The sequence below is a fragment of the Podarcis bocagei genome (genome assembly GCF_964188305.1).
Source record: "Podarcis bocagei genome assembly, chromosome: 11".
In the NCBI taxonomy this organism is placed as follows: domain Eukaryota; kingdom Metazoa; phylum Chordata; class Lepidosauria; order Squamata; family Lacertidae; genus Podarcis; species Podarcis bocagei.
In genome coordinates, this window is record NC_138136.1 from 40809109 (window position 1) to 41962541 (window position 1153433).

The 1153433-nt window shown below is 43.9% G+C and overlaps 5 protein-coding genes and 4 long non-coding RNA genes across 26 annotated transcripts; 5 read left to right on the top strand and 4 right to left on the bottom strand.

The window, feature by feature from the left end:
* The first annotated feature begins 4160 nt into the window (after window positions 1–4160).
* Window positions 4161–52999, top strand: ELOVL7 (ELOVL fatty acid elongase 7). The gene is made up of 8 exons (XM_081213180.1): window positions 4161–4305; window positions 29782–29871; window positions 33399–33589; window positions 35471–35551; window positions 36344–36400; window positions 38086–38191; window positions 49516–49652; window positions 51327–52999. The coding sequence occupies exons 2-8, from the start codon at window positions 29799–29801 to the stop codon at window positions 51534–51536; spliced, it is 855 nt and encodes a 284-aa protein (XP_081069306.1). The 5' UTR covers window positions 4161–4305; window positions 29782–29798; the 3' UTR covers window positions 51537–52999.
* Window positions 53000–54451: 1452 nt separating this feature from the next.
* On the top strand, window positions 54452–95024 carry DEPDC1B (DEP domain containing 1B). 2 transcript variants are annotated; one of them, XM_081212967.1, is made up of 11 exons: window positions 54452–54581; window positions 57729–57994; window positions 65481–65616; window positions 66731–66858; window positions 67644–67774; window positions 71059–71106; window positions 73389–73529; window positions 85190–85356; window positions 86381–86557; window positions 90074–90259; window positions 93841–95024. In XM_081212967.1, the coding sequence occupies exons 1-11, from the start codon at window positions 54507–54509 to the stop codon at window positions 94000–94002; spliced, it is 1617 nt and encodes a 538-aa protein (XP_081069093.1). In that variant the 5' UTR covers window positions 54452–54506; the 3' UTR covers window positions 94003–95024. The 2 variants fall into 2 exon arrangements, with proteins under 2 accessions (XP_081069093.1, XP_081069092.1); XM_081212966.1 differs by lacking the exon at window positions 54452–54581 and adding an exon at window positions 57519–57614.
* A 9123-nt stretch (window positions 95025–104147) lies between these two features.
* PDE4D (phosphodiesterase 4D) lies at window positions 104148–758834 on the top strand. Of its 10 annotated transcripts, XM_081212798.1 has the most exons (17): window positions 104148–104231; window positions 193353–193462; window positions 262101–262336; window positions 635388–635579; window positions 640624–640660; window positions 642531–642604; window positions 643561–643610; window positions 696327–696439; window positions 739766–739859; window positions 744566–744738; window positions 745492–745590; window positions 745682–745846; window positions 746533–746632; window positions 750003–750157; window positions 750957–751079; window positions 751580–751762; window positions 753284–758834. In XM_081212798.1, the coding sequence occupies exons 2-17, from the start codon at window positions 193421–193423 to the stop codon at window positions 753692–753694; spliced, it is 2247 nt and encodes a 748-aa protein (XP_081068924.1). In that variant the 5' UTR covers window positions 104148–104231; window positions 193353–193420; the 3' UTR covers window positions 753695–758834. The 10 variants fall into 10 exon arrangements, with proteins under 10 accessions (XP_081068924.1, XP_081068928.1, XP_081068926.1 ...); XM_081212802.1 differs by lacking the exons at window positions 104148–104231; window positions 193353–193462; window positions 262101–262336 and adding an exon at window positions 304380–305103; XM_081212800.1 differs by lacking the exons at window positions 104148–104231; window positions 193353–193462; window positions 262101–262336 and adding an exon at window positions 383861–384687.
* LOC308597526 lies at window positions 537256–538641 on the bottom strand. Its single transcript, XR_014013044.1, has 2 exons — window positions 538526–538641; window positions 537256–537541 (listed from the first exon to the last, which is right to left on the bottom strand). It is a non-coding gene; the product is annotated as an uncharacterized lncRNA (long non-coding RNA).
* A 25754-nt stretch (window positions 758835–784588) lies between the features above and the next one.
* LOC308597419 lies at window positions 784589–788296 on the bottom strand. The gene is made up of 2 exons (XR_014012964.1): window positions 788039–788296; window positions 784589–784729 (listed from the first exon to the last, which is right to left on the bottom strand). It is a non-coding gene; the product is annotated as an uncharacterized lncRNA (long non-coding RNA).
* Window positions 788297–802244: 13948 nt separating this feature from the next.
* RAB3C (RAB3C, member RAS oncogene family) lies at window positions 802245–919367 on the bottom strand. Of its 4 annotated transcripts, none has more exons than XM_081213188.1 (5): window positions 919237–919367; window positions 909787–910014; window positions 865313–865431; window positions 807943–808067; window positions 802245–802449 (listed from the first exon to the last, which is right to left on the bottom strand). In XM_081213188.1, exons 1-5 carry the CDS (start codon window positions 919252–919254, stop codon window positions 802262–802264), a joined length of 678 nt encoding a protein of 225 aa, XP_081069314.1. In that variant the 5' UTR covers window positions 919255–919367; the 3' UTR covers window positions 802245–802261. The 4 variants fall into 4 exon arrangements, with proteins under 4 accessions (XP_081069314.1, XP_081069313.1, XP_081069312.1 ...); XM_081213187.1 differs by lacking the exon at window positions 919237–919367 and adding an exon at window positions 918286–918578; XM_081213186.1 differs by lacking the exon at window positions 919237–919367 and adding an exon at window positions 913765–914013.
* Window positions 919368–934768: 15401 nt separating this feature from the next.
* On the bottom strand, window positions 934769–948001 carry LOC308597390. Of its 5 annotated transcripts, XR_014012919.1 has the most exons (4): window positions 947614–948001; window positions 944719–944802; window positions 944262–944381; window positions 934769–935046 (listed from the first exon to the last, which is right to left on the bottom strand). It is a non-coding gene; the product is annotated as an uncharacterized lncRNA (long non-coding RNA). The 5 variants fall into 5 exon arrangements; XR_014012918.1 differs by lacking the exon at window positions 944262–944381; XR_014012920.1 differs by lacking the exons at window positions 934769–935046; window positions 944262–944381 and adding an exon at window positions 939185–939354.
* A 252-nt stretch (window positions 948002–948253) lies between these two features.
* PLK2 (polo like kinase 2) lies at window positions 948254–957678 on the top strand. Its single transcript, XM_081212867.1, has 14 exons — window positions 948254–948556; window positions 949743–949850; window positions 950038–950154; window positions 950381–950510; window positions 950807–950894; window positions 951581–951676; window positions 952504–952702; window positions 952800–952947; window positions 953511–953608; window positions 954516–954639; window positions 955062–955302; window positions 955405–955534; window positions 955634–955744; window positions 956916–957678. Exons 1-14 carry the CDS (start codon window positions 948311–948313, stop codon window positions 957105–957107), a joined length of 2028 nt encoding a protein of 675 aa, XP_081068993.1. The 5' UTR covers window positions 948254–948310; the 3' UTR covers window positions 957108–957678.
* A 79475-nt stretch (window positions 957679–1037153) lies between these two features.
* LOC308597417 lies at window positions 1037154–1038520 on the top strand. The gene is made up of 2 exons (XR_014012961.1): window positions 1037154–1037325; window positions 1037822–1038520. It is a non-coding gene; the product is annotated as an uncharacterized lncRNA (long non-coding RNA).
* The last annotated feature ends 114913 nt before the right edge of the window (window positions 1038521–1153433 follow it).

The following is a 1153433-nucleotide window of genomic DNA, read 5'->3' on the forward strand; positions in this document are numbered from 1 at the left end:
CCCCTTCTAATTCCTGGAGTCTTGGATCCAGCAAGGGTTAAAATCTAATGGATTCTGTTGTTTAACTAGTGGGAAATTTCTTTGTGAGAGAATAGTGATAGTTGCCACCAAAGGACCTAAGGGCATTAGTATAACAAAATAAGTGATGATGCCCTTACGTGGCTTGTACTTAGAAGGGCAATAACCACTCCAGTTGTGTGTGAGCTGAGCTAGAAGCAGGCAGCAGCTAGAGAGACAGGCATGCTTAATTTCTGCTTGATTCAAAGGCTGTGACTATGAGAGAAGCAATATTTTTAGGGGTATTAAGGCTGTGAGCCCTTCCACCTTGGGCTCAGGTTGTATATATGTGAAAATAAATCTTATATCATAAAACACCACCATTTTCACTGTCCCTCATTCCAAAGAAACCAAACCCTGGGCAAGCACCTGGAACCCCTGGAATCTCCCACCACTCATAGATTGGGGTGGTGTGCAACACTGGTGTTAGAAGTGGGATTCGTGCTTCCTGGAGGAGGACCTGTGAGCAAGGTGTGCCTGAGCTGACCTGGAGGAAGAAAAGGCAACACTCCTGGAACAATTCAGACGGATGCTCCAGCAGCAAAGCCTGCAGCTCTTGGAACAACAGAGCCAGCAATCTAAGATGTTTGAACAGCAGTTGAATGCTATGCTGGAGCAGCAGTACAAGCAGTTGGATGGCAAGCAGAGTTTGAGTGGCAAGTAGAGAAGTCTAAGACCTTCCTTGGAAAGAAAAAGGAGATCCCATGTGAGGAAGTGGGGGCCATGCCTTATCAGATACTACAAGGGGTTGAGGGTTCTCCAGAAGTCCAGCTTCAGAACACCCAGGCTGAAGGGATCCAGGAAATGGATGAGCAGCTGAGAGGCTTGGGCTCCAAAGAGAAGCAGTTGATAGCTGAAGCAAAGGAGGAAGACAGCTCTTTAGAGAAGAGTGAGAAGGCTGGGACTGAGGTCCAGCTGCTAATTGATTCCACCACTCCTTGGGTATCAACAGCAGAAGATGAAAGCCAGTGAGGGAAGGAGAAAGTGTTGCAGAGAAGGGTGAGAAGGCTGCAAGTGAAGAGATGCTGCTGATAGACTTCCTCACTCCATGGGTGCCAGAGGTGTAGGAGAGGTGCACGAGGCAGACATGCATGGCCAAGACATGCATGACCCCTGCGGTCAGCAACCTTTTTTCAGACGCGGGCCAGTCCACCGTCCCTCAGACAATGTGGTGGGCCGGACTATATTTTGAAGGGAAAAAATGAACCAATTCCTATGCCCCACAAATAACCAAGAGATCAAGAGATGCATTTTAAATAAAAGGACACATTCTACTCAGGTAAAAACATGCTGATTCCAGGACTGTCCATAGGCTGGATTGAGAAGGCGATTGGGCCGCATCCAGCCCCCGGGCCTTAGGTTTCCTACCCCTGGCCAAGAGCAACCAGGGCTTTTCCCCCCAGCCAGAACTCACCAGAACTCAGTTCCGGCACCTCTCAGGTGGGCACCATTGCTATGATAAGAGAACAAGGGAGGCGTTCATGTTGAGTTCCGGCACCTCTTTTTCCAGAAAAATAGCACTGAGAGCAACTGGTGCCTGTGGAGAGCTTTTATTTCATAAAATAAATCACTGCTTGATTGTAAAAGAAAATCTCAAAGTGGTTTACAAAAAGATTAAAGTATTTTATACATGTTTAAACTAAAGGTCAATATTTACATACAATACCATACCATACCATACAATACAATACAATACAATACAATACAATACAATACAATACAATACAATACAATACAATACAATACATACAATACAATATTTACAATATTTACATACAATACAATACCATAAGATGGGGGAGGGGCAGAAACTGCTCCTTGTCATCACAGAACAAATTCTTAGCTAATAAAAGTTCTACAAATCACACACCTGGTAGCCAAATTTGCTCTGGCAGCTATGTAGCTCCATTTCAGCTATGTTAATGCTTTCTAATTTTAAAACTATGCTGTAAAACATTTATGCTGTAAACGTTTAGAGGTTATGTGGTGTAATTTCAGAGGAAAGCTTTGCTTTTCCTCTCTGTTGTTCATTGTAAAGGCCTTTACACAATACTTTGATTGATTGATTGATTGATTGTTGAATTTCTTTTGTGATCAATCAATCAAACGGAAACCAGATAACTGAGAATTATGTTTTGAATTCAACCCCTCAAAGTTGCCTATTATGTTCTGTGACTTTTTCTACCAATGGCCATGTCTTATTCCACCATCCCTTTAGAATGAAATGGGAATGGAATCTCCAGTGATGGACCAACTCCAGACTTGCCATTGTGAGTAGGTGGATAATTTGGTTTTTGTTTTGTGTGACACTTTTTGCATAGTTTCTGGAAAGTGTGATAGCACTGCTAGACCTGGGTCACTCCAGAGGAAGAAGTTATTGCGCTATGGAAGGAATAGTTTGGAAAACATTTGCGCCAATGTCTTGTGCAACTGGGCATTGCCACCACATGTAATAATAATCCTCCCATCGTGTGCATCCTCTCCAGCAGATAGCTGGTAAGCTCTCATTAAAGTTTGGCCAAAGTAGAAGACACCTGCATGCCACACCAATCTCCAAATGATGAAGAGATTCCAGGCACTTGTAAAGCAACATGTTATTCCCGCCCCCCTCATGGGCTGCCAACAAAGCAAGAAAGCTATGGCCATTATCTTGCAAAGGAACTTGTCTGACAAGTTCAGCAATGCATGGTCTGACAGACTTAGGACAACACCACCTGAAGATGAAGCATTTCCATAACTTTTTTCTTTTTTTTTTTTTTGCATTGTACTTCCATGCAAACAGCAAAAATTACACCAAAACATTATGATTAAGTCCTTTTTTTTCACAGCAGGCAGCTCTTTTTGGTCCTGAACTCTGAACAATGACAACATTTCCCCCCATTATTTAAACCCCATCCATCTGACTTGCCCCAGACACTCTGGACAGATTCCTATACACACACACACACACACACACACACACAAACATGATAAAACACAAAAAAAACAAAACTTCCCTATCCAAGACTGCCTTCAGATGTCTTCTAAAGCTTGTAGAGTTACTTATCTCCTGTCTCAGGGGTCCGATAACTCCATACCCTCCAACGTTTCTCAAATGATAATAGGGAAGTCCTAAGAAAAAGCGGAGACATCACCTTGCCAACAAAGGTCCGTATAGTTAAAGCCATGGTTTTCCCAGTAGTGATGTATGGAAGTGAGAGCTGGACCATAAAGAAGGCTGATCGCCGTAGAATTGATGCTTTTGAATTATGGTGCTGGAGGAGACTCTTGAGAGTCCCATGGACTGCAAGAAGATCAAACCTCTCCATTCTGAAGGAAATCAGCCCTGAGCGCTCACTGGAAGGACAGATCGTGAAGTTGAGGCTCCAATACTTTGGCCACCTCATGAGAAGAGAAGACTCCCTGGAAAAGACCCTGATGTTGGGAAAGATGGAGGGCACAAGGAGAAGGGGATGACAGAGGACGAGATGGTTGGACAGTGTTCTCAAAGCTACCAGCATGAGTTTGATCAAACTGCGGGAGGCAGTGGAGGACAGAAGTGCCTGGCGTGCTCTGGTCCATGGGGTCACGAAGAGTCGGACACGACTAAACGACTAAACAACAACAACAAAGAAAAAGCGGGCCATTCTGAGATCAAATCAGGGTGGCTTTTGTAAATCTAGGACTGTTCCTGGAAAACAGGGGCGCTTGGGGGGGGGTGTCTGGGGCAACAGTGCCACTGAAGAGGCGAGAGACTGGGGAAGAGGTGTCTACTGGATATATTTCCCACTGGACCTCAGGGCTGCCCTGAAGCTTGAAAACAGTGTTTTGTTTAACCGTCCGCCACCAGAGACCTAAACAAGCGCGGCGCCCTTGTTGCCCTTTCCTCGGCTCCGCTTCCCGCCCAACCGGCCCGAGGAGCGGAGTCTGGGCTCCTGGCCGCCGCTTCCCTCAGGTGGGCGCTCGCTCCGCCTCCCGCCCTCCACCTGTCCTGCCTGCTGCGGCCGGGAGGCGGAGGAGAGGAAGGGCCGGTCCCCCAGCGTCACGTGCGGGCGTGTGTACGGCGGCGGCGGCGGCGAGGAGTCAGTGACTCACGGCTTCCTGCGGCCAATCCCACGGGCGGGTTCCGAGGCCGGCCCGGAGGGCGGGCGCAAGGCTGGGCCGCGCCACGCGGGGCGGCACACTGGCAGCCGCTTCCTTTTTCTAGCGCACTCGCTCGTCGGCTGCTGCTGCTGCGGGCGCGAAAGGGAGCCCGGCTCGCTGAAGAGGGTAAGTGAGGCTCTCGTCGCTCCGCGCCTCCCTTCTCCCGCGCGCTTACCCCGGGGAGGAAAGGCCTGTTGAACTCGGGGAGGAGACGGCGCTGGAAACGGCGCGCTCTCCGCCCTGGAGAGCGACTTCCTCGCGAGCGACTTAGGCTTGGAGAGGATGGAGCCGAGGAAGGGACTCTCTGGTGGGGACCGAGGGGTCTTTGAGCGGGGGAAGAGGGCAGTTAAGGAGGAGGGAGTGTGCGCTCCCTTAACGCACCAGCAGTAAGAAGTGAGGTGTGGAGATTTCACTCCGGGACACGGCGGGGAAGGGCTGCTGGGGCTGGTCGTCGTCGTCGTCATAATAGACATAGTCATAACAATAGAGGTCAGAGTAGGGCATCCTCCTCTCACCGTTGCAGTTCCACTGACAACCTGCTTCTAAACCCCCTCAAAAACAAAACACCCAACAGAAACCTTGCTTGAAGAAGAGCGTGGTTCGCTGTGGGGAGTTTCTGGTCCGGCTCATCCTGATCTAATGGTTCTTCCTTCTTTTGAACTAAAGCGATGGCTTGGCTGGTGGAGGACTTGATGTGTTGTGACAGATCGGGGTTGTTTGTGTGGGGGGGGGGCTCCTTTGGGGAGGGCGGGGGACGGCGCGATTCCCTCACCCATCCAGGCTATTTGCATGTGAAGCGCACGCTCCCCCCCCCCCCCCACGAAGAGCAGCTCCGGCCCCAGCTGGGCATAACCCGAGCGCTCTGGGTGGGTGGGCTTTCCTTGGGATCCTTTGAACCGCGGGCACTTTTTCCAGTGGTCCTTGTTGCCGCCCTCGACGTCGCTGCCGAGGGACCGGCGCGGACACGTGGGAAGCGCTGCTCTGGTCGGATTAAGGAGGCAGCGGCTCGAGGCCCAAGGGAAGGGAAGCCAAGGTGTTTCCCGGCCTGACCTACAAAACGGAAGCGGCCTCGGAGCTCGCCCTGCCTGTCTTATTCGCTCGCTTGTGGTTTTGCCCGGCCCGGGGGCGGCGAAAAATAGGGATACCGGCGCAGTTTGTTTGCCGGCGGAGCCCTGCTGGGCTCTCGAGCCTCTGTTGAACTTGCAAATCGCGAGTGCTCTCCTCCACCTCTGCGCCGCCTTCCTTCCTGCAAGTGGATGCGCTTGGCCCTTCGGGAGGAGTCCCATTGCTTTTAGGAGGCTGTGTGCCTGGTGATCAAAGGCAGCCTCCATCCGTAGTTGGCACCTGAGAGACGACTGCAGTCTTCCCTTCCAGGCTGTTGCAATGGGCTGGCATGAGTCGCAACTTGTATGAACAAGTTAGCGCCGAGGATGGAAAACAGGCGATGGGACATCATCTTTCTGCGTTGAGCAAGTGATGGCAATCTGCTGGGAATTGGGTGGTTCTCAGCTGGGTGTCTCCACACCCCTGAAGGGTGTAGGAAGGGGTTTATTCACGCTTGGATAATGCAACTGGAATGGGGTGACTGGATTAAGCATAATTTGCCTTTTGCAAAACGCACTTCGCTCGAGACCTCTCTCCTGTGTGCCTGTCTTTGCGGCGGCTGCTGGAGAAATCAACTTACTACCAAGGGTTAAGTTTCGGCTCCTTCCCAAGACTCCACCCACCGTGATTAAAAGAGCCTGAAAGCCCGTGAAGACTGGCAGTAACTCTTAACTATTTGATATTAACTGATATGGCCTGACACACCGAATTGGCAGAGAGGGAACACTCATTAATGAGAGGAGCTTGGGAAAAATTCCACGCTTGCATTTGTCAAACAGTATTTGCAGAAAAAAACATTTGGCCAGCTCTGAACCCAGCTCAGTCGCCAGAAGTATGAATGAATTACTTCTCTTGCAGCAATAGGAATAATAAAACAGTTTGCTAAGTCCTGTTTCTCCAGCTGCTGTTTTTCTTTCCATCCTTTATTAACAACTCTCCTGCAGTAAAAGATGGAGCAAGCCATTTTCAAAATCCAACCAGAGTGTTTCCCAAGTTATTTTCTCCCCAGTCCTTTCTTCTAGTTTTACATTTAGATTATCTGATCTCCCTCTGCCTCCAAAAACTTTGCATTCCAGTGGTCTGTGGAGCTGTAAAAGCTGGGTTCACATTTCTGATCAGCCATGAAATTGACTGGCCTCAGGCTGGTCTCTCGCCCTGCAAAATAGGAAAAGCGACAAAAGTGATCAGTCTCATGTCATGGAGGTGCTGTTGGGATGCACTTGATTATGCTGTAGGTCTAGGTGCCCAAGGTGCATTTTTACAAAGTGAACACCAGCAATTTTAGATTTGCCACAGGGAATTGCAGTTAATTCAGGCTCTATAATAAAATGCCAGTACCATACAAAGGTTCTTCATGTGCCTGCTGCATTCACAACTTAAAAATGCATATATGACAAAAATGCATGACAAGGCCCTAAGCGGCGTGTAGGATTCAAAGGTCTAAATGGATTATTCTGGCAATCATTCTGGCTAATTGCTACATTTAGGATTGGGGAGCTGTTTTCCTCCCAAAGGGCAACCTAATTTGGGAAAGATGCTAGGTAATTACTGTTGCCTGTAGCATGTGGCCTGACTTGTTCATGGTACTTGACGTGCTCTGTTAGGTACCTTTTGTATGGCCAGCATTGTATTGGCGTTGTGTGTGTCAATCTGGGAGGTGGCTGGTACATCATTGAGGTGGATAGGTGGACCAGATGGATACAGTATCTCCTATAATGCTTCTATTAAACTCACTGATTGAGGAAGGGAGGAAGCAGGTTAAACCATGGGTTTCACAACCGTATCTTATTGCCACAGGGCTGGAAAGGATACATTATTTGGCATGCTTATATTGGCAACTATTAGCTACTGTTTCCCCCATCTGTTTTATGCTTTCAGTGTGACAGGCATATGTTCAGAAGGTTTAGTTCAACTTTCCATGGATAGGCAAAAACTGACCTGTTGAACTTCTGCCTTTTACTGCTGTCAAATGCATGGCCTCTGCTATCTCCACTCACCTCCCACAGGTCCTCTAACCATCTCAGCCCTGAACCCTTCACCTTGGAAGAGAGGGTTATCTTGTTTTCTCTCTCTTTATGCTTCTTACCATGCCTGTGGTATATAGGTTTTATTAAAAAAAAACAGAAACAGACCACATGGTTTGCCAATGTCTTTAAGTGAAGGGATGTGCAACATTGGCTAGTATTTGTATAGACATGACCTTGTGTATTAAGGGATGTAGATGGTTTGGAATATTTACCAATATTTATTTCAGATGATTTATGAAAGACCTTGGTATGTATACAGCTCTGGGATGGAATGCTTCCTGAAGGAGTTTTCCTTGTAACCTCCCTGTTGGATCACTGCAGTGGGGCTATCCCTTGAAGACTTAGAACAGGCATCCCCAACCTGCAGCCCTCCAGATGTTTTGGCCTACAACTCCCATGATCCCTAGCTAACAGGACCAGTGGTCAGGGATGATGGGAATTGTAGTCCAAAACATCTGGAGGGCCGAAGGTCGAGGATGCCTGGCTTAGAAGCTTCAATTAGTACAGGATATTGCTGCCAGGATTTAGACTGTGACCTGGTTCGCCCATATCATGCCAATTCTAAAGCAATAAAACACACAGGATTTAAATATGCATTTCAAGTAATGTACTATTTGTTTATTATTGAAGTATTTATAAATGACATTTTCATAAAAAATATTACAAAGTACAATGCTGTCATAAAAGCAAGAATGCCAGACATCAGGAAAAGCTGGTTAGCAAAGAATCTCAGGTTTAAAAGGCCTGCCTGAATTACACAGTTTTTGACCTTCAGAGATGCTTGCATACATCACCTTTATTTACAACATGGAATAAAGGTGGTATAGAAATGTAAAAGGATTAGTTCAATTCATTTATTAGCTAGCCCATTCAAGTAATTCACGTTGACACTGAGCCTAGGGAAAGAACATTTTGCTGCCTGGTCTAGTCCTGCTTTTTGTGGGGGTGTAAATGGGGAGTCTGGATATGTGGTTTTAAGGAGAAGTGGAAGCTAGCAGGTGCATTCGAGTCGATTCTTGCATTGACAGCAATTGTTTGTGTGCAAGCAGTGTTTAGATTTAGTACTCTTTAGTTGGCTGCCCACTTGGGAATTAGTCCTACTGAAATAAGTAGAGCTTACGTCTGAGCAAATGTGCCTAGGTCCAGGCTGTTACCTGGTGTGAAAACTGAGATCTTGGAATGAATGTTTTTAACAACCTTATAGGGTGCGGCAGAGCATTGTCTTTGGTGCTATTTAATGAAGCCACTGAGAGTGGTCATTAGGAGTTTTGGGACAAGTTACCATCACTACGCTAATGACACTGAGTTCTATTCTTCCATAACAACTGAACCAGGAGAGGCCATGCAGGCTCTGTACCAGTGCCTGGATGCAGTGGTGAGCAATATTAAAAACTCAGATACATCAGCTAGGTCCCAAATGGCTCCTTAAATCAATGCTACAGTCGCCAAAGCGGAATGTCTAGTTGCCATTTTGGGGCCAGACGGCTCAAATGTCATATTTTTCAACATGACTTTTTGGTTCCTGAAATTCATTCTGATTGCCTAGATAAAATATCAAAGACAAAAATCTACAGGATGTGTTGTTAGTGTGTGAAAACAGGCAAGAGCCAAGGATCCCCAGGCATGCAGATGGTGGAGACATCAGGCACCATCCTGGTGCCCAGGCATCTTCACTTGGTCGCAAGTAGCCAAGAGCCAGGTGGTCCCCATATCTGGAAAAATGGTCACTTCCCTATGCTGAATGGAGTCACACTCCCCACTAAAGGAGCAGCTTTGCAGGCTGGATCCAGCTTTGTCAATGGAAGCTTAGGTAGCCTCAGTGACTAGAAGCTGCAACTGGTACCATAGCTCAGACTTTTGCTGGACTGCGAAAACTTGACTGCAGTTGTTCTTGCATTGGTTACTTTAGCATCAGATTACTGCAATGTGCTCTATGTAGGGCTTCCCTTGTACTTGATCTGGAAGCTGCAGTTCGTGCAGACTGCTGTCGCTGATAAATGTGAGAGCCATCAGTTAGCATCTGTCAGCTTAGAACACCTTTTCATGCGTTTCTCAATTTGCTACAGGGCCAAGTGCAAGGTGTTATTATCAGCATATAAAACCTTTAACAGTTTGGAAACAGTTTTCTTGTAATATCGCCTTACCCCATATATGCCCACTCAGCTGCTTTGATCTCCAGAACTTACAGTGCTTCAGAGATGCCACAAAATACCATATTTTTCGCACCATAGGACGCACCGGACAATAGGACACACTTTGTTTTAGAGGGGGGAGAACAAGAAAAAAAATTCTCCCCCTCTCTGCCCAGCGCCCCTTCAGTGAAGCGGCAGGAGGCGCTGCACAGAGAGGGGGAGAACTTTCCCCCTCTTGTTTTCCCGCTCTAAAACAAGGTGCCGTTTAAGGTGCGTTCAGGCGGCTTGGAAGCCTGGAGAGCGAGAGGGGTCGGTGTGCACTGACCCCTCTCGCTCTCCAGGCTTCAGGTTCCTTTCAACCTGTTCTTTGGGGCTGGCGGGGGGGAAGCCCACCACCAGCCCCAAAGAGCAGGTCAGGGAGCAGCGGAAAGGCGCAGCGGAGAGGCTCCTGCCATAGCCGCGCGTCACCTCTCCAACCGGGAGAGAGTCGCGGGGGGCTGCTTTAGCCCCGCACGCGCTCTCCCGGCTGGGGAGGTGACGCGCGGCTATAGAGGCTCCTGCCATAGCTGCGTGTCACCTCTCCAGCCGGGAGAGAGTCGCGGGGGGCTGCTTTAGCCCCGCGCGCGCTCTCCCGGCTGGGGAGGTGACGCGCTGCTATAGAGGCTCCTGCCATAGCAGCGCGTCACATCTCCAGCTGGGAGAGGGTCGCGGGGTGCTTCTTTAGCCCCGCGTGCGCTCTCCCGGCTGGAGAGGTGACACGGGGCTGTAGAGGTTCCTGTCATAGCCGCGCATCACCTCTCCAGCTGGGAGAGGGTCGCGGGGCTATGGTGTCTTCGCTCCATAGGACGCACACACATTTCCCCTTCATTTTTGAAGGGGAAAAAGTGCGTCCTATAGAGCGAAAAATACGGTACCTGCTCCAGACTTGGAGGAAATTGATCTTTTCATGTGGCAGCAGTTAAACTTTGGAACTCCCTGACCATGTTCTCTCTGTTTTTGGCACCTCCTTAAAACCATTTTTTGGCCAGCCTCCCCTGACATGTAGAATGTTGGTTTCTAACTTATTGAGGTTTTTTTAAAAAAAATAAAATAATGATAATATTTATTAAGTTTTCATTTTTCAACCAAACATTTATAACATATCTTTTCATCACCTATAATTTGACTCCTTCAAGCCTCTAACTCCCTTCCATCCCCCCAAACCGTCTTTCTATCTTCTTTACATAATTTCCTCGCATTTCCAATTCCCCCTATCTATCTACCTACTTTCATTCCTTAAAATTCCTTCTCATTGTAGATAAGTTTCTATTTCTAAACTGCAAAAACCTTTAAATCAGTACTGTTAGTGTTGTCAGAGATCTACAATGTTCTTTCAAATATAAAATAAATTTACTCCAGTCTTTTTCAAACAGTTGGTCTCGCTGGTCGTGGATTTTCCCGGACAGTTTTGCCAGTTCTGCGTATTCAATCATCTTAGTTTCCCATTCTTCTACTGTTGGAATTTCTTGCTGCTTCCATTTCTGGGCTAAAAGAATACTTGCCGCCGTTGTGGCATAAAGAAATATATTATAATGCTTCTTAGAGATTTCATCACCTAATATGCCCTACAAAAAAGGTTCTGGTTTATTCTGAAAAGTATTCTTAAATATTTTCTTAAGCTCATTATATATCATATACCAATAAATTTTTACCTTAGGACAAGTCCACCACATATGGTAGAAATTCCCTTCTTTTCCTTTACATTTCCAACATAGATTGTCACTTGTACTATACATTTTGGCTAATTTTGTTGGTGTCCAGTACCATCTATACATCATTTTCATTATATTTTCCTTTAAAGCAGTGCAAGCAGTAATTTATTCCTTTCTTCCATAGCCTTTCCCAGCCATCTAGTTGTATATTATACCCAAAATCTTTTGCCCATTTTATCATAACACACTTGACTTGCTCATCTTTGGTATGCCATTCTAACAGTAGATTATACATCTTTGATTTTAAAATCTATTATGAAGCGTCTTGTTTCTGTTGGTTGAAAGAGTGGGTTTTATGAGAAAATACTGATTTATTGGATTTTGAAGGTTTCGACAACAGATTTGGTTGGCACGGCTGACAAAGTAAAGGCACACAGAAGCTTCCTAAATCATATCATAAGGAAGTTATTGTATGAGGTTTGGAAGAGATAATAGAAATTTGCTGGAATAATAACTCCAACTTCATGATGTTTTTAAGGAAGATGTTAAAAATAACAGCTTTGCAAATATTAAATCTAAATTAGAGACTGAATTGCTAGAGTGTAGAGGTGAAACTTATTGAGGGTTTTAATTCTTTTTTAAATGTTTTAAGTAGTGCTTTTAAAACTTTTTTTAACTGATAATTGTATTGTTTTATTCTTTTCATCAACCACTTTGAGGTTTTATTATAACCAAGTAGCATAATTTTTTTGTGAAATAGACTACCTGTTCATTAGCCCAGAGCACCATATAAACCAGTTCAGGGGCAGGCCAAATTTTGGCCTGAAGAATCTTTCTTTTTGTTTGTTTTTATTGTACCTCAGAGAGTCACCAGGTGCATAATGGTGGCTCAGGTAAGAGGGGCCAACAGGCTTTTATTATTAAGGAATGGGATGCCTCTGAGCATTTGATCATTGCAGAAATTTGTTTTTAGAAGCGGAACTGACCTCACAGTCCTACCACAAAAAATGTTTGTCCTGGTATCCCACTCACACCAGCTTTCTGCAGTTTGGAAGGGGTAGAGTTTTTTGTTAGGGTGATCAGGTGTAAAAGAGGACGGTGCTCCAGTGCCTTTAATGGCTGTATGAAAGAGAAAATTTTAGCAGAAAAAAATCCACAAGTATTAAAAGGTGCAGGAGTCCTATCCTCATCTGCCTCTGCCAACCCTACTATTTGTTGCTGCTGCTATGATTAAACAGTTGACAGTCAGAATTGTTGCTGGCCCACTGTCAATTTAGTCAAGTTAATAGGATGCTTTTAAGCAGAGGTTGGATGGCCATCAGTCATGGATGCTTCAGTTGGGATCCCTGCATGGCAGGGGGTTGGACTAGATGACCCTTGGGGCTCACTTCCTGCTATACAGTTCTTTGATTCTATGACTATATATTACATATAGAAAAAAAATCTGATTAAATAAATATTAAATACAGCAGGTAACTAGCAGATAAAATCATCAAAAAGAAGGGGATCAAATGATAAAGCAGTATAATCCAGTGATCAACAATTGGAAAATGCGTAAACAAAATTGGGTTTTCAGTAAGGGTTTAAAATATTCTACAATAGATGGAGCCTCCTGGATGGGGAAGCATTCCAGAGCACAGGCACATTGCACTGAGAGGCGTGCATGTTTGTTATGAGAATGAAGGCAATCCATTACCTGACCTGGTCCTAAGTTCTACTCCAGGGGTCAGCAAACATTTTCAGCAGGGGGGCCGGTCCACTGTCCCTCAGACCTTGTGGGGGGCCAGACTATATTTTGAAAAAATATATATGAACGAATTCCTATGTCCCACAAATAACCCAGAGATGCATTTTAAATAAAAGGACACATTCTACTCATGTAAAAACACGCTGATTCCCAGACTGTCTGCAGGCCGGATTGAGAAGGTGATTGGGCCTGATCTGGCCCCCGGGCCTTAGTTTGCCTACCCATGTACTACTCAGATCTACCAGTACATCCCATTCTGCTTTCTGCTTATACTAATCTAGCAGAGCATCATGATAGCATTTTCAGTTGGAATGGCTTCCTTCCGACTTGCAGCATGTTCTGGATCCAGCTTTGGAAAAAAGGTACACTGGCTACCGGTTTGTACATGGTGTTTCCATATGTCAACCAACACCTGTTAGATCATTCAAAAGTTCAGCCTCTGAAGCAGCACTGTATTGTGCAGTGTTTTAAAAGTGGCTCATTCTGTTGCTTAATTGAGTCACATCTGCAATACTTGCTGCTTGAGTGCATCGTATATTTACTAGATGCTATCCTCATGGTGCCTGTCATGATGCATTTCTTAGATCAATTCATTGATCTCTCTGTAATGTTAGGACTAGAAGTGCATGGATTATGTCATCTGAAATGTGGTGTTTGTACTTGGCAAGGTTTTCAGGCACTTACTTGCATTATGTCATTCTGAGATCCAGTGGTGGAGCCGAGAATGTCTAGTCCATGGCAACTTCAAGGTTCTTAGCTATGAACTATGAATTCCAGGCACATATTCAGAAGGCTTACTAAGAGAAATGGAAACTGTTTGGCCACTATGCTGTTTCTAGTACTGTTTGCAGAACAGAACAAAAGCAGCTGCAGTATGAATGAATATTGTACAAAGGTGTCTTTGCTCAGGCAAGTTCAAAGTTTAAAATATTGACCTTCAAAGCCAAACATATGGGTGGGGCCAGGGAAGATGCACACTTGTAAATGGCTAGGCCTTAGTGGACTGGGCCCAGTCCAAAGATGTGCCCAGAGAGGCTGTGTACATAACTTCCAGCAAACCGCTTAAAAGTTAAAGCAGAAGGTGCTTGCTTAGTGATATTTGCCCCTCTCTTTGAAATCTAAATTGATAATACAGAGGTGAGAATTTTGGCCATCTGGAGGGCATCAAATTAGCTGTCCTTGCATTAAAAAGTAATCTGTACCAAAGTGAAAAATGTCTGTCTACCATTCACATATTTAGAGAAGTCTGCTCTAGCATTGAAACTGTTCATTTTATTTGACCACTGCAAATGAACATCATGGCTTTTTGCAGTTTGTTTTATTTCAGTCATATAATTACCATATTTTATTACTTCAAACCATGCAATTTGTGGCATCACATATGATGCCCTAAGTTAGTAGTTGCTGTGATGCCTGTTGTTTTCTTAATTTGTCCTTCCCTGGCCGGTACAGTGTAGAACCAACTACCATCGGGACACTACTGCTAATTTCCTTCTGCCAATTCCTTTGTGCTCTGAACTAAGCCTTTTCTCATTCCTTGTTCATATGCATGGCAGCAAGGGTCTTTCTGCATGTCATGATACAAATTTTCAGAGCACTCCTTTGAGATCTGTGGCTTGAAGCTTAGTCACCAATCCTGAAGAAATCCCATTCAGACTGTTCTTAACTCTGACATTAGGAAAGTTGATTCTGCTTATATAATTGTTTCACTGCAACTCAAAATGTGCAACCAAGTAGCATTTTATACATAGGCAGACACATCCCTGTATCTATTTTTATGGTAACCTTTCAAAGTCACTTGAATTGCCCTTTCCTTCTATTTTTTGTTCTGCTTTAAAATAATGCCTTTCTCAGAGTGTCATATATTAAAATGGATTTGCTGTATGTGGGTCATTCCATACAGCCAGCTTTTTCTGCAAACTCTTCTTACTTTTTTTTAGCAAAGTCTGGAAGCCCCAGGGTTTAAATGACCCCCACCTCACATTTCTTTAATACAGCTTCTTGGAAAGCCCTTTTAACTTTCCAAATCAGGCATAGGCAAACTCAACCCTCCAGATGTTTGGGACTACAACTCCCACCATCCCTAGCTAACAGGACCAGTGGTCAGGGATGATGGGAGTTGTAGTCCCAAAAACATCTGGAGGGCCGAGTTTGCCTATGCCTGCTCCAAATTCAGAAATTCACCATGCCCATCCCAAAAAAGTATTTAAGAGGTAGAAGTATATGACTAGTTCGTGGGTTCCTTCTGCTCTTTTTCTTGTGAAAAGTACTGAAGCAGAATCCCAAAAGAGCTTGCGGATTAAAAACTTGCATGTGCTGAAGCTTGTGGGTTTGATGAGCACATCAGCATATCAGCGCGGGCTTCCTATCTACTGTATGTGAGTAGCAAACATTTAGCTGGACCTAATGCTTTAATCTCTTATACTTCTCCTGTTGTTGGCATCCATCTGTCTCAAGAGGCAATGGAGTGCACCTCCAGGGATGAAATCAAACCGCTGCATTAGCAGCACCCAAGTGACCTCTCTGGGTTACAGGCCTGAGCTGTGTGCACAGAGGTCCTGGAATGGCCAGACAACAAAACCCCCCTCTTGGCCTCGCTGATCTTGTCCAAAGGAAAGCATAGCAATATGTTTAGCACCAGCTTGGCTGCAGGAGTTGCAGGAATGGGGCATATGAGGCACCATCCAACCATCTTAGCGACTCTACTCCCAATTTGTGTGGGCCTTAATCTGTAGCTTTCTCCCGAAGACGTCCCACAAGGCAGCAGATGACCCAGTATAAAGTAAATCATGTGCCTATAGCAGCTGGTTTGCACACAACTTTTATCTATGCAAAAAAGGGCCTATATTGGGGTATACAGGGAAGGTGTTTTCTTTCTATACCTCTAGAAATGCTGTGTGTGTTGGTGTTTGGGTTTGGCCTCTGCTGCTGTATATCTGACATTCATGAACACCTCTGAAATCATGTCACAATTTCTCAGCTATTTAGTCACCTGGGAAAAATCATATTCCTAGAAGCCAAAATATATATATTTTTTTGCCAATTGCATCTGCAACTGAGAGCAAACATTAATTATAAGTAACAATAGGCTTTGTGTACTGATATAGATTCCAGCCTCAGTATCCCGTAGGCATTTTCTGACATTTGCAGGTCAGATTAGTCTTTTCAGGAGGTCACAAGCTTTAGATACTAAACTGGGTAGGAAACTTCTCTCTCCCTACTGTTGTTGACATTACTATATTTATTCATTTTACAACGCAAATGACATCTTGGAGAGAGTTGCTTCTCTCTACATTCTTTTGCTTGACGGTTGGTAAACAGAGGTTGGCAAATAGAAACTGTGAATTCCACCCATTGATGGTAGTGTCCATTATCGGTAAATGTTAGTGGGGAAGCAGATAAGGGGGTTCTATTGAGCAGTCACCCATTGCTGGAAGAAAACTAGTTTTGTTTGAGAAGATTTGTGAAGCTTCTCTGCATATACAGTCAACTTGACTCACATAGAAGAGGTCTCTCATCACTAGTGCTGTTTTTGACATATAAAACCATAAATGGCTCAGGACCGCAATGCCTTAAGGACCACCTCTCCTCATATGAACCGACCCGAACCCTGCAATCATCGTCTGAGGCCCTTCTCCATGTGTCTCATCCACATGGAGGTCCCGTGGCAACACTGGAACGGGCCTTTTCTGTGGTGGCTCCCACTTTGTGGAATGCTCTCTTCAGGGAGGCTCACCTGGTGCCCCCATTACATATCTTAGATGCCAGGCAAGAACATATTTCTTTAACCAGGCCTTTGGGTGATTAACATTTCTGTGTCCTTTTAAATGTGTTTGTGGGATGGGGGTTATTAGTTTATTTTTGTTCTTGTTTTTATTATGTATTTTGTGTTTTCATCTTGTATTTTTCTGTTGTGATCCACTCTGTGATCTTTGGATGAAAGGTGGTATACACATTTAATAAATGAAAATAAAAGCCTCTTTCTGGGCAGACTGACACTGGTTTACTCAAATGGCAGCTGTGCTATAAAGTGAGAAGAATTGTTTCCAAGGTTGAAGCCAGTTCAGAGGCTAAAGCTTGTATACCTTAAGCACATTTTTGCCCATGGTGAAAAGAGCCAGCGTGTCCTACTTTTTATTTTTTATGAATAGATTTTGCTTTAATTAGCAAATGTAGGTATACAAGATGGGATAGAGAAAGGGTACGTTTTAGTCAGAAATTAAGACATTCCTGTGGCTGTCAATTTCTTTGTGTGTGTTTATGAGGGTTATTTAATCCCCACGGCCATCTATCTCAAATTAGCTAGCGAAACAGATGTCAAGCTGGCAGCCTTTCTAGCTTTTGTGCTAGTCTGGATAGGTAGGTAAGGGCATGAATCCATATGCCTGAGATGTATGTTTTGTGCTTTATTGAAAAGCCTTTTCTTTTTAAAAACACAACAGCCACAAAACCATCTTTTCATTTTTATGCTGGGCATTGCTTCTGCTATGTTGGTCCTCAAGCCCGGGGAAACAGAGAGGTTACTTTATTAACCCCTTAATAAGTAGTATTATGTTCATGGTAGTGTGTAATGTGTAGGTCTCACTGTCATAAAAACCATACACCGAGGTCCAACACCTCCTTGAAGTATGAGCTGCTTTTCTAGGAGTCAAGATAAGAGCAAATAATTGTATTGTTCATGCTGTTTTAGGGATTGCTGCATGTTGCTAGGTGATGGGATTGGTTTTTAAAACACTTGTGTGCAAGTAGTTTAACTTTATAGCAGTTGTCCTCATGCATTCCCCCACTACCTAAACTTGCTGAGTAACTCTCTGTTAGAAACCTGGGCTAAAGACCCGAGCTATAGTACACAGTGTAAAGAGAATAACTTAAAGCTCCTCTTTTATTTGCAAAGAAATTTATGTTCCTAGAACCTCAGTTTATGCAGTAGCAACTCCAACTGTATTGGCACATAAGTATGGGTATTCTTCTAAGGAAGAACCCTGGGTGCATTATGCTGCTTTTGTCTAGGCATCTCTTTTGGGTGTATTCATGAGCACAGCTGTTTTGGTGTCCTAAATATGCCTCATTTTAGGCATGTAAGAAAGCTTTTGATAACTTTGCCAATGACACTTCATTGTGCTGCTTGATAAGATGCCATTTGAAACTCTGGCATTCAGTAGGAGAAAGTGCCGGCGGTAATGGTATGTGTGGTGGCATCTAGCAGTAGCTCTTAGTCACTGCAACCAATAAAGACAAAGGGGCATTTTGGCTTCAGAGTCTGACCACCTGTCATAAATAGTGCTGAAGGGGTTGCGGTCCATCATCTCCTTAGTGGTCTGGCTTTTACTTCATTCTACATTTTCTAGAAAAATGCCTCCCAACATTAAATCAGAAATGTAATCAAGAGGCTGGCAGGGGTGGCTAGGAGAGGTCATCTGTTGCCTGACTACCTACATCCACAGAAGGTGAAACAGGAACAGCACAGGAACAGCTTGTCCTTTTCTTTGTGGAGAGATGGTTGAGATGGAAGCAGCAAAGCAGATGCCCATTAATACCTTTGCAATTGTGTGACTTACTTTGTGAGCATCTCACATCTCTGGAGAGGGGTGGTGGTCTTTGTCAGAGAAGAGGGTAACAGTGTGTGTTACTAAGCAGCATGGAAGTCCTCACCACAGACACACATTCCCAGGGACGCGGACTTAGAAAAAATATTGGGGGGGCCCGGGAAAGCTCATGAATAATAAATAAGCTCATGAATATGCAAATAAAGTGGCTCCGGCCCTAAATAGGGCAAGCCACGCCCCCCAGCCAGCCAATTGGCTGGCTGGGAGGTGTGGCCAGTCGGGATTCCCCTGTTCTCGCGGGATTTCCGGCAGTGCCTCCGATTAGGGCGCGCGGCTGGCTGGCTGGCGAAGGAGCAGGTGAGGAGGAGGCGGGGGACGGCGGCGGCGCTCTGCTGAAAGGGCGCCCGCCCGAGATTATTGGGGGGGCTGAGCCCCCCAAAAAATTTTTTTGAGGGGGCTCGAGCCCCCTCAAGCCCCATGGAGTCGGCGCCTATGCACATTCCCCATCTCTTCCTCTTAAAACTCTTCCGCAGTCCTATGACCAAGATGGGATGAGAAGAGAGATTTGTCTGACTTCTGCGGCCTCCAGAAAGGAAATGAATGGATTTTGGATTAAAGGGGAAATGAATTAGAAGGGGACCTGGCGACTCTGTTTTCAAAAGCATTTAAATAGGTGGGAGGCACTGGAATGGTAATTCAGAGTTCACTTCTTGCACCAGAATGTTGCCTCTGTAGAAGGGTGTATCTGGTCACGGTGTTCCATTCAAAGCTTTTTCTAGCCAGATAGAGTCCAAGGAATAAAGGAAGGTACTCTAGATGCCAACCTCTGATGAGTGTCCTTGGCAGCTAACGCTTTGAAGATTTCATCTTTGAACATGGTGCTTTCCTTTAGCTATCATGGCCGATATTGCAGCAGATTAGAGGCCTCTTGTGTGGCTGGAGCCAAAAGAAAGAGTCATGAAAATAATGGGAAGTGTGGGAGGGACATTTAGCATCTTGACTTTCTGGAAGCACTGGCTGCCTTTGGCATCAGTTGCAACATGAACCAGTATGTTCACAATAGGCTCAAGTTGACTTTCATCTTTATGATACAGATAGTTGTAGTTTGCAGAAACTGTCCAGCATTTTTTGTGTTGTATTCCAGTTAGCCCACTTTTTAAAAAGTCAAAGAGAACCCTTGTTTTGAGCGCTATTCAGAGGGGTAACTATCAAAAATAAAAAATTCTATGTACTAAATTCAATAGGGCTTGAATCCTAGGTAAGTGTGCATAGGAGTGCAGTCAAAGTTGGTTGTCTTAACTTCCAGTGCAGTGAGAACATCATTGTAATGGGGAGAGGGGAGTGATTCAGTGTATTCTCCTTTTTAAAGACCATTTTAGCTAGCAATGGCTGTGTTTGATCTTTGGGTGTTTTCATGTGTTTAAAACAGAGTATGAACTTGAAAAATCAACATTGGTAGAACAATCTGAGTACATCTTAAAATATCTTTCTAAGTAGATGGAGGTATATAATTAAGGCCGGCTTGGAAACTTCCAAATTGGTAACTTCCCATGGAAGCAATTAATTTTAAACTCCTTCCTAGTTGTGTGCATATATAAAACCTTTTATATATTGTCCATTTATGTAAATAAAAAGTAGGATGAAGAATGGCAAATGCATTTTGTGTGGGCTTTTTGAGAATATTTTTCTCCCTCCCTCCCTCTCCCCCTCTCCTGAACAATTACCATCCATTATATTAAACACATTGCACCTTCCCGCCTAAGTAATGTGATGGAGCTTTACTTTGATAACCCTCCCCAGATGTCATTAGCTGATTTTGAGTGGTTTTCTATTCCCACTGCGTGCTCTTGCTCTTTACTGCATGCTATTAAAGCAACTGAGCACCAACAGTTTCTGCTTCCCTTCCTTCACCCCCACTTCGCCAGAAATGCCCAATGCCTCATTAGTTTTCATCAGGAATTTGGATGGTTTGAGATCCCTCCAACAACTGAAAGTCTCCACCCTTTCCCCCTTGCTGCCCTGTAGGCCCATCTGCCTCCCACAATATCCCATGTAATCCTGTATTAGCACTGATGTCCCAGGTGTTGCAGCCCTATTAGTATAATGTAAATCAAACTCAATGCATGGTTGACATGACTATTCTTGGTAGTGTATAGTTCCCTAGTGAATTTCCAGCATAGGGATGTTTTACTGCATCTTCACCTTTGTGTGCATGGGGGGAGGGAATGCTAATCTTTTTACAGAAATACTTCAATCCATTTTCACCAGCTGATTTACAGCTGAAAATTCCCTGAATAGTTTAGGCAGTCACACCTCATCCCATGTGTGGCTTTGGATTCCTTAGCATTCAAAGCAAATACCTCATTAAGCCTGGGCTCCCTCTTTGAGACAGTTTCGCTCCTATCCCTAGTCACTTTTTGCACCTCTCAAATTGGATTTTCCCTACTCCAGTTCTTAAAATGTGACCTTTATTAAAGAATCTATTGCGATCCTAACACTCAGCCTGTCTATGCATGTACAGTGGTACCTCGGGTTACAGACGCTTCAGGTTACAGACTCCACTAAGCCATAAATAGTACCTCGGGTTAAGAACTTTGCTTCAGGATGAGAACAGAAATTGTGCGGCGGTGGCACAGCGGCGGCCCCAGTAGCTAAAGTGGTACCTCAGGTTAAGAACAGTTTCAGGTTAAGAACAGACCTCCAGAACGAATTAAGTTCTTAACTCGAGGTACCACTGTACTTCTATTCAAAAGTCCATAGAAAGTTTCCTTCAGTTTACCTGAACTTTTCTTTTCCCCAGTTTCATATCACTTTTGCTCATCCTTTCCTGAAGCCCTGCTAGATGGTCTGTTTACTTCCTGTCACCTTTCCATCAGCTGTCCTTTCTCTTAGCTTCTGTTCTACACCTCTTGGTTCCCCTTTCTTTTATGTTTCCTATGTGTCGTTCTTCACCTGCCTCCCCTTTTTCCCATTGGCTTATAGCCCGACCAATATTCCACAACTAGACATATTCATCCCAAGTAGTTTGGATGTTCTGAACATTTCGTGCTATCCCAGATGACTGTCGAGTGGAAGAGTCTTTCTGCCATTATGCAATAAATGCTACCTTAGATTCCTATTTTGAATCTGTCTCAATCAGCATTTAATATTAACCAGGTGCATTTTACACCTGGCTATTGGCCACGTGTACAAATTACGGTAAGCTGCCCAGGCACCAGGATGGCTCCTGATGTTTCTACTATATGGCGATGCAGGGCTGGGTTTGCCAGATGCCTAGTATTACATGAAGACATAGTCTTGAGTTCATCATTGGTATAGTACCTTTATAGTACCTTCTGGTATTTAAGTATGTTGTGATGTAGCATTTAAATGGCATGCATTTAAAGGGGGTGGCTGCCACGTAGACAAGATGCAGGGACCAGTTCCTAGGGCTTTACTACCACCAACTCGAATGCAGAGATTATTTTGACTGTCAGGGTGTGTGTCCATGTGATACTAGTTTGAGGCATGGCCATCTTTGTTAGCATGAATTTCAGAACAAGTACTAATTTGTTTCCAGTGTGTCTGGTTTATAGTACCGTACATATGTTTAGGATACCAAAACTATTTTTAAAGGAACTTTGTGGAAAGACCAGACATACATTCCATAAAATTGAAAAATACTGCAGCACTCGGAAAGGGGGCACCAATTAAATGGGTTTTCCACAGCCTTTGAAAAGGGTGTTTAAAACAATGAGAGGCTGATTCTGTTTCTTTTGCTGACACAGTTTCAAAGTTTGCTTGCTTTTCCCCCTGGGAAAGTGTTCAATTCCTTACATGCTTGAATGTTGCTAGGCAATTGCCTCTTTCATTTTGCTTTGGCTACCATTTGCTTTTCAGAAATTGGCATTGCTCATTTTTGCCATTAACTGTGTGACTAAAGCCAAGGGGGAGATGGTGGATGCAAATGGAGAAACTGCCTGTTCTTCTGGCACTAAAATGAAAATAGGAAAAGTAGATTTTGTTTTCGGGAGTTAGCTGCAGTGTGCCTATATTTCTCCCACCCATGGGCAAGTAAGGTAGCTGAGCTTGCTTTTAAAAACACATAGAAAATAGAAAGCGTTAAACGCCTACTAACTCTTTAAGTATTCCCTGCATGGTAAGATATTCCTGCCTGGTTTACGGGTCTGATATTCCTGTTCCTCTCACCAGCAACTTTTGTTCACTGGAGTGACACTTCTTTACAAATCAGTTGTACAGCCAATTTATTGCTGTTTAGCTGCCAAGGAAAGACAACTTCTGTTCAAAAGTTGCACTGATGCTAAACTTCAAACTCAACATTTTAGAATTTTGTTAGCTAGAAATTAGGAATGCTACCTGGGACTGCTGACGGTGTTGTAGCCTAGAACAGTGGAGGGCACCAAGTTGGTGAAGGCTGCCATACAGGCTTGCGTCAGAGTAGACTTGTATAGGGTTGCATACTATTTTCCCCCCTATTATTTAGGTTAATCAGCTAAACCTTTCAGTTTACTAAAAGCTGCTCTGGTCAAGTCAGGTAGCAGTTTTGTAACTTGTACAGTGGTGCCTCGCAAGACGAAAAGAATCCGTTCTGTGATTCTCTTCGTCTAGCGGTTTTTTCGTCTTGCGAAGCAAGCCCATTGATGGATTAGCGGATTAGCGCTATTAGCTGCTTATCTGCTGATCGGATCAGCTGATAAGCGGCTTAGCGGCTTAGAAAAAAGGGGGGGAACCCCAGCAGGAACTCGCAAGACATTGTCATCTTGCGAAGCAAGCCCATAGGAAATTCGTTTTGCGAAGCACCTCCAAAACGGAAAACTCTTTTGTCTAGCGAGTTTTCCGTCTTGCGAGGCATTCGTCTTGCGGGGCACCACTGTACCTGTGTAGCCAGTGTGGTGTCCTCTACATGATGTTGGATTAAAATTTTCTTCTGTTCTGCTGGCATGACCAATTGTGGGAGCTGATGTGAGTTGCAGTTCAGTGACATCTGGGTGACAGCAGGTTGGCTTCCTCTAGTGTGTGCTTTCTGAGCATATGAGCAATATTGAGAGGATATTGCCCTCTCCATTTGGTGTGAATTTGGCCCAGAGGGAGTGGGGAAGGAAAAGAGCAGTTGCAATACTGTCAAGAAGGTGGATCTAAGGGGGGGGGGTATCCAAAGAATACATCTTTCTCATGGGCCCCCCAAATATGAAGCCAACCCAGTCTATATAAAACAAGGTATCTTGTTTCCCTTTTTACTAATATGCATATTTTACAAGTAAAAACCATATGCTTGATTTAAGGTTTTATTTAGTTGGGGGCCAGCCATTCTAAAAATACGTAAATAACCCACCCATCACAAAGACTCAGGACAGGTAAAAAACCAACACCCTGTTTCACCCAGTAACACTGAATAAAGCCAATTGAATTTTTCCTAGCATGTTCTGAGACTCAAAGGCCAGCCCCAAAGGTAAGCCTTACAACACTTCTTTAAATTAGCAAGGCTTAGGACTGCAATAGAGGGCGTTTCATAGCTGGGAAGAGCTAGGTATCACAGAGATGGTATCACTAAAGCCAGAAGAGAAGTAATAATGAATAGGGATAAGATGGAATCATTGCCTTTGAATACTCATTAATTAGTTTTTATCGTGCTGTCTGTCTCTGGTCAGGTAGGATTTTAAACAAACAGGTACAGGTTTCCATTCTGTTCACTCCCAAGAGACAACAATCATATTTTGTTGTTGGGTAATGCAGGTTTTTGATATCACTTAACCAGTAGTCCTGTTTATTTGGATTTTTTTGTGTTTTTAAAACTTTATATCCTGTGTTTTCTTACTGAATGCAAAAATATAGACTACAATAATAATAAAAAATTAAAACAAACACCACAGCAACGAAGTGCATAAAGGGCCAAAGAAATAAAGAGAAAATTCAAAATGTCCTTGTCCCTAGTAGAAGAGCAGGTCTTCATTGGATGGATCTTAAGTTTTGCAGAACTCTTATGAGAGAAGGTATACACTAAGATAATTGGGACTAAAGTTGTTCATGGCTTTAAAGTTAAGGAGCACTTTGAATAGGGCTCAACACAGATTATATGTCTTCTCAATCTAAATATACCATCCAAGGTGGTGCTGGTCCTGATGGAGGGTGAAATGAGAGTTAAGGATGTGCCTATGTGTCTCTCTTCTCCACCCTGTCCCAGGACCATCTGTGGGAAATAGTGAATGAGAAAGGGTTACATGACCTTCCTCTAGCATTTCTGATTTGGTTGAGATTGGAGCCCCTCTTCCCCATTATTCTGAGGTTTGATACCCTGCATTATGTCTTTCTTGGCCCAGGCGTCACCAGCCAACCTTTGGGGACCTGTGGGCCCATTTATTTATTTTTTTGCCTTGCAATGGCAGCATACACACATTAGCTGACTTTGAGTGTTTTAAGGACACAATATAAGGAGAGATTAAAAAAGAAGCCAGCTGTGTGGCACCTTCTAAGTAGCACCTTCTGTGTGGTGCCTTCTAAGTAGCTAAGTACCTCACCAGGCTTGTGAGGTTTGTGGGAGCAGAGGAGAGGCAGTGCCAAGTAAACCCCAGTGTGGTGTAGTGGTTAAGAGCGGTAGTCTCGTAATCTGGTGAACTGGGTCTGCGTCTCCGCTCCTCCACATGCAGCTGCTGGGTGACCTTGGGCCAGTCACACTTCTTTGAAGTCTCTCAGCCCCACTCACCTCACAGAGTGTTTGTTGTGGGGGAGGAAGGGAAAGGAGAATGTTAGCAGCTTTGAGACTCGTGAAGCTGAGGCTCCAATACTTTGGCCACCTCATGAGAAGAGAAGACTCCCTGGAAAAGACCCTGATGTTGGGAAAGATGGAGGGCACAAGGAGAAGGGGACGACAGAGAATGAGATGGTTGGATGGTGTTCTTGAAGCTACCAGCATGAGTTTGATCAAACTGCGGGAGGCAGTGGAGGACAGAAGTGCCTGGCGTGCTCTGGTCCATGGGGTCACGAAGAGTCGGACACGACTAAACGACTAAACAACAACAAAGCGAGATATCAAATCCAAACTCCTCTTCTTCTTCCTGTGAAACAATCACTGCTGCTTGGTCTGCTTGAGAGAAAGCTGCTGTGGAGGAGTGGCTGGCTGAGTGAGCAACTGGAACATCTGATCCTAGTTCCCAGTGACTGCTAGGCTGTTGGGTTGGGACAGATAAAAAGGGAGCCAGCTGTTGATGGTGTATAGCCCCTGATGGGGAGCTTGTTGGTTTACTGTCCACCTCTTAGATATGACCCTGGTGGTGGCAGCCTCTAGTGTGGTGCTGCAGAATCTTAGGACACTATTCTTGGGGACTTCAATGCCCATGTTGTTTCTGCCTTATCTAGACCAGCCCAGGATTTTGTGGTTGCCATGATAACCATGGGGCTTTTGCAATACATCCATGTGTCAGACACATGCTGCAGGATCTGGAAAAAAATAATACAGTGAATGGGGTGGTGGTGAGTTATCGTGGATGTCGTGGATGGACCGCTCCCTAATGAGGGTTGCATTGCCTGTGACCCTCCCATCTACCCCCAGAGATTGATGGAAATGGAAGGATTTCCCATGTGGTGCTCCTGCTAAAGCCCTAGGTCCAATTTGGAATAGTGAGACAGGGAAGGCTATTGATGAGATTGCCCCTAAGCGCCTTATCCAGCTGCAGAGAGTTTGAGAGGCTCCTTGGCTTTTTGAGAGCACAAGGCAACCAAGCAGGTCAGATGCCACAGGTAAGTCCTGCCATGAAAATGGCTAGGTTGAGATGCCAAGTTGATTACTACATGGTGGTGGCATCGGCCGAAAGATCATATTTCTCTCAGCCTCTTTCACACCTTTGGTGAATCGCCCAGCACAGCTGCTGAGAGTAGCAAACTGGCTGGTTCAGAACAAGGTTGCATAATAGAAAACGGGCCACTGAGTAGCCTGCTGGGAGGCATCTCTGTAAATCACTTTGAGGGCAAAATCATTCAGATCTGTACTGAACTCGATGCCATGATTGGTTCAGGTCTGTTGCAGGTCCCTAAAGCACTGTCACTTTGTGGGATCAGTTTTTGACTGTTGCAGCCAAAGGATGTGGGCAGGATGCTTGTGGTGGTGAGGCAGACTGTGTGGTCTTTTGATCCCCACTCATCATGGCTGATAAAATCTAGTAACAGGGACTGACTCTATGGGTCCAAGGATTAGTTAGTGCCTCACTATGAGAGACAGTTGTGCACTGCCTTGAAAGAGATGGCGGTGCAACCTCTCTTGAAGAGGTCACTGCATCCGGAGGTTTTAGAAAACTGTTACCATGTCTGTAATATTCCCTTCCTGGGCAAGGTGACTGAGAGGGTCTTGGCCAGCTAGCTGCTGGTATGCCTGGAGGAAACAGGCTATCTACTTTCATTACAGTTTGGTTTCAGGCCTGGTTTTGCCACCAAAAAGCCTTGGTCACCCTGATTAATGACTTATATCAGGAGAGAAACATGCACCCCACAGGGGCAGGAGTTGTCATTGTGGCTCTAGTCCTGCCTTCAGGCTCACTACCAGAAAGTTGTACTAGGGCTTGATCTAGACATTAACCCCCCCCCCCAAAAAAAAACATTTCAGGAAAACATGTTCTAAAACTCATAATGGGAAATCACGTTGCCAAAGGTTCAAACTCTACAGCACTATCTGGTGTCACAGTGTTATAACGCATTTAAAATGCTTTTCTTTTTTACTAATGTAGCTGAGTCCTAGGAAACATTTGCTTGACTCTGTGGGTTCCCTTAAGGGTCCATTCTGTTTCCTATGCTTTTCTCCATTCATATAATATCATTGGGAGGTTTCATTCAGGGATTTGTAGCAGCACTCTCTCTTCATTCGGTCTGAATTGGGAAAGGCTGAGAAGATGTTAGACTAGCGTATGTATCTATTCTGCAGAATGATTACAAATTTAGAAACTTGTGGTAGGGGTGGAATATGTTTATCTTTAAATGGGAGCCACTCTCAGTTAGTGCTATGTAGACCCAAGTGGATGTTTCAGAATTCCAACTGATAAGCTTATATCTGTCGTGTAGGATCAGGCCCCGGGAAAAAATAGTTTCTCCCTGGGAAAGCCAGTATTGATGAGATCACAGCCCTGATCTGGAGTCCTATAAGGGAGAAGAAACCCACAGTGATCTCGCCCTGCAATCGCCTATTGATTCCCAAAGGAATTTGCTTGCCTAACACTTCTTATCTAAATTGATTAAGGGAAACATTGACTTGCACAGCACATAACCAATATTTTGAATACTCTGCAGCAATATGTAAATGCTGTTAATCATGTTATCTGGGCTGACCCAGCCGGATGGGTGGGGTATAAATAATAAAATTATGATGCTGATGATTAAGAGACACTGTGATTGGGATGGTGTTTGTGAAATATTTTAGTTTGCTTCTTTTGAATGGTTTGAGCAACCCTTTCTTACATCATGGATTTGTTTTAAGAGCTCATTGTAAAATTCACAGTTCCACTGTACTTATTAATGAATTTGGTCATACTGAACTGTCTTGAAGTTTCAGGATGTTAACTTGGCAGCTCAAAGACTTTGTCCTGAGTTTGAAGCCCTTTCGGCATTGTGGTTGGGAAGCTGCTTTTATAGAGCTGGCAGTAAGATTAAGGGGACAAGAAAAGTAAAAAGACTTTGCTGTGCAGTGTCATGCTATCATTGCCAATGACATCTTGGGCATACAGCGCTAGTGGAATTGACCCTGCTTTGCAAATAACTACCCGGTTAGGGTCAAGGTTAGGTTTATTAAAAATATATATATATATCACTTCCTACTACAAAAAGTCTCAAAGCAAATTACAACCAAAGTAAAAATATAATAATAAAAATAATGTAAGCATGTTAAAAACATATTCAAGAATGTAGTACTACTGTAAAAGGGTTCTTTCCCAACAAAACTACTCCACCCTATCTAAGATGAATACCAAAATGAGACAAACATAAAAACAAACATGAAAACAATATTTCTATTCTAACCTTCTCCCTGATAGGTTGGCTTTCTATTTTCAGGGAGATTTAGTCATTGGACTGTGAACATTCTAGAATTCTTACAATCCCGTTAGAGGAGTTCTACCATTGGTTCCCTGCATATTTTTGATCTGGACCTTGTTTAGACATGGAAGAAGCAGAGAGTTTGGAAAACAAGCTTGGAGGACCAATTCGCATGGCCTCTTGGCACAGTTAGAGGAAAGTGGGGCCAAGAATCAATGCAGTGAGTTCTGCTTGTGTTTCTGCTTGCAGCTGTGTGAAAAACATACCAGCAGGGCAGGTCAACCCAGGTCAGTGGAAGCCATGTTCCTGCCACTGATAGCAGCTAAACCACCTGGATAAATTGGTCCTATGTCAGGAGTTGCTAACCTTTGTTTAGTGTGATAGCTGCATTCACCCTTGGCCAAGTCGCCAGGGTCTGTATGCTAGTAGTGGGTGTGGCCACACCTCATGCTTGCATGCACATGCACACATACACAGCCCTTCCCTCAGCTTTTCAGTACAGATCAGTTGATGATAGATTATCACCTCCTCTCTGTCCTTAAATTGATCAATCTGAAGACCAGGGAGGGGGCCATTTGCATTCCAACTTGTTTCCTGGCTTCTGCCCACCCCATCACTGTCTACTTTCCTCCCCTTTTTTCTGCCACCAGCAGAATCAGTAGGATCTTGGGAGGGAAGCAGAAAATTTGCTCAGGGAGCTCATTAAGGATTAGCCACTCTTGAGCTAGTGGTTAGCTGTGATCTACATGGGTTGAACTGACATTCAGCAGATCTAGGGACACCCAGTACAGTCTGGTCTCATTATTATCTTTGCATTTGTCTACTTCCCCCACTCTAAATCCATACATAATAGGTTTAATGCTTAAGACTGCCCTGCCACTTTGTGGCTTCAGCAGATGGAAATGGAAAAGAAAAAGCTGAGCTTAACAACTGAGAAGCTTCTCTTTTTTCCACAGCATCTGATTGTAGAGTCTTTAAGTTGCACTGGTGAGAATAAGGGCACTCTGATATTATTAAATTGATCTTCACCATAGTAGTGATCCTGAATACTTGGAAAGCCATGTCCATGGAATCCAGCAGGGCTTTCTTCTGGGTAACCATTTTTACAAGTCAGGCATGTGTGTATGTGTGGTGTTTTTTTTGGTGTGCAAAGATGAAATTGTGACTGGGGTATGCACTGCATAAAATAGAAAATGAGGTTGATGTTAAATGTCCTTAAACTGTTGCCTAGTGTACACTACAATCAACTTGCTTTGCTGCAACAATTTCATTGACAGTTGTGTGAAGACTTCCACCCTCTTTTTTCTTTGCATATTTTAATATGTCCAATTTATTGCACCTCAGGAGAGATCCTTCTCACCATGGTGGAGATGGCCCTAAACAATCTGACGCTGAAGGCTGCATCGCTTTATGATGAGTGGATTAAAGATGCTGGTAAGTCTTGCTCCACAGTAGTGACTTTCTGTTTTATGGTATTTAACAACAGCTGAAATAGTATTATTAAGAGTATCTATGTAAAACTGAAATGTACAGTTGTTTGCCAGTAGGTCCTTGTGCACTTGGCTATTCCAGGATACGTGGGCATATTGGAAGCTTTGGGAAGGAACAAGTCGGGTGTTTATTTGGGATAATTGAAGATGGAACACAAAATGAGTAATCGATTGCACCAGATGTTTAACAAGTGAGAGATTACATGGTGTTGACTCACCCATGAGTTGCTTCCAGAGGAACAGGATTTAACTTTATGAGTTACATGTTGCACAATGTTTATCAGTCTTTTCAATGTACAGAAAGGTCATGCATACCATCTTACACGTGTATTACCTAACTGAAAAATGAATAAGCAGGTCTTTGCATCCTGTGATTGCTTGAGAGTGCAGAAAAAGCACAATGCAATACTGTCCAAAGGCCCATCTTGTCCAGAATCCTGTTCACTGTGACCAGCCAGATGCCTGTGGGAAGCCCACAAGCAAGGCCTGAGCGAAATACAGTGGTGCCCCGCAAGACGAATGCCTCACAAGACGGAAAACTCGCTAGACGAAAGAGTTTTCTGTTTTTGGAGGTGCTTCGCAAAACGAATTTCCTATGGGCTTGCTTCGCAAGACAACAATGTATTGCGAGTTCCTGCTGGTTTTTTTCCCTTTCCCCCCCTTTTTCTAAGCCGCTAAGCCGCTTATCAGCTGATCCGATCAGCAGATAAGTCGCTAAAAGCCGCTAATAGCGCTAATCCGCTAATCCTTCAATGGGCTTGCTTCGCAAGACGAAAAAACCGCTAGACGAAGAGAATCACAGAACGGATTCTTTTCGTCTTGCGAGGCACCACTGTAGCCATCTCCCCACTTGTGATTCCCAGCAACTGACATTGCTTCTGACAGCGGCGGGAGCACATGGCCATTGTGGCTTGTACCCATTGATAGCCCTTTACTGGGTGGTGTGATTGCACTTCTGGAGAATCTATGCAATGTTACTGAATTTGTGGATTCATACAGGCCAAGGATTTTAGGCACAGGATTTAACTTTTTGATGTAGAGCACATGCAAATCCATTGGCTGGTTGTCACATCAGGAAAAAGGAATCATTTCTTTTGTCAGTACTGTCAGATCCCTTCTACACACCTCTGGATTGGGATCCCAGCTCTTTTGAATGGAAATGTGTATAAATTAAATTTAGGTGTTCTACAAGGAAAGGATTCTCAAAATATCAGAGTTGTTGTGCTGTTGTTGTTTATAAGAGTTCCACTGAAGTAGAATTCCAAAGTAATGCTTGTGCAACTATGAAATGGCACATAACTGGTTTCCAGTTTTAGAGCATTAGTTGTCTTGGAATAAGGGATAGATAACCATAAATTCGGGAAAATTTATGATCAAGGTGATGCCTGTACAGCTGTTGAGAACATAGCTGGATCGCAGCTCCATTTAGTCTAGCATCCTGTTTCCAAGAGTGGCCAGCCAGGTAATTCCAGGAAGTCCGCACACAGGTCCTGAAAGGCACAGCACTTCCCCTCAGCATCTGGAGGGGCCAAATTATGCATGCTTGTTCACACACAGGGCTTAATGCCACATTTAGAATACCCCAACAATATGTCAGCAGGATGTACAAATACTAATAAGCTCCACACTAATAAGCATCCTAGGAAGACATTAACTGACGCTCCCAAAAAAGCTTCTGGCTTTGCTTCTGGCTTCAGTCAAACATGAATATCGCATGTGAACAATTTGTGCATAATGTTTCCTGTTAATGCCTAGGAGGAAAGGAAGATGGTGCACTTGCCCACTTCTGCCATTCACAAATATTAAAACCTAGAAGGCACTGGGTGCCCTTGCTCTGTGTTTTCACATTCTTCCACAGAATACCAAGTTGCTTTGTCTCCAAACGAGTCTCCTTTATGAAAGTGTTATGATGCCCACCAAGAATACTTCTTGGATTACTGGATAAACTCAGTGTAAAGAAGACTGTATTATTGGATATAGGGAGAGAGACCAAAGCTGCTATTTCTGAGCAGTGTAGCAATGAGGTTATTTAGGAATCCCATTTCCTAATGGGGTTAAATTTAGTACCTGTTTTTAAGAGTATTGCATTAATGTAAAAGGAAAAAATGAAATATTCTTATCAGATTGAGGATACTAATGTATATTATATACCAGGCATGTCCAACTTTCAAGAGACTGCTATCTACTCCCACATTAAAAAACTGGCAGTGATCTACCCATTGGATTGACCAGAGTTGTAGAGCTTTTTTGGGGGAAACTTCATCAAAGTTGTTTTTGGGGAGCATTGACCAGAGTTGTTGAGCTTTTTTTGGGGGGGCAATTGATCAGGGTCCCGAGATTAACCAAGGACACCCAGCGATCGACAGGTAGATTGTGATCGACCGGTTGGACATCCCTGTTATATGCCATTAATGATAGGGGTGGGTGTTGGACATTCTCCCAGTCATTGGGGAGGGAATGGTGAAATATATACATGACCAAGTTACTTCCTTTTAAATCTTGTAAGTATTTTGCTAGACTAGTCAAGTGGGTCAATGAAGGCTTTATAATAACTTTATTCTGTTTGCCATTTGACAGCAATAAAAATACAGGGAATGAGTAAATCAAAGATCCTTCAGATGATTCTGGATTTCAGCTGACCCTTGGCTGTGCTGGGTAGTCCAGTAACATCAGGCAAGCCTGAAGTTGGCCACTGCTGAAGTAAATGATGCAACTCATCAAACACCAAAATAGTGGCTGTACTAGGTCTCAAATCTAATAATAATAATAATAATAATAATAATAATAATAATAAATTTTATTTATATCCCGCCCTCCCCAGCTGAGCCGGGCTCAGGGCGGCTAACAACAATCAAATAAACAATCAAATAATAACACATTCTAAAAATATTTCATTATAAAAATTAGTTAAAATCACATTGATGGCAACCGATTAAACAAAATTCTGTGCAGGTTGCCAGAGGAGGGGGTCAGGCTGCGCCCTGACTAAAGGCCTGGCGGAACAACTCTGTCTTGCAGGCCCTGCGGAAAGATGTCAAGTCCCGCAGGGCCCTGGTCTCTTGTGACAGAGCATTCCACCAGGTTGGAGCTGCAGCCGAGAAGGCCCTGGCTCTAGTTGAGGCCAGCCTAACCTCTCTGAGGCCTGGGACCTAGCCAAAATAGCAAAATTTAATGATGCATTTCAAGAGCGTGTGACTTCTGTTTGTAGTATTCAAGGAAAAAAATAACACGGGCATGCCATTGTCAAAAGTTTCTCATTGTTGCAACTTATGGATGCAGGTTTTTGTTTCCTTGCGTAAGGTATACTTTTTGTGTAAAGTGGGGAGAAGCTGAGGTAAACAACAAATGTGCCTGTACAGGTGAAAATGTTTGTTTGAATGAACAGCCTATTTTTGCTTAATAATATACTTGATGATTGATTAATCATGGTAGCTGAGTGACTTGGTCCCTTTTAAACTAAATCTCTTCCAGATCCACGAGTCGATGGCTACCCGCTTATGGCCTCACCTTTTCCACAGACACTTATTCTTGGAGCATATATCTATTTTGTCACCAACCTGGGACCAAAGTTCATGGAGAACAGGAAACCTTTTGATTTGAGGCAATTGATGGTTTTTTACAACTTCGTTGTAGTGGCTCTTTCAATTTATATGACTTATGAAGTAAGTATTGCCTAAGAATAGACTCATTATGCCGATTAGGTGTGCACAAAGTTTTTTTCTCCTTCTTCTTTTCCTAAAAATGTAAATGGGTTTCTGCTGTGGGCCAGATTGCAACACCAAAGTTTAGAAACACTTTCATCAAATCTGAATGCCACAATGTGATCCTTTGTTCCCAGGGAAAATTCACTGACCCTCTTAGCTTTTTGAAGCCTAGGGACTGCCTTCTAAATTGTATTTCCCTCTACCACATCCTAGCAGTTGGGAAATGCAGCAAATATTTCTCCCAACATGTGAAGCAAATGGATGAGTCCACACTAGGCTTCTATCTCTACTCCTGGGGAAAGTATGTGTTTGGGGAAGTAAGAATCCTCCTTCCTCCCTTTGTTAACTGTACACGAGTATGCTCCCAGCAACAACATTATCCTAAAAATGACGTGGCTCTGTAATATGTAAAGTCAAAGTTGACTAACCTGTGGGCCCTCCTAAATGGTGGACTTCATCTCTCATCATCTCTGATCGTTGGCCATGCTGGCTGGAGTTGATGCGAGTCTTAACAACATCCAGATGGCTGCAGGTTTCCCGTTACTGTTCCATAATATTACTGGGCAGAGTAGAAGCACCTGCAGCAGGCTTTGCAGGCTTCATACACCCAAGGCCCCACAGTGACAAGTGAACAAATTAACCAGGCGGTATCTCTGCATCTCTCTTCTTCGCTTCCCTATATTTATGAGGAGCCAGGTGGGAAAGGGGAATATTAAGCCCCATTCCTTATTATTTCTGCTGGGTAAAATCCCTGTATAGTGATGTCATCTGTGTGCCTTGTTATATATGAGGCAGTGGACGTGTGGACAGGGAAGCACAAGGTATATTTTGCCTGTGAATTAGGAACCTAACTGGGAAGTCACCTAACTATACCTGGTAGGTGCAGGCTGTTGAAATAAGAAGCATGACTTCACTGAGCATAGGAAACTGTCTTATACAGAGTTAGACCACTGGCCCATCTAGCTCAGAATCATCTTCTCTGGGTGGCTCTTTACGGAGGAGACCTGTTATATGCAAAACATGTTCTCTGTCACTGAGCTATGCTATGAAACTGCTTTTGTGACTTTATATTTTTTTCTTTGTAGATACTTGAAACAGTCTTTGACTTCTGGGCTGTCTTGTCAATTTTTTCTTCAGTGAGGGCACTTGATCCGTGTATCACAAAAATTGCTTTCTTTTGTAATGCTCATAGTGATCTCCTTATTATAATTTTTGCAACCTTTCGTTTCAGTAAGATGCTCTTGATTATATAGCCTTGGTAATAAGTATCCAAATGTTTGCATACCTAAAAATATATTTAGTAGTTTCCCTGGCAAATGCACCTCTGTAAAAATAATGGACAACAGGAACAATTGGAAAAAGAAATAAATCCACTTCCAGTTACTATTAACATTGCCCGGAATAACCTCTTTGCTGCCCTAGTGACAGGGCAAGTAGCTTTTTACACCTGTTGTGATAGAAGTAAAAAAAAACAAAAGCAAAAAACAAAACCTACTTCTGAACCCTTTAGATATACAAAGTTCATGGTGGTGTTTTTTTCAATTGCATAATCAATGTTTCATTAATTTTTTTGACTGAACACTATGTATGTATATGTTTTTGGCTAACAGAACTGAAACATTTGTTGAGACTTCTAGAAGTGCTAACTGTTTAGATTATACAGATTGGGCCAATCTGTATAATCTAAAACATACACATGGATTGTGTTCAGTCCAAAAAAAAATGAAACATTGATCATGCAATTGGAAAAAAAACACCCCTGAACTTTGTATATCTAAATAAATTATTGTTACTGTTATTCTGTTATTGTTATGAATCATTATCTTCTTCCATCTACAGTTCCTTATGTCTGGCTGGGCTACAGGCTATACCTATCGCTGTGACATAGTTGATTACTCCAGGTCACCTATGGCTCTAAGGGTGAGTCATGTAATGACTTTATTGTGGTTCGCAAAGTTCCAGGAATGTGTGCTGTCATTTGACTGCATTGGCTACAACAGAAGAGTTGCAAATGAATGTGTGTATATATGTGTAATGAAAAGAGCAGCCATGAGAAGCATGGACACCAATGCAGCTTTTTACACACATGCAGAAAAGATTTGCTGTGTGTGTGTGTGTGTGTGTGTGTGTGAGAGAGAGAGAGAGAGAGAGAGAGAGAGAGAGAGAGAGAGAGAGAGAGAGAGAGTTTTAACTAGCACCTTCCCATTGCATTGCAGAAGTTTTTAAAAGGTGTTTGTGGGCACTGCATGCTGCTGTGTAGGAAATATACAGAAGCTCCACTCTCTGTGTGTACAGTCGTACCTTGGTTCTCGAACAGCTTAGTTGCCAAACAAATCAGTTTCCAAACTCCGCAAACTCGGAAGTGTTCCGGTTTACTAATGTTTTTCAGAAGCTGAACGTCCAACGCAACTTCCCCTTGACTGCAGGAAGCTCCTGCAGCCAATCGGAAGCCACACCTTGGTTTTTGAATGGTTTCAGGAGTTGAACGGACTGGACTCCCGGACGGATTATGAGAACCAAGGTACCACTGTATACCCACCCTGGTGTTTCCTTGGATTGTATCACCTGGTGAATGGTGATGAGGTGCACCATGAAGCTGTTGCACATAAATTCATCACTGAAAGCTTGAAAAACCTTCATAAAGTTCAACTAAGGTTAGATTTAGGCTCCATTAGGTTTTCAGTTTTTAACACATCTTTTTCTTCTCTGCAGATGGTTCGTGCCTGCTACTTGTATTATTTCTCGAAATTCATTGAATTGCTAGACACGGTAAGCACGATCGTAGAATCTAACAAGTGAATGAGGAGCACCTTTGTATACTTCAGATTGTTTTGTGCATATTGTATTTCTCCTTCGCCATGAGGTGGGGTTGTGGTAACTCCACTGTGTGGATGTAAACTTTCCACATCCTGTAATTTATTTGAGCGGCGAGGACACCTGGAGAACCTTTTATTTTCATATTTTCTCTTCCTCATTGAGAGAAGCAGGGAAGTTTGTATGGGTGGGAAGGCTTCCATAATATTTGCTTCTCATAGTGATGATGTCTGTAGTTTAGTCAACTATGTTTAGCCTTCAAGTTTCTAAGACTTCGTTCATGGAGAGCAAGGCTCTCAGTGACTACTAGTCACCATGACTACATTCTCTCTTTACTATGCCTCAGAATACAGTGGTATCTCAGTTCTCAAACATCTCTGTTGGCAAATGTTTCCGAACCCGAATGCCGAAAACTCTGAAGTAAATGCTTCCGTTTTTGAACACGCCTCAGAAGTCGAACGCCTTCCCCTGCGTGTTTTTCAATTTTCTCAGTTGAATTTGCTGACAGCCCTTTGCACCTTAGTTTTCGGACGTTTCGGAACTTGAACAGTCTTCCCGAATGGATTACATTCGAGAACCGAGGTACCACTGTACCAGTGGCTGGGAATCATTGGTAGTGATCTACTCAGATCCTACTTCTGGGCTTTCCAGGGGCAACTGGTTGACTACTGTTAGAACAAGCTGTAGGAGTAGATGGGTACTTCAGCCTGATCCAACAGGGTTCTTCTCAATGTGTTATGATTAGTCTCTAAGAAATCTGTGCAGTGTTTATTGAGCTGATACATAGCTTGCAGTATTGCACCAGACTCTGCACTCCAAAAAATAAAAATAAAAATCCAGTAGCAGATGAGCGGTGGCTAGAAACAACAGCAGCACAAGGCTGGTTTCCAGACAAACCATGTGAAAGTTGGTATGTCTTTTTAAAATACTGGACACCAGTGCAGTGGCAGAGCAAGCCGACTGGGCGAATGGGACGGCACATGTGCCTTGCGCCCAGGGGCAGGACCAGCCACCATGGTGCAAGGCAAGCTGGGGCACTCTGTGGGGCCTCCAAGGAGTCTGCCTGCCTCCTCCCACTCAGCTGCCCTACAGCTGAGGGAAAGGCGGCAGGCGGACTACTTGGGGCAGCGCGGAGCCTGCAGGTGCCCAAGCCACCGCGTCACTCCCAGGAGAGACGTGTGGCCCGGGCGCACTGCAGGCCCCCCATGAGTGCCGCCCAGCATTTTGTCACCCCCTCAGAGGTGACACTCGGAGCGGCCCGTCCCCACCGCACACCCTTCGTCCGCCCCTGCACCAGTGTGTGTGTGTGGTGGGGAGACACACAGTGCAAGTGACAAGTCACAAGGATGCATTGTGAGCAGATTGAGCAGCAGATTGTGTGGAAAAACTGGTGACTCTGAAACCACCTGCATCTTCTGTAAAACAAAAGCCAACAGATTATTTATTTATTTACTCTAGCAACTATTTTGGGCAGTAGTATGTGTAGTCAGTACTAATAGTCATGGAACAGCAGTGTGAATAAATGCATTTTTATACATGCCATGAAAACATGATGAGCTATTCAGTGCACAGACTGAATTGCGCATGCTGCTGACGTTAAGTGTGACTTGCAGTAATAATACCTGTTTAAATCGTTCCAGATCTTCTTTGTGCTCCGAAAGAAGAATGCCCAAATTACGTTTCTCCATGTATTCCATCACACAATCATGCCTTGGACCTGGTGGTTTGGAGTCAAATTTGCTCCAGGTAGTTCCGACTCTAAATTGAAACTTGCTTTTATAAATAATACAATGTTTCTAAGTAGAAATTTTTTTCTTTCTGCTGCTTTACCTATGGGGTTTTCCTTAAAATTCTGTGCATGCACCCCACCTGCTTTAGAAAGTCATGTATACATATCAACTTTTCCCAGGTAGGTGGTGTAGGTATTTCACTCTGCAAATTTGGTCTCTGGCTGGTTCCTGCAACTGGGTGGCTAAACAAAGGGCAACTTGCACAAGGCTTTTTGTTTAAAGTGACACAGAGGAAAAGGCAAACAATACAAAGATTCTGAAGCAAGTGTACAGTATCATTTAAACCTATTAAGGTTTCTTACTTTTCTCAACACATTAACTGATTCCAGCACAGAATTAGGTGCTCTTAAACATATTGGCTTAAATTAGCATAGGAATGCCTAGCTCTCTGTTGGATTAAGAACTTTGTTTTTCTCCCTATTTTAGCTTTGCAGCTTTAGCAGTTTATTGATAGTGGCGTTTGACCAGTAGTTCCATCTGATTTCTAGTTTCTTTTCCCACCCTATTATGTAACCCTTGAATGTTCTCAGGCCCAAAACCCATAGCAAGCTGAAATCTTTGGGAAGCATTAGCATAGATGCAACAAGTTATTTACTTTGAATTATGCAAACCCCTTTCTTTTGCATGTTGCTTCACCTTCTCTGCCTTTGAAGGGTGCCTGTTGAAACTGGAAACACCTGGGCAAAAAAAGGAGGTACAGAAAGGAGAGCAGTGGGGCATAGGGAAAACTATAGGTTTTCCTAACTTCCTAACGCAAAGACCATGTTAAAAAAAAATCCCATCTAAAGGTTGCATTGTGCTTTTACAGGCATTCAGAAGACTATTTTATTTTTAAAAAATTAGAAGACAATTTCTGACCCGTGTTCTATTGCCAGATTACTATTGTTCTCAGATTCATATTAACTGCATGCTGGGACTTGACAAATTTCATAGATCGCTTCTCTTGAAGGGGTGGGGTGGGAGATGGTAATAATCTGGACATCTCATCTAACCTGGGGAGCCTGAGGCAGTGTTGCCTTGGGAGAAGCCTGTTAATAACAGTGGTAGTAATGATGATGGTAATTATATTATTAATAATATAGTGTCATTAGTTTATTCATTGCCTTCTACACAATTGACTCAAGGAGATATACAGTGAAACAGCAAAAATAAAGTTATTATCACAGCAGATATATTTAGAACAAGACAAGTTTAGTTTTCATAAATGTGTGCTCTCTTCTTTGGAAGGCTATATTAGATCTTGACAAATGAAATAATTCCCTCTATTATCCCTTGGAAGAGTAGTGATGTATTCCATCCTATTTACTCTTCTTTTTTTGGCTTTTAAAAATGATTAGCTTAATGCTGCCTAATACTAATTTATGTTAATCCAAGTGTTTGCCATGAGGTCTTTTTTAATGGATTTTTCTGTGGACAGAAATTGAGTACTTTTGAGTGAGATGTCCTTGTGTTAATCAGCATTGTGAACTCTCCCAGTTAATGTGCTTTGGCTTTTTTGCGTCCAAAATGGCAATAGAATCATCCAAAACATCACAATGGTCCAGTTCCCACACTGCAGTAAACTAGTTAATAGTTTTACCATGAAGCTGCTGATCTGGCTTCCATGCTTAGCACTTAGGAGAAACAAACCTGGCTTAGGTTAGAATTTGAAGTAGCACTAAGGAGATTAACTCATTGCAAGCATTTCTGCTTGTTTAATGGAATGATACCACCTCTCCTTCCTCTTCTTGCTGTTCTGGGCTTCTCTCAAATGCCTCTGGCACCAATTTGGGCATGGGGAAAAGCCACACTGTGCTAGCAGAACTTGTCACACTGCCTCCCACTAGTTCAACTAGATAGGGGAATCTAGCTCCAAGGGTTATGTCTGAACTAGAGATCTCCCTGCCCCACCCCCTGGAAAAGATGACTATCAGTAAGTCAAGAACGAACTGTGACCGGTTCAGACATAACAATAAGTCAGGAATTATCATTTGTTCTTCCTTGCCATGTACATGGGAGGGAAAACATCCCAAATGGGTAGCAATTATTATGGGAGGGAAAACATCCCAAATGGGTAGCAATTATTTACTGAAGGAGTAGCTAACCTGTGGCCCTCCAAATGCTGTTGGGCCCCAGCTCCCATCAGCCCCAGCCAGCATAGCCAAGGATCAGGAATGGCAGTGGAGTTGAAGTAGTAGATAGGTAGCCGTGTTGGTCTGCCATAGTCAAAATAAAAAAATAAAATAAAATAAAAAATAAAAATAAAAAATTCCTTCCAGTAGCACCTTAAAGACCAACTAAGTTAGTTCTTGGTATGAGCTTTCGTGTGCATGCACACTTCTTCAGATGCTTTCGTGCATGCACACGAAAGCTCATACCAAGAACTAACTTAGTTGGTCTTTAAGGTGCTACTGGAAGGAATTTTTTTATTTTGACTATGGCAGACCAACACGGCTACCTATCTACTACTGGAACCATGGAAGGCACCACATTGAGCCGCATGAAGTGGAGTTGAAGTCCAACATCTAGAAGGCCACAGACAAGTCACACCTGGTTTACCACGATGTGAACAAGGTCAATAACTGCTAGTTTGTGGCACAAAGCAGAAATAGTCATCCACTTGCATCCACCTGAATTTTAACTGTAGTCTTAGTTGAGTGCTGCCACAGCCCAGATTGATGTACCCAATAGCAAGAGGTTTTGAAGGAGTGGGTCTTCTGTGGAGTGCATGTCTTATTTTGCTCCTTGGGTTTGAAGGGCTTTAGAATAAAGTGAGAAGTGTTTGATAATAAGCAGTTACCAAGAGGAGAACTGCATCCCCCCCCCCAGTAGAGAACACAGTGTGTTTAGATTTCATTTGCGAAACAACATAAAAGAACCAGAGATCCTTTTCATACACTTTGCATGTATTGCTCTACTATGCACCTGAAGAAGGCAATTGCCCATAAGAGTTAATGCCACTATAAGCCAGCAGTAAAACGTTTAACAATATTCCCTTACACACACACACACACACACACACCCCTCAAGTACTGTGTGGGATTATTTGGCAGGCTTCCTTGCTTGAGTAATTTGGATATTCCTGCTAAACTGGCTTCATGAAAATGCAAATCCTTCAGGCACTGTTACATATCAGTAGGTTGCGAGTCTCCATTTTTGGCTTAGGAGAGATTGCTTTTCTGGTTTCTGCATGCGAGTTTTAATTATTCCACAGCACACACAGAGAGAGATGGTTTCTGTCATTGCAGCTTATGTGTGATGGATGTGACTCTTTCTTGTGGTAAGGTTAGGCACTTCAGAAATTAGGAGAATCTTCAAGGCTGCCATCCCAAATATATAAAGCCAACTGCCCTTTATTAACAGAATTTAGTATGCAGGATTTTGCACAAGTCCTATGTGTCAAATGTGGACCACCCTGCCCATTATGATGAAAACCACCGAATTAGATTGTTGCCATTTAAAAGTGGCCAAGTGTCAGTTCTCAGTAACCTAGTTTTGTAACCTGGAAACTGCTTGTGACTCTATTCTAGAGCAAGACTTCAGCCTCACTCAGCCATGGGGGAAATGCTTGCTTGAGTTAACACTTATGTTGCACTGACCAGCTACTTTCCCCTGATTTTTTGTTTGTTTAAAAAACCTTATTTAAATCTTTTACATTTCATAATCAAAAGTACACAAAACAATTTTTTATATAAAAAACACATTTATTTCTCTTTTTGATTAACTGCTTTTAGATGTCCTTAATTGCTTTTAAATGTTTTCGATATATTTTTATTTTAATTGTATTCTTTTACTACGATGTTTGGCGCCCTGGGGGAAGAATAGTAATTTAATTAATAGTACTTATTAATAATAATAATAATAGAATTTTTAAGCACCACATGCCTTTTGCTCATACAAGCTGCCCATTTGCTTGTGCTGCAGAGGGAAGAGCAATCAAACCAAGAAGTGCTTCCTCCAAACCAGGACATCTATGGTTGCCACCTTTTGGAACGAGACAGGATATTAAGCCAGTTGGTTTAATAGTATGGCTTGTTCCAAGGCTGAAAATGAAAATGGGGAACTCTGGTTAATGATACACTTTCTGGATTTATTGTTTGTACCACAAAGGGGCTGTGGGGCTGGAAAAGAACTTGTTCATAGCTCTGCTGTGATTGCCTGACCAGGCAGTTAATGCTGTCTTTCAACTTTTTGTCTGCACCAGTCTAGACCCCACATGCATTTCCAGAAATGAGAAGTGCTGAACACCTCGAAGTTCATGGTTGTGGGGCAGCCTAAACAGGGGCAGGAAGCAGTTAGAATGTGAGTTTGAATATAAAGATGAGGGTATGTGTGAGGGTTTGATTAGCTGCTTGTGCGTGAAAACGTGCTCCCTCAGAGTTTGTGTGCCCCCACAAACCTCCGTGTGTGACGGAGCTCCTCAGACATGTCTGCTCTAGTCACTAGTAGAGTCCGACAGTGGCTGCCTGCGGAAGCGTTTCCAGCAAAGAAGTTCCTTAACGGAAACGCGTCTCCTGGACTCACGGCGTGACAGTTTCCTGCGAGGTATGGGTCTCCCTATGTGAGACTCAGATACCTCCCCACTATTTTCGCTGGAAGCGTCCCTGAGCCCTCCCTCCTGCTCACATTCCCTCAGAGAATCACTCCTCCCCCTGCTGGTCCCTGCTTCAGCAGTTGAGTCTCTTTCATCCTGCCTGAGTCCCTCCACCACCTGATGCTCTGATGGCAGTTCCCTGACATCCACTTCCCCTCCAGGGCCCCCCTCACCCCCTCCCAATTCCTCCCCCCTGGGAGGTGAAGGGCTAAAACCCCGAAACGAATCTTCCTCATCTTCTGACGTCTCGAACAATTCTCTCCATCGATCGTCGTCCTGGCCAGCTGAATCCTCCTCCTCTTCAGAATCTGGGAACCCCTCCAACTCCTCTTCCTCGTCGGTGGTGGCAAAGTATTCCCTTCGGAACCTCGCTACAGGCTGAGGTTTACGTGGGAACCTCTGATGAAAAGTCTCTATTAAAACCTCGTCATTGACATCCTCTGCCCTAACCCAGGTGTTTTCCGACTCCGGTTCCCCTTCCCACATTACCAAATACTCTACTTGATCTCCCTTCCACCTGGAATCGAGGATCTCCGCTACATGGTAGCTGTGTTCCTTCTCCTCCATTGCTGGTCCCCTAGTGACCCTCCCCTCACTGTCTCCTCTATACGGTGACAGCAACGACCTGTGAAAAACTGGGTGCAGCTTCATGTGGTTCGGTAACCGGAGCCTGAAAGCCACTGGATTGACCTGCTGTATGACTTCAAACGGACCCAGCCTTTTGGGTCTTAATTTCTTACAACCTCCTTTGAATGGCAACCCTTGGGTTGACAGCCACACCTGGTCCCCCACCCTGATGCTTTCACCTTCCCTTCGGTTTTTGTCTGCTTGCCTCTTATATTCCTCCTTAGCCCTGTTTAAGTTGAGTTGGAGCTGGCGATGGATCGCTTCCATTTCTTCCACGAACTGTTCCGCAGCTGGAACGCTCCAGTTCTCCCCCTCCCCCCCTGGGAAGGCTCTGGGATGGCACCCGTGATTAGCCAAAAAGGGGCTCATCCCCGTGGACACGTTCTCTGCATTGTTGTAGGCAAATTCTGCCAACGCCAGCTTCTCCACCCAATCATTCTCTCTGTCATTAACATAACACCTCAAATATTGTTGGAGAACCCCATTTGCTCTTTCCGCCTGCCCGTTGGTTTCAGGATGACGGGCCGTCGAGAAATTAACCTCTACATGCAGTAAGCTCATGAGCTTCCTCCAGAACCTGGAAGTAAATTGTTTCCCTCGGTCTGAAACCACCCTCAAGGGGGCGCCATGCAACCTAAACACATTCTCTACAAACAATTTGGCGGTTTCTTCTGCTGTAACCGCATGTGAGCAGGCTATGAAGTGGGCCATTTTAGTTAACAGGTCTACTACAACCATGATGGCTGTTTTCCCTCTAGACCTTGGCAGATCAGTCATGAAATCTATTGCCACTGCTTCCCACGGTCTCTCAGGTGTGGGCAGTGGTTCTAATAAACCAGCCGGCGCCTGCCTCTCCCCCTTGGCTCTTTGGCATTGTTCACACCCTCTCACATACTCCCGCACATCTTCCCTGACCTTGGGCCACCAAAATTCCCTGGTAACCAGCCACATGGTTTTGTGTTGCCCAAAGTGCCCTGCTGTGGGGCTATCGTGCAGCTGCTTGAGTACTTTCTCCCTCAATTCCCCTTCAGGTATATATAACGCTCCCTTATAATACAATGCCCCATTTCTCTCCTCAAAACCACCGGGTTTGTCTTCCTCCCCTCTGAGATCCCTGAGTTTCCCCTGGGCGTATGCATCCTGCACCGTACCCTCTACCAATTCCCTTTGCCCCACCAAAGTCGCCCCACACACCCAGCGGTCCTCTGGAATGATATGGGTTTCTTCGGGTGCTCCCTCCCCCTCCAAATATTCAGGTTTGCGTGAGAGAGCGTCCGCCCTAACATTCTCTGGGCCTGGCACATAACAAATCTCAAAGTTAAATTTGGAGAACTCTTGGGCCCATCTCAACTGCCTTTGGTTGAGCACTCGCGCCGTTCTCCAGTACTCTAGATTTTTATGGTCCGTGCACACTTGCACTTTATGTTGTGCACCAACTAGCAGATGCCTCCATCTCCGGAACGCCTCATGAATAGCAAGCAGTTCTCGGTCGTACACCGTGTAGTTCCTCTCGGATTTGTTCAGCTTCCGCGAGAAGAAGGCACACGGACGCCACTCCGACTCCTCCTTCCCCGGCTGCAGAAGAAGCACCGCCCCTATGGCTCTGTCAGATGCGTCTGTTTCCACCCTTAGCTTCTTTCGTAAATCCACATGCAGAAGTTGTTCTTCAGAGGCGAAGGCCCTTTTCAGTTCCTCAAACGCTCGCTCCGCCTCCGCCGTCCATACAAACTTCTTCTTACTGCTGAGACAGTCAGTGATGGGCGCCGTCAGATGGGCGAAGTTGCGGATGAACTTACGATAAAAGTTTCCAAACCCTAGGAACCTCTGCACATCCTTCTTGGTTTTGGGTGTTTTCCATTCCAGCACTGCCTGTACCTTGCCGGGATCCATGGCCAATCCCTTGTCTGACAGGCGGTACCCCAGGAATTCCACCTCCTTGGTATGGAACCGACACTTCTCCAGTTTGACCCACAGCCTGTTGGCTTGCAGTCTGCTCAACACTTCTCTGACGTCTCTCACATGTTGCTCCTCATTCTCAGAATACACCAACACATCATCTAGAAAGGCAACGCAATTCTTGTAGAGCAAAGGGCCCAGCACGTGGTTCATAAAAGATTGAAAACACGCGGAGCCTGCTTGTAATCCAAATGGCATAACGAGGTATTCAAACGCCCCCAAAGGGGTAAACATGGTGGTTTTCCATTCATCCCCTTTCCTTATGCGTATCAGGTTGTACGCCCCCCTTAGATCCAGCTTTGTGAAAATCTTTCCCTTCCTCACCATGTTCAAAATATCATCAATTCTGGGCATAGGGAACGCCACCGGTTCAGTCACTGCATTCAGCCGCCTAAAATCACATACAAGTCTCGGCTTGTCCGCATTTTTTTTGTCCACAAAGAACACTGGGCTCCCCCCTGCTGCTTTGGACTCTCTGATGAAGCCTCTCTTCAGGTTCTTGTCAATGAACCCTCGCAACTCCTGCATTTCCCTGTCTGACATGGCATACACCTTGCCCACGGGAAGCTGTGCTCCAGGGAGTAAATTGATCTGACAATCAAAGGGTCTATGAGGTGGTAGTTGGTCAGCTTCCTTCTCACTGAACACGTCGCTGAGATCTACATACTGTGGTGGTACCTTCACCTTCCCCATTACTTCAGTCCCTGCTAGGGTGGCTTGGGCCCCTACTGAACCCTTCTCCCCTTTGCAGTGTTCTAGGCAATGTGCTGAACCAAAGGACACCACTCTTTGATGCCAGCCAACCAGCGGATCATGTAGAGCTAGCCAGCTCATTCCCAAAATAATGGGAGCGCCTCCCAGGGTGGCCACATTAAACGCTATCAGTTCTGTGTGCCTTGCCACCCTCATTATCATTGGGACAGTCTGCAAGCGGACTCCTCCTCCCAACAACTCCCTGCCATCAATCGTGGTCACCTGCAGGGGGTTGCTTAAAGGGATGGTCTGTATCTGGTGTTCAGCAGCAAACTCCTTGCTCATAAAATTGCAGGAGCTGCCTGAGTCCAATAGCGCCTTTATTTTTAGGGGGTGCCCATTCTGCAGCTCTAGCGACACTTCAATCACTAGAGCAGGTCGAGGAGCTTCTGGCACGGGCACTTTCACTGCTCTTTGGCCTGGCTGCAGTGCCCCAATTGTGGCAACCAGGCGTTGGCTTTTACCTGCTCCTCTCCCCCTTCTTCTCCCCCCTCAACAGCTCCCACCATCCCTTGCCATTCCTTCCTCTGGGGGCAGACTCTGGCAAAGTGGCCTGGCTGTTGGCAGAGATAGCATTTCCGGGGGCCCTTTCCCTCCTTCTTAGCTCCCTCGCTGGTTTTTGAAAATGCGCGCGCGCGCGCTGTTCCGATTTCCATCGGCTCTGCCGGCGGGAAAGCTGGCTCAGGAATGTCTGGAATGCGGAACTCCTTCCAACGTTCCCCTCTCCCTTCCCGCCTCTCCAAGGCTCTTGCCTCCTGCCGCGCTCCTATGGTCAGCGCAGATTTGGTCAGCTGATCCATAGACTCCGCCCTGGGGCTCCGTGCCAGCTCGTCTTTCACCCCCGAAGAAAGACCTTCTTCAAATAGCATTTGAACGGGTGCCGCCGATAAATCCCAACTCAGTCTGTGAATCAGCATGGTAAACTCAGTCCAATATTCACGGACAGATCGACTCCCCTGCTTACAAGCCATTAGCTGTCTGCGCACCACCCCTTCCTCAATATCGCTGGAAAACATGATATCCATTGCACGAAAGAACTTCATTGTGTCCTTTAGTATGTCATTGTGCGTTGCCATTAGGGGTCGAACCCAGTCTCTAGCCCCTTTCTCAAGATGCCCAATTACAAAAGCAACTCGCGATTCCTCATCAGGGAACTCATCGAACTGCACATTAAGGGCATATTGCATCTCTGTCCTAAAAGCATGGTAGTCCTTGGGGTCCCCCCCAAATTTCTGCACCAATCCTGGTACCTTTCTGGGGAATTGAGTGGCTCTCCCCTTCTTGTCTGCATCCTGAGCCCTTCTCTCCTCCAGCCTCGCCGTCTGCAGGGCCAGTTGAACCTCCAACGCTCGGTATCTATCTTCCAAGCTTGGACCAGCTCCAGCCCCTGCTCCTCCGGTTCCGGTTGGTTCGCTCATGATGCCTTCTCTTGCACAGGCAGCGTACAAAGACTGTCGGACTGCTGTGAGGGTTTGATTAGCTGCTTGTGCGTGAAAACGTGCTCCCTCAGAGTTTGTGTGCCCCCACAAACCTCCGTGTGTGACGGAGCTCCTCAGACATGTCTGCTCTAGTCACTAGTAGAGTCCGACAGTGGCTGCCTGCGGAAGCGTTTCCAGCAAAGAAGTTCCTTAACGGAAACGCGTCTCCTGGACTCACGGCGTGACAGTTTCCTGCGAGGTATGGGTCTCCCTATGTGAGACTCAGATACCTCCCCACTATTTTCGCTGGAAGCGTCCCTGAGCCCTCCCTCCTGCTCACATTCCCTCAGAGAATCACTCCTCCCCCTGCTGGTCCCTGCTTCAGCAGTTGAGTCTCTTTCATCCTGCCTGAGTCCCTCCACCACCTGATGCTCTGATGGCAGTTCCCTGACAGTATGGGAGAGTGAGTTAGGGAAATCTTAAAAATATGGCACAAGAATAGCTGGAAACGAATGCAAAGGAGCTTGGACCTATTCCAAGTGTGCATGTCAAGATTTCCAAAACTGGTTCAAGTTCTTATCTGAAGACAGTAATTTCAGGGTAACATAACTAAAACAAGTGAGGACCTGCAAAATCAAGCTCAGCATTTATTTTGCCTGAACAGGTGCTGATTAGCTGCAATTTAAATACCGTCCATAGGCTGAGGACAGAATTCCCAAATTAGGCCACCATCCTGTGTCTCAGTATTGCAGGGCAGGAGGCACACCCAGATTGATTGATTATGTTACTGCATGTGAAGATATGGATTGCAGTGTTGAACCTGGATTGGGATACTAGAGTTTAAATTGTCACCAAACTGCCTTCAGCCCTGAAGGTACACTCTTAAACCATCTTCCGAGACAGTCAACCACTTGCCAGCTCTCAACCTAGCCCAGGGGCAGCTATTTTGGTTCCCTCCTAAGGTTGCTGAACTCCCTTACTCCCATTAGCCCCAACCAGCAAGGATGATTGGTAGGGATGATAGGAATTGGAAGTCCAGCAGCTCTTGGAGGGCATCACAGTAGCTTACCTCTCAAGGTTATTTTGAGAACAGAGTGGGTGGAATGTATGCTGCCCTGAGCTCCTGGGAGGAAAGACGAGATATTAATGTCATAGGAAAATATATACAGTGGTGCCTCGCAAGACGAAATTAATCCGTTCCGCGAGTCTCTTCGTCTAGCGGTTTTTTCGTCTTGCAAAGCAACCCTATTAGCGGATTAGCGCTATTAGCGGTTTAGCGGCTATTAAAGGCTTAGCGGCTTAGCGGCTAAAAGGCTATTAGCGGCTTAGTGGCTTAGAAAAAGGGGGGGAAAGCGGGAAAAAATCGGAACACTCGCAAGATGTTTTCGTCTTGCAAAGCAAGCCCATAGGGAAATTCATCTTGCGAAGCAGCTCAAAAACGGAAAACCCTTTTGTCTAGCGGATTTTCCATCTTGCGAGGCATTCGTCTTGCGGGGCACCACTGCACACAGTATAAAGCATGAAAGTATGTGGACTTTCCATACATAGGTTTTGATTAGGTACAAGGATATTGCTGTTTCTACTGAAGTGCTAGAGGGGTCCAATGCCTGCTTTAATGTGTGCAGAAGGCTTTTAATAAGAGCTGTTGCTTCTCTATAGTTTCTCCACCCCAGGAAGATGTAGAGCCGGCATAGAGGCTCTGCAACAATAGAGTTGGCATATATGATGCAATCCATAGATACATTTACAGCCACTGCATGAAGCTTCTGCCTCACAGAATTATTTCTGTTAATGACAGCCATGCCATTATGGTTGCATACAAAGCGATCACAAGGTTACCAGAGACAGCCTCAAGTTTTGCTTTTCTTTGCCTCATATCTCTGATTTGTCCCAGATGATGTACTTTGGATTGGTAGTAGATTGTTTCAAGACTGGATTTTGTTCTACTCACAGGTGGCTTGGGAACATTCCATGGTATGTTGAACTGTGTTGTGCATGTGATCATGTACACCTACTATGGACTCTGTTGCTTGGGACCAGCTTACCACAAATACTTGTGGTGGAAGAAGCATCTGACGACTATACAACTGGTGAGTAACTTTCAGAACACATAGGGGAAAGCTAGATTATCTGTTAGAGGTAGGTTGACTTTAGGTAAAGGGACCCCTGACCATTAGCTCCAGTTGTGGATGATTCTGGGATTGCAGCGCTCATCTCGCTTTATTGGCCGAGGGAGCTGGTGTACAGCTTCCAGTTCATGTGGCCAGCATGACTAAGCCACTTCTGGCGAACCAGAGCAGTGCACGGAAACACTATTTACTTTCCCGCCAGAGCAGTACCTATTTATCTACTTGCACTTTGATGTGCTTTCGAACTGCTAGGTTGGCAGGAGCAGGGACCAAGCAACGGGAGCTCACTCCATCGCGGGGATTCGAACTGCCAATCTTCTGATCAGCAAGCCCTAGGCTCTGTGGTTCAACTCACAGATGCATATGTAAATGGCTGTGAGCTAGCTGAACTCATTTCGTGGCCTGTGCACCCTGTTTCCTGAACTGCTACCATTTAGCCTGACCTCTCAGAGAAGATTAAAAACTCTTTAACAATGGGGCTTTGGATGCAGCAGATCCAAAGAAACATCCAATTTGGGGGCTGCCAGTATGAAAACGGCAGACAGGAACTCGCCACTTCCCTAGCCAAAACTGAGGTCTCTGTCATGGTGAAAACCTTTCAACCATTAGGACTCTTCTCCACCAATAGAGGCCCTCAGAGAGGCACCCTAGCTCCTTCTCCTCAATTTATGGGATGGTGGTAACTGTAAGTAAAGCAAAGTACAGTGGTGCCTCGCAAGACGAAAAGAATCCGTTCTGTGATTCTCTTCGTCTAGCGGTTTTTTCGTCTTGCGAAGCAAGCCCATTGACGGATTAGCAGATTAGCGCTATTAGCGGCTTATCGGATCAGCTGATAAGTGGCTTAGCGGCTTAGAAAAAAGGGGGGAGGAAAAAAACCCGCAGGAACTCGCAAGACATTTTCGTCTTGCGAAGCAAGCCCATAGGAGATTTGTTTTGCGAAGCACCTCCAAAACGGAAAACTCTTTCGTCTAGCGGGTTTTCCGTCTTGCGAGGCACCACTGTAAAGTAGGTCCAGTAGCCTGCTTTGAGAGCTGAGCATCATAATACCCTCCCCTCCCCATCGACAAGGATGTAGAACTAGTTCCGCATAACTATCCTTACTTACCGTATTTTTCGCTCTATTGGACGCAGTTTTTCATCTCCAAAAATTGAGGGGAAATGTGTGTGCGTCCTGTAGAGCGAATGCAGGCTTGTGCCATAGCTGCGTGCAACCCCTCCGGCAGGGAGAGGCTGCACGGGGCTATGGCTTCTTTAGCCCTGCGCAGCGTCTCCCGGCAAGGAGAGGCTGCACGGGGCTAAAGGGGAAGCCAAAACAGCGAGCGGGATCCATCCCGCTCGCTGCCTTGCCTTCTTCCATAGCTGCGCGCAACCCCTCTGGCAGGGAGAGGTTGTGTGCAGCCTGTACGCTGCTCTTTGGGGCTGGGGGGGAAAAATATTTTTTCCCTTGATTTCCCCCCCTAAAAACTGGGTGCGCCCTATGGTCCGGTGCGCCCTATGGTGCGAAAAATACGGTACATTTGATGTTTTACAAAGAAAGTTTCCTCCTTCCTCTGCTGCAACTCCCCCCACCCCACCTCCACTGTGTGATTAAAACAAATACCTAATTATTTCCTATGTTTTTCCCCCCTGTTTTAGATCCAGTTCATTATGGTTACCATCCATATAGGACAAATCTACTTTATGGATCATTGCCCATACCAGTATCCAATCTTTATGTTCATCATCTGGCTCTATGGCACTTTGTTTTTAATTCTGTTCATGCACTTTTGGTACCATGCTTACACCAGAGGCAAAAGACCCCCCAAGACTTTACAAAACGGCATTGCCAGAGACAAAACTGAATGAAAGATTCTGCCACACAACATGATTGAATGTTTTGACTTGACAATCAAGATGCATAGGTGTACAGCACACACTTGTTTTATACGTGGGTTTCCAAAACGAAACAAAAAACCTTGTATTTTTACTATAAATTATTTGGGATATAATCTTTATGTGGGAGGGAGGGTTAATCTAATGATTAAGAAGAGGCACTGACCTGAAATTTTCAGCACCAATGTACATATTTTTAAAAAATGTATGAAATAAGTTAATACTGAGTTAATACTCTTGGAGATGCATATGAATATTCATTATGGAAATGAAGTGTGCCTGATAAGTATACAAAAGTACTTTGAACACTGACAAAGATACAATTGTTTTGGGCTGGTGTTGTAAATTACTAAGGTCTAAAGGCTACTCAATGAAATGGAATTCAGCTTATCAACTATAGACCTCATTGTCAAATACAGCTACTGTAAACATTAATGTATTTTATAAAACTGTACCATATGAAATACTATGACTATTTAGTCTTAAAAATGACTTTTGTAATTCTAAGGTGCCTTAGGGTATGAAGGAGGTATTGTTGGAAAGGTTGAACTGGTTGCAACGATAATCTCAAGCCTCTTGTTTGAGGGACAATGGTTGTTGCCTGTACCCTGAGCTTAAGCTTGATTTGAACCGAATCATATGTACTTGAGAATATCAATACCTATGGGTTGCATGTTTCAAGGAAAACTGAAGATGAAAAGAAACTTCCCTTGGATTCTGACCACTACTTAACTTGCAGTGAAAATAATTTGAAGTTTACTGAAACTTCCACATGAATGTATGTTAGAACTGGGCTGTAAAATGATACAATGCTTATATTTGTGTATGAAGGACTATGTACCTGCACATCTGGAGCTAGTGTGAACTCTAAGTCCCAAAATGTAAAACATCAAGTTAGTTCCTCTTTGGCAGGAGTGGCAATTCTGTGGTGCTACACCTGCTGCTAAAATCAGTCCCAGCCTCCGAGCCCAAGTGTCAGGGATGATGAACAACAGCTGGAGACCACACAGGTTGGCTACCTCTGTTTTGCAGACATGCATTTCTGCAGGTTGAGCTTCATGTTGCAAAAAAATAGATCCTATGAGAGCTCTGACCTCCACATCTTTTTGAAAGGCTAACCCTGTCTCCTTAGCAGTAGTTAGAACACATTCTTCACAGGCAAAAAGGGCCTCCCTAGGTTTTGTCCCTGGCATCTCCATTGAAGGAATCCTGTCAAGGGAAGGACTCCTGTATGAAATCCTAGAGTGCCAATCATTTTTTAAAAAAATTAATGAGTTTCTTACAAAAAAAAAAGAGGAAAAAGGGGCATACACACACATATAATATAAACATACATGTTTTGGTTTAAGGGGGGGAGTAAACAATGAATATTGTATTACATCCTCACCAACTTTCGCATTCCAAAATATAATAAAGATCACCCATCCTTCAACAAACTGTTTTAATATACAATTCATTTTCCGCTCTTTCAACATAGCTCAGTTTATACGTACAAGGGAAATTATTCCTTCCTCTCCATAGATTGAAATCAACATATTAACTTCTTTGGGCAGGATAGTAACCATTTCACTGTACACATCGTCTAAATTTAGAAACACAATGAAAGGGCTTTTGGGTTGGTTTCATAACCAGTTCTTTGATATTGTCTAAACCTTGATTCTAAAAGATTTAGATTCTTTCAAGTAATCTGCATGGGGTGCAACACACTCCAGCATATCTGTTATACATATGAAAACATAAACAGTACTTAAGTAGATGAGCCAAGTAATTTAGTTTCTGTGTAAGGCCCGAGACAAATTATAGAAACATTGTAGCGGCGCAAGGGTATTGCAAAGCTGTGTCTCCACTGCCGCTATCTAAAGATAAAGGTTAAGGTAAAGGACCCCTGGATGCTTAAGTCCAGTCGAAGCTTGCACCTAAAGATACTACGGAGCTGGAAGAGGTTGCAACATGGGAACTACAGTGATCGACAGTTGAATGAGAGGAAGATGCGTAAAACAAACCCGAATGGTTTGTTTTGAAAGGTTTTTGTGTGAAATTATGCATGGCTTTTTGCCCTCTTGGTAATAGAATAGGGGCCACCCGGTGGATCTGAATCCCGGGAGATGCATTACAGACGCACGGAATTCGCTGTCTACAAATTGTAGTGCCGGTGGTTTAAAAAAGGGCCTGGCAGGGAATGAGGCTTCCAGCGACTATTTCATGCCCATGATGAGAGGCCGTGCCATATGGCTCCGAATACCAATTTGCTGGGAATCGCAAGGAGGGGGCAGTGCTGTTTGCGCTCAGGCCCATAAGCATCGGGTTTAGTCAGTCAGGGTGCAAAAAACAACAGCCCCGCCGCAGGAATGGAACAGCGGCATAAGTGACCTTGGCTGCGCGGGCGGCGGAGGCACAATAACGTGACTTGCCCGCGGTGTAATGGAAAGAAGCGCGCGAGAGAGCCACCCCCGCCGCAGCTGCAGACCCTGGAATTCAGAAGCAGCTCCCGCGGCGCGGCGCTCTCTGGATCCGCTCCAGCAAAACATGCGCAGGGTCGCCTTCCGAGTTTCCAAGAATTCTCAATCAGGGCACGTTCTGCTTCTCTCAGCCCGCCCCCGCTGTTGCCAACCGGTAGTAAGGGAGAGAAAGCCCATTGGCCATCACCCGCCGCTATGCAAAACGAGCCCTTGACGTTTTTGAAGCACAGCCAATCAGTTCTTTGCGTTGTGGGGACGCCGAGAGAACGAGAGGTTATTTACATATATGCGTGTGCGTGTAGAAAAGAGAATGAGACTGAAGGGTTAAGACGCGCCCCTTAAAGTGCCACCCTCCAATCGGGTGCGTCCCGAGTAGCCACGTGATCTCAACACGGCCCAATCAGGATTCGCGCGTCTTTGATTCAAACTTTTTCCCTCGCGGGGGTTGCGTAGTGTGTCGGCCGGTCGCCGTGGAAACGGGCCGATGAGTACTCTTCTGTCGTGGCGGCCGATGGAGCCTCGACTGGTGGGGCCTGGCCCCTACCGCGCCACCCGGCTGGTAAGTGAACGGCGGCTCAGCGGAGGCCGCGCTTCTTTGCCCGGGGCTCCGGCTTCCCTTTGCTCCCGCGAGCGTGAGCGAGAAACGCACTTTGCACATGCTCAGGGGCGCATTCATCTTCATATTGCCGCTCCTCCAGGGCTGAGCCTATCTCACACGAATGCATCACTGGAAGTTTGGGGACAAGAGTAATGGGGCTACCAGGTAGCTAGAACTCTAGCCATCCCGTTCTTCGGCGACCAGTCCCCACAATGAACGTGGGGATTCAGGCGCGCTGTGCCACTTACGCAGGAGTTGCCCTTCTAGAAGGACCACAGAGGCAACTGGCAGCATTTCCTGTTTTCCAGCATTAATCTAGGAAGATGCTCTATGTCAGTCCATGTCAGACCTTCTGGGCCAGCAGTGCTGCTTTTGATTGTTAGTAGCTCTTCTGGGTCTCAGGTAGAAGGTCCTTCCTATCAATGACTAGGTGATCCTTAGCAGATGAAGCCAGAAGTTAAACCCAGAATCTCCTGCAAGCAAAGCACTGAACAATGGGTCCTCCAGTCTTTGTACATTTGAAGTTTCTCTTCTCCCAGACTTCTACTGATTTATGACTTTATTTATTAAATTTCCATACTGCCCTTTATCTGAAGATCTTAGGGCAGCATAAAAATATAAAATAAAAACACAAATACATAATAAGAACAAACCAAACCAATACCGCCTGTCCCAAACACATTTAAAAGGGCATAGAATATTAATCTGCCAAGGGCCTGTTTGAAGAGGAACCTTTTCACCTGGCACCTAAAGGCATAGAATGAAAGTGCCATGTGAACCTCCCTGAGGAGAGCATTCCAGAAACTTGCAGAAGCAGCTTTTTTTAGCCAACCTACTTGCCCCATTCAGAGATTGGTTCCAGGATACTGTACCACTATTTTTGAGTGGGATGTCATCACATACTGATAAATTCAGGTTGCACAATTTTCGTGATAAAGCAAGTGATGGAAAAATGTCGTGGAAACTCTGGGATAACACTTGCTTTGATGCAACCATTTAATTTCCCTGCAAACAAATCCCTGATGCATGCTCAATAAGCAGGTCATGCGGAAGTGCCAAAATTCTCCAGTTTATCTGCTGTTCCCCTGGGCCAGACCAGTGAAGCCTCAGTGGAAAAGACCCTCTTCTTTGCATGCCAGGATTTTGAAATCAAAAGCTGGCCTGTGGGCAAAGGTTCTCTTTGCTTTATTATGTCTCCATCACAACGGAGTTACATTCTCTGCATAACCATACCTTCCATCAAGGCAGTAGATGGTTGGCACAACACACTAAAGAGGTGACACAATTTTGCAGACTTCAGGAAAGAAGCACACAGCCACTTTCCCCCTGCTTGGTACGTTTTGCTGCTGTGCTGTGCTGAGCCAAGTCTTCTCTTGGCTACAGCTTGTGTTTAGTGGCTTGGTGCATTGTGCGAACCAGGCCGTGGTCTACACAGGTGAGTTTTATCTTCTGCCTCTACCACCACCAACCCTACACAAATTCAGTGTGGAGTACCTAAGTCGGTTGGATGGCACCTTGTACGCCTTCCAGCAATTCCTGCAGCCAAGCTGGTACCAAATGTATTGCTCTGCTTGAAGGTGTATTGAAAAATAGGACTTTCGAGCCATCTGGCACCAAAATGGCAACTAGTCATTCAGTTTTGGTGACTGTAATACTGTTTTAAGGAGCTTTTTGCCACCTAGATTACGTATATGAGTTTCTAACATTGCTGTCCACTACACACATACACATATCAGTGTATTTCACTTTGTTTCCCTTCTATCCCCCCACACCTTTATCTTCTGTTCTTTGGCGATCACTTGTAGCCGAGTAAGATTGTCTTCCATGAGCACGATCTTAACAGTAAGTCAGTAAGTGACTGTGGAGGCCAATTTTGGATCCACATGCCCTTCCACAGTGGGGACATAGGTTTCCAGGCGGGAGTTGATCATGGTGAGGGTTTGCCAATCGTGCCTTCCTCTTAGCTCGTTTCTCCCTTTCATCTTTGCTTTCAGCCTACTCAGATTAAAGAGCTTTCCATCTGTTCGATATATTATTTTTACTCTGGTGGGGAGTTTCCTTTGGAAAAAGTGTAGGGTCATGGCAATGAAAATGATAAATAGAGATGGGATGGGGTGCTAACACAACCTTGTTTAACACCTGATCCCACTGTGAATGGTTCACTTTGAGAGCCATTGTTATCTGTGATTGTTGCTGTCATATTATTGTGGAGGAGCTGAAGGATGTTCACAAATTTATCTGGGCAGCCAATTTTCAGAAGGGCACAGGGCATTACGATTTACAGTGTCAAAGGCCTTAGGTCAATAAACAGCCTTTACAGGGGCTGGTTTTGTTCTCTACATTTTTCTTGCAGCTGTGAAATCGTGTTGATTGTCCCCCTAGAAGGTCGAAAACCATATTGGGATTCAGGAAGGGTAGCCTCGGATATTGTTAGAAAACTGTTTGCTAAGATCCTTGCAAAAATTTTGCCGGCTGCCACTAATAAAAAGATGCCTTGATAGTTTCTGCAACCCGTTCTATCACCTTTTTATAACAGATGGATAATTTTGGTATCCCTAAAGTCTGCTAGGCTCTCCTCTCTCTCCCAGATTTTTTTGATGAGCTTGTGAAGTTGTTGTGTAAGTTCAGTTCCCCCTACTTTGAAGACTTTGGCAGGTATCCCATCAGGTCCACTGGCTTTGTTGTTTTTCATTTGGTTAATAACTACACAATTCTCCCAGATTTGGAGATACTACAATTACATTGTCTTGTCAGTGTCTGGATAATTAACAATCTCTTTGGAGGTTGTTCAGTTGTATCAGCTTGCAGAGTATTTTGCACCGAAGTATAATTGCTAGTTACTGCCTTTGGGGGTAATTTCTTGTAGTTTAAGGAGAAATCCCCCCCAAACCCTTAGCTTTGGGGTATAAGGAAATGACTTTTTTGGTATGTGGAGAAAAACTTGTAGGTCTGGGGGCAATACTTTTCCTGCTTTATGAAGCCCTCCACTTCCAAGTAAGTTTTCTTTACCTGCTTCCTTTGACCTTCCCTAGCACTGCCTATGTCTGAGCAAACAAGCACTAGTTTGGCTTTGGGTAAATCTTTTTGTATACTTTATTGTCTTCTCAGTGGAATGAGACTATTGAGCTCTTCCGAGGTGGGATGCCTTTACGGAAGCACCGCTGTCGCTTCAAAAGCTATGAGCGCTGCTTCACCGCTTCGGAGGCCGTTGACTGGCTACACAGACTGCTGCAGCACAATCAAAATTTCAGCCCAGAAGTGACTCGCACCCAAACAGTTCAGCTCCTCAAAAAGTTCCTGAGAAACCATGTTATCGAAGATATCAAAGGAAGATGGGGCAAAGAGGATTTTGAGGACAATAGTCACCTATATAGGTAAATAACTGGATACTATTGTTATTTGGGTTGAAATATGGAAGAGGGAGACAGACTTAACTGCAGGAGATTTGTAATCTACAGTCATACCTCGGGTTACAGACGCTTCAGGTTGCGTTTTTTTCAGGTTACGGGTGCTCCAAAACCCAGAAGTACCAGAACGGGTTACTTCCAGGTTTTGGAGGTCACGCATGCTCAGAAGACCAAATCGCAACCCGCGCGTGTGCAGATGCGCTGCTGCGGGTTGCGACGTGCACCCTGCACAGATCACATTTGCAACCCGAGCATCCATTGTATTGTGGTTTTGCAGCAGCTTCTTGCAACTTTTATCAAATTAAACTCTTGTTCTTTTTTTTTAAATTTGGTACACATTGTTCACACCTATATTTCAAGTTTGGAAACACATGTTTTCAAGCAGCAATACAAAAAAAGTATCCATGATAAATGCACAATTTCTGAAAAAAATTATGAAAACATCCCTGCTACCTTTACATTTCTAAATACAAAACTGACTGCCATATTGTTGCTTCTGTGTAGCAAGAGAAGTTCATTTTCAAAAAAGGTAAAATTCAGTCTTCAGGTGTGAATGGTATGAATGAGAGATAGCCCCCCTTTTTAATTTCTTAAGTAGTTTTTAGGTGATAAATGGAAGTATAGCAGAAAGGTATCATTACTATATATGTACTTTCTGGTGGGAAAGGTTCCAGTTTGTGCTGCCTGCTTTCTGTCAATCTTCCCACTCAGTGAATAAATTGGGATTCATGGAACTGATACTGGGTACAGCTTCTGGCTGCATATATGCTTGGTGGCAGCCCATGATGAATTCTTACCCTGAAATGCTTTTAAACCTGCCCTAGCTCAAGGCAGTAACTGGGGTTGGTGTTCAGATAACATTTGAAAGCTCAAAGGTTGCTATTTGTAGACTGCAAACATTAAGGCATTAAACACGCCTTCATAAAAAGGAAATGGGTAACAGGTCATGTAGCAAAGGCTTTTAAAACCTTAATCAAATGTTTGACTACACCCAAGGGTTATTTTTACATAAAAATGAAGCAATGTGCAGTATAAACAGCAAATATGGATTGTCCAAGAGTCTTTAATTAAACTGGTATGACCTATTAGTGTTGGATGAGATCCATTGATTAAGAGTACAGTGGTACCTCAGGTTACATACGCTTCAGGTTACAGACTCCGCTAACCCAGAAATAGTGCTTCAGGTTAAGAACTTTGCTTCAGGATGAGAACAGAAATTGTGCTTCAGCAGCGCGACGGCAGCAGGAGGCCCCATTAGCTAAAGTGGTGCTTCAGGTTAAGAACAGTTTCAGTTTAAGAACGGACCTCCAGAACGAATTAAGTACTTAACCCGAGGTACCACTGTACAGTTATTGGACCCACCAGTTACAATAAATTAGGAGTTTAAAATAATGTGATAATATCTTTGGTTACTGTAGGCAGGAGATTACACGTTTGTGTACCTTGGCAATGATTACTTTTTAGCATGAAGGAAATAATTGGGTAACATTAATATGACTTAGATGTTTCCTGTGTTTTGACATTTGCGATGCATCTTCTTAGCATTTTCTGAAACTTTTTGATAAGGGATTCAAAGAAGATTAATGCAGGCTGGAGTTCCTGCCTTATGACTCTTGCATGCCTGCAACTTGAGCCATGTTAAGAGTCACACGTGTTTATCCCCGTGTGCCGCCATCTTGCATTTTCCTCAACGAAGCAAAGTTCTCTTGTACAATGGTTAAGAATTGTGCAGCTGTAGTATATGTAGTACCTTGTCATGCATGGTAGACTAGTTACAGCCAGACTAGACTACTGTAATATGGTCTGTGTGGGGCTGCCATTGAAGATGACTGAGTGTGCATTTGGGCATGTGGAATATTGTGTTATGCCTTTCTATCCAATATACTGGCATATACCTACGGGACCGCCTCTCCTGGTATGCCCCACGGAAGACCTTAAGGTCCATAAATAGCAACACCCTAGAGGTCCCGGGCCCTAAGGAAGTTAGATTAGCCTCAACCAGAGCCAAGGCCTTTTCAACCCTGGCTCCGGCCTGGTGGAACACTCTGTCTCATGAGACCAGGGCCCTGCGGGACCTGATTTCTTTCCGCAGGGCTGATAAGACAGAGTTCTTCCGCCTGGCCTTTGGCTTAGAATCAGTTTGATTCCCTCCCCCTCTTTTTCCTTTCTCCTCCTGTAAAGAGGCTGCATCTTAATGTTTTAATGTTGCATTTTAATCTTGTTTTTTTAAATTGTATTTTAATCAACTTGTTTTTATTATTAGTTGTAAGCCGCCCTGAGCCCGGTCTTGGCTGGGGAGGGCGGGGTATAAATAAAATTTATTATTATTATGATGTCATTCTAAATTACATTCACACCAGTGGTCATGGTGTGGCTCAAGAATTTGTGTCATTGGACAATGTTGATACTTTCCACACACATGTGCTTCAATCCATCCTTGATTCCCCCATGTAAACAGCTAGAAAGTACTTTATACTCATACACCACACCAAATTTTGTCACTTTTCTCCTGTGATTTTCCAGGTTAAGGGGATTGCAAACAGATTTCTTTCCTGGAATAATAAAAAAAAAAAATGGGAATGGTTGCTAAACATGCACTATATACCATTAGTTTTCCGGAAGTGGTCTTTATGTTATGTGTAAACTCAAATATAGTACAGAAATTAATAGTTAGGGAAATGCTGGGGAAACAGAATAAACTGCTGTGTGAATACAGCCTGAGAAACCGAAGGTGGTATAGAATGCAACCGCTTGTCATTGGGGCTAGGCAGTCAGAGCTCATACTGGTTCTGTAATAGTTGCACCAGCTTATTTCCATTTGAAAGTACTGGTTTTAAGCTTTGAAGTCCTAAATGGTTTGGGGTGAGCATTATCCTACTAAAGTGCTATGTCCGAAACTACATTATACCAATTTTGTCCATTTAAACTCTTTGTTCTTTTGCAGTTCCTAGCTATCATTATTCTTGCTGCCATTAATAAGTAACCAATAAGTAAATGTTTCTATAATAATCCTTGGTTGTCTCCATTGAATATACCCAACAATGTTATTTCAGGATTCTTCTTTTATTTACGTTTTTCTTTGGTTTTATTGTAATACTGTGTGTTACAACATGAATGTTACAATATGAAACACACAGTATACAATAAAACAATATGTTTTATATGAAACAATTTATAATACTGAAACGAATAAATAAGTGTCCCTGTTCACTGGTCTACCTTTAAGACCAACTGGGTATTTGCATTTTTGCAATGCTGAACTTTAATCTTTTCAGATAGTGCCATAATGTAATTTTATAATTATACTGTTGTGTTCCCTTGGGTGTACCAGTCATTTTATTTATACAAATGATGTCGTAATAAGTTGCAAAATAATGGATTTTATTCCGTGGCGGCCGATCCCTGCTTGTTTATGCTGCAGCCGTGATGAAATAGGTTCACGGCGTTATGTAAGTGCCACACATATTAGCCCATTTAGCTTTGCATTGCCCAGTGCAATGCATTTGCATTGCATTGCCTGTGGCTCTCCATGGTCTCCGGCAGTGAGGCCTTTCTTGCTACCTGACCTTTTAAGTGCAGGTGAGAGGGGTTGAACCCAAGACCTCCTGCATACAAAGCACAACTGAGCAGTTATCCTTCCCCTAACTTTAGCGTACAGTTAGAAGTGTTGTAAAGCAGAACCTTCATTCAGTGCATCCAGGTCTCCTTCCAACACATGCCCTATGCAGGGTGCAGCAGGCTCTTCATGAAAGAAGAACAAACTAACTCCCTTCTGATTTCCTAGATTCCCTGACCCTTCTGAACCAACCTTTTCCCTCTCTAGGTTGAAGTCGGTTTCTGCTTTTTTCTTCCTCCCCCATCTTAAACGTGTGTCCCTCCCCACCGCCCCAAGTTCCCAGAATGTGTATCAAAGTAGTTTTAAAAAGCTAGAAGCTATTTTTTTAGGGAAGGAGTTACACAAAACCTCTCTTTGTCCAGTTAGTATTTATCAGTAGTGTTATCAAGCATGAAAAATTAAGGCTATAACTATTCTGTTTCAAACAAAATGGGAAAACCTTTTACAACCTGTGGGCTGAATTTCATTGTGGCCAGTCTTCCGGGGCCCATATTCCAGTGTTGGGCAGTTCCAGATTTAAAAGTGAGCAGGGTGCAACTTTTGGAGACCCATGGTTTGGGATGGTGACTGTCCATAGAGCCAAAAATATATTTTGCAGTATTTTTCTTGTACAGTGGTACCTCGGTTTTCAAACACCTCCATTGACGAACATTTCTGAACTTGAATGCCATAAACCTAGAAGTCAATGCTTCAGTTTTTGAACATGCCTTTGAAGTCAAACAGGAAGCTCAGCTTCTGTATTGAGTTTTCCATATTGAGTTTTTGGTTTTGGAACTCGAATGGCCTTCCGGAATGGATTATGTTCGAAAACTGAGGTACCACTGTATCCCTGTGGTGCTTTCTCCCATAATCTACATGATGCTGAGTAATCATCTTATCTTTTTATTCTGTGAACCGGTATGAAGGGAGGTATACGAATTTAATAAATAATAATTGTGTTTCCACTGTATTGTTTTTCTCTTTTATTGGACCGTCCTTCCTTCCTTCCTTCCTTCCTTCCTTCCTTCCTTCCTTCCTTCCTTCCTTCCTTCCATTTGTCTTCTTGGCATTTGTTCTACCTGCTTCTGTACCAGAAGATGAAACAAATTTATATTTTTATAGAATAATGTAAGGCAGGGCAAAGGTAACAATGGGTGGATCAAAATATGTGACTCAAACTTTTGTACAGTTGGCTACATTCCAGCCATGCAGAAATCCAGAGGCTTTTGCACACACACGCCTCTCTCTCCATCTTCCATCAAGGCTCAAGCAAGAAGCATTATCATAGTTCAGCATCACATTCCAGACTGGCAAAACCACTCAAGGAGGATGTAGAATAGAGCAGTGACAAAGCATGGTTCTCAACTAGTTTCCCTTCTTTAAAAAAATGTAAAGGAACTTTCAGATTTCAGCAATGCTTGGTGTTAATTGTTCAGCAGTTTGGTATTATTTTGCCAGGTTTTTTTATTAAGAATTTTGTATGGCTGAGTATGGTAGAGTGAATTAACTTGCCAGAGATCAATGCAGTAAACTAAAGCTGTAGTTTTGGAGGTCTATATCTTATCTACCAAAGCATGTTCTTCTTCTTAACTTCCAGGACAATGGATATATTTGGACAGTGGCGTAGCGTGGGGGGTGCAGGGGGGGCCAGCCGCACCGGGCGCAACATCTGAGGGGGCGCACTCGCCGCCTCCGGAGTCTCCGAAGAGCCTCGGGCGCAGGCTGTAGCAAGAAGCCGAAGCTGAAGAGCCCGCTGAGCGCCGCGCCCAGGCAGAGCGCGCCGGGAGGCACCACCGCCAGGGCCCGGCGGCAGCCGCAGCACCTCGCCACCATTCCGCCGCCAGACTTGCTCACACAGGCACGGCCGCCCGCCACCGATGCTGCTGCCTCTGGCGGCGGACACGTGGAGAGAAACAGCGGCAGCCGAGCGGGAGACTCTCCCTTTCTCACTGCAACGCTCCGGGGAGGGGGTGAGGGAGAGAGTCAGGTGGAAACGCGCGCGCGCCCCCCAAGCCGCATCTTCGTGGGGGTTGGGGGGCGAAGCCGCCGGGTATTTGCGCCCCAAATTGGGGCGACCGCAAAAAGCCACCCTTCCAGCAGCAAGCTTCAAGGTCAAAGGCTCCCTTCGAGGAAGCTGCGATCCTCTTTCCAATTAAGTCCCCCCCCACCCCAGCTCAGTTCAGTGGGAGGTGGATTTCCCGGGTCTCTTGTCCCTTAGAGGGCGCCTCTCATCATCCCGCCATTCTGAGAGCAGGGAGGGCGCCTCTCAGGAGACTTTCCCCCGCATTTGCTTTCCCGCTCAGGAAAGCGCGCGCGGCCCTGGCTGGATCTGCAACTCTTCTGGTGAGTGAGGTTTAAACCAGAGGCAGGCGCTCCTTCTTGGACGGATGCCTGGAAGAAAAAGACCCCACGGTCTCTTCCTTTCCTTCCCCTGCAGAGACCAGCCACGTACCTCAGCCGAGGCCGCCTTGCTTCTCAAAAGAGCCGATCTACTACAGTTCGTGGCTGCATGGGAGAGCGCTGCTTTCCTTGCAAAAGGCCCCCAGGTTGAGTCGCCGGCACCTCCAGCTATGAGAGGATGGGAGCAGTGGCGTAGCGTGGGGGGTGCAGGGGGGGTCGGCCGCACCTGGCGCAACATCTGGGGGTTAGGGTTAGGGGGCGCAAATTACTTGCCTTGCCCCGGGTGCTGACAACCCACGCTACGCCACTGTATTTGGAGCACCATCTGGTGGACAATTGCAGTTTCTCTCCCCTCCCCCCCCCCCCGCACCTAGTAATTATGGCAGGTGGGAGTTTAGTTGCTTTTACTTTTGCAGTCTTTATTGTTAAATTGCTTTGGGATGTTTTATGGCGAGTGATTTATAAATGAATTAAATAGCATAGGAACACATAGGGGAAGCTTATTTACACAGCAATCAATGATGCCTAAAGCCTTAATCTAAGCTTTGTTATTTTCAGAATAATGGCTTGGGTCAGTTGCCCTTTCTTTTTTTCACAGACAGAGAAAAGAGAGCAGAAGTTATCAACTGGGTCTGTGGTTTGACTTGATTTAGGGTCAAAGGATAACACTCCAGCTGATGAGCTGTACTAGTTCTGAGCTCCTGTATAATTCTAAAAGCAACTTAATGAGAGAAACTGCTCCCTAGAAGAACATACTAGCTCCTGGCTTTTCACCCATCCACTTTCCTCATGTGGGCATTTCCCCTTGGCTCCATCTACACTATAGATTTAAAGCAGTATCATACCATTTTAAACAGTCATGCCTTTCCCCAAAGAATCCTGCAAACTGTGGTTTGTTAAGGGTGCTGATGTTGTGAGGCGCTTATTGCTTTTACAGAGCTACAATTCCCAGAGTGGTTTAACAATCAACCCTCTACCCAGGAAATTCTGGAAACTGTAGTTCTGTGAGGGGAACAGGGGTCTCCTAAGAGCTCTCAGTATGCTTAGCAAACTACACTCCCCAGGATTATTTGGGGGAAACCAGGACTGTTTAAAGCGGTATGATACTGCTTTAAATCTATAGTGTAGATGGGGCCCATTACTTTTTTCATTAACTGGCCCAGCTCTGGAAAGGGTCCATGTTGATGGAGCAATAGAATATTATTCTGCTGTTTCCACCTACAAAGTCAATGCATGATATGAAAGAGTTCCAGCCTTTCCTTTTGCACATTGATGACTTCGTTGGATTCATCCCAGAATCAGCTTCTAGGTCAAGAAGGCCAGTGTGTAAACATTTCACACGTGCCTCAAACAATTAGATTACAACCAGAAGATGTGAGTCCTCTCTCTCTCCCTGCCCCTCACAATGTTCACAAGCTGGACTCAGTTGTGACTTTAACGTTTTGCTTTTCATTTTAGATTTCCTCCTTTCTCGCCACTCAAACCATATCCCAAACGATCCCCGTACCGAAAGGAAGTTGTCAAATTCCCAAACTGGAATGATTTTGAAAGGGATACTTTCCAACAACAGATCCCGGGGAAGCCCCTCATGTTGGTAAGATTTCCATCTGTACGAATATTATTTTGATGTGGAAGATGCTAACTACAAGCTCTTGTTCACTGACATATCTGTGAAGGCATCCTTTGGTTCCTCCCAAGGGGCGAGCAACAGAGGAGCCAATCAGGCTCTGTGGAGAAGTGTTGCTACACCCAGTCCAGTCCCTGACACCTTTTGGAGCTGACTTCCACTTGGGTGTGGACCAGAGAATCCTGGGCTGTGGCTTTGGTATTGCCATCACCAACTTTCCCTTCCTCCCTCTGGGTAGAGAACATAATTGCTATGGACTATGATTAGACAATAGTTGTAGGGGCTGGAAAGGAGTCCTACTCACGACATGTGGTGTGGTATGGATTTTGCCTTCCCTACAGCAATTAAGAGCTTATGGTTAATCTTACTATTTATTATTTATTGAATGTATACACTGCCCTATACCCAGAGGTCAGGGCGGTTCACAAGAGAGATCAACAGAAAAACAACAATGTATATAATGAAAATAAAAACAGCAACCCAATAACAACACCCCCCCCCCAAAAAAAAGAGAGCTGCATTTTATAAGGGCATAGGATGTCAATCAGATCAACCAAAGGCTTGGTTAAAAAGGAACATTTTTGCCTAGCACCTAAAGGTGTATAATGAAGGCACCAGACAAACTTCCCTGGGGAGAGCATTCCACGGATGGGGAGCCACTGCAGAGAAGGCCCTCTGGACCTCTCAAGGAGGAGGCACACGAAGGAGGGCCTCAGAAGATGATCTCAGGGTCCGGGTAGGTTCATATGGGAAGAGGTGGTCCTTGAGATTTAAGGCTTTATAGGTCAAAGCCTATAACCTTTGAATTGGGTCTGGAAACCAGTTGGTAGCCAGTGCAGTCAGACCAGTATCGGTGTAATATACTCAAACTGTCTTGCTCCGGTGAGCAACCTGGCCGCTGAATTCTGCACTAGCATGTAGGACACATTATCTTCTCTGCACTGTTGCTTAGAAATGTACTGAAGAATTGACAATTATTTGCAACTAACATCTCTGGATCGGTGTAGGATTAGGGTCCTTATTAAGGGAAATAATTATTATATACAATACTAAAACTTGTTATCTTTCTCGTCTCTTGTAGAATTCTGAAATGTGGTTCAAACGTCACAGTATTGCAATTGGAGAAGTACCAACGTGCAAACTCATACATCGCCGACAATTAACAGAGTCAAATCTGGAAGATATATGGAGGTCCATGACTCTATCGCAGTAAGTAGATTGCACGAACCTTTCTCTGTCAACCTAAGCTGAGAGTAAGTAGCAGAAAGCAATAGGCTGTGCTTTGCATGCATGCATGCATGCATGCATAAATAAATATTCCAACTTGCCACTAAGAAAAGTCAGTAATTCAGTAATCCATAAACTGAAATTCTTTTGCCTTTTTTCAGCTGGCTTGTTGACTCAAGCCCCTGAACTGCAATGCCCAGCTTTTTAAAAATAATAATAATACAGTGGTACCTCGGGTTAAATACTTAATTCGTTCTGGAGGTCCGTTCTTAACCTGAAACTGTTCTAGAGATACCACTGTTTACTATAGAATATTGCTGGAATGCGGTGCGTGATTCCTTTAGTTATTTTGGTTAGTTATTTTAGTTATTTTGGGGTTGTTTCATTCTCTAGAGCAGGTGGGGAAACTAGCATGTGGACACTCTCACTGGTTTTTCCCAACTGGGGGGAGGTTGGCATTTATAAAATGCACTTTGATGGGTAAGAACGGGTTTTTCATTATGACATGCAACCTCAGCATTATAGTCACATGTATCTAAAATATACGGGCGCTGTAAAGTGTTCGTTTTAAACCAGAATGTTGCTTTTTCTATTGGAATTGCGAGCTTCAAGGCGGCTTGTGCTGTCTATTAAAAAATACTGCATCTGCTGAACTTTTTGTATTCCAGTAAAAGTACTTCATTGTGATGTGCGGTGCTTCTACAACTAACTGTGCTACTAGTCTGATAAACCTGTTTGTTTCCCTACCTCCCACCCTCTTATTGCAGCTTGCAAAAGACTTTAGGCTTGGATTCTCTGAATGACATGCTGGACATTAAACTTGTGAATCCAAAGCATATAATTCAGAATGTGTATAATGTTAACAAGCAGGGGGTTGTCATCCTAGAAGATAAATCAAGTAAGTAGAGTAATTTGTTTAGTTTGTTACAGCTTTTCTAGGATTTGTGCTTGATAATATGGTAATTCAGCGGGGAGAGGGGAGGAACATTCTGTAGCTGAATCATAAAGATAGACATTTCTCCCCAGAAGAAGAAAATTACTATATACCATCAAAGAGTATATTGGGGAGTGTCATGTTATTTACATTTATTTAGTTGTTTGTAGGGCTTCTCAAGTTTGGACTATGGTATATTTTTGAATGATTTCTGATAAGTTATCCACGAATACAACTTCATGTCCTTTCCATAAGACATTCTGAACCAGTAAGAGCATTAGGTGGTAATTGTACACTATTTTTATGGAGGTAAACAAATCCATAATTAAAAGACAGGCTGTTCTTTATTATCATCTAAGTAGATAAGTGGGACGTGGGTGGTGTTGTGGTCTAAACCACAGAGCCTAGGGCTTGTTGATCAGAAGGTCGGTGGTTAAATTCCCGCAATGGGGTGAGCTCCCATTGCTCAATCCCTGCTCCTGCCAACTTAGCAGTTCGAAAGCATGTCAAAGTGCAAGTAGATAAATAGGTACCGCTCCGGCAGGAAGGTAAACGGTGTTTCCGTGCGCTGCTCTGGTTCACCAGAAGTGGCTTAGTCATGCTGGCCACATGACCCGGAAGCTGTACGCCGGCTCCCTCAACCAATAAAGCAAGATGAGCACCACAACCCCAGAGTCATCCGCAACTGGACCTAACGGTCAGGGGTCCCTTTACCTTTAAGTAGATAAGCAGAAGTGTTAAAGTTTCATGACTCAACATCACCTTACTGAGTAATTTCCTTTTATGTGATGCCAACCTGTTTGAGGCTAATTACACAACCAACAAACATGGTCAAAATAACAAAATTCCTTCCAGTAGCACCTTAAAGACCAACTAAGTTAGTTCTTGGTATGAGCTTTCGTGTGCATGCACACTTCTTCAGATACACTGAAACAGAAGTTGCCAGATCCTTCTATATAGTGAGAAGGTGGGGAGGGGTATTACTCAGAAGGGTGGTGGGAATGGGAGATTGGCAGATAGTTGAGATGAGCCTGTTGATGACTCTTAACAGGCTCATACGAAAGCTCATACCAAGAACTAACTTAGTTGGTCTTTAAGGTGCTACTGGAAGGAATTTTTTTATTTTGACTATGGCAGACCAACACGGCTACCTATCTGCAAAACAAACATGGTGCAATTGTTTCTTATTAAGGCTGGCTTCCCCACATGACACACCCTTTGTATGGACATAATCTGTGGGCACGTAATCTGAAGGCAGCATGAGTTTTGTTTTTCTGCAGTTACATCTGTTTAGATGGCTCCCTGTCGCTCCACAAAATTAAATACTTCCCTGTTTCCAATCTTGACGCATTTGTGCACATAGGTCTTTGTTGCACTATGGTGATTCTGCAGCGTATTGTTGCGGAATTCCTTCCTGCGGGAAGCCGTGGTGGCCAGCATCTTGGATGGCCTTAAAAAAAGAGGATTAGACAACTTCACAGAGGATAAGGCTGTCAATGGCTAATCTGCCTCCATGGTCAGAGATAGCAAAGCTTCTGAATACCAGTTGCTGAAGATGCCAGGAGGGAAGAGGGCTCTCGTTCTCAGGTCCTGTTGTGGGTTTCCCACGGGCATCTGGTTGGCCACTGTGAGAACAGGATGCTAGACTACATGAGCCAACCTAGGTGATCCTGTGCTGCTGAAGCATTTTGCTGCTATTATTGGGGGCTGCTTAACAGAGCGTAATCCACTGCAAATGCTTTTATGATAATATATTATTATTTACTTTTAAATTTTATTATTATTGTTATTAACACACATGTCCTTATGCATGTAAAAATGGAGGTCAATTGGAAACCTTTATTGTACAGCAAGTGACTAACCTGTTATAATAATAATAATAATAATAATAATAATAATAATAATAATAATAATAATAATTTATACCCCGCCCTCCCCAGCCAAGGCCAGGCTCAGGGCGGCCAACAAGCAACAATAAAAACAAGCTGAATGAATACAACTTAAAAACAAGATTAAAATACAACAGTAAAATATTGAAACAGTAAAATATTAAAATGCAGCCTCAGCACAGGAGGAGAAAGAAAAAAGAAAGAGGGGGAGGGAATCAAATTGGCTCCAAGCCAAAGGCCAGGTGGAACAACTGTGTCTTACAGGCCCTGGGGAAAGAAATCAGATCCTGCAGGGCCCTGGTCTTATGAGACAGAGCGTTCCACCAGGCCGCAGCCAGTGTTGAGAAAGCCCTGGCTCTGGTTGAAGCTAATTAATTTCCTTAGGGCCCGGGACCTCTAGGATGTTGCTACTTATGGACCTTAAGGTCTTCCGTGGGGCATACCGGGAGAGGCGGTCTCGTAGGTACAAGGGTCCTAATAGCACTTGTTCTGCAAAGGTGTTGGGTTGGATCCAATGGCAGTCCTATTCAGAGTAGGCCAATTGAAGTTAATGGACATGACTAACTTGGGTTCAATGGGTCTAAGTAGGACATAGTTGTTTCCACCTGTGCCATATGTGAAGTGGTTCTTGGGATGGAAATGAGCAGCTGCCGCCAATACAAACTGTCCAAAGATATAGAGCAGGGTTTTCCAAACTTGGGTCTCCAGTAGTTTTTTTGGACTACAATTCCTATCATCCCTGACCACTGGCTTCTGCTAGCTAGGGGTCACGAGAGTTGTAGTCCAAAACCAGCCAGAGACCCAAGTTTGGGAAACCCTGACAAAGAGTGACTATGTCTGTCCTCAGAGATACATGCCTTTCTTTTTTATGGCTCAAGACTGAGGTGGAGACTGTATTGTGTACTTCTCTGATGGAAATCGCTGTCCTAATCACCATCATCACTACTATTTACCTGCCCTTTCCCCGAAGTTCCCAGGGCGGGTTACATCAATTAAAGCACAGTGTTGAAAACCTTTTAAAACAACTTGCAATCACAGAAAGAAGGCGGGTCCTGAAAATATACACCCCAGTTTTCAAAAGCCAGGGTAAACAGAAGAGTCTGCAGGCTTTGTTGAATGATGTATAACAAAGATTCCAGATTCACCCCTGTTGGGAGGAAGTTCCAAAACCTGGGTTGCCATAGAGAAAGCCTTCTGGCAGTCTACCACCCTGGAGTTGATTGGGATGACTCTATGGCTGTTGATGAGCTCCTGGATGAGGCTTTCCTGTAGCTTGTAAATCCATTCCTCTGCTTCATAAAAGTCAGTGTTGATCTATTTAACGATTTTTGAAAATTTTCACATCTCTATTCACTGCAGAGGAGCTGCCTCACTGGGTTCTATCAGCAATGAAGTGTCTGGCAAGTTGTAAGTATCAGTTTGATTTCAGTGTGAATAGGGAAACTCCTCCCCCTTTTCTGTTTTAAGAAAGCCACTTTGACAAGGGCAAATAAGAAGAAGAAGAAGAAGAAGAGTTTGGATTTGATATCCCGCCTTTCACTCCCCTTCAGGAGTCTCAAAGCGGCTAACATTCTCCTTTCCCTTCCTCCCCCACAACAAACACTCTGTGAGGTGAGTGGGGCTGAGAGACTTCAGAGAAGTGTGACTAGCCCAGGGTCACCCAGCAGCTGCATGTGGAGGAGCGGAGACGCGAACCCGGTTCACCAGATTACGAGACTACTGCTCTTAACCACTACACCACTCTGGCTTCATTCATCATTACGAGCCGCAGTGTGAGGCTGTCTGTTTGTCACAGGCTAGTTGGACGTAGAGGAATAGTGGGAGGAACCAATCTGTGGAACCACCAGGGGAAGAAGGCTCAGAGCCCAGGGAGTGGTAGTAGGACACCAATGAGTGGTCAGAGGGAGAAAAAGGAGAAGACTGGGAAGAGGACATGTTGGAAGCTGAAGGCAACAGGGCTTAGGGAGCAGGGAAAGTGTAGCAGAGAGAAGTCGAGAATCAGAGGCGGAATCTGAAGCAGAGAGGCCAAGAGATGAGTCGGGTTGGTGAAGGATCACTGCTGTGACAAGCTCCCCTTCCGGCATCCCAGGACCAGAAGAAGTATGAAGAGGGAGGAGCAGAGACAGGCATAGTCTCAGATTGCTTGGGAAGACCCTGGGAGAGGGGGAGGCTAAGGCAACTGTGGGAAGGCAGAAACCTTCATTCTTAGCAACTGCTTCATGTGGGCAAGACATGCTGGAGAAGAGCTGCTATGCTCATTTGGCCTGGCACTCCTGTGCAGATCCTGTTTTTGCTAATAGAGAGTTAACTCCAACTTGCTCGGTCAATAAGGCTTCATTCATCATTACACTCTGCACAGTGTTGTTCTTTCCCTGTTTGCTCAGTAAGGACAGAAGTCCAAGCTCACATGGGCGGAACTTAGTTCATAGTAGAGTATCCCATTCGTACTACCTTTGCTGCTTGACTTCAAATTTTGTATTACTGGGGAGCCCTAGGAACTGCCCAGTGGATCAAGACGTTCAAGACAACAAGAAAACTGTCTTGCATGGAGTCACAGGGAGCACAATAAGTTAGGATTCTGCTTCAGCATTGACTAAGCCCCAGCTGAGCAGCCTTATAGCCCTAGCCCTTCCTCTTCCTCTTCACACGTATGGCTCAGGGATGCTTGGCTGCTTATTTGGAAACATTGGCTGCTCATCAGTTATGGGTATCTTGTGTGGTAGTCCTCATCTTAAATCCTCATGCTGGGCTTTGTCCTGCTATGTTGTATCACATGATCAACCATCACCCAGAATATGGGCAGCTACTTCTGTGTGATTGTTCCATCTGAAGCAATCTTTGTGAAGATCTCCCTCCATGTACAATGCTTTCATGGGATGTGAGCCACTAGAAGCCCCTGGGCCAAATCCCCCCCCCCACTATGCCAGAGTATATGCCATGTGGTCTTCCTTACATTGCCATCCTAAAGGGGAAAGTAATACTGAGGAAGCAGCATCTCTGCCATCCCAATTTGTTGTGGAGAATTCACTGAGGCAGGGTTTGTTCTGTATACAGTGTATAAGAGTTTAATGTGTACAGTGGTACCTCTGGTTACATACGCTTCAGGTTACAGACTCCACTAACCCAGAAATAGTACCTCGGGTTAAGAGCTTTGCTTCAGGATGAGAACAGAAATTGTGCTCCGGCGGCACGGCAGCAGTGGGAGGCCCCATTAGCTAAAGTGGTGCTTCAGGTTAAGAACAATTTCAGGTTAAGAACAGACCTCCGGAACGAATTAAGTACTTAACCCAAGGTGCCACTTTATATGGGGTTATATGAAGGGTTAAGCTTGAAATACTAAGTCCCCATTGATTCATTGAAGTTCTTTAGTTGTGTAAGACTGGTCTGGGGGAAAGCTGGGCTCTTGCATCAAGTTGGAGGGTTGTACCATTTCATTTCTGATTGGCTTGTAGGGTAGAAATCCTTGGTCACTCATTGGTCAGAAAAAGTGTTCTGAGGAGGAGGCAGAATTCTAGCCTACTCCGATCTGATGAATGTCACACATTTCCCCCCTCCTGTCAAATAATTTGTCCATTTCCTCTTTGCTCTCGTGGACACACCAATACTGAGTAGAAATGTAACTGTTGATAATTTCTGTCAGCCAGCACAAGCCATTCATTTCTTCTCTCTCCTTTGCCCCATCACAATAGGGCCCAGGTGTCCGGATCTGAAACAACCGACATACTCAGGATTTGAAAGAGATGTCTTCAGAACCATAGCGGATTACTATGGCCACATGAAGGAGCCTCTTCTCACTTTCCAGTTTTTTGATCTCTTCGTCAATGTGCTAGGTAAGAACTCCTTCCCTCTGGAGGTCTGTCACTCTTTGACTATTTCCCCCCAGATTTTTTTAACTTGTAAAGATGTGTCTCTTCAACCAGGCCTTGGGGTTTCCCTGAGGTTGTTGGTTAGTCAGGCTGAGAGAACTGTTGAGTCACAGAATGACCCGCCAATGTCTTCTCCAACCTTCTCCAGATGTCCAAAACATCTGGAGGGAACCTGCTTGGCAAATCCCGGTCAGTGGGGATTCTTTATTGCCCTCCTGTTTAAAGTTAATAGTTTTATGGCTGTCGTTTGCTTGAAGAAAAGTAGAAGCTGCTGTTTATTTGGGGAGCCTGATAATACAGGCTCAGAAGCTTCTACTTATATTCCAGCAAAAGTAGGTAAAGGCCCCCTTCAGACCTCCCGTGCCCAACGTGGGAAGGTTGGGGGGACTGAGCAGGCAGGGAAATTTTGGGGTAGTGACGGGGTGTGGTTACTTGCAGCCCTGGGGCTGCTGCACATGTCAAATTCAGACATAATGCTTGAGTAGGCAGTTGTCCGTGTCTCTGGCGCGAGCTGTTTTTACCTTGTTGTGTTCTAAGTATTATAAACCATTGTGGAATTTGGAGATGATGGGTGGTATTAAAATTTGAATAAATAAATAAATACTTTGAATAAATAAATAAATTTCCTCTTTGGAACACAAACAGGATACAAATTAAAATTGCACAGGTGAGTTTTCGAGGAGCAATAAATCCAGCGAATAATGAGGAGCAAATGTTCATTAGCAAGATCTAGAACAAGAAATGTACACATCTGGTAGTGAACAAGCAAGCAAATAATAATAATGATAGTACAAAATAATGATAGTACAAAATAATAATGACAGTACAAAAATTCAATTTCGAGCATTTCACCGTCGTCCTTTTATTTGCAGCCTCCAAAGGGAGCCCAGAGCAGCTAACCTTGTACAAAAACAAATGCAATAGCAAAATGAAAACACTATAAACTATTTGTTTATTTAAAGCATGCCTGTATCGCCTCCTGTGGCAAGTCTTGATGCGCTATGCAACAATATTAAAATGCACATCAGTATATTAAAATACAGGAAGAAAATGCAACTAAAAAACCTAGGATTAAAAAAATCTTATAATAGAATGAGACTGAAGAAGTGTGCATGCACACGAAAGCTCATACCAAGAACTAACTTAGTTGGTCTTTAAGGTGCTACTGGAAGGAATTTTTTTATTTTGACTGAGTACCAGAGAAGGCCTAGGAGCCCAAATGTATGTTTGTAAAAGACACCTGGACGTCATTGGTGGTCTCCTAAACTCAGAGGGAAAATGGATCCATCAAAAAGGCCCACTTTCTAGCAGCTCCTAGCCATGGTACCATAGCCTGCGCCATGACCAGGAGGGCCTCGTCACCCATAACGACTGAGAAAGACAGGAGTAGGGAACCTCAGGCCTGAGGGGCAATGTGGCCCTGTAGACCTCCATGCCTGGCCCTTGGGGCTCTCCCTAGCTCCCATCTCACCTTCCCTAAGTCATGCCCCTCATTGCCTCTGCTCCATGACCTCTTCAAGCGTTCTTGCCTGGCTGGAACATGTTCTTGAGGCAATTGGTCTCCTCAGGCACAATAAGAAGTCAGAGTTTTCATTTCGTTTATGGCTTATATCCTGGTCTCCCTTTTCAGGGTAAGCCCAAGGCTAATAAAACAAAAATGACAGCCTCATTAATAAAAAATAATAATTCATTCACTTGTTTATTTGAATATGTATAAACCACGCTTACATAGGAAACATAGTAAGGCAGTGTATAACACAAAGCCACTGTAACATTGGTAAAAGTGTTACCAAGTCCAGAACACTGTCGCCACCAAGCCAATAAAGAGACAGTGGGTGGAAGGGTAAAAAGAATTAATTAAAAGCTGCAACAGTGAGTCTCAGCAGAATATCTCAAAAAGACTGAGTGTAGATATCACAAAGCATTTACACCATTGTAGCAAGCACATGAATGTGTGAGTTCTTGCGTCACTGGGGAAACCCAGCCAGATGGGTGGGGTATAAATAAATAAAAGAAATATTATTACTATTACTTTTACTATTGCTATTAGCTAGGAATGTGTGTGGGCAAAGCATGCCTAAGTTCTCTTCTTGACTACAGAATAATTGCTTCCTGACCCTTATCCTGAATTCAGGCCAGCCCAGGCGTAACTGGCCTTGTAGTTGCAGCAGTGGGAACATCTTGTATTTGTGACTGGGAGTGTGTTTATGCAGACTGAGGGTTCAGCTGCATATGTGATGTGTAGACTTCAGCGTTATGGCACCTCTTGAGTTATGGCACCCATGTATCAGAAATATGTGCTGCATAAACAGACTGTGAGAGAACATGAGCAAAGATGTGGGCTGGGCTGGGCTGACTGTGGGTCCTGACATCTAGCCCCAGGTGATGGGATCCAGCTGGGTCCCAATTCAGGGAATCCACCTATCAAAAGCACCAGCAATACACATGTCAACAAAAATTAGTTGATTTTTTAAAAATAAAAAGTCAATTCCAAAGGCAGTTAGGAATTCCAGCTGAACAGTGCCATCTTTGAAATATGCGTGACGGAAAATGAGGATGCCTCCCACTGTTCTTCTGTCCGTGAAAAGCTCCACAGGAGAGAGGACCTGCCACACTAAAAGCTCAATGCCTCATAAAGGCTGACTGAACTTCAGGGGCATTTGGGAGCACCAAAAATGGCCTGTCGAAGGATCTCAGCAACTGAGGGGGGACACTGCTGGCATATTAGCAGTACATGTGAAAAGGATCTAGTGGTCTTAGCAGACCACAAGCTTAACATTGTCGACAGTGTGATGCAGCAGCCAAAAAAGCTAATGCTATTCTTGGCTGCATCAACGGAAGTCTAGTGTCCAGATCAAGGGAAGTAATAGTACCACTCTATTTTGCCTTGGTCAGACCACAGCTGGAATACTGTGTCCAGTTCTGGGCACCGCAATTTAAGAAGGATGTTGACAAGCTGGAACACGTGCAGAGGAGGGCAACCAAGATGGTCAAAGGTCTGGAAGCCAAGCCTTATGAGGAATGGTTGTAGGAGCTGGGTATTTTTAGCTTGGAAAAGAGGATACTGAGAGGAGATGTGATTGTTGTTGTTGTTGTTCAGTCGTTTAGTCATGTCCAACTCTTCGTGACACCATGGACCAGAGCACGCCAGGCACTCCTGTCTTCCACTGCCTCCTGCAGTTTGGTCAAACTCATGTTAGCAGCTTCGAGAACACTGTCCAACCATCTCGTCCTCTGCTGTCCCCTTCTCCTTGTGCCCTCCATCTTTCCCAACATCAGGGTCTTTTCCAGGGGGAGATATGATAGCCATCTTCAAATATATTAAGGGCTGTCATGTGGAAGAGGGAGCAAGCTTGTTTCCTCCTTCTCTGGAGGGTAGGACTTAAACCAATGGCTTCAAGGTACAAGAAAGGAGAGTCTGACTAAACATCAGGAAGATTTCTGACAATAAGAGTTGTTTTAAAGTGGAACGGACTTCATTGGAAGGTGGTCGACTCTCCTTCCTTGAAAGGTTGGGTGGCCACCTGTCATGGATGCTTTAGTTGAGATTCCTGCATGACTGGGTTGGACTAGATGACCCTGGGGGGGGTACCTTCCAATTCTGCAATTTGAAGATTCCATAAGCAATCAGGCAACTTTGAGGTGCTTTGGGCCCAAGTTGTTTAGGGCTTTGTGAATTACCACGAGACCCTTTCACACTCCTAATGCCCTTGGAAGAACACTGCCAGTGCCCCACCAATTGTGGCTAGGTTTCTCCAGCCACTCTGGGCAGCTTCTAGCAGAATATAAAACACAATAAATCATACGGACGTGAAGGGTGTCAGTCTGTGTGGAGAAGGGGATTGGTTGCCCCAGGTCTCATGTAGGTGTAAAGTTACTCCACTGCTGGAGGCATGGCTATGGTTTGAAAGGAAGAACTTTGACCTGGGATTTCTCCCAAGCCTGGAAATGAAACCTCTTTTCAAGGAGGCAGTGCAGATGAGAAGAGCAGAAAGGTTGCAGTTTTCTTGAAACTCTAGTAATCTACTTCATCCTAAACATGGTTATGCTAATTCCCGAAAGATATAACTGTTAAAGTCAGAGTTTACCAGTCTTGAACGATCGTGTTTACTATCTCAGCAGATGTTTTGAAATTCAAGGTTGCAGTGATGTGGGAACTGAATCATTTCGTAGTGATTCAGAGCAGCTGCCATTTGTCTTTGCCTGCAACCGCAAATTTATTTGGCAGTTCACACTCAGCCCTGGGAGTGAACCCTGAGCTACTGGATTTGTCACAAATGCACAACAATTTTGCCGCCTTCTCCAACACCTGTGCAAGAAGCCAAGCTCCGGCACACTATTTTATTCCAGAACATATGCAGTTATTGCTAATTATCCTTGCAAGGTGACAGGGCAGTTGCCACCACTCCTGGCCAGGTACAGGGCGGCAGTCCATGCACGTAGCTTCTCTCTGGGAGATTGTCAAAAGAGATTAAAACTTTTGCACTGTGTTTTCATTTCTTGCGCAGGCTGTGGGCTAGGCAGAATCTAGAGCAGGGATGGGGAAATGGTTCATCAGGCAACCATGTGCTGCTCATGCAGTTTGAAATCAAAGGCACAGTGATTTGCAATTCCCAGTGATTAGCCCCATGCATAGTACTCTATACAAGCCCCAGCAAGACTCATGCTCTGCCATAGTGAATTCATATATTGTTCAGTTGTAGGGCCAGGGCATTTAGCATGGCCAGAACAACCTTGTGAGCCAAATGTGGAAGCCTGCAACCTTAATTAGGCCGGTTCTGCTGATTTTAAGGTTATGTGTACCTAGAATATGCTAGGCTCCGCGATCTATCAGTGCAGGGCAGCAAGGTTATGGATTGAACCTCAAAACCATTTACCACTGAAGAAGAGTTTGGATTTGATATCCTGCTTTATCACTACCCTAAGGAGTCTCAAAGCGGCTAACATTCTTCTTTCCCTTCCTCCCCCACAACAAACATTCTATTAGGTGAGTGGGGCTGAGAGACTTCAGAGAAGTGTTTCTAGCCCAGGGTCACTCAGCAGCTGTATTTGAAATCAAACCTTTATTAGGCATTATGCAAATAAAACCGTAAGAAGGAAAAATAACATGTAAAAGCCTTGAAATATATATAAAAAGGCAGCAGTTGGCTACAATCATATATATATATATACATATAAAATCAGTGGTTTTCCTTGTTAACTTGCTCCTTGGAGGACTGCAGCCAAAAACTCGGCTACCCCCGCCGTAACCCTTTGGTCAACGTCGGATAGGCAGAAACCCGCACATTTACCTTGCTGGGGTTCCAGACCACCCAAAAGAGGGGACAGCACGCGTCGACGGAGCGTACTGTACAATGGGCAATGAAAGAGAATATGCTCTACAGTGTCCGGGACATTCATAGAGCATCTGCAGAATCTCTTGCTTCTAGGGATGTTTTGATATCTTCCCCAGACAAATGCTGAGGGAAAGACATTCAACCGGGCCAGCATAAAAGCCCTACGTTGGGCTGGGATTATTAATTTAGTGACGTAATTGACTCTGCTATCTAAGATATTTAAATCATAGAATATGGGGGAGCAAATTTTGTTTACAGCCGCCATAATATTTTGTCTCTCCACATCCTTTAGTCTAGCTAGGATATTTTGGAAAATGTATTGCTCATTAGAATTATACAGGGGCCCCAGCTCGATGCCTAAAGATTCAATCTTTTTTTCGAGGTACTGATACCATCTTGATTTATAGGAGTCCTTGAGCAGATCAGCGAGCAGGCTTGATGGAGAGCAGCGAAAATGGCAGCGTAACCAGTACTTTATTGAGGTGGACCAGGCCCAATATTCCATTGTGTGTATGCCTATTTCTGCACACATTGTCTCATATTTGATCGCAGCTGGGAGTCCAAGAATACGTCTCAGAAAGCTGGAGTGAATCTTATTTAAATCACTGTTATATGCTTGAATCCATAGCGGGATTCCATAGAATATCTGGGCTTGCACTTTTGTTTGAAAAATCTGATTGGCCGCAGGAATAAATTGATTACCTTTCTGATAATAAAACCGGGCAACTGCTGATGAGGTGCACTTTGCCTGTTTTATGGCATTTGTGCGATGACTTGCCCACCCTAGATTGCTCTGGAATAAGATTCCCAGATACCTATAGATTTTTACTTGTTGGATTTCTTGCCCTCTTATTTTCCATTTCTCTAGTTTCCAACCATTTGAGAAGACCAAAATTTTTGTCTTCTCGTAATTTATAGAGAGTTTATTACATTCGCAGTAAAGGGTCAGAGAAGATATAAGACGTTTCAGACCCAAGCTCGTTAATGATAGTAGGACTGCATCGTCTGCGTATAATAAGAGAGGAACTGGTTTCTGATTAAGTTTAGGGGCATGTGATTCTATTTTTTGAAGGTGATCTGGCAAGTCTGATAAGAATAAATTAAATAGAAAGGGGGCAAGAATACATCCTTGTTTTACCCCTTTCGAGATTGGGATGTCTGATGAAAGATGACCTATGGTGTTAAGTTTGACTTGACAGACATTGGAAGAGTATAGATTTTGTATTAGAATCAATAAGCGCTGATCAATTTTTAGTTCTGCGAGTTTCCTCCACAGCTTTGGGCGGTCAATTGAGTCGAATGCACCACGAAAATCTACAAAAGCAGCATATATCTTAGATTGCCTTTGAGATCTATATTTTTCAACCAAATGCATAAGTATAAGGCAGTGGTCTAATGTAGAGCAACCTTTAGAGAAACCTATTTGTTCTTTCCCTGGTAAATTTAAATTTTTCATCCATATAAGGAGTTTAGATAGGAGGTGCTTAGCGTAGATTTTCCCTATCACTGATAGTAAGCTTATCGGTCTGTAATTCTTTGGTTCTTTTGGGTCGCCATTTTTAAAGATTGGGATAATTATTGATCTTAACCATATCTCCGGTATGATCCCATCTTTGTCTATGAGAGTAAACAATTGAGCTAGGGGTTCTGCCCACCAATCTATATAGGTCTTAAATAATTCTATTGGTAGACCGTCTGGCCCAGGCGATTTCCCCGATTTGAAATTTTTAACTATCTCTCTAATTTCTGCTTCTTCTACCCTTGGCCACTCCTGGAGTTTATTGATTTTATTTATAGCGGTCTCATTTCCTTTAAGTTCACTGTGTAGATTGTTAAATACAGATGTAAAGTATTGGGACCATTTGGATTCTGCAATTGGTGGTTGGGTTAGTTGATTTTCGGCTTTCAGTCCTCCGTACACTAGGTTCCAGAACGCTTTGTTGTTTTTACTCTGAATTGAGTCAAATAGTTGTAGCCATTTTTGGGTTGCATATTTCTGTTTCTTTTCGGCCAGAATGTAATGATATTTTCTTTTTTCATCAAGATAAGAGGGCTCTAGTTTAATGCGATTATTTTTAAATGTTTGACGCAGTTTTCTTTTTAGCTGGAAACATTCATCGTCAAACCAGGGGCTAGCGCTATGTTTAAGTATCCAACCTTTAAGTGGAGTACTAAGCTCTACAAACATTTGGAAGATTTCATTATAAGTTTTCAGAATATCACTGCAGGGATTAGTGGTCTTTAAATTGGATAATACTTGTTTTCTCAGGTTGGCTGTAAGTTTTTGCCCCACTGCTGCACTCATTTCCTGAGACCATTTTAATTGAGTCATTTGTTTGTATTGAGAAGGTTCTATGATATTGTACTTAGTTATTTTGGTTTCGTTCTTTAAGTTTATAGACAGCGATAGTGGCTGATGGTCGCTTTCAGTACGCGTTCCAATTTTGAGGTCCATGATCGAATTTATAATATTATAAGGGGCAAGAATATAGTCGATGACACTGCATCCTCGGGGGGAGAAGTATGTAAACTCCCCGCTTCTATCGCCTTCTGTTGAGCCGTTCACAATCTGCAAATTAAAGTTGTTACATAATTCAAGTAGGCGTAAGCCTTCGTTGTTTACAACCCTATCTCTAGAGAAACGTCCTATTTTCAGGGCATGTGCGATATCATTATCAGTATTCCAATTTAATTTGCTACATAGTTGTTCATTGTTGGTTCCCACTCTAGCATTAAAATCACCTGCTATTATCAGTGAAGCATTTGGGTATTTATCGGTCAAATTTTCTATATAGAAGGTTAGCTGTGACCAATTTTCATTGCTGCTGTTGTTTTTGGTAGGGGGGATGTAGACGTTTACAAGTAGCAAGGTATCGTCTTTTTGTGTTAAAAGTAGAGCTTGTGCAAGTGGAAAGCATTTTTCTAGCTGCTTGATCTCAAACCCTAAGTTGTCTTTGATCATACAACAGAACCCTGCTTTCGGCCGGCCCTTCGTGTTTGTTTTCAAAGCGGGTTTCGTATAGGAGGTGAATCCATTAATTTTAATATCTCTAGTTGACCATGTTTCTTGTAGAAGTATTATTTCAAAATCTTTGAAGAAGTTCATTAGGTCTGGGTCTCCGCCTTTGTTTCCCCACCCTGCAATATTCCAGGACAGTAAACGTAGAATCCGTTTTTGAGTTGATGGCTGGTTAACAGCATTTAGTCATTCTAGTTCTGTTATTGAGTCCAGCGAGGAATTTTGTCTTTTGCAAATACAGCCATTTGTCGCTGCTTTCGGTGGGGAGGGTAATGGTGGGTCTTTTAGATTCTTTTTTAAAGTGCGGGGAATTATTTCCTCCCTTTCTTGATTTTCTTCCTTAGCTGTTCCTTGTTCCTGGGGGATTTCTGTGCTTGGTGGACTGTTCTGGGCAGTAGGGCTGTTTTCGGTCTCTACTTCCATTTCTTTGGTCTCATTTGGCGTTAGGCTCAGTGTGCCAGGTCTGTTGGAGGTCATCTTTTGTTCGGCAATGTTAGAGTCCTTTGTGGTTCTTAAATAAAGGGTACCTATTTCGTTTGGAGCTAGTATTTGATATCCCAGCCAGGAATTTGTGGTCTCTTTACTGGAGTTTTTCCTTGCCATTTCATATTTTAGAGGAGGCTGGATTTGAAGCTCTGCATCTATACATTTGAAAGTTCCATTAGTAGCTCTCTTTTGGACTATGCATTTTGGGGAGAGGGCAGGTAAGTGTAGAGTTTGATTGTGTATTGTTTCTACTGCATTTTGCTGATCTTGTTGGCGAATTTCGGTCAATCTGGCCTGTAGTTTCGTCAATTTACTGAGTATGTTTATTTGTTCTTTATCTGGTAGCTTAGTAAAATTGCTTAACAGCTCTTCTTCTTCTGGGACGGTCCAGTCTATTGTGGCAAAAGCGAGGCTGTTATTTGATGCTACAGTCGCTTGGTTTGGGAGCTTGGTTTTTTCTTGCGTGATTTCCCGGGAAGCTGGCTGCGGCTTCACCCATCTATTGAGTTCTTCCACGGGGGTAGGGCAGGTGTCGGCTTCTGGTGGAATAGTCTTGTTCATCTTATTTTGTCTTTTAAATGCAATCAATGGACTGAGTGATATATCTTCGAAGTGTCGACGCGGAATAATTCCTTTCTGGACTAAATGAGCCTTTTCCCTTAAGATTTTGGTTGGGATTCTGTGACTACCAAATCTTAGTAGTACTTTTTTGGAGTATCCATCGTTAGTAAGCCTCTTGACTGCTTTTAAGTCAATACTTCCACCCTCAAGGCCTAGGAGCAGATTTAGATGATGTCTGGCCCAGAAGGATGACTCCCAGTAAGGTAGGGGCCCTCTATATGGAAAAATGTGGAGAACAATCTCACACGGCCTCAATATCAGGTTGAATGAGTGAGGGGGGCTTCCTCTGGCTTTTGGCTGATTTAGAGGTATAAATTTGTATTTGCTCTGTTTGCTTCCAGGGCTTGTTAAGGATGTCAAAAAAGGAGTGAGTTGCCTCCTTTCATCTGGGTTATCCAGCTTCTTGGAGATGTTTTGTAGTTGTTCAAAGATTTTTTGAACTGTTTGAGCAGTCAATAGGCAGCATTCCTCCAGCAGCTCCACCTTTCTACCAATTAGTACTTGTGCCTCGATTATGGGAGTAGTAGCCTTGTCCTCCTTTATCCCTGAGGATATCTCTTCAACTGTCTCTCCGTGAAAAGAGTTGGGGAGAGTTTTGGGAGGGAATGTGTGCTGTTTTTGCGGTAGCAGGTAATTATCTAGATTACTCTGTTTGAAGCCAGAGGGCTCTGCGTCGGTTTCTATATCAGGGCACCTGTATGTGGAGGAGCGGAGACGCGAACCCGGTTCACCAGATTACAAGTCTACCGCTCTTAATCACTACACCACATTGGCTCTGGGAGCCACGCTGGGCTATAGGAGCGAAAACTCAGGCTTTTTATAGAATTTATTTTATGTTGTCTCTGCTAATATGACTTTGATACTTCATTATGTTTGACTTGAGTGAGGTTACAGGGAACCAGGCAGAGGGCCTTCTCGGTAGTGGTGCGCGCCCTGTGGAACGCCCTCCCATCAGATGACAACTATTCGACTTTTAGAAGATATCTGAAGGCAGCTCTATTTAGGGAAGCTTTTAATATTTGAAGTTTTATTCTGGTTTTAATGTTCTATTGAAAGCTGCCCAGAGTGGCTGGGGAAACCCAGCCAGATAGGCAGAGTAGAAATAATAAATTGATATTATTATTATTATTGCACATGCAGTTGGCAGAGTTTGGCTTGCATTCTCCATCAATTAGAAGATTTCTGTGTTGAAATAAAAAAAAAGATGTATGAAGGATATGTTTGTGAATTGTACATATCCTTTTTAGAGGTATATGTACTATATATGCTTTTTATGGTTAGTCTGCTGGCTTGCTGACATTTCATTTTGGCTGAAATAAATTTCTCCTTTATATAGCTCTCTCTCTCTCACACCCCTTAAAACCTGTTGGATAAGAGTTTGACTGGAAAGCTAAATGGTACATTTGGAATGGGATGTGAGATTTATGTACATTAGTTTCTTGAGAATTCTTCATGGTAATTATGATATAGTAGCATCTATATGCAAAGAACAGGTGTGTCTAGATCCTGCCCTGAAGGGGCCTACAATCTAAAAGAGGTGCAGAGAAACCACAGAGAAAGGCAGCAACAGAGGGCAATGAAAGCGGGAGATGAATATGTACTTAACATCTGTGATGGACAGACCTTGGGTCATCTTCCTGCAGACCCAGAAGAGACTGGGTGGAGTGTCAGCCAATCAGGAAGGAGAGAAAAGTTAAGAGAGAGAACCTGTTAGCAAAACTGACAGATAAGGCTTGGTTGGAGCCTAGACTTGACTTGCATGCTGCCCTGAGAGACTTTGGCTCGGAGTAGAAGTGATACTGCTGGTCTCTTATGGTTATAGGACTGAGAGAAGGCCTTGGACTCAAATTCTCCTTCCTTCTCCTCTCTTCAGGGTCACAAAGTTCCCTCCCGGCCTTTCAACAATAGATTATTGTTTCTTCTGTGCCCTGGCATTCACCATGGTTAAAGCTAATGAGGTTTCTCACTGCAAATAACCAGAGCTTGAGCTGATTTGCAAACTATGGTTAACAAGGCGATTCTGGTTTCTGCTAACCATAGAATAGTGTGCCAGTAGATGTCTTGCCTTCAAGAATTAGACTCATCCCCCCCCCCTTTGGAAAATAAGCTATGAGAAGCATCCGACATTGAAGTGTGCTCTCCTGCCATGTTCTCCGACCCAGGTCTCCTGCAGAAAGAGAAGCTGGCCATTGAAGCTCTGCGGGTTTGCTGTCTCCTCCTTCCGCCAGCGAACCGCCGAAAGCTGCAGCTGCTGATGACTCTGTTGGCCAGGATTGGCTCAAATAAAGATCTGCCGCCCCTCTCAGACACAGTCGGGACGAGAACGCTGGTGAGCATCTTCTGGGAACTGAGAGACCGAGCTGGGCTTGCAAAATCTTCCTGGAATTGCTTTGGGGGAAAGACTCTCCTTAGTTACCAAAAAGAAAGCAGCAAAGTATTTAACCGAGGGTGTGGCGTGAAAGTTCTCCCTTTCTCTGCCTGCGTAACATGAATCACCAGGTTGCAACCTGCAGCAGACGCTGTGTGCTTGATAGAGCTGACAAGAGTTAGCAGCTATGGGTTCTCCCACCCAGTTCCCATCGCTGCCCTTTTGTCTGTCTGTCTCTCTCCCCACGCATTTCCTGCTGCACAGCATCAGATATACTGTGTGCTGCAAGGAGCGGGAGCTGATAGGGAAGGGCAGGACAGGGGGAGGAATCTCTCCTCCAGTTTTGTCGGGGCTCATTCTCAGGTTGCAGCCTGGCTTTCACCTTGCCTTCTCTAGGAAACCTCTCCCCTCCCCCTCCCCAGTGGCAGCTTCTGTCTTGTTCAGCTGTTGACAGTTCTGGAAGCAGGTCTTCAATGGCACCAGCACTGAACCAAAGCGCTCAGCCATCTTTGAGGGTGGATGGGACCAGGAAGCCCAGGGGTCAGCAGGTGTTTGATGGGGATTCGCTGATAGATATCTGGCTCATGTACAGTAGGTAGACAAAAGTGTCTCAAACAGCTTTTTTAAAAAATGACTCCCCTAATGCAGATTAGGCGGCTGAAATGAAGAAAACTTGGAGGTAGCCAGGAATGTTGTTGTGCGTCAAAGGTCTGTGAGCTGAGATTGGTCCTGAAAGTTGAAACAAATCCCTGGGCTCAGCAGCCGCTCAGAGGCACCCTGCTGTTTAATTCAATGTGTACATCTTTTGCACCTGGGTCCTGTTGGTGGATTTGGGGGGTTCTAGTCAAGCACAAAGTACCTCCTGAAAATCTGAAGTCTGTGCTCCCCTGTTGCAAGCCACTTTGAGAGTGTTTGGTATGGCAAGAATGGGGAAGACCCATGAATAAGAAAGTGTTGTTGTGATAACCAGTCTTCTTTGTTTCAGATGGTTCAGTCCTTTTCTCGCTGTATTCTTTGCTCCAAGGATGATGTGGACTTGGATGAACTTCTGGCTGCTAAACTGGTGTCATTCTTGATGGACAAATCTCAAGAGATCTTAAGCGTACCTTGTGCCCTGAAAGCTAAAATAGAGGAGCATGTAGCACATCTCCAAAGGGTCCAGGTGAGAGCTGCAGAACATAAATGTCTTCTCCCCAACTCAGTTCTTTACTACCTTCTTAAAACCAAACCAGTTCTTCTCATGCAACAAATAAAGTGACATGTAGCTATAATCCAATAAGCATTTATCAGGGAGTAAGCACCACTGAATTGAGTGGGTCTTATTTCTGAGCATTTGTACTGTTAAGGTTGCTATTCTAGAATTGCTACATTTCTTGTTTGTTTTGTCCATATTTTCCATTGCCAGACTTTGGCCATTAATGCCTGTGAGCCTCTTGACCATCTGTGGGCAGCAGGCAGCTCTTTCAGGCTTTTCTTATAGCCTGCTGCAGATTGCCCAACCAGGGCTCCACTATCAAAATAACTCCATGCTAGCATTCTTGTTCCCCATGGCCTGCCAAACAGCTGGGGGCAGGGGGAAAGGATGAAGGAATCATATTTGCAAGGGACATCAGAGGCACGTGATGGCATAACTAAGATTCCATCCTACACCTTCCAGTTGCCCAGCTGATTTGGTAACGGGAACAACCGGCAGGGCTTGTGCTCCCTCATGCTTCTTGGTTGCTTCCAGTTCAGTCAGTTGGACGTGGGGTAGGAGGTAGGGTACAAGGTTGGACGAGGAGGAAGGGCACATGTGTGACAGTGTGCAGGGAAAAGAAGAAGAAGAAGAAGAAGAAGAAGAAGAAGAAGAAGAAGAAGAAGAGGAGTTGTTTGGATTTGATATCCCGCCTTTCACTCCCCTTCAGGAGTCTCAAAGCGGCTAACATTCTCCTTTCCCTTCCTCCCCCACAACAAATACTCTGTGAGGTGAGTGGGGCTGAGAGACTTCAGAGAAGTGTGACTGGCCCAAGGTCACCCAGCAGCTGCATGTGGAGGAGCGGAGACACGAACCCGGTTCCCCAGATTACGTGACTACCGCTCTTAACCACTACACCACACTGGCTCTGTGTGTGAAAGAGAATTGGGCCAGGAGTGGAGACCCCACCTACCAGTGACACATTTAAAATGCCATAGAATGTTAATCATCCCAAGGCCTGGTTGAATAAAGGCACCAGGCGTCTCTGAGGAGAGCATTCCATGAACTGGGAGCCACCACAGAAAAGGCCCATCCTCATTTTGCTGCCCTCCAGACCTCTTGTGGGAGAGGCACATGAAGAAGGGCCTCGGATGATGATGGCAGGGTCCACCCCTCTCCCCATGTCCCCACAACACAAGCGACCCATGCAGGGCTCCCTTTCCCCTGCCCTCGAGTGTGCCCAGAGGAGGGGAACCAGGATAGAACCAGGTTTTGTGAGATCAGTTGGAAGATTTGGGCCTGTTTAGCTTAGAGAAAAGAAGGCAAAGGGGAGACACAATAGCAGTCTTAAAATATCAGAAGGGCAGCCTCGCAGAAGATGGCGGAGGCATGTTCTCTGTTGCTCCAGACAAGAACCAGCGCATAGAAGTTGGCAGGGAAGCAGGTGCCAGCGCCAACACTAATAGCGGAAACTGCTTTAACAGTGGAACAGACTGGCTTCGGAGGGGTGGTGGTGCACTCTCCTTTGCTGGAGGTGTTTAAGCAGAGGTCGGATGGCCGTCTGCCAGGGATGCAGTAGCTGCATCCTGTGTTGTGGATCCTGAATTGACCACGAAGTTGCACTGGACGGGGAGCCTCCAGCCTGCAGGCCAGTCATGGTGTCATAGGCTGGCTGGCTGCAGAGGAGTGGAAGGAGGCACCAGCTTTGGTGGTGGGATGACAATGAGGGAGCAGACTGGGAGGAGGAGGTGTCGGAAGCAGAAGAGGCAACAGGGTTTAGTGAGCAGGGAGAGGCTGTGGCAGAGAGCAGTTTAGACTCCCAGGCTGAAGTGGAGGCTGGGAAGGAGTGGGGTCAGGCTGCTGAAGAATCCAAGGTGCGACCCCTAAAAAGACAGCAATGAAAAGAGCAGAACAGAGATTGGTTGTGTGCCAACACATTTTACGATTGCTTGGAAAACACCCCGGAGAGGAGGAGCCTTAGAAAGGGGTGGGGTAGTGGGGACCTTCAGTCTTCATAACTGCCTCATTGCGGCAAGTCCTATTGGGAAGTCCCTGGAATCACTAGGCCTGAGCTGTTTTGGATTCTTTGAATAAATAGTTAACTTAGTTTTTTAAAAAAATATTTTAATAAATAGTTAACCTTGTTTTTTATTGCTGACTTACGCTTGACTCAGGCTCCTGACACTTGGCGGCCCACCAGCCTTCCCCGTTTGGGGCTGCAAGGCCGTTTGGTGCCAAACATAGCCACTCACCCCTTCACCTGACATCACACAGGTGAAAGCTGGGCTTGCCCAAGGTCTGATCTGTGCAGCTCCCAAAGCACCCGGCAGCCAGCTGGTTGTTAGGAGCCTCGGAAGCACCACACAAAGCAGGAACCCAGTGGTAAGCAGGATCACAGCGGGTGGCGCTGTGGTCTAAACCACTGATCTTCTTGGGTTTGCCGATCGGAAGGTCAGTGGTTAGAATCCACACAACAGAGTGAGCTCCCGTTGCTCTGTCCCAGCTCCTGCCAACCTAGCAGTTCGAAAGCACGCCAGTGCAAGTAGATTAATCACTGTGGCTGGAAGGTAAACAGCGTTTCCGTGTGCTCTGGCTTCCGTCATGGTGTTCTGTTGCGCCAGAAGTGGTTTTATCATGCTGGCCACATGACCTGGAAAGTTGTCTGTGGACAAACGCCGGTTCCCTTGGCCTGAAAGAGAGATGAGCGCCGCAACCCCATAGTCGCCTTCGACTGGACTTAACTGTCCAGGGGTCCTTTACCTTTCTACCTTTACTTACTCTCCTTTCACCTCAGCTGAACTTGCTTAGCACTGGGCCTTGACTTATTTATCTTGTGCCCATCAAGTGGTGGGAAGATGGAGGAAACAACTGCTTTGCCAGCCCTCTACTGGAAATTCCCATGCAAGGAATTTTGACAGGTGGGTGGCAGTGCTTACCTGTCAACTTTGGCCCACAGGGCTGATCCGTAGAGCCAAAAAGTTCTCCCATCCCGGTCCTGGACCTTGGAAGCGCCTTTCTAATCCTTTAATCCTTTGGCATCACCTGCAACACAAGTTGAAAATAACTCATCCAGTGGCATCTACCCGCAAGCCAAGATGCAAATGTCTTTCTCACACAATTTATTTTTTACTATTACTCCTGCATTTGTGTGCTGCTTTTCAACCGTATCCCCAAAGCGGCTTACAACATCCGTTCTGAAAAGCTAAGATGAAAGGCGCAGTTAATAAAATGCAGCACAAAAGACGAGGCAATTTCTAAAACGAGCGTAGGTCCTTGTGGAGAGAGGCCTGGCAAAATAAAGATAATTCGCTGCTCCTGCATCTCTCTTGCAAGAGGGAATTTGACAAGCAAGTGATAGCATCTAAAGGTCCTGCAGTGGTGGTTGTGTATATTTCCTGATCTCAAATCATAACCATCGAGAGAGGCGTGCACAAAAGATTTTATCCTGGGATACCAAAATTTAAGCTCCTTTTCTCAGCATACCTCCCACCTGTTCTAACACAGATAAAATATCCAGGAGCTGATGCAGATTCGACCTTGCCTGCACCGTCGTTTTGTCATCAGATCAGCGCAGATGAGTTTGAACACCAAAGAACAAATGGCTGCCAAGAACCCTTGGTAGGTTTGTTGGAAGAAATTGCGATGAATCGGGAGATGTCCATCAAGGAGAAGAAGAAAAAGTTGAAGCAGGTAAAATAAATGGTCAAAATTTCTCTTTTAAAGCTTTCCTCTTCACATTGTTCCCCACCCCCCAAAAAGGATTTTGATGTGATATTTACTCTTATCTATCATGGGGAATGGTAAATAGTCATCTTCTGGTCTTCGTTTCTTCCTCTGTCCCTTCTATCTCTCGCCTTTGAATCTGCTTGTGTTGGTTGTGATCCTGTAAACTCACTGGAAGATTTTCATGGCATGAGATCATCTGCAAATATTTGTGTGACAAGAGCATATGTATTGCATATGTAAATATTCTCACCAGTGCTACAGAAAAAAAACCTTGATGTTTGTAAAGGGAAACATTTACAAAGCAGGGGTGGTTTAGGGACCAGGGATCCCCACCCCTGCTCTCTTTACATGAGACCAGGATCCTGGTCCTGGCAGGTTTCCCAGTCATTTTTCAAGCACCTCACCCCCACAACAAACACAGCTCTGTATGTGTGTGGGCCCTGTACGGAATTTAGAATTGTTTCTAAAATCACTTATTTATTCCATTTATATCCCATCTTTTTCCTCCAAGGAGCTCAGGGTAGCATACATGCTTTTCACAACAAGCTCTGAGGTAGGATAGACTGTGACTGGCCCAAGGTCACCCAGTGAACTTTATGGCTGGTCTTTCAGGCACGGACAGGAATTTTTCTGGCAGGAGAAGGCAGGCTAATTTCTCCCTCACACACAGATGAGAAGAATATGTACATTTTGTCTCATATCTCAGCTCCTCAAGTGCTAGTTCTTCCGGTCTGGTTTTGCCTCCTCCTTTTTGGATCCTTATGCATTGCAGGGCTTAGACTAAGACGATCAGCTATACAATTCTGTGACTCTGTTCTCCCAGTCTGACACGCCTAAGTACAGTGGTGCCCCACAAGACGAATGCCTCGCAAGACGGAAAACTCGCTAGACAAAAGAGTTTTCTGTTTTGGAGGTGCTTCGCAAAACGAATCTCCTATGGGCTTGCTTCACAAGACGAAAATGTCTTGCGAGTTCCTGCGGGTTTTTTTTTCCTTCCCCCCTTTTTCTAAGCCGCTAAGCTGCTTATCAGCTGATCCGATAAGCCGCTAAAAGCCGCTAATAGCGCTAATCCGCTAATCCGTCAATGGGCTTGCTTCGCAAGACGAAAAAACCGCTAGACGAAGAGAATCACAGAACGGATTCTTTTCGTCCTGCGAGGCACCACTGTACTACACCATGCTAATTAATGCATGTAGTTTTGTGTCAGGGAACTGCCATCGGAGCTAGAGGTGGAGCGAAGGCTCCAGAGGGATGCCGGAGAGGGTCCCAGTAGGGAGAGAGGCAGCCCATCTGCTGGGGAAGGAAATCAGCGTAACACCAGTGGAGAAGGGGGGCAGATGGGGGAATCGGAGAGGAGGCTCCAAGACTCCTCGCCGGAGACCGGCGGAGAGAGTACGGGTACTCCGCTGCCCACACCCTCCCTGCGCAGAAGACTTCCGCGCAGGGAGAGTAGGAGGAGACTTGGCGTCAAACAGCTTTTATGCTGGAAAAGGTTCAAGAAATGCCCACTGACGGATTCTGCCAGCGACTGAGACAGTCACGATGCTGGAGGCTGTTCAGTCAGAAAGGGTTTAACTAGGTAACCTCGCCAGCAGTGGCGGCAACTTACACACGAGCAACCCCTAAACCCATTACATTTTGTATCCATAATTAAAATACATCATAAAACAGTGTTACAGTTGCAACAGCAGTAAAAGCAGGAGGTTCAATTCAGGAGATTAGGAGGAGGATAGGTATGTCTTCAAGAGCTGGTGGAATTTCAATACCAAAGTGGTGTGCTCTATTTTAGCAGGGATAACATTTCACAACACAACAGAAAAAAACCTGCTTCTGTGTCCTCATAAGCCTGATAGCCTTCAGGATGTGGCAAAACCAACTGGGTTCCATTTGTTAACCATAATACCCTTTCTAGACATAATAGGCCTCCTGGTTCACATGACAGTATGGGATGTCATTATTGTAAGGTCCCTAAATATAGGCTTGCCTAGCAGAAATGTTATACCAATTTATGGTTTAAATGCAGTTTGTGTGGTGTTAAATAACACACCGTACTTTCATGGCTGAGACGTCATCAGTTAGAAACTTGAGGGTAGTGAAAATGTGGAACTTCTCCAGAATGAGGCAGTTTTAAAATGGTTTAATTCCCCTTTTAGGGCTCACAGCCCTCAGAAGGCAGCTTACAGGACTTGAAAATACAGGTGAGAGCTGGAAAGGGTCCACCACCTTTTGTGTGGGACAAGGGTTAAGATGCCCCTCTGATGGTATTTTTCTTTTCTTATGCTTTTTCTCTTTGTTTTCTTTCTTTCTTTTATATTTTAGTGTGTTTTGTTTTCTCTTCTATTTTTATTTAGATTAGTTTGGCTTTTATTGTATTGTACGTTGAAAAGTTTCACGTTGAATTTTTTAAAAAAAGAAAATACAGTTACAACAGACACACACACACTGAAAAATTAACAGCTAAATGTATTTCGGAGTACAAACTATTTAGCCAAATGCAGACTTGAATAAACATGTTTTAAAGGTTGTTTGTTTTTTTTTTTTTAAAAAGAGACCAGCAATGGTGAGGCCACACACCCCTCCCTAGGGAAGGAGTTCAAAGGGTGTTGCCATTGAGAAATCCCTATAAGCTCTTGCTGGAGGCCCAGAGAGGAGGCTTTCAGATGCTTGGGCCAGCTCATACAGGTGTACTGGTCCTTCAGATAACATCCCCCAGATGTTATCATTTTAAAGTCAGCACTTTAAAATGGGGGGAAATGGGTGACCAAGTTAACCAGTACACAAGAGGTGAGATAAGATAAGTATGCCCAACTTTTGCAAAGGTTCCCACTACCACATTGCTCCGCAGTTTCAGTTTCCAAATCCTCTGCAAGAGCAGCTTCAGGCACACATAGTATTACTGTAATCTAAGATGGATTTAACGAGGGGGTGGATCACAGTGGCTAGGACTGTTTTTCCGAAACTGGGCTGCACTACTGACCTAGCCCTTGCCGGTCAAAAGCACTCTTGGCAAGCAACGCCACCTGCAGTTCTCTTGTACCTATTCACAGACTGTAGTGTCACCCCATCATAATCAGATTCAAATCTCCATGCAGATTAGCAGATTTCCCCAGCTGCAGTACTTTCCTCTTATCTGGATACAGATCCAGCTTTTCGAGTCCTCTTCCATCTCAGTACTGCCCCCAGATGGCTCAAGGTCTCACCTGCCTCCCTAGAATTAAATGATGGAATAACCATGCCATCTGTATATTGATGAAGCCTCAGCCCAAACCTCTAAATGACTTCTTCCAGCAGCTTTCTGTAGATGTTGAAAGGCAAGAGGGGACAAGATGGGACTCCAGATGTGAGTGAGCAAAGAGTGGAACAAAAGTCTCCCAGCACAGCACTGTTATGCAGTTAAGTTCCTCTTCCATAATGTTTGGCAAGAGATGAACGCATCCCCCCCCCCCTTGTAGTCAGAGACTGGACATGTTCTGCTTGAATAAGCAAGTCACTTTCAAATGGCCCGAATAAATTCATTAGCTAATCTTTGCATGCTTCCTTTCTAGTTTCAGAAATCCTATCCTGAGGTGTACAAGGAGCGATTTCCTACTCCTGAAAGTGAAGCGGTTCTGTTTCCAGAAAAAAGCAAGCAGAGACCAATGCTGTTGGGGTGGGCATTTAAAAAGCCTTTCCAGCCTTTTCAAAGAACAAGAAGCTTACGGATGTAAGACTCTGAATGAACTGCATCTCATTAATGACCAGGTTTGTGAATCTGGTACAGCTGGAATTTCGCTGACTACTGAAATCACACTGAACGAGGGAAAAGAATTCTGGGCAGCAAACTGCTGTGCTGAGCCATTATCAGTATTTTCTTTTGTAAATCTACTCAGTTGGAGCCAGACTTAGCTATGCTTAAAGTCGACCCATGGAAAACAAGGGGACAAATTAGTCATGATTTCAATAGGCCTATGGTAATGACTATAGTCTGGATCCAAGCCTTTGTGTTTCTTTCTTTTTTTAAACAATGAGCTGGTTTGATGATCATATCTCAACAACATAAGATCGGAACAAGCTTTTTATCTGTGCATGCTGTCCCTTTGGCTCCTCCCTTCAAACGAGCTATAACCAAACAAGGAAGCCTAATTAACCATAGTTTTCTATTTTATCTGAACTGGGGAGCTGTGGAACTTTGGAAGAGGCTGGGATCTTAAACCAGGGTTTGAAGTTCGCTCAATATCTTGGCTATTTTCAATTATGGTTAATTAAAGACTCCCTGCTTTAATGAGACAAAGGGGGAAGAGTGAAGGGGTTGTGTTCATGGGATAAATGCTCATTTATATATCAGTTACTACTTGGAGTGAACTGGTTGACATGACACTAAGCCAAACCATGCCTTAGTATGAGCTCATGTGCCTGAGGGTTCCTGGAGAGAAAACTGACCACTGTCCTTCTCTGGTGCTGCTGCTGCTGCTCTGAGCATGCCATGATTTAGCGTGTCATCTCAACCCAGGTTCATGGTTTGTCTCTAGGCAAACCATGAGCTGGAAACTTAAGAAGAAGCATTGAGTGGTTTGCCTGGAGTGCAGTGGCAGCAATCTCTCTGGAAACCTTCATGCTTACTTTGGAAAGCCTTAAAAGAAGCTTAAACTACTGTGTATATAGGCAATGTCGAATTTCTGAAGGGTGTAAAGTACTGTAATTACTTGAATGAACCTGAAACACTGGATAATTGTACTAGCTGTAGATCAGATAGTTACCGTATTTTTCGCTCTATAACATGCACCCGACCATAACACGCACGTAGTTTTTAGAGGAGGAAAATCCGTAGGCATGCCACCCATAGGCATTCCCTCCATAACACGCACAGACATTTCCCCTTACTTTTTAGGAGGAAAAAGGTGAGTGTTATGGTGCAAAAAATACGGTAATTAAACTTTGTACTACTGATTTCAACAACAGGCTTGTGTTCTTGGTCACAGGCATGACGAAGAACAGCCATTTCAGAAAGGGACCTTGAGGTGCAAGATCATGCCTTCAGGTGCTCTGCATGTGATCTCGATTGTAGAGCTAGGCCAACCAAGGAGAAATATTTTGGTCTTAGTTGGGGGGGGGCAGCGAGCGTTGTGGTGCCCCCCGCCTCTTGCTTGCGCAGCTACTGGTGTTTTTTTTGCCACAGTCTGGAAAGTTTGCCTCCATCGCTTTCTACAGTTTTTGTCTCACGAACTCCTGCGTTCTTTCTTGCCCATGTAGGGCTTGTGTGGGTGCTGTCCTTGGGGAGAAGATGGCCACACACTTGAAACAATCCTATTGCTACAGAGACACCCCTTCCAGTTTGTACCTTTTGGTGCAGAAAACCCAACAGGAGCATATCATGACCAATGAATGGGTTCCAGCTCCTCTAAGCTGGTATTCCTAACATAAAGACATGCAGGTTTTATTCTGCTTCCACTCCTCCAAGGTGCTCAGGCCCACAAACCTGTGTCATCTCCCCCCCCCCAACCCTTTATCATTGCAACAGCCCTGTGAGGTAGGTTAGGCTGAGAGAGAGAGAGAGAGAGAGAGAGAGAGAGAGAGAACACACACGCAAGCAATAGGTCCAAGGTCACCTTATGAGTTCATGGTTGAGCACTAACTTGAATGTGGATCCTTCAGCTCTGCCTCTGTGTGTTCATACTGTAAATGTAACACTTTTGAATGTACCCCAAGATGCTGCACTTCTGAAACATTTCAAGGAATAAATCTTCCATGGTTTAAAGGGTTTTTGCTTCAGGCCCATTTTTATCTCACACTTCATGGGAGGGAGAATATCCTGTTGAACTTTGTTGGCTTGCTTAGACAAAACTTGCAGCTGGTCCCCTTCGAGCTGAGCCATGCCTGCACTCCTAAGCACATACAGTGGTGCCTCACAAGACGAAATTAATCCGTTCTGCAAGTCTCTTCGTCTAGCAGTTTTTTTGTCTTGCGAAGCAACCCGATTAGCGGATTAGCGCTATTAGCAGTTTAGCGGCTATTAAAGGCTTAGCGGATTAGTGGCTAAAAGGCTATTAAAGGCTTAGCGGCTTAGAAAAAGGGGGGGGAGCGAAAAAAAATCTCAAGACTCGCAAGACATTTTCGTCTTGTGAAGCAAGCCCATAGGGAAATTCGTTCTGCGAAGCGCATTGAAAAACGGAAAACCCTTTCGTCTAGCGGGTTTTCCATCTTGCAAGGCATTCGTCTTGCGGGGCACCACTGTATTCTAGAAATTAACTCTGTTGATTTACTTCCAGGTAAACTTAGCGCTGAGTTGCAATGGAGGCAGAGGAACCAACGTCATTTACAATATAGCAATTTTGTGAATAAGCTTTTTTTTTTTGAGAAACCCCCTTGCTCGCTGGATAAGGGACTCAAAGCAATTTCTTCAGCCTCTTTTCAGTGTGTCATTGTGTTCAGTAGCTCGAGGCGTGATACCAAAACATTACCCCCTCCTCGGCACAAATCCCAACTTGATTTACTGACAAGAGGCACTACAAGAGGGCATGTGCTATTCCATTGAATATTTCTACCTGCTAGAAAACTGACCCACGGCAAAGATCTATTTTCGCTTATTATTGGATGGTTTGCCTTCTCTCTCCCATTCCGTGGTAGGTCACTCACTTTTTCCTGAGAATGAGTCTTCCCTTTAAAGGTCTGTTGCAGGAAGTGAGGAACCTGTGGTCCTCTAGATGTTGCTGGACTCTCAAAATCTGTCAGCTCCAGTCAACACAGCCAATGGTCTGGGATGATAGAAGTTGGGAGTGCAACAGCGTCTGGAGGACCACAGGTTCCCTATCTACCATCTAGTCCAGTGTCCCAAACTTGGGTCTCCAGCTGTTTTTGGACTATAGTTCCCATCATCCCCGACCACTGATCTTGCTAGCGAGGCATGATGGGAGTTGTGGTTCAAAAAATAGCCGGAGACCCAAGTTTGGGAAACACTGATCTAGTCTATCCAACAGTGGCTTAAGACTAGCAGAAAGCCTTCTGCAAGGCAAAAGGGGTAGGGAGAAAGAGAAAAGGAGAGAGAGAGAGAGAGAGAGAGAGAGAGAGAGAGAGAGAGAGAGAGAGAAATTTATTGTGGCGCCTATAATTTCTTGTTGCAGAAGCTTGTTGTCAAAAGACTGTGTCTGACAGCAAACAGGGCACAACCGGCCCTCTGGAATGTGTTTTGCTATGGATATTAACTTCTATATGAGAGAAACTAGTTTTCTGCTGGCCACTAGGCTTGTCAGGCCCTGCTCAAACCAGCACAAGGATGTTGGGACTGGCTGAAGCTCTAGAAGCACCCAATATGGTAGGAGGTAATATTGTAAGTCTCTTTGCGTCTGATGTTCTGTTCTGTTCCCCCACCGCCTTCGTCTATAATCATTTTGTTTCCAGGTGTGCTAAATGCTGTCCTGGCATCTTTGGCGAACCTAGTGCTAAACGTCATCATGATCTATTGCAAAGATCCATCATTGGGTTGCTTATAATGCTGATGTGTCAAGAAAATTATGTAAGCAGGAGCCGTCACATGGCACTTCCAGTGCATTGATTCAGGGAATAGTTGCTGGCCAGAGGCTCTCTTTACGTGATTAACCTCCTGTGTGATGTCAGTTTTTTTGCCCCAGAATACATTGGCTGTGAACCTGCATGATGGAACGAGGGAGGATGCTTTTGAAGCTCAATCTCAAATATAGGTATGTATATTTTTGGTTTATTTTGAGGAGTTCTGTGCGGTGCATGAAAACTTACGGTGCAATCAAAACTCTTTCCAGCAGAGGTCAGTCCCGTGGCAGCTCACAGTAGCAACTAAAGTAGAGATGTGCGTGCATAACCTCAATGAAAGAGGTAGAAGCTACATACATAGTGGCATCGCTTAGCTTTCTGATGCCCCGTGCTACTAATATATTGGGTATTTAGAGACTGAAAGTGGAAAAAAATAAAGATATTCCTTGCCACTTGTTTAAGAGTGGTCACTCCTCATTATAACATTTCGGTTTATTTTTAACTTCTTATTTATGTATCACAGAAATAGTCCTAGGCTACAAAAAAGCTTTAATTTAAAATAACAAAATATTACCAGCTGCAGAATAAGTTGTGCCTCAAAATGCAGCTGTGATTCCTGCATTGCAGAGGCTGGGGCTCGATGACCTTTGGAATCCCTTCCAGCTCTTGATGCTATGATGTTTAAAACGATAAATAGAAAAACAGGCTTTCAGACATTTAGAATGCTATTTATTTATTTATTTGCTTGCTTGCGGCCCTTTTATGTAAAGTGTAAATGATTCTATACATGCTTACTGAGAAGTAAGCCCCACTGAGCTCAATAGGTGTTACTAGAGATAGAGGAGAAAGAAAAATCTGCCTATGTAGGTAACAAAGATAGGTAAAGGTAAAGGTAAAGGTACCCCTGCCCGTACGGGCCAGTCTTGACAGACTCTAGGGTTGTGCATTCATCTTACTCTATAGGCCAGTGCTGTCCGCAGACACTTCCGGGTCACGTGGCCAGCGTGACAAGCTGCATCTGGCGAGCCAGCGCAGCACACGGAAACGCCGTTTACCTTCCCGCTAGTAAGCGGTCCCTATTTATCTACTTGCACCCGGGGGTGCTTTCGAACTGCTAGGTTGGCAGGCGCTGGGACCGAACGATGGGAGCGCACCCCGCCGCGGGGATTCGAACCGCCGACCATGCGATCGGCAAGTTCTAGGCGCTGAGGTTTTACCCACAGCGCCACCCGCGTCCCTGTAACAAAGATATGTAATGTAATGCAAATATGTAATGCATTAATAATGGGTAGACTTACAGATTTTAACACACAAACACCGCATTTTGTTTGTTGCCTCGTCTGCTTTGCATTATTAGGGAAAACACTACTTATAATAAAACAATTCATTTATTTATTCCTGGCTGTTCCACGGATGCAATCAATTTTACCTTGGCCTTGTTGAGAACGCTGTCTCTCGGCCAGCCGTAAACAATGTTCTCAGGGAAGGTGGAAGGTGTTGCAATTTGTTTTGATGCTGAGTACACAAATACTTCCATTGCTTGTCTTATTAGCACATACGCTCTCGACCTTGCCGTCCTTTCCTCCTGCTATATGGCTCATTAGGATAAGAAGCTTTTTATCAAGTACCTACAGCATCATAAAAACAAGGTCATTGTGGAGATGACATCAATACATAACAACACTCAGATGTAATTGACTCTCTCCAAGTTTTGAAGAGGAAATTGGTACAGGCCGATTTGGCGGCAGGGAAACTTCCTCGCATGAAGGTCTGCATTTTAAATTTACCACCATCTGATTGCTGCGGTTATTCAAGTGGATTTTATTTCTTTTTTTATTTATGTCGTGGGGGGGGGTAGTTTGATCCCGAAGAGGACTGGGAAGAGCACAGTTAGCTGGAGCTGGGGAGCATCCTAGCGGAGATTGGGAAAGCATCAGCGGGACATGACCAAGAAGGGTCAGGGATGGAGGATGATGAGTTAGTTCTTGGGGAGGGACCAAGCAGGTTGCCAGAGGAGCATTCTGCTCTAGTGACATGGGACACAGCTAGTCAGATCCCTCCTGTCATAGAACCACCTCCAGCACACACCCTTGTCAGTGATGAGGGAGGCCGCTGAGATCGAATCTGACGCCAAACAGGCATTGACTCCATCTCCACCTCCTAGGGCACAGGGACGCCAGAATTGACACAAACGGACCTTGCAAGCTCAGCCCAGCTGTAGTTTCCGTTCGCTTGCCCGGTCTTGGGATGCTGGCTGGCAGAAGGAAGGTGCAGGAGGCATGTTACTTGATGGATCAACACTGTCAGGGAACTGCCATCGGCTCAGGGGGGAGAGGGGAAAAGCCGGATAGATTACAGAGAGCCCCCAAAGATCAATGGAAGCAGCTCCTCCTCAGCGGAGGAGAGTAACCACGCCTCCAGTGGAGAGGAGCTTCAGGGCTCGGAGGAGGCGAGGCAGTGCCAGGACACCTTGCCTGGGCAAAGCTGGAAGGAGAGAGGTCCTCCGTTACCCATGCCCTCCTTGCGCAGTAGGCTTCTGCGCCAAGAGGGGAGGCGCAGACTGGGCGTCAAGAAACTACTCTGCTGGGGAAGGTTTAAGGACCGCCCACTCTTAGATTCTGCCAGTGAATGAGCCAGCCACGGGAGAGTGGCGCTCTGGACAGATAAAGTTTATTTTGACATCAAAAGCAAGCCGAGAGGGAGGCATTTGCCTGCTTGCTCATGAGCAACCCCTTGGAACCATAACAAACACCTTAGCTGGCTCCCGGACATGTATTCTCCTGCACTCCTGCCGTATCTTGTAATTGTGTCTTGCTTATGCACAGCTCTGATTTAAGCATTAAAGTCTTTGGCAGAAACCTTTGGGAGTTTGAGTTCTTCATCTGGCAGTGAGGGCCAGGACAATATTGATTGAATTTACATCCTTTGCTTCCTCCCACAAATCCAAGAGCTTTCCTGTCTTCCTAACAGCCCCACAGCTACAGATGAGCTGATCTTCCCTGTTTATTTACTTTGTTGTTCCATGCATATTTTAATAGGGATTTATTGTATTTTAATTTTAAACTGCTGAGGAAATGTGGGGAACTGAATTTAAAATGGAACAGGATGTTCCATCCCATCCTACACCTTGTGTTGAAGGGGGAAATAGTAACAGGGACAGAGGCTGTCTGGTACAAGGAACTCATGGTTAAAGTCAGAATATTTATGAATTGTGCATTCCATCAACGTTTCTTAAGTCCTTACTTATGAGCAGGAAAGGACATCCCTCATCATTCAAAACTGTTCATTGCTCAGACTTACTGACAGTTTGCTTTTGATCACTGCTATTAGCCATTCACTTTACATACAAGAAACCATTTGGAATTCAGCTCTTGAGTAATTTGCTGCAGCAACCGGGCTTTGGGACGATTACAAAGAAAATGGTTTGAGAATTGGAGCCTTACGACCCGCCTTATGTGCATTTATTCAAGAGCATGCCCTACTGTTTTCATTGCGATTGCAGTCCTAGGATGACCTGGGTGAGTCCCATTGAAACAAATGGACACTATGTGACACTGATCCCTGGTTGGTTATGATCTTGGAGTATCGATTTTCTCATGGAGTGTGATGGAAATTTGAATCCAGATAAGTACAAAATGTTGAAAATGGTTCTCCCATTTCGTATATCTAGATTGTGTGGGGTGGAGTGGGGATGGATGTGGGTGGGCCTCTTCAGATGCAGCAATTTATTCCCATAGGCTGACTTCTCATAGAATTGTAGAGTTGGAAGGGGCCATGAGGGTTATCTAGTCCAACCCCCTGCATTACAGGAATCTTTTGCCCAACATGGGGCTTGAACCCACAACCCTGAGATTAAGATTGTGCTCTACAAACTGAGCTAGCCTTCTCAAGTAATCCTGTGATGCTATATGCATAGAAAAGTACATCACATCTTTCACTTAGCTTTGACACTGAGATTTATAAGGATGGGTGAATCTGTCAATTTCAGTTTCTCAAATCCTTTTTTGTTTTTGTTTTTAGTCCTCATGAAAGCCCTCACGTGATTTTTCTCCCAATATATACATTTTTGTTTGCAATTTTGCATAATCTACAGTTTCCTCATATATAATGCTTTTTCGTCTGTTACTTTCATAAATATATGCATTTTAAGGCATGCTTTATCTAGTATATGCATCTTATTCAATACATTACTTGTTTGGAGAAGTGCAAATTTTGATGGGTGTTTGTGTTCTAGTTTGTATATTGTTTCAGAAAGTGTGTAATAGGTAGATTTGCCTTTAAATGAAAACTGAATCACATTTCTGCCCCAGTTCTAGATTTGAATGGGCTCAGCAGGAATCTCAAAGCCCCTGTGTACATACTCATCTTCAGACCTTTACACTGAAAATCAGTCTTTGTATAACTACTATGTGTCTGTACTAAAAAAGACCACTCTCTGGTGTCTTGTCCACCCCACTTCTCCCCATCCAGCAACAGGGAGCAAAAACCACACAGAGAGAGTCCTCTGGAATCCTTACCTGCCTCTATTAGCAGGTGAAAGGAAATATCTAGAAATGGAGAGGGATGACTCACATATTGGAGTCCTTGGACAATGCACCCATTGAGACTATTTTTAAAATAATATATAATTTAAAGAAACCCAGCACGGAACCCATCCCATACGTTGTGGAAACGAGACCAAACAAAACAAAACATTATGCAAGAGTTGATCTTGTTCCAGGTCTAGGCTTATTATAATTAAGCATAAATACTTAAAAGGTCAACAGACTTGAATCCTTTCCTCCTTTGTGTCAGATACTTTAACTGAACATTTATTTTAAAGGCAAAAGGGATGGACTGTTCAACTGCAACACCTATAAGGGACAGAGGATGTGGCTGGGATCCAAAGAGAGAGGCCCAAGCACACCTGGACCACTCCTTTCAGATGCAGCAATGATGACTTCAGAGGAAGGGCCGTAGGTAGCTCAGTGGTAGAGCATCAGCCATGTCCCAGGTTCAAGGCTCAGCATCTCCAGAAAAGGCTGAAATGTTGGAGAGCTGTTGCCAGTCAGTGTGGACAACACTGAGCTAGATTGACCAGCAGTATAAGACTGTGAGGAATGTTGAAGCAAGAGTTTTGGTGCCAAACTGGTTTTCAGATGTCATGCAGTACAATCAGACGTTCCTGTTGAAGAAGCTCAGCCTACGTAAGGAAAGGCTTACAAAGCAAAACAAAAGCATTATCTTTATTTTAAAATTCCTCCATCAGAAGTTGGCTTAAGGGAAGGCTCCAGACACTTTAAGAATTACCATGCTTTTCCTTTCCTGTTTATAAACGTTTGAGGACTTTAATAAAAATAAATAAATCACCCACCAAAGTATCTTCCTCATGTAAGGAGCAATGTAATAACAGAGGTCTGGTCACATTGACAGTAAGATTACAGAAGAATCCACTGACCCAAGCCTGCAGAACAACCAAAAGTTAACTATTTTGCCACTCCATGATTTCAGCAGGAGAGTCAGGCTGAACTCCTTGCCACGTTTACATGGAAGTATATTCTGCTGGCCACAAGGTGGGTGGGGTTGCTTTCAAGTAATCACGCATGGGATTGCACTGTAAAGCATATTCATTTTATTTGTATGTATTATATGTTTACTTCCCTCCCAGCAACAACATATTGACATTCTTAATCACTTTTTTGTGTTTTTAGTTTTTAAAAAGCTACAGTTCCCAAAGTGGTTTAACAAACAATGCTGCTTCCCACGGAACTCTGTGAATTGTACTATGTGAGAGGAATAGGGGCCTTTTAACAACTCTCAGCACCCTAACAAACTACAGTTCCCAGAATTCTTTGGGGGAAGCCATGGCAGTTTAAAGTGGTATTATAGTATTTTAAATGGATGGTGTGATTGTGGCCTTGTTGGGTCTTCCTTTTCTTCCAAGCCTCTGATTGGTTCTCAGAACCAGAAGTCACCTGTATTCCTTTTCCTTAATTATTACAGCTGCCTCAGTGACTCTAACAAAGAGAACCACCTTGCAGTAACAATATATGCTGTAGTTGAGCCAGAGGGGTTGGCAAGCTTTCAGTAAGAACTGCTACTTAACAAAGGAACTTAATCTTTGCTTTAATAGAAACCAAAACTGAGGCCTAGAGCTTCTAACAGCAGCCAGCCATCCTATCAAATACATCCTATCAAATACACAGACAACATCCAGGGGTGACATCTTTCTCTCTTGCCTCTGGAAGGCAGAAGGCCCCTCCTACAGCTATGAACTTGTTCCTTTCCCCTGCACCATTGCATGTGCTTTATCACAACACTGACAATAAACAAATTGACTCCTGCACAGTGGGCATCTTTCTGAAGCAAGCAATTTTCAGAAGAAAAGCAGCAGAAAAGCACAGGTGAACAATTATCCCATCAAGCTCTCATTTTAGCAACCGTCTTCCTTTAACATTTTCCAGGATGTGAAAAGGTGAGTGGGAAAACGCCTGAAAAATATAGAATATTGATGAATGAGGAATGCATTTCTGTGCTTTGCTGATATACACTATTGGATATGCTGTTGAAAAAAAGCAGTGTTCTGTTTTGTCACACATATTTGACCTGCCTTTTTGATATTGTTCTGTTTGTTTTGCTAGGGTTACATAATAAAATTTTAAACCATAATGCTGTTCTGAGTTTGAGAGGTGGGGTCAGTCTGGATGATACCCTGAGTCCCTTCTAGTTATTGGAATCCTGTATCTGTGAGAGTAGAATGTATAAGAACAAGCTTGCCAAGCCAGTTCCTCTATTAAGGTAATGCTTTTGGTTAGTTAGTTAAGTAGCATAAACAAAGAAGTTGTTCTGTGCCATAGAACAAATGGGTGGGCCTTCCCCCCAACCTCTGCTCACTCAGCAGTTAGGTAGGAGAGCAAAAGCCACTGCTGTTGATATGGGTTGGAAGCAGGCCTGAAACTGGAGACAGAGACATTCTTGATCTGTACTGGGCTTTGGGGCTCCCCTGGAAGCTTAATGGGGAAGCAAGATCTCCTGGGGTGTTAATGCTTAGAGCCCCTCCTCGGGTTGTATATATGTGTAAATAAAACAATATACAGTGGTACCTCGGGTTACATACGCTTCAAGTTACATACGCTTCAGTTTACACACTCCGCTAACCTAGAAATAGTGCTTCAGGTTAAGAACTTTGCTTCAGGATGAGAACAGAAATCGGGCTCCGGCGGTGCGGCGGCAGCAGGAGGCCCCATTAGCTAAAGTGGTGCTTCAGGTTAAGAACAGTTTCAGGTTAAGTATGGACCTCCGGAACAAATTAAGTACTTAACCTGAGGTACCACTGTATCCTAAACACACAACAGAACGAACTTCATTCTAAGGAAACCGAACCCTGGGTAAGCATACCTGGAATCTCTCACTGCTCGGAGATTGGGGCTTTGTTTTGGTTTGCTAGGTTATAAAGTCATGTGTTGTGGTTCTGTATGGCATTGTTCTCAGTTCATCAGTAGCCCTTCTTTCATGTCAAAAAAAAAGTGCAAGAAGACTAATAAACTTGAAATCAAGGCTGCTGTACATAGTCGAGGTTTCTGCTAGGGTTTTGCATGATACCTGGTTAGGTGAGGGAGGCTTTGTGGAGCTTGGGGGATGAGAGCATGGAAAAATTGCATAGCTCCGCTTGCTTTTGTGTATTCCACCCCCCTTTCTGTTACGCATCGTCTCAATTGCCACGATCCCATTGGTGAAAGCTGTTGTATTTGGCAAATCCCAGGGCACTTGGCAAATCAGGCTTACTGAACTTTACACAACTGGTTTTGCTGGCTAGTTCCGTGTCAGTTAAACTCCTTTCTTAGATGCACTTCAGCCTTGACCGTTTTTTAGATTCTGTAAACAACTGAAGTAGCCAATGCTTCCAAATAGTACTTATACACATGTCAGTCTCCCCAGAGACATGGATCTTGTATGTTGCAATACAGGAGCTCAATTACAATAACGGTAACACAATATCGGTTCTTTTACTTCAGTACTGACATAATCCCAAACCAGTGTCATAGATTGAAAAGGGCCTGCGCTCCTGAGAAGGGCCCTTATACCAGGAAATTTTGGGGGTGGCGGGCGCCATATTGTGCCAATTCCAGTAGGCCTGACCTTGGTTAGCCTGTTTGATAATTTGACAGTGGTCAAGATGGTTAGCAAACAGCGTTACTGTGCAAAAGCATAAGTTAACTTTAGTGAAATGAATACCTGTTCTTGTGGTATTGTTGGGGGTGGCAATTGTAGCAAGGCAGGTGTAGTGGGTGGTTGGCTCCTTCCTGGTTTTGGAGCAGGTGGGAAAGGTTTCCCCCCTCCTTTCTAGTCATGCCAAGATTGGGGATGCTCACGAGGCTTTAACAGCCAATCTGAGTGGGAGCTGGCTTGTTCAGGGGCAGGGCTTTGTGGCAGACCAGAGGGAAAACTTCCAGATGTAAATAGGGTGGTGATGTGCCCTGCTTTACAGAGGACAGTCCTCTAAATGAAATAGTCATCTGTTTGAAGCCCTGTCCAGTCATAAGTTGAAAGATAAGGAAGAGCAAAGGTCTTCTAGTTGCTGATTCCTGGGCATCAGACCAAGCAGGTGCAAAGGTAACCTGGTTGCAGTCTTCTCTGCTATGCTGAGATATACATTTAGGTTTAAATTATAGCCTTTTTCTTATTTGTTTTTAATCTATCCAGGTACTCTATTAGCTTATGCCAGGCTGGGGGACTTGTTCAGATGTTGGACTCCCATCATCCTTGATCAGGTTCAGGCTGCCTGGAGAGCTCAGTTGGTTAGATGCCAAGGTTGCAGCTTTGATCGCTGTATGAAACAGCTGCCTATTCCTGCATTGCAGGGGGTTGGATAGATGATCCTCAGAGGGTCCCTTCCAACTCTACAATTCTATGTGTCGATGTGATGTTGGGAGTCCAACAATATCTGGCTTAGTGAAAACGGTTTGCTCATGTGTCCTCTTTTTGGGGGTGGGGGTGATGCACAAGTGGCCGCCCTAGAAGGGCAAGGCTAGTGAAAACCATACCATGGGGGCTCTGTGCTTTGTGCCAATAGGGCTCAGAGGTTTTGGGGATGTCAGAGTGTATGCAAACAACAGGTGTAAAAGGAAGCTTAGTGGAGAAAAGGGCTTTCATTCCTGAGCGTCTGAAAGTGCGCATAACAAGGTAGGTGCTTCTCATGCTGCAATTGCCCAGTTAATCTTTAGGCTACTGGCAGATGCTGTTTTGTTTCTAACCAGAGCAGTCGCTGCTGTGTTGTTATTTTTATAGTCCTGCTCATCTACTCCAGGATATTGACTCTTATAGAACATTACAGGTTGCAAGATTCCTTTCATATAAAAGACTTCATGGGATGCTGCATGACTATTAAAATCTAGTAAATTCTATCCACCATCTTTATATTCAAGGCCACAATATGGTACATCTAGAGACTGTATGTAATGTGAAGGAGATTATGCGTTGAAATATTTTAGTTGATATTTTAAAATGTAAAATGCTATTTTATTTTATTTACTGATTGGTTTTACCTGGTGGGCTTATAGCCGAATAAAGTATTATCTATCTATCTATCTATCTATCTATCTATCTATCTATCGTCCTGCTCAATTACTTTTTAACAACAGCCTGCAACACAGAAAATAAGCAGGTATAGCTTTTCCTAGCATGGAAATAAGTAGTGGGAAAAGCTCCAGCTGCATTGCTAACCTTTGGACAGGCTGCTGTTTAAAGCAGAGGAGCAAGACCAGTAAAAATAATGGCACAAGTAATTGAGGAGTGGGGGGGCAGGGGGGGTCTGGCAGAAGGGAAAACACTTCAGGAAGTGATTGAAGAGAAGTTTCAACCATGTTGCAGGTGTGCAGGGAGTGCTTTAAACCACTTTAGAGTGGAGACCTTTGCAAACTTTTTAGGACATAAGGACCATTGGGGGGGAAAGAGCATAGTTAAGATTGTGCTGTAAGGATGCCCGTCCCATCTCTGTAATGCTGTCCCACTTTTGCCTTGTAGTGGGGACCCTGCGAGGTTACCATTGTGATAAAAACCCTGGATGAGATGCAGTGCAGAACCACAGTTTCAATTCTGATTCCACCTCATTGTGCAAGGGTACTGTATTTTTCCGTGTTTAAGATTATATTTTTTCCATAGAAATAATAGGCAAATATTGTGGGTCGTCTTGTACACGGATAGCAGAGAGGGGATGGGCGATTGGTAGCAGCAGCCAGCAGGAGATCGGCAGCGGCGATCGGGCATGTGATTGGTTGCTGCGGCAAGGCCTACTGATTGATTGGCTGCAGCTGCGGCAATTGGATGTTGATTTATGGCAGCGGCGAGGCATGTGTGCAATCGGCTGTGGTTGCGTCGAGTGGGCAGGTGGGCTTTTGGTGGCGAGCCTGTAGACGATTGGTGGCCGCGGCGATGCGTGTGATTTGCAGTGGTGAGCAGGGTGTAGAGCGATTGGCGGCAGTGACCCAACCCCCCCAAAAGCTCAACAACTCTGGGCAATCTCCACCTCCCCGAAAAAGCTGAACAACTTTGGGCAATCCCCCCCCCATTATTACTATTTTTGCGGTCCCAAAAAATAGGGGTCGTCTTATACATGGCGGGGTGTGTGTGTGTTATACACGGAAAAATACGGTAATTCTTCAGCTGCACAAAACAGCTGGCTCTCAGTTTACATCCATCCCTTGTAGTATGTGCTAGCACCACCAACCCACCATGGACTGGGACCTTTGCAGGATCTGACTGTCCTTGTGGTCTCAGCAGCATTAAAAAAGCACACAGAGAAAGTTGATGCTCCGTTGGCATTTTGTGTTTCTGTTTCGGAACCGACAGCAGGCAGATCTGGATGCTTGCTTGGAAGACGAACAATCCATATCCGTGGCTCCAATCCCCAAATCGTATCTTGTAAAGCACAGCTGGTATCCTCACTGTCGCCAGCATTAGAGCTCCCTCGGCCAGCATTTGGCACCAGGCTGCTAGTCATGTGGAGGGGGAAACCTCTCTGGTGCTTCCTTGTGCTCACAGCGCAAATCCCTACTCACCATTGCATTTCTGTTGTAGTATTCAGATTCTTCTGCATTTGACATTACTCTAGCCTTCATCAACCTGCTGCCCTGGCCATGGTGGCTGGGAATTAGGGGAACTGGTATCCAAAACGTCAGGATGGTATCAGGTTGTGTGAAGGCTGCTCAAGCCATGACATGTCTTAATTCCTCACATACTTTCCTTCCTTCTGTTTTGTGTGTGGAGAGAAGAGTTCTGGCAATCACATAAAGATCTTTTATGTACTTCAAGCATCTGGCAAAACAGCAGGCTAAATTATTAAGCCTTCTTCACAGCTATTTAACAGCAGTGCATTTCTGCTTCAAGTCCTTTAATGTAGAATTTTTGCTTACAGACACTGTGGGGAAACATTTCTGAAACATTTCCAGGCATGTCATATATTGAAGAATATCCAATATTTAAACTTGAACTTATAGGGGAAATTAAAAAGGTAAAGGTACCCCTGCCCGTACGGGCCAGTCGTGTCCGACTCTAGGGTTGTGCGCCCATCTCACTTAAGAGGCCGGGGGCCAGCGCTGTCCGGAGACACTTCCGGGTCACGTGGCCAGCGTGACGAAGCTGCTCTGGCGAGCTGGCACCAGCGCAGCACACGGAAACGCCGTTTACCTTCCCGCTATAAAGCGGTACCTATTTATCTACTTGCACTTAGGGGTGCTTTCGAACTGCTAGGTGGGCAGGAGCTGGGACCGAAAGACGGGAGCTCACCCCGCCGCAGGGATTCGAACCGCCGACCATACAATTGGCAAGTCCTAGGCACTGAGGTTTTACCCACAGCGCCACCCGCGTCCCATAGGGGAAATTAGTGGACTTCAAATTATTCCGGTGTGGTGCTGGATCGTATATGCTTAATATGTGCCATACCAATTCTGGGCTGATCTGTGAGCTAATTGTGTAAACCTCTGATGTCTTGGCTTCCTGCTGTATCAAATGGACATAAAATTAATTACCATTGAATATTTTGAGACCTTGTATGGCAAACTCAGCAGAAATACAAGGCTAGCATCTGATGGATACTGAGGGATCTGTCTATTTCAGTTTCACATCTGCTCAGTCATAGGTCTGTTCCACCCTGGGTTTTATTGTGTTTGTTTTTTAAAAAAAGGTATGGAAAATTCATACTTAAATTCTCCTAAAAATAAGCTTTCTCATTGTAATTGAATTTTGTGATGCAGTTTCAGAGAAGTATGTAATCCAATTTATAGCTGCATTCTGATCTTCATATAAGTCACAGGTTGGTGAATTAATAAGGTTTAAAATGCAGCTGAAACAAATTTCTGATTTGTCCCTACAAATGTTTGGAAAAGCTCATGCCACAATATGTGTGTCTGCAGCACACCACAGCAGCCAGTGTATGAATCTGTCTTATGCTAGGCCAGAGCGTTTGCCCATGTAGACTAGTACTGTCCACTCAGGCTGGCAGCAGCTCACCAGATCTTTCCCAGTCCAACAATTGAGCATTGTTCCTTCAAAACATGTGCTCTGCTGTCCAATTTATTGTGGGGTTTTTTTTTGGGGGGGGGAGTGTGTGTGTGTATGACTGTATGTCAGCCTTATCAGGGACACATCTCTAAACTTCTAAATCATTCAACTATGTGATTGGAAGTTCCTCATGAGGGTCTTTCATGCCTCTATGCTAGAGACATTTTTAAACATACTCCCAGCTGATTGTGACCTGTTCACAGTTAAGTGGCCCCATGCTTCTTGGAAAACACCTAAAGCCTTTGTGGGGAACCTGTGGCTCTCCAGACATTGCTGAACTAACAACAACTTTATTATTTATACCCTGTCCATCGGGCTAGGTTGCCCCAGCCACTCTAAGATGTCCATCTTCCTGGGCCACTGGCCATGCTTGCTGAGGCTGCTGGGAGTTGTAGTCCAGCAACACTGAGAAAAAAAACCAAAAATTAAAAATCTTCCCACCACACACCAAAAAAGCTTTCCTGGATGCAAACTGATAGTGATTTAACAATCCCCAGGTAATGGGGACAGTTTGACTATACATGTATTAGGTTACATCCACACCATATGCTTAAAGGTAAAGGTAAAGGGACCCCTGACCATTAGGTCCAGTCGTGGCCGACTCTGGGGTTGCGGCACTCATCTCGCTTTATTGGCTGAGGGAGCCGGTGTACAGCTTCCGGGTCATGTGGCCAGCATGACTAAGCCGCTTCTGATGAACCAGAGCAGTGCACAGAAACGCCGTTTACCTTCCCGCCAGAGTGGTACCTATTTATCACTTGCACCTTGATGTGCAACTGCTAGGTTGGCAGGAGCAGGGACCAAGCAACAGGAGCTCACCCCATCGGGATTCGAACCACTGACCTTTTGATCAGCAAGCCCTGGCTCTGTGGTTTAACCCACAGCACCACCCGCATCCCATATGCTTAAATCACATTTATACCCATCACGGCTCTCCCCAAAGAATCCTGGGAACTGTAGTTTACCCATTACAGTGCTTTGATCAGAACCAGGCGTTGCCTTCACTGGTGGGAACAGACCCACACTCCCTGACATAGTGCATGTTTGCAATCCCAACATTCTCCCAGGACAAGAGTCTCTTGTGAGTGATGACGCCATGCCTCATCTTTAATGGCTTGGCAGGAAGGTCAGGGAACCTTGCTGGGACATATTTGATAATTTCACCTTTAACTGTAATTCTTCAGCTCTGCGTCTGCTACTGAATCTGTACTGTGGCCTTCCTGAATAAAGATCTCTTTCTTACTTATGAGTAAGAGCCCTAGTTTGTTTAAAAGCCTTCTGTGTTTAAAAGTTAAAAAAGATAAATTTAACTTAGCAATCCTACCAAGGAGTTCCCTCTGTCCGCAGTTTGCTGGCCAGATCCACATCTCTCATGGAGAACCTGCTGGCTAGCCTGAAGAACAGCCCCACCTGTGGCGAAGTTGTTGAGTTGCCAAGATCAATTGGGAGCAGCCCTCTTGGAAGAAAGGAGGGTCGTGCTATATTTTCCCTTCTGTTTTCCTGGAATAGATGCTAAACTAACTGGCCTATAATTTCATGGTTCCCCCTGGATCTCTTACCAATAATTATTTCAGTACTATCATTTAGTGTTTAAGAGGCTTCCTGCTTGGATGATTGGAAAGGAAATAAAATCCAATGAAATGCAATAAATCTATTTTTGCTACAGTATCACCCCCTCCTCCCCAAAGCCCTCCATTTTGCCTATTGTGAAGCATGCTGGTAACATTTTGTCTTGTACACTTCCTGGGGATGATGATGATGATGATGATTTTTAAAAAGGTGCATGCACACCTTTGTAGTTTGTGCATGCCTAGAATGGGGAAAAAGTGGGAGAGAGGTTCACTCTCCCACATCATGAATACATTCTGTCAACTTGTGTGGATGGCAAGTGGAGGAATAGCCATTAATATTAAGACTGAAAAATGTGTGGAGGTTAATGTGCCAATTGCACCCACAGGAAAATTGAATCTGTGTGGCCCATCTACTGTTTGAAGTCCCCATCTGGAAGCACCCTAAATTAACAAAGGGCATTTTTAAGTAAGACTCAACTGCCAGTTCCTTCGGTTTCTACACGTTGAATGTTGTGCGAGGGAATCATCTCTTCCTTTGCCTCAGGCAGCAAAATGTCTTGGGTTGGTCCTGCTAAAATGTGTAAAATTGGGGCTGCACCTATTTTCATGTTTACTTGGAAGTAACTCCCAATAAGACCCATGTCACTTAGTAGATTTAAACATACCCAGGGTTGAACAGTAAGGTGAATTGATGTTGACATTGGAAGATACAGATTCTCAGCCTCTAAAGAGTTGGGTGTTTGACATGGGAAAGGATGAGACAGAGGGATGATTCATACAATTTAACTGGCATATTTCAAAGATGGTTTAAGTTCTCATAATGTCTTTGTACCTGATGAAAACTGAACCTGGAGATTCAGATTCACCATGTAATGTGGCCCCTTGATCATTGTATAGAGTAGCATCTTCCTGTTGCTGGTGGGCAACTTAGGGAAATTCGTTTTCCATCCACTATACTTTGGCAATGCTTGGTAGACCAATTAAGTTTCTTACAATCTGAAACGGAGTACAGCATATGTTTCCGCTGTTTGTACTGCTGGAGAATGACTACACTTCAAGATAGAGCACAATCTTTATTGGTGATCCACACAGGAAGTTATCAGACCATTGGATCAACTTGTGGTTTGTTTCTTTGTTTTTGCCAACACTGACCAGTAATGACTCTTCAGGGTTTCAGACAGGAGTTTATCCCATCTCTACCTGGAGATGTCAAGGATTGAACTTGGTACTTTATGCATGCAGAGTATGTGCTGTTCTACTTACCGTATTTTTTGCACCATAACACTCACTTTTTTCCTCCTAAAAAGTAAGGGAAAATGTCTGTGCGTGTTATGGAGGGAATGCCTACGGGTGGCATGCCTACGGATTTTCCTCCTCTAAAAACTACGTGTGTGTTATGGTCGGGTGCGTGTTATAGAGCGAAAAATATGGTATATTTCAGGCTGTTCATCCTGCCCCTGTCCTCCTGCATTGAGCAAATTTTAACTTATAGGGATGTGGAGAGATACAGAGACTGTGATGCTCAAACCCCTATAGCTAATCAGGATCTCCTGTACCCAGATGTTCACAACAGATTAGTCTCTATAATGGAAGTGTGCATCCTCTAATCATCCAGATTACAGGCATGACTCAAACAGAAGCAAGAAGAGTGTGCTATATGAAATGTGCCTGTAGGACAAGGAATTAATTTAACAAGGGAGCCCAGATGGCTCAGACAGTGTGCTACAAAAGGGCAGAGATGCAAAAGATGAAAAACTGCTAATCTATAGGTAACTGGGCAGCCAGAAGATATGGGCATTATAAGTTTATTTTAAAAGCCAATGCTTGCAAAGATGTAAGCATGCTTTCAAAATCAAACAGTGGTGGCTTGGGAGGTGGTCCAACTGGCTTCTCTGCAGCTTTCACAAGGAACATTTGTCCGCAAGCAAGACTGTTGTACGTCGTTGCTTCTCTGAAAGGTTATGATTCTAAGCTATTTGTGCCAATGCTAACATTCCTTTTATGTCAGTAGAATGCCACGTTTTTGAAACATTGCCCTGATGTAGATGTTGGGATATTCCATCCCTCCTGTCTCGTTTGGTGCCAGGGCAGTGAGTTATAGATGGCATTTGTACAAGCGGATCATTTGTGGGGCTTGGGTGAAATTGGATCTGTATTGACTGAACATCTAATATTGAGCTTTGAGGCTTTTTTTTTTTTTTTTGGTACAAACTGAAGTTTGGGAGAAACGTATGACCAGGGCTTTTTTCAGCTGGAACTTCCAGCACCTCTCAGGTGGGTGCCATTGCCATTATAAGAGAACAAGGGAGGCATTCATGGTGACTTCTGGCACCTCTTTTTCTAGAAAAATAGCACTGCATATGACTGACTCCTGCTCCACATAGAATCATAGAATAGAATCATAGAATCATAGAGTTGGAAGAGACCACAAGGGCCATCGAGTCCAACCCCCTGCCAAGCAGGAAACACCATCAGAGCACTCCTGACATATGGATGTCAAGCCTCTGCTTAAAGACCTCCAAAGTTGGAGACTCCACTACACTCCTTGGCAGCAAATTCCACTGTCGAACAGCTCTTACTGTCAGGAAGTTCTTCCGAATGTTTAGGTGGAATCTTCTTTCTTGTAGTTTGAATCCATTGCTCCGTGTCCGCTTCTCTTGAGCAGCAGAAAACAACCTTTCTCCCTCCTCTATGTGACATCCTTTTATATATTTGAACATGGCTATCATATCACCCCTTAACCTCCTCTTCTCCAGGCTAAACATGCCCAGCTCCCTTAGCCGTTCCTCATAAGGCATCGTTTCCAGGCCTTTGACCATTTTGGTTGCCCTCCTCTGGACACGTTCCAGTTTGTCAGTGTCCTTCTTGAACTGTGGTGCCCAGAACTGGACACAGTACTCCAGGTGAGGTCTGACCAGAGCAGAATACAGTGGCACTATTACTTCCCTTGATCTAGATGCTATACTCCTATTGATGCAGCCCAGAATTGCATTGGCTTTTTTAGCTGCCGCGTCACACTGTTGGCTCATGTCAAGTTTGTGGTCAACCAAGACTCCTAGATCCTTTTCACATGTACTGCTCTCAAGCCAGGTGTCCCCCATCTTGTATTTGTGCCTCCCATTTTTTTTGCCCAAGTGCAATACTTTACATTTCTCCCTGTTAAAATTCATCTTGTTTGTTTTTGCCCAGTTCTCTAATCTGTCAAGGTCGTTTTGAAGTGTGATCCTGTCCTCTGGGGTGTTAGCCACCCCTCCCAGTTTGGTGTCATCTGCAAATTTGATCAGGATGCCCTTGAGTCCATCATCCAAGTCGTTGATAAAGATGTTGAATAAGACCGGGCCCAAGACAGAACCCTGTGGCACCCCACTAGTCACTCTTCTCCATGATGAAGAGGAACCATTGATGAGCACTCTTTGGGATCGGTCAGTCAGCCAGTTACAAATCCACTGAGTGGTAGCATAGTCAAGACCGCATTTTACCAGTTTCTTTACAAGAATATCATGGGGCACCTTGTCAAATGCCTTGCTGAAATCAAGGTAGGCTACATCCACTGCATTCCCTTCATCTACCAGGCTTGTAATTCTGTCAAAAAACGAGATCAGGTTAGTCTGACATGACTTATTTTTCAGAAATCCATGCTGACTATTGGTGATCACAGCATTCCTTTCTAGGTGCGCACAGACTGTTTGCTTAATGATCTGCTCCAGAATCTTCCCTGGTATTGATGTCAGACTGACTGGGCGGTAATTATTTGGGTCCTCTCTTATCCCCTTTTTGAAAATAGGGACAACATTTGCCCTCCTCCAGTCTGCCGGGACTTCGCCTGTTCTCCAGGAATTCTCAAAGATGACTGCCAGTGGTTCTGAGATCACATCTGCCAGTTCTTTTAATACTCTTGGATGCAGTTCATCTGGCCCTGGAGACTTGAATACATCTAAACTGGCCAAGTATTCTTGTACTATCTCCTTAGTTATTCTGGGCTGTATTTCCTTTGCTGAATCATTTGCTCCAAATTCTTCAGGTCGGGCATTGTTTTCCTTATCGGAGAAGACTGAGGCAAAGAAGGCATTGAGAAGTTCAGCCCTTTCTGTGTCCCCTGTTTGCATTTCACCATCTTCTCCTCTGAGTGACCCCACTGTTTCTTTGTTCTTCCTTTTGCTACGAACATACCCATAGAAGCCTTTTTTGTTGCTTTTAACCTCTCTAGCAAGCCTGAGTTCATTCTGTGCTTTAGCTTTTCTGACTTTGTGTCTACACGTGCTGGCTATTTGTTTGAATTCCTCTTTGGTGGTTTCCCCCCTTTTCCATTTTTTGTACACATCCTTTTTTAATCTTAACTCAGTTAAAAGTTCTTTAGATAGCCACCCTGGCTTCTTTAGGCACCTTCCATGTTTCCGTCTCATTGGTATTGCCTGATGTTGTGCTTTTAGTATCTCCCTCTTAACAAACTCCCAGCCATCATGAACTCCCTTTCCTTTTAGTATTACTGTCCATGGGATCCCACCCAGCACTTCCCTAAGTTTTATGAAGTCAGCTTTCTTAAAGTCAAGAAATTGAGTCCTAGTATGCTTGGCTGCTCCTTTCCGCTGTATAGTAAACTTCAGAAGAGCATGATCACTCGCGCCTAATGATCCTTCCACTTCTACCCCACTAACCAGATCATCAACATTGGTTAGGACCAGATCTAAAATGGCTGTTCCTCTTGTTGCTTCTCCCACTTTCTGGACAATGAAGTTGTCTGCAAGGCCAGTGAGGAATCTGTTTGACCTTATGCTCTTGGCTGAGTTTGACATCCAACAAATATCCGGGTAATTGAAGTCCCCCATTACTACTATCTCCCTTCCTTTTGCATGCTTGGCCATCTGTTCCAGGAAGGCATCATCTATGTCCTCTGTTTGGTTTGGGGATCTATAGTAAACTCCCACAATGAGGTCCCTGTTATTCTTCTCTCCCTTAATTTTGACCCAAATGCTCTCACTTTGGCTTTGAGGTTCTGAATCTTGGATCTCTTCACAGGTATACACATCCCTGACATATAACGCCACTCCTCCTCCTTTCTTGTCTGGTCTGTTTCTCTGAAATAGATTGTATCCCCCCATTATTACATTCCAATCATGGGACTTATCCCACCAGGTTTCAGTGATGCCTATTATGTCATATTTAGTTTGCTGTACCAAGAGCTCAAGCTCATCTTGTTTATTTCCCATGCTTTGCGCATTAGTGTATAGACATTGAAGTCCATTAATCATTCCCCCGTGTCTCTTATTTAAGGATTTTTTCCTCCCACCACTAGGTCTGCGTGCTGTTTGCTCCATTTGGTCTATGACATTTGGATGATCATCTTCATCAATTGATAGGCTCCTACCTTCAGGAGCACTGTCTCCCTCCCCCACATTAGTCAGTTTAAAGCCCTCCTGATGAGGTTTCTGAGATTTTTGGCAAAAACATTTCTCCCAACCGTTGTGAGGTGCAGCCCATCGCTTGCCAGAAGTCCATCTTCAAGAAACTGCAGTCCGTGATCTAAGAATCCAAACCGTTCCTGTTTACACCATCTGCGAAGCCAGCTGTTCACTTCCACTATTTTTCCCTCTCTCCCTGGGCCACATCGTTCAACTGGGAGGAGAGATGAGATGACAATTTGTGCATTTAGTTGCTTCAATTTCCTGCCGAGAGCCTCGTAGTCTCTTTTGATCTTCTGGAGGCTATTGCTTGCAGTGTCATTGGTTCCCACATGAACCAAGAGGAAGGGGTATTTGTCAGTGGGTTTTATGATTCCTTGCAGTCGTTCAGTTACATCTTGGATCTTAGCCCCGGGGAGACAGCACACTTCCCGAGACATCTTGTCAGGCCCACAAATCACTGCTTCTGTTCCCCTCAGAAGGGAATCCCCTATCACCACTACACGCCTCCTCTTAGGTTTGGTTGGGGTTCTTCCATGAGCTGTCCGTTCCAAGGTCGCCTGCACATTCCCTGAGGACTGACTTTGCTGCTCATCTTCATTTACCTGATCGACTGAAATGAGGGAGAGATCCTCAAATGGAGTCTGCTCTTCGTCTTCCATGCTAGGGGAGAGGACCTCAAAGCGATTGTGTATTTCTAAACAATCAGAACGAACCCTGGGCCTCCTACTTCTTTGAGTCACGTTTCTCCATATATCTGGCTCCTGTGTTGGTGAACTAGCCTCCTTCTCAGGGGAGTCCCCTGTCTCCTCTTTGATGGAGACGGTGTGGTCTGTTGCTTCCAAGAAGAGCTCCAGCTCTCTAATTCTTTGAAGCGTAGCTACACGTTCCTCCAGTTGCTGGACTTTGTCTTTTAAGAGTGCAATCAACATGCAATTGCTGCAGGTAAAGCTGCCTGCAACCTTTGGCAAGATGGCAAACATTGCGCAGGAACCGCAGGCGACAGCAGCTGTTCCCTCCCCCTCCATCTTGAGAATGTGTCGTTGGGGGTGGCTACAGCGGTCCTCCATCATAAAAAGCGTGAAGACAGGACAAATAACTCCCCCCACAAAAAAACCTAGGTCTCTCCCAACAAACGTTTGAGACTAGCTCTCCGAAATCTAAAAGATGGATCAAACTGCGCGCGCCGCTAGGCGTGCGCCGCTGCCCTGCTGGCTCTGATAAGCTCCTCCCACAGCTAATCACCTTCCTCAACAGAAACCCTGCCCCCTCTGACCTTTGCACAGGGAGAACAGCTAATCAGCCACAAAGAAACACAAACACACAGGAGAAAACCCTTTTTGCTCCTTCTTCAACTGCTTCCCTGCTGGCTCTGATAAGCTCCTCCCACAGCTAATCACCTTCCTCAACAGAAACCCTGCCCCCTCTGACCTTTGCACAGGGAGAACACCTAATCAGCCACAAAGAAACACAAACACACAAGAGAAAACCCTTTTTGCTCCTTCTTCAACTGCTTCCCTGCTGGCTCTGATGACAGTCTGACAGTCCACAGACAGTCCTTCTCTGAGAAAACTAACATGTCAGGAGAAAGGCTAAGTAAAAAACGTTTCATAAGTGCAGGGAGTTCTATAATAATTCAGACCCTCCCAGAAGACACTGATTATCTGTATCCACATCAGTCCAATTCACTTTCTGATTTGGCATTAACCTGCTTTGGGTTGGTCACTCTGATAGATGGCTCCCACTGGGAGGACAGTGGGGTGATGAAGCCTACTGATTCCTGGACCTCTGAGAAGCTTTTAAAACCATCAAACATCATCTGGGGAACTTGTCTATGGTGGTGCTTTAGTTGCTGCTGCATTGCTTTTTAGATATTTGTCATTTTATTGGTCCTCTTAAGCCACCTTGAACTTTGTAGGAATGGCGGAGTATCTTTTTCTTAAGCAAAATGGGAAAGCTGAGCAGTTTCCACATCTGTAATCTGAAGTGGATAAGTAGCTTTACCACAGGGATGGGAAAACCTGTGGGCCTCCAGATATTGTTGGACTCCATCAGCCCCAGCTAGCATGATCAATGGTTAGGGATGATGGGAGTTGCTGTTCAGCATCATTTGGAAGGCTGCTGGTTCTCCATTCTTGCTTTACCATACCAGGCACCATTTTAGGAGGCTGGCTTGGGTATCCTGCTCTTCTGTGTTTAAAATGAATGGTGATTTGGTGGAGTAGAAGAAGAAAAAGGCAGCACGGGAAATGGAACCAACATAAGAGAATGAGTGTTGTCAGGATAGGAACTGGGCTCTCCAAGGCCACATTGCACTTGTTCCTACATGCTCAGTTCTTGTCTAGGCTGAATTTAATTTAATGGATTTACCCCAGAACCTGTCATCACTGCAAAGATACAGTCTTGGGATATGCAGACATTACTGGTCATTCTCAGCTTTGGTCTGCCTGACCTTCTCTCTGCAACTGTTGGCTACTTATGTTTTTGCTTCCTTTGTGATTTCCCATCTCTTCCATTCTAAAATCTCAGTTCATCTGTAAGTTTCTTATGCAACCACAACAGTTTCTTTAGATGCCCCCCACTTGTTGGAATGGTCTGCCTTTGGGACTTCATTATTTAACCTTTAAGAAACACCCATCCATATTGGACTTTCTTCTCTTTGAGTATTTCTGACCATGGGATCTCACCCAATAGTTCTTCAGCTTTTTGAAGAATAGTTCTTCAGCCTTCTTGAAGTCCAGATTACTCTTCCTTACCTTTGTATCATGAAACCCAAGAGCACACAGTCACTTCCTCCCACGGTTCACAGTACTTCCACTTCCACTTGAGGGGCATGGGTGGTGCTGTGGTCTAAACCACTGAGCCTCTTGGGCTTGTCAATCAGAAGGTCGGTGGTTTGACTCTCCGCAACGGGGTGACAAAAGCACGCCAGTGCAAGTAGATAAATAGTTACTGCTGCAATGGGAAGGAAAACAGTGTTTCTATGCACTCTGGTTTCTGTCATGGTGTTCTCTTGCACCAGAAGCAGTTTAGTCATGCTGGCCACATGACTCAGACAGCTGTTTGTGGACAAACGCCGGCTCCCTCGACCTGAAAGTGAGATGAGCACCACAACCCCATAGTTGCCTTTGACTGGACTTAACCTTGACTGGCCTTAATCTTACCTTTTACCTTTATTTCATCAATCAGTTGCCCCCTTTTGGTGAGGGTCAGGTCCAAGATAGATGACCTTCTTGTTGCTTCTTCCACTTTCTGGGAAATGAAATTGTCGCTGAGCCCCTGGAGGAATTTGCTGGGATTTACATTTTTGGCACAGTTTGAGTTCCAACAGATACTGGGGTAGTTGAAGCCTCTCATAACTACTATATCTCTCCTTTTTTGAATATTTGGTAATCTGCCATAGGAAGGCATCATCTAGGTTGAGCCAAAGCCTTCTGTGCAAATTAAAAATTAAACCATCCTCCTCTTCACAGAATTTTGATTTGACCATCTTCCTGGAAACAAGGGTGCTGAAAAGAGCAGATAAAAGAATGTGATAATGCGTGTGCGTGTGTGTGTGTGTGTTTTAAAATGGCCAGCAGTACGGCAGTTCAGCAAAACATGGGTGCTTTGGCTGTTTCTTCTGTAACAGCATACAAAAAGGGAGAGCTGAATATTTGTGGTGGGCTGGAGGAAAGTGAGGAGAGAACAGTACTGCCATGATCCTTCCTTGCACATGTGATTCAAATTAAATCCAGAGCTCAGATTTCCAGCTGTTTTGTTACATGGAAGCAGATCACCTGTTACTCTGTTTTAAAAAGAGAGGGAGAATGGGAGAGACTGCTTCCCTCCCCCACCAGACTCCTGTCACAGAAAGCAATTCCATCCTAAGCAGCTTAGCGTGTGGGATATCGTCTCTTTTTTATTGTTCTGTTGCAGTGCTTTCTGCCCTTCAGAGCCAGTTAGACTTGTTAGGGAGAAGCCAACCGATTGGCTGATTAAACAAGCTCCGTTTCATAAATTATAGTTCGGCATGCACTAGCACGCGTCTTGGGGCTGCCGTAATCCCAGGGGCCCGTCTGTTCCTGACTCCATGCCTGTCGGTTCTGCATCGTACATGATGTTGCACTGGAATTTCCTGTCGTAAGAAAAGCTGGCTGTTGCATCTCCAGGACGACTGTGAGTAACTCTGATTTCTTAAACCCTTGTGTTAATTGCACACTTTAAGCAAGAGCTCCTGTAATTGGGCAATACCACATTAGCATAAGGGACAACTTTAGTGGCTGAGGGACTGTGTTGCCTCTGAATTAACTTTGCGCTTCTCAGTCCCTAGAGAGTTAAGTCTGTCTACTATGTGCAGTTGAACTGCAATCCACTGCTGTATTTATTTTGGAAATGGTGCCGTGTTTGATTCTATGTCTGTGCTCTCTTTCACTTATTAGAAAGGGATGAGATTGCAGTATTTGTGACTTTTCTATGCAGATGCTGCTTTGGATCGAAGACACATAAAGTATGTGTTAGGAAGGAACTGTATTTCCTTTTTCTTTATGAGCACTCAATGAGATTACTGTGGAGAGGGCTCCAGACACTGAATGATTTTTAAAAAGCCACAATAAACACCCCCCTCCCAAGTTTCTTCTTTTAAATATATAGTCTTTACCAGCTCATGGCGAAGCCTTAAGCAACTTTTTTTAATTGAAACGCTACTTTGTGCTCACCCCTTTTTATAGAAAACTAAATGCCACGAGCACTTCAGAATTTGAGCTGCAATTTTATGCGCTCCTCCTTGTGGCTAAGTTCTATTGAACTTACTTCTGAGGAGCAGACTGCAAGGCTTTTAGATACAGTGGTACCTCGGGTTACAGATGCTTCAGGTTACAGACTCTGCTAACCCAGAAATAGTACTTTGGGTTAAGAATTTTGCTTCAGGATGAGAACAGAAATCGCGTGGCGGCAGCAGGAGGCCCCATTAGCTAAAGTGGTACCTCAGGTTAAGAACAGTTTCAAGTTATGAACGGACCTCCTGAAGGAATTAAATTCTTAACCCGAGGTACCACTGTAGAACCAATTATTTCATTGTAAACCCACAGGTGAGGCCATGCCTCTTAACTTCTGTATGATACCTAGTATAGTGATCAGCCTGATTTTAAGTAATAAATTAGGAGGAACTTAAAATAACAATTAAAAAACTATGGAAACTGCTGCTTGGGATTTTCAGTATATGTCTGAAGTCGCAATCATGTTTACAAGGTAGTAAGTCTAACAGAATACAATGGGGCTCACTTCTTTATAAACCATGCTTAAGAGTGCCTTGCACTTTAATGAAAGTATCCCATGGATTCCTGTATTGGCTTTTGAATATTGCCAGGTACTGCAGAGACTTTAAGACGCTGCACAGGCATTTGGCTTCCCTTCCAAACAGTAGAACAGAAAGTGGTCTGGGATTGTTGTTTTTTGTTGTTGTTGGCTAGGCATGGACAAACTGGGCAATTTCAGTTCTCTAAGGTATTTGGAGGCTGTTTCTTGGTTCACATGTTCATTCGAGAAGTAGTTTTTCATTAAAATGCAAACAAAATCAATTTTGTCCTCCATCTCTACTTGTGGCAAATATAGTTGGGCCATGCTATTATTGCAGTTATTATTTTACGGAATTTTGTATGGAAACCACCAGTGTGTCATGTTCTCACAACCATTACTGTCTAAGAGAAGCCAATATTCATAATGCTTTCTAGGAATTTTCAAAACAGGGAAAGTATCTGTTTGTGTTGCAATTGTGGAACTTTCTTTTAGCATAGATCAGAGTCCAGGCAGTTTCTTGATTAGTGATTCTCTCCCTTTCCACAAACACCTCCCCCAGTGCATTGGTGGAACAGAAAATGTAGCCTGCAACTTGAATTCCTGTGTTCCCAGGTTAGCAGATATATCTACTTCAGTCCTTCTGCTTTGATGACTGTAAATGGTTGAAAAAGTTTTAGTTCTCTCTCTGCATTTTAAAAGTCCGTAATCGAGTAAGATTTGTGCCAAATGTTTTTGACCCTTCGGACGAACTTCATTTCCTGGTTTGATGCGTTGCTTGCATTGCTTTGTATTTCCTTTGCACATTTTTTCTGTCCAAAATGTTACATTTAATCCTCTGCTTCCAAGGAACAGATGCATGGGGCAGTTTTCAGCACGAATGTATCAGAAGGGGAGGGAGAGCGCGGCAGATGTAACCCAGTTTTTATTAGATGGGTTACAATATATACAAACTATTCTGCATGCCTTCAAGATAGCTAATGCAGCCGTTTATGAAGCTACGCCTGTAACTCTGTCACTAGAGAGTTTGCAATGGCAGTGAAACGAGCTTTGCAGATAGATGCTATCAACATGTGCTGTGAATCAGCCAAGCCCTGCACCATGATTGATGCTTTTAGGGCTTATCTAGATCATTGGATCATAGCATGGTGCCTTTTGCATTTTACCCTTTCTAGGAAATTTATCTATTTATTGAATTTCTGCCCCGCTCTTTCTCCCAAAGGAGCCCAGCGTAGCAAACTGGTGGAAAATGCTACTCAAAACAGGTTTAGAACATTTTTAAAGAATTTTTAAAAATCCGAAAACATTTAAAGGCATTAAGAACACCTAAAAGCATGTCAAATAATTGCATCACAGTTAATAAATTTAAGATAGCCGGGAACAGTCTCTTTCAGCCACCTAAATACCTAGGTGAACAGGAATGTTTCTTCCTAAAAATTAGTGAGGGAAACAGGCCTATCCCACCAGGGAGGACATTCCACAAACAGGGAACCATCCCTGAGAAAGTCCTGTCACCTGTCAGTGCAACCCAGGCAGCTCCTTGCAGTGGCACCCCGCCCAGAACAGGTTGTTCATTTAATTCCCTCCAGCCAAGGCACCTCCATCATATCAAGATTCAGCCTTCTTGGCTATATCCAATCCTTCACTGCTTCCAGACATTGGCCCAACACCTGCACAGTCTCTCCTGAGTCAGATGGAATGGAGAGATAGAGCTGTGCGTCATCAGTATATTGACAACCTGGCTTCCCCCAAAAAGTCTTGGGCAGTGCTGGACAACACCATGCTCCAGATCCCTGGACAACAGCTCCCAGCAGTTTCACATAGATGTTGAATAGCACAGGAGGCAGAACGGGTTCCTGTGGGGCCCCCACAACTCAAAAAACACATGTTTGAGCAATATTCACCTAGTGCTGTTTTCTAGTAATGACCTCATAGGTAGGAGCAGAGCCACCACAATACAATGCCTTCAACTTCCTCAGTTGCTATCCTGATTAGACACCTGCAAATAGAACCAGATAAAGCAATGAATATACCTTTGTTTCCCAGAGTTTCTTAGGAAAGAGGGATTGGTTGTTAAACCACTCTGAGAATTGTAGCTCTGAGAATTGCCAGGCACCTCCTGACAACTTTCAGGGCCCTTAAGAAACTAAACTGCCCCAGATTTTTTGGGGGGAAGCCATGGCTGATTAAAGTAGAATAATGCTGCTTTAGAAGAAAAAACTGGCCCCATAAAGCTCTGTTGGAGCTTCCAAATGTTCAAAGAAGGGAGGAATGCAAAACCACGCTTTGGTTCATTCATGGTATCCCTTTCGTGATTTGAACTTTGTTGCATACATAGCTATGGGTTTGGCTATGTACTGTGTATCCACATCTGGACTGCCAACTGCAGAGGCCTTTTGGGATACTAGACTAGATAATTGGGCTTGGATAAATGAGATGCTTTTTAAAAAGCATCTCTAGTGTCTCTCTTCAAGGCAAAGTAGAAAATCTAATGCTTTTTCCATCATTAGCATGTTTAGGGTCATGTTCGCAGCACTTATAAACATTGGCAATGTGAGTGTGACACTTTACTGGTTAGAAAATAGATACTCGGACAGAGACTGTTTTGGAAAGTTTTTGCAGGGAATGTTTCTGGTCACACAGACACTGAAATCTATCTTTCATTGCTACAGTGCTTCCTATTCGACCTGTTGAACCATTTTGCAACCTCTTCCCCAAGCAGTTATTGCTAGCCTGCCACAGAAACAATTCTTGTTCACAGAGGTGGAGTTAGCTTAAGGTTACCAGATTTTTTTCAAAGAATCCAGGGACACTTTGTTAAAAAAAAAAAAAGAGAAAAAAAGTTATTTTTAAAAAGTTGCTATTTTTTTAAAAAAAGAAGTAACATCTTCTCTTCTGTGGTCTCCTCTGTTGCGTGGCCTTCCTCTGGGCCCCAGCCTGCTCTCTTGGAGTGCTAGCTGCCATGGAGTAGGCTCAGGTCGGGCCTGGGCTTGGCCACATGTCCTTGTCCTCCCGGTGCTCTCCTACCTCCCCTCACAGGCGGCAGCGGCAAGGTCAGGGCTCCCCTCTTTTCTCTCCTTCCTTCTCCTTCTCCCTGCGTTGGCTCCAGGGTTTTCCTGGCCCCAGAGCACCGCTGGGCAGTCGGCTGGGTGGCCAGGGGCTCTCGCTCCCGGCTCGATTTGGGTCGTGGGGCGGGGGGGGTCAAAGGTTACCCCAGTTGGCATGCTGGGCATCCCTGGTTCCCTCTCAGCAATGGCAGTGGCAGTCTCAGCAGCCCGGAGCCAGCCTGGTAGTGTAGTTGGCTCTGGCTGGCGTCAGGAGTTGCCTGCTGCCGTGGCGCCCGCCATTTTGCCTCGCCGGAAGTCCCCATATGATGTGTCTTGTGCCGTTGAACCAATCACGCAACATTCATTCCCTACTAATAAATCTGCGACACTTAAAATAAAAATCCAGGGACGTTAAATGAAATCCAGTGACATCCTGGGGATGGATTTTCTCCGGGGACAGATGTTTAAATCCAGGGACTCTCCCCAGGAAATGGGGACGTCTGGTAACCATAAACTAGCCGCTCTGGCATCCGGAGTGGCGCACATGCTGTGCACCGGTGGGGGCTTGGCGAGACTGCTAGGGGAGCGCCACCCACAGTAAGCATCCCAGGGGGTGGCACGGCAATGTCACCCCCCTCAGGGATGACACCTGGGGAAGGCTTCACCTACTGCACCCCTTTTCTTTGCCAGTGCTTGTTTAAACAGGTATAGGAATAAATTATACTTTTGGGGGGTATGCAGTCATTGGAAGTTTGCTTCTTGGACTTGGTCTCAAATGGGGTTTCTAGGCATTGCTCTGGATCCGGCTTCCTCAACCTCAGCCCTCCAGATGTTTTGAGACTACAATTCCCATCATCTCTGACCAGTGGTCCTGCTAACTAGGGATCATGGGAGTTGTAGGCCAAAAAACATCTGGAGGGCCGAGATGGAGGAAGCCTACTCTGGATGAACTGGAGGAGTGAAAGGCATATGGGTGCCTGCATTGCTTATTACATGCCTCTTGGTGGGTTTGAGGATTGTACTCAACGCTTTGGTCAAAGCTAACTTTTTGCCCTGTTGCTTGCTCTGCTGTTCCAGGCTTTCCACCTGTGGTGACGGGCTCTGATGATGGTCCATCTTAATAGAATGCAGCGTATGCAATGTCTTAGGTTTGCAGGCATAACATCTCTGCAATTGTCAAATGACCCCTGCCATTTTTCAGCTATGGTATCCCGCCTGTGTGATACTCCCCCAAGTGCCAAATTTGGTGCACGTTTTTTATTCAAGGTAAATAACTTTTTATTTGTGTAGGCCTCCGGCCTTCTAGCATGTGCCACCGAAGCTGGTTTTAGCCAGCAATCAATACTTTATTTTTACTGTTTTTGTTGCTCAGATATATTTCTGTTGAGTCAATAGAATGCATTGCTGTTTCCACTTTGATTAATTTACCTAAAACATTTTTTTATTAAAAAAAATAAAATAAAGCATTTTAATTCTACCCTTTGGCTGAAAAAGATTTCCAGAGTGGTTTACAGATGACCAGATAGTTCCTGGCATCAGCCTTGCCATCTGAAAGGCCCAACACAAAAGGAAAAAGGGTCTGAAAGTTTCTGTATTTGATATCTGATCTGGAAGTTTTATTAAGCTGGAGGGTTGTTTATAAATGTATTACAAACTCTATAGTGCGGGTAAAGCAAAATCCTATGAAATACTATCCTGTAAACCAACGCTTGGTTTGAAATAAAGGCTTGAGGTATGTATATCTGCCTTAAGAGTTTCCACTTAGGCCTGCTTTTTATCTGGAGAAAATTCAACGTCATTTGCTTCAAATGAGCTCAGCGATCTCTTTCTCTTGAATCCTCTTTCATCTCTTTGCAGCTTAACGCTTTCTTTGAAAAAAAAAATACACACACACACACACACACATTAATCACAAATGTATCTGCTTTTTTGTTTATCTCTTTCTGCTTTGGGGAGTATACTTTCTCAGGACAGTCTCTTCTGTGCCAGAAAAATAGCTGGCTGTATTTTCTCTGCTTTGATATAAACAATTTATTGTATAAAGAAAATGTTTTGTCATATTTCATGATATAGTGCTATTAAAGCTATTTCTGGATCTATCCAAAGCCGTCTTGGAGAAACACAAGGCTCTTGTTTTGAAACTTTCACGTTGGCTGCAATTAGGTATCCCATGCTATGATGAAGACAGCCATTGTGGTGGTGGTGTTAGCGTGGTGACAACAGTCTGGGTTTCAATCCTCACTTAGCCACAAAGCTCATTGCATGACTCTGAGGTATCATAATCTCTCAGCCTCACAGGGTATTTGTGAGGATAAAATGGCGGGGAGGTGGTAGAGGGAAACCTTTGTTGTTGTTTCCAATCTCCTTGGAAGAAGGGCAGGGATAAAAATGTAATAAACAATACCACAATGTAAGCAGCTTGCAGTGATTAATTTCCAACACACCACAGCTCAGACTTATTAGAAGCCCCTGAAATACAGTGGTACCTCGGGTTAAGAACTTAATTCATTCTGGAGGTCCGTTCTTAACCTGAAACTGTTCTTAACCTGAAGCACCACTTTAGCTAATGGGGCCTCCTGCTGCCACCATGTCACTGCCACACAATTTCTGTTCTCATCCTGAAGCAAAGTTCTTAACCCGAGGTACTATTTTTGGGTTAGTGGAGTCTGTAACCTGAAGCGTCTGTAATCCGAGGTACCACTGTAATTGCCTCCTTCACACATAACACTAAGTCAAACCCATGGCTTAGTGTGAAAGAACAAGTAGGCTGGTGCACACCGAGAAAATCGTGGCTGATTTGCTCCTTTCACTCAATTCTGTTGCGGTGCTGCCAGGAGATGAGCCATGATTTGGCTCAATATTGCATCAGAACCTGGGCTCATGGGTTATCTCCCAAAGCCCTAAGTGGCTTTGGCCTTGTATACCTGAAGGCGTGTCACCGCATCATTCAGCCCAGACACTGAGGTCCAGCTCTGAGGGCCTCCTGATGTTTCCCTCACTTTGAGAAGTGAAGTTACAGGTGTGAGAGGAGCTTTTGGTTTTGTGTTACCTGCAGGCCAGGCCAATGTGTGTTGCAGTGCTTTGAATGCTAGAAATGTACAACATGGATACTGTTTTCCCACAGGTTTTATGGAAGCCTTTGCACAAATAACTATATGCATGAGGGCTTCTAGGCTACAGTGCTATATTTGCAGATATCAAGGGGGGCACATGCAGGATCAGGGATGAGGCTGATCGGTGTGGCTGTGCTCATTGATAACATATTGATAAACTTGGGAGCTGAAATGCTATAATATTTCCCGTTATCAGTTCTAGTTGTAATAATAGTGCTGAGATAGAAAAGTGTTCCCTATTAAAAGTCCTGCAGGTGGACTGGTATCCAGTGGAGTCAGATTGGGTCTGTGTTGGCCAGTTCAGATTTCCTCTCTGTCAGATTTCTTTTCTATGATTCTGTGTTTTGGATTGCTTTTTCTGCCATGCCACTTCACTGAGGAAATTATGAACTTGATGCAGTGCGGGGGGAAAATTGAAGGATTTTGTCGCTCACAATCTCTTTGGTGGTACCATACCTTGCAAATACAGTTTTGCATTGTTTGATTACTGATTTAATTGTAGTGTCCTCAGGCTAATGTACTAGTCTAATCAACTATATTTTTTCTTAAAAAATCAAGTAAGCCTGTTTCCCAGCTTCTGCCAAGACCTGTTTTAGAATTTAATGGTTCTCTTTTTATTTTTAAATTTTGAAGCTATGACCATGTTTGATATAGAACTATCTCTTGTGTCTGTTTGCAGGTTTAACATTAACCGTGAATTAATTAATTAACACACGGCAACCTTCGTTACGAAAATTATGCAATTTGCCATGGTTACAGTCACTTCTAGAAAAGCCCAGATAAATCCTTTCAATTGATATTCAGGAGAAAGGACCATGGGATTTTGGAAATTGACCTTTTGAACTTTGCTGTCTTGTTAAACTTAAATTGTTTTAAAACCAAAAAATTAATACCCAGTGCAAAGTGTACATATGTCACTTAGAGCTAGTAGTCTCATGCCAAGTAGGTGGGCACCCTGTTGGCAGAGAAAAGTTCCCATGCAATTTGTTTTGCAGCAAATACTAAGTTATTCTAAAATGTACATGATTATTTATGTAATTTACCTAACTTATGAATTTAACATGTTTAAAGATGTAATTCTTTCCACACAATTTCAATGCAAAGGCCATTCAGGAAATGCATTTTAAGTAGGAAAGCTCCCATAATCAATTACATATCATTTGCTAACTGAACACACACACCAGTGAATACTCATTATCACTATTCACTGGTTTGATTTCCATTCGAGACATGGGAAGAGTAAGTGAACACCATCAATTTCCACTTCTGTTTCTGTTTCTCTGGCATTTCTATGCAGAAGCTATATAAGAAGCAGATAGTTCTAGACAAGTCAGTCACTAAATGATTTGAGATTCCCAAGAGAAAGAAATATATTCTGCACACTCTTGTTAATGTGAAATATACCTGTACCAAGAACCTGAATTCACTAAGCCCATCACTCACTGAAGGACATGGAAGCCTAAACTGTATGGATTCACTTTTTTAAAAAGATACAGTGACGCTTAGGGTATTTAATCCTTTCATCTCCCCCTCCCTGAACAAAATGCCATGCACGATGTATTAACTTAGCTTGGGCTGATACTTGAACATCTGTGCTTCGTTTTGACAGATGGCTCGTCCTCTAATGTCCCAGACCAAAAGCACAGTGTGCTGTCATTGGTCATTGTGTGTGTTTTAAAAACCTGGCTCAGCTCCAGCCTATTGGTGTATGACATTTGTAGCTGTGTCCTGCCCTGTGCCTGGAGATGTATAATGGAAGCTATCATATGGTCAGATCTTATCCGGGTCTAATTAGGGCAAATGGTTGTAATTTATTGCCCTGGCTATTTACAGATGACATTTTACATAATGGTTATATGGCTGTCGCTTGCAACAACCCATGTAATGTATTGCAATAACAGTTACTTGGGAGCAGTGCTGTAACAGTCAGGGAATGATGTCTTAACAATAATCCCTAACTGAGGTTGATGCTGTATAAAGAAAAATAGGTTCTTCATACAGTTGAAAATACTTGTAAATTGCACTAAGTTCCATCCATAACCAGTGTTAGGAGTGAGCTGAATATTGTTTTTTAGATGGAGCTGAATTGTTGCTATTATTACTTTAGAAAGTAAGAATTTTCTATCCCCAAGAGTAAATCTCTTCTTGAAAACATCCAGATTTTAAGTTCCTTGAAGTATTGGTCACAGAATCTGTATGCTGCATACATTTTTACAAGATCCCTCTCTCCCATTGCAGTGTGAATAATAAGTGCAACAGTAGGTATAAATAATGGGATTTTAAAAAAGCAATAAGGAAAATGGCTTGGGCCCAGACTGCCTGAAAGATAATATTTCCCTATATGAACCTGCCTAGGTGCTAAGATCCTCAGGTGAGCACCTTCTCTCGGTCCCATCAACTTCAGAAGCAGAGGTGGTGGTGACATGAGACGGAGCCTTTTCTGTGGCTGCTCCCATATTGTGGCATTCCCTCTAAAGAGAGGTTAGATTGGCTGCCTCTTTGTTATCCTTCCACAAGCAAGCAATGACCATCCTATTCAGACAGGTCTTTGAAAACTAAGGGGCAGACATTGCTGATTATGGGGCAGCTGTCAGGACAAACTGTGTTTTAGTTGCTGGTTCTAAATGTGTTTTGATATATTTTAACTATTGTTTTTAACTAGTTTGTTTTTCTTAGTTTGTATTCTATGTTTCTAAATGCTGGAATCCCAGCTTGAATTCCAGCGTGGGAGAAAGGCAGGATTCAAATACATTAAATAACTAAATATTAAGGAAGATACACTGAATAAAAGATAAATAAGAGCAATGGGCTGTGCCATGGGCTGTTGTTGCTGTTTTGCAGGTGTGAGTCAGTTAGGTAAAGGTAAAGGGACCCCTGACCATTAGGTCCAGTCGTGACCGACTCTGGGGTTGTGGCGCTCATCTCGCTTTATTGGCTGAGGGAGCCGGCGTACAGCTTCCGGGTCATGTGGGCAGCATGACTAAGCCGCTTCTGGTGAACCAGAGCAGTGCACAGAAACGCTGTTTACCTTCCTGCCAGAGTGGTACCTATTTATCACTTGCACTTTGATGTGCAACTGCTAGGTTGGCAGGAGCAGGGACTGAGCGACAGGAGCTCACCCCGTCATGGGGATTTGAACCACTGACCTTTTGATCAACAAGCCCTGGCTCTGTGGTTTAACCCACAGCACCACCTGCATCCCATATGCTTAAATCACATTTATGTTCATACTAAAAAGAGAAGATGTGGTTGCCACTTGTTTTTACTAGCCCTGCTCTTATCACCTGTTTAGTTTCTGTATGCCCGGCTGCTTTTAAAAGCGCAGGAATGGAGTCAATAAAAGCTGGTAACTGCAAGCTCTGATGAAAAGCAGCTATGTCAGACAAAAACAGCCAGCAATCTGATGCTAAGGGTGGTCTATTAGATGATAGCCCTGCATATTAAATTGCTGTAATCGTACAGTGAGAAACAGACTTACCAAAAATCTGAAAAAAAATAGTAACTGAACAAAAGCATAAAATAGACGTCTGCATTTGATTTGATCAAAATATATTAGTGGTTTTTATGCAAAAACATGAATTGATGGTCTTTTTATTAGCAAGGGACTCACTTAAATTGGCAGGCAAAAATGGAATGATTAAAAGGCAGAAATAAATTGGTTTCTACATTTGGGTGGTGGTGGTGGTGTGGTGTGTGTGTGTGTGTGTGTGTGTGTGTGCGCGCGCGCTACAGTTTCTAGCCAGGCTCATTTTTAAGTCAGTGGGCTTTTTAAATGAGAGCAATGAGACCTCACCTTGAAATATTTCTGAAAATATTACCCTTTCATTCCCACTAGAGATCATCAGAGAAGGGAAAAATTGGCCTTGGCATCTTTAAACTTGGATTAGTGAGAGCATTTTTTAAGGATTTGTGCTGGCTTTTTAGAACAGTGGGGAATTCTAATTTTAGGCTTAGCAGGATATTAGGATCTCAGATCAATATCGGGAGAATTTCAAAGTATTAGGAGCGAAATGTTACATAAAGGATGCAATCTGTTGAGTTTCTGGGAGCTGGCATGTTATGGTAACATATCTGCCGAGAAGCAGCCAGGGATTCCAGTGTGTGTAATCCTCTTTATAAAGGAACAACTCATCCTGAGTCAGACTATTGGTCCTTCAAGTTTTGCGTTGTTTACTCTGGGCTCTCAAGGGTTTCAGACAAGGGTGCTTTTCCCTGTCTAAAACCTACTTGGGAGATGCCAAGGTCTGAACATGGGATATATATATATTTCCAGTGCATATGGAATAAATTTGCTGTGTTCCAGTAAGGTGACCTACTTGTGAGCAAGCAACAACACCTAGATTGGAGCTTTTCAGTTAGTTTCTCTCTACAGCTCTTATACCAAGGCTCTTATACCATTAATTTTTTGCTATTGGGGAGCAGGCTGGAGAACAATCAGCTATGTATGTATACAGTGTTGGCTCCAGAATTGAGGGGGGAGGGGTTCTTGGACAAGATCTGCTTCATAGGCCCACCTCCTCACCACTGTTGCTACTTGTCAGGAGCAAGCCAGCAGTAACTCATACCGTGCAAGTTGGAGTTAACTCTTTATTAGCAAAAACATGATCTGCACAGGAGTGCAGCATCTCATCCCATCTCCAGTAGGTCTTTCCCCCATGAATCAGTTGCTGAGACTGCAAGTCCTTGCTTCTCCACCGCCATCTAGATCTCTTCCTCTCCAGGGCTTTTTCCAAACAGTCAGAGGCTGTGCCTGCATTCAGACAGTCTCTCCTCTGCTCTTTTCATGCCTCTTTTGGTCCTGGGAGACAAAGGGAGAGGGGAGCTTGTCGCAGCAGGAGGGGCATCTAAATTTGGGGTTACAGCATGCAGGGAGGGAGTGGGTGGTTTGATCTTCTTCTGCCCAGTCACCATCTTTCCCCAGACTCAAAGGTAACCTGTGATAGCTCAGCTGGTTAGAGCATGGTGCTGATAACACCAAGGTTGCAGGTTTGATCCTCATATGGGACAGCTGCATATTCCTGCATTGCAGGGGTTGGACTAGATTACGGTTACCAGATTTTTTTCAAAGAATCTGGGGACACTTTTTTGGGGGGAGGGGGAGTTGTTAAAAATGTTACTTTTTTTAAAAAAAAGTAATAGCTTCTCTTCTGTGGTCTCCTCTGTCACGTGGCCTTCCTATTGGCCCCGGCTTGTTCTTTTGGAACGCTAGCTACTGTGGAGTAGGCTCGAGTCGGGTCTGGGCTCGGCCATGTGTCCTTGCCTTCCCAGTGCTCTCCTACCTCTCCTCAGCGGCGCAGCAAGGTCGGTGCTCCCCTCTTTTTTCTTCTTCCTCTTTCTCTTTTCCTTCTCCTTCTCATTGCTCCGGCTCCGGGGTTTTCCTGGCCCTGGAGCACCACTGGGCAGTCAGCTGGGTGGCTGGGTGCTCTCACTCCCGGCTCGATTTGGTCATGGGGGGATCAGCTGTTCCCCCAGTTGATGCGCCGGGCGTCCCCAGTTCCCCCTTGGCAGGGGCAGCGGCAGTCTCAGCAGCCTGGATCCAGCCTGGTAGCACAGTTGGCTCTGGCTGGCTTCAGGAGCTGCTCGCTGCTGTGGTGCCCACCATTTTGCCTCACCAGAAGTCCCCATATGATGTGTCTTGTGCCACTGAACCAATCATGCAACATTCATTCCCTACTAATAAATCTACAACACTTAAAATATAAATCCGGGGACGTTAAATGAAATCCGGGAACATTCCAGGGACAGATTTTGTCCGGGGACAGATTTTTAAATCCGGGGACTCTCCCTGGGAAACAGGGACATCTGGTAACCATAGACTAGATGATCCTCAAAGACCCTTCCATCTCTACAATTCTATGAGTCTATGAGTCATGCAGCATTTACTGATGTGAGAGAGAGAACCTCATTGGTGCCAATGAATAGTTTGCCTCTGGAGGACCACAGGTCCAACCTATGATCTAATTGTACCTCTAAATCAGTCATTGGGTGCAGTCCAGTAACAACATGCTTTATCCTGTCAGTATCTCAGCTCACAGTCAGAGGTAAACTGGCCTCCCCCGGGCAATTGAGTGAGATACTTGTTTACCTTCCGTCTGCTACTCCCGGCAGGCTAGGTCGTAAACCGGCGATTCTCCTCATTAGACGTGAGGAAAACACACCCTCTGCCTCTCTCTCCTTGCTTTCCCCCCAGGGAGGGGAAATGAGACAGACAGGAGTCCTATTTACATGTTTTATTCCTGTCATTCAGCAGTACATAGAAAACGTGACTGCACCCTTCAGACTCCATCAGAAGAGTCACAACTCCGCCCCTGTACTTCCAGCATAGGTCAGATGACACTCTGAGCTAACATCCGGTGCTCAGTACAGAGAATAGACTCCCCCTTTTTCCCAACAGTACAGTTGCAAACCACAACATCCTGTTTTGCATTCCAGCCATCTGGAGCTGGCTTTTGCCTTGCTGCTTTTATCCAACATATCCTTCTGGTTTTAACAGGACCTGATCCTATACACATTTCTTTGGGCTATGTACTGCTGCATTCAGTGGGACTTGTCCCCACGTATGCGTACAGAGGGTTGTAGCCTTAATTGCTCTCAGTAACAGCTAAGAGCAAATTAGGTTTACCTTTGTGCTCCTAATTTCTAGCATTTTTTAAAAGTAGTATTTAAGTGCATAATTGCATTCTTAGTCTGAACAAGTTCAGTTGGGAGCTAAGGCACAGAACTGACCTTCAGGGTCCATCTATATTCTGGACTTCATTCAGTGTATTCAGTGTTGCAGGAAGATTGAGGATGATGGTTGAACTTCATCCTCTTCCTTGTGATTGAGAACCAGAAATCAACTTGCACCAGTAGGTGTTTATTTACCTCCACTGTTGAAGGCAGTATGTCCTTCAATACCAGTTGTTGGGAATCTCAAGTGGGGAGAGTGCTGTGCGTATGGGGTGATGATGTGTAGACCCCAGAAATAGTCCTGTTGTCTGACTGTATCTGCGTGTGTCATTATGCATTTGGAATTTGGAATCCCAGTATCACGCCAAACCCTTTTCATTCCATTTGTACAACACAGTCCCTCCGCCCTTCTTGAGGGGCGGGTGGGGAAAGCATTCTTCATTGATTTTCCTTTGAAAATATGTGTGCCATTGATTTGGGAGGAAAATATTTTCTCAGCCAGAGAGCTGAATGTGTGAGACTCTGGCCAAACCTTGAACATTGCCACGTTCACAGGTCCATCACTAGTCTTGGAGATCTGTGAACAGAATGGATGTATATAAAATAAACAAAGAGCACTGAAGCAAAATCTTGTCCTGAGCCAATAAAGAGTAGAGCAAACAAGAAGCGAGAACCCTTGAGCTTGGTGGATATAGTTTCTTTTAATTAACTACATTGATGGAGAGCAGGCTTTTAAAGGTCATTTCCATCAGCAGTGATATTTGATGTCTGTTGACAAATGAATGCTTTCTGCATTTTTCCCATGTCTTTGGCATGCTCTCAAATGGCTGAAGAGCACACAGTCATTGGGAAATGCAGCAACAAAACACTTAACTGTCCTTGTTCCACCATAGGCAAACATCTGAAATTCTTGATTGTGCTGTAGATTAATTTGTTTTTTCCTTCTTAAATGTTTACTCAACACACAGCTTTCTGTTTGCCTGCATGTAGATATTTGACAGTAGAAAACTCAGAGTTAGTTGTCTGTTAGCCTGGAAAGAAGTGTAAGATTCCTCCACCAACCACCATACTTCTAAATCCATACTTCTAAATACAGTTGTAGTTTGTGCCTATTGGGACAAGTAAGGTGGAAGGTAGGGAGCTTAACAATAGGTGCAGCCAGAACCAATGAAAGGCAGGACTGGATCCAATGGCAGGTAGAACCAACTAATTCTAATTTTGACCCCATTTTCTTCTCTGCTGAGTTCTACAAGGGCAACATGGAGATTAAGGAGGAGCACACACAGAAAGATCGTTCAATTATATTTTAGGATGCAGGCAGGTGAGTTCAGGAGGAAGCTGGATGAGAAAGCTATAGCTCTCCAGACGTTATTGGATTTTATTCCCATAAGCCCTAGTCAGCATGGCCATTGGTCAAGGATATTGAGTTTTATTCCAGCAGGATTTGGTGGGTCATAGGATCCCTACCTCTGATTCAGGGCTCTCTAGGTAATAACCAGTTCTGTCAGCGCAAAGGTTTCTGCTTGTGCAATGGACCGTTCTCCCACACTGCTCCCTCCAGGTTGCCTAAATCTGTTCTAGGGACTCCCTCAGTCCCCTGGAACTGATTTGGGGGAAGAGATGGGAAGTCCTGTTGTGCAATAGGAAATCCTTGGTAGTTGAATATTATGCCAACAGTTTGTAGCATGCCTGTACACATACTGGTAATCATTCCAGGTGTTCTGAAACTGGCAAAAAATGTTGTTGCAGCAGTGTTCCTGTGGACATTCTAGATACTGTGTTCTGGACCAAGTAAATCTTACTGAGACTGCCAAGAAGCAGCCTTGTGAACAGTATGTCACACCCGTCCATTCTTGATGTAACCAAAGCATGTGTCACTATATGATTTCCCCAGAAACAGGTGCTTATGGTGCACCTGCCTCATTCTGGGCACTGCTGTTCTCTGGCCACCCAGAAGCAGCTGCCAGGAGTTAAGACCTTGTTATAACTGCGGCATCCAAGTCGGAGCAGATGGAAGCAATTTTATTCACAAAATGTTTAGTAAAACTGTCGCAGCAAGTGACTGGGCATATCCTAACACATAAGGACTTTCATGATGTTACACATTCCTTATGAACACTGGACCACTCTGTGTGAACACAATGATGGCAGAAAAGGAAAATTTCTTTCCTGCTATTTCTGCCACAGAACAGGCCCTCAGGTGGGCTCTAGCATGTGTTTCAGTCAGGCACTGTTGCATTGTTTTCCATCCTTCCCATTTCATTTCCTGACTCCCTGAAAAGGTCAGGTTGACTGCTGACAGGAAGAGGATTATTAAGGGTGCTTTTGTATTGTTATAAGAATTTAAGGTCTCAAATATATAGAAGAAGAGGAGGAGGAGTTTGGATTTGATATCCCTCTTTATCACTACCCTAAGGAGTCTCAAAGCGGCTAACGTTCTCCTTTCCCCTCCTCCCCCACAACAAACACTCTGTGAGGTGAGTGGGGCTGAGAGACTTCAGAGAAGTGTGACTGGCCCAAGGTCACCCAGCAGCTGCATGTGGAGGAGCGGAGACGCGAACCCGGTTCACCAGATTATGAGACTACCGCTCTTAACCACTACACCACACTGGCTCTATAAATTAAATGTTCATAAATTTATAAGGCAAACACATAAATTTACAAGGCAAACACATAAATAAGTATGTAAGCCATGTGTCCAAAAATAGTACAGGAGAACAACATTTGGGTGGGTGTGGCACCCGTGTGATATCACATAGTGGGTGGAGCCCTGATGGGGTCTGTTGTGGCCTTTGAAAGGCCCAACAGAGCCTAGTTGCAGCTGCAAGAGGGTCCAATGGAGCCTGCTGCTGCTGCTGCTGCAAGAGGGTCTGATTGGGCCCAGACGGCTGTGGAATATTGAGGGGCCCCAGCCCCCTCATTGAAAATAAGTGTCAGGGACACGCCCAGCAGAGAGGAATCTCCAGAGGAAGAAAAATTGGCTGCACCTGAGTCACCAAGAAGTAGGAGGCGGAGCAAGTGATTAGAGCAGAGGTGGGCCAGCAGGAGGCAGGGAAGGATGTGGCGCATATCTGGCCTTGGGAGGGGTCAGAAGCCAGTCGAGTCAACTGACTCTGACAGTGAAGGATGAGTTGTGGAAGCTTGGACTGCTGTAAGCCTGTTATTGAGAAATAAACCTCAGTTACTTAAACTGCCAGCGTTCTATGTCTTGTGTGGGAGAAGCACTAAACCTGACAATAAGGGGCACTCCCCCCCCCCCCCATAGATGGTGTGCCTGTCCTACAGCAAACATATAAAATGTATATGACAGATCTGCTAACCTAGTTTTTGGAGACTCCAGAGAGGTTGAGACCGACCTTGTTAAGCTTGCCAAGAAGCCTGGTAGTCTTGCAACAACCGTTTTCCTCTAGCACAGGGAACTCTTTAGAAAGTCTGTTTTAATTGCTGGATGAGAACAAAGGCACACATTGGGAGATTATTGATTTACAAAAGGAGGGGATCAGCCTTTAAACCAGCTGTCTTCTGCTTAGGGCTGCATCAATGTAGAATAAAATGTCAAGCGTGTTTGTGAAGGCACATTTAAGCCGCATGAAGACTGAAGCCTCTTAGCCAAATGTGGCCCGGCACAGGAGGGGTGGAAATCCTCCTGGCCTGTGGGTGTAATACTAGCGGCAGGGAGCACCATGATCCACCTAAAGGTGAGGGCTTAGAAAGAAGATGAACTGGTGGCGAATGATAAATGTTTGCATATAAAGCAGAGCCTTGCTTATTTTGATGAGTCAGAGTTGAATGAGGTCACCGAGTACTTGTACATTTTTTATTGGAATATTAATGTCTGAAATTACAGACAGCCTGTCTGTTGCTGTACGCACTTCAGTCCTGATATGCTTCTTTTGAAGATTCACTGGAAGTTTTTCAAAAGGACTGAAATATAGAGACTCTGCAGAAATATATATAAGACTTCTGTTGTGCTAAGTGGGGAGGCACAGCAGAAGGAGGTCAGGTTACCTTAATTGCCAACCAGGTAATTTAGGGAATGCAGGGACGCAGGTGGCACTGTGGGTTAAACCACAGTGCCTAGGACTTGCCGATCAGAAGGTCGGTGGTTCGAATCCCTGTGACGGGGTGAGCTCCCGTTGCTCGGTCCCTGCTCCTGCCAACTTAGCAGTTCGAAAGCATGTCAAAGTGCAAGTCGATAAATAGGTACTACTCCGGCGGGAAGGTAAACGGTGTTTCTGTGTGCTGCTCTGGTTCACCAGAAGCGGCTTAGTCATGCTGGCCACATGACCCAGAAGCTGTAAGCCAGCTCCCTCGGCCAAGAAAGCGAGATGAGCGCCGCAACCCCAGAGTCGGCCATGACTGGACCTGATGGTCAGGGGTCCCGTTACCTTTTTAACAATGCAATAGACAGCCTTGTGCCTTTTTAGGACCCTTAGTATTTCAGGACCCTTTAGTATGCATGCCTCCAGAGACCAGGCGTCCTAACCATGCGCAAAATGGAAGCTGGGTATCTCCACTCCTTTGTTCTTTATGTGCAGGAAAGGAGACTCGAGCTTTTATCGCAAGATTTAAGCTTTTGCTCCTCTCCCCTTCAGTGCTGCTGTTTTAGTGGTGCCTGGCCGTCTGGAATGAGTCTGCGTGCCACTTCCTCCCACAGTCCCATGGAGAGATAACCTGCAAAGCTGTGTCAGGGGGAGGGCACTCCCCCCCCTTGAGCCTGCAACAGCCTTGCCCAAGGGAGCACTGAACCCAAAGTTTCTTTTCATGATGTTAAACAAGTATTGCCATATATTTCTTAGATTTCTTGGATTTATTTCCCTGCTTTTATTTATCTGCCTTCAGACCCATTTAAGAGTTAAACACTCTAAAACAGAAGGCCACAGGCACCAGGCTGTGGTTTTGAAGTTTGATTAAAGACCGGACAAACTTTTCTTCTGCTGCTTATGGTACTAGATGTTCTTCATTTCAAAGAATGCACGACATCTGGCAATTACACTTTCTGACCTCAAGGTTTATTATTTTAACTTTGCAAAATGGCTGTAGCCTGGGGGAAAGCCCACTACATATTGAGCAGCCAAAGAGGTTTATTCCTGCTCAGCACATGCTGTCAGCTTTTGAAAATGTTCATCACCCGTGAGGTTGTAGGAAGCTGCTCCACGCATGGCTCTCCTTCCCAATACGTGATCTTAGGTGACAATGCTATGCATCCATTTGAAGTGTGTTGACCAAGCTATAGACACCGGTAGAATGTCTCTCAGAGACAGAGTTCGGGGGAAACACTGTCCTTCCTTGTGTCCAGCAAGATGGATTTGCAGAGTGTGGATTGGTTGGCCCTCAAGGGTCATCATTGTGTTTCTCAGAGCAGGGCTGATTGGTGGCCCTTGTATTGGTCAGACAGACAGCTCTCAGAGTGGGTTTTTAAATCTGAAAAGACAACCTTGTTAATTAAAATAACAACAGACCAACAAATAATGTTTTGAGCAGATAAAATGCAAGTGAGGGGCTTGCTTGGGTGTGGCACTGGAAGTCTCCTTCCCTTTATTCTTCCATGGAAAAGGAAGGAGAAGAGGCTTGAGCTTCATCTCAGAGAGATAAAAAGCATGATGCTCATTCCAGTGGCTGTACATGTGTCCCAGAGCAGGGCCCTATCATTAGGCAAAGTGAGGTGGCTGCCTCAGGTGGCAGATAGCAACCTAGGAACCTGCTTTATCCCAAATTGTTTGCCTCTTTGTCTACAGCAGGGGTCAGCAACCTTTTTTAGCTGTGGGCCGGTCCATCATCCCTCAGACCATGTGGTGGGCTGGACTATATTCTGAAAAAATATATATGAATGAATTCCTATGCCCCACAAATAACCCAGAGATGCATTTTAAATAAAAGGACACATTCTACTCATGTAAAAACACGCTGATTCCTGGACCGTCTGCGGGTCAGATTGAGAAGGCGATTGGGCCGCATCCGGCCCCTGGGCATTAGGTTCCCTACCCCTGTTCTACAGTGACTGGCAGCTGCTTTGCAGGATTTCAGACAAGGAACATTTGCAGCCCTGCCTGGAGATGCCGAGAGAAACCAAAATTGACAGATTTGCCTATTTGTAGGCACTAGGTAAAACTGGGCTGCTCTTCTTTTGCTGAGGCCACTAGCATTTCATTTTCCCTCAACCGCTTCTCCTTGTGATTCTTCCTGTGACTTTGAAAGGAAGTAGAAACACACAGAGACATTTCTATTCAGGCTAGCTAGCTTTTACCTGTCACTTTGTCAGTGGTTCATGGTGGCTAAAAGGCAAAAGATTTATATGGACTAAAGAGAAACCAGAGTTCAAGATGGCATACAGAAATGTAGCAACAGAAACCAGACCTCCAGTGTAATGGTCTTGATTAGGGGTCTGCAACCTTTAAGACAAAAAGAGCCACTTGGACCCGTTTCCGAAGGGGAAAAAAAACTGGGAGCCGCAAAACCATTGCGACATTTAAAACAAATATATCTCCGGAGCCGCGATCTGACAGCGGGCGGGAAGGTGACGTCGAGACGGTGCGTGACTAATGCACGCACCGGCCCCATGTGACGTCACAGCCAGTACAGCGCCCGCCACAGTGGGGAGTCTCGGGGCACACAATGCGCCTCCTCCCCTCACTAGTATCCGCCCCGGAGCCGCGGCAAAGGTGTAAAAGAGCCACATGCGGCTCCGGAGCCGCGGGTTGCAGACCCCTGGTCTTGATGTTAGTTACAAGATTAGCATTGCAAATAAAAGTAGAGAGTGAAGTTCAGAAGATGATGGGAATGCAAATGAAATGAGTGAATGCATCACAGTTTACTTGAATGGTACGCATCACCATCTAACACTATGAACCAATGTAGGTCTAGTCAGAGGCAAGCCCCATTGAATACAATGGGATTTAGGGATGTGGAAATAAGTATTTCCAGTCTGTATCAGTTTTGCATGTAATTATTCCTAAGTCCATCCCATCCCATGTTAATCTGCATTTTTAAAATAAAAATGTATGAACACTTGCATTACTGTTGAATTCCCCCCTCCATGATACATGTTTTCTGCATGCCTTATCCCAAAATAGCATTTAAGCACACCTTCTTATATGTGTGTTGGTTAAGATTTTTGAATCAAGAACTGTATTGCAAAATTTGGAATACTGTAAAAATGGAAGGATGACTGTGTTCAGATCTGCCTATTAATCTTGAAACTGCAGATCAGGTCAATTCAGTTTAAAATGTGAACTGGATAAAATTCTTGAGCATTCTTAATGGGCCTTACTCTCAGGTAAACATGTATGGGACTGTATCCTAAATCACATATTCATCCAAATCAAAGGTTTCAGAAATGAACAGCTGTTTTCTACACAGGTGATGTAAATTCAGCACTGTGGGTTGTATCCAGCACATACAGGGAATAGATCCTCAATGCACTTAAGTTAGTAATGTCATTTGATTCCTATTGGCCTATTCCAAGTATGACTTAGTTGGAAGTAACCCAGTGAATTGTCACCCTTTGTTTATACTTGGCACGTTTGATGCAACATGTTTTATTTACGGTACTTGCAATTTGTGCAGCCACAGTATCGTGGCATTGATAAATGGCCGGTTCTCTCAGTTAGGTTTAAGGAGGGTGGTCTCCTTTGCCAAGCCTGACAGGTTGATGATGAAATGGACTTGTCTCAGGTCCTTCCCTTTGGTAGTTGTAGATTGCAGAACACCAGGAGAGGCTGCAGTGGTTCCTGCTTATGGGCTTTCTTATAAGCAAGGCAAAGCGATTTAAGCAAAGCTCAAGAAAGGCTCAAAGCCTAACATGTGTTGAAGCCCTGAAAATGCAGGAAATCCATCCAGCTCTTCTTGTGTACAGTCAAGAAGGCACTGTTTCTTCTGAAATTGACACACCACCTCTCTCCCCACCACCCACCCCCGTCTTGGATGACGAACTTTCATTAATGTTCCCATGAAAGGAACATTATGTGATTATTGATAGCCTACCCCCCTGATTTTTTTCTTAGTCCAAATATAGTCCAGAACGATAGTTTTGCTGTTTGATGTTCCAACACAAGAGCAACTAGCGGGCCCTGTAAAGAGAGCAGCCTGTGATTCACTGTGTTTAGTGTTCGTGCCTCTTTGTTTTGCCATGCATGCCTGATCCAACACCCATTTGTTTGAGAAACAAACACAAGGCTTCATATTCTGCTACATTCTCTGTAACCCGTGGACAGTTTTCTGTATCTCTGATGCAATGAGGATTCCCTTTTGCCTTGTTTGCCCAGCACACGTGAAAAAACCTTTTGCATGGCTCTGAAAATTGCCCTTTATTTTTACAATCTGCTCTTTGCGTTCTTGCCATTCCCTTTAAGTGAAAATTCACCAGCATTTATAGGAATAATTTCTCCTCATGTACACATTTTTTGAAACATTCCGCACTCAACATCATGCATTTTGTGTGACGTTTTTGTTAATAGATTCATTTTTACGCAAAATTGTATGTGAATTCCAAAGGATGGCTGTGCTTTGGTTTTTGAAAGTGCAAATTAGGTAGGTTATTGTCTAAATGAATTGCACTTTTTCTTAATTCCTCCATTATGTTCTCTGCACCATTCCAAGTGGGATGTCAGTGTAGAATGTTCCCACTGCTGGGATTTAACTCTCAAGACAGATGACGAGTGAAACTTCTAGCTTCTAAAATGGTTTATTGAAACACACTGTCTATGCATACAAATTCTGTAGAGCACTGGAAACAGCTTGCACAAGCTTTCTGCCTTTCTGGTGTGGTGGTGAGAACTGAATGTAAAAGAGGAGTCTCCCTCGTACAGCTGCTGCTAACAAGTTTCTACTCTTCTTCATGGGGCCTAACCTGGCTCCTGTCCAAGACCAAACCACAGAGGCATTTACATATAAGTAAAGAAGTAATATTTTATTATAGCAGTCTAATGTTACAAACTCAGCAGCTAGGAAAGAGAAGACTCTAGTCCACGTGTCCTTACAAGGCGAAGGAGTAGCATCAATATATCTGGTGTGAGAGCAAGAAGAGTCCAAGATTAGTAGCAAGTTCCAAGACTGCAAAGTTCTATGCAGAGTTCCAGGACTGCACAGGATCAGTGAAGCTGTTCCAACAAGTTTTCCCGTTTACCTGCCAAGCGTTTAAGCAGAGGTAGGGAAAGCTCAGCTGCTCGCGAGTCCCAGCCACACAGAAGTCCCTGGCCTGAAGGTAGACACTCCTCCTAGTGGGATTAGTCTCCTTTCTTCTCTTGATGCACTGCCTCTTTCTTGATGCATGCTGCTTCCTCCGAACTTTTCTGCTGTGTCACAGTGGTTTGTGCCCAGAGCTCCCCTCATCCTCCACATGCTAGGAAGGCGCAGCCCCTGGGTCTCCTGTTTTGACAGGTCTGGGCATGCCCTGGGGCTGCTGCTGCAAAGCCTCACCCTCTTCATTCTAAGTCCTTGTCCTCAAGTGCCTTCCTTTCCTGGCCTGAATCAGAGCACTCAGAGGGACCAGTGCCCATGCCAGACAGGAAGTAATATCTGTGCAAGCTGTTTCAGACTGAAATGTCAAAAGTTCAGTTTAAAAGATTAAGGTACTTCTTGCATTCTGGTTTTGAAATGAGGCTTTCCAATTACGGGGGGTTATCCTGATGAGATCCTGCACTTCAAAATCTGCTGCTGCATAACTGACAATAAGCCAAGGAATGGTGTGCTAGCGTGAAGTACTAGCTTAATGTAGCATGAGAGGTTTGCACTGCAGGGAAGGCAAGAGGTAGACACCTTTGGGCCAGGGATTGCGTTTTCACTTTCCCCTCTTAGAACTTATTCCATATAGGATAGCAGCAGGCAAAGGAATCATGGAATTAGTTTTTGTCAAAAATGGATTATTCTGCTTTATGGGAGGTGCTGTCATTTGCCTTTAGATAAATTTCCACCTTTTGTCACATTTGAGTATATTAGCCCACTCATTTGTTAATGAAAGCCGCTGACAATAGGACTCCAAATGGGAACGAAAGTCATGCTATTATAAAATAAAACAGTGTTATGTAGCCAACAAGCACCAATTATAGAGGCTTAACTGCACTTCAAGGAAGTCTTATCTTGCACAATGGAAGGCCTTATGTGTTAAACAAATGATCCAACTCAGACCTCCAGCTCAATGCAAATAAAGTACAATTTAACTGTACAGCAAATTTGAATGAAGTAATAAGTGTCCATTTTGGCACATTTTTTGGTTCCATTAAACTTGGGAAATCAATAGTTGGGTTCTATAAACTAGGAAGCATGTAAAAAGGAAAAATTTATTCTGAAAAATGCCACTAAGAGGATTTGTTTTAGCTCAAAAATGTTTCAGAATAAATGTTCCTCCTTCAGGACCAAGTTACAAATAAATGAAAAATACAGATGTCTACTATTGAACAACATTATATACAGGGGAATTTCAAGTGCTTGAAACATTACAAAGAGGTAAAATATGAACAGTGTTTCAGAGCATGCCATCAAATTAAGCAGTGGATGAGGCAATTTTTTGAAGAAAAAAAATGGTCTACATAACCTGAAACCATCTAAAAAGTTTAAGAGATGCTAAAAAAGAAAAAATCATATGTAAAACATTGTTGGGAAATGAAAGTAAAACCCAGAGTACAGACATGGTAGGCTAACTAACATGTACGTCATCACATTGTTTGAAGAAGGCAGAGCGCTCCGGAGGAGCTGGCCACTGAAGCTACACTGTGCTTGGCTCCACGTCTGGCCTCATCCGCCCCAAAGACAAATATTGATGGGGGTCAAAGCAGCGCTGGATTAAACCCCATGGAGGCCCCTAGGCAGCTGAACTCCCAGAGGGGGGTGGGACTTGCAGATTATCTCCTAATACGTTTGGTGGGATAACATTGAACTAAGAAAGCTTGATTGTAATTTTCTTTCAAGATCAAATCAGTATTATTTTGATCCATTGTTGTGGGCCCCCTAAAAGGTTGGGGCCCATAGGCTGGTGCCTATGCTGCCTATTTGGTAATCCAGCACTGGGCCAAAGACACCTCAGCCCCCTAGAGTTGGTGCACCTGGGCAACCCTATAATAGGAGTTTCCTGGGCATTTAGAGGGATTAAAACAAACAACACTATTATAAAATCACGAATTACTTTTAGTGATAAAGTCTACTTTTCCAGCCATTCTTCACAGTGTGGTTAACTCTGAACACAAGGTGGTACATTCACAATGAGAGATGGGAGAGATGTTTGATTCAGTTGGCATTTAAAAGCAAGCCTTCTTAATTCACTTTCCAAAACAGTATGCAAACCGGAACGCAGTCATCCTTCAAAATTTGCCCTTCTCTTAATTTTGCATTGCAGTTTTCCAGCCAAGTAATATGCTCAAAAATGCATATTCTGGGGTATAGTGTGCGTACAAATAAACACATCTGAGCAAAATAAAATAAAATAAAAAATGCACAAATTTATTGCATTAGAGAAGATTGCTTTGCAAAAATTTGCAAATTAGGCAAAATAGTACACAAAGCCTTTGTATTAGGAGAAATTCACTGTTGGATTTTCATGATTTGAAAAAAATGATCGCAGACTGATGCAGAAATGTAGAGAAGTATGGAAAAATGAGAAGCTGAGTGAAACCATAATTGATGGATTTGCCCATCCCTATTGGCAATGTAGCATCATGCAGGAGAATAATAATAATAATAATAGTAATAATTTATTATTTATACCCCACCCATTTGGCTGGGTTACCCCAGCCACTCTGAGTGTCTTCCAACAAAATATTAAAATACCGTAATACATCAAACATTAAAAGCTTCCCTAAACAGGGCTGCCTTCAGATGTCTTCTAAAAGTCTGGTAGTTGTTGTTCTCTTTGACATCTGGTGGGAGGGCGCCACTACCGAGAATGAAAGGGAAGGGTCAGCATCTGGTAATTTTGTTCTGTGGTAACTGATGGTGTTTGCTTCCAAACTCAAATCACAATGTCAAAAGTGGAGAAACTGTTACTGTGAAAGTTAGAGTCCTAAGCAATACTCTGTAGCCCAATGTTTTGTTTTTTTCATTTTTCATTATGCCTTCCTTAAACTAGAAGGTTCTCCCATCCCTAACTGCAAACAAGTTCTTGCTTTCTTATGAATCCTGTCAAACTGGATACTGTTTACATTACTCTAATCCAAAGATAAGACGCAACTTACTGGGTTGGGGTTTGGGATCCCTGCCCGCTTACGTACCATGCGGAACTTGTATCAATCTTATGTTGACGCTGCTAAATGCCAGCAACATAGTGAAACTGCACACATTTGGAAGCATAGAGTTCTCAAGCTGTGTTTATGTGTGAAGAGAGACAGAGGCTGAGCAGGGTAAGTGTTTCCCTCTATTTTATGCCTTTATATGAGGGTCTGCTCCTCTGGCATCTTTCAATGTAATGTAATCTCATTTGGTGCTGGAGGAGGAGGATGGGTGTAAAGAACTTTTGACCAGAAACCGGTCAAAGCTACAGCTTTATTTTTCATCCTGCAGATTAATGTAAAAGCCACTTACAAAACCCAACAACATCCAAAGCTTAGAGACAATGGAGCTGGTGTGCCTTCTAGGGTGAAATGGCACAATTTACTTCATATGAGAAAATTGAACAACTCAGCCTGTTTCTCCCCCTCCTGCCCCTTAAAATATATTTGACCATTTCAAAAGTCAACCAGTCAGTAAAAATGTCTGAATGGTATGAAAAAATTACAGATATAGGACCAGATCCTATTGGCTTTAAGTGTGAGAGAGCTAGACATGTGCTTAATTCCCCATTAAACCAATGGGGCATTGGCACCACTGATTTCAGTGGGACAACAGTGAAGCACATGTTTCACTCTCCCATTGGAACTAACAGGACTGAAGAATGCTTAGCTCTGGCTCTGTTGTGTCCATTGCATCTTTGTATACATTTTGCTCCAGTCCATTTAGGGTGAGCTGATGCAAATGTCTCTGCCCCCCAAATATTTCAGTAGGTGGCAATGATGTCTGTACCAACCACGAGAATGTATTTAAAATTTAAAACTGGCAGGTCCTTCCAACCCTACTTACAGCTGAATGTGTGAATGGATTCAAATAAAGAACCATTGTGTTACAGAGGTGATATCAGTTTGTTTGGGTCTTCCTGAATCACTTGGATGTGCACAAACCATTGCTTGATGGTACAGTCATCAAATGACGAGCCTGAATACATGGATTGGTTGCAAGTCTCTCTTGTAGATAGGCATCATTTCTACCTTTTATTTCCATGGATAATTTATCGTGTATGAGAATGTTTATTCTGTTTTGGTTTTTATACTTTGTATGAATGTTTTTACTACTTTTGTAAGTCACTTTGGGTCACTTTGTGAAAAAAGTGACTAATAAATGTTAATAATAAACAAAGGAATAAATAATACAATAATGTAACAAAACTGTGCTAGTTTGCCTTTTTTGGCCTACCCAGAGAGCTGTGAACGTTGCTGCTGTTTTACCACTGTGCCTTCTGTCTAGAAGCATTTCTGCCCATTATCAGCTGGTTGTATCCATTGCTTCATTTACAGACACATCTTTCAAACTCAGGTCACAGCCAATTTTGGTGGATCTCATTTGGCTACTGAAGCAAGAGAAAAGGGCTGACATTTCCACAAATCCCACTGTGCCTCCTTGCCATTTTCTGTACAGCCACATGGTAGAGCTATTGTGTCACTAATCACACAGTTTTCGATATAAATAAATACTGAAGTTCCACCCCAGAATGAAACTAGTTGAAACCCTAGCAAAATTCTGGACGTTGCCTTTTGATACCATGGAAAGAGGGTAGAGGTGAAGAGCACAGCTGATCAGCAGGAAGTTGCAGCCCCCTATTTAAGTCACTGGGTGCTTCCTATCACCTTTCTGATACCTTGTGGCAGGTGTTTTACAGATTTGATAAAACTGCTTCAAAAATATAGTTCTGGGGATTTCTGCGGAAGCCTCCCTTCTGTGCCCTTTCACACTTTCTGAGGTGGCTGGATGGACTGGGGGACTTTTAAATTTTTTTAAGAGGCTGGAAGTTCCCTGCACTCATGATCAGCAAGACCACACCCTCCCCCTAAAACAGTGCTTCTCAAACTTGGGTCCCCAGCTGTTGTTGGACTACAACTCCCATTGTCCTTAGCTAGGAGGACAAGTGGTCAGAGATTATGGAAACTGTAGTCCAACAACAGCTGGGAACCCAAGTTTGAGAAACATTGGTGCCTGTAATGACTATTCCTTTTCAAGCCATCACCAACCCATAGTGGCTCCTGGAAGTTGCTTGCCACCAATGGAGGATAAACCCTGCAGCCTCAGCTTACACATGTGTTGTAAGCCTGGATGCTGCTTGGTCATTATGACTACAGTTTTTCCTCCACACTCCTCCGCAGCTGCTTTGAGCTTTTTCAATAGCCATGTGTCCTACATTACCAAGGACAAATCTGTCCTCTATTTGAAGAACTGTCTAGTTCAAAGATCATAGGAAGACAGAGCCTGAAGGGTCTTGAACATGTCCACCGACTCTTAGCACCTTGTCAGCAGGCCGAAAGGGCACATAGGTCACCTGGCAAGATGTACTGCATTTTGTTTATAGGTTTGCATCTGTATGTATAGATGAGCTCCTATACTGTAAATCTCTGCCATCTTTTGCCATCTGGATTTTTGTGCACCTGAGCCACTGTCATTTGCTGGGTTTTTCTTTTTGCTAGTTTATGACAGGGAGGCAGCAACTTCTCTTCTAAAGGAATCTTAGCCCATAGATTCTGACCCTCATGTGGAACACGCCCCCCCCCCCGGTGTGCTTAAAGTGGGCTTGCTTAGAATTCCTGCATACTTTGCCCAGTAAATGGAAATTAAAATCACCACCATTATTTGGCTACTAGGGACAGCTTTTGGCTTCTCTGGACTTACTGACAAACCTGTCCAAATACTTTATTTTTCTGCCATAGTAGGCGATTTCATTTCAGCCCTGGCTCAGTTAGTTTCACCCAGGTAAGTGACTTGGCAACATTAATATTAAGAAATAGATTTGTTCTTGGAACACTTCATTAATTAAGCAAAAAAGAACGGTGTGGATCATAGTTTTCATAGCAGGCTTTATGGCAGTTGAAATATGTTCAGAGTCCTCTTTAAACATGGTGCTCAAGGGCTGCATTAACTAGATGTGCATATGTGTGAAGGTGAGAGTGATGGTGGAAGTAGGCATTATGAGAAATCATGAACTGGCAAGCGAAAATAGAACGGCACGGAGAAAAGTTCACATGCAGGGCAGCCTTCCTCAACCTGCTGTCGTCCAGATGCATCTTTCATCCCTGACAATTGGCTGTGACGGCTGGGGCTGATGTGTCTCATAGTCGAAAACCTCCAGAGGGCACCAAGTTGGGGAAGGCTGTCATAGGTGTCCACCTGTAAATGAAAGACAAGGAAATTAATTTGGAGCGTTTAACACAACACTCGGGAAATTTGAAAATGCACCCCCACTTTCTTTAGTGAAATATTGTCTCCTGTGGCTTCTCCAAAAAGGATATGTAACGCTTAGAATAAAAATATAAAATGCACTGAAGGAATGGAGCCATGCTGTATCAACCCATCACAGGGGACCAATTTAATATATTCTGGGAAATGGAAATGATATTGTCCTCATTTGCACCACCTTAGAATGGAGCATATGATGGACAGCTCCATTTTGCAGACAAAATCAGCAAGTATAATGAATAGATTGATGGGCATTGACCTGGGTACAAATCCAAACTTGGTTCTGAAGCTCACTGAGTAACTCCTGGCCATTCTTTCCCTCTCAATGCAACCTCAATACAGGCTTGCTGTGAGTGTATTTAAAAGCAAGCAAACAAACCGATGACACCTCACGAGGGCAGGATTAGTGCCCAATTGACCTAATGAACCAACCTCCTTACAAGCAGCTTGGTGGGCAGATCGCATCCAGAGAATTTAGATAGCTAAGCCAAAAAAAATAGAGGAAAGGAAACTACAGTTTCGAATATGGGTAACTAAAACTGCCTACCATCAGGGCTTAGCGATTTGGTGATATGGAATGCCTTCCCCAGCACATGCAAAAACTGAATGTGCCATCTTTATAGCCACATTATATTGGCGACTTGTAACTAGGAATGGAATTTCTCATTTCCCCAGTCACAGGTTCAGTTCAGTTCACATCCTTTTGGTCATTTTTAAAGAAAATTCACCAGCATTTATAGAAGCATAGAATTGTAGAGTTGGAAGGGACCACAAGGGTCCATCTAGTCCACCCCCCTGCAATACTCACTGCAAATTTCTCCAAATAGACCTGTGTTTGTATGCAATTTTCCCTGGTATACAGCATTTTGCAAAGCAATTTCCCCCAATATAATGGATTTTTAAAGATATTTTCATGAATTTATTCATTTTTATGCATGCTTTGTCCACAATTACTTGGCTGGAGAACTGCACTGCAAAATTCACCAAAATGTGAATTTCAAAGGATGTCTGTGTTCCAGTCCTCATATTGTTTTGGAAAGGGTGAATTAGGTAGGATCGCCTTTCAATGTGAACTGAATTAAATTTCTCCCCATCTTTATTTGTATCCGTGTTCCAGCCCCTTCTTTTTCTCCGTTTTAGCGTTCGTTAGCTCCATTCACTTCCTTATTACCTCAACCTCATCTCTTTCCACCCTTCTCCTTCTTCCATCTCTCTTTCCCCACTTCTTTCTAGCCATCATCCCTTCCCTCTTTGTACACACTTTATCACTTTCTCCAACGAAAATGTAACATTGCTTACTCTCCGCCTCAGTATAGATGTGTACTTGTTGTTGTTGTTTAGTTGTGTTCGACGCTTCGTGACCCCATGGACCAGAGCACGCCAGGCCCTCCCGTCTTCCACTGCCTCCCACAGTTTGGTCAAACTCATACTGGTAGCTTCGAGAACACTGTCCAACCATCTCATCCTCTGTCGTCCCCTTCTCCTTGTGCCCTCCATCTTTCCCAACATCAGGGTCCTTTACCAGGGAGTCTTCTCATGAGGTGGCCAAAGTCTTGGAGCCTCAGCTTCACGATCTGTCCTTCCAGCGAGCACTCAGGGCTGATTTCCTTAAGAATGGATAGGTTTGATCTTCTTGCAGTCCATGGGACTCTCAAGAGTCTCCTCCAGCACCATAATTCCAAAGCATCCATTCTTCGGCGATCAGCCTTCTTTATGGTCCAGCTCTCTCACTTCTATACATCACTACTGGGAACACCATAGCTTTAACTATACAGGCTTTTTTTAGCAAGGTGATGTCTTTGCTTTTTAAGATTCTGTCTAGGTTTGTCATTGCTTTTCTCCCAATGTACTTAGATGTGTACTTAGAGGACCTGAATTTCTCCCTCAAAGGGGAGAAGCCACATTGTGACTACCTAGTGTTTTACTGTTCTTTATAAGCAACTCCAGAAACCTTTTGGGTGGAGGAATATGGCAAAATGTTTCATCCCCCCCCCCCTGTCAGTTGGACAGCATGCAGAATGAAAACCTTCATGCTTCAGAACATGAAGGGTTTGCAGAGGCTCTTGAAGCACCGAGTTGTGTTTCACAGGTTAGTAAAAACAAACAAAACTGTAATCAAGAAGCCAGACAGAAAGGAGCAACCTTTTCTTTGAAAGGTGGGGGGGATCATTTTGAATATAAGAGCAGGTCTGCTGGACCATGCCAAACATCTATCTGGCCCCAGCATCCTGTGCCCTACAATGGCTATTGGGCGCATAGTGAAGTCTAATGAAGCAGGATTCAAAACCAATAATGTTTTTCGGTTATTTGCTTTCTTCAGCAGATTCAGAGAGAGGCTGCCTCTAAGCCTGGAGAAGGAAAGATGGCTATGAATTGCTTGCTGTATAGAACCTCCAGATTCAGAGCCAATCTGCCTCTGGACAGCCTGAAGCTGGTGAAACTCAGGAAAGGGCTTAATAAACCTCCCCCATTTCCCCAAGCAGCACTTTTGTTTCAACAAAAGCCTCTGGAATCCCCCCCCCCCCATCTGACTATCAGTATCAATACACATGTATTCCGGCATGTGGGTGGTATTCCTACGCAGAGCAGACCCATCGGAGTTAATTGACATAGCTGAGGTTCATTAATTTAAGTGGGTTTTAGTCTGAGTAGGACTTAGTTGAATGCAACCCAGGGTGCGTAAGGTGGACAGACATCCTCGTCACAAAGGATTTCCCATGCATTTCAGCAGAAATTTCCAGACATCTCTCCTCTTCTCTCCCTTCCCTTTGCAAGTTTCTCTTCCCCACCACCCCCAGATGGTTCTCAATAAGCCCTTTCCCCGCACAAAGGAGGAAAGATGGGCTGCTGAGTTCTGGGCTTTCTCTCTGGTATGCAGGAGGTATAGAGGCATTAAGAATAGGTGGCTTAGCTGAAGTGCCTGGAGGGTTGCTTGAGAGAGAAAAGAGCATGAAAAAATGAACTTTTAAACAAAGGCTTTCCTTATTAGAATTGTGGGGGGGGGGACCCCAGATCCCCTGGTTATTGGCCTGAGCAGAATGCTGGATTCTTCCCATTATTATGTGGATTGTGGGTTACCCTACAATTGCTCTATGCCACAAGTAGGCAGACATTGCCAAATAAACATCACTGTGTTTGTTCCAGAGCTGGAAACCTGCATAGGTTGGTGTTGGTCAAAGAGCATGCTAAGAGTTCTCTCTCTCTTTTTATTGTTCATTTCATTGTACTGTCATACTATAAAGGTGGAAGTGAGAGAGCTATCATTCAGTTTGCACTCTCTCTGTGAGCTGCCTTCAGAACTTAGCTTTGCTATTCCTTGCCTGTTAAAGCTTTTGAGCTCTGTGTGGCCTCTTTATGCTTCACAAAGGGTCTCCACTCTGGCTATTGTGTTAGGTAGCTTTTACTTTTGTGGATTACTAGGAAATGAACAAAAGCACGCTTCATATCTTCTAAGTCATTTCATTAATGCCGGGCTGGAAAGCTGATTAGGTGATGCTGGAAGAGATATCTGGCAATACTCCTGTTCCGTCTGTTTCTACACTCAGCAGCAGAGGGGAATGGTTTACAGTGGTACCTCGGGTTACAGACGCTTCAGGTTACAGACTCCGCTAACCCAGAAATAGTACCTCAGGTTAAGAACTTTGCTTCAGGATAAGAACAGAAATTGCACAGTGGCGGCACAGCGGCAGCAGTGGGAGGCCCCATTAGCTAAAGTGGTGCTTCAGGTTAAGAACAGTTTCAGGTTAAGAATGGACTTCCAGAACGAATTAAGTTCTTAACCTGAGGTATCACTGTGTTGTTGTTGTTGTTGTTGTTGTTGTTGTTGTTGTTGTTGTTGTTGTTGTTATTATTGAGGAGCTAAATAGAACTGCTCCATGTCTATATCCCAAAAGGTAGTTCATTCAAACGAGAATCCTCTTTGTGTTATTGTTATTTACATTCTGATTTCTAGGGGAAATTAATGAGAAGAAAAGAGAGTTTCTATTCTTTCCTTCAACTTCATCTCTGCTCTTCTCAAACTAGGGTTTTAAAAATTCCAGTGAATGTTTTGCTTGCCAAGCGCTTTCTGTGTGAAATACAATATAAAATAAAATAAAAATCCAGAGATGCCACATTCATTTTTGTTGTTGCTGGTTTGTGGTTGTTTTTTTTTTGGGGGGGGGGGGAGCAGTAGCTGTTTTGGTCCTTTGCTGCAAAACCAACCAAGAGTCTTAGGGCACTTTAAAGACTAGCACAAACATTTATAACATAGTTCAGTTGGTTAGAGCATGGTACTGGTTGCAGGTTTGATCCATGTACAGGATAGCTGCATATTCCTGCATTGCAAAGGGTTCGACTAGATGATCCTCGGAGTCCCTTCCAACTTCATAATTCTATGATTCTAAGGCCTATAACCTTATGGGATTGGAAGATCTGGGAGCCTTGTGAATGGTTCCCCTTCTCCTTTAATCCCCACAGCAATCCTGTGAGGTAGGTTAGGCTGAGAAGCAGTAAATGACCCAATAGCCCTGAGTGAGGATTTGAACCCTGGTTTCCCAGGATGCTGTGGGTTAAACCGCAGAGCCTAGGACTTGCCGATCAGAAGGTTGGCGGTTTGAATCCCCACGACGGGGTGAGCTCCTGTTGCTCCTGCCAACCTAGCAGTTCTAAAGCACGTCAAAGTGCAAGTAGATAAATAGGTACCGCTCCGGCGGGAAGGTAAATGGCATTTCTGTGCGCTGCTCTGGTTCACCAGAAGCAGCTTGGTCATGCTGGTCACATGACCCAAAAGCTGTACGCCGGCTCCCTCAGCCAAGAAAGCGAGATGAGCGCCACAACCCCAGAGTCGGCCAGGACTGGACCTAATGGTCAGGGGTCCCTTTACCTTTACCTTTCCCAGGTCCTAGTCCAAATCTCTAAATGGTATACCACACTACAAGGGCTCTAAACTCATTGACTGGGGTGCAGAAATAAAATGAGTTTTGGAATTAGCGTGTAGGATTATGGAAGTGCTTGAATCCCCCTGAGCTCAAGAGGTCTATCTGGAAGCCCCCTGGCTCTCCTGTTGCTTATTCAGCATTATTTAATATGCAGAGAGAAGAGATGATGTGAAACGTATTTTCAAACTTTTTTTTTTTAATGCCTATGCAGGAATCAATACCATTTTGCTTTCAGAGAATAGCTGCTTTGATTTACTACATAACTACTTATTCATTACAAGTTTCTGTTTTTAATGAGTAAGAAGTACCTAAAAGAGAAACCCATTACATATTCATATATTCTGTGCTTCAGCAGCTATAGTAAAGGCAATGTTCGCTATATATATGGAAGGAGAGGGTTTAAAATAAGACTGCACTGATCTACGTGACATGCTTGCTTAAGTTATTTCAAGCACATGTGAAACTGCAAACTGTATATAGGCTGTTGGCAGCCTGTTTCGCTGGAAATGGAAAGAGGCACAGCTTCTGAATATTAAAACATGAATCTGTTTTGGTCCCAGATGGTTCATGGCTGACAATCTGTGCCTGCCACATGTGGGAGACATATAAGTAGGTTTTGGCAACAGTGGTAGGATCCTGATGTGATGGATACTAACTGTTAAGGATCCAGTTAAGAACGGTTAGGGTCCAAATGGGCTACACAGTGAGTAAGAGCACACGTTGAACCAGTGTTGAGAAAATAAGTTCAGGTGGGTGGGTGTCATACACCAGTATTGTTCCTTCCGCTAGCTGGCACTCTTCATATGTGTCATATAAGGACAGGCAGGTGACCTGTGTAGATTGGCTTCCAGTGATCTAATGGGCTGGGTGAGTGTCAATTTCAAACAAGGAACCTTTCTGAGCTTCCAACAAGCACATCCTGTAAAAAACTATCCCATCTATTCTGAAAGGATTTAGAGTAGGTTGTATTCCCTCCCTCTCTGAATCTATGCTTGGCTTCATCCTCTGATTCCCATTGGCCCCTGATGACCTTGACTGTCTATATGAGTGTGGCGGGGTCCATTCTGGGCCCTTATTGAGCAGCAGGTAGCCTTTATATGCTCTCTATCTCTCTCTCCATTTTCCTGTGACTGAATCCTGCAAGGGTTCTGTTAAGTTGTGGGTGAACATATCAGACAACACAGTGATTATTCAAACAGCTCTTGTTTATTCACAGGCCAGAACAGAACTGAACTGAAGAGTTCAGCCAGCCTGCTTATATAGAGCTGCACTACAACGCAACTGTAACAACTTTCTGTAACTATCCGATCACTGAATGTCACTTTCAATCCCTTATTTGCATATGTGGACCTGAGTGAAAACTATCTACGGTATTCCCCCTGCTGGCCCAGGGTGAGAACTTCAGTACATAACAGGTTCCTCTTTCCTCAGGCTTCCTCAGTCCCTACTGCCTCTTTAGTCTTCCTGTGACTTGTCCATTCCCCAATGAATTCCTCTGGAATTTACTTTGATCTACATAATGCTGTGAATGGTTGATCCACACTGCATGGTTCCCTGTTCTTTAACAGCTTCCCCAGCAAAACTCGGAATTCCAAAGGTACTGCTGCCTGGTCCTGATAAATTTTATTAATCTCTTTATTTAATTTACATCCCACCCTTACTCTGAAAGGAGCCCATGACAGCCCCCAAAGACTGTTCCAAATCCACTAAAGGAAGTATATTTATATGCTGACCAGTTCTAACATTAGTGGGGCTATAATTTTATGCACTCACCAGGGAACAATGCCTAATGAGCATAGTAGCACTTCTGAGTAAACATGCATAGGAAGGTAATTGCAATGTATTGTATGTATAAAGCACCTTTTCTTCTGCAAGGCAATGTCTTTATGTGTCCGTGTGTACACACAAACCCACACCCACCCACACCCACACACCCCAATGGTAAAAAGTCAGCACTTGTAAAACCAATAAATAGATTAAAATTAACAACCAGATTTTTTAAAAAGCAACAGTATACATTTACATTTTTAATATTAAATTTGTGTAAATCTCAATTTAAAATACGTTATAAAAAGTACAGGAAAGCTAAAGAAAAGCACACACAATTAAAACACAGATTTTTTGAAAAAGCATGATCTTGGTTTCAAAATGCAAATTTGTTTCACATATCTGTACATGTAAATGAAGTCAGCAGTTTAATGCATTTGAACAAAAGGCTTGTTCTTGTTCACCCCATCTGGCAGGTACACAGATAATTTCTGCACCAGCAGAAGATGGCCGAGGACATGGAATGATGATGCGAGAAGTGCTGATAGGGAAATTTTCTCTGAAGTTGCCTGACTTAAAGGATTTGTGTTGCCTGAACTGACCCTTGAAGGTGCATTGAACAGCCTCACTCACTGCTTGCCATAAGCACTTAGCTAAGATGAGTGATAAAAAGCAACAGACGCCAATACACAGGGCAGCTCAAAGTAAATGAAAATTCTGGTTTCTTGAGGCTGTACCAGTGGAGGTGTTAGGTTGTCATGCTGATAGTTATTAGTCCCAACATCTTTTAGGGAAGCAGGCACTGCTAGGTTGCAAATGTATTGCACTGATTTCCCTTGCTAACAGTATTCCACAAAGTTAGCCTAGGGCATGAAGTTGGTTTTCTGGGTTTTTTCGTGGGAGTGAGGCGGGACACGCACACATATACAGTGTTGTGAGTTTGTGGGGGTTAGTCCTTTCTAATTTCTGGGGTCCTGGATCCAGCAAAGGTTAAAATCTAATGAAGTATTCCAATAGGAAGGGTTGTTGTGTGAGAGAGTTGGGCCAGAAGCAGGCAGAAGCCAAAGAATGAAAGCCATACTGGATTTCTGCTGGAATCCAAGGCTGCGGCTATGGGAGAAGCAAGACTGTTTCGGGGTGTTAATGCTGTGAGCACTTCCATCTTGGTCTCAGGTTGTATAGATGTGTAAATAAACCATATAGCATAAAGACACCACAGTCTCTGCTGCCTTTCATTCCAAGAAAACCAAAACCTGGGTAAGTGTCTGGATCCCTTGCAATCTCACACTGCTCAGAGATTGGGTTGACATGCATCTAGATCTAGATCTCTTGTCTTTCTTCCATCATGGATTCACACCCCCCCCCAGGTTCTTCAAATAATCTGTGAATACTTCATAAAATGGATATTTCAAGGCTTTGTCCTTGAAATATGCACGTTGTACCTCACTCATGGCTTAGTCGATTAATGCATTTGTACAGTGCCATTACTAAATTAATAGATGCAGTCCACACAAACAACAGTTTATTAAACAAGGTGATACAGTGGTACCTCAGGTTACAGACGCTTCAGGTTATGGCCTCCACTAACCCAGAAATAGTACCGTGGGTTTAGAACTTTGCTTCAGGATGAGAACAGAAATCGCGCAGCGGAAGGCCCCATTAGCTAAAGTGGCACCTCAGGTTAAGAATAGTTTCAGGTTAAGAAAGGACCTCCAGAATGAATTAAGTTCTTAACCCGAGGTACCACTGTATTTTATTTTGAGGGAATGTGAGGGATCCATTTGTCTTCATGTCTAATTTAAGCCCCATTGATTTCAATGGGTCTACTGTAAGTATAACTAAGCCTGGATCCAACCCAACAAAAATAGTTTCACCCCTCCAAAGTACACACAGGTAACCCTAACCCTTATTAAAAAACAACAACTTGGGCTGTAATTTCCATCGAGCATGCCTGAAGGACCCAAATTTCTCACTTATGACAATTAGGTCTCTGGCGTTTCAGAATGGACAGTGTCAACAAATGTGGTGAACCAGACCAGATGATGTTGTATAGTTGGGCAATGGACAAAGGATGTGACTAAAAGGAGCCAAAGCTGAAACACTGATGTTTTGCACAATGATCACAAAGCACAAAAAGTTGGTCTCACCATAGTCTACTGAAGTAGCAGAATCAACTATATTTGTTTATTTAAAAATGTATACACCACTTTTTGAGGAACTTCCTATGCAAAGCAGCTATCTGCAATTAAAAACAAATCCTCCTGACATTAATATATGAAAATATGAAATGCTGTACAACCAAACAGCATAAGAAGTGGAGTACAGAAATAAAATATAAAACATAAAAGTTTAACTTGAGAAGAGCCTGCAGGCTCTAGTCCAATATTCTGATTCTGTTTTCAGAATGGCCAACTGAGATGCCCACGGGAAACCCACAAGCAGATTGCTTTAGCTCAGGATATTATTGCTCCTCAGGTTTATTCAGGATTTTCTTTTAGTGTTTCACATTTCAGATCTTGGACTTGAATATAGCATTGATTTGTCATGGCTGTGTTTCTCTTAATGAGGCTAAAATTAAATAAGATTCGTAAGGAATTTTGTATATGAAAACACTAGGGCAGAGCTAGAAGAAAAAGGAAGTAATTTAAATGTTTCAGGCTTAGCAACCTGGCACATTGTATATTATTTTTATTTATAGTATTTATATCTTGCCTTTTTCATTACATCTGTGTGTCCGATAGCAAAGGAAGATTACTTAAATAGCAACACAATAATAAGATGCTTTTAAAAGGCAGTGGTGGTGGCATATGAAGGCTGTGGTGGGATGATGTTGAAGAACGTCCTCTCCTTAGGTCTTAGATCAGGGATGGGAAACCTGCAGCCCTGCAGATGTTGCTAGACTCCAGTTCCCATTATCCCAGACTATTGGCCATCCTGGCTGGGCTGATGGAAGGTGGATTCCCCAACATTTGGAGGGTGCGTTTGCTGCTGCTGTAGTTGTTTGGACTTTGACGATTCAGTGAAGAACATATGGAAAAATACTGCAATGAGTGCTATGTAGAAATTCAGGGTCATGGAGTACCACAAGAAAAACACCCACAGATGACCTAGATTCCTCTGTGCATCATCATATTTTCCTGCATCCCCCTTGTTCTGTTAATTTTTCATCCCTGTATCGGTAGATAGTTTCCATTATACTATGTATGCTGGCATAGCACTGTAATGTTGCTGAATTTCTGCATCAGCTGGCTCAAGAGCCTTTATTGACCTACAATGCACATACTCTGATTGGAAATAAGCAGTGCCAGGTCAAGTGTCCCCTGCTGCCGCCTCTTGCTATTGAGTTGTCACTGCCAGCCTCTTAATGCGACCTTGCACTTCAATTCCCTAGTGAAAATGGGTACCTTGCCATGTCTAGAGGGAAGGTTGTTTATAAATAATATATACTTGCCATGGAGGACAACTTGTTCCAGGAGAACTGGATACGGAGCGGAAGAAATTCATGTTTGTAGAGAAGAGAAATTTAGAAACAAAGCATGGAGCGTGGACACACACAACGATTTTCTCATGCTCCTCTAGGCATCTTGTTGTTGAATATCTTATTCCTCCAAGCAAGCAGAAATGCTACTTTGAATACAATCCAATACAGTGGTACCTCGGTTTACGAACTTAATCCAATCCAGAAGTCCGTTCTTAAACCAAAACTTAAACTGAGGCGCGCTTTCCCTAATGAGGCCTCCTGCCGCGGGTGCCCTTCCACCGTTTGGATTCCGTTCTTAGACCGAGGTAAAGTTCTCAAACCAAGACACTATTTCCGGTTTTGCAAAGTTTGTAAACCAAATCGTTCTTCAACTGGACTGTTCTTAAACTGAGGTACAACTGTATTGTTATTTCCATATATTTTGTGTGCAGCAGTTCATAAGCACGCACGCACAGTGACTATTTCAACTTGTAAAATGAGCTCTGTGGTAGACTGTTATAATTATTAAGCTGACTAGTCTCGTGCAGTAATCCCTAAACTGGTAAAGTAATTAAAAGTATCTTCTGTTTAGATCTTTGCCCTGCCGTGCTAATTCCCTGTTACCATGTAAGGGAAAAAAAGCTCAATGTAGATTACTTACTTACTTTTTTTTTTTAAATGGTGGGGGAGAAGAGAGTAGGGCAAAGAGATGAAAATTCAAGGGACGGAAGAGTACAGCTTGGCATAAACACAGGTTGGCGCTCCCATTTCTCTTGTAACTAAGCAGAGACAGTGGAGAATGATTTAAAAAGTGAAGCGAGTTCCTCAGATATGACTCTGACAAGAAGTTGGATCCTGGTTAATATCTCCATCAGATAATTTATCATACGAACACCAATGGGAAAAACCCTAGGCCAAGCAGCATGCAACTTCTGGAAAAGGATGCTTATGTGGAAATAAGACAAGAACAGCAGGCTTAGAGGGGTTTTTGTTTTTTTGTTTTAAAATCAGGGTTATCTGAGGAAGAAGAACGAAAAATACCTCCCCAGGTAAACTTTAAAAATTGGGCCTGACAATGGATTTGCTGAAGAGGGCAGGGAGAACTGCTGTCAGTCAATGTAAAGACCAGAGATGGCCTCTGGCCCTCAAAATGTTGTTGGAGCAGCACTAGTCAGCATGCTCCATGGTCAGGGTGACAATGGAAGCCCAGCAACTTTTGGAGAACCAAAGGTTAACCAGCCCTGGTGCAAGCAGTGTTTATCCATGAGACCAATGGTCTGCCTGACTCTAAGACAGCTGTTCCTAAAACAGCATGGAGCTAAGATCTGCTTTTCGTTCCGGAATTAAAGTCAGGCAGACTATCCATTCCAGAGAGATGGGATTTTTACTTTTATAGGTGAACAGCATATATGAATGATGTCTGTCTGGCTCCAGCAACAGCTTCTTGCTGTTTTCCAGTTTGTTTCCACCCATGCCTCATCCCCACACTTCTATAGCAGCTTCTCGCTTTTACTGCAACAGGTAGTTAATTGGATTACAGGACAGCTCGATTCCCTGGAGCCAAGCAGCGGGATAGCCAATAGGTCTCTGCTTTTGCTTCCTCTTTCCCCCCACTCTGCTGGACTGGCTGGAGCTAAAAAGCACTCACCAGATGGCTCTTGATATTTCAAAGGAGCTGTCACAGTAGCTGACAAATGACTCTGCGACTTTCCACAAGGCCATTAAAAGAAGAAAAGAGAACGAAAGAAGGCGCACGGAGACTCGGTCTTTACGGGGGGGGAATCCTTCATGCGAAAGCAACGGGGCTTACGTGCCGAAACATTTCCCCCATTAATTGGCAGGGTTGTAAATATGAAATTCCTGTGAGCATCATACTTGAATAGCAAAACAGCAGAGGTCTGCCAAGTTTGAAATGACTGCAATCTCCCCCCAGTCCAGAGACAGTGATGACAAGGAGGAGAAGCAGATGTCTTGTAAATGAATCTTCCTTACTGCTAATGTAAAGTGGAGGACTATTGCTATAGATTATAGATCGTGTACCAGGTTCCTGTGCATTTTATAAGTCCGCCCCCAATAGATCAGAGGTGGGAAAACTTTGCCTTGCAGATAAGAATATAAGAGGAGCTGTTCTGGATCTGGGCAAATATCAAATGCGGCCAACCAGATGTATATAGGGACATATTTCCTGTCCCGCTCATTTATTCACATGTTCACTCATAAGTGTGTTCCTTCCCATTTCTGCAACAATCTGCATTTTTTTGCAAAAAGAAATACTTATAAATTGCATTGAAATTTATTTTCTCTCAAACTAGGCATTTCTAAATCTGTTGTGATACCTTCTTTTGAATCAGTAACTTTACCAGAAGTTTTCTTAACATATAAGACTTTCTGAATCAAATTATTCTTAACTGTGACAGATTTGAGTATGTGTTAGGTATGTGACAGAGGGCAATATGATCAGTTCATGTGCTATCCTCACCCTTGATGCATTCCTGATGCAAATACAATCTTTAACTCATTCTCTGTCAATTAACAAGTAAAGAATTTGCATGTGAAATTTGAAGGTGAGGATGAGCTTCAATAAAATCCACATGGAATTTGAGTTTTGCTGCTATGCTTACCTTATTTTCAGGATGGCCAAGAGGTTGTGTAGATGTCCTTTAATTTTACAGCTCTCCAGTGAGGGTTTGCATTTTTCAGCCTTCCTGGGTGTTCACACTCTCTTAAAACCTCATGACATGCTTGGATGGGTGTTCCTGTAAGGGTTGGGAAACTAGGCCGTCTGCCTGCCATGAGACAAAGCTCTTTGTTGTTGTTGTTGTTGTTGTTGTTGTTGTTGTTGTTGTTGTTGTTGTAACCAAGAGAAGCCTTTTACATTTAAAGAAACCAGTGCAGATATGTAGTAGAGATAAATGGAAGTACTTCCCTAAAAATCAAATCAACGAGTGTACTAATTTCAGGTGCTTGGTAGCCAGCTGCCTACACATCCTGCATTTCAATTAAAGCCCATGGGAAGATTTCATCAGGTGACTCCTCCCATGTGGCTTCTTCAGATCAGGAAGCATGAACAGCCAGGGAGGCTGCAAAGACTGGGAGAAATGTTTAGTTCAAAGAAAGAAAGACAGATTGGTCAATGCACAACAATAAGCTCAGCCCTGTACCCACCAACATTCTAAAGAGAATGTTCAGTGAGAATAAGGCAAAGAAATGATTTTATTTCCCCCACAGGGGATGAAACTTTTGAGAAATTGGACAGGCTTCAGCACAGCACTAGTTTAGTTATCAAATTACCAATGGTGGTTCACAGCTAGTGCACTACAGATATAATTACCTATAGATAGCCACTATTTGAACATGTGCCCCTTTTTTATAATCCAGGTTTTTGTGCCGAAGCAGGATCTACAGTCATATCTGACGCTTCACTTATTGGTGTGCAGTGGCTCTGGGGGGAACTTTTTAATACTGCTCTGAATTGTGAAAAATGTCAACAAAGAGCTTTATACAGTATCTATTGAGTCAGGCCGGGGGGAGGCCATTATTATTTTTTGGAGGGGTGGAACAAAATAATAGGTGCTGAGTTCTGCAACGTCAAATTGCTCCTTGCCATGGCTGAAAGGAGAGTGCATTATAATAGTGCACCATCTGTGACTTTGAGATAAAATTCCCATTATCAGCTCTTTCTCAGTCTCTAAACATTTCTGTGTTTGTGGACTGGAGCAGTGCTATATAAAAATAATAATCTAGGGCCAATGCACTTTTATTTCTTCAAGTTGCTGGCAAATTTTTTTATCCATGTGTCAAAGTATTTCTACAGAGAGATGTTAAAATGCACTGCACTGTTCTACGTGTGTAGGTTTTCATTTGGTTTTTATATACTAAGCTTTGCATGGTTCTCAACTAAATTTCTTAGAGCTTGTGATTTGTAGTAGCTTTGAAGATGTGCGCATAAAATATAAAAGTGATTTTATAGCAGCGCTAGCAGCAATAGCTATGTATTGGAAATAAAAACTTGTTTAAGGACATTCCCTCGCCAGTGGCCCTTGGAGTCACAGGGTCCTTTCTGGGTATGTGTGTAACATTTTCCCCATCTCAGCCTTTCCTGGTGTTTTATCCTATTTTCCCATCACACTTCTCCTTTGTTATTCAATTAAGATATTTCTCCCTCCAAGGCAGAAGTAGCTGTATCCCCCTCAAAATGGGGGGGGGGGGGAGGCAGAAGCCCACCCCTTACCAATGGTGGGGTACTGGGGTCTTTGCTAGTGGTTGAAATTTTCACCACCCAAGTCTTTAATGGGGATCCATGCTCTTTTTTTCTCCACCACCACGTATGATTCCTATTGTGCCCATCCCAAAGCAGTCAAATATACCCTTTGAAGAGGTGCAATCGAGCCATCATTCTGAAATTTATCAGGTTCCACCCTCTCTGAATAACCATGCCTGCAAGTTGCATTCGATTTTGGCAGAAAATCAAAGAAGTTGTAGCTTTTTCTTAATAAAATAAAACAAAACTGTAAAGGTGCTCTGCACCACTGCCTACAATTTGGCAAGCTTAATCCAGACTGGGAAGGGTTGCTCAGCTTGCAAATCTCATTCAGTTCCATGAAAAGGGAGGGGGAAAGTTATTGCCATTTTTTAGATTTCCCATTGTAATGAATGGGGAGCGTTTCATTTTCAACAGATCTAATTTGGTACTGAATAACGACTCAAACTGGAAAGATGCCGGTTGGACTGCTTTCCAAGGCTACGTCACTTTTTTGTGGGCGGTATACACCTGTAGCATATAGCCTTATAACAATGTGCATCATATTGTTTAGTCTGCACTATGTCTTTTATAAAGCTTTATTGCTGCACATCATTTTGTTAATTCTTTATGAAAAGTGACATGCCATTGTTCTGCTGGCTTTGTAAATGATTTGAATAGCTTTATTTGTGCTTGAAGCGTTCAGCAACAGTTAAGGTGCACTTCATTTTAATCTTGCATGTAGTAAATCTTTGCCTGTAATAGCCACTTTACAGTTTTTCTTCCTTCAAGAATCATTTACCTATAACGGGCTGTTGATTTCTCTTTGATAGCACTATGCTTATACCTTTCATAAATCAAAATGCATCCAATGTTCTTCTGATGTATGTAAAATAAATAATTCCCAATGGATTTTAGTCTCTCAGGTCCTGTTTGACCAACACCATCTTGCCCTTGGGGGCAAATTGAGGGCGGATCTAAACTCGTGGTTTATAACATTAAAGATGCATTATTAAAATGTGACAACAGAGGGCACTGCAGAGCAGTGAGCCACTGACAAAGGGAAACTGCAATTAAACATTATAGAATGTTATATTTTATAAAGTTTAGAAGATCAGTGTAGATCCAGCCTGAGAACCTCCTTTTCAGTGACTACTGTATAGCACCCTGGAATCTGTTTAGGAGGAAGGGCAGTCTAGAAATCTTTTAGATAAATAAATGAGACAATATCACTCTGGCTTTGTGTTGGAAGGGCTCTGTCTGTAGTCACTTCCAACACTTTGCTTCCGTGGCAGTCATGATACGAACAGAAGACTTGATGATGATAATTCCCTCAAGCAATCAAAGCAACCAAGCAAGCACTCTTCAGTGTAAATGACACCAATAATTTAAAAAAGTCTTCCATATTGCAAAATCTATTCATTCCATACAACCAGGGCCGGATTGACTATTAGGTTTACAAGGCTGCACCCTCAGGCCCACATTTTCCTGGTTTAGTCTTCAAGCTCTCAGGGAGACCTTGGGCCAATCACTGCCTCTTAGCCTTGCCTTCATTAGGGGAGGGAGTTGTGATTGTGAGAACAGAAGGGAAGGGAAATACATCTATGCATGGCATCTTGAGCCCCTTGGAGGAATAGCAGCATTCATGGCTTGCTACAGTCAAAGCCAGGAAAATAAATGTTTGAAGAAATGAGTGTAGCGAATGACATATGGCTTTCCCTGAGCTGTAACCCAGTCATTTATGGAAGATCAGTTTTATATTTGATGAAATGTTTTCATTGTTTTATTGTTCCAAAGCTTGATTGGTTTTATTGTTCCAAAGCTTGTTTAATTGATTTTATTGTTCTAAGAGCTTGTGTTTCTGTGTTTTATTCTATTTCCCCCCTGTACACCATTTCAGTGGCTTTATGCCATGAAGCGGTCTACAAATTTGGTTATGATGATGATGAAACAATTTCGTGAAAGAGAAGGCTAACGAAAGCTACTAGCCATGATGGTTACGCTCTGACTCCACAGCTGGAGGAAGTAATGTTTCTGAATACCAGTTGCTGGGAATCACTGGAGGAGAAAGGGCTCTATTGCTCAAATCCTGCTTGCAGGTTGCCCACAGGTATCTGTTTGGCCACTGTGAGACCAGGATTCTGGAATAGATGAGCCATTGGCCTGATCCAGGAGGCCATCCTTATTTACACATCTGCAAGGGAAAGAAACAAACTGAATGAGCTGTTCACTATCTTTATTAAGTAACTCTGATGTTACTTTGGTGTTGTTGTTTTTTGTCTCTCCTATCCCTCCAAGCTGCCATACATAGATCTAATCCAAGGTTGCTGTCATAGTATCTTTACCCTCTGGAAAGGCAGGCTTGGGTACTAACCCGCTGCTGCTATGTGTCTGGGCTTTCTTGTTAGTTTTACCATTTCATTGTTGGAGCCTTGCATTCATAATTATGCCTTATGATCAGGTCACTCTTGTTTCTCTGGCTTTCTCCGTTTGGTCTCATACTAAGCATTGTGAGTGGTTTTTCTCTCCTGCAGCTCTGCATTGCTACAAAACGCCCCAGGTTGGTTGTTAATGCTCTCAACAAAGCACTGCTGCATAGGGACAAAGATGGACACCTGGTTCTGCCTCCTTGTTGTGTCATAAGTGCCCTCCGTCTGCAAGAGTACAGTGTCCTGAAGCATTTTCATCCAATTAAGGTACAGGGACACTGGCAACCATTGAGGAGAGTTTAAAATAGGCAAGAATTATAGACATTGCGAAATGATCATGCAACAGGCTTAAAAGTAGTTTTCTATCAAACGTAGAACTATGTGGATAAATTATCTAGAGCTCAGCCTGAATATCTCATCGACCACTGCATCTCCTGTGAGTTAGTTTCCCTAGTGTTGCACTGCTTGATGTGGGTAGACCATTCCCAGAAACAGATATTGATGCCAGCCTTCAACAGCCTAGCATCCTCCAGACATTTTGGACCACAACTCACATCAGCCCCAGCCAGCAGTCTGTGATGGTTGGGCTTGGTGAGGCACCAGGTTGGCAAAATATGATTGGTAGAATATGTTATAGATATTAGCTTTAAAATGGCATGGTTTACCCATCAGCAAAGTTTTTTTTCTAGTCAGCCTTCTTATTACAAGACCTATAACCGAAGTGGCCAGTTTGTTGGAGGCAAGGGGTTGGGCATTGATGAGAGCAGCAATATGGAATTATTTTAAGCAGAAGCTCCATCCTGCACTACTGAGTACACTCTGCCTATGTACACCATTTATAACTGTATATGCCAGTGGCAGCCAGTGTGGCCTCCGTCCAGTATACCTGAAGGAGCATCTCCACCTCCATCGTTCTGCCCGGACACTGAGGTCCAGCGCCGAGGGCCTTCTGGCGGTTCCCTCGCTGCGAGAAGCCAACTTACAGGGAACCAGGCAGAGGGCCTTCTCGGTAGTGGCACCCGCCCTGTGGAACGCCCTCCCACCAGATGTCAAAGAGAAAAATAACTACCAAACTTTTAAACGACATCTAAAGGCAGCCCTGTTTAGGGAAGCTTTTAATGTTTAATAGGTTATTGTATTTTAGTGTTTTGTTGGAAGCCGCCAAGAGTGGCTGGGGAAACCCAGCCAGATGGGCGGGGTATAAATAATAAATAATTATTATTATTATAAATGAAATGGATTTCACCTGCCATAATCTCTTGAGCATTGACCATGACAAATGGGGACTAATGGGAGCTGCAGTCCAGCAACATCTGACTACCTCAGCATATGTTGTAGTTCAGGCTTTACTTAGGGCTGCCATACATCTGGAATTTCCCAGACATATCCGGGATTCATCTGTCGGAAATAGTGTTCAGACGGAATTTCTGAAAATTGGTAAAACGTCTGGGGAAACCCAGATAGATGTGTGGCAGCCCATGTTGGAAGTGTTGATTTTTATTTTTGCGAATTCCCTAGAAAAAAGCTTTAAAACCTTTTGGAGATTTTGCAGTAAAAATAAAAATCAACTTCCCTCAGCACCACCTAGCATGGTCAGTCATTCAGGATGATGTGAACTGTAGTACAACATCTGGAAAGCAACAGTTTGGGGAATGCTGTTTTAGTGATAGGGTCTAAAATAGGAGTAGAAACTAGAATATTCAATGGCAAGATGAAACAGAGAATTACAGAGTTGACTCTTGCGTCAGAGATAAGTACAGAAAGAGGCTCCCCAGACCTTGAGGAGCTGTTCCTTTGAACTAGCCTTCCTCCAAGAGATGGTTGTTGTGGAGACCAAAAACAGTTAATTATTTTGCTGTAGTAATTCCATTCCTCCTCGTGCCATAATTGCATGTTCTGTTGTGAGCCAGTTTCAGATGAACTGGAGGATGGAATGTCCTGATCTCAGTCCACAGCTACAAATAATTTCTTTATCTCTTTCTCTGTTCATGACATTTGCTGAACCCTGTTCAGCGAAAACAAATGAAATAAAAATCCTTTTTAAGGGCTGTGTGGGTGGAAATAACTAAATGTGTGCATCCAGTATTATAAAATGTTGCCACTAAATGTTAATATATATTTTAGAAATAAGATTTATTGAGGGGGGGGGCTATCTGGCTTCAGGAAAGCATTCTGATGAGGTCATGAGATTTCCTTGTTTTGAAATATGGCAGTTTTGGAATACATGTTCGCTCCACATGGTTAGGTCATCCTGACCAAAGTGCACCAGAGTCAAAGGAGGGAGCATGCCTTGAACCAAACATTCATGACAAACACCAAGGATGCTGCCATTAAGATGGCTAAGTGAACATGTTGAAAGAAAGAGTGGAACAGTTTCATGGAACCCTGGGAAAGGAGCAAAGTAATATAGCCTTCAAAACTGGGTGGGCCGGATATATGGGGATGCAGCATAATCACAAAATTATAACTTCCCTTTGCAGTGAGGCAGTCAAGTCAGGACCCCCCAAAATCTGGTACAGTGGTACCTTGGTCTCAAACATCTCCGTTGACGAACATTTCGTAACTCGAATGCCGAAAACCCAGAAGTAAATGCTTCTGTTTTCAAACGCACCTCGGACGTCGAACGGCTTCCACTGTGTGTTTTTCAATTTCCTCAATTGAATTTGCAGACAGCGTTTTCAGTGTTTTGGAACTTGAACGGTCTTCTGGAACGGATTACGTTTGAGAACCGAGGTACCACTGTACTAGCGGTGGCCTGGGAGGAACTGATTTGGAGAAGAGGAAGCAATAATGGCAATAGTAAATAGCACAATGACCAACAATTGGGGGTGGGGGGACACAATAGGAAGAAAGCTTTTAGTGATGGCTTGGGAGGCAGGAAGGGTCAAAGCTGGAGGGCCCCTTCCATTGAGCAGAGTTATGGATACGATGGAGTGGACTGCAGTAGGGCTCCCCAGCCATTCCCATCCTCTTAAGACAGTGTTTGCCTTCCACTGGCCTCTCTTCCAATGTACTGGTTGGAAAGGCCCCTGAACAAACAAGCATGCAAGCCCAGGCCTTGTGCCCCAGCAGACATTGTTTGCATGCTCACGCTGTTCTGTTCATATGGCACACATTTGTGCCCACCACTGAACATAAGAATATAAGAATATCCTGCTGAATCAGGCCAATGGGGCCTTCCAGTCCAGCATTCCGCTCTCATAGTGGCCAATCAGAGTGGCCAGTGGGAAACCCACAAGCAGGATCTGAGTGCAAGAGGATTCTTTCCTCCTGTGGTTTCCAGCAACTGGCATTCACTACTTTGCCTAAGCATTTGTTTGAGCCAGCAGAGAGCAGGTTCCAGGCAGAGGGGCAAGTGCCTGGCAGAGAGGCATTGGAGGATAAGAGTTTTGTAAGCCACAGAGGTTGATCTGTGCCTCCTAAGCTAGCCTCCTACTCTCAGGCAGAGGACCTGAGTGAAGGGTGGCACCCTTGAACACTTTTCAAAGCTAACCTTTCATGACTTCAGAATCAAAGAGCCAATTTATTAGAGTTTGTATGCTTTTGATAGGATTACAGCTCATTAGACTAATACCATAAAATCTGTTGGATCTAATTATTTACTATTGAGAAAGCTGTAGGTGGCCTGTAAGGAGCTCAGTGAGATTTTATTTTATTTTTTTAATTAACACTTAATTTCTACCTCCTTACAGGATTGATGTAGACACAATCATGGCAGGCAAATTTATATGTAGTTTTATCTGTGTTCTGAGCTGATGCATATGAACTGGCAAGTGGCTGTCAAACCCCTCTCTAACATTTGCTCATTTCCCCAGAGGAATATGGTGGGATCTTGAAGTACAGTGGTACCTCGCAAGACGAATGCCTCGCAAGACAAAAAACTCGCTAGACGAAAGGTTTTTCCGTTTTCGATTTGCCTCGCAAGACGAATTTCCCTATGGGCTTGTTTCGCAAGACGAAAACGTCTCGCAACTTTGTTTCCTTTGTCTAAAAACAAAGACATGTTTTGTTTATAAAGTTAATTTATTTTCCCTTCAATTTTTGAACTGCTCTTTACAGTATGTGTGACTTTAAAGAGCAGTTAATAAACTGTTGTTGTACCAAATTTGGCTTTGTTTGGACTTTTTTTGACCATAGGAACGCATTAATTGATTTTCAATGCATTCCTATGGGATTTTGTGATTCGCAAGACGAAAAATTCGCTAGACGACAAAACTTGCGGAACGAATTAATTTCGTCTTGCGGGGCACCACTGTAGTAGGAAAAAAATGTTACAGTTCAGTCTGCAGAAAGGAGGTACCATTTGTAAATGTGCTGCCATGTTAAAAAACCCTGATAATTTACTCATCGGAGATACAGGTGTCCTAGCTCAATCTACTGTGTAAGCTTTCTAATTGCAGGGAAATTTCTTTTTTTATGTGGAAGAGAGTGTTAAAAAATGCAATCTTCCACTTGCAGTCTGAAGTGATACTATTTACTTTACCACTAAATGACCTTCAGGGTCATTTAATGATCAGATGACTAAATGATCAGATGACTCTTGATATCCCTTCCAACTCTACAGTTCTATGAGTCTATCCCCTTTTAAAAACAAACAAATAAGCAAAACCCCAATAATAACAGGGCCATATATGTTTCCTGGGGGAGAGAATCTCCCAAATTTTTCCTACTGACAGATATATTGCCAGGAGCAGGGGGCGCTGTAAAGTTGTCTCTCTGCATACACCCTGCCTGTCATAATAGGCTATATTTTGCCAGTTGATCTGCTAGGAAGGAAGACTCACAAGAAGGGCCTCGTTGGACCAGACCTCACCTTGTTGATTACCCAGTTTGAGAATATTTTGGCTTTGGCTGAGGAACAGGATTAGTAACTGGAGATGGTGTGCATCTTTGTTTAAAAACAACAACAACAACTCTGGCACCAAGACAGCAAGTTGCCCCTACACACTCACACTTCCCCACCCACCTGTTGCAAGGCTAAACTAGACCCCTGCTTTCTGCATCCGGTAGAGAAAGGGATAGCCGCTGAATAGTCTTGTCTCTTAAGGCCTAACATTACATTACATTAGCTGTGTGAATTGCAGGCACGTGATTTTTCTAAACACTTAATATCAGGAATAGTTGGTGTGTGTGTTTTATTGGCACTGCAATATAGAGGGAGGTGGGATTTTAAAAATTAAAATAAAAAAAGCATTCCCTTTCCAACCACAATCTCAGTGCAGCTATTATCATTAGGACAAAACGTCTTGCCGTGTGAGTGCTTTGTCTTTTTTAAAGAACAGCAGCAACCTGCGATCACAGGAGGGGTGCCATAAACCTCCCCTCTTTGTGTGTTGTTGTGCTGATGACAACCTCTCCCACCCGTCTGGCATTTTGATTTTTAAATAATAAATACATAAACAACCCTGTGACATGATTGCAAATCATGCCACTCATGTAACATGTAGTTAGGCCTTAAGAGAAATAAATGGGCACCATCTTCTGGGGTAGATGTGGCATCGCCATGAAGGAAAGAGTGTGTGTGTGTGTGTGTGTGTGTGTGTGTGTGTGTGTGTGTGTGTGTTGCATTGTCTGGCTGAGGACTGAATAAGCCTGGGAAGTGTCCCTGCTTGTCTGAGAGAGTTCATGTACAAATCCTACATTTTTTGTTTGCAGCACATTTGATGTAAAAAGGTTAGGCTTTGTCAAAGCCTTATGGTTTCACGACAGGAGTTTTCTCTTAATTTTCTACATTGTTAACATCCAGCTTGATAGATAAAAGGCCTCCCAAAGGCTCACACTTTCAATTATATTCAAGCTGCAGCATTTTAATTAAAAAAAAATGAGGGGAAGCCAGTCCCTAGCCATGCAATGGAAAAATTGCTGCTTTGGGGAGAGCAGCAGAATTGCTGCCATTTCATTACCGCGATCCTGTTATTTTCCCAGATAGTTGCACACCCCATCACTCAAATTATATAGTGGAATAGTCTTTGGCAGTCCCTTAACAGAGGCAGAATGGAGTATGGCTGCGACTTGTAACAATTCTGAAACCTAATTGTGCCTGCTTCACAAGCCCCTTTACCAATCTTTTTTTATAATGGTGTAATAGAAACATAAGAAAAAGCCCTGCTAAATCAAATGGAAGGCCTTTCTAGCCCAGTCGTCGGCTTCCCACAGAAGCCAATTGGGAGCGGGGAACAGAAGGACACATAATGCTGCCTTATGCTGGGCCAGACCATTGCCACATATATCTCAGTATTGCCTTCACTGGCTGGAAGTGCTTAGGTACATCCATCGAGTTGGGTTGTTGGTTTATCCAGCTCTGTATTGCCTATACTGACTGGCAGCAGGTCTCCAGGATTTCAGACAGGAAGCCTTTCTAAGTCATAGAATCGTAGAATTATAGAATCAAGACTTGTAAAGTTACAATAGACCCCAAGGGTCATAGCTGGAGATCCCTGGGATTGAACCTGGGTCCTTCTGCATTCAAAGCAGATGCTCTGCCACTGGGCTATGGCTTCTCTCTCTCTCAAAGGTTTCAGAGAGGGGTCTTCCTAAGCCCTGCCTGGAGAAGCAGGGGATTGAGCCTGGGGCATTTGGTGTGCAAAGCAAATGCTCAACCACTGAACAAATCCCTTCCCAGCATCTTGTGGCCACTGAGTATAGAGGCTTCATTTAACTACCATGGCTAAAAATTATTTATAGTTCTACCTTCAGTAGAGTTATGTAAACCTTTTAAAACTCCCACAGTGTTCTCTTTTAAATAAGAATAAGAATAAGAATAAGAATAAATTTTATTTATACCCCGCCCTCCCCAGTCAAGGCTGGGCTCAGGGGAGCTAACAACCAGTAATAAAAAGAAGTTGAATGAATACAACTTAAAAACAAGATTAAAATACATTAAAACATTAAAATGCAGCCTCATCACAGGAGGAGAAAGGAAAAAAGAAAAAGTGGGAGGGAATTAAATTGACTCCAAGCCAAAGGCCAGGCGGAACAACTCTGTCTTACAGGCCCTGCAGAAAGAAATCAGATCCTGCAGGGCCCTGTTCTCATGAGACAGAGTGTTCCACCAGGCCGGAGCCAGTGTTGAAAAAGCCCTGACTCTGGTTGAGGCTAATCTAACTTCCTTAGGGCCCGGGACCTCTAGGGTGTTGTTACTTATGGACCTTAAGGTCCTCCATGGGGAATACCGGGAGATAGCCTCAGCAACATAAATGAGGCATGAATGATACCTTGGATGGCTTCATGCAGGGCTGAGCCCGGCGACTCCATCAAAGCAGAGCTCTGATGTTGCTTCAGTGGCAGTCACCCTCCAACTGAGCATTAAATAGGAGTTGCAGCGCTATCTCTCTCATCTGCTAGCACTGCCCTCCATGGACTTCTAACTTGGAGGAGTTAGACTTCTAACTTCTAAGTCTCCATGGACTTCTAACTTGGAGGAGTTAGCCTCTGTTTCTCTGACGGAGCTGGGAGGACTGTCTAAGTATTCTCTAAGTATTCTGAGCTAGAGTTTTCAGAGTCAGAGAAGGGCAATGTGATGTCCTCTGGCTGGAAAGGTACTGGCACAACAGTTTCCCCTTGCACAATTGCTTCTGGTTGGCCTGGTGATTATTGGCTCACTGGTGCACCCATGTATTGAAATGCCCTCCTTGCTGAAATACAAGAGGCCCCTCAGTGATGGCATCTCCCCAGCTCTTGAAGACACATCTGTTTAGGCAAGCATTCTCCTGGACGGAACTTGTGATTTTATTGCTTTGACTTTTTTGAAAAATTGTTTTCATTGTGATGCTTCTTAATTATTTGTTTTATTGTATATTAGAATGTTTTAATGGTATTGTGTTAATTAGGGATTGATGTTATGGTTGTAAATCACTTAGAAGCCATTGGGCTATATCATCATCATCATCATCATCCTCTGGAGCTCGTTTTGAGGGCAGTTTCCTCTCCCATTTCCACTGTTGCATACCCTTAAAATGTTGTAATTGCACATCTATAAAGTGTATTGTGTGATTATGTCTTTAATTGTTTGTCATTCACCTCATGTAGAGTTTCGAATTCTGACTTGGACAGTGCATTGTGAATTAGTTGCTTTGCTGGTAACTTGATTGCATGGTCTTATATTGCAACATCTACATAATGCCATGATTGTTAGTCTTATCGCAGTCTCAGTATTGGCCTAATAAACCGGCATGCCTGAAACGGATAGGTCGAAGTAATGGATGCTCATTCAATGTATCAAAATGTGACTCTGCACCATCCTTAAAGAGGTCTGTTTTATGCTTGAACACATCTGCTTGTCTTCTGGGTGTTGCTTTGCAGGATAGTTTAGTCCTGCATTTGGGAAGCTTCCCCATCCTTGTTTCCCACTAATCCAAAGTGATTGCTTATGAGCACCACTTATGACTCCCAACAGATGTATAATTAGGGATTGCAGATGGATTTTCAAACTGTAAAGTGTTCAGCTAAATTAAAATATTCAGGTCAGCTATGCGCAAATGGAGTAGCTTCTTTCCTTTTGGCCATTACATGAGGAGCCTTACGCCTCCAATAGCAGTGAATCCCATGAAGGATGGGATGGGGGCATCTAGGGTGGAGGAACTGCCACTTCCTAGTCTTGCACCAGCCTGGGTGTAAGGTGTGTATGCGCTTTTCTTTTTTTTCCTGCTGAAGTTCCCTCCCACCATTTTCTCTCTTAATGACTTCAGAGGGTGGAGTGAGATGACTTGTGCCAGCTCCAAGGCTGGCTTAGTTAGCAGCTGTTTTTGGTGAATGCTGTGGAGAGGGCAAGAACACTTCAGATCCTGTGGATCTAAGGCTTCCTCGATTCACCTATGATCTACCCTTTACCCCTCTCCTACCACCATCACAACACCAGCAGTAAAGTTTGCAACTGCTACAAAACAAGGAGGCCTCAGGTACTGAACCTTCTTTCCCCACCATAGACCTCCCGATGCAACCAGCGAGGCAGTGCCACAGCTTCCTATGAACCTCATCTTTCCACCCTAGTAGTTTAGGATTCCTTCTTAGGAGACTTTTCCAGCCATTTGTTCATGACCAGCACCTAGTGAGTGAGATGGAGCTGGGTAAATGAGCTGAATGCTAAAAAGTTCAGTAGGGAGCTGTTAACCCAGAAAGAGTCTGGAGAAGACTGAGAGGCTTATATCTGTACTTCAGTCTCATTTTCTTCCTCATTATCTGCTGCATTCCTCCTTGTACCCAGTTCTGGGCTCACCACTAGGCATGCTGCCACCTGTGCCCTTGAGGCTTGGGGGAAATGAAGAGAGAGAACTGGAGATAGAGGCAGGGATTGGGCTGTGGAAGATGGGTGGCTCAAGTGAGATATCTCTGAGCTCTGAGCTCAGGTGCTTCAGATTGCCCTGGGGCTTCTCCCAAGTCCTCAGTTGTACTGGGGGTTCTCTGTGGGGTCCCATGACTTTTCCCCAGAGGAGGTTTGCCTGGGTCTGGGTCAGGCAAGATCCTGACACACTTATATCTTCATATTTCCAAGCCCCAATTTCTGGGCATGGTTTGAGATAAAAATGCAAGTTGTGCTGAAGGGTGCAGGGATTTTGCAATAGATTTGTGTTATCATTGTTGACTATAACAGCATATCTGCCTGGGTGCTAGTATAAACATTCATGAACTCTGTTGTTAAATATGGATCCAGTTGTGAAATCCCAGAATCTGATCAGTACATTCTAGTGAAAGTGTCTATAGGACTGATGCTTGAATTCGTTTGTTGCTCCAGTGAAGGTCCAGGCATAAACAGTGTCTGTAGAGTGTCTGCATCGCCCAAGATAAAAAAAAAACAGACTCCGTTTTTGCCTGCAAGTTTTATTTAATTTTATGTGAGTTTTTGAGAATGGCCATTGACAGTGGGAGATCTTCACTCTAGTGCACATCTCCTATTAGGTGAGGGTCCTTCAGCCAGCCAGCCACTTCTTCTGGGAAAGGAGAACCTAACCACTCTCCAGTTCTGGCCAGCTTACATAAAGCTTTGGTTAGTTTCAGCTCCCCGGGGGACAATATGTCTTGCATCTGCCTTAGCAGGGGCCCTTAGAACTGTTCAGGGTCCTGTATGGTCTCTGCTTGACTGGGATTCTGTCTGCTTCCCTCACTTGCTGCTGATTTTGCCCTGTAATCTCCCCTCCCAGTCCCTGAATTTGTGTTTAATGCAGTGTGTTAGTGACATGTGCGGGCGATTGCGTGCTGGTATGAGATTTAGTTCTGCCTCAAGGTGCTTGCTTCCCTATTATGGCATTCAGTGTTCTACATGACAGGCAGTCCACATTGTCACCTCAAGTGGATGTCACAAATCATTTGGCTGATTTGCATTCACATTTTTGCACATTGTCCCAGTCTGTTCTGAATTCAGATAATTGAAAAATCCGCCCTTCTAGCTGGAATAAGGATAATGTGGCAATGAAGATCTATGGGTCTGGGACCCATGAAATCTAATCAAAGACAGCTGTTTTAATTGGCTTATGCATTAAAATGCTTTGGCGAAACCAACCTGTTCGACCAGGCAAGGAGGCTCTTACTTTATTGTGGTAAGCTGTAAAACTGTCATTTCAATCTCCATTATTAAATTGGAATTTTAAAGATGCATTTTAGAATGTCAAGTCTCCATGGACGAGCCTTAAAAAATAAGTGAGATAGCACAGAACTGTCTTTCACCATTTATTCCCCCAAATCTCTCCCACTGCCAGAAGAAATTCCACACACCCCTCTTTTTTACGATGCATTCAAGCTCTTCTTCACGCAACATTTAGATACTCTCTAGAAGGTATCTTTATTATTTTTTGTTTCACTGTAAACTCAATTACATTTTAAATGATTTTTAACTTGCACCAAAGCAGACCATGAAGCATATCAATGAATACAAGTGCAACTCTTTTCATGCCTTAATGGTTCTTGTGGTAGTCTGTGCAAACACTGGAGCTCCAACAATGACCTGTGCCTAATCGTTTTGTGACCACATAACTGTGCCAAAAGGATTCCCTGCGGAACTATTTCCAGGATGAGTTGGTACCCATAATAGGGGCTCCAGAACTGACAATTTGTGATTACATTTTTATTATATGCAACAGAGTCCCTCGCTTTTCAGCTGCAGCCTCTAAGGTAATCATGTATGAATGGCTGTTATACTTCATTTTGCCTTTTTAAATGGCCTTTTAGATTATTCCTTGGCTTTGAGTAGCTTTATAATTGCATGCCAAACCACACCAGATAGATTCTCTTTTGACTGGAGTAAAACCCTTGCTTTTCATACACGAGCTTGCATCTGCTTATCTCTGTCCAAAGCAGGAATTGAGCAAGATTCGCAGGAAGCAAATAGGAGGGTAGATCAGTAGTATGTCTGCTGGTGCATCTAATGAAGTAAGCATGCAAGAATGTAAGACGAGCACTGCAGGATCAGACCAAAGGGCCACCTGGTCCAGCATTTGGGGAGAACTGCAATAGCTCATTGATAGCAATTCAAACTGTGAGGGGTTTCTGTTACTTCATTAATCAATACTGTAGGTAATGTTTAGTGTCATAGGCCCTTATTTGCATGGCCTTAAGATTTTGCTGTAAAATGTATATGTTGATGCTTTTATTTCTTTTGTTTTCATTTAGCTTTTTATCTTCTCTTTTCTATTTTTATTTAGAACAAACAAACCTATTTAAATACCGTGTTACAAATCTTATTCCTGAATTAAATTAAGACAACTTTGATGTTAGCAATAACTCATCTCAAGTCGTCTATGAGCTAAAAAATGGATTTGAATTTATAAGATCCAGGTTTGAAATAGATCTATTAAGCAACAAGGTTAAAATATTGTCAAAAATGTGTAAGTTGCTTTTGGAACGGCATACGAAAGATGAAGAAGTAAAATCTGTAATGATACATTGGGCAAAGGATATTGGTTATAATAGAAGAAGATTAGAAGAAGTTAGAAGATTGGGTAAGATTGTGGAAAGATGGAATAAACTTTACCACATGCAGTTCGCTTAAAGAAAATATAATGAAAATGATGGATAGATGGTATTTAACACCAGTGAAATTAACAAAAATGTATAGAACAAATAATAAATGTTGGAAATGTAAAGAAAAAGTAGGTACCTTTTACCATATGTGGTGGGTTTGTAAGGAGGTGAAGGTCTTCTGGGAAATGATATATAATGAACTTTTAAAAATGTTGAAATATATGTTTACAAAAAAACCAGAAGTCTTCCTGCTAGGTATGTAGGTAGAGAAATACATAAACAGGATAAAACTTTGTTTCTATATGCAACAACTGCAGCGAGAATGTTATTAGCCCAAAGATGGAAACAAGAAGATTTACCAATGAAAGAAGAGTGGCAGATGAAATTATTGGACTATGCCAAATTGGCGAAACTGATGGGAAAAATCCGGAACCAGCAGGATCAGACTTTTCTGAAAGACTGGAACAAATTTTTGTTATACTTGAAAGACAATTGTAAACCATTAACATTGCTAGTAGGGTTACAAGAAGTTTTGTAAGGTTAAAACTATCACTTATTATTCATTTTAGTTAATTTAGTATTTACCCAAGATTATGATTTAATAATAATAAGAAATAGAGGAAAATGCACTATCCAGAGAATAGGTTTGAAAGCCATCAATCAGGGAGGGGAGAAGTCACAGGCTTGGGGAGCCAAATTATTATATACAAAAGTCTACTATGAGCTAAAGATAATTGTACTTCTCTGTTACATTCATTACCTTTTTTGAAAAAACTTTTTAAAAAAACCAAACCTGAGGGATGCAAGGGTACATTTGCTGTTTTGTTGTCTGTAAAATACACAGTTGTGAAAATTCACTGCATGAGTAACTATCTTTAGGTATTTTTTGTGTTTTCCACAGCAGAATATGATTGTTCATCAAGTTGATTCCCCTTGACATTGGTTGGCACGCTTCTATATAATCAGAGTAGTTCATTGAACAGCCTTCACTTCCTGGGTGAATTTCCAGGATAAATGAATTAATAAGTTATGGGTCTGGGCATGGTGCACATGGTGCATGTTTTGAATTGTGCATTGTGGGCATGACCTCTGATCCTCTTGTTTGATGCATTCTGTACTCCATTTGCTTGTTTAGCTGCCTATTGATTATCAGGCCACAGTCCTGATTCTGTGCCTAAAGAGTGATTCCGTTGAAACGTTTTCTGACCTTATAATGAGAAAACATGGGAATAAGTTCTATGGCTTATAGTTAGAAAAGATCCAGATAGTCATCATTACAGAAACTACAGCAAGAACCTAGAGAGAGAGAATGGGAGAACTCACTATCAACAGGAAACTGCGGGATAAACAGAAAGGTCTGCAAAGGTACCTTGTTGTCAGTGCTTGCCTGATCTCCATAGGGAGCTTATTCCACAAAATATAAAACTGCGTATACAAATTGGATGCAAATCTAGATCCTGTTTTTGCCTCCTTTTTGATGCTTCCTATTTTCTGTGTAAGCAGTCTCCCTACCTGATAGATCTGGGCAGCCAGTGGAAACCTAGGGTTTGCTAGGGACTCTACTGCACCATTTCAGCAAATACCACCAACTTTCTCCAAGCTGAGCATGTCCCTTTAAGGATTGTTGTCTGAAGACTTCCTGGCACCTCAAAAATTTCCAAGGTGGTGCTGAGGTTCCCAGAAATTATGGTAACCTTACTCTTTGCTTTCAGCCTACTCAGATTAAAGAGCTTTCCATCTGTTTGATATATGATTTCTACTCGACAAAGTGTAGGATCTGCAAGCTATAAATACGCCTCAGCAGGCTTGGTCTTTTGTTTGAGCAAAGAGCTTGCTTGCCCCATTGTGCGGTGCCTTTCCCCCAGAACGTTCTTTCCCTAGTTGGCAGGAGCAAAGCCTGACAACCTTAGTAAGCAGCTGTGGTCCTCAACATTGTTGCAGCCTGCCACCCTTGCACTAGTGCCACATTTTATGCAGAGAAATGAGTTGTTGCTACCAGAAAGCCTCCGAGTCTGGACAATAAAGCAGATCCATTGCAAAAGCAGTTTTCCGAAATAGATTTCAACAACCTCTATAATTCTCATGGAACTTTGCAAGGGAAGCAATGAAATCTGCTGCAGAAGAATGAGCTCTGGAATGAGGAACAAGGTCATCCGAACTTGGCTCACATGTTTCTGCAGCATTATTTAGGGTATCCGTTAGCTATTCTGTTGTATGCAGCTCAGAATTTAGTTTTTAAAAAGGTATTAAATGGTTTATAAGCACTTTAAGTAAGCAAATAAATAATAAAGTGCAAAATACCTCTTAATTCTGCATTGTATATGAGGGCTTGCTTCCTTTCCCTTTTTTAGGAGGAGGAAACTAATTATGTTTGCTGTCAATTGCTTCCCAATTAGTATGGAAGAGAACCTCCTGAAGCAATGGCTTGAGCTACAAGCTGTGTCAGGAGGGATGATTTTCTTCATTATGTGATGCTGGCAATTGAAATTGAAACTGAAGAATGTTGGGGGCCTGTAAGCCAATTCTGGTACGGCTGTACGTGTGTTTGCATTTTCACGTGGCTCTCTTATCTGCCAGCTGTATTACTAAGTGCCAAGCTGCACATGAACCGGTCATGCAATTAGCAATTGTGTGAATGGCTTTTGGCAAGTGTGTGTGTGTGTGTGTGTGTGTGTGTGTGTGTGTGTGTGAAGTCCATTCTGGAACAGACCCTCGCATCAGAATAGAGGAGATTAAGCTCCTTGCGCCCCAGTGCAATCCCAGTTCAGACCAAGTCTTCTGCCCCTGGTGCTGCATTGGAAACAAAGCACCTACTGGAGTGAATGGGAGTTTCACCCCTAATGCAAATTGAAGATGTGTGAGACACAAACTAGACTAAGACCACAGAAATGGAGGAGGGTCAAATTCCCCCCTATCCTGCCATGCCAGTGTTGCAATTCTGAACTGCGCCCATGAACCTGCACTTTTAAAACGACAGACTTCTGTGAGTGGGAATGAATCTCCTGGTTATCAAGGGCAATGAGGACAGGTTGGGCAACCCAGCATCCACATCCACCTTGTCACTGGTGGTAGACTCAAGGGCCCAACTGTTTTCACCAAGGTCCCCAGACGATGCAGCTGTATTTTAATGAATAGAATGGAAGTTTTTGAGTCGGGGTGCGTGGAGAACATATGTATGAACTTAACAGTGCTTTTTTAGTTGCTATTTTGTTAATGTTGTTTTATGGATTATAAATGCTGTTTTGATTTGATAATCATATAATATGGCTTTTGCTGTAATGTTTAGCTTATCTTTTGTTAGGAGTGTTTTATAGATTGCAGTTGTTTTACTGATGATTTGATGTGCTATTACGCTATTGTCATTTATTGTTTGTAAGCTGCTTTGGAATTCGTTTGAATGGAGAGCAGCTTAGAAATACAACCAATGGATGAATCAGATTTACACAGTTGCAAAGTCGGCGTATGAATAGCGCCTCATCTTGTTTGGTCCTAAGGCACAGTGGATGAGCAGATGAAAATGCACCACTCAGAAAGTTTCAGAAGAGCTTCACTGCAGTAACTGATTTCATTTAATGATGAAAAAAGAATGTAACAATGGATGGTGCTAAGCAATTTCCTTCCAACATGGCTCACTTCTGGTATTCCAGCCATGTTGAAAGAAGACGGCTTAAAGAAGGCTGTTTGCTCCCCTGTCCATGTAATGTTCATTTTCATGTAAAAGAATAGACCCACTTTATATTTGAATGGGCCGCACAAGTGATTGTGTCAGGATGCCCTCTGCACAGTCTGGCCTGTGCAAGTGATCAACTGGGTGCATTGAAGGGGAAGGCATGAAGCAGTAGCCAGAATGCAGAGCAGCAAAGGAAGGCCGGAAGGGCCAGAAGCTGGTGCATAGTTCAGGCGAGGTGGGTAGTTCCAAAAGGCAGCTTTCCAGAGGAAATGAATGCACAGGGCTCTCTTGGGCAGCTACTGCATCTAGCAGGATGCTTAGGTGGAAGAACCAACTCTGAAGCAACAGTAGCATAATATAATATATTGTCCTCCAGTTCATATTGTCTGGCTCAGCTGCTGGCCCTCTCTGACCATAATGTGGGTGATGCTGTAGAGCAGGAAAGACCTGGTTTCTTAGAGGGTCAGCCTGGAACACCTTGGAGAAAAGGTGGATCTACGGATCTACCATATACCTCCAAATAAATAAACTAAACACAAATAAAAATAAACAAATTAAATATACCTCCTTTTAGAGCTGTTCTGGTGGCATAGAGAGCAGGACACGCAAGGTATCTACCAGATCCCCTGGTCTGAGACCTTTGGTGCCTAACAGGATGGCTACCCCATCATGTCTAGTCATTTCAGGGTTGTTGTTTTTTAAAGTAATCATATATTTAATTCTCTTCCATTAAAACTATCGAGACATAGAGCTGTTCATTTTTCACTGCAACAGGCCTAAAAGTCCATGTATGAACATTCTCTTTTCTTGTTATTGCCTTTTGCATTACACCCTACTTTCAGTGAGAATGCAACAATCTCTCTACTTGTCTATCTGACTTATTAAAGTGCATTCAACGTTGGGACCAAAATAAGTCTTCCTTCCTTCCTTTCTTCTCCTTAAAAGATCTGAGAGAAAGAAACCATAAATGCCTTTCAGGAGAATATTTTTACAGTCTTCTCTCCCCGCCCTCCTCCCTTTAAAAACATCATTACCTCAATGCTCATACCAGCAGCCCCAGCGAGAAGATGCTTCTCATTACCAGCTCTCTAGATTCCAATAATATGTGCAGTAAAACAGCATGAAATTAAATTTCTTGCTAATTTTGCCAAACTGCTACTGCAGAATAGGGGTAATCTGTAATAAAAATATGTAAATGCGGTATTGGTATTCAGCACAAGCAGCATGCTTGGGCTTCCTGTCTATTTTCCTTTCTGCCCCCCATTTCATTTAAGTGGGCTGTTTTCTTGTTAGTAATGCAATTTGCTAACCCCCGGATGAACTGCCGGACACTGGCAACATATTCAAATGCTGGCAAACACATCTATGCAGGTTCTAGATTCAGGTAGGTAGCCTGTTGGTCTGACGCAGTCGATATAAATATCCAGTAGCACCTTAGAGACTAACTAAGGTGCTGGAGGAGACTCTTGAGAGTCCCATGGACTGCAAGAAGATCAAACCTATCCATTCTTAAGGAAATCAGCCCTGAGTGCTCATTGGAAGGACAGATCCTGAAGCTGAGGCTCCAATACTTTGGCTACCTCATGAGAAGAGAAGACTCCCTGGGAAAGATCCTGATGTTGGGAAAGATGGAGGGCACAAGGAGAAGGGGATGACAGAGGACGAGATGGTTGGACAGTGTTCTCGAAGTTACAAGCATGAGTTTGACCAAACTGCAGGAAGCAGTGGAAGACAGGAGTGCCTGGCATGCTCTGGTCCATGGGGTCAGGAAGAGTTGGACACGACTAAATGACTAAACAACAACAGCAACAAGAAGTTTGTTCTTGGCATAAGCTTTTGTGTGTATGCACACTTCTTCAGATAGATATCTATGCAGGGATACCTACAGTCCAATCCTGTGATGTGCCGCAAGCCCTATACAGTGATGTTGGTTGGGTTTATGGGTCCTTTATGAGGTTAGTGACAACTGCCGTAGAGGCTGGTCCCCAGTGAGATTGGTGGTAGGGCAAAAGGCAGGGAGGAAAACCTCAGGTGGAGTCAGAGCCAATGATAGGCAGAGCCAACTAATTCTGATTTGTCCTTAACCTCCTCCGTGCTGAGCTTTGCAAGGGCAGCGTTGAGTCGGAGGAGGAAGCTGATAGGCACAGCAGCCCTGGGAATGGTTGTAAGGAAGGAGGCAGGCAGGCGAGGGCAGAATGAGTTGGTGGGGCAGTGGTCCATTCCTCCAAATTGACCAGCCCACAGTGGGTTTCTATTCCCAGTAACAGGTGGGAAATGACACTTCTATGAAAGATCGCAGTCTAATCCAGGGCTTTCTAAGTTTTACAGAAGCCTATCATATATCAAGTGGTGCTTTCATGTCAATTTGCCATATGCTTTATCAAAACAAGCCAAAACTGATTTATGGGGATCACATTAGTCCATGGTCAAACTGTACAGAGGGATGTAAAATAAAAAGTATTTGTGCTCTTTCTCTTTCTCTCATACGATTTTTCTAACTGGATAAGTTGGGAAAGAAAATCTAATTGAATACAAAGCAAGCTGTCTTGTTCATGGTATTGACACAAAGACACAAAATTGTCCATGACATACACGAAATAGGATGGTGTTTTTATGTCTTTTTTTAGTTGATTATCCCCGATGTTTTGTCTGCGAAGGTGGTGTAGTTATGATATGTTTAATATTGTTTTAGGTTGTTATCTTTTAATTTTTTTGTATATTTTAATCTGCTGTACGACACTTGAGTCTTTGTTCTTTTCTGTTCGTTTTTTGAAAGCAGTGTTTAAAAAGTTTATCAGACTAACCTAATGAAGTCATCAAAACAAGGACCGAAAAGCAGGCTCCCCCAGTCACTTTCCCAATGGCCACTGCATCTGAAACTTTTCAGTGTATAATTAAAGAAATCAAGACAGACACTGATGCTGAACAGTCAGACTAGACAGCAGCATCTTCACTTTTTAACACACTGATTAAGCACACATGGGGCCATTCTGAACAAGAAAACTACAAAGAGGTGTGTTTTGTTGTGGTTTTTAGCTTTGATGATGCTTGCTTAAGGGGTCATTTTCTGTTCCTCTTTTGTTTTATATGTCCTGGATTCTACAACATGTCTTCTACAACATGTAGGATTGCCGCTAAAATGTGATCCAGCGTGGTGTAGAGGGTGCAATGGCATATATACTGAGGAGATCCTGGATTATTATGGACCCAGCTATAATAAAATGTTTTAAATGTGTTGTACATTGCAATATGCAAATGTGACACCAGATGGCGAGAGTGAGCTATGCCAAATTCTATGTATTTTTCAAAACGTTTCTTAAAAAAGGATTTCCACAATGTTTTTTATATGTGTATGTAGATTCCACCTATCTCTCTGATCAACCTACCCTGAAGGTTTTTTGTGTGGCTGGAATAGGGAGGTAGGTCCTATGTGTGCTGCCTTTTCGAAGTCTGTGGGGGCAGGCAGGATGAAAATATAAGGAATAAGAAGTGCAAGCATTCTTTATTTACAATATACAGCATGATGGTACCTTTTCGAATCATAATAGAAATATTCATTTCATTTTTTTAAGGGAGAAAATATACATTAGGCACTCTAAACACATAGGGTAGTATTGAACTACGTTTTACTCAATGGAGCCCTATCGACATTTATGGACCTAATTTCATTGGGTCTACTCTGAGTAAATTTTAGTTAAATACCACCCAAAGAAGCAATACATTTAGCAAGGAGGGCAGTAGTTCCTTATATGATACAGTGGTGCCTCGCAAGACGAAATTAATTCGTTCCGCAAGTCTCTTCGTCTTGCGGTTTTTTCGTCTTGCGATGCACGGTTCCCCATAGGACTGCATTGAAAATCAATTAATGCGTTCCTAGGGAAACCGCCTTCGGACCAGGTCCGGGGACAATCTGCCCCCGGACCTCTTCTGAAGGCTGGGGGGGGGGGACAAGGGCTTTTCTTCCCACCCCCAGCATTTTAAAAAACCCTGGGACAGCGGAGGACTTCTCCGCTGTCCGGGGCGATCTTAAAATGCTGGCGGGCGGCATTTTAAAATCGCCCCGGACAGCGGAGGACTTCTCCGCTGTCCGGGGCGATTTAAAAGCCCCTGGGAAGGCAGGCAGGGGGGACAAAGACTTTCGCCCCCTGCCCGCCTTCAGAAGGTGTTCCCGCCCCCCGCCCCACTTCGGAACAGCTTTCCGAAGTGGGGCGGCTGGGGCAGGTGTCCCCGCCCCCCCTCCCCACTTCGGAACAGCTTTCCGAAGTGGGGCGGCGGGGGCAGGTGTCCCCACCCCCCCTCCCCACTTCGGAACAGCTTTCCGAAGTGGGGCGGCTGGGGCAGGTGTCCCCGCCCCCCTCCCCACTTCGGAACAGCTTTCCGAAGTGGGGCGGCGGGGGCAGGTGTCCCCGCCCCCCCTCCCCACTTCGGAACAGCTTTCCGAAGTGGGGCGGCGGGGGCAGGTGTCCCCCCCTCCCCACTTCGGAACAGCTTTCCGAAGTGGGGCGGCGGGGGCAGGTGTCCCCGCCCCCCCTCCCCACTTCGGAACAGCTTTCCGAAGTGGGGCGGCGGGGGCAGGTGTCCCCGCCCCCCCTTTGGAACAGCGTTTTAAAATGCTGGGGGTCGGCAGCGAAGCGCTGCCGACCCCCAGCATTTTAAAACCTCCCCGGGACACGGGGAGATTTTAAAATGCTGGGGGTCGGCAGCGCTTCGCTCCCGACCCCCAGCATTTTAAAATCTGCCCGGGACACGGGGAGATTTTAAAATGCTGGGGGTCGGCAGCTAACGCTTCCCTCCCGACCCCCAGCATTTTAAAATCTCCCCGGGACAGAGACTTCTCTGCTGTCCCTTGGAGATTTTAAAATGCTGGTGGTCGGCAGCGAACGCTTCGCTCCCGCCCGCCAGCATTTTAAGATCGCCCGGGGCAGGCGGGGGGGGGGGGGAAGGCAGGACACGGGGAGATTTTAAAATGCTGGGGGTCGGCAGCGCTTCGCTCCCGACCCCCAGCATTTTAAAATCTCCCCGGGACAGGGGGAGATTTTAAAATGCTGGGGGTCGGCAGCTAACGCTTCGCTCCCGACCCCCAGCATTTTAAAACCTTCCCGGGACACGGGGAGATTTTAAAATGCTGGGGGTCGGCAGCGCTTCGCTCCCGACCCCCAGCATTTTAAAATCTCCCCGGGACAGGGGGAGATTTTAAAATGCTGGGGGTCGGCAGCTAACGCTTCGCTCCCGACCCCCAGCATTTTAAAATCTCCCCGGGACAGAGACTTCTCTGCTGTCCCTTGGAGATTTTAAAATGCTGGGGGTCGGCAGCGAATGCTTCGCTCCCGCCCACCAGCATTTTAAGATCGCCCGGGGCAGGCGGGGTGGGGGGGGGGAAGGCAGGCGGGGGGGAGCAAAGACTTTTGCCCCCCGCCGGCCTTCAGAAGAGGTCCTCTTCTGAAGGCCGGCTGTGGGCGAAAGTCTTTGCTCCCGACCACCAGCATTTCCCTATGGGCTTTCGTCTTGCGATGCAAGCCCATAGGGAAATTCGTCTTGCGAAGCGCCTCCAAAACAGAAAACCCTTTCGTCTTGCGGGTTTTCCGTCTTGCGAGGCATTCGTCTTGCGGGGTACCACTGTATTTGAAACTTCACTCTAACCTGACCACAACATCTTTTGCTGAAAACATTAAATCACTGCTTTCTAACCTATGCTTATGCAATATACTGGATGCTGTCTGTTCTGAATGCTGTCGTCCCATTTTGTCTAGCACTTTCAAGTATGTATGCTTCACATACATTATCTAATTGTTGTGAGGCTGGGACAACCCAGTCAGATGGGCAGTGTACAAATAAAATAATAATAATAATAATAATAATAATAATAATAATAATAATAATATCTTACAAAGTTAAGTCAATATTATTACTCTCATATTACTAAGGCTAAAAGAGAGAGGAGTTTGCTTAAGGCTGCAAAACGAGTCAATCACAGTGGTGAAATTTGAAGCAGCGACTTGCTGATTCATCGCTCAGAGTCTTAGCAGCTCCTCATATATTTAATTATCTTTGAATTATATACATTATTATTTGCCTAAAATTTCAGCTTTTTCTCTATTGTGACTAAACACTTTGTATGCCAGCAAGTTAGCATCAATAAAGTAACGCGAAACTGGCTTCCAGTGTGTTGTGTGCTTAGTTTTTGCAATTTGTACAGTGGACGTCTCTCATGATGTTAAGGCACTTGGGCAGAATGTAATATTTAGGGCAGTTCCATTCCTTGATCCAGACCAGATTTCAGAACATTCTGTGCTAAGACCTGATTAGTGCTAAGACCTGATCCAGACCTGATTCCACAACATTCTGTGCTAAGCATAGACTACTTCTCCCAGGACTTAGAACTAGGCAGATGGGTGAAAGGGAATTCTGGCAGGAAGAACGCCCGCCTAAATATCGCTGTAAGCAAGGGAGGAGCTCTAAAATAAACCTGCTACCTAATAAGCATCCTATGCTTTCCAAGTTCTCATTCCTAAAGAGTCCCAGGCCTCTGAACAAAAAAGGGGATTAGCATTAAACCATAAAACCAAGAATGAGGTTTGTTTTTCTAATGACGGATCTTGAAGATAGCAGCCGATAAGGAATTGGCAGATAAGCATTTTATCAGTTAATGCTAAAAGCAAGCAGGAATGCTGTGTGGTTTTTAATGAAACTTGTATTTATGTGGCTGTTGCAAGCTGAGTCAAAATGTGGGAAACTGTTAGAGTAAACAAGTGGCACTCATTAACCTTAGGGTTTTGCTGAAACGCCTGTAAACCTTGTTGCAATCCTATTTACAGCTGGCTTCTGAATAATGAAATATAAGGGAGCCTTGGCAAATGGGGAGGCACATTTGAACCTGACAGCTAGGGAGCTCATTGGACCCAAAGCACAGATGTACAGGGTAGCTTCAGTCAAGGGCTGCTCAATATGTTTTTGCACCTGAGGTCCCAGAGCAAAATCCTTGATTTAGCCTGACTCTCTTTTGTTAGCTAGATTCGTGTTTTGTACAACCGGCCATGTAGGTGTGACCTGCATTTCTGTTTCTAGATAGCAACATTTTTGTAAAAAAAACAACAACCTACTACTGGTCATTAAATGAGCTTATTCAACTATCCAAGTATCCAAAAGAGCTTAGAGAGATTTTCAGTCAGCACAACACAAAACCGGTCCGCAAAAATTGTAGCACGTTCCACACCCCCTCTGCTTCCAACTACGTATTACTGCCATTCAATTGTAATAATATGCATTTTCTAAGTTACAATCTGTTTTATTGTAGCTCTAATAAAATAAGAAGATTAGCCACACAACTTGGACATTGTAAAACACATGTTGAAACGGAATTATATCTCCTGTGCAATCACTATCCACTGCCATGCTAACATGTGGCCTTTTGGCCCCCCTCCCCCAGAAGCCTTCAGTAACATTTGTACAAAGAATGAAGACCCATTATTTTGTGTGTGTGTGTGCCATTCAGTTGTCAAACAAACTTTACCCTAAAGGAAGATGATAAAAGCACCCCCACCTCGCTTAATCTGTCTTCAGTCTGCTCTCCCTTTCTATAATAAGCAACCAATTTCATGCTTAGTTTCTGAAGCATGCAAACAGCTGGTTTCCGTCATGACCGTTTTCAATTGTTGCGACACTGTGTGTGTTTTTTAAAGATCATGAACTCCCTTTCCCTATGGAGAGAGGCATAATTTAAATGCATAAGGTTTGCCGTTTATTTTCAATAACATAAACTATACGACAACTTTGGCATAGAAATGGTGTTGCCTTTATAGTCCCTCAGCTTGGATTAGCAATTTGACCTTGACTATCATCGGACTGTGACAAGAATATAAAGCAGGAGATTTCTCTGGAGCAAACACTTTGAAGAACCTGCCTAGAATAGCATATTTTCTAGTGATGCACTTCATTAGGGGGGTGGGGGTAGGAAATATATCCCGGCAAACAAGGCCAGGATGTTTTCTTTCCTCCTGCTTTTGCTTTTAGATTTGAGACGACAAAAGTGTACTCGAATGTGACATGCGGAATTGGAGCACCTTTCAGACTTTTTCTTCTGTTTACAAGAAATAAATCTGGTTTTATTGACTAAGCAGTTTGCTTGTAGCCCTGCTCACTTTTTACTTAACATAATTCAGAGCTGGATTTGGATGTTAGTTCCTGCTGCCGGCTATTAATGGGCTGTAATAACAATATGAGTGAGCCCTCATCATTGCTAGAATCTGCAATGGCGTTCGCGTGAGGCAGATCCATTTCTTCCTTTAATAACTCGCTAACTGTATGTTGCGTATGACCAAGACTTTTTCACTTGTAATTTTTATTGGTGTGTAGAACGCTATGATCTTCTCCACCCCTTGCAGCTTGTTCCTGATGTGCTAGAGAAATCAAATGCCTGTAAATGGCATTTCCAGCTGAGATTTAAAGAAAGCATATATCAGATCCTGCCAAACCCAACACTAGTCAATGGATGACTCAGGCAACGCATGTCGAGCAATTTGGAGCAAGTGGTTCTCTCCGTGCCAGTTGCTGCAGAAGAGCTGTGCTTTAAGATTAACAATGTGAAACGACATCCAGCATCTAACCTTAAATGGCAGGCATAAGATGTGGGTGAATTATTCAGCAGTGCACAAATAATCTGCCATTCTTGATTGCTGTGTACCTTTTAAAATAATTGAGATGTTTGTCTTCAGTGTGCCTTTGGCCCAGACTCACTGGACTGCTCATAGGCTAAACTGAGGCAACCAGAATGCATTCACTTTGCTTGTGAAGGGGGAATAGTTGGCTATCTGGTTTTGTGCAGCTTTCATAGTCTATCCATGAATTCATCCCAGGTTTTTTTATTTTTAAAAGAAGGATGCAAACAGCTGTTGGGATCCCTGTCTTTTGCCTGTCATGGACTGGTTGGATGCAGAGGAATGGTGGGAGGAACCAGTTGAGGAACCACCAAGGGAAGAAGGCTCAGAGCCCAGGGATTGGTGGTGGGGCAATGATGAGTTGTCAGAGGGAGAAGACTGGGAAGAGGAGGTGTCGGAAGTGGAAGGGGTAACAGGACTTAGTGAGCTGGGAGAGTCTGTGGCAGAGAGAAGTCCAGAATCAGAGGGAGAAGCCAAAGCAGGACAGGAGAGAGGCTAAGAGACACAGATGAATCAGACTTGTGAAGAGGCAGGGTTGACTACCCCTCCTGCTGCAACAAACTCCTTTCCCCCTCATCTCCCAGAACCAGAAGAGGCATGAAGTGGGAGGAGCAAAGATAGACATGCAGGCACAGTCTCCAATTGCTTGGGGGCGAGGAACCTGCAAGGGAGGAGACTTAGCTGGCTGTAGGGAGATGGGGACCCTTATTCTTGGCAACTGCTTCTTGGGGGGAACACTTGAGTTGTTCTGCTCATTAGGCCTGAGACTCCTGTGCAGATCCTGTTTTGTTAATAAAGAGTCAACTCCACTTTGCTTGTGTGATTTAGTGCTGGCTTGCTCCTGTCACTGCCCCACCAGTTCTAATGGGCATCAGCTGCTGTTGACAATTTCTTCATTTCTGTACCACTGTTCAATCCAAATTCCCCACCCACCAAGTGGTGAACAGCATATAAATACAAAATATACAATAGAGGGCAATAATATGCCACAAGCATATAAAGTAATGTGATATAAGAGAGCAAGATATGGTAGTTCTATGTATCTATGAGACAATTGGTTATCTACAAAATTATGGAATATTGTGAAGTCTTTTCACATACTGCATTAGATCAAAAATAAGCCCACAACTGTAGTTGGGAGTGAACTACAGAGAGAGGGGAATGTGAAATTGTCCAAACAAATCTAGGATAAAGAATATTGTCTAGATTTTTTAGCGACGTATCTACACTTATCAAAGTTGAAAGCACAAACGATGTTTATTTAGCATGTGTCTGTTGGCTGTGTGTGAAGATCCTTGCATTTTGAAGGACCTATGGATTGTTGCTCCACCATTGCTTTTGTGTTCTAAGAGAGCACAGCATCATTTTGGGTTGTGTGAAATAACAACAGAATATTTCTCTTCTGTCCGCAGGACTTTGAATGGGCAGGAGCCGGAACATCTACAGATAAAGCCCATTCAGGATCAGCAAGTGCAGCAACATGAGCAAGAACTCAAATACTTTATATGTCAGGAGTAAAAGTGTAAGTGGTTCTGTAATAATCTCTTCTTTATGAATTACCAATTCAGCTGATTGTGGTTTGAAAGAACTTGTGAAAACTCTGTCATCAACAGGATGTCTACAAATCAAACTAAAATTATTTCTTTTGGTTGTTTCTTCTCTTTCACTGTTTTGCGTATCTCCATTTCTTTTTTTCCTGTACAGAAAATAATTTTGGGGGGGGGGATTTTTTTGGGGGGGAAATCCTCCTATTGATTTATAGAGTGGGATTCAACTAATGAGTCCTGTCAGTGGAAGCTCCGAGCAAGGACTTCCACTTGCACAATGTGGCTTCCCCCCATTCTCCCCCCCATGACCACCACATCCCCTGACATTGGGCTTGGGCTTGGGGTTGGAAGGACCCCTGGAACAGCATGCAGCAAGGGGAGAAGGATGGGGATTGTTCCACCTGGCAAGCCAAAACGCTTGCCCTGATGGAACAATAACCTTAGCATGTTGTTGAATTCTTCCTATGGCACTTAGGCTGAAATCTTAAACTCACTTACTTGGGAGTATATCCCAATGAGCTCAGTTTGACGTACTTCTGAATCATCCATGGGTAGGATTATCCTGTTAATTCCTTGGCATTTTTTGTTGGTCTATAACGAAACATGTGTGCAGAATGCCTGCAGCAAGAATATAGTTTTTAGAGGCAATAAAAAAGTTTATCAGCACATTCATAGGCAAGAAGCATATATACAAACCTTCTACAGTGGTACCCAATATGGTGCCTTCCAGATATTATGGACTACCAATCCTGCCATCCTTGATGGTTGTATTGTTTTAACAGGCCACACATAGTTCAACATCTTACCATATGGCAAAATATTTCATTACACTTTTGAGATACTGCAAAAGGTATTATCCACATCCTTAGACCCCAGACAGCCAGAGAATTCCAAACACTTAATCTGCATGCATGGGGTTTCCATTCCATTTCAAATGTCACTGTTATAACAATTATTTTGCTGTGAGAGCAGGACCTTGAAATGTAAAGTAAATGAATGCCTTTAACTAATTATGGGAGATCAAGGTCAGGATTATTACTCTGACGAGAGGAGAAAATGATTTTGTTTAAATAATAAAAAAACCACCTTCGCAGTCATGTTCTTTATTGACTCAAAGGTGTTGCTGCAATTCTAGGATTTCAGCTTCATCTGTAGCCCTTCTCTGATTTCATGGGCCTCACAATGTCACTGTGCAGGCATTATTCTCTGCATAAGAGATCTCTGCAGGTGTGTGTTCTGACTCTCAAATTGCCAGGGTTATGCACATCAAAACCAAAGTGAAGCCATTGGTTCTGGCTTCCCTGTTCTTTTGCTTGTGTTCTTTTCATATAAAGGCAACCATGAAAGGTGCTTTAGAGCTTTGCTTCTACTCTCTGTAGCTCTGCAGAATTATGCAAAAATGCTACCATGCCGTTCACTTAGAAGAGAGTGTTTGAAAATGTACCTGGTATATTTTTTTAAAGAGAGAGAAAAATGTAGTGCCTGGTATTGATATGGGGTTGCAGCCAATGCTGATCTTACTCAGAGTAGACTCATTGAAATTAATGGACACAAGTAACTTAGGTTCATTCATTTCAGTGGGTCTACTTTGAGTAGAAGTTGCAGTGGGTGCAACCCATGGCTTCAAATCCCAGCCAACCTGATGCCCTCTAGATGTTTTTGTGCTGGCTGGGGTTGGTGTGAGTTGTGGTCGTAAATAACTGGAGATCACTGGGTTGGCGAACGTTGGTATGAAAACACCAGGCTGTGGGGCAATTTTCTACAGCATGTTATCAAGGAAGAGAACTCCGCAAGGGAGGGGACTGCTCTTTTTTGGCAACAAACTCATGCTTCTTATAACACGTAGTTCTGCTCTGAAGCAAGAACGGCGATCAATTTGTCATGCCTATGTAAACCCTGCATTGGCCAAAATGCTCATTTTCCTTATAAATCACTTTGCCCTTTCTCTTTCCCTGGCACTTTAATGTAAATAGCAAGACAGAAGCTCAACTGCTTCTGAGCACCATGTATGAAAATGTTCCATTTGATCTTGGATGTTGCCTTGAGACAGAGAGGTGGGTGTAACTCCTTAGGTATTGTTGGGCTTGAAAAACTAAGGGTAGAGCAGGAAAAGGAAGAACAGAAGTCCTGAGTTCCAAAGTTCATGTACTGTGCATATTATATTTCCCATTTCTGTGAGACTAATCTCCAAAGGTAAAAGGCAAACTTAGCAATGGGTTGTTGTTTTTAATCACTAGAGAATTCTGATTTCAAGGAAGATTGGAATGGAGACTTAACTTGGCTTTCTCTCCTATCCTTCCATCTGCTAATTTCTGCTAATCTGTCCCCTGTCTTTCTTTCTCTCTTTCCCCCCTTCAAATTATAGCTGTATTGCTTAAAAAACCATTTCCTTATTAAATTTCTGGCATGATTTCAGCATGGTATAGATTTCTACGAGATATTATAATTTGAACTAGCAGGGAGGTTTTTTACAAAGGAGGCAACGCCGAACCTGTCCCAGGTTTGGATTTCCTCCTTTCATTGTGGGCTTTGAAGGAGTGAAGAGCTAGGCCAGGAGAGGGACAAAGAGGCTGTAGTCTTCCAGAAGTTGTCGGACTTCAACTCCCAGCAGCCCTGGACAACATAGCCAATGGCCAGGGATAATGGGAGTCCTGTATCTGGAAGACAGAAACTACTGCAGCATTACTCCTTCCCATGCTGCTGGGATAAATGGGGAGTCATGTTTCCTGAAACGGGTAGTGCTGGTGAAGGTAGTGTGTGGCTCTACCCACATGGCCTGAAGCCCATAATGTGATTCTGTTGGTGTGTGGAGGAACTGTACTTTACTGGTTTCCATGCCATGGAGGCCTGAAGGATGATAACTACAAGACAGTTGGCCATTTTATTTTCTTCATGCCTTCTGTCCTGAGTACAGAAACGTGAGGTAAATATGAATATGGCTCACTTGTGTGAAACAGCTCTTTGGTGGAGTGGAAATATAAAATTGGTTAATATAAATGTGAAGGAGTGGGGAGGGAACCAGCTGTGGAAAAACCGAACAGTAACTTAAATGACATAACGTTGCAAACTTAGCAGATTAAGTAGAAGCTGCTGCAAAGACAGAAAGAGACAGGGTGGTTTTGTCAACTGCCAGGTGATTGATTACAAGATACGATGCCGAAAAATCAAAAAGGTGCTCAACGTGAAAGCAGAACAGATGTGTGCAGAATGTTCAAAAATTGCTGAAGAAATCCAAGCAGTACCTGGTTCTTTTCTCTCCCTCCATCTCATCTTTCTGAGCCAGAGTTCATATTCTGGTTCCCTGTTGACTCGGTTTATTCATTTCTAATTTTTATTTATTAAATTTATATCATGTTCATGGTAGCAGACACAAAGGTGGTAAAACTTTGAATTAAAAATAAAACAAAACATTCAAAAGCATATAGGATATGTACTCTGCTAGCTAATCATGTCAAGGTTTCCAGGAACTGTATCTTTCAGCCATTATATGCCTAGGTGAATGTGGGGGACTGAGAAGACCCAACTGCGCAGCATGACCATCAGGGATTTTCCTACAAATCGTAAGGCCCAAGATGGTTGATACTGAAAAGAGTGCTCTTTCAGGTACTTGAATCCCAACCCAAGTCATTTAGGGCTTTGCACAGCACTACACACAGTGGGTATTGGGCCTGGTAGCTCACTGGCAGGCAGCCGGTACAACCATTTCATGGCCGATAGATAATACATGGTCCCATTGGGTTGTCCCACTTACCAACCTGACAGCTTCATTCTGCACAAGCTGCAGCATCTGTACCATCTTCAAGGGCAACCCCACATAGAGTGTGTTACAGTAGTCCAGGCTGGAGGTCATGGACAACTGAGGCCACGTTATCTTGGTCTAGGGATGGCTGGTGAACCAGCCTAAATTGGATCAAAGCACTCCTAGCCACAGAAGCCTCAGCAACAATCTGGAACCCAGGAGTAATACCAGAGTATGGACCTGTCCATTCAGGGAGAGTGCAACCCGTCTCAAATCATGAGAAAATATAAGGTCAGGAACGAGAAGAGAAGGTAAGGCTAAAAATACTATGTCGCCTGGAACTTGCAAGAGACTTGGCATAAGAACATGAGAATCACCACCTGGATCAAGCCAATGGCTCATCTAGTCCAGCATACTTTTCTCACAGTGGCCAACCAGATACCTATGGGAAACCCACAAGCAGCACTCTCCCCTCTTGTGGTTTCCAACAACTGGTACCTAGAAGCATTACTGTGGAGGCAGAGCAGAGCCATCATGGCTAGTAGCATACCAGAGATATGGTACCCAGAGGAAAAAAGTAACATCAGAAGTGGGAATGCACACAGACAGTACACCAGGGTCGGGAACTCATGAGGGTGCAGGAATGCAAGAGGCACAGGGCACATGAAGAGACTAGCCTAGCCATAGCCATAGCCTAGCCATAACATGAAATAATAGCAGAGGCAAGTGAAATATAAGGACTTCAGGAAGAAGAGACGGGGGGAATAATTCCTGTCGCTCAGGCAACTGAACAACCTGCAGCATTGATATATGGGGCAGTCACTCCCAGTTAGGCTTACAGCTGTGCCAGAATGTCTGGAAAATTCTTTTTTGGCCATTCAGTGAGTGGGCAGGTGCAGAACAAATCTCTCCTGAAAAATCATAGGGGATGGGAGAAATTTATCTGAAATGTTTGGAAGAGATTGCTGTTTACCTTGCTTAACTTTACAAAATGGCTAAGTCGTTTCCATTTTCTCTTGCTTTTCTACCTTACTAATGCCACTCACTGCAGTAGAAGTCTCTCTCTCTCTCCCTCCCTCCCTCCCTCCCTCCCTCCCTCCCTCCCTCCCTCCCTCCCTCCCTCCACTGTTTTGTGCTATCTGCACTGCCTGGAATGACTTGGGAGCAACTCCACATTGCACCACATGGCTCCTGAGGCATTCTGGGAAGTGTGGCTGTTGGGAAACAATGTGAGGCTCCCCCCCCATCCCTGGCCACACCTCCTGGTGAAACCCAGCAGAGGAAGCTGCAACTCTTTAAGAAACCTTGGCAGAAATTTTTGCCACCCAAAAGCAGCAGAAACTGGAGAATTCTAGCCTTTATCTAGGATTCCTGAAGGCCAATGAGACTAAACAACACTATGCTGCTTTCAAAGCAATCACTAGAAGAGGACTCTCTTCATGTGAGGTCCATGTATCTGGGAAGCTCAGTGGCCTTGGCTGCAGCAAAAACTTTGAATCCTATTCTTCCAGCTTAGTTTCTCCTTAGTGGCATTTCTACTCATCTCTTCATTATTTCATTTATGTCTTAATTCAGGGCGCTTTCAGGTGTGGAAATTATTGCATTAGTTTTCCTGCTTATAATGCAAAGGCTTCTACCACAGTTTCTAACATTCCTCTTACACTGCATTACCACTTGCGCAATGGAAATGCAACTTTTTGATCAATATAGCATCATGTCATCATGTTCATTGACATCTGTGGATGGGTTTGACACAACAGCACACGTCACTGGTCATGTCCTCAAAACTACCATCATTTCTGCACATATGCACTTCTCTTCTCCTATGATTCACTCAGGAAAACAACTGTATGCTGGGATATCACCTTAATTTCCTATGATTTTCCTGACCAGCAGTGCTGCAAGTTCAATAAACTTGTGTCTGAGTACTTCTTGGCATAAACAAGAGTCAGATATGCAGACTGCAAGCAGATTCTGGAGCTGGAGAAAACACTGAAGCAGTGAAATAGTCTTGCATTACAAACTGAACCTTCCAAATGTATTCACAAGCATCATTTCAACAAAACTCCCACTGGTGTTTGGTTAAGATTAGGAGATAGTGACTCTTCCTGACTGGTAGAAAGAGAGATGAAATCGCACTTGTTGGAGGAAGAGACATAGAATGCATATCTTCAGCGGTGTGGTAGCATAGAGGAAATGGATGTGAAGAGGAGTAGGCAGGAATGAATCGGGTGCGTAGAGACCTGCACATGCCACGTAATCACATCAAATATCTACATCCTTACAGAAGATTGATCCCAGCCTCTGTCAATCTATGGGTGGTGGCATCATCCAAAGGAAGGAGTAAGGATGCTTCAGGGTTCCTGGATGCAGCCCGTATTACCACTGTTTGGTATATTATCACAGAAGCATTTGTCTCACCCTGTCTCCTCTGTGATAGTGGGAAAAGAAGAGGGCAAAACGTTTAGAGGCAAGAATAACCAGGCTTTTCTGCCATGTTAAAGAGGATGCACATCTGCAAAGGATGCAATACAAGGAGTTCCAATAGGGGAAAACAGGGAAGAATTATTGTGTATACCTCAGACACTTTTTTATTTTTAATTTGACATCTGTGCCGTTTTGTGTTCCTTAAAAATTGTATATATAGGAATGGTTCACATAGCCTCTGCCCCATTCATGTGAGTAGGCCCGGTTCATTTTTGAAATACATCATGCATAGGTAAATGTTACTATGCACTAGGCAGATATTTGACTATGAATGCTAGAGAAAAACCAGAAATGTCTGCTGGTTATATCCATTATAGAGTCTGGCTCACACTTCAGTTTCCTCCTGTGATTGTTGTCATATGAGTTCACAAAGGCTGCTCACCTTACATGTGGGCCATTTCTCATTGCATGCCCACTGTCAAGTTTATTAAATGCCGGGGGGAAAGCCAGAACACACACAAAGAAATTTATGCTGGAATTCATTTAGTATGGTAGTATATTGCCAGGTTGAACCACAAGTTTGGGGGCAAACTTTTTTTTGGTTCGAAAAAGTGCTTTAGAGGTCTTCAATGTGTTTTGCAAAAAGACACCAACCCAGTTTGCTTCTTCCTTCCCCGTATTCCACTTTAGCAACAATAAAGATAAAAATTGGGTTTCCTAGTAATACAGTTGCCATTACATAGCTGATCAAATTTGGCTGTGGTGATGTAATGAACAGCAAGCGAAAGCTCATGCAACCTTTTAAACATACATACATATGTTACAAGGTATGGTTTTAACATACATTCCCACTCAAGTGAGAGCTGACATCTGGCAAAATGCTCTGTGGAAAGCAAGGTAGTTAAGTGAGCAAGGTAGAACCAACATGCTGAGTTAAAAGGGACTTCAGGAAAAGTTCCAGAAAGTTGCCACTTTGCAGAGAGCGGCTGCTGGGTATCTGGGGTCATGTGCTCCCGGTGCCAGTGAACATGCTTCCACAGGAAGCTGTTAAATGGAAACCAACTGGTGTGAAAAAATGAGGGCGTACTGGGGAAATGCTAGAAGAAAGGAGCACTTCCTCAGAGAGAGAGAGAACTATCAGTCTCAACACTATGGAGCAGATGGCAGTGGCAGCAGCAAATGTCATGGAGGAATCAAGAGACTGGTGCCTGCCCTGCAAGCTCATGTTGGCCCGAGAAAGAAGTATCAGGATGGAATTGAAGAGTGTGCATTCATATGCATATTGGTTTTTCATTTGTTTTATACTGAAAACAAATGAGAAAAACAAAACAAAAAAGGAACATGGGAAATAAATGTAATTAAACTTTTACATTTGTTTTCAGCTAGCTGGCATTGCAGACACACTGCAGAGGTGAGACAGCTTCATGCAGGACTCTGTCTTGGATAGTGCATGAGAATAAACATCAGGTCTTGCTTCAGCAGGAGTTACTCTCAAACTGAGCCTTGTTTATGAGCTGTAGCTAGCCCTGCTTAGGGCTCATCCATGCTTCCTTCCCTCTGTTCTTTCCAGGCACAGTCTGTGATTTAAAGCTCATACTCGCCAACATTTTTCTGATGGAAATAGGGATGTCCTAAGGGACATTCTGGGATTAAATAATAATAATAATAATAATAATAATAATAATAATAATAATAAATTTTTATTTCTACCCCGCCCTCCCCAGGCAAGACCAGGCTCAGGGCGGCTAACAACCAATAATAAAAACAAGTTGATTAAAATACAATTTAAAAAAATAATTAAAATACAACATTAAAACATTAGGATGCAGCCTCATCACAGGAGGAGAAAGGAAAAAGAAAGCGGGGGAGGGAATCAAACTGATTCTATGCTAAGGGCCAGATGGAACAACTTTGTCTTACAGGCCCTGCGGAAAGAAATCAGATCCTGCAGGGCCCTCGTCTCATGAGACAGAGCGTTCCACCAGGCCGGAGCCAGTGTTGAGAAGGCCCTGGCTCTGGTTGAAGCTAATCTAACTTCCTTAGGGCCCGGGACCTCTAGGGTGTTGCTATTTATGGACCTTAAGGTCCTCCATGGGGCATACCAGGAGAGGCGGTCCCGTAGGTACAAGACCAGGATGGCTTCTGTAAATCCAGGACTGTCCCTGGAAAATAGGGGCAAGGAGGGTCTGAAAGCTCATATCCAAATTTCATTTTCTTTTGCTCCAGAGATTTTCCTGTGAAAACCCGCTCTCTAAAGTTCAATCAGAGCAAATATAAATCCACAGAAAACCCGAATAGATGTTTGCTCCAGTTCAGCTTCAAAGAGTGCATTTTTGTTAGGGAAGTTTGGGGCAAAGAAAACAAAACAAGACAATGCGCTCAGACATGAACCGCTGCCTGGAAAAAGTGGGACAAAAGGTAAAGTGGATAAGCGCTGAGAGTTCCTTCTTCATACAAAGGGGCCCAGTCTTCTCAAGCAAACGCTTACTCCAAAAGAGTGGGTGAGACTGTGGTTCCATTGGAGATTCTCAAGTGTAGTTTAGAGGAGAGCAACACAACATCCTCAAACCAGAGGAGCACTGGCACCTTAGGCTCTTCCTGTGGATGTGTTTCTGGTAAGTTGGGTGCTTCTGGCATTTGGTCTGAGGACAATTTCTCTTCCCACTCTGAATCTGCAGCATCGTCCCCTGAAGAACTGAAGTCTGACTCCAGGGTCATGCCTAGAACACAAAGTAGAGTTCACAGGAAGGCCATAAAGAAGAGAGAGAGAGTGAGCAAAACAATACAATATATATCATAGTGGGGAAGACTGGAGCTAGGTGACCTGCATGCCTGCTTGGTCTTCTATCGCTCTGCTACTTGTTGATGGGCAACTTCCGTCCCCTCCCTCCCTTTATCTTTGAACTGGAATTGGACAGGATAGCCATTCAAATAGAAGAATCCTTCAAACATAGAACTAGCAAACATAGGACTGCCCACTGTAAAGTAGGGCATATGGCCACCCTACACAAAACCCATCACTGTAATAGATCCTAAGGGTTAGAAAGGAATGAGTCAATGTGATGAGGGCAATTCTTTTGAACACGAAGCAGAGCCTAGACAACAAATTGCAGTAAGATACACCCCTGGCATCGCTACTCTTCTGTTTGTCAGTATCATTGAGAGAGATGGAATGAAAGTGATCCAGATACGCGGCACTCTAGTATAAACTCTGATTAAACTATCACACTTATGTCTGAGTACAACTGAGCGAATTTATCAGCAAAGAACCATGCAAAGCTATAATAAGGAATTGAGAGTGCATCTTCAGGGCCTAATAAACACAAACTGTTCAGAGGAGCCTGGAACAAGGTGACTTGAAGTGAACAACAACAACATGCTGCCACAAGCACCATGGAAGATGCATGCTCTGTCCCATTTGCAAAAGTCATCTTCTTCTGCTGAGAACAAAACTAAAGATGGCAGGGGTGATGTGGGGTGATTTTCTTGATCACCTTGATTATGAGCTCATGTGCCTTGATCAGGTGGTGTTCTGGCCACAATAATGGCCTTTTCTCAATGCCTCCAATCACCAACATATTTTCCAGTGCAAAATAGTATTCAAAATGGTTGAGAATGACAGGTGCATATTATAATTTATAGTCTACTCATGTTCATCTTTTTGCTTGTATGTCATCTAAAACAAGGACTTCTTCACAGCATGGACTCCAGCTTGTTCACTTTTCTGTGATCTGGAATTCTATTGTGATCAGGAATTCTATTGTGTTTTTCCCCCAGCCCCGGAGAAACCCATCAAGTCTTCTGCTGTGGTTTATGATTCAGGGGCACACAGGTGGCTGCTGGTTGTCTGGGTCTTTCAAAATATTGAAACCATTAAATAATGTATGCAAACATCCTCCAGTGACTAACGGGAGGCTTTTATAATTTGCATTTGCACTGCAGATAATGTAGAAATATTTTAACCTAACCACCAGTCCTATGTAGACAGCCAAGCCTTACCCTATTCATTTTAGCGATTTTAGGTGTGCCCAGCACCACATCATATTGAACAGATATTTTGATGCTGAACTGAAAATGTAGGTAGATTCCATAAAGTAACATTTACTGGGAAATAGGGGGGAAAGATATGACTGTTTCCTAAGCAGAGGCACTGTTCTTAAAGCTCCTTTATTGCTTCAGTGGGTTTAAGTGAATAACAACGGGGCAATATATGTATTAAACTGAAATGCCGAATTGCAGGCTCTGTCCTTGAACTCCTGGTCCATTCTATTGTTGTTTCTGTGTCAAATAACACATATGCCACCTTCCTTTTCCTGGGTGCTTTTGAGCAGATTGTGAGCTTGCATACCAAGTGATGCATAACAGCAAGGTGTGAGGATGAGTACAAGGATGTGTGCTGAATTGTAGCATGCAGAGCATGTAATGCATTCTTATTTATTTATGTATACTACCATAATAAATCCACTTTGCAAATATTAGGCTTGAATGTATTAATTGATGTATGCCTGTTGTGTTTTATGAGTGGGTGACTGTAGATATAAAATCATCAAAAAATAAAATAAAATCATGGCTCAAAGGAGTGCTGGGCAGGGCCTTAACATCTCTGTAATCTTCCCAAGGAGAAGTGGATCTCTATTTTCAGGCAGGCTCAAGGGAGTAAAAGTGTTCAATGCATACTCCCCTTTACTAGTACTTTAGGTAGACAGCAGCAGGGATTTTCCTTTCCAGTGAGGCCTTCTTTTTCCTAGGAACAAGTGACACACTTGTCATGTAGCCTATCAGAGTTGGTGACATTAATGAGAGCAAATAAAGCTAATTCAGCATTTATTTCACTTGACTTAAGTGACAGTGTGCCGTACTCTGAATGAGCTCTACTCACTTTCAGTGCTATTATTACATAGTGAAGTCTGATTGGCTACAAGACCTGAAATCAAGAACTTATTAGAAAGAAAAACTAGCGCCAAAATAGCAGTGGAAGGAGGCTGAATAAACTATTTGAACAGGTGTGAAAGGATATTTGTATTAGATAGACATCCTCAATCTGGTATCCCCATTTCCTGCCAGCCCCAGCCAGCAAAGCCAGACTCTCATCAGCCCCAGCATCATGCGTCTATCCTGGCTGGGGCTAATGGGAACTGTAGCCTATAGTTCAAAACAGCTGGAGGGCACTGGGTTGAGCGAAGGCTGGTGTTAGGGAGCACCCAGGCCTGCCAAAGCTCTTCTTTCCCATCTGAATGCTTTGCCTGTGCATGCTTAACTCAGAATTCATTTTAATTGAAAATGGCAAAGATTCATCACCATCTTCAGCTTTTCTTATAGCTTTCTGATCTGCCTTCAGAGACTATGTCCAGACTGGGGAAAATATTAGTAACAATGAATAAACATCATCAGCTTTTAAAATTTGATGGATGTCAAGCTATCCTTTCCTGAATTAAGAAATCTTGCCATTGCAAGCCTTGAGAATTCCCATCATTACTTCCTTGTGAAACTCAAAAACCTTTATCTGTCTCTCACCAAAGACTGCAGAAAAACTTAGCTGCTACTAGATAAGAGGATTGGTCTTTATTAAAGCATTTTAAGGTTTTTTTATATAATCAATTTTATTGAAAGTTTTCAACATAGAATACAATAAAAGCCAAACTAAACTAGATAAAAATAAAACAGAAAGGAAAGGTAGAAAGAAAACCAAAAACCAAGCCCTCGGTCAAGTTTGTATCTTAACCCCTATCCCACACAAAGGAGGGTCTCAGCTGCGAGCTTCCCCCTTTTTAGTATGGGGTGGGGCAAAGATTTCAGCTACACCTGTTCTGTTCAGCGACACTTAGTTCTGAGAAGACATTAATAGGATTGCACTATCAGGCAGGATACATGATAGAAGTTTACAAAATGTATGCATGGTTTCATAGGAGCCAACTTTAGGGGCTGAGGTCCTTTCAGCCCTGCCCCCAATAAAATATTTGAGGGAGCTGCCCCCCAAAGGTTGATGGGTATTGCAAGTGCATGTGCCACATGTTATGATTGAGGACAGGGCTTACCTGCCCCTTCCCAATACAGTGGTACCCCGGGTTAAGTACTTAATTCGTTCTGGAGCTTGGTTCTTAACCTGAAACTGTTCTTAACCTGAAGCACCACTTTAGCTAATGGGGCTTTCTGCTGCCACCGCGCCGCCAGAGCACGATTTCTGTTCTCATCCTGAAGCAAAGTTCTTAACCCGAGGTAATATTTCTGGGTTAGCGGAGTCTGTAACCTGAAGCATATGCAACCCGAGGTACCACTGTATTTTATTCAAATTGGGACCCCTGCATAGTTTAAAAGAATGGCCAGAGCACCCCCACCAGCAATCCTAGACCACCTGGCTATCTAATGAAATTGATTGTCATTGGGTTACACAAAATATATTTAAAAATATGGAATTGGGGACAAAAATGAAATTAGTTGCTTCTGCATCTCATTGACTCTGGCTCCACCTACCATTGGTGGTTTCCCTCCCTTCTGATCCACCAGCCCTGTTGATCAGTGGTTATTCCCCATGTTAGCTAAAAGGAATCTCCATTTCAGGAGCAGTACGCCATTGAATGCCAGTTAATCGGAGCAGGATAGCTTCACACCTAGCTGCTGCTGGTCTTCCCATAAGAGCTGGCTGACTGAGGTGGGAAGAAGGAAGCTGGGTTAGATTAGCCTCTGATGAGTCCAGTAGGGCCTCTTCCTTTCTTCTCAGCTCATCAATAGTATTCCTGAGCTTTCCATGCGACTATTTAAAAACTCAACGGAAGCTAAGAAGCACCGACCTGATTTCTCTCCTTCCCTGCGTGAGCTTTGCAAATATTTTTATTTAATGTCCAGCTCCTCTTGTTCTAGGGCAGAATGTTTCATATCATTGATCTACCAGCAGGTGGCTATTTCAACATTACACGATGCACGCTGAGAGCCAGAGATTGCATAGCAAAACCTGTGTCGGAGAAAAGGCGAGGAAGCATTTGCACAAGGGGTTGGGAGGAGGATAATTTTGCAGCGAAAACCCAAGTGTATGGGCACAGTCTTCAAATTATTTGTCATTCCACAGTCTTCACATTACTTATCACCACTCTCCCTCCTGTCCCATAAAAAAACCACTAACAAAAACAAGCAGGGAGTGGAAACAACAATAGCCACTTCATGAAAGGAAGAAATACCATTTCTCCCTGGTGCCAATAAATAAATTTCCTGAGTGTAGCTGCCAGGTCAGTCCCTTAAGATATCAAAAGCAAGAGGGGAGATTGACAGCTTTAATTGGAACACTGTCTGTTGCTGCAAACATGTAAGTCTTTAAAACAGAGTCATAAAACTAACAGACTGATCTTTTGCAGCCATTCTTCCAACTGAAAGGAAGTATGTAGATTTGAATTTACTAGCATTCTCCACTTGTTTCTTCGTACTCCTCTTTTCTTTTTCTTGACATTCAGTATATAGATCCCAAGCACTTTAGGGTAGGGACCTGCCTTAAGAACATAGCATAAAGAACTCCTTGCTGGATCAGACCAAAGGCCTATTTAGGCCAGCATCCTGTTTCCCTCACTGACAAACCAGATGGTCATGGGAAATTTACAAGCGGAACTTGCTGGAAGTGCAACACCAGGGATCATTCCGTTTGTAAGTTAAGGGTTAATTTTGTTTGTATTAAAGTCAACTAGCCAAGGAGGAGATGGGTGGAGGTGTTGCTTAGCAACCCGACATGGGGACATAATCTCTGCTGATGTAGCATGTGTCCTGACTGGCTCTACAGTTCTGAGTGAGTTTTCCTCTGTATGTTTGGTTGAATGACTCCCTGCTATGTACAAGTTCTGAAGTAAGAAAGACAAACCTTGTTTATTTATCCTCAAATTAAATGAAGGAAATGGCCATGAAATTCACCAGAAATTATTGTGTCTGAAGACTTGTTTTGGTAGCACATGATGGCTCACCACATTTAACAGTAAATGTTAGGATTTAATGAAGTCCTTTACTGGAGATGCCGTGGTTTGAACCCAGAGGTTTAAGCATGCAAAGCATTTTCTAGAAATGCATTATATGCTCCAAATGAATAGACCACTGAATAAAACATAATGAATTATTCAGAAACATTCACCTGTTTGGCTTTTGTTTACAATCTGTATTTGAGTGAATTATAACTGTCTTCATTCAGTCATTTAACCATTTTCATGCAATTAATATTGGATTTGAAGATCCAGGTTGTTTTTCTTTGAACACCCAGGTCACATGCATTTATCTGTGCTTCTGCGGATGGTGAGCTGCTTACAAAAACAAATTTTCAGCTTATGTGTGTCCTTGCTTACAAACTCAGAGCCTACTTCGTTCATTTATTTCTTTTAACTGGAAAACTTCCTTCAAGCTTTTGAAAATTTCTCTCAGCAACTACAAACATTAGTCAATTCATTAAAAGCTAATTCTAAATTATAACTTTTGAGATCTCAATGGTGGTAACAGACCCCACAAGTGTCCCTATTTTCTAGGGACATCCCTGATTTAGGGAAGCCATCTTGGTTTCTGATTTAATTCTAGAATGTCGCACTTTTCCTTAGGATACCCCTACTTTCATTGGCAAAATGTTGGAGGGTATGGAGTTATCCAATCCCTGAGCCATCTAAAGGCAATCCTGCATAAGGAAGTTTTTTTAATGTTTAATGTTTTATTATGCTTTTATATATGTTGGAAGCGGTATAAATAGTAAAATTATCATTATGGGGTGGGGTGTCCCTATTTTCATTGGAGAAATGTTGGAGGGTATGTGGCAACCTATATCCTGCAATAGAAAGGCAGTCAGATGTTCATTCATATTATACAAGTTTACTTAAAAGAAGGAGAATATTATTAAGCCATAAGTGAGAGTTGAATGCATGACTGGACTTGACTATTTAATTTACAAGCCGGACTTTATTTATTATCTTGCTGAAGAACTAGTTCTGACTTTCCTTTCCTGTCCTCCAACTGAGCTTAGTATGTATGCAAATAAAATAAAGGAGTAAAATGGCATTTCTTTTTTCAATTAAGTAGTATGATATTCTCATTAGGTGAGTCCCGTTCTCAAAATCTTTATGAAACTGAGATTGCAGTTTATGCACTGATAAATTAATCAAACAGGTTAATTGCTGAATTATATATAGAAACATAGTGACTGTTGTCTGTTAAGAGTGAGTTGGCTGAATTGCATTCCATCATTATAATGAAGAATCGGTGGGGTGGGGGTGGGGAACAAGTTATAGGGTGTAAGGTTAGAAAATGGTTCAGTTGACTGATCTGAAACTTGGCAGTATAGGAAATGAAAGATTGAGGATAGTTGATAGTGAATTTAGGGCTTAAGAGGTGGCTTCTTTCGAACAAGTTTTAGAAGACATCTGAAGGCAGACCTGTACTGGAAAGTTTTTTATGTTTAACATTTTATTATTTTTTATATTTTGCTGGAAGCCATCTAGAATGGGTGGGGTATAAATAATAAAATTATTATTAAGTTAAATATTTGATGAGTGACTGTCATGAACTAGAGCTACCTAGCAGAAAGTCAGTGTGCCAAGTTCAAAGTTGGGGGGGAGTGAGGTCAATCCACATAAGCAAAGTCCAGAGGTCAAGAAGCGCAGTCCAGTGTCCATCCAAGTAAGCCAAGTCCAGCAGTCAAGATGCAGTCCAGAGTCAAACCCTAGAGACCCAGGAGCATCCAAGTCAAGATCCATCAACATAGGCAGTTGAACAGACCCAGCACCTCTGCTCTGCTTCCCTTTTATGCATTGTATGCTGACTGCAGCATCTGGGCTTGATGAAGCATGTGACCCTCACCTGTTCCAGGCCTCCTTCAGCTGAGGAATCACACACCTCCTCCCAGAGCTAACGAGCTCTATCTGGCCAGCTGGGAGCCTTTGCCTGCCTCAGCCTTCTAGACCACCACTCCTGCTGCTCCCTATGCCTAGAACTCGCCCTGTTTGTGGGGACAGGGGCCTCTCTGGCTCTGGCGAAGGGTCCTTCTGCTCTGGTTCCTGTGTGTTGACCCCCCACCCCCTCGCCATCCTACATTACCCTGTGAGTACTTCCTACACCAACTTCTCCTTCCCCATCCCCTGCTTGCCCCAGTTTGGCCCAGTCCCAGCTACACCCCTCGCTGGGATCCTCTTCCTCCTTCCCATTATCCTGCCAGTTTATGACACTCTGGCATTTTGACAGGTGCTGCACATATTGTCCTCTACAGCTTTGCCGGGGTGGTTTTCCCAGGTGAATTTCTTCATTTATACTGCATCTTTTTTGGGAAATGTCTTTTGCTAGGTCAAGGGGAGTATCTGCTGTGTGTTTTTTCTAATAGTAGTGTAACTCGTTTGCAGTTTTTATTTAAAAAGACATTTTGTGGTCAGCGATAGTCAATGGATTTGTTTGTTCTGTTGTTGCTAGAGAATGGTTTCTGGACTGGCCCGCCTTAGCCTGTGGAAGTATAGAAGTCTGTTGTTGCTAGGCGAGATCTTCACAGACCAGGCCTCAGCCTTGAAGAGTTGGCAGTACAGGTAGGGCAAGAGGTTAGAATAGATGAGAAAGGAGACAGGGAAAAGAAACCACAAGAAATGAATAAAAAATGCTTTGAGAGGAGTGGAAGGTATCTGTGAGGTGAACAGTGGCTAGATTTCTGACGCACAGGTTTTGAAGGCTCAGGACTGCCAGGCTGCAACCGTACTTCCAGAACCCAGTGCTGGAAGTGCGCTCCTAGAAGTACATTGGCAGCTTCTAGAAGTACAACCATAGCAGTCTGCAAAGGCTCCTCCTTCTCCTTCTATGGAGGGGAAGCGGCCTGTGGGCCTGTGGCCCATGGCAGCAAGAGGACCACAAGTCCAGATGTTGTGTGCAATGACATTGTGCATGATGCCTGGATGTGATGTCGTGAGCAACATCAGTCCTCCCAAATTCTTTTCCGAGTCGGCATGCCTGCTACTGACTGAGCTTATCTGATATGCTCCCAGCACTCAAAATAAATTAAAAAATTGTCCAGTAGCACCTTAGAGACCAACTAAGTTTGTTCTGGGTATAAGCTTTCGTGTGCATGCACACTTCTTCAGATACACTGAAAGAGAAGTTACCAGACCCTTATATATAGTGGGAGGGTGGGGTGGGGTTTTTCTCAGGAGGGTAGTAGGAGATGGGTGATTGACTCAATGGGTATGCTAAATCTGTTAAGGACTGTTAACGATTGCAATTAGTCCTACAGGAAAAAGCCATGGATAGTATGCAGATGAGCAGCACTGTGGTTGATTCTCTTCCTAGCCTGTAGCCAGCTATGGACCTTTTGTTGTATTGTAAAGAATAAACTGCTGTATTGTAGATTTCTCCTTCTCATTGCAGGTGTGCAGCCCTCGCTGTCAGTGGCAGGACAGCAATCAAGACAGGGCTACTGTGTGAATAGGGCAGAGTAATCTTTAGCAGATGGGTCTTGCCATCAAATTCCATAGTTTAAATTACCTTGTCAAAATCTTTAAAATGTCAATTCAATCTTCCTGTAATGTGAGCTAAGATGGCACCTGCAATACAGAAAAAAGCATTCTGAGCTTCTTCTCAGTTACAAATGAGGTTTGTCTTACTCAAATGGATGTTTATATGTTGTATGGCTGGTTGAAGAGAATGATTTTTTTATGCCAGAAAGCTTGAGGCCAAGGAGCCTCATAGAATGACAATGTTGGGAAAAAAATGTCTGTTTTGGTATCTGCTGTTAAATAATAAAAAGTAGAAATGAGGACTTCTGCAAACTCCATAACCTAAAGCCATAAACTTGATTGATTGAATGAATTTATATACCGCCCTATATCCACAGGTCTCAGTGTGGTTCACAGAATAAAACCAAAATATAAAACCATAAAATACATAATAAAAAAGTAACAACACAATACGCCCCCCCCCCATTTAAGGGCAAAATGAACCAGGAAGTTCTCCTATGCAAGCTCGTCGGAGAGAGAAAATGGGAGAGCTGAGCCCTAAAAAGAATATTTCCAAATTTGATGAATGGGGATTAAAATGGCAAATGCAATTCAGTGTAAGCAAGTGTAAAGCATACCCTCCAACATTTCTCCAATGAAAATAGGGAAGTCCCATTCCATAATCATAATTTTACTATTTACACCCTACACAACTTGTTGGGTTGTCCAGCTCTCTGGGCAGCTTTAACATACAGTTGTGCCTCGCAAGACGAAATTAATTCGTTCTGCGGGTTTCGTCGTCTTGTGATTTTTTTCGTCTTGCGAAGCACGGTGTCGGGAAAGTTTTGGAAAAGCTTCAAAAATCACCAAAGTCTTTAAAAACCTCAAAAAAGGCTACCACACCGCGTTCTATGAGTTGCTCCTCGAAGTCAAGTCGCAACTGTATTAACGGTGTTAAGAAAAAGGAAACAAACTTGCAAGACGTTTCCGTCTTGCGAAGCAAGCCCATAGGGAAAATCGTCTTGCGAAGCAGCTCAAAAAACAAAAAACCCTTTCGTCTAGCGAGTTTTTTGTCTTGCGAGGCATTCGTCTTGCGAGGTACCACTGTATATAAAAACATAATACAGTGGTACCTCAGGTTACATACATTTCAGGTTACATACGCTTCAGGTTACAGACTCCACTAACCCAGAAATAGTGCTTCAGGTTAAGAACTTGGCTTCAGGATAAGAACAGAAATTGGGCTCCGGCAGCACGGCGGCAGCAGGAGGCCCCATTAGCTAAAGTGGTGCTTCAGGTTAAGAACAGTTTCAGGTTAAGAACGGACCTCCGGAACGAATTAAGTACTTAACCCGAAGTACCACTGTAAAACCATAAACATATTTTTTTAAAAAAAGAAACTTCCCTATACAGGATTGCCTTCAGATGGCTCGGGGGTTGGATAACTCCATACCCTCCAACATTTCTCGAATGAAAATAGGGACATCCTAAGGAAAAACAGGATATTTTGGGATCAAATCAGAAACTAGGAATGGCTTCTCTAATTCAGGGATGTCCCTGGAAAATAGGGACACTTACTGGGTTTGGTGTAAAGTGTTGTGCACTGGGCAGGAAATCCTAATTTCACATACCGTATATGCTAATAAAATGTGAACTGGTTGCGAGTTACTGGGAATGAGTCTTTGGGGACACAATGGTTAGCTCCATTAAGATTGTTGGCCCAGTGTGCAGCAGCTGCGAAGAAAGCAAATTCTATGTTATGGATCACTAGGGAAGTGATTGAAAATAAAGCAGCCAATATCATAATGCCATTACTGCTGTTGTTAGACAGTTGACATCTAATGGGATTTAACAAATCGCCCTTAAAAATAAAAAGTAACCAAGAAGTGATTGGAAAGTTTTGAACTTTAAGATTCTGTGGCGAATTAAGTGTTCTGTGCCTAAATTTCATTTTTGAAATTTCAATGGGAGAAGTAGGAAATTTGCCAGATAACATTCTGTGTATGAGTAAGAATTAATTTCAGCTTTGCTTGTAACCCTCTGGATCATATCTTCTTCCCTAGCATTAAGTAGGGACATCCAGACCTCTCTCTAGTGTTGCTAACTTCTGACAGTGTTACAGTGGGCAGCAAGACAAAAGCCTACAATGAGCAAATTTATTGAAGAGTGCAATTTCACCTTCTTGGGCTCCATGATCACTGCAGATGGAGACAGCAGTCACGAAATTAAAAGACGCCTGCTCCTTGGCAGAAAGGCAATGGCAAACCTAGACAGCATCTTAAAAAGCAGAGACATCACCTTGCCAACAAAGGTCCGTATAGTTAAAGCCATGGTTTTCCCAGTAGTGATGTATGGAAGTGAGAGCTGGACCATAAAGAAGGCTGATCACCAAAGAATTGATGCTTTTGAATTATGGTGCTGGAGGAGACTCTTGAGAGTCCCATGGACTGCAAGAAGATCAAACCTATCCATTCTTAAGGAAATCAGCCCTGAGTGCTCACTGGAAGGGCAGATCGTGAAGCTGAGGCTCCAATACTTTGGCCACCTCATGAGAAGAGAAGACTCCCTGGTAAAGGACCCTGATGTTGGGAAAGATGAAGGGCACAAGAAGAAGGGGATGACAGAGGACGAGATGGTTGGACAGTGTTCTCGAAGCTACAAACATGATTTTGACCAAACTGCGGGAGGCAGTGGAAGACAGAAGTGCCTGGCGTGCTCTGGTCCATGGGGTCATGAAGAGTCGGAGACGACTAAACGACTAAACAACAACAACAATATATACGAAAAAAAATAGTTTACAAAAATATGTGCATTGTCTCTTTTTTCAAGTTGTATTTTCTAAGATCTGTTTCATTTGTTGTGAGACATTCGTGTTGCATGCAGTATTAGGTTGGGAAGAAAAGAGGGGGAGGGGGGAATGGTGATGGGGGAATGGTTATGCTTCTAGTCTTCTGCTTAGTGTAAGTGTGGTGTTTTGTGTCAGTGTCACTTGTGTGGCCTCTCTTTCTATTTGCTTGTCATATTTCCTTGGAGGTGAGAGTGGTTGGGGGTGGCCTAGGGTGTGGTTGGTTGTCTTTGGTTGACTGTAGTGACATTTGTTTATATGTGTGATGGGGTGGATTTTTTGGTCAGGTAAACCGGTGCGCTCCTCTGGTTTCGCCGGAAGCGGCTTAGTCATGCTGGCCACATGGCCCAGAAGCTGTACACCGGGTCCCTCGGCCAGTAAAGCGAGATGAGTGCTGCAACCCCAGAGTCGTCCGCAACTGGACCTAACGGTCAGGGGTCCCTTTACCTTTAAGCCATACTGATTCGTATGCTGTCGACAGATTCTTGTTGTTGTCTTGTTGGGCTATGTACGTATGTGATAAAGGAGAACCATATTGCGGTGAAGGCATTTTCCCTTTGTCCCAGTGTCAGTTTCAGTTTATTGGTTAGTTTTTCTAGTAAGGTTTCTCCCCATACTATTTGATACCATTAGTTCATACTTACTCCTGACAGGTCTCTCTAGTGTTGGCTATGATGCTTCTGGCTGCTGAGAGTAGGTGGGTTTTGAGCTCTTTAAAATGTGAGTGGGCATTATTATCTTGGAAGGTGTTTTAGTACGACCAGTTCTGGGGTGACTTGCTTAGTTATAATTAGTGGATAAAGTTCATAGCTTGAATAGCAAATCCCAGGCTCATTTTCCTGCACTGCTGGGTTGCTCGCTCTCTCTCTCTCTCTCTCTCTCTCTCTCTCTCTCTCTGTGTGTGTGTGTGTGTGTGTGAGAGAGAGAGAGAGAGAGAGAGAGAGAGAGAGAGAGAGAGAGTTATACAGTAAACAGATACAGAAATCACTGGAAGACTGTAAAAGTAAAACCCCATGATGCCATTCATAGCAGTCACTTCCCAGAACAGAACTTCACTTCCAGATGCATTTTCTTTCAATGAATTCATTTGAGCAAAAAGCATACAAGAGCATTCTCAGTGTGAATGTTGCTTACAAGGCTTTCAAGGGAACTGTACCATCAAATTAGGTATTCTTGTAATTACCAAAGTGCCTCAACCACGTAAACTTTAAAAAACGTTTTGGATTCATGCAGTGTCTATACGTTTTTGGCTTCATTTGTCATATTGGGGGATTTATTTGTCAAACTGAAGCGAACAACCAGAGCTTTAGAAATCTATGAAATCAACATTATTGTTATATTTTTTTAAGCTGACCTTCCTTTGCACATGCATCAACTTCAACTATCATCTTTTTTTTGGAGTGGCTGTCATTGCAAAGAGAAATTTGAAACTGATGATTTTAAAAATAAGTTTCAAGGTTAGGTTTTGGAATGCTGTGAAGTCAGAAGTCAGGCACAGAAAGAATAGTTGCTCTCTTGAGATCAGCTAATGTACTTTCCTAGTGACAAAGAAGAGAGCACTGGTGGTGTCAGCATAGACCCAAGGGTCTGCTCCGTCACATTGCAAAACAAACCTGACATTTAGAACAATCTCATTGCTAACATAGGATTGCCCTGTCCAACATTGCTCTGGAGAGACCTACAAACTAGCAAATGACACGATCTATAACTGATACAGGATCATTTCCATATAGGTGCAGCGGCAGTCTGTTGTGGCAAAGAAAAAGTCTCATGGGCACCTTAAAAACTAACATGTTTTCTTGCTGCGTATGTCTGCAACTTAATCAGATGTCATTCAGATGAAATGGGCTCTAGTCCATGGAACCTTATGCTATAATAAAACTTGCTAGGCTTTAAGACTCTGTATGTGTGTTTGTAATATTTTTAACAGGCATTAATCATCCCTAAAGCAGTAAATGACTTTGTTAAGAAATTTGCTAGAAAGCCAGCCATCTCAAAATCTGTGCTCATGGAATATACATAGCTTGCTTTGCCTCTTGTTTTGTGATGGGTATGAACTATATCTGCTCTGTGAGTTTGCTATAAAGGGCTTTCTTGAACAATACAATCAAATTTTCTGGAGACAAATTGATTATCTGATTTTACAGTATTTAGCAGGACTGCTTGAAATTGATTGTCTGATGACCCAAGGAAGGTATTGTAATCTGGCATGTTAATTAATCCCGTCTTGATTTTTTCTTCTTCTTCTGGCAAGCAGTGTATAAGCTCTTTCTGCCGTATCATACACATGTAATGTTGTGGGTGCAGCAGAAATGATCTGAAACATTCCAGCTCTTAAGTAAGAACTACTGTATTGGTTATGAAGCATTTGAAAATTACATGGCAAAAGCTTAAGAATGATGCAGTACAAAACCATCATTTACTTATCTCAGCTTGTCATTTGGACCTCACACCTGAGTAGTACCTCTTGCAGCATCAAAAACTGTGTGTATACTGTTTGTTTGTTTGTTTGTTTGTTTATATAGTCATGCTTCAGTAAATAGTTCTTGGGTATCTTTCAAATGAACACTGCTTTAAACCCCCCACTCCACAATGAGTGATATTGAGTGTCCCAGAAGTGGACTTCCCCACCCTGCCTCATGCAGTTCCCTTTGCCCCCCACAAAAAAAACTGTTCCAGAGGAGCCCCCAACTCTACAGAGCTGTGGGGCACACAGAAGGAGGAGAGGGAGGAGGACTCCTGTTGTGCAAGAGGCAGCCCATTCCACTAACAGATGGGCACGGCTGGAAATTGTCCATTATATACTAAAGAAGTGCTGCAAAGCTGCACTTGGGTTGCTAGCGCTCATAAGAATCATTCTGTCCCAAAGCACTTAATTGCTGCTGGAAAATACAGTGAGCCACAACAAATAATGTGTCCACTGTGCTTCTTTATTGTTGCTATGATGGCTGTACCACCCATTAACCACCATTAAGAAACGTTGGGTTGGAACCTCCAGATTAAATTAGTTACACTTCAGACTTAATGGAGTTAATCAGACTCATGTTCTTCATGACTAACAATATACAGTGCTAACTTGGGGAGCAATCAAAACTCAGGATCTGCCAGGATGAGTGGACTTTGTAATTTAGACTTAACTGGTCCAGCAGGAGATATGCCAGCTGAAGTTGTTCATCCTGGCCCAGCCAGAGATATGCCAGCACAGGTTCTCCATCCTGGCTCACTCAGAGCTCAGGGGAACATTCCAGGTAGGTGTGTGCCAGAGTGGTGGTGGGCATGGCAGAGGTTTGACAGGGAAGAGGGGAAACTATTCCAGGTGCCACTTGGCTTAGCCATGCAACTTAGCAACCTATAAGAATGTAAGAAGAGCCTGCTGGATCAGGCCAAAGTCCCATCTAGTCCAGCATCCTGTTGTCACAGTGACCAACCAGATATATGTTGGAAACCCATAAGCAGGATTCAAGCAGAAGAGCATTCACCTCTGCCCTGTGGATTCCACCAAATAGTATTCAGAAGCATTACTGCCTCCAGCTAGGGAGGCACAGTATAGTAGTAGTAGTAGTAGTAGTAGTAGTAGTAGTAGTTGTTGTTATTATTTATACCCTACCCATCTGGCTGGGTTTCCCCAGCCACTCTGGGCAGCTTCCAACAAAAGATTAAAAATAGATTAAAACATCAGTCATTAAAAACTTCCCTAAACAGGGCTGCAACCTATAGCCTTCTCTTCTGTTGATGGAAGTGGTTACACTGGCAAAGATGGTGATGTAAGTCAAACTCCATTTTGAAGGCTTCTTTTCCCTGCCAGGCTTGGGCTGGCTGAGCTGGCAATGGCCCCACTCCTGAATAGAGTTTAGAATGGGGTAAATTACACTGGCGCTGGTTTCCTCTAGTATGGATTGCTCTGCCTATCTGGATCCAACCCACAGGGCACAATTTGCAGGGATCCGGCACTGTAGGATTAGAGCAGTGGCGTAGCGTGGGGGGTGCAGGGGGGGCCGGCCGCACCGGGCGCAACATCTGGGGGTTAGGGTTAGGGGGCGCAAATCCACTGGTTGGGGGCGCAAATCCACGGGTTAGGGGGCGCAAATTACTTGCCTTGCCCCGGGTGCTGACAACCCACGCTACGCCACTGGATTAGAGCCTTTCCAAAGGAGGATCATGGTCTTTGCAGGGTTGCGTTTTTGGTGAATCAGGTGGGTACTACATACCTGCACAAAATAAAAGAGCCCATCAGGCATCTGATTGAGGGAATGACTGGAAATCAAGGAAGAGGGCACAAGAAAGTGGTACCCACACAGCTCCAGTAGCTGGATTGAACCTTAGCCTCCATTTCAGTTTTGTATGCTTCACTGTTACTTGTGTCAGTTTGCATTAACCTCTAGTACGTTTATTCCAAATTCTGCCTGTTGAGAAATATTGGGCAAAGATACAGATCTTTTCTATATAGCTATAGGGGCTGTCACAGATCACAGCATGTACAATGTCATGATTTATTTAGAGAACGTATAGGTAGTTTGTGGGTGGGGGAATAATGGATGAGACAGCTGGTGGTAATTCCCAATAGCTAATCCCCTGTGCACCTATTTATTTCTCCTTGAGACAGTTTGTAAGCAAACTGTCTGTAGCATGAAATGTGTAAAAGCTTTACAATGCTATCCTTAATATGACTCACTTTCCTTTTATTTATTCAACACTCTAAAAAAAATGTGCCAGGGATTTTGCAGAGCAAATAAATAACATATGATTCCTGGCAACTGGACCTTTCGAAATCTCATTTTAGCAATGGTGTCACCAAATGAAAACAGTGTTTCAATTTTTCACAAATGCTGAAATTGGAGCTATGAAGGAGCCATGGTACTGGAATCTTTGCTGCTTGAGCCATTTGAGAAGTCAAGAAGGCTGGTTTCCTTTTCCTGTTTATCCTGTTCTCGCAGTGTCCAAACAAATATAATCAATCAATCAATATCAATCAATCAATCAATCACATTTATAGCCTACCATATATTTTTAACCTACTATCAAACTGCTAATTTCAAGGTTGCCAGAGACAGAACTTTCAACCATCAATGCCTAGGGAGACAGCAATGCTTTTAAATTTATCCTGAACATTAATACTGAGGGAATGCCTATGGGAGATGCCTAAGGGGAGCCTGCAAGCAAAACCTGAGTGCAAGAGCCCTCTCCCCTCCCATAATTTCCAGCAACTGGAAACATACTGATTCTTATCATGGAGGCAGAGCATAGCCTTCATGGCTAGTAGCCATGGATAGCCCTCACTTCCATGAAATTAATCTTCTTGTTGTTTAGTCGTTAGTTGTGTCCGACTCTTCGTGACCCCATGGACCAGAGCACGCCAGGCATACCTATCTTCCACTTCCTCCCGCAGTTTGGTCAAACTCATGATGGTAGCTTCAAGAACACTGTCCAACCATCTCGTCCTCTGCCCTCCCCTTCTCCTTGTGCCCTCCATCTTTCCCAACATCAGGGTCTTTTCCAGGGAGTCTTCTCTTCTCATGAGGTGGCCAAAGTATTGGAGCCTCAGCTTCAAGATCTGTCCTTCCAGTGAGCACTCAGTGAGCACTCCTTAAGAATGGATAGGTTTGATCTTCTTGCAGTCCATGGGACTCTCAAGAGTCTCCTCCAGCACCATAATTCAAAAGCATCAATTCTTCAGCGATCAGCCTTCTTTATGGTCCAGCTCTCACTTCCATACATCACTACTGGGAAAACCAAAGCTTTAACTATACAGACCTTTGTTGGCAAGGTGATGTCTCTGCTTTTTAAGATGCTGTCTAGGTTTGTCATTGCTTTTCTATTAATTAATCTAGTCTTATATAAAACTGTCCAAGTTGGTGGCCATCACTGCCTCTTGCATAGTTTAATCATGCACTGTGCGAAGAATCGTGTTCTGAATCATGCAGCATTCAGTTTCGTTGAGTGTCCATGAGTTCTAATGTTATTTTTGTTTATTTATTACAATTATATACCACCTTTATCTTCCATGGATCTCAAGCTGGTGCTATGAGAGAGGGAGAAAAACTGTTCTTTATCCAGTTTGGCCATGCAATGCATAGTTTTATACACTTCTGTAATACCACGTCTTATTCACATTTTCTCTAAACTTAAATGCCCCAAATGCTGTAACCTTTACTCATTTTGTACAGGCACAGCTTGACCCAGAATGTTCCCCAATGCCTAACAAATCCAAAACTCTCTTTCCAACATCACCACCTGGAGACATGCCTATCTAGCTGGCCCTGCACTTGGTAGCATTTCAGAGAATGCTACCTTGGAGGTCCTTTTGTAATACAATGACTTCCACCTGTGCTGTGGGGCTTCCTTTCTCCCCCTCTCCCACACACTTGGTATATACCCCTGAAATCTTTTCTGGGTCCCCCCCAACCCTCTGGAGCAGACTATTTTTTTGGGCGCAGGAGCTACAGCTTGATAAGTGCCAATGCAATGCCACACCAGTAAACAGGGAGGATAAGGCTACCCCACTCTCACCCCATATATTGCCAAGGTGGATTTTAATGGTATTCTTTTTGACTTACTGACAACTTGTTCTTGAAAGAAGGAGAAGGAAATACACTCGAAGGATCAAGGATCTATATTTAATCAATTCCCAAGCCTGCTTCAGTCATGTTTCACACCAAAAAACCTCATTCTCAGCTAAAATATTGACATTTCATGCCTGCTTTCCTTGCTTAAATAAATGTCTCAATTATCTTCAATGGATTATTTTCATTGCTCTCTTATGTAAGATTTCATTATTGGAAAGATATCACACTTGATGAACTGTTACTGTTTTTAGGATCTATGAATCCTGATGGTTAAGCTGTGAATGGCTGTAGGCTTGCCCCACCCTACAAGGGCTCTGAATTCTTGAAAGCAAAACACAGTTTCTACACTGCTTATGTATGTGTCTGTTGTGTGGTTACAAATGTTTTCCTCTTCTAGTCTATGCATACACAGGTTGCTTTGGACTAAAGCAATCTGTATTCCCATGGAACATTTTAACATTGGCTAGTGTAGGGCTCCATCTGGTTTTCACATCACTGAGGCTACTGGTCATAAGGGAGCACTGAGGGCACTCTTAAGTTAAGACACTTGCAGTCCTCCTGGCCCAAGATGTCCAGTGACACCAGAAGGCAGTGCCCATTGGGAGTGGTAGGCAAATGGTAGGTAGAGCCAGAACCTTCGCCTTAATTGGTTTGAAGAAAGGAGGCAGGCAAGTGTGGCCCAACTGAGGGTAGACTGAGGTTGGTAAGGAAGGGCCTCTGCTGCCACAGGGGCAATTTGACACCCTCCTTTTTAGTATGGAGCATGTGGAGATATACATCAGGTGTGGCAAGGTGCAGGGCAGGCAGCTGAGAGTCAGAACCACAGACAGGTTTGTGTGGAGAACCTCCAGGATCAAGGCAGGCACCAAACTCTCTGAGAAGTAGGAATTGGTGGGAATGGGGACTGACCAGTGTGGTCACGTGTCCTACTTTATAAAGGAGTGTTCTCTGTTTAACGAGGTATCAGAGGACCGTCTTCTATTTGAAGGGGTCTCTTATTTGGTTCAAGCTTAGTTTAAGGATTATGAGCCACAAGAAGGGAGTAGAGGGATGGGCTTTGATGTTGCCCATCACCTGGACAGCAAACTAAGCAGGCACAGAGGTCACATTCTTCCCCTTTAATGTTGAGTTGATAGTATTCCTACTATTTCTAAGTTTAAATATCTACATTAAGTTAGCATATGCAAATTTTATGCATTCATCTTTATCCTCTTTTGGGGGTGGGTGATACATTTCCATTTTCTTTGGTGATACTCACACTAGAGTGGACTTATTGGTTGGAAGATATCCTGTGGTCTCTGGAAGAGTTCAAACAGGAGGCCTGCACTACCTGCTCCAGAGCTTGTGAAGTAGTGGCTTCTTTTCTTCACACTTGACCAAGCTCAAAAACTCTAGGATTGTTTTTCTCTATACGCCCATTAAATGGCAATATTAATCCATGGAACAGGTTGGTTAAATGAGGGAATGGATGTTCTTTCTTCTCAGATTTCTACTTTCTCTTAACCCAGGGATGGGGAACGCTCAAGGTCTGAGCTATTTGGCCCTTGAGATGTTCTCAGCACAACATTCCTCCCTAGGCCACACACCTCAGTGGTCCTGCTCTTCACCCTCAACCACTTTTGCTTGTGTGGAGTGTTCCATTGAATTGTGATAATGTCTCTTGCCTGCCTAAATGGAGGATGGGGGGGGTCTGGTGTGTGTGTGTGTTGAAACCCCTGACTTGTGTGACTGGAATGTATCCTAAAATACAAAAAGGAGTGGCATCCATGGCTTTGCCCACTTTTGTCTCTGGTTCCCCTTTTGATTCTAGCCGTACCCACTACCTGTGGCCCTGAAAGGCTGCCCACAAGGTTGCCCTCATAGGCTGAAAAAAAAAAGTTTCCCCTACTCTGTCTTAAATAGTGGGAAAGAATCCAGCTCCATAGTCCTGATCCAAGCATTTGTATGCTCGCTGTCAGGTTGAGCATGCAACATACCTTATAGTGTGAGAGGAGATATCCTCTACTGACCCATTTGGTAGCCCACCTGGGTAGTTTCTGGCTCAGAAAACTCACCAGGGAAATAAATGAAGTAGAACAGGATTGCAGCGTATTTGTAGAGACCATTAGTTCAATAATTTTGCACATTGACCTTGCTTCTTCGCAGTAACTTGGCACTAGAAGAACCACAATAAATCAAAGAGCAACTCCTCCTACAGGGACTTCCAAGGCTATCAAGTAGCTGATTATGCTGAACAACAGTTCGAAACCTCACTGCATTGTTCAAAATGGCACATTAAAATACATAAAGGCCTGCAGCTGTAAGTTCTGTGTCCTTTAGCTTTTTCTGCCCAAAATAATGCTGAGTTATTTTTAACATGTATTATGCAAATGCTGGGTAGACCGGACTTCAATTTGCAAATGGAAAAGAAAAGAAAAAAGAAAAATCCCGTTCATAAATGCCACATTAGCTATTGGGTCATACATTTTAATGATATGTTTCTGACAAGTGCATCGAATCAGCTCTCTGGCCATAAGAAAGGCTATACCTGAATGATTAATCAGTATTTGTGTCAGGGACTGGCAGGATGCTGACGAGTGTGCCTTAGGGGAAGGGGGGTTGGAGTCTTACTCAGGAGATAGGGTCAGTGGTTTCTGGCGGCCTGTGCCAGCCAGAAGGCAAGAATCAGGCAGGGGAAGTTTCAGAGCTAGAGGAAGGGGAGGAAGAGGCAGGCCAGGCAACTGAAGGACTGGGTGCCTCCCCACCCTCTCCTGCACCATTGTCTCCCAGAACCAGGAGAAAGAGCAGAAGAGCAGAGACAGTTGCCACACAGGAGGCGTCTCTGGCTATGTTTGTGTAGCCCATCATGGGAAGGTACATAAACTGATGGAGGGGGAGTGGTTCCCCATTGCTTTAACTGTTCCAAAGGGCATGGGCCAGGGAGCAGTTGTCTAAACGCTAGTTTGGTGTGTGTAGGTATCTAGAGCTATAAAAACAACTGTAAGTGTTATGTTTGACAATAAAGAGTGAACTCCCTGCTGTGTGCATTCTTCTGGCTGGAGGTGCCCTTGACAATATATTAATTAACTGTGACTACTAAGAAACATACATGTGCTGAATCAGGAAGGTTATGGGCATCAAATGATAGGACGGAGTCTCAAAGACGTGCTCTCCCAAGCCCACATTCCCAGCAACTTTACGCTCCTGTCTCAGCGACATCTGCACTGGCTTGGTCAGGTCTACAGAATGGAAGATAGCAGAATCCTCATTGTTTGTCTCTGACAGTTCATCTCTTTGTAGCAGGATTTTAGTGCTTCACTTAACAACCATTAGAACCTGGAATGTTTGTTTCGCCATAATAAAACAGACCTAGTATTGGAAATATTAATATACTCAACATGACATATCTCTCACTCCCACTTCCATTTATTGTTTCTATACAGCTATGATGGAGTAGTGTAAAATAAATGCATGGAAATAGTAAGCTTGTTTCAGTTGTAATACTTTTATTTACATGCTGAGGTTGTGGACTACATCCTTGTCCATCCTGACTGATTAAAGCAGCCAGAGTAGGCCTGGTGGAATGGACAAGCAGCATGGTGATTGTCTGATTAGTCTTAAGGTCCTATTGTGAGACCTTTGTTGAAAAAGCCCACGCTCTGTGTTGGATCATTTCTGACCAGTCTCAAATTTGCCATAATTGAGTATGTTTATTGAGCACATAGTAGCATTTCAGTTTCAGGAGTTATTGGACGAAGCAGATTAGTCCCATTTCAATGTATCATGAAGTCTGGAAGAGCTTTGGTCATCTTGGTTGATGCCATGTTCAGCTCTGATGCTAGAACCTGCAGAACAAAGCAGCAAGGCAGGTCAGAAGTTGCAGGACCATGGACAGCTCTAATTGAGCAACATGCTCCAACAAAGGTTAAAAGCAGCTTCCTGACACAGAGTTTAATCCATACTTGCAGCTGTTTGCATCCCCTTTTCATTTACATGGTCCACATGATGTTTTCTCCTTCTTAGTGGCACCCTGTAGTTTTTGAACAGTAAACCTGGATTTTTCCAATCTGATGAAAATGTGAAAAAGAGAGCATAACCAGATAAAATCTAATGTTACCTGGCTGTGGAAGTGCTGGAGCACATAGCGTGGGGTCATTATAGTTGGTGACCTACACCAGGAGCTGAACTGGGGGTTGGGGTACATCCCTGATGGTTCTGCTGGACCTCTTAGTGGTGTTTAGTGCTACTGGCCATAGTATTCCGCTGGGCCACCTGGAAAGGATGGGTTTACTAGTGTTCCAATCTTTCCTTGGGGGTTCCAGAAGGTGGTGGGAGGACTCCTGCTCATCACCTGGTTCATTGGTTTATGGTATCCCTCGTGTTCTTAAACTTTAACATGGAACTGTTGGGAGAGTTTTTCCAGAGATTAGTTCTAAGGAAACTGTGGATGTTCTGAACCAGTGCCTGGAGGCAGAACTGGACTAGATGAGAGCTAACAAATTAAGGCTTAATCCAGATAAGGCAGAGGTGTTCCTAATTATGAAGGAGATGGGTTTAGGAATTAGGCTCTAGTGTGTTTTGAATGAGATAGTAGTCCCCCTGAAGAATCAGGTGTGAGAACTTGATATGGAGATGCCATCTCCACTGGTACCAAGTTTAGTTCTGCCCTCAAGTGTAGATTGAACATGTAAATTGACTCATAATAACATTTGAAAGGGCTTTGTCAGGGGAGGGAGGGATGTGTGTAGTGTACTTAATGGGAAAATGGACACACATTTACTCATTTATACAAATCAGTGGGTGCTAAATTGTGCCTCGCCTTTGTAATTATGGTTTTCATTTTCATTAATTGAGAGTATTGTTGCAGTGGCTGTGCTACCTTTTTTGTATTAGGAGATTGCTTGTTAATGGACCAAAACGACTGGTAGATGTTTCTTTAATGGGATCTAATGGTTGGGACATATGCCAAGATCTCTCATGTTTAGAAGGGAAAACCCATCACAGCTTAAAGAAAATAACACACTTTCCCTCCAGCTGAGGCAAGAGAACTAATGAAGGGGTGGGTGGGTGTTTGGTGTATGGGGGGGGGGGGGGAGAAAGGTGTTGGATTGAAAGGGACAGTTTGAAACAGAAGGAGAAAAAGAAGGATGGAGAGCTAGCTGAGGGCTAAAAATATATTGCAATGACAATATGTCTGTTGCTGGACTTCTGATGTGGGGTTGTGGATCTGGTCAGAGCACACACAGAGACTACCACCACTTATGCTTTCTTTATATTTTTGTATATAAACCAAATATTACAAAAACACCACATGCACAATTTTAGAAAAATGTAAAAGCAGTTAACCATCATTGGATAAGAAGAAGGTCAGGAGTTCTTTCAGCTGGTTCATTTGCACAAATAATTGCCTATGCAAGCACTACAATTCTGGAGATGCAGAAAGCAGCTGCTCGGGTTTTCCTGGTTTCTTTTTCTGTTGTTGCATAAGGCATTTATGTGAGCAGTTACTTGAACAAAGCAATTAATTCATTTAGACTTTCTGTACACTTGAAGACTAGCAGTTGCGTGTGTAAAGCATTTCTGTTGAAAAACATTGTGTCTGAGGTGATACCAAAATTCTCTCTGTAGTCTTATATATGTGGTGGCCCCCATCACATTGCAAACAGTCAACTGATGAATTTGTGTATGTGATCCCACTGTAGGTAAAAATAAAAAGACCAGGAGAAAAATTGAGAGCAGTCGCTTTAGCAGTGAACATCAGATTGCACAGGTCTTCAGAGGAATTAACCAAACAATAATTGAGATAAATATGATGAGGTTTTAATTGCAAGCTAGAAAGATGGATAGATTATAATAGATCACTAAAATTGTAAAGGCTGCAGTGAGTGGTAGATGGTGAGTGATAGATGGGAAATGATTTGTGTTATCCTTGGCACTAAAAATGAATGTGTGCTGCCAAGAATACAAATGAAACTTCTAACTGGGAATTTGCCACTCTGGAGACTAATATAAAGATTTTCTGGAATGCTCCTTATAAACAATTGGTGATTCTATTTGTAAGGTGCTGGTAGCACAGTATTCTTGGAAGGCCCGAATCTTGGCTGCAGTTGCATCCTTGACTGATCTGATCTGTCAGATTTCTTGGCTAGAAATCAAGAAAGGTTTATACAGGCATGGGGAACCGTGATAGAATTTAAAGCAGGTAGGGGCTTTTCAATTCAGCACTGGGAATTGCTGCAGTTTACATACTTAGTTGGTGCTCATCCAGCAGGTCTGGCACCCTGAGTGGATTCTTGCATTCTAAATACCTGGGGAAAGAGTAAGAATAAGTTATAGGTTCTCTCAGTAAAGTGCTCATCATGAAGAAGAGTTACCAAATGCTTAGTTTTGGAGCATATAGAATAGCTGCTCCTCGGTGTTCGTCTTGAGCACTTACTCCAGAGTAACCTTAGGAGCCAATCCTCACTCTGATTAGCTCCAATTGGCACAGGGGGCGAGAAGGCTTCTCAGGAGCTAAAAATATCCCCTCTTGTGCTGATAGGGTGGTTTTGGGATGCTGGAAATAGGGACACTTGCTGCTGCAGAAATAGTACAGTGGTACCTCGGGTTAAGTACTTAATTCGTTCCGGAAGTCCGTTCTTAACCTGAAACTGTTCTTAACCTGAAGCACCACTTTAGCTAATGGGGCCTCCTGCTGCTGCCGCGCCGCCAGAGCACGATTTCTGTTCTCATCCTGAAGCAAAGTTCTTAACCCGAGGTAATATTTCTGGGTTAGCGGAGTCTGTAACCTGAAGCGTATGTAACCCAAGGTACCACTGTAATGGGTCGTCCACCCCCCCCCCCGACTCTGGACAATTTAGTTTAGTTATAGAGATGATTGAATGCTTCCATGTATAAAAATTGTCCTTACGTTTAACAAATAGGTACCAATGAGAAGGGTTCAGTTTCCCCTTCTCTGTGGCATGCAAGATCTTTGGGGGTGGGGTGAGATTCCTCATGCAAGTAGAGTCCAGAAATGGTACTACCATATGATGAACTGTTTAGCTGGAAAGGCAGCGAAATAGGCTTTTGCTTTACACATCTGTTTAGAATGTTAGAATCCAAGTCCACATATATTTCCCCATGGGGAGTGGTATGTACCCTGGAACATATGGTTCCTTAGTAGCAGAGAAACACACATGCTCAGCCATGGATGTTCTAAACAAGCGTGGAGAGAGGAGAACCAACTTGTTTGCACTTCCCCTCCATATGGAGGAACTGTAAGCTTCTCAAGCGTATGCAATCAAAGAATGAAACTGCTGTTTTTGCTCCCATCTTCAGCCTTTAACTTGATTGCATTTAATATTTTGTTGGAACAATAGTAAATTATTCATTATTAGAATAATGGAAGAGATATAAAACTTTCCTGTCTAATCAGTCTTTACAGTCTTTACAATTAATCTTGTGAGATTGCTGATGTGTGCAGTGAGCTGGTTTCCCAAAAGGATTCATTTAGAGTGGGATGTTCTGCAATGGGGGGCGGGGGGGGGGAGAAAACTGTAGTGTCTTTAAAGTGTCAGCAAGCTCAAAAGCAGTTCATTTGCAGAATGTAACACTTCCCCCTCCTAAATCAATCTAAAGTGAAATCTCTTATGAAAGACAGTGACTTCAATCGAACGTCATAGTCACTAGAGTTCTAGGCAGAGAGCAGAAATAAAAAGAAACATGACATTCTCTAATTTACCAAAGCCATGGATTAATTTGGGGCTGCACATTAGGTAAAAAGAGTAAATTGGAGCCAAATTGTATAATATTACCTAGCAGGGTCCATTGTATAGTATTGCCTAGAAAGGAGGTGGACCTGATGCATTTTTTTGATTTTGTAGGAGAAATTTGCCATGGTGACTAATTTAAATTCCATTAATTTCAGTGTGAACTAAGTTCAACTGATTTATAGTGCAAGCCTGAGCATGTCTACTCAGAAGTAATTCATATTGAATTCAGTGATGCTTACTCCCAGGTAAGTGGGGTTACAACTGCAACCTTTGTTTGGATCTAGCCCATTGTCTCTGTCAATTTGTAGCACGCCAAGCAAGTCCTTTGGCATCTTTAAGACTGAGAATCTGAGAACTGAACAATTCTTAGTAATCAGATAATAGAACAATTAGAATCCTTTTCATAAGAGACAGCCCAAATCTATAGATAGTAAGAGTCTTGTCCCACCTTTAAGACTAACAGATTTATTTTGGCAGGAGCTTTCATGGACACAAACCTGCCCCTATAAGTCAGTAAGGTACTGTGAGACTTCGTTCTTTTTGTAGCAATCCCGCTGGAATTTGTAAGATGCTAGGCATCTTTAACATGCCAGCTCCAATTTTGGTTTGCTAATTTAATGGACAATGTGAGATGCTTCTCAGCGCAGATTACATTTGCTGCTGACTGCATTTCTCCTTGCTTCCTTCGGTGCATTATGCCTACTGAATGTCAGGGCTCGGTCATGGGAACTGGGAGTCCAGTCTAGTAAGGAATCAGAATCAGAGAACAAATCAAAGGCAGAACCAGAGAACAAGCTGAAGAGCAAGAACAGAAGCTTGGGCAGATCATCTGCTTTGCATGCAAAAAGTCCCAGGTTCAATTCTCAGTGTCTCTAGGTAGGCTTGGGAATTTTCCCTGTCTTAAATCCCAGGGAGCTGCTGCCAGTCAGTGTAGACAATACTGAGTTAGATGGACCAACAGTCTGACTCAGTATAAAGCAGCTTCCTACATTGCTCCTAAACACAAGGCTAAACCTTATTGCTCAGCTGCGGCAAGATGCCAGTTATGTTCTGTTATAAGAATTTTAAGGTCATTCATATATATATATATATATATATATATATATATATATATATATATATAAAATCACATGTCTGAAACCCCATAGCTTCCTGTCAAGAAAGCTGTAGTGGCTAATCTTGGTGGCTGGAGTCATTCCTGCTTTGGAACCTCTTTGCTGGAAAGCTGTCACCTGTAGTCCTGTCATTCACCTCAGGAGGCAGCTGCATGCAGTTCTGATATTTCACTGTGAGCATAGGTACCAACTCTGTGGGCAGCCCCCTCAAAGTATGTGGGGACGGAGCTCTGCCCCACCAATATTGAGGGGCTGCGCCCCCACCAGGCCTCCCTGTGGAGGCGGAGGGCCCTGCTGGGCCTCCCCGCAGTGGTAGTGAGCCTCGTTGGGCCTCCCCAAAGTGGCAGTGGGCCTCCCTGGGCCTCCCGACATGTGTAATATTACACGGGTGTGTTGCACGAGTGATGTCATGCACACACGACAAGACCCCCGATGTCCCGTGGAACTTGGTGCCTCTGACTGTGAGGTTGCTGTTATATGCTCGCCTCGTGTCTTGGAAGAGGTGTTCCAGACCCACATTTAGCAGTGACCCAAACATCGAGCTATTATTTCTTTTCTTCAGTTTTTATATATTTTATAATGTGAGTGGTTTATAAATCTTTAAAAATAGAATAGTTCTCATCTACAGTGAAGAGGATGAAATGCATGTCCGCGAGAGAATCAAAGAGATTTACAAGATCTGTAGCTTTTCTGCAAGGGATAACTGAATCTTGTCTCTCCAGTGAACCTCTCTGCTTGGATGGACAGTGTTATGAACAGCACGAGGTTATGTTTTCTCTCCTCCATCTGGTTTTGGCACACTGGGAATCCCTAAGTGTATATCTTTAGAATCTAACATTCATCACTCACTTTCCTTCTATCTTCCTGCAGACAGACAATAGTTTTAAAGAGGCTTGAGAGTGGTACGATAAAGGCATTGCTACCCACACTGTACATATTATTATTTTAATTATACTGTGAATTCTTGCCCCTATTATCACATCCCCATTGAATGGATGCTGTTGAATTTTGGAAATGTTAGGTAAAATTAAGGTACCACATTCTTTTAATCTGGCCAACTGGTTGGATCTTAAGGTTCATCAAAAAGACGTAGTAGAATTTGAGATTTTTTTACCTGTTTCCCTCAAAGGAAAATATCATAAGCAACCTTTATGAAATTCACAATTTTTAATTTTCATTCTGAAATTTAATTTGCGCTGTCAGTTTTTTTAATTGGTGTGAAGACTTGTTTTGGCTCTCATCTGTGGTGTAGCTGGATAATGAGTGACATAATGATAAACAGTGGATTACAAAATGAAGATGCTGCATAAATAATCTTGATCTTTGCTTAAAGTTAATTATAATTGTAGATAATTTTTCATCACACATCACTGGGACTGCTTCTGTGAAGCTGATACAGAGTTTATTCCATCTATTTTACTGCAGCTCTCACTCGCTTTGTGTACTAGGCACAGTTCATTGACGACCTCTGCTTTTGGTGTTGTTTATGCTGGCATAATCTCCATCTGCAGTAGTTTCACTAGCATTGAGCTGATTTAAATTTGGAAAATGATCCATGTTAGTGTAGTGGGGGGAAAAGGTTTAATTCCCTGTCTACCAGTCCTGCTGCTTGGATCATACTTGGAGCCTACCATTGGTGCTTTTTAGTGGGGGAGGGAGAAGTTAGATCACGGAGCTCTCACTTCATGCCTGCTTCAGCCTCTCTGGGTTTCTGTGTTTTATTGGAGCACAGCTTGACCAAATTGCAACTTTCGCATCAGAATGAGAGAGCAGCCCTCTCTGAATCTGCTGCCGACAGTGAGGTTCCTGTTTCCTATCCCCCTGTCCTTAGGAAATGATTGTTCCTATTCTTGTCTTTTGATGACATCATATTTGAACTGTGGCTCGTGTGATTTGTTGATGCTCTTGTCGTTCAGAATCCTGCCCCTTTCCCAAGACTGTGGCAGTGAAATGAGTGAGGCAGAATACATATTATTGTCGCTAGCGTACTTAGATAGGAATATATGCATTTGAAATATAAGGCACTGATGCAGGGCACGGCCTGCTGTTTCACACAATGCCACCATTGCAGCTTCGCACATTCAGCTATTTGTAATGGCGCGTGGTGCTGCTGGTGTCGAAGCTCTCAGCTGCAGCTCCTCTGTGGTCAGGAACCTTCATAAGGCACTCAGTATGGACAGCGCCCACTACAGACCCAATCCTCCACCTCCACCAGTTTGCAAAATTTCAACCTTTCACTGAGAGCACCCTCTTTGAGAATAGTTCCTGGCATTTCTTCCCTGCCTCCCAGAATAGGGGTGACACAAGTGCGCCACTATTTTCATCTTTGTGATTGTTGTAGGGTCAGCATGTTGTGAAAAATCTTCCAGTGGAATTGTAGCTGTCTTCTAGTTCTTGGGGTCCCCCCCTCTTTTCTTTTGAATTACATATTATCTTAACCTTTCATTTGCATTTTATCATTCTTTGTAACACAAAAGACAGGAGATTCGTTTTCTCCAGAGTTATGAGTATGGCAAGCACATTTAAAAATAGTCTCAGGGTATTACTAAAATGTGTTCCCATCCACAATGCTTTTATCTTTTGCACCTTTTCCGTTTATATGCTAGACATTAAAGATGAACAGAACTCTAGTTTGTGGTTTGATGGTTCCAAAGAGATATGAAAACAATTGGAACAAATATAGATATAGGTAGGTTGTTTTTCAAATGCACAACATAACCGATGTGCTGTTATTAAAAAAAAAAGTGAACAGATTAACACAGCACTTTGAGCCTATATTGCAATATAAAGTACAATATATAAGGAATCCACCTCCTGCAGATTTATTATATTGTTTGTCTGCTTTGTCGGGGGGGGGGGGTTCAAAGTAAAAGAAGTGAAGAATATTGAATGCATATAACACTATTTTTTCTTGCAGTTCTATTACAAATCACAAAAATAAGTTTACCCTATAGCTGCAGAGTAATGCTAAGTTTACAAGAGCCAGGATCTAAGAAGCAACTCATGCTAACCCTGTAGATTTTTTGACTTTTTGCTTTGAACAGCTGACTCCCATGCCACCAGTGAAAAGCAGTTTGTCAGATGGCTGAGGGTTGCTGTTAGAGAATAGCAAGTCTGAGACTTCCTTGAGCGCATAGAAATAGTTTCACAGTTATTTGTTCTTTGGCTAGAATTTCTGATCATTGCATTGAGCCATGTCTGATCTAACCGTGATAGATCGGAACCTTTTTGCTTTTCATGTAGCTAGGCTTGGCCTATGGTAACATTTGATAACCTGCTGTTGACTACAACTCCCATCATCTGCAGGTCACCCTGTGGACTGGGGTTGAAGGGAGTTGTAGTGCAACAACATCTGGAGGGCATTGGATTAGCAAAGGCTGGCCTACGATCGTGTTAACATTTTGAGGTAAGAGATGCATACCCTCCAACATTTTCTCACCCAAAACTGGGCCATGCCCCCACACGATGCCACTCCCCAACTGCTGCAGCTATCCCCACTTGCTGTCTTACCTTCGCCAGCTTTCTCTCCTCTTCCACTGATGCTACCGCAGCTCCGGCAGCTAGGCCTCAGCCTCCTTGTGCACCTGCTTCCATAAGTGTGCTTCTGGATGTGGTGCGCCTTCCAGGAGTATGGCGGCTGTGGCAGCTGTGGCGGCAGTCACAGAGGTGGAGGCTGTGGTGGAGGCTGCCACAGCCACCATGGAGGTGGCGGTGGCGAGGCAGCAGAAGCAGGACATCTGGGATTTCAAACAGAAGCTGGGTTGGCTTCTGTAAATCCAGGATGTCCTGCTTGAAGCGGGACTGTTGGGTGGTATGGGGGATGATTGGGGGACCATGCACATTGGTATGGGGGACCATGCACATTGTTTTGCTAGCCGCTTGGAGTTCTGTGTACATCACATTATTATTCAATATTGAAAAACACTTCTGGCAATCAATAGCACTCTGGGGTGGGAATATGGGTTTTGCTTGTGATTTGACAGCAGTTTTAAGAGCTTGTTGGGAATAAAAAGACTGCAAGCCTTGCATTTTTGGAGCAGTAATGAAGGCAGTCCCCTTAAGAGCAAAACTAAGCAAATAAAATAAAATTGGGGCACAAGTCTATACAACTGTGTCATTGATGCATGTATTATGAAAAATGGGTGGTATTTGTTAACTATGCATACAATCTATTTCTTGACAAGCTCTTTCTTGAAGACCAGATGCTGAAGCAATGGCACTGGGTGCTGTCTTCCAAAATATGGACTATGCAGTTGGATCAGAATATATCCGTATCACTATGAAAAGAGAATGCAGCTGAGTAAAAGGGTAGACCATTCCTGTAGCTGTGGGTTGGCTTTTGTTGTTGTTGTTGATAAATGGAATACATTTTCATTAATCTGTGGTATAATTAAAACTGTCGGCTCTTAATATACATTTTCCGCCTGTTCAATTCCTCTTCATCTGCAGTGAAGCCCAGAGGATTTCCAGTGCTTGGCATATGCATTGCAAAATATATAGCAGCCAAAATGAAGGGTCTGTTGAGGCTTGGTCTTATCTGAAAGTATGTTGATACACTCCCTCTCCTGCTTCTTCACATTTCTCTTCCATCTGCCTTTGACATTTTAGAAATTTAGCAAGATTCCAGGGGGTTCCAGGCACTCGCTCAGGCTTTGTGCTCCATTGTTGCTTTAAGAAATATGGTTTGTTCACCTATTTACACCATCAGTCTTCATGGAGGCAGTCCAAAACTTACAGCATGGTCATTTCAAGCAGGGTTTGTTCCTCACAGCAGTGCAGCCATGGAATCCAAGGCAGCTTTCCAGGCAGACTGCCAAAAGATGGTTCTCCATCTTTTCCCTCTCCTTTCTTCCCAGCACACCTTCCTCAAGACTCTCTTTTCCTGTCACCTCACACCCAGTTACTGTAGCAATCTTCCAAATCCCCAGTTCTGTTCACACCTCAGGGCAAGTGGAGAGGACAGTATGCTTGTATTGCCAATGGCCTTCAGTGGCCCTGTATTGTTCCTAATGGCCCTACCTTGGCCAGGTCATTCTGTATAGGTTAACTCAGGAATTCCTCTGCCATTTGTATTTCTTCTTTCACATTCCAAAAAACCCTACCATTTATTAATATCTAGGGTTTAGGGAGTCAACCTCCCAATCTGTAACAGTATGCTGGTATGTTCTTCTGCTTCTTCAAATTTCTTTTCAATCCAACTTTGACATTTTAATAATCTTACAAGGTTTACATCCAGGTGAAACAATTATTTCCACCATTAATCTTGATCACTTCTTCTGAAAATAGCAGAAATATAAATAAATATTATTAACATTATGATTCTTCATATGTTAGTTGTTTTAGCTGATCCTGACGTTTTAAGAGGATATCTTACCTAATTGTTAGGTCTGTTCCTCTATAATGTTGATTTTTGTTACTGTGGGCTTGAGCAAGGGTACTTTCACTGCATACCCATTTTCTGTGCTTCTGTGCTCTTGCAGGGGGTCAAGAGGACTCACCAAGAGGGAGTAGAGAGGGGGCCATTCTGCCTGACAAGCTGAAATGCTTGCATAGGTGGAACATTTGTCATGGTGTGACCTTGAATTCCACCCTTTATTTCTATGTATTTGACTTTTATTTATTTTATTATTGACTTTAATTTGTGATATGTTCAGGATGCTGTCAACCGCTTAGAGATTTTATTTGAAATATGAAGTGGTATATCCATTTTCAAAATAAATTATATAAGAATTATAATTGATGCATGGAGGAAGTGTTGATTCTGCAGTCTAACATCTTTTAGTAATGCATGGGCCATACATATGTGCCAGCCACACCCATCTGCCCCACATCTATGTGACATCAGCTGTTAGGCAGGTGAAGATGCAGCTGCAAAGGAACAGCCAGGAGCTTAAAGTGTGCTCCTGCTGGTTCCTTGGCAGGCAGGGCTTGCTGACAGCACCAACCATCCCCGTATCGTAAGACAATAAATTACGTCAATTAACTAAGTGCTATACTTTCTTTTGTCTGCCCTGGCTGAAAGCCAGAAAACAAAGCATAATCTAGGACCAATAAAAGACAATTACATATTTTTCTTTTGTATTTCCAGAGATTGTATGAAAGATCATCGAAACACCACCCTATTGTCTTCTGCTGTTTATGTAAGAACTCATTACAAACCCAGTTAATGGTAAATCAAACTTTATGCACAGAGTAGTAACAAATTTAGCCAGCCGAACCACACCTCTTGAGTCAGCTGTCCAGGAGCTGGCCTCCTGGATCATAGCTGCTTCTCTTAAAGGGGGCATATGACAGATAATGAGTTGATTACACCAGTGCCAGCCCACAAAGAAGACATTGCCTCCGGCAGCACACCCCACTTTTAACATTGTTGATCCAAGGGTTAGAGATATCTAGCACACAGCTTAGCACTCAAAGCCTTAACTGAATTCTAACACTTTGCTGGATCTGGAGAATATAGTGATCTGGCAGTTTCCCAGAATTAGTCGCCTTAGTATTTAATCAAATACTTACTGATTCCAGGAATTTAGGTACCCACAAACTCATAACAATACTGTGTTTGCCAATAGGCCTTTAAACCCATGTTTATTCCATGACATGGGAGTGTAACGTAGGGACTACGGTATTTCCTGGATAGACAGGGTCCCTGATTTGTGTTCACAGAGCTCTTGGGTGGCAGATGGACTGCCTGCCTGAGCATAGATGCACTCACATGAGCACTTTTATCTGTAAGCCCAGAATCTGACATCAACAGTGTGCCAGGAAGTAGTGGAAATGGGACACTGATCTGATCAAAGTCTAATAGGCCCTAAGGCTTGGTTTATCCCATCCATACAAACTGATTAAATAACACTGACTAGCTTTAGTGGACATGCTGGTGAGTCTGTTCACTTGAGTGGTTGCTGCCTAATGAAAGAAGACAGTGATGGGGGGTAGAGAGAGATTTCCCCAACTCTGCTCGAAACAAGTGTTCCTCCCCTTTACCCTTTTCTCTCATATCAATTCACCTCCGGTGCTGTGTCGTACCAAAGCTGCCTTGTTCCAGAAGCTGTGTTTACGCCATCTTGGCACTCAAGATAACCCTTCAATTAACTGGAAGTTGCTATGGCTATGAGCTCATACATGTGTATATATGCTTGCTTTGATATACACTAATTGGCCTAGTTTTGAGGGCACTCTTATATGTGAACCTGGGATACTGGGCTCAGAGCCCAGAGAAGAGAAACTGTCTGTAATGTTTTGGGTATTTGCCACCTACAAGGTCAGGTGGCTAATGTAGACTGTATAAAGTGTGTGTGTAGTTTTGCCTGGGGGCAGAAAAGGCCCTCTCCTAGCTGTAGTGTCCGTCCTGAATCTATGAAAGAGAAGGTTAGGAGGGTTAGGCTGCTTTGCTGTAAGTTTTCACCTACTTCTAATAAACCACTGGACACGATCACTCTGTGGTTTCTAGCATCCTTCTTTGGACTTCCTGCATCTCCAGACTCTTTCTAATAGGTGGTATAGGATTTGTCCTTTTCACAATATTTCAGGATGAGCACTTTGTTTTATTTTTTTGTAACATATGTTTTTAAGCATATTGTTTTATATTTTTAAGTTGCTAAATACATTTGATGTAGTAAACAATGAATAAATTTTAAGAAAATAGTATAAAAACAATACACAACTCCCATCATCCGCAGCCAGTTTAACCAATGGTCTGGAAAATGAGATGATGGTCTGGATAATGGGAGTTGTAGTCCAAAAACATCCAGGGACTTGGGACTGGAGAACAGTGGATTAGATGGCATTTTCTGTTTTTGTTGTTGATGAAGATGTTTAAACATCTGATGATGTTTTGTAGAGGAAGAGGAAAGCCGTAAAGAATTTGGTAGGTACAGACGGAAGAATTATGGCAATGTTTATGAGCTAATGGCCCAGAAGCTTGTAATTAAATACCATAAAAGCAACCAATTCCATATTTTTCCATGGAAACCTTAAAATTGCCTGAGTCATTGCTGTCTTGAGTGTTTCGACATCAGCGAGCATATTTCTGCTCTCATTAAAATCTCGTTCTGTCTAGCACTAAACAGCTTGAAATTTCCTTTTTAAAGATACACATGTACATTATCACAATCGGCAAGTGAATGACAATTCCCTTTTGACCTGAAAGGGAACAGGATATGAATATCCTTTTTGTTTCCCCTGTATGCTCATACATTCTTAGCAATACTGTTCTGTGATGCAAAGGGGGGGGGAGCTCTCTTGGTGGGCTTGGTGGAGATTGCTTCTCAAAAAAGAGCCTTAATTTAATAAGTAGTGTAGCAGATCACTTCATGATGTTAGTGTAGCCATATCTCAAGGTACATCTATGTGTCCTAAGTAGGGATGTTGCTCACTTCTGAATTAGTGCTAGGGCAGGTTTGGTGCTTATAACTCCCTCAATAAGGTAAAGGGACCCCTGACCATTAGGTCCAGTCGTGGCCGACTCTGGGGTTGCAGCGCTCATCTCGCTTTATTGGCCAAGGGAGCTTCCTGGTCATGTGGCCAGCATGACTAAGCCGCTTCTGGCGAACCAGAGCAGCACACGGAAACACTGCTTACCTTCCCGTCGCAGTGGTACCTACCGTATTTTTCTCTCTATAACACGCACCTGACCATAACACACACGTAGTTTTTAGAGGAGGAAAATCCGTAGGCATGCCACCCGTAGGCATTCCCTCCATAACACGCACAGACATTTCCCCTTACTTTCTAGGAGGAAAAAAGTGAGTGTTATGGTGCAAAAAATACAGTATTTATCTACTTGCACTGGCGTGATTTCAAACTGCTAGGTTGGCAGGAGCAGGGCCATAGCAGATTATAAAGCTATCTTCTAACATGCAATCTGAGCAGGCAAATGTCCCATGCATTGTATATTTCTTGCTTTCCAGTCAATTGCTAGGGCTTCTACCCCCACCCCTTAATGCACAATAACCCTAGTTCAGATGCTCTGCGATGTGGATGGCATTTAAACATCTGCTGGAATGTTGGGTAAGCAACTGAGAGTTGAACCTGGTACAATGAGGAGGAGAAACAATTTGCAAAACCTTGGCTATGTGGCTTTAAGAGAAAGGATGGCAGGCAGAAGGAGCTGTGTAGACAATTGTAGCTGCAAGGATTTTATTTTCAGTTCACAGAGTTCAAAACACAGGTTGAAATCTAAATGTGCTCTCTAAATTTAAACCATCAGCAACCACAGCTATGTGACCTTAAAGGGAACACTAGCGGTTACCATGTGGAATTGCCTCTTGATAGGAACTCAGAAAAATAACACCACTTCACTTGTATGCTGTTAAAGATTGGGGCTACATTCAAATAAATAAAAGCAGCCTGTGCCAGGGTTTAGGTTGCTTCTTAATATTCAGGGGTGCTGTCTTCCTCCCATCTCCTCCCCCCCCCCTCTGCCCAAGGAGATCTGCTCTCAATGAAGTCACAAGGTATATCCCAAAATTCTCTGCACTCCTTATGCAACCTTAAAATGAAGAAATCTAGGCTTCCCCATAGTTTGTAAGTCCCACTTTCCTCCCCACACTTTGTTTATCACAGTTTTAGCAAGCAGCATAAAAAAGTAACTGGTGTGAGGTAAATCAATAAAAAAGGTTAAAATAAATGTTTACCCAATACAATAAAATAATAAAAGTGAAGTAAAATGAATATGGTAAATAAAATATAGCTGTTAACGACTGTTTGTAATTCTTTACCATCTGGATGGATCCAGTAACAGGCAGTCAAACCTTGGAGAGGGAAATTAAAAAAGATGTAACAGGCCTGACAAAATCATACAATTTCCGGTGATCAGTAAACAAAAGGAATTATATTTGAGTGGCTTAGCAATGGTTGAATCTGGGTGATCTTCATGAGTTACAGACAGGAACTAATGGGTCAATTTAAGGATAGCATGGGCAGCTGTCCCGAAATGAGCAGAACTGAGATGGGCTCAGTGAGATGTCTGTATGGATTTTCTTCTTCTTCCTTGAACCCATTTCAGAAGTGAAGATGCTGTTGTCTGCATACTAATGCTGGCAGTGTTTTCTCCCCACCAAGAATCATGGAGACCCCCAACTCCAATGATCCTTGCTGGGAAATTATGCTGACATTTCCCACAGGAGATTGATTTGTTGGGTGGAGAAGCAGGCTGGAAAAATCAATCCATTAAAACCATACAACAACAATAAACAAAAAATATATAAAAAGGCACCCAGAGGTTCATTAAAAGCTGGTGTTAAAAAAACCAGTGTCCTGAGAATGCTTGAGTAAGCAGATGTGTTTTTAACAAGTGATGAAATACTAATGTGTTAATTTAGTCTGTGATGTTTCCAAAGGCAGATCATTTGAGAAGGTGACTGTCACCACAGATAAGGCCCTCTTCTGAGTTTTCATAAGATGGATTTCTGCCAGATGTCTTATGGCTACATATATTATCGTACCTTTACACAAAATGTATTGGAGGTGCAGATTCTTAACCCATGGCATTACAAACCCATCACTGTGATAGATAGGCACATCTAAATATCTTGGTGGAGCCAGTGTCTCTGTCAAAGTATCCCAAATTATTTAAGGTGTTTTTAAAGAAAGATATTAATATTATTTACAAGTTTGTATCCAAAAGGGATAATTCATACTAACAAGTTTATCTGGCTGAGCTCTTGGAGACAGCAGTGAGAAACAAGGAGGCTATATCTTCAATGCTTACAGCTTTGATTTCAGCCTTATGTAAGGAGTTTGCTAAATCAATGAGAACACAATTAGCGACTAAACCAGCAACCAGAGCCTTAGATATCATGTCTGCCTTTACTGAAGTGTTAAATTAGCTTCATGTTTGAGCGAAATCTCTGGAGAATAATTCCAGAAGAAATAATCTGTTTTTTGAGGCTTCTCGGGGTGGGTGAAGAAGATTGGTTGTTTTTGTCTTGTGCGTGCATAAAAACTGACATAGACAGAGCTAACAAAGTGGGTGCTCTGTTAAACTCCAGGTCCAGAGAAACCCAGCATCAGTGGTCAACCAGGGTGGGCACTGGCTGAGTTCCTCATGGGCTTGGAAGGACCCCTCACTGGCCCAACTCAGCTGCTCCACAACTCCCTGCCCGTCCTGCAGGGGCCGCAGACAACCATTGTAGTGATGGGTAGGCACCACTGCCACTTTTGACTGAGAACCATCTTTGGCTTCCATCTTTGGTGGCCTCCTGGCATCTTAATTTACCTGAGGTATGGTGCCTTGGTCTACAGATCTGTGTTATGGCACTATCTGAGGGCCTGATATAGAGAGTGGTGAATGCTACTGCTGTCACAATAGTTGGTGGCAGAAGAAGAGCAAAGTGGCTGCATGGGGTGGGGTTTCTTTGTGGGGGCCAATCATCAGCACTGTGCCACTGAAGTCTTGTATTGGCCCTGCCTAGAAATCTAAAAACAAAAGCTCTAAATGTTATAGCCAATGACATTTGCTAGAAAATACAGTTTTCATTGTCAATTACCTCATTTCCTATTGCTGTTAGGATTTAAGATACTCTTATCTTCAAAATTGTTAAGAAGCCATACATTCTATTCTGGACAACTTAACAGGTCTTCAATTTCCTGGGCAACTTTACTTTCTCCTTCAAAAAATTAGGAGGCTTATGAGCTGCATTTTCTCACCATCTCAAACTCATTAAAATTATTGCTATTGCGCTTTCAGTTTCTCAAATGGAGTTTATCCAGTCCACTTCACCTTTGCATATTATGCACCTCAACCTCAGATGTGGTCATTTGCATTCCTATGTGTTCATTCCCTCTGCTATTCTGCCTTTGTGCTCTTTCAATATTATTGTTTTTATTAAAAACCGAGTCAAAGTTTTCAGTAGATTAAAAAAAACACCACAAACTTGTCTCAGCAGAGCTTAATTCTACTCTTCCCCTCTTGTACTTCATTTTATTGCATTTTATTTATTTAACAGCCAGTGGGCTCCAGTGCCCTGGTCTTCAGTTGGTGGGCTGCAGCCCATATTGGGTCATGATGGGCTGCCTCACAGTGATCCCATGACTATCTTCCGTAAAAGGGAAAGGAAAGAAAGATGGGGCTGCGCAAGGCAGGAGTGGAGACCAAGAAGAGAAAAAACCTAGCTAGATCTAGGGACATAGATTTACTTTAAAAAAAATAATAATAATGGTGGTACCAACTACCATGTTTCAAGTTAAAGACTAGTTTTGAGTGTGGAAAAGTTGAAGGCCACTGAGGCTTGGACACTGGAGATATGTTACTAGAGATGTATTGCTTCGGTCATAGACTTAGTGGGTGAACCTAGGTAAATCATTATCATATTCAGTGTCCCACCTATATTATGGGAATAACACTACCCCACAAAATCACTGTTATTACTATTACTATTATTATTATTATTATAACTTGTACAAATGTCTAATGTTAATAAGGCAAATACATTGGCTTGGATCCAAAGGTGACCTTGCATAAGCAAAAGGTGCTTCTATCTGTGCACCTGGTGATTCTCCTTTTCTGCTGCAGCCCCAAGCCACATGGCATTTTGGTCCAGAGGGGCATCTACCTCTTATGGAGAGATTGGAATGGCAAATGGGGCACAGTTAGCTGCAGAGGAAAAAGAAAGATAATGGGAGTTAGGATTGAACCTGTTTCTGGTGGTCAGATGCAAAAGATGATGTGGCTACTGGCCCCTTAATAGTTGCATAGAAAAGGGCATTTCAAATAAATGTTGGAAATGTAATGAGACTGAAGGCACATTCTTTCACCTCTGGTGGACATGCCCAAGGATTAAGACATTCTGGGAGATGATTTATAACGAAATGAAAAAGGTATTTAAATATACCTTTCTGAAGAAACCAGAGGCTTTTCTCCTGGGCATGGTTGGCCAATTGGTGTCAAAGAAGGATAGAACTTTTTTTATATATGCAACAACAGCAGCAAGGATACTCATCGCAAAATATTGGAAGACACAAGATTTACCCACCCGGGAAGAATGGCAGATGAAGTTGATGGACTATATGGAACTGGCGGAAATGACTGGCAGAATCCGAGACCAGGGAGAAGAGTCGGTGGAAGAAGACTCGAAAAAATTTAAGGACTATTTACAGAAATACTGTAAAATTAATGAATGTTAGAAAAATGTTGGAATGACGTTATATGGCTTTAGTAGAAATGTTATAAGGAATTAAGTATAAATAGATTAATAGAGTATTAAAGGAAAAAATAAGGTTAGAATGAGTTAAGATAATTATAGGATAGAAAACAGAGGAAGATGGAAAGGAATTGCTGAAATAATTAATAGAAGTGGAATACAAAAAGGGAGGTGTGAGGAGGTCGTGGAAATAAGTGAATGAAAGATGGGATAATGAAATTGTTTGATTTATTTTATTGTTTTTGTTTTGCTTTGTTAGTTTAATGTATTGCATTGTATTGTCTTTTTAGTGTTTAAATTTTTGGAAAAGTAATAAATATTATTTTAAAAAGAAAAGAAAAGAAAAGGGCATTTCACTGGGTGTACCTTGTCATGCAAGACACACCTGCTGAAGCCCCTTCTACACAACTATTAGAGGGGAAGAATGCATGTCTTCTTTTTCCCTTGGCCAACTTAAAGCCATTGTGTTGTATATTAAAAGTACTGTATAAACTTACATTCAAATAAGTTTTATTCAGAGTAGACACACTGGAAATGAACATGACTAAGTTTAAGTTCTTTCTTCTTTGTTAGTGCCATAAATTTCAGTAGTTCTACTCTGAGTAAAATTGACTTGAACACCATGCCATGTGCCATGTTATATAGCCTCTTGAGTTATGTCATTTTTAAAATCCACTTTTACTTTTTGTTTGGATTATGGCTGTTCTCACATTTCCCCAGGATTTCCAGTTTTGGCCCCCTGCTTTATTTTTTTGCCTTTGGCTCACTCTTTACTCTTGCATGCAGCCTCTTTTCAATAACCAACTTCTCTAAGCTCAGGCTGAAATAGAATAATGTCTAAATGCAGAAGCGATAAAGCTTGGAAATGCAAGGTTCACCTAATCGTAGCTATCAGAACCATTAGAGCAGAAGGCCAGCTTTCCAAACACTTGAAAAGCATCTGCAATCCATTTGTAGAATGCTCTGACTAAACACTTGGCTGTTAATATACCTGCTCAGCCACAGGGATGCTCTCCTCTTCTTCCTAGCCCCCCTTTTGTGTATGTGATGCTGTTGGTTTTTTTAAAATGCACAATTTACTGGTTGTTAAAAGAAATTTTTGTAACTATACAAGACGTAAACACGAACAACAAAAGTGGAGCTGGAAACAGCAGTCTGACGATTCATAATACCATGACACATGAAACAGGCATGGCTAAGCTATTTACTTAACCAAGAAATTGTTTGGACCTTTGTAGCAGTCCCCTTTTTCTGCAGAACCCTACCTTACAGCCATAAAATCACAGGATTGGATGGGACCTTCAAAACCCATTTCCACTAATCCCACACTCAGGGGTGGAGGAAGGGGTGTGCGGTGGGGGTGGACTGCCCTGGTGTCACCACATCTTAAGGCTGCCTGCCTGGTTCCCATTTACCTAGGAGTGAGCTACAGTGGACTCAGGGAGACTTCTCAGTTGATGGGCACAGATCTGCACTGTTATATCTATCCGCTAGCTAGCTAGCTAGCTCACATGTTTGAATATTAAAATACACATTCTGGATCTCAAGGTCTCCTGTTCCTACATAGTTCTGCCACACGTATGAGAGCCCAGGGGCTAAGTTGTTCAGTTTCAAGGCTGAGAAACTGTAAGCCTGGAGAGAACGGGGGAGTGCCATTGTTTCACAAATGAAAGCCTGGAATAAAAGTTATGCGACATCCAGCCTCTCAATGCTTTCCAGTTGTAAGATCTGCTTGTCAGTCATGTTTCTGGGCTTGACTGCAGGAGATGAATTTTACAGTTGTTTTGTACAGTCATGTGCCCTTGTTGCTTCTGCAGAGAGGATGTGAGATTGATTCTGCTTTTATGAAGCTATTTTTCCATGGCTGGTGATACGGCTGCTCTTTAGTTGCAATAATGTACACTCAGTAGTAGGATGAAAATATAACAGCACACTTACGGAGCCTTCACCGGAAATTTCTCGCAGCTTTGCCGATCTGCAGAAACTTGAGAACTTGCCCTATCATTTGTTTTTCCATTCTATAGTATAGAGAGATCACATCATATGCTGGTACATATCTTTGTTTCTCATGTGTGAATTTAGGATTGCCATGTGATCCTAATTTTGAGGGGTGTCTTTTCTATTAAAAGTATTCTGTTAATCTAGAAATTCAATAGCCACCAAAATGAACCAGGCGATGGAGTGACTCCCCTATCAGGAAAAGTTGCAGCATTTGGGACTTTTTAGTTTAAAGAAAAGATGAGTAGAGTAAGAGGTGGCATGATAGAAGTTTATAAAATTATGCAAGGAATGGAGAAAGTGGATAGAGAAAAGCTTTTCTCCCTCTCTCATGACATTAACATTAATGGACATACAGTGAAGCTGAACGTTGAACCTTATTTTTCTGGCGTTCTGCAGATTCCACTGTTTAGTCTTTTAGGCTTTATGTTAAATGTGTCAAGGTTGGGCATGTTCACCCATTTCTGCAAGCACATTATGATGTCCAGATGGAGTTCAGGACAAACAATACCATTTGATTCTGATGACTGCGTATGTTGGCCCAGAAAATGTAGTTCATACTTCTGCATCATGCTGTAGAAATTAACAGAAAATAACCAAGGTTCCTTGTTGCAAAATGTGCATGTTCTCTCCCTCCTGGTCGATCGTTTGGGAGCTTCAAAAGCTTTCTTCAGCCCGAACATCACAGCGACCAATGCCAACAGACATTGGCACACTTAGGGATCCGCAGAGTCTTCGCAGCTTGCCTAATAGACCTCAGCAACTCAGCATTTTGGCTAATCTACTTTATTTACATATAAACACACAACGTAGCACTGCAACATGGCTCCCTCTCTCTCTAGCATCAGACAGCAAAGAGAAAAAGGACAAAGGACAATAGTCCCACTTCACGGAACACAGTAACACAAACATCCTGTCTCCGTCAATTCCCACTCTGTGGAGTCAAAACATACACCGTCATGTGATAGACAACAATCCCATGACTGCAATCACGGAGCAGGAATTCTAACAATCCCTTCTGATAGTTCATCTCCACTCCTCTCTTTCTGTCTGCTCTGTGACAAATATCTGCTACTGCTTTTTAGTGCATGACTCATGGAGTGACAGAAATATGAACAATTGCATAAATCAGTGAATGAGGGATGAGCACTGCCTGCTTTCATTGCGGGTACCAAATGCATACTTAGGTGATCTGCTTAGTACAGATCAATGCACCATTTCATTTCGAACTAAAGGAGGCGAAATGATAAGATCATTCCGGAGTTAGGTATAGAAGGACATTTTGCTAGCATCAAGAACAACAGCAACAAAAAACTTCCAGTAGTTTGACAGAAAAGAGGCCTGCAGGCAGGAGGTAAGAGTTGTGGGTGGCAGCGGGCCTTTCCGAAGCCCTTGTGGCACAGCAGTTGCCCTGGGATTTTGGGTGCTGCTTCTACTTGATTAACATGTTTAGTATGTACAGATCCCTTTGCTTAAAAAAATCTAGCTGTTCCACATTATGACAATGACAACAAAGAATATAAGGAGTAAACCCTACACAAATCCAGAGTGGAGTCCCTAAGACAGTTGGATGGTGCCTTGTACGCCTCCTTCTGGCAACTCCTGCAATCAAGTAGGTGCTTTCCTTTGGATCACATCAGTGAGCCCGAGAAGGGGGTCTTGTCGTCTGGGCAGCCCAGGAGCTCCATCAGGACTCAGTCAAATCTTGCCCTTAGTTTTTTCCAATTTAATCATCAACATATATCTGGGAGCAAGCTTTAAACCTTGGTCTTTGTGTCCCCACTTCCCCACTCATCAAGATCTGAAATGGTACATGAAGTGAGAAGGGAGAAATAAATGTTTCTGTTCGCCTGCATATTTCCTTGTTTTCTACCATAGAATGAAGGCTGTTTCAAGCTTTCTCATGCACATTCTCAGTCTGGATTTTTCTTTGGTAAGCAGAAAATATTACATTTGTAGTCTTCATATTCCCACCACCACCACCACCAACAGAATCAGTATACTTGTTACTCTGAACAATATTTTTAATGAATCTATCTATGTACTCTTTTTTGTTTCTATTGTTAAGCCTGACAAAACGACTGTCATGCAAATTAATTGATATGAAACATTCCATTAATACACTGCTTTTCAAGCTTTCATAAAAACAATGTTTTATTTATATTAGTCACCTATTAGCCTAGTCCTCTAGGTGATGTGATGTACAACAATTTTCTCAGCAAAATTAATGTGCAAATCATCAGCTACATTATCCTTATAGTGGTAAAAAATTGTGTTTTCAAATGCTGTCAGAACAGAGACTAAAATAATAAACAACACCTCCTTTAAAATAAATCTTGATATACAGTGGTACCTTGGGTTAAGTACTTAATTCATTCCGGAGGTCCGTACTTAACCTGAAACTATTCTTAACCTGAAGCACTACTTTAGCTAATGGGGCCTCCTGCTGTTGCCGCATCGCCGGAGCACAATTTCTGTTCTCATCCTGAAGCAAAGTTCTTAACCTGAAGCACTATTTCTGGGTTAGCAGAGTCTGTAACCTGAAGCATATGTAACCTGAAGCGTATGTAACTCAAGGTACCACTGTGTAATATTTTTTTAAAACTAAAAGCTGCTAAGAAAATGTTGAAAGAACTAGATCAACTAAAACATCCTTTTCTGGCACAAAAATGATACCACTGCAGATGGGCCTTTCTAGGGAGATTGCTTGACAGTTAGGAGCCCTCACCGAAAAGGCCCTTTCTCTCACTGCCACTCTCCATACCATTGAATTCAATGGGACATGCTCTCATATAAGTGTGTATATTAGATTGGCTAACCTTGGCCCTGCAGCTGTTAGACTCCATCTCCCAACAGCCCCAACCAGCATGGTTAATGAGCAGGGATGATAGGACTTGGCAATATCTGGGGGGTACTACAGGTTAGTCACCCCTGGCGTAGCCTTAATCTTCCCCCAGCTTCACTGTGCACCCCAGCACATCTCCTATATCCTGGTCCTGTTGTTCCCTATACCTGCCACTCTAACAGTGCTACACCATATTTCATTTCCCCACAACCTATGCTTCTCTCCACTATACATTTCTCTCCTGTGTCTTACACATAGAGCTTCTGAGTCGAGCAGCAGACAGGGACTGCCAGCCCAGCAGAGACTCAAAGCAGCATCTTGAGCAGCTGACTGTTTACTTGGTTGAACTTCCAAGTCCTGCAGGTCTTCACCTTGTTCTCAGTTGACAGCTGAGTCACATTTGCCTGTGACCCTTCTAATTCAGTGCCAATTATGTGTTCCTTGATTTTATAATGAACTCCTGGACTGCTGAGAATAAAGGATGAAGACAGCCTAATTCCAATGACCATCTGTGTAACTTCTACTGGACGCAAGATATAAAAGTCATTATTTAGTTTTCCTGTGAGCATCCATTTGGAGGTGGCACAGGAATTCTCAGTGACTACAACAAGCAAGGACTCGATAATGCACAGTTAAAAATAAGAGAATGGAAGAGGGAGAGGTGATTGGAGGGTAGGGGTAGGGGAGAGGGGTAGGGGAGAGGGGCAGTGCAATGATGGAAGTGAATGAGTAAGATTCTAGGCTATTTGGACTGACAACTTTCAGCACTTGGGCATAAAATTTTCTCTGTAGCTTTTCATAGGCATAGCAAGTCATAAAAGAGTTTACATTCTCCTATCACTTCGAAATCACTTCTCAACAGAAAGAAAAGAGGCCCCTTTTTGGGGAAGGAGGGAAACAGTTAATGCGTAGCTTCCAAATCCACACTTCTGTGCTTTGCATTCAGGCCTTTTAATAGCAAATATGATCTTTTATTCAAAGGTCCTAGTTTCTCCTTCCAGGTCAGGTCCTAGATTTTGTCTGAGCACCAGTCTGCTTGGCTGTGTTCTCAAGCATCTTTGTTTCCTCCCCTTGTGCACCTGCTTCCAGCCTTGGGCTATCTTCTGTTTCCAGTTCCTTGGACAGACTACTCAGCTGTGATCTTGGATTCAATTGATTCTGGCTTCTGTTCTCTCCCTTCCCCTAGTGTAACATTGGATGCTGTGTGTGGATATTCTTACTTCTTCTGACTCCAGCTTTTGTCAACAGACTCTTAAAGTGTGCAAACTTGTGAGAACTTACTTCTGGTGGCCAAACCTTGATCTGGGGGACTTTATTCCAGCACCCATCCTGCATTGTCAAATGCATCATCAGGACCTTTTACCAGGTAGCAGATCATCACCCAGCTCAGGAATTAGTTTGCCCTGATCCTTTCTGGCTCTGTACACTTCCAGGCCAACCCCTTATCAAGGTCAGAATTTGGTAATATGGTGTCCTGAGTGAGGACAAAATTTGGAGCCCTTCCAATATTTCTTATGTTCACAATAATATATTTTGGTATAGTTGCATTTTAAATGGATCTTCTCAGTAGGTACCCATATAAATATAGGTGGTATTATTATTATTATTAATTTGGTGCCCGCTCAGCTTAGCACCCTGTGCAGGAGAACCACCCTCACCACTTTAACTCCAGCAGTGCCCTTATTGAAAAACATTTAATATTAATAATAATAATAAATACTTGAACAACATGTACTTTGACTACTTCTTGATCCTTACTGATGCATTGCTTTTACCTTCTTTAAAACATCTCTTTAAAAACATCTCATTTTGTGGACATGAGGTTTTACTCAGAATTGACCTATTGAAATTAATGAACCAAGCTGAGTCATGTTCATTCATTTCAGTCGGACTGCTCTGAGGTAAACTCCACTGAATTGCCACCTGTGGTAAGTGCACAGCTGACTTTAGTGTTAGGCAGAGTGAGGAGAAATATGAACATGCATGTGCAGCCTATGGTGACACTGAAATGTGTTGATGATGTATTTTCTAAATATAAGTTGCTATCTATATTTAAATGTTCACGGAATGCTAAATAGAGCAGTTTATTAGTCTAATAATTCATAGCCTATTTGAAAAGTGCTCCTTTCCCATGTTAAGGCTATAATCCTATACTGGAAGTCATAGGATTGTGTTGTTAGTCTCTCCCTCTCCCCCTCATTTTTGAAAAAAAACCCAGCAATTAGACAGGGCTTAAATGTTGCATATGCAAATAATCAGTGGGGGATGGGTGGGGGAAGTCTTTGGAACAACCCTGTGAGGTAGGTTAGGCTCAGTCAACACATGTGGAACTGCACATACTTAGAGCATTTTTTAATGTTTGGGTTTTTTGTTTTTTTAAAAAAAGATGGCTAGCTAGCAAACATATGTGCAAAAGCAGCAGCTATTCCCAATGGATTGGCTGTGTGTGTGTGTGTGTGTGTGTGTGTGTGTGTGTGTGTGTGTAAAATATAAGGGCCCAATCCACTTATAGTGTACAGGCCCCATGAAATCCTATTAGCACCCCTACCTGTAAGGCACTTGGCATTGGCTCAGGAATGAAATTGCTAACTGTCAAGACAATTGAGCAGGGGGGACAAAATGCTACTATACATGTAAATAAAATATCAGTATTGTTTCAGTGAAGAAGTGTACAACTAAGGTGATCTGGCACAAACCAGTTAAAAAAACAAACCAGTGAAAATTAGGGAGGTCATTATACCTATCACCTGTTAGTTATCTGAGGGTATGGCCAGAATATAAATGGGTTTGCCTTCATTAGGAATGCTTTGTGAATATTCATTTCATCTTCTAAAAGCGATTAAAGGATCAGAGGAAGTTTATTGCAAGGCACTTATAATAACTGGGGTGATCTGAAACATGAAAGCAAGTCATCTAAGAGACAGTGTGGTTTATCTTGTTAACAACATCAATTAAATGAAGATGATCAAAGTGTGTAATACTAAGCAGGATCTGAAGACAGCAGATGGGCAGCTATGGCTTTTAATTTCTTTTAATAAAGGAGTAAGAGGACTTTAAATAAAATGGGAGTAAACCATTAATAAAAAGTAAACCAAGTTCATAATTTAAGCTTTGGCACACAGAATTTAGTTGAAAGGAAACTAAAAATTAAAAAGCCTGATAAAAAAGTAAAATAAGTCAGTAAGGCAAAGCTGTGGGTTTTCCATATGACTCATGTCATCTAGACTTGGTAGTTATTCAATCAACTTCTTTCACTCCCTGGATTAAATATCTTAAAACTGTTCATCAGTTTGAGCCTTACTTATCTGGCCTGACTTACATTGCTCTTTGACGAACAATCTAAGACTGTGAACTTTCAATCAATGCCATCCAAGGTACTGAAATGTCTGCTATTCTAAGACTGCACCTACCCATCTGTGAACTGAGAGGGTGGTAGTAGAACTTCCTCTATTATTTGCTTAACTGAGCTTTCATTCTGCAGTGATCAGAATGAACTTTCAGAAGCCTTTTTCATACGTGTGCACGCACACACACAGTTTGCATCCCCTCAAACTGTGCACTTTAAAGGACTTTAAAATTATCAGTGCAATTCCCTATTCTAGCCAATCAGGGATGCACTTTGATAATCACCATCTCCTCTCCCCCACTGACATACAAATTACTGAAAGGGGATGCTTCCAATTAATATTCAACGTAACAGCATAGTTTAGATGGATTTGTGAGGCGTTGACGTTTATTAATAAATAAAATTCTAGCAGTTGTCCTGAGTCAAGGAACTGCAAAAGGCAAAGCAACTATGAATCTTGTATACAATGAATAAAAATGAAACCAGTGGGCAGGAGCAAATTCAGTAGCATTAAATGTAAAAATCAGATGTTCTATAGACTTGAGTTTCTGGTAATTGAAGATGGCATTGATATACCATTGCCAGGGCAAAAAGGCATTGCAAGTGATGGATTTCAGTTTATCATTTTGGAGTATCAGCAGCATGAATTGGCTGAGTGAAGAGTCCATGTAGTACAGACAACTCTTATACTATGCTTAGCATCTCACAGGGGCCTGCTGCTTTAAAGAAGGCAGGCTAGTGAGAAGAATAAAAATTTCCCATGTATATATTTAGAGTTGTGAAGTGCCTTTACAGCCACTGTCTTGGCAAAAGGTGTTTATTTGCTTTAGCCGCATCGTGTTGATAAAATAAAAAAGGAAGATAAGTATAATTCTCTATGAAGAATTCTCTATGAATGTCAAATAGGTTTGATGTGACAGTTCAGTTCCATACATGTCAGCTGATACGTAAGCCCCACCGAGTTCAGTTGCACTTACTCCCAGGTAAATTGTGCTGGTCCCGGGGGTAAGGTACCGTGAGTGTAGCAGAGTCCACACAAAGCGGGGTGAGGTCCGATGCAGAGAGACGGGCGGGGAACAGGAACGCTGGAACAGAAGGCTGAGCAGGTAACAGGAACACCGGATGGTCGGGAACAGGAGGCCGAGCAGGGAACAGGAGTACTGGATAGTCAGGAACAGGAAGCCGAGCAGGGAACAGGAGTACCGGTTAGTCAGGAACAGGAGGCCGAGCAGGGATCAGGATCACAGGAAGGTCCGAAGCCAACAACGACGTTGCTCCCGCAACCTGGGGCCGGGATGACTGGGCTTTTATCCTCTTCTAAGGTCAGGGGCGGTCCCGACCCCCAGGAGCCCCGCCTACTCTGGCCTTAAGGCGAGCACTCCTCCTGGGGGCAACTAGTTCCCTTCGCCTCTCTGCCCTAAGCCTCTGCAGATCAGGAGAGGCCGAAGGGTTACTGAGCCCTGGAGGAGGCTCACCTGTGGCCACTGAGTCATCAGGCCCCTCTGGGGCCAGGAGGACTTCACCTGGGGCCAGCTCCTGCTGCACTGCCACAGGTGCAGGCTCTTCAGCCTCTAGGCCTTGCCCCAGTTCAGCCGGCCCTGGAGGCGGGGACTCCTGTGCAGGCTGGGATTCCTCTGTTTCATCCTCCGAATCGGAATCCCAGGCCATCACATAAATATATATATAGGCTTGCAGTCTGCATGCTTATGTAATTTGTGGAATTTATCTGAATAAACAACTGTATATGTCACACTTCACACTTCATACTTGTGTACTTCAAGGGAGCACTTAACACCTATGATCATAACAGAACTTGCACATCATTGTTTTGAAACTGAAGCATCTTCTGTCTTCATTGTTCCTAAATGCTTTGCTTTGGAGCATCAAGAACAACAACTCACTGGTGTTCTTCCTATATGCTCTCTCTGAAGTGATCCTAGGAGCCAATCCTTAGTGGGTTGGCGCACCTTCTTTCAGTCTGATTAGCTCCAATCAGCAGAGAGGGTTAAAAGACTTCTCAGTGGCTTCAGAGCTCCCCTTTCATACTGATTGGGTAGTTCTAGGATATTGGAGACAGGGACCCTGCTACAAAAGTAGTGATGGGTCTTCATCCCCCCTACAAGCCAGACTATTACACTTCTGCCAATGACACTGCAGAAGAGAGCATGGTTGAGGGTGGACACTTCATTTGCAGATGGCACTGGCCATTGTTCAGAGTCACCATTGCGACGCATGAAGCAAGAGTGCAATCTACAACAACACATCCAGCACTCCTCTTCAGCTGCACATTGCAAGGGGAATGGTTATTTTGGACTGGTTCCACTACATCTGTTTGGTGCAACTAGAGAAACATGATATACAAAGGGAGGAAGCTGCATAGGGATGATTCACCCACATACACACCTCCCTCCCCATCACAATCATGCTCTCTCTCACTAAGTAACATTTGCCATTTGTGGGGTGACTTGGGCATCTGTGGTGGGCCATATTGAAGGGTCACATGCTGCCCTTGGATTCCCACAGATGTGTGATGGTGTAGTGGTTAAAGAGCAGTGGACTCGTAATCTGGTGAACTAGGTTTGATTCCCCGCTCCTCCACATGCAGCTGCTGGGTGACCTTGGGCCAGTCACACTTCTCTGAAGTCTCTCAGCCTCACTCACCTCACAGAGTGCTTGTTGTGGGGGAGGAAGGGAAAAGGAGATTGTTAGCCGCTTTGAGACTCCTTCGGGTAGTGATAAAGCGGGATATCAAATCTAAACTCTTCTTCTAAAACATTGAGGTGCCTGGCTTTCACAGTGAATCTAGTCCATCATGCTGTTTTAGTTTTATTTGTCATCTTTTTTTAAAGAGGACTATCACGTAATATGTTTCTTTGGAATGCACACGAGTATGAAACATGCTGAGAACTATGAAAATAAAAAGATGACCTCTCTGCACCTCCTATTTGAACAGTACAGTCTTTGAACATTAGCATATCAATGGACTGAAAGCATGTAGCTAACATTGTGTGTTCTGTATCTCTAGCCAACATTTTTGTGGTTGTACAAATTTGTATGTGTGGTTTTCTGTTTTCGTTGCCAGTGGCCTGAGCAATGGAATAAACCTGCAATGTTAAAACAAAAAACTAAAACTCAACCTCCCCCCCCCCAGCAGTTTCTTGTTTCACGAAACGGAATTGAATTGGGGAAAGTGTTGAGAGTATTGTTTATTGTTCTTTGCAGTTGGGAATGCACGACTACTTAGCCAGTTAATGTACCATGTGATTTAAGGAAATGACCCTGAAAGAAATATAGTACTCCAGGTGCTTTTAAGAAACTAGCAAATCACTGAAGCCTGAGTAATGCAACAAACAATCAACACCATGGTGGCCTCTGAAACATGCTCCGGTGTTAGGTGCATTTCAGAGTGGCAAGGTGCTTGTGTGAACCATATAGTGGCAGCAACTTCCACTTTGCCAACAAAACCCAGTTTTTTTAATGGGGGGAGTGGCATGATTGTTACCACTGCTACTGCTACAAGCAGCAGGCTAAATATAGCTGTACCAACACAGCTGAATTTTAAGCAGCAAACACTCTGCTGATGGTATACATGCAGGGAACCTAAATGTACACTGTCTGCCACTTTACATATGCACATTTTGTCTACCATTGACATGAGCATGAAGTGATGACTTTTGTGTGTAAATGAGCCATCCGGTAACAATCACTGCAGACAGTGCTTCAGCGTTAATTCAAAGGCAATATCCTGATGCTGAACAGTACCTAAAGTCAACAGTAAAATCTCATTCCTGTAACAAGTGCAAAATATGTCAGAAAGCAGTAGATCAGACTGATATAGCAACACAGTGGTGCTGGGTGCCCATTGAGGCTGGTGGGGAAGCAAGCAGGGAGGCCAACACACTGTAGGGGGAGCCAGAACTGACAACAGGCGGAGCCATCCAATTCTAGTTTAGTCTCTCTTCTCCTCCCTGCTGTGTTCTACAAGGGCAGCACTTAGTTGCAGCCATTGGTAGCCCTATTCAGATTAATCTCCTGAAATTAATGGACGTGATTAACTGGCCCATTCATTCCAATGGAAGCTGATAGACAGGGCCACTCCTTGAATGAGTTTAAGTTGGAAGGCAGGCAATTGGGGCTGGCTGAGGGCAGACTGAAGTCTGTGGGGCAGTGCATAATTGACCCTTAACAGACCAGCCTCCAGTATGGCTGGATTGATCACCCCATGGAGATAGCCTAGGTGAAGAGGTGAGTGTTAAACTGGTGTCTAAATGTGAATACTCTAGGTGTATACAATTCTTCCAGGTTTTGCTTCTTCACTCGGGATCGCTGGGGGCGATTGAACCCAGCGCCTTCTGCATGCAAGGCAGATGCTGTACCCCTGAGTAGTTGTTGTTGTTGTTGTTGGCATCTGTCTGTCTTGAGAGACAATGGAGTTTGCCTCTGGGGATGAAGTCAAACCTCTGTGTTAGCACCTTCCATGGAGTGCATGCCTGGGCAGTGTGTATGGGGGTCCTGAGCTGCCCAGGCGACAATACCTTCCTCTCAGCCTGATGTGGTCCAAAGGCAAGCAGAGTAATACGTTTGGCGCCACCTTGGCTACAGGAGGTTCTAGAAGGAGGCATGCAAGGTGCCATCCAGACACCTTAGGGTTGCCACTCCGGATTTGTGTAGGGTTTGCTTCTAAGCCTTTTCTTTCCCCAAAGATGTCTTGCCAGGCCATAGAGGTTTAGAATCAAAGTTTTCCTTCTCCTAGATGGGCTACCTTCCGAGGTTAGTGTGCCTTCTGCCCCCCACTTCCCTCTAAAGCACATTTGGGAAAACCACCTTCTTGACCATTGGGCTTGCTATTGGTTTCGTCTGCTCAATCTGCCCTGTAATATAACCTCAGCATAACTTCAGTCTGTAACCCACTGAGGCATTTTAACTTCTTTTTAAAGCAAGCAAGCAAATAAACAAACAAAAACATATCTTTGCCTTGACCGACTCTAAGTGAAGTTGCTGGTGAAACTGTCAGCACTTGGAACACTTGAGCTCCAAGACGCTCCATCTCACTTATTCCCTGAGTCACATTTTCTAAAAGTGCAGGGTTCTTAAGTTCGGCATTGCACAGCAGGATGCACATCACATCTCAATGCTACACTGTTTTATTTATTATCTGCTATGTTTGCTTCCTGTAAGGCTGAGGTTTTGGAGGGGACTTGTGATGTTTCTAGGAGTTGGTGCTTGAATCTTATCTGGAGAAGTGATATTTATTGGACTGTTGCTTGAGGGATGCATATATCTGCATTCATGTTTGGATTTGTGTGTGTGCATGGTTATCTTCTGTTTTTCTCTCTGCCATTTCTCTTATCAGTATTTTAATTAAATGGAGCGTTTTCTGGTTATAAGCATCCTGAAATTCTTTCAGATAAATTTTGCTTATAATTCTGTACAAGCCTAAAATTATGTGCTTATGTGGACCTTTTTAATATTCCAGTTTTCAATGAAGTCACACTGCATACTCATTATTTTTATTCAAAGCTATGCTTTAACTAAGCTGGGTGCTTGTTTGTTTTTGTTGAGTACTTTTCTTTTTCTGGAACTTTCCCATTCCATTTTTGTCACATTGGCTAACAAAAAATCTTTAATAGATTTAGGATTATCACTGGGAAAAAAAAGACTTGGGCCACATTTACACCACACATTTAAAGCACTATGATACCACTTTAACGCACATGTCTTCCCCCAAAGAATCCTGGGGATGCTTAGAGTTGTTAAAAGCTATAATTCCCAGAGTGGCTTAACAATCATCTCCTCTGCCTATGGAACTCTGTTCACTGTGCATTTGGACACCTCTTAAGATATTGCAACCAAATTTTGCATTTTCATTCCTGAGATCAAGCAGCTGTTGGGATATAATTGGATACCATTCTGAACCAAGAGGGTAGACTGAACCTTTCAAAACTGTTCTGATTTTCTTTTCAAGCAACACCAGGTATAAGAATGCTAGTATAATTTAAAACAACAAAATCCACCCCCAAATCCCAGACCAGCAAGAAGGCTCCCTTTTCTGCCTCCATTGCATATTTAAGTAGCTACCCAGTGCAGCTTTTGTGTTGTCTTGGGCCTGTTAGCATCTCCAAGGAATGCAGTTTTAAACCCTTTGGAACCCAGTGTGAATTGTTTACAAGGCACTTTGAAGCTAAAGTGACTTGCCTCCAAGCAAGCTTGAAACTATGTATTTCTGCCCCTTAGCTTATTAAAGTTTGCAAAGGGGTATGACTGAGTGGATCCACTGGCTAACACATCCTTGTGGGAGGGAGTGGTCCCTGCTGTTTTGAAGGAAGCAGTGGCTCGACCAGTTCTTTAAAAAAAGGGGGGGGAGGCCACCCTGGACTTTGTGTCAGTTACTGCCTGGTCACAAATACTCGGTTTTTAGGGAAGGTAATTCAGAGGGTCGTGGCACAACAATTGCAAGTACACTTGGATGAACCCAGTTATATTGACCCATTTCAATGTGGGCTCGTGCCTGGTTATGGGACTGAACCAGCCTTGGCCACCCTGATGAATGACCTGCATCAGGAGAAGGGCAGGGGGAGGGCAACCATGTTATTTTTACTTCTTCCCTCAATAGCTTTTGATATAATTGATCATGGAATCAGAGGTGGATTTAGGGCAGTGCGACTGGTTCTATGGCAGTGGGTGCCTAGCCTAGGAGGCGTTGCAGGGTGTCACAATTATGATGTAGTGAACTGATCAGAATGGAGAGTGAGAGGTGGGGTGTGCGCGCCAAATTTTGGCTGCTGAAATCTGAAAGACCAAAGTCTGCCCCTGATAGTATCCTTCTGGGCCAACTTAGTGAGAAGGATATTTGAGGCACTGCTTTACAGTGGTTCCAATTCTACCTCCAGGGTTGCTTTCAGAAAATAGTATTAGGTGATTGACGTTTGGCCCCCTGGTAGCTGGGCTGTGGGGTGCCACAGGCGACCACCTTGTCCCCAATGCTGTTTAACATATATTTGAATTTGTTGCCAGTGGTCATTAGGAGATTTAAGGTGATATGCCATCAGTATGCTGATGTCACCCAGCTCTATTTCTCTGTAACATCTGAGTGAGGAGAGGCTATGCAAGCCTTGGACTGGTGCCTAGACTCAGTGGCAGACTGGATGAGGGCCAACAAACTGATTCTGATTCCTGACAAGACAGAGGCACTATGAGTGGGTGGTTCCCAAGTTTACTGTAGAATAGATAATCAGTTAATTGCCTCCAAGGCCTTGCTCCACTTGGTCTTCTGCATAGGCCATGCAGCTGTGCATACTATTATCTCCCCTTCTCGTGAGGTCTCCTGCTTTCATGGAGATGGGCTGTCCAGCCTGTCACCTGAGGGACGCAGTTGTTGCTTCTTGTTCCACCACTCTTACTTGTTCTCTCAGAATCTCTCAATGGAAGCGCTGCACCCTAAACTGAGGTCATGGTGAAATGTGTATTCTCATAATAATCTGAGCATTGAAGCTGAAATCTGCATATTTTCATAAAGTAGTTAAAGCAAGCAAGTGTCAGTTTTTGTCTGGTTTGCTGGAATGAGTGATTTGTACTAGGAGTTGAGTTCCTTTATTGTTCATGAATTATCAACATTTGAATGTTTGTTTAAGGTTGTCTTTCCAGCAGTTATAGAGCATGACAATAGTGTGAAAGAAAGAAAGAAATGCACAGTGGGAAGTTGTTGTTTTTGTGTGTAAGCAAACACTATTTCTTGCCTGTTGCCAGCTTACCCATTCACAGAAGTTAGCACTAGCTGTGTCATTCAAACTGATGAAGCGTGGTTGTTAATCCATCACTTCCCTACCATTTATCCAAAGTAAAACCCGCCATATCCCCCCCCCCCGCACACCATATTATGCTGTGTGAGTTTGGGATAGCTCAGTCGTCGGAGTAGGAGCCTCTTAATCTCAGGGACATGGGTTCAAGCCCCACATTGGGCAAAAGATTCCTTCATTGCAGGGAGTTGAACTAGATGACCCTCGTGGCTCCTTCCAACTCTACAATTCTGTGATTCTATGAATGCATTCTGTGATTCTATGAATGGAGGCTGTCCATAATATACTTGGGGCCTGATATGAGGCAGGAGGATGAACCTCCTGCATTGGGTGCAGTGCCTAAGGAGAGCATGCTGGGTAGGCTGGAAGTGGCACATTAATCTCTCTCATGGGGCTTGCAGCCCACCCAGCACAGCCTGCTACAAACTGAAGCTAACTTGAGCATACTGCAATGGAACCATAGCTGTCAACCTTCCCTTTTTTTGGTGGGAAATTCCCTTATTCCAGCACCGTTTCCCACTGCTTCCGGCTTCTATCCCGGATTGTTAGATATCCCGTAAACTGTCCCCGGGACAGGTGTGGATGCTGATCCCTTATTTTTGAGGCTGCTGATCCCTTATTTTTGAGGCTGCTGATCCCTTATTTTCAAATCTGAAAGTTAACAGCTATGAATGGAGCAAGAATCAAACTCAGTATTACAAATAATTCAGAGACAGCGATTAAGAATGAATCGCCTAGTATTGTCACTCTGTGCTGCTGGCCATGTTGGCTGGGGCTGACAGGTTTTCTTGGTGACAAATGAAAATCCTCTCAGACCAGTGCTTGGCAGTCACAGGACAAATGGAAGAAATCACAATCCCAACAGCAGTGTGGATGAGCCCTCCCTAAGTGTCTTAATGCAGGTTGCAGCTCACAGCCCATTTACTCACCAGGTTGCTGCTAAAATAAACAGCATGTAAATATAATCTCTGGGGACGCCTGAATATTATTGTGAATTGCTTATTATATTTAGTATATTCTGTTGATTCCTATAATAATTTTGGACATTTTAGTTAGGAAAGGTAAAAATGGGTTCTCCCAAACACATATTGCTATTTGCATACTCTGCCTATGATTAAGTGGCCATAAGCTGCGCACACACACACACACACACACACACACACACACACACACACACCTGTGTGAGAGAGAGTGTGTGTATTTGATCTGCTACTAAAAACATCATTCCTCTTTTTTTTATATGCGTCCAGAGCACAGATAAAATAGTTACATCCACTTTTCCTTCCGTTTGTACAGAGTGCTAAAAATACAACAGAATGGTAATTGAACCACTCTTTCAATGACATAAATAGGCTTTTTCATGGCATTTTCACAGCAATCAATATCTCTGATTCATTTGCTGCCCTCCCAGTGCACCCATAATTCCTATAATTTTCACATTTCCTTCAGAGTAGCCAAGATATTTGTCATGAACGCTTAGTTTGAATTGTGTGATCTGTTTAAAAGATAAAAATGTGGAACGCTTAAAACAGATAGGCAGGTTTTTATTTGTCAAATGTGATTTCAATGCATTGCCTAGGAAGCAAGCTGGTCGTCTTATCTGGTTTTTACAGTGCCCCCTATTTAGCCAATCTGTCATAAAGACACCTCTGATTTGAACTGGTCAGACTGACTGAGACAGCCTTCTACACAATTTCCTTGGGATGCTGCCGTCAGCGGGGAGGAAGAAGCTATTTGTACAGTTACAAAATAAAGAGCTTGTCAGTGGTCTATGAAGGAGAGATTTATTTAGCAAAATAAATGTTTCCATTTCCAGGGACAATGGGTGATATCTAATTCCTGTACTTATCATTGTAGCAACTGTGGAGGCAGCCATTGATGGAAAATGAGGCGAGGTGATTTTTGCCAATTTCCCCTTGCCCTGGAAACCCCCAGCACTCCCCCAAATCTGCTCTGGGGGATTTGGGGGTGGGTTTCAAGAACAGATTTGAGATGTGTGTGCTGGAGACTGCTAAAGGGAAGAGGATCAGCAACATTCATCTGTTCTGCAGTTCAAAATGCAGATTAGGATAGGAAGTCAGCGGGCTGCTGGAACCCTCGCCAACCTGAAATTGGGTATGAGTTGCATCAGAGAAGAGTGAGTTCTGAGGGTCTCAGGTACGCAGGGAGAAGTGGATTTCTACAGTTTTAAACTATACTACCAGTTCCTCTGTGCTGCAGAAATGTTTGAGTACTGCAGAACTTAATCCAGAACAAGATCATAAGAACAATATTAGGTGTGCCCAGATGCATGCCTTTAGATTTCCTAAGCAATGAAACTTGAATTCTTCTGGTACAAATTAAGGCTCTGTTGTTATTTTTGAATTTCTAAATTACTATCGACACTAAAAGAAAGACTTCAAAAAATGTATCAGAGAGCAGAAGTTTAATTCTATCTGTCTACCTCAAATGCCTACCAGAGATATCAGAGGTTAGGGTAGATAATTCACTAATGTAATTTCAATAATATATTTTCATTGATCTAAAATGTTTGTTCCCAGGAAAAAAATCATAAGAGGAATTAAAGATGTGTGAATATGACATGATTTCTCATTTCTGACCATCATTCATTTTATCATTACTCAAGGGCAGCCCTTGCTACAGATAGTTCAGTAATGTAGCCTAGAGGATATAGAGTCAAGGATAATGGTCAAGTAGGTCTAAATTAGAGGTGGTGGAGAAACTCATCTCCCCTAATTCACACTTAACCAAAACAGTGCACAAACAGAAGCAAAGCTGGTGCCAAATATATTGCTTTGTTTTCCTTTGGACTATATCACCGAGGCTGAGAGAGGGGTCTTTTAATCAGGGTATCTCAGGACTTCCATACACACTGCCCAGGCTTTCACCCCAGAAAGGTCACTTTGGTCCTGCAAATGCAGCAAAAAAGCAAGAAACAGGGGAGGCAGCAGGGAACTGTGCTGCAAAATTTTGCAGTCTTTTGGATTTTGTGATGCAGTATTCCAAAAGGTATGCATCTGGGGAAAGTGTGAATAAAAATGAATATATTATTGAAAATAGCATACCTTGATACCATTTATTAGACCATGGCTACATGCAACCATTGCTTTATCAGGAGAAATGCGCAGTAAAATGGAGATTAATTTTTCTGAGGATTAAGCATTGCAAACTGATGCAGAAATGTAGTGAACTTGAATTTAAGAATGGAAAAATGAGAAGCCAAAATTTTCAGATTTGTCCATCCCTATGCCTGATTATAGTTTTTAACAGAAAACCTCCAGAAGGATCCTTATCCTATGAGCTACTGCACCACACTCCCACAGTTAATGCATAAAAAGCATTTGTTGATGTGCATGTGGTACTGTCCCCTGCTGTTACTGTGGCACAGGTGTGCTTTGCTGCAATATTCCATCTGGACCAGTGTGACCACAGCATCCTTATAAGAAGACCTTCATCCTAATGGCCCATCATACAATCCTGCTCTAGCCAGTTGTTAAAGGGCACACATAGGTTCAGAGTTCTTCATTGCTCTATGCACTTAATACTTTTAAAATAAAATATAAAGTTCACCGAGATTAATGGATGCAGTTTAGGAAAGAAACTGCAGAGAATTATTAAAGCAATATTTGTTGCTGTTGTTTTTCTAGGTGTCAGAAGAAACACTGTACTCGCACGATGAAGCGGATGGGGCTCCTCAAGGAATGGACCAATATCGTGTCAGGAGACTTTCCTGCCGTAATCTCCAGCTTCCCCCTTTGGCGTTCAGGCAGCTGGAGCAGGCAGATTGGGACAGAAAGGGTGATCCAGAGATGGTGCCGAGACCCACCAGCCTTCCGCTGAGAACTCTCCCACTAATTGCTATCACAGCTGCAGAGTCTGTCAGGTAAACATTGATTTGGAACCCTGCTTCTGCTTCTGTTCGGCTGCTGAGAGACTGCGTTCTGGCAGTCGATGTCCTGGGTCCCTGTGATTAAAATGTTTGGCTCTTAATCACGGAGCGAATTAAGGCAGCTATAATGGAGAGCGTATTGAAGACAGGTTAATAAGATGGCAATTCTATACCCATTGTTTTCATAGCAGTGGCAGAAAACATAAGGCAAATGTGTGATGTGAATAGCACAGCTGATACCAAGCAGTCCCTCTGCTAATACAGGGACTGTCCAATCTTATTGGCTGAAGAAGAAGAAGAAGAAGAAGAAAGTGTATTTCAGCCTTCTCTCTGTGAGGAAGGCACTGGGGGCTCCTGTACTTTACTGCATAGTGATTTGGAAGCAATGGAAGGGTTGAAAAGAAACACATGACTCCATCTTTGAATTGGCAGGTATTCTGGATTTTGATGCTGTGGCTGAATCTCATTCAGTATTTCCCAAACTTGAATCTCCAGCTGTTGTTGGACTACAACTCCCATCATTCCTAGCTAGCAGGACCAGTGGTCAGGGATGATGGGAGTTGTAGCCCAACAACAGCTGGGGACCCAAGTTTGAGAAACACTGATATAATTGGTTGCAAGACTATGAGACATCATGTTGCTTCCGTGATCCCTGATAGGCTGTGATCACCTCAGAGAAAAGAAGCCTGGGAAGGACTGTTATAACCACAGATGTGGAGGGTAGATAGACATCCCACATGCACATACCCACCCACCAGTGTTGCTGTAAGCATTCAAGCACTAGAAAACTGAGGGCATAACTTAGAGCTAAATACACAGCAAGGCCAGGTAGCTGCTGATGTGGCTACTTCTAGCTGGAAGCTATGCATCTATGGTGGCCTGTTTTCCCCAACACCCATTTATGGACCTGGATATGAGCTGCTGTGGTTGCAGCTATTTTGATAAGTCACAAAAGTGTTGGTGGTTGTTGCAAAAATGTGAGCTCTGGGCTTCCAGATAGCTCACGTTCTTTCTAAGCTCAGCATCTTGCATCTGTGCTAGAGGTGGGAGGAAGTGCTTTCAGCACAGCACCGGGAACCTATCCATCATACTGGAAGATTCCTGGAACCATGACATGGATGAGATAGTTGGAATGTGAAAACATTCACCCAAGAAGCTTGATTTCATGCATTACATATGAGGCAGCTGCGTTCTGAAACTGATCAATATAGAGTCGAAATGTCTAAGAAAATGTCATAGATCGACGACAGAAAATATCATGAGCCTCTGACGAGACTCATGCTTGCATCACATCTGGAAGAGGAGATGTGAAAGTTTGCCTAAAATGTTTCCCAAAGTAATAAAAAAGGGGGTATAATTGTTAGTAGATATGCTTGCTGGTGCTCACTGCTGTTTTGTAGGCTTATGTACTGGAATGGGATAGCTGGTGCATGAGAGGTTTCTCACAGCAGGTAGATCTCTGCAAGACATAAAAAAGAACACCATTGTCCTGCCTAACAAGCTTTGTTCAGACATCATGCTCATTTAATTTGGTTTTGATTTACTAGGAAATAAATTTATAAATGAGATCAAGGGGGAAAGAAAAGAAGAAAGTAATAATGCTGCATTGCACAAACAAACAACCCAACAGAAGCAATTACTGTTGTGCCTGTTTCTTTTCAAAAGCTATAACCTTTATTTCTTTACTGTGGAAAATTAAATGTTAGATGCATGAATCATCTTTGCACTTGCCCCCCCCCCCCCACAGTATATACAATATGTACAAGAAGGTATCCTCAGTAGTCCCAATATGCATCTGTAATCTGAAATTCTGTGTGTGGACCACCATCTCAGGAGTCTTGAAAAATCCATGTATTATATGGAAACTTGAAGGCTTTCATAAGGCTACAAAGATCTTTGTGTCTTTGATGTTGTGAAAGAAAACTTAATGTGAGCATGGGTGAAAAGTTTGCTTAGAAACCTGAAAGGCAAGGGACTGAGCAATTCCAAGACTAGTGCTATCAAGATGATTCACACACCAGTGTTTTTGCTCACACGATAACTGCAACTATAATGCAATAATTTGGTTGAATGAAATAGCTATCAGATAGCTGTCACTTAGGGAGTTTTCTAGCGACACTGCATTTTCTAATGATGGAGTTTTCTAATGACCGAGAACCCTGCCAAAAATAAAAATATGTAACATATAGTCTCTCTAGACCGAAGTATCAAATGTGGTACCCTCCAGATATTCCTGGACTCCAACTCCCATCCTCTTGGATCATTGGCCATGCTAGCTGGGACTGATGGGAGTTGACGTCCCACAACATATGGAGATCCTCAGATTCCCCAGCCCTGCTCTAGATGATTAGTGATAGTATGAAATGACTCTTTATAAAACAGGAGACACTTTCAATGAATAGATTCTAATAATTACATATTTTGCCTTTTCGTGTGGTCATCACATAGCAGTTCCACTGTCTGTAGTTCCCATCATGTGTTGGGTGCCTTCGTAATGTTATGATCAGTCCACTATTCCAAGCGGTGTGACATTAAAGGTGTGTGCTACTTGCCTGGGTTTGGTTCCTTTTGGAAGGAAGTCGCTGTCGGCTTGTTGCCTTTGTGGTTGTTTTTAAATATAAAGTACTGGTTGAGCATAGGTGAAAGCAGTTAGATTATGCATTCCCACATAGCTAAAGGCTACTGTTTCTGTATAAGACCTCCAGGGAGGCAGCCTGCACATCAAGACACTTAAGACTCAGCTTTCTGTGTCTGTCTTTACTCATTCTGCCTCAAACCGCAGTATTACCCTCTAGTCCTCTTCACGGATATCAGGCCTCCTCCCTCTGGTTAAGGAAGTGGTGTGGAAGAGGGAGGGCAGGCTGTCATTAAGGTATTTGTGGAAACTTGAGGGAAGTATTCTAACACTGGCTCCCATCAAAGAATGTGCCAGGTGAAACCTGACTGGCAGGTTTCAGGTCTATTATCCCTCTCTGTCTAGGAGCTGAAGGTGGAGTAAACTGCAGAACAGTCCTGTAAGGTAGGTTAGGCAGAGAGAGATTGTGACTGATCCATGGTCACATGGTCAACTAAGAAGGGATTTGGACCTGGAGCTTCCGGGTCCTAATTCAGCCCTCTAACCACAAATCCCATGTTTGCATAGATCATAGTACCTAGGCCTAGACAAACTGGATCTAAATGGTTTAGGACTTAACAAGTCAAAAGCCTTCACTTCTTCCAGGAAACCAACTGGAAATCAATGCAGCTTCTTAAGCAGTGGTATCATGTACTGCACATGCCCTGGTCAAAGGCACCACGTTTTATTATATTTCTACTGGATGGAATTCCCAGGCAGCCTTCGAGGGCAGCCCTACCCACAGCACAGGAATCTGGAAGCTGCCTTGCAATGTCTGACAACAACAAAATTGCAGTAAAACGCGCACACAATCCCACTTCTTGGCCCCCAGCATCCTGGAGGGATTTTGTTGTTGTTGAAAAAAAATATAATTAATAAATAAAATCCACTCTTCTTTAGTCCATTCTCTTATCCACAGACAGGTGTTTATCTTTAAAATTTGTTGTTATCTGACCCGACCACCCCTTCAAAATGCTATTTTCAAATTCAGGAATACAACTGAGATGGGGTGCCACCAGGTTGCTTTCAAAGCCTTTTCCTTGGTGTTGCAATAAGGGCTGTTTTCACAGTGATCTCTCTGCTCAAGCACAGTGTGATTGATTTAATCTGATGTGAAATGTCTCGATAATGAGATGTCAGCTGAAACAACAGGAGAACTTAAAAGTGTGTTTGGAAACAACTGAGATGTGGAGGAAAGCACTTGCATAACTCTTGGATGTTTGGGTGTATTATATACTCAAGTGGTTGTTTTTTTTATCTGGGTGCCTATCAATAAGCAAATGGTTTAAAATGATACTTTTAAAGTTGTTTATTTTATTTCTGGCCAGTTGTGCTTGGTTTTCTAATGTTGCATTTTGGCATTTTTGTTTTGAAGATAACCAAGGCATGAGGAATTTCTGAACAAGGTACCGTAACTGGAATGGGAAATAGCTCCCCTTCCTAAATTGCTAAGCATACTATATTGCTCACTTACCTAAAAAATAAACATATTGTTAGTTTATTCAAGAAAGCTTTAAATTCCATGGGGCAGGTGCAAAGTATCTCTGAACCGGAACCTGACTGTACCAGCCAGGAAAAGTCTTTCCCTTGAGTCATGGCTGTGTTATCCCTCTCTAATAAGAGCCAGCACTGCAAGTTGATAAACTGGGCAATTCTACCCAAGCAGAATCTCTTCAATCATTTTGGATTGCCAGTTCCCTGGAATGCAGCCATTTGCTGGCAGGAAAAGGATGGGGGAAGATTTCAGATTGGTTTGGGAGTTAGTTGCTAGAGGATGCTGGAAGTGTTCAAGTTTCTGGAAGCTGATCTAGTTGAGTATTGGAGAGCTCCATGCATCTTCATGTTCTCCACTTACATGATTTCCTTCCCTATAAGCAGATGGTAGCAAAGGCAAAAATCTCTTGTTCCCCCTGCTGCAAAGCTAAGTGACTCTACATAGGCTGCCCCATATTGTCTACTACCTGGAGAAAGAAAGTAAGAAGGCAATGCTTTGCTTAGTTGCAAGTGGGCACATTGTGATGCACGATCGTGGTACAGGAATAGGCCAATTGCTCTGTTTTTCACAGCTAGGTTTTTGAAGAGAAGTAAAATGTTGGTTGCCTCTTTCCTGGTTTCTTGCTGGATAAAGCAGCAAAGGTACACAGCACCAAAGGCTGTGTGTGCAGACAAGACAATCAGAACCATGGATTTTGTGGGGAATCAAATGAGATGCCCTTGGGGGAATATTTGATTATCTGGTCATTATTTGCCCTAACTTATATGAACCAGAAGAGAGTGGATGTGTTCAAAAGTATAGTTTGCAAAAGAAATAAGTGAATGATATTATTGTTGTAAGGCAATGTTGATGTGCATGACACCCATCAAGGTCCTTGTCCCAAGGAGTTTACTGTCTGGAATTGGGCACAGGAGAAGCAGCAGAGGGAGGGGAGGGGAGGGGTCAGCTGAGGTTTCATGTGCTTATCCTGAGCTGCAACAGGGCATGGGAATGAGAGGGCTGAATGCCTCAAGGAGTGATTTGAAGGAAGGAAGATAGAGATAGGTCTTGACTGGGTTGTATATTGTCTGTAACAGCAGGTAGACGTGCAATTAGCACTAAAGCAAATGTAGGAAATGAAAATAATAGAAATAGGCAAGCAAATGACACATTTAGCAAGGAGTGTGTGTCTGTGTTTATATATATCTATATATCTATATCTATATATATCTGATATTTTACAGCTGCAAAGCTTCCCCCTGCCATCGTAGTATGCTTCTTCTAACTGTAATTTCCTGTTGCTAATTCTAACTTTCTGTGTCATTCAGGCATTACTCATCTGGCACACATAATCTGTGTGGCAAATTGTCAGTTTGAAGTACTGCTTTCATTTATACATAAATAAATGAAAAGAAAGGTGTTGTGTGGTGAGTGTGGTGTGTATAATATGGAAACAGACAGAAACACCATCAGCTCACATTAACATACACCCTATCCCATTGAGTCAGGATAGATAAATTGTTTTTATTCTTAATAAATGAATAAAATAACAGACAAGGGTCACCACAAAGGTTTATGGTTTTTCAGTTTTTCTGACATAACAGTTCAGATTTTGGAGTTGAATCCATAGTTGGGGCGGGGAGATGGAGAAGGATAAATATGGGGCTGGGAATGACTTCATGAACTGTCCTAAAAGACCTTACCCATCCTGGAGGAGATAGGATGGATCACGGCTGAGCTACATGCCCAATCTTTTAAACACACACACACACACACACACACACACACACACACACACACACACATTTCTAAACTGTCCTTAATCTCAAAGGGATCCTAGGGCAAAACAAAAGAAAAACAGTAACCCAACATATGTATTTAAAGCTAAAACCATAAAACTCTAGATCTTCCAATTCAATAGTCTTGCTGATCAAAACAATTATCAGCCCACCCCTCCTCTGTCAGAACAGAATTGCTGTTATCTGGCAAACATGTGGTAGCAAGTGGGACAGTCAAATGTCTAATGGAAGGGAGTGCCTCATTGTGACAGCAGAGAAGGCCCTGTCCCAGGCCAGCACATACTGGACCACAGGTGTAAGCATCACCATGAGTAGGGCCTCCCCCAGAGATCTTGTTAGCAGGTTGGTCTGCAGATCTCATACTGTCATAAGAGGAAGCTGCTGGATCAGGCCATCTAATCCATCTAATCCAGCATCCTGTTCTCACAGTGGCCAATCTGATGGGGGAGGGGGAAGAACCTCAGTTTGCTATGTGTTTTTATTTATTTTAATTGATTTGAGGGGGGCAGCTGCCCCTCCCTATGCCTATGTCTGGGGCTCTCCTACACTGCCATCAATAGTGCCAAAAAAAGGAAAATAAAGAAGGAAGTAAACAAATAGGTTCTATTTTGGCACTGCAAATTGCATGTGCTGGGACACCTGATGCAAAATGGTACCTGGAGTGGAGCCTGCAAAATTCATTCTCTTTGATTTCTGTACGAGTGTACACATTTTTAAATTAAAATATATATAATACCATTCCCCCATCTTTTCTGTTTGGATCTGCTGTTTATGAACTGGGTTTACCTTCTTCGTTCTACTGATGGGAGTCATCTCACAAAGTTTCAGTTATACCTATCAAGCTGAGTTTACTTCCCTGTACTAGGAGTTCATGCTCACCTTACTTATTTTCCATTCTCTGTGCATTAGTGTACAGACATCAAAAGGCTTGGATTTTCTGCTCCAACATCTTTCCTGCTGTTTTGTTGTGTGGTTTGCTAGGCATCGCCATATCTCCCCCCATTATCTCCCCAGAACCACTCAGTAATTGCTGACTTTTGCATGAATCTTTGGGCTTTTGTCCGATTCCCTGTAGGATTTCTTTTAGAGCCCTTGTGATCAGGTTCAGCATGCCAAAATGTATGCTCCCCATAGCAGAGGCTGTTCTTGTCTGACATTGCACTGAGCTCAAGGTTCCATGCAACTGGGCAGGAGGAGTCCTTGCTGACCCACAGCTCTAAGCTGGGAGGGAGAATCAGGGCTCATGCTTCTTTTTCTGAGTCTCAGAGATGCTCAGAAAGTAGAGGAAAAATTGTGATCTCACTGCTTTCAGCCTCTCTTCAAGGTCAAACACAGAAAGGATGGGAAAAGACCCCATTCTCCTGCCTAGTTGCTGAACTCACCAGGTTAAACGATGTGTTTGCCAACTGCAAGATAGCAGTAGTATTTGATGGTCTTTGCAGAACACATTTTCCCCAGTCTGCATGAGATGCAGCCCATCTCTTGTCCTTCATTAAGGTTGTTTCACTGGGCAATATTCTTATATTTTACTGCAGAACTTCAAAATAAAGAGAGTTATGGATTTAGGCTTCTTGTTATAAAGTTGCTACTACTTTCTTACATGGTATACACTCTTCTGTTTCTTCCGGAAAGCTTGAGCATATCTCTCAGTGATAGATATGCAGAAATTCAGAAGGCATGTTTGGGCCATAACTGAAATGCGCTGAAAATGAATTCAGGGAGAGGAAGCTGCTCTCTCCTGGTTCATGACTTTGCAGCTCAGCAGGGTAGCCTCTGCACTGAAAATAAGTGGGAACCAAGATGAATATAGTGTTGAAAGTTAAAGATCAGAAAGGCTTGCCATTTGATTTATTTTCAGGCACCGAGGACGTTTCTTGGGACTTGAAGTCTCATCTGTCTCCAACAGCTTCATGCTGATTTGGGTCCTCCCCCCCTTTGGCAGTGATTGTACACACAATGACTCACCAAACAGTAAGAAGGAAAGAACAGAGCAATATGTTGATTACCTGGAATGTCTGGGTGTTATTTCCTCTTCATAACAACATTGCCTGCGGAAACACATGAGCCGATTCCCACATTGTTGCTGTCCCCTAAGCTAAAATACCAACAAGCGATTGCCTTCATTTTGTAGGCGAGGGAAATTTTAGTCACTTGCCCAAGGATACATAGCAAAATAATGAGGAACAAATGTGGAAAGTAACATTCAGAGTGCCTTGTTTTTTTTCTACTTCTTTGAATGTGGTCAGCATGGAAGGCTGGCTATGGAAAACGCCTCTTGATATAGACTAGGTTTTTCCTCCCTCTGGAAGTGAAGAAAATGCCCCAATATAATGTTTAGCTGTGATTAAAATTGAATAATCATTTTAATGTATGTATCTATTTACCTATGAATTTTCATATACTGTTTTCCAGCTTCACAAATTCATATAAAGAATTCAAAGTCATCTCGTAAAACCATTACAATAACAAGTTTTCATATTATTTTGGTTGTTTTAAAACACCTGGAATGGCAACTTGTAGCATTTGATAAAGATCTGGGTTTAAGACACTCAACACTTTGGCCTTTGATACTTGATATGTATATATATACCGTATATATTATGACTCAACCTATTCTTGTGATTGTAGTTCGTTTTAAGTTATTTTTAATGTTCTTATTTTAATTGCTGTGATCTTAGGATGAAAGGAACATAATAATTAAGAATAAACCTTACACAAATCCAGAGTGGAGTCTCTAAGATGGTTGGATGGCGCCTTGTACGCCTTATTTCAGTAACTCCTGCAACCAAACGTATTGTTGTGCTTTCCTTGGACCACAATAGCAAGGCCAAGAGGGGCAGCCAGGACCTCCATACACCCTGCACAGGTTTGCACCCCAGGACAAGTCACTTTGATGCTGCTAACACAGCTGTTTGACTTCACCCCCAGAGACGTACTCCATTGTGTCTTGAGACAGATGGATGCCAACCACCACAATTATAAATAGTAGTAAGAGAAGTAGTTACAAGAGGGTAGATTTTATATAAACTCCATCAGAATAGTCTGATAATGGAACCTATTTCCTAGAGAGGCAGTGAGCTTTCTGTTCCTGAATATCTTTAGGAAGGTATTTGCCATCCATCAGTTGGGGAGGAACTAGCACTGCATTTCCTGAATTGAGCAGTGGGTTGAATTAGATGACCTCCAAGCTCCCTTCCAGCCCTCTTATCTACTGCACATCACAAGGGTTTATCTGAGGAGGAGGCGTGGTTCTTTCATTTTGTGCAGGTGCATGGGAAGAGAGAAACTTGTAAATGGCTTCCTCACTTCTCAGAAGCACAGTGGAAAGCTAAAGGATTATCGCTTCCACCTTCTCTCTGATGTGCTGCCTCTGTTTTGCTGAACAGCTTCCCTGTTGTTGAGATAGACAGGTGAATATTATTTAGTTGTTCCTGGAACAACTGGATACATTTTTGTTTCAAAAAGATTTTTGAGCTAGGGGATTGGGAGTTAGATCTCTACATTGCTTATTCATATTGTCTAAAAACCTATCTTGTGTTTTGTATTGTTTTAAAATCTGTTTTTGTTATTTTGATTGTTTAATTTTAAGTCACCTTGGCACTTTTGTAAATGGTTCAATAATAATAGGATGATGATGATGATGCAATGGGTGGGGGTTGAATGACAATCTCAATACTTTCTTTTTGTCCAAACTGTCAATTTTGCTTTCTCTAAGTTTCCCATTTATCCACTGTTAAGTTCAGTTTTCTACATTTCCACATCAGTTTGCGATTTTTAAAAAGTCCTCATGATAGTTCAGAAGCATTTTTCTTTGAATTTATCCTAACATGCACAGCTTTGTATGCAATTTTGTTGGAGCGTACACATTTTTGCAAAGTATTTTCTCCTCACATAGTGTTATTTTCACTAATATATTCATTTTGAATACCTCACACATTTGATAACTGCATTGCAAAATACAGAGAATTGTGAATGTCAAAGAATTACTGCTTTTCAGTTTGCATATTGTTTCAGAAAATATGAAATAGATATGTTCGCCGATAAATGTGAACTGATTTGAACTTCTTCCACATCCCTCTATCACATACAATTTCAAGAAATGGGGAAGGGGCACAATTTACTCCATTCTCAAGCTCCCTATGCCAAGTTTCTAAATAAATACTTTTACTGGGCACTTGCTTCGCCTTATGCAGCTGAAGGAGATAGCAGCAGCTGATTTTTCCACCTCAGGCAGCAAAAAAGGCTTGAGTCAGCTCTGCTGCTTATTTGAGTTGATTATGCTTTTAAAACATTTCCATTCCTCCTTTCAGGAAAGCAACTTCCAAGGCGGCAATAATTAAAACAATTAAGTAAAAAACAAAAAAGCAGTAGTGAGAGAACACAAGGCATAAAACAGTCAGCAGCAAACCCATCAATAAATCAGCATGGGTAGCATTGAAAATTTCATCAGCTACAAGCGGTTGCAGCAGGCGCCTATTGGAAAGTACTTGTGATGTCACTGGAAACAAGCATCACACATACACCAAGCCCTATTCACCAATTCATTTTCTGTCTCCTTTTAAAGCTCTGCTCATCTCCACAGCACAGAAAACTGGGTGATAATGGGCTGTTTTTTACATTTATACAAACACGAGTTTTGAAGAGGTCTCATTAAATAATTTACTTCTGTCTCACAGTTTGGAAGGTTTTGTTTTTTTAAACCTGGAACTTGCTATCCTATGAGGTATTAGGATTATTAAGAGAGTGGGCACCATCAGTGGGTCATGGATTTATTGACAAACTCAACATGTTAGTCTTTACATTTTGCATTCATGGATGGTGCTCTCTATCTGTTCTACATTGGGTTATTACTCTGGCTTGAATATATTTTGAGTTTTACTGTGAAAGCATGCTGTCTTCAAAGCATTCTTCCTGAGAATTCTCTCTTGAAATCTTACTGCTAATTCCTGTAAGCATACATTATTTTACTGGCTGGTCATACCATGGTAGTTGCTGATGTCTAGATAAGAAGGCTGCTTACAGATGAAGGATTTATTGAGATGTCAGGAGTGCTGATTTGGCATAGCAGACACCTGCAAGCTGTTTGAAGATTGTGCTGGGTGATGATTGAAAAGAAATGAGCGTGGGAGGCACAGTCCAAAACAGGGTCTGCAGCACAACATTTGCATATATAAGTTTGTACATCTGAATCAGGAGAAGCTCTAAATCAGTTTCTGAATGCATTGGTGGACTGGATGAAGGCCAATAAGCTGTACCTGAATCCTTGGAAGACAGGAACTCATTGGGTGGGTAGTAACCCTGTATGGGAGGTAGGCAAGTTACTTGTTCTGGATGTTCTAAATTTGTTGTTGTTATTGTTTAGTCGTTTAGTCGTGTCCGACTCTTCGTGACCCCATGGACCAGAGCACACCAGGCACTTCTGTCTTCCACTGCCTCCCGCATTTTAGTCAAACTCATGCTGGTAGCTTTGAGAACACTGTCCAACCATCTCATCCTCTGTCGTCCCCTTCTCCTTGTGCCCTCCATCTTTACCAACATCAGGGTCTTTTCCAGTGAGTCTTCTCTTCTCATGAGGTGGCCAAAGTACTGGAGCCTCAGCTTCAGGATATGTCCATCCAGAGAGCACTCAGGGCTGATTTCCTTAAGAATGGAGAGGTTTGATCTTCTTGCAGTCCATGGGACTCTCAAGAGTCTCTTCCAGCACCATAATTCAAAAGCATCAATTCTTTGGCAATCAGCCTTCTTTATGGTCCAGCTCTCACTTCCGTACATCACTACTGGGAAAACCATAGCTTTAACTATACAGATTAGTGGTTCCAAATTAGCCAAGTACTGTGGATTCCCTGTGTTTCAAAAGCCAAGCCATGGACTCCCTACTTTTGAAAATCACGATATAGCTATGGTAGTTTTAGTTATGTGAATGGTGCCACAGACCCGCTAGGTTGGTTACGCAGACCTTGATGTCTGCAGACCACCAATTAGGAACCACTGTTCTAGATGTTCTGGATGAGGTTGCCTGAATTGGCGAAGCTCATTTGACTGCAGCAAGAAACAGCATTTAGCACCATCAGTCCTGTATTGTGGAATGTTCTGCCAAATTCAGCAGGTGTTCCAACTTTTAAATGCCTGATGAACACTTTTCAGGGGCTGCACTCCCTCTAAAGGAGCAAGTGTGTAGCTTGGGGATACTCCTGGATACATGTTAGTCCAGGGGTCAGCAAACTTTTTCAGGAGGGGGCTGGTCCACTGTCCCTCAGACCTTGTGGGGGCTGGATTATACTTTGGAAAAAATAATAATGAACAAATTCCTATGCCCAACAAATAACCCAGAGATGCATTTTAAATAAAAGGACACATTCTACTCATGTAAAAATACGCTGATTCCCAGACCGCCCGTGGACCGGATTTAGAAGGCAATTGGGCCGGATTCGGCCCCCGGGCCTTAGTTTGCCTACCCATGTCTTAGTCACTAGAGGCTCAAGTGTCCTCTGTAGCCAGGAGTGCCTTTTATCCTGTTCACCAGGTCAACCATTCCTGGACAGGGATAGTCTGATTGCCATAGTCCCTGTGCTGGTAACCTCAAGGATGGCTTACTGCGGTAAGCTTTATGTGAGGCAGCCTTTGGGCTTGGTTCAAAGGCTCTATCTGGTGGCCAGGTTGCTGATAGCTTTTGACACTTGAGATGTCTGTTTTTAGGACCCACCTTGTTTTTATGGTTATAAGTTGTTTCTAATGGTTTTAATGCAGTAACCCGCCCTGGGAAGTGAAGGGCGGGAAATAAGTTAATAAATGACAACACATGACACTGTTGCTAAAACAGCTGCATTGGGAGTCATCTACTACCGGACCAGGTTCAACATCCTTGTACTAATTTACAACGTCCTTAACGTCCTAGGTCCAAGGTACCTTAGGGACCACATGACCCCTTATATCCTTGCTTGATCTCTGAGGTCATTTGCAGGAGTGTTAATGGAAAGGATTGCCTGTAGACTGAATGTAGTTCTTGCCTTTCTGCAGTTACACTTACTGTGAACCTCATTATATGATGCAGCACTGTACCAAGGGTGTGGGACAGTGCCTTGCAGATGTGTACTTGCTGTATTTAATTATAGAAGATGGAGCCATAAGCAGCTGTCAGAGGTGACTCAGGAGTCGGGAATGGAGCCAGGAATCAGAATCAAGGGACCAAGGAGCTTAGGCCACCATTGGAAGCCCCTGCCCCCAAAATATTTATTTCTTCCAAGAGCTTCCAATTTTTGTTTTATTTTGGGATTGTTGTAAACTCTCTCAGATTAGTCATACTTCAAAATGGAAGGTAATATCAACTGAGAGGGCATTCCTTCCACTCCTCATTTGCATTCCAATCTTCCATACGGTTGCAGTTTCCAAATATAAACAGAAAGCCCACAAGGGATACTATTCTATGAAACTGCAGCAGAAAAAAGAATGGGGAATGAGGGGAGGAAGAGGAGAGACTACAGCCACTATTACTGCAGTGGGCTTCGTAGGGAAAGCAACTGATATTACTTCCAAAGTTCGGACGCAATAATTCAAAGATACTCTTAAGTTTTGCTTGAACCAATTAATATTCTGCCAGCCTTCAAGTAGAAAAATGTTCTTTCTTAGCAGAATGCAGCTGTTTGCCAGGCTGAAAGTGTGCATAATAAATGTCAGCACTTAACTATACCTGTCCATCGCTTTTCTCTTCTAGATGAATGTCTCTTGGGTCCACCAGTTGGGCAGAGATGGGGAATCTGTGGCCCATCCCATTTTTGTTGGATTCCAGCTCCAAGGCTGCCCCAGCCAGCATGACAAGGGGCAGGGATGGTGGGAGCTGTGACCCAGAAACACCTGGAGTTTCACATTGCTGGTGTTCCAGCTTTCATAAAAATCTCTTTATGCAGAACCCCATTTCCAACCTTAAAAAAATTAAAAAAAAATTGGTTAGAACTTCATCTCCTAGCCTTGTTCCAGAGGAAGGCTTTGCTCAGGCCAAGAGTGCATGTGAGCAATTGCAGATACCTTTCTGTCCTCTGCAATCTGTCAGAAGGATCTTACTAATGAGCTGTGAATAGGTTAACTCTTCATAGGTGCTTAAGTTAGAAGCTGTGGAGGCCCAAACCAAATGCATTTCAGCACATGTTTTTCAAGCACACATGTCTGGTTCAGTTAATTCATATATCTCATCTGCAACTTTATTCCACCCCCCAACTCAGTGCAGGTTTACCTTTTTCCAAGATGAGACTGTGCTCGTTTTTGTGTTGATGACCCCACCCTAGCTCCACACCACCGATTCAGTGATATATTTGGTTTTTGTTCTTCACCGTCCACATGCCATCACCCTCTGAGATGGGCAGGGGATCTTTCTATACTAGCCTTTTACTTGGAGATGCCAAGAACTGAACCCAGGTCCTTCTGCATACACCATTGAACTTAACACCCCTGGAAAAGCTCAGGACAGGCCCAAATAGCTTCTTGCCTGTGGCCAATTTAGGAACAAGAACTCCCCCAAAAATATCCACAGTGGGGACTAATCTCAGATTGCCAATTCAAGTGGGCAGATGGGTGGTGCTATAACTTTGTGCCACTTGGAAGAGGGATCACCACCTTAAATAGGCAGCTAGCTGAGCCTGCTCCTTGTGCTCCATCCCTCAAAGGGATTGAATAAAAATTACCCCTTATTCCTCCACATAAGGAAGGTTGGGGAGCACTGTCCCAAATCATATTGACTGTTCAGTTTAGGTTGGTCAATCTCAACACTCAACTGTCAATTCTCGTTCTTCCACGCATACACCACCTTAGCAATATCTTCATGGTTTCTCATTGGCCCCAGACTTCCCATCATGATCTTTGCAGAGCTTGCCAATGCTGCATTGCGATTCCACATGGTTTCCAAAGCAGAATGCCACACTAATAGATCCCAATGGAAAAATGCCCCACTTAACACTAATGCATTGTTTTTGTTGCCTTGTTTAGTATAGCCATATGAAAATTGCCATTCCTCTTCTTCACCAGAAAGTGCACATCAATAGGTTTCCTGAGTAGTCGTGTCTGGTGAAACTTTGTTGGAGAGGCTTTAGTGTTAGGAGGAACTTAATGGGAAGTAGCACTTTTAGAAAGTTATGCCATTTGCCCTTCAAGTTGTGCTCCTTAAACATAAGTGGGTGTGCACAGTTTGCAGTCACTTAGTGGCACACAGTCTCTGCACATCATTAGAAGCACTATTTCCCTGCCCCCTTAATTCCTTAACATGTTCCCAGTTTCATCCTTGATACTCAGACAGAAGCCAGTGATAATATGCCTTCTGATCTTTTACTTGAGGCACTCCAGTGAAGTGAAAAGTTCTTGAAGGTCCCATTTCTTGTTTCATGGTCTGGCAGGGGCAGTGATGTGCTGTGGGGAAACCTGGATGGTAGAATTTTTAAATTTTTATTTCACCCTCAAGGCTTCAAAATATAGACGGAGAGCATCGCCCTCTACCTGACTTGGTTTCATGATGATGCCTCATTATTATAGGGAGCCATCATGAAGTCAAATCAGAGTGATGGCAATTCTTTTGGTCTAGAGTGATGGCAATTCTTTCTGTTTGTATGCAAATGGCTTCTCTTTGTGGACAGTAAACTTGGGGGTAACATTTTACTGAATGTCTCAAAGAGAATGATACATTCTACAGCAGTTTATCAGAGGCGGGACTCACCCGAAGTAGCAGAATAGCATCTTTATTTCACCCCTTAAGGTTTTTCCTTTTAATTTGCTGCTGCAGCTGTCTTGGAAGCCTTACTCCACAGTGCCCCACGCCTAGCATTGTGCTGGATCACATGGCATGGGTTGGGAAATGTCAGCAGCCATAAACTACGATGGAGTATATTCAGAGAAAATTCTGCAAGGTGACCTTTTTTTCCTAGGGAGAAAGTGAGAAAAAGTAAAATCTGAAATTTGTTCAGAAAACTGTCTTCCAAGAAATTAGAACTGAGTCTTATTGCTGCATTCACTCTGGAGTCTTGAATAATAACAATAATAATAATAATACCTACTAGTTATCAGGAAAACCTTTGTTCCTGCTAGTAAGATCCTATCTGCATTTGTTTGCAGGATTAAGTCTACGTCTTCAACTTTTGCCAGCCTCCACTGATGCTAGTATAAAAGGCCAGCATTTCCATTTAATTAAAGTATGCATGAATATAATGGTTGAAACACTGTGATCTCTCCAATGAAAGTTAGACTTTTACCTGCATCTGATGCTAACAATTAAGAGCAAATGGATTCCCGCTACTGTTCTGCAGAGGGCAACTTCCAATCAATCTTGTAGATGACCTTGCTGCACCATTTTCTTAGTGCACAACAAACCATCTTAGCTTAGGCCCTATAAATATTAAATAGTACTTATTTAAAGGTAGCACACATGGCAAATGCAGGTATAGCTAACTCCAGTTTCCTGATAGTAGCCGCTCAGGGCTGATAATTACTGGGATCAAAGCAGGCAGAGAGGGAAGCCTTAACCCTTTCTTCCACTGATGTGTTCCTGATGAAAATGCTCTACCTAAGTGGCTATTTACCTTGGGATGAAAGTTCCCATTTAAATCTATAATTTCATAAGTTTAAACTGCTGTAAACTGTGCCACAATACGCTGCTAGGCAATATACAAAGGGTACTTCCAGATGGATGTTTATTGTGGGGTAGGTACTCCTCATCCATGCAATTACTTTGAAGCATCCACACAACATCATTGACATCAAAATGTCAGCCCGTTTTTATTTCCCCCACTTAATCTTGATTTACCCTTTCTGCAGAAAGCCTGATGTTAAAAATATTTTGCCAGTGAGCTGTTTGTGACACCAGAATGACACATTTGCAATAGCAAACCCATCTGGAATACCCAACAACTGATGGATGATACATGATTCATTTGCACATTAATTCAAGAGGTGTGGATCAAGACATTTTGTGTAGATAGAACTCTTCAGATTTATATGTCTCAAAACATGGCCTTGCTTCTGTTAGCTGTTCCCTCTTGAGTTCAAAGGCCACTTTAGTGGCGCTATCCAGCCTTGTCTTGCTTATGATCCCATTATTTGAAGGTAATTGCTTCAGTTAGGCTATAATGCATATAAGCTGAAAAAGAAGTAGTGGATCATCCATCCCCTAATTGGTGCCCTCTTGGATGTTTGAGCTGCAGCTCCCAATATCCCTGACCATTGGTCATGTTGGGTGGTCATGTTTGTAGTCAGGACTTCCCCCCCCCCCAGCCGGAACCTGTGGGTGCCATTGCCATTATAAGAGAACAAGGGAGGCATTCATGGTGAGTTCTGGCACTTCTTTTTCTAGAAAAATAGCACTGGTTGTAGTTCAACAGCAGCTGCAGAGCTCCAAGTTGGGGAAAGCTGACTGGAAAAGATGGCATCTCAAAGAGTATCTCAAAGAGTTAGACATGCTTATTCTCACTGATTTCAGTGTCCACAAGCTCACCTACTTCTGCCCTATTTTACAGTCTATTTATTTAAGAGAATTTATATTTCACTTCTTTTCTGTCAGCTTCTCTCCTTGGAGTTTGTTTGCATCAGTGTGCCTGATATTAAAAATGAATAAATACAGGGAAATGATGCCTGCCTGTAAAACAAAGCAAATTTTCATTACAGCTTTTTCTTTTCTTTTCTGAGCCAAACTAAATTTGGCTCTATCCACTTTGTTGAATAGGAAGCAAATCCTCCATCTCTCCTAACACGTTCAATCTCTGGTTCTCTTCCAGAAAACAATCCTTGCTATGTGGGAATGTTTCCTGTTGGTAGGCTTCGTTACATGGCAGGTGGAAGATCAGCTCCTATTCATTTGAATTATTAATCAGACCTAGGCAAGAAGTGTCACATTTTCTCGGAGGAGGTATATGAACTGCAATGGAATAGGAAAGGAATAGACACAGCTTGGCTCCAAAGGCAGCAGATGTCCCTTTTATGCCAGATTCAAGTACCAATTGCTTCAGAGCTCTTCGCTTTGGCCGGCCTCCCTGTGAATGCTGATCCACAGTGCCAATGTTTTCAGCAATAGGTGAGAGATCATGCCTTCAATCTGGTTGCATCGAAGGCTGGGCCAAAAACCCATCTCCCCAAGTATCCTGAAAATATTCCCCTCCTGGGAAATCTGAGTCAAATTTTCTTCTGCTTTTTTGGGAACAAACAAAATAAACAAAACAAACAAAAACAAAATTCTGTTGAAATTTCCAGAAGTCATTGCTACTTACCTTGCATGTTTAGCCCTTAGTTTGTGGCCTGACATTCCTGACACCTGAATGACAATTCCTTATTAAGACTACAGGTCGATGGTATGAAAAGCCACTGAGAGGTCAAGGGTAATTAACAGGGGTGGAATATAGAAGCCTTTCTGAAAATGCTTTTTTTAAAAGCGTTTTTAAAAATACTGTATTTTTTGCTCTATAAGACTCACTTTTTTCCTCCTAAAAAGTAAGGGGAAATGTGTGTGCATCTTACGGAGCGAATGCAGGCTGCGCAGCTATCCCAGAAGCCAGAACAGCAAGAGGAATCGCTGCTTTTGCTGCGCAGCGATCCCTCTTGCTGTTCTGGCTTCTGGGATTCAGAATATTTTTTTTCTTGTTTTCCTCCTCCAAAAACTAGGTGCATCTTATGGTCTGGTGCGTCTTATAGAGCGAAAAATACGGTGCATTGAATTTTCCATAAGGCTCACCCTTGCCATCTATATATATAGTATATACATTGTATATTGTACTTAAAACACACTTAAAATGTTTTATTTGCATCTGTATAGCTGAGTCCAGGGTCACCTTTCCTCTGTCTTTCTTCCAACAGAGGCCATGATACAAGGCGACCAAAGCAGTTTCTGTGCCAAAACTGGGGCTAAACCCCAATTGAAATGTATATAGAAACAAAGTTTCCTCCTAGAGTACCTGGATCTGGGTAACAGTAATATAGATTGCACTTTAGTTAAAACACTTATAATAATATATTATTATAGAAGAAGGCAGAGAGCAGACACACTGAAACTTGCTTAGGATCTGGCAATAAGCCACAGTATATTGATCTTGAAATTTGCCATTTGAAGCTCTTTAAGAACGGTGTGTGACCACACTCAGTGTGGTATAGAAAGGAGAGCATCTCTTGCTAGTGAGACTCCTTGGCAGACATATCTTTCATGTACCCTTTGGCATGTGAGATGCATATTTTTAGGACCCAGCCTGTTCTTATGATTTTAATTTGTTTCAAACTGTTTTTAGTGTTGTATTTTAAATTGTTGTGACCCACCATGGGATCTTAGGGTGAAGGACTGGTAAATGATGTGAATTGGGATCTTTTGGCAGAAGTGGTAGACTCTCATGGCAGATTTATTCAGTGATTTACACTCACACAGGTCTTAAAAATGGGGTGGTGTTTATTGAGCACACACAGAATCAAAACACACACACACACACACACACACACGAGTCCTTTGGCTTGGAAGAATTGGCTAAATAATCCTAACCATGACTATACTAACATACACACAACACACATGCAAGAATCAAACATGCACACAAGGCATAAGGGTCTGAAATAATGATGGAAATAACTTCAGGGTTCAATGCAAGGCAGTGTGGAGATTTGGTGGGAAAGGTGTGTTCAGCACTGCTTGAAAAGGCAGACTAGGTACTATTATGTACTGCTGAAATGAACTTAGTGGAGTTAGGGCAGGACCGAAATACTTCTCGAAAATGTAGTGATGGCACAGATAGGAAGAGGGAGCAGGCTTGAAGGCTATAATTTGTAGGGTGAGGACCTACAAAAGACAAGATAGAGAGAGAAAGTTACCTTTCCCAGCCCTGGTGGGCAATAAAACTGGCATGCATTGGAACTCCTGGGTCAGACAGAACAGCAAGGAAAGCGAGACAGAAGTAGCCCTGCCTTATTAAACTTTCTAAAGCACCATTTCAGCAAGCAAGATTCCAGGGAGACAGCAGACTGGAGGCAGTGAAAGAAAACAGGGTATGACCCCAGGTTCCATTATGAAGCTGAGGAATTTCAGGCAGTAGGCGGAACTGAGCAAAGAGAACAATTTGATTGTGAAGCTTGGAGTTTATGTATCCTCCTAAACAAATGCTTCAAAGCAAGCTCCTAAACTGATTGGATGTAGGAAGGCATGATCCCTGGGCAGTCTTGCCTTTTCTATACCTGCTATAGGCCGGCACTTAGTTTCTTTTCTGGAGACCAGTTGTGTTGGTCACTCCTTAGTTGGCATGATTAAATTTAGACTCTTGTGCAATGGGCCCGTTTCCAGAGGGCTACCTGATTGTACTGTTAGCATGGTCAGATTGCATTCCCCAAGGACAAAACTTGTGACATCACCTCTGATGAGTTGGCCAATTTCCACCAGGCAAGCCGCCAGCACCTCCTTGCTTTTATTGCAAAGTAAACCATACTGAAGCCATTTGAAACCCTATAGTCAGTTCTGGAGTGGAGTAACTCCCAGGTGCTTATAGCTAGCAGCCTGCCAACACTCTTCCCCTCCAGTCTCTCCTCCCCTCTCCTCACACACACAGAGCACCCATAGAAGCTAGTTTCTGGTGGTGCATTCACATGGTGCTTTGGTATATGTATGAATATGGGGACCACATGGGCTAAGATGGTCATGTGAGGTTTTTCCCCTACCCTGCTGAGTTTTTCATCAGAATGCATGTTGCTGTTCTTGTTGTTGTTTATTAAATTTATGTGTTACCAAATTATGCTAGCGTGTGCTCAAGCAAAGGATTCTGCAAGAGAGGATGTCTACAGATTTGTATCTCTTTCATGTAACTCACAACTACTCATGTGTCCCGTATTCTGCATCAACATCTACATTTACCATAGCGTTGCTTCTGTTGGAGTGAAGCAAATCTCAATCTGTTCATTTTTTGGCAGAAGGCGGGGAGACATCCTGTGTATCAAACCACTCTTCAATAGCAATAATACAACTGATCATTAGTTTGCCTGTCATACCTAGTCTTAAGCTACGGTATATTAGGTTATACATTATAGAGAAAGCTGCATCAGCTTGACCATGATCCAGAGAGCTACTTTAGACGGCCCAATTGCTTTTGCACATCCAGTGGACATTTGGCTCTTCCCTCTTAGGAAAGCAGACTCCCACATTATAACAGAAATTGCTTCTAAAAGTACTCTTAGATTTCAAAAAGTGCTTTGACATACTTAGTTGGAAGGCCTGCTGTTCAGGAAACACAAGTCCAAATCCCTACTGGGTGTGTAGAGATAATTGTGTGGTTCTTCGGGGCTCTAATCATTGCCAAAAATAACATCATAATCAGTTTATAACAGCTCAGACTTTGCTTTGATCATTCAGTTTCTGAATGATTTCCATAATCATTCATTTATTTTTGCTCTTTTCTATTAAATAATCAATCTGCAAAAGAGCACTGGTCCTCTGCTGCAACCTCCTGACCATAGTCATCTTGTCATCAGTTTTACTTTTTAAAACCTTTCTTGACCACCTTTCCAAGAAGCCCAAGGGGACTTCCACAATGATTAAAATTAGAGCTGATCTGAAATTCCTCAGAAGAGATTTTTTTTCTGAGAATATTTTTGAGAATTTTTCTTCTTCTCACCATTTCTGAAGAGAACCATTGTGCCAGATATTCTCCAAATGTTCTCCACCATATCATTGCTGTGATTTCCTTCAGAACAGTGGCTTCGGACTAGGCTTCAGAACAGTGGCCAGGCATAGGAATTTCATTTTGGCCCATCCTCCCATAAACTTTCCTCCTACTGATTCTCATCCTCAAAGAGCCAGACCCGTATATTGGGAATGCTGATGGGTTTCATGCCAGGGCATACTGCTCAGAAGAAGTGAGAAGTCAGAGAAGGCCTTGGGATGCAACAGATTACCAGGAAAGGAGAGGGCTGAGAGAATGTGAAACCTCCCAGTCCCTCCTGGGACTTTGCTTAGAGAATAGCTCCCTAGTAGGCTTCTGCTCAGCTTTGCTCCAGATCCAAGTTACTCCCACTTAAGCCCCAGCTTTAGCTCTACGTCTGATTTGTCCTACTCCAAAGAATGGAGAACTGATGATGGATGTACATGTTGCTTTGAGTAGTTAAAGCAACAGTAGGGCTTCAATTTTTTTTTATGCATATTGGCCTGTAATATAAGAGCTATACAGTAGTCTGAATCCAGGTCCTTCACCCTTGATTTTTTAAAAAAAAAAATCCAAGCAATGATATTTAAAATAAAAAATGAAAAATGGATCTTTTAAAAACCAAGCAGTGCAATTAAAGTAATGTGCAGTTAGGCTCTAATAAAGTTCTGGGCAATCTTGGCTCTACAGCCACTGCTGCTGCTGCTAGTCTTGAGAATAAGAGGTGCCCTCTTCTTGATTCTCCTAGGTGGGGTTAGAGATGGAGAATTCCAATGAAAAGAGAAGTGAGGGTGAAAATTGTCAATGTCACTTATTTGTCCTGGGTCCAGAACAGAAATGAATCTAGTGATTATCTACTGGCTTTTGTTGTTGCTTTCAGTATTCTCCTCCTCCTCCCTTCTTCTATCCAGTGAGTGAGTTTCAGTATCCAAACAATATGTGATTGATTACATTTCCTCCCACTCCATCCTATTTGCAGTGCATTTCTTTTGCATTGAAATTAATGGGGTGGAATAACATAATAGCAGAATCGATCCGCTAATAATAAAGTAAAAAATAATTGATTTGATAAAAACAATTTAATTTAGAACTTGCAGTGGATCATATTCTCAATTTTTAAACTGATCAATTCTGGATCCACTCCTCAATCTAGATCAGTACTTCATGCATCTAAAAGACTTCTGCAATGCTTGCAAACATGCACATTGAACTAACAGGTCCTGGCCTTCCATCCATGGCAGCAAATTACCCGTCATATAATGTGAGATTGTTGGGGTGGAAAAACGAAGCCAAGTGTGATAACAGAGGACAGCATTAAGTGCCTGGTGAGTTCTAAAAGGGAAAAATAGGAAATGTCACAAACCCATTGCCTTTTATGATTGCTAAACTGTCACATGTTCTGGTAAACTGCTTCAGGCTGGATTCCTGAAATGTACTCTATGTAGGGCTCGTCTTGACGTTGGTCTGGAAACAGCAACTGGTGCAAAATGTGGTGGCTCAACTTTTCACTGGAGTAGGGTATCACCAACACAATTCCCTGTGGTTGAAAGAATTGCACTGATTGCCAGTTAGGTATTGATCTAAGTTCAAGGTGCTAGTTTTGGTGTATATAGCTTAGGACTAGGATACCTGAAAAATATTCTCAGCCTTTTAAGTTGAGATCTTTTCCACTCTGCAATTGGAATAATTTTAAAGATGATTTAGAGATGTTTTTGATGAGTTTTTAAAATTGATGTATCACTTGTTTGCCAATTCAAATAGTAGTAGTAGTAGTAGTAGTAGTAGTAGTAGTAGTAGTAGTTAACCTTAGGTTTTATTTCACATAAACACACTAACTTAATTTGGCTGTATTTAATTTTAATCTTTTAAGAGAACTGTTATTTTGCCTGGTAGCTGAATAGCAATGGTTGCTGCTTAATAAGGCTAATAATTCTATATAATGAGGACACCTACAGATGGCTCAGTGGTGCCTGGGTCGTTAGTGTGCTTTCTCCATATGGCTAGGGTGTTCGCAAGGTCTGAGACAGGGTGAGGGACCCAGAAGTGGAACAATGCCTTCCTACTGTGAGCTTCCGGCTGTTATTTTTGCTCTTATTGTGGAAGCTACACAATACTGGAAGTGTCTCTTAACAGCAGCAGGAGAAAGGGAATTGAAATACATTTCTGTCCCTGAATGGAGAATGCTGGTTCCTCTTCCTGTCGACTGCCTTTTCATCATGGGGAGGGGGCCTGTACAGTGTCCTCCCCACTAAACTGTAGATCTAGGAGTCCTACAAATTAACAAGAACAAAAGGCTCTCTACTGAGGCATCCCAATTAAGAGGTTTCTACTGTAGCCCCCATCTAGTTGAAACAACCAGTCCTTTCAACGCTTTGATGAAAAAGGTATGTCAAACATCATTTAATTAAGAGGAAGGCCCCATTAGCACATTTTTCATTACTGTGAGACATCGCTCCCTTTCAATCAATATGATACAGGGACAAGCAGAAGAAAGGAATCCCAGGGTGAGAGTCTTTGTCGGAGCAGGAATTACAAGTGGATTTAGCTGATATCCAGGGATAGCCCTGAGTCTGAAGAAGGAATGAGAATCTTCAGTGTGCAATGAAGTCCAGGACTGGAGTCCTAATTCAGAGAAGGCTTAGGGGTACTTGGAAGCTGCCGAAACCTGTGCAACTTCAGAAATGGGTTAGTGCTTAGTATATTTTAAGTAGCAGAAATAATAAATTTGTTTTGTTGGTAGCCACATGGGAAAGCCTCTAGGCAACATGCAATAAAGCATAAAAACATAAAAACATTCAACATGACATATAAAATGTACTGCCTATGTATTTATGATGTGTATATAAAATGTTATACAAATTTAATAAATAACATACATTTGTGGGAGAGGGTTAATGGTTTGTTTTTACTCTTGTTTTATTATGCAGTATATGTTCTCATTTTATATTTTTATGTTGTGACCCGCCCTGGGATCTTCGGATTAATGGTGGTATATAAATTCAAGAAAGAATAGATGGGCTTAGCAGGGTGGTTCCCTCCCATCTGGTTTTAATATGGGCTTGAACACAAACGTGTTCCCCCCTCCCCTGCATTGTACACTGGTCTGCAACTTGCTGTCTTCATATTTTCCTACACATAAAAAGAGCCCTGCTGGATCAAACCAAAGTGTCTTGTAGTCCAGCATTCTGTTTCCAGAGTGGCCAATCTGGTAAGTCTCTGGGAGACCCACAAACTGGACATGAACACAATATCACTCATGGTTCTTAGTGACTTGCATTCACGCACACTTCCTCTGAAACTGGAGCTAATATAGCCATCAAGACTAGTAGCTACAGCCTTATCCTCTTTGAGTATGCCTAATCCCCCTTTAGATCTGTTCCAAGGGCATTTTTGGAAACCTCTTTGCATAGCAAACGTGGCTTATCTTCCAGAATTTGTGCAGTGACTTTTCCTTCTTCCACTGTGGATCTACTGTCTCCATGCACCTGTCAGATTCCCCTAGTAGCATCCATGCGTTGTTTAAGGGGTCTTCAGGCAGTATTCATTGGCTGTGGTGTGAGTGACATGCAAAAGGGAACCCAAAACAATGGCCCATTACTTCTATCTTCTTCAGTTACATTTGTAATAAAAGCATCCTTTTTTAAAAATTGCTACTAAAATCCATAAGACTTTTGTAAAAGATTGTTACATGGTTATGCACAGTGAGGGCAGCCAGAGCTGCCTCAGTCATTTGGGGGTGGTGAGTGGGGTGAGGCTGCCACCTCTGGCAACAGAAGCCTCCAATGTGTCACCCCCGTGAGTACACCGCCGCCTCCACTGGAGAAGTGGCACTGGCAACAGTGCCAACGTTTAGCGAGATGATGCTAATTTCTTGCAAGGTTATCGGTGAAATCACACGATATATTGTGACATGTGTGAGATCCCCGTTAAGGGAGCTCATCCCAAAGGAGGTAGGGGATAAATTAAATTTTTTAAAAAGTGTGAGATCCCACATGATATCGGGGAGATCTCATTGGAAATGGGCACAATCTCGCCCAAAATTGCTGCAGAGGTGGCAGGGTGAGTGGTGCAGGCGGCAGCGGCAGGGTAGCATGGCACTTCCCATTTTGCTTCAAGCAGTGAAATGGAGACAGCTGATGGGGCAGAGATGGAATGCACCCACCACAAGCAACCTGCATGGATGAAACACTCCTCTCAAGGGCTGTCATAGAAGATGGAGCGCACTTATTCTCCTTTCCTCCGAAAGACAGGACTAGAAGCTGCTTGTGGAATTTGCAGGGAAGCAGGTTTCAGCTTGGGACGCGGGTGGTGCTGTGGGTAAAAGCCTCAGCGCCTAGGGCTTGCCGATCGAAAGGTTGGCGGTTCGAATCCCCGCAGCGGGGTGCGCTCCCGTTGCTTGGGCCCAGCGCCTGCCAACCTAGCAGTTCGAAAGCACCCCCGGGTGCAAGTAGAGAAATAGGGACCGCTTACTGGCGGGAAGGAAAACAGCGTTTCCGTGTGCTGCGCTGGCTCGCCAGATGCAGCTTTGTCACGCTGGCCACGTGACCCAGAAGGGTGTCCGGACAGCGCTGGCTCCCGGCCTCTTAAGTGAGATGGGCGCACAACCCTAGAGTCTGTCAAGACTGGCCCGTACGGGCAGGGGTACCTTTACCTTTTTTAGGTTTCAGCTCAGCATTGGGAGAAGCATCCTAACTGTAAGAGCTATTTGAAATCCAGCCTCCCACCCAGTCCAATGTTTTGAGAAATGATGCCTAGACATTCATTGTAGGTGGCGGGGGGGGGATCCATTTTGACCCCCCCCCCACCAAAAAAATGCAAGTCTCAAAATATTTGAAAGAGATTTGCAGTCCTTATTTTCACTCTAATTTCTTAATAAGCGAACACATTTTGAGTATAATATACTCTTTGTCAGAGACAATAGCCATTTCTTATCTCCTGAATGAAGAGTTTCTTTTTGAGGGGAGAGCATAGGGGAGGGAACAGGTCCTCTTTCAGGAAACAAGGCATGACTATTGTTTCTGACAAAGGGTATATCACACTCAGAGCTCATTAGGAGTATTTAGAAACTGGAGTGCAGATGAAGCACCATCTATATCTGGGGAGCTTGTCTGAGATTGATATTGCTGCCCTCCTTCCCCCCACCCCATGGTGTATGACCGCTTTTTAGGGTCAGTAGGAAGGTAAACAGTGTTTCCATGCGCTGCTCTGGTTTCACCAGAAGCGGCTTAGTCATGCTGGCCACATGACCTGGAAGCTGTATGCTGGCTCCCTCGGCCAATAAAGCGAAATGAGCGTCGCAACCCCATAGTCATGGGGGTGTGGAGAGAGAGTGTGTGAACTGAGCAGGGCTTACTTTACTTTTTTGGTTGCTGCTTTGTTAATGTTAAATTTTTTTATACATTATAAATGCTGTGTTGATTTGTTAATTATATAATATGACTGACTTTAATTGTGATGTTTAGCTTATTTTTTAGTCGTTGCTTTGTTAAGAGTGTTTTATGGATTGTACTTGTTTCACTGATGACAGATAGCTCAGTTGCTAGAGCAGGAGGCTCTTGATCTCAGGTTGTGGGTTTGAGCCCCACTTATTGCGGGGGTGGGGGGGTTGGACTAGATGGCCCTTCGAACTCTAGGAGTCTATGATTCTAATTATTCTGTGTGATTTATGCTGTATTTGTGATGTTCTATTATGTTCTATCATGTTATTATAATTCATTGTTTGTAAGCCGCTTTGGGATTCATTTAAATGAAGAGTGGAATAGAAATAAAATCAGTCAATCAGTCAATCGAAACCAAATGGTGTGTCAGCAAGCAGGGACCTGCCTGCAGTATTCATGGTGATAGGTAGGAAAGAGGTGCCCTGTATTTTCTAGTAGTGGTAGTGGTTAAGCCATTGCAAGGAGTGTAACATTTTATAATGCTGTGCTTTGATTTGTTTATTGTAACTGCTACTTTATGAATGGGCATATTAATATCCTATTACCTGCCTAAAGCCTTTGGGCATGGATAGAGTGAAAAATCTAAATTAATAAATCTGTGTATTCATATGGCAAACTAACCAGCCAATATGAAAATGAGATTTCCTGCATAGTTTATTTCCTCCTTTCTTAATCGTCTGCCAAGATTCTTTCCGTTCTTGAATATGAGATATAACAGGACAGTAAAAAAAAATAAAAATGCTTTAATTCAATTTGTTGATTATAGTGAATGAGTGATAAGATATTTGATCAGATAATACACTTTCCTAAGTGCTGTGGTCTTTTGATTGCTTTCTGTTTCGTATAGTTCAGTCATAAAGTCAGATAAATTAGAGATGGGGGTGTGGGAAAACCTTATCCTTTATCCAGTTAATTCTTTTTATAGTACTGGAAATTGAGACAGAGCACTTGAAATCTTTTCTCGCTCTACATCTCCCAGCCAATGCATTTTCAACCATTTCTTTTGGGAGAAACATCCGTATTTTCAAGGAACCTAAAGACAGACCGGATGCTTCTTGATAACTACCTACATTTTTCCTCATACTGTTTCTTCCATGTACACTTTTCTTTTGGCTCAGTGTTTTAGTATCTTGGTTGTTGAATATTTATACATGGTCACTGTCAAACTCATGTAGTTTCTTAATCCATTAGCTATATTCAAGGCAGGCCCAAGATACTTCACTACTTCCAGTGAAGGACGAGAAGGTGGTTTCCCCCTATTCTACATACAGAAGCCGATCCAACTGCCAGTTGACTGTTACTCTGAAACTAGTGATGGGACATCATCCTCCACTGTGCCCAAGGGCACCAGACTATTTTAAGAGTGCACATGGCTTGCCTCTTGGCTTCTGCTGCCTGAAGTTGCTGCTTCACTCTGCTTAATGGTAGGGCCAACCCTAGCTACATTTAGGGACTTATCAAATTAGTCATAGGGAACCATGCAACAGGAACACAGGAAACTGCCTATAATGCCAGGCCACTGGCCCATCTAGCTAGTATTGTCTCCTAGTATGGGTGATTCGACCCATCTCGCCACCTGAGGCAAAGAGGGAATTGCCACCTCCTGGCCTGCCAAGCTGCACCCCATTTCTGCTATCGCCACTGCTCCCTGGCTCTTACCAAACTCAGGGAGAGCCAGGGTGCTGATCGGCTCCCACCACCAGGGGTGTGGAAGACAAGTAGCAAAGCCACGTGCTGAAACGCCTCCCTCTTAGTCCTAACCAGCATGGCAAGTGGTCAGGGGTGATGGGAGATTGGCAAGATCAACATCTCGGAAGACCACAGGTTCCCTGTCCCTGATCTACAACCACTGATAGTGACTCCACAGGGTTTCCAGCAGGGCATCATATGATGACGCTCTTTGCCCCAGTTATCCCAGCAACATGGGTGTTTTCATTTTATTTGCTATATGCAAACCATTGAACTTGTTTATATGTAGACCTTTCACTGAAATGAACAGGGGAATCCTTGCTCTTAAAGAGGAAACATTTGGGTAAGCATTGGAGCTCTCATTCTCATAGCTACTACTGAACAAGGGCTTTTGAAGTCATAGGGTGCCCACCATGGAACTATGACTATCTTTTCCCAGATTCATAGCTGACTAAAGTATAGTAGGGGTTTGTTTTTGCAATTCTTTGGGTCATTAACATGATAATCTAGTGAGTTTACTAGCAAACATGTTATTTTATGTATGATTTTCCTGCATGCCTCAAATGACGTTTTCTTTTCCAAAAATAAATCTTACTCATGTTTATATAGCTTCTTTGTATTTTTCCCTTTGGTTAGAGCTGCTGCAGTCACAAAAAGCCTTCACCTGCTTCGAAGTACATTTATTTTCATTTTAATAAAAAGGAGAAGTAATCGGCAGAGTTGTAAAGGCTCCAGAATTAAAAATTTAAAAAGTGGAGGACAGTCAGTTGTTACTACTCATTGCTTTGGAGTCTCAGGAACCCCTATCTGCCTGGTTGTAAACAAAGGGATTATCCAGAGTTTGATGCCTTTGTGAAATCTGATAATCTGACTGCTGATGGTACCCAAATACCATTCTAGAAGAGGCCTTGCCTGTGACAAATGTATAGGTCACCCAGAGCAGTTTGTGGGACATAAACAGATTTTGCTTCTAAAATTTCCTTTCAAGATCCTGAGGAATTTTTTAGATTCAAAGCCTGTAGCCAGATCCCACAGATGCCATTAAGCAGGAACTGTAACTGATTCAATCACTGTTGCTAAAAGCTATCTCAGAGAGTAATTCTGAATCCAAAGGAATCTTGTGATGGGGCAGGTTCTCCTTTTAAATGACCACCGTATTTTTCGCCCTATAGGACGCACCGGCCCATAGGACGCACCTATTTTTTGAGGGGGGAAATCAAAGGAAAAAATTTGATTTCCCCCCAGGTTTGCGCAGCCATCCCCAAGCTAGAAGAGGGAGACGGAGCACTTCGTCTCCCTCTTCTGCCTTCAGGGACAGCCTCCCAAGCCTCTGTGGGGCAGCGCACTGCGCTGCCCAGCAGAGGCTTTGCGCAACCATCCCAAGCTAGAAGAGGGAGATGGAGTGCTCCGTCTCCCTCTTCTGCCTTCAGGGACAGCTTGGCCCGCTATCCCCCGAGCTTGTGGGGCTGGCGGGGGGAGAAGCAGGCTTGCTTCTCCGCCCGCCAGCCTCCAGGTCGGGGAATAGGGGGATGGCGGAGCGCTGTCATCCCGCTATTCCCCGACCTGACCTGGAGGTTGTGGGGCTGGTGGGGGGGAGAAGCAGGCTTGCTTCTCCCACCCCCAGCCTCCAGATCAGGTCGGGGAATAGCGGGATGGCGGAGTGCTGCCATCCCGCTATTCCCTGACCTGATCTGGAGGTTGTGGGGCTGGTGGGGGGGGGGGAGAAGCAGGCTTGCTTCTCCCACCCCAGCCTCCAGATCAGGTCGGGGAATAGCGGGATGGCGGAGCGCTGCCACCCCGCTATTCCCTGACCTGATCTGGAGGTTGTGGGGCTGGTGGGGGGGAGAAGCAGGCTTGCTTCTCCCACCCCAGCCTCCAGATCAGGTCGGGGAATAGCGGGATGGCGGAGCGCTGCCATCCCGCTATTCCCTGACCTGATCTGGAGGTTGTGGGGCTGGGGGGGGAGGGGAGAAACAGGCTTGCTTCTCCCCCCGCCATCCTCCAGATCAGGTCGGGGAATAGCGGGATGGCGGCGCTTCGCCATCCCCCTATCCCGCGAGCTTGTGGGGCTGGCGGGGGGGGAGAAGCAGGCTTGCTTCTCCCCCCGCCAGCCTCTATTTCAGGTCGGGGAATAGCGGGGTGGCGGCTCTGCGCCTCCCCGCTGTCCCCAGCTTTTGGGTGCAGGCTGCTGCCCGCAAGCCTTGCGAGCCCGCGGGACATCCCGCCGGGCTTGCAAGACTTGGGATAGCTTCCTGAAGCCTGGAGAGCGAGAGGGGTCGGTGCGCACGGACCCCTCTCGCTCTCCAGGCTTCAGCGAAAGCCTGCATTCGCACCATAGGACGCACCCAGATTTCCCCTTCATTTTTGGAGGGGGAAAAGTGCGTCTTATAGGGCGAAAAATACGGTATATTGAAAATGGTTTCATAATTAAAAAGACAGAAAATTATTTTAAGATTTATTGTGTCAGATATATGGCTCTAGTCCATGTTGAAAGTAGGCTTGAGTTACAACTGATGTGAGAAAGAAAATATTTATTTAATACTTTGTAATATTTTTCTAGGGTTCCAGACCTTGTAAGAGTTGCTTTTCTAAAGGGCCCAACCAGTGTCTTTAAGGTGTTCACTTTTGATGAGCAGAACAGATGGCTTGATTGATGTGCATTTGGTCCACTTGCCTACTTTAAATCCTACCTTTAAATTTTTAATTTGCTTCTAGTAGTTCCTTTCTTTTTCATATTATGGAAGCATGTATTCTGTGTGGGGCTGCCTTCCATATTTGGTAGACCAGCAGATTTGCCAGGGCAGTTTTCCTTGCATTTTACGCAACTTGGACATCTAGGGCAGATGGGAAACCTGTGCTCCTCCAAGGATGGGGAAGAATTGCATTTGTTCTTCATCTTTATGTGAATTGACTTAATTCTCATTTCCAGCACTACTACACGTATTGAAAATCCTTCAGATTCCACACTCCTTAGAATTTTATGAGACAGTTATTGGATCATAGAACATACACATTACAAATTCAATTCAGAAGGTGTACATTTAAATACCTTATATATTTTTAGATTCTGAATTTTTGTACTGATCAGTTCATCCTTACTCCATATATTGCTGGGCCCCATCTTCCACTATCTCTGAGCATTTGCCATGCTGCTGGGGAAGATGGTAGTTGGAGTCCACCAGCAACATCTAAAAGGCTCCAGGTTTCCTAAGCTAGGAAGATAGCCCTTGACTCAGATCTGCCTTGCTATAGCCTCTGATTCAGTCAAACACACCAAACACTCTCTCTTACATGTAGTTCAAATGGTAACTCACAAAATTGCCTTTCATGTTAAATTGCCAAGTTTATCCCAGCTACTTAATCTTAATCCCACGCTCAGTAAACAAACCAACATGGTGGGTTCATTTTATTCCCAACACTACCAGATTACTCATTACCATCAGCACCTGAATGCAATAAGCAGGCAACTTATCAATTCAAACCATGAGGACTGTGTAGAAACAATTAAGGTAGCCAGGTGACATAGAGTTTATTTCCTAGAGTTCCTATAAATGATGACAGATACATAAACACCAAGTCCTTCTATTTTCTGGTTTAATTACAGTATATTTATTATTTCTGTATATTGCTCCTCACATTTAAGCCCATGTAGACCTATTAAAAAGCATTTCCAGGAAAATATTGCAGGGACCTTTCAGAGTACCATACGTATAAAATGCAAGGAAATGATGGGGTTGTCTAGGAACTACATTAGACCATTAGTGCATAATGCCGTAATATGTTTTAATGAGCACTTGAGTAAATGCATAAGCATTAGCATGGAAGTTCTGTTAGAAGCAATAGCAATAATTATGAAGTTTCCATTTTAAATTCAGAATAATTGCATTTAGGGATGTCCAATAAAAGTATTTGCTGTAATGTAGTTCAGAGAGAATAAACATGGTACAACAAAAAGGGAAGAATCTCATTGATGTGAGTATCTGGATTCTCACAGACTTCAAATCACATTGGAACTCTGTATGCCTGTTCAGCAAGAGCTGTATGCTCAGTACAGAACAATTATGATAGCAAGGAATAATACAATTGTAGAGTTGGAAGGGACCCCAAGGGAAATATATGTTGACATTTAACATGTACTGTTACATGATTTATGTAACTTATAAAGCACTTTACCAAAGTTGTTGAATTGGTCTTCTAAAACTTCACAAAAATATTTGGGAGAAAATTTGTTTTTTATCATGGTGGGAACCTCCCTTTTTTAGTTGCACCCAAATCTACACACATGCACACATCCAAACACATTCTGATCTCAAGAAGAATGATTCCAACAAAGCCAATTATAATTCTTTGACTATTATATCCAACCAGTTAGGAATCATGTAGCCAAGCAGCATGGTGATTCAGCATTTATCCTAGCCAGACGTGGCTGTATGAAACAGCACAAAGCTATATAAGAGTGAGGGCAATGCCACCTGCCCTCCGTTTGACTGAGAGAACACTTTCATCCCATATAGATCCTCCCTGAACATGTTTTGTAGCAGGTAAGTTTTCCATTAGAACATCCAACCACCATTTTGACTAAGCCCTAATTTTATATCTAGGGGAGGGGGTGTAGCTCAGTGGTAGAACATCTGCTTTGCATGCAGAAGGTCCCAGGTTCAATCCCTGGTCTCCAGGTAGGGCTGGGAGACAATCCTGTCTGAAACCCTGGAGAGCCACTGCTGGTCAGCATAGCCAATTATATTGACCACTGGTCTGATTTGATGTAAGGCAGCTTCCTATGTCCCATTAAGGTGGTAATTCTAACCCCATGTACTTATTATTTTATTATTTATTAGATTTGTCAGTTGTTTTATCTTGCCTAGGGCAACCCAAAGCAGCTTACAAACAAACAGACAATCAACCCCACATAGATACAGTCAAACCAAGGGGGGGGGGGAGAGAGAAATACATTAAAAACACCCTGTCCACTTCTAAAAGGCCACAGATAGTTAAAGCCCAAAGCCTGGATATAGAGGAGAGCTTTTGCCTGGCACCTAAAGATATGTATGTAGTGAAGGCGCCAGGTGAACCTCCCTAGGAAGAGCATTTCACAAACAGGGAGCCACTGCAGAAAAGGCCTGCTCTCATGTTGCCACCCTCCAGACCTCTCATGGACTTCTCTGTTGGCCTTTAACTTCACCAGTTTTCATTATCTCCTTTCCCCCCACCCTGCAACAGCCCAGCTATGGCTGCAAGCCTACACACATAAGGTGAGAGGAACGAAATGGGACTTGCTCTTTGGTTAAACATACAAAAGGGCTGGACCACATCCTTTTCTTTACAAAACGTGTGTGTTGTGTCTCAACAGCCAGAAAGGCAGTGGGGTCCTCTACAACAGAACTTTGCCAGGTCAAGAAATAGAGGGTATGGGCATTTTAAAGTCTTGCGACTAAGCCCCATTGAATTCAATAGGACTTACTTCTAACTAAACATTGTTAGGAATGTGCTGCAGAACAGACATAAACACTTTAATTAGCATGTATTTTATTTCCCTAAAGTGGTAAAAGGAAAGACTGGCGCTGGAAGGAACAAGGTGCAAAATTCATCTTTCCAAATCTGTGTTGGGGACCACGAGAAAATAACTCCTTCTAATAAAACTGGGACTTATATAGGATTAGGCAAGTCACTCTACAACGTCATGTGTAGCAGGCACAGGTAAAGGGTCACCCTACAGGAGTTTTTGGACTCCAGCTCTCAGCATGAACTTCCAAGTTCAGCAACATCTGAAGCTGCCCATCCCTGATGCACAGAGTGTGGAGGAATGGGAGGACGGATGTCTGTAATAGAGAGTTCTACTAATATTAGAAATGTCAGCAGAACTTCAGCTTTCAAGATTTTTGTCTATTGCCTTTCAAAGACAGATTTGAAAGTGTAAATTAATCCAAAGACAGTTTCACATCCTGACTACAATTAAGAAGGACAGCCATCTGGGGCTCTAATTATTCATCAAGGAAACTTAGACACCCCCTTCGCCTCAGCTATTTTTATGACCCCCTAGACAGTGTGCCATTCCAAACATTTTGGGAGAAGCAAATCTTTTGTGTGTCTTCTGACAACTGCTATTTTTGTCATCCTCCCTTTCTTTTTTACAATGAACAGTTTGATCCATGTGTTGCTTACACACACACACACACACACACACACACACACACACACACACACCTCTGCCTGCCCCTTCACTGCCTTTTTGTCCTTGAGACACAATATGCAAATCATTTTTCTCTTGCTTTGAAAGCTATCACAACTCCAGCTTTGCTCCAGTGGGTGGTACCGATGAGATTCGAATAATTTGTCTGATGAATGAGATCCACAATTATTTTTGCTTGACACATCTAACATTTTCAGCTGAGAACACTGATGCAACACACTGATGCAAAACAAACACAAGAACAGTTTCAAATCCAGATTACCATCCCCCCCCAAAAAAGTCTGGAGAACCCATCTTCTGTGAACACTACTGTAGTTGTATTAGGTAGAGTCAACACAACTTATGAACAGGCTTGGCTCCAGGTTTGAGTGGAGTCCTGATAGTGCGTTCTGGTGCCACCCCCCCCCCATAAGTGTGTCCACCCACAGCTGTGGTCTTTTTCACAGCTGAGACTGGGTTGCCACCAACCATTTCAACTTTCCCACAGTTTCTCAGACTTGGCTACTGCCAGCAGATGAAATGGAGGGTAGGAACAGGCCAAGGTGATTGCCTGCAGTAATGAATGCATCTGTCCAAGGTGCCAAGTGAAGATGTCGCCCTTTTTATGATTCTCTAAGCCAAATGTAGTCTTACCAGCTAGGAATGGGGGAGGGATGTGTTCAACTGGCAAGCTAATGTGAACCTACCAAATTTTATTTCCTGGAACAACGAGCAAACTGAAACATAGCCAGCCTTTGATACTCAATGCAGTTCTTCAGCCAAAAAAGACACAAAATCACATATGTTAAGGGAAATTGCATACACAGAAAGTATATCCATGGAGATAACATACAGAAGTGTGTTGTGTTAGAAATGTGCATGACATGTATGAATTTTCGTCTGGATTTTTTTTCAAAAAACACACAAATTGATGCAGAAAGGGGGCAACTTGAACTTAAGATTGCAAAAATCACAGTCAGTCATCTTTATTATCAGCCATATACTGTGGCCTTCGAGGCACTTGACATCTGCTCTTGCAGTCGTGGGCAGGCACAAAACGTGAATTTTCCAAACTCTGCTGGGCCACCATAAAATAATATGAGCTTTCTGGATCAGGGCAGTAGCCCATCTAGTCCAGAATCCTATTCTCACAGTGGCCAATCAGATGCCTGTGCAAACCTGCAAGCTGGACATGAATACAGCAGTACTCTGCACACCTGCGACTCCCAGCAACTGGTATTCAGAGGCATGATGCCTCTAACAGTGGAGGTAGAACATAGCCACCATGGCCAGTAGCCATGAGATAGGCTTGTCCTCCACAAATTTGTCTATAAGATATATAGAATCAAGGAATTTTGGAGCTGGAAGGTTCACCAAGGTCATCTAGTTCAGGCATAGGCAAACTCCGGCCCTCCAGATTTTTGGGACTACAATTCCCATCATCCCTAGCTAACAGGACCCATGGTCAGGGATGATGGGAATTGTAGTCCCAAACATCCAGAGGGCCGGAGTTTGCCTATGCCTGATCTAGTCCATCCCTTTGCAATGCAGGACTCACTGCTTATAGGGACATATGAAGACATAGAGACATAAAGATATTGGCTGCATTCTGGTTAATGGGTTGCAAGTTGTGTAGGCCTGTAAAATGATCAGGGCACGTAAACAAAACTGGTATTGTTGTAGAAAGCATTTGTTTCCCCCGTTGATTCTTTTTTCTTTTCTTACATAAGAAGCATTGCAAGTAGGTTTGAAAGCGCCTCTGAGCTTACAAGTGCACTTTGATTTGCAGCACGGAAAAAGGAGACAGCTGGTTAGAAAAATAAGATACAGCCCATTAGGTGTAAGAAGATAGCCATGCATATTTTGCGTGTTATTTGTATAATACCTCTGCTACATACATTATGGAAATGTGAAATCTGCAAAGGCTGCATGGCTCACATAGCATATGAATTCACTTGCATTGCGTACGGGATTGCACAGGGCTTCTGAGCAGGTTTTGCCTTTCCCTGGAATAATATTGAACGGCTTTTGGTGGAACTAGCTGAATTGGGTCTATTTTAAGGCATTGCATATTACTTTCTCTGTCAGCTGTTCTCTGTGGAGATATTTTAATATAACTTGGGTTGATCCTGTAGTTTTCTTTTATCAGATCCTCTGTGTCTCTCCAATCTGAAGTGACCCTTCTCAACTGGGAATGTATTGATTAAAGAATTATTATTAAAGAATGTGAAGGATTTCAGAAAGCACATACATGTTGTACAGTTTGAAATTGAGCCAAATCTGGTTAACACAAATTTGTGTCTAAGAAAAAGCTGTAGAATGTGTAGGGTTTTTAATGTGAAAAAGTGATCTATCACACTTCTGTATAAAAGAACCATGGGAGAAGAAGGACCTAGGGCTGGGATTGCATTTGGGGGAAGAGCTTTGCCTCTTCTTCCCAATGTTGTTTTCCTGATGAAAGATCCCATAACTTTTCTTTCCCAAAACTGCTGTTTTCCATATTAGGGAAAATGTATGGATACACATAAGTTTTCTCTAATGGCTTTTGGGAACAGGGTAATTTGCAGCACAAGCCCAATGTATCTACTCAGAAGTAAATCCCATTGTGATCAGTGAGAATTACTCCCTGGTAAATGTGCATAGGATTGCAGCCTAAATCAGAAAAAAAATGTCACGGGGAAAAGGTTAACTCTCTTTAGTTCACCATGTTTTGATTTTATCACTAAGCAGCTGACTAGAGGAAAAGTGAATGGGGCTTCAATAGCACATTTACTTGGGAAAAAGTCCCATTAAAGTCAGTGAGTTTTATTTCCAAGCATGCATGCGTAGGATTGGTCTGTAAATTGTGTAATCATGTGTAGGACATTCAGAGACTCTTCAGTGTTAATTTTTTTCTCCCTACCACTGTATATGACTTCAGAAAGCATGTTGAAGTTGACAAATTAATGTTAGCCTTATCTTACATTGCCCCTTTGTTTGAAATGGACGATAAATGCTTTATTTAAATTTATGCTGCAGTATTTCTCTGCTTTGGTAACACTGTCCTCTCTCTCTTATGACATGTGGTTTTCAAATGTATCTGCATCTTTTATTCTTAATCAGGCCTCCGTGATTTAAAAGCCTTGCTTTCTTCTGTTTATTCATTCATGTTTCCAGTGTATTTCTGTAGCGATTATCTGCTGAATTCTTTTTCCACTTTCAGAAGAAGGATGCTGCTGCCGTAAACCAGATACTGTGTGAAAACTGCAACTGCAAAACACAGGGCTGGTTTGTCTGAAGTTTTCAATAAATATACCATAGACTTTAGAGAGCTCATTATATAAAGGAACTGTTCTTAAATGAGACTGGCTAAGATTTAGATCCCACATTACCAGAGCAGTGTGGCTGCCACTTTCCTGGAGCTGTGTCCCATTGTACTCCCACTCAGGTAACACAGGAATAGAAGAACAATATGGAAGGGCAGGGCAGGGCAGGGCAGGATGACATTGGAGGGATTACATCAGCATTAGAAACCATTTAGTTCTTCCCATATGATCCTATCCCTCTGATGTAGTTCCTCCAGTCTGATGCTACCAGAGAGGTGTAGGAAGCAACCATAAGAAAACATCAACCACACTGTGTGGTTTAGTAGGAACTGGGCCTTAGTCAATGCCATTCAAGAACTCATTCAGTTCCTTAGCAAAATGAGGTCCATTGAAAGTGTATTGGAAACTTCAAGGACTTTGATCTAGGCTGAAAGTCTGTCCAGACTTAGCTGAGAGTAAGCCCCATTGAACACAGCAAGATTTACTTTTTAGTAAACCTGCATAGGATTGCACTGGTAGTGACTGCATCTGTTGGCTCAGGGACTGGGTGGCCCTGCCATGGGTGTTCCCACCTGATAACTGCTCCTCCCATTCCGCATGCCCACCTTTTGTCATAGCCTCTGTTAATTTTAGTTAGCCTTTCCTGCACCTTTTCCATTCCTACAATACTCTTTTTGAGATGGAGGGGGGATACTGTGCACAGTATTCAAAATGTGGCTGCACAATAGGTTTGTAGAAAGGCATTGCAATACTGGAGGCTGAATTTTCAGTACTTTTCCCTAGTGTGGGTTTTGTCTCTTTCTCAGTTGCCATATACTAGGCTGGTGTTTTCATTGAACCATCAGCCTCAACATCTCTTTCCTGGGTTAATCCACAAGCTCAGATTTCATCAATGTATATGTGAACTTTGAATTCTCTGCTGTTGTGTGACTACTTTGCATTTATTTACACTGAGCCATGTTCCACTTCTTGTTGCTCATTCACCACTTGGAGTGATCCCTTTGGCACTCTTCACAGTCTGCCTGAGTTTTCCATTTCTAGAATAACTGGGTATTATCTATAAATTTGGTTACCACGATGGTCATCACTAACTCTGGATCACTTATGAACAAGTTAAACAGCACTGAATACTATGTAAAGTCTCAGGGGGACCCCATGGCTTACTTCCCTCTATTTCAATAATTTTTCGTTGATTCCTATTCTCTGCTTCCTCTTGTTTAATCAATTACTTGTGCCTTCTGATTCCATGTGTTAAGTTTCTCAGGAACCCTTGCTGATGGCGGTTGGGAAGCTCCACCCTGTGGTCCAAAGTTGGCCCATCACATGTCCTAATTTGGCCCACAAGGCCATTTTCCCCAACCATGGCTACTCTACACCTGATATCAGATGAGGGGCAGATAGGGATGCCTATAGATTGGCTGCACAACTGAGCTTCCCATGCAAAACTTGATCATGTATACCAAGGTTTCCCAAACTTGGGTCTCCAGCTGTTTTTGGACTACAGCTCCCACTATCCCTAACTAGCAGGACTAGTGATCAGGAGACCAAAGTTTGGGAAACGCTGGTGTAGACAATCCCTGTAGATCAGTAGAGTTGAAGTTGCTGCTCACCTCGTGTTGGGCAGTCATTTCCACCCTGCTGGATTGGCTGTGATCCAAGTATTTACTTGTGTTTTATCTTGTATTTTATTCTCTGTACCACCCTGAGATCTTTTGATGAAGGGCAGTATATACATTTAATAATAATAATAATAATAATAATAATAATAATAATAATAATGGAACCTGGTGTACCAGGCCAAAAAGACTTCTCATCTCTTGTTTACCAAATTACCCCATCCAAATACTTGATGACACTTTAAAGGAACTCCAAAAGGCTGGTGAGGCAGGACTTCCTTTTCCAGAAGCCATGCTGTGTCTTCCTCAGAAAACTTGTTCTTCTATATGCTTAATAATTCTATCTGTAATAATGCTGTTCACCACTTTATTCAGATGCTAAGCGGTTGCCCTGTATTTTTCTTGATCCTTCTGCATGCAGTTAAAAAAAACAAAAACTGGCATTGTATTGGCGAATTTCCAGTTGTCTAGGAAAAAGGCCAAGTTTAGGGACAAGTTGCATATTTTCATTGGGAAGATCAGGAATTTTATATTTGAGTTATTTAACAAAGCTTGGGTGGGTGCCATCTGGACCAGTGACTTCCTAATTTTTAATTCATTTGCAAAGCTCTAAGACTTCATATCTTGTTATGTCTCTTGAAAAACATGCATGAAGCCACAGATGCAGGGTATGAAGATTTTAGCATTTTCTGGGCACAGAACCAAAATATTAGGGTAGCATTCCAGCTGTGTGCAAAGCATGGGTCACTTGACTGGAACACATTTGTGAAAAAGAAAGATGGCAGGCTCACCTCAGTAACCCTCTAATAGTGAAGTGCCCATCCATTTGAAAGTAAAATAGAACCACTTCCAAATATGGTAGTACTTTCTACATGCCTGGGGCTAATGGAAGTGGTGGTCCAAAACATCAGGGGCAGCGTGTTGGTGAAGACTGCCTTAGGCTGGTCTAGATGAGTCTTTGGCCAGGTTCAGCAAAACTCTTCTTCTGTGCAATATCTATTTGTCTTGGTTTATGTGGATGTAACCATTGCATGAACTGGTTTAATCATGTGTCGGAATGCCTTCCTGAGCCAGACACACAAATTCACATTTAGGGTCTATTATTTGGATAGATTCAAGTTTATGAGAGGGTTGTTGTTTTTAGGTTTGTTTGTTTTTAGAGACAGACAAGAAAAACAGGGCATTTCAGACGCTTTTGTGTTGATCTTGTTCCTATCCCTCATAATAACCTGGGATCTAGATGCTCTCATCGCAGGTAATCTGAAACACAGAGAAGAGGATTCACAGCTGCTGCTCCCTAAAGGAGACCTCTCTCGCCTAGTACTATGAGTTTATTTTAGAATAGTAGCATTTTACTGCTTAAAATAAAATCCACTTTGATTAGCCGGGTCTGTTTTTAAACAGTGGAATCATTATTTTTTTTTATTTATTTTTTTGTCACGCACAGAGAATCAGCTGCTCAAAGGCATTTCCCCCGGCATTCACAAACTCCTGAAACTGGTGGTTCATAATAATGGAAGAGCTTGACCTATCCTTTATTCGTAACGGAAGACGCAGAACTCGTTATAATTAAAGCTCCGCGGTGTTAATTCGCAGCCAGGAGTACAGTACTTAGAGAAAGGCGGGGAGAGGAAGGGCTGGGGGAGAGGAGCAGCTTAATATTTCAAGCCTTAAGTGGAGCACTTTGGAGAACGCTGGTGCATGGAGGACCTCTGCCTACCTCCCAGCTTCGGTTGCAAAAAGAGAGAGAGAAATAGTTCCCCAAATATATGGATGGGCAGAAGAGGAAATGGGACAGCTTTCGGCTCCCTGTTTCTCCACCCCCCCCTCCTTAAACCCAGAGTCCCTTTCGCAGCGACGTCGACTTTGTGCAACTTTGCCACCCAAAGTGACTTCTTAAGGGGGGCGGGTGGAGAGAGAGCGAGAGAGCGGGGTGGGTCTGTCTGAAAACGAGAAGTGACCGAATAGCAGCCTCGGGGAGGCGAGCGCAGAAAAGCAGCGAGAAGCCCATCTCCCGGGAGTTCGGAGAGGCGGAGGAGACGCGAGTGGAGGCGATGGAGCTGGAGGAAAACTCCGCTTAGGTCAGCGCAGCAGTCTCGGCCGCCGCGCGTCCACGCTGCTCAGCCCCAGGCGCCCACTCCGGTCTATGCCGGCTGCTACGGCGGCGGCGGCGGCTGCTTCCCTGGCTGCAGCCGGGCGCTGCTCTGCCTTCCTCCTCCGGGGCTCTTGGTTCGCGCAGGCTGCCGCCGCCTCCGCCCTTTGGGCAAGTGGCAGCCCTAAGGCCAGGCAACGTCGTCGCCTAGCGGCCGAGTTGGCGAGCAGACGCCGAGGGAGTGCCTTTCCCCGCCGCCTGGCAGCAGCCGGCGCAGGGAGCTGTCCAACTTTTCAGCAGCAGCAGCAGCAGCAGCCCGGTAGTGGCGCAAGGCGGGCTTGAGCAGGCGAGGCGAGGGCAGGCGCGCAGGCAGGCAGCCCCGCCGCCGTTGCTTAGCGAGCGCGCCCGGCGAGCGGCGAAGGAGCGCGTCTGCAGCTCGGCAAGCGGCAAGGACAGCGGGTGCGCCGCGCTTCTGTTCGCCTTTTGCCCCGTCGGCGGCTGCGGCCCCAGCATGGAGGCTGAGGAGAGCCGCCCCAGCCTGGTCGAAGCGGCGGAGACCGGCAGCGGCGGCCCCGGCGACGGGAGCCCGGCGGCGCCCAAGCATTTGTGGCGCCACGAGCACCACTGCCGCTACCAGCTCCGCCAGCAGCACCACTTCCTCGTGCACCAGCCGCAGGCGCCCCAGTGCCCGCCGCCGCCGCCTCCCGCGCCGCTGCCGCCGTCGCCTGCCCCTCCTCTCCCCACAGCCGCCCGGGGTCGCGTCGTCGGGGGCAGCGGCGGCGGCGGCAGAGTGAGGCACCGGGGCTATTCGGACACGGAGCGCTACCTGTACAGCCGCGCCATGGACCGCGCGTCCTTCGCCCTGGAGACCGGCCACCGGCCCGGCCTGAAGAAATCCAGGATGTCCTGGCCCTCGTCCTTCCAGGGCTTCAGACGGTACGCGGGAGGGGCGCGGGGAAGGGGCTCTGCGTGCCGAGGGTCATTTCAGCCACCCTCCTCCATCCCACCCCTTCCGACAGGTGAGGGAAGAAGGGAGGAGGATCCTTGGACGGAGCGCGGGGGGGGGCGTTAAGTTGTAGAGAGGACGTTGGGTGTTTGCGGGGAAAGAACCCCCCCTAGGGGAGGGGGCCTTAAGGGACGGGGGTCAATAGAGAGGGAGCATGGACGGGTGCAAGCATGGGAGAGACGGGAAGCCAGGGGTAATTGACATGACCGTAGGGGGAGAGGGCACTGGGAGTGGGATCGAGGGGGTCATTGGGGGGAGGTGGGGGGATTTGGGAGGCAGGCAGGGAGGGAGGAATGATGCCACGGGGGACCGGAAGATCAGGCAGAAGAGGGCCGCTGGATGTGGTGATTGGGCACTAGCTTGGGCACTGGGTGCGAATTAGGGTAGGGGTCTGGTTGATCTGGGCAATCCTTTGACGTTGTCTGTTGACCCCCAGATCTTTCTTGCCTATGGTAGGCCCAGGCTAAAAGGGGGTGGGGTAGAGGTAAGCGGGGTTGAATCCAGGCACACTAGTTTCCCTTTGCCTTGCAAGTAAGGCAAGTATCTTTTAAAAGACACAGGAACCAAGCACGTGGGTGATTTGAGGTGGAACTGTGTGGTGGATACTCCCCTGGTATCTGGTGCTGTGAGCAAGTCCACAGCAAAGGCTCCATCTATCCTTCTCCATCTTCCCTCCAGTCCCCTCAACCGCTTCATATGCACACATCACTTTATGAAAACATTTCAAGGATAACCTGCTTTTTATTACAGTGAGTCCTCTGGGATTTAAAGGCTTAGAGGGGTCTGAAAGGGATGGAGAGGCACAGTTCTGCACTCCCACACATGGTATCAAATTATTGGCGGTTAATTTGGTGGGAGAGCTTCATAAATTGACCCTTGATTAAATGCAGTTAATTGATTTCCAGAAAGAGATATGAAGCGGGGAAAGGACTGCCGAATTGCTTCCTATGGAGTGAACTATAGGTTGTGTTGTTGTTGTTGCTGCTGCTACATGGAGACTGACAGATCACAGAGTGACATCACTGTTTAAGAACAACTTCCTCTTGCAATCAGTCAGCAGGAGAGCTGCTACTGGCAGGCGACAACAGCTCCATTTATGATCTCTGACTTTGTTTGCAGTAAGCAGGTCCATGCCATTTTCTAGAGTGTACATTACAGAGCAGTAGAATGAGGGAAATGGGATATTAATTTTTCATTGGGGTAGCTGCTGCCTTGATTTATATATAATCTGGGTTAACGTGATCTTACAGCATTCTGCACGGGATGCACAAATACCAGAGTTGACATTTCAAATTGCATCACACGCCGCACACATCTCCTGCAAACTCATGACCTTGTTCATGGTGGTGTCATTGTGCCCCTCTGGTAAAGAGGGAAGCATCGCTTGGATAAGGCAATTCCCTAGCGCACTCTTTCTACGTTGCTATAGTCATTTTTAAGATGAAACATTCAGTGATACAAAGAATCCAGTCCTTGTGGTTATTAGCATTAGTGCTATCATGTTACTGTTATTTCCCTCCTCCCCCAAACTGTAATTTCATATCCACATCACTGGTGTGATCCATAGTGGGTCAGGGTGTCTGGTGGAAAAGCTCAGAGAGAGACTTAACAAAGTCTAAATGCTGAGATTAGGCACACTGCTTAGTGCACACACCTAGGAGTAAGCCCTGCTGAACTCTCTGAGCCTCTCTCTTACTTGGAAATCTGTGTGCATAGGATCATTCTGAAATAAATAAATGCTTTTATTAGAATTATAATTACATGGAGTTTAAACCTTCTGGGGACAAAAGAAGATTAATTGTGGAAAGCTTGTGACACAGTGCTTTCAAGAATAATCCATATTGGCTCTTAAACCAAGTGCTCAGTATTATCTGCAGGTATTAATCCTCCAGTTAATGACAGCGTAATAAATTAGAATGTTGATATTTACTGTTTCTTTTGTCTTGTTGGAGTTTTAGAACTCAGTCCCTTTTCCAAATTAGGGCTGCAGTTGTGTTAGCCAGTGTGTGTCATTGACTTCATCTTCCTTTACGGCTCCATCTTTCACCAACTTTGTAAAATAATGTTTGTTGTTTATAAAAATGAATTCATATTTATGGAAAACACATTTCAAAGGCAATACTCCTAACTTTGAAATGTAAAATGTACTCACACATTCAAGACACTCTATAAATTACACAAAGCTTTTCCCCAAAACTGACATTTTAAAAAATAATTAAAAACACACAGCATTTGGACTTCTTCAGATTTCAACCAGCAAAGGCATATTTAGAAGTTTCTTATGAGTCAAAGTGCTTTGTATTTTTTTATATTTTTAGTATAATTTATAACCTTTAATAAAATAGCTTACTTTTTTAAAGTTGTATGATCATTTGCAAAAATGGCCAGAATATTGTTAACTTTTTTATGTCCTTCAGGACAAGCTGTTGAGTAGCATAAATTTAAATGGTTGTTTCAATTTTGCTATAAATTTGCAAAAGAACAACCACATCCACACCCTGTATATAGTGACCTATAGAAATGACGTAGATTATATAGCTGTTGAAAAAAATGCTATATGTTGATGACTTTAATCACTCAAATGAGACAAGCATTCATTATGCATATAATAGCTAGGGGAAAAACTGGTTATGAGTTATTTTGATGTCAAATGGATCCTTCTACACATTTTGAAGAGTGCATCTATGATTTAAGTGTACACCTTAAAAAATCCAAGTGCGACTGTTGCAAACAAGTGTTTGAAAACTTGAGTATCATACTGGTATACTTGTCAGATAACTTAGTTTGGCTACACCATAAGAACTGAGTTAAGGTGGTGGAAAATATTGGTTTCTGAGAAAAGTGTGAAACAACCTTATAGAACAATTTAAGATGAAGTTGTCTGTGGAATTGTCTCCACCTGTTTGCAGAAAGTTCATTCCTGCACAAAAGCATTCTGCAAAGACACAGAAAGTAAAAGTCAAAAGCAAATTAAATGGCAACAGCTTAATGCATGTGATGACAAGGAGAAAAAGTGTTGAACCTCAAATGCTTTAATTTGTTTTCATCACAAACAAGAACCAAGATCACTTCATGGGAGCTCCTTGTCATTAAATGGAATGTCTTGACTAAATAAATGTGCTTGGCATGTGACAAGTCAGCAATTGCCCTGCACCCAGAGAGACAACATTGCTACAGGTGGACTGCAGTCTACAGGCTAGAGGTTGCCAGGGTGGGAATGCAATGGCTATAGATCTGTTTCTGATTCTGCTTCACTGGCATACCATCTTGAACTAGCAGATTAATCTCCTCTTGTCTCTTATTTTCTCACTCATGAAACTTAAGTGGCTATGCTAAAACACATCCATTTGTAACAGGATGCATGTAGATTGCAAAATATATCATTGCAATTTAGCCTTGGGTAGAACTGGCATTGAAGAGTGTGCATTCTGTGTGCAGATTACTTTCAGTCCTAAACATATACAAAGCAACAGGATGTCTCTGTGTGACAGGGGACTTACTGAAATCTACAAAGCCTGCCTCTCCACATTTCCCCAATTTTGGCCAAATGACGGTGCCCCATAGATTTGTAAAAACAGTAGCTCTTGGGGCAAGGCCTCCTGTCCCGTCCCCCCAGTAATTCAAGCACTGGCCATTTTAGTCAGATATATGAAGACATAACCTGGCTCTGCAAGGGTTTTTGTCCAGCAGAGAGGCTCTTGTTTGTGAAAGGGGAAACAATTCATAGAATCATAGAATCATAGAGTTGGAAGAGACCACAAGGGCCATCGAGTCCAACCCCCTGCCAAGCAGGAAACACCATCAGAGCACTCCTGACATATGGTTGTCAAGCCTCTGCTTAAAGACCTCCAAAGTAGGAGACTCCACCACACTCCTTGGCAGCAAATTCCACTGTCGAACAGCTCTTACTGTCAGGAAGTTCTTCCTAATGTTTAGGTGGAATCTTCTTTCTTGTAGTTTGGATCCATTGCTCCGTGTCCGCTTCTCTGGAGCAGCAGAAAACAACCTTTCTCCCTCCTCTATGTGACATCCTTTTATATATTTGAACATGGCTATCATATCACCCCTTAACCTCCTCTTCTCCAGGCTAAACATGCCCAGCTCGCTTAGCCGTTCCTCATAAGGCATCATTTCCAGGCCTTTGACCATTTTGGTTGCCCTCCTCTGGACACGTTCCAGCGATTCCCCCTGAAGCCTCCTGCCCCAGCCAACTCAGATGCTGTTCTAGAGGATCCTCTAACCTTCAAGAGCAGATTTGCAAGGGCGCAGAGGCTGCAGGGTAAAGGGGACATTGGGGAAAATCTGTCTCCCAGCCCCCCAGCAGGAGATTTCCACGAGTAGAACTCGACTCAGGGACTTTCTGGATCCAAACAAGCATTTGCATTATGCTGAACCTCTGTCTACTGCAGTTAAAGGAGCTGAAGTTATTCCATGATTATGGGAGTCAATGTGGTACAGTGCTTACTGTGAATCAGGGCCTAGATCAGTGAGAAATAGATTCAAATCTCTGCTCAGTTACAAAGCATATGGGGGTGGGGTGGGGGAATATTGAGCCAGTCACTCTCTCTCAGCCTAACCTACACTACAGGGCTGTTGTCAGAATAAAAGGGGGAAAATAATATGCATTGACCTATACACTTTTGAAGAAAGTAAGGGATAAAGATTAGATAGGATTTTGTAATGGGCTAAATAAAATAAATACATAAGCTGTAATCCAATTGCACTCATATTCAGAAATAAACCCTGTAGATTTTGCACTGTTTTACATGCTTCTGAGAAAAACTAAACCACTATGCATTTGAATTCTGCATTTATTTTACATGCCAGACTTAGAATTCTATTACAATGTGTGAGGTGTCAAATAACTCAGGCCCTTTTGCTGGGCTTGATGTCTTAAATTCATGGTTTATTTAAGAAAGAATACTTACTTTTAATAACATTTTGGTCAGACCTTCGTGATCACAGCCGAACAAAAATATCGTGGGAAGAAAATGGGTATATTCTCTGTGTAAAGAAGTCCTGCATTTGACTCAGATCTAAGAGCCCACTTCGTTAGCAGTGCAGGGAAGGAGTGCTGATTTTCTAAAGCAATTCCTTCTCTGCTCATCGTTTAACCACTTAGGTATAATGCTCAGGTAGGATACTGATATGAGGCTCAGGACTTGGAAGGAAAAGCAAAGGAATGAGCCTGAAGGATAGGGATCCATGAAACTATATGCCTGCACAGAGCAAGAGTATTCTTTAGGGCAGTGGCAGCCAACGTGGTGCCTTTGAGATGCTGTTGGATTTCAACTACCAGTGTTGGTGGGCGGGGGGGGGGGGCATGCCTATTAAGGATGACAGGGCACTTCCTCACCAACCTGAGTTTACTCATGACCAGTCCCCACCTGCCTACCTTTTTACAACCAGTTAAGCTGGCTGCAAGCTTTGTCCTCCTCAGTCTCAATTTTGCCCTTGTAGAACTCAGCAGGGAGAAAGATGGGAACAAACCTATAATTAGTTGGCTGCACGTATCACTGGCTCTGGCTCCACCTACAAACTACATTGTTAGTTGCAAGTTTCCTAATAACGAACATTTGTCAGTTGGCTTGTCCATCTCCTTCCTATGACCCATTTCCCCCAGTAAAATGTTCAAATTCTTCCATCTTTCTTGTAAACCACCAAGGTAAAGAATAATGCTTTTCTTTGGCACAAGCATTAAGGCAAGGTAGAAATGCTGATGAAAGGACTTAATTTTTGCTTCTTGCTAGAATTCCCAAGGAACGAAAGTGGCATACAAAGATTAGATCAGCATAAATATGTTTGCTCAAGCGTATTCTCTACTGACAGCAGTGCGGATGGCAGTGTAATAATCCATTAAATGAGCAGGGAGTCCACTTGATTCTGCTTGTGGTCTAGATAACTGTGTGGCCCAATCCTCTGTGTGTTTATTCAGAAATTAATCCCATTGAGTTGAATGAGTTCCAAGGAAATGTCTGCTGATTGTAGCCTTGGTGGCCCTATTGATTGAATTAGTTTTCTTGTAGAATAGTTTCTGTAGTGTCTATTGTATTGTATACTATTGTAGCATCTATTTCTAAGGGAACAAGAAAGGACTTGCTTCACTATTTGTTTCTCCTGTTTCTCCTTGTCTCTCTATTGCTTTTCTGGTGGAAACTTGCTGTAAATATCTCAAGAGGCTCTAATGGTCTACAGTTGCTTTTCCATATTTTTACCATTGTTACTGGCACAGGTTCGGGACACAAACTTAGGTGACTTCAGACATTTCAGACATGGGTCTGAAATGGAGTAGTCTTGGCTGCCAGATTCTCTACTCCCTGTGCTAGCAAATCAGTTGGCTCAAAGAGGGAACTATAGGCATATGTCACCAAGACTGCAGGCCTACATATGGCTGCCTTTAAAAACTATTCAGAAACTTAAACTGGTACAGAAGGTAGCTGCCAGAATGCTTGTGGGAGGGGGCCAGTTCAAGCTTACTGATCATATTACACCAATACTTCCTGAAACCTTGAATTGGTTTGGATCAGGTTATCTGAAGGATTGCCTGCATCTATTATGACCCTCCCCAGCCCCCAAAACCAGCCTTGAAGGTCCTGCTTTCTAGCCCAACATCAAGGTCTATCAGATTGCCACCTTCTCAGTGGCAACCGCACATTTCTGGATGCCCTCCCACCTTAGATATACATATGGCTTTGGGAACATCCTTAACAGCTTTTCTACTTTGTTCATTGTTTTATTGATGTGTGCTGTACATGCTGGCTGTTGGATGCTTACGTTTCCTCCTCGAGTTTTAGGATTGCTTCAGTTGTATCTACATTATTGGGCTTGTTTTTCCGTTTCTGTAAGTTACCTTGGGAGGGACTCCCCCCACCCCTTGCTAAAAGGCACTATATTAATTGACTGCCTAAATGAATGAATGAAGCCAGGTGCCTGCTGCTTTTGAGTGAAATCCAAGCAGGTGTCTGGGATGCAGAAGATAGCTGGTAGCAGGAGCTCTGGGCCAGGGACCAGTGACACAGCACCTTGTAATGTACTGCTTTAGAAGCCTCCTCTGCTCATTAGTCTATCTCCCTGCCTGCCCTTTATCTAGCCTAACCCAACCTCATCTCAGATTGCTTACTCAGAAATAACTTTCTATCTTCAGCTACCTCCATCTGAGATTAACTGGTTCTCTTGGAATTTACAACTCATCAACTGTATGCTTAGGGAGAGGCTAGACTTCAGTTTTTATGTGAATGGGAGCAGACTTTTTAGGGACTCTCCTCATGTTCCAGGATTGGTATGCACTCTCCTTGAGTGGTTTTGCCTGGCTAGAATGTATAATTGAACTCTGATAATGACTCTTTCTTACCTGACTGGGGGATAGAAAGGGGTGCATGAGTGTGTGGAGAAACTAACCTGCCATATGCAAAAATAATAGTTGCTCCATGCACTCACTGGCATGCGGCCCCAAGAAGGCAATGTACCCCTCAAGTTGAAAAAGGTTCCTAAGTGAACACATGGCTTCCCAGAGATCAAGACCTCTGCATTCTCCCATGGTCCTCTGTGGCTTAGCCCCAACCAGCATGAGACCAGGAGGACCATGCTGAGAACCTGCATGCTCACACAAAGTTTGTTTTGGTTTAACGTCATGTGAGAACTGGGCCTATAGATGTTTGATGCAATGGATGACTTTTTATAACCACGATGCACCCTGCGTATTTTGTTTATTTTGAAATTCCTCTTATATTTGCTTTGAACAAGGTCACCTATATTTTAATAACTACCGTTGCCACCCATTTAAATGAAGCTTAATTGATCAATAATTTGTGTTTTAGTTGATTAACCACTCAATTAGATTTAAATAAATATGCACATGAGTAAAAATTGCTTTGAAGCAAAGGGAATAATTGGGGTGAGGGGACTGTATCTAAGGAAGTTAAACACAGGGTAGATCCACTGATATTAATGGACCTAATTTAGTCATTTCCAAAGCTCCAGTAGGTCTACTCTGAGCATGACTAACACTGGATAGAAACTTCCTCCCTTTTCTTTTTTAGATGAAGCACATGTGTTGGTTCAGATATTGTTTTACAAAAGCCATTCCCTCCCCTGTGAGGAAAGAAAGAATCTTTTTAGAACTATTTCCAGGGCTTTTTTCAGCCAGAACTCCCTGGAACTCACTTCCGGCACTTGTCCGGTGGGCACCACTGCCATTCTAAGAGAACGAGGGAGGTGTTCATGGTGAGTTCCAGCACCTCGTTTTCTAGAAAAATAGCACTGAGTATGCCCGTAACAAATAAGACACCCCCCCACACACAAAATAAAGCTCCTGGCTGATTAATCAGGGAACCATATATTTTTAAGCCAATTGATCTAACTAATATGGCAAAACATTTCAACTCAGCTAACAATGGCTGAAGCTTTCACATTTCCCTGCTTTGCAGACTAGTTTGAACATTTTATCAAATACTGATAACTGAATTGGTTTGTGGTTTCAGTATGAACACATGCTTCATTTCGTTTCACTTCATATATTGATTTACTGCTTAATACCAGAACAGTCTCTAAACAGTTTTCAAATAAATAGCATTTGTTATATGCTATAGCTATATGCTAGTGTATATACAATCTGGATCTCAAACAATGAAACTAATACACAGCAATACCAGGTAGTAGTAGTAGTAATAATAATAATAATAATAATAATAATAATAATAATAATAATACATTTTGAGACAGGCAAATAACTCAGTTGTCTGGCCACCAAGTACCTGTAAGAAGGATAAAAGATATATGTCCCTCGATATATGTCTCTCCCCTTTTCCTCCACCCTTCCTTTATGATGCTCTTCATACCAAGGCAGGGGTTTTACAGGGCAGCTCACAGAACAATATTATGAAGTGTCTGATCAGCTGCCTTGCCTGGAAACTGTTCTATTGTTTTATGCCTATATACTGGAGTAAGACATTTAGCCCACCTACTGCCTATGAATGCTTTTCCATTAATTTTTCCAGGACTAATTTATGAATAGTCATGGGGCAACACCCACAATTATTAAAGTAATATACTTAAAGAGGTTTTTTTTTTAATTAACAAAACTCACTGTTATAGTTTGTAGCTTAAGGGGTGTGTAATATTTATTGAAGACATTAAAAACTGAAGGGCTATGAATGCTGAAGCAGTCACTGAAAGAAAAGTTTAAATTAAAAGCAGTAATGTTCTGAAGTATCTGTGCTGGCTTCTTGAATCCTCTTTTATGGGCAGTTGAGTTCATCACATTAATGTCACTGCAACTATTATTTCCCATCTCAGAAATATAAATGCAGACCTTTGGGGGCCTAATATTGCTTGTCACACAAGATTTTATTGATGAAATTATTTTTATGGCACCGATTCATACAATATAACATGGCACTGTGCAATAGCATATGCAATAAAATAGTGCAAAATGATTTACAATGACTGTCTGAGCAAAAAATTGAATAGGCTTGTTGACATAAAACTGGCTTCAAGAGACACCTGAAAATCAAAACTGAGGGTGCCTGCCCAATTTTTGCTGGAAGAGTGTTCCACAGCATGGGACCACTTAACGTCTGACTTTTAGCAGAGGCCAGTCAAGCTACTGTAACATAGGGGCACAGGAGGACCCTTACATCCTCATAGTTCTTCACTGGCTCAGCGGCAGAGAATAATTTGACTCTCTTCCCCCTCCCTCGTGGAAACCCTCCTTCTTTCCACACATTGCCCATTGTGGTAAAAGGGTTCACTCACCCTCCACCCCAGTGTAGGGCTGGCTGCAAGATACTCTTTGTCACTTACTCTGAGGTAAAGCTGCCATTTTTATCCCTTACTGGAACATGCAAGCAATTCAGGAAAATGGTCTACACTTGGCTTCTTTACAGGGCTTCCTTTACGCTCCATGAAACCAGGCTGATGTGTGCACTGACCTGGGTGAGGGTTGGGTAAAACTTATCAAGATTCAGTTCCAAGGTTCCAGTGAAATGCATTTATTTAAGAATCAAGACATTCTGAAGTAGGAGATTGCTTTTTGAAAGAAAAGAAAATACTTAATTACCCAGCTAACCTTTATTTAACAGGAAACCTAAAAATAGAAGAGATTATGTTTCGAAGCACCTTACAAGCAGATGAATGGAAGCCACCCTGGGTTTTTGTGGTTTCAGATGTTGGCCTTGACTCTCTGCCAGGCTCACAAAGAACCAAGAGAATTGGGGAATCCCAGACAGAGGGAGAATTCACATGCTTCAATTTGCTTGCAGCGGCCATTTCTTCAGGCTGATTCTGCGCATACCCTGATGAACTGAGTCATTGGGGTGGAGAGAAGAGGCATAACTTTGGATGTGGAATGATAAAGAGGTGCAGGCTCATTTTCAGTCAGGATAATTTGTTGTGGGTGCCACACACACTGCACAACAAAGTATGGTCCATGACCTATTCTTCTGGCTACAAAGGAATGCTTTCTTTCAGGGCTAATTTCAGTGAGGGGACGGGATACTGTGGGTTCCAGAGAAGGCCTCTCCAGGCACATGAGAAAATAAGAGCCTGCTGGATCAGGCCAGCAGCCCATTCTGTACCAGTGGTTACTGTGAAAAACGCTGGTACTGTCACTGATTCTTTTTCTTTTCTTTTCTTTAGAAAGTTTTGTTGGTTTTATAATAAAACTACTTTGTTCAACTTTGGGGGGAAATGTAGGGTGTTACATGCATACCTCAGTCACATATAAGAAGGCATACTGATCCGGGACACTGTCAAATAACTGAATGTATCACTGAATGTATCACAGTGCTTTAACTATCCTTGGCATAGCCTCTCTATCAGTAAGTAGCCGGAGGTCTGACAATGACATCACTTCTATTTACCTAGCTAAGTTACGGGAACCATGCATTGTCAAAATGATTGTGTTTAGCATGACCCCCAATAACCCTTCTCTGTTGCGTTAGATGCTCAGAAAGAGCCAGATCTCAAGCTTCCCTTTGCCTTCCTGTCAGGGATGGACCTTTGGGGTCTTTGCAGTGAGAAACGATCTCTAAGCAGACAGCAGTAAACAGCACGGCAGTTATGTCTTTCTATGTAAGAGGAGGGTCTAGATCAACGTCTAGTGACAGAAGAACCAAAGCAGGGTTTGGGCTCAATGACTTACCAATAATATTAGAAACAACCTCAAAAATACTCTGCCGAAACCCAGGGCTAATTCTGTGGGAGAGTTTCTCCTCTCCATGGATAAACTTGGTGAAATGGTTTGCTGCTCCCCCATTTTGTCTGCCCACAAATAGGCTGGATAATTTCAAGAAGCTGTTTCTGCACAGATCTACTTTAAATCTTCAAAGCAGATTGAATGACTCAGCTCAAAGGAAGGGGTGTTAGCTATACCCTGGATTCTCTGTTGATGACAATGGGAATAGAACTTTCTCTTGATTGTACTCTTATATATTGGCTGATACATGCAATCATATCCAATTGCTTGAATTACTAACCGTGTTGAGAACCCTGCTTGTCTATTGTTCCAGTTTAAATAATAACTTTGCTCAATTTTGTAGTCAAAAAGGAACCGGCAGATAAACTGATTTCTGTTGCTTCTGTTCCTGCCTGAGGCTTCAGCATCATTCATCATTTCCACTCAGTGATGACATTGATGTAAATATGCTAACTGAATCACAAGTGAAATCCATAAATCTAGGTCTCGTTTCTCTAATGAGATTTCTATCACACCCTGGTACACTGTAAAATAGGAATGGATGTGAGGGAAAATGTACATTGAAAGGAGGTAAACACACACATAAAAATCTGCAGTTTCTTTGAGAAGTGAAACCTGTTTAACATGGAGAATTGTGTTTTAATCCTTCCCTTTTAGTGTGTATAGGGTTGCAGCCTTATTGTGTTGGCTCTATTCTTCCGGCATATTAACTGTTCCTTGGCTAGAGATAATTATACTCTGCAAGCTGTTGCATGCAATACATGAAGGGTATTTTGTCTTCTTTTCTTCATGCGGAAACTCCTGCAAACTGAATTGATGACATCACAAAGTTTATTCTTGAGACCTGGGAGCCTTCACAGTGTAATGAACAACTTCTCTAGAAAGTCAGCTCTCCAGGAGCTGGCATCCTGGGTCCTACTTCCATCCAAACTAAGGAAGAGCAACATCTATAGGTCAGTTTATTACTGTGATGAAGCAGCAAATTAATTGCTCAGTTGCGACAAACTGACCGTATACTAAACATGCTAAACTGAGTGGATTTGCCGGGGGGGGGGGTAAATTCCATGCTGTAGCCTGAGAAGAACGGGGAACCTTCCTAAATTATAAACTCACCTTTTCATTAATCATTTTTCTGTAGAAATAATGTTAGATTCCAATCCCAAGAAGTTTACTTGAAAGTAATTTTCATTAAAATCAGTAGGACTCACTGCCAAGTAGGTAAATGCACTTAAAATCATGGCGTGAAGAAAATTGATTATTTCAGAAGCCACTTTCCTTTGCTGTGTCCTCAGGATCTGATGTGTCATTAGCATGCTTATACACTCTGTCCTGTCTATTGGCAGAGGATTGGTAGAGGATAGGTAACTTGCAAGAGTATTACCAATTTAATACCATGATTAATCAAAAGAGGAAGCAAAAGGTTTTAGTCTCCTCATGCTGAACCTGAGGAGGAGAGGGCAAGGAGCAGCTAGCAAGCCTGACTCTAGCATAGGCACATTCCAGTCATCACAAACCATCATTTATTATGATGTCTGAATTCAACCAATCTGTCAATATACATTTCAGCTCCTTGGGGAATCGTTGCTTTGGTGGCTAACGAATGCATCCAAATAGAAGAAATCAATTCTATTCACAGTCAAATAGAAGAGGGCTTTATGCTGAAAGTTTCTCTGGCATCCCTAAAGTCCTTTACAGTCCCTAAGTTCACCTAAGATATGGACTGTGTTTTTAAAAATCCAGTTCATGTTAATAATCTTTAAAAGCTAGCCATGTTTTATTCCTTTTTGTAAAGCACCTCTTCTCATATTTTAAAAGTAGCTGTCATTTGCTAAGCGCTACCCAGCAGTGATGGAACAAGCACAGCAAGTACAAAACTGGCATGCATAGACTACCAGCACAATCAGCTGGTATTAATATAATTCCCCCCCTACCCAATTATAAATCTTAGCCTGCAGGCATATCACACTGGGCAATGAGGCACTCAGATTTCATAGGAGCGATACGCTAAGATTAGGATTGGTTTTACTTGGATAGAAGACCACCAAAAGAGACATATTTAAAGGAATATGCAGTGTGCATGGCTGCACTAAAAATGGGAGGAAAGAAAGCATTTAGAACTGTTTCTTTACGTGGGTTTCAAGGGCCTTTCTGTTGATATCAAGCCTAGTGTCTGGACTCAGTATGTACAGGCAAATGCCATGACCCACAGAGACTAGACAGCTCACCATTGCTGCTGGCCTCCTTTTTATCCTGCCCCCCCAACTGCCTGGCACAGCAGAAAAGAGGTACCAGATGTGGAGGCTGCCACTATCTGAATTTTCACAGCATGTCTCTGGAACCAAGTGTAGGGCCCAGAAACATTCTGGGAAAATTATCAAGGCAACCGCTACAGCATCTCACTCAGTGTTCCTCTTCAGAGCACCGGACTTCACTGCCACACAACCATCCACCTCCTGGTAAGCTATCTTATTTGAGAGGGAGGCTCCTACAGTGGTGTTATGATTATAATTGAAATGATCTCACCACAATAATAATGTATGCATCAGAGTAGTTGTACATAAGAGCTCTTCTGGATCAGATCAAAGACCAAAAGGCAGAGTCTTCTCTAATGGTTGCTGCCCAGCAGCTGGTACTCAGAGGCATTCTGTCTCTGAAGTTGGAGACTGTGTGCAACCTTCATGGTTAGTAAGCATGTATAGATAATCCTCTATGAGTTCATCTAATTCAGCCTACACCAGTCTGATGGGAATTGTTTGCAGACTATTTGCATATGCATATTTGTGTGAATATCAGAAATGTGGTGACTGTCAGCCCTGAAGTTGGTAACCATACTACTAACTAAATTTAACATTGTTTTATGACATGCCAAAAAGTAGATAGAGCATGCAATGGCACATCCAACACAGTCTGAAGTATCTAGAACTCAGTTTGAGGCTGAAGAGGGCATGTGTACAGCCATGCAGCCATGCTACGGAACTAGTTTACACAACTCCATCTTCTTTTTAAGCAGCCCTCTCATGTAATCAAAAGCATCCCGTGAATGAACCACGTTTTGGTTACATTTTTCAAGACTGCATTGTTACAAAATTGTGGCCTGGAGGTTGGTCTGGAGGTTACCTGTTATTTTATATCTGTAAGATGAGATTCTGTAGGAGAGGCAGCTGAAGTGGTGAAGCCAATCTCCTTGTTAAGTTCATAGCTTATAGCCAAGTTTGACAAGTTATTTGCTTGACTAAAGCATACAAGTGACTGGTTGCTACAGAAACTATTAACTGGAGGTGCTTCTGTTGCATAAAAGAGACCTGATTTGCTCTCTGCACTGAATCCAAAGCTATGCTTTGACAGAAAGCTAGACTAGACCAGAGTCTGGTGATGCAGTGCCGTGGAATTCCACCAGAGTGGACTAGCTTAAAAATGCTGAGCTGCAAACCTCGTCCTGATCGGCTGTGGGTACAGCTATCCAGAGGGGATGGAGACAGCACATTGGGGGGGGGGAGCAGCAGAGAGAGTTAGAGAGCTGGGGAAGTTGAGTGTTGGTTCTGGTGTTCAGCTGGTTCTATAGCTCCTGAGCTGTGTGTGTAAAATCTACTCTGAGGAGAAAGAAGCCTCTGAGCTTAGATTGAAAGACAGTGACAGGTGTCTTTTAAGAATATTCAGACAAGAGAAAACTGGAAAGCTGAGTTGGGGACAGGAGAAGTACAGGTGTGAGGAAACACTCTACTTGGGTCTCATTTCAGTCAGAAGGGGAGTGATCTTCTGGAAAGAGAAGAATCTCAAATCAGGACTGTGGAACTGGTGTCCCTCCAGATGTTGTTGGATTTCAGCTACCTTCAGCCCCATGGCCAATGCTCTTGGATGATGGGAGTTGCTGTCCAACAACATCTGGAAGGCAACAGGTTCCCCATTCCTTTTTGAAATCAAGGTAACAGATTGGGCAGGGGAATATGTGATTATGCATTGCCAATATTAGTAGTTTTTAATTAAGGGTGCTGTTGACTATATATCTAAGAGCACCACCTTTATCTTTAGGCATAGTTGTATAGTTTATGGCTTTCTATTTTACTGCTTTAAAAAAGTCACGACTTGCCCAGAGGACATGGTTAATGGGCAGTCTATGCATGCATCATCATCTGAGGCTGCCAATAAAACAAAACAGGTTTCGAGTCAGAAATCAGCCTCTCTTTGTCTGTCCACTAGCTTCTTGGAATCCAGAAAATACAGCTTCTGCTAACTGAAAACCCTTAACATGGCTTTCTATGTTTAAAGGATATTTGTCTGCACATCTCTTGACAAGGGCATGACCTGCTTTAGGAACAGTCTCCTGTTCTAGCATATAGGACAGAGCTTGTCTTATCTATTCCACAGACATGGTTTTGAGGGTGGATATGCTGACTGAGCCAATGGAAGTTGCAGTCCGAAACATGTTTGTGAAGAGTCTCTGTAGCAGATCTTAATAACCGGGCAGGTATATGTGGGAGGAGGTGATCCTTCAGGCAATCTGGCCACAAGCCATTTCAGGCTTTAAAGGTTAATACCAGCCCTTGGAACTGGGCCCAGGAACAGTCTAAGCTATTGCATTGGCTGGGGGCAATAATACAAAGCTGGAAGTATTTTGCTCATTTTATGTCCTTGATTGCAATTCTATATTCTTTGCATTAATTAGCAAATTTACTTTCTTGGTTAAGTAAACTTGTTCGTTCTGATCAAGAGGCATTCTAATTCACCCTTTACATATCTCCATTTGTTCTTTCAGCCAAGTTAAATGAAGAGTTTCTATAGGACTGATAGGTGGTTAGAGACTGAAATATTGAAGAATTGTAATAACTTGCTACCTGTCCTAGAGCTCTCAAGTGAAGCAACTGTCCCTCCCCATAATGGATTAGGGATCTACTTCTCTTTAACCTAGCAGATGATGGCAGATGCTACTTTTACCCAATAGCTACAATCTGCTTTTCATCTACACCCATTCTCTCTTCACTTCTCTATGTATAAATGATAATTAATACTTGTATTAAGTTCCTCTAGCACCAGGTGTGGGAAACCTCTAGGGTTGCAAGTGGTCCTTGGCCTAATTGCTGAGGTCCTCTAGAACATCAGAGGAGTTCTGTTAGATCAGACTAAAGTCCCTTCTAGTCCAACACCCTGTTCTCATAGCAACCAACTAGATGCATAAGGGAAGGCCCCAAGGAGGACCCAAGTACAAAAGGACTCTCCCCACTTGCAAATGATCAATTCAGATCTCTTGAAAGAACAATATGTGTCTCTCCCAGTAAAAGGGCAGGGCTGAAGGACAGGCCCTCCCGAGTTTTCCTATTTTCCAGGGACAGTCCTGAGTTTACAGAAGTTTCTGATTTCATCCCAGAATATCCTGCTATTCATTAGGACGTTCCTATTTTTCATCAGAGAAATGTTGGAGGGAGAAATGTTGGAGGGGACATCTCTACTTTCATTGGAGAAATGTTGGAGGGTATGGAAAAGACAAAGAGGTGAGGGAGAAAGGAAAGGAAATGCTGCCCTCTGCTCCTAACCTGTTCTAGGCCACCTCTGTCCTAACCTGTATTCATTATTATTGGTTTGTTTGGTCTTAGTGCTTTTACTGGACTTGATATGTGTGGTTTTGTGTTACTGCAGCTTCTTATCTGTTTTTTGTATTAGAGTTTCATTGTTTTTTAAGCTTATTGCTGTTAATATTTTATATTAATCATTGGAAGTTGCCCAGGGTGGGGCAGGGTTTCCCCCAAAGGGTGGCTTATGGAAAAATAAACATCCTTAGTTTTTATATATCTATATTAGATATATATTTTTGGAAAATTCAATAAGCACATTTTTATATAAATATAAAAGGTATATCTAGTCCTAAAAGCAAAGCTGGATCCAACTGGACAGTCATTTAAACCAGATGATCTTCTAGGATACCAGGTTCTAAGAGGAGGAAGGAAAGAAGAATATATAAAGGGCTCCTCGGATGCCACACTTATTTATCCATCTCTCTAGTTCATGCAACTATTGTCTCAACTGTCAAATGCTATCAAATGTTGACTGCTGCATGTCAAACACTGTTCAGTACTGATTGTTGTGGCATGCCAGCTGTCAGGTACAATAGCAAAAACTGGCATATGCCGATTGCCAAGGCTGAATATCAATTGTTTGCCAAAATTCTGCAGAGCCATAGAATATTTTTTCAGACATACACTGTTCAGAAAGCAGTTTGCAGGACAGACAATTTAAACAAACAAACAAACAAACAAACAAACCCATAACAATACATTACAATACATTACAATACAACATTATCAGTTCAACTGTAACAGTTCATTTAAAACAGAGCTTTCCAAACTGTGTGACACGGCATGTTAGTGTGTCAGCTGCAATGTATAGGTGTGTCACGTGAATGCTTCCTGCACTCCTCCTGGGGCTAGAAAGGGGTTAGTTTAACCTCCAGTTTGCTAGTAACACTGAATTGCTGTGTTGCAAAATGATGCATGTCTAAAAAGTGTGTCACCAGCATGAAAAGTTTGGAAATTTTAAATGAGCGTAAAGCACACACAAACAGAGGTCAGCTAACCATATGAGAGGGACACGGGTGGCGCTGTGGTCTTGCCGATCAGAAGGTCAGTGGTTTGAATCCCCACGATGGGGTGAGCTCCCGTTGCTCGGTCCCTGCTCCTGCCAACCTAGCAGTTCAAAAGCACGTCAAAGTGCAAGTAGATAAATAGGTACCGCTCCGGTGGGAAGGTAAATGGCGTTTCCGTGCGCTCCTCTGGTTTGCCAGAGGCGGCTGGTTTGCCAGAAACGGCTCCTTCCTGGGCAGCCTCCTCTTTCTTCATCATGCTTTCAAAGTGACCACAAGTGCATGTCAGAGCTCTGCAGCTCAGGCACCGTTCTTGAACTTACATTTTTTCCTTTTGTAACTTAGATAGTTCTTATAAACCCACCTTCATCTTGTTACTGTAGTTGCTGCTTTGAGATCTAGATTATTTAAGTAAATACTACTTTTATTTCTTCACAAAACAATGTGTATGTGATTGTTGTTTTTATGGGATAGAAAAGGGGTAATACCAGGAGAATCCAGTCTGGCTTAAAATGTCCTGGGTTATTGTTTCTAGAAGGTTAAATAAACATTCTCTTAACTTCCAAGTTTAAGCTGCAAAGGATGGTACCCTGCAGATCTCACTAACATAAGCAAGGGAGGATAATAACTAAACAATATATCCTCTCCTAGTGTCTAAATCCATTTCTACAGAATTTGGAATGGAAGTGGGATTCACTTCTGCCTTATTCTGTTTATTGAATCTGTGCCCAGGTCCCAATTTCCCTTTCATCTTACCTTTTTCTCTAGCCTCAAGCTAATTGACATTGATTAACCCCAAAGAACTGGGCTTGCCCCCCTCCCCTGGTTTGTTTATAACCAAGAATGATCATTAACTTTCACAGCCAGAGAATGACATACCACAAGCCAAGCCCTGGAACATCAGCCCAGCTTTCATTGCACTGTATACACAGACGTCCTCCCCTCACATTTCAAATCTTTAGAAAATGCTTAATCAAATCCTCCATTGACATGTTCAGTATTTGCCATGCTCTGCCAGTTTTGTCAATTTTGCTCATGGGTGGCCACATTTTTAGCCAGACATGCAACAGGATATATTTTCCATCCTAATAGAGGCGAATGATGAAAATACATGGAATTCAATATATATCCTAATAGCCTGAGCACATCAGCAAGGGGGAATGAGGCTTACAGAAATTATTTGCACCATCTGTGCCTTTGTGTGTCTTAGTTTTCATTGGAAATCTTTCATTGCCTCTTGCTTAGGCCTATCTGTGCGTGTCTGTGCTTCTGCACTACAATGGTGTTTTGTTTTGTTTTGTTTTGTTTTGTTTTGGAAGGGTAATTGCTCAGTGGTGAAGCAAATGTGCACCAGCCCCAGCCAGCACAAACATGGGCAAGACTGTGGAAGGCTGATGTAGGCAGCACTGAGTTAGATGGCCCAGTGATCTGACAACAGTACAAAGCATCTTCCTATGTCACTTCCTTCTACCAGTGCTTGAAACGTCCCTGCATTGATGCATTTTACCACATTGTGAGAAATCCACTCTTCTTTCATCAGAACAGCCTCTTATTGACGTTTTACTTCTACTTAACTAGCAGCGGTTTGAATCCCCGCGACGGAGTGAGTTCCCATTGCTCAGTCCCTGCTCCTGTCAACCTAGCAGTTCGAAAGCATGCAGTGCAAGTAGATAAATAGGTACCACTCCGGTGGGAAGGTAAACGGCGTTTCCGTGCACTGCTCTGGTTCACCAGAAGCGGCTTAGTCATGCTGGCCACATGACCCGGAAGCTGTACGCCGGCTCCCTCGGCCAATAAAGCAAGATGAGTGCCACAACCCCAGAGTCATCTGCGGCTGGACCTAACAGTCAGGGATCCCTTTACCTTTATAGCAGCAAAGATTTGATGATGAGAATGTAACAGTGAACTGGATGCTTTTTTTGTGGAGGGGAGAGACTGAAGTGATTCTGAAAATGAAAGAGGTTGCTGGGGTCCCCCGAACCCACTTCCATGAGAAAATAAAGAAAAATTCTGCTAGTTTCAATTGCTAAGAAATTGTTTGTCTCATACATGGTATATAAAACCAACAGCTCTTAAGGATGTTGCTAGGTAGAGTGATTTTGATTGAAAAGGGAAGCATGTTTGTTTGTTAAGCTATTTGGGTACAGCTCTTCATAGGACAACGTAAAGGCGACTCCCCATTTATGTGAGGGCTGCATTCCGAGGCCCAGTGGGTGTCAGCAGGATACACATACGCCTGCCCACTTCCACCCCTGCCCTGGCCCTGGCCCCTTCCAGTGGTGAAAATTGCATGCATATCAGCAGTTGCACATGACTTGAGCATGTGCAAATGGAAAGTTGCCTGTACCATAAAATAAGGCAATATATAAAACTTAAGAACTTCTGTGGGTGGTGGTCAGCTAATTTTTCCTCTGGCCCATTAATTTCAGTGGGTCCACCCTGAGGAGAACTCAGTTGAATACCATGCTATTTATTAACTTTGGAATTTAACATCACACTATTAAGTTCACTAATGGACTTGTATGAGAGAGAGAGAGAGAGAGAGAGAGAGAGAGAGAGAGAGAGAGAGAGAGAGATTTGTATCTTTGTAAAATGAGTAACTTCATCTTGTAGTGATGGCTGCTGATTTTTCTTTTTAATTTTGCTATCAGCAGAGATCTGCTGCTCACAGAGCAATTGGGGTTATTCGTCCTATTAATATTAATTCCAGCTTGCAGCTTTACTTGTTTTGGGAGCCACAAGGTGATGTATGACATATATTTCATCTCATAGTTATTTATTTATTTTAATGCATTATGTCTATGCATGCCCCTCCCCAATCTGGTTTAGGGCCTGATCCAGCACTTCAGAGCAGCCCCAGACCAGATCCAGCCCTGAACTGAATCAGGGGCCTTGCATAGCCTTTAATTAGGATTTAAAACTCTAATTAAACACTTTGTTAATTAAACATTCAGTTAGGAGGGCGGGGAGAAGGAGACACACACAGGCAGTGTATTCCCCTCCCCCCTGTTTTACTCTCACAACTACCCTGTGAAAGTAGCTTAGGCTGAGAGATGGTGCCTGGCTCAAAGTCACTCAGGGAGCTTCATAGCTGAGTGGGGATTTGAACTCTGCTCTCTCAGGTCCTGGTGCTGCAGTCTTTTAATGCAGTTAGCGGGAGGGGGCGGAGCAGTCAACCCTACTTTCTCTTCTTCCCAACTTCATCAGTGCCATAGCAATATATTGCTACTGGCCACCCCAACTTCTCCTGAGCGGTAGCAAGAGATTCCAGGGGTCTTGACACTTAACCAGGGTTTGTGTTTCCTTGGATAAAATGAATGTAGAGATTTTGATGACATCCTTTGGTCTGACTTGTTTTCTGCAGTTTGGTGGTGTGGATTCATATGATCTCATAGTTTTTCATGAGACCCGTTCTTTCATTTTCTGGTGTAGTCAAATTCATGCAGCATTAACTCTGAAAAAGAAGTTGCTTCGTGCAGAAAACAGTTGCACGCTAGTCATGTTTCTGTTTCTAGATGAGTAATGGAACCCTGCGTTTGCCGCCAGATGTGCTATGATTTCACAACCTACTGTTAGTTGCTGAGATTAAGGAAGTACCTCCTCCGGGGCTGCTTTGGAATGAAGGGCTGGATATAAATTTCATAAATAAACAATAAATAAATCAGTAGCTCCCTGCTTCCTCAGAACTTCAAGGTAGGATAGCACTCTGTGCCTAGGGATGGGGGAATTTGTCAAGTTCACTCAGTTTCTTATTTTCCCAGTCATCAGTTCTCCACATTCTCATATCAGTTTGCCTGTAAAAAAAATAGTATTCATGAAAATTCATCAGCATTTGTACCCAATTTTGCCTAATATACACATTTTTGCAGACCAAATATTATGCACTGTTATGTTATTTTCACAAAAAATGTGCATTTTATGTTACCCCAGCGGATGCGTTTTTGTACACATTACTTTGCAAAATTTGAAGAAGTGCAAATATATTTCAGGTCATATCTAGTATCAGACAGTGAAAATTAGGTAGGTTTGCTTTTCAATGTGAACTGAATGGAATTTTGCCCCCCTCCCTGTCTGTATCTTGTTTCTTTTAGAAGTATAAACAGTAAGGGGACAGAGCTGTTCCTCTCCTTAGTGGTGTCTAAACTGTTAAACATTTTATTGATCAAAGCACAACTGTCTATTTTTCTACTGGCTTTTTAGCACTCATTCTAAAAGTCGTTTTTTTCCAAAGGGTTTTTTATTATGATGTTGGCTCATGTTTCATGAAGTTGCTTTATATTCTACTGAGACTTACATTTACATTGTGGGAAGAGGTGGGGGGGGGGCTTAATCAGACCTTGTTTCACAAAATTCATTCACAAAATGAATTTTTAACTGCAGCTGTGGGTTTAAAGGGATTATTGCTGTTTTTAAAAATGTAAGTGCTTGCACACTGGCAAAAGACAGGAAAAAGCCCCCAACAGATTTTAAAGGTAATCCTTTTCAGTTCTGTCCCTCACCCCCCAAAAAAAAACCTCAGAAAGTTTCGTATTTAAGCTTATTGAATACACACTTGAGGGGAAATTGCATAAAGTTTATGATCAGATACTCCTAATAGTATCTATGACTATAGGTACTTGCACACTGATGGCAAGATTGAGTTTGGATCCCACTTTTGTGCCTTGGTAACTAGTTATACTCCCCCCCCCCCGGTCATTCGTGTTATGTGTATTATCACACACACACACACACACACACACACACACACACACAGAGTTGCCAACCGAGGATAAAACTTCACACCTGTGATGAAGTGGATTATGGTCCACGAAAGCTTATACCACAATTAATTTAAGGTGCCCCAAGACATTTTGAAAGTTTATATCATATAGGTTTACCATGGCAAGGATAGCATGCTGAATCCCAGAGGGCAAATAAGATACACATTATAAAGGAGTCAGATTAATTAATTTTTGTGCTGCTATGGCTTATATTGCTGCATCAGTACAGTATAAAAGAATGCTGACAGAAAGCAAACACAGCAAAGATTCTTGTAGTATCGTAAAGGCTAAAACATTTATTGTGGAATTCAGTTTCACAGACTAGAGTCCGCTTCATCAAGTTTGTACCATCGTAAAGTTGTTCGTCTTTAAGGTAGTCTGCTTTTGCTGCGACAGAGTAACACAGCTGCCCTGCTAGAGAAAGCGAACCTGTTTGAGAAATGCTAGTTTCTGAGTTTATTTGAAAGAACAAAAATCTATGTGATATTCTTTCCATTATATAAAATTTTGAGCATCTGTCAGGCAGCACATCTCAGTGGCATTTATGACTGTCCCAACTATATGGTAATATTCTAGAATGTTTCCCCTTAAAACACAGACTTACTGCCCCAAAAGGCAATCCCTCCCTCCCCCCTGCCCCCATGTTCACAAAATTATCTTCATTTAGCCATGTGCTGGATTCTAAAAAAGCAGCAAAACCCATGCTTACATGCAGATCAAAATGCACATGCTTTGATCTCTTCCACTGCTGGTTTTAATTGCCTTTATATGTTTTTAATTGTTTTTCTTGATAATTTCAATATTTCTCCTAAGCTGCTTGGAGGTTTCATTGCAATCAAGCAGCATATAAGTTTTGCTGATCAGTTAATTAAAGTGCTCTTCCTCTGCCTTGCTCTGTTTCAATAGGATGCACATTTAGGTGTAAGACGGCATCAACCTGGTTGTTACAGCAATGGGGATGCATTCTTTCTTCTGCACAACTTCCACCTGTCCTGTGGGAAGTTTCACAAGGGAAGGGCCATTGTTCAGTGGCAGAGACCATGACTTGCGTACAGAAGGTCCCAGGCCCCAATCCTTGGAATCTCCAGTTGCATAGGTCAGGGAGCAGATGATAAGAGTGGCTAGGGAAAACCAACCAGATGGGTGGGGTATTATTATTACTATTATTATTATTATTATTATTATTATTATTATTATTATTATTATTATTATTATTATTATTATACCCCAGGAAATCTACCGCCAGCTGGATGTAGGCAATGCTGGGCTGGACTATAAATAACTTACCTGGTTTGAGGCGATTTCCTATATTCATTTCTTTGCAAAGGAAAGTGTCAGGGCAGGGGGCAGAAAAGCAGGGAGCTTGTTTTGTCAAAATGCTCATGAAATCAGCCCCCGCCTGCCCCCCCGTCTCAGCTCAGCAATAGTTCTATCCCCAAGCAGTCATCTGTGTTTAGGAATCCCAACTGGAGAATATACAAGTTCACATTTGCTCTTACGCATGAATTCACTTTGCCCTCCGGTAGTAACCTCAACACATTTCTCTACAAGTGCTATTCGGTAAAAGGCAAGACGATCAGTGCAGCTTCATTCAGGCACCAGGAAAGAGAGCAGGAAGGGATTTTCAAGGCAAATTTCAAGACAAAGCCAGTTTTTCTTTTGCTTTGTTCTGGATGTGAACAGGCTGTACTAGCTGTACCCCAGTGACCTAGTTCTGGGGGACTGATCTAAAGTAATGCTTTCCAGGGGGTGGGATAATGGAAGCAATTTACCCCCTCCCTTGCATTCTTTTACATTTGCTTTCATGGTTTTCTCCCAGCCAGCCATGTAATCTGCCATATTGCCTGCTTTCCAGCAGTGCCATCCTGATGTTCTTGTACAAGGGTGGGATATATATATATATATATATATATATATATATATATATATATATATGTAGGTTTTGGTGTCTTCGGGTGTCTTCCCGTGTAAGAGTTGGGGTGTCTAGGCGACGTTTCGACGAGGTCTCACTCGTCATCTTCAGGCTGGTGCTTTCGGCTTCTTGTTACTAGAACAGAGCAGGATCTCAGTGTTTGAGTTCCTATAAATACTGTTGAGGGGGTGTGGTGTATAGCCTCCAACGTTCTGGGCAGAGAGGAAGTTCCTAGGTTAATGTGCCTTTTCTTCTTTTGTTCATTAATTACTTGAGGGATATCTTGAGTGATTACTTGAGTGATATTCTGAGTACCACTTAGGAGGGTCATTAGGTGTGGATTAGTTGCTAAAGCTTTCGTGTCTTGACCTCTTGACCTTGTAAAGAGTTTTTCTGAGAAGATGGCTGTACTGCACTTAGTTGTGCTCTGGCTTGGCTTCGTGTATAGGGGCGAGCTGTGGTTTTGTGCCCTGTGCCAGCCAGATCTGTGTAGGGATTGCAGGGGGGTGCAGCATCCGGAGGTGCCACTATGGTTTGGCTACTGGATGGTGTCTGTAATTTATCTGTGGAGAGGGTCTGGGTTTGGGTCTGGTGTGGTTGATTGGAGATGGCGTTCTGTGTGCCTCTGGTTCTGGTGTCGGTTTTTGTGGGGAGGGCTAATTTCCAGATGTCTGGCAGGCGGGACGTGTCGTCACGCTTGTTCATGTTGTGAGGGTGTTTCTCTATCTCGATGGCTTCCATGATTATTCTCTTGTGGTGATGTTCCATGTTAAAGAGCAATTTGGAATCTGCAAAATTAATTTCGTGTCCTGTTTCTTTCATGTGTTGGTAAAGAGAGGAAGTTTTTTCTTCTTTTTTGACGGCATTCTTGTGTTCTGCGATACGTGCATTTATTCGTCTGTTTGTTTGTCCAATGTACGTGGCTGGGCAGACTTTGCAGGGTATTTCATAGACCCCTTGGTTTTCTAACTGGATTTTATCTTTTGGGTTTCTGAAACCTACATCCCGATGACCTACTTGTGAGCTTCGATGTTGTATCTCTCTTCACACAAGTGCCCATTAATGAAGCCTTGACAGCCATTCAAAACAAATACAATCCCCCCGAATACATCCTGGACCTGACCAACCACTGCCTAACCAACACGTACTTCATCCACAATGGACAAAGATACAAACAGATAGAAGGAGCACCTATGGGATCACCCCTCTCACCGGTCATCGCAAATCTGTACATGGAACACTTTGAAACCAATGCTTTAGACAAGTCAGAACACAAACCCAAACTTTGGCTCAGATATGTTGACGACACCTTTGTAATTTGGCCACACGGGAAGGAAAAACTAGATAGCTTCCTCACACATCTCAACAGCCTACACCCCAAAATACAATTCACTATGGAAATAGAAGCCAACAACCAACTTCCCTTCCTTGACGTCCTAATCTACAAAAAACCTGATGGCTCCCTAGGACACACTATCTACCGAAAAAAACACACACCAACCGCTACTTACATGCACAATCACACCACCACCCTGCACAAATAAACTCCGTAGCCAAGACTCTCATCTCCAGAACCAAACGCCTGGCTGACAAAGACCACTTGACAACTGAGTTACAGAATCTCTCAAATGTGTTAATCGCCAACGGATACCAGCAAAACAGGGTTACGAAGCTAATCCAAAAAGAAACACCCCCCAAAAACCAAGACACAGAAGAAAACAATGGCATGGCCCTCCTTCCTTATATCAAGGGCACTACAGATAAAATTAGCAAAATCCTCCATAAACACAATATCAAAACAGCCTTTTGCACCAACCAAAAAATAGCCAATATCCTCAGAAACCCAAAAGATAAAATCCAGTTAGAAAACCAAGGGGTCTATGAAATACCCTGCAAAGTCTGCCCAGCCACGTACATTGGACAAACAAACAGACGAATAAATGCACGTATCGCAGAACACAAGAATGCCGTCAAAAAAGAAGAAAAAACTTCCTCTCTTTACCAACACATGAAAGAAACAGGACACGAAATTAATTTTGCAGATTCCAAATTGCTCTTTAACATGGAACATCACCACAAGAGAATAATCATGGAAGCCATCGAGATAGAGAAACACCCTCACAACATGAACAAGCGTGACGACACGTCCCGCCTGCCAGACATCTGGAAATTAGCCCTCCCCACAAAAACCGACACCAGAACCAGAGGCACACAGAACGCCATCTCCAATCAACCACACCAGACCCAAACCCAGACCCTCTCCACAGATAAATTACAGACACCATCCAGTAGCCAAACCATAGTGGCACCTCCGGATGCTGCACCCCCCTGCAATCCCTACACAGATCTGGCTGGCACAGGGCACAAAACCACAGCTCGCCCCTATACACGAAGCCAAGCCAGAGCACAACTAAGTGCAGTACAGCCATCTTCTCAGAAAAACTCTTTACAAGGTCAAGAGGTCAAGACACGAAAGCTTTAGCAACTAATCCACACCTAATGACCCTCCTAAGTGGTACTCAGAATATCACTCAAGTAATCACTCAAGATATCCCTCAAGTAATTAATGAACAAAAGAAGAAAAGGCACATTAACCTAGGAACTTCCTCTCTGCCCAGAACGTTGGAGGCTATACACCACACCCCCTCAACAGTATTTATAGGAACTCAAACACTGAGATCCTGCTCTGTTCTAGTAACAAGAAGCCGAAAGCACCAGCCTGAAGATGACGAGTGAGACCTCGTCGAAACGTCGCCTAGACACCCCAACTCTTACACGGGAAGACACCCGAAGACACCAAAACCTACATTCCTGTACCCGTGAAAATCTACGAAAGCATATATATATATATATATATGCAGGTTTTGGTGTCTTCGGGTGTCTTCCCGTGTAAGAGTCCTGTACCCGTGAAAATCTACGAAAGCAAATATCTCACCTCTACGGGGAGGAAACCTTCCAGCTGACAAGAACCTACGAGAAACTAGAAATCCGAAGAGCCACCATCTTATGTGATATCTTGTTCCTACGCAACTGCCGAGACAACAACTTAATTCCCACATGCTTCCAACTTAAATTCCACTCTAAAACCCCAGCTACCGAAAGGATCCTGAAACGAACTGAACTATCCCTAATCAGAAACGAACTTCATAAGAAAAGATACCTACTAAACCAAACCAACAAAGATCTGCTCACTCTTCACCTCAAACTCTGTAACAAAATCCACCCTGCACTCTGGGACAAATGCAAACAACTAGCCGTTTGGAGAGCTGAAACAGAGTCCACACATAAGACAGACACACACACCAACAAACTCCACAAACTAGAGAAACGCCAGAAGCCCAGCCACCCTCCACAACAACCCATGAAACAAACAGTACATAACATATCAGACAGGATCCTCACCTCAACTGAAACCAAAGTACTCTCCAAAGGTTTCAACTTTGCAGTCGCCCCGAGACGCATCCCCACGGAAAACATCATATGCGGAGTCGAAGCTAGCCTAACCAAAATCAACCCAGATGAAGCCAATAAAATCAGACTTGAAGTCACCAACATCCTCTGCTCCAGCAAACCACCCAGAAGCAATTTACACAAAGAAGAACAGAAAGCACTCACCAACCTGAGGAAAGACAACAACATAATCATTCTCCCAGCAGACAAAGGTAATGCCACTGTTGTGATGAACACATCGGACTACCAAGCAAAACTATCAAATCTACTCCAAGACCCTACCTACCAACCTATAAAAACAGATCCCACCACCTATCTGGAAAAAACCACAAAATCCAAAATAAAAGCCTCTCCTATCAGTGAAGAAATCCAGCTAAGAATCATCCCCAGAGAAAAATCATCCAGATGCCCCAAACTCTACGGTCTCCCCAAGATACACAAAGAAGGAACACCACTCAGACCAATAGTCAGCTCCATAGGCTCACCTCTACAAAATCTCGCTAAATTTCTCGCTAAGCAACTTCAGCCCTATGCAGAATCTATCGCTTCACACGTTACAAACTCCTTCCAGTTCATAGAAACAATAAAGAAGCAAAACCTACATCCCGATGACCTACTTGTGAGCTTCGATGTTGTATCTCTCTTCACACAAGTGCCCATTAATGAAGCCTTGACAGCCATTCAAAACAAATACAATCCACCCGAATACATCCTGGACCTGACCAACCACTGCCTAACCAACACGTACTTCATCCACAATGGACAAAGATATAAACAGATAGAAGGAGCACCTATGGGATCACCCCTCTCACCGGTCATCGCAAATCTGTACATGGAACACTTTGAAACCAATGCTTTAGACAAGTCAGAACACAAACCCAAACTTTGGCTCAGATATGTTGACGACACCTTTGTAATTTGGCCACACGGGAAGGAAAAACTAGATAACTTCCTCACACATCTCAACAGCCTACACCCCAAAATACAATTCACTATGGAAATAGAAGCCAACAACCAACTTCCCTTCCTTGACGTCCTAATCTACAAAAAACCTGATGGCTCCCTAGGACACACTATCTACCGGAAAAAAACACACACCAACCGCTACTTACATGCACAATCACACCACCACCCTGCACAAATAAACTCCGTAGCCAAGACTCTCATCTCCAGAACCAAACGCCTGGCTGACAAAGACCACTTGACAACTGAGTTACAGAATCTCTCAAATGTGTTAATCGCCAACGGATACCAACAAAACAGGGTTACGAAGCTAATCCAAAAAGAAACACCCCCCAAAAACCAAGACACAGAAGAAAACAATGGCATGGCCCTCCTTCCTTATATCAAGGGCACTACAGATAAAATTAGCAAAATCCTCCTTAAACACAATATCAAAACAGCCTTTTGCACCAACCAAAAAATAGCCAATATCCTCAGAAACCCAAAAGATAAAATCCAGTTAGAAAACCAAGGGGTCTATGAAATACCCTGCAAAGTCTGCCCAGCCACGTACATTGGACAAACAAACAGACGAATAAATGCACGTATCGCAGAACACAAGAATGCCGTCAAAAAAGAAGAAAAAACTTCCTCTCTTTACCAACACATGAAAGAAACAGGACACGAAATTAATTTTGCAGATTCCAAATTGCTCTTTAACATGGAACATCACCACAAGAGAATAATCATGGAAGCCATCGAGATAGAGAAACACCCTCACAACATGAACAAGCGTGACGACACGTCCCGCCTGCCAGACATCTGGAAATTAGCCCTCCCCACAAAAACCGACACCAGAACCAGAGACACACAGAACGCCATCTCCAATCAACCACACCAGACCCAAACCCAGACCCTCTCCACAGATAAAGTACAGACACCATCCAGTAGCCAAACCATAGTGGCACCTCCGGATGCTGCACCCCCCTGCAATCCCTACACAGATCTGGCTGGCACAGGGCACAAAACCACAGCTCGCCCCTATACACGAAGCCAAGCCAGAGCACAACTAAGTGCAGTACAGCCATCTTCTCAGAAAAACTCTTCACAAGCTCAAGAGGTCAAGACACGAAAGCTTTAGCAACTAATCCACACCTAATGACCCTCCTAAGTGGTACTCAGAATATCACTCAAGAAATCACTCAAGATATCCCTCAAGTAATTAAGGAACAAAAGAAGAAAAGGCACATTAACCTAGGAACTTCCTATCTGCCCAGAACGTTGGAGGCCATACACCACACCCCCTCAACAGTATTTATAGGAACTCAAACACTGAGATCCTGCTCTGTTCTAGTAACAAGAAGCCGAAAGCACCAGCCTGAAGATGACGAGTGAGACCTCGTCGAAACGTCGCCTAGACACCCCAACTCTTACACGGGAAGACACCCGAAGACACCAAAACCTACATTCCTGTACCCGTGAAAATCTACGAAAGCAAATATCTCACCTCTACGGGGAGGAAACCTTCCAGCTGACAAGAACCTACGAGAAACTAGAAATCCGAAGAGCCACCATCTTATGTGATCTCTTGTTCCTACGCAACTGCCGAGACAACAACTTAATTCCCACATGCTTCCAACTTAAATTCCACTCTAAAACCCCAGCTACCGAAAGGATCCTGAAACGAACTGAACTATCCCTAATCAGAAACGAACTACATAAGAAAAGATACCTACTAAACCAAACCAACAAAGATCTGCTCACTCTTCACCTCAAACTCTGTAACAAAATCCACCCTGCACTCTGGGACAAATGCAAACAACTAGCCGTTTGGAGAGCTGAAACAGAGTCCTCACATAAGACAGACATACACACCAACAAACTCCACAAACTAGAGAAACGCCAGAAGCCCAGCCACCCTCCACAACAACCCATGAAACAAACAGTACATAACATATCAGACAGGATCCTCACCTCAACTGAAACCAAAGTACTCTCCAAAGGTTTCAACTTTGCAGTCGCCCCGAGACGCATCCCCACGGAAAACATCATATGCGGAGTCGAAGCTAGCCTAACCAAAATCAACCCAGATGAAGCCAATAAAATCAGACTTGAAGTCACCAACATCCTCTGCTCCAGCAAACCACCCAGAAGCAATTTACACAAAGAAGAACAGAAAGCACTCACCAACCTGAGGAAAGACAACAACATAATCATTCTCCCAGCAGACAAAGGTAATGCCACTGTTGTGATGAACACATCGGACTACCAAGCAAAACTATCAAATCTACTCCAAGACCCTACCTACCAACCTATAAAAACAGATCCCACCACCTATCTGGAAAAAACCACCAAATCCAAAATAAAAGCCTCTCCTATCAGTGAAGAAATCCAGCTAAGAATCATCCCCAGAGAAAAATCATCCAGATGCCCCAAACTCTACGGTCTCCCCAAGATACACAAAGAAGGAACACCACTCAGACCAATAGTCAGCTCCATAGGCTCACCTCTACAAAATCTCGCTAAATTTCTCGCTAAGCAACTTCAGCCCTATGCAGAATCTATCGCTTCACACGTTACAAACTCCTTCCAGTTCATAGAAACAATAAAGAAGCAAAACCTACATCCCGATGACCTACTTGTGAGCTTCGATGTTGTATCTCTCTTCACACAAGTGCCCATTAATGAAGCCTTGACAGCCATTCAAAACAAATACAATCCCCCCGAATACATCCTGGACCTGACCAACCACTGCCTAACCAACACGTACTTCATCCACAATGGACAAAGATACAAACAGATAGAAGGAGCACCTATGGGATCACCCCTCTCACCGGTCATCGCAAATCTGTACATGGAACACTTTGAAACCAATGCTTTAGACAAGTCAGAACACAAACCCAAACTTTGGCTCAGATATGTTGACGACACCTTTGTAATTTGGCCACACGGGAAGGAAAAACTAGATAGCTTCCTCACACATCTCAACAGCCTACACCCCAAAATACAATTCACTATGGAAATAGAAGCCAACAACCAACTTCCCTTCCTTGACGTCCTAATCTACAAAAAACCTGATGGCTCCCTAGGACACACTATCTACCGGAAAAAAACACACACCAACCGCTACTTACATGCACAATCACACCACCACCCTGCACAAATAAACTCCGTAGCCAAGACTCTCATCTCCAGAACCAAACGCCTGGCTGACAAAGACCACTTGACAACTGAGTTACAGAATCTCTCAAATGTGTTAATCGCCAACGGATACCAGCAAAACAGGGTTACGAAGCTAATCCAAAAAGAAACACCCCCCAAAAACCAAGACACAGAAGAAAACAATGGCATGGCCCTCCTTCCTTATATCAAGGGCACTACAGATAAAATTAGCAAAATCCTCCATAAACACAATATCAAAACAGCCTTTTGCACCAACCAAAAAATAGCCAATATCCTCAGAAACCCAAAAGATAAAATCCAGTTAGAAAACCAAGGGGTCTATGAAATACCCTGCAAAGTCTGTCCAGCCACGTACATTGGACAAACAAACAGACGAATAAATGCACGTATCGCAGAACACAAGAATGCCGTCAAAAAAGAAGAAAAAACTTCCTCTCTTTACCAACACATGAAAGAAACAGGACACGAAATTAATTTTGCAGATTCCAAATTGCTCTTTAACATGGAACATCACCACAAGAGAATAATCATGGAAGCCATCGAGATAGAGAAACACCCTCACAACATGAACAAGCGTGACGACACGTCCCGCCTGCCAGACATCTGGAAATTAGCCCTCCCCACAAAAACCGACACCAGAACCAGAGGCACACAGAACGCCATCTCCAATCAACCACACCAGACCCAAACCCAGACCCTCTCCACAGATAAATTACAGACACCATCCAGTAGCCAAACCATAGTGGCACCTCCGGATGCTGCACCCCCCTGCAATCCCTACACAGATCTGGCTGGCACAGGGCACAAAACCACAGCTCGCCCCTATACACGAAGCCAAGCCAGAGCACAACTAAGTGCAGTACAGCCATCTTCTCAGAAAAACTCTTCACAAGGTCAAGAGGTCAAGACACGAAAGCTTTAGCAACTAATCCACACCTAATGACCCTCCTAAGTGGTACTCAGAATATCACTCAAGTAATCACTCAAGATATCCCTCAAGTAATTAATGAACAAAAGAAGAAAAGGCACATTAACCTAGGAACTTCCTATCTGCCCAGAACGTTGGAGGCCATACACCACACCCCCTCAACAGTATTTATAGGAACTCAAACACTGAGATCCTGCTCTGTTCTAGTAACAAGAAGCCGAAAGCACCAGCCTGAAGATGACGAGTGAGACCTCGTCGAAACGTCGCCTAGACACCCCAACTCTTACACGGGAAGACACCCGAAGACACCAAAACCTACATATATATTAATACACTCTATTCATACAGTCTGTATAAGGTCAGCACAGTTGCAAGCAGAAAAAATCACTACATGGTCAAACATTGTCCTGGTTTTGATTATTTCAGAGCATCACAAATGAAGACCAGCGCTCTACGAGCTTGTATGGATGTTCATTACTTAATCATCTATATTAGTATGGACATCATTGAAATGTTCCAGATTTTATCAAGCCTGATGGAGCGTTAGTCTTTTGCTATGCATATTTTTGCCACAGTGAGCAATTTTGCCACTACGCCAGAATCTACAACTGGAATTAGGTGTTTTAAGTAACCCAGATGCAGTATTTTAGGATCCAAAGGCTATGTGTGTCAATGATAATACTTCAAATTGCTTTCCAGAATACCTGGGTTATCTCCCCCCAAAGCATATGTTATAAAGTTTGCTCTTAATGCTATGCATCTCCAACAATTATTATGTGATGTTCAGTATACCCTGTTTAGTCCATGTTGCATTAAGTACCATTGATATTCCAATTTAAGAAAATTTGCTCAATTCATGTTTTCAATGTTTTCTCCTAACTGTAGCAATGGCACCATACCCAGACCAGTCTTCCCAAGTTGAGGCCCTCCAGATATTTTGAACAATTCCCATCAAGCCTAGGAAGTGTGGTCGGTTCTCAATGGCTATGGTAATTGTTGTCCAACAACATCTGGGGGAACCTAGGTTGGAGAAGCTCCTTTAGGTATGGAGCAGGGGCTGGCCAGGTACAGTGGTACCTCAGGTTACAGACGCTTCAGGTTACAGACACTTCAGGTTACAGACCCTTCAGGTTACAGATTCCACTAACCCAGAAATAGTACCTCGGGTTAAGAACTTTGCTTCAGAATGAGAACAGAAATTGCACAGCAGAGGCGCGGTGGCAGCGAGAGGCCCCATTAGCTAAAGTGGTACCTCAGGTTAAGAACAGTTTCAGGTTAAGAACGGACCTCCAGAACAAATTAAGTTCTTAACCTAAGGTACCACTGTACTTTTATCCAATATTTACATCACAAGTAAATCAAACTTCCCTTCGCGGGGGAGCATTCAGAAATTCAGCATACTTTCTGCTGTCTGTGGTGGTACAGACCAAGACAGGCTTTATCACTTGATTCTACTGTCTGTGTACACAGTCCTGAAGATGAGATTTCACAGCCACTTTTTCTTCACACTTAAACAGAGTGAAAAGATTGTGAAGTATTGTTTTTATTTATCTATTTATTTGATCATATATTAATCCTCTTCCACAGAAATGTACAAAATACAATAAAAACAGCTTTTTAAGCAAATGTTAAAAACAACACAGAAAATAAAAGCAGATAAATTTAAAAACAGTGCCAGGTAGACACCCACGGCAGAGACCTATTCATCCAATTGAGAAAGCTTGTTTGAACAAAAATGTCTTCAATTGTTTTCAGAAAGTGCATGCAGCAGGTGCCTGGCAAATGCTATTTTAACAGAACAGGGACAGCCACAGAGTCTGGGTGCCAAAGCATTGATTCTGCATATTTCACCATCTCAAAATGTTATTTAGTTTATTGCCAGTTTGAAAATGGTGGTGGGTTGGAGAAAAGAGAGAGAAAGAGAGAGAGATCATTATTTGGAACGTATGAGGCAGACTGAATATGAAGTGAACCTGTTTTGATTGCCAAGGATTAGTTCTCTTTAATTAACAAGGGCCAACGTTGCTTCTTAGCATGCAGAACAGACACCCTCAATGTATTCTCCTTGAACACTGGTGTTTAAATATGCATTTATAGTGCCATTGAGTTATATTCTTTAAAAGAGGTAGATGATTAAAAGACAGAGGAAGAATGCTCAAAATGCCTACAGATTCTCTGATGCTGTTTATAATGATAGTCAAAATCAGAATAATTGGTCTGAATTACAATAAAAGGAGAGAAAGCACACAGCAACCCAAAAGCCTATGGGCTAGGGCACAGGGAATGCTGTATTCCATCTGTAAGCAGTCACGGCCATCCTGAACCACACATTCTTATGGACAACCACAGTGCGTTAACTGGTGGATAACAGAGATAGCCCGCAGCAAACGAGCAGCAGCAGCAGCAGTCCCTGAAATGTATCTGTGGAGAATAGCTTGTGTTTGCAGATGAAATAATACTGGGCCAACTGACTGGGGGTGGGGTTGAAATCTGCAAGAAGAATCCATCAGGGAAAACTAGGAGATCCAACCAACTCAACACTCCAACTCGTTCATCCGGGATTTTAAAACCCCTTGCTTTGAATTTATAGGCATGTCTTGATGTAATTGGACACAAACTTCCAGAAACAGAAGGAGCTGGTGGTGGTGCGATTTCTGTTGGCACTTAGCTAAATTGTGAAATTTGCTCCCACAAGGGAGTGCTGGCTGCCAGTTTGGATGGCTTTAAAAGAGGAGTAGACAAATAGATGGAGGATAACCATGAAGGCCATGTTCTACCTCCACTGCCTAATGCAGGACGCTTCTGAGTACCATCTTCTGGGAATCTCAAGTGGCAAGAGTGGCATTGCACTCAGGTACTTGCAGATTTCCCATAGGCATCTGGCTAGTTGTGAGAACAGAATGATGGGTGAGAGGCGCCTTTGGTGTGATTCAGCAGGGGCCTCCTTATGTTCTTAAAGCATAATATCAGACACAGCATTCCCATTAAGAATGGGAAACACATATACTGGGTACAATTTCTTTTTGTTTTCTGGACCTCCCTTTCTAAGCAACTGTGCCTCATGGAACCTTAAAACAATGCCTTGTTTTCCCTTCTTAGTGGGTTTTTTTGGGGGGGGCGGGGCAGTTCTTTGATGTTACAGGCAAAGCAGCTTCTAGGGAATCTGGAGCATTTACATTTCTGGCTGAACCCACAGCTGTTTTTGCTTCACAGAGCACAGTTCACTTGGCTCATGAAGACAGCAATCTGAAAATTGTAAAATCTTCCGGTATTCCTAAGGGTCAGAGCATTCTTTTCCTTTAGGCTAGACAAATTTGTTTTTATAGAGGGATTCTAGAATCATCTGTGTCTGCCAGATAATGGCTAACATCTTATTAACACCTTGAAAACTCACAATCGGAGGATTGCTTGCAGATTTATAGAGATTTCCCAGAAATTAAATTCAATATACCTCTTGGAAATGACCTCACCCATTTCAAGAGGCAATAGAAACTGCACTCATGACTAAACATTATTTACACAAGTGCAGATTCCATTGCCTCTAGAATTTCAGACATCTTCCATGTCCCCTATGTAATATTTCAAAGCAACTCTGCACTCAGTCCCACACCTGTGTTAGACATGCATGCAATAGACAATCAAATCGCTTGCCATTATTTCATTTACTGCTTGAAAGATGAATTTTGCTCATGTTTGGGATCTAACATCGTTATTTTAGGAGTCGGAAATGTGTTTAACCTCCCGTAAGGTCCCAACCCAAACCTATCTGCTGTCCCTCAGATCAGATTGGTTTTCTGTCTCTTCCCCTCTAGTGAGGCTCACTTCTTGATGTGTTTATATTGTATGTGGATGGAGGTTTTTGTTTTGCAGCAGAGAGCACTGATTCCTTTTGCTCTGGTAGAACATCCTCCACCTCCACTTTAGAGACTAAGGAGCTCTTACCTTTTCAGATTCCAGCCTCTCTTTCTTCTGTCCTGACCTCCAGTGAGCAGCCACGTACTAGGTATGATGGACACCTAAGAGTGGCTTAGTCAGGCAGTGGGACAGCAGATGGGCTTGGGCTGGGACCATACAGGACCTTGGATAGCTCCAGGCATACAATTTGCTCCCATGAGACACTGGCAAATGAGTTACTTTGGGAAATGTGACTCAAAGGTTACTGTCTCTAGAGGTGTATCTGGCTCAAGAGGCTGATAGCTGACAGGCTCTTGCCTGGATAGCTCAGTTGGTTGGAGCAGGGTGCTAATAACACCAAGGTTTCAGATTCGATCCTCTTATACATATGCTTGCATTGCAAGGGGTTGGACTAGATCACCCTTTTTCAACCTGTGGGTCCCCAGATGTTGTTGAACTACAACTCCCATCACCCCTAGCTAGAAAGGCCAGAGCTCAGGGATAATGGGAGTTGTAGTCCAACAACATCTGGGGACCCACAGGTTGAGAACCACTGGACTAGAAGATCCTCAGGGTCCCTTCCAATTCTACAATTCTTTCGATTCAATGATTCTTTTGTTAGCTGCCTTGAAATGTTTTGTTGAAATGGAAAAGCTACAAGAAAGAAGATTCCACCTAAACATTAGGAAGAACTTCCTGACAGTAAGAGCTGTTCGACAGTGGAATTTGCTGCCAAGGAGTGTGGTGGAGTCTCCTACTTTGGAGGTCTTTAAGCAGAGGCTTGACAACCATATGTCAGGAGTGCTCTGATGGTGTTTCCTGCTTGGCAGGGGGTTGGACTCGATGGCCCTTGTGGTCTCTTCCAACTCTAGGATTCTATGATTCTATGAAAAGCAGAGTATAAATATAATTTCAAAAAATTAATTCACTTGTCTTAGTCATAGGAGGTAGGGTGGCAATTGTTCTGTGCGGGGGGAAACTGTGATCTGGGTTATAGTCATCATCGTGATTTATTAAGCACTTACAGCTGTGCAATAGCTACAAGAGAGCTAGGCACTGCCCACCGGCAGAAAGTACAAGATAAATGAATTTGGGAAGGAGGAGATGCAATGCAAAGAAATCCAACCCTGCAAATTAAAGTAGGAAGAATAAATGCTGAGAGAGAGAACATTTAAGGGAGAAAGGGGAATATCAATCACAAACAAAGCTACAAGAAAAAAAAATTAAAAGTGTTTGTAAAAATAAGCTTTCATACCTTTTCTTTAAAAGCATGGTGTAGCGGTGAGAATGCTGGGCTATGATGCAGGAGAGCAGACCATAAAGAATTTAGAACAGTCAGGAATTTGCAGCCTGGCCTGCCTTGCTGGATTGAAATGAGGATCATATGGAAAATCGTGTACACAAAACTCATTCTCATAGAATAGCCAGCAACCTAGAATAGGATTAGACAGTTTCAGGGAGGAGCAGGCTATTGATGGCGATCAATGGAGTTAACTATGCCTCTGAATACCAATTGCTGGACACCACCGGAGGGGAGAGTGCTCTTGTTCTCAAATCCTGATGTCACAGGCTGGCTGGGTGCAGAGGTGTGGTGGGAGTCACCAATTGGGGAACCCCCAAGGGGGGAAGGCTCAGAGATAGGGGATTGGTGGCAGGACAGTTATGAGTGGTCAGAGGGAGAAGACTGGAAGGAGGTGGTATCAGAAGCAGAAGAGGTAACAGGGTTAGTGAGTAGGAAGAGTCTGTGGCAGAAAGCTGTCCAGAATCAGAGTCAGAAGCAGAGGCTGGAGAGGAGGGAGGCCAAGATGCAGAGATGAGTCAGGCTGGTGGAGAAGCCAGAGTGTCTCCCCCTCCTGCAGGGACCAGCTCCCTTCCTCTCTGGTCTCCCAGAACCAGAAGAGGTATGAAGAGGGAGGTGCAAAGATGGGCACAGGAACAGAATCTCAGATTGCTTGGGAAAGCCCTGGGGGAGAAGGAGACTTAGGCAACTGTGGGGAGGTGGAGACTGAGTTGAACTTGTTTCTTTGAATAAAGAGTTAACTTCACTGACGCCTTGTGATTTATTGCTGATCTGCTCCTGACACCTGCTTGATCCAGCTAGCTTTTCTAATGCTCTTGTTTACCCTTCCTTTGGAGTGGCGGGGGGCGGATTGCTGGTTGGCTCCACTCTCTCTTATGACTGGACATGTCCTGTGACAGGGAATTTAGGAGTCAAAGACAGTCAGCAGAACGGAATTAAAGCTCGGGCCTCATTATTCCAGATGCCTTTCTGCTTATCCTAGCCAGGTATTGGCTGCAGCTGTCACAGTTTGCCCTGACTTCTTTTGGTATCCAAATCTTAATCGCTTACATCTCAAACCAGGAGAGGTCAAAAACAAAGAAAGAAAGAAAGAAAGAAAGAAACCCTGTTGTGTTAGCATCTTACATCCTGTGCCTGACACGATCTGAAACCTCCTTGAACAGCTCTTATATCAAGCTCCAACTGTCAGGCTTATTAAATCACCCACAGCTTGCTTCAGAATGACATATGGGTGGGAACGCTTCCCCCAAAGTGGGTTTTGCCAGATATTGTGGTTTTGAACCACACAGTTTACAAGTTTGGTTTCTTTCCAGCTTGAAAGTCTGACCCTGCAATGTCTTGTTATGAGGCTCTGAGTTGAGCAGCAATGGAGGAGGTGATGCTGACGTTTTTACTGTTCCCAACATAACCGTTTTTCAAAATCATTTAATCTAACATATTGCTTTTGTTTAGACACCTTGATGAATTTTGTATCACATAATGTTCCCTGATGCCAATGATCTCTGCAAACCTCTACAAGTGAATGACTCTCCTAGTATTGTTTAGATCATAAGCCTAGAATTTGTAGTTTATAAATGGCAAGAACCCAAATCTTCCTAACTAGGGGGTGGTATGGGATACCTGAAATACATTGCATGGCCTCTGCTCAATGTAGGATCCGCACTGCAGAATATAACTACAGCAGCCCTGACAAGTGGTCACCCAGCCTCTGCTTAAAAACACCCCCTCCATCTCCTGAAGCAGCCTGTTCCACCATCAAGGAGCTTCTACTATTGGGGAGTTTCTCCTAAAGTTTGGCTGAAATCTACTTTCCTGGTCATTGCTTTGTATGTGGCTTTAGGAAGGGATCAGAAATAGCCTGTTCTATAATTATTTTCTACTGCCCAAATTGGGTTAGTGCTGTCATCTACAGCTCTTTGTGTGCAACAGCAAAACGTTATTTTTGGGAGAGGGACACAAAACAGTGTAAGATCAGATGGGAACCCATGTTCAAAACGATTGTGAATAATGACTTAGGAGCATCTTTGATTTTGTGGAGAGCTACATAGGAAAGCTTTTTGAAGTGCATCATATACCCAGTCCTGGTAGCTGCAAAATGAAAAGGGGGAAAAAGAGAGAGTCAATGAAATGAACATTTTATGGCACATTGTTCTGAGCAGTAGTGCATTGCACTGGTGCTGCAAGGTGAGCCAGGATATGCTATATAAATGATAATCATGATGACAATGAGATTTTAATGGGCAAAGGTAAAAAGGTAAAGAACCACTGGACCAGTCAAAGGTGACTATGGGGTTGCAGCGCTCATCTTGCTTTCAGGCTGAGGGAGCCGGTGTTTGTCTGCAGACAGCTTTCTGGGTCATGTAGCCAGCATAACTAAACCACTTCTGGCGCAACAGGACACTGTGACAGAAACCAGAGTGCACATAAAGCCAATTTACCTTCCCGCTGCAGTGGTACCTATTTATCTACTCGCACTGGTGTGCTTTCGAACTGCTAGATTGGCAGGAGCAGGGACAGAGCAATGGGAGCTCACTCTGTTGCAGGGATTTGAAGCACCAACCTTCTGATCGGTGAACTCAAGAGGCTCAGTGGTTTAGACCACAGCGCCAATGCTCTTAAGATGTGCTCATTTATTGGGTTTTTTATTTTTGTAATTTAAACTTGAATATATTGAAGAGTAGGTCTTGCTGTGAATCTTGCCCTCTCTCCAATGATGCCCCCCCCAATCATTTGACAATGCTTGGAGCAGAAGTTATCAATCTTTTGGGACCAGTGGGCACATTGGGAATTTTGAGAAAGTGCTGTTGGCACCAGTCACAAAATGGCTGCCACTAGGGCTTAGCATAACACAAAATGGCTGGCATAGGCCTGGCATAATGGCAGCCACATATAAAAGAATCGAAAAATAGGCAAAACCACAAAATAGTGTGGGCATATACTATCCAGGAATAAAGAACAGGGTATCCACATCAGCCACTGCCATACTCACTCACAGAGAGACTTTTTGCCTCTCTTCTCAGCACCAACCTTTGACATCCAATGAAATGTGGACATGTTTGAAGTCTGTGTGTTACATGCAGGAGAGGCTGAGCCAGTGCAAACAAAAACTGAGCAGGAACAGCAAGCAATCTCTTGTGCCTTGTGGATTTTTGAGGGAATGTTTACTGAAACCTTTTGTATGTGCCGTGTGATGAAGTACAGGTAGGCACCGTAGTACCCATGGGCACCACACAGACTTAGAGCCACTCTTGGACCTAAATACCCAACTCAGTCATAGGCAAGGGTTGGGGACAGTTTATTCCTCCCTGCTCCAACCTGCAAGCCAACTAAACAACCATCTAATCTTCCTTTTGCATCTCTTCTCTGCTCCTTTTCCTCCCATGCAATCTTCCTCTATCCACTCATTCAACTTTCTGTCTGCCTTGGCATACTGTGCTACTTCTAAAGCAGAAATATATTTTTTTTATTGTTTATCCTCTGGCTTTTTCAAACCTCACTCATTCGGTACACCTGGATTTAGTTCCAGATAGCCACATGGACCAGGAGTCAAACCGCCTTGGCATCTCTCCCAGACATATCACAGCCAGGTAGCACAAAACCATCATCAGGTAGGTGGGTGAGTTGGAGGCATGGACAAAGAGCAGGTTCAAGTTCCTCTCTGACTCAGTTTTTAATCAAAGTCATAGAAGAACTTTCGGGATTGCATTATTTACCGCCGAATGAGGCAAATATTACAAGCCCATCTGAATTCACACCGTGAGCTCTGCTTGGATATTATTCAGATCTATCAAATACTTCTCTCCCTCTTGCCACTGTTGTTTACATGCCCCCTTTCTCTCCTTTAGAGCTTGCAATCCCCTAACATCTTGTACATGCACACCAAGGACTCTTTTTTCTGTTCTGTTGTTGAAATAGAACAATATTTTGTCCTAGTCTTTGTGACTGTGGAGGCAGTAGCTGAAAAGAAAGGCAGAGCCAGATTTTCAGAGCCAGCTTGGTTGCAGCGAGCTCAGAACCCCCAGATCAGTACTAGTTCAGTGCCATAGGTTGCAATCCTACAGATGAAACAGCGAGCAAGTTGTCTCAGTGCTAGCCTGGAGCAACTGTTAGAGTTTTATCGTTTGATCTAGACCAAAGTTCCACCCACTGAGTGCTGCTCCAGTTAGAAGTCCAGCACCTTTTAATATAGCCATTGTTTCCTCCTAGAATGTGGGGTAGAGTTGTGAGGACTTATTTGTTGGAGGCTGTTCCGCATTTTGCCGATCCTCCAAGGAGCCTGAGGTCTGTTTACTGGAATTCAGATGCAGAGTTGCCTGCTTGGGAGTTGCTGTGCAGGGTGTGGGATCTGTTGCTGCTGGAGCTACTCAGGAAGAATTGGGGAGCAGATCTGTTTTCCTCCTCTGACCTACTCCTCCTCTGGCCCAGGCGCTCTGCAACCAAGGAGTGAGTTCTGGTTCACAGCCATGACATTGATTTGGATTCATTTTCGTAAACAACCCTGCAGACACACTTGTGTGAGAAAGAAATTTGTCTCACAGGGCAGATCACTACACCTGTCTCATCCTGCAAATGGACCACCATTCTACCCACTTCCTCCCTCTGCAAACAGACTAATACATAATCCCCAAATGAGGAGATGATCAGAAAATTCAAACATGGGTGGGTGGAAGTCTGAGTTACCCATCCAATGACTTTGCTAACTATACAGTCTTGAGAGGGAAGAAAAATATGTAGTACATTCTGGAAATTGATGTGACCTTTCCACAGAAAGATTTTCCTTAATTATGTCTCTGTGCTTAACAGGGCCGATCCGATGCTGATTTCGTAGACATATCTCTTCTTCTTTTTCTCCCTTCCTTTTTTTACACATTCATACACAAGCCATTAGAACCAAATTGAGAAATGCAACATCTTAAAAGATCAGCAAGCTATTAAGAAATGTGTTTTATATTATTAGGGTATGTTTGTTTTGGCAACACACTATTAGACTAGATTTTCCCTATCTTCTTACTCATTTTCTTCATTCTGACCCCACTCCTAGGAGCCCTGCTCACATGAGGCATAAGCAGGTGGAAGAAGAAACAGGGTTGTGCCTGCTTGGAACTAGACTTTGCACATTTGCATTACTCCATATACTTCAGTTTGCAGAAATGACACTGCTGCAGGTGTCACATAGTACCCATTCCGCATTTGTATGAAATCAACCCTTTATTGTTTCAGCACATACACAGTGGAACTCCCTGCCTACTGACACCAAACAGGCACCTTCACTGTACTCTTTTCAGTGCCTGCTAAAAACATTTTTGTTTAGACAACCATACCTTGATATGTACAATACTGACATGTGCTTTAATCTGTTTTAAGTTCGTTGCTGATTTTATTTTATTGGAATGTTTTAAATAGCTGTTTTTGACTTTTTACCAATAATTCTATTGGTGGTTTTTTCTGTTTGTAAACTACTTTGAGGATTTTAAAAAAACAACTAGCACTGTATAAATTTTATAAAATAGTTTTAAAAATGCTTCTCCCTCATTTTCTTCATTCTGACCCCACTTCTAGCAGCCCTGATCTGAACATATAAGCAGGTGGAGAAAGATGTAGGATTTTCTTCCTGCCCCTGCCCCCTGGGCCTTCATTTGTTCAGGAGAAACCGTAAACAAAGCCTGTATGCATAGAATTTGTGCAGGCTGCAGCTTTTCTCTGCATCAGAGCAGTGGTGCAATTAGGTAGTTCCCTATACAGGATTGCCGTCAGTTGGCTCGGGGTGTGTGTGTGGATAACTCCATACCCTCCAACATTTCTTCAATGAAAATAGGGACATCTTAAGGAAAAGCAGGAACATTCCGGGATCAAATCAGAAACCTGGTCACCTTCTCTAATTTAGGGATGTCCCTGGAAAATAGGGACACTTTGAGGGTCTGGTTGTGGTTTAACTTGTAGCATCTGATTCTCAATAAAAGCCCCTTTACCTTTTGACACCGGAAATGTATATTTTTAGGACCCTCCTTATTTCTGAGATTTTAAGTTGTTTCAAACTGTTTTTAATATGGTGTTTTAATTGCTGCAACCTGCCCTGAGACCTTGGGGTGAAGGGTGGAATAATAATAAAAATAGTAATACAAATTATCTACTCAGCACTTATTAACAGTTTGCATCAATTTGAGTTTCACATCAGAGTACAAATGACTGACACTTGTGTGCTTCAGCACTTTGTTTTTGATACATAGAGATACTTTGGAATTTTTCTATTTTAGTGATGCGTAGTAAATGCCCAGACTCTGTATTTCCCTTCTGAAAGAACACAGACCGTGTGGCTTCTGTGTGATTTGTAAGAAGTGAGCCCCCTCTGCTGTAAGTTAAGAGCAATTGCTACATTTTCACAAAACGTTTTCTCCGCTCTTTAAAAAGAAGGGCTCTCTCATTGGTCCATCTGCCTCAGTATTGACTACATGAATGGGAGCTGCTCATAGAAGTCGTTGCCAGCCATTAAATCACAAGAGCCAGTTTAAAAACACCAAGCGACAAAAGCGTTTTAACACCCACTTAAGAGTCATCAATGAAAGGCGCCACCTGCATTTCTCAGATTTCTCAGACTCTCAGATTCTCTTGATTCATACAGGTGGATGTGGGTGAAGGCTGCCCTTCAAGTAACCTCTTCCCAAACAGCTCCTAGCTTCAAATATCAAAACGAGCACCTTAAACTGAGCACAGAAATAAATGCAGCTGGTACACAGCTGGTGCCACATGATTCAAACACTTGGTCTCCAAAGGTATCCTGTCAGCTGCATTCAGTGCCAGCCTTTAAAGGCAGCCCCATGTAGTAACATAGCCTAGACCAGAGGTTTTCAACCTTTTCAAAATGGCTCCCTTGACCAACTACAATCTTTCTGCGGCACCCTTGCGGGGCTCAGGAGCCCACTTATGTCACCCCTTGCCTGCAGAGCTGGCAGCCTCTCACCCTTTTTCGAACACCCTCCTTTGTGGTGTGTTCCTTCAGCATCTTCTCCTCTCCCCTCTCCTTGGGAATCCTCTGGGCAGCCACTGCTGCCACCTCTTGTCTCTGAGGTTTCACCTTTAAATTGAAAATGGCATTGCATTTCTCACCCATCGCTTTGGCAAGGGAGTTTGCCTCTCCCCCCGGTAGTTCCTCCAGCAACTGCTTCACCATGGTTAGAGTGCTTCAGGTGGTAAGGGGCCCTGATTTATCACAGGGGAAGTCATTTTCTTCAGGATGGGGAAGGTCAGAGGCTGTGGGAATGCTTTAAGGCAGACTGGTTTCCCCAGGTATTTCCCCCTTTTCTCCCCCTTAAAATAATAATCACACAAACAGTCTTCCGAAAGGTAAAAATAACATTTACTCACTCAGAGCTTCTGTCACAGAATATCAGATATAGCAGCTTTGTTCAGGCAGGCTTAAAATGGTAATTCAGTTCCATAGACATGCTTAAGTCTAGCTTAAGAAGGAGCATTGATGCTCAGAAGTAGCAGATGGTTCATTTGTGGCTTGGTGATGAGATGAAGAGCAAGAGTGAAGAGAGGCAAAGAGGACATGCCCAGCCAGGTGAGGAGATTATATATGACTATGCCCTCCCTCTGTCAGGGCACAGTGTGAGTGGCTCTCAGAGTTCTCTCTAGCAAACATACAAGAAAACTCTGTGAGCTTCAGCTCCTATCGTACGCCTATCTAGCAAACACAGATTGTTGGTTTGACTACCTTGTAAACATCCCACACTCAGGGCTCCCAGGATCAGAGACAGGGTGCCTTTGCATACCTGTTGCCAGAAAACAACAGTGGAAGAGACCTGTTGCCTTTGTTTCCTGCTTCTGGGCTTCTCTGAGTCATCGGCTTGGCCACTGTGAGAAACAGGATTCTGGACTAGGCAGTGGTTGTTTTTTTATGTTGTTAAAACAGAAATTTTGTAATGAGTTTCCTACAAAATATTTATACTTGAATCCATTACAGAAATAATGGTGAAAATAATTTAATGACTGGAGAAAGCATTTGTATTCTACAGTTCTTTTAGGAAGAAAACAATTATGTTCATACATTGCTTTTAGGAAGCAACATGTTTTTAGTCCTTGCACACAAACACATGGAGCCTCATGTGGTGCTTTGTCAGCAACAGTCCCCACCGCCTAAGAGGTAAGCTGATGTTAAATCTCAACAGTGGCTTATCTCTTCAACTGTGAGACTGTGAGCTATGGCTGTGCATTCTTTAGCCTTACAGGTGGGATCCCAGCTTTTATCTTGTCTTGTCATCACCTCCATGAGGTTGGCCTTTCATGTCCCCATTTCACACTTAAGCTCAGTTTACACATAACGCTAAGCCAAGCCGTGGCTTGGCGAGAATGCATTGCTCTGAGAGATAAGTAAACCGAGAATAAACCTTGGCTACAGCTTGAGGTTTGGTGCAATGCAAACCACTAGTCTGGATTTGAACAGAACACTAAGCTAAACTGTGCCTTGGCTCACAGCAGTCGCAAGGCCAGGGGGAGGAGCAAAGTGGCTGTGATCTCCTCTCTGGGAAGCTGCATGCTCACACATTCATCCTAAGTCATGCTTTGCATTAGCACTGTGTGCTAATTGGCTCATTGGGACCTGAGACTGAGAGCCAAGTACTCCCCTAAACTATTATCCCTCAGAGAATTCATGGTGTCCGTGGGACCTGAACCCAGGTGTCCCAGATTCAATTTTGTTTATATACATTATCTTGAACATGCAAATGAAACAAGCATTCAACTTGCTAGGATACTGGAACTGGGGTTGCAAGAAGGCAGCAATTTCCATTCCAACTTGCATTTGTAACAATCATAACTGTTACTCTTCCACTGCAGTTTGGTTTCTACCATACACTACATTGTTCGTCTTGCTATCTAGTGTAAGTTAGCACACAAGCTGGAGCAATTTCTGCTTCCTCACCTGTCAGACTTCCCTTACTGGAAACATATTTGAAGACTTCTACATAGCAGCAGACATTAAGCTTACACCCTGGCGTTTCAGTGGTGAGCAATAACCTAAGCAGGGGTGTGACTGAACAATAAAGGAAATGCTTTCAGGGGACTTTTAAAATGTCATTACATTTATAAATGTATAAAGCATTATAAATTTATAAAGCTTTATAAATGCTGCCAAATGTCAGAATTCCTTTTTGCGTGTTGAGTCACAGTAGCCCCCCAATAATTCACACTTCACACATCAATTTTTGTTTAAGGTTTTTGGCATAATTTTGGCCACAACTTTATTCAAATACAAAAATGTGAGTGGTTGCTTAGGCACTGGTTCCGACTATCTGTCCTTGCCCTCAGGGACAGAGCTGGCCTTCCGGATACCAGCGGAAGCCAGTGTGGGAAACAAGTATTGGGTGAGAAATAAAGCTGGGCACCAGACCATTACTTCTCACCCTCATGTTCCTGTGGGGCTTGCACGGCCCAAGTCCGACTCCGGGGACAAGGACGAAAGAATGGCAAGCCCCTGGATTTCCTTTAACGGAATTCCCATTCGCATCATTTGGAGGGGTAGGCACTTACCCCTCCAAGCACCAATTTAACCAGTGCCTAACCGCCAACCTTACAAGTTGTGACGATTTGCTACGCAGTAGGCAAAAACCAAATGGCACCAGCCAATCAGCCAGATGGCAAAATTCCTACCGTGCCCCCGCACCAAGGCGAACGACACCATGACAGGCATAGCAAGGTCAAGCGATCAGCTTAAATAAAAAACCCCCCTATTAAAGGGAGGGAGGGCGGGTGATCCGATGCAAAACGGCCAAGAGGCCGTGCCAACGTCTGGCCCCTGTATATATAGACTCTGACCCCTCCTCCGAATTGGCAACAATCAAAACACCCCAGCAACCCAGTTTAACCATTTAAATGGTCGGGATTCAACTAAATTTGCCTAGTCACTGGAGGGTGGCCTGTTCCCAACCGCAACACGTGCTCTCTGCTAGGGAGAACACGCTTTGCGTGTTGAGTCACAGTAGCCCCCCAATAATTCACACTTCACACATCAATTTTTGTTTAAGGTTTTTGGCATAATTTTGGCCACAACTTTATTCAAATACAAAAATGTGAGTGGTTGCTTAGGCACTGGTTCCGACTATCTGTCCTTGCCCTCAGGGACAGAGCTGGCCTTCCGGATACCAGCGGAAGCCAGTGTGGGAAACAAGTATTGGGTGAGAAATAAAGCTGGGCACCAGACCATTACTTCTCACCCTCATGTTCCTGTGGGGCTTGCACGGCCCAAGTCCGACTCCGGGGACAAGGACGAAAGAATGGCAAGCCCCTGGATTTCCTTTAACGGAATTCCCATTCGCATCATTTGGAGGGGTAGGCACTTACCCCTCCAAGCACCAATTTAACCAGTGCCTAACCGCCATGGAGCCCTCAGCTCACCGCCAAACCACTCACAGCCCCAACCAAGACCTCAGCTTGGTCACCACTGCACCAATCCAAGCCTCATTCCCTGAAGCGGAAAGGTGCATGCCATCAGCTTGGAAAAAGGATGGCCTCTCAAAAAGAATCTCGGGGTGGGAAATTGCATCGCCACCAGCTCCAAAACTTTTTTTGACCACAGCAGAATTGATGCGTTTTCGGGCCCTTTCAGTGGCAGCCGGGCAACGACTGCCCTTCCAAACGCAGCGTTGCAAAAGCTTTGACCAAAATTTTTTCGCTGTCGGCACCATTGCACGCAGCGTCTCCAGGTCACCCAAAATTGCAGCACGTAGTGACAAACAGTCCATGGGCACCAGGTCGTTCTCACCAAGCTGCACCACAATAGCAGCTGGCGGCCCCTCCAAGAGCAACTGCCTCCGGATACTTGGCAGGAACTCCGACCAGCACATCCCACGTCTGGACAGCCAAGACAAGCGAATATGTGGAGGAAAGCCGAAATCTGGACCCAATCCAGATTGCCGTGCTGCGACGCCAGCCCAATGGACGATACTGTGCCCCACAATCCAAACACGGGTCACCGCTAAACCTGATAAATAAGATGAAACAAGCAAAAATTGTAAGACACCAATAATGTTAACGAACATAATCTTTGAATGCATTCGATTTCCAACGACCTGTATTTTATTTCCACTGCCTTTTTAACATGCTTTCCGGCCTTCTTGGTGGTACGTTTGTCTAGGCATTGGTTCCCGACTAGCTGCACCTGACCTCAGCAGGGCAGCACTGACGACTGGGCCCCACCATATCGTCAGTACCAGCAAACATTGTGGGGGAGCAATGAATCCCAAGGCAATCGCATCCCGCCAGGTGTCGTTCCCCATAGGGGAAAGATGCACCCCATCTGCCCTAAAGAGGGCAATAGCCTTGAAGAAAATTAGGAGGGTGCAATATTACAGAACCACCTAAAGCAAGGACCTATTTTATTTTATTTGTTATTTTATTTACTTTATTTATTTTCTTTATTTTATTCTATTATCCACCACCTTATTAACATGCTTTCTGGCCTGCTCGGTGGTAGTTTGTCTAGGCATTGGTTCCCGACTAGCTGCACCTGACCTCAGCAGGGCAGCACTGACGACTGGGCCCCACCATATCGTCAGTTCCAGTAAACAGCATGGGGGAGCAATGAACCAGGATCAGACTCAAGCTCACCCCAAATGCTCCCAGGGACTCTTGCATGGCCCTACCCCTCAAAAGGGGTCGACAAAAGCATGGCAAATCCTTGGATTCCCTTAATGGAACATCTTTGCGCATTGGAGGGGACAGGTGCTCCAACCCCCCCTCCAGACCACCTTGAACCAATGCCTTAAATTATTTTGAGTCCAGGGAGAGCTGCCATCAACTCAATCCAAGCCCTCTTGCATGCAGGAATGCAAACTTATGCTGGAGGAAGACAGCAAACATTCTCGCCCAGCTGTACCACCAGCACTGCGGGAGGACCTGCACAGGTCACACTCGACCGCACCAAAGGAAGGATCTCCTCCCAAAGCATTCCCCATCTGGACATCCAGTATATGTTCACATGGGCAGGAAGACTGAGATGACGCCCCAGTCCAAACCCGTCAACATGCTTGCCAGCCTGGTGTACAATGCTGTGGCCCAAATGTGCACAGCTGCTCCTATGAAAAAAGGAAACAACAGACAAGCATCAGCACAGACATCACTGTGACACTTCCTGATATAATCCTTGTCAGCGTCAGACTTCCAATGACCCGTATTCACAATCCTGTCTACTGACAGGCCCCCAGTGTGCAGCCTTTGCAGCAGCACCTAATCGTAAGGAATGAGGAGTGTTCAGCGGTAAGCAAGCCGCAGGCTCTAATAACTGGTGCACGACGTAAGCACATTGATGCCGGGCTAACGGGAACCCATTTTCATGCACTAGGAGCGGGCCAGCCCCCAGGGAATAAAAAGCCAAATATTCTGTTATCCATAACCGGGCAAGGGCCCTCCTCACCTGTGGCGGGAAGCCTGATTGTGGCACTCCTGCCCACTAAGTCTGTTTTAGAGTTACCAGCTCTAATGACAAGCTCCAAAGGATAAGGAAAAGTCCTGAAGCAATAAGCCTCCAGAATCTCGGCCCCGTGCTGGCTCCAACAACCATTTCCCCAACCCTCAGTGCGAAAATGCAATGGACTACTGAAAGGAGTCTCACCTTGATCTTTAACCCGCAGACAAGTTTTAACTTGTTGCAGATACTGCATAGGTAAAAATTGACCGACTTCCTGCCCACTGTCCTATGAGGTTGGAGCCTATTCCAACCTTCCAAGGCCCTGCGCACTGCAAACTTTATACAAGGGTCTCTGAAAAAATAAAGCTTCAATGAAACAGACATTGCAGCGGACTGAATTCGGATAGTTATAACCACATGCCCAATCTGCAGCAGGTGGACCAAATACTGCAGGATCTGCTCAGAGGATGGGGGCAAATTCTTCCGAATGGCCAAGAACTGCCAGCTTAAGGCTAAGAAATCCATCCAGGCCTTCCCATAAGAGGTAAAAGCAGAAGGGGAAATGGAAGCTGCCGCTCTCTGAAATTACTAATTGTTGTCAAAATGCCACAAGACTGGAAAAGTCTGGCAATAGCTGAGTCTGGAGCCCAGGATCTGCAGCGCTTCATCTGAAAATCGGATAGTGTCAGCGTAATTTGGAGAGTAGAAAGCACAATATTAAACCTTAAGTGGCGCAGCTCGAAAGCATGAGCGGAGGGGCAGAGACTGTGCTACAGCATGAGGACTGTTTTGCCAAGACGCTCACCACCACCTGGTTATCAGACCAAAAGCAGATCCGATGGTCACTGAACTCCTCGGGCCACATGTGAACTGCTACTACAATGGGGAAAACTCAAGAAAAGTTATGTCACATGATTGCCTCACCACACCAGGCTTGAGGCCATAGCTTTGCACACCAGCAGCCCTTGAAATAAAAACCAAAGGGCAAAGATCCAGCAGCACCAGCATGAACCTGAAAATCCCTGAGCGGGTTCAAGGTATCCTGCCATGGCGAACTACTATTGCATACATTCAGGAATTGCTACCATCGCCTGATATCTGCCTTCACCACATTTGGTAGGCATACACAAAGGTAAGGGGACCTCTGTCAGCATCGCCCTTGAGCCAGTGCCACCAACTGGACTCATCCACTTCAGCCCCAACTGGGCTAGGCGAGCTGGGTAGCACTTCCAGAGACCACCTTCTGCACAGGAACAGGTCAAAGTGCTGTGGACTCACAGCTTAGAGTTGTGAGCACCGGATTCACTCCAACAAAAAGACAATCGTCGCACAGCAGAGTACAGCAGAGTCTGAGTATATAAACAACTCAGAGAGCAGCTCTGTAGAATATCTTCTTTATTCTATCTACAACTATACAAACTATATACAGAGCTTAATAGGTCTAAGCATAAATAAATGCTGCACTGCACTGAGTATCTGCAGCTGCCCTTAGCAGCAACCTTATCTCTACACATGATCTCTAACACTCAGTCTCTCTCCCTCTCCGACACTGACTGACTGACTGACTTGGTGCTGGAGCAGAATAAGTAGAGACCAGAACACGCCTCCTCCTCTCTGGAGAATCAGCAGACTCCTCAGGAGATTCTTGGATATGGGAGGGGTGAAATCTAGGCAGCCTAGCCTAGTGGGAAGATTAGTTAAGTGACCCAGCAAGATCGGATCTGGTGAAGCATCACTTGCTACAGAGGAAGTATTACAAAATAACTTCCTTCAAGGCAGACAGCTTCTCCATAGCCAAGTGGTATGTTTTAGCAACGATATCCAACTGGATCCCTAAATAAAATGGGAATATGGGCAAAAGGTATTGAGCTATTGCTTGCCAGCTTCCAGCCCCCGCTTGGGCAGGGGGCATCTTGTGCAGCCATCATGATATGTAAATTTACAGGGCCGACGCTGGCCAGAACCCCTAAAGAAGTCCCAACCAAGCTGCCGCCAAGCCAGCTTCCTTTTCAGACACACACTCTGTGCAATGCAAAAAACAAAAACAAAAAAAAAACAACACACACTCCGTGCAGTGCACACACTCTCCATGCAATGCAACTACACACTCCGTGCAATGCAAAAAGCACGCTCTGTGCAATGCAACTACACACTCCGTGCAATGCACACACAAAACCTCTGTGCAATGCAACTACACACTCCGTGCAATGCAAAACACACTCTCTGCAATGCACACACCTTTCATGCAATGCAACTACACTCCATGCAATGCAACTACACACTCCGTGCACTGCACCCTCTGTTCAATGCAACTACATACTCCGTGCAATGCACACACACTCCGTGCAATGCAAAAAACCAAAGCAAAACAAAAAACACTCTGTGCAATACAACTACACCCTCCATGCAATGCACACGCACTCCATGCAATGCAACTACACACTCCCTGCAATGCACACGCACTCCATGCAATGCAACTACACTCCATGCAATGCAACTACACACTCCGTGCACTGCACACCCTCTGTTCAATGCAACTACAAACTCCGTGCAATGCAACTACACCCTCCGTGCAATGCAACTACACCCTCCGTGCAATGCAACTACACCCTCCGTGCAATGCAACTACACACTCCGTGCAATGCAACAACACACTCCATGCAATGCAACTACACACCCTCCGTGCAATGCAACTGCAAATCTCCTAGCAATGCAATGCAATTGCAGCCCGTGCAGCGCCGTGCTCTGCAACGCACAGAGCAAACTGCAATGCGGGCACGCAAAGGTGCTTTCTCCCAGTTGCATATTGCAAACATGGCGCCCATTACATCCCTCGCAGTGAGGTAACCACCAAAAGGACTTAAGTGTCCAGGTAGAGCAATGGGGGAGCATGCAGCTGTCCCATACAGGGACCAATCCTGCAACCTAGGCATTACCGGCACTATGCGCTGACCCAGTGAAACCAATGCTTCATGGACCACATGGGGACACTATTCAGGCCGGAAATGCTTCCAGGCCATCGAATTCTAGGGCAAAGCCCTAGGATCACCTGCTAGGCCAGGCATAAATGTTTCCAGTGAAATAGCAGAGTTGAGGTAGCCCACAGCTTGTCCAGGTACCCCTGCTTGCCCTTTTAGAGGGAAGGACCCCTTCAAGAAACCCAAAGTTCTTTTATCACAAATGGGCCGAACTGCCCAGCAACAGAATAGCCCATAAGGAGCAGTTTGTTTTGTTTTGTTATAACAATGGCTAAGAGGGGGATATGAACTCCCAGGTCCTAGTCCTGCACTTTAGCCACTAAGCCACAATGGCTCATCTCAAAATGGCAGTCGCCTCTATCAGGGCAAAACAAACTTAAAGAAAATAAACTTGTTCAGAAACAGCATAGTTCAAGAGCATATACAGAGTGCTCATAGTCCTTGGAGGCACAGGGAGCCATAAAGCCAACCTTCGGGGATACTATAAACGAAAGTGATACCAGCTAAGCTGGGAACAGCCCTGACTAGCCCCACAATTTCAACAAGAGAAATGGGGGAAACCTTTTTGCGAAAGAAAGCCCCTAACGGGGGCTCTCTCACTATTGGGAAAGGCAAGCCACAGATACAGGGAGAATCTTCCTACAGGGCAGGGTAAGGGGTGGGGTGGGAAATCAAACAGGAAAAGGGGGGAATTAAATTATTTAAGGGACTAGAGAGGATTAAAAGAAAGGGGAAATAAAGAAATAAAGAAATGTAACCAGACAATGAGAAGATTGTCCCAGTGCTCCATGTGATCCGATGCAAAACGGCCAAGAGGCCGTGCCAACGTCTGGCCCCTGTATATATAGACTCTGACCCCTCCTCCGAATTGGCAACAATCAAAACACCCCAGCAACCCAGTTTAACCATTTAAATGGTCGGGATTCAACTAAATTTGCCTAGTCACTGGAGGGTGGCCTGTTCCCAACCGCAACACGTGCTCTCTGCTAGGGAGAACACGCTTTCTCTCACCATGCAGTCCTCTCCATTGCAATTTTTGGAGGCACAAACAACTCTTGCAAATCATTTTAGTTTTAAATTACATTGCTGAAATATAATGTAGAGCAGGGTGGCCAGCTCCCAAGAGACTGCAATCTACTCACAGAATTAAAAACTGGCAGGGGTCTACCCCCTTTTGGGGGGTTCAGGTCAAAGTTGTTGAACTTTTTTTAGGAAGAAAAGCCCTGTTTTTTTGGGGGGGGTGCAGGGAAAAATTGTTGAGCTTCTTTTTTTAGGAAAGCCCCAATTTCTCAAAGGAGAAAGGGGAACAGCCACTCACCAATGGATCGCTAGGGAAACATATAGCCTCACTGAGTAATCTCCGTCTTCCACTCTGTAGATCGTGCAACAGTGGAGGGTGGGACAAGGGGGTGGGGCCAGATTCTGTTTTACCAACGCTAAGGAAAGGGACCCAGCGATTGACCACGAACTACAAAAACCTCCTGGGGATCTACCAGTAGATCGTGATTGACCTGTTAGACATCCCTGATGTAGAGCAATCACTCATTGATTTACTTTTTCCAACATCATTCAATGCCAAAGCTGGGAGTTGTTCACATACAGCTATGAATGTATTTCTTTTCCCTAGGCAAAGGCTGTGTGTTAGGATTCTAGCAATTACTTTCTAAAAATACCTGGTGTTGTTTCATCTGTCACTATTTCACTATATTGTTTTAAATAGTTGTATCCTGCCTTTCTGAAAGCAAACCTCCTAGAAGACTGACACTAATACATAATAAGCATAGTAACATAATTTTAGGGATGCGGGTGGCGCTGTGGGTAAAACCTCAGCGCCTAGGACTTGCCGATCGCATGGTCGGCGGTTCGAATCCCCACGGCGGGGTGCGCTCCCGCTGCTCGGTCCCAGCGCCTGCCAACCTAGCAGTTCGAAAGCACCCCCGGGTGCAAGTAGATAAATAGGGACCGCTTACTAGCGGGAAGGTAAACAGCGTTTCCGTGTGCGGCTCTGGCTCGCCAGAGCAGCTTCGTCACACTGGCCACGTGACCCGGAAGTGTCTGCGGACAGTGCTGGCTCCTGGCCTATAGAGTGAGATGAGCGCACAACCCCAGAGTCTGTCAAGACTGGCCCGTACCTTTACCTTTATCTTTACCGTTATTTTAAAGGCAGTGGTGATTTGTGAAGGTTTGGGGCGGGGTAAGTGATGCAGGTCAAAAACACCCACCCTCATGTTTTTGTTTTTGCTTAAAAATTTAAAAATTTAAAAATACAATCAACATAGGAATTAAGGAGTCCATTTTCAGCTCTAAAATAAATGTATAATTAATTATTTGATTAATCCCTCCTCAATCTGAATTTACACAAAAAACTTTGCAGTCTATATTGGCTCCCAGTATGTTTCTGAGCACAATTCAAAGTGTTGGTGCTGACCCTTAAAGCCCTAAATGGCCTCGGCGCGGTATAGCTGAAGGAGCGTCTCCACCCCTATCGTTCAGCCCAGACACTGAGGTCCAGCTCCAAAGGCCTTCTGGTGATTCCCTTACTGCGAGAAGTGAGGCTACAGGGAACCAGGCAGAGGGCCTTCTTGGTAGTGGTGCCCGCCCTGTGGAATGCCCTCCCATCAGATGTCAAGGAAATAAACAACTATCTGACTTTTAGAAGGCATCTGACGGTGCCTTGTTTAAGGAAGTTTTTTATGTTTGATGTTTTACCGTGTTTTTAATATTTTGTTGGGAAACCCAGCCAGATGGGTTTAATTTTTTATTATTATTATTATTATTATTATTATTATTATTATTATTATTATTATTATTTTCATCCCAGTATCCATACTTGGTCTTGTACTTCTCATCACCTATTAATCCCTTACTTTCTGCTTTGGTTTTCATGTGTTTTATTACTTTGACGGAGTGTCCCAATATCTGCTCAGTTGTCTTTTCCTCTTCTTGTCTTGGGCCCCAACGCTACTACGGACATCAAGGGGTGTATAACTCAGCCGCGTCTCCCCTGTAGCATTTCTCCCTAATTGTGAAATAAGATTACTGATGGTTTGCTGAACTTTCCCCCCTTTTATTGCCTCTGCCCAACTGCCTGTTTCCTTTGGAAGAAGCAGAATGAGGTTCAAAATTGTGACACATATAAAGCAAATGTAACATTTGCTAGATATTCTATCTGGTGAAAAATAATTGTGCTTTCTGTCTTGGTCCCAAGCAATGGCCCAGCCACTGATTCAGACAACAGTGCTGTCACATCCCTGGTCCAGGATAGCAGTGCAGACATCAACCCAGAGAACAAAGGGCCAAAGCTGGTATGGCGGGGGGGAGATTCAGCAAGGCTTGTTCTTCACCCAATATCCAAACTTCCACCTCAAACATCTACAATGCACACAAGACTCTTTCTTCTACTTGCTCAGTTACTCTTTGCACTGACTTTGTCTCCTGCATTGAACACACACCCTTAAAAATGCCCGACTTTCATTGGCTGCCAGGACTGCATGCCCACCCTCCATTTTGTTCTGAGATGCAAAGTACGTCTCTCTGTGTGTGAGCCCAGTGGTGGCTGATATGCTGCTTTGCCTGTTAACGGGGTGGTTAGTGGTTGATGGAGGGCATGTCCCCATCGTTTTATGATTCTCTCTCTTTTTTCTGCTTTTTTGGAAGTCACAGCCTGGGACCCCAACAGGATTTCCTGGGCCCAGGGCAGTGTATATGGACTGGGGCCCCTACACCCTAAAACCTGCAATATAATTTCAAAAATAGCTGCTTATTTTTATTATTCTATTAACTAGCCATGATGACTATGTTCTGCCTCCACTGTTGAAGGCAGTAATGCTTTCAAATCCCAGTTGCTGGAAACTACAAGACGGGAGAGTTGGTTTCCCTGCTTGTTGGTTTCCCACAGGCATCTCTTTGGTCACTGTGAGAACAGAATGCTTGACTAGAGGGGCCATGGGCATGATCCTGCAGGCTCTTCTTATGTTACTATGTAAACATTATGTATCAGTGCCATTTGGGGTGGTAAGACTAGAATGCACATAGCAGTGGCTGGTGGTCCTGCCAGAGCAAAACTGACCCACTCTATTGTGCCCACCCAAATATCTCAGGTAGGCTTACGCTGCTACCTACATGATGCTTCAGGTCAGGGATATTCCATGCGCAGTATTTCTTGCTTGCCATCTGGACCACACGTTTCCTAGCTCACAGCCTTTCATAAGATTAGGCCTTTTGGCTGACAGTGGATTGGAAGAATGCCAAGTAGCACATTACCGTGCTTCACTGCAGCTTTATTTAATTACCCTAAAATGTATACGCTGCAATGGCTGATCTCCAGCTACTACAAAGAGAAGGGAAATCCCAGTTCAAATGCCTGTTGCAGCGTACCCGGTCCTCTGCTGTTGCATGGGTGAATCCTGAGTTTGTCGAAAATGAGGTTTGGGAGAAGGTTATGTAAGCCATGGGAAATATGCCAAGCCTTCCGTCTTTTTTTAGGAGGTTAAGATGTGTAGGTTCCCTTGTCAAAATATTGTTCATGTGCCATCTGCCTGCAAGAGATACGCATGAGAGCCAGTATGGTGGAGCTGGAAGAGTCCAACTTGGAACAAGGAGAGCTGGTTGGTTATGAAGCTCACTAGTTAACTTTGGGCTCTCAGCCTGACCCAGGCCAAACGGTTATTGCAAGAACTGAATGGAGAATCACAGTGTATGGAGGGAGGGGGAGGGAAGAGAAGCCATGTATGCCTTGCTGAGCAACATAGACAAAAGCTGTCCTGGACCCCTGGCCTACTTGGCAGCAAGTCAGTGTGCCAAGTTCAAAGTCTGAGGTCAATCCACACAAGTCCAAAGTTCAAAATCCAAAGTCTAAAGATCCGGAAATGCAATCCAGGGTCAATCCAAATAGCCAAGTCTGAAGTCCGGCAGTCAGGATCCAAACCCAAAGCACAGTCTCATAGAGCAGTGTTTCCCAACCTTTTTTGGGCAAAGGCACACTTGTTTCATGAAAAAAATCTCGAGGCACACCACCATGCCAGATGGGGAAAGGTCACTTTTTACTTATGTAAAAAAAAATAAAAAAATAGTAACAGCATAGAAGGTAATGGTTAGGCTAGCATCCCTCTTCCAAATATGCTAGGTTTTTATTTGCAGGGACTGTTCTACATGGGAAGGGGAAAGGAAAGTTAATAGAAGGAAAGGCGGGTGGGAGAGAAAGAGAAAGAAAGAGGGAAGGAAGGGGGGAAGAGAAGTGGAAAGGAGGGAGACCGAGGCGGGGGAGAAGCGTCTGGAGAGTTGCTCCGAAGTTTGGGGGGCCGCGGGGGTGGGCGCGCGTCCCAGGAGGCGGAGGCCAGCCCGGGCTGGGAGCCGCGCCGCGGCCCAGGGGCGGAAGGCGGACCGCGGCTCCTAGGATGTGGAAAGGGGACGGCGGCGCAGGGGGAGGAGACCCGCACGGCTAGGGCAGTGCGCAGGGGGAGGGGAGCGGGCCAGAGGCGGGCAAGGGGGGCCGCGATCCCGTGCGCCGCGAACATGGCCTCCTTCCCCGCAGGCCCCGCCGAGCCCCCCGGCCGGGGAGGGCGGCGCGCCCCCGCCGCCGGAGGAGAGCAGAGGCAGGAGGAGGAGGACGAAGGCGCTGCCGAGGAGGCGCGCCAACTTCTGCCAACTTCGGCGCCCGCCCCGTCGCCGCAGGCTCCTCCCGGCCGAGAGCCAGAGGACGGCGGCGGAGCAGGAGGAGGAGGATCGGGTTTGGCGGCGGCTGCTGCGTCCTCTCCAATCGCGGGGCTGGCCTCCGCCGCGCCCGATCCTCCGCGCTCGCCGCGCTTCTCAGCGGAGCAGGTCTCGTGCGTGTGCGAGGCGCTGCTGCAGGCGGGCGACCCCGGCTGGCTGGGCCGCTTCTTGGGCTCGCTGCCGCCCGACGCCGAGGCGCCGTGCCTGGAGGCGCAGGCGGGTGAGAGCCTGGCCAAGGCACGCGCGCTGCTGACCTTCCAGCGCGGCGACTTCGCCGAGCTCTACCGCCTGGTGCAGAGCCGGCGATGGGATGTGGGAGGGAGCTCGCTCACCACCCCGCGTGTGCCTATGTGGGGCACGTTACAGCCCCGTGACGTCAGCGCCACGCAGGCAGCCAGGCAGGCAGACGGCGAGAGCCCCGCGCTGGGCGGCCTCTCCTCGCTACCGCCGCCCCGCCTCTCGCCGCCCGACTCGCCCGCCTCCCTCCCACGGCACACCAGGCAACGTCTCGCGGCACACTAGTGTGCCGCGGAACACCGGTTGGGAAACACTGTCATAGAGGTCCAGGAGCATCCAAGTCAAGGTCCTAAAATATGGGCAGTTGAGCAGACAAAGCACCTCAGCTCTGCTTCTGTTTTGTACTTCGCCTGCTGATTGCAGCATCTGGGCTTGATGAGGCATGTGACCCTCACCTGTTCCAAGCCTGCTCTAGCTGAGGAATCACACACCCTCTCCCAGAGCTAGCAAGCCCCACCTGGCCAGCTAGGGAGCCGGGCTGTGGGCCCTTGCCTGACTCAGCCTTCTAGAAGGCATGTCAGGAAGAACTTTCTGACACTATGTGCAGTGTGACAGTCGAACAGTTTGGATGGCCAGCTGTCGTGGATGCTTTTGTTGAGATTCCTGCAATTCAGGTGGTTGGACTAGATAACCCTCAGATTATGTACAACCCAACTCTACAATTCTATGATTCCACATCAGCTTCAGGAATAGGAGTTTGGGGTGTTTGTGTGTGTGTGCAATACATCCTTATTGTGCTAATGGAAAAGCTAGCCAACTGAAATCAGTTCAGAGCTGAGACCAGAAATGCAGGATCAATTAGACCGGGAGCTTGATCTTTCACAGCAGGATGCTTTTTTCTTCTAGTAGTGGGGTTGAGACCACCTGCTCAAGAAACAGATGTCCAAAGGTTCCTTGGACCCCAAGTGAGTTGTTATTAAGAGGTCATTATCATCTCACCCAGTTTTCTTCCTATCACCACCATTTATGATCTATGGGTTCTATAATTTTTGTCTTAATGGGATTTTTGCAGCTTATCATCTTGATTTCACCTCGTACAGCCCTGTGTTTCTAGAGACAGACCCTCCTTCTCCAAGCAATTTGTCTTCGGAGCATAGCCACTGCATGAATGGAGCAGGAAATTTGCTGCTTATTTTCCCCCCTAGTTGACCGCTAGAGGGAGTATTCCACCTTGCATTACCAACAAATGCATCTGGCAATTTACTTTGCCAAAGTTTCAATTACTAGCTTTTCTCACCTATTGCAGATGGATGCATGACAATTAGTTTTTTGCTTTTCAGTCCTTTAAAGTTGCATGCAGCTGGGTAAAACCATCTAGAACTGTGCCTGCAGTTCAGTAGTAGCCCTGCAATAAGTTACTCTCATGTATTATTTCTGTTTATTTATAGATGTGGAACCTCTCTAACCTTTGGAACAAGGTGATTGTTATCATTAGTATTCTGGCCCCTACGTGCTGTTAGGTGTTCTAGAAACGTATTCCCTGAGTTTTCTCCCTCTTCTGCAAATGTCAGGTTGGTGTTTTATTGAGGCTGTGTTCAACAACATGTACTTGACACAATTATAGTGTTTCTGTGGCAGGCTTATTCTGCTTTACTAGTTTCATAGAATCATAGAATCATAGAATCATAGAGTTGGAAGAGACCACAAGGGCCATCGAGTCCAACCCCCTGCCAAGCAGGAAACACCATCAGAGCACTCCTGACATATGGTTGTCAAGCCTCTGCTTAAAGACCTCCAAAGAAGGAGAATCCACCACACTCCTTGGCAGCAAATTCCACTGTCGAACAGCTCTTACTGTCAGGAAGTTCTTCCTAATGTTTAGGTGGAATCTTCTTTCTTGTAGTTTGGCTCCATTGCTCCGTGTCCGCTTCTCTGGAGCAGCAGAAAACAACCTTTCTCCCTCCTCTATGTGACATCCTTTTATATATTTGAACATGGCTATCATATCACCCCTTAACCTCCTCTTCTCCAGGCTAAACATGCCCAGCTCCCTTAGCCGTTCCTCATAAGGCATCGTTTCCAGGCCTTTGACCATTTTGGTTGCCCTCCTCTGGACACGTTCCAGTTTGTCAGTGTCCTTCTTGAATTGTGGTGCCCAGAACTGGACACAGTACTCCAGGTGAGGTCTGACCAGAGCAGAATACAGTGGCACTATTACTTCCCTTGATCTAGATGCTATACTCCTATTGATGAGGCCCAGAATTGCATTGGCTTTTTTAGCTGCCGCGTCACACTGTTGGCTCATGTCAAGTTTGTGGTCAACCAAGACTCCTAGATCCTTTTCACATGTACTGCTCTCAAGCCAGGTGTCACCCATCTTGTATTTGTGCCTCTCATTTTTTTTGCCCAAGTGCAATACTTTACATTTCTCCCTGTTAAAGTTCATCTTGTTTGTTTTGGCCCAGTTTTCTAATCTGTCAAGGTCGTTTTGAAGTGTGATCCTGTCCTCTGGGGTGTTAGCCACCCCTCCCAGTTTGGTGTCATCTGCAAATTTGATCAGGATGCCCTTGAGTCCATCATCCAAGTCGTTGATAAAGATGTTGAATAAGACCGGGCCCAAGACAGAACCCTGTGGCACCCCACTAGTCACTCTTCTCCAGGATGAAGAGGAACCATTGATGAGCACCCTTTGGGTTCGGTCAGTCAGCCAGTTACAAATCCACTGAGTGGTAGCATAGTCAAGACCGCATTTTACCAGCTTCTTTACAAGAATATCATGGGGCACCTTGTCAAATGCCTTACTGAAATCAAGGTAGGCTATATCGACTGAGTTCCCTTCATCTACCAGGCTTGTAATTCTGTCAAAAAACGAGATCAGGTTAGTCTGACATGACTTATTTTTCAGAAATCCATGCTGACTATTGGTGATCACAGCATTCCTTTCTAGGTGTTCACAGATTGTTTTCTTAATGATCTGCTCCAGAATCTTCCCTGGTATTGATGTCAGACTGACTGGGCGGTAATTATTTGGGTCCTCTCTTTTCCCCTTTTTGAAAATAGGGACAACATTTGCCCTCCTCCAGTCTGCCGGGACTTCGCCTGTTCTCCAGGAATTCTCAAAGATGACTGCCAGTGGTTCTGAGATCACATCTGCCAGTTCTTTTAATACTCTTGGTTGCAGTTCATCTGGCCCTGGAGACTTGAATACATCTAAACTAGCCAAGTATTCTTGTACTATCTCCTTAGTTATTCTGGGCTGTGTTTCCTTTGCTGAATCATTTGCTCCAAATTCTTCAGGTCGGGCATTGTTTTCTTTATCGGAGAAGACTGAGGCAAAGAAGGCATTGAGGAGTTCAGCCCTTTCTATGTCCCCTGTTTGCATTTCACCATCTTCTCCTCTGAGTGACCCCACTGTTTCTTTGTTCTTCCTTTTGCTACGAACATACCCATAAAAGCCTTTTTTGTTGCTTTTAACCTCTCTAGCAAGCCTGAGTTCATTCTGTGCTTTAGCTTTTCTGACTTTGTGTCTACACGTGCTGGCTATTTGTTTGAATTCCTCTTTGGTGGTTTCCCCCCTTTTCCATTTTTTGTACACATCCTTTTTTAATCTTAACTCAGTTAAAAGTTCTTTAGATAGCCACCCTGGCTTCTTTAGGCACCTTCCATGTTTCCGTCTCATTGGTATTGCCTGACGTTGTGCTTTTACTATCTCCCTCTTAACAAACTCCCAGCCATCATGAACTCCCTTTCCTTTTAGTATTACTGTCCATGGGATCTCACCCAGCACTTCCCTAAGTTTTATGAAGTCGGCTTTCTTAAAGTCAAGAAATTGAGTCCTAGTATGCTTGGCTGCTCCTTTCCGCTGTATAGTAAACTTCAGAAGAGCATGATCACTCGCGCCTAATGATCCTTCCACTTCTACCCCACTAACCAGGTCATCAACATTGGTTAGGACCAGATCTAAAATGGCTGTTCCTCTTGTTGCTTCTCCCACTTTCTGGACAATGAAGTTGTCTGCAAGGCCAGTGAGGAATCTGTTTGACCTTATGCTCTTGGCTGAGTTTGACATCCAACAAATATCCGGGTAATTGAAGTCCCCCATTACTACTATCTCCCTTCCTTTTGCATGCTTGGCCATCTGTTCCAGGAAGGCATCATCTATGTCCTCCGTTTGGCTTGGGGATCTATAGTAAACTCCCACAATGAGGTCTCTGTTATTCTTCTCTCCCTTAATTTTGACCCAAATGCTCTCACTTTGGCTTTGATGTTCTAAATCTTGGATCTCTTCACAGGTATACACATCCCTGACATATAACGCCACTCCTCCTCCTTTCTTGTCTGGTCTGTTTCTCCGAAATAGATTGTATCCCCCCATTATTACATTCCAATCGTGGGACTTATCCCACCAGGTTTCAGTGATGCCTATTATGTCATATTTAGTTTGCTGTACCAAGAGCTCAAGCTCATCTTGTTTATTTCCCATGCTTTGCGCATTAGTGTACAGACATTGAAGTCCATTAATCATTCCCCCATGTCTCTTATTTAAGGATTTTTTCCTCCCACCACTAGGTCTGCGTGCTGTTTGCTCCATTTGGTCTATGACATTTGGATGATGATCTTCATCAATTGATAGACTCCTACCTTCAGGAGCACTGTCTCCCTCCCCCACATTAGTCAGTTTAAAGCCCTCCTGATGAGGTTTCTGAGATTTTTGGCAAAAACATTTCTCCCAACCGTTGTGAGGTGCAGCCCATCGCTTGCCAGAAGTCCATCTTCAAGAAACTGCAGTCCGTGATCTAAGAATCCAAACTGTTCCTGTTTACACCATTTGCGAAGCCAGCTGTTCACTTCCACTATTTTTCCCTCTCTCCCTGGGCCACGTCGTTCAACTGGAAGGACAGATGAGATGACAATTTGTGCATTTAATTGCTTCAATTTCCTGCCCAGAGCCTCGTAGTCTCTTTTGATCTTCTGGAGGCTATTGCTTGCAGTGTCATTGGTTCCCACATGAACCAAGAGGAAGGGGTATTTGTCAGTGGGTTTTATGATTCCTTGCAGTCGTTCAGTTACATCTTGGATCTTAGCCCCGGGGAGACAGCACACTTCCCGAGACATCTTGTCAGGCCCACAGATCACTGCTTCTGTTCCCCTCAGTAGGGAATCCCCTATCACCACTACACGCCTCCTCTTAGGTTTGGTCGGGGTTCTTCCATGAGCTGTCCGTTCCAAGGTCGCCTGCACATTCCCTGAGGACTGACTTTGCTGCTCGTCTTCATATACCTGATCGACTGAAATGAGGGAGAGATCCTCAAATGGAGTCTGCTCTTCATCTTCCATGCTAGGGGAGAGGACCTCAAAGCGATTGTGTATTTCTAAACAATCAGAACGAACCCTGGGCCTCCTACTTCTTTGAGTCATGTTTCTCCATATATCTGGCTCCTGTGTTGATGAACTAGCCTCCTTCTCAGGGGAGTCCCCTGTCTCCTCCTTGGTGGAGACGGTGTGCTCTGTTGCTTCCAAGAAGAGCTCCAGATCTCTAATTCTTTGGAGCGTAGCTACACGTTCCTCCAGTTGCTGGACTTTGTCTTTTAAGAGAGCAATCAACATGCAATTGCTGCAGGTAAAGCTGCCTGCAACCTTTGGCAAGATGGCAAACATTGCGCAGGAACCGCAGGCGACTGCAGCTGTTCCCTCCCCCTCCATCTTGAGAAGGTCGTTGGGGTGGCTACAGTGGTCCTCCATCATAAAAAGCGTGAAGACAGGACAAATAACTCCCCCCCACAAAAAAACCTAGGTCTCCCCCAACAAACGTTTGAGACTAGCGCCGCTAAATCTAAAAGATGGATCAAACTGCGCGCGCCGCTAGGCGCGCGCCGCTGCCCTGCTACCTCTGATAAGCTCCTCCCACAGCTAATCACCTTCCTCAACAGAAACCCTGCCCCCTCTGACCTTTGCACAGGGAGAGCAGCTAATCAGCCACAAAGAAACACACACACACAAGAAAACCCTTTTTGCTCCTTCTTCAACTGCTGCCCTGCTACCTCTGATAAGCTCCTCCCACAGCTAATCACCTTCCTCAACCGAAACCCTGCCCCCTCTGACCTTTGCACAGGGAGAACAGCTAATCAGCCACAAAGAAACACACACACACACACACACACACAAGAAAACCCTTTTTGCTCCTTCTTCAACTGCTGCCCTGCGTTTGTCCTGCAATGCTTCCCCAATGCTAAGACAATGTTGCTGTCTGGAGGGGCTATGGGGCTATTGATATGTTGGACCAGGGCTTGGGTTTGAATCCCTGCTCAGCTCACTGGGTGGCCTTGGGCCAGTCACAGTCTCTCAGTCTAACCCACCTCACAGGGATGTTGTGAAGATAAAATGGGGACAAAGAGAAACATTTCTGTCATCTTGAGCTTCTTGGAAGAACGGAAGGATATAAATGAGAGTTATGATTATCCCAATAGCATCACAATCACAAATGCATAATAAAAATGATGCCAGGAGGGTCCCTAAGGCTGCCATGGCTGAAAGTATTTCCCCCATGCCTACCTTTTAAAAATTTCCAATGCAGCAGGAGATAAAGCAGCTATGGTTGCTCTCACTTGATTCCTCCCCAGTTCTGTCACGGCCCCCATCTTCACTTGATGCGTAACCTGGATATCTGTTTGCCACAGCAAGTAGGGAGTAGCAGGCAGCAGGAACCTCACTCCATGGGGAGGCTTATAGTCTAGCGTCCGGCTTGCAGAGATGATGCAAGTCCAGTCCCAAGCAGCAATAATCCTTTAGCATGTTTCCAGAATGCTGTGCCTGTTGACTCATGTTCCAGGTGATGCCAGCTCAATACAAGCCATACTGCGAAAACACATCTGGAATCTGTGTGAATGTGGAATATGGACGTTGCAGATTTTTAAAGGCATTTTTTCACCATGCTTTTCCATCAGTAAGGCTCCCGGAACAGCTTATATAAAATCAGGAGAATCAATCATGATGATAAGGTCAATAAAACAATAAAAGCAGAGCAGATAATCATTTAGCAATAAAGCTGTATTAAAACCAAATCAGAAAAGCCTGGGCAAATAAAAAAAGGGGTTTGCCTGGCGCCAGAAAGAAAACAAAACCAGTCTGAGCAACCCTGGGGGAGCATTCTGAAGTCTGGGCACCACTTCTACAGAAATCCTGCCTGCAGTTCTCACATGCCTGACCTCTGGGCAAGAAATTCATAGAATAACAGGCAGGTTCATGTAAGAGGAGCCTTATGGAGGAACATAGGAAGGTGTATTGTACTGAAGTGGCCCATTGGTCCACCTACACAGAAAAGCAGCAGCTCTCCGGGATTTCATACCTGCAGATGTCAGGGATCAAACCTGGGGTTTCCTGTATATCAGAGCTATTACCCTTCCTCAGGGCCCTTCTTCAGATACAACACCTGCCAAGATGATTGCCAGGTGTATGAGAAGCACCCATTTCACAATGAGCAGCCCACAGGGGAGCGCCCTCTCTCTGCCAGGAGGGAGACAGGTTGTATCTTGGTATATGGTTGAACTGATGGCTCACAGAGGGCTCCCCCCTTCCATTGCTCCATCTGTTTCTCCCCACCCTCCATTTTTTATCCTCCTCTCCTTCAATGCTCCCAGGCTAGGTCAAGGCAGCTATGAGAGGCATTTGGTTTGCTCCAGAAGGGCTCTTCTTGTGTTCACAGCTTTTCCCACTCACCACGGTGCTCTCCTTTAAGTCGTGACTTTCTTGTAGCTGGGGGGGGACACACACTGTGCTTTGTACAGACCTGTGAGTGCAGTTACCCGCTTCAGTGGCATGAAGAGACAGGCTCCTCTTCCGTTGCCCAGGGAAGTGCATTATTTCCACGGCTGCTCTGTGTGCTTGTCCATTCAGAGCTCAGCGATGAATCATCCTGTGTTTGGGAACGAGGAGATGGCTCTCTTATTTTAGTTGGCTTGTGAGAATTGCCTTTCAACAACAGTGCCAGCTCCGTATGCCTCTGAAATAAATGGCATGCAGAGCATGACTTGGGGTCACTGTCTTCTCCTAGCCTTGAAGCTCAGGAAGCTGGGCTTTTGTAGCTCCCTTTCCATGCTTCTGATTTCGCCTTGCTGCGTGTGGTCCAGTGACAAGCCCAGGTAACTGAGTCATTGGGTAGCTTTCTCTCTCTGTGCGTGTCTTGTTTTCTCTTCCCTGCCCTCAGGGAAATGATTACATAAAGTTTCCCAAAACTCAAGGGCCAAGTGCAATGTCACTTCAGCGCAGTTTCCCACTGGACAGTTAGGCTTCTTCTGATCCCAGCTTAGGCTTTGTGGAGCACAATTACAAGATCAACAACAGATTCTGTATGGTGGTTCATCTCTGAGGCATTGCTACTGTTGTAATTTACTGAAACGCCGTGGGGTGCCTCTTGTGTTATATAGGGGAGACCTGCAGTATTTTGAGTGCTGCTGCTCAGGGTTCCAACAAGCCAGCTGTGCCCTCCATCCCATCCACATTCTTTGTTTCCCTCAACAGCCAATCAGCATTCTGTAGCCACTGAGCATGCTCAGACTTTATTGGACTGTGTTTTGGGGGGAGAGTGTGTGTATTTGCTGGGCTGGCTATGGCTGATGGGAGTTGTAGCCCAAAATACTTGGAGGGGACCAGTATGGTAAAGGCTGATAAGGTAGCTAGACCAGTAGATATTTGTACACCTGCAAACCTTGGGCTCCCACCCAGTTTCTGGACATCTCCACCTAGTGTGTGTGAATGGTGCTTGTTTTAGCTGCCTAAGGATCCATATGTGGGAGATCCATTTTGCTATAAGTTTAAGCGATGAAATTCAAAAAGAATGATTAGACATGACAGGACAACCACATGTATGTCTTATGGGGTGGTCATTTTGTCACATGAATAGGATTGCACAGGGGAGATGCACAAAACCTGTCCCCTTATCTGCCTTAACTCACAAGCACTCAATTTGTTTAGGCAGTACAGTGGTACCTCGGGTTAAGTATTTAATTCGTTCCGGGGGTCTATTTTTTAACCTGAAACTGTTCTTAACCTGAAGTACCACTTTAGCTGGAGCACAATTTCTGTTCTCAACCTGAAGCAAAGTTCTTAACCTGAGGTACTATTTCTGGGTTAGCGGAGTCTGTAACCTGAAGTGTATGTAACCTGAGGTACCACTGTACACACAAAAGCACACTGAAACCTGAGGTACCACCGTACATACAAAAGCACACATTCAGCCCTTGAGCCAGCCAGAAGCAAACTGCACAAAGCAACAAAGCACAACAAGCTATGGCAGGGAAGGAGGTGTGTTTCATTCCCCACTCCCCTATATATATTTTTTCATTTAAAGATTGGGAATCCATCCACACGTACACCCACAGCTCCACTCCTGCTTTATATGTGACTTGGGCAGACAGAAACATAACTTACCCCCATATCTAGTTACTCCTTTCGCCTGCCATATGACAAGGCCTTCAATTTATGTTGTACCCAGAAACAGATTTTTGAGATGCTACTGGGGGTGGGAGTGGTCATAATGAAATCTTGGGCAGTAATTGTCTAGAAGTGCCTTTATGTTAAAGAGAAAATACAGGAAGTTAGATCAAAGGCCTTTCTAGCTAAGCCAACACGCTGGACTCACACTGGACAAATAGATGCCATTGGAAAGCCCCCAAGCAGGACATCGTGTGCAACAGCACTATCGCATTTGTGTTCCCCAGCAACTGATATTGGAGGTATACATGATCATCATGACTTAGTAGCTGTCGATAGCCTTTCCTGCCATTTGTTTTCCATGAAATTGCCTAATCACCTCTTAAAGTCATCCAAGGTGATGGTCATCCATAACCACATCTTGTGTTTGTGAATTCAGTAATTTAACGACGAATAAGTATCTACCGTACTTTTGTCTACCCTGAAGTTCAGTGTCAGATTGCCACTGGAGCTATAATGAGGAGGTTTCTGAAACCAAGTCGAATACACAAGCATCATTCGCATCTACAAAACAGAATTGCTTAGTTAAGTAGATTATTCATTTCAGATACATCTTTGGACACCCACCTCTCAATCAGTTGGCATAGTTTTATATTCAAACACAGTTGGAAGGGAGGAATAATGCATTGCTAAATGTGCTTTATCACTCTTCTTCCTTCAATAACTCCTTTTTAAAAAATACTCATTAATATTAGTAGCCTAATTTCCCCTCTCTCCCACTTAGAATTTAAAGGAAGTTGCCTTCCTGGTGGAAATACTGTATCTCTAAGCTGTCATCTGGAAACTGAAGCCTATTTATGTTCCATAAATGCCAAATATACATAGGACACAGTGGGATCCTTAGATCCTTTTAAAAAAATTGAAACCAGAGCTACATAGAGCTGCACCAGAGAAAAATGGGACCTTCATGCTAATACACTTTCCACAGAGCAAATTTTAAATGTTAAGTCTAAAAATAGAATTGTCCATGAAAATGACTGATAAACATCTGATTTAAAACTCTAGCTAGGTCTGCAAATAATTAAAACAATTTGATTGGAGAACCAGTGTAGAATAAGACTAGGAACCAGGAAGTTGCTGATTCTAAATCCGCCTCTGCCAATGAGACCACTACTGCGCCTCTAAAAGCTATTCTTCCTTGGCCTCAAATTTCCATGCTGCAATGGGGACAACAGCCATACATGTTGCAGTGGGTACAACCTGCAAGGCTGTTGCTAGATTCTTAAAGCACAAACTGCATAAATGTATAGGGAGCCAATGGATTGTGGTTGGCTGGAGAAGGGATTGAGAAATCTGTCAATTTCAGATTCTGTCTTTTTCTTATTTTTCCATTCATAAATTCGGTTCTCCACATTTCCACAGCAATTCACAAATTTCCTCTTGAAAATTCGTCAGCATCCAATGCTAATTTATCATAATAAGCACATTTCCTGGTGCAGTTTTGACTAATATGTGCATTTTTGCAAGCAATTTCCACTAATATAATGTATTTTGGAGGCAATTTTCACCAATCAATGCATTTTTTCACACACACTTCCCCTAATAAATGCATTTTTGGTACACATTATTTGGTTAGAGATGTGTATTGCAAAATTCAGAGAAGTAGAAACTTCAAAGGATATCTGTGCTTCAGTTTGTATCCTGGTTTGTGAAATATTGAAGTTATTAATACCATAATTGAATAACTGAATCCCTAGGCTGGGGTCACACTGGTACTGTACTTTTTAGCATCCCTAGCTGTCTCCAAAGCATTAAAAAACAAAAATTAAGTGGGGGAGGCACAGGAGATCTGGGTCTCAATAGACAGGACATTAGGCCACCACAAACAAACGCCCTGTAAATATGAGAAGTACTTTGAGAAACACTATATAAATTATAAGTACTATTCTGGTGAGCATTGATTTGATTAAATAAATATATTTCAAACATTTCCCGAATGCAAGCGTTCTATGTAAATATGTTCATGAGTTTTTATGGTGCATCATGTGGTGCTAGCAATCAGCAAATTACTTTGACCAGCATAAATATACTGGCCGGCATTCCAGTCCTTTGTAACAACCTGCCTGCCTGAAGCATTGATCAGCTGATTGATTGACTGGTTTGTGGCCTTATCCAGTTCCGGGGACTCCTGCTCACAGGATTAAACAAATACACATAATAAAGCTATAGTCCAGTGCAGGATTAAATGCCTTTGCAATGCCTTGTTGCATTCTGGCACAGTAGTTAGAATAGTCAGGAAGGAGGCCTCAGTAACATACAGTGTATTATGTGTCTGAATGTCTAATCCATTTCAAAACCTTGCTGTATTCACAAAGCTATTATGCTGGAAAGGAGGGCATGCTTCCAATCTTCTCTTCAACATACTGAACAATGTCTGTGGTTCCCACAACAAGTGCTGCAGTTGCATCCAGACTGGTGTGGTGATTAGAGTGTTGGACTGGGACCTGGGAGGCCAGAGTCCATGAAGGTTGTTCAGTGACCGTGGGCCACTCTCAGCCTAGCCTACAATACAGAGTTATTGTGAGGATAAAATGGGGAGCTGAGAAAACCACATATGTCCCATTCGGGTCTTTGGATATAAATGTAACAGAGAGCCCATTGAAATCAATGGTAGAATTTAATCATGTCTTAAATTAATTCAGTGATTTCAGTAGGAATTAAGTTAACTAACTTAGCCAGGATCTATCTTATATTCTCTAACTAAACTGCATATACAGAAATGGGGGAAGAGGCGTTTTTTTGTATTGTTTTGTTAATCGAACTATGCTATGAATATTCTGGTGTATGTTCAGTCATAAGTGAGTTAAAGCAGTTCATATTTGTAGGGGCAGAGCCCACAAAATGAAGCTGTGTGAAATTGCAATCCAATCCAATAGTGAAGACTCAGGTCTCTTTGGTGGGGCAAATGGGTAGGTAGGGTTGAAGGGGTGAGGCAGTGTGTTCACACACGTATTCATGGCATTCTCTTTATGATGTGTTTATACCATTGTTTGAAGAAGCCAAGTGGCAGATGATCAAAAAGTGGATCATGTGATTCATCTAAGAGCCCAAGATAGTCAGCTGGCATTCGAATGTGGCAGTGGCTTTTATAAGTAAATGAAAGGCTGGATAAGAGGGTATTAAAATTTTTGTGCAGGATAAGTTCCAACCTGGCTGTTCCTTCAGCCTAAGGAAGAGCCAGTGTGGTGTAGTGGTTAAGAGCGATAGACTCGTAATCTAGGGAACCGGGTTCGCGTCTCCGCTCCTCCACATGCAGCTGCTGGGTGACCTTGGGCCAGTCACACTTCTCTGAAGTCTCTCAGCCTCACTCACCTCACAGAGTGTTTGTTTGGGGGAGGAAGGGAAAGGAGAATGTTAGTTGCTTTGAGACTCCTTTGGGTAGTGATAAAGCGGAATATCAAATCCAAACTCTTCTAATTCTGACAGCCCTTGCTGCAGGAAGAAGAGCTGGAGTCAGAGGGGAAGGACGTGATCTTGTTGTTGAGATCTAGACACCACCTCCATAACGCATGTGTAAATGTGCAGTGGTCTCATAAAGTGAGTCTCATGAATAAGTTCACTCTGCCTAGTTGCCTAGTCTCTAATAGCTTAGAGAGAGGGGTATGGCAGCTATTGGGACGTCTTCATTGCTTCCATTCAGTTCTACATCGTTTGACTGGCTCATGACCCTTGGAATCCTGACTTTTGTTCCTTGTTCTTGCTATGAGCCAATACCATTATTGGCTTGAATAAAGTTTTCTTCCTTACTCTCAAGTGACTCACACTCTCAGCAGCTGGTATTCATGGGGATACTTCCAGTGACAGTGGAGGGAGAACATAGGAAGGAATTTGTCTAATCCTTCTTTTAGGCCATCATGACCTCTTGTGGGGCCAAATTCCATAGTTTACTATGCACCGTGTGAAGCGACATTTTGCAGTGATTTTTCCCATCGAGGTCACATTTAACTGGTGCTGTTAACATGGTAGAGAACCCCACAGCTGTGTGTTCCACCCGCTTGCAGCCTACATGGTGCTTCCTGCATGTGAGCATGTATATGGAATGGAAATGGTTGGGATAAAGAAGCTGGAACGGAAAAATGCCTGTGTGCGCTGAGCTTTTAGGGTAGGGCATGTGGATCTGGAGATGCCGCAGTAAAAAAGCCACATACTGTGCTAATAGCCAGGAAAGTGTTTGCTTTGTAGCAACTGAGCAGAGCCACTGCTGATGACTTAGCCATGTTTGCTTTTTCAGGGGAACAGCAGTCATTTGCATCTGTCTCTTTATGCCCTTAGAAGAAAAAAGGGCGAAAGCTACACAAAGCCCAGGGTGCAATGAATGAATATTATTTTCATTGCAAGGCATGTTTGGCTTGTAAAGGCCAGGGGGGGAAAGTTGCCTACGCAAATCACATTGCAAGGATTTTTTTCAGAGCCTAAGGTAAACATTCTGTGTTTAAATTGTCGATTGCTCATTGTGCAATGCTAGAAGAACTACTTGAAATTCAAGTTAAACTTTCACTTCCTCTTAGGGTGGACACAGCTTAGATCCATAACCCTTTGTCCTGGCAGAAGCCTGCTCTCGTCTCAATTGCTATCTGAGTGAATTTAACTTAGGAGTTTAATGGTATGTTATAAAATTTTCAGCATTGACATAAATAAGTAGATAAGGCTTATGTATTCGACAGACTTTACAGTTCTCCAGATTTGTGATGATAGGCCACTAATGATTAATGGTGCTGTCATATACAATTGGCTAATATAGCAATATATATATATACTTTCCATGACTGTGTTATAACATTGTCAGGCTTTTAAACATACCAGCGATGATTTTTAATAAATACCAAGAGGATGTTTGCAATTAAAACTCAAACAAAGGACATTTTCTTCTTTTTCAACTTTGCTTTTTCTGGCAAGTAGATGAGTGCTAATGAAGGAACCTCCAACCAAAATTGGCTAGGACACGTCTTTCTCTCTTCAGAAATATATATTCTTCTCACCCCAATGAAGACATATTATTTCAATATTTATTTATACTGGAACCTCCCTGTGTATTATTATTATTATTATTATTATTATTATTATTGTCAGAGCTGCTTCAAGATCCTAGCTCACAGAGGATCACGCTAGCCAGCGGTCATTAAGTAAAAGTCTTTATTGAGTTACAGTTTCCATTCTCAAGCTGCTACTTGCAACTCTACGTCTAATGGCTAGATCGGCGAAGCTCCGTCTGAGTCTCCGCCCCTTGTGCACCAACTTAATATCCTAGCCCTGCTCCACCTTTTCCGCCTGACTGTCCTCCTCTGGGTCCCTCTACCCCCCGGGGTTTCTTCCTTCCTGGATTCTTCTGACGCTGACCCGGACCCTCCTGCCTCCTTGCGCCGGGCTTTAGGACCTGGTTCCCTTTCCGGGCTGCTTACTGCGCCGCCTTCCTCTGCATTTGAACTTGGCGCGCGCGCCCAGCCTTCCACTTTCCTCTTAACCGTTTCTTCGCTCCCCGATGGAGGTGTGGCCACTCCTGACTCATGCCCTCCCTCCTGTGGTGAGCTGCCAGCGCTTGCCCCCTGGCTCCCTCCTTCTTCCCTGCTCCCTGGCGGTGACGCTGGTCCCGATTTCCAACTGCTCTCCCCTGAGTCCCCTCTGGCTCTATCTTCCTGGGGTGCCCCCCTAGACTCCCCCCTTGCCCTGGCCACTGGTGCTCCTTTCTGTGAATCCTCTGATTCACTGGAAAGACTAGGAGATCTCGGGTCGTCGTCATCACTCATCTTTTCTTCTGCCTCCTCCCCTTCGCTCTCTGTTTCCTCCCTTGGCCTTGCCTCTGCTCCTAAACCCCTGACAATTATTATTATTATTATTTCCTTGCTAAACTTCTACTGCTACTAATTTCCTCTTTCCAGGAAAGGAGCTCTTTAAACATGCCCCCACAACATGCAAGTTGATGGTTTGGTGGCTTGTATGTTGCTGTGTATGGATGGATGGATGCTGCTGCTGGTATGATAGAATGTTTAAGACCTAGTAGCAAGTTGAAGACCAGATCATTCCTTAGGCTAGCAGCACTACCTATGGTGATGTAAACAGCAGCTGACCTCGGGAATTGAAGTAGGTTGCAATGCCTGGCAGACGCCATCACCTGCAGTTCAGCTGAAAAGGCTATGCTTTATGAGGGAGTGAAAGGAGGCCTCATTCCCATCTGCATTTTCACCACCAGAGGCAGTCATGGGATCCAATGATAGGACAAGTGTCTGGACAACACCCCCTGATCCTGTGGGAGTTGCTAAGCTCATGTAGTTCATAGAATCAGATTGGAAGCCTTTTCTGGGGCTGGTCCTATCATTAGGCAAAGTGAGATGATTGCCTCAGGTGGCAGATGCTGAAAGAGGGAGACAGCAGGGGAAGCTCCCCCAGCCATTCCCCTCTCTTGGAGAAGAAGATGCACCTTCTTGTCCTCCACCTCGGGAAGCAAACTATACTGGCCTGGCCCTGGCCTTTTCTGTTGCCTTGGCAACATCACTTGCTTGACACTGACTTGGCAACCCACAATACAAGCCTTACTAGTGAGTTGCTTCCAACCAAACCACTTGAGAAATCATAGCCTCAACAAGAAACAAGATTGATTTACTATAAAATAATAATAATGAAAGAAGCAGCAGGAGCAACTGGTAATTTGTTAAGATTTAAATTTTATTGATCAAATGTCAATTTTCAAGGCAATAGATATCCATGTTCTTTAAGTACTTTGGTACAATAAATATCACATTTTTTGCATTTTGTGAAATACTTGTTATGATTGCAATTGTCTGCATCATTTTCATACAATTTTAATACTAAACTATTATATCCAGTTACAAGAAACAAAATGGCATCTGGCATTTGGTTCTTATTACAAAATAGTTTATGCATGAATTTGAATTTGATTCAATTTGATTATCATGAATTTGATACTGACATGAGGGAGACTGCAGTCCTTTATACACTTACTTAGGAGAAAGTCTCACTGAAATCAATGGGACATACTCTCAATTGACATGTACAGAATAGTCACTTTCAGGTAACTATCTGGTTCAGCACATATAGTCCAGAAAAGTCTGGATCCATAGCAGCAGCAGCAGCAGCAGCAGCAGTAGTAGTAAAGTTAATCTTACATTAAATAAATATCCTCTAGTAAATAATAGTTTGGGAGAACTAAAGGCCAAGTTAGATGTGATTTCAGTAGATCTGTAATCTGATCCCCTCTACAAATTTTGAAAATGATAAATGCACCTCTTTCATAAATGAAAAGTACTATATAAATACCACTACTGCTGCTGCTGCTGCTCTTATTGCTAATGATAAACAGCACTTTACATTGATGTAATAAGAAAATGCTGTACATGCTGAGGTTGAAGAGTTGTTAGCTCATGGTTACCTTCACTGACATCCAAAGCAGAAAAGTAATGGTGTTTATAAAAGCTTTTCCCTTTCCTGTGTAGCTAGGCAGCACTGGGTGCAGTTCTGAGAAACGAAGCCCTGAAATTTCATTCAAACTTCTTGCTGAAAAATATATCCATCCATCAAAAATAGCCAAAAGCAGCTGAAGCGTGCCCTTTATATAATAGCTTTGAGCAAAGATGGATCTCTTGTTCAAAATGAGATCTTAAAGAGGAAGAGACATGGTGATTACATTAACTTAATTACTCTGAGCCATTCTAAAACAATAATTGTAACATTTAAGAAATAGTTAATGGTAACGGGAAGCCACCAGCTTGGGAATTAGCGATATCTAATTAGATGGGTTGTACACCACATCCTGGCTTTTATGTTGGGCTTCTGAGGCACAGCAAGAGTTTCTCCTTTTTTTGCTTGTGTGTTCAGGAGGCTGACTCAATATATTCTGGTGCTTGAGGTGGAAAACCTGTTGTTCTTTTATTTTGATTGTTCTAGAAAGCTTCCCAGTAGATCCACCCCCCCCATGAGTCAGATAAGAACGCAAGAAGAGTCTTGCTAAATCAGGTGGAGGGTCCACCTTGTTTCAGAATGATTGAGTGTCCAGGCCTAGGCATCCCAGAGTTTGAAGGCAGTAGTTGTCCCCTACTGTTGTCGGGTTCTTCAGATTCATGCCCCACCCTTTTCAGTTCTGCGATATCGTTCTTTTAAATGAAGCAACTGGAAATGATCCCAACCAGTTTCCCAACCCTGCTGTCCTTGATGACACCCCAGTAACCCATCTCTTGAGAAGGCTGATTTGACTTCTTTGTGGCAAAGTCGAAAGTGCACTTTGATTAAACTTGGAGTAGTAGAGACGCGGGTGGCGCTGTGGTCTAAACCACAGGGCCTAGGACTTGCCGATCAGAAGGTTGGTGGTTTGAATCCCCGTGACGGGGTGAGCTCCCGTTGTTCGGTCCCTGCTCCTGCCAACCTAGCAGTTCAAAAGCACGTCAAAGTGCAAGTAGATAAATAGGTACCACTCCGGTGGGAAGGTAAACGGCGTTTCCGTGTGCTGCTCTGGCTTAGTCATGCTGGCCACATGACCTGGAAGCTGTCTGCGGACAAACGCTGGCTCCCTCGGCCTATAGAGTGAGATGAGCGCCGCAACCCCAGAGTCGTCCATGACTGAACCTAACGGTCAGGAGTACCTTTACCTTTACCTAGTAAGGTAAATTAATCTGGGATGTTGAGCTAATAATAACAAATTTTGGTTCAGACTAATGGGTCATCTAGTCCCACATCCTGTTCTCAGAGCAGTCTACCAGATGACTTTGGGAAGGCCACGAGCAGAACATGAGAACAATCTTCATTTGTGATCCCCAGCAACTGGGAGCCAAAGGCATTCCATCTTTCCCACTGACAGTAATCTACAGCCACCAACTAGTGGTGCTAGTTGGTTAGGAAAAAAAGCCAGGTATCATTAGGGTTAAGAATTATTTGTTCAACTCAACAATGCCTAAAGATGATCACAGTAGAGTGGACCAAAAGGGTCAAAAGGATCTGGAAGGGCAAGCCACATTACCATTATTATGGTTTGACAAAATCACAGTAGTAGAAATGAAGCTGTTACCAAAAATATTACTCTTATTTTTAAATATTCCATTAGAACATGGAAGTGTTGTAATGGACAAATTACAAGATAATATTATGCAATTCATCTGGAATGGCAAGCTCTGATATTAGGAGAGAAGAAAAGAGTGCCACAGTCCAGACAGATTTATAGAATGGTGAAGTTCGTGAATTACTGTATTGGAGCCGACACTTTCAAGATGAGATGCAACCGTATGTCTTGTTTACACAAATCTAAGACTTTAGGATAATAATAAAGGAAGCATCCCTATTAATTATAACTGTTCTTTGTACATGTATGATACAGTCTGATGTTTTGTTTAAATATCTATAGAGATACACACACGCACACTTGGACAATTAAATTTCATCTTGTATTTTTTTCTAATCAAATATTTGTTTGCCTTTGGGAAAGTTGGGGTATGTGGGTGCACTTGCTTATTTATTATTTATTTACTATTTGTTGTTTCTTTATTACACTTAATACACACCGTCATGCAATAGCTTTCAAACATGGAATGCCAAGATACAGCAGTCTGAGAAAGCAATGTACAGTCCCCCAAAAAACATTCTATCCAGTGCAGCATAATCCCCAGTCATTAACCCAAACTGCAATGCCATATAAATCACAGGAGCTGAAAAGAAGAAGAGCTGAAACAACCAGCAAAATGCAGTAGCTAACCCCCCCCCCAGCCCAGAAAAACTAGGGAGGAAGTGTACCCTTGACATCCCCAGCCCCTCCCTTCAGAATGAGCAATAAACAGATAGGAATGATAGCCAAACATAACCAGCGTGCCAATGTTTAAGCCCTCCTCCCAGCCCTTTCTGTGTACATAATCAGGAGTCACTCTAGCAGCTGCAGTGCATTAGTTCCAGCAGTTTGACAGGCAGCCTCATTGCTCTGGCATAAGAGCTGTCGCTCCACGCTCTGCCTTCCTCTCTGTGTTCACTTGTGAGCAGAGCCGGCAGGAGTGAGCGGAGTCCGCCAGAGCGGACTGTCAGAGGAGTGGCAATGCCTACCAGCTTCGGCGGAAGAGTTAGACTGCTTTTCCCCTTTGCACTTCATTATCTGGACAGAGACGCTCTGAGCGAAGACAGAAGCATGCCGAAATCTGAATAGGCTGGATAAGAGTCGAAGCTCTGTATGGTTCCTCAGAACAAAATTAGCAGGAGGAAATACTTCTCTCTCTCTTTTAAAAAAGCAACAACTCCAGAGCAGCCAAAACAAATATCACGTTGCATTATAGAGAGACTTCGCAAATATCAGTTGCTTTGGAAACATGGCTCAGCAAACAAGCCCAGACACCTTGACCGTACCTGAAGTGGATAATCCACATTGTCAAAATCCGTGGCTCAACGAGGATCTTGTGAAGACCCTGAGGGAAAACCTGTTGCAGCATGAGAAGCTCAAGACATCCAGGAAGTCTTCGTCTATTTCTCCTAAGCTGTCGCCTGTCATCTCCCCTCGAAATTCTCCGAGGCTCTTGCGCAGGATGCTTCTGAGCAGCAACATACCGAAACAGCGGCGGTTCACAGTGGCACATACCTGGTAAGAACAGGACTGTACCTGCCTCCTCTCTCCCCTGTCTCCAAGTTTGGAATGATATCTCATTTTGCATGGGTGGGGAAACATGAGCTGCAATTTTAATGGAAAATCCCTTTTAAAAAATCACAAGCAGAGTCACAGAAGCCATGGGCATGTTTCCATACCTTTAAGAGCAGTAATAGATTAGGCAAGAGACCCAGTTCCCTTATGCTGAAGCTGCTTCTGATATTGATTGAAATGAATGCCATTCCAGATAACAAAAGGAGAAGCCAGCAGGGCTGCACTGACTTTTCTCATTTCTTTTCCCAAGTTCATCCTCGACCCTTCCTCCTTTCTCTGGACAGATTTAAGGGAGGAATGTGTGAAAAGAAAACATGGTCTGACTCACTGCTAAAAGTTGATTTAAATTCTCTTCCCTCTCCCCAGTTGTTGTATTGGGTGTGCATGGGGGAGATGGGGGACCCACATCAGAAGTAGATGGGTGAGGAGATGGTGAGCAAAACTGTACATCTCTAGGTCCTTGTATTGAAATAATTGCTGTGGGAAGTGAGAAAGGAGATATTTTGTCAGTGGAAGAGCCTTTTAGTTGCACTGTGATTATGAAATTTGGGGGGGTGTATTTGTGCATGAGTACAGTTAGATTAGAAGCAGACAGATGTTTTGCTCTATTTTATCCATCTTTGTGCATTTCTTTCTTTTCTAGTAAAACCTGTTATTTAGGTGTTTCCCTGAGAATAGTCCATTGACTTTTGCACTGATCGTTTCTTTCTTCTTTCTTTTTGCATACTCCTTCTTTTTGTTGGCTACCTGTCATTCAAGTATTTTCTTTTGGGGGAAAACTAAAAAATAAAATGTGCCGAGAATGGTGATGTCGTAGAAAGGGAAGAATGACAAGCCTAGAGTAGTTTCTTTTTTTTATTATTAATACAAATGTAATCATTTTAATTAAATGAAGAAGAGTGTTTTAGCCTAAAGGGCATGCACTGCTGTTTGTATGACAGGTTTGCACTAATTCATTACCTGAGGCTGCATGTCCAGAAAGGAAACTTAAGATGGAGATGGAAGAATACTTGTAGAAGCTAAGACCAAGCTGCTACTTAATGGAAACATGTATTTCAATGAAGCATAGATTTCAAGGAGACATAGGGTTTTACCTTTGAAAGTGTAACTTGGCATGAAGCCAATAGGAAATGATGTGTGGCTTGTGGATAGAAAGCATATAAGATTCAAGATGCATCAAGGGAAAGACCCAGAACTTACTATCAGGAGCTAACAGGGTTAGAACTCGGACCGCATTGTTCTTCCCACCACAGGTATCCTGTGTGTTGAGTCACCAGGGAACATCTCCCTAGCCAGTAAAGGATTTTCAGGTACTGCGATTTCACCAACCCTACTTAGTCATTGGCCCACCGCAGCAGGAAGAGTTACAAAGGCTTTTTGTTCAGGATGGGATTTTACTTGGGCAGTGATAAGTCTCCCCTGCCTTGGCTTGCTCGCTACCCTCAGACTCCCAGCTCTGATTCCTGGCTTCATCCCTACCCCCTACACCACCCTGTTATTTTGATCCCCGTCTCCTGCTTCCCGACTCCGACTCAATGGCTGCCTAAGACTCAATGATGGCACCCACGCATAGGAATATCCAGGGGCTGCCATCATGTGCCTGTGGGTCCAAAAGAACGTTGATATCTTTCGCTGGCATCCGAGAGCAGCCAGTAAGGCAGCACATGTAAGGCCCGTTGCTCTCCTGGCTTCCCAACATGGTGGGGTGCTGCCGCTTATTGAGAAGGGGTGCAGAGGCGCAAGGCACAGGAAGCTGGGCACAGGGGGGTGGTGCACATCAGCAGGAGCATTGGATTGGCTCCACCACACCACAGTCCCCCCACGCCTCACCCCTCAACTCTCGGTAAGCAGCAGAGAGCAATGGAGCCTCATCTGCATTGCCTCACTGTCTGCTGCTGGTACCTACAAAAATCTCTGAGTTTTGGGAGGATGCTGCTGGCATCTATGAAGTCACTTGTTCATGGAAGTGAGGGCTATCCATGGCTACTAACCATAATGCTTATGCTCGGCCTCCACAGTTGGAGTACTTCTGAATACCAGTTGATGGAAACCATAAGAGGGGAGAGTGCGCTGTTGCTTGAGACTTGCTTGAGAGTTTCCCACAGGCAACCGTTCAGCCACTGTGAGAACAGGATGCTGGACTAGATGAGCTATTGGCCTGATCCAACCAACTCTTCTTATGTTCTTACATTTTAATGGATGTGTTAAAGTAGATGAAATATGTCTCAGGCCAACTTGGGGGGGGGGGAGGAGAGAAAAAGCTTGAATCAAATTGGGGTCTAAACGTTAAAATTCCGCGAAGCATGATAGTATGAACTAGTTTGACACAGCAGCTTTTTATCATGACTATGAACATATTAGGGAGGCATAACTTTTGAATACTCATTTGGAAATATAATACATCAACTTAATTATAAGTAAACCAAATTCATTTCAGTCACAAGTCATCCTCAGTGGTCTATTATAAACATGCATACACAACATAACATGTACAAAGGATGCATCAATTTGAAATATGCTGTATAATGAGAACTAAGGGGGGAAAAAAGAAATATGAATCACAAGCCCTGCAATTAACATAAATATACTGTAATTATAATGTTATTAAATAACTAACAATATTAAAACAAGATTAAAATAATTTAAATTGGATTGTTGTTTTTAGTATTAAGTGGAATTAAGTATTAAGCTTCTGAATCTGAAGCTCTCATGTCGTCATCTTCAGTAGGAGTCACTGATAAACCCAAAGAGATGTTTTGTTGTTGTTGTTTAGTCGTTTAGTCGTGTCCGACTTTTCATGACCCCATGAACCAGAGCACGCCAGGCACTCCTGTCTTCCACTGCCTCCCGCAGTTTGGTCAAACTCATGTTCATAGCTTCAAGAACACTGTCCAACCATCTCTTCCTCTGTCGTCCCCTTCTCCTTTTGCCCTCAATCTTTCCCAAAATCAGGGTCTTTTCCAGGGAGTCTTCTCTTCTCTTCTCATGAGGTGGCCAAAGTATTGGAGCCTCAGCTTCAGGATCTGTCCTTCCAGTGAGCACTCAGGGCTGATTTCCTTAAGAATGGAAAGGTTTGATCTTCTTGCAGTCCATGGGACTCTCAAGAGTCTCCTCCAGCACCATAATTCAAAAGCATCAATTCTTCGGCGATCAGCCTTCTTTATGGTCCAGCTCTCACTTCCATACATCACTACTGGGAAAACCATGGCTTTAACTATACAGACCTTTGTTGGCAAGGTGATGTCTCTGCTTTTTAAGATACTGTCTAGGTTTGCCATCGCCTTCCTCCCAAGAAGCAGGCGTCTTTTAATTTCGTGGCTGCTGTCACCATCTGCAGTGATCATGGAGCCTAAGAAAGTAAAATCTCTCACTGCCTCCATTTCTTCCCCTTCTATTTGCCAGGAAGTGATGGGACCAGTGGCCATGATCTTCGTTTTTTTTATGTTGAGCTTCAGACCATATTTTGCGCTCTCCTCTTTCACCCTCATTAAAAGGTTCTTTAATTCCTCCTCACTTTCTGCCATCAAGGTTGTGTCATCTGCATTTCTGAGGTTGTTGATATTTCTTCCGGCAATCTTAATTCCGGCTTGGGATTCTTCCAGCCCAGCCGTTTTACATGACCCCAAAGCCTTGATTATGCAGATTTTTTAATCCACTGAAAATCACACACGCACACACACCCCACTGCCATACCACAAGCTGCTGTTGAAATCCCATTGGTTTCAAAAACAGTTTGCCATGTTGCATAGAGATGGGGCAGTGGACATCTGCTTAGGAAACAGAAGCCCAAAATCATATTGGACATGCAGAACAAGCCACACCTCTAGCCAAATTCTCTGGAAGACAATTGGTAATTTCCCCCAATTACCACTTCTATGCTAGGATGGTTTGTTTGGCATAATATGGGAAATGCTTATCATGGACAAAATAGCTGTCAGATTAGAACTGATTTCAAGGATGATTTCTTGGGAAATTATTCCTGTTTCTGATATATCTTGACTCTAAAAGTGGGGTGCATAAAGTGCCTGTTAAACTCAGTCCTATATTATATTGTGATATTGACACTGGCAGACCTCATGCTTTCACCCGAGCTGAAAATATGTTGGGGAAGAAATTACAAATGTAATACTGCGTGTTATTCTTTCCATGTATTGATCTCTGGTCACTCTGAAAGGAGAATATGAAAGTGAAAATTGCAGTTTGATCGCTGAGATCATCTGGATTGCTGTTAGGCCATATTCACAGCACACATTTAAGGCACTATGATACCACTTTGAACAGCCATGGCTTCCTCCAAAGAATCCTGAGAGCTGTAGTTTGATAAAGGTGCTGGGAAACCCAGCCAGATGGGTGGGGTATAAATAATAAAGTATTACTCTTATTCTTTAGAAAGCCCACCCCCACCCTACTCCCCATTACAGAACTACAGTTCCCAAAATTCCATTTGAAGAGGGATTGATTGTCAAACTACTCTGGAAACTGTAACTCTGAGAGAGGAATAGGCATCTCCAAACAACTCTAAGCTCCCATAATTCTTTGTGAGAAGCCATGGCTATTTAAAGTGGTATCATAATGTTTTAAATGTGTGGTGTGAATAAGGCCTTAGTTGTCCCCCATATCTCTGAAGCAGAGGGCTCCATCTGCACTATACGTTTAAAGCACTATTATATCACTTTAAATAGACATGGTTTCCTCCAATGGATACTGGGAACTGTAGTTTGTTAAGGGTGCTGAGAGTCGTTAGAAGACCCCTTTCCCCCTCACAGCACTGCAGCTTCCCAGAATGGTAGCTCATTTACAGGAATAACAATTCTCAGTAGCCTTAACAACCACAGTTTCTGGGATTCTTTGGGGGAAGCCATGAGTGCCTAACGTGGTGTGATTCTGCTTTAAATCTATAGTGCAGATGGGATCTAGAAATTGAGCAATTAGTCACGCCAGTCCCATGTTGCAGAATACACGCTGTGCAATATTGTCCCAGAAGGCACCCTTGCTTTTGACTTTCAGGCATCCCTTGAGGACTTTTTCATCCTGACAGGTTTATTCAGTTGGATATATAGATATAGATCTTCATTCATTTTAGATGAGCCTGTCATTCTTGTGATTATTTTGCATTCTTATACGATATGTTATGATGTGTGCCGCCTTGATATTTTAGGTGAGTGGGTGGTGTAGAAATACATCTGCAAATAAAAATAAACAGAATTGGTGGTTATGTTGGAAATGAATTGCAAGTGAAATGTTAGTTAAATGAAATGTCTGTTAACGCATTGCTCTTTAGAACTGAAAAATTTCCAAGTAAAGTAATTCTCAGCAAACAAGAATTCTACTGAGGCTTCCTTTAAAACAGAGGAACAACATCTCCATGACACTTTTATTGCTGGATGCAAGCAGAGGCTGTAACTTCTGCTGTATGAGTTGCTAATGAGTCACAGGATATGCATGGGATTCTTTTGACACGTCTTTTTGAATTAATAAAGATGGTCCTTTTATACTGTTACTTTGGGCTGCTTCCCTCAAATCACAGTGCTGGTGCAAGACCTATGGTAGCAAATGAGAACTATATTGCAGCCTTATAAGTGCAACCAACAACAAAACACTGCAGTGTGAAGTGTTCCCACTTTAGCCAGTCAGTTAGCCACGCCATCCTTCCATTTCATTCCATCCTCCCAACCAGCACTTTCTGTCCAGCCCATCAGTCTTCTGTGGCCACTGAGCATGCTTGGTCTTTCTTGAGTTGTTTTTGATTCTCCCCAGCTATTTTTTTTCTAAAGGGTTTTAATAACAAGGATTTTCCAGAGCCCACCAATACCTGCCTCTTTGATTTGCAAGGCGCCATTTTGGCTACATAAGGAATGATCACTCAGAGAATGAATTTATATTAGTACATAGAGCAAGAGCCAACATTAAGCCCTCCAGAAGTTATTAGACTACAGCTCCCATCAGAGAATGGGAGCTTTGGCCTAGAGAATGTGGCCAAAGGTCAGGGGTGACGGAAGTTATAGTCCAGGACTTCTGGAGGTCATCTTGTTGATGACCTCTGGTATATAAGATAACCTTTTCTCTTCAGCCTTGTCTTCCCATCCTCCTGTGACAAGCTTCCCTCCCCCTAGTCTCCCATAACCAGGAGAGGCATGAAGAGGGCGAAGAAGTTAGCTTCACACAGACACAAGTCTCAGATTGCTTGGGGGAAACCCTGGAGAGGAGGGAATTGGGCAGCTGTTGGGAGGCAGGGACCTTCAGTCTCAGCAACTGCTTCATGGGGGCAAGAACTGCTGGAGATAAGTTGCTGTGCTGATTTGGCCTGACTCGCCTGTGCAGATCCTGTTTTTGCTAATAAAGAGTGAACTCCATCTTGCTCGGTGCAATTCACAGCTGGCTCACTCCTGTCAGTATACCCCATGGCCATGTGAATGGGCTTTGAGTTTAGACATGATGAGCTTTTTAGCAAACCAAGTTATTTATCTCTCCCCCCCCCCCCGTCCTTTTTCATAATAGCTGGCAGGGGTTACACATTGTAACTTTATACCAGAAGAACTGTCTTAGTGGATCAAGGCAATGATCTATCCTGCTGGAAATCCTGTTTACTGCTGTGGTCAGTTGGAGATGTTTGAGGAATCTTATTAAAGCACAGGCGTCTGACAGTATACACCAGCCCCTGTCGAATTGCATCCAGCCTCCGGCAATTTATAATGTAAAGATACTCTGCAACTCTTAGAGAAGGGCTGCTGAAATGTCTGTTTCTTGACAACTTGTCTGGGTCTGAGTTTTAGCTCGTTTATACTGTTGACCATCAATGTCAGACAGAAGGAAGTTCCCACCGATCAATGTAGTCATTAACAATGTTTCCCAACTGTGCTCTATCTATATTCTTTTTGAATCAGGGTGGGCTGAACTATACACAAACCTTAGAATGCCAGCACCACTGAATTATATATGGTCCTTTTGATATTAGCTATATTGATTTCCTTCTGAGTCCTAATAATTCTTTCTACCAGCTAAAGAGGCTTAAGCTCTATCAACAATAAATTGCAAGGCCGTTCTTCCATAGCAGCAATAATTAATTCATTACCATCAATTCTGCATTTTTGGATCGTGAGTGCCATCTGGCCTTGTAAATATGTCCACTCTCTTTGTGCTACTGGAACATTCTGTAACTCCATCATTCAATGTAGATCTTTTGTTCAAATTCATTGGGCAGAGTTTGGGTACGTTAGATACCTTGGTAATGCAAACAATAAGAACATCAATTCTATCTAACTAACTACAATACATAGTTTTAATGTCAGGGTTGGCCCAAGACATTGTACTGCTGGAGTGAAATGACAAGACAGTGCCCTTTCAATCCATATGCAGAAACCAACCAGACTGGTAGTTTGAGAGGTGCTGGTGAAGAGGCATCAGGCTAGCTTAAGGGTACCAGGAAGACCACATGTCACACACAACTCTGTTCTTCAGCTCTCCATCACCACTCCCTGTCCCTCAGCACCTGGGAAGTACAGCTACTATGTCACACTGCTTAATGGTAGGGCTGGCCCACTTTAATTTGCTGTGGAATATTTGGAAACAAATCAAAGGCTACTAGACATGGTGCTAATATATTACCTCTGGGATCTGGATAACAGTAGCCGGGGAGCAATAGCAGTGGAAGAGGATTGCTGTGTTCATGCTCTGCTTGTGAGCTTTCCATAGGCATTTGGTCAACCACAGGGGGAAATGGGATGTTAGACTTGATCCAGCAGGGCTCTTCTTAGGTTCTTTAAAATGGCTGGTTACAAAAGAGAGAGAAAAAAATGAATGCTCAAGACAGATTGTAGGAGTTCCATGTCCACCATCAAATAATCTGTGCTATTCAGAAGCAACAGCGGTGAGGCCCCATTGTGATTGCAGCTGTGGCCATGGCATGGGGTAGTTGTCTTCTAATCAAGTCACAGGGCCCCTTGATGGCAAGATATTAAGACTCTGCTGATCACTTTTGAGAAACTCTGCCATTGTCCATCCAGTCATTGATGACCAGTGCAGTGGGGAGCAGGATCTTGCTGGTGGGCTGCATCCTGACCACCCATGGACTATTTTGATAAGTGAGCAGGGGCCACCCACCTGTCGGTCACTGACATGACAAAGGCACCACGTAGCCCAAAGTTGTTGGTTTTTTAATCCTTTGCAGACATAGCTCGATCCAATCCTTCAGAGGAAAATGGTTTGCCCCAGTGGTTTCAGTTCAAAACACAGAAACATTTCCTCTTCCCAGGTGTGTCTCAAGCCGTGGCTGCTGCATTGTTGGCTTGACATCAAGCCAGTGATTCAAAGGAATTTTCGCACTTGCAGTAAGCCCTGCTTGGGGGTTTACTGCATCTGCCATCTCATTTGGGCTTCCTGTAAGCACCAATCAGCTGGTTGGTGTTAACAACATGGAGCATGTGGAGGTCCCAACTGGGAATTCCGTAGTGCAGCTGATCCCACTGGGGTTTGCTGTCATCCCATATCAGCTGATTGACACTAAGAGCATGCCTCACTTGCCAAGGAACAATTTGGAGCACAATTTAAGGCTGGCACATGATATCAGGTGTGGGGCAGGTAGGTGTGGTTTGCAGAAAATGGCTTAATGGGGCAGATTGCGACCCAGGCCATAACCAGTTTGGCTTGTGGGCCTCTGCAGATCTTAGACAGCCTTCCATCCTACATACCGGTACATATCTCTGGCAGGGGAGGGAACTTACCTTACTTTTCAACAAGATCTGCAAGGTGGCTATCGAAAAGAATATTTAGCACTAGGAAGTATTAACAAAATACTACAGTTATTAAACATTTGATTTTTAAGTGAGTGGCCTTTACCTTCTCCTGCTGTTAAGTTTTTAAAATAAGTTTTATGCCTCTCTTTTTATGCCACAGCTTTAATAATGTAGGAACTGTTTACCCTTACACATAATAGCTTACATATGGGAAGAGCAGTTTCATATATACTTTTCCCTTCTTGAGAAGCCCTCCGAGTCTGATTGATGATCAGTGCTGTAAAAATAAGCCTGGCAATCATCACCTGTAAAAAGGTGTTGTCACAATTAGTATCTCGCGAACGCTTTTTTAAAGTCTGAGTACACAATATCGACCAGATTACTAATACCCTCAGAAGCATGTTATTCCATGGCCTCTGCTGAAATTGATCACATTTTAAAAACATAGATATGTTTCCTGAGCAAATGAGGCACTGCACCAGCAGATAGGAGAATAAAGTCCAACAATTGCCACAATGGTGTATTATCTAAGCATATGGCCCTGTGCTGCTATCAGGAGATTACATGCGACAGACATTGTGTTGGTGCTGCTGCATTGGCAATAACTACTGTGACCATGTACATCCTAAGCACATTGTTATATGCAGTGGAGATGGTTGTTAAGAGTAGGGGGAGAACTGAGAGTGGTGCCTGCAGCATCCCACAAGCATTTCTGCTATCATGGAGGAGCCAGCTGAGTTGATGCAAGTCTGCGTACCTGATATTTGCAAGGTAGCTACCAATATTTTGAGTTCTGTCTTTTCTTGTGTTTTTCTTCCTCTTCATACCTTTTCTAAACTTAAGCGTGCAAACTACATTTGAAGAGTTATATTTAAAGGTTATATTTGTAACATTTGTTGATGCGTTGGAAATGATGAATTGGCTAGGTTTATAGTTTGATCATTATAAATAAACCAGTTGGTGTTTGCTAGTGTGGGTGCATTTAATTACCTTTGTGGATCATTGCCTGGATCTTAGCAACAAGCTTCAGATCCACACACTCCCTCCTGTTAAGGGTTGCTAACTTAGGCTGCCACCCTTACTACATCTAGCTACTCAGAAGTAAGTTTTATTGAAGTCAATAGGGCTTACTCCAAGGTAGGTGGTATTAGGATTTCAGTCTTAGTCTTGAAAACTCTGCTGAATTTCCTAGTTCTATCAAACTACTGTACGAAATGTGAAATAACCCAATATATTTCCTAAGTCTACTTAATGGATCAGCACTTAAAAGAGCTGTTAGTTCAGATTTACTTTATTTTGCAGGAGAAGCCTACAAAGGGTTTTTTTTAAGCCTTGTGTTTTGGAAATTGGAAGGGGATGCAGGGCAGGAAGTAAGCGGGGAAATAAGTATTCCCTTCCATAGTAGCATAACAACAGTACTTTAGAAATATACAAATGAATAACGAAAAGTTAAAGCATGATTCTATTAAAATGGGTTTCATTCGCAAACTTGGGTCTCCAGCTGTTTTTGGACTACAATTCCCATCATCCCTGACCACTGGTCCTGCTAGCTAGGGATGGTGGGAGTTGTAGTCCAAAAACAGTGGGAAACCCAAGTTTGGGAAACACTGGAACATTCCTCAGCCACCATGTGCAGGAAAACCATTGGGAACAGAAAGCTATGCCTCTTAATAAGGCCAAGGTGCCATTCCAAAGCTATATTTACATGTCCAGACCCATCATCAGGGACTGGCATAGTTGGGCATCCTGCCAAGCCATGCCACTGCTGCCTCATGCCCCACCCCTGTGGATATGCTTAATTAGTGAGTGGCTCTTGAAAGGGAGCTGAACTCATGGTTGGTTCTCATCTATGATTGCCCCCACTCTGGTATACAGTTGTACCTTGGAAGTTGAACAGCTTAGTTTCCAAACATTTTGGCTCCCAAATGTCACAAACCCAGAAGTGACTGTTCCGATTTGCAAACTATTGTTGGAAGCCGAACATCCGACATGGCTTCCGTGGCTTCCGATTGGCTGCTGCAGCCAATCAGAAACCGCACTTTGGTTTTGAACATTTTGGAAGTCGGACGGACTTCTTGAACAGATTCTGTTTGACTTCCAAGGTACGACTGTATTGCCCAAGATGTAATGCTCCCAAATGATGTCAGGTCAAACATTGCACGTTGGGAACTTCCATGTGATGGGTGGCCACAGTGGATCAGAGTCAAGCAGTTGCTCACCTCACATTCAGAAATGCTGCCACTGGGGAGGGGAATGAAGCAAGTGACCAGCAGCAGAGGAAATGTGCAGTGGTGCCTAACACCACCAAGCAGAGGCCCAGGTTGCCATCAGATGTGAGCCCAACAGCAGTGATATGCTTAGGGCCAAGTGAATCCTGGCACCAGCTTCATCTCTAGCTTTAGAAATAATATTCTACTAGAGACCGACATCAAATCCATTCTATGCCTGTTTGTTTAACTGCCCCTTTTTCTGCTACATTTCCTTAATTCGCTTATTAGATATCTCATCCTGTCTTCCCTATCTGAAATGTCCTTTCTATTAGTTTTTCTATTCAGCTAACAAAATCAACACTACATAAAGCAATGACACTAAGTCAATTCAAAGCAATAACAATAAAGATGAGGACCCCATGATGACAAGTCAGAATAACCTAACAAGGAAATAGTAACCCTCTTTCTCCCAAGACCAAGATGCTTTCTTTTGTTAGATATATTTATTTTTGTAAATAAAATTACAATATAAAAAACACAAAGCATATAAAAACAAGAACAAGATTTATCCACTACCGCTTTTTGCTTACTGAAGTTCTTAAGAAGAAGGCACACATCCTTAGTATGACCAGGGCCTGCTCCAGGCTTTAATGGGCCCTTGGCATAGTGCCACTGATGACACTTTCCAGTACTGACTGGGCCTCCAGTGCCTCTGCCCCCATTCCTTCAGCCTCCCCAACTTTGCTGCTGCTGGCCTCAGCCACTTGGGCCTTCCAGGAACTGCAGCCACAGGTCATTCAGCTGCCAGAACTAGGCTAGTGGTGCTGGGATGGGGGCCGAGAGGCTGTCCAGAGCCAATCCCAGCAGTTTTGTGCCACCTTTTACTGGGTGAACACCAAGGGACCTGAGTGGCAGCAGGCACCACCAGCAATGTCATAAGGGCTCAGTGTCATCATGGGGCCAAGCAGAGTAGATGTCAGACTTCATGGGCCTTTCTAGAGAGTGTGGGCACCAGCAGCTGCCCCCAACATACCAGATGCTGAAACTCTGGGCTTGATAATACCCAGCTGGAGCCTATCAAATATTCAGAAGAACCATCCACAGTCACAGCACAAGTGACAGCTGCTCTTGCTAAAAAGGAAGAAGAATCTGTAAAAATGTTCCTTGAGGCATACTAAGTCTGCTCTCTCTCGAGCAAAGGCAGCATGAAAATATACTGTAAGCAGGGTTTTTTTTTATAAAAAGAATAGAAAAGAAATACACAATTGCCAGAGCTGGCGACGTGTCATTTCAAGTTAGAAGAACTCTTGTAACATCTAAATAGTGGCATATAAAATGCTCTTCATGTTTGTAATGTTTCTGTTTTCCACCATTAATTACTTCTAGGCAGGCAGGCAGGTAGGTAGGGATGGTACCCAAGTGATGTCACAGTGAACCATTTCATAAGAAAAAGAAACATTTACTACCTGTATTCCAACTTTTAAAGCCCTGTGCATTGCATCAAAGAAATTGTTTGAAATTCATTGACCAAATTGACACTTGGGAATCGTCTGCTAGATCACCATCATTCAGTTGTATCAGTCTAACTGACAGTGGTTTTGCCAGTGTTACAAAGAATTATGTATGAGCTAAATTGGAATCATAGACAGGCAATGTTTAGATCAGCTTCCCCCATTTTGATGCCTTTCAGTTGGAGCATTGCTGCTTCCAACTGTGGAAGTAAAGCACAGCCATCATAGCTAGTAGCCATTGATAGCCCTCTCCTCCATTAATTTGTCTAAGCCTCTTTTAATGCCATCCAAGTTGGTGACAGGGGTGCCTGGCGTGCTCTGGTCCATGGGGTCACGAAGAGTCGGACATTACTGGTGGCCATCACTGGCTCCTGGGTGAGCGAGTTCCATAGTTGGACTATGTGCCGCATGAAGACGTATTTTCTTTTATCTGCCCTAAATCTTACAACATTCAGCTTCATTGGATGTCCACAAGTTTTGAGAGTTCTAGTGTTACAAATGAAGTACCGGTAATACATGCTGCTATATAAAGATGGGGTAAGGTGGGGGAGTAAGGACATTCAGTCTAAAATTGCCGAACTACACCAGTGGGAATGCACAGCCACCTACCCACTCACCGTGGTGCTACAGTATATATAAGTATGCATACACATAAGAGATATTTTAGTCTTCTATTACAGGCTTCAAATAATAGTGTTGATGCTGAACGCTTAGGAAAGGGGTATCCGGCAGGGTGTACCATTTCGGGTTGAATTCCAGTATCAACCCACATCCCCACCCATGGTAAACGTTCTCGCCTTTACTTAAGCAGTAAGATACCAAAGTGATAAGTGCTTGCTAACAAAAAGCTGTTGGTAGGGTGTCTCTTTAATGCTTAGGAATGCAGCCTGCTTAATGACATTGATAAAGTAAGCTGTTGCCTACGGACTTTTGCTTACTATACATTGCTCCATACACATACTTGATTCTCACTTCCTAATAAAAACACATGAGCTGCTATTTATAACCAAATGAAACAGGTTTCAGCGGAAGTTGCTTCCCAAGGCAAAATCTATTTTCCACTCCTGAAACTATTTCAATATTGGTTTCCAGGATCCAGTGGATTCTAGGCTCAGAAAGGGTAGAAATGTATTTCAGCTCTGTTGTTGAGCAAAAGGAAAGTCGAGGCACATGGGTGTAGCCAGGATTTTTGTTGGGGCAGACCTTTGGGGGGAGTAGAACTTCCGTTTGCTATGTATTTTTATTGATTGGGGGGACAGCTGCCCCTCCCAATCCCCCCTTGGCTATATCCATGTCTAGGAGTTTGTTCTTCAACAGCCAAAGGGCACAACTGATCCCTGCCTGGAGAGAAGAATCAGAGGAATGCTCAATGCAGCTCAGGCAGAGTGCATGGTGTCCCTGGACAGCTCGCAGGTCTCCAGTGGGCTCCTATACTCCATCTGCATCTGGGAGCTGCCATTTTTGTTTCCCACAATGCCCCAGAGTGATGCTCTGGGGAAACGTAGACGGTTCCCGGGTCCAGCTGTTTGGCATGACCCAGTTAAGCTAGAGGAGGCCCACCCAATGTAGGGTACTTTGCTTGAGAGCCCACAAAAGTGGAGCTGCCCCCCCATCCTTCCTCCCAAAGACCAGCTTGTTGAGCATTCAGCCTGATTTGCTTGCAGAAAACTTACATGGAGCTTGGACTATATCTGGCCTTTCTGTTTGCGCGTTTGTGCTGATTGGCTTGTAGGGAGGTTATATGACAATGAGAGCATTTGTCCTCCTTTATTTCATACAATTGTAGAGTTGGAAGGTATCCCAAGGGTCCGAGGTTCCAACCCCTGCAATGGAGGAATCACAGCGAAAGAATTCCTGATTGTTCGTTTGTTTACTGCATTTATACCCCACCATTTCCCCAAGCAGCTTGAGGTGGCATACCTTACTTTTTCCTCTCAGATTTATCCTCACAACAGCCCTGTGGGGTAGGTTGGGCAGAGATGTAGTGACTGGCCCAAGGTCACCCAGTGACCTTGGCTGAGCATGGGGTTGAATCCTGGTCTCTCAGATTACCTATTCTGACACTCTAACCGCCACAACACACTGGCTTGAGTCTGCCCATTAATCATTCTTCCCACTGCATGGCATTTCCCTAACCACAAAAAAGTCTGTGTTCTTGTTGTTTTTCAGTTCATTTGTTGTGCTACAGCATCTGAGCACTTTAATCTGCTCTAACTGCACAAACCTAAAGTTCTGGCTTTCATTCCTCCTGCAAGATACTGACAGTCTGGAGGCGACCCCAGTCCCTCCCCATCTGGCCTTTGCTTGCATGTGTTGCAGCTGTTGCTCCTCTTCTCCCCAGTGCCACAGATGCGAGTGTGAACCTGAAAACCCAGCCAGGGGAAGCGGGACAGAAGAGAGATCCATTGATACCTCCCCACACTGAGTGGGGTGGGGGCAGGTGCGATTAGCATCCTATAATAATCATGGCAGATCTCTTCCACACTGGACAATGACAATAGCACTTTAGACTTCCTTACGGCTGGAAGAGGGGCTTGTTTATTCAGATATTCTTCCTGAGATCAGTATCAAATTGTGTTGGGTCTGGTGCAGATCCATAGGTGCAGGCGAATTATGAATGTCCCGAGAAGGATGAGAAGAAGAGCTTTTGGCTTTCCCATTCTTGTCCCTGCTGCCTGAGAGCTCCCTAAGTTTCCACGTACAAGAGCAGTTTGGAATTACAAACTGGCAGAAGGAGCGGCTGTTCTCTTAATCGTATCTCAGAGTCACAAAGAGGGTGGGGTGGGGATAAGAACAATAAAAGAAATGCTAAGCTAATCTCCTCCTTTTGTCGTTTCCTCACCAAGCACGGCAAAAGCCTTCCTCATACGTTATTCATGTTTTATGAATGAGGCGGGGTGGGGGAGGGGGTGGAGACAATTGCTTTGATTTTCTTTCGTCTCTGTGCCTTCCGAATGGGTTTTCTGCTTCCCTGAACCTGTGAGAATATTTATCATACTGGATTAAGCAGGCTCGAGATGTGAGGGAGTTCCAGGAGGAGAGCGGTTACTAATTAGCTAGAGGCTCTCCTGCGTTGTTGTTGTTGTTTTTCTGTGCCCATTTAATCTCCACGTATCAAGTTGCAAGGCTCTGAAGAATCCGGTTGCATCCTCCAGCTCATCTTGATCTGCGTCATGCTGCAGCTTTCTTACGTGCCATCACTGGGTGTTGTATTTGCATAAGAGCCATGTGCGCATGGCCCAGCATGTGCTCTCTCCACCGGGTGCAGTCTGCACAGCGTAACTTAGGGCAGGGGTTGGGGAGACATAGCCCCAGGGACCAAACACAACCCTCCAGGCGTCTCTATATGGCCCCTGGGCTTCTGTCCAGGACACTCACTCACACACACACACACACACACACTCCCTTACTAGACCAGCTCCACAACTTCTTTTGAGTGCTTTTGCCTGGCGAGGAAATTTGCATGAATGGTGATACCTGCTTTCCTAGATGAAGGTTGGAGCAGTGTTTGTCTGCATGTGGTGGGGATGATGTTAATGATGATGATAATGATGATGATGATGATGATGATGCATGTTGGTGTTGGCCTGCCAATAACACACATCTATAAGACTGCATTGGTTCGGACCAAGGCTGCAGGTTTGATCCCTGTATGGGAGAGCTGCATATTCCTGCACTGCAGGGGGTTGGACTAGATGATCCCCAGGGTCCCTAATGTGTTGGATGGGAAGTAGTCCTAATAGTGGTCCTACAATTCTTTTCTCTTTTAATTTCTTTTGGAACATCTTCTATTTTACACTTCATCAACAAGTAAGATGTATACAGTAATAAAAGAGGAAATAATCCATCTTTTTATGACGGAATAAGTCAATCTCACATACATTTCAAAAAATAATAATTCGGGGAGTACACACATTTTAACCTACCGGTAATTTATTTTGACCAGTGGTGACATTTCTTTCCCTACTTTTCTGTCCCTTTAAACGATGTCACACCATTTTTCCCTTTTTGAAACTATAATTATGCTTCCCCTCTGTTGTCTTAGGGCCAGCTACAGGTTGTTTTTTTTAAGGGGGTGGTGGACCCTGAACAAGACACCTCCCTCCACGAGTCTACCCTCATTGCCACTGCTGACAGTTCTTGCTGCTCCTGTTCCTCGTGATTGCTAATGCTTACTTGCCAGGCAGAACCAAGGAGCAAGCATGCTCATTGTTGTTTGCTCGCTCATCCCCTCTGAGCCAGAGCAATAGAGATGTAAACAAGTCAGTTGCAATGGTCAAGAGGAGGAGCAGGCCAAACTCCTTTGGGGCTCCTTGCTGAGGTGTAGACCCATGACAACCTTTGGTGATGGCAGGGCCAGCATTTGACTGTAATATCATTGGAACCAGGATTCATCTTGGTGGTAGTGGTGTCTTGCTTCGTAGAGTGTCATGCGTACTGATAGTGATGTATAAATGATAATCCTCCTCATTGAGAAATGAAACCCCACTACAACATAGCCAGTGGGATCCATAGCTTGCCTGATTCCTTTCTGCTCACAGATCCAATTGATTGCACAAAGCTTTCTGTATATTGTTGTTTTATTGTTTTGGTCAACACCTATGTTCCCTGCTCATTCTGCACATGAGAACTGAGCATATGTCACAATGCAAACAAATCACAGTGGCATCTTGGTTTAAGAACAGTCCTGTTTACGAACAATTAGGTTTACGAACTCTGCAAAACCGGAAGTAGTGTCCCGGTTTGCGAACTTTACCTCGGTCTAAGAACGGAATCCAAACAGTGGAAGGGCACTGATGGCAGGAGGCCTCATTAGGGAAAGCGTGCCTTGGTTTAAGAACAGTTTCAGTTTAAGAATGGACTTCCGGAACGGATTACATTTGTAAACTGAGGTACCACTGTATTGATATCATGGTTCATTGTATATATTATGGTATTGTTTTAGATTCCCCAGCTGGAGTGGAATGTCATTCTACTACTACTACTTCTACTAGGGTAATAATAATAATAATTCTTATATATCCTTTGGTTGATATATGTCATTGTCAAGCCTTGGGTGAGAGGTTACATGGAAATATCTTGTTACCAGTACTAGATTTACACAGGGTATCACTAATTTAATTATACAACAAACAAGATATGGATTGCCAGATTAATCTCTAGGGGGAAACTGAAGTGATTTAAGCAGTTTGTTCAGCGAAGCATGTGCTAAAATGTTTATCTCAGCCTATTGTTGTTGCTTCAGTATTCTTTTTCAGTCTCTCTTTCACCCTTAAGCATAAAATCTACCTTGCTGGGAATAAAGCAATTAGGCTTTGGATGGAAAGGGTCTTTTGGCTGTATAAGAATCAATTTGTTTTTCTCATGTGGACATAAAGTAACTCCAGTCCTCCACTTTTGAAAATATTTGTAACTTCCAACTGTCTAACAACAGCAACAATTAAAAGGCTTTATCCTCCTGAATTATGGAAATGTTAAAAAACACAAAACGCAAATAGAAAATATCATATTTAAACAAAAACTCAAAAGCAGAGGACCAGAATTGGGGGGGATGAAGAATGCATCAGTAAAACAGCACCAATAAAACTCCCTAAGGTCCTAAGCTGAAAGCCAAGGGGGAATAAAATGTCTTCTACCAGGAAGATAAGAGTGGATGTACCAGCCACGCATTCCACAGCCTGAATGCCACTTCAGAAAAAGCCATTTCTTTTTCACTGAACAAATTAAAGTGTGAGTCCTTTAAAAGAGGTCCCATGGATAGAGTACACATGTTCCACGGTGCCTCTTTTAAAAGACTCATATTAGGTGGGAGAACCTAGAAAAGGGCCCAATGTTATGTCAGAAAAGCCCTGCTGAAACAGGCCAAAGGCCCATCTATTCCTGCCTTGAGGAACCTCCCTAGACATTTTGGGAGGCATGACGGAACCCAGGTCATATGAAATTCATGCAAAGCAGAATGAAGGTTATTTATAGTACAGCAAGGGTTGATAGAAATCTTTTCCCCATCTTTGTGTTTACACCTCCCAACCCCACTATTGTCCTGAGCATTTTTTTTAAAAAAACATACACAAAAAGCCCACGATTTTTTCAATTGACTTGCCCAAGATTCAGGACAAAGCACCACCTTTCAGAAATTCCCCCCAGACGTCAATTTTGCCTTTAAAATCCCAATGATGTCCAGGAAAATCCAGGCATATGGCAGCCCTGCCATTGGGGAGTAAGCATCTAGGAAGAAGCCATGCCAGAGGTGGGGAGAGAGAGAATGCAGCTGACCCTCTACTTTATATCAGGGATGGGAAGCCTGTGGTTTTCCAAATGTGCATCCCATAATGTAATAAAAAAATTAAGGTTATATATATAAAATAAATGTTCATAAATGTACCAACCAAGCACGCACATAGATATGTGGACCACATGTCTGGGGCAGCACAGTAAGACCATCCTGAAACCATTTTGACTCCCAAACTGACCGAATGTTTTCTCTGCAAAGAGGGAGGGGGTGAGGGAACCTTCCCATTGTCTCAGGAATTGGGTAATCACCATCTCAAAGGAATGGCCAGACTACCAGGAAAGGCAATCAGATAAGGCATTATCAGATAACCTAGCAGACAGGAAAAACAACAACATTCAAATTTCTGTTGTAGACCGCCTTTTCTGTGATGTAGGTATGACGTTTGTGAGGGGTGGTCTTGGGTTACACCCCTTCTGTGATGTATGTATGATGTATGGAGGGGTGGCCTTGAGCTCCAGGGCAGGGAATTTAAAATGGCTATATAAGGGCAGGCACACCTTTGTTCTGGGTCCTCCTGTGTGTGAGGGGAGCACCCTGTTGCAACAGCTTTAATAAAGATCAGACTTACTAGCTGCTTTGCTTCTCAGTATTCTCTGGTTGGCCTCTGTTATTTTCTCCTACTGATAGGGAACCCACTTAAGGACTCTGAAATATACTCGGACTATACGGGGTCTTGGATACCCCATAAGGGAAGAAGGGCAGATTTTGTTTACAACAATAAATACATAGTGATATGAGAAAAGAATATAGTCTCTTGTCTTGCTAATTCAGGTTTTAGATATCCTAATTAAAAGTTTTGTGAAATGCATAGGAGCCTGTTAATGGTGCAACGTACTGTTCTTGAAATGTTAATGAGCGTCCTCTTGTCTTTTTAAATAGAGCTCTTTTTTCTTTTGCTGTCAAAGAATAATTGATTTCTGATGAATAGACTTTTTGATGAGTGTAATACCAAATTATTTTGCCTGTGGAACAGAGTGACTCATAATTCCTATTTCCAACCTGCACGTAAGCATCACTTTAGTTTTCAAATTAAACATTCTAATGTCTGCTATGTATCTCACTACTTTCTGAGCTACTTTTGGCTGGGATGTGAGGCAGGGCCTTATGTTGTTGTGGCACCTCATTTTTGGTGCTCCCACACTAGAGAATTTACGCTGGCCCCATCTCTCTTATGTTTTTCAGGTGGGTGGCTAAATCATTTTTATTTGGCCAATATCTTATTGTAGACTAAAGTTCTGTTTCCCTGGGTTGTACCCAATTAAATCTTGTTAGTGCCAGGACAGCCACCAGCACAGTGGGACACTATGTGCTGCCCTGCTTTGAGTTGGGGGTCTTGGAGACATGCAGGGAGAAGGAGGGGAAGTCCCATTGCACAGGGGGAAGTTATTGCACTAATAGCATTACCATCCAACATTTCTCCAATGAAAATAGGGACATCCCAACCATAATTATAACTTTACTATTTATACTCCACACATCTTCCTGGGTTGCCCCAGCCACTCTGGTCAGCTTCCAACATATAAAAAAAATAAGAAAACATTAAACATTTTTTTAAAAAACCTTCCCTATACAGGATTGCCTTCAAATGACTTGGGAGTTGGATAACTCCATACCCTCTAACATTGCTCCAATGAAAATAGGGACATCCTAAGGAAAAGTGGGACATTCTGGGATCAAATCAGAAACTGGGACAGCTTCTCTACATCAGGGAAGTCCCTGGAAAATAGGGACACTTTGAGGGTCTGTAATGGGATGACTTTGCAGCTCTGGGTTTATTTTACAAAGAAAAGTTGGGCATAATTTTTAAAGTAAATCAATAGCAATTATATAAGTACAGTAAAAAATATGTCTTATAGGTGGTAAATAATATTTGGAGAGAAAAAATAGCAATGAAAATCTTTGCTCCAGAGGGAACTGTGATGACTTTAAAGTTAAGGTAAAGGGACCCCTGACCATTAGGTCCAGTCGTGGCCGACTCTGGGGTTGTGGAGCTCATCTCACTTTATTGGCCGAGGGAGCTTCCGGGTCATGTGGCCAGCATGATTAAGGTGATTCTGGCGAACCAGAGCAGCACACGGAAACGCCGTTTACCTTCCCCCCAGAGCGGTACCTATTTATCTACTTGCACTTTGACGTGCTTTCGAACTGCTAGGTTGGCAGGAACAGGGACTGAGCAACGGGAGCTCACCCCATCGCGGGGATTCGAACTGCTGACCTTCTGATCGGCAAGTCCTAGGCTCTGTGTCCTAGGCTCCAAATCTTTGACCAACAGGCTAAATTAAAACCTTTTAAAGAAATGAATATGGATGACTCTTCAGTAAAGGTAAAGGTGAAGGACCCCTGGATTGTTAAATCCAGTCAAAGGCGACTATGGGGTTGTCGCTTTCAGGCCAAGGGAGCCGGCATTTGTCCACAGACAGCTTTCTGGGTCATGTGGCCAGCATGTCTAAACCGCTTCTGGTGCAACGGAACATTGTGACAGAAACCAGAGTGCATGGAAACGCTGTTTATCTTCCTGCCGCAGCGCTACCTATTTATCTACTTGCACTGGCGTACTTTCAAACTGCTAGATTGGCAGGAGCTGGGACAGAGCAATGGGAGCTCACTCCATTGCGGGGATTTGAACTGCTGACCTTCCGATTGGCAAGACCAAGACGCTCAGTGGTTTAGACCACAGCACCATCCGTGTCCTTCAGTAACTTGTGATTGTGTGTATGTCAGCACATGATAAGCCTGGTCATCTGTAACATCCTGTAATGTGTGTTGTTGTTTTTTAAGAACCAATATTTTGCTTCCTCACATACACACCATGATAATTTACAGTAAAGCATCACTTCAGAATTGTTCTCCTTATTCACCCTATTACAATCCAGTACTAACCATGTCTACTGAGAAGTAAGCCCTGTTTAATCCAATGGGGCCTACTCCCAGGTAAGCGTTGGTAGGATTGCAGCCTTAACTTAGGTACTTTGTGGCTTGTGAAAATGTCTTACTACTGTGAATTAAGAAAAGTTTGCATAATTGGTATAACTATTAACTTCTATCTGTAATTTTATTTGTTTGTTTATAAGATCTCTGTGGGGGGCATTCAAAGAAAAACAGTACTGCAAACAGAATTAATCCATCAAACAATAAAGGCATCTCAAAACCTGATTTGTTAAATAATCACAGCTTACATCAAGGCTTAGTTACTTGCTTGCCATCTGAGTGCACTTAATAAAACATTACCTGGGGTAGGTACCATAAATGGCCAAATTTGAAATTTCAGGTAAAACACACATTCACAAACACCTTGCTGAATTCTGAAGCTTATTCAGTGAAATGATGGCCAATATCTGTGGTGGGCAAAAGGAACCCCACCTGTATGCGGTGCTGCAATCCACCATTTCCTACATGCAAAATGCTATTTGATTGCTGTTACTGACCTTCTTGAATACTGTTGCTGGGAAAGAGGTTAATCTATTTTGAGTCTGGTGAATCCTGACATATGACAATTTCCTGGAGATGACCTTCATATATCCCTTTTCAGTACTATAATCTTATAATTTTGTCATTCTTTCTGGGCATAAATCAATGTACCCCCCCAAACAATAAAACTTTTTAAACGTTGGTTAATTTGTGTCCTGAAATGTATATTGATTCCCCATCCTTCCTCAAGTCATAAGAGCCTAGATACAGTATTGATGTAGACTTTTCAGAAACAATGAAGGCACAATTTCAAAAGGCTTTACAGCATGGCTTTGCCCCAAGATACAACTCTAAACATAACGAGGGTCCCTGCAACACAGCTCAAACACTAAAAGGACCCAGTTGCATATAACACAGTGCATTAAATTCTCATTTAGATGAAATACCTATACATGCATACAATAGGTAACCATGACATACATATATCAATGTCCTGAAAGCACCATGGAGCGCCAGTTAAAATGCATTTCAACTAAGTGCAGTTTATGCACAATCAAAGTTCTAATTTGTTTTTGAAAGGGATTGTTTTTCTGCTGAGCTCCAATAGGGTTGTTGCCAGGTTGAAATCTTACTCTTCTTTGGAAATAATGATGCCTTTATCCAAGTTTATTTTTTTATTATTATCAGGAACTGAACAGACCACCACCTCCTCTGTCATCAGCCCAGGATCTGCACTCAGTTGAAATGAATTTTAACCAGTGTGCTTTCAGGTCATTAAAATAATAATAATAATAATAATAATAATAATAATAATAATAATAATAATAATTACACCCTGCCCATCTGACTGGGTTGCCCCAGTATATTAGGATTATCTATTGCATTTATGTATGCATGGAAAGTTAATACAGTGGTACCTCGGGTTACAAACACCTCGGGTTACAAACACTTCGGGTTACAGACTCCACTAACCCAGAAGTAGTACCTTGGGTTAAGAACTTTACCTCAGGATGAGAACAGAAATCACGTGCCGGCGGCGCAGCAGCAGCAGGAGGCCACATTAGCTAAAGTGGTACCTCAGGTTAAGAATGGTTTCAGGTTAAGAACGGACCTCTGGAACAAATTAAGTTCATAACCAGAGGTACCACTATACACACTTCTATACGTAGCTGGGTTGTGTTAGCAGTTTAATAATAATAATAATAGACATCTCAAGGAATGGGCACAGGTGGTAAACTAGCTGTAACTGTGCAAATGCGCTCCTGGCCACCACAGAGACCTAGGCATCCATGTTCAGGGCTGAGTCCAGGATTATGTCCAAATGGCGAACCTGTTGTCTCCTGCCAAAATGAATGGAATTCATGCATTTTAACCTGTGCTGTAAATCCTGTTGATTTGCATCTTGGGCACAATGAACTTCCTTTGCATAAGCAGAGAATCAGGACCATTGAAATCAGAGAGAATTCTCACAACTAAGCAGTCTTATGGTTCAAGATTCCAGAAGATTTCAGAAAGTAAATACTTTAAGCAGGAACCTGGTTTCATGATTTCAAAATAATCTACAGATACAACTTCAGGTTGCTAGTCTTGTTTGGGGGGGGGATTTATTTATTTATTTATTTATTTATTTGTCTCCCACTTGTCTGCAATCAGACTACGAAAATTGCCACCCTTGAAAGAAGAGCCCTAATAGATTGTAGGATATGGTCTCTTGGTTCTTGGTAGCTATTGGTGATGTAGAAGTGCTGTCAAAGTGAGCATTTTGCAGCTGCAGAGCCTGATATGGCTTCTGGGTGGTGGTTGCTACATACAGAAAACACTGAAGAAGAGATATTACAAGAACCAATATAATTATTATTTCATTGAAGGATGTGCTGCAGACATACTCCCAACCAACTGTGTTTTAAGATCTGGATGACAGCTACTAATTCACTAAATTGTGTATAAGATTGCTCCTTAGGGTGTCTTTTAAAAAGCATAACTAAAAATATTAGAACTATTAGTAAAGAATTTTTTTGATCCTGTAACAGTTTTTCTTTGTAAGTGAATTTAGGTTTTCCAAATCCTTCCTCCATAGGGAAAATTCTGATGAAACTATTTTTTTTTCCATTTAATGAATAAAGAATTAAAATTAGCTTTTCTCTCTTAAAGCAAACTAAAACTATTTTTTTTTTTTATTGCCCATGCCAAACATTCTCATTATAGGTAATTTCTAGCCATGTTTAATCTCTTTTTAAAAATTACATTATTATTATTATTATTATTATTAAATTATTTTTGTGGAGCAAAACAGCAGAAGGTGGCGATTTTGCCCCAACAGAAATAAGTTCAAGATATGCACCCAACAAAAAATGTTCCAAGTGGGTGAGATAGTTAAATTGCATTTCTCAAAAAGGACCGTATCTAGCATAATTTAAAAATTTCATCAGCATATGGCAGACTTTTCATTAGAGTCACCTATTCATGTGTTAAATAGGCTCTTTGAGAAGAAAAGTGTTAATTGGAATTGTAGCCTGGCCTGCGCAGCATAAGCAATTTAGGAAGGAAACGGAATGGCTTACGTAAGCGCATGCTGGCATGGGAGACCATTTAGAGCATGCAATTAAATGTGTAAATCAAATATGGCTATGGGAAAATGTCATATTTCGTTTTTACCGTTAATCAGAAAGGAAATGGCTGAAAAAAGCAAGATCAAGCTGGGCTCAGTCAACGGCTGAGAAATTATTAATATTATTTGACAGAAATAGAGAAAGGCTGCAGAAATACATACATTTTCTCCTCTCTCCTATTCCTCTGAGTTTGACGCTGTTAAAGTATGTGGTAGGTCAGAGGTAATCTCAATGACGCCGTACGGTTTGCAAAGGACTTCAGGGCTGCTGGAGTCAACCGAGTAGTTAATTAGATATTATACGAGTTATCCCCAGGACTGGAAACTTATATATGGTCATTTGTCATGCCAGATGCATGGATCACAAGAGAGCTTCATTTTCTGTCGCATTGCTGCATGGAACACTTGTCTGCTGTGGTTGAAGTTAATATAGCTATGTCTGTGGTAGCAATGGGACATTGGTTATTCATCAGGGAAGGCCTGTTGAGAGGGGAAAGGATTGCAGCATCCTACAACATGCTAGGATTTAGAACATCCAGTCATTTTTTAAAATCAGTGTAAAGTATATCAACCACCTACTTCTCTATATTTATAGTTCTATATGACAGGTATCGGCCAGCCGCTCCACACTGTTATAATAATCTATAATTTAGATTTTGCAAAGTGGGAAACAAGAAAGCCTCTTGAAATATGTGCTCCTTCACTTCTTGTCCCCCATCCCCCAATTGAAATTAATTTTCCAGACATTTTGCATTTTTGGAGTAAAGACTTAAGTCAGGAGCACATTTTGTGTAACTGTAGTTCACTGCTAATATGAAATCTCTACCCTTGCGTCTTCAAAAAGTACTTATAATGAGAACAGATAATTTTAGGCACGCTCACTGGGCAGCTGCTACTGAAAAGCACATGTGAAAATAACGTCTTGGTTTTGTGGTTGCTATGAACAACCATAGTGTTTATTTGGCCGCTGAAATGGAAAAATGCTGGCAGGCTAAGGACTAAATTGCTACAAGCAGCTGATCTCACAATGACAAGGGAGAGCTAAAGTTCATTGGAATACATTCATAAAGAGGCACAAAGGGTGCTTGGAAGCATGCGGGAGATACTTGAGAGAAAATCACTTTTTGACCAGGTTTAATCAAATTTTCTGTCCTTCGTGTGCAATCTCAGATTCTGCCCTTAGCTGATCTGAAAAAGCTCCCCCTCTGCAATTGCTTTACAATGTACCTTGTACCTGTCTACTCAGAAGCAAATGTCACTGAGTTCAGTAGGATTTCTTTCCAGGTACGTACATATGTTTTAGGGATGAACAGAACTCGGACCAAGACATGTGACCCACAATCTGTTTTGTCCCATTTTCAACTTCATGGACACTTTTTAAAAAATGACACAAAGTTCTCTTCCTCTTTCTTTCCTTCCTTCCTTCCTTCCTTCCTTCCTTCCTTCCTTCCTTCCTTCCTTCCTTTCTTCTTTCACCATCCCTAACTATTTAGTACAGTTACAACAAGCAGTGCCTGCCTTGTACAGTGAAAATATGTCTTAAGAATTCCCCCTGAAAATGGTGCTATGCCGTGATGTGCTATCCCTCCCATGGGCCTTGCATGAGGTGGGAAAGGATGGCTGCCCTTATCAATACACAAGGGCAGCCATCTTTCCTACACCAACTCATACAATGATTGTGTCATATAGGGACAACACTTCTGATGTACCACCACTTCCGGGGTCATTTCCAACATATACTAAAGTCACCACTGCTTGTAACCACCTCAAATGGCTAGAAATTGTTAGAGGGAGATAGAAAAGAAATATAATTTCAGTTAACTCCATCATAGTTGGCAGGAGTGCAGATGGCGAAGTGCACAATGTTCTGACCCACACACAGCTTTGGGAGCTGCAGATCACATGAATTTGCTCTGGTATGCATGCTACCTAAACTCCTCCAGCATCCCTAGTGAGTGCAGAATTGTAGCCTCAGTGTTTCTGCAACTTATTGAGGCTTGGAAAAAGATATATTGAACGCAATGTGGTTTACTCCTGAGTAGACATGCCTAGGATTATACTGCAAGATTCAGTTCTAAACTATAGTACTCATTCAAAACACTTGGCCCAAACAGATAAACAGCTTTTTTGGAAATTTGGAGAGCTTGGTGTTCCTTTACACAGGAGAAGACCAGTGGAAAGCTCCAAGCTTTCCAAAGATTCATAGGGCAGAAACCAGAGAATGGAAGGAATGCCTATACCCCACTGAAATAGCCAGAACTGATGTGTACATCTGAGTGCTAATTATCTATTCTTTGGGTGCTTCCAAATGTGTATTTAATGTGGATTGGTGCTGCTCAAGCATACAAGGGTAGTTTTTTTCAGTAGAATATTCACATCAAAATGCCAGCCCATATTCTCTCCCCCTCCCCCCCCCACATTTAATATGGGTTTATCCCTTTTGGGGAAAATCAGATAACAGTAATGATTTTAAAAATTGTCTCTGACCCATTTATATTTCAACAACCCACTTGGAAATTAAAAACCCCCATCTTGAAGTACCCTGAGCGTCGTCCTGAAGCATTATTCCAAATCAAAACAAAACACTCAAGAATCCATCATTATAAGATCTTGCATATGGAGCCACAATAAGCATCCAGATGCACTTGTAATAGAATTTCAGCAGATAGTCCCAAAGCAGGGACTTGAGCAAGGGTTTAAATAATGAAGGTGGTTTCAGCATGAAAGTAAAATGACCCAACAAATGTCCACATGGTTCAGATGAATGAATTGGTTGCAAATGTAATCATGGGAGGGTGATCAACTGAAATTCAAAATTGTTTTTGTTTCAACATTTTGTTTCACTAAATTGATTCATCACATTCAACTGATTGCTATTCATGGAAACAACCTAGGTATCGATCCAAACCACTGTGCAGAAGCAGTGAGCTTAGAGGTTTGGCTCTAGGGACATGGGTGGCGCTGTGATCTAAACCACTGAGCCTCTTGGGCTTACCAATCGGAAGGTCGGCAGTTCAAATCTGCTCAGTGGGGTGAGCTTCCGTTGCTCTGTCCCAGCTTCTCCCGACCTAGCAGTCTGAAAGCACACCAGTGCAAGTAGATAAATAGGTACCACTGTGACTGGAAGGTAAATGGCGTTTCCGTGCACTCTGGTTTCCGTCACGGTGTCCCATTGTGCCATAAGCAGCTTAGTCATGCTGACCATATGACCCAGAAAGCTGTCTGTGGACAAATGCCGGCTCCCTCGGCCTGAAGCGAGATGAGTGCCACACCCCATAGTCGCCTTTGACTGGACTTAACCATCCAGGGGTCCTTTACCCTTTTTACCAAGAGCTACTGTCTCATTCACACTTACTGCTTGCACTGGCCAGGGCAGAAGGTCAGGGCGAGGGTGACAAGATCCTCTTTGCTCCACTAGCTCCTAGGCTGGAACAGTGTTGTGGACATCATGTGATAGCACCAGGGCCAGCTCTGGATTCAGTGGATCCTGTGATGGCCCATCAGTTTGGGCATCTCCTAGTGAAGATGGCACTGCTGAGGATGGCATTGTTTGGGCAGGCACATTGCCATGCTCCTCACCAGCAGATATTCTCTGCTGGCAGTGGTGCCCTTCCCGCTGGCTGTGGCTGGTGACTCCATGCAGGGCTCTGCATCATCCAAATCTCCTCCAGCACAGCTGGATTGCTCAGCCCACTCATTTCTATATGGAGAAAACAATATGCTTTATGGACAATATATTTGTTCTCAGTCAGATCCTTGTCTCTGTGCGAGGGGAAGAGTCACAGGCCCATCTCTTGCCTAGCAAGAGAAATGGGGAGAATGCAATGCCTGGAGTCGAGAAAGGACACGTTACAAAAGAGTGTCGACATCCGTAAGCAAAATGGATGGAAAGCACTGTTGTCTATTGAGAAGAAATGTGGTCCAATAGATGTGCTGGAGCCAGCAGTGAAAGCAGTGAAATGTGAAATACATTATTGCACATAACAAAAATGTTCAAAACCTTAACACAGCAGCAATCCACTCTGGCAGTACAAAGCCTGTTGTCAGCTGGGCTTAATGTCAGCAATTCACTGAGAACAATTTGAAGTTATTTGATATAGATGCATGTGGGATAAAAGCCTTTTGTGTGTACACTCACCCCCTTCACCTGTGGTTACACAAGGCAAGAGAGTGTGGGAGGAAGCAACACTTAGCCTGGGTACTTGACGGTGGTAACCATGTGGGTAGGGAAAAGCTTGAGGAGAGGTAGTGGGGGGCGGGGGTTGTATTGCTTTTGTGTGGTACCCTCCCCAGTTTGAACAGGTGCCCAATCCTTATCACTCCCAGCATCTGTTAGATGCCTTTCTGAAAAATATAGACATAAGTGATCTCAGGTGGTTAACTTTGAATTTTATGCCCTTCCAAATGAACCTGAGAATCTTCATCCTGCTAGATGGTGGGGCTTTGTATAATCTACCTGATCTAGAGTGGCTATTACAGATCTAGAGTGGCTATTACAGTTTAAGGTGAAACTGGCAGAGGAATGAGGAGTTTTAGCAATATTTTAATGTGAAGATACAAAGAGAAAAGAGGGGAGGGAGGGCTGCTTGGGATGAGGTGTAATCTCTAAATAAGTAAATTTCGCAAACTGAACATCAATATTAGTATATTTGTTCTTGTTTATTTAAATATCTATAGACCAAATGTTTCATGAAAATCTAGCAAGGCACTATATAAAATGCAGGATTACGGTAACTTTGATAAAAGCATCAGTAACAGTATTCAGATAAAGCTGGTTGCAATTTTTTCTTTTTCTTTCTTTTCTTTGGTCTGTAATGGCACTGTTTTTGTGTCAGCCCAATGTCTCATGTGCTCTGACAGTACGGCAATTGTTAATGCCCTTTTCTAGGAACTTGTGGACTGCAACTAGACTTTTTTTAAAAAAATCACCGCTCTTTCAACAGTGGCTTCTTATCGCCTCAAGCTGAGGAAGCCAAATGGTCCAAAAAAGTAGTTGTTGACAATCTAGTAACGTCAGTGATGTTGCTATTATAGCAAGAATGTATTGCATTAAGTGCCAGAGGAATATTGTGCGTAATCCAGCTAATATTAAACATTTTAAAATTGCAGTCATTAAACAAGAGGAAAAAAATAAGCACATAGCTCTTCTAGCACAACCAATAGCCTTAAATGTAGTTAACCATGTCTGGATATTTCAAACCATGTATGTTGTGCACATTGTATGGTATATAAATAAATCCCCTGAAATGAAGTGTTTTATTTTGGATTTGTTTTATTTCTGGAGGTAATTGTTCTTTCTGTCCCAAATGAAAGCAGGCATCCTGTTCATTTCAGGTTTAAAACCTGAAAAAGGAGCCTGGAAAATCAAGAGGAATAGTTTTGAACATCTAGCTTTTCCATTCTCTTTTGCCCCATCCTTCTCCTCCATTTCCCCTCCCCTTTAATTTCATTGCAACAATTTTTCTGTTTTCCAGCAAACGAAATTTTGTCTGTATTTTAATAGTAAGGACTGCTTAATAATGAAGTCTGCTACCCTAAACTCCCAGTGTTGATGGCTGGGGTGTGTGTGTGTGTGTGCACTATATGGGCTGGACTTTGGACATGCCTGACCTAAGGTCCCAGGGCGAGTTACAACAATTAGAAACATCATTAGTATTAAAACACAATATTGAAAACGGTGTGAATCGACTTAAACGTACCTGCAAGTCATTTCCTCCGATAGGCATTAGGCACTTGCGTCAGAGTAGGATGCAGCGTAAATCAGTTGCATTGAGCAACAGCCTGCATTTGCAATAATGATCTGCTCTCATCCCCGTTGGCTTAGTCATTACACGTTTAACTTTTCCAATTAAGATTGTGCAACTATCATTCCACAGCTCCAGCTGATGAAGGAAGATATCTCCAGTCACATATAACATGAATACAGCTCTCTGCACATCATTGGCTGGCTCTTCCACATCAGCGCCAGGCTAAGGCTTTTCTCTTCACCTGGGCCTCTGATGGAATAATAATAATAATAATAATAATAATAATAATAATAATAATAATAATAATTTATACCCCGCCCATCTGGCTGGGTTTGTGAATGTGAAAAGGTTTACATCTTCATTGTAAGGTCACTTCCAGACAACCTGTTAATTGAGCATTTACCCTGATTTGTTTATGCAGAGATTAGATGACACTGCAGTCAAAGCTTCTAGCACACACTTTCCAGTGATTTCTCCGCCAGAAAGAAAGAAAAAGTGAGGGAGGGAGAAAGAAAGAGAAGTCCTATTGAAATCACTAGGTTCAGTAGTTCACTTCTCCCAAGGAATCATATATAGGATTGCTGCATCGTCGTCGTCATCACCTTCCGTATTTGTATGTGAACCCATTTGCATCAGGGAAATTTTAGTTTGTGTTCTGTATTTTGACTCAGATTTCTCATCTGACTCAAATGTAACTTGAGTGTTGCTATCCTTTAGTCACAATACGCCTCCCTTCTCCAACCGTTATACTTCATGGGATTTTATAGAATCCAGAAACAAAACTACCATGTTTCAAAATGAGTCATGGGTTCTTCCTTGCTGACAGCATCTACTGCTTCTCAGTCTACGGAGTTACTCCTACCAAAGAGACCTTATTTGTTGTGAACTAGGCATGACACAGAAGATCCATTAACAGGATTTCTTGAGGTCTTTCAAAAATGATTATTTTAATAGCAATGTGGGCCGAGCAATTCAGATCAAATCCATGGCATGGGTGGGGTGTGTGTATGGGGAGGGGCGCGACAGGGAGACTTAACCCTTTCCATGCACATCATTTCCTCACCAGATGCTGCCATTTTTCCCATGGAGCAAATTTTCTCTGAATATAGTTAAGCAACTTCAGGAGAGATTTAAACAGGAGGAAATGATGTGGGTGAAAAAGTTCAAATCAAGACTGTGCATTTGCTATTACTATTTAAACAACAACAACAACCCTCCCAGTAGATCATTTCTACAGATCTCCCACCCAACGTCTAGTTTAAAAGAAGATACTGGTTAAGAGCGTAAGAAGAGCTGCTGGATCAGGCCAATGGCCTATCTAGTCCAGCATCCAGCATCTAGTCCAGCAATGGCCTATCTAGTCCAGCATCCAGCATCTAGTCCAGCAATGGCCTATCTAGTCCAGCATCCAGCATCTAGTCCAGCAATGGCCTATCTAGTCCAGCATCCAGCATCTAGTCCAGCAATGGCCTATCTAGTCCAGCATCTGTCCAGTGGGCAACCAGATGCCTATGGGAAGAAGTCCTGTTGTCTGTCCTGAATCTGCCAACATTCAGCTTCATTGGATGTTCAATAGTTCTAGTTTATTAGCGCGAGAGAAAGACCTTTCTCTGTCTACTCCCTCCCTACCACGCATAATCGTATACACCTCTGTCTTGCTTCTTCCTTGCTCCTCTCGTCTCTAAATCAAGAAGCCCCTAAAAAGGCAAATGAGTTTCTTTCACCCCCTCGATCCATTTCATGAACTTTTCCCGCTTCAAATGGTTAGCCTCCTCTTCCCTTCCAGGACAAAGCAGGTGGTCCTTCTGTAGCCGTACTTCAATTTGAAGTTTTCTGTGCAAGGCCCAACTGTTTTGTTTGCATAATTCCTTGAAATGCTGTGAGACTGTGGGACTGGATAGAGAAACTTCTATTTATGTTCATCTCAACAGTGCTGTTCCACATTCCATTTCATGCTATTCTGTTTACCTTTTTCTGATTACATGGACCATACTTGAGTTCGGAAACAGAAATCGGACAGCCACCACCCAGCTACTGTCTGATGGGAGGCTGCTTCTGGCCAAAGCTCAGCCCACTCTCTCCCGTTGAAGAACAACAGCTGCTGTGAGACAGGGATTCATATATTCCCACAAGGCTGCCCCCTAACCATCAGCCTCCAAATTCTTTCCTTGCCAAATCATGGTTTATTTGAGTGAAACAAAAAAACCACGATCCCAGGTTCAGATGCAATTCTGAGGTTGTGGTTTATTGCTCCCCGTCTTATAACAGGAGGAGCAAAATGTAAGCAGCCATGAGCTATGGTTTGCATGGCAGTGGTGTGCAGACTTGGATAAACTGAGCATAGAACTGAACACCTGGCTATCCTTCATGGCTAAATGTGTATTTGAATAGTTTATAATCCATTGAAAGCTCTGAATGTAAATATTACATTTTCATCTAATGTGCAGTGTTAGTACTGTATCCTGAAGACTGTTTTGCTTACCACTTACATGTTTTATTTTTGTTTCTTTTTATAGGTAAGTACCATTGCAAACAATACATTTTGGGGTAAGTCGTTTGAATTGAGCACACCTCTCTGCCGGACAACATTTTCTCCTACCTTGATGATTTGAATCAATTTCCACCAGTTAACAGGCGGAAGCTGTTGGGCAAGAATAGCCAAAAAGTGACTCTTAGACATGCACAAAGGTCAGCTCTTGAATTGTATGTTTGGTTGCGTTTAACCAAGAGAACTGTATAACTGTAGCTTGCATCTCATTTTGTGGTGCTTTCTCCTTTGAAACAGTCTTCTGCCTTGCAGGAGGCTGGGCAGGAAAGGGTTGCTTTTTAAGATTCCTTTATGTGCTATTATTGGAAGAGCTTGAAGTCCTTTTGTGCAGGCAGGATTTTTTGAAAACCATCTGCATGATTGCTATTTATCTGAACGATGTAACATTACGCTATTTGAATAGCCAGAGATCCAAAAAGACTGAAATTTGTAGTGCTGGATAAGCTGATCCCTAATTACATGTATCAAATTAAGCTATAGTTAGTAACTTCATTCTCTTTGAAGAGTCTTTGGTTTTAATATTCACAGTGCCAAACTCACATTCCTTGTGGTGAAAACTACTGTGCTTATTTATAGGCCCTTTGCTGTCTTGGTAGTCTGTCAAAAAATGTCCTGGTTTTTAATGAAAGTTTAGGTGCTCTGGTCTACCAGCACATCATTTCTGCTCTGCCTTGTTTAAGTCCCAATGGAGACTGCCTAGACTGCATTTGGCCTTCTTTTCCATAGGCTGGCCTGGTGACAATAATGAGATGTAAGGAGTCTCTTCTAGAAAAATAAAAACATGGCTGCCTGTGTCTTTCATAGTCTTGCGTCCAAGCCATTAGATGATGTAGAGTGTAAAGTGCATTGTTCTTTAAAAGAGCTCTATGACCAAAGTGTGATTGGACACGTATAATTAATTAATTGCATTAGCCCCCTTCATCTGTAGATCTCAGGATGGTATAATGAAAACTGGAGGACGATTGAGTTTTGTGGAGGTTTGGGATATATCTTGCCCATCTTACAAATTCCTTATGCATCCCAGAATTATGTGTTGTGTTTGATCTTGTGTGTGTGTGTTTGTGTAAAGCAAGGGGTACGGAACCTTTATGAGCTGGAAGACCATACTTGGGCAGTCTTTCAGGGGGCGCATGACCATGTTGAGCAGGCCCAGGGGCAAAAGTGGACAGAACAATTAATGTGAATGTTACTTTTGTGCAGTAGGCTGGTTTATGTATAACCCCTCTCTCTGCCTTCCATTGAGGTTAGCAAGAATAATTACCAGAGTTCAAGGATACACTCAAGCCAGGCAAAACACCTCCCAGTGGATGCAAAGCAAGGCTCACGAAGGGTGTGGCCTAGTGAGAGTCGCAAGGACAAAAAAAAAAAAACAAAAAAAAACTGCCTTCCACACAGTCTCAAATAAGTTTCTAAATTTGGTTTTCTTTGTGGATTTCATTAAGCCTTCGCCCTGCCACAGCCACACATAATTTGAGAATGGGCATACAGTAGCATAGTGGTAAATTCTGAAGGGCAGGTACACTTTATGGCAACTCCCATAGCTATGATCCTTCTAAGGGAAAGGGAAAGGTAACGGGACCCCTGACCCTTAGGTCCGGTCGTGGCCGACTCTGGGGTTGTGGCGCTCATCTTGCTTTATTGGCCGAGGGAGCCGGCCTACAGCTTCCGGGTCATGTGGCCAGCATGACTAAGCCGTTTCTGGCGAACCAGAGCAGCGCACGGAAATGCTGTTTACCTTCCCGCTGGAGCGGTACCTATTTATCTACTTGCACTTTGACGTGCTTCCAAACTGCTAGGTTGGCAGGAGCAAAGACCGAGCAATGGGAGCTCACCCTGTCGCGGGGATTCGTACTGCTGACCTTCTGATCAGCAAGTCCTAGGCTCTGTGGTTTAACCCACAGCGCCACCTGTGTCCCTTCTAAGACTGTACAGCAAAAATGTTTTATTTTTTTTAACTAATGATGAAATTATAGTCCTGATAGCAAACCAGCTTTTTCCACCACCCCTCCCCCTTGCTTAATGATCAGTCTGATCAAATAGCTTGCACAGTGTTTTGTGACATTTTAGTTGGGCATAATAAAAGGGGCAGTTTAACCATTAGTGATCCACAGAAGCAGCTCCATTATAGTTCAACTACTTTTTAGCTACTCAGCTTAACACCAAGGTTGCAGGTCTGATCCCACTGTGGGGGGTTTGGAGTGGATGTTCTTCAAGGTTCCTTCCAACTCCTGTGATTCTATTATCTTTTATATGCTTTCAGCTCTCTGTATTCTATCAGTGTTTGTTTTAATTTTTGTGAGCCACCTTGAGTCCTGGTTGTGAGAGATAGGCAGGATTTAAATAAATGAACAAGTAAGTACAGTAGTAAGTTAGTAAGTGGAAGTGCTTTGTCCCTCCTAATCTACTGTATCACTGGCTGATGATACAGAAGCATCAGAAATAGTCGTATTCCAATTCAGTTTGAGGCCTCTAGAAATACATGGCTGCAATTTCCTCTCTGATCACTAGATGTCCTCTTTCTTCTTCACAATGCAACTTCTGCTTCTGTAGAAAACTTGGTTCTTTAGACAGCAATCATGTGTAGCTGAATGATTTGCATGAGGTAAATCACGCCAGGCCTACAAACGGTAAGCTCAGGTTCAAATCCCTGCTGAGCCATGAAGCTTGCAAGTACAAGGTGGCCTCGGCAAGGCACATTTAAATCTACCTTGCATGGTTGCCGTTGGGCTGAAGTGCTCCTCTGAGCAACTTGGAAGAAAGATAGGATATGCATGCAACAAATGAAATAAGCAAATGATTGGGTTGTTTCCAAGAGGAAACAATTCTCTGACTCCATTTACCAGTGCTAACATAGTGCTCCTGAAAGTAACTTAAAATATGTACAGGAACCGGAGCTTGACAGTGTCCCCATCCACGTACCTTCTAATTATTTTGAGCATTAAATGCTAGCTCTCTTCTCTGCCAAGTCATAAGGCTGTTAGTGCTGCTGTTCATGTAGCTTGTGGTTCTAGCAATGTAAGAAGAATCGGATGACTATTTGTGAGCTTTTCCATGCTGCTGTAGACATTGACTCATAGGCAGGAAGATGTCACGGTACGCTTCTGTGTGGAAACAGAGATTCGAGCTTGAAGTAGAATTTTACAAATTTTTGCCTCATTGGCGTCTTGGAATGCCCACAATGAGTGCAATTTAAATTGATCTAAGTAAACTTCCAACCCCCCCCCCCCCCACGGAAGAAGCCCTGAGCCACAGGGGAAGGTTTGCAACAGCCCTGACTAAAGTTTGCTTTCTTAGCTTGGGGGAATCAAAGCAGCTTCTTCCAGAGCATAGCAGCCAAGGGAAAGGAAGGTGGGCCAAGGCGCAAGGCCCAGAAAAGGTGGTTTGAGGCTGGCATCATGTACCCGTCTGCCTACTAGGATGGCCATGTGTCCTACTGTACAGAAGACAATCCTGTGAAGGGCCATAGCTCGGTGGTAGAGCATCTGCTTTGCATGCAAAGGGTTGCAGGTTCAATCCCTGGCATCTCCAGGTAGGGCTGGGAGAGAACCCTATCTGAAACCCTGGAGAGCCACTGCCAGTCAGTGTAAACAATACTGATCTACATGGATCAGGAGTCTTACTCAGTATAAGGCAGCTTCCTGTGTCCCTGTGTCTTATATTTGGGCTATGCAGTCCAAATATGGTTTAAAGATTAAAAGACATAAGGAGGGGGAGCATGGGCATGGAAGTCACCCAACCATAAGTTAGCACATGGCAAACTGAGCAGGCAGGTACACAGCTTACCTGGTCAAAGTCTTGTTCCCCACTATGATCCTCAGAGGACCTTAAGGTCCAGAAATGACAACATTTGGGAGGTCCCAGGTCGCAAGGTGGTTAGATTGGTCTCAACTAGGGCCAGGGCCTTTTCAGTACTGGCCCCGTCTTGATGGAATGCTCTGTCACAAGAGACTAGGGCCCTGCAGGACTCGACATCTTTCCACAGGGCCTGCAAGACGGAGCTGTTCCGCCTGGCCTTTGGTTTGGACTCAGTCTGACCCTTATGTTTCCCTCCCCTTATGGTCTTGATCTATCGGCTACTTTTAAAATGAGGCTGCATTTTAAATTGTATTTTAACCTGTATTTTAAATTGGTCCTGTCCCCCATTATGTTTTTACTCTGATTTTATTGGTGTTAGCCACCCTGAGCCTGGCTCTGGCTGGGGAGGGCGGGATATTAATCATCATCATCATAGAATCATAGAATTGTAGACTAGAGGACCCAAGGGTCCTCTAGTCCAGCCCCCTGCAGTGTAGGAGCCTCAGCTAAAGCCGTCACAACAGATGGCTAGCCAACCTCTGCTTAAGAACTTCCAAGGAAGGAGAGTCCACCACCTCCCAAGGGAAATGTATTGTATTCTGCTGGAATACCTTTCTGTTTTAAGTTAAAGTTATTGCTTCTAAAAGAATCTGTGCGGATAATTTTATGCAAATCCACACCCCCTTTTGCCTCTCTTTTTGGTGACACGTAACAGGCCTGTTCTCCCTATGGGTTGTTTTCAACAGAGCCGCTAAGCAACCTCCAAAGACACCAGTTAAACTGTGTGAAATTCAGCATCTTGCTCAAGTCCATTTACATAAATGATTGTTTTCTTTCAGCTTCAATGTGTGACAAATTAGCACCTAATTATGCTTCTTTTGGAAGATGCCAAGAATGAAAAGGTGTGTGTATGTGGGAAGAAAGATACTACTTTTCTGGAGCCATTTTCTTGTTTCTGTCTTTCTTCCTGACACTGATGGTATAGCAGCTGCATGAACCCTGACAAAATGTGAAGGAAAACAGGAACTACGGTACATTATACCAAGTTAGACTATTGGGATGCCTGGCTCAGGACTGTATACCATTCCTGGCAGTGGCACTCCAGCCTTTCAGACAGGGGGTGTTCCCTGCCTACCCACAGATGCTGGGGACTTAACCTGGGATCTTCTTCTGTGTGCAAAAGAGATGCACTACGTCAAAGCAACGATCCTTCCCCAAATACTGTAACAAAACCTGTCTTCTATAAAGTATAGAAGGAGACCTCCATAGGAGAGGAGTACTTGGAGACAGTGTTGAGGTCTTCGGAGGCCTCTCTGTGCATTCCAATGTAATACCGGCCTGCTTTAGTGAAACACTAGAAGACCCTTCAGTCTACTAAGGAAATTAAGGCTACAGATTTTGCTTACCGTACTTGAATGTAGAGAGCAACCTCAGATGTTTCACATTCTGAGGATGTGTCTCACCTGTCATTGCGGTGAGAATGTAATGACAAACTGAGAAACTGTCATGGCATGTTCAGCCATCCACAGATTTTGGAGCACTACTGAGGTAATGAGGAACCACCATGGAAGAAGTGGACAATCAGCCCTTCCTGTTAGCCAGGCCCCTTTACCTGGAGCAAGGCCTGCTAATGAGTAAAACACTGGCCATGAACAGGATTCTGCTTGCGAGTAGAGAGAGAAATAGGATATGAGTCTTCTCTCCAGTTGATGCTAAAGATGTCCAAAGCTCTTTGTTTTAAGTTGTGGGTGAACATATCAGACGACACAGCGATTCTTCAAACAGCTCTTGTTTATTCACAGGCCAGAACTGAACTGAACTGAAGGGTTCAGCCAGCCTGCTTATATAGAGCTCCACTAGAACGCAACAGTAACTATTTTCTGTAACTATCCAATCACTGAATGTCACTTTCGATCCCTTATTTGCATATGTGGACCTGAGTGAAAACTATCTACAGTATCCCCCTGCTGGCCCAGGGTGAGAACTTCAGTACATAACACTTTGCTTTCAAGGCACTATTTCCTGGATAGGTTCTGTTGGAATTAGGCACAGTATTTACATAACAAATTTCTTTCAATTGTATTTACAGAGAATAAATTTTTCATGGATTATGACCCTTGTTTTTGAAGTCAGATGGACCTAGTTGTATATCACCCTATAGAATACCCTCCAACATTTCTCCGATGAAAATAGGGACATCCCATTCCATGATTTTACTATTTATACCTCGCACATCTTACTGGGTTGCCCCAGCCACTCTGGGCAGGTTCCAACATATATAAAAACATAATAAAACATTTAACGTTAAAAAACTTCCCTATACAGGATTGCCTTCAGACGGACCAGGGATCAGATAACTTCATACCCTCCAGCATTTCTCCAATGAAAATAGGGACATCCTAAGGAAAAGCGGGACATTCCAGGATTAAATCAGAAGGCAGGAGGGCTTCTCTAAATCAGGGACGTCCCTGGAAAATAGGGACACTTGGAGGGTCTGCTATAGTAAATAGATAAATATGTTTTATCATAGACCTGGCTTGCCAATCTGAGGATACTGTGGTGGTTGATGTTCGCAGCACTTGACACTCAAATGTGTACTGCTGCCTCAGAAAAAAATAGGTGTTGGCTGGTACACAGATTAGAAAGTTAGCTATCCCCTGTAAGCTGAGATGTCTATCAGAACTTTGTATTTATTATTTTGCATATTGAGAGCTAAATGGTTTTGTCTACATTTTTGCAAATATCTTAAAGAGGAAAAGGAAGTCAAGGCATTTTAACATTATGTTAGTTGATGTTTGTACTTCATCCCAATAGTTGTTTGTTTGTTTTTTAAAGATACTATTGCAGAACAATTAGGAAACAGAGAATCATAGAGTTGGAAGGGACAGCATGGGTCATCTAGTCCAACCCCCTGCAATGCAAGAATATTTTGCCCAACGTGGGGCTCAAACCCATCACCCTTAGATTAAGAACCTTATGCTCCAGTTAGGAAGAAGCATATCAAGTTGCATCATACTGAATCAGACCATGTCTACACTAATAGGCAACAGCTCTCTAGGCTTTCAGATGGTGAGTCTCTTCAGGTCTATTTCTATACCTGGAGATAAATTTCACAGACTGTAATAATTACAATAAACTCAAAATGAACACCTTTCATCATTTCCCCCGCTATATTTTCTGCAGCAGAACATTAGCGAGTGTTTTGTTCGTTGATGCAGAGCCCATATTAATGGTATATTTTCCACTTGCACTTTATTCCTTATTCTGAAGCTGATTCCACCTAATCAGCAACAAAGGATCAAAAGCACAGGAAGGAGAGACATAAATATTTAAAACCTTTACTTGCAAGCAGGAAAAGGCTGGCCATTTTTTAAAAAGCAGGCCTGAAGCTCTGCTTGAGATACAAAACTGCTCTGTTGATCTTTGTTTGACATTTTTAGGTTTATATAACATGTGGCTCTAGCGGCTGTATCTCTGGAGCCGAGCTGAAGCTTCGCACTGTGGGTTGTCAGTATGTTTTTATTTTGGGTGGGGAGAGGGAAGGGAGAGCAATGACTGCTTAATTTGAGGATGGGGAAAACCTATGACCTTCCAGATGTTGTTGGGACTCCAACTCCCATCAGCCCCAGGAAAGAAGCCAGAGCTGATGGATGTTCAGGTGGAAACTTTTCCATTTAATCATTCAAGAAATGACTTGGAATCTAGCACCACCATGAGTTCAGAAAGCAAAAGGCAGATTGAGTACTTAACTAAAATAGCACTCCATTGTAATTTGTGGGTCTCTTTTGCAATAAGGTTTTATTATCTTTTATAAACACATATTCACACGAGTAATTCATTCAGCAATCAGGCTGCAAATGTGTCGCTTTAAGAGGTTAATGCTCTACTAACAAACATTGAATAACGATATGCTTTGTAACCTTAACACGATTTTCTTCTTGACACATTTTTATTCTGTGCACAAATCAACAATCTGTAAGAACAATGGAAATGTTCCGATGGAAATGATCCGGGTTGTGTTGTGAGTTTTAATATGACGTTCAGGGCCAGCCCTAAATGGATGCTGGGGTGCGGGGTGAGGAATGACGTAAGAACTGCATGTGTCACAGAGACGGCTTTACACTCCCTAAACTAGCCTGCTGTCCTGTCACCAGTGTTGAAATCAGATTCAACTGGCAGTCTGGTTGGTTTCCAGAAGTGGAATTAGGTGAGAGAGGGCACCATCTGTCTTTCGCCTGATGCAGCCGCATATGACCCTGATCAAATTCCAGTGATCTTATTACCTAACAGACTCAAGCGAACTTTTATTAAATCACCATAAACACTCTGACGCTTTGGCATTGGCTTTATTATGATATGATCTCTGCATTCATTTCAATCCAACTTTTTATTTGTGCTGTAAGACGGGAGTGTAAAGGCTGTGAATGTTTTGAGATGAGGGTTATATATACAGATGTCTGAAGACCTAGAACAGGATCTGCATTGCAAATAAAAACACCAATTTGTATAAGAAGTGGAAGGAAAATAAAGGATATTTAGATAAATGGAATAAATTGAATTTGTCTCTATGGGGAAGGATATCCCCATATGCTAGAATTGAGATGATAAGGAACACAGGAAGATACAATGAGATGTAAAGGAGGGGCTGTGGGATTGGTGGAAGTCTAGGTTTGTTTGTTTTTTAGTGTTTATATTATTAATTTGTAAGATTTGGTTTTGTTTTTCATAAGCTTGTTTTTGTGTTTTGTGTATTGTTATTTTCTGCGGAAAATATTAATAAAATTTATTTAAAAAAATTAAAAGAAGAAGAAAACCTAGAACAGGGGTAGGCAACCTAAGGCCCAGGGGCTGGATGCGACCCAATTGCCGTCTAAATCCGGCTCATGGATGGTCCAGGAATCAGCGTGTTTTTACATGATTGGAATGTGTGCTTTTATTTAAAATGCATCTCTGGGTTATTTGTGGAGCATAGGAATTTGTTCATCCCCCCCCCCCTGAAATATAGTCCGGCCCCCAACAAGGTCTGAGGGACAGTGCTGAAAGGTTCTCCCTGCTGAAAAAGTTTACTGACCCCGACCTAGAAGCTGGGGTATACATAGTGTATTGGTGGTTGGGTGGAGAGGAGGAAGGCTTAACTTGCTGCTATGAACTAATGGTAGGCGGAATTTTTCCTTATTATCACATCTGTGTGGGCATGCGCACATTGGTGTTTGTGCATGTGCTCATGAGCTTTGCTAATTGTACAAGCAACAGGCTGATGCAGCATTGTAAAAGGTTATCTCCATTGGCATTTTTTATAATCACAAGCATGAGGCCCTCAGTTGACATCTCTGTGTTATGTCCATATACATAGAACTTACCAGCCCCCTTCAGCCTTCGATAGAGCATGTGTGGATGTAAAATAGTGAGTGAAATAGTGAGCAGGAAAAGTTACCGAGGTTCCATTGTAGCGAATTCCCTAATTCTTGTGAAGTACTTGTGAAGAAGTACTTACCTTTGTCTGTCCTGAATCTTCCAACATTCAGCTTTATTGTATTTTGAGAAACGGAGAAAAACCAGCCTCTCTCCACACACACTGCATAGTTTTATATGACTCCATCATGTCGTTACTCACCTAAACTGAAATGCTCCAATTATTGCAACCTTCCCTTGGAGGGGAGTTGCTGCAGCCCAACCCCTGGACCATTTTGGTTGCCCTTTTTGGAACCTTTTCCAGCTCCATAATATCCGTTTTCGAGGTTAGCCGACCAGAACTATATGCCGTTAGAATTTCCCTGTAGACCTTTCTGCTAAATATGTGAAGGTCAGGCGAGGGGACGGGGCTTTTATCAGGGTTGCATTTGTGTTAAAAAGAGGGAGGCGGAGTGTGCCATTTCAATGAAGGAAAGGTAGAGCGAACCATATATATATGACGGGTGAAATAAAATCAGAGAGGTGATTAAAGCCTTCCTAGCTCTCTGAGGCAGCCTTAGGTAGGAGCTGTCAGAACAGGTCAGCCAGTGAAAGGATCACAATCTGATGCTTGAGTGCGCTTGAATCTGTGCCAGTCTTTACTGTAGATGGAACCTGTTATCTATTAATACATTAATGTGAAAGTCTTCAGGACCTTGTTTTGCTTTACATCAAGGTGAAGCGCCTCAGCAACTACGAATTGAAATTTTAAACGCAATGAATCAATCGAAGCTGTCTGTGTATGCCATCGTTACCCACCTGAAATTCAAGAACTATGACTTTGGGGGGGGGGGATGACGACGACGACGATGATTTACATTACATTATAATGAATCACCTTTAGGATTTTGGTAACTCCCTTCATAGGGGTGTGGGTGGCGCTGTGGGTTAAACCACAGAGCCTAGGACTTGCCGATCAGAAGGTCAGCGGTTCGAATCCGCGTGATGGGGTGAGCTCCCGTTGCTCGGTCCCTGCTCCTGCCAACCTAGCAGTTCGAAAGCACGTCAAAGTGCAAGTAAATAAATAGGTACCGCTCCAGTGGGAAGGTAAACAGCGTTTCCGTGCACTGCTCTGGTTCGGCAGAAGCAGCTTAGTCATGCTGGCCACATGACCCGGAAGCTGTAAGCCAGCTCCCTCGGCCAATAAAGCGAGACGAGCGCCACAACCCCAGAGTCGGCCACGACTGGACCTAATGGTCAGGGGTCCCTTTACCTTTAACTCCCTTCATCCTATGGGAGCAATCCTGATTCTGCAATGCTGCCTGTGCAGCTGTGCGCTTCTAGACCCCCAGTACGTTGTCTGTACGTAGGGTCCTCCCTTTGAGGAATGGAAAGGCCCTGGAGGGCATGGGACCTGCGCCACTCCCTTTCTCAAGAGGAGGAGGCAGAGGCTGAGATGCTGAACTGGGGTGAGGAAGATGGATGGCTTTAAAAGAGGATTAGACAAATTCATGGAGGATAAAGCTATCCATGGCTACTAATATGGCCATGCTCTTTCTTCACGGCTGGAGGCAGTCCTGCTTCTGAATACCACAAGAGGGTTCTTGGGCTCAGGTCCCCCTTGAGTGATTCCACAGGCATCTGGGTAGCCGGTGGGAGAACAGGATGCCGGACTAGATGGGACATTGGTCTGATCCAGCAGGCTCTTCCGTGAAGATGAAATAGGTTGGGCTGACTCACTTCTCTTTCCTCCCTGTCTGCCCCCTTTTGCCTTGTCAATGACAGAGACTTGAGTTTGCATTCATACTAGCAACCGCTCCGTTGTTTTTTTTCAAAGGTAAAAAAAAAAAGAAACTCTCAATTCAGGTAAAAAAAAAAGAAACTCTCAATAGGGTGGTAGTTACTAGATCTGTGAGTGCAACCATGCACAAATTTGCACATATCTTGCACATTTATTGGGTAATTTTGAGGAGTTAGCAGTACTACTCTTGGAATAGACAATGGCACATTGGCAGTAAGAATGGCATTGGTTCTTGCTTGATTTGGGAAATACAGCATGGACTAAGTGTGTTTGCTCCTTCCAGGAGGTCCCAGGTTCAGTCTCTGGCATCTCCAGATAGGATTGGGTTGTCCCCCATTTGAAACTCTGAAGAGCTTCTGCCAGTCAGTGTAGACAACACTGAACTAGATGGAAAATTGGTCTGACTTGGTGTAGGGCAGCTACTTAGGTTCCTCTCAAGGGTCCAAGATGCATTATTCTTTCACAGAACAGCTGGTTCTGTTGTGAGGCATTAACTGTTGCCAGCTGATATCGTGTGGCCCAGAATCATGGCTGGACAGCTGTCTCTTGTTGCCATGCCCAGGCTCTGGATTTCCTGCATCAATCAGGGGACTGGGCAGGACCAGAGGGCTTGCAAGCCCTCCCTCCAGCTGTGTGATTCTATGGCTGGCAAAAAAACTGGTAATCTTCCACCCAGGGTTTCTCCTCTCCCCATAACCCTTCCTAGTCTAATAGGCATATATAAGAGTTAGTTTAAACAAAGAAAACCTTCTATTAACATAAATTACATTGGCTCCATGAGAAGATAAGTGTGTGGCTGGGAATAGATTTGCTGAGTAATAAAGGCACCAGGTTACTTCCCCAATAAAGCCTAGTGATTAACAAGTCAATTCATTAAGTGTTCCTGCAGACTTCCATTGAGTTCTGTTCTATGGCAGAAGAAAGGCGTTGTGCGCCATTTCAGCGATGAGACGTACGGTTAATGAGCTGCCCTTAGCAGACCCCAAGAGCCTATGCAAAATATTCCAGATCTAAGGTGGGAGAGGATTCTCATGGAACTGCACCAATCTGTTGCCACACACAAAAGACTCAAGCACTTCTTTGTCAAAACTGCACCTGCTGCAACCCAGGGACGACCTCAGGGGACCCGCCATGCTGCTGTATGAATAGAGAGAAAGGAGAATTAACTTATCAATTAATTCCTTTAAAAAAAAAAAAATCTTGGATCTGTCTCCTGCTTTTACAGCCTAAGGAGATTCTGGTTTTATTGCAGCTTCAGATAAAGACAAACCTGAATCCCACATCAACAGTAAAGCCAACCTATAGGAACAGATCATACAAGTTCCATAGCAGTAACAAACTATCCAGCAATTTCCAGGAATAATTCAAATAGCTATTTCTGCATAGCAGGGGGTTGGACTAGATGATCAGGTCTCTTCCAACTCTACAATTCTATGATACTATGAACATAGCAAGCTGCCTCCTTAGAGGTCAGAATACTGTTACCAGAATTTATATACTGCTTGACTGTAGCAAAGCCACCAAGCAATTTACAGTTTACAAGGAAAACCTCTAAGTGGTTCATTTGTCCACCTGTTCCAGTGCAGTTTTCTATTAAGTGTGCTTAAGGATTGTAGCTTTTAGTAAGCAACATATATGACTGGGTAGCTACCTCTCCACAGAGAACTATTGCACAGTGTTCAAAAGTATTTTGAACTCTGTTTAACCCTGGTATTACTGCACTTTTGACTCGAAGAAATATGTAATCCCGAATGTTTTCCATTTCTGCCCTGGCAATGCAAATCGCAAGGATTTTCCTGAATTTCTTAGTATTAACGAAATCTCCTTGTGATAGTAGATTTGATTATGCAATGAATATTATGCTTAAATGCCATTTTGTGTTTGCCATAGTAAGGATTATCAGGAGTTCGATGTATTTAATGCACTACTTGTATTATACAACAATCCCCATAACAATTGTATGATGAATACCCGCTGGATGCTTGATAGATCCTCCCTCTGCTGCAGCTCGGTGGTAAGCAGGGGAAGGCAACCTAAGGCCCAGGGGCCAGATCCGGCCCAATTGCCTTCTCAATCCAGCCCGTGGAATCCGGTCCAGGAACCAGTGTGCTTTTACATGAGTAGAATGTGTGCTTTTATTTAAAATCCATCTCTGGGTTATTTGTGGGGCATAGGAATTAGTTCATTTCCCACCCCAACCCCCCAAAAATAGTCCAGCCCACGGCTGAAAAAAGTTGCTGATCCCTATGCTAAGGCATGCTGAACACCCTAGGTTTGATTCCTGACATCTCCTGTTAAACTAAAAAAGACCTCAGACTGAAACATAGGAGAGCTAATTTACGTTCCAACTCTACAATCCTATGGTTCTATATGCATAATATTGAGGTAGATAGACCAGCAATCTAACTTGGTATAAAATAGTATCCAGTATTCATGCAGCACCTTTGATCCAGTGGGCAGTCTACACAACAGATCACCCTTGCTACACCTGAGCAGGTGTGGAAAAAAGAGAGGCAAGGAAGACACTTTCAATAAAATGCTAACTTTGCATTGACTCTAAAATTTTACTTTGGAGTGTTGTTGTTTTGTTTTGTTTTTTTGGAGGAATGAGGATAAAACCGACTTGAGAGCTTTCTTGTAGCCAAATCCACACAACATATAAAAAATGGAATTACTTACTTATGCTCAATGATGTGCCTAAATTCTAAAAGGATATTAGAGTGTGTGACAGGCAGGCCTCTATAGGGTGGGTATTTCACGTAGGGCTTCTGGGCAGTCTCCCATCCTGGCACAGACTCGATCCAGACCGGATTAACTTTTGCAAGCAAGCTGCTTCATGCACCATTGGACCATGCCCTTTTAAGCTTGTTCAGAATATTTTAGAATGCTACGAACTATCATTTATAGACGCTTTCATTCACTGAATTCAGCTTCACCTGGAATGAAAGCTGCCTTTGTAGCAGGCTCGGAGAAACTCAAACCCCTGTCTGAAATACTTAAGCTGGCACAAAAATCTTGGTAAACTCCCCCAGTCCTTCAAGACATTGTGAGGCCATTATCTGGGGGGCTGCAGATTTCACCAGAAGCCTGGAAACATGTTGGAACCCTGGTTAGTTCTTGCTTAAGAACTGAATGGTGCTACCTTTAAATCCAGCCTGGAGTGACCTGAAGCGCTTCAGAGAATTACAACTGAAGGCAACGCCTAGGTCAGCCAAGACAGCTAATTCCTGGGATTCTGCCAAGCATCAGTTCAGGGATATTCTTGTAGCCTCTGCACCTGAGACTATTAATGGCACTGAGCATGGTTTATTTTTTGAGAGCTGAGCAATACGAAGTATGTCTTGATTTCCTTTCTCAATATGTGTCCAGTTGTTGTTGTTTTTAATCCTCCACAAAGGCCCTGCTGGGCGTTCCTCAGTTGCATGGAGTTGCTATTAATGAGTTCTGCTTTGCCACACATTAATTCTTATTCTCTTTAATGGCAATATTCCGAACAGAGGCTCTCCCATATTGACGTTGCAAAACATGATGATACCACACCAAAACATGCAGCCTGCCCCTCTCTCTCTTGGATATGCAATCTCTCAAGTCATTTTTAGGAATCATTTTAAAAAAAAATTATTTTCCCCTACCCTCTAAAGTGCCGTATTTTTCGCTCTATAAGACGCACCAGACCACAAGACCTAGTTTTTGGAGGAGGAAAACAAGAAAAAAATATTCTGAATCTCAGAAGCCAGAACAGCAAGAGGGATCGCTGCACAGTGAAAGCAGCAATCCCTCTTGCTGTTTTGGCTTCTGTGATAGCTGCGCAGCCTACATTCGCTCCATAAGACGCACACACATTTCCCCTTACTTTTTAGGAGGGAAAAAGTGAGTCTTATAGAGCAAAAAATACGGTAGTTTCTAGTCCTCATGATTGCTGAGAGATGTTTGAAAGTACCATGAACATTACAAGATTTGAAACAAGGACTGGGACCCTGAAAGGCATATACAGTGGTGCCTCGCAAGACGAAATTAATCCGTTCCGCGAGTCTCTTCGTCTAGCGGTTTTTTCGTCTTGCGAAGCAACCCTATTAGTGGATTAGCGCTATTAGCGGTTTAGCAGATTAGCGGCTATTAAAGGCTTAGCGGATTAGCGGCTTAGAAAAAGGGGGGGGAGCGAAAAAAAATTGGAACACTCGCAAGACGTTTTCGTCTTGCAAAGCAAGCCCATAGGGAAAATCGTCTTGCGTAGCAGCTCAAAAACGGAAAACCCTTTCGTCTAGTGGGTTTTCCGTCTTGCGAGGCATTCGTCTTGCGGGGCACCACTGTAAGGGCTTGTGCATGACCAGCAATACTTCTTTTAATTAAAGCTCCTTCCTTGACCCTACCCTGCTATGTGATGAACGTGAAACTTCCTTCAGTTTACTATGTGATTTGGAGTGCAGGTTACAATTTAAGAAACAGTTCTGCAACCTCCCTGAGCAATGAAGAAATAGCTCTGGAGTTTTCTGTATCCTCGCCAAGAAGCTAAAGCCTTATTTACGTTCCCACAGAAAGATTTGTGACAGCGATAGGATTATGGTGCCAAGGAGTCAACGTCTAAACCTCCTTCAATGTTTTTGGTGATATCACCAAAAGCTGTGTTTTGTCCCTGGTCTTTAAGGTGCCCTTTATAAGACTCCATCGTGCTAACATGCCCTGTAACTGGAAAACAACAACAGTTTATGATTTAGATTGTCACATGCTCACTCCCGCTCAGACTGCTTTAGATTAAAAGGAGAGCAATAAAAGCTTTGGAGGTTGGGAATATTTGACTCACATTCATTTAATAAATCTCATTAAGGATTTAACAATCAATTCATTATTCAGTGGCAGTTGCAACTTGCGAGTGTATAGAAAGGATATTAGTCAGCTTCTCCACATGACCAACTGTACTTCTTCCCTCTATTTAATTTCTGCATGAATCTGAATGCCCTGAGGCAGGAAACCTTGTCTTCTTCAATATGATCAATGCTTGCATCTCTCCACTAGCACAGACGTCACGGGCACCCAACAATGGCTCTTTCCTAACACCTTCCTTGTCAGTTTCTACTACTGCAAGGATAGGGAGCCTGAGGTCCTCGAGGTGTTGTTGGACGACAGCTTCCATTAGTATGTGCAATGGCCATGGATGATGGGTGTTGTAGTCTATCAGAATTTGAATGGCACCATCTTGGGTACCCGTGGTGTAGGTTGACAGCCGTTGAGAGGAAAGGGAGGAGAAAACAACTGGGATAGGCCAGGTCTAAATCCAACCCAAGTAAGGGTGGGCACTGCAATGGCATCAGCAGCACTCCTGCCATAGCCTGAAGTGATGTGTGCTTTGCCTTATCTTGCTTCCCAGTCATGGCCCTTAAAGCTTGCTGTTTTCCCAATAATGGCCGGTGGCCTAACAATCTGCTGGTGTGCAAGAAAGCAAAGGCGGCCCCTGATTTTTACACAACCCCCCCCCCCCCCACAGTAAATGGCTTTAGGAACAATCTTGTCAGAACTATAAGTCGTTTTAGGACTTTAGTCACCAGGAAAAGCTCATCACTAACCCAAATATGGCTAGCCAAATGGGGATTTCTATGATGTATGTACTGTTATAAGTTTGGAGGGGGGGACCAGTCTAGATCAGAGCTTTCCATACTGTGTGTTGTGACATATTAGTCTGTGTCAGCTGCAGTGTGTTGGTGTGTTGCACAAATGCTCCTTGCGCTCCTCACGGGGCTGGAAAGGGGTTACTTTAACCTCCGGTTTGCTAGTAAAACTGAATTACTGTGTTGTGAAATGATGCATGTCTAAGATTTGTGTCACCAACATGAAAAGTTTGGAAAGCTCTGGTCTGAATGATATCCTGAGTTCTGGGGATTCTGTATCCAGTGAGGGTTAGAATATTAGAGGTTGCTGGACTGAACAGGCAAGTTTCTTCAAAAGAGCATAGCTGGCCACTTGCGTGAACCCATCAGCATCTAAAATAATGAGCTAGTTTGCTATAGCTACAGTTAACTGAGTGATGGAGAACAATAAGTCAAAGTGGGCTAGACTAGAGAATTGTTGTGTGTGTGTGAGTTGGGCTGAAAGTGGGGGACCCAGAAACATGTCTTGATCTTATTCTGAATCTAAAACTATGACTAACTAAAGAGCAAGATCTTTTGGGGTGTTAATGCTGTGAGCCGCTCCATCCTATGCTGAGGTTGTATACATGCACATAAAACCTTGTGTTATGTCTCTGTGGACCTTCATTCTACAGAAACTGAACCCTGGAAAAACGCTTGAAACCCCTGGAATACTGGGGATGGTGTGTAACAATCCACATAGTATATATTCTAGGCTATTATAATCTATAAATGGATTCAGCATATCACACAGTAGTTGTGGCATATACCCATTTTAGTAAGAATGGCAACTGGGTGAAACTGAAGTACTTAAATTTTCAATGCATTTTTTTAAAAAAAAAAAAAGAAAGAAAGATAGAAAACCCATTGCTTCCTTTTTATAATTTTTGTCCTCTGGCAAGCCTGCAATGGTTTTTAAGGAAAATGCTTCTGTTAGGTATCTGACAAAGAATATCAGTTTTGCAAGGTGGGGGGAGGGACACAGGGAGAAACGATACCTTTGATGTTGGTTTCTCCGCATAAATAATTTAAACTTGAGTGCAAATGGTGTATTAGGCAGCCAGTTTCTATTAAACATTAATGACCGTACATTTCATAGTCCATCTTCTCCAGCTCCATCCTCTGTCTAAACCACATCACTGCAGAAAAGACCAAGAGATAGACTATGGATTTGGCAGGTCTAAAACAGACATGAAATATCATCAGGGCAGAAGCATCTATATCCACTCCTGCCTCCTTGCATTCAAGAAGATCAGCCTTTACAATCCAAGCTGATAGCCATTTTTAACTCATTTTAAACAACTTTCTTTAACCCATGTAAGACAATTATTGTACTTTCTCACCTCAAACAGACATTTTTGGCCCAATTACAGTCACATTATGTTGTTGGTTCAGCGTTATCATGTGTGGATTATAGCCACCTTATTGTTGGTCTCCAGAGGGCATCCATACATATTGTCCTTTTCATTTCATTCTCTGTTCTTTTTCAGTTTATAAAATCATTCAGCTCATACATACTGTATATAAAAATATATTGATTGCAGATCTTTGATTTCAACAAATCATATCAACAAACTTTTCATTCCAGTATGTTTAAAAAGTGCAAATTCAATCAAGTAGGCACCAAACTGTTGAACTCCAAAAATTGCTTTTTCCAAAACCAAGAATTGTTTTTTTTAAAAAAAGTAAAGCCTTTTTTCATATTTTCTTTATCTAGAAATGTGAATTGATCCAGAGAGTTCCAAGTTCAGAAAACTTTGGAATGCTTTAAGATGAATCTTTCTTTACTCACAATGTTTTCAAAACATGTTATCCTATTCAATAAGGAAGAAAGCGTCCAGCCAAATCTTATGCTTGCTTACATAAATCCTGTGGCCCTACAAATTTACCGCCCAGTCAGTCTGACATCAATACCAGGGAAGATTCTGGAGCAGATCATTAAGCAAACAGTCTGTGAGCACCTAGAAAGGAATGCTGTGATCACCAATAGTCAGCATGGATTTCTGAAAAATAAGTCATGTCAGACTAACCTGATCTCGTTTTTTGACAGAATTACAAGCCTGGTAGATGAAGGGAACGCAGTGGATGTAGCCTACCTTGATTTCAGCAAGGTATTTGACAAGGTGCCCCATGATATTCTTGTAAAGAAGCTGGTAAAATGCGGTCTTGACTATGCTACCACTCAGTGGATTTGTAACTGGCTGACTGACCGAACCCAAAGGGTGCTCATCAATGGTTCCTCTTCATCCTGGAGAAGAGTGACTAGTGGGGTGCCACAGGGTTCTGTCTTGGGCCCGATCTTATTCAACATCTTTATCAACGACTTGGATGATGGACTCAAGGGCATCCTGATCAAATTTGCAGATGACACCAAACTGGGAGGGGTGGCTAACACCCCAGAGGACAGGATCACACTTCAAAACAACCTTGACAGATTAGAGAACTGGGCAAAAACAAACAAGATGAATTTTAACAGGGAGAAATGTAAAGTATTACACTTGGGCAAAAAAAATGAGAGGCACAAATACAAGATGGGTGACACCTGGCTTGAGAGCAGTACATGTGAAAAGGATCTAGGAGTCTTGGTTGACCACAAACTTGACATGAGCCAACAGTGTGACGCAGCAGCTAAAAAAGCCAATGCAATTCTGGGCTGCATCAATAGGAGTATAGCATCTAGATCAAGGGAAGTAATAGTGCCACTGTATTCTGCTCTGGTCAGACCTCACCTGGAGTACTGTGTCCAGTTCTGGGCACCACAATTCAAGAAGGACACTGACAAACTGTAACGTGTCCAGAGGAGGGCAACCAAAATAGTCAAAGGCCTGGAAACGATGCCTTATGAGGAACGGCTAAGGGAGCTGGGCATGTTTAGCCTGGAGAAGAGAAGGTTAAGGGGTGATATGATAGCCATGTTCAAATATATAAAAGGATGTCACATAGAGGAGGGAGAAAGGTTGTTTTCTGCTGCTCCAGAGAAGCGGACACGGAGCAATGGATCCAAACTACAAGAAAGAAGATTCCACCTAAACATTAGGAAGAACTTCCTGACAGTAGGAGCTGTTTGACAGTGGAATTTGCTGCCAAGGAGTGTGGTGGAGTCTCCTTCTTTGGAGGTCTTTAAGCAGAGGCTTGACAACCATATGTCAGGAGTGCTCTGATGGTGTTTCCTGCTTGGCAGGGGGTTGGACTCGATGACCCTTGTGGTCTTTCCAACTCTATGATTCTATGATTCTATGAAATACTGGGACTCCAACTCCCATCAGCCCTGGCCAGCATAACCAGTGATTAGGGATGATGGGCACTGGAGTCCAGCAACATCTGGGATGCCACAAGTTCCCCTCCCCGATATAGAAGTAGGGTAAATCTTGCAGTGATCAGTAGGACTAACTCCCAGCAGTCTGCATCCTTAAGCTGCTATCTGAAGAACATTTACTAAGGAAGAAGCCCCACTGAGCAACCTGGGACTTACTTCTGAGTAAACAGCCTTAGGATTGCACTGTTGATATGCTAGCTGTGCTGACCAAGCAGCAAAACTCTCAGAGCTGATCCGAAACCAGACAGCTTGGTAAAATATTTTCTTTGCTTGCTTTTAAACTCTATTTCAGGGTGAGTTGGAACTGGTGGGATGGCAGTAAAATTTGTCTAATGAGTTAGGCAAAAAAAGAAAAGCTTCTTCAATATGAATCACTACATGTATATTAAAGGCCTATTTGTTACCATCTTTAAGATTATATATTAACAAGAAATATAAGTCTGTGGACTAACTTCCCCAAGGGAGAAGCTCAGCTAATTTAAAACTGTTGTGAATAAATCATGAGTAAATGTACTAAAAGAACTAGGATTCATTGGCAATGAGAAGACTTTGATAACCCTTGTAGATCTTTTACTTTCCTAAATTTCTTTGAAACGAAAACCACAGCGCCCAAGTGTCTGGCTTTGATTGTAGGACTGACTGCAGACAAGCAGAACATATAACCATTGGTATTTATTTTCTTCTTCTATGGCTGGTTGTAAGTCAAGATGTGAAACAAGGTGGGTCAAAGTGAATTTAAAAATTGGGGTGTCCACTAACCATAGTTAAGGGTTACGCTGAGCAAACCATGGTTAGCACAGATTCCCTGACTCTCCAGGCCAAGGGTAGCCAATGTGGTGCCTTCCAGCTGCTGTTCAACAACAATTCCCATCAGCCCTAGCCAGTATGGCTAATGGCTAGGGATGATGGGAGTTGTAGTCCAACAGCATCTGGAGGGTACCACATTGGCTGTTCCTGATCTGGGCTCTTGGCTTGCACTGTGAAAAGCCAGTTTAACTGCGGGATTTCTTGTGCATGGGTGCATGGGGAGGGCTTAGCTTTGCAACCTAAGCCATAGTTGCAGTGTATGTTTGTGACCATGTCCAGGGTTATGGCAACAAGTTATGGTTAGTGCAAACAAGGGCAGCAAGCAACATTTAACTGATTGAAAAATTCTGGCAGAAGAAGAAAAAAAGGTACAGTGGTGCCTCGCAAGACGAAATTAATCCGTTCCACGAGTCTCTTCGTCTTGCGGTTTTTTTGTCTTGCGAAGCACGGCTATTAGCGGCTTAGCGGCTATTAACGGCTTAGCGGCTTTAAGAAAAAGGAAACAAACTCGCAAGACATTTCGTCTTGCGAAGCAAGCCCATAGGGAAATTCGTCTTGCGAAGCGACTCAAAAAACGCAAAACACTTTCGTCTAGCGAGTTTTTCGTCTTGCGAGGCATTCGTCTTGCGGGGCACCACTGTATGCCCACTTTATCCCACTGGGCATATGCAAGCAATCATCCAAAGAAACTTCAAGAAATGCAAAAGGAAGGACTCGCACAATGTGTGATTAACCTATACAATTTACTATAGGTATAAGATGTGCTGTTGGATGCCAGCTTAGGTAAAGGTAAAGGTAAAGGTAAAGGTAAAGGTAAAGGGACCCCTGACCGTTAGGTCCAGTCGCGGACGACTCTGGGGTTGCGGCGCTCATCTCGCTTTATTGGCCGAGGGAGCCGGCGTACAGCTTCTGGGTCATGTGACCAGCACGACTAAGCCGCTTCTGGCGAACCAGAGCAGCACATGGAAATGCCATTTACCTTCCCGCCGGAGCAGTACCTATTTATCTACTTGCACTTTGACATGCTTTCGAACTGCTAAGTTTGCAGGAGCAGGGGCCGAGCGACAGGAGCTCACCCCGTCGCGGGGATTTGAACCACCAACCTTCTGATCGGCAAGCCCTAGGCTAGATAAGTGTTTGCAGTATAATGTTAATAGCTATGGTTCTATGCTACATGTAGGATCAGGGACAGCCTGCCTCTGAATGCCAGTCACTGGGGAACAGTGGGATAAACCTGGGGCCATTGTGTTCTGTTTGTGGATGACCCAGAGGTATCTGGATAGCTGCTGTTGGCAACAGGGTGCTGGACATTTGGTCTGAATCCAGCTGTGCTCGTACATTCTTTTCAGAGCCTGGTCCATAGGATAAAGATGCTTGCCTTTTAATGATTCTTATCTACACAGTTAATAATTTTTTTAAAAAAAAAATTAGGTGTGCATGTGCCGAATACCTGGAAACCCCTTTGGGATGCATTAAGCTCTGCAAGTACTCAGTAACTCTCCAATCTTTGCCATAGTATGCATCACATTTTGAATTAATCACTTTTGGAAAGGTTTTGTTGACTTACATCCCCCCCTGCACCCAGGATAATATGACATTGCACTAAAGCAATTAGTGATACAGTATTATGCAGAAATAAATTGGTTTGACTGTGTTTCTTGTAATCAGTATAAATAATATCGCACATGGTGAAATGGCATGGAATATTAACAGGTCTGAAATTCAAAATGAGAAGAGCAACAAAGCAACATTTTGGTTTTAAAAACAGATCTTGGCCATCTTCAAAAGATATATCTGACTGAGCTTTAAATACTTATGCTAATGTTTTATTGTTAACGGATAATAATGAATACATTTTTAATATGGTGCCAATATTCAAGAGCAATTTTATTTGCCCAGGCAGGCACATTATATGACCCATGAGAGCTGCAAAATAACCGGACGGTACAACGGTGATGGGATAAAATCAAGCCAAACCTTTATTGACAGCAGCAGGCAGGGCAAGGGTTGGCATGGCATTGGATCAGTTCATCATTCCACAAGCCCCATGCTGATGGAATGGATCCGCTGATAGCCAGACCTCAAAGGTTACATTTACGCCATTTCCTTTACACTCGGCAACATATGATACAAACCTCTGACACGTTGCAGCTACCACACCCATTAGCTGGTGCCGTGTCTGTCTCATTAACTAGTCATTGAAACAGAGTCCGTTTCTAATAATAACAAGGAAAAATAGGACACCAGAGGCCATTAATCTCTCTTGGAATGAGTCTTAAGAGCAGTAGAAAGGATGAACCATTAAACCAGTACTAAGTGTAACTTGGGGCGTGCATCAAAATACTTTATATAATGTAAACATTTGGTTAATGTCACATAAGAATAGGCTGCGGGATCAGGCTAATGGCCTGTCTAGTACAGTGGTACCTCGGGTTAAGAACTTAATTCGTTCTGGAGGTCCATTCTTAACCTGAAACTGTTCTTAACCTGAAGCACCACTTTAGCTAATGGGGCCTCCTGCTGTCGCCGCGCCGCCGGAGCACGATTTCTGTTCTCATCCTGAAGCAAAGTTCTTAACCCGAGGTACTATTTCTGGGTTAACGGAGTCTGTAACCTGAAGCATCTGTAACCTGAAGCATCTGTAACCTGAAGATTCTGTAACCTGAAGATTCTGTAACCCGAGGTACCACTGTACAGCATCCTGTTCTCATGGTGCCTATTGGAAACCAGGAAGCAGAACATGAGAACAAGCACTATCCCCTCCTGTGATTTCCAGCAATGGACATTCAGAAGCATTGCAGCCTCCCATCTGTGGTGGCAGAGCAAAACCACCATGGCCAGTAGCCATTGACAGCTCACTTCCTCTCCCACAGTTAAGACATGGGAAGCATCAGTTGCAGCCTGATCATAATCACGCCTGCTTAGAAGTGGATTCTGCCGAGTTCAGTGGCAGGTGATTCTTGCATTGCAGGGGGTTGTACTAGCTGATCCTCGGGGTCCCTTCCAACTCTACGATTCTATGGTTCTAGGTGCTCTCTAATACGTGTGCATAGGATGAGCAGTTTTTACTGTTGCGTTTGGATGCAGAACAGAATGAAGATGACTTAGGATGGCCAGCTATACTTCACCAGAAAAGAGGGTGCTTGGGCTGTGTACACACCATACAATGAATGCACATCTCCCTCACCCCCCAAAAAGAATCCTGGGAACTGTAGTTTGCACTTCTCATATTTACAGTTCCCAGCATCCCAGGCCCTAAGGAAGTCAGATTATCCTCCACCAGGGCCAGGGTCTTCTCAGTGATGGCTCCGACCTGGTGGAATGTTCTGTCCCATGAGACCAGGGCCCTGCAGGATTTAACCTTCCTTCCACCTAGCTTTCAATTTGAAGTTAGCCTGATCTTTTATTCCCCTTCCTTCCCTCCCCCTCCCCTTTTTATGAAGATTACCCGCTCTGGGATCCCACAGCTAATTCTCCCCTGGTCTCCTCGCTGGCCCAAATAGAACTAATTTAGCCAGCTAGCCCTGGTGATCATCTAATGTTTATTGGATGGATTCCCCCCCCCCCAAATTGATTTTTGAATTCTGAATTTATTGTTATTCACATTTTATACTGTATTTTATGCTGTTTTTTGTTGCATCAATTAAGTGTTTTAAATTTGTTGTTAGCCCCCCTGAGCCCAGTTTTCTGAACTGGGAAGGGCAGAGTATAAATAAAAAATTATTATTATTATTCAAACTATAATTCCCAGTATTCATGAGCAGGTGGGTGAATGTGCTGTGGGACTGAATTTTTGCTATGGGACTGAATGCTGGAAGGATGTCTTTGAAAGGTTAATGTGCTGATCCAACCTGTATTTTTTGTGGTTCGTTGGTACACTCATACCAGGCAAACAGAGAGTCTCCTGTCTGTGGTGTAAGCATTTATTTATTATTTCTCACTGAGTGCATTTTGAATGCCCTCCCTTAATTGGCCTTATATCAGTTTTACTTGTCACCATTTGTGTTTGTTCCTTTATTTTCTTTTAATTGTTTATCGGGGAGGGAATTGGTATGAAATCAAAAGGTTAAGAATGAGAGATGATCAACCATGAAATTCTCCATCTCCTCAATGAGGGTAGAGAAACTGGGGCAATTAATAGGATATTCAAACCTACTTGCGCTCATTGGGAATAAATAAAATAGGCTGAACCTGTAAATAGGGAGGAATAATGCACCATTACTTCAAGGTATGGGAGCCTCAATAGTGAATGCTTGTCTATCCATAGTAGGCTGGTGTTAGGGCTGGAGTCAGATTCAGGTCAGCACGATGAGGCAAAGTCAGCTGTCAGTGAAGTTAACTCTTTATTCAAGAAAACAGCATGCAACTCAGCAATACTTCCCAGTAGATCTTGCCCCTATTGCCAGGACTGAAGGACCTTGCTTTCCACACCTCTCTAAGGCTCGTACTCTTCTGGATGTCTCCCAAGCAGTCTCAAACTGCCTCTGTGCATCTCTGGTCTCTGTTCCGCACTTCTCATTATCCTATGCGTTCCTTGAGACCAAGAAGGGGGGGGGCGGGACTTGTCACAACAGGAAAAGGAGAGTCCTTGGATTCTACAGCAGCCTCTTAACCCACCTCCTCTGCTTCAGCCTCGGAGTCTGATCTGCTCCTTGTCACCAGCTCTCCCAGCTCACTAAACCTTCAGAATCCAGCGTCTCCTCCCAATCTTCTCCCTCTGACCTCTCCTCAGTGTCCCACCACTGATCCCTTGGCTCTGAGCCTTCCTCCTCTGGGGTTTCCCTGGGGTGTTCCTTGGCTGGTGTCTCCCACCACTCCTCTTCCTCCAGCCAGTCCCTGACAGCTGACTGCTGTTGCAATTGCATTTTCTTATTAAGAAAGATTTGAAAAAGTTCAGGTGGGCAGCATTAAAAAAAAAAAGAACGGAAATGCAGTGGGACGATGACAAGATTCTCTAGATGCTCTATAAAAATGGGCTAGCAAGGGTGGTAATTCAGGAGAAAAGGGCTAAGATGAGAACCACTTACGCCTGAAGGTAGTGCGATACAATAGGGAATATCCTTGCTGAGACTATATCCGAACAACAGCCTCCGTACAGCTGGCTGAATGACTGACTTCCAGACCACAAGGGCAGGAAGCATTCTTGGGGGATGAAAAGAGAGGTACAGTCTTGCAGCACTGTGCGCCGTAGTCCCAGGGTAGGCACTTCTCTGCACTTTGTCACATCTGCTGGCCTTGCTAATTCCCTGCTGTGCTCTTTAGCAACTGGAAATCAGTGCTAAGATCATCACAGCCCCTCTGGGACTGGTAGTGATGAAGCCACAAACATCCTCCATCTGGAAGCACCCTGGCAGATTAAAGAGTTTATAGCAAACAACAAGCCAAGCACAGGTCTACAGTGGGCTGTTGCAACATCCACAACTAGTTTGCATGAACCCGAAGAACGATCTGCAAGTCGAGGGCAACATTCAACATTGCTACTGAGTTTACAGCTTCTCATACCTCCTTGGAAGCACTGGCTTCAGAAGGATGTTGACAAAATATAAAGCAGCCTCCACCACTGTGGGCAGGAGGATTGAGACAGAGTTGCTGCTATTGTTGCTTATTAAATTTTATACCACTCTTCACCCAAAGATCTCAGGGTGCTTCACAGCATAAAAGTACAAGATCAACACACAAAATACATAATAAAACAAGAACAAGACCAAAACAAGCAATCAAAAGTGCATGTGGAAAAAATGGATCTGTTCCAGCCCACATGCACCCTGGTGTGTTCACAGGATGGTATGATGGATGCAGCTTCTTTTGTTCAAGAGGTGAGGCAGAAGCTGCTTTTATTCTGATGAGGCAGACGCTTAATTTTGGAGATGAACTAAAACAGGCATTTCCTGGAGGTGTTTGGACCTTTTGAAGCTGCTGTCCGGGAGATTTTTTTTGGAACTCCCAGAGCTGCTGTTAGACCCAGGGTGGGAAAAATGACAGACACGATACAAGTATCTCTATTTAGTGGGGTTAGGGTTGCCACCTTTGTTCTGGCAAAATACAGGACAGGACAAGGCAAGATGGGGCAGTTGGGGGCCGGTTTTTGTTTTCATCTGGTGCTGAAGTGACTTCAAAGCAATCCATTATAATCTATTGCAGCCTAACAGGACGGCCCCTCTGGAATTTCACACACACACACACACACACGTAAATCTTCCTGTGCTTGGCTACTCAGAGCTTAAATATATGACCTTTCATACACCCTTTCAAACACATGCATTGGGAAAAGACCCTAATTTGGCAAAGAGAGAGAGAATGTTGTAACATTTCACATTGAAACACAGGGCAATCCTGTGTTATACAGGACAGGCGGCAACACTCAGTGGGATGGGGGATTTAAACTGAGGAAATGGTGTTGGGAGAAAGGGTTAAATGCCTCATGGTCCCAGAGCTGCTCCTGTACCTTCCCGTCGGAGCAGTACCTATTTATCTACTTGTACTTTGATGTGCTTTTGAACTGCTAGGTTGGCAGGAGCTGGGACAGAGCAATGGGAGCTCACCCCATCAGTGGCGTAGCGTGGGGGGTGCAGGGGGGGCCGGCCGCACCGGGCGCAACATCTGGGGGTTAGGGTTAGGGGGGCGCAAATCCACGGGTTAGGGGGCGCAAATTACTTGCCTTGCCCCGGGTGCTGACAACCCACGCTACGCCACTGCACCCCATCATGGGGATTTGAACCAACGACCTTTTGATCAGCAAGCCCTAGGCTCTGTGGTTGAACCCACAGCGCCACCTGCATCCCAGCTTCTGCTTTAGGCCCTGTCTAAACTATACCTTTAAAGCAGAATCATACATGGCTTTCCCCAAAGTTTCCTGAGAGTTGTTAGGAGCCCCCCGAGTGCTGAAGCAATCAAGGCCTCCTTTCTTGGGAACTCTGGGAATTGTCACGCTCTGAGGAGAATAAGCATCACCTAACAACTCTCAGCGCTCTTAATGAACTACCATTCCCAGCACTCTTTGGGGGAAGCTGTGGCTGTCTGAAGGTGTAGGATGTGCAGGGTGCAATGGGAACAAGTATGCTAGCTCCAACCTTCACTGTGAGATGGAGGGCAACTGTCTGAAGCAGGGAAGACTGTATTTGCTTAAGCAGGACTGCTGGGATGGGACTGTCGTATGCTAACAGCTTCTGCCTCCCTTGCTGCGTTATTCACACACAGCCCACCACCACGTAAGATCAGGGGTTGGGGAAGTAGTTCCTAAGCCATGAGGGCTGCAGTGGCAGAGGAGGACAAATCTAACCCTGACTTCTGACTTCAGAGCAATCTGATCTCTGAGGAAAGCTGAAAGCAGACATGTCAGAACTTCCAATTATGGAAAATATGGCTAATCCAACTAATGAAACACCAAGCCTTCAGCATTAGCAAAGACATCACCACATTTTCCATTTAGAATTGTTTTATTTAATACTCACAACTGCCCTTTCTAATAAAGAAGATTAAAATTCAGATGAATGTTAAACATTTATTTCGCTTACAGAGTTGTATAATGTTATTAAGTATTGAGATCCCAGAGAGACACTGACGGTCAGAGTAGATAATACTTAATAGACAATTCTGAGACAAATAGTTTAACCTGTATGGGCAAGTAGTTTAACCTGGAATAACCTGGTAGGCTCCTATGTTGGAATGTTTTGTTTCCTTTCTTTATGCATTGGCATGGGACTTATCTCTTGATATTGATTTGGCCTTGACAATTCAACACCATATGGGGCACTTCTTAGTGGGCAAGAATGGTCAACTCGAAGTTTTTGCATGAAAACAAGTTTGGGGGATCTTTTGCAGTGAATCCCGGAGCACTTCAGCCATGGTCCAATTCCAGTGGTGCTGTTAGATAATTTTAGACTCTGAACCTAATGGTCTTAAGTGGGTTATAGGGCTCCATAACTGTTATTTCACTTATTGCAAAACTCTCCTTCTCATCTGCTGAGCGAGGACCTAGACTTTTGTCTCCAAACCCTGACCTTACAGTACCACCATCTATTTATTTCCCCGCCCCCTCTCTTTCATGCATGCCAATTCATGCACACATTGGGGGGGGGGGGAGAGAAATGATGTGCTAAGAGACAATGCAAAAAAGGGAGCAAACAGACACATGCCAAGCCAATCTCTCAGTAACTTTCATGTCAGGGAGCACAGCAGCAGGTGGAGCCAGAGCCAATGGCAGGCAGAATAATAGAATCACGGAATTGTAGAATTGGAAGGGACCATGAGAATCATCTAGTCCAACCCTCTGCAGTGCAGGAACTTTTTGCCCTATGTGGGGCTCAAACCCATGACCCTGAGATTAAGAGTCTCATGCGCTAGCAACTGAGATATTCCAGCTTGAGAGCCAGCTGGTTTTGTCCCTGTCCTCTTCCCTGCTTAGTTGTACAACACAGAGACTGCGGAGGAGGAAGCTGATAGGCAGTGCCACTTCCTGGAGTAGCTGTAAGAAGCCAGGTGGGTGAGGTTGGTGGGGCCGTGCCCCATTTCCCCTAAGGTACCACCAGCCTCCACCAGGGTGGCAGGAGTGCAGCTTATGTGCGTGGTGCTTTCCCCTTTGCCTCTGTCTGGCACTGTCTGTGCATCCTGATCAGACTTGTACAGGGATCTGTGTTACTGGAAGGAGGTTACACACAGGAGCTTGGCTGCATAGTGTGATGAAATGAGAATGTTGCTTCTGGTGTATGATCTGTCATGGCTGTTCTTCCCCATTCATTGCTTCATGCTGCAGTGATCATAGAGTTGGAAGGGATCCCAGGGGTCATCTAGTCCAACCCCGTGCAAGGCAGGAATCACAGCTAAAGAAACCTGTTTAAAAACCTCCAATGAAGGGGAGTCCGCTGCCTTCCAAGGCAGTCCATTCCGAGTGGGGCAGCACTTACCACCAAGTGCCAGGCACGTGTGAACTCATCCTTGCGTGTTTGTATATATTGATATTTTTTACACTCTCCGGCCGGTGGCTGCGTGCTGCGTTTCTTTATTACGCATACTGTTATTTGGGGCAGAATCTCCCTCTCTTGTACTGCGCCAAGAACCCAGACGCTTTTAGGCAATCCCAGCGTTTCAGTCAAAAAAAAAAAAAAAGGGAGGGAAAAAAGGAAGGAAAAAAATAGTGTCGCATCCACGGCGTACAAGACATTCTACAGCAAGATGAGTCATAGCCTTTACCAACAGCTTGGAGAGAGAATGCAGGCTCTGAATGGAACTGGCCAAAGGCTGCGTTCGGCTGAAATGGTGCTTTTCCATTTCATTTTCATTTTGTTTTTCCATTCCGTGTTTCCTTTCAATGTACTTTGCAGAGGTATTTAACCAACCAACCAACCTGCAGCTCAAACGAGAAAGGAAACTGAATCGCAAACGTTTCTTTGATGGAGGCATTTATTATTTCACTACAGTATTCCTGCATGCTCCTCCAATCTGCAACCCCGCTTGACCCGTCATGTATTGGAAATGCAGCTGGGTGGGGAGCGGGGGAGAGAGAGAGAGAGAGAGAGAGAAGGAAACTTGGAGTAGCGTGACTCGCCTGGCAATCGCCCCGTCGCCACACCCCCTTCTACCTTCCCGGAGCCCCGGTCTCAGCAGCCGGTGGGGGGCGGGAAGGAGGAGAGCGCCCGGTCTACCTCCCACCAATCGGCAGCAGCAGCTGCTTTGTTCCTAACAAAGGCACCTTCGCCCCCAAGATCCCCTTAGTCCCCAATAGCTTGCTGCCTGGTTCTCGCTCTCAGATGACCACAGGGCCGCGGGCTCCTTGGAGAGGCGCGCAGCTGCTGCGCGCAGCAGCCCGGCGCGCCGGCGTAGAGGAAATAGGCAGCGCCAAAAGAGCGCGTTCGCGGCGCCTCTTATCGCGGACACTCCTCGGCAAGGAGCCTTTTATGACCGGGCGAGCCGTTTATGGGATTGTTGTCCTTGTGTGTGACGCTCGTCGTACAGGATTTCCTCCCCAAATAGCTGAGTGGGGAGCCTGATCCGTCACGACGGCTGCTTGGGCGATGCAAAGCCCGGGTGGACCTGGTGAGCGTCCCCGCCCCGCTCCCGCCCCTTAGCGAGGGGGGGGGGAGAGAAACAAAAGAGGGAGGTTGAACGTCATGTCATTCCAAAAGAAGAAGAAAAAAGCAAACCTTGCAAAATAGGCTGGTGGAATATTTGGCGTCTTGCTTGCTTTTAAGCAGCAGGACGCTTGGAAGGTAGGCATGCCGGGTTTTGTGTATTTTTAAATATTTTTTAAAAAGGCACAGCTCTATTTTCTGCCACCCACCTTTTGCTATAACGGAGCGGCGCCCCTCTCGGAGCCGTCGGTGAAAAGCGCCAGAGGAGCCGCGGTGGCAGGATGGAGAACCCACCTAGAGGGGCCCCTTGACGCGAGCACATCCTCTGTCGGGCAGCCGCGCTCGCTGCAGCCTGGAGCTAATTCTGCTGCACAATTCTCGTGGCACAGACTCGCCTGCAAGTGTCCTGAGCCCTTCCGTAAGAAAAGGAGACAAAGGGGGTCGAAGGGGACGCAGGAGGAGGAGACCAGCAACATCCTGCTGCCTGCTGCATCGTTTGGTCCGGAAGGTCTAAGGCTGGCTTTGCCTGAACTTCACGCTCTACCTATCCAAGGATGTGGCCAGACGTTCAGGAGTAAGAATAACCGGTGTTGAGAAGCCGATTGCTGGCGGGGGGGAAACTGGAAAAAAAGAAGAGGAGAAACTCCAGGGAAGGGATTCTTTGATTACTTAGGACTTGAAACTCTCCGCCTAATTCTGCCAAGACGTGGAGGTGCACACATAGTTTTAAATGCAAAGTAGAATATTTAGTTAGAAAACAAGGCTCTGCAGCAAAGGAATCGATTACTTCCATCACGACCGTCGGTGTGTTTACTCAGAAGTAAGCCTCAGTGGTTTTAATGGGACTTATTACCTCCTAAGTGTGTGTGGTATTGCAGCATTAGTTATTTTTTCTTCCAGGTAGAAGACAGCTTTATTATGGGGTTAAATGGCAACTTGGAGTGGGGTCATGACAACAGCTTCAGTGCATAATGGTATTTCATTGTAGTCTTATCTTATGGAGCAGGAAAATAGCATAACACACTTCCTTAAGGCTCCCTCCTATCAGGCAGAGAGTGGAGAGCCTACATTTCCAGATGAAAAGTTTGCTCTGCATTGGATCAGCTTCCATTCTTTGTCTGGTCTTTCTTGCAAAGAGAGGAAACACAATTAAAGCAACCACTGATGAATATGTGTTTGAGAAGGAAGAAAAAGCAATACTTGTTTCTAAAGGACAGCATGGCAAAACCATGTGAAGTTTTGCATTTCCTCTTAAAAACTGATCTAGCACAGATGGCAAGAAACTCTCTTTTGACTAACCTTTTCCTACTGTCTAAAATGCTGCTGCACAAGAAGATGCTTTAATTTATACCTGGGATTTATCAAGGGGAACCGTTGCCTTCATTTAGGATAAGTTGTTAAACATATATGATTCCTTTTGTGATTTTTAAAAAACGAAATACTAGTGAGTTGCATTAATGGATGGACACATAGCTAGAAAACCTTCTGGAAATTCTGCCCTTGAATCCTGGAGATTCTCACTTATGTGGAATACAATACTTTTTTGCAATAGCCCATGACACTAATTGATGCTGCAGTTGTTGCGGAATGTATCTATGAATTCCGTAACAGATAAAGCTTTTGGACAAGGAAAAGACTGAGGCCGATAGAACCATGAACATGATGCATGTAAACAATTTTCCATTCAGGAGGCATTCGTGGATATGGTGAGTAAACTGCTGCACACTTCAATGTGGAGTTATCCCAATACTTGTTTGCTGTATGCTGTGACAATCGATTCCTTAGCACCAAGGGATGGCGATGCAAGTGAGGAACTGTAATCGAGAGGTGCATTAAAAATAAATAAATCCCACACTGGGGACGTCATGCAAGTTTTACAACACAAGAGAAACCCAGCAGGGAGAATGTGTACATTTTATGATGTCATTCTTGTTTTTCCTTTAATCCAGCACCATGAAAACACATTCCCTCCCCTTTCTGTCGCCTTGTTGAATTTGATGACTTTAACAGAAAATAGAACTTCTGTTTTTGTTTTAACTCTTTCAAGTCAATTCTTAGGTTCAGTGTTTTTCCAGACAAGTCTTTTCCTGCTCCAGTGAAGGGGTATTTGGTGAAAAGGGCTGTTTTTCCTCCCTTTTCCTTTCTGCTTTTCCTCCTCTCCTCCCTCTGCCCCACCCCCTTTTTGCTAGGGTATGCACCAGAATACGAATGATGCTTTCTCTAAGAAATGCATGCCAAGGGACTATTTTCCCCTCCCTTCTTTTGTGTGCAACGTCAAAGAAACATCAGGGATTAGTTGCATATTTTTATTATTTTTTGCTCCCTTATACAATCCGGGCAGTGTGACTTAATATAACCCTTTCTATTTTGTTATATAATAAGATGGGTTTGCTTACACGGTTGTTAAACAGTATGCTCTAGAAAGTGGACAAATCTGCTTATTCTAGAGCATACTGTTTAACAATGCCTGATAATGCATAGGTATGGGAAGATTGATAAAAGAATGACTAGGATTTTATTTATTTTTTAGTGGTGGGAGGAGGCTTGCTTTCAAAAAGGTCCTAGTACCTATGCATTGTCAGGCATGGCAAGATTCCATGTTATTTATTTAAAAGTGGTGCAGAGAGGGAGCCTCTTGGATTGCTGTAACACATCCATTATGAAGATTATAATGGAGTAACAGGAAGAGGGGTTTTTCCAAGCGACCCAATTAATGTGGTGCTTGGTTAAAAGCTTTATTAATTGATGCTTCTTGTCTTGAATACTGCTCTCCTCAGCACCGAAGCAATACATTTAAAGGCATTGGGTGGCAGCATCAGCATCGCTGAAACATCATACGTAACTGTAGAAATCCAAAATTTCCTTTTCTTCTCCAGTGAACATTTCCACCCTCATCCTTATGTCAGTTTTCCTTACATATACCATTTTTTTAAATCTGTCACATATAAAAGAGAGCATATGTGATCAGTAAATGAGTCATTAAAATATCAATATTTTAAAAGTTATTCCCATCCCCCTGCATTTGAGTTTCATTTTTCTTCTGCCAGCCTTCTAACTTTCCATCTGTGATAATAAAAGTTCTTTGTGTGTGAAACTGAAGCAGGTGGGAAATTTGATGCAGGGCCTCTTCACCATCAGCTCAGTTTGGGATCATCCTGGGTCAGTGTTGCAATTGTTGCTGTCTTACCACATATTTATTTACACGTCATGGAAAAGACCACTCACACCTGACATTGATCCAGTCAAAGGCTGGACAAAGCCCCTGAAACTTTCTGACGGATGTGCTTTGGCCTGGTCAGACTACAAATAAGCAGCATACCTAAAGGGAAATTGGTAAACCATGGTTTGCCTTACCATGAAACATGGAGCTTCAGGCAACGGATTCCAGAGATAGTGCAATTCCCCTCTCTCCATTTTCCATTTATGTGTGCCATTAAAAAGAAGGAAAAGCTCTAGTTCAGAACAGGTAGGGGTAGCATGTTAGCATCCCCATTCATGTGCAAAGACTGTATAAAGCAAGCATTGGGTAAAGAAAGAAAGAAAGAAAGAAAGAAAGAAAGAAAGAAAAGAAGCTACACTCAAACCTTTGCAGGGGAAGGAAAGTCTTTGTGAATTAGCCTTTAGGGATGGGGAGCTCTTATGATGGTAGTTGAACTACAGCTCCCATCAGCCCCAGCCAGCATGGTCAGTGGTCAGGGATGAAGGGAATTGAAGTCCATCAACAGCTGGAGGGTCACAGGTTCCATGTCTTTAGCTGAATGATCCCAAATCCACCTTCAGGCACTGAATGGAAAACAGCTATGTGGCATTAGCTTGGAAGCATGATACCTCTGAAGAAGGGCAAAAGAAGAGCCCTGGAACAAAGGCATGTCAAGTCTATCATCCTATGGAAAAGCCCCCAGGCAGGACATGAGCACAATAGCCCTCTCTCAATGTTGTTTTTCAAGTGATTGGTTTCCATAGGCATTCAGCCTCTGATCCTGGATTCAGGCCTGGGTTTGGGATTGGATTGGCATTGATGGGTTACCTTTATTGGAAGAGAGATAAGGAATGTGACCCTGTTTGTGCTTTTCATATTTGTGGCTTGGGAGTAGAGAGTGGGACACTTTGTTAAAGTGGTTTTGCTTGTATCTGCGGGTCAGTTTCACGTCACAATATTTGCTGAGAGTACCTTGGCAGCTTGGCTATTAGATGGTGAGATGCCACAAGGCTCCATCCTGTCCCCAGTGCTGTTTAACATGTATAGGAAACTTGTGGGGAGATTTGGGGCACAATGGCATCAACAGGCAGGTAACAGAGAAATTGTCACTGCCCGGTTTACGGGTGGTCAAAGTCCTGGCGGAGGACGTCGGGACTGGGGGCAAGATGGTGGGGTAGGAGCAGGAACAGGAGTCCAGAAGCCAGGAGTCCAGAAGCCAACGGTCCAAGGGTCAGAGAGCCGGGAGTAAAGAAGCCAAGGGTCTGAGGGTCAGGAAGCAAGGAGCCAAGAAACCAAGGGTCCGGGGATCAGGAAGCAAGGAGCCAAGAAGCCCAAGGCAGGGAGCGTGTTGCTGTGGCAAAGGGCCAAAGGGAAATGCTGACCTTATATCCCTTCCTGGCTCTTGCCACCAGGTGCTGTGAGTTACCAACCGGCCTCACCTGTGCGGCCGTGCCTTTCCTCTTCAGAACAAACTTAGGAAAGCCCCAGTCCTGCGAAGCCCTACCGGTCACAGGGCCTGGCTCCTGCACACACTCCTGGCAGAAATAGGGTGAGGTGGTCATGGACCAGTGGCTGGATGCAGTGTTGGGCTGAATGATGGCCAGTAAGTTGAAACTGAATCCTGACCTGCAGAAGGCAGGTGTGGTTCCTGGTTCAGCAAATTATGCTTCAGGGCTGGTTCTTGATATGGTTAGACATGGCTCAGCCTGGCTCATTGGCCGCTCTGCCTTTTTGTAACATTGGCTAGGGTGGCTTTCAAATATCTCTTTTCTGTCTGCTCTCCACATATGTGTATCAATGATATAGGATGCTCAGACTCGCTTTTAGCAGTATCCAAGTGTCATAGCTCAGCAGCAGAGAATATGCTTTTCCTGCAAAAGGTCCCAGGTTCCATCTCCCAACATTTCCAGCTAGGACTAGGATGGGTTCCCCCCTGAAACTCTGGAGAGCTGCTGCCGGTCAACCATGGGCAGTGCTGACCTCGATGAATTAATGATCTGACTTGGTTTAAAGAAGTATCCTATGTTTCCAAGATAGTTCTTAGAATATGAGACCTAATGAGGAATGGACTCTATGGGTGGAAGGACAGAATTACTTTAGTAGCAATTGGTACAAAGAAATGAACTGGTTGACATGGGGCAGCTGTGATGCCTTGGGGGCACTGCCCATCTTGAGACTCCTGGTCTTATAACCCGGTCAGTTGCCATTTCTGAGTGATCTGGCAATAAGAGGAGCAGAAACCTCTTTGCTCCCTTTACCTCTCCCTCTGGAAGGTTGTGCAGATTGAGTCCAAGAGAAAGAGGCAACTTTTGTGGTTGGGGTTGGGTTGCACTCGGGGGGCCCAACTCCATCAAAACCTGGAACTGGCACTGATGGTTTGGGATGACAATGTAAGGCAGGGATAGGGAACCTCCAGCCCTCCAGGTGTTGTTAGACTTCAGCTCCTGTCAGCTCCAGCCAGCATGGCCAGTGGTCCGGGATTGATGGTACTTTAGTCCAGCAACATCTGGTTCCCTACCCCTTCCATAAAGAAAAGGCTGTGTTTCTTGGTGGATTTTTAGTAGTAAGGAAGAACACTGTTTTTACTGGGATAAACTCTGTTGAGATTAGAATGCATTTGTGAAGGATGTTCAGCATATATATATATATATATATATATATATTCTTTATTTCCAACACCTTCAACACTTAACAGCTTATTGACTGGATTTCCTCATGCAGCCTTATGTTAATACCAAATCAAATAAAAATAAGCATGCTGCTTAATTACAGGATCTACCTTATAGTCAGATAAGGATTGTAGATCTTTTCCTGGTTCTTAATATAGAAGGTAGGTTGTAATACTTTGTGGTTTTGGATGTGATTGTTTGTTCTTCCCGCAGGACAGTGAATAAAAACATTCTATGTATCTTGTACAGCTTTTAGGGTAGCAGTAAGAATGTGCCGTTCACAATTCACCGGGTTTACACATCTGGGACTCTGTAGAGCTTTAAGTCGAAACCGCCTTGTCTGAGATGCAGCCTTGTGAGCTACACAAGTCCTTAGGCTCAGCAGCAGAGCATGTCCCTTGCGTGTGTGAAAGGTCCTAGGTTCGATTCCTGGCATGTCCAATTGAAAAATGTTTACTGGAAGAAGCTATACTTGAGTAAGCTGTACTAGGTTGGACGGACAAACTAGTCCAATATGGAGCAAGGCAACCTTCCTATGTTCCTTTGTTTCTCCTTGAGGCATAACAGAAACTAAAAATGTGCAGCATCATGCTGTACAGTTGGTGGACAGTATGAAGCCTTTGAGTTGGCTAGGCATGGACTCTGGTGACCAGGACCCTGACCACATGGCCTTGCCTTGCCAGGAGGTGTCTTTTGGCTGATTCACCTCCTGTCATAGGGAGTCTGGGATGGAACAGACACACTCCAGTTATTCTTCTGAGCATGAACATCCTCTAGCGTGGACTTGATAAAGTGTTGGGATGTGTAGCTTAAGATCATGGCCCACTTTGGTATGTTGGCCAGTTTAATACTATACCTGGGTTTTGTTTTGTTTTTAAAACTCAGAATAGGTTGGTTTGCTTATGCTCAAAGGATTGTTGGAAGATTCAAGATGGATAAAAGAAAGTACTTGTTCACACAACAAATGGTGAAACTATGAAACTTGTTCCCAGGGAGACAGTTCAGACAATTTCATGGAAGAGAGAGCTATTGATGGCTATTAAACACTACACAAATCTGCAGTGGAGTCCGTAAGACAGATGGATGGTGCCATGTACGCCTCCTTCTGGCAACTCCTGGTGCCAAATGTATTGCTCTGCTTTGCTTTGGACCACATCAGTGAGTCAGAGAGGAGGGTCTTGTTGTCTGGGCAGCCCAGGATCTCCATACACACTGCCCAGGCTTGCACCCTGGACTTTGGTGCTGCTAATGCAGCAGTTTGACTTCATCCCTGGAGGCACACTCCATTGTCTTTTGAGACAGATGGATGCCAGCCATGCCAGCCACAGCTGGAGGCAGCAATGCATCTGAATGCCAGTTTCTGGAAGCCACAGCAGGGGAGAGTGCTCTTGTGTTTGGGTCCTGCAATCAGGTTTCCCACAGGCATCCACATGGCCACTGCGAAAACAGGATGCTGGACTAGATCAGCCTGATCCAGCCTCTTCTTCTTACGTTCTTATGTTTTTGCACAAAACTTTGTTGCTACTAGGACATGGTGATGATTGTCCTCCCCCCCCCATGTCCCCCACGTTGCTTCCATCATGCACAGAGGAAGGGCATGGTTTCCAAGCATCAGTAGCAAGACAATGTGCAGGTGTGTTAGAGAATTGGTTTCATTCATATGAATAATACAATAGTTATCATGTATTGTTAGCAAGACGTTTGACAGTCTTTCACTTGGTATTCACATTGATGGGCATATTTGTAAAACACTCTCCTGAAAATGTTGGCTGAAAAGGCTGCTATAAGAAGAGATATAATGAAATATTAATAGGAAGCATGGTCCTTAATAGGAAATGTGGTCCTTAGGGCATTTTGTTATCCTAGTTTTAGTTCTGTTCTGTTTGGCACATTTCTGCATAACTTAGAAAACGTGTTCATGAGATCGGCAGATGTCATGGCACTGAGAGGGATTGCATCAACCTCCGAGCCTCAAATTGTCATGTTAATGTGGACAGTTAGCTTGTAAGTATGCCAAAACCTTATAACGATGAGTGCTAATCCTGGCACATTCTGGGACAAAACAAATGAATATAAGTGAAAAATGGAAATTAATATTAAAGACTAATGGGGAGAGACAGGCGGAGGACTTAAAATGGCCAGTCAATTGAATGGAACATGAGTCAGCTATGAGTCAGAAGAGGGGAGAAACCTTGTAATTAACGACAGAGAGACAGAGTAGTATCCAAGACATGAGGATTAGTAAAGGTCTACTTCACACTGCCTTGGCCCCAGCTAAGTACTGTATTTTTTTATTAAGGAAGAAAGCAGTGAAATTAGAGTGAATTGCTATAGACAATAGGACAAAAGGCAGTGGATTCAAAAAGCAGGAAAGTGTATTTTAAAGGAGTTGTGTGGTGGTGGTGGAACATAGTAATTATGAAAATAATTGCCCAGTCAAGCAGGTGATCAGTGGTGTACTGGTAAATGCTGAAGTGCAGGGTCTCATTGTGACGGCCCCCATAGTTCTACCCCAGAGGAAAGCCCAGAATTGAAGACTGCTGCATCCAACTTCTATTTAATCATTATCTTCCTTCTCTGAGCTCACCTATGCTAGTTTGTTATAAACAACAACAGTGAATCTCGAAGGACTTTCTAGAGAAAGGAGAGTCTGTCGTTTACTCTGGCGGATGATTTATTTGTTTATTTATTAACCGCCCTTCACCCCAAGGTCCTAGCGTGGTTTACAACATTAAAACACAATATAAAAAACAGTTTAAAGCAACTTAGCCACAGAAAAACAAGGTGGGTCCTAAAAACATATGCCTCAAGTGTCAAAAGCCGAGGGAAAGAGGTGCATATCTTAAGCATTCTCCGGAAGCTGTACAATGAAGGTGCCACGCGGACCTCTGTGGGGAGGGAGTTCCCCAGTTTGGGGGCCACCACAGAGAATGCCCTCTCCCAGCCGTCACTTCTCCCTCCCCAAGCGTCTGAGGGTGGAGGAACTACCAAGAGGACCCCCTTTGCCAATTTCAGCAGCTAAGAGGGTCTGTAGGGAAGGAGAAAGTCCTTTAGACATTTATGGATTGAAACACCAACATGAGCACGTTAAATTGGGCCTGGGAACGAAATGGCAAACAGTGCAGCTGTTTTACAGCTGTTTTAAAGCAGCTAGTAATCTGGCTGCCGCATTTCAGATCAGCTGAAGTTTCCAAGTTGTCTTCCAGTGCAGCCCCATGTAGATGATGCCGCTCCTGTTTCACCCTCATGTCCTCCCTCCACTGCACCGCTGTGGGAGTAGCTCATTAATAAGGCAAGGCTGATTTACACCAGTGGTTCCAAGACCTTTTTCAGGCCGCCACCCCCCACCCTGTTGGTTCCATAGACTCATCCCCATCGCCTCCCACTCTACTCTATAAAAGGCATTACTCAGAATGGCAGATTGTACAGTTACTGCACAACCCAGTAAGGAAAATAGTAACAGAATACATTTCAAAATAGCACCAATTAATTGCACATTTGTTCAGAACCCAGTTTAAACTATTCAGTTTAATTATTTCAGAAAAATGGATGAACTTGATCCAGCTTTTCCAAGTCTGATAATCATTTGCTTACTTGGTGAGAGATCATAGAATTGTAGAGTTGGAAGAGTCCACGGGGGTCATCGAGTGGAAGCTTTTGCCCAAAGTGAGGCCCCACCCCTGCCATTAAGTGTCTCATGCTCTACCAACTGAGCCATCACTTCTGTTTACTTGCTGGTCTTTTGCAAACTGCATATACAAGCCTGTTCTCTCACCTCCTAGCCCAGCACTAAGCTTTATATGGAAGTAAGCAGTGTGTGTCATTGCTTTTTTCCTTGGCATTTGAGGACCTGGCTAAAAGAGCCCTGGCCAAAGATTTCTGCCTTTTGGCTTGCATGGCCCACAGTCCCATCCCCCCCTCTAACCAGCTGTTCTTGTTATGCAGGAAACAAGGGTTTGGTGTCTGGCGCGTGGCCTGAACCCTGTCTCTGGCAGACACAAGATATGGCGAAGGAGTTCCTTGTTTCAGGCTGGGAATTGGACCTTGCCCATCCATAAAAATAGCCGTTAAAGGCTTGACTAAACCAAATCTAGGCTGGTTAAAAATGTTTGCATGCAGTACTTTTCAGATGGGGCTGGTAAATGGGAAAGGTACGTAATCCCGAGGCTCAATACCAATCTTAATATGCTTCGCTCCCTGTTAAGGTCACTGCTCAAATGCAGTAAAGCACCTTTTCTGTGTGCAACAGAGCACAATATAATAATAAGCATTCTGATATAATTCTGGTTCTTTTTTCTTTCGATTTTGCTCAAAGAACCTATCTTTTCAGTTCTATTTACAGGTAGGTAGCCGTGTTGGTCTGCCATCGTTGAAACAAAATTTTAAAAATCCTTCCAGTAGCACCTTAGAGACCAACTAAGTTTGTTATTGGTATGAGCTTTCGTGTGCATGCACACTTCTTCAGATACACTGAAACAGAAGTCACCAGACCTTTATATATAGTGAGAGGGTGGGGAGGGGTATTACTCAGAAGGGTAGTGGGAATGGGTGATTGGCTGATAGGTGTGGTAAACCTGTTGACGACTGTTAAACGACTGCAATAGGTCTCTAAGGTGCTACTGGAAGGAATTTTTTTATTATCTTTTCAGCGACAGCTAAAGAACAATTTGCTTTGTAGCTGCAGCAGCAGCAATGGATCAACAAGCAAACACTTGTGTCAGGGAACTGCCATCAGAGCATCAGGTGGTGGAGGGACTCAAGCAGGATGAAAGAGACTCAACTGCTGAAGCAGGGACCAGCAGGGGGAGGAGTGGGTCTCTGAGGGAATGCGAGCAGGAGGGAGGGCTCAGGGAGGCTTCCAGCGAGAACAGTGGGGAGGTATCGGAGTCTCCCATAGGGAGACCCATACCTCGCAGGAAACTGTCACGCCGTGAGTCCAGGAGACGCGTTTCCGTTAAGGAACTTCTTTGCTGGAAACGCTTCCGCAGACAGCCACTGTCGGACTCTACTAGTGACTAGAGCAGACATGTCTGAGGAGCTCCGTCACACACGGAGGTTTGTGGGGGCGCACAAACTCTGAGGGAGCACGTTTTCACGCACAAGCAGCTAATCAAACCCTCACAGCAGTCCGACAGTCTTTGTACGCTGCCTGTGCAAGAGAAGGCATCATGAGCGAACCAACCGGAACCGGAGGAGCAGGGGCTGGAGCTGGTCCAAGCTTGGAAGATAGATACCGAGCGTTGGAGGTTCAACTGGCCCTGCAGACGGCGAGGCTGGAGGAGAGAAGGGCTCAGGATGCAGACAAGAAGGGGAGAGCCACTCAATTCCCCAGAAAGGTACCAGGATTGGTGCAGAAATTTGGGGGGGACCCCAAGGACTACCATGCTTTTAGGACAGAGATGCAATATGCCCTTAATGTGCAGTTCGATGAGTTCCCTGATGAGGAATCGCGAGTTGCTTTTGTAATTGGGCATCTTGAGAAAGGGGCTAGAGACTGGGTTCGACCCCTAATGGCAACGCACAATGACATACTAAAGGACACAATGAAGTTCTTTCGTGCAATGGATATCATGTTTTCCAGCGATATTGAGGAAGGGGTGGTGCGCAGACAGCTAATGGCTTGTAAGCAGGGGAGTCGATCTGTCCGTGAATATTGGACTGAGTTTACCATGCTGATTCACAGACTGAGTTGGGATTTATCGGCGGCACCCGTTCAAATGCTATTTGAAGAAGGTCTTTCTTCGGGGGTGAAAGACGAGCTGGCACGGAGCCCCAGGGCGGAGTCTATGGATCAGCTGACCAAATCTGCGCTGACCATAGGAGCGCGGCAGGAGGCAAGAGCCTTGGAGAGGCGGGAAGGGAGAGGGGAACGTTGGAAGGAGTTCCGCATTCCAGACATTCCTGAGCCAGCTTTCCCGCCGGCAGAGCCGATGGAAATCGGAACAGCGCGCGCGCGCGCATTTTCAAAAACCAGCGAGGGAGCTAAGAAGGAGGGAAAGGGCCCCCGGAAATGCTATCTCTGCCAACAGCCAGGCCACTTTGCCAGAGTCTGCCCCCAGAGGAAGGAATGGCAAGGGATGGTGGGAGCTGTTGAGGGGGGAGAAGAAGGGGGAGCGGAGCAGGTAAAAGCCAACGCCTGGTTGCCACAATTGGGGCACTGCAGCCAGGCCAAAGAGCAGTGAAAGTGCCCGTGCCAGAAGCTCCTCGACCTGCTCTAGTGATTGAAGTGTCGCTAGAGCTGCAGAATGGGCACCCCCTAAAAATAAAGGCGCTATTGGACTCAGGCAGCTCCTGCAATTTTATGAGCAAGGAGTTTGCTGCTGAACACCAGATACAGACCATCCCTTTAAGCAACCCCCTGCAGGTGACCACGATTGATGGCAGGGAGTTGTTGGGAGGAGGAGTCCGCTTGCAGACTGTCCCAATGATAATGAGGGTGGCAAGGCACACAGAACTGATAGCGTTTAATGTGGCCACCCTGGGAGGCGCTCCCATTATTTTGGGAATGAGCTGGCTAGCTCTACATGATCCGCTGGTTGGCTGGCATCAAAGAGTGGTGTCCTTTGGTTCAGCACATTGCCTAGAACACTGCAAAGAGGAGAAGGGTTCAGTAGGGGCCCAAGCCACCCTAGCAGGGACTGAAGTAATGGGGAAGGTGAAGGTACCACCACAGTATGCAGATCTCAGCGACGTGTTCAGCGAGAAGGAAGCTGACCAACTACCACCTCATAGACCCTTTGATTGTCAGATCAATTTACTCCCTGGAGCACAGCTTCCCGTGGGCAAGTTGTATGCCATGTCAGACAGGGAAATGCAGGAGTTGCGAGGGTTCATTGACAAGAACCTGAAGAGAGGCTTCATCAGAGAGTCCAAAGCAGCAGGGGGGAGCCCAGTGTTCTTTGTGGACAAAAAAAATGCGGACAAGCCGAGACTTGTATGTGATTTTAGGCGGCTGAATGCAGTGACTGAACCGGTGGCGTTCCCTATGCCCAGAATTGATGATATTTTGACCATGGTGAGGAAGGGAAAGATTTTCACAAAGCTGGATCTAAGGGGGGCGTACAACCTGATACGCATAAGGAAAGGGGATGAATGGAAAACCACCATGTTTACCCCTTTGGGGGCGTTTGAATACCTCGTTATGCCATTTGGATTACAAGCAGGCTCCGCGTGTTTTCAATCTTTTATGAACCACGTGCTGGGCCCTTTGCTCTACAAGAATTGCGTTGCCTTTCTAGATGATGTGTTGGTGTATTCTGAGAATGAGGAGCAACATGTGAGAGACGTCAGAGAAGTGTTGAGCAGACTGCAAGCCAACAGGCTGTGGGTCAAACTGGAGAAGTGTCGGTTCCATACCAAGGAGGTGGAATTCCTGGGGTACCGCCTGTCAGACAAGGGATTGGCCATGGATCCCGGCAAGGTACAGGCAGTGCTGGAATGGAAAACACCCAAAACCAAGAAGGATGTGCAGAGGTTCCTAGGGTTTGGAAACTTTTATCGTAAGTTCATCCGCAACTTCGCCCATCTGACGGCGCCCATCACTGACTGTCTCAGCAGTAAGAAGAAGTTTGTATGGACGGCGGAGGCGGAGCGAGCGTTTGAGGAACTGAAAAGGGCCTTCGCCTCTGAAGAACAACTTCTGCATGTGGATTTACGAAAGAAGCTAAGGGTTGAAACAGACGCATCTGACAGAGCCATAGGGGCGGTGCTTCTTCTGCAGCCGGGGAAGGAGGAGTCGGAGTGGCGTCCGTGTGCCTTCTTCTCGCGGAAGCTGAACAAATCCGAGAGGAACTACACGGTGTACGACCAAGAACTGCTTGCTATTCATGAGGCGTTCCGGAGATGGAGGCATCTGCTAGTTGGTGCACAACATAAAGTGCAAGTGTGCACGGACCATAAAAATCTAGAGTACTGGAGAACGGCGCGAGTGCTCAACCAAAGGCAGTTGAGATGGGCCCAAGAGTTCTCCAAATTTAACTTTGAGATTTGTTATGTGCCAGGCCCAGAGAATGTTAGGGCGGACGCTCTCTCACGCAAACCTGAATATTTGGAGGGGGAGGGAGCACCCGAAGAAACCCATATCATTCCAGAGGACCGCTGGGTGTGTGGGGCGACTTTGGTGGGGCAAAGGGAATTGGTAGAGGGTACGGTGCAGGATGCATACGCCCAGGGGAAACTCAGGGATCTCAGAGGGGAGGAAGACAAACCCGGTGGTTTTGAGGAGAGAAATGGGGCATTGTATTATAAGGGAGCGTTATATATACCTGAAGGGGAATTGAGGGAGAAAGTACTCAAGCAGCTGCACGATAGCCCCACAGCAGGGCACTTTGGGCAACACAAAACCATGTGGCTGGTTACCAGGGAATTTTGGTGGCCCAAGGTCAGGGAAGATGTGCGGGAGTATGTGAGAGGGTGTGAACAATGCCAAAGAGCCAAGGGGGAGAGGCAGGCGCCGGCTGGTTTATTAGAACCACTGCCCACACCTGAGAGACCGTGGGAAGCAGTGGCAATAGATTTCATGACTGATCTGCCAAGGTCTAGAGGGAAAACAGCCATCATGGTTGTAGTAGACCTGTTAACTAAAATGGCCCACTTCATAGCCTGCTCACATGCGGTTACAGCAGAAGAAACCGCCAAATTGTTTGTAGAGAATGTGTTTAGGTTGCATGGCGCCCCCTTGAGGGTGGTTTCAGACCGAGGGAAACAATTTACTTCCAGGTTCTGGAGGAAGCTCATGAGCTTACTGCATGTAGAGGTTAATTTCTCGACGGCCCGTCATCCTGAAACCAACGGGCAGGCGGAAAGAGCAAATGGGGTTCTCCAACAATATTTGAGGTGTTATGTTAATGACAGAGAGAATGATTGGGTGGAGAAGCTGGCGTTGGCAGAATTTGCCTACAACAATGCAGAGAACGTGTCCACGGGGATGAGCCCCTTTTTGGCTAATCACGGGTGCCATCCCAGAGCCTTCCCAGGGGGGGAGGGGGAGAACTGGAGCGTTCCAGCTGCAGAACAGTTCGTGGAAGAAATGGAAGCGATCCATCGCCAGCTCCAACTCAACTTAAACAGGGCTAAGGAGGAATATAAGAGGCAAGCAGACAAAAACAGAAGGGAAGGTGAAAGCATCAGGGTGGGGGACCAGGTGTGGCTGTCAACCCAAGGGTTGCCATTCAAAGGAGGTTGTAAGAAATTAAGACCCAAAAGGCTGGGTCCGTTTGAAGTCATACAGCAGGTCAATCCAGTGGCTTTCAGGCTCCGGTTACCGAACCACATGAAGCTGCACCCAGTTTTTCACAGGTCGTTGCTGTCACCGTATAGAGGAGACAGTGAGGGGAGGGTCACTAGGGGACCAGCAATGGAGGAGAAGGAACACAGCTACCATGTAGCGGAGATCCTCGATTCCAGGTGGAAGGGAGATCAAGTAGAGTATTTGGTAATGTGGGAAGGGGAACCGGAGTCGGAAAACACCTGGGTTAGGGCAGAGGATGTCAATGACGAGGTTTTAATAGAGACTTTTCATCAGAGGTTCCCACGTAAACCTCAGCCTGTAGCGAGGTTCCGAAGGGAATACTTTGCCACCACCGACGAGGAAGAGGAGTTGGAGGGGTTCCCAGATTCTGAAGAGGAGGAGGATTCAGCTGGCCAGGACGACGATCGATGGAGAGAATTGTTCGAGACGTCAGAAGATGAGGAAGATTCGTTTCGGGGTTTTAGCCCTTCACCTCCCAGGGGGGAGGAATTGGGAGGGGGTGAGGGGGGCCCTGGAGGGGAGGTGGATGTCAGGGAACTGCCATCAGAGCATCAGGTGGTGGAGGGACTCAAGCAGGATGAAAGAGACTCAACTGCTGAAGCAGGGACCAGCAGGGGGAGGAGTGGGTCTCTGAGGGAATGCGAGCAGGAGGGAGGGCTCAGGGAGGCTTCCAGCGAGAACAGTGGGGAGGTATCGGAGTCTCCCATAGGGAGACCCATACCTCGCAGGAAACTGTCACGCCGTGAGTCCAGGAGACGCGTTTCCGTTAAGGAACTTCTTTGCTGGAAACGCTTCCGCAGACAGCCACTGTCGGACTCTACTAGTGACTAGAGCAGACATGTCTGAGGAGCTCCGTCACACACGGAGGTTTGTGGGGGCGCACAAACTCTGAGGGAGCACGTTTTCACGCACAAGCAGCTAATCAAACCCTCACAACTTGTTTCCCCAATGCTTCTTACAGGGTTCTTCCAAACTAACCCCCTCCCCCCAACTATTTTGCATGTGAGATTCAGGTGCATATCAGCAAATTCAGGTTATGCAATGAGAATTAACAACATGAATTTTGCGGTAAGGAAGATGACGGGGCAATGCTTGAGAAGCTGTGGAGTAACACCTGCTTGAGGCAATGTTGTGTAACAGATCAGAATGAATGGTCCAGTGGCAGCCAACGTCATCTAACCACCCTGCAAGCTTTGTGCCAACAAATTTGGATGAACGCTCATTGAATGGGTTGTATGAAAGGAACCCTAATAACACACTGCTCTCTTTATAAAGACTTTCATTTGGGCAACAGATATGTGCCCGTAACTAACTTGGTCCAAAGAATGAGTTTACATTGCTGCTGGACGAGCCCATTCCTAGCACAACTCTGCTCCTAGCAAAGTAGAATAGAGTTGCACCAGAGTATGGTAAAGCAAAGGTAGGAAACCCCAGGCTTGTGGAACCTACATTGCAGTAGTGCCCTGTTTGCATCGCAGTGGAGTAAATCTGTTGCTCCTGTCAGTATTCTCCTATCCTTGCTTTCACCCTGCCTCTGCCCAGTCCAGTTAGGCTGCAGTGATACAGGCGTTGACTCTGCCCTGCTACTTGGTTTGTTTGTTTGTTTGCTTGTTTGTTTACTAGAACCTTGAAATGCACTGACCAGATCAGTGAAAGACATGCATTTAGCATTAAAGAATTCTGAGCCCCAAAATTTATTTGAGTATCGGAACTCGATGAAGCTCATGGTTCTTCCATTCCCCATCTGACTTCACTTCCACCATAAAATTTCGGAAGAGGGAATATTTTGTTACTGCTATCATTAAGCAGTCCTTCCTAACTTACCAAGTCACCTGGAAATCTACCCATAGATTGAGAGATCTACGTTCTGCCCACGTAGACAACTCTGCCTCTATGCCAACAAACAAGCACAGATTCCCTTCTGGAGCTTTCACTATATTTATTTGTTTAAATATTTAAATGGAACATTTTGAGCCCCCTCCCAAAAAAACCAACAACAAAACAGTGTAGGAGCCATGTTGGTCCATAAGGGGGGGACGGACGTACCAAAAGTTACCTAAATGTCAGTGTTGTTATTATGAGCAACCAAAAGTCACTACATACTGAAGTCGCTTTCAGGTTCTCCTAGATGGCTAGATGTTAAAAAAAGCAGTCAGAAGAGGGGAAAGGGGGGAAAATACACACATTTGGCTTGATGGTGAAGATGCAAGGTCTGCATTTAGTCACAGTCTGAAGATGGAGTTCAGGAAGAGATAGCAGAAGAAATTGGATTAGGCAGGCTTTACTCAGTGCTTTGCAGGTTTCCGGTTGTACCTATGACTGCACAAACAAAGAAACAAGTATTGGCTGATAACCCTGGTTTTTTAAAATAATAATAATAATAATAAATAAACCCATCAGTTACTTGGCTTTTTGTACCATACCATTCAAAGGCAAATCGCAACATAAAAACTGGATACATATTTTTTTAAAAAAACAATAACCCAGAGATGGAAGGAAGACATAGTCCCTACCAGAGAAGAATGGCAGATAAAATTGATGGATTGACAAATGACAAAATGACGAAATGACAAAAATGATCTGAAGAATTAGAAACCAGGAAGACCTAAATTTTAATAAGGAATGGGGAAAATATATAATTCACCTTAGAAATCACTGTAAACTATTAAAATTATTAGTAGGATTGGGATGTTACTTGTAGTTGAATGTTGAATTATGGTTGTAATGGAGATTTAATAGATTTGGATTAACAGAGAAGAGGCAGGAGGAAAAAAGTTAACATAAGTACCCACAAAGGGGAGGACGGAAGTCCAGGTGAATCTATGAGATTCTCTTTTTATTTTGGTTGTTTGACAATTGTTTGTAAATTTCAAAATCTGATATTTTTTTTAAAAAAAAACAACCCACAAAAGTATTTCTTTGTATTTTTTAAAAGCAGCTTTTAAAACCCTGTTTTAAAACCCAGATATTTCCTATAATAAAATTGTATTTGCTACTAGAAATACAACAGCAAAGGGTGCTCTTTTGGGGGGGAATGGGAGTTCCTGAGAGTGACAAAGGCCTTAGTTAACCTGTCCTGCTGTATCTCAGACAGTGTGGGGTTCCTAAGCAGAGAAGTAATAGAACTGCAGTATTGACATCTTTTGCCATGTCAGCCTTGCAGCTAGAGCCTGTTCTTGGAGTTCATCTGTGGGCATCGTGTGTTGTTTCCTTGCGCTGCAGTCACCTATCGGTTTATTACCTGTAATAAACAAGCCACTTACGTTTGACTAATTAGATCTAAGCCAGTAAATGGCTTTGATGCAGGTATTCCCCCTTAATTGAATAAGTCTTCTTCTAACAACACTCAAGTAGGGCATGACTTTCTAAGGACTGTTTTGACTACCGTCGAACAACTTGCAGTGCCAGGCTAGAATACAAACAGGACAGCTGTGCAAAGTGATGGCTAATGGAAATTTCCTTTCATTTTAAACTTGGCAATGCTCAGATTTCAATTCTCTTACAATGCAGTCATATCTATCTATCCAGAAGTAAGTCATAGTGAGTTCAGCGGGGCTTATTCCCATGTATAAGTGGGTACAGGATTGCAGCCTTAAGGGTGTTAATTAAATGCCACCTTTGCTGGTAAGTATATGCTCTTCTCTATCACTTCTGCATTGCTTTTCCCATTCCCTGCCCACCCTTTCCCAAAAACAACAACATGGCAATTATGCACTGTTGATCACATTCTTGACAATTCGCCCTTCTTTGGGATCAAGAGAAGGAAAAAAGTAGAGTGCAACAGACTCAAGCCCTGATTGATTGCAGCTCCTTGCTGTTTTCACGACTGGCTGGCTCCATCCTGTTCTTACGTCACATTGTTCTGACAGCCAGGGTGATGTAGTGTTTGCTGCACTTGGAGCAGGGAGAGATCTGTGTTCAGGTCTTCACTTAACCAAACAAAGCTTACTGAACGCTGGGCCAGTTTCACACTCTCAGACCAAGCTGCATCTCAGAATTGATGAAACAAGTAACCACTTGTTGCCTTGAATACTTTGTGGAAAGGTGGAATATAAATAAACGAATAGTAATCAAAATTAAAAAAACACCTGCAACAGAATTTTGCAGAGTGGAGTGCTGCTGTTTAGGATTCTGGCTACTTCATTCCATTAGACTCCATTCCTTCTCCCATCTTCTGGTTTTCCATCTCTCTCCTGTCCAGCAGTCAGCATTCCTTGGCCACTGAATAGGCTCAGTCCTTAATTGAATGGTTTTGTGGTGGGTCGCTCCTCCCTCTTTCATAAACTTTCTTTTGTACTTCTCTTGTACTTCTGGTAACTCTGGGATTCTTCTAAATCCTGCTAATATCTCCTTCTGTGTGGGTGGTGCTGGTCTGGTCATTTAACCCATGGCACTAAAAACCCGCACATTGAAATTAGAGGGAATGATGTGCGTTGTCCTAAATTTCTAGAAGGAATGTTGGAGCGATATAAAAAAATGCATGGAGCCACACTTAAAGTTTATGCCAGGAAAAATAATAATAATTCTCTAATGAGCATATAAATGAGTAAATCTTCAGGTAGATATCCACAGCAGAGACCTACCTTTTGGCCAGTACATCAGAGCTGAATTATTCTCTTCTTAATGCAGGCAAGTTGGGTTATTTCGTTCTTTTTTTCTTTTTTGTATACAGTAAAGGGATTTCTCAAGGTACAGGAAGCCTGTACCATCGTTCTGTTTTGTTTTAAAATCTATATCCCATCCAAATGTTCTCTAAAGGCAGTCTACAAGACAATGTTTTAAAGCATACAATAAAAGAAACGATAAAATCCAAAATCAGCCATCAGTTAGACATAGTCCCTGGCAGCAGCAAGAGCATTCTAAGGACTTCTGCAGATGACCTACATACTGAGCATTCAACCTGATTTGCTTACAGAAAGCATATGCAGAGCTTAAGATTACATCGGGTCTTTATTGAGCATTAGTTCCAATTTGCTTATGAAGTATTTTACCGCCCTGTTAATCACTTGTTCGTTCCACACCTTTTCACACATTTCTCCCATCTCTTTCCTAACCACCAAAAAAAAGTACATTTCTTTCTTTAACGTGACATTTGTTGTGCCAGGGTGACAGAGCACTTTAATCCACTTTTATGTTTTCCAGACTGAAACTTCACGGTGCACTGTTGAATCCCTCCTGCAAAATAACGACAGTTTGGAGGCACCCTTAGACTGCAAATGCCTGCTTAAGGAACATAAATGCTTTGGCCAACTTCCTGTATTCCAAGAGCAAACAAATGTGTTGGGAAGAACCCCCCTCAGAAATGGTGCTGCTTTTGAGAAAGCCCTTAAACTTCTTAACTGCAAAACCTGAGCTATCTCTTAGAGGAGCCTGGAGTGCATGTGGAAGGAGGCAATACAAAGGGTACCTTAATGGCATTCATCATGGTTGCAGCTGATATGACCTGGTTCGCACATGAAGCTTAGTCAAACAGTGGCTTAGTGCAAATAGGTGGGTTCTCAGAGAAGAGATCACAGTTGCCTTGCTCTCCCCCAGTCCTGTTGCTGCTGCAGTGCTGTGAGCTAAGGAATGGTTTGGCATATCGTGTCATTTGAAGCTCATGGTCATGGTTTCCTCTCTCTAAGCAAACCGTGAACTGTAACCAAGGTTTGCTATTTGTTTGTGCCACATGGTTTGTCTGGAGGAGGAAAACCATGAGCTTGGGCTCAGCTGACATGCTAAGCCAAACAACCGTCTAGCTTGCAGCAGGACCAGAGGAGGTGCAAAGTGGCCACGATCTCATCTCTGGGAGCTTACACATTTGTGCTAAAACCATGGTTTGGCTTAGCATTATGTGTGGGCCGAGCCAAATCCCGCTAATAGTACGGCTTATTTCTTTTTTTCTTTTTTGGAGAAGCAAAGCAGCTAGTAAGCCTGATCTTTATTAAACTGTTGCAACAGGGTCCTCACTCACCACATGCCGGAGGGAGGAGGAACCCAGAACAAAGGTGTGCCCACCCTTATATAGACCTTTTAAATTGCCCACCCTCAAACTCCAGACCACCCCCAGAAACATCATACATACATCACAGGGGGCGGTCTAAAACAGAATCCTGAGTGTGTTGTTTATATCTTGTCTGGCAGGTTACCTGATTGCATTATCTGGGTTTTGGCCACTCTTTTGTTTTGTTTTTTTGTTTTTTTAAATGTATTTTTTATTAAAGATTATCTTAATTTACAAAAGTATGTGTAATGTCTCACTCTCTCTCTCTTTTCCCATTCAAGTAACATTTTTACAGATCAGTTTCATTTGTTGAGACATTAGGAAGAAGAAGGTGAAAGGGGGGGGGGAAGATGGGTGGGGGTGTGGTCGGGTGGCCATGTTTCTATTTTACTTGATGTATGTGTGGGGTTTTGTGTCAGCGTCGCTTGTGCAGGTTCTGTGCTATTCACTTGTGTTCCTTTGGTGGTGAGAGAGGTTGGGCTTGGCCCAGGGTGTGGTTGTTTGTTTGTGATTCGCTGTGGTGATCTTTGTTTTCATGTGTGAGTGGGGTGGGTGGGTGTTTTGGATCAGGTTAGCCATATTGATTTGAGTGCGGCTTACTTCTGTACTTTCCAGGGCTCATTGTATTAAATGATGTTTCCTTTGCCCATAGGATTAACAAATTTTAATATCCTGATCCCAAACGCAACAGGTGGAAGCAAATTCCATGGAAGCTGAGATTAGTATATACAAGACATATTCCTTTTTGAGGCAAAATGCAAAATGGTGCCCCCTCTCCTGACAGCCATTCCGTGTACAAAGCCAGGCACCCTGGTGATGGGGCCGCATCCTGAGAGCAGGAGGCTGATTTAGGGGGCTCAGGGTTAGCTGAGATCTCCGTGCCATTCAGTTTCTGCCATCTGAGGGGAGTTTCTGCCCAATGGCAGGGCCGGCTTTTGATGCATTGTTAGGTTTGAGGTTGCCCATTAAACTGCACTGGAGATAGAATTCCAGTTGAAGAACAAATAGGAATTCTGTATACTCAGAATACTGCAAAAAAATGTATATTGGAAAAGGAGGTGGGAGATATTTGCTGCTTTGCCTCAGGTAGCAAAATGTTTTGGATTGGCCCTATAGATACAGTGGTACCTCAGGTTAAGTATTTAATTCGTTTCGGAGGTCTGTACTTAACCTGAAACTGTTCTTAACCTGAAGCACCACTTTAGCTAATGGGGCCTCTTGCTGCCGCCGCGCTGCTGGAGCACGATTTCTGTTTTCATCCTAAAGCAAAGTTCTTAACCTGAAGCAATATTTCTGGGTTAGTGGAGTCTGTAACCTGAAGCGTATGTAACCTGAAGCGTATGTAACCTGAAGCGTATGTAACCCGAGGTACCACTGTACTCAAAATTGACTTGTGGGGGTTGTCAGCCAAATTGCTCTCCCTGGGGGACACATCTGAACACTTGTCCTTACCTTTAAATCAGAAATATGTGTTGTTACAAAACAGAGACAGTTCTGGATATTGAGCACTTGCATTTTAAAAACCACCTCGCAAAGAGTTTTGTTCTTTCAGATGGCATGCACAAACATTAAAGGAAACTTTTGTGTTCACCTGTGTTTTCTTTACTTCCTCTCCAGAGGTTTGATCTGCCCTCAGTATGCCCACAGGAGTATCCTTTGGTAGGTTGGAGGCTGAATACAAAAAGCATATTTCTCTGATGTTCTAGCTGAATAGAGGATTTGAATTTAAGGTACATTTCAACAATAGGTTGTTTCCAGGGAGCAATTTTGCAAGAGGTCTTATGGCAATTCCACACCGTTTTAAAAAATAAAAGGCTGACATTATTGACTGTGCTGGGCCACAGCTGTGGATCATTGTATGAAATCCCTGTCAGAACGGGAGTATGTTGGGCATGAGATAAACAGAATGTGTGTTTTGTAATTTGCACCTCTCTTTTGAACCATAGCTCCTGTTCAGGTTTCCTGCTAGACTTCTATGTCCTCTTTCAGGATACTCTAAGGTTTTCTCCCCAAAAGGCAGTTCCCAAAGAGTGTGCCCAGTCTTCATTGGGCAGGTCCCTTCCCCACACTTAGATTCCCACCCACTCTTTTTTGGGGGTAATTCTACAAACCCTGAGATCCCCCAGAACCTACTGATATCTCCTCTTGTTCATGGGTTGTACGTAGAGAGCCACACTTGGAGAATGAGTTTGATGTTAGTATATAGGAGTCTCTGAACACAAGAAGAGGCTGCTGGATCAAATCAAAGGGCCTAAGAGTCCAACATCCTGTTTTCACAGTAGCGGAAAGCCTGAAAGCAGGGCCTGAGTGCCACAACAACTGGTATTCAGCCTCCGGCAGTGGCGGTAGTACACTTGGATAGAGAATGGTATTCCAAGTAGCACATTTCAGGCTACACTCTGCTCAGGCAACTGTCAGGGCTGGAGTCAGATGCAGGTCAGCACGAAGAGGCAGAGTCAGTTGTCAGTGAAGTTAACTCTTTATTCAAGGAAATGGCATAAGAACAGCTTAATTTATGAACACTGCAAACCCAGAAGTAGGTGTTTTGGTTTGTGAACTTTGCCTTGGAAGCAGAACATGTTCCGCTTCCTGCTGAGTGTAAATTGAATCCCCCGCTGCTATGGGAAAGCACGCCTTGGTTTAAGAAGGCTTTGGTTTAAAAATGGACTTCCGGAACGGGTTAAGTTCGTAAACCAAGGTACCACTGTACAACTCCGCAATACTTCCTAGTAGGTCTTGCCTCTATACAGCAGTTGCCAGGACTGAAGGGGACACTTCCACCACTTCTAAGGCTCCTCCTCTCCCAGATGTCTCCCAAGCAGTCTCAAACTGCATCTGTGCACCCCTGGTCTCTGTGTTCTGCCGTCGTCATTATTCTGCACGTTCTTTGAGATCAAGGCGAGCTTGTCGCAACAGGAGAGGGAGAGTCCTTGGATTCTACAGCGGCCTCTTAACCCACCTCCTCTGCTTCAGCCTCGGAGTCTGATCTGCTCCTTGTCACCAGCTCTCCCAGCTCACTAAACCTTCAGAATCCGGCGTCTCCTCCCAATCTTCTCCCTCCGACCTCTCCTCAGTGTCCTACCACTGATCCCTTGGCTCTGAGCCTTCCTCCTCTGGGGTTTCCCTGGGGGGTTCCGTGGCTGGTGTCTCCCTTCACTCCTCTTTGTCCAGCCAGTCCCTGACAGCAACACATAGAGAAAATGTGTACTGGCTCCTGCCCCAGTCTTCTTGCATTAAATGGGGAGGACCGAAGGGAGCTTCTGAGCACATTCAGCTGAATGCATTTAGAAGCCCCCCAGTGATTGGGAGTCCTGAGAAGGAAAAGCCTCCCAATTGTGTGGTGGCTTCCAGCTACTTCCAGCTGAATGTGCTTAGAGGGCTTGGCCTTCAAACCCTGGGACTCAACCTGGAAAGGGGGAGGTGACACTGGGGCTAGGACAGGGGTCCCCAAACTAAGGTCCACAGGCCGGATAAGACCTGAGGGACTTGTTTATCCGGCCTGCGGCAACCCCTGCCACCACCCACTCCTACTGGTTCTGCGCAGCTGCCCAGTTCCGGGTCAGAGGAGCACCAGAAGCAGCTTGTGCGCACGCGCAAGTGTTATTTGTGCATGTGCAAGCGTTATTTCCGGTGCACATCCAGGTCGGAGGAGGCCCGTGCACATGCGCACAAGCTATTTCCGGTGCTCCTCCTACCCAGAAGTGCGTCGGAAATAGTGTGTGTACATGTGTATGGGCACGCACTCCCCCGCCCTCTGGCCCGCCACGCAGTCGGCGCTGGAGACACCAGCCTGAGGCATGGTAAGTTTGCTGACCCCTGGGCTAAGGTCTGCCTGTGTGATTCTATTGTCCTGTTCACACATTTACTTTAAAGACAGTTCCCTTCAAATAAACATTTGCTGTGTGTTTATATAAACTGGGGGCTTGCGTTGTTGGGTGACTCATCCGTATCCTCTGGTAACATATGGGTATATTACCATATAATCTTCACAGCCGTATATCCCATTTCCACTGCTACAGCTTTGCAAAGTCTAGTCCTGATGTAAGGTTTAGTCTGTCTCATCCTGTTATCATGGAGCCAGTTTATACACTTTATAATCTGTAAATGGTCACTTTAACCAAAATGGCAAAATGCGACAAGCGCTATTTATTTAGTGCAGATTTATTGAGCTCATCATCCAACACATTTCTCTTCTGCATGGTTCTTTAAAGTTTTTTGACCTTCTTAATCAGTTACAGGAAAGGGAGAGGTATGGGCTGGTTTGCACTGTAGGTTTCTCTTCTCATGGTCATAGTAGCCACTGAACTTTCTTACACTCTAAATGCTACACAACATGGGCTCTCTAATTATGGGCACATCCATTTCAAGCATGTCCAATGCATATTTAAAGCCACAAAGAATCCTGTGGTTTGTTAAAGCTGCCCTGTGAGGGTCAAACCACAGTCCCCAGGATTCTCTGGGGGAAAATCATGCTTTAAGTGCATGATGTTTTAAGTGCATGATGAGGAACTGCCCTATGAGTCTGGAACACTGGGATGCAGGGCGTTTCAGGGGGGAAAGTGAGTGGCAGGGCAAGGGTTAAGCATTTCTTTATCCACTGTTCTTGGTGTTCTTCTTCCCTCCCAAGAGCACTTTGCATGGGAGAAGTTGCCTCCAGGACTTTGTTGGGCACAGCTGTAGTGCTGTGCACGGATTGTTACTCATAATAAGTGGAGGAAATGTATTTGGACAAGAGCTGGGTAAGGCAGCCTTTGCCAGACTACAACTCTGTGCTGGCTGATGCAAGTTGCAGGCTAAAGCGTTGGTTGGGGGAAGGCAGCAGGTTGGAAAAGGCTGAATTTCAACAAGTAGAATGGAAAAGAGTTGAGAGATACAACAGGAGTTACATCATTACTTTTTATTAGAATTTATATGCCACCCTATACACGGGTGTGTTTGTGGGTGTGTCTCAGGGTGGTTCACAGAACAAAATCAAAATATAAATCCACAAGATATATAATCAAAACAACAACAACATAATAATAATAATATATTTATTATTTATACCCTGCCCATCTGGCTAGGTTTCCCCAGCCACTCTGGGCGGCTTCCAACAAAATATTAAAAATACAATAAAACATCAGACATTTAAAAATTCCCTAAAAAGGGCTGCCTTCAGATGTGCTCTAAATGTCAGATTGTTGTTTATTTCCTCGACACCTGATGGGAAGGCGTCCCCCCACCCCCCAAAAAACACATTTTAAAAGGGTATAGGATGTCAATCAGGTCAACAATTGCCTGGTTAAAAGGGAACATTTTTGCCTGGCGCCTAAAGGTGTATAATGAAGGCGCCAGGTGAACTTCCCTGGGGAGAGCATTCAACAGATGGGGAGCCACTGCAGAGAAGGCCTGTTCTCAGGGGTGTGGTGAAAATCACATTTAACAGTGAACAAGGCTGGACTCCTATACCAAGCTTCATAGGATTGCACTGTAAAGTCTGAAATCAAAGCAATAGAGTGAAACAGTATGGAGTACAGTGGTACCTCAGGGTACAGATGCTTCAGGTTACAGACTCCGCTAACCCAGAAATAGTACCTCGGATTAAGAACTTTACCTCAGGATGAGAACAGAAATTGTGCGGCCTCGGCACAGCAGCAGCGAGAGGCCCCAGCAGCTAAAGTGGTACCTCAGGTTAAGAACAGTTTCAGGTTAAGAATGGACCTCCAGATCGAATTAAGTTCTTAACCTGAGGTACCATTGTATCACGGAGCTGAGAGGAGTAATTCCCCTTTTTTCGGGGGTGGATGGAAAGCTTTGCTTTATGGCTGTTCTTCAAGACTAAGTACTCTGAGAATGCTGATCACTCAAGATAGAAGGAGTGCATGATCTTCACTGTCTGTTACTCACATGTTGAGATCAGCAATGCTCTTGTCATTATAATTTGCATTAGTGACACTGATATTTATTTTTCAAGAGCGATTCTTTATGCCAAAAGAGACTTTGATTATGTTACGATGCCTAATTCCATGGCAGGTTTGAGTCATCATCTGTCATTGGAGAAGGGCATCAGAGTTCTTTTCCACTTAAAGAGAGAACAAGAGGGGGAAATTTGGACACGATATCCCAATTCCCAAATACCCTGGTGAATAGAAAAATGTGCATCATGATCTTTTTAATGGATTTCTGCACAAATTCCCCCAGCTTTAAGATGAGTGATACAGTAACTCAGGTAAGATTATGACTAGGACTGTGACATTCACGCTTCACCTTCATATGCATGTAAGTAATGTGGTGTGGTGTTATTTAAAAAATGGTTGAATTCGTTCCCCTTCTGTTTTCACGAATTGTAGCATACGGGGACCGTGGTCCCCTGTCTTGAATGTTGTCCCCAGGGAATCTCACCCGGCACCGACTTACACAATTTTAGGTGCCAGGAAAAGACTTTTCTCTGCTCTTCTGGCTTTTTAGTTGTTTTCAGAAGCTTAGTAGTTTAGGTAAGGTAAAGGTAAAGGGACCCCTGACCATTAGGTCCAGTCGTGGCCGACTCTGGGGTTGCGGTGCTCATCTCGCTTTACTGGCTGAGGGAGCCGGCATACAGCTTCCGGGTCATGTGGCCAGCATGACTAAGCCGCTTCTGGCCAACCAGAGCAGCGCACAGAAACGCGGTTTACCTTCCCACCGGAGCGGTACCTATTTATCTACTTGCACTTTGACGTGCTTTCGAACTGCTAGGTTGGCAGGAGCAGTAGTTTAGGTAGTAGTATCAGTTTTAAGTATTTTAAAGATTAACTGTTTTTCAGGGGTGGCTTTAATGTCTAGTATTTTATATTTAATGTCATTTTATAGTTAATGTCATTGCTGGGTTTATTATTAATCCCTGAATGGGGATTTTGTGACTTTTTTGCTTTCTGTTTAAAGTGGGATTTGTTGCTGTTGCTTTATGTACGTGTGTTTGTTTAATTTACTTCCATGTACTGTATATTTTGATTTACTTGTAAGTTGCGTAGAGGCATTTTGCATTAGGTGGCACTTATCTAAACAACAGAAGCAACTATATAGTACCTTTTTTTTTTTGCCTAGTTTCAGTGCGGAGATAAATTTTAACTAGCTGCAGGCAGGTGAATGAGTTGTGATACGACTAACAGAGGAGTTCTTTGGAAAGAACGGACCATGCTTAGACGTGAGTTGAAAGCAAAATAATGTATCAACGCCTAGTTGGGAAGGGAGCCAATCAGAAGCTCCCTTAAGTGGTAGGTTTGTTTGGTACCCTCCTTCATGCTGCCCTGATTCAGTTTCTATTTAAACATTTGTCTTCTGAGCTAAATCAATAAGTAAATAGGGAGCTCTGGGATGATTATGCCCCCCACATGTCCCCATGACCAGCTTTCTCTGGCAGAGGGTTTTATCTTCTAGTGTAGGTGTGATGGGATGATGAGCTGCTTGTGCGTAAAATCCTAGTCCCTCAGAGTTTGGTCAAGTCCACAAACCTCTGTCTGTGACGGAGCGCCTTAAGCATGGCTCCGTCAGTCGCTGGCAGATTCCGACAGTGGTTGCTTTCGGAATCGTTTCCAACATAAAAGCTCCTTAACGGAAACGCGTCTTCTGGACTCTCGGCGTGACAGTTTCCGGCGAGGAGTGGGTGTCCCTATAGGAGGTCCTGAAACCTCCCCACTGTCTTCGCTGGAAGTGTCTCTGAGCCATCCCTCCTGCTCACTTTCCCTCGGAGCCCCTCCTCTCCCCCTGCTGGTTCCCTCTTCAGCTGCTGAGTCTCTCCCAACCTCTGTGAGCCCTTCCACCTCCTGTCCTTCCGATGGCAGTTCCCTAACAGTAGGTTTCCTGTGTGATGCAGAGCCGTAATTTCAGGTATATGGTTAACGTTGCAGTAGATGAAGAAGAAGAGGAGTTTGGATTTGATATTCCGCTTTATCACTACCCGAAGGAGTCTCAAAGCGGCCAACATTCTCCTTTCCCTTCCTCCCCCACAATAAACACTCTGTGAGGTGAGTGAGGCTGAGAGACTTCAGAGAAGTGTGACTGGCCCAAGGTCACCCAGCAACTGCATGTGGAGGAGTGGAGACGCGAACCCGGTTCCCCAGATTACGAGACTACCACTCTTAACCACTACACCACACTGGCTCTCACATTGCCTATGCTTTGCTTTGAGCCCTTCAGATAATAGGCTATAAATCCCTGCCCTGTTTTCCCATCCAGCTGGATACTCAAGATATAATCTGTTATATACAAAGCCATTATATATTAATAACCCCAATGTGTTAAACTTGCTGCATCTGCCAGTTCTCTTCCTTTCTTTGAGACGTGAGCAGCTGCCATTTTCTTCCATGTCTGCCCTTAATGTCATCAGCAGGCTTTCATGTGATGGATCTTCTCTTATTTCCTCCGTATCTGCTAGCATCATAAAGTCTGCAACCTGCCAGGCACCTGTTGGTTTGTGACTACTTTCACTGTGCTGCTCATGCCTCAGCCTCCATTGCCCTTGACATTTATGTAACTTTAAAAAGACTTGCATAAAGCTTCCGAGACCACCCTTTTTGGCATACCAGGATTTGACACCAGTCAGATGAGGAGCACACAGAAAGTTTACAATGTTAATAGCATGCTGTGTTAGGGCTTCCAACGCATCGCAGCACAAGCTAAGAAGGATGGTGAGGGGCTAGAGGACTTTTTATAGAGCTAAAAAGTTTTAATATGGAAGAGTTGCATGTTGTTATTATTATTATTTACTTTGGATGAGGACAGTCTCTAACATTGCAGTCCCATGCAAGTCTACGCAATGGGGCAGTCAGCCTAAATCCATCTTGTGGCTATTTATCAGGAAAAGCCAATGTGGTGCCTGCCAGATGTCTGTGGCTTTTTGAGCAACTTTATTTCTATCTAGCCAGTGTTTGAAATTCTCCAGGTGTCAAACACATTTTGCACCTGGCTATCAGTCACTTGCAACCAAGTGAAGATGCCTTGGCACCTGACATCTCCACTATCTGGAGGTGCAGCCCTTGGGATCCTTGGTTCTTGCCTGTTTTCATACACTAACAACACATCCTGTAGAATTTTATCCATGTTGTTTTATCTGCACAATCAAAATGAATTTCAGGAACCAAAAAGTCATACTGAAAAATACAACTTTTGAGCCACGTGGCCCAAAAATGTCAACCAGGCATTCCGTTTTGGCGACTATAACCCTGGTTTAAGGAGTCATTTGGTGCCTAGCTTATATATTTGAATTTCTGACACTGTCCCCTGCAGCGGCCAGAAAAATTGCTCTGGGAAGTTTATGAGCAGAACATGAAGGCCATAGCATTCACTGGTTGTTCCCTAGGACCTGGTATTCAGAAGGTTCACTCTCTGTGTTTTGTTTGTGTATGTTATCATCATGTCCCCTAGCTCTAAAATACGGTAGGTACATGGTTCCTCCCCAACCCCCCCGAAAGATACTTGCAGTCCTGATTGTGTTGCTGTGTGATGGCCTGACATGTGTAGATGATGATGTCTGGCAGCTTTTGAAGTACATTCAAAAGAGCTGTTCATCTATGTTAATATCCTTTTTCTCCCCAGGTGAAGTCCTCTTTATTCCCACCAAGCCTTTTAGAATGAATGGCTCTGTATTTCGGTCTTTACAATAAATGACTTCACTGATGTTTGTGTTAGTTTTATGCAGATAGCTGTATTGATATTCCTATAATTTATTTGTCTGATTGTTCATATTTGATTTTTTAAAAGAAAATATTGCGAGCTGCACAGAGGTTATTGTTAATGTAGGTGCTATGAATGCCCAAAATAAACAAATAAAATATTTTAAAATAAAGAAACAAATGAATAGGGCATCGAAAGTGGACTTTACCCTCTCATCTATCAAGTACCACCTTTTGATTCAATGGACTCTAGTGGTAGGAGTGGTTTAGCAAGGTGGGCAGGACTTACAGCTCTACCAACATTTTGGAATTGCCAGCCCCCACTTTTTCTACATCATGAACATTTTAATACCTTATGCGCACCTTTCCCCCTAATCAACAACCTTCTACCTTTTCAGCTTTCCTTGTAGTGGAGTCACTCCAGCCCGCTACACATTTTGGGTTGCCCTGTTCTGCACTTCCCCCAAACTTTATAAACATTCTTTTTTGTGATGCTTTTGAACAGACTATAAGAACCACTATATAGGTTCTCTTTCCATTGTTGTTGGACTGAATGCTGTAAGGATGTTTGCAATGAGCAGCTGCTGCTTGAAAATATCAGGCCGGTCATTCCTCTTGAGAGCTTGTTGATGAGTACTCAGGAGGAACAGCAGGTAATGATGGCAAGAGCTAAATGGTGGCATTGTCAAAAGACAGCACAAAGATGCCCTGTTCATGAACTATTATCAGGATCCTTGCCTTGAGTTAGGGGAGGGGTCCATCCTGCCCGGTGCCTGGCAGTGGCTGTCTAGGGTCTCGGGCAGAGAGGGCTTTTCCCAGCCTGCAAGCTTTTAATTGGATGTGTTAGGGATTGAACTTGAGACCTTGGGCATGGAAAGCATGTGCTCTGCTACTGAGTTCTGGCTCTTCTCTGAGCACAGGGCAATCACTGCGTCATCACTTAAGAAGGTGCTGCCAGTAGTTACGCCGCAGAACAGCTAAGTATATCCCTTTGCACTGTTGCTGGGGGAAGCAAGAGAGCCAGGGAAGGACGAGCATTTGAAATGTGCTTGGCTTTGGAGAGAGAGAGAGAGATCGCGGGGAGGCAACAGCAAAGAGAAAAATGGAAAGAAAGAGAGAGAAAAGAGGGGGGGGGGGAACAAAACAAAAACCAAGCTTGGCAGCAGCATGCCTTGTTTCTTTATGAAAACAGTACGGCTTTATTCAGTGTGTGAAAAGACCAAATGGAACTGTAACACTTCCCTCCGCAAAAGGCACACTGTGGTGTGATCTCTTGGGATGAAGAAGGGAAAAGCTTTGTATAAAGACGTTATTTGCGACCATCTCTTTCAAACGGATAATGTGCCGCATGTTGTATTGCCATTATATTCTTTAGTTAAATAAATAGTTCTGAGAAAGACATGTACGAGTGAAAGTAAAGCTTTAAAAAACAACAATTTGGAGGAAGAGTTATTCACGTGAGCTGTTAAAATACATACGGTCCGCTTTTCTGCACAGTTAAAGCAGTTTATAAGTTATCACAACCATAACGCTTAAAATAAAAACACTAAGTGCATTTTAAAAATTCATGCCAGTTTGTTGCATTACCTACTCCCGGAGGCCTGAAAATTACTTATGCGGTTCTTTTTCCAGGCACAAGAACTTCCACCAAACAGTTGGATTGCAGTGCTTTTGCAGAAGAATACAAATTGCAGTTTGTGGTTCTGCCTTGGAGAGCTAGCAGAAACCATAGTTTGGCAGCCTGGGTGAAAGGGCAAACTATAGTTAGCCAAGGAAGAGAAAAATGCAGGAAGGCATGAAAGGAGGAGGGGTGGGGAAGAGAGGCTGCAAAGGACATTGTATGGGGGGGGGGAAATATGGCTGCCCCAGAGGTAGTTCAGAAGGTAGGGACTGAACATTATGACTTATGGCTTTTTCCTGGAGTATTTTAAGAGACATGAAGTTGCAAGCTTCTACAAACAAATTGCATTATTTGGGAAAGGAAGATAGAAAAGGGGCGGTCCTTAGACCACCTGTGAGAGCAGAAAGCCTGACTACATGGCCTGATGCAGCAGAGTTCTTCTTACATCCTGTAGCAGCCACAGGTTTCACGTGGTTGTCCATAAAAACAGCTCCAGTGCTTTTGCTCTCATGTGGGGACCCCATGCAATTGGGACAACCAGCTGGCCATGTTTTGCATTTGAATGGTGTGCCTACACATAAGAAGGAGCATGCATGCTGGAATTCTTCTACAGATAATGGTGCACAGCCATGGGTTGTTTGAGGAAGAGAAGTGATGTTGGGAACATGGCTACAAGTGCAATCCCACTCCCAAATAAACATGGGACTGCTCAACATCCAAGTAATGTATCAACAGGGCTTTATTTCTCATGATGGGGCTGTAGGCCATGAGTTTTAGGCCAGGGCTTCTGTGTGAATGACTGTAGCTGGGCAATAAGCATTGCACTTGCCTTCCGTTTTGAGATGAATGTCCTTGCAATGTTAGCTGAGTGTTAAATCACCTATAAAATGGTAACGAGCTGAGGGATTTTGCAGCGGTGGTAAAAGGGGTCTGGGAAGCAATTGGCCAAGAGCATTTTGTGATGCTAAGGGAAGTGCACAAGGCTTGCAGTGAGGGCGAGAGTGGAACTAGGAGCGATAAAATGTTGTAGGCAGGTTAGCTTCTGTGAAGGTCGTTGGCAGAGAAAAACCCTCCCAGAAGGAGCAAGGACTGAGAAGCAGAATGGAAAGAGGAAAAGGAGGAGAGAGAGAGAGAAAAGGAGGGGGAAGGAACTCAGGGAAAGGGTGCAAAGGGATCAGTAGGCTGAAAAACAACAACCTTGGTTGGGTACTCTTGTGCTCTGCTTTTCTAAAGGTATTTAATTCTCTGTTTGAAAAGATGCCCTGGGCCCACTTCTCTTGGATGGGATTCCTGGTCCAAGTCTGGTTTAAAAATAAAGAACCGTAGGAAGAGGTGGCAGGGGCCTCGAAGTTGCCAATCAATAAGCCTGAAGTCTTGCACTTCAATTCTCCTGCGGTTTTAATGGGTTCATGCTGTGGTCACCCACTGTGATGCACCTTCCTTCCTTCCTTCCTTCCTTCCTTCCTTCCTTCCTTCCTTCCCTCCCTCGCTGAGAATTTCCTCTCCAGTATTTTGGCATAGAAATTCATGGCCAGAAGAATGGCAGAATGTGGAGGGAGAGTCATTCAATGAATCATTGGGGGCGGGGGGCGGGATGGGCAGAACCAACATGGTGGTCACAATACAATGGAGCAGGTGAGAGCAGTGTGAAAGGAATGTCAGAAAACAGGACAGAAGTGCCAGCCTTATGGTGAGTTAAATTGGTGCAGGAAACCCCACGTGTGAATGCAGCCTCCGTCTCTGCATTGCCCTTCTAGAACTCAGCATGAAGATGGATGGGGACAAAAGTAGCGTTAGCTGGTTCTACCTGTCATTGGCTCTGGTTTCACCAGCTACTGGGCTCCCTGCTTTTCGCCCTACCAGTCCCAGTGAGCACAAGCCACCCCTGGGCTGGAGTTCTTGGAAGGCAGGATAGGTACCTGAAAGGGGGTGAGTCAAGTGAAAAAATGAGCTAGAAGAAGGGGACCTAAGGGGACCAGAAACACGAACCTGAAGAAAGCAGCAGTGGGGGAGAATGTAGGTCAGGGGCAATACCTGCCGGATGAGTAAGATAACCCACCTGTTTGGTCTCCCATTTCAGCTTTATCTGCAAACAGAAATGAATAAGCATCCATTTCAACGTATGAGTCATTCCTTTTAACTTGCTCCCAATAACATTCATGCTAGTTTCCTTAAGCTGTCATAGTAGGTGAGCTGCTGTTAGCTTTTGAAAACCAAATGCTGAATGAAAAAATGGTGTGGCGAAAGACTGCCATTTCCTAAGGTCAGAGATTACTAGAACTGCATGTGTAATAGATCTGATTATCGGGAGGAAAAAACAACACATCCACCCACTGCTGCAGTATATAACAGTACGTGGAGAAAAGCAAATTAAAGAACCCCTGTCTTTTAACAAGTTTACAAGACAATACCAGTAACAACAACAATTACAAAAAAGAGATTAGTGTATGAGGAGGGATGCAGAAGCTCATTATTTCTCCTCCTGCTTCAGTAGGTTTCTCTAACTCACCTTTTTATAGATAAGGTATGAAGTATATGCTTTAGTGTAAGTACAACATGCAGCTTCTGGCTTCTTTAATTCTCCTTTGCTGGCAGTATGAGATGGTATTTCCAGAATTTCTGCCACTAGCTTGACTGTTGCATCTGGCCCTACTGCACAGCAGTGTTTGTGTCTTGGTGCCTCAAAGATGTGTAGCATATATAATGCTTATAGACCATCATATTCTGAATATGTCACAGATGAGAGCTTTGTGAGTACACTGTTGACTGACATGTATTCTGGTGTTGCCAGAATTAAACTAAGGCTAAGCTATAGTGTTAGAGTGATAGCATGTTAAAGATGCTTGACACACCGCCTCCCTGGTCTAGACTGGAACTGTGGCCTCCAAGATGGGATCAAGATCTTCCCCTGAAACTGCTATTTGTCCCCAAAGAGGTGGCATTTGCAGCCCGCAGCATGGGGAGCGGTTGGCAGGAAAGCAGTCAGTGAGAAAGAGTTAAATTCTCCACCTGCACCATGGCCTCAATCCCCTGGCGCATCCGTTTTTCTTAGGAAAGAAGTTTGCGCAGTCTTTAGCACACTTAATGGAACCCAAGGTTTGATGACTAGACTCCACATTGGGTCAAGATCACGCTCCTAGGTCCTTGTGAGTGGTGATGACATCATCAGCCTCCCAGTCTGCTGACATGAAGTGCATGAGTTGCATTCTCTGTGGCCTGAGATTCACCTGCAGCAAGTTACTGTGCTTCTTCTAGAAAATAGCACAAAGTGCGGGAGGGACTGACTCCATTGCTGGTCCGAAAGCTGCAGAGTCTCAGGCCCCATCTACACTACACATTTAGAACTGTATCATGCTACTTCAAATAGTTACAGCTTTCCCCAAAGAATCCTGGGGACTGTAGTTTGTTATGGGTGCTGAGAGTTGTTAGGAGACCCCTAATTCCCTCATTCATTCTCTCAGTACCCATAATTCTCTGGGAAGAGTGAGTAGACTGTTCTGAGAATCGTAACTCCGTGATTTGTGAGGAATCCTAAAAACTTGCAGAACCCTAAACAAGCTGCGGTTCCCAGGATTCTTTGGGGGAAGCTGTGACTATTTAAAGTGGTACAATACTGTTTTGCATGTCTAGTGCAGATGCTGCCTACGTCTCTAAGGCCTGATGCTCTGGCATTGACTTCCAGACCCTCCAAGTGTCCCTCTTTTCCAGGGACAGTCCCAAATTTACAGAAGGTGCCCCGATTTCTGATTTGATCCTGGAATGTCCCGCTTTTCCTTAGGACATCCCTGTTTTCCTTGGAGAAATATTGGAGAGTATGGAGTTATGCGAAACAAGGAGATAAGTAGCTATACAACTTTTAGAAGACATCTAAAGGCAACTCTGTATAGGGAAGGTTTTTTTTTTAATGTTTAACGTTTTATTATGTTTTTATATTTCTTGGAAGCCAGCTGGAGTGGCTGGGGTAAACCAGTCGGATGGGTGGGTTATTGTTGTTATTATTATTGAATAGGCTATCACTATTTTTCATTGGATAAATTCTGGAGGGTATGGACTTCACTGCTGTAAATCAAGGCTTAGAAGAGCTCTAATTGAGGTTCATTTTAAGACCAGAGCTGAACCTCGGAAGGTTTGGGGTCTAATTTGAAATGGATCTGCTTGGGCAATATAACTTTAATCTATAAATGCCCGTGTTAAATGTCTTCTGCCAAATACCAATTGTCTTTTGACAGAGGGAAACTCTAGCCCAGTGTTTCCCAACCTTTTTTGGGCAAAGGCACACTTGTTTCATGAAAAAAATCTCGAGGCACACCACCATTACAGCCCCGTGACGTCAGCACGCAGCGTCACGCCGGGAGGGACATGAATTGCTAGCAAATTACATAATCACCTCCTTGAGGGCTGGCTCATCTTCTCCGAAGGCAGAACCCCATTAATTAACAGCACAGACTCACACCATAGCCAAGACGAGGGGGGAAAACCTCAGTCATGCACAGTCATGCACATGTGGGGGCTAAATGAGGACGAAGACCGGGCAGAGAGCAGGGTTCAAATCACCCCACCTGGCCAGGACAATCCCTGGGTGCTCCCTTGGGCCACTCGCCTGACCCACCTCGCAGGGCTGTTGTTGCGAGGATAACACGGGGAGAACCACGCGCGCCCCCGGGAGCTCCTTGGAGGAGAAAGCGGGCGATGAATGCAATGCACAAAATATATGAGAGGCGACCAGGTTTTGCAGGTGAGGGGCCCCCGCCAGCCTCCGCTTCCAACACCCGGCGCAACGACGCCGAGGTTTCCCCCCGGGCTCGGCTCGGGGAGCAGCGTTGCTCCCCCCGGCTCCCCTTCGCCCTCCCGGCTCTCTCTGCCGCCCACTGGGGACCCCCCTCACCTGCCAAGTCCGGAGCGCCGGTGGAAGTTGCATGCATGCATGCAGGGCGCCGCGTTGCCATTGCATTGCACTGCACTCCATGCAACGCCTGCACGCATGCATTGCCTTGCACGCCCGCCAAGGGGTCTCCCCGCGGTCCGATGCGTCCCCTCCGGCGCGGATGCAGCATTGCAAAAATAAAAAAAAACCCCGACGCAGCCCTACCTGGGGGGCAGCCTCCGCCTCCGCCGCTCCGCCTCTGCGGGGATCCCCGGGCTCCATCCTGCCGCCCGATCTCCGCGGGGGCGCAGGCAGGCTGCGTGGGGTCTACGCGGAAGAGCCCCTGCCCGCCCGGCCGCCGCTGCTGCGCTCATTCCATGGCCGGGAGAAGAGCGCTTCAAACAAAACGCCCGGCCCGCCAGGCCACGCTGGGAAACGTAGTTTGCGCACCCCGCGCGGGCGCGGAGCCCAAGGGCGAGGGGACTACGGATCCCGGCAGCCCCCGCGCCGGGGACGGAGGGGGAGAGGCCGGGTGCAGGGATGGAGGGACGGGTGGGCGAGCGAGTGGGTGAGTGGCAGCCGCCAAGCCTTGGCCGAGAGCCAGGAAGGGCCTCCCCGGAGGAGGAGGAGGAGGAGGAGGAGGAGGAGGAGGAGGGAGGCGCAGAGCGGGAGGGAGGGAGGGAACCCCAGGGGTCATCTAGTGACGGCGCCCCAATCGAAAATTTGACTTTAAAAAAAAAAATCTTTCGAATTTTTTAATTTTTCCCGCAGCACACCAGGCAACATCTCGCGGCACACTAGTGTGCCGCGGAACAGTGGTTGGGAAACACTGCTCTAGCCCTCTAGTTACCATCTGCCCTAACCAGCATAGTCAATGGTCAGGAATCATGGGTGTTGTAGTGCAGCCGCATCTGAAGGGCTGCAGGTTCCCCATTCCTCGGTTAGAACATGGCAGTATGTGTAGAACTGCAGAATCATACATCCATCTGAAGCTATTAAGGGCTATGCTTATCAGAAAAGCAGACTACCCAATACAAGTTGCTCTAATTTGCATAGCATTTTTTTCCAGAAAACATACACCACTGGCGTATTATATCACATCAGGGTTGTGTGTGTGTGTGTGTGTGTGTGTGTGTGTGTGTGTGTCCTAATGAGCTATAGTGGGATAACATTATCTGAAGTTAATATGTAAACCCCTGATCTTCTTAGATTTTCATTAAACTTGAAGCTCAGAGACTGTGATCATTAAAACTGATACAAGGACACAAGCCAACGAGGACCACAGAGACACATTCCACATGGGTCCTCTCTTCCCTATCAAAGAAGGCTATTGTATGCCACGACAAAACAAAAATGTGTTTGACCAATTGTGTTCTTTTTTTGAATATGATTGACGGCTGTATAGTTTGCTTGCCAGCATGAATATTATCTTAACTGAGAGGTACGTGAAGGTAGCTTATCACTGAAGGAGAGAGATTGATGGGTGGGTTTTGTCTATGACAAAGATTACTGTATCAACAGTTGACTGAAGTGCATGATTTTAAGTACCAGTTCATCTCACCTAATTCATTCCCTTGAAAATATGACAAGTGCCTGGCATATTATATGATACAGGATGCCTCATCTGGCATTGATTAAAAATGTGCCATTGAATATTAATTACTAAAAAGCCTGCTCATAGTCAGGGATTCACTCAAGAATTGAGATCTGATTTACTTTTATATTACTGTTATGCTAAGAGGAAGGAAAAGAAGATTTAAATAACTTCTGCTCAGTATGATGAGTGTGCATTACACAGGCGGAGACAGGAGATTTGGGGTGGGTTGAGATTGGGGTGCGTTGAGATTCACCGTGAGTCCTGTTGTTCTACATTTTGGAGGGTTGTTGCACAAACCTGGCGATGCTCCTGAAAATAAACTGATTTCTTAAGGCTTTATTTTGATCACTCAAAAATCCTGAGGGGTTCTCAAATGAGTGATGATATGCACTCAAAAGGCCAAATTTTGCCTAGATGCTGCTGTTCCTTTCCCCAACTCTGGGAAAGGTGAGTGTGGTGCAGCTAGCAGTCAAGGGTTTTCTTGACACAGGAATAATCCTCAGCAGCAACTGGTGAGCAGTGCTGTAGTGACAAACAAACAAGAAACCACCCCAGCATTGGTAATGTCCCCTATAACTTCTTTCTCCTCATGATGGGGGAATGAGATTGGAGCTTCCTGTTCTGTCCAGTGGATATCACGTTGGATTTGTCTCTCTGTGTGTGCATCCTTCTCAAACATGCATGTATGCATGTAATGCGCCTAGCATGTTCTAGGGGGTGGCTAGAATTGTCATTGTACAGCACTTTCTCATATGCCAAAGATGCACCTCTTTACCCTGGCCTTCGAAAATTAAGATATTTTGTTTTGTTTTGTGGGACCCACCTCTTCTATTGAATTTCTATTACTCTGTTTGATGCGGAATGATTTTACTGGTTTTATGATTGCAGTGGCTTTATTTGCAACCCGCCCTTATGGCTTATGGTGAAGGCTGGGCCAGAAAATTAATTTTAATTAATTAATTGCTGACTTACGGGTGCTTGGGGGCCTCAGAGGTGGGACAGGGCATTCAAATGAGCAGGGTGGGAATGCTGACATTGTTTAGAAGCAAATAAATGTGTGTGCACGCACACACTATGTGGAAGAGCCATAGCCTGCTGGTTCAGCCCATATTTTTACATGCCAAAGGTTCCAGGTTTATTGCCTAGAAACTCCCAAGTAGGTTTAGGAAAAACCTCTACCTGAAACCTTGGAGGGTTGCTGCCAGTCAGTGCCTGCAGTGCTGAGCTACATGGATCAATGGTTTGCCTCAGTATCAGGCAGCCTCCTAGGTACCTCTAAAGCAGGCTTCTTCAACCTTGGTCCTCCGGATGTTTTGAGACTACAATTCCCATCATCCCTGACCACTGGTCCTGCTAGCTAGGGATTATGGGAGTTGTAGGCCAAAAACATCTGGAGGGCCGAGGCTGAGGAAGCCTGCTCTAAGGAGAAAGCAAAGGAGGTCCTCATCCCAACTGGCCACTGCAGACATTACCTTGCAAAATAGCTGAAAGCCCTAAGCATTGGAACAATTGTTGGCCTAATGGTTCTAATTTGTTAAAAGATTATTGGAATAAAAATGATTTATTATACAGTTGTTTAAGTAAGTTAGATTACACATTCTAAAATGCTGAGTGAAGAAAATACTTATTAAGCACGAACTTGGCATCTCCTGATGAAGCATAATCATATTAAAAGGATCAATAGCGAATAGTATCTGCTGGTGCCAGCAGTATAATATATTTCATCATGCACCTTGTAGCCCATATTTGTATCGCTGAAAATGGCCTTTCAGCAGATTACATTGGATACCGAAGTGAATTTTCACGGGTTGTATTTAACTCGGCTACTTGCTCCACAAATTCCCTTTTATTCTAACTTGGATAATTGAATGACTAACCATGCTGAGGTCTACAAGAAAGTACAGCCCAATCAGGCACAGAGAATGAAGGAATTCAGAAATGAACGTGAAACTTCCATTCTAGGACAGACAGAGGATCCAGACACCTTGAAATCCAGGTTTCCTGTAGTCCTTGTCCACTACTTCTAACATGGGTCTGAGTTGACAACTTAATTTCCAGGGTGGGAATGTAATTTAGGAAAGGCTTTTAACCAAAATGCAAGCTTTTCTCGAGAGACTTCCTGTGGGCCAGGATGGGGAACAGGATACAGCAAGTGGGCCAGATCCTGAGATTCCCCCACCCACCCCGCCCACCATGGGCCACTTGGATGAGCGGGCAAGGGTTCAAAGGAACAGTCAGATGACTTAACTTCAAAAGAAGGAATTAAAAGTATATTCCTACCTAATTCGTTCTTTTCTTCTAATGCAGGAGCAGTTTGGATTTAGCTTGAATCATTTGCAAAGGGAGGTCCCTGTTGCAAGTGGGGCTTGCCTTCAGAGCTGCATTTCAAGGCAAGCCCTGCCTATGGCAGGAACTCTAATTGGGGGCTCCTGAGTGCCACATTTAAATGTTGCCAAATGTGGATCTTGGTTGCAGAGGAAGAACCAGGATATCACGAAGTGGCAGGATGACAGGGAGAAGAAAGGGGATCCTGGTAAGGGGTGTAGCAGGGACCAGGACACACTGGAGCAAGTTGGATATGGGGAAGGAGAGGTTGCTGTAGGAGGTACTCATGGGGTGATAGAGGGGATGGTGTCAATGCGCAGGAACCAGAGCAGCAGGGCCCATCACCATCACCAGAGGGGCCCCTGTCTCCATGACCACAGCGGGCTCTGAGGTATAGGGAGCAGCAGGAGTGGTGCTCTAGGAGGCTGAGGCAGGCAAGGGCCTACAGCCCAGCTCTCTAGCTGGCCAGGTGGAGCTCGTTAGCTCTGGGAGGAGGTGTGTGATTCCTCAGCTGGAGGAGGCTTGGAACAGTGAGGGTCACATGCCTCATCAAGCCCAGATGCTGCAGTCAGCATGCAAGGCATAAAAGGGAAGCAGATCTGAGGTGCTGGCTCTGCTCAGCTTCCCATGTTGGTTGGACCATGGTTTGGACATTCCAGGGTGTTCTTTGGAACAGTGTGTGTTTGGGGGGAATGATCTTCAGTTGCCCTGACCCCTGGATCAGGTGTGAACTTGGCCTGAGTGGACTTTGAGCCTGTTAGCCTGCTGGACTGCACACTAGCATCTGCTGTGAGGATCATGCACTCTCATGGGACTTGTTGCCAGGTACCCTGTGGTTCAGGATGGAGCCATGGTTTTACCTGCCCCACACCTGATGTTTAGTGTGATGCGGGTGGGCATGGCTGGGGAAGAACAGCCTTGTGGACTGAATGATGACCACCGGTGGGTCTGATTTGACCCAGAGGCCAGTGGTACCCCATGCCTGCTTTGGAAGAGCAGAGGTCAGATGTGAAGATTGCTTTGCTAGCATAATGCCGCTGCTCTTGCTCCAGCCAGCATTGTAAGCAGCCACAGAACAGGAAGGTTACACCAGATCTAGGAGGGTTCAAACTATGATGTCACAAAAAGCTACCATCTACAGATGCTGCATAGCATTACGGTTCAAAATTATTGCGTTGTACAGAAATGGGTGGCAAATTGGAAAAATGGTGATTTATCTCTCTTGTTCTCTCTCTTATAATGTCAGTCTTCTAACGAGCCGCCAGTGGAGAACGTAATCTCCCTGTGATGCATATATAATTTTGCCATCATGACGCCACTGCTGATATTGATCAGATATATTGGATCAAATGCTTAAGGTTGTGCAGATGCAATCTAATGCTGTGCTTGTATGCAGTTTGGTTTGCTGTATACCAAGGCTGGGCAGAAAAGAGATTGGGATCTCTGGGTGATATACAGGTGATTGGCAAGGATTTCTGGTAGTTCAACAGTAAAATGACTTCCGTCCCCAAATTGGACTGCTAGCATAAGGAACATTGTATTGTGTGCAGAGGGATTGTGAGTTCAGCTCAGTTTTGGTACCCAAAACAAATTCCTGTGCTCAGCAGCTTTTCAGAGGCACCCTGTTCTTTAATTCCAGGTGTGTGTCTTTTGCACCTAGTTCTGATTTGTGTATCTCAGGGTTACCTAATGCAGATATTTAAAATGCCTGAGTGATGGGTGTTAGTTTCTTTTTTGTGATTTCTTTGTGCATTTGCTACATCCCGGATTGCAGCTGTGCATAAGAGATTGTAACATGTCTGTGTCCTATTGCTATTGCCATATAAAATGGATTTTTGGAGGACATTCATATTGGAAGGCCAGATGAAAGATAATTTATATCAGTTTGGGCTTTTTAATATTGATAGGATTAGTTTCAGATTTCGTTCTGTAAGTGAGTTTGCATATCTGTGCTGTTGGCTGGGTCTGGGTCACAATAAAAAAGGTTCCTTGTTTCTCCTTTCCCCGTGTACAAAATGTGGAGAAGAATATTAAGTGTACAGTGGTACCTCAGAGTAAGTACTTAATTCGTTCTAGAGGTCTGTTCTTAACCTGAAACTGTTCTTAACCTGAAGCACCATTTTAGCTAATGGGGCCTCCTGCTGCTGCCGCGCCGCCAGAGCACGATTTCTGTTCTCATCCTGAAGCAAAGTTCTTAACCTGAAGCACTATTTCTGGGTTAGCGGAGTCTGTAACCTGAAGCGTATGTAACCTGAGGTACCACTGTACTTACAAATCCTGTGGTCATTGTTGCCATTGTAGTGGTGATGGAAATCTCTGCATAATGAACCCAGGCACTTCCAGTGTACATGCAATGTTTCTCCAGGGGAAGGAGTCATTTAGAGAACTAGACTGTGAGCAGTATTCAGCTACATAGTTGTGTCAGTGCAAGGATGAGCACCAGCAATGGGACGTCCTCCCTCTCCACACCCCCTGCCACCGTGCACCCCACACTGTCCCAAATCTGCTCTGGAGGCTTCAGGAAAACCCCAGAATAAATTTGGGGTGGGTGGGAGGGGTAGAACATTCTGTCACACAAGAGAAAATATTTGTGTTGATGGAAAACTCACCTTAGCACTACTTTGAATGCAGTGCAACCCTCTGGTTGTTGTTGTTTTTTAAACAACAACAACAACAACGTGAATTAGTCCTAAAAAGGTGTGTGAGTTTTAGAAATGAAACTTAATAGGTGAAATAGGTAGAATCACCCATCAGCATATTAAAAGAACCCCCTGAAATCTGCATGATGGAATTTGGTTTTGGACAAAAATACAGATATTTACAGGTGATTGCACCTATGACTATTGCTACTTTTTGTGAAGACCCTTAAGGGTATAATCTGACATCTTTGTAGGAAAGGGTATGGCCAATAGTTTTAACTGAAAAACTCCCACATAAATTAAGGACTGAGGTGAACTAAACACATGGATACATTTGTAGTAGAATGGAGGAATCTTCTTTCTTTTACAAACAATCCAGACAGCAAAAGGGCCTTAAAATGTACTCTGATATATATATGGCTGTTGTAATACATTGGCTTTATTTGATGTGATATTGTGTCTCTGCAAGGTAAGGATCTTCTAGGCTAAGTTGGAGTTTATGTGATTGGTTGCATCTAGAACATGCCTTTTTCTTCAGAGAGCTCAAGGTGGCATACATCGTTCTCCCTCTCCTCAATTAATCCCACAACAACCCCAGGGAGGGAGGTTAGAATGAGAGGCAGTGACCCAGTGGGCTTCATGGCTGAGTGGAGATCTGAACCTGATATTCCTAACCACACTGGTTCTTCAGGTTGTTGACTGCGTGGTTTAAGTTTCCATTCTAATTCTGACATGTGTCTGTATTTTGGGGGGGACGTTTCATCTCAGAACATATGAAACACAGTTAAAAAATTACAAGAAAAGAAATGGAACTTTATTTCACAAATTGAACTCGCACTTTCCAGACCTTAAAAAAAAAAAATTGTATTCAGATGCTTATGGGAAGCCCAAAAGCAGGACAGCATAGCAAAAGCCCTCTCCTGTTATTGTTCACCAGTGACTTGTACTTAGAGGCATGTTGCCTCTGAAACTGGGTGCAACGTATAACCATGGTGATTACTAGCCACTGATAGCCTTTTCCTCCATGATTTCATCCATCCCCCTCCATTAAACCTATCGAAGTTGGTTGTCATCACTACATTTTATGTCAGCGACTTTCATTGTGTAACAATGCGCTGCATGAATACGTCCTTTTTGCCTGTTATGAATCATCCAACATTCAGCTTAATTGTGTGGTTCCTGGTTCCAAATGGAGCAAATCCTCTCTCTATCCACTTTCAATCAGGCATAATTTTATACGCCTGTGTCATTTTCCACCTAACTTACCCTTTTTTTCTAAACTAAAGAACCCCCACTATCTCATAAGGGAGATAGCTGGATAGCTCAGTTGGTTAGAGCAGGCATAGGCAAACTCGGCCCCTCACATGTTTTGAGACTACAACTCACATCATCCCTGGCCACTGGTCCTGTTAACTAGGGATCATGGGAGTTGTAGTCCCAAAACATCTGGAGGGCCAAGTTTGCCTATGCCTGGGTTAGAGTGTGGTGCTGACAGCACCAAGGTTGCAGGTTCATATGCAGGTTCAGGGACAGCTGCATATTCCTGCATTGCTGGGGACTGGACCTCAGGGTTCTACAACAGGCATAGGCAAACTCGGCCCTCCAGATGTTTTGAGACTACAATTCCCATCATCCCTGACCACTGGTCCTGTTAGCTAGGGATCATGGGAGTTGTAGTCCCAAAACATCTGGGGGGCTGAGTTTGCCTATGCCTGTTCTACAAGATATTTTTCTATGAGTCACTCAAGGCTGCTGATAATTTTGGTTGCCCTTTCTCAAATATAGTCCTGTAGGTGTCTTATTATCTGGACTTTCAGCCTCGATGGGAATCTTTCATTCCCCTACAGAAATTTGAACAGTGCCCCTCTATCCACAATGATGGCCCCTTTCAGTCTGGTCGTGAACTTAGCTCCTGCCTAGTTAGCAAGTGGCAGTTGTTCCAAATCAGGGTGCCTGCCTGGCACTTGAAAGCCCCTCCATCTGGAAGGGCCCTTAGCTGATGAGAAGCCCTTGCTAAAGTATGATTATAAGATGGTTTGATTAGCAGGATCATCTGTTTCGACCTTAATACTTCGCTTTCATCATCTTTTCTTCAGTCATTAGTGCAATCTGGAGAACGAAGGCGCAACTTGACCTCTAGGCATCAATCACCTGCTGATTGCCTTAAGAGGGAGCTGAAAGTAGGGATAAAGTAGATGCCCTTAGTAGAAAGGGAGGATTTAAACTGATTATGATAAATTTCATGTTTCCAGAAGATGCAAACATGCATGCAGCTGTCTGAGATCAGAACTACACATTGCAAAGCAACATGTGGAAGTAGTCTCACCCCTTTGTAGAATGAAAAGATGATTTGTGGAAAACAGGATTATTTGCAATTAATTAAAATGTTCATGTACCCACAAACATGTCCCCATGGAGGTTGTCTTGTGAAGAACACGAGCTCTAGACCTGAACTCAGTCGGCTTTCTTCAGCACCTTTCCCCCACTCATTTCTTGAGTTTCTGGTACCTTCCAAGGTAACAGTATTTGAGGCATTATAGTATAATTGAAGAAAATTATGTATTCAATGGCTTCCTCTAAATTCTGAATACCTAAGCTAAGTGAGTCATCTGGAGATCAGGGCTGGGAGGTACTCAGAAACAATCTTCTGTTTAAGAAGTTATAAGCCTAGTTTGGGGTAGAAACCGGAGGTGGCCATTGGTGGACCATAACCAAGCAGCAAGACACAGTGGAGACATGCTGCCTTTCAGCCTGAGAATAGCTGGCAGGAGCAGCTCAATTTAACTCGCTTTCTCATGATTTTGTGTGGTTAAACTGGCAGCATTTTTATTTTTTTTGTAATATGCTAATGTTTTATTTGGGTCATAATAATGCTTGCAGCTCTTATTGACATTAGCAGCAGCTTCCAGCACACATCTGAGGACAAGTTTGACATTGCAAATTACTATAGAGATGCAGGGCCTTGATAAGTAAGTGACAGACAGTAAACAAACGATTCTTCAGTTTATTGTTGCAAGTATTGGCTGCCATCCTAAGCACATTGACATGGGAGCAGGTCCCATTCATTCCAGTGGGACTTAGTGCCCAGTTAAGTGTGTTTAGGATTACGGCTGCTGTTTCCTTATTAAACATCAAACATTTATTTTGTAATAGGGCCAGATGTGTTGCGTTGAAATTTAACCTGCTATTGTGTGTGGTTTTTGCACTAAAACATAGGGATGCTTGAGGAATTTGGTGGGCTCGTTTTCTGAAGCAGGCTGCCTTGATGTGAACCTTCATGACTGTAGTGGATTGGAGTTACTTGTGCGTAAACTGTCCCCGTTTGGGAGCTTAACTGCCTGGGTTAAACCGTCTTGACTGCACAGCCCATCTCAGCGTGGCTGCCTCAGTCGCTAGCAGAATCTGTCTGTGGGCGTTTCTTAAACCTTTTCCAGCATAAAAGCTGTTTGACACCCAGTCTTCTCCGCCTCTCATTGCGCGGAAGCCTTCTGCGCAGGGAGGGCGTGGGTAGTGGAGGACCAGTGCTCTCCTCACTGATGTCCAGGGAAGAATCCCGGAGCTCTTCCCCCTCCTTCTCCATTTGCTCTCCTGGATCCTTGCTGTTACTCTGATTTCCTTCCCCTTCCACCAAGCTGCGCCTCCCCCTGGTGCTAGTACCTTCTCCTGCAGAGTCGGAGAGCCTCTCCTTCTCCTTTTGCTCTGATGTCAGTTTCCTGACAATGACTAAGTCCCCATCTGCACTGTACATTTAAAGCAGTGCCATAGTCCTTTAAACAGCTATATCTTCCCCCAAAGAAACCTGGAAGCTGTAGTTTGATGAGAACCACTCCCCTACCAGAGCCACAGTTCCCCAAGCAGTTTAACTATGGTAATTGTAGCTCTGTGAGGGGAATAGGATAGATGAGTTGCTTTTTAGGGGTGCTTGCATGACATAAGCTCCTCCATTATCTTCTCAAGGAGGAACTTCAGAGGACGCCTAGAATGCCATATGAAAGAAAGCCATTGGCCCAAGACACTGGACGAAATGCTTGTACAAGTTTGGCATTCTTGCTAATGAAAGCATAAGCCAGAAGTTTCAACTCAACCATTTTTAGGGTCTCTTCTTCTATTCTGTTTACACAGATGCAGGGCCAGGTCACACACTGTTCCGCCACCTCAAGAGGCCAGCGCAGAGATATTTTATACACAGGAAACCTGGCAGCAGAAGTTCATACAGGCCTTCACTTGTCCTGCGGGGATAATTGCTCACCTCATAAGGGTGCTGTGACGCTGAACTGCAAAGGACTTTGAACAATACAATGACGTCTTAATGTTTTGTGAAACATTTTATATGTATTGCTACATCACTAAACAGTTGATAGTAAAAATACTCTTAATAATTTCCCATTATTCCAGAGGTCCCCCCCTCCCCTTTTGGCTCTACTAGTTTCACAACAGCTTGCTTATCAGAATGACCTTAGGCCTTCAGTTCTGCCTCTCTGTGTTTTTACTATTGTGTTTTTTTCCTATTTACAGTAGTGACTTACAAAGCCAAATTCCTTTCCCTTTGTAAAACAGTGCAGCTATGGAACAGCAGAAGGGGAGGATTGGGTTCATGGACCATGGAAGGGATAGCCAACCTCGTTCCCTCCAAATGTTGTTCAGCTCCCATCTGGCCCAGTCAGCATGGCCAACAGCCAGTGATAATGGAAACTGCAGTTCAACAACTTCTTGAAGAATCCAGCTTGGTTATCCATGATTTGCTGGGAGGCATTAGGATGCCGCTGGACAGTGGGGACTGAAATCTATAGGTGTAGATGGGACATTTTATAAAATAAAAGCTGGGATTTTCAGGAGGGGATCTTTGCAGCAGAACACACATCTTGCATGCAATGGGTCCCAATCCTAAGAAACTCAAGGATTAGCAGGTATGGGGAAAGATCTGAGGCTTTGGGAGGGTAGACAATACTGTGCTAGACAGAGCACTGCTTGTGACTGCATCTTCCTGTGTTCTTGAGATGGATGTAGTTTCACACTACATCTCCTGGGTACTCCTTGGGAGTGGAAGGGTGGGCGACAGTGGGTGATACAGACACTCAAATTTAAAGAGGTGCTCATGGGGCTGGGTGAGGTCCCTGTAAGAAATCCTGGAGAGCTGCTGCCAGCCAGTGTGGACGATACTGAGCTAAATGTGCCAATGGCCTGACTTCCAATGCTCTTACATTGGAAAGTGTCGGGAGAAGGTATTGATTTATTCCACAAGCTCCACCCTTAATTTTCCCCAATTTTAGCCGCATTGTGGGCTTTGTCATAGCTAAGGGGACTGGCACAAAACAAAAGGAGGCTGGGGACCCCTCCAAATATTTGGGCACTCTGCTGCTCTGGGAAATGATACTTATGAAAGGATGACTGCTATGCTAGAGCTGTTGCAAATGGCAGTGTTACGCAGACACCGCAGGACCATTACGGTCGCTCCAGGGCCTGCAGCCAACTACCTGGCTGTTTACGCAGACACCAGTTTTCTTCATGTCAGCAGCTGAATCCTGGCCAAATGCACCAATCTCCCCATTTTAAACACTTCCAGATTTGAGTCACCAATAAATTTCCCTTAGCCTCTTGCCTTCTTAGTTCCCTTCCTTCCTTCCATCCCTCAGTTCTTAGCTGTCTGTTGTTTAAATCTCATTTCTTGGCACCAACCTTTTGGGGCTTGGACACATATTTGGAAATCATAATAAACTCCCATGGGCACCACAAAAAAATCCATTTTGCAGAATAAAAGAACCTCACCCCCCCCCCAAAGAGGAAATATACATTCACACCCCGAAACAAATAAAACAGACAAAAAAAGCAGGCAACTTCCTCAAAAGGCAATCACTCCATCAAAGAACCAAAGAACTACTTTCTCATTGAAGAATTGGTGGTGTAGGGGGCCTTGTGTTCCAAAGGGGAGTGTCTGTGAGGGACCCCATTTTAGGCCCTTTGGCCATCCTACCTCTTAGCCAATCTCTGCCAAAGGCTTCCTTACCACCATGAAACCCCAAAACACGTTTGCAGTATAGATTGCAGGCAGAAATCCTGAAGGTTCAGATGCCAAGCAACAATCCAAAAGGCACTCGGATTGCTTGCTTTGAACTTGCCCTTCTGAAGCAAATGTGAAATGTAATTCAGAAGTAAATGAAATGAACTGAGGACAGCAACCTCAGTGCAATTAGCTGTGCCTGTTGATTTCTTGCATCTTCTCTCTAAGTCAGGAACTTTTTGTACTTGATTATTTTTTCATTGAGGCTGGCTAGGCATTTCAAGCAAGCTGCCACCCGCTTCTTTCTCAGGTTTGATGTGGAATTTAGCTGTTCCATTCTTGGCTGGAGAAAACAGCCATCCAATCATAGCTTCTATTTTAATTATTTTCAAAATGTTTTAGATTTCTTCAAATGGTTGAGTATTAATTGTGACCTGGTTCACATGCCATTAAACTATGGTTTAAATGTGATTATGCAGTGTGCTGCTGCATGCTTCTGAAATCACAGGTGCTTTGCAGCTGCGGAACAAACCATGGTCTGGCTTAGCATAATATCCTGGACTTGTGGTTTGTTTTCCCCATACAAACCACAAGTGTGACCTAACCTCAGTTACCACTCATGCTTTGTTTGAACACCGCCAAGCATTGAGCCTGGGTTCAGACACAACACTAAACCAGACCATGGTTTGTTTCCTGGCAGGGGTGGGAGAGGCGCAAAGTCCCCATGATTTCTGCAGTGTGGACCAGCTTAGTTTTGTTAAATTATGGTTCAAAGCGATGGGCAAACAAGGCCTGTGCATTCTCTTAAACGTTAATATCAGGATCTTTCTCTCTTCTTTCCTGAAATGAGATTGTGCAATGCTGTTTGCTGAATGACACTGAAGAGAAAAGCCTTGGTTAGGTTGAAAGATAGTTGCAGATTGTTCTTCAAGTGGATGGCAGGAGTTGGATAAGCACGAGTGTTATTTCTGGTTTTTTCTGCTGTGCTTTTTATTGTGCTGATTCGCCAATGAAATATAACCTTATAACAGTGGAAATACACTCTGCTGATACTCTGTATGACACAGCTGGCATTACTGTTTGAAGAAGGTGACAGTTGTTCTTCTGCTGGCTGAATTAATCTGGACAGTAGTTTCTGATCATTTTCTAAGGGCTGTTTCCAAACTGGATAAATCAGTCTGTGCTTTAGGTCTCAATGTCACCAACTTTAACTCTTTGGGGAATATCCTACTGGATATTACTGCATTGCATTGCATTGCTTTATTTCATTGCACCAGCATCCCCTCTTTTAATATATATATGGATGTGAATTTGCCTTATTTATTCTGATGGACCATTGGTCCATCTAGAGTCGCTTTGTCAGGCTCATCAAGAGCAGCCGACATGTTATACTTCACCCCTGACCATTAGCCACTCTGACTTTGGCTGATGAGAGTTGCAGTTCAGGAACATCCGAAGGGCTTCACTTTATCTACCCTTGGTATACATGCACAGTGCTTGTTGCAGTGCTTCAAAATTGTGGGCTTTTATGGCTTAGGTAAAAATTGTACTGAGTTCTTCCTCTGTCTGGCTTCAGGTTGAGTTTTATTATCTCGGCTATTGTCTGTGTGTCAGACTTTCCACTGTTACCTCGGTCAGCTTTTGACCCTGCTTATAAACGCCTTTATTGTTTCCAGTGCACTTCCATATTGTTTCTAGGTTTCCTGTTCTCCTTGTCTAAGCCTTGCCTGGCAACTCTCATAACTGAAGGTCAGCGGGGTTCCTCCCTTCGCTCAGGCCAGCTTGTCTTAGAGCTCCCCCTTCTGTTGGCTGTTGAATAGCATAAGAGTGCCTTGCTTGGCTGAGGTCAACCAGCCGTCCATCCATGCTGACTCTGAAATTGGTCAGTTCTGGATGCTGCGACTTGTGCTGGTGGGAGTTACAATCCATTAGGTTGGGAAAAGCTGGCCTGCTCTCATTCCAGGTTGGTGTGTTAAGGTGTGTGTCTTTCCCTCACAGTGTTGAATGAAGACTTAGCGTTCATTCTGGGCAATGTGGTGTTTAGGATATTCCACTTGCTTAAGAATGGGAAATAGTTAGCATTCACCAGTTTAAAGGCTCTCCAATTTTCAGACACCGTTGCCAGTCATACATCAAAACAGGGGCAGGGAGCCTCAGTTCCTGGGCCAAATGCAGCCTTCCCGTCCTCTCTATTTGCCCCTGGGACTCTCCCAAGGCTATATCCTCAGCCACACCCCTCATCACTCTCCTTTGTGTTTTTGCAGGGCTGGAATGTGCAATTGATCTCTGACAATGCTTCTTGCTTGCCTGGATGGAGGATAGAGGGGGTCTCTATGTAGCTTGTGTAAAGGTAGCCTACAGTACAAAGATTCACTCTTGTCTCTGGCCCTGCCTGCCACTGGCATACGGCTCCCAGAAGATTGCTGAGAAGGGAATGTGGCCCCCAGTCTGAAAGACTCCCCACCCCTGCCTTAGAAAAACACATCTCCCATTTTCCCTCATGTGCAAAAACCATCCTGCTGTGGTTATGAAATATTTGGAGACGTATATATAAATCCACTAATGGGTTTCGCTACAAATATTGTTAGTATCTGGTGCCCGCCTACATAAAATATGCTGTAAGAGGCTAGTCAGGCAAGGGTAGGTGCAAGAGAGGCAATTTCCTGACCCTCTCTCAGAAACGAGTCCTAATAATGCTGCTGGAGCATATGGCAGGAAGACTGCTGTCACCAAAACAAATTCAGGGTTAGGCAGGTGGACATTTATGAGTATCACTTTTGGACTATGCAAATACTCTCTTCTCTTTTTCCCAAGCTTAATTGTTTTCCTTAATGCTCAGTTCATCTGAAACCTGATGCAAGCACTTGCCAAACTAGGAGAATGCTGGATGGAGGCCAAGAGTAAAACAGATACGCAAAAGCTGAGCACTGTTAGTAGCTGCAGCTGAGATAATTTTTACTTGCTGGGTATGGGTACGCTGGTCCTTGGTGCCTGTGCTGTGATCTAGTGTGTCATGTTTTGGGGAGTGCATGGGACACCTGCCATTCAGTTAGGAGGTGAAAATCAGAGTGATTAAGGAAGCAGCATTGAGTAGACGGGGGGGGGTGGAGGGCACAGAATCAGCAGAGATTTGCAGAATTAAAGGGAGGTCCTAAGGCAGTGATGGAGTATCTGTGACCCCTCCCCCCCCAGATGCTGTTGAACTCCAGCTCTCATCAGCCACATCCAGTGTGGCCAGTGGTCATGGATAATGGGAGTTGTAGTCTAGCAACACCTGGAGGGCAACATATTCTCCATCCCTGACCTAAATACAAGTTGGGCCTGGAAGGAAAGTAAATTCAGAACCTAGCAACAGGAGGTGCTGTGCATTGTGGGCTGAAAGTTGTCTAGTAAAGCATACTCTCCAACATTTCTCTCCTGAAAATAGGGACATCCTATTATAGAGATATTTATTGACTGACTGACTGACTGTTTATACCCTGCCCATCTGACTGGGTTGCCCCAGCCATTCTGGGCCACTTCCAACATATATAAAATAATAATAAAACATTAAACATTAAAAAACTTCCCTATACAGAGCTGCCTTCAGATAGCTTGGAAGTTGGATAACTCCATACCCTTCAACATTCCCCCAATGAAAATAGGGATGTCCTAAAGAAAAATGGGACATTCTGGGATCAAATCAGAAACTGGTACGGCTTCTGTAAATTTGGGACTGTCCCTGGGAAATTGGGACACTTGGAGGGGCTGGTAAAGCTTCTTGGAAGTTGGGAGTCCTGTAGTCAGCAACCTAAGGAACATACAGGTGGAAGACCAGGACCCTGAGGCAGCTTCCGTATCTTCAACATGCACAGAATGGGAAATTTTCCCAGGTACGAAACAATGATAGCAAAAATAATAACTGGAAAAGTCTTCATTCTATTCAACACTCACAAGTACTTTGTGGACTCAGCTACACTGGCAAAAAAAAGCGCTTTATATGCATTGTGTTTGCATTCTAACACTGCGACACCATTTTTGCTAACCCGATTTCTCAGAGTTTGCAATGTGTTTAACTGAAACTCTTCTTTGATGTGTCTAATTCCAGCCTGTGTCCGCTCTGGATATCACACACACACACTAGATCTTCTTATTGTTGGTGTCATTATTGTTAATCGCTTTGAGATGTTTCACAGGAAGTGAGTAATAAAGTGAATTAAATAAATCAGTAACTAAAGTAAGTGGAAACCTTAAGGGGGCAATAAAGCCAAGAGGTGAGGATATGAATGTGATGGAAGGAAGAGATCAAATCAAATCTTGGGCCAAACTAGGCCTGGGTTGCTACTGGCAGGGTGTGAGGGATCAATATGGTTGGTGGGAGCCCTGAGCCTTGCCATTCTTCCTCAGTGGCTACCTTTCCCTGCCAGCAGCTGAAACTTTCAGTGCTGCTAAGGATAATGGCAAGATGAAGAGAAGTTCCCTGGCCTAGATCAGGCCACACAGGACAGACAGACCTTCACATATTTGGGCTACAGACAAAGGTGAGGCTCAATTCTGGCCATAGACTTCTAGCCACCATTTTTGTTTGGCCCACCAGTGAAGGATCATTTTTTGAACAGCCATCTACAACTTAGCCTATCTTTTTCTTCAAATACAGCTTTGTATTTTACACCTACATTTTTCTATTTTGTTGCATTAAAAATAAATGCATATCCTACCCTCGAAATTGCTGTTCATGAAAATTTTCCTTCAACATACTGTCACACACTTGAAAAGTATTTTCTATTTTTACTTGTGTTTGTGTCTTTTTCCTGTGCCTTTCCATGCCTGGAACAGCTTCCTTCCCTCCATTTTCCAATCAATTGTCCTTTCTCAAAAAGTCTTTGCTCTAAGACAATTGTTTGGCAACCGTTTATCTTCCACACTCATCTTTCATTTAAAATCACCATATGCTTTGAATAATATTTTAAATAATATATGATCATGGAACTTAGGAATTATTTTCTGTGATAGTGTTGTTTTATAGCACAATCTTGTGCATGTTTACTCAGAAGTAACTCCCCTCTTTGTTCAAAGGAGCATACTCGCTGGTAAGCGTGCATGGGATTGCAACCTTTTTCTTTTCTTTTCCTCTTTGCTTATCTTTATTTTATTTTTTATGGAACGAACTGGCTCACACACCCACATTGGTGGGAGCCACTGCCATTGTAAGAGAAAAAGAGAAAAGTTCTTGGTGAGATCTAGTACCTCTTTTTCTAGAAAAATAGCACTGGGTGTAGTGGAGAGGGACTACAAAGAAGCACAACTGTAGGATTTATTCACAGCAATAGCAATGGCATCATCTGACAGAGTAACAGATGAACTTTCCTTGCTTTAGCAAGTTAATGAGGTGATAATCAGCCTTTCAGGAAAATAACAAAGCAGAGGCTGGACACTTCGTTCCTTTCCTTTGGTGTGGTTCCTACTTCAAGCTAGGAGTCTAAATTGTAACATAGCCTTGTGTGCAATAGTTAGCATTCCTGTTTCAAAGCTAACTGGATACATTTCAGCTGACTGAATGCCTTTTGTTAAAGCCTGAGTATATGCAGTGAGAAGTAAGCATCGCTGTCCAATGCAGATTATTCCCTGGTAACTACTATGCTTAGGATCACCATAAGTTGTGTGTGTGTGTGTGTGTGTGTGTGTGTGTGTGTGTATTTATACAGTGGTGCCTTGGGTTAAGCACTTAATTCGTTCCGGAGGTCTGTTCTTAACCTGAAACTGTTCTTAACCTGAAGCACCACTTTAGCTAATGGGGCCTCCTGCTGCTGCCGCGCCGCCGGAGCATGATTTCTGTTCTCATCCTGAAGCAAAGTTCTTAACCAGAGGTACTATTTCTAGGTTAGCGGAGTCTGTAACTTGAAGCATATGTAACCCAAGGTACCACTGTATAGGTATCTTTCACTTTTCAGGCAGACCCCACAAACCCGTTTACGTAACATTATTATAACAAGAAGCACCATTTAAAAAAAAATAACAATGACAATGTTACAATAAAAGGAAAAGACAACTTGATTGTTTCAGAGGAAACTGCTACTGCTTCTTCTCACTTCTCTCTCCATAGGGGCCACTATGGGAGGTGGATAGTGGCAACTATCCCTTCTTCTCCCCTCCCCTCAGGACAAGATGGTCCTTCATAAACTCCTTTGGTGGCAACTAAGGGAGAGAGGGCCACTGTGGAAGGTGGATGGTGGAAATTTAACGTGTGTGCGTGCAGTGGTGGAGCTTCACGTTCTGGCACCGGGGCGGAGAGCAGGCGGGGGCGGGGCTGGCGTGCATCCTGGGGGCGGGGCGTGCCACCTGCGGGGGCGGGGCCCACGATGGCACCCTTGGGATTGCACTGCCGGGGGCGGGGTGCTCTCCCTGCACTCCTCTTCCTCCGTGTGTGTGTGTGTGTGTGTGTGTGTGTGTGTGTGTGTGTGTAAGTGTAAGATCAGCATAGCTGCCTGCAGTTTTGGACTCTCCTTGGGGGGTGCATGCTTTTCCTTGAAGCTAAGGGAACTCTCATTATGAGCCAAAACTGAAATAGGATTGTGGAAGAGCAGCAGCTTATTCAGATCATCTCATATGTGAGTTGTGGCCCCCCCACAAATTTCCAGTTGCCTAGGGCGGGGGTTCCCAGTCACAACGGTCTTTCCCCTTTAAAGGGAACAAATAGAACGCATGATGTTCGCATGCAATCAGTCGTTTGTGCAAAGGCCCAGCTAACACAGGAGGTTATTGGCTCACTGCTCCCCCACCAAGCTGTTTTAGCTCTGCTCTGGCTGCACGCATGAACCACAGTTAAATGATTATCTCAAATTTCCTGATGTCCATTGGTTACATGTGCGCTTCCAGACATGGGTTTCCTTTGCCGGATCTCAGTGATTATTTTAGGATTATCTCTCAGTCTAGTTCTTTTGCTCTTCCCAAAACATTTTCTTTTGTTACCAGCAGCACTTATAACAGTAAAAAATAAAATAAAAATGGTAGCGCTCAGGTTCTTCTTTTATTTCTCTAAACAGCTGCAGATGTAAGGTCTATAAAAATGCATGCGTTCACATAATAATAATAATTTATTATTTGTACCCCGCCCATCTGGCTGGGCTTCCCCAGCCACTCTGGGTGGCTTCCATAGAAACCAAAAATACACTAAAACATCACATATTAAAAACTTCCCTGAACAGGGCTGCCTTCAGATGTCTTCTGAATGTCAGGTAGTTGTTTATCGCTTTGACATCTATTGGGAGGGCGTTCCACAGGGCGGGCGCCACTACCGAGAAGGCCCTCTGCCTGGTTCCCTGTAGCTTTGCTTCTCGCAATGAGGGAACCGCCAGAAGGCCCTCGGCGCTGAACCTCAGCGTCCAGGCAGAATGATGGGGGTGGAGACGCTCCTTCAGGTATACTGGACCAAGGCCGTTTAGGGCTTTAAAGGTCAACACCAGCACTTTGAATTGTGCTCGGAAACGTACTGGGAGCCAATGTAGGTCTTTCAAGACCGGTGTTATGTGGTCTTGGCGGCCGCCCCCAGTCACCAGTCTAGCTGCCGCATTCTGGATTAGTTGTAGTTTCCGGGTCACCTTCAAAGGTAGCCCCACGTAGAGCGCATTGCAGTAGTCCAAGTGGGAGATAACTAGAGCATGCACCACTCTGGCGAGACAGTCTGCAGGCAGGTAGGGTCTCAGCCTGCGTACCAGGTGGAGTTGGTAGACAGCTGCCCTGGATACAGAATTGACCTGCGCCTCCATGGACAGCTGTGAGTCCAAAATGACTCCCAGGCTGCGCACCTGGTCTTTCAGGGGCACAGTTACCCCATTCAGGACCAGGGAGTCCTGTTCACATCTTTAGGAAGGAGCTGCTCTTTCAGGTGACTCCCCCATCTGCCCAAGGAGTCAGCATTAGGAGCACACAGTATGATTTTACAAACCAGTTTAAAGACTGAAATGTGGTGTTCATTTCACAGTAGCCAATTATGCCTAATAGCTACAGATTGCTGCTAATGCACATGCCACGGTTGATTGATAACAAAATACTATAATGAGCCAAGGTTTGTTCTTGGCTTCGCAATCGTAGTTTGTTTGAGGGAAACAAACCACAATCCATGGGGATTGCGGTTTGTTTCCTCCATGCATTCTGGGGAGGAGTTAAATGGGTGTGACTTATTCATTCATGTGACCACTGTGGCCCTGGTTAAATGCAATTTTCATTATTGTGTTCTGTAGCTGATGCAGTCTGAACTCAAGCAAAGAAAGTGTACTTTTGAGTTTATTTTTTTTAATGCACGCACACTCTACTAGTTTCCCCCTTGGCAAACACATTTAATTCATTACATAACAGGACACTCCGGTATCTCATCCTTAAGCTCAATGGTCTGCATTTCATCAATCACACTGAAATATTTTGCTGTCAGTGTGTATAAACAGAAGGCTGAAAATGCCTGTTGCCTAATCAGCGAGCTTTGCGATGACGCAGGAAAGTGACGTCCATTCATTGTGAGATATATATTTATATATATATATGGAGAGAGAGAGAGAGAGGTCTTATTTACTGTTTAAGAATGAAACTTCGCTGCAATTGGCAAAGGCTGAAACATAATGGAAATTGAACTTGCCCAACTTTTCAGAACAAGTCTTTCCGGATAAATGTTACTCCATTCTGTGTTTACTTTCGCTTCAGGACATGTATGGTATAGTGGCAACTGCAGAGCCACACTGTAACAAAGTGTGAATGAGACTATGGAATTGGGTTTGTTTTTTGAAATGAGATGCAAAGGGGAAATACAAACTGGATAGAGAGGCTGAGTTTTGCATTGCTGCACAGATATACCACATGCTTCTAAGTACCAACCCATGGATTACACAGTGATTAGATCCAGCAGAAAAGTCATCCATCCTACATGCACAAATATCTGTGTTAAATGCATACATTAGTAATAGGTTTGCTTTTCTTATGATTTAGTAATGACAGATCACCTTGCCTGCTGCCTGGAATGACGCTACCTTCCAACTTCTTTCTAAACATATTTTGGGGGTGCATGGGCAGGTTGGGATTGAACTTTGAGCACCGAATGCAGTTTCTGGGTTGTATGGCTCAGGATATCCTAAAATTAGGCAGAAGTGTGTGCATGCATGCTCATGAGAAAAAGTATACATACATCTTTTAGGTAATATCACACCTGGTGGCTTCTCTGTTACGATAATCATTTCAATCAACATCTTCCAATATTTTATCTCACAGAAGCAAGCTCTGGTGCGTTACGGCCACTGGGTTATCTGTAGGCAACAGCTGGCGTCAACCACAAATGTGAGAGGCATGAGGAAATAATTCTGCTTTCAGCCACGTCTCGGCTTACTACTTCAGGAAAATTGGGCAAGGTCTAGTTTACTTGGCTGTCATGGACTTGGGTGTGTTGTTAGCTGGGTGCCCTCGAAGCACAGAAAGCAATGTGGTGAAGGGAGCAGGGAATCGAAGAAGGGTTGGGTCAGGTTTTATACACAGGTGAATTCAGCAGCAGTTTCTATGATCCGCTTTCTACACTGAAGCATTTTTGGAGCTTCTCCAGTTATTAAAATTGCTGCTGAGTGTATTGCACGTTCACCTCTTCCATGTATGCCCAAAGATCACCATGCCACGGAGGGCTTTGTTTGTTTGTTTTTAAATATGATATTGCAAACTGTTCCTTAACAGATCCACACTGCTGTGCTGTAATATGGAGAGTGAAAGGACAGGCTTTTCATTGGGTTTTTGAATAGAAAAACCTCCTCCTGTTCTTAGTGGTTTTCAGCTGCAGTCCCAAGCCTGGCTTTTTGGACCAGAGGAGAGGCAGCTACAAAGGAGGGAGGTTCCTTTTGATCAGCCCCACCCCTGCTCTGAAATTAATGGTGTGTGGGTGTATGCTTGTGTGGAGTGCTTTTAGTTGGGTTCAGAACAGGAAGACGGGAGATATTTGCTAATATTGATGCCTTCTTTTGGTTTTATGGAGATGTAATGGTTATGATCCAAGGAACCATACAGTGAGTTCTTTGTGTTTGAGTAGCCCTCCATGCCAAATATTACATCTATATTCAAGCTGAATATGATTTGAAAAGCAGTTTAGAATATAGCCTGAGAATGTGCTGCCTGCCCAATATCTTTGGCTAAGATACTGTTAACTATTTGGAGACCTCAGCCTATCACTTAAGTATGATGATGATGATGAAATTATTAAACTAAAGTTGAACATCAGAACATTAGAAACTGTTGAAATGTCAAAATATGATCGACAAAAAGAAACATTTGCTCCTATCAGGATTTGGATACTGTTTAGTTATTTTTTTAAAGTTGCTGGACTTGTAAGAAATCCCCTGTATGATAGTGCCAACATTCCTGAAATGCCGTCTGCTCAGCAAAAATCAAAACAATAGGAAGTAAGGTATTAAAATGCCCTTGAATAGCTTAGTCCTTCCCTTGCCACTATGATTAATGTTTAACATTAGCAAGCTATGCTTTGCAAATGAATGTGTTGTATTAGCCAATCCATCACTAGAGGAGCAAAAAACATGTTTCTGGGTGATATGAATGAGCGTGGATGATATAACAGATAGTAATGAAGACCCACAGGGCTCTTTTCAGATACTGTGTGCCTAAGGCATTGGAGGGGAACTGGATATGACTGGTGGGCCAGATCCCGCCCCCATACCCCCCCCCCAAGTTTGATGGGTGGGTAGGACCACCCACCTATCGCTGTTTTCACCATGACCTCAGGTGACCCATTTTGCCCATGCAGTTTGAAACCCATGTTTGTGGGCGGAAAAAATAAAAGCTGGTGAAGTGCTATGCAAGCGCTGACTGTTGCTAGTTCTGAAGCACTGCCTGCAAAGCCCCTTTTGTCCAAGGCCCACCTCTAGCTTCCTCACATCTGACGACATATAGGACAACAGGAATAGGGCAGGTGGGGCTGGCTTGGCTGAAACAGATTTGCAGGCCAAACGGGGAGGTCTAGTGATGCTAATTAGGCTGTGGCCCAGAGGTTTCCTATCCTGATCTGAGGCAATCTGTTGACAAATGAGTTGCTACTGTAGGAACAGTTGAAAACATTAGCTTTATTAAGTTAATGGTTACAATAGATAACCATTATTATGCCTATACCTGTTTAGCTATTTTCATTTCCTGATGATACCAGAACAGCTGGGGCTATCCTGCATTCTGTCTGGCCGCAATTCCTCATCTGACCTCTGAGTCTAGAAATAGATGGCTCTTGCATCCAGCCATAGTCCCTATTCCTCCAGGCACTGAGTCATCGTGCAGTCTATTTTTTGAGATATTAAGCTGCAGTATGGTGTTTCTTGTAATCATTGTGGAGTCAAACTCAGCTTGGTTTTAATGGTGTGTGTTTTTTTAAAAAAAGATTATCATCGGCATGAATTTTGATTCACAAAATACCGTGTTAAGTGCTACAGAGTGCTACCTCAGTTTAAGTCTCAATTAACAATGTAATCCTAAGAACACTTACTAGGGAATAAACGACATGGAGCTCAGTGCTTAAAATTGCACTGTGGGGAATCTGGAATCCTTCATGCTTTGTTCCACAAGTGAAAGATTTATAGGTTATGTATGTGCAAAACTGTCCCTGTTTACCAAGGATATTGGTTTACCACCTCATATTTTCTGATTCCCATCTCTGCTTCTCTGTTGCCTTTCGCATTTGTCCTGCCTGTTCCTATTTTGCTTTTTGTGTGATTCTTAAAAAAGAAAAGAAGTTGGATTGGGAACTTAGTGTGGCACGAGGGGAGCTTTAACGCTTTCTCCTTCCATGCTCTAAAATCTAAAATGAGGAATACTTCCACTGGTACCAATAGAATTGTTTTGTTCTTTGGCAAATAGAAGGTTTGGATTCCTAAGTGCAAGCTTTGATTCCCCCTGCCTAAAAACAACACTACTCCTCAACTATTTCATTGGTCCTCCCATCTCCTGGCCAAGGAAAGAGAAGCAGCAACCTACGTTGGGTTCTCATTTGCACGCTCTTATGAGCTGCTCAGCAACATCACGCACAATGGGGAGAGTCTGAGCTATGTCCAATCCTGTCAGGTCCCTGCCCAGTTTCTTTGCATTGCTGTCTTGTCTTTCATTGCCAGTTTCGTTTGGAAACCTGAAGTGTCGTTGAACCACTGCCACCTGTGTGTGTAGCCGCCATTTCTTTTCTGACTTTCAGAGAGATGTGATCATACAGCTTTGCTCTCTCTGTGGCTTAAAATTAACCAGACTAAATTCCTAGAAAGGAAGGTGGTCTGGGGAGATGGGGAGGGGTCCTCTGGAACAAAAATTCCTCCCTCCAAAGCCCCTTCCTGCCTGTATTTCTCACAGACGGGGAAAAGGCATTGATCTGTCCTAGGAGCTGAACTGGTGTTGCAGTCTGAAATCTGATGAATCTCCCCATTTTCTGCATTTGGATCAAGGGGAGTCCAAGGGCAGCTGGGGGAGGGGATGCCTGTGTGTGTGTGTCTGTGTGTCTGTGCAGCTGATCTATCACAGCACCAGGATACTGCAGTTGCTTACACATTCCTAATTTGCTAAAATTCAAGAAGTTTATGTATCCCCGAGCTCAAAGTTCATATGTCCCTGGGCCCCCAAAGCATTGGGATATCCAGTATCACACACCTGCACAATCACAATAATAGTTGTTCAAAATTAGCATTCTTCCAAAATACTCATGGATGCATGAGAGATCACATACACACACACACACACACACACACACACACAGAGAGAGAGAGAGAGAGAGAGAGAGAGAGTTGTATTTATTGACTTGGGCTTTTCTTTTTCCCTCTGGCTTGCCTGAATGCAGTACATAAATTCAAAGATTTCTGTGCATAAAGTACTGCAATTTTGTATGTTTCCTTGAATAACTTTTGCACCTGACCAGGAGGAAAGGCTCAAGCAGTGATACTGATGTAGAATAGAATAATAGGATCATAGATTTGTAGAGTTGGAAGGGATCCTGAGGATCATCTAGTCCAACCCCCTGCAAGGCAGGAATATGCAACTGTCCCATGTGGGGATCAAACCTATAAACTTGGTGTTATCAGCACCACGCTCTAACCACGCTCTAACCATCAGGCATAATGTCCCTCTTTTCATCTGAGGAATGTTGGAGTGTGTACACTTCCTCTGCCTTGTTCCTGATTCTGTCTGCTTCTTGTAGTTTTGCTGTTTTCTTTCTTTCTTTCTTTTGATCAATCAATCAATCAATCAATCAATCACACAAGGGGATTAGCATCACATCATGTCTGGCCCTGAGTAGCGGTTAGGTTCATATGAGATATAGTACTTAAGTAAACTCACACAAATGGATCAAAAAAGGCCCAGTACATTAGCTTGCCGTCCAACTGCCTACCATAAAAGCTTATCCAGACAGTAAACCTTGCTGAATAACAGCCATTGTATAATAAAAATAGCCATTGTTCTACATAGTTATGCTATTTGTTATACAGTTTTCCTAAGCTCAAAGAGCTTGACATCGCAAAAGCAGTATCTAAAGGCGCATGGAATTTAAACACAAAGTAATTTGCAATGGGCAATATGAGTTTCTTGGCCTAAGCTTCTCCTCTTTTGACTTTTGTTCGGATCAGTAATACATACACTCTATGTTGAAATCAAGCATTTTGGGGTAGAAAATGAGAGGGTTCCAACCATTATTTCAGGGGGAAATTCAGGGTTGGAGTGACAAAAGTCACTTGACCAACACATAGCTCTCTCCAATTCTTAAATTTGAAAATTCAGTTGGAACAATTCACCATGTCATAGGGTGAGGCAGACAGGTAATTAATTAATAAATGCCCAACTGTACCAGTTGACTTTCTAATTTTGATCCCCCTCCTATGAAGATCCCTGGTGTATTCCCATCCTGGTGCGTCTGCGCTTTAAAAATAAATTAATTCTGAATTCCCGTCCCTTCAGATTACAAGCAGTTAATGATCGTTCTCATAAATCCACAATTTATTTTGAACGCTGCTTTACATCTAAACAGAAACAATGGCTGTTCTGTGCACTGAAACCCTTAATGGCAACTCAGTGCTTACCAGTAATCCATTATCTCTTACTGAGGTTTTGGTGTACGCCTTCTTCACCGCACAATATGGCCTTAATGAAAAGGGACAAAGTATGATTTCCAGGCTCCCTGATGACAAGAAGTTTTTTAAAATATATATATAATTTGTTATATTATTGGAATGCTGCAATACTGAGTACAAGTTTGAAGGCATCATGTTTTTCCGATCTGTCAGCAGCCATGGAAACCTCCCCTCCCCTTTCCTGTTTCCTGCAAGCTGGAAAGGATGCTGAGATAGTGAAAAGAAAATCAGGAGGGCCGAGGAAGAGAACAGGAGAATATGGTTTCCTTGGCAACAGTTGCCGTGAAGCAGTGAGAGGTGGCATCTGTCTCATCGTTTGTTAAACCAAACTGGGCTCCCACCGTATCAAACAAATCTCACAGTGGTGGGGAACTACTGCCAGCTACACACACACACACACAGAGAGAGAGAGAGAGAGAGAGAGAGAGAGAGAGAGAGAGAGAGAGAGACCACTAAGAAAGTTAGGTGGTGTTTTCATAAATGGCTTCCTTTACTTAAAAAAAAATAGATTTTTTTAATTTTTCTAATACAAAACAATAAATTACAAATGTAACACATTGGAGGGCAGAGGAAAACTGTGCCCTAACCAAAGATAACAATTAAGTAATATTAACAGCACTTGCAATAACTCCAGCATAATACACATATTTCTTTATTAATTTGGGAAGCATTTATAGCCTGCCCATCAATCAATTCCTCAAAAAAATGTAAAGCAATAAAATAGAAAAGGATAAAAATAGGTTAAAAAGAAAATATCAGTACAGATATCGAGACAGAGATACAGTGAGCACATCTTATAAACAAAATATGTAGGTTGAAAAGTGAGATACCATTGCTGAAAAAACAACAACCTTTCAGACATTTTTTAAAAATAAAATGAACATTCATTGTTATTTTCTCCCTCTTTTGTAACATTCATATCTTGTGTTTCCACCAAGATGCTCAAGGCAGCATCCATGGTTCCCCCAACATCCCATTTTATCTGGACAACAACCCTGTGAGATAGGTGAAGCTGGGGGAGAGAGTCTGATCTGGATTAGGGTTTTTGGATGGGTTATCACTGCAAGAAAACCCTCTGCACAATTAGTATCATATGTTGATCAGCCCTGCATGAATAGAATTGTAACTGGTCTTCTGGGAGTCTCAACTGGTATGCCATTCTACCCCCCACAATCAGTAATGGGCAACATATTGTAGAAATAAGAAAATACAAAAGAGTTTTACACAGTGCTATGGAAGATGGAGGTTTTTAGATTAATAAGTGTAATAAATATCCATTATTATGAGTGTTTTGAAGTTACTTTTATGGTATTTAGGTTAGAGTGAGTTTTTAACGCGGCAACCCTTGCGGAGCTCAAGAGAATCAAACAGCTGACATCCCTTGTTATCAACATTTGATATAAATTGACGTCAGAGCTCTGGGAATGCCTGAGGCAACTCCAGAGCCAGCTTCCTCGCGCATTCTCCTGACAATGAATGCGTCTGTGCTTTTAATTGGTTAATGTCAGGGCGAGTTCAGACTTGGAGTAACATGAAAACATGACTATATTTTATTCTTTCCAAAAGCGCAGTTACGGAGTTGTTGAATCCCTTTAATGACCTTTGGAGAGAATATGCCTTTTATGAGAAGAAACTGTTGTTGTTTCTTCAGGAAACAGCGCTTGATTAGCACTTCACAACAAGCTCAGCCATATTTTGAAGCAGGCGTCCAGCATGGAATGACTAATACTCCATGTGTGAGGGCCCCCAAGCTTGTAGACATTGGCTTTGGGCCACTTAATGTCAAGGAGTTCATTGTTGTGTATACCCCAAACTCCAGGGGTTCCCAGGCTTTCCTTGGAATGAAGGTCAACAGAAACCCTGGTGCCTTGCAGATAAATGGTTTTATTTACACAACCTGAGTGTAGAACGTAGGCGCTCCCAGCATTAATACTTCAATATATCCTCCTTCTCCTGGTGGTTTCTAGGGGAGCCCCAAAGTCCAGATCTGTATGCCCAGATTCTAGCATCGCTCCACCAACTCTCTCCAATACAGCAGCGCGCACACCCCAACACACACAGCCTGTTGTTCTCCATCCTAGGATGATGAGACATCCCAACCGGGTGAGAAAGGCCCACTCACTTGTCTCTGTCACAACCCCTTGGGGCATGAAAATAGCAGTACAGTGGTACCTCGGGTTAAGTACTTAATTGGTTCCGGAGGTCCATTCTTAACCTGAAACTGTTCTTGACCTTAAGCATCACTTTAGCTAAAGGGGCCTCCTGCTGCCGCTGCGCCACCGCTGCACAATTTTTGTTCTCATCCTGAAGCAAAGTTCTTAACCCGAGGTACTATTTCTGGGTTAGCGGAGTGTGTAACCTGAACCGTATGTAACCTGAAGCATATGTAACCCAAGGTACCAATGTACGGAACTGGTCAGCCAAGACCATTAACTTAAGATAGGAACTGGACTTACTGGTTTACCAGGTTTCCTCTTGTAGGTATTCGGGGGGGGGGCTGCAGAGGGTGGAAGGTGAGTAAGGGGAAGTCACATTACACAAGCAAAAGATTTGTTCCACTCACACAATGCCGCCCTGTTTGTTCACTCTCCCAAAGCTCAAATAATGTATGGTAGTTCCATATGCACTGCAAAGTATATCTTGGAGTTGCAGCATATAAAACAATATTCATAATACCAGGGCTGCTATTTCTACCGTATTGGTTGAAGGAAAGAGAATCGTGTATACCCAGAAGCCTATTTTTTGCGGATAAACTAGGTGAAATATCTCCAGGTTCTTTCTCTAATATTACTTACTTGTCATAAATCTGCTATGTTACTATAACATTATGGTCCTGCCTTTCTGCCACTTCGGGCCTCCAAGGCAGTTAATGCTTTGATTTAAAAGCATTATAAAATGCCACAAGAAATTCTAATACACTGCAGCCTCCCAAACCTCCCATATTCGGTGGCTGAAATATACTGTTCCTGCCATGCTTGACATTTTTTTTGTGTGTGGTGGGAATATTTGGATTGTTCATAATCAAATATTGCCCCCACCCCACCCTCAAGTTTGTGTTTTCCTGTTTCGTTATTTGCTGTCCTGGGCTTCTTTGGGAGGAAGGGAAAGAAAGAAAGAAAGAAAGAAAGAAAGAAAGAAAGAAAGAAAGAAAGAAAGAAAGAAAGAAAGAAAGAAAGAATATGAAATAAAATAAAAGTTGGGGCCGATGAACCAGTAGCAGATCAATATAGTTTAGTACCAAAGGGCCTGGAAGAACAGAGCCATTTGAAAGTGACACTTATTTTCCCCTACGCAAGAAGGGTTAGTGTGAAAACAACCCCAGTAGCAATGAAAACAATATACACATTTACATGATCAAAAAAGTAGATTTTGATATCAGGACCCATTGTAACAGCGCATAATGAAAAACAACAATTCATTGGCTCCTATGTAGCACTAAGCTATTCTCCTTTCCATCTTCAGGCACAATTGTGAGGAGATTGGAAGCTTTTGCTCTGTTTTCTGCTAACTATGGTTACTCATTATAACTGAACCTAGGCAAGCTGTGATTTAAGGCATTTAAGTAGCCAGAGTTTTGGATTATAGCTCCCATCAGCCCCGGCTAGTATGGTGAATGATCATGGGTGACGGGGGTTGTAGTCAACAACACCTGGAAGGCACCATGATGACAAGCCTGATTTATAAAAAAAGAAGTAGTCAATTTCCATTCATTGATTATGAACCTCACTGGTTTATGAACCATAAACCATAGTTAGCACTAACCACAGTTCTCCCTTTGGATGACATATTCGTCCTCTTTGAGGCCACACTGGAATAACAGAGGGGAGGGCAAGGTTTACCCAGGCTTGTTCCTATTGTGCTAAACTATGGTTTAATGTTATATTTGAAGGCAGCCAGTCTTATTTCGCTTGCAAATCGCAACAGTGCCAATGCTTCATTTAACTTGAATGATTTCAACCTTGTGCAGTTGAAGGCGGGCTGGTTCAAATTTTGGTTACCTGGCACAGTAAGCGCTTTTAAGCTCCCTGCCTTGCTTGTGGAGGCAAGTCCGCTAAGCGCAGCAGCTGTGGGACGCTCTCGTGAGATCTTTCACACCCATCCACATTCCCGCAATGTCTTGCATGAGCATCTCTGGCCTTCCAGAGCCAGAATGCTGAGCAGGCCTTGTGGAGCAAGCAAGGCTGAGAGCTTAAAAGCTTTTTGTGCCAGGTAACCCAAGTGGACCAGCTTTGATTCACAGCCGTGAAATCAACACCAGTGCATCAGGACTTATATACTTCAGGCGCCACCTGCATTATAAAGGGGTCTTCTAATAATTCTCTGCACCTTTAACAAACTACAGGTCCCAGAATTCCCTGTTTAAAATGGCATTGTGGTGCTTTAAATGTTTGGTGTGAATGTGACATTAGTCACGCAGACAGATCAAAGCTGCAAGGCTATATATATGTTTAAATATACCTGGGCTAGTTGTAATGCTGTCTTCCCCAACCTGGTGTCTTCCCATTTGGCATTACTGGCTCAGGCTGATGGGAGTTGTAGTCCAAGCCATTTGAGGAATATTGGGTCAGGAAAGACTACTGCAATGAGAAGCAAAAGTTTCTTCTTCTGCCCAAGGATGGTGCATTTTCCTTTTCCACCTTATTCATCTGATTTGGCTTTCCTATTTGTGTAGCTCCTCTGTGTGCATGACACCAGATAACATGCTAAAGACTGCTTAGCAAGGCGGTGAAGCAGAAACTTCATGAGGGGATTACATAAAGCAGGAAGACAAAATTGTGTGTGTGTATATTAAAGAGAACCATCAGTACCTGCAGACTTCTGTTTAGCCATTACTTCATATTATGCACTTAAATTTTTGTGGGGGTGTATGGGAAGGTGGGGGGACGCGGGTGGTGCTGTGGGTAAAACCTCAGCGCCTAGGACTTGCCGATCGTAAGGTCGGCGGTTCGAATCCCCGCGGCGGGGTGAGCTCCCGTCGTTCGGTCCCAGCTCCTGCCCACCTAGCAGTTCGAAAGCACTCTTAAGTGCAAGTAGATAAATAGGTACCGCTTTATAGCAGGAAGGTAAACAGCGTTTCCGTGTGCTGCGCTGGTGCCGGCTTGCCAGAGCAGCTTCGTCACGCTGGCCACGTGACCCGGAAGTGTCTCCAGACAGCGCTGGCCCCCAGCCTCTTAAGCGAGATGGGCGCACAACCCTAGAGTCGGTCACGACTGGCCCGTACGGGCAGGGGTACCTTTACCTTTACCTTATGGGAAGGTGGGGGATGCAAATACCAGGGATTTTGGTTAAAAAACAAAAAAGGCTGCTTTTATAAGAAAGAACTCCACAGTGTTCTTGGTTTGGGGACTGCTTCTGGCCAAATAATTAAAATTAATTCAGGTGTAATCCTGAAACATGCCGGCAGACTTTGAAGGGCTTAAGGGAGCAGCTTGCATGAAGTTTGCCAGCAAAGAGGAATGTCACTGGTGCGGCAGCACTTAACCAGTGAAGGAGTCCCTGGCATTCTTATGAAAGTGCCACTGGTCATGTGCAACTGTAGCAGGCCTTGAAAGGGGGCATGTTGGGGACAGAATGGAACCTTGGTTTCCTGTTGCATCTGAACCAAACAAATGTGTCATGTGGAGTCAGTTACCATGCTGACCTGTAGGGATGCTCATTAAAGGCAGTGGAAGTAGATAAGTCAAAAATTCGAAAGCCCGGACTTCCGGGTTAGCACCTCCGGCAATGGCGGATTTCCTCTGATCGGGAGGAATCCGCTTCGTGGAAATTAGGGTCTGGACTGCCACAGCGAGGCGGAGACCCATCAAAAACCACATGCGGGAGAAGCCTGTGGACGTGGGATTCGGCAGGCACCTTTTGTGCCTCCCCTACTCGCGGGGAAACCCGGTTTCGGGGATCCGGAGCGACGTGGGGTGAGCGGCGCGGTGCTTCGAATCGACTGCTCTTTTCACGGAGTGAAGCCGCATTGCTGTTGCCGGAGAGCGCTGACTTTTTCCTGTGGACAATTGGACTTTAAACAACTACCCGTGAGTAGAACGGAAAATTGGACTATGAAACATCTTAATTTGGCGCCGAAGTGGGAAGGTTCTAAACAGGAAATCCGCCTTCCGCTTTTGTAAATAGATTGAAGCAAAGACATTGCAAGCTAAAGTCTGGAAAGTCTTCTGTAAAACTACTAAACCCCCCTTGGAAGCAGGAGAAGAGGGGGGGGGAATTTTAGATTGTTCAAGCCTGCAGGAGAGAGAGTAAAGAAAGATAAATTTCCACCGCCTTGAACCTGGGAACGGGTTGCTAGGAAGACAGACGTTTTGGGAAAGTTCATTGACTATGAATAAAACGTTTGTTGACAGATAGTTTTTAAAAAAACATATTGATTCCAATGTTTCCTTTTGCATTTAAAAGGAACAAAATATTTGAAAAACGAAAGTAATTTTGTTGCTGGATCTGCTTTTAAAAGGACGGATACAAATAGAAATTGTTTCCCCTAGAGGGAGCTTTTGAAACTGTTGTTGGAGTCGATCTGGGGAATTCTCCAGCTGTAGAGATTAAAGATCGTGAGAACCAGACATTGACTTTGAACAAGAATGTGCCCAGAAGAAGCCTTAGTGATTGCTTTTTGCAAGACAAGCACTTTATTGGAACAGCTACATGAGAAGATGGATTTGATGACTGTTGCAGTTAATAATTTTGGACAAGCAGTGAATACCTATATAGAAACCTCTCAGGAACCGACCCAGGAATCTGCTTTGACAGGGCAAGTTGTGCAGAAGACAAAGGAGGAGGTTGCTGTTGAACCTCAAGTAATACAAGTGGAGAGAGCCGCGGCCTTGCAGGAACTTAAGCTGTTGTTTTTGATGACCGAACCTGGAGAAAGTCAGATTTGGAGAGATGGAGTCTCGTTTGGATTGGAGATGGGAAATTGGATAGATCTTCCTATGCAGGGCTGTTTTGGCTTCTGGGATCTGGTTCTGCACCAGGGGGAGTCTGGAGTTGTCGGGGCCTTTAACTTTGGAGGGACTTTGAAACATGCCTTGAAATACCTTTTTGATTTTAGTGCTGACTATGGAGAATGGGCTGAACTGTCGAGAAGGGATCAAGACATTGTTAGGTTGGAGTCTCCCCGAGATCTACTCCTCAGCGATAAAGGAAGGAAATTAAGAACAAGATCAGCAGAAGACAAAGTAAAGTGCAGGTATAAATATGAAGAAGATCTGCAGAAGGGACAGGGAAAAGAGTTAAGAGCCTCGGATAGAAGATCACCAGGTTGATGGACTAAATGGAATGGATAGAAAGGACTGACAGAACCCGAGACCAGGAAGAAGAGACGGTGGATGAAGATTGGAAGAAAGTCTAAAAATTCATTTAGAGAAATATTGTAAAATTAATGAGTGTTAGAAAAAATGTTGGAATGAAACTATTTGGCTTTAGTAGAAATGCTATAAGGAGTTATGTACAAATAAGTTTTAAGTTTTAGGGCTTTTTGTGGTAAGATAAGGTTAAAATAAATTAAGACAGTTTAATGACAGAACATAGTGAAAGATGGAAAGGATTTGCTGAGATAATTAATAACTAGAATACAAAAAAAGGGAGGTGTGAAGAGGTCGATGAAACAAGATAACGAAAGATAAAGATTTGGGAATATTGGATTTGTTTTTAATTTTTTGTTTGCTTTTGTTTTTTGTTTGGTGTATTGTGTGTTTTGTTCTCTTCTTTCTTTTTATTGACTTGTATTGTTTAATTTCTTTTTTTTCTTTTTTTTCTCTGTAATTTTAAATTCTCAATAAATATCATTTTAAAAAAACCACAGGGCACATGCAAAGGCTCTTTGTGGGTGCAAATAAAGTTGAGCAGTTGCTCCACCACAGTGTGTGTGTGTGTGTGTGTGTGTGTGTCCGTCCCAACTGGGTTTACAGAAGCTTCTCTTGTTTCTTTCTTAAAACAATCGCTTACTATTATTTTCAGTGGCACAGCAATAACCAAAAAACACCCCCACAATATACAGTTCTCCAAGATACAAAGATCTATTACAAACAGGTTGCTCCTAGACAGCCTGTTCATTGAGCATTCATCTTGATTCATTGGCACAGTTTGTGGGGAAGTTGTATGATGCTTCTTATCAATTGAACATTCATTCTCTTTTGTTTGCTGGGAGGCTATATGACATTATGTTAAGCACTTGTTATCTCAAACTTCCCACTGCATTTTCCTGTCATTTTCCTTACCGCAACACCCCCTTTCCCCCTTCTTTTTTGAAACAGGAATCTCTGCACAAGAGCACCAAAACCACTTTTATAGCAGAACCTGAATTTGCCATTGTGCAGTGGAATCTCACTTGCAATATGGTGACAGTCTGGAAGTGACCAGAGATTCTTTCGACTATTCGTAAGGGTAGCTTTTTTAGTTCACCAGACAAGGCTGGCAAACAGGAGAAGAATGGCACAGAGAGCAGAAGATAGCTGATAGTTTTGGTTTGTTCATTAAGGAGCCCCCCCTAGATTTTCAGATGAAGACGTTAAAGCAATATTTCCTCTTCCTTCTTACTCGTTTTCTTTTGGCATTTAATGGGCATAAATACAGGATGAGCGGAGTGGGAAGCAAGATTGTTTTATCCAATTAGTGTGTTGTTGCTATCTTAATCATGAGACTCGGAGTTGATATTTTCCTTGACATGCTAGCTCTTGGGACGATGACTCTCGTCTTAATTTGATTAGTACTGCTTAGATCTGTCTAGGTCTGATAAGGTGAAATTTGATGAATATCCAGAATCTGCCTGAATGAAGTTCTATCTTTGGATTTTCCCATGTTCTGCTGTGTAGGCAGCAATTTTTTGGTCAGGGGTCTTAAGCAGACAGGGAATTATTGCAGAATAGTCATAACATAATGTAGCTTTCTTCAAGCTGATGCCTTCCAGATGTTTTCAACTACAATTCTTTTTTTTTTTTATAATCATATTTATTAAAATTTCCAATAATAACAGGATAGAAAAAATAGGAAAGATAAAGAAAAGAAAGAAAAAGAAAGACCAATTTTAAACCCTTATTTTCATAACCTTCTTTCTGGGACTCCCTCCTTCCCCTCCCGACTGTATTCCCCTTTCCCTACGTTGGTTCCACAAGTTCTCATTCCCAATTTAAACCTAATATGTTGTACCTATTAGCCAATTTAAATTACAATCTTAACATCACTCCTCATCTTTAACAAAATAGAACAAAGATTTTTCCCCCAAGATCTGCCCCGTTTCCTTCCACGAATTCCCCCTTTTTTTTCCAAAACATGTTAAATCAAAATACCAAAGTTATATAGAAAGATAAAAGATAGAAGATAGAAGAAAATTCCAAAAGTTGGTTACATAGCCTTTGGATTCTAGAATTCCCCCTCCCTTCCCCGGTTTGGATTCCCCATGTCCATCAGTCTGTATGTTGTCGGCCTGGAGGTCTCAAGTCCACAGCCAAATTTTCCTCAATCCATCTTGCCGGTTTTCTTTGAATTTGCTTGTTTTGATAGTGTTTAATTTCAAAAATCCAGTCTAATAGAGGCCTTTAATTTCCCTTGGTCATTGTTGCTCCTCCCATTGTTCTTTCCGTGGCGTAGTTGGTCCTTTGCTCTTTTGTTTCTTACTTTCTCAGGTTTCTGTCTTGTTCAGCTGCAAAACCATTCTTATTCTGAAATCTAGTATCTCTACAGAGGTTTGTTATTCAGGAACAAAAACTTTCGTCCAGTTCCTACCTTGCTTCAATAGAAATATTCTATTGTGTTGTCACCTCTGTAGACAAAACAATATTTCAGTTTTGCTACTTTCCCAGGAGCTAAGACCAGTACACATCCCGGAGTAGTTTTCCACATACGCCACTTGTAATGTCCCAAAGCCCCTCTAGGGGGGTTGCAGTAACTTTGTGTCCTCTAATCCAAAAGTCAAGTTGTTGTTTCTTCCCCCCCCCGACATTTTGTATCCATATTTATATCCAATTGTAACAAAATTAACCAGCAAAATACTTGTAACAGAGTCCTCTTTGTATTCTCAAGATTTGACAGCTACTTTGACAGCTGTCAAACTCTCCATCTCTCTCCGCCAGGTTTTCCGAATCGCCCCGGTTCCCAGGGGGGGGTGTTGCCTTTTCCCTCTCACCCTCGACTTTTCTCCTCCAGCACAATTCTTGTAGTATCCCATCGTGGAATTGATATTTTTTGTCAGCAATAAACTTCTGAATCGATCTTGGTTTCTCAGTCCTTGTTTTAGCATGTTTACAATCAGGGAGGGGATTGACTTCCTTTTTAGATCCCCCCCGCTCGTGCCGAATCCGAAAAAAATTCCTTTTTTTCTCCTTTTAAACCCGGTTACCCAATTACTCACGGGTTGTTGTTAAATGTCCGAATTTCCAATGGAAGAAGCCAGCGCTCTCCGACGAATGGCATGCGGCTGCGCTCGGCAGGGGAAGCGATAGACTCACAGTACCACGCCGCTCCCCGGCACCCGATCCGTAGCCTTTAAAAAGGCTCCTTCACGAGTCAGGAGGGCGCTGACGGTACCAGCTGAGTCCCCATGTCCACGGGCTCCGTGCCCGTGGTTTTTGAGGGTCCCCGCGTCGCCGGCGCGGTAGGACCCAGCCCCTGCCGAGCAGACTCCCTCCGGAGCTCGGAGGGAGTCCGCCATTCGGCGATGGCGCCAACCCGGAAGTCGTTTTCAACTACAATTCTAGACCAACCAAGAAATTTTCCAGTGACAGTCCTGGATTTACAGAAGCTGTCCTGGTTTCTGATTTGATCCTGGAATGTCCTGCTTTTCCTTTGGACATGTTGAAGGGTTTAGAGTTATACAAACCCCAAGCCAAGGAGATAATAAGTAACTATACAACCTTTGGAAGACATCTGAAGGCAGCCGCCTTGTATACAGAAGGTTTTTTATGTTTAGTGGTGTGTGTGTGTGTGTGTGTGTGTGTGTGTGTGTGTGTGTGTGTGTTGGAAGCTGCCCTGAGTGGCTGGGGCAACTCAGTCAGATGGGTGGGATATAAATAATAAAATTATCATCACCATCATCATAATAGAATAAGACATCCCTATTTTGATTGGAGAGTATGCAATTCCACCTAAGCCAGCAAGGTCCAAGGTCAGGGATGATGTGAGATGTAGTCCAAAACATCTGGAGGGCACCAGGTTGTGGAAGGCCAGCCTAGTATGTCTAACATCATCTGCAGAGCAAAGCTACACATGTTTGCTCAGAAGCAAGTCCCACTGAGTTCAATGGTCCTTACTCCCAAATAAAGGAACATAGATTGCAGCCTTAATCACATGCTTCCCTTCTTATTATCTGTAGATGCATAAAAGTGACTGCCTTGTAGTTACAGCCGTGTGAAGAAAGCCTTACAATTCTAATTTAGGTTGTGGGGGAAAGTTTGCCACTGTTCAATATAAATTAAGCTTTATGGTTTTGGCTGTATGGGAAATGAGTCGGGAAAACAAAAAACAATATCATTGTTCACAAAACACCTTTAAAAGAAATCAGTGCTAACTATTTTCAAATGTGGGTCCAGTCCTCCAGCACTGTAGAGGGGAGATAAAAAGGGTATTGTATGCTACACTTATAAAGCCAGTGTTTCAAGTGCTTTCCAGGATTTCAAGCAATTTCCAAGTGCCCAAGTAATCTTCTGCACAAGAGGCACGTTATAGAGAAAAGTCTTCTATACTTTCCAGCCTGCCAGGACACAATTGGGGTTTAATAATACAGTGGTACCTCTGCTTCAGGCTACAGACTCCGCTAACCCAGAAATAGTACCTCGGCTTAAGAACTTTGCTTCAGGATGAGAACAGAAATCGTGCGGCGGCGGCAGGAGGCCCCATTAGCTAAAGTGGTGCTTCAGGTTAAGAACAGACCTCCAGAACAAATTAAGTTCTTAACCCGAGGTATCACTGTACATTGTGTTGATTTCTAGAGTCTTCCTAATATATTCATATGTGCCCAAAATCAAAGCAGACCTTAAGTCTAATTTTTTTCTGCACCACCGTTGTTTTATTATTATTATTAAGTAATTTTACAATTGTAATATTCCCTGGGAGCATCTTGTTGATTTTTTGTTCTGTATGATTTCTCGCTCTCACGTATTCCAGTCAGTAAATGGGTCTTTGTCAGTTGTGTGTCCTTTTCTGTCTTGTGCAAACCTTTACTCATTACTAATGAGGGAGTAATCGCAGAATTCTATTGGGGTATTAATGCTGTGAGCCTGTCTGTCTCATGCTCAGGTTGTATATGTGTGTAAATAAAACCACATATCACAAAGACACATTTCCAGTGACCTCCGTTCTAAAGAAACTGAAACCCACATATGCACAGGAACCCTTGAATTCTCTTGTTGCTGGGAGAATGTCATGTATGTAGCAATATAACATTCCTCTTGATATTCTTTCTTAAAGTCCTCCTTCAGTTACATCTTGGGGTAGTCCTGCATTTCTTCCAATGAGCTCCCTTGTTCTTGTTCTTGCTCTCATCTTCTGACTTTGTGTCAGCCATCATCCCTTTGTGATCCTATTCAGAACCACCCCCGCCCCACAACCTTTCAACAAAAGGGGACTACCCCTTTGCCAATGAAAGGATGCCCAGGAGTGGAGGAACTGAGCTCTGAGTAGATGTTTCCTCTGAGAGCCCATTCCCTCCATGAGTTTTCACAGATCCCTGCTTTCTTTTAACAACAGGAATAGGATGCAAATAGAATCTTTCATAAAAATGGGTGGTGCAGGTGTTTTGAAACAGTGCTCTTCAGCTATGAGATCCTTCAGATAACTCTGCATCTCCCTGCTGCTGCTGCGATTTTGTGAGTGTGTGTGTTTATACCACACCATTTCTCCGCCATTCCCAGCTGAACTCCTTTCTGTTTTGTTGTGGCATTCAAGAAGTGACACAAATTTCAATGCTTGTCTCATCTCATAATGCAGAAATAGGAGAGATAGGGGAGCTGCCCTGTGTGTCGTGACCATAACAAGCACATCCTTGACTGCTGCAGAAAGCTAATAGAGGTTGACTGAGTATTTCAGGAACTGATGCTCCTTTTGAAAACTGGTTTTAGTTTAGCCAAAATATTTCTATATTTTGTAACCTTGGGTTACAGACGCTTCAGGTTACAGACTCCGCTAACCCAAATACAGTACCTTGGGTTAAGAACTTTGCTTCAGGATGAGAACAGAAATCGTGCTCTGGCGGCGCGGCGGCAGTGGGAAGCCCCATTAGCTAAAGTGGTACCTCAGGTTAAGAACAATTTCAGGCTAAGATCCACCCCCACTTTGCATGAGAGAGAATTGGCTGGGGGTGTCCCCCTGACCAGCCCTGCTGACCTCTGACCCCCTCTGTCTGAGTGATACCAATTTCACTCCACTGGTGTGGCGTTCCCTATTCTGCCCCTTGAGTAGATGCATCACTGGCAGGATTCATGTTAGCAGCTATTTATCAGAAGACCCAAAATGGAGTTTGCGTGAAATCGCGTATATATGAAACACCATTGAAAAAGCCGCAAACATCCTCTAAACCTCTTGAACCTCCTGAAAACCCCTTTGAAAAACCAGCAGCACTGACCAAACGCCAAAACCCACTACAATCGATCCCTCCAAACCTCCTTGCTCAAAATCAACTCTCCACAGGCCACAGCAGTCGGTGCAAGGGCTCCTGGGATTGCACTGGCAAAAGCTTGTGGGATTGCTAGACACTGTTTGTGAGCAACATGGAAACCAAAACAGTTAATAGTGTTAAATATACCTCTGTTTTCAGAAGCTTGGGTCTCTGGGAGCCCTGCTGGGTTTACCTGGCTGTGGTAGCAGCACTCTGAGCAGTCGTGGGGTTCAGGCATCCCTTTTCTGCTAGGTCAGAAAAATCCTATTGAGGAGGAGGAGGCGAAGGCACAATGGGCCCTGCTATGTGCTGGGGACCTGACAGTTGCCCAGGAATGCCAGGTGTTCACACCAGCAGTGCATCCACTTAGTTACATATTTATTCCAGCTAGAAGTCCGCAGAGTATTCAGAGTGCTGTTCCCTTTATTACATGGTGCCTTTCTCAGATCCCAAATAATGCAGAAGGGGGAGGCAGACCCATCAGTCCCTGCAGGATGATGCTCACAAGTCATGTTGCGTAATTAGAGATCTAATGCAAATTCCGTATCCCAGTTAATCCATGACATTTGGGTCAGCCATGTGCTTTGGTACCTTAAGATGCCCTGTTTTGCTTTTTTTAATGGTCAGCGCACCCTTGTTTTTCTCATCACCTGCCTTGAAGCATTGTCATTGTTTTTCTCTGCGCCCTGAGGGTTTATGTTATATAGACATCAGAAATTTATTACAAAGCAAGTTACCTACGTCACTGAGAAAAAGCCCAAACATGGTTCCATTAACTTCCTTGTAAGTGCTTCTCCTTAATAATTCTGGTGACGTGCAGACTGTATCCTCGTCCCTTTCATGCCAAACCAGGCGGGAGAGATAACAAACAGTTCGCAGAGACGGGTGTGCGGGGAGAAGGGGGGAGAAACCCAGAAAGCACATTTGAGCTCTCTGTCCTCCAAAAGGAGCTACTTGACCGAGCTGAGGCAGGCCTTTCTATCTCACAGTAGGTGGCAGTAAACCATTTGATTGTACTGTATCTCAGATTTCCAGAATGCCTGGTTTGTAGGGGAGGCTATTGAAGCATTGATGGTGATAAAAGAGAAGGTTATTTGGCCTGCGACTGTGTGAAAGGTCTTGGGTGACACAACAGTATGTTGATGTGTACAGCTGCTGTAGCAATGATGTAGCCATAGGCATATGCAAAACCCAGATTTTATAGCAAGGAAAAATCTGACCTTAACTATTTTACAGGCCACAGCTGACATGCTGAGAAATTTGTTCATTAGCTTCTTTTATTTTATCCAGGGTATCATGCAAGTAGGGTAACGAGATCAGATTGTTAAAAAGAAAGGACTTTGCCTTTCAATCTGCTCCGTTAAATTGGAGAATTTGTGGAATGAGAAATTCTAGAGAGATTAGGTTGCATTAAGGGGCAATGCTAAATATGCTTATTAGGGAGTAAGCCCCATTAAAATGGCGGGTCTTACTTCTGAGTAGGCATACACAGAACTGCATACACAGAAGGGAGCGGGTGGCACTGTGGTCTAAACCACTGAGCCTCTTGGGCTTGCCGATCGGAAGGTCGACAGTTCGAATCCATGCAATGGGGTGAGCTCCTGTTGCTCTGCCCCAGCTTCTGCCAACCTAGCAGTTCGAAAGCATACCAGTGCAAGTAGATAAATAGGTACCACTGCAGCAGGAAGGTGAATGGCATTTCTGTGCACTCTGGCTTCCATCAGTAATAATAATTTATAATATTATATTATATTATATTATATTATATTATATTATATTATATTATATTATATTATATTATATCATATCATATTATATTATATTATTATATTAATAATTAATAATAATAAGTAATAAAAAAGAGAATAAACATTCAAACATTAAAAACTTCCCTAAACAGGGCTGCCTTCAGATGTCTTCTAAAAGTCAGATAGTAATTTGCTTGACATCTGATGGGAGGGTATTCCACAGGGCAGGCGCCACTACCGAGAAGGCCCTCTGCCTGGCTCCCTGTAACCTCATTTCTCGCAGTGAGGGAACCACCAGAAGGCCCTCGGAGCTGGATCTCAGTGTCTGGGATGAATGATGGTGGTGGAGATGCTCCTTCAGGTATATTGGGCAGAGGCCCTTCAGGGCTTTAAAGGTCAACACCAACACTTTGAATTGTGCTTGGAAACGTACTGGGAGCCAATGTAGGTCTTTCAAGACCAGTGTTACATGGTCTCAGTGGCCACTTCCAGTCTAGCTGCTGCATTCTGGATTAATTGCAGTTTCTAAGTCACTTTCACAAGTAGCCCCACGTAGAGCGTGTTGCAGCAGTCCAAGCAGGAGATAACTAGAGCATGCACCACTCTGGTGAGACAGTCTGCGGGCACGTAAGGTCTGCGTAACAGATGGAGCTGGTAAACAGCTGCCCTGGTCACAGAATTAACCTGTGCCTCCATGGACAACTGAGAGTCCAAAATGACTCCCAGGCTGCACAGGACCAGGGAGTCCCCTATACCTGCCCGCCCCCTGTCCCCCCCAAAACAGTATTTCTGTCTTGTCAGGATTCAACCTCAATCTGTTAGCCACCATCCATCCTCCAACCCCCTCCAGACACTCACACAGGACCTTCACTGCCTTCACTGGTTCTGATTTAAAAGAGAGGTAGAGCTGGGTATCATCTACATAATGATGAACACCCCCAGCCCAAACCCCCAGTGTCCCGTTGTGCCAGAAGCAGTTTAGTCATGCTGGCCACATGACCTGGAAAGCTGTCTGTGGACAAATGCTGGCTCCCTTGGCCTGAAAGTGAGATAAGCGCCACACCCCATAGTCGCCTTTGACTGGACTTAACCATCCAGGGGTCCTTTACCTTTTAACCTTTTTAAAACAGAATTGCATTGTTAGTCTGTTAGAGCACAGAATAAAGGGTCTTGGGGCACTGTCAAGATTTATTGTGACATAAACATTTGTGGACAAAATTTGCTGTGTCAGATGTTGGTTTATGCCACACACAAATATATGTTTAAGGTGCCACAACACTGTTATTTATGAAATGAGATACCTCTCACATTTGTATGAAGTCTTTGGTGGTCAGAAGTGGAGAACGCATGACAAAAAATTATAGTTAAATGAGTCTCATATATTTCTTCCCCCATGAACACAGCCCCTTATTCTGCAAATTCACATCAGCTTTCTTTTCTTTTTCTTTAAGAGCAAATTCCTATTCCTCAAGGCTTTCTGCTCCTGCAATATGACTGTGGCTAGAGACAGACAAGCGTGTGTTTTTTTGAACAGCTGAAGGTGGTATGATTGGGGTATTGCGGCAGCAGCTGAGCAAACCTATTTCTTTGTTCCGGCATCACCTCTGATCAGAGAGGCTTGACAGGTTTTTGAGGCACTAGAAAAAACCTTAGCTGAAAAGATTTGTTGGATTTCTGTGCTTTGCAATTGGGTACCAAGTAACTCTATTGCTATTCAATCAACCCTCCTACTATTGAGAGCAGGGGTAAGGAATCTGTGGCACTGAGGCATAGTGTCAGAATTGTAGAGGTGGAAGGGACCCCAAGGGTCATCTAGTCCAACCCCCTGCAATGCAGGAATCTTTCACCCTACGTGGGACTCAAACCCATGACCCTAAGGTTAAGAATTGCATGCTCTGACTCACATCTGCCCCAGCCAGAATAGCCAATGGCCAGGGATAATGGGTTTGTGTACTCAAAACTTGGGTAGGGGGTGAGACACACTTTCCACGCCCCTGATGCAGAGCTATGTAGAGGATAGGAGTCTCAGGAAAAGAATGTAACTCCCACGAGCCGCATCTTTAAGGTAAAACAGATAATGAGATATGACAAATTAGTATGCACACAAATTGATTATAGAACACAGCCTCATATAATAGATATGTGTGGGTTTTATAGCTTCTTTCATTTCAGCCTGCAATTCAGCTCCTAGATGAATTGTTTTAAGCTTTACCTTATATGAATACCCATAGGGGTGGTGAATTAAGCTTAATTCTACCCCACATGAGTGCTTGTTAATATCTTCCAGATAGCATCTATCACTGTAATAGTATATTCTCTCTGTTAATTATGAATCAACTCATTATAAGAACAATGTCATTTTATGTATCCATGTAATGAATGTGTAACAGAACTCAAAAGAAGACAATTGTAAGCTACTTAGACAAGCGTCTCTATAAGGCAAAGTGCTGTGATGATTTTTTGCTCTGCTTTGAGTTAACATCTTATAAAAACGTGTTTGTTATGCTTATAAGCAGTGTTGAACCCTGATACATATGAAAAAGGCACATGTAGCTTGATATAGAGCTACACTGTTGCACTACATCATTTCCAAATAATAATCTAAAACTATACTAAAGCTCCTACATTGTCAGAGACATGGTCTCAGTCGGCAAAGGCATCCTTTAATGCATGGACATAGTGCATGGCAAATTCCCACCTTTGTAAATTCTTCTATTATGGTATCATAAATGGTTGAGACTTTGAGTGTTATCTGCACAGCTGAGATTCTTTGTTTGGTGCTGATCTCAGTCTGGGCATGATGATGGAAGGTGTCTTGACCCCGCAGTCACAATATTTAGCAGCAGCAACAGCTTCAAAGAGAATTGGTGAACTAGAATTTATCAGAACACAATGGTTCTGCTCATTTAGACCTTAAGACCATGGGTTAAAGCCAATTCTCAGAACAGACTTCTTGAAGTTGATGGACATGACTAATGTAGGCCCATACATTTCAGTGGAGAGCAGAACTTAGTTGGATACAACCCCATGAATTTCTTTCCCACTGCAAATGTTAAATTAACAAAAACAAAAGGAGGAAGATTGTGTTACAACTCTAAACCATTTCTGGTTTTAGCTGTGTACCACCTCGAGTTTTGCCAGTTTCCTTTGCCTCTGACCTCTTGTCACACAAGGAATCCACTTAAAGTTGCAGGAGACCCTCAACTGAACGGCTTTGTTTTGTAGCAGAATAGCACAGCTCTCCACTCTGGAATCTATTATGATTCTGTTTGTGAAACCACCACAACTGGGATAGGGTTCGTGTCTTTGAACTCCATATGCTGAGTTCCTTGGAAGAAAGGGTAGGTATTAATGCGACAGGCAAATCAATAAATATTATGTAAAGAACCATGACATTCAAAAAAGAGCCACGAATATAAAATATGCAGTTAGAGTCCAGTGTTACACATATTAATACATCTTCTCTCTTTTTTTCTTTTTACAGGTAAGTACTCCATTCTTCTTCTTTAAGCTGACAGAAAATATATTACGTGCCTGAATTGTAACAAATGGTACAAAAGGAAGCTGGTGAGCAGGAAGATGGCGTTGCCTACTCACGTAAGGATTTCAGAACAGCTTCAGGATGCCCTTGTTTATTTTTGAGGGTTGGTAACAGAAAGTGACCCTGATTTTGACAGGATTTATTAAGTATAAATATAACATATAGTTGACGTTTGTGAAAGATTAACTTGTGCCTGTTGACTGCCTGTATGGAAAAGTACTGTTGCTGAGTCCTCTGTAAAAAGACCAGCCAGATTATTAGTTATAATTATAGACAGGCCGGGGGTGGTGGTGTTCCATTGTCCGAATGGGATGAAGGAGAAAAATGGTTTGGGGATGTAGTGTTAACTGCATAGCGAAGAAGACCCTGGCCTTGGAATTTTTTTTATATTTGTTTTGTCGGTGATCTTGCCCCATAAATGCACACACACCCCAACCAATAATTCCGAACATTGGATTGGCTCTAGAATCAATTTTCCTGCAGTGGAACTCTAACTGGACATTCCCATGGGCTGAGGAAGATTTTGGGGATTTCCCCTTTGCAGCCCCTTAACCACCAACCCCTAAAAATATGCAGCAAACCTTTGGTGGCATGCACCCCAGAACAGTGTGGGAGGCGGTGGCTTCAGAGGGCAGAGGAAATGGATGAAAATCACTTTCCCCCTCCCTCTATTAGAAAGCTCCATTAGATCCAAGTCCCCCCCAGGAAAGGAAGTAGCCCTTCCAAGAAAAGTCCTTCCATTTTTGGAAGAGCCTACTGAAAACAACTTGTAGAAGCTGTCTTGCACACATTTAACTTACAAGATTTCAACTATATGCAGTTGAAGGCTGGCTGGTTTAAACCCCTTAAGTTAAATACGGAATCAGTGCACAGAGAAGGCCTTGCTTGGGAAGTAAGGCAGGTAGCTTAAAAGCTCTTTTTTTGCTGGATTTTCCTGGAGCAAAAAAAATAAGTTTAAGCCTTCTGCCTTGCTTCCCAGGCTCTCTCCTCTCGCCGGGGTGTGAGATGCTCCCGCAAGAACTCAAAAATACATTTTTTAAAGTATATGCAGAACCCTTGAAACCGAATCGCCACGTAAGTTGCGATTGTACTGTATTTTACTGCCACAGCACATTGAGTTGATGCTGTCAGTCAAACGAAAGATCTCTTTCCTCCAGAGTCAGGAGGCAATTCATTCTCTACCTAATAATAAAAATAATGATGATAATACTATAAAAGACCTAACATAAAAAAGACCTAGCTGTGCGCGTGCATGCAAATATTGATGTCTGTCACTGTGTGAGTATCGCAGGCAAAGGATCTCTCTCCCCCCCCCCCTTGGCTCATTATGAGTCTTGATTGGCAAGTGTTATGTGACTAAGGACTATGTGCCTGCTGGGAGAAATTTTAAGGAGCTGCGTGATGCTGATCAAAACAGAGAAAAGCGGGTTTGCTACAAGGGGAAGGATTATAAAGATTGTGCACTGTTCCAGCACAAAGTTTCAAACAATTGTAACTAGATGTTAATGGAGGATTCAGCACTGCCAATGGAGAACACAGTCCCTCCCCAATGCCTCCTCTGTATTCCACCATCAATCCCTCTGATAACATAATCAAGCAGTGAGTGCCACAAGGATTGTAGCCAAAACACAACCACTGAGAAGCAGGAGCACATCAGCGTGCTTGTGGCCGGGGGGTGGGGTGGGGGGAGAGACTCAGGAGTACACTAGCAGCCAAAATTGGCTCACAACAGCCCCCCCCCCTTTTTAGAATAATACCATAAAATAATGCCATAAAATTATATATCATTAGAAAGATAGTCTAATGCAGATTGCAATGCAACAAACTGTGTTGAATCATCTTTATCATATCAAAGGTTATATCCAAATAACCAGAAAGGGAAGCACAACTGCCTTATGTAGCAAGAAGTGGATTTCCTCAGCTCAAAAATGTCCGATGACAAACAGAGTGAAAAATGTTGACTGGTCACCCAGAAAGCAATGCAATAGCCCTGACCCGAATAGAAAATGTGTGGAGCTGTTAGCTCAGTTGGTTAGAGCGTGGTGTTGATTATGCCAAGGTGGTAGGTTTGAACCCCACATAGGACAGCTGCATATCCCTGCATTGCAGGGGGGTTGGACTAGATAATAATAATAATTTATTATTTATACCCCGCCCATCTGGCTGGGTTTCCCCAGCCACTCTGGGCGGCTTCGAACAGAACACTAAAATACAGTAGCCTATTAAACATTAGAAGCTTCCCTAAACAGGGCTGCCTTCAGATGTCTTCTAAAAGTTTGGTAGTTATTTTTCTCTTTGACATCTGGTGGCAGGGCGTTCCACAGGGCAGGTGCCACTACCGAGAAGGCCCTCTGCCTGGTTCCCTGTAACTTGGTTTCTCATAGCAAGGGAACTGCCAGAAGGCCCTCGGCGCTGGACCTCAGTGTCCGGGCAGAACGATGGGGGTGGAGACGCTCCTTCAGATGATCCCTTCCAACTCTAGAATTCTATGATTCACTTCTATGGTCTGGGAGCGATATGCAGCTGTAGGTTAGAAAGTGAGAGAGAACCTCTTGCATCCTTCTAGGACACCCCAGATGTTTTAGATCACTGCTTCCATTTGCCTCAACTAGCACACCATGCTGCCACAGATGGGAGTTCATTTCATCTAACTACAATATTTATAGCCCATCCTGTATTCAAAGATCTCAGGGAAAGGGACAATGAAGCTCATTAAACATCACATTCCATGCTCATAAAAAAACAGATAAAAATCCATTTCAGGCCATCATTGAACTGCAGCGGTGACCTAATCCAGCTGAATATTATTCGCTCCTCAAAGGCTTGGCTAAATAGCCAGGTTTTTAGCTGGTTCTAAAGATGAGCATTGTAAGTGCCGGCCAAATTTCTAGGAGAAAGGGAGTTGCATAGGTGGGGTGCTATCAGCGAGAAGGCTGATTTCGTGATATGACTTACCTGTTATACTAAGAACTAGTTGAGACTTTAGATTGTAATGTTAAGGGCTGATTTTTGGGGTCAGCAATTCAAGAACCTGGTTTCCTATGTATTTTTATGGTTGTAAGAGATATAAAAGGAAAACATTGGTTCTTGGGTGTGATGTGCAGAATGAGCCTACAGAGGGCATTGCAATCCTTTTGATGTTGTGTAATCCAGCATTCTGTAGTGAAGTGGACTACTATTCACGGTATTTTTCCATACGTTTCACAGAATAATTAATTTTGCTATATCCTGCTGATATGCATAAGCAATAAAAGTACGCATTATGCATCAGTGAGGCAGCTGAGAATTGTGTTTATGGGGATGAGACATGCTGCAGATCCAGGTGTTGTTTGTGTAGTCTGGAACACAATTAATAGGCGTCATATTTGCCCCCTATTAAGATCTAAATATCCCCAGGGTCTATAGTGTGGATAAGGGTATCTCCCAACCTAGGTTTTTCTAGATGGTATTTCACACCCCCTCACACCCCCTTGTAGTTAAAGTATATTCCAAGGCAAAAACTGTAAAATAAAATGTTACTTGCTAAACATTCTATTCCATTCAGTACTATAGCAGGCTGCCAAACTGATTTAAGTGTATATTTACATATAATTTAACATCCTGAACAATCCTATAAAAATAGAATTATGAATTGGAATTACCCGTATTTTTCGCTCTATAAGACGCACCAGACCATAAGACGTACCTAGTTTTTGGAGGAGGAAAACAAGGGAAAAAAATATTCTGAATCTCAGAAGCCAGAACAACAAGAGGGATCGCTGTGCAGCGAAAGCAGCTATCCCTCTTGCTGTTCTGGCTTCTGGGATAGCTGTGCAGCCTGCATTCGCTCCATAAGACGCACACACATTTCCCCTTACTTTTTAGGAGGGAAAAGTGAGTCTTATAGAGCAAAAAATACGGTATTTTTGAAAGTGTCTTCAATTAAGAAGATTGGGAAAGAACAGTGAAAATTTAGAGATTTAAAGCAGACCTTAATACCTGAAAACCCAAAAAGATACTAATAAAATTAGTGGACAAAAATTAGAGCCAAGAATAAATTGCAGAAACCTTGGTTATTGTGGAGTCACAGTATACACCAAATACCGTATTTTTCGCCCTATAGGACGCACTTTTTCCCCTCCAAAAATGAAGGGGAAATCTGGGTGCGTCTATGGGGCGAATGCAGGCTTTTGCTGAAGCTTGGAGAGCGAGAGGGGTCGGTGCGCACCGACCCCTCTCGCTCTCCAGGCTTCAGGAAGACATCCGCAGCCTAGGCAGCCCTACGGGAGGTCCAGCAGGGATGTCTAGGCTGCGGATAGCAGCCTGCCGCCCGGCGGGCAGGGCGCCCTGAAGCAGAGCGCCCCCCTCGCCAGGCAGACATCCGCAGTGTGGGGAGCCTTGCCGGAGTTCCCGGCAAGGCTCCCCATGCTGCGGATAGCAGCCTGCCGCCCGGCGGGCGGGGCGGCCTGAAGCAGAGTGCCCCCCTTGCCAGGCAGACATCCGCAGCGTGGGGAGCCTTGCAGGAGTTCCCAGCAAGGCTCCCCACGCTGCGGATAGCAGCCTGCCGGCCCCGCAGGGGGGGGCGCCCTGATGCAGAGCGCCCCTCGCGCGGGGCGGACATCGGCCAGCCCCACAAGCTCGGGGGACAGCAGGGAGGCGCAGCGCCACCATCCCGCTGTTCCTCGACCTGGTTCTGTTTCCCCGACCTGCTTTTGGGGGGAAAATAAAGGGAAATTTTTTCCCCTTTATTTCCCCCCCAAAAAACTAGGTGCGTCCTATGGGACGGAGCGTCCTATGGGGCGAAAAATACGGTACATTGCAATCAGAAATGTCAGAAGTTGACTTTGTTGATGTAATAAACAAAGCCACATCTAATGACACTTCAACTTCCCATCATAAAGAAAACCAAAATAGAAATACTGATCTAATAAATTCTATTACAAAAACTTTTGCTAGAAAAACAAAAAACCCTCAGAAGAAAGAATAAATAAATTTCTCAAAGAAACATAAGTTTTCTGACAATACTGATTTTATTTTGTGAACTGCCCTGAGACCCCCAGGTATAGGGCAGTATATTAATAGTAGTAGTAGTAGTAATAATAATAATAATAATAATTAATAATAATAATAATAATAATAATAAATACATTGCAAGAAAAAGACATAGATTTTTTAAAACGTTGTGAAGAAAGAGATAAGCCCATGAGTTCCTTCCTCCTTTCTCTTTTGCACATTAATTATTTGTTTCCAGGGTTTCTAAAACTACAGTTTCCCATTGTGATGAAAATAAGAAATGGTGGCTTAAGCTCTCATTAAGTTTTAGCTTGTAAACCAGAATCAAGCTATGGTTTGCAATCTTGTTTTGTAGTCAAAGCACAGTTTCCCCGTTTGGACATAATGGACAGCTGTTGTGTAAGGAACTATGCAAATCGTTGAATTAAGTTACAAGGAAGGAGAGGGAAGGGGAATGGATAAGAACACTGCTCATTCTCGGTCTGATAAATCATGGTTTATTAGGCTACAATCAAACTGGGCCTTTATTTGGACATGTTGCCATGGAATGGGCAGGTGTCTGTGTAACTTTTTCAAGGCATTTATTTATTTATTTATTTATTTATTTATTTATTTATTTATTTATTTATTTATTTCTCTCCCACCCACCACGAAAATTCAGTAGCTTGTATTATTATTTCGATTTGTTTGCTGCCAGCAGAGAATTTTTTCCCAAGAAGCCAGTGGCTGTGGTTCGACCAATGTTGCCAATAAGCAAGGGTGTGCAACAAACAAGCAATGAGTAAGATTAACTACAGTTTGTCATACCATTTGACATTCTACGGTTAAAAGAAGCATAGCTTCTTTGTGGACACACCAGATGCGGAGGGTGAAGCTTACGAGCCCAGAAGAAAGCTAGGCTTGCCCCCATCATGATACACCAGAGTTTATTGTGATGTCAGAATGCAGCAAATGTGTCCATTGAAGGTTGTTCAAGATTAAGAAGGGTCCTCTTGGCCTGATCTGACTGACTTCCAGGGAAGGCACCACGCTGAATATCAGTTTCTGGGAATCATGTATGAAGAGCGCTGTTCTTCTGTAGTCTTCTCATAGGCAGCTGACTGGCCACTGTAAGAACAGGATCCTGGACTCCACGGGTCTTTGGTCTGATCCATCTGTGCTGTTTTTATGTTGTTAATGTAGTCAGTAGAATTTTCTAAAACAGCGAAATGAAGCAGTATTTAAAGATTAGAGGTAGGACCCCCACAAAACTTCCCTTTTTAGAAACAACAACAACACAAAACCCATGCCCACCTGCCCCGCATTTGATGTGTAGGGCAGGTGGAGATGCAGCTGGATTGGCTGCTTACGGTCTTCAAACAAAAACATCTTGGTGATCCCAGACCACAGAGAGGTTAGGCTGGCCTCAACCAGAGCCAGGGCTTTTTCGGCTGCGGCTCCAATCTGGTGGAACGCTCTGTCACAAGAGACTAGGGCCCTGTGGGACTTGACATCTTTCCACAGGGCCTGCAAGACAGAGCTGTTCCACCAGGCCTTTGGCCAGGGCATAGCCTGACTCCCTCCTTTGGCAATCTTCACAGAACTCTAGCCCAATGGTTGCCGTTAATCTGTTTTGAATTAATTTTATAATGAAATGATTTTAGAATGTTTTATCATTTTACTGTTGTTAGCCGCTCTGAGCCCGGCTTCGGCTGGGGAGGGCGGGATATAAATAAATTATTATTATTATTATTATTATTATTATTATTATTATTATTATTATTACAGTGGTGCCTCGCAAGACGAAATTAATTCATTCAGCGAGTTTTTTCGTCTAGCGAATTTTTCGTCTTGCGAAGCACGGTGTTGGAAAAGTTTTGGAAAAGCTTCAAAAATCACCAAAAACCTCAAAAAAGGCTACCACAACGCGTTCTATGAGTTGCTCCTCGAAGTCAAGTCGCAACTGTATTAACGGTGTTAAGAAAAAGGAAACAAACTTGCAAAAAACGCAAGACGTTTTCGTCTTGCAAAGCAAGCCCATAGGGAAATTCGTCTTGCGAAGCAGCTCAAAAACGGAAAACCCTTTCGTCTAGCGAGTTTTTCGTCTTGCGAGGCATTCGTCTTGCGGGGCACCACTGTATTATTATTATTATTATTATTATTATTATTATTATTATTATTATTATTTACATACCCATACCCTGCAGAAATCCAGGTTGAACTTCCTGCACATTAGGCGATATGCTAATGCTCAGTCCTGCTTGGTCACTGTCTCCCCTCCACCCCCATGGGTCAACATTGATGGGTAGGAGGGACTATGCAACTGTCAAGCTCCTGACATAATTATGTCACAGGTATGTGGCCCATCTGTCAATGTTGGCCCATGACATGCAGGGAAATCCAGCCTACTTGGCTGAAAAGATTCCCTAACTGTTTTACAGATCCTCAGGAGTTTGGTGGAGGAAGAGTGAATGACTTGGTTCTTTTATGAAACTAAGCATTATCCTGTTCACACGAAGTAAGTCCACTGCATTCATTGAGATTTACTCCCAGGCATTAGTGCTTCATTGCAACTTATTCTGACTCTCACCTTGAATCATTAGTTTTTCCAAACAATTACCATTTTAAGTCTCCTGTAGACTAGGCAAATAAGACATATTCTGCAATGCTAAAATGAAAAAATTAATAATGTCAAAGCTTAGTGAGATTCTTCGGGATAGATTTTTTGAAAAATGGATCCTTGAGGTGTATCTACACAACAACAGAAATCCATATGATGGCTTTGTGTAAGTTTCACTCCAGTGTGATTTGCATTGTACTGTAGATTGGCTATGCATCATCAGGACAAAAACCAACATATACAACAATACATTAACTCAGGGCTGAGGAACTTGAACTACAACTTCCACCATCCTGGCATGATAGAATCTGAACATCTGGAGGGCGCTGGTTTCTCATCCCCGGACTAACTACTTATAAGTCAACTTTGTACTGCTAACAGCAGTACAAAGAGAAGTGAAGTACAATACAGTGGAATTAATTTCTCTTGCTTAGAAAAGGCAAGTGAGTCCTAAAGTAGCTGGTCTATAGATCAGATTAATCTTTCCACGCTTAGAATTATGAAAGTCCAGTTTGCTCATTCCTCACAATACCTTCCCAAACATTTGCAAGGCCAGATAATGTGCAAATGTTTGTATAGCATTTAGGCAAGTACTAGGTTATAGTAATCTCCCTCTTTATCAACTATATTTCTGGACAATGTAAATTATTGACAGGCAAGGATCATCAACAGGTCCTTTATATGTAGTCATCTTCATCATTTTCTCAGGGTACAAAAACATCACATGCTGAAAGGCAGAGTAGAAGATGTACTAACTGAAGCTGTTAACGAAGAATTCACTCCTGATGAGGTTGCAGGCAATGCGATGCCATGTTGGTAGATCAGAACATTGGGTAATGTTAGATTGAAGCACTGGCAATGTCTCTATAGTGACAGAAGTCTAGGTAACAAAATTGTACTAGTAGTTTTATTGGTACAGGGCGAAAGACTCAGATCCCAACATCCAGTCCTTGAGAGGCACTTTGGTTCTGTCGTTCGTTCAAGTGTGATGGGGAAACTGTTATTTTGGAACTAGTTATTATCTGTTGTTGCCTTGAATGGTCTGCTTTTTATGACGATGTTTGTTTTTGTTGCAACATTTTATTGTTTTCAGTCTTGCAAGCCGCTTAGCATTTCCAGGGGGAGAAAAATTGTGGAGTAAAAAATGACATATCTGGTCAAAGCATTTCTATAATACTTTTAATAGATTTAGGTTAAGGTTACCAGATTTTTTTTCAATGAATCCAGGGACACTTTTCAACTTCCTACTAAGTAGATGGATTTTGTCAGGGGACTGATTTGTAAATCCAGGGACTGTCCCCGGGAAACGGGGATGTCTGGTAACCTTAATTTAGGTTGCCATCCTATAGACACTTGGGAGTACGTCTCTCTGAACTGAGTAGACATGGGTACCACTGCACTTTTAGACGTTTGCCTCAAAATTATCTGTCTTCTGGGGAATTGTTTGCCTGGGCTATACAGTGGTACATCGGGTTACATACGCTTCAGGTTACAGACTCCGCTAACCCAGAAATAGTACCTCGGGTTAAGAACTTTGCTTCAGGATGAGAACAGAAATCGTGCAGCAGCAGCGCAGCGGCAGCAGGAGGCCCCATTAGCTAAAGTGGTGCTTCAGGTTAAGAGCAGTTTCAGGTTAAGAACGGACCTCCAGAACGAATTAAGTTCTTAACCCGAGGTACCACTGTATTCAAAATTAACAATTTATAGGTAGAAATCCTTTTTTCCTGTTACTAACCTTCCTGTTAACTAGATGGTGGATGGAGGATTAGTAATAGGAGAAAAGGATGTCAAGCCATCAATTGTTAATTCTGAACATATTTTGTTTCCATCCATATCCATGGTATCCTAAATTAAGAAGTAAAACCATGGAAGCTGATATTGCATGAAGGAAAGTAAGGGACAGCGTGTATACTTAAAAATGAGACAGCCAGTCTCCACAGAGAATGCAAATTAAATTTTCAACAGTTGATACACCATGTGCCACAAAAACTATATACATTAACAATAGGTGGTACCGACCTAACATTTCTAAAATGTCTTTATTTTGCCTATTCAGTGAGAAGCATTTGTGCTAAAATCCAGATATTATTCTAAACTTAGCAGCAACAGCTGATATTCACACATTATATTCATCTAGGAAAATGAATAAACACAATTGTTCTGCTATGGAGCTCCAGCAATATGCTGCCCATGTATTTTAATGGGTAACATTATATACAATGGCAGCAATGGGTTGAAATCATTTTAACTTTTACTCTTTGAAATGGCTCTGTTGTACAAATCTGGCAGTTTTGTGTGTGATACATACATATTCCCCCCCCTTTAATTTAGTTACATTTTTAAAGGATTTTTGTAATTTAAGAATGAGTCCATAATACTTGCTAGATAATTAAAAATCATAATCATTAAAGCAACTTCTCCACTAAAGAAATGAAGAAGAAATTGTGGGCATCAACAGTCACAAAGCAGTCCTATTTACAATCCAAAAAAATGCAATATGCATGCACAAAACACCCAAGACCCAAACGATTCCTCCTCAGTTCAAATAATTCAATGAAAACCTTGATTCCTTACATAAAATTTATTATTTGCTGAATAGTTTAGAGGAAACCTGTGATAGAATGATTGTTCTGTTGCCCTTGGCCTCTCCAAACAGGTGTTTTAATATGGATTTATCCTTAACACAGTAATAATGCACTTGTTTTATTAATGCTTCTCCGATGTTTCCCAAAGCTGCCACATCATTGCTGTCCAGGGCCCTGTAGCAAAGCGAAAGGGGGAGAAAAAGAAACCAGACATTCATGGTATAAAAAGTTACAGAACAGCAGCAAGACGTTATGAGATATTCTCAGACTGGAAACGAAGTAGACGTGAATATTGCAGAAAGTGGGATTGTGTGTGACTGCTCCAATAGTATCAGCAGCTCAAATCATCATGAATAGGCAGCGAAAAGGGTGTCTGGGTGGGCCTCTTCCCGTTTGCTGATAAGTGTATAAGGCAAAATGTCTCATGCAAGGAATCAAGCATATTCATTGCTCCTGCAGGACTAGATTGTCACTTTTTGCTATTCAGAGCATGCAGATCATTCGCTCAGCCAGGTCCCCAAGTTCTCTGCATGACAGTATTTAAGCCTATTTTGGCACAAGCAATATGCTTCTCTTCTGTGGAAGTGAGGCCCTCCTAATCGCCTGCCCTTTTTTTTGATGGGGGAGGGGGGTTGACCAGCAGGAACGGGTGAGTAGCAACAGGGATAGTATTAACCACGCGCGGGGCACGGGTGGTGCTGTAGTCTAAACCACTGAGCCTCTTGGGCTTGCCGATCGGAAGCTCGGTGGTTCGAATCCCTGCAATGCAGTGAGCTCCTGTTTCTCTGTCCCAGCTCCTGCCAACCTAGCAGTTCGAAAGCACACCAGTGCAAATAGATAAATAGGTACTGCTCCGGTGGGAAGGTAAACAGTGTTTCCGTGCGCTCTGGTTTCTGTCACATTGTCCTCTTGTGCCAGAAGTGGTTTAGTCATACTGGTTACATGACCTGGAAAGCTATCTGTGAACAAACACCGGCTCCCTCGGCCTGAAAGCAAGATGAACGCTGCAACCCATAGTTGTCTTTGACTGGGCATAACTCTCCAGGGGTCCTTTACCTTTACCTTTTGTATTTACCACATTTTAAGTTGTGGTCATCTCAGAGGGGGTGGGATCGATTTTTAACAAGACCACTCTTCTTGAAGCTCAAATTTCAAGGTAATTTGGCACCATCTCTACTTGTTTTACATGGGAACTTGTAGTTATGGGACTGACCTGGCAAGAAGAGCTCTAGTCCAGCATCCTGTTTCTCACAGTGGCCAGCTGGATGCACATGGGAAGCCCACAAGCAGGACAGAAGCACACCAGCACTGCCCCACTGCTGCCCCCCAGCAATTGGTATGCAGAGGCATGTTGTCTCTGGTCATGGAGGTCACATTTAGCCATCATGGCTAATAGACATGGATAGCTTTAGCCTCCATGGATTTGTCAAATTCCTTTCTAACGTCACCTAGGTTAATGGCCATCACCACATCATGTGGAAGCCTCCATGTTAAAGTAAGCAAAAGCAAGCAGCTTGATGCAGATTTAAAATAGTTTAATTGCTTGAACATCTCTTCAGAAGATGCCTCAGAGGCACAGCCATTGTTCCCTTTTGCCAGACAGTGTTTCCCAGTTGGGGACTTAATTCAATAAAAACCCTGAAGACCCAAGTTCACATTCTCTGTACAAATTTTCCATCACAAAGAGCCCCGTATCCTGTTGCTATTAGGCTTAACAGTACTTTGCTAACCAAACCGGAACATTGGCTCATGAGCCTGCTCAGATACCCATTGGCATTGCTAAGCAGTAGTGAATCTGTATGTCCACTTTCTCTCGAGGTGACTTTGAGCATCTGTGTCTATTATCACGAGCAAATGCTGAGCATTACTATGTAGGTGACCCTGAAATTGTGTGCTGAAACGATTGTGGAGAAAGACACACACGTTATATATATTGTCTGGGAAACAATATGAAAAATGCAAGGGAACCATGTACAGTGGTACCTCAGGTTAAGTACTTAATTCATTCCGGAGGTCCGTACTTAACCTGAAACTGTTCTTAACCTGAAGCACCACTTTAGCTAATGGGGCTTCCTGCTGCCGCCACGCAGCCAGAGCACGATTTCTGTTCTCATCCTGAAGCAAAGTTCTTAACCCGAGGTACTATTTCTGGGTTAGCGGAGTCTGTAACCTGAAGCGTCTGTAACCCGAGGTACCACTGTACAGCTATGAGGAAGCAAGTATAGATAAGCTGCAAGTAAAAACGTGTTTTATTTTTTCCACTGTTGAGTAAACATTTAGGATTGATTTATAAGACCTTTCTTGAAGAAGAAGCAGCTGAAGAAGAAGCTAACTTCAAGTCAGATTAGCTTTTTTAATTTCTTTTATCTTTGGGGCAATGTGACTAGTTTTCCTAAAATAAAGGCTGGTCACATCCATGTTAATTTTCCAGCCTGCAGTATGTGCAGCTGGAGAGGATCATTTTTTTTATTCCGGTTCTTGGACAACTGACACAAACGTTTGGCACCTCTTTTGTCCTGTTATTTCAGTGCTGTCGCCTCCTGCCCCCAACAACTTTCCAAAGCAACTCCCATTGGAACATAAGCAGACTGTTGAATCAGACCAGCTAAAGGTCAACCTAGCCTGTTTTCCGCAGTGACCAATCAGATGCTTATGGGAAGCCCTCAAGCAGGGCAGGGAGACAATAGCTCTCCACCACAGTTGCTTTCCAGCAACTGGTATAAAGTGAAATCTTGCCTCTGAACCTGGAGGTTCTGCTGAGCCTTTATTCATTTATTTCTAAGGAGCATGCATAAATATTAAAACAGTGGATAAGATAAAATCAACAATAAAAACAGCTTCCTTTAAAATGTCTGGTGAAATGGAAAAGTCTTGAGCACCTGAAGTTCAACAGGGACACATTATTTCCCACCAGCCTGCTGGGACTGAGGTTCTAATAATTCAGGCCTGCAGGGCTTGCTCTTGTGTATAGGAAAGCTCCTTATATTTACAGCAGGAGCCCATGAAGTGCAAAGCCTCCAGCTCATTCACCCTTCTTCGCTACAGCTGTCAAAATTGAGAAGAGGCTCCATGCAGGTGCCTGTAGCAGCTTTTCCAGCCACTGGCTGGGATAGACTTTGTACAATGTGGAGCCTTATTCACAGGCTCCAGCATCCACTAGGCATTTACTATAGTCTTGCGTTTTTTAAAATCTAATCTAGGCATCTTGCTTTTAGTTTGCTGGCTGCTAAGTTGTGCCCATGCAATGCTTTGTTGTTCTTTTTACTATAAATATTAACTTCTGAGTTTACATACAATGTGAGATAACTGTATCATTTGTTTTCAGTATATGTACACGGTGTAGACATGTTGCAGAGAGCTACAGTTGGCCCCAACTCCCTGACCAGTTGGTGTTGCGTGCATGTCACAGGGGAAATATATGTCACCCTTTCACACATTAATATGGTGAAACCAGATAGATGAGCTTCTCCAGAAATGTGAAGCAGCCCTAATATATCATCTGCAGTTTTACTGTTCGCCATAGCTTTCGCAGGTAGATGGACTGAGCTGAATTTTCAAAAGAGATCTGAAGAAGAGATTTGCAAGATAAAGGACTGATGAATTTGAATAAGTGATTTCTCTTTCACCGGGGGAGAGCGTCATCTGAGTATAAATAGTCCATCTCGGCCACCTATTGCTGCGCTGTAATTGCAGGGAGCGAGTTTTCAGAGGCTGCATTTGCAGTTGAGCAAGCTGTGCTCAATGTCTGTTGGAAGTGGGGGAGTGGAACTAAGCTCCTGGGAAGCTTTCCATTTTATTGGTTCAACCCGATTGCAACTCGACTCTGAATAAATGCAAGCCACTGCCTGTCTATCAGGGTGAACGCAGCAGCCGGAGAGACCAGGACCTTTTACCTTCCAGACAGCCAGAGCACAAAGCTACACCTGAGCTGCCCACTGGAGTTGAATCCATTTCCCCAGATTTCCCAGGAATGTGTCCGTTTTGCCTTTAGCTTTCCTTTACAGCTTGTACCTGGATAAAATGAGTTTGCCATCCAGCTGTGAGCACCTGACTCTGGAGAAGGTGGCCAGATTTCGAAGTGCCTTCATTCACGGATCACCCTATGCTATTAACAAGCCAATTGATATTAAACAGCAAAGGAGACGGTAACTTGGCGTTTTTTTCCTGTTATTTTTAGCAAAATGACACACACCCCTTCCTCCTTTTCAGTTTGCTGCTTTGTAATCTTTACTTACAGGGGAAGGGAGGGCTGTGTCTATTTGTGAAGAGAGGCATTGTAGCTACCTCTACTGCATATATTCCTTGATTACTTTTAAAAGCTGAAATTGAAAGTGTATGTGGTTTGAGAAAACAGCAAAAAACCACTCTGTTTTAAATGCACGGGGGTAGCAGTTCTGCTCAAAGTAAATACAGACAATAGGTGCAATCTGGCCATCATGTATTTATTACTGATTTGAATGGGATTTATGCATCAGTAATAGGAAAAGAGTGGTAGTCAAATGTAATAACTGGTCATTGCTCTCACGCATTGTGCTCACCTGTCAGCTTCTTTAATGTGTATTTTTAAAGTAAAAGCATTGCCAGGAACCTAGGAGCTGCACAACTAATTCAGCATGCCCCAAGAAGGCTTTTGGCGTAGGATCTTAAAGCAGCACTTATTTTGAAATAGAAGAGACTCTTAAAAGTACTTTGTGATGAATCATTATTATTATTACTACTACTAGCAGTATTGTTATCACTGTTGTTGGTGCACAAGGCACTTTCAGTTGTGTTAGTGGCATAGGCAGGTCGTGGCTGCTGCCAACAGCCTTGCAGTATAAATCAGACTGTGATATAATAAGGGGTGTGCACACATGCATGCCTTGTTCAATGGGATCAGGGAAGCAGGAGAGTCGCCAAAGTTGGGTCCACCTGTAGCTATTGTTTCTTGGCCCAGAAATATAAAAATGAAGTCTCCTGTCAAGCAGAAGAATGAGGCAGAAGATGCAAGTCCAAATCAATGAGACCAATGTTCAACATAGTTAGGAAAGCTGTGAATGTGCTTTGTGCTGTTGTTGGGTCTGAGGAGTACTGAACTCAGGGGCACTTTTATAAGACCCATGTAGCCTGGTGAGAAGCCTCTGACCTTCCTGGAAATAGCAATACGTTAGGAAATGCACAAGTTTGAAACCCCGTAGCATGCTTTTTCCTTATGCATCATCTTCCTGTTGTGTGCTTTGTACCTTGCAAATTGTCTATAGGACAAGGGCACTCCTTCCCGACATCACCGCTGAATTCACTTCAATTTTGGGAGTGGGTTTCCTTTGTTTCCTTTTTACAAAACCAAGCCAGGCATGCTCCTCTCTTTGAAGTCTCTAACGTCAAGGCAGGGATGAAGAACCCCAGCCATTACAGCCAATGGCCAGGGATAATGGGAGTTGTAGTCTAGCAACTGTGGCTTTAAGGTGTGCTTTAAGCTGTGTACTCCTCAGAAAGAGTTCATGAAGAAACACTTTTGCAAAGAGGTCTGCGTAAGACCACGGGAACCTGCAAGGTGTTTTACAGAGGTTTTCAGGCTATAGTTTTCAACAGCTCCAACCAGGATGGCTAATGGTCAGGGATAGCATGAGTTGTAGTCCAACAATATGTCAAGAGCACTGTGTTGGCTACCCCTCCTGTTAGGGATTTTGTAGGTAGGTTTGTGCAGTGTCAAGGAAAGAAGAACTGTAGGAGAGCCATGCATGATCAGACCGAAGGTCTGTCTAGTTCAACACTCTTCTAATTTCCAGCGGTGCCTTGCTAGGCGCTTGCAAGGCATCTTAACCTACCCTAGCCACATCTGCTCTTCAAAAAGTGAGGTTCCTGCTAGCTATCAATGACCAGTGTGGTGTGGTTGTTAGAGTGTCAGGACCTTTGAGACCAGAGTTCAGATCCCTGCTCAGTCATGAAGCTCAGTGGGGCTAGTTTCATTTCTCAGCCTAACCTACCTCACAGGGTTGTTGTGAGGATAAAATGGAGTCATCAAAGCACAGAATTGTTGGAAGGGACCACAGGGGTGATCTAGTCCAACCCCCTGCAGTGCAGGGATTTTTTTTTTGCCCAATGTGGAGCTTGAACCCACAATCCTGAGATTGAGTCTCATGCTGTACTGTTCTATGGGGAGTGGAGAGAACCATGTTCACCACCTTTAGCTCCTTGGGGAAAAGGTGGGATAGAAATGTAAATAATAATTAAAATAATAGTTTATAATAAAAATGTCCATTGATAGACGTAACCTCCATGAATTTTTCTAATCCCTCTATTAAGCCATCTAAGCCAGTGACTGCCATTAATGGTAATGAATTCTCTAAGCTGGCTATGTGTTGTTTGAAATAGTGCCTCCTTTTGTCCCGTTTGTTTGCTTAAAATTTCATATACTGCATTCTCTGCCAAAGACATGCTACTCAAAGGCACCGTACAACATAGCAGAACCAAATGCAATAAAAACATCCCAAAGACACAATAAAAATAGACGTCAGCCAGCATAAAGCACAGCTAAAAAGATCCCAGCAGAGGGAAACCACTTTGGAAAGCCATTAACCAGCCCAAAATGTATTCTGGAAGAGCTAGATACTAGTCTTCTGGCATTTAGTACCCAACTGGGCTTCCCTTGGCAAAGTGTACCATGATGTAGGTGCCACCAGGAAGAAGGCATAGCTCCTAATCCTTGCAGTTGTTACTTCTGGAATATGGGACAGAGCACTGCTCTGAACCCACTGTTCTGTTCCATTGAGTGTCTCTGACTTCAACAATTCTATGAAAGGGAAGACAGATTATTTCTGTTCACGCTCTCCATATCATTCATAGTTGTACAAACTTAATTGTAGAAACATAGGTAAAGGACCCCTGGATGGTTAAGTCCAGTCAAAGGCGACGATGGGGTTGCGGCACTCATCTTACCTGCATATGGATCACTTTGTTTGCTCAGAAATCTTTTCCTGCTCTACATTTTGTTTTTATGGACATAGGATAGCCAGATCAATTCATGGTATTCCAGATGTAGACCTGCTGTTTATATAATGGCATTAGGATATGACTGACAGTAAGAGTTCTTCAGTCCCTTTCCAAATAATTTCTAACGCTGAAATTGCCTTTTCAGCTGTTACCACACAATGGTTGCATTTGAATGTAACAATGAACTACTGCGCCATACTAGGGATTACTATGATAATGATGATGTATTGAATCTATATCCTGCCCTATACCCGGGGGTCTCAGGGCGGCTGAAATTTTCACCCTGAAGGCTGTGTTCACCCTTTGCCACCCTGCATGCCATTGGTGGTATGGCTAAAAGTGGGTGTGGTCACCCCAGACTTTTGCTTGTGTGCATGTGCACAACCTCACACAACCACACAGACCCTCCTCGAGGCTTGTATGTGTCACAGAAAGCCATAGTTTCGTGTTAACACAAAAATCAAGTCACTGTTGATGTTTTCAGGGAAAAATCTACTATGACCCCAAGGTCCTTTTTGTGGGTTGTCACAACCAGTGTAGACCTCTTCTATGGTATGGTGGTGGTGTAATAGGAATAAGTTCATTTCAGCAACCTTGAGGAAATACAGGTGTTGTGCACCATCAAATTAGCTTTTCTTACTTTAAAAAGAGTAAAAATTCTCCGGAAAGCCAGCAGAGGAATGGGACACACCTTTCCGGGGTGAAAGGACGTGGCAAAATTAGCATTCAAAATGGCAGCTGGGTCTGATACTGAGAAGGGAGGCAGCAGGAATGAGATCGGGGACAGAGAGAGTGGGAGCAAGAGTGGAAATATTCTGTTCAATTGTAATTACCCGCTGATAGCAGTAGAGCTGGCACTCTTCATTTGGTTCATATCATCTGCTATGGCTTTCTTTCATGGCCTCAGTGTCCGTGGCTGTGAAGAAACAGCACTCAGACCCTTGCCAAGCATATTCATTGCTTAGGAATGTTTTGTGATAAGACCAGTCCCTGTTGAAATATAGCTCAAAATGCTTTGGCCTCAGAGTTCTACCCAAGTATTCTGTTGAGGTTTTTTACAAAGTTACATAAAGTGGAAGCTCTTCAACACATGGGTTCCATGAATATACGGAGTGATCAGAAATCTGGATTGACACTCCAGAAGGATTTCAGTGTAGCATTTCAAAAAATTGCTACTGTTCCTGCTTGATGTGTCCAGCTCTGACAACTTCAAGATTTTAGGGTGCATTAAGATATTAGATTTTCTGTCTTAGAATCATAGAATTGTAGAGTTGGAAGAAACCCCGAAGGTCCTCTAGTCCAAGCCCCTGTGGTGCAGGAATCTGAACTAAAGCATCCATAACAGATGGCCATCCAACCTCTGCTGAAAAAGCTCCAAGGAAGGAGACTCCACCACCTCCCAAGGGAATCCGTTCCATGTCGAACAGCTGTTACCATCAGAAAGCTCTTCCTGATGCTGAGTTGGTATCTCCTTTCTTGTAACATGAAGCCAGTGGTTTGGGTCCTACCCTCTGCAGCGGGAGAAAGCAAGCTGGCTCCATCTTCCAGGTGACAGTGCTTTAACTATTTCAAGATGGCCATCATATCACTTCTAAGTCTCCTCTTATCCAGGCTAAACATTCCTAATTCTTTCAACCATTCGTCATAAGGCTGGGTTTTAGACCCTTAATCATCTTGGTTTCCCTCCTCTGCACTTGTTCCAGCTTTTCAATATCCTTCTTAATTTGTGACGCCCAGAACGGGACACGGTATTCCAAGTGTGGTCTGACCAAGGCAGAATAGAGCAGCACTATTACTTGATTTAGATGCTATACCTCTGCTGATGCAGCCTAGAGTAGTGTTAGCTTTTTTTGCTTCTGCATCTCACTGTTGACTCATGTTAAGCTTGTGGTCTACTAAGACCCCTAGATCCCTTTCACATGTACTGCTGGCAAGCCTGCCCACCCCCCAATCTTATATCTATGCAGCTGGTTCTTCCTACCTAAGTGCAGAACCTTGCATTTGTCCCTGTTGAAATTCATTTTGTTAGTTTGGGCCCAGTTCTCCAATCTGATAAGGTAATCTTGAATACCAGTTCTGTCTTAGGTGACACTGGCTACCCTTTGAAAGTTGCCCTCCTCCGCATTAAAACAATTAATGCAGATAAATGAAAATGCAGTCGCATTAGCAACTTGTCTATTATGAGTATCATTTTTAGTCCAGATCATGCTACAATTTGTCCTTCCCCTCATTATTGTTGAAATAGCAAGTCACACTACATTAAACAAAAACAAAAACCCACCCTCAGTAACATTTAAAGTTAGAGGATGTGTGTGGACCTGTGTAAATACTAGCCAAGTTGGGGCAATATTGGTCAGGGCTGGTTCAAGTTTAGAGAGGGTGCTTGGCAATAATAATAATAAATAATAAATAATAATAATAATAATTTATTATTTCTACCCCACCCATCTGGCTGAGTTCCCCCAGTCACTCTGGGCAGCTTCCAATGAAAGATTAAAAATACATTAAAACACCAGTCATTAAAAACTTCCCTAAACAGGGCTGCCTTCAGATGTCTTCTAAATGTCATATAGTTGTTTATTTCTTTGACATCGATGGGAGGGTGTTCCACAGGGCGGGTGCCACTACCGAGAAGGCCCTCTGCCTGGTTCCCTGTAACTTCGCTTCTCACAGTGAGGGAACCGCCAGAAAGCTCTCGGCGCTGGACCTCAGTGTCCGGGTTCAAAGGTGAGGGTGGAGACACTCCTTCAGGTATACAGGACCTGGCAAAGTGTCCTCTGATGAATTGCACCCCCCTCCCCAAGTCTGTGAGCCCACCAATGGGCTTGTGACAGGCAGCAGCAGCTTCCACTCAGGGCTCAACCCAGGCGCTACTGCCATTTTAAATTCCCAATTCACAGGGAGGGGGCAGAGCACATGTCACTAGAGCCTTGGCAGCCGACCAAGGCTTGCCCGCTGATGATGCCAGCATGTGGACAGAGCGCCACAGCCACATTTCACACTAAGTGGCCTGAAAAGGCTTGAGCATGAAGAGCAGCCTTCAATTTTTATTCCATTTTAAAATGTGAAAGTGCTCCTGAATAACAGCAGACTTTCAGAGAAAAGGCCCTGGATACAGTCAGCATTATTTCATGCCATCAGTCTGCTCATTGTCTTGCTCAATTGGTAGCTATGGAAATGAATTAACAGTAATGGCCTATTGGTGGGAGCTAGGACCCAAACTATGGCGTGTCTATTAGCTGTGCCTTAGTGCCACTAAAAATAGAAAGAGATAACAAATGGGGCCCAACATGCTTCCAGCATGCGCCTGAGCTTGTACATCATGTTCTGAGAAATAAAAAATTGAAAATGGAAGCTCTCAATGACATCAATACAGTTGATTAGAAACAGATTGGGGGAGTTTGTGTTGTTCCAATGCAAGTGCCCTGATTTCCCCCCCAAATCCCTCTTAGTTTATTACCTGCAGGGGTGGAGATTTCATATCTTCTCTTGACAGCTATACTGGCTTGTCTTTACCAGTTTTCTTTAGGGGAATGGTAGGAATTTAGGAAAATAATAATAATAATTGTACCCCACCCGTGTGACTAGGTTGCCCCAGGCACTCTGGGCGGCTTCCTATATAAAAATATAATTAAACATTTAAAAAACATCTCTATATAGCCCCCTTGTACAGCAGTACCTCAGGTTACATACGCTTCAGGTTACAGACGCTTCAGGTTACAGACTCCGCTAACCCAGAAATAGTGCTTCAGGTTAAGAACTTTGCTTCAGGTTGAGAACAGAAATCGCGCTCCAGCGGCGCAGCAGCAGGAGGAGGCCCCATTAGCTAAAGTGGTGCTTCAGGTTAAGAACAGTTTCAGGTTAAGTACGGACCTCCAGAACAAATTAAGTACTTAACCCGAGGTACCATTGTACTGAACAGGACTGGTCCTACTGTTAGGCAAAGTGAGGCAGCCACCTCAGGCAACTAATTTTGATTGTCACAAAAGGGCAGCAAATGCTCCATTATTTAGCTTATTATCATTGCATTTTTATAGCCGGAGGAAGACAAGTCACTCATGGGATTTTTCTGCCTCAGGTACAAAAATAACTTTGCCTTGGCTACTAAGCACCTTTACTTGCTTGGGAGGGAGAACCATTTGTTGCTGTGCCTCAGGCAGCAAAATGCCTTGAGCCATCCTTGAATGCTGAAGATACAACTCTTTATCTTTTGATAAAGATGCCTCAGGTGTATATTTTTGGGACCCAGTGTGTTTTTCTTGCAGTGTGTGCAGTTCTTTATATTTGAGAAATTAACAAAATATCTTGACATACATCATCAAAGTCATCATGACCAGTTTATTTATATGTCACCATTCCACGAAAAAGGGGGAAAGAAATCATGCTCAAAGTGGCTTAAAACAAGGAAAACAGCAATACACCCCAAAGTCAACAATCACAAAGATTAATTCAGAATAATGGGAATACTAAAACAGCAACATATAAAACAACAGCATCTTGATACTGTAAATGCAACAACATGATACCTCCTGGCAATACAAAAAATAGCAAGTTAGAAGGAAAACATTTTTGTTCTATTCCATTGAGAGCCAGTGTATATTATCTGGAGCAGAGCAGTTGTCCCATGTTGCGCCAGATAGCTAATTTTTTTAATTGAACAGAATAATTAAACAGAATAATTAAAATCATAAAAGTAGGAGACTGAAATGGCTTAAAGATTTAAAAACACAGAGGAAGCAGTTAAAACAACAGATTTAAACCACCCAGTTTTATAAGCCGTTGGGTCATTCTGTAAAAAGAGTATTGCTACTAATACTGAAGTGCTTGGGCAAACAGAAAGTTCATACCGTGATGACTAAAGCTTAATAATGAGGGTGCCTGATGAATCTTCTCAAGAGGAACGTGTCACCTAGGAAAGGCCATTTCCTTGCTGCTGCTCCAAAGATGGAAACCCACAGAGGAGGTAAAAGGTAAAGGACCTCTGGACAGATATGTCCAGTCAAAGGTGACTATGGGGTTGTGGCACTCATCTCGCTTTCAGGCTGAGGGAGCTGGCGTTTGTCCACAGACAGCTTTCCACATCAAGTTGCCAGCATGACTAAACCGCTACTGACACGTGGAGGACCGTGACGAGTGCCAGAGCACATGGAAATGCTATTTACCTTCCTGCCGCAGTGGTGTCTATTTATCTACTTGCACCGGCATGCTTTCGAACTGGTAGGTTGGCAGGAGCTGAGACAAGGCAACAGGAGCTCACCCCATCATGTGGATTCGAACTGCCAACCTTCTGATTGGCAAGCCCAAGAGGCTCCGTGGTTTAGGCCATAACACCACCCACATCAGAGGAGGAGATGTGATGAAAATCTCAATTCTCACACAGATCAGTGCAGAAAAAGCCATATGTGTCTGCATCTTCCAATCACACCTGGGCCTTGTCAACATTACCCCAGCCATGTTGGAGATGCCTACCCATGAGCAGCTCCTATGCAGCAACACAGGAGCAATGTTTAAATTGCTCATAGCGTGTTGGCTGATTGCATGGGGCTTTCCCATGAAATTTGTACCTTGAAATGACAGTTCATTGAGGGGAAAGCCCTGTGACTGACCCTTTCCCATTTCGTTGGGTTGTTGAAACATGACTCCTGAGTGATGCAGGAGCTTCTCACAGAAAAACAACTCCCACACAGCTAGGGCAACATTTAAAAGGCCCTATTGTTAGAACAGGTTGTATGATTATGTACCACGCTTGCAGCAACCAAACCGTGAGGAAGCAGCAGCAGCAACAATACCATGCTGCCAAGGGTAGTGTGGGCCTCTTAGTTTTATAGCCAAGCCATATCCCTTCCTTTAGTTGTTGTGAAGGCGGCATCTTCTGTGTGGTAAATGTGGCACAGCTGAACCACTTCAGCCTGCTTGTCTTTCAGATGAATTACGGTACCCTTGTTGCTACTTGACTTCGGAATGGGGGCCCCATTCCATGAGCTTTAGATTGGGCTGCCATTGTTCTCCTAAAGTGGCCACTTCTGCATAGGCAAAGAAGTGGAAATGCAACACACAAAAAGGAGCAAGAGGTGATAGGTTTGCGTATAAACTGAGGCTGACTCCTGATAAGATTCAGATTCTGTTCACGGGTGGTTCCGGGTCTGGGAATTAGGTGTAAACCCTGTTCTTTGAGGGCTTGCACTCCTGCCTGAAGGAACCAGCTCACAGTCTGAGTGTACTCTTGGGTTCCAACTTGTCACTGCAGTCTCAAGTGGCTTCCGTGTCCAGGAGTACATATGCCCAGTTTAGACTGGTTCACCAGCCTCAGTATGCCTTGGTGACCTCTGCTGTAATGTGCTGCATGTGGGGCTGCTACTAGTGTAGAAGGTGGCTTCTAGTTTGCTTGAACAGTTGGATGCAGCTCAGTGGGACCATGAGTTACTGTCCTGGCTGCCAGAGAGGTACTGGTCAAGTTATTACTTGAACTTAGGTCTTGTATTAGGCATGCAAGGCCTAAGATAGTTTGGAATCCAAGTATGTAGAAGAGTGCCTTCCTTGTGATTATCAGGGAAGGCATTGTTGGTAGAGACACCACTGGGGGTTGCCCATTTGATGAAGACTCATGTCAGGACCTTCTCAGTGGTGGTCCCCTATTTGTGGAATGTCCTCCCTAGTGAGGTGCATCTGCCTCCCTCATTATTAACATTTAGGAGAAACTTAAAAACATTTCTGTTTATCCAGGCATTTGATGGTTGAAAGTTCTGTCTCTTGGCAGCCCTGACATTATTGCTTTGAGAGTTTTTAGGGAGTTTTAGCTGTTTTTAGAAGGTTCTTTTTAACTGTTTTAAGTTTCTAATTGTGTTGCTTTAGTATTGCTATGTTTGCCACCTGGGGCTCCTTTGGAGGAAGATGAAATATATATATTTAATAAATAAATTTATGAATATCCAAATTTAGATAGATAGATGATAGATAGATAGATAGATAGATAGATAGATAGATATAGATAGATGCTGTATGTTTCCAAACGCCCGTTGCAGAGAATCACAAGTAGCAAGGAGGCTACTGGTTCCAGGTCCTACTTTCAGGCTTCCCAGATAGAAATCCAGTTGGCCTCTGTGAAAACAGGGCATTAGACTAGTTGGCCCTTTGGCCTGATCCAGTGAAGCTCTTCTTTCACATTTATGTCATAAAATATAAGAATGAAATTCCCCTTTCCTAGGATCAATGAAGAAACTCATAGCTGCTGCAAGGTTAAAGTTTCTTAAACTATAGTTTCTTACTGCACCCTTGTGTTTTAAGTGGTGATTTTCCCTTCGGTTGCTGGCATTTAGAAAAAAAAAGCAGAATCATTTATTTTGGTATAAAGAGGAAATACCATTGAGTTTGGTTTTATTGCACGCATGGCAGTTTAATGTGTTGCCTGGGAACTCTTCTTGGATGAAAGATGGCATAGTAAAGAGACATTAAGCTGTTCCTGCTTGCGCTTCTTAGAAGCTTCTACGTTGCTTCATGAACTAGTGGTGGTGAGGATCCACGTAGCTTTGTTTCCCCTGTCCATTTTAAAAAGCTACCTTTGGACTTCAGGCATGCTGGTTCTTGAAATACAATGTAAATCAATAAAAATAATTCCAAAAGCTGACTTGTTAACTTGTAAGATCCATATCCCAAGCATTCCCCCCCCCACTCCCCTAGACCCCACCAACATTTGGCAGCAGTGGCAATAAGAAAAACTGCTGGGGTGAATGGAGAGTGTAGATTTTGCGCTCTCTCTCTCTCTCTCTCTCTCTCTGTCCCCCTGTCCCCTTCTTTCCTTCATCAGATGAGTCATTTGATGAGCTGGGAGGGGGCAATAAGTCTACACTTAATTTGATCACCCCCACTATTGATAGGCAGCCACCAGAGTGTTGGTCCCTGCAGGTGCTGCCACAGATACTATCTGACAGTCGAGGTGTGTGAAACCAACATAAATAAACTTAGGCAAAGTGTAGGTACTTATCAGATCCAGCTACTGAGAGTCTCTCAAAACTATTCTTCATTATTCAATACAAGGAAATTTATGTTAGGTCCCAGTTTGTAGTTCTGAGCAAACAAGAGCATCATAACTCTGGCATTAAAAACCAAACATATAAATCCTCTCCAAATTAACATGCAAATGTTATCTCGTTTACAAGCTTTCCTTCACTGAGAGTAATGGTCTGGAACCAAGGTCAGGTATATTTCAAACAACCTTTCTGTAAGGAATGCCATTCAAGAATTGCCCAAGAATTATGGGGATTTGCAGGTCCTTACCAGAGCAGACCATTAGCTGTGCTAATGAAAATAGTTGAGAGAGAAGGGAAACCTTACTATGCAGTTGTTATATTATGTTATTATTTTATCATTAAATTAAAATTCAATTTCTCCTGGGACAGGTCTACCTCAATTCAATTGTTCAGCCTCACTTCATTTTAGAGCTTGACTCTGCCTCAATCTTTATACTCAGAAGTAGGGAGGTTAAGAAATATCCCCCCTTAAGATTGAAATCCTGTAGCACGAGTTGACAACATCGTGCCCTCTAATGTTGTTAAGACTATAACTCCCATCACCCCTGGCTAGGACTAATTGGGGTTTGAGTCTTTGGGTGGGCATTATGTTGCCTAATCCTGCTATAACACACCTGGGAGTAAGCTCTCTATTGCAAGTAATGAGACTTACTGCTGAGTAGACATGCATACAGTTGGACTGCTGGTGAGCATACTTATCTGACATATCCCAACTTCATAGCTGTCAACTTACAGATTTGAAAATAAGGGGCCAGCAGCCTTGAAAATAAGGGACCAGCAGCCAAAATAAGGGACCTACAGCCTCACCTGTTCCAGGCACTCCAGTCTTCCTGTCCTCCTGCAGTCTGGTCAAACTTATGCTGGTAGCTTCGAGAACACTGTCCAACCAACTTTGTAACCAGAGGTTCAACTGAATAGAATCTGAATCACATGCACCACAAGGCCTATGAAGCCTCAACTTAAGATGGCTCCCCAGCCTGGCTTTGCACTGCAAAGTTTGCAGCAGCATGTGCAACAAAATGGCGTCCAGCATTCAAAAACCCCCTCAGCTTGCATTAACTAGCCACACACAAGGCATGCAAGCTCCACCCTCCAGTCGTTCTTAGACTTCTTATTGGGTGAGCAACACATCTATCAATAAGGGACAGCAGCGGGACATGGCGCTGGAATAAGGGACTGTCCCTTCAAATAAGGGACACTTGACAGCTATGCAACTTGAGCAGAATGGAAAGAAAGTTAAAGGACTGTTCCATTCACCCAGCATCTAACTGTTCAAGCAAAAAATACATAAAAATATAGATTTTTGCTGGTTGGCATATGTTTGAACCTATTTTTGTTTTCATGGACACAAAGGCAACCCTGTTATTGTACAGTTAATTTCCTGCCTTTTTGCTGATCGTGAGTGTCACACGGATCTGTACAGGTTAATGAGATTTCCTAAATCCATGGCTTCTAGAGAAGTATACTGAGAAAGTACTGATTATTTCGAGAATGTAGATAGATGCTTGTCCCTTAAGAGGCCAATGTGTTTCTTTTCCATTTGAAGATAAATACTCCATGAGATTTTCAAACACTGGATAATGCTTCCCCATAGGCTGCCCTAGAAGTCTGTCCACCCACTTATTCCCGGCACACAGGTGCATGTGGCTCCCCATTTGTGGAATGCTCTCCCCAGAGAGACTCGCCTGGTGCCTTTGTTACATACATTTCCGAGCACAATTCAAAGTGTTGGTGCTGACCTTTAAAGCCCTAAACGGCCTCGGTCCAGTATACCTGAAGGAGCATCTCCACCCCCATCGTTCTGCCCGGACACTGAGGTCCAGTGCCGAGGGCCTTCTGGCAGTTCCCTCACTGCGAAAAGCCAAGTTACAGGGAACCAGGCAGAGGGCCTTCTCGGTAGTGGCGCCCTCCCTGTGGAACGCCCTCCCACCAGATGTCAAAGAGAACAACAACTACCAGACTTTTCAAAAACATCTGAAGGCAGCCCTGTTTAGGGAAGCTTTTAATGTTTAATAAACTATTGTATTTTAATATTTTGTTGGAAGCCGCCAACATCATCATCATCATTATTATTATTATTATTATTATTATTATTATTATTATTATTATACCTTTAGGCAGCAGGTGAAAACATTTACTCAGAAGTAAATTTCATGGTGTCCAGTGTGGTTTTCTTCCTAGTATGCATGTTTCAGACTACAGCCCAACATGATGCTTCTTTCAGAGCATTTGTTTTTTTATTTGCTATTCCAAGAGTGGCTGTAATACCTATTGAATATTGATTGTGAAGAAATTAGTAACAAATGACACAACGTCCAGGGAGGACCTGGGCAATACGGTGCCCTATGTGAGGCCAAAATTCGATGCCCTAGCGCCACCTTTCCAAAGCCAGGTAAGGGAGGCGCTGGCTTTGGGGAAGGAGGTGTGAGGCTCTGGCAGGGTGTGCCTAGAGTCCTCCCTCCTCCTTCCCAAAGCTGGACAAGGGCTAAGTAGGCTTTGGGAAGGAGGGACCCTTAAGACTCTGTCAGAGCCCCATGCCTCCGTCCCAAAATCCAGCACTTCCTAGGCTTTGGGAAGGAGGCAGAAAGGACCCGCCTTGACCCCTACACCCTGTGTGGAGAAACTGGTTGTGCTCTCCTGAATCTGCCTCTGCAACATCTTCTTTCTTCTCAATGAGTGCCCTAATTTGCTTCCATTTTGGGAAATGCATATCTAGACACATTTTTTTCTTCTTAAGGAAGAGAATTGTAAGCAGCTGACAAGAAAGCTACTTCCTTATACACAGATAGTTTGCCATGCTTCTGTAACTTTAAAAGAAACCTATTGGGATACTAAACGCTGGTTAAAATGCTTGTGGGAAACCAGACTTTTCGACTGTGCAAAAGCATTTTTAACATTATTTGAAAAACAATTTGAATCTCCATGGCATATCACCTTTTAATGTGCTTTTTACTGCCTCCTCTAGTGTCAAAGGGGCAGTAAACAGGACTTGCAGTACAGTACAACAAACAAAATAAAATGAATAATAAAAAGTTTAAACCCAGAATTTGTTATCAAAACACTGCTGTGTTACTGAGCTATGAAGTTAGTTTTTCATTCAAGGGATGTTGGATTAAATGAAGCCTCTTCTCAAAAAGAAAGAAAGAAAGAAAGAAAGAAAGAAAGAAAGAAAGAAAGAAAGAACGAGACTACATAGATGCTTCAGCAAAGCATTTTCTGAAAGTTCCTTGAGCTTTGTGACTTCATGCCATTTTAATAAGGCATGTGCCAGGTCTTCTGGTTTTCGTTGATAAATTCAATTTTTACACCTTTTCCTCATGTTCTTTTCAGTACCAATAGTGCCTGCTTTGTGTAAACCAAGATAGCTGCTCTCCCACTGACTGCTTTGTAATGCCTTATATTTGAGACCAAACCACATTAAAATTTAAGGAAGGTTTGATCCACAGCGATTCAGTTCCACTTTGAAGGGATTCGTGCTTTTGGAGTTGAGAATCCTGTACTGAAAGCGGGCAGAGAGCCAATTCTACCTAATTTGATCCTATTTTTGTACTTTTTATTTTCCATCCTGGACTTAACCACCAAATACCCACCATGAACTTTCTAAACTAACCTAGCCTTCAGGTATGAATTGTAGGCAATGTTAATAAATTACTAGGAAGAAGCCTGCTGTTTTAGCCAGCCTTGCCCCTTACTACCTGAAATCGAGCAAAGCCTTGATAAATTACAAGATACATGAATAGCAAGCACAGAATAGCCTTGTCTATCTCCTTAACATCTCATTAATTCTCAATAGAAGCTAGGACAAATAACCATTAGCGAAGGTTATTGGATCTTAAGAATTAACCAACAAATAACTTGCAAAAAGTAAATATTAAGAACCAGCCGCAGTGCAACAGATGTTGGCCACAAGATAAGCAATGCAATTGTGTGCTTATTACATCACCATTATTAAACACAAAACCTCCAGTGTTTAGATAGCATTACAGTTATGAGGCAAATCAACAAAAAACAGGAAATTTATGCCTGGGAGTGACGTTTTGGGACGAGGAGAAGGGCTGTTCCTTGCCTGTCCAGGGGAAATATCATAGAATCATATACAGTGGTACCTCAGGTTACAGACGTTTCAGGTTACATACGCTTCAGGTTACAGACTCCGCTAACCCAGGAATAGTACCTCAGGTTAAGAACTTTGCTTCAGGATGAGAACAGAAATTGTGCTCTGGCGGCGCGGTGGCAGCAGGAGGCCCCATTAGCTAAAGTGGTGCTTCAGGTTAAGTTTCAGGTTAAGAACGGACCTCCAGAACGAATTAAGTACTTAACCCGAGGTACCACTGTAGTTAGAAGGGACCCCCAGGGTCATCTAGCACAACTCACTGCAATGCAGGAATCTCAGCTAAAGCATCCATGGCAAATGGTCATCCATCCTCCACTGATTTAGTTAATGGTTTACTTACTGTAAACACACTGATCTGGGCCACTTTGCTTCTCCTGGCTAGCATGTGGGACAAAGAAACCACTCTCCTTGGGTTAGCGTTATGTCAAACCTCAGCTACAGATTATGGTTTGTTCTGAGTGGAACAAACTACAATCCCTAGCTCAAAGAAAACACTAAGCCAGGGATTGTCATTTGTTTCTTTCATTTACTAGCAGGGAGGAGCAAAGTGGCCAAAATTTGCATAGTCACACACACACAAAAAAAACAAAAAACCAAAGTAGGCCATGGTCTATAAACTCCAGAGACTCATGCTTCATGCCCCTGTTTCCTTTTGCTCTTGGAGAGGATTCTGGGGTCTTTGCACAAAGCATCTCAAGAAGCTTACCCTCTGAGATCTCAGGTTCAGAGGACCCAAAAGCCAAGCTACTGTTCAGTTTCTCCTGCCTGCCAACAATGGAAGCATCTGGGAAGGCAAAGGGCAAGTGGTTTTGCAAGTGGCCCAATGCCTAGCTTTCTCTCTCTCTTCTAAATTGTACATCACCCTCTTTTCTAACATCTTACATAAGAACAGGGACGTCGGTGGTCTAAACCACTGAGCCTCTTGGGCTTGCCGATCGGAAGGTCGGCAGTTCGAATCTGTGTGATGGGGTGAGCTCCCGTTGCTCTGTCCCAGCTTCTGCCAAACCTAGCAGTTCGAAATCATACCAGGGCAAGTAGATAAATAGGTACCGCTGCGATGGGAAGGTAAACGGCATTTCTGTGTGCTCTGGCTTCCGTCACTGTGTTCTGTTGCGCCAGAAGCGGTTTAGTCATGCTGGCCACATGACCCGGAAAGCTATCTGTGGACAAACGCTGGTGCCCTCGGCCTGAAGGCGAGATGAGCGCCGCACCCCATAGTTGCCTCTGACTGGACTTAACCACCCAGGAGTCCTTTACCTTTTCTTTTTCTTTCTTCTTCTTTTTTTCATAAGAACATAAGACAAGCACTGCTGGATCAGAGCAATGGTCTGAAATTAAATGTCCTATTTCTCTCAGTGGCCAGTCTGTTGCTTTTGGGGACCATCCAAGCACAATGTTCTTCCATTCCCAGACTGTTCTTCCAGCCCTTTTATTCTGTGGGAGAAAGTGACTGGGCCTAATTAACAATTTTGAAAATACATGGGAAAGGGTTCAATGATGTTGCACTGGAGATCAGCTCAAAGGACAGTCTTGAAAGGACTCATCAAGTATATCCAGGCTTCTTAAAAAGTATCCACATTTAAGCTACTAGGCACCGCCCCTTAAGCCAGGTCTCGGTGGATGGACCATAATGCTATGGCAGAGCACATGCTTTTCATGTAGAAGGTCCCTGGTTGAATCCCTGGTATCTTATGTTTGAAAGCATTGGGTACCAGAGATGTGAAATATTTATCTGTTTGAGGAACAAATGTCAGTCAAGGTAGGGCTAACTGGACAAAAGTAATAAGCCTCACCATAAGACGGCTTCCTCTGTTCGTTACCCCACAGCAAACCTGTGCAATTTTGTGCAAGCCCATGATTTCAGTTTTTACAGCCCTTGGTAACACATTACTTTGCAGTCATTCTTTATTAAAAGCAAACAGCCTTCTTAAACACCTCTCAGAAGCATTTAATAACTAATTAAAACACTACTTAATTTACATTAATCTTCTCTAATTTACAAGATCAAATAAGGCAACTGTCTGAGGAACTGAACAGTGTAGTTTCAGTTTAAAAGGACTTACTGTCACCTAAAAATTCCCAGCTGTGGTTATGAGACTTTGGGCCCCCTGCATATTACATAGAGTTGTGTGATTCTTTCATGCATTTTTTTTTAAAGGAATATCACTCACAGGAAGCTAGACTACTGAGTGAAGGACGGACATCCTTACATCCATTTACTTGCTTGTAAGCTACCAGCCCACCTGATTTTCCCTGTTGGGAAACATGTTGGAACCCATATCTTCCCCCCCCCCATGGGTGGTATGACACAACAGCAGACAGACGTCTGGCAGGGCAAGAATTATGCAGCTCCTCACCTACCATTGGTAATTTGTTAATGCACTCAGCCTCTCTGTGTGTGGGTGGGGAACCTATCACGCAGAGCTATTTTTCTAGAAAAAGGTGCCGGAACTCACCATGAACACCTCCCTCGTTCTCTTAGAACGGCAGCGGCACCCACTTGAAAGGTGCCAGAACTGAGTTCCTGTGAGTTCCCCCTAAAAAGCCCTGCTATCATGTAAAAGGATCATACTATGTGTAGTTTGGCTCAGACAGACTGCATGAAAATGGCTCAGTTGACACGAGATGTTCCAGGTACCATGTAACTAATCAGGATATTACAGATTCAGAAACATAATAGATTCCACTGAATAATCATGGGAGAAAACCAAGGGCCACTTCTTATTTTTGTGCAGGCCATAACCAAGGAAGAAGCTACATCACCCTCCTGAGTTCCCACCCGAGGGGTTACAGATTTGTTTATCTAGCAAGAACATGCAGTATGTAATGGGTAGAAATGGCTCTCAAATCAATCACTTGGAGCCCTTAAGTCAGAGGTAGCCAATAGGATGCCCTCCAGATGTTATTAGACTCAAACTCCCATCAGCACCAACCAGCATGGCCCATGGCCAAGGATTATGGATGATGTAACCCTGCAACATACGGAAGGCAGATGTTGGCTACCCCTGACTTATAACTAGAAATTAGCTCTTGTGCACAGTATTCCCGTTTGCTTTAAATGAACTGCATTGCAACCAAGACCATGGCTTTTGGTTTCTGGCTGTTGTGCATTATGCCTGATTATTCTTTCTGTCCAAATCCTGCATGTGGCAGCTGACGTGTACCAGGGGCCTGACATGGGCTGGGGGGCCACCAGGCCTGCAAGCTGCTCTCTTTGTCATCACTGCTCAACTGCCTGTATGAGCGGGGGCCCTGTTTTAGCTCAATTGCAGCACAGCTCTTGCAACAGCACATTATTTGGATGCTGATGCTGTCCCACAATCTCTGGAGGGCTCACGGTTCCCCAGTCCTAGCCTACACAGTACCTGCCTTGCTGTTACTTCCTACTGTGGCCACTGGTTCACAGGCCAGGGGTGTCTGCTTGAGGAAGGGGCATGGAAGACTATGCGCTGCTGGGTAGTTGCATCTCAGTGGCAAAGTGTATATTTTTTCATGTTAAAAGTCTTAAATTCAATCCCTGACATCTCAATAGGAAGAGCTTTGGTTTGGGACCTTGAAGAGTCATTGCCAGTCAGAGTAAGTCCTTTCTGTGGGTTTCCCACAGACATCTGTTTCACCATTGGGGGAATAGGGATGCTGATTTAAAGGACCTTTGGTCTGATCCAGCTGAGCTCTTCTTAGAGCATATCATATGGACCAGTGATGCAGTGGATAGGTTTTTAAAGCCATTTGAGAAGCCAGTGCTGTGAGAATCTATCTATTCCTACTTCCAGCCCCTTTTCTCTAAATAACAAATGCCCATCACTGAACGAGAGTTGACGGCTGAACTCTTCCTTAGGTAAAAGTTGCCTGGTGTATCATATCAGTCAATGCCTTTCTATCAGGTTGCTTTCACAAGAGTTAATCATTAATATTTATGTGGGCTGGGAACATAGTAATGCAAGCTATGCAGCAGTTATATGAAAGTGTGCAAATGGTTGTTACCTGTTGGGCATGATGTAACAATTGCAGATGTGGGCAAACGCAAGAAAAACTCTTGTTTCATTAAAAAAAAATATTACTATTTCCCCATTCTGATTTTACAAACAAACAAATGTGTTTTTACATGTATCAAGAAGGAAAGAAAAAGAATGAATGAATCCCAACTGAAAAGAATCCCTTGTTTTAAGGAACTAGCCTGTATTACAGCCTGATCTTATGCTTCGCTAGTACCCAAATCCACAGAACCTGCCCTGCTGCTGGGTTCAGTATTTTTGTTGCAAGACCATGTAGTACTGAGTAGTATTGTACTTGAGGTTAGCTTGCTGTGACATGTTCTGTGTAGGTCTGTTTTTGAGAAGCATTTGAGAACTGCAGCTGGTCCAGAATACAGTAGTTAGGTTTCTAACTGGAGTTCATTCTGGGGATCATACACCACAAATGCTTGGAAGCTGCACTGGTAACTGCTTGGTTTCTAGCCTCAAGTTAAGTTGCTGATCTTGCTAAGGGCTCTGGGTCGAAAGTATGTGAAGGACCACCTCTTCGTCTATATCCTTAGGGAATGTGCAAGCTGCTCCATTTCACGACAGTTTTGCACGCATACATCCATAAGACTGTTCTGCCTTAATCTGCACATTTATTTTTTTTTGAAAACGGCACTGGAGTTAATATTTAAGTACATAGTTTTGAATGCATTTTCTCACATTTACTATCTAAAATGTATAACCTTTTGCTAGATTTGGATATGATTGACAAGGAAGTGAAAGAGACAATGATTAAATGTGTGTGAGACTTCAGCCACACAATATATTTATAGAGCAATGGGAGAAACTTTGGCAGGAAGATATAAGATTTACTGCCTGTAGTACAATAAGAGAAAATTTCATCAAAATGTTCTACAGGTGGTATTTAACACCAGTCAAATTAGCAAAAATCTATAAACTGAAATCCAACCTCTGTTGGAAATGCAACAAGGAAGCTGGTGCAACAATACATATTTGGTGGAGTTGCACCCCAATTAAGTACTTCTGGGGAGGAATGCATGAGGAGTTGAAAAGAAAATGCTTAAAATCCCATTAATGAAAAAAACAGAGGCTTACCTACTGGGCCTTTTAGGAAAAGAAATACCGAAATCGAAAAAAAGAATTTTCTTATATTCGACCACCATGGCTAGAATAGTAATAGCATCTAAATGGGAAGCTAAAGAACTACCTACCAAGGAGGAATGGATTCTCAAATTAAATGAATATTTAAAATTGGCTAAATTAACAGCATCCATACGACAGCAGTCAAATCAAAAACTAAAAAATGAATGGCAATGCTTTGATGATTATATGACAAAATATTGCTCTAAAAAAGACATGCTAATATGCTTAGATTACGAATGTAAATGCATCAAAACAATAAATTATCAATGACATATGTATGTATATAGAGAAAATAAAAACAATCAGAATGCAATGATAAGGGTAAAATTTATTCTAGAGAAGATGAGTAGCGGTGGAGGGAAGCTAAACAGGGTGGTGGGTTTATTTTATTTTGTTTGTTTTTCTTTTGCTTTTTTGGATATTGTATAATGCTTTAATGTATCATGCTTTAATGTTTCTTTTCTGTTATGTATTATTTTTCTTTTTTTATTAAATTGTATGATGGAAAATCTAAATAAAAATACCAAAAAAGGAAGAAAAAATAGATGGGAGATTATCAGAATATGCCATTGCAGCACTTTCTTGGTGGGTCACACAGATTTTTACAGGTTGCATGGAATTTGCTTAGCTTTTGAATCTCCATTCATTTCTAGGAGACAAAACGCATTGCACAAGAGAGAGAGAGACATCTAGTGGTTAAGACTGCCGTCTGCTGCACAGCAAACTTAACCCTGGATGTGTTGTAGAAAAATGTACAGCACACATTCACTTCCAGTTTTTCCACCCGGATAATGGAATTCATCTACAGCCTCTACCTTAACCCAGTGGAATTCCCTTCAAAATTGCAGATGCTCAATTTAGGTGTAACATGTAAGAAAGGTATAGATGGATCTGCAGCATAATGAAAGATTCAAGTACTGCAATATTTGTATTTCAGATTGGTTGTTTCTCGCAATGAGATTTTGAATACTGTACAAATAATTTGATTTTGGGGGAAGTACTCCTGTGCTATTCATTTATTTCTTTACCTTTCCTCGAACGGAACCAGCACATGTGCTTCTCCACCCCACCCTTTTACCCTTCACAACAATCATGTGAGATGCATTAGGCTGGGTGAGAGTGACTGGCTCAAGGCCACCCAACACTCTCCATGGCTTAGTGGTGGTTTCAACCCAGATCTCCCTAATACTATTACAGGGTAGCCAATGTGGTCCTCAGCAGATGTTGTTGAACCCCCATCTACCTTCGGCCTCAGCCAGCGTTGCCAGTGCACAGGGATGGTGGGAAATGGGGTCCAACGAGGTATGGAGAGAACCTTGTTGGCCATCCCTGTCATAGTCCGCTAACAATAAGCATCCATTTGTTACACTCATCAGTTCTACAGGCTGATATTCCCTTTTGTATCTTCTTCAAACTCATGTACAGAGGAAGGGCACCTTCAAAAGGTCTCATGTTCAGTCCCTGGCATCTTCAGGTGGGGCTGTGAATGGAAAACCCTGGAAAGCTGTATTGGTGTTGCTGGATTGGGTGGATCAGTAATCTGACTTTGCATCATCCTCACCGTCATCCTTATAATTTATTATTTATATCCCACCCATCTGGCTGGGTTTCCCCAGCCACTCTGGGTGGCTTCCAACAAAATATTAAAAATACAGTAAAACATCAGACATTAAAAGCTTCCCTAAACAGGGCTGCCTTCAGATGTTTTCTAAATGTCATATAGTTGTTTATTTTCTTGACATCTGATGGGAGGGCGTTCCACAGGGCGGGTGCCACTACCAAGAAGGCCCTCTGCCTGGTTCCCTGTAACTTCGCTTCTCACAGTGAGGGAACACCCAGAAGGCCCTCGGAGCTGGACCTCAGTGTCCAGGCTGAACGATGGGTCTTAGCGGAATATCCTGATGTTTTATTTTTCATTTTCTAATTGCAGCTCTGATGTCTTCTAAACACCATTCATGGTGCCCGTTTTGATCCTAAAAACCCTAGATGGACTCTTAGATTGATGTTTGTAATATACATAAATTGTTTTTCTGCTTTGAAAACAAGTAAAACAATTAAAAGGTTAGAGATTGTCAACTTGCCTTCCATGCAGCAGGTTGAAACCTGTCCTGCCTTCAGACCACAAAGGGATGCAGGGGGGGTCATTCTCAATGGCTCTACTCTAGTTAGATTATTCCCTCCCCAGGGAGGCTGGGCAAAGGGTGGGCTAAAGTTTATTTCAAAAGTGCTATATTCTGGTTTGATTAGTTTTTGGCCTTCACTGGTGTTCATTTGGTTATGGGGTCTGGACAGAGTTTTAATGTATTGAATTTTGTTTTATGCCATTTCACAGTAACAAGAGGGTTTCTGATATCTGAATAATTAAATATGGTTGCCTTTCTTGAGATTTGTGGCATCAGCAAATGTGATAAAAATAAGTTCATTTAGATAGATATTTATATTACAAAGTGGACTTGTTAATATTCATTTATACTTTATGCATTTGGTCTGTGTGAGATACTTACTGATTTCATCAGGTTAGCTTGCATCAGTCCCAGCTAATGAGTAAACCATACAAATGGAATTCTTTATATTTTTAGCTGTAGCTGATTGGTTGATTTGGGGAAAAATTGTTTTGATGTACACAGCGATTAAGTGGCCCTGCTGTCTGAAGAGATCTCAGTTTATAATCTGCTGACTAAACGGCATCAGCAAAGTCTGCTCTGTTATGCGCTGTAGAACAACTGCTTTTGGTTCTAAAACAATAACAAACTTCTTTTTCTTTCCAGGTAAGTTCAAAAACATTTATTTCATTGGTTGCAACAAACAGGTAGGACAGTATATTCTGCTCCCTTTTCTATGTGACTAAGTCTACATATCTTGAATGCTTAGAGGGTCATACTGGGCATTGGGATGTATGCAAAGTAATGAACTGTTTGGATAAAAATCTCTCAGATGTGTGTGTGTGTTTTAGAATTGGTCATTGTGGTTACAGGGGCTTCCTCTACTCAATCCTTGATGGATATTTTCAGTTTGTCCCGCCTAAGAAGGTGGGCTAGATTCTTGGATTTGTGAGATCCACCATTTGTACGTAATGATCTTGGCCCATCCTGGTTTGTTCAATCAGAATTAGCAAACTGGATCTCAGAAGGTGGAAGAAGGTGAGTTCTGGTGGTTCTTAAAGAGACTGTTTTGAAATCCCTCCTTTTAGATCTTAACAACTTTCACCCTGTTTTACATTTTTTGATCACGATACTTCACCATTTGATGGCAAAGCAACTCCAGTTTTTCTTGGATGAAATGGATAGCTCACGTCTATTTCAGTCTAGCTCCTACCTCAATTATCAGACAGGAACTCCCTTGATCGCCTGGCGAAGGGATGGTCAAATCTGTCAATTTAAGTTCCTTTCAATTTCTCTGCATGTTACACATCAGAGAATCAGTCCCATGAGCCAAGCTGAGGCCAGCTGTGTGCAACCTGTAATAATCCTGGGAAGAATTTTATGGATGTAGCTTTGATGAGTTCAGAACAGCCTTCCCCAACTTAGTGCCCTCACAATCCTTTGGACTGCACTGGTCATGCTGCTTGAGACTGATGGGTGTTGTAGTTCAAACCATCTTAGAAGGGCACATTGGAGGAAATCTGTTGCAGAGCGATTCTGTTTTGTATTTGAAGCCTCCTGGAAAACAACAGAGAAAGTGTTACAGGAAATATTTGCTGTCCTGTAGCTTTCCCTCTTGGACCAAGTCCACTTTGAAAGTTTTATCCTGAAACGCGTCAAGGTGCCTGCTCATCATTTGCTAAAGCTCTTCTATTCCATCTGAACTAAAATTAGGCTTCCTCTGTGTTTTTTGAGATGCGGATTGTCCTTGGATGATCACCATCAGCTAAAAACAGAGAGGGGAAAACAGCTTTGTCTTGAGGAGCCATTAATAGGATGCAGAGCAGCAGTTGTGCTCTCTTTCTCACATTTGCCAAAAGATGCTGCTTGCCTGCTAATGTCACGTGAAGCAAACATTGTCAACCATCAGGAGTGAGCAACAGCGATAAACCTTGTTAATGAAGTTGTTGTGAGACTCTGTGTGTAGATCGGCCATTCCAGCTGCATGTCTGCATGGGTTTGCGGGGAGGTGTGTATGTCTTGGGTATACGTGAAGGCCAGTGTTTTGTAGTGGTTAGAGTAGGAATAGGGAGACTCAGGTTTAAATTCCCACTCAACCAAGAAGCTCACCAGGTGACTTTGCACCACTTGCTGGCCTGGTATGCATATCATGCAAAGCAAGATGACCATGTGAACTTGTAGGCTCTAGAAAAGATCCCTAATCATTTTGCTACTGTACTGCACTGAGCTAAGCCATGGTTTGTCTTAGCATGTTGTTTGAACCTGGGCTTCAGACATCTTGTAAAGTTTCGTCTCAGGCCTGTAGCGCGTAGTGAAATGGGGGATTTCATATCAAATTTCAGTTGCACTCCAAAGCGGTTAACTTGGTGCATCTTTTGCATACTGTCTTTGATTGCTAGCCCAGGCTTTCCTTCATCCAAAAGAATGGACTGTTTTATGTGTGTGAACCCCTTACTTTGTGTTTTAACTCTTTGGTATCTTTTATATGCCTGTTTTAATGTTTTTAGACTGAATTTTAATGATATTTTTTAAATATATATATATATATATCTGCACCACTTAGAGATTTTCAAAATATTAACCAATTGATAAATACTCTTAAATAAATAAATAAAATAATTCCAGACCAAGGGTTTACATTTATTTGGCCATAATCTTAATGGCAATAGGTTTTTATTTTCCTTCCACCACATTGAGATTTGTTGTGCTAATTGATTTAAGCACACGTTGGAACAGGAAGGGAAACAGTTGCCATGGTATAAAAATTGAAATTAACTTTGTTTGATGCTTTTAAGGTTTGCATTGTTCAGCGAGGCTTGCTAAATTAATTTTGAAAACAAATATATATTGCAAATTGGTGTTGTGATAGCTGACATAGCAATTATATAGCCACTGTGGCTTGAATGCAAAATCTTTTGTTCATATTGGTTTGGTATTCATTCTGTTTAGTTTTATGATAATATGTAAATCAGTGAAATTAATATTGTGAGACTTGGGAGGTAAATAGTGTCTCTAGAAAACAAAAAGATTTCTCTGAAATTAGAAGCACCATTGTTTAGCACCTGTGCAGCAGCGAAATGTTATATAACAACGTAAAATACAATTGAGTTTTATTCAAAAGAAGAATAGGAATCACCTTGCTCCACCTGCAAATTCCAGGTGCCTAGCTCTGGTGTGTGGAGATGCGTTACTCAAGGAGAAGCTCATTATTGGCAGTGCATGATTTACCACAGAACAAAAGGCAGGTATGCTGAGGAGAACAAGGGTTTAAGTCCTGTTTTAAGAGGAAGCATATTCCTCCAGCACTTTCTCCATCTTGGTGCTTGAAGGTGTGGTCTGGTCAGACTTCAGGAGACTCAGAGTTCAGGAGACTCAGTCCCATGACTAGGGCTGTGGCCCATTGAAACTGGCCTGTTTGTTGTGTGCCCTTGAATATTTCAAGTGGTAATTGTGGCTGCATTCAAATATGGAAACGTGTGGAGTTTGCTTCCCTCTAGATCAGGGGTGGTGAAACCTCCAATCTCCGGGCCCATACCCCCCATCATTTCTCCAATGAAAATAGGAATGATGGTGGTAGTAGTAGTAGTGGTAGTAGTATTTATTTATTTATTCATTCATTCATTCATTCATACATACATACAGGGTACCTCGGGTTACAAACGCTTCAGGTTACAGACTCCGCTAACCCAGAAATAGTACCTTGGGTTAAGAACTTTGCTTCAGGATGAGAACAGAAATTGAATGGTGGTGGTGCGGCAGCAGCAGCAGGGGGCCCCATTAGCTAAAGTGGTGCTTCAGGTTAAGAACAGTTTCAGGTTAAGTACCGACCTCCGGAATGAATTAAGTTCTTAACCCAAGGTACCACTGTACATACATACATACCCCACCCATCTGGCTGGGTTTTTCAACAGAATATTAAAAACACGATAAAACATCAAGCATTAAAAACTTTCCTAAACAGGGTTGCCTTCAGATGATTTCTTAAAGTCAGATAGTTGTTTATTTCCCTCACATCTGAAGGGAGGGCCTTCCACAGGGCGGGCGCCACTACCCAGAAGGCCCTCTGCCTGGTTCTCGGCAGCTTCACTTCTCACAGTGAGGGAACCACCAGAAGGCCCTCAGAACTGGACCTCAGTGTCCGGACTAAACAATGGGGGTGGAGATGCTCCTTCAGGTATACTGATGGTGATGATGATGATGATGATGATGATGATAACAATACCGTTTATACCCCACCCATCTGACTGGGTTCCCCCAGCCACTCTGGGCGACTTCCAACAAATTATAAAACTACAGTAAAACTTCAAACGTGAAAACCTCAGTGGCTCACGAGGCTGTTTTCCTCAAACCACGCCCACCTGGTTCATGCTTGGCATCACATGTGACCTCAGGTGTTGAGCAGGTAAGGGCATGGAACAATCAGGAGCTTAAATTGAGCTCCCAGTGAATTATTCATTTGCAAGCAGGACTTCCTGACAGTGACTCCTACAGAGACCAGCTGCATGGCGTTCCCCCCCCCCCAGGAACTCCCTAGCACAACTGAGGGTGCCTCGATGTCAGTGCCGATCAGCTGAGTCTCTTTCATGCTGTCACCCAATGTCAGTGGCTTTTCAGGGTCTCAGACAGGGATTTTTCCCATCCCCTTCTGCCTGGTTCTTTTAACTAGACATGACAGGTATCGATTTAACAAGGGATTAAACTTGGAATCCTTTGCATGCCAAACATGTGCTCTGCTGCTGAGCTATGGCCTTTCTCCTGTCAAAATTGGTTGCCGATTTTGGACTTCTAAATTTTAATCCTCAAAGTGCAATTACTTTTAATGGCCTACTCCGCAACACTGTTTTTTTAAAAAAATAAAAGGGAAATGACTATAACATCAGTTCCTTATTTAGCTCTGTGCCTCTACAGTGCTCCCTCTAATTCACTGTTTTGCTACAATTTGAATGAAGGACGTTTTATACATGGCACACACACCTACTTTCAGTCTGATTCCAACCCACCATGACTTGTGTCTGAAAATCCGCTCTGGGCCTTTAAGAACCGTGTTTAAGTATCCCAGAGCCCCATCACCTGCAAAAGGAGAGTGTTTCTTGTATCTAGCTTTGCAGTAAGCTGAGTGGAGTTGTCAAAGTCATTCACTGTAATCAGAGAAAGGCACAAAGGGTTCTGGATGAAAAAGCTGCCAAAAGGGCTGAAAATAATCTACATGTCGGAGACAATCTCTGGAACGGCTGATTCCTCACAAATCATTATGCCCCATTGGAACAGGAGCTGCTTCCTTACGTACAGCGAATGCCTCTTTGAAAATGGAGAGGGGAACCAGAATTGAGGTGGAGAGAGAAGCAGTTGGTTCCTACGTTTACCAACTAAAAATCATTTACATGTGGTGGGGGCCATTGGGCTGATGGTGTGAAGCAGCTCCGTTGGCCATACAAAAGAATACTTTGAGGAGAGGTGTACACACACACAGGAAGCTGCCATTCTGAGTCAGATCCTTGGTCTAGCTTAGTCCTGGAAGAAGCAAAGATCACTAGAAGAAGCAATGATTCTTCAACATCAACTTCATTGGACTGGTCATGTTGTGCGGATGCCTGATTATCGTCTTCCAAATCAACTACTCTATTCCGAACTTAAAAATGGAAAATGTAATGCTGGTGGTCAACGAAAGAGGTTTAAAGACTCTCTCAAGGCAAATCTAAAAAAAGTAGTATAAACACTGACAACTGGGAAACACTGGCCTGTGAGTGCTCCAGTTGGAGAACAGCCTTTACCAAAGGTGTCATGGGCTATGAAGACACTCAAACTTAGGACACAGGGGAGAAACATGCTAAGAGGAAGACACGCTTGGCAGATCCACACCGTGATCAACTCCCACCTGGAAACCAATGTCTGCACTGTGGAAGGACGTGTGGATCCAGAATTGGCCTCCACAGTCACTTACGGACTCATTGTTAAAACCGTGTTTATGGAAGACAATCTTACTCAGCTCCGAGTGATTGCCAAAGACGACGACGACGACACTGACCGGCAGCAGCTGTCCAGGGTTTCAGACAGGACAGTCTCCACCCTACCTGGAAAGGCCGAGGATTGAACCTGGGACCTTCTGTGTGCAAAGCGAGCACTTTGCCACTGAGCTGCAGCTGGTCCTCAATCCTTCCATGCATCTTTTGAAGAGAAGCATCAGGCAGGCAGATGGGAGAGTTGTGCACCTTCCATCACATGCAGGGAAGGAAGGAATGGGTTTCCGGGTAATGAATGACTGCCATGTGAGCAAGCTTGAGTTAATTTTATTGAATGAGAGCCACGGTGGGTAGACATTAGAGAAGGCTTTCTTGGCCTTGGGTGCCCAGATGTTCTTGAATTACCGCTCCCATCATCCTTGACCACTGGCCATGCTGGTTAGGATTGATGGGAGTTGTAGTTCAACAACATCTAAGGACCCAAGGTTGAGAGAGGCTGAATTAGATGGCACTGTTTCCCAAACTTGGGGTCTCCAGCTGTTTTGGACTACAATTCCCATCCTTGACCGCTTGTCCTGCTAGCTAGGGATGATGGGAGTTGTAGTCTAAAAACAGCTAGCAACCCAAGTTTGGGAAACCCTGAATTAGAGTGTTAGGCTTGGGAGAATGGGGTTCATTCCCATATCATATTCAGCCACGAAGTTTGATGGATGGTGACCTTAGGCTGGTTGTTATCTCTCAAACTGACCCCCCCCCACAAGGTTGTTGTGAAGATAAAATGGGGAGAGGGACCTTACGTACCATTCTGCTTTCTTGGAAGAAGTATGGGGTTTTCTTTTAATGTAATGAATAAATACAATATTTGCCTAGATGCCAACTGGATACTCACTGCATGTTTTTCACCTTTGCTTGATTTCACCCTGAACACATTCATATGTTATTGAAGGAAAACAGGGGCCATGTTAAGTGTATAGTGAGGAACAAAGGAACTGTTAACTACATTGGTGCTTTGCTCCTGCACTCTGTGTAACTTCTCAGCAACACGCCACTTGCTCTCTCCTAATCGGTGCTATATTTATAAACAGCTTTACTAGGAGAGTTTCTCCCTTCAGTAATGAGATAAGGCCCCTGAATGCAGCCAGTGTTCTTGCTCAGGGCAAGTGTCACGCTGCAGGAAATCCTGGTTATCCTTTCTACCTTGTGCATGCTCTCAGCCCTGCCGAAAGCACAGCCCAAGGAAAGGCATTTCGTCAGAGAGCTACAAGTAATTTTCTCATTAGTGTGACGCACCTCCAGCTCCGTGGCCGGGTCTCTCTGCACGTTAGTCGGGGATTGTTTGCAGCCTGTAAATGGCCTTTGTCTGGGAACCACTGGGAATAGCTGCCCCTCCAAGGAACAACAAGAAGAAGTTTCTTTTCTTGAAGTCGTACAGGTATCTGAACTTGCCTGCTGTGGGTTGATGTTGTTGACAGTCCTGTCTATCTATAGTTTTGTCTCAGGCCCACAGTGCGTAGCGAAATGGGGATTTCTGATCAAATTTCAGTTGCACTTGTAGCAAGCATTTCACTCGGTAGGTCTTTTGCATGCTAGCCTTTGAATGCTAGCCTTCTAAATGAGCAGATTAAAAGTTTAGGAGATTACTCTGACATAAGTGTATCACACTTGAATTAACAATTTAGAATGGGGAAAACCTGCATGAACATTTCAAAGCAAAAAAGAAACGCATTTAAATGGAAGCTGGCAAATTGCTGAATTTGGTTATTCAGTGATCTGTGTCAAATGCTGTTTAGTAGCAACTGAATTTGGTACTTCTGAGACTGGGATTGATTTTGAAGTTTGTCAGGTTACAGCCAGTGCTTTTTTTCTGGGGGTACGCGGGGTACGCATACCCCTAAACATTGTGAATCTTTGTATTTTTGTCCATTTACTGTATTTATTTTTTCCAATTTGAACTATAAAATGGGGATTTTCTTGAGTCAAAATGAGAGTACCCCTAAACATTTTTTTAAGAAAAAAAAAGCACTGGTTACAGTTATCCTGCAGAAAGCAATGTGTCTTACTTCCAAGTAAGTGCATAAGTCCTAATTCCACTTACTTGGGAGTAAGCCCCATGGAATCCTATAGGACACGAACCTACCATATAGTAGACATGATTAGGGTTGCACTATGCACTTTCATGTAGGACTTTAATATTCCTTTCTGTGTTCTGCAAGTGAAAGAAAACAAAAGAAAATGCACTACAGCCATTCTTTAGGATGGGGGTGGGAACCCGAATAGCAAAATGTGTCATTAATGGGTATTTGTTGAGATGCTTATTGATGATAGTTTTCCAGTCTGCTTTGTTGGTTTAATTCCATCTAATCCTGTAGGAAGCACATTTTTTTTGTGTGGAAACACATTCACATAACACAACTTTAAAAAAACAAAACAACTTACCCATCTTTTTTTACTTAATATGCATGCATATAGCCCTTCCTTGTTTTGACAATACCATGAAACATGTAAGTTGCAATCCTTTACTCAGTTACCTGGAAGGGGCACCCACTGGACTCAGAAGTTATGTATTGTGTTGCACTGTTGGGCTACTGTTTTTTCTCAGCATCAGGCAGGTTTTTATCTTTCCTGCAAATGATTTCCCCACCGCCACCCAAAAAACACACACATTATAAATATTATTACACAAACACAGCTCACGTACCACTAAACTCAAGTACAAAATAATAATAATGAAAGTCTGTTTCAAAAGCCATTTATAACATGTTCATAGTTGGAAATGGATAATTTACCTGTCAGATGTTTGTATTACTTGTGACCATACACATTAGCCAAATGAATGCACGTTATAATTTTGTAATACAACGTATCTGACAAAAGAAAGGTATTAATACATGATTACTTTTTCCTTGGCTTTTTGTTCTTCTTCCATGATTTAGCAAAACAAATTCAAATTAAATATATATAATATCAGTTCTTGTTTATTGCAGGTATGAAAGGGTAGGGTGTTTCTCCCCCCTTTCCTTTTTTCTGCTTTTCACTTTCATGAAAATGATTTGTTTTCAGAAAATATGCTGGCTGATATGTGTTTAGATGGAGAAAAATCCTGTGTGCAGTGGTACCTTGGGTTACAGACACTTCAGGTTACAGACGCTTCAGGTTACAGACGCTTCAGGTTACAGACTCCACTAACCCAGAAATATTACCTCGGGTTAAGAACTTTGCTTCATGATGAGAACAGAAATCGGGCGGCGGCAGCAGGAGGCCCCATTAGCTAAAGTGGCACCTCAGGTTAAGAACAGTTTCAGGTTAAGAATGGACCTCCGGAACGAATTAAGTTCTTAACCCGAGGTACCACTGTATTTATCCCAGTCCAGGATAAATCAAAATGGGTTCTTTACAGAAAGAAAAAAAGTAAAAAGCAAACAGCACCCAAATCTCTGTAGATTTCTCATTGCTGGATTACAGTTTGTCAGTTTGTTTGGTGCTTTTAGCTGTGACAGCATCACTCAATTGTTTAGATGGCAGGGTTGAGGGAAGAGAGAGCTACCCAGGAGTGCTGTCTGGCTAGGAAAATCTGGCATGTAGCAGCAAGCATGCCCCCTGGTGCGGCATGCTGGGATCCCTGGACTCAGGTCAGAGTGTATATTAATTGATGCAACTATTGAGAAATTGCAATGCCAGCATAGTGTAGTATAGTATAGTTGGCGTATGACTGAGGGTCAATCCCCATTTGGCCATGAAGCTCACTGGGTGAAGCTTGAGCTGGTTATAGCCTCTCAGCCTAGCCTATCTCACAGGGTTGTCATGAGGATAAAGAAGGCTGGGGAGAGACTGATCTACTTTTCCTCGGACTACTTGAAGAAAATACAGAATATGGTAGCTAGGTAAGCAGGCAGGCAGAGTTAGAAGATACCCTCTGGACCAATAATCCATGCTTTCTCCTACCCAAAGATTACAGTGTTAAATCACCATTCGTATTCAAATTTGAATTTTATCATTGAATGTAACACAGTCTATCAAGTGTATTCGGGTTTTTTTTTTTAGGTTTTTAGACTTTACCAGAGGTGTTGCTTGAGCAGGGTGTGGACATAGTGCAGAATTTAGAGATAACTGTATTTCATTAACTGCAAATAGACAAATTATTAAGTGTACTTCATGGCTGAAAATGAGATGCAGGAACTGGAACTTTTATATAATTTTGTAGACTCTTTTCTTTCATTCATCCTTTGGGTTATGTTTTGAGATCTGTGGCAGAATATTTTGCTTCCCTGTAACCCAAGAACATTGCCTTCGTCAACTCACAGTTCTCTCCACGTCACTGAAATATCTAATGACAGTGTCAGTATCAATAAACTTCTAAAAATTAACATATCACAATAGTTGGCTTTTGGAGCTGATCTACTTTCCACTTTTGCTCTGGGGTATCCTGTTACTTGAAAAGAGATTCGAGAGTAAGCAAAAGAGCATCAAGCTTTGCATCTTACAATGCATAAAAACCTTGCTAAACTCAATGGCAAAAGATACTGGCACTCGTTCTCATACTGAAAAAGTGGGAACTGCAGCAAAATGTTGCAGGGTATCCCCACTCTGAAAGAAGGATTTATTTCTCATGGCCTCAGTCAGCCTGGAAAGGGAGCCTTGTAGCACTATTCAGGCCTTGGGGGAGAGGGATGGAGGACACAATTTCCTCTCCCTGCCCTCCGAGGTCATTGCCTGCTGAACTTTGTATTTATTAGAGGGCTGCCAGCCCCAAATGTGAGCATTTTATGGTGAGATAATTGTGGGAGGCTCCACCCCCTCACTGTACCGTTGATCACCTCCATGAGTTGTGAAGTGGGGAGCCTCCTAATCTTGTATTATTTTTATTTATTGTTGATTTCATTTATATCCCACCATTTTCTCCAAGGAGCTGGCTGTGGCGTTTGTGGTTCTCCCCTTCCTCAAAACAACCCTGTGAGATAGGTTAGGCTGAGAGGCAGTGGCAGGCCCAAGGCCACCCAGTGAGTTTCATGGCTGGGTGGGGATTTGAACCCTGGTCTCCTAGGGTGAAATCCAACACTCTAACCACTACACCTCCTCCTTCTCCTCCTCCTCTAGAGGCTCCCTGCATGTTTTGTTGTTGTTGTTTAGTTGTTTAGTCGTGTCCGACTCTTCGTGACCCCATGGACCAGAGCACACCAGGCACTGCTGTCTTCCCCAACCTCCCGCAGTTTGGTCAAACTCATGTTTGTAGCTTCGAGAACACTGTCCAACCATCTCGTCCTCTGTCGTCCCCTTCTCCTTGTGCCCTCCATCTTTCCCAACATCAGGGTCTTTTCCAGGGAGTCTTCTCTTCTCATGAGGTGACCAAAGTATTGCAGCCTCAGCTTCAGGATCTGTCCTTCCGGTGAGCACTCAGGGCTGATTTCCTTCAGAATGGATAGGTTTGATCTTCTTGCAGTCCATGGGACTCTCAAGAGTCTCCTCCAGCACCATAATTCAGAAGCATCAATTCTTCGGCGATCAGCCTTCTTTATGGTCCAGCTCTCACTTCCATACATCACTACTGGGAAAACCATAGCTTTAACTATACGGACCTTTGTTGGCAAGGTGATGTCTCTGCTTTTTTAAGATACATGTTTTAGAACAGTGAAAAGCATAGTTACCATCACCACAATGCCTTGTGTTTTGTTAACTCGTATAGAGAATGCTTTAAGAGGGCTAGTTCTGGAGACAGGATTATTTGTTGTGAAGTGGAGGGAAGGAGCTTTGAACCTAACAGCAAATCCCTCTCCAATCATACTCTTCCCTCCCAGGATGCTTACTGTAAACTGAGCAGGCCAATTCATGTTCACTCCTTCTCCTCCAAGTTCCTTTTTTGGAGGGAGGGCTGTTTTCTTCTGGCATCTTAACAATCCATTTTCCACCTGCTCTGAGCCACAGATGTAACTAATGGACTTAAACAATCAGCCTGCTTCAGATTAATTTTGGTCCTGTGCCCCCTCTATATGGACTTAACTGCCATCAGCAATCTGAAAGCTAAAAGGTTCTTGTCAGGCAGCTTTTTTTTAAGTGCTAGAATTTAGAAATTTCTATATTTCCTTGTTCTCAAAGAGTCTCCCAATCAATAGAAAACACTATCTTTGGAGCAGTGGCAGCAGTTGCCTTATTTCATTTCCCAACTGATAGCGGTCACATCCATGAGAGTTGCTAGAAGACCCTTTCCAGAGGACTCGTTTCATTCTCATGGGTTTCTCATCCTATAGATTCAGACCGGCCAAGTGTCCCTATTTTCCAGGGACAGTCCTGGATTTGCAGAAGTCGTCCCAGTTTCTGATCTGACACCAGAATTTCCTGCTTTTCCTCAGAACACCCCTATTATCAGAAAAATGTTGGAGGGTAGGGTAGGATGTCCCTATTTTCATCAGAAAGATGTTGGAGGGTATGGAGTTATGTGACCAACGAGCCAAAGAGATAAGTAACTATATAACCTTGCGAAGACATCTGAAGGCAGCCCTGTATAGAGAAGTTTTTTTAAAAAAATGTTTAATGTTTTATTATGCTTTTGTATGTTGGAAGCCACCCAGAGTGGCTGGGGCAGCCCAGTCAGATAGGCAGAGTATAAATAACAAAATTATAATTATTATGGAATAGGATGTCCCTGCTTTCATCGGAGAAATGTTGGAGGGTATGTAGACTTCTGTTTGCCTACTATGGACTAGGCAAGCCTTTGGTCTGTTTCAGTAGCACTGTTTCATTCCTAAGTTTAACTAATACCTAATTAGTACATATTTTCATATTGCAGACCTTATGTTATTTAAATTACAGGTTGCTTTTTCCATCATTACGCCACCGCTTATTGCCTAAGTGTTGTGAATTATTGAAGAATTTGTATGGAAACAATCCGCTTTGTGCCAGCTGTGGTACTAAGGTATAGGTATCAGAATTGCACTTAAAACAGAATATGTGAAAACTTCACAGTTAGAGGGAGAAAATCTGTATATATTCTAAGAAAAGCACAAAAAACTATTTATAGAAACAAGTGCCGGTACTCTATTTATATTGCATTTCCAGTGGAAGAAAACAAGACAGATACTCAGTTCAGACTACACGGTTCCTGATTGGGAATATTTCGTTGGCTCAGGCACTGTCTCATCCCCTCTCAGACAGGGATCCTTTACCTTTATACCATTTCATAGCTTTACCATTCATAGATAGGCTTGTGGTGCAGGATTGCAACTTTACGTACTTGTACAAAGCTTTAAGTCCCACTGAACTGGATGGAACTTGCTTCTCAGGCATAAATATTGGGCTGAGGTATAATCAGTGCTTCTTCTGGGGGGGACGCAGGGGGACGCATACCCCAAAACATTTTGTGAATCTTTGTATTTTTGTCCATTTACTGTATTTATTTTTCCCGATTTGAACTATAAAATGGTGATTTTCTTGAGTCAAAATGAGAGTACTCCTAAACATTTTTTTTTCTTTTAAAGGGACTGGGTATAATCAAATACGTTTCAGAACAGCGCTCCCTTGCATTCCTCTCCCACTACACCACTGATTACTATACCTCCATACCTGGGAGAAAGGTCATAGCTCAGTTGAGCAGCACCTGTTTTGCATACAGGTGCATCTCCAGGTAGTCTGGAAATGTCTTCAGTCTGCCCCTAGAGAGCTGCTGCCTGTCAGTGTGAGCTAGATGGAGCCAATGGTCTGATTCCTTTTGGGCACTTTTTATGTCCAGATAAAGGTAAAGGGACCCCTGACCATCAGGTCCACTCATGGCCAACTCTGGGGTTGCGGTGCTCATCTCGCTTTATTGGCCGATGGAGCTGGCGTACAGCTTCTGGGTCATGTGGCATAACTAAGCCGCTTCTGGTGAACCAGAGCAGCGCACAGAAACACCGTTTACCTTCCCGCCGGAGTGGTACCAATTTATCTACTTGCACTTTGTTGTGCTTTCAAACTGCTAGGTTGGCAGGAGCAGGGACCAAGCAACGGGAGCTCACCCCGTCACGGGGATTCGAACCGCCGAGCTTCTGATCGGCAAGTCCTAGGCTCTGTGGTTTAACCCACAGCGCCACCCGCGTCCCGGCTTATGTCTAGATATGTCTCCTCTATTCCATTTAAATTAGCAATGCAAACCTCAAGGTATGTAGATAAAGTGCCATCTCTTGACATTATTTGGACACAGTTGAAAGTGCTAGTGGCCTCTGGCATGTGAGAGGATTTGGGAGGTCCAGCAGTGGCTTGTGAGAAGGAGGCTCAGTTGAAGAGGAGTTCAGCTGAGGGGTGTAGGTGAGGCTCTGGTGAGGGAGGCTGGCAGTTGTGTAGGTGAAGGGATTTGGGCAAGCAAGGTGTAGTTTAGCAGCAGTCACATTGGTGGTGCCTTTCCTCATCAGAATGAGCGCAGAGGAGTTTGGTGCAAAATGACGATTGTAGAGCCTTGTGCAGCTTGGCCCAGTAAGCCATTTGAGCATGATAGCTCTGATTTAGACTGCAATGTTTTCTAGTTCCCTCCACCTCCTTGGAAACTGCTTTGCTTTAATTAAAATTGTGCTCACCCCCTAGAAGGATCCTTGGTTGTATTGGCAAGTGTCTGGAATATTTGAAACCCTGAAGAAAACAATCCCTTGCTGCAAGGCAGTTTGCCTCGATGTTACAAAAATGCAAGTGACATTTCAATTAATTTTTCTCTGAGCTGTGATAGCTAAGAAATGTAATCACCTCTTTCCAGCACAACTCAGGGACCATCCATAAACTTTGCTGCACCTCTAGAAATGGGTAGCAGACCTTTGACAAATGCGTCGTTGTTTGAAATAAGAGGAAATGTTTGATTGGCAGAAGGACTTTAAAAGGCCTTTTAAAAAAATATTGTGTGTTTCATGGACAGCCAGCTGTGTGTCTCTTACGGGGGTGGGGTAAAGATAAGAAATTTGGGAATGTGGCAGGAATGTAGTGTGGGAATGGGGTGTTTTTATCTAACATATTTTTATCTACACCTGCTGTTAGGTTCAGTGGCTAGTGTGGATAAAGAACATCAAGGAGGAACTCCCTAAAAGAATAGGTTGGTATAACATAATGAAACTCTGGTGCTCTTTTGTAGGACATTTGAGTGTCTTTCAGAATGGATAGGGACCATACAAAGTGCAAAGTACAAACTTGCTTTAGAGAAATAAATACTGATTGTGATTTTTTTTTTCTTTCATTTTTTCCTCCTACCTTCAAATATTTTTTTGTTTTAAATGTGAAAGCTCTGTTTATGACTTTCACTTCAATAACAAGGCTGCTATAAATAGAGCAAACATCAGACCTGATACCCAATACATTAGGTAAACATGTTGACACGAGTTCAGCATGTACTGTAACATAATTTCTAGGGGCTGCGTGGATAAAAGTGGAAAACTGAGTCAACTGGGGTGCTTTTTAATGTTTGGTTAGCACTGGTCATTGTGAAAGTGACGAAAACCATTAAGGCTCCAATCCTGTATCCACTTACCCGGGAGTAAGCTCAATAGGAACTAGTGGGACTTTCTTCTGAGTAAACATGAATGAGATTGCACTGTTGCTTCCCAGCTGCTGGTATACAGTACAGTAGTAAAATGCTGATAGAAGTCATTAGTGGCTAATTTCGAGAGGTGCACAGTACTTGCATTTAAATTGCTGCCTTTCTCAACAGTGCAGCAGTGACCAGGGAGTGTCTGCCATGAAGAATAACTATTTAAACTTGTAGGTACTATTCTTGGTTGATTAAAGCAGCATATATATTAAAAATGCCCACTCCCTAGTTCCAGATGTATAATGCAGCTGTTTAGCTAAATAAAGACTCAAGAGTTGGTGTAGTGCATTGGTTAAGAGCATGAGCTCAGAGTAACTCTTTAAAATCTCAGTTTAGGCATAAATCAGTGGGTAGCCTCAATCCTCCGCTGTTCTGTCTGTAATATGAGGCTCATAATACATTTCTTCCCTGCAGGTGGTGGAGCTGGCTGACATAAGAAATGTGACATGCTTTGAGTGCTTTCTGCACATATCTTGGTATTACTATTGATACCAGACATAATAATATGGAATAAGCAACTTTGCAGACTCCTAGCAAAGTCTCCACTCTGATGTGCTGATCCAGAAACTGCGTATGTTGCAAACACGGATATCATTTGAAATGAACCAAACTTTTAGTGTGGCAGCACCTACACTTTCGAACTGCCTGCTTATTGGTAGCAGGCAGGTGCCTTCACTATAATCTTTTGGCGCCTGCTAAAAACATTTTTGTTTAGACAAGCCTGCCCAGATACGTAGAATGCTGTTGTGTGTTTTATTCTTAGTTTATTGCTAATTTTTTGAATATTTTAAATAATTGCTTTTAACTATTTTTACTGATAAGTTTATTTTATTCTCTTCGTAAACCAATTTGAGGGGTTTTTTCTACAATCAAGTGGTGTATACATTTTATGAAAATAAATAAATGCTGTATAGTGGCAAACTACTGTGGTACCTCAGGTTACATACGCTTCAGGTTACATACGTTTCAGGTTACAGACTCCGCTAACCCAGAAATATTACCTCGGGTTAAGAACTTTGCTTCAGGGTGAGAACAGAAATCGGGCTCCGGCGGCGCGGCAGCAGCAGGAGGCCCCATTAGCTTAAGTGGTGCTTCAGGTTAAGAACAGTTTCAGGTTAAGAACGGACTTCCGGAACGAATTAAGTACTTAACCCGAGGTACCACTGTATATGGATCGCGTGCATGAATGTGAGGTCCCTCATACAAAACTTTCAAGCCAACTTACTTGCATGATGCAAATTGAAGTCCAATAACATCTCCGGGGGGCGGGGAGAGGCAAATGTTACTCCTCTCTGCTGTAAACTAATATGGGTTACCTTTTTTTATCTTCCCTTGACATTAGTCCATGATGGAGCCTGGGCTGGGAACTTCAGGCTTTCCTTTTCTCAACCAGTTTTTGGGTGTGTGGGCTTATTGCTTGGAAAATTCCCACCCATGTACACATTCATTCCTGACGCTAATAGATGCGCCCAAAGGGAGGGGTGAAAGCCTACTCATTCTATACTACCCATCACAGTAAAATATATATATATTCCAGTGGAACCGGACTGTCCTTGAAACCTACTTGAATTTTTAAAATAAAATATTGTCAGAGGAGGGAAGACTGGGCTCAGTGGGTTTATTACTGACATTCGTCAAATCGAAATATGGCAAAATATTGCTAATTGTTGATGTGCGGGCGTGTTATTTAATATGACACAGATGGTGCATTTACTTCCTCTGTTGCGTTAGCCAAATGGAGCATGCTGTGATCAGATCTCTCTTTCAAAAACACATCCATCCCTTCATGCTGTTGCCAGCCGTCTTTTACTGTATGAAGCACCAGAGAGCAGGTTCAAGTTTCACTTGAAAGGCTGGTAACTGAAGCTCATCCTGGAGGTACATCTGGCCACAGCCTTGTTCTGCCTGCCCCTTCTTCCAAAGGTCTCACAATGCTCCAGCATTGAGAAATAACACACTCCAGCGTTCACAACTCTCAGTGGACAAACAGGCATAGTGAAAGGGAAATGTAGGGTAACACAGCTCCAGGATCTCGCCCCCCCCCCCATCAGTACCAATGTCTTGGACTGCTTAGACACAGAGGAGTGGTAGAAGGAACCGGCTGGGGAACCCCTAAAGGATCAGACCCTCCAAATGTCCCTATTTTCCAGGGACATCCCTGATTTAGAGAAGCCATCCTGGTTTCTGATTTGATCCCACTTTTCCTTAGGATGTCCCTATTTTCATTGAAGAAATGTTGGAAGGTACAGAGTTATCCAGCCCCCGAGCTGTCTGAAGGCAATCCTGTATAGGGAAGTTTTTTAAAAAAATGTTTAATGTTTTATTATTATTTTTATATGTTGGAAGCTGTCCAGAGTGGCTGGGGCAACCCAGTAAGATGTGTGAGGTATAAATAGAAAAATTATCATTCTGGAATGGGACATCCCTATTTTCATCGGAGAAATGTTGGAGGGTATGAAGGATGATGGCTCAGAGAGAGAAGACTTGGGAAGAGCAGCTGAAGGGCTTAGTGAGCTGGGAGAGTCTGTGGCAGAGAGAAGACCAGAATCAGAGGCAGAAGCTTAAGCAGGAGAGGCTGGATGCAAAGTGGCAGAGATGAGTCTGGCTGGTGAAGAAACCAGGGAGTCTTCCCCACCCCATTGGTCTCCCAGAACCAGGAGAGGCATGAAGAGGGTGGAGGAGAAGTTAACTTCACTCAGGCACAGTCTCAGATTACGACGGTGGAGGGCCGACCCTGGAGAGGACATGGCTTAGGCAGCTGTAAGGAGGTGGGTACCTTCAGTCTCAGCAACTGCTTCATGGGGGCAAGACCTGCCAGAGATGAATGTTGCGCTCATTAGGCCTGGCGCTCCTGTGCAGCTCCTGTTTTTGTTAATAAAGAGTTAACGCCAACTGGCTTGGGGTAGTTTACTGCTGACTTGCTCCTGACAACCAATGATGTCATCTGCTGAAGAGCCAGGATAACAGATGGATTATCTCTCCTCTGGCAAGTGACTAGGGTCATAATTAAGCGTTGATGTTTGTGTCAGATTGACATGGAACAGCCTTTGCCAATCTGAAGGGTACCAGTTTGGCAAAGGGCTGGCACAGAAGCAGTCAGGTAATAAGGGAAATGATCAAGTAGGGGCGGGAGCCCTTCTTCTTTTTCTTTGATGGAGTTCTTGCTTCACACCAGCAGCCTAACTGGCAATATTTCTGTGTGAGATAGTTTGCATTTCTAATAAAAAGCTAAATGTTGCAATTAAGCTGGCTGAGGATCTTTTGTTAAAGCTCAGTGTGTTTTACAAGTTGAATTTATTCTATAAACATCTATTCTGTGGCTGTTAATTGATACTAATAAATAGGATATTAGGTTACATGCAGCTGCTGCTGCATGTATTTGTGTATGTATTGATCAACAGATTTCTTCCCTGCCTCTACCGGACAAAGGTCAGTCAGCATTCACTAAGCAGCCCAGTCCTCATTGGGCAGCCTTCCTTTATTTTTTGCAGGTGGAGGTACACCACACACACATTCTGTAAATCATGGCGCTCCCCTGAACTTGCTGATACCTCTCTCCCACTCTTAGGACTACGTAAGAATCCTCTCAGCGAATGAGCTTGCTATTAGTACATGGGTTTATTTTATATTTTTTAGCCTGTCCTTCCTCTAGCAAGCTCAAGGTGGAGTGCATGGTATGCAATTCTCTCCCCCACTCCCTCCTTCTCACAACAGGCCAGTTTAAGATGAGAAACAGTGACTGCCCCAAGGTCATCCGTTAAGCTTTGTGCCTTTGCAAATACTTGTACCTGCTTTATGTACTCAAAGTATATGCTCTGCCCTTGAACTGTGGCCCCCTTACCAACTGATTGGTGTTCTGCCTTTTTAAAAGTGTAAGAGGCATGTCCCTAGCACTGAGCTCCCTTTCCTGTAGATCAAGCAGTATCTGGAGGGACATAGCTAGGCTACCTGAATGATCATATGTCCCTATACAAACCTCCCCAGGTGCTAAGGTCCTCAGGTGAGCACCTTCTCTCAGTCCCATCACATCAGTAGCACAGTTGTTGGTGATACGAAACAGCCTTTTCTGTGGCTGCTCTCATATTGTGGCATTCCCTCTAAAGCGAGGTTAGGTTGGCTCCTCCTTTGTTTTGTTTCCACTGGCTGACTAAGACCTTTCTCTTCAGACAGACCTTTGAAAGCTAAGGTGCAGAGGATGCTTATCACTGGGCTGCTGTCAGGGCAAACTGGATTTTAATTGCTGGTTCTTAATGTGTCTTGATGTATTTTAGCTAGTTTGTTTTTAATACTTTGTATTCTATAATGATGTTTTCCAATAATAATAATAATAATAATAATAATAATAATAATAATAATAATAATAATAATATTAATTTGTACCCCCACCCTCCCTGGCTCAGGACGGCTAACACCAAGTATGAATTACAATAAAATGTAATAGAAAACAAACAAACAAACAAACAACAACAAACAGTTAATTAAAATACAGCTTAAAATGCAGCTTAAAATGCAGCCTGATTTTAGTGGTAGCCCATAAATCAAGACCATAAAGGGAGGAAACATCAGATATTCACCGATCCAGCTATCCATGCTGGTCCTACATGGACCAGCAAAAAAGCCAAGGGAAAACTTATATACCAAATCCCATATAAGGGGTCAGAGTGAGTCTAAGCCAAAGGCCAGGCGGAACAGCTCTGTCTTGCAGGCCCTATGGAAAGATGGCAAATGTTGGAAGCCAGTTTGAGTCCCAACTTGGAAAAAGGCAAGCTATAAATACATTTAATAGTAATAATAAAATGATGACGAAAGCGCTGTTCTAGGGTTAGGCACTTCCTCTAGGGCTCCGCAAATTTGGAGAACTGAGGTGTACAAACGGAGCATTCTCTTGCATATCTTCTGACCTTAGCTGTTCTAGGCATAGTGAGGATGGCAGCCCCATTGCTTTGCTGGTCATGGAGTCCTGGCAGTTGCCCAACCTTGCCAGTCTTGTGAGGCGCACTTCAAGGCTTTTTTCCCCCAGCCAGAACTCCCCAGAACTCAGTTCTGGCTCCTCTCGGGTGGGTGCCATTGTAAGAGAACAAAGGAGGTGTTCAAGGTGAGTTCCAGCACTGTTTTTTCTAGTACAATAGCACTGGTATGCCTGATACCGTCTGTGTTTTAGGTTCCCCCAAGAGTGACCTCATCAACTTGACCTAGCCTCCTGCTGGCTTCCCATGGTCCTGCTTTTCCGATTCCTCAGCCCCAATCTCAGTCTGGATTCCCAGAAAACCCACTGTGGGGCCATTCATCTGCAGTAGCTATTCTCAGAGGATGCCAGGGTCGACATCTCACCACAGAAAACTCAACATGATTTTCCAAAGTCTTTTTTTTTTAATGGTAATGGAAGAAAGATCTGGAGCACACTCTCTTTATACCCCCAAGATGCATGTTCTGCGTTACATCTGTCTTAATGCTTAATTCAAGCTGGCATAACCTCTGCCTGTCTCATTAGCATAGGTTGCAGTTGGCTGCCCTCTCTGTCTGGCTTTGTCCCTTTGCCAGGGTCAGATTCTCAGGCAAGACTCGCTTGCACTTCAGGAAGACTTCTTTGGCAAAGTGTGGAGCTTAGAAATATAGTCTGAACCATTCTCCAGTTATAAATAACATACATACCAGTTGCGATGGGAAAAGAACATCATTCCTCCTGTCAAGCTTAATTGAACACTCTGCAAATTCGCTGGGTTGTGGCTTGTACTTTTTTCACAGGAAGACAGTAGGCACTGCCATTCCAGTTCAAGAAGCCTTCCAAAGCTGGTGCCCACCAGATGTAGTTGGACTTGCATCATCCCAAAGGTTAATACGTATGATGGGGGTTGCAGTTCAGCAACATTTGAATGGCACCACATTTGGGGAGGCAGTCTTAATTGTTTGATTGTTTGGGCTTTAGTTAATTCATCAGTTAGTGAAACAGTTGTTCTGAAACAGGAAGGGCAGTTTCCTTGTTTTTAGATGATCTACGTGCATCTTAGAAGAGCAATCTGTCCTATATGACAGGAAGCAGAGACTCCCTCTTAAGATGGTGCCTGCCATCTAGTTTTTATAAGAAACTTGTTGAAGAGCAGGGTGGGAATCAAACATAGAGTGGTCATCTGAACCTTCTTGGTTACCTTCCTGCTCCTTAATTCCTCCTGTGGGGTCCTGGTCAGCAAACTTCTGGCTCATTGTTGATAGTATGAACAGGGATGCCTTTGTTATCTTCCTCTCCCTCCATGATCCCTGGCTGGGTAATTTCATCCTGGGGCTGCCCCCCATATTTATGCATAATATTCTGCTGTTTAGCCCCTGAATGGGCTCAAATGACAACAACAACATACAGTGGTACCTCGGGTTACATACGCTTCAGGTTACATACGCTTCAGACTCTGCTAACCCGGAAATAGTACCTCAGGTTAAGAACTTTGCTTCAGGATGAGAACAGAAATCGTGCAGCAGCGGCACAGCAGCAGCAGGAGGCCCCATTAGCTAAAGTGGTGCTTCAGGTTAAGAACAGTTTCAGGTTAAGAGCAGACCTCCGGAACGAATTAAGTACTTAACCCGAGGCACCACTGTAGTTTTGATGAAATGAAATATTGCTTCGTGTAGTTTTAGCAAGAAATTTGCAATTGGTCCCCTAGAGCAGGGTTAGGCAACCTAAGGCCCATGGGCCACAAGCGGCCCACGGGGGTCGTTTAACCAGCCCACGAGCCGCCCCCCAACCGAGCTGCCCACTCGGCGAGTCCCTGCATGCAGTGCTAAACCAGCGCAGTGCAGCATGGAGACTCACTTCTGTGGTGCCAAAAATCACGTCTGCGCAGATGTAGACACCAGAAATCACGTCTGTGCAGACGCCGGAAATCACTGCTGTGTGCGCTCATGTGCACACACGATCCAGCCCACAGAGGGATCTCCACTGGAGTGAACTGGTACAGCTGAGGTAAACCTTGCCAACCCCTGCCCTAGAGCCTATTCCGGGAAAAGGTCATATTCAAGGCCTATTGCAATGAGATTGAAGTGGTTATGGCTGCCTTCCTTAGCCCCCAGTTATCTACGTGGGACTCACTTCTGAGGAGACATATGTAAGATTTTAAGTCTCAATGACTTCAGCAGGATTTGTGACTAACGTTTGCTGGATCCCATCTTTTGCCCTTAAACCCTTTGTGCCTTTTGAGCAGTGTGACTTAGCCTTGGGAGGGGGCGGAAAGAATAGATCACGGCATACTGATTTAATTCTTGATGCTTCTTGTGTTCCCCGGTATAAGGCAATCGTGGAAGGTTACCCATTATTTGCAGCTGATAAGCAAGACACCGGCATAGCAACAGTCTTCTGCATTGATTTTTCAAGGGCCTTGAGTCTGGAATTCAAATATGTTTAGCTATGTCTCCTAGTTGCATCTTTTAAAAGGGAAGATGTTACCCATTAAAATGGGTTCCTATAGTAACAGCAAAGGGATGTCGTCACAGATGTTTGCGTACACTTTTCCCCACGTAAAGTCTCTGTCTTAGTCTATATTCTTCTGAAAGTTTCAAGCCTTTCACCAGGAAAGGTACAGTTAGATCAGGGGTCAGCAAACTTTTTTAGGAGGGGGCCAACTCACCGCCCCTCAGATCTTGTGGCAGGCCAGACTCCGCGCGCGCACACACACACACACGGCGGAGGGGGGCTTCTCTCTCCTCCCCTCCTGCTGCTTTCCTACCTCCTCCACTACTCTTCTTGTGGTTGAGAGCCGGCGGCAGTGGCGGCGCCTCTCCTTTCCGGGCCAGCTTTCCTGGGCACCAGGCATGGGGCCAGTAGACGCAGCAAGCTCCAGCCAAAGCCCTGCGGCGCACCCATTACTATGTCCATGGACGGAGAAGCCAGTGGGCGGATGGCGAGTCTCGGCTGCACCTCAGCACGCGGGCGGTGAGACTTTGGATTGGCTGGCACCAATCAAAGCCCAGCTTCCTTCCTCCGCAGGGCGGGGAGAAGCCAGGAGGAGGGAGGGAGGAGGTGCTGCTGTGGTATGTGAAGGAGAGAGGAAAATGGCGCCCAAAAAAATGGGGGGGGGGGAAATGTCACAGTCCGAAATATCACGCCGATCGAAGCGGCAATTCTAGGACCTTCCGCGGGCCGGATCCAGAGGGTAATTGGGCCTGATCCAGCCTACGGGCCTTAGTTTGGTGACCCATGAGTTAGATGCTAAAGGTCCCTAAAACCTAACACACCCACACAAACACCCACACCAGGCCTGTTGAGCTATTCAGTGAATAGCTCAACAGCTAATTTCAGTCAGTAGGAAAGTAACATATAAAATGTGATGAAATAAAGCAGTATCTCTAAGATACACTGGGCTAAGAAAACTACCGTTTCAACTATTTATACTTTGTATTGCCCTTCCTCTTCTTAGTGTTTATTAGGAATCTTTGTTAGGGATGTAAGAGACCTGCTGGATTAGGCCATAAGTGCATCTAGCCCAGCATTTTGTTCTCTGATTGGCCAACCAGATGCCTTTGGAAAAGCAGAACCTGAGTGCAATAGTACTCTCCCTCTTATTGCATTGATCTGCACCATTACCCTCTGAGGAATCATGGTGATATTGTTTGCTTGTTCATTCATTCGTGTACAACCTCTTGCACTGGTTTCATAGAGATGTTGAGACAAAGAAAAGTCCCCCAGCATCAACCATGGGAATCAGTCTTTCAGGGGCAAATGACCAGAGAATGGCAGAATGAAAGGGAATGTCTTGGAAGATGTTATGGCTGGTTGGAATCTTCAACAGGAGCATTCCACACAGTGAATTAATTTGCTTATTGGTGAAATTACTCTTGGGCAAGTGTAAGCAGGAATGGTTAAAAGCAATCTACACTTAACTGTCAATCAATCTTGTTGATGTCTTCATTAGAGTTTATGAATTTGTAGTTGTTTTATTCTGTATTTTCATTTCCTTTGCTTTTTGTATTTGGTTGCCTTTTGAGACTGAAAGGCAGGATACAAACAGGAATGTGTACATTGAGCATTCCACCCAAATTAAAGAAGGGCAAGGTCCAGTAGAAACTTTTCCTGTGTAAAATAGGAATGAAATGCGTGTGATTTTCATTCATTTTCGTGGGAATGAAATGACAGGCTCTCTTCCCCATGGGTGCTACATTCATATCTATGTGTTCTGTGCCTGGGAACTTTTAGAATTTAGAAGTGGTCCTTTTTCCTTACTTAAAAAAAAAGCAAAATACTGCCACAAACCGTACACAACATCTTTTCTCAAATTACTTTTCTAATTAGAGAAGGCCATTTGAAAAACAGCCTTTCACGGTTGATAGAATAATAATAGGAAAAGGTGAGCTGGCTTTGCTGTTTGTTGTGCCTCCTGATCAGCAAGGTCAAAAGCGACTGCTGCTGATTCAAAAAGAAAGAAAGAAAGAAAGAAAGAAAATCTTCTGCCTGCTTTTTATTATTATTCATCTATAGGCTAGGCATGGGGGATCATTCAGATATGCAGTTTTATATCAGGAGTCCAAGGTGGCATAAATCCAGGAAGTTATTTCTGATCATCTGAGCCAGACCTGCTGGCTATCTGAAAGAGAATCGCCCTACTCCCTATGTAGGTTTGGACATATTGAGACTTCACCCACTTCTAGGTTAAAGGGAGCACCTTAGTTCTAGCCCAGCCAAGATGGTTCCTTAGATTTTTGTGTGTGCCGTCTATTAGCTGTTAAGTAACAGCATCTGAGGCAGGGTCAGCACCAAGTTGGGCTGGGTCTTGACACATCCCCACACTCCTAATCTGAACTCTTTGAGAGCAGCATCTTCCCTTTGTGGCAGGTGAGTACAGCAGCAGCAGCAGCAGCAAAAAAGTGGGTCTAGCCAACAATTGGTCCTTGGCACTTTAATCCCCACACAATGCCTCTGGGCCTCCAATGTAACATTGCTCTGGGGAAACACTAAGCTGGGAGCTCCAGAGGCATTTTGAAGATGTTAAAGTGGTTGACACCAGTTACCCAGGCAAGAAAAACTGGAGCTGGTTGGATGCAGCCAACTTTTTGGTGATAGTGCGGTTGGTGGTGGCCTCTTCTGAAGTCTTGAATGATCAACAACTATCCACTACCAAGCCCTGATCTGAGGAGACCATAGCAATTGCAACTGTGAGTCCAGCAGTTTCAGGGGATTCCAGCATTACTCTTTCTGTTCCCCTTCTAATATAGGTAGGACTTTGCCCGTATGTTTGTTTGGGGGCTGAGAAGGCACCGTGAAGCAGATCATCCTTCACCAATGTGGTACTCGCCAATGGCATTCTGGCTGCGGCCAATGAGAGTTGTAGTCAAATAATATCTGGAGGGTACGAGGTTGGCAAAGGATGGTGCAGATGCTAATGATGGGAGAGACTGAGCTCAGCGGTAGGTGAAGCACACAAACGATTCCACGTTCATCCCCTGCCCTCACTAGTTATGAAAAGAATCAAATGGCACTTTACATTTAGTGGAACATCCTGCCAAATATTTTTGGATGAGATGTGCGTGTTTCCTTGGCAGGCACCATCTTAGGAAAGGAATTCCCTTCAATGTGTGAAAGGCAGGGGAATCTTCATCTAAGATTGTGCCAGTCACCGTGGTTTACTTAAATGTGTTAATTTTGGTTTTTTTAAAAACCTGCTGCCTGATGAATCAGAACACCTTTTTGATCCATCAGAGCATTTTAATGGGTTAATCTAACCAAATAATCGACTAATAGTATAGTCCTGTACAAGCCACTTTTAAGACTTGTGGTGTTTATTGGGACTTACTCCCAAGTAAGTGTGGTTTCCTCAGTGCGAGAAGTGAGGTTTCAGAGAACCAGGCAAAGGGCCTTCTCAGTAGTCACACCCTCCGTGTGGAACGCCTTCTCATCAGATGTCAAGGAAATAAATAAACTTTAGAAGGCATCTGTATAGGGAAGTTTTTTATGTTTGATATTTTACTGTGTTTGATGTTTTAAGTTGTTGGAAGTCGCCCAGACTGGGTGGGACAACCCAATGAAATGGGTGGCATATAATTTATCATTATTATTATTTACTCAGTCCTATAATACAGAATTAATTGAGAGTGAGCCACATTTAACTTAGCGAGGCTGTTTTTTGTGTAAACTTGTATACATTTGCTTGATAAATCTTTGCAGTTCTCCCCATCAGCTCATGTCTGTACTCCAGAACTCATAAACTCTCTGAACAGTGATTTATGCAAAGGGAGTTGTGGTGGCTGCGAACAATTCACAAATTATTTGAACATTAAGCACTTACTTTTTCCTGACCTCTTTGCGTCAGGTAATTTTAGACTCTTGATTTAATGGTGCCACAGACTTTAGATTGTGATGCTTATTACTTTGCTTGCTTCAAAATGTGGCAAGACAGGCCTCCTGCTTCTTTCGCTGAGTGGGACTATTGACTTCTGCCCCCAAAGTCCTGCCCTGGCAATACCATTGTGAGCTGATTTTTTTAAAAAGTAGCTGCTGAGCAGAGACCATGCAGACTATGTTACCATAAGGAGCAAATGGCTACTAATATGTCCCACAACCCTGGAAGAGAAGCTAACTAACTCAACAGGGGGTGGGAAATTGCTTGTTGGAAATAGTGATGAGACCTTTGGGCTTATTTCGGCGATTATCACGCTGTGTCAAAAAAAAACAAAAAGACCCACCAGCAAAAAAGTGTATCTGTTTTCTTCTTCTTCTACAAATTCTATTTTTAATTCATACTATTCTGTGTTTATTTTAAACACACTGGATTTTGGAAACTTTTATGAAACAAACCAGATTTTGCAAGTAGGTGTCCAAAGAACTGTCGTAAGCTCCAGAAATGTTTAAAGATAGGTTTTCGCAAGCTACAGTGAAAAATACTGCAAAGCTAGGAGTACAAGGGAGGGGGGAAGACCTTGAAAAAGTGTTGTTATGCTGCGAAAGGTCAAGGTTGGCATCAGTGTAAATAACAGAGTGAGAGGGGTAGTGGGGCAGAGAGAAACCTCTGCTAATTATCTGTAATTAATATGTTGGGTTTATAAACCTTTCAGACAAATTGTTTAAATGCATTTTTCAGTACAAGCATGCTGCATGTGTTCCAAAACTGTACTTTAGAGCTCGAGAGGCTTTGTTGCTCGCACCCTCCCTCATGCCAAATTCTCCCTTCTAGGGAAAACTTCAGTGTTTAGATATTTGGGGCCACACACAGCTGCAGCCAGGCTTCTCACTGGCATATTCCAATCCCTGATCTTCTCATTTGGAAGGATCTGTTCCACTTGCTTGTTGCAATGTGCAAACCTTGAGCTGGGGCAACTTAGTGACTAAAAGACTTGGGCTACCTTTCAGGTGGCACTGTGGTCTAAACCACTGAGCCTCTTGGGCTTGCCAATTGGAAGGTTGGAGGTTCAAATCCCCACAATGGAGTGAGTTCCCATTGCTCTGTCCCAGCTCCTGCCAACCTAGCAGTTTGAAAGCATGCCAGTGCAAGTAGACAAATAGGTACTGCTGCAGCAGGAAGGTAAACGGTGTTTCCGTGCGCTCTGGTTTCCGTCACATTGTTCTGTTGCACCAGAAGCGGTTTAGTCATGCTGGCCATTCTGACTAGTAGCCACTGTTGTCTGTGAATTAACATCCCATTCCCCATCCAAACAAGCAAGGCAAACTATCACATACCAACGCACTTGAGAAGCACATGGATCAGGATCAGTGAGGGGTGTGTCCTGTGGAGGAGGCGTGGCCAAGGCAAGGGTGTAGCCTAGAGAGAGTCCTGGGAGCAAGACTGAGCTGCCTGGAGGGCTTCATTTGCTCTAGGCCTTCATTACCTTGCTTGTGGATTAAATAGCTATCTCCCAGCATTTTTAAAACTTTAATTAAACAACAACAGCAAATCCTTTGGGAGAATGCTTACACATCTCCTATTGCACAGGTTCAGGTGTTTCCAAGGCCCCTTGACTACCCCCGTGTTTAACAGTCTGTTGTTGGTCCTCCTCTCTTGGAGGCTCTTTGACTAAGAAACGAGGCTCCCCTTTGAAACTCCTGAGCATCGGCCACTAAACGTATTATAGAAAATAAAAGCTTGGGAGACAAATGAAGAGAATGCGGAGCATGATGCCTCATTAAAATTCTTTCTGCTGTTATGGAACAATTTGCATACAGATGATTGGCATAAGCCTAGAGGGCAGACAGGATCATTCCTGTCAATGAATAGCATGTACTGACCGTGGTGCATGTTTTTTGGAGCTCTTAAAATAGCAATCAATAACCCTCAGCTGATGCTAGCAGAGATTAATGGGCACCTCTCCAGATCCAGATGGAAATCTCATTGTCCACATGTTTTGTTTTTTAGCATATTCTTTAAAAAGTAAGGACGCAAGGAGATCATGACACGTCAGTTGAGTTTCGTTCCCAAAACTGCCAGGAGGTTACCCAACCCTTTGTAATATGTAATCGGCTGCTCCTGCATGGAGGAACAGTTCCTCTGCATGTAATCACTTGCTGATGACATCGTTGTCTACATTTTGAAAACAAATTCTAAAGCATATTCACAACATGGCATTTAAAAATCTCTCCCTGCACACATCCTCAAATCAGTATGTACATAGCAAGAACGTAACCCCAAAAATGCATATCTTATCTCTTTCACAAAACTGCACATGCCGACACTTAAGAGAATTTCAGATGGAACTGCTTTTAGGCAGGGGGGTTATGATTAATGGCTGGTCATGTTAGCTGCTTGCAAGGGAGAGCCTCTGGGCATCTTGAATGGAGCAGCTCACGTACAGCTCTCGCTCCTTTATGAAACAGGACCTTGGCAGCAATCCTATATGAGCTTTTACTTGGGAGTAAGTCACACTGAAGGGTTGCAGGTGGCGCTGTGGTCTAAACCAGAAAGCCTAGGGTGGCGGTTCGAATCCCTGTGACAGGGTGCGCTCCCGTTGCTCTGTCCCAGCTCCTGCCAACCTAGCAGTTCAAAAGCACATCAAAGTGCAAGTAGATAAATAGGTACCGCTCCGGCGGGAAGGTAAACGGCGTTTCCGTGCGCTGCTCTGGTTCGCCAGAAGCGGCTTAGCCATGCTGGCCACATGACCTAGAAGCTGTACAATGGCTCCCTCGGCCAGTAAAGCGAGATGAGCGCCGCAACCCCAGAGTCGCCCGCGAATGGACCTAACGGTCAGGGGTCCCTTTACCTTTAAGTCACATTGAACTCTGGAATTTGCTTCCAAATAGCATGATTAGGATTGTGCTGTGCATAGTATAAGACCTACATATACACTGTATGATAAGTGGGAGAGTGAGAAAGAGAAAGGGAGAGAGAGATTGAGACTTATCAGTCCCCAACCATTGTGCATGTATTCCTTTTAGTTTAACTTCCTGTTTAGCATCTCAAGGTGTTTTCTCAACCAGATGTCACTCAGCCCTCAAGCTTTTTGTGTGATTAAGCAGCTGGTTTCCCTTTCTGAAAGCAGTGGGGAGGGAGAGAGGGAGGGAGGGAGGGAGGCTGCAAGATATCAGGAGGAAAGAGAGTGAAGAATTATGTTCTCAGGCAGTCCTTGCATTGAAAAGGAAGGGGTCATAATGCTCTGTGCTCTTCCATTTACCCTGGCACCTCTGCAAGCGAAGCTTCCCTGGCTACTTACTGGTGCTCCAGTGTCTCATCTTCATATTTTCCTTCTGCCGCCCATCAACAGTTTTAGCATGTGGCTGACCTTTAAACCTGTTATTATAGGATTGCGAGAGAAAAGCGATCAAGAGGCTCTTTCAGCTGCCTTGCTTCCCATGTGACCTAGATGGAGAATAGATTCAAAATACGGTTCCTCCTCCCCCGGCAATGCAAGGCAGAAGAGAAAAGCACTGTCACTTCCAAACAGTGCTGGCACAAAGGCAGGGAGGAATAAAGCCGAGAAGAGCTCCAGTAGTTTAGGACTCCTCTCCAAGAGGCCGGATTTTTGTTGCAAGGAGTAATGCTTTTGAGAAAGCTCCTGCTCTTGAAGCATGCCTGCTCTGCAGAGGGAATACGTGGGGCAGGAGGAGCGGTGTGAGGACAACTGAAGTTTCACTGCTAGGAACACCTGGGATTTTACTTGCAAGATGAGTATTATTATGAAGCCAAGATCCCGATCTACCAGCTCATTAAGAACTGCAGACGCAACTTGGTAATGTGGCTGTTTTTACCCCCTGCTTTGCTGACACTGCCTGCCTGTCTACAAATGCTCTGTTATATCGTTTTGTGCTAATATATTGTGTACATGCTGATTCCACAGATTGGGGTGCAAGGGTATGTCCAAACCAGAGATCACCTTTGTTTCTGTTCTACCTTGTTTAGCATGGGGGGTGTATGGCAATTTAGCTTTCTTGAACAGAGTGAGAACTTCTGCTGCCTTATTACGGACAACTTTTCTGAGTTGGCCTTCTGAAGGGAGACTCAAGGTAGTAGCTTCTATTGCTTGTTGGGCTTCTGTTTTGCTTTTCTGGTGACAACTTTCCCCTTATTTTTCTTGCATTTAATAAGTCAAGTGATGACAGATCATAGGAAGTATGGGAAAACACAGACTAAGATCTTGTGATGAGAGATTTTATCTTGTGTACTTTCCCTTAGAAAAAAAAATTAAAGGGGAAAATGCCAGCATGTTTCTCTTCTCTCTTAACCCCCCCCCACAAAGAGGCATGAACCAGGACGACAACCACTGCATTTTAAAATATTATTTTTAGAGCTGGTGTAGCAGAATGGCTAACACAATTGCCCTGTGCCTGTTTGCTCAGATGTAAGTCCTGTAGTCTTCAAATGGGGGTTACTCCTAGGTATGCATGCATAGGATTGCAACCTGAGACTGAGCTATGGGTCAGGAAGTCTGCCGCTCATTTGAATCTCACCTATGCCATAGACTTCCTTGGTAGCCTTAAGGAAGTCTCTCTCCTAGACTCGTTCTGCCCACTTCCTGCATGTGGAGGATAATAATACTGAAATTGCCTGAAAAGGTTGTTGTAAGGATTATAACTAGATAATGCACCAGATGCACTTGAAAATGCTATGCATTTTCTTTAGTCAGTATTCTTTTTCTTAAACATTTCTATCCTAGCTTTATTTACTTGAGAACGAGTCCCAGTGATCAAAAGTAGTGTTTTCCTCTGAGTAAAACCTGCAGAGGATCGTGCTCTCCATTTCCTAAGCAGTTGCCAAAGTTGTAGCCTCTTCTGTATGATGGATCTATAAATTATAAGGCTTTTCAAGATGTCTGGCCAGGAAAGGGCAGCTTCACTGATACCTATGCCCTCTGGGCACATCCTAGATGTTTATTTCTAGATGTCCTGACATTCTATCATTTTTGTTTATGTCATCTCTGTGCACATAGAGAAGCACTAAGAGATGTGATTTATTCTACCTCTAGCTCCAATTTTGACATGACACTTCTTGCAAAATGTAGGTTTTTACTGCAGTCGTTGGACATTCATTATGGATATTCCTGATTGTTGACTTAGCCTTCTTAGCAGAGTCTTCACATGTTTTACCTGGGGGGCCATCAGCTATTTGATGTCATCACAATAGCCCCAGCAACATTATTGCAAATTATAATGAGATCTACGACAGTGGTTTGGTTTTTTTTATAAAAATAATAGTAGTAGTAATAATAGGTCCATAGTAATTTTAATAAAATCAATAACAGTATGAGATTACGGTAAACCATTAATCAAACTTCATTCTTCTTCCATGACGTTGTGAAGAAGTGTTGAATTTTCTCAAGCTACGTCAGCCACATAATACTGTATTGCATAGTTGGTAATTTCATGGAAACTGTTGCCAGCTTTCCAGCGTAAAAGCACAAAAGGCAGTGCTTTGAGAAACAGAGACCAAACATTGCAGCCAGACCTTATTCAGGCAAAACCTTAGCTGACGTTACAGATACTTTCTGCTGGGCGGATCAGCACTCTGTAACTGTGAAGTTTCTGTCAGGTTTTATTTTTTAAAAAAACACTACACCACAGTTCTTCTCTCCTTTTTTAATGTTCATTTTCTTTCTATAGCCATTTATTTATTGTTTTCCAGCAGCCAGATAATATTCCACAGATCTTTTGTTTTACTTATTTGCTCAGTTTAACTGTAACTGATAAGCCTGCAGCTATTTTGCAGAAAAGCTTTAAGTGTGGCACGTCCGTCCAAAGTATTTCATCTAGTACCAAGTGGTAGATGGAAGTGAGAAAAAAATGTTGCCACCTGCAGCAAAGAGTTCCCAGTTTCCCTCTAGTATAGTCCTGCCCTTGTAATCGTAGGATTGTAGAGTTGGAAGGGACCCCAAGGGCTATCTAGTCCAACCCCTTGACAGCCACGCCTGGGTGGTCTCGAACCACCAACCTTCTGGTTAACAGCCAGATGCACTGACCCAATAGCACCACAGAGAACACAGTGCAATTCGGGAAAAATGAATATTTTGTTAAGTGGGAATGTAGACAAATTTCTTTTCCTAATATAGTATTTCAGTGAATTGTTTATCAGAATAAGTTCCTTATTGCTATTTCCATTGACTCACAAGCGTATCTTCCCCTGATTAGTGTAACCAATGTAAAAATTTCAGCATGGCTTCCTTCCTTCCTTCCTTCATTCCTCTCTCCTTCCACAGCTTTGATCTTCTAGTCCCTTAGGATACCATGGCATCCATTTGCCTGTCTCTGTGGCCTTATTCTTTGCAGAACATTGCAATTATCCAGGCTGTTTGTCTTGAGTTGTGAATTGGGGGACCCAGAATGCCAATTGTGAATGCTGGGTTAATGTGCACCGAGGTGTAAAATGCATGATCATCAGCTCTGTGTTTTTGGACCATGCCACCGAGACTGTGGCCATGATGCTTGAATACTCTCACCTGTGAAATAAACTTCTCCCTGTATTCAAAACTAGAAAGTCCAGAAGACATTGAGGCAGAACTTTCTCCCTAACATGGCAGCTTGATACAGTTTTCAGACCAGCATTTGCACATGATCTGAAAGATCCTCATTCATAAAAAGAGGTGCAAATGCAGAAGTCCTCTGGTAGGGCAAGGGATGTGTATCTGTGGTACAGTTCGTGCTTTGCATGAGAAAGGTCCAAAGGCCCTTCCCTGGCATCTACAGGTAGGGCTAGGAATGTCTTCTGAATCTCTAGAGCATGGGTAGGCAAACTAAGGCCCGGGGGCAGGATCTGGCCCAATTGCCTTCTAAATCCAGCCCGCGGATGGTCCGGAAATCAGTGTGTTTTTGCATGAGTAAAATGTGTGCTTTTATTTAAAATGCATCTCTGGGTTATTTGTGGGGCATAGGAATTCCTTCATTTCCCAAAAAAAAATATAGTCCAGCCCCCCACAAGGTCTAAGGGACAGTGGACCAGCCCCCTGCTGAAAAAGTTACTGACCGCTGCTCTAGAGAGCTGCTTATGGTTAGAATAAAGCTAAAGGTAAAGGGACCCCTGACCATTAGGTCCAGTCGTGACCGACTCTGGGGTTGCGGCGCTCATCTCGCTTTATTGGCCAAGGGAGCCGGCGTACAGAATAGACAATACCAAACTTGATGGACTTGATAAGGATACTCTGGAGAAGGGAAGAGCACAGACGCAAATATGTATTTTTAATTTTCCATGTCCCTTCACCCCGTTTTGTGTAAATTCTTGTCTTAGGAAGAATTCTCGAGAACTCAAAAGCTTTCCAAAATTCTACGACATTTTGGGTTGCCCTAATAAAGGTATTGCCCAACTGTGCAGTTTGAATGGTTTTTCTTTTCTTTTTCTTATGAACCAACATGGCTACCTCTGCATTTTAAACATTTTCATTTGCCCTGGTGTACTTCTGGTTACTATGAAGGATGTGTAAGATCGAGTTAAAGTACAACTGATTTCAGCAGAAGAGACATTAAAGTGCATGCTTAAGTCACCCACTAAAATCGGTAGAGCTTAAAAATTAGCTCGGTTGCATTCTAAATGGGTGGGGATTTTTGTTGTAAGAAGTCTGATTCAGAGAAAAAATGAGTTACCTATGATACATCTTGGTCAAGGTTGTGTTTATAATTACGGTATATAATATGGCTTCTGCTAGAGGAGGAATAATGTTTTCTGTTGTTATTGCATAGTGTCAATCTGCAGCTGTTTTCTGGCTTCCTTTGGGAGTCAGTTTATGATGTCATATGAAGTCTTTTATTAGCAGCATTGTGCATTAGCCATTGCCCCTGGAAACATTTTGGTGTGTAGTTGCCATGGAAAGAAGGGGGAATGGAACTATAGATATCTCTTAGTAACACTTTTAACTAGTGGAGTCAATGTGATACAGTGGACAGTGCAAGCCTTGGATCCATGTCAAATCTTGTCCTATCTCTGTAAGGTCCCTTGTATGGTAGTGGGCAAGGCATTATCTCTCCCCCCCCTCCATCCTTAAAAAAGAGGAAGGAGCATAATAATAACCCACATCACTATGGTGCTCAGGATAAATCACAGCAAAGTCTGAAAAGCACATTGTAAATTTAACTGCTTCCTAAATGCTAGCACATGTTCAATACCTGGAGAGCCACATTATCCATTTCACATTCCATAACTGTGATGGTGAATATTGGATATATTTTGGATATACAGTGGTACCTTGGGTTACATATGCTTCAGGTTACATACGCTTCAGGTTACAGACTCCGCTAACCCAGAAATAGTGCTTCAGGTTATGAACTTTGCTTCAGGATGAGAACAGAAATCTTGTTCCAGTGGTGCGGCAGCAGCAGGAGGCCCCATTAGCTAAAGTGGTGCTTCATGTTAAGAACAGTTTCAGGTTAAGTACGGACCTCTGGAATGAATTAAGTACTTAACCCGAGGTACCACTGTGCAGTGGTACCTTGGTTTAAGAACAGTCCGGTTTAAGAACGATTCGGTTTACGAACTCTGCAAAACCAGAAGAAGTGTCTCAGTTTGTGAACTTTACCTTGGTATAAGAATGGAATCCGAATGGTGGAAGGCCATCTGCGGCGGCGGGAGGCCTCATTAGAGAAAGCGCACCTCAGTTTAAGAACGGTTTCAGTTTAAGAACAGACTTCCGGAACAGATTAAGTTTGTAAACCGAGGTACCACTGTAGTTGAAATCAGTCAGAAAATATTCACCGGCTTGTGAACTAAGCCATATATTAGGCCTTTATAAGAGGGCCCACTAGAACCAGCTCAACTAGAAGAAGTCAATAAGCACATTAACTCCAGCTGTGTGTGAACACATTGACCTTGGCAATTTCTCTTTCCCAGCTTTTCCTCTTTCCAACCAGGTTCATAGTCTCCACTATGAGTCACATCTCTCACCCTCTTATCTCCCCACAACACTTCTGTGGCTACATCACTCCCAGAGGAGCCATCACCCTCTATCCAGCAAACATAGGTGTAATTCACTGACTGACTTTTCAGCAAATGCTGAGCGCTAATTCACCTGCTGGAAAGCGCAGTTCTTGCTTTGGAGCACATGCCACGTTAACCCCACTAACCACTTTAGCACAAAATTCAACAGAGGAGGCATCATTTTATTTTCAACTTCAAACTGAAAAACAGCGCTGGACTCTAATTTTGGCTGTGCAAATCATCCAAGACACAAATCATCTGATGTCTTGAGCTGATTTGGATTCTCTCCAAAGCGACACACATTGCCCTAGGTGAAACTCTTTCTTTTAGGGTCTTGGAAATAATGTTTCTATTGATGAAGCTTAGAACAGTGTTGCCTCATGGATTCATAGCCTAGCCAGTTATCTGCCATTGAAACATCTGGTGCTTTGCTTAATAATGTGGTGCTCTTCCCAATTTATTACACTTTAATGTCATGTTGTTGGTGTCTGCCAATTTTCTCCATTGAGGTCATTTTGAACTTCTAGCCGACCTCTGAGAAATTTGCAGCACCTCCCAGCTTTGTATCATTCATATCCTTAGTGAATAAACTGATTGGTATGCCTTTCCCAGAGTTGCCTTTCTTTTATTTTTTAAATGGGTCAATCATTTTCTTTCCCCCAGTCACCTGGAATGCAAGTACGCAATTGCATTAGCTTGTGGTTCTGAGATGTGCCTGGCTAACTCCTGCAACATCATTCACTGAATGTCACCAGGCTTTGCTGACTTCAATGTATTGTCCCTGTTATTCAGCATGCTTTTTGATTATCTTGCCTTTCCTTCATCATTGTTGCCAGATCTCTCATCACAGCCTTCTCTCAGCCTCTAAGGAGGAAAGCCATGTCAGCTCCAGGTTTGGGGGAGGGGCTTCTTGGCCAAGGTTTTTTGGGGAGCTGGTTGGGCCCACCTCCTCCTTGCTGCTATTGCCATTCTCAGTTCACTCTCCCTTTAGGTCCAATCCAGACAGCTGCCCACAGGGGGAGTGCACAAGGCAAGTGTAGGATGCAATCCTGCACCATCTCCTTACACGTGTCGCTGCTTGAGGTTTTGGGTTTGCCCCAGTGAGCGAGGGTGTGGTGACCAAACAAAACCCAAGAAGCCACAATTCGTATGGAAATAATTATTTTAAACATATCCCCAGAAGGGCAGGCAATAATTTCAGTTTACTAAGATTTAAGGATGATAATATTGAAGAAAAATCAACAGAGAGAGAGAGAGAGAGATGGTAAAGGATAAATATGTGCAAGTAATGAGTAAATGGAGAACAAAACAGAATACGAATATGTAGTTTAACTTTTAAACTTCACTCAGAAGAGCGAGATGCAACTTGGCGATTATAAACATTACTTATGACATGAAAAATGTAACATTCTTAATTATTCATTTGCCCCCTAAAATTTCCACCAGTTTAACTTAGTTAAAAACTTTGCTGTGTTACAACACTATAGTAACTTCTAAATATTAAGAAAAGACAAAAGAAAGAATATGATAGTTACCTATCCAAGCAGTAACTCAAAGGAACCAGTTTCTGTGGGCCTGGGGAAGAGCTGAGTGGTAAATGCTGTGGGTAGGATCCAGAAAAATCCAGATGAAGGGGAAAGGGTAGAAAAATAGAATATCGAATTAGGAACTGTGCTTGGGAGTAAGCAAAAATTGACAGGACAGATTCAAAGCAGGAAACTCCTTCTCTTTTAAAAAAAAGCAAGCAGAACAAGCAAAAGTATAAGAAAAATTTAGCGCTAAGCAAAACTTTAAACAAGCAAAGAAGTGAATTCTAGCATGGAGTGCAGTCTCTCTTTTTTATGTCCATTGCACCTATAATTTTCTCCATCCTGGTTTGTCCCATTTTGTTGCCCACTTACCCCACTAAAAATTAGTTCTGTAACGTTAAATGGCAGTTCATGGGACAAACACCGGCAGAAAGAGTTGTCCATTGTTTTAGGGGTTGATGTGATCCCAAACTTATTGGGCACAGGGGGAGTCAGAAATGTCGCCCCGGGCTGCTAGCCACGTGGAATAACAAATCTTGTACCTTCTTCACAAGGCCTTGTCAGCATTTCTGGTTCTCGCTCTCCAGACAGAAAAGAACTTTTGCCCTCAAGACAAGACATTCCATCCTACTTCTTTCATGAGCATGAGCTTCTTGACCAACGTTGTTTTCTTCCATTCAAGGTTCATGCAGATTTGCCCCCAGATTTGAGCTCAATAACACTTTTTGGACACTCGAGAGAGGGCGGGGAAACAGGCTGTGGCATCCAAGAGGAGCTGCATGGCCAAGACCCAAGGGGAATCAGGCTCATGCATGGAGGTGGGCCTGGGCAGGAGAGGGAAACTCTAAAGCAAGTGGATTTCAACCTTTTTCTATGTCATTTCTGTAAGTTTTCCAAAGACCACACTACTGTGCCCTAGCTATAAACAGTCAACTCTGTATACACTTTATGTGACAAGCTGAGTGAAGTTTTTGTATCCGCCATCATGTGAATGGCAGAGAGGTTTATTTATTCGTTTGAAAAATTATATCCTATCTTTAAGTACACATGCTCTCATGGCGGCTGACAGTTAAAACAATCTACAGTAAAACAGCCCAAAGCATAGCAGAACAAAACTTCTGGAAGTTACACAGGATTAAGCAACCAGTGCTGGCTGGTTTTAGCTCAGTTTAGACAATGCAGAGGCACTGCTGGTGGGTGGTTTGTCTGACATAGGAGGTAGCGGGCAGTCTGTTCTGGAGGGGGTGGTGCTCCCCCTAAAACATAGTTGTCTTGCAAGGAGTGCAGAAATGTGCACACACACGGGGGAGAGAGACAGACAGACAGACAGACAGACAGACAGACAGACAGACAGACAGAATGCCCTTTTAAATGTGCACTCATGATTTGTATTTCTGTTTTCAGTGCTATTTGCAACTGCATAAAAAATGGAGGGGGGCGGTCATAACACTTCATTGTCCTGCTTTTGTTGTGCTGTGGCTCCTCCAGGCAGCAGTAACATGGCAACATTGGGGAATCATTGCAGATCTTAAGAAAGCAGAATAATCCCACCCCTAATGCACTACTGCTGTGTCAAGAACATACTGCAGAATACACCTGCCACAAAACACCAGTTTGGATGGGCTTAGAGAAAGAGGTTGTCGAAGGAGAGAAAGGGATAGAGAGAAGGGGGTCCTCAGCTGCAAGTGACTCCAGACACACCCATTGCCGGAATGCAGCCCCTACTCCTGCCCTAAAAGATCAGACCCTCAGCTTGGGGGATCAGCTGGTTGACTCAGCTGTGTCAACACAGGCCAAGTAGCTTTGGCAGCACATAGCATCTAACACCATGTGAGGCTGGTCTGCCAGATCCTACTACCTCTAGGCAGAATACCTTAGTCACAGTTATCTATGACATCCCAGACTTTGATTACTTCAGTGTGTGAAATGTGGGACTGCTCATTGGGACTATGTTTAGTTCCTGCTACTGCTGCTGCTGCTGTTAGATTGCTAAGTGAGACCTTCTTTCGACTTGATTCTTACTCGTACATCTGATTCTTTAACATCCAATGTTTGTTTTATTACAAGGTTTAGTGGGTGGGGAAGTGCATTACTTGCACAAAGGCAACACAGCCTATAACATTTATAATGAGTTACTGGTAATTTGGGGGAAGGCTGTTGTGAAAGTAGCTTTGTCCTGTGTTTGTTGCAGTAAAGCTACCAATGAAAGCAATCTGGGCTGAACCTGGTAAAGAGAGTATAGGAGAGGAAGGATGAGTGACTAATTTTTATTTGCTCCTGCTGCCTTGTTCTGTGCAAAAAGAAGAGGGAGCCTGAAATGGTGTTTGTGGAATGTGGAAAAAGGCAGCTCTCCTCTTCCTGTTCTATATCTGTCTACTGCTCTGTTTTACGGCTGTTTCCCTGGGTTCTGTTTATTTAGGGGGAGGATAGACATGCTGAATTTTTTAAAAAATGTATTTAGCAAGCATCTGAAACAGTATAATGATGGTTGAAGCATAGGTTCTGCTACACTAAAAGTTCCTCCCCCCTCTCTTTTATTTCATTTGTTTAAACAGCAGTTAATTACAGTAAAGTAGTAGAGGAAGAAAATTGTTTGTTTGTTTAGTGGCAGGATTTCTAGACCGCATTTATGCCCTTGTGCATCTCCTGCTTATTTCAGTGGAGCTTATGCAACGAGGATGTTCCAATGGGTTGTTCTTAATAAGCTCTCATAATGCACCACTGGAGGTAGCTGCCTCGTGACTTTTGCAAAGGAATGGCTTCTTCCTCCTCCTAACATTGGGAAATGCTGAATTTTTAGTGTCTTCTTTTATTGGATGGTGCATTTCGTATAGTCTCTGCTGTGCTTGAACGTTAAATGAGCAAAAAGATAGGAAGATGCCTCTTCAATCTTGCAAAGCACTCCAGTACCACTGCATTCCTCCAGTCTCTTGTGCGTTCATAGATTTATTGAGCTTGACACTAGTGTGTCTGCTGCGTTCTGAATTATTTGTGAGAAGGAGCAACAGTATTTTACAGACAATGACCTTCTGAATTAAATATGAACATTAAGAAGTCAAAAGGGCTGCAATCACAGTAACAGTGTAAGGGGGGGGGGAGCTGTTTGCCCTATTATTCCAGAACGGGGTAATTCTGCAAATCAAATGCCTGTTATATTCAGGGAGTCAAACCATTAATGTTGTTCTTCTATAGCTAGGGGTTATAGTTCAGGTTCAGCTATGAAACTGTTCTGGTTTAGTTCTGGTTCAAAGCCAATAAAGGCACTGTAATTGATTCAGCACACTTTCGGAACTGGATCATTTCCAGCTCATGGGAAGCAGAAAGTTAAAGGGTCTAATTTGTTACATATGGCAGCTGTCACCTGTAAGTACTAGGAAAGATGCAAAATAATAACTACACAATAACTAAAGCACTTAATAGTAAAATGGCAACAAATGTTAATTAAAATGTATGGCAGCCTTAACCCTCAAAGTCACATGCCTTTGAGATGTCAAGGTATAGAATGACATACTCAGAGTAGGCCCATTGAAATCGATGGATCTATTCTATGCCTAGTTTGATAGATTGGCTTTGCATTCTGAAGATAACATTTGGTTGGGATCACGAAGTGTATCACTAAATCAGGTTGTTGTTTTTTTGACTCCTTATTTTGTATTAACAACTTGCTCAGGGACATTTATGTTTTGGGGAGAAAGTAAGGATTTGGTTTTATTCTTGGTATGTTCTGTCTTTCTGTTACTGATTTGTTCTGCATATGCTGGTGAATGAGATGGTTAAATTATTATTATTATTATTTATTTAATTGCTTGAATTCTCAGGTAGTAGAGTGAATTGTACCACTTCACACAGTGGAAGAATGCCATTTTTAAAAATTACTTCCCGTATTTGTTGTTGTTTTTTAACAAGAAAAATCTCCCTGCAAGTAGAGCATCTAGCATAGAAGGAAGAAATCATCTCATTTAACCCAGTCCTTTCTGTGCTGCTTTTCTACCTGCAGAGTAATTTTGCATAGAAGAGGATTACTGGCTGGAAGTATTATTTTAAATGTCTGAGTAAGCCACCCTAAAGGTCTTTTGTGAAGAAGGACATACTTCACGTATAACTACATAAATAAATTCAACAGTGTGATTACTGTCTTGCAGTCAGAAATAATGGCACAGTCCACTCTGTTACCTCAGGATTCTTATCACCTCAGGCTTTTGTGTCAAAAGCTCAAGAACTTGACAAAATACATTAACCCTTGTGCTCACTGCATCCTTGATTGGTAAAATTTGAAAATAGAGATTGGGGAGAAATTCCATTCAGGTTGTATTTAAAGGCAAAGCTACCTAATTTACACTTCTAAACCAACATGTGAACCAAAACAAAGCCAACAATTTGAAACTTGTGGTTCCCATAACATACATTATTTTATGGGGGATTGTTTGCAGAAATGTGTATATTAGGAAATTGCATATAAACCTATGAATATTATTATTATTATTATTTATTTATTTATTTATATCGGAGGAATTCTCACTAAATCACTGGTGAATTTTCAGGAAGACTTTTTTAAAAAACAACAACAACCCACAACCTAATGTTGAAATATGGAGAACTGAACTTTTAAGAATGGAAAAATGAGAAAATGAAATTGACAGATTCTCCCATCTCTATTTGCATCATAGGTTGTTGTTTTTTAAACCAGAGGACTGTATTAGTCACTTCACTTTCCCACATGTGTTCATTTTTGAAATACCAAGAATGAAGCAGAATAAAATAGGACCCAAGAAGGTCACTCAGTAAAGAAATGGAAGAGGACAGGAAGGGGGAGGGGGTTGCATGATTTCCATAAACTAAATCGAAATAAAGCCCTTAAGTGATCTTCCTTTGTGTAACCAAGTATGCGATGGTTCCTACCCTGCACCCCCCCGCCTTTTCATTCAGTGATGTAAAAAGCAATGAAGAGAATACAAAAGAGCACTCCATGTTAAAACGATATGAGAAACCATCACATGTGCAAAGCCATTCAGCATGATCTCTGATTAACCACGAGTGCTAGTGAGATAGCATTTCATAAACTGGAGATGACAGCTTCTAGATTTATATTCCGTTTCGAATATTTCCTTTGTGCCAAGATGAGATCAATGTGACTGCTGAATTATTAATCTGATGCAATTTTCGTTCTGAAATGATCTATTTCTTTGCCCTATATATTTTCAAACATTGTAATTACAAGGAGGGGGATGATCCAGCCCACATATTCATAGCCTGCAAATCTGAATTATCACCACCCACGGGGGGGGGGATTTTCCATGCCAGATGTGTAGGAAGGTATTCCACAGCCCTTACCAGAAGTCTTTGATTCACCTGTCTTAACTCCAGTGGCTGGGGCATAAGAACACATGAAGACCCTGCTGGATTTTGAATTCAATTTGTATACCTGTAGATCTCAGGGCAGCTCACAACATAAAAAAACATTATGAAAAAACAGGAAATTAAAACATAATAAAAACAAAACAAAGAGAACCCAATAATCACCCCCCTTCCACAACACATTTTAAAAGGGCATCGTATGCCAGTCAAAACAAACGCCTGGTTAAAGGGGAACATTTTTGCCTAGCGCCTAAAGTGTGCAATGAAGGTGCCAGTCGAACTTCCCAGGATCAGGCCAGTGGCCCATTTAGTTCAGCATCCTGTTCTCAGTCCCCAACCAGATGCCTGTGCGAAACCTGCAAGCGGGACCTGAGCACAGGAGCATCTCCCCTTCGGCAGTTTTCAACATCTGGCGTTCATAACCATTCTGCTTCTGATTGTGGGAAAGGGACGCGGGTGGCGCTGTGGGTTAAACCACAGAGCCTAGGGCTTGCCGATCAGAAGGTTGGCGGTTCGAATCCCCACGACGGGGTGAGCTCCTGTTGCTCAGTCCCTGCTCCTGCCAACCTAGCAGTTCGAAAGCACATCAAAGTGCAAGTAGATAAATAGGTACCGCTCTGGCGGGAAGGTAAACGGCATTTCCGTGCACTGCTCTGGCTCACCAGAAGCGGCTTAGTCATGCTGGCCACATGACCCGGAAGCTGTATGTCAGCTCCCTCGGCCAATAAAGCAAAATGAGCGCCGCAACCCCAGGACTGGCCACGACTGGACCTAATGGTCAGGGGTCCCTTTACCTTTACCTCTGATTGTGGAGGCAGAGTATAACCCTCATGGCTAGTAGGCATTGTCCTCCATGCAATTGTCTGATTCCCTTTTAAAGCCACCCAAGTTCATGTCCCTCACTGCCTCTTGTGCGAACAAATTGTATAGTTTAGCTGTGCGCTGTGCTAAGAAGTACATTCTTTTATTTGTCTTGAATCTTCCAACATTCAGCTCTGTTGGATGTCCACAATTTCTATTGTTATGAACGACAGACGAAAGGGAACTGAGTTTCCACAAGGAGGCACCAGATTGAGGAAGGCGTTCCTAAACTGACCCTCGTGAATAAGGCTAAGCTTTGTCCTTCATCCTGAGTTTCTTTTGAGTCCATGCAATTATTTGGTCACTCAGTAGTGGGGTCACTGGCTTTTTTCCTTCAACAGGTTCTAGCATTGAAATGTCAAGACAGATGCCCCCAACTGAGTGCGGTGAAAGTGCTCTAGGCAAACAGTTGCTGCCATGAAAACCCATTCCAGACTTCTGCAATACTTAGAAAACTTTTGTTGTATCGCTTCCACATTGTTAAACTCAAGTCACTTCTACAACTCTGCTCTCTTTCAAAAAGTTGTCTGCCATGTGCTGTGTTAGAAAGAGGGCATAGAGCCCAAAACCGTGTTGGAGCTATCCAGGTGTCTGGAACACAACCAAGATATACAAGCATAGCCACCCATATGCTCATTCTGAAGAGTAAATTCTGGTCCTGCAGGTTTTGCTCCACTATGGCTCAATATCATATGTTCCTCCTAGCCTCAAGGCTTGGTTTCCTGTTAATTACCAGTAGCTAAGCTCCTAAATACTAATGATAAATGTAGTAGCAGCTACCTTTATGATCCCTTCTTCTGATATATTATTCTCTTTCAAGTATCGCTTCCCGCCATACTTAGACATTAAAAAAAATGTATTGCACAACTTAACCAAGCATAATTGACTGGTAAGATCATCTCTTCCAAGAAGAGGACGCAACTGCTACAACTTGCAAAGCCATGAATCAGGGTCCAGAGCCAAGGTATCTGCCTGCTGCCACACAGCAAAACTGCCCATCAGTTAAAATCCTTACCTAAGGCCTTTCTCAGAATGCACCTGAAGTGTCAAGATTGTGCAGTTCCCTCTCCTGAAATGTTTGCCTAGAGTCATCTTTGCTGCATTTTAGATGCCAGGCGAAATCCAACCTGTTTGCCCATGCAATTTTGATTGTTAATTAGGTGTTTGCTGCTGCTTTTGCTTTGTTTTGTAATGAATGGTCATGTCCATTGATTTCAATGGATCTACTCTGAGTATGAGAACATTGGGTGCAGCCCATCAGTTTGTATTCAATATTAGTCATAATTGGTGTAGACGTATTGAAATTAACGGGCATGACTAATTGAGGTTTGTTCATTTCAGTGGGCCTACTCTAAGTAGAAATGATTTAGAGTCAGCCCATTGAGTTGTTTTGTATTTTACGGTTTCTAAGTTATTCCTCTGTTTTGATAGGAAGCCAATGTAGAGGCATTTAAAGTTGGTGAATCAAATCTCAAAATTAAGGGCTACCACTTGTTTCCACAGTGTAGGGCCAAGGTGTAAATGGGGCAGATCCTTTCCAATTCAATGTTTTCAAACAGTCTTTGCCAACCTGATGCCCTCCAGATGTTTGGATTACAGCTCCCATCAGCTCCAGCCAGCATGTTCTGGCTCAGTTGGTAGAGCATGAGACTCTTAATCATGGATTTGAGCCCAGCATTGGGTGAAAAATTTCTGTTTGACGCTCCTGGCCCCTTCCAACTCTATGATTCTTTGATCTGGAGGACTCCAGGTTGGTGAAGACTATTTTACAGGTTTAAGAAACTTCGTTTTCTGCCATTACGAATTGTGTTAGAGCACAAAGAGGATCAGCAATGGAGTAGAAGCTGCAGGGAAAATGTCTTTCAAGGATAGTCAATTGGTTCTCTGAAAATCTTGACTTTTTTATGGTGTTGTGTAATAACAGATGGTTGTAGTTTGTAAGCACGGCCTGAAACGTTTTATGATCTAAAATCCATATTCAGTAAAGTTGGGTCCTTTCATAACATTTGATCTTTCAAGGCAGTGTTTGTTTTAGTTTATTTCTTATGAAAGATTGTTTAATCTTCTTTAATTGGTGATAACCATGTTGATGGGGTCTTCAGTGTTTTAAACATTTCTTGACAACTTTGTTTCTCTCCAGCGTTTGCACAAATGGCTCAGGGTGGTGGAGGGGAAAGACTTGCTGAACAAAGTTCCAGGGTTCAAGAGGCTTCCCATCTTTGAGCAGGTTTCTGTTGCGCGGTTGGAGACTTGGAGCTTTGGTCAGAGCTGCATGCAGTCAACTTAATGGGCCCATGTTATTAGCATTCTGTGCTGTGGGTGTGGTCCTCAGACCACAGTTGTGGCGCTCATCAAATAACTACAGTGGTACCTCAGGTTAAGTACCTAATTCGTTCCAGAGGTCCGTTCTTAACCTGAAACTGTTCTTAACCTAAAGCACCACTTTAGCTAATGGGGCCTCCTGCTGCCGCCGCGCCGCCAGAGCACAATTTCTGTTCTCTTCCTGAAGCAAAGTTCTTAACCCGAGGTACTATTTCTGGGTTAGCGGAGTCTGTATCCTGAAGCGTATGTAACCTGAAGCATATGTAACCCGAGGGACCACTGTATGCCTAAGCAACTAGGCAGTATTTTGCACCATACTGAGAGCTTCTTAATCATAATATCATTTTTTTATTATTGTTGTTGTTGTTTAGTTGTGGCCTACTCTTCGTGACCCCATGGACCAGAGCACGCCAGGCACTCCTGTCTTCCACTGCCTCCCACAGTTTGGTCAAACTCATGCTGGTAGCTTCGAGAACACTGTCCAACCATCTCGTCCTCTTTCGTCCCCTTCTCCTTGTGCCCTCCATCTTTCCCAGCATCAGGGTCTTTTCCAGGGAGTCTTATCTTCTCATGAGGTGGCCAAAGAATTGGAGCCTCAGCTTCACGGTCTGTCCTTCCAGTGAGCACTCAGGGCTGATTTCCTTAAGAATGGATCGGTTTGATCTTCTTGCAGTCCATGGGACTCTCAAGGGTCTCCTCCAGCGCCATAATTCAAAAGCCATCAATTCTTTGGTGATCAGCCTTCTTTATGGTATTTATTGTTTTTATTATTAGTTACTACATTTATGTCCCACCTTTTTCTCCAAAGAGCTCAAGGGGATGTACGTGGTTCTCCCCCTCCTCATTGAAGCCCCACAACAACCCTGTGAGGTAGGTTAGGCTGAGAGGCAGAAACTGGTTCATGGCCACCAAGGCAGTGAGCTTCATGGATGAGTGGGGACTTTAACCCTCATCTCTCAGGCCCTAGTCTTGACCTCTAACCACTACATCACACTGGGTCTCCTTATAAAGTACAGGAAACCCCCATTTTAGGCACGACCGATATGTGCATGATTGCACACACATGAAGTGTGTACAATTGTGCACACATGGTGTGTGCTCTGCTATTCTACCTCTTCTACTGCTGCAGTCCAGTGGAATGACATGCTTGCTGGTGACTTGGCTTGCTGATATAAGATGGAATGGCTGATAATAGACTACTTGGCAGAACTGTCTTCCTGGAGACCCTAGAAGGAAAGGGCTAAGCCTCTCCTCCCCCACTGAGCTGCTGTCACCTGGAAAATTACCTCCATGCAGCAATTAGGCTTGAAGAATGCTAATTTGGGCAAGGAGTGTACATGCATGTGTTTGTGCATGTGTATGTCTGACTACACGTGGGAATACAGCCACAACCTTCATTGGCATACAGCCAGTGCGCACATAAAAATGCAACCCTCTGGCCATAAGAAAGGTTCTCTATCCCTGCTTTATGAGAAAGAAGGCATAAAAAATGGAAGGTGTTTTAGGTGAGTAATTGAAAGTGCCTGGCTTGATGAACCCCAATAAAGATAAAAAGTAGGCCTTTAAGAGTGTGAAGATAATAGACTAAATATAATACCTTACTGTGGAAAATCAGTATGGTCATGGGCATGACTAATTTAAAGCCATTGATTTCAATGGGTATACTCTGAGAAGCACTTAGATGCAACCCGTTGCTGCTTTGTAAAGTTTTATTATAATATGGCATTGCTGTATTTTTATGTTCACATTCTGTTGCAGCACTTTGAGGGAACTTGTCTCAGAAAGGCAACTTGCAGACATTTTAAAAATGCATTTTGGGTTCGCATAAAGGTCTGGTCTGTGCATATCACTAGGGCAGCCCATGACTAATTGCAAATGTGTGGGGTTCCAGAGAGAAGATTGCTGCTGTTTTGCCCCACAATTGCTGAGCAATGCCATGGTTTGACTGAGCATGTCGTCTGAACCCAGGTTCGTGTTTTAGCTCTCTCTAGACAAACCATAAAGGGAGAGCTGGACCATAAAGAAGGCTGATCGCCGAAGAATTGATGCTTTTGAATTATGGTGCTGGAGGAGACTCTTGAGAGTCCCATGAACTGCAAGAAGCTCAAACGTATCCATTCTCAAGGAAATCAGCCCTGAGTGCTCATTGGAAGGACAGACCATGAAGCTGAGGCTCCAATACTTTGGCCACCTCATGAGAAGAGAAGACTCCCTGGAAAAGACCCTGATCTTGGGAAAGATTGAGGGCAGAAGGAGAAGGGGACGACAGAGGACGAGATGGTTGGACAGTGTTTTCGAAGCTACCAGCATGAGTTTGACCAAACTGCGGGAGGCAGTGGAAGACAGGAGTGCCTGGCGTGCTCTGGTCCTTGGGGTCACGAAGAGTCGGAAACGACTAAACAACAAAAGACAAACCATGAGCTTATAACTAAGGTTTGCCATATGGTTTACAGCCCTTGGTGTGTCTGAGAGACCAAAGCTTGCAAACCAAGGTTCAGATGACACATGAAGCCAAACCATCGCTCAGCACAGCGTGACACAGCTGTTGAATGACCAGAGGAGAAAAGCTGTCATGATCTCTTCTCCTAGACTCTGCATATTTGCATGTTCATGCTAAGCCATGGTTTGGCTTAGTGCTGCATGTAAATGAGGTCAGAGACATTGTGATTTAAAGACTGGAAAATTGGTAGGATTCCAACACTTGGCCCTGTTTGAATTTCATTAAGTTTCAAAGCTGGTGCCAACAAATTCAGGGGGAAACAGAGGTGTTTCCCCAAATGGTGTCAGTGGTTTTGCTGTAGCCCTTGTTAAAATAGCAGTTAGCATGGAAGACGTGATGACTTTTCATCCTATTTCTTAAGTATTTGTAGTTTGAACTGGAAAAAATTCTGAAGAACCATTAAAGCCAGTGGTGGTGGTGACTGATGGTGGAGAACCTAGCAGAGCTGGGCCAATACAAATACTGCAGTCTTCCAGTAAAATGACTTAATATTGTCATACTACATTCCAAACTGTCTTTGGGAAAAGGTTCCAACGCACATTATGGACCAATAACCCTCCATCTTCTGTGCCCTAAGAAGGAGGGGATCCTCTTGCCATTACTCACAGGTCAAACTTTCTCTAGAGTTACTGCTGGGATTTGCTGGTCATGTCATCATTCTTGTTTTTTTATTATTTGTAGACAATAAATATTGTAATTCTTTTTGTCGAGCCAGAGTTTTACAGCTGTGTGGAAATATATTCTTCCTAGGGGAAAAAACGTCAGGGATGAGTATGGTAACAAGGAAATGATGTACTGCACCATTCTTCTCCAAACTTGATGCCTTACAGATATTCTGGACCATATGATAGCTGGGGCCGATGGGAGTTGTGGTCTGAAATATTTGGAGCGCACTAGGCTGGGGAAGGCAGTATGGTACAGTGAGCATAGCTACCTGAAACCCAAGCTTCCCAAAACCAAGGAGAAATTGCACACACACACACACACACACACACACACACACACACGTGAGAGTATCAAGTTTGTCTTGTGTTGCCACACTGATTACAGAGGGTAATTTGCTGCCTTGTGATGTGGGAGATCTAGGATTGACGCTGCCTTAAAGAATGGCTTAATACCACTTGTGGGATCCTTTGATTTTGATCAGAGTATCAGAGCTAGTGTTATTGTATTGTAGTGTTCTGTTGGAAGCTGCCCAGAGTGGCTGGGGAAACCCAGCCAGATGGGCGGGGTATAAATAAATAAATAAATAAATAAATAAATAAATAAAATAATTACTATTATTATTATTAATTATTATTATTATTAACCCCCCTGTTAGCCTATGCCACTATCTCTGCCAAATCTGTGATGTCCAATGGAGGAAAAGGGTGTTAGCAGTATCTGTTGTTGCTTTGTCAGCAGAGCAAATAGCTGGACAGGGAGAGTGATTTACAGTATATGTGGGGAAGGCATGGAGTGAAAGTTCATTCACATCCCTTCTTCCATTTTGTACCGCCCAGAACTCCGACAACCCAGACATCCCATTTTGTGCCTTAACTTTGGGGAGTGCTGACAGTCAAGAGTCTCAGAGGGGAATGTGCTATTTTCAGAATTTTCTTGCCGTTGTGGTGTGTTGGAATGCATGTGAACTGTATTTCTGCTTTCTGTGGGTTGCTGAAGTCCTGTAGCAGTTTTGCTCTCCTCATCAGTGTATGCTTCAGTGAAGCCTGAGCACCCGTACTTATAAATGAGGCCGTCCATTCACTGAGGTCATTGCCAGAGGATTTTTTCAGTGTCCCCTTATCTGATGGGTGGTGTCTACCTGCACAAGACAGGGTCTTCTTAGTGGTGGCATCAATTATTGGGATTCAGGTGCCAGGTCAAAACAGGGCTGTTTCAGAGAGCTTTTGGTTAAAAACAAATGATTATTTACTTTACTTCTTACTGCTTTGTTCTGTCATTTTTATTCTGTTTTAATCCCCCCCCCCTTAGCATCCTTGGGTGTTTGTGGGATAGAAATGTTTTAAGACCAACAAATGTAGATAATGATTCTCATGTTGTTTGAGGCAAATGCTTCATATTGTGCTGCAGATCTTTCTCATCTGGACTAGATTAAACGAGTTGATAAGCGTGCTAAATCTCTTTGGCTAGGGTGATAGGCTGCATTAAAATTATCCACTGCTCAGAACACAATGTCTGTTTCCTTATTACTGTGGGAGCATTGTCCAGGAAGATTTCCCCACACCCCAGCATAAAATGAGTAAGGCCGCTGTTTAAACTCCAGTTCATTTTAAGTGGTGAATTAGCAAATGACCCCCCCCCCCAAATCTACCCCCCTATCCAGACAGGGATAGCATGACTTCTGTGGCCTACCCTCTGGTAACCTCTAGGGTGGATTACTGTAATGTGTTATACATGGGGCTGCCTCTGAGGATATTTCAAAAACTTCAGCTGGTGCAAAATTTAATGACCAGATTACACACAGAACAGGATACAGTGGTGCCCCGCAAGACGAATGCCTCGCAAGACGGAAAACTCGCTAGACGAAAGAGTTTTCCGTTTTGGAGGTGCTTCGCGAAACAAATCTCCTATGGGCTTGCTTCGCAAGACGAAAATGTCTTGCGAGTTCCTGCGGGGGTTCCCCCCCCTTTTTCTAAGCCGCTAAGCTGCTCATCAGCTGATCCGATAAGCTGATAAGCCGCTAAAAGCCGCTAATAGCGCTAATCCTCTAATCCATCAATGGGCTTGCTTCGCAAGACGAAAAAACCGCTAGACGAAGAGAATCACAGAACGGATTCTTTTCGTCTTGCGAGGCACCAATGTAGTTTGAACATATAACACCAGTCGTGGCCCAACTGCACTGGCTGGCAATTAGTTTCCAGGTCCAGTTCAAAGTGCTGGTGTTGACCTATAAAGCCTTATAGAGCTCATCATCTCATTAAGGACTGCCTCTCACCATACAAACCCACCTGAGGCCCTTCTCTATGTTCCCCATCCCAGAGAGGTTCGGAAGGTGGCAACATGAAAACAGGCCTTTTCTGTGGTGGCTCCCCATTTGTTGAATGCTCTCCCCAAGGAGGTTCACTTGACTCCTTCATTGTATGTCTTTAGGTGCCAGGCAAAAACATTCTTTTTTACCCAATCCTTTGGCCATTAAATAATCTATGGTTTGTTAAATGGGGTGTGTGTGTTATTATGATTATTTAATGTTGTCTTACTTTTATTATGTTTTTATTATTGACGATCTGTAAAATGTGTTGTTAATGTTGTACACCACCCTTGGGTCTTTTGATAAAGGGCAGTATATAAGTTGAATAAATGATAAATGAATGATAATAATAATAATAATAATAATAATAATAATAATAATAATAATAAAAAATAAGTACCTGAGACTGGCCAAGTTATTTTGGCACCTAAGGCAGAAAATCCTACAATCATCTCTCTCTGGGAGTAAAAATGCAATAAAACAAAACTTATAATTAATACTTTTTTATTATACTTCCATGAGGGACGCGGGTGGCGCTGTGGGTTAAACCACAGAACCTAGGACTTACCGATCAGAAGGTCGGCGGTTCGAATCCCTGTGATGGATTGAGCTCCCGTTGCTCAGTCCCTGCTCCTGCCAACCTAGCAGTTTGAAAGCACGTCCAAGTGCAAGTAGATAAATAGGTACCATTCCGGTGGGAAGGTACCAGTGTTTCCGTGCGCTGCTCTGGTTCATCAGAAGCAGCTTAGTCATGCTGGCCACATGACCCGGAAGCTGTACGCCAGCTCCCTCGGCCAGTAAAACGAGATGAGTGCCGCAATCACAGAGTCGTCCGCGACTGGATCTAACGGTCAGGGGTCCCTTTACCTTTACTTATTCTTCCATGATAGCTCATTCCATGGGCACCTGAGGTTTTGAGGGAAAGCAAGTAGCATTTGGCAAGGTCAGGTCAAGGTAGGCAAGAACAAATCAAGGTATAGCGGGTCTGGTTGGAAGCTCTTTCTGACAGAGGGCAGAGAACAACAGGACTCTGGCAAGGTTCCAGGGTTGGGAGTCATAGCACATGACACCAAAACCCAGCTGCCTAAGGCAGCTGCCTCACTCTGCCCAACTGCAGGGTGCTGTTTCACTCAGGTTGCACTCATGTGAAGCTTGCAGGCTTCTCGCAGGACTGAGAGCAGGAGGCTGAACTAGATGGGCTATGGCCCTGATCCATCAGGCTTGCCTTGTGTTCTTATGTTGTTAAAGTAAGAAGAAGAAGAAAAGACAATGTTTCTTTAGATCAGTGATGGCGAAAGTTGGCCCTCCAGCTGTTTTGGGACTACAACTCCCATCATCCCTAGCTAACAGGGACCCAGTGGTCAGGGATGGTGGGAATTGTAGTCCCAAAACAGCTGGAGGGCCAAGTGTATGTTTTGTGTACCAACCCATTTTAAAGTTATAAATTGCAGTAATAGATGCAGTGGGCTTTATCTTGTTGAATCATAGTGCTAAAGAGAAAAATGCATTAAAAATAAAGTCAAATGTATACTTGGATCCTGCTGAGAATGGACAGTAATATCCTCATCTAATGTTAGGTGGTTTTACTATGCATCTGGTGTATTTGTAGTAAGCAATATTTTTGTGCTAGAATGCTTGTTTTTCTTTTAAAGGCACTAAAGGGTTTAAAGAATTTGCACGAGAGAAAAATGTTTTTGTTTTAAATTCACACATGGGCAGCGTTATTTGATTAAATGACAGTAAGGCTTTTATTTGAGTCTCTTTCTACTTAAGAAAATCCATCCGAAGTTACATTAAGTAGAGGTGGATAGGATAAAATCTCAAGGGTATTCCTTTGTGCATGAAATATTTTGATGTGTGTTCTATGATTTGCTAGCTTTATCTAGGAGAGCCTAGCATTTGCCATTCGCGAAGCAATCCATTATTAAATTATGGTATTCACTGCTACAACATGTAGTTATGGTCACAAGTTTAGACAAATGCGTGGAGGTATTATGACTGTGAATTGCCCATTGTTGGAGGGCAGATGATGGAGGGGAGAGCTGTTAGTTTTGTGGCATGATGTAAACTTTCTGGTAGCATCTAGAAGTAGGATGTTGAACTATATGGAGCTGGTTTAGGGGTAGCCAATGTGGGACCCTCCAGAGTCTGTTGAACTACAACTCCCATCACATAGAATCATAGAATCATAGAGTTGGAAGAGACCACAAGGGCCATCGAGTCCAACCCCCTGCCAAGCAGGGAACACCATCAGAGCACTCCTGACATATGGTTGTCAAGCCTCTGCTTAAAGACCTCCAAAGTAGGAGACTCCACCACACTCCTTGGCAGCAAATTCCACTGTCGAACAGCTCTTACTGTCAGGAAGTTCTTCCTAATGTTTAGGTGGAATCTTCTTTCTTGTAGTTTGGATCCACTGCTCCGTGTCCGCTTCTCTGGAGCAGCAGAAAACAACCTTTCTCCTTCCTCTATGTGACATCCTTTTATATATTTGAACATGGCTATCATATCACCCCTTAACCTCCTCTTCTCCAGGCTAAACATGCCCAGCTCCCTTAGCCGTTCCTCATAAGGCATCGTTTCCAGGCCTTTGACCATTTTGGTTGCCCTCCTCTGGACACGTTCCAGTTTGTCAGTGTCCTTCTTGAATTGTGGTGCCCAGAACTGGACACAGTACTCCAGGTGAGGTCTGACCAGAGCAGAATACATCATTGGCCATGCTAAGGCACTCCTTATGTTCTTGTTCCAACAGAGATTTATTTCTGTGCTTCTTACACTCAGTGGGCTGGCTCCTGCTTGTGGACAGGACTCAGATCCTGCAGAAGCTTTCCTCTGGAGGAAAGGGGGGCGATTTTCACCAACGTCTACTTCCTGCTTCAGCTCCTCCCATGATGTGCCCACGGTTCTGAAACTGCTTTTTTTAGGAGGCAGAGGAGGTTGCCAGGGGGAGGGGGTTACCCACTCTCTGCAATTCAAAGCTAACCCAGTGAAACCAGCTCCTGTGAATTTTCAGAATTATTATGAAGAGTTTTCTCTATTTAAAGTGTTTCATAGCCCAAGTGCTGTTTAAAGATATAGAGATCTAAAAAGGGAGACAGGAAATAGCCTGAGAGTTGCCCATCAACATTTAGCAGCACCTGGGCAGCCACAAAACACACCTGGTCACAGGCTTCCAAGCTATGATGTACAGTGGTACCTTGGGTTACATACGCTTCAGGTTACATACGCTTTAGTTACAGACTCTGCTAACCCAGAAATAGTACCTCGGGTTAAGAACTTTGCTTCAGGATGAGAACAGAAATCGTGCTCCGGTGGCGCGGCAGCAGTGGGAGGCCCCATTAGCTAAAGTGGTACCTCAGGTTAAGAACAGTTTCAGGTTAAGAATGGACCTCCGGAACGAATTAAGTTCTTAACCTGAGGTACCACTGTACTGCATTTCTGTTTAAATTACAGCAATTACTTCTAAATATCTATACATTGACATATGCAGATTCTGTACATATCTGTATCCTCTTTTGTGTGCTTTTTTCCTGGTGGTAAATAAGTGGCAATCCTTGCATATTCATGTAAAAAATAAAGAAGCAAATAAAGAAGCCCATAGGCCAGAGCAATAAGGAGTTATTCATGTTACTCAGATCAGGACTACAGTCCAGCTGATCCGAACTTTGTGTACATCCATTACTTTTGATAGGGAAGGGCAAGCTCACTGTGTCAGTGCACAGGTGGCCTCTGAGAGCTGCTGCCGTGGAGGGAAAGATGCTTTATCTTGGCCTTTTCCTTGGACTTGCCATAAGTCCCCAACTGTGTGCCTGGACCTCTGTACATAGGTCTCTGGCTTGCAGCCCAATATAATTCTCTTTCTCTCTCTCGTCCCCTGGGCGAGTTCTAGGTCCTTTGAATTCCAAGAAAACTTCAAAGCTTATTTTCTAATTTGCCTTTAGACTTGGCAAACAACTCTAATTTCACTTTTTATTCACTGTTAACTACAGTTAAGCTGGGTCTCATAAAAGCTTTTGGTGAAGGAAACCAGAAGTTGTCATTTCTCATGGGACTTGGCCCGAGAAGTGGTTAATTTTTAATTTATTTATTTTTAAGAGCAGCACTTGGTCAGACGAAAACCTGCTTGTGCCTTAAACACAATGTTCTTTATCTTTGCTCTTGATCAAAACTAAAGTGAATCTGGCGCAAGAACATTCAGTGCTGGGGTTTTTTGCATGTACAAATAGCCACAAGCGTCACATTAGAACATAATATTTGAAAGTTCAGTATTGGGGTTGTTGTTTTTTTCTTCCAAAAATGAAAATAAAATCCTGAACTAATTTGTTGATCATCATGCAGTGAATATGTGGATTTAAGTAAACAAAGTATAAATGAATAATCCTTTTCAATGGAACTTACTCCCTGAAGGAATCGTAATTAGCTGCCCCCAGAAAAAGCAACGTGTCTTAATGCATACTAGAAATCCTTTTCAGTTGTGCAATTGCACAAGGACTGAGAAAATCTAGATCTATTCCTTTTTATTTCAGTAACGTAAATATGTTCCGCTACGTTAGCCTTTTAACAATCAATTGTCATTCAAACTACTCTGAAATATTATATTTGTTAGTTTCTGCATAAGCAGTTGCAGCACACAAATAGACTAGAGAGGAACAGGAAGACGTAATAATAATAGTAATAATAATAATAATAATAATAATAATAATAATAATAATAATAATAATAAATTATTTATTTTTTTATACCCTGCCCATCTGGCTGGGTTTCCCCAGCCACCCTGGGCTGCTTCCAACAAAAGATTAAAAATACATAGGGCCGACACAAGCTGAAGGTGGATTAGGATCTGTCGGTAGATCTCATAATGATTTGAAGTAGCTCACCAGGTATTTCTGATGGATTAGCATTGGCAACAACAAAATGGAGCCCTACCCCCATACCCAGAATTATCACACTGAAATCAAGAAGGTGGAAGCAGAAATAACTAGGAGTGGGTTTTTCCAGGGAAGGGCTATGAACTCAGTTCAGTTCTGGTACTCAGAACAACTCGCTGGGCTCAGAATCCTTTAATTTGAAATGGATGCCATTTGCAACAGACGCTGCTTAGTGGACCTCAGAGTTCTAGGGAAAAACCAAAGTAGGGTACATAAAAACATGAGAAGAGCTTCCAGGATTGAGGGAGTGGCTCATCTCGTCCAGCATCCTGTTCTCACAGTGACTAGCCAGATTCCTGTGGGAAATCCACAAGCAGGGCCCAAACACAAGAGCCCTTTCCCCTCCTGGGGTTTCCAGCAACTGGTATTCAGAAGCATTGCTGCCTTGGACTGTGGAGACAGAGCAGAGCCACTATGGCCAGTAGCCATTGATAGCCTTCTCCATAAAGTCTAATCCTCTTTTACAACCATCCAAGTTGGAAGCCATCCCTGCCACCTGGGGGAGCCACTTCCATGGTTTGACTGTGGTACCTCGGGTTACAGACAATTCAGGTTACAGACTACGTTAACCCAGAAATAGTACCTCGGGTTAAGAACTTTGCTTCAGGATGAGAACAGAAATCACACGGCGGCAGCAGGAGGCCCCATTAGCTAAAATGGTACCTCAGGTTAAGAACAGTTTCAGGTTAAGAACGGACCTCCAGAACAAATTAAGTTCTTAACCTGAGGTACCACTGTACAGTGGTACCTCGGGTTACATACGCTTCAGGTTACAGATGCTTCAGGTTACAGACTCTGCTAACCCAGAAATAGTACCTCGGGTTAAGAACTTTGCTTCAGGATGAGAACAGAAATCGTGCTCCATTAGCTAAAGTGGTACCTCAGGTTAAGAACAGTTTCAGGTTAAGAACGGACCTCCAGAACGAATTAAGTACTTAACCCGAGGTACCACTGTACTGCGTGAAGAAGGGCTTTTAAAAAATAGATAAATAAAATCTGTCCTGAATCTCCCAACATTCAGCTTCCTTAGATGTCTACAAATTCTAGAGTTGTAAGAGAGGGAGAAAAACTCTTCTCTTTTCTCCATGCCATGGATATTTTTTTATAAACTTCTGCCACATTACCTCTTCCTCGCCCTTTCTCACCGGGGAGTCGCTCTATCCCCTTGACCATTTTGGTTGCCTTTTTTCAGATCCCACAGACATGAAAGCTGGTCAGGTCTGCTGTAGAAGAAACAGGGAGCCCCACGTTCTGAAAATTTGCTATTATGGGGTGGGGGTGGGGATAAAGAGAGAATTCAAAATATGCTTGTGTGATGAGTCATGCTCTTCCACCCCCTTAAATGTGTGTTTTATTCTGCTTGATTGTTTTTATCAAAGTTTTGTCAACTGGCGTGGTTTGTTTTCATTTATTTGAATAGAATAGAATAGAATAGAATAGAATAGAATAGAATAGAATAGAATAGAATAGAATAGAATCACAGAGTTGGAAGAGGCCACAAGGGCCATCGAGTCCAACCCCCTGCCAAGCAGGAAACACCATCAGAGCACTCCTGACATATGGTTGTCAAGCCTCTGCTTAAAGACCTCCAAAGAAGGAGACTCCACCTCTACTTCTTTTAAAGAAGTAGATTTTTAAAATCAGCCATAATACAGCCTGAGAACTAGAACTTAGGAAATAACTGTTGTAGCGCATGGCTCCAAGCACTTTAAAGGAAGCCATACCCTTGAAAATGCACCTCAAGAGTAATAATAATAATAATAATAATAATAATAATAATAATAATAATAATAATAATAATAGGCAACCCCAGCATTTGGCAGCAAGAAGAGTCCTGCTACATCAGACCAAAGTAGGGGGGGCAGTTATACATCGCCAAAAAAGAGAAAACCAGTCTTCATATGGTGATTCCTTTTAAAATAATAATAATAATAATAATAATAATAATAATAATAATAATAATAATAATAAATGCTGTGATTTAAATACAAATTCAGCACCCCTCACCATAGTGGGGGAGACAACAGGCAATTTGTTTTCTTCCTCAGTCTGCTGGCCAGGTGCTTCTAACTGTAGACAGGCAATTTCAAGGTTCCTGCTGCGCGCGCTCTCTCTCTCTCACGGTTTCTTATCTTTCAAAACAGACTTGGACTGGGCAACCTTCAAATAGAGGACATCTTCAAATAGCAGACAGGCCTTGAAAATAGAGGGTGATTCTCTGTAGAGTAGGGCACGTCGCCACCTTAGACCAAAGGCCTATCTGGTCCCACATGCTCTTCTCTCAGTGTCAAACTAGATGCCGATGTGAAAACCCACAAGTCGGAATTGAGTGCAGTTGCTGGAGTTTGCAGCTTTGACTCTTTCCTTTGCTGGTGGCCTCATTAAAAGGCCACTTTCAGAAGCATCATGCAACATTCTCTTAGGAATCTTTCTGGCATGTGCAAGGAATCTAAAATCACAATTTTGTGTCTCTGTTGCTCAATGGCTCTTAAGCCATTTATTTTGGCAAGATGGGGAATTAAGAGAATTGCAGCACTAAGCTCTGTTTTATCTCATCTTCCGTTCTTTGGGGACTGGCTCTTGGAACGCTGCAGCGCTCGCTACTTAGATGTAGCTCAGCAAATTGAATGCTTGTTGTTAATTTGCTTTGGTGATTAGTCTTTCGTTTTGGTAATATGCTTTTGGCGTTTGTGCCTTGCAGCTGGCGACATCGTATGTGTAAGAGGTATAGGTTGGTTGCTTGAGAGCAATCAGGCAATATGATTCAATAGTCTGTTTTAAAGCTTTCTTATCAGTGATAAAAACCTTTGGAATGCAGAGCGCCTCTATTCCGTGTCTTGCTCATTCACTGGCAGAATCTGAGAGTGGGTGGTCCTTCAACCTTCCCCAGCAGAGTAGTTTCTTGACGCCCAGTCTGCGCCTCCCCTCTCGGCGTGGAAGCCTACTGCGCAAGGAAGGCGTGGGTAACGGGGGACCTCTCTCCTCCCCGCTTTGCTCAGGCAAGGTGTCCTGGCACCGCCTCGCCTCCTCCGAGCCCTGCATCCCCTCTCCACTAGAGGCGTGGCTACTCTCCTCTGCTGAGAAGGTGCTGCTTCCCACGATCTTTGGGGGCTCTCTGTAATCCATCCGGCTTTTCCCCTCTCGCCCCTGAGCCGATGGCAGTTCCCTGACAGTATGCATAGGTTCTATTAAGTTTTCAGTTCTGCACATGCTTACAAATCATGGTAGCATAGGAAGCTGTCTTTTACTGAGCTGGAGCAATGGTCCACCTAGCTCAATGTTTATTATGCTGAATCACGGCACCAGTTCTCCAGGGTTGTGGATGGGGTATCCTATACATAGGATAAGCCCTGCTGAACACAGTGGGACTTAGTTTCAGGTAGATATGCATTGGATTACAATGGGAAAGAGGTGGTTTCCCCTCTGCCCTTGCTCCTGATCTTTGTGCCTTGAGAGGAAAGAGGAAACATATGATGGGCCTATGCATGTGATTGGGAACACTAGTTGAGCCAGGATTTCCAGTCAAATATGCAGATACCCTTTTTGCATCTAATGTGAATAGACTCCATTTTCATATCCCAGTCAGTGTGTGAAAGTAGACAGGCAGCACAAGAAGGCACATGCAGGATGACGGTGGGGCCAAAGGGTAAGATCTAGCATCCCTTTACCTGTTCATTGAAGACAGGGATGAAAGCATGGGAAGTAGGCTAAAGTGGGGTCTTTCTCATCTCCTGCAGTTGCCTTGACCCAAGTCCATACTGCTTCTCTCAACTACTCTCAACTACTGACAAAGGAAAAGATGATCAAACTAAATAGTGGGTTAAAGTGGAACTTCTAAAGTTGAGAGTACAGTGGTACTTTGGTAGTCAAACAGCTTAGTTGTCAAACAAATCGGCTCCTGAACGTTGCAAACCCGGAAGTGAGTCTTCCAGTTTGCAAATGTTCCTTGGAAGCCAAACATCCTCCATAGCTTCTGATTGGCTGCAGGAAGCTCCTGCAGCCAATCGGAAGCCGTTCCTTGGTTTTTGAACCATTCTGGGAGTCAAACTGATTCAATTCGAGAACCAAGGTACCACTGTAATATTCTTTCTGGATCAGAAACATCCAGTTTTAAATTGGAGCCACACAGGATGTTGCCGATTCCAAGAAACACCTTGTGGTGGTTCCTACCTTCCTAGATTCGTTGATAAGTGAGCCCCAGCACCTTAGTAAAAGTGAAAGTAAGAATGTACAGGAATTGTCTGGCAGATCCGTCCAGTTCCATCACCAGTCCGCCACATGCCTCTTCTAACAAGCAAGAAGTGACCATCCTTTAACTGCTGTTGCTTCCATTAAAAATAATTAGAAAAAATCTTAAATGACAGTTCTGTTAAAAGCTGTTAGTCATGACAGTTAAATAGAAACTTTGTATTTAGAGGCAACTGCTTAATGGCATATACTACATAGGTATATGTAATGTTGAGGGCTGCATTTCCTCATAATTGGTGGTGAGGTTACACATACTGGCACTTTCTTCCACCCCCTTTTCTCGTCACCCCCTTATACTGAGGCAGACCATTGGTTCCTCTAGCTCAGTATTGTCCTCAGTGATTGGCAGAGGCTCTCCAAGATTTCAGACTGGGAACATTCCCAGCCATACCTGGAGATGCCAGGTATTGAACCAGGAACCTTCTGCACTCAAAGCAGATGCTCTGTGACTGAACTACACCCCTTTCCTTAACCAAAGCCTAATGAGAACCTGTATATTTAGTTTGAAATGAAATGGATATATCTTAAAACCCCAAACCTATCTGATCTACAGGTCGTCACTTTATGTTGTATGGGAAAGGGATTCATTTGTTAACTGGATTCCTTCTAGCATTGATGGGAGCAGGGACTAGGGGAAAAACTCTACCTGCATTGCCAGTCATCATTTCATAAACCATTGTCATTATGTTGGATCAGGAAAAGGCACACAGTCAAATGGGTACCCAGTTTATTGGAAGTAGGTTCAGGACTGACAAAGGAAATACTTCTTCACAAAGGGAAATACAATGGAGAGAATTGTGGAGGATGTGGTATTAACACAGGGAAATGTCATATTCACCACAAGATATGGTGATAACCACGATCCTAGCTCTAGCTCTGAAAAAGCTGCGGAAGGGCAGTCAAAATGATCAAGAGATTAGCACTCCTTCCTTTGAAGAAAGGTTAGAGCATTTAAGGCTTTTTTTCTTTTTGCAAAAATAAATAACATGACATTGTCATATCCCCAATTAGTAATTCCCATCAGTGTAGCTAAACACCTTAACCTTTTCTTCTTTTGAAAGGTGTGAAATTAGTCACAACTGTACACTCTATATCAGGAATGAGGAACGTTTTTGGCCCAGCAGGCCAGATCTTTTATCACCCCAGCCCACCTCTGCAGGCTAGCTTTGACTTATGGGTGAATCTTCTGATGCCACAATGACATCAAATGAATGATTAACACCTGTTCTCCCAAATGCCTTACAAACAGCTTTTTGTTGCGCATTTAAGAAGTGCTCCTTAAAGCGCTTTGCAAGCCCTGGGCTTGGCAATCATGGAACACAGGGCTTGCAAAGCACTTTATGCAGCACTTTCAAAACATCCCAAAAACAGCTGGATGTCAGGTGCTTTGGAAGCCCTGTGCAAGGGATTGGCAATTCCTGCAAAGCGACTGTTAAGTTGTGGGTGAACATATCAGACGACACAGCGATTCTTCAAACAGCTCTTGTTTATTCACAGGCCAGAACAGAACTGAACTGAAGGGTTCAGCCAGCCTGCTTATATAGAGCTCCACTACAATGCAACAGTAACTATTTTCTGTAACTATCCAATCACTGAACATCACTTTCAATCCCTTATTTGCATATGCAGACCTGAGTGAAAACTATCTACAGTATCCCCCTGCTGGCCCAGGGTGAGAACTTCAGTACATAACAGCCACTTTTGGCCAAGCCCCACCCTTATCTTCCCCACACCTGATGGAGGTCAGGTGGGTGTGACCTGGCTGAAATCCAAGTCACAGAACAAATGGGGAGGCCTGGCAGGCTGAATCTGGCTCCCCACTATATGTCACCATTCCAGCAACCCACAAGCACAACTCTCACTCCCTGAGTGAGAAAATTATGTTTCCTTTGCTGTGAAAATATTACGAGGGACTGAAATTGTTTCTGTCTTTTCAGTGGGCAAATTTGATTGAGGGATCTCTGGGGGAAGCGATATTTGTGCATGCAAATGCCATATGGAAAAACAAAAACAAAACTTTTTTCAACTTATATATTTGTAGTTGTATTCCTGTTATAGAAATTGCATTGCAATTCTAAATGTTTGTGACGGTAATCTAGATAAACTGTTTATGAATCCAAACCAGTTTTCAAACTTACTGGTCTTGTTCGTATGCCATGCAAAATCATGGCTTAGCAAGACATGCAACAGCAGAAAGGAGCCACCATGAGCTTTGAGTTTGTGTGCTCCATCATTTCTTCTCCTCCTCTCACATGGCCAAGAGGAGGACTTCAGCTACTTCTCTCCCCGTTTCCTTGGATCTCAGTTTGTTGTGTCATCAGGGCCAGTTTATCTCAAACTATGGTCAGTTTCTAAACAAGGCAACTTCAAACCATGGGATGCAGAGCTGGCCTTTAAACTCGCCAGAGTGTCTGTGCAAAACTGTGGTTCCTGCTCGCTGGACCAGGAAAGGATTTTTATCCTCTAGGATAAGGCTTCTTTGCAAGTTTATGACCGTGCAGGGAGAATAACTGATTTATGTTCAGGCAGGTAAAGCTGATGCCTTTTAGGAATCAACAGAGGATGTTCAAAATCATCCAGTGTTTTTCGTTTGCTTAGGAGAGGTGCAAGCTTGAATTAATTAATCAATCCATGCAGTTAATCAATTAAAGCATTGCTAGGTGATTAAAGTCCCCTGCAATCAGTGGAATAATGCACACTCAACTCTGTGGCTGGAGATATGATGGACTGCCTTAGTTTTTAATGTATGGGAAGGCCTTAACTCAGCAGTAGAGCACATGCTTTTCATACAAAAGGTCTAAGGTTCAATAGTTTATCATCTCCAGGGAGATCCCTTGTTTGAAATCTTGGAGAGCTACTGCCAAACAGTATGTAGTTAGATGGAGCCATGGTCTTATTTGGCCTGGGAAAGTTGAGGGCAGGGCATGCCTCCATGTCATGGAAATGGTGCAACCTTTGCATAAACAAATGCAGATGGTTTGGATTTTAGTGAAAGCTTGTCTCAAACCATTCTGAAACCAAACAAAAATGACTGACAAATGAGGTCAGGCTTTTAAATCGCAATAAATTGAGAAGTTCTATAGAAATGCTCATTACCTGTCAAGATTTCTTGACCACATCTGCCCTCCTTGTCACTCTTCGGTATCGCTTTGTTCATAGGTCCTAGGAAACAATGTTTTACAAGATGTTGATACAGGGCTCTGAATCAATAAAGATAAAGGGACCCCTGACCATTAGGTCCAGTCGTGGCCGACTCTGGGGTTGCGGCGCTCATCTCGCTTTATTGGCCGAGGAAACCAGCGTACAGCTTCCGGGTCATGTGGCCAGCATAACTAAGCCGCTTCTGGTGAAACAGAGCAGCGCACGGAAACACCGTTTACCTTCCCGCTATTTATCTTACTTGCACTTTGATGTGCTTTCGAACTGTTAGGTTGGCGTGAGCAATGGGTGCTTCTAAATGGGTGTTTATTGTCAATTGGGTGCTTCTCATACATGCATTTGTTTTATCGCAGCATCCACATAACGGTGCCAGCGCCAAAATAATAGCCTGTATCCCCGCTCCCCTTTTAATCCAGATTTATTCCTTCTGAAGAGTTAAAAAGTAGTCCCATTTGCCAACAACCTGCTTGCAATATCTGAATGGCCCTTTTACAGTATTAAGCCCCCGTCTGGAAGCAAACCGTATTAAATCAAAATCCGGATGTATTTGCCAGAAGCTAGTTTCCTTGTTTTAGACTCCCATCTAGTGTCCATAGTTTTGTGCTGCAACAGAAACACCTGGATTACTGGCAAATAGCAGGTGTTCTCTGTTGTAGCTTTGTGAAACAAGTGTGTTCATGTCTCAGATTATAAATTGACAACTTTGCAGGTTTTCCTCCAAGAGGGTTTACTCTTTCCATGAAAAATTTCGTAAGCTAAAAAAACAAACAAACCCTGAATCAATTGCCAGTGACCCATTTGCAATACAGTGGTACCCCGGGTTAAGAACTTAATTCATTTCAGAGGTCCGTTCTTAACCTGAAATGGTTCTTAACCTGAGGTGTGCTTTTGCTAATGGAGCCTCCTGCTGCCGCTGCACCACTGGCACACAATTTCCATTTTTATCCTGGGGCAACGTTCTTAACCTGGAGCAACCACTTCCTGGTTAGCGGAGTTTGTAACCCGAAGCATCTCTAACCCGAGGTACCACTGTATTAAGCCCGCCTGAATAGCAGTTTCCTTTTTGTTTGGTGTTTAACCTTATCGATAAGATTGGGGGGCATGTAGTTTTAGTTCTGCATTACTTTTAAGCCTGAGCAAAAAACGTTATTTGATGAAATTCCAGGAAAAAAGAAACTAGCTCAGCCCTCAAAAATGCTTGCATCTTTGCATGCATTACTATAGCAATGCAGGTGTGGGGAGCATTTCTCTGGAGTGGGTTCTCTTGCAGTTTGATTGATGCAAATAGTGTGATTGCAACGCTCTGAAGAGAGATGGACGGAGGAAGCTGAGGCCACCTGGCTGGATGTCATTTTGCATGGATTGGGCCTTAGCTGAAAACAAATTACTGTACCTACATACCGTATTTTTTGCTCTATAAGAAATACCAGGCCATAAGACTCACCTAGTTTTTGGAGGAGGAAAACAAGAAAAAAATATTCTGAATCCCAGAAGCCAGATCGAGCCAGTGTGGTGTAGTGGTTAAGAGCGGTAGTCTCGTAATCTGGGGAACCGGGTTCGCGTCTCCGCTCCTCCACATGCAGCTGCTGGGTGACCTTGGGCCAGTCACACTTCTTTGAAGTCTCTCAGCCCCACTCACCTCACAGAGTGTTTGTTGTGGGGGAGGAAGGGAAAGGAGAATGTTAGCCGCTTTGAGACTCCTGAAGGGGAGTGAAAGGCGGGATATCAAATCCAAACTCTTCTTCTCTTCTTCATCGCTGCGCAGCGATCCCTCTTGCTGTTCTGGCTTCTGGGATAGCCGTGCGAAGCCTCTTCAGGGCAGTGGGATGAAGGCTCCTCGCTGCCCTGAAGAGGCTTCATGTGGGATAGCTGCGCAGCCTGCATTCGCTCCATAAGACGCACAAACATTTCCCCTTACTTTTTAGGAGGGAAAAAGTGTGTCTTCTAGAGCGAAAAATACAGTACATGGAAGTGTATTTGCTGCAGTTGTCGTGTTTCAAAATCCTGTTTCAGTTTTGAGGAGTACATAGTATGGATAAGTTTAAAATGTGCTTAGATTGCTCTCCTGTTTCAACAGCATAGTAAACATCCAAGGCTTGCTGAAAATGAATGGTGCTGTACTGTAGCAGCGCTGAGTCAAGTGCATCTAGTGACCTCTTGTGGGCACAAAGACTCCAATGCCCACATGCATTTTCTGCCTGCAATAAGTTCCTTGCTCCTTTCTGTGGATGGGGGCAGCTCTGTGCGTGCCTTCCTTTGCACAGGAGTAAGAGGCAACAGCTTAGCAGTCTCAACTTTCTTATGGAAAGTTGCAGGTCCAACCTCCTGGGATGAAGATTTTGCATCTTCCGTAAAAGGGATTATGGGGCATATGACAAAAGCACTTGTCAGGAGGCTGAAGAAGAAAACTTACTGCCGTCAATATTGACCCTGACACTTCCCACTTACTGCTGCCTGAGTCCACGGCAGAAGAGTTGAGGGAGCCAGCTGTGAAACCTCTGGCCTGAGGAGGAGACCCTGCTCCCTCTGAACTGTGCTTAAGTCGGGCAGCAGTGGCTCCTTGAAGTGCCAGCAAGACTAGAACAAGTACTGCTGTGCTTTAGGAAATATGGTTCATTCACCTATTTACACCTTCGGTCTGCATGGAGGGAGTCCAGATCTTACGGCAGGGGTCACCAACCTAAGGCCCAATCGCCTTCTCAATCCAGCCTGCGGACGGTCTGGGAATCAGCATGTTTTTACATGAGTAGAATGTGTGCATCTCTAGGTAAAATGCATCTCTGGGTTATTTGTGGGGCATAGGAATTCGTTCATTTCCCCCTCAAAAATATAGTCCGCCCCACCACATGGTCTGAGGGACGGTAGACCGGCCCATGGCTGAAAAAGGTTGCTGACCCCTGTCTTACGGCATACACATTTGCAGAGGCAACCTTCAGGCTGCTTCCCTCAAAGATGGACCTCAGCTCTTTCTTCCCTCCTTCTTCCTCCCAGAAAACCCCTTTTCTGTTCACACCTGGGAGCAAGAGGAGAAGTTCCTTTGTACTGTTAATGGTCTCTGCTGTACTCTTTATAGCCATAGCTGGACCAGGTTGGTTTGCATAAGCCAGCCCAGGAATTTCCTAAATTCCCTCTCTGGCACAGTTCTGCGCTTAAATCCATATCCCAATTGATCAAAACCCTGGCATTTCTTAATTTCTAGGGTTCACCCCTAAATATGTAACAATGTCATTTGCTGGATTCCTGCCTTGCAGAGGGTTGGACTAGATGACCCCCTCAGGCCCTTCCAACTCTACAGTTCTTTGATTCTATTCTAGTTTTCTATGCTACTTTAGAACATCCTTCTTGGGGTGGCATAGCATACCATCCTGGGAGCCCCCATTTGCAGGCTGGAGTGGTAACAGTCCCGCCACTGGCTTCCCCCATCACCAACAGTTGGGGGGAAACCAAGTCTCAGTTTCTGCAGTGCTGTGATTTGAGCATATTTGTCTGCAGGAAGTACAACTGACAATAAGGGACACTTTATCTAATACAAGTTTTCCAGTGCTGCCAGCAAGTTAGAGGTGCAATTTGCCATGGCATCTTGCTGAGCTTAAGTAAATAAAAATGCTTTCTTCCCATTTGCGAGTTGTTGTTATAGTGGTGCCTCCCTTTCATTTTGTAATTTCTTGTTATCAAGATTTCTAATGTGCTTAGGGACATCGGCCATTAATTTGATGAGCAGCTGTGGTTTTGTCCAGGAGGAAGAGATTTCCAAGTAGCAGAATCTTGTTCCTTGGTAGTAGCTTTTTTCATGTGTGTGGCTCACAGATCTCTTAGCTCTGTGGTGTTGAACCTCTCTTCCTTTCTTGCAGTTTCGACGTCGACAATGGCACCTCATCGGGACGGAGTCCCTTGGATCCCATGACAAGCCCCGGATCGGGGCTCATTCTCCAGGCTAACTTTGTTCACAGTCAACGGAGGGAATCCTTCCTCTACCGGTCCGATAGCGACTATGACCTCTCTCCAAAGTCTATGTCCAGGAACTCCTCCATCGCCAGTGATATGTAAGTATTTGACGCCGTGTCTGAAAGGTCTTTCAAATAAACATGGCATAAGCTTTTGTGGTCTAGAATCTGCTTCATCAGGTGCAAGAAATGCCATCCTTCGTTAGCAGGCTTATCTAGGAATTGATAAAAGGTTGAAAACAGTGGAATCAAGTCAAGGTGCAGGATGTGAAAATACAATTTATTGGTTAAATGTATGCAAAATGAGCAGCGACAGGACAATCGGCCTAGCATAACTAAGCTGATTGACACCTGTAGTGGATTAGGAAGACATTGTCTTTTCACAATACTGAATAAAATGAAAAGGGATTTAGACTAAACATTAGGAAGAGCTTCCTGGATGTGCCAGCTGCTTTTCAGGGGAACAGACAGATTTTGAAGATGATGGGCTCTCCTTCATTCGTTTTTAAGCAGATGCCATATGGCCACCTTATCCTATAAAGGGATGCTGGGGGGGGGGTGTCCCTCGCATTGGCAAGGGGTTAGATGACATATGAAGTACCTTCCAATTCTGTTTTTCTACCCTAAGGACGTGCAAAGTGTGTAGGTTCTGTATGTGCAATCTGGGATGCTGCTTATTCATTGGAACACACAAAACTGAAGCATAAACTCAGTATGGTCTGTATATCGACTGTCAGCAGCTCCTGCCGATTTCAGACAGGTTGTTTACTAGCCTTCTCATAGAGGGGGGGTTAACTCATAGAATCATAGGGTTGGGAGGGGCCATGAGAATCATTTAGTCCAACCCCCTGCAATGCAGGAATACACAACTTTCCCTTACAGGGTTGGACTTGCAACCTTGGCATTGTCAGCATCGTGCTCTAAGCAACTGAGCTATCCACCTTCTGCATTCAAGGCAGGTGCTTTGCCACCGCAGGGTCCAAATTCAAGGGAATCTCCTTGCTTGTGCAAAGCCTGTGCACACACATGTCATATACCAGTGGGCTTCTTTGCAGATCATGCCAAACACATGAAGCCAAGGGCTAGTGGGTGTGATCCCACATCATGTTTACGTGTGTTCATGGGAAAATGGAAGAACAGCAACAACAACAACAACAATTTATTATTTATACCCCTCCCATCTGGCTGGGCTGCCCCAGCCGCTCTGGGCAACTTCCAAGAAAATATTAAAATACAGTAATGCATCAAACATTAAAAGCTTCCCTAAACAGGACTGCCTTCAGATGTCTTCTAAAAGTCTGGTAGTTGTTGTTCTCTTTGACATCTGGTGGGAGGGTGTTCCACAGGACGAGTGCTACTACCGAGAAGGCCCTCTGCCTGGTTCCCTGTAACTTGGCTTCTCGCAGTGAGGGAACCGACAGAAGGCCTTTGGCGTTGGACCTCAGTGTCCGAGTAGAATGATGGGGGTGGAGACGCTCCTTCAGATATACTGGACTGATGTGCTGTGCTGATTATTATTTATTAACTTTGTATACTATCCTTCTCCCATAGATCTCAGGGTGGTTCACAGCATTCAAAGGCAAGATAAAAGCACAAAATACATAATAAAAAGCCCGTAACCACCCCTCCCATAAAGACATTTAAAATATATATGGTATGTTAATCTACAGACTTGAGCATGGTGGATACACTTTTTAATCTGACCTTTTGAAAACATAAGCAAATGAATATTTGTGATATGTATGTGTGCTATGTATATCTATCAATATTTTTAGAGCAGATATTGAATGGGCATCTGTCATGGATGCTTTAGTTGTGATTCCTGCATTGCAGGGGGTTGGACTAGATGCCCCTGCAGAGCCAGTGATACAGATTGTGTGTGTGTGTGTGTGTGTGTGTGTGTGTGTGTTTTTACCAACCACCAAAACACAAACAGTGAAACCCCCAGGTGACTGATACATTGGGTATACAACATTCAATAATATACATATTCAATAAACTACATATTCAATAATATTCAATAATAACATATTCAAATCAACCATATGTACACTTCTATATACCTTAACACTCCTCCTTCCACAAGTTTTCATTCTATGTAGCCAGTGATATAGATTTAACCCCACCTTCCCACCCATCAGCGGACGTCACAAGGGATGTCTGCTAATGGCTGGGGGACCATTGGTTTGGGGAAACTGACCTGGCAGGCCAAACTGAATGCCCTGGCAGGCCAAGATTGGCTTGCAGGCTAGAGATTCCCCACCCCTGGTGGAGCTGCTTCCTTTTCTTAAAATAAAGAAAATTATTTGGAGATTTGATGGTGGATCTAGTATGACCACAATGTGCACTTGACAGCAGTGACTCCCTGCAGGAGTGCTGCCCGATTACCAAGATCAGAGGCAGGCAGGGAGTAGATTGGGATCTGTCAGAAGATGGCTGGATGATTTGCAGGGCAACAGCAAGGGTATCTCTTTACCTATGAGTGTCACTACACTTGGCACTTGCACTTCCCATATAGCTAATTCAGTAGAGCATGGGGTTCCCAATCTCAAGGTCATGGGTTCAAGCGCTACATTGGGCAAAAGATTCCTGCATTGCAGGGAGAAGGACTACATGTAGATGACTCTCATGGCGCTTTCCAACTCTACAATTATCTGACTGGCGACTGTTCCCTAACCAGTGGGCTGGATTAGTCCTACAGACTTATAGTTTCTGCCCTCTCAAATTGAGAGCAGTTAACATGGATTTAATGGACTCTTGGGTTTAATAGCACTTAACTCTCAGCTGATTTGTCATGTCTCTAATAGCCAGTTTGAATGTATGTTTCATAAGACCATTTAAATATTGTATTACTTCTTCATTGGTGCCAGACTTCCTCTAGCTTGGTGTGGTGATTATAGTGTTAGGCCAAATCATGTGAACATGTTTGTGCCTGCTTAAGAGACAGCAAGTTAGTTCTGGTTTTCTTGTCTTTGTTAGAGGTTTTGATTTTGTTTAGATTTTGAGAGTCTGCCATGTTGGGTCATTTTCCCCTTTCAGCCCACCCTAGGGTCTCACTTGAATTTACAGTCTGGTTTTACACCCCCCTATGTTGAGCACGGAATTATTATGTGACTTCAAGAAGTCTGTAAAATGGAAAGGAGGTTGACCACAGTGTGACGCGGCAGCTAAAAAAGCCAATGCAAGTCTGGGCCTCATCAATAGGAGTATAGCATCTAGATCAAGGGAAGTAATAGTGCCACTGTATTCTGCTCTGGTCAGACCTCACCTGGAGTACTGTGTCCAGTTCTGGGCACCACAGTTCAAGAAGGACACTGACAAACTGGAACGTGTCCAGAGGAGGGCAACCAAAATGGTCAAAGGCCTGGAAACGATGCCTTATGAGGAACGGCTAAGGGAGCTGGGCATGTTTAGCCTGGAGAAGAGGAGGTTAAGGGGTGATATGATAGCCATGTTCAAATATATAAAAGGATGTCACATAGAGGAGGGAGAAAGGTTGTTTTCTGCTGCTCCAGAGAAGCGGACACGGAGCAATGGATCCAAACTACAAGAAAGAAGATTCCACCTAAACATTAGGAAGAACTTCCTGACAGTAAGAGCTGTTTGACAGTGGAATTTGCTGCCAAGGAGTGTGGTGGAGTCTCCTGCTTTGGAGGTCTTTAAGCAGAGGCTTGACAACCATATGTCAGGAGTGCTCTGATGGTGTTTCCTGCTTGGCAGGGGGTTGGACTCGATGGCCCTTGTGGTCTCTTCCAACTCTATGATTCTATCTCACAGTCTTGCTGTGAGCTGAAACAAGAAGAAAGGTCTGATTTGCTTGTTAAAAGAGCTATTCATATGTCTGCCTCATTCTCATGATAGAACCAGACTTTAGTTGTTGCTCCAATGATCCTCTATAGCTGTGAATCTTCTGTGGATGCCTGCAGAGGCTTGCAGAGCAGGTAACAGGGGAGAAAACAGGACATCAATGTAAACCACAACAGCACCATCCTAGGATTGTGTATCAGAGGTTAAGTAGAACCATGTCTTTCATCCTAGATAGCATAAGCAACAGCTCAATTTGTGTTCCTTTATGAGGGTTCCTCCTCCCTCACAGTCAGAGATGGAGCCATAGGCTGCAACCTTGCAGTTGGTTACGTCTGGAATTAGCTCTTCACAGAATTGTCACCTTTTATCTCTGTTTGGAATCTACCCAAGGCATGTTTTGGCAGGTCTTATTCATATTCAATTATGGGTTGCCGGAGTTTGTGAGAATGCGTTGGAAAGCTTGGCCTGAATGTTTCACTCTTCGAGAGCATTTCCATTTAACAAATAAATAAAAAATGAGTGATTTTCTATATTATGTAATGTCTCCAGTTGACGTCCTTCTTAGGTTAGCCAATGACCCTAGTAACTTAAGAGGAAAAGACTCCTATGTAACCCATGTGCCAACTTTTGTGTTACTCTGCAGTTTTATTTATATGAGAGTGATAAATATTTTGGGCTTGACGGAAGGTGTTTTTCCCCCTGCAAGAGTCTGGGTGACCTCCTTGCTTCCCCCTCCCCCCTCCGGCTAAGAGACGTCACCCTGATAACTTTACTCCTACGTCACAGTGTGATGTGGGTATGGTTGCTCCAGCAACAGCACACTCTCCGTAACACTGAGGACATGTGAGTCAGTTGAAAAGTTTTACTGGGTTTTTATTAGCCTATGAAACACTTCCCTGTCATCTGCAGTTACTAGCTTGTCCGAACCTCGCAAATGGTTATCCGTTCGTTAACACTTGATGCGAATCACTTTTGGTGTTCCAGTGGGCTGGCCTCTCCAATGAAAAGTAACTGTGGGCGCTACCAACTGCCAGGGCATGCCTGGCTTGTTTTTTTGGGATGCAGGATTTCCCTGAGTTTAAAGGAACACAACCCTGAGCACTCAATCTTTGCTCATTTATCTGTTCTCTACAGCTGTGTGCAAGTCTTTAAAAAGCCACACTGGAGTCATAGGTGCTTGTCCACCCCAAAGTTACTTCAGATAGCGCAGCTGGAATGAATCCACGGTGAGAAAGTAGTTGAGGACAAGATGAATAAAGAATAATGTATCATTTTGAACCTGATGGAGGGGAGCAAAGCCATCTGATACTGATTACTTTGCTGTTTTATTTTTCAGACATGGAGATGACTTGATTGTGACACCGTTTGCTCAGGTAGGCTCCTCATGCCATGATGTAGCCATATATGAAAGGATCAAACGGGGGAAACTGTTTTCAGGCTTTGGATGAGCTACAGCTTTTGTTATTATTACTATGATGTTCCAAAAATAACATTCTGAAATGGAACCACTTCCATGGCTAACTTGTATTGCTTAGAGGTGCTTAGAAAGAAATCTGATGGTGTCTACCATCTAACTTTTATTTACAGTGGTACCTCGGTTTACGAACTTAATCCGTTCCGGAAATCTGTTCTTAAACCAAAGCCGTTCTTAAACGAAGTGTGCTTTCCCTAATGAGGCCTCCCGCCGCTGGTGCCCTTCCATCATTCGGATTCCGTTCGTAGACCGAGGTAAAGTTCGCTAACCGGAGCACTACTTCCGGTTTTGCAGGGTTCTTATACCAAATAGTTCGCAAACAGGGCTGTTCTTAAACCGCTTAAACCGCTCTTAAACAAATACCACTGTATTTGTTTGCTACATTTGTACCCCACCTTTCCTCTATGAAGCTCAAAGGGGTAGACATGATTCTGCCTCAGATTTTATCCTCACAATAACACTAAACCAGACTTTCTCAACCTTGGCCTCCAGATGTTTCGAGACTACAATTCCCATCATCCCTGACCACTGGTCCTGCTAGCTAGGGATCATGGGAGTTGTAGGCCAAAAACATCTGGAGGGCCGAGGTTGAGGAAGCCTGCACTAAACTGAGGCTGCATTCCCCCTATACATTTGAAGCACACACCCCTCCCCAAAAAGGGGTCCTAGGAATTGTGATTTGTTAAGGGTGCTGGGAACTGTGGCTCTGTGAGGTGCAAACTACAGTTCCCATGATCCTTTGGAGGGGGGTACGCTTTAAGCGCATGGTGTGTCCCAGCCTGAGAGTTCAGAACCAGCCCAAGATCACTCAGTGAGTTCATGGCTGTGTGGGGATTTGAAGCCAGCTCTCCCTAGTCCTAGTCTGACATGCTAGTTCTTATATCAAACTGGCTCTCTAAGGAGCTGCATAGGCTCACACAAAGAACACGCAATGACCCAGCGGAAGTGTGGGTAGGTGGGAGTTTCCTTAAAAAAGAAACTTCTTTTCTTTGAACATCAGACTGCCATGCTGTTCAGTGAACTGATTTTGAAGCATGGTGAGCCCTGATGGTGCAAAGCACCTCTTAATGAGGGTCTGAAGCAAGGGCACACTGTTTGCCATCTCTTCCCCAACACAAGTGATCAGCAGTGCCACACCAGCAGTTTATGAATGTGCAAGGTACTAGTGCATTTGAGATTCTATGCCCCAAACTGTTGCCATTTTAATTCACTAGAAGTACTATTCCAGTCCAGGTACTTTAAGGTGTGCTTCCAATGTTTGTGTGTGTGCGTGTGTGTGTGTGCGCGCACACACACACACACACACCTACACACCTGTTTGGTGCCAGCAAATCAGGGTGACGTGGATTTATTTGATAACAACTTTATATGAATGTCAAGTGTGAGAGGATCTTATTGTGCAGTTGTTAACTGCTGGGATAATTCTGGTGCAAATGGCAGTGGACATCAGTAGACCATTCTTTTCAAAGCGCTGTAATTTCAGAGAAACAAAGAGTGTTTTATACAGAATTTTTGTCTTCTTTGAACAAGGCTGCTTTTTAAACAAATAATGGCTTCTTTTGTGAGAAGGAAAGCGACAAAATGATTGTTCTTGCAGTTCAAAAGCTTCATTGTGAAGTAACGGTCAAAGGCTTCAGACACCAAAATAATCCTGGAAAGTTTTAAGAGATTGTTTAGAAAGCCTTCGGCTTGCTGATCAATGGAGCAGAGAGAAATGGGTAGCATACCTGGTGAAACTGAGAATGAAGCATCCACTTTATTTGCTACAGGTGCTGGCCAGCTTACGTACTGTACGGAATAATTTTGCTGCATTAACCAACCTGCCGGATCGAGCACCTAGCAAGTAAGTGTGGCCTTTTCCTCCTTCCTAACGTTTTGAGTTAATGCTCCTTTCATTTTTGCTTTATTGCTTTTTCCACATATAATAAACCTAATACAAAATACAATAAGCAACAACCATAGCAGCTAGTCTGTCATTTCTTGGGGGGAAAAGCATAACAGCAGCTTGAAGTAAGAACCACTACATAGAACAAGTTTATAATGCACATTTAAGTCTAGTCCAATAAGTCCCTGCAGATGTTTCTGGAGGTCTGAGGAGGTGGTCTCAATTGATCACCCTGTCTCATATGAAAGATGAATGGATGTTGAGTGTTGTAATAGGATAAAGGACTCCTCTTGCCTTTGGCTGCCCTGACTTGACAGGTCAATTTCTGGGCCAGAGCAATGGACCACACCTGAGCATATTGTGAATCTGTTGACAGGCCTGCTGCGGAATGCCACCATTTAGCAGTTTCTGAATGAGCAGCTACCAGCAGAACTGTCAACAATTCCCTTCATTTTGTGTCATTACTGTGTTCTACCACGTACGCTAGCCTTCCTCCACCTGGTGTCCTTCAGATGTTCAGACTACAACTCCCATGAGTCTCAGCCAGCATGGCTGTGCGCTGATGTACACTGATACATAACAGCATAGACAAAGGTCACTGCAGTGAGCTGTACACATGATGAGCCAGCTGCTAGTTCTAGGTTTGGAATGGCTTCTGGCCAAATGCATGTGCTGCGCTCTCCATGCTAACCTTTTCCCACCGAGTCCAAATTTGCAAGTGGCATCAAATGCATGGCCACAGATGAAATTGCAACCACATGTTCAATTCCCCCATTCCCTTCCTGATGCCTGTGGCAGCTTAATTCTGTGCTGATGTCATGATCCCTACCCCCCTCCCCCCAAAATCACCAGTGACACTGATAAAAATGGTTTTATGCTGACGACTTACATTCCCCCCCCCTCTTTTCTATCAGACGGTCACCCATGTGTAACCAACCATCCATCAACAAAGCGACCATAACAGGTAAGACAACTTAATGTGGCTTGATTTGGTCACACCTTTTCAATGAGATTGTATTGTTTTATAATTCAGTTTTACTAGCAAACCAGAGGTTACGCTAGTCCCTTTCCAGCTCTGGGAGGAGTGTGAGGAGCGTTTACGCGACGCACCTACACACTGCAGCCAGTACACTAACGTGTCGCGACACACGGTTTGGAAAGCTCTGGGCCACACTTTTCTATAGTCTGGATGATACATAGTTGGTTTGTAAAATACTTGTGGACGTGTATTAACTGAGCATTTTTTAAAGCCCATGAAAGGCTTCTCTTAGCCCATAGCATTTCCACTTCTGTGATAGCCAAGGTGTGCTACAATTTAATTTCCTTCCTGCAGTGGTAGTGGTTGGGTCTGGGAAGCCGCCTCCCATTTAAAATTTCACACAATGCCTCGGAGTGGTGCTGCATTGAGGCATTGTGGGAAATTAGCATGATGAGCAACTCACAGCTGTTATTCCCAGTATGCCTGCTGGTCGGGACAATAATTTCAATGGGATTGAACATGACAGGGAGCCCACCTTGCTGAAACTAAGCCAGAGTTGGGCCTATTTAGTGCCTGGATGGGACACCACCTGGAAAACCCTTTGTTCTCTGCCCGTATTTTCACTGAGAAATGAAAACTGGGGTATAAATATTGCAAACAAGGAATGCAGAGCTCCAGGTCTGCTAACGTATAGCTGGGCCTGCTGCCCACAGACATGATGCAAAAGGCCATGGGATGTTTATCAGCCAAATGCCTGGTTGCAGAAAGGTTTTCACCTGGTGCCTAAAGACATGTAATGAAGGTGGCAGGCAGGCCTCCCTGGGGAGAGCATTCCACAAATAGGGAGCCACCACAGAAAAGGCCCATTCCATGTTGCCACCCTCCGGACCTCTCATGGGGGAGGCAACTGAAGAAGGCCCTCCGATAATGACCACAAGGTTGCTTGCACATGCGTGGGCGGAGGTGTGGTTATGCGGTTCCTCCAGCAGTCCAGCCCTGAGCACAAGCCTGGGGAGAGAGGGGGTGTCAGCTACTTAATTGCAAGAAGCGTTTATGTGCAAGTTCTGTGCACTTTTGGAGCTACTGTAAGCAAATGCTTAGTCCATAAAGAACTAGAAACTACCAGCCATTTGCCCTCCTTGATCTGGGTGTGCTCGGGACACGCTTTTGAAAACTGTATTGGTTACATGAAGTCATGATGATGGTGATAATCCTCCAACATTCATGGCAGATTGTCAACCCCATTGTTTTCAGTTACAGATAGGTAGCCGTGTTGGTCTGCCATAGTCAAAATAAAAAAATTCCTTCCAGTAGCAGTAGAAGTCTGGCAACTTCTGTTTCAGTGTATCTGAAGAAGTGTGCATGCACATGAAAGCTCATACCAAGAACTAACTTAGTTGGTCTTTAAGGTGCTACTGGAAGGAATTTTTTTATTTTGCCCATTGTTTTCAGTAATTGAGACTTCAACTTTTGTTTCAATATGTTAGCTTTGCCTCATTTCACCTTCCATGGAATGGAATAGCAATGTTTGTGTGAGAGAGGGGTTGCCCCTTTACACACACCTGGGAGCGAATTAAGTGTTTGCCAGTCTGATGCCCAAACTACGTGCGACACCATTCACACAATTAGGGACGGCCTGAGTGGAGGGTAAGGCTGACTGGATATGCACCACATCCATGGGCAGAAGCAATATGCTTCTGAGCACCAGTTGCTGGAAAACAACTGGTGGGGAGACGACTCTTGTCCTTAGGTCCTGCAGGCAGGCTTCCCATAGGTTTTTGGTTGGCCACTATGTGAAGAGGAGGCTGAACTGAACAGGGTCTCCTTATGTAGCTTTAAAAAGTCGATTCTTACTGTGTGTGGCTGTACCAGTCCTAATCAGGACCTGGTGAGAGAGGTAGGATGCCTTAACGCTTGGCCACCACCCCATGCTCTTTCTGCGATTGAGGCATCAATTTCTGCAATTTACTTTTTTAAAAGCCCTTTGCTGCCATCACTAATTGTGCGAACAGCATCTCATCTAGCTTGGCCCTCAGTTACTGGAAAAGCCCATCTTTGAAAATGCTATTGTTGCTAAATCAGTGTAGAAAATGCCCTGGTACTTGTCACAGACAGGAACTCTCAGGTTTATGGTTGTGATTAACTTTTTAAAGGATGCCCTCGTCTGCGCTTACCGCTTTATATTATGCATGATTAAAATTCTGGTCTAGATGAGTCCACAAAGGCGGGTTAATACAGGTGAAGCTACATTTTAGCTTCTTGTCAAACCCCTGAGTTAAAAGATAATTCAGCACCTTCATAATTTACAATGAACTGGTGGATGGGGGTGCGCCCAGCTCACCTCATCACCCTTGCCTCAAGAAGAATATTGCAGAGCTGGGAAAGGTTCAGAGAAGGGCAACCCCAATGATTAAGTCGATGGGGCAACTCCCCTATGAAGAAAGATTGCAACATTTTGGAGCTTTTGAGTTTAGAGGAAAGGCGTGTAAGAGGAGATGTGATAGAGGGGTATATACCTAGTATGAGAAAGCTCTACCTGGAGATGCCAGAGCTTGAACCAGGAGCCCTCTGCATGCAAGGTGAGTTCTCCACCACTATGCTGTGGCCCTTCTCCATAACACTAGTGTGGTGGAATGATTAGAATGTTGGACCAGGACTTTGAAGAGCAGGGTTCAAATGCCGCTCAGTCATGGAGCTCACTGGGTGACCTTGGGCCAGTCACCATCACCTAGCCTGACCTACCTCAAAGGGTTCTTATGAAGATGAAATGGGGAGGAGGAGAGCCATGTACACCACCTTGAGAACCTTGGAAGATAAAGGTGGTATAGAAATGTAAGCAACAGCAACAACAGTAGTGAAGCCGAATGTTTGAAGATTCAGGACAAACTAATGAAAGTACTTCGTCACACCATCAAATATGCTGCTAGGAGAGGTAGCTATGGCCACCAACTTACATGGTTTTTAAAGAGGATAAGGCAAATTCACAGAGGACGTGGGTACCAGTAGCTACTGGTCACAATGGCTATGCTCTGCCTGCACAGAGGCAGTAATGCTTCTGAAGACCAAATGCTGGGAATCACAGGTGGACAGAATGCTGTTGTGCTTTTCTTAGGCATCTGTGAGAATAGGATGTTGGCCTGGATGGGTTGTTGGCCTGATCCAGAAGGCTTCTCTAATGTTCTCAGCTTTTGTGCCATTCATATAACAGTTGTACGCAGCAAAAATCACATACCGCATGCAGTTATTTTGTTTTGCAATTATTGCATGTATCAGTATGCACTGATCTTATGCTTGGCTAGTCTGGAACCACTCATAGTTTATAGTATGGTTGGTATTAATACCTTTCCCACAGCTGTAGCCAGTGGTTTTTTCTGGGGGGACGCAGGGGTACGCATGCTCCTAAACATTTTGTGAATCTTTGTACTTTTGTCCATTTACTGTATTTATTTTCCTCAATTTGAACTATAAAATGGTGATTTTCTTGAGTCAAAATGAGAGTACCCCCTAAACATTTTTTTTTAAGGAAAAAAAAGCACTGGCTGTAGCTAAGGGTAAGAACCAAATAGCCCCTGAAGGTTTATTGTAGTCCTTTAAATTAGATACCAGCCTGACATTTTCTTTTTGTTTTAATTCCTTGGAGTCCCCGGCAACTTAAAAGATTTGTGTCCTTACGCAATAGTGGTTTTACTGCTGCATTGCAACTGCATTGCAAACTAGAAAGTCCTTTAAGGGACTTTTGGAAAAACTCTTTAAAAAGGGAGGCACTAGGGGACTTAGTACCGATTTTCTTCTGGAAGAATCACGCAGGCCTCTGTAATGCCTTCCTTCACTTCCGTCAGAAAACCTACCAGTTTTACCAGGCCTAGGCTTCAAATTAACGGGTGTGCTTTGGTGCCTGAACGGTTTGGCTCCAGCATGCTGAAGGAAATGCGAAGCCAACCCAAAGCTGTGAGACGTACCAGAGGTTTGGCTCAGATAGTCCTTTGCCTGAACTGGTGGGCCCATCCCTAGGCATAATGCTGCATTTGATGTTATAGGTGTTACCATAACAACAGACTGAGTGGCACAAGCATAGAATCTCTCCTCGGGGCACATAAAACCCTGGTAGTTGTGGCAATGCACGTTATATGAAGGCAGAGCGCCAAGGAGGGCAGAAGGGATGGTGCAGGCTTCCCTCCCCTTCCTACAGCAATTTAGAAATTTGGCGCCAGCTTTCCTCCTCACAGATTATTGTCAGAGGTGTTTGAAGTGCCGTCTTTTGCTGCTAGTAAGTTTCCCTGCTGTTGCTCTGCCTCTGCAGGCCGGGGAACCAGGACAGAGAAACAGCTGTACAGGTGAGGTCTCCGTTTGTCTGAGGCCAGAAGGGCAAAAATTAAGAGCAACGCCGGCCAGGGCCAGGAAAGACAAGAGGGGAATGATGGGAATAAAGAAAGTCTGGAGCCCTTCATTAGGGAGCCCAGAATAGTGAAACACCTCATGGAACCTGATAGTATCTCCAGCTAGTATCTGAATTTTGCCTGAGTATTTTCCATTGGATGTGCGTGCAGAATTGTTACAGAAAAGCTGTAGGCTGAACAATGCAAAATATTGGGAGATCCGTGACTGATTTGTTTATTTTTAGTTCAAGTCGGCTGTGGTGGGAGAGGGCTTAGTGCAGGGGAACTGTACTTAACCCTTTCTCATGGGGGCTTCTCCTGGTCTAAATTGCTACCCTGGAGCTTCTGTTTCCACCGCAGTCTACCCCGCTGGTGTGCCCAATGGCATTCTCAATAAGGGGGGTATCCCGTTCCTTCTGATCCATGACCACCCCCACTTGCTGACCCCATTTCCCTCTTCTGTTGTTTGTACTGGTGGTAACTGCAGGCTGTGAATAGCACCTGCATATTCCACCACTCACAGCATGCCCCAGCTCTGTATCTTCTTTAAAATCTTACTGACTTGTCTTCTTTGCTCTCCAGCCAAAAAGGTGTTTCCCCCTTCCAGTGAGTCATAGTTTAGGTTCACCGAAGCGTGCTTATTAAATAAAGCCTTCGGTGGATAATACACGTTGGGCACAGTCCAGCCAGAGTTAAGCACTTTTAAGCCTCATTTGTTCTCAATGGTAGAAATTTAAACACTTGGTTTAACTCTCCCTCCAGACCAATGGGATTCTGATGCTTGACTTTGACTGGATCATGCCCATGATTTGCACTGAAGCAATAAAACAAAATGCTAAGGCTTAAGGAGGTTTCATTAAAGTTTCTTTTTTGTTGGCATTTTCCCAACTGCACTATGACTTATTGGGTATTTTCTGTGCTCAGCTCAAATGGCTGATTTTGATCTATAAAGTCTTAGGTGGTTCAGGACCCCACTATCTCAATAATAATAATAACAATAATGACCATTTCCCCCACATGGACCAGCTCAGACTCTGTGATCTTCATCAGATGCCTTTTTCTATGAGCCTCACCTGAGGGAGGTGCTGGGGTGAGCACATTGTGCATTCAGTTTGTCAATAATAATAATAATAGTTAGTCCACTATTTTTATTATTTCAAGGCTGTGTAGGCTGTGTTCTTTGCCATCGGAATGGTGCCTAAATGTGGCGTATATCCAGGGAAAATGCCATTCAAATCACTTTTAAAAATTTAAAACATACACCAAAACAAAATGCGGCTTGATTAAAACATAGCCAAAGAAAAGATAAAAAAACATGTGCAGCAGCCAGAAAACAAGCATAAAACAACTTTGGAAAAAAGTTGCACTTTGACTAAGCACTGAAAATCCAGCAGATGAATAGCCAGGCATACTCTTGGCAGAGTATTGTACTGTGTAGCTCTGTGCTCTTACAGGACTGACTTCCATACAAAACAGGGGCATGGGGCATCACTCCCCACATAGATATAATGGAGCAGGAAGGAGGGGTTCCTAAGGTGCACAGACCCCAGTCAGTATTGATTAATTTAAGCCCCAAGCGATGGCATTGAGCTTGACGGTACCAAGCAACTGAAGCCATCACTTGTGAGTTAAATTCAAGACAAATGATTCCCCCCCCCCACACACACACATACACATACATTTTAATGTGTTCATCAGCTTACCTGTACCTGGATATCTGGGCTATCAAGACGGTTTCTTGTGAAGGGTTCCCTGATCCACTAATTCATACTGTTGCTCTCCACTGTGATCTCGGAGCAGTGCAAGATTGCAGGTGCTTGGGGTTGCAGGTGCTTGCCTAGGGTTCGTATTTGGAATGAGAGAGAGAGCAGAGATATTTGGTTTATTTACACATATATGCAACCTGAGCCAACGGTGGAGGGGCTCACAGCATTAGCATCCCAAGAGGGTCTTGCTTTTCCCATAGCCACAGCCTTGGATTCAAACAGAAATCAAGCATCGCTCTTGCTCCCTCTGGCTTGTGGGCCTGCTGCTTCCAGCTTCTAACTCCCAGAACTCCTAAAAATACAATCATCTTGGCAATGCTGTAAAAGGTGTGTCTTTTTTAAAACCTTCATTTAAGCTCTAATGATCAGTGGCTATCATTTCTGTATCTCATTCAATTCCCACCTTATAATTTTGTATGCACACTAACTAAGATTTCACTCCTTGCCATCTGATGACAGGGGCTCAAGTCCACGAAAGCTTACGCCATAATACATTTGTTAGTCTTTAAGGTTCCATTGTCTCTCGAGTCTGATGGAGTCTGATGGTTGTGATTAAAGGCAAAAATGGACTGCAGCCCAAAGCATTCTCCAAAGTTAATATGCAGTCACTGTGTGCCTCTTCCATGGCCAAAGATTATCAGTTTAAAGGCTAGGGGAGTGAAATTGCACCACCGTTTTTATTTAGGGCCCTCCTGATGAAACCAGTTTCTCGCAGTTGAAAGCAGCTGTGTGGTGTTCTCTTCTTGCTGGGATACTTCCACCACCTCAGACCTCAGTTCAGCAGAAGTAGGAAGAGAGGTTGCAGTTGTGCATAGTACTGCCCAGAATAATTGGGAAAGGTGAACGCTGAAAATGGCAAGAACTGCCCTTCCTGCCTCTCCTCTGTCTCCTGTCTTTTTATAAAAATATATTTTTTAACCTTTGTGGTTATGCCAAAAGTCTTGAAAATATGTGCCTGTGCTCAGACTGCAGAGGGCAAACAAAAGTAATGAACAGTTTATTATTATGTCAGAATCTCAGAGGTCTAAGTCATTCTTGTACTTCAGCTTTTCATCAACTGACACAGGTCAGTTTGTTCACAGTCATCTCTTCCAATTTTTGTCCTCTCTTTATTCTCTCTTTTTTCAAATTATTTTTATTAAGTTTCCAAATTATTACAAATCAAACAATTTTACTTTAATTTAATGCTATTTCTAAAAAATCAGGTTTCCTGTTCCTGTTGCAAACATATGCCCTCTCTTTAGTCTCTTCCCAGTTGTTAAAACTTGGACTTTAAGCTCTTCTGGACTGCCACTGTCCTATTCTTTATTTCTCTGGCAAATGTAGTAGTAGTGGTAGTAGTAGTAGTAGTAGTAGTAGTAGTAGTAGTAATGATTGGGCGGCTTCCAACAGAATATTAAAAACACGATAAAACATCAAATATTAAAAACTTCCCTAAATAGGGTTGCCTTCAGATGTCTTCTAAAAGTCAGATAGTTTTTTATTTCCTTGACATGTGGTGAGAGGGCGTTCCACAGGGTGGGTGCCACTACTGAGAAGGCCCTCTGCCTGGTTCCGTACAACCTCACTTCTCGCAGTGAGGGAACCGCCAGAAGACCATCAGAGCTGGAGCTGCTAATGTAGCTGTTTGACTTCACCCCTGGAGGAGCACTCCGTTGTCTCTTGAGACAGATGGATGCCAACAATATGGCTGCAGTAGAAATTGATTACTTGAGTAAAAGAAGGGCACTTTCTTTTTGCCTTCTCCACTTACATGGCAAATAGTAAAATACACTTGCAAATCCATGAGAGGGCAGCAGAGAGTAGAAGATGCCTTTCTTGTAGCACTTACAGCTGTTAATTCTGAATTTCTGCAGTTTACTGTGCCTTGAGAATAGAAAACTGGAGAGGTTTAGTGGCTAACATGGTTTTAAACAAAGCAGTGCTTGTAGGTTCTCCCTCCTCAGTGCCCATCTCTATGTATTTTAAATACAGAAAATAAAACTGCTTTGCAAAATGTATAGGAGCTATCCCACAACCTAAGAAACATAGGCCCCACTGGAAATTTACTCTCTAAATATCCACACCATCTCTTTCCTGCTGGATAGGCGACTTTTGTGAAATCCAGTTCTGGAGAGGAGCAGCTGAAGAGGTTGACTTCTCACACACCATCATAGGTGTAGCAGTTATCATGCTTTGAGACCAAGCCATACATATGTTATTGCTGATTTAAGTTCCAAAGTGCTAGCATTTATTTTATTTATTATTTCACAAGGCTTATATTCTGCTTAACTGTAAGAAAACCACAGAGCAGTTTACAAAAAGAATAAAGAATAAAAAATACAATTATTGTTTAAAACAGCCAAAAGGTAATTAAAGTTAACGATAACCTAAACACCAAATTAAAAACACAGGATAGCTCCTATAATTAAAACATTTTTAGCAGTACAGTGAAGGCACCTGCCTGATGTCTGTATTGAGAATCACAACTATCAATTCATCAATTTCTCTTTCTCCTCAAAAAAAACTTTCTTCAAGTGTGTCAGATTCAAAGCTACTGAAGGTTTTTTGCTTGTTCGTTTTTTAAAAGGCAAGAGGGCATGAAAAGATATGAAATGTGTGGGGATTTCTTGCTCAAAGATAGATAAAAAAGAGGGGTGTGTGATATTTAGTAGAAATAAGAAGAACGCTGGTGGATCAGAGCAATAAACTATTGAGTCCAGCATCCTGTTTTTCGTTGTGACTGCCCAGGTGCATGTGGGAATCCCAGAATTTAGGGGAATTTAGAGAGATCTGGACATTCCCTGAGGCTGTTATCACCACTGATAGACCTGACCCCCATAAATTTGTCTAACCCCACTTTAAATCTATCTAAGCTAGCAGTCATCACTGCATTGTTTGAAGAACCACTTCTTTTGTCTGCCCTGATGAATGTTAAAGGATTACAGCTGTCTGTTTGTTTTTTTGCGAACTTCTTGCTGTATTTGGGAAACAGGAAATAACTCAGAGGTCAAATTGTGCAAGGGACTATCAGCTTAGCCTGGCTTGTTAAAATTCCCCTTCACACTAAGCCCTTTTACCAGGAGCCTTTACTGAGTAAATTAGTTCTCTGAAGATCCACAAAAAAAACTTGACAGGGGGAAAGGGTGGCCTGGAGGGGAAGCCTAGCGTAGTGTGTGCCAAAACAAATGACCGGGAAATTCTCCCGAAAACAGTTTGACATAAACCAAGTTGCACAGCCTGACCAAACATTATTCACGGGGTGTGGAAAGGTCTGACACACAGAGGAGAGAGATCCAGCTGGGACAGGATCCAACCGCGGAGCTGGGAATGCAATGCAATAGGTGGTGCTTTTTTTTGTTTTAAAGGGAATGACTGCCGCGAAAGCAAGCGGGACAGAGGAAAGGGAAACTGCCAAAGACATGGGAAACAGAGAAAAGCGTGACTTATTTTGTTGAGCAAGAAAGAAATATGAAGCACGACTTCTCCCTTGTATGTAGCAGAGGTTCAGAGAGAAGGTTGTCTGAGGACACCGCAGAGCGGGCAGTCCCCTTGGTCAGACTCCGTTCTGCATCTATCATGTTACCGAGCAGGGCTTTTGATGATGGAACTGTGTGTAATATCCCGGGCCTTTCACTTTGATGGGTAAAATGTTCCAGATGTTGATCCTCATCTACTGCATGAGGACATTCTCTCTCTCCCTCCGCCCCCTCCCTGCTGTTTTCCATAGCGCTGGTTTCTCTGCCACAGTTTCTCTGGGTTTGCATTTGCAAGAAAGAAACAGCAGTAAAAGTTTTTGTTTGCTAATTATTTCTATTTGCTTAAATTGCAACGATTGCTCTTTGTTTGCTCATACTTTCCTGCCGTCTGTACGAGTTAGTTTTCTGTGTGAAAATCGGTTTGTTTGTTTAAACTGTATTTGTTTTGTAGGGAAATAATTGAAGTAAAATGCATATCAGAGAGCTGACTCCGCTCTCCGTAGGATAACGTGCTAGAGGTTCTGCTCCTGAAAACCCTTCCCAGAACTTTGATATTACTTTTGAGTGTTGTTTCCAGCTTTTGCCAGGTTTCTCTCCTCCATGCCCCGGCCTGACCCTGTTTGAACTGGAACATCTAACAGCTTAGAACTGATTGGCTGCAGTACTCTAGATAAAACTGCTGAGCCACAATATTTTATTTTGCTAGTAAAATGTCATGTGATTTCAGACTTAACGACTCCCATCTGTAGAGCTTGGGTGGCCGGCTGAAAAAGTGGACAGGCCTCGTGCACCTTCATTAATAGGTTGTGCAGAAGAGGGGCATTTCAGCAGGGCAGGAGCGGCTTCTCACATGGCCCACCCAGAGAGCGGCTGGCGATGGGAGAAGTAGCAGTCAGATGCCCATGTCAGCAGTATGGTCCAGTATGCCCACCAGAGCTGGTGCTGGTTGCTGCAACCTTATTTCGTATTTTTAGAAGCATTTTGTGGTCAGGGAGTGGCCAGCTAGCTACATACTTCAGGGGTGGATATATTGGGGGGGGGGGCTAAGGGCCAGCGTAACCCATGGGCAATCTTCTGAGGGGGCTGCATGTCTCAGTGGGTGTGGCCAAAGGGGGTGTGGCAAGGAATGCTGCTTGCAAGGCTGCCTTTCCAAAGGCTGTCCCGGCAGCTATTTTACACTCTTTTACAGAATTGTTGCTGCTGTTGTTATTTCTGAGTTGCTTGTTACCCCAAGGTCTCAAAACAATTTACAACACATTTACACACACACACACACACAGAGAGAGAGAGAGAGAGAGAGAGACAGAGAGAGAGAGAGCGCATAGCATTTTTTTTAAAAGCCATTAATTTAATATAGATGCATGAAAACACGGGGGGGGGGGGAATCCCCATAACAGCCCCCTAATACAAAGAATATAATCTCAGTCTATCAAAAAACCAAACTATTGTTTTCAGGGTTTTTTAATTAAAAATTGCAAACTTTTTTTAAAAAAACAAACCACCATCAATTTTTGGACTACAATTCCCAACCATCCATGACCACTGACAAGGCGCATCCCAGTGAGGAACCTTTAGGAAAAATAACGGGGGGACCCTTCAGAAATATTTTAAAAATGAAAAAGGAGGTATTTTGGAGACCCACAATATTTTGGTATCAAAGCAGGGACCTGTTGTAGCAGTGGTGAAGAAGAAGAAGAAGAAGAAGAAGAAGAAGAAGAAGAAGAAGAAGAAGAAGAAGAAGAAGAAATGCGGGTAGAGGAGTTGAGCCCCCACAAAAGATTCTTCGGGGGGGGGGGCAGACGTGGTTTGGCTTGGCATGAACAAAGGCAAGCGCCTGCAAATCCTCCCATATATATAACATTGCCCCAGGCCACCCCATATGCCCTGCTGCCACAAAACGGTGTTTCTGGAGCAGTATTTGATGTTTTGGTTCAGGCCTGCACCACCTGTGACTCACCAAGGCAAACGCAGCCCTCCAGCCATGCATGGCAGCTGCTAAAGGGCTGGGAACCTCCTGATTTTGCTACCTGTTGGGGCATACCAAAGAACAACAACAACAAATCCAGGGAAAACTGTATGTCAAGCACCTGGCAAGCCGCAGGACACAGAATGGGTATGTGCATGTGCAAGTGTGCATCAAAACTCACGGCTGGGATATATCTGATTGCCATTGACGGGAAAATCCAATCATATAACACAGTAACTTAAATCTGCCCTTTGTCGCTTGTGTACCGCAGCTGGAAACAATACATGCAGGATCGGTTTGGTTTGGTGCATTTATTCTTTAATCCTTTCGTCACCACACCATAGTGGTGAATACTTCAGTTTTTTTATTTGCTCGTAAACATAAGCAGTTGAGCTTTCACCAGCTCTTCTCTGCAACCGAGAGCCAAATATTGGTTGCAATGGAATGTCTTGAGAAGTGTGAGAACACATGTCCACGTCAATGCTTGTGCCTAGATTTCAATGTAGAGCTTTCAACTCGAAGAGGAACTTCATCAGCCTAATGGCACATCCATAGAACTGAGCAGGGCCATAGCTCAGGGACAGAGCACGTGCTTGGCATGTAGAAGGTCGCAGGTTTACTTCCTGGTAGCTCCAGTTCTTTTTTTTAAAAAGGAGGACAGCAGAGACCTGTGGCTGAGATCTTGAAGAGCTGTTGCCAGAGTCCTACCTCACTCTTAAAATTTGGTGGTGTCCAACTAGTCCAACCCCTTGCAATGGAATATGCTGTTGTCCCATATGGGGATTGAACCTGTAACCTTGATGCTATCAGCACCATGCTCCAAGCAACTGAGCTATCTAGGCTGTCTCTGTGTGTGTTTAGGCTACTGTGCAAAGGTAAAGTTTACGTTTGTTGCTCCACCCACTTTTGCCTCTGGCTCCACCCACCACTGTCTGCTGTCCAGAAGGGAATGCAGCCCTTCAGTTGAGCAGGGTCTCCCCACCCCTGCCTTATGTGATCTAACATTCAACGATTGGGCTTTTGGAACATGCAAGTGGCCGCCTTTGGAGATCCCTGCAGATCTCTTCCTCCAGATTGATGCTCCATTGAGCATTCCTGGAGAGCAGTGTTTCCCAAACTTGGGTCTAAGGCTGTTTTTGGACTACAGTTCCCAACCATGCTTGACCACTGGTACTGCTAGGCAGGGATGATAGGAGTTGTAGTCGAAAAACAGCTGGAGACCCAACTTTGGGAAACACTGCTGTACAGCAAGGATGGGGTGCCTTTGGCCCTCCAGATGTGGTTGGACTCCCAACACCCATCAGAGCCGGCCACCATGGTCAATGATTGGGGTGGAGGATGCTGAAGAAGAAGCAGAAGCAGAAGCAGAAGAAGAAGAAGAAGAAGAAGAAGAGGAGGAGGAGGAGTTTGGACTTGATATCCCACCTTTCACTCCCCTTAAGGAGTCTCAAAGCGGCTAACATTCTCCTTTCCCTTCCTCCCCCACAACAAACACTCTGTGAGGTGAGTGGGGCTGAGAGACTTCAGAGAAGTGTGAGTAGCCCAAGGTCACCCAGCAGCTGCATGTGGAGGAGCGGGGAAGCAAACCCGGTTCACCAGATTACAAGTGCACCGCTCTTAACCACTACACCATACTGGCAATCCACCCATCTTTGGAAGGGAAGGGGGGAACAAATCAGTGGCGTAGCGTGGGTTGTCAGCACCCGGGGCAAGGCAAGTAATTTGCGCCCCCTAACCCTAACCCCCAGATGTTGCGCCCGGTGCGGCCGGCCCCCCCTGCACCCCCCACGCTACGCCACTGGAACAAATGACCCATTGCACTGGGCCTCCCTTGCCCGGGTTTGTCATTAGTGTTACCATCTTCCATCCAGGCCTCCATACTTAGGAAAGTTTGCTTCCAGAGAGCAGATAAGTAGTTCTTTTGAATCTAAGAGAAGGGTGCTCTCCTTGCTTATATCACAATGAAAGAAGTTGAGAGTTAACATAGACCAAGAGGAAAATCCAGCTCAGTTTCTGAGCCTGAGCTTGGTTGCTTCTGGGGTTCCAGTCTGGCCTCGTCACTTGACATCTCCTGTCTGTCCCCTTCGCTCATGGAATAATGAGCCGTCGGCAGTAATGAGTCAGCAAAAACAAGTTAAGATTTTCCAGATGGAGCCTCATTTTGCGAACATGTGGTGTTTTCAGACAAATACTGACAGCCTGTTATAATTTGTTTAGCCCTTTTTGGTTTCCCTTGCTTTATGAACTTTTAGAATTAAGTGCCAGCTAATTACAGAGGTTGGGCAATTGCAGAACATTGCCGGGGAGAGGCGACAGCTTTCCTGCACAAAATGGTACATCATGGACTGTGGCAGATGGGGAAAAGATCCCCAAAGTGGCAGGCAGGCTTGTTTAAGTCTAATGGATCCTAACATCTACATGCATTTTCCACTAGGGCTGGGATCCTGCCATGCAGGTGTGGGGAATCTCAAGCCTGGGGTGGGAGTATAGGCTGAATACAACTCTCCAGGCCTCTTTGCTTGGCTCTTCTCAAGTCACTGCCCTCCCAGAAGCACCCAGAGTCCTTTGCCTGGCTGAACTGTGACCTTAACTCCTGATAATGCCCCTTGCTTGTCTGGACAGAGGATGCAGAGGGATGTGTGAGTGTGTGCAGAAACTAGCCTGCAGTTCAAAGGAAGTATTTACATGGATTGCTCTGCTCACTTTTGCCCCTGGCCCCACCCACCATTGGCACATACCCCTTGGAAAGTTGCCCAAAAGTGTCGCTTGGTTCCCCCTTCCAGCTGTAATACTTGGGAGCCAGTCCCCTGGAATTCAGTAGAGTTTACTTTTCTGTGCAGATAGGATTGCAAAGTAAGTTGGCGATGTTTAGAAGTATGTCCGTGCCCCCTTTGTTCCCCATATAATGCACAGGCTTATCCCGTTCTGTCCTCAAAAACCACCCGGTTAGGTTTCTCGGACAGGATGCCTGGTACAAGGTCACCCAGGGAGGTCTTTTGTTGAGGAGGAACTCGAACCCAGATCTCTCCAGCCCCAAGCCAAGCAATCTATCTGCCACTCCACACTTCTTCCCACAAGTTCAGATTCTTTAACACAAGGTTTTCCAATCTGGGTTGAGAGTCTTCCTTAGAGAAATCAGTCTTACGCATGTTTTCTCAGAAGCAACTCCAACAAAGCTCATGGAAAATTAATTCCAAATAGATGCAAATTATTATTATTATTATTTATTTATTTATTTATTTATTTATTTATTTATTTATTTATCATTTATACCCCGCCCATCTGGCTGGGTTTCCCCAGCCACTCTGGGCAGCTCTCAACAAAATATTAACAACACGCTAAAACATCAGTCATTAAAAACTTCCCTAAACAGGGCTGCCTTCAGATGTCTTCTAAAAGTCAGATAATTGTTTATTTCCTTAACATCTGATGGGAGGGTGTTCCACAGGGCGGGCGCCACTACCAAGAAGGCCCTCTGTCTGGTTCCCTGTAACCTCACTTCTCTCAGTGAGGGAACTGCCAGAAGGCCCTCAGGCGCTGGACCTCAGTGTCTGGGCAGAACGATGGGGGTGGAGACGATCCTTCAGGTATACTGGGCAGAGGCCATTTAGGGCTTTAAAGGTCAGTACCAACACTTTAAATTACAGCAGGAATTGGGAACATCTGACCCCTTGGGCCCCTCTTCCACCCCTGAGGATTCCCCTCTGGCCCTTCTCCTTCCCCTCACAGCACACTTGCCCCTGCTCTAGGATGGAGAGATTTGGAGGGAGATGTAGAAAACACTATATTTATGTAGCTGGAATATAGCCTTCCATATAAAGCCAAGAGCTATTTCCATTGTTCAAGCCACATTTGCATCTGGCGCCTTCCACGCACCTCAGAAGGTTAACCAGAAATGAATGTGAGCCATGGGCTGAAAAAAGGCTTCCCAATCCTAGTGTCTATATAGGATTGCCGCCTTAGATGTTAACAATGCTTTGGAAACAATTGTGGAGAGTGAATGTCACCTTTCCCAGTAGAGTGGAAATATTAATACAGCAACAGAACATCAATTTCTAGTCCATCATCACAGAGAACAGAAATAGAACTGTATTTCCAAGCCAATGTTTTAGCATGGAAATTCGCCTTCAGATGTCTTTGGGATTTAGAACACTCTTTGAGAAAAATGATGTTTGAGATAGACATTATTTTCTTATTAGGTTTTTTTTATCCTGTATTTCGGTGAAATATATTCAAAGAGGTTTGTAACTCCCCTGTCCCCAAAAGTACAGTACACAACAACACCCATTCAAAAAATATAAATGCACTCACAAACATAAAAACAATTGGTGGTAGTCAATCAAGTTTTCTCAGAGTTGAACCACTGAAATTAATGGACATGTCTGTTATTTTCAATGGGTCTATGCTGAGTAGAATTTAGCTGAGGGCCACCCAATAGACCCAATTCGTAATTTGTGCCTTGTATAGGAGGCAGAAGATCACTTAAACATTAAAAGCTGGCTTGAATAAATAGGCTCTCAACCTGTAGCTAATGAATCTCCTTTTGGTACCACCACCAAACAGTTCCTGTCCTTTGTTATCTGCTCAATGGTAGAGAATGCTCCCTGCTTCGGACTTCACCCTCCAAATCGTGGAGAGTGACAGGCATAGAAATGCAGGGGGTGGAGCTTAGCACACCAGGGCCGGACCATCTATGAGGCAGACTGAGCAGCTGCCTCAGGCAGCAACATACAAGGGGTGCTCCTCTGCTGCCACTAGAGAAGTGAGGCTAAGTGGCTGTGGTGGCTTTTGGGTTCCAACCAGATATTTTGAGAGCCCTGTGAGATCATACTTGAGAGTGCCTTGCTTACTAGGGTCTCTGGAAGGCTGTGTGAGGCCTCCTCGTGATCTCGTGGGGCTCTTGTGAAATCTCGCTGGAAGCTGCAGCCACGTGACCCTGGTAAGGAAGTCTTTAGTGGGGCAGGTGGGCGGCACTTTCCCATTTTGCCTCAGGTGGTGAAACAGGATGAGCTGCCTCTGCCGTGCGCCCTACTCACGTGTCGGCATCACGGCCGAATAGGGCGTGGGTCTTTGTTGTGTATAAACTTTGCTGTTTGGTCAAGACGTACGTATCCCACCTTTCCTCATAAGGAATCAAGGCTGCTGAGAACAAAATCGCACCATAATGAAGCCATTTAAAACGTTGATGGCACAGCTTTAACTACACCAGTTATTAAGGCACAAAAACAGTGCTAGTAAAGAAATGAACAGTACGCCAGCAGCAGGTATAAGTTATTCTAAATCAGCAGATAAAAACCAATACAACAAAACAGCTGCCTATAAAACCAAAAGCCGCCTTGAAAAGGAATAATGGTTTCATTAGTTTCTGGAAAGCCATGAAAGAAGGCCCAGGACATGCCTCCCTCTGGGCGGAGTCCCAGAGTCTAGGCACAGCCACAGAGCAGGCTTTCTCGCTGCTCCCATCCAAGTGCATGCTGGGGGGTGTTGGATCAGGACTTGAAACGTCATCGCCAGTACCATGAATTGTGCCCAGAAGCAAATCACAAGCCAGTAGGACTGTTTGAGCGAGGGATTCACATGCTCCCTATATCCTGCCTCTGTTAACAATCTGGCTGAATTCTCGACCAACTGTGGTTTCTAAGTACTCTTCAAAGGCGGCTCTGCATAGGCTGCATTGCAGTAATTCAGGCATCGTATAACGAAGGCATGCGTCTCCATGGCCGGATCTGCACTCTCCAGACCAGGCATAGTTTGCGCACCAGTCTGCCTTGCACCAATTACGCCTGATCTCCTGTGTGCATTTGACCTCTTTGCAAGAAGACTTATTGTAGTAGAGTCCATAAGCGTCACCTCTGGGATAGATCAAAGGGGCTGTTATTACATCAGAACCTGCATAAATTGGGGGTATATAGACAAGCTTCCAGCTGTCACTCCTTTTCATGTGGGATTCAATCACATAGCAGCAAATTCAGGTTGTGTAATTACAGCTGATTGAGAGGTCTTGTGCAACAAACCAGCTTCCCCAGAAATTGGAATTTTTGCGATAAGTGACAGGAAAACGAAGCTGAAAGTTTGGCACAACACTTGCTTTGATGCAACCGTCACCCAGCCTGCCCACAAACAAATGAGAACGGATGTTCTTTAAATAGCCAACACCATCCAATTTCCCTGCAAACACATCAGGATGACTGCTTTATAAGCAGGTCTTCTGGATGTGCTCAGAGGTCTTTCATACATACATAGCCCTTGCAGAGAAAACTTATGATTCTCCTGCTGTTTTGCTTTCTGCTTTTTCAAACCCTTGACATTTTGTCACATTCCCGCTTCTAGCTGGAGCCACACAATAGGGATTTAATTGTGTTAAAGCCTCATGCTGGCTTTGTCCTTTCTGGTCTTACGTGCTGCAGACACTGCAGTTCCACGTCACATCTCCATCTATGTATATAAACGGCCTTGACCTTTCTCACTGCGCTGCTAATTCTGAATATGTACTTCCACTTTGAGATAGTTACCCCCACCCCCCGCTACTCTGCCAAGCATTCAGCGGTGCTGCTGTCACACTTGCACAAAACCTGAATGCTGTCGTGCCAGGCACTTTCACAAAACAGCAGTCTCCATATGCACCACTGAAATTAAGCACAGTGGTGGGCATCTAGAACTGGACCCCAATCTCACTGAAGGTTCTTCAAATCAACTGACCTAAATCTTGTTCTGCAGGCACATGTGTGTAGGTTTGCATCTTACCATGAGATAAAGTGCCCTATTTTAAAATCAATAGCTCTGGGCTCAATCACTTTGCGTTAGTTGTGAATTGAACATGGCTGATACAGCTTGCCCAACGTGCTTCTGATATCTGTGTTCAAAGAATGCTAACGTGTATACGTTTGGAGAAGCAACTGTGTTTCGGCTGGCATTTAATGAGTAAATCACATGGGGATAAAGGCATGGCAATGTCAGACCCTCTGTTTAACAACCCCTTGGAAAGCACAAATGCATTCCATTGCCTGTTCTCTGTCATTTGTTTTCTTAGTTCTAAATGGCATGTATAAATAATAAATCCTCCCATTGACTATGATATTATACAGTTCAGGAGTAAGTCCGGATGGAAGAGAGATGGCTGGGATCTTCACAAACCAATGTTTTAAATCTAATGCATCTTTAGGAAGCCACATTCTGGGGGGAAACATCTACAACAACAACAACCCAAAACAGCAAACGCTCCACGTGCCCAACGGAGGAAGCTGATTCAACTGCTAAAACTGGGTTGGGGAGTGAGGTTGAGTTTTAAAAGAACACCAAATTAGCGAAAAGAGATAATGAAAGTCAACAGAGAGTAGAAATGGATTTCTTTCACTGGAACATGAAAGCAAAATCCAGGATTGCCATGCCAGCATCCAGGCAGGAATTCCTTTTCACTCATCTGAGAGACCTGAGACCTAGAATGTGCTGTAAGAGAAGCTCTGTCACCCGAGAGACAAGCGTGCTGATGCTAAGGAGCTTTAGGAAGGGGAAAGGAAGGCATTATATAAGAGAGAGGGTCTAATTCCCTGGCTAAGGTTATCCCTTTAATTGGGCAGGTTTCTGCACACATCCATATCCTAAACTCTGAGGTCACAGAAATCTAAGCTAACCTGAATGTGCCAATTATGTGTCTACCAGCGTTTGATAAGGTGAGCATTTGAAAATAAGGGCATTTGTGGTCCAGGTGTGGTCATGCCACATTTATGGGGGTTTCAGGACTTACCGGTATATAAAATAGTTCTATACTGTATGCCCAATAGAAAGCATTCTGGCCCATTTGCCACCACTGTGTACATTTTAAGCTTCCCCCAAACCTGGAGATTTCAGAACATCAGGAGTTCAAAACCCACTAGCCCAACTTGCCGAAGCCGTTTTTTAGAGAAACAATATTGTGCCAGGTACATTCGAGCTCCAAATTTAGCTCCTCCACGTTTGCAGAATCCTGTATATTAGCGACAAAGGCTGGGGGGGGGCGGGCATTCGTGTTGTAAGTAGCTTATTTCGCTCTTCTTTTTCAGCCACGCATAAACTGCAGCGGTGTTGCTAATTACAATGATTTCAACAGCGCTTTTAAAAAAAAAAAAGAAAAAAAGATGATTCTCTGTAACCCTTTAAAAAAAAGCGAGCGCCCCTCCTTCTTTAGACTCCAGCAGCCTGGCCGACCCCTTCCACTGGAAGGATCCAGTCCGGAGATTAGCAGAAGCACGAGCCCTCTGAACAAGAGTAGCCTCTGAGGGTTTGGTTTCTGATGTCGCGCTAAGCATGATAAGAATGCCATTGACGTCAGCAGAGGCATCAGCAGGGAGAATAGCACCCCTGCTCTTCAAACCACACCAGGCAATTGCAGCGCTTTTGAAAATTAAAAGCCGCTGCTCGCAGGAGGGGAGGGCCGCTCCGGCTCCAGCTGAACTCTCCAGTTGCTTCTGCATTTCCTGTAAATAAAGCCAGAGAGGGGGAAAGCTGCAGTGTATTGATGAAGACACTTAAAATCCGGGGGAGAAGCGGCGAAGCAAAGGGGGAGAAAGATAATTTGATATATATATATATTTGTAAGCCCTTTGTTGTTGTTGTTTTCTAGGAAAAACGCAAGCTGTGCCACCCATGTGGGTTGTGGGCTGGAACTGCTTGGCCACCAAACAAAGCAAATTTCAAATTCCCCTGAATAGTAAATGGGTTGGGGTTGAGTCAGAAAGATGTCAAAGGCAGGCATGTGCTGGAAGCTATCTGGAGTCCCCTGCACCCCGTTCCACTTTTGTAAAGTGGTGCAGTGGATGGTATGCACTCTCTCTCCCCCCCTCCCCCCAAAAGCCTTTATTCTTGTTCGCTGCACAATAAAATAAAATGCCTGGAATCCAGGGAGAATAGAAACTGTGACCATTTCTTGAAATGACCTTGGTGGTGGTTGTTGTTTAGTCGTATCCGACTCTTCGCGACCCCATGGACCAGAGCACGCCAGGCACTCCTGTCTTCCACTGCCTCCCGCAGTTTGCCCACGTTTATTCCACAGAACGGGGATTCGGGTGGCGCTGTGGGTTAAACCACAGAGCCTAGGACTTGCCGATCAGAAGGTCGGTGGTTTGAATCCCCGCAACGGGGTGAGCTCCCGTTGCTTGGTCCCTGCTCCTGCCAACCTAGCAGTTCAAAAGCACGTCAAAGTGCAAGTAGATAAATAGGTACCGCTCCGGCAGGAAGGTAAACGGCGTTTCTGTTCACTGCTCTGGTTCGCCAGAAGCGGCTTAGTCATGCTGGCCACATGACCCGGAAGCTGTACGCTGGCTCCCTTGGCCAATAAAGCAAGATGTACACCGCAACCCCAGAGTTGGTCACGACTGGACCTAATGGTCAGGGGTCCCTTTACCTTTTATTCCACAGAACTAAAGGCAAAGTGCATAGTTCTGCCCTCCCCCATTCTTTCAATCATCAACAACAACCCTGCAAGGGAGCTTAGGCAGAAAAGTAGTGAGCCAGGCACTGAAAAGCCACCCAGGGCTCAGTTTGTGAGGTTATTTTTCTGTTTCTGCATGTGCTGTAGAGGGAAGTGAGGGGCAGATGGGGATCATCAACCTGGGCAGGGAGCCTATCTAGGAGAAGGAAAACTCTGATCCTAAACCTCCACTGCCTTGTGGGATATCTTTGGAAGAAGAAATGCTAAGGGGTAAACCCTAGACAAATCTGAAGTGGAGTCCCTAAGATGGTTGCCCAGAGCCTTGTGTGCCTCCTTCCAAACACTCCTGCAGCCAAGCTGGTGCTGAATATCTTGCTCTGCTTTCCTTTGGACCATCAGTGAGGTCAAGACGGGGGTCTTGTTGTCTGGGCAGTCCAGGACCTCTATACACACTTGCACCCTGGAGAGATCACTTCAGTGCTGCAAATGCAGCAATTTGATTTTACCCCCAGAGGCACACTCCATTGTATCTCAAGACAGGTGGATGCCAACAAAGGCCATAACAAACGTGGTTGCCTAGTGAGTTTGATGGCTGAGTTGGGCTCTGATTTTGCGTCCTCCTAATCTGACGCACTAGCCGCTATGCCAGGAGTACAGGGTGTGTGGCATGAGAGCCGACCACAGTGGTCTGAGTGATATGACCGCTCCAACGACGGGGCAGAGGATGAGATTGGCAGTTGATCAGCTTATGGGCTCGAAAAGAAACCGTGTCATGAAAGCACCACCTTATCCACCCAAAACAATCCGGATCATGCACACGTTTTTAAGAGTTCTTAATGCTCTAGGAGTTCTTAATGTTGCTCTTTGTTTTTGTAGTCAGTGGGGCTGCAACAAATAAGAGCAGCATGAAACTGACTCAAGCATCAAGGCCAGAAAAGATGCGTCAAAGGCAGCACTAATGCATCTAATACTCAACTCCAAAGCAGCAACTGAAGGCTAGAATCATACCTTTCTGAATCACCTTAGGAGAAAGAGCGGGGTTGGGGTCATGGGCGGCATAGCCAGGGAGCAGCTGCCCCCCCCCCCAATCAAGTAAATAAATAAAAAGACTTAACCAGCTGGCCAATTGCATTGTAGATAACTTGGTTCTGCCCCCCCCCCCAAAAAAAAACTTATTGTGAATACAGCAGGATGATTCCCATAATAAACAACAATTAATATGTTAGTGGTAACCACATGTTGCCTGAACTGGATGTAAAACTCCAATTCAGGCAACATGTGGCCAAACTCCCTCAACCATGGTTCCAATAACCATCACTTTGGATGCCCAAGCACACTAAGGTTATTTTATAATGGTGGGTTACTTTTCTCCAGAAAGGAAGCCCCCCTGGGTTGTTTTCAGCATGCATTGGGAAAACCCACATGCACCGGGCTTGCTCCCCCTCTCCCTCCTTCCTGTCTTACATACCTCATAGGGGTATTGTAGGAATACAGTGGGGAAATTCAAGATACAGTGGCACCTCGGGTTACAGATGCTTCAGGTTACAGACTCCATTAACCCAGAAATAGTACCTCGGGTTAAGAACTTTGCTTCAGGGTGAGAACAGAAATTGTGCTCTGGCGGCGGGAGGCCCCATTAGCTAAAGTGGTACCTCAGGTTAAGAACGGTTTCAGGTTAAGAACAGACCTCCAGAACACATTAAGTTCTTAACCCGAGATACTAGTGTAAACTCCATGGAGGAACTATACCAATGTAATAAAAGATATGTGGGGAAATCTAAATTGGACTTTTGCTCTGTGACAGAAGCAAGACGTACGACACTATTCAGGTGATTGTTATTGCCGTTTTGGTTCAGATTTCCCAAAGACTTTGCCATCTGGACTTATCCCCTCGTAAGTCTGGGTCGCTTCCTGTGTTTTCCTGCCTTTGTGCTCTGACCTCACACCTTCCTTGCTTCGTCTCTCCCTCCCTCTCACTCGCTTTTCTGCCATCTGTCTAGATTTCCCTTTTCCTGACATTGCTGCCGTATGCAGAATATCGTCACGTGGTATCTCCGCTATCCAGAATTCTTTCAGCTGTGCAGTACGTGCTCAGTGTCATCCTTTCGAAACCTCAACTCATTTTTCAAGTGGTGTCTCATAAACATATCCCCTTTGTGCCTTAACAATAGCGCATTTGTTGGTTCTTTCACTGCTTGACCCCCTGGCTGAAAAGAGAGAGGGAAAGCCAAGCATTTTTCTTCGCCAAGATGTTCCCTTGCCTGCACAGGTTTGCACATGTTCAACGGAGGAGGCAATTCTTATTTTACAGCGTTGTCAGTTGCTTTGTGGGTTTCGTCGATTTGGGGCCGGGAATGGGGGTGCACCAGGGCTTATTATTTATTGGTTATATTGAAAAACACTCAGTATGCCTTATAACTGTTATGAAATAAAACTGCAGATGTGGAAGATGTGATGTACAGGGAGGGAAATCAGCTGAGCAATTCTATATAGGCCTGCCCAATTGTAAGCCCTCACTGAGTTCAGTGAGGTGTACTTCCAACCTAGCAGTGCAATCTCTTATTTATGTCTACCCAGACATATTAAGTCCTATTAAGTTTAATGGGGATTACTATGAGATTACTGGATTTAGGATTGCAACCTAGAAGTAGCAAGTTTTCCCACCATCTCTGACTTTCCTTTCTGGGTTTTTGCTAAGCACTGTTGTTCTGTGTTTGATGTCAGTTCATTTCTTGAATGCCTTCACTGTAAACATGCAAGAACAAGAGAGAGAGCAAGAGAGAGAGAGCGCTGTGTTGGTACCTAAACCAGTTCCATTTCATTATTTTAAAATGCTAAAATATTGCATCATTTCATGACACAAAATTATTTGAAAACAAAAGCACTTGTACACTCTGGTCATCTTTCCAATAACAGTAAATGGGATATGCCTGGAATTGTTGCTTGACTCAATAGGCAGGATATGACAAAGATTATTATGGGGAGCATAATAGTTGTTTACAAGGTCTGCTAGCACTCTGGATAGTGTTCACGGTGCAGGTTTAATGTTCCGACCAGATTAAAAGATATTAATTTACTTGGTTTTATATTAAGCAGTGGAGAAATTAAAACATTTTCTCATCATTTTTAATAGGGAAAAGTGCACTTCCATTATTATTTTTTTAAAAAAGGTTGCCTGTCAGTACATAAATATTTTATTTACCATGAAGGCCTGTGATTTTCAAGAGGAAACATGCGCAGAAGCCTCTTGTGTTGACACGACCCAGTTCCATCTTTGTACCATATTGGTACAGCATATTTTTCATAGCTTTGACCTCTATGGGTCAGTGAAGCCTCCTTAGAAGACATTGGACACTATACAAAGTCCAGACTGTCTGACCATCTGACCCTTTATTGCCTGTTTTGAAAGTCCCTTCAATCAGGCTCTCAGAAGAACATAAGGAGAACCTTCTAGATGAGGCCCAGTGGAGTCCAGCATCCTGTTCTCACAGTGGCCAACCAGAAGCCTGTGGGAAACCAGCAAGTGGGACCCAAGCACCACAGCAATCTCCCTTCCTGTGGTTTCCAGCAGCTAGTATTCAGAAGCATTACTGCCTCTGACCATGGAGGCAGAGGATAGCCATCATGGCTGGTACACATTGATAGCCTTGTCCTCCATGAATTAATTTGTCTAATCCTGGTGGCAGGTTATAACTGTCCTGGCCAGTGGTGTACTGGTGGGGAAATACCTGGCTGAAGGATGCGACAATGAGGTTTTCAGGTCCTTTGCTCTGAATGGATTTCTGCTTCAGGTTAGCAACATAAATGTTAGCACTGCTTTGCAAGATTGTTTGCACTCCTGATTAAAAGCTTAGGTTACATTTCAGCTGGCTGAAGACCTTTTGCTAACGCGCAATGTGTTTTGCGCAATGTGTTTTGCGAGCTTGCAGTCAGAAGTAAGCACCGCTGAATTCATTCACTTCCAGATAAGTGCCTGCAGCCATGCTACAAGAGAATTTAGTCCAGGGGTCAGCAAACTTTTTCAGCAGGGGGCCGGTCCACTGTCCCTCAGACCTTATGGGGGGCTGCACTATATATATATTTTTTTGGGGGGATGAACGAATTCCTTTGCCCCACAAATAACCCAGAGATGCATTTTAAATATAAACACACATTCTGCTCATGTAAAAACACCCGGCAGGCCTCACAAATAACCCAGAGATGCATTTTAAATAAAAGGACACATTATACTCAAATAAAAACATGCTGATTCACGGACCATCCACGGGCTGGATTGAGAAGGCAATTTGGCCGGATCCAGCCCCCGGGACTTAGTTTGCCTACCCATGGTTTAGTCTTTATTATACCAAAGGACCCTTCCTTGAAAAACCAGTCATGCTTCCTTTGTTTGCATAGTAAAATGTCTTTACACACAGCTGCCTAGTTTTTTGCATTCTGGTTTGGTTGTGGGTGCTGTCAAGCAGATCTCCTGCCCTCCAAAATCACACCACTGATCACAACTAGATAAGATATTCCCAGTAGTTTGTGCCACATATTAGAAGTCCTTTGCCAATCACGTGGTGAGTTGTTTGGTGGAATTAATTTTAACTTGCTTCTTATGGGCAGCTTATTTGGAAACACTGAAGCTTTGCTGCAGCTTGCAGAATCACAAGAAAATATGCATTGGTCTTGAGGATTTTCTCCCAGAGTTTATTTTCTTAGTACCATTTTACTGGTAAGGGATGCGGGTGACGCTGTGGTTTAAAACACTCAGCCTCTTGGGCTTGCTGATCGGAAGGTCGGCGGTTCAAATCTGCATGATGGGGTGAGCTCCTGTTGCTCTGTCCCAACGTCTGCCAACCCAGCAGTTCGAAATCGTACCAGTGCAAGTAGATAGATAGGTACCGCTGCAGCGGGAAGGCATTTCTGTGCGCTCTGGCTTCCGTCACAGTGTTCTGTTGCACCAGAAGTGGTTTAGTCATCCTGGCCACATGACCCGGAAAACTGTCTGCGGACAAATGCCGGCTCCCTCGGCCTGAAAGCAAGATGAGCGCCACAACCCCACAGTCACCTTAACCGTCCAGGGGTCCTTTACATTTCCTGGTAAAGACTTTTTGCTGCTTTGGGTGCCACAATATCAGCTGAAGAAGTAGTGGCATGCAGTCAGTGGACTCAGGAGACTAGACTAGTCCCCTAAATGTTCCCTTGGTGCCTCCTTCCCAAAGCCTGGGAAGCTCCTGCCCAGCTTAAGGAGGGAGGTGCGATGCTCACACAACATCACAATGTCCCAATCACCCTCGCAAACTGATGCCTCTGTCCCTAACTGTTCCCCTTCAAATAATTTCACTTCATGCCACTGTAAAGAAGTGTGGTTGAAAGTTTGGCAAAAGTACACATTCATGTTCAGTTTAACGAATCAAATGTTTAAAAATGTAATGACAGGAAAGTGACTCAGTAGGAGCTCCATTTGGACATGCATAGAATTGTTCTATAAATGCTCTAATAGGGCCTTCTCTAAAAATTCCCAGAATCACTTACAAGATCAGTAGCAAGACAGTCCCTGCCCTTGAGACAAGGGAACGGAGCCAGTCCCCAAGGTTTGCTGGGACCAAGCCTTAAAAAGCTCCATCGGTCATAAGAATCACGATGAGTTGTATGTGCAGAAGCTACCCAGATACTGAATGTTAGAATGATGTTGGATAGAAACTAAGTGGTTTATAGCTGTAATGTTATTAGGGAATATGAGAAAATGGACTATTAATAGGTAAAAATCCAATGTTGCAATATTTTAAGATTGAAGACCAGGATAAACAAAGAGGGGAGGGATTTGCTGAACTAACTAACTGAACTGGAATACAGAAAAGGGAAGCGTGAGGAGGTCCGGGAAATAAGCAAATGAAAGATAAGTCACTGAAAGAGCGAATTGTTTTTAACTATTTTTATTTTGTATTTTTCTTTTTTCTTTTTTAATTTTGTAATATTTTGAAAATCTCAATAAATATCTTTAAGAGAAAAAAAAGAAGCTACCCAGATACCAGGACAGAGGCAGGAGTACTAATGAAATGCCCACCTGGTGGGAACCTTTACACATATGGTTCTTAATTGTAAACTATATGCTGATCTCTGTCAGCAATTTCTAGATCAACTCTGTATCCCCAAATGGAAACCAGAGGTGGAGGTCATACATTTTCTGTTACTGGGGAATGATCAGGAGCTCACCAAGTTAGTGGCTAAATATCTCTTTTTGTTTTTTTGTTGTTGAAATACACTGCAGACATCTGATCTCCCTTGAGACCTAGAGATGTGACGATAGACTGCTCTGCCTCCTTTCTTTTAGCAAATGTTTTGTGCCACTGGGGAAGTGGTAATTCTGTATTGATTTGTTTTGGATGTTTGTATGTGATGCCAATAAAAGGTTTGATGATGATGGTGGTGATGGTAATGATGACTAATGAAATGTTCTCCCAGAGCACATCCCCACCAGTAGATGAGCAAGAATTATCCTGCCTATGACTGAACTTTCTGAAGAGCCACTGAGAGCAGCTGCTTGTCGAGGGCATTACATTAACCTAGCTTGTGGTCCCAGTGTGGCAGACAGGAAGATGCCACCACTTCCTTGGCTTCTTGGGATGGAATGGAACCTCCTGTCCCGAGGAAACCCCCCCCCCTGGACCCCAATAACTTGAGGTCTACCCACTTCTGATGCCACTGTTTTTAGTGGTATACAACAAACCTTAAAAAGAACCCCCCAGCAGAAAATAATGCTCAGGAAACTGTGAAGAAGTAAGATTTGGCCCTTTTCTTTTTCTGTGCAATCTATTGCTGCGTTATTTCTTCACGTTTACGAAAATCCATCTTGAGCCTTCATCACTGGTGATGGTTAGTGGCCAATCCTGGGCTGACTGTTGAACCATCGTTCTTTCCTGTTGCAGTGATAACACCTCTGAGCAGATGAATGACGGCCTGTTTATTCTAAACGTTCTGTTCACCACAAGCCCTTTCTCCCGCCCCAACCGCCCCCACATACTTTACTTTCATCTGCAAGGGATTTATGGAATTTATGACTTGGTTCGTTTGATGTGGCACAGTTCCACATGTGAGTGATGGAGAGCTGGAAAGCACGCTGGGAGTTCATGCCAAGAATAATTGGCTTCTGCATTGTGGAACAGCTCAAATATTGTGAGCATCACAGTATGTAATTTGGGTGTGCGCATTGCCCATAGTTCAAAGCATTTTGCTCACCCACAGTCGCACACTGAGTTTCCTGTTGGTTGGCTTTGTGTGTGTTTATGAAACAGGCCGAGCGCCATGCTAGAGAAGCCAGCAGACAGACCTTGCAGCTCTTCAGACTCGATGGATGTTTGCATTCTGCTCACTCCCAGATGCAAGCTCCCAAATTTGATGTGCTCTCCACGTTGGTCTGGTAGCTTTGTTAAGCAGAAGGCAAGAGTAACTACCAGCAACACAGCAAGGATTAATGAAAAGGTTTAGGGATTAAGCAATGGATGCTTCCAATAAACAATTATTCATGCCATGTGAAAGGAAGTACACTCCTGATGTAAACAAAGTATTCATCTTGAAGGTGCACGTGCCTCAGAACTAAGGGTTGGACATGTGTCCTAGGTACTCGTGTGTATGTAAACCACACTCAGAGGTCACACCTGCATCCCAGTCCTCAAATACAGTTCATCTAGAAGCCAGTATATGATTTTACTGGTAGTTCCTTGTAAAAGGCACTGTAGCTGCCCAGAGTCAGGTGGCACCTACAGTTTGCATACAGTTTGCATGTGCTAATTTATATGTATTAAATGGGTTGCCATATTTTGAAGAGCAAAAAAGAACACTATGACAACTCTCATTTTAAATACCCCTACTATATGTAGGCTATAGAAGCTGTGATATATTGCTGAGGGGGGCAGGAGAAGGGAAGAGGAAAGCAAGTCTTCAACCACCGGTTTATGTCTATGTCTCACCCAGTAAGTATAACCAGAGACATTTTGGCAAATTTTTAAAAATCCATAGAAATTTTACCCCTGAAAAAGAGAACATGTCCTGGGGGGAAATAGGACACATGGCAACCCTAAAGATGCAAACACAGAAATAATTTCTAGAATTTAAGTGTAACACATTTCACCATAGTGGGGAAGAATGCCACCAGGTGACACCCTTTGTGCCTGCACAGGAGAGGTGTGCATATGGGAAGGTCAGGGCTGTCCTTACCCGGGGGTGCAAGGGGTGCGGGGCACCCGGGCACTGAATTCTGGGGAGTGCCAGGTGCCCGCTGCTGAAGCCGCCTAAGCTCTTAACTATCTACCTGTTACGAAATAATAAATAATTTTGATCAAGCTAGAAAAACAAAATACATATATACCTAGGTATTACCGAAATGTAAACCTACTGTTTCACTAAAGGATTTTTGACTTTGTGCGCTCATTTACCAAAGATGCACTGTGGGCAGCCTCTATGGGACCAGCGCCCCTCTCCTTGTCCCCCTCCTGGTCCTGTTCCAGGCGGCACTCCAGGGTGCCCAGACCCGCAAAGGTGAGAAGCTCCTCGAGGCGCCCCCCACTCCCAGCCCGGGACCCTCCTTCTCTCGCTCCCCCGACGCCGCACTCCAATGAGCTGGCTTGAGCACTGAATGAGAGCTGTGCCAGGGAAGGGGAAATGTGCACGGATGCCTGCCCTTCCTGGACCCTGAGACAGGCTGCCTCTTGGCTGGCTTTGGAGCTGGTGGGCTGAGGATCGCTTCTGCTCACCGGCATGGCAAAAAATATATGTTTTTTCCACTTTGGCGAACTCCTCTGCCCTTCCCTAAGGCGTAAGCATGGTGTCTGACATAAGCATAATAAAAGTTAATTTGGGGGCTAAACTAAATTTGGGGGTGCTGGGAGGATCTTTGCGCCCCAGTTGCGCATATGCGAAAGACGGCCCTGTGGAAGGTAGTCACATGACTGGGATTAACCTGAGAGTTCCAACTTGCCAGTTGCTACATTCCAGCCACACAAAAGTCAGAAATTTGTACACCCACACCCCTCCAGGAAAGTAAGAGGCGTTATCATAGTTCAAAGAGGCATTTAAGCCATGCAAAAGTATTTGATGAGGATTCAGTGAAGGGTTTGTAGTCTGGAGGGAGCAGAGGCGACCTTTGGAGAGTCCTTAGCTCCAGATAGAGACTGGAAAGACTGGGATAGAGGCATTTAGGGCCTGATATTCTACACTCCTGATCTGCACACAAAGAGGTATAAGCAAGCTTGGGTTTACAAGTTTACAGAAGCGTAAAAAATATTTAGGGGGGAAAAACCTAAAGAGAGGAAATAGACCCAGAAACATGCTGACTATTGGAAGGACAGGCTTACTGACTATTGGAGAGATAGACAGAAAATTGGTGGGAAAGAGCGTGAGATGTTCCATCTGTCATGGAGGAAGCCATGGCTGGCTGACGGGAACAGGGAACGGGAGCCATCATCCACGCTGCAGTGTTTTGTTGCAGGTCCCACTTGTATTACATAATATCCTACAGTACAGAGGGTTTTCCATATTGCTGGGAGGTGGAAAGTGGTGATAAAACGAATGTTTGGCTGTTTGTAGCCAAGGTTACTGCCCCATGGGGATGCTAGATAGAGAATGGTTCGAAATGATATCATACAAGATACTTCGCCAAAGTTGAATCATTGCTAATAAGCTGCCAGAAATAATGAGAAAACAGAGGATGCTGAATGAAACCACAGTGGCCTACTAGTCTATTGCTTGGGAAAGATGCCCAGTTGGTCTTGCTATGCGCCTCTGCTGCTTTACATTTGGCAAATACCTTTGGGTACTTCGAATTCAGTGGCTGGTGAAACTGGAACACTTCCTACACTTTGTATGTTTACGTGGAAGCAAGCCTTCTTGATTTCAAGCGGAAGTTTGGATTGCAGCCTTGCTGTGCATTCCAGAACCCGGTTCCAGCGTGTGCAATGGGATTTACTCTCTAGTAAAAGTGTTTCGGATGGGAGTCTTATAGTGCACTCTTATGCATGTTTATTCAGAAGCAATTCAATAGGATTATGGCCCACATGTACTAAATGTGCACACTGTGGAAGTTATCTTTTATATTGGTAATGCCTGAAAACATGTGACAATTAGTATATAATGCCAATAAGGAACAAAGTTTGTGTTAGGGGCTGAAGGACACGTCATGGGGAACATGGAGTTGCCAGTGAAGAGGGTGTCCTTATGTTCTGTTCTTTCGCTCCTTCTCTGTAAAGTGTAGTAAAGCTCACCAGGGACCCTAGTTTGTTGCTTTCTAACAAGCCACAGTTTCTAATTCTAAATCCATGGTTAGTTATTGACTTGCTGACTTCTTCAGGAGCAACAAACCATGGTTCAGATATAAACGTGATGCCAAGGCTTCCTGGTTTGTTTAACCTGCTTGCACCAGGGGAGGAGAGAAGTGAAAGCGCATGGACACCAACCTGCTGCTCATTCCTGATAAACCACAATAAGCAAGAAAGCCTTGCCATTGTTTCCAGGAATGCAGAGGCAAGGACAACTCTCCCAAAGCACTACTGCTTGAAACAGTCCTAGTTGTATTGTCATTTTTTTATTTTATTTTTTGCCAGCTAGCATTGGTATCTGGCCCTTCTTTGTCTCATACCATTCCTGTATCATCTTCCACAAACTGACCAGCTGGCTGCAGTATTGGTACAAGGGGGTTAAAATATCTCCCTCATTTCTCCGCATATGTAACTTTATTCATTCTGTGACCAAGTGGAGTTTGGAATAGACCTCAGTCATCTCTGTAATTCCATCAGGAGACAAAGGGCATGAGCCCAACCAAAGTGTAATAATGGTTCACAGAACAGTCTTCAGTGTATTGTGCACAAAGTCTATTGAGATAAAGGCAGGATCAAATTAATTCCATTGCTTTATGTCAGAGTGGTTAAGAAAGCCTACTTTATAATCACTCATTGATTTCCAATATTTCATAGGGAGTAGGGGAATGCAGCCACTTTATCCAGGCCAGTTGTGCCGTTTTACTCCCCTCCGCCCCATCTTAATTAAATATGTTTGTTAAAACAGTCAGTTTCCTCCTGTCTTAAGACCTTGAAACTTTATTCCTAAATATTCCTTTTCATTTCTTTTGATGGGGCGGCGGGGAGAGAAAGAAAGAATGTGCTGGTGTCAACTAATTGTGGTTTTAATGTGCATAAAATTTGCCAAAACAACAGTTGCAAAAATAAATGCAATTTCAGGTGGCAGTTCTGTACCCACTTACCTGGGAGCAAACCCCGTGGGAATTACTTCTGATGTATAGCTCTGTTGGATATAAAAATGACTAGACACGAAATACAGGTTTACAATGGCTACAGTGTTCATCCTTGGCTATAGTGGTCCCTGTGACTCTAATGTCAGTAGCTTTTATATTGACTCGTTTCTGTCCTGAACATACAAAAGATTCTCTTAAGCCACACTGTATTGTCAGTGTTATTGAGCTCTGTTTGAAAGCAAATGCCTAGCTTTATTTTATTGCATTTATAAACCCATCTTTTCTCCAAGGAGCTTGAGGGGGTGGTGTACATGACTCTCCCTCTCCTCATATAATCCCCTAAACAACCCAGTGAGGTAAGTTAGACCAGGGGTCTGCAACCCGCGGCTCCGGAGCCGCATGTGCCTCTTTTACACCTTTGCCGCGGCTCCGGGGCGGATACTAGCGAGGGGAGGAGGCGCATTGTGCGCCCCGACACTCCCCACTGTGGCGGGCGCTGTACTGGCTGTGACGTCTCATGGGAGCGGTGTGTGCGTTAGTCACAGACCGTCCCGACGTCACCTTCACGGTTTTGCAGCTCCCAGTTGTTGTTTTTCTTCGGAAACGGGTCCAAGTGGCTCTTTTTGTCTTAAAGGTTGCAGACCCCTGAGTTAGACCAAGAGGCAGTGGCCGGTCCAAGTGAGGTTCATAGCTGGCCAGATTCTTGTGGATTCCACAAAGTGAACTGAGCTTTTGCGGTTCACTTCCTCAAAGCATATCAGCACCAAACCTAGCTCATTGTATATCTGAACCTCTGACAACTCTCCAAAGTCCTGGATTTTCATCCACATTGTCAACTATTTCTGTTTAATTGAGGATAGACTAGCACTCTAAATGTTGTAACTAACAGGTGTTGAGGTTTTTTTTAGCCTATTCATTTCCATTGAGCAATATCATTTTAAACAAATGTTTGTGTACATCGGTGATCAGCTGTAATAAAAAACCTTTTTTCTCTCACTTTCAAACTTTCAAAATTTTGCTATCTACATGCAGCCCTCCGCCCTGTGCTCTGGCTGAAGTGAAGTACAGTGGTACCTCGGGTTGAGTACTTAATTCGTTCCGGAGGTCCGTACTTAACCTGAAACTGTTCTTTTTTTTTTTTTTTTTTGCATTTTAAAATTTTATTAGTTTTCCATATATGTACATTATATTCGTATTGCATACATCTCATACATTTTAGACTTCCTTCAGCGTCGTTGACATTCATTCGTATTTGTTTCTTTATAGCACATTCCAATCGTTCATACTGCCATTTATACCTCCCTTCATACATTATATCCAATAAGCAGTACCTCTTAATGCTTTACAGTGCCTCTTTAAATCCCACTAGCGTTGTGTTTACAAAACATTTGTTCTCCAGATATCCCACAAATTTCCCCCAGTCATTAATAAACTTTTGATCCTTAATATATCTAATTTTCCCTGTTAATTTATCCAGCTCAGCATATTCAATCAGTTTTAGTCTCCACTCTGCTATCGTTGGGCTTTCTTCCTGTTTCCACTTCTGCGCTACCACAATTCTAGCTGCCGTTACCGCATACTGGAAGATTTTACAATCCTCTCTTTTGATGTCTTTTCCCGTCAATCCTAATAGAAAAGCTTCAGGTTTCTTTACGAAGGTATAGCTTAGTATTTTTTTGATTTCATTGTAAATTTCATCCCAGAAGCCTTTAACTTTCGTACACTCCCACCATAGATGATAGAACGTTCCTTCTTTTTGTCTGCATTTCCAGCATTTGTTGTCTGTTTTATACATCTTAGCTAATTTAACAGGTGTCATGTACCATCTGAATAGCATCTTCATCATATTTTCCCTTAGTAACACACATGCAGTGAACTTTATATTCACTCTCCACAGTTTTTCCCAATTCTCTAGTTGAATCTCGTAGCCGAAGTCCTTTGCCCATTGACTCATCACCTTTTTAACTTTCTCATCTTTCATATTCCATTCTAACAGTATATTATACATTTTTGACAGATTTTTACGATCATTATTTATTATCTCTCTCTGAAATGTCGATACCTTTTCTTCATAGCCCCTTTCCTTCACCTCTTTTTTAAATATTTCATTTATCTGGAAGTAGCTCAGCCAGTCATATGTATATATTTTAACCTGATCATATGGTTTTATTTTCCATTTCGTCCCTTCCTTCATTACCATTTCTCCATACCTGCCCCATTTTTTCTCCATGTTAACTTTTTTTACACTTATCAGCTCTAATGGGGACAACCAATGTGGGGTTTTTGGTTCTAATATATTCCTATACCTATTCCAGACCTCTATCAAAGGACCCTTAAAGATATGGTTGCAAAATCCCTTATGTACTCTTATTTTATCCCTCCACAGGTATGCATGCCACCCAAATCTATTCTTATACCCTTCTAGATCCAATAATTCTGTGTCTTCCAGCTTTATCCACTCTTTTATCCAGCAAAGGCATGCGGCCTCGTAATACAATCTCATGTCTGGTAAGGCAAAGCCCCCTCTTTCCGTTGTATCTGTTAATAACTTAAACTTAATTCTGGGCTTCTTTCCTTCCCAGACATATCTAGAAATCGCCTTTTGCCATTCTTTAAAATTTTTGGTGCCTTTAATTATGGGTATCGTTTGGAATAGGAATAGCATTTTTGGGAGTATCATCATTTTCACCATAGATATTCTTCCCCAAAAAGATAGTTTCATCCTGGCCCAAATCTCCAAATTTTTTTTAATTTCATTCCAGACCGGGATGTAGTTATTTTGGTACAAATCGATGTTTTTATTAGTGAGCCAAAGACCTAAGTATTTTACCTTATTTACGACTTCAATTTCTGTTTGTTGTTGTAGTAGTTGTATCTTGTCTTGGTCCAGATTTTTAACAATCATTTTAGTCTTGCTCTTATTCAGTTTAAATCCTGCTAACTTCCCGAATTCCTCCATCTCTTCCAAAATTCCCTTTATGCTGTCTATAGGTTCTTCCACCGTTAAAACCACGTCATCAGCGTAAGCTTTAACCTTGTATTCATTTGAACCTAATGTTATCCCCTTAATTTGTTTATTTTGCCTTATCGCATTTAGTAGGACCTCCAAAACAATTATGAAGAGGAGCGGCGAAAGAGGGCAGCCCTGCCTTGTTCCTTTAGAGATTTTTATATCTTCAGTGATGACATTATTTATTATCAACTTCGCCTTCTGTTCTGTATATATTGCCTTTATCGCATTCCAAAACTCTTGACCCACATCCATAAATTCCAAATTTCTCAACATAAAATCCCAGACTACGTTATCGAAGGCTTTCTCCGCATCTACAAAAATTAAACTAGCTGGTTTGTCATATCTATCCGATAAATATTCTATTATATTAATTATACTTCTTGTATTGTTTTTTATTTGTCTTCCCGGTAGAAAGCCCGCTTGGTCTTTGTGGATGACCTTTATTAATATCTTTTTTAATCTTTTTGCTAAGATTCCGGCGAAGATCTTATAATCTGTATTTAATAAAGAAATGGGTCTGTAATTTTTTACTTGAGTTAGATCTGCATCTTGTTTTGGAATTATTGTAATAAAAGCTTCCTTCCAAGTACTTGGGATCTCTCTTTCTTTTAAGATGTTATTCATCACTTTAACTAGCGGAGTCATCAATATATCTTTCATTTCTTTGTAATAGCTTGAAGTGAACCCATCCGGGCCAGGGGCTTTCCCTCTTTTCAATTCCTTTATCACTTCTTCCACCTCTTCTCTAAAAATTGGGGCATTTAACCTTTCTTTTTGCTCTGTCGAGATTTTCCTCACCATTTTTTCCTCTAGATATCTTTGTATTTTCCTGTTGTTGTTTTTATCCTTGTTTCTATATAATTGCTCGTAAAAGTCCACAAATCCTTTTCTAATTCTTTTAGGATCTATTACCTCTTCTCCATTTAATTGTATTTTGTTAATTGTTTTTTGTTCCTTTCTCTTTTTGACTTGCCATGCAAGCCATTTCCCTGACTTATTGGCAAATTCAAAATTTTTCTGTCTCTAAGGTCTCTAAGTTGGTCTCTAAGGTGCTACTGGAAGGAATTTTTTTACAGTGGTACCTCAGGTTAAGTACTTAATTCGTTCCGGAGGTCCGTACTTAACCTGAAACTGTTCTTAACCTGAAGCACCACTTTAGCTAATGGGGCCTCCTGCTGCTGCCGCGCTGCCGGAGCACGATTTCTGTTCTCATCCTGAAGCAAAGTTCTTAACCTGAAGCACTATTTCTGGGTTAGCGGAGTCTGTAACCTGAAGCGTATGTAACCTGAAGCATATGTAACCTGAGGTACCACTGTAAATGTTAGACTCAGAGTAGATCCATTTAAATTAAACTTAAGCTAATAATGTCCGCTGACTGGCATTGCACACACCCTTAATGCCCATATGGCCCCTCCCTTCTTTAGATGGCAAGGTGTATTATAACACTTATTTCAGAATGATGTAAGGAGACCTTCCTGCATTTTGGGGTCTTCCTATTCATTCTGCTGAGACTTTTGCCCTAAAGTCCTATCCTGACAGCACCACCAGTGTTTTTTCTAGAATGAACACAGTTGTGTTCAGCTCTTTACCAGGTGCTTGGTGCAAATTTATGGGGCGAGCCTTTGCAGATTGTAAGAAAGGTAGAGAGAGTAATTAATCTGACAGCTCTCTCATTTATTTTACTACCTAGCCTATATAAAATGTGCTGTTTCCTGACCTTGCACATAATTTATAATGGTATTGTAGTTTAATTCTGGCACACGCAAAAAGGGCTTTTAAACATAGACTCTCTAACAATTGTATTTACCTTACACAGTGGCAAAAGCAGTTATTATACAGGAAATAAATTGTCCAGCTTATTCCTCGCATGGGTAGCGCCAAACATTTCCATGAATTCACAGTACTGCAGTATATAAGGGAAAAGGATATCATATACCAAGTTTTAATTCTATGCTGTATGGGGGGGGAATGGAAAGAGGGTGTGATCCTATATTTAACAATTGATCAAACAGAGCAGTATATTCACAGCTGTCAAAGAGAAGTCCATTTAAACCACCTTTCAGTGACCTTGCTTTATTTCCTTGCAGCTAAGCAAGTGTGGGCATTTAACCCTTAAGATGTATGAGTGCTAGACAGCTTCTATTTCCAATAGCAGTCTTCCCTGGCTGTCAGTCACCCGTTGGCCCACAATACAGATCCTGACTAAGTACTGGCAGTATCAGGGCCCTGTGTTCTTGGTACTATGAACCTCCAGGAGCAGCTTGCTGGGAGGTCCAAAAACCTTGCAATTAAGATGGTCAAAAGGTTGCTCACTGGCCAAGGTTACCTTCTGCAGTGACCGGAAGCCACACAAACCAAAACTCAACTGTAGCTCTGTGGTTGAGCCCATAATTTGCATGCATAAGATCTCAGGTTCAATCCATGGCACTTAAAATGTTCTCAGGAAGCTGGGTCAGGAAGTGCTTCTAATGCCACATTCCAAGATGCTGAGCAAGATGGACCAATGGGCTTCATATGTGGGATGAAAGAAGGCAACCTATGGACATAGGAAGATGCATTACATATATTGATCCATCTGGTCCATCTGCCTCAGTCCTGCCGACACCTGCCTTATACGACATGGCTCCCTCCAGATGTTTTGAACTGCAGCTCCCATCAGTCCCAGCCAGCATGGTCATTGATCATGAATGATGGGAGCTGTAGTCCAAAATATCTGGGGGGAACCAGATCAGGAGGGAAAGGGTTGAATCTGCATGCAAAGCATATTCCCTGGTGGAGCTGTGGACTGACGTGTAGAGGAGAGAATTAGGCTGAAGGAAAGTTCGCCTCTGGGAGGAGAAAGTGGCAAGGCCAGCTCTGGAGAATGGCAAGGCAAAGTCTCAGACTCAGGGGTGTGTGGCTATCTTGGAGACTTGAGATAAGAATATAAATTTTGTCCGCCTCCACCAAGCACACACGTCTGCCCACTGCTGCCTTTCTTTCTCTTCTATTTTCGTTTCTCCAGAGGTTTTTTTAATGGAAAGGGTTATGTGATGAACTGGTGACAAAACTGTCGATTCAGTTTCCTTTAACTTGCTTATCTGGGGCTGTGTCATAAAAGGACATTAACCTATGAATGTCTTCTGTCTTTAATAATTTTGTGGAAGAGCCTTGTTTCAGCAAGGTCAAGTCATCAAGCAGGACATAAGGAAGGTTATACTTGCTGGAAATCCTGTCTCCCCCCCCCCCCCCAATTTTTAATAGTAGCCTCTCAGACATTTGTGACTCAATCCCCTTAAATTCTGTTTCCTGTAGCCCTCATAACATGCAAGTGTGAAGCAGCGTACTCATGTTTTTATTTTTTCAGTAGCCTCAGTCTTCTTCAAGGGTGTATGTAGCAGAATCCTTCAGTCAACTCTTAGCTAAAGCAAAGCCCTTGCATGATACTTTGTGGAAATCTTTGATTGATCCAGACAGATTCAGAGGTTGTGCAAGGGTACTTGATTTATGAGTAACATGGGCCTGTGAAAAACTACTACGCACTTTGCCTCAAGTAGCCGGCATGTGAGAACCACAACTTCATGTCTGACACAGGCATACCTGAAAGCTCCATCCCTTTCTCAGAAATGGGGAAAGAATACTGCCAGAGTATGCTTTCCCCCTCTTCTACTTCTTCTTCAGAGAAGTAGTCAGGCTGCCTAAACGACTATTGTGAAAGAACCAAAATTTGGTTTGGACACAAGGAATGAGAGGATTTCTCAAGCTTTTATTCCTGACGCACAGAAGGAGCAGGTTGATTCCTTTTGTGGTTTTATTCCATGACGTGGGTCGGCGGCCTACCTGTCCTGTAAAACAAACCATTCCCATCTGGCCCTTTCTCAACATTTTATCAGCTGACCAATAACTGAAACTTGTGGTGACTTCTCGCTGTTTTTTAGCCTCAAGGCTAATTTCTTGAGGCAATAGTAGAAGGAAATGTAGCGAAGCCAACATGTTGACTCACAAGCATGCTGGCCATCAACACAGATGAAATATCTGACTAATAAAAGTGCAGAGTCCTTAAAGCACTCTTTCATGTCTCTCACATCAGGTGGTTATCTTTGTGGATGGTGTGCAGCATAACCACAAGAATGATTGCACTGCTGTGTAGAAAGTGCGGTCGGGAGCTGCAAAGAAAGGACTCGCTCCATTTTACGATTATGCAGCCACTTAAATACCAGGAATGGAAATGGACCAAAAGCCCCTAAGACTTAACACAAAAAAATTAGGACTGCACAGGTCACAGGCTGTTAGCTGAAATTTCGGTCTACCAGCACACTATTCCACAATCAGGTTATTTGGGGGACATCCTGATGGGTGGCAACTTTTATTTCCTCTGTTCTCGTCCTAATAATTGCTGCAGTGCTGTAGAACAACAAACAAAGACTATGTGATGTTCCAAACTATCCTTTGTGTAGGGAGCAGGCTCTTGTTTCCCCATTTTCCTCTTGTGTTCCCCCCCCCTTTGAAAAACGTCTCACATTATATAGCAGTAGCAGCAGGAGGGTTCAGAGTAGCACCCATAGTCCTCCCTTTAGAAATCCAAGACTCTTATTTTCAGTAAAGCAAGCTTATGAATCAATCAGTAAGGGGAACCAGTGACCCTTGAGATGTTGTTGGAGTCCAACTCCTATTAGCCCTAACCAGCATAGCCAATGGCCATTGACCAGAGATCATGGGCTCTAGAGTCCAACAACATCTCAAGGGCCACAGGTTCACCATCCCTGGAGCACATTAGGCATTCCTTTCTGCTACTTGCATCAGATGGTATAGTGCAATTACAGTAGCCGCTTAAGATGCAGCACCACTTGGTTGGATTAAGAGCCCTGCATTTGACATAGGGCTGCCAACATCTTTAACTCTACGCATGATTGACAATCTGAGAAGTTTGCATGGGGTTAAAACAGATAGAGAGGGGAACCTCCAGTTTCCTAAACTGTCAAAAAACCCTTGTTCTTTATGCTGACCCTTCTCCAACTGATATTCGCGGGTTGCAGTTTCCTCGCTTCAGCCTTCTCTATTGGACCTCAGGGGAGAGGTCATTTTGTACCTGTCTCTGACAAGAGCAAAGGAGCAAGCAAGGCTTCCTTGGACTCCACCACAGTTAGACTAGGAAACTGTTCTATCCAATAATGAAAGTAAGAGTTCTTTCTTCCACTTTAAAGTCTCTATGTGTTTGCTTCCCAGGACTTTCCTGCAGTGCAAAAGTTCAAGTGTCTGTTGATGCATATGAATATGCTATCAGAACTTTACTTTCACATTGGCAGTGGGACAACATACCTCACTGCACCCAAGAGCAGAACGAAATGCAGGCTGTGTGACACACACAGCTTAGGAAATGCAGGGCAGGATATGTGACGCAGACAGCTCTGTCTTCCGACACCTTGCTGCTGTTCTGTGGCTCCACTTCATCTGAGGCATCTGCCTCACTACACCTAAGGATAGGACTGGCTCTGGCACCCTAGAACTCAGAACAGGAGCACTCCATGCCGTAACTCTTTGTTGCAAGTCCCACCTGCACTTAGCTGATCTTCAGCTTACCGGAAAGGGTCCCTTTTCGCATGCCATTTGTGGATCTGTCTCTACAATGCTTCACTAAATCAACCCATGCCTGTATAAAAATGCAGCCTTCAGCCATATAAAATAGGAGATCCTGGCAGTGTGGCAACTCTTGCAAAAGAGGGGCAGCTACTCCTCTTGCCCTTGAGGCGATTACATTTTCTTCGGGACAAGAGGGAGCTGTTTTGACATACTCTGTTAAAGTCATGGGCAGAACTTAAGGTGATGTGTCAAGGGAATCTTGTATGTCGTCATATGCACACACACACACACACAAATCCCACCTTGTTTCTGGTACAAAGATGATAGCTGTTAAGTTGTGGGTGAACATATAAGACGACACAGCGATTCTTCAAACAGCTCTTGTTTATTCACAGGCCAGGACAGAACTGAACTGAAGGGTTCAGTCAGCCTGCTTATATAGAGCTCCAGTACAATGTAACTGTAACAATTTTCTAAAACTATCCAATCACTGAACGTCACTTTCCATCCTTTATTTGCATAACTATCTACAGTATCCCCCTGCTGGCCCAGGGTGAGAACTTCAGTACAGAACAATAGCCGTGCTGGAAGTGGTGCTCTAAAACCTCTGAAGAGCACCAGTTTCCGGACAGTTAGCAAAGCTCAATGAAACAGTCAGGTCTCAAAGCAAAAGTGGGTACACCCACTTTGCCTGTGTCCCTTTGTCTGTTTTGGGTTTTCAAGCCAACTAGAATCAAGCCCTTCAGAAAAGAAGTGTGCTGCTTCTTCTGTTACTTCAGTCTCCCCTGCCAGTTATCCCTGAGCCCCTCCAGGTTAAACTGCCCCTTGCTCTGGAAAGCTTGGACTGGATATTTCCTTTTGGCTTTTTGGGACTACAGAAGGGAAGCTGAAACACTTCTACTTCTCTGCTAAGCCCCTGTGAAAAGGCAGTGCCTCCAGATCTTCTTTGCAACTTCCATTATTGTAGGCTTACCTACACTGGAAACAAACTGGGTTAACAGCCCTTCCTTCTCTCTAGTGAACTGCATCTCTGCGAGTGGGGGTAGCTAAACTGCAATCCCTTGTGTTCTTGAGTAACGTTGTTCCAAAACAGGATATTTCTAGTTTAGGTAAACCTTTAGAGTTACTGTTCAAAACCAGTGAGCAAATGAGCAAATTATGACCATGATACAGAACCGTTCTTTAGTTTGCAGTTGCCAACAGCAACAAAAGGCAAAGAGAGAAAGATGACCAGGTTATGCTACAGATCATACATATGTGCATACATACAGTTGTATCTTGGTTTTCTAACAGCATGGTTCTCTTAGTTTTGGCTCCTGAACGCCGCAAACTCAAAATTGAGTGTTTGCAAACTACAGTGGTACCTCGGGTTACATACGCTTCAGGTTACAGACACTTCAGGTTACAGACTCCGCTAACCCAGAAATAGTACCTCAGGTTAAGAACTTTGCTTCAGGATGAGAACAGAAATCGTGCTCCAGCAGCGCAGCAGCAGCAGGAGGCCCCATTAGCTAAAGTGGTGCTTCAGGTTAAGAACAGTTTCAGGTTAACTATGGACCTCCGGAACGAATTAAGTACTTAAACCGAGGTACCACTGTATTTGGAAGCCGAACGTCCAACTGGACTTCTGCAACTTCTTCCTGCAGCCAATCAGAAGCCGCGCTTTGGTTTCTGAATGTTTTGGAAGTCGAACAAACTTCTGGTATGGATTCTATTTGACTTCCAAGGTACAACTGTACTTCTGGGGATTCCTGCAGCCAAGCTGCTGTCAAATATATTTGCTCAGCTCACCGAAGGGTAAAACTACATGGAACCATAGAATTGCAGAGTTGGAAGGTACCCCGAGGGTCATCTAGTCCAACCCCCTGCAAGGCAGGAATCTTTCCCCCAGCCTTGGGCTCGAACCCATGACCCTGAGATTAAGAGTCTCATGCTCTACCCCCTGAGCTATCCCAAGTCTGTGTATGGTAATGAACATGGGATTCCCCAATCCTTTATTAACTCTTCATGTGCAGAGTGGAAGAGGACTGGGTATCTGGAGGGGAGAAGGGGGGGTCTCTTGTGCCCATCCCCTGGCTGCCATTTCCCCTCCACAATCCCTCCCCTTCGACATCCAAGTATATTTGCCTCCCAATGAGAAGTTCCCCTATTGCCTAAAGTGAGAGATGGGCAGGAAGAGCGCAGGTTTCGGTATCACAAAACATGTTAAGGAAGAATAAATTGCCTTGAAACAATACTTAATGTTTGTATAGAGCTTTCAGATGTTCAGAGCAGCTCAAAGGCATTGTCTGGATGTAGGCCTTACAACAATTGCGTAAGGTGTGTGTGTTTCAACCTTGTTGGCATCCTCAGTCTCGAGAGACAATGGAGTGTGCCTCCAAGGGTGAAGTCAAGCTGCATTTCCCTCTGGACAACCTTCTGAGAACCTCATGCTGGTGGTGGGCGGGGCCAGAGGCAAAATGGGTGGAGCCACAAATGTTAATTACCGTATTTTTCGCTCTATAACACGCACCTGACCATAACACGCATGTAGTTTTTAGAGGAGGAAAACAAGAAAAAAAAATATTCTAAACGAAACAGTGGATGTATGATTTTTGTGGTTCATGCTGTGGCCACAGACATGTGATCTGACGGCGAGTTTGGGGTAGCCCAATGCAAAAATCCTGAGGATCCATGTGGATCCATGCTTTGTAACCACGTTTTTGCACCACTGCGGCCCCAGGCAACAGTGGGTGCGTGATTTTTTTGGTGCAAGCTGTAGCCATGGACATGCTATGTGATCTGCTGGTGAATTTGTGGTGACCCGTGTAAGCGGCTCCTCTCCTCTCCCACTTTGCTCCTTTAAAGAAGCAGGCTCTCTGTCCCTCTCTCCTCCCCACTCAGCGGCTCTTCTCCCGCTTTGCTGTTTCAAAGCGAGCCACGGAGGAAGGAAGGAAGGGGAACCATGGATCCTCTGCTCACGACTGCAGCAGATCCCCTCCGCCACCCGCAGGCATTCCCTCCATAACACGCACAGACATTTCCCCTTACTTTCTGGGAGGAAAAAAGTGAGTGTTATGGTGCAAAAAATACGGTATACCTTAGGTGCAGTAGGCTAGTTTCACTCTCTCCACACACCTCTCTCTATCCTCCACCCAGTCCATCAAAAGGCATCAGAGTTCAAGGGCACGTTACAGGCAAGCAAAAAAAAAAAAGAGTAGTTTTCCTAAAGCGCAAAATATGTCCATCCCTTAGGTGACAGGAGATCCAAGGAGTTCTTGATTTGCAGCCCAGCACCTTAGGCTGCAATGCTGGGCACCCTTTCCGGAAAGTAAGAGCCATTGCACACAATGAGTGTAGACATGCCCAGGATCGAACTGTTGGCCCCCGTGCTATACCAGCACTGCAACGCGGACAGAAAATGTAACCCATTGCTAAATTGTGGGGTAGGAGCAGTGATGACATCTGTTTGAGGAATTATACCTGAGAGGGAGGTGGTATTATTTTTGAAACATTTAAACAAACGCCCAGTCTTTTAATTGCTTGAGGGATCTTGATTAGATAAATCCAGTGTATTTCTGAACTGCGTATCTTCTGAAACTTTATTATCGAAAAAGGACAACTGTTACAGAAGCCCTGTCCTTTTGATAAGTAATAGGTTTGTTTTTCTCAATAAATCTGCCGCTAGAACAGGATAGTGAATCTAGGGCCCACCAGATGTTGCTGGACTGCAGCTCACATCTGCATCAATCACCTCATCATTGGCCATAGGAGGCTGTATTTTTAAGCTCAGTTTTCTGTTACATTGTGGTCGGTTTGTTCTGTTTTGCTTTTGCTTTTAATATCAGAGTGTATTATAAAGTGGCTTTAAACAACAACAAGACAACAGCCTTTTAAAGTTGAGGTAGTTTAAATCTGCTTTAGTGCTTTAACTTTTGTATGTTTTCAAGTAGGGTTATAAATTTTTGTTTTATCCTTTCAAGGTTTTTTTGTTTGTTTTACAATCAAGCGGCGTATACATTTTATGAAATAAATAAATTCTGTAGGATGAGGACTACCGTGGGAAAGAATTGTAGCAGCTCTACCTGTTTCTAGATATTGCAGCATGGGGCCCTACCCTGAGGATAGATCAGGATCAAACCCTAAGGCTTGCACACTTTCTCCCTCTCTCTTCTGTGTTTTAATGCAGGGAACATTTTAAAATGCAGTCCATTTTACCATCTCATTCTGTTCCTTGTTTCCGCTCCAAGGATAAACAAATCACAGACACTTCAGTCAAACAATTTTCTTGGAAGCAAGTTTCCTTGAACTCTGTGGAACTGATAGTGGCTTTACATATTCATGTGCCTCTCTAATGACTTGCAATGGAATGGGAAAACTGACTCCACTGAAGAACACTTCATTGGAAGTGACGTGAGGTGATACAGAAATTCTGTCTTTGACTCTGGTCCTCAATGTCTCCTTCACACACATGCAAGTCAAGACTGGATGTTTAGGTCATCAAGGAATAAGCATGCATGGTCAACTTGCCCTCAGTTCCCCCGAATTTGGTGAACAAACAAGCTTAAGATTGCAGCCCTCTGTCATATGATTAAGAGTGAAGTTGGCTGCCGCTGCTCTTTTGATTCATAAACTCTCAGAAAAGTCCCAGCTTTAAATTATCACAGGGCATTTTATTTTATCTTCTGGCGCAAGGCAAGGCCTGTATATTTGGAGGAAACCTTTCTATTCCAGAGAAGTGAGCAACTTGGACTGTTGTTAATGATGTAATGAAAATGATATTGGAGACATAGTAAAATGGTCTCAGCTTGGCAACTCACACTGCATCATTTTTGTTAATACATTTCTACCCCAGCTCCGAGTTGCTCTGCAACATTTGGCAGTCCCTTTGTAACATGGACAAGCATTTATTGTTCCTATGGACTGAAGCATTCTCTTGGTTATTATGTAAGATTGTATATTTGAAATGATGTAGAAACCCAGCAAAATGTGCATTAATATGCCATGGCAGCTTGCCAACACTGTACATTCCTTAAAAGTGGCCTAATGTTTTGGTGAGTGCATTAAATGTCATCTAGAAAAAATTAGAAAGTGTATTTTTAGGTAGCGTTAACTTTTGTTCAGTTCCACAACTTTGTTCCTGCAGCCAGTCCGCCATTGTGGCAGTGGGGATGGAGGAGAGATTCAAAATATACAGTATTTCTTTCAAACATTTCAAGCTTGAGGTCTAAAACGATTGACTCAAGTCCACAGCTAGCATCATTTATGGACTGTGATGCAATCGACCCTTGACAGTTTCTGAAGGCTATGTGGCTGGAAAAAAACAAAAGCTTATTTCTTATAGCAAAACGTTTTGGGCCAGATTCAGCTACTCCGTTCCCTTAGTGGAAGACAGCCCAAGGATTCCAGCTGGAGCAATGGGGCCTTGCCTCTCCCCGCCACCCAGTGCATCCACCTCGGCTACCCCCAATCCACTCGGAAGGTTTGCTCGATCCCCCAGAACAGTGAGCCAGGAGTGGGGAGAGGAGAGGGAAGATAATTCTATCTGCAAGCAAATGCTTGTACTGACTGAACTATTGCATTCATGCTAAGTTGAACTCCACCCTCCTGCCTCCTTCAGCTGCTTGTTGTGAATCAAAAGATGGTGTAGCCAAGGTGGCTCAGAAAATGAAATATTCCAAAGAATTGCATTTGCACTAGTTGAGTCATAGGTCTGGTATTATCCTCCAGGTTTAGGCTGTGTGGTGTTAAGGTATCAAGTCTATAGATTCAGAGGTTTTCTGTTGTTTCCAGTGTTCTTGGATCAGACACAATCTCGGTTGAATAATTGATAAATACTGTATAGATAAATAGCAATGTCACTGGTAAATAAGTGGTGCAGAGCAAACTTATATATACAGTAACAAAGTACGGTACTTAGCCAGTTCTCAACACCTTTGTATTACCAAGTTGTTATTATTTTTAAGAAATTAAGAACATAAACATCAGAGCCTTGCTGGACTGGGTTATACTCCCTCTCTGAAGGAGCTGGTATGAAGCTTGGGGGTACCTCTGGACCCTTGCTGTCACTTGAGGCTCAGGTGCCTTCCACCAACTTTGGTTGGTGGCCCAGCTGCTCCCTTATCTGGACAGGGACAGCCTAACTACTGTTGTCTATGCTCTGGTAACATCAAGGTTAGATTACTGCAATGCATTATAGAAGAATAAGAATAAGAGTTTGGATTTGATATCCCACTTTATCACTACCCGAAGGAGTCTCAAAGCGGCTAACATTCTCCTTTCCCTTCCTCCCCCACAACAAACACTCTGTGAGTTGAGTGGGGCTGAGAGACTTCAAAGAAGTGTGACTAGCCCAAGGTCACCCAGCAGCTGCTTGTGGAGGAGCGGGGAAGCGAACCCGATTACACCAAATTACAAGTCTACCACTCCTAACCACCACACCACACTGTAGGGCTGCCTCTGAAGATGGTTCAGGAACTTCAGCTGGTGCAGAATTCGGTGGACAGGTTGCTCACTGGTGCAAGACAGTTTGAGCATATTGCACTGATCCTGGCCTGACTGCGCTGGCTGCCAGTTTCTGGGCCCAATTCAAAGTGCTGGTTTTGACCTATATGGCTCAGGACTGCAATACCTCAAGGACTGCTTCTCCCCATATAAACCGACCCATACCCTGAGATCTTCCTCTGAGGCCCTTCTTCATGTGTCTAGAGGTCTGGAGGGTGGCAACACGAGAACGGGGCCTTTTCTGCAGTGGCTCCCCACTTGTGGAATGGTCTCCCCAGGGAAGTCCATCTGGCGCATCGGTTATACACCTTTAGGTGCCAGGTGAAAACGTTCCATTTCAACCAGGCTGGTTAATACCCTATATCCTTTTAAATATGTTTATGGGAGAAACATATTTGGGTTGTTGTTTTATTATTATGTATTTTGTGTTTCTTTCTTGTACTTTTATGCTGCAAACTGCCCTGAGATCTTCGGGTGAAGGGTGATCTACAAATTTAATGAGCCACCATCATCTTGGACAGCATCCAATTCTCCCAGTGGCCAACAAGGCGCATGTGGAGAATCCCGCCAGTGGGGATATCTTCAGTCAGTTTCTTTGCACATTTAAAAATCTGTCCGTAGGAGTGCCGATAGCTTGTATCTTCCTCCGCCAACAGTGGTGCAAATTTCAAATATGAATGTTGGCTATGTAGCTAAAGCCTGCTGGGTTGCAGTGCCCATAATATTGGAGTCCTGTGTCTCTCGCCAAATGCCGCGGGGCAGACTGTGTTACTCAGTGATGAAAAATGCTGCACATGCTCAAAGTTAGGAGTGCCAGCTTTGCCCTGCGATCATGGGTGCCTAGGGCTGCGGATGCCAGGCAGTATGCATGGCCCTGGCACTGAAATTTGTGGGTGCCCGGCCCCTTCATGGGGAATGTTGTGGGTGCTTGGGCACCCAGGGAGTTGGCACCTATGCTCAGAGTCACTTTATAATCTCATTCTGTATTTTCCACATTTAAGCTCCTGCATTGAGAAGAAGACCTAGGACTTGGTCCTTGGAAATCCTGGCTTAGATTCTTCCCTGTCGCCTAGCCTTCCTCTCCCTCAGTTGCCAGGTGACATCTGGGGGGCGGAGGAAGCAGAATCAAATAAACCCCCGTTGATATTGAGTCTCTGAGGTAAACTTTTGGAAGAGATTCCCGCCACCCCTCCTTCTCCCAAAGCAAACTTTGTGATGAACACGTCATTCACACACCTTCCGTCGGGGATTTTGTTTAAAGTAAACATACTGCAGTATTTGGAAATGCCTTTGCTGCTAAATCTTTGGCTAGACTGACTTATATACATTGCATTGAAACTGACTGTGCAAATATTAACTGTAATTCTCAGGACGTATGATGGTTACCTAAAGAAAATACGGGATATAAACTGTAAAGAGACCTAGTGTCGTCTGGTAGACTCAGGGAGAGAGATATGAAAGGCTCAGGTCCACACATCTTACCTCCACTATGGATCCATTTGGGTGACCTCAGTTCCCTCCGTGAAATGTGAGAACGCATCATCCCTCCCTCCACGAGTTGTGCTGAGGCCAAAAGAGATTATAGGCATGATCCAGCAAAAGTTACGCACACAAGTGAGCCGTATTGATTTCAGAGGGGCATTTAATGACGTGCTTAGCCTTCTTCCTCCACTGGAGCCAAAAGGGACTTAATAGCACTTATCTTGGGCTGGATTGTATCCAGAGATGGTAAAATACTTTATCTATTAAGTGTGCTATATATGCGATTAGTAGCGATAGCAGCATCAGATAAGAAGTGGAGAACAGAACACTTAACAACACAATGTTCTGTGATCTGAAGAGGGCTGGAGCAGATAGGAAATGGAGGCAGGCAAAGAGGGGCCAGTCAATGTATCACTTAGTCCAGAGCTTTCCAAACTGTGTGTTGCAACACATTAGTGTGTCGGTGTGTCGCATGAATCCTCCTCCCGGGGCTGAAAAGGGGTTAGTTTAACCTCCGGTTTGCTAGTAAAACTGAATTACTGTGTCGCGAAATGATGCAAAACTGAGTTACTGTGTCATGACATAGAATCATAGAATCATAGAATCATAGAGTTGGAAGAGACCACAAGGGCCATCGAGTCCAACCCCCTGCCAAGCAGGAAACACCATCAGAGCACTCCTGACATATGGTTGTCAAGCCTCTGCTTAAAGACCTCCAAAGTAGGAGACTCCACCACACTCCTGGGCAGCAAATTCCACTGTCAAACAGCTCTTACTGTCAGGAAGTTCTTCCTAATGTTTAGGTGGAATCTTCTTTCTTGTAGTTTGGATCCATTGCTCCGTGTCCGCTTCTCTGGAGCAGCAGAAAACAACCTTTCTCCCTCCTCTATGTGACATCCTTTTATATATTTGAACATGGCTATCATATCACCCCTTAACCTCCTCTTCTCCAGGCTAAACATGCCCAGCTCCCTTAGCCGTTCCTCATAAGGCATCGTTTCCAGGCCTTTGACCATTTTGGTTGCCCTCCTCTGGACACGTTCCAGTTTGTCAGTGTCCTTCTTGAATTGTGGTGCCCAGAACTGGACACAGTACTCCAGGTGAGGTCTGACCAGAGCAGAATACAGTGGCACTATTACTTCCCTTGATCTAGATGCTATACTCCTATTGATGCGTGTCTAAAAAGTGTGTCACCAACATGAAAAGTTTGGAAAGCTCTGACTTAGTCTCTTGGAGGGCCACATAGAACAGAAACTCCCTTGGTAGTTTATAGACCAGGAAGTTCCCGGACTTTGAAGAAGCTTCCTCAAGACCCTTGGGCATATACTGGCCATGGGTTTGAATAGGCAGTGCCATTGGGGGGGGGGGTGCACGGATGTCTCTCCCCCACCCCCCAGAGAAACAGCTTATCCTCCACCTGTCCCTCCCATTGCTGGAACCTCGTGGTTACTCTAAAGAAAGGCAGTTTTCAAATGCTCCCCCCTTCCATGCTCTTTGCACCTTCTTTCCCATGCTTGTCAGAGTCTGAGAGGGTACACAGGGGAATAAAGACCTGGAAGTTTCCTGCCTGTGGTGGCCAGGTCTCATGTATCTGTTACTGTGTGCAGTCCAGTTTCTGGCATATCACTAAAAAGGCTGGAGACAAGGCCCTGGGAGGAGAAAGCTAAAACTTGGATCCTGTGTTAAGCAGCAGGCGAATGTGACTGCCTCTCCTTACGGAACAAGAGTCGCTGTGTGCCCAGGCTTTTCTTTGAGGGCTGGGCGAACCGACTGCCTCTTTCGGCCGGCCTGTATGTCCATGGAGAAGAGGTCATCTTGAGTGCCCCACCAAGGCCCTGTGAGAAAGCAGCAATGTGACCCCTTTGCCAAGGGCACACAGACTTGTGTGGAGAAGGGATGGGGCAGCAGCTCTGTGGCAGAGCATGCAGTGACCCCCCCCCCTTCAGTCCCCAGCATCTGTAGTCCAACCACAACTGGGGGCCCAAGGTTTTGTTTTGTTTTTATTATTGAAGGGTTTTCATAGAGAACAAGGGTATAAACGTCTCCATTCTCAGTTCATAGTTGCATTCGGTGTGAGACACTGCTGTCATAGAAATTGTGAGGTTGGGGGGGGTGACGAATTGGGGAGAGAGAGCAGGGGAAGAAGGGAGGGTAATGATTTTCCGTTCTTTTGCTTAATGTACTTGTAGGGTTTTTGTGTCAGCATCACTAGGATAGGTTATTTGTCCGGTTACATAGGCAGGGCTGTGTGCATGCGCAGAATCTGGATGCCGAATGCATAAGTTGGCATTGGGAGCGCATCAGTTTCATGCCCAGCTACCCGTGATCTGGTCACCTCCAGTTTGGATCGCTGCAGCAGGTTGAAGGACAGGGCTGTGTTTGGAAATGGTGTGGGAACTCCTCTCAGGTGGAAGGGACGGAGTGATTTTTATCATATTGCACCAGTGCTGCTTCATGTGTAGGGACCCAAGGATGAACGCTAGCAGATGAACCGCTGGTCCGACTCAGTGCCAGAAGGCAGCGCCCTCTTCTCCTAAGTAAGAGGCCTTCTCCAGCAGAGACATGTTACATCCCTGGGCCCAAGCTGCTTCAGTTGAGCTCTTCCACTCCGCTTTGGCCATCTGGGCGCACGTTGCACGCCAAGGACCTCAAGGTTACGATGTGTCTTTAATCTTGTTTATGTCTCTCCTCCTCCAGGCCCAGGACAGCGGCAGTGGCGCTGGCCGGGGCGATCGCTTGTGGTTATATAATGAGCTCACTGTCTGAGGGCGGGGAAGGGCGGGTGCGGGGGTGGGAAAGAGGGGGATTTCTTGGCCACGTCACGGCCCTCGCCTCCCCGCCCCCCGCAGGTGGCCGCAGCCTGTGCGCAGCGAGCTGCAGGAGGCTCCACGTGCGCGCCGCCCGAGCCGACTTGCAAAAGGGGAGGGGGGCGCAGGCAATACAAGCCTTGCGCTCCCTCCCGTGCCGAGTTCTCTGTCTCTCTCTCTCCCCCCCCCCTCACCCTGCCGCCTTTCGCCCCAACCCAGAACTGCAAACGGGGGCAAAACACTTCCCGCTGCACCAAACGCACAAAAACTCCGGCGGCGGCGGCGGCAGTTCAAAGGCAGGAGCGCCCAAGGCGCGCTCTCCTCCCCTTCCTAGCTGAACTTATAAAAAGAGGGAAAGGGGGGTTTGCTTAAGAGCCTCGAAGACTGCTCTCCGCAGGGGGAGGAGGAGGCTCGTGAAAGAAACGGGCTTCCCCGAGAGTCCAAAGCAGCCGCCGCAAGCCTGGCTTCCCCCCGCCCCCTTCCCGCTTGCGCTGTGCAAAGAGAGAAGTTGAGCAAACAGGAAACGCGGCGGCGGCGGCCGCGCACCCGGCAGCCTCCGCCACCGCTCTGATTCACTGGGGCTTGCAGCTTTCCCGAAGAGGGAGGGGTGGCGAGGAGGTGTTGCCCGCCCTCTTCCAGCCCCGGGGAAGGAAAGCGCCGGGCTGCGTGTCGCCCAAAGTCTCTGGCTCGCGGGAGAAAGAGCAGCAGCCCCAGCCAGAGAGACGCGGCTCCGTGCGCCCGCCTCCGCCCTGCGCTCCGCGAGCTGAGAGGCTGCGCCGCGTCCCTCTCCTTCTCCGAGGACTCCGCGCCGCGCCTCCTGCTCCTTTTCCCCGCTCAGTCGCCACCAGCGCGCGCGCCCTGCGGAGCTCTCCCGCCAGGGAAGAGAGAGAGAGAGAAAGAAAAAGAGAAAAGTGCCTTTTGCCCGGACTGGCTAAGGAAAGGCTGGAGCCGCTCTCGTTCCTTCGTGGTTCCCGCCGGAGCCGCAAGCCCGCCTTTCTCCTCCATTGCTGGGGCTGAGCAATATGAAGGAGCAGCACTCATGTGTGGGCACTGGGCATCCCCCCATGGCTGGGTATGGCAGGATGGCCCCGCTGGAGCTCGCTGGTAGCCCTGTGAAACGCTTGCGAACTGAGTACTCCTTTCCCTATCTCTTCGCAGAGGAGGCCTACCAAAAACTGGCCAGCGAGACCCTGGAGGAGCTCGACTGGTGCCTGGACCAGCTGGAAACCTTGCAGACCAGGCACTCCGTCAGCGAAATGGCCTCGAACAAGGTAGGACAAAAACCTCCCCCCCGATCCCACCTGCTTCCCCAACGCCTTCGCCTTGCCCGTGTTTTTGCCTCCCCGCCAGCAAAGTGGCCCGCGATCTCGAGCGCTGGAGTTCGCTTCCTACCCCGGGGCCTGAATGCTGCAAAGGGATACCGCAAACAGGACATTAGCAACAGTTTCCACCACCCACCCAGTTTAACTTCTCGGACTTCCCCCAGAAATGGTAAATTCTGGTTAACTGGGAAAAGAGAAAAATGCTGGCTGGCATTTCGATTCCCGGGACCACGCGGATGTTGCAGAAAACTTGCATGCATGAACAGCCCTAATCCTGCAATAGCCCATCTGGGAGCATCCGTAATATTAGGCAGCTGCTGCTGTTGTGCCAAGAAAACTTGCATGCCTTCTTTGCTGTGGAGGAAGCTAGTAGCTTGTAGGCATTCATGTTTGCAAACTTAAAAGGTGCATGGAGCACAGTGTTGCTGCAATGTGTCTCAGTGTGTTATCTAACTTAGGTGAATCGGATCTAAATGCAAGCCTCCTTCAGGCTTCTACTTGGTAGTAGTTCTTGGTAAACTCTGTGGGACTTTTGGGGGTCAAACTTAAAAGTTGGATTCTTGCATTCTCTGTTTATCAGCATCACTCCATCCTATGCATGCTTACTCTGGAACTTAAGTTCAATAAAGACTTACTTTTTGGTGAGCCAGCAGAGAACTGCAAAACTTTGCAGGGGTTTAAAATGATTGTTTAAGATCCCCCTTTTTATAAAATCGTATCTAAGAATGAATCAGATGGCAGAATTGAAAAGTCCTGCATACATTTGAGATGGGCAGGTCCATCATTTTGACCTTTGTAGTTGTATAATAAAGTTGGAGGGGGGGGAGCAAAACTGGCCTGGCTGGGGGTGGGCGGATCAAAAGAGGTGGTGTCGTTTGGGTTTCAAAGCTTCACATGCCATTTAAAGGTTGTGCGTAATCACTGATCAGTGTGCTGCCATTTTAAAACAGGATGAGGTAAGATGCACACACAACATTTACGTACGGCACTTTGCTGTAAATGTCAACCACTAAAGGTAGTAGGAGATGTGGTTACAACTTGTTGTAAATACCAAGGAACAGAGAAAAGCAAGCAAAGCCATGTGCATGGTGGAAACAGATTTGTTTTACACTTTTTGGTGTAAGTGATTCTTGTGCATACTGACCGAAAGCAATCAATTCCATTGATTTTCACTGGAGCATACTTTTGAGAAAACATGATTAGGTTTGAGAAACAAGTTTTCATTGTGGCACTAAAATCACCAAGAATGCTGACACACACCTTGCTCATTCAACAGAAAAAGTTCCCCACTTTCTTTTTAGGCTCTCGGTGAAGCTGCTCACTGGGTGACCTTGGGCCCCTCACTGTCTCTCAGCCTAACCTACCTCATGGAGTTGTTGTGAGGAAGAGAGCCATGATCTTTTTGGAGGAATGGTGCAGTATAAATGCAATGGCAAATCTAATATCACTTCTGACTGCAGACTTGATCTACACAGGCAGGGGAAAGAGGGAGGGAAGCCTCTGACTCTTGCAAGCTCCTTGAGCTTTTGATTGTGCAATGTAACACATGGATACAGGAGTCACAAGTTCGTGGATTCTTTCCCATGCTTTCCTATGCTTGAAATACCATTTATGCTCCTGCAATAAAAGTGTCACATACTGTTTATGCTGTTAACATGTCTCTATCTAATATGTGTGGATGTTTTCTGTGGCTCTTGGCATTCGACTACTATGAACCCAGATTTGATTCTTGCAATCAAACTTGAGGATTTGATCCTGCACCTTCATAGACATGTGCCAGGCAGGGCATCTTAGCACATTGTGCAATAGCGGTCGCTGGTTTGCCACCAAATGTATATTCAAAAGAGAGATGCAGCCGGGAAGGCTCCTTGGTGAATATCACACACATTAGCAAGCAGATATTTATTCACTGATTTTGAACAAGGCTTGCTGCATAGAATTAAAAAATTGCATGTGGATTTTAATTATTGGTGAAAGCAAAAAAGCAAATGTTTCAAGTAAAATGCAGTCTCATTTGCAAGCAGTGCAATGGGTTTTCTGAATTGTTTATTTGGGCAACAGCTTGTTTCCTATATCAGTATGTGGCTGTTTTTCATATTAGGGTTATGTTTAACTAACAGTAATAATAGTAAGTGATATTTTCATGCTCATAGAAGATAGGTTTGTTTTCAGTATAAAAAAGGTACACTATAAACATTACAGTAGTTTATTTCCTTGCAAACATTGCTTAGCAATGGTGTTGCTGCCTACCTTGTAGTTAGCTTGTAGAGATTTGTTGTTGTTTTTTAAAAAAAATTAGATAGGCATTTGCAAAGGAGTTGTTGTATTTTGGATGTGTTCAGTAGTAGAAACTCCAAATACGGTGGGTAAAGAAGCATTTCATAAGAAATCTTCTCCCATTGTTTCAGAAAATGGATCATACAGCCAAGGTTTCCTGCATGAGATGTACAATAAGTTGGGTTGCTATAGCCACTCTGAAGGTCAGCCTGAATGATGGCATTCCTTACATCAGCACTGAAAATTTATACTGCAGGCACACAATTACTTGGTTTTATTTTGTCCACAAAATGGGAAATGTGGGTGTTTTAGGCTGCAATCCCACCTGGGAGCACATCTGACAGAACTCTGAGAGGCTTACGTCTGAGTACGTATGTATAGGATTGCACTGCTCATTTCTTTCCTGCCAATTAAACACCATGTGCCAATATCCCAAGCCACACTAACTAGCACATTTCTATGCATATACACTTATATGCATATACTTATTCAGGAATAAGTCCCACCATGTAGGTGTTTTGGTGTTTTTAGATTGCAGCTCAAGCGTCAGTGTTAGCTCAATAAACCCCTATTACCAAGGGCTACTTTTTATTTGCACACCACAAAAGGAAGTTCTTGGCCACCACCAGGCACCAATTTTTTTAGGATTTTAGTCCTCTACAAGTCTGTTTTCTAGAGACCCATGACTTATACTGCTTTGTACAGGAGACATTGGCTCTAAAAAACACTGTGTGTGTGTGTCTGTCCCTTGCACAGTTCATTTCCCTTTGTTGAGAAGGCAGTGTTGGCACAGGGTCTCTTTGCATGGTATCTTTGGTTGAAGGTGCCCGCCATTCGAAATAATCCTAAGTAGGTTTTATGCGTTGATAGGAGATAATGCTGTTTAGGGCTTAGTCACACTGTGTGCTTTAGTTCATGGACAGATGTGGGTGCATGTGGATGTGGGTGCATGCATAAGTCAGGTATCTTCTACACACACACACACACACACACACACACACACACAGTGCATCAAGAATACTCAAGTGCTTTAGACTGCTAAAAAACAGCCACGTAAATAGATGCAGTTCATATTTGGGTAGCCAGGGATAATTTTTTTTTGCAAAAGGCTGCCCTTTTAAGCAACTTTTTCTCAGGGCATAAAGATTTCAGTGGCAAGGATTTCACAGTGGCCAGATAGGCAAGAGGAGTTTTTCCCATGTGGAGGGGGCAGCAATCTATTGCAGTCCATTACATGAAATATATTTCTGCATCACACCCAACTTTTTAAGCTGCATGCAGAGATCTCAAAAAGAGTGTGGAGAATGCGCCACAGTGCCTGCTCCCCCTTAAATACGTTGCAGCCAGCCCTGCCTAGTTATTCCATAATGCTAGCTTGAGAATTTATTAGGGTGGAGATCTGAAGCATTTTATAGGTCACATATGTGATGCGCAGAGAAATTGGAGGATGCCACCGGATGCGCTGGCAAAGTCATAATGTGTTCGCAGTATGTTTGCATATTTCAAAAAGTAAAAACCAGAACACCCTCAGCTTTTTCAAAGGTTGTTGAGCTTTTTTAAACTAAAAAAACAAACAAACATGGTTTCTCGATTGATGTATGTAAGCTCTGCGTTTATATGTACATGCATCACATAAATATAAACATACAAAATACAGACAAACATACGCGCATGGCTAACTAAGCATGGAAAATTGCACTGTGGCTTGCAAAGAACGCACTGCATTTACTGCTGGGGAGAGTAAACATTGTAGAAAGAAGGTTTTTGTCCTCCAGCACAGTATTCCTTTAAATCTTTCAGCTGTATGAATTGTCACCTTGGGTATTATTGACATACACAAACAATAGCAAGGGGTAACAGTAACGTCATATTTTTTGGCTGCTCGCGGAACAAAAGACACAAATAAGCAACACCTTTGAGATCTTTGAATAAAAGCAGAAGCGAAAAATCTCCCTTGCAAATTACTCTTTTTGTAGGCATACTTCCAAATTTGGCTTTTTCACAAAGGGGTACTGCCCAGCAGGCCATCCCTGTTAGGCTGTGTTGATCTTGCTGGCTATAGCTGCTGCTGTCAAGGTCATCGTCCAAATACTAAAGTTAATGTTACTATCTATATGTGCCAGTACAAACACACCCTCCCTAGACCACCAGGTGGTTTCACTGGTAGGGCTGTTTAGCAGGGTTGTAACCATAGGAGGGTCACATCACTGGCCCCAAAGAGCAGCACTGTACATGCCCATGAATGTTACTGGGAGAGATGTGATGAGGGGCAGGGGAAGGTGTTGCACCTGCCTGCACCTGTCTAGGATTGTGCTCTTAATCTCATTTTTTGGAAGAATTTCACTCCAGATCAGAAAGAAATAGGAGTTCCCCCTTCTGCACATAGCCAGCCAGACACAGACACACAGACACACACACACCTGAAAAGCTGCAGCTGTCGCCAAATTGCTGTGTTGCACCTGTAGGGCAAATTGAAGATTCTGGAGTAGAATTGCAAATATAAATGTGAAAGAAGGAATAGCAACCACGCTCCCCATGCCAGATAATATATACAGTCGTGAGTCAGTGGGTCTGAATTAAATAGTGGCGTTGAGGGAATTTCCTCTTTCCAGTAAGGTGGAACTTGCTTCCACTACAGTTTTAGAAGGTGAGGCATAAGAGGATATTCCACATTTTTGCAAGAGATGACTGGGAAGATTGTTCTCATCACAAGGAGAGTTTCATCCCCACCTTCCACCAGCTGCTGCTAGGAGAGCCTGATGGAGGAAGAGTCTCCATGCAATGTGTCCTGTTATTGGGACCCATAATTTCAAATTATTTCTGTTGCTTGCAGTAGCAGTCATGCAGATGTGTTTTCAAACATTTTATGCATGGGTTGCAATATGTATACCAGCCCTTTGTACAAGCTTTAACATAGCAGCACGATTTCACCAGTGTTTTAAACTCCTATCACAATGTTAGATTAGAGCAACCTGTTTCCAATTAGAGAGGAAGGATAATGCTGTCACATCCAATTTAAAAGGATTTACTTATTGGCCAGTCTTGCATTTCCATCATTACAAATAATAAAACAGTGAAACAGGAATTTACTGATCTAGCAAATTCTTTCAAAGAAGACAGGTGACCTGTTGATAATTTTAAGGTCAAAAAGCTGATAATGGGGTCCCAAAACATCTGCAGCTCATTATATGACTGCATTTTTATATAATGTCTGGCTGTGTGATGACTTTTGGCTAACTGATTTCATAGTTTAGTTGGATTTAGGTGTTTCCTTGTCTTCCTGGGGTGGGGTGGGGAGTCTGATGAACCCTTAACTTTGGGATATGTTTGCTAATTAAACATAATTTTTCTGATTACCATAAAAGTTCTCTGGCCACTGGTCCATCCAGCCAAGTATGGCCTACTCTGGGTTTGTAGTGGCTGCGTAGGATCTTGGGCAGGAATCTTTTTTTAATTACCTGCTGCCTGATCCTGAGTTCTTCATTCACAGCATGTTCTCTGTTTTGGTCACTTCTCACTTTTTCAAACACTCTCTTTGATAAATACCAGCTAATCTTGTGCTGTATATTCAATTTTTGTAAGTGCCCATGAGCTTTAGAACAAGTGGCTTCTATCCAGCAGAGCACTAAGTAAACATCCTGTGGGTGCAAGGAATCCCACCTGCACAATAGGATTTCTCTCTCTCTCTCTCTCTCTCTCTCTCTCTCACACACACACACACACACACACACACACCATCTACTCCCAGGGCGGGGGGGGGGGCAGGACTACAACTCTAGAACAGAATTAGGGAGCATATTTGAGGGGTAGGAGTCCAATTGCTCAAGCAGGAATCCTTCCAGTAAAGCCAAAGTTTGCATTTAAGGTGTATTTTGAGAAATGCCGTCTTAGTAGATTAGAAAGCAGTTGTGAGGTATTTGGACTATAAATAGAAGTCAATGAGTACCGGTAGTTGCAAATAGAATGGTGAAAGGCATTGCTTTGGTTTTGTTCCTTAGTTCTAGCCAGTTAGAATTTAGGAATCCTCCTTTTCCTCATGGTATTTTTTCCCACCTTCCCGAAGCATTGAGTTACACAGAGAGCCACTGAGAATATTGGAGGCTTGTGTTAGGCAGACTCACTTGGGGATTCAGATCCCAGAGATGTCCCTTTGTCCTGCTTATAATTCTCACCTTAGGAGAGGATGTCATTTTGACTTCTTCCATTCAGACGTGCAAATCTCCAAGCAAGGCTAACGTTGCTTTTGGAGGGCCTCGGTGCATAGCTTTGGCTTAATCATATGACTCTCACTTGATCGCAAGAGCTGAAACAGGAAAGTAACTTCTTCCAGATGAGGTTGGATTATGACCCTGGAGCAGTCTCTGTCCCCTTCTTTTAAGCAATTTCGCTCATTCACGTGAGCAATTTAGACAGCTTTCCTAGACTGCTTTCTTGAATTGTTCAGGCTTCCCTAGTGCAAACCACATCTTGCTGGCTGGCTGCTTTTGGTATGGTCTGTAAGGGTGAATGGCATGGGTTAATTGGATGTAGATGTGGGCTGGTTCATGGGCAATCAGAGCAGAATGTAATCAGGTCTCAGGCCGCATTCGGACCCTGTGCAATGTTGCCTTGAAGGCTGTGAAATAACCATGGCTTGCAGGAAGGAATGAAACAGTGTGGTGAAACATTTCTTCATGTGTGTTCAAATGATTGTATTTAGCATATTAATTAAGTAGTAGCTTTCTCTGTGTTGCGCATCACCTTCCCTTGATGCTGCTGCCATGAGATAGAAGAGTATTGAGTCTTTGTTCTGCAATGGAGAAGGAGTGCCTCCTGTTTCGACTGTACTAGCTCTAGGTAGTGCTTCCCTACACTCAGGTAGCCATGGAGATGGACGTGGGTGGGATGGGCAGACATCATTCTCCCTTGTATGAAAAGATTTGAAAGGAGCAAGGACAAAGCGTGAAAAGCAACTTGCTGAAGAGTTTACCCCGTGTAAAAAGCTTTGTTTGCTCTTTCAATGACTTTCCACACAACGTCCGCAGAACCTCACAAAGGGGAAGGGAATCTTGACCACTTTCCTTGAGAAAAGCATATGAAGAAGGAGGCTGGCAGAGAAAGGCAAAAGTGTAATTTCTGGGAAAGTCCTGCCAGGGGAGCAGGTTGCACTTGCAAATATAAACAAATATGCCCGTGGTGGTTCAGATGGGGGAGTCTCTCTGTAGATGTGAGCCAGACAGGCCCCAATGTCATTTGGAGTGTGACTCTGCAAGTTGGTAGGAGTTATTTATTGTTTGTGACTACTTTTGTTATGTTGTGGTTTATGTGTTTTTTTCATGTTGTAAGCCACCTTGGCAGGGATGCGGGTGGCGCTGTGGGCCTAGGGCTTGCTGATCAGAAGGTTGGTGGTTTGAATCCCTGCAACAGGCGAGCTCCCGTTGCTCGGTCCCTGCTCCTGCCAACATAGCAGTTTGAAAGCACGTCAAAGTGCAAGTAGATAACTAGGTACTTCTCTGGCGGGAAGGTAAATGGCGTTTCCATGCACTGCGCTGGTTCGCCAGAAGCGGCTTAGTCATGCTGACCACATGACCTGGAAATTGTAAACCGGCTCCCTCAGCCAATAAAGCGAGATGAGCGCCGCAACCCCAGAGTCATCCGCGGCTGGACCTAATGGTCGGGTCCCTTTACCTTTATTTTATTTTTTTTATAAAATTTTTTATTGCGTTTCTTTCCATAGGTTAACAACTTTGTTTACATAGCAACATGCAAGAAACATTTTTTATATATGAAGAAAAATAGAGAAAAAGAAGAAAAAGTTAAGAAACTTTCAAAAGTTAAGAAACTTTTGGACCTCCTCGCATCCTCTCGGCATTGCATTCATTATTCTAACCAGTTCAGCAATTTGTTATCTTGTTTCCCATCTTATTATACCTTTAAATTTATTATGTTACCAATTTCAAAAATTTGTAATTTAGTTTTAACACTCTTAATAAACATAATATTTTGTTTCTAATTTGTCTCGTTTTTTTCCATCAATACTTACTTTATCATTTACTTAAGTAAATTGCAGAAGCATAACGTTTCTTAATCGTGCGCAATCTTAACATTCAAACAACTTATAATATTTTTGCAAATAGTCCTTAAATTTTTTCCAGTCCTCCTCCATTGTTTCTTCGCTCAGATCTCGAATTCTGCCAGTCATTTCTGCCAACTCCATGTAGTCCATCAGCTGCGTCTGCCAGTCCTCCAGTGTGGGTAAATCTGATGTCTTCCAGAACTTTGCGATAAGAATCCTAGCTGCTGTGGTTGCATACATAAACAAGGTTCTATCCTTCTTTGGCACCTTCCGGTCCACCATGCCCAGAAGAAAGGCCTCTGGTTTCTTAGAAAAGGTATATCTGAATACCTTTTTCAGCTCATTATGTATCATTTCCCAAAAGGCCTTTACTTTCGGGCAGGTCCACCAGAGGTGAAAGAATGTCCCTTCTGCCTCCTTACATTTCCAACACTTATTATCAGAAAGATGATATATTTTAGCCAACTTGACTGGGGTCATGTACCACCGGTATACCATTTTCATAATGTTCTCTTTCAAGGCACTGCATGCCGTGAATTTCATACCGGTGTTCCATAACCTTTCCCAGTCCTCAGACATAATGTTGTGTCCTACATCCTGTGCCCATTTTATCATAGCAGATTTAACTGTCTCATCCTGTGTGTTCCATTTAAGCAGCAAGTCATACATCCTCGAAAGTACCTTAGTCTTTGGTTCTAGTAACTCCGTCTCCAGTTTCGATTTCTCCAACTGGAAACCCACTTTTTTATCCATTTTAAATACCTCTTGAATTTGGGCATAATGTAACCAATCTCGCACCTTATTTTTCAGTTTGTCCTGGCTTTGGAGCTTCCAATTATCTCCAACTCTTTCAATCAATTCCCAATATTTTGGCCAGTAGGCCTCCATATTGGGCCTTTTTTTAGAAATCTTGGCTTCCACTGGTGATAACCACCTCGGGGTCTTGCTTTCTAATAAGTCCTTATACTTCATCCAGACGGCAAAAATTGATTTTCTGACAATATGGTTTTTAAACAGTTTATGAACCTTCGCCTTGTCATACCACAAGTATGCATGCCAACCATAAACATTGTCAAACCCTTCCAGATCTAGGACATCGGTGTTTTCCAACAGAAACCAATCCTTCAGCCAGCAGAAGGCTGCAGCCTCATAGTACAACCTTAAATCCGGCAGGGCAAACCCCCCTCTTTCTTTTGAATCAGTTAGTATTTTGAATTTAATTCGGGGCTTTTTGCCCTGCCAGACAAACTTGGATATATCCTTCTGCCATTTTCCGAAACATTCCATTCTGTCCACAACCTGGAGGGTTTGAAATAAAAATAGCATTTTTGGCAGAACACACATCTTTCTAGCTGCGATTCGGCCTGACAAGGTAAGTTTCAATCTTGACCAAATATCCAAGTCTTTTTTAATTTCCGACCAACATTTTTCATAATTATCTTTAAATAGATTTAAATTTTTGGTGGACAAAGATACCCCCAGGTATTTCACTTTTTTAACCACACTTAGCTCTGTCTCTCTCTGGTACCCCTCTATCTCTGTAGGCGTCAAATTTTTGGCCAAAACCTTAGTTTTTTGTTTGTTTAGCTTGAATCCCGCCACCCGACCAAACTCCAAAATAAGTTCAAGAACTCTTTTTGTGCTAGATTCTGGCTCCTGTACTGTAATGACTAGGTCATCTGCAAAAGCTTTCAGTTTGTATTGTTTCGCTCCGACCACTATACCCTGCACCAACTGGTCCTCCCTGATCATATTCAGCAATACCTCCAGAACAGAAATAAATAGCAGAGGGGATAAAGGGCACCCCTGTCGTGTCCCTTTTTCAATTGGGAGTTCCTCCGATACCACATTGTTCACTATCAATTTAGCTTTTTGTTCTGAATAGATTGCTTCTAGTCCATTTTCAAACCCCCGTCCCACTCCCATCCCTTTCAAGTTTTTCTTCATAAACATCCAAGAAATGTTGTCAAATGCTTTCTCCGCATCAATAAAGATTAAAGCAGCCCTTGTGTTTCTAATTCGCAACAACTCCAGTATATCAATAATGTTCCTAGTGTTGTCAGACATATGTCTGCCAGGGAGAAAGCCTGCTTGGTCCTTGTGAATTACTTCATTTAGTACATTTTTAAGTCTATTTGCTAAAATGTCTGCAAATATTTTGTAATCCACATTCAGGAGTGAGATGGGACGGTAATTCTTAAGCTGAGTCTTTTCCCCTTCTGACTTGGGAATCAATGTGATAAATGCTTCTTTCCACGTTTCCGGTGCCTTTCTCCCCTCCATGATCTGGTTACAAACCTCCAACAACGGTTGTATCAAGTAGTCCTTCAAAGTCTTATAATATTTGGAGGTAAGTCCATCCGGGCCTGGAGATTTGCCCAGCTGCATGTTCTGGATGGCACCTTCAATTTCCTGTTGAGTTATCTTGCTGTTAAGAATTGATCTTTTATCTTGACTTATTTTAGATAGTCCATTTATCCTCAAAAATTGATCTATTTCCGGTTCTTTCTGAGGCCCCTGTGCATAAAGATCTTTGAAGTATCTGTGGAAGCACTTTCTTATTTCTTCTGGTTTCTGAACTATTTTTCCTTGAATCTCCAAGTTTGTAACCGTATTCAACTTTTGTCTTTTTTTCAGCTGCCAAGCTAGCAACTTTCCACATTTATTTGCTGATTCAAACGATCTCTGCTTCATTTGTTTAATTTTCCACTCAATCTCTTGATTGATCAGTTTCGAATATTGTGCTTGATGGAATTTGATCTCTCTTAGCACCTCTTTTGACTTTGGTTTGGTTCTCAACTTTTTCTCTCCTTCGCTTATTTTCTCTAGAATTTTTTCTTTTTTTCCATTCCAAAATTTCCTCTTTATTGTATTCTGTTGTATCAGAAACCCTCTCATTACGGCTTTACTTGCGTCCCAGATTGTTCTTTTCTCCACCGTAGTGTTCAAATTTATTTCAAAGTAGTCCTTTAGCGTTTTTTGGGCCTTCTTAACAATCTCATGATCTCTTAGCAAGGTGTCATTCATTCTCCACCTGAAGGATCCAGTTGGAAAAAGTCTCAATTCCATTTTTAAGGCATTATGGTCGGAGCAGGTTTTTGGGCAGATTTCCACTTTTCTTGTTTTCGGGGCCAGTCCTCTAGATATCCAAATTTGGTCAATTCGTGTCCATGATAAGTGGGCCTCAGAGAAGAAGGTTCCTTCTTTACCCAAGGGGTTCCTTGTCCTCCAAATGTCAATCAAGTCCATATTGTCTGTCATTTCAAAAAAGGTTTTAGGGAGTCTGCCGTCTGTTGTTAAGTTTTGATTTTGGGATTTATCCATATTTGTGGACACCACCCCATTCATATCTCCCATCACAATAATGTTAGAATAGTCCAAATAGTCCATCATTGTCTCATGCAGCTTCTTATAGAATTCTGATTTTCCATCATTTGGCGCATAAACTCCTAATATCAAAATCTTTTCCCCTTGTGTTTGGATTTCAATTGCGAGAATTCTTCCATGATCATCTTTGAATAGAAATTTTGGTGACAGGTTCTCCTTTGCATAAATTACAACGCCTCTTTTTTTAACTTTATCTGATGAGATAAATTCCTGGCCAAGTCTTTTATTGATTAATACTTTCCTATGGAGCCTAGTCACATGTGTTTCTTGAAGGCATATTACATCCAATTGTTCTTTTTTCAGGATATGAAATATCCTCCTCCTTTTTTCCGGAGAATTCCCGCCATTTATGTTCCAACTAAGTAGCTGCAGAGACATCCTGTTCTAATTAAGATGTTCTTAGGATGAGGTGTCTTCCTTTTGCTCAGATCCCGAGGGTGCAGGCGTTGGCCCGCTTCCAGGCAATATTGGTACTGGTAAAGTTGGAAGCCAATCCACTCCTTTTTGGAGATCTTCTCCGTGGTCGTGAAGGAACTTTTGGTTATCTTCAGGTGTTCTAATTTTAACCTTCCTTTCTTTGTAAGTAAAGGATAATCCTTGTGGAAACTCCCACCTATAGGGAATTGCGTTGTGTCTCAGCAATTTTGCTAGTTCTGAGTAGGTGGCTCTGAGGTCCAGCAACTGTCTCGGAATATCTCTATAAATTTCCACCCTTTTATCTTGTATTTCAATTGCTTTTTTAAAGTGTAGGCCTAGGATCTTGTCTCTCTCTTCCTTTGATCTTAAAATTATCAAACAGTCTCTGGATCTGTCTTTCCTTACCAATCTTCCCAGTCTATATGCTGAGACAATCTTGAAGTCTGTATCCTCCTTTAAGCCCCAGAACTTCGTGAATTCCTGCGTCAAGTATCCAATCAGGTCTCCTTGCTCGAGTTCCGGGATGCCTCTCAATTTGATGTTGCTCTCGCGATTTTTCAGTTCGACCATTGACAGATAGATTTGTTGTTCACCCACCTGTTTGTGCAGGGGCTTGACTTCTCCTTTAATTTCTTCAACTTCTTTTTGTAAAGCTCCCACTTTCTGAATTGCTTCTCCAGCTAGTTCCCGATTTTCCGCTGTTGCTCCTTGCAAATTCTCAATAGCCTGTGTATGCTGGGAAACTTGTTCAGTCAATATTTGAATCGAAGAGGTCGCTTTATCTATTTTCAAAGACTGGTCGTCCACTTTCTGGTTTAAACTTGATAGTTGCTCCAATATTTGTTTTAATAATGTGTCTGACCCACCTGCTGCCATAACTTCTTCAGTGGACTTCTCTGTTATTTCCCCTTCCCTCTGAGATACCAGTACAGCTGGAACCGACGATCGGCGTCCTTGGGTCAGTGTTGTTTGTACAAATTGTGTTGGTTTTCTTTCTCTTTCTTTTTCCTTGGCCTCTTTAGATTCCTTAGCTTTAGATGCTCTTGTTCTCCCTGCACCACTCATTACACATCTGTCAGTGTTCAAGGTCAGATTGTCTATTGTTCCATGGAAGAGACAAATTCAGGAGTAAACAACCAGTAAAGTGGAATTCAAAACAAAAGTCAGTTCCCAGGATTTTATAATCCGCAAGCCCTGTAGGGGGAGTGCCACCAGGTTTCAGAGACAAAGAAGGAAGTAATCCGCCATTAAAGTTCCAAGTTATTTCAAGTCAATAAATCCAAAAGTCCATCAGTCCCTTCAGAAACTCAAAGTTTCCCCAGGCACCTTTTATAGTTCAACAAAGTTTCACAAAAGGTGCTTGCAACAGTATCCCATCCAGTCTTTTCTGCTCAAATGTAACAGTTATGTTCCAACAAAGTTTTTGCAACTGTTTCCGCAGTTTGACACAGTCTCCCTCTCTGGCAGCCCGACGATCTGGCTCCTTAAAAATACAGCCCAAAGACGAAAAAAGATAGGAGGAAGATCCCCATTTACTACTTCTTTTAGTCAATGTCCGTTTCCACCTTCAGTTTAGAAGAAAAAAAACAAGCAGATCTAATAGCACGAAAAAGTTAAAGCTTCCCACAGTCCCGTTTCAAGCGCTTTCCGCTTTTTAAAGCTTTGCTTTGATCTTGTCAGCAATGTCGGAAGACGGACTTCCCTTTTCTCGTCTCCCGCTTTCAGCCAAATTTACGAAATTCTTTTGCCAAATTTTAAACCCCTTTACTCACGGGTATGTTGCTTGCAGTTTGGTGTTAATTTTAGGAAGAAGGATCAGCGCTCATCTGTAACAGCCGCGCGGCTTCACTTCCGCGGAAAGAGCGATGAACTCACAGCACCGCTACCCCTCCTTCACTCCGGGTCTCCTTACGGGGTCCCTTCTGTGTTTTCGGAGCAGCTTCTGGTGCCCGCCGAGTCCCACGGCCACGGGCTCACTCTACCCGTGGTTTGTCTTGATGGGTCGTCGCTATGGGGTCCCTTTACCTTTAAAGCCTCCTTGGCATGGTTTGAACTGTGGAAAGGCGGCAAACAGATAAAATTAAGTCTTTGTCGCACCAGCAGGCAGAATAATTAACAGTCACCCTTGTGATTCAGAAAATCACAAATTAGGAAGGAAAATGCACATAACATTCATGAATCAGTCACATCCAGCATCCCCATACCTTGCTCACATAATAAACAGAAATCATTTCTGTTGTAATATTTTACTAATGGGGGAGTGATTTCTAGGTGTGAGTCCCTGAATTAAAACCTCCTGGTTCTGATAACACCCCTGCCCAAAGTCCTGACTGTTGATCCCACAAGCCAAAGGTTTGCCCATCCATGCTGCAGCTCATGAGAGCATGGGAAAAATACAGTTAGGCACACTTTCATGTGGAAAACTGCCTCTGGGTTTGGGTCCTTCTAATTGCAGAATTTCCAGTCTCAGGACTAGGAAAAGACTGCGGCCAACTGAGGGGTGTTTCAGAGTTTATTAGAAGACAAATGTCCCTATATCCATGGTACAAAACAAATTCCACCCCCCCACGCACATTTTTGTAACCCCTTTCTAATAGACAGGAATTGTTCCTCTCAGTTGCATGAAGTAGTTGTTGTTTTTTAGGTTAAAACCTTTCTTTTCCCACCTTCTGGTTCACAGCAGCAAAAGACACCTTGTCCTTATTTTCCTTTCTGCTGCAATTGCTTTTGATGAGTTCATGATGTTCCTTTTCCCATAACTGTCCCCACTCCATGTCCCAAACCATGAAGTCCTTTTTTGAGTCATATATCTGACACAGAGGCAAATGCACATTTGCATCTGCATAATTTTTTTTATGAAGTCACATCAGTATCGGACATATTTTTAATTGACCGAATCCCTAAATTGGAAATAACCCTCATTTGTGGAGCAGGTTATTGCCAGTGAGAGTTTATGACACAGTAAACGTAGGGTTGGATAGATCCATATGGAGGCTGCAGTCTTGAAACACACTAGGGAGTAAGCCCCATTGAACACAGCAGGACATACTTCGGAGTATTGCATGGGACAGGTAAGTGGGACAAGTTAGTGAGGTCAAACCAGGGCTAAAGCAACACTAATTTAACCTGGATCCAACTATATTGTTTAGTAGCCCAAAACACTAAAACACACGTACAATAAATGTACACACTGTAGAGAACTATCTGTGTGCCATAGCTCCTTGCAGCATGAAACCATGTGGGGAAGTGTATTTTCCTGTTGTATTATGTGAAGCAGGTTGAAATCAAGCAGTCTCCAAAGCCATCTTCGACATAACATCTTTCAGTCAAGCAATGGTCCAGTTTTGCCTGTTTCTTCATTTTGGGCACCTCTAGGATCCACTGTTTTCACCTCTCTGCTTCTAAAATACTGTATGGTCTGATAATGTCATATATACTACTGTAACTTTCCTTTCTTGCCATGTTACTTTTTCTGCAGCTGATTTGCCAGGTCATCTTTCCCCCAGTAAGCACTTAGTTTCTAAAATACCCAGGCTCAAGTCTCCCCACTACACACACAGTTTGTTTGTGGGTTTGTATCTGGTTGTGGGTGATGATGGTTTATGATTGTTGAAGGCCAGACACTTTCTATATGTGCTGAGATATCTTACAGACATAATTAAAGGACACATTCTAGGTAAAGACCGTGGTTGATGGGCTGCTTCCTGGAACCCGCTTCAGTGAGCGTATGCCATGACAACTGTGATAAAAGTATGTGGGAGAGAAATCAAGGGGGAAATGGCTTTCCTGAACATTCATAATCCCTCCGTGCCTGCTTCCACCCTGACTTTTCAGTTAGCCCTGCCTTATTCTTTCTCTCCATCACCACATCCCATCCAAGTTTTGTCGTTCCCATATATCCTTGCAGTTACTTCTACACCTATTGTGCTTTTGCTTCTGATTAAATGTGGAGTAGCAGCAGCAGTAAGTGGCCAAGGACATGCCCCATATATATATATATTTAGATGATTGTTAAAGAGTTGCTAGAAAAAAATCAGCTGAAATTTCAGCCCTGCCTCATCCTTCCTAAGGACCATTGGTACTATTTGTTTTGTACTTTCCTTATTACTTTGCAGTAGCTCTAAGTTAGGGGTAGGGGGACCTATACGTGCCAGGTGACTGATGGGAGTCCAACAACATCTGGAGAACCACAGGTTCTGCACTGCAGGGGGTTGGACTAGATGACCCTTAGGGTCCCTTCAAGCTCTACAATTCTATGATTCTGTAGGTTCTCCATCTCTGCTCTTCATTATATTCTTTCTTTTCCTTTTCCTTTTTCATCCAGATAAGTTTTATCTTCTCCAAGAGGTATATAGGTTTGGTGAGGTGTTTTTGCACATTCATGTGGCATTGCCACAAAACTCCCCTGATGATCATGAACTCTCTGCCAAATGTTAGGAAAACATTTGTAACACTGGAGACACAATTCTGTGTGTGTTCCTCCATTTTAATAATTAAAGCAAGATTCCTGGGATTCAGGTGCCATGCCTACCCCTAGCTAAAATGTTCTGTCTTCCTGAGAAATTGGAAAATAAAAAGTGGGACCTTTTTATTTTTGACTGCTCAAAGATTAGATCAAGGAATCCTATTTTGTTTTATAGTGTTTTCCTATCTTGCAGAACCCAATCTTTCATTTGTGGCAGCCTTTAAAATATAATGTAAGGCCATTACTAAATATCAACACAAACTTTCTTTTGTTGTTAGTCAGCCGTTGTACAATAGTTGTACAAATCAAATTCTTTATAGGGTTCTATTCAAGCTTCAAAAAACCATGAAAAGAAGGCTTTTATTTTGAATTGCACTTTCCCAATCACTCTTATCAGGGTGCTGACAGGTCTTGCAGACGTCTGCTGATTCTGTGGTTGCTCAATAATTGCAAGCATTGGGCATTCTCATGGATTTCAAAATGGTCAGTGATGAAACAGCCTCTGCTCCTGCTAAGGATTTACATAGCAGGAGCTGTCTGGAAACTGGAAAGGCCATTATTTGTGTTATCTCCAAATTTATAGTGAATGAGCCCAGATATGTCAGTATGAGCTAAGCCTTGTCTCATCCAAGTTGTGAGGTCATTTGGCAAGGTGACTCGACTAAGTGGATGTTGTGTTAGTTGGACTGGCAGTGGTGGCAGATGGGAGCTCTGAGATTTGCCATGTCTTCCTTCTGGGTTTTGTCTCTCTCGTCCCTGAGGGCAGTCTCCCATCAGGTCCACTGGAGAAGCAAAACAGACTATCTCCTGCAGCTGTGGGGAAAAAAGGAGGTTCATTTCTAAAGTTGAAAAGCGAGAGTCACAAAGGAATGAGTAATAGTTTTGCAAACCACGCAGTAGTGCTGAGACTTGGGGACCCAGCTGCTGTCGTCAGCTTGATTTTCCACAGAAGCTGGGATGGCAACAAATGACAGTGCTAAATTTCCAGAGGTCAATTTGCCTTGTTCCTTAAAACGGTCCACTGCCAGGATTTCCCAATCACTAGTAGCAGCAGTGTGACTGTATTTAAACTTCACCCACCCACCCACACCGCTAGTAACTGCAAGACAGTATCTGGCAAAAAGCAGGCTCTGTGATTTGTATGCTGCTTAACCGTGATTGAAATTGCCCGTTCTATGCAGTTGCAGAGAGCATGCTCAGATTCCTCAGCATCTCTGTCCTCTGCTGCATGCTGATCACCTCAGTGGCTGCCGCGGGCTCTCATTACTGGCAAATAGCATGCTGTGCTGATGCAGGCACCATAATAGGAAGCACCTAGGCCTGTCATAAACAAACAGGTCTGGGGGAAAAAAAGTGCAGGTCTGACGTATGGCGTGTCCATAGCAACGAGGAGAGATGAGGTTGCCATTTTGGAGTATATGCAGGCTAGTATAGCTCTCTACAAGAAGCCAGAAAGTACCTGACAGGATTCAAAAGCTGTCTCTATGTGTACATCTGGGGTTTTGTGAGGGATGCTGTTTGCAGGAAGCCGCTTGCAATGCCAGCAGCTTGAAATACAAACTTTTAGGGCATTTTAGAGCTTTATTTGAACTGTTTGGTTTGTTTTTTTCCTCCCTCCAAGTGTAATAGAAAGTTTTGTTGGAGAATGCTAGTGCTTTTACTCCTAAGAAATGTTGATCTGACTACTCAAGGCAGCCTGCGTACATCGTTGGATGCTTAGCCATTTAAACTGAGAGGATACAAATTTTACGAGTAAGATGACTGTGAGTTCCTTACATTATGAAGTATGGCCAAAGTTTTTTGCACCTGAATTTTGGATCCAGGTAAGATTCCATTTATTGTTGCTGTCTCTCCTTCATATTATTTCCTGCACTACTTAAATTAGGCTGCAATCCTACCCATGCTTGCCTGAGAGTAAATGTCACTGAACTTAATGGGGCTTATTTATTTATGATGGGGATATATTTCTATAACTTGTTGAAAGAGTAGATCTGCAGCAGTTTTGTTCTGGTGTTGGAGACTATGGCTTAAATGGCTGTTGGTGCTGTTGCAATGTGTAAAAGGATCCTGTCTTATGCATGCGCTGGGAATTTCTTTGGGCTGGGTATAGTAAATCTGTGTTTACCATATTCTACTTTCTTCAGTGAAATCACTGCATTGAAAAGTATTTCAAGTACTGAAAATTAGGAATGTACAAGGAACTGTCCGCAGAGCTGAGTAGTTTTGTGATAGGATGATTTTAAAAAAACACAAACCCCTACGTAACCTTTCCCCCTTCGTTCCTTGCTTTTCTATCTGAGTAATTGTAGCTCTTTTCAGTTACTCATATTTACAGAGCTTACAAGAAAGATCAGCTAATAGGAGCAACGGCGTGGCAATAAAATTGAACTTATATGGTGGTTACAAGGCACAGCAGTAGAAGGCAAGCATGCTTCAACCAGTTTTCTTTTTATTTTGGTTGAACTTCTAAAAGATTTTAGTTTTTCTTAAGGAAGAGAGGAGAACTCGTGGTTGCAATATGACTGTTGACTAAAGTAGATCTCTTTGTTTGTGTGCCTACATCCACAAACGAGAGGAATTTTTTAGTTGAATAGTGAAGAATCACTAAATGAACGTAGAGAACTAAGCCATATATGAATGTACTGAGAAAAGAGTAGGGTCTTCAGGAGCAGAATGAACTATTAACTGCTGTAAGCCAAACCTTTTTCTCCCCCCTTCAAGTGTTTGATATTAGCCCCTGGACACAGGAGTATCTTCTTTTCTAACAGAGTAGTAAGGAGTCTGCATTTTCCATATAAAGCAGCAAACAGTCTAGTTGCATAGTCTCTATTCTGTTTTTGTCCACCAGTGGGTTTTGTGGTTTTGCTTTGGGCTTGCATTTATAGGGAAGAGATTTTGTTCTGCTTTTTGCGTAGTACAGAGGCAAGGGTCCAGCAAATCCCAATTTGGGGGTCAGTGGTGGTGGGTTGTCAGTGCTTCCTCAAGCAAACCACTTCTTGCAATTGTGGGTGTGTCTTGCTTTGTTGGCCATATTCTTCCAAGCTTTATTGCCGCTTCTTCTGAATGGCATAGAACAGTAGCAAGATTTTGCATCAGTTCCCTCATGTAGAATCAGTGGCACTTTCTGTTGAAAATTCCAGAATTACAACACTTCTCTTTCATTGCCCTGTAGGTGAAGTGGAAAGAAGGATCGTTTCAGGAACAACTTAAAGCCTCTGGGTTTTTTGTTATTATTATTAAATTAAATTGGGACCAAACATGAAGGGCTCGAAAACAGTATTGCAAAAGCAGAATTGCCTGCAGCAAAGCAGGTGGCATTAGATGGCGGCAAACGCAGTAAGAGTGGAAATTCCCAGCTAGAAAAGGAATTGAAAAGTTGGGAGAAATGTTTCCAAGGTTGGAACTCCTGACCTGTGCTGACTTTCAGGCCAGGCAAATTGCTACAGAAGGGAGAAAGGGAAGAAGAAGGGATTTGCAGTCTGGGACTGAAATCTGTCTTTGAGGACCTTTCCAGATGAAGATTCTTTCCTCCGGCGATAACACAGCTGTCGCGAACACTATGTTAGTATTCTCTCAGTCCAGTGAGGTTCTCGTGCAATGGTAGGTGGCTGAACACAAGGACCACCTGTCACAGGAAAACACCCATGATCGTTTCACTTCCTTTAGACAGAATTGTAGTTCACAAGTGGCTAGGGTTCAGCAGTTCAAGTGCTGGTAAAAAGCGATACTATAGTTGGAGGACTTGCTGGTTGATATCATCTTTGGTACTAAAAACTGAAATGCAGCTATCCTTCGCTCTCAGTACTCTAGCAGATTGTATGGAGGAGGTGGAACACTGGTTGTAGAAGAATTAGTCCTGCGTTAAAATATTAGCCTGCTCCAGATTCATCTGCTCTGGAGTGGTCAAACAGCCACTAGGGAAGAGGAAAAGGAGGATGTTTCATGAATGTTCGTTTCTGTGGTTTATTTTCAGCTTGTACTTGAAACCTTACTGCCACAGTTAACACTTGCACGTTTCTGAGAGTTTTGCAGATCCTGCCAGCTATCAGTAATTTGGTTGTAGAGCTTCATTTGGAACTTTGGGACGTTTTATCGTGATTCTTTTTCCATGTGATGCAAATACTCATAGCAAACAACAGGGCTCCTTCCATCTTTCTCCAGTGCTGAATGTATGCAGATGTAGCCGTATCCAACATGAGCTCTTATATTGATGGAGCTAGAGGAATTTGCTCTGGACAACAGGTGTCTGTTGTTTAGATAATACTGTGATAAATTGTCTCAATCAAATATCTGTTCAGTCCCATGCTTTAATCTAGAATTGTCCTTCTGAAGAAGGAAACCAGTTGAACCTCCTGGTTTTTGTTTGATTCTCCCACCCACCTACCCCATACAACTCATTTCATCATGACTCATTGTTTGGATTCAATTATGACTTAATTCTTGCCAATGAGGACCCTGTTCTTAGTCATTGAGATGAGTTTGGGCTGAGCATTCGTCCACTCTTTTTACATCTTTATCAAGCCAGTATTGGTATATTTTTGAGTAGTGGTGATTTCATCCATCTTATCCCCCCACCTATAAAGCTATGAGCTGCTGCAGGGGGAAGCCCTGAATACACACACACACACACACACACATACATATATATATATATATATATATATATATATATATATATATGAAAACCTTTCTAGATCACCTACTATTTAAATGACTTTAAGATCTGGCTGTAATAGAACAGATCCTATGTGGCTCTATATTTTGCATTCAACAGAAGTCAAAGAGGCTGTGTACACTACATACTTTTAAAGCACATTTGAAGACAACCCCCCGCCCCCAATGTGCTTTAAAATTATAGTGTGTCTGAAGCCCGAGAATGATGGGTTCTGGCCAAATATATACCTAATGGAAGTGTGGGCACCCCTTTCCCCACCCAACATATAAGTTTCATTTTCCTCTGAACTGCAGATTTTGGAGAAAACAAAAGGTTACATGAAGATGTTTTTAATGCATTTGTTTAAAAAAAAGGTCTAAAATGCTTGGTATTTTCAAAATCTCTAAGCAGTGTACAGTATGAAAACAATATCCATTGACCCAAGCAAAAATGCATCCTAAAATCAATACAATGGTATCAAAACATAAAAGCATATAAAGGTATTCAGTGGATTCATACATGTACATCAGAGTCTAATCTTATGGGTCAGGGAAAGTGGGCAAAAAGGTAAGAAATGTGAAGCTGCTGATGGTTGCTTTGGATTACAAGTCCTACCATCCATGACCAGGACAGTCATGATGGTACTCGTAGGAGCTAACATCTGGAGGGCAGCAGATTAGCAAAGGCTGGTATAGCATGTTCAGGACAGAGAATTGTAAAGCTTTAAGGACCAACAGATTTATTGTTGTGTACATCTTAAGTTGTTCAGAGCCCATATTGTCAGATACGTAGTGTGTTCATGTTACAGATATATGTGCATATCTTTGGTGATATACAGAGAGGGTAACAAATGTAAGCCCAAGGGTCATGTACGGTGTTAGGAACTGAGATATGAGAGCTAGGAGCTCTGAAATCTTAGGTGCAGTACTGCACCCAGAGCTCAGAAACTGCTCGTGTTAATGAAATTCCCTGTCGCAAAATGCAGCTGGAACAATGGGAGTTTTGAACACTGATCATGGAATGCAAGAGGTCCAGGACATTTCTAGGCAAAGCTCAAACTTCTGGTAGATAAGCACTATGCTCGCTTATAGTACAACACAGCTGTTGTAGTTTTGGGTAGCTAATTTAATGCCTGTAGCAGGGAAAGAACCCATAGGCTCCGTGAAGACCTAAGAAGTCTCCCATTTCTGCAGTTCCACACTAGACTCTTATCTCTGACATTTCTGTATTGCAAAATGATGACTTTCAGGACAGCTGCAACCTGGGAGACTGGTATGTTCTTGCCCTAGTTTTTGAACATTGCCAATTTTTTTGTATTAAATTTGTGCCCACCTGTTCTTTTCACTCACCATTTTTTCCTAGTCAGACAGCAAGTGATGTCATGTAAGACAATGGAAGATTGATAGATCTACAAGCCTTTGATGGTATGGCTTAGGTCCTGTGGTAAAGTATCCTAAATGACTCTAGAGAGAACGGTGCATCTAAGCTTGGTGTAGAACCAGGATTCCTGCCTAAATTTGACAGTTCTTTGTACTGGTGGGTAGTCCTTCAGGTTAGAGGACAGTGAGTAAGTAAGGGCAGATTGTGAATGGAGGCGCATTGTCCAGGATGGGCTGTATATCTTTGATAATAATGGAGGAGTTCAGTGGGGAGCAGTAAGTGTCAACATACTGCATTTCTCTTCTGCCATTATAGTACTGCAGGCTCATTGGCACACTCTTATCACCTGCCAACATTTCCTCTTTTGATGTCTGCATAGGATAACAGGGTCATTTGTGATGTAAAAGAATAAATGGGCCCAAATCTGACTTAAAAAAAAAAACAAAAAACAAAAAGAGGCAATGTTCAGAAACCAGAGCTGGAACATTTTCAGCCTCCCAGGACATGTCCTGCTGACTCGAAAGTCGCCACACTTCAACAATAAAAACTTCAAAGGAATACTCCATTGAGAAATAGAATTTATCAGGGCATTTGACTTTATTCATTTGGTTATTAAGTGAGTTTATGGATTCCTCCCCCGCTCTTCAGAAGACATCTTAAGGCGGCCCTATTCAGGGAAGCTTTTAATGTATGATATTTTAGTGTTTTTTGGTTTCTGTGGAAGCCGCCCAGAGTGGCTGGGGAAACCCAGCCAGATGGGCGGGGTACAAATAATAAATTATTATTATTATTATTATTATTGATACAAAATTAGCATAGCAAAGGTAGGACTGTTATACAGTGGTACCTCGGGTTAGGTATTTAATTCGTTCCAGAGGTCCGTACTTAACCTGAAACTGTTCTTAACCTGAAGCACCACTTTAGCTAATGGGGCTTCCTGCTGCTGCCGCGCCGCCGGAGCCCGATTTCTGTTCTCATCCTGAAGCAAAGTTCTTAACCTGAAGCACTGTTTCTGGGTTAGTGGCGTATGTAACTTGAAGCGTATGCAACCCGAGTTACCACTGTATTAAGCTACTTACTGCTGCTTGTGAATGGCGGTACTGCATTTGAACTTCACTTAAAAATGTCCTAGGCCTGTTGATTCTCCTGCATTTCCTGGCCTTATGTCCCTTCCCTCTGCTCCAGAAAAAAAAGTGTGTGTGTGGCATAAATATGACAAATGGCTTGAGGCCCACAAATGCTTCTGCCACAATGCATCTATTAACCTTTAAAGTGCCAGGAGACTTCACTGGTTTTTCTGCCACAACAGCCTGCCACGTTTAGGGTTGTATTTTAAACCGAGATAGAAAGTTCAGTAATGGAAGAAGGCACAGAGTGTTGGACGTGTTTTAATCAATTTGATTTTTTTTCTCCTATGTTAAAATTTCAACAAATATCATGTCACAAAATAGAGAGTTGGTTCAACTTAGTGGCTAAGGCTGCAATTCTCTATGCACTTAACCTGTGAGTACTTCAAACTCAATTGAGGCATCTCTGTGTAATTTTGTTGTGAATCTGGAAGACACTGGTTTTAATTGCACTTCTGCCATTAACTTGCTTGGTGGACTTGGGTACTTATACTGTCTCTCAGCTCTGTCCTATCCTCTACCTGAAACTGTAACCCCTTGTCTTTAAGCAGTGGCCAGCAAGCCAAGTTCCCTGGGTCAAGTCCAATCATTTGGTGGCCAACAAAACACTCACCATCAAATGGTAGCTCTCAAGTCTTTGTGGTCTGAAGGCATATGATGCAGCCACCTGGCTGAGCCTTAAGCAGATCTGAGTCTGGCAAGGGGAAAGGTCTAGGTGGAAGGCTACTTGGAGACCTAATATATACTGCCTTAAGTTCCATGACGAAAGAAAAACAAAATATGAATTACGGTATTCACATTAAATTAAAGTGCTGCCCAACCCTATTAGCCCCAAAGAAAATTTCTTACAAACACTTGCCTAGTCCCTGAAGAAGAGCATTCCAGTTACATTAACCCACTGCCTATCATTTTGGCTGCTTTGGCTGTGAAGCCCAAGGAGCTGTGCACATCAATGGCCAATGAATTGTCTGCAAAGGAAGCCTGTGGCAGTGTTACCCACTTCTGTCCAGGATGAATGAACAAGGTTTTGTTCAAAGACAAGCAGGAATTCAGCTCCATGTTAACATCAGCGGCTTCCTGACACAAAGGCTAACAAAAAACTACACATGCGTAACAATAAATTCTTGCTCCAAAACCTAATGGTGGATTTTATAAAAGACATCTTTTCTAGGAAACAGAATTATTTGTTAGGTTATAGAAACAGATCTGTTGACTTTTCCTGTGTAAAGGAACACATTTACATTTGGATCGCTCTCTGTATGTGTAGATGGCACACAAACAGCTTTAATCCGTTTGAGAGCTTAGAATAACACAGAATTGAAGAATTGGAAAGGACCACAAGGGCCATCTAGTCCAACCCCCTGCAGTGCAGGAAACTTATATTACAAGCCTTTTTATATTGAGATAATATAAAATATCTGCATCTGAAGCATAGCAAATCTTTTGGGCTTAGTGAGCGCTGAATCAATTCTCTGCTGAAATAGTAATATTGCCCTGCTACCCTTTTCAGGAAGGAGGGTGCTAGCAGTGCTTCAACAGCAACTGAAGCTTGAGTCAACAAGTCTGTGTGGAGCAGCTTGCAATGTGCCTTTGAAATTCTGCTATCTAGTCAGGGTGATTTATAGGCTCTTGCTCTGGCATGTACATGCTGGGGCCCTACTGGGCTTGTTTGTTTTTGTGTTAGCTCGGTTACCTAGCACTCCACGGAGTGGTGGCTCTTTCCTTTTTTCTTTTTTTAAGTGACACACAAAGAATTTAGCAGGAATACTTCTTCAGAGTGAAGGGGTAAGGTGGCAGGCAGCTGGGGACAGGAAGGGGGTGGGAGAGAGAGAGGAGGAAAAAAATCCTTCAGCTTCTCTCCATGCTTTTTTTTAAAATTCCCTTCTGCGCAGAAACATTTTGCATTTGGGGTTAACATGCATTTTAGTTTCTTCATCTCATTTATGGCAAGCTATACATGTTATGTACTGAAGTTCTCACCCTGGGCCAGCAGGGGGATACTGTAGATAGTTTTCACTCAGGTCCACATATGCAAATAAGGGATTGAAAGTGACATTCAGTGATTGGATAGTTACAGAAAATGGTTACTGTTGCGTTGTAGTGGAGCTCTATATAAGCAGGCTGGCTGAACCCTTCAGTTCAGTTCTGTTCTGGCCTCTGAATAAACAAGAGCTGTTTGAAGAATCGCTGTGTCGTCTGATATGTTCACCCACAACTCAACAATACAAGTAACGATCATAGGAAACCAGGAAAGGGCTCATGAGCAATGTTTGGGCCTGGGGCATGGCCTTGAAGATACATGAGGCAGCAACCTTGCTGAAGCTAAGCAGAAGCTTGGGCTGCTTGGTGCTTAGACAGGAGGAACCCTGTGCGTGTTGCTTTGCACTCCATGATGGAAGGAACATGTGTTGGAAATGTAGTAAGGAAATAAATTGTACCTATGAAGACCTAGAAAAGTGTTAACTTAAGTATCGAAAGGGTCAGTTGATCAGTCTTCCTTTTATTTCAAGCTGATTTTTAGAAACATAGAATTGTAGAGATGACCCCTGCCCATTGCAATGCAGGAATCACAGCCAAAGATGGTCATCTAACCTCTGCTTAAAAACCTCCAATGAAGGAGAGTCCACACCCTCCCAAGGGAGTCTGTTACACCTTCAAACAGCTCTTCCCATCAGAAAGTTTTTCTTTATGTTTAGTCAGAATCGTCTTTCTTGTAACTTGAAGCCATTAGTTCAAATCCCGCCCTCTGGAGCAGCAGAAAACAAGTTTGCTCCATCTTCCATGTGACAGCCCTTTAGATATTTGAAGATGACTATCATATCTCCTCTCAGTCTCCTCTTATCCAGGCTAAGCATACCCAGCTCCCTCAACCATTCCTCATAAAGCTTGGTTTCCAGACCCTTGATTGTATTGGTTGTCCTCCTCTGTACGCGTTCCAGCTTATCAATATCCTCCTTAAATTGTGGTGCCCAGAATTGGGACACGGTACACCAGGTGTGGTCTGACCAAGGCAGAAGAGAGCAGTGCTGTTACTTACCTTGATCTGGACACTAGAATTCTGGTGATACAGCCTAGAAGCTCATTAGCATTTTTTGCTGCTTCTTCACACAGTTGACTCATGTTATGTTTGTGGTCTATTAAGACCCCTAGATCCTTTTCACATATACTACTACTGCCAAGTCCCCCCCCCCCCATCTTATATTTGTGCAGCCGGTTCTTTCTGGCTAAGTGTAGAACCTCACATCTGTCCCTATTGAATTGTTCGCTTGGAACCAGTTCTCCAATCTGTTAAGGTCATCTTGAATCCTAGTTCAGTTTTCTGCATCATTAGCTACCCATCCCAGTTTGGTGTCGTTTGCAAATTTGATGAGCGTTCCCTCAATTCCTTTGTCCAAGTCGATTATAAAGACTTTGAACAACAACTGGCCCAGGACCAAACCCTGTAGCACCCCACTTGCCACTTTTTCCAGAATGATGAGGAACCATTAATGAGTTCTCTTTGGGTTTGGTCAGTCAACCAGCTACAAACCCATCTAAGAGTTACTTCATTCAGCCCACATTTTAGCAGCTTCCTCGCAAGAATATCATGGGGGGCTTTGTCCGAAGCCTTACTGTAATCAGGATACTCTATGTCTGTAGCATTCCCCTGATCCACCAGGCTTGCAACTCTCTCAAAAGGAAAAAGGAAAGAAATGACATTCGTTTGGCATGACTTGCTTTTGAGAAACCCATATAAATGGCATATCTTTGCAGGACACATTCCTGCAATACGTTCTTCGGCGCAGATATCACCGATATGAATGGCATTTCCACAAGAGCGTTGTCCGTGCTCTTGAGCTGCAACCACTTGTTGTACTGAGGATTGTGCCAGGAGGACTTTCCTCTGGCTTTTGTCCAGGGCAAGGAGAAGTTGTGTTTCAACTTATGCCCCATTTGCCCTTCAGAATTCTCAAAGCATTATCCTTCCTTGGGGATAAATCTTAGAAGCAGGTAGGAGAAGAAAGAAGAATTACACAGCTCCTACCCACGTCTCTCTTCCTTAGTTGCTGTTTTTTTTTGGGGGGGGGTAGGGAGACAGGGATGAGTTTGCCTTGTCTGTGGTATTGCTGAGGTATTCATCTCAGAAACACCCATTTTCCCAGACTCCACACGGATCTCAGGTGTGTAAATAAGAAACAATCCGTGCAAAGCCCTGTAATTTGCACTTACTGCTGGGCTTCTTCCAGCTGTTGTGTTTAAACCGCGCTAGAAAGCTCTTCTGTGATACCTCCCACTTCTGCAACTGCCTGCTTCAAGGAAACGTCTTTTGTAGAAAAAATATATATAGACCTGCAACTAAATGTTGCAGTGTGAAAAGTTTGTGTTTTCTGTTCCGCCCCCACCTGGTTTTCAGTCCAACCAGGATTCATTGGGCTGTTTGTGGCCCCCACCCCACCTAACCTTGGGATTTTAGAATGTCTGCAAAGCTTGGTGTTTCCCTGAACTTACTGATATCCCCGTCATGTACATGGGTGATGCTGTTTTAGCTACTTAAGGCAGTGGCACCAACCTCTGAACGTAGGAAATGGAGGGAGCAATATGATGGGAGACTCTTGGTGGTTCAACCAGAGGAGTCTGAACAGTGCTATCCCATTCAATTCCAGCATCTAACTCAGAATGCCAACACCACAATCACTTTTCATTGTCCTCAGACTCCGCAGAAGCAGTGTGATTGTGCTTTGGGCTCAGGAGTAATAACTGGAGAGAGAATATTACTGCTTTTTAATCTCTTCTGCATGCTCCATTCCTCTGGTGTGCCCCATAAAGCTTTCTAAAACAAGCTCTGACATAAGAGCAAATGAAACAAAAGGTGTTTTTGTGTTGAACTGATATTTGAACATATCTGAGCAGTTCACCAGCAGTCCCTGCTAATGGTTCTGTCAGGAATGCCGTAGTCTCCCAAAAAGCGACATTTTTGTTTGTCTCTTTGTGTTCGTTTAAGAGAGGCCATGTTTAGACAAAGACTAATATGTACTCAAACTGCTCATAAGCGCTTTCAATCATTTCCTGATTGTCCATTATAAAATGTCTTCAGGTGAAATCACAAGATTCAACTTTGTGCCATTTCATATATATATATATATATATATATATATATATATATATATATATATATATATATATATATATATATATATATATATGAAAGGCAATTTCAATGCGTGTTCACCCAAAGGTAAGCTCATTGCATTCAGTGGTGTGTAAGCTTCAGTATTGCTCACCTGGTAGTATTGAACACTGGTGCTTACAGCAGAGAAAACATGCCTAGTTATGTCTTGTCTCTGGGTATATTCCCCCTCTGACCTCTCCATCTAAGAAACCTTGGTTTTGCCCCTGGAGTCTACCCAGATTTTTGTTCAGTTAAGTTCCTGAACTTGGTCCTTGGTCTACAAACTGCATGGGTCATTGGAGCCTTGAACGGTGGTTTCAGGGCTTCCTGCAGATCTCCCCATGAGCCAAGACTCGGATAGAAAAATAGCCAACCAGCTTGCTTTTGAGTAATTTGTTTACTCTTTGATGAGCAACATAATGCAACATAAACATAACATAAAATGGAAACCGGCAGCTAACTTTTTGATTATCATATTCCTTTCCACCATATGCAAGGCTATGCTTGGATTTCTAGAAAGATGTGTACTCCTGGATAGCTCAGTTGGTTAGAGCATGGTGCTGATAATGCCAAGGTTGCAGGTTCGATCCCCGTCTGGGACAGCTGCATATTCCTGCATTGCAGGGTGTTGCACAAGATGTTCTTCAAAGTTCCTTCCATCTCTACAATGATTCCATTTATGACTGTGTGTTGGGTTATGGGCCCGTGTCAAAGTTTGATTTGATATGGCAGGATGAAAACTCCTGATTTCCTCAGACATTAAGAATTTGGGGGCACAATATAACCAAAATTAAGTAAGCACATACTCAAGTGTCACCCATTGAAATGGGTGGAACTTTTGCTGGATCTTTTGCTGTTCAGGATACAACCTTTTATGCATCCGAGTACACAAAGAACTGTGGATTAGTTAGAACAGTGATAACTTCACTGCTACCCCACAGCAGGTGAGAAGAACAAATGTTTCCTAAATATTCACCAATTAGTTTTCGTTGTCACTGAGATATTTTTAAATATTCCCAAGTAATGTTTACTTGCACCTCATTCCTTCCCTTGCTTTCCGACTGGTACTGCTGTTTTATCGTTCTACATGGGTTACAAATCTCTCTTGAGGGTGCTGGCCTTCTCCCGTCAAGGTCTGCCGTCACTCAATTCCACACAGGCTACTTCATCATCTGTTTCTGTTCACATGCTCCTACATGCTGCTTTGGGACAAACATCATCAGCACTTCGCAGTCTTGACCCTAAATGCCCCCTCCCCTCGCCTTAGGAAGTTGTTCCTCACATTTCTGGTTTCCTGCGTTTTTAGCTTGCTGACTTTATCCTATGTGTCAGCTTTGCCCATGTTCATTTCACTTCCTCTGATAAAAGCAGGCTTGCATGATGCTTCACCGATATCTGAATTTTTGTGGCGACCGGCAGTATCTTTTCCTAACTGTGACGCATCAGCTCATTGATAAAAGTTACTTATGGGGGGGGCACACCTCTGAAAGAGGCTGGATGAAACGGGTTCTGTTAGAAAAATAAGAAGTGTATCTGCCTTTTATCACTTCTCGCTTCTTCTTTTTTAATAGTTTTTTTTCTTCAAAATTAAAACAAGACATATTATCCAAAAACATTTCATCCTTGTTCCCCCCCCATTTTTCCTCCCTCCCCCACAAACCCCCCCCACCCCACCCCCCGACTTCCCTCAGTTCCAGTCTTTGGTTTCTCTGAGACTGTTTTCTGCATGTTACAAAGTTGTATAGATCCTCAAACTGTTTAGCTGATTATTATCAATAAAAAGTTTGTGAATGTTTATTCAAAACCTGCCAAGGAGTCCAGTTCACTTTGTTGCATCTTCAGATACTTTGTAAAGGGTTCCCATTCATCCTCAAAGTCACAGTTATCCTTTTCCCGTAGCTTATATGTCAGTTTTGCCAGTTCTGCATAGTCCATCAATTTTTCTTGCCATGATTCTTTAGTTGGGGTTTCTTCAGTCTTCCATGCTTGTGCTACCAGAACTCTCGCGGCCGTTGTCGCATACATGAAGATGTTTTTCAGATTTTTTAGCAGGTCTTTCCCTACAATCCCCAACAAAAATGCCTTGGTTTTTTTTTAACAAATGTTAAATAGAACATTTTCTTCAATTCATTGTATGTTGTTTCCCAAATTTTTTTATCTTTCTCGCTTCTTTTAATGAGAGGCATTGACGCAGTTCACATGTAGCATACGAAGCCAAACTATGGCTTTGCATGAACGAGCAAACATACAGTCATACCTTGGTTCTCGAACAGCTTAGTTGATGAACAAATCGGCTCCCGAACGCCGAAAACCCAGAAGTGAGTGTTCCAGTTTTTTAACGTTTTTGCGGAACCTGAACGTCTGACGCGGCTTCCACTTGAGTGCAGTAAGCTCATGCAGCTAATCGGAAGCCGTGCCATGGTTTTTGAACAGTTTTGGGAGTCGAACGGACTTCTGGAATGGATTAAGTTCAAGAACCAAGGTATGACTGTATACAGGTTCTGGAGCAAAGACAGCAGCTACTGCGCTCTCCTCCTGGACCTGCTTCTGCACATCCTGGGGCGAAGCTACTTTTGGGGTTAGCATTGCATCCAAACTCAGGCCCCACACAGGCGATAACAACGATTTTTCCAGGTTGGACTGCTTTAGCTGGGGCTGGTGAGAGTTTGGGTTCCTTGGAGGCAGGGCATTGCCTAGTATTTACCACCAAGAAGCAGAGAAGCACATATTGGGGCTGCATCCTTTCACTATGTAATATTTTCTGTGCAATTGGTTTTTTCTTATTGTGCACTAAACAGAGTCTTGGTATTTCTATTGCTGCTTACAATCTCAAACCTAAATGAGCCTGGTTGCTCTGCAGCGAAAAGCACATTTGTTGTCAGAAGCTGACTTGATTAAGATTAAAAGAACATTTATAGGCAATAAACCAGAAACATAATCTCTCTCTATCTCTCTCTCACACGCACACTTTCTCACTCACTCACTCACTCACTCACTGTGTAATAACTTCATCCTGGCAAGTGTTGTGCAGCCCATCAGCCTTACAAAACCCACCCTGAAAGCATTAGGCAGACAAGGATAGTGTTGTGGAGTGTCGCCCTCTGGTGGTGCCATTTGTAGTTTCGCCTTTCTGGCCTTGTTTTGAAATCTTAGCCTGAAGCAGGATAGCTGTGTTACAAATGCCGTCAAGTGAACATACTAAATACATTTTGCTGGTTCAAGCCTTGTTTGATTGTAATTTATTGTTACTTTTTTATTACTGTAACCCACGTATAAATGGAAAGTCTGGATAGAAGTTTCTAAAATAAATAAGCGCGCTCTGCTTTGCAAAAAAAAATTCCTCTGCACCATCCTTCCCAACACTTTGCATACGTGTGGTGCTGAAACGTTGCATTGTGTCCAACAATATAGATTTTTCGTTTATGCTGATGGTGTGATGGCATTCGTGTTGAGAACTCCCTGGCCCCAGCACCTGACACACATATCCAGTTCTTTCGTCCCTCTTTCAGTGGAATTCCAAGTCAGCCTTGGTGAAAGACAGGCAGGATTGGAGGCAACTTTGACAACGATTCGCCCAATATTTTACTTTTTTAGTAACTTGTTTTTATAACAGTCAGTACAAAATACAACAATACAGTACAGAGCAGCTGTGCAGTCAATGTCAATTACATATCCCACTGGCCCAGTCGTGTAGCAGAACAAAAATGAAGTGCTGATTGTGATATAAATAAGTTAGGCATAGCTTCATAAGATAAATATTCTTAACACTGCTTAGGGTGATGATATTAGCAGCTCCTGTATAGGTTGTTGATAGGTAGGTGTACACATTGTCCAGAATGAAGAAATTTATAAATAATGACTATAATTTAAACATAAATAAAATACTCCTCAACATAGCGGGGGAGATTGGGATGAGGTAACCTGCCTGTGATTCTTTAAACTGGATTTAAACCAGAGAACTCTTCAAAGAAATGATGAGCCTCTCTTCCTTTACATACAGGTAGATTTATTTCCCCGGTTTGGTAACATTTAAGAAGTCATACAAAGCCACACTTTGAAGGCCTGAGCTTGTCTCTTAGCAGAGTAACCTGGCACCTTCCAGATGTTTTTAGTTGTAGTCCAGCCACATCTGGAGGAGACACCAGACGGGTGAAGGCTTTAGCTGGTACAATTGAGTAAAAGTCATTTCCGATTTCCAACTTCTCTACAAACTGCTGTATACATAAGTCTGCTGTATATAAACACACAAACCCAAGAATATTGTTAACAGAAATATTTTACTCTACCTATTCATGTTTGGAATGCAGTAATAATTGTACCTTAGTTTTCAAAACTTTTACATCCTTATTCACAGCTGCAGACATACAAGCTGTAGTTGACTGCAGTGACTGAGCAAACTTTGCTAGGTAGTCTGCAGTACAACAACGCTTAGAAAAAACAAAATAGCTGCTTTAAGATACTGTTTATTATCAGTAGAGGGCAGTAAATGCAAACAGAATTGAACAGAACTGTGTAGTGTGCACAAATGCCAAAACTTTATACAGTATATTGTAAAAGTAATTATTACAAGTTTAATGCTGTCACAAAATCTAGTAGATTAGACCATCCTATTTTTAGCTTTCTTGCTTCTTTCAGTTTAGGCTTCAGATGGATCTAAAAATAAATTGAAACATTGAATTTTAGAACCTAATTCAAACAGTTTCTCTGGTCTTCACTATCCAACAGATTCAGCCTTGGCTTCATTGCCACCCTGTCGTAAGGGTGCACAAGTTGACATTGTAAGGGTGCTGAAGTAAATCTGCCAAGTTTACAAATGGATTGTGCAAGACATGGTTAAGATACATCAGCTGAAAAAATCTTTGTAACACGTAAATTTCAACATGACCCTTGTGCATCCAGAGCATTGGTGCTGGTGTAATTGAATCACTGATTGAGCCCCTCCTTCAGCTAAAACCAATTCATGTTTTTAATGTAAATGTACTCTTGGGATTGTTTTCTTTCACTCTAAATGCTGTTGTGTGTAGTATCTAGGTCAGAGTCGCAGAAAAGCATTTCTGAGGAGATTAAAGCTGTGCACCTCTAGCTGCCTATTGTCTGCTCATTTCAGTTTTCCTCTGCATACTATGTAATTCTGTCTCTACAGTCCTACCTTGGGTTACAGCCGCTTCAGGTTGCATTTTTCGGGTTGCGGACTGCCGGAACCCGGAAATACCGGAACGGGTTACTTCCGGGTTTCAGTGGTTGCGCAGATGCACTAAATCGCACTTTGCGCATGCGCAGAAGTGCCGAATCGCAACCCGCGTGTGCGGACACGCAGGTTGCGAACGCTGCAGGTTGTGAACGTGCATCCCACATGGATCACGTTCGCAACCCGAGCGTCCGCTGTATTAGCAAAATCAGCTATCCACTTCTGCCCTCTTTCCTATCACTACAGCGGGAGAAATGTGCACAGGGAACAGCTGAGTCTTATTCTAACCTAACGTCTGGAAAGTGCCTGCTTGCATAAAGAATTTTGCACGTGTGCTATGTCTGTGTGATCAAGGACCTGGTCTTTACACAAAGGAAGGTAAATAAATTCCACAAGTGCAGCAGAGCACATACTGCCTGGTGGTTGAGCCCTCTTCTCTTAATTCACTGGCTCTTGATTAGGACAAGAAATTCAAATTCTTTGCAAAAAGCTTTTCGGGAGGGTTGTGGTCCCCAAAATGCTGGCTGAGTTCTGCAGTTGATGAGAGTTCAATCAGGACTGAGCTGTGTTCATGCTGCTGTGAGTATACTGCAAATCATGGGCTCTGAGTCACCATCTCTGCAATTTCTAATCACTAATGGTGACCAAGATCCCTGTAAATGACAATCCTGCATTTTGCGGGGTATCGGAATCTGAATTTATTTGACTTTCACACCCCCAAAATGTTTAAATTCATGCAGAAGGAAAATGTGGCAATTGGAGAAGCTGCTTCCTTTAATAAGACAAGGCACCCTCAGTGACATGTCATATTCCTCCTCTAAGACTGAAAGCAGACAATAGGTTCCATCCCCCGGTAGTATATGCACTTACCACACCGTTACTTCTATTAATAGATTTTTGCCATATTTTGCAAGTGCTTCAGAACCTACAAAATCCCTTTGACTAGGACTCTTCAGTCATTATCCAGATGTTGTTCTTCAATAGAAAACTACATCTCACATTAATAATAAAAATTCCTGTTATTTAAATTACCTGGTCTGGGTTATCAGTGTGAAAATAATAGATTAATTACCCAAGTAGGTCAGGCCAGCAGACAATATAAAGTGGCTATTGTTGCTGTTACTCTACTCTGTTCAAGGAATAGTCCCTTAGGACGATGGTCTCTGAACATCCTATTCCCTGTATTATACATAAATGCACCTTAAGAGATCCTTATTTTTTTCTGCTTGCTGGCCTTTTCTGTTTAGTTCATCAGCGTTGCACTGATAATAGCCCTGGTTTATTATTTTAATCCTGAACCTCACATGTTTTGGGGGTTTGTTAAAGCACCAAAGTATAGTATACCTGGAACTATTTTGAGAATTCTAATGCGAAATTTAGATTGCAGTACAGTTTCAGAGAGTGGGGCAGTTCCTACCCAACCAGATGTCACCTTGGTGTAAAATCATGTGCTAGGATATGATGCCTGGATTAGCGGTAAAATGGACCAAGCAGACTTGACTTTACTTCATTTGATTTTTGAAATTTAAAGTCAACTTTCATTTTGAAAGCTGGGGATAGCTGAGTTGGTAGAGCATGAGACACTTAATCTCAGGGTGATGAGTTCGAGCCCCATGTTGGGCAAAAGATTCCTGCCTTGCAGGGGGCTGGACTAGATTGCCCTCGGGGTCCCTTCCAACTCTACAAATCTGTGATTCCCTGCGGAAAAGTCCTATTAAATTCAGTAGGACTAACTTCTCAGTAAGCATACATAGATGTGGGTTGTAAATTTGGGGGCTTAGGATTACGTAGAGCTGATTCACCTGAATGCTAAACCATACCCAGCTAAACCGCTGCACGATTTCTGTTCTCATCCTGAAGCAAAGTTCTTAACCCAAGGTACCACTGTAATATTTAATCAGGGCATGTACAGGTTATGGGGGGGATAAACCCTAGGCTCACTTGTATATCATGGTCTGGCATTCAGCACACTGAAATTTTTATTGGGGGAGATGCAAACTTTCTTTATGATTGTGCATGGCAACATTTTCATTTTGGGGAATTACAGACAACGCCCCCACACTTATGTGAGGGTCATGTTCTGGGGCCCCACGTGCATAAGTGAAATTGCGTAAAGTGGGGTGCACCCCCCTTAATAAGGAAGGCACACAAAGGGGGGGGGAGAGAGAGCGCACGAGAGAGAGAGACTCAACCTGAAAATTTCTTGGGGCCTTTGCTTGCCTGCCTGAGGGAAGCCAGTTCATGTGGCAATGGCAGCAGCTGGTCATGGAGGGCCAAAAAGGGCACCCAGCAGAATTGGTGCCAGGATGGGGTTGTGGGTGCGAGGTGGAGAGCAAGGTAGATGCAAAGGTGTCTCCCACAACACATTTATGTACTAAGAAACTCACTACAATGGTACCTCGGGTTAAATATGCTTCAGGTTACATACGCTTCTGGTTACAGACTCCGCTAACCCAGAAATAGTACCTCAGGTTAAGAACTTTGCTTCAGGATGAGAACAGAAACCGTGCCACGGCAGCACAGTGGCAGTGGGAGGCCCCATTAGCTAAAGTGGTACCTCAGGTTAAGAACAGTTTCAGGTTAAGAATGGACCTCCGGAACGAATTAAGTACTTAACCCGAGGTACCACTGTACTAAATACTAAATATTTAATTAAGCAAAACGTGTTTCTGAAAGAAATATAACTCTTGCAGCACATTGTATTCTCACTAGATGTATCACAAATGGAGATTGCCGTTTGCTCTTTGGCCTAATTTCAGTGGACATTAGTAACACACATATAAAAATCCGTCGTGGATGGTTTCATAAATTGGTAACACTGAAGTTAATGCTTCGTTCAGCTGATGGAGAGAGATGCAATCTCTGAGATCTTACGACGCAGTGAAGAAGTTGGTCTTTAAGGTGTTGCCGGATTCTGTGCCGAGTTCCCTGCAGCACACTGACAACGGCCATCCCTCTGTAAATTGATTCTGTTTGTGATGACGCAAAGAGGGGAAGCTGCAGTGCTACGGCAACTCTTCTGTTGACTCTGATTTCTTTGTTCATACTGCTTCACGAAATGCTTGCACCTGGTTTGAAATGTAGTACAGTGTTGATACTCCTAAGTGCTCCTATCTAATTTCCCCCTTTTGGGGGGACATACTGTATGTGAGCTACCAGGCTGACCAGAAGCTGTGTGTACACACCTAACAATGCAATATGGATGCTGTCAGATTGAAATGCAGTAGAATTGCTGCACTGGAGACTTAGCTAAACAGTTTTGCAAGGGTTTTCATCACGTTTGGCTGTTTAAAAATAAAGTCCTCTAGAAAATGTGCTGCTTTTAAAATAAAAAATGCAGTGAGCTTAATAAGCCAACGACATTTAGCCTGAGCTGAGCAGTCACTTCTGCCTCGTTGAATGGGTGCAATGAGCCCCTCTCACTGAGCTAGTAAATGCTACTGAGACACAATCACACTCACACACAAACACAAAAGTTCAGCTAATTAATCATGTCTGCACAGAGGTAATGCTGCAGGGAAGCCATTATTAAATGGCATTTAGTGCAAAAGAAGAGAACTACCCTTTCCCCAAGAGATTCACCTATGCTGCCCAATCAGAAACTAGCACACACATGTCATGGCTTTCTCTTCTGCTTTTATATATTTCGGCAGGGACGTGATTGGCTCTTATCTGAGATTAATGGGAGGGATTACTTGACACTGGTTGTAGCTTCCCTGCAGATTCTTATTTGGTAGGCTGTTGATATAGAACAAGTCTCTTTCAGCAGCTGAGCATCTTGGCATACATAATTCATTAAGTCGTGGTGTTCTGGAAATATGCAGATCTCTTTCCGCTCTTCAGATTTCTCTTCAGCTGGTGAAATATGTCTTTCCAACCAAGTCCTTGAATTTTACTGCACTTTGGAATTTTGCAAATGGCTCTTATATAACCAGAAGATCTCACAACTGGAATGCCAGTTAGATGTTCTCTTGTGTACCTAATAGCAGGGAATCAATAGATCAACAAAACTAACAAACTGAAAAGCAAAATTCATTTAAAAGAATCCAGCATACTTTCCCCTGTTATCTCAATAACAGCAGAGTACTGGAAAATTCTGTTTTAAATTGGTAACCCTAAAAAAAATCAAAAATGCCCGAAGCAAACTATTTACTCTCAGTGTCTTGGGGCTACATAAAGGTAGGAATGTCTTTTTTTTTATTACTTTTTAACCATGTTTGTCTGATTTGAAAGCATAATTATGAAAAAACAAGATTGTGGAAATAATCATTTGAAAGCTGTGGTTGTTTTTCTTTGCATTATAGACTGAGACTGTATTGGTATATTAGAATAGCTTGTAATATCTAGCTGGTAGCTGTGGAAAGAGATCCTTCATTTTTCAGTCTTGCCTAATTATGCCTATAATAAAGTTGAAGTCTGCTTTTTGGCGAATATCAGATTAGAACTATTGTGCCATATTCCATTAACCAAGGGGAACTTAGTTAAATAGATTGTGTGACTAATAATGGCTGAATGCATGCATTCATAATGCTTTCTGATCACAACGTAGATCTCTGTTTCCAAGGATGTGTTTTAACAGCATATTCTGGTTTCCTGTGTGTGACACACAGCTTCTGTTGATTAAATCTCATCTGAAATGATGAGGCGGAAAATGGTCTTCCCTGAATGTTGACCTGTCTTACAATTTATACATGCTGAAAATCAGTCTTGATTTACAAAGCTTCTATAAAAGAAAGCCAAATAGGCTTTTCTCTCTCTTCACACTAGCAGGTATACTGATTCATTCATCACATGCAGCATAAAATGCTGTGTTAGATTCCCGGAGCAAATCATGGGGTAGGGTGGAGGGACATGTATATCTTCTCTGGGTTGTTCCTTAGTTATATGCCCATGTAACACTTCCACATTATCCTCTTTTCCTTGATATTCATACAGTGTGTTCTTTAATGGTCCAGTAAAATAAAATCAGTGAGCTTCAGTTAAATGCATCATATTGTTAAATCAATTGCAGTATTGGCTTAGGACCAACAAAGATGTCTTAGAATGCTCAACTTGGATATAAGCTATTTAGGTCACCAGGCACTTTGATTCTAAAGCAGACCACACTCACCTCAACCCAATATGTTTTGTTTCCAGAATTTCGAACAATTCTCTTTTCAAGAACTGGTTTTCCCATATGCCAGATAACTTGTTTTCGAATATTACAAGTGCTCTGTTTATGTTATATTGTTAGAGGGGCCTTCTACTTTGTTCAGGATCCTGAGGTGTCTGTCTTCCAAGTACTCGCAATACTTTGCCCCCAAGGAACGATGCCATTCTCACTTGGTCAAGAACAGATGAATATCCCAAGTCAGCAAGGAGAATTCTGTGTGCAAAAGAAATCAGGCTTTCGCACATGGATTTCCCAGCAAAAGGCTGCTCTGTGTAGAATTCCCCATCCAGCAACCTGTCGTGTGCATGCGCTGCTTCTGCGTTCAATGCCGAACAACAGATAGTTGGTTAGCTCTATATATCAAGTAGTACAGAGAGCCTATGTGGTTCGGGCTGCTGGATTTGGACTAAGAAAGCTTTCTCCAACCAGATGCCCTCCAGATCTTGTGAACCACCACTCCCATTGTCCCTGACCATTGGCCACACTGGCTGAGGCCGATGAGGCTTGGTGTCAGAAACTATCAGGAAGGCGGGCACAAGGTTGGAGAAGACTCTGCTAGGCAAGCTTGGGTTCTCATAATCCCTACTCTTCTTTGAAGGTCACTGGGTGGCCTTGGGAAGTTCGCCTGCTTGGGCAAGCCCCCAACATGGGATAATCTGCAAGTATGCTGCCCTGAGCTCTGTGGATATACAGATTTGATAGAACCAGCGGGGGGGGGGGGTAGCCAGCTGCAAGCAACCCATCCCCCCACCCCCACCAAAAAAACAGGGGGGGTATTCAACACTCCCTATTGTGATACTGAAGTTTGTTCTGGCCAGTCACCTCCACATGCAGTTTGCAGTTATACACACTGACATTAATTGTGGCACTGAGTTTTCAAGTGCATGCACTATTGTTAATTAAATCTTAGCAAGCAGAGTAAGAACCTCAATTGATGAGGCAGTTTAATATATGTGTTTAATAATATACCGTTGTACTGGTGTTTGGTTTTGTTGGTGATTTTTGCTTAAGAGATTATACACACAAACACACTTTTCTCTGCTTTATTTTTCCAAGCTTAGTGCATGAGTTTTGCTGGCTTGCAGGTAGAGGGAATCTTTTTATCTGTGCAGGCTTTTTTGCTGAATCATTAAAAAAATGTAAGCAGTTGATTTTCCAATGGATCAGTTTTGCATCATTGTGTTTTGACAAGAAATGCATTTTACATCTGGAGAGAAAGGGACTGAATCCCTTTTAAAATTTGCTATAGATGCAAAGTCCCATTGAAGTAGGTAGGAGTTAAGCAGTTACTTGGAAGTACATCCTGATGAATTCAACAAGGCTTAGATAAATGTGCAAAGGATTGTAGCCTTACAGCACAAGCCTACGCTTGCCTGCTTGAGAAATAGTATCATTGAGTTTCAGTAGGGATTACTTCCAGGAGAGGTTCTATAGGATTGCAGTATTGTGCTGAATAGGCCCCATACATTTAAAGCACAAGTAATTTTATCTCTTAAAAAATCCTGGGAACTATAGTTTACCTCTCACAGCTACAGTTCCCAGTGCTCTTAGGCGCCATCGCCCAGCACCCTGAGAGGTCCACTACTGATGCTTGCCCCGGGGCCCCGTGTCATCATTTCCCCGCCTGGCTCAGCCATATTTATATCCCACAATGCCCCCTTTAATGAGAAATCAAAGGTAGTGTAACATGCATATGTCTGCCCTTGCTCAGAGCTAAAGACCCCTTGTTGCCATCTGCTGCTGGGGATAGTTCCCCAGTTGCAGAGAGAAATTTGCATGTGCCAGTCCTTGCCTGGAACGTTTCTGAGGTCCTTTATGGATGTGCCTTCGGGAAAACACCAGGGATTGAAACAAACCGCTGCCTGCCTCCACTCCAAAATGGGAAGGTTCTCTTGGCTGTCATGAAATAAGCAGTGATGGGGACCCCTCTCCTACCTTGTGCATTTGCTCAAAGAGGGACATGCATATTGTATCAAATAAGCACTGCCCAGGAAACAGGTAGATATGCTCCTCATTTGCAGGCTAAAGCAAACATGACAAATGAAAGAAGCAGAGCCATGTAAATTTAAAAGAACAAATGAGAGTGGCTGAGCAAAAAGAAAGGAAGGGCGCGGACTGCTTTCAAAGCATGGACCCTGGCCCATTTTCTCTCATTTCCCCCACATAATTTTTTCCCCCTTTTGTTTTCAAGTTATGCAGTTTGTATGGGAAAATGGATATCAGAGAGAAGTGGTAGACAAGGAGTTTGAGAAACCGTGCTCAATGTTCTCAAGCTTGGAGACAGCGTTGGAGGGCAGTTGGAGTGGAAATGTGCATTTGCCATGCAAATGTGCATTTTGTGCCATGCAAATGTGCATTTTGGCCAGTGCAGGTTTTCCATTCATAACCTGACGAGCTGTTTCCAAGCCTCATGTGTGAAAACACCCCTAGGAACAGGGGAAAGGCGCACATCCTGTTTTATGTCACATGGGGGAGCAGCCCCTCGCTGCCAGGTGGAAATGGAAAAGCACCAATGGCCCGTTTCTATTAAGTGTGATGGCTGTCTTTGCTGCCTATGGAAATGTTTGGTGATTTGTTAATTCATAGAATCGTAGAGTTGGGACCACAAGGATTATGTAGTCCAACCCCCTGCAGTGCAGGAATCTTTTGCCAGATGTGGGGCTCGAACCCACAGCCCCTGAGATTAAGAGTCTCGTTCATTCTCTACCGACTGAGCTGTCCAAGCCAGCGTCCATTTCCCTAACGGCCTAGCAAACATGTTTGTCCACCTAGAAACCACAATACGGAATTTTTCTCCCCATCCCCTGCCCTAGTCTTTCTCTCTTCTTCTGTTCATGCCCCCCAGATCATAGGATTGGACCCACGGATTCCTGTGCCCTTCTTTAAGTTGCTAGGAGTTGGCCTCATTGCGCCCTCTCCGCATCATCTAACCAGCAGCTAACATTAATGCCATTTCAAGTCCGAAGGGACTGCCAAAGGGAACTTCCTTGGAGCATGAATCATGTCAGCTCTCCCTGGACCCTTGTGCCTATATTAAGATTCTGGAGGCTTGGAACTCTTTATTCCAGTGCACTGTGCTGCTGGAGAACTTCAGCCTGGGGAAAGCTGAGCTAGGGGGTTGCAGAAATGGATTTTCTCCCTTGCAGTAAGGGTAGCTGTTGCAGCACAAGCTGCTATATCAACCTAGCTCCCAAATACTGTAGTCTTCAAAATTACACAAACATGTGATTGCAAACCTGTTACCAAAGCACAAAATAAAGTTTTGCAGCTCAGGATAATAATAATTAAATATTGCATATGAGCGTGGTAGGCAGAACATCACAGGAGTATCAGTTGGAGGGCTTTGTCAGTTGATACTTGGAGTGGGCTGCTGTATCTCCAGTTTCATGATCTTGTTTTTAAAATGCCAGAGGTGCTCTGTTCTTTGTGAGAAAGCTATATCCACAAACAAAAAATGAAGAGTGCTCCAGTTTCCATAGCATTGGGGGGGGGGGACGGTGCTTAGCTTTTTTAGTGAGCGGATGAGAGCTTTTGATCTTTTTCATACTCTTTCCAACAAGGATACTTGAAATCGTGCAGGGTTGACATTTTTCAATTTATGTGATGGCTTTTTGAAAAGTGCCCTTCATATCAAAATACAAAAATATGGCCTAGGAATATGAGAAGCCAAGAATATTGTTTTCTTTCTTCTGTAGGACAAAAGTGGGTGTGGGTGTGTATAAATATTTGAATGGCAGTAATCCCCCTCCCCCCAAAATTAAAATCTAGTACATTTGCAGCGTTATTTGATCTGTCTGCCATTGTTCCCACAGTTTGTTTTCAGCATCTGTTTATATAACATTAAGTAGAATAATGTATTTCTCCTGGAAATACCACTTGACTCTGCATTATGCCCATTGAAGTAAGCTGGTTTGCTGAATTAAATGTTTGAATATGCCTAATATTAAAAGAACACTGAATTTTCTCATTGCAAAGACTTCAATTCTTGCCTTTTGACGTGTCCTGTTTTTGCTTTTCTTTGCAGTTTAAAAGGATGCTCAACCGGGAGCTAACCCACTTATCTGAAATGAGCCGATCGGGCAATCAGGTCTCTGAATATATATCCAACACCTTTTTAGGTAAGCTTACGATTATGGACACTAGTACTCTTTGTGCTGTTCCTTGTGCTTTTCCTTCCTCTCCACCAGTAACATCCAGATGGAAAGTTTATGAAAATTCATATCCTGTGCTGTTGGTTTAACTGCAGTATTTTTCAAACGTATGCATATAAGTCACTATTGGTTAAATAAAATTCAGTGCCCTGTTTTATTTTTCCACACACTCTTTCCTTTACATTGAATATGTCCCTGTTGTGTTCACAAAGTTCAATTGGACAGAGTTCTCAAATACTGTTCCCTTTCACGCTAGAATAGAGTATTGTGACGTATTATTTGACAATCTGTGTTCAAAAGCATCATTGCTTATCTATTCAAAAGCATCATTGCTAATCATGGCACTCTCACACACAACAGCAATCTTGGGTACCCCAAGGTTTGCAGAAGTACAGAAATATTCAGACGTCTCCATCCCCTTCCCACAAAGCCCCAGTGAGGACTGAGTGTACACATTGGCCTCTGAATCCTGACTGGCTGTTTTAAGTTGGAAATGGAATGGAATATCCTGGAGGGAAACCCTGCAACATTTTCTTGCAGGTGCTACTTGTTTAATATAGTCCCGTTTGCTAAATACTCCCTATCTATCTATCTATCTATCTAAGCATCTATCTAAAGACAAATTAAACACGGCAGCTGCAAGCCTAAACTCTCTTACCATGGTGTAAATCCCATTGAACAGTAAGTAGGACTTCTGAGTAAGCATGGTCCAACTGACCAATTCTGATAGTGCTTTATACCTTCAGCTGATGTTGATACTGCTGCAGTTCCCACCGCTGTTCAGTTTTTAAAATGGCTTACCATTTTAGCAGAGGGAAGTTGCAGCATCGAACAAAACTCTGTGTGCACAATTCTGCCCCCACCCCCCACTGTCTTGCTTCTTGGGATTTCAGCCTAAATCTTCTGGCACAGTCATGGTTTTTCTCTAAAGTATTACTTGCATTCTGTGGTTTGGTAAAGAAGCATAAATTGATATACCCCCTTCAGTCTTTGGGTTGTGTCCAGTGGTAGCTTTGAACGAACAGAATTGCTTACAGTCCCGCTAAGCAAAACAAATCTCCCCACCCTCTGCATTATATCTCATACTGTTCCATAGAATTGCCCACCCCTGAGAAGCGGCTTGGGGGAAAACGAGGAGGTTATTATATGTGGAGGAGAGATATATAAGCCACCCACATGGTACGTGTGATCACGCTTGTGTCATACTAGTTCACACTCGTGCCAACAAAAGAAGAAGGCATTGTTGCTCGAGGACTAATAAGCCTGCCCAGTGCCCTGCTCTTCCTACATCACTCACTTTTGTGGCATCACAAACAGCTGGCCATTGGTGGGACTGAGCAGAGCACTGGTGCAAGAGCTCAGCACTCTTGTGCTCTCGAGATAAGGGCTTGCGCTCAACTCAATGGGCAGCCTGCTGTGCTTTCCTGCAGCTTATATAAACCATTGCCAAGACACAGCTGGCCAACTTAAAATTATGTTGATTATTAGGGAAACGTGAAGAGGGAGACCGTTTTGTGTCCGAATTTGCTAGACCAGAACTTGGTTCTGTTCGCTGTGGCTTAAAAAGTAAATACCTTTTCCTATTTAGTCTAGATACACCCGAAACAAATCCTTTATAAAACAAAACTCGGCTCTAAGCCTTTGAAAAATGTAGGCGATCTCTAAAACTGAATTTAAGGAACCCTGTGTCATGAAATTCTACTGAATATTGAGCCAGAGTACAGTATAGTTAGCAGAGTAAAACTTAAACATGTTGCAGGATTCCCAAAAAAATAGACCAGAGGCAATTAATATTTCATCCAGCAGAGCTTTTACTGCTACTGAAGGCAAATGAGCATAATGGTCACAAATCCAATACATTCAGGATTGGCACTGTCCATAAGAAACCCAGCTGCAGCAGACTTAACTTAAACTTACAATAAAACTAAACCTTAACTCTATATACAGAACACCACACCAGAAGGAAAAGAGATAGAAAGGGAAAGGGAAACCCAGGCTCCTTCTGGCCTGCCTTTTATAGTCAGCATGACCTTGACCAGTGGTTCTCAGCCTGTGGGTCCCCAGATGTTGTTGGACTACAACTCCCATCATCCCTGAACTCTGGCCTTTCTAGCTAGGGGTGATGGGAGTTGTAGTTCAACAACATCTGGGAAACCACAGGTTGAGAAAGGCTGACCTTGACTAAAGGAGAAAACAGAACCAGTTTAAATCAGCTGTACTCGGCTTCTCTGAAGGAATAACCCAAACACCATGAACCTTCTACTTGTTTCACACAGAAAAGATCCCAGAACCCTCTTGAATTAATTAGAATAGGAAAGATCACACATCAGATCAATACTTTCTGTACTAAAAAATGCAAACTGACCCCCTGGAGAAAGAAGGGATAAGTTTAGTTTCAGAAACTCGGGGGGGGGGGAGCTGGAATAAGATTGCCGGCAGAGATGACCTACATAGGAGGATTTTCTCACTATGACTCACTGAAGAACCCAAGACTTCACTGTCTGCCTGTGTTTCTGTGGCAGTGAGGGAGATGCATACCCTAAGGAAATGTGTCCACCACAGACCTATAAATTGAACTATCCTGCAAGCAGGACTCAATCCTGTGTTACGTTAAGCAACACAGATCCATTGTTAGACCAGCTTGTTTAAATAGCAGGACTGAAGTTTCGGATCTATTCCAAACGATCTCGTGCCTATATCATTTGGGAGCTGGAAAACAACCATATCTGAGAGCTGCACATTTTGTATCCCAGCCTTAAAGACTTGTGCTGCATTATCCTTAATGCTGTGACTCTCTCACTTCACGGTTCTGGGTCACATTGCATTCATTTCCTAATTTTCAGTGCAATGAGCTTTGCTTCCTTTGGGAAAGGGGTGTGATAGGAGCCCTTAAACTATTGTGTAATCCTTTCTTAAAAGAAGAATTTTGTGTTTAAGGAATGTAGGGAGAGGAAGGGAGAAATATTTTCCGGACTGCAGAACAGAGCCCAGCACGGATAGTGTTAGCTGCTTGCTCACTTTGAACAAAACCTTAGGAAAACCCATGGAATTCCATGCCCCATCTAAAATCATCCGGACAGACACTTCCTTTCACTTGAGTTCATCTGACAGTTCGCTTTATGATCCTCCCTCATGATGATCCTAAACTTTGTGCATATGACTGAAGCCATAAACATCAAGGCAAGGCACACGAGTCACTGCTCTTCAGCTACTGTTGGTTTGTGCCAGTCAAGTGCTCTTCCTTTCCTCTGTGTTTTATTTAATTGGTGATCAAGAGAGGAGCAGTACAGGGGGAAGGAATGGATGCCCAAGGCTAAAAGTTGGTGACATTTTCACTTCTTTGCAGAGATTCTCTGCTGTTCCAGTAAGTGCTAGTCTGCTTGGAAAGGTTACAGAAAAAGAGAGCGACAGAGATAAGAGAAAACAAGCATGCTAAATAAAACACAAATGTAGCCGTGGTCATATTGCATCCCTTTGCATTAATGTTGGTTGTTAGGTGGAGCAAACAGTATGCAGACGCCTCTTTAATACTCTTGACCCCCACATTGTTATTTCTGGTTTTTATGTTGGGAAAAGATGAGATCAGTGAAGAGAATCTCAAAACAAAGGTGATAATTTTAGTGAAACAGCTTAATTACAATGCTGTTGTGCTAGCTGGAGTGCTTGCACTGGCTTCCACTAATGGAACTGGGTAGTTGTATCCAACGCAGAATACTTTTTAATCAGTATTGCTTTTCTCACAACTCTTGAGTGGCCATTGCTGTTCCTCCTGTTGTACAGATGGCAACACAGCCTTGCATTTAAGCACTTACCTATTAGGTAAAGGTAAAGGGACCCCTGGCCATTAGGTCCAGTCGTGGCCGACTCTGGGGTTGCGGCGCTCATCTTGCTTTATTGGCCGAGGGAGCCGGCGTACAGCTTCTGGGTCACGTGGCCAGCATGACTAAGCCGCTTCTGGTGAACCAGAGCCGCGCACGGAAATGCCGTTTACCTTCCCGCCGGAGTGGTACCTATTTATCTACTTGCACTTTGACGTGCTTTCAAACTGCTAGGTTGGCAGGAGCAGGGACTGAGCAATGGGAGCTCACCCCGTCGCGGGGATTCGAACCGCTGACCTTCTGATCAGCAAATCCTAGGCTCTGTGGTTTAACCCACAGCACCACCTGCATCCCTACCTTATTAGGCAACAACAAATTGCATGTGGTCAAGTACATGGAATTTCATGTGAGTGAGTGATGGAAGAAAGATGGAGCATTCTATCCTTCCTATGTGCTCAGCATATAAACCAAGTGAGCTGCTAGGAGAGAACAGAATTATTCCTCTCGTCTATGCCAGTCCCTACCAGGCTAGTATTTTTGGCGTGCTGGTAAGCAGGCTAGTACCTTTTGCAAGTTTATTTACAAGGCTGTTGTAAAATTAGACTGATGAGAATAAGTGATCTGTTTAAAGCCATAGCAAATCCATTGCTAATCTTGGATTTGAAGCCATCTTTTATGAAGTCAACTATACTGGCTGATTTTGCTGTTCCTGTTTTGTTTTATATCTATGAGTCATAAATCTACTGTAGGGATGTTTTGTGAAAGGCTGACTTTGGTTCAGAGCTGAACTTTTACAAGACAGTTCTAATATACAAACAGATTAACAATTTTCTTTCGCCCTCCCTCCTTTCATAGACAAACAGCATGAAGTGGAAATCCCATCTCCTACACAGAAAGAGAAAGAGAAGAAGAAACTGCCGATGTCTCAGATCAGTGGAGTGAAGAAACTGATGCACAGTTCCAGCCTAACCAATTCGAGCATCCCAAAATTTGGAGTCAAAACTGACCAAGAAGATATTCTGGCCAAGGTAAGGCCAATGCTGCTCTCTAGCTGGTTTTCTCACTTATAGTGGAGCAATGTGGCAGGCCGGTAAATCACATCCACAAGTTTGCCCACATTAGTATTTATTTACACTTCACTGCATGCCCGCTCTAGACATGGCAATTTTCCTTGAGGAGAGTTTTCATTGCAACTACATTAGTGGACAAGTAAAATTAAAAAAGGAATGGAAAAATGAGACCTGCAGTATTTATGGTAGACTTCTGCATCTTTAGCATTTCAACAGAAAATTGGTTGGTATGCTTATACCAAAAGAGCCGCAAGCAAGGGGTGTAACATGCAGATGGCTCCAGGTTCATTCCCCATCACCTCCAGGTAGGGATGGGATTCTGAAACCCTGGAGAGCTGCTGCCAGTCAGTGTTGACAGTCCTGAGCTAGATGGATCATCAGTCTTGGGCATTCCTTAAGCTTTCCCCACTTTGACCATTATAGTGCTCAGAACATCCAAAAGCACTGAGAATAGCAATAAGAGTATAGCATCTCTGAAGGCTTTCCCACTGATCCCTCTTATTACTGGGTATCAGTGTACTAGTTAAACAATTCCGTTCCATTTCTCTCTCTGGAACAAGATACTCCCTCCCTGTTTTAAGTCTAGAAAACTGGTAGCTGACACACTGAGAATGACTGGGATTGGTAACAGCAATCCAGTGTTACGGTTTTGCATAAACCTCGTTGAAAAACCCGGTATTAGATTCTGTTTTCTGCTCGGTTTCATTTTAGGAACTAGAAGATGTAAACAAATGGGGCCTCCAGGTGTTTAAAATAGCTGAATTATCTGCGAACCGACCTTTGACTGTCATCATGTACACTATTTTCCAGGTATGTGTAACAAAAGGAGACTTTTCCATTTTCCATTTTCATCCTTTGCATGTATTGTAAAGGCAGCCATCTTTTCTCTCTTTCATTCCAGGAGCGGGAATTATTAAAAACATTTAAAATTCAACCAGACATGTTAATAACTTACTTGATGACACTGGAGGACCATTACCATGCAGATGTGGCATATCACAACAACATACATGCTGCAGATGTTGTACAGTCTACGCATGTGCTGTTGTCCACCCCAGCTCTGGAGGTAAGTTCACAGAAACAGAAGCTTTGTGTCACGGAATCCACAGACATCAAATCTTCCCCTTGCTTTATTGCAGGAATCCTGCAGCACCTGTTTGCAAGATACTCTAGTCAGTTCAGTGGAGCAAAAAATACTACTGTTATTTGTTATTTATCTGCATCCACCATTTGTATGCTACCTCATAACATAAAGTTCTCTAGGCAGCTTGAGAGACACAGACTTTGTTCCTGTTTTGTTTGCTTTTCTCTGAACTGAAGCGTAAAAGGCATGTTTTACAGAAGCTGTGAAATGTCCCAATTGTATTTCCGCGTCAGCTTTTCAGTTCAGCCTTGGTTTATTTTCTGATGGGTGAATCCAGCATTGCATGAGCAGCCGTCAACTTGCAATGGGGCCTTCTCTTCCTTTGTCACCCCTCTCCCACCTACAGCCTCCCAAATCTGCCCCAAACTTTCTGAAGCAGATTTGGGGGGCAGGGCACGTGGGGGGCTACAGAGCAGGGAAGAGAAAAGGCAAGTCCCGTTGTGCAAGTTGATGTCTATTGTGCTAGCTTTTACGACTTGCTGGCTGCTGCTGCCACCAGCAAGGATCCCAGCAGCACCGCTTGTGTGTGTGCACACACACATTTGCCAGCCACATGTCTTTTATCAAAAAGTGTTTCTCTCCATTTACTGTTTTTCCTTCCCCCTCAGGCGGTGTTCACGGACCTGGAGATTCTGGCTGCTATTTTTGCCAGTGCAATACATGATGTAGATCATCCTGGGGTTTCAAACCAGTTTCTTATCAACACAAGTAAGTGTGGTCTATTGCTGGTAAAACTTGCTCAGTTCACGCATTACATTAAAGCCGTAGGATTTTATTTGTTGTTGTTTTTTTTTAAACTGTGGCTTTAGGTAATGAACAGCACTCTGAGAACCACTGCTGGAAAGGTCCTGGGGGTGCCCCTCCTGTGGCCGTGCCACCTCAAGCAAAACAAACCATAGTTTGGCTTCTTGTGTCCTCCAAACCCAGGCTTGTGGTTTTCCCCAAACCAACCACAAGTGGTAAGCCAAGAACAAGCCTCAGTTACCACTTGTGGTTTGTTTGAAGAAAACATACCCAGAGCCTTTGTTTGTACAAAATAACAAGCCAGAGTGGCTCATTTTGTCCAGGATCAGGAGTGCCACAGGTATTTAAGAGCACCATGCACCAACTTATGCCTGCTTGTTTATGTGGAAGTAGGTGTATTGTGTTTTTGCAGCATTAATGTATGTGACCTAGTTCTTCTTATTTATTAAATTTGTATACCGCAGATCACGGGGTGCTTCACAACATAAAAATGCAATGTAAACGGACAAAATACATGATGATACCCTCTCCAGAAACGAATAACACACTGACCCCTACCAAACTATCAATTGCATATTGTTTCTTGTTTCTGTTGATTAATAATACTGTGGTACCTCGGGTTAAGAACTTAATTCGTTCTGGAGGTCTGTTCTTAACCTGAAGCACCACTTTAGCTAATGGGGCCTCCTGCGCCGCTGCTGCACAATTTCTGTTCTCATCCTGAAGCAAAGTTCTTAACCCGAGGTACTATTTCTGGGTTAGCGGAGTCTGTAACCTGAAGCGTATGTAACCCGAGCTACCACTGTAATCTATTAATTATATGCCACCCATCTGACTTGAGTTCTCCCAGCCACTCTGGGCAGCTCCCAATAAAAAAAAAAGCAAAAACACAATACAAACCACACACTAAAAACTTCCTTGTTTTTTTGCTGCTGCTGTGCTTACTAAAACCCACAGAGGCAGCAGTCTAAGGTGGGTAATGGACGGAACGTTGGCTCCCTTAACTCTTCCTCCACAGTGGTGCAGTTTGTTAATTTCAGATTCTGGACTTATGGTCTTACAGCTTTCAATGAAGGCCTGATCCAACTTCACAAACAATGCTGAAAATCTGTAGGGCAGATGTTGCTAAGTTGGTTGGTGTGGGGATGGGAATGCTCTGGCTCTCATTCAATAATAGGAACCTAATATTTTTTTGCTCCAACCCACTGATCACCCCTTGGGGAAGGGCCCTGGCTCAGTTGCGGAGCACAAGCCTTGCAGGTGGAAGGTCCATGGTTCATTCCCCCCGTCTCCAGGTAGGGCTGGGAGAGATCCTGTCCGCAATCTGGAGACCCACTGCCAGTCATAGAATTAGAGTTGGAAGAGACCAACTCCTGCAGTGCAGGAATCTGAGATTAAGAGTCTCATACTCATAGACAACACTGAGTGAGGGGACCAATGGCCAGACTTTTATAAAGTTAACCCAGTATACTTTTTCACCCAAGCATTGCCACGGACTTCCCTACTGGGCCACCAAAACAGATGGACTCTTGAATGGGGTGCATAAAGTGCATTAAGTTTAAGGGTGGGTAGGTGAGAGACACTGGATTACATCATCAGTGCAGATGCAATTTTTAGAAACATGGTTTTCCACTAATATACAAGTAAGCTATTCCCTGCCACGCAGAGAGATCTTGGTCATAAAGCAGTGCATGCCACTCATAAAATGCTAATGTGTTCAAAAATTGTTTTGCGTACTGTTCCTGGGAATTACAGGCATCTTGCCACATCACGACAACTGGATAATTATTAGACTCCAAAAAACCCTCTTGCTTCCCTCGTTGAAAATATATTTTTTTTCAAATGCAGAACACTAAAAGCTTGAGGATTTTATGAATTAGTCATTTACTGTGGGAGGTTACTGTTCTACAAAGTGCAACTTTTTTTGGTTTTGATTCTTAAACCTTTCACATGTGACTATGAGATAAATGGAGAGTTCATTGGCAAAACAAAGTCTCCCTCCCACTTTCCGTCATGTTATGCCTCTGGGAGAAAAAGAGCGAGAGGGAAGATTCCTTGGCTCACGTGTTTGGTACAGGAGAGCGAGACTGCGGGAAAATAAATTGGAGCTCCAGAGCTTCGGCATGCGGTTGAGCTGCAGGGATTTTTCAGCCAAACTTTACAAAAACAAACCACAGCACCCTAAACAAAGCGACAGTCAGTAAAACAGACTGATGCTCAGCTAGCTTTAGGATATGGAAACTGTAATAAGCAGAAATTAATGTCAACCAATGACAAGCAGTGTGTTTCACGGGTCTTGTATCTAGAAGAATCTAGGCTGAATAGAGGGAATGAAACACATCTATAACTGAGTGCCTCGTTAGGGGATTTGTAAATAAATGCAAGTTGACTGGTTTTTGTTTTTCTTACCACAAATGTTCCAAGATGTTTGTGCGTGTACTTCACTTGATTTCGTCATCATGTACAGACCGAGATAGAGGTTTGCATATGGAGAGCATAGGACGTCTCTCCCTAGTTTTTGGTAGCAGTGAGCAGGAGGAAGCCAGGAATTCCAAACCAATGCAAGGAAAGGATATATGTGCACTTGGTACAAGAATAGGCTCTTCATGGGGGGGGAAGGGACAAAAAGGCAGTGAAAGTGAGAAACTGCTTACAAGGAGGTAATTACTGTGCAGTTTAAATCCTGAAACCATTCTAAAGGAGTAAGACATAAATTCTACATGCTTCAAATATTCAGTGAGAGAAGTGGCAGGAGGAGGACTTTATGCCCAATGTGACCTGATAATACACGCAAAGGAGAGTTTTGGGGACAAAATTCGTATTGATATTCACTGAGTTCTTTTTAATGCAGAGTAAGCCTTTGCTGCAAGATTTGATCATGATTGTTATGGTTTCCTCTCGCTTCTGAAATTTTGCAAAGCCTTCAGAAGAAAGGTGTTTTTCAAAATTCCAAGAGCAGGAGGAAATCAATGATCATGATCAGATCTTGCAGCAAACACATCCTATGCATAATGCAAGCATTATGTTCAAACATTATGTTCATAGTGTTCTCCAGAACAGTGGAGCCAATTGTAGCTGAAGAAAGATCTATTGCCAAATATTGTTACCTGCAGCCTTCTGAACCCAGTTCTGGTTTTGTTTTGTTGTTTTGGCATTCTACACATAACAGCTGTTGAGCTTGCTCAAGAGAGGCAATGTGATGTTCCAGCCATGTAAATTATAAGTTGTTCTTTTTGGATACCTTGCAACTGTGAGAAGTCAGAAAGAAAACTTGTGGACAGGTAGGAAAGGGATATAGGCTTTCTTAACGTTCTACCTTGTGACTGTCTTACAGACTCTGAACTTGCCTTGATGTACAACGATTCATCAGTCCTGGAAAACCATCATTTAGCTGTGGGCTTCAAGTTACTGCAGGAAGAAAATTGCGACATTTTCCAGAACTTGACAAAAAAGCAAAGGCAATCATTGAGGAAGATGGTCATTGACATAGTGAGTTGCCATTTGAATGTACCTATCTATCTTTGTACTTCCTTGTACTTTTCTGGTAGGATTTAAAACCTAAAATTGCACACAAGGTGCTTTTTCCTAAAGCATTTTAAACTTTATTTTAACAGAACAGATTCTCAGTAGCTTGTTTAGTCTTACTCATAATCATTTTGAATTTACCCACCTGTTCTGAAAAAAATACCCTGCTGCTGAGTTATGAGTGATTATGAACTATTCCACACAAAGTGGTTCTCCCTGGGTTTTGCTGTTCATGGGAACACTCAGAAAACATTTATTCTGCACCCACAAAACCTCTCCGAATTGATGTCGGTATAGATTATAGCTAGGTATTTAGTATAAGATGCTGCCACTATGCCTGATTAAATTCCCCACATCATCAACATCATCATTTTATTTGTACGCTGCTTTTCCACAGTTAAAAACAATGCTCAAGGCATGACAAGATTTACATAATTACAAAAGTCATAAACAGTAAATGAACCACATCAAAAAAATATACAAGCAAATGGAAAACAATTTCCACATAAATCAAAATCTAAAACTAAGAATACAGCATTAATATCACAGTTTAAAGTGACATAGGTAAAAAATAACAGCAATTTAAAAACAAAAATGGAGCCCTCTCTGTCCGGCAGCAGTCCTTTGTGGAGCCTGTCAGGCCCTGCCCTAGGTCAGGTGGTGAGTGGCAGGACAGGGGCCCTTAGGCACTTGGCAGGGGAGTCCTCCTAGAATAAATTTGAAGATAATTTTAGTAATCCATTGCTTCGTCTTCTCCTCTAAGGTGCTTGCAACAGATATGTCTAAGCATATGAATCTTTTGGCTGACCTGAAAACGATGGTTGAAACTAAGAAAGTGACTAGCTCTGGAGTTCTGCTGCTTGATAACTATTCAGACAGGATTCAGGTAAGAGAGATATGCTGCTGTGTGCGATATAAACCTGGATTACCTCTCATCCATCGTGTGTATTCCAGTAGACGTACATGTCTTGCTTTCTTAACTGGTTGTCATTCCTACCTGCGAAAAAAATTAGTTGTGTCTACTAAATATGCTTTGCATAGACCACTGTGAGTCGCTGAAATCTTCCCCTATGGTTGAAAGCAGCCAAGTTTCATAGATTGATTAAGTTTGCCTAAGGGGCCACTCTCCTTTGAAACGGATCAGTCTTGCACTTACAACATTTTTGGGCTTTTAATACAGGCAGAAGCCTTAGATGTGAGATAATTGGAAGGCTATTAATGTCAGTGTGAAAAACACACAGCCCACCACCCCTTTGCTGTTCAGAATAAACCTTGCACTTGGTGTATTTTTGAGATTCTGTTTTCACGCCCGTCAAATGTGCAAATGGGAAAAGGGCTCTGTCTCCACAGGTTTCTCTAGAGAAATGTGTTTTCTGTCTGCTTTAGGTTCTGCAAAATATGGTACACTGTGCAGATTTGAGCAACCCGACAAAGCCACTCCAACTATATCGCCAGTGGACAGATAGAATAATGGAAGAGTTCTTTCGGCAGGGAGATCGAGAACGCGAGAGGGGGATGGAAATCAGCCCCATGTGTGATAAGCACAATGCATCAGTAGAAAAATCACAGGTAATCTGTTAGAAGAGAGCAAAATGCAATGTGGTTGATAGAACATTATACAACACTTAGTTGGGAAAATGTTAACTCTTTTGTGTAGGTTTGCATTTTTAAAAAATCATGATTTAAAACAGGGGCCCTTTCCCTTAGGGGTCACATGCCAGCCAAAGCCAATGATTAGTGGAGCCAGAGACAAAATTGTTTTGGATAAACAAGCCTGCCTGCCTGCCTGCCTGGCACATTCATTACCTATCTTCAGGTGCCAGGCAAAAAAGTTTCTCTTCAACCAGCCATTTGGCTGATTAATGTTCTATGGCTTTTAAAACTTTTTTGGGGGGGTGTTATTGCTTTGTTTTTCTTTTTGCATTTTATATTTCTCTGTTGTGAACTGCCCTTGGGATCTTCAGATGAATGGTGGTATACAAATTTAATGATATTAACAATGATCTGGAATTAAAAACATGCTGCTTCAGTTTTCACCATGTGTTCTTCAGATTACAATCCCCAATCCTCTGCCTATTAAGCCCACTGGGTTTGATGGAGTTACTCCCAAATAAGTATACACAGGGGGGTTTTTTAACTAAAGGAGCTACAGCTCTGAGTGTGATATGCAGATATGTACACAAAAGTCTACCAACTAGAATTTGAGGCACTTTACCGTAAGTACATTGCTTGCTCTTGTCAGAGCACAGAATTATGGAGAAGAGTATGGATAGCCTGGGACGACTTCTGATGCTGCACTGAAGCTCAGAGTCACTTGGAGAACCATTAAAATATTTTCTGGTTTTGAATAGTTAAAGGTTTAATGCGCTGGGGTCGGGGTAAGCTCCCATGTACCGTATATTTCGCCCCATAGGACGCACCGGCCCATAGGACGCATCAAGTTTTTTTGGGGGGGGAAATAAAGAAAAAAAATTATTCCCCCCCCCAGGCGCTTGTGGGGCAGGCAGCGGGGAGAAACGCTCTTCTCCCCACCGCCAGCCTTCAGATCAGGTCCGGGGACAGCGGGGAGATGAGCTGCGTCTCCCTGCTGTCCCCGGAGTGGTGGGGCAGGCAGCGGGGAGAAGCGTTCCGCCTCCCTCTGTCCCCCGACCTTGTGGGGCTGGCGCTAGGGCTCTCCTGAAGCCTGGAGAGCGAGAGGGGTCGGTGCGCACCAACCCCTCTCGCTCTCCAGGCTTCAGTGAAAGCCTGCATTCGCCCCATAAGACGCACACACATTTCCCCTTCATTTTTGGAGGGGAAAAAGTGCGTCCTATAGGGCGAAAAATACGGTATCTCCTCAGCTATGGGCTGGAGCTTATAACTCTAAATACTTGTGCTGGTCTCAAGCTCAGTGTAGTATCAGAAGACCCTAATGATCCCTCCCCTTGGAGAACGAAATTATGGCAGGCTACAAAGTTGATCCATGACAAGGATCCTCTGCAAGATAGGAGACAGAAGGGAGAATTGCAGAATCTAGTAGAGGAAATTGGTCAAGATAGTTCCTCCTCCTTTGAAAATAACCTCTTCTCCCCTAATTTTGCATTACAACAGGTGGGTTTTATAGACTACATTGTTCATCCTCTCTGGGAGACCTGGGCAGACCTTGTACACCCAGATGCCCAAGACATCTTGGACACGCTGGAAGACAATCGTGAATGGTACCAGAGCACAATCCCTCAGAGTCCGTCTCCTGCCCCGGACGACCAAGAGGAGGGGAGACAGGGCCAAACAGATAAATTCCAGTTTGAGCTAACGCTGGAGGAAGATGGTGAATCGGACACAGAGAAGGACAGTGGGAGTCAAGTAGAAGAAGACACCAGCTGCAGTGACTCCAAGACTCTTTGCACCCAAGACTCAGAGTCCACTGAAATCCCACTTGACGAACAAGTTGGAGAGGAAGTGGTGGAGGAGGAGAGCCAGACAGAACCTTGTGTGCTAGAAGAACGTTCTCCTGACACGTAACGGTGCGACGGCTCTGCCACTCCCTCTGCTTTCTCTCTCTCCTACTCTCTTTTCAAGAATCAAAAATGGTTTCCAAAGTGCATGTCACTCGGCACAGCCATGGTCACGCCTCACTGTCATCTGCAAGAGATGTTCGCTGATCAAAAACTGACCTTGATTACCCTGTTTGGCACTCAGGAATATTGTAACCAGAAATGTTCATTGTTCATAGCATCCAGAGAGCAAAGGAAGGGAAACACCTGCAAAAAGAACAGTTTAACGGGAATTCAACTTGGCAGATACAATCAGAGAGAGTGTCTACTCCAAGCTGTTTTCAAAAGGAGTAACGGCTGGTCCAAAGCTTGTGTGTGCGTGTGTGTTTTGTATTGGTTTTTAGTTTCTTGAGAAGAGGCATTAGTAGCATACATCACCAGAATATACAGAAGGCGACCAGCGAGTGAACAAAAGGTTATTAGCGGAAAGCGATCGAGCTCAAATAATGGGGACACAACACGAATCTGTTACCAGTAGGAAGATGAAGCTGTGGAAGTCACATAATTTTCTAATTTCAAGTCTTCCTAACACATGACTGAAAAAAAAAAGTGTAACTCAGTGGGTTGCACTGACGTCTGCATTTTGTATTATATGTAAAATGGAAATCTTTTTGTAGAGTTTACTTTTATTATTAAATGTATTGAGGTATTATATTTAAAAGAATGCAACACTCTCAGAACTTCATCTGCCACTGATTATTTCTCCTCCCCCCCAAAAAAAAGAGTAACTTGCAAGTTTTCAGTACAAATATGAGCTACACTGGATAAATCCAATTTTATATTTGTTTGCACTTAAGATTTTCATACCAATTCATTCAGCTGTTGTGAAACAACTCTGTGTTCTAGACCAATGACAGCTATCAAACACTCATTTTCCCCCTCCCATGTTGCAGAAAACTTGTTTGTTGGCATTAATTTCTGGGTTTTCTTACTGTAATTTCCCTGAAGCAGCAATATTTCATCCATGAAATGTCCTCAGAGATGGCTTGGTTGCTGCAGACCCAGCTTTTATTGCTGTGGGCTTACTATAAAATTTCTAAAATCTAATGGACCGTTGCAGTAGCAGTTCCCCAAAATTTGGATTGTAACCCCCTGCTGGATGGCAGCAGCCCTGAGTATTGAGCTCCAAACTCCTTACCGTGGGGTCCAGAGGGTGGAGGACTCCAACAAAGAATAGGGTTAGCAGGGGAGATCCTGAGGAAGCTCCAAAACAAAGATGAAACTCCATTAGCAGCTCCTAAGAAAGAAAAGTTGGGGGGACACTCCTATTAGAGTTGGGATTTGCAAGTCTACAGCTAGCATGAATGTGACTCTTGCTGTAAATACAAACCTTTTCTTTGTTAATTACATCATTCCCACAAGGCTGCTCCTAGTTGTGTATGCAAAGATTTGCTGTACCAGCAAATAATAATACTTAGGGTGAGGACATATGGACTGCTGTGACAACACAGTGCTACAGACTGTGCCTGTTCAAAGAGTACTTACAATTTGTAGTGGAATCTTTGCTGCTTCAGAAACAGACTGAGGCACCCTATTAATCCCCCTTAGTAGCTTTTTGCAAAGACGGCTGGGAATATAATGTAAAAGGTCACCGATAAATCAGCCCCTTTAAAAATCAGACAAAATCAGCTTTTGACCTTGAATATGGCAAGAAATATATAATAGTCTTTAAAAAAAAAAAATCTGCAGAAAGGATCTTGCATTTTTGTCCACTCGGTGACTTTTGTTTTGCTCCTTTTGCTGTCCTACTGAGAGGTCACGTTGAACGAATAAATGTCTAGGATGGAATCGTAAAGGTTATGTTAGGGGCTAGAAATGCATGACCCTATAAAATAACAGAGCATTTGCAGAATGAAGTGTAGCCTGTAATGCACCACAGAATTAAATGTCATCAAAGCTATTGATTTTAATGGGTTTGTGTACATTTAACTCTGTCTCTCATTGTGCCCTTAGCCTGCAACCAGTATGTGATGAAAATTCTGCAGGGTGGCGGAGATGGTGGGTGTGAATTCACATCTGCCTCTGACCTGCGCTGCGACTGTGTTGCAGTGGGTGTTGGGGGCATAAATATGACTAGAGTCATGTTTGTGACTATGCATGATAACATCTGCTGCCTTATCAACATGGAGCGTTCAATTGCCTGCGCCCCTCCCTCCGTACCCAGCATAGACCAGCTCTTCTATGCAGGGTCCCTCCTGCATAGATTTGGCTTGAACGACGAGGCTGTTTTGACCCAATGAAAACAGTGGATTGGAGGTAGACCAGTTGAGGTCACAACTAACTCTTGAGTCCCATTGATTTCAATAGATTGACCTTTTACGTCTTGATACAACCCACAGATTATACTTGGTTGACTAAACCAAGGAAAGTTTGGGACACTGCTAAATACCAGATTTTAAATGAAAGTACTGACTGAAGGGGAAATTTTTTAAAAGTGCATTTTAATGTGTCTCGTCTACCTTTTAGCTCTTGATGGCTTTTACTGAAGAAGGAAAAACTGGAGAAGTTGATGAAAGAATTTCACCATGTTGTTGTCAGCCTAGACTCCTGTCCTCCCCTCACTATGTCAACATTTGTTAGTCCCCAAGAGTGCCTGGAATCTTAACAAATAAAGCAATATCAATTCCAAAAATCAATATATATCGGGAAGGGTATTTTATCTGCACTATAAAGGTTTAATCCTACGAACAGGGGTAACCTCTAGCTGGAGCCAGCCAGAGACTTAAGTATTGGGGAAAGGCCGGCGTCTAATGCTGAGCAGGGCAAGGGGTATGTCTGGCCTCTTGAATAACATTTTTTTAATGGTTATTCTAAGATGCTCAGTTTTAAGGAGGCTCGTGTCTGTTGATTGTTCTGGTTAGTGTATACCCTGTAAGATTAAACTGTCAAAGAAAAAGGAGAGGTAATGAAAAAAACACCATATTGTGTAAAATACACACCCATATACATGGACAATCAAGTGGCAGGAAGCATAATAATGTTTAGAGGCAGGGATCGAATGCACTGTACAATCTTTGTTTGTTTGTTTTACTTTGCCAAAGTGTGCTTTAGCGCCAGCACACTACTCTAAACACAACAACACAATACTTTTGAAAAAGTGTTTTAACATGTTTTCTTTGTGTTTCTGTTTTGTTTGTTTTTGCCGTAAGAGAAATGCAATGAAGTCGATTGAGGATTGTGTAGAGAGGGGGGAAAGACAGAAAGAGGAATCTGAATTTGCACCTATACTTTAGCTTGCAAGTTGCTTTTCTCAGTAATACTGTGTCTGTTCCTTTTTAATTTCTGGTTCTGCACCGTTCTTCTAAAAACAAAACCTTTAAAAAAGATCAGGCAAAATAGGTAGAACAAATCACATTCAAAAGGTTGGGGTTTTTTATATTAAAAAAAACTTGAGGATGAAATGAATTTTACAGGCCGCTTTGACAATTCTTTTAAAACCCATTTATTTATTTTTTATTTGTGCCATGCATATTTTTTTCTCACCAAATGACCTTACTTGTAATAAGTCTTGTTTGTCTCTGTTTACAACCATGTATTTATTGTAATGTATATATTGTAATGTTAATTGTAAATTATAAGTTCTTATTATAACATCATCCTTGCCAGGGTGGTATTGCTATATTTGGAAACTCTTGGTGAGAGAATTAATATTGTGTATACATACTCCCCCACCCCCACCCCCTTGTACATTCTGTAATATATATCCTATATCACCTTAGAGCTTGTTTATGGAAGAGTTGAGAAAAATTATAAAGTACATAGTTATATAAATTAAAAAGCTGCAGGTCTTTGGTCCCAGGGCTGTGCCTTAACCTTAAACAACATTTTCTTCTGTTTTGCTGCATTTGAAAGAAAGGTCGTTGTGGAACATCGGCTGGGCATATCTCCACCGCCCTTCCTCCCCCCTCCCCAAGGGACACTAGTCCTGGCCTCTCTGGGATGCTCTGCATTCCAACGGGGTTTTATCTAGCTTCCTATTGGAAGCCCAAATGCTAACCTTGGGCATAAATCCCACCTGCCTGATAAGAGTGCTTTCCCCTTTTCAAAATGTATCTTAAGGGCATCACTTTATCCCAGCCTTTATCAAAATTCAGCTGTGCTGTGACGACCACTCCCATCAGTCCTGGGTAGCATAGCTGCACTGGCTGGAGATGATGGGAGTTGGGGTCCAAAATGTCTGAAGGACACTAGGTTGGTGTAGGCTGCTGTGTCTTGCCCTTTAAAACAACAACAAGCAAACCAAAAAACACAACCGCCCTTTAATCAACCGGCCTGGGGCACCGTTAATCAACAACCCCACTGAAACGTGGAAGTTGCCTCCTATGCACTTCAAGGAAGAAATATCCCGAGTCTGGGATGTGCCCTTTTGTTACCAATACAACAACTCTCACAATTATACCTAATTTTATACTGCGTAGTAAATACACAACACTGACCCTGAACTCGCCCCCCTGTCCAACACTACTAGCAAGCACTGCAAAGCAGCCGGAGCTCAGTCCCGTATAAATGGCTCTGTGGGTGCATGTATAGCGTAGGTGTAAAGAATGACTAGCCTTTTAGACGGTTGAAACACTTCTCATTTCTACTTTTAATTTTGCAGAGTTTGCCGTGTCTTGAAGGTGTTGTCTTGCTGCTGTTCTTAATCATGTAATTTCGTAGTATCTGATACCTCGTCACCATTCCAATAATGCCCAGCCCTTGTAGCATGTGACTGTTCAGTGAAAGGAGAGATTCTTTTTCAAGGAAAAAAAATAGCCTCCTTTTTGACACAAACTGTAGATTTTAGCAGCCCTGGCCCAAAGGAATAAGATTGCTTTTGTTTTAAACAGTATAAAAGGGACACTATAACAACAGAATTACTGAACAATATTTTTGTTGTTTTCAATTTGGTTTGTTTCCTTTGGGTATGTCTTTAGAGTGGCACATTGTGTGAACATTGCAATTAATTCAATGGTTTCTTAGCCGCTCTTACAGCCTATGGGATAGTACTGTACGTCAAATACCTTCATATGAAATTTTTATATGCAATGGAAATAAAAGCATGGGTTGATTCTGCCTAGATACTGTACTTGACCATCTTTTTGCAAATAAATTTATCTTACACTGTTGACTGCTCATCTGTAATAAGATCTATTTTTTTAATGGTTGCCTGCCCAACCCAAAAGGATACTGCATATGTCTAATACAACTGCATAACTATCTCATCTGTAGCAAAAAGTTGCAGAAAGCAACTGCCTACCCTCCTTTTGGGTGAAGACATCAGAAAGGAAGGAACAATTGGGGTCCATTGTCCTGCCTACCACAATTGAACGTAACAGTCTCCCTGATCCAGCTAGAGACCACACATGGGTGGGAGCAGACTTTTACATATATATCCTTCATTGGATGAAGAATCATACATACAAATTATTGCTGGAATGTGGCAATTGCCCACCTGTGATCAATGCCCAGTCTCAGCTTTGACTAGCACCACTAAGTTATGTTGAACAACATCAAGTATGTTTAATAGTAAGCGCGATATGCTGGATGGCATGTGACCAGAAGTTCTAGGTTTCTTTGTTGAGTTTTATGCAATCAAGTGTTGCTTGTTTGCATGCATACGACTTGAACCAGGATCCTTGTCTACAATATTTTCTCATCATTTCCCCCAGGGCTCTTTCTATAGCTCAGCCACCATATGTTTTTTAATCTTTCCCCCCAATAAATTTTATTAAAGTTTGAAAGGAAATAGACAAAGGTTGATAAATATCCAGCATCTTATCATTAAAGATAAAAAACTAATTAATTTTTTAAAAAACCAAAAGAAGGAAAATAAAAAAGATAAGCAATTCTTCTGTCAGCTATCTATAGAAAATTAACCAAAACATCCACTCCAAGATAACACACAACAATTCCACTTTCTATAAACCAACATTTCCTTCAATCCTCAACCCCAGATATCATAAGTTCATTTTCTTCTTCACAAAAAAAATCTACACAGGCGCAGGGGTTACATTCCGTGTGCATTGGCAGGGTCCTCATAAAGCATTCTACCCTGTCCTTATTCTACCCCTTTTGTGACTTTAGGTCACTTCCGGATTTGGCACCGTGCACGATCACGTGTCAATTGGACACGCTTAAATCGGTGGTCGCCTGTTCTCAGTCATTAGTAAATATTGACAATGATATTTCTCTGATTAAACACATCAACTTTGCCATCTCAGCTAAGTTTAATAATTTTAACAACCATTCCTACCCGGTAGGCAATGATTAAAACTTTCAGCCTTTGTGCATATAAAAGTCTTGTGGCTGTGATCATGTATTGAAATAATGTTCCTTTTCTAATTGTATATCCATTATTCCCAGCAGGAAAAGTTCTGGCTTCAACTGAGTGCAGATGTTTTAAACTGCAATTCCCATGTCCATGCTGGCTGGACTGATGAGAACTGCAGTCGAAAACATTTGGAGGGCACCAAGTTTACGTTCGCTACCATAGCTAATAAAAAGCCAGTGCATGTGTTTAATCTCCCCCATTGAAACCAACAGACCTTAAGAGTGCCTGACTTTGGTAATTTTGCATAAAACTTGGGCGACATGATTCAGCCAAACAGTTATTTGTGAACTTTACCATGGTAGGAGCATATGGTGTGCAGCTTTAAAAAAAAATTATGTATGCATTCTCTGCTGTTGGCTATGATGTGAAGGATACAGATGGTCACATGGAGCACTTGAGATCTAATTTGAGGTCTTTGTGCAATCTAGAACCCTGGAAAAACTGGAGCTCCAAAATTCACAGCCTTCAAGAGCAGAAAAGGCTCTCTGCTTCAGAAGTTACCCAACTCATGGAGGACGATGGGCAGGGCAACATGGTGTAGAGCTCACACACACAACGTCATTGTCTCCCACCCCACTCCCCAAGGATGGGAGACTATACAAAATCCTATAGGTGTGGCTCTGAACTGAGACCTGTGGGTGAAGGGAGGTATATAAATTCAATAAAATAAAAACTTCAGAGGAATATTCGACATCTCCATTAAAAACCAAACAAAAAATGATCAGGTAGTAGGAATTGGAAAAGAATCCTCTCTGCCTGAGACCCTGTACAGCAACTGTGACTGAGGGAAGCCAATACTGGCCTAGAGAGACAAACAGTCTGATTTGATAAGCAGTTTGCTGTGCTCCTCAGAATGGGTGTGTGAGTACAATGACATGAGCATCAACCACGCTTTCAAGGATGCTGAACTCCGAAGGCTGAGCAGCGCAACAGAACCAGAGGGAGGATTGTGTGGGAGATGCAAGCTCCCAAAGGAGAACACAGTGAATCTGATAAAGCTGCCATCCCTCTGGGCTTCCCAGTGGCAATGCCATACGGCCATGTGGCTTGGGACACTTCTGCACGGCACTTGGGCAAAGCACATGTTGCCAAGGTGACCGTGCAACTGCTGCGGAAAAGCCCTTGAGAAAAACATAGGGAATATCTCTGACCAGATTAACAAGCAGTGCCAGCACGGATAATACCCAACACTCATTTTGTGTGCGTGTGCTGAATCCCGGCACTGCTCCATCCCAACAGATGATGTCTCTAAAGTGGACAGCCGACCATTGTCTGGCTGGCAGGGTCAGCGCCATGCAGGCAGCAGCATGTGAGTAGGAGAGAAAAGCGATGGATTTGCGTAGGTCTTCTGAAAGTGCTCTCTGTGCCTGCGACAACATCCTTTATTTGCATCCTTATTAAAGAACACGTTGGATCAAGTGAGCAGAGCCCATACAGCATTCTCCTCGACTGCAGACCAGGTCTCTCAGCCTGCTATTTGACACCAATACTAAACTGCCGAATCGTTTACTGATCGTTCACATTCTCCAGGGTGGCCATGTGTTAAAAGAGCATGTAGCACATGTGCCAGCAGCGCTCTTTGCAGGCCTGACTGGCCCAGGACCCACCAATGTGGGGGGGGAGCACATGAGCACATCTGTGCACACCAGCATGCACCAGGCTCCCTTCTCCATCTTACTGACAGTGTAGCTAGTGCGGGGGGGGGATGAGGTCCCCACAAATGCATGGGGCAGGGTGAAGCATGGTCACCAGGCACCGTGCTACTCCCCTCTCAATGCCTGCTGGGTGGGTTTTTTCCCTGAACATCCCTGGCATAAAGTCTTTCAGCTCCTGTGCCAGAATCCTCAGTATGAGTCCCTCATTCCATCTTACCCAGAAGGATGTAAGAGATGCTTGATGAAGGAGGTTTTTCAAACAAGTAGTCTGCCACTCAGCCGAGAGGTGCAATATTTAACTCCCCACCCCGCAAGCACATAGGTTTAAATGAGGGTGGCCGTGTGCCCTATTATATAGAGGACAGTCCTCTATTTTGAAGGCTGCCCAGTACATGTCTGTGGTTTAAAGACAACCATAAAAGGGGGAGGAAGCAGCTCTGAATCTGCCCCTCAGGCACACACGGCATCTGCTATCACCTGCACTTTGGTGAGATGGATTGTATTTCTATTTAATGTATAAATGATTACTTCAAAATCCCCATCAATACATATTATCGTATGCAAATTTTATACTAAGCAGTGTCCTCTCTTTGGGGCAGGAGATGTTAATCCTCTTTTTCGGCAACACAAAACTATCCTGCCTCATTACAGTGGTACCTCAGGTTAAGAACACGATTTCTGTTCTCATCCTGAAGCAAAGTTCTTAACCCGAGGCACTATTTCTGGGTTAGCGGAGTCTGTAACCTGAAGTGTATGGAACCCGAGGTACCGCTGTATTTATATCCACCTTTTTACTCCCAAGGGCTGTTTGCAAATAAACAATGATGCCAAGGAAAAGTGTTCTGCAAGTATTGTCAAGCGATCAAAATCAGCAACGAATGGCTGCTTTAAGGTGAAAAAATAAACTGCCCGCATTCTCACTGCAGACCCTTCTTGTCTTGTGCCATTAGGCATTTGCTTGCCATATAGAGAGGTTCCTATTCTGCTTTGATTGCCTGGCAAAACCACAAGACGTTTACTTTAGACATCTTACTTTCTCATACATTGGGGGAGAGGTGGTTCTGTAATGACTTCATTCCCCCTCAGATGAGTTGAGAACTCAGCCTGATGCCTTGGCAGCCCCCTGAAATATGTGTCGTTTAAAGATTAGTTTTCTTTCCCCTTCCTCTGAAATGTTAGTAAGAGAGAGAGAGGGTTTATTGAGAAATACCAAAGCATTTTCTAGCCAAAGGGTTCTGAGGGCTTTATTTTTATGAACGGATCTATTTTAAGACAAAGCTCAAACAGAGCACAGTGTCTGTCCTATTACTTTCCCATGTGCTGGCACGTGGGGGGGGGGTTCAGCAGGGAAGCAAAGGATGTTGTTAGGTTAAAAAGCTCACCTTGGCAGACATGTGCAGAGCTTTTCTTCCACAACATCATCCTGTTTAACCTACCCCCCCCCCCGAAGGGACTTAGGAGCCATTTGGCATGACAGCAAGGAGTCAGCGCAGTGTTTATCATTGTATTGTGATGTGCAGGCACCACTAATTCTGTGTCACTCTGCATTAGCGTCATATCTAGCAGGTTTTTATTCTCAGCTTAAATCAGAGTAGAAATCAGAGTGCACTTGATCCACGTGCCTTGGCCATATATGAATGAAGCACGAAAGTGGAACAATGTGATGTGCAAGTTGAATGAGCCCAGGAATTCTGCTTCCTGCCTCTTTTCCAACATGCTGCCCTCCCATTTAAGTGAATGGCATAAGTCTCAATGAGTTAGCAAGACTCTCTGCATTTTACAAGGGATTAAACACGTGCCAATTTTTATGAAAGAGCTGCTCTGGATTTGTGGATGTTTTATGAATGGAAGTCTAGGATCGTCTCAAATGCAGCCATGGGCATATTCTCTTTTGTCCCTGAACTGTGAAGAGCAAATCAATTTTATGAATAAACAGAAGGATAGTCCTTTCCTTCTGATACATTGGCTAACGGACCTGACTTTGAGGGACTTGCCAATGTTTGTCTGAAGATCTGCCATGGATGTCTGTAAGGGTTAGGGTTAGGACTCATGTTTGCGATGCATAGTTTTGCTGGAAACTCATAGACTTCCTACAACAAAACTTAGTTCATGTCTTATGGGAGCAATGTCCGTCCACAGTAAAGTCTGGAATAGTCTATGCTGCATTTGTGGGTTTTCTCAAAGCACTCGCTGTTCCTGTGAATGTAATATGCTTGAACTGTTTTTAATTCTGAACTTCAAAACTGCGGTAACTCACCTTTTGACCTGCTGGTGAATACATTTAATAAAAATAATAAAAATAATACTTTGCACAGAGGCACTTGGAGGGACTTTCACAGATCTCCCCCATCAGTGGAAGATGCAAGGACAGCAGAGAGAGCTTTGCTTGGGGGATCAGGCTTAGGAGCTAGAAGGAACTGAGTGGGTTGCACACACGTTGTGTGGGTGGAGAGGAATGGGCATAAGAATCGTCAGCCTGCACCACCACATTAAAAAGTGGGAGGCTGGGATGGAGGCAGAATGCTTTGCACATTTGTGCCATGCAGAGGGAAAGGAAACCAGACCGCTGGGCTGGGCTGATCAGATGTAAGCGGCGCAGGAACAAGTGAATCACTGCTAACCTCTAGTTTCAAACATTCTGATAATGAAAGGGTTGGGGCTTTTGTGACTGCCTTTTAATTCATACATAAACATGAAACTGAAAGAGATCTAATAATAGTAGTGAAGGGATGCTACCAGCAGCAGTTTTTGTGGCATAATTGCCCCACTGGCAGAGCAAAAGGCAGCATCTCTCCGGCTTTTTCTTAGCTGCATAAAAGGCCCAGTGGAACGGGGATCGGCTATTGCTAACCTAACAGAGAGAGCAGCTGTGGCTTTAGAATCCTGCCATTAAGATACCCGTTTGTAGTATGGAATTGCTTACAGCCATTGCACGTTACTGTAGTTGTCCATTGGCACCAAAAGTGGTGACGGCAGGATTCAGGGGGAAACATTTTAGAACATTTGCAGAGCTTTGAAACTGCCAGCAGGACAAAGTCAGCCTCACAGATTTGAGTCTTTAGTAGGCTTATTATACAGGTACAGGATAAAATTGCACATCCCTGCTACGATGAGGGCTGTGAGCTCTCTATTGAAGACAGGCACCAGCCCTTCAATGTGAGAAGAGGAGGCTGCACGAGATGGGCCTTTGGCCTAATCCAGCACAGCTCTTCTTAAGACACTATACATTTCAAGCAGATGGCTTCCTCCAAAATCCTGGGAGCTGTAGTTTGCTACAGGTGCTGGAAACTGCCATTCTGGTGGCAAACTACAGTTCCCAAAATTCTTTCTGGGAAGCCATGAGCTTGAAATTTATGGCATGGATGTGACCAGTGCTGGCAAATGCTACAATTTAGTTTTCAGCCAGGGTCAGGGCCATCCCAGCTCTGCTGACTTCTTTGTTGCTGTGCTTTACTAGATTATCATTTAATCTGTTGCTTGCTACTCAAAAGATCCCCAGCCATTTTACAACCTCTTTGAAACTTGAAAATAAATTTAAAAGTGCATGATGTTATACAAGCACCATCTCACAAAAAGCCATGCATGCAGTTCATTAAACACACACCCACACCCACACACACACACACACACACACACACCCAGCAGCAGAATACTAAACTTCAGCAGTGCACCAACAACAGACAATATCATTGCAGCCCATCAAGAGTCAACATAGTCCATAAAGTCATAGAATTGGAAGGGACCCCAAGGGCCATCTGGCCAGCTCCTTGTGATGCAGGAATCATGGCTAAAGAATCCCTGACAGATGGCCAACCAACCTCTGTTTAAAAAGCCTCCAAAAAAGGAGAGTCCCTTCCGCTGTTGAACAGTTCTTGCTATCACTAGGGAGAGCATTCCACAAATGGGGAGCCGCAACTGAAAAGGGATGGTGCTCAGTTATATAAGGAAAGCTGCAAAGTTGCAGATGTTCTGCAAGAAGTTGTTTATGACAAAAGGCACACCCTGAATAATAGCATTTACATGAAAAATGGAACGGAGAAAACTGCAAAATGCAGCTGAGTGAGAGCAACCGGGGGGGGGGGTGTTTGTTTCCTTCTTTCTATCTATCATATTTAAAGCACACATGTGCCCCCAAAGATGCATGGAAACTGTAGTTTACCCCCACAGAGCTACAACTCCCAGCACCCTCCACAAACTAGAGTTCCCAGGATGAGTGCACTTTATATGCGCTTTAAATGTGTGGTGCGTGCACAGCTGAAACAGCCAGCAGAGCTTTGCTTGACCTTGTTATGTGGTCCAGAAATCTATTTCTTCTTCTCTCACACTCTCCATAAAATCTGCATTATGCGCCTGACTTTGAAAAGGTCAGTTTGATCAAAGGTAATAATGGCAGGTGCTCATGTTGGTACACAGATGCCAAAAGCGATTACTGCCTTCTGCAAGATAATAGGGAGCAGTTTTCCCCCCATCATATGTAGCAGGTTCTTTTAAATTACTGGCTTCTTGTATCTTGTCTCAGCTGGCCTTAAACCCCAAGAGTCTGACTGTGTGGAACTACTTTTTCTCCCCTTGCTTCCGTTCTTGGGCTTCTGCCAGCCTTGTACTTGGAGCTGCTGGGTCACTGAGCAGTTTCCCTGTGGGACAACTGCTGGTAGGTTTCCCAATCATCATTTTGCCCAGATGGGCTGCTGGCAGAGGTTCCCATAGCAGGTCTCCAAGCCTGGGTTTCTCCCAGGTGTGTCATGCTTTGCCAACTGGTAAAAAGTACAAGCTCGTTATGACTTAGACCCCCTCCAACCTGATCCTTTGCTGGTTTGTTTGAAAGTAAGATGAGTTCTGGACTGCCACTGTTTTGCAGGAATGATTGCAAGCACGTGCCAGAAATTTAGGTGTGTTCAATTCAAGCGGAATATGACAAACCTAGACAGCATCTTAAAAAGCAGAGACATCACCTTGCCAACAAAGGTCCGTATAGTTAAAGCTATGGTTTTCCCAGCAGTGATGTATGGAAGTGAGAGCTGGACCATCAAGAAGGCTGATCGCCGAATAATTGATGCTTTTGAATTATGGTGCTGGAGGAGACTCTCGAGAGTCCCATGGACTGCAAGAAGATCAAACCTCTCCATTCTTAAGGAAATCAGCCCTGAGTGCTCACTGGAAGGACAGATCCTGAAGCTGAGACTCCAATATTTTGGCCACCTCATGAGAAGAGAAGACTCCCTGGAAAAGACCCTGATGTTGGGAAAGATGGAGGGCACAAGGAGAAAGGGACAACAGAGGTTGGATAGTGTTCTCGAAGCTACCAGCATGAGTTTGACCAAACTGCGGGAGGCAGTGGAAAACAGGAGTGCCTGGAGTGCTCTGGTCCATGGGGTCACGAAGAGTTGGACACGACTAAATGACGAAGTGCAACAAATCCACTTGAAAAAAAGATAAAAGCATGGATTTTTGCAGTTAGGGAAGTGACAGAGAAATGCATTGAAAAGTGTGGGATAAATGGGAAGACATATAAACATCCCACAAGAAATTCATTGATATATTGCAAACAGATCAGAATGAATACTCATTAAAGGCTGGAGATGATCTAAACTCTGCATAAGCTTTGTGCAAGTAAATCAAGACGAATGCTCAATAAACAGGCTGTCTGGAGGAGCCCATCGTCTCACCAAGTTCACTCCCATTTAAGCAAACGCAATAGGGCTGCAGCCTGCAACGAATTTTCCTTCCCAATATAATAGCATGAACGTAATGTTCTGATGGGAGAAGCACCTTCTGATGGAAGAAGTGCTGTAGCCTTGACTACAGTGATCAAATGCAAAAGGGGCGAAGAATCCTGCATCTTTAATAATGGCACAGAATCATGCATAGCTTTCCTCACTTGCGTATGGTCAAAATTCCAAAGAAGATGCAACAAATGCATTCTCAACATGCTCAGATGCAAGTGCTCTTTCAGATCTATATGCTAACCACATTAGGTCATGGAACTCAAGGCCAAACCATAATGTGGCCAAACCATATTTTTTAGGCTGAAAACACCTCCATTTTCTAGCTGCCTTTGTGAACTGAAATCTGTCTCCCTGCTGCCTCCTTTCACCCTGCTGGCATGTTTTCTTCCTTAACAAATTCTGCTGGTTAAAAGGCATCTGTGGTGCAGTTAAGTCATTTAAGGCTCTGGTCTGAAGGAGGCGAGGGTGGGGGCTCCTTGGATGGCCTTGTGTGTTGCTTCAGCATGGGAGGCCAACCTTGTTGCATCAGGGCGTCCCTTTGGACCTTGTCCTGAATGCAGCCTCAGATTTCTGCCCCAAACTTGCTCCTTGACAGCACCACTGAAAGGAACGTCTGACTTCCTGAGAGGATAATTTGTGTGAAATCCAGGTCCTACTCCAACACTCCCAACTACAGTACAATAACTGCACTGGCCAGGGATGCCAACTTGAATTGGGGGGGGCCCAGGTAAGCCCTGCCATACATAATCACTCACAAGATATGGCGCCCCCCCCATTTGAATGGCAATGCCCAACTTTGGGGGAGGGCAGCCCCTCACATATTTTATGGGGGGGCACAAAGGGACCTCAGTCACTTTGAGTTTGCTACTATGACACAGGCTATTGTGTTGTTGTAAACCACAGAGCCTAGGACTTGCTGATCAGAAGGTCAGCGGTTCGAATCCCCGGGACGGGGTGAGCTCCTGTTGCTCGGTCCCTGCTCCTGCCAACCTAGCAGTTCAAAAGCGTGTCAAAGTGCAAGTAGATAAATAGGTACTGCTCCGGCGGGAAGGTAAATGGCATTTCCGTGCACTGCTCTGGTTCACCAGAAGCGGCTTAGTCATGCTGGCCACATGACCCAGAATCTCTACGCCGGCTCTCTCAGCCAATAAAGTGAGATGAGCGCCGCAACCCCAGAGTCGGCCATGACTGGACCTAATGGTCAGGGTCCCTTTACCTTTTTACTCTTAAAATACATCACACCCCCCAAGCCCTTTGGCACTGAAGGTTTACAAATTAAAGGGAATCAAGGAATGGAGAGGGGAGGGGAGGAAACACAGGCACTGATGTAAGAGCCCCCAAACCCACTTCATCAGACTTGCACCCAGTCTGTCCATCCCTCGCACAAATGAGCCTGCTTCGATCGCCCTTCAGATTCTTGCCCGCCACTCCACATGCAAATTGTTGTATTTCTAAATCCCCTAAGTACAGGGCAAGGCCTCATGCCTACTTCAAACAAATCACTGGGTTTAAAAGCAGGAATGGGGGTGGGGGGGTTTCATTGTAAATATAGCCAATCAATCCGAAAGTGTGAACTGCCTGTCACAATGCCTGCACAATAGCGGTGGTGAATCAGTCTCTCTCTCTCCCCCCCCCCTCCTCCTTCATGCGCATCTTCAAGCTGAAGGGGGGGAGATTGTGTGATCTTCCAGCTTTGTCTTTGATGACAAAGGCAGAGCAAAGGATGCTTTTTAGATCTTCGTGCTGCACTGGGGATTCTTGAAAAGGAGATGAGATCTTTGGGGAGATGAAAATAAAATTTAAAAGGAGGAGGAGGAGGAGGAGGAGGAGGAGGAGGAGGAGGAGGAGGAGGAGGGGGAGAGCCCCTCCTTCCTCCCCCCCTCAATGATTATTTGGAACAGCTAAACTAGGCAGAGCGTGCCAAGCATCAAGGGGAAATGGAGAAGAGGCTTTTTTGCCTTAAAATTCAGGGCCAGAGGAGAAACATCTTCATTAAACAAGGATGAGGATTAAGGGATCAGGGAGCAAGGTATCTGAGCTGCCCCACTGGTGCCAGTCACCGTGGACTTTCCGCAGACCACTGTGCTGAACCACATTCACCCCCAATCTGGGCCAGGTATAATGCTACTTCTAACTTGATTGCAACCTAATACATGTATAATCCCACTTTCCCGCCATTTCTGGAAGTTTACAACCTGTTGAACTGAGCTAAACCTCAAGGTTTCAGCTGCCATGGGGCCGCCTACAGGCCCACAAAATAAGCTGGAATTACCGGTATGTTAATTGCTACCAGTATAACTTTGCCAAGAAATTGGAAATCAGTCCCTCCTGATACCTAGTATCAGTGACTGGCGGAACAAAACCCAGAACATTCTGTTACATGAATAAAGTGACTAATTAGAGACAAATCTTGTCCAAAGGTAAAATGAGGCTGCTGGAAAACTACTTGCCAGATGCTGAGATTTAATGTGCATGGAATACAAGACTGCAATCCTGTGCACACCGCTACAGGAGCAAGCCCCTGTTGAACACCATAGGACTTCTCTAATGCATATAATTCCACCCCAGGGTACTTGAGATTGTGTTGTCCTTGTGGTGCACTGCAAATACATTCATAACATCACAGCTTCAACATCATATATACCAGGGGTTGCCAACCTTTTCCAGCCGCTGGGCATATTTCTTGTGGGCACCGCATACTTCACAGCCAAGCACACACCACAACCTATTCTATTGACTACAATAGAATGCTTATTCTGAGCCTGATTCCAGCAAGGGAGAGACCACTGAGGGTCAGGGAAGGCCTCTCTGCACACATGTGTGCCCATGGGCACCAGGTTGCCAATCCCTGGCATATACTAATAACAAATTCTAGTGGCCAAGTGCCTAAGTGAAGAGTTCCTTTGAAACACACTAGAAACTATATCGACCTTTGCACCCGTCTTTTGGATGTCCTAGGAATGCAGAAGAATAGGTAAAGGTAAAGGGACCCCTGACCATTAGGTCCAGTCGTGACCAACTCTGGGGTTGCGGTGCTCATCTCACTTTATTGGCCGAGGGAGCCAGTGTTTGTCCGCAGACAGCTTCCGGGTCATGTGGCCAGCATAACTAAGCTGCTTCTGGCGAAAACAGAGCAGTGCATGGAAACGTCATTTACCTTTGACGTGCTTTCGAACTGCTAGGTTGGCAGGAGCAGGGACCGAGCAACGGGAGCTCACCCCATTATGGGGATTCGAACCGCCGACCTTCTGATTGGCAAGTCCTAGGCTCTGTGGTTTAACCCACAGCGCCACCCGCGTCCCTCATGCAGAAGAATATGAGTCTGTAAATTAAAACGAAAAGGAAAACCAAACTGACAAGGACCCGAGAGCTTCCACAATGTGGAATATTGAGAGAGATGGAAGGAAGGAGGCTCCCTTTTCAACACAGCTATTGAAGGGGCTGGAACCCATTCCTCTTTTTGACCACCTTATCCGAAACAAAGATGAACTTCTTTGGGCAGGAAACCCTGCAGAAGTGGAGCCATCTGGTTCCACTTCTTGTTTCCACGGAACTCAGCCAGCCCAGCTATCTGTAGCAAAGCCCACATCCCTTCTCCCATCACTCAGGCCAACATTTGAAGAGGTCTTGCTGCATCATCCAGGCACCAAATCCTGCCTTTCTAATCTTCATAGTGCTGCCTGAACAGGGCAGCTGCTGCTCCCTTCTACAGATGAAACAGTGAAGAATCCCAGAGACAGACTTGGAGAAAAGCCATACAGAATGGCAATGCTCTACAGCAATTTTTTCTACGGGTCACATTCTCCTCACCGCTGTCTTCAAGCACCTCTGTCAAAATAACTCATTCATTCCAATCATGGTTTTCCAGCAACGAAGGGGTAAATACAGTGGTACCTCAGGTTCCATACGCTTCAGGTTACAGACTCCGCTAACCCAGAAATAGTGCTTCAGGTTAAGAACAAAAATTGGGCTCTGGTGGCACGGCGGCAGCAGGAGGCCCCATTAGCTAAAGTGGTGCTTCAGGTTAAGAACAGTTTCAGGTTAAGAATGGACCTCCGGAACGAATTAAGTACTTAACCCGATGTACCACTGTACCCTTTGTTTTTCCTAACTGAACCACTGAACCAGAGCCTGAGACAGGGGCAAGCTTAAGTGGTACATTAATCAATGGTACATTGATCGGCCCCAGATGGATGAGAATGGGGGCCCCTGGCTGCACCAAAGCATGTGTCCACATACACAAAAGCGCAAGCGCGCGCGCACACACACACACACACACACACACACACACACTCCATACAGCAAAAGACAAGAGAGCTCAATAAACTGGTACACTCAGAACCCTTTCACTGAGGCTGAATAAAAAGAGTAAGAAGAGCTGTGCCAGGTTGCTTTCTGCCCAAAATATTGCAGACATCAGCTGCCATCACTCCTAATGCAATCACCTTTCCGGTGATGTTCTCATTGCCACCTTCTGCGTTTTCTGTTCAGGTGCAATTCTAACAAGAAGCAGAACCAATAGCTCCTCTCTAGGTGAGCTGCACAGATGACCTTTGAAGAGATAATGAGGAAGATCCCCAGTTTCCACAGAACTGTAAAAACAAATTTTGTTCTTCTGCTGAAGGCTATAATCCCTTAAGGACTTATTTGGTCATGGATTGAAATTTGTGAGCTGTGACAGTTCTCTGCTTGCACAGCTCATCAAACTTCAGCAAACTTCTGGCTGACACAGTACTTATGAGAAGTGTAAGTACTGAGTCAACAAGATATATGTATGTAGGCCTGATCTCCTTTATTGGTTTTGAGGCCTTCATAGTGGTTTTTCATCTTTTCTCATATCTTGTGGGGTTTGCATTCATGCTGTAACTGATGAAGTATTGAAAGAAATCGAGACGATTTATTTTATTCATTACTAGTAAAGAAACAAATGCCAGAGACAGAACATGAGATCATCGCAAGAGCCTGATGGATCTGATGGTGCATCTAGTTTGGCATCTTGTTCTCACAGTGGACAGACAGATGCCTGTGGAAGACCTGCAAGCAGGATTTCAGCACAATATCATTCTTCACTTCCTATGGTTTCCAGCAACTGGTATTCAGAAGCTTTATTGCTTCTGACCATAGAGGCAGAGCATATCCATCACGGCTAGCAGCCACTGATAAATCTTATCCTCCATGAATTTGTTCAATCCTCTTTTCAAGCCATCTAATCTGGTGGACATCGCTGCCTCTTGTGGGAGTGAGTTCCATAGTTTAACTATGTGCTGTGCGAACTTACAATCCACAACATCTGGCAAGCACCACATTGTCTACCTGTGGATGCATCAGTTCAGCTAATCAGCAAAACAATGGAGCCCTAAAAAGGAATCAAAAGCTTGTGCAGTCAAATACCCCTATGCGTTAAAAACAAAAAAGCTGGGGTAGGGGAAGCCTGCGAAAAATATGAGAGCACACTTTGCGACATGTGAATTTTACCTCATAAAAATGATATTAAAAGAAAAGGAGGAGTTGGGGGGGATGTAAAATGAAAGAATCCGTGTTTTTATCAATAATTGCTCAATTGTGGCTCTGGCAATAGTGGGCTGAGTTATCATTCCCAGAAACACGCCGTTAGTAAAATGTTTTGATTGAATCCAAGTCACAGTTTGGGGTTCTAAGAATCCACAGCGGTTCCAACATGCAGGAATAGAATCCAGGGGGAAATGATTCAGAAGGTTTCTTTGGGACCTTGTCAAGGGGTTTTGTTTTTTTTACATGCCGTGGAAAGTGCTTTGCTGAGCAGCAGGTGAATCATAAGTGCCTGTTTTAAATGTAAGTTCTTGCTAGCCTGTCACATATAAATGAGAAAGTGTGAATTAAGAGGTGAGAGGAAGGGAATGGCAAGGAGAGATGGAGGGATCAACACTCTTGAAAAAACAACAGATGACTTGTTGGAGCAGAGAGAGAGAGAGCAAGAGAAAAGGGGGCTTGGAGGGAAATGCTTCAAGAGCTCAGTATTGTTCAGAGTTTGGGGAAGTAGTCTGTATGCAAGATCTAATCCCCGATCCAGCAAGTGTTAACATATTAGTCAGGTTAGTTTCCTGACAAGGTGATCGCCTAAGTGATGGGTCATTAAGAGAATGAAGGAGATGGGCTCTGTGTGAGAGGACAAATGGCTGGTGGTCCTCCCTCAGCTTATGGTTGGTTAGAAGGAAAAGCCAGAGTTGAGTTGCAGTGATGTGGGTCTGAAGAAAAGCAGCAAGGTGGAGAGAGACAGTGCTACGTTTCATTTCTGTTTGAATCAAAGGCTATGAGAAAAACAAGACCCTTTCGGGGTGTTGATGCTGTGAATCCCTCCATCATAGGCTCAGGTTGTATGTGTAAATAAACCATGTACAGTCATACCTCGGGTTACAGATGCTTTGGGTTGTGCGATTTCAGGTTGCGCACCGCGCCGAACCCGGAAGTACCAGAACGGGCTACTTCTGGGTTTCGGAGCATGCGCAGAAGTGCCGATTGCGACCTACGCATGTGCAGACACGGCACTGCGGGTTGCAAACGTGCTTCCCGCACGGATCACGTTCTCAACCCGAGCATCCACTGTATCATGAAGATACCACAGTCTCTGCTGTATCTCATTCCAACAGGAAACACGAACTCTAGGTAACAGCCTGGAATTCTGGAATCTTGCACCATTGGGGTGGAAAGCAATAGTATTCAGAAGCGTCCCTAAAATCCCCAAAGCTGGTAGTTGGACAGCCAATAGCCTGCATACAGGTGCAAGGGCTGTGACTTAGGGGCAAAACATCTGCTTTGCACACAGAGAAGGTCCCAGATTCAATCCCAGTCCTCTCCAGATAGACACGGAAGAGATCCCAGTTTGAAAACCTGGAGAGGCATGTGACCAACCCAAAGTCAGGTGAGCAGCACAGTTGTACCAAACCATCTGCTACTACCAGGTTCAATGCCTTGTAGCTTTAGCTAAAAGGTCTGGTAGCATGTGGTAGAGGAAATTCTGGTGTAATGCTACCTGTTAAAGAGGGGCGGTGGTGGCGGCAGCAAACAGTCTGACCTGGTATATTGCAGCTTTGAGAACATAAGAAGGGCCCTGCTAGAACAAGGCAAAAGCCTGGAGATCAGATGCCTACAAAAGGCCTGCAGGCAGGACCCGGGTGCAACACCACTCTCCCCACCTGCGATTCCCAGCAAAAGGCGTTCAAAGGCGTACTGCCTCCAACAGTGGAGACAGAATATGACCATTGTGGCTGGTAGCCGTTGGTGGCCTGACCTTTTCTATGCTCCTAAGACATGTGGGCAAACCATAGGCATATGGGGAAGGACGGCAACATGATTCATGAGGGATCAGACTCACTGCTTCCTGGATGAGCTCATCCTTTTCTCATCTTGTGCTAAATAACTCCCAACAGCTTGTTCTCTACACCTCTATTTATACACATCATATTCTTTTCCCTGCTTCGGATCCTTTGCCTTTATCTGCCCAACATCTTACAGGAGCTAATAATATTCTGCATTGTTCCTTCGGTTCATTTCTGCTCTTAAAAAAGGGCAAAACAATAGCTGCATTTAAAAATAAAAAACTTACAGAACACCAACATGGTTTGTACTTTTTCTCTTTCTTTTCTTTTGTCAATAAACGATTTTAACAAGAACATTTCAATGGAAATGTCATTCTAAAACCCTTTTAAAAAATATTGGGAATTTACTAGACTTACAGTGCAATCCTATACATGTCTACTCAGAAGCAAATATCCTAAGAAGACATATACCTGTCTACTTGGAAGTAAGTTGTTTTCAGTGGGGCTAACTTCCAAGAGACCAGCTTCCACATACACATTTAAGCCTCGTTTAATTCAATGGGGCTTACATCCAAATGTGGAGGTACAAGATTGTGCTCTTATAGAATCTAAAGTTAGAAGAATGTTATTGCCCATCAAGCCCAGAATTGCCCAACAACTGTGATCTGGAAGAAGCCATTGAATCAGCTGCAGCAGAGGGAGGGGATGAGTTCTACTCTATTGGCTCAACTGAAAGACCTGAAACGTTTGGCTCCTCCTCTTTTTTAACCATTTCCATTCCAGGGGTTAATTATAAGAACTTTGCAAATAAAAACTTAAGTGCTTGAGTCGGCTTCACCCCCTCCTGCTTCCTATCTCTTTAAGAAATTTTAAAATATTCCTGTTTACCCAGGCATTTCGCCACTGTTCCTGGCAAACCTGAGTTCACTGGCTGAGAATTTTTTAAACCATTATTTTTAAAGGATGTCTAAAAACTGGTTTTAGTTGCTGCTGCTGTTTTACCATTGCTGTATCTGCTGCCCTGGGCTCCTTCAGGAGGAAGGACAGGATATAAATCAAATAAACAAAAATAAAATGAATACATTCTGCCTCTACAGTCTCCTAATCCACAGCACTGTAGCTTCTGAGCTGCTCTTAAGACCCAACCCGTCTCCCAAATTCATCTATAATAGCTGAGAGTTAGATGTAGCAGAGCTCCAGGCCCCTCATAGCCTGGCACTGATGACGGGGCTTATTTTTGGCTTCTACGAGATGAAGAGTTCCACAGCTCCTAAGCTTTTAGCAGGAAATAGTTCCAATTGCCCAAACAACACCTCCCATTTTCTGAAATAATACTTCTACGAGGAACAAGGGAGCATTCTTGACAGCTCTGGAAGAACAATGTTCTCCAATTTCTCCCTCATCGTTTCTCAATTACACTTTATTGGCGGTATGTGTAGCATAATCGTGACAGGTAGCATCTCTAGGAGAGGTCAGGCTCTGAGCAAAAGAAATTGGATGGGCCCTGGAAACTGTGTACAATTATCCACTTCAGCTTTTCCTCCTTTTTTTGACACTTAGAACCGAGTGGCTGCAAACTTTCACATCCTGCTCTGTACCTGACACTTTCTGCTTCTCACACACCTCTCCCTCACCAGGAGTGCTGGGTAAGCGACGGCTGTCTGCTGACTACTCCCTTCGGACACTTCGATGAAGGTCGGGGGTTTCTCTGAGTATTTGGTCTCAGCCTTTCTGACAAGGCCTCTCAGTCTGGGTGCTCTTGCCCCCCCAAATCCTGACATCCTCTGGACAGGCAAAGGATTGCCTCTAGAATCACAGAATTCTAAAATTGGAAAGGCTCCCAAGGGCATCTAGTCGAACCCCCTGCAATGCAAGAATCACAGCTAAATCATTCCTTGGAGGTGGCCACCCAACCTCTCCAATGAAGGAGAATCTACCACCTTCAGAAGCAGTCTGTTCCACTCTTGAACAGCTATTACTGGCAGAAAACTCTTCCTAAGCTGGAATCTCCTTTCTTGTAATTGGAATCCATTGGTTTGGGTGAGGCACCCCCAAACTCCAGATGTTTTGGGACTACAATTCCCGTTATCTCTGACCATTGGTCCTGTTAGCTAGGGATGGTGGGAGTTGTAGTCCCAAAACATCTGGAGGGCCAAGTTTGGGGGTGCCTGGTTTGAGTCCTACCCTCTGGAGCAGCAGAAAACAAGCTTGCTCCATCTTTCACGTGACAGCCCTTTGGCTGTGGCTATCCTATCTCCTCTCAGTCTCCTCTTTACAAGGCTAAACATACCCAATTCCCTCAATTGTTCCTCATAAGGCTTGGTTTCCAGACCTTTGATCATCTTAGTTGCCCTCCATCTGCACATCTTCCAGCTTGTCAATATCTTTCTTAAATTGTGGCACCCAGAAGTGGACACAGTACTCCATGTGTGTTCTGAGCAAGGCAGAATAGAAGAGTACTATAGACTCAGTGTTTTTTTCTGTTGGTACTCAACAGTACATACTACCAGCACCTTCCCCCTGCCCCTTTCCCTCAGAGATGCTTCCTGAGGCCTCCGGAGGCTTCGGAACCTGACTTCTGATGCCACCAGAAGTAGGTTCCGAGGTTGGGGGGGGGGGAGGCGTGTGACATCATGACATCATGCCGCATGTGACATCACACGCACTGGGCATCCATAACCTGGGGCTCAAGTTGGCTCCCCTGATAGGAACTCAGGTGTGGCTGGTGAGAGCCATGTGGTTGAGCTGGAGCATTAAGGGGGAACAATGGGCTTGATTGCCAATTTCCTCTCAAGGTAAGGGGAAGTGACATAGCTAAGCCTGGCAGGGCAGCTTGCTCTATGGTTTTAAATTAGACTTAAGCACGTCGGTTATATGAGGCTGGTTATCCTACAAATGGTAAGGAATATTAGTTGCCTGTGTGGCCTCGTTCACCCAGGAAATATAAATGCTCTGTATGAGTGCTTGCCACTAAGCAAGGTGGGATGATTACGTACACTGGAGCCCTTCTCCGCTTAAAAGCCCTGGGGGAGGTGGAATCACATGTTGTTCTAGCAAGTCTGGAATACAAAAAATTCTGCAACATATTAGCCTTCAAAAATGAGATCTTTTAATTTAAACCACAGTGAGTCTTCTACCATGCGTATATCATTTCTGAGAAATACTTTTACACGTTTGGGGCGGGGGAGGGAGGTTAAAAAGGGACAAAATAAACTCCTGCGTCAACAGATTAGATTTTATTTCCCCCAGGGAGCCATCTGGTGGTGATCCTTAGCCAATGCTTAGTATATGTTTCTCTCAATGGAAAAGGATAGGTGTTTTTTTTTTAAGGCAATCATATTCATGATGCCTCTTTATAAGCATTTAGACTATGCTGCCTGTACAATGTCAAGTCAACAGGAAGATGTAAATTAAGCTTCTCTTGTACTAATGTGTGATATAGTTATTAGCCAGGTAGTGCAGAAAGCATAATACCTAAGTGATGAAGGGATTTATTTTTGTTGCTGCTGCTTCTGCTGGCTGGCTCAGTTTTTCATCTCCTGCTGTGATCTGACTCAGGGTCTCTCTATGGTTTGCTTTAATGGACACACAATGTACTCCGGCAAATAGCTCAGAGCAAGGTCATCTACAGAAATAGGAGCCCGATTCCTGGGATGTAGGGAAACTAAATTGCAGCAGTTCCATTCCCATTGGAGCGCTGCTTTTAGGAACAAAACTGAACACTAGTTTTTTTAGGGTTTGAAGAGAAATTCTGCTATGATTCTGAACACTAACTTATTCAATTAGTTATGCAATTTTTTTATTAAAAGTTTTTAAATGTATTAGTTGCTTTTTTTTGCCACAGCGACTCAAAGCAACTTGCAATATTTTAAGCAAAACAAAAACATACATACAAACCATTGTAAAAAAATATATCTAAAATATAATTCCATTTAAAGGGAAATATAGAGAGCTCCAGATGAAAAGTGAGGCTGTATGTAATGCATTTCATGAGTGGATTTCTTTTGTAAGCTACATTCTGGGCAAGCAGAACAACAGTTTCTGAAGGAGTAGCTAATTTGGTGCCCTCCACAATGTGTTGGACTCCAGTGCCCATCAGGCCCAGTGAGCAGGGTCAGTGGTCAAAACTGGCAGGAGCTGGAGTCTGGCAACACCTGGAGATTATCACACTGGCTATTCCTGCTGTAGAGTGTTCCCTGTGATCCATGTACATTGCTTTATTTATTTATCTAGGCATTTTTTAAATACCACCCAGGAAACTGCGTCCACTGAGCAGTTCACAATTGTAAATCAATGAAGTTCAAATACAAACAGTACCAAAAAAATACCAGGCAACTTACAAAAGCAACAGGAACACAGAATTCACAAAGTGCAGCCTAGAACCGTACACCAGCATAACATCAGTAAAAGAGGTAAAGGAGATATATACCCCACCCCATCGCTCTGCAAAGGTAGGGTGCTTATAAGTCTTGGTCTTAATTTGCAAGCAGGCAGGTCATTGAGATATCACAGGTGAGTCATTGGGAACAGGTTGGTTGGTTTTTAAAACAGCTTTTCAGATTTCTCTCCAGTGTAAATCTGGATTCCAGATGGTGGGGGGGGGGGTATGGACTGTGATTTTGGGTCAGAAGAAACCAATCTCATCAATCCCACTATAAACACCCTGTCTGGAAATATCTCCCCCCCCCCTGCACATGTTTTTCTGGGGGTACTTCCCCACCCCCCAGCCAATGGAGGGGCATAGAAGGAAGAAGGGGGAAGCCCCTTTGCGCTCACAGAAGTATTTTAATAGACTTCCATTAGTGGGACTGGTTAGTTGAATCTGGCCGCTAGTGAACAGTGATGTGGGGTTTTATTTCTGGTGTTGCCAATTGGCATTTGTTTGTACTTGTAAAATCTGACTGTACTTTAAAAATATGTGTACTTTTATAATTTGATGCTATGATGCTTACGTTTATTTTTATATTTCTTGTGCAATGAACTGTTTCAAAGACTTACACCTTTTATTTTTATAAAATGAAAAATAGCAACGACAGTTTGCCCACACCCACCCCTTCCTTTGCTAAACAAAGAATGTGAAACTCCCAACCTAACACTGTAGCTACTGGCCATTATTCCCACCCTTCATCCAGCAAACTTTTTATGCTTGATGGACAATTTCACACATTACATAAAGGCTAAACCAGGTTTGCCACAGAAGGTGGGCTTGCCTGCAAACCACCACTCAGCATGGTTGGTCCATAGTTTACAGTTTGTTCTTGGGCTGTGTACACACTATCAGCTGAAAACACCACTATTTTTCTCAATTCAGACAAACTGGTTGGGGCGGGGGGGGGTGCATCAAAACACAGCATGCCATTGGGAAAGACAGAGTAGATACAGGATAGATCTGTGGCTAGTGTCATGGGTATACTGCTTCTGAAATCAGCAGTGGGAGCATACTGGATGCAGTACACAGCTATTGTCTGGAAGAACTAAAGCAGAGGCTAAACCACCAGGTTCAGACAAGAGACTAGGCCAAGGCATAAGCTCAGCTCAGTGCAACAGCAGAATGACTGGTGAGGAGGAAAGCAGCCATGATCTCCTCCCCAGAAGCCCACTTGTTTGCACTAAGCCAATGGTTTCACTTAGCGTTAAATGTGAAACAAGGTGAAAGTGTACATTCAACAGGATGCAGCAGCCAGTCACATAGGAATTCCTCCTTTCCCATACTGAGACACGGTCAAACATACACCAGTTTCCAGATGCAAAGATAGTCTTGAACTAGTTAGCTTGTGCTGGCAGCTGTATCAGCCAACTGCATTGTCTTCAGCGAAAGGGTAAATCTATTCCTGACAAATCTCAGTAAGATGTATGAAAGCCAAATTTGTTTCTTTCCCTGGAAACAAACCACCAGCAATGTTTTTGCACAACAGATGTTTCTTAGTAAGTATGTTAAAATAACTTCCCGCCCCCCAATAAAGAATATATTGACATCCTGCGTCAGCAACCTCCAAAAAAACAACAAAAAAACCCCACAGCATTGCCAAAATCAGACAATACTTAGTGAGGTGAACCAAGGGTCCTAGTATATGGCTGCTTCCTATGATGGTGAGTGGGGTGTGTGTGTCCTTCTAGGTAGCTTTTTCCAAAGTCAATGTGCAGGTGGCAGGGACATGGCTAGGAGATGTGGTGGCAGTAGGGCTTGCTCAGGGGGTCATGTGTCACAAACTAGCAGGACAACGAGGAAGGGGAGGCCCATGATTGATATGCACTGGGGCAAACTGAAGATGGGGAAGGGAAGGCTGGGGGCTTAGAAGGTACTCACAGGATATTGGAGGACATCAGGAGGGTAGCAGACAGTTCACAGGTGCCAGGGGAAGGAGACACAGAACCAGAGGTGCCCCCCATCTCTGCAGACATGGTAGGATGTGAGGCATCAGAAACAGCAGGAAGTGCACTGCAGGAGACTGAGGGAGGCAAGGAAACACAGCCCAGCTTGCTAATGGTCCAGGTGGAGATCATGGAACTCATTAGATCTGGGAGGAGGCTGTGGTCATGCAGCTGAATTAGGCTCAGGGCAGGTGAGGGTCATCTGCCTCATCAAGTGGAGAAGACAGTTGCTCAACTGGAGCAAACTCAGGTGCAGGAATCAAAATTGTAAAGGATAGAAGGGAAGCAGGGCAGAGACTCTGTGTCTGCTCAGCTTTCTCTGTTGATAGACCATGGCTTGGCTGTTTTGGGAATGCCACTGGACTATGACTTTGGGGCTGACCCTGTGTGTTTCAACCCTGGATCTTCTGCAGAGGCAGAAACCTGACCTTGCAGATTGACTTTGGACCTTGCTTGTTGTATTGGACCCATTTGGACTGTCTGACTGCTCTCTAATGTTACACTTGGGACTGTGTGCACAGTCAGGACTTAGCTCCAGGCACACTGGGGTTCAGGATCTCCTGTAACACACCCTTGAACATGTGTGTGTGTGGGGGGGAGGGTTATTTAACTAGAGGGTCCTTTCATGCATCCTTTTTATTGTGCATCATGATAATTTTGCTCATGATGGTATTGGGGTGGCCATACGCAATCCCACTATCCATGCTGTTTGCCCCTGAAATGTTGGACATACTGCTTTGTTTCCAGTTTGCGCTTGTCCAGGGCAGTAATTTCCCCTTCATGCAGTCAATTACTCAGTTGTCGCATGCCAAGGCCCTGTGACCTTGTTGCTCCCTAAGAGATGAATACCGAACCAGAAAGCAACATATAAGTTGGGTTCAAATAGGCCTCAACTTTATTGATTACAGATGTGAATGGTTTGGCATAGGAATCAGGTAAAGCCATTTATTCCACTCCAGGCTGTCTGCTTGGGAGTGTATATAAGGGTACACCACAAGGGGGCCCCCAATGACTTACATCAAATAGGGGTACCTCCCAAGGGGACCCCATTGGAGAAGTGCTATGGCCCTAGCCCCTGCCTGGGCATCTGGACAGAAGCAGTTCCTTGTGGATCCCTTTAACGGGATACTCTTATCAAGGAGGGGCAGGCAGGGGCTACAACCTCCCCTCCAGCCAAGACCCTATGCTTACCCTATGCCTAACCAAAACAAAGTTGTGATGATTGCTATGAGGTAGGTGAAAACCAAATGGCTGGTGCCAATTTGCTAAGTGAGAATATGGCAGCCAACAAAGTCCAGAACAAGGTCCTAAAAGGTAAAGGTAAAATGACCCTGACCATTAGGTCTAGTCATGGCTGACTCTGGGGTTGCGGTGCTCATCTCGCTTTATTGGCCGAGGGAGCCGGCGTACAGCTTCCAGGTCATGTAGTCAGCATGACTAAGCCACTTCTGGCGAACCAGAGCAGTGCACGGAAACGCCGTTTACCTTCCCACCGGAGCAGTACCTATTTATCTACTTGCACTTTGCTAGGTTGGCAGGAGCAGGGACCGAGCAACGGGAGCTCACCCCGTCGCGGGGATTCAAACTGACAACCTTTTGATCAGCAAGTCCTAGGCTCTGTGGTTTAGCCCACAGTGCCACCCGCATCCCTTGAAAATATGGCAGCCAACAAAGTCCAGAACAAGGTCCTAGTATGATAGTAAAACACAGGGAAAAGGGAGGTATCTGAAGGCAGCCCTGTTTAGGGAAACTTTTAATATTTCATAGAATAGAATCATAGAATCATAGAGTTGGAATAGACCACAAGGGCCATCGAGTCCAACCCCCTGCCAAGCAGGAATAGACTATTGTATTTTAATACAGTATTCTGTTGGAAGCCGCCCAGAGTGGCTGGGGAAACCCAGCCAGTTGGGCGCATAACTGTCAACCTTCCCCTTTTTTGCGGGAAATTCCCTTATTCCAGCACTGTTTCCCGCTGCTTCTCGCTGCTATCCCAGATTGTTAGATAGCCAGTAGAGTGTCCCCAGGACAGGTGAGGCTGCTGATCCCTTATTTTCAAATCTGAAAGTTGACAGCTATGGATGGGCGGGGTAATAATAATAATAATAATAATAATAATAATAATAATAATAATATATTGGCAGGGTGGGAGGTCCGGCAACGAGCTGGGGAGGAGGGCTGAGCAGGCTGCAATTAATTCCCCTGTGAGTTAACCCAAGCTACAGTCAGGGGCAAGCCCAACTGGCCAGTCCTCCCCAGCTGGCTGCCAGTTTGCGGGCAAGGCCATGGCCAGGCTGCAACACCTCCTGACTGCTAAAGGTAAGTGGACTTAGGAAGATAGTCCAACACAAGACACTAGAATGACAGAACGGCTTGGAAACTAACTACACCTGCAAGAACTGTTGGCATAAAACTCCCCCTGGGTACATAAGACAGCGATGATGGATTAACTCATCAGCTACGCACTTCGTTGATTGAATTCCCCTTTGCTTGTGTGTGTCTCTAAACTGAAGCAGCAGTCCTGAAGTATTACCCAAAGGCACCCTCTGGCGTTCACTTAAAGCAATTACCATCAAACAACTTGCCAGGTACAGTATATATCCTGAACAATAGGGCTTGCTTCTAAAATATTCCCTGACATATGCTGCTCCTTGTTTATGATGATATTTAGAGAGTTATGCTTTAACTGTATTGTCTTCAGCCTATCCATTCGGCTGCCTTTCTTGAGACTTTTTTTCATGCACAGCTATTGTTGTCCACATTGTTTGGGCGTTGAAGGCTTAGAATACTATACAGCTATCTTCCCCAACCTGGTGCCTGTTGGATGTTTCAGACTGCAGTTCCCATCAGCCACAGACAGTGTGCCCAGTGGTCATGGAAGATGAGAATTGTAATCCAAACCACCTGGAGAGGCGTGGGGTTTTATAAGAGGATTAGAGGCTGAGGGAACATTTCAGCCTTAGCACTGATGAGAAGGAGGGCCATTAGGATAGCGGAGTTGTTCTTCGATGAAACGGAAGGTGCTGGGTGATCATACCTTTCTGTGCAATTAAGGATTTAATGCTACCCGGGAACAATGTGTATAGGTATCCTCCCACTTACTGTACATATGATTGACTCATGAGTGACTGCATATACGTGTGGTGCCAGTAGATCAATTCAAGCCTGGAAATGGTGGGAGAAAGCTGGAAAGTCCTTGTGGCTCATGAGAAGACCCCCCACAGACCCCAAAGAGATTTTAAAGGTGCTATGCACTGAAGTTCTCACCCTGGGCCAGCAGGGGGATACTGTAGATAGTTATGCAAATAAGGGATCAAAAGTGACGTTCAGTGATTGGATAGTTTAAAAAATTGTTACAGTTACATTGTACTGGAGCTCTATATAAGCAGGCTGACTGAACCCTTCAGTTCAGTTCTGTTCTGGCCTGTGAATAAAGAAGAGCTGTTTGAAGAATTGCTGTGTCGTCTGATATGTTCACCCACAACTTAACAAAAGGCTTAAAAAAAAAAAGAATTTATCGACTCCAAAATGGCACACAGGAGCTCTCATCCCCCACTCAACAGCTGTTGGGCAGGAAGCTGCATTGCAGTGGGCTTGGACATGCTGCTCCCTGCCCTTTCTGGCAATCTGGAAACAAAGGTACTGTATAAAAGAAAAGAAAAAACAGGTGTTTAGAAGCTTTTAAGAGGGTGCCCTGCACTTTACACCATTTAACTCATGCGTGCAGGAGCCTAGAACGTAACCCCCACATAAGCGGGGAGTTGCCTGTACTTTCCCTAGCATTTAGTACTTTCAATAAAACAGAGAGAGAGCTAGCAAAGCCGATTCTGGAATTAGGTTGGGAAAGTTGACTCCAGAAGCCCCAGCAACACCTCTAATACTTGTCTCCGAATCAAGATGGACAGATTATTTGTAAACATCCTGAATTTAGCAGAAGTGTTTGCGGGGAGAGGGTGGTTGCAGGATTAGACTTCATGGGCACAAACGCTGGCAGTTATGCTGGTGCAAAATACTGTGCCATATTGAAATAAGCTGCATTTGCTACGGATGTGCATTAGAGGGCAGCCTACTGCAAATACAGAAAGTCCACTACCGTACTTCACTGAAAACACACAGCTTATTTTGCTATTCCTTTTTAAAAAAATGATATTTATTAAGGTTTCAAAGAAAAGAATTACATGAATTAAAAAGAAGAAGAAAAAGAAAGACAAAAGAAAAAATAAAAGAAAAAATAGAAAATACAAAAAGAGATAAAAAACACTTTAAAAAATACATCAGTCTTTCCATACCTTACATTCATTTCCTTGTTTCCCTGACCTCCTCACACCTCCCTTTTTTGTATTCCAATTCAGTTAGTTAATTCAGTTAGTTATTTTGCTATTCCACTTAGTAGCTTAAATGAAGGGTGATGCGGAAGCCCATCTGCCCTTGCTGAACATCCCAAATCAAGACAGGGTTTCCAAGAAAAGTCGTGCAGTTTTCTGCATTTAAGAAAAGTGCAATGGAGACGATTGGGAGAGTTAAATGGCTCAGGATGGCATAAGGAAAGACAATGTAATTTTGCCCAATACCAGCTGAATGAATATGAATGTTGATCTGCCAACACACTTCATTTTCAACTCTCTACAAGAGGAGCAGCAGGGAAACAACTTGACCTGCATGGAGGTGTGTACAAAACATCAATGCCCTTTTTGCGCAGGAACCTATAAATGGGTCTGAATTGTATATTGAATGCCCCTTATAGCAGCAGGAAAATAAAAATATGAGTTAGGACAGGGGTCAGCAGACTGTTTCAGCAGGGGGCCGGTCCACTGTCCCTCAGACCTTGTGGGGGGCCGGACTATATGTTGCCATGATTATGACCCACATTTTTGGCAAAAACCCTTATTGGTACCAACCCCAACGTTGCCTAAATGTGATTTTCTTTGGGGGGGAGGGTGTTCCGTCACACACCCATGCTGCTTCCTTTGCGTTTTACACATTGACAATTATTATTTCTCTCATAAGGCGGGGTGGGGGGCTGAGGTAAGTGTGCCATTCCTGTCAGCCCTGGAGAGTGTGTACGCATGTGTGGGTGAAGGGAAATGCTGCTGGCCACACTAAGGCAGGCCAGCGCTGCTCAAGCAAAAACATTATTTTCCCCATTTGACAGAAGAGGAGGCAGCAGCGGCCATTTACCTCTACATGGCTCGCACTGTGTAGCTAATGAGCGGACTCCCCAGCAGAGCGCAGAACTGCTTTGGAGTGCAGCCACCCAGGCGCTCCCCGCTTCCTCTGGTGGGGAGCACTGCCGCCACAGACACCGGTAGGCATCACTCCCGAGGCACCTCTGAGCCCCTGCCACCGCAACTGCCCTTCCTGAGGTCAGTCACCGGCAGCTCCATGGTGGAAATCCAAACTGTGGCTCCTTTCCCCTCTTCCCTAACCCCCACCCTGGCAGAAAAGATTGCTGTGCGCGCACGACGGACGGAAAAGGGGCTTGTCTCCAGCAGTTGCCCGCCTCACTTTTGACCCCCAAGCCTGGCTGAGTCGCCAAAACCATCGCATACGCACGCGCACACACTATGGCAGCTGCATGGATTCCCGGACCATCCACCAGCCAGACCTTGAAGGCAATTGGGCCTGATCCAGCCCACGGGCCTTAGTTTGCTAACCCATGAGTTAGGACTTGCTCATTAAGTGTCATGGCTTTTTGCAGTTTTATTTGATTTTATTTTCATATATGGGAACATCCTCTTATTATTGTTGCTGGATTAGGAGCATTGCACAGGGCACGTGCCTCTTGGTAGATCTTTGCTACTACAGAGCCTGCGGTCACCTGCAGCTGGGTGGTCACAGAATTCTGTGCCTCCCAGGGCACCATAGTAATCCATTGTACGTGCATTTGATGTGCAGGATTTCAGCCATATGTGGTTGAAGGTGGACTGCTTGAAAGTGTGCACGTCCCAAGCAAGGCAGAGAACTTAAGAGCTCTAGATAGGAGTATAGCATCTAGATCAAGGGAAGTAATAGTGCCACTGTATTCTGCTCTGGTCAGACCTCACCTGGAGTACTGTGTCCAGTTCTGGGCACCACAATTCAAGAAGGACACTGACAAACTGGAACGTGTCCAGAGGAGGGCAACCAAAATGGTCAAAGGCCTGGAAATGATGCCTTATGAGGAACGGCTAAGGGAGCTGGGCATGTTTAGCCTGGAGAAGAGGAGGTTAAGGGGTGATATGATAGCCATCTTCAAATATATAAAAGGATGTCACATAGAGGAGGGAGAAAGGTTGTTTTCTGCTGCTCCAGAGAAGCGGACACGGAGCAATGGATCCAAACTACAAGAAAGAAGATTCCACCTAAACATTAGGAAGAACTTTCTGACAGTAAGAGCTGTTTGACAGTGGAATTTGCTGCCAAGGAGTGTGGTGGAGTCTCCTACTTTGGAGGTCTTTAAGCAGAGGCTTGACAACCATATGTCAGGAGTGCTCTGATGGTGTTTCCTGCTTGGCAGGGGGTTGGACTCGATGGCCCTTGTGGTCTCTTCCAACTCTATGATTCTATGATTCTATGATTCTATGACTCTTTTCATGCCAGGTAACCCAAGTGGAACCAGCACGAAAAGAGCCTTGAAGCTCTGCGCCTTGCTTGTGGGGGCAAGGACTGCTCAGTGCAGAGGCTCTGGAAGCTCTGAGGACGCTCCCTCTACCCCCTTCTAACCATGGGGCTGCTCCAAGCATTTGATATACAATATTTTCACATATAAGACGTAACCCTTGAAGCCAAACCCCCATGTAAGCGGATGGGTTACTGTACCATTATCATTGGTGCCTTTGGGCAGCTGCCTCAGACTCATACCTTGTTTTTAAGGAAGTCTATGGCCCTCCTAGAAAGAAAGTTATGGGGCAAAATGTGTAGGTGTCTTCTAAGCAACTTCTGTGAAATTAAGAGTAAATGTGATGTGTCCACCTTGTTTATATTTCCTGATAGTGTTGTTCTTAGACAGCAACAGCATCTCTCTCTCTGTGTGTAATCAATGTGGTGTAATCTCCTCAAATGGGAGCAGCAGGACTATAGTTGACTTCCCATGGTAACAATAAAGTTGCCAGGGCTTGTTGTCTCTTTAATTATATGTCCTGTTGCACTCCCCATGGCAGCCATTTTATGTTATACCAAGCCCTGTAGCAGCCATTTTGTGCTATGCCACCACCACCACCACCCGCCCTCTGGCAGCCATTTTGTGCCTGGCACCCCCCAGCGCTCTCTCAGAATTTGAAATGTGCCCGCTGGTTCCCAAAAATTGGTACCCCTTAGTGTAGCAGTTATGCTGAACAATGCTAAAAATGAGCAGCAAGCTTTTAGGCAACCTAAATGAACCTGGAAAACATTTAAGTGCTTTGTTTTGTCCTTTAGAAACTTAAAAACACAAGGTGGGGCGTAAACCAAAGGCGATTAGCCCCTTTCTGAAGTAGGGAAAAAACAAACACTTCTTGCCTTTAACAAAGAACAGACACATGTTAACAGAACCAGATGAAACTTTTCGTGATGGAGAGGCAGCCAAATGGATGCCTGATCTTTAAATTCGACTGGGGATCTATGGTGGGGGGTGAATTGGTTGCAGATGGGCAGTTTTCTGTAACAGAAGTAAACAGGCTTTGAGTAAATGCAGATTTTATTGGGTGTGCATGCATATATCATAAGCCCTTATTGTGCTTTTTTCCATTTCCTTTTTTTTTTACATTAAAAACCTAGGTAAGCATACCAGTGAGGAATGTTGATTAAGATTTCCATTTAGCAATATTAAAGCCTCAATGATATTTTTTTTTAAAAAAACCTCATAAATACCAAACCAACTCCCCTTGTCAGAATGAAGAAAATAAAGGTTTCTTTCTTTTGCCCAGCCCTCCCCAACCTGGTACTCTCCAGGTGTTTTGGACTATAATTCCCATCGTCCCTAAACTTTGGTCATGCTGGCTGTGGCTGATGGAATTATAGTCCAAAACCTGGAGAGTACCAGGTTGGGGGAAGGCTGCTTTAGCAAAAATCATAAGGACTGACACTTTGGTGGTGGTGGGTAGTTTTCATAAGCATTTAACCGGTGCAATTTTTCTAGAAAAAGAGGTGTCAGAACTCACAGTGAATGCCTCATAATGGCAATTGCACCCACCTGAGAGGTGCCAGAACTGAGTTCTGGCAGAAAAAGCCCTGCATTTACCAGTTTCATGGTGGGCAGAAAGGCAGCAGGTGTTTCTGCCCCTAACAGTAAACCTAAATTTCCCGAGAAACAGTTGTGCAGCCAAGCGCACACCACAACCTACTCTGTTGCCTACAACTTAATGTTTCTTTCAAGGGTAATTTCAGTGGGGAGGGACCCTGTGAGCAACAGGGAAGACGCCTGAGGGAGCTTATGTGCCTGAGGGCGGCACATTGGTCACCCCTGGAATAATCAGAAATGAAGTTAAGGAAGGACAGGGGATGTTTTACCTGGCATGTTGACATGCAGCCTGCAAGGAAAGACATGGAACTTTCCCAAATATAACAGAATGTTAGGAAGTCGTGGCTTTTTTTTTTTCAGACAGAAATTTCCAGAACTCAGTTCCGTCACCTCTCAGGTGGGCGCCATTGCTACTCTAAGAGAGCGAGGGAGGTGTTTATGGTGAGTTCCAGCACCTCTTCCTCTAGAAAAATAGCACTGGAGGAAGTTATGATTTGTAGGATCTTGGGTGCATTCAGAACATCACAGCTTGACAGAAAATGTTGCTGTTGTTTTACAACCACAGTTGTGTGCTCCTTATTTTTGGATGTTTGATAAGCTGACATCTTTTGAGAATATAACCTGTTTGCAGGGAGAAAAGGCATCTTAAAAGAAGAAGCTGTTAACTGCTCGTTTCGACTTGAGGGCAGCACCTTCCTATTTGCTGCGGGAGTTGCATGGCCTAGCCACAAACAGGCCAGCTGTTCCCTTGACCCACAGGGTGACATGATGGTCCTGGTGAACTTCAGATGTGTTAAGAAAAATACGTAAAGCATGCACCAGCAATGCTGTTTGATGACCTGGCTGTCCCAGGATTGGAGGAGCGCCTCAAAACACACTGGCATGCATCAGTCCGCACACTCTTTCCTCTCCTCATTGGGTTGCAGTGTGTCAGTTTGCTTGCAGAGATTAGTAGAAAATTACCTCAACGCGTCTTTAATTCATGAGTAAAGTCTCTGAAATATTTATTATGTTTACAGATTTGACAAAATAAGACAAGTGCACTCGTTATACAGAACGCGTATCAATGAAAATGTCCAATGACTGACATGTAGGGTTTACTTCCACATAGAATTAAGAAGTCTGCACATGGGTAATACTGGCACATCACACACCTGAACACGAAGTCCTGTGGGCATAATAAAGGAGATTTGCCACAACACAGATCACCCAGCAGCACAAGAAACTTTTTTTTCAAGAAGTGCAATCAATACAGGGTGAGATGAATGGGCTTCCAGCAGTTTCCCTGGATGTTTGATAAGTTTATCCAGGATCAGCCCATCTAGTTCAATAATGTAGTAGATAGGTAGCCGTGTTGGTCTGCCATAGTCAAAATAAAAAAATTCCTTCCAGTAGCACCTTAAAGACCAACTAAGTTAGTTCTTGGTATGAGCTTTCGTGTGCATGCACACTTCTTCAGATACAGTGTATCTGAATAAGTGTGCATGCACACGAAAGCTCATACCAAGAACTAACTTAGTTGGTCTTTAAGGTGCTACTGGAAGGAATTTTTTTAGTTCAATAATGTTTACACTAACTGGCATTTGTTCTCCAGGCAGGAGTCTTTTTCTGGAGTCATAGAATTGTAGAGTTGGAAGGGACCACGGGGGTCATCTAGTCCAACCCCCTGCAAGCCCAACATAGGGCTTGAACTCACAACCCTGAGATGAAGAGTCTGTTGCTTTACCAACTGAGCTATGGAGATGCCAGGGATCTCCTTTTGCGCGCAAAGCATGAGCTCTGCCACTGAGCGACATACCTACTGTTCAGTTTACAAGCTGACTGAGGAAAAGTCACGCATTCGTTTTTGGTATTTGACTAACATTTTATGTGCCTCTCTGTAAGTGTTGAAGGATTGCAGCGTTAAATTATGCACGGCTTATTCATTGGTTTCAATGGGATTCATGTCCAAAGTAACTGTAGCATGGCATGGGGAAGTCCTCGGATTACTTTGATGATAGCCATATTTGGGTGTTTGTTTTATGGATTTGTAAAACCTTGATTTAAAAGGGTTCATCACTCAGTGCCCCACTCCTCAATGTTTTGGACCCCATTTTCCACCAGCGCCTGCTGGCACAGCCCTGTCCCCCCCCCCACCATGTGACTGCGGTTGTGTAGAAGTGAACACTTGAAGAGTCAACACAAGTTTCATATCTCTTTAGTAAAGCAGGGTTTATAAGGGGAGTTCCACAGCATTTAAAGCACATGACTTCCCCCCAAAGTATCCTGGGAACTGTAGTTCCTCCACAGAGACTTAACAATTCCTAATACCCATATCACACTACAGGTCCCAGGGTTATTTGGGGGAAGTCATGTGCTTTAAATGTGAGTTGGATATGCTTTAGTATGGTACAAATCTGCCCATAGACCCTCTTCTCTCCTTTCTAGTGTAGTTCATTCTCCTGTGATTCCTAACAATTTAGTACAATGGGCCTGTGTCTTCTAGGTTATGACGAGATACTTCCGCCGCCCTATTCCAGACAAGTGTGTGTGTTAGGAAAGGTGAAAACAATGGGGGAAAACTCCCTGTATCATTCAGTTTTCTAGTAACCATGCCCTACTTTATCCAAACATCAGAAGTGCCAAATCATTTTCTGGACTGGACCACCTGAGGGTGCAGTCTGTTTCCCCTAAATCCCCACATATGGAAAACTAGATTCCACACAGAATGGTTCTCATTTAGATTTCTTCTTGAGAATCTACTTTGCAATTTGCAGGGAATTTGCATGTGTGTGGAGGTGCATTCTGTCATGAAAAACCCCACCTGCTATCTAAAGGTCCAGAAACAGGGTTGCAAAGTCTCCGAGTCAAACTAGATGTTAAGTGGGAGATCCATGACTGAGTTGGCTGATGTTTTCTGTTCTTTGGGGGTGGGGAACAAACCCCCACATTTAAAATAGGTGCAAGCAGTTGCATGTTTGTATGCAGCATGGGTGTGCTGGAGGGGGGGGGTGTGTGTTGAACTGTTTTCACCCTGTGCAATTTTCCCAATCTGAATAGCTCTTCTAACTAACTCTATTCACTCTCAGGAGAGGGAATACTGTCACCAACTGCTGGGTCAATGTTCTCCCCACTCCTAGAACTAACAGCAGCTGTGCAGGGAGGGGCAATTTAGAGCTGGGAAACAGCAGTGGAGAAAGTGTTAAACGTCCCCTCCCCTAGGTGGAATTTTCTGATCAAATTCAGACACCCCCCCCCCCCGCAAATCTGTTTTAAAATGAAGTAAATAGAACCACCCTCCCACAACCAGTGATTTGTTCCCCAGTCTGTGAAATACCTCTACATAGATCCTTCTAATCAGTGTTGTATAGCCTACCTGAATCCAAAGGAATCCCTTGCCCCTAGGCTAGACAGTGAACAATCTCCTATGGGTGTTGTTCTTTTTTTTGTAACACATGAACCAGACCTCAAACTACTGGAAAATGACTGCATTTTTAGATACTTCCCTGCAGTTGCTTAGAAGCTGGTATCATGGCCATTAGCAGGACACAATGAGGCAGCAAATATTGTGGGTCGGGGGGGGGGTATGGGGTCATATGGCTTGCTCAAGTTCCTCACCCTCAGGTGTGGAGGGCGATGCTGTCCTGCTGTCAGTCTGGTTTGCTTTTGTCTCTAGCACCAAAATGTATTGGGCCAGCCCTGTAAACAAGTAGATTAGGCAGCAATCCTATGCAAACGTACTGGGGACTAAGTCCCCTTAAGTACCATGGGAATCACTTCTGAGGAAACATGCACAGGCTCACACTGTGGGGCTCTCATAAAAATGCAGGTTTACTAGGGAGTAAATCCTATGGAGCTCAGTGCCACTTATTTCTGAGGAAGGCATGCTTAGGCTCCCATTGCTAAACCTCTGTGTGCTTTCCAGAGGCTTGCATTTCATGTGCAAGACCACCCTTCCAATAGAGTGACCCAGTTAAGCATTGCTAAAAATGAGGCTTTGTGTCACCAAAGAAGAAAAAAAAGGGGAGGGGAAGAGGGCACCTTTGCATTTAAAAAAGTGCATGTGGTATATGTATATATGTAAATTTAGAAATAATGACTATAATTTAGAAATACAGTAGTGTACATCACACTATAGTGGAAAAGACACCCTGTGAATTGTGTATTTGCTGCAGTATTAGCAGTTGAAGGACAACTTCATGGCTCCTGCTCTCCCTCCTCTGTGGTTCTTTATCTTTAAACTAGATCTGGACCTCTAAGAGATGACAGCTTCAAACAGAAGACTGTTTTCGGACAGCCCTCCAGAACAGAGAACCAAAGGAGGGCGCAACGTACTTTCCTATACCCACCGGTGAACGTTGTAATGTTTGAGGGGGAGATGTATTTGCACACATGTGTAAAGCATGTGCCAGGAGCCCACAAGGACCTATGTTCCCAACTGCATATCCTTGTAGATTTACAAACAATTATCTGTCTCGTGAAAGAGCCATCAGATGTACCGGCCCTCTTTTCTGCAGTGGTCTTGTATAGCTGCCCAATTTAGGCCCCCAATGCAGGAGGTTGCACCCTTCTCTGTCCCCCATCCCAGCACACACTGATGTCGAAGCAAGGGAAACATTGCCATGTGTCTCCTTAGCATTAAAGTTATTACTGTGGCCTGAGCTATGATGCCTGTATTCTAGAATGTAGAGATATCTAGAACATACATTCCATTATGGTGACCTAACCTGGCAGAGTCTACAACTAATGACCACTGAGAAGAAATGGGAGTCAGTCTACTACATGATGCATTTTTATAGAACATGCCTCTAAAATGTGCACAAACTGAGAAACACCTAAGATCTTTTGACTGAAAATAAGTTTCTTCATTGTTTTATTTATAGCATAATCTTTTGGTGTTTTTGTTTTTAAAGACACAGTTCTAGAAGTAAAATTGACATGCACTTGCAAGGAAACATATGGATATGTCGTTGTTTTTTTATAATCATCTCATATAGGAAAAATAATTAATTTAACAGAATCAGGAATAGAATATTCTTGTACGACACTGTTAAAAGCATTTATACGATATAAACGTGACTATCGGACACTTAAAACAGCTACTAGAAATTGTTTAAATAAGCCACACAGTCTTCAACTAGCAGCAGGAATTTCACACATCCACAACACTTCTCTCTTCCACACAAGTTTATATACACTGAATAAGTCGTTAAATATTGCACTTATTGGCCCATGATCCCTCTGGTTAGAGGTGTTCAAAAATAGAAAACAAATCTATTTTTTTTAAATAACATTTTCATGCCACATTTAAGACACTTCAGTTCCACAAACACTATTAAATAGTATACACATTCTGACAGTTCCAACTGAATCACAACACAGTGGACATTTACCAACAATATATTGAACAGGAATTACAGCACGGTTTCCATTTAACACTAGTTTGCAAGGTACATGTCAGAATTACCCATTTCTGTCAATTTAATCCCGGTAAGTCCTAGTATCTCTTTCCTATGTTCAGGGAGGGATGTAGAATAGCTGGGAGGTCTGGGTGTGTTCTCTCCCCCTTAAAATGCCAGGGGGCTGTGTCCATCTGTTCCACTGCAAAACTAAATATGAGCTCTATAGCTTGTGAACTTACCACAGGCACTTCCTAGCGATAAGGTGAATTTCTTGGCAAATCCCACAAAGTGGGGTATGAGGATGGGGGGAGAGATATAAGGAAAAGGATTGTAAATGATTTAGATTTTGTCGTGGCTAAACCAGTGTATGGAATGAGTTGGCATGAGACGTGCAAGAGATATTTGGTCAAGTAAGGCGAAAGATTTACACGATCTGAAGAGAAACCAGAGTATTGATTGATTGATTGATTTGGTCAAGTGACTTATTAAGAAGTTTGATAGAATAAGTGTTAACAGAGACTTAAAAAAACAACAAAAAACGACAACACCACCACCACACTATATACCTGACTTGTGAAGAAAAATAATTTATAAATATTAAAGCTGACTTGTATTTTGAATTTGTCAGTGGGATGCTCAACAGAACCAAGTTCTAGTTGGGTATGAAAGAAACAGAAAATCCTGAAATTGACCTAATTATCTGACAGGCGTAAATTAGCAAGGATTGGTCTGCGGTAGTTATGGGGATTCTGCTATGAATCCAGCTCTGTCATAACTTTTCTGATTCCCAGAAGAGTTAGTCCAAAGGTACTTGGTCCACTCTAAACTGTGTATTTATGTAGACCAACTGGTAGTTTGTTAAAGAAAACGATCTATACTTTGAATGATGCCTCAAAGCTACCTGAGATACGCTTTTTGGACTTTCTAACATAAAAAAACATGTATGACAATCTGACCGTATCTCAGGGAATCACTTCCCTTAAGAAGACCCTTCATTTCCTGTCACTCATAACTGTACTGGCTTGACAAAATGAATAAGGATGGCACAGGCTTCTGTGGGAAACAAACAAACAAACAAACAAACAAACAAACAAACAAACAAACAAGCATCTTCACAATCCAGTATTAACTGCAGATTTCTCCAACATAATCTGGGTGGAATATATGCAAACTTTGCCATGGAAGGAACAGTTACAGTGTTTTGATTCAGGAAAAGTGGATGTGCATCAGTACCCTCAGGAAAAAGGACCCCCTATTCAACAAGACCCCCATTTACACGGTGTCATCACAAAACATGCTCATTGAAAACTAGCTCTAGCAACTGTCTGTGGCTGACAAAACTGCTACCAACAGACATAAATCTTGCACCACTGTTAAGTCTACTAGAAAACACAACATTCCGACAATTCCACACATTAGGATCAAACTCCAATGAACATAGTGCACCATTAAATAGCACTTCATTCTTAAAATAAATAAGGTGCAGGCAGTACAGCTGGACATAGCAGAGCTGAGCTGACTGGGAAGAAACTCTATAATCCTTCAGACTCAAGCTCTGGAAAGGCCACACAGAGTGAGCTGCTCAGGTCGTTTCTCTATGCAATATACTAAGGGCTTATTCCAGTTCACCAGCAATAGTGCAATGACCAATACGTATAGAATGGAGGAGAATAAATATGGACAGTCCAGGGTTATGGTTTTTTGTTTTTTGTTTAATGACGGGATGATATACTCCAGCACAAACTGGAGAGGAATGCTCAAACTGCAAAGAGGGTCTATCAAGAAGAGATGAAACTGATTTGTTGCACAGGCCAAAGAATTCCCTAGTCAATTAAGCCTGTCAATGACCCCCATGAGTCTCAAAGCAAATTCTGAACGGGAGAGTGGGAGAGTTTGAGCTTAAGACAGCTATACTTCCTCTCTCAAAGTTGAGCATTCATGTCAGGGTGACCAAATGGGGCAACAGGACAACGCTGTTGCTGTCATTTGTGGCGTCACATTCTCTAGCCCAGGCATAGGCAAACTCGGCCCTCCAGATGTTTTGGGACTACAACTCCCATCATCCCTGGCTAACAGGACCAGTGGTCAGGGATGATGGGAATTGTAGTCCCAAAAATGTCTCGAGGGCCAAGTTTGCCTATGCCTGCTCTAGCCAATTGGAGTTGGTGACACTCAAACAGAAGCACTCCAAAAGGAAACAGTCTTTCTAGCTGGGGGAGGCATCTTTTATTTCACCAGCAACAATATATTGCTCTGAGTGCTGGGAAAATACGATATCTGAAACGCTTTCATGAGTAAAAATGTCTGCATCCTGCACAAGACATTGAACAACTGTACCTCCGTTGCATTATCAGCTGATCGCTTGGGAAAGCCCTGAGTATAAGCACAAAGGAACAAATGGTTCCAGTAACAGTCACATATATTTGCAGCTGAGAGAGAAGGGAAAAAAGCCATTTCGACAGAAAGGACAGGCCAGCTATTTCATATCTCAGACACAAAACAACCAGATTTGAAAATAAGCGAGGGTGGGGAATGCCATTTTGAATTAATGGCATAAAAGGGATAGGCACATTTGCTGTATTGTAGAGCAGGTTGTTATACACAAATTGAAACACAAGCTTGCTGCTCCATTGCTTGTATGCGCTTGCAGGCATTGTAAAACTCAGCTCATGCCTCTGCGTTCCAGTTGCCAATATGCAAAACTTCATTAGAAATATTTTGCCCATGTGCAAAGGAAATAACTGCTTGAGCAAGAAGGCAATTCACCCATGCAAGGAGTTGTTCAACTAGCAGTCCGGCTATTTTTGTATATGGTGAGATGTAGTGGTTAAAGTGTCAGACTAGGACCTGGGAGACCAGGGTTCAAGTCTCCACTCGGCCATGAAGCTCACTGAGTGACCTTGGGTCTGTCACTGCCTCTCAGCCTAACCTACCTCAGAGGGTTGTCATGGGGAATCAGTGAGGATGGGGAGACCCATGTATGCCACCTTCAGAGGGTGGGCTATAAAGGGAAAAAATAAAATAAATTCAAAAATATCCGTGTGGTTACAGTTCAGCTGGGCTGTCAGGAATCAGGCTAGCCTCTAGAAAGTATTTTTATTCATTCAAGAATAGCAGAGAATAAAGTTTACATTGGTAACAAGCAATAACCCAGAATAATAAAACAGTGCAATAAATTAGGATTGCCTAATTGGGGGGGGGGGTTTAGGCTTTTACAAGGATTTTTGAAGCATTTTTTAAACACCCTATTTGCCATATGTCCAGGTATTCCTGGACATTTTGCCAATTCGGCAAAAACCCACCCGGAAGCCATTTGCAGAGTCTGATTTCCAGACATGTCTGTGAAAACCCGGACATATGGCAGCCCTACAATAAACAAACCTCTCTTATTTGAACATGTGCATTAATTGAACTTGCACACTAAAGGGATGCTAGAATTTCTTCAGTATTTTTCTTCTATGTTTTTTGCATCAAAATGCTTCCCTCCCCCACCTAAGAGGAGCAGTTATATCCAGTGAAGTTGTCAAGTTAGAAGAAGGACTTCCACCTGTGCAATGGGAATTCATTTCCCTCTCCTTGTGCACCTCTGCACCCCCCATCGGCTCTAGAGGGTTGGGGAACCCCCCAAAATATCCTTGTGGGTGAGGAGCAGGAAGACAAGAGAACAGGGAGTCCCACTGCACAAACAGAAGTCATTGAGCTGATGGGATGTCGTTAAGATACAACCCAGAATTTCCTTGATTGGATTTCTATCAAATTCTTTTTGCCTGGCGGTATATATTGACTTCAACGCTTTTCTTTTTTTGCTGTTCCCCACCTCTGCCCTGTTTTGTTTTTTTTGGTTGGTGACAAGAAAAGACTGACTGCCTCATATCCTCCTCTGCAAATTGGCAACTTTTATGGGGGGGGGGGTTAATTCAGCAAAAATAAAGGAACAAAATTAAACCTTTGTGTTTGTGTGTGTGTGCTGCTAGCTCATTTATATTGTGAGGCATTTGGGTGTGGGGAGATGAGTGCCACAAAAGCTCTTAAAATATGTTCCGTTTTGTGCATTATAACCAGGCCTCCCCCCCCCCAGCCGGAGCTCACTAGAGCTCAGCTCCAGCACCTCTCAGGTGGGAGCCATTGCCATTCTAAGAGAACATGGGAGGCGTTCATGGTGAACTCTGGCACCCCAATTTTATCCAAGCGTAGGTTTTAGCTTATTTTTGCTCTCCTCAGCTCCCACACATCTGAAAAGGTGTCTTAGGAGTACATTTCAACACCTATCTAAAACATTTTTCTTTAGGTGAGCCTATCTAGACACGCAGGTGTTATTATCTTTTCGCTTCTTTCACTATTAATTTTAATTGTTTCTATAATGTTTTAAACTGCTTTTTACTGATAACTTTAATATTTCTTTCAGCTGCTTAGAGGTTTTACCAGTCAAGCGGTATATAAATTTTGTGAAGGAAAATAAAATAATTATGGCTCACAGTTGGAGTGAGGCCTTAGCTTCCCTATGTGGTAATTACAGTGAAACGCAGTAACCCTGTGGTCAGGGGTGCCTTTTAACAATTCTCTAGACACCCACCTTTCACCCTTCTTCCTTCCATCATTTCTGCCGCAACCCTGCTGCAAAACATCTACCTGGTATTAAAAGATGATGCAAATAAGAGCTATGAACATTTTATACTTCTCTGATAATTAGAAGAACTTTGTTGCTGTGACCCAACTAGAGCAGTCGAGATGGAATACTGCAGGGTGAAGAGGTGAGAAATTGCCTCCAATTATCAGAGAGGGAATTTACTGAGAAACAAATATCTCTATGTGGGGAAATACAGTGGCTAAAACACTTGACATGCTGCTTGCTTATTTTTCACAGTCTTTCTGAGAGTTTATAATCAATTTGCATGGTTTGTTTCCTGAAACCGTAGAAGTTCTTCTTTTAAAAATTAATGTAGCTATATTTTCCTGTGGGGCTTCCAGAAACACCATCAAATTCTGACTTTTTTGTGAAAAGCTATAAGAAGGTCATCATCAGCTAGAAAGTCTGGGGCAAGATGTCTTTCAGAAGTAATGACCCAGATCTGTCCTCATGGGCAATTCTCCCTGTTATTAATGAGAGTGGCACTGGAGAGGAGAAATAAAAGTTTCATAGCAAAGAAAGAAGAAAAAAATTATCTGATGGTATATAACAGGGGTGGGGAACCCTTCATTCTGCCAAGGTGAATCTGTTAAGGGTCACATGCTGGAAGTGGGTGGGGCTAAAATAAGTGTGGGTGGGGCCAGAGCTAAAATAGGTGGAGTCACACCTTTTCTCTTTCTACCACTCCTTTCTCTCCCCCTTCTGACACTCTCTTCTCTCTGTCTCTCTCCCACTCAATCTAGCGAGCTGCTTGTGGACAGAAAGATTGCTCTTCTTGCCAGAGGACGGAACTGATCACTCTAAGAAGACTTATGAAATTTCGGTCAAGGGTTGCTGTATGAAATTGCACCAAAAGACCACATGAGAACATGTGTGGCCCATGCCAGGTATAGAATAACATTCACATTTAACCATCCTTTGTAGTAATCAGAGGTTCAATTCTTCAAAAACGGAGTTTCTAGAATAACCTGGCACTTAAAAAAAACAAACCGAAATGTGTTTCATAAAACGGTAAGGCTGGTTCATATATGCATGCAGATCACTTGATTTCTTGATCTTCATCTGCAGGTGTAAGCTGCTTCCGTTGAAAAATATTCTACTTGAGTTGATGAAGGGATAAATCTGCAATGTCCCATTCATTCATGCAAGTCATCGCCTGGTCCGACCGTCAGCCAGTGTAGAGTACACATGTATAAACTAGCCTCAGTGATTTCAGAGAGCTGCTGTTCCATGCAAAGGGTACCTACAAAGCTATGCAGATCTTCACGGCATCATACAGACACCCATGGGTGAAAGGGCACCCTTTTCATGTATATATGTAGTAGAATGCCTGGCACATGTAATGGGAAGCTTCACTGAGCACCTACAGGGTTCCCATTCTGTCCAGGAGGAGGAGGAAACTCCTGTGAAGATAGAGCTATGCATATGCAACTGAAGCACTGGAAGTCAACCTTTTGGGGGTGCTGTAGTGGGACTCCTGCACCACTGGGGGGTGGGCCAGATGACCTTTGAGGTCTCTTCCAACTTGTCTATATTGAGGATCAGGGTGCCACTAAATTTTGGCTAAGAATAACTTGATCAAAATTTATATATTTTCACTGGTGTTACTATCAGGAGTTTAGTACATCCAATAAGGACAGCAAGAGTAATGCACTTTGGATATCAGCGTTCCCATGCATGTAGAACTGAGAACAGGCCTGCAACCCAATTACTCTTGCTATGCCTTCTTCATTATGTAATGTTTCTTCACTCATTTCTTGTACATGCTTTTGACAATTAGAGAAGAATAAATTTCTTTCCATTGGCCTCCAATGACTTCACTAATGTATCTATCTATATTCAAAGCTCTGAATCCTTGGAACTTCCATCTGTGTCCGTATCAAAAGTGTGTTAGTTGTAGTGGGAGTTATTTTTGGCTCTACTTTCTGTAGTGCAAGTAACTGTATTGTCTGTGGTGCACTGAGATATCCTGGGAAGGACAAATCCTACACCTTGGCTGCTTACACCATAAACAATTGAAGTGCGTTGCTCCACTTTAAAAAAACAGCCAGTCCCTTCCTCATTTTTAACTGCCCACTGAGTGTGACCGATAGTGAAACTGTTAAGAATTTACAGTGGTTTTATTATTATTATTATTATTATTAAACTGAAATTAAAGTTTGCGTGAATATGGTCTGAAGTTTGGACAAGTATCCCTCAAGATAAGCAATGCTCGAATGAAGGAAAACCAAAAACCCAGAAATATTTGGTAAACAATCAGACTCTGCAAGGCCTATGGCTGAAAGCCAGGGAACTGTTGTGTCTTGGTTTTGAATGTAGGACGCCCTTCCCAATGAAGGGTGTCTGAGAGGCAGGTAGCCCTGATCTGGGAGATCTAAATTCTCCATCCCTGTCGCTGGTTAGCAGGACACCTGCGGTTTTGCTAATGGGCCCCAGCCACCTTGAAGCATGGACCTCTCTGGAGAATGCAGACTGGCAAGTTACCTGGAAGGTACAGCTGTGCTGGCGTGATTAGATTGCTACCTTTCTGCAGTGCTAGTATTGATTTGGAGTGCCAAGGAGCGGGAGTCCTATTTCTGACTTGCTGGATCATCAACCTAGAAGAGTCAATAGCATTAACCGGAAATGGGATGAAGGAAGAGAAAAATCCAGACAAAATGTGGACCTGAGGTCACAGCACCAGCTAAAGGTGGAACGGGCATAAAGGTGAACATAAAGAGCGCAGACGAACAGTCATCTACGTGCAGAGGCCAAATGCTGAGAAATCGGAGGGCCCTGTCCTTACACATTTGCGATCTGTTTCGCAAAGCAACTCTATGCACATACTGTACCAGCAGTGGGCGTTAAAGAAGATATATTTTCCCCAAAATGAACCGGTAAGACGTTATAAATAAAGGCATATAGACCCTATGTAAATACTCTATTGGCAAAAGAACACGCTGGAGCCGCCTCTGTCGACAATGACTCTATTAACAGCCACAGTTGGGTTGCTGTGGAGGAGGGCTGTCCTTTAGTCTTGTGTTCTGTTTCCCGGCAGCAATGGCAGGATCTGCCTCCAGACTTTCTGACATTTTGTCGCAGATGATATCCACAAGCCGTTCAAAGGTCTGCTTGACGTTGACGTTGTCCTTGGCACTTGTTTCAAAGAATTCAAAACCTGGTAGAAACAGACAGACTTGCAATCATTCAGAAACAGCATTTGCAACCATTCAACATTATATTTACCTTCTTCAGGCACTGACTAGACGGCGCTTTGGGGTAGATGCAAAGACAAGCAAAGGAGCAACTGGGCTCAGGAGGACAGGGGTGAGGAACCTTCAGCCCTTCAGATGTTGTAGGACCCCCCCCCCAACTCCCATCATCCTTGGCAAGTGGCCATGCTCTCTGGGGCTGATGGGAGTTGGGAGTCCAAGAACATCTAGATGGGTGAAAGATTGCTGGCCTTGCTTTAGGGGATAGAGTGATAGCTCAGCGATAGAGTACATGCTTAGCATACAAAAAGGTGTCTTCGTGTAGGACTGGGAAAGACTCTTGCCTGAAACCCTGGAGAGCCGCAGCCAATCAGTTTCAATGGTACTGAGTTAGATGGCCCAAAGGCCTGACTTGGTATAAGGCAGCTTCTTATCTTCTCATGACTCTAACGCCCATTAGCCCATGATGGGAGCTCTGGTCTAACAAGATTTGGTTAACCACGGATTCTCCATGGCTGCAGTATGAATTTAGGGCTTAAGTTTAAACTGGACTAATCCTAGTGCAAATGCTTCTGCGCCACCATTGCACAGGAAAGAGAGAAGAGTGACTGTTCTAGGAGACCACACAAGGGCTCAGCCCTTTGCGTGATGATCCAGATGGCCAAGGTATTCATCTCCATCTGTTAGGGACGTTAGCCTGCTTGTGCCTTTTGTTAAAACAGATTACTGCCTAATGGAGGGGTCAGCAAGGTTTACCTTGCCTGGGCCGGTTCACTCCAGTGGAGATCCCTCTGTCGGCTGGATCGCCCGCCCGCTGTTTTCAGCGTCTGTGCAGATGCGATTTCTGGCGCTGTGGAAGTGAGTCCCTGCGCTGCGCCAGTTTAGCGCAGCGCGCGGGGACTCGCTGAGCGGGCGGCTCAATTCAGGGGCAGCTTGTGGGCTGGCTAAACGACCCCCGTGGGCCGCTTGTGGCCCATGGGCCTTAGGTTGCTGATCCCTGGCCTAATGGCTCAGGGCCAGACAAATGTCTCTTAATGGGAGCCAACAGCCATGACATGGCAGGCATTTCCCAGAAATTTGAAGCCCACCAGAACTGGGGTGGGAAGGGATAGGTAGCATATCTTTTCCCTTCCTAGCTAAGGGTGATGATGTAGGTGTAATCTTTTTCTAAAGGAAAAACAGGAAGTGCTGTTTGAGCAAGACAGAGAAAGAAACGTAGAGGAGGAAGGTCTGGAAAGCTAAAAGTGTGGACTTATGTAACAATATACTAGTATTATTTTGGACATATATATTGTGTATTGCGTGTATGCAATAAGTAAGTTTAATTTAACAAAAACAAAACAAGGAAGCTGGAGGCAAGGTGCTGTGTTTTTGCATTGTAGCCAAGAGGGACGATGTCTGCTTATTAAGAACAGAAGACTTGTAAATGCTAACTCAGACCACAGAGCTCATCTGGTCCTCATTCTGTTTCTAATAGTGGCCAGCAGAGGACAGGTATGCAGAAGTCCCTTTAGATGTTACTGGACTGCTGCTCCCATCATCCTTGACCACTGGGCCATGCTAGTCAGGGATGAAAGTTGGACTCCAACATCATCTGGAGGGTACCAGTGCCCCATCCTAGTGCTACGGACATCTGACAAGACAAGTTGGGCCATTGGCCTGATCCAACAGGCACTTATTATGTTCTTATGACACTATTAGAGAACAGAGAACTGATATTCCTTCCCAAGGAGACTCAGAAGCTGAATATGATGAAAACAGCACCCCACTGTTGTTTGTGACATTTTGGTCTTCCTAACAAAGGTATTGCCTTAATAAGCTTTTTGGGATGTTTTTACATAGTGGAAACAGAAATATTTCAATAATCATCATCATAACAAAATCATCAGACTTCTGGCCTATTTTCTTTCCAGCCATGTTAACTGGATATCTTTGAAGGCTAGACAGGAAGCCTGGATAAGTCTATATGCATCAATTTCCCCCCAGATAGCCACTTAATGGAAATGTGTCTAAACTACTAGAAACAGAATCCTTTGGGGGCTGTGATTATACTGGCTATTAACACAGGTGTTTGGGAGTGCTTGCTCCACTGGGAAAGGGGCTCAAACATTTGGTGTAAAAAAATAATAATTACAGTATGGATTTTCCAAGCTTTGAAGATTATTATATGGGGTTCTGTTTGACACAGAGTAAACAGCTACTGTCTGTGAAGCTACACCAGCCAAAATTTGCAACTGATTTGATTTGGGCATAAGAAGTAACTGTGCTGATAATGGTGAGCATGGTTTCTATGTAAACTCAGGGCATTTTTACACCTGTGGCTTCAACTGCCTTTTTGTATATTCTATAATGCAAACGTACAACATATTTTATTGGCTTAAATTAATCTTCTATTTTAAAATGGATCCCTTCCATGTTTTGTCCTGCATTCCCAGTTTCGCACAAAGCTGATGAGAGAGAGAGAGAGAGAGAGAGAGAGAGAGAGAGAGAGAGAAGGAAGCTAAAAGGCACTGATGCCACATATGAAAATGGTCTTTGTGGGTTATGATCCACTCCAATTGACTTACAAAGGCCCTAAGTGTAAATTATAAAACACACAGCAACCTGGACATTTTTTAATAGGCAGGAAGAAAGGATCCAAACACATCTGTGCCTATTCAGTTCTCAAAAAATTAAAACTCTGCATGCAGACAACCCAAGTGTGCCTGCATATAAGTTTTCAAACACAAATTTGTTGCATTGGCACATTTATTATTTAAAAAAAAAAACTTCATAGGGGCATGCAAAAAAAAGAAAAGAAGGAAAAATGCAGTGTGAATCCCAAGATGCAAGAGGATTTATTTAAGCTGCAGGCTTTTTGATGAATGGAACAGGCTCTCTCTGCCCCGTTCTATAACTACCATTTGGCTAGAGCTACCGTAGATTCGCAACAGGGACACCTCTTAATATGCTGTTGAAGTACTGTTGATAGCTCTGATAAAAAAGAAAGAGCCACTTATAGAAAGCAGAACCTGCAAATGCTCTGAACGGATTTCCAACCCAACTTCTTTAATTAGTTATTTCGCAGAGCTGTCTTTCCCAGCTACGCGGCGTTTTCCCCCCAGGTTGCCCAAGAGATTTTGCCGTCTCGTTTTCTAATCCTCTGCTCATGGTTGTTTCCTTGGTTTACTGGAGAAGAAAAGGGCTCGGCATCCATGCCCACTCCCCTAGTCCTGCTCACAGAAATAGCAAAGACTCAGGAAACAGTCACTTCTGACGTTCTTTTAGGGCTTAACAAGATGCTATGCGCATACGTGTGTGTATTAAAATGCTGAGGGCTGCTTTTAATAAGGAAACACAGCTTCAGGAAAAGGGCAGTTTTCAAGGGTGCTTAACCATTTCTTCACCTGCTCTTTCTATCTCCTCTTTAGGTCCATGATGGAGGAAGAAAGAGGAGGGGGGGGGGAATGGATGATCCCAAGGCTCGTCATTTAACATTATGTCTTAAGCCAGTCAATGTGCAATTAAGCTCTTAGAGGAAGAGATGCAGAGCACAGAATCATAAAACTCCCCAATCAAACTAAGATTAGTGGGTGTGAAGGAGTTGAGACAGCAGCTGGCGATATGAAAAGTAGGTAGAAACCCGAGTTAGCCTTTTTCTCCAGTTATGTTTTATTTCCTGTGTTTATCAGAAACTACATTTCCACTGTAGGTTCGTTAAGAAATAAAGGTGGAATCTCCCTGCCTGCTACTAGGAATCGGGGAAGAAATTCAGTTTGGTTTGCATTTTTATGTGACTCTACCTAATTTGCACTTCCTGAAGCAATATGCGAATCCAAACACTTTTTTAAAAAACCACACTCCTTCAAATTTTGCGATGCAATTCTCCAACCAAACCATGTGTTCAAAAATGTGTACGTTAGGCAAAAGTGTGCATAAAAATACATATATTCCTGAAAATAACAGCCCCCAAAATGGATTATATTAGGGGGAATTGCATTCAAACATGACTACAGTGGTGCCCCGCAAGACGAATGCCTCGCAAGACGGAAAACTCGTTAGACGAAAGAGTTTTCCGTTTTGGAGGTGCTTCGCAAAACGAATTTCCTATTGGCTTGCTTCGCAAGACGACAATGTCTTGCGAGTTCCTGCTGGTTTTTTCCCCTCCGCCCTTTTTCTAAGCCGCTAAGCCGCTTATCAGCTGATCCGATCAGCAGATAAGCCTCTAAAAGCCGCTAATAGCGCTAATCCGGTAATCCGTCAATGGGCTTGCTTCGCAAGACGAAAAAACCGCTAGACGAAGAGAATCACAGAACGGATTCTTTTCGTCTTGCGAGGCACCACTGTATATTAGGAGTACTGTGTGCCAGGATGCCGATGAATTTCTGAGAGGATTGGGCAAATTCATGGAGGATAAGACTATCATTGGGTACTAAGCCACAACAGTATCTGGAAACTGCTGGAGGGGAGAGCGCTCTTGTGTTTGGCCCTGTTTGCATCTGGTTGGTCTCCGTACAAAGAGGATGCTGGACAACATGGGCCGGCAGTCTGGTCCAGCAGACTCTTCTTGTGTTCTTATGGGACAACTCAAAAAAACAGAAGCAACAACTTTGCAAACAGATGCAGAATTGTTGCAAACTGAATTTAAAATGGGGAAAGAAATTCAAAACTGAGAAAAAGCAAAACTGATAGATTCGCTCATCCCTACTGGCTACTAACTGCATTTGCTGGAGAAACCACTTGAGAAAGGAGAATCTGCCTTGCCAGTTGAGCATGTTTCTCATTTCACACTATGCATTGGTACCTCGGGTTAAGAACTTAATTCGTTCTGGAGGTCTGTTCTTAACCTGAAGCACCACTTTAGCTAATGGGGCCTCCTGCTGCTGCTGCTGCACGATTTCTATTCTCATCCTGAAGCAAAGTTCTTAACCAGAGGTACTATTTCTCGGTTAGGGGAGTCTGTAACCTGAAGTGTATGTAACCTGAAGCATATATAACCCGAGGTACCACTATACTCCCTTTTGTGCTGAGCAACTGGGAGAGTGATGGGCAGTCAATATGCGCAAGCCCCTGTCAGAAGTTCCTGTGGCACGCAAACAGATGGAATGGACCACAACAAACAACAAAGGCCCCTTCTGAAACTCTACATTTAAATAAGTGCCATGCCACTTTAAACCATCATAGCTTCCTCCAAAGAATTCTGGGAAGTGCACTTTGTTAAGGGTGCTGAGAGTTGTTAGGAAACCCCTGCTCCCCTCAAAGAGCTGTAATTCCCACAGTGGCTTAATAACCAGTCCCTCTCTGCAGCTCTGTGAGAGGAATGGTGGTCTCTCAAGAACTCTCAGCATCCTTAACAAACCACAGCTCCCTGGATTCTTTAAGGGAAACCATGACGATTTCAAGTGGTCAGACAACTGCTTTAAATGTACAGGGCAGCTGGAGCTCAAATTCTTTTTTTTGTATATAAATTCTCTTCTTACCAAGTTGTTCTGCTAAATGTTTCCCTCTGTCGGTGGAGATTACCCGTTCTTCTTCCATGTCGCATTTATTACCAACCAAAATAACCTGGGCATTATCCCAGGAATAAGTTTTTATTTGGGTTGACCTTAGGAGAGAGAGAGAGAAAGAGAGAGAGATCAGTCAAAAGAACAAGGTAATTAGACTGGCACTACCTGTAGGCAGTATGAGTTGGCTTGCCTCAAGAGAGCAGGTTTTTGCATATAATTAAACAGCAGTGTTGGGTTGGGTGTTTGTTCTTTTAATTCAGTCAAGGGATTTCTATTACAGCAACCAATTTATACAGTAATGTGGATCATGAAGGAATATTTTTGGCTTCGCATTGCTATTTGTGCATTCAACCGGATATCAGATTGCACTCCCCATTTTTCTTCTTTACAAAAGCAGCCGCTAAAATGTCTGCTTCATGCAGGTTGCGCTCCAGCACGGTCACATGACTAAAGGCTTATCCACACGTACCTTTCCTCTGCTCTTTCCAGGGACGCTCCACGATTTAAAGCTTCAAGTCTGTTGCTCCGGAGCTTTCTCCATGAAAACCTGCTCTTTCGAGCTCAATCAGAGCAAACACTAATCCACGGGAAACCCGAATTGACATTTGCTCCGATTCAGCTTTAAAGAGCAGGGAAAGCTCAGGGCAAAATAAAAAATAAATTAAAAGTGCTCGGACATGGAGCATTAAAGTGCAGGCCTCTGCCTGGAAAAAGCAGAGCAAAAGGTAAGTGTGGCTAAGCCCTAAGATAAGACACAGAGACGGGAATTACATTAATATTAAAGGGAAGGGAAGAAAGTGCCAGTGCTTTTGAAGTCCAGGGTCACAGAGATGTGGGTTTTTTTGCGGGGAGGGGAGCAGAGGGAAGCATGCTGAGTTCTTTAGGAATGTGTAGTTTATCAGAATATGATAAACGGCTTTCATAAAAGATGCACCAGTTACCATGGCAACCTTGCAAATGGCAGTAACTCAGACTTCTTACCGTGCCAACCCATTAGCGACTCAAAAAGATTTCATTTTTTGATCAGCTGTTAGTCAGGGCCAATTGACATAACTATATTTCATTAACAAATGGAAGCTGTTTTAAAACCTGTAAAACAGCTAGAGGAAGAAGTATGATTTTTCTACCTAATAGCCATACACATAGGGAAATGGTTACTTTGCAATAAGAAAAATGCTTCTGTTATCAAAGTTCTTCTGTGTCTCACATATAGTCTTAGGGAGATACATGCATTCTAATTCCCCTTCCCAACCTTTTAAAAATTACAATTTTATTAAAGTTATGTTACTACAATGTTAGCCAAAATCATTATACATCAAAATAAAAAAATTCCTTCCAGTAGCACCTTAAAGACCAACTAAGTTAGTTCTTGGTATGAGCTTTCGTGTGCATGCACACTTCTTCAGATACATTATACATCAAATATCTTTGCTTCTCATCCCCAGCTTTTAAGAAGGGATCGTTGAGAAATTAAATCTTTGCAACTTCCAGTAAGAATGACCTGATCTGTATCTTCGGGATTAATGTGTGGATTGAAATGTAAGATGCAATCCTATACACACTCATCAGGGAATAAACCTTAAAGGATGCAATGGGACTTTCTTCCAAGTAAACATGCCTAGAACTGATCTGTTAGTTACCCAATGGCTTTTGCTCTTCCTGAATGTTCCGACACAGTTCTTGGTGAAAAAATAAAATGAAAATTAAAAAATACATTTTAACACACATATTTTGAGGAGAAATAACATTTGTATTTCAATAAGATTTGTGGTGCTGATTGCGGTATTTGCAGATTAACGCAGAAAACAGGGCAGAAAAAGTGACATGGCACAATGAGTCGTCACACCAATCTCTTCTCAGTTGTAAACTGCCTTGTGATCCTTGGAAGGATCAGTACAGAAAAATAACAAGCAAACAAACAAACAAACAAACATCTCCAGAAATGATATACAATGATATAGCTTTTATAAAAACAACAACCCCAGAAGCTTTTCTTTTGGGAATTATAGGGACAGAATTACCTAAATGACCGCTCCCCACATCAAATGGGGGGGCGCCTTTTGTGGGGTTGCACACAGCCCCCCCGGGTCCCAGTGTGACTCCTGGTAGTTCGGGCTGGCTTCATCCTCCCCAGGCTGGATACCTGGAGGTCTCCGCCTACCTCAGCCAATCACCCAATCCCGCCTGGGGAGGTGTTCTCATGGGATCGGCCAGGTAAGGGGAGGGACTGCCCTGCCCACACAACAGAAGGTGAATCTTACCTGCAAAGCGTCAGTTGGCTTCAGAGCTTTTCCCACCCTGCCCTCCCTCAGTTAAGTCTTCTTTTGCAAGTTAACCTCTTCTCCACAGGTACGTAGGTGCTGCTACGTCAGGATCGCTGTTGAAGGGCTGGAAAGGAATTTTCCTGCATTGGCAGGTTTTGCCTTTCCTGTAGCAAAACATCACAACTTTGGTGGTTTCAGGCCTTAGGCGGAATCCTTTAGTCTATCTTCCTAAATGGGGGGGGGTAAGCGGTGACCCACACACCCCTTGCGACGGTGAGCCCAGGGTTCCCCATTAAAGGGGTTTTGAGGGGAGAGGCATTGGCCACACACCGAGAGGTTGTCATTGCTCTCCCCTGCGATGGCGGCGAAATGGGGGGCAGGCTCTCTGCTTGAACATACCGTATTTCTTCTCTATAAGACTCACTTATTCCCTCCTAAAAAGTAAGGGGAAATGTGTGTGCGTCTTATGGAGTGAATGCAGGCTGCACAGCTATCCCAGAAGCCAGAACAGCAAGAGGGGTTGCTGCTTTCACTGCGCAGCGATCCCTCTTGCTGTTCTGGCTTCTGAGATTCAGAATTTTTTTTTCTTGTTTTCCTCCTCCAAAAACTAGGTTCGTCTTGTGGTCTGGTGCGTCTTATAGAGCAAAAAATATGGTTCTCTAGAGCCAGCCCGATCCCCACACATTCTGGATAACCCTGATGTCTCCCAGATCCCCAGCTGGGGACTGGGAAGGATAAATGCCCAGTGCCTGAGCCAAGGTCTTCCTACATCTGAAACTTAATAAAGTTGTGGCCAATTTTAATCCCATAACACGTTGTCATGAGTCATTATTCTGCTCGGGGGTTGCCTGGGGTTGGGGGGACTTCGCCTGTCCATGCAATTGTATAGAAATTTATTTATGTATGCTACTACACCAGCAAGAATGCTACCTGCCCAAAGGTGGAAAGAAGCAGAAGTCCCAGCAAAGGAAGAATTGACACAAAAACTTATGGAATATGAAGAAATGGTGGAACTTACCGGAAGAAAAAGAAATCAAGATAAACTTTTTATAAAAGAAAAATGGTTTATTGAATATTTACAGATAAATTGCAAACAGATTAAAACATTAGCAGGATTATTGTAATAACCTGCAGTTTTATAAGAGTATATATTTAAATTAGATAATAAATTGAGCAAACTAAATAAATTTGGATATGCAGAAGATATTTTAAAAAATAAATTTAAGGAACCGCAGAAAGAGGGGGAAGGAAGTCAAATTTTTGGAATGTTAAATTGATTGTAAGACTAATGAAATGTATAAACTTGAAAAGCATAAATAAAATAAAATAAAACTTTTAAAAGAACGGGAAAAAGAAAACATCTCTGGAAGACACCAGGAAGTCAAAAGCAAGGATGCCTGCCCAATCTCAGCTGGAAAAGTGTTCCACAGCATGGGACTAGCGACAACCAAATGCCCGACTTCTAGGGCATTGTGGCCTCTGAAACATGTGGAGCAACTAACAGTGTTCCTTCAGATGATCACAGCGAGATGTTGCTCGATGACAGTTGAGGGATCAAGAACGCTTCCCTTCTCTCCCTCTCCTTTAGCCAGACGGAATGGCTACTGCCAGGTGTAGGAGAGAAACCTGAAGGGAGTTGGCTTCTCAGTACAACTGTGGGTGACTTTGCCTGCTTCTCCCCTTGAGACTTCAGCAATTTCTCTGTAACAGCCAGCTTTCACACAGGTTTTTTTCTTCTCAGCTTAAAACCATGGGGTGAGGGACACAAATGAATAGGGCTTAACACTGAGAGAAAAGCTTGCAGATCAACTTTCTCTGTGTAAATCGGAGGAAGAGCATTTGAACGGATGTTTCCCCAATGACAAAGATGTCTTTCACTTACTCGATAAATCTGAGTTAGCATAGGAAAGCTTCCTTCCCTGTGGGTTGATGACGTCTTCAGGCAAGTCTCAAATTCCTTATGTGACAACTGTCGTCAGTGAGGATGAGTTGGGACTTCTCAAATATCCTCCCATCTTTGCAGGAGGCATTGGTGTTTCGATGCAGGTGCCATTGATCAAATCACCCTAATTCTTTCCCAAGAAATGTTTGTTTGTTTCAAATTCCATTGCCCTCCCTACCTTCTCTCTGCCAATGAGAAAGAGAGACTCTCAACCGAAGTATTAAAGCATTTTATCCTGGAAAGGGCATCCCTGGCTTCCGCACAGTTGAACCACAAAGACTTAAACAGGAGGCTGAGGCTGTCTGAAGATTATATTGCTGCAGATATAGCCGGTACTAACTGGAGTGCAGCATGCAGGAGCTGAACAATATGTAGAGAAGGTGTTCCACAGCCCTCCAAGATGGCTGCCGAGAAGGGAAATGGAAGCCTGCATTGTTCTGTGCTTCCACCTTCTGCAAGATTTACAGGGCAGGATTCTATTGACCGAGGGCAGGTCAGGCAGAGTGCTGTCATCAATCTGCTGAGAACAACAGCTCTGCCTTTTCACAGCTTTCGTCTCTCTAAGGTTGATCCCCCTTGCAGGAAAAAAAGAAAACTCAGGCACCAATTCTTAGTTACACAGTCTTTTTGAATGACCACCTGGAATGGTCTAAAAATTGTATGTCAGAACATAATCAGACCACCAACAGGGGGCAAGTGAAGCCCTTTACCCTTATCGGCTTGCTCTGGCAAGAGAGAAGTTGTTTCTAGACAGACTCATAATCTGCCAAAGATCACACTAGACCAGTGTTTCCCAAACTTGGGTCCAGCTGTTTCCGACCTACAACTCCCATCATCCCTAGTTAGCAGGACCAGCGGTCAGGGATAATGGGAACTGTAGTTCGAAAACAGCGGAAGACCCAAGCTTGGAAAACACTGGACTAGACCAAAGGGGATTGCGTTGTCAAAAAACCCAGATACCACTTTAAAACTGTAAACATTTAATTTTTATTTTTACAATTAGTAGCCTGAATGATGATCTGTATCTTTATTTTTTTAAGATGGTGATCTGTGTTTTCACATTGTACACTGCCCTGATTTCTATACCATCTATGATGGTATAGAAATACTTTCATAAGTAAGTAAGTAAGTAAGTAAGTAAGTAAGTAAGTAAGGGAAGCAGGGCCACTTCATTGGCTTTTCCTCTCCCTGACCAGTCAGCAGCCATTCCATCAGAGTGCAGCAGAGGGTGAGAAGGGAATCAAGGCTGCTCTATCAACTGAGACGCCAGCAACTTTCTTCTTTTCCTCTCCTTAAACTGTTTCTATTCCATGTGGTCATGCAGAAGGAATATGTACTATGTAACTAAGTGCCTGAGTTTTCTTTTTTCTGCCTTCACTCCCATTATTCCCACCTTTCTCATGCCACCTTTTCTAGATTACAAACCTGAGGGCAGAGACTGTCTTACTACTGAAAAAAAAGGTAAAGGACCCTGGAAGGGTAAGTCCAGTCAAAGGCGACTATGGGGTTGTGGCGCTCATCTCACTTTCAGGCCAAGGGAGCTGGCGTTTGTCCACAGACAGCTTTCCGGGTCATGTGGACAGCATGACTAAACCGCTTCTGGCACAATGGGACACCGTGACGGAAACCAGAGCAGCGCACGGAAACACCGTTTACCTTCCTGCCGCAGCGATACCAATTTATCTACTTGCACTGGCATGCTTTTGAACTGCTAGGTTGGCAGAAGTTGAGACAGAGCAATGGGAGCTCACTCCGTCGTGGGGATTCGAACCACTGACCTTCCAATCGGTAAGCCCAAGAGGCTCAGTGGTTTAGACTACAGAGCCACCCATGTCTCATCATCTTGTAAAACATGTTTGGCTGGAGTGTGAGGTAAAAATGCTTCAACTAAAGAAAAAACCATCAAGATTCGTATTTCTCATCCCACCCCACCCCCAATAGGAAAATGTTAAAAGAGAAGTGGCGGTTCCAAATGAAAAACATAGGGAACTGCCTTCTTTCAAATCACAGCCCACTGGCCCATCTAGCTCAGTGCTGTCTACACTGATTGGCAGCAGCTTTCCATGGCTTCAGGCTAGGGAGATGCCAGGGCTTGAACCTGGGACCTTCTGCCCCCAAAACAGTTGCTCTACCACGGAGGTGTGGCCCTTCCCCAAAGGAATGCAGCTGGCTTTCCCAGGATGTAGCCAAGAAGAATGGTGCAAGAGTTACATGAAAAATGATGACCAAAACACTTTAGAACAAACACACATTAGTCATGACAAAAGTCCACCGAACATCTACAGTCCTCAGCTGCTTCAGGGCCTAGTCCCCTGAGCTTTGTGTAAAACCGGGACTGGAACAGCTGCAGACTGTGGTGCACTGGAACCCATCAAACCCAAACCGGATCTCCTTAACATTAAAATTGGCCGTTTGCCAAGTAGAGAAGCCTAGAAAGTTCCATCTGAATCTATGAACATCATCCTAAAATGGGGAGAGCATTCCCAGAAGTGAAGTTTTTGGCTGCTGGAAGCTGTATTCCTATGAGCTCACAAAAACCATTACTACAATGCTCTCAACCACTGTGAGTTCTAAAATTACAATTTTAAAAAGTGCATCAAAATCTCCGGATTCGACTAGCTGCAAACGTCCTCAAAGATAATGAGAAAATTAAACCCAACACTAACCTCACAATATCTTTCTGTTCTCTCTGTATCAACAATGTCTGTGTACACACCATGCATTTAAAGAACACTGCTTCCTCCAAAGGGGGTGGGTGGCTTATTGGGTTTTTATTTTGATTATGCATTTTCTGGTTTTATGTTTTGATTTTATTCTGTGAACCGCCCTGAGACCTGTGGGTATAGGCCGGCATATAAATTCTATAAATAAAATAAATCCAGGGAGTTTACTCACACAGAGCAAATATTCCCAGCACCCTTTACATACTACAGTTACTGGGATTATTGGGCGGGGGAAGCGTGTGCTTTAAATGTATGGTGTGTGCACACCTGATACCTCTATATCCTCTGAACTGTTTATTTCTCCCTGCCTTCCTTATGACTCTAAAGTGCAAATGCTCTACACTAAGAGGAGAACATCTAAAATCAAAATCAATCTCCATTGCTGTTGTGGTAAACTTGAGTCCATGTCTTTCCCTTTTCTCTTTTCCTTTGGAAACTGCCAATTTCTGTCTGTCTGTGCTCCCCCCACCCCCGCCCCCAGCATGATGTTCCAAGGAAATTAAATCAAGGCTGCTCCTGTTTCAGATTAGTCATGTTTATACTAAGTCAGATACAGAACTCTTGCCAGATGAACACACTCTCCCATTAACAGATCTGTTGAGAATCTGAGAGTACATTTTATGGAGAACAGATCTGTGTGCGTGTGTGAGTTTGTGTATAGATATATCTATAGGCCAATATATTCTAAAGGGATGCATTTAAGCATCTGGATTTTGCTGTTTAAGAGATGAACTATCTCGCAAATCACATGCACTCTAGCTAAAGTCCCCCTACAGACCATGTTCTTGTGGGTGGCGGCAGGTTCATGCATCCTCGTCTACTCCACACATTTCTGGGAACACGCTGTACTCTCGGTGTGCTAGATCAAGGCAGGAGCAGGCAATTAACTAGAGTGCCGCTTCCTGCCATTGCTGCTAACTCCTAATGATTCACCCTATTCCATTCTAAAATGCCATCCTTTAAGTGGGACTTCTAGCCACTTCCCAGTCCCATGAATCATGCAAGACATGTCAAGTTGTTTCTCATGTGAACTGTGGAGTGAGGATGGACGCTGTAGAAACAGCTACAAATTTGCAGGTAGTAAGCCATCTGATCACTCTTTCCTTAGATAAAGGCAGGTGTGGGGAAGAAGAACAACAGGACATGAAAAAAGAGGTAGCTGCTGGCAAGGACAGATTACAAGTTGTTCCCCCCCCCCGAAAACCCAAGTACATCCATTTTTTGGGTTAAAAGGGGAGGGCTTTTTTTTATTTGTGGCAATCAACATTTTTCACTGCAGAGGCAATGTCAAGCTCTACAAACAACCCTGCCACACACAACTGCCTCTTTAAGCAGGTATAAACCTTGAAATGCAGCAAGCAAGTGGCCATCCCAATTTTGGATTATGCTCCTAGACAGGAAAAAAAATGGTTTTAACTGTTACAGCAACCAGCTAGCATGCATACAGTGGTACCTCAGGTTAAGAACTTAATTCGTTCTGGAGGTCCGTTCTTAACCTGAAACTGTTCTTAATCTGAAGCACCACTTTAGCTAATGGGGCCTCCCACTGCCGCCGCGCCGCTGCTGCGCGATTTCTGTTCTCATCCTGAAGCAAAGTTCTTAACCCGAGGTACTATTTCTGGGTTAGCGGAGTCTGTAACCTGAAGCATCTTTAACCTGAGGTACCACTGTACTTGTTCCGGAAATAGATAAATTAGAAACCCTCCTTGAGTGTTTTTTGTCTGGCGGCAATGTGGCCTTGACCTCCAATAACGCCTTTTGCTTCCCTGGAAGGAGGGTGGAGAGGTGTGTCCGTATGGAGAAGGTCACATGGTTGGAATGTAACCTACTGTACGTGGGTACAATTCACATCCATTGCTCTGGCCACTTTTGCACCCGTCCTTACCCACAACTGGCGCACAATTTGGACCCTGGAAGGATGCACATGGGAGAATGCAGCCACTGGGCTACAAAACATTCCCCACACCTGGGTGGAAAGAATACTTGGGGGGGGGGGATGCAAATGACTGTGTGTCACAACTGCTTTGAATCTGAAAAATCTGGGATGAAATGGAGGTAAGAATTTCCTCATCATGGGACGGCAGTCAGCTAGCTGACTAAGCTCCCATTTCCTGGTTTCAAGAACACATTATCATGAGAACGTGAACCTAGCTGCTAACCTCTCATTTCACAGAGATTTTAATTTAGTGCCTCGAAAAGCAGTTAAAAAAGTTTAAAGGGAAAGAATGTCATCGTCGTGGAGGTTTCGTGTCAAATTAACGCACTTCTGTGCGATAATTGCACTCCATTATCACAATAAAATGTGTGCTCATGCTAGTGTGGTAAAGCTGACTATTACTGTTGGGAGTGTTCAATTAATGTAGCACACTGAGAACAGGTATTGGCACAGCACTACTATGCTTTAAGTACACAGATCCTGTTGTTATAGTTATCAAGCACCCTCAAAATCTTTGTAACAGTCATTTCCTCCCTCTTCTAGCTCATTCTCATCAACCTATAAATACAGTTTTGTGTGTGTGTGTGTGTGTGTGTGTGTAGCCATGTATCCTTAGCCTAAGCCCCACATTTACCATATGGGATATCATCACTAGTTTACCTTGGGGGGCTGATATGAATGCTATTGAGAGCCAAACTACACATTGCATGAAGTGTGTGATTCCACTGAATGTGGCTTCTTTTTCTTTTAAACAGCAGTCCTATGGGAGATAAACGTCACATCCACACTATACATTTAAAGCACTATGGTCAGGGTGGTTTAGCAATCAATCTCTCTTTCCAGAGAACACTGCCCACTTCTAGGAACATAAGAGCCTGACGGATCAAGGCCAATGCGCCATCTAGTCCAGCATCCTGTCCAGAACACTGGTCCTGAAAGATCTTCATTGGCTTCCAGTACGTTTCTGAGCACAATTCAAAGTGTTAGTGCTGACCTTTAAAGCCCTAAATGGCCTCGGTCCAGTATACCTGAAGGAGCGTCTCCATCCCCATCATCTAGCCCGGACACTGAGATCCAGCGCCGAGGGCCTTCTGGCAGTTCCCTTGCTGCGAGAAGTGAGGTTACAAGGAACCAGGCAGAGGGCCTTCTCGGTAGTGGCGCCTGCCCTGTGGAATGCCCTCCCAGCAGATGTCAAGGCAATAAACAACTATTTTACTTTTAAAAGACAACTGAAAGCGGCTCTGTTTAGGGATGTTTTAAATGTCTGATGCTGATGTTTTTAATATTCAGTTGGAAGCTGCCCAGAGTGGCTGGGGAAACCCAGTCAGATGGGCGGGGTATAGATAATAAATAATAATAATAATAATAATAATAATAATAGTAATAATAATAATAGTAATAATAATTACAGTGGCCAAACAGACGCCTGTGGGAAACCTGCAAGCAGGACCTGACCACAAGAGCCCTCTCCCCTCCAGATGTTTCCAGCATCTGGAATTCAGAAGCATCACTGCCTCCAACCATAGAGGCAGAGAATCATGGCTAGAAGCTACTGATAGCCTTCAACCTCTACTGATCCTCTTTTAAAGCCATCCAAATTGGTGGCCATCCCTGCCTCCTGTGGGTGAGAATTCTGCAGTTTAACTATATGCTGCATGAAGAATTACTTCTTAAAGATTCTGTCCTGAATCTTCCATCACTGATCTTCATCAGATATACGCAAGTTCTATTGTTATGAGACAAGAAACTTTTCTTTATCCACTTTCTTCGTTCCATAATTGTGACAGACTGTACAAAACACAAGAAAGCCCTCACATCCCTGCTGGATTCAACCTGCATGGTTGTTTTTGTAGTTAAAGTTACTTTATTCAGAATTTAAGTTTTTATTTAGCTCAAGGAGAGAAGGGACAGAGTGTTGTGCCCTGGGCCTCCTGTCCTTGCTGCCAAGCTTGCATGTCTGTTTTCTCTCTGGAACAACTTGGGAGAGTTTCTCATTTTTCCAGTCTTAAATTCAGTTCTTCACATTAAGTTGCATTAAAAAGGAAGAGGTCCTTGTGAGGATTTATCAGTGAATTTCTCCCAATATGCACAACTGTATGCATTTTCCCTAATATACATATTTTTGCAAAGCAGTTTCCCCATACCTAACAGACTGTTAACGTTATTTTCACTAACACATGCATTTTATGCATCTTTATCACGGTATATGAATTTTTGTTCAAATTACTTGGCTGGAGAACCACATTGCAAAATTCGGACAAGTGCAAATTTCAAATGACGGTTGTGATTTTTGCTCATGTATTGTTCCAGAAAGGATGAATTAGGCAGATTCACCTTTAAAATCGAACTGAATTTCTCCCCCTTCCTTATTCCACACCCACCCACACCCACCAGCTCCATTGAAGTCAACAGGACTTTCCTACCATGTAACTAATTGCAACTTTACACCTCTAGGTTATGCTGCCTGGGAGCATAAGGGCCAAAGGAGGGTGACATATGAATAGCCTCATTTAAACACATTTGCCACCATGGGGTATAACAAAAATGCATGTTAATTGAGAGTTCATATGTCACACACAATGCTGCTTGCTATGCCCACTGTGAAAAGTGATTTAATGGCTCGTGGTTAGAAGAAGTCTGTACACTTTAATCTTCTCCCTGTAGAGATACCTGCCATTAAATTATGAGCCTTCAAGGTTTCCAGTACAAAAGCACAGCATGACCCATCACCAAAGATTAGGGTTTTAAAGGAGAAAATAGGTATTGGGGGGCAGGGGAAACCTACCATAATGTTCAAGAAGGACCATTTGCAACTAAACAATAATTTCTTGTTGTGCTGTTTGATTACCTTGTTTCTTACACTTTCAATTCAGTCTTTATTGATCTGCATATAAACAAAACTCCCTTAATTTCACATTTCCAGGTGTGCTCCCAAAAGCAAAGAATGAGTTGTAGGTTGTCCCTCTAACATCCTTCCCAGTGCAACTGGAAACCCTGCATTTTTAAAGCCGTAGTTCAATCACATATCTGCAAATTCAGGTTGCGCAATCAATTCACTTCCCCAAAAGATCAATCTTTTTTTGTGACTGGGGAAGTGATGGGAAAATGCAGGGGAAAGTGTGAGTTAATACTCACTTTGAGCTCAACATCATCTAACCTCCCCACAAACAGAGTGAATGCTCAGTAAATCTGGATGCACCCTTGATGTGAAAAGGTAGCAGAGAAATGACTTTGAAAAATAATAAAGTAAAAATACTCATTTGCCACCTCTGCAAGTAGAGAATCCTGGAGAGCTGCTGCCAGTTAGTGCAAACATTATTGAACTATAATGGACCAATGGTCTGACTCAGTTTAATGCAGCTTCCCAAATTCCTATGATATTTCCTGTATTCCTTCAGGAACTGCTGTCTTCTCTTGGGGCCAAATCAAGACCCATGTGTACACTAAACATGCATGTGCTTAATCATTTCTCCAGGTGTCTTTCCCCTTTTCCAATTGAATCCCAGGCAACTTTCCTCACCCTGCCCGCCACTCAAAGTTGGCCCACACATGGCTGAGGAGCTAAGGATGTGGACCATTAGCCAAATCCAGTTCCCTGCTCTAACCACTACACCACGCTGCTTTCTTTGCTATCATGATCCTGGGCATCAGTTGCTCTCCTGGTGCACGATGTTAAAACACAAGTAAGAGGAGATAAACAAATGTCTGGAATGCCCCAATCTCACAGCACCACTGACATGCGGTGAGGGGGGCAATTGGGAAAGGGGTGGGGGATACACACTCGCTGATGCTCCTCCAGTCGGCACTGAGGTGGGAGGCCCAGCCTTTTCCAAACGCCCCTTAGAATGACACTTCACATCACAGTGCAGCATTATTCCAGAGCACTTTCTTTTGGGGAGATGGGGGGGGGTAATACAGTGGAATCATAGATGAACAGGTGCCTACTGAATGCAGTCCAAGGAAGAGTCAGTGCACGTCACTCCATCCCTCAAATTCATCCTCCAGCCTTCTGAAAATGTGAAAGAAGGGAAGGAGTTCTGCCCTATGCCACCCCAACCCTCAATTTCAACACTAGATTTTATGCTCTTTGACACTTGGCAGATTAGAACAGGAACATTCTGATGTAATTATTATACCTATACACCAAGAGGACCAGAAAGTCACAACTATCTCTGGTAAACAGGGACAACTGGTGACTCTGCAATGTAAATAATAATAATAGTATTTATTAAAGTTTTTTGTGTTACACAAAATGCGTTACACAAAAACAAACAGATAAAGAGGGAAAAGTACACCTATTGTCTTATGCAATGTCTGCAAGAAGAGGAGATCATCGTTATTTGATTTACAGCACAATCCTATCTGCATTTTTTACTCAGAAGTAAATTTCCCTAAATCCAACAGGACTCTTTCACTAGTTAGTGGTAAGAGTGCTGGATTTGGACCTGGGAGAGAGCTGGGTTCAAATCCCCGCTGAGCCATGAAACTCACTGGGTGACCTTGGGATGATCACTGTCTCTCAGCCTAACCTACCTCACAGGGTTGTGGTTTGGGAGACCCATGAAGGCCACCTTGAGCTCCTTGGTGGAAAAGACGAATATAAATGCAACAAATACATAAATACATAGTGTATTTAGGACTGCAGCCCGAGAGAGCTAAAAACAATACAAAATATTTGATTCAAAGACAGAACTGCTGCCTTGCGCACTTCCTTTCTGTGATTCCAGCTTACACTTGTTTGTTTGTGAGGATTTCTTCTCCTTGGCCTTATTTTTTTCAATATAAAGATAAAGACTGCTGTACCAGGCTTCACTGGGACCCAGGCAGCCATTTTTTAAAGAGAAACCCTCCCTCACCAAATGCTGCCTTGTATGTTTAATTGGCAGTCCTGATTGTGAAGTCTGATAATGACAAATGAAGTCCAAAAGGCTGAATGACTGACCCCTCACACTGTGCCATTATTTGTCAGGAGCCCGTAATGAGATTTGCCAAACCGTAATTACATTAACTGCACTTGTGATATTGATGAGTCAGTGTGGCACTCAAAAGACAGGGGGAGTGAAACAATGAAAAATAACAATATATTCCCCCCAAAAGTGTTTGCTTGATCTCAAAGGCCATTTTGCTTTGATAACTGCATGAATAGGCAAACTTCAAAAGCAGGGGTGGCGGATTATTAATTAATAATAGGAAACAAGATGGTTCTATTGCATTTACATATCAATCCATGTATGTACTCTGCAGGAAGTTGCATCAAGGGCCTCTTTGTAAATGGCACATAGCGGTTTAGTGCAGTGTGTGTGTGTGTGTGTGTGTGTGTGTGGAGAAATCAGTAGGAGCTGCAACTAAATGTTGCAGTACTCCTGTTTCAGCCCTTCAGCTCTCTTCAAAGATACCCTTTCCTCCAATAGGATTTCTTTTTTCCTGAATTTTTTTGTTCTGCTACACATCTTGGAGTTAGTAGTGGCATCTAGGCCAGAGTGTAGGGCACAGGTTAGGGGCTTAAATCCCAGGCCCCCCCTTCCCAGAGGCAGGAGCAAGCAGCACTGGCCCACACTAGAACAGCAACGCTGTGCTGACATATGAGGCAACAGTGAAGTGCCTACCTTTTAAATTTCAATCCTTTTCCTATGGCTAGAGTCTGGTAGGGAGCTCAGCCAATCAGATGCTGCCTTTGAGGTCGTGGGGCACCAGAGCAGTAGAGGGCTGAGCTGAGCCCCTCTGCTGCCCCGTCTGTCCTCTCCCTCCCCATCTCTAAACCAAAGAGGGTCCCACTCTGTGCTCTGCAGTTTATGGGCAACCTTAAACCTTTCAACTGCACGCTCCACCCTGAGCGGCGTGAATCGTTGTCCACAAGCATCTGCAGCAAAAACCTCTCACCCTCTTTTGACAACAGCAACAGAGTATAAAACATACCAAAAAGAAAAAAGAAAGAGATGGGGGGGCACCCCTCCCCTGCTGGAGACCCCAAAGGAGTGACCTCAAAGGAGCAACACCTTCCCTCTCCCTCTGGAAAGCCCATCATACTGGGGCAGTGCTCCTTAAATATTATAGCTCCCTCTCAATCACCAAATAACTAGGCCAATTAAAAAAGGAAAGATCTTTACAGAGCTCAAGAGGAAGGGAGCTGCTTTAGTTAGTATTGTTAATATAACTTGCTAACACAAGGTGAACATATAACGGAAATATTTTTTTGAAATTCAGTGCAATTACCTGACCTAAAGTAAAGCGTTTTGAACCAGAGTAGTAGTAGTAGTAATCCTACTACTAGTAATAATAATAATAATAATAGTAATTTATACCCTGCACATCTGGTTGGGTTTCCCCAGCTGTTATGTAGTGTAGTTTCACCCTGGGCCAACAGGGGATATTGTATATAGTTTTCACTCAAGTCTGTAGATAGTTTTCACTCAGGTCCGCGGCAGTTAGTTTAGGCGGGAACTCTGAGCTGTTGTGGTTAAAATGTTGACAGCCGGCCGCCTATAAATACAGGCCGGCTGAGCTGTTCGCAGTCAGTTCTATTCCAGCTTGTCTTAATAAAGAGCTACTTGAAGAAATCGCTGTGCCGGCTGCTATGTCAACCCACTACTTAATACTGGCGACGAAGGTGGGATGGATGGACATCAGAGCACAGCCAGATGCGGCCAGCCTCTGAACTAAGCTGAATCACAGAGCGAAATCACTGAGCGAAATCACTGAGCGAAATCACTGGGCAGAACCAATTCAGAGCTGACTGTTCTGGCTAGAGCACTGTGTTCCATCCATCGCCCTTCACACCGGCATCGGAATCATGGCTTCATTTGTGCCTCTACCGCCGTTTGCGCCAGCCTCTGAGTCATGGGACTCCTACCTCGCTCGGTTCGACTGCTACCTCCAAGCCAACGAGCTGACAGCAGTATCAGTGGATCGGAAGCGGGGCCTATTTCTCAGCCTCTGTGGGCCTGAGGTGTTTGAGATGGCCCGAGCATTGGTTGCGCCTGAAGCAGTCCAGGCAACACCATGGGACACGATCCAAGAGAAGCTCCGCAACCACTACGCGCCAAAGCCGTCCAAGATTGCTGCCCGCCATGCATTCTACCACCGGAACCAGGCAGAGGGGGAGTCAATCAACAACTACGCCACCGCCCTGCGACAGGCTGCAATGCACTGTGAGTTCCGAGATTTAGACGATGCCCTGATGGATCGAATCGTCTGCGGAGTCCGGGACATCCATCTGCAACGGCGTCTCCTAGCCAAGCCAGACCTCACGCTACAGAAAGCCATTGAGGAGGCTGTGGCCTCAGAAGCTGCTGAACGCTCCGCCCAGGAGATCCGCAAGTCCAGCAGCCCGCGTCTTGCTAGGGGGCCAGTTCCGGTGCATCATGAAGAGGCCAGCAGTGATGAGGCATCCTCCAGTGAAGACGATGACGTGCATCAGACAAAGCGGGAGCGCCGGAAGCTCCAACAGAAGTCCAAGGGCCAACCAGAATGTGCTGGCTGCGGAGGCGACCATTCCCGTGCCAAGTGTCGATTCAGAGACGCCATCTGTAGGAGGTGTTCCAGAAGGGGCCACATCGCTAAGGTCTGCCGATCGGCTCCGTCTGACACCCCCCCTTCATCGACTCGCAAGTTCAAGTCTTCACTCCAGTCCGCCAAGGAAAGTTGTTTCGCTCTCACCAACTGCCGCTGCCCATCTGGAACCACGATTGGCCAAACCGACTCGTCTACGCGACGCAAGCTGAACGTCACGGTGCTCATTGAAGGAGCTCCATGTGACATGGAGATCGACACCGGGTCTGCCCTGTCCGTCGTGTCATGGAGCACCATCAAAAGACTGGTACCCAGAGTATCCAAAAGGCAACTCGACTCTCACCGCGTACACCTGAGAGACTACCAGGGAAACGACATTCCCGTGGTAGGCGTTGGCCGGTTCCGGATCGCCTTCAAGGATTTTTCGGGCCTGCTCCGGTTGGTGGTGGTCGAAGGTCAGCGGCCAAGCCTCCTAGGGCTAGACTGGTTTGATGCCCTCGGCCTGGAAGTCACCGGCATCAACTGCATCTCTAACGCAGAGACTGAGGGTCTGGTCAAAGACTTTGCCGAGGTTTTTGACGGCACCTTGGGACAATATACTGGTACGCCCATCTCCTTTAGCCTTGATCCACAAGTCGCCCCCATCAAGCTCAAGCCACGCCGGGTTCCCTTTGCTCTCAAGGCTAAGGTGGACGAACAACTGGACAAACTGATCGCCCAAGGAGTTTTGGAGCCCGTTGACCACGCAAAGTGGGAAACCCCCATCGTCACGCCTGTCAAGCCAGATGGGTCGGTGAGAATCTGCGCTGACTACAAGTGCACAATCAACAAGGCACTTCAGCAGCACGCTTATCCAGTTCCTGTTGTCCAACACCTGCTGCATTCCCTGGGTGAGGGTAAGGTCTTCGCTAAGCTGGACCTTGCCCAAGCCTATCAACAACTGCCAGTCGATGATGCCACTGCTGAAGCCCAGACGATCGTCACCCACCGGGGGGCATTCCGTTGCCGCCGGTTGCAGTTCGGGGTGAGTGTGGCTCCTGGCATTTTCCAAAGCCTTATGGAGCGTCTCCTGCAAGGGCTTCCGGGCGTGGTACCATATTTTGATGACGTCTTGGTGTCTGCAGAATCACACCAGCAGCTGTTCGAGCGCCTCCGTGCCGTGCTGACCAGGTTCCAGGAGGCCGGGCTCAAGGTAAAGAGGGAGAAGTGCCTGATTGCCGTTCCACAGGTAGAGTTCCTGGGCTATCTTATCGATGCCTCCGGCCTTCATCCAACCACATCCAAGATCCGCGCTATCCAGCAGGCCCCCACCCCAAAGGACAAAACGGAGTTGCAGGCATTCCTGGGGCTGCTGAACTTTTATAACATGTTCCTGCCCCACAAAGCCACTGTGGCTGAGCCTCTTCACCGACTCCTTAGCACTAAGACGCCTTGGGCCTGGGGTCATCGAGAGACGGCGGCCTTCAACGCGGTCAAGGCTCTCCTTTCTTCAGACAGTGTGCTGGTACAGTACAGTGAATCCAGGCCGCTGGTCCTTGCCTGCGACGCCTCACCTTTTGGCATCGGTGCTGTCCTTAGTCACCGTTTCCCAGATGGAAGAGAAGCACCGCTCGCCTACTTTTCCAGGACACTATCTCCGACGGAACGGAATTACAGCCAGCTCGACAAGGAGGCATTGGCACTTGTGGCTGGAGTGAAGAGGTTCCATGAATACCTCTATGGCAGGACTTTTGACCTCATCACTGACCACAAGCCACTCCTGGGCCTCCTCGCCGGTGATCGTCCAACTCCACCGGTCCTCTCACCACGCATGCTGCGATGGACTGTTTTCCTGGCTGCCTACCACTACCGGCTCATCCATCGCCCGGGGAAATCGATGGGCCATGCCGACGCCCTCAGCCGTTGCCCTCTTCCAGCATTTGTGGAAGACCCGGCTCCAGCTTCATCGCTCCTTCTGATTGAGGATCTTCCGGCAGCGCCTGTATCGGCTGCCACTGTGGCCTCCGCGTCTGCCCAGGATCGCACCATCAGCCGGGTGCTCAACTGGGTGTGGAGGGGGTGGCCACAAGGGCCTTTTGCATCGGAGTTCCAGCCCTTCGCAACCAGACAACATGAACTCTCAGCTCATCGCGGCTGTCTGCTGTGGGGAGACCGCGTCGTGATTCCCCAGGGACTCCGTCAGCGCGTCCTGGAGGCTCTGCACGTTGGCCACCCGGGAATTGTCAAAATGAAGGCGTTGGCTCGGTGTTACGTCTGGTGGCCTAATATGGACGATGCCATCACTGCCTGGGTATCCACCTGTCAAGCGTGCCAAGAGTCGAGGCCTGCACCACCGGCAGCTAAGGGACACACCTGGGAGACGCCAAAGACACCCTGGTCGAGGGTGCACATCGATCTGGCTGGCCCCTTTCACGGCCGGACCTTTATGGTAGTGGTGGACGCCTATTCCAAATGGCTGGAGGTCGCTCTGATGCCCTCCACCACTACCAAAGCTGTCATCCGGGTGCTGCGAGGCCTGTTTGCAACGCATGGATGTCCTGATGTCCTTGTCTCTGACAACGGACCGCAGTTCACGTCAGGCACGTTTGAGCGGTATCTTTTGGGACTGGGCATCCGCCATGCCCTAACGGCACCTTTTCATCCATCCAGCAACGGGCAAGCGGAAAGAATGGTGCGCTCGACAAAAGAGGCACTGGCGCGCCTGGACCGGGGAGACTGGCATGAGCGGGTCACCGAATACTTGTTCGTGCAGCACATCACTCCTCATGCGGCCACAGGGAGGAGTCCTGCTGAACTGCTTATGGGCCGTCGCCTCAGGTCACCGCTCGACCGGCTACACCCAGACTTTGCCGTGGCTGAACCCCCAGGCTGTGCCAACGCACCACGGTCATTTGTCCCAGGAAACCAGGTCTTTGCCCGGAACTATGTGGGGGACATTCCTTGGGTGCCAGCCACAGTAGTGGGAGTCACTGGACCTCGCTCGTACCAGGTGGCACTCGAAGACGGACGTTTGTGGCGACGGCACATAGACCAGCTTAGGCGCAGGGTTGGCGACTTAGACACTACCGAGGTGCCCCCAACTGCGCTTGCGGCTCCAGAAGAGACACGTACAGATGGCGAGGCCCCACCTACACCTCCCTCACAAACTGCCAGCGTGGAGCCGAACCAAGCCGTCTCAGAACAGACTCAGACCACTCCACTTGCGGAGGCTCCACCCACAGCAGCGGATCCAGGGGAGTTGGTTCCAACGCCACCTAGGGTCGCACCACAGCCTCAGCGAGAACTGTGTGGCCCTCCGGACTTGGCTACCAGTCCCCGGCGGTCTGGCAGAGTTTCCAAGCGCCCAACTCATTTAAAGGACTACGTTGTTGGACAGGTATCACTGTTGGTCTAAGTATGGGAAATGTAACCGATATGCTTGTGTGCCTAATTGAACCATTACGCGTAGTGCTGTATATAAGGAAACCATTACGATTGTAACTAACGCCTTATCTCGGTGGGGAGGGGTGTTATGTAGTGTAGTTTCACCCTGGGCCAACAGGGGATATTGTATATAGTTTTCACTCAGGTCTGTAGATAGTTTTCACTCAGGTCCGCGGCAGTTAGTTTAGGCGGGAACTCTGAGCTGTTGTGGTTACAATGTTGACAGCCGGCCGCCTATAAATACAGGCCAGCTGAGCTGTTCGCAGTCAGTTCTATTCCAGCTTGTCTTAATAAAGAGCTACTTGAAGAAATCGCTGTGCCGGCTGCTATGTCAACCCACTACTTAATACCAGCCACTCTGGGTGGCTCCCAACAGAATCAAAAGCACAATAAAACATCAAACATTAAAAACTTCCCTAAACAGAGTATATTAGGTTTTATGAGGACTTTTCTCTCAATGAATTTGATTCGTATTTAATGTCCATATAATTCTTGTCAGGACTCAAATGTTACTTTCTTTAAGGGTAATATCACACAGTTTGGTAAACACAAGCAGCATGTAGTTTGCTTAGCCACTAGAGTGTGAGAACTCTGTAAGAAGCAAACAGCAACATTATGGCATGTTATGGTTTTAAAGTTGTTATTGATTTTACACTGTGGATTCCTAAGTTGGGGGCTACCTTGGAAGGCTTTGACTCTAGAATGCGGCCTATAATTTAACAGCGAAGAAACAATAGGAGGCATTTCCATTAAGAGCATGCAATTATTGGGGTAGGTTTTAAGGTTGTGGATAGAACTATAGAATTGTATAGTTGGAAGAGACCCTGAGGTTCATCTAGTCTAACCTCCTGCAATGGTGGAATCTCAAGGGCCAGAAATGAATAGTAGAGGCCCCAGGAAGAAAGCAGATAAGCTGTCCACATGGAACACATCCAGACTGTTAAAGATTTAGGATGGTATCCAACGAATAGGGTTTGATAATGGTTGTATCATCAATCCTTCTTCTCAAGAATTCTGGGAATTGTAGCTCTGTGAGAGGGGGAAAAGGGGTCTAAGAACTCTCAGCACCCTGAACAAACTGCAGTTCCCAATAGTTTTTGGGAGAAGCCATGACTGTTTAAAATGGTATGATGCTGCTTTAAACGTATAGTGTAGATGCACCGCTCCCCCTGTCAAAGACATATGCACAACAAATGAACTTTGCAATAAGGAGAGACTTGGAATCTCCTTCCCCTCTTGTTTTTAAAGGCATGGGTGAAGCCAGGAAGCCCAGCCCCGTTTCTCCCTTGCTTGCCTAGGCTCTGTCCTGCCCTGCCTTGCCTCCTCCCCAATTTTGGGTGTTTGAAACTTAGCAGGCTTGGCAACCTTAAAGCAGAGCCAATGAGGCAATCCTGGACTATCTCCTCACCACTTAGCATAAGCTGGGAGTGTGGTGGGGAGGGAAAGCAGTATTCTGTGCTCCTGTTATTAACATGAGCATGAGCAGCACAGCTTCCCAAATAGCCTCTCTTCAAGCATCTAGCTGTATTTGTTTCCATTCATACAAATACAGCCCTAGTCCATGGCCATTTTGAACGGATAAGGTGAAGGCATAAAAACACAGAGGAATAGCATGCTCGGGTGAAAGTAACACAAAAGGTGCCATTGAAAGATTGCACATTATGCCGTCTATCTGCACACAATGCACAAGCATGCATGAACCCACACACTGAGCCCTCCACAGCAGAAATGCTCATGAAAACTGCAACAAAGCTAGAGATCTCCTTTTACACTGCAAATGCCGGGCAAAGCATAGTTTCTATATTCCCACGAATTCACATAATCCTGAGTGTTAGCATAGAAGTCTGAAAAACCACACCAAGAATTCACCTTAGGATTCACCTACGATGCATGCTGAAGCAGAAATTCAAGCAGCATTTTCTGTCTTTCTCTCTCTCTCTCTCTCTCTCTCTCACACACACACACACACACACACACACTCACACACACACACACTTTTAAGGAAAAGGCATTTGTCCCTGTTATATATCTATCCATATTTTAAAATAGCCAAGCAAAGCAGAACTCCACTGATTGACTTCCTCCCTTCACCTAGGGAGGGGAAACCCAGCCCACCCCCTCCATCAGTAACCACAGGCACATTAAATAAAGAGAATCCTCCAGAGATATGCAGAGAGAACCTGAATATAACTTACCTGAAGGGAGATGCACATGAAGGGAAGCAGCTGGCAAGCTGCAAGCCAGGAAGGAGTGAGGCCTACAGCACAGAGATGGAATATGCAACAAAGCCATCTTTGGCTGTTTTCAGAGGAGGCTGCGGGAAGATGCCACAGAATCCTTATATGGCAAGGAGAGGATAGCGTGGAGCAGCATGCAAAGCAGGGTGAATTAAGTGTGCAGATTAAAACGAACAGCTTGTTTTTTGCACCTCGGTGAAGTCCGAAGCCTCTCAGCCAGCTACTCTCTGGACAGACCAGGTACTACTGGAAATAAAACAATGACTTTCGCTACAAAGCTGTCATGCAGCGAAAGGAAATGGTGTTTAATATAACATTAATCTTTTTATTCGCATTGCTCTTCTTTTGTTATGGCCCAGAGAGAGAGAGAGAGAGAGAGGAGGAATCGATATTATCTGCACGTGCTACCAATGTGGAAAATCAGTTTAAGGGCATCATCGTGTGTTGCTACTGGCTTGTTGCTTTTTAAGAAGTGATGCTCAGTGCCAAAAAAATGCAACAAGGCAAGGCTTGCTAACATAAAGCATTAGAGAGAAAATTTAGCACTTAACCACTAATCAGCTCCCCTTTTATATTAATCCGCTTGGACAGCAGGTTGTCTGCTCCCAAACGTGTGTAAAAATACATTAGCCTTGTGATATGGTCACTTCTAAACCTTTGCTATATTACAGGGATGGGGGATTTTTTTCCATGCCAATGGATGCATTCCCCTATGGGGAACCTTCTGGAGACCACATGGCAGTGGTGGGCGGGGCCAGAGACAAAAGTGGGTGGGGCAACAGATATGATTTTTTTTTAGAGTGGGCTACATTGCAGCCATGCAGTAGTCTGTAGGCTACATTCTAGCCCATCACACAAACAACTCTGCCTTTCTCTATCCAGGCAAGCAAGGGGGCATTACAGTGGTGCCTCGCAAGATGAAAAGAATCCGTTCTGTGATTCTCTTCGTCTAGCGGTTTTTTTGTCTTGCGAAGCAAGCCCATTGACGGATTAGCGGATTAGTGCTATTAGTGGCTTTTAGCGGCTTATCTGCTGATCGGATCAGCTGATAAGCGGCTTAGCGGCTTAGAAAAAGGGGGGAAGGGAAAAAACCCCGCAGGAACTCGCAAGGCATTGTCGTCTTGCGAAGCAAGCCCATAGGAGATTCGTTTTGCGAAGCACCTCCAAAACGGAAAACTCTTTCGTCTAGCGAGTTTTCCGTCTTGCGAGGCATTCGTCTTGCGGGGCACGACTGTACTGCCTTTGAAGGACACATTTCAGCCAGGCAAAAACAGTCAAGGAGCTTGTGGAACATGGTTAATGAGGGGAGCTCCTGAGGATTGGACAGAGAGGTCTGGAGAGCTACAATTGTCTCTGGACCTGAAGTTCCCAACCACAGCTATATAACCACAGGAAGCCTCTTTAAATACTATTCAGACTTCTGGGGTGCCTGATGCCCTGACCCAGGGGTCAGCAACCTAAGGCCCATGGGCCAGAAGCAGCCCACGGAGGTCGTTTGACCGGCCCACAAGCCGCCCCCGAACTGAGCCGCTCACATGCTCGCTGCGCTAAACTGGCACAGCGCAGCGCAGGGACTTACTTCCACGGTGCCGAAAATCACGTCTGTGCAGATGCCCATGGAGGGATCTCTGTGGAACCGATCCGCCCAGGCAAGATAAACCTTGCTGACCCCTGCCTGACCTATGGAGATTGATACTCTTAACCCTGTTTTCTTCAACAGTGCCCTTTCCTATGGCCAAGATAATTCTATAAAGTTTAGCCATAAACTGACCCCATTCAACAACAGTCTTTTCAATGTTAAAAGTTTAAAAGTTTTCTGTCTGTATATCCTGGTGGTGAATTTATTTATTACATTTATATCCTGCTTTTCCTGGAAGGAGTTCAATTCTCCTGCTTTAATTTTATACCGACAATGTTCCTGTTAGGTAGATTAGGCTAAGAGCCCAAAAATCACCCAGAAAGATGATTCAAGGCTCAGTGAGGAATCTGGGTCTTCCTAATTTTAGCAACCCTCTAGCAGCAGCAAGACTGATGAATGGCTCCTTAACTGTCCCTTGGATTAGTTCTCTCAATTGCTTTGCCATCTGTTTCCCTTTCTTTTAATCTGTATTGTGAAAGAGTACTGCTTCACTATTAAAAGGTGAAAAGGGAAATAAAAATAAAAATTAGAAGGAAACTGTAAATTAAATAGCGGAAACTGCCATTAAGGCAATAATACCCAGCCTCAATCAACCAGAAGCAATAAAACAGTAAGGAACTGCTAGCAGGAAACTTTTAATTAAAGGTACAGGAGCCCTGAATAGCTTTAACAGATTTTGCCCTTTGACACTTGGTAGGCTGCATTTTATTTTATTTGCATTTTATTGCTGGGGTATGTGTGTACGGAAATCAGGTCTGAAAAAACACAGGATGACAACCCAGAAAACACTGGATAAAGACTATTTCTTAACGAGGATGTTTGGATTTTCTGTAAACAGAGAGTGAACAAAGGGTGGCAGTTCTAGAGAAAAGAGTGTGTTTGGGAGCAACCTCTGTTGTTTACAATGTTTGAAATTATTTTTGCCATACACAGAGATATTCCTCCCCCCCAACTCTGCCCTTTTCAGTTTATCCCCAGGAGCCTCAATCTCTGCTTAATTTCTCTATAAACCATTCGTATGGCTGGTAATGGTGGCTGTTTCTGACTCCCAAACACTGCCCTTGTTGCTCTGGGGCAATCACATTGCCCAGCTTGCAAAACCAGCAAATATGGTACTGCCAAGGTGGGAGTCAGACGCAGGTCAGCTCAAAGAGGCAGAGGCGGTTGTCAGTGAAACTAACACTTTATTCAAGGAAACAGCATGCAACTCAGCAACACTTCCCAGTAGAACAGTTGCCAGGACTGAAGGTCCCTGCCTTTAACCCCTTCTAAGGCTCCTCCTCTTCTATATGTTTCTCAAGCAGGCTCTAACTGTGTTTGCACACCTCTGGTCTCTGTTCTGCTCTCTTCATTATTCTGTGCATTCTTGTAGATTGGGGAGCGAGAGAGGAGAGGGGCTTGTCTCAGCAGGAGAGGGAGACTCCCTGGATTCTTCAGCTCCCTTGACTCCCTTCTTTTGCTTTATCCTGAACTGCTCCCTGTCACAGGTTCCTCCTGCTCACTAAACCCTGTTGTCCTTTCAGTATCTAGCATCTCTTCCCAAGCTCCCCCCTCTGACTTCTCCTTAGTGTCCTACCACCAATCCCTGGGCCCAGTGGTGTAGCGTGGGGGGTGCAGGGGGCGCCGGCTGCACCGGGTGCAACATCTGGGGGTTAGGGTTAGGGTGCACAAATCCACGGGTTAGGGGGCGCAAATCCACGGGTTAGGGGGTGCAAATTACTTGCCTTGCCCCGGGTGCTGACAACCCACGCTACGCCACTGCCTGGGCCTTAAACCTTCTACCTCTGGGATCTCCCTTGGGCAGGCAAAGGCAAACTCGGACCTCCAGATGTTTTGGGACTACAACTCCCATCATCCCTAGCTAACAGGACCAGTGGTCAGGGATGATGGGAGTTGTAGTCCCAAAACATCTGGAGGGCTGAGTTTACCTATGTCTGCCTTGGGGGTTCCCCGGCTGGCTTTCATCATCCAGGTAGCCAGTCCCTGACAGGGAAGCATGGTAGTGATTGAAAGCACACAGTACAAAAAAATACATGGTTAGGATGGGGCAGAGCAGGCTGTGATGGTTTTTTTTTTTATAAAAAGCTGTGCTTACACTGAATGTACACGTACTATTTGAGCATTATTTGAGCAATATTTGAGCATTATTTTCCCTTCCCCAAACCAAACTGGGTTAGCAATGCCCCACTAGGGGTCTGGATATAGTTGCATCGACATTAGTTAATTTTTATGTGCAAAAAAAAAAATCTTGTTTGGAATAATGAGACAGATTATGCCTTAGGAGTTCATGACATGTTTGAGGCAAAATAAAACCACAAGAGCCAGACTCCCAAGGAGATGAAAGGCTTAATGTCCTTGGTTTTGAAAAGGAAACACAAAATGAAAGAAAGGATGGTTAATCTCGGTCTTTTATGTTCACGCTTGCTATGTTCTAAAGCAGGTGGCATTATGATACATCTTCAGGGGGAGGAAAACAGAAACACTGTGCATATAATAATAACAAGAGCCGAGATCTCAAATTAGATTGTTTTCTGAAAAACACAACCTTGAAAAAGTCAAGTTTACTTTCCATTTCTAAAAAAATCAGATGGGTAACATAATTCACATAAGAAGCAGTAATTAAAGTTTTTTAAAAATCTATGTTGTTATGAGGTGAGAGGCAAAGTGTCACAGAAAGATGCCAAATGTAGCAAAACCACATCAATATTTACAGTTGCTAAGAAGTAATGAATTAAGGCAATAAATGTTCCCAGTGGTGCAGATCACTGTTGGGAGTGTGAACTGACTTGTTCTTATCTCATAAACAGCTGTATTGTGGTGGCCATGCTTCTCCTGCTCTGGGTCCTTCACCTAATATACCAAGTGTAGCAGGTGAAAGGTATGGCTGTAATGACAAAAGACCAGGGTGCCGCAAGAAGGAAATTCCATGTGGTAGCCTACTCCCAACACCATCCTGGGGCCAATCCTTTCAAAAGGGTCACTACACTTCCTTCAGATGCCATTTCATTCACTGATTATCTTCTATCTCATAGAATTTATCCACAATTTATAAAAGAAAACACCTCAGAGCTCTGGGTTGGATTACAACAATGCATTATACTTGGGGCTGCCTCAGAAGACAGTTTGGGAAACTTCAGCTGGAGCAGAATTCAGTGGCCAGGTTGCTCATGAGGGCACGATGGTTTGAGCTATAGTGCCAATCTTGCCCTGGCCCAATTCAGGTGCTGGTTTTGACCTAGAAAGCCTTAAGCGGCTCAGGACCACAATACCTAATGACATCATGGAAATAATGATTGGAAGAGAGGAAAATAACAAGAATACCAAACACCTCGTTTACATCAAAAACAAGGGTCCACGGGCCCTACCAGTTTGCCAAGACTTCCCTACCCACAGCTGATGTGGTCCCAGGCTCCAACAGTTTTGGAGGTGGGGAGATAACCTTTGGTGGGTGGGACCCGACTGGTGGACCACATATTGCCTCACCTTACTTTAAAGCTGGGATGGGGGAAGCTGTGGCCTTGCAGATGTTGGTGGCCCACAAAGAGAGCCAGTGTGGTGTAGGGTTTAGAGTACTGGGCTAGGACCTGGGAGACCCACGTTCAAATCCCCACTCAGCCGTGAAGCTTCCTGGGTGACCTTGGGCCAGTCACTATCTCTCAGCCTAACCTACCTCACAAAGCTGTTGTGAGGACAAAATCATAGAATCATAGATTTGGTTTTTTAAAGCGTTTATTAATTTTCCAATAAAAACATCCAATTAACATATCAAATCAAATCCAATAAAAATAATAAAATAAAAAAAAAATGGTCCAATTGTCTTCCAAATTGTAATAATTTTGTTTTGACTTCCCACGGTCTGAATTTCGAAGCGCATTCAACATCATAGTCCTGCCTCTCATCATCCTCAATGTTATTCATAATTCCATGTCCGATTTTCCCCTTCCACATTTTGACTCTGGTTCTACGTTCCTCATTCATGTCAGAAAACAGATCCTTTTTTTTCCTATGGAGTGCAGATTTGTCCGTATATTGTACTCCTTCAGCTGTTTTTTCATCGCACCGCTTCATTTAATTGCATCCAATTTCAAAGTTGTGTCCAGCTCTTTGAGAGTTGTTATTTTGGCAGCTCCCAGATCGTTAATCTTTCCCGTCCAGGTGTTATCAAAGAAACAGAGAGAAATTTCCTCCTGTAACCTCCTTGTTGATTTATCTTAAACAGACTGTTTGCAGCGTAGCCATATATCAGACAGTTAGCAATTGGCCTTTGGAATCCTCCCAGTCCCCCCTCCGGGCCCTAGAGGGGGCTGCCAGACATCCATTTAGCCCTCTCTCTCGCTCGTAATCAAAAAACATCTTTTTGCAAACAGTTGTATATGTAATATTGTTTCCAGTCTTTATAACCAACCATCCGTTAGCTCCTGTTTCTCTTAATCAGGGAAGTATTTCAGATATTCAATAACAACGTGGTGGGTAGAAGCCATTTTGTCCTTTGCCCTTTGTTTTCGTCTTTAACAGACATTTCCGGTCTTAGAAGAGAAGTGGCTGCGAGTAGATCCCAATTATATATGAAAGTCCATCTGAACTCACTTTTTGAAGAGCAATTTAAGTTCTTAATGAGGCTTGGCATGCATTACGGATTGTTGATGTTAAGGATAAAAGTATGTTTTTTTACATACCAAGCCCCTCCACATTCCAAACGTCATGATGAGGATCTCTTTGAAGTTCGATCTTTTGCACCAGGGACTGTACATAGTGCAGGTTTTTTCCAGCTTCTTCAATTCAGAGTGTGTCTGTTTGTTTTCCAAATCTTTATATTTCCCAAACAGATGCGTCCGGCTATGGGGTGGCGTTGCAGGAGTGTCAGCCATCCCTAGCTCCGTGACCCAGTGCCCCTGCCGTCTGCCACATCGGCAATCTGGGGCAGACCGCGGGTCATTGAGACAGTCCTCCCCTGCCTTGGGGAGGCTGCCAGGGCTAATTACCCCCATATCAGCCCTGAATTATCGGAACGGCTGAGGTCCGATTGTGTGGGATCAGCCATTTTCCACTGCCGGAAACAGGAAGTGATAGAATCATAGATTCTTGAGAAAGGGATTCTTGAGTCCTCTAGTCCAACAGCCTTCAATGCAGGAACCTCAGCCAAAGCATCCATGACAGATGACCATCCAACTTCTGCTTAAAAAATCTCCAAGGAAGGAGCATCCACAGCCTCCTGAGGGAGACCATTCCACTGTCAAACAAATGGGGATAGGAAGACTAATAGATGCCACATTGAGCTTCTTGGAGTAAAAGAGGTGTATAAATGTAATAATAAATAAATGAGCACCCATTATCCCTGACGATTGGTCATGTTGGCTGGGGCTGTTGGAGTTCAATGTCTGGAGGTCCACAGATTCTCCATCTGTTATTGGAGTCACAGAAAACTAACTTCAATGTTTGGGGTGGGGAGGAAGCTTAAATATGTACCACTAACCTGTGGTATTGAATGCCATTCATTCTTTATTGATAGAACCTCATTATTCCTCCTGAAATGCTACTGCTTTCTCCTCCAGCCACAGAAAAGCAGAACAAAGGAAGCCATTGTAAGCCAGAGAGTAGACATGAATACAGCCAGCATTAATCTACCTTTCCTAGAAGAGCAATTTGTTTAAGTGCTAGTCATCATCGCCAACAATGGCCTGTGAGAACGCTGCACTGTGGCGGCTGCATTTAACCGTTTAAATATTAACTACCTCATGTTTACTTTTGTCTTGGAACAGGACAAGCAAAGTTAGAAATGTAAATTGTTTTATTTCTTTCTCTTTTTTAACGGTGAAACGTTTCCAAGAGGTCGGGAAAGGAGGCCTTAAGTGAAAACAGGTGGAACCAAGGCAGGGGTTTCTAAAAGATGAGATTGGTTACCTTGGAAACAGGCTTGGAATCTTTCATCAAATAACGATATGCAGGATGCTGGCCTATTTCAAACCCCCACACGCATGCTGTAGTCTTACAAAGATTTAAGGTGGCACTTTTGCAGGGCGGAGGGACTTTGTGTGAAAAGCTTTTGCATTTATTTTTCCTTCCATCCCCTTACTGTCTTAATTACTCAGATTGCTTTGGAGTGAGAAATGCATGCTGCCAAAAGTGTGGAAGTTTGCTATCTTGTTCTCTGCAAATAACCAGTTACAAATATGCAAATATTAAAGATCCAAGACCCTGAGTCCCAGAAATAACCTAGATCTAGATCAGGGGTCTGCAACCCGCGGCTCCGGAGCCGCATGTGGCTCTTTTACACCTTTGCCATGGCTCCGGGGCAGATACTAGCGAGGGGAGGAGGCGCATTGTGCGCCCCGACACTCCCCACTGTGGCGGGTGCTGTACTGGCCGTGACGTCGCATGGGGGCGGTGCGTGCGTTAGTCATGCACTGCCCAGACGTCACCTTTCCCGGTTTTGCGGCTCCCAGTTTTTTTTCCTTCGGAAACGGGTCCAAGTGGCTCTTTTTGTCTTAAAGGTTGCAGACCCCTGATCTAGATCCAGAGGGCAAGCAGACAGTGGTGCGGACTGAGGAGACCCTGAACCCCAGGCCAACTGCCCCGAGCAATGGCCTCAGCAACACAGGGTTCTCACCCAAGGTAGGAGTTCAGGTTTGGGCAAACAAAGTGAGGTATTATGCTACAAAGTAGGGTGAGGTCAAGGTAAAGCAAAGATTTCAGGAACCAGAGGCACTCTGGACAGCTCCATTTCGGAGCTCAGGCTGGAAGTTTTGCATGGATATCTTTCTTCAAGAGCAGGACTGGAACATGACCTGAAACTGGGGTATGCCCAGATCTGATTGGTTCAATGCACCAGCACCATTTTCTTTTTTATTTTAGATTCCGGTTGAATCTCTATGACCTGGGCCTGTTCATATTTGCTCAAAAGAAGGAGAGAGACTGAAGGGAGAGTAGGAAACAGGGAAAAACCCAAAGAAAGAGAAAGTGTCCATGCAAAGGAGGTGTCGTCTTCCCCAAGTAGAGAGGCACAGCATGAGTTAGGAAGCAGCCAGCAGCAGGAAAGCTTTCATTTCTCTCAGGCAGCTGGGAGCAGTCAGCTGTCTACTTCCCCTCCCGCTGACACTGAAAGGAATGCAGATAAGACGCTAGTAGAGGGCGGGATGGAGAAAAGAGGAGGCAATTCATCCTATGAGCCCAAGGAGTAGACGTATGGGAAAGGTATTAGACAGGAAACAAAACCAGAAATGTAAGGGTCATAGGTTCAGGATCTTCTGCAGAAGCAGGAAGAACTCCTCAGAAGGGTCAACTAAATCGTAAGGTACGGAAGCTCCAATAGAGCGTCCGAGGCCAACTGTTTTGCAATACATCTTCAATTATGACTTGTGTGCTATGTTGTCAAGACGGCAGCCTGGGCTCCTGATAGGAGGAGGACATGTGATTAAAGAGAGAGATGTGTCCCATACTCTAAGCTAAAGTCTAAAGGTCTGGAGTCTTAAGGAGGATGAGGATTATGGGTCTCAGAGATACCAGTATGCATTTTTATATTTTTCTAACCCATCAATCATTCCTAACAAACCAACAAACACCATTTAGATACACGGGAAAATAAGAATACCACAATCAAAAAAGGAATAGACTTGATTTTGGTCTGCTAAGAATACTGTACCTATTTTTACACAAACATTTGACCCGTCCATATAAAAGCCATCGTTTTCTCTCCCCTTTCCTTTGGGAAGTCACACTTTTCTCCTTCTAACGATGTTCTTGCCAGGCTATTCTTCCAGACCTGGCAGTGACTCACCCGGATTGTGTGACTGGGTTTGCTGCATCCGGAGGGCAGCTTCGCACAATCTAAGTCACACTTTGTGATATTTGATGAGATCTAAGTTGGAAATGAACAGTTGGAGTTGAAGGCGGGACGGATGATATATCCATCAGTAGCCATGATATACTGACATGGTTTTTGTCCCACTGTCATCTCCAGGCAAAATGGTTTTGCAGTGCTTCAAAAACCTGCCAACTCTGTCTTATTAGAGACAATTGTGGAATAAAAGAAATGTCTGCACATACTATGGGCAACGCCAATGGTTCTTTAAAGCCCTTTCATCTCTCTTACAAATTATTGTCTGTCTAAAGCTAAAGAATTCCTCATTTCCCAAAGTTCTCCCTTTTTACTCACCTTTCCTTACTGGTTTTTTTTCCTTTTAAAAAAAAGAGTTAAACACTGCTGTAAAGCAGGAAATGCTCGTCAGCAACGTGTTAGAAAATGCTGCTAATTGGAAAATGCTCGATAAGCTTCCTCCAAAACACGTAGAGCTTTTTCAGCTGTTTAATTGGAAGCCATTTTCTGAAATCAACTATGATGAACATCAACCCATTATGTAGCCAAAAAAAGAAGAGGAGGAGGAAGTCAAAGCTATCGAAGCTATATTTTACGAGACACTTATTCAAGACACTCAACATGGATTTGCATCCATAGATGCCTGGTTTGCATCTTATAGGGGCTACAGGCACAAAACCAGAATTTATACTTTTAAACTAAAGTTCCCCCAGGAAAACTAAGCATCCTGGCCAATGCAGAATTTACATTTCCACAACGGAATGAACATAATGATGATAATGGTAATGATGATGAGGAAGTGGTTTAAAGCTCATATGTAAAAACATTCTAACTGTTCAATCCAGAGTCCTGCGTTATGAGGCAGCCGTTAGAAATTCCAGTTATCAACAGAAACAATAACATCAGAAACAACAGTAATGCATGTCTGCTCAAAAGTAAGTTCCTTTGAATTCAGTGGGCTTACTCTGAAGTAAAAGACTGTGGCCTTAATATCTCAGTCTGTATTCATCGGAAAAGGAAAGAAAGCAAAAGTCTTATACTACCCTTCACACATTCAGTGTCCATGTCCGTTCCAGAAATGAAACCTGTGAAATGGCCTTCATACCTTTCCTTTGTCTTTAAGGTGCAGTCATGTGGTTCAATTATTTTCTCCAGGTTTACCCTGATCTCTTTCAGCAAACCGCTCTGACTACAGACCAGTCCTTTAAAATCCCCATTTAAATTTGTCTTTTAACGCTGTTCCTAGGATAACCTTGACTGTCGGGGGGGAAATCGCTCCGAGCTGCTGTTTATGCTTGTGGTCACAACTGCTGTTTATGATGACAGCTTTATGTGGGTCTGAAACCCTCAGAGACCCATGAAATATTTCAAAACATAGCTCCTGTTTCATCTAACAGTTTCTAGAAGTGCACCACTTTTATTGGGAAGGTATCTGCAGAAGCAATTTTGGAAGAATGTAAAAAAATGCTCTGATTTCAAAAACCTCTTCAGTAACACAGGCTTAGCACTAATCTTAAAATCACGCTTGGCCACTCCTTACAGGGTTCTCCAACACCACAGCATTGGAGTTTGCAAGGACTGGAGGGCCACATTTGGTTCCTGGGTCTGAGGAATACCAAATAAGGGGAGGAGCAACATTTTGGTGATGTTAATGTATGACTGCAGCCCCCAATCTTTTAATGGTTCTTGGGACATCAACATACGGCTTTAACAGCACCTACTTGACATGCCGCACCATCAACCGACCTAGCCCCAGGGCCTGGGCAGAACTGCCTGTTCCATGCAGCTTTATTCAAGACATTCAGTGGTAGAGCACAATATGGAGGACAGGGAACCTATCTCCAACTCTGATCAGCCCCAGCCAATGTGGCCAATGGTCAGAGAGGATAGTCTAACAATATCTGGTATGCTATAGGTTCCCCATCCCTGATATAAATAATATAAAGTGTCATAAGACTTGTGTCATAACTGGACCTGAAAAGAAATCCAGCTAAAGGTTTTCTGCTCTGTAGGTCAATGGACATATATTTAAAATTAGAGAGCAACAGATGGCACATCTGTGCCAGCCCAACTTTCAGGGGTCTTAAATAATGTTTAATATTAAATTTCTTCTTCCTCTGAGGTCTGATCCTTTTACGTTGCTGAATTTGCTGCCTTCCCTTCTCTTTGTTAGGTTGAATATTAAAGTTAAAACCTTAAAGACACCTGCCATTTCCCAACACTCCATTTTCTGCCTCTCCCCCCCAAAAAAAATATTTTTGCACTTCCACAAATCTTGGGGTTTCCTGAGCACACCAATACCACTCATTTGGCCATGTGGCTACATAAGGACTGACACTCAGAGAACAGAGACCATTGTTTATGTGTAGCAGGGATAACCAATGTCCTTCCTTCCAGGTGTGGTTAAGACGACAGTTCCCATTGCCCCTATTGACCACACTGGCTGTGGCTGATGGGAATTGTAGTCTACAATACCTGGAAAGTGTCATGTTGAGTAGTTCTATGATAAGCCCTGAGCATTAGACCTTTGAGTGCTAGCAACTCATAGAGTTGCGTTGTAGTGGAGCTCTATATAAGCAGGCTGGCTGAACCCTTCAGTTCAGTTCTGTTCTGGCCTGTGAATAAACAAGAGCTGTTTGAAGAATCGCTGTGTCGTCTGGTATGTTCACCCACAACTTAACAGCCCCTCCCCGTGTTCTCTTTAGTTCTGCTATAGCCCACAGCAGCCAAATGTGTAGAAAGCAGATAAAGCACATTCTTACCCTCTTTTATATATTTTGAGATAAACTCTGTTGTGTTGTTGTTTTTTTAAAATGGTAACTTTATTGTGAAATAATACAGTTTAAATGTTCCCTGGAGACACACTGTAATCTGTAACGAGAAAGATGTGTGGCACGGAAAGGAGAGGAAATGTGTGGTGAGGGGATCACCTAAACAAAACTGCACAACCCAAATATACTGCACAACCTCTCATGTTTATATTTAGACTAACTGCAGTGGCAGCCTGACAGAAAGGGTCTCCATGGTGACCGAAGAGCCATTTTAAGGATTTCTGAGTGACAGCCTCCTGAAAATGTACAGTTCTGTGAGAAAAGCTGTAGGTGTATGCTGTGCTCATTCTTTGCTAATATTTATTATAGTACGTTACTCACTTTACGTTACTCACTTCCATCATACTAATGAATCGAGACTATACACCAGTCACTGTATAATTAGGAAAAATTTAACCCGGGGGAATTATCCTATTTTTCATTGAAATACAGGGTTTAAAAGAAGATACAAGATTTTCCTGTGTTCCAGCTATGCCAAACTGGGGAGCTTTAGGATTCTGATTAAATTCCCTGCCCTTGCGGGTTATGGAGGTGAACTTCTGCCAGGGCTCCACGCCAGCTAATTGTCAGGGATTCATTTGGCTCAGGGGGTAGAAACAGTCTGGGTCAGGTTAGGGGAGAAGTCAGTATAGAGCCAAAACCCACTGACTCCACTTCCTTCTTTCTCTGCAAAATCACGATAAGGCATGGGATTCTAACTAACTCTGCAGCCAAAGGTGATGATAGGTGGGCAGAGCTGTCTACCTGCCAGGTCACCTGGCATAGGTATGATAGGCAAATGCTTCCCTTCGAAGCCCTGATGGATGGAACTTCACTGTGAACCACAGGGCTTTCAAACAGGTTCGATATTGAAAGCTGTCCACAGAGATAAGGCTAGTGCTTTTTTCTGGGGTGGGGGTGGGATGCAGGGGTACGCATACCCCAAAAAACTTGTGAATCTAGGTTTGGCCTCAGTGAGGGGCAGTATTTCAATATGAGTAGGAAAATGAGAATACCCTTAAACATTTTTTAAGAAAAAAAGAGCACTGGATTAGGCTATCAATGTCAAATACTCTTGACATTGCGCGTTCCAAGTGAGGATAGAGGTATGGCATTCAGGTCCTGTTTGCAGGCGGATTCCCAAAAGCATCTAGTTGGCCACTATTGTCAGGTGGCAGAGGAATCAACCCCACAGCAGGTTGCCAGGAACGGATAAGACAAGGAAAAGTTCTTACCATCTGCTTTTTATGCAATATTTACAGAGAGAGGCTTGAGAATGCAGCTTCTTGGAATAATGGTGTTGTCCTGAGTAAATCTTCACCCTGCTTTTCTCCCACTACCTCATTTGTCAGCAGCAGCACCCTCTTTACAGTTGCTGCTTCTGGCCATCTGCCTCCAGGCTCTTTGCTCTCCTACTTTTAAGGCTCACCGGGTTCTGGGAGATGGTGGGTCTGGAATGCTTTCTAGTGATAACGTGTCAGCCAGCTGCTCCAGCTCTGCCTCCTCTCCCTCTCCCGTTATTTCCCAACTTTCTCCCTCACCTTGCTCAGAAATGTGACTTCTCTCAAACCCCTGTTGTAATTCTGAACTTTCTTCTTCTCTGGAAGAGTCAGGCTGGGGAGGCATTCTCCACCATTCATCCTCTGCCCAGTCCCTGACATCTATGATAACAGGATGTTGGGTGGCCCTTTGGCCTGATCTATCAGGGCTTGTCTTATGCTCCTATGTTCTCACAGAGACAAGAAAAAGTGTAAACAATTTAAATAATTCCATTAAAAGTAACCCCCGTTCTCTGAAAAGAATAGGCCAACTAGTAAAGAGTTACAGGCAATTCAGTGGTTCATGGGGAAATCCAGTATGGTTAAACTGATTTCAGACCCCTTTCGAACTTATTTAAATAAAGACGTACCCTTGAATCCAAGGAACAACCACTGGTAGCCAGATTACATCCACTGCATTATTAACTTTTCATTTCAAAACAATGTATTTAATTATCATATGTTACAGTGCTCTGTTATATTAACTCATTTTCTGTGCTGCAAAGGCTTCCTCTTCTATATTTATAGAGTCTAAGGAGCAAAAGCGATTTTTAGCTGTAAAATGACCTACGAGTCATTATCGTAGCATTTCCATCATTTAAGTGTACTAGTTATTAATATAATTCAGTCAGTAGCAAAGCTGCATTCAATTTCCTGAAGGCGGAGGTTTCATTCAGGAATGCCTAATGATAATGTTACCTTTGTCATCACACAAAGACAGCAGAATATGAAGAGAAAGCCCTGGCCACTGCTCACCCCCCCCCCATGTCATTTGGCAATATTGCTATTGATAGCAACGTTTTGTGGCTGGGTAATAAAATAACACCTTTGAATACGCCAGCCATTATCTGTACCCTATGGCAAATAACAGGGGGAGTTAAAACCCACAAATTTTGTACATTTGCTTAATAGGAGGGGGTATCACATAGGGATGGGTGAATCTAATGGTTTTGGTTTTTCACAATTTCTTATCTGTGCAATTGTAAGTGGAGTTTTCTACATTTCCACACAAGTTTTTTTTTTTTTAAAGAAAATATTCCTCATGAAAATCCACCAGCATTTTAGTGTTGATTTTTTAGAATATACACATTCTTAAATGCAATTTTGCCTAATATACAGATTTTTGGAAATATTATTTTCCATAATATAAATGCATTTCTGTAGGTTATTTTCACTGTTATATGCAATTTTATGCACATGTCGTCCTGGCACATGCAGGAGAACTTTACTGCAAAATTCAAAGAAGTGTAATTTCCAAAGAGCAGATGTGCTTTGATTTGCATATTGTTTCCAAAAGTGTGGGTGTGGCAGTTTCATCTTTAAACATGAACTGAATCAAAGTTTGTACTCATCCCTAGTCAGGAAGCACAGCTCATTCATTCATTAGCCGCTAACTGCATTCTATCAAAGAGCTTTTACCCATAGGCATAGCCGGGGCCAGTTGCGCCCCACCTAAATACAGTGGTACCTCTGGTTGCAAACGGGATCCATTCTGGAGGCCCATTCACAACATGAAAGGAAAGCAACACATGTCTGCGCACGCGCGGGTTGCAATTCACCGCTTTTGCGCATGCGTATGACGTTATTTTGCGTGTCTGCGCATGCGGCAAAACCCGGAAATAATGCTTTCCTGTACTTCCGGGTCACCGCAGGACGCAACCTGAAAAAATGTAAGGTGAAGCAAGCGTAACAAGAGGTATGACTGTAAAGTAAATAAATAAAAATACTTAGCTAGAAGAATAAATTGTAGAAAGATTTTGAAAGCTTTTCCTGAGCACTTGGGGTCAAAAGAAAGTCCTGCCTCTCTTCCCCCTCCCCCAACACAACATAAAGCCTGGCTACACCCATGTTTATACCCCATACATGTGAAAGCCTTACTCACTGACAGATGCCAGTGTTGCTATGATGTGACCATCTGAAAACAAACCAGATTGTTCCTGCCCAGATTATGGCATCTCCTGGGAATACAAAAGCTGGTCGCCTCTGATGAATGTAGGCTTTTTCTGTTAGCATTAGTGTACAGCTGAAAATCCCAGTCACTGCTGCCACCTTTGTTGTACCATATTTTGTGTGTGTACCTTCTGCCACTTTGGAGAGAGGGAGGAAAATTCAGCACATTTTCAGGGGCAAATGCAGTGGAAACAGTTCCTTTAAGGTGAAGGGGGGGGCACCGTCCCACCAACCTAAGTCTGGCCTAAGCCAGCCCTCGCCTACTGGCCTCCTTAATTAAAACACTGCCTGTCAGCTTCCTCCGCCTTAGTCTCCATGTTGCCACCAGGAAGGAGGATGGGGAGAAAACTAGAGTTAGTCGGCTTTGGCTGTCACTGGCTCTGGCTTCCCTGCTTTCTGAACCCACCAGGCTCAATGGGCACCAGCCACTCCTGGGCAAATGGGCTTACCTATAATGATACAAGACGGTTTCCTTAAGGCATTATTCCTTTTAGACAACTGCACAAGAAACATTAGCCACTGCTTGAGCCTTTTATCCTACAAAAAGCCCCAATTGTAATGATGCTATGTCCAGACACAGCCTTGTTTCTAGGGAGATTGGTGTTTTCGTTTTTTAAAAAAGAAGATTCTTCCCTCTGCCTCCATTGGCACAACGGCTGTTTCTGCCAGTACTGCAAATGGCCAGTGCCAGCCTAAGGCATGCTGCTGTCTGTAATGAACCAGACGCCATCCATTTCACATTCTACATGTGGAATCCAACTGAACTGGCAATTGAATCTTACTTCAACACTGTTGATGGGATGGCACCCTCCAATGTACCAGAATCAGGGACCTAGGACAGGCTGTGTGGCAACAATGGTGAACGGCTCAGGAGGAACAGCTGAGGGCTGGTACAGCTGCCCCAACCTCAGAGGCTTGAGGCAGTTGCCTCACTTTGTCTAACAGTTGGACTGGCCCTGAAGACTACTGATTGGCCTTCCTGTGACAAACCTTTTTTGCCGTTAAGGAAGAAAAACTTATGGATAACCTCTTCTTCCTAGTACAGTGGTACCTCGGGTTAAAGACTTAATTCATTCTGGAGGTTTGTTCTTAACCTGAAACTGTTCTTAACCTGAGGTACTACTTTAGCTAATGGGGCCTCCCGCTGCCGTGCAATTTCTGTTCTCATCCTGAAGCAAAGTTCTTAACCCGAAGTACTATTTCTGGGTTAGCGGAGTGTGTAACCTGAAGCATCTGTAACCTGAAGCGTCTGTAACCTGAGGTACCACTGTATCATACTGACTAAGCTTTGACTGGTCTGAAAATGATCTGAATTGCCTCCTCATCCAGAAACTACAACAACAAGGCTTTAGATACATTTCCCTCCCCCTGCATTGCAAAAAACAACCACCACCCTGATCTGGATACTTCTAGTTTGTGAATGGAACTGTACAAGTGGTACACTCCCCCCTCCTACTCACCCTCCTCAATATTGCAGTCAATTCCCTCTACAATTGATCTGTGATATTTCCTAATATGAAATCATAAATATCAAGGCACAGAAGCTTTCAGTGCACTGTGCTGAGCATACAAATCAAGCCTACGTGCTGCTGTGCACAACGGCTCGATAAATAAAAGGATCACATTCAATATCCACAACTTGGAACAGATACGCATTAGCCAAGAGTCAAAGCACACAGCCATTCCTGCAAAGTGGCAATTTCCCTTCTGGCATAGTTGTGGTTGTACGAACTTCCATAAATTGCCATTTTGTGGGAAATAGCAAGAGTTAAGTTAGAGGTGAAGAAAGGGACGCGGGTGGCGCTGTGGGTTAAACCACTGAGCCTAGGGCTTGCCGATCAGAAGGTCGGCGGTTCAAATCCCCGCAACGGGGTGAGCTCCCGTTGCTCGGTCCCTGCTACTGCCAACCTAGCAGTTTGAAAGCACGTCCAAGTGCAAGTAGATAAATAGGTACCACTCCGGCGGGAAGGTAAACGGCGTTTCCATGCGCTGCTCTGGTTCACCAGAAGCGGCTTAGGCATGGCCACTTGACCCGGAAATTGTACGCCGGCTCCCTTGGCCAGTAAAGCGAGATGAGCGCTGCAACCCCAGAGTCGGTCAGGGGTCCCTTTACCTTTAAGTTAGAGGTGAAAGCAAATGGACGAGAGCTTTCAAGGTTAGAACGTAAGCAGGCTTTTAAATAACTCTGTAGCAGTGTGCAAAACCTTAAATGGATCAGGACCCAAGCACTTAAAGAAGGACCTCTCCTAATGCCAACTGTTCCATGCTCTGAGACTGGCTGGGGAGTCATGGCTTGTGATCATGCCAATAGACATGGCCCAGGGGTGTGATGACATGAGACAGGGTCTTCTCAGTGGCGGCACCCTGGCAATGGAACTCCTTTTTGGGTAAAGTGGGATCATGAGGAAATAGGATGAGCCTGCTGGATCAGACCAATGGCCCACCTAGTCCAGCATCCTGTTTTCACAGGGAACACCCAGATGTCTGTGGGAAACACTCAAGCAGGACAAGAGCACACGATCATTCTCGCCTCCTGTGCTTTTCAGCAACTGGATCATCCTCTATATTGCTGCATTTCAGTTGTCAACTAAAAAACAGGTTTTGTTTGCCTGGGCTTATGGAACATGATTTTTGCCACGCAAAGCTATTATTTTAGCTGTACTTCTTTGAAAATATACTTAATTAGTCAATACAATTCCTGTTCTTGTTAATATATACCGCCCTGGACTTCATCAAGAGGGAAAGAAGTCTATACATATAATAAGTAACAGCAAGTCACAGAGAAGTATATAAGTCTGGGGTTGCACTGTCAAAGATGTGAACGGTTTGTACTACTCTATTTGGACAGAGGCAGCCTAACATTTGTTGTCTATGCACTGGCAACTTCTAGGTTAGATTATTGCAATGAGTTGTATGCCGGGCTTCCTCTGGAGATGGTTCAGAAACTTCAGCTGCTGCAGAATTTGGTGGCTAGGTTGCTCACCAGGGCAAGAAGGTTTGAACATATAATGCCAATCCTGGCCTGACTGCACTGCAGGCCAATTAGCTTTTGGGCCCAATTTAAAGTGCTGGTTTTGACCTATAAAGCCTTAAAATGGCTCAAGATCCAGCCTTTGGCTCTTCATTACCTCTGACCTTCTTGAGTGGGTAGGCCTTTTAAAGAGTGGATTGTCTTTTAAATTTTTATTTTATGCTAGCTTTAAGGTACACATTTGTTTGTTTGTATATTGTAAGTTTCTCTGGGTTACTTTGGTTTTTAAAAAAGCAACCAATAAATTTAATAAATAATAAATAATAAGTAATAAATTATTATTTATTATTAATAAATAATAAAATTTGCAGGAACCAGCTTTTGATGTGCCACTTCACAATTCTCTTTTGGAGATTTTGCATTATTACCCTAAAAGCAGAATCCTGCACACTGCAATAAATAACACACAGCTGGCTTGTTACAGGCTGAGAACCAGCACTAGTATATTTTCTCCCCTTGGCTATCACATGTTCAACGGTTTATTTTTTTATTCATTTATTCCCTTATATTTATATTCCACATTTATTCCATCAGAGAACCCAAGGCACCATACACAGCTGATGACCCATCCAGGAACTGGCCAGACCCCGTCCTGCTTTAACAAGGTGCTGGCTTCATATGCCTTGAGGCCAAGCCCTGGGGCAGGCCCATGACTCAGAGTTGCTACTTCAAATATGCTGAGTTGCCCTGTTTTTCCACAAAAGCCATAGGCGAGATTTTCTTCAAGATGGCACAAATGGCAGGCAAGTACACACAGCACTGGGGCCATATAATAGAAGAGTGAACAGCGACCACTGTAATCTTTTTCAGAACTAATTCAATAACATGCACAAAAGCAGCATGAAACGGCTCTTGGCATTCATTTATTTCTTGTTTGAATTTGGTAAAGGTAATTAGTTACAATAAATTAAATCCAGCAGCCTCAATTATATGGTTCTCGTAGATGCTGCGTGCAGGATCTAGCGGTATGACGCTCTGCAGTTTGAATTGTGAGCTGAGCCACAGTCTGCAAGAAGTCTGTTAAGCCATTCTCATTCTCCACAGTCACTCGAGTGACAAATAAATAAATAAAGGGAGGAAGGGATGGATGGATGGAAAATATTCCTCTTTCAACATGCCTTCCAAAATCTTTATCCCAGTTGCTATGCATCTTGGATTTGAATTGATTTCAAATTGCTATGTTGTTTGAAACTGTTCTTATATTTACAGCTTTTTTTAAAAAAATAGATCTTATATATGTAATAGTTTTAACTGTTTTATATATGTAACTATTTTAGCACTCCTAAACATGCATTTTGGGGTGCTGTGCCCGAAATGGCCGTCATGCTCTCATGGTAAAAAACGGGAAGATGGCGTCTGGGAAGACGGTGTGTCAGATTTTGGCTTCAAAGTGTTGGAGGAGATGGTTACAGTTCCCAGAGTGGTTTAACCACCAGTTAATTCCTCTTTTAATGGAGCTCTGGAAATTGCAACTCTGTGAGGGGACTAGGGGCCTCCTAACAACCCTCAGCATACATAACAAACTACAGTTCCCAGGATTCTTTGGGGGAAGTCGTGACTGCTAAAGTGGTATCACAGTGCTTTGGACATAAGGTGCAGATTTGGCCTGATGTAAACCAGTTTAATAGCAATTCCTTCCTCCAAAGGAATCCTGGAAAACATACTTTTGTGAGAGAGGTTGGGGATCTCTAAAAGAACTCCGCAGATCATCAGCATATTACAATCCTCGGGATTCTTTGGAGGGAACCATGATTGTTAAACCGCTATATAACTGATATATAAGTCTGCAGTGTGGCTATGATCTATGAGTGCAGAATGGGGAAGAAGTTCAGTGTCTTCAAGGGATACATCTGATAATCAGCCCTGCAAATCTCTCCCGGAACCTTGGAGCCTAGTTGTGATTTATATTACGGCAAGCTCTGCTGTGACTGTTCTCAGATTGGCTCTGTTTAACTTCACTTGGGAAAAGAACATGGGGAAATAAATATTTTATTGCAAGAAGTTCTGCTCTGCCTGAATTCTGTCAATGTTAGGAGGTTTGAAAGCAGGCAAGTTCCAATAAGCTCTGCTGAAGCACTGGAGGGCATTGCTGTCATGTGCTTTAGTAAACAAGATTTTGGAAGTCATATCAGCTGTGAAGAGAAGTCTCTCTGTAAAGCAATGCGGTTAGATCTCTTTGGAATTGTGTTGTCATTTATTTATTTATTTTTGCAGAATGGTTATAGCTCCTGTGCTAAGAAGAAGAGTTTTCGAGAGAGATTTCATTTAGAGAGAGGTTGAGGCAGGGGGAGAAGTAGTTTGTTTTCCTGAACTGAAATAACCTTAGTAGTAATAGGGAACTGGTCTTGTATCATTTCCACATCTACCATACTTCTCCGTCTACAAGACGCCCCCTTGTATAAGACACCCCCCCCATTTTGGGGGGCTCAATTTTAAGAAAATGAGGGGAGATGGCCCAAAGTTGTTGAGCCTCTCCCTCCACACAGCTGTGGGCTAGAAACACTGCCTAGATCATTTGTGGCACGCAGCGGCATCGGGTGAATTTGCGCTCCCACCAGCCATTTGGTTTGAGGGAGCGCAACCTCCCCTGGAAGGACAGATCCTAAAGCTGAGACTCCAATACTTTGGCCACCTCATGAGAAGAGAAGATTCCCTGGAAAAGACCCTGATGTTGGGAAAGATGGAGGGCACAAGGAGAAGGGGATGACAGAGGACGAGATGGTTGGACAGTGTTCTCGAAGCTACCAGCATGAGTTTGACCAAACTGCGGGAGGCAGTGGAAGACAGGAGTGCCTGGCGTGCTCTGGTCCATGGGGTCACGAAGAGTAGGATACGACTAAACAACAACAACAATCTCCCCTGATGCTACCGCGTGCAGGAAATGATCCAGGGAGCGCTTCCTGCATGCAGTGGCATCGGGGGAAGCTGTGCTCCCACCACACGAATGGCTGGCGCCACGCCGCTTAACCCCCCACGCCACTATTCATGTATTGGACGACCCCAGTTTTTTGACGTGACTTTTGAGTCAAAAAACCTCGTCCAATACACGGAAAAATACAGTATTTGGCTTGTATTTGTTGATATTAAAGCCTATGTGGCTTTTTGACATGGCTGCCCAAAATCTGACCTAGGAATATATGAACCTCTCTCAAACCAGTCTGACATTCATTTGCACTGTCATCTGGTATTTTCTTTTCCTCTGTGACTGGTTCATCTTGCACCAGTCTTTTCTTTGTTTCATCAGCCTAACTGATAAATTGAGGGCTCTAAACTGGCCTCCCCAACTTTAAACAGAGCATTTTTCACAAATAGCTACGTAATTGCAACAATCGGCGGACATAATCCAGCCAAATTTACATCAAAAGGGCTTAACTACGGGTGGATCGTCCCCATTTTCTTCTTCCTGCACATAGCGGCACAGGGTGAACAGGCATGTGTGGTGCACATGTTGGATGTGATCCACTGGGTACACAGAGGAAGTGGCAAAATAATCCCTCTGCGCTTTGGGTGAATGCATTTTAAAGCTCTGGCAGAGATTTATTTGCACTTTCTGCACTTCGGCAGTGCAGCGTTGCCATTGGGAGGGTTCGTTAACTTTAAAGATTGTCAGAGATATCAGCAGCAGTTGTACGTCTTCCAGTGTGGGAGCCTCGGCTCATTGAAAACAATTACTGGCAGTGAAATGGAAGCAATAAAGTGAAGAAGCACACAAGCAGTGTGTGTATGTGTGTGTGTAATTAACTTCTCCTGACATGTGGCATCAAGCCAGCTACGCTATCACTCAGAGTATTGATCAGTTCCATATTTGCCCCATGTGTCCACTAAACCATCCTCTATCATTTCCAAAAGTGAGCCCAGACATGGCAGTAATGGCCAGTTCTGATGTAACCAACTAAGCTTACAATGATTCCTGTTATGAATTCTGGGCTGTGCCATTTAAACTGGTGCAGAATGCAGGTGGGATGACAGTGATCATATTTTTAATGGTTCTTGCACGTGTAGCAAATTAGAAGAAGTACTTCCTTTTGCCTATCTTCCAGCATTCAGTTTCATTAGATAACCCTTGGTTCTAGTCAGTGCTTTTTTCTGGGGGGAACAGGGGTATGCATACCCCTAAACAATTTGTGAATCTAAGTTTGGCCTAATTGAGGGGCAGTATTTCAATATGAGTAGGAAAATAAGAATACCCCTAAAGATTTTTTAAGAAAAAAAGCACTGATTCTAGTAATATGACAGAGGGAGCAAAGCCTCTACTACTTTCTCCACAACTTGCATCTCTATCATGTATGCCCCTTATTTATCTTTTTTTCTAAATTAAGAAATCCAAATTAAAATATGAAATCCAATCAGAATTATTATTTTGCTTGCTTGACCTGGATTTACAATATTTGTTTTGAGGTGCAGCTACAAGAGCTGAGCACAATATCCTATGTGTGCTTGAACCACAGATTTCTGTACTTTGATATTATGATACTGACCGCTTTTAAAAACCTAAGTGCACAGCATGAAATGGATCTACCATAGCCACATGCTTATTGACACTCTCAAATGAGAAGTGGAGCCTCTCTACGTGTGATACGTCTCCCTTCTGAGAGGGGAAAAGGTGGTGGTTTAAAACAAGCAGGAAAGGTTTGGTAAAGCAGGAATGGAAAGATACTGAGAGGAAGATGCCAATTTTAAACAATGACAGAGGTTTGAAGAAAGCAGGAGCGGAAGGACACTGATGTTTTTAAACAAGCATGCAAGCAAGCAAGCAAGCAAGGAAACAAACAAACAAACTCCAGTTTTAACAATGAGAAATAGCAGAGACAGCTGCAACACAAAAGCTAATATAGTGGTACCTCTGGTTAAGAACTTAATTCATTCTGGAGGTTTGTTCTTAACCTGAAACTGTTCTTAACCTGAGGTACCACTTTAGCTAATGGGGCCTCCCACTGCCACTGTGCTGCCGTGGCACGGTTTCTGTTCTCATCCTGAAGCAAAGTTCTTAACCTGAGGTACTATTTCTGGGTTAGCGGAGTCTGTAACCTGAACCTGTAACCTGAGGTACCACTGTACCAGAAAGCTAACAACAGAGCTCTTCCCAACCCCCTTCCTTTTGTACTCAAACCTTGCTTTAAACCACCACTTCCCCTCAGTGCTCCTCTGCTAGCTCTATTCAAACTTCTGCAACTATTTACACTGCCATTTCCTCTCAGTGTTTCTTCATTCCTGCTTAATTCAAACTTTTGCATTGTTTAAAACCAGCACAAGCAAAAGAGTGCTCTCCTCTCCTATGGTTACAGCAACTGATATTCAGAGGTATTACTGCCTCAACCATGAAAGAAGACCATAGCCATCATGGATTGTTATTAGCCACTGATAGCCTTATTCTCTGTGTATTTGTCCAATCCTCTTTTCAATTCATCCAAGTTGGTGGCCATCTCTGCTACCTATGGGAGCAAGTTCCGAATTTGTAAAATAGCTGCAAAATCCATTCTGCAGGGCAGCTTTTGAGCAAACTACAGTGGTGCCTCGCAAGACAAAATTAATCCGTTCCGCGAGTCTCTTTGTCTTGCGGTTTTTTCGTCTTGCGAAGCACGGCTATTAGCGGCTTAGCGGCTTTAAGAAAAAGGAAACAAACTCGCAAGAACTCGCAAGACGAAACTCGCAAGGGAAATTCGTCTTGCGGAACGACTCAAAAAACGGAAAACTCTTTCGTCTTGCGCGTTTTTTTGTTTTGCGAGGCATTCATCTTGCGAGGTACCACTGTACACACATGAAATGTCCATGAAACTATATCATGTATTTTGCTGAAATGCTTTCACAGGTTTCCACATTCACAGGAAAAAGTGGCTAAAGATAGCCCACAAACTAATACAACTGGGCTCTCAAAACAACAGGAAAAGTGTATTGCAACTGGTTCTCTCAATGCTTTGCAAATTATGTATTTTTCATCTTTACTCTGCAAGGTTCTCTCTCACAGCAGGTAGCACAGATATTGTTAAGTGGGGCATGCAAAACTGACAAACGTACCAGGGAAAAGCAATTGGGCAAGGAAGCATAAACAATAAAACAATAATATTGTTATAGTTTTGCACCTAACTGTTAAAATGCCTTTCGTGCAAAGAAGTTGAGCACTGCAGAACGGGAAATGGCTTGAATCTGATACCACCCTTGGGGACAGACAGTTACCATTTCCATTTTATAAACATGGGCAATTTGTTGCGTTTGCATTCCTTTGTAAATGTTCAAATATCCAGGTATGCACCAGACATTTTCCTACAAAGAAATATAAAAAAAGGTCTTTGACCTCATAATTACGTCTCTGCACTGAATCTTTGTGTTGGTGTTGTGTTTTTAACGGCTAGTTAGTGGGTGGAAGTACTCCTCCGCTTATTGTTTATGTGCATTTAATGTTTTCTATCACTGTTATGGGGGAGAGTGTTTTGTTTTTGGCCATCACTCATCTGAAGTCAGAGGTGGTACAGGCTAGAATTAACGTAAGAGACATAAGAAGAGCCTGCTGGATCAGGCCAATGGACTATCTTGTCTAACATGCTGTCCTCACAGCAGTTAACCAGATGCCTATGAGAATCCCACCAGAAGGACCAGAGAGGATCAGAGAGCCGGAAGTCAAGAAGCCAAGGGTCCGAGCGTCAAGAAGTAAGGAGTCACAAAGCCAAGGGTCTGAGGATCAAGAAGCAAGGAGTCATGAAGTCAGGGGTCCGAGGATCACGAAGCAGGGAGTCAAGAAGCCGAGGTTCAAGGATCAGGAAGCAAGAAGCCAAACGCAGCAACGCAGGAAGCGTGTTGCTGTGGCAAAGAGCCGAAGGGCAATGCTGACCTTATATCCCTTCCCAGCTCTTGCCACCAGGTGCTGTGAGTTACCAATCGGCCTCAACTGTGAGGCCGTGCCTTGCCTCTTCAGAACAAACTTAGGAAGGCCCCAGTCCTGCAAAGTCCTATTGGTCACAGGGCCTGGCTCCTGCACGCACACCTGACACTGGTATTCAGAGGCATACTGCCTTCGGCCGCGATGCAGAGTACAGCTATCACAGTTAGTAGCCTCCATTAATTTGTATAATCCTCTTTTAAAATCATTCATGTCGGTAGCCATCGCTACCTCTCATGGGAGTGAATTCCATAGCTTAACTATAGTTTAACGAAGGTGAAGTGGAACTATCTCCTTTTTCAGCCAGGCTCATCCTGTCAGAACAAGCTCGCTGAAAGTCTTCAGGCAGTGGACACTGAACAGCCACCTGTTGCTCTAGCTATGGAACTTCAGCATCGACTAGAGCATTGGGCTAGATAACCTACAAGGCTTCCTCCAACTCTTAGGTGATGTGTGATTGTGCAAAACATGCAAAACTGAGAAAGAAGCCCATGCTCAGAACGGACAGGGTAGTTTTAATCAGAGCTTCCACATCGCAACAAGTTTTGGTGTAGGAGTCATGGATAGGCAAACTAAGGCCCAGGTGCCAGATCCAGCCCAATTGCCTTCTAAATCCGGCCCACGGATGGTCCGGGAATCAGCGTGTTTTTACATGAGTAGAATGTGTGCTTTTGTTTAAAATGCATCTCTGGGTTATTTGTGGGGCATAGAAATTCATTCATTCCCCCCCCCCAAAGAATATAGTCCGGCCCCCCACAAGGCCCCCTGCTGAAAAAGTTTGCTGACCCCTGGTGTAGCTCCTCTCAGCCTTTGCTCTGTGCTAGCAGAGCACTGGATTTAATTCTATAAATAATCGATGGGAAGCAAAAGTGCAAACGTTGAAACATTAATGAGACAGAGTGCCCAATGAATGATAGGTAGCAGAGCTGAAAAGCACATCTTTTCCCAGCATTGGAATGATGCCACTGGAGACAGAGGAGGATGTGATAAAATGCGAGGAGAAGCCTTCATTGAATCAAGGCACAATGCCCCCAGCGCAGCTCGCCTGCAATTGACCAAGGTTGCTTGGGTAGCCAAGCGGGCAAGAGTGAGCTGTGACTGAAGAGGTTCCTGGTTCAAATTCTGCCTTTGCCACAAGCTCTCTGAATAGCAATTGTTAAGCCATTTATAGGTGAGCCTAGTGACCACCTGTGGTGCCTGTCACAAGCGGTCACCTGTCACGGGTTTTTCTACTCAGCTATCCACACAATAGCTGAAGCAAATAATGCAAGCCATTCATATTGAATGAAAGTACAGATTAAGGAACCTAGCACTTATTAGGCTATACGACGTGGATAAAACTTACATGCAAAACATACACCGAAGTCTGATAATGCATGGTTCCTGATCACGCAGAGACTTCTAGCTGATTTCAGATGATCATGATTAGGACTCTTCAGACCTTCAGACTAAACTAGTGAAGGTCTGAGGAGGAGGGAACATAGCTGGCACACAGGAGGTATTGTGGCAGAAGCAGCATACACACTGGGCTGTCTACACACGCATTTAATCCTCCGTGATGAAGCTGAATGTCTGAAGAGGGCTAGAGAGACAACCCCTCTCCATAATTGATCAAGCATCTGTTTAACTAAGTTTTGAGATTCTTGACTTGATTTATTTTCTTGCCCACTCTGAATCCCTAATTCTAGAGAATTCCAGGAAATGGTTTTGCCGTGATAAACTTAAGTCTGACATAGGCTGCATTTATTCTGTTCTCCCAATGTTTCTCTAACTGCTAATTGCCACATTATACATTATACAGCATACAGAAATATAGCGGAATATAGTGTACGTTTAGCATTCTTTTCTGCGTTGTTTGCTTCTGGAAAGGTATCTGTTTGCAAATAACACGGAAAGGAATGCTCCACAATACCCAGCTATATTTCTGGAATGGACTTTTACAAATTAACAGAGAAACATCAGGAAAATGCAACAAACTGCCATGAGAATACAGCCTTAGACTGGAATCCTTGCTTTGAGCACTCTTTTTCTTCATTCTGACTCTCACTGTGTGGCATCTGAATATAGACTGCATTTTTAATCAAGGCATATATTGGCTTATATCTTGATCAGGTTCCTAAATTAAATGGGCTTAGATTTTCAAAAGTTTCATGCCAGGCAGGCCAGCTGTTTTTAGAGAACCTTGAGAGTGTTTTCCTCCTAGACAAGGAGACGCCATCCGAGCTATCCTGATATATGGCTGTCAGACATTTGTTTAGAAACCTTCAAATGAAGGAGATCTTTCAATGTTTATGTGAACCCAAGGTCTCTGACATCTGTTCAAGATAAAATTTTAAAATTATTAACCATCTGTTTTGGAGGGCAAGGAGGGCAAGAGGTGAGCTGGTAATTAAGATTCCTTGTTGAGACACATGTAAGATATATTACTACTTATTTGTCATTTATAGATGTAACAATATATAGCTCTTTGTCTGCCATATAAGGACAGGAGGATATGAGTGTATCTTAAAATTGGTTATAGCAATCAGCCAATAGGAAATTCAAGCAGGCTGATTGAACAGGAGGAGCAAAGGGGGGTGGATTAAGGAAATATAAGGGCTGGCCATAATGGCAGGAGGCAGGGGCCAGAGCTTGGTAACCATATACCACTGTGCCTCTCATTTATTTGTCTGACAAATAAATTATTATTTTAATTTCTCTGTTGCTGCGTTGAATATTTCATTCCAGCTAAGTGTTAACCACAAGCAGGGTGCTACATTTTATGGTGCCTGCGACTCGGATAAGTGGTCTGCTGGAACGCAGCGCCTTCGCCTCACTGGACGGGGTACAAGAGAGAGGACAACTGATTGCCTACCCAAGCGCGCACTGGAAAAATTTTTTCCAGGGGAACGCAGCAGTCTCGTCTGTCTGATACCCTGCCCACCGACGGCGACGGACCGGGGGGGACCAGAGAAATAAACAGGGAACCAGCTAAGGGTAAGTGCACTAAGGGGTTTTGGCCCTCCAATTAATTGGGAGGAAGAGAAGTCCTGATCAAACTTCTGCGTCTCAGTAAAGGGGAACTGAGTACGCTAGGTGGCTGGGTATATCAGATGGTGGTCTGGTGGGGGAAAAGGGAAGAATGGGAGGTAGTGTGTGGTGAAGTATCTGGCGCATTGCATGTGTGAGAAAGTACAATGTGTAGCTGACCTAAGTGTGGAGTGAGTACTACTTCGTTTCCCAGTAAGGTGTGTGTGTGAGTGACTGAGTGGATACTTCACAGGGCCATACAATGGGAGTTGGGGGTTCAAAGGGGGGAAGTACACCTTTTGAATGTATGTTAAATAATTTTAAGAAAGCCTTCTCAGGGGCATATGGAGTCAAAATGACGCCTGAGCGCCTGAGAACGTTATGTGAATTAGAGTGGCCGAAGCAAAATACTGAATGGCCATCTCGAGGAACCTTTGATATAAATTTAGTAAGCAAACTTTGGTCTATGGAGGGTGCCCAGAACAATTTTCATATATAGATTCCTGGCTGAGCACATTAAATAAAAATCCTCCATGGATAAGGGAATGCAAAGTCCAACGATGCAAATTATTGGCTGTAAAAGCCAAAGCTAGGAAAGGAATCTTGCCAAATAAATCCAAACACTCCACCAGTTGTAACCCCAAGGCAAGAAAGTGGAATGAATAATGGGGGTGGAGTCACAGAACTTGATTCCTTGATAGATTATGATAAATATCTTCAGGAGGCATTGGAGTTCTATAATGAAGCCCAAGCAGAAGTGGTTATTCCACCTGTGAGTCCCAGTAGAACTCCATCTACAGTCTCCTTTAGTGGAACAACTAATTGCCCACCCCAAACCCCTGTACATCCAAGTCCTAGAGAATTATTACAGAAGTTACAGGGAGACCTTGATCGGTCAGCAAGCAATACAGCCACCTCAGGCTATGATGGACTTGGTGACTTCAATAATAAATACTCATAGTCCTACTTGGACAGATTGCCGCCAGCTCCTGAATACTCTCTTCACCACTGAGGAAAGGAGAGACATAATTGAAAAGGCACAGATATATTTGCGTGAGCAGGCCAGAGTGGGAAATATTTTTAATATTGACCGTCATCTCCAGGACAACTTTCCCTTGGAAGATCCTAATTGGGATCCAAACAATGCAATTCACCTGGCCAGGCTTACTACCTACCGCCAGACGCTTGTGCAAGGTATCTGCAGGGCATGCCAGAAGCCCACTAATATGTCTAAAGTCTCAGGAGGGTAGACGTGTTACCCATAACACTGTTTCGTGTTCGGTGCACACCCACAAAAAGACTTAAGTTGTCACCTTTTGAGCTCCTGTATGGGAGGCCGCCCTCCTTTGTTCAGGATAGTCCAACTGACCTCAAACAAATAAGAGACCATGTGACACAGGGACAAGTGCAGTCTCTCTCCCGTGTTTTTGTCTCTCTCCCGTGTTTGTTTGTTTGTTTTTTATCTTAACAGGTGGGCCCTCGAGCGCACGCCGTGCAGCATTGCCGTGCCGATTCATCAGCTTCAGGCTGGCATAGCATATGGGTGAAAGAGTGGAAACGTGATCCACTTGCACCTAAGTGGCGTGGACCTTACACCGTCTTGCTCTCTACTCCAACAGCGGTGAAGGTAGCTGAGGTGACCCCCCTGGATTCATCACTCCCGTTTGAAGAAGTCCGAAGGCAGTTGGACGTGCAAAGGTGACCCCTCTAATCCTCTTAAACTGACTCTCTCCAAAAACCCCTGTATCTAGCCCTACGGGGAACGGGCTAGGTCACGGGCAACATTAGACGACCGGCCTGCTGCAGCCACACCCTGGAAGCTGGCTGACCTGCGCACGCCTGAAGCTTGAGGAGCGTCTGAACCAGAGACTGTGAGCGGGAAGATTCTCTTATACAATTGATTGACTGCCCCCTTGTGGAACAATTATCAGGGATATTACACATTGGGGATCTTTGGGATATATGTTTTGGTCTTGGTGGTTCCCCATTTCTGTCACTGGGGGAATTATATAGGGACTAATATTTATATGCTATCACAATACGGTAATCTTTTGTGGAAGGAATGCATATGCTAGACATCAACATGATTTTATTATTAATCCTGATCCCTTGGGAAGAGGAAGGGTCCTTGAATCTGACCAAATTTGCTAAATATGGATTCCGCTATGACCACAATATGTGGGTAGGTTTAGCTGAAATGGTAGGCAATGTTGCAAATAGGACTAATTGCCTTGTTTGCTCTCTTGGGCCAGATGATTCAGAGGGAGGTATGCCCTTATTACCGATACCATTAAATGCTATTGGTATGGTAAGCGAAATGCTACACCAAGCAGAAGTACAGAATTTCCTCGGATGGAACTCAACTAAACATTACGAGTTATACCTGTACAAGGGGAATTCTGTGTATATAAATCATCAGATGCAGCTGATTCTACCATGATAGGCTCTTCTCATTGTCACTATACTTGGGATTATATTAAGAATAGTCATACCTGGGCAAACGGTACTACCTATCGAACTCGGAATACCTTGCCCTGTGCAACCCCTTTTATTCAGGCATGGAAAGTGGTATGGAACATAACTGTGACAGAGAAAGGCAATCTAACATACTGCACTGTGAACTCTATACCCCTTGTGATATTTCGCCTCATGCACTCCACATACCAAAACCCTCAGACCCATGGTTGTGGTGGATATGTGGAGAATGGGCATACAAGAAACTCCCTTCCAAATGGAGTGGGACTTGTTTCCTGGGATGGGTATTACCACCAATGTGGATTTTGCCCACTAATTTGGCCAAGCGAACACGAAGAAACGCTGATATTTCTCATATAGCAGGAGGAAGTACCCAAAGTTGGAGCGGTACTGATGATTGGCCACCAGAGCGCATTATAGCCTATTATGATCCTGCCTCCTGGAATCCTGGTGAGCTCATACAAGGGGCACAGGATCCTATTTATAATCTAAACAGAATAATTCGATTGCAAGCAGTAGTGGAACTTGTAACCAATGTAACGGCCCAGAGTTTGAGACGTATTGCACAACAGTTGGATGAAAGTAGAGCCCCATTTTGCAGCTGAAAATGGGAACGGATTATGTACTTGCCTATGTGGAGTCTTGAACTTGACAGGGAATGCCTGTTGCTTTAACATTTCAGATAATGGTGAGGCAATCCGTGGGTTGGCCACATGTCTTGCTTGTTTTTCTTGACAGTAGTGATGGTTTTATGTATGATGCCATGTATCATTTCATGTTTTAGAAGTACAATTAGCAAGATGATTTCGAATGAAACTCTACCTCATGTCATGGCCCTATACAGAGCTTTAACTCAGAATATGATGCAGATCAAGCTATCAAGGACGCTTGGTCCTTGAGCTTGAAAGGGGGGAATGTGGCATCTGAATATAGACTGCATTTTTAATCAAGGCATATATTGGCTTATATCTTGATCAGGTTCCTAAATTAAATGGGCTTAGATTTTCAAAAGTTTCATGCCAGGCAGGCCAGCTGTTTTTAGAGAACCTTGAGAGTGTTTTCCTCCTAGACAAGGAGACGCCATCCGAGCTATCCTGATATATGGCTGTCAGACATTTGTTTAGAAACCTTCAAATGAAGGAGATCTTTCAATGTTTATGTGAACCCAAGGTCTCTGACATCTGTTCAAGATAAAATTTTAAAATTATTAACCATCTGTTTTGGAGGGCAAGGAGGGCAAGAGGTGAGCTGGTAATTAAGATTCCTTGTTGAGACACATGTAAGATATATTACTACTTATTTGTCATTTATAGATGTAACAATATATAGCTCTTTGTCTGCCATATAAGGACAGGAGGATATGAGTGTATCTTAAAATTGGTTATAGCAATCAGCCAATAGGAAATTCAAGCAGGCTGATTGAACAGGAGGAGCAAAGGGGGGTGGATTAAGGAAATATAAGGGCTGGCCATAATGGCAGGAGGCAGGGGCCAGAGCTTGGTAACCATATACCACTGTGCCTCTCATTTATTTGTCTGACAAATAAATTATTATTTTAATTTCTCTGTTGCTGCGTTGAATATTTCATTCCAGCTAAGTGTTAACCACAAGCAGGGTGCTACAACTGGACTCCACCTTCCTTTCTATTTATCTTTTTTGTTGGATTTATATTGACAGTAAGGATCTCCATGCCTACCTCTGATATTTGGACAAAGCATAAAGAAGGAAATGTATAAATCTTCCTTCTGTCTTCTCTCCCTCACACACAGACCACCTTTTTAATTACACCTACAATTCCCACACCTCTGCCCTTCTCAGAGTCTGAAGTCTCTCCCTCATCTCTAGAGCTGCCTTTGCAATCATCCACTAATTTTCCATTTGTTATATTTTCTTAAGAAATATAAATTTCTGGGAAAGCGCTGACTGTGTTTCTGTTGCTCCAACAACACATTATAAGAGCACTCGGCTACCTAGATTAAACAACCTGAAGTTAAATCGTGTCATTCTGTTTTGTATTTGGAAAACATGCTTTTTTAACGGGCAACCTCTACTAGACTGACAGCAGTCTGTCCTGTGCTGCCAACTAACAGAATAGAGCTAAGATTACATTGGGAACTGGTTCTCATAGCTAGCACATTTGAGCAAAATTCTCCAATCTCCTTTGTGTTTCAGAAGGCCTTATTCCCTGGCGATGGAGAAGAGACAGTGTTCAGATGTGCACAGTCCCAAACAAACCCCATCCGTTGCTGAAAGAAGATGCATCTACTGGGAGCTTGCTTTCCCCTTTCCTACCAGAAAGAGTATTCAACTTCAACTTCCAGTTGCCCTGGAACTGCAGAAGCAAGAGGAAAGGGGACCCTCTGGCCTCATCCATCAGCCAAGAGCCACCAATTGTGATTCAAGCAAGAATACCAACAAGGGAAGACCAGCCTGGCCTGAACTTGATTAAATTACTTGTAGCTCATCACTTTGTTTTGGCCCTGAAGACTTGATCCTTCATTCCCTTTTGTGTCATTTCATTTTAGCTTGTAAGTCTTCTGGCAGGGCCTGTCTCTCTCTCTAATTGATGTGAGTCACTTAGGGAGACCATAACTGTCTGAAGTGCATGAGAGAAATATAGAAAATAAAAAAGATAAATAAAAATCTGCACAAGAGGGATATTAAATCACACTGCTTTGTCATACAATGGCATTGCAAGAAATTGAGAACATGTAATGAGAAGCCTTCTCAAATCAGAGTGCAATGGAAATTTCCCCTGATGAAGAGTCGGATTTTGCTTGAAAAGTGTTTGGCATTAAAAACAGCACTTTCTAGAATAAATATGCTCTGTGAACTCTGCTTCTGACTGCTGGTATTCTGCCCTGTGTTGACTGAGTGTGACAACTGCATCACTGACAAGTAAAATCCTTCCTTGTTTCACACTTTTCATGATAATTTCCGAAATGCAAGATTGTGGCAACTATCCTCATTTAGGAATGATGCATTACCCAGAGTGCAATGTCCTGTACAGAACATAAAACTGTTCCATCCCTACCCAGAAGACTTATAAACTGGCATTAGACAGGGATGAAAGGAGAGGAAGAGATTAGGGAGAATCAGATAGGAAGGGAGCATCAGCAAGCAAGGGGAGACAGGAGAGGTTGAGATCAAAACTTTGCTGAAGAAATCAATTTTGGGAAGGTCAGTGAAGCAGAAGGGGGGGTGTCCTACAATTTGTATAAAATCAGTGGCCATTCCAGATATAGGAAGAAGCAGAACCATCAGACTAGAGAGGAGATTGGGAAAGGTACAAAGGTCCGTTCTGAAAATTCAGCTTTTCCAGGAAGCCTTTCAATCATCTCTCTAGTGCCTGTTGTACTAAGCAGAAGCACTGTGATTGAATCCATCACATGTTCTTCCCTTGGCTACCCAGGTCTCCATTTCACTCCTCCTTCTGTTGTTTCTGAATTTCGATTTTAAATTTCAAGTCCCTTGGTGCTGCTTTCTACCTGCTCTTTGTGCATAGGTGGTGCCCTCTAAATAAATAATAACAATGACAGAAGTTTTCTGTGTGGCACGCAGAAGAAAGGCAGCAATTAAAATGCAGTATAGAACAATAAAATTATTAAAACTTTAAAAATACGATTCAAACACTGGTTATTTTTTGCTGCTACCAAAATATTCTTAACACAGTCTCTGTTCTGAATACGAATTACACCATCAAGGTATCTCAGTAAACCAACCTTAGAATTACACAACATTCAATGCCTGGTTATCTCAAATATATTCAGAAGTCAAGTACTTCTTGCCAACTTCATTTGTACCCCACAGGAATTACGAAATAATATACTGACACATTCCCAAACATTCTTAAGCTTAATCACATCAAACCTGGCAATTTATAACGGATTCATTATGTGACCACAGCACAGAGACGGTCACTCAAGTTGGACTGTAGTGAGTGGGGTTGAAGCTTTTAATGTGAGAACTAGAAACCTGACACTGATGTCAACAGAAAAATGCAAAATATTCTCAAAATCAAATTCATGATGGCAAGACAGAATTTGTTAGGAAAGCTGCATCTGTTCCTACAGACCAAGTCTCTGAGATATTTCATAATCACAACAGGAATCTGGTTGCCAAATTCACTATCCATATTTCCCATTTGTTTCTATCCCAAATTTGACTTACCAGTCTTGCACAGCGTTGAAGGATTCCTCATTGGTGATGTCATACATTAAAATGAAGCCCATTGCACCCCGATAGTAGGCTGTCGTAATTGTCCTATATCTCTCTTGACCGGCTGTGTCCTAAAACAATTAAATATAGACAGTTGTGGCTACAAGTTGTCAAAAGTCTTGTGTTTTGTTTTGTTTTTTAAAAAAACAGCAATCATACTTCCCGCTTAGAAGCACCATTTTGGCAAGTAAGCAGTATAGAAATTATATTTTATATAAATCAGGCACCTGATTTCATAATGACAGTGAAAATTGGAGATTCAAAGAGTGGTGTGGGCCTGTTTAAAAAGGGCTTTCAAACAGCCCCACCACTGCTGTTTGAACGTCTGGTTTTCAGCAGTTCAAAGAGCCACAATGGGAAGGAGACATGGTTTCTACTGAATGGAAACCGCCTCATTGAGCACATGGGAGCTCACTTTAAGCTTCCAAATATTCTTTTGAAGTCCCACTTACCTGCCCCATGTATGACCTCAGTTGTAGGGCAGTGGGTGTGGCTCCCCCAAAATGGCCTCCTTGGGCAAATGAGGAGGTTTGGCCCACAAGTTCAAGGTCTCTGCACCTCATGTCAGTTTACATATACTGTGAACAAACAGCTTTGTGAACCATATGCCTTTATATCAAACCCATTCTCCCTCCCTCCTTCCATTACTTGTGTTCACTCTCAGAAATTGTTACATGGGTATAATCAAGGAAGGAAATTCTCAGCATTACCCATAGTTCTGCAGCTCACATCAAAAAGAAAATTTTCTTTCATTTCAGTTGGTTGTTGGCACAGGAAATCTTCCTGGTGGATTTTACCCATATGCAGTGATCCAGAGAATGTTAACAGGGTGCTTAAGCTTCATTTATTGTGACAGTTGTTGAATAAACCTCAATTCTCTTTGGATTGTTTCCAAACACATTCAAACTCTATAATATTTTGTTTCAGGAAGGTTCGCCATGTTAGTCTGTTGCTGCAAATACCACAGTCTTGTGGCAGCTTAAAGACTAATTTAAGCATAAGTTTTATAAGCGAGAGCTACTGTGGCTTTAGTCTTTATGGTGCCACAAGACTCTCTAAAGTATTTAATATCACTAAAGATGACTTCAGTTAATAATGTGCTAATATTTCCCTGAACCATCTTTCTGCACAGTTTTTATCCCTTCTGTTGCTTTCATTATGCCTGACTTTTATGCAAATGAAAAGCATGGGATAATCCATTTCCATATTTCATTTACATTTCTTGCTGTAAAACAATGCTGGCGTTCCTCATTAAACTGCAATTTGAGCCTCTATGTAAAAACCAGTTCGTTTATCAATTCAATCTTGCTTGCTCACTGGTCCTAATTTACCCACTGATCAGATTAGCTTTAAATCCAAAATGTAATGGTCTGTCTTTTAGCCCAGAGTCACTTTCTAAGCAAAATCTAACAGAACAAGCCTGACGAATATTGATAAAAACTTGACCTATTGTTCCATGATGGTGTTACCATGGCAATCCATCTTCTTCCTGGATGAACAGGGGAAAATACATAAAGATTTTCGATGGAGCCTTTTCATTTGTTCTAGTACCAGCTAGAAATATATGAAATAGTTTCAAATATGCTTGCACTATGGTGGCTGTTTGACAGATATCCTTTAGTAATGATCCATGTACATCCAGGGTAGTAACAAACACATATTTATAGTCAGACATAATAGTGTTTACTCAAAAGCAAGTCCCACTGTGTTTGGTGGTGATCACTTCCTTCTACAGTGGATGTTCGGGTCGCAATCGTGATCCGTGCGGGAGGCATGTTCGCAACCCACAGCGCTGCGTCTGCGCATGTGTGGGTTGCAATTTGGCACTTCTGCACATGCGCAAAGGGTGATTTAGTGCTTCTGCACATGCACAAGCATCAAAACCCGGAAGTAACCTGTTCTGGTACTTCCGGGTTCAGCACGGTGTGCAACCCGAAAACGCGCAACCTGAAGCGTCTGTAACCCGAGGTATGACTGTATATGTGCATTGGATTACGGTCCGGAAAGCCGATCCCATGAATGCTTACTTAGGAGCAAGTTGTCCAAGTTTAATAAACATCACAACCCACCTACTTTCAGCAAACAGAAACAGCACAACCAGACACTGGAGAGACCTGTCAGGAGTAAGCATGGACCAATGGTACCAAATAGTATGGGAAACAGCCTCACTAGAAAAATTAACCAATAAACTGAAACTGACACAGGGACAAATAGAAGATGCCTTCACCCAAGTATGGCTCCCCTTTATCACATACACAGCCCAACAAGAATCCACCAACAGTATACGAATCAATACGGCTAACCTGATTCAAAAACACCCACCCACGCCATTCACACACGTTAGTCTGTTGCTGCAAATACCACAGTCTTGTGGCAGCTTAAAGACTAATTTAAGCACAAGTTTTATAAGCGAGAGCTATTGTGGCTTTAGTCTTTATGTGCTGGAGGCGGTTGGAGGATGGATGGCGGCTAACAGATTGAGGTTGAATCCTGACAAGACAGAAGTACTGTTTTTGGGGGACAGGGAGCGGGTTGGTGTGGGGGATTCCCTGGTCTTGAATGGGGTAACTGTGCCCCTGAAGGACCAGGTGCGCAGCCTGGGAGTCATTTTGGACTCACAGCTGTGCATGGAGGCGCAGGTAAACTCTGTCTCCAGGGCAGCTGTCTACCAACTCCACCTGGTACCCTACCTGCCCGCGAACTGTCTCGCCAGAGTGGTGCATGCTCTAGTTATCTCATGCTTGGACTACTGCAACGCGCTCTACGTGGGGCTACCTTTGAAGGTGACCCGGAAACTGCAATTAATCCAGAATGCGGCAGCTAGACTGGTGACTGGGAGTGGCCGCTGGGACCACATAACACCGGTTCTGAGAGATCTGCATTGGCTCCCAGTACATCTCCGAGCACGATTCAAAGTGTTGGTGCTGATCTTTAAAGCCCTAAATGGCCTCGGTCCTGTACACCTGAAGGAGCGTCTCCACCCCCATCGTTCAGCCTGGACACTGAGATCCAGCGCCGAGGGCCTTCTGGCGGTTCCCTCATTGCGAGAAGTGAGGCTACAGGGAACCAGACAGAGGGCCTTCTCGGTAGTGGCGCCCGCCCTGTGGAACGCCCTCCCATCAGATGTCAAAGAGATAAATAATTACCTGACATTCAGAAGACATCTTAAGGCAGCCCTGTTCAGGGAAGTTTTTAATATTTAACGCTGTACTGTTTTTAACACTGATTGGGAGCCGCCCAGAGTGGCTGGGGAAACTCAGCCAGATGTGCGGGGTATAAATAATAAATTATTATTATTATTATTATTATTATTATTATTATTATTATTATTATTATTATTATTATTATTATCACACATGAAAACAAAGTTCACCACAGCCAGTCACAAACGAACAACCACACCCTAGGCCAACCCCAACCTCTCTCACCACCAAAGGAACACAAGCGAATAGCAAAGAGAACCTGCACAAGCGACGCTGACACAAACCCCCCCACACACATTAAGTAAAATAGAAACATCGCCACCCGACTCCACCCCACCCCCCTCTTCCCCCCTTTCATTCCTAATGTAACACTAATGTCTCAACAAATGAAACTGATCTGTAGAAAATGTAACTTGAAAAAAGAGACATTGCACATTTTTGTAAACCAAGAAATCTTTAATAAAAAATACTTTTTTAAAAAAAGAGTGTAAACTAGATGACCCTTGGGTCCCTTCAAACTCTATGATTCCATGAAATGTGCACAGGACTGTTGCCTTGGTGGGGCTGTAAATTCACCTGATTTGCACAGGCTGCCAGATTTGAATCAGCCTGCAATTTCCATGTTTTCTCATGGCATTCTCCTAAAATCAGAGCTGGAGGGGGCTACATTCACATAGCAGTTTATTCTGTTTCCCTGACATTTCCCCATTGATTTCCATATTGTATTTGAGTGATCATGTGACATAAATGATCGTGACATAAATGAAGGCCGGCGGTGGGCAAAAGTCTTTGCTCCCGACCGCCAGCATTTTAAAAGAGGTCCCCGGAGATTTCCCTATGGGCTTTTTTCTTGCGAAGCAAGCCCATAGGGAAATTCGTCTTGCGGAACGACTCAAAAACAGAAAACTCTTTCATCTTGCGAGTTTTTCGTTTTGCGAGGCGTTCATCTTGCGAGGCACCACTGTACTGGATACAGAGTGAAGGGGTGCGTGTACAGATGGGGATTCATGTGCCAATGTTCCTACATGCTAAAAGAAAGATCCACAGAGAACTAGCTTGTCCATAAGAAGGGCATCCTAAATCCCTTCTCCTGGATAAAGTACTTTCACCTGTTTTGTATGGAGGAATAGCCAATCGTGTGAACCCCCAGCAGTTGGTAGTAGTACATGTAAAATACAGTGGTGCCTCGCAAGATGAAAAGAATCCGTTCGGAGAGTCTCTTCGTCTAGCGGTTTTTTCATCTTGCGAAGCAAGCCCATTGACGGATTAGCGGATTAGCGCTATTAGCGGCTTTTAGCGGCTTATCGGATCAGCTGATAAGCGGCTTAGCAGCTTAGAAAAAGGGGGGAACCCGGAGGAACTCGCAAGACATTTTCGTCTTGCGAAGCAAGCCCATAGGAGATTTGTTTTGCGAAGCACCTCCAAAACGGAAAACTCTTTCGTCTAGTGAGTTTTCCGTCTTGCGAGGCATTCGTCTTGCGGGGCACCACTGTACAGGTTCATTTACTGTACTAGCCTTTAGCACCATGGTGCATCTGCTCCATGAAGTGCCTGCAAAATAAAAATAAATGAGTAGTCTTTCTTCTCTGCTCCTCCGATCATGCCAGCAACAGCACAAATCCAGCAAAAAACCCCCAAAAAACAACAACCCAAAGACCACAAAATCCCATTATTTCAACACACAGCATGTTTTGAAGTGAAAAGCATAAGGAAAAAAATGGGTTTAATAAAGGAAACAAGATTAGCAAACGCTAGAACTGGCAGTTCTGTATTTTATATTGTTGGGTGCCAGCCCCACTCTCTGCCAAGCAATAGCGATATTCCAGGGGGTTCCAGGCACTCACCCAGAGTCTGTGCTCCTTGGGATCACTGAAGTTGCAGTGGAGACTGTCGTAGCTTTAAGAAATATGCTTTATTCACCTATTTACACCTTCAGCCTGCATGAACGGAATCCAGATCTTACAGCAGGCTTCCTCAACCTCGGTTTGAGACTACAATTCCCACCATCCCTGACCACTGGTCCTGCTAGCTAGGCATCATGGGATTTGTAGGCCAAAAAATCCGGAGGGCCAAGGTTGAGGAAGCCTGTCTTACAGCATGGTCACCTCACGTTGGGCTTGTTCCCCATAGCAATGCAGAACTGGAGTCCAAGGCATCTCTCCCAGCCAGCCTGCTCAATATGAATCTCTCTCTCTTTTTTTACTCCCTTCTTCTTCCCTGCACACCTTGCTAAAGACTCTCTTCTCCTGCCACTTCACACACAGTTACCATGGCAACCTTCTGTCTGCTTGGCCCTAGGCCCAAGATTCCTCTCAGATGAGCCATCAACACTGTTGGTCATGTCAATGCCTCTACCCTAGACAGGCCCTCCGGCTTGCCCTCAGGGCTGTGGGTGTCTGAGGCTGTGTTTGCTGGCGTGTATGCCTGACATCACATGCGCTTGTCAGTGGGTGTGCAGTGGCCCCGGGCACATTTTTGAGAGGGGGGCGCAACCAGGTGCCTCCCTCCCACAGGCTCCTTCATTGGAGCCTGGTTCCTCGTTCCTGCAGCAGCTGCGCTCTCGGATCAGGCCTGACCTGGGGTCGGAGTGGAGGAGAGGCGTCAACAGCTGGGTTGCCACCCCTCTCCTGCACTGGGCTACGCACCCAAGGGAGCAGCCAGCTCCCTCACACGCAGCCTCAGCTCTGCTCAGATGGAGAGGAGAGTCGGGGCGGCAGCAGCATCACCGAGCAGAGAGGAGGAGGAGGAGAGGCAGAGCCAGCTGCATTGCCACAGTGCCGCCTCACTCAGTGGCGTAGCGTGGGGGGTGCAGGAGGGGCCGGCCGCACCGGGCGCAACATCTGGGGGTTAGGGTTAGGGGGCGCAAATCCACTGGTTAGGGGGCACAAATCCATGGGTTAGGGGGCGCAAATTACTTGCCTTGCCCCGGGTGCTGACAACCCACGCTATGCCACTGGCCTCACTCCTTTACAGGGCTGTGTGCGCAAGGAAGCTGCCAGCTCCCTTGTTCCCAGCTGCAGCTCCACTCCCGGGTCAGGTCTGACCTGGGAGGGGGAGAGTAGGAGGAGAGCCACAGTAGCATGTGCGCACAGCCCCGGCACAAAAATCTTTGGGTGCCTGGCCCCTCCATGGGAAATGTTGTGGGGGCTGGAGCACCCAGGGGCCCCCGTACCAGCACCTATAATCCCAGGTGAGGCCCTGGCTTGGAAAGGAAGCATAGCTTGTCCTTTGCCATGGAGCTGCAATCTTCCCTTCAATACTCTAAATAATCAAAATCCTACCGTTTGTTAATTTCTAGGGTTTAGCTCCCATCCCTCAATATATAATGGCTTCAAGTGATGCCAACTCTGGGACTATGCTGTTTTAAGTCTCAATGCCATGGGTAGGAAAAGGAGGTTGCAATTATTTTGCATACTTGACTAGTATTGCCTGTCCTTTTTGCATTCCAATGCTATTTAATCCCACTCTTTATAACACTTGTAATTTCTTCCTCTATACCAAATTATATATAAAGCTGCCAACTGGGGAATAGTGTTTCAAGCATCTTGTGAAGTGTACTCTAGTCCATGAAAGCTTTTGCCATAAAAAAACCAATGCAATTATTATTACAGAAATTCATAAGCCCTTTTTAACTTGCAGTGTATTTTAAAACTCTAGAAGGACAATAGCTGCATCTTAACTCAGATATTCTCAATAATCTCCAGAATGATAACTATGGTAGGTCACATCCACACCGTGGATAAGGGGCACTCTTAGACTATTTACTGCCATGCCCCCCACAAAACATCCTGGGAACTGTAGCTAAGGGTGCTGGGAATTATAGCTCTGTGATGGGGTCTCCTAACAGGCCTCACAGCAACTTTCACAAACTAGTTTCCAGGATTCTTTGTGGGAAGCCAGGACTGCTCAAGTGGCATAAGAGTGCTTTATAATGCATAATGTGGATGTGTGACCCTATTGTAGGAAAAATATTTAAAAGTTTAATGGCATTTTAAAGACGGATGAGTTTATTCCAGACTGGAATAAGAACTCATAGCTTCAAAAGTATATACCCTGTGGCTCATTCCACAATAAATATATTAATCTTTAGGATCACAGAATCAGAGAATTGTAGAGTTGGAAGGGACCATCTAGTCCACGGGTGTCAAACACAAGGCCCGCGGGCCGAATCCTGCCCGCCAGACCTTGTCATGTGGCCTGTGTAGCCGCCGCCGGCCACCGGCCTTCACCTTTTATTCTCGCTTTTTTTTTTACACAAGAAAGCCGCCTCTTCAGCGCATGCGCGGCAGCCTACAAGCCAGAGAACATCTGCCCTCTAGCGGCGCCGGCCGTTCTACACAGGAAACCTCCACTTTACATGTCCTTTACATAGTCCTACAGTTACAACCAGCCCTTTGAGGGTGACCAAACTGCTGATGCGGCCCCCGATGAATTTGAGTTTGACACCCCTGATCTAGTCCATGGGTTGGCAAACTAAGGTCCAGGGGCCAGATCCGGCCCAATCACCTTTTAAATCCGGCCCATGAATGGTCCGGGAATCAGCATGTTTTTACATGAGTAGAATGTGTCCTTTTATTTAAAATGTGTCTCTGGGTTATTTGTGGGGCATAGGAATTCATTGATTATTATTTTTTAAAATATAGTCTGGCCCCCCACAAGGTCTGAGGGACAGTGGACTGGCCCCCTGCTGAAAAAGTTTGCTGACCCCTGATTCTAGTCCAACCCCCTTGCAATGCAGAAATCTTTTTGTCTACCATGGGGCTTGGACCCACAACCCTGAGGTCCTTATTAGACTTGAGAATAAAAATGTCATCATCTGTGAAATGTGAAGTTGGTCCTGGAAGGTCATGCTTAAAATGTTGCTTTGCTCAGTTTTAACTGTAGAATTCTCCCTCCCTCCCTCCCTCCCTTCTTTTTTACCTCCTCCCCGCAAAGGTTATTATGTCCTATAAGAGAGCCAACATCCAATGAGCGCACTGCTCTTGTTGTTTGGCTTTGGTGACCTCAAAAGGTTCTTGCAATTTGATGGGAGCTTCTAATATTGGCTCTTCCGCCCGCTGAACACTTGATAACCCAAAAATAGATGTGTTCCTGCCATACAGGAGGGCTGGGGTTTTATTTTCCTTCACAGATGTGCTGAATGCCTTTGGTTTTCTCGCCTGATCTCTCACCTTCTCCTCAAAGTAAGTCTGGCAGGGGCTCAGCTTCCCTTCCGTGAGGCAATTTTAGCAGCTGCTCCAGACTTTGTGTTAAGAAAATAAAATAAAAGAGGATGGGCATAATTAATGATATAATTACATGGGGGCACCAGGAAGCAATATAATGAGGATGGCCAGGGGTATTCAGGCACAATGGTCAAGGGTGCTGATACTGTTACCTTCTCTCCCTCTGACTAATAATACAGCCAAACCAGAATGTTGTCTAGAAATTCTTGATTTACAAAGGTCAATAGAAAGGCTCAAAGTGGATCCTAGAGACAGTCTTAACTAGGTATTATCCAATTGCTGGATCTCTCTGAAGTCAATGCCACAGCTTCTGTTAATTTCTAAAGAACTGGCATTCGGAGTGTGTGAAAATTGAGAAAGGATGAAAATTCATAATGTGACTCAACCGAATACTGAATGGGGTAAGTGGCCATGATAGCAGTCCTAAAATATCTGAAGGACTGTCATGGGGAAGATGGATCAGACTTGTTCTCTGTTGATCCAGAAGGCAGGAGGCCAGGACTGAAACCAATGGGCAGAAATTCCAATGGAGGTGCTTTGGGCTAATCATTTTGCAACACTTCCTAGTGGTAAGAACTATTCAACATGGTAAGAGCAATTAAATCATTGTTTCTCAAACTCAAGTCTCCAGCTGTTGTTGGACTACAACTCCCATCCTCCCTGACCACTGGTCCTGCTAGCTAGGAATGATGGGAGTTGTAGTCCAACAGCAGCTAGAGACCCAAGTTTGAGAAACACTGTATTGAACAAACTGCCTCAGAATACAGGATGGGGAAAAAGTAGCTCAGTTTTCTTTTTAATATGAACTTCCTTAATTCATACTTCAAAACTGTGTACATGGTAACACGAGCACAAAATGCCTACTGATCTATTTATTTTAAGCTACAAATGAATGAGGAAATGGGGCAAACTGAATTTAAGAATGGATAAATGAGGAAATGGAGAAAAACTGAAATTGATAGATTCATCTATCCCAAGAGAGAAGGTGGTTGGCTGTCCTTCTCAGGAGGAACTTAACCAGAATTTGAGTGGCCATCTGTCAGGGATGCCGAGTTTGAATCCTGAACTGGTTTGGACTAGATAACCTCCAAGATCTCTTCCAATTTAACCCCTCTCCCCGATACTAGGTTATTTGGAGAAGCTACAAGCTCTGAAAGTATTTTTATCCAAGCCAGAAATGACACAAACGTTTGATTATATTTTTTCAGATAATTGCTAGTATAATTTGAATTTTGATGAAAGGTTAGCTATGGACATGCCGAAATTTTTGTCACATGCATTATATTTCAGTTATCTTAGCTGTAATGTTCCTATTTTCTGCCTCATTTTGTGAGTCAGAAAAGCAGAAAACCTCACTGAATCATTCCCTTAAAATTTTTCCGACGCTGCAGCAAATACATGGAATATTAAAGAAGTTGTTAGTGTATAGTAAGTTATAAATCATTCATTCATTGGTTATTATGATTCGTCCAATAATGATGCTCTGGTGGTTTAAGCAACGTGTTTTGAGAAACGAACTTGGTTTGTCAGGTACAGATATTAACTTTGGCAGGGACACCTCTTCCTCCTTAAGTCTAAGTCCTTACTAATGATCAAATGATGTAGATATGACTCCTGGTGTGTCGCTGTGTCAAGAAGACAATCCATTCGTCCAGATTTGCCTTACCGATCTATTCCCAAAAGATTCATTGGCCTGTATGCATGTGTAATCTGTGCATCTTCCATTACTCTTCTGGCCTCAAATATTTCACACCATGTCACCTTCAGGATCAATGAAGATGTGTGCCATCATTAGTGGCTGGATAGGCTGCAGTTGTGGTTCTGGCTTGTAACATAGGGACACTCTTGCGGTGCAGAAAAACAGAAATGGCATCCATGTATAGCAGCTAGTTCTGTCCTTATACTCAAACACAAGAATAGGATGGAGCACAAGTCGCTGGAGGCTCCATTTATGTCTGAGAATGGATATGGAAGGAGGTCCAGGCAGGGTGTCAGATCAAAGCAGCATTCAAAGATGGATCTCCTTTATCTGCCTCCAACCCACTGCTACCTACTGTTGCCTTCAGTAAACTATCACTTCCAATCTGTTTCCAGGCCCAACTGAAAATGCTAGTCTCAGGTCACTTATAAAAAGGTAAAGGGACCCCTGACCATCAGGTCCAGTCGTGGCCAACTCTGGGGTTGCGGCGCTCATCTCGCTTTATTGGCCGAGGGAGCCAGAGTACAGCTTCTGGGTCATGTGGCCAGCATGACTAAGCCGCTTCTGGTGAACCAGAGCAGCGCACGGAAACGCCGTTTACCTTCCCGCCAGAGTGGTACCTATTTATCTACTTGCACTTTGATGTGCTTTCGAACTGCTAGGTTGGCAGGAGCAGGGACCAAGCAACGGGAGCTCACCCCATTGTGGGGATTCGAACCGCCAACCTTCTGATCGGCAAGTCCTAGGCTCTGTGGTTTAACCCACAGTGCCACCCGCGTCCCACAGGTCATTAATAGTCCTAAACTAAAGAATTTCCTCTTCCTAATGTACCTATCTAGACCAAGTTAATATTGTCAGAGGCTCTTCTCTGGGAGCTCCCACCAAAGGAGATGCAATGGGTGGCTATCTTCTTTCTTAGTGGTTGTTCTCAGTTATGGAAAATCATCTTCAGACAGGTTCACCTGACTTTTGGTCACCTGATTTGTGGTCTTTTGGGTGGCAGTTTTTTTTTAATTAAAAAAAAAAAGGATTCCAGGCTTTTGAATTATGAATGTTCAAATCCACTGAAGTTTTAGATTTGTGGCATAATTTTATTCCTGCTGCATATTTAAAATAAATGTAATTTCTGAAATAAATATTTCTCTGTTCCTTTCTACTCCCTGCTACTGAATTTTTTGTGCTGAAATGTAATGTTGAACTTCGTTTACTGGTTTTTATTTTGCTTTGCAGCAATTATTGTATTATACGGTATCGTGATGCTTTATTGTTTATAAGTCTCCCAGACAATGGTGTCATCAGACAGCATAATAAATGCTGTTAAATAATGAACTAACTAAAATAAAGAACCTCCTCCCTGGAGGAAGCACCGTTACAATTTTCAGAAGGGAGGAAGCAGCTAAATTCACCACACAATTCATTCAGAAACCTACTTTTAGATTATGCAAAGCTAAATCTTCATCATCCAGCAAAAGATGACGTATTTTAAAAGCAGATATTGTGGTTACATATAATAGCAATATTCCAATTTCTTTCTTACCTTTCATTATAAGGTCCTAAGGTAAAGGTAAAGGGACCCCTGACCATTAGGTCCAGTGGCGGGCGACTCTGGGGTTGTGGCGCTCATCTCACTTTAGTGGCCGAGGGAGCTTTTGGGTCATGTGGCCAGCATGACGAAGCCACTTCTGGCAAAGCAGAGCAGCACACGGAAACACCGTTTACCTTCCCGCCAGAGCAGTACCTATTTATCTACTTGCACTTTCGAACTGCTAGGTTGGCAGGAGCTGGGACCGAGCAATAGGAGCTCACCCGGTTGCGGGGATTTGAACTGCCGACCTTCTGATTAGCAAGCCCTAGGCTCAGTGGTTTAACCTAGGGCAGGTTAAAACCACTTAAAGTTACAATATTCAGTTTAAAAGAAATCAGTTGCAAGATTATGGTGGGTCCTAAAAACATGTATTTTAGATGTCAAAGGCCAGGGTACAGAGACATGTCTTCAGTATAAAGCCATACAATGAAGATGCCAGAAGCATCTCTATGGGGAGGGAATCCTGCTACTCAGAGGCTGCTAGAGATAATTCCTTCTCCTGGGCTGCCACTCTCCCCTCCCAAAGTGAGGGTGGTAGAATTACCAACAGGTAGTTTGTACGGCTTAATAACAAAACCATAGGCTGCTACCAACCCCAGAAAAATAGTCACATGCGGATTGAGATCACAGATCCCATTCTAACCTCCCTAAATATCACAACTGAATGTGGGTTTTGGCACACACAGTAAGGGGAGACGCCTCCAGTGTGTCAATCGCCTTTCCTGCTCAAGTAGGAGGATGTCTCCCCCCGCCATTTTCTCATGTTCATTTGCTCACTGAAATCTCGGCGTTGACACTTCTGTATGAATGAATGTGGAACTGACAGAAACCACCATTTCATGAATGAGTAGCAGACTTCTCCAAGGCCCAAATATTTCTTTTCAGAGGGCACAGTAACTGGCAAGGTGACAAATTTTCTCTCAGGAATTCAGGTGTGCCGAGTTGGCACACGGGTCTGCCAAACTGGCATGACACCAAACAGATGTGTTTTATTGAAATACGTTGATAACATTTCCCCTTGTCTGACTACAAACATGCTTCTTTTGACAGCAAGCAGGCATATTTCTCAAGCCTAGTTTTCTCTGATAAGAGAAAAGGTTGTGCATTTACAGTACTGATGTTCTTCTTATCAGTCTAAAGCAGCAGGTGCAGCAATGGATTGTGGGATATGAATTATAAGTTTGCTATTTTTAAAAAAGGAAGCAGAAGCCTGTTAAAGGGATGTTTTATGGTTCTCTTGCTCAGGTAATTGCATTATAACCAAACCTGTTCCTTCCGACTTTTTTTGCACAGAAATGAGTTCTCTGGATTGTCTCCCCATTGTGAATTGTGAGGCAGATATACTTTGTGCAGTAGTTAATTCTGAAACATGTAAAGAAAATTGTGCATGGAATTGAAAAAGAGGAAAATGTGGGGGAGGGGAGTAATAATGGAGAACGTTGTGCTTACATTTGGTACTGATATTAAAGACCAAGCTAGGCATTTGATGGAATGGAAGGTCTAGATCACAAATGAAAATCTGAAAAGTGGTGAGAAGAGGGTGTGATTTAGAGCAGGGCTGGCTAATCTGTGACCCTAGATGTTGTTGGATGACAATTTACATCACTCTGACCATTGGCCATGCTGGCTAGGGCAGAAGGGATATAGTTAAGGATGGGTTAACCTCATGTTCTCTCCTTTTATCATTTTTACAATCTTAAATTCAATTCTCCACATCAGATTGGGATTTAAAAAGCACACACACAACAAAACATCATTAAAAATATCAGCATTTTAGTTCACATTCCTCCTAACGTACACAGCTTTGTTTGCAATTCTGCCCAATAGGCATTTTGCAAAGCAATTTGCTCTAACTTAATGCAATTGTACCTAGTATGTGCATTTTTGTACACATTGCTTAGCTGGAGAACGGTATCGCAAAATTTGGAGAATGTGAAATCTTGAAGGGCGGCTATGTGTTAGCTCAGATAGCGTTTTTAAAAATGCAATTTAAGTAGCCTCTCTTTTAAATGTGAACTGAATTGATTTCACCCTATCTGTTGTAGTTCAGCAACATCTGAAGGGTAGAGTCACCCCTGCTTTAGAAGGTAAGTGAACAGGCTAGGAGAGCTCAGCCCTTCCTCACCTGCCGCTTCTTAATTACTGTATTTTTCGCTCTATAAGACGCACCAGACCACAAGGCGCACCTAGTTTTTGGAGGAGGAAAACAAGAAAAAAAATATTCTGAATCTCAGAAGCCAGAACAGCAAGAGGGATCGCTACGCAGTAAAAGCAGCAATCCCTCTTGCTGTTCTGGCTTCTGTGATAGCTGCGCAGCCTGCATTCGCTCCATAAGATGCACACACATTTCCCCTTACTTTTTAGGAGGGAAAAAGTGAGTCTTATAGAGCAAAAAATACGGCAATTCCCTTTTCTTAAGCATGTTTGCAGCAGTTGGGAGAAGAATGGGTAAGGAGAAGCAGAGGAGGATTAAGAATCCCTTCCTATCTTCATTGCTCTCAAAATCGTGACAGTGGAGACTTGGGTTCCCAGACATCAGTCTCTGCTGAACATCTGGTTGCAGGGAATGGCATGAGGTGAAAACTGCACAAAGTATGAGTAGGATATACCAGAAAGAGAAACATGGAGATGGTTCTATGAGGACATATGTTTAGAAATGGAGCTTGGAATTCAAAGCTGACACTCTTCTCACGACAGTTTTCGAAGACACCAGGCCTTGATGAGTTGAACATTTGTCTGCAGTCAACTTGTGGGTGAAATTCATCTATCTAAGTAAAAAAATTCCTTCCAGTAGCACCTTAAAGACCAACTAAGTTTAAGGTGCTACTGGAAGGAATTTTTTTATTTTGACTATGACAGACCAACACGGCTACCTATCTGTAACTGGAATCATCTGTCTAAGGTTAGCCGTAGGCATATGCTTGTGTGTTTGGCTACAGCTTCATCCCCGAACTGGGCTTCTGTTTCCTACAAAGCTGTCCAGATGTTGTTTCTTTGGATATAATGCGTTATCTAGAAACACATTGAAGTAAAATTGCATTATCACTCCTTTGATCTTAGGGTTTTATTTTTTATTGTGTTGTGTGTTTTTTAAAGGAAGGATCATTTTGTTCATGATCTGATTATGGCATATGTTCTCTTGCTCAGGAAATTAATGTGAATTATGGACCTACTAGTCAGATTTATGAGGTAGGTCAGTTGATTATTCAGCTTATCTCTTTGATTTAGTTTAAGGGTGAGTTACGGGACAAAGTCCTGTGTTCACAGAACGTTCAGACACATGACTGGTGGGGGGAATGCTGTGCATGTGAGGAAACTCAGATGGAGGGCTTTGCATGCAACCAGCTGGACTTTCATCTCTCCTTCCCTCTCCCTCCTGCAGCCCACTTCTAAAAGTTCCTCATATTTAAGGAACATGTATGATGGATGCGGGGTGGAGCGTTTGTCAGCACACGATTCCTATTGAGAAGAGATGACTTAAAACAAAGGCAGATGGAGAGTGATCTGTAGCTAGCAAGGGGCAGCAAGAGCCGATTCTCCTAGTTTTTCAGACCATTGTGGAGGTCTAACATAGAAGCCTTTACAAGTATCAAGTACTAGCTCCTCAGACCTATTGGTGCAATACAGGGCTCAACCAAATTGACCATTTGTCAGCCTTTTCACCCACTTCAGAATCAACTGTTCTGTTTCAGCTATATTTCAGGGCTTAGGTGAAATTCTTATAGGGAAAGGGTATTGGAATGACCACCATTTTGTTTTTCTTAGAAAGCCCTGTTCTAAGCTGCCATTTGAATCTTGGGAAATTCAGTTTAAAAAAGGGGCTGCCTCTTTGCCATTCACCAGCGACTGCCATTATACTGGATGGCAGTTGAATATATAAAGAGTGTGAACAATATTTCTCAAGTAGCTCATTTTATTGGTGAAGAATTAAATCCCCCCTCCAAATAGAGGGCAGTGATTGAAAGGGGTTTCTGAAACACACAGTCACAGCAGAACATTCTAGGCAACATTATTTTTAAATGTGGTGAACTAGGTAAGATTCCTTTTCACATTTGGATTTCCTTTCTTTTTAAAATGAGAATGTCTTGCAAAAACCTAAAGGAGATGCTTTATTTGAAAGCAGGCTCAAAGGTTTAAAAGGCGGGCCATGGCATCTTTATTGGTGGTGGAGGAGGAAATCAGATGTTAAACGTGGAGTCCTGTAATCAGGAGAAAGAAGTACTGAGTCTAATGGGCCTTCTTCATCTTAAGTAAACTTGGTAATGATTCAGCAAAAGAGGGAAGTGAGGAACAATTTTATGAAAAGGTATCTCCTCGAATTACTGGGTGTGTTTCAAGAACTGTTTGCCAAATAAGCTGTTTCTCACCAACTCTAGTACAAAGAAGCTTTATTGATGGCTGGACTCCTGCTAGTTCCCTTCTTTGGCCAGGGCTGGGTGGCAGTTCAGGGGCAGAATCCCCATTTGAAATCCCACAGGGTTTTCTCTTTATGACCTAATGAAGGCTCAAGTCCATTAAGGAATGGGCAACATCTTCTCCCAACTGGTGGAGCTGGTTACATGATTCTCTTGACTGTGATCAGAAGCCAGGATGAAAGGAACTGTTAGTTTTGATTCTATCAGTTCCTCATTTTTCCAATCTTAAATTCAGCTCTCCACATTTCCAATGCAATTTGAGAATCCTTTTTTTTAAAAAAAGATCCTCATGGAAATTCAGCAGCATTTTAGTGCAAATTTTCCCTGATAAACAAGTTTTTGTATGCAATTTTTCACTAAGGTGCATAATTTTGCCCACAATTTCTTCAAATATAATACATTTTTGTATGTTTGTTTTTACGAGTACATTAATGTTTATGCAAACTTTCACTTGATATATGCTTTTTTTTGGGGGGGGAGAGCATTTAGTTAGAGAAGTGAACCACAAAATTCAGCTAATTGCAAATTTCATAGGGTAGCTGTGCTTTGATTCTCATATAATTTCAGAAAGTGCAGATATGAAAGATTTGGTTTTAAGTGCATACTGAATTGGATTTCTCTCCCACTACTAACCAGGAGGCTTCCCAAATCCAGAATACAGGGAACATTATGGAACAACCTGGCGAAGGGTAGATAAGAAAGGGAAATAACGACAGCTGCAGCCATTAAACCTAAGCTGCCAATTGCCCATCAACATTTGCTGTCATTTTATATGGCACCATCAGCAAGGGAGACTCACAATGATGGACCATATGCAGCCAGTGAATGAAAACATGCCCTCGCAAAATATAGGCAAATTATTAATGGATTGCTTTATGCTTTGCAAATGAATATAATAAACAGCTCTTTCCCTTCAAAGTCCTTTTAATGTATGCAGGCAATTTTGCCTCCTAATAAAATAGAACAGAAAATTATTCTAGCTACAGTCTTTATCAAAGCAACACTTTCATTGCCATCGAAAAGAATTTATCTGACGTTAAGAACGGTAATCAATTCAATAGTCCATTTCAGTGATGATGAAGACAATTGTATTCTCTCTTCTTGCATTCAGTCTTTTTAAATTTACATTTTTTTTCAAATTAATTCCACTACAAAGCTACCATTCAATAAATTCCATGTTAAAGATACCTAAGCTCTCAGGGACGCGGGTGGCGCTGTGAGTTAAACCACAGAATCTAGGACTTGCTGATCAGAAGGTTGGCGGTTCAAATCCCCATGATGGGGTGAGCTCCTGTTGCTCGGTCCCTGCTCCTGCCAACCTAGCAGTTTGAAAGCACATCAAAGTGCAAGTAGATAAATAGGTACCGCTCCGGCGGGAAGGTAAATGGCGTTTCCATGCACTGCTCTGGTTCACTAGAAGCGGCTTAGTCATGCTGGCCACATGACCCGGAAGCTCTACGTTGGCTCCCTCGGCTAATAAAGCGAGATGAGCGCTGCAACCCAAAAGTCGGCCACGACTGGACCTAATGGTCAGGGATCCCTTTACCCTTTACCTTTAAGCTCTCAGGAGCCTCCTCAGGCAGGTGGATAAGGGCAACAATCACAATTTTAGTGAAAGACTGTAGTGGCAGAGTACATGCTTTGTATACAAAACTCCCCTGCTTAAATCCCTAACATCTACAGGTGCCACATAATACCTGCTCAACACTTGTAAGAACTCAATTGTTAAGTGCGGCAGAGCTTGCCCTTTGGAACTCTCTGCCTATTGAGATCAAGCAGGTCCCTTCACTGTACTCTTTTCGGCACCTGTTAAAAACATTCTTGTTTAGACAAGGCTATTCAGGTGCTTATAGAGACGAGGCAGTTTAAATCTGTTTTAGTATTTTAACTTTTGTATGTTTTAAAGTATAGCTGTGATCTCCCCCCCATTTTTTTAATTGTTGTATCTTTTTTTTATAAATCGCTTTGAGCTTGTTGGTTTCATTTTCACAATAAATCAGTGAATACATTACATGAAATAATTAATTAAAATACATAAATAACACCTGCAAGTAGGGACTTAGGAAAATACTTCTATCTGAAACTCTGGGGACCTGCTGCCAAGTTAGTAGACTGCAGATTGGGCTAAAAGAATGAATGGTCTAAGGCAGCCTCCCCTGTTCCTTTGGTGCACCCATAATTACTGTAAGTACAAGAAAGCATGGGTAACTCGCAGCCTACGTGCATTTAACGTTTGCGGATTCAGCTTTACATGCTCAGCAACTTTTTTAAAAAATGAAAAGGAAGTGAGAAGGAGGCAGTAAACCAAGAAAAAAGACTTTGGGAATCCCATCCCCCCCTTGAATCCAATGTGTTTTGACTATATGTGATTTTGGCTTTACACACCCTGGAACGAAAACCCGACATAAGTTGAGAGTCGCCTGTATCCATACCCCACAAGTACGCCGGGAAAAGGGGCATCCCATTTTCTTGTACAAGAGCACGGTGGCCCTTTTGGGTGCCATGATCTTGCATCATTTTGCACTGAGATCTCACCTTGCGGGGGGGAAAGCATTTGTGGGGAGGTCGCACCCCCCCCAAAAGCACATCTTTTGGGCTCCGTGATCTTGCACAGGTCATGTGACTCACACAGGAGGATGGGCAGGAAGACACATATCCCAGATTTGGGACTCCAGATGTTGGTGTGCCTGCTGTTATCTGCATCAATCAGGATCTCAGTGGCAACAACAGGTCACCTCCTCCATTTCAGTGCTGTTTACACTCTAGGGATAGGGTTACCAGACATCCCTGGATTTGCAAATCTGTCCCCGGGAAATGTGGCAGTGGCAGCCTCAGCAGCCCAGAGCCAGCTTGGTAGCGTAGTTGGCTCTGGCTGGCTTCAGGAGCTGCTTGCGGCCATGGCGCCCGTCATTTTTCCTTGCTGGAAGTCCCCATATGATGTGTCTTGTGCGCATATGATGTGTCTTGTGCGATCTCCTGCCCCCTTCCCCCTTTGTTTTGACTGATCAGGGGAGGCTTGGGAGTCATGCCCGGCTAGCCGTTGCCCAGTTTTTAAAAAACTCTGTGCATTTATGTCTCACAGGGTGCGAAAGAAGGGCTTTGCACCTTTATGCAGTATGCATGGATGCTTGGGCCCAGGGTCTTTTGCCTCACCATCTCCACTACTAACTCCCTGTTGCTACTCAGCTTAAAAAAAAAAAGTGTCCCCGGATTCACTCAAAAAACAACAACTGGTAACTATACTCTAGTATGAGAAGTACATAAATGATGTTTTGGTGATAATTCTAATAGAAGAAGCCCATGGCTTCCAGCCTTTGCAAAACACCTCCAGGATCCACCTTGCAAATCACATTAGCATGGAGGAGGTCATTTAAATGGCACTGATAACAAGCTGCATTCTATTTAGATTCAAGCTGGTCCATGATGTAGCCAGTCCCGTTCAGTCAACCCTGACTAACAGCAGCTTGCTGAGATCTTTGGCAGATGTTGGACCCTGAAGGCCTGTTTGCACTTGCAGAAAGGGCCAGCAAGCAGATGCTTAAGTTGCTCACATCCCCACTTCTGGGGCACTTGGGGGTGATGTGCGAAAACGGAATTTACACTTTTGCTCTATGGCGAGAGACTTGTGATTAGGGATGGGGAGAAATTTGTTGACTTCCCGTTTTAATGCAAAAGTATCGATTTCACACTTTGACTGGAGCAAACCGAAGTACAATTTTTTGTGATGCAGTGAAAATAACGTACAAAACTACATTATAGTAGAAAACATTTCTTGCAAAAATACATATATTATTATTATTACAGTGGTACCTCGGTTTACAGGCACTTCAGGTTACAGACTCCGCTAACCCAGAAATAGTACCTCGGGTTAAGAACTTCGCTTCAGGATGAGAACAGAAATTGTGCTCCGGCAGCAATGGGAGGCCCCATTAGCTAAAGTGGTGCTTCAGGTTAAGAACAGTTTCAGGTTAAGAACAGACCTCCAGAACGAATTAAGTTCTTAACCCGAGGTACCACTGTATTTGATTTCTTATCCACCCAGAAAATCAAGGCTACCTTAAGCTTAAGAATCTGAGTCATGTAAAGCTTATATCCTACCAGTGTGCTCTTAATAAAACCATGCAAATGGGTTGTGTAGTGTTGTCAGCTGCATCTAGCTCCAGATAAGATGGATGGAGATGCAACTGCTGCCTCATGTGGCTAAACCTGATGGCTATGAGGAAGCATGCTTCTGAAAACCAGTTGTTGGCCACCATAGGAAGGTGGAATGCTGTTGCACTCAGGCCTGGTTTACAGGCTTCCCACTGCCATCCAGCTGGCCGCTGCGAGAACAGGATGCCTAACTAGATGGGCACTGATCCAGCAGCCTCATCTTATGTTCTTATGTGCTTGTTTCTTCCATTTTAGTTCACCTGTCTCTAGCCCTGGGAAAAAGGAATGCTGCTGTCTCCAAACTATTCCTCTTCCATTTGCCTTTCTTTAATTCAAGAAGTCTTGAGAAATGTCACTCCATTCCCCATGCCCCTCAATTTGGCCAAGCTCAAATAGCTGCTTTCCTCTTTAGTTCAAAACATTGCATCCAATTTGTTGGTGCATTTTTTTGCACCTAATTTAAAAACTCGTGGATGTGAAAACGACTCAATCAATCAAAGCCTTAAAAATAAGCAGCGTATTGATTAAGAACACGAAAATACTTTCAGCATAATCCACAAAACCCAGAATGAGTAATTGAACTGGGGACTTTCCTTTGACCTTGTTTAAGCAGAGACTAATGTTGTCATTTGCCGCGGAGAATGTCAGGACTGCAAAATTCAGAGAGTGCTGCTCAAAATATTCCGGATGTTGGTTCAGAGTGATCATGCTGCCTTTCTTTTGATGATCTAGTCATTTCAATGCTCTTGGATTGTAAAGTAAATTAGAAAGGGTAATTCCCTGGTGAAATACTCCCTCCCCCCCACCCCGTCTTGAGCACTTAATAATAATAATAATAATAATAATAATAATAATAATAATAATAATAATAATAAATTTTATTTATATCCCGCCCTCCCCAGCCGAAGCCGGGCTCAGGGCGGCTAACAACAATAAAACAGTACAAAAGTACAACACAAACAACACTCTAAAATCATTCATTATAAAATTAATTCAAATCAAGCCACTGGCAACCATTGGGCCAGAGCTCTGCGAAGATTGCCGAGGGAGGGAGTCAGGCTGTGCCCTGGCCAAAGGCCTGGTGGAACAGCTCTGTCTTGCAGGCCCTGCGGAAAGATGTCAAGTCCCGCAGGGCCCTGGTCTCTTGTGACAGAGTGTTCCACCAGATTGGAGCCGCAGCCAAAAAAGCCCTGGCTCTAGTTGAGGCCAGCCTAACCTCTCTGTGGCCTGGGACCTTCAAGATGTTTTCATTTGAAGACTGTAAGTTTCTCTGTGGGGCATACTAGGAGAGGCGGTCCCGTAGGTACGAGGGTCCTAGGCCGTATAGGGCTTTAAAGGTTAAAACCAGCACTTGGCTTTCCTCCCATACTACTTTGATGAGAGTTCTGCTTGTTTGCCAGCTCGGACGAAAATCTTTTAAGAAAATATTTGAACCAAACTTTGAAAGAAATGCAAAACTGCCAAGCTCCATCTCATCCTGAAACAATCTTTCTTGAGGTATTTTCCAGTGGGGGAAATTTCCAATTGATGACTGTAAGCTAGAAAGCTAACTCATACGTGACCTGGATTTTACCATTCCATTCACACAACTGACCCAGCTTTCTAAGGGCCTTGGAATGTGGAAGAAATGTTGGGAGAGAAACTCTCAGAAGAAGATGATCATTTCCCTTGTGTTTCTTCAGGACAGATATCCCTGTCATAATGTGTGTATCTGGGTCTGAAAAGACAGTCAAAAGATCTACTACTGTGGAACCTTTGGAAAACTTACAAAGTTTCCCCCTGAATTGTTGCTAGAAGCTGGGGAAGAACAGCTCCCCCCCCCCCACTTCAGAGCTCCAATTCCTCTAAAAAGCAATATTTAGGAAGCTGCTTGTTCCACATCAGACCACTGGTCCAATTAGCTCAGGACTGTCAAAAGCAGGATGTGGTGCCCATGGTCTCAGTGGCTCCATTGAGGTCTTTTTCTGGTGTTCATAATTCTTCCAAGGCACATTCACTGACCCCTTAGTCTTGAGGGTGGAGTTATCTTTTCTCTCAAGATGTACAGAGGGCTTATGGGGGAAGCAGGAAGTTTCTCTGTTCTAAACCCACTCATACCGCAGCAGATTTCTAAGAATGGTTTAGGGTCCCTCTATCTGAGATCATTTTAAGTGGAGATGCTCAGCCGAGCTTTGATCTTCTCCACGCCAAGCATGAACTCTACACACTCCCATTTATTCTGCATCCAGTGTGTTCCCATGGATGGTTTGGAAAGTGGTGTGCACATGGCATTTGCCACAATCCACATCTAGCCTGTCATTTCTTAGGACATGCTGCGCTTCCCCCTAAACCAGCTTCGATCCAAGATTAGAAACAGAATGACCTAGTTGTGTTCTAAACTGGGAATGTGTCAGTCTTCATCATCATTTAGTCTTGGGAAGTATTCACATTTAACTTAAGACAAAAACATTGCTATTATTTATTGATGCTATCTTTAAATGCTCAAGAATGAATCTGTCAAAAATCCCTTTCCAAAGCTTTCTTCAAAAAGAAGCACACATCATTGCTCGGGATGGGAAGCCTCGCCACATAATGGGATTACTATTAGATTTAGCCACCAAGGAAATTTAGCCATCTGCAGGTAAGACTAGGAGAGTGCCTGGCCTGGAGAGCTGTTGGCAGACAATGTTGACAATTCTCAGCTGGACAGGCCAGCGCCGGTCTGACTCTGTATAAGCCAGCTTCCTATTCTGTTCTTATGTACAGAATAGTGGGAGTTTCTGAGAGGGAAGGCGGGGAGCAAGAAGGCTGTGACTATTGTCATAAGCAATACTAAAATTCAATAAAATGTCAGCATGAATATTTTTCCTTTATAAAGCCACCTTCGTATATGGTCAATTAACCGATGGCATCGTTTGTAGGACACTGCACTGCTTGGGACCAGCTGCAACAATTATTTTCAAGGGTAAGCAGGGTAAACAATTGATTTCACGATGGTGTGACACAGTAAGTAGTTTCATGTTTTCCACGGATAGAGGGGAAACTGTGTCCTAGATACTCACTATTGAACACTTGCAGATCTATCCAAATCCAGCATGTTTGCAATAACTCTTAATTAGAAAGAAAGAAACTCTGAATCAACCAATGCAGCTTTCATTGTGAGAGTCAAAGCTACGGTATTAAAAGCAGGAATTGTTTCTTAGGTTTCTAGGGCCCTTGAGCGCTGAATCTGTTCCGTCTACTTGTGTGCCCTGATCATCAAGAAATGCTGAACGCAATGGGACTTACTTCTGAGTAAGCATGCCTAGGATTGCACAGTTAGCTGCCGACGCGTATGTCATTATTTGCACAGCAGAAGTTTCAAAGGGCCAAGGTGGAAAGCGTCCAAGTCTCGAAGCTATAAAAGGCAAGCATGTAGCAACTCACAATATCTATCCTGTTCACTAAAAAGAGCAAACCCTAAAACTGTGATGTTGTGATGGGCTGACATCTCCCATTGGCGTGCTACTCAGATCGGGGGGAAAGCTTGGAAGGAAATGATCCAGAGAAGACCTGCATAATTTATCAGTCTTTAATCTGAAATGGGGTTTCTCCTGCAGACTTGCTCCAGTTTCAGCTTGTTCCGTTTGTAGTTCTTTTAGCTTCCTTTGATTTCCAAAATCTACCCCTTAGAGACAGCAGGGATTTCCTAATGCTAACTAAGCAGCAGCATTGCAGAGTGCATTACTGATAGGGCAAACTAGCACAGCACGCCAGCTGCCAATTCAAATGGAGAAAAACAACACGGCTGATTGAAAAAGTAGCTGGCTGAGGATACAACACACTCTGGCCTTTTTCTTGATTTCCCCAACTTTTAAGTAGGTGGGGGGGGGACCCACAGATTTCCAATGCAAGAGTCAAATGTCCTTGATACATACTACATCAGCCTTTCCCAACCTGAGGTGCATCTAGACATGAGCAACGCTGGCCTGCCCATGAGGTGGACTGCAGTGGTGGCAGAATCCCACCTGGAGGTGCTGCCATGGGGGCCCTGCCTGCCCCTGCTGCCGCCTCAGTCACATGATGACAATGGCTTCTGGCAAAGTGGGAGCAGCTACGATCACAGTACCCTTGTGTGGCGATCACACAGGGTCCCCGGATGTTTCACTGTCTGTTGATCCCTGCGCCACCACTTTATTTCTCGCTGCCAACACCCAGGCCCTATGTGGTACAATACTGAGTCCAGTCAGGGTTAAATTTGAACATAAACTTCTGTTTATTTATTGCAGTTTAACAAGTGTGTGGTTTCATAAACGGTATTGGTCAATTACAATCATGGGGTGCCTGTCCAGATCTATAACTTCCGCTACCTGCTCTCACTCACTAAACCACCTCTCAGATATTTACTTGTCTTCCTAGCCCCTAACTGCTCCTGACTCAGCTTATTTCGCTACATTAACTTAACCTACCCAGACTCTATCCCAGTTCACTCCCACTCCAACCAACCACCCAACTCCCAACGAACTCTTCCAACTCTTCCCAGAGCTGGTTTTATAGTCCCTCTGACTCCACCCCCGAGTTCTGATTGGGTAACTTGTTTAACTATTTCACCTCCAGCACTCTCATATGTTAACGTCACACCTTGTGAGTCTTTGGCCTGGGGGTGAAAAGCGACATGTTCACATTTCGCCTTGGGCGGCAAAACAGAATGGGCCGCCCCTGAATGTGGGAAATATTTCATTAGCTTTACATATTACCTGTACCGTTGTTTTGTGGAACAGATGCTTTTGGAGTGATATACCAGCATGCCACCACACCAGTGGCCATGTTGGCTGGGACTGATGAGAGTTGGACTCCCAACAACACCTGGACCTTTTGTCAGCCTGTGCATGGTCACCAGTGGGCTGACAACCCAGGGGGTTTGTGTGTGTCTTCTCCCACCTGTATGAATGGGTGCATCATACTTGGCACGGGCTGTTGGTCCCACAGCTGTTACACTTTATGAAATCACAGCAGCTTCAAAAATAGCTGCCTTTATATATATATATATATAGATAGATAGATATAATGTTTTTAAAAATCCTATTTCATTTATACTTGCACTTTGTTCTACAGGAAAGACATCCCACTTAAGTCTGATATCCAAGCATTATTGTGAATTCTCCTGTCACTATTTTAACATACAGAATTTAGACGGAATGCATTTACCGCTTAGGAAATGCCATACCATTGGGTCAAAATCACGCTGGTGAGATGCCATCCATATTGTTATTACTTGTATTTGTTCTGAACTCATGGTGGGGTCATCCTCTGTTGCAGAATATTTCATTATTCCCTCATTCACCTGCTTATCTATGAGGGATTCAACTCTATGCATTCGCATGGCTTCATAGGGGAAATTCCAAGAGCCCTGCTTCTCTGAAACCCTGGAGAGCTCCTGCCTGCCAGTCCAAAACATACTGACCTAGACAGATTAATGCTCTGATTTGATATAAGCAACTATCTGTGATGTTTCTGCTGCAGCCACAGTCCTGAGTGCCCTCCTCCAGCCTGAAGATCACACCCTCTCCATCCCAGTCTGCCCAGAAAAGCAGTGGCTGGGCTTCGGAGATGGGAAGTTCAGGCAGTTTTCTTTCTCCTCTAGAATAAAAGGGTGCAATTTGTGCACATGAGAACACACACACATCCAAAGTCGGCACCCAACAACATTTTGGGAACAGCCACTCCTCACTAGAATAGGATTTCAGCACTTCCTCTCAAATGGAATTAGCAATTTTTAGCAGAGTCAGTCACTTGCTGTGGATAAGCCTAGCAGCCGTGCTCCATCAAGAGAATAAAAGTAGTTATTCCCATTGCAGCAAGTGGGCAGAACAAAGAGAGAACAGCGGATATTGGAAGCTGCCAGCTAAAGGCCTGAGTCATATCCGTGCATTGTCATCTGTCTCAAATGCACTTGTGTGAGGAGTGACTAAGCGAATACTGGAAGGGTAACTGCTCTAGTGATTCTGGCAAGGGCCGGCCCTATCATAAGGCAGGGTGAGGAAACCGATTCTGGAGAGTGTGAGCCTCCTTGGGCATTTCTCCTGAGCCTCTCTGGTTGTTCACTTCAGCTGTCCCAGCTATTCCCAACCTCCTGAGCTGGCACATGAACAGTAGTAGTAGAAGAAGAAGAATTTGATATCCCGCTTTCTCACTACCCGTAGGAGTCTCAAAGCGGCTAACATTCTCCTTTCCCTTCCTCCCCCCACAACAAACACTCTGTGAGGGGAGTGGGGCTGAGAGACTTCAAAGAAGTGTGACTGGCCCAAGGTCACCCAGCAGCTGCATGTGGAGGAGCGGAGACGTGAACCTGGTTCCCCAGATTATGAGTCTACCGCTCTTAACCACTACACCACACTGACTTGCTTGCTGCTGGTCTGGCTTGGCTTACTATCTCACCAAGGCACCTTCTCCCAAACTAGCACAGTGCCATTAGGAAAGGCCCCTGATAGAGCAATCAGGCAAAAGAGGCAGCCAGCTCAAGCCATGTACTACAGTGGGCGCCAAACCTGTGGATGTGTTAGTCGTGTGATGCATGCTGGCAGTGTCAATGCTGCATTGCATTGGAGTGGCATGAGCAGGTGCCTGGCAGAGGAGTGAGGTTAAGAACAGAGTTGTGGGTGTCATGTAAGCTGCCCTGCACCTCCTAAGTCAGGCTGCTGCCCTCAGGTGTAGTAGAGATAGAGTTGCACCAAAATCTGCCCTCCAATTTCATGAAGCTTTTTCTCCCTGAGAAAACAGGCTGCAAATAACATACATGGAATGTATTGCATTGCCATTGACAATGCAAGCCTATACATGTCTACTAAAAGCAAGCCCAATTGAGTTCAATGAGATTTACTCTCAGGTAAATGTGTACAGGATTGCAGCCTCAAACAGTCTTATGGGGCAGCCACTTTTAGAATGCTCTGTCCTGTTCTCAGTAGGGCTGGGCAATATCTGGTTTTCAACATTGTGATTTATCACCAGCTAAACATCGCAATATACTGATATATCACAATGTCTGAAATAAGGATGGAGCTATGTAGAAGCATTGGTTGGCTTCATGGTTTCCCCTACATTGTGATTTTTGCATAGCACACACACATCATGATTCACAATATATTGCCAGGTCAAAAATTATGAAATCAATATCACAATTGAACTTCAAACCAGTTTTGATATATCACCCAGCTCTACTTCTCAGAAAGGCTTTGTAAAGCTGGAAACATACAGGTGGTTGACACTAATTCTGGGAACTGGATCATTTTCCCTACACCTAGTTCTCTTTTGGGATTGTAGTTCCATTTGTGTTTCATAAGCTGATCTCCGACCGTAAAAAATAAATAAATTCAATTCAATAATATGAAAAATCCTAAGGAGTGGGGGCATAAGAAGCTTGTAACACTACAATATTGGAAAAATGGAGAAAACCTGACTTGAAACTTTTTTTTAATGAGGTGAGAAGGCTAGTTCCTGTTTACAAAAAACCCTGTCAAGATCGTGAAGCTTTCTCGCTTGCCTTTTTACAAAGTCTCCATAAAGCATCCTTTTGAGCTCCTGTAATTCTTTGGCATCTGCAATAGATCTTAATTAGCTCTCCAAACTGCTGACAGTGACTTAACTGTTGGTTTTATTTTTCTTCCACAATATTTATATCTAAAGTAGCAAGTGGTTAATTTGAAACCTTTACACATTGCTAAGCCAAGATGGATGTACTTGCTATAGAAAAGATTTATGACTGCCGGAACACAGCATGGATGCATTGCCATCTAGACTCGTGTCACAGAAGGGAACGTTGAACATTGCCTTGAACCAGGTGAAGGCCTTTGCTGACAGATACTGACCTGGCGGGAAAATACTCCCCCCCCCCAACAGTAAAATTAAAAAGAAAGAAATGTCAGACTCCTCTCATACTCTTTGCTCACAGGGATGGGGACTTCCCTTCCCATGAGACCCAGTCGGGGATTTGTAACCCAGCAATACCTGCAGGGCCACAGGTATCACCATCCCATTTTTGTTGGAAAGGCAGACATCCGGGGAGCTGCAGATAGGGTGATCTCCAACTAAGCCATACTCATCGTGCATAAAGGTAAAGGGACCCCTGACCATTAGGTTCAGTTGTGGCTGACTTTGGGGTTGTGGCTCTCATCTCGCTTTATTGGCTGAGGGAGCCGGCGTACAGCGTCCGGGTCATGTGGCCAGCATGACTAAGCTGCTTCTGGCGAACCAGAGCAGCACACGGAAATGCCATTTACCTTGCTGCCGGAGTGGCACCTACCGTATTTTTCGCTCTATAAGACGCACCAGACCATAAGATGCACATAGTTTTTGGAGGAGGAAAACAAGAAAAAAAAATTCTGAATCTCAGAAGCCAGAACAGCAAGAGGGATTGCTGCGCAGCGAAAGCAGGGATCCCTCTTCCTGTTTTGGCTTCTGGAATAGCTACACAGCCTGCATTCGCTCCATAAGACGCACACACATTTCCCCTTACTTTTTAGGAGGGGAAAAGTGAGTCTTATAGAGCAAAAAATACGGTATTTATCTACTTACACTTTGACGTGCTTTCGAACTGCTAGGTTGGCAGGAGCAGGGACCGAGCAACAGGAGCTCACCCCGTTGTGGGGATTCAAACCGCCGACCTTCTGATCAGCAAGTCCTAGGCTCTGTGGTTTAACCCACAGCGCCACCCGTGTCCCACTCATCGTGCATACACCCACTGAAATCTGTGGCCTTGAGTAACAAATCCCTTGATTTCAGGGGGTCTGCTCTGAGTATAACTAACACTGGATATCAGCCATAATAAGTAGAGCAGCAAGTTTAAATCACTGTATTCTTTTCAGCCTCAACACTTTTTATTGCACTGTATTGCGGGGGGTTGGTCTACATGGCCTTTGGGGGAGCCTTCCGACTCTAGAAGTCTACAATTCAGTTTGTCCAGGTGTTTTAGATTGGTTTTATTACTCTTAATTTTATTGTATGGTTGGCTGCATTAACGTGTGTGGGGTTTGTTTGCAATTTAAAACTTATCTTTGTATAAAGCGCTGAATAAAGGGATTATTATACAAATGCTGGGATAGATCTGTCGGTAGAGCACGAATCTCTTAATCTCAGGGTCTTGGGTTTGAGACCCATGTCAGGCAAAAAATTTGCAGGGGATCGGACTAGATGACCGGCGTGGTCCTTTCCTAAGCCACTCTCTTTCACTCCTTCACCCCACATCTTAAGAGATTAGCTTGCAAGGCAAGCTAATCTGTTGGAGGCAGACTGGACTCGTTCCAAATCTGTTGGAGGCAGACTGGACTCGTTCCAATTCAGAGCCATGATTGTTCTGAACCTAGAGCCAGCCAAAGACTGTCCTGTGAACCTGCAGCCTTTCTAGCCTCAACCAAGCATTGCCCATTTGCACTCTAGACTAGTGTTTCCCAACCTTGGGCCTCCAGCTGTTTTTGAACTACAATTCCCATCATCCCTGACCACGGTCTTGCTAGCTAGGGATGATGGGAGTTGTAGTCCAAAAACAGCTGGAGTCTAGACCATGTAATCATTACGATACGATACGATAATTATTGTCATTGTCCCATACATAACAACGAAATTGAAAAAATCTACATCAGACATTCAAAAACCCACAAGCCTGCTAACCTAGCTATCCCAGCCTGGTTAGCCCCTAAAAACTCTGATACCCGATAACTGAATACAATATACAGTGGTACCCCGCAAGACGAATGCCTCGCAAGACGGAAAACCCGCAAGACGAAAGGGTTTTCTGTTTTGGAGGCGCTTCGCAAGACGAATTTCCCTATGGGCTTGCATCGCAAGACGAAAGCCCATAGGGAAATGCTGGCGGTCGGGAGCAAAGACTTTCGCCCACAGCGGCCTTCAGAAGAGGACCTCTTCTGAAGGCAGGCGGGGGGCAAAAGTCTTTGCTCCCCCCCCGCCTGCCTTCCCCCCGCCTGCCCCAGGCGATCTTAAAATGCTGGCGGGCGGGAGCGAAGCATTCGCTGCCGACCCCCAGCATTTTAAAATCTCCCCGTGTCCCGGGGAGATCTTAAAATGCTGGGGGTCGGGAGCGAAGCACTGCCGACCCCCAGCATTTTAAAATCTCCCCCTGTCCCGGGGAGATTTTAAAATGCTGGGGGTCGGGAGCGTTCGCTGCCGACCCCCAGCATTTTAAAACGCTGTTCCGAAGCGGGGGGCGGGAACAGCTGCCCCAGCCGCCCCACTTCGGAACGCTGTTCCGAAGTGGGGAGGGGGGCGGGGACACCTGGCCCAGCCGCCCCACTTCGGAAAGCTGTTCCGAAGTGGGGCGGGGGGGGGGCTGGGACACCTGGCCCAGCCGCCCCACTTCGGAAAGCTGTTCCGAAGTGGGGAGGGGGGGCGGGGACACCTGGCCCAGCCGCCCCACTTCGGAAAGCTGTTCCGAAGTGGGGAGGGGGGCGGGGACACCTGGCCCATCCGCCCCACTTCGGAAAGCTGTTCCAAAGTGGGGCGGGGGGGCGGGGACACCTGGCCCAGCCGCCCCACTTCGGAAAGCTGTTCCGAAGTGGGGAGGGGGGGGCGGGGACACCTGGCCCATCCGCCCCACTTCGGAAAGCTGTTCCGAAGTGGGGGGGGGCGGGGACACCTGGCCCAGCCGCCCCACTTCGGAAAGCTGTTCCGAAGTGGGGAGGGGGGGCGGGGACACCTGGCCCAGCCGCCCCACTTCGGAAAGCTGTTCCGAAGTGGGGCGGGGGGCGGGGACACCTGGCCCAGCCACCCCACTTCGGAAAGCTGTTCCGAAGTGGGGCGGGGGGCGGGAACACCTTCTGAAGGCGGGCAGGGGGCGAAAGTCTTTGTCCCCCCTGCCTGCCTTCCCAGGGGCTTTTAAATCGCCCCGGACAGCGGAGAAGTCCTCCGCTGTCCGGGGCGATTTTAAAATGCCGCCCGCCTGCATTTTAAGATCGCCCCGGACAGCGGAGAAGTCCTCCGCTGTCCCAGGGTTTTTTAAAATGCTGGGGGTGGGAAGAAAAGCCCTTGTCCCCCCCCCCAGCCTTCAGAAGAGGTCCGGGGACAGACTGTCCCCGCACCTGGTCTGAAGGCGGTTTCCCTAGGAACGCATTAATTGATTTTCAATGCATTCCTATGGGAAACCGTGCATCGCAAGACGAAAAAACCGCAAGACGAAGAGACTTGCGGAACGAATTAATTTCGTCTTGCGAGGCACCACTGTACTCACATAAAGACTACCTTACACTGCATTTAAAACCAAAATCGCATTTGGATAGAAACTGTTTCTCAGGCGGCTAGTCCTAGTCTTTATAACCCTGTACCTTCTTCCAGAAGGCAGAAGCTGAAAGAGATCATTTCCGGGGTGCACACTATCTCTGCAGCTTTCTTATGGCACCTGGAAGCATAGATTTGATCCAAGGTGGGAAGAGTGCACCCAATTATTCTCTCCGCAGTCTTTACAACCCTGGACAGAATTATTTTTCCCCCTGACCTAATCGTACTCCATCAGAAACAACTGGCAAAACTCCGGTCAATATTAATGCGGCAGTTTTATTATGTCTTTCCAAACTGTGTATGAACAGACTTGACATGGTATAATTTGTTCCCCTTTTTCCTTTCCTAGGAAACGGCCAGTGTGAATGCCACCCACAGTTTGTAGTGGGCAAGGTCTAGTTCTGAACGTTTTGTTGACTGATCTGTATTTGTCCCTCCCTCTCCCCACCCCCACCCTGCCATGGAAACCAACTTTTGAATCTCATAATGAGTCATTGCGGCTCCAGACAATCGCAGCTTCCAAAGGCCAGGCTCTCCGAGGTTCATTAGAAATTTCCTAATGAATGCGGCAGATCTTAATGAGTCAGCGTGCACTAAGAGTGTTAGGATACTGGCAAGTCAGTGACAGGCAGCACTTCCAATATTAATCTGCCTGCTCATGACTTGCATCACTGGATTCTCCATGGGACTCTGTCAGGTTCATATGCATCTTCTGAAAGACCCAAAGGCATTATGGGATGCAGCACACTGGAGCAGGCAGAGTTAAGCATACAGCATGCGGGCCAGAGACAACAATCCGCAGCTCCTCTGAACAGACAACTAAAAATGTTGACAATCTATTTTTAGGTTGCTTAATACTTCCAGCCTAAAGGCAGCACGTGGTAAAGTTTTTTTAAGTCACCCAAGAGACATAAAACCCTTTGTTATGGTAGACAATAAACAGTACAGTGGTACCTCGGGTTAATAACTTAATTCGTTCTGGAGGTCTGTTCTTAACCGGAAACTGTTCTTAACCTGAAGCACCACTTTAGCTAATGGGGCCTCCCGCCTCCGCTGCGTGATTTCTGTTCTCATCCTGAAGCAAAGTTCTTAACCCGAGGTCCTATTTCTGGGTTAGCGGAGTCTGTAACCTGAAGCGTATGTAACTCGAGGTACCACTGTACTATCAGAATATGAATGTCAGTCATCTCTGGCTTAATCACATTCCTGAACATGATTTGAACTGTGTAATTACTACTTACACTAGGTGGAAGAATTGATAAATTTGTCACTTTCTAGGTTTTCCGGGTTCTTGTTTTTCCAACATTAAGCTGAGTTCACCCCATTTCTGCATCAGTTCATGAACACATGTTTATGTGTCTTCATGAAAAAATTCAGTCCTGCTTCTGTGCCATCCTAACATACAGATCTATGAAGGCAATTTCCTCTTCTAGACTGCATTTCAGTACACTATTTCCACCAATATGCACATTTGCATAGACACATCTTCCTAATATTAGGGTTGCTATACATCTGGGAAATCCCGGACATATCCGTAATACTGCAGTCAGCATGTATGGCAGCCCATGTTGGCAGTGGCGTTTTTGCCAATTTGTCATAAAAATAGCTCAAAACTGGCATATATATTTTTGCGATTTTGCAAAAAAAATAGTTCAATAACTTTGGGCAGAACTAAAAAAACCCTCTCAATACTTTTTCTGTTGAAATTTGGCAACCCTACCTAATATACCTATTTATTTAGCTTGGAGAACTATATCCCAAAATTTGGAGAGTTCTGAATTTCGAAGGAAAGCTGCTTTTTGGTTCATTCAGGAGTTGTGAATTAGGCCAGTTCATGTTAAAATTTACAAAAAGAGCAAACTTCTCCATTCCTGGGTTTGTCGGTTTCTCCTTGCTTTAGAACCTGCCATGCCACAGAAACACAGAGAGTTAGTTGTCTTAGAAGAGGCCAGACAAATACCGTATTTTTTGCTCTATAAGACTCACTTTTTCCCTCCTAAAAAGTAAGGGGAAATGTGTGTGCGTCTTGTGGAGCGAATGCAGGCTGCACAGCTATCCCAGAAGCCAGAACAGCAAGAGGGATTGCTGCTTTCGCTGCGCAGCGATCCCTCTTGCTGTTCTGGCTTCTGAGATTCAGAATATTTTTTTTCTTGTTTTCCTCCTCCAAAAACTAGGTGCGTCTTGTGGTCTGGTGCGTCTTATAGAGCGAAAAATACGGTAACCTCTCTAGAGCAATATTGCCTATTCTGACTGGCAGCAGCAAAATATGTTTCCCATCACCTGGTCCTTTTTTTAAATGCCAAGGCTTGAACCTGGGATCATCTGCACGTAAAGCATGTTTGTTACTATGACACTATGGTCTCTCTCCAATGCAAACACAGTCTTGTCAATGTGCAACTGTTGTGATGCTACAAAGAGTAACTTTGTGCCAACACAAGGAATTCAACTTTTGCAAAGCACTGGAGATAGGCTTGCCCTGCAATACAGAGAGTTAGTTAGCTCTTGGCTGCAATGCCATCAGAAGAAACGTTAAATGTATCAAGTCTGTGGGCCTACAACGGAGGAGGCAATCAGGAGACTGAAAGACTTTTGAGGATGGAGCATGATACGGACACCACCTCCAGAACTGTTGTTCCCAGTATAATTAGTCTGTGGCACGAAACGCCCTCAGAGGCCTACCCTCAGGAGCCTTCAGAGGGGAGTGGAAACAGTTCCTAGCTGGTTCTACATACTGTTCATTAGGCAGCTCAAAACCACAGCTGACAGAGAAGGTAATTGGAGAGCAATCTGGTGACTGGGGAATGCTTCTAACACAGGGAAGATTTATGGTTGTGTACAGGAGCCGGGCAGTCATCCCCACTGCTTCTTCCCAGCTGGCAAGAAGAACTTACTCCCACATAAGTGAGTATAGCAATGCAGCTTGAATCGTCCTTCGCAAGAGACTTGACAGAATCATAGAGTTGGCGACAGCAGCGCGGATACTTTTGGGCCAGAGATGGAAAGAAGATAAAGTCCCAACCAGAGAAGAGTGGTTGACAAAGATGGACTACGGCGAAATAGCGAAAATGACCGGGAAGATTAGAAACCAAGAAGATAGAAAATTTAATGGGGGGAAAATTATAAGTTACCTTGGAGAACACTGCAAACAACTGAATACTTTGGCAGGAACGTAGAAACACTTGTAATGTAACAGGAACTATGGTTAAAAAAAAGGGAATTTTAAGAAAGAATGGAGAATATTATAAGATGCAGGTGAAAACAGATTAGTAACAGAAGCCATGGAATCCTATATGTGTAAGGTTATGATTACGAATTGAATACAAATGTAAATTGTAAAGCTGGAAAAAAGTATCATAGAGGTAGAAGGGACACCATGAATCATGACTCCTGCAATGCAGGAATATGCATCAATGCAGGGATCAAACCCATGACATTGGCATTGTCAGCACCACACTCTAACCAACTGAGCTAACCAGCAAGGCTGACTTGCTCTTCTCCTACTGCACACTTTCAACAACATGAAATTGCTACAGTGTGAAATCCGGCCCAGAACCAGCGGTCAGCCAGGCCAGGCACTGGTCAGGGGCCTCTGGGACTTAGAAGGGCCCCTCACTAGCTTGACCCGGCCGTGCTACCACTCTTCACCCCTCCCCCTGCTGAACACCCCAGCAGCATCTTGGCAATGGGTGGGTGCTGCTGTCAGGGGTGTAGGAAGGGGGGCAGCGGAGGTGGACCACCCTGGGTGCCCTCACTGAAGGGGGTGACATTCAGCGTGCCGTCCGCCCACGACTCCCAAGCCTACCCCAAGCTGTCGGGGGTAAGGGGAGAGCTGAGCAGCTTTGTAGGTGGCATTCCTCCCCCTTCCTCTTTTGTTTTGACACCTTGGGGGAGGCTTGAAAGTTGCGGGCGGGCAGCGCACCAAATGTCCACCATGGGCAGCTTGCTCCGCCCCCGGCCACAGGGCGCACGCACCACTCTGGGCACCCGAGCGGCTATCCCACGCCTGGGAGGGCACCCTCTGGGCTATGCCCCCTTGAGAGAGCGCCCGTCCTGGGCAGTGCAGCATATGTTCCACTGCTGGCCATTGATGCTTTGAATGGGCCCTAAAGCTCTCTTATATTGCTCTATAGAAATCTAAAGATTCCTCAGATCTGTTGTATTGGGGTAAACTAAGATGCTGAAAGCCAAGGCTCAGGGCTAGATTAACCATTAAGCAAAATAAGCATATGTTTAGGGTATCAAGGGAAGGGGGGCACCACAGAAATTTTCCATTGCTGGATTTTTAACATTAATGGTCGCAAACTGCTCAAGCTGAGCATTCATTTTCTCAGTTGAAGTATATTAAAAATCCCAAGAGAACAACTATTCAACATGGCAGGCTGGATTGCCTTATCTCTACTAAGTATAGAGGCAGATGTGTCATGAAAGATTAGTTTCAAGGATCTGATCAAAGACTCTGCAATTAGAAAAAAGCAGGAGAACTTTTTTCAAATATAAATAAAATGGGACTTTACAAAAATAAGCATTCTTTTCCATCTTACTGTAGTTTTCGTTTCATTTCGAAAAATATAATTTTAACTTACGGTTTATTATTCTTTATATATTGAAGTACGGGACGCGGGTGGCGCTGTGGGTTAAACCACAGAGCCTAGGACTTGCCGATCAGAAGATCGGTGGTTCGAATCCCCGCGATGGGGTGAGCTCCCGCTGCTTGGTCCCTGCTCCTGCCAACCTAGCAGTTCAAAAGCACGTCAAAGTGCAAGTAGATAAATAGGTACCACTCCGGTGGGAAGGTAAACGCGTTTCCGTGTGCTGCTCTGGTTCGCCAGAAGCAGCTTAGTCATGCTGGCCACATGACCCGGAAGCTGTACGCCGGCTCCCTCGGCCAATAAAGCAAGATGAGCGCCGCAACCCCAGAGTCGGCCACGACTGGACCTAATGGTCAGGGGTCCCTTTACCTTTACCTATATATTGAAGTAGATATATATGGGGACACCAAAATCATTTAAGTGCTTGGGGCCTCTAAAGGTCTTAATCTAGCCCTGCCAAGTCTGGCTCCTACACAGAAGTGGCACTACCCCACCTGGATGGCAGGTAATGATCACGGTAAGAGGGGGTTGCCTTTTACCCATGCTGAGTGGTTGCATGCAGGAGATGGGTGTTGGGTGGGCATCAGTGCCACTATACCAGGAGCCCCCTGAAGTCCAGCACCAGCCATGCATTAGATGCACCAATTCTGTTGCTGCTGTTTTTGTGGTGACTCTCTCCAGGACTGATAAGAATGTGATAAAAGACCCAAGAAAATTTGTTCCAAGAATATCCTGTGGATACTGAATTTGTGTTGAGTCATTTGGCCCTCTATGAAGACTTGTGGGGAAAAATGGCAATTGAACGATGCCTCGGATAATTAACAAGAGAAAAACAACAGCAGGTATTGCACAAGGTATTTTGAAAATTAACACAAATTGGACAGAAAGGAAACCAGAGAAGACCAGGAAAGAGAATTCTCCACAGGGGAAATTAACTACCAGACCCTTTGCTCTTAATCTGCAGTTATGAAATTTCATTTTGGGTTTGTGCTTTACTTGTGGAGAAAAAGAGAGACAGGAAAAACAGGAAGTTACTGTCAGTTCTTTTCCCCACTTTCATTCCCCTAGTAATTGATTCTGGGTACCTATCTAGCAGGTAAGATTTAAGTGATCCAATGCTTCATGGCCAGGTGAGGGGATAAGGAACACCTTAATGAAGAACCCAAAGAGTTTAAAGGACACCCCTGCTATAGCGGTTATCTTTTTAAAAAAGAATTAAAAAAACAGCAACCTGAAATATAATTAAATTTCACTCAATATAATGTTGAAATATAATTAACTCACAACCAAACCAGTTGTGATGGTGCAGGAAATCTGCCATTGGGATCTCCTGCTGTTTTTGTTTTGCTAATTAGAAGGCCTTCTGGGTTGGTTTGAAGACCAGGAAATGGTGCAGGTTAACCCTCTCCTTCCACCGCCAAACTATTAATTCTGCAGTATTTGTGTGGGGGAGGAAGGGAGTCAAAAACACAGTACCTATCTTTTCACCCACACACCCTGCCAATGCTATTATTAGCATGGGGGGGGGGAGTTACATTGGAGAAAAGACATGTGACGAAAGACCACCCCCTTCTTCCCACTCATCAAAGCAGTCCCACAAGGCTGCCGGTTACCAAAGCAATACCTAAGGGCTATGTATGGGCAGTTCTGTCCATTGCAGTTTCCCACAGCTTCTCATTTTTCCAATCATGGGTTCAGTTTCCCACTTTTCCCACATCATTTTTTAAAAATATAAAAGTAATCACACAAAAACTGAATTTCTCCAATCCACACATTTTATGCAGTTCTACATGAAGCAATTTCTTCTTATATAATGCATTCTTAAAATGTTGTTTTCATTAATATATGCAATTTAGTGCACAGCTTTAGTGCATAACGTTTATACAGACTTCTGGCTGGATAACTGCATTGCACAATTTGGAGGTGTGCAAGTTTTGATTGATATTAGTGCTTTGGTTCACATGCTTTCAGAAGCACTATTTGGGCAGTTTTGCCTTCAAATGCAAACTGAATCAAATTTCTTCCACTATCCCTACAAGAAAGAGAGAGAGAGAGAGAATGAACCACCCTGGTTTGGACCTTAGCTTTTCACTTGGCCACTTGCCAGCTCAGAGGGGGTTGGGGGGCAAGCATAATTTGCTTGCATGCGAGACCCCAAGTGGGAAATAAAATGCCCCTTCCCCTTCTTACATTATGTATTTACTTACTACCCTTCAACGCCACCTTTTTGCCAAAGAACTCAAGGCAGTTCAAGTTAATGGCTTATCATCGAAGCCATGATACAAATGTGGAGGGAGAGGAATGAGTCTGAGACAACAAGAGGAAAATAAGCAAAGCCAGGTATCAACTCTGGGGGGCTTCCAGATGCAGATGATTTAGCAGCACTCAAACAGTGCTGTTCTACTTAAAGCTGGGAGTGGAAGAGCAACTCTGGTTGCTTCCAGATGACCTGTTTATTGAGCATTTTGTTTGCAGAGCGGTTTAAGATGGTGATTGCTATTTATTGAGCATTTGTTCCAAGCTGTTTAGGTAACATTTAGAGGGCACACTCATTACACTATAGTACCCCTCCAGACAGCAATAATGCCATAACATTAGGGGAACATTGTAGAACAACTAACAAAGTAGGGTGCTACATGGATAAAAAAGTAAAGGGACCCCTGACCATTAGGTCCACTTGTTGCCGACTCTGGGGTTGCGGTGCTCATCTCGCTTTATTGGCTGTACAGCTTCCGGGTCATGTGGCCAGCATGACTAAGCCGCTTCTGGCGAACCAGAGCAGCGCACGGAAATGCCGTTTACCTTCCCACCGGAGCAGTACCTATTTATCTACTTGCACTTTGACATGCTTTCGAACTGCTAGGTTGGCAGGAGCTGGGACCGAGCAACGGGAGCTCACCCCGTCACGGGAATTCGAACCACCGACCTTCTGATCGGCAAGTCCTAGGCTCTGTGGTTTAACCCACAGCGCCACCCGTGTCCCTTGCTACGTGGATAGTGAAGTATAAATCCACCACCACACTATTATTGCATCAATGAAAAGTTGCATAATACACCTCCCCCAAAAACCCCTCTAGTCTGGAAGAGCCCCAATGCAGCTCAGTGAGCTCAGAATGTTGATTTACTCTTGGAGCAGGGAATGGCATAGCCTGGGAAAGAATATGGCTGGCTGGCCACATGTTGTTACACATGCTATAAAGAAATAATGTCTATGCTTTCCAGAGTGCAAAGATTGTCAAGTGTGACATTCATCTTGCTACACCATGCAAGGCACCTATCACCTCTCATCAGTCTCTGCCCGCACTGTCTGAAGGAATTCTTTCTTCCCTCCTCAAAAAAGTTTGGGCTTTCTTAACCAAATCAAAAGCTGAGGAATCCTCTGCCAAAGGATGTTGAGAAAGGACTCCAGTGGCAACTGGCCTTTATCCACTCCTCCTGTTTTTTAAAGAAATAATTTTGTATTGGTGCTTTATTTTCCATTTCTCTCTATTATAAGGCATGCAAAGAGCCATGCTGATATTTAAATGTCATTACTGGCTTAAATAGGAATGCTCAATTATCAAAGCTGAGAGTCTCCGCAGAGTTATTTCAAAGCAGCAAGCATAGCACCGCTTGCAATAGAGTCTTCCATATCTTCAAATTAAGACCCAGAAACTGAGAGCTGTGTGTCAACTCAATTCCTGGGTTAACTCATTCCAAAATGGCTCACCCAAGTGATCAAAGAGAGTCCACCCCAGAGCCTTTGATCATTTCTTTAAACTCCCTCCTGAGAAGTTGATGAGTTTTATGTCAGGGATTAGAGGGGCCAATGCAAATCAAGGAGCAGAGGCAATTGTAACATGTTTTCCACTGCAATGGAAAATGAGTAAGGACGTCTGCAGGAGTTACAAAACACTGTAAACCCCAATGTATGGTGTTTTCTGGTGGAGTTGCTTAACAGTGCATTTGTACCAGGGGTGGGGGACAGGATGCAGCCAAATAACTAGACCCAAAACCCTCTGCAAGTGGACCACCTGCCAATCACCTGGTGTCATAGGTAATCAGGTTATTCAAATTGCAAACCATATTTATTTATTTATACAAACCCCGGCCATCTGGCTGGGTTTCCCCAGCCACTCTGGGCAGCTCCCAACAGAATTAAAAGCACAATAGAGCATCAAACATTAAAAACTTCCCTAAACAGGGCTGCATGCTAAGTGCACTTCCAGTTCATCCTTTCACAGAGAGCTGTCCCACACCAATACAGACCATTGATCCATCTACCTCAGTACTGCCTGCACTGACTAGCTGTCAGGGATTGGGCAGAGGAGGAATGGTGGAGACCGCCTCCCCATCCTGACCCTTCCAGGGAGAAGGAAGAGGAAGACAGTATAGATTTACAACAGGGGATTGAGGGAGGTAGCAGCTCAGAGGCAGATGAGGGGGAAAGCTGGAAAATCATGGGACAGCCGGAACAACACCCAGCTGACAAGCATTCCAGACCCTCCATCTCCTGGTACCCGGCAAGCCTTAAAAGTAGGAGAGCAAAGAGCTCAAAGACAAAGAACACGTAGCAGCACCCGTAGAAGAGATGATGAGACTGACGAATGAGGAAGTGGGAGAGACAGGGAGTGGAGATTCACTGAGGGTGACACCATTATCCAAGAGGCTGGGTTCTATAGCCTCGCTCTGTAAAGATTGAAATAAAAAAAGGACAGTAAGAAATTTTTCCTTGTTTTTATACTTTCCAGGGCAACCAGCCGCTGACAGCATCCTGATCCTAGCAGCAGCTCTCCAGAATTCGAGACAGGGAACTTTCCCATGCCTACCTGGCTAGGGTTGAATCTGGAACCTTCTGCATGCACAACTGATGCTCCATGCGTGAGCTACCACCCTTTCCTCCTTTGCAGCCCTGGTTTGAATTCAAGCCGCAGCTGCAAAGGAACACCCTCTCATTACATTCCCAACCCTTCATTTCCAGCTTGAATACAGCGCTTTCAAAACTGGGTGCATTTTCCTGTCACCATGCAGAGTGAGGGAAAAGTTGTCTATTTCCAAATCTCCCCCCACCAGCTGTGCGTCAAGGTAAATAAGTACCTTAGGTCAACTCAGTTATTTGGCACCTGGAGCAGAAAAACAACACCAGAACCTCTCCTCCTTGCTGGCAGTAAAAACACAAGAATATATTTTTTTAATAATCTAACAGTTTACTGCCCTTTCATGGCATACAGAATCCTTGAGATGGCCACCTCACTAAGTAGCTGGTAGGCCTTGCCCTTCAGAGCTAGGAGAGCTAAGAGATGAAATTTCACTGTGAATGTACCATCATTTCTGATAAAGAAGATAACAGGGAAGCCTCTGCTCTGGTAGAGCTCATGGATGTGTCCCTAGGCTAGGCCTTAAGAGTGTAACAACCGATGTATTGGATCACATCTGCAGTACTTCTGACCAGGGTCAACCTCAGACATTTTGCTGCCTGAGGCAAAGGACAAACGGATGCATCTTTTCCATCCAACAGCCAAATGCTAATAAGAATTGCAGTTGAATTCACACCAGCGATGGCGGCAGGCTAGTTTAGGGAGCCCAGGAATCCACAGGTCTCCCAACAGAAAGGAAAGGAAAGGGATGTTAAGTGGAACTGCTTGGTAGGTAAACTGCTGCTGTCCCTTCAGCTTCTGCTGCCAGAGGTGGTTGCCTGCTCAATGGTAGGGCTGGCCCGGAGTCCACCAGATATGCCAGCCAGAAGCTCACAACCAGAAAATCAGGGAGAGAGTCTTCCCCGTTGGTTTGCTCCTAGCATCTGGCAGTCCAGGCCATGCTTGTCTCTAAGTTGGCTACTTACGCATCACCACAAAAGGGGAAATGAATGCATTGTCAAAACAGAGGCTATGGGTTTGCATAAAAGCTGCAGATTTAGAAATAATGACTGTAATTTAAACAGAAAAGCAACACATCTCACCATAGCAGGGAAAATTATGTCCAGCTGAGCTGTGTGCCAGCTACAGCTTGCTGCTCAGGTGCTGCTGATGGGCAATGCTAAAAATCATTGCTCTCTCCCTCCTATGCTTCTTTATCTTTACACTGAACTAGATAGTCCTCCCAACAGAGGACTCCTTCCAACAGAGGATGCCTGATAGCCTTTCAAAGAGCCTGAATAGTAGAACGGATGGCCACCAAAGCTGTCTCTGTTCCAACTTCACCTTCTCCCACAAATACAGTGGAACCTCGGTTGTCAAACCTAATCCATTCCGGAAGACTCTTTGACTTCCGAAACATTTGACAACTGAGGTGGAATGGGCTGCCAGCAATTTCAATCGACAAAATAGAGAAACGCGCCTCAGAAGCCGTTTGATTTCCGAGGCACATTCAAAAATGGAAGCATTCATTTCTGTGTTTTCGGCGTTCGGGTTCTGAATCGTTCAGCTTCCAAGACACTTGAAAAGAGAGGTTCCACTGTACATCCTAAAGCATCTCTACACCCCCTGTATGCTTGCAATTATTTAAACCTAGGAACACAGAAGAACAGGGAAAGCTGCCTTCCTCTAAGTTGGACCACTGGTGCAACCATCTCAGGACACACTCTGGCAGTGGTTCTCTGAGGTGCAAGGCAGGGGTCTCTCATAGCCCTATCTGGAGATGCCAGGGATTGAACCTGGGACCTTCGGGATACAAAGCATATGCTCTCTCACTGTATTATGGCCCTTCTCCTATACAGCTGTGATGGATGAATGAATGAATGAAAAGAAGGTATGTTCATCCTTATAGTGGGCTATCACATGATCACATCCAACAATTCTGCAAATCTTAATTTCAGCAGTAACTTGTACAAATAGTGGGGAACGGGAACATATACTGTACTTTGAATAAACACACTTGCATGGTATGCCAAGGAAATTACAGACCCTGAATTGTATCCAGTGCTACTCAGAGTAAACCCACCAAAAGGAATGAAGTTGTTAGTCATGTCCATTAATTTCAGTGGATCTACTCTGGGTAGGACAAAACATTGGATACAGTCCCCTTTCACTTACTAGTCCACACTTAGAACACAATTGCAAAATCATCACCATCATCATCATCAAACATCCAAAACAGTTGGATGGAAGCAATACAATGGAAGGATACTATGATCTTGCAGACATGGGGCCTACCCACATAAGCTGTCACTGCAAGTTATGCAATGAGGGGAACACGTTCAATTGATTTAAAATCAATTCACAGAGCAACTTCCCCAAGATTCATATCTTATTTCATTAGCAGCCCTGGGGGTACTGCAGTCATATCATTTTACTTTAGCCTTAAGTGCAGCACAAAGTACGGAATGCAAAAACACTAAATCAAATGCAGCAGTCAGAAGGGAAATTCATTTTGCAATGGCAAGACGTCTTGGGGAGGCAGTCATGAAAGCATTCACCAAGCCTTGTCCCTAAAGACGGTGAGGTTTAGCATGTATAGGAGGACACTGGGGATCAGTTGACCTTCACTCACCACTAGTGCAAAGTTGACCCTCACTAGCTGTGCAAAGATTCATCTGTGAAAAGTCTCTTACCTCCCTCCCTCCCTCTCACTTGCTCCCAATGGCCATTGTTAGGAAGCTTTTCTGGTGGCTTGCATGTTTCCCTTAGGAAGAGTGGTTTACTACTGGTGCCTTACCTTGCAGGTGCACAAAATTGTGTAACAGCACTTTGGTGGGTGCAGAGAATAAGCCCTCCCTTTTCCTGGGTCTGGGGCCTTTCGAGGGCCACTCCTCCCATTAGATGAGGTGAGGCAGTCAATTTTAGGGAGCCATTAGAACGTAAGAAACACCTTGCTGGATCAGATCAAAGTTCTACCTAGTCCAGCCTCCGGTTTCCCACAGTGGCCAGGGACCCACACAGGTGATAAAGTTAGTTTGGCTTTGCTTGGCTCAATGCTGTCTTTTTGTCCTCTTGTCACCCATCTGCATCCCTGGCTGCTGTACCAAAATGTTTGGCAGCTTCTGCCTGAAGAGCTAGGCAGCTCAGCTGGAGAAGGAAATGTGCAGGTAAAGGAACCTGTTGCCAGCAGCTGGGGGGAGGAGAGAGAGAGAGAGAGAGAAGGAAAGAAGGAAAGAAGGAAAGAAGGAAAGAAGGAAAGAAGGAAAGAAGGAAGGAAGGAAGGAAGGAAGGAAGGAAGGAAGAGCAGCAGGAGAAGGGCATGGCAGCACACTACAATTAAGCCAAGGTACCCACTTCAGATTTAACAATAAACCACAAACCAATCTTTTTAAGAGTGCAAATATAGAGACCTGTCTATGATGGTCATTACACAAGCTTCTAAAGAAGAAAAAGATTTGTGCTCCTCTCCCCATTTTTCTTACCCAAATCTGCAGCTTAATTCTTTTTTCATTTTTGAAAACCGTCTTGACTTTGAAATCGATCCCAACGGTGCTGACAAAAGCCGAGGTAAAAGAATCGTCGGCATAACGGAACAAAAAAGAGGTTTTCCCAACGCTGCTGTTTCCAATGATGAGCAGTTTGAACATGTAATCAAAGTTCTGGTCTGATGTGTCCTTCTGGCCAAACCTGGCATCTTGCGTAGAAGCCATCTGTAATAATTTTCAGAAAGATGGTGTGGGGGAAGGGGAAGAAAGAGGGTTATTTGTTGTGATTTATCCTTTAGGTTCACATCATGTAAGTCCAAAGTGCTTGCATTTAATTGAGCTCCTCAGTGTTGCATACCATAATATTAGAGGACAAATTTAATGAGGTCCTAAACTATTCCCCAACCCTCCTGGTAATCCAGCCATAAACTTAAGTGCTGACCAGTGCTGAAAATGTCTCCAAAAGAGCACCATCACGACTCACTTAGCACAGTATGAAACTAGCTCCCCATTCGCAGAAATGTTAAAGAACCTTCAAGTGGCAGCACTGCAGTCAAAATTAATAGCTGTGGAAAGTGGTACAGGCCCTCGTAATTCAAGTCAGGGGAGGATGAAATGGAAAAGCACTTCAGGGGTTAAAATAAATAGGTAGGGTGGAAGGTAGGAAGCAAAATGGTTTTTTCTCATTAGGTTTGTGTTGCAAAACTAATCCAGTTTCAGGTCTGTGGGGTAACTACTGGCGCTGCTTTTTAATAACACAGTGTTCTACAACATTTGTATCCTGTCCTTCCTCCAAGGATCTTGGGGACAGCTTACAATGGTTTTCCTCCATGACCACCGTGAAGTAGGTTAGTCTGAGGGGGTTGTGAGTGGCTGAAGCTCACCTAGTGGACTTTGTGGGTGAAAGAGGATTTGAATCCAAGATTTCCCCAGTCCTAGTCCAACATTCTGATGATTAGAAAGTTAGAATACTAGCTTCCAACCACTACACAATAATGCAATTATTTCAAATAATTTGCTGGTATCCTTTTTATTACCAAATCGTTTCTCTGCAGCTCTATGTAGAACGAACATTGTGAAGGCTCAGGCTGCATGGTGGCTACAGTCCTGAGCACAATTACTTGGGGGGGGGGGAGTCCCATTGAACTCACTGAAGCTGACTTTCAAGTAGATGTGTACAAGGTCAGGCCACCAGAAAAATTCTTGACCTGGTCTCATGCTGTTTGGTATCTTCTTGTCTCATCCTCTGGAGCCAGTATAGTGGCTGGAGTGATGGATTTGGACATGGGAGACTTTTCTGTCTAATTTAAAACTAATTATTTCAGTGACAACAGCACAACATTAGTTCTAATGTTGTCAGCAGGAAATTAAACTTGGTTCGGACCCAGACTAAGTTAGTTGCACTTCGGCTGCAGTCCTAACCCCACTTACCCGGGGCTTAAGTTACGGTACATCAAGATTTAACTTGTTCCATCTATTTCAATGGAAACAATCAAGGCTGAGAATGTATTTCATCACAGCACACACTGTCTTTTCTTGCAATACACTAAAATACAAATTATACAGGCTAAGCTAGAACAGGTACCAAGTGGTCTGGAGGGCACTTGCGGAGATGTTTTTTCAAGTGTTCTCTCCAGCCTTTCAATTCTGCTTGAATGCATAATGGGTCTTATCCTCCTTTTAAAAGTACAGCTTGTCTGATAATATTTCATACTGAGGGTGGGGAGTTTGGATCACTGGCTGGTGTTACGAGACAAATGAATTGAAGAGCACTTCAAAGAATGGAGTTGCAGTGTATGTGTGTGTATAAAAAAAATATTCATGACAGTCTCTGATTCAGGAATTCCTGCTGCTATCACTACACGGAAGCAGACTCCCACTCATCTCTTTGATTAAACATAACCACTCCCATCTGAAGGCTTGCTATGCTTCCTTTTACTTTTCCTCAATTACGAAGAGCCTGATGTGTTCAGAGGCATCATAAAGGCATCCCAGTCCCGTCACTAGGCAGTAACTGCCAATTTCATTTCCTTGTGCTATTCTTCTCACTAAAGTCCTCCGCACATTATGGTCAGATGGAGAGGCAGAACTGAGTAGCCCCAATGAGTGGTTGAGATGCTGGAAGGCGTGGTTTTAAAGGACAGCACAAAATTAGAGGGTGGAATGTAGAAAATGAGTGGAATGTGGTTATCTCTGAGTGTAAATTCTATAAGGAGGATGGGGAGGGATGTACTAGATGCAGTATTACTCAGCAAGTGAATGAGAACATTCCTGTAATGCCGAATGAGACAGGCAGACTCCTCCACAGAATCATTCTAGGCTCCAAAAGTAATTTAGTGCTGGGGACATATTATTCCCAGCTCTCCTGAACAAAATGCCCAGGGTGATCTTGAGGTCAAGAATGAAAAAAAATAGCAGCATCCAAAGGAGAGCATCTTGTGGCAAATGGTAGCTTCAATTACCCTCACATTGACTGGGTAAATATTCTGGTCACTACAAAAGGGTGACATTTCTAGATACCCTAAAATGACTGTGCCCAAGAACAGTTGGTCATGGAACCAATCAAAGGGGAGATGGACTTGAGCTCAATTCTAAGAAGGCACCCCAATTGTGTGTGAGATGTACATGTGAACCAAATAATGTCCAGTTCTGGGCACCACAGTTTAAGAAGGGTATTGACAAGTTGGGGTGTGTGCAGAGGAGGGTGACCATGATGATCAAGAGTCAGAACACCAAGCTTTATGAGGGAGCTGGGTATGTTTAGTCTGGATAAGAGGAGACTGAGAGAAGATATGATAGCCATCTTCAAATATCTGGAAGATGGAGCAACCAACAGATTCAAGTTAAAAGAAGGGAGATGCCGACTGAACATATATAAATTTCTGGCAGTAAGTGCTGTTTGACAGTGGAATGACTGCCTTGGAAGGTGATGGAATCCCTTTCACTGGAGGTTTTAGAACAGAGGTTGGATGGCCATCTGTCAGAGATTCTTTAGCTGAGATTCCCACATTGCAGGGAGTTGGACTAGTTGACACTTGAGGTCCCTTCCAAGTCTACAATTCCATGATTCTATGACAAAAAAGTCAGAGCATTCTGAATTATGCTGAACACTGGACACATTGATTTTCCTTGCTCCATAAAAGGAATGACCAAGAGCCTGCTTTAAGCCGCTAATTTTTCCTTTGAAGCCCCACTCCTACCTGCCCCATCACACCTGGCATCATGTTTGGTGTAAAGTGTGGGGTGGGGGTGGCTTCCTCAAAACAGCCTGGTGTGCAAAGTTTGAGTTGTTCCCGTCCCAGATACTGAAGAACAAGACTTTGCTGAAGAGGAATCATAGCTGCAAAGGTAAGTCATAGCTAATAACCTTTTAAGAGTCCTTTAACAATGTCATTAAGTATGTGGATAAGCTGATCAAGTAAATATTGTGTACTTAGATTTTCAGAAAGCTTTTGAAAAAGTCTGCCACCAAAGACTCATAAGCTTAGCAGTCATGAGATAAGAAAACAAGGTCAGTAACCTGGTAAAGAATAGGAAGCATAGTAGGAAGAAATGGATAGTTCTAGCAATGCCAGGATGAATTGAATTGAATTGAATTGAATTTTTTATTATTACAGTCACAGACCAGTTCCGGCTCACTTACAATATCAGGAAAATCATAAAACACAACAGGAATACATTGGGGATATATTAAAGGGGTTTGCCAAAGACCTGCATTGAGACAAGCACTTTTTAACTTGTTCTCAAATGGCCTGGAGCTAGAAGTGAACAGTGTGGTGGCCAAGTTTGCTGATGATACCAAATTGTTCAGGGTGATTAAAACAAAAAGCTCCAGAAAGAACTCTCCCAGCCTGGTGAATGGGCGTTAAAATGGAAAATATGATTCAATGTCAGCAAGTTGAAAGGGATGCACTTTGGGGGTGATGAATCCTAATCACATTTGCACTAATCAGGTCTGAATTGGTAGTGACTGACCGGGAAAGCCATCTTGGGATCACGGTGGATAGCTGGATGGAAATGTTGACTCAGTCTTTTGGATGCCACAAATAAGAAAGAGTATATGCTCTGTATCGCACCATTAGTGATGGCTCTGTTGGATTCAGTTTTCCCCCCTCCTCTGGATTTTAATGTGTGCAGGGTCCATGTCAGATGTTTCATCTCCAAACAAAGAATCCCCAACTATCCTCTAGGTAAACTTGGTTATGTGAGAGCAGTTAAGATGAGGGAATCTTTTCTGATTCCAGGGATTCTTTTATGACATCACAGATGGTTCTTTCTACCAACTACCATCGCTTGGATGCCAGCCACCACATTTCAGCTCCCAGTAAATGAGCAATCTATTTCTGAATGATGACTCACCCTGCCCCTTTTCTGGGCGTGGGATGGTCACAAGGGGGTGAGGTAGAAATCCTAAGCTCAATTTACCATTGATGGCCTGCATGTGCAAATGGACTGTCAAACATCAAACACGACAGAAGGAGCTGCTCTGTCCCACACACAGTGGTTTCCATGTCGGAAACTCACATGTTCATCTGAAAGTTGTCAAGCCCAGTAAACACATGTATATGTAAATAGGCCTGCCATCAACCAATGAAGAAATGTCCTGGGAAAATAAGATCATATTCTCACTTTTCATTTAAAGCACAATGATATCACTTTCTCAGTTATGGCTTCTCCCAAAGCATCCTGGGAACTGTAGTTTAAGGGTACTGAGAGTTGTTAGGAGATTCCCCTTGCAGAGCTACAATTCCCTGAGTTCCCTGAAAAGAAATATTGGCTGTTCAACCACTCTGAGAACTGCAACTCAGTGAGAAGAGGGATCTTCTAACAACTCTCAGCATCCTGGGTTCCCAGGATTCTTTGGGGGAAACTATTACCGTTAAAGTGGTATAACAGTGTATTAAATGTATGGTGTGGTTGTGACCTAAGACAGATTGTTTTCTATCTCTAGGATTCCCAGGTGCTTTGAACAGCCCATGTCATGTCCTACCTATGGTGACACATTGCTGAGACAAGCGAAAGGGCTTTCTCAGTGGCCACACCTAAATTGTGGCATACTTGCCCCATGAAGCTGAAGTGGTTTGTTGCCTTCTGCCAAATAGCAAATAGGCTTTTTATTATTAATCTGGCAGGCATTTGCCTTGCTGTGCAGAATACTGTGTTCATCTGTTATGCCTCCCTTTATAGAATTTTGTTTGATGTGGTTGTTTTATTGCAAATTTAATTGTCGCAAGCCACCCTGAGTAATGTGTGTGCAATCAAAGGTGGGGTAAAATTCCTTCTGCTGAGGAAAAGAAAGGAAATGTTGCTTCCAGAGAAAACGAGGGCAGGCAAAGGATCAGTTCAGTCTGAGTCAGCTAATAAGGCCAGAAGTGCAGGAATCTGAAATGATGGGAAATAGAACCCAGCCAATCTTTGGGATTTGGGCACTTCCTGACATTGGCTTTCCCCATCTGACTGCACTGCTTTGGCAGGTGTGTAACACTAACTGTGTGGTTGCTGTTCGTGGGGAATGTGATGTGTGGCACTACCTCAAATCCACTAGCATGTACATTGGTTGTGAAATCCACTGTAGTGTAGTGGTTAGAGTGTGAGGCTAGGAACTGGAAGGCCTGGGTTCAAATCCCCACTGAGCCACAAAGCTTACTGGGTGACCTTGGGCCAGTCACTCACTCTCAGTCTCTTACACCACAGGATTCTTGAGAGGATAAAATGCAGGAGAGGAAAGATGCCACCCTGAGCTTCTTGGAGGAAAGGTGGGGAATAACTGATATAAACAGGTATTTTCAATTTAATTCCACAAGCCATATACATCTATGGAACAGAGAATTAATTGTCTCTGTAACAAAAAGCATTTTTTTGGGGGGGTGGGATAGTAGGCAACTAAGGTTGCAGTCTTATACTCACTTACCTGGAAATAAGCCCCAGTGAAATAAATTGTGCTTATATCTGTGTAGACACGCATAGGATTCCACAGTCAAAGCTTCTTTTCACTAACAAATTAAAATGAGTCTAAGGAGATAACTAGTTTAACTAACCCTACAGCCTCTTCTGCAAAGACTGCAACACTCAGTCAGAAAAGAAAATCCATCAGAAACTTCCAAACCACCAGAGAACAAAAGACTGGAACCTGGAATTGCTCAAAGGTTTATTCAGAATTATTCTAGACATATTCAGCAGGAGGGAGGGGGAGGAGGAAGCATTTTTATTTGTGGACTTTAAATGCTAATCTGAAGTACTCTGCTTGATTGCATTTTCATATCTCAGAGAATCCTTGATGCTCTGTAATTATAATTATGGAGGAGACATGGGAAAAAATACATTATTAGTCCACCTCAATGCTGCCGCCCCTCACAGCTTTGTTTTTGACAGCTTTGCTGCTACCTTTACATATATATAATTAGCTCTTTTGCTGCTTAGGGAAGGGGGGGCAGATCTTTCCATCTTGAAATGTCAGGTTAAGATTATAACATCCATACATAATATCCAAACAGAATATATGCTAAGGCAATGCAAAATAAAATATTTCAGCCCAATTTTCTTTATCTGTACTACCTTACAACCACAGTTCTGTTTGTACAAACCTACGCAGCCCAATCTTATATTTTTTTACTCAGAAGTAAGTTCAGTTGAGTTCAATATGACCTACATTCAAGTAACAGTGTATGGTTGCAGTCCTGCTGCCCTATCCTATGCATGGTTCCCAAAATAAGTCCAACTGAGTTCATCGACTCTTATTCCTAAGTAAGTTTTCTCAACAGACAAAACCTGCATAACTAACCCTACAGCAAACTCACCTTTAATTCTGATTAAAAACATCTTTATTCTTTCAACAAATAAGCAAGGTTTCTAGTTTTGTCAGGACACTGGATGAAATGTTTAAAATACAATGATATAGCAGAGATAATGGGATGTCAGCATGTAGCATAATATGGGCTAGTGATTCGGACGAGATGGTTATTCACCTTTCATAATCAAGCACGCCCAACCATTTACAGAGGTGCTGTATAAGGGAACACTGAGATTTTGATTTTGATTTTTTAAAAAAGATTTCACTTTATTTTGCAATTGGAAAGAATAAATGTTAAAACCTGCATTACAGAAGGGGAAAACACACTTGCTAAATCAATGTATTGCAAAAACCCAACAGCTCAGAATGAAAGTGTAAAGATTTGATGGCCACATTTCTAATACCAATATGATGGATGTTTATCAGTGTGAGTATTGTAGAGTTGCCATTCAAATGACAGTTGTAATAATGGTCATTTAGTATAACACAACAAATGGGAGTAAATTATTGCGACTCAATAAAAAATGCATACCTTTGTACATTACAAACACCTGAACTTTATTTTGTTTCTTCAGTCTGGATAGTAAGAGCTTCCACATAAAAGCATTTTCAAGAGTGATACTCTCAATTTCTTCTGAGCTACATATCATTCTTTGTTCCAGAATGACAATATTCCCATAACTGCTATTTTCCCCTTCTTAGACTCATTACATATTAACTTATGGTTATTACTACTATTTTCTTACCTTGATGTGCCTATGATCAGAGACTCATTGCTTTCAAAACTTACACTATGCAAAAGAATTTAGGGATCACAGGTTTACATGATCCCTCAGGCAAAATATATATCACATCATCAAAAGCAACTTAACAGAAGATCTAACATTAAGGCTTCAATTGGATACCTAACTTTTGAGTAAACCTGCACAGGACCGCACTGTTAGCTAGCAGGAAGAACAAACCTGCATATCTTTACTCATGAGTAAGTCCTGCTATACTCAGTGTGTGGGGAGAGTAAGGATTACTCCCTAGTAAATGTGTTTAGGATTGCATTCCTAATGCTGGAGATTTAGTGCGCTCTTAAAAAAATAACCCGTCATACAAAACTGCAGTAACAGAAACCCATTTTCCCCGGGTGTTATGCTAATACCAGGGGGGAATGGGCTTATGTTGGGCTGCTGCTGCTTCTTTTCTTTTCAGTGCACACGAAACCTCCAACATTAAGGCTACAATCCTTAACATGCTGTCGCCCTGGATCTTTAACACTCACCCTCTTGGAAGAGGAAATGGTGTTGTCAGGGGAAAGGCGTTTGCTAGCTGGCTTGGATACACTCAGTAAGCGATGCTTGAGTTGACGCCTCGCCTTTCCTCCCTGCCCAGTGAAGGAACAACCAAGATCCGTGTGACCAGAGATTTATTTTAGGGTGTGTGTCTGAGAGTGTGTTAAATAACAACATATGACAATTTGTGCTTAGTGCAGCACCCCTCCCTCTTCGAAAGAAACAACAACCCATCTAAAGATGACCAGCAGCAATCGCACAACAACCGAGTGACTTTAGGAGAGGGGCGCGCGCTCTGCCTATCTCTCGTGCGCGTACCCGCCATCTCAACCCTCGTCCCTCGGTAGCCACTACCCTTTCCCTGAGCGCGCGCGCAGAGTTCGGCCAGGCTTGCTCGCGGTTCCCCTTCGGTTTGTTGTCACTCACCTGCACAGGAGCTTCGTGCCTCATGGTTCAACCGCGCGCCCTGTCCTTTCCCCTCGGCCGCTGGGGTCTCACAGGCAAGCGGGAGAAGCAGCAGCAGCAGCAGACGAAGCAGCAGCAACAGCCGTGGCCAACCCCGTCTACACGCCACGCACACAGGCACAGAGAGACACGCGCGCCCGGCGCGTCAGCAGCAGCAGCAACAACACGCTCGCCTCGCAGCCCAGCAGACAATTCAGCACCGCGGAGCTGTCCACCCGGCCTCCCCTGCCGCGCCTTGGCCCAGCGCCCCTCGCGGCGGCCGGTGGGAGCTGTAGTGCGAGCAGCCGCGCGTCCTAGGCCCGGGTCCAATGGAAAGCGGAGGGAGCCAGGACTACAAGTCCCAGGGAGCCTCGTTTCCACCGCCGCCGCCCGGAGCTCCACCCCCTCCCTCGAGGAGGCGGCTCCATGGAAACGAGGCGCGGGGAGGGGGCAGCTCTGCGGCCACGAGTTTGCGCGCTGTTGGGCGAAAGTTTCTGCGCTTTCTCTAGGCGATGCTAGGAGAACCCAGAGAAGGCAAATAGGCAAGAAATGCAATTCCCACCCCACAAACAGAGAGAGGAGAAAATGCAAAGCCCGCCTCGCCCATTTTTAAATCTTTTCCTTGTTTTAACTATACTGTTTCTCAAAGAAAAGGGAAGCGGGCAGCTCCCAAGATGTTTGCTATATACCGTATATATTTCGCCGCTAACGAAAAAGACTCGCCAGTATGGAGTCCGAAGCAAAACACCCAACCGGTCTGATCTCTCGCTCTCTCTGCCGTCCTAGCAAATGAGTTCCAACCGCGACGCCAGGAATATATATATTCGGAATCCATACTGGCGAGTCTTTTTCGTTAGCGGCGGAGAAGCTCGTCAGCTGCTTTCAAGGAAGTATTTAAAAAGAGGGGCGTGGAGGAGCCCACAGCGCTCTTACCTTGCCGTAGATTTCCATCGCGATCTCGCCCAGGCGACGTAGCACCAGCCGGAGAAAGAGACGCGTCCACACACAGAGAGCGGGAGAGGGAGAGCCTCGTGAGGGAAGCGACGGCCCCTGAGACGGTCGGGAGGCCAGGCGGAGAGCGCGCTTGCTTTGCCTTCTTCCCCCGCCCCACCACCCGGCAGGTGGAGGAAGCGTTATTAAGCGATGCCCAACGCAGAGCTGAGTTTCCTAGCAGCGCTATTAACGCGCGCGCTCGATCCGCCTGAGCCTCCCTTTGGGCACTTTTGGAAATTTCGCATTAATTAACTCTGATCCGGAAGAACAGCAGGTGAAGGAGGCCGAGGGAGGAGTGGGGCGTCTGTGTGTGTAGCAGAAGCAACCAAGTTATATAAATTGCCTAGCAAAACAAAGCAGTGCAGCAGAGACGAGGCTGGACAATTAATTAAGCCCGTCTCTGGCTGATCTGGTTGCAAAGCAAGCTTGGAAGTCAGTCTCGTGGGTGGGTGTTTCTGTGACCCGTTAGACAAGCGGTAGGAAGACTTCAGGCATTTGTATTCCTACATTGTAGGGGGTTGGACTAGATGACCCTTGAGGATCTACCAACCCTACAATTCTATTTTTCAATATTCCATGTTGAAAACATTTTTGTGGCGGATACCTATCTAGACAAGGACGCGGGTGGCCTAGGACACAGAGCCTAGGACTTGCCGATCAGAAGGTCGGCAGTTCGAATCCCTGCGATGGGGTGAGCTCCCGTTGCTTGGTCCCTGCTCCTGCCAACCTAGCAGTTCGAAAGCACATCAAAGTGCAAGTAGATAAATAGGTACCGCTCCGGCAGGAAGGTAAACGGCGTTTCCGTGTGCTGCTCTGGTTTGCCAGAAGCGGCTTAGTCATGCTGGCCACATGACCCGGAAGCTGTACGCCAGCTCCCTCGGCCAATAAAGCGAGATGAGTGCCACAACCCCAGAGTCGGTCACGACTGGACCTGATGGTCAGGGGTCCCTTTACCTTTACCTATCTAGACAGCTGGAGGGCTTATATTTCTTTATCTGGTTAACAAGAGGTATGCATTGATGCTTACTGTATCTGTAATACGAACAGATAGTGGGTATTTTTGTTGTTTTTAGTATTATTTAGATATTTTTTATTTTTGTTTTATTGTCCCCATCATTTTTCTTCCACCTTCCTTTGATAAATTTAATAATGATAATGATAATAATGCACCTGTTTAGACTTGATTGACTGCAGATCCCTAGCATATGTCCTAGCGTATGTTCACTGTTTGTTGAAGGATGCTCACCTGTCACTCACTCTTTGTATGCTGAATGAGTTGGGGTAGAGATGGCATAGAGAAAAGTGTGTGAGTAAAAGATACAGGCAGGGGCACAGGTGTATATACTGGTCAACGCTGGCAGAGAAGAAACAAGTTCTGTGTAAAATAGGCAACAATTCTTCTCCTATGCATGCAAGCTATGCTGCAAGATAAGAGAAACCAAAGCTGGAGCAGGAATGTCACCTGGCACTAGGCCGTCTTCCTTTCCCATCATGGGTGGGTGTGCTGCATTTTTAAAAACGAGTTCTTCTTTAATGGGGCTCTGCTTTGTCATTTCTAAGGCTTGTGCTCTCAAAACTGTGATATCATGCTTTCTGATAGTTATGAGTCAGCCAAGGGGAGGGGAGAACCATATGCGTAAGAAATTCTGGAGAACCTTTACCAACCGGGATTGGTGCTAGCAGGTGATGTGGGCCAGTGGTGTGACAGCCGTTTCTTCTAATGACAAACTCAAGTTGCTCTGTGCCAATCTGCTTTGGAACTGGTTGTTAGCCTTTTGGGGCGAGAGGGGGAGCTTTTAACTCTTCAAGGTCCACATTCTAGGGATGAGTGTGTGAATCTCATGTCCCCCTACTCAGCTGATCCATGCATATTGAGTTACTGTCCCTACCCTGGCTCATCAAATGATCAATCTGATGAGCAGGGAGGTGGAAACTGGCATCTCCATGCTGCTGGTCTACACGGGTTAAAGGTTTAAACCCAAATCGGACCGTTGGGGGTGGGAATCATGCAGAGCATGGAGAAAATGGAACCCAGGGTCGTGCAACAAAGCTTAGTGGTGGAAGATTGGGGAGAGATTAAAGGAAGGACTTCCTCACACAGAACACAGTTGAACTCTGGGATTTGTTTGCACAAGACATAGCGATAGCCACCTGTTATGTACTGAGTTGAATAGGATCCAAAATGCAGCATTCTGATTGGTCCTAGAACAATGCAGCAGTATGATTGGTCCGCAGGAGCCACCCAATCCAGCTCCAGGTGGAAGTGAATCCACAACCTGATTGGCCTACAGGAGAAGCCCGCAATTAGCCAATCACATGCAGCCCATTGTGTAAATAATATATACAAAGCAGATATTGTGGGGGAACTTCCATTTCCTCCTCACCACTATGAGCTGAATAAAGAGCATGAAATCCACTCCGAGTATATTTCACCACCAAAAAAGCAGCTTAGCTAAAATAATGGAGGATGAGGCTGTTAGAGAATCACATGGGGAGAGTGTTGTTGTGCTTGCAGGCTTCCGATTGGCAACTGGTTGGCCATGTGAGAAGAAGATACTGCACTAGGTGGGCCTTTGGCCTGATCCAGACTTCAGCATTTTGTCACAGCTTCCATGTGCCACTTCCATTCTGCTCATGGGCTCATCTTCGAAGAGCTATGTGGGATAGCTAACCCACTCTGAGGCATTTATTATTATTATTATTTTTGCAAGGAAGATGTTTTTTCACAGGATGAAAAGTCACCCCAAAAGTACCAGATGTTAATTCTGGAATCACTCCAGGCTCTACCAGAGCAGCTCCTTCCAGTCCACTGCCCTGGAAAAGGGTGCCAGAATAGGCTGCAAATGTCAAAAATAGATAGATGTTGTGATGTCTGCCTTGTGTTCTTCCGCGCGCAGAAACCAGTGTGTTACTTGCGACAGCCTCACTGCAATTCCCCTCCCCTTTTACTCCCTAGCTTAAATTGCATTTCCCTCAGGGAACAAAACTAAAAGGTTTTAGTTGTTGACAAGACCATCATACGGCTTCTTCTTTTTTTACCCCCGTTCAGATGACACTCTATCAGTGTGTTATTATCTGCAGCAATGGCATGGAAAATAGCTTGAAAGATGACAGCTGGGATTTGCTAGAGACCAGGACTATGAGCCTAGAGCACAAGGCTTTGAGAGCAAGCAAAATGTTTTCTTCTAGCACCATGTTGAAATGCCTTGCCTTCATATTGTCCGAAGAACTGCATTTGGGGACTGTTTAAGGGGCTGGGGGAAAGTATGAAAAGGCATTGAGGGCATAAATCTTTATTTTGATAGATCAAGCATTGTGCAATTTAACCCATTGTTCACATTACATCAACGTGTAAGAGTCATTCTTATCTGGCCATCTAGTCTCAAGATCAACACATAAATCCTAGTTGGCGTTCCTTATAATCCTGGCTCACTGAAGCAGGAAGTAAGGTGGCAACTCTGTTCTGCAACTGGCTGTAACACTTTGGAATATAGGTGGAAGGTCACATGGGGCAATGCTTCCCCACTGGGGAGAAAAAAATCCCTGCGCTTACAAAACTAGAACATGCAGGGCTGAGGCAGGTGCCTCGAGGGGTAGAACCCCCAAGAGGAGGAACCCCTACAGGCAACCCACCCACCCTACTGCCTCCTCAGCTGGCAGAAAAGCGGTGGTGGCAATGGCTTCCAGCAATATCTCATGAGATCTTGCTGAAATCTCACAAGATCTTGTGCACTCCGTGGCCGCGACCACACAACCCAGGTAAAAGAGGCTGGGGGGGGGGGCAGGGGCTGCTTCAGCAACAAGGCAGCACCTCCCCATTTTACTTCTGATGGTGAAATGTGATGTACCACGCCCAGAGTACACGAGATAGAAGAGTAGGCTGGAAAGCTGCAGTTTGAAGTGATGCAGTCTAGGATTATAAATGATGCGGTCACATACCTGAATGCCTGCCTTACCTGTACAAAAAGTGCACCAAACGCTATTTCCTCATTTAGACCCAAATGCACCTAGATAAATGGTTTGACTAGGGTGGGTTGAGTATATTTGGCCTCCAAACAGGCTAATCAGGAAAATTTTATACAAAGGCTCTTATGATTGTGTTGAAATAATCTTTTAGCCTGCCAGAGACCTTGCAGTGCATTAATATGTAAATTGGGGTGAAGTGTTATATCAAGAGTACTCTGCAGTCATTTATTTTTGCGCATCTGATTTATGCCTCTTTTTGAATGAGCCACTTTGTCTTTCAGCCATTTAATGCAAAAGGAGAGCAAATGCCATCTATAATTCCTGCAATAGGCAGCGATACAAATTGAAAACAAGCTTCCAATGACATGGAAAACCTATATTGTTATATCAAAGGATGGTTAGATAGAAGCCATTACTTAACGTCTGTGTTAATTTCGATCAAACACAAATGACCTGTAAGACAGTTTGTTCTGATCACAGTCTCTATTATATATTTGTTCACAAAAGAAGCCGGATGGCACAAAGATTGATTGTACCCTGTCAAAATTATTTTCCAGGTAAATTTCCATGGGGATGTTCAACTGACAAAATCATTGCAAGGAATTTCCTCTCTGACAATGGTCCTAGCTTTAAGTTTTAAACAAAACCAGTCAGATTACTGGAGAGAATATTGAATTTATTATGAAACACTTTCTACAATTGAATTTCATTTTCTATTTGTTCCTGTAAGCTGTGACAGGCAGCCTATCTCAGCCTTCATTCCCTAGAGGCAGACAGCCAACGTAGACCAGCTAAGCCCCTTCCCTACTGCACAAGCTGAGGCAAGATTTGCCATGCTGTAGGGGAGATGGGGAAGCTCTGGAGGTAGCTCACACCTTGATAGGCACATCTCCCAACTTCTTCAAGATCCCTTCCTTAAAGTACGGGGCCCACCCTGTGATTGCCTGGGCCTGTCGCTCAAAGTCACCTGGGCATGAAAGACCATAAGGTAAAGGGACCCCTGACCATCAGGTCCAGTCGTGACCGACTCTGGGGTTGCAGCGCTCATCTCGCTTTAATGGCCAAGGGAGCCAGAGTACAGCTTCCGGGTCATGTGGTCAGCATGACTAAGCTGCTTCTGGCGAACCAGAGCAGCACACGGAAATGCCGTTTACCTTCCCACCAGAGCGTTACCTATTTATCTACTTGCACTTTGATGTGCTTTTGAACTGCTAGGTTGGCAGGAGCAGGGACCGAGCAACGGGAGCTCACTCTGTTGCAGGGATCTGAACCGCCGACTTTTCAATCGGCAAGTCCTAGGCTCTGTGGTTTAACCCACAGCGCCACCCGCGTCCCTATGGAAGACCATAAACATTAACAAATGTGGCTCTCTGGACCATTCTCTCTCTGGTCCTCTGAACTCTGCCCACTTTCACCCATGACAACACCCACCTTTGTATGCGGCCCCTGGAAGGTTGCCCCAAAGAAACGTGGCTCTTGGGCTGGAATGGTTCCCTGTCTCTGTTTTAGTGGGAGGATGGTATAAAATATTTCAAACCCATCAATACTTGGGGCCCTCCTCTGCCCCTCCCCAATGCTAGGCAAGCAGCTGCTTTGCAGGGAAGATGCACCTGAGTGTCTCTGTATCTGTCAGTCAAGCTATTCTACCTGCCATCTGCAGTGCTCTGTGCGCAGCTCAGGGAGCAGGGACTTCGCGTAGCTTTTCCCTTGGATTCCGTATCTCTCTGAACAGGGACATGGCAGAATAATGTAAATCATCAGCATCCTGTTTCTGACTGGGAAAAGCATTCAAAGAACTTATCGTCACAGCACTGTGGTTGCCATGGCTACTAGGTCACCATGCTAGAAATTCACCCAGTCTAACCATATGTAATGATCTGCCATGACCGCCCAGTGTGGTGGTGATGGTGGCTGTTCGATATTGTCTTTTACTTTGCCACTGTGGTGGATTTCTTTAAAGCTAAACGGTGCCCATTTTTGAGCTTCTTAGGTGCGGTTTGCCAACTGGCCAGCAGAAATGGCCTAGTCTACTCCTGAGCCTTCAAGAGGAGCTGGATCTGTAGAAATGAGCAGGTAAAGCTTGGGTTTTTTTTTGTTTTGCTGCATGGAGGTCAGTGTTATTACCTGCTGATCTCAGATCAAGCTGCTGCTGAAATCACACAAACAGGGTAAACCTTGTTCTCATGGTACAGGTCCCTCCTTATAGCAGCCAAGAATAATTCCATCAAATTGTATGAATGACAGGAATTGCTTTTCACCTGAGACTCTCTGCCAATGGTGGATTTATGGCTGTGCAGCAGTGCACATGAGTCTCAAAGCCGAGTTAGCACTTTTCCAGCTTTGGGAAGGAGGTGGGAGGGCTCTAGGACCCTGCCAGGGCCCTTGTGCCTCCTTCTCAAAGTTGGGTGCCTCCTTACCTGCCTTTGGTGAGGCGCCAAATTTTGGCCTTGCACAGGGCACCATAGTACTCAAGTCCGCCACTGCTTTCTGCCCTATCTTGGAAGACACTGGAAGATGCCTTAGAGTAGTTTCAGACTATTTGTTTAGCTCTCCAAGTATTGTCTGTTCAACTTGGCTGGGCTCTGACTGAGGTCTTCCCTGCTGTCTTCTGTCCAATGCTCTTTCTAAACACACTGTCTACATAAGAACATAAAAAGAGAGTGCTGGATCAGGCCAGTGGCCCATCTAGTCCAACATGCTGTTCTCACAGTGGCCAACCATATACAGTGGTACCTCGGGTTACATACGCTTCAGGTTACATACGCTTCAGGTTACAGACTCTGCTAACCCAGAAATAGTACCTCGGGTTAAGAACTTTGCTTCAGGATGAGAACAGAAATCATGCTCTGGTGGTGCAGCGGCAGCTGGAGGCCCCATTAGCTACAGTGGTGCTTCAGGTTAAGAATGGACTTCCGGAACGAATTAATTACTTAACCCAAGGTACCACTGTACATGTCAGGGACTGGGCAGAGGAGGAATGGTGAAGACCTCCTCCCCATCCTGACTCTTCCAGGGAGGAAGAGGAGGAGGAGGAGGAAGACAGTATGGATTTACAACAGGGATTTGAGGGAGGTAGCAGCTCAGAGGCAGATGAGGGGGGAAAGCTGGAAAATCACAGGAACAACACCCAGCTGACACGTTGTCATTAGAAAGCATTCCAGACACTCCATCTCCTAGTACCCGGTGAGCCTTAAAAGTAGGAGAGCAAAGAGCTCAAAGACAAAGAACATGTAGCAGCACTTGTAGAGGAGATGATGAGAATGACGAGTGAGGAAGTAGGAGGGATGGGAAGTGGAGATTCACTTGGGGCAACACCATTATCCAAAAGGCTGGGTTCTATAGCCTCTCTCTGTAAAGACGGAAATAAAAAAGGGTGGTAGGAAACTTTTCCTTGTCTCTATACTTTCCTGGGCAACCAGCTGGGAGTTGCTGACAGCATCCTGACAATACCTGAGGGAAACCAGCAAACAGGACATGAGCACAAAAACATTCTCCCCTCTCATGGTTTCCAGCAACTGGTATTCAGAGGCATACGGTCTCTGATAGTGAAGATAGCCCCTAAACTGTAATTTACTCACTTCTTCTGTCAAACTGGCTCTTTCTGCAAAGCTAAAGTTGCCAGAACTTCCCTGCTGTCTGGCTCAAGCCTCCTTTAAAAGGAAAAAGGAGCAGGGAAATGGGTGTTGCAGTCTCCTCATCCTTTTCTGTCACGCTGTGGGTTAAACCACAGAGCCTAGGACTTGCTGATCAGAAGGTCGGCGGTTCGAATCCCTGTGATGGGGTGAGCTCCCGTTGCTTGGTCCGTGCTCCTGCCAACCTAGCAGTTCGAAAGCATGTCAAAGTGCAAGTAGATAAATAGGTACTGCTCTGGCGGGAAGGTAAACGGGGTTTCCGTGCGCTGCTCTGGTTCGCCAGAAGCGGCTTAGTCATGCTGGCCACATGACCCAGAAGCTGTACACCAGCTCCCTCGGCCAATAAAGCGAGATGAGCGCCGCAACCCCAGAGTCGGTCATGACTGGACCTAATGGTCAGGGGCCCCTTTATGTAATGAACTACCACAGAACAAAAGCTCCCACTAAGACAGGGGTAGGGAACCTGTGGCCCTCCAGATGTTGGCCTCAAACTCCCCCCCCCCAGCCAATATGGCCTATGGCTAGGGATGTGCATCTAGTTTGCCTCAGGCTCCAACAACAAAGTACTTCTGTACAGAAGTAAAGGATCCCCTCTGAAAGAATCTCAATAAAAGTACCAGGTAATGTTTTGCTTATGTTCATGTGAGTACAGACACTGTCTTCAGTTGCTTTCCTAATGAAGATGCATAGTCTCTCCCCTTCTTCTGTGAAGCATTGTGCAATCTCTCCTGTGAATCAGCCCTATCAGCTCCTCCTGTTTACATTGTCCTTTGAAGCTCTTGCAAGAGGTTTCACAAGGGATTTGCTGTACCCATATACCTCCTGCAGTGGCTTAGCACAAGGGCTGCACAGAAATCCCTGCATGCATCAAAAGGAGGAGGGGGAAAAACAACATTCTGTGTTTGGAAGGCTGGTAGACTCAGGCTCAAAGCTCATTATCTAACTTGTTTACTCTGTGAAAAGGAATCACATGTCAAAGCAAAAGCTTATTCTCCCCCCCCAACCCTCTTTCCAGTGCAAGTCTATGCATGTTTACTCAGAAGTAAGTCTTGCTGCGTTCAGGGGGGACTTACTTCCCAGTAAGCATTTTGAGGATTGCCATATGCGAATGTATTTTTCGACCCCATTTTTATTAATTAGGAAATTCATTCTCTTAAGGGCACGGATTCCAGAAATCCATTCCAAACTCAATTTAAGAAGAAAGCATAATTAATTGCCACTCACCCACTGCCAATATCATCTGTAAATCTAGATACATTAATAATCTGAACCTTTCCCCACTGCTGATACCTAGACCACAGCCTAATACTGACAGTCATATACCATGGCCACATTTTGGGTAGCCCTCAAAGAAAATATTGTTTAAATGCTCTGCAAATCCTTGATTGGTAAGATGTTCCAGATGTGGTGTTTATCAGACTTTTGATTTCCCTTTGGGAAAGAGATTGTTTTTAGTGGAGAGATATGTGTTATTTTGCAATGTCTGGTTTAAGCATTATGTTTTGGTTTTAGAAACATTTTTACCCTGCTCTTTAGCTGAAGAAGACTCTTGGAGGGCTTCCCCGCTACCCTCAGGATTACAACACAAAAGACATGACACAAAAGGAAAAGGGCTTGGTAAGGCAAGCCCAAATGCTAGTTATTTGTACCTCACACAACAACCAACTGGAATGGAAACAGTTCAAACCTTTGTTGAGGAACCTGATTGTTATGGGGCATTGTTGCATATTTATTAGCATGAGCCCACTCTGAGCGCAGTTACTGCAGGAAAAGGGTATATACCGGTAAATAAAACTTTTTTTGACTAGCCCAACATTGTCCATTCCAACTGGCACCATCTTTTGTCTCCAGTCAAGGTTTTTTCTCAGACCAGTAACCTGAGTTCCTTTTACTGGTGATGCTATTAAAAAGGTAAAGGGACCCCTGACCATTAGGTCCAGTCGTGACCGACTCTGGGGTTGCGGCGCTCATCTCGTTTTATTGGCCGAGGGAGCCGGCATACAGCTTCCGGGTCATGTGGCCAGCATGACTAAGCCGCTTCTGGCGAACCAGAGCAGTGCACAGAAACACCGTTTACCTTCCTGCCGAAGTGGTACCTATTTATCTACTTGCACTTTGACGTGCTTTCGAACTGCTAGGTTGGCAGGAGCAGGGACCGAGCAATGGGAGCTCACCCCATCGTGGGGATTCAAACCACCGATCTTCTGATTGGCAAGCCCTAGGCTCTGTGGTTTAACCCACAGTGCCACCCGCCTCCCTGTAACCTGAGTTCCTTTTACTGGTGATGCTAGAGATGACCTTATTAATGCAAAGAATGTACCATTGAACTATGGGCCCTCTCTTCAGAAGACAAGAGCTCCTGACTATCTGAGCACAATCAAACCCTCTAAACAACCAGTTCGGCAGCAAGTCAGTACTTTTAAGAAAATGGGTAGCTAGCTGGGAGGGACTGTCTGTTTCTATCCACCGCATGGGCTAGTTCAGGACTGCACATTGCAACATCTATCTCTCTGACATTGACTCTATGACCAACTCTTCAGTTCCTACTAAATTGGCTCTTTCCTTGTGGACATTTCTCTCTGCACTTCTGATCTCCTGGAAAAAAGTTCGGTGGCATTTAAGTCTCTCACCTTTGTGTTTCTATCTGGAGAAATAAAACAGCACAACCAACACTTGAGAAGTAGCTGCTTGGCCTCACCTTCTTTCCCTCCACACTAATCTCTCTGGCTCTTGACAACTAAATCAGCAGCAATTCCAGTCCCAAGTCTCTAAAAGAGACAAACTCTTATCACAAGCAACTGCAAAACTGGAATGGAAAATCTGGAGAAAGGAATCTGGTGCACAGATAAATTTCTCTGGGCCCCTTCACACATTACATGTTTAGGTATGCTATAAACTGCTGAGAGATTCTCTCCCCTCTCAAAAAGAATTATAAAGTGATGATATATCATCATCATCATCTAAATAAATGAATATTTCATTGTGGACTGTTTTCTCAAAGGTATTCAGTGTTAATGAAGGCAGCTGTCCATAGACCTAGTTATACTATATGGCAGTCCCACCCTCAGCAGATGGCTGTATCTTCTATACTGTACTAATCACAGGTTTTCTTTTCGTGTGTCGCTGGGGAGAAAACCCCACCATTTAATAGGGCCCTCTGGGATAGAACTACCTATCAGGTAACCAACACGCAGAACCTAAGCAAATCTCTTCAGAACATCAGTTTCTAATTGCATCCTCAGTCACAGCACACATCTCTCTTCCATTTCCAAGTACTAAGGCTGCAATCCTAACTCTACTTACTTGGGAGTAGCCCCATTGAATTGAATAGGGCATACTTGAATACACATGGCTTAGGGTTGTGCTGTAGTCAAACATATCCATTTCAAGTCAGTGTACACATTACACATGTGTACACATTTCCTAATCTGGCAGAACAAAAATATAAGGATTTTGATATTAACATGGGTTGCTATGTATTCTACCTATTTTTTAAAAAGGTCCAGTTGTGGATTGTATTCTTCCATTCATTTTAATACAGCCAGTGTGAGGTTCTTGCATTGAAATGAGCAGAAGGTGCATAGAATACTTTGCCTAGTTACTTGCACCCAGGGATAACAGCAAAAGCAATCTGGTGCTTTTGAAAATCACAAACAATTTCTCTTTCTTCTGCCCATCTTGTTTCTAAGCAACTGCAAACATGACCCCATTTGCTTGGCAGGTACTGTTGATCATTAGGTATTTTGCCCTTCAATTCATTCTCAATTGCTCATTAACTATAATCATTAATGGGCCACTCAGTTTCACTCCTACGTTATCCAGGAAGATTAAACACTCTCACATGCAAAATGTTTGTTGTTCAGCAAACTATTTTTACTCACTCTAGATTTCGATGCGTTTGAGAAGGAAGGTAAAAACAACCAAAGAAAAGTGTATATAAAAGTGATTGATTACCCCAATTTTTCATTTTTTTATTTTAAAAACCATTAAACAATCTGGAAGATCAGGCAATGACAGGTAAGAGTGATGATCTGTGTTGCTTTCATCTAGCTTAGCAACTTCCCTGGAGATGCAGGTCGGAAGTGTGTAAATAAAGCCTCTGTCTTCCTTTCCCACACAGAATCACATTTGCATAGTCTCCTCAAGAGTTTGGAATTAAACTAAAAAAAATAAAAATCAGTCCCTTACATTTTAAGGTTTTGAGAAAAAGGAAATCTGTAAAGCAGATTTTTTTAAAAAAAAACACAATTTATGGGGAAGCTTGTTTTGAGGTAAACAACTTCCCCCTTTTTGTGTGTATTCTGATACAATTTTATTGTATTTCTATTGCAGAACCAATTGCAAAATATTTTCTTGACTTTAAACACAATACAAAGTTTTAAAAGAAAAACTGATTCTTGGGAGACTATAACACAAATGACCTGTTCACCAGTACAGAATAATATGACAGACAAGCTGGACCAGGTAAATGGTTCTGATTTAGATTTTCACCAATAACTTAGTTGTGTCTGTGCACTCTTGAGTCATGCCCATTAGTTGCAAGCCACTTATATTTTGTACAACAAAGCAAAAATAGAGAAAAAGAGAAAGGGGACGGAAAAGAGGGGTTACTTGCTGACAAATGCCAAGCTGCATCATAAACCACTCTTCCATGTGTTGCATCATTTGTATAATCAATAAAGCTAGACCTAATGGCAACCTTTAGAATCTATTTGCTAGGCAATTGTGTTCCCTGTGTTGAACTCTAGTGTTCATGTGGTGGGTGGTTTAACCACAAGAGCAAGGAGACATACATACCAGCAAGTAGTGGGGACTGGGCCATTAGGGCGAAGGAGGCACTGCCCCACCAAGCTACAACTTGCTTTCTTTCTTACTTAAAACCAGGGATTGGCACTGCCTGACAGCTTCCTGCTCCTTAATCTTTGTGTTGTCATAAAACACAGCAGGGCTGAGGATGAGAGCAAAACTAGAATTAGTTGGCTGTGCCTGCTTCTGGCTCCACCTGGTGTCGAGCTCCTTGCCTTCCACCCCTTCATAGAATCACAGAATCACAGAATTATAAGAGTTGGAATCTCAACTAAAGCACACAGGACAGATGACCATTCAACCTCTGCTTTACACCCTCCATGGAAGAAGAGTTCACAACCTCCTGAGGGAGACTGTCCCACTGTCAAACAGCTCTTCCTGTCAGAAAGTTCTTCCTGATGTTTAGTTGGAATCTCCTTTCTTGTAACTTGAAGCCATTGGTTCGAGTCCTACCCTCCATAGAAGGAGAAAACAAGCTCCCTCCATCTTCCATGTGACAGCCCTTCAAATATTTGAAGATGGCTATCATATCTCTGGTGGGACGCGGGTGGCACTGTGGGTTAAACCACAGAGCCTAGGACTTGCTGATCAGAAGGTCAGCGGTTCGAATCCCTGTGATGGGGTGAGCTCCCGTTGCTTGGTCCGTGCTCCTGCCAACCTAGCAGTTCGAAAGCATGTCAAAGTGCAAGTAGATAAATAGGTACCGCTCTGGCGGGAAGGTAAACGGCGTTTCCGTGCGCTGCTTTGGTTTGCCAGAAGCGGCTTAGTCATGCTGGCCACATGACCCAGAAGCTGTAGGCCGGCTCCCTCGGCCAATAAAGCGAGATGAGCGCCGCAACCCCAGAGTCGGCCACGACTGGACCTAATGGTCAGGGGTCCCTTTACCTTTTTATCATATCTCTTCTTAGACTTCCTGGCTAAACATACCCAGCTCCCTCAACCATTCCTCATAAGGCTTGGTTTCCAGACCCTTAATCATCTTGGTCGCTCTCCTCTGCACACGTTCCAGCTTGTCAATATCCTTCTTAAATTGTGGTGCCCAGTAATGGGCACCTTATTCTAGGTGTGGTCTGACCATCAGTCTCAATAGACGCCAGACACCTCTGCTAGCAAGCTGAACATCGGTTGAGTCTGGCCACACAATTGATGGACCATGCACCATTTTGCTTTAAAAGTGGCATATGTGCACTTATTGATCATTTAAACATTCATCCTCCAGGGTCTCTTTTTTTAAAACACTGAAAATATTGAAAAACACGTAAATTAAAATGGCCACAAAACATTTGAGGGGATTGAAGGAGAGGTGTTAATAATGTCACTATTGGCAATGGTCAGTTGAGGCCTTCCACATCCAACGGGCCCAGTTCTGCTGAACCGTATTGCAAACTTGCAAAGATGGGTTTTCAGAGATTACAAATGGCAGAGCTGGGTTTATACCAGAGGTGAAGAACGTGCTGCACTTTCTCCTTAAACACTTCATCTGTCTTCCTTCCACCCAAAAAAATAGATCAAAGGCTCAATGGCCATCCCAAATTAATTACCAAGTAAGAATTGTTGCTGCTTTCCCCAGTTTTTGCATCAGCACTCCTGGTGTCCAATTAAGCGCTAGTCTGAGGCCGCACATCCATTTCTCACAGGTCAGCAAGCAGCTGTGAGATGACAACTTCTGGACATTAAACAACTTGGCTTGGATTTGATCTGACGCCTCCCAGGTAGAAAGTTTTATATGTCCAATTACTGCTGCCAAAGCTCAGTCAAATGAAATGAGGAGAGGGTGTTTTAGGGTGACAGAATATAATGATCTATCACCCAATTTCACCAGCTTCCCCGAAGTTCTGTTTCTGTCTTTCCAGACAGCACAGAGCTTTCTATCTTTTAAAACCAAGGTAGCCATAGCTTTGAATGATATTTTCTTGGAGAGGCAATATTATTGCTCTATAAATGTGAGATTTGATGAAAGAGACGATGCAATCACAAGAGTGTTTTTCTCATGGGGAGAAGAGGACTTATCTACACCTATATTTATGCATATTCTCCAAACCAGGGATCGGGAACCCCTGGCTCATGAACCAGGTGAACCCTACAGGACCTCCCCTTCTAATCTGCCCCCTACCGTATTTTCCCAGCTGCTGAGTAGTAACTTCCCTTCAGCATGGGGAGCAAACTCTATTCTCTATGCTACCCAGCTTATCAGAGGTAACAGTTTGCCCACTGCTGAGATGTACTCTCTGATCTGCTCAGCAGTATAGAGAACGAGGCATCACAGGAAGGACAGATTATAGCTCAGCAAAGGGCTCGCTGTGTTTCCAGGCTACAAAATGAGAAAGAGAGGCTCCTTTCACCATGCCACATTATTAATTTTGATATTAAATACAGTGGTGCCCCGCAAGACGAATGCCTCGCAAGACGGAAAACTTGCTAGACGAAAGAGTTTTCCATTTTGGAGGTGCTTCGCAAAACGAATTTCCTATGGGCTTGCTTTGCAAGACGACAATGTATTGCGAGTTCCTGCTGGTTTTTTCCCCTCCCCCCTTTTTCTAAGCCGCTAAGCCGCTTATCAGCTGATCCGATCAGCAGATAAGCCGCTAAAAGCCACTAATAGCGCTAATAGCGCTAATCCGCTAATCCTTCAATGGGCTTGCTTCGCAAGACAAAAAAACCGCTAGACGAAGAGAATCACAGAACGGATTCTTTTCGTCTTGCGAGGCACCACTGTACAAAATAAGAATATAAAATACATAATAAAACAAAAACAAACCAATAACCGCCCCCCTCCATACACACATTTTAAAAAGCCATAGAATGTTAATCAGCCAAAGGCCTGGGTAAAGAGAAATGTCTTTGCTTGGCGCCTAAAGATATGCAATGAAGGTGCCTGGTGAGATTCCCTGGGGAGAGCATTCAATAGGCAGGGAGCCACTGCAGAAAAGGCCCGTTATCATGTTGCCACCCTCCAGACCTTAAGTGCAGGAGGCACACAAAGAAAGGCAGCAGTTGATGAGCACAGGGGAGAGAATGCTTGAGGTTCTGTGGTCCTGAGCCGTTTCAGGCATGGTGGGAAGCATTTCCACTTAGCACAGAGCGTTAACTCCTTGAAGCTCACAACATTCTAAAATCTTATGAGTCTGTTACCTGTTGTATTTTCTGCAGTGGCCCCCCGTGTGTCGAATGTGTTATGTACTGAAGTTCTCACCCTGGGCCAGCAGGGGGATACTGTAGATAGTTTTCACTCAGGTCCACATATGCAAATAAGGAATTGAAAGTGACGTTCAGTGATTGGATAGTTACAGAAAATTGTTACTGTTGCCTTGTAGTTGAGCTCTATATAAGTAGGTTCTATTCTGCCCTGTGAATAAACAGGAGCTGTTTGAAGAACCGCTGTGTCGTCTGATATGTTCACTCACAACTTGACAGAATGCTCTCCCCAGAGAACCCCCCCCCCCCGGCACCATCATTACATGTCTTTAGGCCCCAGGTGAAAACATTCCTTTTTACCCAGGCCTTTGGCCATTAAGTAATCCATGGCCTGTTAAATGTGTGAGGGGCAGGGATGGACTGTTATTATGATTGTTTTATTATTACACTGTGTCCAGGCAACCTCACCCCCGATGATGTGCGAATATTCAAAATGTGTGTGATCATGCCAAACCTGGAAGTGACCTGAAAATGTGACAAAAACATCACAAAAAGGGATGGAACAGGACAGGGGCGGAACAGGGTGTTTGCAGGACTTTTCACTGGTGTTTCAAATATATGCGATTTCGCTTAAACACGTGGTGCCTTGGAACTTAATCCCCGCGTAAACCGGGAGTTATGTTTTTGCTATGATGCTGCATTTTTGTTCTTAATGTTGTACACCGCCCTAGGATCTTTGGACAAAGGGGGTATATAAATTGAATGAACAATAATAACAATGACATTACTGTATACCACTTTGGTAGCTTTCGGCTGTGGTTTATAAAGCTGCAAAATAGTAACGACATAAGCTCTTTTCTTATCAGATATTCCACTCTTCTTTGTTCTCTGCTTCTGAGCAATTCAAATGCAGCTTTCTACGCATTGTTTCTCATGTCTCCACCTGTGTCTTAACTATTAAACACAATTAGGGGACAACATTGTCTGCGTTTCAGAATGCAGTGGAAGGCTGATCTATAATAGTCAGTCTGCATCTTTCATTAAGGGCTGCTCAGTCTTTCAAATAGGCTCAGGAAGATGTATAGACCTCCTGGTTTTATGATTTTGCTGGTGTTTCAGTTTGCATTACTCTTCCAAGCCCTCCCCCCCCCCTTTTAAAGGCTTTGACGATTGCTCTTTTGAGGAGTGGAAAAATCAATTGAGTTCCTTCAAGCTCCAGAGATTTTTCCCTGCCCTAAAAAACTCACTTTAATAAAAGGCATCTCCCAAGCTGCACTGCTGAAGAATCCAGAGTGAAAGATAGGAAGGGAAACCCATCCTTTTCAGGGGGTGATTATAAAACTGGAGCCTAATGCAGCAAAGAGAGAAGAAGAAAAAGTCCCCAGGATTTCAACTAGGGGCATTAAACAGAAGGTTGGTTGTTTTTTTTTTTGGGGGGGGGTACAAATATATCACTGCCTGTCCCTGACTCATGGGAAATCTCCAAGTGATTTTTTTTTTAAAAAAGGGCCAAAGTTAAGTGCTGCCTGAATGATTTCAATGGGAGCATTAAGCATGTGCTTAATTTACTCACATCGATACAAAAGGGACTTAAAAGTGATTAACCTTGCTTGGCTTAAAAGAGATCAATAGGTGGTTTGCCTAGCACTGTATCTTCATAGGTGCTCTGGTCCTGCACTACTAGGAAATACGATGGAGGGGCTCACAGCATTAACACCCCAAGAGGGTCTTGCTTGTCCCCTAACCACATAGACCTGGATTCCAGCAGAAGTCAGGCATGGCTCTGTCTCTCAGCTGCCCAGCCTGCAGCCTGTGTCTCCTAGCTCTCACATATCTCTACTCCGGCCTTTTGTCTTTCTAACTACCAGTGAGTTGAGGGAGGAGCCCCTACCCATCTGAAATCTGTCTCAGAGCCACTTCCTTTGTTACCTTAATGGCCCGTGCTTAGAGGGCCATTAACTCACCAAGAAGCTAGCCCGGCTGTTCCAGGAACTGAATGTGCTGGATCCAGGAATTAGAAGGGGGCTCAGGCATATAGCCTATCCCCCCACCCAAATTCACAGCAATATAATGCACGGGGAGTTGCATTGTTGCAGGGAGTGCAGATGTCTGCATTCCCTGCTTTAAAACAAAGCACAACAAATGTGTATTCTTCAGTTGGTTGGACAGACTTCAATGAAGTATTTTATATCTATATATATATAAATAAAGCAAAAGGTTAATAAACTGGCATAGCTGGAGGTCTTGTTGCTATTTTGTTGCTTTTTTTATTATTAAAGAGTTAGATAATGGATCCCACATTTTCCCAAGGGTGAAATATTGCAATCAGAGTGTTTGAGAGAATGTGATAGCCCTGGGATAGATAGACTCCTTCACTTTGGGAGCACACCTAGACTCTGCAGAAACAAATGATTAACAGCTGCACAGCTGTTGTGTAAAAATCCAACCGTCTGAACTTTGGAGAGCCTTGCCATTTACAAGTCAGGATGAGAATTATTATTTCAGCTGAGAATGTATTTAGAAGGTTTCTTGGATGTCTTTTTAAATGGTCTAATTTTAACAAGACATAACCAGTGTGATAATAGTGCTTAGTGTGTATATACTTTAGCACTTAAATTGTTCACACTTTAAAAAATTGGTTCACCTATATCATCTCTACTTTGCAAGGTACGTAAGTGACCCGGCTTCTTCCCAACAGATGCAGACAGAGGCTCTTACTTGTAAGTAACAAAGATTTAGCAGCAGACTCAGTGCTCACGAGTCGCCATTCAGGAGTGCAAGAGCGAAACAAGACTTTCAGAACTGGATGGAAGCAATCAAAATGTCCCAACAAGTAGCTGGTGTTGGGATTTGTACAGTATTTGTTAGAACATGTATTTTACAAAGAATAAATTGTATTGGTCCCGTCCCCCCCGAAGACTTATGTAATGGAATGTAACATCAGCAAAATCTTGTGACTCCAATTAAGGTCACAGAAATGCTGAATCGTTGTCTTGTCAGTTTGTTAGCTCCCTTTAAGTGAGCATGTGTGTGTCTTAGGTAGTGATAGCAGGGGGTGGGAGCTGGGGGTTGGCAGTTTCACTGTTGTTTTGCTGAGTGTGAAGAGGAGTTGGCGAGGACAGACAAGCTATCATTTAGGGACTGCTTCAAAGGAGTTTTAGCAGCAAGAACCAAGAAGACCCTCTCTTGGGCTCAAAAGAATGAAAAGCATTGCATTGGACTCGGTATATATGTATGATACTGATTGTAATAGTTGGCATTCTGCAAGCAAAGAGTCATTTTCAAAGTCTTGTGTGTGGAGTCTACCATATTTTTCGCTCTATAGGGCGCACCGGACCATAGGGCGCACCTAGTTTTTTGGGAGGGAAATAAAGAAATAAAAATTATTCCCCCCCCCCAGCCCCAAAGAGCAAAGAAGCCAAGACAGCCAGCGGGATGGATCCCGCTCGCTGTCTTGGCTTCCTTTTTAGCCGCGGGGCTGAGGCGGGGGAAGCCCGAGCTTCCCCCGACCCCAGCTCCCAGAACAGGTCCGGGAGCAGGGGCGAAGTTGCGCGCAACCTCGCCTTTGCTCTCGGAGCTTGCTGCTATCCGCAAGCCTTCTGAGCCTGGCGGGAACTCCCGCCCGGCTCTGAAGTCTTGAGGATAGCTGCCCAAAGCCCGGGGTGCGCAGCGCCGCGCTCCCTGGGCTTCGGGCTGCAGGCTGCTATCCGTAAGCCTTCGGAGCCCGGCGGACACTCCCGCCGCACTCCAAAGGCTTGCGGATAGCTTCCTGAAGCCTGGACAGCGAAGCCTCCAGGCTTCAGCGAAAGCCTGCATTCGCTCCATAGGACGCACACACATTTCCCCTTCATTTTTGGAGGGGGAAAAGTGCGTCCTATAGAGCGAAAAATACGGTACTTCTTCCGTAGGGTTTCAAGGGTGAAAGCGCTGCATGACTCAGGAAAACAGCCAACAGCTGGAATGGAAGGAGGCACCACCGCAGGTGACAAACGGCCAGCCCTGAAGGCTGTGATGCTACACAACAATAGTTGAGAGAGAGCACATATTAAGCTGCTTTTTGCCTGATTAGGAACCCAGGAAGCTGTCTTACTTGAGTCAGACTGTTGGTCCATCTAGCTCCATATTGTTTACACTGACTGGCAACAGCTCTCCAGGATTTTAGAGGGACATCTCTCCCAGCCCTACCTGGAGTTGCCAGGGAGTGAACCTTCTGCAAGCAAACCAGCTGCTTGGCCACTGAGCTATGGCCCTCTGCCTAACTCAGCCAGATATCTGATTTTTATCTCTAAAATGGCCCCACCTTTTCTGATCCAGTAGGAGCTGCCATTAACAGCATCTTTAGTCTGGAATTCTAAGCACACTGAGTAAAAGTCTATCTAAATTGAGGTTGTTTCTAAGTAAACACAGGAGTGGACTGCAGGTGTATGGTTGAAAAATCTTCACTGCTTACTCAACTGATATGAAAATAGGAGGCTTGTGGAAGAAACCAGCTTTTGCTTCTGTCATCCACTGTATTTGCCTGGGATGGCAAAAAAAAATGAAGTCGTTACAGTGGTACCTTGGGTTACATACGCTTCAGGTTACAGACTCCGCTAACCCAGAAACAGTACCTGGGATTAAGAACTTTGCTTCAGGATGAGAACAGAAATCATGCTCCGGCGGCGCAGCAGCAGCAGGAGGCCCCATTAGCTAAAGTGGTGCTTCAGGTTAAGAACAGACCTCTGGAATGAATTAAGTACTTAACCCGAGGTACCACTGTACTGATTCTTTTCAAAAGTAAAGAAATCATTGATAAGCCCCTCTACTTTCTTTATAGGCTCCATCCCACTTTAATGGGCCTTGTCCTAGGGGGGAAAATACTTTCAATGCAGGTTCTGCCATTCTCTTCATTTTCACTTGCCTCTATTCTTAACGTTCAGTGCGATAAGGAAATTATCTCCCATTTTTCACAGGCATGGCAAACGAGCAGATGGCTGTTTCTTTAACCCTCCCCAGCCCAGTCAAATTGCAAGCAAGGCCAAGGCGACGGAGCATCTGTTGCAGCAGATAAATTCTTTTCATGTAATTGGCTATTCAGGCATCTTTCCAAAGTGCCCCGACACCATCTCCTTGCTGTGCACTTGGCTACTTTATAAGAATAGAGAGAATAAGAGAATAAGAATATCTTTATTGTCATTGTCCCCTTCGGGGACAACGAAATTACTTGACTGCTCCATAAAAACACTAATTAAACAATACAGTATAATACAGCAAGGGAGATTAGATGACTTTCAAAGTCCGGGCTTCCCATTCAGGGCCGAGATCGCTCTGGAGAAGAAGCTGTTCTTAAGACGGCTCATTCTTGTCTTCATCGTCCTGTATCTCCGTCCCGACGGCAAGAGCTCGAAGAGACAGTGACCAGGATGCGATGGATCTTTTACTATGTCCAGTGCCTTCCTATGGCACCTTGTGGCATAAATCTGCTCTAAGGTGGAGAGTGGGCAGCCAACAATGGTCTCTGCTGCCTTAACAACCCTGCACAACCCCATCCTGTCCTGGGTAGTACAGCTTCCGTACCACACACATAAGCCATAAGTGAGCACGCTCTCAATGGCACAGTGATAGAAGGCAAGCAGCAGTTTCTGCGGAAGATGGTTTTTCCTTAGTATTCTCAGAAAGTACAGTCTCTGCTGCGCCTTCTTCACAAGCCCCCTTGTGTTGACACTCCAGGACAGATCCTCTTGTAATTCAATGCCCAGAAATCTGAACGTTGTTACCCTCTCCACACAGACCCCATCAATCAAAAGTGGCTGGACGTTGCTCTTCTGTCTCCTGAAGTCCACCACAAGCTCCTTTGCCTTCCTTGTATTTATGAGCAAGTTGTTCGCTCTGCACCACTCTGTCAGCCGCTCCACCTCATCTCTATTATCCGTTTCACCCTCCTTTTCAGAGATGAGCCCAATCACAGTTGTGTCATCTGCAAATTTGACAACCCTATTGGGTGAGTAGCGACACAATCGTACGTGTAGAGAATATAAAGGAGCGGACTGAGTACGCATCCCTGTGGTGTTCCTGTGTTAGTCTTAAGCATATTAGAGGTATAAGGGCCCAACCGAACCCTCTGGGAGCGGTCTGACAAAAAGTCCAATATCCACCCACAACATTATGAATGTTCTCAAAGGAACGTAATGATGTGAAGGCACAATGGTCCAGCTTTGGAACTCAGGCAAGATCCTGAGCTCCTTGCTGGGTCTCATGCTATGACATCTGCCACTCGTCTTCCCTGAAGCCTTTGCAGTTCATTCGCTGAGGCTTATCCCTTCTAGCGTTTTTCATTCTCACTGCAGTGTTCTGAACAACATGGATTATGCTAACAAAAACTAAAAGGGGGGGAGCCTAAATGTTCCCCCATGCAACAAAATGTGGGACAGTATTCTGGTTGCATGGTTTTCTAGGTTTAACAGGGTTGCGGATTGATTCACCCTCAAGCAATTATTAACAGGGAAATTAAGCACTGAACTCCCACATTCAAATATCTGCAATGTGTGGAAGAGGTCTGACTTGGGTAAGTCATTACATATTATTACCACCATCTGACAAATTGGAATATTATGGATGAACTTTGCAGCATCCTTGGGAACGTAGATTAATGTGCAGGTGGTAAAATGTACTGCCTAGTGAATTGCGCTCCTTGGAGGAAAGGAAGACGGAATATAATTGCAATAAAAATGAATAAAATTAAGTAACTGAGTGTAGCCATTTCTGCTAGAGCTGTGCAAGCAACTCTCAATTTGGCAATGCAGACTGGGCTTTGATCAGGACCAGACCAACGTACCCCGAACCTGGCCCCTGAACTAAATTGGGGACCTTGCACAGCCCTAATGTTTAATTAGGAATTTAAAGCCTAATTAAAAATTACAAGAGTGGTGATGAGAGGCAGGAAAGAAGTACAGATGAGAATCTCTGCCTGCCTAGTCTCCTTCTCCTCTCCCTTACTGCCCCTCCTTTTGACAGCCCTGAATTGCACAAGGTGGACCCAACCCGAGGTGATCTGGGGCTGCCCTGACACACTCTGGACCAACTCCAAATTGACCTCATTTGGTTCAGGATCAAGGATTTGGCTCAGGCCAGATGTACAGCTCTTAAACTTCTGATGCCTTCTTTTGAGGGGGAAAGAAATTTGCAGCGTGCTCAGGAATGTTTTGTATTAAAACGTAATTACAAAACTGCATAAGTACAATTTGAAAATATCAGGCAACGTGAACCTTTAAAAAATCAAATGGCAATATATTTGGAGTGAGGTACGGATGGAACAGTTCAATTTAAATACAGTGTAGTACAGCAGGATAAAGAGATAGCATTATGTGAGTCGGTCACCAGGGGGAGCTACAAGACAGCTTATTGATAAATATACCTGAAACCAACTGTTCTGAACAAGGAAGGCAAGGATGGTTCCCTTGAATAAGGGCTCCTCCACACTTCGCTTCTCCTGTGCCTAGAAGGCGTGGGTGTGAGTGGTTTTCCGCTTGGCCCACATTTTCTAGGCACGAGTCTGAGTGATTTCCCCCTTGTCTAACAAAAGGTGTCATTTCATTCTCTGTTTATTTCCAACTTTTCACTGTATAGGCACCCTCTTCTCAAAAAACAGGGGCAATGAGACAACGCTAACATATCCGAACCACAGGAAGCTAGGAAAGCATTTATCTGAGCTTCAAAAGAAACTTTTCAGAAAAAGTGTCGGAAAATTCTTTCCCCAAAGAGCGACTTCCCAGTTGTACAAGAGCTCCAAAAAGATGTGCTCAAGAAATAGTAGAACTGTCCAAAGTTGTGTCCACCTGCACAAGAGCTGAATACAGAGGCCTCATGAGCAAAGGAACAGCACACAGAGGATCAGGTGGCACAGAAAACGTGTGAAGAAGCTTTGGTGCCAGAGCCGAGAACAGAACGTTGGGGAACTGGCTTAATATCACGTAGCATGGATTAGTTCAGGGGTCAGCAAACTTTTTCAGCAGGGGGCCAGTCCACTGTCCCTCAGACCTTGTGGGGGCTGGACTATATTTTTTTGGGGGGGGATGATGCAAGAGCACCACGAGCCCCAGTGGCTGCTTACCTGTGTCTTGCGAGCGGCAGGGGCTGGCAGCAGGACGATGAGCGGCGCGCGATAGGGCTCCGGAAAGGGGTTGCTTAAAATGGCGGCCGCTTGAGCACTGCTGCTGCTGGCATCAATAAAGCCTAGCCCCCTTCCTCCTCTAGGCAGGGCAGGGAGAAGCCAGGAGGAGGGAGGGAGGAGGCGGCAGCGGCACCGTGCAAGGGAGAGGGAGGGAGAAGGAAAGAACGTGCACACTGGCGATCCACGCGGCGATTCCCGGACCATCTGCGGGCTGGATCTAGAAGGCAATTGGGCCTGATCCAGCCCGTGGGCCTTAGTTTGCCTACCCATGGATTAGTTACTCCTTAATATGTGTTAAGCACCTTCTTGCATCTCCAAGCTGGGCAGCAGGCTGTGTTCTACTCCCATGTCAGAGGCAGAAATGTATACCCCTTTCTAGAAAACACAGGAGAGGAGACTGCCCATAGGTATCTGTCTGGCCAATTTGGTAACAGCATACTTGTCTAGATAAGGCACTGGCCTGATCCAGCAGGCTCTTCTTATGTCCCCCTGATTTTAGTCTTTCCTTCCTTCCTTTCTTTCTCTTTCGTTCTAGTTTGAACATTGTGGGACATATGATTTGTTACTTATTTGCTTAGGATTGGCAGTCTTAAAATACTCGATGCATGAGGATAGTGCTTTCTTAACTTCAGCATTCTCCTTTCTTATTGCACTTAATGATTTCCCCCCTATGGTGACATTAGCCGGAAACAGAGATCGTCTTCTTGTAAACTGCCACAGTGGGTGAATGTGTCCACTGGAATGGATGGGTATGTAACTTCCAACACACCACTGTACATTCTGGAAAGTCACCCATGTGCCTTAAATATGCTTCAGTACATCAGTCTAAGGACATATGCAAAAATGCCTTCCAGCGTGATTAAAAACTACATGGCACAACAGCGTATATGTATCTCCTAGCTAACATGTTTCCGTTCAGGGTTGCTAACTTCCAGCCAGCCATGCCCTCTCCCGGAACACTCCATTACACTTCCTCCTTTTCTCTGCCCCGCCCCTTTTAACCAACTGTCACTCAACATCTCATGTCCTCATTGGCTGTTTAGTTGTGCAAGCAAGGAGGAGGCTGAATCCTTAAGCTTTATTTTTTTAAAAAAAGATTTTTGTACTTCTGTAAATCCAGGGGTTTCCCCAAACAAGCGAATTAGCCATCAGCACTCACTGGTTCAGTGCACTATTAGAGGATATTCTGATAAGAGGGCGATACTATGCAATGTTTGGCTGATATCAGTGAAAAGACATTTAACACTTTCTGTGTTTAAAATGTACAGGCAACTCACCTTAAATGGTGGTTACGTTCTAGGAGTAGCACACACAGGCAAAATTATTCATAGCCAAAAAAAATTGGGTTCAATGACAGGTGGGATTGCTGAAGTAATTTTTTCCTGAGCGCTCACCCCCTTTAAACAATTTAAAAAATATTTTTGATGCTGACATAAAGCTGAAAACACATGTTAAACGTGTGAAAGTTTCAAGTTACCGTACCTCTCTCCATTAAAAAAAACTTATATCTAGCACTTTAATCTTCAACACACATGTGAGGATAAGCCAAACTGATCACACAGAACATATTTCTAAGGAAATCTTAGTAGAACGGCCATATCAGCCATACTAAGTTTCCTGCTGCGTCTTGGATCTAATTTGCATGATGCAGAAGGAATAAGAAACATTGCTTTCGTCCCAGTCCTGCTTGTAGGGAACTTGACATGGGGCCAAGATTAGGCTAACCGCACTTACCTTTTTGATCTGCCGATTCTGGTAGTTCAGCTCTGGAACTTAGAGGGATCACTGTGTATTTGGCAAGAAGGATCACATACATCTCTGTTGACATCACAAAGAAAGAGGCATTAGTAATGTCATCATCATTCGGGATGGCCCAATTCTGGAATTCTGAATGGAGTTCACATCTCTAGTACATGACTCTCATCTTTTAACTCTGAAAATCCAGGGTTTCCCTCATGGGTGTTGAATTCCCAGATGAAAAGGGATCGATTGTTAAACCAGTCTGAGAACTGTAGCTCTGGAAGGGGAGCAGGAGTTTCCAAACAAACTCTCAGCAACCTTAACCAGCCACAGAACCCAGGATTCTTTTAGGGAAGTCATGCCTGTATAAAGCAGCATGATATTGCTTTAATTTTTTAGCACAGGCAGATTCCCATCGATGTAGTTTAAGCTAAGAGATCAGCCACCTACATGTGTTACTTGTGTGCAGGGCCCTCTCATGCATCCACACCACTGGCCATGCCTCCAACCAATGTTGTGTCCCTGAATTAGCCCTTTCACATGTTAAGCATGGAGGTGTGTCTGCAATGGAAACTCTATGCACATGAGCAGGGCTAACCTAAGGATGCAACATCAGGGACAGCAGTTCCTGCCACAACACATGAAGGGGCCAAGATCAGCCACTGAAATTCACATCTAAGCCAGAATTGGAACTTGATCAAGTCACAGAATCATAGAAGTGTAGAATTTGGAAGGGACCACAAGGGCACAACCCTCTCCAGTCCTAGCCGAACTTCTGCCTCTTCCTTCCTCTTCCCATAACCACTGCCTCTTTGTCCAAGAGTCCTGGCAGCTATCGCTCCTAATCTCAGCGCATATGTATACCTGCAACAGATACCCTGGTGCATCACCACTAAAGCAACATGGCGGCCACATTCTGCATGCCACATGAGTTGGGTTGCCAAGTTCCCATGAGAAGTGAGAACTCCCAATTTAAGTACTTCGTTAATTGAGCAATGCCGATTTACATAATTCAGGTGTGCAAGCTGGGTTTCCACCTGCTTGGACAAAAGATTTAAAATAAACTTCCATGTTGCCTACAGTGTCGGTGGCTGGGAAGCAAGGACAAGGGTTGGGTTTTTGTTTTTTTTCACATGTAGATCCTTGCAAGATCGAGGGCAAATAAGTAGCAATTATCATGCCACAGTTGGTAATTTGGCCTCTTGGCTTTGCCAGGCCATTAGATCATATCATATAGTTTCCCAGGACGCTACTGTCCTGACTAGCATGTGTACTAAACAGCATATGCCGCTAGAGGTCACTGCCGGTTTCTTCCAAACCTGAAAGAAGCGCTGGCTTCATCCCAGATCTGCAGCAGGTAACCCACTTAGCAACAGCTAGATCTTTAAGCTCGGGGACTGCTGGTTGGCAGAGCTTCTGCAGCCAAGAGACTGAGTCCAGGAGATCTGTCAGTAAGACACAAGACAGAGACAGAGCGCAGAAGGTGATTCTGCTGCACTTGGTCTCTATTAAGCCGCTGCTTTGTCAGGCTGAACCCCTGCTATTGTTTCACACACACACCCTGCAGTTTTAGCACTGCCCCCAGTGACATCCAGTTATATTACCAAGTCCTGAGGAGATGGCTGATTTTGCATGGGGCAATTTTAATAGAAGAACTGTGAGCTGTCTGATTCCAATGAGAAAAGGGATGCTCTTTTTTAAGGAAAGGGCTGAATTTGCTGGGTGTGCGGGGGGCGGGTTACATCTCTCTTAGCATGTGGCATTTCCACCCGTCACCTCCATTTTCATGCTTGAAGGAAAATGTGAATATTCCACTTTTGTTTTGTTTTTTAAACTGCCTTTTCGGTGCCACTGCCAATGTCCTTCCTTGTCATCGTAGAAGAGGGAGGCAGTGCCTGGTCCAAGAGGAGGGACCACCAGGCTGTGTTTGTCCTTGAATGACCTTGGCTTGATTAGCGTAGGACATGGATACCACGCTACTCTTCTCTGTATCCCAAATCACAATCAGTGCTGCAAGGCTCAGGCACGTTAATTTGGGCCTCATAAGCCTGGCATGTGTTCACCACATGGGCTGTTCATCAGAAAGCCAGATGGAGAGAAAATGAGGGAAGTGAATGAAGGCATCTTGTCTCTCTCTCTCTCGGCACCTGGGATGTTAATCCTGGAGTTTATCCCTCGGTGTTGCAGCTGTTGCCCTTCCTTGGTGTGATGAAGGGCACCTTCAGTACACAAACAAGCTCCTGGCCTGCACAGAGTGTATCTTGGCTTAACACTGTCCATTGAAGCCTTGGGACACCATTAAACGTGTATGCAAGGAGGCCCATTTTAATGGGTTGGCTCACGGACAGGTATCGTTCGAAGGAAGGAATGACATATATACGTAAGGTCAATGCCGTTGTCAGGGCCAGGAGTCCAGGGTCTCCCATTCAGTAGAGACAAGGAAGAAGGGGAGAGCAGGACTGGCTTAACACATTCACCAACCTGGTAACCTCCACTTGATTTGGACTACAGTTCCCATAAGCCCCAGCCACTGTCGCACTCAGGTCCCACTTGCTGGCATAGCTGTCAACTTTTACCTTTTCTTGCGAGGAATCCTATTCGGAATAAGGGAATTACCCTTAAAAAAAGGGAAATGTTGACAGCTATGCTTGCTGGTTTCCCACAGGTTGGCCACTGTGAGGACATGTAACTGGGTTACATAGCTGCTACCAGGGCCTTTCTTGTGCTTCTTTGGGAGCTGTATTCTAAAATAAGTGAAGAGAGGAATTGCAAGGAAAACTAATGAGAGAGAGAGAGAGAGAGAGAGAGAGAGAGAGAGAGAGAGGAGCTGTGGGGCGGGGCTCAGGGTAATCCCTCCCCTACCCCTGCTGAAACGTCACTCAAACCTACCTAAGCCATTGTTCCATATAGGGAGCTGATGACTTCTCCCCACTGGCCTTGAGGCGGCTTGCAGGGGCCATGGCAGGCAAGGTGCCGGCTTGGACTTTTGCTACGCAGCTTTTCAAAGGAACAAAGGGGCCAGGGGCCGTTGTGGCAGGGGGTCCCCATTTCTCTATCCGGTGGCTGCGTTGTCATTTGCCGGGCCAACATTAAAGGGTTATACAGGAGCGGCTGGGTTGTACTGTGGCTCACCCACCGCAGGGAAAACCTGGAGTGTTTCCTCCGAAAGAGGTCCGGCGGCGTGGATTACTCCTAAGGAAGCGCGCGCGTTGACTGGGAAGGGGCATCGTTCGGGCCAGCGGTTGCAATTACGCGGAGGCCTCTTTTCCCCAGTGGCGTGTCGCTTTGAAGGCTCCGGCGGGCGTGCGTTCCCAAGTGCTGCTTAACGCGCGTCGCTGCCAACGTTCCATCGGGTCTCCCGCGCGGCCAGCCGGACAACGCGCTGCCCGCCATAGGCCGCTCGGCGCTTCGGAAGGCGGAGCATTGTGACGTCGGGGCTCGCGGGGCGGGGCGCCTGCCCGCGCTATAAAAGGCCGTGGAGGCGGTCGCCGTTTCGCAGAGCGAGCGTTCGGCGCAGCGGAGCTTGGGAGCGGGTTGGGAACTGGAGCGGGGTTTGTTTCGCTGGGTCAAGCCTGCCGACGGGGCTATGGATTTATTGAGGACTATCGCTTACCAGCCGGGCAGTACAGCAGCCGGCGGCAGCGGCAGCGGCAAGATGGGCGAGCAGGCGCTGGGAAAGTCCTGCAATGGGGAATTGCGAAGGAAGAAAGCGGCGGAGTCGGCAGCCGAGCAGCATCACCACCACCACCCGCACTCGGCCACCGAGATCTCTCGGATTATTACCGACCCCACCACGGGAAGGCGATACTGCCGCGGCAAGGTGCTGGGAAAGGTAATTGCCTGGCGGCGGCGGCGGCAGTAGCAGTTTTAGGGACCCGTCTCGTGGATCTGTCACTGGTGTGCAGAGCTGGTTGTAACGTCGGGGTGGGGTCGGGGGGCGCATAGATTCCCACCCAACATCGATTTACTTTGATTTTGTGTGCGGGTTTTTTGCCAGTGCGTTTTGGCATTTCTGGCACGCAGGCGCCCTCCCTAATCTGAGCCTCTCGGTCTGATCTGCCCCCCCATTCTGTACCTGGGGCAACCCAGCCAGATGGGTGGGGTATAAATAAAATAATAATTTATAATTAATAGCATTCTCTCCCCCCCCCCGCTCCTCCCGGTCCATCTATCGTGCCTTTTCATTTCCCTTCCTTTGCAAAATTCCAAATATATTTGCTTCTCAGAAAGAGGGCATTTTACACCCAGTGTTCCATTAATCGGGGCTTTGCTGCACTATCTTAAGTCCTTATGTCCTGCTGGCTTGATTTGCAGCCCCCTCTGTTTTTATCGTTTGTGTTTTATCACCTCTGCGGATCACCTGTCGAAGTAGGCTTGTTACCTGTGGAGGCTGGTGCATGCATAAGCTGCCAGCCTTAAAGGGCTGCTAAACAAAAGGCGGAAGGCTCCACACGGATAGCTGCACGGAGAGGGAGGGCAGCTATCCTGTGTGATTAATGTACATGTCTGTCAGCTGTTCTTCTCCCAATTACATGCAGCAGAAAACTGTCGGTTGCTTTGCCTTTCATCTTGAGTGCTTGTGGCAAAAATGGATAAATGTGTGTGCATTGGTCACAAAATAATCTGTAGGAGAATTGCCTGCTTCACACATGAGGCTGTTGGGGAGGGTTTTGTTCTCTCGCTACAGGTTTAAGCTGCTAGACCTCAAGCATTTTACAGGCATTTGTCTGTACCTTTGTTGCATATTTTTGACCGCTGGTTGAGAGAGCTTGCCTGGGGGGCTCTCTTTAGCATCCAAGGCGCTGCATTAATTTGATTAGCAAAGAGTGAGAATTGAGAGCACACTGCAGACTGTCCTTTGGCTGCAGACTGTCACCGTTTTTTTTATTTTGCAGTCATGGTCCCTTGGTGGTTCCGATTTTTCCTGCTTGACTTGGGCTCCCTGAAGAGGGAGGTGGAGGGGAGTTTCTCTGCTGTCTCGCCTAATGTGCTTCTTCTGCTCTGCCTTGTCTCTTCAGGGCGGCTTTGCAAAATGCTACGAGATGACGGATCTGACCACAAACAAAGTCTATGCTGCAAAGATCATTCCTCACAGCCGAGTAGCCAAACCTCATCAAAGGGAAAAGGTGTGTATGTGTTGTGACGCTCCTTTCAGGAATCTCTTTATGTGCTTGGGTGGCCCTCCCCTTTCTCCCTCTGCAGTGGCTTGCTCGCATCTAAGCCCTGCCTCTTCCCACGGCGGTGGCATGTGGATACCGAGGTGCCAGTAATAACCTGCTTCTTGTTTGTGTGTGCCCTTTTCTCCTCTTCCAGATTGATAAAGAGATCGAGTTGCACAAGATGCTCAATCACAGGCACATTGTGCAGTTCTACCACTACTTTGAGGACAAAGAGAACATTTACATTCTGTTGGAGTATTGCAGCCGAAGGGTGAGCATCCATGGGGAGAAATCCGGTATTCCCTTACATGGAATCGGCCGATAGTGTAAAAATGTTTAATGTGTAAAAGGTATTGTCCATAGTTTCTTGAGGCAGCCCTTAATTCCTTGCCTTTGACCCCCCACCCCTCAGCTTTTTTCATAATGCTGATGCTTATCGTGTGGTTTCAGCTGAGTGACCTTGCCTGTGGGTTTTTCTCTTTTCTTCCTCTCACCAGTCTATGGCTCACATATTGAAAGCAAGGAAGGTGTTGACGGCACCAGAAGTGCGATACTACCTCAGGCAGATTGTGTCGGGATTAAAATACCTTCACGAACAGGAGATCTTACACAGAGACCTGAAGCTAGGTATGTTGATCTCCCAAGACACTGTGCTTATAACATGTTGAAAGAGCAGTTTCCTTTCTCATAGACCAAACTGCTGTTTGAAAACTGCAATTCATGGGGATTAATGAATAGGATCAGCTTGTCTGGCAGTGGAGTCTTGGAGTGCTTGAGTAATAGTGCTAAGCATTCATTCATAAAAACAAAAGCACCAACTATGTGCTGGCCTTCTTTAGACGCGAGTCAGCACTTGTCTAACACGTCATGACAGTGAATTGGACTCACCATGTTTCCTCTTCCTCTCTGCCTTGCGTCTGCAGGTAATTTTTTCATTAACGATTCCATGGACTTGAAAGTGGGTGACTTTGGGTTGGCAGCAAGGCTGGAACCGCTGGAGCACAGGAGAAGGTAAGGACCTGGGAAGGAAAGAGGGCAGCAATCTAAATACAGCAGAACTGCCTTGGGATTTGTAATCTCTAGTTATGTATAGCATTGAGAGATGCTGGCTCTCATAATGCGTTTAAAACATTGGCTTGCAAGCCAGGATATCTGACAGCTGATCAATGTTCTTAATGGCCTTTTTTGTAACAGTTTAGTGGGTCAGCTTCTTCTGCCTGTGAGCAACCCCCACTATTTCAGGCCCATGCACATTTGGCAGGGTGAGTCTTATATAGCTAATGGTGGTGAGCTGCCACCATGGGACATAGGAAGCTTCCTTATACTGAATCAGACCACTGGTCTAAGTAATTCCCTGTTGTCTGCACTGGCTGGCAGCAGCTGTCCAGGGGTTCATGCAGGGGTTTCACACAGCCTCACCTGGAGATGCCAGGGATTAAACTTGGAGCCTTCTTTACGCAAGGCAGATACAGGCTGTTTGCATATAACAAAGAATTCAGGTGGAACCTGTACAGTATTTAACGAAAACATATAGCTTTGGTGGGCCAAACTAATGCTCTGTTTAAAATGCACTGACTTGGGATTGGATTGCATTGGTTTCACTAGTGTATGACACACGTTGAATTTTTGAGAGAGTCTTAACTGTTGTTGGACTGGTAGCTAATTGTTTTGACTCCTCATTCAATTGTCTTTTCCAGAACCATCTGTGGCACACCAAATTACCTCTCCCCAGAAGTTCTGAACAAACAAGGGCATGGCTGTGAATCTGACATTTGGGCCTTGGGCTGTGTCATGTGAGTATTTAGCTGGTGTTTGGTCTTGTCTACAACTGTGTAACTAGTGGGTAGGCTTTGCCTTTCTTGAGGTCTTCAAGCAGACCTTCAGCACATCTCTTTGAGCAATTGCACTGAGCAGGAGGTTAGACTATGTAACTTACAAGGACCTCACCCAAGTTGCTCTCCTGCGACCTGTAACTATTCAGATTACACAGAACTCTGGAGATTTGGCTTATTTTGCACAATAAGCTTTGTTTGTGCTAGTTGTACATGGGGGCAAAAAACAATGCAAGGTATTGTGAAGCCTCACCTTCTGACCTCATCCCCCCATTTGAAATCACATTAAACACACTCTCCAGTAATCTCACCAGGAGATATTATTGCATGTGTGGGCAGTCTTCTTAGACTGAGTCAAACCAGTCTAAGGTCCACCTTCAGCCTAGTGATGTCATGCCCATCTTGTTGGCAGGCTCCTCAAAGGCTTTGGATGGGGTGCCTTATGCATGCAGAGTCTTTAACAGTTCCACTGATGAGCTATGGGCCTTTCCAGGACCACTTCCCACCCCTTGCAGCCCCATGATATTGGGATGCTTAATCTTCATTGGTTACCAAACCCACACATCCTTGGGTCTTGCACAGACCTGTGGCATGTTCTTGATCTCAGTTCAGCCCCTTCTTACAAAACTTAGCTGACAAAATCTTTTCCAGTACTAGTAATGGTCAGTGGTGGTGATGCTTTTGCTTAAAGACTACTTAAATTGAGGCCCTTCTTATAAACATTTTTTTATTATTATTATTATTGCCAATGATTCAAATAATGAATTGTATACTTCCTCTTCCAACAGGTATACAATGCTACTCGGAAGGCCTCCATTTGAAACAACCAATCTGAAGGAAACTTACAGGTGTATAAGGGAAGCGAGATATTCCTTGCCATCGTCTTTGTTGCCTCCTGCAAAGCACTTGATTGCAACCATGTTGTCGAAAAACCCGGAAGACCGCCCCAGCTTAGATGACATTGTTCAACACGACTTCTTCTTGCTGGTTTGTAGCATTTTTGTTCTTGGTTTGTTTCGCTTCTGTTCAGAGCTACAGCTGACAGCCAGCTGACAGCCCGTTTTTGTACATCTTGTTTCCTCAGGGCTTCACTCCAGAGAGGCTTCCAGCTAGTTGTTGTCATACAGTTCCTGACTTCAATTTGTCAAGCCCGGCTAAGAATTTCTTCAAGAAGGCAGCTGCAGCTCTCTTTGGGGGCAAGAAGGAAAAAGCAAGATATTTTGACACACACAGTAAGTAGATATATTCATACCTGGCTACTATCTATGTACTACAGTAGGCAGAGTTTAGGCTGGAAGGATCAATTTCGTTTCTTACCAAGTCATCAGTGCAAAAGAACACATCTTTTCTGAGAGGGAAGTCCTTTTCGTTGTTGCTGTATCATTAAGTAATCCAGAATCCAAAAACTTGCTGATCTATCTTACGAATCAGCCAGAGATCTACGAGTAGATCCCAATCTATCCTCTGCCCATCTGTAACAAATACTTACTGCTGATCTCTTGCCACCTCTAAAAGCTGCACATTTTGTGTATACACACTGCTGAACTTTTTAATGCAGAGCTGCTAAAGCATCACTGTTGGTTTTTGAAGCCAGCCTGTTATTGGCTGCAGTTCCTGGTCTGCCGACTCTATAAGATCACAGAGTTCAGCTCTGTGAAATTGGGCACATACAAAGGAAGCAACACTCTAGACTGCATGTCTTGTCAAGGCAGGAAGTATTGTGTACTAGACAGTCATGTGCACTTGGATAGGAAAAACCCCTCTAAATTTTCTGTGGCTTTCTTCTCCCTTCCAGATCGGCTTGCTAAAGAAGATGAAGAAATATACAAGCTTAGACATGACTTGAAAAAGACCTCAATAACCCAGCAACCCCTGAAACACAGACCAGAGGAGGTATGTATTTCAATTGGTTGGGCTTTTTTTGTAACAGGGTAGCCTGCATTGCTGAACACAAGTAAAAACGAGCGGCTAGCGAAATCCTTGAGAGCTCAGGAAGCTTAGCGTAATCTTGTGACATGGCTGTCATAGCCTTTGACATCTGTGCAGGGTCTCTATGACTCCAGGACTCATTAGTGCAAATCATCCAGCATCTGTGTGTCTCCATACTGCATAATCCTGAGATGCTGTCAGCTGCCCCTCCTCTTCCTTAGGAAGACTCTTAGCTCAGGATAAGCCAGCAGTTCTGAAACTTCAGTTGCATTTGCAATCTCCAGCATGTTTGGGAGCTGAAGCAGGCCTGGTGTGTGTGCAGACACAGGCAGAGTGATGAGACATAACCAAATAAAAATGTAGAACAAACAGCATGAGAAGCTCTTCCAAGCCTTGTTAAGAAAACATCTTTCCATTGTTCAAGAAACGGGATCCAGTTTGCAACCAAGAAGAATTTTGATTTTTGGTCGTTCAAGTTGCCAAAAGGACAGAACAAGTTTGAAATCTTCCCCAGTGGTTTATCACAGCCTCTTCCTAGATACATAAGTGAAGGGAAATCAAAGCTTGCTATCATGGGGGAAATGAATTCAGGTCCTATCTGCCTTCCACCTCCTGATGCGAGGTGACCTTGCCTTCCCTGAAAGGGAACTCGAAGGGAGTTTGTGTGGCATGTATAATGCACACTGCATCATTGTGGGCCGTAGCAAAAGCCCTTTGCATGTATCCTGTTCATCACAGTGATAAGCACCTTGCTAGCGAGGCCTAGCTACCAGGGTACCTGCAAAACGGAATCTGAAACATGATGATGAATTGTGCAAGAATCTGTCCTTGATGGTCCTTGGCAACAACATGGTATTTTCTGCCTTTTCAGGAGATCCAGCCTCCCAGCACCACTGTAGCCAAACCTGGCATGCTAGCAGAAACCAAACAAATCGGAGATGCTATCCGGATGATAGTTCGGGGGACATTGGGAAGCTGTAGCAGCAGCAGCGAATGTAAGTATGATGCACACGGCGTTAAGTAGGCGGTTCTGTGTTTAGTCTGTACCTCAAGCAAGAATGTAAGATTTAGGGCCTGTAAAGAAACATTCTTCCTCCCGTGTCAAACTGGCCAAGCAAATAATCTAGTGTAAAAACCTACAAATTTGCTTAGTGAGTCTTTGGGACTGTAATGTCTTCCCTCCCCACAAAGAACTGCAAGATAAATCCTCAAGCCCTTTTAAAACCTAGTTTTACAGCTTCTCTTTCTGTTGGGAACTCTCAGAACTTCAGTACAAATTCTGTAGCAGAAATTGCCAAACCGCCTTTTAGGGGCATAATCTGAGACGATAGGCCAATGAATAACGTACAGGAGGTAGGTTCGTTGACAACTCTGCATGTGGTTTCTGTAACGTTCCCTCCTCTTTGCCCTCACCCAGGCCTTGAAGATAGTACTATGGGAAGCGTGGCTGACACTGTGGCTAGAGTGTTGCGTGGTTGCCTGGAGAACATGCCAGAATCTGACCACATTCCCAAAGAACAACTGGCTGCGTCTTTCCAGTGGGTCACGAAATGGGTGGACTACTCAAATAAATATGGCTTCGGTTACCAGCTGTCGGACCACACAGTGGGCGTTCTCTTCAACAATGGTGCTCACATGAGTCTTCTTCCAGACAAAAAGTAAGTGGCTGGCCCAATGTACAACGAAGTTGTCACTTGACGCTTTCCTCTTCTGTGTCTACTTGAACTTAATATTCTTCTTCTTCTTCTTTTTACCTTCAGAACAGTCCATTACTATGCAGAGCTTGGTCAGTGCTCCGTGTTTTCCGCTCCTGATGCCCCTGAACAGTTCATCAGTCAAGTAACTGTTTTGAAGTACTTCTCTCACTACATGGAAGAGAATCTCATGGATGTAAGTGATGTGGATGAAAAGGCTTGGAATCCGTTGCTGTTAAAAGCCTGTGTGTTGATGAACTCTGCTCTAACCAAGATTGTGTGTTCTCCTTTTCAGGGAGGAGATCTGCCCAGTTTAACAGATGTCCGTAGGCCCAGACTTTACCTCTTACAGTGGTTGAAATCTGACAAGGCATTGATGATGCTCTTCAATGATGGCACCTTCCAGGTAGGCACAGTTTCTTCTCTCTCTCCTCCCTCCACCCACCCACACATGCAGCTTGCTCCAAACATGTAGGGGCTTGTTATCTGGAATCAGTGGGGATTAGATCTGAAGATGGCGAGGGTACTATTTTTACACAGTGTGTTATCAACCTAAGGAGCTTGTCGCAACTTGATGACAATAGTAACTTATCATAAATAGTGTTAATAAGCTATTGTTCAGCTGACTCCGTGAAAGCCGAGGAGTCCAATGGCTTGAAGGGCCAAACGTGCTACTTTCACAAATCCCAAGGCCAAAAGTAAAGTGTACACAGATGCAAAATGGGCTTTTCTACAAGTTACATGATATCGTATCATCTGTAATGCTTGGTTTATTCTATTATGCGGAGGGGGGGTCTGTTGGGTTTGGCGTAACAAGACATCATAGGCACACTATGACAGGCATAGGCAAACTTTTGGGACTATAACTCCCATCATCCCTGACCACTGGTCCTGTTAGCTAGGGATGATGGGAGTTGTAGTCCCAAAACATCTGGAGGGCCGAGTTTGCCTATGCCTGCACTAGGATCCAGTAAGTGGTTGGTGAACCTGTGGGCCTCCAGATGTGACTAGACTACAGCAGCAATCCTTTACTATGGACCATCTTAGCTGGGGCTGATGGGCATTTTAGTCAAACACACCTGGATGGCCACAGGTTAACAGCCAGTGGTCTAATAGAGATCTTCCTATACATCACCAGAACCTTCTGTGTTCCTCTGCTCTCAAGCTACCTAAGGTCTGCAGTGATTTTAGTTCTCAAATTCTGGACGCAAGCCTCTACCAACTAAAGATGAACAATACCTTTATTCCTTAAGGGGTGTTTTTGGATACATAACTTGCTTCCAGATTATGTTGCCGTTTCAAAAATTAAGGCTTGCAATCTTTGTCTTCAAGCAGGTGATCTTGATTAAGACCCTATTGAGCTTAGAGTCAAAGAGATGCTTTGTCTTTTAGGCATTTAATATTCTGCAGCACATGAGCAAAGGGGTTTTTATTATGCTTCTAATCTAGGCTGTAAAGGAAGGCTCTGTCCACGAAATACTTGCGGAGCACTGCTGAAAACTGAAAGCAGTGCCATGAAATGTGCATTGAGAGGTTGGAACAATTGCATTAAACAGCACCTCTTAATTTCTTGGCAGGTGAACTTCTACCATGACCACACAAAAATCATCATATGCAACCAAAATGAGGAATATTTGCTTACTTATATCAATGAAGATAGGCTATCGACAACGTTTCGCTTGACGACCCTTCTGATGTCTGGGTGTTCCCTGGATCTAAAACAGCGAATGGAATATGCATTGAATATGCTCTTGCAAAGATGCAATTAAATTAAAAAACTCTTCTAAAACCAAAAGGACTTCTCTCACTGAAGTCTACAGTGGAGGCAGTTGGAAAAAGCTAGTATGTTGATGGATGAGTGAGGAGTAGGGACTGGTACGAACAAACATCTTATGTGCTGGGCTGGTACCAGACATGGAGCCTACTGCAGCCGTCTTTGGTGGATTAATGGTGTGACAAGGAATTCTTTTGGAGTGTAGCTTTCCTTGGTTCACTCCCTTTTGAAAGATATGAGTTGGACTTGAAGCTCTGCAGAGAACAGTTCTGATGGAGGACTTAAAACTGTGAATAACACTTGAGGAATTGGGAGGGAGGGCGATCTCATTGTTGTTGAATAACTATTTGGGGCAGCTTGTGGCTGCTTAACTGTGAACTATGGCCATACATTTTTTCTTATTTCTTCCAAGAACTAATCACACTTGTGGCTGGCAAAGTGCATTCCTTGTTAATATTTTTTTTTATTTATTACAGCCCAAAGTGAAGTATTTATTACATACATTTTTTTGCAACCGTGATTTTAAATATACATTTGTTGGCAATAAAGAGTGGGAAAAACCTGAAGCACTGGTTTCAGTATATGCCTTTTTTCCCTCTGAGCTCTGCATTTCATTCTAACCAGTAAAAGTAACACGCAAGATAGAAGAGGTTCAAGGTCAATTGATTTCTCATTCTGATGAGGTGGAATGGGCCTCCATCAGCATTTATGGTGCTTTATTTTCTACCTGCAGGAGCCTGCAATCTGCTTGGATAACAGCCCAGCTTTTGCACAATTTATATAAACCATGGTGGATGTGGCTGGTAGATTGGCCTGATGCTTTTAAAAACTGATGCTGTTCACCACAGACCATGGCTGCAATCCTAATACTAGGTTACATGGAATTGGGTCTATTGTACTCAGTAGGGTCAATTTCTGAGTAGATAATAGGATTGCATTGAATATTATTTAAATGTCTGCCTTAGTGTTACCTTCAGAGTTTAAATTGGCTTTTTTTAAATATACAAGGTTCAAGGGCCCCTAAATTTTCTTATGATACCCAAGTCTACTTTGGTCTCTGCAGCATAAAAACCTCTCTTCTTCCTACTACTTTGGCTTGAAGGAGAATCTCTTGCTTGTAAACTCTTGCAGACATCTGACCATTGTACTCTAGCAAGTGTGATTCTCCCATCAGCCTTCCAACAAAGCAGAGGGTGTTGGGTGTTTTGTAATGGCTCTATTCAGCCTTTTTTTTGGGGGGGGGACTGATGTCAGCTGATCTCTAGGTGAACTTTGGTCGGCATGAAAATTAGCCATGTGGCAAAACCTTGAATTCACCTTGCTTCCTGAAAATGCCAGGATGGCCGACGGAGGGTTTAGTCAGACTTCTGCCGAAAGGAAGGCTACAGTGGTGCCCCGCAATACGAATGCCTCGCAAGACGAAAAACTCGCTAGACGAAAGGGTTTTGCGGTTTTTGAGCTGCTTCGCAAGACAAATTTCCCTATGGGCTTGTTTCGCAAGACGAAAACGTCTTGCAAGTTTGTTTCCTTTTTCTTAACACCGTTAATACAGTTGCGACTTGACTTTGAGGAGCAACTCATAGAACGCGGTGTGCTAGCCTTTTTTGAGGTTTTTGGTGATTTTTGAAGCTTTTCGAAAACTTTTCCAACACCGTGCTTCGCAAGACGAAAAAATCGCTAGATGAAAAAACTCGCGGAACGAATTAATTTCGTCTTGCGAGGCACCACTGTACTCAGTTTTAGTAGTCTTTGAAGCAGGCACATCGAAAGTGGCAACACTTGGATTCTGTTTGTATATATTCATGATAAGCACTGTTGGAACTACTCTAAAACTCCACTCCTTTTGTATACTTCCAATAGCTATGAATCGGTACTTTGGGGGCGGGGAGTGTAACTTTATAAAATCTGTGTTTTGTGGAATCTGCATTCCGCGAATGCTGATGGAGAAACTGAAGGCACAATGTCCGTTACCTAGATTCACAAAATTGTGACACACAAAAGATGGAGACATATGATGTTTCTCAAAGGGGCCTTTCAACTGCCTAACGGGATGTAACCAAAATTAGGTCACTGGATTAACCTTAATTGGGGTGTGTGTGCCTCAAACATGCTACTTGAGAAGGCTGGAAGTTACAAAGCTCACCAGTCACAAAATGACAGCAAATGGAGATGGTTTGACATAAATGGCTGGCAACTGAATCTAATCCCTCTTGGAAATTGCTAAATTCTTTGTCTCAGTGATTTTCTTATGTCAGGGAGTTCCACAGTTAACCTGAAGAAAACGTTATGGATATCAGAGTATCATAAGTCTATTTTAGGTACGACTGCTGGTGCTGCTGCTTGCGTGAGTGTTGGGAGGACCGCTCCCTTTCTGCCAACTCCATCTGGCCTAAGGGGCGGGGCCTGCACTCATCGCCACAGCATAAGAGGTCTGGGAGAGGCCTCTGGGACACGACTGCTGGTGCTGCTGCTTGCGTGAGTGTTGGGAGGACCGCTCCCTTTCTGCCAACTCCATCTGGCCTAGGGGGCGGGGCCTGCACTCATCGCCACAGCATAAGAGGCCTGGGAGAGGCCTCCGGGACACGACTGCTGGTGCTGCTGCTTGCGTGAGTGTTGGGAGGACCGCTCCCTTTCTGCCAACTCCATCTGGCCTAAGGGGCGGGGCCTGCACTCATCGCCACAGCATAAGAGGTCTGGGAGAGGCCTCCGGGACAAGACTGCTGGTGCTGCTGCTTGCGTGAGTGTTGGGAGGACCGCTCCCTTTCTGCCAACTCCATCTGGCCTAGGGGGCGGGGCCTGCATTCATCGCCACAGCATAAGAGGTCTGGGAGAGGCCTCCGGGACACGACTGCTGGTGCTGCTGCTTGCGTGAGTGTTGGGAGGACCGCTCCCTTTCTGCCAACTCCATCTGGCCTAGGGGGCGGGGCCTGCATTCATCGCCACAGCATAAGAGGTCTGGGAGAGGCCTCCGGGACACGACTGCTGGTGCTGCTGCTTGCGTGAGTGTTGGGAGGACCGCTCCCTTTCTGCCAACTCCATCTGGCCTAGGGGGCGGGGCCTGCACTCATCGCCACAGCATAAGAGGTCTGGGAGAGGCCTCCGGGACACGACTGCTGGTGCTGCTGCTCGCGTGAGTGTTGGGAGGACCGCTCCCTTTCTGCCAACTCCATCTGGCCTAAGGGGCGGGGCCTGCACTCATCGCCACAGCATAAGAGGCCTGGGAGAGGCCTCCGGGACACGACTGCTGTTGCTGCTTTGTGAGTGCCGGGAAGACCGCTCCCTCTCCTGCCAACTCCATCCGGCCTAGGGGGCGAGGCCTGCACTACCATCACGGTTTAGAGGACAGAGCAGCTACCGGCAGCAATGGACAAAATAGTTTTAAATGTTTTAATTGCTTTAATTTGCAGCACCTTAAATGGGGGTTGTTGTTTTTTATAATATTATATTATTTCATTATCTGCTGCAAATGTTAAAGATGTTTTTATATATTTTAAGGTGTTTTAAAGGTGCTTTTATTGTTTACTTTGTTGTACCACCGTGAATGGTGGTTTTTATTTATGTATTTTTGTTTGTTCCATTTTGTTTTTTTTGTTTTTTGGGGGGGTTGGACACTGAGTGGGGCGGGGATTGGTTTTGTTTGGGTATAATTGTTTTGGTTGTTTTGTTTTCTATTTGTAAATGGAGGTTAGTATGAGGCTTGGGATTGCGACCGTGGAGGGGCGAGGGAGGTATGGCGGTGGGGGCAGATGTTATAGGCGAAGGGGATCGAGATATGGATATGCTCGTACCCCTTCCAATCTGCGCCCCATCCCGAGAGACGAGGGTAGGGTGAGCAAGGATTACTCACCTCCTTCACTGGTGTTGTGCAATGCCAGGTCTATAGGCAACAAAACTGCTACCCTGCGAGATTTCTTTATCTCGCAGGGAGTTGACCTGGCTTGTGTGACGGAGACCTGGGTGCGCGAAGGGGTAACTGTTACCTTACGAGAGATGGCGCCCCCGGGTTTCTCCGTCCTCCACCAGTCACGGACTGTGGGCCGGGGGGGAGGGGTGGCAGTATTAATCCGGGAAGATTGTTCTTTCAGGGCTCTACCATCGCCATCGATCCCCGGCATTGAATGTGTTGGCCTAGTGTGGGGCTCCGAGGAGAGCTTGGCTGTCTGGCTGGTGTACCGGCCACCTAGCGCACCAGCAGCCACCCTGTCAGGCCTGCTGGAGGCGGTGGCCGGCTGGGCCTTGGAGTTCCCTAACCTACTGGTATTGGGAGACTTCAACTTCCACGCTGATGCCACTCCCTCCTCACAGGCTCTGGACCTGGTGTCTTCCATGGCGACACTAGGGCTCTCCCAGTTTGTATCGGGCCCCACACATCAAGCAGGCCACACGCTGGATTTGATCTTTGGCGCCGGTATAGATGTGATCATGTCTCCTTCGATGAAGGTGCCATGGTCTGATCACTACGCTCTGAAAGCCAGGATTGACTTTCCACCCCCACCCTGCTTAGGTGGCGAGCCGATTTGGGCTCGCCCGCGGAGGCTGATGGACCCGGATAGATTCCGTCAAGCCTTGCGGGACCATGCTCCCCCTGGCGACTCATTGACTGAGCTTGTTGAGGGCTGGAATACCCAGCTCCTGGCAGCCATCAATGAGATCGCACCTAAGCGCCCTCTGCGACCCCGCAGAAACCGGGCTCCCTGGTTTACCGAGGAGCTTCGGAAAATGAAGCGGGACCTCAGACGGCTAGAGCGAGTATGGCGGGGTGCCCGTGACGGAGCCTCAAGAACATCTTATAGGGTTTTTATGAAAACCTATGAGATGGCAGTGAAGGCTGCTAAGAAGTCTTACTTCTCGGCCTCCATTGCATCCGCTAGCTCTCGCCCGGCGCAATTATTTAGTATAATTCGGTCTTTAACGTCCCTTGAAGGACAGCCAAATTTAAATAACAATCTGACACACAGCTGTGAGGCATTTGCGAGCTTTTTTGCGGAGAAGGTCCTGTTGCTCCGCCATGACCTCCCTGCCAATTTGGATACAATAAAGGAACTGGAGGCCCCTCGACTGTCCTCGGGTCCAGTATTGGACCACTTTGACCGGATATCTCCAGCCGATGTGGACAGATTCCTCCAAGCTGGAAAGCCCACCACCTGTCCTCTGGACCCGTGCCCGTCATGGCTGATTAGAGCGTGTCCAGACGAGGTGCGGGGCCCCCTGGGGGATATCATCAATTTGTCCCTTGGCACCGGGATATTCCCAGGGGAACTGAAGGAGGCGGTGGTGCGTCCGCTCTTAAAGAAAACATCATTAGATCCCTCAGATCTATCCAATTACCGCCCGGTCTCGAATCTTCCATTCCTGGGTAAGGTGATTGAGAGAGCGGTTGCTGAACAGCTTGGTAGGTTTCTGGATGAAACATCTGCTCTGGACCCATTCCAGTCCGGCTTCCGCGCTGGTCATGGGACCGAGACGGCTCTGGTCGCCCTAACAGATGATCTCCGCAGACAGCTGGATCGAGGCGGGTCGGGGCTGCTGATTCTTTTAGATCTGTCAGCAGCCTTTGACATGGTCGATCACGAACTCCTGGACCACCGCCTTGCCGACGTGGGGATCCAGGGCACAGTCCTTCAATGGCTGCGCTCGTTTCTCTCTGGTCGGGGACAGAGGGTGGCGCTTGGGGGGGAATTGTCATCACGCCACTCCTTGGTGTGTGGAGTGCCTCAGGGTGCAATTCTCTCCCCGATGCTTTTTAACATCTTTATGCGCCCCCTCGCCCAGCTTGTCCGGAGTTTTGGGCTGGGTTGCCATCAGTATGCTGATGACACCCAACTCTATCTGTTGATGGATGGCCATCCTGACTCGGCCCCAGACACACTGACCAGATGTCTGGAAGCTGTGGCTGGATGGTTACGTGGGAGCCGGTTGAAGTTAAATCCTTCGAAGACAGAGGTCCTCTGGCTGGGGCGGGACGATATGGGATCGAGGGGGCAACTCCCATCTCTTGCGGGGGTGCAATTAGTGCCAGCACCGTCCGTTAAGAGTTTGGGTGTAATCTTCGATACCTCCCTCTCTATGGAGTCGCAGATTACAGCTATAACAAAGGCGGCATTTTTTCATCTCCGCCAAGCTAAGCAGTTAGCCCCTTATCTCTCTCGTCCTGACCTAGCCACTGTGATCCATGCGACGGTCACCTCCAGACTGGATTATTGTAACTCGCTCTACGTGGGGCTGCCCTTGAGACTGACCCAGAAACTCCAGCGGGTGCAGAATGCCGCGGCGAGACTCCTTATGGGGTCTTCGCTGCGAGAGCACATTCATCCGGTATTATACCAGCTGCACTGGCTCCCGGTGGAGTACAGGATCAGGTTTAAGGTGCTGGTTTTAACCTTTAAAGCCCTATACGGCCTAGGACCCTCGTACCTACGGGACCGCCTCTCCTGGTATGCCCCACAGAGAAACCTACGGTCTGCAAATAATAACATCCTCAAGGTCCCAGGCCTCAGAGAGGTTAGGCTGGCCTCAACTAGAGCCAGGGCCTTCTCGGCTGCAGCTCCAAACTGGTGGAATGCTCTGTCAAAAGAGACTAGGGCCCTGCGGGACCTGACATCTTTCCGCAGGGCCTGCAAGACAGAGTTGTTCCGCCAGGCCTTTGGTCAGGGCGCAGCCTGACTCCCTCCTCTGGCAACCTGCACATAATTCTACTTAATTGGTTGCCATCAATTTGATTTAATTAATTTTTATAATGAAATATTTTTAGATTGTGTGATTATTTGATTGATTATTTTATTGTTGTTAGCCGCCCTGAGCCCGGCTTTGGCTGGGGAGGGCGGGATATAAATAAAATTTATTATTATTATTATTATTATTAGGTAGAATCTGCTGGAAGCTCGCAGCTGGAGATGGCTTTTTATTTGCAATTCTCCCCATGTGCCTTTCAGCATTCTTATTCCGTTGCCTCCCATTTTCCTTTCCTCTATTCTGTTTTTCATCCCAGCTCTTTATATACATTTGCTTCTTCTGTAAAAGCACCACCCTTTTTATCACCTTCCTCTCTATTCCAGTTTATTAGTCATGGCAGTAAAGTACCAACCACTGGCTGTTTCCCTCAAGAGGAAGACGCTAATAAATGTCTCCCATCTCCCAGCCACCTTTCCTATGCTCCACTTTCTCTGCTCTGCCCCTCCCCGAAAACTGGTGTATGTATGTGCAAACAATCACATGGTCTGCCTGATTTCTGTATGAAGGAATCCCATTCCAAACAGGACCTCAGTGGGGGCACTGCAAAAACAAAGACTCTTACTTCATCCCACAGACCTCATTTGGCTCCTGTGTTTGCTATTTATTTTTGTGGGGGTGGGGGGAATCAGGCTATTAAAGAAGTTCCATGACAAGAAACATTGCATCTAGCTGGGCCCTACGAGGGCTCCAAAGTCCATCTTGTTGAGCAAGCTTGGAATAAAAGGATCTTGGCCTCTTGGCTGTGTCAGGGCTGCACAAAAATGGCTCCCTCAAAACAGCTAAACCTGCAGGTAGAAATTCTGCCTCTCCCTCCCCAAAGTGGCCATCATTTCTGTGCTCCTAAGGCATCAAGATCAGCCTATGATAATGTGCCAACAGAAGAGGGGAAGGACTGGGGAAGGGGTTGATAGTGTGGGTGCCTTGAAGTCGAGTTTGATTAGGTTGGTTTACTCTTTAAGTCTGCAAAGAAGCTTTATTTTGGACCTGAGGGTGGGGGGGTTAGGACCTTGGGCATTCTCTCCCTCAGTGTGGTGTAGTGGTTAAGAGCGGTAGTCTCGTAATCTGGTGGACCGGGTTCGCATCTCCGCTCCTCCACCTGCAGCTGCTGGGTGACCTTGGGCCAGTCACACTTCTCTGAAGTCTCTCAGCCCCACTCACCTCACAGAGTATTTGTTGTGGGGGAGGAGGGGAAAGGAGAATGTTAGCTGCTTTGAGACTCCTTCGGGTAGTGATAAAGCAGGATATCAAATCCAAACTCTTCTTCTCCTTCATCCTATCGCTGCCATGCTGGCATAGTGTTGCCCTTTGCCAACAGAATCTGACAACTGTAATTCTTTGGGCTCCTCCAGACGACCCAATTATTCGGCATTTGTCCTGATTTTCTTGCCCAAAGCTTACTTTGTGTCTAGTCGAGCATTCATCCTGATTCGTTTATGAGGCACTTATACGACAATGAGCATTCATCCTGATTTTCTTGCAGGGTGTTTGCACATCTGCCTGTTAATTAATTACTCATTCATCCAACACTTTTGAAGACATTTCCCCATCAGTTTTCAAACCACAATGTGTTTTTAAAAAATAATATTAAATTGCGGATTTGTTGCTTCAGGATGACAGAACTCGTCAATCCACTTTGAATGCACAAACCTAATGCTCTGGTGTGCACTTGTATCCCTCCTGCCAAATATTGTCAGTTTGGAGGCACCCTTTTTGCCTCACATACTAGGGAAGCTGCTACACCCTGCAAATTTTGTTGTGTCATGGCGACCCAGCTCATTCTACACTGGCAAGGATATATGCAGAGGAGTGAGATGGCAAAGGCTATTTTAACAGCTTGTTTTAATGAGGTAAGGCAAACAAAGTTCTCCAAGGGCTCATTCAGACTTCCTTTTGTGTTGGGTTGCCCAAAGTTGTTCAGCTTCCCCCCTCCCCAAAGTCTCGAATGAAAAGTTTTCCAGCTATTTTTAAGGAATAGACTTCCAGCACAGGTTGCCATACATCAATCATACATGTTTTTGCCCTCACGTTTTCCTCAAAGTGTGGATGAGCCCTTAGTCTGGAGAAAAAGAGAGCTTTAAGACCTGTGCAGAAAAGAACATACAGTATAGGGTCAGATTCAACTAATGAGTCCCATTAGCAAAAGCCAAAGCAAAATACAGCAACCTCAGCTAGCACAATGGGTCTGCCCCCCAAATTGGCTTGGAGGGTTGGGAGAAACCCCAGAATGGTGCATTGTGGGAGGAGAGGGGAGTTTATATGGCAGTGCTTGCATTGATGGAACAATCTCCTTAGCACAACACTTACTTCCTCCGAAAATGGGGCGGGGGAGGGGGAAGCATTCCAAATGATGGGATTGGAACAACTGTACCAAATGACTTGTTACCTGGAAAACCATCTGCCAGTCATTACCTAACTACCAAAACACCCGTAATTTCAAACAAAGCTTCTCTGCAACATCCCATCCTTTTCACGAAACACTTGGCTTTCTAAATTATTTTATTTAACATTCATTTCAGACATTATTATTATTTCATGTAAAAACTATCTTACTTGTGGAGAGTTTGAGCTTCTCTGGTGGTGCTTGCAAAGGATCCATTGCTGTGAATGGTTGAAGGTTAGACCTATGATTGACATTCAAAGAACACTACATATTTAATCTGATTCAGTGGTAATTTGTTCTCCCCTGGATACTGAAAAACAATGATTTCTACTGGGTGCCATCCAACACTGTGTGAGTGGACTTCCTCTCATGCAGTGGGACTTCTGTTTCTTCTCTTCCTCACTGCAGTCTCTCCCACTCATCCCAAATCTATGCCAATGGGCTTCCCAACCCCACAGACCAGACCAGAGAGTGCTGGGGAGCTGTAGGGGGAGAAAGGGAAAGTCCCTTCCACGCTTGGTCTGAGACTGCTGGATGTTAGCCATTGTGAATGCACTGCCATAATATCAAAGAAAAGGTGGGATTTGTGTACTTTCTCCTTGGCAAGAACCCCTTGATAGTGTACTCAGTGCTATTCATTTCAGTTCCAAAAGTGTCTGTGCTTAATCTGATTTTTATCGAAGACTAAACCTATCAAAGGATGATCTGTACCGCCGTTTACAATACTTCACAATGCTATGAATCTATATTCCAAATATAAGTCTCTGAAATCTGTTGATTCATTTGGTAAATTGAAAATAAGAATTGTTTTAACAAAAGAGAGAGAGAGAGAAAGAAAGAGATGTGTATTATTTCAGCTGGGAAGTTCTACCGTCTCCACTAAAGACCCTCAATACATCTCTTCTAGTGAGATAATAGTATATTTTAATTGGTTCATTAATCATTTAGTTTTAAGGAAACATGGTAAATGACAAACAACTTTTATTAGCAGAGAGAGAGTCCTGGACAGGATGCAGCGACCATCAACAAATGTACAGTAAATGCTTGCATCCCAGAGGGAGCTTTGAGCTAAATGACTGCTTATAAAATCCAATTCTAACTTCTCCAGCTTGCTACAGATGTAATCTTGTGCTCGTAATCTGCCGCTTCCTGTGTGCTTTCATGCTTTTTATGCCTTATTAAGTTCTGTGGTGGCAAACATCCCTCTGATTGAATTGCTACTGCTTAATTAGACCGATACATTCAAATTAAGATGTTAAATGCCATTTAAATATATGGTGTTGAAATCTAATATCATGGTTCATCAATGTTTGGAATTTACTTTAATAGAACATAAGGATTTGGCCTTTGGGATTTATTCTTTTTAATTTTGTTTTCAGTGTGAAACTGTCCCCCCCGCCCCTCAACGGCTTTGATAAATTCAGGCATATCAGACATGAGCACTTATGACGATGTTCAACACAGCAAATATATGGTGTTGAGCTTGGCGGGAGGTTGGGGGGGGGGAGGAATGAGCTTCTGTAGAACAGAACTGCTTTGTAGTATCACTTCCTGGATTGTGTTATGGAACGGAACTAAATGCAGAGAAAGGAAGAATGTGATAGGCTGTGGCTCATGGAGGAATTCTGAGCAAGCAGTTTGCGGATAGGGACTGAGTCATGGTGAATATTTCTTGAGTTCTGGGTCACTGGTTCAAACTGGGCTCGTGCCAGTCATTACTGAGGGCTATTCCTCTTTGCTGATTGCTCAATTTGCCTGTGCAAATAGGACAGTGAATTAGGTATAATATTAAGTGGACAGTCTACTGAGCAACATAGCAACCACCTCTTAGCTAATGACTGTGTTACAGTTCAGTTTGGTCACATAGCAAACCCTGCCTATTTTCCAGGGACAGTCCTGGATTTACAGAAGTTGTCCCAGTTTCTGATTTGATCCCGGAATGTCTTGCTTTTCTTTAGGATTCCCCTATTTTTTATCAGAGAAATGTTAGCGGATATGGTAGGCCATCCCTATTTTCTTCAGAGAAATATTGGAGGGTATGGAGTTATGTGACCCCCGAGCCAATGATATAAGTAACTATACAACCTTAGAAGACATCTGAAGGCAGCCCTGTGTAGGGAAGTTTTGAAATGTTTAATATTTTATTGTGTATTTACATATATTGGAAGCCACTCAGAGTGGCTGGGGCAACCCAGTCAGATGACTGGGATATAAATAATAAAGTGATGATGATGATGATGGAATAGAACGTCCCTATTTTCATAGGAGAAAAGTTGGAGGGTATGATATAGGCCTGAAGTAAATACTGGGAGGCACAATATCTTTCAGCATATAAATGAACAGTCCGGATTAGCTACCCTCCCGCTCAGCCCACATATTTGCTGGACCCATCATGTGATCGCTGAAAGCACTTGTTCGTTGATACCTGTGGAATGTGGTATTGCACCGGGCTCTGGCAGACTCTTTTGATAAATGTGCCTCAGCTGCCAAGTCCAGCTGCTGCTCTCTGCTTAACTAGCTAGATAATGCTCAAAGGCACTTTGAAAGGGGTAGAGAGGAAGTATGGAAAACCTGGGCTGAGTTCTGTTTGAGAGTACTTTTATTATTCCAAGTCATGATGGTTCAGTTGTGTAAACAGGATGCAGCCAATCAGTGCTAGGCCAAATTAAATGTAAATCCACGACGTGCCAAGCATCAAGCTTTGTCATCTTATCAATCCAGCCTTGCCATTGTGTTCCCAAAGCCTCACAGGCTTTCCCTTGAAGAAGATTTCGACTTTCCTCATGCTTTAAATCTTCCACAATATTTTTGGGTGACTGCTCTGCGGCTTGCTTGAGACAGCTTCTTCTTCACTGCTTCTTCAGTTATTCCAGACCAGTTTTCCCAGGGGAACCAAGGGTAGGAGGGTGGGGCAGAAAATAGTGCTGAAAACATAGTATTGTGAGACTTTAGTTTCATATGAAGAGCATGTGCAATGAATTAGGAGGGGGGGATATTTGATAGGACTATGTATGGTTGAGAAAATACAGTGGTACCTCAGGTTAAAAACTTACCGGTAATTCGTCCTGGAGGTCCGTTCTTAACCTCAAACTGTTCTTAACCTAAGGTACCACTTTAGCTAATGGGGCCTCCCGCTGCCGCCATGCCGCCATCGCGCTATTTCTGTTCTCATCCTGAAGCAAAGTTCTTAAAATAAAAAAAATTCCTTACAGTAGCACCTTAAAGACCAACTAAGTTAGTTCTTGGTATGAGCTTTCGTGTGCATGCACACTTCTTCAGATATACACTTCTTCAGCTTCTTCTGCTACTGTAAGGAATTTTTTTATTTTGACTATGGCAGACCAACACGGCTACCTATCTGTAACAAAGTTCTTAACCTGAGGTACTATTTCTGGGTTAGCAGAGTCTGTAACCTGAAGCGTCTGTAACCCGAGGTACCACTGTAACCTGCTCTACAGAGAAGCTGAGTTGAAACCAGCCCCTTTGGCTGGGTTGGCCAGCCTCTGTCCCACAGGCTTAATTAAACCCAACAGGCCTTTCTATTTGGCCCACTTTGGCCAAGCGATGCCAGTTACCATGCACCTGATGTTATATGTGGGTCTGTGGAGGAGGGTGTCCTTTTTCTGGAGGCTGAAAGAATAACAGCCATGTACAAATAATACTAACAGTAGACCACCATCAGTTCCCACTGCAGATTATTTGTATATTACAATTTCCCCCTTTATTTCCCCCTTTTGTCTCTCTCTCTCTTATTTAATTTTATTTCTTCTTTTCTTTTTTCTTCCCTTGTTAAATCTGCAAAGAAAAAGAAAAATTTAAACCAAAACATAGCAAAATAACATTGAGATGAAAGGTAAGTGGCACAGATCACTGAGGTCACTTGCCATAAAATGCTGTGGGAGGGGAAGGGTTAAGCGTTGCTTCTTGCCCCAAATTCTTCCAGTGCTGCAGAGCCATGCTCTGAAACTTTTATTACCCACATCTGAATGTAATGGTAGTACTTCAACACCTCTTTAATATTTGCATGATCAAATGGCAACACACGCACTGTTTTGATTTGCAGCGCCGCATCCAAACCCACCCTATTTTTTTTGTCCATTTTCTGTGGCTTGGAGCCAAAAGAGAGCGAAAGAAATGGAAATGCCCCGGGCATGCTTTATTGCCGGTAAATGGCAGCGCCTGCAGTGGATACCAACATCTTTAGCGTGACCGGTATTATTGGTGTTAATAACTTCAGCATGTTGCCCTGATTGTATCATCACCTTTGAAGCTGTTTACACGACCCATTTAAGAATAACTAGCACTGGTGATATTTCAGTGTCACTGAAGATATGTTGCTGTACGCTGGAGGTGTGACAGTCACTCTGCTGGCCCGCATGAAAAACTCAAGAACGGTCTGCTTCATCGGTTCACATCTGGAATGATTAACTGTGTCGCCCAAGTGCCCATAAACCTATATAAGTGTGCAACCAATGTTAATAACATAAACCTTTGTCATCGGAGCGTTAAATCTAAACGGCAGATGAAAAGCCTCCCTTGGGGATTATTGCGAGGGTCCATAACTGCAGCCTGTTGGGATAATGTATGTTGGCAGTGTTGAAAGTGAGTGATCATGGCAGGAGCGGAGGCCAGTTTATTTATTTATTCCATTCATATTCTGCCCTTTCCTCCTCAAGGAGTCCAGTGGTGGTGATGATAGGAAAGTACCAGCGTAAGCTGTAAGCTTAAATGCTTCCCCCCTCCAAAATTTATTCAGTGTTGTCTGCATTCAAGGGAAGCGAGTGCAGTGCTTGCTTTTTAAGCAGACATGCTAGGGCTCAGGACTATATATGGGAATTCTGCCATCTTGCCCTAGATGTAGCCCTCCGAGTGCTGTTGGACTACAACTCCCATCATTCCTGGTCGCTGGCCATGCTGGCAGGAGCTGATGGGAGTTGGAAGGGACCCCAAGGATCATTCAATATCCCCATCTCTGCTCCCTCCAGTGATCCATGCTCAGTAAAAAGTGGGCTTTACCCTGCTCCTTAGGTGAGAACCTCAGCAAATACATGCTCCCAAGCCTATATCCCCCCATAACATGAATACTGCCAAGGCAGGATACATACTTGCAGGAGAGAATCAATGGGAGACATAGGGGTGCTTAACCCTCTCCCTGCTTACTGAGCTGCATCTACATATTCCTCTAGTTGTTCCTCCTGAGGCAGGTATTCTCCAAATAGCCCAGCTTGGGGGTGGGGATGTAAAATCATATTGGGGAGGGAGACTTGCAAGGGAGACTCAGCAGGTAGATGAAGAGGGTTAAGCATTCCCCTTCTAGCCAACTGATTCTCTAGTAGTGGACTTGCCTCCCTCTTCCTCAATTAGTGTTGTTGTTGTTTAGTTGTGTCCGACTCTTCGTGACCCCATGGACCAGAGCACGCCAGGCACTTCTGTCTTCCACTGTCTCCCGCAGTTTGGTCAAACTCATGCTGGTAGCTTCGAGAAAACTATCTAACCATCTCGTCCTCTGTCGTCCCCTTCTCCTTGTGCCCTCCATCTTTCCCAACATCAGGGTCTTTTCCAGGGAGTCTTCTCTTCTCATGAGGTGGCCAAAGTATTGGAGCCTCAGCTTCAGGATCTGTCCTCCCAGTGAGCACCCAGGGCTAATTTCCTTCAGAATGGATAGGTTTGTTCTTCTTGCAGTCCATGGGACTCTCAAGAGTCTCCTCCAGCACCATAATTCAAAAGCATCAATTCTTCGGCAATCAGCCTTCTTTATGGTCCAGCTCTCACTTCCATACATCACTATCAATGAGTGTTACAAAGCGTTATAAAGCAACACAGGTGAGGAACTCGGGTTCCCCCCTCCCTACAGTGGTACAAATCAGCTTTAACATTTGCTGTCCTTTTAAAAACTAGATACAGACAGACACAAATGTGAAATCTCTGACATTTGATGGGTGGAAATTAGTTTTCTACTAGGAGAAGGAGCAGGTGACCATGTTGTTTGACAGGGTGTCTATTCTGTGGGGAGGAATGTGACTGGAAGAAGCTAAAGGACCAAGCTGTAAGCAAGCAGACAGCCTGCTTTGTGACTGACAAGGTCAACCGCCTGCTTGCTGCTGCTTTCATGTTGAGTTCTGCTGCAAGATATTATTCATTCTCATATCTAAGAAGCGAAGAGGGCTGCCTCCATACAAGCAAAGGTCGCACACTTTTGAAACAAGTCTTTCAGCAGCTGCCACCCGTGATGGCGCTGCTCTGCATCTGTGGCCGGAGAAGCAGAGAGGCCTCTTGTGTTTGGGTCTTGCTCGCAAGTTTCCCATAGTGAGAATAGGATACTGGACTAGAGTGGCCATTGGCTTGACCCAGCAGACTTTCCTTATGTCCTTCTGATGTGACATAGGAATCTTTGCAACAGCCATGTATGGTAGGCTAGGCTAAGTTCATATATGTACATGTTTGCCATTCGATTGATGGAGGCTTGGCTGAGAATTGGTAGTTCAGACACCAAATTTGCGAAATTGTACTTACATAGAATATTCTTTTCTTGTTATTTATCAGGGTTGGCAATCCTTTTGCTGTTGTTTTGGTATTTTGCTGTACATATCAGGACTATGGAACATTGCCATTACAGCGAGGTGGGTCTGCTTTCATGACATTCTGCATTTTTATTTTTCTTTACATGATCTTTGAATGACATTAAATGTTTGCATCCTGATTTTCCTCCCAGGAGCTCAAGGTTGTGTATGTTTTCCTCTCCTCCAGGGTTTTTATCTTTGCAACAATGCTGTGAGATAGGCTAGGCTAAGTTAATATATGTTCATAAGCAGCCATTCTTGCCAAGAGATTGGTGGGTGGCAGCAGGGAGAGGCAGGGGCCCTAGGCCACATTGCACCAGGCCCTGTGCTTAACCCTTGCCTCCCTTTCCCTATATGAAATCTCAATCTCTCTCTCTCTCGCTCTCTTCATGTCTACATGGTGTTAGAGACTTAGTGTAAACCCTAGAAATGAATAAATGTTTGGCTATCTGTGATATGAAGGGAGAATGCAAGCTGCAAAGGCGTTCCTGGGCTATTTTATGCAGAACAATCTGGCTGAGCTACGGCCAGAAAAACTGAGGGACAGTGGCGTAGTGTGGGGGGTGCAGGGGGGCCGCCCGCACCGGGCGCAATATCTGGGGGTTAGGGTTAGGGGGCGCAAATCCACGGGTTAGGGGGCGCAAATCCACGGGTTAGGGGGCGCAAATTACTTGCCTTGCCCCGGGTGCTGACAACCCACGCTACGCCACTGCTGAGGGACATTAAAAATAGGAGCAAACTCCTTTCCCCTTGCCCCAGGTGACAGTGACTGGGAATTTGGAAGGTTGCCAGGGTAACTGCTCTTTGGGGGGAGTAAGGGTTGCTGGGAGAAAGGAGGGGAAAGAGTGGAGATCCATGTTTGGAGAAGGCTGTCTGCAGCCTGCGCTGTTGTGTCTTGAAATGACCATGCCATAACATCTGGACTCCCTCCATGAAGACTGAAGGTTTAAATAGGTGAATAAACCATATTTCTTAAAGCCATGACAGTCTCCACTGTGTCTTAAATTCTCCAAAGGAGCACAGACCCTGTGTGAGTGCCATGGCAGAGAGAGGGGCAGGCACCTGACTTTTTAAAAAAACAATATACAGATATAATCCAGACCACTTCCGTTCTCTATTCCCCCTACATTCACACATCGAGTTACAGCCGCTTCAGGTTGCGTTTTTTCGGGTTACGCGCCCGCTGAAACCCGGAAGTACCGCAACGGGTTACTTCTGGGTTTCAGCGGTCACGCATTCGCAGAAGCACTAAATCACACTTTGCGCATGCGCATAATCGCCAAATCGCAACCCGCGTGTGCACAGACGCGCTGCTGCGGGTTGCGAATGTGTATCCCTCACGGATCACATTCGCAACCTGAGCATCCACTGTACTCCCACTGCCCATCTAACAGAACCTTGCAGAGTTTCCAACATGGCGGTGGGAGCCTGTGGTTAGCGCATGTTGTGTCGCTGAGAGAGCAAGTATCCGCCTAATTTTTCCCCTCGGGAGACTTTCAAATCCCACTGAAAGCAGTGAAGAACCCTTGGTGCTTAGCAGTTAAAGAATGAAGTAAAAGGTCTTAGTCTTGCTGGCTAAGGTTGCCATGAAGCTGAAAACATCAAAGGGTCTCATGGGACCTTGAAGCCTAATACATTTGTTACGGGGGGGGGGGGGAGTTTGTGGGCCAGAGATGCATGAAGTGTTCCCCTAAGTTGGCAGCTGTAGAGATGCATGAGTGTAGAGAGAGAAAATGTAAGCAGTGAGGTCAAGGGGAAATGAGATGAGCAAAAAATAAACAAAAAAACAGGCTCTGATTGTTATGCTAAAAGCATAAATGTATGCAAATGAGGCACAGTGTCCATGCACAAAGCAGTGTTGACAATAACAAACAGAGAAGAAGGAAACAAATGGAACTGTAAATTGCTAGGGTTCCCTCCCATGCACACCTTGCAATTGCTTATGGAGAGAAAGAGGTATTTCTAATGATAAGGAGGCATCTATAGATCAATTCAGGGGTAGATTATCTACCACCCTTAATAATCCCTGAGTTCACAACAAATCATGGTTGTCAAAGAGTGTTGAAAGATTGCAGCCACTGTGGTCCCCTTTCACATATTGTTGAACTACAGCTCCCATCATTCCTGGTCGTTGGCCATGTTTGCCGAGGCTGATGGGAGATGGAGTCCACAGGACCAGAGGGCACCATGATTGCCACCCCTGCCTGAGTGTGTTTAACAACAGCACTGATGCCAGCTATGTACTTGGCATGTAGGTCTTCAACCCATTCCCGGCACTCTGGTCCGGGGTCCCCTTCCTTCCCAACTGGATATTGCACCATCATACAAATCCTGTCCTCCTCCTGCTAGATCCTGGTTGCCCTGGTAGGGAAGAGGAGATGGAGGAACTGAGAAGAAAGATGTTATGTGGCAAAGCTTTACACTGACCCCCAAGGCAGAATATGGGCTGTGGATGTGGCAGGAGGAAGAACTGGAAAGTCAGAATATTATGTGGGAAGAAAACCCAGAGCTGAGTTGACAGGAAAAAAGAGGGACATCAACTGGGAGCTGTGATGCCGTAGCATGAATTTCATCCATTGATACAAGCAGCCATGATTTTGGCTCCATGAAGGGCTCCTATTTATTCATTTTTATAAAGGATTTCAGAAGAATATAGTACACCTTAATATGGAAGTAAATGTAATTTGTTGGAATGAACCAGGGAGACATATATGAAATATTTTCACCATGAGAAATAACCCGTTTCCCTCCTCCGTGTGGGTATGATGCAAAATTGGTTCATGCCTTTTCCGTGAGTAACAGCCGCCACCTTTGAAAATTGCAAAGCATTTGTACAAACTGGCAGCCTTCCTGGGAATTTTTGGCGCTGGTCCCTCTTACCACCACAGCTTAATTTCTAGAAAAGAGAGGCATTGGCACTCAAGGTCTGTCTCCCTCTGAGGGATCTGATTGAACAAGGTCCTATGCCAGGGGAATCTCTGGCCCCACAGATTAGGGAAAGGGGGAGAAATTAGATTCAGTTTGCATTTAAATGTGAACCTGAAACGACACACAAACCACAACACCACTGTCCTCTAAAGCATTCACTTCTCTGAATTGCACAGTTCAGTTCTATAGCCATGTGTTAAAAATGAATATATTTGGGTAAAATGTGCATATTATTGGGAAAAATACAAAAATGTATTATATAGGGAACACTGATTTGCAAAATTGTGTACGTATTAAGCAAAATGGCACACAATATTAGGATAAAATTGTTCTAATACGCTGCTAAATTTCCACGAGGAATCCTTAAAAACAAGCACATTTACAACAGAGAAATATGGCACATTTCACATTAACTAGTTCCCATGCAAAACCTGGTTGTTTTTCTGAAGAAAGGCCTATTGATTTTGATGCAAACATCAAAGTTCTCTTCCTCAGCTATTCTATTAACAACAAACATAGGTGAACTGATACACAGGCAGGCAGATAATAAAGACACTCCAAGTATGTGAAAAGTGCCTTTCTTTCAAGGGGATCCAGGAATTGGGGAGAGAGTGGGGGGGGGGTCAGTTATTTGTTAGACAGGCACTGGACCCCATTGCCCATCCCTTCTAGCACCACATAGAATGGACCCTCCATCCCGGAGCTCTGCGACAGAGCTGCATATAACCTTATAAATAAAATCAGTTAAGTAACTAAAACTTGTTGTGCAGAGCCTGAATTCAATCAGCAAGGTTCAAGAGACAACACAGGGAGCCTATTAAGGTTTGGCGTACAAGGGTGATGTCAGCAGATCCACCCTTCCTGCTGGGAAGAATGCCAGGCAGCCCTGAGCAGATAATGAATCAAGCTCCCTGAAAACCGAGTCTACTTGTGGCATACCTCGCTTTCCTCTAGAGTTGGGATGAGGAATCTGTGGTCCCTCCAGATGTTGCTCAACCACAACTCCCATAACCCTTGTTGTTAGCAACGCTGGCTGAGGCTGATGGGAGTTGGGAGTCCAAAAGCGTCTAGAGCAGTGTTTCCCAACCTTTTTTGGGCAAAGGCACACTTGTTTGATGAAAAAAATCTCGAGGCACACCACCATTACAGCCCCGTGACGTCAGCGCGCAGCGTCACGCCGGGAGGGACGCACAAAAGTGAAAGTTTCAATTTTTTCCCCTCCCCTTGCCGGGGAACCTCCAAGCTTTGGGGGTGGGGGGGGGAGGAGGCAGCAAAGCGAGGCAGGAAGGAGAGCGCGGCTTGGCTGGGTGAGCTTTGGCAGGGGCAGGGAATGAGAGCCGCGAGGCGGGCGCTGCGGACGGAGGCGCTGCCCGCCGAGCTCGCAGGCAGCCAGGCAGGCAGACGGCGAGAGCCCCGCGCTGGGCGGCCTCTCCTCGCCGCCACCGCCCCGCCTCTCGCCGCCCGACTCGCCCGCCTCCCTCCAGGCAACATCTCGCGGCACACCAGGCAACATCTCGCGGCACACTAGTGTGCCACGGAACAGTGGTTGGGAAACACTGGTCTAGAGAGCCACAGATTCCTGGTCCCAACTCTAGAACCTTGGACCAAGCTTACACAATATGTAACCCACCTCCTCCACACTAGTTCTAAATGACTATTGTCTGCAAAAACAGAGAAGAAATAATAATAATAATAATAATAATAATAATACCTCACCCATCTGGCTGGGTTGCATTGTCCAGCAGAATCACGCTATTTGGTGGATGGACTGGGTTGGATTAAAAAACAACAACACCATCCAGGGGTCCTTTACCTTTTTAAGTTCAGTCAAAGGCGACTATGGAGTTGCAGCACTCATCTTGCTTTCAGGCTGAGGGAGCTTTCTGGGTCATGTGACCAGCATGACTAAACTGCTTCAGGTGCAATGGAACACCAAGACCAGAGTGCACAGGAACACTGTTTAACTTCCCACCGCAGTGGTACCTATTTATCTACTTGCACTGGTGTGCTTTCAAACTGTTAGGTTGGCAGGAGCTGGGACAGAGCAACAGGAGCTCACCCCACCGTGGGGATTCAAAGCACCGACCTTCTGATCGGCAAGCCCAAGAGCCTCAGTGGTTTAAACCACAGCGCCACTCGCATCCCTTCCCTGAGTTGGATTTAGTGCGTCACTAGCTGTGCAGGATTGTGTTACTGTCATAAAGAATATGTTCCCCACAGAACTGCTGGAGTAATGCCTGTGTGATCTTCCCTGGGTGGGGCTGTTTAAGAATGTTCTGTGTGTCCTGGGGGACAGGACAGACCAGGGGGATGCACACCAACCAAAACATTATTGACCAAGAGCCACTCCAACAGCCTGGCAGAGATTTAAATTTGAGTCACTCAAACAGGCCTGCCCTGGAGCCTAGTTTTCCTTTCCTTTTCCCAGGGTTTCACTTCATTTCTCTTAAAGGGCCAGTTATTAACAATCCATAAAACAGAGCATAAGGCAGACTCTAAATTAACAGAAGATTAAGGAAGACACTAATTACTTTCCACACCTGCTCTTGTGCTAGCCTGTGTTCTGCTGCTGTGACTTGCTTCCTCGAGGAGAAATCATTCCAAGACCCAGGGTGCCTGTTCTTTGTAGCGTCTATTGCAGTTTTTGTGCAGGTTGAGGAGGATGCTGTCTCTGGAATTCATGCTTTCTGACTCAGCACCACAATCTAAACTTCATACGGACCAGAGCTTAGCCATACCACAAAGTGGCTTAAGCAAGCATTGGAAAAGATCTTCATGCCACTATAACCACCAATAATGGTGAATTGCACAAGGCGGTACATCCTGTACACGTAATAACTCCTGTATGGCCATATCAGAGAATCACAGGATTGTAGAATTGGAAGGGACCACAAGGTTCATCTAGTCCAACCCCTTGCAGTGCAGGAATCTTTTGCCGAATGTGGAGCTTTAACCCATGATCCTGAGATTAAGAGCCTTCTGCTCTACCAAATGAGCTACCAAAGCTGAAGGTCTGTTGGAATTAAGCATTAGGTGATATTAGGGGACATCAGATAACAGGAAAGTTTTGCCTTTGGTGTTATATCTTTCATAAAAAGTCATAGCTCAGTTGCAGAGCTCTTCAGAATGTTTCAGGCTCAATCCCCATCATCTCCAGTTAGGGCTGAGAGAAACTCCTGTCTGAAAACCTGGAAAGTCAATCAGTGTAGGCAAATTTCAGCTAGATAGACCTATGCCTGGCCCAGTATAAAGTGAGTTTCTATGTTCCTATATGCAAATCACTAGCTGATGCTACAAACATCAGGTTTTGGGGCTTCGGCCATTCTTTTTTAAAAAATAAAAATTATTAAATTTTCCATTTTAACAATCCAATCCAATCACATTAAGTATTCCAAATTATACAAATACATATCATATAGTCCAAATATTCTGCCAAATTATAAATTTTTGTTGGGGCTTCCCATGCTTCAAGTTCAGTGGGGTTCTGATCATCTTATGTTTCTACTGCCTTGAGTTTCCAATAGTTCCTTCTTTAAATCTTCGTGTTGTTATCCTTTGGGCTCCGACCATTCTTAATCTGGTTGCCGTGTTTACTTGAAAAGTTTTGGTGCAATGGTGCTGTGCTCTCGCACGAGTCAGCTGGCTCCCACAAGAGCGCAGCACCAAAAGACGTGTGTTCCTATTTTCAACAGAGGTACGTCGGAAGGAATGCCAGTGGAGGGAGATTTCAGTCATGTTGAGGCCTCAAAGCCTTGGCATTGCACAGCCATGATGTAGTATTGTTAGATAGGAAGGACCTTGCCTTTGCACAAGCTGTTGGCCAAAATGACTTTCAGGTTCCTTCAAGCTCAGCAATGTTTCTTGTAATTCTATTCTTGGTCCCATTCTTATGTGCACGGTCCTAATGTAATCACTTAACAATGCAGGAAGAGAATCAATGGCTGCTAAGCCAATTTAGAACATTTCGTTCTTTTCAATTTTTGTAAATCCCATTTCAGTCGCATTGAACTCTCTTGTTCCTTCTAAATCTGTCCAACAAAATCATTTGCTAATGGTGTTTTCTAAACTCAGAGGCTGCAGAAAAAGGAGAAGGAAGCCTTTCTATGGATTTAGGTGATTCTTTCTGTGTTTTCTTTTTTTCAGTTTTGATAGCAACATGTGTCAATGAGGAAACATTCCTGCAATGCCGTTTGTTTGCAATAAGGAAATAGGAGCTGGCCAGAAAAGGAAATGTCCAACTTTCACATAGTTCATTTGTTGACTTTGCATCATGCAGTATCTTTGCAACAAAGTCAGGTGGGAAACTTGTTACATGAATTAATCAAGTGACAGCAAGTTATAGTTAAGGGTCATTCATCTCGGCTTCAAGCATTTTCTTGGTGTTTGAGCTTTTGCAATTTAAACATAGTGAAATCCATGTTGTCTTATGTGTTGATCACACTTATTATCAGAGAAGGTCACCTGGAGATTATAAGGAAAAGGAGATTTGTTCCAAATGTAAACACACATGTCCTGCATCTGACAGCTACCATACCCGCAGTATGAAACATAATGGTGGCGTTCTTCAGACATGGAGGCAATCACATATTTATTTACCTACAGATTATGTCCACCCAAGACAATAGTCTGTGGACTTCAAGGAGACCTCTGATTTTTGTTTCTATCTCTGCCTGCGTAGGTGCCAGGGATAATTCACACATAAGAAATTTTCTGTACAAAAAAGATATAATCTGTCAGTGAACAGATACAAAATGCTATAAATATATACGGTGATGATTAAGGTTCCTGATTGTTCCTTACTCTGGGATGTTGCTGTGCCACTGGGTTTCACATTGTGTGACTTAATCTCCACATTCAGGGGTTTCATGTGCCGGATGGGAAGCTACCAGAAATTGCAGTGCCTCAGTGTTTATATTTACCTCAATTTTACACATATTGTTGTGAGGCTCGGAGTCTGTATAGAAGAGCGTCAAGTTCTGATGGAAACTCTCTTAAGGAGTCCTGGCAGAGTTGCCCCCAAACCCATTTTTTTGTTGGGGAGGTGACTGGCTCAATGGCTAGGGAGTACAGTGGTACCTCGGGTTACATACGCTTCAGGTTACATACGCTTCAGGTTACAGACTCCGCTAACCCAGAAATAGTGCTTCAGGTTAAGAACTTTGCTTCAGGTTGAGAACAGAAATCGTGCTCCGGCGGTGCGGCCGCAGCAGGAGGCCCCATTAGCTAAAGTGGTGCTTCAGGTTAAGAACAGTTTCAGGTTAAGTACAGACCTCCGGAACGAATTAAGTACTTAACCCGAGGTACCACTGTACGTGCTTCCCTCCACTCCTAGATATGAATCATGAACTCCAAGTGCACAAGATAAACTGGGTATATGCATGTATGGGAGGAGTCTCAAGGGTCTGATAGGTGCTGAGGGCCACATTCATCGCCAGCGCCTGAGGTTCCCCACCCCTGACCTTGTGCGCATGACACACGTGCAAGGATTGACCTTGATGTGCCCGAGCTGTATGGATAAGCCCAATAGAGAATGGAAAGAGCCAGCCTATCCAGTATTAGCTCAAAGTGAACAGATGTAAAATAATCCTCCAAGCAGCTAAATCTTCTAAATCTCATAGTTTCAAGAATGCTTATAAACATAGATTATATGGCCAGAGAGCAAAAGCAGGGAGGATATATAATAATTATAATCTGGTCGTGACAGTGACAAAACACTCAAAATATATTTAGCAACGATCTGTTCCCTCTTTAGAACCTGGCTATGCCCCCCCCCCTTTTTTAGCCTGTTGTAGTTCCCTGTTTCTGCACAGTTAAAGGCCTTTCTATGCGTCACTTGTTCCGTATTATTGCATCTCCTTTTATTGTTAACAATTGTTTGGCATTAACATAAGAAATCCAAGGAAGGTGAAATATCATCATGTCATGTCACCCCTGGCTGGGAGACTTGTGCCCCTTCCAACATTGTTGGACTGCAACTCCCCAGCATGGCCAACTTTTCAGGGATGAGAGGAATTGCAGTCCATCAACATCTGGAGGACCATATGTTCTCTACTGCTGCCCTAGGCACTTTAATCTTACGGCAGGTGACACGACAGTGTCCTGCACTAACCTGAGGGTAACAGGCTTGCTTAGGGGTTGCAGGGCAGGCCATGTGGCATAAACAGCTGCTTTTCCAACTCACTGCCATTTCCCAGCATCTACTGCATACCCTCCGACTGTCCCTATTTTTTTCGTTTCCCCTGCCAGCGCCATTGCCAGCAAGCTTGGGGAGGAGATGGCCCTGAGCAGTGGCCACAGTGGCTGCTGCGAGGGAGCATCCTGTGGCTTCTCTATGGCCGTCACCCCTTGGGCAGCTTGTAGTAGCTGCTGGAGAGCGGGCGAGGAGGACGAGAGGCTGCCACTGCTGAGGCCCGGCCTCACATGACACACCAGCCCTGAGGTGCAGGAAGAGGGAAGAGCCAGCCTGGGCAGGAAGAAAGGGGGTGGGGTGCAGTGGAGCGCAAGGAATCTTGATTTTTTTAATTAAAAAATGCTTTGTGCATCAGCGTCTAATCTTGCCCCTTCCCCCCCAAAAAAAATTATTGGTGTATGTTTTTCTTTTTGTAAATCTACCAAAGAATAAAATAAAATTGGGATTAAGGGGTTTTTTCAGGACAGTGGAGGGTGTATTTGCTGTGGCACCACTTGCTCTTCTTCTGACAGGAAATGCTTGGGGGCGGGACAGAAATGGGTGGTCAAGGAGAATCACTTGGGGGGGTGAGAAATGTCCTTATTGCCATCTGAGGAATGTTGGAGGGTATGCTGCTCCCTGAGGCAGACACCTCACTCTGCCTAACAGTAGGGCCACTGATGTAGTGGTTAAGAGCAGTGGACTCGTAATCTGGTGAACTGGGTTCGCTTCCCCGCTCTTCCACATGCAGCTGCTGGGTGACCTTGGGCTAGTCACACTTCTCTGAAGTCTCTCAGCCTCACTCTCCTCATAGAGTGCTTGTTGTGGGGGAGGAAGGGAAAAGGAGATTGTTAGCCGCTTTGAGACTCATTCGGGTAGTGATAAAGTGGGATATCAAATCCAAACTCCTCCTCCTCCTCCTCCTCCTCTTCTTCTTCTTCTTCTTCTTCTTCTTCTTCTTCTTCTTCTTCTTCTTCTTCTTCTTCTTCTTCTTCTTCTTCTGGCCAACAGAGCAGTTTGTTCTGCATTCTGCACTCTCAGCTAAGGCTACTGTCTTTGGGGACCATGAGTTGGAGAGTAGCTCTTTAGATCAGAATTTAAATGTAGCTGCCCACCGCTCCTGAAAAATGTCAGTAGTTTCCTCTTGTGCTTCATTATGTAACACAGGCTAATAATACCTGGGATTTCAATTACTGAAGTGCTGCATAGAACTTTTGCAACCCACCTTGAGTGGAGACAGGTCCCATCCCAACATGTTCCTCTGAGCATGTAATCACACTCAGACCTCCTCATCCCACCCCTGATCAGACGTTCAGATCATCTGTGACCTTAAACTGAAGCAGGCAATGGACAATACCATAATGCATAAAGGTCAGAACAGAGTAATTTGGCAAACCTCAACTGGGCAGACTTTCCAAGGGAATCCAAGCTTGGAAAATCAGAGATAGAATTGTTTCTGTAACTTCCCTGCATATATTAGCATATTTTTCACATTGCACACAAGTAACAGTTTGTGTGTGCGTTTCAGTGAAGGAATATTAAGGAGATGCAAAAAGCCTTATGTTATGCCACAGGTTTTTTGAACAGATAACACATTTGACAGTCCCACTGTGTCAAGTTAATGACAGCATGAATAATGTAGTGGATCTCACTGAGGTAATCCTCTCCATTGCAATCAAGATTCTTTCCCCTACCTCTCCTGACCCATATATCATTGCTACCCTCCTGTGTTGTGCTATAATCATGGACCACAGTCAAGCAGGCAATACGTGTCACGCACAGAGACACTGCTTAATATTTCATGCTTTGGGGAAGGGAAAAGTTCCTGTGATCTGGCATGAATGCTGTTGCGTGGAGGGTACACACCGGCTTTCCACACTTCTTCCTTGATGTGTCATAGTCAGCTTAAAGGACACATCAGTCTGGGAACTTGATGACAACTTCAATGTCTCTCCCTGGCAAGAGCAGAACAGGAAGAAACTTCTGACTACAAAGAGATACAAATAAATCCAGTGCTACCTAATGGACATAATGACACTATTCACACACTAACTGAAAAGGGTCAACATTTCATGTGCCTGCACAAACTGAAACACACCTAAGAGAAGCCGTATTAAAAGGTAAAAATAGTACATTGGCAGTAAACAGTTCTCGCGTGAAAGCATTTCTGCTAAACCTCAAGTCTGCAGAGCATCCTGACCTTGATTCCTGACGGATATTAGGTTGGAATTCAGCCTATGAACCAGCTCCGAGCAAAAGTGAGGCCAGATAAACAAAGGAATCTCTTAACTGCCATAGGCATGACCCCCTCTTTATAGACCAGCTGATCAAAATCATTTACCTGTGGCTTGGATTTTAGAGGTCAGGCTGGTCTGTAATTTAAAAAAAGCTGGTCTGAGCAGCAAGCCAACTGTGAGAGCCCACTATATGTCTCAGCCTTGATTGGGAACAAAGAAAAGTATTGGTACATATTAGACTTGCCCTGCCCCTTAGTCCTGAGAAAGAAGTTGCTTAGCAATGCATTTCTTTTGGGTCCGTTTATTTCTGCTCCATTATTTCTATAGGCCATACGAAAGATGAAAGAAGAGATGGGGAGGTTGTGTTTGGAAATCTGGAAGGGATAGAGAAAGCAAAGCAGCAAGGCAATCTCAGGTATGCCGCGTAAGCTATGATCCCATTTTCACCAATGGCCATTCTTTTCCAGTACATGATGGTATGACCAAGGTGCTCCCAGTTGGTCAATAATGTCATAGTGTATCAAAATACAAGGTGTGTGGAGACAAGGAAGCAGGCCCTGAGGCAGGGCAAAGTACCTTAAGTTTTTAAGCATGCTGTTAAAAAACCAGAAATGGAGAAAGGTATGTAAATTATCTGAAAGAGAGAGAGAGAGATGGTGTGCATCAGAAAACATCCAGGACACAACTTGTGCTAAGCTTCTCAATGTGAATGTAACATACCCCAGAATATTTCTGGGTTTATATGCAGAATTTCATCCTTTAGGCCTTAGGAGCATCCAGCTTTTATTTGCAGGTCCTGTTAATACCACACTGATTGTAAATCCCAAGAAGCACAGAGCAGCACTTCTTATCTTGTTAAAAGTGTAATGCACTGTTTACTAAGAACATGATAAGGACCCTGCTGGATCAGACCCAAGGTCTGTCTAGGCTCCTCCAGAATATTTTTATTTTAAGCATTCCCTCTGATTTGCTCCCACAAAGTTTACACAGAGGCTAGATTATAACAGGCACATGTTTCGGTGCGTTTCCCCATCACTTTTCAAACGACAAGAAGTCCTGTTCTGTAAAAAAACAAAAAACAAAAAACCACCAGCATTTTGTGATCTATTCAATAGCAGGGAAGCAGCAGCCTGGGACAAAACTGAGCTGCTCTAAAACATTTACCAGTTGGTACATAGGCACTTTTAAAGCACCAAATTGCACACATGTTTTATCTCCACAGAGCACCATGGCGAAAGGTTTTGGTTGAAGTGGCAGAGTCTCACTTTAGGAAAATTGCTGGTGAGGATTTCGTTTCATTTGCATTCATTTATTCCTGGCTAATGAGTCCTCAGTCTTGTTTTAAAGTATAATGATATATATGCTAATACGTTCTTTGTTCTCGCCACAAGTAATTGAACATTTCATTGCTGAGCACCGGGGGCCGATGCAGTGTGCATATCTAATGTGAGGAGATCATACTCCCCCCCCCCCAACTTTTCTAATTTAGCAGTGCACAGAACTGATACTGCCCATTAGAAATTCAACTAGGTAACTCAGTCATTGGGCTGTTTGTTTCCTTGCCTGTCCACAGTACTCCCTGTTCTTTGTTTGAAACTGTGCCCAATTTCTGATAGTCAAGTAAATGCTTTGGATCCGAGGAGCCATCCCATCTGAGCAGGCATCAGTTCTGCTTGCGTATACAGGTGAGTGAGAGGTCCATTGATTCCTACACACTGTCTTCAGATTTCATGGCTCCTTCAAGGGAGACATTTTCTGGGCTATGGGGAGTTGCAGATGCGATGAATCAACAACATACCCCCCAAGACATGTGAAAACTACTTCACTCTACTTGCAGGGTAGGATCTTTGGATCCAATCATTCTAAACTGCTAGCGAAGTCTTGAAATAGATGGTTTCATAGAATCTATAGAAACCTAAAATTGTAGAGATGGAAGAGACCCCTGCAGCCCTCTGCATCGGTCATCTAACTTCTACTTAAAAACCTCCAGGGAAGGAGAGTTCACAATCTCCTGAGGGAGTCCATTCCATTGCTGAACTGCTCTCACTGTCAAAAAGTTTTTCCTGATGTTTAGTTGGAATCTCCTTTCTTGTAACTTGACTCCATTGGTTTGGGTCCTACCTCCAGAGCAAGAGAAAACAAGATTGCTCCATCTTCCATGTGACAGCCCATATTTGAAGATGGCTTTCATATCTCCTCTCAGTCTCCTTCCCCCCCCCCCCGGCAAAACAAACCCAGCTCCTTCAACCGTTCCTTATGAAGCTGGGTTTCCAGACCCTTGATCATCTTGGGTCCCCTCCTCTGCACACAGTGGGCTTGCACACAGGGGCAGTGGGTTTGTAAGCAGTGAGGTTAGAGGAAAATTGACTACAACAAGTACTGGAAGTTCCAATTCAATTAGAGCTAGATTGTACAGCAAGCAGCCCTTTACAACAACAGTGGTAGGTAAGGAACAATCAACTTGAGAATGCTGAGTTAATGAACACCAGTAGCGGTGGTGGGACAGGAAGCTATTGTCCCTGTTCAGACCCAAATAGACAGAAATGAATTTCTGAAGACATTCATCTGAAAGGGTTGCATTGCAGTCTTTCCCCCAGGTTCTTGCTTTTTAAAGCATGATGTTTCCATCAGGTTTGAAGGCATGATTTCTAGTGTGATTGGGGAGGTTGTGAGACACTCTTGTTTCTCCAGCATTGCATGTTCTGAAATTTATTTATTTATTTCATAAAACGTATATATTGCCTGATTGTTAAAAAAACACAACCGTAGAAGCCGAAATGGAATCCTTTTTCTAGTTTCAGCTCTCTCCCTTCCCTTCCTTTATGCATTCATGGGCACCGCATGGAATGTTTACACTTTGAAGAGGAGAAGAAATGGTAAGGGGGGAGGAAGTAGATGCTGGTATGGAAGGTTGACACCTTCCTTCCTACTCCTTAAAAATAAATAACTGTCCCATTCCAAACAGTAGCCACCGCCATGGGATTTGGTGAAGGACAGAGCCCTATGTAACCTCAAAAAAGCCTGAAGGCAGGGCTGTCCTAAGACATAATTCTGCCCATAGTGAAGGAGAAGGTGCCACCCCCTGTTTCATGTACAGAACCTGAGAAGACTAGCAGTTGAAACTTATTTCACCACTGGGACCACATCCTCTTAAGGGCAGCAGCCTATTTTAATGGGTGCAGATAGGCTTCTTGACCTATGTAGCTGTCTGGCACCTTGCTGTTGCTCTCCACCATCCAGCTCTGTACTCACTAAAGCCTCACCTTGCCTAACAGAGTGGCCGGCCCTGACACTGTATTATGCTGTGTCTTTTAGAAAGCCACCTGGAATATGTTGTACTATCTGCTTGCCTTCTATTCAGATTAGAGATCAATGCTAAAGGGAATAGGGATGGGTTGCATTGTGACTGACTGGTCAACCATAAGTGACATGTCCACTTCTTACAGCAATTCACTTAGCTCCTAGCCGACTATTGTGAACCTTTCAGTACTCAGTCAGCACTGAGGTAGTTTTTGTGGCTTCCAGCAAGAGGACTCTATCTGTTTCTAGGTCAGCCATACGATCATGTTCCAGTTCATATATCGGAGAGTTTCCAAAGTTGGAAACATTTCTTTGAAGGCTGTAAGGTGAGCATATCTTGCATTAATTATAAATTCTCAATGCTGATACCGTCAGTGGATTTGGAAAGGGAAGACATTGGCATCGTCTCTTAAGTTGTTTTTGCACTTAGCAAAAGGGTATCTACAGAGCTCTAACACCAGAGTTCTATACAACATCAAGAAACCTGCTGAAACAGATTGAAATTTATAGCCTTCGATCTTCAGAAATGAATTCCAATTTTACAACAATCAGCCTATTATGACTCAGGCGCTTTCAGAGCATGTTTTATCATGCTGTCATTATAACCGCCCACTGATGACGATTTGAAATGCAAAGTTTCTTATAGCCATAGCCCAGCCCAGGTGGCTTTCAGATGTTTTGTATCACATATCCCATCATCCCTGACAATTGCCCATGTTGGCTGAGGCTGGTGGAGGCTGGAGCTCAAAGCATCTGGAGACACCCAGCTGGGGAAGGCTGCTATTGACATTGTATGTAGAAGCAGCAACCACAGAGTCAGAAGAACTATGCAGATCGGCTGCGCGCTCTAATATTTTTTAAAAATGTATAACAACAGCGGACGAAGAAAAATAAGAAAGACCTGCATAAAATAAATGAGTTGCTATAGAACAGAAAATACCAGATAAATGTGTGAATAAATGTCAGAATGGATTGAGGCACATTCTTACTTCCCTTGAAGGAGACCCCATAACCTTCCGAGGCAATTGGTTCGAAATCCCCTTTGTTGTAATTTGAACCCATTGGTTTGGGTCCTATCCAGATTTCTCCTCCTTTGGGAATTATAGAGCATAGAATCATATAATTGTAGAGTTGGAAGGGACTACAAGGATCATCTAGTCCAACCCCCTGCAAAGCAGGAATCTATTGCACATTGTGGGGTTCGAACCCCTGACCCTGAGGTTAAGAGTCTCATGCTCTACCGACTGAGCATGTATTTATAAATTTCGTGTATCTGTAAAATTTACGTATTGCTTAATATTAAAATAAATCTTTAAGCAGAATGCTTGTTTCTGAGTTCCCTGGCACTTTTGCTCAAGCTTTGTAGGAACCACTAGATTGTGGGCATATTGTAGGCATATTCTCTATGGCAGGTTCTTGTGACTAATCAAGCAGAATCTAAAATCCACCAGTGAATTCTGCATTGTATGGAACTGGGAAGCATGACAGTCCTTTGGTATGAAGCCTCTCCCCACACTACCTTCACAGACTGTGAGAGTCCTTTTTTAATAATATTTTTAAAATTAATTTTTCAACAAAAATAACAAAAATAAAAAACAAACAACAAACACAACAACAAACAAAGAAAAAATATACATTAAAAAAATCAAATCCATAAATTGGGATTCTCTAAATTCTGTGACTTCCCTCCCCCCCATTAGTTTTCGACCTAAATTTCTTACATTATTTCTAAAATTACTAGTGTTCTTAAAATCCTGTCAACGTACTAACCTGTTTACAATACTTTTGTAAGTACATAATAAACATTTCCCATTCTTTTAAAAATTTCTTGTAATCTTCATTTCTGAGCTTTCCGGTTAATTTAGCCATTTCAGTGCAGTCCATTAACTTGGTTTGCCGATCTTCTTTGGTCGGGACAGACCGAGAGTCCTAATTGTTTTTGGATGCATCTGATTCCAAAACAAAGCACCATGAAGATGCCACTTAAAGCTCCAGTGACCGCTTCCTTTGAATATCTATGGATTCTGTCTTCCCATACAAGGGAAGTTTACTTAATTGCTTGTTCCAGTGTTGAAAGTTACTGCATAGCATAACTATGCTTCAAATGGAGTTCAGCACAGAGGTTGCTTTTCATTAAACGGGGATTGATTTCTGAAGCAGCTGAGAAATTTAGCAAAATCTGCAAGTCTTCATCCTGGCAGTACTGCTGCATGTTCTTCATCCAGGTGGTACTTTCATGTTTTCTATATACATGTGCAATATGATTCAGTGTGTTTCCACTCCAACTCCCAATGTTCTGTTCACTACACTGCATTGTCTCCCAGCTTTTGGCCCATTTCCACTGAACCCACATTTAGACCAGGGCACCAAAAGCAAAATTCCAAACTTCCTGGCAGACACACCTTTGATTTAGGCCAATGTGGCTGGGAATCATTATGGGCAGAGGGTTTGTATTTTCCTGTTTGGCCACCATGTGTTCTCCCACTGGCCGTGAGAATGGGCACTCACTCGAGAAATGGGGAAGGAATGGCAATAGCACAAAAAGAATCCTTCTCTTTCACAGAGCTGGAGTATGGAATTAACACACCTAGACAGCCCAAGCACAGTCCACTTGGCGCTTGATCAAACACCACCTTAAATGAGGAAATATCCCCTCTTGCCAGAGCTCCAGATCTGATGATGAAGCTCTGGGTAACTAAGCAAGCAAAAGTACAATTGCTCACAGGCTGTTTAAAAAGGGTGGCAAGTTTTCAATAAATGTTTGTCTGTTTATTTATTTCATAAAATTTAGATACTTGATTGTAGAAAAAACCCTCAAATTGGTTTACAAAAAAGGTCCAGTCTTCTCTGTAACGAAAAGAGTCAGAATGTCAGACTTCAGGGAATCAGATTCCTCCCGCCCTTTGGCAGTAGATAAGCAGAACAAAAGAAAAGGAGTCTTCTTACCGGTTAGAAACTTTAATAACACAGCGAGAGAACAAAGAACATGTCTCCTAGAAATGGCGGTGCTCCCAATTAAGGCTTTCCCCCTCCATCCCTATTAATCTACATCACTCCTACATCTTGTAATCTGAGTTTGGTGCCTCTGTTTTCTGTTCTGACATATTTTGAGGTCTTCAGGACTTTGGGGGAGGAGGGTGGATGCTATCCAGAGACTGGGAATCTGTTAACTCTCTCTCTTCTAGTGTTTCTTCTGCTGGCTGTTCCCCATCCAGTATTTCCCAGCTTCTGCCTTCTGGACTATGCCCCTCTGTAAACCACTGTTCCAAATCTATACTGTCTTCCTGCTCCTGAGAAGATTCAGGATCAGGAGGAGGAGGAAGGGGTGGCTACCACCATTCTTCCTCTGTGCAGCCTTCTTCAGCACGATCCCTGACACAGACATACACCATGCCGACCAGTGTATTGTACTGTATTGTAGTGTAGTGTAGTGTAGTATAGTGTAGTGTTGTGCGTGTTGGATTTCCACGCAAGCTCCAGCCACATCCCCCCCAAACATTTAAAGCACATCAAAGCACATGACTCCCACCAAAGAATCCTGGGAACCATGAGGATTAAGCTACAATTCTCATGAATCTTTGAGGAAAGCCATAACCATTAAAGTAATAAACATGTGCTTTAACTGCATGTTGTGAATGTAACCTATATTGAAAGGAATAGTGATCGTATGGACATGTTTGTACAACTCAAGTTGCAAGCTGGAAAAAGGGGGGGGGGGAGATATGTGCTTATGTCAACAGAGATAAATGTCCTTCCCAAGGAGAGAGGTAAACAGGAAGAGACCTATTTGGTGGTGGGAAGATTTTCCTGAATTTTCAAAGCAGCATTAGGTGCTGTTCAATGCAATGTAATTACTACTTTTTAATTTGCCTTATTAAAATGTGACCTTATGATAGGGGTTGATTCCCATACAGATTCTGCTTCCAATGCAAAAAAACTATTTCCTGTTCATGCTTATCAGCATTTCATTTACACATCAAAAGACTCGTGTACTTACACCAGCTCATACATAGCTTTTTTTTTTTTTAATTACCTCTTAAGAGCACACTGTAACACTGTGCTAGAAACACTGGCCTCCTGTACCACTTACTTAATCCTGTGAATGTGATCATTATAGACCTAGTTCTCATAAAGAACTGATGAGGAAGCAAACCTGTTTGAGGGCCTTACCTGTAAAGGTAGAAGCTTGCATTAATGGATGAGATGTATAATTTTCTATACATAGAAAACTGTCTCCTCTAGGCCAGTCTTCTCCTTGAATACCTCTTTCCTGTGTGCAAGGAACTCAATCATGGTAGAAAGATGCAGCCCACAATAAAATCCACCTCTTCTCCTGCTCTTTTGTGCGCATTAGTCTTCAGCAATATAAGCTTATATTGTTATGGGTTTCCTATCATACCTACCTAGAAATATATATTTTAGCTCTCAATATTTCTTTTGTAAAAGTTTTATTGATTGTATCTGTTTTATTTAGAATTATTTTAGGTATACTTGTTTTTATTGATTTTAATCTGCGTTTTTTATATAATTTTATTGCATACACTGCTTGGGGAGTATAAATCTAAACAAACAGATAAAATAAATATTAAGGTATTTTGTTATTAATAATAATAATAATAAATTTTATTTATATCCCGCCCTCCCCAGCCGAAGCCGGGCTCAGGGCGGCTAACAACAATAAAACAGTACAAAAGTACAACATAAACAACATTCTAAAATCATTCATTATAAAAATTAATTAATTCAAGCCACTGGCAACCATTGGGCCAGAGCTCTGCGAAGATTGCCGAGGGAGGGAGTCAGGCTGTGCCCTAGCCAAAGGCCTGGCGGAACAACTCTTATCTGTTAAAATGAATCCATGTAGGGGTGGGGTGAGGGGTTTCACACACCTTACCAGCCCTCCAAGTCTCCAGCCCTTCTAGCTTCACACGGGGTCTTAGATCACAGGAATGCTGCTCATCACACTGATCTGAGCATGCTTAGACGTCCCCTTCAGACCTTCGTGGGACTAGGAGTTAAGCTGATGGGGATACTGTGTGTATGTCAGCTTGCGCATCCCTGTATCACCATTTCAACACAGTTGACATAACACCTGACCAGGATGCCAGAGAGCTGGAATTCAGCTCTGTAACCGCCTTAGGAGGCTGTCTGTCCCCCTTGAGATCTGATGTGGGAGCAGTGGACTTTGTTCAAGTGTTTAGGCTGTGCCTCCACCTACTCTCAACCTGTATATCTGCAAATAAATACAAACATCACAAAACCCTAATAAGTCTCCAGTGACCTCCTTCCAAAGGGAGCTAATCGCAGGTTAAGCACTGCACCCCCGGAACTTCTTTGCCAACCAGATAAGTGGGCTGAGTGCAATATGTTAATTCCCTATGGCAGGAGCACAACACGGAGGCAGCTCCCCTGTCTGTCATTGCTCCTCTTCAGTAGACACTGCATATAAGGACATACCTTCTGAAAAAACAACAACTCTGAAACAATTAGTTTAATTACTTCACACCCTGAGGCTGCCACAGTTGCATTCATTTACAATTAAATGTAAATTTTTGTTACATAATCATTTTTATCTGGGGAAGCTGCTCCTTTTGGCACAAAGCCCTCAAGAAATGTCTTACTTGCAGCTCTCACTGTAATGTATAAAGGGAAAACTGCTTTGATTTTATTATTACATCTCACCTAGCACTCTGGGCAGAAAAAACCCAATCCAATGCCACATTAGACAAATTTGGTTTGAATGAATAAGGTCAATAACGTAGGATATTCAAACAACTCCTCAGTCAGAAATTACCTCTTGAGGGTCTAGTTAACTAAGCAACGGTTGTTAACAATGCAAGCATGATGAAAAATGGACAGTTTGGCACACCAATTCTAAGCTATATATATCTCCAGTGTTTTGTGTATATATCCACTTCAAAGAGTCATAACATTAGGACATTAAGAAATAGTCCAAGACAAGAAATCAGCCAGGAGAAATCAGCCAATTCTGGTATTGGTTTGCTTTTTGCCAGCATTATACTGAATGCCAAGCTAGATGTGATGGCATTCAGGTGTATCAGAGCAGCTGCAAAAAATTGAGTCAGAAATACAGTTTTAAGAGCAAAAGAGGAATATGGGGTGAGGCCACAGGTAGCACCAAAAGGGGAAAATGAGTGGCCCCATTCCTAGGCCCCACTGCGGGTCACATACAAATTAAAACTTTCTGTTGTGACTGATTAATGTATAAGCATGCAGATGCCAGCTTGGTCCTGGGATCGAATTATCATTAAGGGCAGAAGTAGAACTCTACACTACACTACCTTCCATGCAGGAAATCACTGTTGCTATCTGGGAAGAAGAGGTGGAGGTGGTAGTGAGGTCATCATGGTGCAAACACAACAACAGAGGCAATCAGGTGCTCCTGTTGGTGTGCTGCCTCAACAGGGACCTACCTTTTGGGAAGCTACCTTAGCAACTCTACCCCCAACCCAGAGGGCTCCTTCTAGCTTTGGGTGTCGTACATGGTTCCTGTGCTTATTTCTAGAGTTCCTTCCATCTATCCAGACGTCACAGCGTTACTCACAAGATCAGCATAAAGCGCCAAGAAAGCAGTGCAGAGGAAATGACTCAACGAATTCTTCTATAAGGTCATGTGGTAGAAATGGATTCAACACCCTCCCATTCCAGGGGCATACCCTGTAGGCACAAAATGCTTGAATGCATTATTTCCAGGCTCAGTTCCTCATATAGGAAGGAGTGACATCAGACACCATGGGACACCTCCAGGAAAACAGGAAGTTGTCTCTTCTCCTCTTCACAGACACCAGTCACTCCTCTCTTCTTTCCTCCATTGTGTTTGGGTTGCAATGGAGTAATAGTTTCAAGGGTGACCTCATGCAGTAGGAAAGTCAAATGGAAATTAGGCAGGAGAAGGAAAGGGAATCAGCATTTTATGCAACCAACATTAACAAGTAAGCTACAATGCTAAGGTCTTTGTGACCTACTCAGTTAAGAAGCTATAGATATACTGAAGCTTTTGTGGGGCAAAGTGGTATTACACCATTGAACCTAGGATCAGAAGAGGAGCCTACAGGATCAGGCCACAGATGCCTGTGGGAAGCTACAAGAGCACTCTCCCGTCCTGTGGTATTCAGAAACATTTCTGTCTCCAGCTGTGAAGGTAGAGCATCGCATAGCCATCATGCCTAGCAGCGACCGTTAGCTTTATCCTTCATAAACTTGCCTAATTCTCTTTTAAAGCCATCTACTTCACTGCTGCCTCCTGTGGGAGTGAGTTCCATAGTTCAATAATACGCTGCATGAAGAACTACCCCATCCCAGACTGATATAAACAGTTGGATTATTAACAGCATCCTGTCTGTTTGTAAAGCACAGCATTTCTATTTATGTGCAGTCATTTTTATTAGTTTTCAATTACAACAACCCAATAAAAGCCTCGTTGTTAATAGCAAATTATAATACCAAATTATAATACAATCAATAATGCCAATTGTTCAGATGCCAAATTATATTATTTTGTTGGCCCCCTGCATGCTAGACTTGATGATTAGATAATTTACTTTCTCTGCATTCCAAAAACCTATAAATTCCAATTACATACCAGTCAGAATAACAAACCCTTATATCGCAGCTGCAATTTTAACGACTTCCATTCGCATTAACACATCAAATAATTTACAGTCCTACAGGCGAAGCCTTCAAACTCTCTTTGTTCTTCTTGTGTGTGGCTATTATTCAGTATTTCTTAGAAGGGTGAATGGGGCCTTTCTGAACAAATTGCGAGTAGCTGGTAGGGAGAGGGGGTCCTGTGTTGTCACACTTCCAACACTAGAGTTGCTCCTTTTTGCTGGTGCAGAGCTGTGTGGGAAGAAGCGATCAAGCAATTCAGCTGGTGCGCCCATGCAGCCCCAATCTCACTGCTGCCAAGCCACACCATGCTATTCTAGTGATGCCACTGTTGGGAGGGCAACATGGCGACACCACAGCAGCACACCCACTCCTGGATCAAATGCTCTCTCTTTAACTTCAGAAAGTTTTTTTTAGCATTAATGTCGCACCACCAGTTCTTCTCATGTGACCTCTTTCCTTCACTCCTTTTATTGGCGCAATTTATGTGTTTGGTTTACCTGCGTATAATTTACAAGTATGCTGGAGAGAGCTGGCTTCATTTCCTGTTTCGTTCCTATATAATGGTACTTAAAATTCAGCAAATTATCTGTGTGGGGGTGTCTCTGGGTGTTTTATTAAAGAAAAGTTTGGACACTCTGAAGTTTGACTAGGCTCGGCAAGAGATATTGGTTCTATAGTTTCCACTTATTTGTTATTTATGCAATCATTTAAAACAGTTCTATTCCACTCTGCAGCTACAAAGCCTCCCTGGGCAGCTTGTGTAAGATCGGTAAAAGCGAGACAGTCCCTGCCTGCAGACGTAACCATTTAAAAAGGAGTAACACAAAAGGGAAAAGTGAGGAGGAGGAGGCTTTACCCATCTTGGCATGTTGAAACAGCTGTAATTTTCAGTTGCTGAGGGGTAAAATTTCAGTATGTCTGGTCCCATTCCCTACAGCCCAGGTATGTGCCTTCTTCAGCTGGCATTGTTAGGTCCACATGACTAGCAGGAAAAGACAAAAGTAGTAGTTCAGTGGTCAAGCACATGTTTTGCATGAAAATGATCCAAGGTTCAGTTTCTGACATTTCCAAGCAGGACTGGGAAAGACCCCTGTCTGGATTCCTGGAGAGTCTCGGCTCTGCTGTGTCAACAAGACGGAGCCGAAATGGACCTTGCTGTGAAAAAGCTTTCAGAGTTCCACTTCACAGAGAGATTTCGCCACTCTCCTTGTGCAAATGTGCCAGGGCAAAGTGTCTATTTGTGGCTGTGCCGTTTGAGAAATGTTGTACCTAGTCATGACCCTGGAGTTTGTAGCTGAGATCTGCGGGTGAAGCTAAACACTGAAAAAGATGATTGTTTGAACATCTCCCCACTTGCTAAAATAAAAGGTCTTGTGGAACAGAGGCGGGAAACCATTTTTGGCAAAGTGGCTAAACTTTGACAAGTGTGTTTGGCCAATTCAGCTGTCAGTCATGCAACAGGATTATGAGACCAGATGATTGACAGCAGGGTTGTCCCATCTGCCTGTCAAAATCCCTTGTATGGCTAGTCTCCAAGTGCTTTATCAGTGTCATAATATTCTGTGTTTCTCACCTTACCATTGTCAGCTGCTGCTGGAAGCGAAAATGCATAATATTATCTCAGAATGACAGAAATAAGTTCTGTGAGGCATTGAGGAAGAGGAGGGGGAGAGAAAGCTAAACATGCTAGCTGATTTTGTGGCAGTGGGTGGATATTTAGTTTAATATTAGGATCGTGAGTTCACAGAAATCAGGAGGCCAGACAGATTTATTTCCTTTTTGCATTTAAAAGCTTGAGAAATAGAATTTTGCAGGTGTATGTGTGAGAGATTTGTGCGTGCCTGGGCGCTGCCAAATTTCAGATTGCAGTGTGTTATTATGGCAGGCTGGCCAGGCAATGAAAACAGTGATTTGCAATAGAAGCCTGGCAGCCCATCTAACAAAAACAATGCTAGAAGAGCAGCAGCCAAAGAGAAGAGAAGGATTGAAATCCTGACCTGGGTACAATCTTTGGGAGCTGTGACAGCTGTGGAAATATTACAGCTGAAATCCTGGTTCCATGATAAGGGCAAGGAGTTTTGGTACTACAATTCCCACCATCCCTGACCACTGGTCCTGTTAGCTAGGGATGATGGGAGTTGTAGTCCCAAAACAGCTGGAGAGCCAAGTTTGGCCATGCCTGCCTTAAAAGATCAAGTCATCTTTGCAATTATAATGGAAAGCATTCTGACTGAAAAGTGGTATGAAAATATTGTGAGTAAATACTTCCTCCACTACCACCCCACTTCATTGGCTTGCGGAAACAGACTAAAGGACACACTACACCAGGCTTCCTTAAACTCAGCCCTCCAGATGTTTTGAGACTACAGTTCCCATCATCCCTGACCACTGGTCCTGCTACTCATGGGAGTTGTAGGCCAAAAACATCTGGAGGGCCGAGTTTGAGGAAGCCTGCACTACACATTATGTGGAGCATTCGTGAATGGGTCTGCAGACAGTTCTTCTAATACAGAAAAGCAGCTACTTGGTGGAGGGGTGCCAGTTGCATCAGAGCTGTGGCGCTGGGGTTTAATTCCTTCCCCCGTCACTTCCCCACTCAAAATTGCCTCCAAAGATACTGGAGGGGAAGGCATATTGTATACCCAATTAATACTTCTAGGTCTTTTATTTAATTAAAGTTGAGCCATCTGAACATGGATCTGATTGAATAACATATAGAACGTGCCCCAACATGGCTGTCTCTCTGCAACTTGATATATGCTCTCAATATAGTAGGAAGGTCAGTATGCCATGTGTAGATGTGTTTCGAGCTGAAATCGGGCAGAGTCTTTGCTTGCAGAAAAAATGCTGTGAAGTTAGAACAACCTCATACCCTCCAACATTCCTCAGATAAAAACAGGGACATTTCTCACACTCCCCGCCCCCCGGGAGCATTTCTACCCCCACTGCACCAACAGGACCTAGCACACCCACCTTTCACTGAGACAAATTCTTAATCCCCATTTTATTTTATTCATTGGTCGATTTACAAAAAGAAAAACATGCACTAATAAATAAATTTTAGAAACAGGCAAGATTAAACATGGACACACAAAGCATTTATTTTTTCATGGTGAGATCATGCCCCCCCCGAGCCCCCCCCCGGTGCCTAAATTTTTTGCATTTTTGGGCTTTGTGATCTTGTGTGGGTCATGTCACTTGAGCAGGAGCACTGATGGGAAGACGAGCATCCCAATTTTGGGACTCAACATGTTGGAGGATATGACATTTATATACTTATAAATGAGGATGTGCTAACTTTATGCAAGTCTGTATCATCTGTGGTCCTCTTTCTATCAGGATGCATTTAACCTTTTTGGCAATGCGCAAGTGTAGACCTGATCAGTTTAATGTACAGCAGAACATCTTGACACACACACCCTCTCTCTCTGTGTGTGTGTGAGAGAGAGAGAGAAAAAAAAAAAGAAAAAGAAAAAGAGAGAGAGAGTATTTGGGGCAGGGAAAGGCAAAGAGACAGAGCAATTGAGGCCACTTCACAGAGAAAGGTGTTCTTTGTGGCCATTCCCCTTGTGCAATTTGCACAGGTTCCCTGCTTGGGTGTCAGGATGTTCTGCTGTACATTAAACTGTTCAGGTTTACATGTTCTATTCACTCAAGCATGGATAGAGATTATGTTGGCTGATACATGCAGCTGAATAATACAACGGATGTTTAGGCACGCCTGCACGCATTGTTATGAAACCGCAGCCCAAGGTGGCAACTTGTGAACAGAGGATCTAACCTTTCCACCAGGGTTCAGTGACGTAAAACCATATCCTAGCCTGGCAAGGGAAGCATGACCCAACAGCAACTTTGAATGCCAATGCCGTTCTCTTTGCCCTTTCTTTCCATTCCAGCAATCTCCAATTTCATACAAATGATGTGGTTTCCTTTCCGTCATTTACCGAGCATCGGTGTTCATCTTGCAAAATATGATGACCTACATAACTAGGAGCTTGTTCTGCACAGGCAAAATGCAAATCAAAATCCATCAGTGCTGTAAAGCTGTGCTCATATCCCAAATCCAGCTGCTCTGCTGAGAAAGCTGCATTGGCAATAGCCATGCTAGAGAGTCAGCAACTCATTATGCCTGAAGACTCCAGTGGTTTCCTTTCCTCCTGGAGGTGATACCTTAGGAACTGGCCTGATAGATGCAAAAATCTAAAATAAATAAACCTGGAGCTACAGAGCTAATTATGCTCCAGAAAGCCCCCTTTTTAAAGAACTGAGTGGAAGAGCTCATCCATGTATCTTGTGTCAGACAAAAGAAACTAGGGATATATCAGTCTATTTCTGGTTTGTCAGTTTCACGTGCTCATACATAATTCTGTTCCATCCTGTTGTTACATCCATCTTTTTTTAAAAAATCTATTTGCATCAATTTCTGAATGTATTTCACCCCAGAAAATACATTTTTCTATGCATTTCTGTATCCAGGGTACCCTAAAATACATATTTTTGTACCCATTTTAACCTAAAACGATAATTTGCACCTGCATTTTAGTGAGCCACACAAAAGCTGAAGGATAACTGTGCTCCAGGCCAAATATTAGAATGGGATGTCCCATTCTTGCTTAAAAATACAGGCCAAACGAAATCCCTGCGCATCTCTAGTGTAACCTGTAAATGGCCATTCTTGGTTGCTGCTGCACAACTAAAAATCTCCTATGTGGCTGAAATGAAAATGTCTTGCTGAAGCATTGCAGCATTTCTTTTTCCTCCTTCTTCTCTGCCCCCTTTTTTATTTTAAAGGTTGTTTCCCTGAACCTGGTACTAAACCATCGTGACATGTACATCTTGTTTTGAAAGAATGCCTAAAGCAATACTACGTCAGGGGAATTGCGGGAAATCAAAATGGCGCTGCTCATGTTCTTTGAAGTGTTGGTGGTACGATTTTAAAAAGGAGGGCTTTCAAAGCAGGCATCAGCAGTGATCCTGTAGCTTCCCAGAGATGCTGCCCGCTGATGCCAAACATGGGCATCTCCCATCCAGACACCTTACAAGGCCATACCTGCTTAGCTTTGGCTACTGAACTGTCAGGTGTCTTAAGATACCCAGTGCTTGGCCAGACACCTTGGTAGTCTGGTTCTTGGTTGTTTTCATTCTCACCTTGAGATCCCCAATTTATGTTTGACATCTTGTTTAGACTGTTACTCAGATCCAGACCTTGGCCTGGAATGACCTCTGCCTGTATAGTGATTATAGCCGCCCAAGCACCAGCCTATTATTATCCTGGGCTTTGTGTCTCTTGAACTTCATACTACAGCTTTGACGTCTATGGCAGGTGAAGTGTTACTGACTTGCATCACTTCATATCCAGGCACAATCATTTGAAGGGGTGTGTCCTACCCCATATATCTTAACCTTGAATTTAGGTGAGCTTTGAAGTTTAATAAGGCAACTCAGCATGTTCAGTTACACAACACATTGCAATTTCATTGCAGGCTGAATTAACTTTCAACTGCTAAATTGGCTGCCACTCAATGTAACGATGAACATCAACTTAGATAGCTTTAAGCAGGAATTAGACAGTTCATAGAGGGTAAGGCTAACAACAGCTTCTAGTGATCACGAGGCCTATAAACTACTCCTGGTATCAGAGCTGCCTCTGAATACCAATTTCTTCAACAGAAGAGGGCTGTGTCTTATGTCTTGTTTGTGGTCTTCCTATAATCAACCATCTGGTTGCCTACTGTGGGAAATGGGGTGCTAGGCTAGATGGGCCTTTGGCCGGATCCAGCAGAGCTCATCTTGTGTTCTTATCCATTGCCTATTCCCATATATCTGGTTTGTAGTGTTTTCTGTGAATTTAAATCCAGTTGCAGCAGCCAGTCCAGTGTAGACTAGCAAAGCACTGCTGACTCACCATGTAGAACAGGCTACCCATAATGCAATTTGCAATGTGGTTGGTGACGATGGTGACATAAGGTGCCCATTTTAGAAGTTCCCCTGAATAGAACTGAGTATAGGACTGCATGCTTGAGCTAGTAATGGCTAGCATATTCCATTTCTTTGCATTCAGCCTAACTTCGGCTGGACTGGGGAATCTATTATACTCTCTCCAAACAGCTCAAAGGAGCTGATGTATGGCTGCCGGTCAACCTCCTATCAAGGCGGTTTTCCACAGGGCCAGATCTGCCTTGCTTCAGCAGTAGACCACAGTTCCATGTAGCTTTCTGTATGCATATCTACTTATACGTTAATATCAGCGGACAAAAATAATAAAATAATATCTCAATAATCAACTTTATGACGCCAGAAGCTTTTGTGAGCCATCTGATGAAGCAAGCTCTGGCTCATGAAAGCTTCTCCCACAATAAATGTGTTTGTTTTTTTCAAGATGCCGCCTTGATATTTATAGAATTTAGAGATGCACGCAAATGGTCTCTGGAAATTGTCTACCCTATTAGTGGTCAGAGAAATTAAGGGGGGGACACAATTTCACCACATTTCTCCTGAGGGAAGAGAAATTCTACAACAGTTCTTTGGCTGTGGGGCTCACCGTTAGCTGTGGCAGTAGCATGGCTTCACTCATTCTCCCCCCCCCCCTAAGATGTTGTGTGATATTATCAGCAACTGTGCTGGCAGCCTGGCCGCCATTTTGCATTCTTATATTGTGCATAATATGTTGTTTAAGGGCATTATGGAGGATATGGGAAATTGGTGGCCACCACAAAAAAATGGTGGAGAATTTTCAAATTCTGTAAAGTGGCCAGCTTTTACTGCGAAGTTACACAGGACTTGATTGCAGAGGTCTAGATCAGTGTGCATTTATTATACAATGACTTTGACCTTATTGTAACCCATGAAATTATATTCCATAAAGAGTTAAGTGTTGGAGTTTCTTCCCTTAGTGACTTTTAGGAGTGATAAGCTCTGACATGCCACCAGACACCTATCTTCCTTAGGAGAGAAAATGGTGCCAAATTCACACACCTGAGCTATACTTTATTCTTCTTACAAGTTGTGCCAAGTGCTATATAACAGGGTGCTGTGCCAAACCCTTTTTGAATTTTTTTATTTACCAAGCTATTAAACTGAAGGCATGTTGAAAAGATACTTTTCAATGTTTAAAGCGTAGCATGAGATATCATCTTAAGAGCTTTCCTGTCATCAAAAATAGATTTAGAAAGCTCTGCTGCCCTCAGCTCAGAAAACTTCCTTCTATTTTTTCCTTAAAGAACAGCCCATCATAATTAACGCTATTAAGCTGCAAGCATCCCTTAACCTTATTTCCCATGCCTTTTGAAAATGAGTTGACACCCAGCTTGCAGAGAATCGTCGTAAATGTTGAGCTCTGAGGCTAACTTGGGTGTCACCAAATTTGTCTCAAGGTTTGAAACTTAGTTTCTGTTTTAAAGAGCTGTGCTGGAGGAATTGTAGCTGAAGAAATCCTGTGGACACACCGTTCCTAATCCAGGGTTTTCAAGAAATAAACATGCAAAGAGAGGCTTTTGAACAACTCAGCCCAAGTGCAATGAGATAAACATGAGCAAATGAACTTGCATGAGGCATGTATCTGCGATTTAGTTTGCTTTTGATTGTTGTGGATTAGGCTAAGGATATAATTTGTGGAACAGCAGGGGTAGCATTGTTTTGATAGTCGGTGCCTTATTCTGGTTTCTGTTTGTATATTTATATTATTTTGTACTGACTCTGCTTGATATATTATAAGCCATTATGGGTTTTCTACTTGAATTGAAAGGCAGGATATAAAATCACTAAATGAATGTTTTCTTAAGAAGCCCAATGACAGCAAAAGCAAGAGCTGGCCAACTAGAAAATGCTGTCAGAGACAGAATATAATGGAGGAGCCTCATCCTTTCTGTGAATTATAGCTGTTTAAGATAGCAAAGCCTTGGGCTAATTCCAGTGCCACTGTCTTCCTGTTTTCTTTCCCACCCATAATGGGTTGCTAGAAATATAAGTGCGAACTTGTCTGTTTTATCTTCTTACACTCTCACGACAAATGCCGTAGCTCAGCCTTCCCCAACCTGCTGCCCTCCTAATGCTTTGGTCTACAACTCCCACCAGCCTCTACTAGCCTGTTCAGGAATCATAGAATTGTAGAGTTGGAAGGGATCCTGAGGATCACCTAGTCCAACCCCCTGCTGTGCAGGAATATGAAGCTCTCCCATGCTGGGATCAAACCTGCAACCTTGGCATTATCAGCACCACACTCTAACCAACTGAGCTATCCAGGTAGGAGAAGGATGCTGTAAGGGAAGTGTGGTGGGCGCAGGCTGCTTCCTTGTGACATCCCAGCCAGTCTGACAAGACATGGGGGTGCCTGGACCAGAAGTGAGGCTGCATGAGATTGATGACCTTAAAGATACTACAATGCATGCATGGTACCTAGAAACATTACAGGTAGGTTCCAATGGGGAGGAGATGGAGGAGCGGGTGGAAGACATGGGTGTGAATATTGGCCACCAGGGCAACACAAACAGGTGTGCTTCCTCATCTAGCAAAGGGTAGTTTGGATAGTTCCTGTCATGCTCTGACATGCTCTTTGCATATCCTAGAATTCTCTAGAAGAATTCCGTATCCAAAGTGTTTCTCTGGCAGGACTTGTTAGCTGCAGATAATTGTGATTGTGTCATGGGACCAATTTTTGTGGGGGGTTAGGGCAAACGCCTTGATAATGTTCCACATTATACCAGAGCTATAGTTATCTCTACTACTTGATTCTAGCAAGAAAGCAGCCCCCCAAAAGTATTAGTAGCAAAGAAAAGAGAAATAAAGTTAATGGATTGAAGGTATGGCCCAGATTTTGCTTGTAACATTCTTTGGGACAAGCTCAGTCATTTGACCCCAAAGACTTCAATTTAACGATAGTTCCTAGATCAACATAGTTGTAGAATATGTTTCTTTCTCTCTCTCTCCCTCTCCTTTTAATGACAATGCACACAAACCCCAGTCTTTTTCATAGCGATGCTAAAACTAAACAGAGGCAAACCTTTCCAGTCAACTTGTTCCACTGGTTTATATGACAATACCCTAGATTAGATAAACTCCAAGATGCTGCACAGCACACTGCAGTTAAAGTTAACAGGGAGTGAAGTAGAGACATAGCAAATACATCTAAAATAGGAGGTCACGTTGTAGGAGCCATTGCTGAAATCATTTTGCTTGGCTTCGCTTGACACGAGACAGTAAGATACTGGGGTGGAATTCAGGCCTCCTTGCTTAGTTATTCCAAGACCAGCATTGGCACACAAAGAATGTACAGTATATTGATAGTAAAGTGTCAAGCACAACATCTGCAATAGCCCTCTTCCCCCAAGTTCTTCTATATGTAATTTGAAAGTAACATATGGGATTCACTGTCACTCACTTAGATGGTTTCAGAGTGGGGTCAACAGCTGTTAGCCATGGTACTTTCCTCAACCTGGTGCCTCCCAGATGGTGTCGGACTCCAACTGCACTAGCCCCCACCCAGCATAACCAGGGGTCAGGGATCATGGGAGTGATAGTCCAACAACATCTGGAAGGCATAAGGTTAGGGAAGGCAACGGAACCTCTATATGCCTTTAAACGTTACCACATGCTATGGACAAACGATGGGAGACTATGCCCTTTTTATGGACTATCTGGAAATATTGGGCTGGCTGGACCAGAGGGACTCTTAGGCCCACCCAGCAGGGCTGTTCTTAGGAGGCCAAAGAGCATCTACTCCAAGCTGCCATCTTAGAACCGTGAGAAATGTCCCATTCATCTAAAGGTCCATCAAGCCTAGCATTTTGCCTCTGACAGTGGTCATATTGATGCTTTGTTTATAGTTGTCCTCTGCTGCATGTCTCCTGCTTCTGACAAGGAAAGGTATGCACAAGCAACAATTATAGTTGATTTGAATGTGCAAAAAGTGCATGCAGTTTAATAGTCCTTGCTGAATTGTACCACCTGAGACTGCAGGTGGTTGAGGCACATATTGGGATGCTTCTCTCTTGTCTAAAACGTTTGTCCCTTCCCAAGTCTGTATCAACAGCAAGGTTTAAGAACCTCTGAGTCTCAATGTTCAGGTTTCTGAGGAACCTCTGAGTTTCAATGTTCAGGTTTCTGAGGAAAAACCATCACAGTGTTTATCGTGATGAATAAAAGGAGAAGAGTTGGTAATCCTGCCTTTCAAAGAACTAGGCCCAATGTTTTACCATTTGGAGAAACCTGAGAATAAGATGGAGATAATAAGGGCAGGAAACTCCAGGTGTTTCTGGCTCCCATCAGCCTCAGCCAGCATGGCCAGTGATCAGGAATGGTGGGAGTTGTGGTCCAACAAGATCTGAAGGCCCAGAGATTCCATACGGATGATGTAGGTGAACAACAGATAAAGACTTATAGCTCTTTCCTTTTAAAAGGTCTAGTTAAATTTGAAAACCTTGGTAATGGATTCACAGATTTAATAACCACAGATAACCTTTTCAGTATTTGAAATTGTTATTGCCCAGAACAGCCATGCTAACCTATTTGTGTGCTTTCTCAATTGCATCATCTTTTAAGCTGGGAGGTAAAAATAAAAAATAATAATTATAAGGGATAGAAGATGAGTCTTCCTAACACTGAGTGATTGTTGAATTGCATTGATTCAAGTAAAGTGTGCTTTAAAAGGGCACAAGATGGGAGCAAGAAAGAATGACTGGATTTGAAGCAGACTCGCTAGAATATTTGACATTAGCTCACCAGTGAAGTGGGCTGTTTCTGTCTTACCCAGCTGTCAGCCTGCATAGCTTAATTTCACAAGTTATTCCTAAACCTTCTCTTCCAAGAGTGCACCACCAGATGAACTTTGATCCTGAGGCAATTACTTAGTCTCAGATCCAACCTGGGTACGACATATCCACTGACACCTTATATTCTGCGTTATCTCCAACATTTACTGCTGGCAGGCTGGTGATTCAGCCACAAAGCTCCTTCAAACCTAGAGGTCAGTGGAACTGAAGGAAATTTAAAGGAGGGAAGAAGAATTCCTGTCATACAGCAGTTCCTGTTAATGTGACATGCACATGCCTCTAACAAAAATAACTGCTGTTGGGTTTTGAACAAGTGAAGGCTGTGCATAACCCTTTCCCTGGCAGCATTTGCACAATGCATCCATGTGTCTGGCTGTTAACCAGAAGGTTGGTGGTTCAAGCCCACCCAGGGATGGCTGTATGACCCCTGGGGTCCCTCCCAACTCTACATTTCTATGATTCTATGCCTTGCCTATTCCAGTTCCCCTAGTTGAACTAGGAACAAAGGAACACAGGAAGCTGCCTTATTGATACCAAGGCTGCATTCAAGCATGGGGAATATTGCATTGGTTTTCCTGATTGCAATGGGAAAACCTATTTTCTAATGTTCCTTTCACACTGCAATGCTTGTCAGACCACACAATGTCCCTTCCCCTTATTTCTCTTTCAACATAAAAGCTGCATACGCACCATACAGTTCGAGCACATTTCCTCACCCACCTGGGAATAGTAATTTGTTGCTGGGAATTGTCGCTACATAAGGGGTAAACTGTAGGTGCACCTGCAGCCTTAGGTGGTTGAGCCTACTGTTTGCCAAGGCTCCATCCCTGCCCACGATCTTCATTCCCCATCAAACCTGGTAGCACTGCTTTCCTCCTCTCCCCCTTTGATACCTTGGCACAGCAAACCCAGCAGGGCTCAGAGGGAAGAACGTGAGCCACAGGAAAGAATGCTTCGAAATGAAGACCATAGCAGGGAAGTGGTGTTCAGTCATCGTGCTGTGCAAAAATCCCTTCTTAAATAATTAGTTCCCGCCCCAGGAACAATGGGGTGTTTTCATGAATGCTAAGCAGAGGACATCCTAGAATCCGCGGTGTATGCCCAAGACATAGCCACAATTTTCTCATGTTAAGCTCTAAATGGAACCCGAACTCTCTTTCCCCGTTGGTTTATGTGTGTCCCCTCCACCCAGTCACTTGCCAGCATGTTGTACACACATGGAGCCATTATCTGGGCATTGTGAATAACTCTCTGTTCGCGAAGCTGCAGCTAGATCAATGGAGACTTGGAGCAGTAGATTAATCTATCAATGGAACTATTCTGAGAACTTCCCCAAAGGATCAAGGACCATATTTATCTCTGCCCTTGTTCTACAGCCCTTCGTGTAGAAATGCATATGCTAGGGATTCTATTACGCTGATCTAGAAATGGTTGTTCCCCCCTTCTCTCTCTCTCTCTCTCTCTCTCTCTCTCTCTCTCTCTCTCTCTCTCTCAGCTGTACTTAAAAGTTCAGGTCAGGGTGAGAGCCAGCCGAAGTATGCACTGCACAACATGGAGCATTCATAAGCACAGAGGGAACTCTGCACCCACATGCCTCAATTAAGGGCGACATTGCTTAGATATTATTCTCGCTCCGAGGCAAGTCCAGACACAAATTAAAATATCCGAACTGTGCCAGCTTTTTATTAAGCAGTTCAATCAACAGAGGTCTTTGCACGTCTTTATGTGGCCTCCCAGATCTGAAGGCTTTCTATTGTGTGGCAAGAATGCTGGTGAGTTGCTCTAAGTGCATTGTAACTGTAAGCACAGTAATGCTGTTGGGCCATGTGCACTCAGTGTCACTTAACTCACCGATCGTAGGATTCCGAGGTTGGAATGGCAAAGCTCTGCAAGGGAGGGCAGTGTGGAATAGTGGCTAGAGCAGGGGTCAGCAAACTTTTTCAGCAGGAGGCCGGTCCACTGTCCCTCAGACTTTGTGGGGGGGCCAGACGATATTTTGAAAAAAGAAAATGAATGCATTTCTATGCCCCACAAATAACCCAGAGATGCATTTTAAATAAAAGGACACATTCTACTCATGTAAAAACACCAGGCAGGCCCCACAAATAACCCAGAGATGCATTTTAAATAAAAGGACACATTCTACTCATGTAAAAACACGCTGATTCCTGGCTCATCTGCGGGCCGGATTGAGAAGGCGATTGGGCCAGATCCGGCCCCCAGGCCTTAGTTTATCTAGCCACGGGCTAGAGGGTTGATTTTGGATATGGAAAAAGTCAGTTACGGTTAGTTTGTTAGCTGCTTACACTTCTTATTTCTAAAGAAGAAGAAGATGACTCAAGGCATATTACAGCAGATTAAAAAGTAAAAACAGTAATACAGAAGTATAAGCAATAACACAAACACTTCACCCCAGCAGACAAACCGTCAAGGCTAATCAGTGTTTTCTTATGGCATGGATGCAGCTCTCCCATCGCATCAAATGCCTTGGAGTGGAGGAAGGTCTTGATTTGGTTCTGGGTTCAAATCTCTGCTCACGCAGGAAGCTTGCTGGGCACTCTAGGGTGCAACTAGGCATGACAGAGGCATACTTTACCAGGTCAGAACAAGGGTCATGATGAATCTCCAAAAAGGAGAGAGATGGCAACAAAGGGATCTGCTCAGAAGAAGAACAGCTGTATACCACCCTAAATTTTGCTCTGCAATCACATGCATTCCGCTTTTCTTTTTTCCTATCCTTTCCCTTTCTGGAGTGCTCATTTATTTCCAATTTACTCTTCACCCAGACTGGAGGCAGTTTAGTCCCTTTCGCTGAGGGGTGGTGGACATATTTTGAAAGAAAGATAGCAATTTGCAGCTGCCTCCTAATGAAATGAAATCTGAGCTTCCCACATCTGAGTTTTCATGTACTACTTGCCAAACAAACCACCCTTGCTGAAGAGAGATCCAACAGCTTGAGCCAAACCTCATTCACCATAGTGACTGCGTTTGTGTTTTGTGCTGATTTCTTCTCCAAATCATGGGTATATCTGTCTCCTTCTGGCTGAGCAGCTCCCCCTTCAAATAATACAGTCTGTAAAACCACCAGCAGCAAACTGGTTTGAATAATGAGCTGCTATCAACGCAGGTCAAATGCCAACTTGATAGGATTCCCTTATGTACATAACATAGGAGTTAAAATTCGGAATGCCTTATGCCTGCCTGTAAAGGATTGGGGGGCGGAGAAGAAACCTATTTTTTAAAGGTAGTTTCTGTAGCACTGATTGCCATTTCATTTTTTTTTTAAAAATATATTTATTAGAGTTTCCAATTTTTTACAAAACAAAAAGAAAAAAGCAAACATAAAAACATTAAAAACACATAACGTTCACAACTTATTTTCTCATAACTTATTTCCCCGACCTCCTCATACCTCCCCTTCTTGTATATCCAGTTCAAATTATTTATACAGCAAATCCTTATCTCAAAGCATTACAGCTTAAAAAAGAAAAAAGAAAAAAGAAACACCTTATTTTCTCTCCAACATCTTAGATTGTTATAACTTCAAATTCTTATTTACAAAAAGAAAACCATTTTATCATAATTACAGCTTGAAACCACTTAATTTCAATCCAACATCATTCAACATTCCTTAATTTTACAATATTTTTGTAAATAGTCCTTAAATTTTTTCCAGTCTTCTTCTGCTGACTCTTCTCCCTGGTCACGGATTCTGCTAGTCATTTCTGCCAGTCCCATACAGTCAATCAGCTTCATCTGCCATTCTTCCAGAGTAGGTAGATCTTGTGTCTTCCAATACTTGGCGACTGATTGCCATTTCAAACATGGCATCAATAAAAAGCATTCCCGGATGTAGAAATGCTGGGATTTGGGCAATGGAACTGGAACAGGGGGGAAGTGAAAGACAAGCAGACCACCAAGGATCCCTCAGGACTGGTGTTTTATTTTTTGTGGCTGTATTCTGCAACATGCCACTAATGAAAAAATAGTGCATGAGTGCTGGAGTCCTATTGGACCATCCACATATCATTCCACATATCATTCCTTGTTCTATGATGCTTCCGCAATCTTGTTGCATTATTGCCATCGGGAGGGGCGCTCTTGCACTATGGCAGGACCAAAAACAACCAAATGTGGAGCATTTGTGGTAGTACAAGTTACAAGATTTCAGCAGGAATCTAAAGGACATGCACTGCTTGCAAATGAAGCAATTTTGCATGTGCAAACAGTATTGAAGTCAGTGGCAACTTGAATAAAATATTGGGGGGGGGGCAGATAAGCCCTGCACTGCATAATTGATCACATGACATGGTGCATGCACACAATTTGAATGGCAACACCCATCAACTTTGGGGGGGCCTGGCCCCCTTAAATATTTTATGGGGAGGGCAAAGACCTGTCAGCCCCTAGGAGTTGGTCAGGATCACATACAAACTGCTCCGATCCCATAATGAATGCACAATAAAAAGGCTTCGGGCAAATTTTCCAGGGATAATCAAGGTCCAACAAGTCAAAGGAAACAAGGCTAAAGAAGACAGTGATGTAGGTGATCTGTGAACTGAAATCCCAGTGTTTAAGTTTTTCTTTTTACGGCTCAGTGATCACTTTTCTTTGTGCCTAACTTTCTGACACACACACACAGACATGCACATCTACATAACTTGCCACAAAACAGACATGTCCATTCTCACACATGATGCCTACAGTCTCATTCATGAATTTCACGCACACAGAGATTATCTCTCTCTTTCTGTGGAGCTTTTCCCATAAGCCTAATCGCGAAAGCAGGCAATCTACATGGGGATCCTTGTTGGAGATGGGAAAGGAATTTGATTCAGCTCACATTTAAAGAGGAACCTCCCTTATTCAGACACTTTCTGAAACAAAGACAATAACTGAACCATCGCTATCCTTCGAGATTCACACTTCTCCGAATTTTGCAACACTTTTCTCCAATCAAGTAATGTGCATTTGGATACAGCAGGATAAAGTGTTCACAAAAATAGTGGGAAAGACATTAAAGTCAGTGAAAATAACACTGGAACCTGCATTATATTTGGAGGAATTGCTTTGCAAAAAATGGACACATTTGGCACAAATGGGTATGTTAGGAAAAAATCATTGCTGAAATTTCATGAGGATTTTATAAGGAAAAATTTGCAAACTGGTATGAAAAAGTGGGAAACCGAACATAAGAATGGGGAAATTAAAAACTGAAAGAAACTGAAATTTAACAGATTTGACCATCCCTAACAGAGAGACAAGAATCAGCCACCCCCTTCCTATGGGTTGCAATTTCCTCTGAAAATTCTACCCACCTTTCATGGTAAAGCCAAATTTCTGTGCAGGAGCTTCTCCACCATTACATAAATACTATAAAATGTAGCATTATTATCCCCTTAGTTAATGTAGAACCTTTTTAAGGAAAACCCATAGAAGATGCATTCCCCATCATAAAAACGCCACACAAGAGAAGGCATCTGAGTCACAGCATAAGGATATCTTTGTGGAATCTCCCGTCTCTGAGCTCATTTGACATTCCCCTGTAGACAAATAGCCAGAGAGTCAATGCAAGGTATGCTTTATCTATCCAACACAGTGACGCTTTCCTTTCTGCCTGAGATATTACCTTACACCCCCCTGGTTTCGGTTGGTTCCATTCCTCTCTCAGTGCATTGTAATTACGTTTTCCACAGAATGACCCTTAATGGCAAAAACAGCAAGCTGGAGGTTTTTGTGTTGAGTGGGTTGGCTGGTTGTTCTCCCGGCATGCGGCTCCATTCCTTTCTTACCTGTTATTATTACTCTTAATATTTCTTCTTTTTAACGGTCTGCTCTTCAACATTCCTGGCAGTTGTTCTTCTGCGGCATAGTTTCACGACCGGCATGTGCCAGTTCAGATGGCCCAGATAAAATACCAAGGTCGAGGCAGAGTAGCTTAATTTTTGACATATTTTCAAAGCATTGTCCACTCTCCTCACGTTCCCCCCCCCACCAATGTATTTGAATTGCATGGAATTCAATTGTATTGCATCACACTCCACATGGTATCTTACCAAGGCATCTCACAACCTGATGTCCTTCTAGTGTATGGGACTACAACTCCCATTAGTCCCAGCCAGCTCAGCCATTCAGGTGTAGCTGATAATCATTATTACATTGACACAAAAGTGCCCAGTTCTCTTGACATATCTGAGTTGACTTTTCTCTCTCGTAACTGCATGAATTTAGTAATTTTTTTTTCATTACTATGATCTCCCATATTTTTCTCAACCACTGGTTGATGTCTTCTCAGACTGCTACATCTCAGCTACCTTAATTTGGGCCCCTATTAACACCTGTGAAACCAAACTTTTCAGAAATCTCCATATCTGATACTTTGCATAGCTCCAGAGCGTAGAGACAGAATTCATTTGTAATTCAAATTCCAAAGTTTCTCCAGTTATTTGATTAACCTTTTCTCAATAGTCTTCTATTAAACAGCAATCCCAGAATATGTGACAAAAGTGCCTCAAGCTTTTTTAATATCTCTATCATGGTTGGAAATAATTTAGATAATTCCTAATGGTGTATAATGCCATCCTCTATATTATTATTACTTTTTAAAATAAAAAACCCCAACCTCTTAAACTTTACGTGCATATATTTCCAAAAGAACTTAATGAGCAAATTACTTATTATGCATACCCTGTGTTTTTATTTATGATTAAGAAAAGCAGCTTTGGGGTGCTGAGATTTTGAGTGGAGAAGCAGCAGGGGAGCGTGTGCTTAACCCTTTACTGGCTGACTGCATTTCTTTTACTCCAAATTCTTCTTCCAGATGCTTTCCCCTCTGCTGAGTTCATGCTTGCTTGTTTCACTAGCATGCTGCTGGGACTGTTATGGAAAGAAAAAGCAGCTTTGGGAGTTGATGAAAGATTTGGAAGGCAAATCGTATGAAGAAAGCCCGAGAGAGCTCAAAACAAGCATAAACATTTTCTTAAAGGGATTACCGGTAAGTTCCCTCAGCCTTTCTTCATTTGCATCTTCTCTTGTTGCTCCTTTATGCCTGGAGGTGCCTTTTAGAAAGCCTTTGCAAGGCCACATCTATTACCTAGTTCTAATCCTTCCTCTTTTCCACCAAGCCTTGGGAGGGGAGGGGGGAGCATAACCCGGTCTTCCTACTGTAAGCAAGCATGAAAGAGCAATACTATACCCACATTACACCAAGACTAGAAATGCACTACCTCCTTCTTCTTTGGCGACCATTCGTAGCCGAGTAAGATTGTCTTCCATAAACACGGTTTTAACAATGAGTCCGTAAGTGACTGTGGAGGCCACTTCTGGATCCACACATCCTTCCACAGTGGGGGTGGGGGAGTTGATCACGGTGTGGATTTGCCAGGCGTGCCTTCCTCTTAGCACATTTCTCCCTTGCATCCTGAGTTTGAGTGTCTTCAAAGCCCATGACACCACCGTGCTAGAGGAAGCAGCACCAGATCCAATGCATGCTCATTTCAACTCCTGGAGGATGAAAACACACAACAGAAAATGACAGTCACCTCACAGTTTCCCTGGAAACACCAACCCTACCCACAAGTCAGGGATTGTGGCGGTGACAACACTCAATTGGCACCCATACACAGCCAGCAGGGATCTTGCTACTGTTGACCCTCAAGAACATCCCTCCAGATAGGGGTACAACGGATCTATGTATCTGGACTGCTCTATAGATCCAGGTGCCACAGGATCCAATAATCACACAGTTCAGAGTTGGAGTTAATTCTTTAGTGACTATTTCCCACCCCCAATGCAAGGGAAATTCTCCACTCCGGTTCTGCAGCAACAGTTGCTGGGGACAAGGCCATTATTTCAGGAGATTCAGCAGGCACGGTCCATGTTTGGCCCTCCAGATGTTGTTAGATTACAATTTCCCATCAGGCATAGGCAGGGATGAAGGGCATTACAGCCCCATCTGGATGGCAGCATGCAAGATATTCCCAGGATAGAGGATTTCACAACATTGTGGAGTTGGGGAGGTTCTTGAGGGTCGTGTAGTCTGCCCCACCCCTCAGTGCAGGAAATCCACTGTTACAGTATCCCTGATAGGTGACTAGCTGGCTTCTGCTTAAAAACATCAAAGAAAGGAGTGTTTGCCACTCGAAGGCAGTCTGTTTCATTGCTGAACAGCTTGTCTGTCTTGCTGCTGTTTAGTAGTCTAAATCCTTTTACTTGTAATTAGGTTCAAATCCCGACATCTGGAACAACAGAAAACAAATTTGCTCCATCGTCTATGTGACAGCCCTTCAAATATTCGAAGACAGCTCCCATATTGCTTGGCCATCATCCCTTCTCTGGCAATTGCTAGTATCTTTTCATGGTAATATTGGAACTATTCTCAATTGTATAGACACAACTTAAATTATGCTACCTCTTCAAGAGGAACAAAGGAATCCTTTGATTTCTAGCTTTTTTATTTTCTGTTAGTGTAGCAGAAGCCTTAAGGCAAAGTAAGAACAACCCTAAAAGGCCTATTTTCACAGTCGGCCACAAAAGTCTTTTTGTCTTGCAGCTTAATGGAGATTCTATACAGATGTTAACATAGACAAAGATGCTAGTATTCTGAAGGCAGAACCCCGCCTCTGCCTGATTGGAGCAGGGAAATATAGAGTACAACATTCTGGGGGGAGTTTTCATTCCTGTTTCCAGTGCCTTTCATAAGACAAGAAGATCCATGTTAAAAATGGCATATACAGTACATATGGATCACATTGATATGTTTCAAGTTTGAGAATGATTGGGCTATCTTGCAGTCTCTGTGAAGCTAGACTGCTTACAAGTGTCTCAGTTTTAAAACCGTTAATAAAACAAGATGAGATCGTAGATTGAAATTCTATATTTATTGTTTACTCTTCATTCGGTGATCTGACAGAGGAAAAGAAACTCTTAGGGCCAGACAAGAAGCAATGTTAAATGTGTTCATAATCAATGTGGCTGCTTAGTGGATTGTAGCAGATGCCTTTGGGGCAGATTAACCTTTGCTATCCTGCTGTGGCCCTGTTGAAAATAGCTTATTTGAAGGGGCTGTACGTATTGCAATGAAATTACTCCATTGAAATCAATGGGGGATTTCTTCCGAATGTAAGCAGCAGCTTCAGAAGAGTGGCTTTCACCAAGAGTTAAATTTCCGTTTCCAATGTAAGAACTAAAGACCAATGCTATACATTGAGAAATGAAGCTCTTTCATTTTAGAAGAAAAGGTTGTCTGTACTTCCTTTCAGTCATAGGTTTGCTGGTGTTAAGTGTGTGTGTGTGGGGGGGGGAACCACCTGCCTCAGAGTACAAAGAGAGCCTCTGGGTAAAGGCATACTTCTGGTGCTATTTACAAAATACTTCATTATTATCTATTATCTGCTCTGCTAAAAATAAAGCACAGCTTAGAGAAGTGAACTTTCACAGAAATCTGGAGTTGAGCATTGCAAGAATCCAGAATAGCAGCTTCTAGTATGAAGCTATCCATGGCGTGTGAAACTGGGATTCTATCCTCTCTCTATTTGGGTGGTTTTAGGCTTTGAATACAATGGTCTCCAAGGAGGAGTGATGTGGATGAGGGATGTAAGCATGCCACTGATCTGGCCCGTGCAGGCTCCAAGCATAGGATTGGGATGAGCACCCTTTGTTAGGAGCCAAATGACTTGGCTTGAAGGTCAAATGGAGTTATTATTTATATACTAGTGCTCCAGCAAATACCTTTAGTTACTAGCTTTCCCCCCTCAAGCTTTCCTCTGTATATTCAATCAATACATGGAGGGCAGGAGGATCAAACTGGTCGGCCCAGCCCATATCATCCATCCACTTCCTTCAAAAGTTACCGGAGCAGATGCATCACTCAAGTACAGTGGCGTACAGTGGGTTGCCAGCACCCAGGAGAGAAACAGATGGAGTACGCATGTGCATTCAACTGCCTAACGGTGTCCGCATCACCCAAGAGATCATAGCTGCAAAAATAAGAAAAGAAGAGTCATTCCGTTGTCTGGAGAGACCACTTCCTGGTTCGCATGGAGAAGCCCAGTGATGGAACAACAAGCCCAGTGATGGAAGCACACAGCTTTATTGAGGCAGCAGTGGGTGTTGGAATTTTGCATCCCTAATAATTTTGCACACAGGGCAAATGACCCTGTGCCCCCCCCCACATGCTACGCCACTGCTCTAGTATATGTGTGTGTGTGTGTGTGTGTATATATACATATACATACATATACATATACATACACACACACACACACACACACACACACACACACACACACATATATATATATATATATATATATATATATATATATGACTAGAACTCCCAATGGAGTGGAAATGTGGGAAGATTCGGGACAGACAGAGGAAAGTACTTTTTCATGCAGAATGGAATTAAATGATGCAACTTTCTCCCACAGGAGGCAGGGATGACCACCAACGTGGATGACTTTAAAAGAGAATTAGTCAAATTCATGAAGCGAAGAGCTACCGATGGCTACTAGCCACAAGGGCTACGCTCTGCCTCCATGGGTGGAGAAAATACCCTTCTGAATTCTGGAATCTTCAGGAGGGGAGAGTGTTCTTGTTTGTTTCCCTCAGACATCTGCTTGACCACTGTAAGAACAGAATGCTGAACGAGATGAGCCAGTCTTCTTCAAGCATTTTGCACAAATGCTTCACACTCTAGGCCTTGTGAATGAACTAGAAACAGACTCGTCTTCCAAGCCTACCAACTGCTATTGATTTCAAGCCTGCTTTTCCAAAGGCGTGAGTAGCTAGCCTTGCTTTTTTTATTGTTGTCAACAAAGCTGAAATTTCCCTTCAAACAATTCTGCCAGAAAGAGGAAAGTTGTGGCTTCGGGCTGTCACTGCTCAAAAGAAACTTCAAAGTTTTGTCTGCTACAACTGCTTTAGCTTTCAGAAGTTCAAAGGTAAGGGACATGTTTGAAATAATTTGCCCTCTTTGGGTTTCTTTTCATGTTGTTAAGGAGAAAAAACACCACCCTAAATAGTCCTTTTAAACAGTTGCAGTGATTTATGTAAGGTAATAACAATGCCATGATGTTTGATAACGTTTATAAAAACCCACACGGAGGCCAGGTTAAGTAAGGTTAGAATGCTATGCGGACTATTACAGTGGTACCTCGGGTTACAGATGCTTCAGGTTACAGACTCTGCTAACCCAGAAATAGTACCTCGGGTTAAGAACTTTGCTTCAGGATGAGAACAGAAATCATACTCTGGTGGCACCAGGAGGCCCCATTAGCTAAAGTGGTACCTCAGGTTAAGAACAGTTTCAGGTTAAGAACGGTTAAGTTCTTAACCCGAGGTACCACTGTACTTTGCTTGGAAGACTGAAATGAGCTGCCTTTTATGTGATGGTTGATCTCAAAGGCAAAACTAACAGAACACATCTAAGTGAACCTCGAAGACAATGCCTCTTTGCAATACTTTCTTGTTAAAGAATAGATTGGAGTTATTAGCAGTTACTTACAAAAAGCAGGGCTGGCATCAGGAATTGATTGATTGATTGACACTACTGAGTATTTCTAAGCATTGTATTCCAGTTAACAGGAACTAAAGCACTTCTTTCAGCCTGACACTTTACTACAGGGGTGTGGAAACGTTCTCTCTCTCTCTCTCTCTCTCTCTCTCTCTCTCTCTCTCTTTGTCAAGGGCCACATTCCATCACAGATAATTTGTCAGAGGTTTTTAACTATGATGTAACACCACCAAGCATTAAGCCCTCGTAGACTGCAATTAAACAAGTATACAGTTTTGTTCCAGAAGTACTTCTTCATACCTTGAACCTCTGAGGCTTCACAAACCTTGCTGCTGTTAAACTTAAACACTACTACAAACAGTTAATTATAGACCGTTGCTGTGTGAATACAGCCAGAGGGTGTCCATCCTGCTAGGATGTCCACTATTGGGCTTTATCTGTGGCCAGCAAGCAAGATACAAAAAAAAAAAAGGCCCTTCCAGGTAGCCACTGGCAGAGGAAGAGGAGTGTGGGGGGAGCGCACTGCCCCCAGCAGCGCAATCTTGGTGGGGTGCCATCGTGGCTGCCCTCCTGCCTGCGATGGGCACCACGCCCCTGCAGACGGTGTGTCCCGCCCCCAGGAAGCATGCCACACCCCTGCTGGCAGCACACCCCACCCCCAGGATGTGCACCAGCCCCGCCCTCACCTGCTCTCCGCTCCCTGGTGCCAGAGCATGAAGCTCCGCCACTGCAGGTAGCCAATCATGTTGTGGAGATAGAGCGTGCTGCTAATAATGCCAGTGTCATAGGTTCGATCCCCATACGGGACAGCTGGATTCCCCAGTGGTGGCTTATTCCCATTCGGACTAGTAGGGAAGAAGGCAGAGAGGCAACTGTAGGTGGAGCCAGAGCCAATGGCAGGCAGATTCAGATCATTCTAGTCTCCTCCCTGTTCTACAGAGATTAAAGATGAGGAAGGTGCTGGCCTGCCCCATGCCCTGGACTGCTTGTGAGTCAGAAGGCAGGCAGATGGGGGCTGACTGAAGGCAGATTGAGGTAGTGCTCCATTCACTGCAGCAGATCAACAGCCACTGTAACTCCCATCATTCCTTCAGGCAAGTGAGTATGGGTTTGCAGCCTAAGTGACTAAGGCTAGGAGGAGGAGGAGGAGGAGGAAGAAGAAGAAGAAGAAGAAGAGGAGGAGGAGGAGGAGGAGGAGGAGTAGTTTGGATTTGATATCCCGCTTTATCACTACCCGAAGGAGTCTCAAAGCAGCTAACATTCTCCTTTCCCTTCCTCTCCCACAACAAACACTCTGTGAGGAGGTGAGTGGGACTGAGAGACTTCAAAGAAGTGTGACTAGCCCAAGGTCACCCAGCAACTGCATGTGGAGGAGCGGAGACGCAAACCCGGTTCACCAGATTACGAGTCTACCGCTCTTAACCACTACACAACACTGGCTCATTGAAATCAACTGGCCATGCTGACAGGGGCTGATGGGAGTTGTGGTCCACCCCTGCTCTAGATTAACTTCATAAATGATGTAGTTGAAGTTATGAAAACATGTGGAGTATAAGAAATGCTACTATTACCTGCTCCATTTTGTTTCTGAGTTCCTCTTGCAGCACCGATGGGAACTCCCAGTCAGGGCACCTCCGCTAATGAAGAACAGTGCAGTCCTGTGCATGTCTACTCATAGGTAAGCCATTGAGCTCAATGAGACTTATTAAGTGAGTATAGGCTTGCAGGCAGGTTTTCTATGCCTGGGAGTTAGCCTCGCTGAGTTGACACATATGTGATTGTTCTGTAAGACTGTGACTTGTGCAGAGTGACTATGGATTCAGGAGTCAAAGTATTGCTCTGGGAGACGTTTCACAGTTGTGCCTGTTTTGCCGAATCCCAGGTTGCTGCACTCTTTGCCACTGCTTTTGAAATCCAGGGGAAATAAATCTTTTGCCAATTGAAAAATGATAAAATCAGTAGGAGAAATTAGGAAAGACTTCTAAGCATGCATTATTTAAGAGCATTACCTGTGCCAGGAACTCAGGTATTTGGCATGTTCAGTTTGTGACCTCATTACCAGAATTATTTATTCTGTTTGACGACACTCTTTGGCCACAAATGAATACATAGATCTGTCTTCACCTGCTATAATTCATTTTAAAGAAGTTTCAGGTGTAAAATTGTAGAACACTAACAGTACATTTCTGCACATGCCCACTCAGAAGTTAGTGCCACTGAACTGAATGGGATATTTCTCTCAGGGAAATGTGTTCATTTATTTTTGACAACCCCATAGAATCATACAATTGTAGAGTTGGAAGGGGCCGTGAGGGTCATCTAGTCCAACCCCCTGGCATTCCAAGAATCTTTTACCCAACGTAAGGTTCATTTTTTAATATATTTTTTTATTGGTTTTCCACAATTTTTAAACACAAACAATACACAATAAAAACAAACAAACATATAAACAAACATGTATAATTTCAAATCCTTATTTCTTAAACCTTACTTCGTCGACTTCCCCATACCTCCCCTTTCTGCATCCCAATTTCGAATTTAATTTCAGCAAATTCTCCCCTTAGGTTTATCTAATTTTCTCTTGTTCTTTTCTTTTACTTAACCTTTTACAGCTGTAATCCCCTTTTTTCCAAACCCAACGTAAGGTTCAAACCCACAACCCTGAGATTAAGAACCTCACGCTCTACCAACTGAGCTATGGGCTATAATTCATGCATCTTATTCTCATGGGGGAATCTTTTCTGTTACTTTATAGCAGGGTCATCTGTGGTCATCCAGATGTTGCTGACTACAGCTCCCATTATCTCTGACCACTATCCCTGCTGGCTGGGATTGATGGGTGTTGGAGTTCAGCAACATCTGGGAAGACACAGGTTCCTTATCCCTGGCTTATAGAAAGGTTCATGAACGAACTGTGCGTGGGCAAAATTCGCACAGTGTGATTCTGGGAGTGTTGAAGGGGTTCAACAGGTGCCTGGGAAAGATGCCGGGAAGGGGCACAAGGCAAAGGGGAAGGTGTTGAACTCAAAAGGGTCTCGTCAATGTTATGTTTGTAATTCAACAGAACACGAACAACAATACAGTTCATTCCCTTAGTGCCAAACAGGCATTACATCACATGCAGTTTCAATTAGCTGCCTCTTCTGAAGCTCTTAAGGTTAAGATGTTTCGCCTAGATTGTTATCATCTCATTGTGTCATGGGGTTGGAGAAGGTCAAAGAGGAGGTCACCGTGCACAACCCTTTGCTGCAAGTCTCCCTCCCCTCCTCCCACAGTCCTTCCCTGCAGAAGAGCTTACACAATTACAGTCACAAGCAGAGAGCAGGAGAGCGAAGAAAGTGAACTGTAGTAAGTTTTCTGCAGAACAAAGAACTCCATGTGGCTCAAGCAAGTGAGTCATGCCATGAACTAAAGGGAAGAGAAAGTGCCAGGTTCAGCTGGACTTAAAAGAGGGATTCTTTCCCAACCTCCATATGACAATCAAACTCTGAGCATAAGCAAAAATCCACCCACAGAGGGCGCGACCACATGTCCACTAGTCCCCTGCCTAGAAAACACAGGTCCAAGCAGTTTACCCCTTGCCTCGCTCCTTCCCCAGTGAAAAAACACTCTTTAGCTCTGAATCAGAACAAATGGCAATCTGTGAAAAACCCTTTTGCCATTTCCTCCAATTGAGTGCTAAAGAGCGGTTTTCCCTGGGAGAAAGCAGCAAGACTAGAGGAAGTGTGAACAAGTCCAGGGTTCTCTTAAGGGGAATTTTATTGGGGCAGAAATTCACCAGCAGGTCCATGGAAGTTCAAAACAGCCCCACCAGCGCCCTTGGAAATTACCAGAACTCTTCCAACCATTATCTGTAGGAAGACCTGCAGCTTAGCATGCAAAAAAGTCTTGAGTTCAATCTCTGGCATTTTGAAGCAGCTCTGGGGGGAAACCCCTGCCTGAAACCCAAGACACTCGCTGCCTATTTGTTAGAGCAGAGCAACACTGAGCTGGATGTTAGGCCCATTGCCTGACTAGGATGGCATCTGTTCCTAAAGAGCCAGGAAAGACTAACAGCTAACAGATCTCAGAGAAGCCCTAGAGAGAAACATGTTTTGCAATCCAGAGTGACCTGCATGTTATGTTGAAGGGGGAAAGAGAGCTGCACTGGGGAGTGTGGAGAGACGAAGAAACCATTTATTAAAATTCCTCCACCATTTGAAGGGAGGATGAGGGGATTTCCCTGCTTTTAATGGCATCCATCCATCTCTGGAAACAGTTCAGTCCTCCTTGTCAGATAGACCTTATGCCCAAGGCTTAAAAGAGAGTTTTCTTCTATTCCTCCACCCCTATTCTTACCCCCTTTCTCTCCTGAATTACATTACGCCAGAGGTTCATTTGTTGTTGTAAAATCCACACAGAAGGCGAATACCACCCAGCTGCTGTGAGATTTCTATCCTCCTCAATCTGTTGTCCTTCCCAGCAGCAGATGGTGGGGGTGGAGAAGGCATTCTTGCACATCCTTCCCCAGCTCCAGCAAGCAGAGCTGATGGGATTTGTAGCCCCAAACATCCAAAGGGCACCAGGCTGGGGAACTCTGCTTTATTTGTTACAGAAGAGCTTCTGAATTCCCTTGTTGATTTTCAACAAGGTCTCTCTAGCTCAGCATTTTTTCTGATGCCCCAGGAGCAAGTCATGGGTGATGAAGATACACAGGTAGAGCTTTGTGTTTGTCCTTAGGGTCTGCTAATTGGAGGCATGCCACCTCTGAATGTGGAAGTTTGCTAAATCTCTGTTTATGAATGGTATGGATAAAGTGGATAGAGGGGGGAAATTCACAGCAGAAAGGGACATCCACTTAGTTGACTTATGGAATCTTCTCCCCCAAAGGGCAGTAATGTACACCATCTCAGATGAGGAACAGAGAAATTCATGGAGGACAATGGCTGCTCACCACAATGGCTACATTCTCCTGCCACTGCTGCAATGCTTCTGAATACAAGTCGCTGGAAACCACAGGAGTGGAAAGTGCTCTTGGGCTCAGGTCCTGCATTCATGCTTCCCACAGGCATCCAGTTGGCCACTGTGAGAACAGGATGCTGGCCTAGATGGGCCATTGGCCTGATCCAGCAGACTATAATTAAGCTCTTAAGTCCAGTTTTGAGTAGCATTGCCAGGGCCGTATTTAGCATATGCAATGCCAGGGTGCAAATATCTGCCCCTTGTTTTAGAGGGGGCAAACTCAAAGTTGTTGAGTTTTTTTGTAGGAGGGGGAAGCCAAAGTTGTTGACTTCTTTGGGGAGGGGCGCTCACCTATAGCAAGGATACAGTGGGAAAAACTGCTTTTCTTTGATGGGGCGCGGGTGGCGCTGTGGGTTAAAAAACCACAGAGCCTAGGACTTGCTGATCAGAAGGTCGTGGTTCGAATCCCCGCAACAGGGTGAGCTCCCGTTGCTCGGTCCCTGCTCCTGCCATTCTAGCAGTTCGAAAGCACGTCAAAGTGCAAGTAGATAAATAGGTACCGCTCCGGCGGGAAGGTAAATGGCGTTTCCGTGCGCTGCTCTGGTTCGCCAGAAGCGGCTTAGTCATGCTGGCCACATGACCCGGAAGCTGTACGCTGGCTCTCTCGGCCAATAAAGCGAGATGAGCGCCGCAACCCCAGAGTTGGTCACGACTGGACCTAATGGTCAGGGGTCCCTTTACCTTTACCTTACAGAGTAACAGAGTGACGGGGGGGAGGACTTTTGCTCCATTGCTTTTCACTGCCCCCGATTGAGAGGGACTAGTATGCAGTAGGCAAACATTTGGCACCCCCCAGAATTTGGCACCCTTGCACCCCCAGGTAAAAACGGCCCTGAGCATTGCTAATAGCCACTGATGGAATTTGCAGTATCTGCCATGAATTTATCAAGTTCCTCACCACATCCTTATGCAGATGGGTTGGCCCTGCCGTTAGGCAAGGTGAGGTGGCCACCTCTGGCATGATCTGGGGGATCATGAAAGGGAAGCAAATGCTTGGTATTAAATTCATTCTTGTTGCATGTTATACTGTTGTGGGAGGGGTAGAAAGGTGCTTATGGGGTTTTCTGTTCCAGATGCCAACATAATTTGGCTGTCCTTGAGCACTATGGATTTTGAATTAGGGGAAGCAAAATGTTTTAGGCTGGTCCTGTTGGCTGGGCCACAGGGAATCCCAAAGTGCTTTAACATCACAATTAATCCTTCTGTTTAAACTAAGGCATATCTCTATTTCTCCATGCCTATAAATGGGAAAATATGTGTGGTCTTACTGACAAACTGTAGATTAAAGGTTTGTTAGCTATATGATGCTGCCGCTTTCTTCCTTTGATTACTTTTGGATTTTGTTAACTGAAGTCCTATTGGAAAGATCTGAAGTGTGCCCAGATCTCCATTTTGCTTTTCTGCAAACAAAGGCACCTGGCTTGAGCCACCCAGCACTTTAGGGGATGTTTGTGCCAGTTCCCCTTGAAAATAGTAGCAACATGTTCCTGCAGCAGCATGTTCCTGCGCTGTCAAAGTACTGTTTGGGAAATTCCCAATGCATGTTTTCCCTAGCCTGAATGGATTCCTTCCTTCTATAGCTTTTGGTTGGTAAGGAATGTGAGGCGATTGTTTTGCAAAAGGAAACACCCACTCAATAAAATTGTATCATGCATGTAGGGGGTCTGTGGAACCAGTATACATGTGTGAATTTACTATGTATCCTTCACGTACACACTTTTACCCTTGTGTTCTTGCAATTAGCCAAGTAGGCTTTGCATAACACCACATTGTGGTACATGCAGTGCTTTTTTTCCTGGGGGGATACAAAGGGACGCATACCCCTAAACATTTTGTGAATCTTTGTACTTTTGTCCAATTACTGTATTTATTTTTCCCAATCTGAACTATAAAATAGTGATTTTCTTGAGTCAAAATGAGAGTACCCCTAAACATATTTTTTTAAGGGAAAAAAGCACCGGGTACATGCCACCACTTTCCAATAGGGATGAAGGAAACACTCATTCAATTTTCATTTTAATGCATTCATACCTAATCTGCAGACCATAATATAAAATGGAATTTCCTCAAAACCAGTTTAAAAGAACAACACCCCAGCCAAGGAAGAAGTCACTCTTGCATAGGCCACCTGAAATAACTAGGCCTGTTGTTGTTCTGGGGCTTATTTTGTAAATGAATTCAAGAACCATAGATTTCCAGTCTGAATTATGGACCTGTGAAGCCACCTTTTCTTTTTTCTTTTTTTAAAAAGTGGCTATGGCTAAGCATACGTTTTATATTCTTATGATAATACATAGCTTGGTCCAAAGAGGCCTCTGCTAGAAGGAAGACAGATGCACAGACAATGTACTTCTTGCCCTCTGAAAAGCCCACAAGGTGGACCCAAAATGACCACGGAAACAGAAATGCCCAGTTGGCTTTATTCAAGCTACCTGCTTTTACAGAAGGTTCTAGTAGCTCATATAGAAACAGACCTCAACCATATAAGGTGCATGTTGACAGCGCTGGGAAACTGGCCGCTTAAATGTACAAGATTCATTGGAGAATCATGGCCTTTGGAGTGTTAAGTTGGTCCTGTGAAGGGGAAAAACACTGGATGTGGGAACTGCAATAGGACATGGGGAAACTGCTGGATGAGCTTCAGAATGTAGAAAGTACGAAATGGAAAAACTATCTTGAACTATGCTACAATAGCAATGGTGCTATGTATGAAATAAGGAGGTCTACATTTTCTGAAACAAGAAGCCCCAAATGTATTTGAGTTGTTTTTCCCACTGACGGTTTTTATACTTTTTGTGCACTATTAATAAAGCCCTTAATCACAAAGTGTACTTAATCTTCTGTGACAACCTCCATAGCACAGACTCAATGGGCATAGCAAACACAGTTGACCTGTTCCCTCAGAATTGGGCTAATCCCCATCAATCTCCTTAATTCCCTCCTCATGAACTCCAAATTCTTGTACAATTACAGCCATTGAGCAGATGAGGGCTAGAACAAGCAGAGACATTCTGGTCACAGAGATGATGGATAGATCAACAGACAAACTGTCAGACAAGCAAAAACATAATTCTAAACAAACAAACAAACAAACAAACAAACAAACATGTCTTAATTAGAATTTCAGTTCACTGTAGCCAAGTCAAATTGCAGAATACTGTAAGTCTATGGTTAGAATGTTCTTTTGCTAATAGAACACATCCAAGTCTTCAGACAAATGGCCACCCTGTTTATCACCCCCCCAAACTGGTTGGTGAAACGGGGATCACTTGAGATCTAAACTGGAGAACAAGCACTACAGGGCATGGGTGTGCATATGAATTTCATAGGCTCTTCAAACAATAGAATCTTAGGTTTTATTTTATTTTGTTTTTATTTTTTAAAGTGGAATCTGCAAATTATACCTTACTCTTTCTTCCACCTGCAGACATCCATGCATAAGTGAAAATGCTACGCTAAAACCCTTCGCCATAATATCTAATATTTTATGTGCAATGATTATTTTAAAATAGAATTGTCTAAATGTAATTCTGTTTTTTTAAAAAAATCAAATCTATTAATTTCATAGTGTAAAAATTCATCTTACAAAAATGTGAATATTTCATACATGAATTCACGACCAATATGCATATAAACAGTCACTGATAAAAACCCAATAAATACTAAATCATTCCTATTTCAAAAACACCACTCTCTGAAATTGACTATTAAATAAGCAAAGATGAACCCCCTCCATTTCTAGTTATTCCTAACTCTTTGTCTAAGGATTTTTTAGGAGCGGTTGGCGTTGTGGTCTAAACCAGTGAGTCTCTTGGGCTTGCTGATTGGAGGGTCAGCAGTTCAAATGCACATGACAGGGTGGGCTCCTGTTGCTCTGTCCTAGCTCCTGCCAACCTAGCAGTTCGAAAGCACACCAGTGCAAGTAGATAAATAGGTACAACTGCAACGGGAAGGTAAACAGAATTTCTGTGCACTCTGGCACTCATCACGGTGTTCCGGTTTAGTCATGCTGGCCACATGACCCGGAAACCTGTCTGCAGACAAACACCATCTCACTCGGCCTAAAGCGGGATGAGCGCCACACCCCATAGTTGCCTTTGACTGGACTTAACCGTCCAGGGGTCCTTTACCTTTCACCCATTCCTGACTCTTTCTCTAAGGATTTTTAAAATGGGGGAACCCCTGCAGTCTGGAGTAGTATTGTCCAGCTACAGGTTTGCCACTCGTTTTCTGTTTGTAAGAACTAGGCCAGATTTCCACTTGTGTAACATTGCAGAGTAAGAACATGTGACCTCAATTATGTCACACATTCCTTGATATTGCAGGCTTTTTGGATTTGTATTGTTTACCTTTCTAGATAATTTGTGGCAGGGAAGAAAACATACCGAAATGGTAATGTCATTACTTCATTCAAGGAAGAAGAAAGAAGCATCTGAAGGTCATAAATTATGGCTAGTAGCTTGTTTTCTTTAGATACAGGGCAGCCAGTGCTTAATAAAAGTATATGCTGATGATATGAGACTGAGTACATGACCTGTTATGAATCTGTGACCTGATTGTGATAGCAAACTGAAACTACTCAGAAACATTCAGCTATCATAGGAGGAAATGGAAAATAGTCAAAACAAACTGTCATGTGTTTCGGTTGTACAAAAACTTTTTTTCCTTGCAGTGACTCAGATGACAGGCAAACTATGCAGCAAAATTTGTGCTCCCCTATGTGTGTGTTGGATTTTTGGTTGTTTGGAAGAACATTTGCACTGATGACAAGCTTGAAGTTTTCATTGACTGGACTGGCAACATGTAAAAGAAAAGTCAGTATTTTAGGTACTACTACTATTATGGCCATTGTGGTTATTACTATTCAATGTCAAAATAGGCTTCTAAGCAGTTCACAAGTACAAAAACCAATTATATAAGCAAGAAAATAGAAACATCCATAATTAAAATGCACAATCAAAATACAAAATGAAACAATCCCACCGAAACAGCAAAATAATTTAAACAGGTGACTCAGGTTGAAAGATCATGGGAATGCCCATAGAAACAGATATGTCTTCAAAAGCTGACGAAATGCCAATACAGATGGCATCTCTTGTATTTCAGCAGGGAGTGCATTGCATAATAGGTAAAAGGTAAAGGTAAATGACCCCTGGGCAGTTAATAATAATATCAGTGCATAACACCAGGTTTTTTTTAGTAGTGGTGGGAACTTTCATGGGCCAGACTTCAAAAGGGGCAGCCTGTCAGTCTGTCAAAGCAACATGGCTCTTAGGATTCTTATTAGGCAAGCCTACCCAGTTTTTTTAGAACTTTGTATGGGTTTTAATTTGTTTTAGTCTATTCTATTGTGGTTTTAATCTTTTGTATATTTTAAATTATGGTTGGGGGGGGGGAAATTGTGACAATTTTATTGTTTTCTCATTTTTGTAAACCGGGTCTAGGCTTTTTCCACAATCAAGCAGGACATAATTTTTATGAGATAAAATAAATCTACTCCAACTCAGACCTTGAACTGACTCCACCCACCCTGGCTGGCCCTTGGAACCTTCTAGAAATAAGAGGGCTTCCTGTGCCAGTTGAGCAACAACTTGCTTGAGCAACAAGGTGCTTTTGAGCTCTGGTGTGTTCCTGTATCCTTTGGCCTCGACTTCAAGTTTTCTCCTGGATGCTGCCTCCAGCTTTGTGTTTTTGTTCTGCTTTGTTCCTTACCCACAGCTTCTGGCCCCCAGTTCCTGGTTCGCCACAGGGCTCTGACCCAGCCTTGACAACACCTAATGAAGCTCTTTAGTCTTCTGCAAAGGAGTTCCTGTGTCAGCCCCCAAAGACAGAACTGGGAAAATCAGCTAGGAGAAGGAAGCGGTGCCACTCCTGATCTAGTCTCATGCAAGAGGAAGCATCCTAGCCTGCTGTGGAACAGGGGTGGAGAGGAAGTGTATTGTAGCATGCTTGCAGACACCAGGGTTTTCCTGATAAAAGAAACGTATTTGATCCTGGTTTCATTTCCTGGTTAGTACACTGGGATTAAACTACAGTTTCCTGGTTTGTATGCAGAAGGAAGCTGTGGGTTAAACAAAACATGATAGATCACTGAAGTTGGTGCATGAGTAGAACAGGGATGTGGAAGGTAAGGGGGAAGTATATGGCACAACTCTCATTCTCAGCTGGGAATGGTTTACTATGTGGAGATCATTCCATGTGAATCACCTGTATGAGTCTGTGACTTCTAGACATGAAGAGGAAACTCCACTATGCTGAGCTCCTTGGAGAAAAGTTACGAACTTTCCCTAGCATTCAAACCACAATTTGAGGTTCTTGGGGAAATGCAATTCATTTCCAGCTACTGTTCTCTCTCACTCTCCTGTGCCTTTTTTCTACATCAACCAAGATAGCTAACTACTATTTGAGCACAAAAGCACCCTCTCCTCTTGCAGTTTCCAGCTAATGATATTCAGAAGCATTACTGCCTCTGGCAGTGGAGGAAGAGCATAGCCGTCATGGCTAATAGGTAAAGGTAAGGTAAGGTAAGGTAAAGGACCCCTGGATGGTTAGGTCCAGTCAAAGGTGACTATGGGGTGCGGCGCTCATCTCGCTTTCAGGCCGAGGGAGCCAGTGTTTGTCCACAGACAACTTTCTGCGTCATGTGGCCAGCATGACTAAACCGCTTCTGGCTCAACGGAACACCGTGACGAGTGCCAGAGCACACAGAAACACCGTTCACCTTCCTGCCATAGTGGCCTATTTATCTACTTGCACTGGTGTGCTTTTGAACTGCTAGGTTGGCAGAAGCTGGGATAGAGCAACAGGGCCTCAGCCCATTGTGCAGATTCAACCCGCCTACCTTCCAATCAGCAAGCCCAAGAGGCTCAGTGGTTTAGACCACAGCACCACCCACTCCCATTTACCTATCATGGCTAATAGCTAGAAGTCAATCCTTGCACACTGTGCCTGGAAGCTGACAAACTTGCCAGTGCAATTGCAATAACACAGTGCCTATGTAGTTAAGCTAGCCTGCTTTTGGCACTAAATGAGCCACAGCATTCTGTACAAAAATGAAGTTAATAAGCTCTCAAGGACATCCCACCCTCCTGCTCCCAACCCATTACAGTAGCTGATCGCTGAGGTTCCCAAAGAACAGGTGATTTTGGCTGGGTCCTTCCATATCCAGGTGTAGAAAGCCAAATGCACCTGCATTCCTGAGCATAACTGCTCACCTGCAATTTCAGCCACAAAGCAAGAGGCATTCCTTTCCCATGGCTCTACCCCAAAGGAAGACAAACCTTCCCATTGGAGCCTAGCAGTTTTTCAGCTTGAGAAATGGAAGCTGTGCCCGAGTGACAGGCCTTGCTTGGGGATACAGCAAGTGATGTTCTTCACATTTTGGAAATTCACAGGAATGCAGTTAGCAATTATGTGATGGCTGCTTGACTAATAATAACCCTGCTTCCTTGGTGCTTAGCCATCTGTTATATTGCAAGAGCTTTTCATGGAAAGATGCTCTAAGGAGGCATTGCAAAAGATAAAATCAGCACATTGCTTTGTTCTAAAAGACCTCTCCAATGAAAACATTGTGGGGTTTTATCATACCGCCAGGTGTCCATGTAGGGTCACCATGTGCCTTACTTGAAGAGGACAGTCCTCTGTTTGAAGGACTCCTGTTTGGTGGGCTGTGTGGCTTGTGATAAAGAGCTATAAGGAGGGAGGGCAGGGGTCTTGGTGCTGCCCATGAAGGGCACTTGGGCAGAAGACTGATCAGGCACACAGGTCACAAGATCATAGTCTTCTCCACTATGGCGAGCTGTATTTCAGTTCAATTTTACAAAAAAGGACATAGATTTATGTGCACCAATTTACATGTATAAATGCAAATTTAGAAACAATTAAAATTTAAATTGCACATATAAATTGCATATATATCCACATCTCTGCCCTCTTTTGCCCCTCCTCTTCAGGAAAGCATGCCAGAGTGAAACACAGTAAGGAGGACAGGCGTCTCACAGCATAATCCAGGCATAGGCAAACTCCGGCCCTCCAGATGTTTGGGACTACAATTCCCATCATCCCTGGTCCTGTTAGCTAGGGATGATGGGAATTGTAGTCCCAAACATTTGGAGGGCTGATGTTTTCCTATGCCTGGCATAACCCTACACCTGTCTACTCAGAAGTAAATCCCATTGATGTCTGTGAGGCTTTCTCCCAGGTAAGTGGGTCTCGGATTCCAGCCTTAAAGTCTAACAGAATCTGTTTCCCTCCAGATGTTTTTGGACTCCAACTCCCATCATGCCTGACTGGCGTTGATAGGAGTTGCAGTCCAGCAACATCTGGAGGTCACAGATTCTCCACCCCATCTTAGAGTGCCAATTGCCAAAAGAAATATCATCATCTTTATTTATTTTATTTATGAATAGTTTCCTGTGAGGCATCCCAAAGCCATTCCTAATATAATAACATATATAAAACAACCTACAAGATATAAAAGCAGTTAAAACAAATGCACAAATAAAACCTTTTAAAAAGAAGTACCGTATAATGATAAAAACAGTTTAACACAGCAACAGTGCCACACATTTAGCACAGTGCAAGGACATCCACGTCAAGAACTGGAGAAAGGATAGCTCAGTCAGTAGAGCACTTGACTCTTAATATCAGGGTTGTGGGTTCGAGCCCAACATTGGGGGAAAAGATTCTATGATTCTAAGAACTGGTTAGTTATAAAACCATTACAAGCCCGGTTTGAACTGCCCTGGAGTTGTGGGCTCAGCTTAAAATGTTTTTTTTTAACATTTTATGTGTGCATTTGTGAATTCAGCATTATATATCTCCGTTGGAAGCCTTGGATGCCTTCACAAACAACAGTTGTAAATAGAAGAAGCAATTAATCTTCCTCTTATCACTCGAAAGTTCTTAGTAATATATCCTTAGTGTGCACCTTCTTTTAAATAGCTATGCACTGAGCACAACTATTGCACACCCAGCAAAGCAGCCCATCAGTTGCCCATAACAGCCCTTCTGCTCTGTTTATCCCTATGTCAAGTGCAAAGCAATATACAGCGGTACCTCGGTTTTCGAGCATCTCGAAAACTGAATGTTTCGGTTTTTGAACACCGAAAACCCAAAAGTAATTGCTTCCATTTTCGAATGTGCCTCGGAAGTTGAATGGTTTCTGCTGCATTTTGGGGCTTTTTTCTTTTCAGTTTTCTCCACTGACTTTGGAGACAGCCCTTTGCGCCTCAGTTGTCAAGCGTTTCGAAAGTCGAATGGTCTTATGGAACTGATTACGTTCAACAGCTGAGGTACCACTGTAAATGGTAATTGCATTTAAACCCAATGTATCCTGTATTCTTGATAAGTATGCTTGTAAGTATATACTGTACTTCATTGCTCTGCAAATCTATTGTCCGGTTGCATCATTTGCAGAACACAGAAAGGACAAGTCAAAATTCTCTCTCTTATAACCTATATAAAGAACTGATTTGGGGGCATCTGAGATATAGGCTGGTCTGACTGCTGCCTCAACGTGACACATGGCGAAGCTGCATTTCTCATTCTAGGAGAGGGGCAAGACTAGAAACCTCTTGGGTCAGTGATCACAGGGCTAATGGGATCTGCTCACATTTGAAGCAGCTTTCCATTTATTCAGAAATACCCTAGAAGACCCAGAATCCAATTTCATGCCTTTTTTGTATCTGTGGAGCTTTGGCAGAAAAAAAATATCTATTGTATGCCAGTCTCAGAGAATACAATACAGTATCCCTATTACTGGAGGATAACAGAAATAGAACACATGCGTTTTGGACCTCAAACAAAAGGGAAGAGGTGGCAGAGCAGTCTGGGACTTTGTCTCTATACAATGGTACCTTGGGTTACAGACGCTTCAGGTTACAGACGCTTCAGGTTACAGACTCCGCTAACCCAGAAATAGTACCTCGGGTTAAGAACTTTGCTTCAGGATGAGAACAGAAATTGTGCAGCAGCGGCACAGCGGAAGCAGGAGGCCCCATTAGCTAAAGTGGTGCTTCAGGTTAAGAACAGATTCAGGTTAAGAACGGACCTCCGGAACAAATTAAGTTCTTAACCCGAGGTACCACTGTTTAGGATTTGCAGTCAGTCAGTAATACCACACAGAGCTTTGTGCAATCAGCCTCTCAAAATTCTCCATCTTATTTGTGAGCAGGGAAACTGGAGAAATCAATTTCAGAAGGAGGAGAAACATCTCCAAGTATTTCTTGGGAATGGATCTCACCATTATCTGGGCTAGTGCATTATTGTGCTGCACTCAAGGCTTTTTTTCAGCTGGAACTCCCCAGAACTCAATTCCGACACCTCCCAGGTGGACACCATTGCCATTATAAGAGAACAATGGAGGTGTTCATGGTGAGTTCCAGCACCTCTTTTTCTAGAAAAATAGCACTGACTACACTTAGGTTATCCTTGACATTGGCCATCCTTGCTGGGGCTATTGGCAGCTGTGTGTGGCAAAACTGGCCGCTCAGGTTCCCCGGTGCAGTGTGTGAATCCTGCAGTGGGGGGAGGGGTGGCGGAGCACGCCACCTATGGGGGCGAGGCAAGCTATCCATGGGGGCAGCGTGAACCAAGGCAGGGCGCGCTGCTCGGAGCCTCTCCGCAGCCTCCCCCTCAGCTGTAGGGCAGCTGAGGCAGTGGGCAGACGCAAGCCCCGTGCTGTTCAAAAAAGCAGCATGGAGCTTGCAAGAAGTCTGCCCCTCAGGAGAGACGCATGGCTCAGGCATGCTGCAGGCCCTGTAGTGTGGCATCCAGTGCCACCCGCCTCACCTAGCTACCAGTGGCATAGGAAGTGGGTGCGGGGGAGTGTATGAGTTAAAAAAAAGTGTTGTGAGCCCAATTTTAAAAAAACCACACACATATTTTTGCCATTTTGTCACCCCCCTCAGTGATGACACCCGGGGGGGGGGTCCGCGCACAACGCACCCCCCCTTCCTACACCACTGGCTTGAGTCCAACCTCTTCCAGAGGGCTCCCGGCTCCCCGCCCTTGCAGTAAGATATGTGAGTGTTACATGGACAGGATAGTTTGTGATGCAGCAACGATGTAGCTCAGCAAATGGTATCTGATGTGCCTTTGTATTTGACAGTAGACAGGCCTGGGCTTTGCAGGGTGGGAGACTGAGATCCCCATATCTGCTGCTCTATGTAAGGAGGGTAGGATATGAGGAAAAGGAAGCTTATAGTGCAGTTTTGTGCCAGCATGCCAACAACTTAATCAGCGTTAGTAGAAACGATGTTGCGCCGGTACCATCCAGTAGAGATGGTATCTTGTGCATCACAGTGTTTGGAGGAGATTACTGGTAGGACAGGCCCAGCGGTTTATATTTAGACCGAATGTGATTACCTGGAAGCGAGGAAGTTCTCTAAAAGGAAGAACCAGTAGTAACAGTAATAAACCGAGATTTATGAAAGGTACATTCTGCTGCAGTAGTAAATGTCCGATTTCAACAACCTAGTCATTTGCCAGGGTAGCATGAAGTGGGAGGGCTGGATCAATATAGGGCTAAATCAATAAGGACAAAAGGACAGTAGGGGAGAAAATGGAAAGTAAAAAAATCAATAGGTTTCCTCTCCATCATGCCCCCAGAGGTCTGTTGAGTTTCTCTTTTTCAGATAATCTTGTCTCCTTGTTTTACAAGAGAAAGGGGTCAGCTTGTTTCACAAGGGAAGGGGGTCAACTTGTTTGACCCTGGCTCTGCAGGTCTCCTGAGATCTCTTCTGATCTTGAGGGCCATGGCTCAGCTTTACGCTACAGGAGCAGTGTATCGGGGCAAATTTTTCTTCCTCTTCCCGTTATTCTGTTGCAATGTGCAAAATTTTTTTAAATATTTATTTATTTACTGAAGGCATTTTGCCCTGGGGAAAAAGACTGTCAGAGTTCCTTACAGATATCTCAAATATTAAGACAGTCCCTGCCCTGAAGGCTTACAATCTAAAAGACATGGCACAAAAGCAGGGGGAAAGGTATTGTGAAGGAGGAGGAAAAATGCAAATCCAGGAGTTCTTGGAGTTCTTGAAGTTCCCCAAAGAACCAGCCGGAATGGTAAAAATTCAAGCAGGCAAAAGGTGCTGGTCTCTCAGCTGAGCCAAAGAAGGCCTGCAGTCCATTTTCTCCTACTGCTACTGCTGGACAACAGCTGAGGGAGCACTGGACATTATGCACCCCCCCTCCTTGTAAACATACAAGTTTATTTTCACATTTGAAACTCGAAAACCTATCTGCCGCAGGAAAGACATGTCAGTTCTCCTTTACAAATTATCACACAAGTGTGAAGAGAGGAAGCACAAGCCATTCCTGTGCCCCGTGTTGTCGCTTCCTGTAAGGCAAGAGATAACTTTCCAGATTATAATTTGGTTTTGGCGGTGGAGAAGACACACGCCTAGATGCCGAATGTGACCTGCCAACCGTCAGGATGCCCTGCCTCCCATGCCATTATCTCTCTCTAGGTCATGTCACCAGTCCTATGATCATATCTAGGCCCACGCAGAGCTTCTCTGAGGCAAGGCAGGGCTGCCTTCAAATGTCTTCTAAAGGTTGTGCCTATCTCCTTGGCTTGGGGAGTCGCATTATTCCATACCCTCCAACATTTCTCAGATGAAAATAGGGACGTCCTGAGAATAAGCAGGACATTCTGGGTTCAATTCAGAAAAGAGGAAGGCTTCTGAAAATCTAGTACTGTCCCTGGAAAATAGGGAGACTTGGGAGAGTCTGAAAAACCCAGGCAGCTTTGTATGAGAGAATAGCCTGGGCCTAAGCTGTATAGGGCTTTATAGGTCATAACCAACACTTTGAATTGTGCCCACAAACAGAAGGCTGCAGAGTGCAAACCACCAAAGAGATGTTTTACAGAATGAAAGGAAGGGCACTCAAAAACGCCCTGCAGCTACCTTGGAAGTAAGCGAAGCTCAACAACAATACCTGCACCTCACCCGTGAGACTTCCACGAAAATTTTTGCTCCCATTGAACCATTTTCAAATGCAATTTCTTTTTTCATTAATTGGTGGGGAAGGCGAGGCAAAATGCAGGATAAATGTTCAACACAGCAGGAAAAAATGCTATGCTAATTTTCTCTCAGAGCTAGCTACATGAAGTCTCCTCTGAAACAGGAAACAAAATAAAACCCATTTTTTACCTTTAAGGCATTTGTATAGATGTGTCAGAATTTGTCAATATTCTGTTTCTTTCATCTGGAAACCAATTATTTAGGAAAAATGGCAGAAGACGCAAAGAAAGCTTTTATCTATACAGCGGGGCTTTTCTAGCATGTTGATGGTTGAAGGCATTTGTTGGTACATTTTGAAATAATGTGTGCTATCTCAGAAAATCAATAAACAGACAGCCCTTGAGATGCCATTGCCTGCTTAGGCTGCAGGCGGGAAAGTCCCACTGTGATAATAAAGTACAAAGTGCATTTTCTGGATTGAAGGCTTGTTATATGAGGCAGTGTGATCAAAACTTTGCAAGGTAAAAGGTGACAGAATATGGTCTGGAATATTTTCCAGAATGCATCTTTTACACAAAGATAGGACGAGTCCTCCCTTCCCTAGTTGTAGAAGCCAAATGTGCAGTTTCAGGAATTTTGGCCAAAATCCTCTTCACTTTCTATGAAATTTTCAGTGTGTTTGGTACCATTTCCCTCATTTTTTAAAATTCCATTGTAGTTCTCATGACAGAAGGAAGGAGAGTTCTGGGGAGTATGTCGTTCTTCATTCTCCACATGAACCTACCATAATACCTCATGCCCATTCACGTGAGATGGAAATTTCAGGAACTCTGAGTTTAGAGCTGAGTAAAGAATATTCTGAGAAATTCACCTGAGAAGTCCCTTGATCGGGGCTCCCTTCTACCTGCAATGCTGTAGGGTAGTGGTTCCCAATTAGCTAAGTTTTTGTTTTTCAAAAGCCAAGACATGGACCCCCTATTTTTGAAAATTTTGATATCTCTATGGTATTTTTGTTATGTGGGTGGTGCCACGGACTCCCTGCGTGGGATATTCGGACCAGCTGGGGTCTGCAGACCACCAATTTGGAACCACTGCTGTAGGAGAATTCTAGGATCCACTGGATAATATTCAACACCCTTCCACTTTCTCAACCTGTCTATCCAATAGAGGATTTCAAGTATACCCAACCCAGTATAGTTTAATATTGTTGACCTTGGCATCTGCGCCTTCCAGTCTTGCTCTTAGCCCTTTGCATCCTTGCATAACTAGTGTGCTTCAGTTAACATTAGGCGAAGCAACATTCTCAGAAGATATTTTTCTGAGAATAAATCTCTGAGAACTTCCTTAACAGCTGGAGAATCTCACCTCATTCTCGCTGCCCACAAAGAGGATGGATAATTTTCTGAGGCCATTTTTACTCATACCCACAATATAGGTAGAAAAGTTTCAAAGAGCCATGTGAAACTGTTGGATATTGACCGCTCTCCTCAATTGGGGGTGGGGCAAGCCAGAGCACCTGGTGAGGATTATTGTAAGACATCTATGAATGCCAGAGGTTAGTCGCCCATGTGGTACCTACCATTCAAATGTTAGGAGATAGGAATGTGCATTGTCATGGTAATGTAATCCTTAAACTGCACTGACATGATGAGATCATAAGATCATCACATTCCCTCTGGAATGCAACAGTCCTCGTGAGCTTCTCTCCTGAATAAATACTGTTTGTTGATGTTGCATGAGATGATAGGCTATCTGGATGTGCATCTGTAAACTTCCTCTCGGTTTGTACCTTTCAAATGGTTACTGATTCACTTCAGACGGTATTGCAGTTCGTCCCATCATCGCTTGAAAATCATTGACCAACGGTGCGAAAGGTCTCATACATCTTATCACTTCATTTGGCATGTTTGTGTCTATTTTTAAAATGTTTTTGCTAACGGTCAGCGAATGAATAACCAGACTCAGAAAGCGGAAGATTGTTCATTTGCACTGAAAGCAAGTTGCAACATCCAAATGGAATTGGGGGTAGGAATTCATTGCATTTCAAACTCAAAACCGACCGTGCTGGAGGTATTGAATTAATACACTGTGGGCATCCTCTTAAACATGCAGGGGCTTGCTTGGAAATCCTTTGTCTCGAGCCAGAATGAAATGTTCTGTGCTACGGTGTTGAAGAACAAGTAAAAAGCTTATCGCTAGAGAATTGAACTTCAACAAGATCCCAGCGGAAGGACTTTTTGTTAATTTCCCAGAGGGAAGGCGATCAGCTGAAACCTAATTGCTACTCATTTTCTCTCACTTTCACTTTATCCCTTGGATTAAAATCCTGCTGCTTTCAACTTACCTTCAGTCTGTTGGACAAGTACAGTTTCCTGATAGCAGTGTTCAGAAAGACTAAGGGCTCACAGCAAAATTTCCAACTTGGCTTTCTTTAACACAGTTGCATTAGAGAAATGCCGAGGCAGCTTTAAAAGTTAGTCTTTTAAAATAGGTTCTCATGTCTCCTCTTCTTTCTATTCAGCTTTCACCAACTATGACTGTATACACACACTCCGTGACCCGATGTGGAACTCCAGATCAGCCCTGTCCTAGAAATCCAGTTTGGATCGGCTGAAGCCTGGTTCTGCCTGAAACAAGCTGGGATGGAGAGGCAAAATGATAGCTTCCTGGCAGCAGGGCCACTGCAGTTTAATGGAAGGGCAAAAGGCAACATGGCAGGGAGGGCACCGCAGTGTGGACCCACCAATGGGAGCACAGGATTGGCTCCTCCTTGTAGGTAAGTGGCAGTGTGACCCCACTGCTATGAATCTAGCTTTGTGGCTCAAGCGGGATGAGCTGCTTCTGATCAGGAGCCCAGTGGGACAAAAGAAGCACACCATTGAAATATATTTATAGTATGGAGGAAGGAAGAAAAACAGTTTATCGAAAGCCTGGGTTTGGTATCAGATAGACTGGAAGCAGTTGAAGGGAGACTGTGTGCACATTTACCTATACCAGGATTAGCGAAAGTGTTCCCTGCTTCAGGATTCTAATTGCTTCTGCCATGTTCTGCTTATATATTTATAATCAAAACAGATATTATGAAGAGGCTATAAGCCCTTCTTATTCTGTCTCATCTGAAGGAAAAGTAAACTAATCCCCACTGTCACTGGAACTCTCTCTGCATGGAGAACTGGGGAGCGCTTAACTTTATAAATAAAAATTTAAAAAATTGAAGGCATCCTTCTGATCTCCTTATTCCCCTCCAAGCGTGTGACTTCAAATTTAGAACCTTAACGACCTGGGCATCTCTTGCTTTCAACCATCTGGACAACTTACGTCAGATGAGGAAATGCAGTGTGGGAGCTAAGGAAATCAGGAAGATCCCGTCTCTGCAGAACGAAAATCCCCTTGGATGATGCTAATTGCTACAAAGCAAGCCTGGCTTTTCCTCTTCCTTTCTTCTCCTTTGGAAGTTTCTGACATGTGCAACACTTCTGACAAGAACAACACTTAGCGCATCTGAAAGCCAATGAATTTCTTAAGAAAACATTAGGGTGGTTTAAGAAAGGCATCTGGATTGATTCCCGAAAGGAGGAGGCGCGGAAGAGTCACCATTTGCATTGCTAAGAGAAATGGAGTCTTGAGGTGTTTAAGCTATAAATGGAAAGGCACACCCTGAGAGCAAGATTAAAGAGCTTTTGGGAAAATCCATTACTCTCATAATTCTAGTTGAAAGGAGACAAATCCAGAGGCCATTAACAATGCATGCAAAGGCTGCATGCACACACCAGGCATAAAGCACCTTGAAAACACATGACTTCCCTCTAAAACATCCTGGGAACTGCAGTTTTTAGGGCTGCTGAGAACTGGAGTTCTGAAAGGGCTAAACTACAATTTCCAGGATTCTTTGAGGGAAGCCATGTGCTCCAAATGTATGGCGTTTATGCAGCCAAGGTGTTGGTTATTTTCTAATGAGCTGATGCTACACACAAACACAAGAACTGAAGGAAGGAAGAAGACTGGACCATAGCTGTCAACCATCCCTTATTTGGCGGGAAAGTCCCTTATCCCAGCTCTGTGTCCCACTGCTGTCCCTTATTGATGATGTCCCTTAAATTTCCCGGGTTTCAAAGGAAGCAGCTCCTCTCCCTCCCTCCCTGCCAGCCAGGGAGGAGGGAGGCTCCAACTGTGTTGCTTGGCTGCGTTGCTCACCCAATAAGGAGTCTAAGAATGACTGGGGGGTGGAGCTTGCATGCCTTGTGCCGATCAAATCGGCCGCGTTGCCTGGGGACTCGCCTTTGCTCAGCGCTTCCCAGCGGAGAGGTGACGGTGATTTTCCTTGCTGCATCCCCTTTGCTGGGTTGCTGCGCTGTGGGAATCACCGCTTGAGGCTTCGTTTGGCTGCTGGCTGGGCTTTCTGCCTTTGGCTCGGAGGGGCTCAGAAGCTGAACATACCTGTGCTTGGAAAATCCCTTATTTTGGCTGCAGATCCCTTATTTTTGAGGCTGCTGGTCCCTTATTTTCAAATCTGTAAGTTGACAGCTATGGACTGGACCAATGCCTGCTGTTTTGCTGTCCAAGGCAAACTGTGTCTTAATATGCGTTCCCACTTTCTCGTTCAGCTCTATGTGCTTTTCAAGGCTCAGATTAATTCTGCTGCGTCCGACTTTTACCCCTGTGCAAAATAAACCAGTTGCGGCAGAATGGAAAATACCAGAGGAAAGTGCAAATCAATATTGTAACAGACTGAGACATGTTCATACATCACTACAGAGACCCAGAGAAGCACTGCCTAGCAGTGGGTGGGATGTCAAATGGTGACTTCATAAGTCCACACATTTTCTTATTTTCATTGCTGGTGTCTGCTGGCGTATCTGTGCCCAAGGTGGTTGGTGGAGAGCAGAACGTTCTTGCTCATATCTCTTGGGATGCAGGAGATATTCCCCCCTCCCCACAGATGAGTGTTCTCTGTGTACCTCTTCTGGAAGTTCAAGCTGTGACTCACTCTTCAAAAGGCTAGCATAGGGCAGATCCACACCATACATTTACAGCAAATTCAGCACACATTTAAAGCATACAGATTTCCCCCAAGACCCCTGGCAGCTGTGGTTTGTTAAGGGTGCCGCTTTGTGTGGGGGGGACTACAGTTCCCGGGACTCTTTGAGGGAAGTCATGTGCTTTAAATATGCATTGGATATACTTTAAATGTGTAGCGTGGATCTGCTGATAGCTGAAGCAGAAGTTGCTGGCATCGGCTGCCTCTCACCCTCTCTGAGTTATTGGCTTCTTCTGCCCCTTTTGCCAGTTTCATCAAGCACACTCTGTTTTGCAAATCCTTCCTGAGATTAAAAAAAAACCCAAACAAACCCCCGAAGTGCATGCCTCTGGTCTTGTTGACATCAGATTTCTAAAAGCCAGCTGTGTGGTTGCCATTGTTTGGTTTCAATGCTTTTTATAAAGTGCATAGAAACTAATTTCCTCTTTGCCTGGGTTGAAGGATATACCAAGTGACAAGGCTTCCCTCCTCTTCCCCTCCCCTCCCACAAACCGCACAGATCTCTGTGTTCTGCTAGATGACCTGATAAATAGCCTCCTATCTGTGTGTGAAAGGAAGAGAAGCAGGAATTCCGCTAGGAAGGCAGACAATAATCTTAGCCATCCCAATGCTGGGTCTGGGCAGATGTTGCTGGCACAGATCTGCAGATGCGCCTCTTGGGGCTGGGATGTGTAACACACATAAATGAAAGACTTTGCTTGTATTTTGGCTCTTTGTTAAATCAAACATTGATCTGGCTTTTTATTTTTTTAAAATAACCTTGTACACAAACATAAAGAGAGTCCTGAACATGCCAAGTGGTGGCATTTCCAAATGGGTGTTTATTGGGGGATGGGTGCTTTTGTGCATGTAATTTTTTTTGCACAAACCACCTAAGAAAGTCCAAAAGGGTAAAGGACATCTGGAGGGTTAAGTCCAGTCAAAGGCGACTATGGGGTTGCGACGCTCATCTCACTGAGGGAGCCAGCGTTTGTCCACAGACATATGGCCAGCATGACTAAACTGCTTCTGGTGCAACGGAACACCGTGACGGAAACCAGAGCTCATGGAAATGCCATTTACCTTCCTGCCACAGCGGTACCTATTTATCTACTTGCACTGGTGTGATTTTGAACTGCTAGGTTGGCAGGAGCAGGAACAGAGCAATGGGAGCTCACCCCCTCGTGCAGATTCGAACCACCAACCTTCTGATCAGCAAGACCAAGGTGCTCAGTGGTTTAGACCATAGTGTCCCCTACCAACTACCTGACATCATGGGCACCAAAATGCCAGCACTCCCCCACCTCCATTTAATCTGGATTTGCCCTGTCAAGGGGAATGATGTGATCTGATGTTTAAAAATGCCCCTCTCATCAGTGACCGCTTTTTATGACAACTGAATGAACTGTGTACAGTACCACTGAGAAGTCTCCCCTCCATGTCACTGCTGAATGGACCACCGTAAATGATGCCTCTCAAAAGTGTACATTTGGGGAAGGATTTTGCATTCCTGGGATAAATTGGGCTGGAGGTTGTGGATGCCTTCCTTTAAATCCTGCATTAAAAACCAGCTTTTTCCATGATGCATTTGGCGTAGTGTCTTAGAACCTCTTTATAGACATTCTATTATCAGTGCAGTTGCTGTTCTTCTCAGTCTTTGCTCCCACACCAGCAACAGAAGACTTCTGCCCACATGGGTTGCTGTGACGACGAGGTCCACAATCACAGTGGCGATGTACCTCCCACTGGGCCAAGTGCTGCCTGTGTGGAAACACTTTTGATTCATCAGTAGCATAAGCTTGCTCCAAGAACAGAATGGAAACGGCAGACATGCAATCTGAGATGCCAGAAGGAAATAAGCAGCAGGTTGTCCCATCATATGATGGCCATCCAGCCTCTGCTTAAAAACCTCCAAAGAAGGAGAGTCCACAACCTCCTAAGGGAGACCGTTCCAAACATGGTTTTTGGAGGTGTGAAAGCCACCACAGAAAAGGTCCCTTCTTCTGTTGCCACCCTTAGGACCTCTCATGGAAGAGGCAAGCGAAGAAGGTCCTCAGATGATGATCTCAGGGTCTGGGTCAGTTCATATGGGGGAGGCAGTCCTTGAGTTATTGCAGTCTTGAGCTGTTTAAGGCATTATAGGTCAAAACCAGTACTTTGAATTGGGCACAGAAACTAATTGGCAGCCAGTGCAGTTGGGCCAGGATCGGTGTAATATGCCCAAACTGTCTTGTCCTGATGAGAAACCTAGTCACCAAATTCTGCACCAGCTACAGTTTCTGGGCTGTCTACAGAGGCAGCCCTACATATAACACATTGCAGTAATCTAACCTAGTACAATCTGGCAACCCATGCCATTACCTCCATCACCCCTTGCAGGCTATATATCTTGCAAAATATACTCTATGCTAGCTTTCTCTTTCAATCAAAATATACTCTGTGCTAGCTTTCTCTTTCAATCAAAACATGCTTTATCCACACGTTATGCTAATCATGAATAGGGAACCTGTGACCCACCAGATAGACTACAACTCCCATCACCCCTGACCACTGGACACAGTGGCTGGAAGGGACTGATGGGAGTTGAGTCCAACAACATCTGGAGGGACACAGGTTCCTCAGGCTTGCTCAAAATCAAAATCCTTTCCAATGGGACCATATAGGAAGACCGTAGCTTGGGAAGATATTAGCCCCACTATAAATGTGCAAACAGGAAATAAAGACTTTGTTTCAAACCTATTAGAACCTGGGAGGTGGAGGTCTTGGCACTGTTTGGAGGTAGGGAGTGGGAACTATGGTGCTAGACATAGCCTGAAAATATTCTGTTCAGATTATTATTATTATTATTATTATTATTATTATTATTATTATTATTTCTCTAGGCATTAAACTTACTGCCTGGGTGGGCAGTCTGTTAAGTGAGTAATAAACGTGCTACCGAGTATCATATGGCGCAAAAGAGACTCTAGGATAGGATATTGCAGTTTCCATGATAGAACAGCTGTAGGCAAAGCACTGAGTCTCCAAAGAAATAGTTTAAGCAAATGAAAGAAATCAGCAGAGATACCAGCAAAAGCTTTACAGTTAATGAGTCTAAACAAACAAATTCACTTGCATGTGTAATTTGATGTGAATATTCTTCTGAACTGTATAGGTCTTCAGTGATTTTGACAAGATGAGAAGCCAAGCTTGGAAATCAAACTGGGGAGTAGGAGAAAGAAATTATCCACAGTATGGGTTTATATAAATTTCACAACACTATTTGCTGCGTGGGATCTCCTGGGGAACAGAATATTATTTATATTTATATAGAATCATCAAACTGTAGAGCTGGAAGGGACCCCGGTGCCATCTAGAAGAAGAAGAAGAGAAGAGTTTGGATTTGATATCCCACTTTATCACTACCCTAAGGAGTCTCAAAGCAGCTAACATTCTCCTTTCCCTTCCTCCCCCACAACAAACACTCTGTGAGGTGAGTGGGGCTGAGAGACTTCAGAGAAGTGTGACTGGCCCAAGGTCACCCAGCAGCTGCATGTGGAGGAGCGGAGACGTGAACCCGGTTCCCCAGATTACAAGACTACCACTCTTAACCACTACACCACACTGGCTCTCAATCTAGTCCAACCATCTGCAATGCAGGAATCTCAGCTAAAGCATCCAAGAGAGGTGGCCACCCAAACACTTCTTAAAAACCTCATAGGAGGGAGAGTCCACCATCTTCTGAGGGAGTCAGCTCTGCTGTTTAACTGCTCTTACCATATACAATCTATCTATAGTAATTGCACAGAAGGTTGGAAGTACGGTTGCATGTACACACACCCATACACATGCTCACAATCAGTTGTGGAATGGACCCAAAGGCTGCTAAATATTGTAAACATGCCTGACCACCAATCCACACATTTGCTCTCAGTCCAGTGCCAATCTCTTGTTTCATTTTGTCCTGGGAATATGCACTCTTCCTTCAGCTCGCTCCACCCTGCTGGCAACACTCCTAGACATTCATGCATTGAAGCTCTGAAGGGGGTGGGGGTGGCAATGTCGTTAAAAAACCCACACACAGAGTCAGGGATGTGTTAACCCATCCAGCTGCTGCAGAACTACAGTTCCCACTGCCCCCTGATCATTGCTCATGCTAGCTAGGGCTCATGGGAATTGGAGTCCAACAGCATTCAGAGATGACCCATTCTTTTTAAAATGGCTAAATTCAGTGCTTTTTCTCTAGAAAAATAGAGAAAGTTGTTACAGTAAGTTGCTGGGCAACTTGGGGGCAGCCCTGAACAGATGCTCGTTTAACAACAGCTGCGTTCACCACCCACAGAGATGCTAAAAGCTACGGCAAGATGTCTCTCCAGCTGCTTTAAGGGTCCCCTCTGGTGCTGGTGCAGGACAAATGCTCCCCTGCCTTCCTCGTTCTCTTAGATTCAGGTGGAAGGCTAGGGTAGCTCAGAAGGGCCCCCATGCAAACGTGTGCGTGTGCAATGGTAGAGACCAGGCTGGAAAGCTTAAAGCCTGCCGCCACTATGCAGGAGATGGATTGAAGAAATGGAAATATGAATTGGCCCCACCCCGTAACTTGACCAACCAGCGCTAGGAGCGGCTAGGAGCTAGGCAGAAACAGAGATCTAAAAAGAAGTGTAGACTTGCATATGCTGGCCAGCTTCTATTTTGACTTGAAATGTTTGTTTTGACTTCTCAGAAGTAAGTACAGTGGTGCCCTGCAAGACGAATGCCTCGCAAGACGGAAAACTCACTAGACGAAAGAGTTTTCCGTTTTGGAGGTGCTTCGCAAAACGAATTTCCTATGGGCTTGTTTCGCAAGACGACAATGTCTTGCGAGTTCCTGCTGGGTTTTTTTCCTTCCCCCCCTTTTTTCTAAGCCGCTAAGCCGCTTATCAGCTGATCCGATCAGCAGATAAGCCGCTAAAAGCTGCTAAAAGCCGCTAAAAGCCGCTAAAAGCGCTAATCCGCTAATCCGTCAATGGGCTTGCTTCGCAAGACAAAAAAACCGCTAGGCGAAGAGAATCACAGAACGGATTCTTTTCGTCTTGCGAGGCACCACTGTACAGTCATACCTCGGATTACAGACACTTCAGGTTGCATCTTTTCGTGTTGTGGACCGGCGAAACCTGGAAGTACCAGAACGGGTTACTTCCGGGTTTCAGTGGTCACGCATTCACAAAAGCATCCCGCATGGATCACGTTCAAAACCCGAGAGTCCACTGTAAAGGCAAAAAGCGGGTGGGGGAGAGCCTGCAATGGTATCCACCTGAGAGGTGCCAGAACTGCACTCTGGTGCGCTGGGGGTGGGGAAAAGCACTGGCTAAATTGTATGGTAAGCAAAGTGTCTTTGGGTGTATCATACGGAAGGATTAACGGGGGGTGGGGAAGCTATGCTCATCAAGTTACTAGGTGGAGGGAAAGTGCAAGATTTTTTGCTCATTCTGTAGGGGGTAAAACAGAGGTCACCTTAGCACACTTGTTAAGTGAAAGTGTGAGTGTGAATGATGAGAGGAAGCGGTTATGATACCCAGGCAACTGCACAAATGAAAGCTTAGCTAAGTTACAGCAGAGAGGCCAAAGTGATCAGGAAACAGACTTCAAGAATGACGCAGAGGAAACTTGGTGGAGTTGCTTCACATATCACTCAGCAAAGGGCCACAGAAGCCGCATGGGATGCTGTTGGTAGGCCTCTCTCTTTTACAACTTTTTTACTAGCATGTTGCACAGAGAAGGTCTGCTTCATCTCTCTGAAGTGCACCTTGGCAGATGAGGAGGCGAAGGGAGTTTCGCTGCAAAGCCGATGGATTTTCAGATAATTAACTGTCCACTCTTTACAGTACTCAGCGAAGAAGCTTGTCAGTATGAAACTATTGTGGGAGAGCACTGGAGGACATGACACAGGGCAGCAATGATGTCTGTAAAAATATCTTAGAGGAGAACATGGAAGGCCCTGTAATAAAATGCTGCTTGGGTGCAAGGCATGCTGGGAGGGGAACCTTTGAAATCACAAATTGGGTTGGTTGCTCCCCAGCCTGGTCTGCACCTTCAATGGCCGCCCCCCACTGGCAAAGAGGCTGTGTGGAGTGAGAAAACCTCCCCACATGAGAAGGGATGGTTGCACAGCATGGGTGGTGCTATGGTCTAAACCACTGAGCCTCTTGGGCTTGCCGATCAGAAGGTTGACGATTTGAAACCTGGTGACTGAGTGAGCTCCCATTGCTCTGTCTCAGCCCCTGCCAACCTAGCAGTTTGAAAGCATCCAAGTGCAAGTAGATAAATAGGTGCCGCTGTGATGGGAAGGTAAACGGCATTTCTGTGCGCTCTGGTTTCCGTCACGGTGTTCCATAGCAGCAGAAGCGGTTTAGTCATGCTGGCCACATGATCCAGAAAGCTGTCTGTGGACAAACGCTGGCTCCCTCGGCCTGAAAAGCGAGATGAGTGCCGCACCCCATAGTTGCCTTTGACTGGTCTTAACCATCCAGGGGTCCTTTACCCTTTACCTTAACAATATACAGTGGTACCTTGGGTTAAGAACTTAATTTGTTCTGGAGGTCCGTTCTTAACCTGAAACTGTTCTTTACCTGAAGCACCACTTTAGCTAATGGGGCCTCCTGCTGCCACTGTGCCACCTGCACGATTTTTGTTCTCATCCTGAAGCAAAGTTCTTAACCCGAGGTAATATTTCTGGGTTAGCGGAGTCTGTAACCTGAAGCGTATGTAACCTGAAGCATATGTAACCTGAGGTACCACTGTACTTTTCCTTCTCTCCTTACAGCCATGTCACTGCATAAATTTCCTTTTCCTTTTGGGAATGTGTATGTGTGCCCCTTACATTTTAAAAAAATCTAACACTGTGTACCACTGTGACTGAACCCTGGAAGGGAATGACAGCTAGTTCAGTTCTTTAAAACTCTGTTTCCAAATACGCTTTAGAGAGATACTCGCTGTACATTGTTCCATTGAGCCAGCAAATAAAGCTCTAATAGTTCTCAGCTGCAAGGCAAACCAGCAATTCCAGACACTCAAGCCGAGCTCTTAAGAGTCAAAACGTTCGCTCCTTTCTACCTCGTGGCAGATAAATAAATGTTCTCCAGGCTAAATGAATCCCCGCTGACATCTGGGAGGTGTTGCAGATTTTCAGAGGAGAGCGGCAGCCGTCCTGCTTTTGAGGATGTGCTGGTTCTTCAGCACTACAAATTTGCCATCGTCGGTACAGCCAGCCTTAATGAAGAAGCACCGCTGAGATCTGCTTCTCCAGCTTTTTGATGTTGTTCTCAGTGCAAGGCCTAGCCAACTCATTGTGCAACTGGCGGGAGATCAGGCTCCACAAGCAGTGACCACTGTTCCCTCTTTTGCCCATGCCAATAATTTACTCCTGGTTCAAACTCATGAACTCCAAATAACATTTCTGATAAGGAAGACGCTTTTGAAATTAAGCTTACAAAATATCAAATGTTTCCTGATTCTTCCTGATTTATATTTTACCCTGTAAGAAGAACGGTTGTTGTTTTTTAAAATGAACCTTTTTTTATATAAAAAAAAGTTCTATATGAGTTCACAATTGGACTTAAAAATCTCTTGACAGGGAATGGATGTTTTTAATTTTCAATAGCTCTTCACTGATATTACAACATATGCTATTACAGTGGTATCTCAGTTTTTGAACATCTCCATTGACGAACATTTTGGTTTTTGAATGCCATAAATGTTTTGGTTTTCAAAAGCGCCTCGGATGTCGAACCAGAAACTTGTCTTCCGTATGGAGTTTTCTGTTTTGAGGCTTCTGTACTGATTTTTCAGTGTTCGAACGTTTCAAACTCCAACGGTCTTCCGGAACAGATTATGTTCAAAAACCAAGGTACCACTGTACATTGCATCTGTGCTTCAGCACAGGGATGGATAAATCTGTCCATGTTGGTTTCTTTCGGTTTCCTATTTTTCCAGTCTTAAGTTTATTTCTCCATACTTCTACATCATTTTGCATTTTTTTTATTAAAAAAAGTCAATGTGAAAATTCACCAGCAGTTTAATGTGCATCTCTCCTAAGACACACATTTTTGTATGCAATTTTGCCTAAATATACACTTTTTGCTAGCAATTCCCCTGTTAGAATGCATTATTGTATGTTGTTGTTACTAATATATTATTTTTTATGCACACACCTTCCTAATACGTGCATTTTTGTGCACATATTTTGGTTAGAGAACTGTGTCGCAAAATTGGGAGAAATTCAAATTTCAAAGGGTAACTGTATTTTGGTTCCTGCATTGTAAAAATTAGGTAGATTTGCATTAAACAGAATTTCTACACCACTCCTTGCTCAGACATATGGGAACTGGAGCCCTGCAACATCTGGGGAACACTGGGTTCCCCACCCCTGTGACAGAGCTGTGCTCATTTAGTGCAATGCTACCATGCACTTGATTTGCTGATGGCCCATCCTGAAAAGGCATTACAAGGATGTTTTGCTGGGAAAACCTACCCTCTTTACAGTATATGTGCATTTCTTTCCATTATAAGAGCTCTTTGTTTTGGGGTGCACGTTTAATGCTTTATGTTGAAAATATTGCCAAAGTTGGACATAGCTAGACATGCACCTTTCTATACATTGCTAATTGTGTCCATCTTTTCCTGCAGAAATAAGTGCTACCCTAGTTGCATCACCAAAACAGTGATGTCAGCATGATACTCATCTGCTCCGCACAATATCTAACTTCTACTGTCTTCCCATGCTCTTTTGACATATATATGACATCTATATATGGGTTGAACGTTGTGTTGGGCAATTGCCTGATTGCTTCACCACAAATTTAACTCAACATAGATCTGCACAAAATGCATGCAACTTTTTTTTTTAAAAAAAAAGGTCAAGGGGTGAACTTTGAAAACATAAGAAAAGCCTGCTAAATCTAGTCTAGCATCCTCTTGTCATGGTGACCACCAGATGCAGGTGGGAATCCCACAAGCAGGACCTGGGCTCCAGAGCACTCTCTTCTTCTGCAGTTTCTAGCAACTGGTATTCAGAAGCATTACTGCCTCTGACCGTGGAGACAGAGCAAATGAATTTGACCAGTCCTCTTATTTTATTTTTTATTGGTTTTCCAAATCATTACAAATCAGACCAAATTACTTTAATTTAATACAATTTCATAAAATCTGGTTTCCCGTTCCTGTTGCAAACATATGGCCATCACTTCTTGTAGCCACTTCATATCTTCTTTAATATCCATTTAAACCTTCACATGATGTTAGTCCATTCTCGCAGCTGGCCATAATTCTTTCCTTACATACAGCTGACCAGTCCTCGTTTAAAGCCATCTGAGTTAGTGACCATCACTGCCTCCTAGGGGGGGCAAGTTTCAGTTTAACTATGCATTGCTTCAAGATGTGTTTTCTTCTCTGTTTCCCGCATCTTCCAAGATTAGGCATCATTTGGTGTCCAGGAGTTCTAATGTTATGAGAGAAGAAGAAGAAGAAGAAGAAGAAGAGGAGGAGGAGGAGGAGGAGGAGGAGGAGGAGGAGGAGTTTGGAATTGATATCCCGCTTTATCACTACCCAAAGGAGTCTCAAAGCGGCTAACATTCTCCTTTCCCTTCCTCCCCCACAACAAACACTCTGTGAGGTGAGTGGGGCTGAGAGACTTCAGAGAAGTGTGACTAGTCCAAGGTCACCCAGCAGCTGCATGTGGAGGAGCGGAGACGCGAACCCGGTTCCCCAGATTACGAGTCCACCACTCTTAACCACTACAGCACACTGGCTCTCAAGTCTTCTTCTCTATCCCCTTTCTCAATGTCGTGTACAATTTCAGAAACCTCTATCATGTTACCTCCTACTTGCCTTTTCTCTAAACTAAAAAGTCCCAACCTTTCCTCATATCTCTGTACAGGATTGCCAAACAGGCAAGTTTATGGTAATGTGAGGAGAGGGGGGAAGGAAGACTGAAACAAGTCTCTTATTACTTATTTGCATGGCACACTGGCTCCAAGGATCTCTCTGAGCAGTAAGTGTAGCCTTACAACAAGTTTGTCAGGCCCTCCAAGTGGGCTTCATTGCTGCACAGCAGGAGTAGTCAACATGGGGCCCCACCAGAGTTTGTTGAACTATAACACCCATCGTCCCCACTGGCCATGCTGGCTGATGGAAGCTGGACTCCCACAACACCTGGTGGGTACCACCCTAGCTGCACAAGGATTTTAAACTGGTTTTCCTACATCTGTGGTCAGCCCTTTAAGCATTGCATGTACGGGGAGGGGGAAATAGATATAGCTTACCCATGTGAGATAATTCATAAAAGAATTGGCTGGATCCCTAGATCCTGAGTGTGGGGCTAAACACACTCTCCAGCAGGAGAGAGCCCCAGCAGAGTTTATAATCACAAGAAACAAGGTGAACAGAATGCAAGGGGTGGCGGTAGAGACGCTTGTTACAGGGCCGCCATATTTAGTGGTAGCTTTGGATTTATTGTAGCATGCTTTTTACACAGAATCTTAGAATTGCAGAGTTGGAAGGGACCTCTGGGGGTCATCTGGTTCAATCTCCTGCAATACAGAGCAATCAAATTTTACCTGGTGGGTAATCAAATTCCCTGCACTGGCATCCCTTGCAGTGTAGCTACCAATTTTGGAAAGATTTTGTGCTGAAATGCTAGAAGGGACTGGTTGAATCTCTATAGGAGATGCCCACAGTAATGAGCCGAACAATGTCCTCATTATTAAGTGACTTGGTTTTGAAAATTATGTGAGATGTAAGTATGTTGCTGTCATTCAACAAACCTAACTGGTTTTTCAAGCAAAAAAAATCCAAAACCCTTAAAAAATAATAATTCTGGAATTTCCTGTGGAGCTAAACAGTTGAGTAAGAAGGCACAGATTTTATAAAATCTCATTTCACACTCAAGCCATGCTTCAAGCAAAGTGGGGGCTTTCCTCCCTCTTCTCTGCCTGCTCTCCATTACTCAATCTTCCTCTATTACCTTCTCTCTCTCTCTCTCTCTTTTACATGTGTGCTTATATGTGTCTCAAATAGCCCCATTGCTATGGAAACCAGTTTATATGTGTTACTGTACAAGAATTCAAACAGCAAAGTTGCCCCCCTCCTCTTCCACATTTGGTTTATTTTTATTCAAAGGATGGAGGAGGGTGGATTATTTCTGATAAAAGTGGAGTCTTGCAGTGCCTCTGCACCACCGAATCCAGTATGCTGGGAAGATGTGAAATACAATTTCCGTTCCAGGACATTGGTATGCCAAGGGCTGTTCCCCCTATATTCATGCTAGGTGCCTGGGGTACCAGTTTTGGTAGTCAAAATGGGCCCCTTGTATAGCATTTGTTTCTTTGTTTAGTTGATTGGCTGACTGGTTTCTAGAGAACCTACCGTAAGGGCACTGAATGTAAATTAAATAAAATGAAAGACACACAGGCTCTGCCCTCAGCTTTACAATCTGTAAGATCCATCACAAAAGGCATAGGGAAAGGAGATGGTTGAGAAGTGGGTATGAATTTGCATATTATCTGTTCTAATGACAAGTTTGACAGGGGGTGATGGTTCAGGATGTCACAATAGAACTGCATGATATAGGGGAAATAATTAAGCAAAACCCCCCACAATCCTTTGTTCTGATTGCAACAGAAAGGAACAACAACAATAATAATATTTTTTATTTGTACCCCGCCCATCTGGCTGGGTTTCCCCAGCCACTCTGGGCGGCTTCCAACAAAGACCCAAAATATAATAAGATGCTCCACATTAAAAACTTCCCTGAACAATCAAAATGGTACCCATGCTCTGGATTGGGTTGATTTTATTTTTAAAAATGATATGCAGAAGCTCTATACAGACATTCTAAATGCACAGAATGAACACACATAGTGGCTGGAGTGGTTCCTGCCCCCAACAGTGTGCTCCCTGTGAGTGCAGAAATTCTCTAAGATTGTACAAACTGCAAGCGCAAACTGTAAGTGGTTCATGTGTAGTTGGAATTGCTACGAAAAGGAAGTTCTTCGAGTGTACATACAAACTATGATATGATATATGATATGATATGATATGATATGATATGATATAGTATGATACATCATATCATGATACCATTCCCCCTCCATGAGAGCTTACTCTGCAAACTTTGAGTGGCTGTGTAGGGCTATTGATGGAAAGAGGAAAATAGGGATCCCTAAGACTGAGGAGACCCTTCATATCTAGTAGGACAGCAGTTCCCATTGCTCCTGACCACTGGCCATGCTGGCTGGGGTTGATGGGAGTTTGAGTCCAACAACATCTGGAGGATTGCTCCATTAGCTCTCCTGGCTCTGGGGGTTTGTTTCCCAAAGCAGACTGCTTCATGTCACTTCTTTTAAGGTAAAACCATTGACATGGCATTCTTCACTTTTTAGGGTTGAAGGTTTTCAGAGAGGGAATGTAGTGTTTGAAACAGATGCCTTGTGTACCTGAAGTCCCAGGTTCCATTTCTGGTTTTTTTTCCAGTTAGAAGGCTCATAGGTACAAGTGCTTGGTAAGATCTCTTGCTGAGACACTGGGACTGATGAGGGTTGTAGTCCAAAACATCTTGGTTGCACCAGGTTGGGGAAGGCTGAATTAGAGAGTGCTGGAATGGTTCGACACGAATGTTCATATGTCTTCATATGTGTGGACAACTTGGGGTGAATGTGCCACAAGGGAATGGAAGTCCACTAGGGTCACATTCTGCACCTTCATTGCAGCAGCCTTTCTGGATGCTGTTTGTACAGCAGCATTTTAATGAAACTTAACAGGTTTCTGAAGGTGTTTTGTGCCTGGCCTGGTCCCTTCCTCTCTATCTCTCTCTCTAGCTGACTAGCAGGCAAAGGGACCGTTTTTGATGGCGTTCCACTTGAGTTGGTTAAAGAGAAGATGAGAATAATAGGAAGAGAAATAGCAGAGCCAGCAGATGTGTTTCTTTCTCTGGGGCCCTGATATCAAAGTGTGACAGATGAAAAGAGAACTTGGAATAGTACAGACTATATTCGGGAGATGACACAGGATTTAGAAATATAAAATCATATATATATATATATATATATATATATATATATATATATATGCCAAACTGTGGTGCCCTTGCATTGCTTTAGAGATTTAAAGATGCTGGAGGGGCAAAGATGGTGCAACTAGGGCTGAGCTAACCAAGGGGAAAAAATACCATGTGAAGGAAAAGAGATTAAGGTAAAGGACCCCTGTATGGTTATGTCCAGTCAAAGGCAACTATGGGGTTGCAGCGCTCATCTCAGTTTTCAGGCTGAGGGAGCCAGAGTTTGTCCACAGACAGCTTTCCAGGTCATGTGGCCAGCATGACCAAACCACTTCTGGCGCAATGGACCACCTTTCTTTTTTATTATTATTAAAGATTTTCTTGTTTTACAGAAATAAGTGTAATGTCTCTCATATTTTTTCCATGTAACATTTTTACAAATCCATTTCATTTGTTGAGACATTAGGGGGAGAGAAAAAAAGAAGGGGTGGAGGGAGGGAAGATGGGTGGGGGTGGGGTCGGGTGGCGATGTTTCTGTTATGCTTAATGTATGTAGGGTTTGGTGTCAGCGTTGCTTGTGCAATGGACCACCTTGACAGAAACCAGAGCGCATGGAAACACCGTTTACCTTCCCCGCTGTGGCGTGCTTTCAAACTGCTAGGTTGTCAGGAGTTGGGACAGAGCAACGGGAGCTCACCTCGACACAGGGATTCAAACCACCGACTTTCTGATCAGCAAGCCCAAAAGGCTCAGTGGTTTAGACCACAATGCCACCGGCGTCCCTATATGTGAATAGTGAAATGAGGACATAAAGAATCAACTCAAAAGACAGCAGTGAGCCAAAAAAGATTGAAAGGTTACAGAAATAGGAGCATAAGAAGAGCATGGAAGCCGTCTTACATGGAGTCAGAGTATTTGCCAACATGACTCAGATGGAGAGTGGTCAAGGTCCAGTGTGGTTCTATTTTTTTTATAAGATATTTATTAAAGTTTTCGAAGTATTACAAAGTAATAATAATAATAATAATAATAATAATAATAATAATAATAATAATACAAAATAGAAATGGTTAAAAACAACTCATTCTTTCCATTACTTATTTTTCATTAGCTTATTTCCCGGACCTCCTCATGCCTCCCTTTTTTGTATTCCAGTTCAGTTTGTTGGTTCAGCAAATCCTTACCCTCTTTGTTTATCCTAATCATTGATCTTAAAATATTGTAACGTTAAATTTTTGCCTATTAATAATCCATTTTTCATATTCCCTTATAGTATTACAGCTGAAAACCACTTAATTTCTATCCAACATCATTCTAACATTCATTAATTTTACAATATTTCTGTAGATAGTCTTTAAATTTCTTCCAATTTTCTTCCACCGACTCTTCTCCCTGGTCTCGGATTCTGCCAGTCATTTCTGCCAGTTCCATGTAGTCCATCACCTTCATCTGCCATTCTTCCAGGGTAGGTAGATCTTGTGTCTTCCAATACTTTGCAATGAGTATTCTTGCTGCTGTTGTGGCATACATAAAAAAAGTTCTGTCCTTCTTTGGCACCAATTGGCCGACTATGCCCAGGAGAAAGGCCTCTGGTTTCTTCAAGAAGGTATATTTAAATACCTTTTTCAGTTCATTATATATCATCTCCCAGAAAGCCTTAATCCTTGGGCACGTCCACCAAAGGTGAAAGAATGTACCTTCAGTTTCTTTACATTTCCAACATTTATTATCGGGCAAATGATAGATTTTTGCAAGCTTGACTGGGGTCATGTACCATCTGTATACCATTTTCATAATATTCTCTCTTAAGGCATTACATGCAGTAAACTTCATACCTGTGGTCCATAACTGTTCCCAGTCAAACCATCATTATGTTATGTCCAACATCTTGTGCCCATTTAATCATAGCAGATTTCACCGTTTCATCCTGAGTATTCCATTTCAACAGCAAGTTATACATCTTTGACAAAATCTTAGTTTTGGGTTCTAACAGTTCTGTTTCTAATTTTGATTTTTCCACCTGGAAACCAATTTTCTAGTGTGGTTCTATCTTAACATGCCATGGATTGAACCTGAAACCTTCAGCATCTAAAACAGGAGCACAGGAAGCTGCCTTGCACCAAGTCATGGTACATCTAGTTCAATATTGTCTACACTCCCCAGAAGTGGAAGGCAGGGATCTTGCCCCACCAAAAGACATCAGAGGTAGAACCTGGTTCTTTCTGCATGCAAAGGTCTACCACTGAGCTATGGCTCTTCTTCTATTTACCATGTTTGCACGGATGGAAGGAAGAACAATGGGACAAAAACATTGTTAGACTGATACTTAGGGCTCGTTCACCGATGTTTGCACATCACTCACGTAATGCCTCCTCTCTTGATAACTCTTGTTATGAAAGAGTGAGTTGACTCCACTGAAAAGCATTGTTTCTGAGATGACATGAAAGGGCTGTCTTTCTAGTGATGTGCACAGATGCAAATCTATTCAAATATTTATAGCCAAAGCTCCACCAGGCTGCTGGAGGGGGGGGGGGAAACATTGCCAACAGCAAAACAAAACTATTAATCAGTAGCATACCAAACCCAGGCCAGAAACAAGCTTAGCAGGAGAAGAATACATTTTAAAATACTCAGCAGAACTTGGCAACATATGCAGAAGGATGGCCAGCTCAAATTCACAGAGCCTCTCAAGTGTCCTTAAAGAGACTCATTTTGGCCTGGCATCAGAACACCAGCAACAAGGAGGCAGAGCAGTATGTTTCTGAAAAACACTTACTGGAAACTGCTGGAGGGGAGAGGGCTGTTGTGCTCAGGTCTTGCTTGTGGGTTTCCCATAGACATCTGGTTGGTGACTGTGAGAGCAGGATACAGAATCAGATGTCCATTGGCCAGATCCAGTAGGCCCTTCCTAAAGGTAAAGGTAAAGGGACCCCTGACCATTAGGTCCAGTTGTGGCCGACTCTGGGGTTGTGGCGCTCATCTCACTTTATTGGCTGAGGGAGCTGGCGTACAGCTTCCAGGTCATGTGGCCAGCATGACTAAGCCGCTTCTGGTGAACCAGAGCAGCACACGGAAATGCCGTTTACCTTCCCGCCGGAGCGGTACCTATTTATCTACTTGCACTTTGACGTGCTTTCGAACTGCTAGGTTGGCAGGAGCAGGGACCGAGCAACGGGAGCTCACCCCATTGCAGGGATTCAAACTGCCAACCTTCTGATCGGCAAGTCCTAGGCTCTGTGGTTTAACCCACAGCACCATCTGCATCCCTTAGGCCCTTCCTGTGTTCTTATATTTAAACATCTCCCAGAAGAGAGTTCTCTAGTCTTGGTGCCAGGCAGGCATATATCATACTTTATGGAGGCCATTCCTATTTTTGAGGGTGTATGTCTTCTATTTCAACTGCTGCCTGGTCCTAATATGGTTTAATAGTAAAGAACCATAAGAAAGGAATGCAGAGACCTTGAAGTTGCCCATAGGCACCTGGGCAGACTCAACAGACAGAACAGGCACACAGGGCAGCCATTCAAGTCTTCCCCACTATGGTGAGATGTGTGTTCAGCTATACAAGTTGGAAATAAGTGAAGCTCTATGAAGTCCATGCTGTTCTTCTGCCAGGAGGGTAGAAAGGGAAACTACTGGTTTGAGGCTCAACTATTGCTTCAGTACATAAAAGAGGCAACCTGTCTATGTTAGCAGTTAGAGCCATCTCAGAACAATCTTCTATAGTTTCTTAGAATTGGCTGCAGTATATCAACTTGTTTAGTTAATGTGCAGTTGCTGTGGCTTGACCCAAGGAGATTCTGAACAATGAATAGCATCTCACCTCACATCCTTTCCTTGGGCCTTTATACCAACTTTTGCTGGAGTCCTGATGCTCTTTATTCAGAAACTGGTGGCAGCTAACAATCCATTGCTCTAGGTTATTATGGGTTTAATCCTAGTGATAAAAGTGGGGAACTTAGCCAGGTTTAGTTTTCTTAGGGTACCCCAGGGGGTGCCAAGGTACAGAGTACTCTCTTAAGGACCCTGGGTATATATATATATATATTATTTCATAAAATTTAGACGCCGCTTGATTGTAAAAAATGAAAAAAGAATCCCTCAAAGATGTTTACAAAAAGATAAAACAGGAGAATCAAGTAAAACTCTCAACCCTACTTTAAAGCATACAAAAGTAAAAATACAAAAACAGATTAAAATTCACACTGGCTGTTCTAACTACCTGGATAGCCTTGTCTAAACAAGAATGGTTCCAGCAGGCACCAGAAAGAATACAGGGAAGGGACCTGCTTGATATCAATAGGCAGGGAGTTCCGAAGTGTAGGCGCTGCCACACTAAACAATTGAGGTCTTACAAATGCAGAATGAGTATTATGGGGCACCTGTTATAGTGCCAATTCTGCTGACTGAAGCAGACAAGTGTGGACGTGTGGTGTGAGGCATACTGCTTAACCATCCTGATTTGAGGGGGACACCCCAGAATTACAGATTTCATCCCAGAATGTCCCATTTTTGGTGCCACGCTGAACAAGCTCTTGCTTCCTTCTCTCTAAGACATATATATCTATCAGGGATCCATTGCCAACCCATGATACAGGTAAAGGGACCCCTGACCATTAGGTCCAGTCATGACCGACTCTGGGATTGTGGCGCTCATCTCGCTTTATTGGCCGAGGGAGCTGGCTTCCGGGTCATGTGGCCAGCATGACTAAGCTGCTTCTGGCAAACCAGAGCAGCGCACAGAAACGCCGTTTACCTTTGACGTGCTTTCAAACTGCTAGGTTGGCAGGAGCTGGGACTGAACAATGGGAGCTCAGCCTGTCACTGGGATTCGAACCGCTGACCTTCTGATCGGCAAGTCCTAGGCTCTGTGGTTTAACCCACAGCGCCACCCGCGTCCCTATGATACAAAGTACATCAGTTTAATTCCACCTGCTGTTCATTTTCTTGAACTCTGGAGAGACGGCATATGACTCACTAGTCACCCTTTGACCACCCCTAGTTTAGACACTTATTTTCAACCAAACGGAAGACAGTGTTCTGACTTGAGCTGACCCACCTTGATTGTTTAATGTTTCGTTGAAATTCTATTGGGTCAAAGGAAAAATGCAAACCGTTACCATTACATGGGAACAGTAAATATTTATCGCTGGGTTTCCATAGGTTAATAGTTAATTAAAGAGACAGCAAGCTTAAAGTTTTGCTTCCTGGCATGCAATGTGTTCAGCCGCCCACTGAATTATTTAATCATCACCACCACCATCACCACCACCATCTCAGTTTACTAAGAGGATAGGCACGTGCCTTACTTTAGAACTGGGCTGGCAATCCTCTATTTGAAGGGCAATCGGAGGAGAGTCCTCTGTTGGAAGGTATCCAAGCCTGGTGTGACAATAAAGAACCATAGGAAGAGAGAGCAGGGACCTTGAAGTCACTTGTCAGCAACTGGGCAGCAGACTGAGCACACACAAAGTCAAGGTAGCCTATAAAGGGTAATACAAATTTTATTTCCATGCACTATTTCCTTTGAAATGATTGCTTCCTAAGATAACAATGGCCAATGGCTATATCGCCATTCACAATACACATTAATATTAATGTGCATTGTGCTTGACCTCAGCTTGTGGAGGCTAAACGGCATCTTGAACTCTGTTGTCTTGGGTAAGTGTTTTACTAAAAAGGCTTTTACCACGTCAGACTGAGCTCCGAGCTCCTGAGGGCACCTGCTGGAGCTTAACAGTGCTATATCTCAGTATATTCTAGGAAATGTGTCTAACACTTTAAGAGAAGGAAGAGTTCTCTCACACAGGAAATGAAGACTAAATAAATGACTGAACAGCGTGTTCAAGAAAATCATGCCAGCATTTGAAGTGGCTAAAGGTGTCTTCGCCACCTGTATAATAGCGGTGTAAAAAGCAATAGAACGTTTCCTGGCAGCAGACAAGAAAAAAGAAACCAACAGGCTTACAAGGGAAAAGACTGTCTTGCTTTAGACAACAGGAGAGCTATACGGTAGGTGTCCTTTCCCAAATTCTAAGATAGCTGCCATCTTGTAGGAGCAAGGCATCCCCCAACCGTGTATTAATTTGCTGTTTCACAAGTCTACAAGTGGGGAAAGTCTGTAATGCCATTTTAAATGCATGTTCTAGCCCAGTGGTCACCACACTTTGGGGGCCATTGTGCCCTTGGTTCCATAAACTCATATCCAGTGACCCTTACCCTACAAAAAGCATTATTCAGAGTAGTGGTCTGGTGATGGGCCTGCTAGTGTCAGCTTTTTCCATGCTCTGGTCATAGCAGCTTCTTTTATGGTGCATTCAACTTGGTTTTTAGACAATGGGTACAAGAGATTTCCAGATGGCAGTGGACTGCAAAGTATAACAGAGTGATGGAATCTGTCACAGGGATTGGCTTGAAACCAATTTATTTGCCTTTAAAAACTGGGCCCGCTGTTTCTATGGCAACACATACATTTTTTTATTTCAAAAAAATAGAAGTTTAAAACCCAAGGGTACACCTTGCCTGATTTTTCAGTGCTGGAGTTTAGTGAAGCAAGAAATTTGCAGGCTTGATGCATTAAGCCTGTCCAAAGGATAAAGAATACTAATAGGTTTAATGTGAGACACTTGAACAGCCAAAGCTACATTATCATAAATATGAGAAGACATCCGTTCACAAACACAGCCGACTTCTCATCCTTTGCTTTAAAAAAATGCTAGAAAAAATGCCCAAGCACATTCATGCCTTGGAATATGACCAGTTGCTAAGGAACCCATGGTACAAATGGAACCTATGGTGCCATGATCTATATGTTCTCTGTGATGGTCTTCATATTCATACAATTTGTGTCTAGTGAGTGGGGTGGACGTTTCCTTCCCATTGCCTGAGGTCAGGTCAACCTGAGAAGTAGCTCTGCAAACTCCCCCATTTGTGTGTTTCCTGTGTGAGCAGACATGATCAATGCTAATTGGATTGCAATGCTCTGCAAAGAATATTGCTGTACTAATGTAATGTCTAGAGGTAATGCCAAAGAATTAATATAGCCGGGACTGCAGAATTTGTTCCTTGCTAACTCAGCAGGCAAACATACTACATGAAATGAGGTAGTTATTGCTGCGATGGGCTGAGAAAAAGGCACTCTGGGAGGCTTTGCAGCCAAAAGAGCTAATATATAGAGCTAATGTGGTGTTGTGATTAAAGTGTTTGACTAAGACCTGAGAGAGGATGGTTGAAATATCCATTAAGCCATGGAGCTCACATGATGACCTGGGGCCAGTCATTGTCTCTTACTCTAGCCTACCTCACAGGGTCGTTGTGAGAAAAATCTGAGGAAGAACCATATATGCCACCTTGAGCTCTTTGAAAGAAAGGGGGGATACGAACGTAAAAACAAATATTCATCATATATATATCCAAGCACTGTGAAACTATGCACTGCTGTTGTATTTCTATGTCTGGGTGACATTAAGAGATGAGATTATTACGAGGTTACTCTCATTATTATAAATTGTGGTGCCATGCTGGGGTCTGCAGACTTTCTATTGTTAATGTTTTATTATCTATTTTGCACTGGCGGTTATGGTTTGTGCTGTTATCAGTGGAATATTTAAAATGTCTCTGTATTTTTACTTTGTGCCGTGAGCCGCTTTTTGCATAGCATGCGCTAAAAAAGCAAATTGCAAATCTTTTCTATAAATGAAATAATATGGTTTTATTTCTTTAAAAGCATTTCTAAACTGCTTACCATTTCAAAAATCTCCAAGCAGTGTGTGCTATGTACAGTATCAAAACAATATCCATTAAAGTGCAAATGCAACCTCAAACCAATAAAACTGTATGAAAACATAAAAGCAAATAAAACAAAAATTCAGGGGATTCATAAACATAAATCAGGTTCCACTCTTACAGGTCAGGGAAAGTCTGGGCAAAAAGGTAAGACTTTATAAGGCATCTAAAGCAACTGATGTTTGCTGCATCGTGTATGGCAGAGGGAAGGGGATTCCACAATATTCTGCTCTTACTTTGTTAGAGCTTAGCCATTGAATAAAATTTTGGCCGAAGACTTGTACTTCATTAAGTCTGGGCTCCATCTATCTTGTCTTCATCCTTTGTCAAAGTACAACCCATCTTTGCCTGCAGAGTTTCTGCATGTTAGAGAATTAGACAATTCCTTGCCCATTCTACCAAGAAGACTCTAATGATGTGGTGTGTCTTGATTTCAATAAAACTTTTGACGAAGTCCCCCATGATATTCTTGCAGAGAAACTGGTAAAATGTGGGCTGGGTGAGGTAACTGTTGGGTGGATTTATAGCTGGTTGACTTCAAAATGGAGATTTGCACATGGATACCTTAATCACCTGTTCTAAGGTTAAACACTCATGTGAATTCTAGCAGAGAACATCAACAGTTAATTATCAACTCAGCTAGAGGCCCAGGGAGCTCTAGTGTACTCCACTTGAATTTTTCTGTATCAAAACCCTTCAGTAATATACATACAGGCACCTTCCATTTTCAATGTGCAATTGAGAAATTATACTTAACACATTACCCAAGTCATTTCAGGTGATGGGGCCACCTGATCATGATATCCTTGTATGGGCATGCTCATATTGGAAAAGCCCATTCTGAACAATTATTGTTCCTAATCATGAGCCATGCTGGCTGAGGATGATGGGATTTGGAGGCAAACAAACGAAGGCCCACAGGTTCTCCATACCTGGCATAAAGTCACCACACTGCTGTGAGGATAATGATGGGGGAGGTGTGGAATCCTGCACACCATCCCTGTGCACAATCCTTCACATTTATTACTTGTTTTCCTTCTGAGAAACCAAGTCCTATGGCCGGCTCCTTTTCAATTAAAATGCTTCTTGTGCACTCTAAATATAAGATAAGCTTGCCATTTGATGTATTGACATAGTTGGGGCTTGGCTATCTCTCTTATACTTTCTGCTTTCAGCTGTTTTTCATTTGCGGCGTGCAATTATCAGAATGAATACTGTCCATGTTGCAATTTGCATTAGCTTTTGTGCATGTGGTTTCAGACACAATAGGGGAGAGAGAGGTCAGTATTCATGGGGGATACAACGCCGATGTCATCCCCCTGCTGAGCATTCGATTTTGACATTTGACAGCCTCGCACTGCAGAGAAAGCTAAGCGTTGAACTGGCGCTGATCCTTGGTACCTACAGATTAGCATTCCTGCAGATTGGTGCTTAAGCGTGCATATTTTCTCTCTAAACAGAAACTTGGAGATCATCCAGCAGCAGCGGAAGCTGCCCATTGGAACAGGAAGGTTTGGGACAATAAAGAGAGGGAAAAAGTTAAGCTAAATGATTCATGATTGTTTGCAGACCATAAATCTATGTTGCGAGCACAAAACGCGCACACACATTTGAACAGCTGCGGACTGTTGATATTTTCTCCACCCACAGAAACGTGGGTTTCAGTGCTAAATGTTTAACGGAAAGGTTTTAGGGTTCGAATCTTTCTTAGAAGCCCCCACCCCAGAATGTGTGGAGACTAAGTTGTGGCATTCCCTCCCCACAGAGGTGGGTCTGGCACCTTTGCTACACAGTTTTCAGTGAAGGCTGAAAAGGCACCACTCTCCCTGCCCCCATAATTTGTACTGAGTTTTTGAATTGTAAGAAAAGAAAAGAAATTACAGAAGGAAAAATAACGAAGAGAGAGATAATACTAGAAAAAGACAAAGCAAAGCATCAGTGCAGAACATGAGTATAGCAGTCAAAATAAAAAAATTCCTTCCAGTAGCACCTTAAAGACCAACTAAGTTAGTTCTTGGTATGAGCTTTCGTGTGCATGCACACTTCTTCAGATGTATCTGCACACTTCTTCAGATGTATCTGAAGAAGTGTGCATGCACACGAAAGCTCATACCAAGAACTAACTTAGTTGGTCTTTAAGGTGCTACTGGAAGGAATTTTTTTATTTTGACTATGGCAGACCAACACGGCTACCTATCTACTATGAGTATAGCAGAATATTGTTGAGTTTTAACAAATACTTCTGCACGTTTGAAAAAGAAAATACTGCAGTAATTACCAATATGTTGAAGTCAGAGTGGATCTTAAGTCTTAATTCCCTTGCTTTCTTATCATGTGTACACTATATGAATGGAGATATAGTAAGAGTAAAATATGATAAAATAAAAGAGCATATGTGTGTTGTATGAAGGCACACCTCCTTACTCTGGGCTTGAGATGTGTGTCTTCAGGGCCCACCCTATTCCTGTGACTGTACCCCATTTCAACTGTTTTTAATTTCTGGATTTTAAAATTGTTGTAACCTGCCCTGGGACCTGCTGTAAAACAGCAAAATCCCTATTATGTCCTGATTACGCCAGGAACAAACACTCTAGATCCCCCCCCCCCCAAACTGAACAGTGAGCCTGGAGAAACAGAATCTCTATCGATCACAGCAGAAGAAGAGAAGAGAAGAAGAAGAGTTTGGATTTGATATCCCGCTTTATCACTACCCGAAGGAGTCTCAAAGCGGCTAACATTCTCCTTTCCCTTTCTCCCTCACAACAAACACTCTGTGAGGTGAGTGGGGCTGAGAGACTTCAAAGAAGTGTGACTGGCCCAAGGTCACCCAGCAGCTGCATGTGGAGGAGCAGAGACGCGAAAGCAGCTCCCCATCCATGACCCTCAAGTCTGCCCAGGTGCTGCATTGAGTACCCAGATGGGTACAGCTTGGTGAGACCAACTCCACCCAGGTCACCCACCCAGGTCTCAGTGATACAGATCAGCCTCCTCATCCACAACCAGATCATGGAAGAAGATGATCTTATTCAGAGCCAGCCTGGCATTCAGAAGCCGGCGCATACCCAACGGCTGACTGATAAGACCACAATTCCTCAGGTTGGAGGAGGGGCTGTCACAATATCAAAGAGTCCAATAAATCTTTTGTGCAACTTTTGGTGGGGCAGAAATAACACAAGGCCTTTTTGGCAGTTTAAAAAGGTTTAAAATGGATTAAAGCACTCCATTACCCTAGCACAAGAATTCATTTTAATTCCCAGCATGATTTAAGAATCAATCCCTCTTCCCAGGGAACTCTCTTGAGAATTGGAGCTCTGTGGGGGGAATAGGGGTCTTCTAACACTTTTCAGCACCCTGAACCAACGGAATTCTTTAGGGGAAGTCATGGATTTTTCAAGGGATACCATAGTACTTTAAATGTACAGTGGTACCTCAGTTTTTGAATGTAATCCGTTCCAGAAGACCGTTTGAGTTCTGAAACGTTTGAAAACTGAAAACTCAACATGTAAACCTCAATATGGAAAACTCAGTACGGAAGCCACATGACATGTTCGACTTCCAAGGCATGTTCAAAAACCGAAGCTTTTACTTCCGGGTTTATGCATTCGAAAACTGAAATGTTCATCAATGGAGACATTCGAAAACCGAGGTACCACTGTATTGTGTGAATGTGGCCCTAGAGATACTAGGGATTGAATCTGGGACATGTGGTGAGCTGTGCCATGTAGTGAGAACATATTATTATGCGTGGATAATTGTGTTTTGTTTTCCCTTGTCTTGCTTCATTTCAAATTCCACATTAGCTATTTTGCTCGAGATTACAAAATATCACAACAAAACTGCTTCCACTCTGATTAACACTCGAGGTTTGTTTGGTTGGGTTGGATCAGCCCCCCCCTTCTTTTTTTGCAAATCACCTCTTTTGCTAATCATAGTTCTCAGGAGACGACAAAACATTGTCAGACAACAAAAACAGGAGGTAAACAAATGTATTAGAAAATACAACGTAATAAGATACAACACCCCCCTCTGCCCCCAGAGAAACTGCACAAATGCTAATTAAACAGTGATGCAAATAAAAACTCTTGTTGAAAACCATTTTCCGAAAAACAGCAGGATTGATTCTTTTTTATAATTGAACATCAGTTGGCTGAATGAAGAACAATTTGTGTTGATAGTAAAGGGGTTTCTGAGATGAAAAATGCGGTTTCTTGTCTCAATGAATCTGCTCACACAGTCCAGACCTTTTAAATATACACTGTCGGAACAATTATGGGCTTGAAGCCAAAGTGCTCCATTGTGGATGCCTAGGGGGATTTGTTGAGGCTTTTTAAAATTTTATTTCTGAATAGCAGCCTTCCCATATCAGATGCCCAAGTGCTTTTGAATTAAATTTAAATGTAAACAAAACTGAATTCCACCCCAACTGAACTACTTGGTTCTTTGGATCCTAGACGTGGTGTCCGAAGAGACCAAAAAGTCTTCCTATTGTTGTTGCTGTTTAGTCGTTTAGTCGTGTCTGACTCTTTGTGACCCCATGGACCAGAGCACGCCAGGCACTCCTGTCTTCCACTGACTCCCGTAGTTTGGTTAAACACATTTTAGTAGCTTCGAGAACACTGTCCAACCATCTCGTCCTCTGTCGTCCCCTTCTCCTTGTGCCCTCCATCTTTCCCAACATCAGGGTCTTTTCCAGGGAGTCTTCTCTTCTCATGAGGTGGCCAAAGTATTGCAGCCTCAGCTTCAGGATCTGTCATTCCAGTGAGCACTCAGGGCTGATTTCCTTCAGAATGGATAGGTTTGATCTTCTTGCAGTCCATGTAACTCTCAAGAGTCTCCTCCAGCACCATAATTCAAAAGCATCAATTCTTCGGTGATCAGCCTTCTTGATGGTCCAGCTCTCACTTCCATACATCACTACTGGGAAAACCATAGCTTGAACTATACAGACCTTTGTTGGCAAGGTGATGTCTCTGCTTTTTAAGATGCTGTCTAGGTTTGTCATTGCTTTTCTCCCAAGAAGCAGGCGTCTTTTAATTTCGTGACTGCTGTCACGTGATTGCTATGATGGACTTGATGTCCGAAGAGACCAAACCATTTTCCTATTAGCCTAACTCAATCCAAACTAAAAGCAAATCCAAAAAACTCCAAAATAGAACATAAAGTGCAAGGAGCCACAGGATTCGGGGAAAACAGTTACTTGGCAGGCTATCTACTCAATAGATGAAATTAATTCATTTTCTATGATATAAATTATAAAGCTGTCAACAATGGTCAGTGTTGTATTAATGTTTATAATTATTAAGAGGAACATGTACAACATCTGCACCCACTGGTCAAGTGGCAATTGTGTGAATGATTGTGATCAGACCTACATGTACAAACTTATTGTCAGCAACTGAGAGCAAAGATCAACCATGCATAGTGTCAGGGGTTCAGGGACAGAGGCACAGGTAAGGGGGGAGACGGAGAGCGATGAGGAAGAATCCCAGGACAGTGAGGAAGAGGATGACAATGACTTGAGGTCTTCCATGAGTCTCTCAAGTGAATCGGAGGATTCCCAGAAGGGGGCGCCCCTGGTCAAGCCAAGGGGGTTCACAGGGGGGACTTGCCAGGAGCAGGGAAGCAGCAGGGAAACCCCGAGTGGGAGTGGGAGATCGGGGTCGGCTTCCCAGGAGGAACGGAGTGAGAAGGGTGGAGTTCCCAGTGTGACAGACGGAGCAGAGCAGGAAGGAGACAGGGGAAGGAGATCGGGGCAGGACGTCCTGCCGGAAGGGGCGGAGAGTAGTACAGGGAGTAGTGTAACTGTCAAAAGGAAGGTCAGGGGTAGCGAACGCGCGCCAAGTTCAAATGTGGAGGCGCGCGGAAATGCAGAGAGCCCGGAGGAGGAGCCTGGCCCCAAAGCACGAAGGAGGGGGGAGCAGGCATCTGAGGGATCCGCGTCAGGGGAAAGCAGGAGGGAAGGAACCCAGGGGGGCAGAAAGACCCTGCGGAAAAGAAAGGACAGGAAGAGGTGGTCTAGCACAAGCCTCTTAAACTGGTGGAGAGGCGGGACCGATTCAGAGGGGACTTCAAACGTCTAGGCTAAGAGACGCGGGGCCGCACGCCTCGGTTGTGGAACCAATAATGAACTGCAATAAACATCCTTGTATATAAGAAGAGCTTGGCGTTGGTCTTTTGTGAGCTGAGACCTGAGGCAGCCCCTGACACATAGGAACTGTATTCTATAAATTCAACTAAAATTATACTATTAAAATGATGCAGGAATGCTTTGCAGTTGCTAACATCTGCACTTCTGGAAGCTCATAAGCAAGGAGATTCTGTGCTCATCCTTCACAATGCCTATGGACAATCACCCTTGGCAAGAGAATCGTAAATAAAGGAAGCTGTTCTGTCCTGTCAGTGGAGCTGAATCACCACTCTCGCACACTTCTTAAGCATAGGGCTGTATCCACTTGCGCAACAGAACCTCTGCCTCCTCCTTTCTCCCCTGCAGCCCTTCCTGCTCAAAATCTGCTCCAGTGTTGGGGAACCCTCTGGAACAGATTGGGGGTCACAGAGAGAGAAAAGAAAGGGAAGGGAAGTCCTGTTGTGTGAGTGGAATACTGCTTCTGCAGCATTGGGTACCACCCATTGTTTTCTTACCTCTGAGACCCAGAGTTTCTCTCAACCCTAAAACAGATAATAGTAATCATTATAGATGTCTTCATAACAAATCATAGACTCAGGTGTCATTGAAGTGCACAGAATTATTCTTCCTTTATCATTGAAATTGCTCTTTTATCATTTAAATTGCTCTTCTTTTATCGCTGCTAAAAGTGAGGTGCTCTCTCATTTGGTGCTTCAGATTAATTTGAATCTCTATTGCCTCCTGGGTAATAATTGTCTGCATGATGAAGGATGGTTGAACGGCAGAAGGGCAGCTTGCTGTTTACAGCTGAGCAAATTGCATTTTCTTTCTTCTGGCACAAAAGCATGTTTTGACATTTTCAGAGCTAACAATTTATGGAGGGGGAAAGAAAGAACATGAGTAATTCTTCCTTGTACATTCGTGTGTTGTGGGTGTTGGTTAGTGGACTCATGAAGTGGAAGTAGGGCGCAATCATGTTCCGATCATGCAACTATAAAAAATTCTGTAAGTGGGATTTTTAGTTTTTAAATTCCATCCGCTTGAGTCACAGATTTGATTTTGTTTTGGTCGCATCTTCTATGATTAATCACCACAGTTTGGTATGCAATTTCCTTATGAGATCATAAGTGAGGGTACTCTGGTTGCTTGCAAAAGCTTCCATACTAGTCCCATGAATGTATGTATTTACATGAAGATAAGAATACAAGAAGATATTGTTGGATGAGACAAAAGGCCCATCAAGTCTAGCATCCAGCTCCCATAGCAGCCAACCAAATGCCTATGGCAAGTTTCTAAGGAAGACATGAGCACTGAAGCTTCAGCTTGCTTTCAGAGGCATAACACTCCCAACACTTGAGGGAGTACCCAGCCATTATGGCTAGGAACCATTGATAACCTCCATGAATTTGTCTAAACCCACTCTTAAAGTTGGCCAAGTTGTCAGGCATTACTGCATCTCATGGTAGCAAATGTACTGTGTGAAGAAGTCGCAAATCTCCCAACATTCAGCTTCGTTGGATGTTCCTGGTACATTGAATTATTCTCACCATCTTGACTGGGTGTAAGACATGTACTTCAGGCATGTCCAAAATCCGGTCCACAGGCCAGTTGCATCCCACGTCCCAGTTCAAAACGGCCCCATAGAAGGCCGGTGAGAACTTGGCACCTGGAGGAGTTGGGCATGCTCTCTCCAAGTACCCACCTCTGGCCGTGCAAGATCCACTGCGCAGGGTCCACCGCCGCACGCCCTGGTGCACTCGCCCTCAGCCTGCAGGGTGTAGGCATCAGCCAAGGGTGCAGCGGCTGTGAGGAGGAGGAGGAGGAAGAAGAGGAAGAGGAAGAGGAAGAAGAGGAAGGCCCGACCTCCTTCCCTTCGGCTCTCGAGTCCATTTCCCCAGCTTGAGTGACACAAACACACCAGGTGAGTGCCACCACTGCCCAAGCCAGGATCTTACAAATCCCTCTCTGCCACCGCCGCTGCCCCCACTGCCTTAGCCTTCACCTTCCCTGCTCTCAGCCCGTCTTTTTGCAGGCGTGCCAAGCACCCAGGTCGATCTCCTCCCAGGGGGCTGCACTGAAAGAAGCGCGTGGTGAAACTCCAGCTTGCAAGCAAGGCAAGGGGACAGGGAGGGGGCACGACACCAGCTTCCTGCTTGCAAAGAAGGGGATGGGGGTGGAGAGAAAAAGAAGACAAAGAAGAGAGGAGAAGGAGGATGGCGTGTTTCCGAGGATCCTCTTTGGGGAAGGGTGGTGGTAGTTTCCTTCCTTCCTTCACGTTCCTGGCCCCCCACCCTCTCCCAGCTATCTCCACCCTGCGCTCCCCATCCCATCACAGCTGTTCCTGTCACTGCCAATGTTGCAAATCTAAAGTAGATTGGGCAGGGGTGGTTGGAGGAAAGGTGGAACAGCTCCCCCGACTTTCCATATAAGGATATTTTTTGGTCTCTGGAATCTTGTGGAGCGCAATGTTTTCTCATCTCTCTTCCACCCCACCCCCCTTCTCATTTAATCTCATCACTTATCTTCTCCACCCACATCCTCTCTCCTCCCCCTTCGGGTTTGGCACTATATATATGCGTGCCATATATGGGGGGGGGCACGCACATACAGACACATATATACTGTCTTTTCCCCAGCAACGGAGAGGAGAGTGTTTTTAAGGAGAGAGGGAAGAAAAAGGGACACACACACACACACACACACACACACACACACACACACACACACTTCCTTTAACATTTTTTTTGCTGGTTTGTTTACTACCCTCATCAAGAGGTTTGTGCTAACTTGGTGTTATGTTCCTGTTCATATTTTTTGAACTTAAAAGCTGACAGACAACCTTTGTCTGTCAACTGCATTTTAAATTGCATTTTTAACCTGTATTTTAAATTGGTTTTTTCCTCTATTATGTTTTTACTGTAATTTTACTGTTGTTAGCCACCCTGAGCCCGACTCTGGCCAGGGAGAGCGGGGTATAAATAAAATTTATTATTAATAATAATAATAATAACAACAACATGTAATGTACTTTACAATGTTCCTGACATATATTTCAACTTCCTGATTTTTTTTTTTAATCTGGCTTTCAGAAATGAAAGGCATAATGATTTAACACCTGTTTAGATTTGTCATCCATGTGATGAAATGAAAATATGCCATTTGCAATAAACTTTGCATAAAATAGTTAATTTGCATTTAATTTTAATGGTTCAAAGAATGTCAGGCAAAATGGTCGGCCCTCATGCATGTTCACTTCATCCATTCTGGCCCTCTTTGAAAAAAGTTTGGACACCCCTGATGTACTTCCTTGCATAGTAGATGTTCATTGAGAGAATGGACAGACTACAAGTCATTTAAGGAATGGGAATCTGGAAATAGTTGACATTTACAGGTTGCCGCTATTTAGTTATATAACTAAGAAACTTGCAAGAACTAAAGCTGAAAAAATGTGATTTTTGTTAATACATACATAGAGTTTGGATTTGATGATCATTCAGCCCTGAGGCAGAAAGCTGCTATTGGTCTGGCTTATTTTCATTTTAAAAAAACACTAAAGTGAAACCAGTTTCAAAACAGTACATTAGCAGGAGAGCCTTTTCTTTTAAAATATGCTTTGTTATGAGTTTGATGGAATGATCGGAAATGGAATGGACTTTTAATAACACAAAATAAGAGAAGAGATGAGGAGGTTATAGAACCGGGGGGGGGGGGAATTGGATTCTTTCCCCACCCTCACCTCCCATAGGCCTAATTTGCAGGTGGGCGGGGCTTCCCACCCACCAATCACCTGACATTATGATAACATGGGTGACAACTTGAAAAGGGATCACGTTTGAAGCCCATTTGCAAGTGGTTTCAATAGAGACTGTTTGGAAACGGACTTAAAACCTGATGTCTCTCAGGACTGATCGCCTCAAATAGGCACAGGAAGTATTCAGTAAGGCAGCAAGTCCTCTAAACTAAACTCCTCCTGTTAACAAAGAAATATATAGCCTAACATATTACAGAAAATGGCTGCTTGCCTTGCACGCATGGAAAGTCTTTATTAATTCTCCCCCACTGCTATCCAGCTGTTTGGTTAATGAGCATCCCAGCCTTGTTGCCTGCTGCCAAATGACTTAGCTTGTGGCTCATCTTCTCTGTCTATGCCAGAGGTGTGGGACCACAGTTGCCATCATCCCTGACCATTGCGCATGCTCCTTGCGGCTGATGGGAGTTGTAGTCCAGCAACATCTGAAAGGCAACAGGTGTCCCTGCCCCAGCACACCAGTCATGCTGACAGTAGGTAGTGGTGAAATAGTTTTACAATAGCTTGAATTTTAATACTATTGAAAACAAACTACAAAACTAGAAAGGCATCAATATATTTCCCCGATGTATAGGTTTATACATTTTAAGTTCTTGTAGTATTATTTAAGGCAATTTAGAAATGTTTTATTTTCTTTCAACTTATCACTGCAACTTATTACAACTTATCACTAAACTGAAAACTACGGAGAGGCCTGGTCTTAATAGAGATACTGGATTCCTGTCTCATTACATATGCTAATCATCTGCATACTATCACTTGCTTTTTCCAGTAGGACTCATTGTAGTTGTTAACAGTCGTCAACAGGTTTAGCATACCCATTGAGTCAATCACCCATCTCTTACTACCCTTCTGAGAAAAACCCCACCCCACCCTCCCACTATATATAAGGGTCTGGTGACTTCTCTTTCGGTGTATCTGAAGAAGTGTGCCTGCACACGAAAGCTTATACGCAGAACAAACTTAGTTGGTCTCTATGGTGCTACTGGACAATTTTTTTAATTTTTTATATATTTCGACTGCGTCAGACCAACACAGCTACCTACCTGAATCTATTTTCTTTCAGTATGAGATGAATATTACACTTTTATACTAATGATCCCATTTCCAACGTATATTGTTTGTGTCTTTATTATGTCCCCCAAGGAAGCATTTGTTCTGAAACACGCAAAGACTGGAATAAATTTCAAGCACCTGCTCCTCCTCCTCCTCCTTTTAACACAAGTGAACAAGTACTTGAGGGGGTCAGGATAACTGACTTGTTACCGGATTTGGCTTGGCTACTGCTTATTTACTGAAGGACCCTTGGCTATGAACTTGGAAATGTATTTAACTTCCATGATTTTAGTTAGCTGGCAGACCACTGACGGTATCAAAGCCTTAATTTTCTTTGCTGTTCTACTTTGAAGATTTTCCTTTCTTCCGTCACAGTCGCTTCTCCATTAACTTACTGGCCAACCTTTGCCACATTATCCAACATCTGATGTCTCTCCCAACTTCCTGCTGCAATCAATCACAGAGTTGACATTTCCATCCTGCCATATGCCATCCTATATCCCACTGGGGTCTGTTCCTTCAACTTGCTCTTCTCAACCGGATTCAGGGATCTCACCCAGCAGATAAAATTCCTGTCATTGCTCTTCCTTTGTTGGTATAGATGAGGATAATTCTGCCACTTTTTTTTTTTTAAGATCAGAAGTGAGATCTGGACTGTACACAATTTTAAGGAGCGCTTGCTGTGAAGACCTTTCTCTTCTTCATTAACCAATCTCCCAAGCTGCTGGTGAATCTTTTCATTAACTGCTTCTTATACGTCCCTGTTTTAAGGTGCCCTGAAGGTTAGATTCTTTGGCTTGTGTGGATTTGCAGGGTGACTAAAAACAATCCATACATTAGAACCATTTATTTTTTTAAATTTAATTTACATGCCGCCATTTGTCTGCAAATCACTGGGTGGTTTACAGCATAAAAATACAAAATGAAAACACAAAATACATACCTTAAAAGCAACAACAAAGTAACGCACAAACGCATATAAAAGAACATTGCTTGTTTAATCAGCCAAAGGCCTAGTTATAGAGGAATGTTTTTGCCTGGTGTCTGTGTTAGGGTGTGAAACCTAAGACGCTGGCAAGTTAGCAATGTCATGTGACTTTAAGTAGTCAAGCTCGTTAAGTTGTTAAGTTGCTCAGTATATAAAGAGTGTTTGTTTTCTCTGCCTTTGTGGGGGCGTGAAGCAAAAATGTCCGAAAGCTCCGGAGGTGTTTCTGTTATCTTTCTGCAATAAACCTGTCTTTGGAAAGACAGGCTTCCCTGTGTCGTTATTTCTTTGCTGCTGAGACTCTGAGGCTTGCACTGCAACAAGAATCTCTGCACTGGACTTAATTAATGCTCTGCAAAGAGAGCTGTTGCTGGTGGCGCAGCGGAAGCGTTTACTGGACCAGTACACAAACTCTCTTAGTCTGAAGATATGTAATGAAGGTACCAGGTGAGCTTCCCTGGGGAGAGCATTCCACAAACAGGGAGCCACTGCAGAAAAGGCCCGTTCTCATGCTGCCATCTTCCGAAGCTCTTGTGGAAGAGGCACATGAAGAAGGGGCTCAGATGATGATGGCAGGGTATGGGTTGGTTCATATGGGGAGAGGCGGTCCTTGAGGTATTGCGATCTTGAACTGTTTAAGGCTTTGCAGGTCAAAAACAGCACTTTGAATTGGACCTGGAAACTAATTGGCAGCCAGGGCTGTCAGGCCAGGATTGGTGTCCACAAAGCGGGTACACAAACGTGCTTCTTTTTCTTGCTAAAAGCAATGTCTTGTAGAGATGAGAGTAAAAGTGAAATAATAAAGCAGCAATTCAGCTCATTGGCATTTCAACACATGAAGTCCATTACACTTTTCAAAATTGCAGAACAAAGAAGTAAGAAATAAAAAGATGGAAAAAAACACGTATCGACTCTAAACGTACACACACACTTTCCTTAACATGCAGGTATTCTTGAATAACAGAAGTCTTTCATTGCAAAGAGGCTAAAACATTAGCAGGATTCTAAATACACTTGTAACAGAAAGTACAGTTAACTTAGGAAGATGAAAAATTGGAGAAGTACTGATATGCAGTTGAAAATAGAATTAAGAGGACCCATGGATGGGATGGGGGGGGGGAGTCAGGAGATGGAGAGCAATTTCAATATAGCGGTACCTCGGGTTACATACGCTTCAGGTTACAGACGCCACTAACCCAGAAATAGTACCTCGGGTTAAGAACTTTGCTTGAGGATGAGAACAGAAATCATGCGGCGGCAGTGGGAGGACCCATTAGCTAAAGTGGTGCTTCAGGTTAAGAACAGTTTCAGGTTAAGAACGGACCTCCAGAACGAATTAAGTTCTTAACCCAAGGTACCACTGTATGTGGATTTTGTATGATCTTTTGATGTAAGCTTATTCTTATTCTTTTTCTTTCTTTCTCTTTCTCTTTCTCTTTCTCTTCTTCCTTTCTTTTCTCTATTTTAGAAAATCAAATAAAAAATGATATAAAAAAAGAATAATAGAAGCCTTAATAATTTTCCTCTACACTTTTTTTTTTTTTTTTGCATTTTTGGAAATAAGCATCAGATTAGCTACTAAAACAATTTTGGCCTAGTTTGTTATTTAATGAATGCAACACTATATCTTATTCCCTCAGGGCACTCTGGCATTTATGTTGCTATTTATCTTGTTGTGCTGTAAGGACTTACGGAAGTGCAATGAAGTACAGAAATCTTTGTCTTGTTCATAAGCCTCAGTCCAGGGTGGTGCCACTCCACAGGCAGGGGCTGATGGAGATGAACAGGGCAGGCAGAAGGAGAGCTTCACCAAGCCAACAAGACCTCCACCACTGCCCAACACAAAAGAGGGAGAGACTGGATTCTCCACAAGCATCTGAGCCATGAATCAAAACCTCCTAAATTTGACTGTCTCCTTATACATGGCCTTACATATTCTCTCTCTCTCAGCTTCAACACTCCCATCTGCAATATAGGGCATAATGACTTGCCTCGCAAGGGTTGTTGTTGTTGTTGTTGTTGTTGTTGTTGTTAATATTACAACTGCATAATGCATGTGAAGCCATTTGAACACTTGAAAGCATGGTACAAATGTTAATATATATTTCTTTAAAAAAACCACCCACCATCTTAAGCTCTGCAAGAGTTAGATATATTAGGTGGAAAATATATCCTCTGATACATGTTAATATTCATTGTTTTCAATTTTATGAGGAGCAGAACAGCTGGATATTTTAGCCTCAAATTTAGTACATATTTTGGCAAGGTCAACCTGAAGGCTGTGGCTTTTTCTCCTGGGCTTGCTCAAAATAATTACCTCATTTATAAAACTGTCTTCCCCTAAAGCTCAGCAAAAGAACAGAGTAGAAATAAAACCTGCCTTTCTTCTGTCTGTGTGGTTTCACTTTTCTTTACAACACCACCTGATAAATGATGGGGGAGGAATTCGGTTCAGTTCCCTTTTAAAGGTGAACCCAATCAGAAACACGACACTCAAATTTCACAGTCCTCCAAATATTGTAGTGCAGTTCTCCAGCCAAGTCATATGCACAAAAATGCATATATTGGGGTAGAGTGTGCATAAGAATGAATACAAAATTGCAACAACTTGAAAAATAACATAACAAAAAATAACATAGAAAATGCTTTATAATCAGGAAATGTGTAGGTAATGCAAAATTCAGTACAAAAATTGACATGTTAGGAGAAGCATCTGAAGGAGCGTCTCCAACCCCAAGCACCGAGGGCCTTCTGGCGGTTCCCTCACTGTGAGAAGCAAAGCTACAGGGAACCAGGCAGAGGGCCTTCTTGGTAGTGGTGCCTGCCGTGTGAAATGCCCTCCCATCAGATGTCAATGAAATAAACAACTATATGACATTTAGAAGACATCTGAAGGCAGTCCTGTTTTTAATGACTGATATTTTAATGTATTTTTAATCTTCTGTTGGAAGCCGCCCAGAGTGGCTGGGGAAATCCTGTTGGTGTTCCGCAACTTTGACCTGTTGCAGGACCTTAGCCAGACCTTAGCAGAACATACACAGAGTTCCAGAAAGCAATCAGTTGCAGGCAGGATGGACAAAGCAGGAACCAGATGCTACTAGTAGTAACTTGGTAGTGGTGAGAAGGAAATCTCTAGTACTGACCATCTGAGCTGTTTTTAGCTGCTGTTGGCTGAAATACTCAGATCCTGGAAAGGGAACAGGGGAGACAAAAGGGTCTGAAGGAGGGATAGAAGAAGCCGTGGCCTTTGAAAGGAAGATGCAGGAACCAGAGAAGGCAGCAGGCCAAGGAAAGTGCGGCCACTGTAGAACTGGGGTCTGGAAAAGAGAGTGGTCCAGAGGAGAGAGAAGAGGAGAGAACTATTGAAAAAAGGTACCAGTAGATGCAAAGATGAGGTGTCATAGATTGATTGGAATGGAATAGCCAGCTAGATGTGTGAATGCAAGCCCCTAAGCCTCATGAAAGGCACAATTTGTGGTTGTAAAGACAATGACATTTTATCATATCGCCTGATAAATTGATATAATAATAAAAAAGAGAAAACAAGCTCAAGGAGCATTATTGGGTGCACAGTCTTTTTCCACATCTGTTTTGTTACATTAACTTCCATGGCCATATCTATTTATTTTATTTTTTGAAGGAAAGAGAACTGGCCCTTTAGTACCTCAGTTGTGCAATGGAGAAAACACAGAGTTATGTTTTTTACAGTATGGGGGGAAATAAATCTCTGGCATAAGATGGGATTCAAAATGAAAGTTTCCATATGTCGGGAAGGGAAAATGATGTTTGACAAACACACACACACAGACCCAAGTAGTGTAATATTTCCCCACCCTCCTTTTCGGCTATATAAAGTTCCTGCCGTTTCTGGTATGCATCCTCCAAACTGTCCAATTTGGAACTGAGCAGGGGAATTCTCTCTAGGCTTCTAGGCAGAATTTCAATATTATTTGAATGTTCCGTTTCCCTTGCCTAAGCCATGCAGCCAGCAGAGGAGACACAATTCATCTCCGGCCCTTTGAAGCAGACCACAGCAAACGTTCTTTCGGTGAAACAGCCGCTGATGGGCATTCATACTGTGAACAACGCTGTAGTGGTTTTGGCGGCAGCAGGAGATTTTAAAGATGACTGGAACATCTCGCTCAGCTGTCGATAGCCAAAGTGCATCACAGGGAAACTTAAGACTTGCAGGCGAGAGAAGGAGGAGGAGGAGAAAAGGATTAGGGTCACTCAGATTTGAGGATGGTTCACATCCTGTAGTACTGAGAATAACTTAATGATGAAACCCAAAAGACAATTGTTGACTCCTTTTCCATTTTGGACGTCATTTCAGGTTTCAGTAGTCTAGGGCTAGATTTGCAGCAAAGCTCAAAGGCCTCCTCTTGGAGGTGTTCAAGAAGAAATAGGCAAAATACAATGTATTTCAAATGTGTTTGTTGTAGTTATTGGGAGGAGGGCTTACCACCTAGGGGGAACACTGACACATCATCTCAAACAGAGGAAATAGAGGACTGTCAGGGACTGGACTGATGGGGGCTTCCTCCCTTCTCCCAAACCTTCCCGAGGAAAGCATAGATTTAGAACAGTGGTTTGCGGAAGGGCATAGCTCAGAGGCTGCAGAGGAGAGAAGCTGGGAAATACTGGAAGAAGAACAGCAGGAAGAGGAAACACCAGGGGAGAGACAGCTGGCAGACTTAGTGTCTTTGGAAAGCATTCCTGACCCCACCCCCTCTCCTAAGTCTAAGCAGTAAAGGTAAAGGGACCCCTGACCATTAGGTCCAGTCGTGACCGACTCTGGGGTTGCAGCTCTCATCTCACTTTATTGGCCGAGGGAGCCGGAATACAGCTTCCGGGTCATGTGGCCAGCATGACTAAGCCGCTTCTGGCAAACCAGAGCAGTGCACGGAAACGCCGTTTACCTTCCCGCTGGAGCGGTACCTATTTATCTACTTGCACTTTGATGTGCTTTTGAACTGCTAGGTTGGCAGGAGCAGGGACCGAGCAACGGGAGCTCACCCCATCGCGGGGATTTGAACCGCCGACCTTCTGATCGGCAAGTCCTAGGCTCTGTGGTTTAACCCACAGTGCCACCCGCAGAAAGCTCAGATTAGCTAACATAGGGGTGACGTGAGGGGGTGGGACTTTACTTGGAGCAACACCATTTCTAGAGAGAGAGGGAGACATTCCTTTGTCTCTCGCTGTGGTTATTGAATAAACTAATTGGTAAGAACTTTTCTTTTATCTGCTTCTTTGCTGCCACCAGGGGAGGGATCCAATTCCCTGAAGCCTGACAAGACAAATAGATGACACCACTTTTCCTACAGTGAAACTGCTGGTGGCATGTCACCCCTGACTGTTTCTGCCTCTGCCATACTACTGGCTCATTCATTAACACACATACCAAAATGTACATAGGTTGTTCTAGGGGTTGGTGAGCTGGTGACTGAGTCTTGGCTTGTGGCCGGGAATTGGCACTTCTCCTTCTATTAACTTTGGACAGATCCATACCACACATCCAAAGCACATTTAAAGCACTTGACTTTCCCCAAAGAATCCCAGTAACTGTAGTCTCCCCCTCATAGAGCAATGGTTCTCAGCATCCTTAACCAACTATAGGGCCCAGAACTCTATGGAGAACCTCGCATGCTTTATATGTGTGTTGGATGTGCTTTAAATATATGGTGTGGGTCAACAATGCCAGCGAAATACACACAGAAACATGATTATCCCGCTACGTCTTTGCCTGTCCTGCTTTAACTTCCATTATACAGTACAGTGGTAGCTCAGGTTAAGAACTTAATTTGTTCTAGAGGTCTGTTCTTAACCTGAAACTGTTCTTAACCTGAAGCACCACTTTAGCTAATGGGGCCTCCTGCTGCCGCTGCACCGCCGCTGCATGATTTCTGTTCTCATCCTGAAGCAAAGTTCTTAACCCAAGGTAATAGTTCTGGGTTAGCGGAGTCTGTAACCTGAAGTGTATGTAACCGGAAGCGTATGTAACCCGAGGTACCACTGTATCTCTGAACAGATTATTGCAGGGATTTGTTTTTCCAGAAATTGCAAGAAATAGCAATAAAAGCAAAATATGTATGAAATAGGTTCGCAGAAACCAGGGGGAAAGGATGCTTTGGGGACAAATCTAGCCTGTAGACTTCATTTGTTGAAAATGAGATATACATTCTCCCCCCCCCCTTTCAATCACAAATACCCAGTGGGTTGGTTGGTTCCTGTAATGGTTCTAGGGGTTGCTCGTGCGTAAGCCGGTGCAAACACCTGGCTGGGTTGCCTGAGTGAACCTTTTCTATCCGGACAGCCACTCACCCGTGGCTGACTCAATTGCTGGCAGAATCCGTCAGTGGGCGTTTCTTAAACTTCTTCCAGCAAAGAAGCTCTTTGACGCCTAGTCTCCTCCTACTCTCTCTGCGCGAAAGCCTTCTGCGCAAGGAGGGCGTAGGCAGCGGAGGACCCCTACTCTCCCCACTGGTCCCCGGCAAGGAGTCATGGGACCGCCTCGCCGCTTCCCCCATCTGCCCCCCTTCTTCACTGGTGCTACACTGATTCTCTTCCCCAGAAGATGGGCTGCCTCTCCCAATCCCGGGACGCTCTCTGGAATCCCTCTGGATTTTGCTCTCTCCCTCCGGCACTGATGGCAGTTCCCTGACAGTTCCCTATTATCCCTATTGTACAGATGGAAAAACTGAACCTGGAAGAGAGTGGGGAGACTTTGCTTGAGGCCATCCACGAGTCCATTGCTCTATTGGGTTTTAAAACCAGTATTCACAGATCACCAATGACTCTTGGCATAAAATCTATTGCCTTTAATTGTTATTCCCACACTAAGCTTATTGGCATCTCACTTTTGCACGTCCTCTGGTTTGTTTGTAGCTGTTTTCTTTTTCCTTCAGTGAGTTGACTATAAATTGCAAGGGAGAATTAATTCAGTTACAGCTATAACAACAGGCTATTTGTACTTATGCTTGGTTTGTTTCCCATATAGTTGTACAGATTTTTCAAAAACAAGTTTAATTCATTCAAGCAGTAATCTGTGGTGCAGAGCAATGATAGAATAGGGTAAAATTATAATTTAAATATTTGAATGCTCTTTCTTTCTTTCAACAGTACCAGAGCCTATAATGTATGGAAATCTGCATGCATTTGCATTGCAAATGAGACTGGGAAACTGCCTGTGTTTAAACCACTGGTGAAAGCTACTTTTTGGCATTTTCTAGTAATGTCTTGCTGTCTGCAGCCATGCAAAAATCTAATCAAATCCAGATTTGTTTAGTCTCTTGGCACTGTGCCTCGGTTTCCCTTGAGGGAGAGGGGTTGATTAGCACTTCTTCTTTCTTCCCTCCCTATTCTATTTCTCTCAAGTAAGGCTGCCAGACCTTCTCCAAACGTGGCAATACTCATGCAATTAATAGTTGGATGTTAACAGAAATAGTAGCTGCGAGCAGAGACCGTGGTGGGTGGAGCAAGAAGGGATTTTATGCTGCCATTGCCCTGCTCTGAATCAGCCCACACACAACTGCTGTTCGCACTAAGGAGAAAGCGAAGATTATCATTTTGTTATTATTGCCACCATTTTAATTATTGTATATTGTTTTGTTTTATGTTGTTAACAGTCCTGGGCACCCTTTGGGGAGGAAGTGAAATATATAAATCATGGATGGATGGACAGACAGACGGACAAAAATCCCTTATCTCCCCTCACCCTCCCTTAAGTGTTATATAAACAAGACAGCGAATAACTGAGGGAGGCAGAAGGAAGCTAAACCTGAACCTGGCAAGGGTTTGAGTTTCCCACAAAACCTTGAACACCTGCAAATCATCAAAGCCATCACACTCCCCACGCTGATTGCGTGGAGATAATTTACTGCAGATTGTTTGCTTCAAGTGTATCCCCCGGGAGTAGAACATTTTTTAAAGTCAGGGAAATGTCCCCTCAACAAGCATGTTAATGCAGCTCAAGTGCTGTGCTACTGAGTGATGTATGTATTCTTGTCAAGGGCATTACTCTCCTTGCTTCACTGTCAGCTGCGGCTGAGGAGGAATGTATGGATGTGTCAATATTGGTTTCTCTTAGTTTCTCATTTATTTTCAGTCACCTATCCAGTGGTCAAGAAGGCAGATTCTGCATGTGCTGTAGGGGGAAGTGAGGAGCAGAAGGAAGGTCGCCCATCTAGGAGAAGGAAAACTCTGCTGCCTTGTGGGATGTCTTCAGGAGAAGGAAAGGCTAGGGAGTAAACCCTACTCAAATCCATAGTGGAGTCCCTAAGACAGTTGGATGATGCCTTGTATGCCTTCTTCTGGCAACTCCTGCAGCCAAGCTGGTGCCAAATGTATTGCTCTGCTTTCCTTTAGACCACATCAATGAGGCCATGGGCGGGGGGATGTTGTCTGAGCATCCCAGGACCTCCATACACACTGCCCCCGCTTGTGCCCCCGGGAGATCACTTCTCCCCAGAGGAGCCCAGAAGCGCCCTCCATTCTCCCTTGAGACAGATGAACGCCAACAACAACCAGTATGATCCAGAAGTACTGCAAGCCACTCGATCATTCTCTCCATCACTTTCCTGAGAAAAGGAGTGTTATCCATGAGACAGTAGTTATTGCACAGCTCTTGGTATGACTCTTGAAGTGTGGGCACAGCACGGCCTCTTTAAGGGTGGCAGATACTGCCCATCCAACAATGAAGCTTTCACAAGAACTTGGACCTCTCCGCCAACCTACTGCAGGTAGCTTTAATAAGCATTGGTTTTCAGGCACCTGGATGACTGATGCAAATACCACCTTGCTCCTTCTGAATTTCAACACGTAAGCATAGAATTAACGGAAATAGTTCACATAAAGTACCTTCCATTATTATGAAGGCGGAGTAAAACTAAAGAAAACTGGGGCATAATGAGCGTGTAATTGCCGTATAGCGTGTTCTCCCTAGCAGAGAGCACGTGTTGCGGTTGGGAACAGGCCACCCTCCAGTGACTAGGCAAATTTAGTTGAATCCCGGCCATTTAAATGGTTAAACTGGGTTGCTGGGGTGTTTTGATTGTTGCCAATTCGGAGGAGGGGTCAGAGTCTATATATACAGGGGCCAGACGTTGGCACGGCCTCTTGGCCGTTTTGCATCGGATCACATGGAGCACTGGGACAATCTTCTCATTGTCTGGTTACATTTCTTTATTTCTTTATTTCCCCTTTCTTTTAATCCTCTCTAGTCCCTTAAATAATTTAATTCCCCCCTTTTCCTGTTCAATTTCCCACCCCACCCCTTACCCTGCCCTGTAGGAAGATTCTCCCTGTATCTGTGGCTTGCCTTTCCCAATAGTGAGAGAGCCCCCGTTAGGGGCTTTCTTTCGCAAAAAGGTTTCCCCCATTTCTCTTGTTGAAATTGTGGGGCTAGTCAGGGCTGTTCCCAGCTTAGCTGGTATCACTTTCGTTTATAGTATCCCCGAAGGTTGGCTTTATGGCTCCCTGTGCCTCCAAGGACTATGAGCACTCTGTATATGCTCTTGAACTATGCTGTTTCTGAACAAGTTTATTTTCTTTAAGTTTGTTTTGCCCTGATAGAGGCGACTGCCATTTTGAGATGAGCCATTGTGGCTTAGTGGCTAAAGTGCAGGACTAGGACCTGGGAGTTCATATCCCCCTCTTAGCCATTGTTATAACAAAACAAAACAAACTGCTCCTTATGGGCTATTCTGTTGCTGGGCAGTTCGGCCCATTTGTGATAAAAGAACTTTGGGTTTCTTGAAGGGGTGCTTCCCTCTAAAAGGGCAAGCAGGGCTACCTGGACAAGCTGTGGGCTACCTCAACTCTGCTATTTCACTGGAAACATTTATGCCTGGCCTAGCAGGTGATCCTAGGGCTTTGCCCTAGAATTCGATGGCCTGGAAGCGTTTCCGGCCTGAATAGTGTCCCCATGTGGTCCATGAAGCATTGGTTTCACTGGGTCAGCGCATAGTGCCGGTAATGCCTAGGTTGCAGGATTGGTCCCTGTATGGGACAGCTGCATGCTCCCCCATGCTCTACCTGGACACTTAAGTCCTTTTGGTGGTTACCTCACTGCGAGGGATGTAATGGGCGCCATGTTTGCAATATGCAACTGGGAGAAAGCACCTTTGCGTGCCCGCATTGCAGTTTGCTCTGTGTGTTGCAGAGCATGGCGCTGCACGGGCTGCTATTGCATTGCATTGCTAGGAGATTTGCAGTTGCATTGCACGGAGGGTGTGTAGTTGCATTGCACGGAGTGTGTTGTTGCATTGCACGGAGTGTGTAGTTGCATTGCACGGAGGGTGTAGTTGCATTGCACGGAGTTTGTTGTTGCATTGAACAGAGGGTGTGCAGTGCACGGAGTGTGTAGTTGCATTGCATGGAGTGTAGTTGCATTGCATTAAGGGTGTGTGCATTGCAGGGAGTGTGTAGTTGCATTGCATGGAGTGCGTGTGCATTGCAGGGAGTGTGTAGTTGCATTGCATGGAGTGCGTGTGCATTGCATGGAGGGTGTAGTTGTATTGCACAGAGTGTTTTTTGTTTTGCTTTGGTTTTTGCATTGCACGGAGTGTGTGTGCATTGCACGGAGTATGTAGTTGCATTGAACAGAGGGTGCAGTGCACAGAGTGTGTAGTTGCATTGCATGGAGTGTAGTTGCATTGCATGAAAGGTGTGTGCATTGCAGAGAGTGTGTTTTGCATTGCACGGAGTGTGTAGTTGCATTGCACAGAGGTTTTGTGTGTGCATTGTACGGAGTGTGTAGTTGCATTGCACAGAGCGTGCTTTTTGCATTGCACGGAGTGTGTAGTTGCATTGCATGGAGAGTGTGTGCACTGCACGGAGTGTGTGTTGTTTTTTTTGTTTTTGTTTTTGTTTTTTTTTGCATTGCACAGAGTGTGTGTCTGAAAAGGAAGCTGGCTTGGCGGCAGCTTGGTTGGGACTTCTTTAGGGGTTCTGGCCAGCGTCGGCCCTGTAAATTTACATATCATGATGGCTGCACAAGATGCCCCCTGCCCAAGCGGGGGCTGGAAGCTGGCAAGCAATAGCTCAATACCTTTTGCCCATATTCCCATTTTATTTAGGGATCCAGTTGGATATCGTTGCTAAAACATACCACTTGGCTATGGAGAAGCTGTCTGCCTTGAAGGAAGTTATTTTGTAATACTTCCTCTGTAGCAAGTGATGCTTCACCAGATCCGATCTTGCTGGGTCACTTAACTAATCTTCCCACTAGGCCAGGCTGCCTAGATTTCACCCCTCCCATATCCAAGAATCTCCTGAGGAGTCTGCTGATTCTCCAGAGAGGAGGAGGCGTGTTCTGGTCTCTACTTATTCTGCTCCAGCACCAAGTCAGTCAGTCAGTCAGTGTCGGAGAGGGAGAGAGACTGAGTGTTAGAGATCATGTGTAGAGATAAGGTTGCTGCTAAGGGCAGCTGCAGATACTCAGTGCAGTGCAGCATTTATTTATGCTTAGACCTATTAAGCTCTGTATATAGTTTGTATAGTTGTAGATAGAATAAAGAAGATATTCTACAGAGCTGCTCTCTGAGTTGTTTATATACTCAGACTCTGCTGTACTCTGCTGTGCGACGACTGTCTTTTTGTTGGAGTGAATCCGGTGCTCACAACTCTAAGCTGTGAGTCCACAGCACTTTGACCTGTTCATGTGCAGAAGGTGGTCTCTGGAAGTGCTACCCAGCTCGCCTAGCCCAGTTGGGGCTGAAGTGGATGAGTCCAGTTGGTGGCACTGGCTCAAGGGCGATGCTGACAGAGGTCCCCTTACCTTTGTGTATGCCTACCAAATGTGGTGAAGGCAGATATCAGGCGATGGTAGCAATTCCTGAATGTATGCAATAGTAGTTCGCCATGGCAGGATACCTTGAACCCGCTCAGGGATTTTCAGGTTCATGCTGGTGCTGCTGGATCTTTGCCCTTTGGTTTTTATTTCAAGGGCTGCTGGTGTGCAAAGCTATGGCCTCAAGCCTGGTGTGGTGAGGCAATCATGTGACATAACTTTTCTTGAGTTTTCCCCATTGTAGTAGCAGTTCACATGTGGCCCGAGGAGTTCAGTGACCATCGGATCTGCTTTTGGTCTGATAACCAGGTGGTGTTGAGCTTCTTGGCAAAACAGTCCTCATGCTGTAGCACAGTCTCTGCCCCTCCGCGCATGCTTTCGAGCTGCGCCACTTAAGGTTTAATATTGTGCTTTCTACTCTCCTAATTACGCTGACACTATCCGATTTTCAGATGAAGCGCTTCAGATCCTGGGCTCCAGACTCAGCTATTGCCAGACTTTTCCAGTCTTGTGGCATTTTGACAACAATTAGTAATTTCAGAGAGCGGCAGCTTCCATTTCCCCTTCTGCTTTTACCTCTTATGGGAAGGCCTGGATGGATTTCTTAGCCTTAAGCTGGCAGTTCTTGGCCATTCGGAAGAATTTGCCCCCATCCTCTGAGCAGATCCTGCAGTATTTGGTCCACCTGCTGCAGATTGGGCATGCGGTTATAACTATCCGAATTCAGTCTGCTGCAATGTCTGTTTCATTGAAGCTTTATTTTTTCAGAGACCCTTGTATAAAGTTTGCAGTGCGCAGGGCCTTGGAAGGTTGGAATAGGCTCCAACCTCATAGGACAGTGGGCAGGAAGTCGGTCATTTTTACCTATGCAGTATCTGCAACAAGTTAAAACTTGTCTGCGGGTTAAAGATCAAGGTGAGGCTCCTTTCAGTAGTCCATTGCATTTTCGCACTGAGGGTTGGGGAAATGGTTGTTGGAGCCAGCACGGGGCCGAGATTCTGGAGGCTTATTGCTTCAGGACTTTTCCTTATCCTTTGGAGCTTGTCATTAGAGCTGGTAACTCTAAAACAGACTTAGTGGGCAGGAGTGCCACAATCAGGCTTCCCGCCACAGGTGAGGAGGGCCCTTGCCCGGTTATGGATAACAGAATATTTGGCTTTTTATTCCCTGGGGGCTGGCCCGCTCCTAGTGCATGAAAATGGGTTCCCGTTAGCCCGGCATCAATGTGCTTACGTCGTGCACCAGTTATTAGAGCCTGCGGCTTGCTTACCGCTGAACACTCCTCATTCCTTACGATTAGGTGCTGCTGCAAAGGCTGCACACTGGGGGCCTGTCAGTAGACAGGATTGTGAATACGGGTCATTGGAAGTCTGACGCTGACAAGGATTATATCAGGAAGTGTCACAGTGATGTCTGTGCTGATGCTTGTCTGTTGTTTCCTTTTTTCATAGGAGCAGCTGTGCACATTTGGGCCACAGCATTGTACACTAGGCTGGCAAGCATGTTGACGGGTTTGGACTGGGGCGTCATCTCAGTCTTCCTGCCCATGTGAACATATACTGGATGTCCAGATGGGGAATGCTTTGGGAGGAGATCCTTCCTTTGGTGCGGTCGAGTGTGACCTGTGCAGGTCCTCCCGCAGTGCTGGTGGTACAGCTGGGCGAGAATGTTTGCTGTCTTCCTCCAGCATAAGTTTGCATTCCTGCATGCAAGAGGGCTTGGATTGAGTTGATGGCAGCTCTCCCTGGACTCAAAATAATTTAAGGCATTGGTTCAAGGTGGTCTGGAGGGGGGGTGGGAGCACCTGTCCCCTCCAATGCGCAAAGATGTTCCATTAAGGGAATCCAAGGATTTGCCATGCTTTTGTCAACCCCTTTTGAGGGGTAGGGCCATGCAAGAGTCCCTGGGAGCATTTGGGGTGAGCTTGAGTCTGATCCTGGTTCATTCCTCCCCCATGCTGTTTATTGGAACTGACGATATGGTGGGGCCCAGTCGTCAGTGCTGCCCTGCTGAGGTCAGGTGCAGCTAGTCGGGAACCAATGCCTAGACAAACTACCACCGAGCAGGCCAGAAAGCATGTTAATAAGGCGGTGGATAATAGAATAAAATAAATAAAGTGAATAAAATAACAAATAAAATAAAATAGGTCCTTGCTTTAGGTGGTTCTGTAATATTGCACCCTCCTAATTTTCTTCAAGGCTATTGCCCTCTTTAGGGCAGATGGGGTGCATCTTTCCCCTATGGGGAACGACACCTGGCGGGATGCGATTGCCTTGGGATTCATTGCTCCCCCACAATGTTTGCTGGTACTGACGATATGGTGGGGCCCAGTCGTCAGTGCTGCCCTGCTGAGGTCAGGTGCAGCTAGTCGGGAACCAATGCCTAGACAAACGTACCACCAAGAAGGCCGGAAAGCATGTTAATAAGGCAGTGGAAATAAAATACAGGTCGTTGGAAATCGAATGCATTCAAAGATTATGTTCGTTAACATTATTGGTGTCTTACAATTTTTGCTTGTTTCATCTTATTTATCAGGTTTAGCGGTGACCCGTGTTTGGATTGTGGGGCACAGTATCGTCCATTGGGCTGGCGTCGCAGCACGGCAATCTGGATTGGGTCCAGATTTCGGCTTTCCTCCACATATTCGCTTGTCTTGGCTGTCCAGACGTGGGATGTGCTGGTCGGAGTTCCTGCCAAGTATCCGGAGGCAGTTGCTCTTGGAGGGGCCGCCAGCTGCTATTGTGTTGCAGCTTGGTGAGAACGACCTGGTGCCCATGGACTGTTTGTCACTACGTGCTGCAATTTTGGGTGACCTGGAGACGCTGCGTGCAATGGTGCCGACAGCGAAAAAATTTTGGTCAAAGCTTTTGCAACGCTGCGTTTGGAAGGGCAGTCGTTGCCCGGCTGCCACTGAAAGGGCCCGAAAACGCATCAATTCTGCTGTGGTCAAAAAAGTTTTGGAGCTGGTGGCGATGCAATTTCCCACCCCGAGATTCTTTTTGAGAGGCCATCCTTTTTCCAAGCTGATGGCATGCACCTTTCCGCTTCAGGGAATGAGGCTTGGATTGGTGCGGTGGTGACCAAGCTGAGGTCTTGGTTGGGGCTGTGAGTGGTTTGGCGGTGAGCTGAGGGCTCCATGGCGGTTAGGCACTGGTTAAATTGGTGCTTGGAGGGGTAAGTGCCTACCCCTCCAAATGATGCGAATGGGAATTCCGTTAAAGGAAATCCAGGGGCTTGCCATTCTTTCGTCCTTGTCCCCGGAGTCGGACAAGGCCCACAGGAACATGAGGGTGAGAAGTAATGGTCTGGTGCCCAGCTTTATTTCTCACCCAATACTTGTTTCCCACGCTGGCTTCCGCTGGTATCCGGAAGGCCAGCTCTGTCCCTGAGGGCAAGGACAGATAGTCGGAACCAGTGCCTAAGCAACCACTCACATTTTTGTATTTGAATAAAGTTGTGGCCAAAATTATGCCAAAAACCTTAAACAAAAATTGATGTGTGAAGTGTGAATTATTGGGGGGCTACTGTGACTCAACACGCAAAGCGTGTTCTCCCTAGCAGAGAGCACGTGTTGCGGTTGGGAACAGGCCACCCTCCAGTGACTAGGCAAATTTAGTTGAATCCCGGCCATTTAAATGGTTAAACTGGGTTGCTGGGGTGTTTTGATTGTTGCCAATTCGGAGGAGGGGTCAGAGTCTATATATACAGGGGCCAGACGTTGGCACGGCCTCTTGGCCGTTTTGCATCGGATCACCCGCCCTCCCTCCCTTTAATAGGGGGGTTTTTTATTTAAGCTGATCGCTTGACCTTGCTATGCCTGTCATGGTGTCGTTCGCCTTGGTGCGGGGGCACGGTAGGAATTTTGCCATCTGGCTGATTGGCTGGTGCCATTTGGTTTTTGCCTACTGCGTAGCAAATCGTCACAACTTGTAAGGTTGGCGGTTAGGCACTGGTTAAATTGGTGCTTGGAGGGGTAAGTGCCTACCCCTCCAAATGATGCGAATGGGAATTCCGTTAAAGGAAATCCAGGGGCTTGCCATTCTTTCGTCCTTGTCCCCGGAGTCGGACTTGGGCCGTGCAAGCCCCACAGGAACATGAGGGTGAGAAGTAATGGTCTGGTGCCCAGCTTTATTTCTCACCCAATACTTGTTTCCCACGCTGGCTTCCGCTGGTATCCGGAAGGCCAGCTCTGTCCCTGAGGGCAAGGACAGATAGTCGGAACCAGTGCCTAAGCAACCACTCACATTTTTGTATTTGAATAAAGTTGTGGCCAAAATTATGCCAAAAACCTTAAACAAAAATTGATGTGTGAAGTGTGAATTATTGGGGGGCTACTGTGACTCAACACGCAACAAGTTACATAGGAGAATATAAAACATTCCATTTAGAGTCAGTTTCATAACACTTGCAATTATGTCGATATCTGCCACTTTGAAAGTTGAGGGTGTGTCTCACAGAAAATGCTTCTGTGTTGATGCTGTTTTAGGACACATGGGAAATCATATACCGTAGAGTGGAATTCAGCATTGTGTAAGCAGACATCCCCTTCCTCTCTTCTGCAAGCCTCTGGAGCAGTTTTTGGGTGCATTCGGGACTGCGGGAGAATTGGGAGAGAGTGGAAGGTGTGTTGCGTGCAAACACATATGGGCACTACTAAATTCAACCACAGTATTTACTCAGTGACTTGAGTCGTTGGTCATCGAAACACCATTTTCAGCCATGTTTGTTTACTATTCTTACTTTATTTTTCAGAACCATGTACCCAGTTGATTTTTACAAAAACAAATAGTTCTCCATTAGACTAATATGAAATATCACTTTCTGCATTAGCACATTATCACAGTAGCTAGCAGTGGTAATGCAATAAAAAGTTTTATCATTTATGGTAACATTTTTATTAGACTAATATCATGCAATCTTTGAAACAAAAATGCTTAAAAATGATGCATTGCTTGTTCCTAATGTACTGATTAAAATCTTTGCAATATCTTTTAAAAAATGAAGCTCTTGGACAAGTATTTCATAATAGTAGACATCTGCAGGGTGAAAATGAGACCAGCCCACAAGTTTTCAGAATTACTCTCCTAAGCAGATTGTCAGTGCAATCAGCATATGTCTCTCTTTCTTTGTATATGGGAGGGGGGTGTCTTTGTGATGTGGTCAGCAAAAGAGGTTAGCTGAACTGTTGCTGAAGAAATGCAATTTTCACTGAAGAACTGATCTATCCAATTAATGAAGAAGACCTGCTTTGTTGACTCTAATTTCAGTAGTTTTGCAAGTTTTGTCAAATCACTGAACGAGAACAGCAATTAAAGAACCATTCCCGCCATGCTGTCCATTCTACTTACATGAAAATAAATTGCTGAATTTAGCAAAAATCTATCCAAAACCTGAACTCCTCATTGAATACACATGAAATAGTAAAGGGTGATGATGAATTTAGTCAGCAGAAAAACTGCCCAAAGCAGGGAGTCCCAGCTGCCTTTCCCTGCTCTATTATCAAGCTGAACTGGGAGGTAGGTGGAGGGAATGGTTGTGACACTTGGATTTGCTCTTGGCTGTCTACTTTGAGGTCAGTTCTGTTGGCCCACAACCCTTCATGCCTTCCTCAAAGCAATCCTCCTATGAAACCACTTGCGGCCTGCAGGGTCAACACCCTTAGCAGTATTGTGGGGGAAAGAACTGCTTGGTGGTGATGCCAGAGTTGTGCAGATGCATTGATGGCTCTACCAGATTGGCTCTGCCAGTGCAGCCATGCAGGGGTGGACCTGCTATGGAACTAAGGAATCTTTAGCTTCAGGGCCCCCGAAGCAACTTTAGTGCACATTGCTTGCTCTAAATGGGTCTAGTAGACCCAATTTCATCATTCCATGATGCATCCCCCCATAACTCAAAAACTAGGTGTCAGGGAACTGACATCGGAGCGAGAGGCGAAGGGGAGGCTCCCAGATGATGCTGGCGAAGGACCCAGCAGCAGGGGGAGAAACAGCTCAGTGGAGGGGGAAGTCAATCAGCGCAACACCGGGGATAAAGGGAGGCAGACGGGGGAAGTGGAGACAGGGCTCAGGGACTCTTCACTGGACATCAGTGAGGAGAGCCCAGGTCCTCCGCTACCCACGCCTTCCCTGCGCAGAAGACTCCCGCGCAGTGAGAGGAGGAGGAGACTGGGTGTCAAACAACTTTTATGTTGGAAGAGGTTCAAGAAATGCCCACTGACGGATTCTGCCAGTGACTGAGGCAGCCACCATGAGAAGGGGCTGCGCAGTCAGAAAGTTTTAACAAGGCAAACTAACCGAGAAAGGCACCGGTTTATGCACGAGTAACATACCCATTACACTAGGCATAGGATTTTTAAAAATTCACTTTACAGTGCTACCTCGGGTTACAGATGCTTCAGGAATAACAGAAGTCTTTCATTGCAAAGAGGCTAAAACATTAGCAGGATACTAAATACTCTTGTAATAGAAAGTACAGTTAACTTAGGAAGATGAAAAATTGGAGAAGTATTGATATGCAGTTGAAAATAGAATTAAGAGGACCCATGGGTGGGATGGGGGGGGGGAGTCAGGAGATGGAGAGCAATTTCAATATAGCGGTACCTCGGGTTACATACGCTTCAGGTTACAGACGCCACCTTGCTGCCCCAACCTTGCTGCTTCCATGTCCCCACATTGTCCCGATAAGCAGCAGTGGAGCTAAGCAGCTCCTGCATAAAAACCATCATTGATGTGCATCTTTCAGAGTGTCTAGATGCTGATGTCCTAGTGCTGCTCCAAACCTTTCTTCCTCTCTATATTTTCAGCAAATCTGCCTGTTTACCGCTCACCGGAAATGGATACTTCTTCCCAGCTTTTGTCTTCCATTTTCCTTTGCACCTCTGTTTCAGCCGTTAACAGACACTGAATAGATTAAAAATTATTATATGCATTAATATGCAAACTTTACCCTTGGCATTTGCATTTTTGTACACTTTACTTGGTGAATGAATGAATGAATGAATAGTTTATTACGGTCATAGACCAGAAGAAAAGAAAAACATAAAAGGCAGCAATAGTTTACAAGGGAGTGATGGTGTCAATTAAAAGTTGTAAAATTATACATAAAAACAATACACATATACACACACACACACATATACATACTCATATATGCACTACAGTATATGTATGGGCTTATATATGAGTATATACTTTACTTGGTCAAAATTCAGAGAAACGTGAATTTTGAAGGAAGGCTGTCTTTCAGTTCATGTACTGAATTGCGAAATAGGTAAGTCTGTCTTTAAAGGCAGACTACCTTGCCCAAAATGTGAGGCATGTTATTCTATGTATGTTGAATACGGCTCTATATATTTGTTTCATTTATCAATATCTTCCTATGAAACATCTTGAAATGATCAAAAACATTAACAATAAAAACATCTAAAAGTATTTCATCTCTAAAAAAAAACCCCAACAATTTTCTAACCAAAAGCAAATAGTTAAAACAATTCCACATATAAAATCAATAACATGATGTTTCCATCTTTATTAATTTTCAGGAGGAATTTGAAAACATTCCTGCTCACCCCAACATTTGGTGGCTTAGGAATACTGTTCCTGGCAACCCAGAGTTTGTTGGGTGGGGGACTGCTTTTAACTGTAACTACTTTTAGATGTTTCTCTGTAATTGTTTTTAGAGTGTTTTGCTTGTTTTAGAATGCTTTCTCTTTGTTTTTGTTCTAAAATTCTGCATCTAAAATCCTGCCTTGAAGAGGAAGGGCAGGATATAAATTCAATAATAATAATAATAATAATAATAATAATAATAATAATAATAATAATAATTTTGCATGAAGGAAAATAGAGAGTTCCAAAGGTACCACATCTAATTCTAAAGGCACTCTGAGCAAGAGCCTCTGAGTAAGATCACAGTGGTCCAGCAGGCTTAAACTGGAGTCAGTGGTCCTTCAATATATCTGTGTTGAGGTGGTTTTGATCTGAAAAGTTAATGGCTTTTCTACGTGGAAATGCTCTCGTGTCCACCTTCATCCTCTCTGTGAGTCTCCACTAAGCAGTAAACACTTTCCAATTTATCTCTTCTAGCTATTATGCCTTAGTCAAAATGGCAGCATTTGGACAAAAAAATTTTTTTTTTGCTGTAGCTTGGCCTAGAGAATGTGTTTTAAATAGCTGTTCAGTATCTGGCTCAATATCTATCTAAGGTGATCAAACATAGATGAATTTGTAAATCATTTGCTTTCCTATATAGCTGGAAATAGCTGGTTCTTTCCCCATCTTTAGTTCAGTGTAAAAGTCTTTCCCCATAAACTCTTTTAATGTTCATTTGATAATGTGAATTGGCTGAAATTTTTTAATTTTTTTTTAAGAATTTGATTTGAGCTGTATTGATCCAAACAACCATTCACATATCACTAGTGCCTTCTACCAAGAAAGCATGAGCCCATTAAAGTAAGCCTTGCAGGCCCTTTGGCAGAATTGGTATCTATGATTAGCCTTCATTTATTGAAGATGAAACTGAAGCACACAAACAATTACTCAGCAGGTCCTACAGCTTGTTAAGTGCTGTTAAATCCAGCCCTTGATCTCCTGCCCAGAGATTCAACAAAAGATAATGTTCAATAGTCAAAGAGATAGGAGAAATGACCTAATAGGATTTTCCACCTCGCCTTGATAGTTCCAGAGAGTATGTTTGCCAAATCTGTAATAACACTGACTTATGTGGCATTTTGATTAAAATAAGAGCAATGAATTACAGAGGAGTGGGGAAGCTTATAGCTCAATTTTATACGCGACTACTTGGAAGTAAACCTCACTGTTTTCAGTGAAGCTTACACCAAAGTAGAGATGGGGAAGAAATTCTTCTTCTCCTTTTTATTTTAAGTAGAAACTATCCAATTTGCACTTCTCAAACCAATACGTAAAGCAGAAAAAACCTACCCTTCCAAAGTTGCGCTTCTCTGAATTTTGTGATGCCATTCTTCATCCAAGTAATATGTACAAATACATATATACTAGGATAAAGTATGCATATATTAGAGGAAATAACATAAAATGCTTTATATTAGGGAGCATTGCTTTGAAAAGAATGTGTATACAAGGCTAAATTCCACAAAAGCATGTATATATTAGGAAATGTTTGCACTAAAGTTCTGATGAAATCTCATGAGAGCTTTAACACACACACACACACACACACACACACACTGATGTGAAAATGTGAAGAAATGAATTTAAGATTGGGAAAATAAGAAATCAAAACCAACAGATTCGCCTACCATTCAGCAAAAGTGATTGCACCAGCTTTGAAAAGGCACTTGAACTGCAAAGGCTCTAGATAATGATGTACTTGTGAAATTTCTAGCTAAAGGTTTTTTTGTGTGTGCTGCACGTAGCTACAGCAAGCGCAGACCAGACTATTAAGCTCATCCAGATTTTATTTCTCCTTTTAATGCAGCATCTTTTAAAGTGCAGTGTACTTTTAAATTTTGTTCTCAGAATTAAGGCTTCCTATGAAACAAAAGGGGACGCGGGTGGCGCTGTGGGTAAAACCTCAGTGCCTAGGACTTGCCAATCGCATGGTCGGCCGTTCGAATCCCTGCGGCGGGGTGAGCTCCCGTCTTTCGGTCCCAGCTCCTGCCCACCTAGCAGTTCGAAAGCACGTCAAAGTGCAAGTAGATAAATAGGTACCGCTTTATAGCAGGTAGGTAAACGGCGTTTCCGTGTGCTGCGCTGGTCTGGCTCGCCAGAGCAACTTCGTCACGCTGGCCACGTGACCCGGATGTGTCTCCGGACAGCGCTGGCCCCCGGCCTCTTAAGTGAGATGGGCGCACAACCCTAGAATCAGACACGACTGGCCCGTACGGGCAGGGGTACCTTTACCTTTACCTATGAAACAAAATGGTCAGAGGACTGAAACTGAACCATGGTTGGTTGCTTAAAATAAAATAAAAACTGCTTAGCTTGGCTTATCCTTGAAGTGGGAAGAATAATATTGGCCTTGTATGCAGAAAATAAATGAAAAGGAACTATTAAAGTAGAAGAAGAAGAGAGAAGAGGAGTTTGGATTTGATATCCCGCTTTATCACTACCCGAAGGAGTCTCAAAGCGGCTAACATTCTTCTTTCCCTTCCTCCCCCACAACAAACACTCTGTGAGGTGAGTGGGGCTGAGAGACTTCAAAGAAGTGTGACTAGCCCAAGGTCACCCAGCAGCTGCATGTGGAGGAGCAGGGAATCGAACCCGGTTCACCAGATTACAAGTCCACCACTCTTAATAATAATAATAATAATAAATTTTATTTATATCCCGCCCTCCCCAGCCGAAGCCGGGCTCAGGGCGGCTAACAACAATCAAATAATCAGTCAAATAATCACACAATCTAAAAATATTTCATTATAAAAATTAATTAAATCAAATTGATGGCAACCAATTAAGCAAAATTCTTAATTGCTTACACCACACTGGCTCTCTTTATGTGCTTTCTTCGGCAAAGTCACCATCAGCTCCTACCTGAGACTCGTCAGAAGCCTGCAGAGAGCCCTCCGATTGCGCTCCCATATATGTATTGTTACTTCAGATCTAGAGATTTTATAGGCCATCATATGAACTGTGGGAACTTGTCATATTAGGTGATAGGTCAGTCACAGCATCTACGTATATCAGGAGTGGGGAATTATGGAGTTGGGAGTTGGAGCTCAATAACATCTGGAGAGCCAGAGGTCCCCATCCCTGTGCTAGGAACATAGATATGCACATGAACCTGTCTAAACCAAGTCAGAACATGGGTCCATCGAGAGCTGACAAGGGCTGGAAGCAGCTCTGAGGGTATTAGGCAGGAGTATTTTTCCAGCTCTACTTGCAGATATAAGAGATTTAAAGCGCAAGAACATAAGACAAGCTGGATCAAGCCACTGGCGCATCCGGCATCCTGTTCCCACACTGGCCACCCAAACGCCTGTGGGGAACCTGCGAACTGGGCATGAGCACAACTGCACTCAGCTCACCTGTGATTTCCAGCAACTGGTATTTAGAGCTATAATGCCTTTTACATTGGAGAGAGGACATAACCACAGTGAATAGTAGCACAGAGAGCCTTATCATCTAAGAATATGTCTAATCCTCTTTTAAAGCCATCCAGGTAGGCAGCCATCATAGCCTCCCATGGGAACAAGTTCCACGGTTTAACTATGGGCTGCATGAAAAAGTATTTTATTTTATCTGTCCTTAATCTTCCAACATTCAGCTTTGTTGGATGCCAGTGTTACGATGCCAGGCCTAATTTTATAAACTTCTTTCATGACACCTCTCACTATCATTTTCTCTAAACTAAAAAGGCCCAAATGCTGCTGTTTTTCCTCATAGGGGAGTTTCTCCATTAAGCCAGAGACCTTATGCATATAAAAGCTACCACCAACTTTTGAATTTCTTCAGTGGATGAGATGTTTTAACCCTGGCTTTTAAAAAGATGGTTGCCTTTAAGATTTTCCTTTGTTTCACTTTATGTTGGTTTTAATGGAAGTGCTTGTTTATCGTTGAAAGTTGCTTTGAGTTTTGTTTGTAGAAAAAAGTAATTAACAAGTTTAAAGCAGAAGAATATTAATAATAGCCCTTTCTCTACCATCAGCTAGCTTATGCTTCCTATTTTGTGAAAAAAGAACAAACATATAGGTAAGTCTTAGGGGGAGGAAACCCTCCTCCTATTAAGTATGCAGGAGAGAATAAGCTGATTGTTTTTGTAGAAAGTGTTGAAAAGTGTTCATTTTTACTTCCAGGAGTCCCCAGAGATCTTCACAATATGAGCAATAAGGGGAAGGCTCTGGCTTGTTTAACTTCACATACGAAGTTGGTTGTGCTTTCTTCCTTGAAACTCTCAGAAGGAAAATAATCTCATCTCACTGAAATCTCCAGGGTATGTTATCTTCAAAAGAAATTGCAAAGATGACTGATAACAAGCCACTAAGAGTATTTGCATTGTTGGCATTCTCTCTCTATGGCTTCAAGGATCCAGGTGCCCTATATTTGCAGCGCACTTTAGGGAGGTGGTTGTGCTACCTCTTCCTGGATGTATTGCTTCCACGCTCCACTAATTCAGTCTCAATGCCACACACAAAAAGAGGAAACTTGTCACCCACTGATGACAAAGTTTCTGTTACATTCTCTGCAAATTTTGCCTCCCAGCCACAACCAAATCAGTAAGGGAGTGTAGAAAATGAAGCAAAGAAGTCAATATCCTTTTTATTTTAAGTATTGCAGATTTTACACACACACACACACACACACATCTTTTCTCCCCAATGCGCAATAGTGGATGACATGGGGAGGTAAATGGAAGCACTTACCTGAGATGCTTGAGGTGCAGTGCAAGAGCAAAATTGGCTCTTCCGGTGCATTAACAAAACATTGCAGTGCAGTTCTCCAGAAAAATAATGTGTACGAAGATGCATATGCATGCATGTAAATGTATATATTAGTGAAGATAACATTTCAAAATGCATTATATTAGAGGGACATTGATTTGCACAAAAGAACCATGGAAAGGGACAGCAGGAGCCTTGAGGTTGTGCATTGACATTTAGCCTCTGAACAACAACCTGATCTTAGAATAATAGAAATATAGAATGTAGAGCTGGAAGGGACCCCAAGGGTCATCTAGTCCAAGCCCTTGCAACACAGAAATATCAACTAAAGCATCCATGACAGATGGCCGTCCAACTTCTGCTTACAAACCCTAAACGAAGAAGAGTCTATCACCCTCTGAGGGAGTCCATTACACTTGTCGAACAGCTCTTCCTGTCAGAAAGTTCTTCCTGGTGTTTAGTCAGAATCTCCTTTCTTGTAACTTGAAGCCATTGGTTTGAGTCCTACCTTCAAAAGCAGGAGAAAACAAGCTTGCTCCATCTTCCATGTGACAGCCCTTCAGATATTTGAAGATGGCTACCATATCTCCTCCCAGTCTCTTCTTCTCCAGGCTAAAGCTCCCTCAACTGTTTCTCATAAGGCATGGTTTCCAGATCCTTTATCATCTTGGCTACCGTCCTCCACACAAGTTCCAGCTTATAAATATCGTTCTAAAATTGTGGTGCCCAAAACTGGACACATTATTCCAGGTGTGGCCTGACCAAGGCAGAATAGAGTGGTACTATGACTTCCCTTGAACAGCAGCGGAGCTTCATGCTCCGGCACCGGGGGGCAGAGAGCAGGTGCCCAGCGTGGGCGGGGGGCAGGCGTGCCCAGCGTGGGCGGGGGGCAGCTGTGATGGCACCGCACCAGGATCGCACTGCCGGGGGCTGTCCCCCCCATACTCCTCTTCCTCCGCCAGTGCCCTTGAAGTCATGTACATGGATCACCCAGCCAGTCTTTTCCACTGTGGTGAGATGGACTGCATTTAAATTTAAATGACAGTTATCATTTCTAAATTCATATCTATGCAGATAACTTAGCACATGCAAATTTAATACAAATCTGTGTCTTCTTTTGTCCTCTTTTCTAGTGATGCATTTCCTTCCCCCACCCCAGCCAGAGTGTGGTGTAGTGGTTAAGAGCAGTGGACTCGTAATCTGGTGAACAGGGTTCGTATCCCCGCTCCTCCACATGCAGCTGCTGGGTGACCTTGGGCCAGTCACATTTCTCTGAAGTTTCTCAGCCTTACTCACCTCATAGAGTGTTTGTTGTGGGGGAGGAGGGGAAAGGAGAGTGTTAGCCGCTTTGAGACTCCTTCAGGTAGTGATAAAGCGGGATATCAAATCCAAACTCCTCCTCCTCCGCCGCCGCCGCTGCTGCTGCTGCTGCTGCTGCTTCTTCTTCTTCTTCTTCTTCTTCTTCTTCTTCTTCTTCTTCTTCTTCTTCTTCTTCTTCTTCTTCTCTTAATGCACACGGCCAACCATACAATAAGCCATTGGCTAAGAATGCTCTCTCCTTCTTTTCTTACTGCATACCAAATAAAATTGGTTGTAACAAGCCAAATTCCATTAGACTGGGCTTTAGCCCCACATGATAGACCCTAGGGTGTGCTGTCCCAGTCTGTTTGCTTTTATTACTGCAGGTGTCTTCAGTTCCTTCCAGGGCCACCCAGAAGGAAAATGAGTGGGAAAAATAGTGCTTTCTGGCCAGCCCAGAACTTACCTAGTTCCAGCACAGCAGGGAAGGAAGCAAAACCGAATGACATTGCAATCCTACATATATAGGGTTATGTTTGTATTTACTTATGGGGAACCTGTGTCACTCCAGATGTTGTTGCCCTACAACTTCCACCAGCTTCAGGGTGTATAGCTGGTGGCCAGGGATGGGTTTCCCCCCCAGCCCAGTTGGTTACAATACTGTAGGTTTAGGAACAGCAGAAGTCCCCTCTATTTGGAAGGAACTTAATTGTTGTTTGGGAGTTTACTGCATCGGCTAAATTTCTACTGGCAAGTGCTGAACACAGCTCAAAAGCATTGCAGCATTGAACAAAAGCAAGAGCAAAGCACAAAACCGGCACATTCCTCACTTTACAGTCTTAGTACGATATTATCTATGAGTTCAGCAGTGACCTTGGAGTGCCAATGACAGCGGAAAATGCTGCAAAGGGGCAGGCAATTGGTTTCTAAGGTAAATATTGGATACAAACAATTCTTTGTTTGACAAGATGTATTGGGGGATATTATGCTTTCAGTGCAAGCCTGTGTGACCTAATGAGCAGCTTTCCCAGCATGCATCAGGTCAGACATTCTCATTTCTGAACTCACGCAGCTTTGAAAACTCTCTTTACATTGTACTTGGCGTTTTACTCTACATCCAGGTCCTTTTAAAAAAAAATCTGGGCTAGAGCAGAATTGAGTATTTGCAAACTATTCAATACTTGGCTAAACTTTCCAATTTATCTGTTCAAATTTGAATCCAATGTTTGCATCAACATTTTTAATGTGATTTTTTAAAAAAAAAACAACCTCTAGTATCCAAATACTCTACATTTACCATTATCTATCGATCATTGCATGCTATGGTGAGAGGGAGAACTTGATGCAGGCCCTTTGATTTGAACTGTTTCCAGAACCAGCATGTTTCCCAAACTTTTACAGCAGGAATGGGGAACATATGGCTTTTCAGATATTGTTGGATTGCAACTCCCATCATCCCTGATCACTGGCCACACTGGCTGGAACTGATAATGAAGAGACTTGCTTTAAACATATACAGTGGTACCTCAGGTTACAGACACTTCAGGTTACAGACGCTTCAGGTTACAGACTCCACTAACCCAGAAATAGTACCTCTGGTTAAGAACTTTGCTTCAGGATGAGAACAGAAATTGTGCTCGGGTGGCGCAGCAGCAGTGGGAGGCCCCATTAGCTAAAGTGGTACCTCAGGTTAAGAACAGTTTCAGGTTAAGAATGGACCTCCAGAACGAATTAAGTTCTTAACCCGAGGTACCACTGTAGTGTTAGGAGGCTACCAGTGAAGGTTTGTGAAAGTGACTGTATCAAAACAACACATTCAGTGGACATTAGAGGTAACAAGGACCAAGGATACTGTCAGGCTCCTGTCCCAAAGCACAACCATGGCAACTCTTACTTGAAACTAAGGAATGCCACCGACAAAGCAGCGCAGCTCCCTCTCTTCCCCCGACAGCTCGGGGTAGGCTGGGTGGGTGGTGTGGGTGGCACGCCAAATGTCACCCCCCTTAGTGAAGACACCCGGGGCAGTCCACCCCCCCCCATCACACCCCCTTCCCCCACCCCTGCTATGAAATAAGAACAGATACGTAAGTGAAATAAGGCCTACTCTAATTTAAGTACACCAGCACACATTATTGTGTTGAGAAGGCCTAAGGCATGTTGCAAGCATCAGGAAATGGATGGTGCCTTTTGGGAATGTGAGCAGCTTGCAAAATTGCTAAACAGTTTTTTGAAGTTTTTGTTCTGGAGACATCTTGGCCTGAGAGGAACATGGTGCGGCAGACTAGGATTAAGCTCTGTGGCTTGGCAGTGTTGTGTAATTCACACTACCATTTCTTCAGCCTTGGTTCATTTTAGGCTGAGTGGTGATAACTTCATACACAAGGAAACAGAGAGAGAGAGAAATCTTCTTCTTTATTAAGAAAAAGAAAAAGGCAGAGGCAAGCTAGGTAAAGCATGCAACGCTCGTTTTGTGCATCTGCCCTTCAGCCCCAGTAAGGAACTGCAGACAGGCTCATTTAACGCCCGTCTAGACTAGATTTTGCAAGCCTGCAGGTTAATTGCAAAAAATAGCTGCCTAAGAGCAATTAAAGTTGATATCACTGTCAGGTGAACACCTTGGCCTATTTATAAACCTACTTACGGTTATCAGATTCTGGAAAAGCAACTTGATCTCATTCCACATGGAAGGTATCGTTCCTGAGTCCCCACAAATCACAAACGCTGGAGTCGGTCTGCATGTATGTGCAAAGAACATTCCTTCCTCTTTGTAATAATCATGTCACAACCAAAGCCAGGAAACAGATTTTCTTGCTGGTACTAATTAGGCATATTACCCATGAATCCTGGCAAACATAAACACAAACTGTAACCATTTGTCAACAGATGACTCCAATTTGCATTCTGATAGATTCCACCACCACTCGCCTCAACTGAGCAGGATGCATAATCATCTCTCTCCTGAGTCTTATTTTTTGGTTTAAGAATTATAGTTTGAGAGAAAGAAAATTAAGTACAACCCACTATGCTCACGGTTCCTATGGGATGGCCATTCACTTCTTGGATGATGATGCAGGAGGTCATTTTATGGCTAACTGCAGGTCCACAACATGAGGTTCAATAATTCTCAAATGAGGACTTCCAGCCTTCAGGCTGTGGTAGAGGGGTAACCCCTCTGATGTTGCTGAACTACAATTCCCATCATCCCTGACTATTGGCCATGTTGGCTGGGGCTGATGGGAATTGGAGTCCAGCGACATCTGGAAGGTACCACATTGGCCACCCCAGCCTAACATTGGACACCCTACCTCTCCAGTGCCTCAGCCTCACTTCATGCCAGTCAAACATCAATTTGCTCCTAAGAGCACTTTTTATCTGAACTGTCCTTCCTCAAAATTATTTCATTTCAGCCTTTTATATTTGCTATACTCCATCATCTTGCCATTGTCTTAATAAACAGAGCAGGCTGGCAATTGTCACCTCTAGTGGGAAAAGCTGGCTGCCTTGTCTCAGGTTCCTGTAAAATATTGTCAAAGCCCGCAACTATTGCAAAATAAACGGATTTTGCATAGCCCTGTAATGCTTTGTGCACTGGTGGCGAAGGCCTATTTTTATATTTTAATTATTATTATTGTGCACACAAGTGTCACTCGTCTGGAACTGGACATTGGGTGGAGATTCAGAGGTCTGCACTCTGGCTTTCCCAGGGATCTGGAGGAAGGTAGGAGCCCAGCCAGAGCAATTTTGTAACAGCACCACCCAACTCTGAAAATATTGCTGGAATTGCTTCAACGGCAGCTTGTTTGTTTTGCAACAATGAAAATAGTTAGGTCACAGACATTAACATTCCTTCACTTAGGTTGGTTCTGTTCAGTGACTAAACAAGTGAGGTCATTAAAATAATCCTTGCTGGGTTGGTGTTTCACCAGCTTCACTAAACAAATGCTACATTCCTGGGGGGGGGGGGGAGTAGGGGTTTTTTCACCCCAATGACCAAATCCCCTTGGAGAGGGAATCTGTGTTGAGGAATACATGCCAGTGGTAGGTGGGGCTGGAACCAAATATTGGGTATGGCCAGAGCCCAAAGTGGGCAGGGCCAGAGCGTCCCCATGCATCTTTCCATTTTCACACACAAAAATATGCATCCCATTCATCCACCGTCCTTCTATTCTGTCATTAAAGGTAAAGGGTAAAGGGACCCCTGACCATTAGGTTCAGTCGTGACCGACTCTGGAGTTGCGGCACTCATCTCGCTTTATTGGCCGAGGGAGCCGGCGTACAGCTTCCGGGTATGTGGCCAGCTTGACTAAGCCGCTTCTGACGAACCAGACCAGCGCACGGAAATGCCGTTTACCTTCCTGCCGGAGTGGTACCCATTTATCTACTTGCACTTTGACGCGCTTTTGAACTGCTAGGTTGGCAGGAGCAGGGACTGAGCAACGGGAGCTCATCCCGTCGCAGCGATTCGAACCGCCGACCTTCTGATCAGCAAGTCCTAGACTCTGTAGTTTAACCCACAGCGCCACCCGCGTCCCTATTCTGTCATTGTTAGGCATATTAATGAATTTAGATGTCTGCCCATCACTATACTATCTCTGAGCGCCTAGCTATTAGCATCACAAAGTATAAAGTACAATTTTTTAATTTTAAAAACCCAGTAATTAAATTGCAAGAGAAACTATGAACAGTTGAGAATCCATACATTTTCCCTCTTTCTCTTTAAGTGCATGTTAGTTAAAAGGTCTGGGGGATTAAAAACAGCAGCATCTGGCAGGGCTGCACGGGCAGAGGATCGCTGCTCATCTTGCCAAACAAAACCACATGGGCATAGTGGAGAGAGTGTTCAATTGACTTCACCACTGTGCCCATAAGACACCAAGCTCCTCACTGCCATGTCTCCCTCCCGGTAACTGGCAGTGGCACATAGCATTGGGAAGCCAGGTAAACAACAACACCCTGCCAGTGTCACCAGCTTCTACCACTTAAACTGCTTTTTACCTGGTACCAAAAGGTGAGCTTCTCTAGGATGCCACCACTGAAAAGGTCCTCACCTATTAGCCACCGCACCACATTTCATTTTGCAAGGGTACATGGAGAGTGCCTGAAGATCTGAGAAGGCATATCCAGGGAGGGCATATGAGGGAGAAACTGATCTTTCAAGTATCTTGCTCTCAAGTCATCCACATCCATGGCCTCTGATTTATTTCCCCACCACTCCATTTTGCATGCAAAGACGCACACTGAACCTGTCTTTCAGTTCCAGCAAACAAGATCAATGGTGGAACACATTGTTTTCAAGAAACAGTTCTTGTGTTCAATCCCCATCATGTCTAGGTAAGACTACGGAAGAGTCCTGTCTTAAACACTAGAGAATTGCTACCAGTCAGTGTAGACAACACTGAGCGAGATGAACCAATGATCTGATTCAGTATAATATAGCTATCTGAAACCTGTAAATAGACATGCTAAGGAAGGGTGTCATCTCTTTACAGCTGAAATTTTCAGTTTTCTGAAAGCAGTTGGCAAACAAAAATATACAGCTTTCTACAAAATCTGTTACACATTCAGAGTTATAGGATCTTTTCATACCACAGGCGTGTGAACAATATTTTAGCCCTAGTTCACCAGTTATGTATTCATTCAGTGGTAAGACTACAAAACCAATGATGCAGGGCGACTGTGAATAAACCACACGGTCATGAAAACATTGAGGGTGTTTACCTGCACAATCTGTGATGTAGTGGAACGACGAATGACACACAGGCACATCCAGAATTGTTACTTGCATCAAGCAACAGTCTTAAGACACCCATGATGAAGTGTGACTCTAAGTGGAAACATCCACCCCAAACAACTCCTGAATCATTTAGAGGAAATAAAATAGTGAAGAATGGCACTATATATTAAAGCATAAGTACCCTGCTGCAAAAGCCTGCCTAGTCCAGCAACTTGTCCTCACAACTGCCAACCAGATGTGCATGGGTAGCTTGCAAGAAACACCTCAAAGTAACAGCGCTCTCTCTACATGTGGTTTCCAGCAATTGGTATTCACTGCCTCTGACACTGGAGGCTGGTCATAGGCCTCATGGCCATTGATAGCCTTATTCTTCATGAATTTGTCTAATCCTCTTTTAATAAGAACTTAATGGAATGGAATAAAGTATAATGAGTAGATGGATTTCTGCGGAAGATCATGAGGGAAAGTAAAGATGAAAAACTGAGCTCCTTCCATGGGTCTTATGCACCTTTGCATATTATCTCTTATGGGAAACATGAAAATTTTCACAAAAGCATCTGTGCTAGATGCTTAGTTCTGTCATAGAGCATCTGATTCCAGCAGTCCATGTGTTTTGAGGTCTTCACTGCCATATGACTGATAGGAATGATTATGGGTAAAGTAGGTTCTAGGATCAGTGTTCTTCAGTTAGGGTTCTGTGCATCACTTAGATTCATCTACTGAGGGACTTGCATTACTCACTTCAAGTGTTTCACTCAACCCACTTTCTCCTGTGTTGGTCTCTACAGCCAGAATAGGTGCTGTAACCTTCTAACAGTTTGACTTCACTCCCAAAAGAGCACTCCTCCATTGTCCAAAAGAGCACTCCTCCATTGTCTCCCAAGACAGCCAAAAGCCAGCAACATCAAGAAATCAGACTATAAGGTACTAGAACTCACAGGTGGGCTTTGTTTTGTTTTACAAAGATAAGTAAGGCAAAATAAATATGTAGGGTGACATTCAACTAAGTTTTGCTCAGAACGGACCCACTGAAATTAATGAACGTGGCTAACTATGTCAATTAATCTCAAGGGTTCTACTCTGAGTAATGTCAGCTGTAGCATTCAAAAGCTACACTAGCAGTGATTGGGATAAAAGTCATAGGAAGGCGTGCACCTTGGCATACCGGACAGGATAAAAGGTTTGCATTTTAAGATCAGAGCATTTCCATAAAATGAGTTTCAGAGAAAGAGAGTCAGAAAGGGGGAGTGAAAATGAAAGAGGAAGAGAGCAAACTTCTCACCAGGGAAAAATTGTTATTATCCTTCAGAAAGGTCAGAAGGACATCTCTCTGGGGAGTTTTATAGTGATGGTCATCTGCCTCGGGAAGCTAGGCCTCCTGCTTTCTTGGTGCTAAGTGAAACCCTTTTTATTTGCCGAGACCTTTAAATGGGGAAACTGCAGCACTCCATAAATTGCTGAACCACATCTCCCATCATGCTTGAATATTGGCTTGAATTGCTGGGAGTTGAAGTGCAACAACATCTGGAATGTTTTAGATGCTACACGTTGTCTTCAGTCCAGCTTTTATCATTTCTCTGCAGCTTCTATTTTCTTTTGTATTTTTATGCATTATGCTATGGTTATTATCTATTATAGGTGCTCTGTTGCCTGAAGAGTGGAACAGACTTTTTTTTTAATGTACTGTCTGCATTGTTACAGTAACAACTCTCGATATGCAGTGGCATGTTCTCCCATCTCTCTCCTGCTTTACATAATTGGCTTTCTGCGCTAGTGCTATCCATAGGAGTTGCTGTGCTGATGACTAACTCTATTTATGTCTGGTGGGGATTCCCAGGATCAAGCTGCCCTTTTGCCGACAGTAGCAGGCACATGTTGGGTGCAATCACAGCACTCCCCAAATATTTGTGTGTGGGTTGTGTGTTCTTTACCACTGGCCTATGACAATGGCTTTGTTGTTGTAGTCATTAGCACTGAGTGGTTTGGTTTCATAAGAATGCAATTGCAGATGTCCAAGGGTGTAGAACTTGGCATGCAAAAAATGAGAGTTTTGGTATAAATAAAAACATAAGAGATGAGAGAGAGAGAATGAGAATATGGAGAGGGCACATTTCTAGCACTTGTAGTTACAGATAAAAGCACCCAAAAGAACAAGGCAGATTTCCTTTTGCTGAGTTATGGCAGACCCCGACACAACCCCACGGCATTCGTTTTCTTGGATTGTATCCAATTCTAGTCCTACTCATACATACATAATTTTATTTGTATGCCACCTTTCCACAGTTCAAAGCATGCTCAAGGCAGCTCACAACATGAAAAATGCACAATTACAACATGAAAAAATGCATAACTACCACATAACAAAAGCAGTAATAAACAATAAATAAAGTATTACAAAATGCAACCAAATGGAACAATTTCCATATAAATCACAAGGTCTAAAAGAAAGATACATAAAACTGACAGCAAGAACCTCTCCAACAAAACCCTCTAACCAGCACCTTAGCTCAAGGGTCTTCCATCCCAATGGAAGACATGTCCAATGAAAACCCCTTGAGATTTGTTTAGACAATACTATATAAAAACTAGTTTTGAAACTCATCTCAATTTCAAGAAACATTTTCCAGGTACCCAGAGCAGACCTATGGAAATAAATGGGCCCAAGTTAGTCATGTCCATTAATTTCAATGGGTCTACTCTGAGTAGGACGAGCATTGCCTACAACAAATCCATAATAGGACTGCTGCAGGCCAAGTGAAAGGCAGCTTACCAGAAGAAGGGGGGGCATCACAGCAGGGAGCTGGGCAGGAGAGACTTTTAAGCATGGATACAAGCAAAGAGATAACAAGTTCTTAGAACTATGGAACCCAGCCATGCTGGTACTGAAGACTGGGGCTCTGGGCATGGCCTAACCCCCAGTATCAGACATGCTGGTTCACCCTGTTGCTAGATTAGTGCAGCATACGCCTTAACTGTCCCAATTAAATTGGAACATCCCATTTTTTGGCACTGTACTCTATGCAAAATGCAGGAGATCACAACCTTGCACAAGATCACGGAGCCCAGGATCCACCTTGAGATGCTGTGATGAAGGGTGCTATAGAAATCTAATAAATAAATAAAATAAACATGCATTTTTGGGTTCCACGATCTCACAGTATATACGCATGGATGTGTTCATTACACATGATGTTGCACATGTGGGGGCACACATGATTTTCTCCTCAGAAGTGACAACCCTTTTCTAAACAAAGTTGTCAGCAGGAGACTGGACCTCTCTCTCATCCTGTTGCTTCACATCAGCTTCCCTGCTGCTCAGGTATGCACACAAATCTCTTGCGCATCCCAGCGCAGGTACCTGATCTGCATAGGTAAATTAGTGCATTTGTGGATCAAATCACTCCACTGCAGTGAATGAGATAACCATTGGGATGGGAAGTCCCTCTGTGCACAGCAGAGAATAATTAAATCATTCAATTAACTTGGGAATTAAGAAGAAATTAATTACACTGGGAAACAGAATGTTCCCTGGTCAGAACTTGCGTTTTTTAAAAAACGAGAAGTTTAACTTGGATGCAAAACACTTAGTTGTGTCCCATTTATTATAGTTTAAAATCTTCTTAGCTAGTGTATTTGCCAGGGTTAATGTCAAAGGCATTCTGTAGGCTTCCTGAGATCTGGGATAGCATGTAGATCAGAAGATGAGAGTCCAGTGCTTCTGGCTTTTAATGCCTGCTTGGTGACACATTTAACCCCATTCGTTCTCTCTGCCTGTTTATCCCAGTGCAATATCAGTTAATTGCATCATCCATCTAGTGCCTAAGTGTTTTGTGATACTTAATTAATTGATGTTTATACGGCACATTGTGACCTTTGGCGGTGCAAGGAGATATAATTAATTCCATAAAAACAAATGTAGCAGATCTTGTTCCCAGAGAGAAAGAAATACAAAACAGGCAACTTTTGGTGTGATTCAAACACTTGCAGGCTCCTGCACCAACAGAGCTCTTCCTCAGCAGAACAGAAACAAGTGGGGCAGAGTTGGTTTAGATCAGTGGCCAATGGCTTGTCCAGAAAGGCGTAAATCACTAGAATTCACCCATGTACAACTAATATAAGATTTCAACAGAAGAAACATGCCTTTTTTCTCATTAAACACAGGTAGTACAACAAAAGTGGGAGATGAAAGAAGAGTTTCTGGGTGGAGATGCAAATACCTGGCTGTTAGTTTGTTTTTCATCTATGACACCCTTGAATATATTTATTGAGTTGCTGCAACACATTAACAGGCAGAAAAATAGAACAATGCTAGAGCCAAACTAAATGTGGCGTTGGATGCAATCTTCTACTCCAACTGAGGGGCAATAGGATGTGACAGAAACTCTTTAGATGAAGAGATGCCCTCAGCTACTCAACTTGTGAAGCCCCTCCCCACCCCCACCCTCACAACTAGAATAAAATGGAAGAGTGTTATAAACTAAATTGAGTGACGCCAAGGATGATGACAGGTATTTAAAATTCTACAATTCACAATTTCTCCTCTAAAGGACATAAGATATTATTGTTAAATACCATGGTGATTTTAAAAATTGCATAAAGTTAACACTGAAAAACTTTTGCAATAACTGAATTTTGTAAACCTTTTGTGGCCTAGGCAGGCCTGGAACTAATTCCCATGTCTTGTTCTTCTCTAAGGAATCAAGTTCAACCTTCATGGCATTTAACCATGGCTCAGCATTCTCTGAGGTTAAACTTTGGATCTCTTGGAAGCTTGAAGGTTCCCAAACCTTCTCTGAGTTACTAACAGCAGCTGTATCTGCTGTGACTGTTTTAGCAAACTCTTCAGCATACCTTTTGTGTGGTTTACCCTTTGTGGCCCTTTCAGATCTGCATACTATATACAAGTCTTCCATGCTAGGCTTCTCCTCTTTATGAGAATGGTGGGCAGGCCGGGTCATCCTCTTACATACCTGCTGGGATGGACAAGGCACCTGACCCTCACCTGAATCTCATAGCTCTCATGTCATGTGCATGGAAGTTGCCAAACCAATTAACCAACTAGAAGGATTACAGTTAATAGCACCAGTTTTCCTATAACTTGATATTGCTAGACTTAGAGGCCCGAGTTGCCCTGCTCTTGCATGAAGTCTTGGGTTTGCAATTTTGGGAGAGGGCAGACTGCCCACTGGGGAGCAGGAGGGCTGGCGAGGCCCCCTAGATTTAGAGACCCTAGGCTTCAGCCTACTTAAAGGTAAAGGTAAAGGGACCCCTGACCATTACGTCCAGTCGTGACTGACTCTGGGGTTGCGGCGCTCATTTCGCTTTATTGGCCGAGGGAACCGACGTACAGCTTCCAGGTCATGTGGCCAGCATAACTAAGCCGCTTCTGGCGAACCAGAGCAGCACATGGAAATGCCGCTTACCTTCCCACCAGAGCGGTACCTATTTATCTACTTGCACTTTGACGTGCTTTCGAACTGCTAGGTTGGCAGAAGCTGGGACCGAGCAATGGGAGCTCACCCCGTCGTGGGGATTCAAACCTCCGACCTTCTGATTGGCAAGTCCTAGGCTCTGTGGTTTAACCCACAGCACCATCCATGTCCCTTCAGCCTACTTAGCCTATACATAAATCTGGCACTGCAGAAACCCCATTATTCCAGTTCAACACTATTGTTGGTTAAATGCCCTTTTGATCTTGCAGGATCAGACCCTAGATGCCTACAGCAGAACGAATTGGTCTTGCCCACACAAAGTTCCACTCCAACCCCCAAGGGGTTGCAGTATATTCTTGCCAACAGGGGTGGCTGTGGCAGAGAACTCAGGTGGCAGCAATGCTTCCTAGTTGCTGGAAACCACAGGAAGGGAGAGCGCTCTTGTCCTGGAATCCTGCTTGCTGGTTTCCCACAGGCATCTTGTTGGCCAGGATTCTGGACAACACGGGTCATTGGCCTGATCCAGCAGGCTCTCCTTATGTTCCTAGGCTCTTATGAATCTGAGTAAAAGTCAGACCTACTAGGATTAATCTGAGCCTGAACAGCACATAGAGCTGAAAGAGGAAGTGGTCTAGACAGTTGTGCTTGCAACTTCCTCCTTCAGCTCTATGGACTTTTTAAAGGAGGGTAAAGTAGCCACCCTCACCACCTCATGACAAAATGAGCGGTGAATGTGGGAGGTGGACACTTTTTAGGGTGATGTTAGGGGAGGACTTCAACGGCATCATTGTGCCCATGGACACCATGTTGGCGAGTGCTGGACCACATGCGCCCTAGAATGCCACTGTCCTACTGTTCAACATTAATTTGCAGAATGCTTGCAACAACAAAAAAAGGCAATTTAAGCATTTCTATATTTCCCCACAAGACCTTGGTTTCAAAAAAAACAACAGGCTTGCTAAAGAATAAGCCATCAGAGCTGGAGCTCACATCCTTTCATTTACTTACAAAGCCACTTTCGCCCTCATTTCCGCTAAGATGACATCTTTTTGCAGTTCATAGGATGCCAGCTGCCAGAGTCAGAGGTTAGCATCTTCAAAGGTGTGGGTTTGGAAGCAATTTTGCATGCAGTGTGCCTCTTGTGATTCTATTTCTAGCAGCTCTTCCGACAGCAGCTGTTAAAAAAATCAAATCAGACCTGAAGGGTGTAGGTGGAAGGAATGATCAAGCTCCAGTATCATTTGAAGGGCTGACAATCTTGCAACTTGATCAGGAATTTGTACTCAATTGGGTGCCATGCTTGATGCTTGTTTGAAAGATGAGGGCTTCATGTTTTATTGGATATTTTAAAAATCAGCTTAAACAATCGGCTGACCATCAATTTTAGAGCGTATTGAATATTAGATTTGATCAATGGTGATATTTAGAAAGTTTGGGGAGAATTTGAATATATCCACTTGTTTGTCACCTGCAGATTTAGTTATATGCTTAGAAGAATGAGCCTGCTCCAATGTGATATAGACATGAATGATGTTTGTAAGGATTCAGCTATTATGGTTATATTCTTACATAGGGATGTGTATATTTTCTTTCATTTTCCATTTCACATCTGTTCAGTCATAAATCTATTTCAACCTGTTTTCTGTGAGTCAAAATGACCTTAAGAGATTGGAGAACTGGGCCCAAACTAACAAAATGAATTTCAATAGGGTCAAATGTAAGGTTCTAAACTTAGGCAGAAAGAACCAGCTGCACAGATATAAGATGGGGGACACCTGGCTTGCCAGTAGTACATGTGAAAAAGATCTAGGGGTCTTAGTAAGCCAAACACGTAACATGAGTCAACAGTGTGATGCAGCAGCAATAAAAGCTAATGCAATTCTACGCTGCATCAACAGAAGTCTAGTGCCAAGATCAAGGGAAGTAATAGTACTGCGCTATTCTGCCTTGATCAGACCACACCTAGAATACTGTGTCCAGCTCTGGGCACCACAATTAAAGAAGGGTATTGATAAGCTGGAACAAGTGCAGAGGAAGGCAACTAAGATGATCAAGGGTCTAGAAACCAAGTCTTATGAGGAACAGTTGAGGGAGTTGGGTATGTTTAGCCTGCAGAAGAGAAGAAGAAGGAGAAGAAGAAGAGTTTGGATTTGATATCCCACTTTATCACTACCCAGAGGAGTCTCAAAGTGGCTAACATTCTCCTTTCCCTTCCTCCCCCACAACAAACACTCTGTAAGGTGAGTGGGGCTGAGAGACTTCAGAGAAGTGTGACTAGCCCAAGGTCACCCAGCAGCTGCATGTGGAGGAGCGGAGATGCGAACCTGGTTCACCAGATTACAAGTATACCACTCTTAACCACTACACCACACCACACAGAAGACTGAATGGACATATGATAGCCACCATCAATTACCTAAAGGGCTGTCCTACAGAAAAGGGAACAAGCTTGCTTTTTCCTGCTCTGGAGAGTAGGACCCAAACCACTGACTTCAAGTTATAGGAAAGGAGATTCTGACTAAACTTCAGGAAGAACTTTCTGACAGGAAAAGCTGTTCGACAGTGGAATGGACTCCCTTGGAAGGTGATGGATTCTTCTTCATTTAGGGTTTGTAAGCAGAAGTTGGATGGCCCTCTGTCATGGATGCTTTAGCTGAGATTCCTGCCTTGCAGTGGGTTCGATTAGATTACCCTTGGGGTCCCTTCCAACTCTACTATTTTATGATTTACCTGGGCAGGGGAGGGAAAGAGCACAGGCTGGCATTCATAGTCAACCTAACTGCAGCGATAATCAAAGTATGTGCAAACTGCATTTCCCCCCCACATTCATCTTTTGTTTCCTTTGCCTCCCCAGCCCCATCTCTCTGTCCTCCCTGTTGCCCTCCCTTGTTTTGCAAGTCCTTTGGTACAGAGACCCGTGTTTCTCTGCCTTGTGCTACAGCAATGCAACGCTGATAGGCTGCATAAATAAAGAATACAAAATAATTTCCTCCTCAGCCCTCACTGATGAGTTTTCTAAATGAATGTGCCATTCCACATGGTGAAATAAATGAGTTAATTATGTGCCCAGGAATGCAAGTTTTCAATCATGGCCGGGGACATCGTTTCGTATTCATAAGAAATTGTGCATCCCTTATGATGGGGATCTGTCATCTCGTGGGAGTGTTCCCTTGTCCAAAATAGTTGAATACTGTAAAGTCAGAATCTGAGTGCTGCATAACTGGTCTGTTGGGTGGACTTTAAAGAGGAAGTTTGTAGTATGTAGCAGAGCAGCCCTGGAAATGTACGAACCCAGGACACTGTTAGAATGTGCATAAGATATGTAGCCTACATCTATTTACCTTCAGATTATTCACATTTTGGAAGTGCGTGTTTATGAGTTCAGCCTCCCACTCTTTTTTCCTCCCCATGACAGCATAAACCTGAACAGGCCTGTTTATTTTTAACACAGTTGGTACTCACAGCCGTACACTGTTAAGCCTACTAATGCTTCCAGACGGATGGAAGAGATCTTCAAAAGGAACAGTGCCACCTATCTTTGAGAAGCAGCTATGAATCGCCTAGAAAGCCAAGGAAAAATCCATATACAAATCAGGATTCACAGAAATGGCTCCTTTAATGAGACAAATCACCTAACCCACAGCACGTTCTCTGTTTGCCTTGGCTCAGTATTATAGATAATGTCTGGAGGAACATAAGATACAGGACCACAGGTGTTGGCTTAAGACCCAAAGGAAAAGATGCAATATTAAAATATACTAGCAGCTGAATCTTAAATCAGTGCTGGTATCAAGACATCACCATTCACTGCACATGAGGGCAGCAGACTAGCAGATGACTGCATGGCACACCGAACCCCATCCTCCAACACATTTCTGCCGCCTCCCAGTACTGCCACCTGAGGCAATTGCCTCTGCCTAACAGTATGGCTGGTCGTAGATGACCTTCTGCAGTTGCTTCCTAAATTATCCAAATCACCTGGTCTTGTTCCTAAAGTGGGACTCATACATTACATCTCCTGCTTTAAAAAGTAAATAAATCTGACTATTGTAGCAAGTAATCAGCATGTGCAATAGTTGTTGCTTGTTTGTTATTATTAAATTTATTACCTGCCCTTCATCAGCAGGTCCCGGGGGGGGTTACAACAATTTAAAATTCAGAATTAAAGACTGTTAAAACAGATTATAGTCACAGGAATAGGGTGGGCCCTGAAAACACGCATCTCAGATATCAAAGGTCATTGAATTATTATTATTATTATTATTATTATTATTATTATTATTATTATTATTAGTATTAGTATTATTATTATTATTTTATATACCGCTCTTCATCTAAGAATCACAGGGCAGTTTACAATATAAAAACACAAAAGTACATACCACAGTAACCATATGGTGCCTAGAAAAATGTAATGAAGGTGCCAGGCAAGCATCTCTGGGGAGTGCATTCCACAAATGGGGAGCCAACACAAAAAAGGCCCATTCTCATGTTGTCACCTTCCAGAGCTCTTGTAGAGGAGACACACGAAGAAGGGCCTCAGATGATGATTGCAGGGTTTGGGTCAGTTCATATGGGGAGAGGCAGTCCTTGATGTATTGTGGTCCTAAGCCATTTAAGGCTTTATAGGTCAAAACCAGGACTTTGAATTGGTAAAGGTGAAGAGGTTTGATGTAGCCTTCGGTTCCTTCAGTTCACCTGCCTTTTCTCTTCCTCTCCCAAATGGTAGAGCATAAGGTCCCTGTATCTCTATTTAAGGTTGGGAATGTTCCCTGCTTGATACCCCAGAAAGACACTCTGCACAATCCCTGGAGGTGCCCCTTTTAACATCTTTTAAAATCCTTACTATGCAGCCAGTTCAGCATGCAACTTAACAGCATATCTGGCTGGAGAGTTGAGCAATCCATGTGGCAAACAACTCAACACTGACAATTGCCCCTTACCCAAACACTCAACTAAAGAAGGCCGGGAACCCCTAAGGACTCGTTGAGTAACACATACTTTTCTTCATGAGCTAATAGCCCTTGTGCCAACGTGCTTTGCGTGGAATAATTATCTCCCACTGTGTGGTAAGAGTTCCCTGTTTTTGCAGCCCTAATTGTGGAATGTCCTATGCCTGGATGAATCCTTTCTCTAGACCCCCATTCAACTCTAAAAAACTGCGTCAGGACTGAAAGCAAAAAAAGAAGAAGTGTAGTTTCGCTGGAAAGGTTTCTGAATGTCATAGCCATTCATATAATTAAAGTATTTTGCATATGAAAAGTGAGCACTCAGCACAGATTGTACTTCTACAAAATCCGCCGTGTGGGGTGGGGAATGCCGCACACTTTTATATCAGTCCTTCAGAATGTTTTCATTTAGTTTTTGGCAAACAAATGCTAATTTTGCTTTCCAGTTCTGCGCCCGTTGCAGGGGAGGGTTTCCAGCCAAAAGTTCCCGGCCTTCTCTGCCCATAACAAACAGCCGCTGTGCCTGGCGCTCTGTGTAATGAGTCCCTCTTGCCAATGTGCTCTTTCCCCCTTTTGTGTTGCACTGAGGCAGGAGAAGGATAGCCAGGGCCAGAGGCAATCATCCTTTCAGGTTATTCTATTCAGCCGTGCCAGCTTGCCCACACACAGACCCTGGTTGCTGTGAGACTCTGGCTGTGCCCAGCAGTTGACAGTGGACTAAAGGTTAAGTGGCCTGAACCCTGTAGCATTGTAGCAGATTGGGGAACTGGGCCCGAACCAACAAAATGAATTTCAATAGGGACAAATGTAAGGTTCTGCACTTAGGCAGGGGGAAAAACCAGCAGCACAAGTATAGGATAGAGGATACCTGGCTTGCTTGTGAAAAGGATCTAGGGGTCTAAGTACACTACAAGCTTAACACGAGTCAACGGTATGATGCTGAAGCAAAGAAAGCTAATGCTATGCTAGGCTAGGCTGCAGCAACAGAAGTCTAATGTCCAGATCAAGGGAAGTAATAGTACCACTCTATTCTGTCTTGGCCATACCACATCTAGAGTACTGTGTCCAGTTTTTGGTGCCACCATTTAAGGATATTGACAAGCTGGAATGTGTGCAGAAGAGGACAACCAAAATGGTCAAGGGTCTGGAAACCAAGCTTTAATGGTTAAAGGAGCTGGGTATGTTTAGCATGGGGAAAAAGGAGGTGGAGAGGAGATAGCCATCTTCAAGTATCTAAAGTGCTGTCACATGGAAGATGGATCAAGCTTGTTTTCTCCTGCTCCAAGGGGTAGGACTCAAACCACTGACTTCAAGTTACAAGAAATGAGATTTTGATTAAACATCATGAAGAACTTTCTGATGGGAAGAGCCGTTCAACAGTGGAATGGACTTCCTCAGAAGGTGATGGACTCTTCTTCACTGAGAGTTTTTAAGCAGATGTTGGATGGCCATCTGTCATCAGTGCTTTAGCCGAGATTCCTGCGTTGCAGGGAGTTGGACTAGATGGCCTTGGGGACCCTTCCAACTCTACAGCTCTCCAATTCTTTGAGTCTATGACAGAGGATTCCACAGTGACCCTCAATGTGATAAGCCTAATCATGGCTTCACCCAAAGAATACTGGGAAGTGTAGTTCCTTAAGCGTGCTGAGATCTCTTAGGTGACCTTGATTTCTCTCCCAGAGATACTAGTTTCAGAGTGGTTTAACAACCTGAACTCTGGGAATTGTAGTTCTGTTTTAATACTTAGTATTTTTTTATTTTGTACAGTATCATTATGTTAATTTGTTGCACACTACCCTGAAATCCACAAGTCCACTCCCCGACTGGTGATGAAAAAAATAAGGAACAACCAGCAGACAGCTCTCAGGGCCCTCAGTAATGAACTTTATTACCACAGCTGAGAGATTTAAGGCCACTCAAGAAGCTTTACTTTTCAATTAATCTCCCTCATCTTAGCTGATAGAAGCAAAACATTGTGTCAGCAGAGATGTAAATATGTCACAACTGGATGAAAAGCTGATGATTAAACAGTTCTACTTACAGGAAATGCAAACTATACATTTTTAAATTATGAATTAGCATCCTAATCAATTTTGGTCACTGTATGCTATGTATGAGCCATGTGTTTATGCTGTTTGTACCTGACAAACTTTTGCACTAAAAAATGTAGTCGGGGGCCACAATCCTGCGCAGAGTTAAGGATGCTTAGGCCCAATATGCTTGACTCCAACTTGGATTGTGTTGGATCACAGCCAGATAATTTATTATTGTTGTTGTTTCAATAGGTCTACACTGAATAAAATACCACTCTTACCTCTTTTCTTTTCTTTTGGTGGGGTGATGTTATGGATTGCCTGGATACATGGGAGTGGTGGGAGGCACCAGTCGGGGAACTCTATAGGCAACACTCAGGGAAAGAAGGTTCAGAGCCAGGGGACTGGTAGTGGGATGGCAATGAGTGGTCAGAGGGAGAAGGAGCAGGCTGGGAGGAGGAGGTGTCAGGAGCAGAAGAAGTGACAGTGTTTGCTGAACAGGAAGGGGCTACGGCAGAGCACAGGAGTTATGTACTAAGCTTGGATTCTAGAACAATAGGCAGGTAGGATCCTAGAATGCAACAACTGATGGGCTTGCAGGAGAAGACCAATCAGGCTCCAGGAGGAAGTTAATCGGTACAGGAGGCGGGCAGGTGTGGAGGACTCCCTGGTCCTGAGTGGGGTAACTGTGCTCCTGTAGGACCAGGTGCGCAGCCTGGGAGTCATTTTGGACTCACAGCTGTCCATGGAGGCGCAGGTCAATTCTGTGTCCAGGGCAGCTGTTTACCAGCTCCATCTGATCCGCAGGCTGAAACCCCATCTGCCTACGGACTGTCTCGCCAGAGTGGTGCATGCTCTAGTTATCTCTCACTTGGACTACTGCAATGTGCTCTATGTGAGGCTACCTTTGAAGGTGACCCGGAAACTAAAACTAATCCAGAATGCGGCAGCTAGACTGGTGACTGGGAGCGGCAGCCAAGACCACATAACACCAGTCTTGAAAGATCTACATTGGCTCCCAGTACGTTTCCAAGCACAATTCAAAGTGTTGGTGTTGACCTTTAAAGCCCTAAATGGCCTCGGTCCAGTATACCTGAAGGAGCATCTCCACCCCTGTCGTTCTGCCCAGACAATGAGGTCCAGCACCGAGGGCCTTCCGGCAGTTCCCTTGCTGTGAGAAGCCAAGTTACAGGGAACCAGGGAGAGGGCCTTCTTGGTAGTGGCACCCGCCCTGTGGAACGCCCTCCAACCAGATGTCAAAGAGAAAAGCAACTACCAGACTTTTAGAAGACATCTGAAGGCAGCTCTGTTTAGGGAAGCTTTTAATGTTTAACAGACCGCGGGAAACCCAGCCAGATGGGCGGGGTAATAATAATAATAATAATAATAATAATAATAATAATAATAATAATAATAATTATTATTTATTACTACTACTACTACTACTAGGCTGGTAGGATCGTAGAATGCAACAACTGATTGGCCTGCAGGAGAAGACCAATCAGGCTCTAGGAGGGAGGCAAAATCAGCCAATCAGATGGGACTCATTGTGTAAAGAATGTATATAAAAGCCTGAGGTTTGGGAGAAAATTCAACCACTGTTTTACAAGCTGCAATAAAGAGCATGAAATCACTGCAGGACTCTGAGTATATTTCAACACTCCAGACTCCGAGGCAGAAGCAGAGGTGGGCCAAGAGGCAGCAATGAAGCAGGCTGGTGAAGAATCCAGGGAGTCTCCCCCTCCTGCTGTGACCAGTTCATCTCCCCTCTGGTCTCCCAGAACAGACAAAGAAATGAAGAGGGCAGAGCAAAGAGAGACAAGACAATGGAGCCTTAGGCTGCTGGGGAAAGAACTGGGGAGGGGGAGCCTTAGAGAGCAGTGGGAAGGTGGAGGGCCTTCAGTCCTCACAACTGCCTCACTGGGGCAAGACTTACTGGGAAGAGTTGCTGTGATCACTAGACCTGCGCTGTTTTGGGTTTTTTTTCTTCAAATAAAGAACTAACTTTGCTGACACTGATGTTGTTGTTTTTGCTGACCTACTCCTTACTCTGACCTCTGACAGGTAGACACATTTGTGTCAACCCAAACTACCGTACATTAAAATTGTTCATTTCTCCATTGCTGTCTATGAGCAGCTCTCTCTTCTGTCGCTTTGGTAAGTTCCGGAGACTATCTGTGGAGGTAGAAGAAGAAACAGTTTATCGTATGAAATTGGCCTAGTAAAGGTAAAGGGACCCCTGACCATTAGGTCCAGTTGTGGCCGACTCTGGGGTTGCTGTGCTCATCTCGCTTTATTGGCCGAGGGAGCTGGTGTACTTCCGGGTCATGTGGCCAGCTTCTGGGTCATGTGGCCAGCATGACTAAACCGCTTCTGGCGAACCAGAGCAGCACACAGAAACGCTGTTTACCTTCCCGCTGGAGCGGTACCTATTTATCTACTTGCACTTTGATGTGCTTTCAAACTGCTAGGTGGGCAGGAGCAGGGACCGAGCAACGGGAGCTCACCCTGTTGTGGGGATTCGAACCACCGACCTTCTGATCAGCAAGTCCTAGGCTCTGTGGTTTAACCTACAGCACCACCTGCATCCCATTGGCCTACTTATGTTCAATTTCATGTTTTCAAATGCTGTGGTCTTGGGTAGATGTCCAAGGATGTTGAAGGGAGCTCAGCTCACTGGGTGGGTGGGAAAGGCAGGCTCACTCTTACTTGCTTCACAGTTCAGTTCCTTATATTTTTCTCATTTGTTCTTTGAACATTAAGCAATCTCTTTTCCGCTTGAGCAGCAGATTTCCCAATCATCCCTCCCTTGCCATACACCCCGAATGTTGGAAAGAATATAACCTCATACGGTAAACACTTAAACAGTAAGAGTGGTTTCCAAATATTGTGACACCTTAAAGAATGGGAAAACTGCCTGGATAAGTGGAGATAAATATTAACAACATATCTGGTTCATTAAATGGCTTTCAAAACTCCTGAGAATGGAACTCCCAAGATCAATAGGTGATGCAGGCCAGAGATACAGGTTTTGACAAAGCAAATGTTTGCTTAATCTGCTGGGGCTTTTGTAGTTCAGTGCCCTCTTCTTCTAAATGTACCTGCTTACACCTGAGTAGCCTATTAGATGCTGTTCCCAGCTGAAGAATATTTGACACAAAGGTATCATAGTTATAACTGCTCGAAACTCTGAGAATAAATCCCACTCCATCCCCAGTATTACTTATAGCACAATAGTAGTACAACCCCTGGGCTGAAAAAGGTTCCCTGCCCCAAAATGTTAAACGGAATGTTAAATCAGTTCATCAAATGAGTGTAACTTAATCAATTGATTGAATAATCCATTAAATCTGAATACATCTGCATGAGATTAAACAAATAGTTTCAAATAAAAAAGTTTATTTTTATAAGGTACGAAGGTACTTGTATTAAATATGATTCACATTTGAAAAATGTGTTGCCTAATATATTGGGGGCTGCCTTCTTAGCCTATTAGAAAATGTTTTAATGAGTTAATCTAATTAATTAATGTAATCAAGTATTAATGTGTTAAAGCTTGCCTGCAACCTTTATTTTCAAATCAAAAAGGTAAAGGCATTGCTGTTTTTCATTTTCCTCAAGAGAGAGAGAAAATGCATAGCTCTAGGAGACAAAATGTTAACTGAAAGCATTTCTGAAGGCCGTTGCTCAAGAGGGGCGGATATGTGGGGGATTGACTTAATGAGGCAGGCTACTTCATCAGAAGTAGCTGTGGAATAAATCTCTACTCCCAAGAAGAGTTGATGCATGAAAAAATAAATGGGAAGGTACTTAGGCTAGGACTACCTGCGAGACTGAGATACGTCTTGGCAGAAGCAAGCTGAGCTTTTTAGAGGCATATTTACCTCTAGAACATGGAAATAAATAGCTTTCTAAATTGTTGAAACCTTAAACCAAATCCAATCAATGGCCTCTTGGGGAGTGTTCTGAGAAATGGTTTTGTGGAATCATTAATGCGGCCTTTTGGAAGGAGCCCGAATTCTGGTGGTATCACATCGCACTATAATGAGCATGATGTGAATCTGAGCTACCAAGCTGAAGCAACCTTCTATCTGAGCCAACAAAGTGTATGTGCGCTCTCTCTCTCTCTCTGACAGAAGCATATTTTTAAAAATAATTTAAAAATTGCTACTGCAGAGGACATTTTGAAATATATCTTCTAAATTGTGCATTGTTGTGAGTTGGGGTGGGGTTAACCTTGTATGATGCTTCCATTCTTTGCCAGCGTGGCTATAGTCAAGGTCTTAAAGATCTTTTGCTCTTTATGGTCTGAAACAATATGCCAGGCATAGGCAAACTCGGCCCTCCAGATGGTTTGAGACTACAATTCCCATCATCTCTGACCATTGATCCTGTTAGCTTGGGATGATGGGAGTTGTAGTCCGAAAACATCTGGAGGACCGAGTTTGCCTATGTCTGCAATATGAATTACCAGGTGTTGATCTCTTGCTGCTCATAATTTTATGCATCTGGGGTTACATAGTCAATGGGTGGTGCTGTGATGATTCTGTAGTACTCAAAAGAAACAGGTGGGGGAAAGCACCAGAGGTGCCAACTTGGGCCCCAGACCATGGGTGTACTATGACTTGATGTGATGACATTATACCGTGGGGCGATGCAACGTGATGATGTCATGTGCAGCGCAGAATGATGTGATGATGTGATGGCACCACAGTGCAGTGCATGGCGCCACTGCTGCTCTCTGACACTGCCTGACATAGGCCCCACGACAGAGGCAGAAGCCCTGACCCAGTCGCTGCCATGGCACCGGAAAGCTGGAGGTAAGGCAGCAGGTGGTGGCTGGGTACCCACAGTGAAAATTTTGTGGGTGTGCAGGCCCCCAGGGCCCCCTGGAGTTGGTGTCAGTGGGGAGCACTATGTATTACCAACGGTGAGCCTCTAGCAAGAGGCGTGTCTCCTGAGTGATTTAATGTAACAGATCGGAAAGGATATATTAACAAAGGATCAGGACTAGCAGTTGCCTTGACCAGATGACTCTCCCCAATCACCCTTGGCCTGTTTTGTTCACTGGTTTGTTCACTTAGCCTTCCTCGCTGCATATCCCTCTCCTGCAATGTGCTAGCTTCTGTACTGCCATTAACTCAAAGTAACCTTTCCCTCCTTTCCCACATTTTCTATAGACACCATTACACTGAGGTGGTTGTCTCACAGAGCTATTCAGCTCACTCCAGAGCTCCAGCGACAATTTCCAGAGTATGATTTGTAGGATGACATTGAAGACGTTTCCGTTCTCTGCATTTGCTTGCATTCAGAAATTAAATAGACGGGGTGTTATTCATGGATAAACCCTTGCAGTGGTTATTTGGCTGGCATAAGAATGAAGACCACACTGCACAGGTGGAAAGGTTATATTGTGCTGTGAAATGTACTAGGAAACATAGCGAAATAGAAAGCTGCCTCAGACCCTTAGTCCATCTAGGTCAGTATTGTCAACACTGACAGGCAGCGACCCTCTAGGATTTCAGGCAGGGAGTCTCTTCCCAGCCCTACCCAGATATGCTGGGAATTGTTCTACCACTGAGTTCTGGGCTCTTGCCTAATCACACTTACATACAAATAATTAAAAAAAGAAAGGGGTGGTCCATATACTACTCTCATAATAAGTAATCAGTAATAAGAGAATTAAGCCTCACACTGCCTGTTTTGGCCTTCAAGAGAAAGGAATCAATACAGGCAGCTTGGGAGAGGCAACCAAACAACAGAGGTGGTTTTAAGGTAGCACAACCGGTTTGGCCGCACTGGGCACCACACTGCAGGGGACACCGCAACAATGCTGTAGAAGAGAGCGCAAGAAGTAGAGGGTGCTGGATTTTAGTGTCACATGGGGCACCGCTGAAATATGAGAGTCCAAAGTCTGCCATTGCAAGATTACTTGCTGTGCTGAAGCTGATGTGAAATGAAGTGCCCCCTACTTGAGGAGGAAGATCACCAACAGAGACAGATTTAGGGGAGCGCAATCGGGTCACCTGCACTGGGTGCTGAGCCAAGAGGGTGTTGCAAGGAGTGCTGCAACAATGACGAACCACAGAAGGCATGGGGGGGGGGGTGTTCCAAATGTTGGCATTGCACAGGGCGCCATTGAAATTTTAAAGCCCAATGTCCGCAACTGTCGCCAAATGCAGGAGGCAAACACCTGAAGGAACGTGACACACAGAAACGGGACTCTCAGGAACCATGCTGCGTCTTTGGAGCCACACAGCCAATTCCAGGCCCATCTCTTGGGCACTGATTCTGGGCCAGAGGAACAAGGACAGCAGTCGCAGTTCTCAGAGTGCTGTAGGAGGTGTTGCTTACAGGGGGACTCCTGACACTTCCCAGAGTGCTGAGGATACTTGTCTGGTGGGTAGAGGGGGATTTGATCATTAGCAACATAGATAGTTAGGTGCACTGTGAAGAAGAAGAAGAAGAAGAAGAAGAAGAGGAGGAGGAGGAGGAGGAGGAGGAGGAGGAGGAGGAGGAGGAGTAGTAGTAGTAGTTTGGATTTGATATCCCGCCTTTCACTCCCTTTAAGGAGTCTCAAAGCGGCTAACATACTCCTTTCCCTTCCTCCCCTACAACAAACACTCTGTGAGGTGAGTGGGGCTGAGAGACTTCAAAGAAGTGTGACTGGCCCAAGGTCACCCAGCAGCTGCATGTGGAGGAGCGGAGACGTGAACCCAGATTACGAGACTACCGCTCTTAACCACTACACCACACTGGCATAAAGACCACAAGGTGCTCACCTGACACAAAGGTTGCAGATGTTGCCCATTGCCCAGGCAGCCCAGGCAGTGCTGAGGAGGAACAAGCAGTCGTGGTGCATGTTGGCACCAATGACAAGGGGAAATGTAGTTACAAGATATCAGAAGCCAGATTTAGGTTGCTACGCAGGATGCTGAAGGTCAGGACCTCCAACGTAGCCAGCTGCCTCTGAAATGCTGCTGGTTAATGTATTTTCCCCCAAGAAGTACAAATTACACAAGTTGGCATGAAAATGGCATTAACATCTCTCCCTTATAATCACAGTCTCGAATCATATCCCTTATCCAGGCAGTTGAGCCACTGCCAATATATGACAATTTAGTAGAACTGCTAAAACCTTCGCTGGCTAAGACCCCGGTAATGAATAGTAACCATTTCTCTCATAAAAAGTGGTTTGACGAGGAATGTAGGCACTTCAAGAACAACCTATATAATGAATTCTTGGCATATAGGGCATCAAATGAATCCGCACCTAGCAGTCACCTTATGAACCTCAAGAGAAGGTATAAAGCACTATTAAAGGAAAAGAAGCTTGCGGCAGAAAAAAATGATTGGAAGAACCTTCTAAAAGCTGCAGAAAATAGAAATCCCTCCACCTTTTGGCACCAAATTTCCAGATACCTGGGTAGACCGTTGTCAAGGATAGAACCCCAAATTTCAGCTGACACCTGGGAAAGCTTCTTCTCCGTTTTATATGCAGCTCACGCAGCCAGCGGAGTAAGGTTAGATTTGGCCCCCTTGCCAGAGTGGGATCCTGTGACCTGCTCTGAAGTGGAAACACTTATAGGCCAATTTGAGGCGGGCAAGGCACCCGGAGACGATCTTATTTCCATAGATGTTATTAAAGCCAATAAGGATTGGTGGTGTCCACCCCTAGCAGCTCTTTTTACTTATATAAACAAAACAGCACAATTTCCTCCAAGCTGGAACTCTGCACTGATTGTGTTAATTCACAAGAAAGGGCCGCGCACAGACCCGGCCAATTTTAGACCAATTAGCCTGCTAAATGTTATTGGGAAGATCTATTCAAGATTTCTACTTAACAAATTAACGACCTGGATGGAAAGCAACAATATCATCGCAGAGGAGCAGGCGGGTTTCCGCCCCGGAAGATCAACAACAGACCAAATTTTAATCCTAAATCACTTGGCCACCAAGTACGCTGGCAATGGCCTAAAAGCCCTCCACGTCGCCTTTATAGACTTTAAGCAGGCCTTTGATCTAATTCCCAGGAACCAGCTATGGACAAAATTGGCAGCGACATCTATCGACCGCCGCCTTCTCTTGCTGATTATTAATTTGCATACAAATACCCTCTTGAGGATTAGGATAGATAGTAAGGGGCTAGTCTCCAATCCGGTTGCCACCACTAGGGGGGTAAGACAGGGCTGTTTGCTTGCCCCTGCTCTGTTTAACTTCTATATTAATTCGCTAGTGGTACATATGGCAAATGCTGATTTCCATCCACCAAAACTGGCAGGACGAGCCTTAAATGTCCTACTGTATGCGGACGATGCCGCCCTATTAGCTACCTCCCCCATCGGATTAAGGAGGATGCTTCGAGCTCTTCATGAATATGAGACCCAACACGAGCTCCAATTAAATTATGCCAAGACCAAAATAATGGTCTTTGCTGCTCGACCGAAACCTAATTTATGGTCAATTAATGGTATTCCTTTAGAGCAGGTCAGTTGCTTCAAGTACCTGGGTCAGGTTGTAAGATCAAATAGGTCCTTCCTGGCGCACAGAGAATACATAGCCTCGAACGCATCCAAAGCAGCCCTGGTGATTAGAACCCTGTACTCCAAGAAACAGGCACAAACTGTCAATGTTGCCTTACGTCTCTTTAAAATGAAAGTCCTCCCTCTTCTGCTGGTGGGCATTGCCTTGGGCTCACGTAGGGATTTTGAAAAATTGGAATCTATCCAAACTCAATTCCTCAGGGCCATACTCAGGATCCCCCCCTCCGTGGCAGGCGCGATCATGAGATTGGAAACCGGTTGCCAAGCCTTTAGGTATGTGGCCCTGAAAGCGAAGCTATGGCTATGGCTCAAGCTCTGTTTCAGACCGGTGGGTTTGGCCCCCTTGATTCTGAGGGATAACTTTAAATCTCCATGGGAAGGGGAGATAGTGGAGGAAGTGCAGAAGTGTGGGTTGTCCTCCCTTTATATAGAGTCCATGACGTATAGCCACGCAAAGGCGGTGATCGCGCAAAGACTAAGGGATATTGCCAGACAGGAGGACATAGCCCGTGTGAAACCTGGGTTGTTTCTGGGGGAGCAGTTGTATCGGGCCGCTCCAGCTCGCTACCTGGCGGATATCCACTACGTGGAATACCGCAGACTATTTACTGCGGCTAGGCTGAATGTTCTTGACTCGGCGGTCCTGAAGGGAAGATATGGAGGAGTTCCATATGACCAGAGATTATGCCACTGTGCATTGGGTGAGGTAGAATCCACAGAGCACATTTTATTGAGCTGTCCCTTCTACAACGATTTAAGACAGTATCTTATAACTCCATACTTACCCCAGCTCGGTTCCCGACAAAGAGGAAAGCAGACAGCATATCTGCTAAATAAGTCTTCTGGGAAAACAACCTTGTCAGTGGCTAAATTTCTTTTCCTGGCACTCAAGTGTCGGAAACGTATAACTGAATGCTTTGATGTGGGTTATCTGTGAGAGGTCTAGTTCTGTGGCCCTACCTTACTTATGTATCCCCTATGATGTTATAGTTTATAATTATTGTGTAATGTTTTAATTCTGACTATCGGTCGAATAAAGAATTTGATTGATTGGTCTCGAATCATATGGGGAACCTTCATGAGCGCAGAAGCCACTAACTTGGGGGACATTAGCCCTCCAGCATGTGTAGGGCAGTGATGCTGGTGTCAGGGGGGAGTGAGCAGAGCAAAAGAAATACTCAATATGTTGTGGGAAAGAATGGAGGGGTTATTAGTTTGGTTTTTGTTCTTGCTGTTCAGCCAAGGGCAGGGTTCTTTCCAGATCTGGAGCCAATAAGCACACCAGTGAATGAAGAATAAGTAATGCTTTATTTGCATAAGGTTAACAGATAGCAGCAAGCATACAAAACACAAATTATAGTGTACCAGACAGAAGTCATGCACAGTCTCCCCTTCAGCTGCCCAGAGCTCCAGGTAGACCAGTGAGAGTGACCCCGACCGACAGTCTCACAGCATCTGGTACCACAATTTGTGAAGGTGTTCCCTGAGCCCCTTCAACCTACATCTCTTATAGCCAACTTTGATTGACTGCACCTGGTTAGCAAGCATCACTCATGATCAGCCCGGGACAAGGGGTGTGACTCAACAGGAATGCAGAGCAGCTGAGAGTCTCCAACCCAATTCACTACACCTGGGTATCCTCCCCACTAGCCAATCAGTACTTAGAACACAGGAGACCCAGGAAACTCCTGACACAGATGTGTGAAAAGCAAGTTACACCATCATGAATCGGCAAACTTTAAACCAGGAGTGTAAAAGGGAAAGAGACATGTCATCTAACTCCTCAAAATTACAATGGTCTTCCACGTTTCCCCTACACTTGCTATGTATTTTGTGTTTTTTACCTTGTATTTTTATGTTGTGAACTGTCCTGAGATCTACAGACAACGGGCAGTATACAAATTTAATAAATGAATTAATAAAATAAATATAATCAGATGGGGAACACAAAGACCTGAACAGGGTTTCTGTGAGCATGGAAAACCTCTTGCAGGCTGTAACCACCCTATTGACTTATCTTTTAGTTCTTCAAATGATTTAATTCTCCACCCCTTATCCGATTTGGTCAGGAGATCTTCGTAAGTCCATCTTTGGCTTCTCGTGTTTAAATTTTTAAGGGATGAGATATTAACTGGAGATAGCCACCAAGGTATCATCTAAAATCCCAACTATTAGCGAATGGCAAGACAAGCTATTTGAGTACTCTGAGCTAGCAAAAATGACACAGAAGATCAGGCATCAGAGTAATAAAATCTTTATTAATGATTGGAATAAATTTATATCATACATGGAGAAAAACTTAGGTAACATTAAAATAACAGTAGGTGAATTATAGAATCTGCGAAGTAAAGATAAAGGTAGAAAGAAGGAACTGCAAGAAGGGTATCAATGGAATATAGCTTAAATCGTGGTGGAGGGAAGTCAGAATGATGTTATGATAATTAATACTTTTGGAGAAATGTATTTACGTCTTGATATTTTATTGTCTACATCTGTTTATTTTGCGATGTCTTTTTTTTTTTTTACTTTCTTATTGTGATTTTAAAAGAGTGAATATTGGAAATAAAAGTTTATTAAAAAAAACAAACCTCTTGCAGGCTTGAATACTGTCAAAGAAATGGGAACTTGGGGGAGGGGCCAAAACTACTAAAGCAACGAGATTCCTTCAATACCATGTTTAATTAGTTTTGATAAAAACGGAGCCATCTGTATGATATTAAAAAAAAATGTTGCCACAGCAACTTCAAGTGAGGTTGACAAGTTGGAGCTTCTAATTGGCATGCAGTGCAAGTCTCTCATCCACCTGCTAGTATCTCTATGGCAACGTGACTGTCTCTTCACTGTGATAACACATGGACACCATATTTATAGTCTTCTCCCCCGTTCTGCTGGATCTTTTTGTTTGTGGAATGGAGTTTAATAGTAATAATACAGTCCAAAATAATGAAAGAATAACGGGGATGTGAAGCACTGTCGTATGTGTGTGTTTACTCAGATGTTGTTCCCACTATGTTCAGTGGAGGTTACTCCCAGGTAAGTGCTCAGGACTGTAGCCCGAAGCTACAGTTGTGCTTCCTTCGGCTCCAAAAGGAAAACACCGGCACACGTACAGTGGTACCTCGGGTTACATACGCTTCAGGTTACAGACTCCGCTAACCCAGAAATAGTGCTTCAGGTTAAGAACTTTGCTTCAGAATGAGAACAGAAATCGTGCTCCGGCGGCGCGGCGGCAGCGGGAGGCCCCATTAGCTAAAGTGGTGCCTCAGGTTAAGAATAGTTTCAGGTTAAGAACGGACCTCTGGAATGAATTACGTACTTAACCTGAGGTACCACTGTATATGCAATATTTTATTGTGTGCCTTTCAGATTTTGGAAGGGGCTCAAAATCAGACCATATACCATGGTTTGGGGGAAGAGGGAGATGAGAAGAAATGGCTCCTGTGCCTTTTATAGTTGTGTGGCTGAGGGAACTTCTGCTGGTGTGGCTTGCATGGCAGCAGCGCAACTGTTAAAGGTGCACAAGCCAAGATATCACCAGAGCACCCGGATTTAAAGCCTCTGGAAAAAAAGATGCAAGGATGTGCATTTAGAGTGTCAAAGGACTTGGTTCAGATCTTCCCTTGACCTGTTTGTGAAGGAATAATAATATGAATCTAAGTTTAGTTTTTCCACTGAATTGTTTTATCCATTTATTTTTTATTTATTTTATAAAAAACCAAACATTGCATTCCCCCACCCCAGATGCCGCAATGTTTTAAATTTGCCATAATTTACAGATGGATAAAATATGTCAATTTCAGTTTCTCCCACTTTCTCATTTTTCCAATCAGAAGTTCAGTTAGCTCTATTTCTACATCTGTTGGCCATTTTTTTAAAGGTTAAAAACCAAAATTCATATCCATTTTTAGATGTAGTTTGTATGTATTTTTTGTGAAATGCACACCTTTTTTTTTTACAAGCAACTTCTACTATAATGCATTTTTCGACATAGTTTTAATTAATCTATGCATTTGTGTGTGCCCTTTCCCCTAATACGCACTTTTGCATACATTTTCTGGGTTGGAGAACTACATTGCAAAATTTGGAGAAGTACAAATTTCAAATGATAGCATATTGGTTCAGGAAATCTGAATTAAGCAGGGTGTTTTTTTCTAACTAACTGGCATTCATGGGTTAGTCACCAACTAAGTAGACCTGCTGCAATTAATAGACCTAAGTGAGTCATCTCCATTAATTTCAACAGTTCTACTCTGAGTAAATGGGTTTTTACTCTGTGTATGACTAATATTGACTACAACCCCATACTTATTGCTTCTGAAGTAGAGTACCTTCGAAAGAGTAGGTTTGCTCATACACTGGCATTTGGCACAGCACAGCATAATGATACCAGCAGGAAAACTAACATCCATAGCAACCCACTGTCAGGTAAATCAAAGCAAAGCCTATAGACATTTATCCTTATTAGGCCATCATGGTGATCACTGTGGCTGGAGGCTAGGTCCCCACTTTGGCAGTAAACATCTCAAAGTACTCAGTCCCAGCAGTGCTTGCATTTGGTGTCAAATGGGAAATGTGCTGAATACAAGCCCCACTTGCGAAGGAGCAATCGGGATTTCTCTACATCTATATCACAAGCTGAGACTCCAATACTTTGGCCACCTCATGAGAAGAGAAGACTCCCTGGGAAAGACCCTGATGTTGGGAAAGATGGAGGGCACAAGGAGAAGGGGACAACAGAGGACGAGATGGTTGGATAGTGTTCTCGAAGCTACCAACATGAGTTTGACCAAACTGTGGGAGGCAGTGGAAGACAGGAGTGCTTGGTGTGCTCTGGTCCATGGGGTCACGAAGAGATGGACACTTCTAAACGACTAAACAACAACAACAGATTCTACCTCTGTCTCGAATGAGGAAGGGCTGGCTAAACGACTAAACAACAACAATGTCACATATGACGTCAAGTGTGGGACATATGGGCATGCACTGGGGAAAATCTCTAGGTTAGATTACTGCAATGCATTATACATGGGGCTGCCTCTGAAGACAGATCGGTGCAGAATTCAGCAGCCAGGTTGCTCATCGGCACATGACGGTTTCTGGGCCCAATTCAAAGTGCTGGCATTGACCTATAAAGCAGCTCAGGACCACAATACACAATACTGCTCCCCATATGAACTGACTTAGACCCTGCAGTCATCATTTCAGACCCTTCTTTGTGTTCCTCCTCCATGAGAGGTCTGGGGGGATAGCAACACAAGAATGGATCTTTTCTGTGGTGGTTCCCTGTTTGCAGAATGCTCGCCCCAGGGCAGCTCACCTCGCACCTTCGTTATGTGTGTTTAGGTACCAGGTGAAAACATTTCTCTTCAGCCAGGCATTTGGCTGATTAAACATTCTATAACCTTTCAGATGTGTTGGGGATATTGGTGTTGTTGTTGTTAGGTTGTGTATTTCATGCTTGTGTTTTTGTTTTTTTATATTGTAAAGCACCCTGTGATGTTCAGATGAAAGGTGGTATATACATTTAATAAATAATAAATAAATTTCCCCCGTGAGCCATATTAGGATCCTTGCTGTGGTGAATTAGGTTCACTATAGGTAAGTGTGCAAAGGATTCCAGCTTACAACTATTATTATTAACTCTTTCTATATCACCACTGTGTAGTATCAGTCCCTGGATAAAATTAACAATTGCGTTGCCCAGGGACAATGTGACTTTGAAATACGGTGAAATAAACTTTCCTCAGTAATTCCTCTACTGATTTTATGGTTGGGGAAATCTCTGTGCCTCTGTTTAGTTGGAAAGGTAGCACTGGGAAGAGGACAATAGCAAAATAAAACAGATAAAATTTAGCAAATAGTTGCACACTTCACTATTTCCTAAAATCTGTTGGGTTAGTGATTAACTGCTTATTTTGGAAAGGAAAGTAACAGGCTGCACTAAAGCATATAAATATGTTATTGGCAGTCAAATCCTATGCATATTTTCTTGGCAATAATTCTTTCTGTGTTCAGTGGGGCTTAGTCCCAGGGAAATGAGAACATCATTGGGCTGTAAACTTATGAAGATGCTAATCTGAACACTGTGGCAAATGAGATAATACAAATACCAAACACACCAGTCAATAATGCATCAGATTTCACTTTCCAGTTATTGTATCTGACATTGCAGTATATTTAGTTTCAAAAAAGACGTCTCTGGAATATTTCCTCCAGAAGTAATTTCAAAGATTATAGTTCATTACCATGCTTTTGTGAGGAAAGCATAAACTGTCACTCATGGGTCTTTTAACTCCCCCCCCTTTTTTTTTTTTACATTTAGTTTTTGCTCTTAACAAACCTGGCTGCCAGAATCAGATTTTCTTATGGCATGAATGATGTAGTAGAAGTGTTTAGCCGAATGATCCTCTGTGTCATTTGGAAAAGAGAAACAGGATTTAAATAAATATATTGAATGAACGAAAACTTCCAGCAAGGCTGCTGGTAAAAATGGTGTCAAAAGCAAAACAACAGCAGCCCCCCCTCCATCTTCAAAATCACCCAAATGACATCAAAAGGACTGCAGAAGTAAGAGGTGTCTGGGTTCAAACTAAGAGGCATCCCAGCATATCATTTGGCATCAATACTCCTCATGTTTTAATCTCGCTCTCTGTTTATTTTTAACTAGAAGCATACCTTGAGTTCTTCCTTGACAAATGTTTTCTTTTGTACTCCTCCTCTGTAACTCGCCACACCCTACGCAACGTGTTTAGCAGAATTATATCGGAAATATTTGTGGCTTGGATACATGAGAAGCTTGTTGACTTAAAGAAGCCAGGTACACCTTTATGTGGCCACAATAGAACAGGAAGACCACAGCTGAGCCCTCAGCAATGCGGATTTTGTCTGGGCAGCTCAAGAATGTTATCCACAGAGAGTATCTTTTTTTTTTTCTAACAAGGATGGGATTTTGTCCTGAACAATTTTTGTGGTTGTCTGTTTAAACTTGGTTGCAGTTATCACCTGGGACAGTTTACCAAAGACATGCCTGAGGTTTCATGTTAAGACAAAATGGTCTTGGCAGAATAACTGTCAGGGAAAACTATCAAATGATGTGGCCCATTATATATTATATTTTCAGCCCTACTGGCATTTGAATTCCTGCCCCCCACCCAAAACCCACATACCCTCATTACACAATAAACATAATTACTTCCACACAGTTGGTGGCCCATAGCACTAACTGTCATGGTTGCAATTGTTTGTTACCAAGCAGGAAAAAGTAAATAGTTAAATGTGGAAAAACAAGAGCCCTGTGCAAGTGTTACTCACAAGAACAGGCAAAGCCATGTGGCTTTGGAGGTTGGGCTAAGAATATGACTTTACTTGCCTTTTTTTTTTTTTACCTCACCAGCTCTCTTCACACAAGAAACACCTGCAGACTGCCAATGCTTGGAAATATATCCCCGAGACTAAAGCTGGGTTGAATATTCCCTCCCTCCCTCATTTCACAGCTCAACTTTTGAGAAGTGGACAAATTTTTAGAATTTAGAGAACTTTTACCATTAAAGAGCAGGTGATCAAGGGTTCTCTCCCTTTCTCCCCTTTTTTATCTAAAATCCTGGGACAGAATGCCACATGGGAACAATGCTGACATAGACACTGAACACACTTGCTTGGGAAATTTAGTTTAAATAGAAGGGGGGAGAGACTTGTACCCCCTGGTTTGACTGTCTTGAATTGGTAATAGACAATTGGAAATAAGAAAGTTTTCCCTAGTAAGATAGTAATAATAATAATAATTTATTATTTATACCCCGCCCATCTGGCTGAGTTTCCCCAGCCACTCTGGGCGGCTCCCAATCAGTGTTAAAAACAGTACAGCGTTACATATTAAAAACTTCCCTGAACAGGGCTGCCTTAAGATGTCTTTTGAATGTCAGGTAATTATTTATCTCTTTGACATCTGATGGGAGGGCGTTCCACAGGGCGGGCGCCACTACTGAGAAGGCCCTCTGTCTGGTTCCCTGTAGCCTCACTTCTCGCAATGAGGGAACCGCCAGGAGGCCCTCGGCGCTGGATCTCAGGAGGAAAGTACAGTGGTACCTCAGGTTACATACACTTCAGGTTACATACGCTTCAGGTTACAGACTCCGGTAACCCAGAAATAGTGCTTCAGGTTAAGAACTTTGCTTCAGGATGAGAACAGAAATCGTGCTCCGGTGGCGCGATGGCAGCAGGAGGCCCCGTTAGCTAAAGTGGTGCTTCAGGTTAAGAACAGTTTCAGGTTAAGAACGGACCTCCGGAATGAATTAAGTACTTAACCAGAGGTACCACTGTACCAGTTTGATCTAGAAATGTTTTCCCCACTTTTACTCCCTGGAGCCAAGTATTACACTTTGCTCCGATTTCCTAATAAATCTTAAGTTGATACCTGGAACTTGTCCTATGTCTGCATTTGAACAACTTGAGGTGATGCACACTGCTTCTTAGATGTGTTCTTTCGGTCATGGCGCCATGACATTGCAATACCTTTCGAGGGAAGGTTGGCCTTGGTGAATCATTGGACTGGTTGAATCACTACTTTTGCCTTTATGGAAACATGACTGTGCATAAGGACTTCTGGGACAAGTTCAGACCAATATTATGCTGCTGCTAGATTTTTAAAAATATGATGTTCATCTTTCTTTCAGTGGTTTCTTTCTTTTTGGATGCTGCTATTTTGCAGCCTGCATTTTAATAATTGTGTTAATTGCTTTAGTTCCACATGCTAAGAAAGATAAAGAATTTTAGAACTGTTTGCAAGCTGTCTTAGGACCAAACCCAGCCATCCTCTGAAATCCACTCTTCTCCAGATTTTGAATGCAGTGCTCCAGCCAAGTCATGTGTACAAAATTGAATAGAGTGTGCAATAAAATGGATTAATTTTAAATGCACTGAAGGACATCCTATAACCTAGAAAAGGGAAGTTAGACAAGAAGTCTTCACCAAGAGCGGAATTCCATGCAAAATCTTAGCAATTCATTTAGAAGCTCATAGGCAGATATATGTTTGAACAGGTACAATTAAAAAATCCTGCAACTTTCTAGTGCTGGCACAAAGGAACTGTTCTCAGAAGTTCACACATTATGTAGAAAAGAAGCTCCTAAATCTTGACTCACAGTACAAAGCTTCCTCCAAGGACAATCTTCATAAATTCACAAATATTAACTAATGCAGGAATAGCCTGTCCAGTCATTCCTGACCTTTGGCTATGTTGGCTGGGGCAGATGGGAGTTGTAGCCCATAAAACCTGTAGGGTGCCCTATTGGCCACCCTTGAACTGAAGAGTTTGTCCCTTGAAGTAATTGATTGTTATGGCTTTTGATGCTTTGCGAAATGTTTAAAATCTTGATGAGCCTTTCAAAAATTAGAATTCCCTTTATATAATCTGACCTTTCATAAGATGCCCTAAAGTGGCTATTCTTTTCAAAGGCATTAATGTTTTTTTACATTAGCTCCTCAGCCAGAACACCCTACATCATTCCCTCTTCTGCAATTTCCTGATTCTCCATTATACATGCTCTTTAATGATGCAGTATTTAATAGAAGCCTGGGGCCAAACCTGTCTGCAAATGCTTTCTGAGAATATCCAGGACATAACCAAGAAAACTGAGGACAGTGAATTTGTTTCAATTCCAACAATATTTAATTGCATGCTGAGTAATAAAAATAAATGAGGCTCCAAAAGATAACTCTCTGCGTGGTTACTGGCCAAGTTAGCTGATTCTCAGTTTGACATTTGCTTGTCCACTAGGTAGATGTCAGCCATGTTTGGGAGAAACAGCAAGCTATTTACTCACAGGTAACTACGGCATGCCACAGGGTACTGCAGGTACCACCAGAGTTAAATGTCTGTCCTAAGATTTCATGTGATCAGTGATAATGGATCATTACTTTTTAATCATATAAGGACAACGCTAGAAGCTAAGCTGGGTGGTGATGGCTACCCATAAAAATGAATATCACTCACTAGTGAGCTGTGGAAAATTCAATACATTTTTACAAAGCATTTTCACAACATTTTTTTATATGTGTCTAGATTCTACCTCTGTCTCGAATGAGGAAGGGCTGGCCAGACTAGCTGATCTAGCACCACAGAGAGACAGGTCCTGGAAACCAAACCACCCCAGCATCATGACCAGGTCCAAGTCCATCAGATTGGGGGGCCTTTATTCTGGGACCCCTGAATCTAAACCTTCAGTGACTGTACTTCCAGAGCCTGCAACCCCTGTGGAACCACGTGGCTCCATGCCAGGGAACCCCATCCCCATGATGGCCTATCAACACAGGTAACAAACCTGGAGGGAATAATCAGAGGAGAGTAAGTACGCTGGACTCCAAGCTAGAGGGCTGTCCCTTTAAGGTTTCCCTCTCATCAAGGAAGAGGCAGGGCATGGGAGGGACAGTCTGGCCCTGGATGTGTCAAAGGTTTCAGTCAAGTCTAGGCATTGTTGGAAGAGGCTGCTCACTGGGAACTTTCCATGGTGTCACCTTATGACATATCTCTTATCAAGATCAGGACAGGTTATTATTCATAGTAGATTGTGGGGGCCAGTTTGGGGGGTGATCTGCCTCCCTCCCAGCAAATATTTCTCCTTACCCAAGACTTCACTCATTTTGGTGGTGATGGCAAAAGAGAGAAGAAAACGTAAATATTGTGCCCTTACTAGGATGCCCTCTCTGGTCATCTGATTAATCATTTGACAAGCGGAGAGGGAATAATAAACTCCCCTTCTCAGCTGATCTGCTTGGGTGGTGTGGGGGGGTGGGGGGTGGGTGTATGTGAGAGCGTGCATGAGAGAGTATGGGGTAGCCATACCCACTGCTGGCATGGATGACCAAGGGATGAAGGTGGCTATTGGGCCAAAATAACTTTAGCCACCCTTGCATTAGACCCTGGAAATTATGAGTTATAAATAAAAAGGCCAGCTGGCATAATACCACAATAGTAGCAGTGTTGACACAATGTTTCTGAGGGTCAATGTGGTGAAATATATGTAAGTAAACAAGGAACAAAATGGCTATAAATTGCTGGGTTCAATATTCAACCCTTGCCAGGTTGGCTGTATTGACAGATCCAAACACAACGTTTTAACAAGTGAATATATATATATATATATTATCTATTATGTATGTAGAGGGACCAAAGCGACCAACCACCTCATCAGCATATAATATTTTGGGCATGACTGTTCCCTGGAAATCGGTCGTTGCTTGCATTTCTTTCGCAATGTTAGAGATGTACTGTATTTCTCGTAACTCCTTACCTGGTGAAATTGTCCTTCATAACTGCCACTTGTAACTCAGTATATAAATAATTGGGGTGCATTCCTTCTTGACTTGGCAGCCAGGTGAATAATCTCCAAGGACCAGACTTCAGGCAGCGCCCACTAATTAGCTGCATTTTTGTGGTGTGCCTGGCTACCTAGAACCTGCTGAGGCACAGAAAGTGCCTTGGCACACTGATCTGAAACTGCGTCTGACATCATATGGTTCTCACATTGTCTGAGAGCAGCTCTTCTCAACCAGTACGCCAGTATGATCTGTGAAATTCTGGGAATTAGAGGAGGCAAGTAAGTATGGAGATTGTGCCTTTTTCCAGGATACGGAACCATTTATGCAGGAATGGCATCTCCCATTACTCTGTTTCAGCTACACAGCTATAGGATGAGAAACCATGTCTACATAATGGAGCTATTTAAGTGTCCAGGATTAGGAGCTGGCAATCCTGATTATGTCACTTGTGATGTTTGTTCCATGCTGGCATCCTTCTGTCTCAGGAAACAATGGAGGAGCGCGCCTTTGGGCGTGAGGTCAAGCTGTTGGAAGGTTGCAGCACCAGCTGTGCCTGTAAAGACTGATGCAGGAGAGACATGTTTTGCTGCAGACATCTTTCTAATGCAGAGTTGGTCTCGTTCTGGAAGCCAGTTCCCCATAGAGCACATTCTAGGGGATTCTGCCATCTTCCATTCTGTGGACATGACCCAGCGTAGACATCACTAAGACAGGAGTGTGAACATGCTGGGAATGTGGGCTTGAAAGGGCACATCTTTGTTTGAATTCTGACCTGCCATTTGATACCCAAACTCCTTCTGACGTAGCGCATTTTCCAGCTTCAGCAATAACAGTAACTGCAGTATCTTCGACTATTTTCCCTCTGCACATATTTTATTGCCAACTTTGTTCTCTTCTTTTCGTAAGGTTCTGCAAAGAGCAGGAACTCCTGCTGCAGCTGTTTGCATTTTCACAAACTCCCTTTCTTTTATTTTCTGACACTACGGTGCTGCATATTCTGTTCCTCTTTTGGCCTCTGAAAAACCACATGTATTTAGAAGATAGTCTGCTTCCATCTTACCTTTCACCTTAAAGAGTTTAGGAAGAGTTCAGAAAATAGCTCGTGTCTGCCAAAAAACCCCAACATCATAAATTATGACACCTTGTTTGAAGGACATATATCTCATGAACGTCTGCATGTTTACTTGGAAGAAAGCCCCACCATGTCCAATGGGATTGAACCCATCAAAGGTTCTTGCTCATGGCTTTGCTGCATTTGACCCTCAGACATGAAGCAGTATTTATATTCCCCTGGCCACCTTATATTTATCTGTGGTATTGACCTCTCAGTTCACATTGCCAGCAATCACAGCACCTCTAATGGAACTTGTGTAAAATTAAAGAGATAAAGCTTTTATCTTTTATACTACCCTTCCTGTGGGGGAAAATTGTACCATCAACACTCAGGAAAGGAGCAAGCCTATTCAATGGAGACTTCCGATACGACAGATCTGGAAGCTAAAGTGCAGATATAATCAGTTTGTATAGGCTGATTTTTTTAAAGCCTTGTTAAGTTTGCCACCAAATTATTTGCTAAAAGCAAATCTACCAATGTGTACAATGAGTCAGAGAACTGCCCCCTCCCAATTAATCACCCTGGGCTTATTTCATGCAAGACAACCATTGCTTTATCACCATAATCAGAACCTCCTTGGAGAAATTTATTTAATTAAGAGTATAAATAACATAAAGCCGCATGGGAGACATCGCAGGGCCACGGGGACAAGGAAAGCAGATTCTGCCACCAATGTGTCTGTTTTATGTGGATTTGGTTGGCATGATGTTTTTAGATGTAGGTAGGCTAAAGATGCAAGCCTAAGGTCCCAGGGTGGATTGCAACAATGTAAAATACAATTTAGAACAGACTTAACAACTAAAAATACAATCACAAAAGAATGGGTGAGTCCTAAACTGGTAAGACAGCTACAGCTATTCTTGGACTGTGATAGCTTGACTATATTGATAACCTCACCGCTGGATTACTGCTGTGCACTCCATGTGGGGCCATACTTGCAGTTGGTCTGGAAGCTGCAGCTGGTGGAAAATGAAGTGGCTAGATTACTTGTGTGAGCAGGCTACCATCAATATACACCACCCTGCTTGCGAGATTTGCACTGCCCGCCAGTCTGCTACCAAGCCAAGTTCAAGATGTTGATGTTGTGATAGAAGGTTGTATACAACTCAGGACCAGGTTACCTGAGAGACCACCTTATATCTGAGATCTGTGGGAGAGTTCTCCTGCAAGTTCCAAAGATCTCAGAAGCTTTTAGCCTCTGTTCTGTTGAGAGATGACAGTTGCCTGCCTTTTGCCCTTTCCAGAAACAATTTGAAGATCCATAAATGCTGGGCCAATGGGTCTGTGCCTTGAGTGTCTGGCTTTAGTTTTGTTTTAAATGCATCTCCTGGTTTTGTTGTTTTTCTTATTGTGCATCACCTTAAGGCAATTGTATAGAGAATGATATTAATAAATTGTTATTACTAATATTGATTCTGATTTGGGTATGAATTTTAGGAATCAATTAAAGCACACCCATTCAGTATCTGGGATTCTCCACTTCTGCCATACAGGTAAGTGGGAGATCAGAGCAGGCTATACAGGAATGTTGTGGGGGGTTTTGCAGGTCTTAAGTGTTCCTCCACGTGAACTTCACACGTGCTTTTCTGTTTCAGTCTGTGGGATCAGCCCATCCATATTTACTTTCTAAGTTGCCAATTGCATTTGACTCCAGCGAGTGAGAGTCAAGGTGATCATGGGAGGACTGATGTTTGAATAGCTGGAGTTGCTCTTCCTATACAGAAAGCATTTCCGTGAATGCATGGGACTTTGGCAGGAAACAAGCACTGGTGAATGATGACATTCCATCAAACCACAACTTATTTACTCTTCTGGCGTTGCCTGTTTATATGCAGCTCACTGGGCACTCATTTTTAACCAACTCTGAGAGAGAGAGAGAGAGATCAAGGATCCCATTTGTGACTGCTGGAATTCCATATGACAGCCATTAATCTTTTGTGTACACATGCCACTTCCAGTTACAGATGGGTAGCCGTGTTGGTCTGCCATAGTCCAAATAAAAAAATTCCTTCCTGTAGCACCTTAAAGACCAACTAAGTTAGTTCTTGGTATAAGCTTTCGTGTGCATGCACACTTCTTCAGATACACTGAAACAGAAGTTGCCAGATCCTTCTATATATTGAGAAGGTGGGGAGGGGTATTACTCAGAAGGGTGGTGGGAATCGGAGATTGGCAGATAGCTGAGATGAGCCTGTTGACGACTCTTAACGACTGTAATAGGTCTTACAGGAAAAGGCAAGGGGTGAGGAGGTGAGAGATGGCTTAGTCATGTATAATGAGATAAGAATCCAATGTCTCTATTCAGACCAGGTCGCTCCATTGTTTTAAGTTTGGTAATGAGTTGTAATTCAGCAGCTTCTCTTTCCAGTCTATTTCTGAAATTCCTTTGTAGTAAAACAGCTACTTTGAGATCTTGTATAGAATGTCCTGGGAGATTGAAGTGTTCTCCTACTGGTTTCTCTGTTTTGTGATTCTTGATGTCAAATTTATGTCCATTTATTCTTTGGCGTAAGGTTTGGCCTGTTTGTCCAATATAGAGAGCTGAAGGACACTGTTGGCATTTGATGGCATACACAATGTTAGACGATGAGCAATTAAATAGCCCCAAGATGGTATGTGTGATGTTGTTGGGGCCAGTAATGGTGTTGTCCGGGTGTATGTGGCAGCAAAGTTGGCATCTGGGTTTATTGCAGGCTCTGGTGCCAGTGTCCGTGTTAAGTCTGGTTGTAGTATTATTGTGGGTTAGGAGTTGTTTAAGATTGGGTGGCTGTCTGTAGGCAATGAAAGGTCTTCCTCCCAGAGCTTGAGAAAGAGAACTGTCATTGTCCAGGAGAGGTTGTAGATCTCTGATGATGCGTTGAACTGTTTTAACTTGGGAGCGTTGAACTGTTTTAACATGCCACTTCCTAATACAAGCTTGAGGACAATTAAATATGCATCTCTTTTCATGACTGAGAGTTCAACCAGTGTTTAAAAAAGGTAGATATTATCTTGGTCTGATTTACTTCAGAGTAGACCCATTTGATTCAAAGATGCTACTTTTAGATATGTGACAACAGGGGGCTTATAGCATGAAATGGTGGCATTCCTGTGGTATGTCAGTGTTAAGGTTTCTAACACAATACACATCTTCATCAAAACGGTTCACATACAAAGCTGAATAGCTTTCTGATTAGCCTTATGTTTGCTGTGGGATCGTTCGCACTAAGTGCCACCTGATTGTATTGATAGGTTAAGATGTACAGCTATTATAACTGTTCTTTGAAAGCCTAGGGCTTTCTTGGAAGAGATGTTAACCTAGCATGTCTGTAATTACATTAATTTTCCTAGGATCCTTTAAAAAGGGTGTGTGTGTGGTAATGGCAGCTTTCAGGTTCTAACTTAGAGACAAACTGAATATTGTATTGAAAAGATCAGCAGCTTCACATGTGAGCACTTTCAGGTATCTCAGGTGAACACCAATTCGGCCCAGTGTTGTGCAAATTGCCAATATGGGCCCAGTGATTTGTTCATTTCTAATTTGTCAATGTGGGCTGGAATGTTGTCACTTGTCACCACTATTTGCCACAGTTCCTCAGACTCCCTGAGAAAGTTAGTTTGGATACAGGGTTTTGCAAAGAATACATTCTGCTTTTCCACAATCTCCTTTCCTTCTGTTAGCACACCCCTGACATCCATGCTGTCCAAAGGTCCAAGAGCCTTCCTTCCCCATTTCCTGCTTCAGATATATCTAAATAATATTTTATTGTTGGTTTTAATGTTTCTATAAGGGACGTGGGTGGCACTGTGGGTTAAACCACAGAGCCTAGGACTTGCCGATCAGAAGGTCGGCGGTTCGAATCCCCACGACGGGGTGAGCTCCTGTTGCTTGGTCCCCACTCCTGCCAACCTGGCAGTTCAAAAGCACGTCAAAGTGCAAGTAGATAAATAGGTACCGCTCTGGTGGGAAGGTAAACGGCGTTTCCATGTGCTGCTCTGGTTCGCCAGAAGCTGCTTAGTCATGCTGGCCACATGACCCGGAAGCTGTACACCGGCTCCCTCGGCCAATAAAGTGAGATGAGCACCGCAACCCCAGAGTCGGCCACTACTGGACCTGATGGTCAGGGGTCCCTTTACCTTTACCTTTAATTTTTTTATGCTCCTCAAATTCATCCTCACATTCCTGTGTTGAAAGACTCTTAGGCCACATACACACCATACATTTAAAACACCTCCCCTGAATCTGGTAACTGGAGTTTACCCCCCACAGAGCTACAATTTCCAGTACCTCTAACAAAGCACAGTTGCCAGGATTCTTGCTGGGCTGTGTGTTTTAAATGTAAGACATGTAAGCAGCCTTAGTCTCATTCAGGAGTACAATGAAACAAGACCAAGCAGGATATGAACATTAGCACTTTCCTTCTGAATTCTCATGTAATGTGAAAGTTGTTGAGTGCAATCTAGGTAAGACCATCAGGCTCACACAGTCTGAGGAAATAAGTGACCTTCAATTGCTTATTATTCCACCATACCCTGAAGGCTTCAAGTGGATTAGAATATAAAACCAGAAGCATAAAAGAGTAAGTACAGTTATAGCAATGCTAAACTAGGCAGTTAGTCCCTATTGAGTTATCCCTGCATTGGAAATGGCAACACCGGGTGCACAATACATATTTCCTTGCAGAGATTGCATAATGTTACTGGCCGAGCCTATCTGCAACTGAAGTCATTTCCTCCTTTCCATTCTTCTGGTTTGTTTTGAAGGGCTCATTGTGCTACTTTGAGTTAGTTCAATTAACATAATTCTTTTTTGTTTGTTTGTTTTGGATTAGCTCAGAAAGGGTATTGTGCAGGCAGATTTGCATGTATGCACATGTGAGAGCTAGAATAGGAGCCAGGTATGACACTAGCTAGAGCAATTTCAGACAAGTGCTGCAGAAGATTCTTCTTCTACAGCCCAGCCTTACCCAACCTGGTGCTCTCCTGATGTTTGGGATAGGAACGGTGTGAGCTGCAGTCCAAAACACCCAAAACATTTCCCATTTTGGGAAAGGTTGCTGTAACATATTTGGCTAATTTGCAAGCCAGGCTTGATTATTGTAACTCACTCTACGTAGGGCTGCCCTTGAAACTGACCCAGAAACTCCAGAGGGTGCAGAATGCCGTGGCGAGACTCCTCACGGGGTCCTCGCTGCAGGAGCGCATTCACCCGGTGCTATATCAGCTGCACTGGCTCCCGGTGGAGTACAGGATCAGGTTTAAGGTGCTGGTTTTAACCTTTAAAGCCCTATACGGCCTATGGCCTCTCCTAGTATGCCCCACGGAGGACCTTAAGGTCTGCAAATAATAACACCCTGAAGATCCCAGGCCCCAGGGAGATTAGACTGGCCTTGACCAGAGCCAGGACCTTTTCGGCTGTGACCCTGGCCTGGTGGAACGCTCTCTCACAAGAGACCAGGGCCCTGTGGGATTTGACATCTTTCCACAGGGCCTGCAAGACAGAGCTGTTCCGTCTGGCCTTTGGTCGGGGTTCAGTCTGATTCTTTTCTTTATGTAGAAGAACAAGCATTAAAGAGGCCTCCTAGCCCACTCACAGGTCCTTTATAAGACCGGTGGTAACAGTTGGCCCTAGAGAATATTAACCACTCTCAATTTTACCTGTGGACTGCCATCTGTCCAGATTTTAATTCGCTCTGAACTAATTTTAAGATGTATTTTAATTAATTGATTGCCTGTTTTATGTTTCTTATGGTCTTTGTATACTGTGTTAGTTTTATGATGTTAGCTGCCCTGAGCCCAGTTCCCGCCAGGGAGGGCTGGGTATAAATAAAATGTATTATTATTATTATTAATTACCCAACGAAAACATCAGAAGAGCTCAGGTGGATTAAAGCAAGCATCTGCCTACACCAACTCAAGAGCTGGTGGTATATAGGACCTATTTGAGGGGGGGCTGTTGGAAGTATGAAGAGGGGTGCGAATTCTGGGGATCCTTGGCTACCCTGGAGGTCTCTAGTTGTATAAATGCAGATCTTCCTCTCTGCCAGTGGAGCAACACTTGTGCCCCCTTTGGCTGGCTTTAGGATTGCTCTATTTTCAAACCAGGTTCACCCAAACTGAGCAACTGTTCCACCCTGAAAGTATTGCATAATCTGCACTCCAAATTCTCTTCATAATGAGCTTTTAGAAGATATTTATAAGTAGGCTGTCAGCTTAACAGGATGTACCAAATCCTGTAGCTTCAAAAGACATTCTTTTTTCTTTTTTTTCTTTTTTTGAGGGGCTTCTTAGGGCTTTCCAATCCCTGCCAAATGTTAATCATGCAGCTGCCAACACACTTATTATTATTGCATGGCATATCTTTGATGTCATGTTAAGGGTGAGCTCCAGGTTCGAGAGGTAAAATTAGAGCACCCTTTCAGCAGTGGGATTATCCCACAATCCAGGGATGGGTGGCTAACCTGTAGCCTACCAGATGTTGTTGACTACAGCCAGCATGCAGTTGGAGATGATGGGAGTTTGTAGTCCAACAACTTGGACTACAAGGTTCCATGGAAGACCACAGGTTCTCCATGAAATTCTGCTTGTGGTGATTAAGGATCTAAGCCTTTGTTCCTTATCTATATCCACTGTGTTAGTCAGAGTGTGACACAAAGACCTTGAAGGAATTCTTCTTACAAGCAGGATTTTGTTGCTTCAGCAAATGGTGTAAATGGTCCAGCTGGTAACCTGCCTGCCTTTGGTATTTGTTTGAGTAACTCACATGACATGCCAGCCACTATATTAGAGCAATATATCCTTAAGATGTCATTCGGTAGCGTCCAGATATAATGGCTGTTGAGTGCACAATATACATTTCTGACACATGTTGAGGTACCGTTTGCGCTAAGCGTGTCCTTCATCCTTCGGTAAGGTCACATCTAAAGGAGGTGGGGGGGTGAAATCAGTCTCCTGAGCCGTTGAGATGAAGTCAGCATATTATCAACACACCAGCCGCTGTACGTGACAAGGCTGGTGTCGGAGGGAAATACAGGAGCCAAAAATAGTCTGGAAAACATGAGATATAACTTTAAAGGGACAGAATCCAACAATCTGAAGCCAAAATGGGTTTTGTTTCCCCTGATGTATAACTGCCTTATGTGGAACACGCTTCAGCTTCTAAAATTTGTCTGATCCTAATAAATTCATAATTAGTAACTGCTTTCCTCTTGCCTCTTAAAAAAAGGGACCTGTTTCTGATCAGATCTGTAAGCCTGCCTGCCTTCTCTCAGAAGGATGGGGGTGGGTTTCTTGGGTTGGGGGAGAAACCTAAATCATATTTTCTGGTGGAAATATACAAACTGAAACATAGCCATCCTTTGAAAATTCCCGAATTCCCCAAACTTTGCAAAAATCCCTGTATTTTGCAATGCAGTTTTCCAACCAAGAAATGTGTACAAAAATGCATATACCAGGATATTTTTATGCATATACTAGGATAAAAGAATTACACAAGTGTGTTGTATTAGGGAGCACTGCTTGGCAAAAATGTGTATGTTAGGCAAGATTAACATACTATTTAAAAAATAGCACAATGAGGATGAACTTTTATGAAGACTTATTTTTTTTTAAAAAAAATGGAAATGTAGAGAAATGGATTTCAGATAGTAAAAAATGAAAAAGCAAAGTTGACGTATTTGCCCCTCTGTATTGGGGTATAGGGGCTATGGTCACTCATTGTAACAGGTAGCAAAGAGTTTTTGTTTTAATATATCTATAATATGTGGCTTTTTGCTTTGTTGTTGTTTAGTATGTTGCTTTGAGTTGCCTTTGGCAAGAGGAAACAACAACAACAACAACATAATAATAATAATGAATGAATGAACAATTTTCCCAATGGAGAGATTCAGAAAGCAGAGTCCCCCACTTTTGTGCTTTTTGGTTTCTTCATAAATGATCTAGAGTTTTTCACTGGAGATGCCAGGGACTGATTCTGCGACCTTCTTGCAGTGCATATGCCAAGTGCTCAAGTGCTGTTCTTCCAACGTGGCAGGAAAAGTAAGCTATATGCTGCTTCTCTTCTGTTTTTGATGCTTATGTGTAAGGGACAAAATGGAAATTTAGCCTTTGTCTCGAGCTCCCATATCTCACCTTGTGGGAGAGATATGTGAGTTGCCACATATCTTGAGTGGAGTGAAGTGAAGCTTGAGAAGAGGCAGTGCAAAGAGGAAGCACTTCCTTCCCCCTCGTCCCATGTAGCAGCCTAAGAATCTGCCTCTTCTTCACCATTTATTACAACCAATATGCCTAGCAATGCGGCTTGGTCTACACATGCAGCACAATAAGGTGCTTCTGAGGTGGCAAATGATGGGATCTTTCACTTCAGACTGCAGGCCTTGTAAGGATAAATGTCACTATACCTTTAAGGTCACCATGCACATCTTGTTTGGGATGTTAGGCCCAAGCAGAAGGCAAGGCTAGAAGCAGAGTGAAAAAGCAACTAAAAGAGTGAAGACCTGTTGTATATATAGCTCTATTTCTTATTTACCGTATTTTTCGCTCTATAAGACACACCAGACCACAAGACGCACCTAGTTTTTGGAGGAGGAAAACAAGAAAAAAAATATTCTGAATCTCAAAAGCCAGAACAGCAAGAGGGATCGCTGCGCAGTGAAAGCAGCAATCCCTCTTGCTGTTCTGACTTCTGGGATAGCTGCGCAGCCTGTATTCGCTCCATAAGACGCACTCACATTTCCCCTTACTTTTTAGGAGGGAAAAAGTGAGTCTTATAGAGCAAAAAATACGGTAAATCCTCTGACCTGCTCATCATTTGGCAGAGAACATTACAGGCTCCGGCTCATATTTGTGAATGTTTCTCTTTTTAAAAACAACAATACCAACATCACATACCCATGAACTACCAAGAAAAAAAAGGGACATCCCATTTTTTCTTGCAGGTGGACAGTGGCCAAAATGGCCACCACAATCTCACATTATTTTGGACACTGTGCCCAGAAAGTGGTTTTTTTTGGGGGGGGGGATGCGATCTCATGCGAGTCACATGACTCATGCGGGAGTGTGGACCTGGAATATCGCTTCCTGGATTTGGGCCGTGTCATGTTGGAAGGTATTATCTCAGTCGGCAAGTACATAGCCATCTTTATCTGTTGGGGGTGTTTTTACTTTTAGTGAGTTCTTTAAAGGGAATAAATATGCAAAAAAAGGGGGGGTTATCTTACCTGTAGACTAATGTAGTGCAGTCCACTCTACCACCTCATCCATTCTGCTGCTTGTGAAGATTAGGCCTGTGATGGATGGGCTGCTGTGGGGAGACTCCTAAATGTCTGTTTATTGCAACGACCTCTTCGAGGCTACAATTCAACAGAACACAGAGACACATTGTACTCCTGAGGTGAATGAATGATGGACCTCTGCACAAAGGGCTGGCTACAGACATATTGCTACCTGAGGTGGCGCAGCAAATGGGTAATGCCCCGCTCTCCCCAAAATCAGGTGTATAGCACCCTAGGGCCAAGCAAGTTATTTTGCACTTGAGGTATAATATCTTGTAAGAGCCTCTCCCCTTCTCCGGCAGGAAAATACAAGAACAATTAATCAAATAACTGTTTGCAGACCTTTCATGGCATTCCAAATCAGCTGCCTGAGGCTGTCATCTCATTCCGCCTAATAGCAGGGCTGGCCCTGTTTGTGTGTCAGAGCTGAAGGGCAGGTTTTCCACTGCTGGTTTGCAGGACCACTGTAAAAGGGAGAGGGTGGAAGGTAGGCTTGAGCCATACATCCATGCAAACATACAACTGAACAACAAGCATATCACCCTGCACTTGTTACCTGGTTATGCTACACAGAATGTGTTAATCAGAACTCAGTTCCGTAAAGATGGAAATAGTCTACAAGGACACCATGAGAATAATGGGAGACATAGATTGCATACCTTCCAACTTTTCCTATCCCAAATCCGGAACATGCCACCACTTCCACGCACACCCAGGCCTCCTTGCCCTGCCACCACCTGCCAATTTACCTTTGCCAGCTCTTCTCTCCTCCACAGCTGCATTGAGGCATCTACTGACGCGGCAGGTCCTCTGCTGCCGTGGCAAGGCCTCCACCACCATTAGGCCTCCACCACTTCCACTGCTGCCTTGACAAGGCTGAGACATCTGCTGCCACAGTGAGGGCTCCTCCACCACAAGGCCTCCCAAGGCCACTGACGTACTTCTAGAAGCTGGTGCTATGCTTCTGGAAATGCACAGAAGTGCAGTCCGGCTTCCTGGAGTACGTCAGTGGCTGTGGAGGGCCATGGTGGGCCTCAATGGAGGCCTCGTGGTGAAAGGGGCCCCATGGCAGAGGCAGCAAAGGAGGAAACAGAACATCCAGGATTGATATCAGAAGCCAGGGCAACTTCTGTCAATCCAGGATGTCCTGCTCAAAGTGGGATGATTAGCAGGTATGAGAATGGCTGCCCCAAGTTTGCCACCCACCAAGATGGGGGGGGGGTCAGAGGGATTTCAGGGATTCCTATTCAGAGGAGGGGTTTTTTTAATGCAATGGGGACAGGCCTCTTAGTGATTTTTCTTTTTTTTTTAATGTTTGCGTGGCTTTAAAATAAAATAAAGCTGTTTGCAGAGCCCAGTTAAAATATGTTTCCCCCCACAACGACCCAAAAAGAAAATGTATTTGGGAAAGGAAAGCATAGCAGTGGTGAGAAGTAGACCAGTCCTAGAGGGTATTTGGTTCACCCATGAATTGAACACCTCTTTACCCAGCAATTTCAAACAATTTAAGAGAAACATCCATTTGAGACGTAAGGGTTCTTTAATCACACTCATACACAGAGAGAAATATGCATCTTTTAGCTCTGCAAATTCAGCAGCTCGTGCAGCATATGCAAAGCTTTTATTATCCAGCCTACATAGTAAAAACAATATTCTCAACAGCAGATGGAATGAAATAAAAATGCCACAGTGCAAATGGTCCCCGCGGGGTGGGGGAGGCATTGATTCACTCCTGGACCTCATACAAAAGCCATTCTGCATCTTGTAGAATAGGCTGTTGCAACACCAAAGCTTTGTTTTCTTCCCCAGCTTCCTCCCGTCTATGTACACACAAATAATTCACGGCTAAAATAGGCTCTCTGAGGCTTCCTCATCCTGAACTTAGCCATTAGCTTTCTACTCCTTGCATTCATAAATAGCCTGAGAGTTTTCATGGCTCAGGAGGTCAGCACGTTTCACACCATTGTTCTTTATGGAGTTACGTGAAGGTTATTTCATTGCGGCGGACGGGAGGGGCAGGTTTTAAGTCTTTCTCAGCATTGAAGGACTATCTCTGTGACTACAATAGCTACAAGGTGATCTAGGCTGACCTTGGCAAGTGTTCGAGTTGCAAATCAGTCTTGGCAATTGGTCTAAATTCTCCCTAGCATTATTATGCAACTTGACATGAATTCTCAAGTAGTGAGCGGAGCCAGGGCCAGATAATAATACCTCTTAAGAATGGCAAGGTCTTATTGATAATATGGACCAAATGATACTGTATTGACTCAAGTCTAATGCACCATCGAATCTAATGTGCACCTCAATTTTGAGAAACTTGAAACCAAAAAAAGTATTCACTGGCAAATGTTAATGTGCCATTGAAACTAATGGGCAGCTTAATTTTCACAACGTAATTTGGCTAAAAACAGTGAGCATTAGATTCAAGTAAATACGGTACATTTTACAAAGAGATTATTGTTGTAAGCATGCCTTCCAACATTTCTCCAATGAAAATAGGGACGTCCCAGTCCATAACGTTAATTTTACTATTTATAGCCCACCCATATTACTGGGTTTCCCCAGCCACTCTAGGCAGCCCCCAACATATATAAAAACAAAAATGAACATTAAACATTTTTTAAAAAGCCTTCCCTATACAGGATTGCCTTCAGACAGCTCGGGGGTCAGATAACTCCACACCCTCCAACATATCTCCAATGAAAATAGGGACATCCTAAGAAAATGTAAAAGCTGTGGTTTTCCCAGTAGTGATGTATGGAAGTGAGAGCTGGACCATAAAGAAGGCTGATCGCCGAAGAATTGATGCTTTTGAATTATGGTGCTGGAGGAGACTCTTGAGAGTCCCATAGACTGCAAGAAGATCAAACCTATCCATTCTGAAGGAAATCAGCCCTGAGTGCTCACTGGAAGGACAGATCCTGAAGCTGAGGCTCCAATACTTTGGCCACCTCATGAGAAGAGAAGACTCTCTGGAAAAGACCCTGATGTTGGGAAAGATTGAGGGCACAAGGAGAAGGGGACGACAGAGGACGAGATGGTTGGATAGTGTTCTCGAAGCTACCAGCATGAGTTTGACCAAACTGCGGGAGGCAGTGGAAGACAGGAGTGCCTGGCGTGCTCTGGTCCATGGGGTCACGAAGAGTCGGACACAACTAAATGACTAAACAACAACACAAGAAAATGTGGGGTATTCTGGGATCAAATCACAAACTGGGATGGCTTCTATAAATCAGGGACATCCCTGGAAAATAGGGACACTTGGAGGGTCTGTTGTAAAGTTATAAATCTTGACACTGGCAGCACTGGACAGGGCTCGGGTAGGGCAGGACAGTGATGAGGCTGATGGGAATATTGAGACACCAGTAAGACCACAAGCAGCAGCCCAGCACTCTTGCTGGTACATCTGCTTGTCCCCAACCTTGCCACAGTACTACTGCTTAAGAATTCAAGCCTAGTGCAACACTGTTCCCTTTACGCCACCGCTTTGAAGAGGATGAGAGGAAGAAAGCAGGTTTTCTTTACCGCATTGCCCTCCTGCAAGTCTAATCAAATCAGTGCACTTTTCTGTTTGCCTCAAGTTGTGGGTTTCTGAGAAACTGCAACCTTAAGCTGCAAAGTACAAACTTTATTAGCGTTCCTCGTCTCTAGGCTGCCAAATGGGCCAGGAATGATACATTTGCAGCATATACACCCAGCTCACCATTCTAAATTGCTATATTTATAGTCTCTTCCCGTGAGTCAGTTATTTCCTATGCCTTCTGCATTATTCTTGTAATATGATGTGCTACGGATTCATGTGTGGGTTTTAAATGGGTATGAGGGATATTCATAGGTATTGAGACTTTCTGCATTAGCTTTCTAGCCCTAGGGCAGGGAACCTGTCTCAGGCTCAGGACCACATCCCCTCATGCGCAAACTCCCAGGGGCACATACCAGTGGTGAGTGTGGTCACACGCAAATACCCCTCTCTCTAGCCTCTTTCCAGGCAAGCAAGAAGAGGTGCCATCACAGTTCAGGGACACCTTCCAGCCAGGCAGGATAACTAGAGAAAGGCACAAAGTAGGGCCAGTGAGGACATGGCCAGGGAAGAGTCCTGAGGATGAGACAGAGAGGTCTGGAGGCTACAGTCAGAGTTCAGGCCTGAAGCTTCCCATTTCTGTTCTAGACCAAGTCAACATCTCCTCACCCTCATTCCATTTCTCCATCTGCTTTGAATGAGCTCATTGCTATTAACTTCCATAATTTATTTCACCCCTGTTCACCCTCCTTCTTCCTCCTTCTGCCTGCAAGGGCTTCTGATATTCTATAGGAACCACTGTTTGTGATCTTCGGTCCTCCAGTTCCACCAACCATCCAAATGTCTCCTGCTCCTTTGCTGTCTCGTATGTATGTCTCATACACGGGTGGTGCTGTGGTCTAAACCACAGAGCCTAGGGCTTGCCAATCAGAAGGTTGGTGGTTCGAATCCCCGCGACAGGGTGAACTCTCGTTGCTCGGTCCCTGCTCCTGCCCACCTAGCAATTCGAAAGCAAGTCAAAGTGCAAGTAGATAAATAGGTAACACTCTGGCGGGAAGATAAACGGCATTTCCGTGCGCTGCTCTGGTTCGCCAGAAGCGGATTAGTCATGCTGGCCACATGACCTGGAAGCTGTAAAGTGAGATGAGCACCGCAACCCCAGAGTCATCCGTGACTGGACCTAATGGTCAGGGGTCCCTTTACCTTTAGGCTTGAACTACCTCCCAGGATTCCATTCATTTTCTGTGGAGCCTTTGGCTCAACCAGCTAGGTCCCATGCCCTACTGCAGGGGCACAGAACCCTTGCTGGTCCAAGGGCCAAACTCCATTCTTGGAAACCTTCCATGGTGAGCAAGGTCTGAGGCAAAAGTGGGCAGAGCAACAAATCTTTGTACAGTAGATGTCCACTTAAGCACATACAACTGAAAAAAACCACCTATCACTTCCATGTTTACCCAGCGTCCTCTGTTGTTTCCTCTCTGTTGAAGTTTAGATTGTAGAATCCTCAGGGCAGAGAGTTGTCCTATTGCATCCCTGTAAAGCACCATGAACATCAAAGTAGCTACGTATAAATGCCCATTTTCTCCTCAAAACCCATTTCTTTTCTTCTTTATGCATTTATTGAGCCAGTTGCTTAACCATATTTTGTGCTTCCTTTTGCCTTTCCCAATCCTCATCTTTCTCTCATGATGCCATAACTATTGAACTGTGCACTTTCTACAAAGCCTGACACAAAATAAACAATGTGTGTGTCAGGGATGGGAGGAGATATTAATTCACTAAAACTGTCTACTGAAGAGCAGAGGGAAACTAATTTAGTGCTTTGTTTTGCTTTGTTTGGGGACTAGTTGCCAAAAAGGCAATGACCAAGACTGGGGCTTTCTTTAGCCACACTAACTGAGACCGATGGGAGTTATAGTCCAAAATATCTGGAGGGCACCAGGTTGGGAACATCAGCTCTAGGCCATAGGTAATAGACTTTTCTTTAGGTCCATGTCATATGTCAGGGGCAGCTAATATAGTGACTTCAAAATGTTCTCATCACCCCCCTGCACATTGGGACTTGCTATCTGAGACTGATGGGAATTCCAGTGCAACCAAATTTGGAGCGCATCACACTGGCTACCTCAGCCATCAGTAATAGACTGCTTTTGCACTGGCTTCCATCCCTGACTCTGCCTTAACTTTTGGGTTGCATCAACAAAATCTGCTTAGGTATTAATTTTTAAGAGATGTGAGTGGTGAGTGGGCCTGCTCAAACATATGTGCGTGGAGAGCATTTCCCTTCTTGGTGTATTTTCAGGATATTGCTTCTGAAGGGTGATTTGAGGATTCTTATGAAAATAAAAGGCCTGGAAATAGAAATAACCTTTTATCTGATGGGATTTTTAAAAAAGGCTTCATGCTATGTTAAAATGCGACTCTAGTGTTCCTGCGCACAAGTCCAGAAACCTCAGTTTATGTGGTTGATATTACTATGACGTGGGTTTGCAGGGGGGAGCTGTATGCCTGAGCACCCCCTCCCTTCTAATTCCTGGATCCAGCAGGATTCCAATGTTGTAATAGCCAGGCCAGCCTGGTGATGACTCACTAAAGATGGGTTGTTAAGGGTTGAGTGATATGAGCTAGAAACGGCATGCAGCTTAGAAAGGCTGAGAGAAAGAGAGCCATGGCTGATTTCTGCTGGAATCCAAGACTGCAGCTATGGGTGAAAGAAGACTCTCTTGCGGTGTTAATGCTGTGAACCCTTCCATTGTAGGCTCAGGTTGTATATATGTGTAAATAAACCATATCTCATACAGACACCACAGTCTCTGTTATGCCTCATTCCCAAAGGAAACACAAACCCTGGGTAAGAGCCTGGAATCCGTGGAATCTCAGAGATTGGGATGGCATGCAACAATATACACAGATCGAGGGAGGTAACCTTTTCTCAGGCCATGAACTGTGGCTTTTGGATTCTCTCACATGCATGTCTCCTAGCATCTAGGCTATAGACCTTTGATTTTATAT

Excerpts from the sequence above, each read along its gene's own strand:
- ELOVL7 (XM_081213180.1), top strand. The coding sequence starts at position 29,799 with ATGGTGGAGATGGCCCTAAACAATCTGACGCTGAAGGCTGCATCGCTT. Across the intron at positions 36,401-38,085 it reads TCATTGAATTGCTAGACACG|ATCTTCTTTGTGCTCCGAAA; the intron begins GTAAGCACGATC and ends AAATCGTTCCAG. Across the intron at positions 38,192-49,515 it reads TGGAGTCAAATTTGCTCCAG|GTGGCTTGGGAACATTCCAT; the intron begins GTAGTTCCGACT and ends TTCTACTCACAG.
- DEPDC1B (XM_081212966.1), top strand. The coding sequence starts at position 57,534 with ATGACTTTTTTGGTATGTGGAGAAAAACTTGTAGGTCTGGGGGCAATA. Across the intron at positions 65,617-66,730 it reads CGGGGAAGCCCCTCATGTTG|AATTCTGAAATGTGGTTCAA; the intron begins GTAAGATTTCCA and ends CGTCTCTTGTAG. Across the intron at positions 86,558-90,073 it reads CACATCTCCAAAGGGTCCAG|ATAAAATATCCAGGAGCTGA; the intron begins GTGAGAGCTGCA and ends GTTCTAACACAG.
- PDE4D (XM_081212802.1), top strand. The coding sequence starts at position 304,679 with ATGGAGGCTGAGGAGAGCCGCCCCAGCCTGGTCGAAGCGGCGGAGACC. Across the intron at positions 643,611-696,326 it reads CAACAAAGCGACCATAACAG|AGGAGGCCTACCAAAAACTG; the intron begins GTAAGACAACTT and ends ATCTCTTCGCAG. Across the intron at positions 750,158-750,956 it reads GGAAGATGGTCATTGACATA|GTGCTTGCAACAGATATGTC; the intron begins GTGAGTTGCCAT and ends TTCTCCTCTAAG.
- RAB3C (XM_081213186.1), bottom strand. The coding sequence starts at position 913,947 with ATGAAACATCTGACATGGACCCTGCACACATTAAAATCCAGAGGAGGG. Across the intron at positions 865,432-909,786 it reads GAATTAAGCTGCAGATTTGG|GACACAGCCGGTCAAGAGAG; the intron begins GTAAGAAAAATG and ends TAATTGTTTTAG. Across the intron at positions 808,068-865,312 it reads TTCAACGCTGTGCAAGACTG|GTCAACCCAAATAAAAACTT; the intron begins GTAAGTCAAATT and ends CTCTCTCCTAAG.
- PLK2 (XM_081212867.1), top strand. The coding sequence starts at position 948,311 with ATGGATTTATTGAGGACTATCGCTTACCAGCCGGGCAGTACAGCAGCC. Across the intron at positions 952,948-953,510 it reads AAGATATTTTGACACACACA|ATCGGCTTGCTAAAGAAGAT; the intron begins GTAAGTAGATAT and ends TCTCCCTTCCAG. Across the intron at positions 955,745-956,915 it reads TCAATGATGGCACCTTCCAG|GTGAACTTCTACCATGACCA; the intron begins GTAGGCACAGTT and ends ATTTCTTGGCAG.